The 941,625-nt window shown below is 40.2% G+C and overlaps 6 protein-coding genes and 1 non-coding gene across 8 annotated transcripts; 5 read left to right on the forward strand and 2 right to left on the reverse strand.

Annotated features, from left to right (window-relative positions):
* Positions 1-9,775: 9,775 nt before the first annotated feature.
* On the reverse strand, positions 9,776-9,879 carry LOC144458040 (U6 spliceosomal RNA). The gene has a single exon (XR_013487598.1). It is a non-coding gene; the product is annotated as a U6 spliceosomal RNA (small nuclear RNA).
* A 2,985-nt stretch (positions 9,880-12,864) lies between these two features.
* On the forward strand, positions 12,865-490,057 carry KIF6 (kinesin family member 6). 2 transcript variants are annotated; one of them, XM_020999471.2, is made up of 24 exons: positions 12,865-13,011; positions 22,136-22,245; positions 24,186-24,260; positions 107,346-107,493; positions 116,394-116,503; positions 140,619-140,748; positions 165,278-165,484; positions 173,219-173,362; positions 175,840-175,926; positions 178,003-178,106; positions 233,631-233,736; positions 234,390-234,528; positions 243,943-244,161; positions 360,369-360,477; positions 374,064-374,119; positions 403,595-403,645; positions 443,289-443,373; positions 444,789-444,924; positions 454,980-455,062; positions 462,762-462,863; positions 467,373-467,462; positions 468,805-468,894; positions 474,895-475,001; positions 487,714-490,057. In XM_020999471.2, the coding sequence occupies exons 1-24, from the start codon at positions 12,946-12,948 to the stop codon at positions 487,728-487,730; spliced, it is 2,571 nt and encodes an 856-aa protein (XP_020855130.1). In that variant the 5' UTR covers positions 12,865-12,945; the 3' UTR covers positions 487,731-490,057. The 2 variants fall into 2 exon arrangements, with proteins under 2 accessions (XP_020855130.1, XP_020855128.1); XM_020999469.2 differs by lacking the exon at positions 487,714-490,057 and adding an exon at positions 484,927-485,750.
* Positions 490,058-490,819: 762 nt separating this feature from the next.
* Positions 490,820-502,660, forward strand: KCNK16 (potassium two pore domain channel subfamily K member 16). Its single transcript, XM_020999475.2, has 6 exons — positions 490,820-490,917; positions 494,365-494,542; positions 499,506-499,620; positions 499,938-500,104; positions 500,663-500,828; positions 501,583-502,660. The coding sequence occupies exons 1-6, from the start codon at positions 490,820-490,822 to the stop codon at positions 501,804-501,806; spliced, it is 948 nt and encodes a 315-aa protein (XP_020855134.2). The 3' UTR covers positions 501,807-502,660.
* Positions 502,661-502,740: 80 nt separating this feature from the next.
* On the forward strand, positions 502,741-526,071 carry KCNK17 (potassium two pore domain channel subfamily K member 17). Its single transcript, XM_020999474.2, has 5 exons — positions 502,741-504,454; positions 507,504-507,618; positions 517,439-517,599; positions 518,143-518,317; positions 525,217-526,071. The coding sequence occupies exons 1-5, from the start codon at positions 504,170-504,172 to the stop codon at positions 525,459-525,461; spliced, it is 981 nt and encodes a 326-aa protein (XP_020855133.1). The 5' UTR covers positions 502,741-504,169; the 3' UTR covers positions 525,462-526,071.
* A 93,338-nt stretch (positions 526,072-619,409) lies between these two features.
* Positions 619,410-680,665, forward strand: KCNK5 (potassium two pore domain channel subfamily K member 5). The gene is made up of 5 exons (XM_020999494.2): positions 619,410-620,032; positions 671,319-671,430; positions 672,130-672,296; positions 672,984-673,152; positions 676,362-680,665. The coding sequence occupies exons 1-5, from the start codon at positions 619,847-619,849 to the stop codon at positions 677,234-677,236; spliced, it is 1,509 nt and encodes a 502-aa protein (XP_020855153.1). The 5' UTR covers positions 619,410-619,846; the 3' UTR covers positions 677,237-680,665.
* A 116,132-nt stretch (positions 680,666-796,797) lies between these two features.
* Positions 796,798-815,962, forward strand: SAYSD1 (SAYSVFN motif domain containing 1). The gene is made up of 2 exons (XM_020999495.2): positions 796,798-797,121; positions 813,130-815,962. Exons 1-2 carry the CDS (start codon positions 796,963-796,965, stop codon positions 813,463-813,465), a joined length of 495 nt encoding a protein of 164 aa, XP_020855154.1. The 5' UTR covers positions 796,798-796,962; the 3' UTR covers positions 813,466-815,962.
* A 21,147-nt stretch (positions 815,963-837,109) lies between these two features.
* On the reverse strand, positions 837,110-911,983 carry GLP1R (glucagon like peptide 1 receptor). Its single transcript, XM_020999358.2, has 13 exons — positions 911,845-911,983; positions 894,204-894,300; positions 892,468-892,578; positions 865,956-866,068; positions 865,327-865,433; positions 862,922-863,075; positions 860,018-860,177; positions 849,806-849,866; positions 849,313-849,382; positions 849,030-849,118; positions 848,150-848,288; positions 847,751-847,792; positions 837,110-838,368 (listed from the first exon to the last, which is right to left on the reverse strand). The coding sequence occupies exons 1-13, from the start codon at positions 911,944-911,946 to the stop codon at positions 838,201-838,203; spliced, it is 1,413 nt and encodes a 470-aa protein (XP_020855017.1). The 5' UTR covers positions 911,947-911,983; the 3' UTR covers positions 837,110-838,200.
* Between the last annotated feature and the right edge of the window lie 29,642 nt (positions 911,984-941,625).

Consider the following 941,625-nt stretch of genomic DNA (forward strand, 5'->3'; position numbering starts at 1 on the left):
ATTAAACTAGAAGGAGCACCAAATATGCTCTTTCTCCCTCATGGCCACTTCCAGACAATTCACCACCTTCTCATTCTTTCAGGTTCACTTCATTTCAATTCAGTACTTAACGATATGCAAGGCACTATTTCTGATAAAAAGATAAAAAATGAACAAGTTTCCTGCACTCAGGGGATATCCTACTGGGGGCTATAATCTACACACACACACACACACACACACACACACACACACACACACACACACACACACACACACAGGAAATATAAACCTTAGGAGTGTGAGGACACTGGCAACTCAAGGGATAAGGAAAAGTTGATGAGTTAAGTTTCTAAGAAAGTCGGGTGTGTTTGTGAAGAGTTCATTTTAGGCATGAAAAATAGTAAATGAAAAGACACCAATAGGATATGGTGTATCGAGTCCAAGGAGCAGTCATAGAAAGCCAGTAGGGTTGACACATAAAGTTAAGTAAAATGAAGTCAGTCTGGAAAGGTAGGTGGGAGTCAGATTGTGGAGGGCTTTAGTACGCAGGCAAAGGAGCTGATATTTTATCCTAGAGTCGACAATGTAGGAAATCCATCCTTTTGTCCAGATTTGTGATTTCATAGGTGTAGAAAGCATTGTATACCAATGCAGATAGACAACTGTTCTGAAATTCATAGTCTTTTATAGTTTCTTGAGCACTGAGACATTACATGAAGACAAGAATCGACCTTTTATCCTTTTTTATATTATGTTCTATTCAGTAAGTCATGCTGTTTGTTGCCAAAAAAAATATGTTGACCCAAAGAATATAAAGACTACTGAATTACATATGTCTACCTGCCCAACTCCATTTGGAAGTCCTTGTAAAGGTCTCTATGACTCCATGATCTCAAAGTTAATATATCCAAAACAAATAATTATCTTTCCCTACCCTCCCAATCTACTCATTTCCCAAACTTATATCTGTTGAGGGCATGGCCAGCCTTTTATGTACACAGGTTTAGACCTCAGAACTCTTGACTTTTCCCACTCCTTTACCTCCGATCCCTATATTCAATCAGCTGCCACATGTGGCCAATTCTATCTTGTATCTGTCTTCTCTCCACCTGCAGGGCACTGCTCTAGTTCATACCTTCAATCACCTTTAACTGGGATTATTGCAACAGCCAGCCTCCTTATTGGTCTTCCTGTTTCCACCCTTTCTTTTCCAATCTGTCCACCAACCAAATGCCTAATTTTTATGCCTAAGACACTCAAAAATCTTCAGTGGTTCCTTGTTGCCTCTTCTAGGATAAATTATCAGTTCCTCAGTCTAACATTTAAAGCCCTACCTAATCTAATTCCCACCTGCCTTGTTAGACATTTCATATAACAGCAATTTACACATTCTATGTTACTGTCAAGCTAGTCTACTAAGTGTTCCCTGAATTCAATATGCTAGGGTGCCTTTGCCATATCTGTAATGTGTTCCCTTTGCCTGTTAGAATCCCTATCGTCCTTAACAGCTCAGTTCAGGTGACAACTCCTCTTCAAAGTCTCTTTTGCTGTTCCTACTTATTAGTGACCTCTTTTGCCTGAAACCACATTGTATTGTATTTATATAGGTACATGACACACGGTTGCATTCCAGGAGAATATAAACTCCTTGAGATCAAGATTGTTTGTGTCATTGTAGTCTTGGTATTTAGCACAGTGCCTCACACTCCGTAATCATTTAACGTTTGTTGAATTGAATTGAATTTTGTTCAAGATCTTATCCCCTAGCTAAGAAAACTAAAACTCAGAGAGGTGGTAACTCCCACTCTTATCTTTGTGGTGTTCCATGATCATTATAAACACTGCAAAGTGAGACGATTAATACAAAATGTTTCTTGTTGCTTTAGACTATACAATAAGATAAATTCTTTATTTGCCTCTCCAAGCAGAGCTTGTGAGCCTTCCTTTTCTTTCTCTCAAACTTTTCACGTCTTCTAGTTTCTTTTCTAAGAAGGTCAAATGGGTGTGATTTGGTCCCTCCATTATTATAGCCACTCCAAGGGTATATCCTTTTGTTCAAAGACCACACATTTAGAAAACCAACAGTTCAATTAAAGTTTGCATATAGCCTATAAATTATATGGTTTTTAGTATCTTCTTCCCCTGTGACCACCCCCACCCCCAATCACTGTGAAAGTAAAAAAAAGGCTTCAGCAGACAAAGTGTGACTTAGATATTAGGGTTGCCTTGGTTAAAAAACTGATCACCTAGAAGATAATCTTCTCATCAAAAGCCTATTCCACTTACTTGTCCCTGAATTCAGTAAGTATCTATTAAGTACTTAGCATAAGCATGGCAAGAACTTTATTTTGCTTGTGTTTTTTACACTGGATCTACCTATCTCACACAGTCTGGAAGGAAAACGATTACTCATGGGCCCCATCCCACTACTGATTGGCATAGAACTTTTAATCTGCTCTATTTTTATAGTGTGGGCCACTTAGCTCTTCTGTAGGCAGCCTGGCAGCCATCTGCTTCAGGATACTTACCTTATTGATGCCCAACTTAGTAAAGACAGTTCATCAGCTTTAGCTCTAATGCCACTCAGAACTCCAGGCTCAAGTGATCCATCAGCCTGTCACCCCAGTAACAGAGAAAGAAGACTCGGCAGGTGCCAACCTCATATGACTTATTTTGAATCCTTACATGTGGAATTTCAGTTTTTATGAAAATACACAAGGAGAAAGTTTATTTGAAACTTTTGTTGTTACTGTCATTTGATAATGAGTAAACATGTTCTGGTTAATGGCTGTACTTTTAAAATAATCTCTCTACTAAGTCAGTGAGAACACATCTCCTTGATGGCATATGCTAATAATGGATAAGTGCAAGTGGTAAGAAGAGGTTTTTTTTTTAAATTTAAAAATTATATAAATTGGAGAAGAGAAAAAAGTTTGCTCAAGGAAGTCTACTTTATATGCATATTTTACAGTATTAAGTTTACCAGCCCACAAAATTTGTACTGGTCTCTCCCACAACTAGTGTCAGTCAAATGATACATTGTATAGTAGTTAGCATCAGTAGCTGGAACTGAAGAGCATATTTTCAATTTTTATACAAATTCTAATTTGCCTATAAGCATAATTTCTTTCAGGCCCAGCATAATTTCTTTCAGGCTCTCGGTCTATGGGTACTGACTAATTTGCCTAGCTCTACAAGTGTTACTATTATGTGATATTCTACCATTGAAGAGATCAAGAGTATTACTTCACACATTTACAAATCTTCTCACCTTCCACTTATCAGCAAAGTAAATAAGCCATAGTTGATACCATTGAATATAAAGCCTGCTGTAGGATAATGAACTTGATTTTGAGTGTTCTTTTTAAAAAATCTAATTAATCACAATCAGATTCATCTCTCTGAAATGATTTAGTAAGTAAAACTTGCCTGCAGGCCATGGGATAAATATTGACGCTGGCTGTGTAGATGAGATCTTTAACAAAGACATGCTTTCTAGATGTCTGTAATGAAACATATGAAGATCTCAGAGCGTGGAGCCCTTGACAACACTGAAACTAAAAATGTTGGGGGTAGGGGTTTGAAGGGGAGGAGGTCAGCACTTGCTCTTGATTTCTGGTGAGGGGTCCATGAATAGGGCATTTTAGCCAAAATTCCACCTTCCTTGTTTCCATGTGATTCTCCCTGCACTTCATGGCTCCTGAGCATGATACCCTGGAGACACCCATACCTGGCAAAGGTGAAACTTTCTCTCCACCACCACCCCCTTCTTCTTCATGTACAAAGAGAAGATTGTATCTCAAACTACTAACTTATTTAATGATTTCCTCAAAGCTATCTTATTTTTCAATATTCCCCTCTGAACCTGCTTTTGATCTCTTCTATTCATTTTCTTTCTTCCCCCCCCCCAAAAGGGGGGCATCATTATCACTATTCTTTCTTGCTCCATTTATTTAGGCTGCTCAAAACACTCCTCCCTTATAATAAATAAGTATGGTCAAGTAAAACAAATCCACACATTGTTCATATTTGAAAATGTTTCATTTTGTACTTTGAGTCTAGCAACTTTCCATGAAGACTGGGGAAGCACGCTTCATCTTTGTTCGCCTGGAGTTATGACTGGTCATTGCATTGGACAGGGTTCTTATGTCTTACAGAGTTGTTGTTTTTTTCTTTATAATGCTGTAGTAATTATATGAAATGTCTTCCTGGTTCTTCTCATTTCACTCAGTATTACTTCATACACCTCTTCCTAGGTTTCTATGAAACCATCTCTTTTATAATTTCTTATGATATAATATTTCATTATATTTCTATACCATAATTTGTTCAGTCATTTCTTAAACGATGGACATATTCCATAGTTTCAATTATTTGCTACAACTAAAAAGTTGCTATATTGTTATACTTACTAATAATTTCATTATACTGGCATGGCCCATTAAAGAGCAATCATTTTCTCTCCAATTTTTAGGACAGTCTTTATTTTTATAAAGAGAGTTTTATAGTTCTGTTAATATAGTTCCTATGTGTCTCTTAGTAGGGAGACTTACAAATATTTTATATTGTAGCATATATTCTGCAGTTATTTGAATGGAATTTCTTTATCTTGTCTTATTGTTTTGTTGGTAATGGATAGAAATATATGTGATTTATAAATTTCCCCCTACATACTGCATTGTTGGCATCCCACAGATTTTGGAATATTGTTTCATTGTTGCATTCTCTTTAATAAATGTATTGTTTCTATAATTTGTTCTTTGACTCTCATTCTTGAGGATTAGATTTTTTAGTTTCCATTTAACTTTTAATCTATTCTTCTACAACCCTCTATTGTGTAATTTTTATTGCATTATGATCTGAAAAGGGTGCATTTAACATTTCTGCTTTTCAACATTTGGTTGTGAGGTTTTTCTGTTGCAATATGTGGTCAATTTTAGTAAGGTGCCACATACAGCTGAAAAAAAAAGCTATACCTTTTTTCTGTTACCATTCAATTTTCTTCAGAGGTCCATCATTCTAAGATTCTGTTCATCTCCTTAACTTCTTTCTTATGGTTAGATTTCTCTAGCTGTGAAAAGGTAAAACTGAGGTCTGCCACTAGCATGGTTTTACTATCAACTTCCTCCTGTGATTCATTTAACTTTTTCTTTAAGAATTTGAATGCTATAATATTTGGTGCATAGATGTTTAGTATTGATGTTGCTTCATTGTTTATGGTGCCTTTTAACAAGATGTACTTTCCCTGCTTACCCCTTTTAATTAGGTCTATTTTTGCTTTTGCTTTGTCTGAGATCATGATTGTTATGCCTACCTTAAAAAAAACACACTTCACCTGAAGCATAATAAATTCTGCTCTAGCTCCTTCTTTTAATTCTCTATATGTCTCTGGTTCAAGCGTGTTTCTTATAAACAACATACTGTGGTTTCTAATCCGTTCTGCTATCCACTTCCATTTGATAGGTCAGTTCATCCCATTCACATTTACAGTTATGATTACTAACTGGTGCATTCCCCTCTATTCCTATTTTCTTCTATTTATCCTTCTCTCTCTTTTTAATCTTGTTCCTCCTCTAAAGTCTGTTTTGCTTCTGACCATTGCCTTCTTCTATCTACCCTTCCTTTTGTCACCCCCCTCCTTCTCTTATCCCCTTCCCCTCCTACTTCCTTGTTCAGTAAGATAGATTTCTATTACAATTGAAAATGTAGATATATTTTTCCCTCTTTGAACCAATTTAGATATGAGTGAGGTTCATGCATTGCTTGCCCCCCCATTTCCTCCTCCACTGTAAAAGCTCTTCCTAGAGATAATTTACGTAAGATGATTTCTCCCATTCTTCCTCTCCCTACCCCCTTCTCCCAAGACACTTCTCTTTCTCATGTATCCATTTTTTTACATCATCCCAACATAATTGACTCACTCCCACACCATTTTTCTATGTAGAAACCTTCTAACTGCCTTAATAATGATAAAATTCTTAGAACTGACAAGTATTATCTTCTCATCTAAAAAAGTAAATAGTTTAACCTTGTTGAGTCCCTTATGATTTCTCTTTCATATTTATCTTTTTATGCTTTTTTTTTGGATCTTGTATTTGAAAGTCAAATTTTCTCTTCAGCTCTGGTCTTTTCATCAGGAATGCTTGAAAGTCCTCTATTTCATTTAATATCCATTTTCCCCTTAAAGCTGTATACTCAGTTTTGATGGGTAGATTATTCTTGGTTGTAATCCCAGCTCTTTTGCCTTCCGAACTATCATATTCTAAGTCCTCCTGTTTAACATGGTAGCTGCTAAATCTTGCATGATTCTGATGGTGGCTCCATGATATTTGAATTATTTCTTTCTAACTGCTTGAAGTATTTTCTCTTTGACCTAGGAGCTCTGGAGTTTGGCTATACTATGCCTGGGAATTTTCATTTGGGGATCTCTTTCAGATGATGACAGGTGGGTTCTTTTGATTTCTATTTTACCCTCTGGTTCTAGGATATTGGGGCAGTTTTACTTAATAATCTCTTGAAATATGATGTCTAGGCTCTTTCTTTGATTGTAACTTTCAGGTCATTCAATAATTCTTGAATTATCTCTCCTCAATCTGTTTTCCAGGTCAGTTGCTTTTTCAATGAGACCTTTAATATTTTCTTCTATTTTTTCCTTTATTTTGACTTTGTTTCATTGTTTTTTGATGTCTCATGGAGTCATTAGATTCCACATTCTCAAGTCTAATTTTTAGAGAATGATTTTCTTCAGTGAGCTCTTGTACCTCCTTTCCTATTTGACCAATTCTGCTTTTTAAGGAGTTATTTTTCATCAGTGAATTTTTGTACTGCTTTTTCCATTTAGCCAATTCTGTCTTTTAAGGTCTTGTTTTCTTTAGTATTTTTGTGCCTTTTACTTTATTTGTTTGTTTGTTTATTTTGGACCAAACTGTTAATACTTCTCATGCAGCTCCCACCTGTGGCTTTAAGAAGCTGTACCATGTGTAGTGGCCACACCCTAGTAAACCATCTCAGCAGATAGTCCAAACCAGGCTGAGAACAATGTAGAGACCTTAAATCTGTCAGTGAGTTATAGGGGTATTTACCCCAAGCATATGCAGATTTCCCCCAGAGGAATGGGCAGATAGGAACAATTTGTTCCAAAGGACCTTGAAGGCAGCTGTGCTATGGAGCACTTAGACCTTGGTCAAGCATGAAGACCCCAAAGTCATCCACTCCTCCCTGGGCCATCACCAGTCACCTTGACTTTTGTCTTGCCATTGGACTTCAATGACTCTGGAAGAGAAGTGAGGTTGATGACTTTGTGTGACTCTGCCTCACTTAAATCTAATTCATTTGCAAGTTAAAACATTACCTTGAGATGATTGATCCTCTTTGGAAATGAAAGATAAACAACAACTATGTCTTTTCATAATTTTTCCCTTCCTTTCATTTCTTTACCTAATTTTTCCTCTATCACTCTTATTTGAGTTTAAAAAGCATTTTTAAAGCTTTTCAGGAATTCTTGTTGGCTTGTGCCCAATTTACATTTTTCTTTGAGGCTTTGCTTATAAATATTTGGACTTCATTGTTTTCTTCTGAGTTTGTGTCTTGATCTTCCCTATCCCCATAGTAGCTCTCCATGTTTGGGTTCTTTTTGTCGTCATTGTTGTTTGCTCAGTTTTTCATTGCATTTCTTGATTTTGAACTTTATGTTAAAATTGGGCACTTTTCCATGTGTGTATGCACATGTATGAGTGTGTTTATGTGTGTGTGGGGGTCTAAAGTTTCAGGCTTTTTTGCACTGCTGTTTTCAGAACTAATTCTGGGAGTTTTTGGTGCTTCCAAGGTGGTGTGATTTGGGGAGAGGTATGATCACTGCGCACTTGGTCTGCACTCTGGTCATTACTCAGGAAGGGCTCCTGATCTCTTGGGATTAAATCAATACTCCTTCTCAGAGAACTTGTTCCCATAAGACCAGAAATAATACTGGTCGTCAGGATCCCTGATTCTTTGGGTCCAGAAGCGATATTGTCCCTCAGGGCTTCTACTCCCTCTTAACTGAAAGTGTTCCTCTTTGCACTTAAACTATGACCCAGAAATGGGTGTAAGCAATGAAGTTGCCAAACAGTATCTGGTCCTGCAATCAGGACCATAATCTCTTTCTGACAAGTTGCCATGTCCCCTCACTGTCTCTGGCTTGAGAGCTTCTGAAGCTGAAGCTACTTTCATCTTTACCACCTCGACCTAGCACTAGTGTTTCTTTCACGTGAGCTTCAGGCCAGTCTTTTCCTGGTGTCAAAGATCTATCTTTATGATTTCCTAAGTTGTCTTGGGCTAGAAGAATGTTTTACTTTGACCTTTTGTTGACTTCTCCACTTGAGAATTTTATTTCAGGCATTATTTTAAAGTTGTTTGGAGGGAAATGTTGGAAGAGCTCAGCTGAGTGCTTTCTCTACTCTGACATATTGGCTCCACCCCCAGAAGCCTCTGTTTTCTCATTTTTGAAAACAGTTTTTACAATACTGGAATGGAATGTTTGGTATAATTCACTTGCAAATTCATTTGTTCCTGAGTTCTTAATGGGAAAAATTCAGTGATTGGATTATTAAAATTCTCTATTTCTTGTTCCATTAATCTGAATACTTCATATTTTTGTAAATACACAGCCATTTTATTTATTATCAATTTTATTAGCCTAGTTGGGCAAACTGACTTCTAATAATTTCCTTTTTTCATCTCCATTTCTTGTGAATTCCTCCTTTTCATTTTTAATACTGATAATAAGATTTTCTTTTTTTTAAAGTAAAATTAGGTAACAGTTAATCTATTTTATGAGCTTTTTTTCATAAAATATCTCTGTGTTTTACTTAGTTCAATGTGGGTTCTTTTTGGCTTTCCATTTTATTGCTCTCTTCTTTGATTTTTAAATATTTTTATATTGTGTTTAGTTGCTTTTTGTCTTTTTGCTTTCCTACTTTTTTTTATTGTTGTTGCATATCAAATTTATTGGCCTATTCTTTTTCTCTTTTGTTGATGAAAGTGTTTAAAAATATAAAATTTCCCCTAAGGACATTTTTTGGTTTCATTTTTGTTACTTTCTTTGATTAAATTATTCATTGTTTCTCTGGTATGTTCTTTGACTCACCAATTCTCTAAAGTTGTTATATGGTCTCCATTTAAGTTTGAATACTTTCTTCAAAGGACTTTTATAAATTTTAATTTTTATTGCATTGTGGTCATTAGAAAATGTGCCTTATGTTTTTATTCATTTGTGCTTATGAGGCTTTATTTTTGGTCATAGAACATGGATTAGGTTTTTTAAAGGGGCCATAGGTAGCAGAGATATATACATTCCTTTCTATTTCCATTTAGTATCTGCTAGACATTTATCATTTCTAATTTTTCCAAAGTTCTATTTAGGGCTTTAAGTTATTTCTCATTTTTATTTCTTTTTCTTTTTTTAATTTGTTACATTTCTTTAGGTCTGAAAGGGTCCCCCAACTATTATGGTTTTGCTGCCCACTTTAACCTGTAATTTTATTAACTTTTCATAAAGTGCTTAGATGTTATACAACTTATGCACATACACTATCAATATTATTTCATTGTCTATCATGTCTTAAGCATAATGTAGTTTTTGTTTATCTCTTTAATCATAACTATTTTTACTGTTGTCTTGTTTGAGATTATAATTGTTACTTCTGCTTATTTTTAGTTCATCTGAATCTTTACAAATTCTGCTCTAGGCCCTCATTTTTAACTCCATGTGGGTTTTTTTTTTGTTTCAACTCTTTTAAACAACATGTTTTGGGCTCAAAAATATGAACACTTTATGTATTTGCATGTCATAGCATAGAGGCCATGCTAATTTTTTCTGTATAATTCCAATTTTATAATATGTGCTGCCAAAGGAAGCACCTGTTTTCTTTTTCCTATATTCAGAACTCCATTAATTATCTGCCTCTAGCTCATACAGGTAGGAGCTAATCAACTATTGTAAGTATTCTTTCAATCAGTTCTTATCTCCTGTGGAGGCAGTGTTGAGTATGGCCAGCATGGGTCAAAGGCAATACGTGGCTTCTTCCTTCTTTTCTTCCTTCTGTGGTGTTTGTATTAGCATACTATAGGCAATTAGGTAGTGTAGTGAATAGCATCGGACCTGGATTCCAGAAGATCTGAGTTCAAATCTAGCGTCAGACACTTAACTAGATGTGGGACCTGGGCAAATAGCATATTTCACCACATAACCATCACAACCCGTTTTGTTTTGTTTTGTTTTTTGTTTTTTTCAGTCCAAAAATTGGTTTATAATCTTTCATTGCATGATCATTGCATGGTATAATTCTGTTCATCATGCTGCTTAAAAGGTAAAAAGAGCAGCAATATATCCATCAATGGCATATGGATATGTATTTTTCTCTCGAGCACTGTGAGCTGAGTCTAGAATTCTCAACACATGAGCATTGTCAATATATTTCCCAAAAGCCAACTTGCACTGTTGGTTTAGAGCTCTTCAGTACTCAGTATTGTCAGTTAACTCAATGAAAAGCCATAGGCACAAGGGGAGTGGCAGGCAGGTGAAGCTGCCTAGAGAAGCTGCCATGTGATATGGTAAGACTTACTATCTTCCTGTGCTAGCTAAACTGTATCATTCATCTGCCAGTGATATAGTTTAGTAATAAATGATTTTTAAGTAATACTGGCACAATTTTTAAAAAGCTTCACATAATGGTCATATCCTACTTTCTGCAAAAAAATTGGCATAAAATCTTTGACAATTATTCAGCGAAATATGGTAACAGCCTCTGCATACCACATTTTCAACTGTGAAGTGGGTTTAATAATATCACCTACCTCCAAGCTCTTCACACAAATCTGAAAGCACTATATAAATACTGTTATTATTATTATTATTATTATTATTATTATTATTGCTATTAATAGGTAGTAATAGTGGGGCCATTTGGGCATATAGCTTACTATACTCCCTATACAATACTGAACTATTTCTATACTCTAGCATGACTTTTTCACTAGTTCTAGGCTTTGGGCTTTGTCAGTTACATTTCATTTAGGATTTCCATTTTCATTCTTCATTGCATGGTTCTTTCCAGCTTCACTTATGGACTAGTTGATAAAGAGAAAGTTATCAACTTGATATTTATCCTTAGCCTTTTCCCTAAAGAGATAGGCAAATGATTTCTTTATGGTGAGGATCATGCAGGGGAGAAAAACTCTAAAGGGTCATACGGCCAGTGTCAGAGTTAGAAGAGACCTTAAAGATCATATAGATTAGGGGTTTGAAGCCACTTTTGCTTTCATGGACCCAAGTGGCATTCTGATAAAGCCTATGGACCCCTTCTCAGAAGAATGTTTTTAAATTAATAGAATAAAACATATAGGATTACAAGGAAAACTGATTTTATATTGAAATAAAATTCTCAAAATATTTTTAAAAATAAGATCATGGACCCTAGTTTAAGAGCTCCTGATTTAGTAGAACACCCTCACCTTACAATGGAGGAAATTGAGACCCCAAAATTAGATACAGTCTCTTCCAGTTCTAAATCGTATTCTACTATGGCTTGCCTAAGGTCATATGGCTATTAAAAAGCAGAGCTCAGATTCAAGCCTATCCTTTCTCTTCAAAGGTAACTTTCAGCCTAAAATAAATCTGCTCTCACCAGAATTCTCCTGGCAGTTGCTCAAACTCTATCGTTTCCATGCCATAGTTGAGCCTTCCTGGGATGGGTATCTTCCAGGATCCATAGAAGCAATGCCCTGGGCTAGGAGGTTGGAATCAAAGAATCGTACATTCCACTTGTATGTAAGACAGTCAACAAGAATTAATTAAGAGCTTTCTACTTCCAGGCACTGTACATAGTGCTTAGAGATACAAAGAAAAGCAAAAACTACCCCAACCTCAAGACAATATCCAATAATTATGTACAAACAGGATATATGCAGGATAAATTGTGGATAATCTTAGCATGGAAGGAGCTAGCTTTAAGGGGGATATGGAAAAGCTTTTTGCAAAAGATGGGATTTTAGCTGAGACTTGAAAGAAGACAGGAAAGCTAGGGAAGCCAGGAGACAGATGTGAGGAGCGGAGCACTCCACCCTGGGTAGGGAGAGGGGAGTGTATTGTGTCCTGCGGGGGGAATAGCAAGGAAGTCAGTATAGTTGAATTATGGAATACATGGAGAAGAGTAAAGTGCGAGAAGATTGGAAAGGTAGGAAGGGACCAGGTTGTCAGGGGCTTTTAAAATCAAATAAAGGATTTGTTATTTAATCGTGGAAGTAATAGGAAGCCGCTGGAGTTTATCGAGTCAACATGGTCAGATCTAAAGTGTGCTTTAGGAAGATCAATTTAACAGCTGAGTGGAGGGTGGATTGGAGTGGGGAGAGAAGAGCCAGAGAGATCAATCAGAAGGCTTTTGCAGTAGTCTGAGTGTGAGAAGTTGAGGGACTGGACCACTGTCAGAGGTGAGGCAGTGTCAGAGAAGAGAAGTGGAAGAGAGCTGTGAGACCACTTGTCCAATTCTCACGTTTTACCTCGGGGGAAACTTAAGTGACCTGCTGGATGTATGCCTTGAGATGAATAGTAGGGAGTCGGTACCCGCTGCTATGTGACCAGCAGCTGGATTTAGGAATCCCTGAGCAGGGGCGGAGGGACAAGCAGGTCTAGGTCTAAAGCCATGATTCGGGATCTTCAGAGCACATCAGCGCTCTGGTCTCCTAGCAACCACTGAGGCGCAAGACGCACTGAATCCTTCCCTTCCGCGCCTGCGCGCTGGCCGGAGCCCCAGAGTTCTCTCAGTCCTCGGTCCACCACATTCAGCCAATTAGGGGGAGAAGGCGGGGGTTGGCTGGCCGCCGCGGGGCATACTGGGTAGTGTCCATAGTTCCTGTTGCTAAGGCTGCCTGCGTGGGTGAAGAGGGAACGCGGATTTGGGAGTGTTGTACCGGGGCGCTGAGGGGAAGATGGTCAAACAAACGATCCAGATCTTCGCGAGGGTGAAGCCCACCAGCCGGAAACAACCTCAAGGGGTACGGGGCTGGGGAGAGGGTGAAGTGCCCCCAGACGTGCCAGCCTTCCTGGGGAGGGGGAGACCAGAGGACCAGGGCGGGTGTCGGGGTGTCAGGGAGCCCCGTGAGCCCCCTTCCAGTAATGCACCCCACAGACAGTCACACTTACAAGGCACGAGTCTCCTACATACACTGTACAGGCACAAAAGGATAATGTTAGGGCTGGAAGGGACTTTAGGGACAATGTAGTCTCTCCCTCTCCCCCCATTGTATTATGATGATGATGATGATGATAACAAAACAACAACAACAACAACAATAATAATAATAATAATAATAATAATGGTGCAGCGAAAAGAATGACTGATTTGGAATCAGAGAGCTTCCGTTTAAATGCTGTGTGACCTTCGGCAGGACAGTTAATTTCCCTGGTTTTCATTTTCTGTGAAATGTACTTGCTGCATGTGTTCCCTGAGCAGGTAAGTCACTTTGAGGTCTAAAAGGGTTGGGCTAGATGAATTCCAAATTCTCTTCCTGTTCTAACAAAGTTTATGATCCCTAAGACCTCAGGATTTTGCTCAGAGTGACCCTGGATAAGAACAAGACCCCAGACCTACTGGCTATCTACTAAGTCGTATCTTCGCTTGAGACACACAAAGACAAAAACCAGAGTGCGTGTAGGAGGGTGGGGGAAGTGTAGGAGTGTGAGCGTCAGGCAGAATTCAAACCCAGTTCTACCAGACACTTAACCCAGCAGTTTACCCCCTGTAGCCACACTGTCTCTATGTATATACATGGATATACAAATGCGTTTATGTATATAATTGCATTTCTTTAGTGCTTTAACGTTTGCAAAGTACTTTGCAAATATTTCATTCCACCTGCATTTTATAGATGAAGAAACTGAGGCAGAGGTTAAGTCGTTTGGTCTGGGTCACATAGAGAGTATCTGAGGCAATATTTAAGCTCAGGTCTTCCTAACTAGAAGTCTAGCACTTTATCCCCCGAACCATCTGGCTTCCTCTTTTGTGTCCATATCCAGCTACATTATGTACTTACTTGTTGCTATAAAGCTGACCTCTACTTGCATGGCACACGCACATTTTCACCCACTCAGGCAAAATAGCTATTTAAATACATGTATACAGATAAATATGCTTATAAGCAGTCATAAATATGTCATCACTCAATCTTTAAGCACATATTAAGTGCGTACTATGAGCTTGTGCTAGACATTAGGAATACAAATAGAAAAATGAAAGCGTCCCTGATGTAGAGGAGGTTGTATTATGTCTGGGGAGACATGAACTTATGTGAGTATGTGCAAAAGATATGTAAATTAGGTACAGAGTAGATGCATACACATACAAAGTGTTTTTCACATAGTGGGCACTCAACAAATACTGCTGACTGAATAGAGACAGTTGCCATATGTGTATATGTATCTATATGCATATGCCTTAAGTTAAAACAAATATAGAAAACATGATGTTTCTGCAAAGTAACTTTTATTTTATTTAGTACTCAACTTATGCACCACCTTCTATTGACGTCTCTTTCTTGATTCCCTCTATTACTAATGCCTTCCCTCCCTAAATTATGTTGAATCTATCTTGTATATACCTACATGTCTCCCCCAATAGAATTGAATGTGCTTGGGACTAGGAATTTTTCCATGTTTTCCAGTTGTTCCAATTACACAAATGGACAGAAACATTTACTCCGAATATAGAACCATTTTTTTTGTACTGAGATGAATAGGTGAATTCTAGAGTTATTATTCACTAATTTATCATTTTGTTGATAAGTCATATCAATAGCTTAGGCTCTGTTATGTTCAAATAAGACATAAAACTAGATCATTCCAGGAAAATTACAGGGTATATAGAATCTGGGGGTATCCACTCAGGTTTGAAGCTGTAAGAGATCTTAGAGGTCATCCAATCCAGCCCCTAAATTTTTAAAGAAACCAAAAAGTGAAGGGACTTGCTCCCCAGTCACACAGCAAATGAATACCTCAGTTAGGATTTGAACCCAGGCCCTCTGATTCCTGCTCCACTCTGTCTTGCTGCATTTTCCTTTCTCTCTCTCTCTCTCTCTCTCTCTCTCTCTCTCTCTCTCTCTCTCTCTCTCTCTCTCTCTCTCTCTCTCTCTCTTCTGTCTTGTCTCTCTCTCTTTTAACACATACTTCCAGGTGGTTAAAAAAATGAGCCAGGAGTGAAGCTAATTTGTTTCTTGAGCCAAAATACTACCATAAATTATACAGAGAAAATTATTTACTACTGGAGGGAAGAGTTAGGACCAGAAAAAGGAAATTTTAGTGGGAGGCACTATTTGTTGTGTTGGGTAAGATGATAAATAATGGCCATGGATTTAATATTGAACTCTGCCACATCTCAGTGCTTAATTTTTCCCTTTCTATAAAGTGATGCTGAGTCTCTTTACATACTTCATTACTTTGGTGAGAGTATTTGCACTATTCGTAAATGTTATTTTTAACTAGTTATTTCCAAAGTGAAGGAGAGGGAATAGATATTGAAATAATTTTAAAATCTTGTACTGAGCATTTAAAGTTTTCCTCTACAAAGTTATATTCTAATACTTTTCCCAAGGTGTGGAGGTGATCCTGGGGTTCATGAAAGCTATGCTAGTAGAGCTTAAGGTCTAAGTCAGAAAGTCTTTGAGTATAGTCTCAGAAACAGACCATCTGCTGTCTGTGAACCAACCTAGTTAAGTGCAGAGAAGCTCATCATTAATATTGTCTAGCCACATGGAGATGGATGCCATTTGATCATGGCAACCCATACCCTTTTCCCTAGGTATTTTATTAGCAAGCTCATATGTATTGAATATTAGCATTTCATATATTTCTTTAATTTATATGATTGGAAATTCCAGCATTTTTGTATACTTAGATACTGTGGGTAATAGGTTGGTTCCCCCTCAGAGATCCTATAATTTATGACTACATCCTTTTGCCAACAAAAGGGCAGCTCTTGTAGGAGAGTTTCAAGAGTAGGGATCAGTTTAGGCTGTGGCATCTTTCACTTTCCTGCCAGCTTTCTAATTCCATCAGACTTTACTGGTAATTTTTTTCATTACTTGTAAAAGAGTAACAAAGTTTAAAACCTTCTTTGCTTTTAGTTTAAAGAATTTAACACCTCATTGTTTCTGTTTCATTCCCCTTAACATTCTGTAATTTCAACTTCCTCCTACTCCCTACAACATTCTCACACTTGTCGGCCATCTGGTTGGGATTACTATATGTTCTTGTAGCTGTTGTTGGTATGTGTACCTACACACATATATATGTAATCTTTTACATGCACATATATGTATGCATACAAAATAAACGTACACATATATACAAATGTGTATTATGTGTTTACCTTTATGTAAGTTAAAATGCATACATATACACCCACATATCCTGGACTTGGGCTCAGGAAGAACTGAGTTCAAATCCAGCCTCAGACACTTATTAGCTGTTATCATTCTAGGCAAGTCACTAAACCTCTCTTAGTCTCAGTTTCCTCATTTGTAAAATGGGATAATAGCCCTTATCTCAAAGGATGGTTGTGAGTATCAAAAAGAGATAATGCACTTAGCAAATCACATGCATCTATATCATTGCAGATATATATACACACACACACACACACACACACACATATGCCCACATACACACATGTATATGCACATATATATGTATATCTCTATCAATATAGATATATCCGTACTTTGTTTTTGTAGAGATGTCGAACACTACCCACAACACTCCCAAGTGGGCTCGAACCAAATTAAAATGTGGTTCAGAAATATTTAACAAAATAAATAAAAATACAATTAAACAGAGATAATATTATATTCAAAACTAAGTCAGTATGAGGCCTGCAGGGATCCTTATGTGTGGATTAATGGTCCTCACTTCTATTTTGAGCTTGATACCACTGGTATAGTAGATTGAGCGCTGACATTGGAATGAGTGGGATCTGAGTTGGATTCCTTCATCTTCTACTCAGTAGAGGTGAGACTCCAGACAAGTCATTTTACCTCAATTAGCCTTAATTTTTTCATTATAAAATGGAAGTAATTATAGCACTGACCTCACAGTGTTGTAAGGATCAAAAGAAATGATATGGTGTTTTGCAAAGCACCAAATAAATGTGAGCTTTTATTATTATTAAAGCAAGAATGATTAAGTAAGGACTTCTCCTTTCTCCTACAACACCATCTCTCTTTTGTCTCAGATGCTGTAAAATTAGTAATACAAAAACAATCCAGTGATTCAATAAACATTTACTGTACTTAGTAAAGAAGGGTGAGGTGGGAGAGAACATTCAAATAAGACATGGTCTTTATCTTTATGGAACTTAGAGTCTGGTAGGAGAATAAGACTCACAGATGGCTATAATATACAATATTACATGATAATTGCATTCAAGAGAAGCAAAAGATGCATCATATGAGGTTTGAAAGGGAAGGTCATTACCAACCTAGGCATCAAGGAGTTGGGTAAGTTAGGTTTCAAAGGAAAATTAGGAATTTAGCAGACGGAGAATTGGAAGGAAGATATGGCAAACCTGGCAAACCAGAGAAACAATAAAGAGCAAGGTTTGATTCAGTTTAGAAATGGCTGAGTGCTCTTTGGCAAGTTAATAATGAGGTTACCATACATTTGTATGGTATTTTGTAAATTTCATATGTTTCACATCTATTATTTAATTTGATCTTTAGGTTAAAAGATAATTTTTTACTACTTTGAATATATTGAAGACATATATTATGAAGGAAAATTAACATGCTCAAAATGCTTGTTTATTTGTGATAGCCAAGGGTGAGGAATTTGACACTTAAAAATAACTCAAATTCATATAGTGCTTTGTAATTATACAGTGCTTCACAGAAGTTATTTCATTTGATCTTCACTATAGCCCTGTGAGGAAGGTGGTATTATCCTCTACTCTTTACTTTAGACCAGTTAAGTTTAAACAATTTTTTTCATTAAAGGATATTTATTTTTAAAAAGTTGTTCCAAAAATGGCTTGGTCAAAGTAGTTTAGAAGAATTAGAATTAGAATTGTGTCTTTCGATCATCTGGTGAATTATGGCTACTTTAAGACCTTAAGGCCTCTGTGCTATCCAGAATAGGTTCTTAATTAGGTACCAATTCTCAATCCAGTGTGTTTCGTGTCTCATGAATTTTTGACTTCTTTCATTCACCTGCCTTAGCCACTGTACATTTTACATGAAGTACCCTATTAATTTTTTTAAATGTCTCATGAGAAAACATGGCCAGACAGCTTTGAAACTTGTGCCAGTTCTTTCTGCAAAGAATTTTTATCTTACAGGGTAACTTTTCTCCATGAAAGCTAAACACTTTTAATGAGAAATTTCAATAAAAAAAAGCTTTGAAAAATCAGCTGGGCTACCTGAGGATTTATCTAGACTTTACTTATGCATACTCTAGATATGATATTCTTTGCCCTTAATACAGAATTCAAAATTTAAGTTACCAAAAGAAACTTAAGCCATTGCTTTTGGGAGATCTTACTTCTGACTTGAAGAAAGGGAGCTTTTGCTAGGTGGCTTCTGCTCTTGATTTCCTTGGCCAGTGGAGAGGAACATTGGAGTAAAGATTTAAAAATGCCAACCTAATATCTTAACATAGGGTATTGAGACTTGGAAGAGTCCTTAAAAATTATGTTGTCCAGCCCCTACATTTTTCTGAGAAATGATTTCACAAATAGCGTATTATTTGTGGTAGAATGGAAACAAGAACCTTAAAGATGATTTTGGAGACACAAATTAAACCTAACTTCAGTGACCATAATTTTTCTTAGGGAATACCTAAGGATGTGTCTTAGAAGCCATAGATTCTGTAAAAATACAACATGGAAACTATTTTGTCAGAACAAAGGATATTTTGAATTACTGACACAGAGTATTACCTAAGTGACATTTTAGCTACAGGATGGCATGAGTCTTCTGAAAAGAGAGATGTTCAGATTTGCACTTTGTATTGTCCTGTAGAGGTTTTGATAGATCCCTAATTCTGATTCTCTGATTTGGGAGTGAGTATTTGGGTAACTAATTTTTCAGTTTACCTGTAAAATGTGAAAAAATATTATCTTCTATGTATTTGAATTATTGTCAATAAATCCTTTTTGGCTCCCTTAGAAAAAATGTTTTATTGTATAGACTTTTTTTTCCACTTCACATCTATGAAGTAGAAACCACTATAGATACAAAGAAGGAAAAAACTTGCTGCCATCTTCTTTTTTCTACTTGTTAGCAAATCAGAATTTCTTCTGACTTGACCGTAGAATGTTTCGGAAATGATTTGGTTGTTTGGACTGCAACCAAGAGAAGGACTTAACTACCGGGAAATGCCTAAGATCTATTGAGAGCAGACTTAAATTATTTGTAGCTCTACTCTACTCGGGATTTAGTTGAAAGCAGCAAATCATGTTGCTTGTAGAGATGGCTTCTAGGCAAAATTGTGAAGTAGGAAGGATTTTACCTGGCATTTCCATGTTTCCTTTAGTGAGATAGGAGAAGTGCTGAGCCAACTGTTGTTTAAGGTATCCCTTTCTAGACTTCTGTACGTCCCTGCTAATTTTTGTTAGAACACTAAAACTGATGACTAGAGTGTTACCTGATAGAAGTCTATGACACCCATCCCCTGCCTATCCTCTGGGGGAAACTATATATATATATCTATATATATATAGATCTATATATATATATAGATATATATATATATAGATAGATAGATATATAGATATGTATATATATATCTATATATATATATCTATATATATATACACACACATATATAGATATATATGTATGTATACACATATATAGATATATATGTATATATATACACACACATTTTTCTTTAAGGCAATTGGGGTTAAGTGACTTGCCCAGGGTCACACAGCTGCTAAGTGTCAAGTGTTTGGTCTGAGGTCAGATTTGAACTTTTATCAGGTAACACTCTAGTCAGGTCCTCCTGACTTCAGGGCTGGTGCTCTATCCACTGCACCACCTAGCCGCCCCTATAGAGCACTAAGTGGGTTAAAAAAACGAATTTGTTTTTAGGTGACCAAAGTGCATGTGCTTGTGCGTGTGTGTGTGTGTGTGTGTGTGTATGTATCTTGTGTTTTTGGTTGGTAGAGAGGGCAGGGCTCACAATGTGAGTTACAGAATCACTAATTTAATGGTGGGGAAGACCTTAGAGCTAATATTGTTCTTTTTTTCTTTTTCTTTTTCTTTTTTTTTTGGAGAGATGAGGAAATTGAGGCTTAAAGAGGCTAAGTAACTTGCCCAAAGTCACAGAAGTTCTTGGGATCACAGTCTAGAGCTGGAAAAGATCTCAAAAGGCATCTGGTCCAATCCCCTCATTTTATAGATGAGAAGTTAAGTGACTTGCCCAAAATTACACATAGTGAATGCTCAGGGACTTGAATCCATGTCCTCTGGCTCTAGGTACATTGTTGTTGTTGTTGTTTTCCACTTAACTCAGAAAATAAATTCTTGAGGAAGTAAGGGGAGAATTGGTGATTACTCTTTAGAAGAGATGGGGTTATGACAAGGACACTGTTGATCACTCTCTTCTCCTGCATACTCCCTCTTCTTTGGATTTTCATAATACTGCTCTCTCCTTGTTTTCCTTCCTACCTCTTTGATCTCAGTCTCCTTTATTGGATCTTCACCTGTGTTATGCCCACTGACCGTAGGTATCCCCTAAGGGTTTGTTTTGGGTCCTTTTCTCTTCTGCAGGAGGCCTTTCCTGATCCTCTCTCCACCCTCGAGTGCTAGGGTCTTCCCTTTGAGGTTAACTGTATTACCCTCCACCTACTTTGTTTATATTGTAGGTACACAGTTGTTGGCATATTCTCTTCCCTAACAGAATGTGAACTTCCTGAGAGAAGAAACCATGTTTTTTACTTCTTTCCTATCCCCAATGCTTTGTACATAGTAAGCACTTAATAAATGTTTATTGACTTTGATTTAGTGAGTTTTTACTTAAGATATGACCCTTCCTGGATCATTTGCATTTTAATAGAGGATATTTTTAAAACTTTTCATTTTAATTTTTTAAAATTGAGGGGAATGCAATTATAATGATACATTTTGCAAGTATCAGTACTGATATTTTGGGGCATAGGGTCCAGTTATATTTCTTCTCAAATCTCTCACCTATTTTTTCTCAATTTCTCATCTATATTTCCTTCCCAGTCTCATCTCTGTCTTCTAAAGTCAGCTTCTCGGCTTACCCTGCCTGGGCTTTATATTGTTCAGGAATTATGCCTTCAGGACCCTGTGTGTTCACAGTAATCACATACAGAGTTGTACTGTAGGTAATAGATCAAGAAGACCGAGTTCAAATCCTGCCTCAGACACTTAGCTGTGTGATGTGGACAGGTTGTTTAACGTCTTTCAGCCTCAATTTCCTCAACTGTAAAATGGGAATAATAATCCCATTTCACTGGGTTATTGTAAGTATTGTCTAAAGCTATATTGACTCAATATCCCATTGTTCCCAGCCCTGCTTATCAGTCAGTGTTGAGTGAGGTTCTGGTGGGGAAGGAGACACCAAGTCTGCAGCCTTTTGTATCACCTGCTTTTTGTCACATACCCCTACCTTCAAATTGTCAAGTTCCTCTACCTTGGAGAGGTACTTTTGCTGAGGTGGAAGACCTGAATTGTCTTAAAGTTACCTATAAACACTGTGTACCTTGAAGCCATTGCTGGTCTTGAGTGATCAGCCCTGTTGACATACTTAGAATAAAATCCTTTTAATTCTCTTTGTCCTGAGTTTTGCCATTAATCAGGGTGAAAGCCCAAATGAAGAATTTTCCTTTCAACAGTATCAAGATATCATTGTTAGCATTTTATGAATCTTATAATACTATATAAATGTTGTTATAATCACTATCATTATTACTTGTTGGAGATTACAGAACACTTATTGGAGTCCACATATTTGTTGTGGGAAGGAGAATTGTACCAATTATACTTTTTTTTGGTTCTCATCTTTGAAAAAATTGATCCCAGTAAATGTGTGCCTTAATGCTGTGGTTATATACTGTAATTTCTTTGTTATGTTTTCTTAAAATTACATTCATGTTTGCAGATCTATTCTGTAGATGAAGATGAAAAATCAGTAGCTGCATTGGAAATTATCTTACCACGTGATTTAGCAGAAGGATTTGTGAATAATAAACGAGAAAGCTACAAATTTAAGTAGGTTCAAATTTTTCCTTTTCACACTTTCAAATTGTTTTCTTCTAGTCTATTATTTTTATCTTTTCTGTTCTATTCTGTGGTATGCTATGTTTCGAATTTTGGCTATTCACTGATTTTCTAAACACTATTGATCTCATAAAAATTATGATACCACATGTAAAATCGGCACCCAAACTTTATGCTTAGGATGCTGCTACTTACTACTTGTGAAATTACTTTAATTCTTAACTGGCAGCTGATTCTTTGAAAGTCATGGGATAAAGAATATATTCTCAGGTATATGAGAAAAAAAAGTAGACTGAGAGACTGGGATTACCTTTGAATTTTTTGATCCATACTGTTCCTGCTTGCTTCTCTCTGAATGAGTGGAGAGTTTCCTTTTCCTTCAGGAGTATATGAGCTACTTTATAGGTCTGTATGAGGAGGTGTGCTAGAGACATTGATTAGGTATTCATTGGCTAGGGGTTAGATTTTTCACCTGATTCAGTATGTAATATAAGGTCTTTGTAACTCATAAGTATCATTTCCAACATTCAATTCAGTAAATTTCTATTTGACAAGCATTTATTAAGTGCCTTCTCTGTGTTAGGCACTGAGGGTGATGTCAATTTAAAGGCAAAATAAGAGTTTATGACTTTAAGACATTTACTTTCTACTGGGGAAATATAGCCTTTAAACATATAATTAAAATATATCATAAATAAGTAATTTACAATCTTAAACTAAAATAGCCTCTTAAATGGCTTTGTGTAGGGTACAGCACACAATAAATGTCCAGTAACTGTTGCTGCCTTTAATTTAATCTTATGTCTTAATTCAAAGTAGTAGTTTGGGTACCTTGTGGCCTCTTTATTGATAACATTTTACGACATGTTCTTCTGGAATATGAGCTACTTATATTTTTGGAATTCTGCTATTACATATCATCTAACACATTTTATATAATCATCTCTGGATGATTAATTCATCCTCTTATCTTCCCTTTTTATTACTTAGGGCATAGCAAACCTCTAGAATGGCCATTGGGAGAAAACTCTCCTTCTGTATTCCTCTTAGATTTTCTGCTCTAAGTGGAATTGTGCCCAATTCAGACTAGGTGGTTGATACTGAAAAACCATGGAGACCCAATGTTCCTAAGCAGCCCTGAAAGCTGCTTGGGTAACTGTTATAGTGTTCTAGTAGGATCATGTTAGTAGAAGCTTTCTAGATATAAAAATCTGGTATTCCCAAATTTTCTCCCTCATCATGTCCCCACAGCAAAGACTTCTGTTCCTGGGCAAATGATTGGTAAAATGGAATTGCCCAATGAACTATTTTGCTGTACTTTCTCTTCCTGATAGAAACTTTCTAAGGATTTCCTTTTCTAGATTTGCATTAGCCTGCTCTGATTTGTGGATCAAGAATCAAGGTAATCTTCTTTAAAAGACTAGCTGCTAATTTAAAAAAAAAATTGCTGAAAAACTGATTAATGTTAGGATATGATAACTAATTGCTGAAAATGAGTTAAATTTATCATTTTAACCTAAATTTAATAACCACAAGTTTTATAATTGCTTTCTTACAAGTCAAAAATCTGGCATTCTGTTCTGTTTATATCTCGGTTTTAGATTTTTTTTTCTTGTATTATCTAGATTTGAATTTGATGTCATTGCAGACACTGTTTCTCTTGAGAGCAGACACACACAGAGTTTTTTTTTTTGCTACTACATTTGTTCAGAGGGATTTATTGTGCAAATCTTTTCAAAGCAATACTGTTAAGTGTTTGTATACAACGGCACAGTGTGGTTAAGACTACAGGGCCAACATTGTATTCTGTTAGGTAAGCTTGGAAGCTTGGTGATATAAATGTGAGGTAATTGCAAAAGAGAAAAACAAGATTTATCAATTAAACACTGTTCTAATGTCCTATTTCATCATTATTACTTTATAATTTGCAGATTTCAGAAGATTTTCGATCAGGAGTCAAAACAAGAGGCCATTTTTGACACAATTGCCAAACCTGTTGCTGAAAGGTAGGATTCCCAATAGTTGGGGCAGTGGGATATTTATATTTCCTCTTGTCTCTTTAATCCTCAGATAATTATGGAAATGTGTTGAGATACCTCAATTATATAAGCAAAAGAAATTATAAAATAAATATGAGGTGACCAAATAATGACCTTCAAATAGATGAAGTCTTGATATCTAGATCAGTAATTCTCATACTTTTTCATCTCAGGACCCCTTTTCACTCTTAAAAATTATTTAGGACTTCAAAGAGATTTTGATTTGGGGATTTTATGTATCTATATTTACCACATTGCAAGGTAATATATTTTAGTAGTATTCTGAAAATAACTTTGACCTTACAGATCCCCTGAAAGGTGCTGGGGGACTCCTATGGATCCCCATTTCATGCTTAGAGAATTACTTAACTAGAATATGATGACCAGCATGTTTTCTCCTTAATAAAGGAAATGACCATTTTCTCTAATCTTGCACAGTGCTTTGATTAGCATTTTTAATACTTGGTAAAACATCAGGTATAAATCCTGGACGAAACCCAAGATTCTTGACATCTTCCATGCCCTGTACCAGGTTGTACTGAGCTCCTTCAATGCCCTTGTTTCCTCTGACCCTCTAATCTCATGTTAAAAATTTTAAATTTAAAAAATACAAGTAATATTAAATATCACTATAATTAATCTGACTTGCTTGGCAGCTATTTACATTTAAATGAATTATTTTAAGAGCCCAAAATGTTGTAGCGTTTCTGTTCCTCATTCTGTCTCCATTGGTTTTCTTTGTTTACTCCCAGTTATTTTTCCTTTTATGTGGTCTCAGTTAGTCTGTAGTCTGTTCTAGTTCCTTTTGCTTTGCATTATTTCATAAACTTGATTCCAGATTTCTTTATGTGCCTCATACTTGTCCATCATAATTACATTATAATATTCCATTACATCAGTGTACCGCAATGTATTTAACCATTCCCCTATTGTTGGACATTTAGTTTGCCACCACTTTCCCAGATTTAAAACTTGCCCTATTCCAGCTGCAACTGGAACATGTTTTTTCCTTGCTTTTTCCCCCAGAGTCTTTTCAGATTTTCATCCCTAGTGGTATACATCCATGAAGTTTTACAATAGATCTTTAAAATTAATGAGGTTGCTTACTGGAAAGTAAAGTATGAACTAGATACATTTCTGAAGTTGAACCGTGACCTTAATATTGTCAGAAGAGTGAGGTATAAAACAGGGTGCAGCATTTCCTGGGGATTTTGGATAGCAAATGACCATACCTATAAATGTATATACCAGATTGTGGTCCTTGATGGAACTGTTTCAATTTGCAGTTGAGTGTGGCAAAAGCCACTATTCTCAAAATGGGTTTAAAATGTTTAGGTAAATACAGCAGGACGTTTTGTTTAATGAACAAGTAAATTATCACTAATGGATCTAACTTTCTACTTCATTTAAAAGTTCCGTTACTTGAAGCAAAATTCACATGACAGCCCTTTAATGGTTTTCAGCTGTGGTGCTTAGAGCATCTTTTCAGGTCAAGGAAAACTCATTGTGGTTATTTATGATGGAATATAGCCTGCCCTAATTCTCCTAACTAAAAGTAATCTTTCTTTCCTCCTATCTCTCAGAGAACTTTGCTTGTCCCTCTCCTATATGCTTATATTTAGTCTAATTCTGGGACTTGAGGAACAAAAACAGTTTCATACTTCATAAATATAACTCTTTTTACCCTCAAGAGCATTGCAGTCAACCTCTCAGTTATCCAGGTTTGCAACCTTCTCAACTCTTCCCTCTCTGACCACCCTCCTCCCTTCTCTCCCTGCTGTTGCCAAATCCTATGGAGTCTGACTTGATATGACTAAATAGTTTATTGATAATGTACAAACCATTGGTGGTACATGTATAAAAAGAAAGCAAGGATGTTTCACTGGCCACCAATTTATCAGCTATCCTGGTCTCTGAGGCAAAACAGCACAGGAGAGAGTTCTACAGAAAACAGCCCTGGCCCAGAACTTTGCAGGCTACATCTGGGTGGCAACAGGTATTGGGAACAGCAACACTGTCTTATACTCAGGAGGGCAAAGGGAGCCTAGAGTTATTTTCAAATGCACGACTCTAAGGTAAGTAGACCCCATGCCCTGATCTCTCTCTTCAGTCCTTGTTACCAGCTGTCTGCTGGACATAACCTAGACATCCTACAGAAATAGCATGCTCATTATGTTCAAAATGGAATTAATTGTATTTCCTTAAAAAAAATCCTTCTATAAACTTACCATTTCTGCTGAAATCCTTCCCAAGGTCTCAAGAATAGAGTTATTTTTACTCTTCTTTTTCCTTCAGTCCCCATATCCAAACAGTTGCCAAGTTTCATTGATCCATGCCCAGCTCTGTTTCATTAAGTCTTTCCTGATATTGTTCTTTCTCTGTCTCTCTCTATCTCTCTGTCTCTCTCTCTCTCTCCATTCCCTCCCCTTTTCCCCCCCTCCCTCCTTGTCTCTATCTCACTTTGAAATATCTTTATATTACTTTGCATGCACTTCAAATTCCCTTACTTCCTAATGGTATATCCCCCAGTAGAATGTAAGCTAATATTGGACAAGGATTACTTTGTTTTTGTTTTATATTTTGTACCCCTACCATCTAGTACATAATAGGAGCTTAATAAATGTTTCATAAATTGAGTTGAATATACCAAGCTTGAGTATACTTGTCAAGCATGCATGTGAGGATTGGTAGAATTCCTTTGGTTTTAGGGACAGTATTCATAGATTCATTAGTCATTTTCCCTGTTTTTTGTCTACCTGTCCTCTCTCTTTCCTTAAGTCAATTCATAGCCCCATCAGGATTTTTTCACCTTTTACCAGTTGTGCCAATCTGATGGGTGTGAGATGATAACTCAGTTGTTTTAGTTAGCATTTTCACCTTATTATCAATTTTGAGTACTTTTTGATATGGTTATGGCTCATTTCTGCTTCTTCTGTAAACTGTCCTTATGCTTTGACTAATTATCAGTTGTTTCATAAAAGAGATTTAGATGTTGTTTGTATTGTTGTTTTTGTTAGTAGTAGTAACAGCAATTATTATTATACCTGACCTTTATATACTTGAAACTGTGCTAAGCCCTGGGAATACAACTACAAGGAGAAAGAAAGACTGTCCCAGCCCTCCAGGGTTCCTGCCCCCTTACATTCTAATGGCGAAGACATCACATAAAAGAAAACTGAAAAGGATATGGGGATGGTTGGGATGGAGAGAAGGTAAGGCCGTGAATGGCACAACAGAGGAAATCCAGTCAGCAGAAAACATGGAGAGCAGTGAAGCTATGGCTGGCTCAGACCCTTTGGCTTATGTAGACATTCTGAGAGGAATCGACTAATCAGAGGAAGGGACCAGAGAGTGTTTTGTGCTTTCACTGTGAAAAGGCCAGGGGTGGAGTGAAATTCCATTCTGGGGATGCTACACGGGCAGGGTGAACTTCTAGAATAAGAAGGATGAAGGTGCAGATGAACTTCTACAAAGAAAAGTCTGCTTTGGTGTGGTGGAGAAAGTCCAAAGAGTCAGGAGTGTGGAGCCTAGAGATGAATGGTGTTCAGGGAAGGCTTCATGGAGGAAGTGACATTTGAGCTAGGCCTGATGAATGGAATAGGGAACAGCATAGTCTAATTTGGTTGTACCATAAGGAGTGAAAAAATAAGTTGTGTCAGATGAGACCATGTTGATAAAAGTACAAGCCAAATTGAAGAAATCTAAACACTAGGCTAAGATTTGGACTTTGGTTAGAAAATGTGATACCTTTGAATGCTTTTGAATAGAGTATTGGCATGATTAAACCTGCATTAGGAAGATTAATAAAGCAGTGGTGAATAGAATAGATTGGGATAGATTATAGAGAGAAGGAGATGGGTCAGAAAGCTAGTGCATGCGTTAGTATAGTCTAGAGGTAATGAGATCTGAAACAGGGTGGTGGCAGTGCAAATTCCTTTAAACCAAAATTAATCTCTAGTTGGTAGAATTTCAGGCAGTATGACAAATTGGAGAAATTCAAGTACTGTAGGGAGATATTTTGGTGTAGCAGCTTTCCTTTTCCCTATTAAATCACATTCCACTGATGGTTGATCATCTGCTCTGTGTAAAACTAAAAACAGTGCTTCTCTAAATGTAGGAAATAACAATTAGCAAAGTTATTCATTATTCTTGAGCTTACGCCAGGTTTGAAAATGGCAAATTTAAGTTGTTTAAATTGAATTTTATGGTTAAATCAGAGATATTGACTGAACTCTGTAGTTTACCCTGGTATGAAATGTGAAACCTGTAATATTGAAATATATTATGTAGCACAATTTCATCTGTATATGATCAGAAACTCGTAAGTTACAAAATTGACAGAATGTAGTAGACAGAATGTGTAGACAGAAAATAATTAGTGAATCGGCTAATAGATTTAACTTCTGTAAGTCAAGAAAGAAACTTAAAATGTAAAACCAATGTGTGGATAGAAAATTAATGAGTCTGATTTTTTTTACATGTTATATGTGTATTTCATTTTCTTGATTCATGAAATTATTATCTCTGATAATTTGATAACCCTATTACTCCTAACATAGATAAGGCAATAGAGCTAGTCTATCCACAGATGATTATGATTACGATGACAATTAGGCAGTAGAAGAAGCAGATGATGTTGAAAAAAAATGTGAATGCAGTTGACATAAAATCCCTACCACTGTGGTTATTTGTTAAGAAATTCTGAACAGATTTGTATAGCAGAGGCCCTATATTGCCTTAATCTAACTGGTAGTGGAACTAAGTATGTTTTTACTTAAGGGTATTTGTAACTTTCATTAAGATGTTGGTTGTTTAGCCAATTGTGTTGGGTACACATTCCCCATTCACAATTAAAATATTCTTTCTTACCCTTCATCTGTTGTTTTTCAAAGACTCACTTGTACAACTGTCGACTTGCTTCAAATAGAAAGGCAAATTTTTCCTGACAAAGTTTTGCTTCTCGCTACTTTAAAAATATGAACATACTTATTTTACCAGGATGAAAAGTAATCTATATGTTTCATATAGAGAAAGTGTTTTTTTACAGAACAAACTTTTTTTTTTGTTTTTCAAGGAAAATCACTAGAAAGCCCAAATTTGACTAACATTCTAAAGTGATTTTCTTAAAGTGAAATAACATGAAAACTTGATCAGTTCTTTTAGAAAAGTTATTTGGGGGGCAGCTAGGTGGTACAGTGGATAGAGCACCAGCCCTGGAGTCAGGAGTACCTGAGTTCAAATCCGGACTCAGACACTTGACACCAGCTGTATGACCCTAGGCAAGTCACTTAAGCCCAACTTCCTCACCAGAAAAAAAGAAAAAGAAAAACAAAAGAAGCCACTAAGAAAAAAAGTCATTTGGAGAATACAAATTTTAGAAACTGTCAAAATAAGATCCATAGAAGAAATTGTTTGAAAGATTTTTTTTGTGTCCATCTTGTATTGATAAAAACAAATGCAAAAAAAAAACACAAAAGTGAAAGAGATGTCTGTAGGTTGTTGGAAGGTTGGTCACTTAGCCTTGTATTTCACAACTTCTTGACTTTTTAGCATGCTGGTGTTCTTGTAGAGACATACTGTTGGGGTCCTTCCCACCTGATCACCCACCTAACCATTTATTTGTATTCTTTACCCATAACCACATGTTTCCCACACGCCAGTCATCCTTCCTCCTTTTTATTTCCTCCCCCCCATTAAGTGGGAAAAAAAATTTCACACTTAGAAAAAAGTAATGTAAAAGGAAGAGAATTAAGAGAAAAAGAAAATAGAAAAGGAAAAAATATGAGAAAAGAAAGGGGGTACACATACTTGGAACAGAATACCGCTGATAATTATCTCAGCAAATGTGCCACAGGTTGCCTGATTCTTTTAATAGAGTTATTAAAATAAAGTATCACCAACACAAGTTTAGAAAAACACCATTCTAATTAAGACAACAAGGAACAAGTAATCTGTAGCAATAAGGGAACACTTAAGATATTAATGACCAAAAGACCTCCAAAACTCTTGACTAGAAGAGCTGTGAGATATTATGCTATAATGCCAGAAAATGGATTCAATTGCTTTCCCCCAATCAGTCTATCTGGACAATGGCATGTCACAAAGAAATCTCACTGTAATCTGATATCCTGTTTTTTCCTTACTGGTCTTTGTCAGTTTTGACCTGGGGTTGGGGACAGACATAATAGTATTTTATTTTTTTCCAATTACACGTAAAGATAGTTTTCAACATTCACTTTTATAAGATTTTGAGTTCTGAATTTTTCTCCCTCCCTTCCTTTTCCCCTCCCCAAGACAGCAAGCAATTTGATATGTTATATATGTACAATCATATTAATCATATTTCCACATTAGTCATGTTGTGAAAGATGAATCAGAACAAAAGGGGAAAACCGCAAGAAAGTAAAAAAAAATCCATGGAAATAGTATGCTTTCATCAGCATTCAGACTCCATAGTTCTTTCTGTGGATGTGGATGGCATTTTCCACCATGAGTCTTTTGGAATTGTCTTGGCTCATTGCATTGCTGAGAAGAGCTGAGTTGAACAAAGTTGATCATTTTACATTGTTGCTGTACAATGTGTACAATGTTCTCTTGGTTCTGCTCACTTCATTTAGCTTCAGTTCATATAAGTCTCTATAGGTTTTTCTGAAATCTGCCTGCTCGTCATTTCTTACAGCACAACAGTATTCCATTACATTCACATGCTGCAACTTGTTCAGCCATTCCCCAATTGATGGACATCCCCTCAGTTTCCAATTCTTAGCCACCACAAAAAGAGCTTCTATAAATATTTTTGTACATGTAGGTCCTTTCCCCTTTTCTATGATCTCATGTAGACCTAGAAGTTGTATTGCTTCATCAAAGGGTATGTATAGTTTTATAGCCCTTTGAACATAGTTCCAAATTACTTTCCAGAATGGTTGGATGAGTTCACAACTCCACCAACAATGCATTAGTGTTCCAATCTTCCCACATCTTGTTTAACATTTATCATTTTCCTTTTCTGTCATACTAGCCAGTTTGATGGGAGTAAGGTAGTATCTCAGAGTTGTTTTAATTTGCATTTCTTTGATATTCTTTTTACATTGTTTAGCCCCACTGGTGCTCTCACTTTTAAAACACTTCATAGAATCCTAGGCTATTGCTGGAACTAAACTTGGAAGTCATCTAATTCAGTGCCTATACTTTATAGATGAAGAAATTATGGTCCTGGGACATTAAGTGTCTTGCCAGAGGTTACACAAATATTTGTTAACCTATGATCTGTGGTCCCATTTTGGAAACTTGCCCATTTGAAAATAGATGTACCTGCTTCTGATTGGTCAAAAACAACATGTTCAAATTTTTAAAAATATTCTACCTCACTTAAAACTAACATAGTTGGAAAAAGACTTGTAGTACAAATGACAGGTGAACTTTCACTTGACTTGGTAAGAATATGCAAAATATTAGAAAGTAGATCTTTAGGGTGACTATGAAATACAGAAAAACAAATTTAAGGACAAATTGTGCTCCCTGATCTAGTGCCTTCCCTCTGAGGTTATCTCTAATTTATCCTGTACATGTCCTTTGCTTGTTGTCTCCCCAATTAGATTTTGAGGTCCTTGAGAGCAGGGACTGTCTTTTGCCTTTCTTTGTATTCCTAGTGTTTAGCATAGTGCTTGGCACACAATAGGCACAAAATAAATGCTTCCTTACTTGATTTATTGACTGACTGATGAAGACAAGCTTTTAAACTCTGGTTGGGAGTCCCTTAGATCCCAGGGAATTTCCTGGTTTTATTTTTTCACAGATTGTTTTTATCCACTTTTACCACCTTGTGGACAGCTTTTATTGCCTTATGGACTGCTTTTACCTAAGAGTTACTGAATGCTTTTATTTTTTAGTTTTATTTTTTAAAAATTAATTTATTTTGATTTACTGAATACTTTTATTAAAGATATTAAAAATCTTAACCCCCAGGCTTTGTGTGGTCCATTGCAACACAGTTCAAAGCAAAAACATTTAGTGAAATGACATGGTAAGAAAAGTAGCAACACAATATTATCCCCATAAACCTGGGGCATACTCCTCAAGAATTACACGCAGAATCAGTAGGAAGAGTGAATACAATTGGAAAGGTGTGGAGGATACATGTGGCCATGGCACACATGTGGAGAGACAAATTTTTCCTTTTCTACAGAGATGCTTATGACTTCTAGTGACATTACATCATTCCCACTGGCAATGGTTCTTGGTGGATGGCCTCCTCCCTGTTGCAATACCAGATCTGGCTTCACTGGACACTGCTGAATGTTATTGCTTTTGTCTCCCTGGGATGCTGCTCCTGGAGATGTGGCCAGGTGCTTTTCATTGTGTCTCCTTTTCCGCTGGGTAGAAAGTACTGCCTGACTTATTTCTGTAAATGCTGACTGGCTGTAGACTCCTCTGTACCCAGCTTTAGGCTTAGTTGATATACTCATATAGGGTGTTGCTGAGCTTTCTAATAGCTTAAATCCTATAGGCTTTTTCTTCAGCTTTTTTAGAAATACCAGAAATCCTTGTTATAATATGAGCAGAAAAAAAAATCTCCTTTCTTTCCTACTCCTGAGACCCTTCATTGTTCTATCAGGTATTTTCAGTCTTTTCTTTGGATGACTGTTCCTAGTATGAGGTTTAGTCACATCAGAGACTGAGTGACTATCCATTATACTTCCCAAATTTTGTCTCTTAATGCTAGAGTATAAACCACCTAATATTTATTTGCCCAACAATTTCTAAACAGCTCTGAAGGTTTGGAGTTCCCCAGATTTTAAGACCATTAGATAAATGGTTCTTGAGACAAGTTGAGCAGAGAGGAAAGGTCAAATTCTTTGCTACATACACAATCTGTTCTTGGCCCCTTCCCATGCAGAGGTATCTCATCCAAATCTGAAAGGAATGTTGCCCCAAACCTTATATCCTTTAAAAAGTCATCTATACCCATTATCACTTGAAAATAAATATCCAGATGATTAAATAACAAGGGATGTTAACCTTCTTGAATCTTGCAAAATAAAACTCTCAAATAAAATCCTGATCTATTCATCCATTACATGTGCATGTGGGTCCTTAATGAATATTTTTGTGTAATACCTCCCCTCCAGTATTCCTCAATTTACACTTGTGCTCAGCATTTGTATTTCCTACAGGGTTGCTGCTGTGCTTGAGTTTTTAGGGGTACTTTATGGGTGGTTGCTCCTATTACCATGGTTCATTAGCCCCCTATTGATGTTCTTCCCATTAACAATCAGTGGGCAGACCTAATTAGCTTTTAGCAGAGACATCTGCCATGATGACATATTAATAACAGTAACTACAAAATAGTCAAAACATTTGCCTTGAAAGTCTGGGCTGCATTTTCCACAAATATGCACAGCATCCATGGGAAGAGTGAATGTAATGTTGTGAAGCATCCACATTGGAAACCCAATATGTCCTGCACTACTTAACTCCTCTGGTATTACCTGGCCTCAGAGTCCTTTCTTTCCTGTGGATCCTTGAAAAAAAATCTGGTTGAAGCCTCCTTCTTGGGCTGGCTACTCAGCTAGGCTCCCAACATTCACTCCTTTCTGCAGCTCCATTCTTGATTGCCAGGTCTGGCTTTCTTTTGAATCCATAGCCAGCCCTCTTCTCTGTTTCCAGAGGTCCTGCTCCTTGAAGCTGCTTCTGGCCTCTGTCCATCTGTTTGAAGTTTGAATCTCTGCTGTCTCCCTGTGACTTGAATACTTTCAGAAGACTAGATGTAGTGTTTCCCTATAGAAAATTAGCTCAGCTGTTTGATTCCTGGCCTTCTCCGGATATTTTTCTCTCATCTTGCCTGATTTTCTTCTATGACTGCTAGGTCTCTTCAGCTCACCTGAAATGATGAATACTAGAATCATCATGTCTTCTGAATGTCTCAAGAGGCATGGCAAATTCTAGGCTCAGTCAACTACATTATTCCTGACTCAATAAGAGAGAGCTGTTAATGCTTTGTAAAGTGATCATTGATTATTAATATCTTGTTACCACATCATCATCTGTGAGTAAATTCATGACTGCATCAACTGAGTTGGGGTGGTGGTGAAAATAAAATCCTTCCTCTTCTAGATTCAAATAATGATGGCTTATTTCTTAGATAAAGTCATAGCCTGGTGCTTCATCATGGTGTGGCGATGCCACAAAATGTAAGCTATGGATGGTTCTACAGAGCTAGAAAGATTTTGAGCATAGCTCTGGTAATGGACTGTATGTCTTTTATCCAAAGACCAGTCTTGCCTGATTCTCATCATTGCCTTCAGAGTGAACTTGTGAAATCTATGTTCTAAGAAGTCAAGGGAATAAGATACGCATCAGTGGAAGGAATATCCCTACTACAAAATCAGAAATCATTGAAGTAGTGAAATGGTGATAAATCACTTAGCCAATCTCCTCTAATTACAACAGTGAACAAAATTCCATAAATTAGTATTATCTTAGTAATTGTCTATTATGACCTTGGAGGGCATATGGAGTGATGGTAATAACCTGTCTTCTGTGCATGGATTACATAGGTGAAACTCCTTACTGGAATCTCTTACACAGATACATTCTTGGCCGTAAATCATAGGATCCTAGCTTTAGGCACCTTAGAGACAATGTATTCCAACTCTCTCATGGGTATTATTTTTAACTGTATCAAAAGACATAGTCTGTTTTCCATATGGTGTAATCCTGTAAGCTAAATAAAATTTTTTAGATTATAAATACAATGAGAAACACAGTGTAGTGGAAGGAGCATTGGACTTAGAATCAAAAGATAAGTGTTCAAGTCCTGGGCTGACACTCAGCTAACTATGTGACTGTGAACAAATCACTTAAGCTCTCTGAGCAATAGTTTCCTCACATCCTCAAATGAGGATAATAATACTTGTACTTCTCCATTGAATATTGTAAGCCCTATGCACTGTACTCAGGTGAACTGTTGTTTATTTTTTATTATAAAGTTAATCAAATCATCAAACAAAATAGGAAATGCAATTTTAATCCAAACCAGTGGCCGCTAGCAAGGCAGAATCAGATGAGTTAATACACAGCAAATAAGCAAAGAAAGATACTTTTATTTTGTATCCATCCAAGCTTGTCTGAAGGCCCATCCCTTTGACTCTGCCTACTTTCTTTTTATTTTATAAAAATAAATTTTTATTTTTACTTTCTGTTTTTACTTGAAGTATTTCAAAATATGTATTTTCTTCCTCCTCCCAGACTCCTCACCCTAATTTCCCAGAAGTCAAGGGAAAAAGTTCACCAAAATTAACTAGTATGTTGAAAAAGTCTGACATTATATAGTATTCTATATCCAAAGGCCTCCACCTCTGCTAAGAAGGAAAGTACGGGAGGTACCTTCTTATATTTATACTTTTTGGTCAAGCTTGGCCATCATAGCATTGTTTCTATGGTTTTGTTATTGTTCTTTCCATTTACATTGTCATAGTCATCATGGACTTTTCTTTTTAAATATACTTACTTGTATTAATGGTTTTCCTAATGTTGGACTATCTTTGTATCCTAGACATAAATCCAATTTAATCATAGTGATCTTTTGGGGGGATAAATTGCTTTAACTGTATTACCAGGCTTTTATGTAAACATTTTATATTGGGGCAGAGCTAAGATAGTGGAGTAGAGAAAGCTGAGCTCTCCCAACATTTCCCTTTAAAACAATTATAAAATAACACTGTAAATCAAATTCTGGAGTGGCAAAGCAACAAAAAGTCAGGGTTCGATATCTTTTAGCCCAATATGACTTAGGAACTCAGAAAGAGAAATCTGTGACACGAGGTGGAGGCTGGTCTGGAACCCATATAGATGCAACACCTATGGTGGGACTAGATGGTGGCAACAGAAGCAGCAGTAGCTTTGGGAGCTCTCAAGCCAGAGACAATAACGGGACCTGGCATCTGGTCAGAAAGTGATTGCGGGGAATACTTGTGCTAGCACTGGACAAGGGTCTAGACACTGTTTGGCAAATCCATTGGCCATAACCACTTCTAGGTCATAGTTCAAGGGCAGAAAGTAGCAATTTTGGTCATAAGGGATCAGAGACCCTGAGGAGCAGTATAGTTTCCAGTCCCAAGGGAACAGGTGCCATGAGAAGAAGTACTGATTGCAATCCCAAGAGATTAGGGGCCCTTCCTGGGTAAGGACCAGAGTGCAGACCAGAAGGGCAGTGACTATGTATCTCCCCATATTACATCATCTTGGAAGCACTGAAAACTTCCAAACCCCCAGAACTAGTGCTAAAAACAACAGTGTGAAAAAACCTGAAGCTTGAGACAGAGGCCTTCCTTATCCCTCCTCCACCCCAAACACCAACCCTAACCAGGAAAAGAGCCCAACTTTAATATAAAGCTTAAAATCAAGAAATAAGGTAGAAAATGAGCAAACAACAACAAAAAAGAACCTAACCATAAAAATCTAATATGGTGACAGGGGAGGTCAAGATACAAACTCAGAAGAAGACAAGGAAATCAAAAAGCTACAAGGAAAGCATCAAAGAAAAATGTGAATTGGACACAAGCCCAACAAGAATTACTTGAAGAACTCAAAAATAATGTTCAAAATCAAATAAGAGTCTTAGAGGAAAAAATACATAAAGAAATGAGAGCAAAGGAAGAAAATGACAAAAAGACCATTAACAGCTTGGTAAAAGAGGCACAAAACATACTGAAGAAAATAACACCTAAAAAATTGGCTAAATGGAAAAGAGGTACAAAAGCTCATTGAAGAAAATTGTTACTTAAAAATTAGAATTGTGCAAATGGAAGCTAATGACTCCATGAGACATCAAAAAACAATGGAAAAGTCAAAAGAATAAAAAATAGAAGAAAATGTGAAATATCTCATTAGAAAAACAATGGACCTGGAACATAGATCAAGGAGAAATAATTTAAGAATTATTAGATTACCTGAAAGTGATGATCAAAGAAAGAGCCTAACATCATATTTTAAGAACTTTTCAAGGAAAACTGCCCCAATATTCTAGAACCAGAGGGAAAATAAAATTGAAAAAAATCTACTGATCATCATCTGAAAGAGATCTAAAAATGAAAACTCCCAGGAATACTATAGTCAAATTCCAGAGCTCCCAAATTGAAGAGAAAATACTTCAAGCAGCCAGAAAAAAAAGACTTTAGATATCATGGAGCCATAATCAGGATTACACAAGATTTAATAGCTACCGTATTAAAGAAGAGGAAGGCTTGGAATATGATATTTCAGAAGGCAAAAGAGCTGGGATTACAACCAAGAAGAATCTACCTAGCAAAACTGAGCATAAAACTTTAAGGGGAAAAATGAATAATTAATGACATAGAAGATTTTCAGGCATTCCTAATGAAAAGACCCAGAGCTGAATAGAAAATTTGAATTTCAAATACAAGATCTAAAAAAGGCATAAAAAGGTAAACATGAAAGAGAAATCCTAAAGGACTCAATAAGGTAAAACTGTTTATGTTTCTAGATGAGAAGATGATACATGTTAGTTCTAAGAACTTATCATTATTAGGTCAGGCAAAAAGATTCTACATAGAAATAGGGTGTGGGAGTGAGTTGATTATGTTGATTTGATATTAAAAAAAAGGATAGGTGAGGAGAAAGATGCTCTGGGATAAAGGGGAAGTGAGAGGAATAATGAGGGAAATTATTTCACATAAAAGAGGCATAGGAGGAAGAGCATTTATAATGAAGGGGGAAATGGTGGGGATGAGGTGGGCAATACTTGAACCTTACATCTAAATTGATTCTAAGAGAAAAAATGTATCTACATACTCAATTGGTAATAGAAATCTATCATACCCAACAAGGAAGTAAGAGGGGAAAGGGATAAGAGAAAGAGGAAGTGATAAAGGGGAAGACACATAAAAGATGGCAGTGGTCAGAAGTAAGACAGACTTTAGAGGAGGGACAGGATAGAAGGAGAGAAGGATAAACAGAAGAAAATTGGATGGAGGGGAATGCACAGTTAGTGATCATAACTATGCATGTGAATGGGAATGATCTCACCCATCAAATGGAAGTGGGTAGCAGAATGGATTAGAAATCACAATTCAACAATATGTTGTTTACAAGAAACATACTTGCAACAGAGAGACACACATAGAGTGAAAATAAGGGACTGGAAAAGAGTCCTATTATGCCTCAACTGATGTAAAAAAGGCAGGGGTAGCAATCTTGATCTTAGACAAAACAAAGCAAAAATAGACCTAATTAAAAGGGATAAGCAGAGAAACTATGTCTTGCTAAAAGGCACCATAGACAATAAAGTAAAGTAATATCAATACATATATCTTTGCACCAAATAGCATAGCATCCAAATTCTTAAAGGAAGAGTTAAATGAATTACAGGAGGAAATTGATGGTAAAACTATACTAGTGGGAGATTTCAACTTTTCCTTTTCACATGTAGATAAATCTAACCATAAAATAAGTAAGAAAGAAGTTAAGGAGATGAATAGAATCTGAGAAAAGTTAGACATGGTAGACCTATGGAGAGAACTGAATGAGAATAGAAAGAAGTATACCTTTTTCTCATCTGTATATGATGCAAAAATTGACCATGTATTAATTAAAGCATAAAACCTCACAACCAAATGCAGAAAAGCTGAAATATTAAATGCATCCTCTTCAGACCATAACGCAACAAAAATTACATTTAATGAAGGGCTATACATGGAATATATCTGTCAGACTTATAGATAAGGAAAAATTTAGGACCAAAGAAGATATAGAGAACATTAAAAATGTAAAATAGATAATTTTGATCATATGAAATTTAGAAGTTTTGTACAAATAAAACTAATGCAACCACAATTATAAGGAAAGCAGAAAACTGGGGGGGGGGGGGGATTTGCAACAAATATCTTTGATAAAGGCCTCATTTCTCAAATGTATACAGAACTGAGTCAAATTTATAAAAATACAAGTCATTCCCCAATTGATAAATGGTCAAAGGATATGAACAGGCAGTTTTCAGACAAAGAAATCAAAACTATCTGTAGTCATATGAAAAAATGCTTTAAATAAGTATTGATTAGAGAATTACAAATTAAAACAACTCTGAGGTACTACTTCATACCTATCAGATTGACTAATATAGAGGTTCTCAGACTTATTTGGCCTACTGCTCCCTTTTAAAAAAAAATTACTCAGTGACCCCCCGAAATCTACTTTAATGCTGTGATGTTTTTTTTAATGTACATCATTTTAAAAATATAAAATATATTTTTTAAAAAATGACACATCTTAAATTTAATATTTTATTGTAAATTTGTGGGTGTTTTCCTGCATTGAAATTTTGATGATGCAATATTGTGTCATGTAACCATATAGTAGCATATTGTAAATAAGTCATTATACTTATGTATTCCTGCTGATACATGCTGGACTTCCTGACAATGCAGGATACTTGCCTGCCAACACTTGCTTATTAAGACCTGTTGGTAAACTTGATCACTAATCAGTTATAACTTGCAATTTGTGTGTTTATTTGGAAAATAATGTAATCACTACAACTTTAACTCTTTTACACAACAGATGAAACAGGTATGAGCAATTTTTCAAAATTTCCTTATCTTTTCCTCTTTCCTTATGCTCTCCCTGTCCCCTTATTTTTATTCAATGCCCCCTAGTTGCACCTGAGGCTACTACTGTTCCCCACCCCCATCCTTATCATTCCAGCATCCCCCAAGGGGTGGTATCGCTCACTTTGGGAACCTATAGGCTAATATGCCAAAAAAAAAATAACGTTGAATGTTAAAGGGGAGGTGGGAAAACCATTCTCCAGAGCCATTTGGAACTATGTGCAAAGGGCTATAAAATTGTGCATACCCTTTGGTCCAGCAGTAACACTACTAGGTCTATATCCCAAAGACATAAACAAAAAAAAGAGGGAAAAGGACTTATCTGTACAAAAATATTTATAGCAGCTCATTTAATGGTAGTTAAGAATTGGACATCAAAAAGATGCTTTTCAGTTGGGGAATGGCTTAAACAAGCTATGTATATGATTGTAATGGAATATTATTGTGCGATAAGGAATGATGAGTAGACAGATTTCAGAAAAACCTGGACATACGTAAACTGATGTGTAGTAAAGTGAACAGAACCAAGGGAACATCATACACAGTAATAGCAATATTGTTTGATAAAGAGCTGTGAATATCTTAGCTATTCTCTGCAATATGATGATCCAAGGCAATCCTAAAGGACTACTGATGAAGCAGCTTATCCACCTCCAGAGAAAGAAGTGATATTGTTTGAATGTAGACTGAAACATGCTATTTTTCACTCTTTAATTTTTTCTTTTATTCAAATCTTCTTGTACAAACTGACTAATATGAAAGTGCTATACATAATTGCACATATTTGATTGCTTACCATCTCAGGGAGGGAGGGAGGAAGGGAAAGAGTTTGGAACTCAAAACTTTAAAAAAGGTTTTTAAAAAATAAAGGGCTGTAGAAGCATATATTAAAAATTAATTGGAAATTAAATAATCTAATCCTAAGGAATGAGTGGACAAAAGAAGAAATTATAGAAACAATAATTTCATTAAAGAGAATGACAACAATGAGACAACATTCCAAAATTTGTGGGATACATCTATAGCAGTACACAGGGGGAAATTTATATCTCTAAGCATATACATCAATGAAAGAGAGAAAGAGCAGATCAATTAATTGCATATGAAGCTTAAAAAACCTAGGAAAAAAACAAATTAAAAATACCCAATTAAATACCAAAATGTAAATCCTGAAAATGAAAGGAGAGATTAATAAAATTGAAAGTGAAAAATTCATTGAACTAATAAATATAACTAGGAGCTGGTTTTATAGGAAAAAATGAAGCAAATAAATTCTTGGTTAATTTTATTTTAAAAGAAGAATTACCAGTATAAAAATGGAAGAGGAATGTATGCTCAATGAAGTTGAAATTAAAGCAGTTATTAGGAGTTATTTGGCTCAATTATATGCCAGCAAAATGGCAATTTAAGTAAAATGGATGCCTATTCACAAAAATATTAACTGCCCAGATTAACAGAAGAGGAAGTAGAATACTTAAATAACATTATCTTGGGAAAAAATGAAGAAGCCCTCAATGAGCTCCCTAAAAATAAAACCCGAGACTAGATTTTTACAAGTGAATTGCACCAAACAATTAAGGAGCAATTGATCCTAATACTATATAAATGTTTGAAAAATTAAAGAAAGAAGGATTCCTACCAAATACCTTTTATAAAACAAATATGCTATTGATCCCTAAAACAGGGAAAGCAAAACCAGAAAAAACTATAGACCATTTTCCTTAATGAATATTGATGTACAAATTTTAGATAAAATACTAGCAAGGAGATTACATCAATATATTGCTATGATCAGATGGGATTTATACCAGGAATGTAGGGCTGGTTCAGTAGTAGGAAAACTATCAGCATAATTGACCATATCAATAACAAAAACAATAAAAATCATGTGATTATTTCAGTAGATGCAGAAAGAGCCTTTGACAAAATATAACACCCATTTATATTTAAAAGATTTGAAAACATAGGACTAAATAGAGCCTTTTTTGTTGTTGTTAGGCAGTGGGGTTAAGTGACTTGCCCAGAGTCACGCAGCTAGTAAGTGTTATATGTCTGAGGCTGGATTTGCACTCAGGTCCTCCTGACTCCAGGGCCGGTGCTCTATCCACTGCGCCACCTAGCTGCCCCAAGGGCCTTTCTTGAAATGAAACTAGTATCTATCTAAAACCAAGAGCAAGCATTATCAGTAATGGAGATAAAAGAAGCCTTCCCTATAAAGTCAGGGTGAATCAGAGATGTCCATTATCACTATTATCATTCAATATTGTTCTAGAAATGGTAGCTATAGCATCAAGATAAGAAAAAGAAATTCAAGGAAAAAAATAGGCAATGAGGAAGCAAAAGTGTTATTCTTTGCATGTGATATGATGGTATGCTTAGAGAACCCTAGAGAATTAACTAAAAATAGTAGTTGAAACAATGAACAACTTTAGTGAAGTTGCAGGATATGGAATGTAACCACCTAAGTCAATCAGCATTTCTATATACTATCAAGAAGACCCAGCAGGAAGAGATAGAAAAAGAAATTCCATTTAAAATAAGTACAGACAATATAAAATGCTTGAGAGTCTACTTGCTAAGACAAACCCAGGGACTATATGAACACAATTATAAAACACTTTTCGCACAAATAAAGACAGCTTAACAAGTAGAGAAATATTTATTGCTCATGGGTGGGTAGGCCAATCCAATATAACAAAAAATGACAATTTTACCTAAGTTAATTTAGTTATTTAGTGCCATAGCAATCAAATAACCAAAGATTTATAGTACTAGAAAAATAATAGCAAAAAATTCAGGAATATCAAAAGAATCAATTAAAAAAATGTGAATGGAGATGATTTAGTAGTTTCAGGTTTCAAACTATATTACAAAGTAGTAATCGTCAAAACAATTTGGTACTGGCCAAGAATTTGAGTGGTAGATCAGTAGGATAGAATAGGTTATACAACAGCAAGTGAACCTAGTAATTTAGTGTTTGATAAACTCAAAAATCCAAGTTGTGGGAGTACAGACTCACCATTTGACAAAAATTTCTGGGGAGACTGGAAAGCAGTTTGGCAGAAACTAAGCACAGACCAATATCTCATACTGTACACAAAGATGAGGTGAAAATGGATAAATGATTTTGACATAAAGGTGATATCATAAGTAAATTAGGGGAACAATGAAAAATGTATTCATCAGACCTGTGGGTGAGGGAAAAGTTTTTGACCAAGGAAGATAGAGAGGATCACAGGAAATAAAATGGAAAATTTTGGCTATATGAAATTAAAAAAGCTTTTCACAAACAAAGCTAATGGAGCCAAAATTAGAAGGAAAATGGGAAAATGGGGAAAATTTTAAAGGATGTTTCTCTGATAAACACCTCATTTCTCAAATATTTAGAGAACTGAGCAAAATTTATAAAATATAAAATCCGTTGCCCAATTGATAATAGGTCCAAAGACACAAACAGTTTTCCATTCTCTCTCTCTTTTTTTTTGGCTAGGCAATGGTGTTAGATGACTTGCCCAGGGTCACACAGCTAGTAAGTGTTATATGTCTGAGGCTGGATTTGCACTCAGGTCCTCTCTGATTCCAGGGCTGGTGCTCTATCCACTGCCCCACCTAGCTGCCCCTAAACAAACAGTTTTCAGAAGAAGAAATCAAAACTATCAATAGTCACAAGAAAAAGTGCTCTAAATCACTACTGATTACAGAAATGCAAATCAAAATAACTCTGAGATACACACCTATCAGACTGTCTAACATAACAAAACAGGAAAATGAAAAATGTAGGAGAAGATGTGGGCTAATTGAAGCACTAATGCATTATTGGTGGAGTTATGAACTAGTCCGACTATTCTGGATAAGATTTGGAACTACACCCAAATGACTATAAAACTATGCATACCCTTTGACCCAGGAAAACGCTAGGTCTGTGTCCACAAGAGATCAAAGGAAAGGGAAAAAGACCTACTTGTACAAAGCTATTTATAGCATCACTCTTTTCAGATGATATGATGGCATACTTAGATAATCAACTAAAAAACTACTTGAAATAATTAACAACTTTTAGCAAAGTTGAAGGGTATAAAATAAAACCACAGAAATCATCGACATTTCTATATATTACTAACAAAGCCCAGTAGCAAGAGATAGAAAGAGAAATTATATTTAAAGTAATTGTAGACAATATAAAATATTTGGGAGTCTACTACCCAAGACAAACCCAGGAACTATGTGAACATAATTACAAAACACTTTTCGCAGAAATAAAGTCAGATCTAAATATTTGGGAAAATATCAGTTGCTCATGGGTAGGCCATGCTAATATACTAACAATGACAATTCTACCTAAATTAACTTACTTATTCAGTGCCATACCAATCAAACTACCAAAAAATTATTTTATAGGGCTAGAAAAAAGAATAACAAAATTCATCTGGAAGAACAAAAGGTCCAGAATATCAAGGGAATTAATGAAAAGAAATGCAAGGGAAGGGGGCCTAGTCTTATCAGATCTAAAACTGTATTGTAAAGCAGCAATCATCAAAACTACTTGGTACTGGCTGAGAAATAGAGTGGTGGATCAGTGGAATAGGTTAGGTACACAAGACACAGTAGTCAATGACCATAGTAATCTACTGTTTGATAAATCCAAAGACTTCAGCTTTTGGAATAAGAACTCATTATTTGACAAAAATTGCTGGGAAAACTGGAAAACAGTATAGCAGAAACTAGGCATAGACCAACATCTTACAGTGTGTACCAAGATAAGGTCAAATGGGTACACAATTTTGACATAAAGGGTAAAACTATAAATATATATACACACACATGTATGCACATATATAACTACTGATTAGATAAATGCAAATTAAAATAACTCTGAGGTATATACCTGTCAGACTGGCTAACATGAAGAAACAGGAAAATGAGAAATGTAGGAGAAGATGTGGGATAATTGAAGCACTAATGCATTGTTGGTGGAGTTTTGAACTGATTCAACTATTCTGGAGAACAATTTGGAACTGTGCCCAAAGGGCTATAAAACTGTTATTACTCTTTGATCCTTCAATAGTACTAGTAGGTACCCAAAGAGATCATAAAAAAGGGAAAGGGACCCACATGTACAAAAATATTTATAGCAGTTCTTTCTGTGGTAGCCAATAATTGGAGACTGATATCCATCCTTCAAACGGGGAATGGCTGAACAAGTTGTGGTATATGAATGTAATGGACTACTATTATGCTATAAGAAATGATGAGCAGGCAGATTTCAGAAAAACCTGAAAAGACTTCCATGAACTGATGCCGAGTGAAGTGAGCAGAACCAAGAGAATACTGTACACAGTTACAGCAACATTGTACCATGATCAACTTTAGCTCTTCTGAGCAATGCAGTGATCTAAGACAATTCCAAAAACTCATGATGCAAAGTGTTATCCACATGCAGAGAAAGAAATATGGAGACTGAATGCAGATCAAAGTATACTTTTTTCTCTTTCTGTTGTTGTTTTTTGTTTTTTTTTTCTCATGGTTTTCCCCTTTTGTTCAATTCTTATTTCACAACATGACTAATGTGGAAATGTGTTTAATATGAGTGTACATATACACTTTATATCAGATTGGATGCGCCGTGGAGGCGAGTATTTAGAACTCAAATTATAAGAGCAAATGTTGAAAACTAAAAATAAATTAATTAATAAAAATATTTATACTAAATCTTTTTGTCATTGCAAAGAATTGGAAATTGAGGAAATGCCTATCATTGAGGGAACGGCTGAACAAGTTGTGGTATATGATTGTGATAAAATATTATTGTATTGTAAAAAATGATGAGCAGGGTGGGTTCAGAGAACCCTTGGGAAGACTTATATGAACTGGTGCAAAGTAAAGTGAGCAGAACCAGGAGAACACGTACTCAGTAATAGCAATATTGTAATGATGATCAACTGTGAAAGACTTCGGTACTCTGATCAAAACAATAATCCAAGACAATTCCAAAGGACCCATGATGAAAAATGCTATCCACCTCTGGAGAGAAAACTGAAAAACTCTGAATGCAGATTGAAGCATCCTTTTTAAACTTTATTTTTCTTGGGTTTTTTGTTTTCTTTTGCACTTTGTTAATATGGAATTATGTTTTACATGACTTCACATCTAAAAGAGATATCAAATTGCACACCTTATCCAAGGGGGAGAGTCAGGAAAGAGGGGGAGAATTTGAAACTCAAAATTAAAAAAAATTAATGTTAAAATTTGTATAGGTAATTGGGAAGTAATTGATGGAATAAAATTTATTAAAAACAAACATTTTAAATTGATATTCACTAATGATATTGGTCTGTAGTTCTTTGCATTATTTTTCTGTGGTTTAGATGTTAGCATATTTGTCACATAAACGTGGTTTGGTGAGTTGTTTATTTTCCTCAATTTTTGAGATAACTTATGTAGTATAGATATTAATTATTTTTTTAAAAATTGAATTCTATAACTTTAGGGATTTTTTCATTTAGCATTTTTAATTCTTACTTTTTGTTTGGATTTCTTTTTTCTTTTTATTATATGTACTTTAATAACTTTTAAACACACTTCAATTTCTTTTTCTAAGAAAGGCTTAAGATTTTTATGTGGTCTTCTGTTAATTTGCATATTTCATATTAGTATAGATAATTCTCTATTTTAAATTCTCAGATTTGCTGGCTTATAAGTTTCATTATCTCATAATATAATTTCCCTGATTATTTCTTTTTATTTTAGCTTCGGGGATAAGAACTCACTATTTGACAAAAATTGCTGGGAAAACTGGAAAACAGTATGGCAGAAACTAGGTGTAGACCAACATCTTACAGTGTATACCAAGATAAGGTCAAATGGGTACACAATTTTGATAAAAAGGGTAAAACTATATACATATATACATATATATGTATGTATGTATGTATGTATGTGTGTGTGTACATATATATGTATATATGTAAGTATGTATGTGTGTGTGTATATATATATACACACACACATATGCATATATACAACTATTAGAGAAATGCAAATTAAAACAACTGTATCAGATTGGCTAACATGACAACACAAGAAAATGATAAATGTTGGAGAAGATGTGGGAGAATTGAAACACTAATGTGTTGTTGGTGGAATTGTGAACCGATCCAGCTATTCTGGAGAACAATTTGGATCTATGCCTAAAGGGCTATAAAACTGTGCGTACCATTTCACACAGCAATACCTCTTCTAGGTATATACCCCAAAGCGATCATAAAAAAGGGAAAAGGACCCACATGTACCAAAATATTTTTGTGGTGGCCAAGAATTGGAAACTGAAGGGATGTCCCTCAAACGGAGAATGGCTGAACAAGTTGTGGTGTATGAATGCAATGGAATACTGTTGTGCTATAAGAAGTGATGAGCAGGTGGACTTCAGAAAAACCTGGAAAGAAGTATATGAAGTGATGCAGAATGAAATGAGTAGAACCAGGAGAACATTGTACACAGTAACAGCCACTTTGTGTGATGACTGACTTTGATAGTCTTATCTCTTCTCAGCGATGAAAGAATCTAAGAGAACTCCAAAAAACTCGTGATGGAAAATGCTATCCACATCCAGAGAAAGAACTTAGGAGTCTAAATACAGATGGAAGCATATTGTTTGTTCTCCTTTTCTTTTGTTGTTTTGTTTTGTTTCTTCTTTCTTGTGGTTCCTCCCATTAGCTCTAATTCTTCTTTACATCATGACTAACGTGAAAATATGTTATATATACATATATATACACATATATATACATATACATATATACATATACATATATACATATATACACATATATACATGTACATATACATATATGTACATGTAGAGCCTATATCAGATTATATGCCATCTTGGGGAGGGGGAGGAGGAAGAGGGAGAGAAAATTTGAAACTCAAAATTTTATGAAGGTGAATGTTGAAAACTAAAAAATAGATAATTATATAAAAAGAAAAGATCAGTAAAAATGAAATCAAACTACTGATTAAGTGAAAAACCAGTGAAGGTCCTAGAGAATGAATAATGAAACATATTTCTTTTCACAGCAGATATGTAGGGACTACTATTGTATAACTCTTCAGATATGGATTGTACCAGATGTCTTTCTTTGTTTTTATCACAAAGAAGGATAAAGTTTTTTGAAGGGTTGAAATGACTGTTGTAAAGAGAAAAGGCATTAATGAAACTTTTTGTCTAAAGAAAAGCAGATCAATCACCAAACATTTATTAAGCACCTGCTACATTGTAGTCACTGTGCTTGACTCTAGGGATAGAGCTATTAAAAAAAAATGTAGCAATCCCTGTCCACATGAAACTTATAGAGTAAGAATAACATTTATTACATGCAACATTCTGTGCAAACTGTTACATTGAAGTTAAACTGAAGGAGTTCCTTTTAATTCTAATATTCTTTTTTCATAATATACATATATAGCATAATGATGTTAGATATAGTATATAGGCAACGTACAGACAGTGAAAGGGATAAGAGTTCTAGACTTTCAAACTGGAAGATCTGGGTTCTGTTCTCATGTCAACAATTTCTCAGCTTGTGTGCCTGTGTACAAATCTCTTCACCTCTCTGAGCCTCACTTTCCTAGTCTCTAAAATGAGGAAATTTGGCTTGATGACCTCTAAACTATGTTCCAGTCTAAATCTATGATCCCATACAAATATGAGTTATCAATAATAATCATAATAAATTGCATGAGATTATTTTTAAAAGTAGTAGACTAAAGCAAAACTATATGATCGAAAGTTCCTTATGGATAGGGACTCTGTGTTATTTATCTTTGCTCTTTCCCCCAGCACTTGATACAGTACATTTACATTATACACAACAACTGCTTAACTAATGTTTGTTATGTTGAATTGAACAAAACCTCTCTTCTGTAACCTTTTGAATATGAAAAGAAAAAGTAACAACACTTGCTGTACATTTTGAAGGAACGCTATTGCCAATATATAGAATAAAGCTCTTTTTATTTTCAATTTTAGTAGTTTCTTTTATTCAGATTAATAGGTAACATTTTATAGGTTCTGCTGAAAAGACAGAGGCAGAGGAGAGGGATATTTTTGAAAGGAAAAGCAGATCCATTCTTTTAAAACATTTTGGAGAACATGTTGAAGTATTCTGCAGGCAGGAAATTATGACTGTCTTCCACCAAACACTAAAAATTTTTAACCTTCAGATCCTTAGGAATCACTGCTTCTGTGTGGGAGAAACATCTTCCAAATGATAAATTTATCCTCATTTTTTGAAACAGACATCATCATGTATTGTTAATTAGTCCAGATCCTCCATAGGAATTTTGTTTTCTTTGGCTCTCAAAGTTCAATCTGGATTCTGCTAAATCAGCCAGTCTGTTTAAAAAAAAAATAACAAGAAAGAAGGGGTCATTTCTCATTTTCATCATAACCACATAGGAATTATCTTAGGAAGCACTGACTTCAAGACAAGAAGCTAGCTTGCAATGAACAATCTCCATATTTCCTTCTAGAAGAAGTGTGCAATAAAATGTGCCACAGTTTAAATATTTCCATTTGATGGCAGTCTTTCCTACAAATGGCAACCTTTCTTTTAATGATGCATTTTGCTCATGAAAACATGTTTTTTTCCTATAAGAACTAAAGCAGTCATTTTCTTTTTCATGAACAGAACTACATTTTTAGAAGTTTATCTGTTACTTGACTTTATTAAACAGTATAATTACATTGTCAGATGCAGAAATGCTAGAAATACACAAGGTAATAAAATATAAAGTACTTAGAAATCATAGACAGAAATGTTGGAATCATAGGAACCTAAAACAGAAAGTAACTTCAAGAGTTGCCCACTCTAGGTCTAAATATACCTAGTTGCTTCAACTAATCTCCATCCATACAGCATGAACTTCAGGCCCGTTACCATTCTGTTAGCCCTTCTCAGAATGCTTTCGAGGTTATTGATGCCAAAGTTTCTGGGCCCATTACTAAGCACAATATTCAGAATGCTCCAACTGTCATAGACTACAAAAAACTACCCTAGTCTTATACACTACTATACCTATCTTAATACCACAAAAATCAGCAACATTTTTTTTGTCGTATCACAGTATTAACTCATATTGAGCAATACCTCTCCCCAAGATCTTTTTTCAGAAAACCCTTTATCAACTAACAACTTTCCTATATTGCATTTGCCAAGCTGATTTTGTAAAGACTTTTGTTAAGACTTTATAGTTATTCCTTATTAAGGCCATCTCACTAGACTGATTCAAGCATGTTGGCTTTTCTTCCCACATCTGTCATATAAGGTATTGGTGATCTATCTCCTAGCTGTGTGCTAGCTGCAAATTTGTCAAGCACCATCAAAGCCAACAGCCAAAAAGTCAAGGATAAAAACTTGAGGCAGTCTTCTAACATTAAACCATTAATGAATTACTCTTTTATTCTGTCCATTCAACTGATTTCAAATTCACCCAACTATACTGATATCTAGTAGCTCATATTTCTCCATCTTTTTCACAAGAATAGTATGAATGATTTTGTCAAGTGTTTCACTAATTTATGTAATGGCTGTGCTCTGGTCTCACTTTTCCGTCTTGAGGTTGGCTACATCTCCCCCTCAGAGCTGTAAGGAAATGAACAGTCCAAGAAAACACATAATAGCCCTAACTATGTAGTTTTAAGTTACTTTCTTGCTCTGTAGGCTAAAAACCACTACTGTCAACTTAACACATAAAACTGTCTTCACTGCTTCATGTACTTAAGAGTAGTTGGATGTAAAAAATCAAATGAGACAATGGACATAAAAGTGTTTTGTAACTTTAAGGAACTGTATAAATGTGAGCTGTTATTATTCCAACAAATTCAACAAATCTTTATGAAATTCCTGCTGTATGTAAATTACTGTGGAGGATGCACATAGAGGTGCTTAATAAATTATAAGCTGCAATAAAAAGCAGTTTATGAAAAAAAATAGTGGCTAGTCATCAAAGAGGCACATATCGTCACAGCACACGAGTTCGTAGAGCTATGAGGAATTCCAAGAATGGTAAGAGGGGAGCTTTTGGAGTCACAAAGGGCAAAAACACTAAAATAAGCCCTCCAAAATATTGACCTCTGCTTCACCCCTCAGCTATACTCTCAATTGTAGCCTTCCGTTAAGCCCATTTTAGTGAGCTCAGAGATGAAGAGGGGAGATATACCAGTTAAATATGCAGGCCACTATCACTGAAACAGAATAGAGAGTAACTTCTTTTTGGGTGGGGGTTGGGGGAAGGAAAGACTACTCTCTGTTTTCAGTGTTGGCATCCAACAATGACTATGAAGATTTGATCATTCCACTTAGAAGTGATTTCTCCTTCCTTGAATTTCTTAGAATATTTTGTTTTGACTCCTCTCTTTGGACTTCTATTTGAATTTGATTTATTTTTTTAGGCAATTGGGGTTAAGTGACTTGCCCAGGGTCATACAGCTAGTCAGTGTCAAGTGTTTGGTCTGAGGCTGAATTTGAACTCAGGTCCTCCTGACTTCAGGCCCAGCACTCTATCCACTGAACCACCTAGCTGCCCAAGACAGTACAAGTACAAGACAGTACAATATATAAATAGTACAAGAGTTATTATCTGTATTTTACAGATGAAAAAAAATGATACGAAGAGAGGTTAGGCTACTTGTCCATAGTCATGTAACTAAAAGTACTTGAGCTTATGAATTCAAGTCATCAGACTCTGTCTAGTACTTCTCTCGCCCTCCTTCACACCATGTATTTCCCAAATTTAGCCTTTTTTATCTTCTGAAAATCTGTATTCTTTTTTTTTCCAACAATGACCTAGTTTTCACAAATTTTCAGTCCTTCCCCTATTTCTAGTTCTGATGTAATCATTTTGTTGTAAGTTTTTTGGGGGGAGGGGATGAGGGAAGGGAGAATGTATCTTCTTTCCACCCCTTCCTCGTGCATCATTCATTATTCTTTGTTCATTGTCCTTAGCACTCAGCTGTGGTGCTCTTGGTCACATTTTCTAGCTTGTCAGGCATATTTTGTGGTGCCACCATTGAGTACAGCTGCACTGTGTTGATACAACTTATTAATAAAATGTGCTGCTGGGTGATTTAATTGCTAATTTAAATTCTAACATGGCCATTGCCAAGCTTAATTGTTTAGATAACTAGTAAGATTCTACCTTCATGTTAGAATACCAAAAATAATAATAATTATTATTATTATTATACCATAACAACAACAATAATAGCTAACATTTATACAACGCTTTAAGATTTGCAAAGTGCTTTACAAATATAATATCATTTGATCTTTGAAACAACTGGGGGAGAGATGCTATTATTATCCTCACTTTTCAGATGAGGAAACAGAGGTAGGTAGAAGTCAAATGACTTGTCCAGAGTCACACAGATAGTAAATATTTAAGATTATTGAATATGAATTCAGTTCTTTATCCACTCTGTCACCTAGCTGCTTATGATAATTACTCTACATTTTCACCTTTACCTTTACTTCTGGTGCTATATAACATTAGAACTTCCTAGAGCTACAGAATGTGTAAATGTACTGGATTTAGGAGTTCACAATCTATGTTTACATAATGCATTTGTTTTTCTAGGAGTTCCAAAAAGGAAGGCATAATTTCAGGTTCAGGTGTTCTTAGTTGTTATAAATGGTACACTTGAGTGAATGACTTTTTATAGTTTTGGTTTTGTGCAGTTAGACAGTGGTGAAGCTTCATTCTTGAAAAATACATCATGGTGGTTTTTTTTTTTTAGTGAGTGGTTGGGACACAGAAGAATTTCAAGATCTATTTGCAGTACACTATTCTTTTAAGTGCTTAGAATCCAGTTTGATGCTGCTGCAGGTAAAAATCTGTGCTAAATTAAAGAACTAAGCTGAAATTATCGGTCTGAAATTTAAACTTGTGAGAAATATAAAGGATCACTTTCATTTCCTAAAAACATTCTTCTAGGCCTAGTGCATCAGATTTGTAAGATTTATTTTGACAGACATATTCTGTAGATTTTCAAACTATTTAAAAAGTGGGTTTGAGTTTTACCACTTGTTGGTAAAAAATAGTTCCTTTTCAATCAAATATTAACTCCCTGAGAATTACATATTTTGAGTACAGCATTTTGGAACATTTGTACACATAAAATGGAAACTTGTGTTTTGCGTATATTTCATAGGGCATCATTGTGGGAAAAATCATCTATGCAGTATCATCTTGCACTGAAAGTTCAATTCAATTCAAAAGACATGTATTAAGTTTCTCTTGTATATAAGGCACTCTTCTAGGTACTGAGATTTTAAATAGGAACTCATATTCTACTGGAATCTTTATTGTTCTCTATACATTGGAGATCTTGATGGATCTGTGAAGCTAAAACAAATTACAAAAATAGTTTCATGCCATAGCTCTGTCAAGGAGTTGAAAAGGCATCAGTTGAGTTTTCCTTAATTAAAAGCTTTTCCTTAATTAAAAAAAATCTTCTTTATCTGTTATCCATATTTGAGAGGAATTTTTAAGTACAGAGATGTTCTAAAGCCAAAACTCCTTACAAAAGGACAAGAATGAAAACACTGTTTATAGAAGAAAATAAAAGATTTTAAAAGAGGGTCTGAGCTTTGTATAAGTATAAACTTCAGTTCCTGGGAGTTGATTTCACTCTCTTATTGAATTTGTGGCTTATGTTTTCTTGCGAGGTACATATAGATCAATGACTTTCAACATAGGCAGAAAAAGCATTCAAACTCATGGGAAACAAGGGAAATAAAAATCAGGTTAGGCCAGGACAGACCATGACATATTCTTGGTTTCAGAGAACCCAACAACTATCACTACCATCAACATTTTTTTTAATCTTAGTCCTATACTCAATTAAATCTCACCACCTAGAAACTTTTTTTTAACTGGAAGAGAAATAATGAATATTTCCTGCCCTACCCTTTTAAAATAAGCAAAACTCCCTGTACTTATCATTCCACAACTTTTATCTATCTTTTTTTTGTATCTAATGTGAATATGGGTGAAATTTCAACATAAAGAATTCACAAGACTCATATAGAGTGTTGCAGTGGAATTTGTTATAGTGCTGGAAGTTTTTTATATTCCCAAGTTACAAGAATGGAAATGAAACACAGCTCACACAAGCCCAGCTAGGGAATTAGCAATTAGTCAATAAGCATTCATTTATTAAGTACTTATGCATAAGGTACTGTACAAGTCTTTACATTTATTATATGTATACTTATCATTGTACTTGTTATCTCTCCCAACAGAATGTAAGTTCTCCTCAAAGACCTATACTAAGGGATTGTTGTGTGAGTACAGAGAAGGGGTCATATATAAGGGATGTGGTGGAGGTAGGAAGGGCAAGGTCTGGCAACTGATTGAATAAATGGAGGAAAGGAAAGTGGAGAATTAAGGATAGTAATAAAGTTATAAAGCTGGGAAAGTAGAATGGAATAGAAACAAGGAAGTTTGGAAGAGGTATGAGTTTGGGGGTGGAAAGAATGACTTCTGTTTTGGACAAATGAAGTTTAAGATGTCTTTGAAAGATCCATATTGAAATGTCGAGCAAGGTAGTTGGTGATATGAGTTTAGATATGAAATTCAGAAGAGAGATTGGGTTGAATATATAAGTCTATGAGTCATTTGAATAGGGATGATGACTAAACCATGAGAACTGATGAGGTCACCAAGCGAGAGTATAGATCAGTATTTTTTTTTTATCTTTAACTGACCTTTCTATCTCACTAATACTGGAAGTATAGTAGTCACTTATGGGCCTGACTCCACTGCTCATCAGCACAAAAGCTTTGACCCACTACACTTCTGACTTAGGTCAGTTCACTCCTTAGACAGCCTGGTGGCTCTCTCTTGCTGGAGGGTTCCTATACTAGTACCGGACAGTGCAGATTGCGTTAGCCCTACTGCAACTCAAATTCTGTTTTGTCCCTCCCACTATCAAGTATAGCACAGTGCTCTTAGAAGGGGCTGGAATGTTATTTGGAGTGGATAGTTATTTAATTGGTGTTAAATTGGTCTCCCCCTAAGCTTTCCGAAGATAGATTTTCTACTCCACTACTTTTTTGCTTTTTCCTGAGACTGTACTAGTCATTGTCTTCTGTCATCTTCCTCTATAATATTTTGCAAATGAGCTTGTGATCTAAACTGGTGTTACCCTTACCATTTATAATTCATTGTGGAATATGATGTGAATGTGAGTTCAATCCTAATTTCTGCCAAACTGCTTTCCAGTTTTCCAAGTTATTTTGTAACTAGGGAATCTGTATACCAGTATCCAGTTCCTTTGTGTAAGCTGGTCTGACCAGTATAATTGTTTATAGCCCCAGTGCCCAGGATGCCTGTCTGCTAAGGCTCAGCTGACTTGAAGACTGGGCATTGTCACCTTCTCCAGCCACTTGTTTGTTGTGGTACCTCATTTCTCATTCCTTGTTAGGAAACATAGAAAATAACCTGGTATCAGTCATCTAGACTACTACCATTTCCTTGCCCCAAGGGTAGCAGAGCAGTTTCCTATTAGCACCGCATCAACTCTTTTTTCTAAAACTCCATATAAATTTGAGTCCTAAATGACTTTTGACTGGGTAATCATAATGTGTGATTTGTTCTATGGCTGAACCACTAGTCTGCCCATAGAGCTGAGGATACTGGTAAAGAGGGGAGGAAAGGGAGCATCCTTTATACTCTTCCCGATGACGTTTGTCCCTTTCCATGGCTACTATCCCTGTATGGCGGTATCACTCTTTGAGAACAGAACCTTCCCTTTTTGCCTTCAACTTGGGTCTATAGATCACTATGTTGTTCTATAAGATTGGTTCTAGGTCTTAAGTATCTAATCAGTTTAATTGATCAACCTTTGTATTTTTTAACTCACTCGTATAGAAGAACTTAGTTATTATTTTGTCTAGTTTTGTGAAGTTATCCTTGGTTGTTTCATTGGTATGGTACTAAAACTGTAAATTAATTAAGGTATTGCCATTTTTATTGTATTGTCATGGCCCAACCATGAGCAATCAATATCTGTCCAATAATTTAAGTCTTCCTTTATTTCTGTAAGGGGTGCTTTACAACTGTATTCATATAATTTCTATATGTGTCATAGTAAATGGGTTTTCCAGATATTTTATACATTTAGAGGTTGTTTTGAATGGAATTATTTTTCTATTTCTTCCTGATGAGTTTTATTAGTAATATGAGGAAAGTCTTTTGATTTTGTGAGCTTATTTTATATCCTGCTATTTTCCTGAAGTTATTATTTCAGTTAATTTTAGTTGAATTTTTAAGGTTCTTTAAATGAGCTATCATATCTTCTACAAACGTGAGCCTTTAGCTCTTTTCTGCTTATACTTATTCCATCAGTTTATTTTTCTTGTCTTGTTGTTACATTTAACATTTTTAGAAATACTTAAAATAGTAGTGCTGACAGTTGATATCCTTGCTTTTACCCCTGATCTTATCACAAAGGCCTCTAATGTTTTCCATTATAGATAATGAGAGCTCTTTATTTTAGAGAAGGTATTATATACCATATTAAAGAGCTATCCCTTTATTCCAATGCTTTTTAATATTTTTAAAATAAATGAGTTATATTTTATTAAAAAAAACTTGAAGTAACATGTTTCTACTGGTATCATGTGATTTTATTTTTATTATTAATATGGTATATTATGTTAATATACTTTCTAATATTGAACCAACCCTACATATCTGATATAAATCCAACCTTTTCATCAGGTTGTAATATTAACATCTTTTGGTAGCTTTTATGCTAATATTTTATTCAGTCTTCTGCACTGATATCTCATTCAAGAGAGTGGTCTATAGTTTTCTTTCTCTTCTTTATTACTCCCTGTCATATCAGGGCTATACTTGTCTCACAGAATGAATTTGGTTGACATGGTACTAAATCTATAAATTAATTAAAGTTTTAAAATTCATTCTTCATTTTCTACTTTTGCAAGAGATTTATGTTATATTAGAATTACTTTCTGACTAACAAAATTCACTTATAAATCCATTTGTGCCTGAATTTTTTGTCTTTTAGATTACTTATGATTTTATTTATTGTTTGTTAAATGTCATTTTCTGAGATTGGGTTTAAGTTCTTAATGTCATGTTTTATTAATCTAGGTAATATATGTGTGCATATGTGTGTACATACATATGCATATACATCATATATACTATTCATTCACTTAATTTAAATGATTAGTTTTCTTGACATAAAATTAGGCAAAGTATTTCTTTAAAATTCCTCTATTTCCTCTTCATCTATTGTGAATTATTGTTTTTCATTTTTGTGTATGGTACTTTAATTTTCTTCTCTTTTTTTGATCAAATTAGCAGTTATCTGTTTTTAAAAAGGTCCTACTTTTTTTTTGTTTTCCATGTTGCTTATACCTACTTTGATATTCAGAATTACATATTTGTATTTCAATTTTTAGTTTTTAGTTTTTTTAATTAGCATTCCTAATTCTTAGATATGCTCTTTTTTTGTTGGGAAAGTATTTAAAGATATAAATTTTCTTATATGCACTGTTTTGACCTTATCTGAAAAGTTTTGTTATGTTGTCTTATTGTCATTTTCTTTGATTAAATTATCTTTTGTTTCTATGATTTGATCTTTAACCTTCATGTTTCTTAAGATTATATCGTTTAGTCTCACAGCAAAAGCAGCACCTGTTTTATGTAGATTGAGTTAGTTTTCCTTTTAATCAGTGGTGGGGATGTTTGGGCATTACTGTTTGCTTGGCTTCTTTGCTTCTTGAGAAATAAAAGACGCAGCCTATAAAAAGTTGAGATTATAGGTTTAGTGAAATTTTCACTGTTCTCCTTTCTGATCTACCAAGACCATAGCTGTGATAGATGCAGAAGTTGGAAGTGGAAGAAAGTTATGCTTTAATTCAATTGAATATTTTTTTTATCTTAAGTAAAGTGGGTTTTATTGTATTTTTGTGGTCCATGAGTTTCTTATTACAGTCTAATCATAAGCCTGAATCACCGGACTAGTGTGACTTAGGCCTGGCCTAGCATATTTTGCATTAATTGAAGGGGTTGATTGCAGTGACTTCATGGTTAAATTCATTGTCGGAATGGTTGAAGTGTGGTGCAAAGGAAAGGGAAGCATGGTTGTATAACCGTACACAGAACTGTGGTATCGTGTAGTATAGTGTTTTTAGGTATGTATGAGGGACCCTCTCAAGGGGATGAGGAAAGCGCTCTCATTAATTAACCCTACGGGGTTATCCCAATGGAGGTTTAAGGAGTTTGACAGAGAGAATAGAAATGAAGCAAAATTAAGTATCCCTTTACTCTTATTAATAGCTTTAGAAACGCTAGAACACCAATGCAAGGAAAATGAAAATAAATTTTCTTTGTTTACTAAGCAGTTAGAGCTCAAAGTGAATGCACTTTTATTTTTTAAGTACTATATTTTGAAGGCAGTGGAGTTGGTTTATGTATTTAGTAATGGCACAGGTTGACAGAGGAATGCCATTGGAAGAAGAGATTAATAGGCTGCAGATAGAAAAGTTTTGCTGGATAATGTGTGAAATCCTGCTGAGATTAGGACATTAAGGGAAGCCAGGCACTCTACTAAGCTCTGATAATACAAAGGCAAAAACAGTCCCTGTTCTTAAGGAGCTCACAGTATAATGGGGGGAACAACATGCAAACAACTGCTTACAAATTATATACATACATGTATGTATATATTTGTGATAAATTGAAGGTAATCTCAGAGAGAGGGCACTATCATAAAGGGAACTGGAAATGGCTTCTTGTAGAAGATAGAATTTTAGCTAAGGTGTGACACAAGTCAGGGGATCCAGGAGATGGAGATGAAGAGGGAGAGAATTCTAGATGTGGGAGACAGCCAGTGAAAATGCACAAATGTGGGAGATAGAGTGTCTTTTGTGATGAATAGCAAGGAGTCCAGTGTTATAGGATCATGGAATACTTGAAGGAAGGAGTAAAGTATAAGGAGCATGGAAAAATATGAAGGAACCTGGTTATAAAGGGCTTTAAAAGACAAGATCCTGAAAGTAATAGCAAATATCTGGAGCTTATTGAGTAGAGAAGTGACATTGTCCAACTTGCACTTTAGGAAAATTAATCTGTTGGATGGAGGATGGACTGGAGTGAGAAGAGACTTGAGATAGGGAAACCAATCAGAAGGCTATTGTAGTAGTTCAGGTGTGTAGTGATGAGGGCCCACACCAGGGTAGTGACAGTGTCAGGGGAGAGGAAGGGACTATATGAGAGAAGTCAAGAAGGTATAATCGACAGGACATAGCATCAGATGGGATATGAGGAGGGTGCAGAGAGTAAGGAGTCAAGAAAAACAACTAGGTTGAGTGAGCGACAGGATGGTGAGACAATTGCTATGGTGCCCTTGACACAACAGGAAAGTCAGGAAGAGAGGAAGGCTTGGGGTAGAAGGGAAGATAATGAGTTCAGCCTTGAATATGTGGATTTCAAGATGTCATCTAGTTTGAAATGTCCAATAGGTAGTTGGGGATGTGAAACTGGAGATCAGCAGAGAGGTTATAACTAGATAAGTAGATCTGAGAATCATCAGCACAGAAATTATAATTAAATCCACCAGAATTGATAAGATCACCATCAGATCACTCCTATTTAATCAATAGGAGAAAGGATGAGAATTGGGAACCAGGATTGGTGTGAAGAGAGTTTCAAGTCTCTCCCCTGTGATACTACCTCTTAGAGAGGGATTTCTTCCACAGTGGAATCAAAGGATAGACTTTTAGTACCAAGGAGTTTGGGATATTGCAATAGAAGTTTGAACAGCAAGCTAACTAATCTTTAAAATAGCTAATGATGATGTGGTCTAATGGGCATAACTCAGAGGTTTTTGTCAAGTTGTGGAGTTTCATCAGCTTGGAGAGCTTACAGAGGATTTGCTTTTGCAAAGTTAGCTGAATCAATTAGAGGCCTCAGATGGAAACTACTCTTACCTCTTTTTAGGTAATTAAAACAGGGAATTTCTGCATATTTTGACTTACAAAGATACATTCCATCTGTATCTGGTTCTTCAATTGGTGACAGCAATGGAAGAGGTAGAAATAGATTGGATTTATACCACCTCCCTATGACCCCACACTCCTCACCCAGCCTGCTTTGGTGTAATTAGATCTAACAGTTTGGATGGACCTCCATCTGAATAGTGATTGGTTTTAGCTATAGGCCTTTCCTGCCAGACTAAGCCTGGACAGATGAATGGGTTATTTTTTTTTTAATTTTTGGAGATGAGGCCTCCCTATCTCATCCATGCTAGAACTACAGTAGCCACTCATAGCCACCTACTGCTTATTAGGACTGAAGCTTTGACCTGCCCTATTTTTGACTTGGGCCAATTTGTCCCTCCTTAGGCAGCTTGTGGCCCTCTGTTCCCAGCACCTCACCATATTGGAGTTGGTCTTAGTATAGATAGTCAGTTGTTTTTATCCTATCATAGCTATGAACTCTTGACCTTAGCCCCCCCAGCAGTAGATACTATAGACAAACGTTACTACACCAACTGGTCATCAGGGACCAACTCTAGTTGTCCTGATTTATGTTTTGCCACTGGACCTAGATGGCTCTGGAGGAAAAAAAAAATGAAGCTGGTGACTTTGCACAACCCTCCTCACTTAAATCCAATTTACTTTCAAGTCATGGTATCACCTTCCTGATGCCATGGTCCTCTTCGAAAATGAAGGATGGGGGCAGCTAGGTGGTGCAGTGGATATAGTACCAGCCCTGGAGTCAGGAGGACCTGAGTTCAAATCTGGCCTCAGACACTTGACACTTACTGTCCCAGCTGTTTGACTCTGGGCAAGTCACTTAACCCCATTGCCTAGCAAAACAAAACAAAACAAAAAAACAAAAAAAGAAAATGAAAGACAAACAACAGCAACTTGTAATGTTTGATCAGGAAATTAGGTAGGCCCCACAGCTGTCTACACAAATGGGAATTGTGGGAATGATAGGAGGAATTTCTGTGCGTGACTCATGTCAGGTGACCTGAGAGATGATACTTTTTCCCATAGGGAGGCACCTTAGACAACCCTATGAACCTCCTGGATGCTGCAGTTTTAGGCACTAATTTTCATAGTTAATTCCTTGTCCATGTCCCATTGAGGAGCAGGCCGCAAGGGCAGTTTAACATTTTGTCTACCAATGCTCCTATTCCTAAAAAAGAAAATAACAGAATTGTAATACAAAAAAAAAATGCAGAATTAGAAAAAATAATGACGCAAAAATTTTAAAAGTACACAATTCTACAAATGAGGATATAAAACTTGAAGGTAGGATGTTACAGTATTCTAAAGATTAATAGGTTTTCTGGAAAAGTATGAGAAAGAAAATCTGAACACTGTACTACAAGAAATCATAAAGAAAAATTACCTGAAAGTATTGGAAGCAGATGGCTGCATTCTTTAAACAAAGGCCAGGCAAATTGAAAAATTATATTGATAGTAGCAAAATAGCAGGAGACTTTATGTCTTGTCTTTCAGAGCTGAATAAATCCAACAAAAAGATAAACAAGAAGTAAAACAGAAATGAGCAAGTTATGGGATGATTGATAACTGACCTATGGTGACATCTGAAGGAACAAATTAAAGAATAAAAATATTGTTCAGTACCTGATGATACCTTTACAAATACTGATCCTAGGTCAGGACATAACGTAGTTTTAAACTAATGTAAAAAGGCACAAATAAACATCTTTAACAGACCACAATGCAATAGAAAGGGCAGTGATTAAAGGAAATATGAGAAAAAGATACAGACCAAAATGAAGAAAAGAACGAGCATTTATTAAGCACCTACTATGTGCCAGACACTGTGCTAAGTACTTTATAATTATTATCTCATTTGATCACCACAACTATCCTTTGAGCTATTATTATCCCCATTTTATAGTTGAGAGAGCTGAGGCAAACAGACATTAAGGAACTTGCCCAAGATCACATCGCTAACAGTGTTTAAGATAGGATTTGAACTTAGTTATTCCTTACTTCAGGCCTGGCACTCTTTCCACTGTGCCATCTTGCTGCCTCTAAGCAGACAGAGAATTTATTGAGTGCTTATTATATGCCAGCCATTGTGCTAAGTAGTAGCCAGCAAGCTAGTCTTTGCCATCAAGGAGCTTACGTTCTGTAAGGGTAAGATAATAAAGAAAAGGTTCAAAAAAGAGAGGGATCCTGGGGAATCTTGAGGGGATCCAGATAGGCCTATACTGAGGAAATGACTAGAAAATGGCTTGAAGGCTTGGGTTCTGATAACATAAGGCAAAAACTTACCTATTAGGGTCAGAGTATTTCGAGTTGAGACTAAGATTCCCGTGGGAAGGGAATGAAGTAATTATGAATAAACAAAAGAGTTAAAGATAATAAATATATTAAATAAAATGATATCATTGAGGCAATATACCAGTTTAATGTTATCTATTGATCTATGTTATACACACCACAGTTTACATAATGCAAATATAAGTCTTCAGAAGAAAACAAACAAAAATGATTCACTTTTTGCTAGAGTGCAGCTTCACAAGTCTGTGATTATTTGTTTCAATAAACTCCAGTAACTCCCTTATACTTCAAGGATCAAATAAAGCATCCTCTGTTTATCATTTAAAGCTCTTTATAACCTGGCCTCTTCCTATTTTTTTCAATCTTTTTGCACTTCACTCCATGCAGTCTGCAATCCAACCACACGGGCCTCTTTACTATTCCTTGCACATGATATTTCCTCTTTTATCTCTTTGCGTTACATTGGCCAACCTTTGTAGTGATGCTCTGCCCCTTGTACTAGAATTCTTTTCTCAGATACCATCTTTTGCAGAAGACTTTGAATTTAGTACAATGCCTGGCACATTGTAAATGCTAGCCCATTAGTAAATGCTCATTGACTGATTGGTTCAATAAGTTGATTATGTGTTTGTTTTATCTCGCTTAGATTATTAGACTGTGCACTCCTTGAAGACAGCTATTAAACATGCAACATACTTGAGCAGAGACTGCTTGACCAGAACTGTAATAAACCCTGTGAAGGATATAAAAGTGGCCTTAAGGAACTTTCTGTCTAATTGGAAAGACAAAATTAGCACATGTGAAATTAAAAGACATAGAGGATTTAAGTATAATTAAGAAAATTATACCATTAAGAGAACAGAATTAACATAGAGAACAATTAAGTACTAAACTGTGTAGAATTGGCCATAATTGCAATAGGAATTCAGGAAAGGAAAAATGAATGTGGACTAAAATGGAATAATCAGAGAAGGCTTCATAGAGGATGTATGGCTTAAACTCGGCCTATAAAAATGGATAGGATTTAGAAAGAGAGAAGAAGGCAAAGGGATATAATGTGGGAGGAATGACATGATAAAAAATATAAGTGGGCAGGAGAAAAGAATTGTGTACATTTGTTAAATATTCATCCCAGGTGCCTGAAATACAGCCAGGAATATTGTGGATCCTCAGTAAGTACTGATTTAAGTTAATTGTGTAACTACTCTGCAATAAGGGCTAAGCATTATTTAGTTAGGTATGTGAGGTTAGAGGAGTCATCTTAAACTCAACATGGTATCTCACATTCAGCATGTCCAAGACAGAGCTCATTATTTTTCCCTCAAAGCCCATCCCTCTCTCAAACTTTCCTGTTTCTGTCAAAGGTACCACCATCCTTCTAGTAGCCCAAGGTCAAAATCTTGGAGTCATTTCCAACTTTTCCCTCTTCCTATTCATTCACTTGCCAAGTCTTATCAGTTCCCCCCCTTCTCAAACATCTTTTAAATCCATCTCTTTTTCTCCATTCATGTCACAACCACCATATTCTAGGCAACTGTCACCTCTAACTTGACTGTTTCAAAAGTCTCCTAAATGGTCTCCCTGTATCCAGACTCTCTCCTTACAAATCTACTCTCCACACAGCTACCAAAGAGATATTAAAACACAGGTCTGACTAAGGCACTTCCTCCTCAAGTATCTTCAATGGCCCCCTGTTACCTGTAGGATAAATTAGAAACCTCTTTGTTCAATATTTAAAGCCTTTCACAATCTGATTTCAGCCTGTATTTCCAGGATTATACGATATTGTCTGGATTGACTCTACACTCCAGCCAAAATGGCTTACTTGTTCCCTCTGTATTACGTTCCATCTTTTGCCTTCATGTGTGTGAATAGCTTGTCCTCGCTTCCTGGAATGTCCCTCACTTCTGGCTCTTGGAACCCCCAAAAAGTCCAGTGTAACTGCCCTCAAGAGCCCTTTCTTGATTTCCCCAATTTTTAATGCCCTCTACAAGCACTTTTTACTTATTTTGCATATATCCTTTATTTACTTATCTGTGGACTTGTTATATCTACCCAGTAGAATATCTAAACTTTTTCAGAAAAGGGACTATCTCCCTTTTTTGCTTGTATTTGTGGTACTGAACACAACGCCTGAAACATACTAGGCTCTTGAGAAATGCTAGTTGATTAATCATTTGATCCTAATTCTGTCTTCTAGGGCCAAGCAAGCCTATTCTGTTTGATAGACCTTCAAACACTCAAAGTCATCCACTCTCTCCATATCCAATCTGATGCCAATTCCTGTTGATTCTACCTTCATAACATCTCTTATATAGTTTCCTTCTCTCCTTTGATAATATTACTGCTTTGATGCAGGCCCTCATCACCTCACACTTGAACTATTGCAAGACATTTTTGTTGTGTCTCCCTGCCTGAGGCACTTCCCTCTCCAGTCCATTTTCCACTCAACTATCAAATTAATCTTCCTAAAGTGCAGGTCTGACCATGTCACCATTTCATTAAGTAAACTCTGATGGCTCCCTTTCACCTCTAGGATCAAGTATGAAGTCCTCTGTTTGGCACTTCAAATCCTTTTATGAACTGACCCATTCCTACTTGTCTAGTCTTCTCATATCCTTACTTACCGCCACGTACTCTGCAACCCAATAGCACTGGCTTCCTTAATGTTCCTCACACAAAACACTCCATATTCTGACTTTGTGCATTTTCATTGGCTGTCCCCTAGACCTGGAGCTCTCTCCCTTCTCATCTCTGCCTCTTCATTTCCCCGGCTTCCTTCAAGTCCCAACTAAAATCCTACCTTCTACAAGAAGCCTTTTCTGATCACCTTTAACACTAGTGCTCTATTGATTATCTCCAATTTATCCTATATATATCTTGTTTATAAATAGTCATTCACATGTTTTCTCTCCCATTAGACTGTGAGTTACTTGAGAGCAGGGACTATTTTTTACTTTTACTTTTTCTCTTTCATATCCATAGGACTTTAGCATAGTGTCTGGAACATAGTAGGTATTTAATAAATGCTAATTGACTTCTAGAAGTTCTTGTTATAGAAATAAGACAAGAAAAATGTTGAAAGAATAAGTATTGGTAAAGAAGAAACAAAATGTCCACTTTTTGTAGATGATATGATGGTATTCTTAACCCTATTCTTAACCCTTAATCTTAATTGAAAGAATAACTTCAGGAAAGTTGCAGGAGATAAAATGAATTCATACAAATCATCAACATTTCTGAATAATACTAATAAAACCCAGAAAGAAGAGAAAGAAAGTACTTGGAAGTCAGCCTACCAAGATACAAACAAGAATTGTATAAATATAACCACAAACCACTGTTTATACACATAAATAACTAATTGGAGAAATATTAATTGCCCACATGTAGGACAAGTCAACATAATACAAATGACAAAACTACCTAAATTAATCTATTTAATGTGATAGCAAACTACTGAAGGATTACTTTATAGAACTAGAAGAAAGAATAACAAAATTCATATGGGAGCAAAAGGTCAAGAATCTCAAAGGAAATAATGCATATTGTCATATGCATGTTTGTCACAAGGATTTTGTTTTCCTTTTTTTTTGCCCCCACTGGGGTAGAGATAAGTTGATATCTGTTAATTAAAAATTAATTTAAAAATAAATGATTATGAAAAAACATAAAGACATCATAAAAACTGTAAAGAAAGAGGGAAGGACCAGGGTAGGCAATATGATATTTGTATTAATGTATTTTTCTTGTTCTGTGTTTCCTGAGAGGAAGTGGAGCAGGGAGTATGAAAAAATTTGTGTCTCTGGCCCTACATGGTCCAAGCATTATATTGGACTAGTGGGCAGTCAAGTCAAGTCAACAATCATTTATTAAGTGCATGCTTTGTACTAGGCACTGCTCTAAGCCCTGGAGGTACAAAGAAAGGTAAAAATGTACTTTCAATCTGCTCGCAGCCTAATGGAGAAGGCACCATACAAACAACTGTCTGTGTTCAAACAAGATATATGTGGGATAAGTTGAAGATAAACACAGAAGGAAGGCACCAGCATTAAAGGGGATAAGAAAAGCCTTCTTGTAGAAGATGGGATTTTCTCTGAGACTTAAAGGGAGCCAGGGAAGTGAGGAGGTGAAGATGAAAAGAGAGAATTCTGGGCGTGGGTTAAAATGCCTGGATGTGGGAGATGGAGTCTCTTGTGTGAGGTTCAGCCAGGAAGTCAGTCTTACTGAATTGAAGAGTATGTGAGAATGAGTAAGGTAGAAGAACCAGGAAAGAGTGGTGTCCTGAAAACCTAGAGAAAAGAGAGTATGGAGGAGGAGGTGATCAACAGTGTCAAAGGCTGCAGAGAGGTCAAGGAGAATGAGAATAGAAAAAAAGCCATTAGATTGGCAATTAAGAGATCTTGATTCTGCTGCTTGCTGCCTGTGTGGTCTTAGGCTTGGCATGCCACATTCCTGGGCCTTCGTTTCCTCATCTGTAAAATGAGGTTGTTAGGCTAAATAATTTCTAAGAAGACACCTTCCAACTCTAAGATCCAGTGCCTAAGGTTTATATTTTCTGAGATCACTTCCCCCCCTCTCCCACTGCTTAGAGCATGTTCCTGCAGTGACCCAGAAGCTTGACAGTTAGATGTTTAGGGGTTCAGGAGCTTGACAGTTTATTAGAATATGCCCAGAAAAGGGGTGTGACACTCTGATGATTGATGCTAAAGATGTACAAGGTAGCATTGCCATTGAGCTCATCTTGAATTTTCAAGCAAAAATAAACGCATCTGTATACGCACTGGTTTTTTCCACACAAACAGATGCTTCAATGAATCAAGTGCATGACTGGTCTCCTTTGTCTTTGCTTGTTTTGTTTTTATAGTAGTATCATAATGATTGTGTCTTTTAACTGGCGTTTGTGTCAGTTTTTTTTTTTTAACCCTCACATTGAAGCTTATGGTGAATATATCCCATTGTGTTATTTCAACATATGCACTCTACTGTTTTCCTTTCTAGGAGTTGCTGCTTTAAGGTTGTTGAACATTCGTATGCAAATGTTTATGGGGGGGGGGGGTGGCAGGGCTGAGGGCCTGGGAAATCATATTGCTGCATGACTCCACAGTATATAATGGAGTATATAACCTAGTCTGATTTTTGAGTCCTAATTTTTGTTTATTACAAAGACTCCAAAATGGAGTTGGAAGTTTGAGCTGCTTTAAGTTCATTTAATAAAAAAAAAGTCTAGTCCTTTGCTCATCATTCAAATTAAGCTGTACCCTGGCATGTTTGAGGTTTAGGAAAATTTGGCTCAAGTTGTTGAAGATCTTTGGTGTAGGCCCTTCAGAGTTGTGTGAACTTCAGTGGTTTTGGCTCATGGGAATTTGTGCAAACTTGTACGTCCCTTTGATTTTGTTCCCTTTGGAATTGCTTTGGGTTTGGTTTTAACTGTGGTGGAGGGTGGGGGTCACTAAATGAAACTCAGTGGCAACTCTGAGGTTTCTACCTCACAAACCATAACTCACCCCAGGACTCTGCCCAATTTTGACCAAACTCAGTCTAGTTTTTATATATTTAAAGGAAATATTCATTGAACTGGTCTAACATTTTTGGGCATAATGATACCAGGTGAGTTTGTCTAAGTTTCAGAGAACTCTGATTGTCCTTCCTCCAGACCTACCCCTATGTCTTTATTTTTTCAGAAATTTTCCTTATCTAGTGTCACCCTCTTTTTCTCAAAAGAACCAGGGGAACCTAAATGTCTGATATTGATTTGATCTCCAGTCTAGTATTTAACATTTCTCTTCCCATGCTTTTTGGATACCATTATTTATACTACTTCTCTCTTTCTTCAGTTCTCTCACTGTCTTGGCTCCCTCTTAGAGGTAAACCCAAAGAAAATAAAAAGTAAGAATTCAGAGAAAACAATTAACCTGCTTAAGAAATATCTTTCAAGTTCTCTAGCAACATTTCTGTGCTACAAGATTCTAGTTGTTAATCATAACTGAGTTATGTATGTATTTCAAACCAGGAAGAATAGGTATTTAGATGAATTTTTGCCTTTCTGCCTATCACGGGATAGACAGAAATATCACAAGGTTTTGACAGCAGAGTAAGATTATGCTGGCCTGTGAGATTTTTTTATTTTTAACTAGCTGGCCCTCAGTAATTAGAGGAGATGCATGAATGAGTAGATGGCAGAGATAAAGAAGAATAGTGTTGTGTGGGCTCCCTCACTGTGGTCAATATCTTTGGTTACCAGAGGCAGATAAGACATCAGTGACTAGAGTGGAAAGCAATACCAATCATTAATGAACTTACCCCTTGCATGAGAATCCAGGTGGCTGGTGGAATAAGTCATTCTTCCATTTTTTCTTCTCCCCTCTCTTTCCATCTGCAAGAATGAAAGTTTAAATTAAAAATTCCATGTTTTCTTTTAAATTGTTTCTTAGCATTTCACTAGTACTTTTAAGTCAAGTTTGTTCTAAATAAGACATGAGATCAGTCTTAATTGTTCTGCATGTGTATGATTGTATCCAGAGAGTGCAAACAGGGAGGCCTTTGGCTAATTGTTTTTCTGTATGGAATTTAACTGGACCTGAAGTTACTTCCCCATTTGGTGGTTAACTGTTACCTGGGGACAATTCAAGCTATTATTTTATTTTATTAACAATTCCATAACCTTCCATAGGTCAAACTTAAACTGATTCTGGAAGTCCTCAGATCAGAAGTTCCTCTAGACCTCTTAACCATTTTTTTTTTGTCTCTTGAACCCCTCTGGTATTCTGGTGAAGCCTATGGACCCATTCTCAGAATACTATTTTAAAATACATAAAATACATAATATTATAGTTATATTGAGATATATAGTTACCAAAATGCCAGGAAAAAAGTCCACAGCCCCTAGGTGTGGAATGCATGCTCTCTAGACCATTAAGCCCATTGTTGTACTACTGGTATGGCTACCTCAAGTCTTTAGCACTCTGAAATTTAGGCAAAGAGTCCCTTCCCCTTTACTGATGGGAGGGGAAGAGCTGATAGAAGAAGGGAAAGTCCTGCCTCCTGCTGGACCTATAGAAGGAAATAGTTTTAGTCTGGGAGGATTCCGTTCTGCCCCTTTCCCTTTCCCTTAAAGGAGCAGGGAAGTGAGGATTGAGTACCAGCCAGCCAACTTTGCTCTCTACAGTTACATCTGCAGGTCACATAAGTCTGGCTATTCTCCTTAACAATATTTTGTCAGCAGAGAGATTCATGATATATAATTAAACTTAATAAAACTACATTTATTTAAAAAATTAAATTAGGAAAAAAACATTAAGCACTATGTTCAGAACATTCTTCTAGTTGCTTGGGTAGATGAAAAGCTTAGATAAGACATGGCTTCTCTCCCTAATGGAGCTGATCACTTTAGTAGAACATTGCCCTCTAATACCTATCTAGCATGTAGTAGATGCTTAACAAATGCTTGTTGATTGATTGACTGATTGATTAATTAAATACTTTGATACTTAACTAGGTTTGTGATCCCCTTGATATTTGTACCCCTTCCACTGGTACACATTTAAATCTGTCCCTTCTGTCGTACCCCATGCTCTTTTGGTTCTTCTATAAATCCTCCATAGAGGAGCTACCCTATAAATTGTAAGCCTTCATCTCAAGGTCTTTTTAATATTTCCTAAATACCAGTACAATACTTGGGAGGTACAACTATTATCCTTCACTCTCGCTACATGACTAGATTTCCTATTTTTCCAACTGTATGTGTCCTTAGATTAATGTATTATGCACTCCTTTTTACAGACAAATCATTTTTGTTAATGTGTTTTTTGCTTACTTATACAACTACCATTTATGCCCTTTGAGTTCCCTGTAATTTTGATTCCTCTGAGACTGTGGTGTCCCATGACTCACAACCACATAGCATCACCAGAAGAATATTGGACACAAATAACTAAAAGACAGAATCATACATGATAGGGAAGTACAGATGGCTATGAGTTCCAAATGAGTTTGAAAGGTGTGCTGAATGCATGGTAGGCTTTAAAGAGGGGATAATGTTTGATTTTGAGTTTATAGTCTGGGTAGGCATTTAAAAGGTAAAGAGGGAGGAATAACATTTCAGGCATAAGAAGGAGCAAGGGGCATGTTCAGGGAATGGCAAGTAATCAAACTGGGCTAATGCAAGGATAATAATATGAGAACATTTGTATATTGGGGGTGCACTGATCATGGAGGTATTTGAATGCCAGGCAATGGAGTTAGAACTTTGTTCAGTTAGAGATAGAGATCCATGCAAGTGAAAGGATTGATGTGACCAGATGTGTGCATAAGCAAGATTAGTTTATCAATGATATGGAAGATGGAATGTAGTAGAAGGTTAGAAGAAGTTGGAGGGCAGCTAGGTGGTGCAGGGGGCAGCTAGGTGGCGCAGTGGATAGAGTACCAGCCCTGAAGTCAGGAGGACCTGAGTTCAAATCCGGCCTCAGACCAAACACTTGACATTTACTAGCTGTGTGACCCTGGGCCAATCACTTAACCCCAATTGCCTAAAAAGAAAAAAAAAGTTGGAAGACCAACGAAGAGGCCTGTAATGTGGTCCTGGCAGTGGGATTAGAGAGGAGGAAGAGACATATGTAGGATATTTTTGCAGGCATTAAAAAAATGAAATTAGTAACTGATTATATAGGAGGCACAGGATAAGGAAGAATCAAAGATAATTCCAAGGTTTCAAGCATGTAATATTAGTTGATTGGTGGTACCACTGACAATAACATTGAAGTTATAAGGAGGAGCAGGTTTGGGTAAATGTAATAAGTTCAATTTTAAACATATTAAATTTGAGGTAGCAAGTAGGGAGATTCTGTAAAGAATTAAAGATGTAGAGCTGTATCTCAAAAGAGCAATCAGAAATGAAGATGTAAATATGTGAGTCATTTGCCCATGGGTGATAGATGAAGTCCAGAAAGTGAATAAAGGGAGGAAGGAAATAAGTACTTATTAAGTATCTACTACATGCCAAGCCCCATGCTAAACATTTTACAAGCATTATCTCATTTAATCCTCAAAACAACTCTGAGAAACAGATGCTAGTATTATCCCTATTTACAGATGAAGAAACTGAGGTAGATAGAGGTTAAGTGAATGATTGCCAATTAATTAATAAGCATTAATTAAGTGCCTCTTTTGTGCCAGGCACTGTGCTAGGTTCTAAGTCAGGGGTGGGAACCTGCAGCCTCCAGGCCACATGTGGCCCTTTAGGTCCTCAAGTGTGGCCCTTTGACTGATTCTAAATTTTACAGAACAAATCCTTTTAGGTATACAAAAACGAAAAAGAAAATGATAACACTTACTCTTAAGAAACTTACATTCTATCAAGGGAGAAGATATGTGCATATGTTAAGTGTATAAGTAAGTACATGGTAGGTAAATTCAAATTAGAGCAAAGGGCGCTAACGCTTGGGAATATCAGAAGAGTTCTTCAGGAACCTTTTAAAATATTTTGATAACTATTTCGATATAATTTGTTTCCTTGTAATCCTATGTATTTTATTTTGTACACTTTAAAACTTTATTCAGAGTCCATAGGTTTTACCACACTACTACCAGGGGTTCATAACACAAAAAGGTTAAGAAGCCCTAGTGTAGAAGTTAGTACTTAACTAATGACATGAAGGTAAATTAAATATTCTGTGAGGCATAAGAGAGGAGGGAGTACATTGCAGGCATGGGGAAGATAGTGCAAAGATCTTTAGGCAAGAGATGTAGAGCCATGTTTGAGGAATGGATAGAAAGATCATTTGGCTGGATTGTACAGTGCAGGAAGTGTAGTAATGCATAAGGACACTAGAAAGGGCGAAGTGGTAGAGGGCTTTAAAAGCCTAAGAGAGGTTTTTGCATTTAATCCTAGAAGCAGTAGGGAGCCACTGGAATTTGAGAAGAGAGGTGACATGGTCAGATTGATGCTTAGGTTCAATTTGACAACTTTGTGAAGATCAAATTAGGGAAGGGAGATGTCCTTGAAGCATGAGGAACAAAAAGTCCAGGTTGAAAGATGGGGACAGAAATGTGTATTGAGATCTTACCAGTGGCACAATTTGGCAACAGATTAGATATATGAAGTGGAGAATAGTGATAAGTTGAGGATAATAGCAAGGTTATGAAGTTGGGAGACAAGATGTCTCTGGGACATATAGATCTGTGAGTTTTTGCAAAGACATTTGTGACTGAGGGGTGAGGAAGAGGGAGAGAGAGAGAGAGAGAGAGAGAGAGAGAGAGAGAGAGAGAGAGAGAGAGAGAGAGAGAGAGAGAGGAGAATGATTCTACGGAGTGCCTAGCAGAGTCTTGGCAGAGTTAGGAGGTGTGACATGTATGATGAAGAATTTTGATGAAGGAAGATTTTTTAAGGTGGTGTAGTGGAATGCTCTGAAAGTGGTGTTGGGATCAAGAGATATGCCAGTGAATATACCCTCCTTCTGGACCCATAAGGAGGATAGAGGCATGTTTGGAGTGAGGAATGAGGGGAATGGACTTCAGTTGAGAAGGTTGAAAGGAATATGGTGTCCTTAGGGTAAAATCGTGTTTCAGTTAAAGGAAGTATTTAGAAAAGGAGTAGTGGTGGAAAAGATTAAAGATTTTGACCTTTGCATTATCTGTTACATCTGTCCCTTCCTCCTCTCTATTCCACTGTAATACATTCCCTTTCCCTCCCCATTAAAATTTGTTGAGAATAGAGTTGGGATTCCAAAGTACTAGAAGGAAGGAAAACCAGGTTGGCATGAAAATGGGGGGTGATAGGACTGATCTGAACATAGCTGATGTTTTGAAAAGAGGTAGTAGTGGCATGAAGCCTACATCTGAAGCAGTGATGCTGAATGAACAAGATGAATAGTATAATGGGAATTAGATTGGAGTGGCATATCAGCGGTAGGGGACTGGGATTTCTCAGGCAGCAGACTTTAAACAGAAAAATCTGAAGACTTAATTAGCTCAGTCCAAAGTCTTTCGAGGATTGTGGAATGCTAATGTTTTGTAGTTTGGCTATTAAAAAATCCCACCCTCTCCCTTGATTCCTATTTTTGTAGTCGATGTTAATGGTGACCTGAGGCTTCTCCAATAGAAAGCTGAATGAAGGCTCACAGGAAATCGCAATCCTCCTTGATTCTTCTCCTATCAGCCTTTTTACTAATTCAGACTGACAGGAAAAAAAAATTGGCCTCTATAATTGGCCATTCTAGTTTTGCCTCATTTTGATCTAATTTTCTGAATATTAAGAATTTACCAATAATGCTGTTCAAAGTGTACTCCATGAATGTCTTGGAGACATTGATTCAGATTTATCTGTGATCTGTTAAGCAATTAAAAATGATGATGAATGAAAGGCCAAGTCCTCAAAAATGTCATGCTTGTGCAGGTTTGGGACCTAATGATCTTGAACTGGTGATTGGGCAGTGCAAAGGAAAATGAAGGAAGATTGGTTTTCATACTCCTGGTGGTGCTTTGGGTGATGCTTTTGGATACAGTGGTTGTTTATCATGAGGCAAAGTCTTCCACTCAAGCAAAAATAGCTATTGCTTGTACATGGCCAATGCAGCACATGAACTGGCCTACCTAGAGGGCCTCTGGCTTTTTTGTTGCTTTGTGTTTTTCTTTGTTTTCTTTGAGCCTAGAATCGAACTGAACAGATTTGTTCTGTGAAGTTTGGATTCAGTCAAAGGGCTGCACTTGAGGATCTAGAGGGCCACAGGTTCCCACCCCTGGCCTAGATCAATGCTGAGCCAAACTTTTATTCCTAGTCATGTTGACAGCCTTTTGAGTTCAAGGGGTCAGGAGCTCTTGGGTCCCTCATCGGGGGATTCACTAGCGCTAGGAAGAATTTCCTGCCATGGAGATAAAGATCCCTGGTATGACCTGGCAGAATCTCTTGGGGTTGCCTGAACCATCCTGTATTGCTCTGACATCATCAAAGTCCATGGATCAGTCCCGGGCAGTGACATTCGGGCTTGCAGTACCTGGCCCCAGCACAGCTGGGCAGAGTCAGCCCCAGCAGCAACATTCCCTGCAGTGTTCTTGCCAAGCACAGGAGGGCAGAGGCAATGCAGGCCTATAGCAAACATTTACGTCAGGAGGAAGAGCTAGGCCTGACATGAGGAGCAGTGGTAGTGGGGAGGAGAGGTAGAATCAAGCCCTCATAGCGGCATCCCTGTAGTACTCAGGCCTATGGCAACACTACCCTGTCCCTAAAAAAGAACATGAATTCAGGCCCTAGCAGTGACAGGGAGGGGACTTACTTTCTGTCAATAAGGGGGAGATGAAAGTGTTCTACCTAAGAAGGGGAGCTCCTTCAGAGGTCTTTTTTACCTTGAGAGACCTGTTGTAAATTACAAAGATTTTGTATCTCATTCAACTGGGACTTGATCATTTTAGACTTGGGACTTGTTCCATCCTAGGTCTTTCCCAGATTCAGTCACTCCTTCAGAGAGCTGTTACATTGTTAGTATCTGCCATGATTATGTTTTCAGGTGTTTCTTTTTCTTGCTCTGTTAGTGCTACTTGTATCAGGCTTTTTGAATACTGGAGGTTAGGGTAACAATAACATCAGCAACGCCAGTAACAGCCCTAAAGACACTTTAAGTGGTAGAAGACCCAGTAGTAGATCATGAGGACTTATTACCAAGGAGTAGACATCCTTCTGAAGGCTCTTTTTTTCCTTAAAAGGCTTTGAAACTCTCTCTTTGACTTTGTTTGCTTAGGAGATTAGAGACCCAGGCCTTTAGTGAATGCCTTCACTTCTTCATTGCCTAAATACGAATCAGCAGCAAGCAGCTCCTGGAGACTATGTAATGTTTGGGAGATTATAATGGGCAGTGCTTCGAAGGAGCTTTCCTCACATGAATCAGCTCCAGATGTCCTCAATGCCTATCACTTGTGAAATATCCTTCTGCTATGTGACTAAGCAAATCTCCTTTAGTCAGCTGTTGAATGACCTATGAAATTCTCCTTTTGTTTCAGTATCAAACCTGAATTAACAGGGGACTGTCTTGAAGCAGGCCCATCCCAGGGCAGTGGGTGGGCCAAATACTGCAGTGACTAAGCTATACTTTATGGTAATAAACTGCCCATCTATTTGCAATTGTGCAATTCTATGAAGTAGTTTTGCCAATAGAGTTATCTTAATGGTTGCATGGTTCTTAAAGCCTTTTCAGAAATAGAATGCTAGGCAGTTCTGGTAGTGTTATTTCTTCCAAAGTAGCTTTAAACAGCATCAAGGAACTGTTTTCACACAAACTAAGCCCCATTAGGAATTCCAGGTCTGTGGAACAGAGTAGGGATTTCCCATCCCATCTGAGATACTGTAGAATATGTGTACACTGGGAGTTTATGTGACTCTATGCTGTTGGATTCTTAAGTCCTCTAGAGAGAATATAAAGGGAATTAATTCCTCCCTGGGCAGCTAGGTGGCACAGTGAGTCAAGAAGACCTGAATTCAAATGTAGCCTTAGGTACTGGCTGTGTGACCCTGGGCAAGTCACTTAACCCTGTTTGCCTCAGTTTCCTCATCTGTAAAATGAGCTGGAGAAGGAAACGGCAAACCACTCTAGTATCTTTGCCAAGAAAACCTGTAATGGGGACACAAAGAGTCCGACATGACTAAAAAACTAACAAACAACATCAAAATGCCTCTTTAAATAGGGTTACTTTGACAGAAGATTCTGAAGCTGAGGTTGATGTGGTGTGCATTCCAATTATATGATGCAAAATTTCCAAAATAATAACTATGCATTCCAAGGCTGGAAGGAGATGGTTAATATACAGAGAAATCAACATTATGGCATTGTCCCTATTCACATTTTTTTCCCCTTGAATGTGTGCTTTGGCTCTAATTTTCAGTTGGAGTGAGGAATAGATATACCTCCCAGTCCCTGTGATGCCTTCATACCTAATCTCTGTCCTATTGCATCTCTGCACTCAAATACATTTGTTTTTATGAAATAGCTGTAAACAAGTAGAAGGGGCTGGAGTAAAAGAGCTCCAGATAGAGACTAAACATAGAATAGCCTTTATGTTATTATAATTAAAGTTTTGTAAGTAGCTGACCATAAATGAGTATGAATGATTTCAAAGGAAAATAAACTGAGAATGGACCTATGTGAGATGTGGAAAATATTTTGAAGGAAAGGAAATGATTCACCACCTCAAAGAAGTGGAATTTAGATGAATTATGCAGGTCAGTTTTTAATTTTAGTAGATACTTTCCATGTTGGACATATCCATGTGTTTTCTATGTATAGCACTCATTGAAAATTATTTAATATTAGTATTCAAAGATAAAGGAGAACTTTTTAATGATTTGCTAAGAATTAATTACAAGGGTATAACATGACTTATAGCATGTGACTTTGTTTACATAATGGCAACTTTGTATAGAAATTAAAAAGTGACTTTTAAAATATTAAAATTGGTTTGTTTTGACAGGTTTCCTTGTTACTTTTTTGTTATCCAAATATGTTTTTTTTTAACTTCTTATGAGACCTAAATGGGAGTTTGAAAATAACATAAATTTGTGTTTTATTTCACAAATCAAAGGTTATAACGGTTTTAAGCAAAAAATGTAAGCAAATTATGTAGGAAGAGACATGATACTCAAGTTACTTGCCAAAAGTTAGGTAAAATAAAGGCATAAGAATATTTTAAAATATGTAATCACTTATTCCAGAAGTGTCTTACTATATTTGTCAAATTTTTTTGATCATGGCTTTCAGATAGTCCAATAATTTTTAAATTATCTCTCCTGGACCTATTTTGCAGGTCTGTTGTTTTTCCAATGAGATATTTCACATTGTTTTCTAATTTTTCATTCTTTTGGATTTGTTTTACAGTGTCTTGATTTCTCATAAATTCACTGGCTTCCAGTTGCTCTATTCTAATTTTTAAGGAAGTATTTTTTTCAGTAAGCTTTTGGACTTCCTTTTCCATTTGGCCAATTTTGCTTTTTAGGGCATTCTTCTCCTCAGTGGCTTTTTGGACCTCTTTTGCCATTTGAGTTAGGCTATTTTTTAAGGTGTTATTTTCTTCAGTATTTTTTTGGGTCTCCTTTAGCAAGCTGTTGACTTGTTTTTCATGATTTTCTTGTATCACTGTCAGTTTTTCCTCTACTTCCCTTACTTGCTTCTCAAAATCCTTTTTGAGCTCTTCCAAGGTCTGGGACTGGAGGCTTTGGATGTAGGAGCTTTGACTTTGTTGTCTTCTTCTGGTTGTGTGTTTTGACCTTCTTTGTTACCAAAACAAGATTCTACGGTCTGACACTTCTTGCAAAGTTTGCTCATGATCCCAGCCAATTACTTGAGTTATAAACTCTTTGTTAAGGTAGAGGTCTGCTTCCAATGTGGAGAATGTACTGTCCCAAGCTTCAGGGGTTTGTACAGCTGTTTATAGAGATACTTGTAGGGACCTGTAAATTTTCAGTTCTTCCAAGGTGGTCTGATAAGGGGCGAGGTATTTACTCCTTTCCTGGCCTGTGCTCTGGTCGGTAAGTGACCACAAGCTCTCTTTTCTGTCTTGGAACTATGAGAAGGATTTCTCTCTGAAGCCACTACAAGCTCCACCACTCTAGTGCTCCTCCTGCAATCCCCCTCTGATCAGCCACTTGATTCCCCCTCCGTCTGTGGGCTGGAAGCTCAGGAGGCAGTTGCTGCCCTGGAGCCTCTTGAGAACTGTAGCTGAGACCCCTGCTCCTCTCTCACCACAGGAACAGACTTTTCCCACTGACCTTCTAAGTTGTCTTTGGCGTTTGTGGGTTGAGAAGTCTGGAAACCGCCACAACTGCCTGTGATTCAGTCCTCTGAGGCCTGCTCCAGGTTCACTGCGGCCTGTGCACCCATGCCAAACTGCACTCTTCTCCCCACGTGGCGCGATATGCCTTTCTGATCAACCATCTAGGCTGTCTTGGGCTGGAAATTTGTTTTACTCTGTCTTTTTGTGGATTCTGCTGCTTTAGGATTTGTTTAGAGCCACTTTTTATAGGTATTTGGAGGGGTTTGGGGGAGAGCTCAAGCAAGTCACTGCTTTCACTCTACCATCTTGGCTCCGCCCATCAGTTTTTAAAATATAAGTGTAAAATGAATGAAACTGTGGTAGCCACAGTTGGATGAACAACTTACAAAATTCACTATTCTTTGCAAATCTTGAATTCAAACTAGCACAGAAAAATAAACAGTTGTTAGATTTTTCTCTTCTCCAGATATTTTGTACTTAATTTTTTTATCTTTCTTTCAGCTCAGCTGTTTCCTGTTTACATATATAATTCAAATTACTACCAAGCATGTCTCTGATGTTTTCAAGTCATTAATTGTTATGACGTTTCAGGTCTCAGATTTGTTAATTTAGAGAAACGTAAGCTAACTCTTTGTTTCTGAGAATCAGGGATTGCCTCTTTACCTATTCAGAGTTCTGGCTCAACAGCCATTACAAAGTCCTTATGACTGACAGCAAGTAGTTGGAGAATATCTGTGCCTACTCCACAGTGGAGGTGGGGTGGGGCAGGGGAACAAAAGGCTGTGCCATCACACATCCACACTTACAGGCTGGCGATTCCACCACCACCCCCTCCACCACTACTTTTCCTTGGACCCAGTGGAGTAAGTCTGGGGCTCTGTTCCCCAAAGCCTTAGGAATAAGAGTACCTCCAAGCCACTGGCCCAGAACCTCCAGCCATTCTTCAGTGGATCAGACCCTTTAGAGACCTGACCAAGTTCCTGGAGGTGCTGCAATCTGGACCTTCCAAGCCACCATAGCGACCTATTTAACATATAGGAAAAGGAAAGTTCTTACTTCCCAAGTCTTTCTTACTATTAACTGTTTCAGCATCAGAAATAGATATGCTTTCAGCAATGGAAATGATGGTAAAGAATATACTTTATTATCTTCTCTTTTTATACATTCCAAGGACCCCTGAGCCTTTCTATCTGCTCTGTAGCTGAACCCTCTTCATATTAGAATGTGCGCTTCTAGAGAACAGGAACTATCTCAGTGTTTGGCACATAGGAAGTACTTAATAAATGCTTTCTTTCATTCATTCACTCCCTCATTCTTTAGTGTTCGACCTAGTCAATGTTAGGTTGTGGTGATGAGGGCTTAAATAGGATACTGTTTGCTGTCAGTCTTGGAATCAAGGCTATCAGGTATCAGTATCAAATGCCATCTCATGGGGAAGTGAATACTGACTGTCATGATACTTGCTTAAGGCTAATGAATTACTCCATAATTCAAGCATTATTAAGTACCTGCTATAATGATAATAACTATCATTTAGGTAGTGCTCACTATGTGCCAAGAACTGTGCTAAGTGCTTTATGATTGTTATCTCATTTGTTCCTCACAACAATCCAGGGAGGAAGGTACTATTTGTATCCCCATTTTACAGATGAAGAAACTGAGGCAAATAGTGGTTAAGTGACTTGCCCAGAGTCATACAGCTAGTAAGTATCTGAGGCAGCTAGGAGGCACAGTGGATAGAGTGCTGAACCTGGAGTTTAGAAGACTTGAGTTCAAATATGGCCTCAGATACTTACTGGCTATGTGACCCCCGGGCAAGTCACTTCACTCTGTTTGCCTCAGTTTCCTCTTCATCTGTAAAATAAACTGGAGAAGGAAATGGCAAACCACTCTAGCATCTTTACCGAGAAAACCCCAAGAGGGGTCACAAAGATTTGGGCATGACTGAAAATGACTAAACAGCAAAAGAAGTCTTATGTGGTTAGACCCTAGGGTGTGGAAAGGGGATCTAATGAAAGGCCAAGTTGTGAAGAGCTTTAAATGTTAAGCAGAGGACTTTTTATTTGTCCCCAGAGATAATACACAGTCACTAGAGTTTACTGAGTAGGTATGTGTGGTGACATGGTAGGACCAACACTTCAGAAAAATCACTTTGATGTAGGATGGCTTATAGTAGGGAGAAATTTAAGGCATATAGACCTATTAGGAGACTATTGCAGTGGTCTAAGTAAGAGATGAGGGGGGCCTGAATGGGGGTGGTGTCTGTGTGAGTAGAAAGAAAAGGATATACACACGCACATGTGTATATATATATATATATATATATGGCATATTTTGAAGATAGAAATGACAAGATTTCACGATTGATTGGAAAATGTTTTATAAGTAAGATTGAGAATTTGAGAATGTGTTTTTTCTAATCAGAGTTATCATACTATTAGAAAATTCCTCTACATATTGAGCTAAAATATGCCTTCCTATAACTCTTACCCATTGATTCCATCAGTTGGCAATTCAGATTGCACTCTGAAACAAAAAAAAAAATGATACCTTTAATTGCACAGGAGAAATAGAAATAATTCCACAGAGGTTGTTAATCTGGGTGACTTTTGATACCTTCCAAAGTAATGGAAAAATTTGAAAAATGGATGGGTTTTAGGGAAAGGATATTGAGTTCTGTTTTGGAGATTAAATGTTGAGATTAAAATGACTGTGGCACATTGAGTTAGAAATGTATAATAGGGATTGGTGATTTGGAATTGGAGCTCAGGATAGACGTTAGAGCTAGACTGTAGAGTGATCTACATAGAAATAATAATTGAACCCATGGGAGCTAATGAGATCACCAAGTGAGAGACCAAAGAGAAAAAAAAGAAAAGAAGGCCCAAGAACAAAACCTTGAGGTAAACTCAACAGTTATTGAGCATCACATGGATGAAAATCCAGTAAAGGAGACTGAGAAGGATCAGAGAGGTAGGAAGAGAACCAACAGAGAACAGTGTTATAAAAACCCAGGGAGAAACAAAGACTCAGAAGGAGGTGATGACCAGTGTTGAATGCTATCAAAAAAACAAAAAAGCCAACAAGGATAAGTGTGAAGAAATGTCCAGAGATCATTGGTAACTTTGGAAAAAGCTGTTTCGGTTGAATGATGAGGTCAGGTGTCATTTTTCAAAGTACTTAGAAGAGAGTGAGAGGAGATAATATGGGTGACTGGGTGCATATGGCCTTTTCAAAGAGTGTAGCTGAGAAAGCAAGTAGAGATTTAAGATGATCAGTACTCGTGTTGGTAGGTTTTAATGAGGTTTTTTTTTTAAATGGGAGAGACTTTCTTTTTGTAGACAGCAGAGAAGGAAACAGTAGACAGAGGTAGAAGATTAGAAAGAGAGTGATGATAGTGAGGTCAAGCTTCTGGAAGATTGGATAGGATAACAGGTATATGTAGAGGGCTTGACCCTGTCAAAAAGAAAAGCCACCTCTTCATCAGAGATTAGTGAGAAGGAGGAGATGCTAGGGGATGATGTCAGAGGGATGTGAGATAAGAAAGGGAGAAGAGGGAGCTTTCAATGACTGGCTTCAACTTTTTTGGTGAAGTATTAGGTAAAGACCTTAGCTGAGAGGGTGGTAGAGGGAGTGCTATGAGAAAGAAATCCTTCTTGACCTCTTTACAGCATTTGACATGGTTGATAACTTCTTCTGGCTCCTTTCTGAATTTTTATAACATTGTTCTCTACTGGGACAGCTAGATGGCACAGTGGATAGAGGACCGGCCCTGGATTCAGGACAACCTGTGTTCAAATCTGGCCTCAGACACATAACACTTACTAGCTGTGTGACCTTGGGCAAGTCACTTAACCCCATTGCCTAGCCAAAACAACAACAACAACAACAACAAAAGTTGTTCTCTACTAATTTTTTTTTTGGTGCATATCTGCTCCTTCTCAGTCTTTTTTTGTTGGAACTTCATCCAATAATTGTGAGTATACCCCAAGCTTGTGTTCTGGGCCTTCTCTCTCTCTCTCTCTCTCTCTCTCTCTCTCTCTCTCTCTCTCTCTCTCCCTCTCTCTCTCTCTCTCTCTCTCTCTCTCTCTCTCTCTCTCCCTCTCCCTCTCTTTCTCTCTCTCTCTCTCTCTCTCTCTCTCTCTCTCCCCCTCTCCCTCTCTTTCTCTCTCTCTCTCTCTCTCTCTCTCTCTCTCTCTCTCTCTCTCTCTCATTCTCTCTCTCTTTCTCTTTGCTCTTACTTGGTGATCTCATTAGCGCCCATGGGTTCAATTATCATTTCTTTGTAGATCACTATGTAATCTATTTAGGCGGGAGAGGAGAAGGTGTGAAACAGTTGCTAGGGTGAATGGATTGAAAATAAATTAGAGAGGATTTGAAAGATTTCCTTGCTGTAGTGAGATCCCAGTTGGAATTCGATAACACAAATTTGTAGTAGATCAGGTCAACTTGGTTTTGTGGAAGTAGATGGTAAGGAGTAATATAGGTTTAGTTTTGGCAAGGATGGTAAATGATAAAACAAGAGAAAAAATCTTCAGAATAGAAGACACTGTAGAGTTGATCTGGTTCACTAAAGGGTTGAGAAAAGAGGGGAGGAGAGTATAGCCAGAGCAAAGGTTATAGTCTCAAAAAGTATTGAGAGAGAGAATAACTGGAAGTCATGGTCATCATGAAGAATAGATTTGAGAATAGTAAGGGACAGGAGAGCTGAAATAATAAATGATTATGATCAGATAAAGACATTTCAGAGTTTTTGAACACAGAAGTAGAACCCTTGCAGGTGTTGGAAAGGTAACGGTATGACTGCCATTATGATTAGCTGAGGTAGAGAGGATGCATATGAGAATTGAGCACATTGGGGAAGTTGAAGTATCTGAGAAAATACTAATATGAATGTCAAAATGCTTTTGTTTGGTAGTAGGAATTGGTTTAGAGAGGGAGAATGAGAGCCTGGCACTGAACTCATTGAGAAAGGAAGGAGAATATCCCTGGGATTGACAGATAATGAACACTAGGATCTGGATTGGATGATAAATTTGGATACAGTGAACATCAAAGGCTGCTCAGTAATGACAGTAGAGGGAGAATATCATACTTTATTATTGTCTTTATTGCTGTCTATCTCACTAGCTTCTCTAGGCTCCAACCTTGAACTCTTCCATGTGCTTTTAAACTTTGACCCATCTGTTCTTAAGCTTATCACTCCTTTGACAAGATTCCCTGACTGTACCCTCATAATTTCCTTTGCTGTCATTGGTAATTTTTCTTTGATCTCCACCTTCAAGGATATCTAGATTTTCCATTTACCAAAAAGATGAGGCTGAGGTTTCAAACCTGGGTTACTAAGAGGATGATTGTGACTTCAAGAGTAATAGAGAAGTTTGAAAGAGGGGTGAGTTTTTGGGGAAAGGTAATGACTTCAGTTTGTTCACATTGAGTTTGAGAAACTTATAGGACATTGAGTTAGAAATATCCAATAGGCAATTGGTAATGTGGGATTGGTGCTTAGAAGAGAGACTAATGATAGTTACAAATATGGTGTTGAGAATTATTTGCATAGAGTTAGTAACTGAAGCCATGGGAGCTGATGAGATCACCAAGTGAAATAGCATAGAGGGAAAAGAAAATGAAGATAGAGATCCTATCTTAATAATCCTCTAGAACTTGGCATATAGTAAACATTTAATAAATACTCATTGAATGAATGCCAGTTAGGTGGCACTGTGTGATAAAGTTCTAGGCCTGGAGTCAGGAAGATCTGAGTTCAAATGTGATCTTAGACATTTACCAGCTGTGTGACCCTGGGCAAGTCACTTAAGACCTGTTTGCCTCAGTTTTCTCATCTGTAAAAGTGGGGATAATAGCAACGTCTACTTCCCAGGGTTGTTAAGATAAAATAATATTTTAAAAGTACTATACAACTGCTAGCTATTGTCAGTTGTGGACAGTGTTACCTTAAATATAGAGATTTCCTGACATTAAATACTAATACTGGGAGGAGTTATTGAAACCAATTGTTGAAATTCTTAGAGGTACTTAAACATAGCCTAGTTTCTCTTTTGTCCAGTCTGGTTTGTGTTGGCTTGCCTAAAGGAAGGAGGATAGATGGATCCTTTCAACCAAAAGCATATATTATTCAATATAACCTAAAAGAAAATTCTAGTGGCTCCGAGTCTCAGATGGCCTTCATCATACATCCAAGCAAAAGCCACACACAATATTGAATGTTCATGCAATAGCTTGGCTGCCTGCTCCTTGTGTGGTAACTTCCTTTATTGACTCCTGTTTTCATTCAGTCTGAAATTATTCTTTTGGGCTAAAGTATATGTGCTCAGCTCTAGCTCAAAGGAAAATTATTTAATTCAGAATATGTGTAGCCACTTTGGAGTTAAGTAATGGTGAGAAAGCAAGCCCATTTATGAATCATATTATGATTTTCAGAGAGAGTTTAAAGATGGGTGGATAATTCAGAACTTGCCTAATTAAAAAATTATGGATAGTTCACATTTGAGAAAATCTCCTGATTAAGGATTTAGGAAGGAAAAGCAAAAAAAATAAAAAATGTGTTATTATTGTTGTTTTTCAAAAGTGGGGTATGTATGCAACTATTTCTAATATTATAAAATATTATAATCATATAGTAAAAAGCTTTCATTTTCCTTTATCTGAAGTTGATACATGTCTTTCCATATGTAAATAAAAGTATATATAATTTTCCTAATTTTCTGATTTTGTATAAATAAAAAATTAATCTTATTAATGTCATATAAATGTTCAACTTCAAACAGACTGAAAAATTACATGTAATATGGTAAAGTCTTCCTTTTCTTTGGTGTGTCTCCATTGTCTCATACAAGGAAAATATAGATCTAATTATATCTGAGTTCTTTTGAGCAACATCAGAATTTGACCTGTTTATGTATATGGGCTCTTTCAGTTCTAGGAAAGCTGAACAGATCTAGTGTGTGCAAAGTGGGTGAGTTAATGTTGTTATGAGAACTATAACTTGCCTGTTTCCTATATGTTTAAATTTGAAACTTAATGTTGCTTTATTGGAATTTTTAAATTTTACATGTGTTTGTACAAGTTTATTAAGCAGATGTACTACTAAAATGGAACCAATCAGAAGACCAAAAAATGTACTGTAAATATGACTATAGTCCTAAGGTATTTTATCGAGCTCGTTTTTTAAAAATCTCGACAAAGTGGACAGTGTCTGATTGGTCTTTATTATGAGAAGAATGTTCTGATCTGCAAGTGAACATCCTTTAAGATAAATGTTTCTTACAGTATTATCTGAGTAAAGGATGACCTGCTTTTGTGACTTTTCCTGAAAAGTTTCGTGTAAAACAACTCTCTGTATACTAAATCACATTTTCTCTTTGCCTTCCATTGTACTTTTGGAGATATAATGCTACTGGACAATTTTGCCCTAACATGTAAAAAGAAATATAGACAGTGTTAGTTTTCACTTTGCCACTAGCTGCCCCTCATTTAATTCTTCCCTACGAACTTTTTAAGAACTTGGTCAAAGAAGTAGTCAATATATATAATCATGTCCATTCAAAACCAAACATTTTTTAGACTACAGGAAAAAGTTAATTACCATTTTATGGAAAACTATACTTGATTTTACGTATTTGAATGATTTGTGATTTTTCCACTTGCCTTTGACTTTGTAGTTCAGCCCTATGTAGTCATCTTCAAGTCATGGTTGCCAAGAGTTACTTAGCTGGAAAGTGTCAGAGTCAGGGTTTGAACCCAAGTCTTCTTGACTCTGAATTCATCAGTCTTCCCCTGAGTAGACTATGCTATCTTATTGCCCTCATGTAATTTTAATTATTTTAATTATTTAAACAACCATTCTGGCTTAGGTCATTCTCCAATTATTTAGCAGAATCCCAACTCTAAGTTCCCAAAGGCAAAGACCACATTTACTAACTTCTGAATTTTTGCTACTCTACCTAGTGTATGCATGTACATTAGTGGATACTCAAAAAATATTGACTGACCAGCTTCTTCATTATGCCTCAGGTATGATTAACATTAACATATGTGTTGTTGCTCCACACATCTTTTTCCATCCTTATAAAAATAGTGGCCTGGAACTCTAAAAGAAGAAAACTCTCAAGAAAGAAATTTCAAGAAGACATTCTGATAGTAAAATTAAAATGATCTCAACAAAGAACAAAAGGGGAGAGAAAAGTGTTTAAAGAGACCAATGAGAATTTCAAGGAGACTTTCTAATGAGCTCAGATTTGAACAGGACATGAGCAAAAGATTCCTCATTTGCAGTCTTTTTGCCTGCTAACACCCACCAGGCAAGCGCCTCTTAATCAAGCTTTTGGTGATCCTTACCTTCAGTTCTCTTAAGAATGTAGTATTCCCTATTGTACTATAAAAATGATGAGCAGGTAGATTTCAGAAAGACACACGAACTGATGTTGAGTGAAATGAACAGAACTAGTAGAACATTGTACATGATAACTGTAACCTTGTGCTATGATCAACTTTGATAGATTTAGCTCAGTGATTCAATGATCTAAGACAATTCCAAAAGAATCATGACAGAAAATTCTGTCCACATACAGAGAAAGAACTATGGAGTCTGAATGCAGATTGAGGCATACTGTTTTCTCTTTTTTTTTCCTTCTTATGGTTTTTCCCTTTTGTTCTGATTCTTCTTTCACAATATAACTAATGTGGAAATATATTTTTTAAATTTAATTTTTTTTTTTAGGCAATTGGGGTTACATAGCTAGTAAGTCTCAAGTGTTTGGTCTGAGGTCGGATTTGAACTCAGGGTTCCTGATTTCAGGGCCGGTGCTCTATCCACTGTGTCACTTAGCTGCCCCTTGGAAATATATTTAATATGATTGTACATGGATAGCCTATATCAGCTTACTTTCCATCTTGGGGGAGGGGGAAAGAAGGGAGGGAGAAAAAAAATTTCAAACTCAAAATCTTATAAAAGTGAATGTTGAAAACTATCTTTACAAGTAACTGAAAAAATAAAATATTATTAAGTGGGGGGGGGAGGACTGTAGTATTCCATGACTCTCAGTCATACAACATCTTCAGAAGTGTAGCAATGTTGAAGGCAATGAGCCTTTGTTTCAGAGAGAAGCTTAGGCTGTTTGACAGGACTATGAAATTTCAGAAATGAAATCTAACATTCTTTTGTTCTCCTGTTCAACTCTGGGCCCAGCCCATTATCCATGTGAATTGACAGTACCAGATAGATGGCACCTATAAATTGACTGTTCAATTGCATATTGTAATCCAGACAGTAAGCGTTCTTCAGACACTTTTTTTTTTCCTGTAGAGATTGTAAGGCCAAATTCTTTTGAATTATTTTTGGTCTCTTTTGGGAGACTCTAACTGTTCCAGGTACTTGGTGCAATCAATGCCATTTGTAATCAGGAGCATCTAGAGGAGCTTATAATTTATAAGGAATTGCTCTTCAACTTTGATTCTGTGTTGGATCTCCAGCATGACACTGGTGAACACTTTAAGGGAACATTCTCCCAGTATTTTGCCTTGCTTAGTATAAGATAGCCATCAAGGAGTTGTCTCTATGGCTACATGTCAATAATTTTGCTTTTTTTGGTTATTCTTAACAGATACATGCAGATATGAACCTTTCCATATACTAGAAAGAATAGAAAAAGAGCATTGTATATGAAACCCAGTATCTCTATTATATACATCTTTTTTTTAAAAAAAGTATAAAATAAATTCAACATGTTAATTGCAAAGCTCTCATTATCTACAGCTCCCTCTGAACTTCCTTTCCTTCTGCACATTTAAAAAATACTTCAGTAATTTATTCTCCCCCCAGCATTAGTATCACTAGCCTGCCTCTTCTCCCCTACATTTAAAAAGAAAAAAAGGAAAGAAAAAAGGAAGAAAACTTCCTATCATATAATCATACTCAGGCAAAACAAAGCCATACATTGGCCATATCCAAAATTGTATGCCTCATTCTGTATCTCTACATGAACACCTTTAGTTGATCAACTCTGTCAGGAGGTATGGATAGCGTGTTTCTTCATCAGACCTCTGGAGTCAGTTAGAGTTCTTAGGTCCTTCAAAGTTGTTTTCCTTTACAATGCTGAAGTAAATTTGTTAATGATTCTCCCCAATCTCTTCACTTACTTTCTAACATTTAATACAAGTTTTCCCAGGTTTCTCTGAATGTATCTCTTTGTCATTTCTTGTGGCATAATAATTCCATCAAAGTTACATGCATATATTATAATTTGTTTATTGACCAAATGATGGACACTTCTTTAGATATAAGTTTCTTGCTTCAACAGAAAGTGCTGATATAAATATTTTTGTACATATAGGTCCTTTTCCTATTTCTTTGGTCTCTTTAGGATATGGGCCTAGGAGGTTGTATTACTGGGTCGAAGGATATGCATAATTTAGTGATTTGGGGGATACAGTTCTAAATTGCTTTCCAAAGTCCCTAGACCAATTAAAAGATCCACCGATAATACGTTATATAACTGTCCTCTTACAGCTGTTCTAACAATTGTCATTTAATATTTTTGTTCATCTTTACCAATGTGATGTATATGAGATCAAACCTCACAATTGCCTTACATTTTTCTTATTAGTTTTTTGGAGCATTTTTATGATTGGATTTTATATGATTTGATATATTTGAGGGTTGCCTGTTTATATCTTTTGACCATTAATTTATTGGGGAATAGATTTTATTCTTATATATTTAAATTGGTTTTATTTTTTTTCTTTTGATGAGGTATATGTATGATTGATATGTATGTATCTAAATATCCATAATGCATATATGTGTATACATATACATATTGTATATGTACACACACACACACACACACACACACACACAGACACGTACACCAACAGACTGACTGTTGTTTCCTCAGCAATCTTTATCCTAATTGTTGAAGATTTTTGGTTTATTGAACTTGGTGCTACCAAGTTCATTTGCTTCTGTATGTTGTGTTTCACATCTTTTCCAGTGATCAACTTTTCAGTACTATGTAGATTTGATGATTACTGATTTTTATTTAAGATCTGATACTGCTAGGCTTCCTTTCTTCCTACCTTTTTTCCTTTAATATTTTTAAGTTTTTGTTCCTCCAGATGAATTGCATTATTTTGTCTAGTTCTATAAAGTGGCCTCTTTGTAGGTTTATTGGTACAGCACTGAACAAGTAAATTAATTTGGGTATTATTGTCATTTTTATTATATAGGCACAACCCACACACAGAAAATATCTTTCTATTTATTTAGATCTGTCATTATTTCTATAAGGAGAGTTTTGTAGTCATCTTCAGATAGTTCTAGTGTATGTCTTCATAGGCAGAGTCTTAAATAGTTTATACATTCTGTGGTTATTTTAAATGGAATTTCTTTTTCCATCTCTTTCTGTTGTAATTTAATTTTACAGTAATGTACATTCATTTTATAACCTGCTATTTTACTGAAATTATTGTTTCAAGGTGTTTTTTTTTTGTTTGTTTAATCTCTAAGGGTTCCAAAGTTGGCCATAATATCATTTGGAAAAAATATGTTTATTCTTTTAATTTTCTTTTATTGTCTCATTGTTATAACTAGCATTTCTAGTATTACATCAACAATAATGATGGTCATGGATATTCTTACTTTTCTTCTGATCTTATTGAAAAGGCCTCTAGTGTTTCTCCATTTTATTTAATGCTGATGCTAGGTTTTAGATAGACACTATATACAATATTAAGGAAAGAGCCATTTATTTCTTTTTAAAAACATTTTAAATATAGATCAGTGATGAATTTTATGAAAAGTTTTCCTGTATCTATTGACATTTTAATTTTTGTTATTAAAATAGGCTATTATGTTTATTGTTTTCCTTATATGGAACTAACCTCACATTTACCACTGGTCATAATATATAATCTGTTAGACGTACTGCTATAGACTCTTTGCAAATAGTCAATATTTTTGGTGAAGATTCATTAGGAATGGTGGTCTATAGCTTTATTTCTTTGCTTTGTCTCTTTCTGGTTTAGATATCAAGACCATATTTATGTCTTAAAAGGAATTTGGATAAAGTTTCTATATTTTCTTTTTCTGCATAATTTATGTAGTTTTGGCATTACATTTTTTGGCAGGGCAGCTAGGTGGCACAGTGGATAGGGCACTTAATTTGGAATCAGGAATACTAATTTTTCTGAGTTCAAATCCATCCACAGACACTTACTAGCTGTGTGAGCTTGGGCAAGTCATTTAACCCTATTTGTTTCATGAGCTGGAGAAGGAAATGGCAAACCATTCCAGAATCTTTGCCAAGAAAACCCAAATGGAGTCACAAAGAGTTGGACATGACTGAAAGTGACTTAACCACCACCACCATCACTGCCTTTACAACTTGTTTAATTTCTGTTGTGTGATATTGGGTTATTTACATTCTTTGTTTCTTGTTCTGTTAATCTGAGTATTTTTTGTAAATATTCTTCCATTTCATAACAATAGTTATGAAGTAACAGTTTTATCAGCACATAATTGAGTAATATAGTTTATAATGATTTTATTTCTTTCTCTTCTGTTATGAATTCTTTTTCATTTTTGGTACTTGCAGTTTGGTTTTCCTCTACCATTTAAAAAATCCGATTAGCTGATAGTTTTTTTTAAAATGTATTTTGTTATTTTTTTTCAGACAACTAAATCCTAGTTTTGTTTACAAATTCACTTTTATTTCTTTTCTTTTTTTTAATGTTTGATTTTTTTAATTTCTATTTTGGTGATTAGTTGGGCTTTTAAAGTTTTTTTTTTCTTCTTCTAGATTTTTTACTTGCATTCCTAATTCTTTCAGACTCTCTTGATGATGAAAGTATTTGGTCAACAAATCAATCAGAAAACATTTGTTAAATGCTTATTTTGTGCTACCCACTGTACTAAGCACTAGTAATACAAACATAACTTGGTTGGTTGTTGTCCTTTGTTCTCAAAAAGAGGACCAAAATTATATTGGGGTCAAGGTACAGTGTGTCCAATTAAGACCAACATAAGCTCAGAAGGCTCTACCAAAGGTTGGGCATGAATAGTCCAGATAAACATTTGGAGTGGAGATGTCTCTAAATTTGCACATTTCACATTTCCTTTGAGCTACTGCAATTCTGCTTTGCTCATGGAGCACAGCACCTTCTTTGATGCAAGCATGCCATGCTTGGTGGTCCTTTGTCAGTATCTCTCATGTCTCATAATCGATTCGAAAGTTCTTCAGAGAGACCTCGGGTATGTGCTTCTATCACTTCTTCTAAAGTCCATGTGAGCTCTTTCCTCGTGTGAGTTCTCTGTAGAATATTCTTTTAGGCAAATGTACATTTGGCATTCAAATAATGTGGCCAACCCCTCAGAGTTGCACCCTCTGCTATAGCGTTTGAATGCTTGAAAGTTCAGCTTAAGAAGGGACCTCAGTGTCTAGTGCATTATCTTGCCAGATGATCTTCAGAACCTTCTTCAGACAATTCAAATGGAAGTGATTCAGTTTTCTGGCATGGCCTTGGTATATTGTCACAGGCATACAATGAGGTCAGCATAATGGCTCTGTAGACCTTCATTTTGTTAGGCAGTCTAATACCTGTTCTCTCCCACATTTTCCTTTGGAGCCTTCCAGACACTGAGCTAGCTCTAGCAATGCAGGCATCAACCTCACAATCTACATGTACAAACCTGGAGAGTATACTGCCAAGGTAAGTGAACTTATCCACAGTAATAAAAATTTTTCCATTTGCTGTAATCAATGGCTCCACATATGGATGGTGTGGTGATGGCTGGTAGAATACCTACATTTTCATGGTGTTAACTGTCAGGCCAAAATTACCACAAGCAGCAGAGAATCAATCCATACTTAGTTGCATCTCAGCTTTAGAGGCTTCACTGAGTGCACGATCATCTGTGAATAAAAAAAAAATCACACCAATTCTCCCTTCATTTTAGTTTTGATTTGTAGTCTTTTCAAGTTAAATAATTTACCATCAGTACAGTAGCTGATCTTGATGCTGGTTTCAGGTTGATGTGGTTGAAGGTACTCAACAACATTGCTGAAAACATCCTGGTAAAAAGCATTAAAAAAACTATTTAAGTTTTACTGGTAAATTCTGCTGGCAATTTGACTAATTTTTCCTTTAATTAGATGCTGTGGCATTCAGTGCACTGTATGCTTCCCTATTGAGTTTAAGGGAGCAAGCGCATAGCCCTGCTTCACTCCATTGGTAACTGAGAAAGCAAAAGAGTATTGTTCATTATCCATAATCCATGCCAGCATGCTATTATGAAACTGGTGTACAATACTGATGAACTTCTCTGGGCAACCAAATTTTGCCATGATTTTTCACAAATATAAGTAGAAAGAAAGATACTCCCTGCCCTAAAGGATCTTACATTACAATAGGGGATGGCAACATAGAAAAAGAATCCAAAAAATGGGTAGAACATGATTGAGAAAGTCTGAAAGTCTGGAAAGACAGGAGTGTAGCCTGGAAGTTTGTACAGTCAGAAGTATAGCCTGGGCATCATTAAAATGGAGGTTCTGGAAAGAGCAAGCTAATCAGAAGGAGAGGCCTTAGTCAGGGTATGTAGGGTAGTTCCAATGTGTGAAATGTAGGGGTGGAGTGAGCTTCCACAGGGAGTCAGGATTGTAGCCTACAGAGGAATGAAGACATGAGTAGCCTTGGTGTCCTCCTTAAAATGGAGTAGGCAATAAGAAGGAGAAGCATCAGTGATAGCAGCTCCCCTCAAGGTGTAAAAGTCAAGGGGTGGAGTGAGCTTCCATACTGCAGAGGTTTCTATGGCAAAGTAGAGAAAGTCCAGGAAGTCAGAAATATAGCCCATAAAGGAATGAAGAATGTTTACAGATAATAAATTTTCTTCTATGGAATGCTTTGACTGGATTCTAGAAATTTTGATATGTTGTCTCATTATTGTCACTATCTTTTATTAAATTATCTATTTTCCTATTTTTTTTGACTAATTCTTTATTATTTTAATTATTTAGCCTCTAAGTTTAAATCCTTTCTTTAAAAGCCCTTTACTCATCATCATTATTATTACATTGTGGTGATCAGTAAAGGATTTGTTTAATATTTCTGCTTTTTCTTTTTTTTATGAACATTTCATGTTCTAGCACATGGTCAGTGTTTTTAAAGCTTTATATAGCTGAGGTTTATGTATACCCTTTCCTATTCCTATTTGATAATTAACAGAGAGCTATCATATGTAACTTTTCTAAATTTCCATTCAAGTCCTTAATTTATTTATTTTTTATCTTTTTGTTATGCTTGTCAAGGTCTAAAAGAGATACATTAAAGGGAGCAACTACTATGGTTTTGCTGGTGAATTCTATTGTAATTTGACTGATTTTTTTTCCCTGTAATTAGATGCTATGGCATTCAGTGCACTGAATGCTTCTTTATTGAGTTTAAGGTATTTCTATACCACAAAATTTGTTTGTGTTTATGTGTGTGTATGCACATGTGTGTGTATTCAATCTTCCTTTATTAATTTCAGATGACAGATTCATGTGATACCTGTTCCCTTTCCCTTTTTCCATGTTTATATACTCTTGCATCCCAATTATGAGAAATAGTAAGTTCTATCTTTCTTTATTCTTCTTTTCTTTCCCTTCCCCCCTCTCTTTTCTTTCCTATTTTAATATCATAAAAACAAACAAAACCACTCCCATGCTTTTTTGTCATATTTAATTATCTCTGTGACCCTTGAAGAGATTAGGGTCCTGAACAGATAATTGTTTCTTATTTCCTAGTGCAATGTAAGGACTTCATTATTATATAGCCCCTTCTAAATGCTGAAGTGTATTTATGTCTCTAGATTTCAATTGACTTAACTGTTTATATTTCAGAGTTTCTACTCAACTTTGGTCTATTCATCAGGAATGCTTGAAAGCCCTCTGTTCCTTTAAACATTCACTTTTTCCTCTGTAGGGGTATACTCAGTTTTTCAGGATGAGTTATTCTTTGTGGTAACCTTTGTATTTTGTCTTTTGGAATATCATATTTCAAGTGTTTTTTTTTCTCTTTTGTAGTAGTAGTGGTCAAGTCTTCTTGTGATCCTGATTGTGCTTTCTTGGTATATGAAGTCTTGCTTCCTGCCTGCTTACAGTAGTTTTTCTTTCTCCTGGAAGCTCTAGATTAAGCGTATGGCATTCCTTGAAATTTTAAATTTGGAGTGTTTTTCAAGGAGTAATGTGAATGTTTTCTGTTTTTACTTTGCCTTTTGGTTATAATAGATCTGGGTTGTTTTCGTTTATGTTTTTTTGAAGTTTACTATCCATATGTGTTGGAAGGAGACGTTGGTTTTTAGGAAGTCTGCTGATTTTTATATTGTCTCTTCTTGACCTTTTTTCTAGGCCAGTTGCTTTTGATAATAGATATCTTATATTTTTTCCTTCAGACTTTTGTTTTTGTTCTAATATTTCTTTTTTCATGGAATCACTGATTTCTATTTGACCTATTATAATTTTCAAGGAGTCTATTACTCAGATAAGGTTTTCTACCTTCTTTTCTAAAGTATTTCTTTTCCTTATAGTTTTATTTTTTTCCCTCCAGATATGTTATTTCAGTTAAATTTTACAATTTTACTTTTGTCTCTTGCTTAATTTCTTCCAGGTACTTTTATAGTCCTTGTGGCCCATATATATATATATCACATATATCTTTATATATGATATATTTATATATATATATATATATTTTTTCTCCTCTGAGGCTCTGCTTGTAGTTGTTGCAGAGTTATTAATTTCTTCTAGGTTTATCTCTTAGATGTCTTGGGATCTGTAATATTTCTTCATAATTTTTGGTGTCTTTTTCTATTTGCTCATTTATCCAGCCTCATTTCATGATTTGGGACTTTCTGAGATGGTCTGGCTTCTCCCTGTCCTGAACTCTCAGATGGAATGGGAAGGCCCTGTTTGGTCTTGACCCCAATTTCTTGGGTTCCTTCTGTTGTCTTCGCTTCCTCTGGCTTGGTATCTCTTAACTACTTTGCTAGAGTTGACCCTGACCTGTGATAGTGATCAACAACTGTATTAGAGGTGTCCTTATTAGTTCTCTAGCTATGATGTGCTAGGTGCTACTAATGTTGTCGTTGCTGATTGATGCAGGAGGACCCGTTCTGAATTGCTCCTCATCCCCCCACTTAATGGCCCATGTTTTAAACAATCTGATGTTCTTTTGTTGTATTTAGCTTATCTTTCCTCGTTGCCCATTGCTGTTATTGTTTGTTCCTCTTTCATTCTCGGAGAGGACCAATAACATCATGAGGGTGATGCCTTGACTTGCAAGTGAATTGGATTTAAGTGAGGTAGAGCTGTGCAGAGTCATCAGCCTCTCTCCTCTAGGGTCATCTGGGTCCAGTGGCAAGACTGATGGCCCCAGTGGCCCAGATGCAATGGTGGACTTGGCCTTTTTTAAAAAAAATAATTAATTTATTTTGATTTATCAGCAATCACTTCCATATGCTTTTGAGTTTAAAATTTTTCTCCCCCTTTCTCCCCACCACCGTCCCCAAGATGGTGCACAATCTGATATAGGCTTTACATTTACATTCCTATCAAACATTTTCACATTAGTGGTATTGTAAGTAAAAATTAAAACCAATAGGAGGAACCATCAGAAAGAGGAAACAAAACTCAACAGAAGAGAAAATAAAGATAGCAATTCAACTTCCATAGTTCTTTCTTTGGATGTGGACAGCATTTTCCATCACAAGGCCTCTGGAGATGTCTTAGATCCTTGTATTGCTGGGAAGGGTTAAGTTGATCAATATTAGTCATCGCACAATGTGGCTATTACTGTGTACAACGTTCTTCTGGTTCTGCTCACTTCGCTCAGCATCGGACCATAAAAGTCTTTCCAGGTTTTTGTGAAGTCAGCCTGTTCATCATTTCTTATAGCACAATAGTATTCCATTACATTCATATATCACAACTTGCTCAGCCATTCCCCAATGGATGGGCATCCTCTCAATTTCCAATTCTTTGCTACCACAAAAAGAGCTGCTATGAATATTTTTGTACATGTGGGTCTTTTTCTCATTTGTATGATCTCTTTGGGATATAGTCCTAGAAGTGCTATTGCTGGGTCAAAGGGTATGCACATTTTTATAGCCCTTTGGGCATAGTTCCAAATTGTTCTCCAAAATGGTTGGATCATTTCACAACTCTAATCACAATGCATTAGTGTTCCAGTTTTCCCACATCTTCTCCAACATTTATCATTTTCCTGTTTTGTAATGTTAGCCAATCTGATAGGTATGATGTGGTACCTCAGAGTTGTTTTGACTTGCATTTCTCTAATCAATAGTGATTTAGAACATTTTTTCATATGACTATAGATGGCTTTAATTTCTTCATCTGAGAACTGTGTGTTCATATCCTTTGATCATTTATCAGTTGGGGAGGGACTTGGCCTTTTAAGCTAAGGTCTTTCCCGGGTCTCAATTTGTCTGAGGCAACACCCATTCAGTGATTAAAGGTTAGGTAAGAAGTGAGGCAAAAGATGGTCTCATTTGCCCTCACAAAAGAGTTCAGTCTGGGAAGGGTAGACCTCAGGGTTTCTGCCCAGAACCTGTACAATTGCTATTTACACTCACTCTGAGCCATCAAAACCGAAACAATGAGCAATGAGGCTTGGGCTGGGACTTATTATTGACCAATCAGTGAGAGCCAGAATGATTTGGGTTTAAAGGCATAGTCAAGTAGCCCCATTTGAATCCTAATGAGCTTTGTCAAAGCCTGATTTTTCAGAGCTATATTTCCAGAAATCACAAATGAAAACTACATAAAACGAAAGATTAATTGTCCCAATTTTTCAGGAGAAAAAATGATAGTAGGGAAGTAATGAAAGTAGGGAAAATAAAAAAATGAAAGTAGGGAAGAAAAAAATCTCACCCCTAAACCCCAAGATATCTTGCAAAGTATAAGTGATCAAAATTTATATATATGCTATATGCTAGGCTTCTTCCAGAAGTCAGAGTATTTTAGTAGTTAGTAAGTATTTTTTAAGTGACTACTGTGTGCCAGGTACTGTGCTAAGTGCTGAGGATACAAGAGGAAAAAGATGATCCCTGCCCTCAAAGAGTTCACAATTGAATGAAGGAGACTCCAAGTTAACAAATATATACAAACAAGCTATATGCAGGATAAATAGGAAGTGATTTAACAGAGGGGAGGTACTAGAATTAAGACAGATTGGGTAAAGCTTCCTGTAGAAGGTGGTTTTTCAGTTGGTCGTTGAAGGAAGTAAGATAACACGGGGAAGCCAGTAATAGTTGATGAGGGAGAGCATTCTAGGGATAACCAGTAAAAATACTGAAAGCCAAGAGGTGGAGTGTCATGTTCATGGAACAGCAAAGAGGCCAGTGTCACTGGATTGAAGATTGGGGAGGGTGGAAGCAGGAAAGGCTAAGCTATGAAAAGCTTTAAATGCCAAAGTATTTTGTATTTGATCTTAGGGGTGATAGGGAGTCAGTGGGGTTTATTGACTAGGTGGAGAACAGAGGATATGACGCAATTGGACCTGAGATTTAGGAAAACTACTGTGGCAGCTAAATGAAGGATGAATTGGAGTGGAGTAAGACAAGGTAGGCAGACATAACTCAGGTGTGAGGTGTTGAGTGTCTGCCCCAGGGTAACTGGCAGTATCACAGGAGCGAAGGAGGCATATTTAAGAGATGATGCAGAGGTGAAATCAAAGGCCTGGGCAGCTAACTGGATATGGGGGAGGTAGGGTGAAAGACAGAGAGGAGTTGAGGATGACACCTAGGTTGTGAGTCTGGGAAATAGGGAGGATGGTGATATCTCAACAGTAATAGGAAAGTTTGGAGGAGGGAACTAGGGTGTTTTGTTTGTTTGTTATGTTTTGTCTTGTTTTGTTTTGTTTTTTAAGGGAGAAAGATGTTGGAAATAACCTCTGGTGCCCAAATAGACACAGTAAGTTAGACAGATTCAGGATGAGTGAAGCAGTTGAAACTTTTAATATGCTACCTGCAGGAAGTGGGTATGGAACTCGAGATGAGCACACACACACACACACACACACACACACACCAGAAGCAAGAACAATCCTTATATCTCTATTCCTGGACACAAGTCCCTCCTAGCTGACTTTCATTGGTAGAAGTCAGCACAGGTCACACAGACTTCCCAAAATGACCACCACGTGTTCCCCTTGGTATGTTCCCCACCCCCTTCTTCATACATTGTATGTTCAGAAAATGGCATCTTAACCCAGCTTGGAGGTGGAGAAGCTAGTATTCACAAGCCTATATTAAGCATGCACACTCTAAGTAAAGTTTAACCTTTGTCCTACTTTCAGCCTTTTTAATCATACCACCAGTTTCACCCGATTTTAGCTGGTTCTTGAAGCTCCTAACCCAGAACCACTTTCCTCTCAATTTCTTTATATGGAAATATAACCATTTCTTACTTCTCACAAAGATAATAAGTTCAGTTTTGGACATGTTGAGTTTAAGATGTCTACTGGACATCCATTTCAAGATATATCAGTAGCATGAGCCTCAAGGCAATTTAAGTGGTAGAAGGTTGCCTGGAAGATTTTTGGGAACTTTAAATCAAGGGGTAGGGTGTGGTTGGAGCAGCATCTGTTTTATATAGATTGAGTTTGTGTACCTTTAAAAGGGCAGCGAGGTGGTCCTTAGAATTTTGATGGCCTGGAAGAATAGATTTTGAAACTTTGTCATGGTTTCTTTGTCACTTGAGCATAAAGTACTTCCCTGATTTAGTGAAAAGAAGAGTCATATAATTATTAGAACATGAGACATGGAATCAGGAAGACCTCAAATATTTACTAGCTATGTAATCCTATGTAACTTCATTTAACCTCTATGTACTTCAAGATCTTTACCTGTAAAATGAGGATATTGGACTCAGTGATCTTCCAAGATTCCTTCCACTCCTGAATAGATAATCCTATAACATCACATTTTGAGGTTGTCGAATTCCAACTACACCATGGGAAGTCTTTTTGACCCAGTGTTGCTTTTATAAAGAATGCAGAAGTAGAGGAGAACAGGGTCTATTTTTAGTAAATTATATCCTTTTAATCTTATGACAAGTAAATATATTTTTATTGAATTTTATGGCCTCTAATCTTTTATTGCATTCCAATCCTGAGCCTAAATCATTGGATTGGCTTGAATTGTACCTGGCACAGAATAGTCTTTTAGGGCCATAGAGTAGTAGGTCACTAAGCATGGAAACAAGAATGGGCAGTGTGTGCATACCCAGGATCCTCCAGGAAACCTGAAACTAGTGTTTTTATCAGAGCCATAGTAGAGGATGGGGCCAGTAAAAAACACATCAGCCTGAACAGTAGAGAAGACCTCAAGGAGAACTGAGAGCCACCAAGATCTCTTATATTCTGAGATTTTTAGGGCTAAAGTAAGGAGACAGAGGCTACGTCTAGGTGGGCATTTCAGAAAGAGAAGACAGAAATAGGATTGAGGTGAGCACTCATATAGGGCCACCAGAAGATAGAGGGTTATCACTTGGCTTATGCCAAGCTTCGCCCCATCCACCTTCTCCAGAATGATAGTGGTTGTGGCAAGAACACAGAGGAGAGAGGACCAAACCGGGCCTACCTTTCTGCTCTGGCACAATGTCAATAAAGAAATACTATGGGTTAAAACCAAGAGGTAAACCCAGAGGAAATAGTAAATCTACAAGTACATATAGAAGAAAAAGAAAGAATAGCCACAAGGACTCCAAGAGGGATTGATAGAAATGAAATGAGTTAAAAAATACAATTAGAGCTCTTCAGAAAATTTGCAAGACAAATTAAGACCTTAGGAGATAGAAATATCACCTAAGTACCGAACTCTCTGAAAAATAAAATGGAATAAATAGAACTCAAAGATTAAATAAAACAAAAAGAAAAATTAGAACAAAATTAAAACACAAATTGGGGAGGGAAAGCATTTATTAAACACCTACTATGTGCTAAGCATTTTACAAATATCTCATTTAATCCTCATAACTACCTTGTGAGGTAGATGCTGTTATCCCTGTTATACAGTTGAGTAAACTGAAGCTAACAGAGGTTAAGTAATTTGCCCAATACTAAGTACCTATTATCAAAAGCAACTCACCTGGAAAATGGTATGCAGAGAGATAAATTAAGAATCAGACTTTCTGAAAATTGTAACCAACCAAAAAATCTGGATACCATATTTCAAGAGATTATAAAACTGCCTAGATATATTACAACCAGAAGACAAAGTAAAAATAGAGAGGATCCATTTCCTGAAAGAAATACTAAGTTGAAAACACTCAGAAATGTTTTAGCCCAAATTCAGGGCTTCCAGGTCAAAGAAAAAAATATTATAAGCAACTAGAAAGAATGATTTCAAATGCCAAGGAACCTCAGGATCACATGAGGTTATGTTGCAACTAACAAAAACTTTGGGAACACAATATTCCAAAAGAAAAAAGTTTACAACCAATAATAACTGAAAAAATATAATCTTTCAGGGGAAAAAAATGAACCTTGAATACAATTAGAATACTTTCAAGCATTGCTGATGAAAAGAACATAGCTGAATAGAATCTGTGAAACTCAAACACAGGAGACAAAAGTAACCTAGAAAGGTAAATACATTTGAACATTTGAAAGGCACTAAATCACGATCAAGTGTTTAAAAAGGAAAGAGACTAGTGACCCTTCAGAATCCCACTTTCTTCATGGGCTACAGAGGGAGAAGAGAAAGAAAAAAAATATGAAGCTTTGGAAGTGTCTTTGTGCTGTTTCGTTTTAAGAGAAGAGAGAAAAAAGAAGAGGGAAGGGAATATATTAGGGGGAAAATGGGAAGGAGGAGAGGAACTTACTATTTCTGATAATTGTGGTGTACCAGAAGAAGAGTATATAAAGATAGCAAAGGAGTGGGGGTGAGCTGGCATCTCATTGAACTGGACAAAGAAGAGTTTAACATACACATGCAAAAAAATTGATGTAGAAATACCTCAGTTCAACAGGGAAGCAGGCAAGAGAGGTGGGAAGGGAAAGGGGAGTTTAAGAGGGTGGCTAGAGAGGATTAATTACAAGCAAAACAAACTTCAATTTTCTAGGGTAAATTATAAAGTGAAATTTAAAAGGACAGAAAAAAGTTAGAATTGCTAATTGGGGTCTGGGCTGGGTGAAGAGAGGAGGAGCAGAGATCTCTCCCTCAGATCTTAATGGAGACAGCCTAGCTGTCATTTATCATAAGTCTCTTCCCACTCTGGTCAATCCTCCACTTAGCCATTGAGTGATCTTCCTAAAGCACAATCTGTAACTGAATCCAGACTTCACAGAATAAATCCCCTGTCAAATGGCCTCACTTGAAGACCTAGAGGGCCACATGTGGCCTTGAAGCCATAGGGTTTCCCATCCCTGGCCTAGAACATTAGACCTAAGAGCCTTGGGAATAACAGCACCTCCCAAAGCCACCAGACCTGCTTCCAGCTCAGCTATCACCACCATCATCCAGGGAAGCAATTGAAGAGAAAAAAGAGAGTCAGCTGGTCCCATCAAGGAGTGGGCAAGCCAGCCTGCCTGAAGTACCAAGGCACTCTGAGGGAGAGAGGAGGCAGGATATGCCAAGCAAGCCAAGCTACCACCACCATTGTGACTGCCATGTCCAATGGCAACAGCCCAGAAACCTGAACTCAAGAGACTTGGCGAATAGCAATGCTTTCAGCAATGTCCATAGCCACCATCCTAGGAAGCAACACTTGTGGATGTATAACCTGGTAATGGCTCCTGCAGGTGCTACAGCCACAGCTACCGTCATTCAATCAATAAACATTTCTTAAGTACTTAGTATGTGCAAGCAACTGTGCTAAGTGCTGGTGATACAAAGAAAGGTAAAAGTCCCTGCTCTTAAGGAGCTTAGTCGAATGGGAAAGACAGCATACAAACTGCTATGTGCAAATAACAGCTATATGTAGAATTATTTAGAAATAATCAGTAGAGAGAAGACACTAGAATTAATGGGGATCAGGAAAGGCTTTCTATGGAAGGTAGAATTTTAGCTGAAACTTGAAGAAAGCCGGGAGGTAGAGATTAGGAGAAAGAGTATTCTGGGCATGGGGGACAGCCACTGAAAATGCCTAGAAAAGTATCTTTTGTGATGAATAATAAGACCCGTGTTACTGGATCACAGAGTAAAGGCAAGATGGGGATATAAAGTTTAGGAACACTAGAAAGGCAGTAGAGAACCAGGTTGTGAAAGCCTTTGCATATCAAAGGATTTGATATTTGATATTGAAAGTGACAGGGAGCCACTGGAGTTTATGGATTTGGGAGAGTGACATGGTCAGATTGTGCTTTAGGAAGATCACTTTGACAGCTGAGTGGAGGATGGAGCAGAGTGAGAAGAGATTTATGATAAATGATAACAAAAAAGTTCAGAAAGAAATAAGCAGTATAGCTTTGAAAATAGCATGTCAAATTTATTATATGATAAAAAAAGGAAATTACATAATAGAGATTCATGGTTTCACATTCAATCCTCTCTTTAGTCCCACTTTATGAAAAAAAATTAGTGTTAAATTCAGAATAAAAAAGAAAATGGACCAATTGACTTCACAAGTATAAGGTGGAAGGGGTATGGTTAGAGAATAATCTGTGTGAAAAAGATGACTACGTTTTAGGGGATTGCAAGAGTCATGTAAATCAACACCACTAGACCAGCTGAAAAAAGCTAATGTGAGTTTGCACTGCATTCAGAGATGCATGCTCCAAGAATACACTGGGACTGCCACTTTAGCTCTACTCTAGTTAGACCACATGGAGAGTACAATGTGCACTGCTGGGCGTTGCAGCTTAAGAAGGACTCAGACAAGCCAGAGAGCCTTCAGAGAAAGGCAGCCAGGAAAGTGAAAGTCCTTGAGTCCATGACATATCAGAACTGGTTGAAGGAACTCTGAGTATGTTTAACCTGGAAAAGACTGTAGGAAGACATAATACTGGTCTTCAAGCATCAGAAAAGCTGTCACTTGGAAGAGGGATTACACATGTTTTGTTTGGCTTTAGTGTACAGAGTTGTCTCACTTTTGTATCCTCACTACCTAACACAGTGCCTAAAAAGGTTGTTGCTTAAGAAATGTTTGTTGATTGCTTTATTGAAATCCAAAACAATAGGCAAAAGTTGTGAATGATGTCAGAAAACAACAAATTTCTTAACAATTAGAGTTAGCCCAAAGTGGAATGAGCTGCATTGAGAGGTTGTGGTTCCCCCTCATTAAGGCTGTTAAGCAAGGGCTAGATAACCATTTCTCTCTTATTTTTAATAGAAAATTTCTTGGGGGCAGCTAGGTGGCGCAGTGGATAGAGCACCAGCCCTGAAGTCAGGAGGACCTGAGTTCAAATGTGGCCTCAGATCAAACACATGACACTTACTAGCTGTGTGACCCTGGGCAAGTCACTTAACCCCAACTGCCAAAAAAAAAAGAGAGAAAGAAAGAAAGAAAGAAAGAAAGAAAGAAAGAAAGAAAGAAACAAAGAAACAAAGAAAGAAAGAAAGAAAGAAACAAAGAAAGAAAGAAAGAAAGAAAATTTCTTTCAGATATGGGTGGAACTAGATATTGACTTAGGTCCCTTCCAACACTGAAATTCTATTTGTCTGTGACTTAGTATTTGAAGAGGGTGGCCAGGGATGCATGAGTGCCAGAAAATAGAGAGAATTTAACAGGAAAAAAATATAAAGAGTCAGCTGATGAAAGCTTTCTCTATATCCCTATAAATCAGAATGCTACCACATTTCTAATCCTGCCTGGTTAAATTACCCAAGATATGTATATCTCATAGGATAATGTAAAACTGTTTCCATGCTATTATTTTGTTTTTGTTTTTTGCATTTGATTGATGTTCATCTGGGAATAATTACATAGTTGATGAACTTAAATGTTACTCTCCAAGGCAGAAGAAGAAATGTCTGTCAAAAATACTATAAATATTTGCATATTATTTCATAAATAAATAATTTAACATTCACCTCTTAAATCTGGGTACTGAATGGAAACTCATTTTCATAAATGGTAGATGATCAGAAGACACCATCCTCTTCTACTGAAGGTTCATATATTTGCTGTATTCTTAAATTTAAATTGCTTATTCAGAGCATTAAGAAAGGAAAAATCCATCAGGAACTTGTAAAGTTCTAAACAATGATATTTAAGGACATCTTCTTGCATCAGTTAATTAGATCATGGTTCAGAGGCCCTGAAGTATGTGATAAGGCCACTAAGGATGTCTTAGAGATGCTGAATTAAATATTACCTTGATTTTTATGTCTCTTGAAATGGTCGGTTTGAAGTAATGAGACCAATTAGTGAACAGAACACTGAGAATTGTAGGGTTGGAAGGAATATCAAGAAGATCTGTATTAGATCCTTCTTTCTAAGTAGGCAAATTCTTAAATTGTTCAAGACAAGACAATTGCTGATTCTATTTTATGAAATACATAGGGATTGAGATTCCGTATTTTTTTTCTTAAAGGAAATTGTGAAATTCAACAGTGCTAAACTTAACTACCTTAGAGAATAGCATCCCAAACTAGTCTTCCTAGTCACACTTTAAGCTTAGAAATTATGTGAGAAGTCTTTGAAAACTATCAATTCCCTTCTTTCTGCTATTATTATTTCAAAGTTTGGAATAGTATAGAATCATAGATTGAGAGCCAAAAGGCCTCCTACAGGTCATGGAGTCCAATCTTCTCATTTTACAGGTGAGTAAATTAGTGCCCAGAGAGATGAAATAACTTGTCCAAGACATAGTAAATGTCAGAGCTGGGACTTGAACTTACGTCCTCTGCTTCCTGATCCAGCATTCTTCTCACTGAAACTGCATTCAGTGTCCCTGTCAACCTGTTTTCATTTAAGAATTTTTTAAAAAATCGTATCTCTGTGTCTGGAGCCACTCTCTTCAGCAGTCAACAGTGTACTGTGTGCCCAAAGTGCTTAATTAAGACTGTAATGATGATAAATATACAAATAATACTTTCATTTGTACATATTTTATTACCCTAAAATGCATTTTAGAGGTTTATGAAAACAGTGTATTCTCTGAATTTCTTTGGCATCCTATTTCAGAAAAGAGACATCAGTTTGGCCTGCATTGATTGTGGTTGGCCATATGCCTTACCCACATTTCCACAGCAGGATTTACAATTAGAATATACCACAACAGAATATGGAAACACGGAGCTGAACTGGACCTGAGATGATCTCGTCTAGCCCTCTGCCCTTAAGCACATCAATGTCTAAACCATTTGGAACAAATGTTTGTGAATTCTCATCTTAAATAGCTGTCGGCATAGAAACTATAGAATTAATGTCAAAATGCACCATTTATTAGTGAAAGCATCATCACTAATTTAATATGTGATTTAGGAGCCTAGTTCATATTTTCTTATTTTATAGCTTGGTTTTGGTCATAATGCCAATTCATTAAATTCTTTTGATCCTCTTTGGCCAATTTATCAGCAAGCCTTCTCCATCTTTTTTCAAAATGTCCGTGGGATTTTTCTGTTACTCTGTTTGTACTGCCACCACCCTTTCCCCCAAGTCTCTTCTCCTAATACAGAGCTTCACTACTTTATACATGGATTACGGCAGTAGCCCTCTTGCTTTCTTTTCCCTCTGATTCTAATTTTTCTTCCTTCTAATCTACTCTTTTTTTTTTTGCTTTTAGGCAATTGGAGTTAAGTGACTTGCCCAGGGTCACACAGCTAGTAAGTGTCAAGTGTTTGGTCTGAGGCTGGAATTGAACTCAGGTCCTCCTGACTTCAGGGCTGGTGCTCTATCCACTGCGCCACCTAGCTGCCCCTAATCTACTCTTAATATCACTTGTGCATTAGTCTTCCTAAAGCTATCAATTTAATTATGGCACACTCTTGGTTAAGAACTTTGACTATTATTTTTTTTTATTCTAAACTACACTACATAATGTTCAAGAACTTCATAATCTGCCCTTTACTATCCCTCTCACCTTATTTGCCATCATTCCCTCCATTGACCTTACTCTCTAGATGTTTTTCTCTACAGTGTTCTACTACTATTAGTATTACTCCTATTTCAAATGCTTTCCTTACAACAATCTTGTGAAGTGGGTAGTATAGCTATTATGTCCATTTTGTGAATGAGAAAACTGAGGTTCAGTCTCACACGTAGTAAAGCAGGATTTGAACTGATATCTCATTATTCCAAGTCAAACCTGCTTTATACAACATTATGCTACCTGTCAATAACCACCACCACCACCACAATGGAAAGCATTTAGATAGTACCTGCTATATGCCAGGCACTATGCTAAGTGCTTTACGAATATTATCTCATTTGATTCTGACAACAATCCTGAGGGGTAGTAATCATCCCACGTGCATGCCACTACTTATATTGTTCTCCTGGCCTATTGTTGTATAATTGTCTTTTAGTTTTATGTTTTCTTTTGCTTCTCCAATTGGATTGTAAGCCTCTTAAGTTTGTGGACAGTGTTCTCTAGGTCTTTTGTAATCCCTTCCTCCAGCCCCATCACATTTCATACTACCTACTGTCAAGTATAGTGTTGGACACATAATAGAACAAAATGAATGAATAAAGAGTAATTTTTTGTCTGTACTTGGGTCTTTGTCTCTACTACTTAGGATGAGGCAAACTTCCTATTTCCTCAACCCAGGATTCAAGCTTGCCAGAAGTTATATGGCATTTATAAATTTTTGGCTCTACTTGGATTTGTTTATTTTATGGACAAGCAAAGTACATCACTGGGACTTGATTCTGTTTGTCTGAATTTCTCTAAGTTGTTGGAGAGATTATAATTGGTCACTGAGCCGGGAGAGATGTGATGCTAGATAAGCACAAGAGAGTATGCTTAGTGTTTGGCTGGCCTCGTGGAAGGAATGTTGGTGCACTGGCAGTGGGTATGATTTGTGCCAGGTATCTGGATTGCCTGTGGTGTGCCAAATAAGAGAGATTAATGTTCATCCTATTTATGGCTTTTCCATTGATATTCTGTTTGGCTAAAAATGGCAAGAGATTCCCATGCAACTGGAAATCACTATACCTTTCCTTTAATTGCTGAACCTTCCCTTCTTTGAAGCTGACTGTAAATATTCTTGGGTTAGTCAAAGAGATTCCAGATACCTGAATACTTCGATATATATTGGATATATAGTTGAATTATATATTAATGCCTTAATAACATTTGATATTTGGATATGGAAGCTATGTTATTCATTATAATGTTATTCATTTCAGTGTTCTGGCTGGCTATAATGGCACCATCTTTGCATATGGGCAAACGGGCAGTGGCAAAACTTTCACTATTACTGGAGGAGCTGAGCGTTACAGTGACAGAGGCATCATTCCAAGGACCCTATCATACATTTTTGAGCAATTACAAAAGGTACAGAACTATTATATTCCACTTGAAAAAGGAAATATTTAGTGTGACTAAAATTTTATTCTGAATAACAAGCCTTATATTTAAGGGAGATTTTACAGGGCTTTTCCTCTGTTAATTATCTCCTATTTATACTGTACATAGCTTGTACTTTACATTTATATTATACATAGCTTGCTCTGTATATATTTGTTTGCATGATATCTCCTCCATTAGATTGTAAGCTCCTTGAGGGAAGAGGTTGTCTTTTGCCTCTTTTTTGTGTTCTCAGCACTCAGCAAAATGCCTACCACAAACATTTTTTATTGATTGATGCATTCATTTGTAATAGTCCTCTAGCAGAGGAATTCAGAACAAGAGCTATTCATTCAATGACTGCTCTTAGAATGAAGATTCAGGAGTAGCTCTTTCTTATAGGTTTAAAAAGTGCATCATATATTTATTTAAAAAAAAAAACTACAGACTACCTGATCATTGCTATCTTTGAGACATTGGGATATTTTCCTTTGCCATAATAAAGGCAGACAAATCAGAAACCTCTCTTTTAATTATTTAAAGCCTGCATAGGAAAGCTTAAGCTCATAGAATCATAGATTTAAAGCTAGAAGCATAATTCTTTTAATTCACAATTGATTAGAAGGCCAAAGAGTTATTCATAAATGCATATATATCTATAGATATAGATATAGATTATATATGTATATACACACACATATGCATATATACGTGTGTGTGTGTGCGTGTGCGCGCGTACAGATAGATAGAGCTACAGATCCAGCCCTACTCTCTATTCTGAGGTCCAGTTCCACTTTGCCACTGCTTATTAGACATTTCTACTTGGATTTCCTATAAGCTTGCCAGATGTAACATGTCTATAACAGAGCTATACTCTTCCTCCCAAATTCTCTCCTCTTTCTAACTTCTCTACTCTGTTGAATAGTTGTCTTTTCATTCATTAGATTCATAACTTCAGAGTAATTTCAACTCTACTTTCAACTCAACTCCCCACAAATGGCTGCCAGGTCTTGTTGAGCCTACCTTTCCCCCACCTTTTTTATACATTCCCTTTTCTCTACTTAAACAGCCATTGCTCTGATTCAAGCCCCCATGAGGCTATGTAGCAGTCTCTTAGCTGGCCTCCCCTTCAACCAGGCTCTCCCCTCTCCAATCTTCTTTTCACCTGTCTGACAAAAGGATCTTCCTAAAGAACAAGTCTCACCATGTCACTCCCCTGCTTAAAAAACATTAGTTAAGTTTCTTCTTAACTAACATTAATAAATACTGATTCCTTCAGTTGGCATCTACGCACTTCACAATCTGTCTCTCTGCTACCTTTCTGGGCTTTTTCAGCATTAGTCCTAACATTCTATGATTCCATCGACCTTACTTGCTGTTCCCAATACTTGGCATTCCATCTTTTGTCTTTGAGGCTTTGCACAGCTTAGCCCTCCTACTTGGAATGACTCACTCATGTTTTTTTCATCTCTTAGAATCCCTGTCTTACAAAGCTCAATTCAACTACCACCTCCTATAGGAGGCCCATCCTGATCCTACCCAGATGGTAATGCCTTTCCCTTCCAAGAAAAATTCTTTGAATTTATTTTGTATGCTTTTTTGTGTTTACTTTTCTGTGTATTTGTCACTCCTCCAATATACTATAAACTCTTTAAAGAGGTTTTTTCCTTTGTATTCCCACTGCTTAGCTTAGGGATTAGCACATAGTAGGCATTTTAAATGCTTTAAAAACATCACTTTTAAGAGGCATTTATTCATGCTTTTTTGATGAAAAAATAATAATAATATACCATTAAAAAGAAGGGTTCCATATAACAAAGTTGTTTGAATATCCCTCAATAACATTGTTCGGTTGATTTGTTTACAAAAATTTCTCTAAAATGAATATTCCAGTAAAAATGTTTTTGTTGATCCCAGCTCATATAATGGTTACTCTAAAATGTGTGCATTGTAATCTGGAGAAGGGGAGGGAAAAGTTATACTGGTATATTATATTGAAGATTTTCGCAACTCCATTTTCTGACATAATTTCATTTTAGATGAAATTACATGTCATATCATCTCATCCCTTCCCACTTCAACTATCCCAACCAACCACCCTTTCTGGAAGAATTCACTTTAACTAAAAAAAAAAACCAAAAAACAAAAAACACTTTCCAGAACAATAATATAAAAAGATTTGTGAATTTGGAGGGGGAAATGGAAATATCTCATGTATCATACTTTTTCCCTTTTACTATATTATATTCCAAATACTTTTTTTCTCATTCTCAAATTCACTTTAGAGCTTCTGGTCATCAGTTCTGTTTTATTTCCAGGTCCTGTACAATGGAAATGTAATTTCTAAAACTGGATTTGTTGTGGTCTATATGCAGAAGCTTGACCTTTGACCAGTGTGCTTGCCTATCCATAAATAGTTTGATAAACCCTACCCAAGGTCTGAGAAACATTTGGGACCCTTCAAAATCATTACAGCCATTAGCCTTGATTCACATAATTAAAATATCATAGAATGCCAAATAAGAAGAACTCTGGTAACACCACTCTCTCCCTTTTGTTCTGAACAGGGCAGAGTAAAGTAGTCCTGTATCTTAGCTATTCTGATTTTCTTAGTAAAGCCTAAAATAGTATTCACTTTTGAGGGGTTGGGGTGGAGGGGAGGGGGAGACTGCCATATGATAGTGTGAATTATATTGATGTAGAAGTTCACTCAAATACCACAGGTCTTTTTTTTTTTTCACAAATTGCTAACCAGACATGCCTCCCTATTCTGTACTTAGGGAACTGATGTTTAGACATAAGCATAGAACTTTACATTAACCCATTTTAATTTTCATTTTATTAGATTCATCCTCTCATTTTGGCTTATTAAATTTTTTTGAATCCTTCATAAATTTGGAATCAGCTGACCTCCCTTCATATCCCTACTCAAATACCTACTAGCTGTATGATTATAGTCAAATTACTTAACCTCTCAGAGTATGTTTGTTCATCTGTAAAACAGAGATAATACTTGCACTAGTAGAAGCAGCCTGGTGTAGTATTTAGGGTTCAATTTCCAATCCACACACTGGCTGTGTTACCTTGGGGAAGTCACTTAACATCTCAGTGTCACAGATTGGACTTAAGGCTATAAATTGTAGGGAAGTTTTTAGTCTCTATTTGCAATTGGAATTTTCTCAAGGAGAGTTCACCATACCAGTGAAATCACAGGTCTGGACCAAAAAAAATTGTACTGCCACAATGTTGTTGTGAGAAAAGGACTTTGCAAACTTTAAAGTACTTTATCATCATCATCAAAGTTATTATTCAAGTCAGGCAAATGACTAAAAGAGCACATATCCAACCTGAAATCCATCCCTATGAGTAAGTGGTAAACATTTTCAATGACTATGAAATAAAAAAATTGATTTAATTTGTTTTGGAAATTGTTGCTCATTATTTTGAGTATTCTGAAGTTCAATCTTATTTGGAAGAAAGAGAAAATTCAGTCTACAGGAAACATGTGGGTTATATTACAGTCTGGCAGTTCTGAATATTGAGAGAAAAGTAATAAGAAAAGGTAGCTCACCACATAGGAAATACTAATGTTTCTTCAATGTGCATTCCAGCAAAAATCCAGAAAATGAAAAAAGCTGGTGAAGCCATCATTTTCCTGAGACTTTACAGTTGTTCTTTTTAAAAATTTTTAGAGAAAAAAGAGAAGAGCTTTATTTGTTTACCTGAGACTAAAGTAATACTAGACTATTCTTTTTTTTTTAACTTTTCTTTCCTCTTTTTCCCTTTTCCTCTTTTAACATTGACCTATTAAATTCCTTATCATGACATGTAGGAAGAGGTCTCCTTGGGTTCTGTCCTTTGAACCCTTTAGGATAATATATGGTTGGGAGGAGAATTTTAAGAATTTTAATTGTAAGAGAGAGGAAGATATAGATATACATCAATATATAGATGCACATACATATATTATATCTTCTTCTCTTTTCCCCACTTTAGATAAGACTAAAACCTAAAGAGTCTTCTCAACTTTTGCAGTCTCTCACTATCTATTGTTCAGTCAAGCTGCGAACTTTTTCCTAGATAAAGCTGCACCTGGTACTGAGTTTAACAACTTATATGACCCAAAGAAAGCCATTTGACCTCTCTGGTTTTCATTTTCTTTATTTGTAAAATGAAGACAATAATATTTGTACTATTTACCTTGGGGTTGTTCAGAGGAAAATATTTGTAAACCTTAAAGGAAAGTATAAATTTGTATTATTATTATTATCATTGTCACATTATTTTTACTACTAAATTAAGTGTTGAAATGGGTCAAGCTGAAACTATTATTTTCACCAACTTAGAAGATCTTAAGGTCCTATCTGGTAGGTCAATAACCAGTATTTGGTCAGGGTTGAGCAGACACATTTACCAAGGACAGGAATCTCTTTTTTGAGAAAATTTTCTTGGTGGAGTTGTAGTCACTCATTTCTGGCTTATATTAAGTACCACTACACGAACACTTCCTTAAACAAAAGTTACCACTGGAGCCTCATTATTGTATAATAGAATCACAAAAACCTATAATTTCAGCGTGGTAAAGGAGCTCAGCAGCCACTAAGTCTAACTCATACCCCCAAAAGAATCTACTCTCCCATGTATCTGAGAATTGGGTACCCAGCCTCTTCCTGAAGATCTCAAATGAAAGGGAACCTGCTACATCCAAAGACAGACCATTCAGCTTTGGAATAGCTTTGCTGGTTATCAAGTTTTTCATGATAACAAGCTTAAATTTGCCTTCTTGTGATTTCCATCCATCAATCCTTATTCTGCCCTCTAGGACCCAGAAGAATGAGTAAGAACAAGTCAAACACTTCTTCAACAGCCCTTCACATACTTGAAGACAACTATCATATTTCCCTTGTGTTTTCTTTTTTCCAGGCTAATAATGCCTAGTTCTTTGATTTTTTCTTCTTTGGGCATAGACTTAAAGCTCTTTACCTTCTTGGCTGGCCTCTTGAAGACATTTTCCAAATTATGATGTCCTTCCTGAACTGCAGCACCCAGAACTGAATACCATAATCCAACTGTAGTCTGACCATGAAGACCTTTTTTTCATTCTTCCTAACTACTAGTGCCTCCCACTATTCCATCTTATTTTATTCATTTTACATACATTCATTTAGATATATGTTTTAGTAATAGATTAAAAGCTGCTTGAGAGCAGGGACCTATTTGTTAGTCTTTAAGCCTCAGTGCCTAATAGCGTGCACATAGCAGGCACTTGATAAGCACTTATTGGTTTTTGATTAACCAAGGCATCATAGAATGGTTATATCTTTTTGTTCCCCATGGCTTTAACTGTTTTAATGCAACTCAACATCAATATGTTTCTGACTTCTCAATCATACTATTGATTTCTATTGATCATTCAGTTCCCTAAATCCCCCAATTCTTTTTTGGACACACTTCTTTCTAAACACTCCCATCTTGTACTTGTGAAATCAATTTTTTTAACCCAGTGTAAGACTTTATATTTATACTCATTAAGTTTGACCTTACTAGATTCAGCCCAGTGTCCCAAAGCTGTAAAGGTACTTTTGTATCCTAAGTCTGCAAAAAGAGAGTTAACCATCATTCTCATCTTCACTGCATTCTTGTGTTTCTCTTGAAAGTTGTCCCAGTTGATCACTGACCATTTTGGTTTGATGAGTGATAGATTATCTAGGTAGTCCAATATTAGGCAGTATTTACAATCATGGAATTGTAAATGTGGATGGGACCTTGTAGATAATTCCAAGTTGTTATTTTTTCCTTGTCAAATTGTTGTATAGTTACTTAACTGCAGATGTGTTCTAATCTGATAGGCTTCAAGTTCCTTGGAAGCAGGGACTCTTTTTTTCTTTTTTTCTTCATGTCCCTAGGACCTAACATAGTCCTTTACATGTATCTATCACTCAATAAATGTTTGTTCAGTTAGATTAAATTTTCCTTTCCTTACTTCCTTTATTTAACAGTTGAGAAAACTCAAATTCAAATAGGTGAAGAATTTTAACCAAAGCCATTTTGTTAATGAAAATAAAACTTAAGGTCTCCTAATTCCCAGGCCATTATTCTCCGTATTCTGTACATTCTGTACCCTATACCCTCTCTAAGTCTTCTTTCTTCAAGTCTTGTGAATAGACTACCCAAGACCATGGGCCACAAAGTTTAATCTATTAATATTAGGGGGGAACTAGTCATAATATATTTCAAGAAGTTCATCTTTTAAAAAAACTTATTGATTTTTAGTTTTCAGCATTCAGTTCCATAAGATTTTGAATTTTAAATTTTCTCTCCTTCCCTCTTCTCTTCCCCACCCCCAGATGTCATACAATCTGATATAGGCTCTACTTATACATTAATATTAAGCATATTTTCCCACTAGTTATGATGTAAAGAACAATTAGAACTAATGGGAGGAACCACGACAATGAAGCAGTAAAACAAAACAACAAAAGAAAAGGAGAGCAAATAGCATGTTTCCATCTGCATTCAGACTCCAGTGTTCTTTCTCTGGATGTAGATAGCATTTTCCATCATGAGTCTTTTGGAGCTGTCATAGATCCTTGCATTTCTGAGAAGAGCTAGGTCTATCAAAGTTAATCGTTGAGCAATGTGGCTTTTACTGTGTACAATGTTCTCCTGGTTCTGCTCACTTCACTCAGCATCAGTTCTGGGTTTTTCTGAAGTCCACTGGCTAATTTTTTCTTATAGCACCATAGTATTCCATTATATTCATATACCACAACTTGTTCAGCCATTCCCCAATTGGTGGACATCACTTCAGTTTCCAGTTCTTGGCTACCACAAAGAGTTGCTACAAATATTTTTGTAGGTATGGGTCCTTCCTTTCCCGTTTTTATGATCTCTTTGGGGTATATATCTAGAAGAGGTATTGGTGAGTCAAAGAGTATGCAGAGTTTTATAGCCCTTTGGGCATAGTTCATCTTAGTTCAAGAAGTTCATCTTAAGCAAATTTACCAAGTTACTAGATATCTTCCGTACATGCCCACATGACACAGAAATATTCTGTCTTTATGAAGAACAAGAAAATGGCAAGGAGAAGAGGAGCAGACATGTTCAATAACTGAAATGAAAGTAAGTTACTCATTGAGGATCCTGCAGTGGTGGAAGTAAATAAAGTTTTTCATGTATCTGTCACAAATATAAATGGTTATTTCTATTTTCTGTAAGACCTGGCAATAGGACAAATCACACTGAGGTTGTTGTTGCATTAATGCCAGTGTTCTTAATTTTCATTTATCATTTACTTACATTTTATATATAATATTTTATCATATAAATAGTTTAAGTATTACTCATTATAAGTATTTATTTATTTATTCATCCTGTAATTTGTTTGTTTGTTTCTTACATTGTCCTATTGACCATGTCTTACAGAAAAGAAAAATAACCATTTACTTTTGTGACAGAGGCATGGAGAACTTTATTTACGTCCACCACTGCAGGATCTAAACTAGTAACTTACTTTTGATCACTTCTGCCTCTTAGTTTTTATTTTTTTAGTATCCATTTAAAAAAAATTTTGAGTTCCAAATTCTCTCCCTCCTTTCAATCCCTCCCACACCCATTGAAAAGGCAAACAATATGATATCCATTATACATATGAAGTCATGCAAAACATATTTCCATATTAACCATGTTGAAAAAAGGAAGAACAATAAAGTGAAAAAGAAGTAGCTTCAATCTGTATTTAGTTCATCAGTTCTCTAGCTGGAAATAGATAGCAAGTATCATCGTGCGTCTTTTGGAATTGTTGTGCATCATTGAATGATCAGAGTAGTCAAGTCCTTCACAGTTGATTATCATTACAGTGTTGTTGTTACTGTGTACAGTGTTGTTTTGGTTCTGCTCACTTTGCATAAGTTCATATAAGTCTTCCCAGTTTTTTCTGAAACCACCCCGTAAGCTTTCTTAGAGCACAGTAGTGTTCTGTCACAATTGTTCAGCCATTCCCCAATTGATGGACATCCCCTCAATTTCTAATTCTTTACCACTACAAAAAAGAGCTAATTCCAATATGTTGGCATCAGCATTAACCAAAGGTACTTTGTCAGTAACTAGAGGTCCTTGATTTGCTAAGCAAAATAGTCTAGTAGTTCTGATGAACTGAGTAGGCCATATTATGTTTGATCATACTATAAATTGAGTTAAGTGTTAAATCCTATGCCCTGAAGCATGCTTCTGTAATAAGCCATTGTAGGGCATCAGCGAATCCTAGATATCTGTAAATAAAGCATGCTTTTTAGAAAAGATGGAAGCCATTCTGCTACTAGAATTTTTGAATAAGAGTAATGATTTGTGTTTTTTTTAATCTTTCACAATGTATAAGTTTATTTCTTTATAGTAACTTTTTTAGTCTGGAAAGTGAAAAAATGGTGTATTATACAGTTCTGAAGTTCAACTAAATTGGCTGTTCCTAAGTGTATATTGACTTTTTATGTATATATGGAACCAATAAAGAATAGACTAAAGTTGCTTGTAATCATGGGTGTTGGCCATTAAAAAAATCTTTATACATATGGTAACTGGCAACTTGAAAGTGTCACGAATTTAAAATGTAAACCATGCTGAGAGAGAGAGAGAGAGAGAGAGAGAGAGAGAGAGAGAGAGAAAGAGAGAGAAGGGGAGAGAGAGAGAGAGAGAGAGAGAGAGAGAGAGAGAGAGAGAGAGAGAGAGAGAGAGAGAGAGAGAGAAGAGAGAGAGGGGGAGAGAGAGAGAGAGAGAGAGAGAGAGAGAAAGAACACAAGGCAGTGAGGAAGCTGCACTGATAAATTTGTCAATCTTCCTGAAAGTTGAATTGCTATTTATAGCCCTTTACATTTTTTTCCTTTTTCAATAAGGACAGCAGAAAAATGTACACAACCCACATTTCCTATTTGGAAATCTACAATGAATGTGGTTATGATCTGTTGGATCCAAGACATGAAGCCTCCAGTTTGGAAGATTTGCCGTGAGTAGCCAAACAACAAAGAGTCAGAAAAAAAAATTACTTTCAGATGTTCAGTTGTATGATTTTCTTTTAAACTTTATAAGTTTCTAGTTCCAAACTTAATTAACTAATACTAGTTAGCAGGGGTTTTCAGTAATGGTAAATGGACAGTAGTTGTAAGAGGCTGAAATACTCAAAACTGATTTCTTGGGAAAAGCTCTTCTGGATTCCATTCAAGAGAGAAGAGCAAGATATGTTTTCTGTTGAATGCTGACATGACAGTGTTTTTTTAAAGATGTTTCTGCAAGAAACTTCTTTCCTAATTTTGACCTTTTTCTCAATAAAGTATCCTGAGTAGGAAGCTATAAAAAATATGAAAGAAAAGAGCATTTGCCAAGTCTTTTCTAGAGTTGAAAATCAGGTGGTGGAATTTTCACTAATTATACAACTCTTATACACTGAAAGAGTAAATAAATGCATCAGATCTGCTTGAAGAATCTCAGTTTTGGAATAAATTTACACATACACATATACATATAGACATAGACCCTTCAGTAACCTGATGTAGCATACACATACTACTTATTTTAGTTTGTGCACAAACCAGTTATATGTTCATTGTTAACATTGTCAAATTATTTTAATGTAGTATTTTAATTTATCAAAAGTAGTCTAAAAGAATCTGATCTATTTTTGTAGTAGCCTTCCTTACTGAGTATTCCAAAGCAATCTAAAAATATACACATATACGTACATATATATATAGACATACAGTATATGTGTGTATATATGTTATATATGTATTTATATGTAGTAATCCTCTGTCAGTTACCACTTTCATTTTCTCATTCAGTGAGAAAGAAAGAAAACTATATCATTCACACCATCTTCGTAAATATTCTTTAAATAAGAAAAATAGTATGATATAGGTGAAAAAAGGATTGTATTTGGAGACAGAATATTCTATTTTATTCTTATTTCTACATGTACCACGTGACTCTGATACAGTTACTTACTTCTTTGAATCTCAAAGTATTCATCTATAAAAAAAAAATTGGTATAGTAACATTTGTACTACCTGTCTCCCAGTGCTGTTGTGAGGATCACATTTTTTTTTTGTAGCTATAAAGTGTTTATGTGTATATACACACATACATTTATATGTGTGTATGTGTGTGTGCATAATAGAATCTATCAAAATGATCATAAAAGGCAGAGGGTTTTTTTTGGGAGTAATGGGAAACAGTTTTGGCAAAGTCATCCCCTTTGATGGAAAGTAGTGAATGTCAGGCTGTGATGTTTGAACTTGATCCAGTATGACATAGGAAGTCATTGTAAGGCTTTTAAACAAAAGAGTGACATACTTGCAGTGATATTGAAAGAAATTTAAACTTTGTTTAAGATAGACTGTAGCAAAGAGGAACTGAAGTTCAGCAGGATGACTAGATATGCAGCTATTTCAATAATCCAAATACAGGCTGCTTGGTACTATCAGGTTGTCCTAATGGAAAAAAAAAGAGGGGGGGGATTCATCTAATAGATGCTACAGTGAAAAAATTCATAGGACTTGCTGGCTGTTTGGCTAATAAAAGAGAGAAGAGCCGAAGATGAGCCAAAGAGTAAAAAAAAACTCTTTGGTTTTGATCTTGGAGAACAGAGAGAATCATTGCATAATTGTTAGAAAAGAAGATATTTGCAAATTCATTGAGGGTGAGTAATTTGGTTTTAGATATGTTATCTTCAAAGTGATGTTGGCCCATAAATACCTGAAAGTGTGAGACTGAAGTTTGGATCTAGACTGGAATCAGTTAACAAACATTTATTAGATATACATTTGAGCATCATTAGCAAAGAAATGAGGAAACCATTAGAGTGGCTAAGTTTTTGAGTGTAGAAGAAGAGGAAAATATTTTTAAGAATTGTCTTGTAGTTGTCCATAATTAAAGAGTGGGATAAATGAGAGAAGTCAGCAACAGAGACAAAGATGGAAAAGTAGGAGAAAAACCAGGAGACTCCTTTGCCATAGAAATCAAAGGAGTCAAGGATTTCAAGAAAGAGCGTGCTAGGCATGCTTTTAGAACTGTGATTCTTCATCTTTGGTCCAGATTCATATGGTCTGTAATTTAAAAGGGGGAAAAATTCATCTTTATTTTCATTAACCTCTAAATGAAATTGAACATTTTACTTTGATTATTTAAAAACATAATTCTGAGAAGGGGTTCATAGGCTTCATCAGACTGCTAAAGCATCCCATGACATACACACCCCTAATGTAGAGGAAATTTAAGCTGAAGTACCCTTCAACTCAAATTCTATAATTCTGTGACTCTGCATAATTAATTTTTATCAAATATAGCTGTATCAAATACTATTTATTGAATAAGAATGAGAAACAATCACTGTCTTTTGCTACAAAGGACTATGGAGTATATTCATTCATTCAGCAATCATTTATTAGGCACCTGCTGTATTCTAGGCAGGTAGTGAGAAATAGTGGAATGACAACTGTTCTCAGCACCAGGAAAACCTGGGTTCAAGTCCATTCTCTGGCACATAACCTCTCAGTGCCCCTAGGTAATTCTCTAAGATTCTGAATTGCAGAAATGGTGTCAATTTGCATTGGTGGAGAGAATTTAACTCAGCTGGAATTCCCTATACTAATGAGATCACGTGTCTAGTCCAAGGGGAAAAATAAAAGCCAAATACTGTGCTATAGATATGAAGCCAAAAACTAATTAGTCCCTTCTTTCAAGGAATTTACATTCTTTGGGGGAATTGGGAGGAGGGAGAAATAGTATTAACATAGATAAATGAGTAGCGAGTATATGCAAAGTAATTTTTTTAAAAAAAGAAGAGTGGACTCTAATAGCTGGGAGGATGGGACAGGCCTTGAGAGAAGTTAGGGATTTTACAAAGTGCAGGTCGGGAACAGGGTAGGGGAAAGGAGTGGAAGAGAAAGGAGATCATTCTAGCCATGGAGGATAATATGTGAAAAGACTTCTTTGTACGCAAAAGATGGAAGGTTGTATGGAAAGATCAGAAAATAGAGAATGAGGAGTCCTGAGTTCCACATTTGGTTCTGCCGTTCACTGGCTATATGGCCTTGAGCAGGTCTCTTCAGTTCTCTTGGACCTGATCTCTTTTGGATCAGGTGATTCTTTAGGGACCTACAAGATCTCAAGTTGGTGGTTCTGTGATTAATGATTTTGAAGAGATTAGCTGTTACTTTGGACCTTGCCAATCTTCTACTTCAAGAAACTATATGAAAATGAGGGAGTTTGTTAGATACACTCTGGATGGATTTATGGTAATATTAGAAAGGGCACCAAATTGGGAGTCAAGTGACTGCATGACACTGACAACTCACTTCACTTCTTTGGCTCTCAGGTTTTTCATCTCTAAAATGAAAGAATTGGACTTGATAATTCCTAAGTTTTCTCATTACTCTAGCTATCATAGTCTATGGTTCAGTGTTTCTTTGATTCTAATGATAGTAGTAAATATCTGACTTTTTTAAAACTGATTTAAAAAATTTTTTTAGGTAAGGCAGCTAGATATCAGAGTGGATGGAATGCTGGAACTGGAGTCAGGAAGATCTAAGTACAAATCCTGACTCAGATACTTTCTAGCTGTGTGACCCTGGGCAAGTCACTTAGCTTTTGTTTGCCTTAGTTTTCTCATCTGTAAAATAGAGATAGTGCCTACCTCTCTGGGTTATTGTGAGGATAAAATAAGGTAGTATTTGTAAAGTGCTCTGCAGACCTTAAAAGCTCTATGTAAGTGCTAGTTATCGAGTAAAAATATTTTTAAAAAAATAATCTGTCCCTGCAATTTCCTGTTCTGCTGAGCAACAAGATAAAAACAAATCTCTAAATATATATTTACATAGTCAGCAAAGCAAATGACCACATTTGCCATTTCAAGAAGTATATGTGTCTTTTTACATTTTAATTTCATTGCCTCTGTCCAAAGGTGAGTGGTGTATTTCATCCTAATTGCTTTGGACTCATGGTTGAGCATTGTGTTGATTAGGGTTCTAAAGTCTTTCAAAAAGCCATTTTTCTCATAATGTCATCTTTATGTAAATCATTTTCCTAGTTTGTTCATTTTTCTCTGCATCAATTCATAAAAATCTTCTCATTTTCCTTTGAAATTGTCCATTTCATCATTACTTATGTCACAATAATATTCCATTATTCACTCACGACTCACTGTGTTGCTGAAAGAAGATGGAGAAAATCATGCAACTATTCTGATTGGATCCATTACAAATTTGTCACACAACCACAACTGGGCTCTCATTGCTGCTAGGCAATCATATTATACCTCCATCATCACCTCACTAGCCCACTCTCTACAATGACTCTTCCTAACTTTTTCATCCCTCCTCAAAGTTCCCATGGCTCCTTCTTCCCCACCTTCTCAGCTGAGAAACTTGACTCATATTACAGAACAAATTGAAACCATTCACCATTAACTCTCCCTTCTCCATTCTTTCTCATCTCCCAATCCCTCAGATGCCTTCTGCCACTATCTCTTCCTTCACTCCTGTCTTACATAATGAAGTGACCTTACTCCTTACCAGGGCTAAACCCTCTACATGTTCAAGTGATCCCATTCTATCCCATCTCCTCCAACAGACTACCTCCTTTGTCATTCCCACTCTATCAGTTATTTTCATTCTCTCACTGTCTACTGGTTCATTCCCTACTACCTGCAAGTGTGCCCATGACACCTCCCTCCAGAAAAAATCCTTCCTTGATCCTCCATCCCTTCTGTCATCTTATATCTCTTCTGCCCTTTGCAGCTAAACTCCTCAAAAAGACTGTCTACAATTAACAACCCACCAGTCCTTCTCAGTCTCCTTTGCTGGATCCTCCTCCAGATCATGCCCTCTAACTGTAGGTGTCCCTTGGGCTCTGTTGTGGGCTCTCTATTTGTCTATCCTTATGTTATTTCGCTTGGGGATTTCATTAGCTCCCATGGATTTAATTATCATCCTTATACTGATGCTATCAAATCTATCTTTCTGGCTCCAACTCTCTGCTGACCTCCAATCTCACATCTCCAACTGCCTTTCAGACATCTTAAACATCTCAAACTGGATGTCCAGTAGACATCTTAAACTCAATCCAAAATGGAACTTACTGTCTTTCCCCTAAACCTTACCCTACTCCCTCCTACTTTCCCTCTTACTGTAGGGGGCAACACCATCCTCCCCGTCCTTCCAGCTTGCAACCTAGGACTCATCTTGGACTTTTCACTATCTTTCAGCCCCCCTATCCAAGCTGTTTTCAAGGCTTATTGATTTCACCTTTGTAACATCTCTAAAATACAGTCCCTTTCCTAACACTGCCACTGCTCTGGTATAGGCTCTCAACACCTCATGCATGGACCACCGTGATAGCCTGCTGGTGCTTCTGCCTGCCTCAAGTCTCTATCCACTCCATTCCATCCTTTATCCAGCCACTACAGTGATTTTTCCTGAAGTGTAGGTCTCATTGTGTCATTCCCCTACCCAATAAATTCCATTGGCTCCCTATTGCCTCCAGGATCGAATACAAAATCCTAAATTCGAAATTCAAAGACTTTCATAGCCTAGGCCCCACTTGCTTTTCCGTTCTTCTTATACTTTATGACACTGGCCTCCTGGATGTTCCAGGAATAAGACATTCCACCTCTCAGCTCTATCTACTTTCTTGGCTGTCCACCATGCCTGGAATCTCTCCCTCCTCTGTTCCACTTGTCAACCTCCCTGGCTTCCTTTAAGTCCCAGCTGAAAACTCATCTTTTAATGGGAGTCTTCCCGAACCCAGCCTAATCGTAATTCCTCCCCTTTGTTATTTATTTCCTATTTATCCTATCCTGTCTTTACCTTTCTTTGTGTATAGATTTGTCTGTATGTTGTCTCCTCCATTAGACTGTAAGTTCCTTGAGGGCAGGGTCTATCTTTTGCTTTATCCCCAGCACTTAGTAAGGTGTCTGTCACATAGAAGGTGCTTAATAAATGTTTCATGATATTGATAATAACACTATATTCTTATGCCAAAATCTGTTTAACCATTTTTTGATAGGATAGCCCTTTAGTTACATGTTAGTGACTACAAGAATAGCTGCTATAAATATTTTTGCATATTTAGATCCTTTTCTTCTTTTATTTTTTTAGGGGAATAGACCATATAGTGATATGGGGAGGTTATAAAGGATATTCTTGGTTTGATAACTTTCTGGGCATAGTTACAAATTGCTTTCCATGGCTAGACCAGTTCATAGCTTCACCAATAGTGTACTAATCTGCCCTTTCCCCCACAGCCCATCTAACACATATAATTTTTCTCTTTTGTTATCCTTTAGGTGCCATATAAATGCTAGCTATTATTGTTGTTGTTGTCATTGTCGTTTTCATTGTTGTCATATTTATTAGTTTCTTGTGTATCTTGGATATGAGATCTTTATTAGAGAAACTCATTGCCAGTCTGATGGGTAAAATGTAAAACATCAAAGTTGCTTTAATTTGCATTTCTCTAATTATTAGTGATTTAGGACATTCTTTTATATGATTGTTGATAGCTTGGATTTATTCGTTTGCAAACTTCCTGTGTATATCCTTTGATATGGATATCTATTTGCCTATTTGGGGATAGCACTTAGTCTTAGAGATTTGAATCAGGTGGCACAGAAGATAGAGTACTGAACCTGAAATCAGGACAACCTGAGTCCAAATTCAGACTTAGACTTGTACTAGCTTTGTGACCTTGGGCAAGTCACCTAACCTCTGTTTGCCTCAGTTTACTCATCTCTAACATGGGGATGATAGTAGCACCTACCTCCCATGGTTGTGGTGAGGATCAAACAAGATAATATTTGTAAAGCTCTTAACATAGTAACTGACATATAATAAGCACTTTCTAAATACTGGCTATTATTATTGTTTTTATCACCATCATCATCCTCATTAATAGCTTCTTATGTATCTTGGATATGAGCTCTTTATCAGAAAAACTTGCTGAAAAGATTTTTTTTATTTCCCTACTTCCATTCTAATCTTTACATTGATTTTATTTGTGTAAAAACTTTTAAATTTTATGCAATCAAAATTGTCCGTCTTATTTTGTATGATCCTATTACTTGTTTCGTTAAGAGCTCTTCCCGTATTCATAAATCAGAAAGATAATTTCTTCCTTGCTCCTCTAATTTGCTTATGATGTAACTTAATATTTAGGTCACATATCTACTTAGAGCTTATCTTGGTATTTTATGTTGGACTAAATCTAACTTATGCCAGACAGCAATCCAATTTTTTCATTAATTTTCATCAAATAGTCCTTCGTTCAATTACTAGGAACTTTGGATTTATCAAACATCTTCCTACTACTCTATTTGTGTGCTTCTGTACGTTGGGTACCTAATCTGTTCCAGTGATCGACCTGTTTTTTTTTTAACTAGTACCAAATTGTTTTAATGATTACTGCTTTGTAGTAAAATTTGAGATCTGGTACTGATAGACCTTCTTTCCCATTTGTTTTTCATTATGAATTTCACTATTTTTTTCTAGCTCTATGAAGTATTCTTTTGGGAATTTGAATGGTATAGCACTCAACAAGTAAATTAATGTAGGCAGTGTTGTCATTTTTTTTTTAATACTGGCTTAATCTACCTATCAACAATTAATGTGCCTCCAATCATTTAGGATTTGTCTTTATTTCTTCAAAGAGTGTTTTGTGGTCAAATTTATATAGTCCCTGGGTGAATTTTGGAAGACATTCTCCCAAGTAGTTTATATCTTCAGTAGTTATTTTTAATGGAATTTCTCTTTATGGCTCTTTTTATTGGATTTTGTTGGTTCTGTTTAGGAATGTTGAATATTTGTGTGGATTTATCTTGTATCCTGCAACTTTGCTGAGGTTATTATTTCAAATAATGTTCAATGATTCTCTGGGTTTGTCTAAGTAGACCATTATATCATCTGCAAAAAAAAAAAAAAAGGTAATTTTTTTCTATGTTTATTTCTTCAGTTTCTTTTTCTTGTCTTATTGTTCTAGTTAATAGTTCTAGCACTATGTTAAATAATAGTGGTAATAAGAGGTATCCTGGCTTTATATTAGACCTTATTGGTAAGGCCTTTAACTTTTCTTTATTTCATATAATGTTTGACCTTGGAATTTACATAATTACTATTGACTGTATTAAGGAAATGTCCTTTTATTCTTATGATTTCTAGCGTTTCTAATAGAAATGAATGTTGGGTTTTGTTGAAAGCATTTTTATCATTTATTCATATAATCATAAGGTTTTCAATTATTTAGATTATTAATATGATATAGTCTTCCTTATTTTGAATCAATAATACATTCCTGGTATAAACCCAACTTCATTATAATGTATAGTGTGTAGTGTAATTGTAATGTATAGTATATAGTATAATAATATATAGTGTATAATCTTTCTAATATTTTGTTTTAGCCTACTTGCTAACATTTTATTTAAGTTTTGGATTTAATGTTCTTCTACAGATATTGGTCTATAGTTTTCTTTCTCTGCTTTGTCTCTCCCTGTTTTAGATATCAAGAACATATTTGTGTTGTAGAAAGACACTAAAAAGAAACATTTAAAGGATAATTAATTTAAATATTATATAAACTATTTTCAAAAATAAGTAAAGGCATCCTACCAAATTCCTTCTATGACACAAATGTGGTCTTTATATCTAAACCAGGGAAAGTTAAAACAGAAATAAAACTGTAGACCAACTACTCTAATGAATATTGATGCAAACATTTTATATAAAATATCAGCAAGGAGACTAAAAGGAAAGCCAAATCGAATAAAATGGGCAGAACCAAGAGATTTCATTGTAGAGAAATTTGTGCCTAATTGAAAGAGCTGAGAAGTAGTGACACCTATGAGGGTGAGTAAAAGGGAGTCACACTGCCCTGCTACATATAGATACACTGTACTGTAACTTTTAGTTAAATTTTGTCAACAAAAGCTAAAAACAATGTTATCCCTTCAACTAGTGAGTATTTAAACATGTCCATTTTTTATCTGGCCAAGAGTGAGCTAATGTTTTTCTTGTAGTGGTCTGGTATTATTTTGGACTTAAGTCTACTGGAGTTATATCTAATACTTTTGCTGCCACCATGTCTTCCCACTCCCAGGCAAATGACATGAGCTAAGAAATGCTAGATAATGAAACATCTAGAGCAGGGTGGGGAACCTATTTCTATGAAGCCACACATGGCTCTCTAAGTCCTTGGGTGTGGCTCTTTGACTGAATACAAACTTCACAGAACAAATCCCCTCAATAAAAGGATTTGTTCTGTAGAACAGTCAAAAGACCATACCCAAGGACCTAGAATGCCACAGGTGGCCTCGAGGCCACAGGTTCTCCACCGTTGATTGAGAGTATAAGTTCCTTCTCCCTTCCTCCCTTTTTCTCTTCCTTCCTTCCTTCTTTTCTTCCTTCTTTCCCCCTCTCTCTCTATATGGACACACACACAGATCTATAATGGCACACATTTGCAAACACATAGAATGTATTTTGCAAACTATATATATGTATGTATATATACACATTTATGTATATATACATATACCTTTGTCTAAGCTCTTTGTGAATATCTTAAAGCTCTATATAAATATTACCCCCTATATATGTATATAATACATACATATACATATAATGTTTACAATGAATCCGTTCTGTATTCAGCAATTTAAGTTGAAAATAGGATTTTATTTTTAACAGCTCTCCATGTCACATGCTATATAAAGAGGATGCAATTTGAATCTAAGTATGTGTCATGAGGTAATAAGAGTATAACTAATCTTGGTCCTGAAGAAAATAGTCACTTTATTATATCATATACTTAGTACATACTCTATTTTTAAGGCAGCATACAAACCTTTTCAGTTCCAAGGATCATCCTAACAGCATCCTTAGGGATGTGATTAAACTTTATATTGCTGCATAACTATTGATTTTTTTTTGTACTTTGCTTTTAACTGAAATGTGTTACCAAAAGTGAAAGTTACCTATTCCCTTGTTGAATGTCTAAATCCAGTTTTTGTGTTTCCATGTAAAAGCTAATGAACTCTTTGTAGCACCCCAAGAGATCTTGTATGACTTGGGTCCTGTTTCACTAGAACTCTAACTTCTGTGGTTACTACCATTACCCTTGACCCTACCAATGCCCTGTTATCCCTGACCAATTCTACAATGAAGGAAGGAAATTTGGGGCAGTATTACATTTCTCTGAAAATTAGAAATTTGGTGGAAATGTCATTCAGCTGTGTAGCCCCTGGGGTATTAACCCACATTAACATCTATTGTGCCATCTCCCTGCCTCTCTTAAGTGTATCTGGAGAAAGAAGGGAAGAAGCATCAACAGTGTTTTTAGTCGGCCATCCTCTACTTCTTTATTTGAAATCCAAGTGTTTCTGGGTCTTCAGACTTCTTGCTCACAGTGACATAAAAGTGACTCATGACATGTAAAATGCTGGACACTCCTGCCTGTTCATCCTTTCCTGATACTTTGTGTAAATCAAACACACAATTTTCTCATTCTGTCATTCAGTCATTGACAGCAAGGATCCTCTAAGTGCCTGCTATTTGCCAGGCACTGTGCAAAGCACAGGAGATACAAAGAAATGCAAAAAAAAAAACATTGTTCTTTTCCTCAAGGAGCTTGCATTTTAATGGGTGAGACAACATGCAAAAACTGTACATACAAGAGCTACGCAGTGCAAATGGAAGGTAATCTCAGAGGGAAGGCAATAGAATATATGTAGGGATTGAGGGGTGGAGAGAGTTCCTGAAGAAGGTGGTGTTTGATCTGATCTTGAAAGAATCCAGGGAAGCCAGGAGACAGAGGTGAAGAAAGAAAGCATGCCAGGCATGGAACAGGCAATGGGCAGGGTACAGGGTCAGGAGATGGCAAGTCCTGTAAAAGGAATGGCAAGGAGAGTGTCACTGGATCTTTGATACTGAACAATAAGTAAATTTTACCGAGTATATATTAGAATATATTTCTTTCATTAGCTTGTTAACTAGCTGGTGATAACAATTGTTAGATGCTTTTATGTATGTAGCCCGTGCGTGCTCTAAGAATCCTCATCCCAATTCCCATTCTCACAAGTGAGTTCCAGAGCTAGGCTGATTCCATCTCCCTCTTAGGGTTATAAGGGTACCCCTCAGGGGTGATCTCTAATGCCATAGACTTAAGCCTGTACTGGCATTCTTCCTTCCAGTGTTGCTGAGGATCAGTTTAGTCATCCAGCCTTAAGTAGCTTTTAGAAAAGGGCGTTTACTAAGGTGGTAGGTTAAGAAGAATTTGTACAAAATTTTCTCCCACAAACCTTGTGAAGCACACTGCCTCAAGTACATATAGATTCTAGGGGAAAGTGATCTCAAACTTTAAAGTGTGGTAAAGAGGTAACACAGATCTTGGTTGCCAGAATTACTTTTCTCCCATTCATGGAGTGCTCAAGAAGTTCCTCTTCGGAATGGCATAGTCCCTTTGCTGGACTCCTTGTAGAGTCATGATTCTAATCTCTTCTTGGCTGTAGGTGGTGCAGACACTGTCAGCAGCTGATCCAAGGACTCTTTTTAGGATGCTGATGGGAAGATGGAAAGTCCAACATTTTCTGCTCCTTTAAAAACTGGAAAGTTCTACACGAGTCAAAGGGAGAAAGGGGAAAGAAATTTGGTCAAGGATAGAGCAGAAGCTGAGGCCCCTTCTTCCATTCCAGGTGGTTCCTTCTCAGAAATGTGCTGGAAAGATGCATGTTCCAATTTCTGGAAAAGCCCTCCCATCTCAACTAGCTTGATAATTAATAGATGATTCCTGGAAGCATGACCAAGTTTACCAGCATATTGGAACAAAGTTTCTCTCTGTCATCATTTCACTTCTTCAGATGACTTTCAAAGACATTTTCACATTTAAAAGTTACTTTCTTGTAAAATAAGGTATTATTGATGACTTTGCTTTTCACATCATCATAGTTTCCTCAGTACCCTTCCATTTCTTTCCCCACAAAAAAGCAATCCCAGAGAATAAATAATATTTTTAAAGACATAAAAGGGGGAAATCAACATAACTGATTAATATATTGAAAACCCTGAAAATATGTGCAATATGCAATACTTCAAGGCCTCCCCCTCTGCAAAGGGGTGGAATGAGAGCGTCTTATCTTTTTTTTTTTGTGAGCCTTGCTTGTTCTTGATACTTTTGCAAAGTTCAATTTTGATTTGTGTGTGTGTTTCTTTCCATATACACTGTTGTAGTCATCATGTTCATTATTTTCTTGGCTCTGTTTACTTCACTCTATCACTTCATATCTTTTTAGTCTGATCATCAGTTCATAAATTTTAGTCTGATGTGGGGTTTCATATTACTTTGACACCACACAATCTTTGTTGCACAGAAAATGTGCTGAATTTCTCTATTTGATTTTCTTTTTACTTTTTCATATCAATGCATCTCTGTGTGGTATTTTTGCTAGTTCAACAGAAAATAATATAATCTTCCAACTCTATCTCCTGTGAAGGTCTTAAGCTATATATTATATCTTTCCATTCCTCTCTGTATTTATCACATTCATCATTCTTCACAGCATATTAATATTCCTTTGCATTCATGTATCACAGTTTGTTTAGCCGTTCCCAATCCATCGATGGGCTTCTACTTGTTTCCAATTCTTTTCTATGACAAGAATTGTTGCAATAAATATTTTAGTAGGGACTTTCTTCTTATCAATGGCCTCCTTGGCATATAAGCCCATTAATGGAACCTCTCTCTTAAGGCTCTAAGGTGATGAACTTTTGAGTCATTTTATTTGTATAATTCCAAATTCAAAGGTCTTTTGATTAAGATACATTTTTACCTAATGAACATATCTGAGGTAAAATGGAATAGAGTAGCTTCAACTCCATCTTTACATCTGTTCTTTTTGTATTTAAATGAGACATCTTTTGAAAACTGGCCGTTATTTAAACAACAACAACAACAAAAACAGGTAAATAAGCCTAAAGTATCAAGATATAGAGATTGCATGTTACTTATTAGTTAAAGTAAAATGGAATTAATGAGTGGTTCTAAAGTTATTTGATCATTTTATTCATGATCATGATACAAAGACTCTTAGAAATTCTCAGAAAAAAAATAAGTTTAAAAAGTCCATCAGAACTGTTTGACACAGTTATTAACATTTTTCACATACCTATTGTGTACAAGAGAAGCATGATGGTGTAGGGGAACCAAGGAGATTCTGATTCAAGTCCTGCCTCTGACACTTCCAGGCAACTCTTGAGGGCCACTAGTTGTAGTGAAGGTACTGATTGTCATTATGGGGAACAGCTTTATTATCTGAGAATTTTACACACCAATGAAATCATGGGTCCCCTGCCTATCCCCTATTCTACCATGTACAAAATCCTGAGTAGATTTTATGGAGTGACGTGAATACAACTATATTATAGAGATAAAACAACTGAAGAACATTTTTATAGAGCAGCACTTATGTTGATGTTTGCTTTGTAAATAGATATTCAAGAGAGCAAGCAATAGTCTAAGTAGCAACTCAGGGAGGAAATTTGGGTAAACCCAAGTTACCTCTTCTCCCTGTCCCCATTCTATCTGATTATCCTCACTGTCCAAGATATCGTCATTGAGTCAAAAAGCATTCATTAAGTGTTTTCTATGTATTAGGCACTGTGCTAAGTGCCAGAGATACAAAGAAAGAAAGAAAAAAATCCACCAAAACAGTCCCTGTTCCCAAGGACTTAATTCTCATTGTGAATGAGAATTACTTGTAAATAAGTGGTACGTACAAGATATATACAGAGTATAAGGCAGTCTGAAAGGGTGAAGCAAAGGCACAAAGATGGAAGGTAGAATATTGTCTTCAAATAATCCTGAGGCTACCTTAATAAGCCAGTGGGCAGTGCCTGGCATATGCCTGGACTTATACCCTGACTGAGCCAGGAGTCAGAAATACCACTAGAGCAAGAGAGCTATTGAGCCTGAAATACCTGAGAAGCAAGAACCTTGAGAAAACTGGTGGGAACACTTAGAAGGCAGTGAAAAGTTGGAGGAATTGTCTGGAAGCCAACTCATCAGAGGAAGAGGTATACAGAAAGCAAGAAAAGAAATCAGTGCCTGGGATCAATCACATGTAGTTATCATCACAATTCAATTATGCTATTATTTCATTGGCACATTTCCAAACTCTTCCATTTCCTTATATAACATGTTCATAGAATGTGTTTAGGGAGTTATTTTTATCCTCAAAAGTTTGTCATAAATGCTTACTTTTAATTGATATCTGAATTTTGACTGGGTCAAATTTAAGAGGCTCCTTTGCCTAAAGAGTAGAAGCTTTGCAATCTTCTTTTTTATTATCTTTATTATTATCTTGTTTATTATCTTTATTATCTGAGCACTTTATACACCAATGAAATCATGGATCCCATGTCTATCCCCTATTCTACCACGTACAAAGTCCTGAGTAGATTTTATGGAGTGATGTGAATACAACTATATCACAGAGATAGAGCAGCACTTATGTTGATGTATGCTTTGTAAATAAATGTTCAAGAGAGCAAGCAATAGTCTAAGTAGCAACTCAGGGAGGAAATTTGGGCGAACCCGAGTTACCTCCTCCCTCTGTCCCCATTGTCTAGTAGTGCAATGGAGCTGTATTGAAAGAAACATCCCTTCATTGCCGGAAAAAAAGGATGTATTCCAGCATCCCATTGTTGGTAATCTTTTAAGGATGGCTCAGGGGTGATATTGAAGAAGGCAGGTATGACATTTGAGGTGGTAGATAGTGCATATATATAAAATTCTTAGCTCCTTCCACATAGATTTTGTTATTATAATTGTTTGGCACATTTTTAGTCTGATGTATGATTTCATATTGCTTTTGACACTGTGCAATCTTTGTAGCCCAGGAAGCATGGTGAATTTCTCTTTTTGATTTTCTTTTCATTTTTTCATATTAGTGCATCTCTATGTAGGTGCTAGTTCAACAAAATGTAATATCTTCCAACTATGTCACCTATGAAGATCTTAACCTCTATGGCCCATTTTGAAACAGTACTTTGTTTTGAAGCTAACCAAGTTTATAGCATTTTGTTCCTTGTCAATAGAGGTCCACAACCAATTGACCAAGAAGTCAATTCATTAAGCATATATGGTGTGGTCTCTACTGAATTGTAAGTTCTTTGAAGATAGGAATCATGACATAAACATCATATCTGTCCCTTTAATAAAAGTTTTTTGTATTTCATTCTTAGGCACTGTGGAATACCTAGAAATAATATAGGTTATGCCTTCCAGTTATAGCTAAGGAGATAAGATTAATATAATGCAACTACAGTGAATAAAAAAGGAACTTGAATGACATGCTATATAATATGGTACACAATAGATTTTTTTGGGCAAAACTGGGGGTACTAGTACCATGGTGGTGTCATTTATTGTAATAGAAAAATTAAGAAAAAATAATTCAAGGAAAAAAAGGTGATAAAACTCAGTTATTCATGTTGAATTATAGGGGCTGGCAAGGCACAGATATAGAGATGTTATATAGACAAATGGAGAAAACATTACAGAATCACAGACTTTGACAGTTTGAAGGGACTTTAATGGCCATCTAGACCAGTCTATGTGATTTGATATGATGACTAATAGCATCTGTTTGAAAGTCATGTGCCTTTTCTGACAAAAGATTTCATGGGAAGAGAATGGGCTAGAGAGATTTGCTTGTACAATACAGGAAGTTGACCTCATTGAAATAATTGTGGTAACTTGAAAATGTATCTTAAGTATAGTTTTGAAAAAGAAAACTGACAAACAAGAAAGAGTGCTGGAGTTGAAGTCAAATGACCTCAATTAAGATCCTGGCCCAGCTACTTACTAACTGTTTGACTGTGGGGAAGTCACTGAAATTCTTTAGAGATCTCATTTTCTTCTTCTGTAAAATAAAGAGGTTGAGCAGATGATTTCTAAAGTTCCTTCCAGTTCTAAATTTCAATGATCCTACGTGAAGATAAATTTACACAGATGTGTGAATTCCCAAAGATATCACTAAGTGGTCATTATGAAAAATCAGTAAGAAAAGTATTTATCTGGTAGTTATGTATTGTTGGTCCACAGTGTGGTCCTGACTTTACAAATCCATCCAAAATCCTTGAGGATACATGTCTAGAGTGTATCCATAATTAGCATATAATGGCTCCCAGCTGTCCATTTTGAGGTTTTTTGATAGGTAATTTTTTTTTTTGTAGCCCATTAGATTGAAAGAGCTTCCTAAAGTCACGAAAGATTATTTGAACACCTTTCTTGGGTCTCTTCTTATGTCCTTGAGCATTGCTGCATAAATTAAGTTAAACAACTGAATTTATTAAATATCCCAATATCACTTTGTCTTTAGTCACTGATAGGCTGTGTAATGTATAATGCTATTAACTCTGAAATGATGGAGTAGCTTCCGGGTCTTACTAAGTTCTTTCTAATATCTGAACCCAGCAGAGCTAAGGTTACTGATACCTAATATAACAATAAAAAAGAATTATAGTAATAATTAGAAGATTTGGTTAAGAAATATTTAAAGATACAGCTACTTATCAATTCCAACATCAAGCCTTCATGAAACAGAATTTGAGAAACACTGGCCTAAACTGAGTGCTTTTTTATTTTATGTTTTGGTAACTTTTGTCTTTATTGAAAGTAAATAGTAAAAAAAACAAAACAAAAAAACAAAAAAAAACCTAGTTTTTACAATATTTAGCTTAGGAAGCTAGAAAAGAACAGCTCTCTACTTGGTTGTCTTCCTTCCTTCTGTTCTTATAGGAATTAACCACCATGACCCCATATCAAGCCAGCAAATAGTTGTGATCTGTAATGTGAACAGCAAGGGTAATATGAAGTACCATAGTCATTCCTCTGACCAGTGGCAAGTTTCCTCAAAGTAAGGATGATTCGGCTTCTAAGGGATTCTTCTATTGTTGATCTGCTTATACACAGAGGACCTTCATTTAACAGAGAGCAACTTGGCTGTTGCCCATTCATACATCTTCCAGTCAGTTAAAAAGGAGCCTACAAATTCCAACTACTTAGCCAAATGGAAAAAAGTCTCTGTTTACAGAGAAAACACAAAGCTCGCCTCTTCTCTGTCATTATGCCGACCAAGAATACTTAGCAGAACTTTTCCACTTGGGTATCCAAGTTAAGACTATCAGTGTCTCTGTCTCTTTACTTGAAATTTAAACATTTTAGAGACATTCTGTAGGGAAAGCTACTGCATGCCTTTTCGAAAAGGCCCAAATAAATAGTTTGGGGGGTTTCCATCTTGGGAATGAGATATTTGTTCAAGGAATTCTAATAAACGCCCTATTTAAGTGCACTGTTTCTTCCTTAGCAGGCAGAACATATGGAATGCTAAGGATACAGGAAATAGCTATTGATTGTGGGTTGGGGAAGGAGATTGTAACAGAGTGGACACCCTGATGTACAAACTTGGACTTATTTTCCTTATTTCCTTCAACTATGAAAAATAATTCTAACAGCAGTGTAGCTAAAGAACTCTACTACTGGTCACTTTATTCACTTCATATAATGGAAAAAAGCACTGGTTCTGGATTCGGGAGACCTGATTTGGGAATCCTGCTCTGCTGCTTCCTAGACAAAGTCATGTCACCTTGTGAGGCTCAGTTTTCTTAGGTATAAAATAAGAGTGTTAGATGAGATGATTTATAAGGTCCCCTTCATCACTTAGAGGCTATAAAAAGTCCATGGAGCAGAATAGTGCAAGAGAGGAAGGAAAGGTCAGAGAAATATAGGAAGAAACATGGAGGAATGAAGATGGACTAGATAGCAGACCCTTGTACCCCTAAGTGCCACGTATTGAAACATAACCAGATTCTGATTGAACTTGGCCTTTGGTCACTTGCTACCAATAAATTCAGTCTCTATTTTGTTGAAGTAGAAAAGCCAAGTGAAAGTGAATAGAATACAGATATATTGTCTTTAATTGTCTCCAAGAAAACATGATGCTAAGTGAGTTTGGTGACTCCTATAGGAATTATGATAAACAGGTAATAGCCTAATTGGATTATATAGCAAAGGATCCTTGATATTACAATAATGCTACTGCAAAATGAAATTATTAGAAATAATTTTACATGGGGCATGCCCGTACAATGCTAGTACGTAGTTGAAAAATAGTCACTCTGAAGAAAAATACTCGAACTGGAGGGGGACAAAATACTCTGTATGATTTAGAAGAATTTAGCAGCTTAGCTAGCCCTTCCCCTCATCTCACCACCTTCAACTAGATAACTTTTATTAAGCACTTTTCTCATAGCATAAGCTTCAGATGATTCTTGTAAATAAACTCCCAATCAGTGACCCATTTATAGCTATCTCAGAATAGGAGAATCACAGAATGACCAACCTGTTTCCCATCTTCTACATTCATTCTTACTCCATTTTGGGAGTGTTTCATTTGTTTTTTATCTTTGTATACCCAGTGCATGGCATGTGGTGAGGAGGTACTTACTAAATGCTTTTTGATTAGTTCATTAATTGATTAATGGATTGAATTTAAGGGAAGAAAGATGAGGGAGACATTTATTGTTATGTCACTGCCACCACTTTCGATTTCTTTAACATGTTAGTAATAAATACCTGAAAATTGTTTAGATTTACCTTTAATCTGAAATTGAACATTTATTACTGTGTTGAATTTTAAAAGACTAAGAAGTTGCTTTTCTCTTTCTTTCCTTTAAATGTACAACCTTGATTTTCTTTCCAAAATTACTTCACTTCTTTTACCTTAAGTCACTAACTTTTTCATCGTGTTGGGATTTAGAAAGAAGTCTAACCCCTGAGATTCCCAGGGGTCAGTAATAGAGCCAAACCTTTAACTGCCAATACTTCAAGAGAATGTGCCTCCTGCGAGGGTGGAGGGAGATCTTGAAGAAGGAAAAAAAAAGGTCCCTGTGACAATAAATTTTTCAACTACATCATCATTCAGAACACCATGATTTTGGGAACTTTTTCAGACTCAATTTTTAGTTATTCTAATTGGGAGCCTTATTGAAAATACATGAATAAATTCCAATTGCCTTTTATTTAGAGAAATCATTTTTCCATTTTAAATGGTATTGTTTGAAGAAGATGGAAAAAAGAAAAGAACTTGGCAAAGTACTGTATTATTAGTGACATATTGGCTACAGATGTGCTGGTTATATCTATGTTTTCTTATAGTGATTAATTTTGAAAACTGCCCACAAATTACACATGAAAATCCAGGTAACATTCTTTCCAAGAATATGGTTAAATTTTTTTGAAGTTATTACCAAATTCTATACTTTTCTCATAAGTAGATGATTGGCACATGCTAATTTGTCAATTGTGTTGTTTTAAAAGCAATGCCTGATAGTAGCCTTTCATTGATTCTGTATCATTCTAAGTGTTTTAAGCAGGTAGTCTTTGAAAGTACTAGTGAATTGTTAGAAAAGATTGCCTTTTCTAGATAATTCTTAAGAAAATCAAGCAGTTTTTATAGAGGGAGGTGAAAACTATTAGTGGTGCCTTCCTAACTTGGAACCTTTAAATATTTGAAGCAGAGAGTGAAGATCTTAGACACAATATGCAGGAAGTATCAAAAAAAAATTAGAAGAAAAGTGACACGAGGGTAAGTTTGAACTTTGGAAGCAGAATTAAGGATAAGGTAGAAGAGAGTCCCATGAAGAAATCTTAACTGAAGAGAAAGGAAGCCAGGCCCTAGACTAAGTCCATGACTACAGGGATAAAGACGGAAGGAACAGATTTAGGTGTCGTGAAGGAAAAGTACCGGCCTTTGGCTACATATTTGCTAGGTGGAACAACTACTGATAATACACACGTATATAATGTATATACATTATTTATAGCTATAGTATGTACATGCGTATAGAAATATAGATATCTAGTTACCTACTTATAGATACCTAGATATTTATAGCTAGATAGATATCTATAGCTAAATAGATATCTAGATCTATCTATCCATCCATGCATCTATCTATCTATCTTTCTATCTTCCTGTATATAATCTATCTAACTTGTCATTTGTTGTTCCACTTAGTAAATATGTTACCATATGTTGGTGCTTTTCCTTCATGACATCTAAATCTGCACCTTCCATCTTCATCCCTGTCGTCTCAGATCTAGTCTAGGGCCTGGCTATCTTTCTCTTCAGTTAAGATTTCCTCATCGATCTCTATGATTCCATGATTCCCACATGTCTCTCTTCTACTTTATCCTTGATTCTTCTTACAAAATTCAAACTTAACATTCATGTCACTTTTTTACCTGAAAGACCTTTTGCAACCTCCTGAATATTGTGCCGAAGATCACATGTGTATATATGTATAATATACATACATGTATATATATATATGTATGTATGTGTGTAGATAGATAGATAGATAGATAGATAGATAGATAGATAGATAGATAGATAGATAGATAGATAGATAGATAGATATTCTTACTTGAGAGTTTGGTAATATATAGGAATTGTTATTGTAGAGGAAATGAGACCTGGAGATGAAACTTACAACAAAGCTGAATATCTTCATCTTCATTCTTTTCAGTTGGTGTTAGGATTTATAATTTGAAATGTCTTATAGATGTAACGCTATATAGAACTGGACAAAGTATGAAAGATAAAAGAAAGGCAAGTAGGTACTAATATTATTTGTGAAAGATGGTTGGTATACAACACTCAACAATTATTTGCTAAGTGCATGTAGGTGTTACAGGACACCATACTAGGCAATGAGTTACAAGTATAAATAAGATAAAGTTCTTTCTCTCAAGTATCTAGCAATCTGGTATATGGGAAAATTTGTGTGGACAATTAACTATAATACCAAATAAATATTTTAAGGGTTTTTTCCAATGAAGAAGTTAGTAAATAAGCTTTCATTAAGCACTTACTATATGCCAGGCACTGTGCTAAGCACTGTGGATATAAAGGGGAAAAAAACCAAATAAACAACCAGTTCATTTTCCCAAGCAGCTCATAGTCTAATAGGGTAGACAACATGCAAACAATATGTACAATTAAGCTATCTACAGGCTAAATGGGAGATAATCAACAAGAGAGACAGTGTTGTCATTAAAGGGTATTAGAAAAGGCTTCTTGTAGAAGATAGAAATTTAGTTTGGATTTTAGGGAAGCCTGAAAGGGCAAGAGGCAGAGATGAAGAGGGAGAGAATTCCAGGCATAGGGACACCCAATGAAAACATGTAGATTTAGGAGATAGAATGTCTTGCATGAGGAATAGCAAGATTACCAGTGTTACTGGATCAAAGAGTATATAGGAGTTGGTAAGATATAAGAAGACTGGAAAGACAGGAGAGGACCAAGTTGTGAATGACTTCTAATGCCAAAGGATTTTGTATTTCATGTTGGAGGTGATAGGGAGTGACTGGAGTTTACTGAATTGGGATCAGAGGTGTGATGGTGAGATTAACATTTTAAGATCAGTTTGACAGCTAGGTGGAGGACTTGAGGCAGGGAGACCAACCAGAAGGTTATTGCAATAGGCCAAGTTTGCAGTGATGAAGGCCTGGAGCATATATGAGAGATATTATGAAAGTAGAATGAACAGGACTTGGCCAAATGTTGGACATGGAGGGGATGAGAGACTGAAGATCAAAGATGATACTTAGGTTGTAAACCTGGTGCCCTTGATAGTAAAAGGGAAGTTAGGAAGATGGGAGGATGGGAGAATTTGGGGGGAAAGATAATTTTTTTAATTTTCTTAATCCTTGTGATTCTTTTTTTTAAATTTTTTAAATTAATTTATTTTGAATAATCAATAATCACTTCCATATGCTTTTGAGTTTAAAATTTTCCTCCCTTTCCCTCCTCACCTCCTTCCCCAAGATGGCATGCAATCTGATATAGGCTGTATGTGTATATTCCTATTAAACATATTTTCACATTAGTGATGTTGTAGGTAAGAATTAGCACCAATAGGAAGAACTACCAGAAAGAGGAAACAAAACACAACAGAAGAAAAAAAAGAAGAGCATCCAAACTCCACAATTCTTTCTTCTTTGTGGATAGCATTTTCCATCACGAGGCCTTTGGGGATGTCTTGGATCCTTGTATTGCTGAGAAGGGTTAAGTCTATCAATATTAGTCATCACACAACATGGCTGTTACTGTGTACAACGTTCTCCTGGTTCTGCTCACTTCACTTAGCATCAGACCATACAAGTCTTTCCAGGTTTTTCTGAGTCATTTCTTATAGCACAATAGTATTCCGTTACATTCATATACCACAACTTGTTCAACCATTCCCCAGCTGATAGGCATACTCTCAATTTCCAATTCTTTGCCACCACAAAAAGAGCTGCTATAAATATTTTCATACATGTAGGTCCTTTTCCCATTTGTGTGATCTCTTTGGGATATAGCCCTAGAAGTGCTATTGCTGGTCAAAGGGTATATACATTTTTATAGCCCATTGGGCGTAGTTCCAAATTGTTCTCTAAAATGGTTGGATTGTTTTGCAACTCCACCAACAATGCATTAGTGTTCCAATTTTCCCACATCTTCTCCAACATTTATCATTTTCCTGTTTTGTCGTGTTGGCTCATCTGATAGGTGTGAGTGGTACCTCAGAGTTGTTTTGATTTGCATTTCTGTAATCAATAACGATTTAGAGCATTTTTTCATATGACTATAGATGGCTTTAATTTCTTCATCTGAGAACTGTCTGTTCATATCCTTTGACCATTTCTCAATTGGGGAATGACTTGTATTCTTATAAATTTGACCTAATTCTTTATATATTTTAGAAATGAGGCCCTTATCAGAGACACTGGTTGTAAAAATTCTTTCCCAGTTTTCTACCTTCCTTCTAATCTTAGTTGCATTGGCTTTGTTTGTACAAAAATTTTCAATTTAATATAATCAAAGTTATCCATTTTGCTTTTCATAATGTTCTCAAATCTCCTGTTTGGTCATGAATTCTTCTGTTCTCCATAGATCTGATAGGTAAACTATTCCTTGCTCTTCTAGTTTGCTTACAGTATCAGCCTTTATATCTAAATCATGAACCCATTTTGACTTTATTTTGGTATATGGTGTGAGATTTTGATCTATGCCTAGTTTCTGCCATACTCTTTTCCAGTTTTCCCAGCATTTTTTGTCAAAGAGTGAGTTCTTATCCCAGAAGCTGGTGTCTTTGGGTTTATCAAATAATAGATTACTGTAGTCACTGACTACTGTGTCTTGCATATTTAACCTATTCCACTGATCTACCACTCTATTTCTTAGCCAGTACCAAGCAGTTTTGATGATTACTGCTTTATAAAACAATTTAAGATCTGGAATTGCTAGGCCACCTTCCACTACATTTATTTTCATTAGTTCCCTTGATATTCTGGACTTTTTGTTATTCCAAATGAATCTTGTTATTATTTTTTCTAATTCTATAAAATAATTTTTGGTAGTTTGACATCTATAAGAAGAGAGAGCATTCAAGGCATGAGGGACAGTTGGTGCAAGGGTGCAGACATGGGAGGTGAAGTGTTGGTTTGGAAGAACAGTGAATGACTAGTGTAACTAGACTGTAGAGTGTGAGGAGGGGAATAAAGTGTAAGAAGATTGACAAATAGAGTTTTCAATGCCAGAGAAGACTTTATCTTTTGTCCTGGAGGTAATACCCTTGGAAGCTAGGAGCCTCTTCTTAAAAAAGCTATTAAAGTTTTGACTTGGAGCTCAAATTTTGATAATATTGCCCATTAGTAGTCTCTTAATTGTATAACTCTACCAATACATGCATTTTAAGGTAACTATGATATATACAATAAATTGTAAATGCAGGAGATCTTTTGCTTGGTAATAGATATTTTTTCATTCACAAATTTATTTGATTATGTAGCTAAGGGAAACCCTTAAGTATATGCAGTTTGGTAAAATCATCATCTTTTTATTGCTAAACCTTGATTGAGTATATACCACCTTAATGCTGCAGAATGTTTGATAGCTGCAGTTTGGCATCAGGTTTTTCTTTTAGTGAACTGCAGTTATATGTCTCACTGAGTCCTTATTTGTTCCTTAGGAAGGTGACAATATTGGAGGACCCTGATCAGAACATTCACCTGAAAAATCTATCTCTTCAGCAGGCAACCACTGAGGAAGAAGCTTTGAATCTGCTCTTCTTAGGAGATACCAACAGAATGATTGCAGAGGTAAGGATATTATTGTATTTTGAAGCAGTAGTGGGGCAGGGTAGAGTAGTTAGAAATAGCCTTGTTTAACATCCTCATTTTTCAAATGAGAATATTAAGGTCAGAGAAGTTATGCCTTTCCTAAGGTTTCTATCCACTAAATATCAAAGCCAAATTATGAATCTAAGAGCCTGGGCTTTGAGTGCTGTCCTCTTTCCACATGACCATATTGCTTCTGTATTGGTAGAACACTGAGAATTTATTTGCTCAAACACTATGTTAAAGTATCCCAGAATTTTACTTTGGAATCTGGTTCTGTAGAATGAGGAGAGGGTGAGGGTGGGGAAGGTTGTTTTCTGTGCTATCAAAGTCACCACCACTACCATCAAAGTTGAAAGTAGAATTTTATCAGCATCAATCCAAAAATCATATTGGGTAATATTTTACCAAAAGTTGGAAATTATTGTTATATTACTGTTCTAATTGACTCTCAACTCGAATTTTCGAAGAAGCATATTTATGTATTCTGAACTTGTTTATCTTATGTTACAAATGCTTAGGGAACCATGAGTTTATTTCTTAATTTTCATTGTAGGAAACTTTCATTTTTTTGATTTTCAAAATGTATGGGTCTTGTTTTTCCACTTGCCCATTCTTGCTGCTTTGTCTTACCAGTTTGATTGTCAGTGATGTTATTATTATCAGTTGAACCTAATCAAGACATTAATTAGAGCACATGGCTTAAAGGGGTTTCCTGCCATTTAAGTCTGGTCCTTCCCTATGTAGCTTAACAAGAAGCAGCTTGTGGGACACAGAATGCAGCTTTTATTAGAACTTAGAATATGGAACAGAAGAAGAGAGAAGTTCACAAATGCCCTGAAAAACCCAAAAGGGTGGTGCTGTCCCCATGTCACAGTCAATTCCCTTCATTCTCTTTCCACCTGTCACCATGTAGAGTGATGAAGTCAGAGTCATAAAACTTTAGAACTATAAAAGTGGTCCCTCCTCTTGCTTTAACTCCTACAAAAGACCCTGAGCCTATCCTCATCACAAACCATAAAACCTGCTAGTGATTATGTTAATGCACATGTCGACCATGGGGCTCTGCAGAAGGAACCTAATTTTAAAGAGGCAAAGGCAAGTCAAACTTGTTTTGAACTAATGATCAAAGCTCAGGATCTTAAGTAAGGCACACAAAACACACAACAAAGGAAAGAATTGTATGATTTCAAGGAGCAATGTACTTTAGGACTCATCATTTTGGCATGTAATTATACAGCCTAGACTCAGTGCCAGTATGGTAGATAACTTCAGGGAGCTGAAGTGACTGCATATTCACACTGGGAGTGGCCACACTCTACACCAGCCCTCACAACCGTCATCCAGGGAAGTAATTCCTGTAGAAAAGGGGCCAGGCATCCCCAACTGCCAACCAACTGCCATCCTAGGCAAGTTGCCATCCTAAGGCATGCCAGCCTTACTGAAGCAGCAGAGGACATTGAAAAAGAGACAAGAGGCAGCATGGGCCAGGCAAGTCATACCACTGCCGCCACCTTGGCCACCATCAGACCCTGATGCAGATAGCCCAGCACCCTGAACCTGAGTCTTGGGAATGGCAATTCTTCTGGCACAGTGCTCTCATCCATCATGCTGGGAACCCTGTGGAGATTCAGCCTGGCCACTGCTCCTACAGGTACTACAGCCACAGCTACCAAAGACCCAGGAAAGAAAGTCTTTATGACCAAAGTCCTTGGCACTGTCAAATGATTCTGTATTGTAAGCTGATAGGTTTGTATCAGTGGAAATGTCACTAAAGAAGAGGTATCACCATCTGCTTTGCAGCTGTAGCCAAATGATCATGGAACTCTTCCATCTGACTCACAGCTAAAACCTTCCGTATGTGTGGTTCTCATTAATGTCCTCATTAGAATGGAAGTTCCTTGAGAGCAGAAGCTATCTCTCTTTTCTAGTTGTATCCTCAGTATTTTGCACATAGGAAATGCTTATTAAATACTTTACTCATTCATTCATTCATTCATTCATATTCAGAAATATTTGGTGGCTCTTTTGGTAGCTTCTGTCTCATAAATGGTTAGGAAGCCCTCTGTTCTGATCTACTTAATAAGCAGGGTTTCAGCATTTTGATATAGCTTCATTTACATGAGTAATCAGTGGCTAGCACACTGGGCTTGGAGTCAGGAAGACCTGACTTCAGATCCTGCTTTGAGACACTTACTAGCTGCGTAAACTCAAAAAGTCACTTCTTTTTGTCTTGATTTCCTCATCTGTAAAATGGGGATAATAATAATACCTACCTCCTCAAGTTGTGTGGGTCAAATATTTGTAAAATGCTTAGCACAGTGCTTGGCACATTGTAAGTACATAATATATGCTTGTTGCCTCCCTACCTCCCTCCTTTAGTTTTCATCCTCCCTCCCTTTTCTTCTTCTCTTCTCCTTCTCTTCCTTCCTCTCTCCCTCCTTTCCTTCCTTCCTTCCTTCCTTCCTTCCTTCCTTCCTTCCTTCCTTCCTCCTTCCTTCTTTCCTTCCTTCCTTCCTTCCTTCCTTCCTTCCTTCCTTCCTTCCTTCCTTCCTTCCTTCCTTCCTTCCTTCCTTCCTTCCTTCCTTTCATTCCTTTCTTCCTTCTTCCCTGTCTTCCTCCCTGTTTTCCTTCCTTCCTTCTCCTGATGATTGGTAGCATGTAAGAAAAGCCCCAAACCAATGTCACTGGCACTCTACTTCTATGAAAGCAGATCTCTAGTCCCCAATTTCCTGTTCTAGAATGACATCCTAGCTCAGTCAGATTTGGAGAGACTTAGGCCACCTCCTCAAGGATTAAGTTTCTAAATCTTGAATTCTTTTTGAAGAGTTCCTCTATTTTATTATATAATCACATTTAGATGGATCTGGGATACATCTCATTGATGTGGGTATTTATTCCCTCTGCCAACAAGGTAGATCACGTCCCATCCATAATGTCCATAGTTCTTGTCTCTGACTGCTCATCAATTTGCCATACTCTGTTCTCATGATGTGCTGGGAACTTTCTTCACTTTTTGTTAATGCTGTGAGGATACCAGGGCAGCACATGACCTAAGCTGACCAGCAGTGATATCCTTGAACCCATCTTCATTTTCATTCACACATTTTGTAGACAACTTCTTTTGTTCCATTTCTTCTTCAGAAGTCCTCATTTGTAATGTGGTAGAACCAACTTATCCCCATCATGCAATTTTCCACTGTCCTCTAAATGATTCATATGTTTTATCTTTTGGAGATAAGAGTACCACGGCTTGAACACAGACCATAATAGTGGTAGAGTTTCAAATACTCTGATTGATAATGTCTGTTTTCTACTTGTAAGTTACTTGATTTCAGCTTTTTATGATATAAAGGGATGCAAGAACCCAAATTTACTTGGATGTACACATTTAGAAACGTAAGTACTGAAATTCAATCCTCACCCAAAATATCCAAAGACATTTTCCGTCAGTGACTAATATTTTTCTAGTGATGGTATAAAACTCAGGAGCCTGAAGACCAGTACCAAGGCGGTGGTTAATATATTCTAGTTTTTCTAATTGTTTTCTTACCATGGGACCTAATTTCTTCAATGCTGATCTAATATCCCTCAAGTCTTAGGCTTTGTAGCTTGCTATTTGTGTGAATATAATACTCAGAATTGATACTTCATGTTATATTTGTTAAGTGAGGTCAAGTTTCTGGATTCTTAAAAAGCTTACATATTGAGAACTGTAGTCATCTCTTCTGGATACTGTAAAAGATATTTTAAAACATAACTAAAAAGCAATTCTCATTCCTTTGGAATATTTTATCATTAAGATCCTTAGTAAGACAAAAAACTATGCTTTGGATGACAACCTAGTTGTCAAAATGCAATTTGTGTAACTGCAGAATGAGCTTACTGGGATAAAAAGAACATACTAATCAGTTTTTCAAACTAGGTTACCAACTTCCCATTTATACAGAGACAAATTCAGAAGCTGCTATGGTAACCAGAAAACATCTGCAAAACAAAGTCTGGATGCATAGTATACAAAGGGAAATTCTTTTTATTTTCATGTACTTTAGTCATTTTCAGGAAAAGTTATTAAGGGCAGATTTATCCTTTTTCTACTTAATTCAAAATTCTGAAATAATTTCTACAGTTCTATTTATATCTTGCATTAAACTTAATGCCTTCTTTCCATAAATGGTGTATAAAACCATCTGAATCCTCCCTGCTACTAGGCATTCCTTCTCCTCTGCTCTTAATAATTCCTCACAGTGGCTGTTTCAAATGTTTTCTTACTCTTCAAGGCACCATTTGTACCCCCTTACACTCAGTTGTAGCATTTGACCTAGTGTTCCATTTCACAGAGAGTGAAGCCATCTGAAGGGAGCTTTCTCGATTCTCATCCTCAGCTTTTAGGCATCATCACGCATTCTAGCCTTCTTTCCTCCTTTCTCAGAGGCATGAGTTTCTTTGCTCCTTACTAAGGGTGATTCTTCTCTTTCTGTGTCCTTATTCTTTTCTTCTCCTGCATCTAGGACTTCAATCCAGTCACCCAGAGCTAGAGGTGTCCTAGGAATCATCTATTCTAGTTTTCATTTTACAAGGAGGAAATAGAGGAAAGAAACTTAAAGACAAGAACTAAATGCTTCTATTTTCTCTACCAAGAAAAATAACCTTTGCATTGGAATGACAGAACAAAAATGACTAAGAGGGAATTTATGCCCCAAATAAATAATGCGACACCTAGGTGCCCTTGATAAATTCAAGGATCAGATGAATGATATCTTCAAGTACTGAAAGAACTGGCAGGTGTGATTACAGAGCCACTGTCAGTAATATTTAAAAGATCATGGAAAACAGGAAAGATAATGCAAGAACGGAGAAGGGCAAATGTTGACCCAATTTTTTTTTAAAAAGAAGGAAATGTAAGGCCTGTAAAACCCTTATTTAAGGCAATAAACTTGACTACAGTTCCTTGGAAAATTCTATGATAAGTCATTAAAAATTGTTGGCATTTGTTGGCAAACGTCTGGAAAGGGAAAAAGTATGATTACAAAGGACCAGTATGACTTCATAAAAAAAAATCATTCCAAATTAACCTCATTTCCATTTTAGATAGGATTACTAAAGTCATGTATGAATGATATATTGTGGATATATTTTACCTAGATTTTAGGAAAGCAACTGATATAGAATTTTATACATTTTGTGGAGAAAAATAGAGTGGTATTGACAACATGAGATTACAATTAAATAGATTCCAAACTGGCATGGTGGCTGAACTCCAAGAGTAGTTATTAATGGTTCTCTGGCAATGTGGCACAAGGTCTCCAGTGGATACTCCAGGCTTCTGTACTTGGCCCTATTTTAATATTTTGTCAATGACTTGGACAAAAGCACAGATGACATGCTCATCAAATGTGTAGATGATCAAAGTGGGGAGGGATAGCAAATACACTGAATGAGAGCAGGATCCCAGATGATCTTGACAGGCTAAAGCATTGGGATGAATCTAAGAAGATGAAATAAATTAGAGAGAACTGTAAGGGCATAAAGAAAGCCAGTTTCTCAAGTACAAGATCAGGGAGGCATGGTTGGATAATAATGGTTCTTTAAAAGATTTTGTATTTTAGCAAGATTAATATAAATCAAAGGTGTAGTTTGGCAGCCCAAAATGCTGATGCAGTCTGGGGCTTCATGGAGAGAGGCAGAGCTTCCAGAAATAGGGTGATATGGTCATATTGTATTTCTCCTTTGTCAAATCTTGTTCAGAATATTGTGTTCAATTCTGGGTGCCACATTCTAAGAAGGACATTGATAGACCAAAGAATATTCAGAGATAGGCAACTAAGATAGTGAAGGGCCTTGAGTCCAGGTTACATGAGGATCAATTGGAAGAACAGGGCATGAGGATGGGGCATAGAGCTAAATGACAGCTGTTTTCAAGTATTTGTTGTTTGTCCTTCATTCTCAAAGAGGACCATGATATCAAGGAGGTGATGTCATGACATGCAAGTGAATTGGATTTAAGTGAGGGAAGGCTGTGAAAAGTCACGATTCTCACTTTTTCCTCTGGAGTCTTCTGGGTCCAGTGGCAAGATGTAGATCAGGACAACTGGAGATGGCCCAGGATACAGTGGAAGACCTTGGTCTTTTTAAGGTAAAGTCTTTCCCAGGTCTCCGTTAGAGGTAATGCCCATTCAGTGATTAAGGCTAGGTAAGAAGTGAGGCAAAGAATGCCCTCTTTGACCTAGTTTTAAAAAAAATCGATCTGGGAGGGGAAGACCCTCAGAGTTTCTGGTCAAAACAGAAACAATTGCTATTTATGTTCACTCAGGCATCAGGGCCCAAACAGTGACCACTAAGTGGGCTTGGTCTGGGACCTATTATTAGCCAATCAATGAGAGCCAGAGTGAATTGGGTTTAAGGCATAGTCCTTAAGAAAGAAATCTAGGCAATAAACTCCAAAATATCTTTCCAGGTTTCAGTGATCAAAATTTGCATTCCTTAGGCAGAGCACCTTCAGGTAAGGGTATGATACCATATATGGACAGAGGGAGAGGAAAGAGGAAAAGAGGAGAGGAGAGGAGAGGAGGAAGAAGAAAGGAAGAAAGGAGCTGAGTTGTCCAGTTGGAACTGGCCAGTTGGGTCCCCAGTGGGGTGGCTCGTGCTACTCACAGTTGTTGTTTGTCCTTTATTCTCAGAGAGGGTCATGATATCAAGAAGTGGATGCCATGACTTGCAAGTGAATTGTATTTAAGTCAGGGGGGCTGTGCAAAGTCACCAATCTCACTTTCTCCTCTGGAGCCGTCTGGGTCCAGTGGCAAGATATAGATCAGGACTACTGGAGATGACCCCCTCAGGCATTTGAAGGTCTATATGGAGGAATTCACCTTGTTCTTCTTGGTTCCAATGGGCAGCAACAGCAGTAACAGTGGATGAAAGTTTCAAAGAGGGAAAATTAGGCTTGATATTAGGAGAAATTTCCTAACAATTAGAGTTGTCCAAAAATGCAGTGCCTTATGAGGTGGTAGTTCTCCCTCTCTGGAGGTCTTCAACAGAGGTTGGATGACCATTTGAGAGCTATGTTATCGTGAGAATTTCTTTTGTGTGTACATTGAACTAGATGGTTGTTGAGATCTCCTCCAACTCTCAAATTCTGATTGTGACTAAAAATACACAGAGAGGCAGTGTGATATGGTGGGGAAAGCTTTATGCTTGGAATCCAGAGAAATCTGTGTTGGAATCCCATTGCTGACACTTGCTAGCAAGTATGGTCATTGGCAGTTGACATCCTGTGAGTTTTCTCATCTATAAAATCAGGTTACTAACGCTTGTAGTATCTACCTCGTGAGGCTCTTGTGAGGCTCAAATGAGATGATATACCTAAAGCACTGTGCAAACATTTAAGCTTAAATATAGGTTATTATAATGTTCTAGAATTCCTGAAAGGGATTTCATCTATCCAACAGCTTTCATATGTTTTATAAATATTTTTATAAAAATTTTCATAGTATGCCGTCTGTCCTTTTGCTTTACCTTTAAATAAAAGTCTCATTGGTTTCAACTAAAGGACTCACTATGCACTACTTATTTTGATGGGCATAGAAACTGTACCTGTGATTTCAATGGTTTAAGGAACTTCTTGGTCAGGAAACTCTATCAGTGCAGATCAGCATGGTCTAGTCATAGAGAAATTAAGTCACTTGCCTACGGTCATACAGCCAGGGTGTGTTAAAAGCAGGACTTGAACCCAGGTTCTCCTGGCTTCAAGGCTGGCCTTTTATTCATTATTACACATTAGCTCTCTAAAGAATAAATAATTATTTATTCCTTCTGCAGGAAGGAATGTAATTTTGAATTTTCCCAAAATGCAATTTAGAAGCAAACCTGTTGAAACAAGGTATGTAACTCTTGTCAAAATGTGAGGGCCAGGGAGACCTGAGGATGATGGGCCGGGGAGAAGGGTATAAGAGGGAGTAGGGTGCAGTTCATGCTAGAATTAGCTAAACAGCTGTTCATTGGACATTCTGTACAATAACCTATAAAGTACAGAAAGGAAATAGTAGCCTTATTGTGTGGCTGTGTTTGTTGACAAGTACTCTTTCATTTCTAATGCTCGAAGACATAATCTCCTTGTGTGGTATGAGTAGGAAACAAGGAGATTATGGTTGTAATTAACGTTGAAAAATCATGTTCTACTTAACCATTTAAAGTCTCACTGGCTAACATAGCACCAAACTTCCTACTGGAATTTTGGATGGGAAACATACTAGTTATATTGACTTCATAAGGTCAAGTCTCCTTGAGGGTAGAGACTTCATCTTATCCAAAATTTCTGTCTGCCTCTGTGCCTACCACAGTGTGCTGTGCATGCGCAGCAAGAGTTTGACTTAATAAATGAAATCTAAAGAGTTCATTCTGAGGCTTCTGCATAAGGGGAGTACAAAATGTAAGTAAAAGTGCCAGTCTTGCATTGCTCCCATTATCATAAGAATGGTGGTTTCCTTTGCACTGGGTTCCACTTTATATGGTAGTGTGAGGCCAACATCCTTCTAGAAGATCTCAGCTTCTTTACATCACCTGCTTTGTGTAATCAACAGTAAGTCAACATAATGTATTTAGTTCTCTGGTGTAGGTAGGGTCTTCTTTTAGACTTAACAGGCGTTAAGAGATGATCAAGACATGGCCCTGCCCTTTCATTATTATAGTCACAAATACATGTAAATATTGAAGATAGGAACTGAGTGTGGCCTGAGGTGTTGTTCAAGTGGGCTCTTTTGATAGAGATCATCCAGTCCTGGAAACACTAAGTGACACTACGTGACACCCATAAGGTCGAAGACCAGAATTACATAGTGAGCAACTACCTTGCAGTGGTTTCTCTTGGTATGATATTCTTTTAATATCAGGCCTCCATTGGAGCACATTGTATTTTCACTCTTTTCTGCCCAAACCTAAGGCTAATAACTAAAAATCTGAAAATTACATGGCAATAAAGGTATACAAATATAGCCTTATTTATTGCTGTCAGTCATAGTATATGCTTTAACAACTGTAAACTAAACTAAAATTTTGAGCACCCTGTATATCTTCCTACCCTTTATGAACCCTCATACTTCTATCATTCTTACCATCATTTCTTTGTAGAATAAATGATGGTGAATCTCCCCCACATCATCCATGAGACATTTTTTGATCATTCATCTGTTTAGTACCTGTCCCTCCTGAATTTATTTTGTCTTACCTTGTATATATTTTGTATTTTTTATGTGTATATTGTTGGATCCCAATCTTGACCCTACCCAATAGAATTTAATAGCCTTGAGGGTAGGGCTTATTGTATTTTGTCTGTATCCATAGTGCCTGTAATAGTTCCTAGTAGGTGTTTAATAGCAATATTAACTGTCAGCATAAATAAAAAATCTACACTCTAAATCCCCAAAATTATTTTGACTCTTTTTTTTGGGGGGAGGGGTGAGATCAGTTTTTGATCTTTCACATCTGCTCTTTCAAATGGCAAATAGAGAGCTTGCCTCAGAGCCAGTCCCACTCTCACCCAGACTGCCTCAGTGACCATGGGAAAGTGCTTTGGGCCACTCTCTAAGACTCTAAGCTTCAGAGAAGGCATTGATTTTTATTGATAGGGGAAGTTTCCTCATACAGTGAAATTACAAGTCCACTCCCTATCCTTGTCAATCAAACTACCAAAAGGTTATCTTATAGAGCTTTTGTTGTTGTAAGTCGTTTTAGTCGTGTCTGACTTCATAACCCCATTAGGGTTTTCTTGGCAAAGACACTAGGGTGGTTTGTCATTTCCTTCTCCAGCTCATTTTACAGATGAGGAAACTGAGGCAAACAGGGTTAAGTGACTTGCCCAGGGTCACATAGCTAATAAGTGTCTGAGACTGAATTTGAACTCAGGTCTTCCTGATTCCAAGCCCAGCACTCTACCCAGTACTCCATCCACTACACTACCTAGCTGGTCTGTTTTATAGAGCTAGAAAAAAAATAATACAATTCATCTAGATAATCAAAAGTTAAAGAATCTCAAGGGGAATAATAAAGAAAATGGGAAGGAAAGGGACTTAGAAATATTGCATCTCAAACTATATACTACAAAGCTGTCATCATCAAAACAATTTGGTATGATTTAAAAATAGTCTGTGGAACAGATTAGGAATAAAGACCCAGAAGCAAATAAACATAGTAAGCTAGTATATTATAAACCCCAGCTACTGGGGTAAAAACTCATTATTTAACAAAAACTGCTGGGAAAACTGGAAAGCAATCTGGGAGAAATTAGGCTTAGACTAACATTTCCTACCATATGCCACAAAAAGAGCCAAGTGAATATAACATCTAGATATAGAAAGTCACAATATAAACTAATTAGAGGAACAAAGAAAGTGATACTTTTTACAAGTATACATAAGAGGAGAGTTCTTGACCAGACAAATCTAGTATCATAGAGATAAAATGGACAACTTTGATTATATAAATTTGAAAGATTTTTTTTTGCACAGTCAAAATCAATGCAGCTAAAATTAGAAGAGAAAAAATTAACTTGGAAAAAATCCTTGTGGCAAATTTCTCTTTAAAGGCTAGATCTCCAAGATGTATAGGAAACTAATTTAACTAAATAAGATCCATTCTCTGATAGATAGTCAAAAGATCTCAAGGGAAGAAATCCAAGCTATCAACAACCACATGGAAAGAATCTCTAAATCAGTAAAGACAAGAAAAATATCAATTAAGATGATTCTAAGGTTTATCCTCTTACCCATCAGATTGGCAAAGATAACAAAAATTTACTATTGGTAGATGTGTTAGGTGGTCAGACAGTTCTGGAAAACAATTTAGAACTATATCCCAAAAGTCATTAAAAGTTCATCTCTAACAACTAGTAGGCCTACATCCACCAAGAAATCAAGAAGAGGGAAATTAACAATATGTACAAAAATATTCATTTTGTTGTGGCAAAAAATTAAAAACTGAAATGATACCTCTCGAATAGGTAATTGCTAATTAATTTATAATAAATGAGCATAATGGAATATTATTATGCTATAAAAATTATGAAAGGGACAGATTTCAGAGAAACCTGAGAAGTCATATGAACCAATGCAGAGAACAATTTACACAGTGACTACAACATTATAAAGGAAAGTACTTTTAAAAGACTTAAGAACTCTGATCAGTTCAGTGACCAACCATAACTCCAGAGGCCCAATTATGAAGCATGCTTCCCACCTCTTGACAGAAAAGTGATGGACTAGAGTTGCAGAATGAGAAATACATTTTCGGACATGATCAATGCATAGATTTATTTTTCTTGACCATGCTAACTTGTTAAAAGGAATACTTCTTGGGCAGGGTTATTGGAGTTGGGAAGAAGAGGTGGTAGTAATAGTGAAATAGAAAAAAAAGAAAAAATTCATAAAGCATTCAAAGAAAATTCACAGAAGAGATTAGGAGGTGGTTTGGAGGGTAGAACAGAAAAAGAGAGCTGGCTATGGAACCAATGTGCCTGAGATTAAAAATAATAATAATAATAATAACAATTAGGTAATGAGTTTCACAGTTTTATTCAGTTTCAGCAGCTGGGTGGTATAGTGGATAGAACACTTAGACCTAGAGTAAGAAAGACCTGAGTTCAAATTGAGCCTAGACACTTGATAGCTCTGTGACCCTGGGCAAGCAAAAAACAAACAACTCTCTATTTTCTTCAGTTTCTTCATCTGTAAAATGGGGATTATAATAGCACCTACCTCCCACGGTTGTTTTGAGGATCAAATTAGATAATATTTGTAAAGTGCCTCGCAGACTTAAAGCCTTATATTAAGTGTTAGCTATTCTTATATATATTCCTCTTAATGTTTAGGGTCTGCAAAGTTGAGAATAACAACAAAAAAATTTGAATTAAGAAATTTAAATACAATTTAAATTTTTTCCCAGGAGGAAAAAATGGCATCCTCTTTTCTTTCAAATATCTTGAGAATTAATACTTCAATGTCTTCAAAGTTATGTCATGCCCAGTGCAGACCTCCTCAGCTAGGAAAGAAAGATATGAAAGACAATTATCAGCTTGGAAAAAGAGATACAAAACCTTACTAAACAAAATAACTACTTGAAAATTAGAATTAGCCAAATGGAAACTTATGACTCTCTAACACAATAAGAAATAATAAAATGAAGTAAAAAAACCTGAAAAAATAAAACAGAATATGAAATGTCTCATAGGAAAAACAACTGAGCTAGAAAATATATCAAAGAGCAATAATTTAAGCATAGTTATACTACTTTAAAGCCATGAGCAAAAGAGGGGGAAAAAAAGAGCACAGATATCATATTTCAAGAAAAAAACCTGTCCAGATATCTTAGAACTAGAGAGCAAGGTAGAAATGGAAAGAATTTGCCAGAAAGGATTCTGGGAGTAGGTCAGAAAATTCTAAGCTCTCCAGATTTCCTCCACAAACAAGACAAAATAACACCTCAGGGTCAACATAGAGTCGCAAAAATAAACAAGAGTTGGGGCAGAACAGCCATCCTCCTGAGACAACGAGACAACTGGAAAAGTTCCATAGAAAGATCCCAGGATGGAGATTCCACCCCAGTGAAATGTAGACACCTCCAGGCTAGCTCTGCTGAAACAAGAAGTAGAGATCCCTGGGGGAAGCTAGGTCAGGAGGCATCCTGGACTTCAGCCACAGGAATTTTCATCTCCTGGACAGTGTGGGGAGTCCAGCATCTGAGCAGAAGAAGATTGAGGGAACCTCTGCTGACAAGGGACCCAGTCCCAGCTGTGCTGCTGAGATATGCAGTCCTGGGCAAGAAGGAACTAGCACATGGCTGGTGAATGAAGGAGCAGTAGGGTGGGGACACTGCTGGCTGTGGGCACTTTCAGAAAAAGTGAGGTCTTGGTCTTGGTTCCAAGCCAGAGAGGAGAAGTGAAGGTCATAGCCACTGGAGGATTCTCAGGAGCAAGAGCATTTCTGGCCTAGTGTGCTGGGGGGCCCTAGCTGTGGCTTGCAGGGAAAAGAATGAAGAAGTTGGGCCTGGGACAAAGCTTAAAAAATAACAGTAAGAAGGACCTGAGGCCAGAGGTACCCCCACACCTCAAGATTAGAGGTGATTATAATAATAAGCTGCTAATTTTTTTTTAAATAAGCAGGCAAAAGAGAAAGAACCCAACCATAGACAGTTACTACAAGAATAGAGAAGACTGGGCTTCATCTTCAGAGGAGAATACTGAAGCAAAAAAACCCTCTCTTTACCCTAAAGAGTAACATCAAACTGCCACCTGCCAAAACAAAAATTAATTAAAAAAAACTCAAAAAAGACTTCAAAAATCAAATAAAAAAGATTGAAGAAAAAAATTTAAAGTAGGAACAATACAAGAAAAACAAAAAGATTATGAGAAAAAAGTCAATCAACTGGAAAAGGAGATCCAGAATCTTAAGGAAGAAAATGACTCCTTGAAAATTGTAATTGAACAAGGGGAAGCCAGTAAAGTTAAAAGAGACCAAGAAACAATAAAACAAAAGAATAAAAAAATAGAAGAGAATGTGAAACATCTTAAAAAAAAAACAACTTATCTGGAGAACAGATCAAGAAGAGAAAACATAAGAATAATTGGACTACCTGAAAGCTACAATCAAAAAAAAAAAGTCTCGATACAGTGATTTAAGAAATAATTTTTTAAAAAATTGTCCTGAAGTGCTAGAACATAAGGGGAAAGGAAAAAATAGAAAAAATCCATCAATCAACACCTGAAAGAGATCCTTGGAGGAAAACCTACAGGAATACTTTAGGAATATTCCAAAACCCCTAGGTTAAGGAGAAAATATTATGAGCAACAAGAAAAAAAAATTCAAAGAGGCAAAGCTACAATTAGAATTACACCAAAGCAGTGGCTACACTAAAAGATCACAGGTCTTGCAACACTATATATCAAAGAACAAGAGATCTGAGGTTATGGCCGAAAATATCATACCCAGCAAAGTTAAGTATAATCCTGAATGGGGGAAAAAATGGACATCCAACGAATTGACAGACCTTTGGGATTTTATTGCAAAAAGACCAGAACTAAATGGAAAATTTGACATATAAGATCCAAGAGAAATATACTGTAAACATCAAAGACTAATTACAAGGGACTCACTAAGAACAAATTGTTTACTTTTTACATGTGTAAAATTATATGTGTATTACATGTGTAAATATATATCTAAAATTGTCATTAGTAGTTGGGTAGTTTGAAAGAAGGTGCAGAGTAGAGCTGAATATGATGTGATTCTAAAAAGCAAAATGATGTAGGAAAAGGCAAAAAGAGTAATTATACAAATGAGGTGTGAGAGGAAGAACTGCCACAGAGAAATTAGCTGGGGGAGCTGGGTGGGTAGTTCTGGAACCCTGTCTTATCAGGAATGGCTTAAAAAAGGAACAATACATATGTATCTAGAAAGGTGTACAAGTCTAGATTCAGAAAGAAATAAAAGGGCAAAGGGATAGAGAGGGGGAAAAGGATAAGGGAGGAATAGGGAATAGAATAAGGAGGGGTATAGAATGCTGTGTAGATTAACGGGAATGGGATAAAGAGGGAACAACATAAACTTAGAAGGGTATAAAAATCTAAATTCAGAAAGAAATAAGGTAAAGGTATAGGGTGGAGGAGGAGGACAAGGGAGAGATTCTTGGGGGGTAGGTTAAAGAATAGAAGGACAAGATAGTGGGTAGAAGATAAGTAGAGGAGTGAGGAGGGATAGGAATAAGGTGAGAAGGATAGTGAGGAAAATAGGAAGTAGGAAAATATGCAAGTAATTATAATTTAGAATGTGAATGGGACAAGTTTACTCATAAAATGGAAACTGATAGCAGATTAAAATTTTGAATTCAATACGTTGCTCTTAGGAAATGCAATAAAAATGAAAAATACACACAAGCACAAAATAAAGGGCAAAAGGAGAATTTATTATGTAAAAAAACAGAGATAGTAATCATGATCTCAGGCAGTCAAAGCTAAAATTAGATTTAATCAAAAGAAAAATAGGGAAACTACACTGTGTCAGCCATATTAATCAATAGTTTTAGACTATATAAAATATCTAGATAGCATAAAAAATATGAGAGTATACCTGCCATAACAGACACAGAAGCTATATGAAGATAAACACAAGTCACCTTTTATATGAACAAAGTTAGATCTAAAAAATTGAAATAATATTTATTGTGCATGGGTAGGTAAAGCTAATATAATAAAAAATGACAATTTTACCTAACTAATCTATTTATGTAATACCATCCCAATTAAATTACTAAAAATTATCTTACAAAATCAGAAAAAATAATAAAGGGTTCATTTGGAAGTGCAGAGGGTCAGGAATTTCAAGGAAACCAGGGGGGAAAGATGTGAAGGAACTAGATTCAGTAGTATCAGACTGTAAACCATATTATAAGGTGAGAGCAGGGTACAGGTATAAAATCGGTAGTTTTGATTATTTTAAGTTAAAATTTTCCTGTATAAATAAAACCCATGGAGCAAAGAATAGAGGGAATGCAGAAAAATTGAGGGGAAAAACTCTCATAAACAATCTTCCAGATAGAATGTGATTGGGTTGGAATATTGTTGTGGTGTAGGAAATGATAAGCTGGTGGTGGATTTGGACTTATAAAGGAAGATGCTATCCACCTACAAAGAAACAGATCACAACTGGAAATAAGCATAATGCGGTCTTATGTATATGTGTTTGAGTGTATATGTGTATGTTTATGAATATCTATGTATATTTGTGTATACATATATGTCTATGTATATGTGAGTATGTTACATATATATATATATATGCATATGTATGTATATGCATATGTATGTATATGTATGCTTGTGTGTATCTCCATGCTTAATTGTAGCCTTCTTGTTGGGAGGGGAGGGAATAATGTAAAAATTGCGAGGTAGAGGAAAAAAGAAAACATACAAGGAAGCAAAGAAAATATGGACAGCTTTGAAAATAATGTGTAGTATTTATTATATAGATTTTCTTGAAATGGAAAATTTATTGTTTTATATTGAATCATCTTTTGTGTTCTGTTATGTACATGGCAATTTTTTTTTCTTATTTTGCACTGAAGTTTAAAATAAATTCAAATATAATGAAAGAAAAAAGATATGAATTGGCAAGAGAGAGAGAGAGAGAGAGAGAGAGAAGAAAGAAAGAATGAAAGTTAGAATTTGCCAGTCATCTCCTGAAAGAAAACTCAAAATAAAAACTTCCTAGAAACTCCTGAGTTCCCAGGTCAAGACGAAAATATGGCAAGCAGCCAAAAAGAAAGAATTCAATTACCATGGAACCATTTTGAAGATCACATGAGATTTAGCAACTACTACCATAATGGAGTGGAATGCAGGGCTTGGAATATGATATTCTGGAAGTCAAAAGAGCTAGAATTATAACCAAAAATAAACTACCCAGCAAAACTGGGTTTAATCCTTATAGAGAGAAAAAAATGGATCTTTAATGAAATAGAAGACTTTTAAATGTTTCTAATGAAAAGACCAGAGCTGAATAGAAAATCTGACATACAAACCCCCAAATTAAGAGAAGCATAAAATATTAAAGATGTATGAGAAATCATAAGGGATTAAACAGTGTCAAACTGCTTACATCCTTATATGGGGAATTATCTTCAACAAAGGTCAGAGGGAGTCTATTTAGAAATATGGCCTGCATATGATTCTGTTGTATTTGTATGAGCTCAAAAAGAAAAAAAAAAGGAGTGGGGAAGAGAGGGAGGGAAAGGAGAGTAAGAATGGGGGAGATTATCGCACATAAATAGGGTATACCAAAATGAATTTCTATAACAAGGAGGAAGCAGTGGGGTGGGAATGTGGGAAGAGGTGACCACATTTGAACCTCATTCTCATCTGAAATGGTTAAAGAAGAAAAGAATACACATGTATAAACAGATATAGTTGGTACAGAAATACATCATATTCGGACAGGTAAATAAGAGGGAGGAATTAGAAGACGGATAGATTAAAAGAGGTGTTCAGAAGTAAAATAATCCTGAAGACAGGATAGGGTAAAAGGAGGTTAAGTGTAAGAGAATATCATGGAGGGAAATACACAGTAATAATCATAACTACAAATGTGAATGGGGTAAACTCGTGTACAGAACAGAAGAGGATATCAGAATTGATTAGAGACCAGAGATCAACAATTTGTTGCTTATTAAGAAACACACTTGAAATGGAAAGAAACACATAGTGAAAATAAAAGACTTAAGCAGAATCTATTATGCTTCAGCTGACGTAAAAAAGGCAGCACCAGCAATCATGATTTCAGACAAGGCAAAAGCAAAAAATAGATTTCATTAAAAGAAATAAAGAGGGAAACTACATTTTGCTAAAAAGTACCATAGACATTAATATCAGTACTGAATATATATACACTTAAAGGAAAAGTTAAATGAATTATAGAAGAAATAAATAGTAAAATGATGTTAATGGGGATTTCAATTTACCCATCTCAGACCTAGATAAATTGAAGCATTAAAAAAACAAGAAAGAAATTAAAGAGATGAATAGAATTTTAGAAAAATTGGATATGATAGGCCTCTGGAAAATATTGAATGGGGATACAAAAGTGTATACTTATTTCTCAGCTGTGCAAATCACAAAAATTGACCATATAATAGGGGAAAAAACCCTCACAAGAAAAGCAGAAATATTAAATTCAAATTTCCTGCCATAATACAATATAAACAATATTCAATAAAGAGCCTTTGAAGCATAGGTTAAAAATTAGTTGGAAATGGAATAACTTAATCCTAAGGAATGGGATGATCAAAGAAAATAAGCAGTACTTAGAGGAACTTTTATATCTCTAAACTTAACAACAAAAGAGAGAAAGAACAGATCAACAAACTGGGTGTACAGCTTAAAAAAACTAGTATGCCAACCAGTTAAACCCCTCCCCACCATTAAACGTCATCATAAAAATCCTGAAAGTCAAAGAAAGGATTAACACAATTTAAAGTTAAAGAAAAACCATAGAATTAATAAATAAAAGTAGGAGCTGGGTTTAAAAAAAACAAAATAGATAAATTATTAGGTAATATGATTTTTTTTAAAAAGAAAGAAATTACCAGTGGAAAAATGAGAAAAGAGAATTAACAAGCAATGAAAAATGAAATAAAAGCAATTATTAAAAGCTAATTTACTCAACCATATGCTAATAAAATTGACATGAATGAAATGAATATTTACAAAAATATAAATTGCCCAAATTAACAGAAGAGGAAATAGAATACTTTAATAATCTGATCTTAGAAAAAGAAATTGAACAAGCCATAAATGAACTAAAGAAAAAAACCTAGGATCAGATGCATTTATACATGAATTCTAACTATCATTTTAAGAATAATTTCAATGCTATATAAACTGTTTGAAAAAATAAATAAAGATGGGATCCTACCAAAATCCTTCTATGATACAGTATGGTCTTGATACTTAGACCAGAGAATCAAAACAAAGAAACTATGGACCATTCATTAGACAAATGAATATTGAAGCAAAAATTTTAATAAAACATTAACAAAAAGTTTGCAGCAATACATCACAAAGATCATACCCTATGAGAAGGCAGAATTTATACCAGAAATGCAAGGTTTCAACATAAGGGAAACTACAAGCATAACTGACCATACCAATAACAAAACTAACACAAAGCATATAGTTTTTCAATAAATGAAGAAAAACCTTTTACAAAATGCACTGCCTATTAATATTTTTAAAAGCCCACTAGAAATAGGAATAAATAGAGCCTTCCTTAAAATGATAATTTAATTTCTCTTAGTCTTAGTTCCACATTTATACAGTAAGGAGTCTAAAAACTACGTGACCTTTATAGTTCCTTCCAACTTTAAATATATGATCGTATGTCCAAAACAGAACTCATTATCTTTACCCTAAACCCTACCTACTTCTCTGTTTCAGTTGAAGATACCTGCCATCAGCCGTCCAGTAACCCAGGTTCATAATCCTGAGTTATCTGCAACTCTCCACTCTCCTCGTATGTGGTCTAGCCAAGTCTTATCGACTCTACCTCCATCTCTCACATCTGTTCCCTTCATTTACATGGTCACCTAGTTAAGGTTCTTATCAGCTAATTTGGTTTCCCTGGCTCCAGTCTCTGTCCTTTCCAATTCATTCACTAAGCAACCAATGAAATGATATTTCTAAAGTTCTGACCAAGTTACTCTGCTGCTCAAGAAGTACAGAGGCATCCAGTTGGATTTACATGTGAGTTCTGTCAAACATTTAAAGAACAGTTTACTCCAATACCATATAGACTATTTGGGAAAATAGGTGAAGAAGGAGTCTTACCAAATTCTTTTTATGATACAAATATGGTGTTGATACCTAAACCAGGAAGAGTCAAAATAGAGAAAGAAAATTATAGACCAATTTCTCTAATGAATATAGATGCAAAAATTTTAAACAAAATACTAGCAAATAGATTGCAGCAACTTATCACAAGAATAATACACTATGACCAGGTAGGATTTATACCAGGAATGCAGGATTGGTTCAATATTAGGAAAACTATCAGCATCATTGAGCATATCAACAACAAAACCAACAGAAACCACATGATCATCTCAATAGATGCAGAAAAAGCTTTTGATAAAATACAACACCCATTCCTATTAAAAACACTAGAAAGCATAGGTATAAATGGAGTCTTCCTTAAAATAATAAATAGCATCTATCTAAAACCTTCAGCAAGCATTATATGTAATGGGGACAGGCTAGAAGCATTTCCAATAAGATCGGGGGTGAAACAAGGATGTCCATTATCACCACTGTTATTCAATATTGTACTGGAAACCTTAACTTTAGCAAAAAGAGAAGAAAAAGAAATTGAAGGCATTAGAATAGGCAAAGAAGAAACAAAGCTTTCACTCTTTGAAGATGACATGATGATACACTTAGAGAATCCTAGAGAATCAAGTAAAAAACTACTTGAAATAATAAACAACTTTAGCAAAGTTGCAGGCTATAAAATAAACCCACATAAATCATCAGCATTTCTATGTATTACCAACAAAGCCCAACAGCAAGAGATAGAAAGAGAAATCCCATTTAAACTTACTGTAGACATTATAAAATATTTAGGCATCTACCTCCTGAAACAAACCCAGGAACTCTATGAACACAATTACAAAACACTTTTCACACAAATAAAATCAGATCTAAATAATTGGAAAAACATAAGTTGCTCATGGGTAGGCTGAGCTAATATAATAAAAATGACAATCCTACCTAAGCTAATTTACTTATTCAGTGCCATACCAATCAAACTACCAATAAATTATTTTATAGAGTTAGAAAAAATAATACCAAGATTCATTTGGAAAAGCAAAAGGCCCAGAATATCAAAGGAACTAATGAAAAGAAATGCAGGGGAAGGTGGCCTAGCAATTCCAGATCTTAAATTGTATTATAAAGCAGCAATCATCAAAACTGCTTGGTACTGGCTAAGAAATAGGGAGGTGGATCAGTGGAATAGGTTAAATATGCAAGACACAGTAGTCAATGACTATAGTAATCTATTATTTGATAAACCCAAAGACCCCAGCTTCTGGGATAAGAACCTACTCTTTGAAAAAAACTGCTGGGAAAACTGGAAAAGAGTATGGCAGAAACTAGGCATAGACCCAAATCTCACACCATATACCAAAATAAAGTCAAAATGGGTTCATGACTTAGATATAAAGGCTGATACCATAAGTAAACTGGGAGAACAAGAATAGTTTACCTATCAGATCTATGGAGAACAGAAGAATTCATGACCAAACAGGAGATAGAGAACATTATGAAAAGCAAAATGGATAATTTTGATTACATTAAATTGAAAAGTTTTTGCACAAACAAAGCCAATGCAACTAAGATTAGAAGGAAGGTAGAAAATTGGGAAAGAATTTTTACAACCAGTCTCTCCGATAAAGGCCTCATTTCTAAAATATATAGAGAATTAAGACAAATTTATAAGAACACAAGCCATTCCCCAATTGATAAATGGTCGAAGGATATGAACAGACAGTTCTCAGGTGAAGAAATTAAAGCCATCTATAGTCATATGAAAAAATGCTCTAAATCATTATTGATTAGAGAAATGCAAATCAAAACAACTCTGAGGTACCACATCACACCTATCAGATTGGCCAACATGACAAAACAGGAAAATGATAAATGTTGGAGAAGATGTGGGAAAATTGGAACACTAATACATTGTTGGTGGAGTTGTGAAATGATCCAACCATTTTGGAGAACAATTTGGAACTATGCCCAAAGGGCTACAAAAATGTGCATACCCTTTGATCCAGCAATAGCACTTCCAGGGCTATATCCCAAAGAGATCAAACAAATGGGAAAAGGACCCACATGTACAAAAATATTCATTCATATCAGCTCTTTTTGTGGTGGCAAAGAATTGGAAAGTGAGAGGATGCCCATCCATTGGGGAATGGCTGAGCAAGTTGTGGTATATGAATGTAAAGGAATACTATTGTGCTATAAGAAATGATGAACAGGCTGACTTCAGAAAAACCTGGAAAGACTTATATGGTCTGATGCTGAGTGAAGTGAGCAGAACCAAGAGGACTTGTACACAATAACAGCCACATTATGCAATGACTAAGAATGTTAAACTGAACCCTTCTCAGCATTACAAGGATCTAAGACATCTCCAGAGGCCTTGGGATGGAAAATGCTATCCACATCCAAAGAAAGAACTATGGAAGTTGAATCGCTATTATTTTTACCTCCTGTTGAGTTTTGTTTCATCTTTCTGATGGTTCTTCCTATTGGTTTAAATTTTAATTTACAACTTCACTAATGTGAAAATATGTTTAATGGGTATGTAAATGTAAAGCCTATATCAGATTGTACACCGCCTTGGGGAGGGTGGTGGGGAGGAAGGGGGAGAAAAATTTTCAACTCAAAAGCATATGGAAGTGATTGTTGATAAATCAAAATAAATTAATAAAATTACAAAAAGAAAAAAAAGAAGTACAGACACCTCTGTTTGATATTTAGAACCCTTCACAGTCTGGCTTCAATCTACTTTTCCAAACTTAATACACATCTTCCCTTTTCATACACCACCTTGCAAGCAGACTGGCTTACTTGCTATTCATTATAAACATTATTCCATTTACCGTCTTTCTGACTTTGTCCAGACTCACACTGCCTGTAATGTATGACCTTGATCTCCACTTCTTAGAATTTTAGCTTCCTTCAAAACTCAATTCAAGTAATCTTGTCTATGTGAAGCCTTCACAGATGCCCCCAAACTGTTAGTATCCTCTAAATTACTTTGATTTATTTCAGTATTTAGTTATATGTGTATATGTTATTTACCCCAATAAAATGGAGCTCCTTGAGGGAAGGAACATTTTTTCTTTGTATATTCTCAGAACCCAACATATTGCTTGACACACAGGTCACCTTTAATATATGTTTTTTGACTGATTGTCTTTCCAACTCTATCATAAGTTCTTTGAGGGTATGGACTATGTTTCATATTTCTTTTGTGTCCCTAACACCTAGCAGTAGTGTTGATCACAAAGGAAGCACTCATTAAATGTCTAATATGAAATGACCAGAGATTTGACGTTACTTTGATTTTGCCAAAGGCCCCATTCAGTAGTTCTATGTGCACATTTGCATAACATGTGTGTTTAAATTCACATTAATCTACCTAAGTGATACCATATGTTCTCATGCATTTAAAAATATGTCTGTTACAATTCTGCCTTTAAAAAGACAATCAGGAGTGTGCACATAAGGAAAGAAGAATTATGTCCTACATATATATAGGGCAGACACACAGCACATCATCAGACTGAAATGCAAGTAGCTATCTATATACAAATGATATTTTCTGAAGCATCTAAAATGTTGTTTTTAAGAGAATAGCAACTTCCAGTCCATGCAGGAAATAGTTCTAAAAAGTCAGGAAACTGTGGACACAGACTTATAAAACATAATAGTCTAGTATTTTAATTGCAGACCTCAGTTAACCTTCACAAGAATTATAATTTAGTTTGATGTAAAAATCTGATGTTTGCATTCCAGTGAAATGAATACTCAATTCCAGTATTTGTTAAAGGTCCACATTCCAATATATCAGTCTAGAAGCTGAAGACAGCTGTTGGGTTTAGTTTTGACATTATTACATTTATATCAATTGTTGATTTGACTTTCATCATGGTACTGTAGGATTTATTGTAGTGGGAATATAACAGTGAGACAAACCCCATATTTAAGTTCTGCAAATAACTTAACAGTCACTTCCAAGGCACCTCAACTCAGGTTCTAAATTTGAACTTGTGGTTTTGCATGCACAGTTATTTGCCGGCCCACGTTTGCATGCAAAATCACATGCTGCCATGGTTTGAGTATTGTTTGTTGTGGCTACAAGTAATGGGACAATTTTTCAGCCTATTTAACTTCATGTTCTGTCTCTTTATCGCCAAAATTTTTCTAATCATCTGGTTTTGTCTATACTGTATGTCAATTATTTCCCTTTAAAGCATATGGAATTTGGGGCTGGAAAAATATCCTGAAGTTTCTGTTAGATTTAAATTCAGATTTATAAATGTCCACATTTCTTTGGCAAGGTATTGTCTTACAGATGTAGATCCAAATCTATTTTCCCATCTATACCACAAAATTCAGATGCATATTGTCCTACAGAAATAAAAGATTATGCTGCTTATCTATTATGAGTGCATTATGTACTTTGAGTTGTCTTCCTAGTAATGAAATGGGCTAGTGTTGCCTTGTCCCATTTTTGATCAACATCAGATATTATTGAAATTGTTGACCAGTAATAAGAATGATAATAATATCTAGCATTTATATAGTATCTATTATATACCAAATACTATGCTGAGCACTTTATAAATGTTACCTCTCTTGAGTATCAGGCATGTGCAGTCTGTGGCCAGGTAGAATGGTAGAACTGTTAGTAGCCAGAGCTCAAGATTTTGTCTTAAGACCCGGGTTCAAATTCCAGTTCAGACACTTAGTAGCTGTAGAACTCTGGTAAGTCACTTAAAGTCTCTGCACTGATTCTACCATCATCTGGTAAGTGGAGATAGTAATAGCACTTATCTCACAGGGTTGTTGTAAAGATGAAATGAAAAAGGCTGTAAAGTGCTTTGTAATCCTTAAAGTGTTATGTAGAGGGCAGGTATTATCATTATTATCATTATTGCTATTATTAATTCATATAAGCATCCAATCCATGACTGTGGACTCATTAGCATCCTTCTCCTACCATCTGATCTGACTTATCACATCTGATATTCCATTCAGCGTATCAAAGGTACTGGAGAAGACTTAAGCTTGAGGCTTTAAGGAAAAATTGTTTTTACCTTCTCAATTGCTTAAAAATGTTGTTTCTGTTGTTTAAAAAATATTTTTTCTTCTAATGGGCTTTTCTTTGGAACTCCCCTTTGATAGACTCCTATGAATCAGGCCTCCACGCGTTCCCACTGCATTTTCACAGTTCATATCTCAAGCAAGGAACCAGGCTCTGCAGTTGTGCGTCGTGCCAAACTCCATTTGGTTGACCTGGCTGGTTCAGAGAGAGTTGCAAAGACTGGAGTTGGAGGCCAGCTTCTGACAGAAGCCAAATATATCAACCTTTCCCTACACTACTTAGAACAGGTAAAACTGACAATGTGAGCACATAGTTCTTGCTTTAGCTTGAAATTGTTTGTTGAATGCAAATGTTGTTAATAAACTGTCACTCTTTTTTTTTTGAGAAAATGCACATAGTACTAATTCCTTTTACGTCAAATTTTATTAAAATATCTCTGGAATTATAAAACAGAACTAAGTGTTAGCTTTCTGAACTGCTGGTGGTTTCTTGGATTTGGAGTGGTTGGATACAGTTCCTTTCAGCATTCTTGCTCTTCTGTACTTCCCTGCAAACCATCTGCCACCCACCACATCCTCTTTACTTATTCATTCATCTAACACATGTCTATTTAGCGTTCACGTTGTTTGAGGGGCAGCACTAGGTGCTGTAACAAATTCAAAGGAGAATAAAACACAATCCTCACCCTAATAGAATGTGTAGGCTAGTAGGGGAGATAAGACATGTTTATAAATAACTATAATACAAGGCATAATGTGAAAGCATAATAAGAGAAATACAGGTGCTGTGGTATTTCAGAAATTACTTTTGCCTGGAGAGGTAATAATAATAGCTCATATTTTTATGATACTTTAGTAATAATAATAATAGCTAACATTTATCTAACCACATACTATGTGCTAACCGCTTTACAATTATTATTTCATTTGATCCTTACAGCAACCCTGGGAGGTAGGTGCTATTATTATCTCCATTTTACAGATAAGGAAACTGAGACAAACAGAAGTTAAGTGACTTACTCGGGATCATACAGCTAGTAAGTATCTGAGGCCAGTTTTAGACTTAGGCCCAGCAGTTCGATCCACTGTGCCACCTAGTTACCCTATATCTGCACTTTTCTCATAACACCCCTTTGAGACAGTCAATGTAAAGATTATTCCCTTAACTATTTTATAATTAAGAACAATGAAGCTCAGAGAGTAGAAACGATTTGCCCGTTTTTTGACCCTTAAGTCAGAAAATATTAACTGTCTTTTGCAATGGGCCTCAAAGGATGGATAGAATTAGATAGAGTGGAAGGGTTTTTCCAAGCATATCCTATGCATGTTCACAGTAGGGGAACTAATTGATAACCTAATGTGCTAGTCTGCCTGAGCCATTCAGACGAATATCAATTATAGGGAAGACAAACACACCTCAAGCCCTTTTGCAGTCAAGGTCATCCTCTCCCAGTGACCAGCTGCATTGTTGTGGCTCACCCGCAACTGTCATCAGTTCAAAGCTCACAATGACACGTCTGCCTCGTTGATAAAGCTTTTTTGTTGTCGTTGTGATACCATCAAAATTACTTATTTGGTAGAAAGTAAGGAGCTATTGATGGGTTCTGAGCAAATAAATAACGTGATACACTTCTGTCATAGGAACATCAATTTGACAGCACCATGTAGGACAAAGTGGAGTGATGTTAAATTTGAGGTAGTGGCATGGTTTCAAGGCAAAAATGTCCAGGTAGTAATTGGAATTGCTTTTTTGGATCTGAGAGTGATATGGAACTGTTGATAAAGATTTGGAATTCATCTGCATAGACATGATGATTGAAATCATGGGAATAGATGAAATTAATGTGACAAAATAGGGAAAAATCAAAACTGTAGGAAATGGCAGCATTGATGGGGTAGGAAGAAGAAAAATGAGTAGTAGAGAAGAAAAAAAAGAAAAAATTCCAGTGAATCAAGAAGGTCAGAGAACCAAGAAGAGCATAATGATAATGAAAATAATAATAACTAGCACTTATGTAGTTCTTTAAAGTTTGTAAAACACTTTACAAATAGTATCCCAGTTAGTTCTCACAACAAGGCTCAGAATTAAGCATTATTATTATTTCCCATTTTATAGATGAGTAAACTGACACAGAAGTTAAATGACTTGTCCAAAGCATCACAGATAATAAGTGTCTGAAACTGGATTTGAATTCAGGTCTTCTTGACTCCATATCTAGTGCCATACCCACTGCACCACCTAGCTGCCTTGTGCCAATTATGATACAGTAGCTGAGGGAGGAAAGAGTTTCAAGAAGAAGTGTTGGTCAGTAGTCTGAAATGCAGTAGAAAGGTCAAGCGGGGTGAGAACTGAGAAGAGGCCATTGGACTCAGAAATTAGGAGGTCATTTGTGCTGTTTGTGAAATACAGTTCCAGTGGAGTGGTTGAGGTGGGAACCAAATGGCAGGAAGTTGAAGAATGAATTAATGATGGAATTGAGACAGAGATCACACACAACTGTTTCAGAAAGTTTGGTGATAGAGAGTGGGCACAGAGGCCATTAGCTGGGGGGGAGGTGAGGGCAGCAAAATCAGGGCAAGAAGTTTCTGGGATAGAGAAGACATGAGTGTATTTGTGGGGAAAAGAGGAAGAAACTGAAGAGGCAGCAGAAGAGATGATTGATGGAGAAGACCTTTCTCTATCTAACCGAAGCATCATGCTACACTTTTATTTCTTAACTTGACTCACAAGAACAGAATGAACTCATCTCATTTCATTCAAGTTTTTGTTGTGCAGTCCTTTCAGTTGTGTCCCACTCTTCATGACCCCATTTGGGGCTTTCTTAGCAAAGACACTGAAGTGGCTTTCCATTTCCTTCTCCAGCTCATTTTACAGATTAGGAAACTGAAGCAAACAGGATGAAGTGACTTGCCTAGGGTCACACACTAGTAAGTGCCCAAGACCGGATTTGAACTCACTACTTCCTGACTCCAGGCCACAGTGCCACCTAGCTGCTCATCCAAGTAGATGTTCCTAAATAAGTTAAAAATTGATATTCAAAGAGCTTGATTACTTTCTCAGCCTGAAGGACTTGAAAAACATGAGGGAAGAATTGAAAGGGTAAGTACAGAGTCTGTTAGCAAAGTACAAGGGTTTAGATGTCATCAGGGTAAAGGATATAAGGAAACTAAACCTTTTCACTGCCTCATAAATCCTTTTGAGGTTAAAGTAATGAATGGGAGCTGTCCTGGTGCCAAACTTCTTGAAAAGGAGAGATGAACTGAGAAAGTAGAATGAGTGAACATCAGGAGGAAGCCTGATCCAAACATGAGCATACAGCTTAGTCCTAATGAAGTCCTGGAGTCAGATATCAGAAACAAAGTACCCAAGTGGTCCAGACTGTCACAGAACTAATAACAGTATAGAATTTTAGATGACATGTAGCATTCCTGAGCTACTCCTGGCTCAGCTTTGAGATCAAAACATTACAGTCTAGAGCTTCTTTGGAACATGTGTAAAGGATGGTGTGGTGGAAGGAGCCTTGGTATTAAGGAGAGAGATGGGGTTGAATTCTGCTTCTGGCACTTAACTAGTCGTGTGACCATAGAGAGTTCCCTTAACTTCTCTGGTCTGTAAAGTGAAGATCATAATGTACGGAGTACCTGATTTACAGAGTTGTTGTGAGAATCAAATGAGATAATATGTATAAAGCATTTTGCAAAACTTGAAATATTGCAGAAATGTCAATTATTATTATTACTAATTTCCAGTGGTGACTCTTGCCCTTATAATATGCCCGATAATCACTTGTTCATGCAAAATTATGGTTATTGGCTAAGAAAGACTCCTTGAGACAGACTTCTAACCAACCACAGTTGCCCAAAAGAAACTATTTCTTTTCCCAAGCGAAGGTCAAGGAAGCTTTTTTGTTCTTGGTTTACCATTTCTCTCCTTTTCAATGGGATGTTCACAACCTAACAGCAAACTTTCCCACTGCTCTTCCTATTCTCACCCCTCTCCATGTACACACATACACATACACATATACACACTCACACACATACCTCTTCATCCAAACATGCTAATGGCATTAGCTTCATGCAACACAGATCTCAGCTGTAGCATTTGCCAACTATCCCTAAAATCTTTTCCCAAGCTTTTGGGGTTCTATTTCTTTACCAGGTTTTTTTTAACCTGTTCCCATGTTTAGAGAAAACAGCCCCCCATCAACAAGATTTCTCAGCCTTTCCTATTGAACACGTAAGAAGGACATATGTTTACATAGCTATTCACACAGGCTGTCATATGTACTCAGGTGTAATTAACTCTCAATGATCTGCATGTAAGTTGTCCCTTTTCTAGAGTGCAGATAATCAGTTAATAAGCGTTTGGTATGCATTTACAATGTGCCAAACAGTATGCTAAGCTGGGGATACAATCGGAGTGACTAAGTTGTAAATAAAGCAGGGACTCTATTTTTTTATCTTTATATCTCCCTCCACACCCTAGCAAAATGCTGCATGCATTGTTGGTGCTTAAGGATTATTTGTCAAATTTTTCATTGCTGTTGATGATTGTAAATCATATGCAAATATATAAACACTAAAAAAGACTGTAAAAGTCAAGAAGTAATGTAAGAGGGTGAGAAAGATTCACAGTAAGAAAGATAAAAAAAGCTATGAAGAAAATAGCAGGTATGTAAAAGCTAATGGTTAGTTAGCTGTGGGGAAGTCTAGACATGGGTGCTAGATAGCAAATGTATAGAAGAGAAGATGAGGAATTGATGGGGCTGTGAAAGAGAGTTGATAAAAAAAAGAGAGTGAATAATTAATCATGGAATTCAATAAAGTAATCATGGACTACAAGGACTTTTATAATGGATGTTACTGCAGGTAATACCACATTTTGTGACTTTTAAATCAGGGAATTTCTTATAGTGTGCCATTGCAGGCCTCGCTAATCCTTAGTTTAGCTCTTTATTATTAGTTATGGCCTCAGTTTCCAGTTCATGTGAAATAGATGTAGTGGGAAATACACTGTTAAGGCATTTCTGTTGTTGTATTGGTTCTATACACAATTGTGATTGTCCTATCAGTTATGTGCATGAGACCTCACACCTGCTTAAAGGAGTATAGCCCTTTTGAGAGTTGAATGCACCCTATTGTGTTTGTAAGAAAATAGCATTCTGTTTGCCAGAATCTTGTTGGTTTTGGAGTTCTCCTTATATAAATGCATTGCTTTTTCCAAAAATTTCCTTAAAAACACTTTTAAGCCACAATAGCAGGGTATATTTTGGCCCCAGAAATTGAAAGTCAATGAGAGAAAAAGAAATGAAGAAATGCATACTTGTTCTAACTGTGAACCTCATAGAGTGCCCCTGGTGTGACCTGTGACTCTATCAGCACAAACATCAAGTGAGAAACCACTGCGAAAATGAAAGTTTTTGCTCCCTAGCTCTGTAGAAATCAGAAGCTACGGTAGATTTCAACCATCTCTTCCACATGTGGAACTTTTTTTTTTTAAGAGAGTGAGCATTTGTTTCTACTTGGCTTCCATTGGATGTATAATGTGTGGGAGAAAAATTAATGCTCTTAGTGCCAATTGTAACCACTCTTCATCTTCGTCCATTTTCAGAGGATAACTTTCCATACCCTTGTGAGCTTTTAAATTTGAAAATATCATTAAATAATAAAGTTATCAATTTCAAGCAGAGTTTTGAGAAATTTTAAGTATAGTATGAGGTTTCATTCAGTCTTGAGATGAAACTGAGTTCAATTAAATTCAGCAAACATTTATTAATTCCCTGCTGTGTACAGTGCGCTGGGCATAGAAAGAAGAATATAATATAACTGTTGTCCTCAAGTAGTTTAGAATTTAGTAAGTTGAGGGTGTTTTCTAAAACATTCAGCTTCATATTTATAAATGTAAGCACCAAACAGGGGTGAAATTTAGAAAGAATTCCTTGTTTACTATGGTTACCTCCCACCCATCCCTAAACCCCACCATCTAAAAAGGCAGTCTATTTTCTTTTCAATTTAGGAAGGCCTGCGTCTGCTAGAAATGAAACCAGCCCTCACTCCATCTATAAAGGGTATATTATTTTTGGACCACCCCAAAGATTTTAGTCTGCTCAGTGGGGAGTTGGGGGAAGGTTGTACAGTTTTGTGTAGTATCCTCCTGGACCATCTTTGATTTAACCTTAGAGTGACTTGATCTCTAAGGTCAGACCCAGAACTAACTATTTTGGGCAGAAGATTGCTTAGGACTGAACTCAATTTACAAACCCACACACCTGAGCTGAGTCTTGAACCAAACTAGTCTTTTGAGATGAGGGAAGGAAAATTCAAAAATCTGAGCTTTTGCTCTCCACATTTTTTCTTGATAAAAATCAGCTATTTATCTGCTAATCTGTAGGAATATGTTTCAAGTACAGGGGCACAAATATATACAGACTCGGCTGCTTATGGCTTATATGACATTAGGTAAGTCATTTAACCTCCTTATCTGTACAATGAGGGTTTTGAACTAAACGATTTCTAAGGTTCTTTCTAGCTTTAAATCTTATATTTCTAATAGGTCTTGTGCCAACTTTTACTGTCCTGTGAAATTATAACATGTTATTATTATATATTGCCTTATGTGAAGAAGAAATAATTGTCCAAATTTGAAGCCAATAAGTGTCAGTTTATCACAGCTGATTTTAACTAATTTTCTAGTTGAGACAAAAAAGACTGTATTACAATATTATCATGTATCCATGGGATTAAAAATGCCCTGTGGTACTCAAGTACTCAAAGAAACTAGTGTAATGCTTTATCTATAGGAGACATTCAGTGACTGTTTTTGAATGAATGAATGTTAAAGTTCACAGCTCCTGACTTCCCTAAGCCAGCCCTTTGCTTCATGCCCCCAGTATTCCCTCTACAACCCTTCCTCTTTAAGGGAGTTGAAATCAAATCAACATTAACATTGCTTCTGAAAAAGGTGTGTCTAATGAATGGTCTTATTGTTCGATTCACCAACCCTGTGATTTTCCGGGCTAAAACACTATACTAAAGCATTGAAGATAAAAGGAAGGCCAACATAGTCCATGCCCTCAGAGAAGTTATATTCTAATTGGATGGAATGGGATCCTTCTTTCACTACATATTTTAATTCCTGTGATGATAATAATGCATCTTATGTGCCCTTCAGAGGCAGTCAGGTGGCCCATTGGTGTTGAGTCTGGAGTCAGGAATACCTGCATTCAGATCCAGCCTTAGATACTCCTCAGCTGTGTAACTTTAGGCAAATAATTTAATCTCTGTTTGCCTCAGTTTTCTCAACTGCAAAATGGGGATAAAAATAGCACCTACCTCCTTGTTGTGATGATCAAATGAGATTATATCTGTAAAATGCTTAGCACATTGCCTGGCACATAGCAGGTACTATATAAATGCTGACTATTATTATTATTACAAAACAATACATGTACATGCATATATACTTTAACAGTCTGTGATTTCATCCTTACAAGTAGTCTTGTTACCAACACCAATTATAAGCCACAGCAGATTGTTTCATGTGTTGCTGTGGCAGCCAGCCCTCTGGTAATGAGCCTGCAGACTTGTCCTAGGACGATAGGCTTAAAATCCATCCCAGGCCTGTACTCCATGTTTTTCTAGTTTGGTTAGGCCTGATAGAGTTTGGGACTTACTGGCATAATCTTTAAGAACCCAGAGTCACAAGAAGCATCTGATTTGGGCTATAGGGGAGAATATACACATCTATACTTTCTTTTACCCAAATGATATGCTAGATTCTCAGTGCTACGTTTACATTGTTTCACAGAAGAAACTAATGCTTTATTTATGTATGTATATATATATTTATTGTTGTCTTAAAGAACAGTAGGTATAAGAAATGATCTTAAATGCTTGCTTTTGTTGCTACAGTGAATGTGTTAATTTTTTTGCATATTCTATGAGATTGCAGGTCAGTTTGTTTCAATAATTTGTTTACTATGGCTAATGTAATGCCAATGCTGTTATACTTCATCACAGGTTATAATTGCCCTTGCAGAGAAACATCGATCCCATATTCCCTATAGGAACTCCATGATGACCAATGTACTGAGGGACAGCTTGGGAGGAAACTGCATGACGACCATGATCGCTACGCTGTCATTAGAAAAAAGGAATATAGAAGTATGTGGCCTCTTGCTATCAGCGATCTCAGGCTTGGTTTACATTGTTAGCAGGTAGAGTGAGTTCAAGGAGTCATAGTTGGATTTCTGCCTTTTCTGTGGGGTTGGGACCTGCCCACTTGCTTTGTGTCCTGAGAAATCAGGCTCTCTTGATTATTTATATACATCCTAGTCACCCTACTAGAAAGTTATAATTATTTATTTTGTATTCATTTTGAGAAATATCCTTTTTACTCAGCTTCCTGGGTTTCTAGAAGATAGCTGCTGGATTAGTTCATACAGTCAGTGGACTGAGAGAGTTGCTGTCTTAGCAGGTCCTGTCTGCCTTCAGTCCTGATTACTGAGACTCTAGGTAGTTTAAAGCCACCACTACAGAGTGATCTGGCCCATGTAGATTGCCTCTCCACCTAGTATTTCCTGGTTTGGCCAGTAGCTTATTTACATGTCATGTGCCTCAAGCACTAGCCACTGCTCATTCTGGCCTGCATGAGGGGATGCATGCAATCTCTAGCACTTGGAAACATGCAAAACTAGGAAGCTTCTTAACAAGGGGAAGGCCTAGTAGAATGCATTCTGGTAATTCAAACTTGCATAGCACTTACTTGAAGGTTTACCTATCCTCGTAGAAATCCTGTGAGGTAGACAGTCTAAGTACTGCTAATCCTATTTTATGGCTCTTGCATTTCAGAGTCAGCACTTAACTTTCAACTCTCCTGACTCTCAGTTCTCAGGTTCAGTTTCTTCTGAATCCTGGTGCCATCTTGCTCATCTAATCTAAGATAAAGTAGAGAGACATGCTGCTTTTGCAATATTTTTCCCAATGCATTTGGAAATTTTGTTGACTATAATCAGTTGAATGATTATAATTTGTATGAAGGTGGTTGAAAAGATCAGTAGGAGGATAGTAGCTCTTCATTCACTTCTCTTAATGCAGCAGATCAGGAGGGATTCCAATTTTAGTAACCACTTAGAACAACAGAATCTCCTCCATTCAGTGTGCTATGATTATTCTATTAAACCAAAATAGAAATAGTTATCATGAGGGATAATCTAGAACAGTGGTCTCCATGGTGGGTGTAGGTGCATCCAGAGGGGCACGACATGACCCCAAAGGGGGTGTTACCAACCAATCCAAGGGTGGAAATTTAGGTGACAACCATGCTCAGCAATATAGCTAAGAATGGCAACTATCTCTAATACAATCATGCCCATCATTTTTATGCAAAAATGGAGGTCAGCAAATTACTTCCTTAGGGTGAAATCCTGCCCTCTGCCTATTTCTGTAGGGCCAGCCACCTAAGAATTTTTTTTTACATTGAAAAATACAATAAAACTTAGTTAAAATGTAAAAACTGTTGTTAGTTGGGGGCTATGCAAAAGCAGGCTAGCAAACTATATTTGAGCAGCAGGCTGGATTTATCCACATGTAGTATGCTGATCCCTGCTCTAAACTCTCTCTTCCCTCTCCCTTTTAGACAGTCTCCCAGTCTTCCCCTTTCTGAGCTGACATTGATTGATGTCACACAGTATGCACAAGGCATGGATGAATTGCAACAGATCACAGGCAATTATAATCTCTTTCCCCTTCCAAAAAACCCTTTTCCAAATTTCCCTGTGAAGGGACCACCATATTTCCAGTCACTTAATTTTTTCTTTTTTTTGGTGAGGCAATTGGGGTTAAGTGACTTGCTCAGGGTCACACAGCTAGTAAATGTTAAGTGTCTGAGGCCAGATTTGAACTCAGGTCCTCCTGACTTCAGGGCCAGTGCTCTATCCACTGCACCACCTAGCTGACCTTTTTTTTAAAAATTAATTTATTTTTAATTTTCAGCATTCACTTCCATAAGCTTTTGAGTTTTAAATTTTCTCCACTTCCCTCTCCAAGACAGCATGCAATCTGCTATAGGCTCTACATATACATTCCTATTAAACATATTCTTTTTAATTAATTATTTTTAGTTTTCAGCATTCACTTCCATAAGCTTTTGAGTTTTAAATTCTTCTCTCCAGTTTCACCTCCACATTACTAACAAATTGTTTTTTCTAGTGTTAGATCTGACTATGTCACTTCCTTACTCAGTAAACTCCAATGGTTCCCTGTGGATTTTAGGATAAAATATTTCTTTTTATCTCATCCTTTTTAGTTTTGTGTCAGTTTCATGGTATACATAATTTTAGACCAGAAGCCATGCATATAATTTATAAATGAATAAAAAAAAATTACATTTTGGTGGTTAGTGCCTCAAAGTTTTTGGTGTTTTGTTTTTATTCCTATTGGGCTAAGCGATCAAAAATATTTGGAGACTACTGCTCTAGATCAAGGACCTTGTGAAAATGAATATATTAGCTTTGTCTCCATGTGGTCCATTCAGTCACATTTTGGTTATGTGTTTTAAGCTATTTGCAAAAATAAAGTTTGAATAAAAGAGAAAATCCTTATCAATGATGACATTTTAAAGAGATATGTTATTTCCCTAGGAATCTATATCAACTTGCAGATTTGCCCAGAGAGTGGCCCTCATAAAGAATGAAGCTGTTCTCAATGAAGAAATTGATCCTAGACTGGTAAGAAGCTTTTAGTTGTCATTCTTCAGGGAAAAAGATAGAGCTGAACAGATTGCTGCTGCTTTTCACGATGAGTCATTCCTCTTTGCTATGTTTATATGCAGGTCTTAGTCTTTTTTAGAAGCGTCATCTACTTTAACCTTCTGGGGATAATTATAATTAACTTCCTATTATAAATGCTCATAAAGTCATGGGAAATCCTAATGGTCATTACTAAAGAGAACCATGCTTTACATAGCTCTTCTGTTATTTATCTTAGGAAATTTTTTAGGAATAGATTTTAGGAATTCGTGTTAAGTGTTAAGTGCCTGAGGCTGGATTTGAACTCAGGTCCTCCTGATTTCAGGGCCAGTTGGTGGCTTCTCATGATGTAATAACAGATCTTGAATTTTAAAAACCTTTTTCTTTAAGAAAAAAAAACGAAGTGCTTATGCTTATATGGAAGTTTATCCTCTGTCCTTGAAGGCGGTATGTTCTGGCTGGGCCTAGTGAAGCAACATGACCTGGCTACAAAACTCACCTAATTTTCTCTTTTATGCATTTGGAGTGTTCTACAAAACATCACTGAATGTCTAACATTTGTTATTCTATCAGAGATTGATGTTTTACTTGCACCAAATGAATAAACTTTAGATGGTAAATGATTTTCTTCTACAAGCTATCTTCTCCAGTATTACCTTGCTCTTTCATTTTCTTTTTGGAATAAGGTGGATCCTTAAATCATACATACACCACCAGCAGTGTGAGATCTCCCAAATCAGAATTTCTGTAGATTACATGCTAAAAATCCAAACTAAGCAAATCCAGTGATGAGTCTTTCCAGATTGAAGCTGGTTATCAGATGTCACACATGTAGTTTTTACTTGAAACCTTGACAACACTGCAGCATCTTCAAGAGATTGAAGGAGAGAGGACTTAAACCATTAAAGCTGTAAGATACTTTAGGTATTCAAGTATTCAAGTTTTATGGTAAAACAAATAAACAAGGATGAGTAAATATTATTAGTGTTATTATTAACACTAATGTTACTAGTATTTATAGCTGGTGTTTATTTAGTACTCGCTGAGTTATATGGGTTTTTAGCACTGTAAGTCTGTGAGACATATAGTACAAGTATTATCATCTCTTTGCAAGTGAAGAAAGGTTCAGAGTGGTTATTAAATTGATTATAATCTATCTATCTATCTATCTATCTATCTATCTATCTATCTATCTATTAAGTGACAGGCCAGGAACTGGAAATAAAATCTCTAATCACCCAAAGAGCCCTCAAATATTTATTTTATGTGCATGAGAGGATTATTATCTATTTTTTAAAAATATAGTAAAATGTATAGCCTATATTAGATTGCATGCCATCTTGGGTAGAGGGAAGAGGGAAAATTTAGAGCTCAAAATCTCATAAAAGTAAATGTTAAAAACTAAAAATAAATGAATTTTAAAAACAACATAGTAAAACCAACAGTAGGGTCAATCTTGTATTATATCTGAGATCACTGAGAACCTGCCTTCATTCGTCTCCCACCCTTGGGACCTAAGGAGATACTGGGTAATGAATGTATAGAGAGTAGGGCTGGAGTCAGGCACTAGTCACAGTAGGTTACATTTGCAGGAATGCATCATGACTACCCCAGGACCTAAATCAGGTGTAGCTACAGTGCCATACAGGAAAGGAGATCATTCACATCTCAACAATTATGAACATTTGGTTTTGATTTTTGTATTTTATTTTGCTGACAAATATTGTCAATAGGTTTGACTCCTCTTAATAAAGATTAAAACATACAATGTTAATGCAAATTTTGTAGAACAACAGATAGAATTAATGGGCCAAATAATTTCTTCTCTATCCACTTACTACCATTTTTCACTATTCATGTCTTCTTAGGCAGTGTATTTTTAAAGGGAACAAAAATTAAAAGCCCACTGCATTTTCAAAATCATTTTAGTTTTAGTATTGGGAAAATTTCAAGATAATCTTTACTTAAAGTAGTATCCTTTGTTACCAAGTTCAAAGCCTGAGACTCTGAGAAGGTTTGAATTTTTCACTCACTGTCTTGCTTTGCCATCTGTAGACTATTATACGTTTGAAAAAGGAAATCCAGGAATTGAAGGATGAACTGGCCATTGTCACTGGGGAGCAGAGAACAGAAGAGCTCACACAAGTAGAACTCGATAAGTAAGCTGTAGACTTCTTTCTTTCTGTTAAGTGAGAAAGTTAATGTTAACGTCTTTGTTGGCCTTAATATTATGAATTCACCTCAAAGCACTACTGTCTCTGGGGACAGTCTGAAAGTGCATTTAGGCGCCAGTTCAGAATGCCAGCTTTCCATGAAAAGCTGGATGAGGCTGGCAGTGTTTTTGCCTCCTCAGCTTTGAGGAAGTAAAGAACAGACGACCTAAAGGATGAGAATATCATTCTGATGCCAGCTGAAAGGGGATTGTATAATAGTCATGCCATTTAGAAATAGACACACCAAACTCTTCTAAGCTGTGGAACTGAGATCTGAAAGGAATTAGAGAAATGTCCTTTGTATTAAACAGCATCTTGCTGTAGCTGGAACACTAATTTATCCCATGCCAAACAAAGCTTTTCCTTTTAATAAATAGACCTACATGTTATAATTCAGATTCTTTAAAGCATAATGAAAGCATGTATTCAGGGCTTTGCACCAGGGCTCTGCCTTTCATATTCTTTGGACTTGTAGCCTTGCAGCAGATCAGTCACACCGGGGAGCTCTCTTGCTCTCACCAATCCCAAGCAACACTAGTAGGCATTCTTGTTATCGCTTTTGTTATAACTAAACATTTGTTGAGTGCCAATAATGTACTAATTGTGGATGGCAATGGAATTCTCAATTTCCCAGTAAGAGATAGAAATCTAATGACCCAAGATTTCTCAAAAAGACCAAGAAAAAAGTTCCTTCTTTTTTTTTTTAAATGATTACTTGAAAACCCCTGGAAATAACTAGAAAAGCCTCTGGCAGTCTCTAAGCAGAGCTTCCATCACTTTCAAAGCTCTAGGTCCCTTGGTGATTTCTAACTTTTTGGAGTTACAGCAAGCAATTGTTTCCTTTTTTTTTTTGTTATGGTTACATCACCCTCTTCACCTTCTCCCCCGACCCAAAGTAAAAGTTCTGAATGCCTTATATTTAATTAAAGTTGTTAACATTGCTGTATATCAATATGTGAATGAAGGTATCAAGAAACTAGAGATGAGAATCACCATCCTCTAAATCAGTCAGTCAGTCAGCATGCTGACTGCCTGTAATGCACTGTGCCAAGAACTGAGAATAGAAACTCCATGAAGGATAGGACTGAGTCTTATTTAAATTTTGTATCTCATCTAGTACCTAATAATGTGTTCTGCACACAAAATAGTCTCTTAGTATATATTTGCTGAACAAATGTTGAATGTTGCTAAATGAACTTATGACAGTGTGGAGCAGTGGGAGGAATGCTAGATGTAAAGCCAGAGGGTCTAGGCTTGAATCTTGAGCTGTCACTTATTACCTGTGTGACCCTGGACTGGTCACATGAGCTCTCTGGGTTTCAGTTTCCTCATCTGTAAAATGAGGGGGATTGGATTCAGTGATCTCTAAGGTTCCTTCTACTTCTGCATTTGTGATCCTATGAATACAGAAGTAATCTGTTTTTGTTAGATTTCTCTTCAGAGAGCTGTGGGTACAGATAAGTGACCCTTGTTGACTTATGGTAAAAGTGGTATTGCAAAATATGTATTTTTTAATGTATCTGCCTGCCTTTTACCTAAAAGCAGAGAACTCAGACAAGGCCTTGGAGATTTTTTGGCCAAAATCCAACCCTACATGGAGAGATCTCATCTAAGAGACCTCAATTTCTAAAACAGAAACATTATTCCTCACCTTGCGTTTTCTACTTTAGCTGCAAGAGACTTATAGCCAGTTGTATAATAGACACTCAACCGTTTAAACTTTTCTTCATCTACTTAAACTTTTTTATTGATATGTGCAAGGAACTATAACATTTGTTTAAAAAAATAGGTTGGCCATAAGAAATTTGTTTTTATCACAAAGTTAGGTTTCAGCCATTAATTCCATACATAGAACTTGGCTTAAGGGCAGGAGTGAGTACTCAGGACTAACTTGTTTTCCAGCCCTACTCAGTAAAGGTTTAGAGTATATGATGAATCCCATTCACATTCTGGGATTTCAAGGCTAATCTAAATTCTAAAAGTAAGCTTAGAGCTAAAGGTCTTGCCTTTGCAGCTTAGTTGGGGAAGTGTGTGCTGACAGGGACTCTCAGGAAATCTCGACAAGGCCAGAAGAGACCCAGACACTGGGATCACAGAAGACAGACAGGTCCCTCCAATCCTTGTGGAAATTAATAATACAAAACCCGTCTTCTACAAAACCTTGCATCAAAGCTACAAAGAAATAGAAACATAAGCTTTGCATTTTGTTTTGTTTTGTTTTTTCCTTTCTGCTGTACACACACCTTAGGAGAATTAATTGAGGAAATGCCCTCAGAAGTGACGACTGGCAAAAAAAAAATGCCCATTGTTATGGTGGTTGTTATTATTAGTAGTACTACTAACTGGTAGTCATCATTAAATAGTGCACTATGGGGGCATGAGGTATAAATAGGAGATGGTCATGGTGGTGAATAAGGTCTTCCAAGAAATTGGAAATGTTTTCATATTATTTATTAAATACACATTAATGATCAGGTTGCTTTGATGTTGAGCTAGACCATAAACACACAGATAAGGATAGGAGCATGAGTGGGAAGATGGATTTTTTTATAGATGACAGGATGAATTGAAGTTATTGCTTTTGTGGCACAGTAAAAACTATAAGAAATATTAATTAATATACTCTTATTTTTGTTCAGAAAGGCAAAATATAGTTAATGTAGCCACTTCATTAATATCCTGGGGTTTGGGGGTGGGGGGAGGGAAATTACAGGAACAAAGAAGTGCATTTAGTTGGATACTTTTGCTGAGTACCTAAGATTAGAAAATAATTTGTTAATGAGTGCAGTATGAAATATTTTAGGCCATACCCATACAGCCAAAGTAGTAATACTACCAATAATAATAATAACCACCACCATAATAATAGTAGTAGTAGTAGTAGTAGTAGTAGTAGTAGTAGTAGTAGTAGTAGTAGTAGTAGTAGTAATAGTAGTAGTAGTAGTATCGATTCTCTCTGAAGGAAGTTTGGGAAAACATGGATATTAAATGCGCAGGATGAGAAGATTGTGATCAGCAGTGATGAAAGGAATACTCATATTGATGATCTCACAAATCCAGTGAAATACTGATGTAATAGTAGCTCTCATTGATATTGGCCCTGAAGGTTTACAAAGCACTTTAAACATATTGTGATGTTTAACAAAAAAAAAAAGGAATTCCCAAAGATTGAATGAGTTGAGTAAGGCTATACAAAAGCCTAACAGGAGTTGTTTAGGAAGAGGGTCTTTCTGGCTCTAAACCAACTGGATTTGTTATTAGGAAAGCATCAAGTTAAACAGATGAGCCTGCACTGAAGTCATTGTTGTTATTACAATCTTAAAATGAAAGAAGAATCAGCAAAATAATTAATGGGGTTGGACAAAATGGTTCCGATCTAAACTTTTCAACATAATATTAATGACCCTCCTATCTGGCCCACTAAGTCCATCTAACTTTATCTGTTTCTTTTCAGTTGAAATCATCTGCTTCAGTTGGGCCAATTCCTGACTATTCCTTTTCCCACCACTTGGGTCTCCTTCTCACCTTCCTTGTCCCCCACCACATACACGCAGTCTAGCATAGTACCTTGCACCAAAGACAAGCTAGAAGGCCAACTGTTTCTTTTAAGATTTTGTTCAAGTGGAGGAAAGAAACTAAAAACAAATAACTGGATGCTGGTGTCTGAAATACTCCTCACTCAAAGCGTCTAGTTCATCTACATTTGGAACTACAACGTTGGGTGAAGAAAAGAATAGCCAAAATGACTTGTTCACACTCTAGAAGACTCTATTACCCATTACATGATAGCTCTCTAGTATTATCATCCTTTCAGGAGCATCTTCATAAAATATTTCTATGTAATGCCGTTAGTGTTCAGGAAATACCTTTGAGGAAGTCCACGGGAGTATGGAACTTCTGTCATTTAGTATGATCAAGGAAGGATGCTCTTGCTTCCTGCTTCAGGAAGCTTTGAGATCCTCTGGGCAGTTTTGAGGTGGAGGAGGCTGGACTCAGCTGATCAGGTATTAGTATGGCGGCCACTTTTGAGAACTGGCTTCAGACCAGGTTAAGAGAAAAAGATATCAGAGATGAGGCCAAGGCTTTTTGAGTCAACTAGGGCTAGAATAATGGTAGTTAGATGAACTCCTGTGGGATAGTTGAAAATGATATCTCTTTCAGACGAGAGTTTTGAACATGTGATATTAGTACAACCAAGTCAAAAAATTTTAGTTGTGTAACGAATGTGAAAATAGATTCAATGTGAATGTATATGTAGAGCCTACATCAAATTGCACACTGCCTTGGAAGGGGGAGGGGAGAGATGGGGAGACAATTTGGAGCTCAAAATCTTTTGGAAGCAAATGTTGAAAATTAAAAATAAATAAATTTTTAAAAAAGAATATTTGGTTATTGGAATAATGATATTGAAATATGGGTGAAGAGTGAGGTTCAGAGATACAATTCAAGGAGTCATTTCCTAGGGTGGTAACCACTTGAGAATGAGTTCTCCAAGAACCTCTAATAGTATTACAGGCCAGTGAAATCTCTGGCTTACTGGACAGTTAATTTCCTTTCCTACTGAACAGTTAATTCTGACTGAATCCTGAATCACTGCCACACATTATGCCCCTCCCCTCGTGCATCTATTTGCATACTTAAACAAAAACCTGTGAGTGGAGGGTTTTCCAGAGAATTTTTTTTCTTCTTGATCAAAATTTATAGTCATAGAATAAGCAGATTGAGCAGAAATCTGTATGAAGGTGAATTACACTTCTGTTGATTTTTCCCTTCTCTACTTACTCCACAAAATGTAGAGCTACCTAGACTTTACTTATAGGCTCATCAAGGACAAAATCCATGTTGCTCTGATACATCATTATAACTTTTTCTTATAGTTTCTGGCATTCTATGCAATGCATTCAGTGGGTACTGAATGAATAGTGATGTTTGACAGGGCTTGTACATTAAAATATATAAAAGTCACAGAAGGGGGTATATCTAGGAATAAAATTCTCTAAGTTTGTAAACACAGACTTGAAAATCTGATTTTCCTTATTTAAAGTACAGTTATTGAAGTCCATACCATGAGAGAGTTTGGAAGCATAGTTAATAAAGTTCTGAACTTAAAGTTAGGATGACTAAGTTCAAATTCTACCTCAGGAAATTAATTATTAACTATGTAATGCTGAGGCAAGTCACCTAATCTCTCTCAGTCTGTTTCTTTAGCTGTAAAATAGGGATAATACAATAGTGCCTACATCACAGGGTTAATGAGATAATATATATAAAGCACTTTTTAAACCTAAAAGCATTACAGAAATATTATTATTATTATTGTTGTTATTTTTTAAAAAATTTGGGGGGGGGCTAGGCAATGGGGTTAAGTGACTTGCCCAGGGTCACACAGCTAGTAAGTGTTATGTGTCTGAGGCCAGATTTGAACTCAGGTCCTTCTGAATCCAGGGCCAGTGCTCTATCCACTGTGCCACCTAGCTGCCCCTATTGTTATTATAATTAGCATACTTGAACTAGGATGCCTTCAAACTTGAATCTCCAGTCAAATGATGCTTTAACTTGGTTTTAGTTTGTTGCATAAGGGAAATTGGTAGCAGAACCTTGAGGAGGGACAGCTGGCCTTGAAGCTGGGAAGACCTGGATAGAGTTCTATCTCTGACACCTACTGGCCATGTGACCCTGGGCAAATCACTTAGCGTCTCGGTGTTCTAGGAAACTCTCTAAGACTAGAAGTTGTAGAGAAGGTGCTGACTTGCATTGGTAGAGGAGGTTTTCTCAATCAGAAGTTCGCTGTAGAAATGAAATCATAGATCTAGTCCCTATTCACCTGTGAGGGTAGTTATCACAGTCTCCATCCTAATTGTTTGAGACTTTATCATCACTGAAGCTGGTATTAGGGACTCCCCAGCAGGCTTAGCCCCTGAGTAAGATTAATCCTAGAGTATAAAACCAAAACTTTTTGGTGATACCATTCTATGTATTAGTTTATTCTTGGGTACTACATATGAATTCCATAGGCTTCAATTATGTGCTAGAAATTAAGGTTAGAGTTTAACCCGCATGCAGTGCTTTGTATAATACTTCTTTCAAGTGATAAGACACATTTGGTCCATTTGAATTTGCGGTTTTTTTTCCCTTTGTTATCATAAAATTCTATAAAGAGTTTTCATAATGCTAAATCAGCTAACATATATGTATTTTAAAATCAATAGCAATGCATAACATCAAACATATTTCAGGGATTCATTATTTCATTGCAACCCTTTACAACCTCTATCAGCACAGACCTGAAAATCTGATTTCCCTCATTCAAAGTACAGTTATTGAAACCCATGCCTTGTGAGAGGTGAGGAGGATAGTTGAAAGAGTTCAGGACTTAAAAGACAGGATGACCCAAGTTCTGAGTTTCTATGTGTCCTCCAGAATTCATCAGCCTATAGTAATTCTGGCGATGGCCTTCTCTGAAGGTGGCTAGGCTATTCATTGGATAGAAAACATACAGTTCACACTTAAAAACTGTTGCATTTTTTTTTTTTTGCATTTTCTCTGTTGGCAAGGCCTTCTAGAACCTAGGATCATTGCCACAACATGATGAGACATCAGGGTAGGCCATTTTTTTGTTGTTTTGATTTTTTTTTCAGATTCTAAGTAATTTTTTAAAAGCCTTATTAATGCCTTTTGTTTTTATGCATCTTTTCTCAAAGTACTACCCCATCCCTGAACCATCCTTCTAACAAAGAAAAAGAGCGAAGCAAAACCCAGCAACAGAACCACTGTATCTGACAGCTGATGCAATATTCTGTACTTGTTGTCCCCCACCTTCACTAAGAGGAAGAAAGTGTGTCTCATCATTTGTTCTCTAAGGCTAAGGTTGGTCATTACAATTAATTGGGGTTTGACCACTGCATAATGTTTGTTGTTTACAGCATTCTAGTCAGTGTCTATATTTTCTGCTTACTTCTGTATCAGTTCACACAAGTCTTCCCATGTTTATCTGAATTCTTCATATTTCTTCTTTCTTTATTTTTTTATAGTCACTGTCCCATGATTTTTTTTTCTTTTTTATAAGCATAGACTTTTAAATTTAATTTAATTTTTAAAATTAATTAATTTATTTATTTTTGGATTTTAATGTTCACTTCCACAAGATTTTGAGTTCTGAATTTTCTCCCCATCTCTCCCTTCCCTCCACCCCAAGACAGCATACATTCTGAATACTTTTTCCCTAATCTGCCCTCCCTTCTATCATCCCGCCCCCCTTCCCCCTTCCCTTTCTAGTTTCCTGTAGAGCTAAGCACAGACTTTTTAAAAATTGCTTTCCCCAATTAAATGTAAAGACATTTTTTTAATATTCATTTTTTAAAATGAGTTCCAAATTTTCTCCCTCCCTCCCTTTCCCCCTTCCTAAAATGTTAATCAATATGATATAGGTTATATATATGTGCAATCATATAAAACAATTTCCATATAAGTCATGTTGTGAAAGAAGAAACAGACCAAAAGAAAAAAATAACATGGAAAAAAATAAAGTGAAAATAGGATGCTTCAATCTCCATCAGTTCTTTCTCTGGATGTGGATAGCATTTTCCATAATGAGTCCCTTGGAATTATCTTGGATCACTGTATCGAAGCACAAACTTTTTAAAGTAATATTTTATTTTTTCCAATTACATGTAAAACAATTTTTAACATTCATTTTTCATAAAATTTTGAGTTACAAATTTTCTCTCTCCCTTCCTTCCCTTCCTCCCTCTCTAATGCAATAAGCAATTTGATATAAATTATGTATGTGCAATCATGTAAAACATATTTCCCTATTGCCCAGGTTGTGCAAGAAGAAACAATTATCAACATATATATACATATATATACACACATATATGTGTATATATTACAGTTTACAAAAGGAAAAAACATGAAAAAATAAAGTAAGTGAAAACAGTAAGCTTCAATCTGCATTCAGACTCGGTTAGTTCTTTCTCTGGCTGTGAATAACATATTCAATCCTGAGTCTTTTGGAATTGTCTTGGATTGTTGTATTGCTGTGAAGAGCTAGGTCAAGAATTGTTGATCATTGCACAGTGTTGCTGTTACTGTGTACAATGTTCATCTGGTTCTGCTCACTTCACTTTATATCAGTTCATGTACATCTTTACAGGTTTCTTTCTGAAATCTAAGCACAAACTTTAAAAAAAATTTTTTTAAATTATTTTGAGTTCCAAATTTTCTTTTTCCTTTCCACCCATCCCCCATCAAGTGAGAAAGCAAGCAGTGTGATATCAATTATACATGTGAAATCATGCAAAATATATTCCATATTAGCCATGTCACAAAAAGCAAGAAAAATAAAATGAGAGAATTATACTTCAATTTGTCTCAGAGTTCATCAGTTCTTTCTTTGGAGGTAGATAGCATTTTTTCATGGAGCCCTTTGGAACTGTCTTGGATCATTGTATTGATCCAAGTAGCTAAGTCTTTCACAGTTGATCATCATTATAACATTGTTGTTACTGTGTACGATGATCTCCCGATTCTGTTCACTTCACCTCCTAATACTTGCTTTTATTTCCTCTTCATTGGTTATGATAATTACTTTTTTATTTTTTAATACTGGTAATTTTGTTTCCTTTTTTCTTTTTTTAATCAAATTTTCTAATAGTTTATTTATTATTGTGTTTTTACCTCCCAAAAAAAACCATCTCCTAGTTTTATTTATTTGTTCAAAGAGCTCTTGACTTTCAGTTTATTAATCTTTCCATGGACTCTCAGGATTTATATTTTGATGTTTGATTGGTAGATCTTAATTTATCGTGTTTCTATTTTTTTAGTTGCGTTCACAATTCGCTGATCTTCTCTTTCTCTGTTTTGTTGATGAAAAAGTTTAGAGATATAAATTTCCTTTAAGCAGACTTTGGTTGCGTCCCACAAATTTTGGTATGCTGTTTCATTATTGTTATTATCTTTAATGAAATTATTGCTTATTTCTATGATTTGTCCTTTGATCCATCCATTCTTTAGAATTAAGTTATATAGGTTCCAACTAATTTTTAATCTATGCTTCAAAGGTTCTTTACTAAATATTATTTTTATTGCATTATGGTTAGAAAAAGATGCATTTAACATTTTGCTTTTCCACATTTGTTTATGAAGTTTTTAATGTCCTAATCATCCATTTTTGTGAATTGCAGAAATGAGAAACAGGTAAACTCCTTTCTATTCCCATACAATATTCTCTAAAGGTCTAGCATATCTAACTTTTCTAGAATTCTATTCATTTTCTTAACTTCTTTCTTATTTATTTTATGGTTCAATTTATCTATGTCTGAGAGAAATAAATTGAAGATCTCTCCCCATTAACATAGTTTTACTTTTTTATTTCTTTCTATAACTCATTTAACTTCTTTAAGAATTTGGTTGCTATGCCATTTGGTGCATATATGTTCAGTATTTATATGAATTCATTGTCTGTGGTACCTATTAGCAAAATATAGTTTCTCTGTTTATCTCTTTTAATTATGTCTGATTTTGCTTTTGCTTTGTCTGAGTTCAAGATTGCCACTGCTGCCTTTTTTACTTCAGCTTAAGCATAATAGATTCTGCTCAAATACTTTATGCTAACTCTATGTGTGTCTTTCTGTTTCAAGTGTTTCTCTTATAAACCCCACATTGTTGGATTCTTGTTTCTAATCCAGTCTGATCTCTTCCTCCATTTTTCAATGCTTTCCCATCTCCCTCAACCTCCTCTCCACTCTGACTGGAAGGCAGGAGGGCAGAGCACTAAACTTCTCCCCAAACTTCCCTTTACAGAGGACTTTCTAGCTTACCTCTCTACTTTCCATTTGCAGCTCTGTTTTGTTTGAATTCCATAGAACCTAATGCCCCTATGTCTGGTACCCGTTGTGCCTTCCCCTTTCCATCTTCCTTTTGTTCATTGTCTTTCCTTGTTAGATTGTAAGCTCCTTAAGGGCACAGATTTTCTTTTTCTTATTTTTATCCCCATCCCTAAGTACTGTGCCTGACACACAGTAAGCTCTTAGTATTTATTGAATTGAATTGTTGAATTTATGAGTGAGTTCATCTTATTCACATCCAAAATTATGATTGCTATTATATATTTCCCTCCATCCTATTCTCTTATACTTACCCTTCTCTTTTATTACCCTGTCCCCTCCTCAACAGTCTGCTTTGCTTCTGATTAGTCTTTGTTAATGTACCCTTCCTCTATCCTCTTCCCTATTTCTCTTAACATTTCTCCCTCCTACTTCACTGTTGGGTAAGATGAGTTCTATACCCAACTGTGTTTATGTATATTTTTTCCCATATATTTTTCCCTCCTTTAACCAGTTCATATGAGAGTGAGATTCAAGTATTGTCCACTCCCTCCCTCACTGCTCCCTCCATTGTATAAACTTTTTTTTTAACATGCCCCATTTATGTTCTTCATCTCTATTCCTAACCTATCTCAGTGCATTCCTTTTCCCCACCCTTCCATTCTTCTTTGGAGATCATCCCAAGATAATAGAATCATATCCAGACCTTCTGTGTAGATTCCTTCTAATACCTGGTAAATATAAAATTTTGAGGGGTCACATGTATCCTCTCCCCATATAAGAATATAAGCAATTTAACTTTTTTTAATACTTTATTTATTCCTCATGTTTACCTTTTTATGCTTCTTTTGAATCTAGTTTTTGAATGTCGCATTTTCTATTCAGCCATAGTTTGTTTTTTTAAACTCAGGAATGCTTGAAAGTTCATTAAAATTCATTAAATTTCCATTTCCCTCTATAGGGTTATATTAGTTTTGCTGGATAGGATATTCTTGTGTAATTCTGACTATGGTTCCTTGGTACTTGAATTCTTTCTTTATGTCCTCCTTGCAACTTTTTCCCTTGACTTGAGAGCTCTGGTTTTGGCCCTAATATTCTGTAGAGTTTTCATTTTCAGGGTTTTTTTTTCCCAAGAGATGACCAGTAGATTTATTCGATTTCTACCTTGCCTTCTTTTTCTAAGAGCTTTGGGCAGTTTTCCTTTATAAATTCTTGAAATATGAAGTATAGCATTTTATTTTATTTTTGTTGTTGTTCATGGCTTTCAGGTAGACCAATGATTCTTAAACTACCTTTCCTTGATCTATTTTCCAGGTCAGTTGTTTTTTCCTGACATATTTCACATTTTCTTCTATTTTTGTTGGTCTTTTCACGTTGTTTTATTATTTCTACATGTTTCATAGAGTCATTGGCTTCCATTGGGCCAATTCTAATTTTTGAGGAGTTGTTATATTCAGTGAGGTTTTGTACTACTTTTACCATTTAGCCAATTTTAATTTTTAAGGAGTTATTTTCTTTTTTTAAAATATAAATTTATTTATTTGTAGTTTTCAACATTCATTTCCACAAGTTTTTGAGTTCCAAATTTTCACCCCGTCTCACCCTCCCCACCCCAAGATGGCATGCATTCTGAATATCCCTTCCCCTAGTCTGTCCTCTTTTCTTTCTCTCCCCCCTTCTCTTATCCTCTTCCCCTTCTATTTTCCTGTAGAGCAGGATAGACTTCTGTACCCCATTTCCTGTATTTCTTATTTCCCGGTAGCATGTAAAAGCATTTTTTTAAACATATGTTTTTAAAACTTTAGGTTTCAAATTTTCTCTCTTCCTCCCTCCCCACCCACCCTCATTGAAAAGGCAAGCAACTCAATATAGGTTGTATATGTGCAGTTATGCAAAACACTTCCATAGTAGACATGTTGTGAAAAACTAACTCTATTTCCCTTAATCCTATTCTGCCCTCCCATTTATTCTATTCTTTCTTTTGACCCTGTTCCTCCTCAGAAGTATTTACTTCTGATTACACCCTTTTCCAATCTGCCCTCCTCTCTATCATCCCCTGCTCTCTTGTCCCTTCTCCCCCTATTTTCTTGTAGGGTAAGACAATTTCCATACCCAATTGAATGTGTATGTTATTCCCTCCTTAAGCCAAATCCTATGAGAATAAGATTCACTCATTCCCTCTCACCTTCCCCCATTTCCCCTCCACTGTAAGAGACTTTTCTTTTCTGTTTTTTTTGTGAGATAATTTACCCCATTCTACCTCTCCCTTTCTTCTTCTCTGAGTATAATCCTCCCTCATCCCTTAATTTTATTCTCCAGATATGACCCCTTAATCTTCAACTCACCCTGTGCCTTCTCTCTCTCTCTCTCTCTCTCTCTCTCTCTCTCTCTCTATCTCTCTCTCTCTCTATCTATCTCATATAATATATTAATTTTTTCCCTCCAACTACCCTAATACTGACAAAGGTCTCATGAGTTATAAATATCATCTTTCCATACAGGAATGTAAACAGTTCAATCTTAATAAGTCTCTTATGATTTCTCTTTCCTGTTTACCTTTTTCATGTTCCACTGAAGTCCTGTATTTGAAAGTCAAATTTTCTATTCAGCTCTGGTCTTTTCATCAAGAATGCTTGAAAGTCCTCTATTTCACTGAATGACCATTTTTTCCCCTGAAGGATTATACTCACTTTGGCTGGGTAGGTGATTCTTGGTTGTAATCCTATCTCCTTTACCCTCTGGAATATCATATTCCATGCCCTGCGGTCCTTTAATGTAGAAGCTGCTAAATCTTGTGTTATCCTGATTGTGTTTCCACAGTACTTGAATTGTTTCTTTTCTGGCAGCTTGTAATATTTTCTCCTTAACCTGGGAACTCTGGAATTTGACTATAATATTTCTAGGAGTTTTCCTTTGGGGATCTCTTTCAGGAGGAGATCTGTGGATTCTTTCAATTTCTATTTTGTCTTCTGCTTCTACTATAGCAGGGCAGTTTTCCTTGATAATGAGTGATTTTCTTCAGTCATGTTTTATACCAGTCTTACAATGCTGGTTATTTTCTTTTCATAACATTCTTGCAGGGTTCTAATTTCTTTTCCAGTTTTTTTTCCCTCTATTGCCCTATTTAGTTTTTAAAATCTTTTAATTTTCCTCTTTTTTATCCCTTTCTTGTAACTCTTCTAAGAATTCTGGTTGGGCTTCTGTACAACCTGAATTTTTCTTTGAGGCCTTCTTGTAGATGTTTTCAAACATTGTCTTCTATATCTATGTCTTGAGTTTCCCTGACCATTGTTTGGGTCTGTTAAATTGTGTGTGGTTAAGTTTCAATAAACTGCTGCTAGTTTCCTTCACTGTGAGTCCTCTGAGAAGTTCTGTAGGTTCTGAGCAATGGAACTACTACTCCTTTTTGGTCTTGGTCTCCTGCCTTGGTTATTTCTCCATACTCATGGTATTCTGCCCAAAGGATGGTAAATTTTGATGGCTGAAACCTACCTAGTTATCCTGGGGTTTACTGGCTAGATTTCTTTCTTAAAGACCATGCCTTAAACCCAATTCACTTTGTCTCTGGTAGGCCAAAAATAGGTCCCTCCCTGCCCAAGCACCACCTAATGGTCAATTTTTGGGCCCTGAGGGCTCATAGTGAATGCAAATAGTAATTGTTTTTCTTTTAGCCAGCAACCCTGAGGGTCTTCCCTTCCTAACTTGATTTTTTTTGTTGTTGTTTTTTGATTTTAAAGGGGCCATCCTGGTTAAGTGTTATGTGTCTGAGTCCAGATTTAAACTCAGGTCCTCTTGCCTCCAGGGCTGGTGCTCTGTCCTCTAAGCTACTTAGCTGTGCCATCTTGCCTCCCTTCTTAAACTGGCCTGATCACTGAATGGGTGTTGCCTCAGGCAAAGTGAGAATCTTAGCTTAAAAAGCCCAAGTTCTCCCATTGCTTCCAGGGCCATTTCCAGTTGCTCCAGTTGATCTATAGTGGGCCACTGGACCCAGCTGGCTCTGGAGGAGAAAATGAGGCTGGTGACTACACAGCTTTCCCTCACTCAAATCCAATTCAATTGCAAGTCATGGCATTATCTTCCTGATGTCATGGTTGTCTTCAAAAATGCAGGGCAAATCATATACAAGGTTATTCCATTGCAACACTGCAGGTTTCTGTGTGTGGCCAAAGGTTAGAAATGAGTTTCCCCTTTACTCTTGGGCTCAGAGCCACATGGGTAAGTTTTCAGAATCTGTTTCTTGCTCCAGGGTCTTTCTCTCTCACAGGGTAATAGGAGACAGAGCTACCATCTGACACTTGTTCTTTTTCCCAGTACTAGTTCAGGGCTCTCCTGGGATCTCTTTCTACCCTGTTTTTTCTGCCCTGGTCTCTTCAGTCTCAGCCCCACTATTATCCTTGGGAAGCTTGAATCCTCCCCACCACTGCCATTGTGCTGTGCTCCTGGCCAGCCCCTGTCCCATGATAATAGACTTTTCTATCTTCCCAAGCTGTTCTGGACTGGAAAAAATGCCTCACTGTGACTTTTTTGGTTGTCCCCATAAGAATTCAATCTGGCACATTTCCTAGGTTGTTGGGGAGGAGGTCTTTTTGGTAAGCTGGGCAAAATGCTAACTTTTACTCCACCATATTAACTCTGCCCTCATATTTGTTTGTTTTTATGCATAATAGCATTCCATTTATTATTCAGCAATTAAAACAATTGGTATCCCCTTTGTTTTTACTACAGAGTAAGACTTTAATGGAGAATAATATTGTTAAAACTAAGAAAAATATCACTTTTGACAAGCATATTTACTCTCATATCTAATATCCATCTGGTAATTCCAATGCAAATACATTGTTATTAGTGAAAACAAGTCTGAATTATGTTTCCTGATACCTGAATACAAATGTGCATGCTCTCTCTCTCTCTCTCTCTCTCTCTCTCTCTCTCTCTTTCTCATACCATCAGTTAGATGATAGCAGAAAAAAAACTGGAATTAGGGAGATGGACTAGATAACTTCTAAGATCTCTCCAAACTCTAGACCTCTGCTTCTATCCTTGCTCTTCAAAACCTGACAATTTGAATTATTCTTTTAAAGAACTAGAAAAGTTTTAAATTGCTAAGATTATAGTTATGAAAAGTGATGACAATAATCCTTTCCCCTATTCTAAGGCAACTAAAGGAATTTGTACTTGACCATCCTGAACAGGAAACAAAGGTATCCTGTTGAACATCATTAACAGTGACTTGAAGATGTGAATGAGTGCTGATCCAATTTGTGAATAGTATTAAACCTAAGGGGATAATCACATTGGATGACAGGATCAGGATCTGAAAAGATCTGGATGAACTGAAAAAATTAGCTACAAATAACAAGGTTAAATTCAACTTGGAAAAAATGTTGATGGCTACACTTAGTCAAAAAAAAATCCATTGCCCAACAAAAGAATGGGGGAGCCTTTTAAAATAGTGTTACTTATGAAAATAACATAATTTTTAGCTGAACATAAGTATTGTTGCTTCTAAAGCATATAAAAATGCAATCCTGTGTCTTCATCTTTTCCAGACTGAAAAAATATCATCTTTTAGTCTGTCCTCATATGGCAGTTACTTTTGCCTTCAATTTTCTATGTGTATGATCATTGTATTTGCCTCTTTCTTAACCCTCTGTAGCTTCATTGTTTTTCTTGGAGGTATTAAGTAGAACTGCACACAGTATTCCAAGTACTGGCAAACCATAATTTTGTACCTAGGCAGGCTGTTTTCTGTCTTGTTTCCAATATTCTTCTTATAATAGCCTAAATTTTTTGTTTTCTATTTTGGCTACAGAAATACATTGGACCAATGTCTTCCATAAAAATAGTATACGATGACTCCAACATCAGTTTCTTTCATCATAACTGCTCTTCATCTCTTAAGTATACTTTAGATTATTTCCCTCTAAAATAGATTTTGGTGTATTGCCTGCGCTTAAGTTCTTTTGCCGCTTTTATTCTTTAAGGTCTGTTTCCTTTTAAGAAGAATATACCCTTGTCTTGAGAACTTAACCACCTAGTCCTACTTGGAGATCATTATGTAATAAATTTTCCAGTTCACTTTGTTTTTTTTGTTCATATTCTGTGAATTGGTATTTTGACATGTGAGGTTACACATAATATTCCTTGTTATTTTTTCCAGAGAATTACTGATCACCTTTTCCACTATTCTTTTGTTTTCATAAGCTGTCTTTTATACTATGCAGTTTTATTTGGGTTTTTTCTCCCTTCACCTCAAATTTCAGTTTTAAGCTTTATATCTCTAATAATCATAAATTTCCTTTGTTTTATGGAATGTGGAGGACTATATCTTCTTGTGGCTTTAATGAATTTAAGGTTTGTTTGCTCAGTTATATTGTCGATGCAGATTTTTAGAGATCTACTGGCAGCTAGTGACAAACAATATGGTCCTGCCAGATTCTTTAACAAAATGCTATTCTTTCCTACCTCATACCCTTCTCTCCAACCCACTCCCCCCAAAAATGAAAGAAGTTTGGTGTCTCCAGCTTCAAATTTGAAATCGACACTGTACAAAGACTTTCCATAATTAGCATGGCACTGATTGATAGCTGATGAAATTGTAGGATCATAGATGTAAAGCTTGAAGGGACCTCAGAGACCACATAGTCCAATACCCTCATTGTAGAAATAAGGAAACTAAGACTCAGGAATGTTAAAGAACTTGCCCACCAGAGACAGGAATTGAACCCAGATCCTCTGATTCCATAATCAGTGTGCTTTTCACTATACTACACTACCTCAGTGTACTTCCTCTCAGAAATTTTAAGTATTAAAAGAAAATTTCAACTAGAACCTTCTAAAAGCAACTTTAGAAAAATTAGTGGGAAAAATCCCAATAGCATTTAACTTTTACAACCAAGAATCCTATATCAGTTGGGTTAACATTTTATACATCAATATCTCCTCAAACACCCTGGCTTTCCAATTTATCACCATTCATGTCCTATATCTTCATTGTCTCTCAGCCAGCCATTATGGATAATCATATCACAGAGTTCACCATCACCCCTAACACTGCTATTGCTATGGTAATGAACTCTGAGTTTCCTTTCTCTTACCTCCTGTCTTTCCATCTGTAGCATGTGACACTGCCCTCGCATGTCTAGGTCTAGAAAACTCTTCTATTTTTCAAATACTCTCTAGGTTAGCAGCCATTCCAACATCATTGGTTAATAGTCTCTACAAATGTGTTTCTTTTACTTAATCCACCAGGAAACTCATTTGTTTAAAACAAAAGACATCTAATCAAATACCATAGAAATAATAAGGCAGATTGTTCAATGCTATAGAAATAATAAGGCAAATTGTCCAACATAGGAGTACTTATTTTACTACCATTGGTGAAGTAGATATGTTCAGGAATACCGTAGGAGGGCACACATGTAGACCAGGGAATGTATAAAGGGACACACACATAGAGAACGTATGGTTCTGGGGCATACATGTGGCTATAGAAAATCATGCTACCAATGCTATAGAGTGGCCACTATCCTCCAGTAACATTATCATCACACTGCTTTATGCTAGGTATCCCTATTGCACTGCTCTGTGTTGGACACCTTGCCTTGATGTCTTTTATGATTTTAACCTTAGCAGGGCCTACCCAGCCAGATAGCTAGAGAAGCCACTAGACATTTTTCTATAACAGGGATTTGCTTTACACATGCCCCTATCATCTAACGTGAAACATAAGTATAGGAGACACCAGAGAGCTATTTCTGAGAGAAGACATTCTGTATTCCCCTACACGTGGCCAGGAACAACTTCTTTCCATTGGCTGCATAGCTGCATCTTTAAAACTACCAGTGTCTCTCTCAGTCTGTCTCTCAGTGTGTCTGTCTGTCTGTCTGTCTCTGTCCAAGAATTCATGCCTCCAAGGTTTTTGTGGCTCAAATCCAGGTCTGATGATTCCACCTCCTCTACCTAAGCAGACCAGACCAAAAAACTTCAAGTGTGTTTCTTGGGGCCACAGGGCCCAAGAGGATGGAATGGGAAATACTACCTTCTCCTCTCCCAGCTCAAGTCATGGTGCCTTATATTATAGGTGAACAGGACCTTTACCCTTTTGGATGACATCAAAAAGAGTGTCTCCATTCTGGTAATTTTATTTTTTTTTTAATTAATTAATTAATTTTTAGTTTTCAACAATCACTTCAATAAACTTTTGAGTTCAAAATTTTCTCCCTCTCCTTTTCTGCCTCCTTTCCCTAGATGTCATGCAATCTGATATAGGCTGTACATGTACATTCCTATTAAACATATTTGCACATTAGTCATGTTATAAAGAAGAATTAGAACCAATAGGAGGAACCACAAGAAAGAGGAAACAAAACAAAACAGAATGAAAAAAAAAAGAGCAAATAGTATTGCTTAAATCTACATTCAAACTCCATGGTTCTTTCTCTGGATGTGGATAGCATTTTCCATCATGAGGTTTTTGGAGATGTCTTAGATCCTTGCATTGCTGAGAAGGGCTAAATCTATCAAAGTTAGTCATCACACAATGTAACTGCTACTGTGTACAATGTTCTCCTGGTTCTGCTCACTTCCATTCTGATAATTTTAAATATGCATCCTGTTAAGCCGTGCAGCCAAAGAAGTTGTTCCTACCCACATGGCAAAGGAATCCAGATTGTCTTCTCCCAGAAGCAGATTTTTGGCACATCCAACATGGATGACTCCATGTTAGGGCATGTTCAAAGCAAAGCCCCATTGTATTTTTAAGAGATTTTTATTGTTGAGGTAGGGGGTTGGGTTTTCTTTTGTTTTTTTACAGTACCTATATTTCCCCCTGTATTCCTCCCCTTTTCCCTCCTAGAGAGACATTCCTTATAACAAAGAATAAAAGAGGAAGAAGAGAATAAATTCAGCAAAAGTTAAAAATAATCTGATGTTATATACAATGTTCCATGTCCATTAACCCCAAATTCTACAGAGGAACAAAATTGGAAGAAGGGGTTTTCTTTCCACATTTCTTCTAGTTTTTCTTGCCATTCTTGTTTCTTATAATTTCACAATATTATGGTAGTTGTGCTTTTCATTTATGTTGCCATAGTCATTATGAATATTATTTTCTTGGTTCTGTATACTTCACTCGGAATAAATTGATGTAAGTTTTTCTATGCTTCTCTGTATTCATCATGCTTATCATTTCTTATAGCACAATAATATTCCATTACATTTCTATACCACAGTTTGTTTATCCATTCTTCAATTGATGGGGACCTGTTTTAGCCATTATGGGTTTTAAAGTTTCTCTTTTAAGTTCCTTTCCCTCTGGTACCACATAGATCCCCTCAGTCTAAACTCTTCTCTGTGGTGTGTCCTGAAATTCTTTTTAATTCCTGTCCCTGGGTCACTAGCTTGGAACTCATTCAAATTGCAAAGTCTCAGAATAAAGCTATGATGAAGGGATTCCTTTAAACCTCCTAATACCCTGGGTTACCATGCATATCAACTCTGGAACAAGACACGAAAGAGCCAAGGGGGCTGGTGGAGCTGGCAACCTTTGTCTTCCTGCCAGAAACCAAAACTGTTATTTTTTACCCATCTCTCTTACCTCATTCTTCTTAAATGTATTTGAAGACCTCACTGAGAACTTCATATCCTCCACCCCTTACTGTTCTCCCAGTCCATCATCTCTTGTCTGAATTCATTTTTCATCCTTTATATTTTTTACCTTATAGTCAGCTAGTTCAATGATACACTGTTCTTGACCCCTTGTCCTACCCTAGGCTATCACTTCTATCTACCCTCTGCCTACTCCTACTCATGTGTTGCTGAACACCCTTAGATAGACATAAAATTGTGCTTATTACTACAAATTTATGTTATCTAATCTTCACTGAATTGTCACTCCCACATGACAGTCTTTTAAAAATTTTTCCCTGATTGAATCCCAATAGGATTATTCCAAACCTTTTCTTTTTTCTTCAAGCCCACTTAGACAATCATGGCCATCCATCAGGAGCTCCCTTTTCTCTCCTATTCCACACTTCAAAACCCCTAAATATTATTCCTTGTTCTCTTCTCCTTTGTTTCAGCCTCTGTAGAGAAGATGATTTTTCTTCTTGCCCAGCCTATTCTCTATACTTGTTTTCTTGCTCCCATCCTCTCCCATGGTTTTTGGGAGTGTTATCCTTCAATAAGTCCCTCGATGTTTCATCTAGTCTCCTTTTATCTAGTAGATTTGTCCCTGCTGCTTACAAACATGCTCAGGTCTCCCCCTCCTTTAAGAAACCTTTATTGTGTCCTACCATCCCCTCAAGCTATTGTCCTTTAAACCTCCCTTTTATAGCAAAACTGCTAGGGGGAAAGAAAGATCTATAGGTATGTGGCTGTGAAGCCATTTCCTTATTTCCGCTTCTCAACCCCATGCAGATTGGCTGTCATCCCAACAGTGGTTATCAATTATCAAAAACTTGCTAATTTTAATGGCCTTTTCTAATTCTTTAGCCTATTTAAATGCTCTGCTGCTTTTGACTCTGTCAATTACCCTCCACTCATACTCTCCTCTCCCAATTTCCGTTACATTGAGAGGTCCTGGCTCCTTTATCTTTACGACTACTCTTTCTTGGTTTCTTGGTTGGGTCACCATCCTTCTCCCACCCCTTAACTGTGCATGTCAGTTCCTTCCAGCTCCTCTTTTCAGTCTGTTCTTTCTATCTCGGTGATCCCATCAGCTCTCATAGGTACATATGTACCTATATAGATTCCAAAATCTACATATCTAGCCCTAATCTTTCATGAACTCCAGTCTCACTCTGCTCAGTTCCTGCTCTGTGTTTCTATCTGGATATAGCATTGACACCTCAAATTCAACAGGAGCTGAAACAAGATTAATTTTCTTCCTCCTAAAGAAAAGTACCCCCTTATGCAAACTTTCTTGTTTCTGTTGAGAGCACCAGCTGTCTTCCACTGTTCCAGATTCACAACCTTATAGTAATCCTTAACTCTTCCCTCTTGAGGATTCTTGGTGCTCAGTCACCAAGTCTTCTCAGCTGTACTTCTACAGTATCTCTTCAATCCATCTCCTTTCCACTCACATCATAATCACCCTAATTTATCACCTTCTTACCTAGACTATTGCAATAGCCTTCTCATTGGTCGCCCAGCTTCCATATGACTGCCACATTAATATTCTTCATAGGTTTGATCATGTCACTCACCCACTTAAAAATCTTTGTAGTTTCCTGTTGCTTCTAGGAGAATAAATATTTAAAAGTCTCCACAATATGGCTCCCTCCATATTGAGTTTTTTGACATGTTACTCTCCATATATTCTGTTTTCTAAACAAACTAGTTTGCTGAATATTCCCCAAACCTGACATTCCATTTTCCCAGGTCCATACCTTTGCACAGGCTGACCACATGTACCTAGAATGCAATATCTCCTCACCTTTACTTCTCACAGTCCCTTGCTTCCCCCTCAAGGTTCAGCTAGGTGCTACTTCTACGTGAATCCTGATTCCCCAGTTTTTAGTGCCCACTCTCTCCTTATAGTTCTTTGTATTTCTTTGTGTGTGTATGTCCTCCATGCAGAATGCAAGCTCCTTGAAGGGAGGGATTGTTTCCTTTTTGTGTTCATGTCCCTGGCCCCAGTGCTTGGCATGTAATATGTGTCTAGTCAGTGTTTGTTGGATTGGATTAGATGGGCTGGAATTGAGATTTAAAAGTAATTTTACAGGAGTAGTCTTGCCTTTACAAGTGATCAGTTTTATTTAAAGCAAGTAATGATTTATCTTGAGCAGAGTCAGTAATCTTAACTTTATTCACTTTGCTACAGAGACTGATCCAGCATGTTAAACTGTTAGTTTTTATTTGCAAGACTGTGAGCAGACATAAAAAATTCATTCCATTACCAAAAATGTTTCAAGATAAAGCATTACTTACTCTGGCAAATTCCTTGGCGTGTTGGCTGTTGTGAGGAAATTATTGCCATTTTTGCTGCCGCGTGGAATTGTCTTCTTTGCTGGGGGGCAGGAGGAACAGATGTCAGGGGGTTAATTAACCAAGAGATCATTGCCTCCAGAACAGAGAGAGCAATTTCCGGGAATTGAGAATATGGTTGGATATTACCCTTTACTAGAATGCTCAGCTACTGTATGAAAAATCTCTGGGTCTTTTGAGTATTTCTCTCTGTGGAGAGCCTCCAGTGGAATAAAACTGCCCCTGATGTGATTACCACTGGCACTAGGGAATCCACCTGCCTCCATATATATGTTCTATCAGGGATCTTCCACAAAGATCTAAGTTTTTTTCTTATAAGAGAAAAGTGACAGATGATATTTAAAATCCAACACTTTTACCCAGCAAAACTATCAGTTTTAGTAGTTAACATTGCTCAATAATTTTATACCTTTAGGGAAGAAAATTAAATGTTTTACTTCATGCAAGGCAGAAAAATATTCTATGTTAACTGTACTTTTACACTGAATTTCACAACTGAATTAAGAACAAATGTTCAGTCTCTCTTGGCACATAGGGAGTTATTGCACAACATGAATAGTTGGTCCTGAGATTTAAATTACATCTGCTGCTGGAATTTTAACTTGAAATTATTTTTGTATTGTTAGTATTTATATTTTCTCTATATTTAAGTTTATAATATTTTGTGCTATTGATCAACCATGTAAACATGCTTCTGTTTATTGTTTATATATAATTCCTAAATGAAATAAAGAAAAATTAATATATTCTAAGTGGTTCAGAATAGAGTTCATAAAATGATTTCAAATGGAAACTGCTTGTTTTGGATTACATTGTCTACTTTCTTAACTCCAATGAATCCCCAAATAATTTCTAAAGTCAGAAGAATTGCAGAAGGTCTTGTGCATACTTGGAAATGCAAAACTGAAAGAGCAACTTATTTTTATAAGTAGGGAATAAGACTGCAAGCTTCTGAGATTTTATTTTTAATCATTTTAAAACAGAATCCAAATATGTCTTTATAAAGAATATATATAATATGTACATATTCACAGATACCAATAGATTTGGCTTTTTAAGCATAACGACAGAAATAAAATAAGAAAGTTTTTTGTTTAAATGATGTTGCTTTAATTTTTTCTCCAAAAGAAAGATTTTACAATTGCCTTATAAATTTTATGCCCACAATCAAGGTTTCAAATCCAAATTCTAATTCCATAGTTTATATGCCTCCAGATTTCCTTCCAAATGAAATTCTCTGGATCTCTATAGAAGTACTGTCTTGAAGTATTCTTGAATTTGTATTAGTGACTTCATGCTTCTTTCAGGTACAGAGTTATTTTTATTTTGAACTTTATTCTTTCAAGTTCTGAGCATGCCATCAAAATGTTTTTTTTTTACTTTCTTAATTCATCATTTCAACATCTGTAGATTAAGAGTATTAAAAATAATCATACTACAAAAGTATAAATATTAGCTTGCTGATGCCCACCATCTGTGTGGAGATTTTGGTCAGCATTTTTATTTGCAAAATGAGTAAAATGAATGGAGTTCCCCCACTGGTCCCTGTTCTAAAGACACTTACAAATCTACTTGAAATATAAATGCAGCCTGTAACCCTGGGCTTATGTGGACTTGATCCAAAACCAGGAGTTTCCCCAAAAGTCTTCAACTCATTATGGCCCAACCCAGAGTTTGGTAAATCTGATTTTATGTAAACTTAAAAGTCAGAAAGTTTAAAAAAAGGCAAAGGTAGTTAGGAACTCTCTGAAACCTATCTCCTAGGACATGCCAAGACATATCTTCAAACCAACTATTGTAGGGCAATACTAGTCACTGAACCAATAATTGTCTTTAATCATCTTAACAAAGTGAATGGACCTCTACAGAACTTCTATAATGTTTTTAAAAATATCAAATCTTCACCACCCTATAAACACATCAGATGCCAGATAAAGGCTCATTGCTTTGAAAGCTCAAGTTGTTTGGGGAACTCCCTGATCAACCCATTGCCTAAAACACTTCTCTTTGTTCATGTAGTTCTTGCCATGTTTTTCTGAAACTACTCTCCTCATCATTTCCTATAGCACAGTAGTACTCCATCACACTCCTATTCCTCAACTTGTTTAGCCATTCTCCAATTGATGAGCATCCTCTTTTTTTTTTAAGCAATTGGGTTAAGTGACTTGCCCAGGGTCACACAGCTAGTAAGTGTCAAGTGTTGGGTCTGAGGCCGGATTTGAACTCAGGTTCTCTTGACTTCAAAGCCAGTGCTCTATCCACTGTGCTAACTAGCTGCCCCCAGTGATGAGCATCCTCTTGATTTCCAATTCTTTGCCACCACAAAAAGAGCTGCTATAAATATTTGTATACATATAGGTACTTTTCCTTCTTCTGTGATTTCTTTGGTATGTAGATCTAGTAGTGGTATTGCTGGATCAAAGGGTATGCACAATTTTATAGCTCTTTGTGCATAGTTCCATTTTTTTTTCCAGAATACTTAGACCAGTTTACTACTCCACCAGCAGTTCTTTAGTGTACTTATTTTCCCCTCATCCCCTCCAGTATTTGTCATTTCTGATAGCTGTGAAGTAGTACTTCAGAGTTGTTTTCATTTGCATTTCTCTAATCAATAGTGATTTAGAGCATTTTTTCATATGACTACAGAGAGCTTTGATTTCTTCTTCTTCTGAAAATTAACTGTTTATATCCATTGACTAGTTACCAATTAGGGAATGACTTTTATTTTTATAAATTTGACTTAGTTCTATATTCAGTATATATTTGAGAAATGAAGCTTTTATCAGAGAAACTTGCTACAAAAATTTTTTGTAATACTTCATTGTCCATGGTACCTTTTAGCATAATGTAGTTTCCCTGATTATCTCTTTTAATTAGGTCTGTTTTTGCTTTTGCTTTGTCTGAGTTCATGATTGCTACTCCTGCCCTTTTAGCTTCAGCTGAAGTATATTAGATTCTTCTCCAGTCTTTTATTTCTAAGTCTGTGTCTGTGTCTTTCTTTTTCAACTGTGTCTCTCATAAATACCATATTGTTGGATTCTGGTCTCTAAACCATTCTATTTGCTTCCATTTTATGGGTAAGCTCTTCCCATTCACATTCACAGTGTTGGCCCTACACCCACAAAAAAAAAAAAAGTTTGTTCTGAGAAAGAGAAAAAAAAAGAGGCCTAGCCTCTTTCTTTGATCATAGCTTTAGGTAGTGTAATAATTCTTAAATGATCTCCCTTTAATCTATTTTCTAGGTCACTTATTTTCCTGATGAGAAAGTTTGCATTGTCTTTTTTTGACTTTTTTTTTTGATGTCTCATTCTTTTGCCATTGTTTTATTGTTTCTTGATGCCTCATGGAATTTGCTTGCCTCAGCTTCCATTTGCTCAATTCTAATTTTTAAGGAATTATTTTCTTCAGTGAGCTTTTATACCTCTTTTTCCATTTGGCCAATCCTACTTTTTTTTTTAAATTTTAGATTCAAACATCAGAATTCAAATACAGAATAGAAAAAAAGAAAAAGAAACATCATAAATTTAAATATTGAAACTTAAATACAAAATAAGAAAAGAAAAAAAAAAGCATGTCATGTGCACAGCAGAACATAGAAGAGGATTCAAAACATAGAGTAAAAAATTTTCATTTCAAGAAGGCCTGTGTGATAAATACTACATTTGTGTTGAGAGTTGTCCATCTTTTCTGTGCATCCTTGTAAGTTTTCTTTTGTTCTCTGCTGTGCACTTTTTACTCTGTTCTTTCCACCTCCACCCACCCAGAAGGCTATTTATATATATAGACATATATAGATATATACATACATATATGCATACATACGTACACATGTACATATATAGATATATGCTTTCCATAACAAATTCTACACCTGATCTTTGTTTTTGTATTTGTGCATTTCTCTTATTTCCTATCCCTCCTGACTCCTCTAGTTTATTTCTACCCATTACTTTGCCCTCCTATTACTTGACCTCCCCCCACAGGGATCTCTCCCCTATCTTCCCATTCCCATAAATCTAAACACCCTTCTATACTCCTCTTTAACCTATTTCCTCACCTTTCCCTCTAGATACTCCTCCCCTATCTTCTCCCCTCTCCCTATCCCATTACTGTTTTACTTCTGTTTTACTTCTTCTGGATTTAGAAGACGTTTATATTCTTCTAGATATGTATGTATTGTTCCCCCTTTAACCCATTCCTGATGAAAGTAGGTTACCAGAACTACCAGCCCTCCTCCCCATCTAATTCCTCTGTGTTAGTTCTTCCTCTCCCACCTCATTTGTATGAGATAATTTCTCTTTTTTAACTGTTCCTAGATAGTTTTACTTTTTAGAGTCATTTCATACTCAGGTCTACCCCAATCTTTCTTATAAACTACCTGATCGTTAATGACAATCTTAAACATTCGCTTTACATTTTGCATACATAAAAAGTACATAATCTGTCTTTATTGAATCCCTTGTAATTAGTCTTTGGTATGTACCTTACATTTCTCTTGGCTCTTGTATGTCAAATCTGTTAAGTTCCATTTTTTGGTTTTTTGGGGGTTTTTTGTGTTTTTTTTTTAAACAAAGTCCTGGAAATCTGACAGTTGATCAAATGTCCATTTATTTTCATTCAGGATTATGCTTAACTTGTCTGGGTATGATATTTTCAGCCAGAACACCAGTTCTTTAGCTCTTTGATATATAGTGTTCCAAGACCTGCGGTCCTTTAGTGTCTCCACTGCTAGATCTTGTGTGATTCTAATTGTGGCACCATCATGTTTAACTTGTTTTTTTCTTGTTGCTCTTAATATTTTATCCTTGACCTGGTGGTTTCACAATTTGACTGTGACATTCCTATGAGTTTTCCTCATAGGTCTCTTTCAAGTGGTCATTGATAGATTTTTTTGTATTTCTACTTTCTCCCCCTTGTTCTAATGCTTCAGGACAATTTTTTAAAATTATTTCTTGTATTATTGTATCAAGAGTCTTTTTTTATCATAACTTTCAGATTATGTTCAGATTATTCTTATGTTTTCTCTTCTTAATCTATTCTTTCCTTTTCTACTTTTTAAGGAATTCTTCTCTTCAGTGAATTATTCAGCCTCTTTTACCATTACACCAATTCTGTTTTTTAAGGTGTTATTTTCTTCAGTATTTTTTCTCTTTCCATAATTTTCTTTCATCATTCTCATTTCTTTTCCTCTACCACTCTAATCTCTTTATTTAATCCTCCCAAGAATTCTTGTTGAGTTTGGATCCAGTTCACACTTTTCTTTGAGGCTCTTTAAAAAGCAGTTTTCACACATTGTCTTCTTCTGAATTGATGCCTTCATCTTCCCTACCACTGTGGTAGCTTTTTATGGTCAAATTATTTTTTGTTGTTTGCTCATTTTTCCAGCCTATTTGTGACTTTGAACTTTATGTTAAAGTTGGGTTCTGCTCACCTAGGGGTTGGGATCTACTGTCCCAAGCTTCAGGCTTTTCTGTGTGCGTGTGTGTGTGTGTGTGCGTGTGTGTGCGCGCACGTGTGTGTGTATGTGTGTGTGTGTGCGTGCACACACGCGCACACACATGCGCTACTGTTCTCTGAGCTAGTTCTGGGGGGTCTGCAAGTTGTTTTATTTTTTCAGCCAAAGACAAGGTTTGTCAGAACATCCGTCATAATGGGCAGACTCTTAAGGAGTCTGAACATTAGTGAGCTATTGGCTAGATTGGCTAGATTAGTGAGCCTGTGCCTAGATTGTAAGAATCTGAACAGTGGCTAGATTATAAGAATCCAAGCATCTTAATGGAGACAAGATGGATCTTATATACAGAAAGACTGTGAGAGGGACCTAGGAGTGGCCAAGTAGTCTGGGAGGGGGGGTAGCTGTGAGGCAATAGAAAGCCAGGGACCTGGACCAAGTGGCCAATGGAGAATGGAGCCTAGATAGAATTAAGGGTGGAAAGTGGCCATAGGGAGGTAAGACAATGGAGGACTAGGCTAGGTTAAGGGTAACAGAATTGGGAGATTGGATGTAGCCACAATGAAAGGCTAGTTGATGGATTGTAGCCTTAGGGGAAAGCCAGAAATTTGGCCATGTGGGAAAGCCCAGGGTTTTTCCTTTCTGTGGCACAGATCCCAACCCCATCATTCCCCCCTCAAACAAATAGGATCCAAATTCTTTTGGGTTAAGGGGCAAAGGTCTTGGCTTCTGAAACTGCTTCCTGCTGGCAAGGGGAGTAGAGCTGTCCCTGCCTTGAGAGGGTCCCCAAGAGGAGGTTGACTGGAACCAAGCACAGGCTGCATCCAGGAAACAATGGAGGGACATTGGCTGGTACCCGCTGTTTGCTACCAACTATAGGTGAATGGCCTGTAGTCTAGAAGACACAACTCTGACAGAAAAGACTGCAGGGCCCAGACATAAAGCAGAGAGTAGATTTAGGGCACAAATGAGATGGTAAAACATCCTTAGTTCTGTTTGGATTCAGATAATTCAGCTTTCTAATCATGCAGAATCAAATCCATCTCATAACCAGACTCAGAAATAGCCAGGTGGGTCACATTCCTTTTCAAAGGAACATAATGGGGAAACTGTGCCAGGAGGATCCCATCTTAGACTGAGGCTAAAATTGTCCTCTCAGCTTTTCCCAGTGCTGACTTCCCACCAGTCTCACATTCTCTCTGAGTAGCTTGTGGCATGCTTCAGATGGTGGATTATTGATTTAGGGATGAATTATTCTGACCCATTAGACAACTCGAAATAAAATCATGAGCTTTTTCTTTTTTTACCTCAAACAGCAAGTTTCACTAATCACAGTTTAAGAAAAACTTTTCCAGGATTTACATCTCAAATTTAAATTTGTCCTGGTGTTGTAAAAAGCCAATCATTAGAGTTTATTTCTATATACTTGCAAATTCTCAGCAAGACAAAGCCCAAACAAAATTTTTGGCAAGTTTACACATTAAAACAATAACTAACAATAGCCAAATTATTTTAGCAGTAACCAAATTATGAAAATTTGCTTGACATAACTGATACAAAAAGTTCACCAATTTGAAACTTGAAACAAAGCCATTACTAATCAGGTGACTTTAGTTTTGTTAAATGGATTTCCAAATTACTTTACACAGAGAATCAACATCTCATCATTAACAGTTAAAATTACAACTTTAAAAATAGCATGTTTACCCAACTTCAGAGGCTAGCTTCTTTACCTTGAGCAGGATGTGCTGAACCTGGGTGATGCTTCCAAGGCCATTGCTAGTGGGGCCCATGCTTCAGCTGCTACCCCTTCCCTCTCCTTCTTTTCCCCAGGTGGGGGAGGGCAAAATCAAAGGTGAAGGGGAAAGGGTGAAACTCTCTTCTCCTATGAAAGGGGTTAACATACCCTCCTGACTCAAGGGAAGGGAGTGACCGAGGTTGTAAGGAGTTGTTTCAAAACTCCTTAATGATCAATCACAAAACCTCCAGAATCTGCCAAGATATTTTTAGCTGTTCTAACTTCCATGTAACCTCCATGAAGGAGGATTCAGGGGTGTAGAGGGAAAGGAGTAAGTAAGCCTCAGGGAACCAAAAAGCAACTGGAGTTTTCCCCAATTCCCTAGCACCAACAGAATTGACGGAATTGGGCATACACTTCTGGATAGGGCATCTGTCCTTGTCCTCTATGCTGTAGAAGATGTACCCAGGTCCATGACTTCAAACCAACCAAGTGGACTGAAAGCCTGAGAGCATCAGGCCAAGTGCGAGATAGCCTCATAACTGTCTGCCCAAAAATCACCTCCGAGCCTTGGTGCTTGGAGAGCAACCCCAACTGCTGAGCCAGAAAGGAGGTGGTGGGGGGAGGCTTACGTACCTTCCAGTCTTGGCTGGAGAACTTGAGGTTAGGCAGTTTCCCGTATGGGCCACCAAAATGTTGAGGTTTAGAGGTTCAGGGATACTGAGACCCCAAAATCACAACACACAGATCCTGTCCAAAAGAATTTGACCCAAGCCTTCTCTCAGCCAAAGACAAGGTCTATTAGAACATCCGTCATATTGGGCAGACTCTTAAGAAGTCTAAAGCTCTAAAGGAGCTATTGGCTAGAGTTTAAGAATCTGAGCCAGGTCTGCACGTTTTTGTTGCTTCCAAAGTGGTGTGAACTGGGGAGACGTATGATCACTGCTCTCCTAGTCAGCACTGTTGTCTTTACCCTTTGTTCCCAGCAGCCACAAGTGCTAGCACTCCTTTTCATTTTGGAACCATGGTGAGGGCCTTGTTCCCTTGTGAACAACCCTCATCATTTCTCTCCACCCTGGAACTGTAACCCAGAATTGCATATATGCAATAGACTTGCCAATCAGCACCATCTATACCCAGTACCAGCAAAGGGTCTCTGTAATATCTTTCTGACCAGTTGCCTGACTCCCTTACTGTCTCTGGGCTGAGAGTTCCCAAACCTGCTGCTGCTGCGACCACCATTGCCACCAGAGCCACTATGGGCTCTGTATAGGCCTTCACCTGGGTATCAGAGATTTCTCCTGCCAACCACTTAATTTTTCTTAGGCTGGAAGAATGTCTCACCTTGGCCCTTTGTTAGCTCTGTTGCTCCAAAATATGATTTGAAACATCATTTTAAAGTTGTTTGGAGGGGAATGTTGGGAGAGTTCAGCTAGGTTTCTGCCCCTAATCTGCCATCTTGGTTCCACTAAACTCACTTTCTCCAACTTTGTGTGTGTGTGTGTATTATTTTTTTCTTTTTAAAATTAATTTATTTTGATTTATCAACAATCATTTCCATATGCTTTTGAGTTTTAAATTTTTCTCCCCCTTCCTCCTCACCACCCTCCCCAAGACATTGCACAATCTGATATAGGCTATATATATATATATATATATTATATATATATATATATATATATATATATATGTATATACACATTCTTATTAAACATATTTTCAGATTAGTGATGTTGTAAGTAAAAATTAGAACCAATAGGAGGAACCACCAGAAAGAGAAAACATACCTCAATAGAAGAGAAAAAAAAATAACAAATAGTATGCTTTGATCTGCATTCAAATTCCATAGTTCTTTCTTTGGATGTGGATAGCATCACAAGCCCTTTGGAGATGTCTTAGATCCTTGTATTGCTGGGAAGGGTTAAGTTTGTCAGTATTAGTCATCACACAACATGGCTGTTGTCCTGGTTCTGCTCACTTCACTCAGCATCAGACCATACAAGTCTTTCAAGGTTTTTCTGAAGTCATCCTGTTCATCATTTCTTATATCACAATAGTATTCCATTACATTCATATACCACAACTTGCTCAGCCATTCCCCAATTGATGGGCATCCTGTCGATTTCCAATTCTTTGCCACCACAAAAAGAGCTGCTATGAATATTTTTGTACATGTGGGTCCTTTTCCCATTTATATGATCTCTTTGGGATGTAGCCCTAGAAGTGCTATTGCTGGGTCAAAAGGGTGTGTGTGAATTATAAATGTAATTCACTTGAAGACCAGGTGGGACACAAAATGGCTTAATAAACCTAAAGACTGCAACTACTGCCTCCTTATGTGGCATTGAATCAGGCAATTAACCTCTCTTTAAGTGTCTGTTCTGTAAAAAGGAGGATCCATATTCTCCTGATAGGTTTTATGGTTATGGACTGCTGTGAGATCTTGACTTAAAGAGCTCATACGTGTATCATTATCCTTTTACTCTTCTCTAATTGACTTTGTTTTATATTCTGAACAGTGACTGAACCAAATCTTTTCTTCTTTTAAGTCTCCCATGCCATCCCTTTCTTCCAGACTTTAGAAAGCAGACACAGTCTGTTACGGATACATGTGTGTGCATATGATTGTGTAATACTTTAGGGTCTACAAAATCCTTTACAAATATTATTTCATTTTATCTTTATACCAACCCTGGGAGGTAAGTGCTATTATCCATATTGTACAGAAGAAGAAAATGAAGTAGACAGAGGTTAAATGAGTTAACTGAGAGTCACCAAGCTAGTAAATATCTGAGGCCAAATTTGAACTCAGATCTCCTTGACTCCAGGTTCAACTCTCTATCCACTGCACCAACTACCTATATCATTATATGTATCTCTAGTTAACTCCTAGCCTATGTTATTAAAGCAAAATCAATTTACTAGAAACATTTGGATAACAAAACAGCAGATTATATTATAGGTTCTGTGGATAGATAGTCATCATGAAGAAAGGTTGGGGAAAGAGCTGATCTATTTTTGATACTTTCCTCAATCTGGGTCCTTTGCTCCAAGATGCCTGTAGAGCCAATGACTCTACTTGACATCTGCCTTCTCTATTATAGTTCATTCCTTCCTTTGTTCCTCAGAGGTGTGCTGCAAATGTCATGCTTCTAACTCCTTAATCTAGAACTAAAAATGTCTTCTTCCTATTCTGAGATAGCTTCTTGATTTTATACAAATTACTTAAGGTGAGACCCAGTGTCTCACTCAGTGACTTTAATTGACTCAACAAGGTGTATAGGCCTGGCTTATACTCAATTTTGATTATTTGATTAAAAAAAAGTTCTTACCTAGTTAAGGCATCAGTGCCACAATATTGTGGTTTCATTTCCCACACTTATGTTTCTAAACTGTAGTCTACTAGTATTTTGATGCTCTTTGTCTTATTTTAACCCCAAATTTAGTTTCATTATATAATAAGGACACCCATTGGCTAGTACCCTTATCTACAGTTTACTAGGGAAAACAGGTTTATTCCCCCTTTTCAGAGACCACCTTCCTCATTTCTGTTTTTATTCTGCCTTTCTGATAAATGTGTTCTACACATTAAATCAGAATATACCTTGTAGGGTTCTTTACCATATGTTTTTATCTATAATCTTCATTTGATATTCTCAGTAGAATATAAGCTTTTGGAGGTTAGGATCTCTTTTTTTCTTATCTATATCCTTTGCTCAAATACATATATATACATACATACACACATACATATATATATGTATATATACATATATATATACATATATATGTATATATACATATATACACACACAAATATATATACATACATGTATATATACATACATATATGTGTATACATATATGTATATATACATACATATATGTGTATACATATATACATACATATATGTGTATACATATATGTATATATATACATACATATATGTATATACATATATATGTATACACACACACACGTACACACACACACACACACACACACACATATACACATATTTTCCAATACATCAGTGTCATGGTGATCTGACAGATGGGGCTATTCTCTCCAACAATACAGAATATAGCCCATCTATGCCTGCCCATCTCATCCGTAAATCTACCAAAGGGAGTGCACTCAACTTACTGAGGGCCTTCTTACCCCCTTGACATTTCATGGAGACCAGTGGAGCACATAGACTATCCATTGGTTTTCCCTTTCCCCACCCTCCACCCGAATTCTCTCTTTGTAACTAGTATTCTCTTTTTCCCCAAGCATATTTCTCTCTGATGTTAGCCTTTATATCACTGTGTGTCATTCCTCATTTGTACTGTGTTACAACCTGTTCACACTCATCATATGCTTCTCTGTTACCCTTTGGGCCATCTTCAACTTGAGTTCTTCAGAGACAATAATGTTTCATTACACATAGCCACATGATATCATATATCAATTTGATATCACAAAAGAATGATACTGTTTAAAAGATATATATGCCGTTGTTTCAGAGGAAAGCTTAAAATCATTCAGAGAATTGCGAATTTTCCCAAAGGCAATCCAGTCTGTTATCCTCATATAGTGTTCATTCATTCAATTGACTTGCTTCTATTAAGTACCTGTTATGTGCCAGGTACTATATCAAGCACTAGGGATGTGGAGACAGAAAGAATACCTCTGCTTCCAAGAATCTTACAGGAAATACACACACACACACACACACACACACACACACACACACACATACGTATGTATGTATGTATGTATACACATACACACACATATACATATACGTTTATGTGTGTATATTTACTGTATTACAACCTGTTCTGACCCACCATGTTCTTTTAGAATCAACAAAACATAAGCACTATGGGATCTTATGTTCTTTATGGATTATTCTTAGAAAAACTTTATAAAGACATATACATATATACATACTATATAAAGAATAATTTCAGTTAAGGAGATACTGATGACTGGGGAGATCAGGAAAAGCCTTATGTAGGAGGTAGCCCTTGAGCTAAATATTTAAAGAAGCTAGGGATTTTTTTTTAATCCATCAAGAACAGTGACACTGTCACATTTGGACTCTAACTTCATAGTTCTTGATATGCTTCATGAGGAAGTGGAAATGGTCCTGAATAAAGATGGGAAAAAATTGAACTATAATAAGTATACCCAGAGGAGATCTATGCTGAAAAGCAAAACAATTTTGCAGGTTAGGTTTTCAAAATATGAGAAAGACAAGATTTTACCAAAGATGTGGAAAATGCCTTCAATCTTATTGCTACACAAAAGATCCATATTCTTATTTTCCAATCTTTATAAAGTTTTTTCTAAGAATAATCTATCTATCTATCTATCTATCTATCTATCTATCTATCTATCTATCCATCCATCTATCTATATCTATCTATCTATCTATCTATATCTATATCTACATAGATATAGATAGATAGATAGATAGATATAGATAGATGGATGGATAGATAGATAGATAGATAGATAGATAGATAGATAGATAGATAGATAGATAGATAGATAGATACTTTGAGGGTATCCTTGCTGAAGGTTTAAGAAGGCTAGAATAGTGGGGGTGGGGGTGGCAGGGAGGTTCCAAATGATATTCCACAGATGGTTACATCTTTATAATCACTCAATTGTCTATAAGCTATAAAGAGCACAAGATCCTATACCGCCTATGTTTTGTTGATTTAAAAAAGTATTTGATTCTGTAAAGTAAAATTCTTCTTTAAAGTAAATTCTTCAACAAGATGTTTCCTATGCACATTTCAAAATCTTGCAAGATTGCTTGAGAGATATAATTTTTCAAAACAAAGTAACTTAATATCAAGCAAGTTGAATGTTTGCCAAAAATGTTTGCCACTGTCATGGAGAATGTCCAGCACAGAGTCCAGTTGGCAGACAGATTCCCTATAGATGGTGAGGTTCTCCAGATGCTCCTGTTTGTGTATGATCTTAGGCTGATTGCATCAGGCCCCAGAACATTGCTGACCCACCCAAATGAAATACATTATCACTCCAAAAAGTTTACCTTAGTTAGCCATGCTATAAAATCCAAATGGATAAAGGATACAAGTTGTCCTGATTATTCCCAATTTCATGTGTCGCCCCCTTTCATTCTATTCTAGGGAAGAAAATGGACCAGTGATAGCACTGAAAAAAAAAACAGTCCTGGAAATCAACAACTGTAGTTCAGTCCTAAACATTGTCTATGGGCTATTTAAAATGAAGGAATAAAAATGAGAGGAATTCATGTAATAAGAGAAATAGCCAGATGTTAGCAGTATCCTAGAGGTCTACATGTGTTGATTATAAGAATCTAAGGATTACATAGCTGTCTGGACTTATATTACAGCTGTTTGCCATATTACCATTATGGGATATAAATGGAACTCATGACATGAAGGCACTGAATAATGGACTTAGCTGAGACCTCTAATAAGAAAGAAGGAAAAGTTTGTTATGGTTCAGTAAGTGGTTTCCTTCATTGTATTTCCAGAGGTTGGCCTCTGAACTAAGACATAAGGATAGAGCCTTTAAGTGAATGTTTACCCATTGCCTTTGGCTGCTTTTTGGTATGTCACTAACCATTGCTTACTTTATTTGCAGACAGTTTGTGCTGAAAAACCACAGCTGATAAGCTTGAAAAATACATTTTAATAATTAAATTCCCTGGGGTTCAAGTTCCATGTAATTCTTGTAGTTGAAGTAATCGGTAGGCCACTATCCTATGAAACATACACTAAGAAGCATAGAAGCAGCTCCTAATTATTCATATTAGCCACTCCCTTGGGCCAAATGGGCAATTTTCCCAAAGCCCTTTCATTCTTCCTCATTATCAGCCAATGAGGAATGCAAAAATTGTTTGGGGCTGTTTTGCTCTAATATCACTTCACAGAAAAAAAAATATTTTCATTTGGGTTCAGTTGAATATGTCATACAGTTAGGAACTTGAGAGTTGGTAAAAACCTATCAGATCCACCAATGCCTAATTTTATAAACACAGGAAATAACTGTGTCCTATTGTGTTTTTCATTAGACCCTTGTTTGCCCTAGCTGTCTAGTCTATGGCTTCCCTAGGCCTCTTACGAATTGTCCAAGTCTTTTTTCTATTTCCAGGCAGGCACTTATTCTATGATAGGGCTGTCAACTAGTTATAGGATCATAGATAGAGAGTTGAAAAGGACCTGAGTAGTCAACTGGTCTACCCTGTTCATTTTACAAATGAGGAAGCTGAAGCAGAAAGACTTTAAGTGACTTGACTGAAATATTACAGGCAGTAAGCATCAGAGGTAGAACTGGAACCCAGGTTTTCTGACTCCAGAGCCAGAGCTCTTTCAATAGTACTTTGCATTGTTTAAAAAAAAAAATCACGTTCCCTCATAGTGTTAAGAAAGCAAAAGTTCTATTAAATTTCTTTTTAAAGAATTTGAGTTTAATACTTTTTTAAAAGAAATAATCTTTATGTACTGTTCTTTTTTTTTTAATGGTTACTTTTCCAAGAACAGTCAAGCCCCAAGCATGAATACTTAAAACTCAAAGACTTAGAATGCTAAAGCTCGAGGAAATCTTAGAGATCACTGGGCACAATTCTTTATTTAACAGATGAGGAAACATGAATCTATAAAGGGGAAGTGACTTGTAAAGCTAACTTTTTATTACAAACTATGTTTTTACATGGGGGAACTGAAATTCATAAATTCTAGGCTAAAAGTTTCTCCTTGCTGATTTCTCAGCAATTTTACCACTTAAAGAAGCAGTATGTCATAATGAACAGAGAATCAGCTTTGTTATCACAGAGACTTGGATTTAAGTTCTGATTCTAACACATCTCAGCAGTAGGATCCTGGACAAGTCACTTAACCTTTGAGTGCCCGAGGCATCTTCTCTTAAGACTAACCATTTTAGAGAAGGTACAATGAAGGTATCTACCTGCATTGGTACAGGGAATTTATCATACCAATGAAGTCACAGGTTCATTCTTCATTCATTGTATTCAACACTGTTAGCTTCAACATTAATAAATTGAACCTGTAGTATATTACTGGGACAATATTTGGATGCTGGGGATAATTTTTGCACCACTTTTTACCCTATCATTGAATATCCAGCCCAGCCTAACCTTCTTAGCAGGTATAAATATATACTACTTTGGCTGATCCTATAACTAAAATGACTGCAAGTTCTCATACATTCAGCTGCCTGAGTATCAGGGATTTTTACAAATTTTTATAATTTTCATCTATTTCTGCTTGTAAAAACAACAACAACAACAATGATGAAGGAGCCACATGTTGTTTTTTTCTTTAAAAGGAAAAATTTGGACATCATTTTCTAAAAGATTTCCTGAAAGAATGAAGTTAATTTGAATAATCTATTACATTCTTAATAATGTCTCCTTTTGTCCTCTTTAAATCTCTCTTACTGTAGGAAATAAGTTGAGCCAAAAAAATCCACTCTCTCTTTAAATACCTTAGTAGTAAATATTGAAAAAACCTTACATATGTAGCTAATATTTCTCAAAAGACAGATCCAAATAGCCATAAAAGCTGTTGGCACAATTAATTACTCATTCCACCCCCCCATAACTGATTTATTTCTTAAATGTTCTACATTGACTCTCTCTGTAGTCCTAAATTCCCATACTGTAATCACATTTGCCTGCCTGCCTCACTGTTACTAATGGCTGTCTTTATCATTGTAGGTTAAATATCCCAGAGATCATTAATAGTTAATGCTCCTCTCTCTCATTTTGCAAGAAATCAAATTTCTGAAGTCATTCATGAGACTTAATTCATGACAGATGAGTTTTTTCCACTCCAATACAAAGTGTTTTTTAGTCCAGATATTCATTTTGAAGATATTAAAACCAAAACTAAAAGCATAGTATGCAGCTTGTGTTAATTATCCCGGAGTATTTTATAGAAGCATTTGAGTTCTTAATATATAGTTATCTAAAGTAACTTAAAAGATCTGTCAAATTCAGAGCACTTCTTGTAATTGAATGATTATTTTTATTCTACTAGAGTTTGCATTCAGAGTCCTGATAGACAAAATGAATGATTATGTAAAGCAACCTAATGTGAAAAAGATGAAACCTAAGTGGGAATACCTCTTATTGGATTAGCAATTTAGCATCACGCATGAGAGTTTTGGCCTATGAAGATCTTTCATCACAAATTCAACCACTCAGTTCTACGTTAGAAAATCTGAGTGTAAAAGCACGAACATGCTGTTTCCTTCTCCTAGTTGCTTAATGTTTTCCCAATGTTTGTGGCCTCTGCCCTGTGGGATTTTGTAGGCTGCACGAAATTCTTCCCAAAGAAAGAATGATCTCTCTCATCGCTACTAGGAATGTTTCTCTCTTATTTTTCCCAATAACCTTTTCACTGAAAAACTTTATATGTGTACTGTATGTAACTCATGAAGATTTTTAAGGCGTCCGGAAGCAAATGTTTGTTCTAATTACAGTTTTATGTGACAGGTGAACTCATTTAGAGGAAATCCGGGGTGGAAAGATTTATACTTATAGAAGCAAAACATTATGGAACCAATAAGTTTAATAAGGCCCTGTCCCTGATAAACACTAAACCATTCTTCAGAGTAAAGAATTTATAAAGGATGATAAACAAATACATTACTAACCACTAGCAACTGTAATTAAGGCTGTCGAATTTAAATTAAAAAAAAACATTTGGGAGAGAGAACCAAATTAAACCTCCTTTAAAAGCAACAGCTAAATACTTGGGGTTTCAATTGGAGAAGTTGACTTTAGGATTAAACTACAGTACAGACTAAATGTAAATGACTGGACAACACATGTAGCATAGCTTCCTCTGAAATCTACTCTCAGTTTCAATTATGGCATTATTTTTGTCTGCAAAATGAAGAGTTTGCACTTAACCACCTAGAAGGTTACTTCCAGCTCTAAGAAGTGATGAATATATTATAATTTTTCATAATTATTAATGTATTATTTAATTTTTTCTTATAAATATTTGAGCATTTGAAAGGCTATCCTGTGGAAGAGGGATTCAACTAGTTCTGTTAGATCCAGGAAGGCAGAATTAGGAGTAAGGAATACAAGTTGCAAAGAAACAAATTTAGTTTTGATGCCAACAAAATCTTCCTAACAAGGAGAGCTGTCCAAAAGTAGAACCAGCTGCCTTGGGTGGTGTATAGGTTCCCTTTCCTTGAAGGTCTTCCAGTAAAAGCTGGATGACCACTTGTCAGGCATGTCAGATGTGGTCTGAGGTCTATCACTTCCTGGTGATCTCCAAGCCATATCCCTCCTTTCCTCCTTTAGTTCTATGAATAGGAATCAAATCAGTGGTACCATTCCTAAGAAGAACATACCTATCAACTGATAAATGACTCAGATTACTCTTAACTTTTCCATCAAAACTCTCCTCCCTGGACATTACTCCCCTGTATGAGTTATCTTCCACCATCGAATGTAAACTTCTTGAGAGCAGGGACTGTCTTGTTTCCCTGTATTTTCTATCTCTAGCACTTATCAGCATCTAACACATTGTAAGCTCTTAACAAATGATTTTTCAATCATTCACTTGTTGATGACTTGGTTTAGGGTTCTAAAGGCAGTGGGAACTTCTTGAGCAGAGGAATGGCATGATCGTTGATGTTCAAGTACACCTATCAATTTGGCAGCCATGTGGAACAGGGACTGCAAAAGGTAGAGGTGTGGTACAGAGAGACAAATTGGGAAACTCTTGCAATAGTCCAAATGAGTGGTGTTTGAAGGTCAGGGCCATGGTTGTCATGTTGTGAGCAGAGAGAAGGGGACAGCTGAGAGTGATGTTGAGGAGGTGGAATTGACAAGACTCTGAAACTGATTAGGTAAGAGGAGAGAAGGGGTAGAGGAAAGTGAAAAGTCAGAAACGTGCTTTGATGACAAGCTTGTGATCTCTTTCCCAAACTGCTCATCTTTTTTCCAGTTTCTGTCTAGATGGTCTCTAATGAATATGTCACTTTCATTTCTTTCTCTACTGATCTTCATCCAGATGTTCTGTACCTTACTTCTACTCCCTGATTCCTAGATTTTTTTCCTTATTATATCTTCTTAATACACAATATTACTCTCTCCTCTTTGCCTCATTTTCTCTTTTGACATTTTTAAACATATTCTGTGTCTTCTAAACTATCCTATACCTTTCAAGTTCATGAATTCCATCCCACTATGATATTTATGTCAAGTTTCTTTCTTGTAGTAAGATCTCAATTAACCCTGCTTGTTCCCCATAATTTGTATGTTTGTATATGGACATGGGAAGCCATTTGTTTTTACTATTAGTACCTTCCTTGGATTTTGTCTTCTATAAATTTTGGGGTACCTTTATAGCAGTTTTCATATTATAACTACCCTCTTTCAGAATACACATGGGTTGGCTTTCTTCTGCCTCTTTTCCCTTTTAAAGTCCTTTTGAGTAGATATACAAGATGTATAAGTCTCTAAACAAATGCTTTTTTACCTGGCCTTATTAGGTGTGCTCCTTCCTTATCCAGGGGCTAGAAATTCCTGTTCTTATGCTGTGGTCAAAATCTCATTCTGACACACAGTCTTCTTAACCAGCTGTTCACTTCCCAAATGGGCTTTCTCTTCTGAAACCCTTCTCTTCGATCTGAAGCAGTGATGAAAACATTCTGTCCTCTTAAGATCTCCAATTTCTTACCTCAGACCTCAGAGTCTTTAGCAATGAGGGCACAATAATATTGCAAAAGTAACAAGGGAAAAGTAGTAATCTCTCTTATCTTTCATACCTTCTTGTTTGTTTTCTGTTATCTTGAAAGCTATCCTATCCAGGCTGTGCCCCACTGTGGTCTGTTTCTAATAAATTATTTTCTCGTCATGAATTTACATTTGTGTAAGTTATCCACATTTACATAAAACATACATAATTTCTGTCTAAAACTAAAAAGCAGATCACAAAATATACATGTAATTAGGATTTATTCATCAAAATATATTGGATGATTTGATTTTTTAACCTCATTTTTATCAGTTAATTTTTTAAAATTGCATACGTGTTGATTAAAATTATTATTTCTGGGCCACTATATATTTATCAGTACTGAGATATGTCCTACGTACTCTAAGAAAACTAAAAAGATGAGGACCTAGATTTTTAAATTTCTCATTTGTCTTTTCATAATAGAGCTTCTTCATGGTGTAAAAGGCTCTACCATAAAATTATTTATCTATTTTTAATCTTATATATTCCATCAAATGTAATTTCTTTTTTAAAACATTGAAGAGACTATGCAGATTGTTAAAATGAGGGAAGATGAGCCTAACTACATTTTAAAAAAATGAGGCAGTTTTGCATAAGAAAGGTAGTCAATATGTACAATTAATCTAGATTTTTATATGAATTTTCAGATTATCTAGAAATCCCTAAATCATCAAGTGATTGCACATATCTATTATGAGCTCCTTGTGAGGCTATGCCTTCTTGGAAGTAAAGAAGATCTGCATAACTAAGATTTATATTTAAGGAATGTGCATGTGACTTTCTTCAGTGTCACTGAAAAGATAAACCTTGTAGTCTTTTTTGTTTTTAGGAGTTCATTCCAAGCAGAGTACTTGATAATTGAATTTTTCATTCCTTTTTGCATGAGGAACCACTAGTGCCTGTCACTTATTGCAGAAGCCAGAAAAGTAAGAGGGGGAGGAGTGTGCAGTATATATGATAGCAACAGACCAAGGAATTGTTGAAACCTTCTAAATAACCACTTTAAAGCAAAGTGAGAACAAAGTTTTCACCAAGACCTAAAAATAACAATGACAAAGCAAACAGGCAACTAGTCATCCTGAGAAATGTTTATATAGCTTCCTTGGGTCATACATGGCCTGAGTTGTTGCAGTCTTAGACTTCAATTTTTCCCATTATGGAGACTGTAGAGTATAGGAATAGGAATAGTGACTGGACCTTTGCTATCTTTTGTGTAGGGATCTCCAGATAGAAGAGGTTAAGTGATTTGTCCATGTCATGTAGTATGTCCTAGACAGGATCTGAGAATCTAGCTGGTCTTGGCTTCAAGGTTTAGCACTCTGTCCCCTGTGTATTATCCCAGTGATGTTTGTTTTAAAAAATTAACACACCATAAAATAAATCCAAATATGAGGAAGGGACAAAATGAAGACTGCTAGAACCCCTGACAGACTTTATTAGAAAACATAACTGATTTTATTATCTTGTTTAATTGTGTTGTTTATTGTACTTGAAAAGTCGGTCAAGGAAGAAAAAACCTGCCATGGAAACACCAAGTTTATTGACTAAATATCATGATAAATATATATTGATAATGTTATAAAAAGGAAGAACTTTACTTTTTTTGTCATGTACCAATAAGACAAGAAATAGAAATCAAAGAAATAAACATAAAGCAACAAAAATAAATAAAATTATCACTTTTTAGATTGGATGATGATTTACTTAGAAAACCCTAAAGATTCAACTAAAACAAATTGAAATAACAAACAAACTTAACAAAGTTGTAAGATACAAAATAAATCCCCACAAATCATCAGGATTCCTGCATGTTACCAACAAAACCCAATAGGAATATCTAGAAAGAGGTATTCCATTCAAAATAACTATAGAAAATATAAAATATTTTAGCATCTACCACAACCCACTCAAAAACCATATGAATCGAACTATAAAACACTCTTTGCAGGAATACAGTAATTGGAGAAATATTAATTGTTTATGGATAAGTTATGCCGATGTAGTAAAATGACACTTCAATTAATTTATTCAATGCTATACAGCCAAACTGCCAAAGAAATATTTTTATAGAGCTAGAAAAATACAAAAATGAAAGAAATATGGAGGAACAAAAGGTCAAAAATCTTAAGGGAGAAAAATGTGGCAAGGAAGGGTTTCTACCAATTCATACAAGATCTCAAAGCAATACTACAAAGTACTACAAAGCAATAATCATTCAAACAATTTGGCACTGGTTAAAAAAATAGGCTGATTGTTGTAACAAATTAGGCACAAAACCTGTAAAAGCCAACACTATAGCATAGTGCTCCATGAAGCAAAAGATTCCAGTTACATAAGTAAGGATTTGCTATCTGACAAACTCTTGGGAACACTGGGAACACTTGGGAAAAGCAATTTGGCAGAAATTAGATTTAGACCTACATTTCATATTAGGTCCCTATTATTTCCATTGTCCTACAACCAATTACCGTATTTTACATAATTATGCTTCAAATAGTGTAAATTTGAATATATGTGACCACATATGGGATTCATTATTGGCACATTGGTACCTAGCTATATATAGCCAGGTTGGTTGCTTGTTGTCCTTCATTCTTAAGAAGGACCAAAATGACATTATGTTGGAGTCAAGGTTCAAAAACCCTTGTGTCTGACTATGGTGGATCAGACCAATATAAGCTCTGAATGCTCTACTAAATTTGAGCACAAATAGTTCATATGAACATTGGGAATGGAGATGTCTCTAAATTTGTGCATCTTACATTTCTTTTGAGCTACTGCAATTCTGTTTTGCTTATGAAGTACAGTGCCTTCTTTGATGCAGGCACACATGCCGGGCGGTCCTGTGCCAGGGTCTCCCGGGTCTCACAATCGGTTCCAAAGTTCTTCAGAGAGACCTTGAGAGTGTCCTTGTATAGATTTTTCTGATCTACAGGCGAGCACTTGCCTTGTGTGAGTTCTCTGTAAAATAATCTTTTAGGCAAATGTACTTTTGGCATTCAAATAACATGGCCAGACCATTACAGTTGCACTCTCTTCAATAGAGTTTGACTGCTTGACAGTTCAGCTTGAGAAAGGACCTTAGTGTCCAGTACCTTATCTTGCCAAGTAATCTTCAGAATCTTCCTAAGACAATTCAGATAGCAGTGATTCAGTTTCTTGGCATGACACTGGTATACTGTCCAGGTTGCACAAGCATACGACAATGAAGTCAGCACAATGGATCGATAGACCTTCAGTTTGGTGGGCACTCTGATACCTCTTCTCTCACATACTTTACTTTGGAGCCTCCCAAACACTGAGCTAGCTCTGGCAAGTCATGAGTCAATGTTGTCATCACTGTGACCCTTGATAGAGCCAGGTAAGTGCCGCATGAATCCTTTACCTAGATAGAAAAATTCACATCAGAAACAAATTAGAGGATGAAGGGAGAAGTTGCCTTTAAGATCTGTGCAGAGGGGGAGAATTCATAACCAAACAAGAGATGGAAAGGTCCTGGGTAGCTAGGTGACAGTGGATAAAGTAATGGGGCTGGTGTGAGAAAGATCTGAGTTCAAATTCAGCTTCAGATACTTACTAATGGTGTGACCCTGGGCAAGTCACTTAACCGCTATCTTCCTCAGTCTCCTCATCTATAAAATGGAGATAATAATCACATTTACCTCTCAAGGCTGTTGTGAGAATTAAATGAGATGATAATTATGCAGTTACTATGTACCTGGTACAGAGTGCTATTTAAATATTAGCTATTAAAATTATTATCACAGAAAATAAAGTTGATAATTTTGTTTATATAAAGCTTTAGAGTTTCTGCATGAACTAATCTAATGCAGTTAAATTAGAAGGGAAATAGGTAAGCAGGGGAGAATATTTGCAGGAAATTTTTGTGACATATTGTGTATGGAGGGAGATGGGGAAAGAGAGAGAGAGAGAGAGAGAGAGAGAGAGAGAGAGAGAGAGAGAGAGAGAGAGAGAGAGAGAGAGAGAGAGAGAAACACCAACTGAAATTATATGACTAAGAGCCATTCCCCTGTACATAAATGGTCTAAGGATGTGACCAGGCAATTTTAAAAAGAAGAAATCCAAGATGTGAAAAAATTCTCCAAATCACTAGTAATCAGAGAAATGAAAATTTAAGTAACTCTGAGGCTGTACTTCATGTCCAGCAGATTGGCAGAGCTGAAAAAAGATGAAAATAACAAATATTAAAGGGGTTCCAGGAAAACAGGCACATTAATGCACTATTGGTAGGTCTGTGAATTGGTTTAGCCATTATGGAAAGTAGTTTGAAACGATGCATACTTTTTGACCAACCTATCTCACTATTGGCATATACCTAAAAGATATTTTTTTAAAGAGAGAAGGAAAGGGCATATATATCTGTATATCTATATATGTATATGTATACATACACACATCTACATATATATATATATATACATATATATATATATATGTATATACACACATACATAACACACAAACAAATGTTTTTAGTGGCTCTTCTCATAGTAGCTCTGAAGTGTGGAAACTAAGAGAGTGCTCACCTATGGGGAATGACTAAACAAATTATGGTATGTGAATGTAATGGAATATTTTTGTGTCAAAAGAAATAAAATGTACTGTTTTAGAGGAAACTGGAATGACCTTTATGAACTGATTTAATGTTAGAATTGAGCAGAAGAGAACAATTTATACAATAGCCACAAGAGTATAAAGACAACTTCTAAAGACTTTTTTGATCTTTTGAAAGACTCTTATCAATGGAATGATAAACCATGAGTACAAAGGACTGAAGAGGAAGCTCACCTCCTGCCAGAAATATGATAAACTTAATGTGGAATGAAGCATAAATTTTTAGACATCGCCATTGTGGGAATTTGTTTTGCTACACTATTCTCTTTGTTATGACTTTTTAAAAAATTGTTCAGTTCAGGGTGGAGCAATAAGAAGGAAAGATAATAAATGTTTTTTTAAAAATAAAATGAATCTTTAGAACAATCTTGCCCTTTGGTAAAAGGGATTATAAATTATAGAAGAACCATTTAACACCACTCCTTTTTTTTTCCAAGGAAGGGTGTTACATGTAGTTTTCACATTACTTAACTTGTCAGAATAACGATCATAACGGCAGCAGCTGCTATGACTCATATTTATGGTTCTTTAGGATGTATGTCTTTTCCTCACAGCAACCCTGTGAGGTAAGTATTACCATTCCCATTTTACAGATGAAGAAACTAAGGCTCAAAGGGATCAAGTGAATTGCCCAAAGTCACACATAAGAATAAACACCAACTTTTCTGACTACAAGTCTAATGCTTTTCCCTATACCATTAACTCAAAAAGTTAAATGTTCTGGCCAACAGTTGAACCTGAATCACTCACTCTGAAAATGAAAACATTACCAGTGGACCACTAAGTAATTTATGTGTATATAGTCTTCATATACAGGGAAACATGTTCCTTATCTCACTTCGAGACATTTTAGATTTAGAAGGAGCCTAAAAATGACCCAGTCTCCAACCTTCAAGTAAATAGTTATCCCTAATTTACAAAGTAGAAATTGAGACCCAGAGAAATCAATAACTTTTCCAAGAAGATCACCCAGCTAGTCCACAATTACTAGTATTTGGTGTTATCTAATTTTCTAATCACACCTGTTATAATATGATGGCCTTGTTGATATTATGACTATTATCCTTCATCCCTTAGTATTTAATTCTCATACGTTTTGAGTTTAATAGTCATAGATCTTCTTTGCCAGTTCTTTCCTTGTTCCCATTAAAGCATTATGGAATTCAGAGCCCTACCTGTATTACTGTACAGTGAGTATATTTAGCTCTGAAGTTTGTTCATCTATTCCCATTAAATACCTAGATTAACAGGATGTTGCTATAACATTTTGTCCTTTCTTTATCAAATGAGCTCCATTCCTTCTTAGAGTCCACACTGTGGTCAAGGAATTCAAAACATCTTCATCAACACTTTTTGAAGAGAGATGTTCATTTCAGGAATCAATTTAGGATCAGTCTGTTTCTTTAGCTTGTCAGGAGATGGGTTGACGATGTGAGAGCCTAGATTTCTAATCACTACTGGAAATTCCTTTTTATCTGCTCTGGAACACAACACTATCATTGGTATCCAGATGACCAAGAAGTAAGAAACACTGTGGTAGAATGGAAAGAGCACAAGACTTTTAGAACCCTTTAGAACCCTAACCTTTTAGAACCCCAGTTTTTCATCTGTAAGATCAAGAAAATATATGATTCCTAAGCTCCGTATAGCTCCATAAGTCTAATATTGGATTTCTGAGCCTATGAGGTCCCATTAAGCTATTTGTGACATTTACTTGGTGACACAGTGGATAGGTCATTGAACCTGGAGTCGTGAAGACCTAAGTTCAAATCTGAACTCAGATATATGCTAGCTAGATGACCCTAGACAGGTCATCTAACCTGTTTCCTTATCTATAAAATAGGATAATAACAGCACCTATTCACATGGTTGTTGTGAAAATCAAATGAAGTAATATTTCTAAAAAGCACTTATTATGTACCTAGCACATTAGTACTATATAAATGCTTCTTCCTTCCTTTCCTCTCTTCTTGAATAGCAATATCCCTAAAATGTGGTACCCAACTTGCAAACAGAAAGAAAAAGGAGAGAGCCTCTTACTTGCTAATCAGTTGCAAGAATTTTTTAAGAAAAAAAAAAGCTCTTCCTTAGAATGAGATCTTCCTCTTTTTGCCCTATACAATTTCAAGCACTCTTTTGCATCAAAGAAAGGTTCTTTCTCCCCATCTTCCAGAATACAACCTTTTCCTAACCTTTCAGCCCCACTGATGGACAATGACCTTGTTATCCTTTCAGGTGTCGCTGACCTTAAAGCCCCACTGATAGTCTTTCACCATTCTTCCCATTGATAGAGTGATCATACCTTCCTGTACTTCTTATTTCTAGGGTGGAATCATCAGCCAGCCTTTTTCTCCCCACTCCGATCACTGTTTTTCCTCTTCATTCTGTGAATACTACTTGTGCATCTTGCCAGTGAAGTTTCCAACCCCTCAAATAGGGCTGAGTGGTTTTCTGGGTCCCAGCCACCCATTTTCAGTGTACTTACTCTTCCCAGTTATTTGTGTATATAGCTAAGATGAAATCCAGCACCAGTTCTTTGAGGGATTCATTGTTTACACTTCATCTAAAGACATCTCTATTTATCTCTATGCTTTGTTTCCTATCAGAAACTCTAGCAACTCAGTTTTTTTTAAAATTTCAATAACCTTTGGTTTAGAACATTGTCAAAGGAGGTCTGAATAAATTATCATTTTCTTCCCTCCCTTTCTCCCCCTCTTCTGATTCTCCCTTTTCTGTTTATTTGCTTCTCAAAGAACAGAGGTTATAGAGGTATGATTTTCCTTTATAGAAACTATGTTGCCCAAACTCTTAAAAAAGTCTATGACTAATAAGGTTACTAAACAAATTTAGTAAGCTAGCTCTGCCCTTTCTACCTACTCTATTAGAGCTAAATTCCTATTGGCTAATACTAGAAGTGTAAACTATACACAGAGACTCATTTCTCTTTGCCTGGGGCTAAGTGAAGGAGGAAGTGATCTGGAAAGGGAGTACAGAGACATAAGGAAATATGAATAGGCCCAATACTGATATTATAACTAGACCTAAAATGTTGCAGTTCTGGAGAATTTTTAAACTTATCCATGATTTTGATACCAACAACTTTCAGTCTGAGGGAGATGGTACTGTGTCAAGTTCAGCAATACCACAGAAATTTCCCACCCATACCAAAAAGAATTGAATGATACATATCAATTGACGTTTTCCTCTACAATTTAAACGTAGTTCTTTTTGTCCCTTTTTTTCCCCCTCTTGGTCTTTAAAAAGCATAAACAGGCATGGTTTTTGTCCTCATTTGTCCTTTGAGGAATTATCTTGAATAAGCATTGTGTAGTATTTGAAGGGTTAGAAGGAGCTGAAAGGCTTCTAAGGAAGTGGTGTCTGTGATGAAGACCTGAACGCAGGAGCCTTGAAGGAAGAGGAATTTAGGGTCTACAGCTCATTCCAGCCGTTGGAATGCATTTAGTGCATTTAGTTTTTCAAACATTTTGATGATTAGACCAGCTTCTTATTTGATATAGAAAAACAAAATTCTAACGTAAGAAGGAAAAGATGTATTATCTGTGTGTCCAGTGAGGCTGTGGGTCTCACGAGCAGAGAAGAGAACCGGTAGCCAGGAGGACTTGTCTTTCCCATTTGGTCATTTAACAAGAAAACAAAACTCCAAGAAGAGACTAGCAACCCAGACCCATGCCTCTTTCTCCCAGAAATTGTCAAGCCCTTAAATTACATCTTCTTTATCCTTTTTGTTTTTGTTTTTGTTTTTATTCTCTGTTTTCACATGTTCTCTGAAGATTTTTGCTGTCACCAACAGTTTGCTACATTTTCAGATCTACCTGAGTCAATAATAATAGCCTTATTAAATATATTGAACCAATGATCATGTATGAAAATAGGAATGTCTACTCTCAGTATCCTTGATCCCTATCTTGGGCTGCCCTACTCCTCCTACTCAGTCTTGCAGCACATCAGTCACTTCCCTGCTTCCAAGTATCCATGTGCTTGGTTCCCTTTCACATACTCAATAATACAATCAAACAAGTCTTCTTACTATTTCTCATACATGACACCTCATCTTCCTTTTCCAGGCTTTCACTGGCTGTCTTCCACACCAAGAATATAGTTTCTCCTCTGTATTGAAGATCATTACTTTGGAATCATGACTTTCCTTCCAGACGAAGCTTTATATGATAAAGCTCTTAGTTTAGAGCTCCCAAGTAACATTCCCATCTAAAATGTTGTGTATTTATCTTGTCAGATGTACCAGGGACAACAAATAGTATGCAGTTTTATATGTGTATACACCTACATGTGCATATGCACACAAAACATATATACATAGTTGTATGTTGTGTGCTTATCTATGTATAAAATAATATAAGTTACATTTGTATTTGCGTGTATACATGTATATATGTATATGTATATGCATACACACATACATATTATTTGTTATTCCTGGTACACCTGAAATAACACAACACACCATATGCAACAACAGGAATAGGGGAAGACTCAGCTGACAGAATCAAATGTCTGAAGCTGAACTGAGTCTAAGAAATCCCCAAATGATAAGGTCCAATTCTAGACTTTGGGACATCACAGCCATCTCAGAGGTATGTAAACAAATTAGGTGATAATAGGATCCAAGTCTGAGTACTAGAGGGGAACTTTAAGTCATATAATCCAACCTTCCCATTTTATTCTTTTTTAATTTTTTTTCTTGTTTTTTTAATATAAATTTATTTATTTGTAGTTTTCAACATTCACTTCCACAAGTTTTTGAGTTCCAAATTTTCACCCCATCTCCCCCCCCCCCCACCCAAGATGGCATGCATTCTGAATATCCCTTCCCCTAGTCTGTCCTCTCTTCTATCTCTCCCCTCTTCTCTTATCCCCTTCCCCTTCTATTTTCCTGTAGGGCAGGATAGACTTCTGTACCCCATTTCCTGTATTTCTTATTTCCCAGTAGCATATGAAAACACTTTTTTTAAACATATGTTTTTAAAACTTTAGGTTTCAAATTTTCTCTCTTCCTCCTTCCCCACCCACCCTCATTGAAAAGGCAAGCAAATCAATACAGGTTGTACATGTGCAGTTATGCAAAACACATCCACAGTAGACATGTTGTGGAAAACTAACTCTATTTCCCTTAATCCTATTCTGCCCTCCCATTTATTCTATTCTTTCTTTTGACCCTGTTCCTCCTCAGAAGTATTTACTTCTGATTACCCCCTTTCCCAATCTGCCCTCCTCTCTATAATCCCCCTGTTCCCTTGTCCCCTTCTCCCTCTATTTTCCTGTAGGGTAAGACAGATTTCCATACCCAAATGAATGTGTATGTTACTCCCTCCATAAGCCAAATCCTATGAGAATGAGATTCACTCATTTCCTCACCTTCCCCCATTTCCCCTCCACTGTAAGAGACTTTTCTGTTTTTTTTTTTTTTGGTGAGATAATTTACCCCATTCTACCTCTCCCTTTCTCCTTCACCGAGTATCATCCTCTCTCATCCCTAATTTTATTCTCCAGATATGACCCCTTAATCAACTCACCCTGTGCCCTCTATCTATCAATCTACATATATATACATATAATTTTTTTCCTCCAACTACCCTAATACTAACAAAGGTCTTATGAGTTATAAATATCATCTTTCCATGCAGGAATGTAAACAGTTCAATCTTAATAAGTCTCTTATGATTTCTCTTCCCTGTTTTCCTCTTCATGTTCCACTGGAGTCTTGTATTTGAAAGTCAGCTCTGGTCTTTTCATCAAGAATGCTTGAAAGTCCTCTATTTCACTGAATAACCATTTTTTCCCCTGAAGGATTATACTCAGTTTTGCTGGGTAGGTGATTCTTGGTTGTAATCCTATCTCCTTTGCCCTCCGGAATATTATATTCCATGCCCTGCGTCCTTTAATGTAGAAGCTGCTAAATCTTGTGTTATCCTGATTGTGTTTCCACAGTACTTGAATTGTTTCCTTCTGGCAGCTTGTAATATTTTCTCCTTGACCTGGGAACTCTGGAATTTGGCCATAATATTCCTAGGAGTTTTCCTTTGGGGATCTCTTTCAGGAGGAGATCTGTGGATTCTTTCAATTTCTATTTTGCCCTCTGGTTCTACTATATCAGGGCAGTTTTCCTTGATAATTTCTTGAAAGATGATGTCTAGGCTCTTTTTTTGATCATGGCTTTCAGATAGTCCAATAATTTTTAAATTCTCTCTCCTGGATCTATTTTCCAGGTCAGTTGTTTTTCCAATGAGATATTTCACATTGTTTTCTAATTTTTCATTCTTTTGGATTTGTTTACATGTCTTGATTTCTCATAAAGTCACTATCTTCCAATTGCTCTATTCTAATTTTTAAGGAAGTATTTTCTTCAGTAACCTTTTGGACTTCCTCTTCCATTTGGCCAATTTTGCTTTTTAGGGCATTCTTCTCCTCATTGGCTTTTTGGACCTCCTTTGCCATTTGGGTTAGGATTGACTTGTTTTTCATGATTTTCTTACATCACTCTCAGTTTTTCCTCTACTTCCCTTACTTGCTTCTCAAGATCCCTTTTGAGCTCTTCCAGGCCTGGGACAATTCATATTTTTCTTGGAGGCTTTGGATGTAGGGGCTTTGACTTTGTTGTCTTCTTCTGGTTGTATATTTTGTCTTCTTTTCACCAAAGTAAGATAATATAGTCTGACTCTTTTTGCGCTGCTTGCTCGTGATCCTGGCCAATTACTTGAGTTTTAAACTCTTTGTTAAGGTACGAATCTGCTTCCAATGTAGAGAATGTACTGTCCCAAGCTTCGGGGGTTTGTATAGCTGTTCTCAGAGATACTTGTAGGGACCTGTAAATTTTCAGTTCTTCCAAGGTGGTATGATAAGGCGTGAGGTGTTTACTCCTTTCCTGATCTGTGACCACAAGTACTCCTTTCTGTCCTGTAACTGTGAGGAGGGATTCTCTCCACAGCCACTACAAGCTCCACCACGCCAGCACTCCTCCTCACCCCAGCACTGCTGCCCAGAACTGTGACCCAGATCCAAACACAGGCAAAGCAAGAGATTCCTGCCTCAGCACTGGCAAAGAGATCCCTGCAGTCCCTCTCTGATCAGCCACTGGATGCCCCCTCAGTCTGTGGGCCGGAAGCTTGTAAAGCAGCTCCACCCCCTCCTCCCCGGGCCATGCTCTTAGGGAATGGAGCTGAGACCCTGCCTTCCTTTCTCAGCACCGACAGAAACAGACTTTTCCCACTGGCCTTCTAAGTTGTCTTTGGCATTGATGGATTGAGGAGTCTGGAAACCTTCACAGCTGCCCGAGTTTCAGTCCTCTGAGGCCTGCTCCAGGTTTGCTGCGGCTTGCACACCCAAGCCACACTGCGCTTCCAGCCCGGCGCGACACACCTTTCTGATCCATCATCCAGGTTGTCTTGGGCTAGAAATTTGTTTCACCCTGTCTGTTTGTGGGTTCTGCTGCTTCAGAATTTGTTTAGAGCCATTTTTTATGAGTGTTTGGAGGGGTTTGGAGGAGAGCTTAAGCAAGTCACTGCTTTCACTCCACCATCTTGGCTCTGCTAGTTCTTTATCTGTTTTGTACCAGTTAGTAGGAAAAAAAGGAAAGGATTATGTGAAGAACTTCTGTTTTATCTGAGGTTGAACAATTTGTCCATAGTCACTTAGCTAATCAGCAGACTCATATCTTGCAATGTTTTCTTATGAAATGGGATTCTATTTCACTCTTCCTTCAGGAAATGCTTCCTTACATAAGCAGTGACTGTAACATGTAGGAAAGGTAACTGCCCTAAGAAGCAGCAAAAAGGATGAATTGGTTAATTGCTGCTTCCCACCTAATGTTAATTAATTGGTCAGAATTAACTCGGGATAGCTGGCCACAGAACCTACTTTCATTGTAGTGAGTGTGTGAACTTGAGAACTCCTGGTGAAGGGCTCAACCTAGATGATCTCCAAGGTCCTTTCCAACTCTACAGCATATGGCCTATTATCCCCAAAAAGCCACCTTCCTAGGTAGGCAATCGATTCCATTCCCAGAGTACCCAATACAGTACCATCCTTTTCAGCCCAAGAGGTGTACCACCTTCTAGCCTCCTGAATCCACACACAATACTCCACTACTCAGTAATTCAAAGGCTAGACAAGGCCTGAACATGAGCACAGCGTCTCCTATTCCCATGTCACCAAGCTGCATTAGCCTCAGAGATTGAACTCTCCCCTCAGGCTGTCCTTGAAAGATCTATGCTTGAGTCCCTTACTGAGGAGATCTAAACATCAAGTCCCCCAACCTGGATTCATGGATTGGACAACAATAGGTCCCTGCCCAAGCACCACTTTATGGTTATTTTGGGGGGCCTTCTAGCTCAGAGTGAATGTACATAGTAACTGTTTCTCTTTTGGCCAGCAATCCTGTGGGTCTTCCCCTCCCAGTTTGATTTTATTATTATTATTATTATTATTATTATTATTATTATTATTATTATTATTAAAAGGACCATCCTTTGACTCACTTCTTAAAGAGGCCAATTCACTGAATGGGCATTGCCTCACTCAAACTGAGAACTTGAAAAGACCTTAGCTTAAAAGGGCCAGGGACTCCCATTGCATCCTGGGCCATCTCCAGTCTTCCTGATGAATATCTGGCCCCTGGACCCAGATGGCTGTGGAAGAGAAAGTAAGGCTGGTGACTTAGCACAGCCCTCCCTCACTCAAATCAAAATCAGTTACAAGGCATGTCATCGTCTCCCTGATGTAATGGTCTTCTTCGAGAATGAAGGATAATTCACATCCACAACCCCAAACCTAAGAGTAGGACAACTTTGCTAGAAGGATTTGTTCTAGATCTTACAGTATAGGTATATGTACAGTATAGGTAGGGGAATTTGAAAGTCTCTTCCAAGAAGACTCCTAGAGGTCAGAGAGATGTCTTGTTAATTGGCACTTTCATCCCCCATTCTTAATAAACTGTGGCCAACAAATTTTGAACTTGCAAATTAAAAATTTAAAGGACTAATTTAGTTAATAGGGTCTGAAATTCTTAGCTTAAGGAGTATGTTACAAGAGCACAGATTTAGACCAGGATAATATCCTTGAAATCATCTAGTCCAACTCTCTTGTACTCTAAGGGATGAAATTGAGGCTCAGGAAGGCTGTGACTTGGTCAAGGTAGTGACAGAAAATAGATCGTAGAGCTGGATTTTAATGCAGGTCCTCTAAAGGCCCTTCAAGGTCAGCACTCTTTGCCTATCTCCTACTGTCTAAATGGTCACCCTTGAGGACCTAGGGGGCCACATGTGGCCTCCAGGCCACAGGTTCCCCACCTCTGATCTAGATCTTATTAGACCATACGTACAGAAGACAGAAGAAAGAATGGAATAGCTGAAGAGTATGTAAGGGTCAAGTCAGGGACCCCCACACAGGAGAAGTAAATATAGGAACTCACTGTGACCTAAGAATGGAGGCAAGACTCCTGAGTGAGAAAATATGGCAAAGAGCTACAAATGAAAAGCCAACTGTTAGACAGGCACAGCCCCTCAAAAGATCAGTGCTATTAGCTCCTTTAAAACTTAATATTGAACAGTCCTAGTTACCCTATTAGGGTCATAGATAATAATTTTAGAGCTGAGCATCTAAGCCCAACCCCTTCATTTTACAGGAAATATTTTAGAGAAAGGTCACCAGAAGTTTTGTCTAACCCCTGTGATGAATGCTTTTCATGGAATCCCATCTCTAATTTTATATCAGAAGTTGCATTACAGCAAAACTTGCTAGGAAATTTCCATTCAATAAAGCAAAACATACTGTGATGTTTGTGTGAATTAGAAATTAGAAGCCAATCTTTACATCATGATTGATAGATTTTATCTGTATTGGCAAATGCTTTCTCTAATTATCTATAAGCAAGGGCTGATTAACTATGTAGGCCTCAAGGATGGTGAAATTTCTTGTTTGTAATTTTTTAAAAAAATTTGATAAAGTATTATTTAGTTTTGCTATCAGAATTTCTAAAGTTCATGGTATATGAGTTTTACTCAGAAATTGTGTCTTTTCAGACTGGAAGAACACATTAGATCCTTTGTGGAAGATCAAGATCCAGAGAGTAGGCTAGAGGTGGGATCTGACATGCGTAAAATCCACCACTGCTTCTGTTATTTAAAGGTAAGTGTGAAAGGTGAATACTAGAAAACTCATTTTTGTCATATTCAAACTTCAGCGAGTCTGAGTTCTGCACAGTGAAACCACCTCTTACAGATGTACAGAGGAGGACTTCTTAAAATGCCTGAATTAGATTCAAAATGTTCAAAGTGAAATCAGCTAAGCCAGACTGTTCTCAAGAGCCTCTCAGGAGTTCCCTCAAGAGTTATGTCTTTTCATCTAAAAAATATCCCCAGGCATTTTTGGATATCATTCTCGTGCTGGACGTTCCCCTTTTCATAAAGTGTACTTCTTTGTGTCTTCCAGGCTGTATCAGAAGAGCTGGGTCCTACATTTCTCGTTGGTTTTGATCCTGTCACACCTGTAGCCCCCTGTTCTGGCTGGTTTTCCTTTATATAAGATATTATCCTTATGGGGAGGCAAACTATTTAGCCTGAAGTTCTGCCTTATCTGTATGTTTTATAAGCAAATAGAATACATAATCTCTGATCCAAATGTTTTATGCATAAAAGGCACTTCAGTCACATTTGTTCAGCTGACTTCATTGGTCCCCTCAAATCAATATGCTCTTCCTGTGAAGGAAGAAAATAACAGAGAAAGAAAGAAAAATGAGATAGAGAGAAGGCATGCTGAGTTTTTATTTTTTCATCTTACAGAAATTGTTGAATGAAAGAAAGATTCCTGAAAAAAGTGAATCCTCCCATGAAATCAAAGATCAAGATGGAGAAGTGCCATTAAAGGAGGAAGAATTTAAAAAACTGAGAGATCTCCTAAAGCAGCGAGACAACGAAATTAGTATCCTTTCTGAAATCCCAGGAAAGCCTCCCCTCCTTTGGAGGAGTAGGGAGTGGGAGAGTGTCTGGGTCTTCAAAGACTCTCTGCTCACGTGCTGCCCGTCCTTGGAAGTTGGCCCCTCCCTGCTTCTCTTTCATATTGCCTCCTTTAGTTTGTGGCTAAAAACATCCTTCTGGCAAACAAAATACGTGGAGAGTGGGAAAGTGTGATGCTATATAAGAAGAGTTTATTACCTTACAAAGAACAGAATTTCCTGGGACTGTTATTTTTAGTCTTTTGCAGTGCTCCTGTGGAGACTCCTGTATGGTCTTCCATTAGATGAACACAAACTTGGACTCTTTGCACCTCACTGTAATGTTTCAATGAAAGCTGACATTGGTATTTTTAGAGAAAATTCAACCACCCTGTTTCACTCTCTCTGTTTTAGTGCCGAGCTATAACAACCCACTGTAGGAAGGAAGGGCCGTTTTCTTTAGCTGGCTGACAGAATTACAGGCTGACCACAGTGTTACCATGGCCCTGAGTTTGTGGCTGGCGCGTGGGTGAAACTCAAAAGATGGCTGAAAAATGACCAATGGTATGTAGCTTAGGAGGAGCAGAGATTCATTCAGATGCAGATTTTATTTAAAAAACAGATGAACTGCTTTGGGTTCCAGTTACAAATACTGGCAAGTTGAGGAATTTGGAGTTAGTAAGTATGAATCTTCAAGACAGAAATCTCATTTTTTCTGGTGGCACTATGTGACCAGGGTGCTGGAAATGATAAGAAAGCCTCCGGACATTTATGCTCTAGGAAAAGTGGCTACTTTTAAAGGGGGCACTTTTGAGTTAATTGAACTATGGAACACCTCCAATGCCATTCCTTAATTTAGCTTTTATCCTTGTTATAACAGACACTTTGTTATCTTTATATTTATTAGATACAATTACCCGAAATCTTTATTATCTCTGTTAGTTCTACATAAACAAAATCATGACTCTCTTTTGCTCCATGACCTTATACTGTATTTATGTTGAGGATCACCCAAATATTTCTAATTTCAACTGTTTTGCAAATATATAAAAACAATCTATATAAAGAAATCCAAAGATTAAGAAGAGGTAAGGAACAAATCAAGTACAAGTAAAGCCTATTATCTAATTCCCTTTAGTTTCCATTTTAGACTGGTATGTATTTTAGCTGTTTTGGATTGCAAGGCCTGAGACAGCTGGTGCTTTTCTCCATTGATGATCACCACTATATCTCTTCTTGTCTCCAAGCACTGGTATCACTTCTTTGTCTCTCTCTTTATCTCTGTCTCTATCTCTCCCTCTTTCTCTCTGCCTCTGTCTGTCTCTCCTTTATTTCTCTTATTACATGAGACTACCCCAAGGATAGTTCTGTTATGGAACACATGGGGATTGGTACATAGTAGATGCTTACTAAATGTTTATTTAGTGCCTGACTGATCCCATTTCTGGCCCCAGTCTTAGCTCTGCTTCTTCTCCTAATATTTATGATCTTAGCCTGAGAGCTTCTCCAGTTTTTTAATTACCCATTTGTATTTTTACTATTATTATATGTCATAGGAGTGGGATAAGGCAGGACAAAGACAGGCCACTGCAAGCCTATGAAGAAGCCATGGAAGATTGTACTTTCTTATTTTAGACTTTCATTTACCAAGTGTCATTGTTCATAAAATTTCCTCAGAGCAAATGGCTCTGCCCAATGGAGTTCAAATTCTAAAACATAGTGATATACATGTAGAGAATAGCTAGTGAACAAGTAAAGATAATTTAAGTTTCAGATAATTAATTATTAAGGTTTATTTCAATTAAATTAAGAATTATTTCAATATTTATAATATGTATAGGTCATGTTAAATGTATTGAAAGCTAATGTGTCCTATAAGTTTCTTCACATTTAGGCAGAATGAGATTGGGGAAGATATTTCCAATTGATTAATCCGGGATGACTTCTCGGAGGAACTGCTTTAAGGTAAAGAGTTTGACTAGCTTTTAGGTTGGGGAGGACTAAAGGGGTATGGTAGCAGGTAGTATTCTGTGTATATAATGTTATTTTGGAAAAGCATTGGAGGCAGTAGTAAGATGAGCAAATTAAGGGGCCACTGAGCAGATTAGGAGGCAGTGTGATATAGTGGAAAGAGGACCTGGATTTTGTGCCTATTTGTTATCTTAGTGACATTAAGCAAGTTATTTAACCACTCTGGGTTTCAATTTCCTCAGCTGTAACAGGAGCATATGAGACTAAGTGACAATTCTGACTTCAAATCTCTGATCCTATGGAAGGATTCTGTTGGATCAGTTACTAAGTAGAAATCAAAGAAATGGGGATATTTGGGAGAGCACAGTAAAAGTCTCTGAAGCCAATGATAAGGACCTTGTACTTGAACTTTAGGGGAGACTGCAACTCTAAGTAATGATGTAGTTAGTGCATAGAGTAGTAAGAAAGTGAGGAAGAATATGGCTGGTGGTGGTGGTAAGAAGAGGCTCGAAAGAGATGATTCTAGGTACAGTGTGATCTTAGGAAGAGGTGAAAATGATTCAAGGGACAGATTGCTAGAGTCCAGAGTGAGTCTTTCACAGATAGCAGGGATGGAGAAGAAGGAGTGGGTTCCCAAGATGAGAAAAAAACGACAAGATTTGGTTACTGAAATGTGTTGAGCACAGAACAGTAATGTACCAAAGATGGCAATAAGCCTTTTTATGTGGGAAGTTGGTGATTTGGTGTCATTTTTACACTGAGATAAAAACCAAACAGGTCTCTCTTTTCTGGATTGGTTTATTTTTATTTATTTTTAATTTTTTGGCTAGAATTGATATTGAGACAACCAATTAAAAATGCCTTCTAAGTAGAATATTAGGCAGGACTAGATAATAAAACAAGCTAATGCTTATATAGCACTTTAAGGTTTGCAAGACACTTTATGTATGTCATCTAATTTGAACCTCACAACAACCTTGTGAAGTAGGTCCAATTATTATCACATAAGGAAAGTGAGGCAGATAGAGGTTAAATGCCTTGCCCGAGGTCACAGAGCTAGTAAGTGATTTGGTGAGATTTGAACTGAGGTCTTCCTGACTCTTAAGTTCAACATTCTATCAACTATATAACCAGATGTATACTTACAGATTTATATTGGCCTATGTATTTGGTAGGCACTTGCATCTGCAGAGCTACAACAGTTTATCAAGAATCTTGGTATATAAAAAGAAAAACAAGGAGTAAAGGACAGAGTCCTTGAATTTTCTGAAAACCAGTAGAAAATGAAACAAACATTTATTTTGTGCTAACAGTGGGCAAAGCATGGGGTAAAGCCCTAGGAAATACAAAGTCTAGTTAGGATACAATTCCTGCCTTCAAGGAGTTTCCATTCTAGTGGCAGGGGTAGCATAGAAGTGGGGATGGGGAGGGGAGGGCAGGAGGTCAGTAACACCAATATCTATAATATGTGTTCAGTGTGTGAGAGAGTTAAAATACAAAGTGCTATGTGAGATCTAAGGATAAAGGTAATAGCTTTTTAGTTGAGGTTCAAATTAGATGGCATATATAAAGTGGTTTGTAAACCCTAAAGCACTATATATATTTTCAAAGATAAGCAAGAATTTAGTAACAGAATAATTTGAACTTGGAGTAGCAACAAAATTCTTCAATCATGATCAGCTTTGGTGCCACACTGCCAGAGTCACACACACACATGCACACACACACACACACACACACACACACACACACACATGTATATGCACACACACGCACACAAACATATCTCTCCTTTCTGTTACAAATTCATAATCCCATTCCTTAGGGAATGTACTTAATAAATATTTGAGTATATATTAGGGAGTATTATGTGGAATCAAAATGTATTAATATAAATTTTAAAAAGAGCTGAATGTGGTATGAAGAATGGATTGAGGAAGGACAAGGAGGCAGAAAAAAAGACCTGTAAGAAGATGGTGGCAGTAGCTACCAAATTGGGTGATAATGAAGATGTAAATAAGGATAATGGCATTAGGGATAGAGAGTGGAGGAATGGATGTGAGATGTGCTGTGGAGGTGGAATTGATAAGACCAAGTAATGAAGAGAGGGAAGAGTCAAAGATGAACAAACAGATATGAATATGGGTGAATGGGTGAATGGTGATACCATGGACAGAAATAGTGAAGAGCACTGGATTAGCAGATTTAAAGGGAAAGGAACTGAACTTAATTTTGTTGAATTTGAGTCGCTGACAACTCAGTGTCTTGGTTGAGATGTCCTACAGGCAGCTGGAGAGGTGGGTTTGAGGCTCTGAAGAGAGGTTAGGACTAGAGTATAGATTTATGAGGCATTTCCATACCAATAGTAGTGGAAACCTGTAGTAACAAACAAGATTGCAAGAAAGAAAGTACAGAGGGAAAGAGAAAGGCCAAATACAGTCTCTTGGGAAATTCATACATTAAGTGGCCAGGGATAGGATGAGAAGCCAGTGTATAGTGAAAAGATTGTTAGACAAGTAGAAAAAGAACCAAGAATATGGTGTCTAAGAATCCAAATTATAAATGTGGAGTGAGGAAGTGAAGAAAACTTTAAAAAATGGAGGAAATACATGGAACAATAACTGGATGGGCTAGAAAAAGAGTGAAGAAAATGATTTTTTTTTCTAGGATTAGGGAAATCTGATCATATGTGGAGGCAAATAGAAAGGAACTCATGGCAATGGCAGTATTAAAGATGCATTAGAAAGAAAAGATGGAGCAATCACTTGGAGCTAGTGGGAATGAATTATTAAATCAAGAGTGCAGGCATTAATATCTCCTTTTTGGGGAATCTAGGAGGAAGAAGTACAGAAAAGTTGATGGTACTGGAATGCTTAAAGAATGGAGGTAGGGAGCAAAGGGAGTTCATTTCAGGTGATTGCAGTCTCAGTGAAAGTTGGGTCAATGACTCTAAGTGTAAGAGTGGAGTGTGGTGTGTGTCTGGTCGAGAGGAAAAGGTTTGGAATAGTTACTATGGTGAATGAAATAAGGAGTTGATAGGAGTAGAGTAAGACATGTCGATTGTATGGATTTTCTACCATAAATTTGTAGTGCCTGAAATGCACTCAGATTTGAGAATTTCCAAACAATGTAGTCTGGTAATTTATGGTCTTAAAACTATAATAACGTGTGTTCTTAGAGAATTGCTGTGATACTGAAAGCTTAAGTGACTTGCCCATAACTACATGGCCACTGTGTCTTAAAGACAGAACTTGAACTAAGGTCTTTCTAACTATTCCCACTATTTCATGCCATGTCTTAGGGCAGCAGTTAATGACACATTCATATGATGAACTCTGGGGTCAAAACTGAATATGAAGACTAGCAAAGCCAGAATAGAGCAGGTATGCCAAGAGGATAGAGATGGGGCAAGGGACTATGAAAAAGATGAATAAGTTTAGTGTCCATGAGAAAGTGGGGGAAGTAGGCTAAGAGTCTGTGGTCACAAAACAGAATGTCCTGATCTTTGAAACTGTGCCATTCCCAAAGGCGATGGAGTTCTAGGCATGACTGTGACATTTCTGCTTGAAGTGGAAATAAAGACAGTGATTTCTGGAGTGCAGGTTAAGGAATTTTTGTGTGCTTATCTTGTCAGTGTGAATATTGAAGTAAATGACAAGGGATGGGGTAAAGAGGAAGATTGTGCTCCAAATACTGAAGTCATGATATTAATTGGGAATATGACCTGGAAGTTAATAGACATGGGGAGAAGTTGGTACAAATACTGACTGCTTGGTCTTCAGCATGAGAAAGGTGCCTTAGGAATGGTAGTAATGAATAGTCTGGAAGCTGAAATAAAGAGCAAAAAAGAGTCAGGCCCTGATTGGCTCAGAGTGAACATAAATAGCAATTGTTTCTGTTTTGGACAGAAACTTTGAGGGTTTTCCCCTCCCAAATTATTTATTTGGCCTATTCATGGGTCACTCTCTGCCTCATTTCTTACCTAGACTTAATCACTGAATGGGCCTTGCTTCAATCAGACTGAGACCTGTTAAAGACCTTAGCTTAGAAAGGCCAAGGTCTCCCTACTGCATCCAGGGCCATCTCTAGTCATCCTGATCCATATCTGGCCACTAGACCCAGATGTCTCTGCAGGAGAGTGAGGCTGGTTACTTTGCACAGTCTTGCCTCACTTAAATCCAATTCACTTGCATGTCATGACATCACCTCCCTGATGTCATGGTCCTCTTCAAGAATAAAGGATAAACAACAACAACCCTGGGTGATGGAGCAAAAGATCAAATGGCTTACTGGTCATCTGGATTGCCAGCTGTATGGAGAGACCATAGGAAAGCCAGGTTTCTATTACAGTGAATAAGTAGAAGGAATGTTGTGTGAAAATGTTCAAGATGTAGTTTATTAACAACAGAATCAGCATTTCAAAGGACCCTATAAAATGTACTAAGTAACTGATGTATCACATCAGAGTAGGACCAAGGAAGAGGGATAAGTAGAATAGGGGTAAGGCTTCAGGAGAATGTTCCTCATGTTTAAGGTGGTCACCTGGTCAGAGCAGATGACTGGAAATGGGAATTCAGTACCACAAGCTTGTGACATGCACAATTAATGATCTTAAACAGCAGAGGATTTGCAGAGTTAATCTATCCCAGAGTCTAAGATAGATTTTGGAGTGCTACTATTTTGGTGTAGCTGCTTCTTGCGATTCAACAAACATTATTTTGATGAAATATCTTAGAATATACTTCAAGAAGTAGAAAGAGAAACAACAGGGAGACCACTGTGAGACTGTCTATCAGAAGGCCAGGGAATAAGATCATCAATTATTTCGAGGTACAGTTTCTGTGGTGGGGGTGGGGAGTACAGAAACCAGATTAGTGGGGCATAAGGAAGAATTGACTGTTAAAAATAACGTACACAGGCATATACAGAATGTTTCTAGAAGTTAGAGGAACATATGGGTCACTAGCTGAAGAGTGAAGCAGGTTTGTCATTGCTTGTCCCTAGAAATAGTGCGGTTAAGGAAGCTTAGAGAACTGGCAGATTTGATTGTGAAGACAGTGCCTGTGATCCCTGAAACGTCATGGATAATGAGAGCTGTAGGACAAGAAAAGGGCAAATAGCATGATTTTAAAAAAATAAAATAAAAGGAAGATAACAGAGCCTGCAAACTATAGACCAGCAAGCTTGACTTTGACTTGACAAAACTCTAGAAAGAAGGATGAACAATAACAACAATATATTATTAGAAGAATGAATTATGAAAGGAATGATTAATGTACCTCTAGAAAAGGAAGCTCTAATCACTGTGGATGAAATGGCCTCACTCAGAGCAGATTATGGTGGATGAACTTCATTTCCTTTTTTTTTTTTTAAACAAGGTTGTTCGTCTAGTACATTCAGGTAACTTCTTTATAGTTTACCTAGATTTTGGAAAGGCATTTGACAAAGGTGTGTTTTCTTATGGGCAAACTAGAGAGATAGACTCTAAGCCAGTAGTTCTTAAACATATTGGTCTTTACACTCTTAATAATTGTTGAGGATCCCAAAGAGTTTTTGCGTATGTAGGTTATATCAATATGTGCCATATTAGAAATGATAATTGATGTGTTTTAAATATTTATTAATTATTTTAAAATAATAAACATATTACATGTTAACACAAGTGACATTTTTACGAAAAATGTATTTTACAAAACAAAAAAATTTAGTGACAAGAGTAATATTCATTGTGTTATATATTTTTGCACAGCTCTTTCGTTTCTAGCTTATCAAAGAAAATTAGATCTTCATCTGCTTCTGCATTTAATATTTATAATGTGTTTACTTGAAATATATGAAAACTATCTAGCCTCGCATAGATGTGTAGGTGGAAAAGAGAGTATTTTAATGAGCAAATACATCTTAGTATTATTATGAAAATCATTTTGGCCCCACAGGACCCCCTGAAAGGGTCTGAGGCACCCCCAGGGTCCACAGACCCACACTTTGAGAACCCTTGCCCTAGAGAATAACACAGTTATGTTAGTGTTAACCCCAGAGGGTCTAAATTTGGATGTCGTGGTGCACACCATGGCAAGGATGATCATAGCGTAGAATTTTTTAAAACAATAGAAAAGATAAGGAGGTGAGTGGGAGATGGGTGATTCTGAACTGTAGAAAGAGCTCCTGTAACATCCTTGAGGAGCAAACTAGCTGTATAGACACTTACCAGCATTGTAGGTTTGATCTGGGCAGAAACCTCACTGAGCTAGGCCAGAGATGTCCTTTTTATATGAAATGGAGTTCTTTGAGAGCCAGCTCAGTACTTGGATCTTGTGCAATAGCTATCACCCAATGGTTTAGCTTTTGGCTGTCATACAACACATAAGGACAAATAAAGGAACTCCAAGCCACTGATTTTAGGCACAGTTGACTATCTGTATAGGGTCTGAAACCAAAAGAGACCTTTTATTTACTCTGTTTTTGTTACATTGGAATTCTCTGTGGGCTCCAGTTATCAAATTCTTTTGGAGTTCTGAGTCTTCATATACACATGTGTACCTGTATTATACATATATATGTATATATACACATATACATAAACATACATACACATATATACATATATCTACCCATATTAAATAACAATATAACATGATACAACATAATTTCTTCTTAAACATGTTCCTGCTGGGGCATCTAGGTGGCGCAGTGGATAGAGCACCGGCCCTGGAGTCAGGAGGACCTGAGTTCAAATCCAGCCTTGGACACATAATACTTACTAGCTGTGTGACTCTGGGCAAGTCACTTAACCCCAATTGCCTCATTAAAAAAAAATGTTCCTGCTACCACCAAGAGTGAGGAAAGAAGAGAATAAACTGAGTTTTCCATCACATGGTCCTTTTCCTATTTCCTAATCATTTTTTCTCCTCCACTGGCTCTTTACCCTCTTCCTGACCCTTCAATAGAGGCATATCCCAAGGAGCTGTATCAGCGTCTGGTGAAAATCCCTCCTTCGCAATGTGCATTTTAAAAATTATCTGTATTAACAAATCACATTCCTTTCATTTCTCTTTTGGAATCAAGAGGGTAGAGATTTTTTAAAACGTGTTTTTCAGCTATATTGACTGAATACTAAATGAATACATGTATATTTTATGTTTTTATAAAAACCCTTTTAATTGGAGCCATTAATATCCAGTCTTTAGAGTTTGTACAGTTTAAAGTCGACTATGACAATATGAAAAGCTTCAGTTGTGTTTACTGGTATTAGGGCACGCTAACACAAGGTGAATAGCTTCTTATGAATGTTCACAAGCCTTTCCACAATGTCAGTAATTTGCAGTTTCTCTCTAGTCACTTTACCAATGAAATAAATGGCAAATCCCAATAGATGGTGGCAGTGGAAACAGTCATAAATTGTAATACAAACTCCTTAAGTCAAGTTTCAGATATTCTGGTAAATATGCTTAAAAAGGAAAAGAAGAAAGTCCAAGATATGTTCAACCAGCAGAATACCAGCAGGGGAGGGACGAGGCAATCATTGAGCGCCTCCCCATTATATGTAGGCCTAGACGACTCTTCAAAGGCATCAATATCGAGTACCTCAAAACTGACCCAGGATGGCAACTCCCTGGACTATAGGTCTGCTTTTCAGCGCAGGAAAACAGGTCAGTTAAATGAGTTTCAGGTATTTCTAATGTAGATTATGAACTGCAAAATAGCTTTCTTCAGTTTGAAACATAGGAATGCATGCAATAGCAAGGTCTGTGTTGGTGTTCTTTTCTAATAACTCCCATGTCTTTTACATTCAGTTCCATTTGCCCAAGCTACAAATTGAACTGAGAAATCCAGTGAATTGGGTTTTTTGCTTTTTATACCACACTCCCTTCCCCTCCAAATGAGTAAAGCCTAAATTAGACTGGAATATAACAATGAGATCTAAAAAGATCACTTGCCAAAGCCCTGTTGTGTGGTACAGACAGAGGCTAAATGTAGCAGGCAATGAGAAATTAATGGCCTGATGCTGGAGTCCCCAGGAGATCCAGCGATGAAGGAAGTTTAAAGAATCCCTAATCCAGAGAAGCAGGCAAACAGTGAAAATAAACAGAAGCCCAGTTAAACAAGACTAAATGTCAAGGGAAATAGTTAAGACAAAAAAGGAAAAAGAAAAAAGAAAACAAGCACTGGAAGGTGAGAATGGAAGAGTCTTCTAAAACTGGCCTTTTCTCTTTACTTCATGACTCCTTGTCTAAGACTAACTTGCTCTCCAGTTCTGAACCAGTACTAGCACTTACATGCTTTGAATGTCTGAACCACTGGCTGATGTAAACTGACAAACAACACCTAGGAAAATGAAATGGTGGATACCTGAAGCAGCATGATGCCATGGAAAGACTGCTGAATTAGAACTCAGGGATCCTGGGTTTGAACACTGCTAGGCTATTATTATATCTGCCGATTTGGTCTTGGGCAAATCACTTAACCTCTCATCAGTAAAATTAGACAGTTGGACTGGATGACTTCTAAAGTTCCCTCCAGCTCTAAATCTGTGATCCTATGACACCTTTCCCAGGGGTGTGTCTTCTAAGCTGTTTAGTAATCCAGTCGCTTCCCTGCTTCCAGGTTATGAAGCACTGCCATGATTCCATCTCAGGTAGATATTGTAAGCCACATGGTTTATTTTGCTGTATTTGACATTTAAAGCCCTTCACAAGCTGGCTCCAGACTTAGTTCCTATTACTCCCCTTAACACATTCTGCTTTGCACACAAACTGGCCTACTTGCTGTTATTCTATCTCCTGCCTCTGTGGATAGGCCATCCCCCTGCCTGGAATGCCCTCTGGGCTAATTTCTTCCTCTTAGAATCTTTTGTTTCATTGAAGGCTTAACACATGTGCCATGTCCTTCTTGAAGTCTTTCTTAATTCCCCTAGTTGTGATAATCTTTCCATTCTCAAATTATCTTCTATTTACTTATATATTTATTTATATGTTATCTCTCTTCTTCCCTTTCCTTTTCCCTTCCCCTCCTCCTGTATAAGCTCCTTCTTGGCAGGAGCAGTTTTTTTATTTTAAATTTTTGTCTTTGTGTCCCCAGCCCCTAGTACAGTGCTTTGCACATAGTTGATGTTTAACAAATGTTTATCGTGTGATTGAATAAGAATCAATCGGCCTTTCCAATCAGCATATTGGATAAGACCAATTCATCACTGTTCTTTTTCCATTCATCTTACACCAAGAGAACTTAATAAATAGTGTACACAAAAGCCATTTTTTTCTTTCTTCTTATTTTATTTTTTCATTACAAATGTAAAAAAATGGTCTGTTTGGTAATTTAATTGCCAAATAACTCAAAAGTTTCTCATTTCTGATTACCCAGGTCATAAGGTATTTATCAAAGAGACAAAAATTGATAAAAACAGGAGCAATTTCCTTTTAAGTGGAATCCACAGAATATTATCTATCACACTTCATCATAATTCATATTGGCACAACGAAGGATGTTGGTGATGAAAGCCAAAAGCTACTGCTGCCATTTTGATTTTCTATACAGGAAGGAGAATTAGAGTAAACTGCTTCTTCAATCTACCTTTTCTAAGTTCTTTACCATCAAATCACATTACTGTAAATTGCTATCCTGGGTAATTAAAGTATTTTGGTTAATAGAAATTACTAATTTTCTAAGAACAAAAGAAAGTAAAATACACTTAAAACTAAAACTATACGGAGGATAATTGTCTTTTTTTTTTTTTGGTGATTCAGAAGGAATTTTAGGATTTTGTTTAGCAGTATCTCAAAATCATTATAAAGATGAGCTTTCATTGCCCTGGAGGTATACATATATGCTACTTGATCTGGAGAAGCTACTCTGAACAAAACAAGGAATAGGAGCATTTACAAAAGATAAATGTATAGCTTTGTTTATATGAAACTTAAAATCTTCTACACAAACAAAATTAATACACCTAGGACAAAAAAGAAAATGACTAAATGTATCAGATCTGATAAGGATTTGGTATCCAAGATATATAAACAACTTACAGACATATTTAAGCTCAAAAATAATTTGCCAATAGATAAATGGTCGAAGGATTGGGGGAGGGGAAGGACAGTTTTCAAAAGAAGAATTGAAGGCTATTAACAGCCCTCTGAAAAGATGCTCCAAATTACTATGAATAAGCCAAATGCAATTCAAAAACAGCCCTCAAATTTCACCTCACACCCTGAAAAACAGCAAAGTTGAGAAAATATAAGTAGTTAATTGTGGATGGTCAACGAAAGATAAGCACATTAGTATATTGTTGGTAAAGAAATTCTTTCAGTAGAACCACTTCAGAAGGCAATTTGGAATTATGCATAAAATGACTAAAATGTTACCTTTCAACCCAAAAATTATACTAGCCTTATAACTTAATACCCAAGGGGGTTATTGATTGGAACTAGAAAGCTCCCATCTAAATCAAAATATTTGTAGTGGTACGTTCTGTTATACCAAAGAACTGGGAACAAAGTTTGGGGAATGGTAAAACAAATTGTGGTACATGAATGTAATGGAATATTACTGTGCTGTAAAAAATGATGTACGTGATGAACATAAAGAAACATGGAAAGATTTATATGGACTGATACAGAATGAAGTAAGCAGAGCCAAGAAAACAACATATACCATGACTAAAACAAAAATGCTAATTACATTTACTTTTTAAAGTAGAAAGAAGCAATGTAGTATAGTATATAGAGCACTGGAGTTGGAATCAGGAAACCTGGATATAAATCATACTTTAGATACTTACTAGGTTCATGACCCTGGACTTAACTGTCTGTGCCTAATTTTTGTCATCTATAAAGTGATGATGATAATACTATCTTGAGTATTGCTGTGAGTATCAAATGAGATCATGTCTATAAAACATTTTACAAACCTTAAAGTACTAAAGAAGTGTTAGTTACTATTATTTGAGATCTCTAGTTAACAGAAGACTAAGTAACAGAGTTTTCACAGAATCAAAGAATCTCAGAGATGGGATTAACCTCAGATTAACACTTCTCTAACCAATAGCTGAACAGTAACTCACTCAATGATAACCTGACAAGGTCATCTGACCTATGTTTGAAAACTGCAATGGGAGGAGGACTCAGTACCTTATAACTTTAAGGCACTATATTACATGTTAACTATTATTGTTATTATTACCTCCATAGGTATCCTGTTTCTCTTTGGGGCAGCTCTAATATTGGAAAATTTTTTCCTTCTATTGAGCTGAAATCTGTCATTATGAAACTTCTTCCCATCATTCCTGCTTGTTCCTTCTGGGGAACAAGTAAATTAGACCTAATCCTATTTCAAATGCTGAAGACATTTGTCAGATCTTCTCTTCTCCATGCCAAATATCTCTAGTTCTTTTGACCTATCTTTGTCTGGCATGATTTCAAGCTTTCTTGTCATCCATTTTGCCCTGTTCTGCATGTGCTCCAGCTTGTAAATGTACCCCTGAAAATGTGGCATCTAGAAATGCACAATGTACTTCAGATGTGACCTAAACAGAGCAAAGTTCAACAGGACAACCATCTTTCTTATTCCAAACAACATGCTTCTATTAACATACACTAAAATCATATTAATTTTTGGCATCTGTTTCACACTGTTGACTCATACTGGTAGTTCTGGGGAAATATGACTCATGCTGAAGTTAGAGTCCACTGAAACTCCTCAGGTCTTTTGTCACATGAACTGTTTCTAGGAACGTCAAGTTGCATACACTGTCTTGATTTTTAGAATGGAACTGTAAGACTTTTTTGGAAACCTTATTTTGTCTGATGGACAGCCTAGTTGCTGTATTAATATTTATGCAATTTTAAAGACTATGGGAAAAACAGCGTGTTAGATAAATCCTGAGGAGGATTTATAGAAAGACATGGACAAGAATCACACTTGACGAAATGATGGAAGAGGTCCCCATACCAATGAGATCATGGATCCCTCCAAATATTGAAGCAGGACTTAATGCTTATCCCTAGTGAGTTTCATCCTAAGAAGCCCATGGGTCTAGCACCTAGCCACTAGGAACTTTTGTGGGTCCCAATTCTGTCTTCCAACTTGTCATCCCTCTCTAACTTGTGTCATCGGCAAACTTGATAATCCTATCATTTTATCCAAATCATTTATTTAAAATATTTGATAGAATACAGTTGAGGAAAGGTCCTTGGGTAGTTCACTAGTGACCATCTTCACAGTTGGTATTTATCCATTAATTATCACTCTTCGAATATAGTCCAAGAGTTCTTAGTCTGGTGCCTGTCAACTTTTTAAAAAATATATTTTGATAACTTTTGTTGTTGTTGCTACTGTTGTTTAGTCATTCCAGTTGCGTCCAACTCTTCATGACCACATTTGGAGTTTTCTTGGCAAGGATACTAGAATGATTTTGTACTCCCATGTCTTTCTCCAGTTCATTTTACAAATGATAAAACTGAAACAAACAGGGTGAGGTGACTTGTCCAGGATCACACAGCTAGTCTGTGTCTGAGGCTGGATTTGGACTCAGGAAGATGAGTCTTCCAGACCTAACACTCTATCCACTTTGCCACCTGGCTGCTCCATTTTGATAACTATGTTTCAGTATAATTGTAGTAAATATAATAAAAATAAAGTAAAAAATAAAATAGAATTAGTAATAAATATAATGTAATCCTAAAAACTTTATGCATTTAAATATGTTATTCTAAGAAGGGTAAAACATAGATTTCACTGCTCAAGGGCTCCTGGTCTAGATATTTAGTTATCTCCTTAACTACCTAGATGTACTAACATCTAGCCCAGCAGTTCTAAAACTTTTTGGTCTTAGGACCCCTTTATACTCTTAAAAATTATTGAGGGATCCCCAAAGGACTTTTTATGTGAGTTATATCCATCAATATCTACTATATTAAAAATTAAAACATGTCATTATTATAATGAAAGTAGTTTTGACCTCAAAGTTAAGAAACTTTCAAAAGTAGGTCACTAGCACACCCTATTTGAGAAAAACTGCTGGGAAAAGGAAAAATCAATCTGGCAGGAATTAAGTTTAAGCTAATATTTTGTACTATATTATCACAACAAGTTCAAAATGGATACATTATAAGGATATTAGAGGTCATACCATTAAAAAATTAGAGAAGAAGGAGATCAGATACCTTTCACAGATGGGACAACAGGGCTGGTTCTTACCCAAATAAAGGACAGAAACTATTGTAAACTGAAGTTAAATTAGGCTTAGCCAAACCACTTAGGTTTTAGGTTTTAAAATGCATTAGGGACCCTAATCATTAGGATTTAAAGGATCATACTTCAGAAGGATACACTTAAAAAGTAAAAAGAAAAAAAAAAGAACAAAAGTTATTCCTATCTATTTCCACAATCACCGGGTCAGGAGGGCACACTGAAGACATTAAAAGACCAGGGCAACCAACATGTTAAGCATTTAGCAAGCCATAAAAAGCTTAGTATTACTGCCACCGGTCAACCTCTGATGTTTCCCACAGGCAACGAAAGCTTAGTAGTGCTCTTCTGGCAGTCTTTTCTTCTCCAAGCCAAGCTGGAAAGAGAGACTTCAGCTGAGGACTGGTTAGATACAGGAATGTCCAGTGGTGCAAAAGGATGGCTGCCCTTCCTTGATGACTGCTAAGCTCCTAGAGTAGAGGCAATCACAAAATATAGACTAGATAATTTTGATTCTGTGAAATTGAAAAGCTGTTGCACAAACAAAATCACTACGAATAGAAAGGAAAGCTATCAATTAAGGGGGGAAATTCTTTGCATCAGCAATCTCTAATAACGATTTGCTATCCCAGATACATAAGGGAACTAACAATAATAAATTTATGAAGCATGGCTCCAAATCACTAATAATAAAAGACACAAATCAAAACAACTCTGAGGTTTCATCTCAGACCTAACAAATTGGCAAAAATGGCAAAAGATAGCAAGAGTCAGTGTTGAAAGGGCTATGAAAAGAAAGGGATAGTGATGCAGTCTTGGTAGAGCTGAGATTGGTTTAAACATTCTAGAAAACAATGTGAAATTATGCTAAAAACAAATGACTAAAATGCCTCTATCCTTTGATCTAGATATCCCAAAGCTAGGCATATATACCTACACAGAAAGACAGAATGTCCTATACACCAACATACTTTGAGAAAAACTTTTTGTAATACCAAAGAATTAGAAACAAAATATAGATTCCAACTGGGGAACAACTAACCCAAATGTGGTACATGAATGTAGTAGAGTAATACTGTACTATAAGAGGTAGTATAGAAAAGAGACATTCTGGATGAAGGTGATTTAAGAACCAGATATATCAACAAAAAGAAAAGAAAAAAAGAAATCAAAAGCCCAGGTTTTAAAAAAAAAATAATTCCAAAAGATTGATAGCTGAACGAAAAATTGTGGGTCATCTTTTCATAGGAAAATAGATTTGTAGTTGGAAAGGGCTTTAGAAGTTATCAAGGCAAACCCTTTATTTTACAAATGAGGAAATTAAAAGCCAGAGAACAGGTTAATTTCCCAAAGTTATTCATGTTTTTATCCAAGGTTATTCCATATCCAGTGTTGGCTTTCAGGGTGGGAGGGGAGTCAGGTGGAACAGATTTTATACAGAGGGATGAAGGATGGGGAAGAATTGAAGATGACTTCAGAAGCTCTCATCTGAAAGACTAGAATAATTGTGATAAAAATGAGTAGAAATGGGAGATTTCAAAATGAAATGATTTAGGAAGAAAGAGGGAGGCAGTGAAGTACCATAAAAAGATTTTTGTTGTTTTTCAGTCATGTCTGACTCTTCATGACCCTATTTGGGGTTTTCTTGGCAAGGATACTAGAATGGTTTTCCACTCCCTTTCCCTTTCAAGCTCATTTTACACATGACAAAACTGAGGCAAACAGGGTAAAGCTCAGAGTCACACAACTAGTCAGTGTCTTGAGGCCAGACTTGAACTCAGGAGATGAGTCTTCCAGACTTCAGGCCCAGCACTCTTTCCACAGTGCCACCTAGCTGTTCATAAAAAGAATACTGAGCCTGGAAGCATAGGATCTTGCTTCAAATTCTGCTTCTGCTGATTATTACTTCATTGTGCCTTTCAATAACTCATTGAGCCTCCCTGTGCCTCAATTTCATCATGTGTAAAATGAAGAGTTGGTCTGTAAGGCCTTTGAGATCCCTTCTCATTCTAGATTATGAGATCATTTTATAGATGAGGAACTGAAGCCCAAAGAAGTTCAGTGCCTTGCCTAAGATCACACAAGTATTCATTGAACAAGCCAGGATTCAACCAGAAATGTTATTTGAAAACTCATCCTCATGGGTGGTGATAGTGGAAGCTGTGAGAATCAATGGGTTAAGACTGGAAGTAAAGAGAGAAAATATAGGCCATTGAGGGCCACTCATATTAATAGGGGTAGAGAGGAAAGGGAGTCTCTGTAGAAAAAAAAATGTGCAGGTTCATAAGATTGCCTTTATTTAGGAAGATCAAGTTTGGGAATTATTTTGAGGTGATGCTTCTGGTATATATTATTTCTTACTTCCTGTGATCAATAAACATTTATTGAGCGGCTTCTCTGTATAGGATGCCATGCCAGGTGCTATAAATATAAAGAGTTATGAGACATATACCCTGCCTCAGAGGGACCTACATTATAATCAGGGTGACAGGACATATACAAGATAACAATACAAGGTAGGGTTACCTATGTCAATTAGACTCATAGCCCTTGACACTTAACAGATCGAGTGCACCTGGTGAAGTGGGGGGAAGAGCAACTTGTCTCAGTAATAATTTATATAGCTCGTTTTGTTACTTCCACATACAATTTTCCCTCTGGGAATGCCAGATTTTGGCTTATGTTTAAAGCCTTGTGGTTCACCTGCAAGCATTCAGGCTAAAAAGATACATAATATGGGGCAGAGTTTAATTAGCCTGTCCAAAACACACAGAATGGACTTTTAGCTGAACCTCTCGAAAGACAAGGAAGCTCTTTTGCCTTTTCCAGAAGACATTGAGAAAGCCAGTGCTCTAGGTACCAGAGTATATATGAAGAACCTTCAGGTTCTTTCTGAGTTCATATGCTCCACTTTCCATGTACCTTGGATCACCTCCCCTCCTGTCTTCCTTAGCAGATTGTCCCTCTCATCATCCCACCTCTCTAACCTTCAAACTCTCTTTACTGATTCTTTCCCTGATGCCTACAAACCTGCCCAATTCTCCCCCATTCTTAAAAAGTCTTCCCAAGACCCCTACATGCCCTTAAGCTGTTATCTTCTGTCTCTCCTCCTCGATGCTTTAATTCAGCCATCATCACCTCTCCCCTGGACTACTGCAACTGTTTACTAATTGGTCTCTGCCTCAAGTCTCCCCTCTCTCCAATCCATCCTCTGCACAGCTGCCAAAGTAATTTTCCTTAAACACAAATCTGACCGTGTCACTCCCCTCCCCTACTCAATAAACTCCAGTGGTTTCCCACTGCCTTTAGGATCAAATATTAACTCCCCTGTTTGGCTTTTAAAGCTTTCACAACCAGCCCCATCTTTCCAGCCTCATTATACATTTACTCAGCTTTATGATCCAGCCAAACTGGCTTTCATTCTGTTCCTCACACACTCCGTGCCTGTGTACTGGATGCCCCCCAAACCTGGAATGCATTCCCTCCTCATCTCCATCTCTCAGAATACCTCCCTTCCTTCAAGAGGTTGCTCTGACCCTCTGACTCCCAGTGCCTTCCCTTCGTGTCAACCTTGTATTTCACTTATATCTGCCGTACACACACACACACACACACACACTATATATTTATGTATGTGCATGTTTTATTCCCTGCTAGTATGTGAGCTAAGCATGATTTCAGGCACGATTTCATCTTTTGTCTCTGTATCCCCAGCATCAAAAGCAATGTCTGGGACAGTAGGCACTTAATAATTGCTTATTGATTGTTTGATTGGCTGCTCAACTAAATTTCTAGAAAAAGCTATCTACTTCTTTTACTTTCACTCACTTCTTATCCCTTTGCAGTCTGGCTTCCAGCCTTATCACTCAACTGAAACTGCTTTCTCCAAAGTTACCAGTGGTCTCCTTATTGCCAGATCTGATAATCTTGTCCAGCAGTGTAGTGGTAAATGTTTAACAACCAGCTCCCCATCAGGGAGGAGGGATATACGCGGGACACAATTTTGAGTTTAATCTCCCTTATTAATATTTTTATCTGTAACATTCTTAAGCGTAAATAATCAAGAAAATGATAAATTAAGCCTTAGTTTGTAGCATTTGCCAATCTCTGAGATGCAAGTGCTGACACTGAAAATTTAACAACTGGCTCTCGAGAGCCAGTTCAGTCTAGCTCTGACATACACCTGGCTCAGACCTCATCCTTTTTAACCTCTCTGAAGTATTTGATACTGTTAAACACCCTCTCCTTCTGCATAGTCTATTGTCTGGGTTTTCATGGCGTAGTTCTCCTTCGCCCTATGTGGCTTCTGCCTCTCAGTCTGCTCTGATGATTCACTGTGTCATGCTCACTAACTGCAGGTGTTCTCTGAGGCTCTGTCCTGAGGCCTGTTCTTTTCTGTATTTACACTCTCTCACTTGCTGTTATCACCAGCTTCTCACTCTCACTCACCCCGCAGAGCTCTTCAGTTGCCAAATCTTGTTCATTCTACTCCCAGCTTATCTTTCTTTGTTTTTCATTAAAATTCATATTTTTCAATTAACCAAAATCTGCTTTCTCTTCCTTCTTCCCTCCCCCTATACAAGTTGGGAGAGTACCAGGGGGTACTTGGCATGGAGGCATGAGGATGATATTGGAGGTTGAAACCAGGAAGAGCAGCTGATGGCAAAAGAAGAGGTAGCTGAGGGTTTGAACAAATGAGGGTGCTGATGTGGTGGGAGGACCAAAGCTGAAACAGTCTCCATGAGGTTGAGTTTCCTGGTGAAGAGCCTGTGGGGGTGAAGGGGAAGGGGCCATCACGACCATAATATTGGGGTCGAAATCAAGCAGAGCAGTTTGTGGCAAGTGAAGAGGTGTCTGGGATGGATCTAATCTACCTTTCATACATCTTTAAGATCTAATCATGTCACTCCCCTACTCAGTAAACTCCAGTGTCACACACTCCTCCCCACAACCTTCTCCGACCTCCAGGATCAAATATGAACTCCTCTGTTTGGCACTTAAAGTCCTTCACAACACGTGTGGCACAGTGGGTAGAGCACTAAACCTGGAATCAGCAAGATTTTAATTCCAATCTGGCCTCAGATACTAGGTAGCTATGTGACCTTGGGCAAGTAACTTAGCCTCTGTTTGCCTCACTTTTCTCAGCTGTAAAATGGGGATAATAATAGCAACTACTTTGAAGAGCTGTTGTGAGGGTCAAATGAGATGATAGTTGTAAAGAGCTTTGCAAACCCTAAAACGCTATGTAAATGCCAACTATCATTCCTTTGAGACTACAGGAAAGAGTAAGAGGTTAGACATAAGGGCAGGGATGCATTGATCCAGTATGTGTTTCTAAATCCAGCAGAGATATCTTTAAGCAAGATCTTACAAGGATGGTATCACATTCCTTACCTCGAAAGGAAAATAAATCTGCAAAGCTTTGGCAGATGGCCTTTAGCAAGGCCAAAATCTTCCTACTCCCGCCTACTGACAAGTAGGTCAGTATTGGTCTATATATGACCATTTGGGAGTCTCCTTCTGAAATTGTAAGTTCTAAAAGTCATGAACTGTGTTGGTGTGGTTCCCTTTGAATGGTGCCTCATCTGTGCTTTATGCAGTTAGGCATCTCATATGGACTTTATGATGACTTTGGTACTAAAGATATATATGGTCTCTGAAGTGTTGGCCCAGACTATCGCTTGTGTAATAAAAGTGGATTAGCTTGCTTCCTGCTTCTTGGCTCCATATTTCAAAGCTTATTACATAAATATAAGATATTTAGAAACTTGGGCCACCTGATTTTTCTAGCTTTCTAAAGAATTTGGCTTTTGAATAACTCAAATAGTATACTCATTGGGAGGAATTTTTTTCCTCCTTATTTGCTATAAGAGATAAAGATAGACAAATCGAGACATACACTCAGTTCTTTCATAAGCTACTTCTAAATCTCATCATTTTGAGTATTTCTATGCTGGCATGATGGAGCGTTTTCCAAATCCCAATGGACCAAAAATTCTATTTTCACTTTCTGCCTTGGCAGCATAAAACAGTGAATAGCAGTGATTTTCCCTCTTTCTGCATGGCTGCTTTCCAAAGCTGCTGAATGGTATTCTACCATTGAAACTGGTCTGGAAACAAGGGGACCCTGAGGTAATGAATCCCTTACCCAACATCCTTAGTGCATAACACTGTTTATAGATGGTGTTGGTGGTGATGAAGAAAGGCTACCCCATCTTCCTTGCCAGAATTAGCAATTGCTCATTTTTTATCATCAGTAATGGTATCAGTGACCTGCCATGGTCTTCAATGCCACAAACTAGTAACCCATTTTGGGACATTTCCCTGTGGCAAAATGGAAAGAATCCTGTTCACTATTTTTGAAGAGAATTTATGAGATCTATGCCAATGCAGAAATAGCCCCTGATGACTCTGCCCAGGCCTTTGCTTTTCAATTTTTCCTCTTCCTTCTATACTTCTTTCTCCTTTGCTTCCTCCACACAACCCACTCCATCCCTGCTTGACCCTCCTGCTTTCTGTCTCCTAGCCCACAGTGCTGGATAATTTCCCTCCATCTTGGATCAAACTGTTACTATCAAGACTTAGGCCACAGTTTTTGTTTGGAGAATGAATTAAGTTTATTTGAATAGAAAATCACTGGAAAAAAAAATAATGGAAACTATTTGTAAAGTCCAAGTACAAATGAGGTAAAGTTTTTTCAGAGAATAGTATCCTATTTGAAAAGGGGGACTGTGGGTATGTTTTCACTGTCACTAGATATTTCTCTAGCAACAATATTAAGCAACAGTAAATTCACATGTGGATTGATAATGATCTAGCTGTTATAATGCACTTATTTTTTTTTCTTAAACTGAGTTCTTATAAAACTGAAAATAGAGAGTGAAGTGGATCTCTTTGTAGAGAAAAATCAGCCCTGATGAAGAATTTGGGTATAATAGAGTAGATCTTCAATATTCTGTTAAGAAAGCACATGAATAATTTATATTAAGAAGCTGACCATAATATAATCAATCAATAAAGATTTATCAAATATCTACTATGTGCCAGGAACTATGCTAAACACCAGGGATGCAAAAAGAGGCAAAGGATAGTCCCTTGCCCACAAGGAGCTTACAATCTAAAGGGGAGTTAACATGCAAGTAAATATATACAAAGCAAGTTATATATAGGATAAATAGGAACTAATAAACAGAGGAAAAGCTCTAGATTGAAGAGGAATTGAGAAAGTCTTCCTGTAAAACATAGGATTTTAGTTGGAACTTGAAGGAAGGGAAGCCAGAGGCTGAAATGAAGAGGGAGAAGATTCCAGGCATGGGGGACAGCCAGAGGAAATGCCTGGAGCTGAGAGTGAAGATTCTGGAGAGTTCAACAAGGTACAGTGGAAAGAAAGCTGCACTTAAAGTTCAAGGACCCTGGTTCAAATAAAATTCTAAGAACAGCCAGGAGGCCAATGTCACCGGATCAAAGAGTACATGGTGGGGAGCATAGAGGAAAAGACTGGAGAGGGGAAATGGGGAGGCTAGACTATGAAGGACTTTCAATCCCAAACAGAGCATTTTGTATTTTATCCTAGCGGTCTACATGAATTTAATAAGCCCATTTTGGGAAGGGGGAGGAAAGATTTTTGTTGTCTTTTATGGGTTTTTTGTATTATTGTTATTGCATTATTATAATTGTATTATTATTGTTGTCTATTATTGTTTGTTATTATTGGTATGATCAGTTTCGGTTAATGATCTCTTAAGTTAAAATCACATATAGAAAGTCAATTTGCCCATCATTTACATTGAGACTGCCCACTGTATTTCCTAAGGTTATATAAAGAGCTTCTCTCCCTCTGCATGTACTCCCAACTTTTTGTTGAGTATGGCTTCTTTCAAATTTCTGGTGTTAAAAGAAAATGAAATGGTCCAAAAAATCCATGGTCCACCAGATAGCTTGTATTCTGTAGGACCTTTGTTAAGCATCCTGACAAGCCAGAAGAAGGGGCCTTTATTTTTGTTGTTATTGTTGTTCTTTAGGTTAAATGTCTGCTTTGGTTTTAGTGAAATAATAAGGCCTGTTCACCTCCACAGTTTGCAAAGAGTCATATTGTTCTTTTTAAAATAGCAACAGTGTTGAGTTGTTGGGTTTTGTTTTGTTTTGTTTTTTAATGTTCTCTGACTGCATGTTCCAAATAGTCACCTGGAACCAGTCAGTATTCAAAGAGTCCTTGGTGACTCATTGTGTCCTTTAACTGTTTCATCTGCTAACAGAACTGCTTCAGCCACTCTCCCAGGTGATATCATTGGAATTTTAAAAAGTGAATGGAGAATTCAAGCCTTTAGGTTTTTTTTGCCTAACAGGTATTTCACCTGTTTGTAACATAAATGTTACAGTGCCTTGAACCGGCAATTAGTAATTTTTTCTTAAATTAAATAAGTGATAATTACCATTGCTTATGATTTTTCTTGACTTCCCATGAGCCAATAAACACCATTGAAACAATTCCATGATCATCCATAGGAAGGAAGGAGCTGGTGCATCATTAATTGGGTTAATGTTTTTAATTTTTAACTTTCAAAATCTAGGATTTGAGGTCCATAGGCCGAACCCAAATTTTGAAAGGTTATGTTCCAAAAATGTATAAGTTGATTGATGGAAATTCAGAACACATTTTCCCTTAGAAACAATAGTATGATGAGCTTTGGTATCCCTAGACAAGCCTGCAAAAGTCTAATAGGGGTATTGAATGAATGAAAAAGCATTTATACAGTGCTTACTATGTTCCAGGAACTATGCTGAGCTCTGGGGATATTAGTACAAAAACAAAGACAGTCTGTGTTCTCAAAGAGATTACATTGTAAAGGGAGACACAACACACATAGGGGAGTAGTGGCAAAGAAGGGACACTTTCCCCCCATAATGATGAATGGGGTCATAGGAAGATCTGCTCCTGCAGCAGTGGATTGACACACCACTTCCAGAAACAGTGACAGAATAAATTTGGTCATGGTGGGTAGGGGGGCAGGAAGGGGAAAGTGCATTCTGCAGCAAGGTGGTTGAGAAGACTGTGGAGTAGGGAGTGAAGTAAAGCACATATCGGAGCTGCCTGAAATAGCAGGCCAAGGGAGTCACTCAGCAACACTTGGGGAGAGAGCTCAGGGACCCAGGATGGGAGCTCCAGAAATTAAACCTCTAGGGCCATTCTATGGCATTAATATCACTGTAGTATTATCCACCATTTATAATGTTGTTTCTATGGGAAAATGTATTCTGAATTCCAACTTGGGATATCAAAAATGCATCTCTTCCAACCCACACTCTGACATTGGCATGGAGACTCCCCAGCAAAAGCATCACCCTATCCAGGCAACAGGAATGAAGATTCATTCATTCAGCCTTTCAACAAATATATTGAGCATCTCTAATATATGTCATATAGCCTTTGTCTGCCTCAGTTTCCTCATCTGTAAAATGGGGATAATAATACCCCCAGGATCGCCATGAGGATCAAATGAGATAAAATTTATAAAGTGCTTTTACAAATCTTAGAGCACTATATGAATGCTTGGTTTTATTATTATTATTATTATTATTATTATTATTATTATTATTATTATTATTATTATTATTATTATTATTTACTCCACTAACCTAGTTGCTGTAGGACATAGTCAAAAGGAGGGGTGGGAAGCTATGGCTTTGAGGCCACATGTAGCCTTCTAGGTCTTTGGGTGCAGCCTTTTGACTGAGTCCAAGTTTTACAGAATAAAACCTTTTGTTAAGGGGAGTTTAGATTCAGTCAAAGGGCTGCACTTGAGGGCTGCACTTGAGGACCTAGAGGGCCACATGTGGCCTCGAGGCTGCAGGTTCCCCAGCCCTGGCCAAAAGCATAAGACCCTATCCTACGTTGGCTTTAGATATGGGAGAGCAGGTGAGGAGAATTAGGGGCAACGACTCCTTTAAGAGGCAGGGGTGAGTTTAGTGGCAGCAACTTTTGCAGCAATAGCATTTGTTGTTCTTGTATCTCTGTATAGGCCACCTGTGTAGCAACACCCTAAGTCCCAGGTATCAGGCCGGATTGTAGACAGACAGAACCTGCAGGTAACAGAGATACCTTCTGAAGCAGGGTAGGCAACTGAAGAAAAGTCCTAGCTATGAAGAGTAAAGCTAGGGTGAAGTCTGGGCAGCCAGCTGCTTGGGCTACCTGGGAAGAATGGGAAAGGAGATAAAGAAAGGGACAGAGGCAGCATCTGGGAAACCTGGTGATAGGCTGTGACGGGTAGGAGTTCCATCAGGTGAAAAATCAGTGGTAAGCCAGTTTTGCAGCAGATGATAGGCAGTTCTTCAAGCAGGCACGTGGCTGGTGTTGATGAGGTTGAAAATTTAGGTAGTGAGAACCAAACTCCAGTAGCTGAGGGGCAGGACAAGGCTCCATCATCTGAAGGAACGATACGAATATGGCAAGACCCTATGCCAGGGGAACTAAGATATTCTGTGGGATGTTGAGAGAGCGTTTAGGCAAGGCAGATTAAGACAAAGACCGGATCTTCTGGGGCTTGATCATGATGGGCAAGCCAGAAGCCTAATTCTTCAAAATGGGTTAAACAGACAGAACTTGTTTGATGCAGAGACTCTGGGACTATGCATCCTCATATCTTCTCTGAGAAGTTTCCTCTCTGATTGCTCCTCCTCTTGCCTTGAACTCAGGAAGATGAGTCTTCCTGGTTCCATGCCCAATACTCTATCCTGGGAAAGACCTTAGTTTAAAAAGACCAAAGTCTCCCACTGCATCCAGGGCCATTGCTCACTGGTGTCTGAATGACTCTGGAGGAGAGAGTGAGGCTGGTGACTTTGCACAGCACTTAAATCCAATTCACTTCCAAGTCAAGACATCACCCTGCTGAGGTCATTGGTCTTCTCTGAGAATGAAGGACAAACAACAGCAACTCTTTCCTAATTCTCTACCTTTTTAAAAAAAAACCTCTTTATTAAAAATTTTATGTTCATCTGTTTCTCCTTTTGATCTTCATTTCCCAATTTCTAATCTTTCAGAATCCACTGGCTTCTTCCCTGTTGACAACAATGTCCAGAATTCTGTCGTCGTTAAACAACCTTCACGTAATCCTATCATTGCTTCAAGCTATCGTTCTGTAGTTCTCTTGCCTTTCACAGCCAGACTCCTAGATAAAAACTGTCTTCAGCTGTTACCTCCACTTTCTCACCTCCCATTCATTTCTCAACCCCTTGTCACCAGCTTCCCTCCCCACCATTTATTAAGTGCTTGTTCTGTCCCTGATGCTGTGCTGAGAGTTGGTAATACAAAGAAAGGCAGAGAACAGGTCCCTGCCCACAAGACTCGTTCATCATGATGGGAGAGACAACATGTAAATAATGTATTTAAATATATTATTATAAATATAAATAAATACAAAATAAATGTAAATAATGAGCTATGTATGGGATGCCATTATAGCAGGGGAGGGCATTATCAGATAGAGGGGACCGAGGAAGGTCTCTTGCAGAAGATAAGATTTGAACTTGAAGGAAGGCAGGAAAACTAAAAGGCACAGGTGAAGGGATAGATTCTATCCCTTTTTCTCAATCTCTGTCTATCCAATAGAGCATTCTAGGTATTGGGGACAGCCAAAGAAAAGACATATAAATGACCTGGATATCTCTCTGGATTCAATAGAAAGTCTGTTTGGCTTGGTTTATGGGCCCATTGGTTATGAAGTGTTGTGTTTAAAGAACAGCAAGTAGATCAGTGTTGGTGGGTCACAGCATGCTGGAAAGGGAGTAAAGTATAAGAAGACTGGACAGACAGGCAGTGCCCAGATTATGAAGAGCTATCTATGTCAAACAGAAGTGTGTATTTGATCCTAGAGGTAATTGGCAGGTCTGATGAGCAGAGAGGTAACATGGGCAGACCTAAGCATCAGAAAAATCACTCATCTTTGAATGGAAGTGAAGGAGAGACTTGAAGCAGGGAGACCAGTTAGAAGGATATTGCAATAGTCCAGAACTTGAGCTGGGGTTGTGGCTGTGTGAGTGGAAAGAAGAAATATTGTGGTGGTAGATATGATCGGATTTGTTAATGAATTGGGTATGTGGCATGAGTAGAGAAGGAGTGGAGAATGACTCGGAGGCTGTGACGCCGAGTACTGAAAGAATGGTGGCAGTAATAAAGCTAGAAAGAGGGAGGGTTTGGGGTGGCAAGAAAATGAGTTCTATTTTGAATATATTGGATTTGAGATGCTTCTAGGATATCCAGTTAGAGATCCCCAAAAGGTAATTGGTGACGCATGACTGTAGCCCAGTAGAAAAGCTAGGGCTGGATCTGAATAGTTCTGGGGCTCATCTGGATAAAAGTGGTAATAGAAGCAGTGGGAGCTGATGAGATCACCAAGTAAGACAGCCTAGAGTGAAAAGAGAAGTCCAGGACAGATGCTTGAGGACACCCATTGTCAGGGGCCATAACATGGATGAAGAGCCAACCAAGAAGACTGAGAAGGACTAGTCAGAAAGAAGAACCAGAAAAGAGGCACAAAAACCTAGCAAAGATACAGAATCCAGGAGAAGGTATCAGGAGTGTCGAATGCTACAGAGAGGTAAAGAAGAAGGAAGACAGATTTTTTTTTTAAATTAGATTTCACAGCTAAGAGATAACATTGGCAATTAAGAAGTAACTTGGCAAAGGGCAGTGTAAGTTGAATGATGAAGCCTGAAGCTAGATTGTAGAGGATTTATAATTTATAATGAAAGGAGAGGAAGTGGAGGCATGAAGTATAGAGAGCTTTCTCAAGGAATTTAGCCACAAAAGGAAGAACTCTAAATAGCAAGGTTGGTTGCATCAAGTGAGGTTTTGTTAAGGATTGAGGAGGTTTGGGTATGTTTGTAGGCAATAGGGAAAGAGCTAGAAGATTGGGAAAGATTGAAAATAAGAGAAAGAGTAGAGATCATAGTGGGGCAACTACTTGAAAAGTCAGGACAAGATCATATCCAGGGTTCATGTAGAGGGATTGGCTTTATCAAGAAGGGCCAGCTTTTTGTCTGAGACCATAGTCATCTGAATAATGTGAGATGAGGAGAGGAGAAAGGGGAGCTTTCTTTGAATGGTCTTCAGTTGAGATGGGTAGGGAGGAGAACAGGTGCCATGAGAGGCTTTTCAACATGGTTTTATTAGGTTTCATTATTTCCTCCAACTCTGTTCAGCCACACAGCTCCGTTGTTCATTAGGTGGGAACATAGCCTAGACATCTCCCTAAATTTAACAGGAAATCTGTTTGGAATGGATTGTGGACTTGGTTATGTTCTCTGGGGCCTGTACAGAACCATCAGACTAAAAGACCCCAAGATTTGAGTGAGCCTTATGCCACCCCCTGAGAATGAATCACTGGGTGGGAGGAGAGCACCTTAGCCTCTGCCTACGTCTCTTACCACCCTCCCCTTTCCTGGGATGGAGGAGAATCTCATGAGCATTGGAAGGTCCAGAGGATTTCGAACTTCCCATCTTCTAATTGGCATCCTAGCATCTAGCCTCTGGAGGCTAGAACAGCCTGGATGAGATGAGGAGAGCAGAGTCAAGGCTCCACGAGGAGCAGCCCAGTAATGCCATATGTAAGGGTGCTCTCTTCAGGACTCCCAGCATTCAGGAGCAGCTAGCTACCCTTTGTCACATGTGTTCTAAGATTGCATTCAGTTCCCCCTGGCCTCTCTACGTATTTGTGGGGAGTGGAAAAACATTTATTAAGTGCTTACTATGCATAAAGCACTGAGCTAAATTCTGAAAACATAAATAGAAAAGTAAACAGCTCCTCTCATCAAGGAGTTCCCATTCCAATGGGGTAGACAATTCAAATGGAAGTTTTCAGTTTCAAATCAGACCAAAAGGTCCCACAATCCTTAGAGTGCAGCAGCAAAGCAGATGATAATGTCTCTTCTTTCATGTTTTTATCCCCTAATGAAACCATGTCAGTTTCTAGTGTTGAATCATCTGATAATGCCAAGGACTTTGGGGACAAGAATTTTCTTTTCTGAGTCTGCAACAGATATGTCTGTGGAACATCTGTTTTTCCTTTTTTTTTTTCTAATGCAGGGGAGTAGAGGAAGAATAAATAATGTTAATTGAAAAAATTAAATTGGGAGGGGGGAATGATTTAGAACTGGAGGGGACATTAGAAGTTACCTCTCATTCTACAAGTGAGGAAACACAGGGCCAGAAAGTTTAAGTGATTTGCCCAAGGTCATATAAGTAGTAGGTGTCAAAACTGAGACTTGAATTCGGCTCTTCTTACTCCCTATCACTCTGTCTTTCCAACGTATCATACTACCTTCATCCCATTCCTTTTACATGTGGAAAAACTAAGGCCCAGGGAGGGAAAGTGCTTTTCCAAGAGTCTCATAGATTTTAAATAGAATTAGTAGGATTTGAACCTGCATTCTCTGGGTATAACTCCAGGTTTCTTCCATTTATCCCAATGAAGAGGATCCCACCAAAGAGGATGAGAAACCAGCACGTTTGTTTTGATTCTGATCCAATGTTAGCAGTAGTTGTTCATCATTATCTTCTAGCTGCAGACGTTCATGCTCTTAAAATTATCTAATTCCCTTTTTTAAATCTTCAACTATAAAAATCTCCATTCTTGTTTCTAGACATTACAGGATTGATAAAGTTGGGAGAAAGCCTTTGTACCTGAGCAAATATTATGAAACTTACAAAGAGAGTTCTGAGTACAGTGTGAAATGCATTCCTCATAATTTAAATATTTTCCATAACTTTTCAATTTTGTATGTATTTAATGAATGTTATATATAGAAAGTTTTTCATATACTTTAACAACTTCATGATTTTCATAGCTTTCTCTTTCCAGTGGAGGTTTCAGAGCATCTATTACATCCATTATAACATAGCTCCTTTTCATCACAATTTAATATAAACACCACTGTTTAAGCTTTGCTATGGTTTATTCACTTTAATCATCAGTGAATACAATGTTAGTTTTCCATCATTAATCAAATTTTGATGTCCAAATTAATAATATGCTATTTTCCATTTGTCCATTTGTACATTTAACCATTCATTTAGTCTGAAAATGATTAGACCAAAGAATTGAGGAAATCATCTACGGAAAGAAAGTATTTCATTCGGATGAGTATTTTTGGAAAATTCACTTAAGTGGTTTCATAAGTGAGATCAACCAAATGGGTTTCATTAAAGTCTTTTTTTTTTTGCTGCACATATCACATGCAACTTTTTAATGTATTTATTTTCAAGGAAGCATTGGTACAGTGTTGTCGCAATTTTAATAATTTCATTTTCTTATGTCCTGTGGTTATTTTCTATGTTGTTGAGATTTCAGAGGGAAAAAAAGTTTTTAGTCTATAAATCTGATGGTATAAATAACTGACGTTTAAAGAAAGATGCACTGAAATTATTTTCCTATTCTGTTGTTTATCTGAAAAAAAGATCTTATGGCTTTTTGCTTCTGTCCATTAAAATCCATTACTCCTCATAACAGAGTTACTTGAATACATTAGTTTTGTTGATCAGTGCACAATAGTTCTGAGGCCACTGGGGTCATGGGTTTGACTTCCTTTTAGGTTATTCAGCTTCACATACAATGTGGCTGAAACCCCTGTATAGCCTGACTGCATTTCTTTCACATCAGCCATCTTGCTTACTGTTAATCACGGTATATATGGGTTCAATTCCATGTTGGAGATAGCTGTTGTTCAGTCGTTTCAGTCGTGTATGGTTTTACATGAGAGACCACTTGGGGTTTTCTTGGCAGAGATCCTGGAGGGGTTTGCCATTTCCTTCTCCAGCTCATTTTACAGATGAAGAAATTGAGGCAAACAGGGTTAAATGACTTGCCCAGGGTTACATAGGTAGTAAAAGTCTGAGGCCGGATTTAAACTCAGGAAGATGAGTGTTCCTGACTCCAGTCCCGGCATAGTACACTGTGCCACCTAATTGCCTCAGGTGTTAGAGAAACAGATACAAAAATGAGACACTCTCTGCCTTCAAGGATCTGATTTGTCATTCAAGAGCATATAGCCACAGTGTCAAATTTAAAAGAAATAGGTCTCTGCATCTTGACTTAGAAAATCACACTCTCACATCATCTATGTTTTATTGTATTTTTATTTATTTTGTTGAACATTCCCCATTGCATTCTAATCTGGTTTGGGCAGCAATGGAAGTGCAGTAGTCCTTTACATGACTATAAGTTTGATGTCTCGGTCACATGGCATGCTCACAGCTAAGTGAATACAGTAATAAGTAAAAAATATATATAGTAATGTTGGGAAAAGACTAACAAACAGCTAGGGGGATCCAGAAAGGTCTCTTTAAGAAAATGGCACTTGAAATAAGCCTTGAAGGAGCTAGGTGGGTCCAAAGGGGAGGACAATGAGATTAGCATTCCAGGCATGGGGACCAGTGGTACAAAGGCACTGAAACCTGTGATGGGATATCACGCGGGGAGAAAAGTGTACAGCCCATCTTGGCTAGGATATAGACAATATGAGTACAAATGTGTTATTAGCCTAGAAAATCATCTGGAGGGGCAGCTAGGTGGCCCAGTAGATAGAGCACCGGCCCTGAAGTCGGGAGGACCTGAGTTCAAATCCGGCCTCAGACCAAACACTTGACATTAGCTGTGTGACCCTGGGCAAGTCACTTAACCCCAATTGTCTGGGGGAAAAAAGGGAAAAAAAAAGAATCATCTGGAGCCAGACTATGAGTAGTCTTAAAATGCCCAATAGAGAAAGTTTGCATTTTAAACCAATTGTAAGAGAATTCTACTAAAGCTTCCTAAGCTGAACAGTGAAATGATCAAATTTGTGTTTTAGGAATGTTATTTTAGCAGTTACATAGAGGATAGATTGGAAAGGGGAAAGATGGGGAGATGAATTAGACTATTTTAGTAGTTCAGGTAAGAGAGGTGGCAAGGGCCCAAACTAGGGCAGTTTCAGTACGAATAGAAAAAAAGGGCAGATGGGAGAGATGTTGAGTATTTAATGACTGCTAGGTTGCAAACCTAAGTGACTAAAAGAGTAGTGGTGAAGGAAAGATAATGGGATTGAACAAACCCATACACACACACATACACACACACACGTACATACATATATACTATATATTTAAGTATGAATATATATAATATTTGAAAATTATATTTAACGGTCAAAGGGAAAAAGCAAACAATACAACAGGTTATAAAGCCTATATATTTGGACTTTGTTCCCTGCCACAGAAAATGCTTATGGGAAGACAGTGAAGCCTTCCCTTTGTCTCAGATTCCTTGTATTCTCTTTCACAGAACAGCTATGGAGTCTAGTTTCAATCAAACCAGTCTAGGTTGGAGCTCCACCTAGAATAATTCTCCTGTTCCTTCCAGGTTCATACTTCTGAACCTTTCTCCCAGTAAGGCAGCAAGATTCTGGAGAAGTAGACTGAGGTTGTATCTACATGGACCAGTGAATGAAATATTTTAGTCAAAAATATGCATTTTTTGGTATGTCTCAACAATAGTAAAGAAAAAAATTTTTTGGGGGTGGGGATTAATAGATTTTTAAGTAAACCTATGTCCTTGCTGGAAAAAATGTATAATATACTGATCTCTACATCTGACTATGATGTTAATATGGTGTAGAACAGGCCTGCACAACCTGTGGTATCCCAAAGGATTTTGGGTGGCCCACAAAAAATGTACAAAGAATGTAGGAATCCTCTACTTTTTTTGCTATAACTGGCCCGCGGGCTGTGGGTTGTGCAGACTTGATATACATCCTGGGGATTATGTTTCCAGCCACTCACAAGGAGTCTTCCTAAGTTGGTATAACCTGCCAGAGCTTATTATATTCCACTAGCATAGCCTTTAAAAATCTGAGGGCACAACAGTGTCATGCTTTCTAGCTCCCCTTTCTATGTTGCCTTTCCCTATTATAATTAAGGTCCTTGAGGGCAAGAACTAAATTGTTTGCTTATATTGGTATCACCAACAATTAGAACAATGCCTGGCACATAGTAAAGACTTAATAAATGTTTTATCTATCCATCCATCCATCCATTCATCCATCTCTATCTATCTCTATCTATCTTTCTGTCTATCTTTCTATCTATCTATTATCTCTGAGGCATGAGAACAGAACTTTCACGGAACAGGACAAAACGGGACCAAAAAAAAAAAGGAAGTGTTTTCTAGCTTAGTCTACCTGTGCAGATCATATTCTAAAGTGACACTACTTGATTGCACACTGTTTTCAGAGTTCTTCTCTCAGCTGTTTGCAAAGCACATTTATTTATTCAGAGATACTTAACGCAATCTTTTTTTTTTAAAGTACCCTCTTCTCCATAACAGTGTTAAAAAGAGTGCTGTCCAGGGCCAATTATGTAGTCGTTGAAGCTTATCTGTAGAGCCCTTACATTTTAAACATCCTCCTATAATCTCTTGGAGCCTTAACCCTACAGGTATACAGTGGCTGCATGGCCCTGGAGGTTGAGGACCACCCCCCCATACCATGATGTTTCCACTCAACTCTGTATTCCCAAGGCCATATTCCAGCTTTGGGCCCCCTTTTCTACTATCCTGCCATCAAAACTTGCATAGTTTATTTCTCATTCTGCATCTTCTCTTAGCTAGCTGTTACAATGAAAAAATAATGTTAATTAAAATAACATGTCATTTTAAATGCTTAAGGAGGCAGCATGCTGACAGGAAAGAACACTGGATGTGCAATCTGAGAGCCTTGGTTCAAATCACCCTTCTACTTGCTACCTTTTTAACTTTGGTCAGCTTCATTTTCCTCACATAGACAATTGAGAGTGTTGTATTAGATTATTTCTAAGGTCCTTTCCAACTCTAAATTTCTGATCTTGAGCATTACTCTAATTTAACGTGTCATATTTTTAAAGGGGAGAGTTCCTTAACTCAAACAATTGGTCGGGCGAAGGAGCAAATTTTGGGAAGCAAGGCCTCTCAGCGTTACTCATCAAGTGCCACATGGGTGTCTGTCCACCTATTCTTCCTACCTGTAAGGCCATCACTGCATCCTGGATTCCTAGCTCTTAACTAAGAGGGAGCCTGCTCTTTAGACTGTGATGTGCTCTAAAAATTAAAATACCTTAAGGGGTCTCTCTGGACCATTTTATTTAAATTGAAATTGTCTCTCTCCCCTAGCACCTAGTGCAGTGCTCTGTACACAGTACTAAATAAATGTTTGTTCTGTTACATTTGTTGTTGTAATCAGATCATTTGGGGTCTTTGGTAGCTAACAAATGGTTTTCACCACAAGGCAAACTTGGAGATGAGAGGTGCCAGGATCTAATGACATGTGCATTAGGCTAGGAGTCAGGATATCAGCCCTATAATGGGCACATTGTGCTTTGAGTGAATCAGTCAATTGCTTTGTATTGCAATGTCCTAATTAAATAATAACTTACTCTTTAGAAGCCTTTAATGTTTATAATAAGTTTTGCTCACAACAACTGTGGGATGTAGTTTGTGGTGGTGATTGTTGTCATTCAGTCGTTCAGTTGTACAGCACCCCAGGCCCTTCTATCCTCTTGCTATCTCCCAAAGTCTGTCCAAGATTTTTTTTGTTGCTTCCATGACACTCTCCATCTCATCCTCTGCTGTCCCTTTCTTTTTTTTGCCTTTAATCTTTCCCAACATCAGGGTCTTTTCCAGTGGGTCCTGTCTTTTCACTATGTGGCCAAAGTATTTAAGCTTTAGCTTCAGTTATTTGACCTTCCAGTGAATAGCCTGAATTAATTTCTTTAAGTATTGACTGACTTGACCTCTTTGCTGTCCAAGGGACTCTCAAAAGTCTCCTCCAGCACCACAATTCAAAGCATTAAGTCTGTGGCACTCAGCTTTCCTTATAGTCCATTTCTCATAGCCATACATTACTACTGGAAAAACCGTACTTTTGACTGTATGGACCTTTGTCAGGGAAGCACTATCTCTGCTTTTTAGTATGCTGTCTATATTTGCCATAGCCTTCCTTCCAAGGAACAAGTATCTTTTAATTTCATATCTTCAGTCACCATCTGCAGTGATCTTTAAACCCAAGAATATAAGATCTGACACTGTTTCCATTCCTTCTCCCTCTATTTGCCAGGAAATGATGGGATCATTTGCCATGATCTTAGTTGTTTGGTTTTTTTTTTAATGGTAAGCTTCAAGCCAACTTTTACACTCTCTTCTTTCACCCTCATCAAGAGGCTTAATTCTTCACTTTCTGCCATCACAGTGGTATCGTCTGCATATCTGAGATTTTTGATATTTCTCTTGACAACTTTTATGCCATCTTTTGATTCATCCAGTCTGCCATTTCACATGATGTATTCTACATATAAGTTGTGAGATAGGTTGTATAACTATTATTACCTTGAGATAATAGGACTTCAATGGAGCAGAACAATATAAGACCAAAAATAAAATGCTTTTCCTAGTCTAGTTTCGACCTGTGTAGATCACCTTCTATAATGACTTGATTTTACACTATTTCCAGAGCTCTTCTCTCAACTGTTTTCAGAGCACATTTATTGATTCAGGGGCATATGTACCCCTAAATTCATGCAATCATTTTTAAAGCCTCCCTTTCTCCATAACAGTGTTTTAAAAAGAGTGCCAGCCTTGGGACAAGTTATAAAGTCTTGGAAGTTTGTAGATAAGGAAACTGAGTCTTTGTGGGGGTGGTTTGCCCATGGTTTCATAGCCAGTAGGTACCATAAGTTTGGGTTTGCACCCAGGTCTCTGGACTCTAAGCCCGGTGCTTTATCCAATATACCACAAATGAGCCACTGAAAGGAAAATAGCAATCCCTCTCTCCTTCCACAACCCTTCTGATAAGGATGTAGTGAATCCAAATGAGATGCGTGGATGCCAAATAACTGGAATCCTTCTGACTAGTTGGAGGTAATGTCATTCCTGTTGTTTCCAACAAGCTCAAGCAAAGATTATAGCTAAGGCATGCATGTCTTTAAAGCCTCTGTAAGACACTGCTAATGGCAATAGATTTGAACTACACTGACTTCTATTTAACAAAAACACACATTTTCATGCTGACATAGCTGTTTTTCTTGGAGCTGGAAAGTCCTGTCTGAGTAGGAATGGTGGATAGCATTGTAATTCTAATTTGGTATGGCAGCAGTACAATGGAGGGTGTTTATATTGGATCAGGTCCTGCAGCTGACATTTTGGCATGCTAGCTCCTGTCACAGAGGCAGATTGCATAAGGAGGCCCATTTAGAGTGAATAGTTTCACATTTTTGGTTTAATATAACTTCTGCGCCACAAAGGAGTTCCACTCAGTTCTATAGTCTCTGAATTCGATCCTGCCTACGTGAATACTCAGGAAGATGAAAATGTAAACTTCTCCTTTACATTTTATTCCATGACTTGAATAATTATTTTAGTCTAATGACATTTATATTAAATATAGTATACAAGTTAGATTTTCAAAGTAATTTGTGATTTAACAGGGCAAACCAAAGCATAATTCATGAATTTACTAATTTACTGGGTGATCCAGAAAAATCTGAAGATGAGTTATTGTCTCATAAACTCCTGTTTATCCAGGCTATGACTCATTTTAAATTATTTATAATAAATTAGATAAATTGATACTCATTGCTATTGGTTTAATGTGAACACAGTCATAATTTGTTCTTATAGTGGCTTCTGTTGATTTTAAGCATAGAACATTTTAGGTTGTTTCTTCTTAAGCAGAGTACTATCACAAAAGTAAGACTATATAGTGGAAAGAGCACTTAACCTTAAATCCAAGAAGAGCTGAATTTGAGTTTTAAATAATATTTAATAGTAATGTGATTCTGGGCAAGTCATTTAACTCCACTCACCTTCAGTTTTTTCATTTATAAAATAAATGTGATAATGCATATCCACAGGACTGTTTTGAAGATAACATTTTATAAGCCTTAAATGTGAGTTATTATTATTGTTATTATTGTAAGCCTTCAACTTGCATATAGAGGCTTCCAATGGGCCATGGCAAATGTTTAGGGGGCACTTCTGTACAATCACTCTTGGAATACTTTTTTTCACTTAATCCTTTCATTTTTATGACCTGAAGTCTCAGCAACAGCAGTTCTCTAATGACTAGTGAGCATACTTGGCACTCTGTGTTAAGATTCTGTATCCACCTCTAACCAAAGGAAACACCCATAAACACCAGCACACCTCACAGTGAACAGTATTTGGGAGTCACTAAAATGCTGTGGACATGGCCTGAAGAATGGAGAAATATTCTTGATGGAGGATAAAACTCTGCAAACTGGCTCACTAGGATTTTTTTTGTTTTGATTTTTGAAAAATAAAGTATGATCCCCTATCCCCCATGTTGAATTTTCCCTTGTAACAAAGAAAAACTATTAAGCAAAAACACCTAATACAGTGGTCTCACTGACAATGCTGACCTAGCTGTATTCTGCCTGTTTGCCATGAAAGGAGAGGTATGTTTCATTATCTGTTCCCTAAGACTATCATAGGTTTTTCAGTTACCAAGAGTTTGGCTTCCTTTTTGTATCTTTTAATTTACATTGTTGTAGTTTCATGTTTATTGTTCTTTGGATTTTGCTTATTTTACTCAGCATCAGTTCATGTGAATATTCCCATTTTTCTCTGAATTTCTCATATCCATTTTTCATATATCATGTATGATAATATTTTATTTATATGATACAATCACATTTTTTTCAGTCATTCTCTGATCTGTGTGCACCCACTTTGTTTCTAGCACACCCATACACATGCGCGCACGCGCACACACACACACACACACACACACACACACACACACACACACACAAGCTGCTATGAATATCTTGGTATATATTAGACCTGTAGTGGGATCTCTGGGTCAAAGGACAAGTTAAGTCACTTTTTCTTCATCATTCCTAATTATTGTTCAGTCATGTCTGAGTCTCACCATTTGGAGTTTTCTTGGCAAAGATTTTGGAGCAGTTTGTCATTTCCTTTTCCAGCTCGTTTTACATATAGGGAAACTGAGACAAACAGGGTGAAGTGACTTGCCCAGGGTCACGCAGATAGTAAGTGTCTGAGGCCGGATTCGAACTCAGGAAGACAGGCTAAGCACTGTGCCCCCTGACTGCCCTCCAAATTGTTACAGGCATATTAACTGACTGCTGAATACAACTCCACCAGCACAGCATCAGTGTTCCTATATTCCCACAACCTAACATTAATTGTCGGTATCTTTCATTATCTTTACCAGTATGGTTGATATGAGGTAAAACTTCAGAATTGTTTTAACGTTGCATTTTTTTCAAATAGCAATTTATAACTTGAAATTCTTTTGAAAGCTGTTCATATCCTTTGACTACTCATCTATAATCTTGGGGTTACATATTGATAGAAATTCCCTATTGTCTTGCGTAGCCTGTAATAAGTGTTAATGATCATCATCCCCATCCCATTCTCACTGATGATTAGGGCCCCTCCCAGGGCAAAATAAACTACATCTCCCCACTGTGGACACCTTTCTAGAGGGGTGTAGCTAAGGGGCTGGGAGGGTGTCTTTCTCTGATATTACTTCAAACTCCCATTCTGTGTGTTCTCCCCTACTCATGTTAATGGCTTTTGGTTAGTGCCCCATTATCATGTAACCAATTAACATCAATTAACTTCTACAAAGAGAGATTTACTAAGAAGATATAGTAAGAACATAATTACAAACATTGCTCCTGCTCAACAGCTAAGGGCACAATCCTATACCACCTCACCCCTGGGCAGCATGGCCTCAGACTTAAAACAGTTTCCATACAGCTTTTGTCCCATCAAGTTCACTTCTGAATATGATGTAGACAGTGGGTCGGTCACTGTTGCTCCCTCTTATATTCAGGGTTAAGCGGGTCACCTCAGACTTCTTTCCTTATTGGGCTTGGCTCTCCATAGAATCCATCTTGGACTCCAGCTCCCGGACCTCTCATGTGGTCATAGTTTAGTCCAATACTCTTTCACCTAAGAACAAGAAAAAAACAAACAGAGAGGCAAAGAAGAGGGCTGTAATCATGGTTTCATGTGGGCCCATGTGGGGAGGTTAAAGCCCAAGGCCTCTGGGCCAACTCTGAGGCTTACAGCATGCCTTCCCTCAGCTGCAGCCAGGTAAGAAAAAAGGACAGATCTTCCAGCTTAGGCCTGTTGTAAGTATTCTTAGTTTTGCCTCAGTAATGAATAGAAAGGCTTCTGTTTCTTCATGTGGTAAGCAGAATGGATATAATAATACCTGCGTATGCTCTGACATCCATGTGGAGATTGCATCAGTAGAAGATGTTGTGGATTCTCATAAGGACTGGGCTCATTGGCCAAGGTACCCTATCCAGAATCCTCCCCATTATACTTATATATCAGACTTTTATTGATGATATTTGGTGCAAATAAATGTGTTCCCACCCTTCTCTTTATTTTATTGTATCTTCATTGATTTTATTCATGCAAAAGCTTTTAAATTACATATAGGGTTATTTATTTTATTTTTTTATTACTTCATCTCCTTGCTTGGTCGAGAATTCACGCCTCCTCTTACTCATCCCCTCTCCCCCATAGTTGGGAAAGGTGTCTCATCGTTCTCTTCTAATTTTTTGATTATGTATCCTTTTTATATTCAGGTCATATATGTATTTTGAGCCTTTTGTTGTGTATGGTATAAGATGTTGTCTAAACCTAATTTCTGTGAAGCTGCTTTTCAATTTTCTGAAAAGTCCTTCATTTACATTCAGAGTTTATTTAACATTGGGCTATTATCTCCAGTTGCTTTGTTTCTTACTTATCAGATGTGCCCTATTCCTCTAATTTTCTGTTTCTTAACCAATATTGAATTGTTTTGACTACTTCTATATAGTTTGGGGTCTGGTAATGCTATGCCCACTTCATTGATCCTTTTATTAATTTCCTTAAAGATTCTAGACTTTTGTCCCTCCAAATGAATTGTGTTATTACTTTATCAAGTTCTATAAAGTAGTCCTTTGGTAATTTCATTAGTATAGCATTAAATCTATAAATTAAGTAGTTATTATTTTCATTTATATTGCGTTGGCACAGTGTAACTATCAGCAGCAAATACTTCTCCACCTGTTTGTCTTCCTTTGATTCTATAAGGTTCACTCACTCCCCCATCTTCCCCTCCACTGTAAAAGCTTTTTCTTGCCTCTTTTATGTGAGATAATTTACCCCATTCTACCTCTCCCTTTCTTTTCTCCTAGCACATTCCCCTCTCACTCCTTAATTTTATTTTTTAAATATCATCCCTTAATATTCAACTCACACCTGTGCCTTCTGTCTATATATATATACTCCTTCTAACTACCCTAATAATAAGAAAGGTCCTATGAGTTACAAATATCATTTTCCCATGTAGGAATGTAAACAGTTTAAACTTATTAAGTCCCTTGTGATTTTCCTTTTCTGTTTACCTTTTTAAGTTTCTCTTGAGTCTTGTATTTGAAAGTCAGATTTTTCTCTTCAGCTTTGTTCTTTTCATCAAGAATGCTTGAAAGACCTCTATCTCATTGAATGTCTATTTTTTTCCCCTAAAGGATTATACTCAGTTTTGCTGGGTAGGTGATTCTTGGTTGTAATCCTAGCTCCTTTGCTCTCCAAAATATCGTATTCCAAGCCCTCTGATCCTTTAGTGTAAAAGCTGCTAAGTCTTGTGTTACCCTGACTGTGGCTCCAGGATACTTGAATTTTTTTCTTTCTGGCTGCTTGCATTTTCTCCTTGATCTGGGAACTCTGGAATTTGGCCATAATATTCCTAGCAGTTTTCATTTGGGGATCTCTTTCACCAGGTGATTGGTAGATTCTTTCAATTTCGATTTTATCCTCTGGTTCTAGAATATCAGGACAGTTTTCCTTGATAATTTCTTGAAAGATGACGTCTAGGTTCTATTTTTGATCACGGCTTTCAGGTAGTCTAATAATTTTTAAATTATCTCTCCTGGATCTATTTTCCAGGTCAGTTGTTTTTCCAGTGAGATATTTCACATTGTCTTCTCCTTTTCCATTCTTTTGGTTTTGTTTTATTCTCTTTTTTAAAATTTTTTATTTTTTATTGTTATTTCTTAATTTAATGTAATTGTTGCAGAGTTGAGTATTCTATGCTGGGTTTTAGATGTGATTAGTGTAACATGCCAAAGATGATAAAATGAATGATTTTTTTTTTTTGTAAAATGCATTCAGCTGAATTGATATTATCTGACTGGTAATAAGTTTTGTTTTATATTTTAAATACACGATATTGCATGTGTGACTATTGTGTTTCCAAATTTTTTCACATATTGCAAAATTTGAGAAACCATTGTCAGAAATGCTATTAGACAAATAACATTTCTTGTAATCTGGATGCTGTTAGATTTGAATTGAACAGTTCAAAAGTATGATAAAAATACGTATTTGAAAACTGTTCAATATTTGATGGACTATATTTTGTTTTAAGGCAGAATAACAAAGACAACAACAATAATTTACTGTATGGGGAAAAATTGTTGCGCAGATCTTTTTTTAATAGTTGATATAAATTTATTTATTTTCAGTTTTCAATATTTACTTCCACAAGATTTTGAGTTCCAAATTCTCACCCCATCTCACCCCTTCCCCCACCCCAAGATGGCATGCATTGTGAATGTCCCTTCCTCTAGTCTGTCCTCCCTTCTATCTCTTTCCCCCTTCTCTTATCCCCTTCCCCTTCAATTTTCCTGTAGGGCAAAACAGACTTCTGTACCCCATTTCCTGTATTTCTTATTTCCCAGTAGCATGTGAAAACATTTTTTTAAACATATGTTTTTAAAACTTTAGGTTTCAAATTTTCTCCCTTCCTCCCTCCCCACCCACCCTCATTGAAAAGGCAAGCAACTCAATATAGGTTATACATGTGCAGTTATGCAAAACACTTCCATAGTAGACATGTTGTGAAAAACTAACTCTATTTCCCTTAATCCTATCCTGCCCTCCCATTTATTCTATTCTTTCTTTTGACCCTGTCCCTCCTCAGAACTATTTGCTTCCAATTACCCCTTTCCCAATTCCCCTCTCTCATCATCCTGCTCTCTTGTCCCCTTTCTCCCCTATTTTCCTGTAGGGTAAGACAGATTTCCTTACCCAATTGAATGTGTATGTTATTCCCTCCTTAAGCCAAATCCTATGAGAATAAGATTCACTCATTCCCTCTCACCTTCCCCCATTTCCCCTCCACTGTAAGAGACTTTTCTTTTTTTTTTGTGAGATAATTTACCCCATTCTACCTCTCCCTTTCTTCTTCTCCAGTATAATCCTCTCTCATCCCTTAACTTTATTCTCCAGATATGACCCCTTAATCTTCAACTCACCTTGTACCCTCTATCTATCTATCTATCTATCTATCTATCTATCTATCTATCTATCTATCTATCTACCTATACATATATATATATATATAATTTGTTTCTTCCAGCTACCCTAATACTGACAAAGTTCTCATGAGTTATAAATATCATCTTTCCATGCAGGAATGTAAACAGTTCAACCTTAATAAGTCTCTTATGATTTCTTTTCCTGTTTACCTCTTCATGTTCCACTTGAGTCTTGTATTTGAAAGTCAAATTTTCTATTCAGCTCTGGTCTTTTCATCAAGAATGCTTGAAAGTCCTCTATTTCACTGAATGACCATTTTTTCCCCTGAAGGATTATACTCAGTTTTGCTGGGTAGGTGATTCTTGGTTGTAATCCTATCTCCTTTGCCCTCCAGAATATTATATTCCATGCCCTGTGGTCCTTTAATGTAGAAGCTGCTAAATCTTGTGTTATCCTGATTGTGTTTCCACAGTACTTGAATTGTTTCTTTCTGGCAGCTTGCAATATTTTCTCCTTGACCTGGGAACTCTGGAATTTGGCTACAATATTCCTAGGAGTTTTGCGGATTCTTTCAATTTCTATTTTGCCCTCTGGTTCTAATATATCAGTGCAGTTTTCCTTGATAATTTCTTGAAAGATGATGTCTAGGCTCTTTTTTTTATCATGGCTTTCAGATAGTCCAATAATTTTTAAATTCTCTCTCCTGGATCTATTTTCCAGGTCAGTTGTTTTTCCAATGAGATATTTCACATTGTCTTCTATTTTTTCATTCTTTTGGATTTGTTTTACAGTGTCTTGATTTCTCATAAAGTCACTAGCTCCAATTGCTCTATTCTAATTTTTAAGGAAGTATTTTCTTCAGTAATCTTTTGGACTTCCTTTTCCATTTGGCCAATTTTTCTTTTTAGGGCATTCTTCTCCTCATTGGCTTTTTGGACCTCTTTTGCCATTTGGGTTAGGCTATTTTTTAAGGTGTTATTTTCTTCAGTATTTTTTTGGGTCTCCTTTAGCAAGCTGTTGACTTGTTTTTCATGATTTTCTTGCATCACTCTCATTTCTCTTCCCAGTTTTTCCTCTACTTCTCTTACTTGCTTCTCAAAATCCCTTTTGAGCTCTTCCAAGGCCTGGGACTGATTCATATTTTTCTTGGAGGCTTTGGATGTAGGAGCTTGACTTTGTTGTCTTCTTCTGGTTGTATATTTATCTTCTTTTGTCACCAAAGTAAGATAATATAGTCTGACTCTTTTTGCGCTGCTTGCTCATGATCCCAGCCAATTACTTGAGTTTTAAACTCTTTGTTAAGGTAAGAGTCTGCTTCCAATGTGGAGAATGTACTGTTCTAAGCTTCGGGGGTTTATATAGCTGTTTTCAGAGATACTTGTAGGGACCTGCAAATTTTCAGTTCTTGCAAGGTGGTATGATAAGGGGCAAGGTGTGTACTCCTTTCCTGGCCTGTGCCGTGGTCTATTAGTGACCACAAGCACTCCTTTCTGCCCTGGAACTGTGAAGAAGGTTTCCTGTACACAGCCACTACAAGCTCCACCGTGCTAGCACTCCTCCTCACTCCAGCACCCCCATCTAGAACTGGGACCTAGATCCAAGCACAGGCAAAGCAAGAGATTCCTGCCTCAGCACCTGCAGAGAGATCCCTGCAATCCCCCTCTGATCAGCCACTCAATTCCCCCTCAGTCTATGGGCCATACGCTTGGGAAGCAGCTGCCCACCCCAGGGCTGCATTCTCAGGGAACTGGATCTGAGACCCCACCTTCCTCTTTCAGCACCACAGAAACAGACTTTTTCCTACCGATCTTCTAAGTTGTCATTGGCATTCCTGGATTGAGGAATCTGGAAACCGCCACAGCTGCCTGTGATTCAGTCCTCTGAGGCCTGCTCCAGGCTTGCTGAGGCCTGCGCTCCCAGCCCGGCACAATATACTTTTCTGATCAATCATCCAGGTTGTTTTGGGCTGGAAATTTGTTTCACTCTGTCTTTTTGTGGGTTCTGCTGCCTTAGAATTTGTTTAGAGCCATTTTTTATAGGTATTTGGAGGGGTTTGGGGGAGAGCTTAAGCAAGTTGCTGCTTTCACTCCCCCATCTTGGCTCCACCCCTATTTTATTGTTTCTTGATTTCTCATAAAGTCATTTGCTTCCATTTGCTCCATTCTAATTTTTAAGGAGTTATTTCCTTCAGTGAGCTTTTGGACCTCCTTTTCCATTTGGCAATTCTCCTTTTTGAGGCATTATTTTCCTCATTGGCTTTTTAGACCTCTTTTACCATTTGTGCTAGATTGTTAAGGTGTTATTTTCTTCAGTAGTTTTTTGTGTTTCCTTTACCAAACTGTTCACTCTTTTCTCATGATTTTTTTGTATCACTCTCATTTCTCTTCCTAGTTTTTCCCTCTACTTTTGTTACTTGATTTTCAAAATTCTTTTTGACTTCTTCCATGGCCCGAGACCAATTCATATGTTTCTTGTAGGCTTTTGATTTGGGAGCTTTGACTTTATTATATTCTTCTGGTTGTGTGTTTTATTCTTCCTTATCACCATAGTAACTTTCTGTAGTCAGAGTTTTGTTTTGTTTCTGTTGTTTGCTCATTTTCCCAGCCTATTAAATAATTTTTAAGTCTTTGTTAAAGTAGGGCTCTGCTTCCAGAGTGAGGGCACACTGTCCCAAGCTTCATGAGTTTTGTGCAGCTGTTTTCAGAGATACTTCTAGGGACCTGTAAGTTTTCAGTTCCTCCAAGGGGTAAGATCTAAGGAGAGGTGTTTACTACTCTCCTGGCCTGTGCTCTGATCTTTGAACAACCACAAGCACTCTTTTCCACCCTGGAATTATGATAAGGGTACCCCCTCCACTGTGGCTGCTCTGCTCTGCTAATGGTCCTTCTCACCCTGGGACTGCCACCCAGGACTATGACCTAGATCATAATATGGGTAAAGCAACAGAGTCCTGCCTCAAGTGCCAGCAAAAAGACCCCTGTAATCTTCTGAACAGTTGTTTGACCTCCTTACCATCTGTAGGCTGAGAGCTCTGGAAGCAGCCACTGCTGCTGCTAATTCAATTACTCTCAAGGCCTGCTCCTGGTTTGCTGGGGCTGGGCCTATACTGGCCTGGCCCGCCCTGGACTGCACTATTCTCTGACCCTGGTGCAACAGACCTTTCCTGCCAACCTTCCAAGTTGTCTTGGGCTAGAAATTTGTTTCACTATCTTTTCTGCTGCTCTAGAATTTGTTTAGATTCATTTTAAGGGTATTGGAGGGTTTGGGGGACAGCCCTAAATCCCTGCCTTTCATCTGCCATTTTGACTCTGCCTCTGCCCCTTTGTTTCTGTAAAGAGTGTTTTGTAGTTGCATTTATAAAAATCTTGTGTGTGTCTTGGCAAGTTAACTCCCAGGTACATTTTGCATTTTATAGTTATTTTGAATAGAATTTCTTACTGATTTTTGTTAATACTGCATAGAAATGCTGATGGGTTTTGTAGATTTATTTTGTATCCAGGTCCTTTTTCTAAGGCTACTAATTATCTCATTTAGTGTTTTCATTCATTCTCTGGGGTTTTCTAAGTACAGCATCATATCGTTTACAAATAGGCCTAATTTTGTCTCTTCTTTGATGATACCTTAAATTTTATTCTCTTGTCTTTCCTATTACTATGGATAACATTTCCAGACCAGTATCAGTAGTAAGAGTGAGAAGAAACATCCTTGCTTTACCTTTGTTTGTTTGTTGGAACACTGATGTTTGTCCATTGTAAATAGTGCTAGTTCTTGGTTTGAAATATATGCTTTGGATTGTGTTTTTAAATTACCTTTGCATGCCTTTTCTTTTTAGGTTTTTAACATGGATGAGTGCTATATTTTGTCAAAGGCTTTTTTTCTGAATCTATTGAAATAATAATGTTGGTTTTATTAATTTTGCTGTTTATATGATTAATTACATAAATTGCTTTCCTAATGTTAACCTATCCTTGAATCTCTGATATTAATCCAACGTGGCAACAGTGAATTATTTCCCTGAATATATTGCTGTAGTCTTATTGAGAAGATTTTATTGTAAAATTTTGCATCTATATTATTTAGTGAAATTCATTTATAATTCTCGTTCTCTGCTTTGTCTCTTCCTGATTCAGGCATCAGGACCATATTTGTTTAAAAAAAAAGAGTTTAGGGAGCACTTCTGTAACTATTTTTAGGTAGCAAGAAATGACATAGAATAATAGACAGAATTGGCTTCAGGAAAACCTAGATATGTGACTTACCTCTGAGACATGCATGTTTGACCATGGACAAGTCATTTAATTTAGTATCATAGATAAAGAGATGGAAGGGACTTTGTAGGGCATCTCTAATCCAAACTGTTCACTTTACAAAGATGAAAACTAAGTTCCAATGGTTAATTGACCTGCTTGATATGACAGAGGTAGCAAATGGAAGAGTCTAAATTTGAACACAGGTCCTTTGATGTTCAAAGCCAGTGCTCTCTCCACTGTAGCCTTTAGAGTCTTTTGGACTCTAAAGTATAGAGAAGGTGCCAGTATGCCTTGGGAAAAGGAGTTTCCTTACTGGGAGTTCCCTACAATAATGAAGTAATAAGTCCTCTAAATCCTTTTCCTGAAATCATCACCCCTTCCCCCCACCACACACACACACACACACACACACACACACACACTCTCTCTCTCTCTCTCTCTCTCTCTCTCTCTCTCTCAAAAATAAATGGTGGCATAGATGTTAAATGTGCATTAAATGTTTGATAAAATTTACTTGTAAATCTATACTCTCCTGGAACTCCTCTCCCTTACATACACATGTACATACTGTAAGTTTGTGTACAATTTGCTTTTTTTATGAAATTGGATTGTTTAAAATATTTGTTTCTTGTTTTGTTTGGGTTTTAAAATATTTTAATTGATTATCAACTACTTCCTTTGAATCCCTTGTTTTGTTGTCATATAATTTTCTGTAATAGTTTTTGATATTTTCTTTATTGCCCCTCTACTTATTATAAACTCATCTTGTTTCTTTTTTTAAAATTTCAACAAACTGGTTTTCCTCTCCTTGACTATTAGGTAATAGTTTATTGAATTTGTTATTTTTTAAAAGAATTCTTGGTTACCTAGTTCTATATTTTTTTTCTTCTATCCATTTCTCTTTTTTCCCTCTAATATTCAAGATTTTTTTTGGATGGAGTACTTCTTTTAGGATTGCTAGTTTGTTTATTTTCTAATCTTTTAGACTGAATTCTCAGTTCAATGATCCTCTTTTTCTATTTTGTTAATATAAACTTTCAGAAATATTTTTCCTTTGAGAATTGCTTTAACTATGTCAGTTAAGCAGAATAATGTTCTGTTCTTACTGTCCTACCACCCCAAAATCAAGGACAGAAACTGAATACTTCTAATCTGTGTGATCTCTCAAAACTTGACCAACTATTTTCTGGGCTCTTTGTCCCACTCTCTACGCTCTCCACCATAGAAGAGTGACTCTCTATTATCCTATCACCAATATCACTGATTTATTAATGGGGGAATGAGATTTTCCCCATCAAATATGAATTTGCTGTTTCTTTCTAGTCTCCTCATTCTTTCCTATTATGTGTATCTTTGTTCCTCAGATTCCTTATTCCATTAATGTTCTTGTCTTTCTCAAAGCTGTCATTTCAAGGGGGCTTAGAGAATTAGTTGTAATGTTTTTAACTTCCTTGGAGAATTTTTCATCATTTCCCTTATTGCAAAGCCCTTAATTGAGATGGCTTTTTTCCTTAAATTTTTATTAATTTCTCCTCTGAATTGAGCTTTTATCTCTCTTTATCAGTCACTCTGCTGATTTTTCTTATGGGGTCCTTGCTGTCCTTATAGGAACCTAGCAGGAGTTCCTGGCTAGCCCAGGGAGAATCTACCCAAGATTATGTCTGTAAGATTGGGGGGTTTGTGGGAAGGATAGGGTCTAAAAGTGAGTAGCCAGATAGAAAGGAAAAGAAATGATATTAGTGTCCTGAGGAAGACTGCTGGGGTTGTTTGCAGCTGCAGCTTCCTAGGGTATAGATTGAGGGTTTTGTTTTTTTTTTTATAGTTTTTAGGCTCTCAGAGAGTATGTAGCCAATCAGTGACATTCCACTGCTTTTCCAAATGGCGGAAGTTTGCAAGCTTTGTGGTCAGAGGAGGTGTTAAAGGTCAGGTTTGTTCCTGTGGGAAAATGCATTTCTTGGTTTTTAGTCTTATTAGAATATCTTATGCTGGCAGGAAATCTCTAAAATGGTGCAGAACTCTTCAGAATAGAATCAGGATCTCTGTTCACACAACCTGAAGGCTCTGTTCCCTTCATCTCACAGGTTACCTTTTCTAGGGAGCAGATATTTTCCCCAAACTCAGAGTGCTTAGGCTAATTCACCTCCTCCACATTATAAAAGTGCTTCTTACCATTAATCCGTTTACTTCTATAGTCACAACCCTGCTGTTTCCCCTCTCTACCCTTGTTGCCTGGTTTTTTGTTTTGTTTTGTTTTTTCTTTATTTCCTTATTGCACCAGGATCAGGATGAGGGCTGTAGCTCCCGATGGGTGAAGGTGACCAGTTAGGACACAATCACAGGAAAACAGCAAGAGACCATTATGATGTAAGCCTATTCTCCCACTTTCTCAGTCTAACTCTCCAAGGTCTACCTTCCTCTCTGAGATTGACTTTTTTTGATCCATAGGCTAGGAATGGGGGAACTGTCAAGAAGGAATTGGGGGAGGGTACCTTAGGACACTGTTAAGGGAAAAGCTCCTAAATAAACCCTTTTGCACTGAGTTCCTCCTCTACCTTCCTCTCACTTATTTTGCTAGCCACCTGTTTCTTCCTGTGAAGTATTAAATAATTGTAACTGGTGCCAAATTTCTGGTTCCCTCCCTCCTCCACAGTTTTGTTCTTCGCAGTCCTCTCCACTTCTGTTCCTTAGGAGCCTCAGGGTTGGTCTGATTTAGCATCCTCAACTTATCCTGAGAGTGAAATCATTCCACTCCTCACCTGCACCCACACACATACACACACACACTGCCAAAGTATTAACAACAAAAGACTGTACCCCAAGAGACACAAGACTGTCCTGAGTTATGGGCTTTAGAGTAGAGGGTGGGTAGTGGAATGAGAAACATCAGTGATAGCCCCAGTGGCAAGGGACTGGTGAGCTTCTCTTCATTTTTTTTTTAAATAAGAATTGCCTTGTGGTTAGGATCTTTAATTTTCCTCTTCTAGTTGCATTTGACCTATTGGAGACATTTTACTAATTTATTTGAAAAGGTGGAGGGAAAACTATGTCCCTGGGTTACTACTCATTCTGGTGTCTTCTTAGGATTCCTCCACTGACCAAACCTTTTGAACGTGACCAATAGCAAAATGTAAAATCCTGCAGTGCTGCAGTGAAACCTGTGATGCTGTGGACAGGAGTACTCCCTCCAGCGATGGAGATTGCTACCTATCCATGCATGACCAGCCTATGTATTTCTTGTTCACCTTTACCCATAAGTCCATCACAGGGGTTCCACTCAACATGTTATGGGCCTTTCTCTCATTCACTTGACATTGTATGGATAGGCATGGAGCATGTAAACTGTGCATCCATTGCCTTTACTTCTTTTTTCCTATTATAAGTTTCTCTGATGGCATTCTTTCTACCACTGCTTTACTTTGTTTTAATGTGCTGCAGCCTGCTCACATCCACCATTCACCTCTCCATTTTCCTTTAGATGACATTCAACTTCATTTCTTCAGTGACTGTAGTATCCTATCACTTGCAAGCATCATGCACAATACCACCAGAATAATATTGGTGTTGAAAAGATGGTCCCGTGTTTCATGGAGAATATTAGAGTCATTAAAAGGGTAGTGCTATTTTCCAAAGTCAGTACGGCGTACCTTCTTCCTCCTGTTCAATTCTGGGCCCAATTCAATGTCCATTCGCAATATCTGTCCAAGATACACGTCCTGATGGATGGATTCTAAGGGTCATCCATCTGTATACTGTAGTCTGCACGATAGATGTTCTTCATCTATTTAGGGTTGTTTTTTTTTCCTATGTGCCTAAGCCAATCTGGAATCTGTTGTCAGCACAACAACATCTGTAAACAGGAGGAACTAGGAGACATCTTGAGACATATTGGGAATCTGTCTTTGCTTTGGTTTTTGAGATGAGCATCTTCTATGGAAAAGGACTTTGGGGGACATACATCCAGTGGTGTGTTCATATTAGCTCAAAATAGCTGATTGATAAATTTTTAATGTGAGCTGTTAACATCTTACAAATCAGCAAATGCTATAAATCAAGGCTTTCAGAAAGTGGTCGGCACCACTCTCACTGACAGTGAAAAAGGTTTCTTGTGGGAAAAATATGTACAGATCTTTTCCATTTTTTCAGGTATTGGCTGTTCTCCTTTGAATTTTATCCTTAAATGCCCTGGGGGTGACTTTGAGTGGTAGGCTCTCTTGCCAAGCTTTCTTTAAATTTGTTTTTTTCCTCCACTGATCCTTGCTGTTTTATGAGGTGATGCTGCTTATGATCTTCCACCATCCTTCTTCCCTGTAAGATGTTACAAATTAGCTCATATTATAAACTGGTGTTGCCCTTGGCTCTCATATCTCCCCACTTGGCAGGACATCAAATGCTAGTTATCTGAGGCAGTTTTTAGGCTTCTTTGGGCCTTTTATTTTTTTAATTGATTTAGGTCATTTGAACTTCTTCAGGAAATGTTTATAATCTGTCTTTGATATCTACTCATCCATTTGCCATTTTTTTGGCTTCAATGGATTATTTAAATATGGCATGTTGGAGTTGTTTTAATTGCATGTCATATCATTTTAAAATTTTTACTTGAAAAATAAAATTTTTAATACTTATTGGAAAATCTTTTAATTAGAAACCAGATACCAATGACTAAATATTTCATAAGTTCCTTGGATTCTATCTTCTAATAATTTTATATCGTGCTACATATACAGCCGGAGTTCAATAAATATATAATGAAAGAATTTCAGAGCAGGACAATTTCTTGTTTGTATGAAGTGGTTTTCAAAATCCCTGTCTCCCCCACAAGAATAGAAGTATTATGTAATGAAAAGAAAATGTTACTAGTAAATCATAGACTGGGAGTTTCAGTTCCAGCTCTTTAATTGAGGTCCTAGTTACATGATAGTAGGTGAGTGGCTTTTCTCTTTTTTTGGTCACTTTTGGCTTTATTGATATGTTTTGGTTTTTACAGTACTTGCATTTACAGCTTACTTACTTACATTTGTGTGAGATCTCTGGTAACAAAGTAGATCAGTCAAGTAAAACCAATAATACAGTGAACTCCTATCAAAGTGCATGCAATATTTCACATTTGTAACACCCTCCTATACACGCCTCTACTTAAAAGAAAATTAACAGAAATCTATTATCTCTCCCTTCCACCTTTTCCTAACCCCATTGAAAATGAAAAGAAAGGAAAACAAATTTTCATGTAATATATGCATAGTCAAACAAGCAAATTGCCCCAAAGGCTATACACAAAAAATAGAGATGTCTGGTTCCACAGCCTCAATATATCACATCTCTATAACAGATAGCAGGATGTCATCATTGGTCTTCTGGAATCCCAAGTGATCCTAGTTCTTACAGTTTTCAAAGTGTTTTGTTTTTACATTATTATTGTCATAGTAGAAATTATTCTCATTTTTCTACTTGTTTTATTCACCAGTTGATAAAAGTCCTCACAACTGTTCATTTTTATAATACTGTTATATGGTATAAATTCTCCATTATGTTCTGTTCACTTAACTCTGCGTCACTTAAGTCTGTCTTTTTGAAACCATTTATCTTCTAATAATTTCTTACTGTGCAGTCATACTCTATCACATTCATGTACCACAGCCTATTTAGCCATCCCTCAATTAGTTTCCAGTTTTTTTGGCACCATTACAGGAGCAGCTGTAAATATTTTTGTACATAAAAGAGCTCTTGTTCTTTCTTTGATCTCTCTTCAGTATGGGCCTAGCAATAGTATAGCTAGGTCAGAGGTCATACACTGTTTAGTAAACTCTTCTTTATAATTCCAAATGTCTTTCCATGATGCTTATACCCATTCACAGATCCACCAACAGATCCATCAATATGCCTATTTTTCCATATCCTCTACAACATAATCATTTCCTTTTTTGTCATCTTTGCCATTCTGATGGGTATGAGGTAGAATCTCAGAATTGTTTTAATTTATATTTTGTCATTTACTTTTCACCACTCTACTCTCCTCATCTGTAAAATGGGAATAAGAATAACTTCTTTGTAAAGATCACAAAGCTGATGTGAGAATAAGATTAAGTAATAACTGCTCATTCACCTAAATTCATTACTGTTTTCACAAAAGCACATTATAAGAAAGGATATTAGAGGACATAGGTTTGTAAACTGAAATTGCTTTTTAAAAATATTTTTATAGCTCTATTTCAATATAATTGGTTTCCTTTGTAACTTTTATGTATTTCATTTTAAAAAACGTTCATTAAAAAAACATTAAAAAACATAGTTTATAGACATCACCAAACTGCCAAAGGGGTAGTCCATGATACAAAAGAGTTTAAGAACTCCTATCATAGGAAAAGTTGGGGAGGAAGGTGGGAATTAGTCCTATAGGGACAAAGATTAAATGGACCATCAGCTGAACAACACTGTGATGGAATTGTGCAACCACAAGGCAAGGTTGGGTTACATTATATTAACATTACTCAAAAGTAAAATTAGTCAGAGCATCATTCTGCATAGTAGACCTCTGCAAAAAAAAGATTTTGTAAACTATAAAGCACTACTTAACTGTATGATATTATTTCTACATAAAAATAAGGAGACAGACTAAATGACATTTCAAGGTTATACTCATTTTGTAAGAATATTAAGTATTTTAGTTTGTTTTTTTTTAATTTGGATCCTATTATTTTAATATTTAAATCCTTGAATAAACATTTCACTCTGTTGGTACAGACTCAATGGGTATATTGTCTATCTTTTTTTCCTTGTGATTCAAAGAAGAGATTTTTGGAGGGGAAAAAAAAAGATTTAATTTCTTGATAATCCTTTGAGAGGGAGGAATCAAGATGGAGAGCTAACAGGAAGCGGTATAGAAAGCTTCTCCCTCACTCCTATTTGAACTGGTCAAAAGAGGGAAGAATACACACCTATACACATACAGTTGGGTACAGAAATATATTTCACTCAACAGGGAAATGGGAGGCAAAGGGGAGAAGGGAGAAAGGGAAAATAGAGAGTAGGTGAATTTAGGGATGGATTATTCCTAAGCAAAACAAACTATAAGGATGTACAAAAATATTTATAGCTCTTTTTCAGTTGGCAAAGAATAGGAATCTGAGGGAGTACCCATCTATTGGGGAATGGCTAAATAAGTTATAGTGAGTAAATGTGTTAGAATAATATTGTTTTGTAAGAAATGATGGCAGGGACAGTTTCAGAGAAACCTGAGAAGATGTGTATAAACTAATATAAAGTGAACAATGACAGCAGTGTGGTAAAGATACACAACTTTGACAGAATTAGGGACTCTGATCCGCATAATGACCAAACCTGGTTCTAGAAGACTAATGATAAAACATGACATCCATCTCATGATAAAGAGCTAAGAAGTGCAGAATGAGATTTTACACACAAACACACATACATATATATATATATATATATATATATTCATTACTATATATATTATATATACACATATATATGTATTTATACATATTATTATATTATGTATATACATGCTGTGTGTATATATGCATGTGTATGTACATATATTGTATGTGTGTATATATGTGTATATGTACATATATGTGTGTGTATGAGACATGGATAATGAAGAAAATTTATTTTGCATGACTATACATATTTGTAGCAATTTTTAAAAAATTCTTTAGTTCTCTATTGGAGTGGAGGGAAGGAAAGAAGGCAGATAGATGTTCACTGAATGAAAAAAATATATAAATATGTAAATTTTTTTTTTGGTTGGGCAATGGGGGCTAAGTGACTTGCCCAGAGTCACACATCTAGTAAGTGTTATGTGTCTAAGGCTGGATTTGAACTCATGTCCTCTTGAATCCAGGGCCGGTGCTTTATCTCCTGCGCCACCTAGCTGCCCCCTGAATATATAATTTTTTAAAAATATTGAACTGAAAAATAGATCCTTTGTAGTTGTTCTCAAGTAAATTCACATGTTTGTGGGGTGGTTTTTTTTTTTTTGGTCCTCTAAGAAACTGTTATCTGGTTTAAGGACCCTGATTTCCTTTTCTTTGGTCTTCCCCTGTAGTGCCAGGTGTGGTGAGAACACTATTTAGTTCTCTTTTCAAACCGTTAAGTTTTGTGTTTAAATGTTCTTTTTAAATAGTTGGCTCTAGAGCAAATACATCACAGCCTATTGCAGGGTTGTACATGTAATAGGTACTCAGTAAAATTTGTTAATTAATTAGGCCTCCTCCTGCTCCCCTGTTCTAGCCGAGGTACCTTTCTTCTCATTCTCGATTCACTTGATGTTCTTCTTTCTCTCTTACATCCCCAACCCTTTTTCATGTGCCTGCCAGGACTCACCTCAGGCTGGCCGCAGTCCCAAATGTCTACATGATGCTGTCTGAAAGAGAAGAAACCCAGACTGAGCCCTTTTTAGTTAATCCTCCATTTGTAAAATCAATGACTGTTTTAAAGAACATTTGAAATGGTTTGTGCAAATAATGTTTTAATTACTGATGTAGTCCATTTATTTGTGTGGCTATACCGGAATGCAGTTATCTCATCTAACGAAAATGTTGTTGGTGACTAGTTGGTTCTTCATTGACCACCAACACGGGTTTGTTTCCATATTTATTTCCTTTCTTTAAATAGATTTGGCTATTGTGAGGGGTCCTTGATGTTCCCATCCCCACTTTTCTTGAGAAACTCTCTGATGGGAAACGTATGTTTGGAAGCATCTTAAAGATGTCCCTGGCAACTACCCGGGCCTTCCTCAAAAACTCCTGTGGCTTCATTGTCTGTGATGTACTGCTGTCTTGTCATATTGTTTTGCCCATCGTATCATAACCAAACATCTCCTGAAGATTTTTAACTTGTATTGCGCTGTTCTCGTTGTTCATGATTATTCTATACAAGGGCCAAGAAATGAGAAAGATGAGATTTTAAAAAGCATCTTCCTTCCCACACATGAAATCCTCTCTACTTTCATTGTCTAGAATAAGGTTTCTCAAGCTATTTGTGCCATGGACCACCTTGGAAGTCTGGTGAAGCCTATGGAACCCTTCTTAGAATAATGCTGTTTAAATGCATAAAATAAAACACAAAGGATTACAAAGGATAAATTATGTTAAAATGGAGATGTATTTTTCCTAAGATAATGTAGTGCCTGAAATCTATCCTCAGACACCAGATTTAGAACCCCTGGTTCCACCAATTGCGTTTGCTTCTTTTTTTTTGGGGGGGGGTGAGGCAAACAGGGTTAAGTGACTTACCCAAGGTCACACAGCTAGTTAGTGTCAAGTGTCTGAGGCCGGATTTGAACTCAGGCCCTCCAGACTCCAAGGCTGGGGCTTTATTTATCCACTGTGCCACCTAGCTGCCCCCCAATAAAAATCAATTGCATTTGCTTCTGACAGTCTGAATTACAGAGGCATTGCTTTGCCTTCAGTCAAATTTCACACACTCTCCCATGCATATGAGAGTTTTCTAAATTTATTTTGTAAAAGTATTATTCTAAATTTTCTTTGCCTTTCTTAGTGCCCCAAACTGCCTCTTCTTGACTTGACCAGAAGATAATCTTTAACATAAATTTGGGTAAATTGTAATGATTAATGATTTTATATCCTATCTCAATCAATCAACCAGTATTTATTCAAAGCCTTCTATGTTCCAGGCCTATGCTAAGTACTGGAAATATAAATACAAAGAATGAAACAATCCCTACTCTTACAGAGCTTGCATTCTAATAGAGGAGACAATAAGTATGTGTAGAAGTATATACAGACTAGATAAAAAAAGAACACAAAAACACAAATCAATCAAACACTAGAAATTGAGCAGACCTGGAAAAGCTTCATGTAGAAGATGGAGCTACATCTTGAAGGAAGACAAGGATTCTGCAAAATGGAGGTGAGAAAGGAGTACATTTCAGGCACGGGAAGTGGACAATGAAAAGAAGTGGTGATACAAGACAGAGGGCTGTATATGAGGAATAAAGAGAAGATAGGTTGCCCAAGTCAGAGAGTGTGGGAAAGAAAATAATGTTCAATGAGTCTAGAAAGATGGGTTGGGACCAAGTTGTTAAGGGCTTTAAAAACTAAATAGTAGTTTGTATTTCATCCTAGCAGAACTAGGGAGCCATGGGAGTTTACTAAGTAGAGGAGTGACGTGACATGACATGACATAATCAGGTCTGTGCTTAAAGAAAATCACTTTGGTGGCAATATGGAAGATGAAATAGACTGGGGAGAGACTTGAAGAAGGAAGACCAGTTAGGAAGTTATTGTTATAATCTAGGTAAGAGATGGCTCCGACCTGAACTAAGATGGTTGTTGTGTGAATATAGAGGAGTCAGGTTGTGGAGATGGAAACAGCAAGATCTGGCAACTGATTGGATATGTGGGATGGAAGGGTGAGGAGTCAAGAATAACACCAAGGTTATAAATCTGAGAAACTGGAAGAATGAGGGTGCTTTTGACAGAAATAGGGTTTGTTTGTTTGTTTGTTAAGAAAAAATGGGTTTTAAAGAAAAGATAATGATTTCAGTTTTAGATACCTTGAATATGAGACGCCCATGGAACATCCAATGTAATATATCTAATAAGCAATCGGTAATACACGATTGAAGCTCAGGAGAAAAACAGGATTGATATAGAGATATGGGAGTCACAAATGTAAAGAGTATTAAGCTCATAGGAGCGGATGAGGTCACCAAAAGAAGAGACTGTATGTATGAAGAGAGAAAAGAAGAGGGGGAATCTAGGTGGCACAGTGGATAGAGCACCGGCCCTAGATTCAGGAGGACCTGAGTTCAAATCCGGCCTCAGACACATAGCACTTACTAGCTGTGTGACCCTGAGCAAGTCACCTGACCCCATTGCCTACCCAAAAAAAAAAAAAGAAAAGAAAAGAAAAGAGGGCCCAGGACAAAGACTTAGGGAACAGCTAATGAATATTTCTTATTCCTTCCATTGCAGAATATTTTAATACATAATTAAATGTTGGAGAAAAAAAGAAGCATGCAATGGTGGTAGTTCCTTGGATAACTTTTTTAAGGACAATGAACAAATTTGAGAGGTCTAAGCTAAGGCGTAAAGCACACTGACAACTCTCTTGTTTATTATATTTTGCACCTGATTTTTCATCCTTCTATTCCTCGAGGTGAAGCACCATGTCTTAGTTGAATCTTTTTTCTCCTTAGTAACTGACACAGCTCCATGCCTACAGAAGGCACCTAATAAGTATTCATTGAAATGAAAATAGTCTCAAGATGTCTTCAAAGAGAAGATAGATTCCTGTCAAAGGATCTGAAGCAAGGAAGAATTGAATTTCTTGGAAAACTAAGAATTTGTACCAAAAAAGTCTAGAATGTGGAATAATCAGATAAAGGGCTCCAAGACCAGCCAAGCTGCTCAGAGAAAGGCCAAATTACAAGTCATGTCAATGAATGTTTATTAAGCACTTACTAAGCCAAGTGCTGGGAATACAAATGCAAGCGGAAACATAGTTCTTGTCCTTGAGGAGCTTATGTTGCAGTGGCAGTAGGTAGATAACATATAAATGGAAGCCTGAAAGCTGGGGGTTCAGCGAAAAGATATCTGCATGGTGGTCAGGATAAAGTCTAAGAGTCAGGAGTGGAGCCTTGAGAGGAACGAAGACAGGGCTGGCTTAGGTGTTTTCCTTAAGATGGAGGTTCTGGGAAAAACCAGCAAATCAGAAGAAGAGGCCTTAGGGGCTGAATGTACTTCCAGTGCAGTGAATTTCCAGGGTGAGGAGGCTTCTGTGGCATGGTGGAAAAAATCCTGGGAGTAGCAAGTAAGCTTAAGCAGCATCTCAGGGGAAAGGCCAAAGCATCAGGGAAGAAGGAATATGGCAAAGACTTGATTAAGATTAAGTGAGAAAGATACATCATGAAAATGTATAAGCTAACAAGTAGAGAAATATCTGAGTCATAACAAATAAAACCAGCTTTTTTCGTTATCTGGAGTGAAGGTACAGATAAGATAGAATTAGCAAGCCAAACCCACCAATAATGCCACCAAAGCAAATAGTTTTAATATCTTCCCCCATTATTATTTTGCAGAACTGCATACAAAGGACAGAGTGAATGTGTTTGGATTTTCCCCTCCTTTCCTTGCACTTTTGTGCATACTGAAGAATAGTACAACGGTACACAGAGGGAAAAGAAGGAGCTGGGAAGGACTTGTGTGATATGATTAACCTCTGAGTGATTGATATATCTTAATTGTATTGAGAGTTGATAGCTCAAGAACTAATAATTTAACTGATTCAAGACATGCCATAGAGCAAGAGAGGAAAGGATAATATTTACCAAAATTATCATCAATAAACTTTTATGTAGTACCTGGTTATATAGAGCATTATGCTAGACACAGTATACTGACCAAAAATCACATAAGAAATAAATGGACCCTGCTTTTAAGAAAGCTTAAAATCTAGTTGAGCAGAGAAGAGACATACATATAAGGACAAATCACAATGAATGCATAGGGCAAATATCCAGTGAGTAGTATAGAGAGGAAGTGCTGTAGGAGTACAGAGGAGGGAGTCACCACAACGGGAAACACAGCTAAGGAGGGAGGCTGGCTGGAGGTTAGAGTGATAGGATGCTTCCTCTCATTTGCAGACTTTCTTAGATGAAATAAGATCTCAGGAGGCCTCTACAGCATCATCCTCTATATGTCTATTGTATAATTAACTTATTTAGAAAAATAATACAAGCTAACTTTGTCCTTTGAGCACACACATGTAACTCAAAATTAAATCAACAGGAACCTCTTCAATACATCAAGAAGTAGAATCTGGCCTGAGGCTAAAAGGACTATAGAGAAGAGGACCATAAATATGACAATGTAGCCTAAGTCACTAGCATTTCATTTATAAATGCATTTCTAGGCCTGCACTATCTGGGTGTCTTTGTCTTACTTTGTACTGGGCTATGAAAAATTTAATCTTTCTGTTGGAAATTATTGCCTTTGAAAACTAGAAACTTAAAGGCTCAAGTGCCTCTAGCTTTGGCATTCGTAACTCTGCTAGCTTGATTTTGCTCATTTATAAGGAAGTTTTATTTTCCTTTCCCTAGGTCCTTCTCATATATAATTCTTCCCAGAAGTGATTTTCTTAATTTCTTTCAGCCATCTGGTAGAGGAAATACTCAGTCCTCACAACTTCAGGGCAATGAAGTATCACTGCTCTTGCCATAGCCTGTATTCCTCATGGTCCTTTATGTCACCTATCTTCCTGGCTATGGTCTTAGACTAGCTTTTTAGTGTACTTTGTTGTACGAAACGCCTCCACTTTCCCCCCAACTCCTGCTCTCCCATGGATCCTCATTTGAGATTACTTGTTAAAGTATTGGTTGTTATCCTAGGAATTCTCTCATATCTGGTTAGGTTTGGAATTTGAGCCCTGTGCCTTCAGCTCATTTCATTATATATGGGTTACTTACAGTGTTATTTTTTTAGTGACCCTCCAACCAAAGTCTTCCTCTGCTATGTGAGGAGCTTGCCCTGGGTTATTGTAGACTTTGCCAATGGGGTATAAGCTCTGACAAGTTCTACCAGGCCTGAAAGGCCATGGGTAGGACCCCAGTAATGGACTGTGGGTCTGTCATCTGAGAACTAGTCAAGTTTAGTTCAAAGACCCACATCACCAAAAAGTTGATGGATTTTTTTCACCCTCAGTGGTTCACAAAAACTGACTGCTAAGGCCAAAAAAAAAAAAAACCCAGATGTGGAAGATTGTAGTCCAGATTACTGGAGGGAATTTGGTTTAGTTTGGTTGTTATCCTTCATTCCTGAAAAGGACTAAAATGATGTCACTGTGTTAGAGTCAGGCTATGGTGCATCTGACTGTGGCTGATCAGACCAATACAAGCTCAGAAGGTTCTATCACAGGCAGGGAACAAATAGTGCACATGAATATTTTTTAAGGCCAATGAACAGATTTGAGAAGTCTAAACTGAGGAGTAAAAAGCATATTGACAATTCTCTTGTTTATTACATATCTGCTCCTGGTTTTTCAAATGTGTATTTATTCATAGACCCTTCATTTTATATGTTCTGAGAGGATACCATCTTGAGACAAAACTGTTTTGTTTCAACTGGGGAAAATATTTTCTTTGAACTATAATTCTAACAAATAATGTTGGTAAATGGTGAAAAAAATTTTAAAAAAAGATTTTATATAATAAGCTGAAAGGGTTGTGTCAAGGAATGACTCCAGAAAGCCTTTCTCAATGGTCTTTTTTATTCACAATGCAAATATAGATGAAGGAAGGCCTGGAAAGTAAAAAGAAACATCCATAGAGTCATATGGAGAGGAAAGAATAACTAAAAGATAGAGACTTATACTATTACTAATATTTCCACATTTCTACCAATACTCCTAACTTAAAGTGGCCCATAATCATGAAAAACGAGTTGTGTGTGTATGTTTGTCTAGATATGGCTAAAAATAATACAGTTATTAATGTCCAAGGAGAAACAAATGGCAAATCTGCAAATTATCCTTCTATTTACATTTCAGTTCCCCAAAGTATATTTTTTCAGCAATGTCTTGTGACTTGATGAAATGTTTCTATTTGCAAGGCTTTATAGAGTTTGGATTCAAAGTATGAAGTATGACTTTTGAAATTACAGAATGTAAGTGGTAGAAAGAACCTCAAAGTCTGTCTGATCTGACCTATCTCTGACCAAGAATCCCCTTTACAAGATCATTGGTAGGTGGTCATCCGGCTTCTACTTGGAGACCTCTAGTGAAGACAGCACCCACTACCTCTCAAGGCAGCCTGCTGCATTTGTGAACAGTCAGCCCATTGCATCTATCAAATTGCTAGAAAATTTGTAAAAGACAAAAATTGGTAGCCCTAATTGTTAAGACATACTAGAGACCTTCTCCATCTTAAATGATTGTTGCAATATTCTCAGACTATCTCTTATCTATTCATACTACATGACTGACTCATCTCCTCACATCTTCTAAACAATATTTTTTTTGCATGCACATCACTTCTGGTATCATGATGCAGCCTACTTACACAACCATAGACCAATGAAGTACCCTTCAGGTCACCCATAGTTTTGTTTCCCTGCAGAATGTATTGTTGGGTGACTTGCAGCAATATACTATCATTGGAAGAATCCTGGTGTTAAAAAGATGGGTTTTTCTTTCAGGGGGTGCCTTGGGGTCATTGAAACTCTCACACAGTTTCCCAAATGTAATCTAGCTCGTCTTTTTTCCTTCTTTTCAACTTGGTGCCTGGTTCATTGTTCATTTATAGTGTCTGTTTATCCTAGTCTTAACAGCATTTATGGGACATAAAGAAGGTCTTACAAATGCATCAGGCAGATCAGTAATGCATAAAACACCAGATTCTTATTACAGCCTCATAGGATGGGAGGCTCAAGACCTAAAATGAAACTCTCAGGAACAAAATGGAGAAAAAATGGAGAGAACAGAAGAAGGATGCCATGAGGTTGATTATGTTGAGTGGGTTAGTATTCAGACCGTGAAAGGAAGAGGAAGGCAGGGGAAGATCAGCAGGGGTCCTTCTGAAAGCCCACCCTCCAACTCAACATACTTAGTTCTCCATTAGTTCTCCTGGTTGATAAGTGGGAGGGTTTTGTTGCAATCACCTGCATGCTAAGGCAGTTCTCTGCCTTATTTAAAGGTTTTGCAGAGTTGGGGCAGGTTCTTATTCAAGTGCATTGGGTTAGTTTCCCACTCCGGATGTCACAGGCTACCTTTAGAGGCTTACTTGTATCAAATAGAGAATATAAACATGAGATACAGAAATTTTAAGAAAAGGCAAAGAAGGGTGGGCATATATACTATCTGGGCCTACCATAAGGGAGCCTTTTGAGTCTCATTCAGTTGACCAACAAACATTTATTACGCACCTATTATGTGCAAGATATTGTTTGAGGCACTGAGAATGCAAAGACAAAAATGCAATAGTCCTTACCCAAGGAATTTATATTCTATAAAAGGAGGTCCACAAAAATATGTACAAATTTTGTGTGTGTGTGTGTGTGTGTGTGTGTGTGTGTGTATGTGTGTGTGTGTATTCACAAATTAAATGCAAGGGAATTTGTGCTGGGAGAGAAGAGGCATTGGTAGCTGGAAGGATCAGGAAAAGCCTCACGTAAGAGGCAGTATTTGAGTTGAAGTTTGACAGAAGTTAGGGGTTCTGAGAAATAAAGGTGAGGGAGCAGGGCGTGGAGTACTTTCTAGGTGTGGGGTATCCTGTGCAAAAGGATGGAAAGAGGAGATCTTGAATGTAATAGAATGTTGCATGAATGTTAGGAATAGCATGTAGGGCAGTTTGGCTGGACTGCCGAGTATCTGAAAAGGCATTATGTTCAATAAGTCTGAAAAAATAAGCTGCAGCCAGATTGTGAAGAGCTTTAAATACCAAATAGAAAAGTTTATATTGCATATAGAGGCAATAGGGAGCCACTGAACCTTCTGGAGCAAGGAGCTGACAGGGAGACCTACACTTTAGGAATATTACTTTGATAGCTATGTGTATTAGATGAGATGGATTAGAGATGGGAGACTGGAGGCAGAGAGACCTATTTGGTTACTGAATGAATCAATTTTAAAAATTTGTATTAAGTGATCACTGTATGCAAAACACTGTGCCCAGTCTGGGGACTACAAATAGAAATGCAAGACAGCCCCTGCTCTTAAGGGGTTCACATTCTTTTTTTAAAAAATTTAATTAATTTATTTTGATTTATCAACAATCACTTCCATATGCTTTTGAGTTGAAAATTTTTCTCCCCCTTCCTCCCCCTCCCTCCCCAAGATGGTGCACAATCTGATATAGGTTTACATTTACATTCCTATTAAACATATTTTCACATTAGTGAAGTTATAAGTAAAAATTAAAACCAATAGGAGGAACCATCAGAAAGATGAAACAAAACTCAACAGAAGGTAAAAATAAGGGATAGCGATCTGACTTCCGTAGTTCTTTCTTTGGATGTGGACAGCATTTTCCATCTCGAGGCCTCTGGAGATGTCTTAGATCGTTGTAATGCTGAGAAGGATTCAGTTTAACAATATTAGTCATTGCATTATGTGGCTGTTATTGTGTACAAAGTCCTCTTGGTTCTGCTCACTTCACTCAGCATCAAACCATATAAGTCTTTCCAGGTTTTTCTGAAGTCCACCTGTTCATCATTTCTTATAGCACAATAGTATTCCGTTACATTCATATACCACAACTTGCTCAGCCATTCCCCAACTGATGGGCATCCTCTCAATCTCCAATTCTTTGGCACCACAAAAAGAGCTGCTATGAATATTTTTGTACACGTGGTTCCTTTTCCCATTTGTTTGATCTTTTGGGGATATAGCCCTAGAAGTGCTATTGTGGATCAAAGGGTATGTGCATTTTTGTAGCCCTTTGGGCATAGTTCCAAATTGTTCTCCAAAATGGTTGGATCATTTCACAACTCCACCAACAATGTATTAGTGTTCCAATTTTCCCATATCTTCTCCAACATTTATCATTTTCCTACTTTGTCATGTTGGCCAGGAGTTCACATTCTAATAGGGTGAGACAACATATACAGGAGCTTTCAGCTGCAAGTCAGATGGAAAGGCCCAGAATATCTTGGAGGACAGTAGCAAATTATGTAGTGGTGCATCAAAAATGTTCTGGTTAACATCTGGCTTTGGAGGGAGGGTAGGCAGACTATGCATGACACACTTTTAAGTTTAATTCATATTATTAACATTTCCTTCCTCACTTTCTTAAGTCTAACAATAAATGAGGCACTAATTTGTGATGTTTGCAATTTCCAAAGTGTGGGTGCTCACATAAAATTGGACAATCAGCTTTTGTAAGCGTGTAAGAGCTGGCTCTTGCACACCACTGTGTGTTCTTTTCTGTCATTGCAATTGATTTAACAATATCTATTTCTGATGTTGAACCATTTGACAGTGCCAAAGACTTTAGTGGTAAGAATTTTCTTTTCCAAACCTTCACTAACTGAAGAGGTTGGGGCTACAACATCTTCTGAGGTAGTTGCTAGGTTGCGTTTCCACAAGAGTTGCTCCTTCTGGATGATAGCTCCAGCAGGACTGGTGATCTAAGAGGTACTGCTTTTCCCAGGGCTTTGGAGCTTACTTGTCTGTTAGCAGTTTGGAGTTGGAGGCAGCAGGGAAGGCAGTACCCTCTCCACAAGAGTTGCTTTCCTCAATATTGTCTGTGAGGCATAGGCTACAAGTAAGATGGTTGATCTTGGGAGCATTGTAAATACCAGAGAACGTGAACTCTGAGTCCAGGACTCTCTCTACTAGCATCTGAGGAGTGACGATGGTTGAGGTGGTGACAGTGGTTGGGTTGACTTGCACACCTCTTTTTGCTTTCTGTTGCTGTATTCCAAGAGTGGATATGAACCCAAGGAGGGTGCTGGCCATATGAGTGAATAGGAGATGAATGTGAGAGAGGTGACAAAAATGGAATCAATAAGACTTGTCCACTAATTAGATGGAAAGAGTTAGGGAAAAGGAAGAATTGAGGATGACTGAGATTGTGAACTTGGCTGATGAGAAAGATGGTAATACCCTCAAAAGAAATAGGGAAATTAGGAAGAAGGGTAGTTTGAGGAGAGGGATGATGAGTTCTGTTTTGGATATGTTAAGTTTGGCTATTGAACATCCAATTAGAAATGTTTAATAGGCAATTGGTGATGAAGTGCCGGAGTTCAGTAGAGCAGAAAAAGGCTGGATGTGAGAATTGAACCCACAGCAGCTGATAAAATTAACAAGACGGTAGAGAAAAAGAAGAGAAGAGGGTACAGGATAGAAGTTTGGGAAACACTCACAGCTGATATAGGCTTGGATGATAGTTACAGAAAAGAAGCCTGAAAAGGAATGCTTAGACAGGTAAGATATTTTTTTCTCTCTCAGATATCTTAAAGATATATCCCTCAACATCCTAAAAATAATTGTCACCTCCAGCATCAATTCCTTCTGTGTATACTTAAGGTCTGTAGCTACAACAGCCTATACTTCCCATCTTCATCCTATTTAGAGCCATTTCTACTTTCTCATATAACATACTGGGACTTGAGAAATTAAAATTAAAATGTAGTAATACCTCTATCATTGATGTAGAGAATGGCTATTATAGAAATGCTGAAAGATCTGTTCCATTTTATATCTATTTGTCCAGTTTCATCTTTAAATATTTGTAGGCTGGCCTGGCTAAATTGAGCCTCTTGCTAAACTTTTTATAAATTTATTTTTCCTTTCAATACTTCTTCTGTTTGATGAAATGAGGCTACTTATAATCTTCCACCACATGCCTGCATAAGGTTTTGCAAATGAGTTTAAATTCTAATTTTGTATTACACTAACAACTATGTCTCCCATCTTGACAAGAAGATGGAGTGTTTTTTTTGGTCAAGATAATTTCTAGGCTCTTTTGGGTCTCCTTATTGTGGTAATTGATTTTTATTGGTTCTACTTCCACAGGAAATTATGGCAGTCTTTTCTTTAACCATTTTCCAATTTTTGGCCTCAATAACTTATAATTGATGACTTTGAGGCAGTTATAATTCTATGACATATATTCTTCTCTTTATCCTTTCTTCTAATAGTCTCTAATTTGATCATTGCTTTAACAAGTCCATGGTCTGGTTGTACACAGACAACAGATATAAAGCTGGAGATCCATTTGGATTCCTCAGAATTTTTTTTTTCTTCTGAGAATAAGAGGGAATATCACGTTAACCTTCATTCAGTCAGTCTTTCTGAGATTTCATGGGGATACTTCCTGTTCCCCTTTAAGAGACAAGTCAGTTGGAGACCAAGGAAAGCCTACCTTGTTCAACCAAAGAAAACTGCCTCAATTGTGATGTGACTTTTGGAACCCACTTTCCTAACTCGAAAGCAAGACTAACATTATAAAGAGACTTTTCTGACATTCTTCTGGAAAAAGTAGGTAAATGGCCTTTCTCTAGTTGAAGGCTCTCTGCTTATTAAGACTCTAAATATCAACACCATTCTGTTTATGACAATCCAAATTATGCATTAAACATGTGACTTGTAAATGCATTGGTATTTACTACAAGCTCATATTTATCCAGGCATACCTTTAAATTTTAATTAATTATAAACAAACAAACAAATTTAACTTAGGGAATAAAAGAGCTTCTCTAAGAATAATTATATATTTGCTAATTATTCTGTATTATTGAAGATATTATTAACCACGATAAATGTTACAACTAAGGACTAAAAAATAGTTAATATCTAAAGTAGGGGAAAAGAACTAACAAATTGATTTATTAGTATACTGTTACTTTGCCAATAAAAATCAACCGATAACCAGGCAATCAGGGAATATTTATGTCTTCAATATATCCATTATTTTTGGGGAGGTGCTGTGGAGGACTGAGAATAAATGTAAAAACCTGGTCTTTGTCCTCAATAGGTTTACAATCTAGTTTAGAAAACAAAATTAACACCCATGGAACAACAGTGAACAATACGAAATAGTACATAAGTAAATGATCAAATGTATAATATGGACTATGCATGTGCAGAGGAGAGGAAGGCCACTGAAAGTTGTAGTAATTAGGAAGATGTCACAAAAAAATTCGAAATTTGAACTGTGTCTTTCCGAAAGAATTGGCTAAATAGCCAAAGAGAACATGCAGACATGGAAACGAAATTATCCAAGACATGGGGTGGGGGTGAGAGGAATGAACATAATGTATTAATATATTGGGAAGTGACTCATCCAACTAGAGTAGAAGCCAAGTATAAGAGAGTAGTGAAATGTACGTTATATAATAATGGTTGACCCAGATTATAGAAGACCTTGAAATGGAGGCAGAGGAGTTTAGATATTTTATATTAATAAATGAAGAAAACTGAAGGTTTTAAAGTTAAAAAAATGGCATGATAAAACTCTTAAGGAAGATTAATCATAGGATCACAGTATTTTAAAGCTTGGAGGAACCACAGAGGTAATTTAGTTGGACCCTCTATTTTACAGATGAAAAAAGTAAGGCAGTAATAATCCAGGTGTAAGGTGATGCATGAGAGAGAGATAGAGAGAGAGAGACAGAGAAACAGAGAGAGAAAAAAAGAGAGCCAGAGACAGAGACACAGAGAGAGAACATTTATTAAGCACTTACTATTTATTAAGCACTGTGTTAAGTGCTGCAAATGCAAATACAGGGAAAAAAGATAGTCTCTACCCTTAAGAGTCTTATATTTTAATGGTGGGAGGGGGAAATACACAGAGGGGTCTGAAAATCAAGTTGAGGAGAGAAGGAACAGCATAAGGTACATATGGATGAAAAAGTCCAAAGTCAAGATTGGAAATGGGAGAAAAGTCAATCAATCAATTAACATTTATTAAATGCCTACAATGTGCCAGTAACTGTGCTAAGCCATCAACTTGATGAGGGTGAGGAGTAGGGTTAGTGTGAAAAAGAGTAGGAAATTTAGGAGAAGCAGAAGAATTAAAAGTTGTGGTCATGAACTGAATTTTACATGTTCTGGTTATTGGAGATGATGGTGTTCTAAGATATTGTGAAGCTTAAGGTGTGGCCATGTTAAGTTGCTGAAGTGAGATGGAAGAGGAGATCTTTGAAGTTGAAGAAGCTGAAGAATTAAGAATTCAGATTGCTGAAGGGTCCATCAACACAAATACTGAAGTCTCCAAGTATGATGGCAGGTGATAGGGTAGAGAGAAAGCTTGTGAACCAAATAACAAACTCATTGAAAAATTTGAAGTATAACCTAGAGTTTGATAGATGACTACAACAAGGATATAGAGAAGGTACTACAAACAGATTGAATGGATTTTGTGGGGGGAAAGTTCGTTGAGGGATGGTTGAGGAGGAAGAGTTTAGAAGTGGGGGAGGGGGGAAGGTTCATTTGGGAGGGACAGGAAAATGCCAGATGGCCCATTTAGACCTTTAGAGACATGCTTTGTGGAAGTCAGAACTAGTATCTCAGGGAACCCTGAGGCCAAAGGGAGAAAAGCACCAGCTGGAAGAATAGTGTAATCCCAGTATTTTCCATGTGAGAAGAGAAAAAAAGCTAGAAAGGCACCTGCATCTTATACTTCAATCAAGCAATTCCAATGGGAAACAGATCAAAAGTAGAAAACCTAGTATGCCTCAGAAATGTGGCACAGATAATAGATGAATTGAAAAGGATGATTTGTAATCAACTCTCTTTGAAGGGCTCAGAATTTCACCTCCTAATTTAGACCTTTCGGCTCTTAATGACAAACATACACCAGAAGAAGTACTCCACAATTATCCAATAAGGCTAAGACCCTGAAAACAGGCAAATTGCTATGTCCAAATCACACACGCGCGTGCACACACACACACACACACACACACACACACACACCCCATAAAACAAACAAAAGTCTCAGTAGAATGTAAGTCAGGGAAGGTGAAAAAACAACTTTCTATATTTAAAGGAAAGGCAGAACGAAATCTAATATTGTTATATGAAGAAGAAATACTACCTCCAAAAGCACACAAATTGAAGGGCACGCTTCCTGTTCATGACGAGGAACAGGAGATAATGGACGTTGGTGCTACTCAGAATGAACTGCTCATTCCCTTGTGGCAGTGACAGTGTTTTAGTAAGGAATATGAACTTTTGCAATTGCACACAAGCTGCCAATTCGATTCATGTGAACAGATATAGGAACAGGTGTTTAGATGATTTACAACACCAATTACGTGTCACACAAAGCTTGTTGGCAGAAGTTACAGCTGACCACTTAGGATAAAATGTTAACTGTAATGTATTGGTTGAACTCAAGGAAGCAGCCCAGGCAAAGAACTCAAAAGAAGCTTTGTCCATGGGCTTAACGTTTCTTCTGAAGTGAATAAAGAAGCTGCTTTAATTAACTCAGAAGTCTGGGAAGAGACTCAAGGCACAGAGACCGTAAGCCAATAATATTTTAATCAAGAATGTTCAGAGGATAGTACTAAAGGCCTAATAGGCACTTAGATGTTGAGATTTATCAAATCACTGTTACGTTGTCTTTGACACTTCTTTGCTGGTTTGGATTCTCTCTCATATATTTAAAAGTGCTAAATAGTATCAGTATTTCAATGAAGAATATGTTTTTGTCTTTTTATGATATTCTAAAAACTTAGAAGCAATTTGAATCAATATGTGTTAGATTTTTTATATTCTATTATATGGAAAGTCTGGAATATTTAAAAATAGAAGTTTCCTGATATTAAAAAAAAAAAGACGGGTGGAAGAAGTATGACGGCTCTTCAAACAGTATTTATTGAATGCCTTCTATGTGCCAGATGCTGGGAGGAAAGAATAGACACTGAAATACGTATACAGAAAATTATGATGTTATTCCTGCTCTAATAATAACTACAGTTTTCATTGAGGAGATTGGATATGTGGACATGAAAAGATTGATACTATGTGCAATGTGCTGAATGAGTGTTACCAGACAGTAAATGCTATAAGAATTCAGAGGGAGTGATCACGGCGGGCTTCCTCTTTAAAACACTAATCACCAAAAAATACCACTTTGGTGGGGGTGGGGGTGTGAGGAAAGGGGAACAGATCTCCTTGGTTTTCCTTTGGAGCACTGCCTCATTTCATTTATTGATTTCTGGATTATTGGCGGGCTTTTTTCTTTCCCTTTTTCTCCTTCTTAAAGCTAATATCCTAGATATTGCAATAACAGTCATTGCTTCTCTCCTTTGAGTACTGGATAGCTGCCTGGAACATCAGCAGAACATTTAAGTGCTTATGCCCTTAATTTTAGGGTCAAATCTTAGATCTCTTTCAGATGCTCAGAATGTACGAGTCTAAAACCTGTTTTATATCAGTTGATTTTAAACAGTCATTGTAAGTGAAAGGCTGCTTTTTCAAATGGTGGAAGAGAAAACTTGGTCTGTCAGCCAAAGACCAAGTGTGATGACTCACAATATGATGTGTCAGGTGGGAAATCTTGAAAAGGCACCATTTCCTTATAAACGCAGCTGTAGAAATCATGTGCAGCTGAGAGCTGAGATTGTTGGGGGTGGGGCATCGATGGACAGTCAAGGGGAACCGCAGGGCTTTCTGTATGGAAAAGACCTTGATACATCTGCAAGGGGGTAAAGAGTATTGTGAGTACAGTCAACTCAGTATCATTTAGAAGCTGACTACAAAGCATGTGCCTTATCCATACCTTCCCTGTTCTTTTTGCTAGCTACATGGTTATCTGGTTCCCTTTGAATTCTTCCCCTGTAAGTGTTCTTTCTACATATTATGTGCAGTTCTTGAAGAGTTCAGAATTAAGATTTAAACTACAGACTAAAATAAGGTTTAGGGATTATCTATTGATTTTGACTACATATCTATTTCTGAGGATAAAATGAAGAAAAAGTGTGCTGGAAGTGGAAAACATACTGAATTGGGAGTCAGATCATCCCTGCCACCAGCAAACTATGCAACTGGGAAAGTGACTTCATCTTTCTCAGCCTTGGTTTTCTTATTGGTTGAAATGAGAGGGAGAAGGTCCAGTGATGCTTTTGAGCTCTTTAATTCTGATTTGGCGTTAGCAATAAATGAGAACTGGCGTCTACGTGGCACAGTGGATAGATTGCTATGCCTGTGGTCAGGAGGACCAAAGTTCAAATCCAGCCTCAGACACTAGCTGTGTGACCCTGGGCAAGTCAGTTACCCTGTTTGCCTCAATTTCCTCATCCGTAAAATGAGCTGGAGAAAGAAATGGCAAACCACTCAAGTGTCTTTGCCAAGAAAACTCCAAAAGGGGTCACAAAGACTCAGACACCACTAAAAACAGCTAAATGACAATGAGAATATGGAGTCTAGCACTACAAAAACAAAACAAAACTTAACACTGTAGTTTTAAGGTTTTTCTCGGATATATAAATCCCAAAGGAATTGATGGGAGTAGGGAGATTAATTCAAGGAGATCTTAAGCAAATGGCAGTTGAGCAAAGATGTCAAGGGCTATTCCTCTTCTAGGGAGTCTTCCCCCAGTGCTTATTTAAATTATAAGATGGTTTGTGGGCAGGATCAGGGTGAGACCTACATAATCCACTTACTGCCACAGTATGTCTTCTGCCTGAGGAAACAAATACAACTCCTTTCTTTGTATGTGAGCAGACAGTTGACAAAACTTCTTGCATAGGATAGGAACAGAGAGCCCTAGACACCAGTACTAGCCCCTAATCTTCCTGGCTCCACCAATGCTCATCAGTATCCTTTCATTGTCAAACCTTTGTGCCATGAAGAGAGCTGTACCCCAGCTTTTCCCCATATACCAAGAGTGTGTAAGGGGACAATGCCACAGCTACCACCCCTTGTTTACATCCCTAGAGAAAACTATACTCGCCCTCCCCAAAATCATAACTGTATTAGGAGAGCAAAATGTCTAAAGCCAGTCCAGTTGATGTCCAAGAGTTTCTGCACAAGCACTACAAATTTATCATTTGCATATTTTAATTCAAGCATAACAAAATTGTATAGTCTGGTGCTTTTCGTTTCACCTTTGAGACATTCGCAATTTAGTTTGCTGTCAAGCTTATTGACCCTAAGTAACTAAACCTCTTGTTGCCTTCCTTGTGTTGCTGCTGCAAACACGAGCTGTCATCTCTTGATACCAACCAGTACCTTATCCAAAAAATGTATGAAAGCAACCAACAAGCATTTGTTGCGTCTCATGTTATTATTGTTGAGTCTTTTCAGTGGTGTCTCACACTTCATGATCCCGTTTGAGGTTTTCTTGGCAAAGCTACTAGAGTAGTTTGCCATTTGCTGCTCTAGTTCCTTTTATAGTTGAGAAAACTGTAATAGTAAATGTTTAATTAATATATAAATATAAATTTTTACTGGATTGAGTTGAAGCAAACTTACTGAACAGCACTAGGACTTCAGTAGGTACTATAGTGTATAACAACAAAAAAAAATGTGTAGAAAGTCCTTGAAGAGTTTATTATTATCCCTAGTGAGGCATGACTAACATATACAAAACAATAATTAAATGCTAAAAAGTCTGCTGTTGACAAGAAGTGCACTAAGAGTTCAGAGAAGTAGAGAGTAAGGTGGTAAGAGGTTTCTTGGAGAAGGAAGGACTTCATTTGAACTTGATAGGATTAGACTACATAGAAGGGAAGCAAGAAATAAGATGAATAGCATTAATGAAGAGAAGAAAATAACTCTGTGGGGGGGGAGAAAGAGAGAGAGAGAGAGAGAGAGGGAGAGAGAGAGAGAGAGAGGGAGAGAGAGAGAGGGAGAGGGAGAGAGAGAGAGGGAGAGAGAGAGAGAGAGAGGGGAGAGAGAGAGAGAGAGAAGAGAGAGAAGAGAGAGAGAGAGAGAGGAGAGAGAGAGGGAGAGGGGGAAAAGAGAGAGAGAGGGAGAGAGGGAGAGAGAGGGAGGGAGAGAGAGAGAGGGAGAGGGAGGGGGAGAGAGAGAGGGAGAGGAGAGAGAGAGAGAGAGAGGGGAGGGAGAGAGAGGGAGGGGGAGAGAGAGAGAGGGAGAGGGAGGGAGAGAGAGAGGGAGAGAGGCCTTCAAGAGATTAGCTTGCAAAGAATAGAAGGTACTTGTTGAAGAGGAGTGGGAAGTGAGTTTGAATGTGCAGAATAGATCTAGACTGAGAAGAGCCTTGTAAACTAAACAGAATAAACTGAATTTGATGCAGTAAGTACCAGGGAACTATTTTAAGTGATGTGATGAAATTTGTGTTTTGTTTTGTTTTGTTTTTTGATTAGCTTATACTGGTACACAAGATAGACTTGAAGAGGGAAGATTGAAGGCAAGGAGACTAGCTAGGACTTTGTTGTAATAATTCAGTCACAACACAAAACTAGGATGGGAATGCTAAGAATTATGAGGGCACAGTAACCTTGGGTGACATTTCAATGGGAGACTTGGCAAGGCTTGGTGACAAACTGGGTATCAGGAATGAAGCCTTAAATGTCTTGTTAGGAGACTAGTGACACTGTTGAAAGTGATATACTTGTAATAGGTACCTGGTTTGGAGGAACAATGATGAGTTTGGTGTAACAGTGAAATATTCAACTGAAGATGTCCTGGAGGAATTTGTATATGAAGGAGTGGAGCTAATATGGGATGTCATTACCAGAAATGCAAAGTTGGGAATCATTTACTTGGAAGTAATGGCACACACTGTTTCTATTTGAGTTACAGTTGGCTTACCTTTGCATTGCCTATTTTAATATGCATGTAAATTTGTATTTAATGCTGATTCAAATTTAACAAAGTGATACATCATTTTCTGATTTAATTCAACCCAAAACATATTAAGCCTTCACTAGGAGAGGCAGTGTGATATAACTAGAAAGAGAAGGAAATTTAGAGCCACTGGACTTGGGTTACTCCTTATTACCACTGTGACACTTATGTGTTCTGGGCTTTACTTTAATCAACTCTAATATGAGGGAGTATGACTAGGTAGGAAATCTCTTGCACATATAGCAATTATTCTAGATTCAGTCTCCTAAAGTAAAGCTAGTTATATCTTCCCCCTAGGAGTACCCTTGAGATATCAAGGGTAGCTTTCCTTAGTGCTATTAGCACAATCTCCCATTCCAGTGTGTTTCTCCTGTCAGCCACTAGTAATTTATACCCAAATAACATTGAACCAGTTAATACCCATTTACTTTTACAAAGGGATATTCATTTTGCAAATACAGCGAAAACAAAAGTACGAACATTTCCTCATAACCCATTCTCCTCTATTGCTACTTTGAGATTGAGCTCGCACTTAATGAACTTTCTACATAAGTTTTAATCCCACCATGTTCACCTCTGGATGTGGCATGCCTCCTGGATAAGTGATATCAAAGCTAAGTCTTGAAGGAGGACAAGATTCTGAAAGTCAGATATTATAAGGGAATATACATGAAAAGAAAAAATGTGAAGTAAGTCTAATGTGGTGTAGACTGGACCCATTTTATCAAAGGGCTGAAATCCAAGGCCAAGGAGTTTGTATTTTATCCTAAAAGTAATTAGAAGCCCTATAATTTTTTTTTGGTTAAAAAAATGTTATATACTCTGAGCTAAACCTTAAGAAAATTATTTTGATGACTTTGCAAGCCTAGATAAGAGAGATGAGAAATTAGAGGCAAATGAACCAGTTAGGAGGCTATTAAAATAGTCCGGAAGAATAGTGATGAAGCTCTGAATTAGAATGAAGACAGTATGATTGCAGAGATGAGGGCAGACGTGAGAGATATTGAAAAGGTATCATCTAGTAAGCCTTTGTCATCTTATTGACTGTGCTAGGATAAGAAAGAAAGAAAAATCAATGACAAAGATTTCAAGTCTAGTTTACAGGCAAGATGGCAGTGCCATCAATAATAACAACAAGAAATAGAAAAATTAGAAGGAAAGACAGATTTAAAGAAAAAAAATAATCAGGCATGCTAATTACTGGGGAGAGTAAGAAAGTCTTTTATTTGAGTTGAGCTTTTTGAAGGAAGTTAAGGATAAATTAGTTTATCAGCTCCCATTTCCCTAGAGACAAAGGAAAAGAAATGCTAAAAATTAAGAAAAATATCATAGACTTAAAATTAAAAGTGTCAGATTAGTGCAGAGGTATCAACACTCCTGAATGCAGTTGAACCAGATTAAAATGTAATTGATAAATCTTTAACAAAATAAACAAACATACAATAGATACAAGAGATAATATTAATATGTGTTTTTTCTAAGTCAGTTTGGAGTTTGCAGGGATCCTCATAAATGATTTAGTGGTTCCCTTTCTATTTGAGTTTGACACCATTGATCTAACACCTTTGATCATTCTACAGATGAGGTAAATTGAGACCAAAAACTGTTAAATGACTTGCCCAGGGTTGTAAAAGTAGCAAAGCCAAGATACTAACCCAATACGCGGTTGGCACCACTTTGTAAGATTTCACCACTGACTTATAGATGTTTACACTAAAGATCCAACACAGCATGGAGAAACAATGCGCAAATCAATCTCTCCAAAATACTTCTTGAAGCCGACTGTGTGTCTGCCACTTTTGCCAGACACTTGGTGAGGGCAGGAAAAAAAGAGGAAAAAAGGGAGAGAGGTAGAAAGCAAGTTTAAGACACAGTAACTGCATGACATTAGTTTATAATCTAGAGAATTCGTGATTTATGAATTCTGTTGTTTCTTCTCCTGAATAGTTCTGTCCTCCAGGACATTTTTTAGTTTGTTTAATTATGACTTCCATCCATCAGAGTCCAGGATTCCTAGTATGAAATATAAGACTTGGAAAATTCAAACAGTTTTCATTTATTAGAAGATCCTACTTAAGGCAAACCATTTAATTAAATAAAATGAATAATTAGCATTGGGAATACAGGTGTAAATAGAAAAACAATTAATGCCATTGCCACTTTATCTTTCTTGTGATGGACATTTGCCTGTCATGTAGTCTTTAATCATGGCTACTTAAGATTTGTAAATGTCTGAAGTTCTCTCTTTTAAGGGAGTATTCTCACACCTAAAAGAAGTGTCTATTTGTATCCCAGACTGTTCATATGTGTAGGATACTGACTGACTCCCCTAAATTAAAACAACAGAACTATTTCTGCCAAACTAATGTGTGTATTTCAAGGGACTCAACCTTCCCCAGAGTTTAGTAATAGAGTCCCTTTGTGGCAAATAAGGGGATTCATGTTCCTCCTAGATCTTTCTTTTCTAGTTAATTCCTAAGCATAGTGGGAACTACTTTTTTTTCTCTTGCCTGGATTATTTGCAGCATTGGAGCCCAGAGGAACTCAAATCTAGAGTGGAATAGTGGAGAGGCAATGTGTTATAGTAGAAAAAGAAAACTGGACTTGGAGTCAGAGAAAGTGTTTGAATATTGGCTCTGAAGCTTACTACCCATGTGACCTTGGACAAAGAAAAGATTGGACTATATGCCTTCTGAATTCCCTTCCAAATCCTAAATCTTATAATATGAAATCCATCACATGTGCCTGTTTGCAGGACACGTGTGATTTTGTGAATGAAAGACCAATAATGTAGCTGTGGATGAATAAAACCCCAGATACAGAGTTACTGACTCTGGGCACATTACCAGTGCGTATGCCAAAAAAAGAGTTTGACAGATGCGAGTGGGTAGCCGGCCTGGAATATTGGGAGAATTCAATCTCCGTGCCCAGACAGGAAGAAAGTGAGAGGGTTGGGTGTGGGCAGCCCAGGCATAATGGAAAGAAAGACTAGAAACACCAAACAGGAGGGAGCCAGACAGGAAAGCAGCAGCAGGCAGGAATTGAAGCATTAATCCTGGGCCTTCAGCAAAGCTTACAGCGTGGGAGAGACCAAGAAGGGCAGGCGGGCTCCTCTGCCTACCAAGAAATCATGGAGACTATCAGAGATATCAGGGGAAAAGAAGACTAAGAGAAAAGGAAATGAGAATAGAAGAGAAAAATTGTCACATTTCTTTTGACTTTTAAAACACTTCCAGATTATATCCTGAGACTGTTGGACTGAGGACAGCAACTTCTGGCCAATTCAAGGCCTTAGCTTTGGCATCGCTCTTCTTGTAACATCAGATCACAGGCCTACATTCAGTTTTGTCATTCAATATGAATGAAAAGGTCAGGGATAAAAAGAATTCTTTGGTGTTCCATTAAAGGGGAAAATCTCATCATCTTCAACCAAAATGTTCTTAATGGAGCTCATTTTTAAAAGTTCATCTGCCAGTAAAAGAAATGTTATGGTTTTATGTGAAAAGAAGCATAATAAGCCAGTGGCAAAGGCCATGAGCTCCTAAATTTGGTATGGCCTGAACATATTATCCTCCCCATTCTCTGGAAACCTAGAAAAGGAAAACATGTTCATATTCTTCATTAGAAGGGCCAATAATTTGTATTAAGACTAAATTAATGACTTCAGAATGGGAATCTGATTTTAGTATCCTTAGACACCAATTCGTTAGAATTTCCACTCTCTAAAAGAACGTTTTAGTTCTTTTTTTAAAAATTTTATCCATTTTGAACTTAAGTACAAGAAGACAAAAAAGAACACACTATAGTATGATTTCCAATTTGATGTTTAAATGTGGATTTTTAATTTTCTCTTTTTCTAGTTTGGTTTTTTTTTTGCATACCCAATTCATTGGTCTGCTCTTTATTTTATTGACATAAGCATTTAAAGATATAAATTTTCCTCTGATTATTGCTTTTGCTGGATCCAATAGATTTTGATCTGTTGTCTCATTATTATCATTCTCTTTAATGAAGTTGTTGATTATTTCTATGATTTGTTTTTTAACCCACTCAGTCTCCAATTAGTTTTTATTCTATGTTTTGATGGCCGCTTATCGAATATACTTTTTGTTACATTGTGATATGGAAAGGATGCATTTAATACTTCTGCTTTTCTGTACTTAGTTATAAAGTTGCTTTGGGTTTTTTTGCTTTTTTTTTTTTGGTGAGGCGATTGGGATTAAGTGACTTGCCCAGGGTCATACAACTAGTAAATGTTAAGTATCTGAGTCTGTATTTAAACTCAGGTCCTCCTGACTCCAAGGCCAGAGCTCTATTCTCTGTACCACCTAGCTGCCCCAGTATAAAGTTTGTTTTCTGGCCTCATACATGATCAGTAAATTTTAAAAGGTACCATGTACTACCAAGGCAAAAAAGATATATTCCTTGCTATTCTCATCCATTTCTCTCCAGATATCTATCATATCTAGCTTATCTAAGGTTCTTTTCACCTCCTTAACTTCTGTCTTATTTATTTTTTGGTTAGATTTATCTAATTCTGAGAGGGAAAGATTAAAGTCCCCCACTATTATAGTATTACTTTCTACCTGTAATTCATTTAGCTTTTCCTTTAAAAATGTAGATGCTATAACATTTGGTGCATATAGGTTTAGTATTGATGTTGCTTCATTTTCTGTGGCATCTTTTATCATATAGTTTCCCTATTTATATATTTAATTAAATCTATTTAACTTTAAATTTTGAGATTATGATTGCTATCCTTGCTTTTTTTTTTGCCTCAGCTGAAGCATAGTAAATTCTACTCGTCTTTTATTTTTAACTCTTGTTTATCTCTCATTTTAAACAACATATTGTCATATTCTGATTTTTAATCCATTTTGCTGTTTCCATTTTATGCATGAGTTCATCCAATTCACATTCAAAGTTATAATTTCTATTTGTGTAATTCTGTCCATCCTATTTTCCTTCTCTGTTATCCTTCTCACCTTCTTTTTACTCTACCCTTCCTCATACAGCTGATTTACTTCTAAACACTACATCCCTAATCTAGACCCTTTTAAAGAATCCCTCCCTTATCTACTCCCCTTGCCTTCCTATTCCTTAATCTACCCACCCCTCTAAGGATCCCTTCCTTCTCCTCTACCCTAACCATTCTTTATCTACACACCCTTCTAAAAGTCCTTTCCTTATCCTGTCTCCTTGCCCTCCTGCTTCTTTATAAATTTAGAAGACTTTTATACCCTTTTAGATGTATGTTATTCTCTCTTTAACCCAATTCCAATAAAAATAATGTTCTAGCACTTCCAGCCCTCCACCTGCTTCCACTATGACAGTTCTTCTATTCATACCTCATTTGTATAATTGTTCCATTTTACCTCTCCTTACTCAATTTTGTTTTTTAGAATCATCTCATCATATTCAACTTAACCCCAAGCCTTCTATCTATGTATATTCTTTCAAACTTTTCAAGTAGTGATAACATTCTCAAGAGTACAAAAAACATTTTCCCATGGAAGAAGTAAACCGTTTGATCTTACTGAGTCCCTTATAATTGTTCTTTAATGTTTACTTTATGTTTCTCCTATATCTTGTATGTAATTTTTTTCATTGAATTCTTGGGGGGGGGTTTTGTCACGAATACCTGAAAGTCTTTCAATTCATTAGATGTTTATTTTTTTTTTCATTCAGGATTATACTCAGCTTTGCTGGGTAAGTTATTCTTGGTTGCAAATCCAGCATCTTTGCTCTTTGAAATATATTGTCTCAAACCCTTCAGTCTTTTAATATAGAAGCTGCTAGATCTTGCATTATCCTGACTATAGATCCCAGAATATTTAAAATTTATTTTTCTTGTTGCTTGGAGTATTTTCTCCTTAACCTGGGAGCCTCAATACTTGGATATAATATCTGTGTGAGTTTTCATCTTGGGATCTCTTTCAGATGGTGGTCAGTGGATTTTTTCTATTTCTATTTTACCATCTTGTTCCAGAGCTTCAGGGCAATTTTTCTTAATGATTTCTTGTAATATCATATCTAGACTCTTTTTATCATAATTTTCAAGTCATCCAACAATTCTTATATTGTCTCTATTTGATCTGTTCTCTAGATCAGTTGTCTTCCTAGTGAGATGTTTCACATTACTTTCTATTTTTTCATCCTTTTGATTTAATTTTTTTTCTTGGTGTCTTACAACATAATTAACTTTCCCTTACCCAATTCTAGTTTTTAAGGAATTACTTTCTTCCTTAAGTTTTTGTATCTTCTTTCCTAATTAATAGACTTTCTTTTCATGATGGTCTTCATTTTCTTGGATTGCTTTTTCTCCCTAATTTTTCCTCAACCTTTCTTATTTGATTTCTAAAGTCCTTTTTAAGCTCTTCCAAGAACTTTTTTTGGGGCTTGTGACCATTTGACATTTTTCTTTGAAGTAAGAGGGGCTTTTTTAACTTCATTATCGTCTTATGATTATGAACCCAGATCTTCTCTATTCCCATAGTAGCTATCTATGGTCAGGTTCTTTCTCCTTTGCTTATTCATTATTATCATTTTTTAGCAGCTTATTATTATTATAGTCAAGTTCCTGAGGTATGGGGTATAATGCCCCAGGCTTCATGTTTTTCATACTGTTGTTTTCTAAGTACCTTCTAGGGGCTTATCCTGGGGCACTTCTTTCTGCCCTTGAGCCCTGTTTAGGGCCTTAAGCCATGCTGTCACCACAAATGCTCTTGCTCTCTGCTGTCCTTCCAGTGGATGCAAACTTCAGCTCATCCCTCTACTCTGAGCCAAAACAAGGAATTCTACTCTCCTGCAAGTGCCCACAGCCAACAGGGTCCCTGCCCCTCTGCTACCACACTCATTGGGCCCATGCTAACTCCTCCTCACCCACAGCCATAACCTGGGACTGCATCTGCTCAGCACTACTGGGCCTAGTGTACTACAACAGCAGAGGATCCTTCAATCTTCCCCTACACTGTCCATTAGGTGAAAGTTCCTGAAGCCAAAGCTACTGCCCCACCCAGTTTGTTCATTCAGCAGAATCTGGAGGTATTGTACTTGACTCAGGCAGAACCTCTGCCCTGGAGTTCAAGACTTTCTTGAGGTCCTCCCAAGTGTCCTCTTAGGAGGACAACTACTTCACTCCAAGTTTTAAGTATTTCTGCCATTCAAAGTTCACTTTGAGGTAATATTTTATCTTGTTTGTGGGAGAAATTTGGGGAGCCCAATATTTCCTGTCTTGTTCCTCCATCTTTCCAGAATCCTCCCAAGAACCTTTTCTAATTGGCTTTCTGGCTATATTTCGTTCTTCTAATCAAATAGGGACACCCCTCCCCAAGGAGGTCTGGAGTCAGCAGGCTATTGTTTCAGCCATTTTGGTTAAGGAATGTAATAGCAACATTTTACAATAAAGTAGGAAGATAGTGCTGAGATGTTATTTTCACAAGCCATTGCTGGTTACCTCGATGTTGCTTTCTTACAGAAAATTGTTCTTAAGTCTCAAAATACAGCTTTTGAATCTTCAACTCTGAACTTCCCTTTGGCTATAGTCTTCTTACCCTCTCCCACTTCTTCACTTCTCCTAAGCCTGTTCTTCATCATTATCTAGCCTTCCCAGATAACAATTTCTCTCTGGCTTCATGTGCCTTCCTATCCACTTTGCAATACTGGAAGTGTGTAATCAGAAGATTAAAAGGTATTGCATTTGAACATTAACACAGAGAGACAAAAAAAACCAGGAGAGTTGCTTATTGTTTGTCCTTCATTCTCGAAGAGGACCATGACATTGATGCCAGGACATGCAAGAGAATTGGATTTAAGTGAGGGAGGGCTGTATGAAGTCACCAGCCTCACTTTCTGGAGCCACATTGGTCTGGTGGCCAGATATAGATCAAGACAATTGGAAATGGTCCAGGATGAAGTGGGAATGTTGGCCTTTTCAAGTGAAGGTCTTTAACAGGTCTCAGTATGACTGAGGCTTTTTCAATTATTAAAATTTAGTAAGAAGTGAGGCAAAGAATGGCCTCTTAAAAAAATAGATCTGCGAGGAGAAAACCCTCAGGGTTTCTGGCCAAAATAGCAACAATTGGTATTTACACTTATTCTGAACCAATCAGACAATGACCAAGTAGAGCTTAGCTTGGGATCTATTATTGGCCAGTCATTGAGAGTCATAGTAATTTGGGATTAAGGCTGGACTTTTAAGAAAAAGAGTTTCAGAAATTAAAATTTACATTCCCTTTGGGCAGAGCATCTGCAGGTAAAGGTGTAATACCCTGTGTGGACAGAGGGAAGGAAGGAAGGAAGGAAGGAAGGAAGGAAGGAAGGAAGGAAGGAAGGAAGGAAGGAAGGGAGGAGGAGGGAGGAGGGAGGGAGGAAGGAAGGAAGGGAGGGAGCGAGGGAGGGAGGGAGGGAGGGAGGGAGGAAGGGAGGAAGGAAGGAGGAGGAAGGAGGGAAGGAAGGAAGGAAGGAAGGAAGGAAGGAAGGAAGGAAGGAAGGAAGGAAGGAAATGTTGCCCAACTCAAAGTAGCCGAAGGAGGACTGTCAGACTCACAAACATGGAGTCTCAGTGATTATCGGCTCATCAAACAACAATGGGATCTTTTTAGAGACTGCTGCTGTAACAGGTGATCCTGAAGAGTTAAGGGTAAAAGATAAAACCAAGCCAGAGTTTCTAACATGGGGGATCTAGGGAGCAAGAGCAAGAACCAGAGAAAAGGCATCAAAACATGGAAGAATCACTACAAAGGGAATCTAGGTGGCCCCTAGGTAGTGTGCTGGATTTGGAGTCAGGAACACTTGAGTTCAAATCCTCAGATATTTACTAGATGTGTGGCCCTGGGCAAATCACTTCACTCCTTTCAGGCTCAGTTTCCCTCTCTGTAAAATAGGGATAATAATAGCACCTACCTTATAAGATTATTTTGAGGATTAAATGAAGTAATATTTGTAAACCACTGTGCAAACCTTAAAGTGCTATATGAATTCCAGTTTAAAAAAAAAAAGAAAAACTATTGATATTGGCTTAATTTTCATGCCCTACATTTTGTGGTCTATTTCTTTTTTCAATTAATGAACATTTATTTTTTCTCTCTCTCTCTCCCTTCTCTCCTTCCCCCCAAAAAAAACTCAAAAAAAGAAGAAAAAGAAAATCCCTCAACAGGTTATTCTTATATACAAGCATTCTTGTTCTACTCTGTGCTGTCTTCTCTGCTGATTCTCTAAATCTGAACCATCCAGAAAAGCCTGGACCCCAAGCAACCCGGGGAGGCTCAGTATTGCACAGACAATAACCAGAAATGATGTTATTTTTGCTACTGAGCAAGTGGATGACTACTAGTTTTGATCAAGACAAAAATAGCCCTGGCAACATATAAACATGCCTACCAGTTGCCTTTCTTATAGCAGTCAGCACTTTAAATTTGAGAAAATTCAGTGAAATTTTGTTGGTCTCCAACCACTTCACAGTTGACAGCTCACAGACCATCCCTTGAAATTGTCTACTCTTTCAATTTCTATGATTCTACATTATCCTGGGTCTTCTACCATATAATTGTGGGCCTGTTTGTGCCTCAAGTACCTTAGCTGTAAAATGGGATTGGACTAAATCAGGGATGATGAACCTGTGGCCTCAAGGCCATGTGTGGCCCTCTAGATCCTCAAGTATGACCCTTTGACTGAATCAAAAATTCACAAAACAAATCCCATTAATAAAAGGATTTGCTCTATAAAACTTGGACTTGGTCAAAAGGCCACACCCAAGGACCTAGAAGGCCACAGGTGGCCTCTAGAGGAGGCCTCAGGTCCTCCACCCCAGTGATCTCAAAGGTCCCTTTCAATCTATTGTTCTTGTTAAAAGTTACACTCCCTAAATGGGTGGGTTCCTTAGGTAGTGTTGTCAAGTTTCTTCTTGAGTAATCTGATCTATTTCTACAACTCACCTGTCACTCGTATGTGGATAACTATATTTATATAATTTATATCTCTAGCACCAGAGTTTCATCTGTATTCCAGTACTGCATTCCAATTGATTCCTAGATATCTTCACATGGATGTCCAGCTGGCACTTCAAATTCAACATGTCTAAAACCAAACATCATCTTCTTCCTCTAAACCAACTCTTCTTCCTTAGCTTTTTCTTGTTAATGTCACTACCATTCTCCCAGTCTCCAAATCCTAGTCATATATAATTCTTTCCCCTATTCTATCCAATCAGGCATCAAGAACTATTGATTATTCCTTTGAGATTTTACTGCATCCTTCCCATTCCCATTATCCTGGTGTAGGCCCTCACCACCTCTTGCTCGAACATTAGCTTTCCAGTTGGCTTCTCTGCTTCCAGTTTTGCTAGCCCCCAAACCATCTTGGAAAATTAATCTTCATAAACCACCATGCTGATCACTTTACTCACTTCCTTGAAAGTCATCTTTTACCAAATGGCTTTACCACAAAGCTTACCAAATAAAATGCGCACTGGCATTCAAAGGCTTTTATGATTTGCTCCAAAACCTAATTCTTCAGTCATTTCCCCATCTAATCTTCAGTGTGTATACAGTGCTCCAGCCAAACTAGACTACTATTGGCCATTTCCCTTAACATTCCTTGTACTTTACCATCACCGTGATACTACCAGACTTGGAGTCAGAAGACTTGGTTCTGAGTACTAGCCCTGCCACTTTTAGTTCTGTGATATTGGGCAATTCATTTCTCCTCTATGGAATTTAGTTCCTCTATCCGTACAATAAAGGAATTTTACTAGATGGCCACTGACTTCTTCCAAGTCTCTTCCAAGTCTAACATTTTGTAATTCATTCGTTCTTTGTCACTAAAGTAGATGCTCCATATTCCGCATCTTTCTCCCCATCTATACCTGTCAAAATCCTGCCCATTACTAAAGGCCTAGGTTGGAGGTCATGGTTACCATAAGACATCCTTAGTTTATCTCAGCCAGAAGTAATTTCTAACTTCTTTAAGTCCTATAGCATGTTATGCTTCTTATAGAAATATATCCCATTTTTCTTTGTATCACAATTATTTGTGCACGTGTATTAGCTCTTCTATTACATTTTAAGCCCCTCAAGCACAAGAAGTATCTCTTGTACACTTTTGCCTCACCCTCAATACCTGGTGCAGTATAAGTAATCAATGAGTATTTGCTACTATCACATTTTCAAAGCAATCTCCTCTATCTCCTATGTCACAGAATCACAAGATTTAAGAAGTTTTAAGGAATCTCTATTTCAACCCATACCAAACAAAAATCCTCCCTACAATTTTACTAACTTCTCCAAGATCTCCATTGATGAGGTACCCATTGCCTCTTGAGGCAGCCCATTCCATTTTGACAACTCTTATTGTTGAAAAAAAAAAGTATTTCTCTTAAATCAAGACTCAGTTTGCCTTTCTACAAACTCGTTGTTCCTTATTCTGTCCTCTCAAACCAACCAGAACAAAACTAATCCTTCTATATGACAACCTTTCAAATGCTTGAAAACAGTTATTCTGTCCCCTCTAAACTGAAGTCTCTTCTCCATAGTAAATTGCCCGAATTCCTCCAATTGGTTCAAAATGCTCCTCAGTTATTTCACCATTGTGGTTATCCTCTTCTTGCTCCACTTTGATTGAATCCTTCCTAAAATGTGGCACCTAGGACTGAACACAATTCAGGTGTGTGATCGGACTGGAATATGAGCAGAACTATCACTTCCCTTATCTGAACACTATGTGTTTCTTAATGTTGCCTAAGAATAGAATTACCCACAACATATGACTGATTCATATTGTCCTGCAAATCCACCCAAACTTCAGATCTTTTATACAGATGCTACTGTCAAGTGATGCCTCCCCTACTTATGAAGTGTTTTCTTAATCCAAGTATAGTATTTTGCAACTACTGGATTATATCTTATTATATTTGACTCCTTGTCTTGCATTTTTGGATGCTGACTCAGTAATCCAACATGGTAGCTATCCTTTCCATCTATTCCTTTTATGTCATGTTCGACAGTCATTTCTTCTATAATATGTTTTCATCTAAGTCATTGCTAGAAGTGTCAAACAGCACATATCAGAGAACAGATCCCTGGAGCCAAAGACCTTCTTCCTTGTTTTGACATCAACCAATTAATGATACTTTTTGGGTCTAATCATTCAACCATTTCCACATCCACCTAGTTATTGTCATCTAGGCCATTTATATTTTGTCCACAATGATAACAGAAGACTTTGTCAAAGGCTTTGCTGAAATTTATAATAGATATACCATGTCTGTAGAATTCTTCTTATTTACCAGTCTAGATACCCTGTCAAAAATAAAAATAAGATCAGTCTATTATGATCTGCTCTAGCTAGAGCCATACTCATTTTTCGTGATCATTACCTGTCTTTCTAAGTGCTCACAAACCACCCCCTTTGTTAAGGTGTTCTAGATTTTTTTCAGGAATAGAAGCCAAGCTCACTGACCTTTATTTGGTAGACTAGCATTTTCTCTTTTTTGAAAATTGGGATGTTTGCCTTTGTGAAGTACTATAACATCTCTTTCATTCTCCAAGGTCTTTCAAAGATCACCACTCATGTCCCAGCAATCATCTCAGTGAGTTTTTCAATACTCTCAGCTTGTTAACTAGACTCATTAAAAACAAGCAGGTTCCCTCTTACTTTCTCCTACTTATCTTTAGTTTCAAATTCTGTTAATCATATTTGTGCTATCCTTCCCAATTCTGAGGCCATTGTCCTTGGGAGATAAAACATAAGTAAAAGCTTTCTCCTTGTCATACATTATCACCATCCTATCCACCCAAGTTGCAGTCCTAAATGCTTCTTGCCTCTAATTTATAGCTAACTGGGGCGGGGGTGGGGAGAGGAGGACTTCCTATTGTGACAGGCCCACAATTTCAAATTTTAATGGACCTTGGATGCCATCTAGTCCAACCGATGCCTACAAGATTATCCCCTCGGCAACACACCCAAGAACTTGATATGCATGTTTTCGTTGAAGGGCTTCAATGAGGTGAAACCCACTACCTCCCAAAACAGCCCAATGTACTTTTTAATAGCTCTAATTTATTAGGAAATTTTCCTTACATCAAGCCCAAATTTGCCCCTTCCCAACTAGCACCCATTTCTTCTGGTTCTGTCCTCCAGAGCCAATCAGAGCACATCTAATAATCCCTCCTCCACCCAATGGCTCTTTAAGTACTTGAAAACAGATATCATGTTCTTCTTAAGTCTTTGCTATTCTGGAATTAAACATCATCAGTGCCTTTAGCTGATCCTCATATGGTATTAACATGAAACACTTATCATCCTGGTTGCTCTCCCTGATGCCTGCCAGTTTATCAATGTCCTTCCTAAAGTGTGATAACCAGAACTGAATATAAGAAATACTCCAGATATTGTCTGATCAGGATGGAATGCCACAGAACTATCATCATTTCCTTTTTCCTGGGTATTATATTCCTCATAATACAGGCTAACATCACATTAACATTCTTAGCTATCATATTACACTTTGATTCATGGTAAGCCTGGAGCCCACTAAGAACCCCTGATTTTTGTCAAATTACTCTCCCACCATGTCTTTTCCATCATGAGTAGAGTTGACTTTTTTTTCTTTAAATCAAGTGCCTTTATTTCTGTTCAATTGCATCTGGTTCAATCTAACCCAGTGAGTGTTTCAACAGACCAAGATCTCTTTGAACCATTATTCTGTCACTCATTGCTAGCTTTCCTTCCTAGCTTGGTGTCATCTGAGAATTTGATAAGCATGCCATTATCCAAGTAATGTCTTTACTCAAGTAATTGATAAAAATGTTCAACAGAGTCCTTAGGGCATTCCATAGGAGATGTACTTCCAAGTTAACATTGAACCATTAATGATTACTTTTGAGATCTAATCACTAGACCCATTCCAAATCCAATTAATTAGCTATCATTTAGCCCAAACTCAAATAGAAATAGGATCTCTGAAGGCCACATATTGACTTAGAAAACAACAAATTAACATTATCTATGTTGTATTGTATTTCATTTATTTTGTTAAACATTTTTCAATCACATTTTAATCTGGTCGTTCTCCATAAGAGCATCTTTTGTATTTGCCCTCAGTTACCTGCCTTTGCTTACAGCTTCTGTGCTCTTTTTAGAATCTGACTTGGTTGATGAATCTCAATGCAACTGAATTAGTTTCTTTAGGCAGCTCTCCTTTTTCTTCCCTCTCAAAGTAATAATTCCTGGTCATGTCATCTGAAATGGTGTGACTTAATAGCACTTTTAGAAGAGCTAGGTACTCAATACTCAAGTACTCAGGGGTCTCTGTTCTTTGAGCATACCAGAAGGCAACTTCTGATCCCTTCCCCCTTTCTTGGTCCAAGATGACTCCTCTTTCTTGTTAACACTATACTCCACTACAATGAAAATTTGAGAAGAGAGCTCCAAGATATATCTGGGAGGGAGACATGGGGATAAAGGAAAGAGTCTTTCTAGCAAGGGTAATGACATCATCTCCTACTTAATGGAACTGAAGTGTTTTGATCATGGTCTGTATTGGAAAGAATACATGTGCTGGGGGCAGCTTGGTGGTGCATTGGTTACAGGACTGGCCCTTGAGTCAGGAGGACCTGATTTCAAATTCAGCCTCAGACCAGATATTTGACACTTACTAGCTGTGTGACCCTAGGTGAGTCATTTAACCCCAATTGCCTAAAACAAAAAAGTAATAATAAATATGCTGCTGCCATTGGGTGACAATAGATATATTTGAGAAGCAAGGCTACTGAGGAAAAGGCCCTGTGATTGAATTCCATACCTTTTGTGATAGTTTCAAGCTCCTCCCCTTCAAGCTTTTTAGTGACTTCTGTTGCCTCTAGGATAAAATATGAACTACTTAGCCTGGCATTTATGCCCTTTGCAGTATAACTCCAACCTACACTTCTAGCCTTCTTCTATGCTACTTCAACTACAGGCACACATATAGTTCATGTCCTGGCCAAACTAGATAACTAGATTAGGTTCTGCATGCTCCTCGTCTGTACATTCATGTAATCCATCTCTCTAGCACAGAATCACACAATTTCAGCAATGTATAGGACCTCAGCAACTATCTGGTAACCAATATATGCCTCCAAAAGAATCTCTTCTACAAAACAAGTGGTCATAGAGACTTTGTTTAAAGATTTCCAGTGAGGGGGAACCCATGACCTCCCAAGGTAGTCCATTCCACTTTGGGATAACTCTAATGGTTAAGAAATTTTCCTGACATCAAGCTGAAGCATACCTCCTTGCAGCTTTCACCCATTGCTCCTGGGGCCCCAACAGAGCAAATCTAATCCCTCTACCCTGTGACTGCCTTTCACGTGTTTGATGTCAGCTCCATCTCCCCCAGAAGCATTCTCTTGTCACTACTAAACCTCCCAGGTCCTTCTCATGATCCTCAAAACCCTTCACTGTTCTCATTGTCCTCCTCTAGACAGTTCTACAGTTTAATCATTAATCCTGAACTGTAGTATCCCAAACCAAACAGGATACTTGAGATGTGGTTTGACCAGGACAGAATACAGTAGGACTATTACCTCTCTCGGAAATTAGGCTACTCTTAATAGATCCCAAGATCATATTAGTGTTGGTATCTGCTTTATCACATTGTTGGCTTATATTGAATTACAGTGCACTAAACCCCCCCACCCAGAATTTTTTCAGACAAACTGCTGACTAACCATACTCCCGTCTTCCCCTAACTTGCATTTATTTGTGGACTAGATTTCTAGAACCAAATGTCATGTTTATCCCATTAAATTTGATTTCTTACATCCAACCCAACTTTCTAGCCTGTCAAGATCTTTTTGTGGAGCACACTCATTCTGTATCACCACCTGTTATCATCCTCTTCCTTTTAAGGCCTAGCTCAGAAACCACTTCCTCCCCCTCAAGGCACAGCTGGAGCTCCTCATGGTTTGGGGTTTTCTTTTTAACTCTTCTGCAACCAGGAAACTACTATGTCGATGGCAAAAGCTTCAGTTCCCTTAGCCAAGTAAGTCTCAAGTGCCTTTTAAGGAAAAGAACCAGCTCATGCCATACATCAGAAGACAGACAGATAGATAGATAGATAGATAGATAGATAGATAGATAGATAGATAGATAGATAGATAGATAGATAGATATTCCTACTACCACATAATACATTCTAGAATCTTGCCACGAATCAAAGTCCATCTCACTGGCCTACAGTTTTCAGACTCAATTTTCTTACCTCTGAAATCATGACATTTACCTTTTCCTAGTGCCTCTCCTTTTCTACACAATATCCTAAAAATCAATGATAATACTTCAGAAATCACATTCGCCAAAGCTTCCATACACTAGGATTTAGCTTATCTAGTCCAAGTGACTTGTCTCAGAGGAAACTAGGTAGTCTTTTATTAGCTCTACATTTGTTTTACATATTAACTCTCTATTCGCCATTGTTATTTTATCTTTTTCAGTTCTGAGATCATTCTCTTTTGTGTAAACAACAAAAACTAAATAATAATTAAGCATCTCGGGCTTTCTCTGTGTGTCACTTATCATGACTCCATCCTGTCTGAGAAATGGTCCTGTCCTTTCTTTGATCCTCTCTTTTTTTATGCTAGTCTTATACTATCCTACCATGCCTCAGAGGAAATAACTAGGAGCAAAGGTTAGAAGTTGAATAGGAACTAATTTAGGGTCCATGTAAGGAAAAATTTCTAATAATTAGAACTATCCAAAAGTGGAATATGCTGCTTTCAGAAGTATTAGATCCTCCCTCACTAAAGGTCTTCAAGAAAAAGCTGGAAGACCATTTGTTGGGAATATTATAGCAGGAATCCTTATTCGTTTTTTTTTTGTTGTACTAGATAACCTCTAAGGTTCTATCTAACTTTGTGTTTCTGTAGATATCTGTTCTTCTACTTGCTGCCATCTTCTACACATATCTTGTAAAAATCGAAGTTATTTGATAAGTTCTTTATGTATCTACATCAGTTTGTTCAGATAACTCCTCTTTGTTCCTTCTTCATCATAATTTTTTCATTGGTGTCTTAAGGATTTCATTCTTGAGACTTTCTATCTTTTCAGGACTGACATTCCCCGTAGAATTTTATTCCATTCCCCATAGAATTTTATTCCATTCCTCCTAACCTCCCCCAAACACTTTGAAATCTGTTTTCTCAAAGTCTAGCGTGCAAGTCATACGGTGCCTAGCTTTCTTTATGTGCTCTATGACAAATTCTAAGATGAAGTGGTAATTTAAGTTCCCATCATTTCTCCCAGAAACCAGTTCCTCACTGTCAGTAAGGATCAGATCCAGAAGAGAATTTCTCCAATGTTGGTTCTTCTATCTTTTGAAGCATGAAATTATCATTATGGAAAATAAGGAAGTTATTAGTTGCTCTGCTTTTGGCAGAGGAGTATTCTTGCAGATGCCTGGATAGTTAAAGTCTCTCATCATTACTATACCTTGTCTTTATTCCAGGCTTGTGATTTGCTTCCCAAATTCTTCATCTAGTTCCCTTTTTTGTCCAGGTGGTCTGTGGTTTGCTCAAATGAAAATGTCACTTATGTTTCTCCTATTCATCTTCACCCAAATCCTTTTCACCATGCTTTCCCTGAATTTCCTCAAAGCTCCTTAAGATGCAGTGATATGTTCCCCTATTTTGTCCTTATATTGGGGTCATATTCTGGTCAGGGGGCTCATCCCACCAAATATCAGAGCCAACTATAAGTTCAAATTTGCCTCCTTGCATTAAGATCTCTGGTTTGTCTTGTCACTGAAATTTTGTGCAACTGTAAGGTGAAACTGCCCAGACTAACTATAAGCCCCTTTCCAATGTCCCAGTCTAACTGCTCAGATCCCACTGGGTGCCCAAGGACAGGAAAGACTGACATTGCTCACTCCCTGCCCAGATCCCATCAAAATTTCCCCTTCCCAGTAGTAATAAGCCTGGGCCCCACTAGGCTGAGAACTGGAGCTCAGACTTGGCTGCTTGTACTACATCAATAAGCAGAGAGCCAACGATTACAGTCCTGGTAAGATGGAGTACCACCAGGGCTGACCCTGTCCTTAAGGACTGCTGGGCCTTACCATCCACCTTGCTATTGTACCCTCCATACCCACGAAGAATTGCTTTCTGCCCTGACTCTGTACTGTCACTAAACTCTAAGGACTACCAAGCCCATCTGTCCACATAAGCTGATTTCTAGAACAATGAATCCTAGAAATTTATAGAATTAATAGAATACAGGGAAAGCAAAGGATCACAGATGTAGAGCTAGAAGTGACCTCATGCTTAACAAAGTTGCATCTGGCCTGGCAGTCCTTATCCTGTTAATGCCTAGTTCTTTTAGTCTGGCAAAAGAAAAAGAGGACTTTGGCAACTTGGTTTCCTTTTCTTGATTTATCCTTCAACAGAGCGTCCATAATGTCCAGTCATAAAATAGACTAGCTGAATGTCATGGAAGGAAGTTAGACTCCAAAAGCATCTATGCTTTCTTGGGATTTTTAATGTATTGCATAGGTTTGGATGTGACACATTTCTTAGTTGAAAGCAAATATTAAATTTAATTTGGGATCTATGAGGTGGGTAGGAATTACATATGCACAGATATTCCTCATCTTCCAGATATGCAGCAGCCAAAGTAAATATGTTTTCATTTAGATGGTCTCCAAATGCTTGATAGTCTGTCCTGCTAAGCAAAACCAATCCAACACTAACCATACCCCGCTGCACTGCTCTGAACTGACAGCTCCCATATTTACTCTTCACTTCCAGACCTGGCCACCCATTAGAGTGGGATTGGGAACAGGGAAGGCTGAGATAATTACATTCTCCCCTCATATCCCTATGCTTCCTAATCTCTGCCCCACCCATGATTGGACTCTGCTACCTTATAAAGTCTTCACTTACAAAAGAAGTCATAAAAATATATTCATAGCTAAAGACAAATGTAATAGAAATATGAGGACTAAGTATAGTTATATAAAGTTATACACATACATGCAAAGCAATCAGAGAGATGTGAAGACTTAAGAATAGGGTAAGGGAGGACTTAATGGAGTGATATTTGTAGAAAGTTTCATGGAAGAATTAAATTGAACACAGTCTTAAAGAAATCATGTTTTGTCAGAGAAAGCACTGAGAGTTTATGTGTGTACATACAATGGTCTGATCAGTGGCTTAGAGGGCAGGGAGGCAAGTTGGGAATCATAATCAGATTTATTAACATAAAAGATGAAATACCAGCTGCAATGCAGAGAGAAGATGGGGTGTCATTATGTAATGGGGCAGCACTTAGCTGAGTCCAAGACAAGGAGTTTGATTTGATACAAAAGGAAGCCTTTTGGAACAAGAGTGAATGGATCCAATTTTCACTAAGAAAAGTGAAAAGCTAAAGGTATGGAGGATTACGGTATGGAGGCTAGTAGAAAGGTTCATGTAGGACTTGAAGTGTGATGAACTTTAAAAGGTCTGGGCTTTGACTTTGGGAGTGAGGAAGAGGTGGGTTTGGGGAATATTTGGAAAAATGGATAGGAATTGTATATAGACTAGGTCTTGTAAAATTTAAGCTCCCTGAGGGCAAAGGCTATTTTGTTTTGTGGCCTTGTATTCTAGCATGTTGTCATTTTTTTTTCTTGGACTTCTTATTTTATTGGCAAAAAATTCCAGGTAAGGAAATTCCTTCTATCAATATATATTAGAGGAGGAAGAGAAGGAAGAGGAGGAAAAGGAGAAGAAAGAGGAGGGGAGAAGGAAGAGGAGGAGGAAAAGAAAAATAGCAGCTAGTATTTATAGAGTGCTTTAAAGTTTGCAAAGTCTTTTACAAATATTTCATTTGGTCCTCACTACAACTCTGGGAGCTAGGTGCTGTTATTTTTATTTTACAGTTGAGTAAATTGAGGCAGACAGAGGTTTCCCAGGGTCTCACAGCCAGTATGTATCAGAGATAGGACTCAACTCAGAGCTTCTAGACTCAGAGGCCAGCTCTCTATCCATTATGCCACACTCTTTCCATTTGGTTTATTTTAAATGTGCTACACCAAATAAATATTTGTTGAATTGAATCTAGTAGAAAATTGTAAGTAATAAAAGAGTGAAAAATTATTCACATTCAAGCCTGGTGGATTATGAAAGTAAAGAGGGTTTGTGGAAAATGATAAGATATCTTTTAGAGACATCCTTTGTCTGAAATGTGTTGATTGGACATCTAAGTAAAGAGTGGGGCAGTTAGCAAATCTTGGGAAAGGAAACAGTGAAACTTCAGAACAGAGGATACAGAAGTAGGGAGTCATCTGCATATAGAGAATATTTGAAACCATGTGGATGAAGGAGCTACCCTAAGGAGCCAACATAGAACTACCACTCTGAGATGATGTGTTAACCACAATTAGAGTATTTAGCATAGAAGAGTGAGAATAGATCTATTTTTTAATTTTTTTTTTTGGTAAGGCAATTGGGGTTAAGTGACTTGCCCAGAGTCACACAGCTAGTGAGTGTTATGTGTCTGAGGCTGGATTTGAACTCAGGGCCTCCTCTATCCTCTATCCACTGTGCCACCTAGCTGCCCCTGAGAATAGATCTAGAAGGAAAAATTATAAACATGTGAAAATATAGAGACTGGTTTTGTATTTCTTATCATATATAAAAGCTAAATTCCTCTCCCTTGTTTTTAAAGGCCCTCCATAACCTAGCTTCATCCTACCCATTCTGCTCTCACCTGTGGCTCCAAGAAGGTATAGCATGCACAGTGGCCACACCCAGATTAAGAGTAACCAAGGTGTTTCAAACCCATCAATGAGTTGGAAGGGTGGTGCTGTGTCTACCCCAAGCATGTGAAGACTTCCTCTGGTGGAATAGCTGATGAGAACAGTGTGTTCCAAAGGCTATGAAGGCAGCCCAAGCAGGTGCCATGGCACTCTTAGAACTTGGTCGGATGACAAAGATGCTAAGGTCACCCATTGAATCCCATACCATTTTTTATTGTCCTGACTTGTGTCTTGCTATTCGACTTTGATGACTAGAAGAGAGAATGAGGCTGAGGACTTGGTGCAACTCTGTCTCACTTAGATCCAATCCACACACAAGTCATCACCTTTTCATGTCATTGGTCCTCTTCAAAAATGAAGGACAAAGGGGCAGCTAGATGGCGTAGTGGATAGAGCACCAGCTCTGAAATCAGGAGGACCTGAGTTCAGATCTGGCCTCCTACACATAATACTCACTAGCTGTGTGACTTTGGGCAAGTCACTTAACCCCAATTGCCTCACCAAAAAATAAATAAATAAATAAATAATTTCTTTTAAAAAATGAAGGACAAACAACAACACTTATCCTCATATATATGGATGCCCTCAGCTCATAGTCAAACTAGTTTCCTCACCATCCTTAGAACAGACAAGATTCATGTTGTTTATGTGACCTAGAATGCCCTGTCTCCTCTTGCAAGCTGTCCCTTTTCCATGACTGGAAAGCTATCATTGATTGCTCCCTTCTCTGAAATCCCATAGGATCTATTTTAATTGTTTTTACTCACTCTTGTTTTCTGTTTTGTTTCTCCTCTTAGATGATAAGTCTGTGGAAATCAGGAACCACATCTTAGATGAGTGTGTGTTTGTTGTTGTTGTTGTTGTTGTTTTTAACCCAAACTGTGATTTCATAGGTATAGGGAGCTCCTGGTGAGATACTTCCTCTACCAATGAGCTCGTGTTGTCTATAAGATACAGTCTTATAAGACTGAGTACTTAAGTGATTTGCCCAGGATCACCCAAGGGACTTGAATACAGGTGTTCCTGATTCTGAGGCCAGCTCCCTGCCTACTACCCTTCATTACTTCATTCTTCAATATATATCGTAATACTTACATATCCTTCCAAGTACCTGAAACCACATGAGGAACTAGTGGGAGTTTGTTGACTGATTTTAGGACCTTGAAAGACATGGGGAAATAGCTGCTTATTAAATATGGTTACTGTGGGAGGACAGAAAATCCAATCAAAAGGTTTCTAATTAAAATAAAAGGAACTTTAGTTAGAAGTGATTGGGAAAGAATTTGGACTATTCAGTCAACTTTAGGTTGTTATATATGGGATCTTCAGTGAAAGTTCAGAATGGGCAACTATTTAAAGGGAATGGATTAGGGGTTCAAATACTCCTTTCCTGGACCTGAATAATGTGGTCCTCCAGTCCCTTCCTAGACCATTTTTCTATTTTTTTGGTATTGTTTTTTGCCATGTTATGGTTGTTACTGGCATCTGTCTTTTCATATTTTCCTTTGTTTACTGACACTTTAAACTGATAAAGAGATGGTTGTGATTTTAAGCTTTTCCTTGAATATTATTAACTCTGTGCCCACCGGAGGGAGCCACTGAATAGGAGGATTAGGGACATTCCCTGAATATGAAAGGACCTCTGAAGCTTCACTTTCATGCCCTCTGTCTATCCTGGGGTCTAGATAAGTATCTCTGCATAGCTTGTAAGTATCTGTAATTAGAATACCTAGATTCATAAACAAAGATCTAGGTTCAATGGACAGACTGCTTTTTTTTTTCCTACCACCACCCCCATTCCACTTGATTCAAGTGAGAGAAGAAAAGGACTAGAAATTATAGCAGCATAGGATTCTTATGCTTTGGGCTGAAAAATACCCTTTTACATCTGCTTCTGAAATGAATCTTCCTGATCATTGGCCTTCCAGTGCCATTTCTCTACTTATTTATTTTATTTTTTACTTGGCTCTAATCAGGCTGGATTTGACTTTTGTCTGTGTGTCTAGAAATAATAGTGCATCGCAGGCTTCTTCCACACATCCTGCCCTTTTAGTAAAATTGTTCCTTTTTCTTTTTTTCTTTTTTCCTGATGGTCAATCACAGCTTTTAGTAACAGGGTGAAAACTGATAATTTGCTTTAAATGAATCAGTTTTCTGCCAAACTGTGAGCACCATGATCATCATAATTACAAATTCAAAGGCTTTTGGGAACAAGAGGAAGGCTGGCCAGAGAAGCCCTTAACTTGTGCACTCTCATATGTAGAGAACAAATTACCGCCCGAGGCAACTCATAGCTAATTAGTAAATCCAAAATAATAAATAGACAATTCCCAAACTGGTGGCAGAGAAAACTGCTTCTACTAAAGCGAGAAAGCATCTAATAGTTAACTAGGATTTGATAAATAAAAAATGAGAATTTAGGTTACCTGAGCCTCTAGACCAAGTCAAATATAGCTGGGAGGAATAGGGTCTCTTTCTGCTTAATTGTGCATATTTTTAAAAAAATTCTGTTAAAGAATGCATTGGCCAGATTTAAAGTTATTTCTCATAAATACCTATGGTTGACTCTGTTTTTATGTTGCCTGGTGTCCCTTTGTTTGCAGTATGAGGGCCCCGTGGGAGCCATGAAGAAAGGAGAATGATTCTTTCCTAGCACAGGACTGGGAGCTCAAACCCTAGCCTATTGTTAGTAAAGTTTGTTCTGTAACCCAAGAGTATAAGCAGCAGTCATTTTATAACTGCACTTCCAAGGGCAGAATTACTACAAATGAGCCCAAATTTTTCAAATCTGCCCCGTAGGCAAAAACTTAAGAGTAACCACGTGTTACAAGTAGATAAGAAGAGATAAGTATAACAGGATTTAGAGTTGGAAATAACCTAGAAGATAATCTAGCCCAGTCTCTTATTTTACAAATGAGAAAAATGAGGTGCAAAAAAAGATTAGATGATAAGTAGCAGAGTGGGATTTTGATACTGGGGCCTCTGACTCATAGTCAGGCATAGATCAAGGTCTAGGTGGGCAGACACACCCTGGGGAACATTCTTATAGGCCCTTCCCCTCTGCCTCAGGGAAAATTTCCTTCCAGAGGAGCAATGTTCCTCCTGGGTGTGTCAGCACACCTGCACACTCTACATGCCTCTGCTCTCATTTCAAATGCAGGTCAGTTACGCTACTATAATTTTATGGTGTGCTTCCACCAATGCATCAGTCTTCCATTAAAGGATCTCAGGGGCATTTTTAGGGTTTCTGTTGGGGAAAAAAAGTGGTCATAGTGAAAATGTTTAATCCATGTCTCTTCCATCTCCAACAGCTATATAAACATACACATAGAGTGAACTTATCAGACTTTACAAATGACACAAACATGAAAGGGATAGCTAAAACATTTCATGTCAGAATTCATAAAGATCATGAAAACCTGCAATACTGGGCCAAATTGAATAAGAAAACATTTAGCAAGGATAAACATAAAGGCTTACCTTTAGGTTTAAAAAAAAAGCAATTTCATATATACAACATGAGATTTGTGGTTAAGCAGCAGTTTGTCTGAAAACGATCTGGGGAGCTGAGTGGACTACAGGCTTAAAATAAGTCATTAGAGTCATATAGCAGTCAAAAAAGCACATGCAATTTTAGACTGAGTCAACAGAGGCATGCCATGCCAGACTAGCAAAGTGAAAGCTTTGCTATACATCCACATCTGGGATACTGTGCACAGTTCTGAGCACTGCATTTTAGGAAAAGCAAGAAGGCAGGCAGTATGGGGAGGGGCCTGGAGTCCATGTCATATAGACCTTGTAATATTTAAGTTAGTCTGGAAAATAGAAGATGGATACTGCTTTGGAGAGTTTGAAGGAACGTCACATGGAAGAAGGAAGAGACTTGTTATGCTTAGCTCAAGAGGACAAAACTATAAGCGATGGGTGGAAGTTGCCAAGAGGAAAATCTAGGCTTGATGAAAGGAAGAACTTGCTAACAATTAAAGCTGTCCAAAATTGGAACAGAAGGCCTCACTCAAAGTCTTCAACCAATGGGGATGTGGTAGAGGGGATTCTTGTTCTCCTAAAGATTGGAACAAGTGCCGTCTGAAATCCTTTCCAGCTCCAAGATACTGTAATTCAAAAGATTTGGAGATTTCAGGTCATGAAAACCTAAATGTATGAAAGGTTTATGAGAAATGAGAAGGAAAAATATGGTTTCTACTGAAAAATAACATTATTTGCTTTAAATTGGAAATTGTGTAAGGTAGATAATCTGATATAATTATGTGGATATAGTTGCTAATCCTCACTCCTGTAAACTAGGGGCCTTGATAATTTTGCTTTGTAGTTAGTTGATGACAGCAGCTCACTCTCAGGCCACTGAGGTCAATGCAAGTTATCTTCCTAATGATGTGAAGATTTTTTAAAGTACAACTACATTTAATTTAGCAATTATTGGACACAAAAACAGGATATAGAGTCCATTTTTGTCCGTTTTAGAAATCCCCTGTTTCCTCCCTGATTACCCAAGAAGTTTGTGCTCATTTTCTAACTTTACTAAGTCAAAGCCCACAGAATCATAAAATTTCAGAGTGAGAAGGGACCTCAATGGAAATCTGGCCCAATCCATTCCTGAAATATATCTATAATATACCCAACAAGCGGCCCTCTTGCCTTTGCTTGAAGACTCTGAATGAGGGGAAACCCGTTACTTCCTGAGGCAACTCATTCCACTTCTGGTTAGCTCTCATTGTTAGGAAGTTTCCCTTTATATCAAGCCTAAACTTTCCTCTCAACAACTTCTGCCCATTTCTTCTAATTTTGGCCTCTGCAGGTAAGCATAACAAGTCTATTCCTTTTTCCATGACATCCCTTCAAATACCTGAAGACCACTACTATATTACCACTAAGTCATGTCTTTTCCAGGCTAACCACACCCATTTCTTTCAGCCAATCCTCATGTGGCATGAACTTGATTGAGACCTTCCATTATCCCAGTTGCCCTCCCCTGGACAGCTTGCCTATTTATCAATGTTTTTATCCTAAAATGTAGTGCCCAGAATTGAGGAAGCACAGCACTATCGATGTAGTCTGACCAGGCCGGAGTATAGAAACTGTCCCATCTCTAGTCCTGTGTACCATGCTTCTGTTGATCAGTCTAAGATTGCATCAGCTTTCTCTGCCTCCGTCTCACATCGTTGACTCATATTGAGCTCGTAGTTCATAAAAACCCTTAAGTGTCAGGTAAAATATTGTCTAGCCATGCCTCTCCTATCTGTTTACTTGTAAGGTTGATATTTTTTAACCTAAATGAAAAACTTTGCATTTATTCCTATTTAATTTCATTTTTTATCAATTTGGTCCAATGTTCTAGACTTTTAAGGTCTTTTTGACTCCTATCATCTAATGGTTTAGCTTTCCCTCCCACCTTTGTTTCATCTGCAGATTTTAAGTTTGCCATCTATGCCTTTATCCACACAATTTATAAAAATTTTGTGCCACACCAAACAAAACTTAGATTTCTGGGAGCATCCCATTTTTCTAAGAGTACATCAAATTATTAATGGCAATACTTTGAGTTTGGTCTTTTCAAATGATTCTAAATCCACCCAACTGTTCCATCCTTTAGATTTCATGTTTTCATCTTTTCTACAAAATTCAAGCAACTTTCCTTTCCTGGGCCTACATGCCCAGTCCACATCATGATTCACAGTGCCAAGTAATGACAAAGTCTATGTCTATGTCACATTGCTCCTTGATTCTGGCTTCCATAAGTCCTGACTTGGCTCAGTTCGTTAGCTTGGCTAAGAAACAGCTCTGCATAGTCTAGGAATCCCTCCTTTATGTTGTCTCTCCATCTGGTGTCAGGTTTTTCTCTCTTTGGAGGTTACGTTGTTCTCAGTAGAACCTGATGGTTCCTGGGGGAGTTGCGGCAGCAGCAGATAGAATTTGTAGAACATATTTCCCTACAAGACTCTTTTAAATACCCAGGAAACCTGATACTTATCTCTATACACATAGACTACAAATTCAGTTTCTCTCATCTCTGAATTTACCTCAACTTTCCAATCTCAACTCAAAAGCCTATATCAATGACTTCATTACTATAGGCTGTCATTTTGTAGTGCATGTGGCCTTACCTCACCATTCAGAGACATGAGTGGAAAGTACTAGTATTTAGAAAGGGCAGTTGTTAACAACTTTAGTCTGCTTCCCTGGTGCTTTAGGAATGGCTTATCATTAAAGTTCTCTCACAAATTTTCCCATCCCCTGTAGAAAACTGAAAATGCCAAGGTGGTAAGACTTGTTGAAAACTTACCTGATTGGCTTTAGCTTCTCAATTTTCATGGGTCTACTATATATGTTGTTATTTTAGTTTAAAAGGGTTTCATTTTTATCTTCTTTGATCATTGACAAATATCTAGCTAAGATGTCAGCTTGTCTGATAGTACATGCTTCCTGAAGTTATGGTGCTCCTCACTAAAAACTCTCACACTCCTGTATAAGACATAACTTTATGGGCCTCAATATCCCAATTTTGAAAATGGGGAAATTGAACCAGAACATCCTGAAGGTCCCTTCTAGTTGTAAATTCTACTCCTATGATCTATATGAAGTTAACTTACCAGCAACTTGACTTTGTTCTTCAGTTCTCCCCCACCCCATCAGCTACTCCCCTTGGTTACCAAAGCCTACCTGGACTGGAGGCTTTATCTGCAATTTGCCTACCTGCATATAGTTTATACTAGTGATTAGCTTAATAAATGCTTGTTGACTGGTTGTACCTTGAGATTCTGAACATTGTAATAAAGCAGTTGCTATTCTCCCAATGTCTGGGTGAAAGTGGATGACTCGTTTATTGATTTAGATGACTTGTTAAGAGTTAGTAGGCAAAAATCACCGTGTAACAGGTCTCAGAAAGAGATGAAAAGCATGAACTGGAATAGAAAAACATGAACAGGACAGACAAAATTAGAATAGGTTCTAGGTCATCCAAAGGGTCCTAATAGATCCAGCTAGAACAGTCTCCTCAGGATCCTTTACTTACATCTTTGTCATTCCCACCTTCTTGTCTTTGCTTCAATTGTTCTAGCTAATGGATTGCTTCCTGACTCCTCCTTTTAAAAAAATAATCAATTAATTAATTAATTAATTAATTAAAGTTCCATTAACGGGTATTCATTTTCTTTTCTCCAATCTCTAATTCCTTTTGAAGAAAAAGAAAGAAAAACAAAACTCTCATAATAAATATATATAGTCAAGGAGAACCAATTCCCACATTGACCTTTTCCAAAAAATGCATGTCTTATTCTTCATATTGAATCCATCACTTCTCTGTCAGGAATGGGGAGCATCCTTCATCATGGGTCCTCTAGAATTATAGCTAATCAGAGTTTTTAAGTCTTTCAAAGTTACTTACTATTGTATAAATTGTTTTCCTGGTTCTGCTTATTTCATTGTTCATCTGTTTATACAAATATTCCCAGGTTTTTCTGAGATAATCCCTTTCTTACAGTACAATAGTATTACATAATTTATACAATTGATGTGTACTCCCCTACATTTCTAGTTCTTTGCCACCACAAAAAGAGTTGCTATAAATATGGGTCCTTTTCTTTTTTCTTTAATTTCTTCAGGGTATAATTATCCTAATGGTTTCTCTTGGTCAAGGGGTATCCACAGCTTAGGAATTTTGGGGGCATAGTTACAAATTGCTTTCCAAAATGACTAGACCAATTCACAGATCCACAAACAATGCATTAATGTACCCATTTTCCCATGACACCTCCAACATTTGTCATTGCCTTTTTTTGTCATAGTTGGCAACCTGATGGATGTGAGGTGGAACCTCAAAGTTGCTTTAATTTTTATCTCTCCAATTCTTAGTGATTTGAAGCATTTTTTTTCCATAAAGCTTGGGTTTCTTCCCTTGAGAAATCCCTATTCTTGCCTTTTGATCATTTATCAATTGGGGAATAGCTCTTCTTATAAATTTGAATCAGTTCCTTATATATCTTAGAAATGAGACCTTTACTCCCTGTAAAGACTTTACCCAGTTAACTGCTTCCCTTCCAATCTTATCTGCATTGGTCTTGCTTATGTAAAAACTTTTATTTATATATGTTCAACACTATATCTATAATATATATATATATATATATATAGTTTATATCTATTATCTATAGTCTATATCTATATCTATATATAGTCTATATCTATTACATCTTCTAAAACATGTCTCAAGACTTGTCTCTTCCAGGAAATTTTCCCTGAGAAATACTGATGAATTCTGATCACTAACCTTTTACTGTGTTAATATTTATGTAAATTTTTACTATGCTTCTATGTTCTTCCTTCTAACTTCTAATTTCTCTCTAGCTTTTTTTTTTACATTCAAGTCTTGTCATTCTGAAGCTTCTGAAAATCATAAATAATGGGATTCCCTTATTGTATCCTACAATAAGTCATAGTATAGTTTTGTACATTCAGTAGACATTTAGTAAATGCTTGTTGACAGACTGGCAATTGATAAGTACATAGAATAAATACAAAATGAGTTCTAGAGGAGAAGCTATTAGGTTCTACTAGGAGATATTAGATTAGATTATTCACTACTTCCATTACAGAAAGATATGTGGAAATTCCCAAGCTGCTTTCCCACCACCATCACCCAAAGAGCACACCTAAGAGCCTCAACACTCTTCTTGTCTCTTTGGTTCCTTTCACCATAAAGTCCTCTGAAGCATACCAGCAATTAATAGTTCAAATAGCAAAAATCACTTTACCATCAGGGATTGAAATCTCAGGATACAAACTGTACAGATTAGGTAAATTATACTCTTTCATTATTTAAGCTAAGGCATGTAATAGCTTTTACTCAATGGTTTACTCCCAAATTGGCTCATTCCTTTAATCCTCATGCTTGGACATTTCAGTCCTTCTTAGCTAGTTTCTTTCCTACTCATACCCTTATTTTAATCTCAACAGAAGCCAAAAGTCCACTCTCTGAACTTTACTCAATCCCTGAAGAAGTAAGGCCCTTTTATTTGGTTTTAGGTCCTACCCGAAGGTTCTAGTTTGCAACTATTTTCCTTGTAGCCATCTGGCATCTTAATCAGAAAATATTTTCCTGGCCACACACTCAAAGAAGGCTCCTTAAACTAGACTCTATCCTAGGCCTATACTTCACCTAATCAACTTTCCCTTTACTGTCCAGTGCTCTCAAACTTTCCATGGCCACTTCTGCTATTTTAAATCTCCCAGCCCTCTTGCAAAGCCCTTTCTCTGAACTTCCTCCTACCTCCTTCTTTCTCAAAAAAACATTCCTACATCCAAGCCTCCATTACTGTTTGTGTAATTATGCCCCTCTCTTAGACTACCTGGCAAACAGTTCTCACTATCTATCTATATAAATTATTATTTTAATAACCCAGTTTATATGATCAATACTCTTGTCCCGTCCAGATAGGGTTAAACTTAAATCCACATATGCTATATTGTACTATATGGGTCCAAAACATAGGTCACCTCTGAATATAAGACCACACTTTATAATAAAAATCTCTTTCAAAAGAAAGAAATTTATTAGATATATATATTAAAATAACACTAATTGTATGTTCCATCCAGGCTCTAAATGAACCACATTTAGAAAGAAAGTTTTTCTCCATAAAACCAGTTTTAATCTTAATTCTTAATTTCCTCAAAAGTATAACAAGTAAATTTGAGACTGAGTTTGAGCTTTGAAATTAGGCCAAAGGAGAAAAGTTGCTTAGCTTTTTAGAGAATTGTAGATTCTGCTGCCTGAGGCATGGAACAATATCAAGACTGGATTACTGGAGGGAATCCAGGTTAATAGCTGAAACTGTTAGCACCCAACCCAAGCCTGTTTGGGCTCCATTGGTTCAGAATGAGTGTAAATAGCAATTGTTTCTATTTTGGCCAGAAACTCTGAGGGTCTTCCCTTCCCAGATTGATTTTTTTTTTGATTAGATAAAAGAGGCCATTCTCTGCCTCATTTCTTACCTAGCCTTAATCACTGAATGGGTGTTGTTTCATACAAACAGAACTGGGAAAGACCTTACTTAAAAAGGCCGTGGTCTCCCACTGCATCCAGGACCATCTCCACTCATCCTGATCTGTATCTTGCCACTGGACCCAGATGGCTCAGGAGGAGAGAGTGAGATGGTGGCTTTTCACAGCTCTGCCTCTCTCAAATCCAATTCACATACGAGTTGTGACATCACCTTCCCAGTGTCATGGGAAGTTCATTTGAGAATGAAGGGCAAACAACAGCAAGCAACAACACAACCCTGGAAAGCAGATATCCTGGAAATATAGGATTCTTTATGTCTCCCTCTTCTGGGTTCCTTGGCAACTATTACTTCTTTAGTGTAGCTGGTTCTTCCACTCAGTATGCCCTTCCATTTAACCCTCAAACAAAGACCCACAGTACCAATTCCTTTGTTGTGCAATGTTCCATAAATTAGTGTGAAGACTGAAGATGACATTTGACTCCAAAGCTTGGTCAGTTTTGTCAGATTGGTGGAATGGAATCAGTGGGAAAGAATAAATCTTTCTGGTCTAATAAATCAATCTGGTCTAGTTTGGTAGCAAGATCCATTATTTCTTATTTCTTAGAAATGTTACTGAACCCCAGATCCCTGTATTAACTCCAAAGCAACAGAAGCACCCACGTGACCCAGACTATATCCCAAAGACTGCTGCCTGTGTTTGTTCATGAGTTTCTGAACAAGCATTTAGTACTAAATATGAGCAAACCCCATGTTAAAAACTCCAAAGGAAGTTGGACTGGGAAACTGTGGGTTTTCTGCAGATGATCTTCAGGGTTGTTTAAAAAGCATCTCATGTTGCTTCTGGAAATGGGAAAAACCACCCATAGCCAGCTCCCAAGAAGCCCAAGTCCTCCCACTTGATTGAGATATTTAGTCTTAAAACCTGTGTAAGCCAAAGATGAAGACTGAGGAGCAATAGAAGAGTGAATCAGATGCAGTTACTAGCAGAAATATTTTTTTTAAATGACCTGTATTTAATATTGTGTCCTTAATTCTAGTTCAGCTGCATGGCTTGTGCTCTGTGTACCATACATATTGGGAACTGGGTAGAATGCATGATTTCTGGCATTGGTAGGTAGGAGTGCATTTGACTTATTTAGATGTGGTGGCACCATTGGGTGGGTCTCCTAAAGTTTATGTGGTGTTTGACTTCAGATTTTCCCTTCCCTCCACTCCCTAGCATGCCTGCCAACCCTACTGTGCTGTAAGCCCAGCCCAATTCAATTCTAAGTAACCTATCAATTAAAGGCTGTCTTTTAACATGCTTTATGTGGCAACTTGGAAAATTCTAAGGCAGTTCTCTGAGAACTTCAGCCTAGGTAGTATCTGGAATTGAATATATCCTGTTAACTCTTGGACCCTTATGGCACAAGTGTATTCCAGTATTTCAGGAGACCAGAGACAGGAAGCATGTTTGGCAAGTATCCTGGTCACCCCCCAAAAATCTGTTCTTCATTCGTCACATCTGCAGTCACTTTGGCCGTGGCCAAGTGGGGTTTTTTTGCCCTTCTTCTCTGATCTTGCATCCTCATTTACCCATGCCATTTCTCCCTCAGATTGTTGTTAAGGGTCCTCGCTGAGCTTCTAGAGTAAACAAAGTTGTTGTAAATAGAATAGCTTTTTATGACTTGGTCTCACCATTCTGGAAAATAGTTTGCGGCTATACTAGAAAAGTAACTGAGCTGTTCATACCTTAAATGATACCACTGCTAGGCATTCACCCTGCAGAGGTCAAAGACAGAAGGAAAGGTCCTATATGTACCAAAACATTTGTAACATCATTTTCTGTGGTTGCAAGAAAATGAAAGCAAAATGGATATCTGTTGATTAGTAGAATGGTAAAAAAAAAAATTATAGTATATTAGTACAGCCGATTGTCTTTAAATCTTAAGATGAATATAAAGAACTCCCAGAAGATCATATGAAATGATAAAGTATAGTTGGATTCAATGGCTTCTAAGGTCTCCTTTAATTCCAAATCTAATGACTATAGTAATATTAAGGAAAGCATCACTAAAAGAACTTAAATCAATGTATTGTCCATCATTAATTTCATAGGCTCTACTCCACTGGGTAAAGGAATAGTTCTTAGAGGTGCAGAATAAAGGATACCTTATCAGAAATGATTAATATGTTAGTTTATTTTGCTTAACTATATTTCTTTGTCACAAAAGAAAGGGTTTTTTTACTGAAAAAAATGATAGTAATTTTAAAAATAAACTAATGAAACACTTTTTTTTAGGTAGTTGGGGTTAGTGACTTGCCCAGGGTCACACAGCTAGTAAGTGTCAAGTGTTTGGCTGAGGCCAGATTTGAACTCAGGTCCTTCTGACTTTAGGGCCAGTGCTCTATCCACTGTGCCACCTAGCTTCCCCTAATGAAACACTTTTAAAAAATAAATAGGATTGCTTCCCGTGATGCCTTTATCACTCTAAAGTCAAGTAGCTATAAACAGAGTGATTCCTTCACATCTACTGAGAGACTAAACCACCAGCCATCACCATTTCAGATTCAGTTACTACAGGGATTTGATCATTGTGGAAAATGCAAACTATACCTTCATCTACTCTGAGTCAGGAGGACGTTTTCCCCTGTTGCCACAGTATTAATAATGACAAGCAGCTACTATTGGACATCAATTGTTTGTTAACTGGTTGCCAACTTAGAACTGAACATAGTGAATATTAAGTTCTTAAGTTTCTGTCATAAAATCTTCTCCTACATAACCTCCCTATTTGCCATGAGGAATGATGCAAGTTTCTTACTTGTCCCTCAAGAAACAAATCCTAGAATAACATTATACTCCTTCCCATCCTTTGCCTGCTTCATCCATTAAAATCTGTTCATTCAGCCTTCATAATAAGGCCGTATTCCTGGCCATCCCTTTTTCCTAATACATTTAGGAAATCCTTAACCCAAGCCTCAGTTTTATCATTTTGGAACCTTTCCTCTTGGGCCCAATCTACTTTGGAAACATGGCATCCTAGACAGTCCTCTATATGCTTCCCTCAGATGGAAAAAAATATCCGCTGTTTGCAAACTGCTCCCTTAGAATTCTCAGAACCACTGGCCTTATTTTGGATGTCCCTGGCTGAATATCACTATCTTCAGTCCCCATTGAGTCTGGCTTTATACAGGCAGCCTTCATTTCTATAGGACTTTAACAGCTAGAAAGGGGCAGCCTCTAGATTCAGCTCTTCTTCCTGTCCAGGCAGAAGTATTCTCAGGTTGGCACATTCTCAGGGGATTTCTATGACATTCGAGATGGTATGCCAACATGTTTTTTCCTCTTATCTGAATCACAATCCTAATTTTCTCCTTATGAGCCATCTTCTGGCTCCATCAGCCTACCTTCAGCTACTGGTTGGCCCCTTCTTAGAGTTCTTCTGGCCAGCTCTCCCGCACTCCTAAACTCCCTGTTGCCTCCTTATGGAGGTTGACTACCTACCTACCTTACAGGCAACAAATGATATCTACATTTTCTCTTTGCAGAGAGTCGTATAACCCTATTCTCTAGGGCTATTGTGTAAACTGTCAGATTGTCCAGTTTTTTACCTCCTGAATGTGCCATGCCTCTCCATCTGTGCATTCTCTTGTGTTTTCCTTGAATAGCAAGATTTCTTAGGAGGACACCATCCCCTGGCTGGGGTTCCTGATAGCATGCTAGAGTATCACACCATCACTTATCCTTCTCTGAACTCTTCTGAGCTGAAGCCATAGCTAAGGGCCTTCAGTGGATAGATTTACTTATTATGAATATCCCATGTGTTCTCCATCTTCTGAGACTCCAAATAGAAATGAATAGGTAAATACAGAATATGCCCAAACTTTACCAAGTATAGAGTAAAACCTCTGGGGTCACTATATGCATACACTGGAAATGTCATGCGTTGAAACCATTGAACCTTCTGATTAGGACCCAAGATCCCAACCTGTTCAGTAGTAAGGGAATGTTCTAGCTGTGGGTCTCCTTATGGATAGTAGGGCATTTTTTTGAATACCAAATTCTCTCCCTCCCTCCTTCCCCTTTTCCCACCTTCAGAAGGCAACAATTTGATATAAGGATTATACATGTCTAGCCATACAAAACATATTTCCATATTAGCTATGTTGCAAAAGAAAACACAGACAAAAAATAAAGTTTTTAAAAAGTATGCTTCAATTTGGATTCTAACCCTATCAGTTCTTTCTCTAGAGGTGGATAGCATTTTTCATCATAAGCTCTTCAGAATTGTCTTGGATCATTGTATTGCTGAGAATAACTAAGTCATTCACTTGATCTTCATACAATAATGCTGTTACTGTGTACAATGTTCTCCTGATTCTGCTCATTTCACTTTGCCTTAGTTCATGTAAGTCTTTCCAGGTTTTTCTGAGAGCATCCTGCTCATCATTTCTTACAGCAGAATAGTATACCAACACAATCATATACCACAACTTGTTCAGCCATTCCCTAATTGATGGACATCCCCTCAATTTCCAATTCTTCACCACCACAAAAAGAGCTGCCATATTTTTATGCATAAAGGTCATTTTCCTTTTTCTTTGATCTCTTTGGGAGATAGAAGAACTATTTGGGCTATAACTAGGTCGAAAGGTATACATAGTTTAATAACCCTTTAGGCATAGTTCCAAATTACTCTCCAGAATGATTGGATTAATTTGCAACTCTATCAATAGTGCATTAGTGTGCCAGTTTTCCCATATCCCCTTCAACATTCATCATTTTGCTTTTCTTTCATATTAGCTAGTCTGATAGATGTGAGATGGTACCTCAGCATTGTTTTAATTTGCATTTCTCTAATCAATAATACTTTAGAATATTTTTTCATATAACTATAGATAGCTTTGATTTCTTCTTCAGAAAACTGCTTTTTCATATCTTTTGATCATTTATCAATTGGAGAATGACTTGAAAATGTAGTTTAAAGGCTCTTGGCCCCAAAGCAATTTGAAAACATGATGTCCTGGACAGGTTTCCTATGTAAGATAAAACTTCCTAATAATTAGAGATATGCAAAAGTGAATGGGAAGCTTTAGCAGTTAGTGGGTAGACTCCTCTTCCATGTAGGTCTTCAAGCAAAAGCTAGGTTACCATTTGTCAGGTACAGGTAAGAGGGAATTGTTGTCCAGGTGTAGGTTAGGCTAGGTGGCCTAGGAGGTCCTTGACAACTCTGAGATTCTATGATTCTTAAAGTCAACTTTAAAATCAGTCAGAAAAATACATGTTGTCCATATACCCCAGGTGAAAAAAAGTCAGAGAGCAGGTCTGTAAGAAATATATGAACACTCCATTTTTTTTTTTTGCATTCAGCACAGTGCCTGGCAAAAAAGGGTTGTTGGTTAACCAATTATTCTCTTTGGGTCTAATTTCCATAGGATCTTCTGTTTAAGGGGGTTACCTAAAGTTAAGGATTTGTATTCTTTAGTGCAGTAATGTCAAACTCAAATAGAAAAGGGAACATTGAACCATGCATAAGGATTCCTGCAGATGAATATTGATTTAGAAAACTACATAATAAAATTGTTTTATTGTATTTTTTATTTATTTTATTAATATTTCCCAATTCCATTTTCATCTGATCTCACTGTACTCAGAAGTGTTGTGGGAGTACTTCCAGTGGTATGCTGTTCCTGGGCTGCATGTTTGACACCCCTGGCTTAAAGCATAGATTGTTAATGTGGAGTTCATGGATATACTCAAAAACAATGAACTTGGATGGGGAAAAATAGTTCTTTATTTCAGTTTAATCAGTTTTCCTTGGTAACCCTATATACACACACAGATACAGGTATATAATTTTATGCATTTACAAAAATTTTTCTGAGAAGGAATTGATGGGCTTCACCAGACTGCCAAAGGGGGTCTATGTTGTCACATACACACACACACACACACACACACACACACACACACACACACACACACAGAGTTAAGAATCCTTGGTCTAGGAGGGTAGAAAACTGAAGGTAAGAATGACTAAGGCTAAGGGGATCCCATCACTAGGAAATGAACAAGGAGCTGCTTTGAGCTGACAACTTCAGAAACTTAACTACAAGGCTGCTTTAAGAGCAGCCTTGTTGACTACATTTTTACCACAAAGCTGTCTAAGGCTGGAAGGAGTCATTATGTCTATAGGACTTGTAAATATTTTCCACCCAACTCACAAACTGGAATTGTGAAGTTCTTGTTTTCATGACAGACTGAGAAGCTCCTATCCTTCAGTTTTTAAAAGGTACAAGCCTACAAGCTTCTTTGCATCAATCCTGCTTTCTGTGTATTCAATCTTGATATATCAAGTTGGGAATTACCTAAAGGAAGTGACCAAAAGCAGGAAATGTGCCCAGGACTCCCTGGGACCCCTGAATCTGATAGTTAAGGCTAGCAGCTAGTCTCTTCCCCTCACGTGTCAATTGATTTCTGTGTGAATGAAAAACCTTTAAGACCTAACTAAATGTGTAACTAATGAAAGAATTTTAAGCACTATAACGTGAGGAGGGCATTATTTGACATTAGGGAGATACTTCTCAAATCACACCATGTAGACAGTTACCCCTTTTCTGCTTTATGTAAAACTGCTTCTGCTGAGAGATGTTAGGTGAGGTGAGCATTTGAGGGCAGAATTAAATGAAGAATAGAATTGTTATTTCCTTGCTATAACACTGGTTTATTTTCTCCCCTTTTATAAGTATCTCTACATCTACACTATAGATTCATTTTAACTTCATCACACAACCTGAGTATTATCATTATTGACTATCAGTTAGCATTTCAATAAGACATTCTCCTTTGATAAATGAAAATACTGAAGTTCAGTCATTTGCCCCAGGTTGCATAGCTAGTCAACGTACAAAACCTGGATGGATACCCAGGCTTCCTGACTTACCAAGTACACATGTGGAATTAACAAAGGTTGACCTCTTAGGTAGTTGATTAAGCAAGCAAGATTCAAATCATCTTTTAAAAATCTTGTCATGCCTGTTCTGGCATTTTGTGTAACCAACTATGTATATTTACTGTCAACAGTTCATCATTTATGAGGTACATCCTATTTTTAAGCCATCAGAAGGGAAAAGAAATGGAGAGATTAAATTGGAAGTCTTCTCATTAAGTTTCCTAATGACCCCAAATTGAACAATTAGGCTGGTATAAGAGTAGAATCCAAAAGGTCCCTGTTGTTGTTGTTGTTGTTCTTGTTGAGTCATTCAGTCATGTTCAACTCTTCTTGACCCCATGGGTGACAGCATGCCAGGATCTATCCTCCACTATCTCTTGAAGTCTGCCCAACTTGATGTTCATTGTTTCCATGACACCATCTATTCATTTCATCCTCTGCTGTCTGCCTTCAATTTTTCCCAACATCAGGGTCCTATTCCATGAGTTCCACCTTCTCATTATATGTCCAAAGTATTTAAGCTTCAGCTTCAGTATTTAACTTTCCAGTGAGAAACCTAAATTAATTTCTTTAAATATTGACCGATTTGATCTCCCTGCTGTCCAAGGGACTCTCAAAAGTCTTCTCCAGTACCACAATTCAAAAGCGTTGATTTTGCAATGCTCAGCTTTCCTTACAGTCCAGCTCTCACAACTATACATTGCTACAGGAAAAACCATAGCTTTGACTATACAGAACTTTCTTGGCAAGGTGATGTCTGTGCTTTTTACTAGGGTGTCCAGATTTTCCTTAACTTTCTTTCCAAGGAACAAGTGTCTTTTGATTTCATAGATGCAGTCACCATCTGCAGAGATCTTTGAGCCCAAGAATCTAAAATCTGATGCTGCTTCCATTTCTTCTTCCTCTGTTTTCCAGGAAGTGATGAGACCAGTTGCCAAGAACTTAATTATCTTTTTTTTTTTATGTTAGGCTTCAGACCAACTTTTACATCTCCTCTTTCACCCTCATCAAGAGGCTTCTCAGTTCACTTAATGGATACATGAAAGTGCTATCACCTGCATACCTGAGATTGTTATTTCTCCTGGCAACCTTAATTTGGGCTTTTGATTCATCCAGTCCCTACTGAGTTAGAAATGAGTTCCAAATAGAATGAAATTGAATGGAAGAAAAACAAAGCAGTGTAGTTAAGGAGCTAACCAAGAATGAGATGGAAAATGGAGGGTATACACCAGAACTGTATGAAAGGAGCTGTCCCTCTTCTGCCCATCTACCTACAACTTCACCAAGCAGAAAGGGGGTGGCGAGAGAGCTCTCGCAAATTACATATTCCTTGTTCTTCTCCACCACCCCCATATTATACCTAATTGTGAGTAACATGAGCCACTTATACTTAACCTCTAGGCTTATAGTTAGGAAGCCAGCCAGAGAGATTCTGAACATAAAATAAACTCCTATTTTTTCTAGAATCCAATAGCCAGAGAATTCAAACAATCAGAATGCTTTATTTATAATAATGATGACCAGGAGGCACTCCAAGATCTGAAAATCCTTTTTAATTCTTAAATTCTTTCAGTATAGTTTTCATGCTACATTTTAATTCATAGACTATTGGCAATTAATGTATAGAACCTATGGTATTATTTGAGCAGAATGTTCATTTAATGCCATTCTATACCATTCTGAATACATGAAAATTTACTTTATCAAATTGAATTTGATCCCATCTTTCCTGATAATTATCCTGAAAAGCCAATGGGAACTGGGTCTGGATTTTTCATAACCAAGAGTTACTAATCAAATATTAGTGAAACTTCCAGTGAAACCCTTTCTCCTAACCACCACTACTACCACCTGGGGTGGGGGTGGAGGGGGAAAGTTTCATTTCTGTTTCTGTTTCTTCAGGTTTGGCTTCTTTGATTTTCCTAGATCTATACCACTTCCCACACTCATTCCTGGAAATACTTAAGGAATATTATTTGAGGTGAAACTACATCTAAACATTTATTTCTCATTCTTTGAAGTCCTATTATCTGCATGCAACTCCCCATACTCAACTTTTGGAATAACCTCACTTATCAGAAAAAAATTCATATTCATTAGACACATATTTACTGAGCATGAACTAGGCACAAAGAATATTGATAGAGATTATGGGAAGTACAATGATTGATTGTGGGAAGTACAATGATTGATAAAGACATGCTGTCTTCCAGGACTTTTGCAGGCTCTTCAAGAGCAGGCTTCATGCATTTATACATCCTTTCTAGTGGCTGCAGTGGTGTGCCCCAGTGGGTGTCTAAGTTTGGCATTTGATTAGGATGGAACCCACAAAATAAAAATTCTTTTGTCATGGTCTGTGTAATACTTTCCTAGTTTGTTTAAGGCAGCAGTAGGCATGGCTCTTCCTTCACTTCATATTTTCAAATGATTTAGACTAGGTACACTAACATTTGCCTCAAAATGGTTTACAGCTCTACAGCTCTAGAGCTCTCCTGAGCTACTGTAATCCCTCATCACGAGCTGCCTATTGAACTGGATATCCAACTGGCATCTCAGACTCAATATATCCAGAATGGAACTCATTATCTTTCCCCTGAAACCATCCTGACTTTCCTCATTCCATCAACAGCACAATCATCCTTTCAGTCTCTTAGATTCACAACCTTGGATTCATTTCCCACTCCTTTGCCCTCCTCACACCATGTGTTCATTCAGTTGCCAAATCTTGTCAAATCTACCAACACATTTCTTGTATCCATCCCATTCTCTCTGCTCACATGGACATCACCCTCATTCAGACCCTTATCACCTCTCCTCTGAGGTAACATAGTACTCTCTGAATGGGTTTCCTCACCCCAGGTTTCTCCCCTCTCCATTCTGTCCTCCGCAGAGTTGCCATGCTATTCCTAAAGCACAGGTTTGACCATTTTCTTTTCCTGATCAAGAAGCTTCCACGTCTCCTTTTTTACCTCTAGAGTACAATACAAACTCTTCTGTTTGGCCTTTAAAACCCTTTTGTAGCCCTTCACACTCTGGCTTCAGCTGACTTTCCCATCCTCGTTATACATTACTCTCTGTCATGTACTCTTTGGTCCAACCAAACTGCCCTTCTTGTCCTTCCTCACACATGACACTCCCCTGCTGTCTCCATGCCCTTCTACAGAATGCCATCCACAACTGGAATGTCTTTCCTCTCCACCGGTGCCTCTTATAAGGCTTTGCTTTCTTCAAAGCTCAGGTCAAACACCATTTTGTTCACAAGGCCTTTTCTCTTCACAAGGCCCAGTCATTACTGCCACCTCAAAACAAATTAACTTGAGTGTATTTTTAAGTGTTTTGAATATATTCATATGTGTGTATATATTGAATATATTATCTCTGCATATAGGACATAATGAGGGCAAAGACTTTTTTTTGTGTGTGAATGTATGTGTGAATAAAATGAATGTTTATCACACAATGTACTAAGCACTGGGGATACAAAAACAAAAGAGAAACAGTCCTTGCTCTCAAGGACCTTATATTCTCACAGGAGACCTCTGGGTAGAGAAGGGTATTTTGGGTTAGGAAGTCACAGGGATGGTAAGTGGAATGATAGGGTAGTTAATTGATATGGTCTTTCCATAAGCAATGGTAGTATTGTTAGAATTATTGTTACCAAAGCAAGAGGTGGAAAGCAGGGGTTGGGGTGGTAAATGTGGACTCAGAAGGATCCATGACAGGAAGATAGCCTGGACTGTAGCATTCTTCTGATCTCATCTAATAACCGTGATCATCTTTGACCTCATTCTGTTATGTATGCTGACTTGTCCTGTCAATAGTGCTTAGAAAGTTCTTACCTGATGTGCACTGGCTGATGCCCTGGACAGTGTCGTGGTATCTGCACTATCTTGGCCAAAAAGAAAAAAAGTAGATCTGACATGGTAAGGTCAGCAAGCACCTCCTACAAGGATAGTCATTCTCAACCTCTAGCTCATCCTCTGGCCCCTCCACCCCTTTCCAGGCTAGCACCTCCTCTCAACCTATAAGAAACATGTGAGCATGTGCACATATTCACATACACATGCACACACACACGCATACACAAATATGCATGCATGCACATACACATATAAAATCAGTTAGACTCTGAAAGAGAGGAGAAAACAGCATCATAGTAGATACTAAGACTCAGTGGTGGGGAACCTAGGGTCTCAAGGCCACATATGGCCCTCTAGGTCCTCAAGTTCAGCACTTTGACTGAAACCAAACTTTTGTTCTGTGAAGTTTGGATTCAGTGAAAAGTGTAGATGTAATCTGACTGGAGCCAAGTATAGTGGAACATAGTGCTTTGTGATGTCTGAGAAGTGAAAGTTCATTTCTAACTTGGGGGATCAAGTTTTGTTGGTGAGATGGGACATTTGAATTTGGTCTTGAAAGACTGACAGAAATTCAACAGACAGAGATAGGGGCTAAAGGGGATGTTAGGGCATTCCAGGCACAGAGAATGAGAATGTAGCAAAAGTATGAAGGCAGGATTGCAGAGGACATATTAGGGGTTGGGGGAAGGAAAGAAATAGTGAGTAGTTATTTTTTAAAAGTTATTTAAATTTTTCCCAATTACATTAAAAACAATCTTAATATTCATTTTTAAAAATTTTGAGTTTCAAATTATCTCCCTCCCCTTTCCCCCTCCTTCAAAAGGCAAACAATTTGATATAGGTTATACATGTGCAGTCATGCAAAACATATTTCCATATTAGCCATGTTGCAGAAGAAAACAAAGAAAAAGAAATTTTAAAAATATGCTTCTATCTGCATTCAGACTCTATCAGTTCTTTCTCTGGAGGTGGATAGCATTTTTCATCATAAGTCCTTTGGAATTGCCTTAGATCATTGTATTGCTGAGAATAGCTAAGTCATTCACAGTTAATCCACATACAGTATTGCTGTTACTGTAAACAATGTTCTCCTGATTCTGCTCACTTCACTTTGCATCAGTTCATGTAAGTCTTTCCATGTTTTTCTGAGAGCATCCTGCTTGTCATTTCTTATAAAACAATAGTATACCATCACAATTGTATATCACAGTTGTTCAGCCATTCTGCAATTGATGGGCAATTCCAGTTCTTTGCCACCACAAAAAAAGCAGCTTCAAATATTTTTGTGCATATAGGTCCTTTCCCCACCCCACCCCTTTTTTATCTCTTTAGGATACAGACCTAGTAGTGGTACTGCTGGGTCAAAGGGTATGCACGATTTTAGTGCCCTTTGGGCATAGATCCAAATTGCTCTTCAGAATGGTTGAATCAGTTCACAACTCTGCCAGCAATGCATTAGTGTACCAATTTTTCCACATCCACTCCAACATTTGTCATTTCCTTTTCAGTCATATTAGCCAATCTGATAGGCATGAGGAGGTACCTCAGATTTGTTTTTATTTGCATTTCTCTAATCAATAGTGATTTAGAGCCTTGTTTCATATGACTATAGGTAGCTTTGATTATTTCATATGAAAACTGCTTATACATATGCTTTGACCATTTATCAATTGGGGAATAACTTATATTTTTTATCAATTTGTTTCAGTTCTCCATATATTTGAGAAATGAGGCCTTATCAGAGGAACTTGCCATAAAATTTTTTCACAGTTATGATTGCTATGTATTTCCCTCCATCCTATTTTCCCCTTCTAACTGCCCTGGTAATAAAAAAAAAAAAAGTTCTTAGGAATTACAAGTATCATCTTCCATGTCGGAATGTAGACAGCTTAGCCTTATTGAATCCCTTATAATTTCTCTTTCTGTTTACTTCTCTTGAGTCATATTTGAAAGTCAGATTTTCTATTCAGCTCTGGTCTTTTCATCAGGAATACTTTAAAGTCTTCTATTTCATTGAATATCCAATTTTTCCCTTGAAGGATTATACTCAGTTTTGCTGGGTTGGTGATTCTTGGTTGTAATCCTAGCTCCTTTGCCCTCCAAAATATTATATTCTAAGGCCTGTGATCCTCTAAGGTAGAAGCTGCTAAATCTTGTGTTATCCTATGGTTCTATGGTATTTGAATTGTTTCTTTTTGTCTCCCTGCAATATTTTCTTCTTGATCTGGGAGCTCTGGAATTTAGCTATACTATTCCTGAGAATTTTCATTTTGAGACCTCTTTCAAGAGGTGGTCAGTAGATTCTTTCAATTTCTATTTTACCCTCTGATTCTTAAATATTGGGACAGTTTTCCTTGATAGTTTCTTGTGTGTGTGTGTGTGTGTGTGTGTGTGTGTTTTACTTTTAGGTAATTGGGGTTAAGTGACTTGCCTAGGGTCACACAGCTAGTGTCAAGTGTTTGGTCTGAGGCCGGATTTGAACTCAGGTCCCCCTGACTTCAGGGCCGGTGCTCTATCCACTGCGCCACCTAGCTGCCCCTCCTTGATAGTTTCTTGAAAGATGATATCTAGACTCCTTTTTTTTTTTTTATCATGGCTTTCAGGTAGCCTAGTAATTTTTAAATTATCTTTCCTTCATCTATTTTCCAGGTCAGTTGTTTTTCCAATGAGATATTTCCCATTTCCTTCTATTTTTTCATCATTTTCATTTTGTTTTATTGTTTCTTTATGTCTCATGGAGTCATTAACTTTGCTTGACCAGTTCTGATTTTTAAGGAATCATTTTCTTCTGAGAGATTTTGTACCTACTTTTCCATTTGACCAATTCTACTTTTTAAGGAATCCTTCTCTTCAGTGGATTTTTGCACAATTTTTTTTAACCATTTGGCCTATTCTGGTTTTTAAGGTGTTATTTTCTGTAATTTTTTTGGTGCCTCCTTTACCAAGCTGTTGACTTTTTTTTTACTGATTTTCTTACATCACTCTCATTTCTTTTCTCAGTTGTTCCTCCACATCTCTTATTTGATTTTTTAAAATCCTTTTTGCTCTCTTCCAGGAATTCTTTTTGAGCCTGAGGCCAGTTTACATTTTTCCTTGAGGCTTTGGATATAGCAGTTTTGACTTTGTTGTCTTCTCCTGAGTTTGTGTTTTGATCTTCCCTGTCATCACAGTAGTTTTTTATGGTCAAGGTTTTTGTTGTTGTTGTTTGCTCATTTTTCCAGCCCATGTCTTGACTTTTTAACTTTATGTTAAAATTGGGTTCAGCTTCTGGAGTGGAGAGGGCACTGTCCCAAGCTTCAGGGTTTTATGCAGCTGTTTTCAGAGAGAGTTCCAGGGATCTGTCAGTTTTCAGTTCTTTCAAAGTGGCATGATCTAAGGAGAGGTGTGTTTGCTAGACTCCTGGCCTGTGCTCTGGTCTGTGAGCAACCACAAGCACTCTTTTCTAACCTGGAACTCTGACAAGGGTCCCTTGTTCCCCTAAAGCTGCATGTTCTGGTGTGTTTGTGCTCCTCCTCATGCTGAGACTGTGACCCAGGACTGCCCCCTAGATCTGCATATGGGCAATGCAACAGAGTCCTGCACCTAGTGTCAGCAAAGGGACCCCTGTTATCACCTTCTAACCAGTTATCTGACCCCCTTTCCATCTGTGAGCTGAGAGTTCTAGAAGCCATTGCTGCCAATTCAGTTGCTCCCAGGGCCTGCTGCTCTCTTGCCTGGGTGTAGCCTGCTCTGAACTGTGCTCTACTCTCACCAAAATACAGCACACTTTTCCTGCCAAACTTTTAGGTTGTGTTGTACTAGAAAATTGCTTCACCCATCCTTTTGTGGGTTCTGCTGCTCCAGAATTCATTTTGAGGTGCTCTTTAAAGTTTTTTGGAAAAGAATATGCGAGAGTTCTGGTGAGTTCCTTCTTTTTCTCCACCATCTTGGCTCTGCCTGAATCGTTAAATTTAACTAGAACATAGAGTCCTCACCTGGACCAATACACTCCATACCGTACCTCTAGTATCTATGCCTCAAGTCCCTGAGGAAATTAATCTGTTCAACCTTGCAACCCTCACCCTGTAGCTGAGCAATATTGACTGTGATGAAATCAGTGCAAACCTACTTCTCCCATCATATCTAGCTGGCCCCAAACCACTATTCCATGTTTCACATCTTATCTAGCCATCCTTACCATCAGGCTATTTCCATTAGTGGAAATAGTTCAGGACCTTATACCCAAGAGCCCCCAGGAATAGCTGCTTCATCCAGACCAATAGCCCTGCTTCTAGGCTGCCATCTTAGCCATTATTCATGGAACCAACCCTTATGGAGAAGGTATCCTATCTCCCGCTACCAACCTCCTGCCTCTAACCACCAGCCAACTGCCAACAACAGGAAGGTAAACCCAAGGTCCCTGGGAATATCAATGCTGCCCTCAGAACCATCAGGTCTACTTCCATCCTAGCCCCCCAACAGTTGTCATCCAGGGAAGGAACTCCTATGGAGAAGAGGCCTGCCGTCCTAGCCACCAGCATCCCCAAATACTAAACAACTGCTACTGATAAGAAGGTAAGGCCAAGAGCCCTAGGAGTAGGAGCACTCCCTAGGCCATGGGCCCTACTACCATTATAGTCCCCAACACCTATCCACCATTGGACCTGTCACACCAACACCAACTGCCACCCCGGAGCAGGCAGCTTAGCCTAGCAAAAGCACTAAGCACCCTGAGAAAAGGAGGCATCATGGGTGGGGCAGTCAAATTACTACCACCACCTTGACCAATACCTTCCCTCTGACCCTGGTGGAGACAACCTAAAATCCTGTGCCCAGAAATCTCACTCACACCACATACCCTACACCCACATTCATCATCCAGAGCATAGACCCCTGTGAAGGATGGTTCACTGTCCTTGCCACCACCACCAACAGTTGACCAACTGCCACCAATAGGCAGGTAAGCGCAGGAGCCCCAGGAACAGTCAGACCCCTCCTCCCAGCTCACTGGTTGTTTTTCCAGCTGATCCCAGCAGCCATGGTCCATGGAAGCAGTCTTTGTGGGAGGGTCACTGCCTCTGACCTCCTAGGCAGCCTCACCTACTGAAGACCCAGAAAAGAATGTTCTTACTCCCAAAGTCCTTGATGCCATCAAATAGTTCCACACCAAAAATAGGATATCATTTAATTAATGGAAATGATGCTGAAGAGAATACATTACCATCTGCTTTGCTACTGCATCCTAGGACCACTGGGCCATAACCATCTGACATGCAGTTGAAATCCGCAGTGTGTGTTGTCTCCCCCATTAGAATGTGAACTCCTTAAAAACAGGGACCCTTACTGTTGTTACCTAGCATTTTGCATAGTGTTTTGCCATCTAATAGGCATCTTGCAAATGCTTTTTCATTCATTCTTGCCATTTGCCATCATCCATGGCTCTTCCACTTTTGCTGTCCACCCAGTAGTTAAATTCATGGGGTTATTGTTCATGTTCATTGATTGTCCTATGGATCTACTCACCCCTTCCTGTGACTCCTCAGGTCAAAATGTCCTTCCCTGACATCCACTCCCCTGTATGTACTGTCTTGCCCCACGGAAATGTAAGCTCTTTGAGAGCAGGGATTGTCACCCTTTTTATATTTTTAGCCCAGTGCACAGTACATTGCCTGGTATATAATAAGCTCTTAACATAGTAGAGTTTTTTTTTTCATTCCAGATAAAGTTGGAAAATTGGGGGTAATCCCAGTTGGTGCTGGGCTTTGCATTCTCATAGTTTGCAGCTAAAGAGTTTTGCCTTTATCTGTGATCTATAAGCAGTCATTTGAGGGCTCTGAATAAAGGATGCATCATGATTAGATACAAAGATAGATTAGATAATCATGTGTACAATGAGTTGGAGGGGGTTGAGAGGTGAGGAAATTAGTTAGAAGCCGGTCCAGACAGGAGGTGATGAGGGTCTCAGTAGAGGTCATGGCAATAAGGATAAAAAAAGAAGGGACATATGTGAAAGATATGGTGAAGCTCACAGGACCTGACAATTGATTGGATGTAGAAGGTAAGGTAGAAGGAGGGATCAAAATGATATCAACCCTTTGATCATAGGTGTTGCTGGTGGTTCCATTCACAGAACACAAATCAGGAAGAGGAGCAAGTTTGGAGAGGAAAAATAACTTCAGTTTAGAACCTAATGAGTTTTAGATTGACAGTACATCCAGGGAGAGGTTTCCCATGTATGGCTGTGAGAGTTGAAGCTCTAAATATAAATGTAATTTCCAAGGAAGAGACTGTGGGAGCAGAAGAGAAGAGGACTAAAGACAAAACCAGTTTCTTTCCCCAACCTTCCCCTACTCAACTAACTTAAGGACCATTGAGCTAGTGCTAGTCATAGTTGACAAAACACAAGCTAGTAATATGTGAGAGAATGTTGCCACATTCAGACTCTAAACTCACAGTTCCCATTGTGTTACATGAAGCAGTGGAAATAACACTAAGCAAAGAAAGAGCAGTTGGACTAGATCAATACACAGAGGATTGATTTTCATGCCATCTGAAAAAGGCAAAATACCAAAACAACTGGGAAAAAATCCTGCTTGTTAAATATTTCCAAAATGGAGGATCAAGATGGTTTTAATAACCATTGACCCATATGCCTACACTCCCATTTCTACGTAGTTTTTGTGTAACCTCCACACATATTGAGGACCTATTTTATGAAGGTAGAAAGAAGGAAATAAACAGACTTTTGCAATGATACTCTACAACAGACCACTTCCTTAGAGTCACAGAATTGACTGAAAGATACAGAGAATACCTGATCATATTGTGCTTATAATTTGTTGACTATTTTTTTAATTGATTCAGTAGCATATGGATTGAGGAGTCTTACAAATACCCTTCCAAAGCCAGGTGCCCACATCAGACGCACACCTAAGTTCAACTAATTAATAAAGGACACCAATCCCAAAGTGCAGGAGGACTCTGGGAACAAAACATATGACCAGTCTTCTCCACAATGTCATCTCCTCTGTGACTGTGGAAAGCGATTTGGTGGTCCCTTACCCAGTTTCCAACCTGATTTTATAGGACCTCTTTTCTTTCCCAAGGCCCTCCCAGAGTTAGCTTTTCCTTCCACCTCCTATTGTGGAGGGATCTATTCCTTCCATCTACTATTTTAAGCAATAAATTGTACATCGTTTGGGTAGGCTAGATACACACTGGAAAAAGAAATTAGTCTCTTAACTCTTGGGAAAGGGAATGTTGATGGGTAGTAGAGTCAATTTGATGAGATATGTAGAGTCAGGTCTCAAGTGGTCAGTGTATTAAGTACCCCTAAAACACCAGCTATGCAGTGTTTTTCTTCTGTGGTCTATTCTTCCAATTCTTACAAAAACCCTTCCTCATGTTCACCCCCTTCTTAAGTATATGGTGCAGATGTGAAGACTATACTAATCACTGTCTGTTTGCTTCTCATTGAAAGAGGGTGGAGTGTCTGTGTTTCACCATTCAGACATTCTTCATGGTGCTATTTTTATCAATGATAATCATTAAGTTGTTGTCAGCTGGGCACATTCAGCTGTCTTACCCGGAGGCAGACATGATGTGAGGGAATGTCTTTTTTTTTTCCCAGGGAGGGGTAAAATAATTTTTGTTCTGTTTGAAAGCTGCTTGCTGGAGTCCCAGAGTGTCACCAATTAGAGTTGGCCCTTGAATCCCTCCCCCACAGGTAGTCAGGACAAGATCTACTCATGAATACAACTCTAGCCACAGCCTTTAACCTGTTACACACTAGGGCTGGCTTTCTCCATGGGACAGGACATAGATATTGCTAGAGAAGATAATGCTACAGGAATGTCCTCAAGGATTTAGTCAGCCAATAAACATTTATTAAGTGCCTGCTATTTGCCAGGCACTGTACTGAATGCTGAGGATTCAAGGAAAGGCAAAAGACAATCCCCCTCTCAAAGAGCTCATAGTCTAATAGAGGAGGGAGCATGTGAACAACTTTGTACAAATAAGTTCTATATAGGATAAATTGGAGATAATCAACAGAGAGAAGGCCTCAGCATAAGGGAGATTAGAAAGATTTCTTATAGAATGTGGAATGATAGCCTGTACTTGAAGGGAGCCAGGGAGTTGAGGAGAGAGAATTCCAGATGTTGGAGACAGCTGGTGAAAATGCCCAGAGATGGAGTGTTTTCCATGAAGAACAGCAAGGAGGCTTGTGTTCCTGAATCACAAGACTGGAAAAGGGGAGGGCAGTGTGGTTATGAAGGGCAGTGAATACCAAACTTTATGTTTGATCTTGGACGTGATAACCACTGGAATCTATTGAACAGAGGGATGACTTGGTCAGAGCTGGGCTTTGGGAAGGTCCCTTTGGCAGCTGACTAAAGGGTGGACTGGAGTGAGTAGAGACTTGTGGCATAAAGACCAACCAGCAGGCTATTTTAATAGTCCAAGTATAAATTGATGAGGATTGATGAGTATAGGTAAATTTTTAACATTTCACACAATTGTCAGAATTCCCTTAACTCTATATTGGCTGGAAGCTCTTCCTTCTAAATACTACACTTAAAGACCTGGGGCTCTTATATGCCTTTCCTTCAAGAAAGGGCTAAACTCAATCTCATTTGCACAGTGACATTTAAAAAGTTTGAGAGACACTATTTCTGAGTAATTAATCATTTTATTAATAATGCTAGCATTTTATGAATAAAAGGAATGATCATTTGGCCATCTCACTTTGATCAAAGATTACTCATGTCAGTAGGCTCACAGTTTATATACCGTGGAAGAGTAGGTGTTCCTGAAGGTGGCAATCAACTCTGATTGGTTAACAATTAATGAGAGAATTAATATGAAAATGACAGTTGGGTTTACTCCAAGGAGAGTCTTGGAGTAACTGATACTGAGCACCCAAATCTTGGTCAAAGAGGTTTATCAATTTCCATATCACCCGTCTGACAAAAAGTAGAATCTACATTTTCCCAGACCTCTCTGAGTAAATACAATGAGTAGGAATCCACCCCATTCACTTAAACTTAGAATTTCTTTACTATCATTGATGAGATCTTAGCCTGGGTAAGTCTTTGCCCAAGCTTTCCAACACTGGTTGATTTCTGGATGAGTAAGTAGAAAAGGGAAAAAACCTTGGTCTTAATGCAATAACTAGTTATTACATACAAGAGAGAAATAATATTTCTGTCATCACCCAGCTCCATTCCTGTGAACTGGACTTTACCATGCCCAGAGAAGTCTCATCATTAGGAAACTCATCATCCTGCAAAATTGCATTGACGTTGCTACTCAACAACTCATCAATTCCCTCTATATCTTCAGTTCCCCTCTGACTGGAGGACTAAAGGATGGAACAGAGAATTCCTCTCAAAGTCTGTTCCCAGGCCAACTATCTCTTCATTCCCCATCCAGCTGTACTCCTTTGGACCAGATCCCATCATGCATCTGCACAGGATGCCTTCTCTTTCCCTCTCAATCCCCTTCTTCAGCTTCTTTTTATGTATTGTCTTCCCCCATCATATTGTGAACTCAAGGGCAGGGACTGGTTTTCTTTTCCTTTTTTTTTTTTTTCGATATTTGTATCCCAAGCACTTAGCACAGTGCCTAGCACATAATAGGTGTTTAAGAAATGTTATAGTATAGTCTCCCACTCAAATTTCCATTTTAATGATCATTTATTTCCCTACCATTTACCTGGAAATGTATAGGGAAAGTAATAGGAAATCAGGATTGGGTCATGAAAGGAAAATGAGGGGGAGGGATGAAGCATCTAAGATGTGGCACTAAATTGAAATGAAAACATATATTTTAGATATTTCCTGCTATCTAATGTTTAAAATTTTCATTTTTGTTATGGTCATATTGCTTCCTCTAACCAGATGTTCCCCCCCCAAACCTGGCAAACTCAAGAACAAATAAAAATCTAGCAAGCATAAAAGATGAATCAAGAGGCTTTTATAGTGCCAGGCACTAGACTAAATGCTTGGGGATACAACAACAAAAACTGAACAGCTCTTATCGAAGCCATACTAGCTATATATTCTATGCTTGTGAAAGCAGCTTCTTCACACAGGCCTGTGGTTGGCTAGAAGGTCCAAGAACCCCAGATTTGGTGTGGAGCCTTATGACTGCAGGTGTCTCAGAACCACTGGCTGCTTCAGAGTTTTTTCCTGAATTGCCAGTAGGATATCATCCTCTTCCTGGGGCTAAAGAGATCTTAACATGTCCCCAAACAGGAAAGAAAGAAGAGATGTCACTGGGACGGCAGGAGGCTTTTGAAATCTTCAAGCAGGATCATGCTGATAGTATTACGATTGAAGACAACAAACAGATTTTAAGACAGAGGTAAGACTGTCTCTGCAAATCATTTCTCCTTTTGGGCCTGGACATTCCTGGTAGAAGGAAACATGCGATTGTGTTTTGCCTGGTCTGCACAGCCCAACTAGGAGAAGGAATAATGTGCTGTTTCAAGTTAACATAATTTAATATTATCTTAAACTGTTCTGTAGTAATTTCATATGTCGAGTCTTTATCTCCCTCAATAAAATTATAAGATAATTGAGGTCAGGGGTCATGTTAACAGGCAATTCTGCTTTTGTAATTGCTTACCACATAGTAGATAGCATTCCCAGTTCCCTCTACCTATCCTCAAGGGCACACACTCCTGCTTGTCGACTGTCCATCCTAAGATGTGGTAACTTCACTTAAAAGAATCCTTCTGATGTGGTTTAACACAGGCAGAGTACAATGGAACCATCACTTCCTTAATTTTGGCCAGTATATAATGAGACAGCCTAAGATCACATTCAGTTTGGGGGCTTCCCTATCACATTTGTGGGCTCTCGTGAGTTTGCTGTCCATGAAAACTCTCGTATTCTGGAAACTGTGAAGCTAGTATGATAGCACACTGTGTCTGTTTCTTCATGGGAGTAGAGTTCCCTTTTATTTACGTTACTGTGAATTATTCAGTTATTAAGTATTACATAGTTATAAATACTTAAGCCAGGGGAGTCAGAGGAAATTCTTTCATTTCTAAATAAATATCCGTGCACACCAGAGAGAAATTTATATATGTGAAATGCAATAGGTATGTATGTAAATATGATTTCTAACCACCATCATCATGAATGGTAAATGAACTTTTAGTTGTTTCTGTAGTGGTGAGAATAGACTACTTATATCTGTATTTTCTCATCCATTCTCTCTAACAGGAGTATAGGCTGAAATCAGGAAATAGGATTTTTGTGTAGCATTAAAAAAAGTTTCCTAGCTATTTTTGTTGTCATTCAGTCATTCTGATCATGGCTGACTCTTTGTTGACTGACCTTCACTCCAGGGTACTACTTACATTGTCCTCTACCATTACAGTACTACCCTCAAGGTTTGAACTCCCCTTCAAAGGAAAATGAACTTGGGGTTGCTAGAGAGGCAACCTCATTTCCCAAGAGACCTGTATGATCTAAATAATTCATGGTAGTAACAGTAAGCAACATCCAGATTTTATCATCATGTCATGGCCTTATCCCTTGGTTCTCCTCCAGTTCTGAAGCCACATGCTCAAATCCTTTAAGAGGATGGTGCTATCCCGAGATTCCTCCTTTTCTTTCCAGAAATCTAAGTCCCAAGATCTTCCTTCCAAGAGGATAGTGATTTTAAGGCACATCTATCCCTTCCCCACTTATCTTTCTAGAAAACTGAGATTTAGGAGCTCCCTTCTATATCCAAGAGACTAGGTCATGTGGCTCCATGTTCTCCTGGAGTTGAGTGGGCCTCCCCCAGCCTCTTTTAGCCACCTCTCAGGGCATACAGACAAGAACAAATGCAACTGCAACACATCTCTGTCTCAGATCTTGCCTCCCTATGGCTATCATTAATGGCTCTCCTAGGAAGGTCATGAAGATTTACACCCCAGGTTTCGGTTCTACTCTTAACTTTTGCATAGTTCTCTCTCTTTGCCTTCTTTTTCCAAATCTCCTTTCTAACTATTCTTTCTCCCTAAATCTCTTCAGTAAAAAGGCATGACTGTGGTCCACAATAAGAGGCAATCATTCATCCTCAATGAGATGAGAGTAGGTTGGCAAGCACCTAGGCACAGATGTCCTCAATCCTTTTAATGAAGATTTTAACTGGCATATCCATAGCCTCCACAGGAAGATGCCTTCCCTATAAAGCCTTCGTCAAGTTAATCATATTCTTCTGATCAACCCTCTACCACTCAACCCTTTCTTAGGGTTCATCTACATTTTCATTTTGTTCTCTCTAATCAGGAGCATTCTATAGTGACTATAGAAAACTAAAAGTTTAAACATGATGACTATAGAGGTGTTTAATATAGCTGTTTAAATTTTCTTATGCTGATTTACCATGATAGGTACTAAGCTATATAAGCTTTGATCAATCAGTAAGAAAGTCAAAGAGAATTTGAATAAAGGCTATCTCTCCTTTTTTAGACTTTATGCCATTAAATCTGACTTGAGAAGTTTAAATACAAGTACAATACAGAATCAGGACACAAAGTAGGTTATACAGTCAGGACATAAAGTAGGTTTGATTTAGAAAACATTGTAGTGGCAGGTTGCAGAAAGTGATCTAGAAAGCAGCACAAGGTTAGAGCAGAGGTTAGGAAGTGTGGTTTTGATAAGCGAGGTGAAGCCTGGTCAATTGCTTCTGTCATTCTTGCCAAAAGATTATCATGAAGACTCTGATATCATGTATCTCATTTGTTGTCATCAGTCTATAGCTATATTATTAGCTATAAGCTAATATTGCATAGAGAGTGTAGGTGGGGAATGGAAAGCATTGACTGACTCTCTAGATTGCTGACAAAGAGATATCTAAGAGATCATAAACAGAATAATTGTTGTTCATCTTTCATTTTGAAGAGGATCAATGACATCACAATATGATGGGTGATGTCTTGACTTGTTCATGAATTGGATTTAAATGAGGCAGAGTTGCACAAAGCTATCACACTTACTCTCTCTTCCAGAGTCATTGAAGTCCAATGTTAGGACAAAAGTCAAGATGATTGGTGATGGCCCAGGATGCAGTGGATGACCTTGGTGTCTTTGATATCCAACAAAGTTCTAAGTGCCCCCATAGTGCCGCCTTCATGTCATTGAAACAAATTGTTCTCATCTACCCATTCTGCTGGGAAAAGTCTCCAGAATAATTATAACATTAGTGGGAGATTTATGGACCTGTAATTTCATTATTGTGAGCAAGATGGGAACTTCTTCCACTCTATACAGATCAGAAATATCTCAGTAAGCTATAGTTTTAGAGAGCTGTCTGTACTACTGAAAGATTAAGTGGCTTGTCCATGGTCACACAGCAAATCTGTAGCAGTAGTAGGTCTTAAACTCAATCTTCCTGAACAAGGCAACCCATCTAATCATTGACCAACAATGTCTCTTTGTAACAATAATAGTAAAAATGTACTCTTCTATCTAGTGACACCCTCCTAGCTGTTCTACAAATAAGACATTCTATCTTGAAACTCTGGACATTCTCTCTGGCTGTTCCCCATGCCTGGAATGCTCTCCCTCCTCCACTCTGACTGCTGACTTCCCTGGCTTCTTTCAAGTCCCAACTAAAACCCTATTTTCTACAGGAAGGCTTCTCAACCCCTCTTAATTCCAGTGCATTCTCTCTGTTATTTCCTATTTATCCTGTACATAACTTGCTTTTGGGGAAAAGCGTCCCCCACCCCATTAGATTTTAGGCTCTTGGAGGTCAATGACTATCTCCTGCCCCTTTTTGCATCCCTAGTGCTTAGCACAGTACCTGGTACATAGTAGGGGCTTAATAAATGTTTAATGAATTAATGGCTAACATTTTTGAGTACGTTAAGGCTTACAACTTCCAGTTAAGTAAGATAGCAGCAAATATCTGAAAGAGACCCCAGATGGAGAAGGGATAAGGAAAACCACAGAAAAACACAAGAAAACTCCTCCAGTCCAGAAACACAAAAAAGAACGCAAGAAGTACAGAGTCTGGAAGTCAGCTAAAGTCTTAGTAAACAGGTCTGAAGTTTGTGAGCGGTGGAAGAAATAAATGATCCTAGCCCTGGCCTGTCAGAAAAACAGCAAGGGACAGATCCTGTGCAAAGAGTCAGGACCCACATGAGAACTCCTCGGAGAACTAGGAGCCACAGCAGGAGACAAGGTCAGCTTAGTGCCTGAGTACCCACACTAGTGAGCTTTGCAAAAGGCCTGAATCCAGGGTGATTACAAGCATCTAATTGGGTCTCATCAAGACTATAGCAGGAGATAGAGATAACTCCTGATTAGGGAGTTTGCAAGGAGAAAAAGGAAGAGATGGATTAAGGCCACTGTCTGCAGAGGATCACTGGAATACTGAGTCATAAAATAGGACTGAAGAAGAGAATGAGGCTTAGTCTTAGCCATCCCAACCATAATGACAGTAGAAGTAGCAGCCAGACTATAGCGGGGACAGGACCAAATAGATATTGCTCAAACCATCCAAGAGTTCTAGAGGGAGTGGAACCTGGCCCTACAAAAAGTCCCAGTCTAAGAATTCAAGAGCAGGAAAAAAAAGAGTAAATAGAAGAGGGAAAAAGAACATAATAAAAAGATACTATAGGTTAAGAGAAACCTTAGGCAAGCCCAGAAGAAGTGAATAACTTCACAGCAAGTAGGGAGAGATGCTCACAGGAGAAAAAAATGGCCACAACAATAATTGGAAGAAATGAAATAAGAAATAAAGAGTAAAATTGAAAGTGAAATTAGAGCTCATAAGGGGAAAAACTGGAAAGGGAATAAATAGCTTAGGACAGAAGATTTGAAACCTTACCCAAGTAGTAGACACCATGAAGATATAAAAGGAAACAATCAGAATTCAGTGACTACATGAAAAAACAAGAAATATTGGAACAAAGTTAAAAGATTTAAAAAGTAGAAGAAAATATAAGCTGTCTTCTATCAAAAACAGCCAATCTAGAAAACAGTTTGAGGAGACATAATTTAATAATCATCGAGCTCCCTGAAATGTATGACCAAATAAAACTGGATATCTTATGTCAAGAAACCAAAGGAAAATTTCCCAAATCTTTTAGAACAAGAGGGACAAGTAAATATAGAGACTGTATTAGTAATCCCAAGATAGTAACCCCAAACTGAAAGAAAACATCCAGGAATGTCATAGCTAAAATCCAGAGCTTCCAAGTCAAAGAAAAAATATTTCAAGCAGCCAGAAAGAGTTCAGGTACCAGGGAAGCACAGAGAGGATCACAAAAGACTATGCTGCAACTACAACAAAGGAGAGATAATTTGGGAATGTGACATTCCAAAAGACTAAAAGATAGAGGCTTGCAATAAAGAATTTGACCTGAAAACTGAATATAATTCTATAGACAGAAAATAAACTTAACATAATAGAGGACTTTCTAGCCTTCATAATGAAAAGACCAGAGTTGAGTGGAAATCTTGACATGTTAACACAAAACTCAAAGGAAACTTATGAAAAAAGAACATTTGGGAAATTTCAAGGGCCTAAATGATGATATGGTGCTTATGTTTTAATAGGTGGAGAAGTAACAAATATTTTTTCAGAATCATACTGTTCTCAAGAGTCATAGAAGGAGCTGAGTAAGACAAACCTAGAGATTGAGTGTGGTTTTATTCTATTTTATTGGTTTTTAAGAGGTGAAAGAAACGAGGGGGGGGAAATAAATACTCTAAGGAAGAAATGAAGAGAAAGGGGGAGGCACTCACAATTTTGTGTAATTGGTATGCACTAGAATATTGTACAAAAATGGAGAAAGATGTGCAAGGAGCAGGAATCTTATGAAATGCATTTTTATCTAGCCACACACAATTTTTTTCTTGTGTAGAAATGCATGAAACACAACAAATGAGCAGGACTGATGAAGGGGAGAATGTCCAAGTCAGAGAGAGAATAGTCACAAGCAAAACAAACTTTAGCTTCAGAAGGTGAATCATAAAGCAGAGATTAAAAAGTACGAAAATGTAAAAACTAGGGGCAGCTGGCACAAGGGAAAGAGCACTGGCTCTGAAGTCAGGAGGACCTGAGTTCAAATCTGGCCTCAGACCAAACACTTGACACTTAATAGCTGTGTGACCCTGGGTAAGTCACTTAACCCCTTGCCAAGAAAAGGAAAGAAAAGGGAAGGGAAGGGAAGGGAAGGGAAGGGAAGGGAAGGGAAGGGAAGGGAAGGGAGGAAGAGGGAGGGAGAAAGAGAGAGAGAGAGAAGGAAGGAAGGAAGGAAGGAAGGAAGGAAGGAAGGAAGGAAGGAAGGAAGGAAGGAAGGAAGAAGAAAGAAAGAAAGAAAGAAAGAAAGAAAGAAAGAAAGAAAGAAAGAAAGAAAGAAAGAAAGAAAGAAAGAAAGAAAGAAAGAAAGAAAGAAAGAAAGAAAGAAAGAAAGAAAGAAAGAAAGAAAGAAAATACAAAAACTAGAAATTGCCATCTGGAATCAGTGAGGGGAAGAGGAAGAATAGGAATTAACCAATCATAGACTGCTAGTGTTGATCAGATTCCTTCTCTTTCTCCACTCCCTTCTAATTTTCTTTTTTTTTTGGGGGGGGTTTAGGCAGTGGGGGTTAAGTGACTTGCCCAGGGTCACACAGCTAGTACGTGTCAAGTGTTTGGTCTGAGGCCAGATTTGAACTCAGGTCCTCCTGACTTCAGGGCTGGCACTCTATCCACTGCGCCACCTAGCTGCCCCCTCCCTTCTAATTTTCAAAGAGGAGGACAGGGGGAAAAAAAGGAAAAATATATGATGTTATGGAAGGAAATTCTCAATTAGCAATCATAACCATGAGAGTGAATAGGATGAACTCACTCATAAAACAAAAGAGACTAGCAGGATAGATTAGAAAGCAAAATCCAACAATATAATGTTTATAGGAAAAACACTTGAAGCATATATATTCATGCATAGTTCAAATGAGTAGCTAGAACAGAATTTATTTTGCCTCAAGTGAATAAAAAAGGGCAGCAGTCATGATCTCAAATAAGGCTATAGTAAAAACAGGGTTAAAAGTGTTAAGCTGAGAAACTACATTATGTTCATCAATGTATCATAAATAATGAAATAATATCAGTATTTAATATAAGTATGCACTGAATGTCATAGTATGCAAATACTTAAAGGAATATTCAATAAATTATGGAGAAAATAGAAAGCAAAATCATAATAGTTGCAAACTGATATGTGCCCCATTCAGATCTAAGCAAATTTAATGAAAAGATAAATAAGAAATTAAGCACCTGGGTAGAATCTTAGAAAAAGTAGATAGGATAGTTCTCTGGAGATTACTGAAAAAGCAGTGGCTTTGTGTTTAGATAACCTCGGTTTAAATCCCACCTCTGATTTGTACTATCTCTGTGACACTGGGCAAATTGCTTAACCTCCCTGGGTCTATTTTCTGACTTGTAAAATGAAGGGATTGTATTAGCTAGCTTTCAAGGTCCCTTTCAGTTCTAGATCTGTAATCCTATGAATGGAAATAGAAAAAAATATACATATTTCCAAGTGAAGTGTGGAACTTTTACAGAATTGTCCATGTGCTAGGGCACAAAATCAAACAGATGCAGGAATATTAAACATTTCCTCTACTGACCACAATGAAACCAAAAACTATAATCAATAAGGATTATTTGAAAGAAGGATTCAAACTTAAATGGAGACTAATTTAACCCTAAAAAAAAATGTGGATCAAAGAACAACTCATAGGAAAAAATAGACAATTTAGCCCAAAAAAATGACACTAATGAGAAAATATACCAGAACTTTTGGAATAAAGCTGAAGTAGTCCTTAGAGGAAAAATTATACCTCCAAACACTTTTATCAGCAAAGGAGGGAAAGAACAGATCAGTGAATTGGGCATATGACTTAAAAAAAAAAACTAGAAAAGCAAGAAATCAAAAAACTCAAATTAAACTCAAAAATACTGAAAACCAAAAAAGAAATTAACTAAATTGAATTAAAAAAAGAATTCATAAAACTAAGGGCTGATTGAAAAAAAACTAGTAAAGTAGAATCTGATTTCTTTAAAAAGGAGGAAAACTAATCTGCCAATATATGAAATTAAATATAGAATTCACAACATATGGAGAGAAAATAAAAGAAATCCTTAAAAATTATTTTAATCCAATTCTACAACAACAAAACTGATAATTTGAATGAAATGGATGAATGCTTTAAAAATTTGAAATACTCAGATTAAGAAAACAAGAGATAATTAAATAACATACTCTCAGGAAAAAAAAAAAAACAATTGAACAAGCCATAAAGGAACCCCCAAAGAAAGAACCCTGGACCAGATGGGTTTCTAAGTGACTTCTATCAAACATATAAAGAACAACCAATTCCAATTTTATAAAAATTATGTGGAAAAATCAGAAAAGAAGGAATGTAAAATCGTTCTATGAGATAAGTGTGGTTCCAGTACTTAAACTAGGAAGAGATAAAGCAGAGAAAGAAAACTACACACCAAACTCTCCTAATGACTATTGATGGAAAAATATTAAAATACAGCAAGTTGTTTTTAAATGTGACATGATCTGATTATATTTATTATAGGAATGACTGTGGGGGCAGAGAGAGGGTTAATTAATAACAGGAAAACCATAAAAATAATATGCTATATTAATAACAAAAACATTAAAAATCATGATTCTGTCAGTAGATGTAGAAAAAAGCTTTTGATATCCTTTTTTGTCAAAAGCATAAAAACAAACAGACTGTTCTTCAGCATTGTGAATAGCAGATATGTATAAGGACTGGACCTTTAAACTCACTGCTATTGTAATCTCCCAGGTGAGAAAATTTCCTCTACCAATTCAAGTTGACACCTTCTCTGCAATTTATAGTCTTAAAGAGTTGCCTAGGACATTGAGAAATTAAGTGACTTGCCTATAATTACAGATCCAGTATGTGGTAGAGTCAGTACTAAAATCATACCTGTAAGGCAGCTTTCTATGCCACTATGCTATGCTATGCTACCTATGTGATAAATATTATCTATTAAAAACCAATAGCTAGCATTATCTGTAATGGAGAGACATTATGGGCCTTTCTAATAAAATCAAATATATTGTTTGGTATAGTTCTGGAAGTGCTACCTATATAAAAATAAGACAAGAAAATAAATTAATGAAATAAACATAAGCAAAAAAGGAAACACAATAGTTACATTTTACAGATGATATGATAGTTTACTTAGAGAACCCTAATGATTCAACTAAAAATTAATACAATAATTAATAAGTTCAGTAAAGTATTAAAATCTAAAGTAACCCTCCCCAGAAAAGCATTGGTCTTTCTGTATATTATCAACAAATCCCAATAAGAACAGATAGAAAAAAGAAATTCCTTTCAAAATAACTACAGAATATGTAAAATTATCTTTGACTCCACTTACCAACACATACACACAGGAATAATGTGAGTGGAACTACAGAACATTATATAAATACTGGTAAATAATTAAAGAATTATAGTTGAATTGAAGAGTTCATAGTTGAACCCTGCTAATGTAATGAAAATTATAATATCACCTAAAGTAATTGACAGCTTTAGTACCATACCAATCATACTAATAAAAAGTTACTTTGTAAAACTAGAAAAAATAATAAAATTTGTCTGGAAGAACAAAAGGTCAAGAATCACAAGGAAAATACTTTTTTAAAAGTAGGAAAGCAGAGGAACTACTAGTATAAGATCTAAAACCATACTAAAAATAATAAGCATCAAAACTATTTGGTACTGGTTAAGAAAACAGAAAAGTTGATCATGGAACAAGCAATTAAGAACAGAAGCAATTGAACATTGGCATAGGGTTTAATAAACCAAAAGACTTTACTGGGTTAAGGATTCACTATTTGACAAAAACTGCTGGGAAAGCTGGGAAAAAATCTGGGAGAAATTAGATTGAAACCAATATTGCCCATCATATAACACAATGAGATCCAAATTGATACCTAAATATAAAAGATTATATCATAAACAAATTGGAGGATAAAGGAAGAATATACTTTTCGTAACAATAGATGTGTTCTTGACCAAACAAGGAAAAAAGGACCACAGAAGATAAAATGGACGATTTGATTCCATAAAATTGAAGTGTTTTTACTCATACAAATACAATGAAATTATAATTAGAAAGGAAAAAATGAACTGGATGAAAACATCCATTTCAGAAAATTTCTCTGATAAAGGACTAATTGCCAAGCTATCTAAGGAACTGATACAAATATGAAAATAAAAGCCATTACCAAATAAGTAAATGGCCAAAGAATATGAACAGGCAGTTCTCAAAAGAAGAAAAGTAAGCTATCAACAGCATATGCATTATTATACAACAGCCACAAGCATTATTATAAATAATAATAAGAGAAAACTGTCAAAGATGATGGAAAAAGAAAATGACAACTGTTGGAGAGGACCTCTGGGAGACAAGCACAATTGGCTGAACTATGAATTGATCCAGTCTTTCTGAGAAACAATTTGGAACTATGCCCATAGAGTACCTAAACTATATGTACTTTTTGATTTAGTGATACAACCATTGCGGGGGAAGGACCCACATGTACAAAATATTTATAGCAGTACTTTTTGTTACTGAAAAGAACTGGAAACTTAGGAGGCATCCATCAATTGGGGAATAGCTGAACAAATTATGGCATATGTACTGGATACTGTTGTGTTGTAAGAAATGCTGAATAATATGGTTTCAGAGAAATGTGGGAAAACCTGTATGAACTGATTCAAAGTGAAGTGGGCAATAACAGAACAATTTATTTGATGAGTATAATGATGTAAAGGAAAACAAGTGAGAAAGACTATGATTAATTCAGTAACCAGTCAAATACCAAAGACTGATGAAGAATCATGCTTCGCAGCTCTTTGCAGTGAGGTAGCAGACCAGAGAGATTGTAGAATGAGATCTGCATTCTCAGAGGTGACCAATATATAGATTAATTTGGTTTAACTTTATTGTTGCAAGTGAAATCTTTTATTTTAGAGTGTGGGGGAAATAGTGATCAGTGATAGTGATACCAAAACAACAAAAATTTTAAAAAGTAAACAATGAAACGTTTTAAAAATACACAGAAGAGAGCAGAAAGAAGTTCAGAAGGGCACATAGACAAGTAAGAAAATGTTGGACTACTCTTTTAAATCTAATATATATTTTAAAGAAAAGCTATAGATAATAGAGATTGATAGACAATCTCCCACAGGAGATAGGAAAACACAGCTCTACCTAACTAATAGAGTAGCTAGATAGGACAGTTGATAGAGCACCAGGTTTGGAATCGAGAAGATTCATCTTCATGAGTTCAAATCGACCTCAGACACTTACTAGCTGTGTGACCATGGGCAAGTCACTTACCCCTATTTGCCCCAATTTCCTCATCTATAAAATGAACTGGAGAAGGAAATGGCAAACCATTTCAATGGGGTCACAAAGAGTCAGACATGACTGAAAAATAACTGAACAACAGCTTGGCTGCCTTGAAGAATATCAGGAGTCATGTTACTTGGGTGTTTTACCTTCTGCCACAGAGAATGCCCTTTAATGTTGGCTGAGAACCACAGAACCTTAGTTCATTTAGCCGACACATCTTATTTTATAAGAAAAGAAACTGAGGGTAGAGAAGGGAAGGGCATTTAGTAAGTAAATAACAGAATTGGATCTGCAACCAGAAGATTCTGACCGGTCACCTAAGACATGTTTGGTTCTCTTGGCCTTTCTTCTTCTTTGAAAATTTCTTTCCTGAGAGCCAAAAGTAAAAGGGGGAGGGAAAGAAGGCAGTGAGGCAATCAGGGGAGGACTTCCATTCACATTTTCACTCTTCTCCCTCTTCCTCATCATTATGTCCTTTTCTCTCCTTCCCCTTCTCTCACACCCTTGGGAGAAAGGAGACCTTTCTTGTTCTGGGCTTCTCTTTGCCCTAGATTCTGCTCTGGCCACCAGGATTCAGAAGTATGTGGGTGGAGTGGTCTGGAGAGACAACAGCCTCCAAGAACAAGGGAAAATGGTCTCAGACCACACCTCTCCAGTGGGCACGCTCTTTTTTAGCTTTGTGCTAGCACTGCAGAATAGAGCCCAAAATAGACTTTGTGGCTTCCTCTAGCAACCTCCACCAGACCTGGCACTAGAGAACCCTTTGAAGTGAGTTAACTACTAAGCATATTCCTCTCATGCCCTGTTGGGCACACTCCACACTCAGGAGCCATGAAGCTCCCATCCTGGCCACTACCACAATGTCAGAATGAGAGTTGAGATAAAGATCTCCCCTGAGCAGTATCGTGGTAGACGTTGCCTTGTCTGTCTCCAGGCTTGCTGTAATACCTCAGAGCTTCTCCAATGTGATGGCCAGAGAGGTTGCTCAACTATTACTGTAGAACCAGTAGCTGCTCACCTTTTGTGCTTCTCTCTTCCCAGAGAGCATCAAGTCCATTGCCATTACTGGTTTCATTATTGGAGCAACATATTAAAGATGGTACGGGCCTTGCAGATGACATGCTCCAAGCTTCAGCAAAAGTGTCTGTTCCTCAAGAAAAGACCTAGTTGGACTCAGCTTGACACACAAGCACAATATGTTTCCCATAGTATTTCTCTCATTGCAGAGTACAGTCTCCAGGACTTACATGCATGTTGTGTTTTTTCATTCACGGTCCTCTTTTTCTGGAATGTTCTCCACCATCCTCTCTTCTATCCATCTTTCACTGCTCAAATCAAGTCCCACCTCCCCCATGAAGACTTCCTTAATTTTTCTTACCCTATCAGAACTCCCATAGCATTTAAAGTCTATGCCACATATTTATTTACTCTCTTGGGGTTCATGCTTATAAGTCTTCCCATATATATGGGAATGTATATGAAGGAGCCACCATAGCTTAATGCCCAGGACCTAGTCTAACAAAAGTTCAGCTTGCCTTTCCTTAATATCCATCCCACACACCCACACACTTACACCCCTACAATAGCTTTTCCTGGTCTGGATCTCTCCTAGGTTCTCAGGAATGCAAAGCTTTTTCACATAGCATTTGTCTGACTACCTTGGGACCTAGAGACTGTTGAGTGGAATGTCAGGCCTGAAGGAGTTTATATGTATATAAGTCTTCCCAACTTGAAGATAAGGAAGGATGTCATGCTATTTTTCTGAATACATCATAGTATCTAACATGTGTCTGGGCACATGGCCCATTAGAATGTAAGATTCTGGAGAACAGGAAAGGTTTCATTTTTATGATTGTATCCCCAGAGCCTAGAACACTGACTGGCACATTATAGCTATTTGCTGATTGATTGATTATCCTTTTGGATTGATTGATTGATTGGGACAAGATGCCCCATGAATATTTATTGTCCCTAGCCATAAGAGATATAATCTTGTGATCATATGATTGACTGATAATATCCCAGGGACTTTACACTCATGCCGTATGTAGCCCAAGAAATTTACAAAATGACACAATAAAAAACACCAAGTGTTTATTTTGGAAGACTGAGCTGAATACCACATGCTAAATGTGTTTAGTCACTTAGTCACAAAAATTAAAGAAAACCAAATATTAGGCATTGCAGATTGGAGTTCCACTAAGAGTCTACCAGACTAAAAAGGCTCACCTAGAAAAGATTTGTTTTTACACAAGTTCTTGAAAATGGATTCTTCAAGCCTAAATCCACTAAAAATCCTATAGAGGAAACCGTATTTACTAACACTGGCCTAGGATCCCCTTCTAAGTGTACTCATATCACAAGGTTATAGTATTTTAGGATCACAAAATATACTTGTTACATTGTAGAGTTATATAGAAGAGTAAAAATGCGTATTGTTCAATGCATTTAATTAATACAAATTATGTGTGTTGTTTCAAACCTCTTAACTAAGAATAACCAAAATATAATAAAATATTTACTTCATTTTTTTCTAGATTTTCTGAAGCAAAGGCCTTAGGAGAAAGTATAAATGAAGTAAGAAGTAAAATTGGTAAGAAGGTTCTTATGTTCTATTAAACTATTTTTAATAGACCTTTTTCAGGTGAAAATCAAGCCATAATACACCCCAAAATGAACATGGCCTTAGTTTTTTGAATGCTCTTACTGAGGTAGGGAGCTTTGCAAAGACTTTTCCAGCACCATGAATATTACATACTCCTCTCAGCAACCATCAGTTTTCAGATAACAGATGCTTCAGTAATCTTATTTCCTATGCCACATTACTCTCACTCTACATAAGTTGTATATGGTAAAAAGCTGATTTTTAAATTGTCTGCATTATAGCATTTGCATGAGATGGGTTTTCTTGTTTTTCTAGTATTTTCCAACAGGAGCTTCATTGCTCATAATTTTAACCTTACAATCCAAAAATTGTTTTTATTAAATATTTTCAAGTGCTTTGCAAGTATTTTTACAGTGTCCCAGAACTGATCCATCCTGCTGCCCATGGCAGGTTTTCAGGAGCTTTGGCACATAAAGGTGGGCATTGCTCTGGGGTAGAACCAGACCCAGAAGAAAACATTCCTAACTGGCTGGTAACACAAATTGCTGACTCAGAACTCTTCATCCTTGGGCTAAATGTCATTAGAAAACTATGAAAAGAGTGAGTCTAAAAGCAATCCTAATAAAAATATGCCCTCATATCTTTTTTTTTCAAAAAAGAAAATTCTATCTTTCATACGGAGTGAACGAATACAACAGGGACACATTCATGGACAGGCTTGCAAAAAGAAAACCTTTCTCCCCATCACCTACTATCCATGTTATCCTTATGCTCTGGACTGGTGTTAGTAGTACACCATGGATTTAATAGTTTTTTACTCCCTACATTCTGCTATCCCACAAGGAAAAGGAGAACTAGACATGATCGAGGTGATTCTATCCTTTAGATTCTCCAGGGGAACAAAAGCCCTACAACGCAATACGGTTGTCTTGCTCTAACATTGCTAGGAAACCCCAAGAACACATTGAATTAATTTTTTTCTGGGAAGCATGAAATCCACATTCTTATTCCTGACTCTCAGGCATCAAAGCCCCTAGATATGAATGAGCCACATGATGGCAACTAAACTCCTTCAAGTCTGACATCCCACTCAACAGTCTCCAGGCCCCAAGGTAGTCAGACAAATGCTATGTGAAAAAGCATTGCATTCCTGAGAACCTAGGAGAGATCCAGACCAGCAAAAGCTATTTAGGGGTGCAAGTGTGTGGGTGTATGGGATGGATGTCAAGTAGAGGCAAGCTGAACTTTTGTTGGACCAGGTTCTGGGCATTAAGCTATGGTGGCTCCTTCAGGAGGAAAGGAGTCCTTTAAAGGACTGGTTTGGTGCAGCAGCTTGGCACTGGTGTAGTGCAAAACTAAGCCTCGTAACCACTCTGAGCCTTATGTGGGTATAGAGGGATTTCATGCGTGCCAGGAACTTCTATGATGGCTCTAACTGGTCCAGAACTATCCTAGCTTAGAGGAGAGGAAATGGCCTCCATCAAGGCAATAACAAAGAGATGGGAATAATATCCGGTCACCCTACCCCACAGAGTTGTTAGGGATAAAACTAAGATGATGTGTGTGGAATTGCAAAGTATAATACCCAATACCAAGATGAGGTGTCATTAATAAAATAAATCAAGATTTGGTTCTTTGAGGAGTAATGATGATGCTAATATACACCTCCAGAGATGATATTCTTTGAATACAGACTGAAGCATGCAATTTCTTCACTTTCTTGCTTTCATTCTTTTTCTTTTATTCGAGTCTTCTTGGACAAAATGACTAGTATGGAAGTGTTTTACATGATTGCACATGTATAACCTGTATCTGACTGCTTACCATCTCAGAGAGGAAGGAGGGAAGGGAAGAATGGAGAGATAGAATTTGAAACTCAAAACTTTTAAACAAATGTTAAAAAGTTGTTTTAAAATGTAATGGGGGGATATATTAAAATAAAAAAAAGAAAGAAAACATATTTGGTTCTTTGAGAAGCCCAGTAATCTGTAAACCAGAAAAAGCTGCTTCCAATTTGCGAATTAAGTGTATTATTTAATGAAATGTATTATTATATAAGGCTACTTAAGTTGGGGGGGAGGGAGTTCTGAGTACAGTGGCTTAATGACACATTCTCCAGAATTCAGGATTATGCTCTACTTTGCTAGGACACAAAAGGGCAGATTCTCCAGAATGTAGACCAATGATGCAATTAGTTTTGCTAATGGGATAACTTAAGAGTTATTTAATGTTGGGTTTAATGGTATGCTACACAAGCAGAGAGTAACCAGTGATTTCAGTTGATAGAGTGATGTGCTAATGAAGCTGAGACCATGATGTGTTTCATTCTGTTCCCAGTCAGTCATTCCAGTGTTGACCAACCACGTGATAGACTTGTGCTGTTAGTCACAAAAGGGTCCAGGCAAACCAATGTAGGTGAATTAGTGTCATCTTATCTCACTTCTGGGGGAAAAAAGTAAAACTGTTTAACCTATAGTCTATCTCTGTAAGATGCCTTGTGTCTTAAGATAATATATTTATGATTAAGTGTATATAAAAGGGGATATATGTATGCAGAATTCCAGGGAATCACTTAAAAAGTTTGGTTTCCAAAGGTATTTATACCATTTCTGGGTATATTTTTCCTAAGGAAAAATGAAGTCAAGTGGTGTTTGCTGTCCCAAAAAAGTCATCTTTTCCTTTTAGTAGATCCAGAATCATTTAATCCTCTAAGGAACCTAGAAGGAAGGGCTCTATAACCATATGGGAGGAGGTACTGACCCATTGGCAGAATTGCTCTAATGTGTGTCTTTATTCATGGAGACAGTTTTAGGGAGGTAAGATTGCTGTGCGTGGGATGGTGACTCAGCTCCGGTCTGGGATGGCGACACATCCTGTCTCTAAGTCCTGCAGAGAGCAGGAAGAATGCCAAGGAGTTTACAGTGGGAGCAGGCCTGTGGAGGTTTCCAGTGTTAGTGAGACTGGCATTGTCAAAGGAAATTAAATTTACTTTTCTCAACCATGTCGAGATTATACCAAATCAACCAAACATATTTAGGATTCAAATTGCTAACACCATTTTAGCTCAGTTGATTTTTTTCCCTTGAAATTACTATCTAGATTTGTTGCCTTTTTAGATTCATTCTCAGGCTCCATGAGGGATATTGTTTGAGTTATGAATAAAACTGGTCTGTGTGGCCATAGAAAGCAGTCACACAGATAAGTCTGCCTTATATGATATAAACTATGTTGTGTGCATGTTCATACACATGCCTTCTAGTAATCATCTAAGTTAAGAGTGCCAGAGAAGCCAGTACGGCAAGGGAAAGGGAGAGAACAGGCTTCATGAATAGTGGTTTGGGGTATTGGTGTAGAACAAGCTACCCCAATACATGTTCTAGCATCAGTGTTTCTACTAGTGGCAGTAAAGCTCTCCTGTGGGCTGTCACTCACTTCCTGTCAATGTAGTCCATTCTTTGGGATAGGTCATCATTAAGAAGCTTTTCTTTACATTATGCCTAAGTTTGCCTCTTTGCAGCTTTGAGTCATTGCTCCTACTTCTGTCCTTTGGGGACAAATATCAAAATAAGTCTAATCCCCCTTTCACATGACAGTCCTGCCAATATTTAAAGGTTGTTATCATAGCCCTGTTCCTGAGCATTCTGTTCACAAATCTAAACATCCCTAGTTCCTTTGATCAACACTCATCTGGTATGGTCACTAATCTGGTATGATCTCAAGGCCTTGCACCATCCTGGTGGCCCTCTTTTGGGTGAGTGAGAGCAGCTAGTAATTAAGAGAAAAGTTACAAAACCAAGCAAGACTTCCTAAGGGGCAAGTTGTCTCTGACTTTGATTCTAAATTCCAAAAGGGAAAAAAAATCCAACCCAAAACATTAAAAGAAACAATTTTTTTTAAATTTTTCTCTGGAACATTGAGATTTGGAAAAATACCTTCCCAGGACTGGGCCTTCATCAGTAAGGTTTAATGATGTGTCAAATGGACACCTTTGTGTATTTTTCCTTAGTTAGCTTGAACCTCCTTTAAAATTAACTTTCCTTCATATCCTTTCTAAGTTTGCTCTTGTTCGATATCCTGTCATCGTGATGATGACCAGAAGCCATCTGAATACTTTTGGCAAGGCATACAAACCCAGATACAAACCCATATTCATCTCTCCACTTAAAAAAGAATATAGGAGAGGATTCTGGGAAGATGGCAGAGTAGGTCAGAAAATTCCAAGCTCTCCAGATCTCCCCCACAAACAAGACAAAGTAGTGCCTCAGGGCAAACATAGAGTGGTAAAAATAAACAAGAGTTGGGGCAGAACAGTGGTCCTCCTGAGACAACCAGAGAAGATCCAAAGAGAAGTCCCAGGACCAAGGTTTGGTGCCTGTGAAGTATAAACACCTCCAGGCTAGTTCTGCTGAAATACTAAGTGTCAAGCCCTGGGGCTAGCTGAGCTGGGAGGTAGCCTCTGCCCCAGCCAAAGGAATTTTCACCTCTTGGACAGTGTGGGGAATCCAGAGTCTGAGCCAGGAAAGATTGAGGGAACTTCTGCTGAAAAGGGTCACCAGGCCCAACTGTGCTGCCGAGATGCAGCCTTGGGTGAGAAGGACCATCGCTCATCCAGTGATGCAGAAGCAGTGGGGAGGGGAAGCAGTTGGCTATACGTACTTACTAGAGAGTGGAGTTCTTGGTTTCAGTTCCAGGCCAGAGGGGAGAACTGAAGAGGAACCTGAGGCCAGAAACACCATCCTCCATACCCTAGGGCTAGAGGTGATTGTAATAATAAGCTGCTACAAATGAAAAAAAAAATGAGTAGGCAGAGGAGAAGGAACCCAATTACAGAAATGGGAATGGAGAAGACTGGGGTTCATCTTCAGAGGAGGATCCTGATGCAAAAAAAGCCTGTCCTACCCCAAAGAGAAACATCAAATGGCCATCTGCACAAGAAGAATTCATAGAAGAATTTAAAAAGACTTTAAAAAACAAATGAGAGAAATAGAGGACATTTTTTTAAAAAAAATAAGAATGATCTAAGAAAAACAAGAAGATTATGAAAAGAAAGTCAACTAACTAGAAAAGGAAATCCAGAATCTTAAGGAAGAAAATGACTCCTTAAAAATTAGAATTGGTCTTGATAGACTTGGCTCTTCTCAGCAATACAAGGATCTAAGACAACTCCAAAAGACTCCCAATGATTGATTAGAGAAATGCAAATCAAAACATCACACCTACCAGATTGGCCAACATGACAAAACAGGAAGATGATAAATGTTGGAGAAGATGTGGGAAAATTGGAACACTAATGCATTGTTGGTGGAGTTGCAAAACAATCCAACCATTTTAGAGAACGATTTGAAACTATACTCAAAGGGCTGTAAAAATGTTCATACTCTTTGACCCAGCAATACTTCTAGGGCTATATCCCAGAGAGCTCATATAAATGGGAAAAGGACCCACATGTACAAAATATTTATAGCAGCTCTTTTTGTGGTAGGCAAAGAATTGGAAATTGAGAAGAAGGCTATCAATTGGGGAATGGCTGAACAAGTTGTGGTATATGAATGTAATGGAATAGTATTGTGCTATAAGAAATGATGAAAAGGCTGACTTCAGAAAAACCTGGAAAAACTTGTATGGTCTGATGCTGAGTGAAGTGAGCAGAACCAGGAGAACATTGTACCCAATAACAGCCACGTTGTGTGATGACTAATATTGATAAACTTAGCAATACAAGGATCTAAGAGATCTCCAAAGGCCTCATGATGGAAAATGCTATCCACAAAGAAGAAAGAACTATGGAGTTTGGATGCAAATCAAAGCATACTATTTGCTAGTTTTTTCTTCTGTTGTGTTTTGTTTCCTCTTTTTGGTGGTTCCTCCTATTGGTTCTAATTCTTACTTACAACATCACTAATATGAAAATATGTTTAATAGGAACATATATGTGTAGCCTATATCAGATTGTGTGCTGTCTTTGGGAGGGAGGTGGAGGGAGGTGAGGAGGGAGGAGAAAAAGTTAAAACTCAAAAGCTTATGGAAGTGATTGTTGATAATTCAAAATAAATTTTTAAAAAAGTTTTTAAAAAAAGAACAGCTTTTATTTAAAAAAAAAAAAGGCTCACAGTGGAAGATGTTATCCACATCCAGAGAAAGAACTATGGAGTCTGAATGCAGATAGAAGCATACTATTTGCTCTCCTTTTCCTTTGTTGTTTTGTTTTATTGCTTCATTCTTGTAGTTCCTCCCATTAGTTCTAATTGTTCTTTATGTCATGACAATAGGAAAATATGCTTAATATGAATGTATAAGTAGAGCCTATGTTAGATTGCATGATGTCTTGGGGGAGAGGAGAGGGAGGAGGAGAAAATTTAAAACTCAAAATCTTATGGAAGTGAATGTTGAAAATTAAAAATAAACTAATTAATTATATATAAAAAAAGAAAATTAGAAGTGGTCAAGGGGAAGCCAGTGAGGTTATGAGTCCAAGAAATAATAAAACAAGATAGAGAGAATGAAAAAATAGAAGAGAATGTGAAATATCTCATAAGAAAAACAATTGATCTGGTGAACAGATTAAGAAGAGAAAACATAAGAATGAGTGGATTACCTGAAAGCTATGATCAAAAAAAGAATCTTGATATAATGATACAAGAAATATTTGAAAAAAAAATTGTTCTGAAGTGTTAGAACAAGAGTGGGAAGTAGAAATAGAAAAAAATCCACCAATCACTACCTGAAAGAGATCCTATGAAGAAAACCTACAGGAATATCATAACCAAATCCCAAAACTCCCAGTTCAAGGAGAAAACATTATGAGCAACAAGTAAAATAGAACGTAAAGAGAAAGGGAGGTACAGGTGACTGACTTTCAGGCATGGTGTCATGAGATATCTATGCTTTGGTGGGGTCAGCATGTGTCAAGGATCTTGGATTAAAAAATAACTTTGTCAGTTCACCTTAGATGAATTCCTACCTCCTATTCTTCTAACTCCTATGATTTCAAACCACCAGCTACCCAAGGGAAAATCCTTTTCCCCTCTAACTAAAAGCTCACTGCCATTTGGCTCAGTCATATCTCTCTAGGGCTCCTTTTCCCTACCTTCTATCATTCCCTCTAGAACTTGCACTGTGTGGTTAACAAACTCCCCACAATCCTTAATCATTTCTTTTCATGCTCCTTCATATTCTGGTAATAAGTGAAGGTTGACTTTTCCCTGAAGGCATCATATTTGTTGTCACTTCTTGCTGTAATGGCCACTTCTTGCTTCATATACCCCATCACACAGGGCTAGCCAAAAAAAGTCAATGTATTTCCTTGCTCAATGCTGCCATTTTTAGAACCTCTTTTCAACATTGTGCTGCTTATCATTTTCTTCTTCTTTGGAGTTCATCCCATCTGATCATTGACTTTATAACTGTTTTCAATTATATAAAATGGTATTACATACAGAAAGCACAAAACAATTGCTTTTCATCTTTACACAGAAGCAAAAATTAGGAAATTAGTTTAAACTATGTTAGGAAATTGTTGATCAAAATAAAGGAGTCTTTACAAAATGCGATTAACCACTGACACTAGCTACCAAGAGACAATTTAGAGACTACATCTCTGGGAAGCTACCATTTATCTGGGTATTGATCTTGAAGTAAAAGAGGGAACAGCTGACATGCTAAGATACCTTTGGTTTCTTTTCTTGCACTACATTTGTTTAGGTTGTGATTTGCTTTACAGAAAGCTGGGTGTCACTGACACTGTAGGACTTTCACCAAGATATATATTGCTGTCACTGTGTGGAGATCAGATAAAACCATGGTCAGATGCAAGTTAGAGGGTAGTCTAAAAAAACCTTGAAACCAGGAGTAGCTACTCAAGGGAAATATGTCAAAGCAGACCTGGGGAATCATAGATTGTTAGACCTATAAGAAACTTTAGAGAATATCTAGTCCAACAACCTGATGAGGTTGACTTTGTTCAATATCCCACAGCTAGTATTCAGATCTGCTGACTTGAAGATCCTTATTCATTCCAGTATACCCCACTTAAGGTCCACTTGGTGCCAGGCAGAATTCAGGTAAAGACAGAAGCCCTAAGTGAAGACGCAGGTGACTGTGGAGGGACGATGATGAGGAACTGTACAGTGGTCCCAAAGACTGTCAGTCAATAAAAAGAAGAGCAACAACCTAGACCAGTGCCAAAAGAAAGTAGAGACAGAGCTGGGCATTTCCCGAATCAGAACTGTTAAAAATCATGCTGCAGCAAACTAATTTTAACTCATGACATCTTATGCTTTTAACTCATTAACATGTGTTGGTTTGTCCCACCACCAAAAAAAAGAAAAATACTTGTAAGTAAAATGCAAGGAAATCATCTGTTTGAGAATTGCCCTGGGTCTAGTTGGCCACTTTGGGTGGTATTTTAACTTTCCAGCAGATAATTCAGAGCCCCCAGGATATATATATATATATATTTTTAGTAAAGACAAGCTTATGGTGGATTGGGGCATTCAATTTTTCCCAACTTTCTGTGCTTGATATTGTAGATAAGGCCACAGAAAGCAGCCTTCTCTTTTGTCCAGGTTGTTCTCACATAAAGCTGAGCCTTAGGTACCTATATACCATGGCAAACATGATGACATCTATCAGACACAAGAGATCAATTCAGTGAAACTAATTCATCAAATCACCCATTGCAGTTGCCTTAAGAAACTTGGCTTCTTATTGTGGCAAATTGTATTAAAACAGAATGCACAAAGAGTGAATTGTTATGAAGTAAAAGGAAATAGAGATTTTCCTGATTGGTGTGCAGTGAGTGTAGGGACCCACAGAGGGATAGCACTATAATTATTTTTTATAAAATGCTTTAAAATCAAATTCTTCCACCATATCATAGAGCCAAATTTAGGCCTGTAGGTGAGTATTTATTCCAAGCACATTCTAAGGGAAATGTACAAAGGAGGAAAAAGGAAACAAAATTTCTTCCCTTGACGTGCTGCTTTTCATCCAAGGATTTCAAAGCACTTTGCCAATGTATGCCGTCATCTAGAGAACAGAATAACCCTGCAGAAAAGCGTCAATTTCTATATAATACATGAATCCCCTGGATAAGGTAAAGAGGGGACAGATGGAAGTATATTTTAATGTAATCCATCAATGCCAAAGGCCATCTATGCACTATTGTAGAAAGTTAAGTTATCTTTAACACCAGTGGCAAAGAGCTGTGGTTTTTTTAACCTTCCTAAATTGCCTAGGGTGGGGAAGGGGGTAAGAGAATTTAGCTATAGTTTCCTCCCAATTCTTGGCTGCAGCTCTAAACAACAAATGCGTTTCATTGTTTTCACCCTGATTATGAGGGAGAATAATCGTGGTGTTCTTTGTGCCACTGGGGGACAGATCTTGTCAATGGTGGGAAGAATGTTGGGTGACTAGGATTAGCGATTATTTTGTTGTTCCAATTGTCCGTTTTCTTTAAACATCAAATGGGCCCGGCTACTGTAAACCACAGCTAGACCCAAGGAGTGTATAACTACTCCTACTCAGCAGGATACACTGCCCTAGGGTGGGGACAGCCTCAGTTTATTGCTGGTGTCACACAGTAAGTAACATGACCCTGGCTCAAAACTTGCTCTCTAATACACAGTCTATACCACAGCCTGTGTAAGCTTGTCTAAAAATACACTTCTGCAGGCACAGCGGCACAATTTCCAAGCAGGGCTGGGTTGGGTGAAACTTGAGAGTGAGATTAGAACCCTATGCTAAGGCTTTTGTGGTCCCCTTCAGGTGTGTGTAGGCCTGCTTTATGGGATTATGGGATTCAAGAGGAACAGGAATTGATAAGCATGGACAGTCCCCATCATAGTATGCATGTTATGAGCAAGGACCATGTACATGCAGCACCAGGGAGACAGGCAGTTTGGGTGGCAATAGACTCTTGGGCAACAACCATGGAGCAGGCTCAAATGGGATAACTGTGGGAAGAGGAATTTTTACGTAGCATCATTAACATGAAAGCTGGTTAACAAGCAGTAAGCTAGAGCTGGGGGACGGCAGGGAACACGCAGAGGTAGCAGAGTAACTCAGGGACCAGCTGGCTGGAATGGAAACCCTCTGTGGATCTGAGCATAGGCTTACAGTCAGCCTGGGAGCCAGAGTCACCATGAGCATCAGGTTTGACAAACCAACCTATTGTTTGGTTCCTAAATATTTACCAAGTACTTCTTTGTGTTTATAGCTATACCAGGAAAGGGAAAGGAAAGAAGCATTTATATAGTGCCTGCTATGTGCCAGGCACTGTGCTAAGTGCTTTTACAAATATCTCATTTGAGCCTCACAACAACCCTGAGAAATAGGTGGTGTTATTATCTATGGGGTATTATGAGGGATAAAGCTACTATGCCTAATATATCTCGTCCTCTGTATATAACACTTATCTTGGGGCATGTAGGTGGTGTAGTGGATAGAGCACCAGCCCTGGAGTCAGGAGGATCTGAGTTCAAATCCAACATCAGACACTAGCTGTGTGACCCTGAGCAAGTCACTTAACACTGATTGCCTACACACACACACACACACACACACACACACACACACACACAAAAACCCCATAACATAATACTTATCTCAAGTTAGGGTAGTGACTAGAGGAGCAAGTGAGGGAAGACAAATTGAATCCAATTAGAATTAGGCTATAAACTCCTTGAAGGCAGGGCGTGTCTTTCTTTTTTGTATTGTTATCCCCCCAGGCTTAGCATAGTGCCTGATGCATAGTAGGTGCTTAATAAATGTTATTGACTTAATGATAGAATAACCAATGTAGTGCAGTGTAGTGGAAGTCAAAGGAAGAAACAGTTTCAGAAAGGATAGAAATAGTCATTGGTGTCAAAAGCAACTGAGCAGTAAAGGAGAAGGATGGAGAAAAGGCCAGTGAATTTGGCAACAGCGTTCAGCATAGCATGTCATAATCTGGGCAACATGCATTTTTTTGTTCGCTTGGTTTTTCTTATGTGGAAATAAACTGCACTGTGTGGTGACATGTCAAGAAGTGGCAAGAAGGACATCAAGGACGTGTATGACCAGAAAAGGAGGCAGGCTCAGCATGTAGCAAGAGTGAAGGATAACTGATGGACAGGCCTCTTTGCTGCCCTGGTATCCACAAAAATGTTGAAAGAACCAGATGCCTTAAAAGCTTTCCCCTGTGAAGTATTTATGGGAAAACATGGACAAGAACTGCACATGATGAGAAAGCATAGATGGGCTTCAGTCTACACTGGCAGAGAGAAATGATTAATTAATTAAATTAATTAAATTAATTAAATACCGAAGTATCACTTATATTCCCTGAATATTCTACCATAGGTGGTGATGAAAAAATAGTCTGAGATTAATACTATTCATTGGATAAACCACATTTTAAGTGAGAATTAATTATATACATTTTTTTTTAACTAGAAGGAAGACTAGCTGGCTTCTGAGAATAGTACTTTCAAAGCATCTCTTACATCTTTGCCTTCTCTCTCTACTCACATAGCTATTACCTTAGTTCAGGTCCTCATCACCTCTTTTTGAAATATTTCCCTGTTCCAGTTTCTACAATCCATCTTCCATATAGCTATCAAAATAATGTTACTCCACCCGCTCAAGAACCTTCAGTGGCTCCCTATTGCCTCTGATATAAAATACAGACTCCTTAATTTGGTGTTTTAAGCCTTTCACAATCTGACTCCAGCCTACTTTTTCAAACTGATTTCACATTACTCCCTACATTTCAATTAAACTGTCCTACTCTCTCTTCCCTAAACATGCCATTCCACCCTCCACCTCCATACTTTGGCACAGGCTGCACTGCTATCTTCACTACCACCACCATCCCGCCAGGCCTGTGGTTCACTCCTGCCCCATTCTGGTTCTTGGAATCCTTAGCTTCCTTCAAGACTCAGCTCAGATGAAAAGCTTCACGAAGCCTTTCCAGACACCCCCCCCCCAGCTTCCATTGCTCTCTTCCTTCTCAAACTATTGTGCATTTATATATTTTCGTGTTATCTTTCCTCATTTAGAATGTAAGCTTTTTAAGAACAGGGATTGTTTTTCAAGCTTATCTTTGTATCCCCATCACCTAGCACAGTGCCTTTCACATTGTAGGCATTTAAGAAAAGCTTGTTGTTGTTAAATAAAAATGTCATCAGTCATCTGAGAGAGAGTATTTCATTACCCTAGTGGGGATAGAAGCCAGATTGCAAGTTGGTGAACAAGGGGAGTGAGGCAAGAGGAAATGGAGGCAGTAGGTACCAAATACTCACTGAAAAGGTTAGCAGTGAATGTCAAGAGGGAAATAGGATTGTAGCTCAAGACAGCAACAAGCTCTTGCAAAATATTTTGGAGATCAGTACCTTTTTGAAGGCAGAAGGGAAGGAGCCAGGGAAGAGTGGGAAAGATGCTGCAAGTGCCAGGAATAAGTGATGAGGTCCCAGCCTCCGCCATGGATATATCCTCAAGGGAAAGGGAAAGTCTTTGTTGGCTCAGACATGTGACAGAATTGAATCTAGGGCAGCCAGCTCTCCGTTGGTGTTCTAGGAGTGAGGACCTGCCCACGTGGACACATTTGTGGGTTATCTTCCTCGGACTTGCTGCTTACAAGCAGAAGGCAAAAACATACTTGAAGGAAAGGTGTCTCTGGACTAAGAACCATTAACTAGTCAACATTTATTGAGCACCTACTGTGTGCCAGGTACTATGCTAAGCTCTAGGGGTACCAAAAGAAGCAAAAAAAAAAAAAACAGTTCCTGCCTTCAAGGAACTCACAGCAAGTTTGCATGGCTTGCCCAGAGTCGCATAGCTAGTATGTGCCAAAGGCAGGATTTAAAACCTAGCCAAAAAGACATTTACTACCTATGTGACCTTGGGTAAAAATTTAACCTTTCTAAGCCTCAGTTTCCTTATCTGTAAAATGAGTGGGTTGACTGGATAGCTTCTGAGGAAGATTTCTGATCTTAAGTCACAGGATAGGGGACAACTAGCATAGTGAAGGCATTGGAAAATCAATGAATAATAAGAGAACATTTAGCAAGTTGTCTGGAAGGCCCAGAACACAGAAGAGGAATAAGTTGATGGTGGTAGTGATGATCATGATGATGCATGAAAGTATTGCCAGGCAGCAGCATCAAGGTCCTGGATGAGGACAGCTAACTCGAATTTTTAGCAGCTCAGGATGGCACAAAAGAGGCTTCTGAGCAGGAGCAACGAAAGCAATGATAGGACTGAGTGATCCAAGATTGGGAACTGACACAGCAGAGGACACAGGAGTCTAAGGTGGGGATAAGTACAACATCTCACTAGCCAATAATGGAGTTCAAGCTTGTACGGGAAGTCAAGTGTTGCCAAGATTGGCACATGGTCTGGGTGAAATGAGAAGATAAAGCACAGTTAATCCATATGACAGAGAGAGAACAAACAGGGGTTATGGGTCAATCATTTGAGTTCTGACTGCGCACCCTAAGAGGGATCACTGTCAGTGATATCATCTCCAAATATGTCGGACAGTGAACTAATCATAGACTTCTAATAACAATCAGTGTGGTTCTAGCAAGTAAAGAAGATGGACAATGCTGAGATGCCAGAACTGGTCTTTCTGAAATAAGACTTTGGTAAAGGAAAGAATTTTCCCCTCAAACCATAATCTGATGCACACTTGGTGAAAGCAGTCAAGCAGTAATGAATTATTTTGGACAGGTTCCGGAGTCTGAACCATGTGGCTTCTCCCAAACTCAGCATGGCCAATGAGGGAAAGAGAGTAGGGGGTGGGAAAATGCTATTGTTCAAAGTATTGGAGAAAGAACTGCAGCGTGGGTCCGCTAGTTTACTCTCACTTCCATTTGACCAGTATTTACCGAATGACACTGTAGTAGGTACCGTGGGGCATACAAATATGAACAAAGCATTCTCTGTCCTTGCCTTCAGTTTGTCTCATAGAAAAGAAAAGATAAATACCCAAATAATTAGAATAGAAGGCAAAATGTGGCTTCTTTGGGTTACATCTGTGAATCCATAGTCCTCCATTCAGATTAAAAAAAAAGTGTAGACTACCTAGTGAGGGCCTCTTCAGTGAATTTATACAATGTTGAAAACGATTCTTTATTTCTTAGAATTCCTTTTTGGGGATTTTATCACAATAAACATATCTGTCACTTCTCTGGTCAAACCAACAAAATCTGTTGCAGCTGGTCAGCTGAAAAAAAAAACCCTCAGGAAATTTGCAGAAAATGGATAGCAGAAATTATAGTTTATCTCTATTCAGCTAAAGGATAGTTTGTTTATCCATCAGTCTTTCTCAATATAGCAGCTTTCCAGCAAGATTGCCTTGCCCCTGCCAGCACTCTCCTGCTTCCTGAAATGGCAGCCTTTTATTGAAACTTTACTTTTTTGCGAAGTCCCACATACTAGGTACACTGCAGAGTGATTGAAACAGACCTCAAACCCTGCCCTCAGGGGACTCCTAATACACACTTGAAACCAACAGAAGTGTTTCCCCCCTCAAATGAGACTAGTATGCCAACCCTAAAGCTGTTATACTGGGGGAGGAAGAAAGGGTGGCAGGATCACCTATCCTGACCTTTGACACTGTACCAAATGAAAATTGGTGATTAACTTGTGATCATGGTAACAGTGACCAAATACATAGTACTGGATGACCCAGAAGACACAAGCAGCAGTAAATGGTTATTCTTAATTTCTGGAGAAACTGAAGCAGTAAGAAACCATACCCCCATTACACAGAACCTGGTCACAGAATCACAAAATTTGAGAATTGGAAGGGACCTCAGTAACCATCTAATTCAAGTCATGACCAAAATATAATCCTACCCACATATAATCCTGGATCCAGACAGCCCTATTCTCAATCTGATGATGTCTGTTCATAGAAAAGTTGAGGTGGGGAGGGATGAGGAGGGAGGCTCCTACCTTACGTGGATGATAGACCAGGAAAACTAGCCCTGATCTGCATGCTCAGAGCCATAAGAATTCAGCAAGCATTTATTAGGCATCAAGCTTTTAAAGAATCAGGCACAGAGTCTGATAAAAATTAGGCAGTGAGCCCAAAAGAAACTTAATGTTCTCTGTATCTTCTTTCCTCTTTTATTTAGTTTTCAGGGGATAAGCTAACTGAGGGAAACCTTAAGTGTATCAAATGCTGCAAGCTGAAAAAGCTGCTTTTCTATAAGCAAAAATAATGAAGCTAGTGCTGAGTTTGCCATTCTAAAGAGAAGCTGCTTTTCTCATCTACATGAAAGTGTCTAAATAGTGCTGCCAGGTTGGGGGCAGTGTCCTTGGTTTGCTCTTTCTAGTTCATGGTCTGAAGGGAACAAACAATTTCCTAAGGCCCAAGTTAAAGCTGATCAGTTTCTCCTAAAGAGCCCTTACCTAATTCTCGATTTCAGTCTGGAAATGGGGTTGACACTAAGGTGCCAACCCAAGACCAGTGAAGAGCAAGTTTCTGAGGTTTCTTGGTATAGGAAGTCCCTTTTGCAGAGGGTCTGTCTCCTCTTCACCCAGATCCCCAGTGAAATCTGTGGCAAAATTCCAATGGTGATCTAACATCGTAGGTATTTCTTCTTCACTTATACCCATTACTTTAAGGAAAGCAGGCTGTTGTTGGGGAAATTTATACCTATTACTTTAAGAGGAAAGGCAGTGAATGAACGGCCAAATCTGCTTCAATCCCAGACGAATTTCAAATCCACCCAAAATAATCCTGGTGCACTAGATAGAGGGCCTACCTGGAAGTAAAAAAAAAGGCATACTATTTTGTGGCATTGGGGAAGTCAAGCACGTCAATGTCTCTGGGCAACCCAAAGATTAAAAGTCAGAAATGAGTTGTAGATCTGCCTTAGTAAAAGGAATTTCCATAGCAGGAGTGCCTTACATTAACGAAATTACAGGATGGGCCCCAAAATAAATTAATTAATCAATAAATAAAGCCTGGTGGTTTGTCAGGTCCTACCCCACAATCACGACCTGTTTTCCACCCTGCCCTCACCCCTCCATACTCACACAAATTCCCAAAAGCAGAAGCCGTTTCAGGTTGAAGCTGGTGAAGAGCAATCTTTAAATTCCTCCATTAATTCTCTGGCCACTTGTTTGGTCTTGTGACTCTGACCAAATCCAGATCAGGTGTGTTTACTTTGGACAACACAGTGCCCAGTTCTGCTGTCCAAGCATGGCCCTCTGAGGTCCGTCTGCAAAATATTAGCTTTTGATATTTTTAAGGAAAGAACAATTTTCACCAGATTTCATGTCTTCGGCAGTTCGGTTGGAAATATAATCATGCAATTTGTGTTCGAAAGGATGGCCACTTTTCCATTTGCTTGCCTTTTCTCCTTCCAACTTTGAGCCTCCTTTCTGTTGTTCCTTGAGAGGCAATCACATTAGAGAAATGCCCTCCCAAACCCCACTTCAGGTGCTGAGGCCAGTGTTCACTCAGCCAAAAGAAAAGGCCTACTCCTAAGCTCCAGTCGGGACAGTAGGAAGGCATGTCCCACTCCAAGAATATATATGTTGCTTGTCTTCTAGGCCACTTCCCAAATGGTTATTCCCTGAAGTTTCCATTCTGGTGTAATCCCATATAGTCAGCTGGGGCTGCTTAGGAAGAACACTTTTTCTAGCTGGAAGAAAAATCTGGACTTCTAGGTGGACTGTGGAAACACCAGATGTGGCAGCTAAGTGGGACGGGGAAGTCTGGGAACATTGGAGTTCCTCAGAGAGGTTCCTAGGGCTACCGACTCTCACCAGCAGTGGGAGTCAGTTGTAAGTGAAGGGCACCACTACAGAGGATTGGCTATAATGGGGAGCAGTTGGAGCCTTGTCTGCCTCGCTGATAGGCTTAAGGAGTGATCTGCTTGGACAGAACTTGCTGCTTTCCCATGCCCTGCCTTGCCCTGGGACCTGGTGAATTTATACATTCTCTACTTCCTCCTTCCCATTTCACACTCCTCCCCCCACCCCAAAGTTATTGCCTGGCAGACTGGCATAGTCTACTTTTTGGGAGTTTCTTGCTCTTTTAAAACTTTGGCCATTTGTATTTTTGTAGTAGGTTTTGTCTACAAATAAAGATAAGCTGGTATATTGAATTCTGAGAGTGTGCTTTAAAAGACTAGGTAAGAAGAGGAAATGCAGTTACTAGCAAATATAGTATGCCATAGGGCAGAGAGGCCTGTGTCTGCTCAGTGACTAGGGAAGGTAAAAGATTTCTTCCCTAGACTGGAGGCTCCAAGCTTGCTAAATTCTATGGTATGACTAGATCCCTAAAATACAGGGAGAAAGTGAACTGATGAGACCAATCACCATGGGCTTTAAAAATAGAAACTCCTATCCTTCAGTTGGTGTGAGCTCTAAGACTCCGCCTTTTCTTCACCCTGTTCCTTCTCCTTCCTTTCAATATTTTGGTCATAAGAGGGGACAACCTTAAAAAGAGATGTGGTATTACCTTCTAATTAGGAGGGTGATGGTGGGCATTACCACAGGTACTGAAAACATGAACTGTATCCCCAAAAATGTCAAGTGAGGTTGTGAAACAGTCTGTTAAAATGTTTTCTTTTACTGAAGCAAGAAGGTCTTTTGGTGATCTCTAAATACAAAGAACCAGCAGAGACTAATCAGCCTCTAAAGACTGGTTGATAAGGTTAACCCCCCAATCAGAGAGATGGAAATATTAAAATATAAATGGAGGTCTTAAGTATTTAAAAAGTTGTAGCAGAAGGTATTTGGAATTAGCTTCAAAATACATTTGTATTATGAAGACCTAAATGGAGATGTGAGAGGTTCCAAGGAGTGATGATGACTTGGGAACAGCAAATAGAATGGAGGCAAGGAACCAGAGCCTAGAGAGAAGGTAGCAGGAACAAGTTCATTCAATTCAAGAAACATTTACTGAACATCTACTTTATGGGAAGCTCTATTGTAGGGGGTAGGGTAGATAGATAGGAACAGAGTAAGTTTTTTTCCCAAGAGTTTACAATCTAATTGTAGGGGAGTGGGAGTGGGACAGTACATACGCAAGTCACCGGCATGCAATGGAGAAGTGTGAATACGAAGGAAAAGGTACAAAGTACTCTGAGAAATTTGAAAAGGGATAGATCATTTTCAGGTGAGTGGATCAGAGTTTTCTTGGAGAAGGTGGCACCTGGTATGGCCCCTGAAGGAAGAGGAGGATTTCATGGGGGAGGAGTCAAGAGGGGCAAGAAGAAGATCACCATAATAATAGTTCACGTTTGTACATCATCTCAAGGTCTACAAAGCACTCCCCAGCAGTAATCCCAGGGTGCAAATATGTGGTAGCCTACGGGTAGAAACAAGGCAAAAAGAAAAGACTATCATGATTTTAATTCAGTCAGAAAAAGGAAGACCCCTTAGAAGTATTTTTGAGACAACTCGCCTGTACATAGTTGGCATCGCCAATTTCCTTTACCCTATAGCAAACTTTGTGGATGTGAAATGTCTCTGTGTGGCCCGCAGTGGATGCAATAGGATAAAATGATAACCTCCAGAGAGAAGTAAAAAGCCAGAAGCCCCAGGAACCGTCTTTGGTGGGAGAAATTATCTCTCCCTTTCACCTTGGGCAGTGTCAGAAAAGAGGAAACTTAAGAACTACCAGGAATGACGCAAGATCGTGTGCCCTGTGCAGAGTACAGGCAGCATGTGAACATCACGGATGGTTTTTTTTTTCCTCCTGTGTTTGGGAAGATGCATAGTGCAACATAACCATTTAAGACTTTAGGAGAATCAAATTACTTACATCATTAAAAAATCCAAACAAGAGGCATTCCATGGGCTCATATTTATGAACACGAGACTCAGACCTCCATATACATAATGGTCATCATCTCCTTGGCCAGATCTTCCTGTCTTTTGGTTACTGTATAAACCATAAATAGTAATTCTTCTGACCTATTTTCCTGTGAGTGGCATACATAGTAATGAATGAAAATGAAAAGGATAGCAGTTGGCATACATATGTTACTACATGGCATGGTGTTGGACCACAGCCTGGGTAATATATACGCCAGAGGACACAAAAAATGTTAGAGGCAAAGCAAGGACATGGTCTTGTTCATAAGCCAGTAATTCAAAGTCTAGCATCTAATTTTTAAAGTCTTAAATCTCAAAGTTGGAAGAGACCTAAGAGGTCATCTAGTCCGACCTCTTCCTGAAAAAGAATTCCCTCTACAACTTTCATGTTTCATGAAAAGGTCTTTAGTCACCTCTTGAAGATCTCCATGAATAGGGAGCCTGGGGGCAGCTAAGTAACCCAATGGATAGAGCCCTGGCAGTGGAGTCAGGAGGACCCGAGTTTGAATCCAGGCTCACACACTTAGTAGCTGACCCTGGGCAAGTCACTTAACCCCAACTGAGTACAAAAAAACAACAACAACAACAACAACAACAAAACTGAACTAGGAATAAGGAGCCACTACACCCTTGAAAGGTGTCCATTCCACCTTTAAATACCTTTAACTGTTAGTAATTCCTTCCTTACCAGGAGCCAGAATCTGCAGCAATTTTTACCCATTGTTCCTATTTTCTGCCCTTTGAAAATGAACAGAACAAGTCCAAGCCCTCTTCCAAATGTTATTTTTCAGTCATGTCTGACTCTTCATGACCCCATTTGGGGTTTTCTTGGCAAAGATACTGGAGTGGTTTGCCATTTCCTTCTATACCTCATTTTACAGATGAGTAAACAGGGACAAACAGGGTTAAGTGACTTGCCCAGGGTCACACAGCTAGTAAGTGTCTGAGACTAGATTTGAACTCATGAAGATGAGTCTTCCTGACTCTAGGGCTGGCATTCTATCCACTGAGCCATCAACCTTTCAATTACTGCTACCATGTACTCTTTGCTCATGCACTGTGCTGTGGTGTCTACTGCCTTTACCATTCTGGTCACTGCCTCCACCACCAGCACTGATTATTTCTTCTCAGTGCCCGTTAGTCATAGCTTGCATAATAAAGTACCCCTACTCTCCATATATCACTTGGTGAAGGCATATATGATAGTCTTCCAATGTTTACAGCATAGTAAGCAATTTTTTAAAAATGCCTGTTCCCCCAATCCCATTCCAGGATCGGAGAAGCATATAATGCCTCGAAGTCTTCTCCAGGGATGTCTCTTTGCATCCCCTATGACAACTCCTGAGAGCAGCAGGGGAATGTCAGAGTGTAGACTCACCCTGCCTCTGTAGATACTGATCACTGGCAGCAGCTGCAACAACAGCATCTTCAGACATAAAGAAGAATGATGGTCTGCAAGAGTTCACATCAAGGCTGGCTTTAGAAGTTGATTATACTCCTCCTGGTTTGAGATCAGGACCTTCAGATTTTCAAAATTAACATCTCCAGAATGGATGCCAACCTAATCAGAATCTCCAGATCCTTAAAACCATTTAGTATAAGGGCAACCACTCATGGTTCTCAAAGGACGTTTATTTTTACACTGGTACACCTCCATCGAAATGCTTGCCTCAGCACTTTTGACAAATCCACAAATTTACTTAAGTTCTATAAATGTTTGTAGACTATTTCTGTATAGTGTAATAATAGTAACTACCTCCATTGTCTTAAGTTTATGCAGTGGGAGAGCTGGTCTGATGCCCAGAATTTGCCAATTTTTTTTTCCTATTGTTTATTATTATTTTCATTACTTTAGTAGCTGGAATGAAAATCCCAAAGAGGGAAAAATTAGTTTCATTCATTCAACAGCCATTAGTTAAGCGTTTACTATGTGTTGAGCCCTGTGCTAGGCACTGAGGTTATAAAAATGAAGAGAGGACAAACCCTAATCTCAGTCTTTCATTCTACAGGAAAGAAATAACATGTTTGTAGATAATTAAACACAAGCTACAGACATAGGGATTTCCAGAGGTTCCTGAAGGAGGTATCACTTGAACTGAGCTTCAAGGGAAGCAGGAATTCTAGCACAGTTCAGGAAGAAGAGTATATTAAGTATGGGGTGAATCAGCTTGTGAAAGGGCATAGGCTGAAGAGATAGAATACTGGCTAGAAGAGAGAGAGAGACACTGTGTGTGTGTGTGTGTGTGTGTGTGTGTGTGTGTGTGTGTGTGTGTGTGTGTGTGTGTGTGTGTGTGTGTGAGAGAGAGAGAGAGAGAGAGAGAGAGAGAGATTGAGAATGAGAGTTAGGATAGGAATTAAGGACTGAGACTGTGGTTTCACTGGTACAATTGAACTCCTGGATGAAGAAATGCCCTTAAGCAGTGCAGGTTAGTACCTTTTCTGCAACTTAGTCTTAGAATGTGGCTTACAGCCTTGCCCAGGGTCGCATAACCAGTGTGTATCAGAAACAGAATTGTAACCAGAGTCTTCCTGGCTATGAGGTCAGCTCTTTGGATTGAGCGTATTATCTCCCCATGGTTAGAGGCTGAGGGTGTTCTGGAGGCAGCGTCTCTGGTCTTAGATAGATGACTGGTGTGGAGGCGAATGGGTGCTAGGGTATATGTCCTGTCTTTGGTACTTCCTGATGTCAAGGCAAGGGTTGTTTAGGTCCTGAGACCTGAACTTGTTAAAGATCATTTAGATGTTGGTACAATGTAGTTATCCTTACAAATAAGGGTGTTCCCACTAGCAAAGTTAGAGGATTAATGGTAAGAGAGGTTCTGTGAGAGGAGAGGGATTCTCATGTTAGAAGGAAAAACTGCCTTAAAAACCCAGTCTATAAACTAGTCCTCTTATCCTAAAAGAAGGTATTCATCAGTAGAGTTTCTTATTCTAACCCAGGAGATGAAACCAAGCTTAGCTAGGAGATTTAGTAACAGTCCCAGTGTGAGCAGAATTTCTGCCCTATAACAAATCACAGTAATTTGACATACAATTTCATTTTTCACTATGTAGTTTCATTGAAATGGTTGGATTTCAGAAGAAAATGGAAGCTGATTTTTGCTTAGCAGTGGTACAGTGACTTAAAAGACTAAAATGATTTATGGTACACCACATGGAAGTAGGAAAATCCTAAAATAAAGAGAAAGATTCTTCATGTGTCATATCCAGTTGGGTAGTTTTAAGAGTATTCACCCAGCAAGGGGTTGTATACCACCCTGGCCACCTCATAGGACTGTGCTTCTAAGGCTTTCACCAGTAGGGAACTCAGGAAAGTATTTGTGCCTCCCTGAAGCCAAGAGCTATCCATACCTTCAGAGAGGCCTCATCCATTTGCCACTGAGGAGTGCCTATGGTTGGCTGGTATTTGACGTAAGACCCAAAAACCCTAGCAACAACAGACTTCAGACTACATTACAAAGCAGGTATCAGCAAAACTATTTGGTACTAGTTAAAAATAGAAAAGTCAGTCATTGGTACAGATAAGGTATACAACATACAAAAGCAAATAAACATAGTGCCATAGTTTTAGATAAACCCAAGGACCCCATCTACTGGGTTAAGGACTTAATAGTCAACAAAATCTTTTGGGAAAACTATAAAGCAACCTGGCAGAAATTAGGTTTAGGCCAGCATCTCATACAACACACCAAGATTAGCTCCAAATCAATATATAGCTTAGATGTAGAAGGTCACATCATAAAACAGATTAGAGGAGCAAGGAAGGAAGTACTTTTGCCCAATATAGATATGGAAAGAGTTTGTGAGTAAACATAGAGAGGATCACTCAAGATAAAATGGCAGTTTTGATTACATAAATTTCAAAATTTGGGGCATAAAAACTCTAACACAGTTAAAATTAGAAGAAAAGCATTTAAGGGAGGGGGAGACCATTGCACAAAGTTTCTCTAATAAAGTCTGATATCCCAATTATATAAAGAGTAGCTGGTCATGTATTTCTAACTTTGAATTATCCTTTCACTTCCATTAATTTTGTCATTTCAAATATAGGTCTTTTTCAGCTATTTTTCAGCAATTACCCGACTGGTATTGGTGTTAAAAGACCTGAATTTAAGTCTTAATTCTGACATGTACTGCCAATGTAACCCATGCCATTGAGACACTTCCGTTCTCTGAGCCTCAGAGACTTTTATAAAATAGGGCTAGAGTGTTGAGGAGTGTGCTTTACAAACCTTAGAGTGCCATGTCAATGTGAGTTGTCATCTTCCTAATAACACAAACCATGAATTCAAGCAGGTTCGCTCAGACACCAGCATGGACTCGATCTCTTCTCTCTCTCTTCTTGCCCACAGCTTCTCCTGTGTCTTTCTTAGCCAAGCTAAGAGATGGCTGATCTGGCTCCCACTTAGACTTCTCATTCTCATCTCTCTTTGGGTCTTTTACCCTCCATAGGAAATAGAAACAAACACCATGAGGGTTGGGTTTCCATTGGCATTGCTCTAACCTAGCCCCTTACCACCTTAATCTGGCTCATGATAGTCTCCTGACTAATTGGTCTTCTTAACATCAGCATTTTTCTTCATTTCTCTGCCCTGCTCTGAAACCTTGGATGGCTCCAGTAACCCTGCCCCATAGCCTCCTAGTGACAGCCCTATCTGGTTACAACCTTGATTTCTTACCTACCAGGAGCAGCTGGTGGCAAATGGATAGAACACTGGTGCAAGAATCAGGAAGACCTGAGTTCAAGTCCAGCCTCAGGAATTTGTGTGACCCTGAGCAAGTCACTTTAACCTCTATTTGCCTCAGTTTCCTCAACTGTCAAATGGGGGTAATAATAGCATCTACCTCCCAGGGTTGTTGTGAGGATCAAATGAGATAATATTTGTAAAGTGCTTAGCACAGTATCTGGCACATGGCAGGAGCTATATAAGTACTCATTCCTTTCCCTACCTGAACCTTCCTCTCCTGCCACAAACCAGTATCTTCAAGCACACTTTATGCATTCTCAACCTCTTAGTGTTGCTCATGTAGTTCTCCTTATCTGGAATGCTCTCCTCCCCTCCCCTTCCTTTATTCATAAAATCATAAATTTACAGCTAGAAGATATCTCTGGGGTCATCTAATCCAAGCCCTCATTTTACAGTTGAAACTGAGGCAAAGAGAGGTTAAGTGACTTGTCTGAGGGCACACAGTTAAGTAGCAGAACTGGGTCTTCTGACTCCACCTTTTATATGAGGTCTCTTCTTTATAGGTATAGTAAAAGAAAAAAATAGCTGTAATCTCCAGTAATTTTCAGCTGCCCTTCAAGCTGCTGCTGTTTTTCTTTTCTCTTCTGCTATCCACTTTCAAAAGTTCTCATCCTACCTATCTCTCACACCCCACTATGCCCATGATCTTCCCTGACTCCTCCAGCCCTCATTGATCTATCCTCCTTCTAAACTCCTATAGTATTTACTGCCTTCAGTACTTTGCACTGTTCCTTACCTCTTCATTTTTATCTATCTTTTCCCCCAACTAGATTATCAGCTACTTGGGGCTGGGACCAAGACACATTTGGAAAATAATCTTCCTATCTCCCACAGCACCATGCACACATTAGATGCCAAATAAACATTGATTGGTTGGTAGTGCTATAAAATCTGAGAGTTGGGCAGAATTTGACATAATCAGCATGCAGATTTCCCACCCTCTGCCCCAGGAAAGGATCCAAGTGGACAAGTCTACCTCATGAGAGCTGGCTTCAGCATTGTTCACCATTAAAAAAAATAGTATTGATGAAAAATGAATTTAAAGGAAAGCCATAGTATCCAAAATGCTATATATAAAAACATGGCATGCCTGATTTCATTCCATAGTAATAGTGCCTGAGATGTAACCTGCTCTGTAACAGGGCACACTACATTTTATATCTTTGCAGTATATTGCTTCTTTCATATTCCCTCTCTACACAAAAGCACCCTCCCCTCAACTCTTCCTGTTCCCCACTCCTCCACCACACCCAGGGGTTCTTCAGAGAGAGATATTTTCTTTCTAAATTTTCATGTAGCATCAGCCCATTCCCTTCTTCCTTCAACATCAGCTAATTAATGATCAGGAAGCAGGAAAAGGAGATTTCTCCCATGTGCTGTTATAAGGACTAATTAGCAACATTCTCCCATAAGAGCCACTCCGGCCTTTCTCCCTCTCCTTCATCCTCTTCCTTTTCATCCTTGATTTGTTCTGCTTCTCTCCCAGACAGCTACTTGCCTCAGGCTGGGAGTTCTCTATTACTGTTTCATCTCTTTTCCATACCTCTGGATGTGACTGTAGCCAGAAACTCCAGCCAAAACCAGCAAATTTATCACCAGGATAATGACAGCAAGCTGCATGCTGAGTGAATTCTGAAATCCCCCTCAACTCCTTTTTTTGCCAAAACCTGTAGAGTTGCAGGATCCAACATATTATTGAAACTGTTATCTGCACATGAAGAATGACTCCACTGGAAAAAAAACAATTTGGTACCAGCCGTGAAGCTATTTTTAGACACTTGTTTGGTAAGATTTCAGAAAGGAGAATTAGCCATGTGGCGGGACAGGCTAGCCAAGTCTCAAAATCCTGCTTTGCTTAACTGCATTCTAAAACTATCTTGTCCACATGTCATATTACAAAAACCCAGCTTTTTCAAGGAATGCCTCATTGTTCTGAGAGTAAACATTTATGTTTGTGGAGTTTATAGAACTGGCTTTCCCAGTGGCTAAATTCTCCTATTTATTTACATGACTGGTTCTTTACTGGCCTACGGCTGTAAAATTCCCTTAATCCTGCCCCAGACTTCGTTGGCCATTGGCCTTGTGGGAACCCTGTTCAAGGAAATCTCCAGGGACTCTAGGAGGAAGGAGACTTGGGAGTTCTCAGTGGGAACTGAAGAAGTTTGTGGCCCAGTAAATGCACCTGCTATGTGCAAGGGACTGTGTGCTGAGGACTGTGTGAAAAAAAAAATTGAACATATTTTCAGAGAACTTTGCAGCTATTTGGTGGGATAAAACATTGATACATGAAGAGATAATTAACCATTAAAAGTCAGTTCATGCTAATGACTATTACCAAATGAGAAGGAAACAAAATCAATTTTGACTGGGCTAGCTCAGGTTTCGAGTTTGCCTTCTTCCTGGTTGGCAAACTTGGACCCACTCATCCTTGGCCCTATTCTATATTGAGCTATAGAGAACACTGTCAGAGGGGTGAGAGTCTGTGTTTCTGAGAGCCTAGGATGCTCTCTTCTATTCACCCTCTCTCCTCCCCCCCCAACTCCTCCCCATTCCAGCACGTCAATAAATTATCTCCTATTATTTGGAATCAGTTTCCATACCCAAGAAATGCGTCTTACACACTCTTTTTTTATTTAAAAAAAAAACTTTAAAATTTTTTTCCTAATTACACATAAAGATAAATTTTAACATTCATTTTTTAAAGTTTTGAGTTCCAAATTCTCTTTCTCTCTCCTTTTTTATTCTTTTCCCTGAGATGGTGAGCAATTTGATATAAGTTGTACATGAGCAAACATGCAAAACATACTTCTGTATTAGTCGTGTTATAAAAGAAGACACAGACCAAAAAAGAAAAAAAAAGTGAAAAATAGTATGCTTTGGTCTGCATTCAGACTCCATCATTTCTTTCTTCAGAGGTAGATAGCATTTCTCATCATGAATCCTTTCAGATTGTATTGGATCATTGCATTCCTGAGAATAGCTAAGTCATTCATGGTTGATCATTGTATAATATTGCTTACTGTTACACAGCCTTTTCTCATTACTTGCCATAGATCCTAAATAATGGATAATGAATCTATTTTGTAAGACACCCATAAGAACCTCTAGCGTAGATGCAGACAAAAGCAGCCAGGATGATGCTAAGAATAATGGAAGGAATGAGGAAGGAGACAGAAGATTTTGTTGGGGGCAAGGAATGTGGAAGTGATAAATGTCTTGAAATAGTTGAAAGACTGACATACGAAAGAGAGGTAAGAGTTATCTTAGTTGGCTCCAGAGAATAGAATGAGGAACAGTAGGAGAAAAATTACAGGAAGCCAGAATTTGGCTCAATATTAGGAAGAACTTTCTAACAAAGCTGTTCTATAATAAAATGGCCCTTTTTATAATATAATAAACATCTGTCACTAAATGGTTTCAAGCAGCAACTGAATTCTATCAGGGATGCTATAGGCTGGGTTCTTAAATTGGAGAGGTTGAACTAAAAACACCTTGTGTGTGTGTATATGTGTGTGTGTGTGTGTGTGTGTGTAGCTATATATATATATAAATGCATACACGTGTATTATACACACATTTTATATATATACATATATAAAATACTTATATATGTACCCCTTCAGACTCAAACTCAAATGATTCTGAGTGTTGCAAAATGTTCTGTATCATCTCCCATGGTTATTCCATATCCTGGTGGTGTGTTATATTGTTCAGCTATAGATCTTTTCTGAATGTATAAAGTGTTAGGAGAGATTTATGCTAGCCTAAGGAGCAGTAAATGTACCATCATTTCCTGGAACGCTACCCTGGTCACTTCCTGCAAGTAGAATATCAGAGGCAATTGCATTGACATTTTAACAACTAGTATATTTGCTAAATCAATCTCTTAGACATAAAGAAACCCTCAATCTTACTGATTTACCTCATTTCCAAGCACACAATCATGGAATTTTAGTGTGGAAAGGGACCATAGAGGTCATCTAGTCCAACCTCCCACCTAATGCAAAAATTCCTTCTATAACCTCTCTGACTTGTTTAAGATTTCTTGGAAGATGTAACAGAAGAAATAATCCTATTCAACAACTCCTTGATGCTAAACATCCGGTGAAGCATAAAACGGGGAGATGTGTGCTCGCCAAAGGTGTTTGTCATACTGTTGAAGGAGATCCAGTGCAGAATCCATATTGTGGAGAAATTCCCTACAGATGGTGAGGTCTTCTAGATGCCTCCTCCTTGTGGATGACACTGAGCTGACAACATCAAGCCCCCAAATATTGTTAAGCCTATAGGAAACACTAAGTAGATGAAGACTATCATCTAGATTTCAACATGCATTTGGATAGACACCATTTGGAACTTGTCCAATAGGATGTATATCTGGGATAAACAATGCAAATGGACAATGAGTGGAGCAAGAGGGAAGGGGCCTAGATCACCTTCAAAAAAGTACATTTCTATATGTACTTCAGACTTCCCATGAAAGCAAAGGCCCGTCTTCTACTACTAACATTCTACTGATGGTGCTATGTCACAGTGAAACGTAGAATTCTGTGGTTCCTAAGAATTAAACATGAGTATGATACAGAGGGCAATGGAGACACATGTGATGGGTGTGAAAAACTCTGAAGAGCAAGAGTAAGAGAAACCATCATGGAATTGTATAACAAATAGATGGGCTGGCCATGTGGCAAGAATGAGGAATGACCGACTCAAAGCCTAGGTGCTTCACCGGTGACTTTACAATGTCTGGAGAAATCTTGGGTCTGTATTGTGTTGGGTGGGCCCCTGTGATGAACTTATTGAAGGACAGGGACAAGAATCAGAGAGTATGGCAGTCATGCACCACAGAAGGGAACTCCTGAATCAGTGAGCTGACAGATCCATTTGAGTAGCATCCCTCATAGAAGGTCATACTGCCTCTGCTTGCACATTTGCAGTGACAAAGAACTCATTACTTTTAAAGTAATCCACAAAGTTAGACAGTTTTAATTGTTAGCAAGCTCTTTCACATAGTGACCCAAACTCTGCCTCTATGCATCTCCCAAACAATATTTCTGGTCCTACTTTCCATAGCAACACAGAAAATCTAATCTCTTTCCCACATAAAAACCCTTCAGATATTTTAGGAGAGATAGTGTGTCCTCCTTAAGTCTTCTCTGGGCTCAATCTCCCCAGTTCCTTGTTGTTCCACATATAACTTTGTATTTCATTCCCTTACTGTCCTGGTGGCCTTTCCATGGAAGCATTCTAGTTTGCCGATCTTTCTCTTGGGAGGGAGATCCAACCTAGATTTGGACATAGTGCCCCAGATATGTTCTGAATACTTCAGAGTATGGTAGGCCTATAACCTCCCTTGATCCCTCCAAACACCATTCTTCTATTAATGTAGTCTACAATTATGTCATGGCTTTTGTAACAGCTTCTGTGGGCTCACACTGAGTTTGTGGACAACTCAAGCCCCCAGGTCTTTTTTACCTTGACAGCAATTCAAGCAGTTTCATGGAGAAGGTGGAATTTGATCTAGGTCTCAGTTCTCTCACCCCAAGGATGAACAAAAGACCACATCCTATTCCTCCCTTAATAATAACACACAGCAATGACATCTTGGAAGTACATCACTAATACAGACACAGGCTCCAGCTGAGGCATTTGTAAAGGGCTGACTGATGCGATTGAATCCAATGAACTTAAAATGTATTTGTAGTGACCCTCTGGCTTTGTTGTCACTTCCACGGCCAGTTTTGTAAGCTCCCCCTTGGACTGAGAAGCATAACTCTTCCCTTTTTCTCCACCTAACATCTTGTTTTTGGAAGGTCAGAGGCTTCTCAGCCTGATGCATCTTTCCAGAACTTAGGTTATGCACTAATAGCTTTGCCACTTGTTTCTTTGACAGGCCATCTAAAAGAAGAAATAAATCAACGGCAGATGCAGCGAGTTGCTTTAAGTGAGTACAAGTATGTGTCTGTTGTGTGGGAGGCTTGGGGAGGGGGGAGGTGGAGGGTTAATACAGAATGATATCACCTTGCCTGATTCCAGGGTCATATGTTTAAAAGAAATTCCATAAAATAAAAAATAAATAGATAAAGTCCCTTTTACTTGGTTACTGGCAGAGCCAGGTGTAGGCAAAATTGTGAAAGAGGCAAGGTCTGTTTTCTGTGCCATACCCCTTTTACAGGTACCAACTCTCACCAGGTAGCCAATGTCCCTCGGCTACTCAGGTGCCTCCGGTACAGTATGACCCACCCTGATTGACCCCTTCTTAAGCAGCATCATTTCACGTTACAGATATTTTTACCCATCATGGATTTAAAAACGCATGCGCACACGCGCGCGCACACACACACACACACACACATTGTTTTCTGCAGTACTTTGTACTCTGTTCTCTGATTTCCAAAATTACAGATAGCTAGTTGATAACTACTCTACTTTTGATGCATGCAATGTGTAAATGAGGAAAAGAAAACTTTTGCCACCCCATGTACATTTTGGCAATGGCCTTCTGAAAATAATATATTCATATTTTTTGTTTGTTTGACCAAAGTCACAGAGGAGGGATGAGAAGTATCTTGGTAAACTGGTGGGAAAGATATTTGGGGACAGATAATGAGGTCCCTCAAATCACACCCCCTGCTCCTCTTCTTGACTGAGCCATAGCACCAAATGGTAAACCATTGGAAGAGTTACAATCAAGAGTTACAATGTCTCCTAGTTAAAGGATCCTATTTTACATTTCTCTTCCCAGGACTACTTCTTGTAACTGCAGAACATTGAAGGACTCCATGCCAAAAGGGTAGAAGGGCCCAAACTGTACTGGGAATGATTTCCTTGAAACTAGCAACTAGTAGCACTGTTAGGAGCTTCTTTTATTTTCTTTTATTAAAACCTACACTAATACTCAGTAATTATCAGTAAGATAGTAACAGCTAGAACACAATGTGAGCCACCAAAAGCCTAATACATTCTGGCCAGAGCTCTTGGGATCACACTGTTAGTTCTGATATGCTTTAGAAAGAAATGGGGTGTCAGCCTCTTGACCATCTCCTGAGAGGGAGCTGCTGTCCTAGACTTGTAATTGTAATACAGACCAATGAGTGTCTTAGTTCTGAACATAGATTCAGCTGATTGCTTTCCCAGCAAAAAGTGAGTTCTTCAATAGAGGTAAACTGATCTCTAAATGTTGGCTTAGGAATGGTTCAAAGCAGGCTAAGGTGAACGTAATTCTGTAATGAGCTCTCTTCCTGTCCCCGAGCTCTAAGTGCTGGGCATCAGATATGCAGGAATTCCCTGAAATCAGCTACAACAGCTCCATTATGACAGTTCCAAGGGCAAGGTCCATCTTCATGTGACATCTGCCCTTCTCTCACAGGCATTTAATGAGCCCTTGTTGTAGAGAAACAATGACGTGGAAAATACTATTTGAAATAACTGTATAAGTGGTATGCATTTAAGACAAGGTAAGCCTTTTCCGTGGGTTCCAGGGGAGTAAGGAGCTCCATCCTTCCTTCCTTTCCAACTGCCCATCCCCCTGGGAGGCCAGGCCAATCCAGCAGAGGGACTGGAACTGCTCAGGCAGTTTTCTCCCCTGCCTGGAGCAGACCTGGGCCTTTGGAAAATTGCTGCATGTTTCCAATCACAGGCTCCAGGCCACACAAATATTTTCCAGACTCCCATTGCTTCATTAATGTACCATTCTGAAGTAGGTCCATATTGCCTCCTATCCTTTGCATGGTAAACTGGGGCTCCTTATTTGTCTATTTATCATGCTTCGAGCTTCCTCCTTCTAAATTGCAGCAGGTGTCAAGTTCAGGAAGGCCCAGATTTGCCTGAAGTAATCAGGAAACTTCAAACAGAAAGCACTTTGGTTGGAAGTCTAATTAAGAGTATGTTGAAATACCTATTTATTTTTAAAACCGTGCTATCCCAATTAGAAAAGAAGTGTTAACATCTCCCAGCTGCCATTTTGAGATTAAATGCCTTGTTCTAGTCCAAACACTTTAGGAGGTTATTTGATTGAGATTTAAAAACACCAAGGCTCAGGTTTCCCAGGTGAGCATGTTTCAGAAGTGAATTTTGCTTATTGAAGAGAACCTCTCAACTCAGCACACTGTTTATATAGCCATTTCCTGTTTTAACCCTCACCTTTCCAGCTACCATTTGGGCAGAGGGCTGGGGACAGAGGACTTCTTCCAAACACTAGCAGCAAATGGATTTGGGACCTGGGATACTCCTCAAGGGCCAAGTTGGCTTCAGGCATAGGAAATGAATCAGTGACTAAATACAGTATTTAGTCCTTTTCTATTTCCTTGCCTTTCTGCTCATTTTTCATTCCTATCCCAATTTTTCTTTTTATGTTTATTTTGCTGACTTTTTCTCCTTTTTATTTTTCCTAACCCTCCATCTTCAATTTTGCCCTTTTCACTTTATCATCTGTCTTGATCCTTCCATCGCCTTACTCTTAATAGTTTACTGAAGGTTTTTTTTTCTGTCTATATATACAAACCAATGCGTTTGTACATGCTGTACATGTGTATTGGCATCTCCCCAATAACACTGCCCTAAACAATGTTATTTCCCAGTAACATCATTGACACATTGTAATCAAACCCTACTAGAGTGTAACAGACCCCTCTGGTAACCATCTTAGCCAGCTGGCCAAGAAGCACATCAGATGTTGAGCAAGGAACCTAATGCTGCTTCAGATGTTGTGGTTTTGATATTTATGGTTCTATATACCTGCAACTACTATATGAGTGTGACCACTAGCACCTGAACACTTGCTTGTGCATGTATGCATGTGTGCGTGTGCATGCATGCACACACACACACACACACACACACATTTTTTAAATTTTAGTAGGAGACAATCTCCAAGGGAATAAAGCTTGAATGTGACAGCTTAGACATCATTGACAGACCAAATGTGATGGGGAATCTTCTCATCCTTTAAGCAGCCCCCATCTGACCTTTGTCTAAGGCCAGCCACATGCATGAATATGTGTGTGTGTGCATGTAAGAACCCCTTCCTTTTTTAATGATCAAGTCTAAATTAGAATGTACTTTGTTTAGGACCCCACCCAGGAAATCTCTCAGAAAATATAAACTTTACATCCTACACGAATTTCTTTGAAAGGCATAGAGGCACGACATCTGTAGTAAACTACTGTAGAGTACATTTAAAATCAAATGAGAATTTATAGTAATTTGCAACAGTAGTGGCAGTGACCATATTTGATGTGCTGGTTGAACCTATGGAAAAATATGTGACCATTATCACTTCTTTCTAAGGGAATGGTTTAAGACCAATTCCAAAAAGCATAGTAAAAAGATATAGATATAGATACATATGATATATGTATATGTATACATATACACACACACAGATATATATACAGATATACATATATACGTATACTATATATATATACACACACACACACACACACACACACACACACACACACACACACACAACACACATATATATATATATATATATATATATATATATATATATATATATATATATATAAAATGACTAAAATTGGTTACTAAGCCACAGGCTGGTAGGTGACAAGTTAATGAAACAGCCCAAAACAACTGGATATTAATTTAGATGTTTTGGCTGAACATCACTGGTCACTTCAAGATAAATCTGATCAAATTTAGTGGTATTTGTTTATATTTCCTCATACTGCTTTGTTTGTGCAATATTAGAATACCTGAAAATAGCTGTCCTGGATAGAGTAGAATGTAATAATGTTTAGTGAGAGAGTAGTCAACCATAAGTACTTATTGAGTGCATCTACAATATGCAATATACTATGCTAGGAGTTGTGAGAAAATCAGATAAAAACTATTAAAAGCTTAATGTGTGACCAGCACTGTGCTAAGTGCTGGCTACATAATTACAAAGAAGGAAATTATCCCTACTCACAATGATCTGAGCTTTCATTTTAATGAATGAGACAAGTATATATAAAAATATATGCAGCCTAAATATAAAGCTAACAAATAGAGACAGAGAGAGGAGGAAGAAGAAGAGGAGGAGTCTTCATGAAATAAAATACAATGTACTTTGGGAAGGAGGGTGCCAGCAGTTTGGGGGGATGTGGGAGCCAGGAAAAGCATCGTTCAAAAGAAGGTGCCTGAAATGCATCTTAAAGGAAGAAAGGGACTGTATGAGGAAGAAGAAAGGAAAGACTGTATTACAAATATGGGACAGCCAATCCAAAAGCATAGTGAAGGGAAGTGAAGTGTCACATGTGACGGGCAGAGTCCCATTTTGTCTGGGGTTGCAGAGTCCAGAGGGACAGTAATGTCCAACAAAGCTAGAAAAGTAGATCAGGGCCAGGTTATGTAAGGCTTTAAAAGCTAAACAGAGGATGTTTTATTTTATCCTGGAGGCAGTAGGATATCACCGGAATTGCTTGTGTAAGGGAGTCACATGGTCACATCTCTACTTGAGGAGAATTACCTTGGCATATACTGGAGGAGGGAGAGATATGAGTCAGGGAGACCAAATGGGAAAGAACCGTTACAATAATCTAGGCAAAAAGTAATGAAGGCCTAACCAAAGGTATAGTAGTATATGTGGAGAAAAGGGGTCGGATGTGAGAGACGTTGTGAAGGCAAAAACATTGAGATCTGGCAGCTGCATATGTGGGATGAGGGAGAAAAAGGAGTCAAGGTTAATGCTGACATTGTGAATCTTGAGACATTGGTAGGATGGCGGCTACCTTTGGTAGAAATAGGGAAGTTTGGAAGAGGAGAGGGCTCAGGGAAAAAATAACAAGTTCACTTTTAGACTTGTTGAATTTAAGATGTATCTGTAACATCAATTTTGAAATGTTCAATAGGCAAATAATGATACTAAGACACAAATGAGATATTGGGGCCGGATATGTAGATCTGGGAATTGTTTGCTTAGAAGTGATAATTAAACCCATGAGAGTTGATGAAGAAATATAGACAGAGAAGAGAAGTGGACCTAGGACAGAACCTTGGGGAACACCCACAGGCATGATGTGGACGATGATCCAGGAAGGAAGACCGAGAAGGAACAATCAGGTATGGGGCAAACTAGCAGAATGTAGTGTCACAAAAACAGAGAGGAAAGAGTATCCAGGAAGAGGGATTGGTCAGTATGTCAAATGCAGCAGATAGGTTGAAGAGGATTAGGGGAGCCAAAATGTCTGAACGATTAGGGACAGTGTGGTGGGGTCCCCTCCACAAGCTCCTCCAAACAGAGCTAGAAAATATACTAGTAGACTAAATCCTAATGAGGAAATCCAGAAAAAGTCCCAGTGAGTCATGTGTCCCGCCCAGCCCAGGGAGATAGGGAAGTCTGCAGACACTGGGGGATGGGTCAGGCCGAGAACACACTGCGTTGAGCACTCCAGTGCCCAGGGAGAGGCTGTGCATGAGGGCAAGAATGGTCCCAGGCCATACAAGGATTCTATCAGACACACACCAGGACACTAAGATAAGGATACGTGCCAAATGGAAGCTTTGTCACCTACGGCCCAGTTCTGGGTCATAGATCCAGGGCAGAGTGAGAAGGGGACCTGTATAGGGGAATAGTGTTTCCAGGTAGGGAGATCCTGGGTGGTGTATTGAAAAAGGAGAAAGTATAAAAATCAGCCCTAGCAGCAGCAGCAGCAGCATGGCTCAGAATAGGGTCTCACTTCTAGCATCTACCCTATCCTACCCTCTCTGTTTTTGTGACACTACTCTCTCCTAGTTTGCCCCATACCTGATTGTTCCTTCTCAGTCTTCCTTCCTGGATCATCGTCCACATCATGCCTGCGGGTGTTCCCCAAGGTTCTGTCCTAGATCCACTTCTCTTCTCTGTCTACCAAGGTAGGAATCCAATACCAAAGGGAGCCTACAATTCTGCCCTAAAATCAAGTCTGAACTTGTGAAGCCTCCTGGGAGAATGGGTGAACAAAAAAGAACCCTACCATAATGAGCTGTTTTGGTGGCAGGAATATTCAAGACCTAAACACAGAAGGGAGACTGACTCCAAAATATCTACAGGCAAAGCCTCAGAGTAAAACATAACTCGGCCATAAACTCAAGTAGAATTCCTGGAAGAGATGAAGCAAGAGTTTTAAAAAAACTTAGAAAAATGTTTTTTATAAATGGAACAAAAAACGTGAGGGAAAAAATTAGGGAGGGAACGAGAATCATGGAAGAAAGAGTTGGAAAGGAAATGAACAGCTTGGCACAAGTGGTACAAGACCTTGCCTGAACAAGAATCTCCCTGAAGATTAGAAAGACCAAATAGAAGTTAATGATGTCATTAGGCAACAAGAAATAAAGTCATAAGGCTGAAAAAATAGAAGAAAAGTAGCATAGCAAAAACAATTGACCTTGAAAACAAACCGAGGAGAAAAAAATTAAGAATCATTAGACTATTTAAACAATATGATGAGAGAGAGAGAGAGAGAGAGAGAGAGAGAGAGAGAGAGAGAGAGAGAATCCTTACATTTCAAGAAATCTTAAGACAATTACTCAGATTTCTTAGAACTAGAGGGCAAAGTAGAAATAGAAAGGCTCTACCAGTCATAACTCCTGAAAGAAACCTCAAAATGAAAACTCTTGAGAACATTATAAGCAAAATCCAGAGCTCCCACATCAAGTATGTATGTATGTATGTGTGTGTATATATATATAAACATGCATATGTATACAAGTATATACTGTAAGCAGGCAGAAAGAAAGAATTCAAGTACTGAGGAGCCACAGTCAGGCTCACACACGATTTAGCAGCCACCACTATAAAAGAGTAGAGAACTTGGAATGTGATATTCCAGAAGGCAAAGGATATAGGCTTATGAACAAGAATAACTTACCCAGCAAAACTGAGTGTGATGCTGTAGGGGGGAAATGGACTTTTAATGAGCTAGAGGACTTCCAAATATTTCTAATGAAAAGTCCAGAGCTATGCAGAAACATTGGTGTTCAAACACAAGAGTGAAGAGAAACATAAAAAGGCAAATATGAATAAACAATGTTAAAAGTCCAAAGAAGAATAAATGGCTTACATTCAAATATGGGGAGATGATACATGTGTCATTCACAGTTCATAGGAAGAGTCCAGTTAAACAAGGCCTAAGGGTGATTCTGTTGTGTCTTGATGTTGTTAAGAAAAGAATGGGGAGTGGAAGAGGAATACATCAGAAAGAGGGGGTAAGGGAAAGGAAGGTTAGGGAAAATTAGCTCATGTAATTGGGGGGTACGTTAGATCTCTATACAAACAAGGATGAAGTGGGAATTCACTTAGAATGACCTCAAGTTTTTTCAATAAAGAGGCAAGAACTTGGGCTTGAGCGCTTGAGGAAGGCAGAGAAGAAAAAGCAAAAAGGCCTTGCCTTTGAGGCTCTTCCAGTCTAGTTAAGGAGACATAAATAGAATAAAAGTAACCACTTTGTTTATTTAGACTTTATAGCACTTGATAAGAAGCCTCAGGGCTTCTCCACTGAAATACCTTGATGCATGGAGGTGACCCTGGGTTCTTGAAGGCTGTGACAGTGGGGACATAAAGTCTAGTACCAACAGGAGTGTGCTGGGAAATATTTAACAGTGATTTCTCCAGAAAAAAAATGTAACCAGGATATATGCTCCATTTTAATCTATATTATTAACACTTTCTTAAGCCTTGATAATCAACAAAATAATCAATCCAGCCCTGATTTGTAGGGTTTACCAACTTGTGAGAGGTGGAAATGCTCACATTGAACATTTAACAATTGGCTCTCCAGCTATTTTCAGCTAGCTTCAGCACTCTTAAGGATAGAGGTTCCTAGCCTGGGGTATGTGGAGCTTCCGGGGGAGCTTGCTAAGGGGCTGTGGGGAATATCTCTCAAACAACTATACTATTCTACTGAAAATAATTAATCTTTTATTTTAATTATGTGCATATGCTTGGGAAACTCACGGATTTATTTCCTTTCATATTGACATATTCTTACATGTATATCCTATTATATTATAGAGTTTATTTCCTTTCATATTGAATAGAGTGTATGGGAAGATTTACTGTAAGAAAAGCGGTATTGGGACTGAAAAGGGTTGGGAAACCTTGCCCTAATAGATCCCATCCACCAAGCAGGCACTGGCCCCAGGATACACCAAGTCTTTGTTTAAAGCTCATCGTCAGAGAGGTTCATCACTATTCCTTTTCTATATACAGTCTTGATGAGCTTCAAGGGATGAAGTCTTTAGTGTAGCAATTCGCAACGACTAGACATAGAGGAGTATTAGTCTTTGTTGGAAGAACCCCTTCATGGATCATTGAAGTACTGAAATATTGAGGGTTTATACCCTACCTGCTTCCAAAATAAAGTCTGTAAACTGACCCACAGTTCAAGTTTAAAAATTCAACAAATGTTTATTAAGTGCTTAGTACTTACAAAGGTCTCTGTGACATGTAAACATGAAACAGATTACAGTTGAAATCAGAAAGAAAGAATGCTTTCAGACTCCAAAGCTAAGCAGATTACTACCACATTTGAACAATAAATTTCACTCCATTTTCTAGCTACTAAGGTAGAAAGAAGAATTACACATTTTCATTTTCTGACAAGCAGCAGCACACAGTTCATCTGCAGAAGCAAATGTTGCCTGGAACTAAACCCACACCGTAGTTTATTGCAGGGATCCTTGTGTGAAGGACGTTGGTGACGCAGTGAACAATATCTTCAACCACAATATTACAAAAGACACACAAATGCTATTCAAGCAGAGGATCCTCTTATCGGTCCTCTATAAAAGCAGAAGGCATGACATTAAAACATAACTCCATAAAGCATTTCTGTGACAGGGTGAGACAATATGGCCTGTGTACTCTGCTTTCTGAAGGTGTAGGTTATATTCCAACTCAGTGCCACATAGAGGCCAGCAACCTGTCCATCACCAACACTGTGCCCCACAGTGAAAGTCATCCTTCAGAGAGAGATGAAGGCCCTGGGGGGCCAGATTTGTGATTTGTCTTGGCCACATGTACCTCCCTTACTAAAAAAAAGAGATGAGTATCCTAGCTGTTGTTTGTCCTTTGTTTTCAAAGAGGACCAATGATATCATGGGGGTGATATCTTGACTCATGTGTGAATCAGATTTAAACGAGGCAGAGTTGCAGAGCTGTCAGCCTCACTTTCTCTTGTAGAGTCATCAAAGTCCAGTGGTAGCACAAAAGTCAAGATGACTGGTGATAGCCTGAGATGCAGTGGATAACACTGGAATCTTCAATGTCTGACCAAGCTCTAAGTGCTCCCCAGCACCTGCTTCAGCTGCCTTTATGGCCATTGGAACCAACTGTTCTCATCTGCTCGTTCTTCAGAAGTCTTCACGTGTTTGGAGTAGATGTCCCCCTAATTTACCAGCATGTTTGAGGACTGTCAGTTATGCTTAACCTGGTTTAGCTCATCTGCTGAGACAGTTTTACTGGGATGTAGCTGCTGCACATGCTACAGCTCCTTGGAGCCACAGGTGACAATTGGGTGCCAGGTGGACACCAAATGTGGATGAGCAGCCCTGAAAAGGGCTCAGCAGGCCCTCACACTGGAGGTGCTAGTTGTCCCTGACCACCCCGTATACCCCCTGGCTAGCTGTTAAGGGAAAGCCCAACAGTAAGGGCTCATGAGTTAGTGTTTAGGATGACAGCCACCCATAGGATTGCCCCTATGAACTCCGAAAGTAGTAACAACTACCCTTCTGGGGACCCACACTTTCAGTGCCAGCATGGATTGGACAAGTCAGCCCCAAGGGGGCATTATGTGTGTACTTCATTCTTCTTACTTGTGTGTGTGTGCATGTGTTGTGTCTTTTACTATCAGCATATCTTAAAAAGAAGAAACCCACCACTCTGGGCCAGTAGTATCAAGGGATAATACATTTCCTCAGCCTCTATTGCTTCTGCTTCAACTCTTGCTTGAGCTCCACTCCCTCCTCATGTACCTTACAGGAAAGGAAAGAAGGAAGATGGGAATAAATGATATGGAAAACAAAGTTTGTGCTCCCTAGATTGTCCAGGAAATACCTTGCCAGATGTCTGTAATTCCTTCTTTGAGCCTTTGCAGGGGCCCCTCTCTCTTTGTAGGGATCCTCTCTCTTTGTGGGGATCTTCTCTCTTTTGGGGTTCCTCTCTCTTCATGGGGATCTTCTATCTTCAGTGATCCACTCTCTTTGTGGGGATCCTCTCTCCACAGGGATCCATTCTCTTCACAGGATCCTCTCTCTTCATGGAGATCTCTCAAATGACCCTGCTTTGGATTTTGACCAGAATTTGATAGACCTAAAGCACAGGTCTGACAACTTTACTCCTGAGCTTGAGAAGCTCCAGTTCCCCTCTTTTGCATCTGTGATAAAATATTAACTGCTCTGTTTGACTTTTAAAACTCTTCATAATCTGGCTTCACCCTGTTGTGCAGGCTTAGTACTCTTCTTTACAAACTCTACATTCCATCCTAACTAGGCCACCCCTCATCCACAACATCCTATCTATCTCTCATCTCTTTTTGCCTTTGCATAGGACATCCCCTATACAGTCCTTCATCCCCTCGGCTTCGTGGATTACCAAATTTCCTTCAAGGCTCACCTCAGAGCTACTTCCTGCAGGAAACCTGTCCTGATCCAAATGTTTCTATCACTCTGCAGAAATTCTTTTGTCTCCACTTTGTATACATTTTATATTTAATTATTTTATGTATGTGTGGTTTTCGTCAGAAGAGCAAAGCTCCTTGAGTCAGGGACCATTTCATTTTCTGTTTTGTAAAAAATGCTTATTGAATGAATGAAAGAATGAATGAGCCAAAGAACATCTTGGAACAACATACTGCCTCCATTTTTTTTTAAAGCAGAAAATTCTGTTTAGCTTCTCAATTAAGGGACAAGCATCTAGATCTAAAGCAAATTTGTTGCGTTCTAGTTCCAATAAGTGCATTGGGACAGATGTAAAAGTAACGAACTAGGCAATACGTAAGTGGTACAGACCATAAGTACCACAAGAGCCCTGTGAGCTATGGTGCTTTTTCAGGGAAGGTGGAAATTAATTCACTGCCCTACAGAATGAAGAGGACAAAGGAGTCTGGGGTCAGGGAAACAGACTTTCAAAATTGCCTGGGTTTAAGTGTTAAGGGCCAGAATAGCCATACTGGAGAATGTAATGGGGTAGAGAAATGTAAAAGAAGAGATAAGAAGCACAGAAATTTTAACTGCTTCTTAGTGTTGTAGAGGAAGTAAGATCTTTTCTTTTTCTATGGTATTTTCACCCTTATGAATAAGGATTAAAAAGGATTAAGAAATTATGTATCTTATATCATCCATGTCATACATTGGTAAAACCCTCCTTACATGCTAAAAGAGAAATCCTGTAATCTTTCTGCATGTATGGATACAGAGGTATCGATAAATGTATGTATATAGATGTATGTATATATAAATAAATACACACATATATATATAAATATATGTGTGCATAGGTGTATATGCATATGTGTATACACATATGCATACATGCATACACATACATACATACATACATACATACATACATAAATACATACATACATACAGACATAAATACATACATACATACATACATACTCTAGTCAGATTCATCTACTAAGCATCCCTAATTTCTTTGGCATGTTTACTTCTCTCCATGCAGAATAGTTTTCCTCTACATCTTAGTAAATGTTATTCAGGAATTACTGTAGCTAAAAAATATTAATCATCTGGTGCCTAGCCTCTCTGAATGTAGCTAGACTGGTCATTGAAAACAAATGTCCTCAAGGGTCATCAGGTCCAGACCTGCTGCCTTTCCAGTTTGGTAGAACTTGTCTAAGCATGGACTGTTCTGGTGCAGCCTTCTTTTATCCATGTCCAGACCACCAAAAAATGAAATGTAGAGGATAGTGGGCCACAGGTACCTCCATCATTACCATTGTACTTTACATCTGTGCCCATTCTTCCTACCTCCTGTAGTCTGTATTTGTGGAAAAGTATGTCCCTAATGTTGGGGGAATGGCTTTGTTTATTTATTTATTTATCTATTTATTTATTTACTTATTTGGTTTGTTTGTTTGTTTGGGTATTTATATTTTTTGGTTAATGATGTGATTTAAGAGGTGTCATCATTTCTTGAGATTCTATTGCTAAACTGAAGTATGTGATCAATTAACAATATCCCAAGCCTTGATAATTGCACATGGCAAAGAGTTTTGAATTTGAAGTAGGAGATCCTGGGCAAATCTCAGCATTCTTACTTACATACATGAGTGATCTTGGGCAAATTACTCATCTCTTGGGATTAAGGATCTTTGAACAGCTGTAAAAGGAGGGAATTGGACATGATTGCCTCAAAGATCCTTTCCACCTCTAAATCTAGCATCCAATGACTCATTTTCTCCCCTTGTTTACAATCACAATTTTCTTTTTTTCCCCATGTCTTTTGTTTTTCGCAAAAGAGTCTATGTTTTCTTTTTTTAATACTATTTTATTTATTTTGAGTTTTCAGTATTTACTTCCACAAGATTTTGAGTTCCAAATTTTCGACCCTTCTTACCCCTCCTCCACCCCAAGATGGCATGCATTCTGAATATCCCTTCCCCTAGTCTCCTCTCTTCTATCTCTCCCCCTCTCTTATCCCTTCCCCTTCTATTTTCCTGTAGGCAGGATAGACTTCTGTACCCCATTTCCTGTATTTCTTATTTCCCAGTTGCATGTGAAAACATTTTTTTAAACATGTTTTTAAAACTTTGGGTTCCAAATTTTCTCCCTTCCTCCTCCCCACCCACCTTCATCGAAAAGGCAAGCAACTCAATATAGGTTTTACATGTGCAGTTATGCACAACACTTCCATAGTAGACATGTTGTGAAAAACTAACTCTATTTCCCTTAATCCTATCCTGCCCTCCCATTTATTCTATTCTTTCTTTTGACCCTGTCCCTCCTCAGAAGTATTTCCTTCTGATTACCCCCTTTCCCAATCTGCCCTCCTCTCTATCATCCCCCTGCTCTCTTGTCCCCTTCTCCCCTATTTTCCTGTAGGGTAAGACAGATTTCCATACCCAATTGAATGTGTATGTTATTCCCTCCTTAAGCCAAATCCTATGAGAATAAGATTCACTCATTCCCTCTCACCTTCCCCTGTTTCCCCTCCACTGTAAGAGACTTTTCTTTCTGTTTTTTTTGTGAGATAATTTACCCCATTCTACCTCTCCCTTCTCTTCTCCTAGTATAATCCTCTCTCATCCCTTAATTTTATTCTCCAGATATGACCCCTTAATCTTCAACTCACCCTGTCCCTCTATCTATATCTATCTATACATATACATACATATAATTTTTTTCCCAACTACCCTAATACTGACAAAGGTCTCATGAGTTATAAATATCATCTTTCCATGCAGGAATGTAAACAGTTCAATCTTAATAAGTCTCTTATGATTTCTCTTTCCTGTTTACCTCTTCATGTTCCACTTGAGTCCTGTATTTGAAAGTCAAATTTTCTATTCAGCTCTGGTCTTTTCATCAGAATGCTTGAAAGTCCTCTATTTCACTGAATGACCATTTTTTCCCCTGAAGGATTATACTCAGTTTTGCTGGGTAGGTGATTCTTGGTTGTAATCCTATCTCCTTTGCCCTCCGGAATATTATATTCCATGCCCTGCGGTCCTTTAATGTAGAAGCTGCTAAATCTTGTGTTATCCTGATTGTGTTTCCACAGTACTTGAATTGCTTCTCTCTGACAGCTTGTAATATTTTCTCCTTGACTTGGGAACTCTGGAATTTGGCTACAATATTCCTAGGAGTTTTCCTTTGGGGATCTCTTTCAGGAGGAGATCTGTGGATTCTTTCAATTTCTATTTTGCCCTCTGGTTCTATATATCAGGGCAGTTTTCCTTGATAATTTCTTGAAAGATGATGTCTAGGCTCTTTTTTGATCATGGCTTTCAGATAGTCCAATAATTTTTAAATTCTCTCTCCTGGATCTATTTTCCAGGTCAGTTGTTTTTCCAATGAGATATTTCACATTTTTTTATTTTTTCATTCTTTTGGATTTGTTTTACAGTGTCTTGATTTCTCATAAAGTCACTATCTTCCAATTGCTCTATTCTAATTTTTAAGGAAGTATTTTCTTCAGTAATCTTTTGGACTTCCTTTTCCATTTGGCCAATTTTCTTTTTAGGGCATTTTCTCCTCATTGGCTTTTTGGACCTCTTTTGCCATTTGGGTTAGGCTTTTTTTAAGGTGTTATTTTCTTCAGTATTTTTTTGGGTCTCCTTTAGCAAGCTGTTGACTTGTTTTTCATGATTTTCTTGCATCACTCTCATTTCTCTTCCCAGTTTTTCCTCTACTTCCCTTACTTGCTTCTCAAAATCCCTTTTGAGCTCTTCCAAGGCCTGGGACTGATTCATATTTTTCTTGGAGGCTTTGGATGTAGGAGCTTTGACTTTGTTGTCTTCTGGTTGTATATTTTGATCTTCTTTTCACCAAAGTAAGATAATATAGTCTGACTCTTTTTGCTGCTTGCTCATGATCCCAGCCAATTACTTGAGTTTTAAACTCTTTGTTAAGGTAAGAGTCTGCTTCCAATGTGGAGATGTACTGTCCCAAGCTTGGGGTTTGTATAGCTGTTTTCAGAGATACTTGTAGGGACCTGTAAATTTTCAGTTCTTCCAAGGTGGTATGATAAGGGGCAGGTGTTTACTCCTTTCCTGGCCTGTGACCACAAGTATTCCTTTCTGCCAACTGTGAGGAGGGTTCTCTCCACAGCCACTACAAGCTCCACCAGCCAGCGCTCCTCCTCACCCCAGCACCACTGCCAAGAACTGTGACCCAGATCCAAGCATGGGCAAAGCAAGAGATTCCTGCCTCAGCACTGGCAAAGAGATCCCTGTAATCCCTCTCTGACCAGCCACTGGATTCCAACCTCAGTCTGTCCGGCGCCCGTGCTCTGCACTTTGCGCTCTGGATCTGGCTCTGAGACCTAGCTCCTCTCTCAGAACCGCAGAAACAGACTTTTCCCACTGATCTTCTAAGTTGTCTTTGGCTTTCCTGTGTTGAGAAGTCTGGAAGCCGCCACAGCTGCCCACGATTCAGTCCTCTGAGGCCTGTTGCAGGTTTGCTGCCTGTGTGCCCATGCCGCACTGTGCTCCACTCCCAGCCTAGTGCTTTCAGATCAACCATCCAGGTTGTTTTGTGCTGGAAATTTGTTTCACTCTGTCTTTTTGTGGGTTCTGCTGCTTTAGAATTTGTTTAGAGCCATTTTTTATAGGTATTTGGAGGGGTTTGGAGGACAGCTCATGCAAGTCACTGCTTTCACTCCACCATCTTGTGGGAATTTCTTTGTAACTACTGTTTTTGCTATGTCTCTTAAGAAAAAAAGAGTCTCCTGGATGATCATTAAGAGGAAGTCTAACAGTAGGGGCTCATGAGATAATGTTTAGGAGGATAGCCACCCACAGGACTACCCCTAAAACCCTGAAAGTAGTTAACAGCTAAACCTCTGGAGACCCAAACTGCTAATTCTGGTATGAGTTCAAAAAGTCAGCCCCAAGAGGGTGTTACATGTGTACTTCATTCTGAGTTCAGCTTTGGTCCATTGCTAGCTTTGCCATTTAATACCTGCTGGATTTTGGTCAAATCCTTTCTCCTACCTGGGCCTCAGTTCCCTCATCTCTAAATGAAGAGGTGAGACTAGGTTGGCTTGTGAGGTGCCTTCCTATACTGTGTCTGTGATCCTGTGGTTTGTGCAGGCTCTTAAAGAATAGGTAGGATTCAAATGAGTGAGAAGAATGAAAATGTGCATTTCAAGTGGAAGAGAAGTATTAATAAAGGCCCCAGTCACAGGGACTATTGTGGGCCCCACAGCCAGGTATGTTACATTTTGCCCCCCTCCCCAAGGTTCTCCAGTGCCTTAAGGTGGTTAGAGAGTGTCTTGTCTCTACCAGTGGCTGAAGACCCTCACCACTTATGTTCTCCCAGTTTTAGGAATCCCCAGAATTCCAGTTTCATTTAACTACTTAACAATAAGATTAGCTTTTAAAAAAAGGAATATTTACTTCAAAGGTATAGCAAGAACAAACATAAAAGTACTCCACCCCCACCCCACCCCCCCGCCCAACACCTGGGGAGAGACATAATTTCCCCTACACTTTCTTCAGTATCTGGAAGAGAGAGAGGCATTAGGTTTACAGCTTCACTCAGTTATTATGTATCACAGTTCCCCTGAGTTCCAAGTTCCAAGTTCCCCTGGACTTACATTCCAGCACCCCAGCTTCTCTTGGCTTTCTTGTTGGGCTAAGCAGCAACATCTTGCCTGGAACCCTGGCTTCAAAGTCACCACAGCCTGAGCTTCTGGCTCCAGGGACCCCAATGATTACAATTAGAACTGAAAAGAACAAATGAAATAGGGCAAAAACCCAAGCCTGATTCTCAGGGCCACAGAACCAAAAGGGGAAGGGAGGAAGTGGACCTTCCTCCCACACCCAGCTTAGTGCACAGGACCAATACTATAAGTGAGCAAGACGCTCACTTCTGGACACAGATGGAAAGACAGACAGACAAGCTGATGGTTCCAGTCTGGTAGTTTTAAAGATTCAGCCAGTTCCACCTATGTAGCCAATGGAAAGAGGTTGCATACACCTACACGGTAGGGAAATGCGTGATGTCTTCTCCTGGCAGCTCCCACATGGATACCTCCATCTTAGGTGACCTAGGCATGCACAAAGTCCTGTTGCATATCAAAGAGGTAGGAATACATAACGAATGTTCTAGAAATCCTTAGTAGACAAATCTGACTGGAATAGAATATAGGGAATAGTAAGAGGTAATGCTAGAAAGCAGATTGGGGCTAACTTGTAGAAGGCCTTTAAAGCCAAGCTAAGGATTTAGGACTCTAGCCTATGGATTGTGGAATTACCAGAATTAAAACTAGAAAAAAGTCCATAACATGATCACAGCCCCTGCTTAATCACTAACACATTGCCCCCACTACCAATCCCTGTCCACCTTGGCACATTATTTAGATGATGGATAAACTCAATTCCTTAAAGTACCAGCTAAACATAGATCAATAATATTTAGCAACTAGCCCTCCATAAAATCACAACCAAACTGGTCAGTCACTGGCTAGTTGGTCATCCAAGTAGGCCAGGAATTGCACTAAAGGTTTTTTTTAAAACATTTGAATAACATAATGAAAGCATCTGAGTATAAATGACTACCTTCTCACCCATGCCCCACCCTCCGCCCCCCAGCATCTACAAATCCCCTAAGTAATAGTCACTTGCTTCCGCCTCCACCCCATGAGTTCTCCAGAGCAACGTCTTTTGGGAGAGAGAAAAATTCTGTTTTCACCTAACTCAAACTCATGTACTTAAAAAGATGCTGAGGCTTTCTTTTCTCACCAGCAAACAGAAAATAAGGTAACTCCAGGTAATGCAATTATATTCATCTAAAATGCTTAGCCATGCATGCTAACAATAATAATAGCATTAATATACTACCTTCTGTGTGTTAGGCACTGTGTTTTACGAATGTTATTTCATTTGAGCTTTAAAACAACTCTGGAAGGTAGGCACTATTATTATCTCAGTTTTATAGTTGAGGAAACTTAACAGGCAGACAGAGGTTGAGTGACTTGCCCAAGGTCATACATCTAGTATCTGAGGCAGGATTTGAACTCAGTCTTCCCACTTCTAGGCCTAGTGTTCTATCCACTGTGCCAGGCACCTATAATCAGAAGTTAAACTGCAATGATACTGTGACCTATTACTATTCACTTTAACTAACAAATTGTTTATTGAGTTCCAGGTGGGGAAAACAACAACAGCAAAAAAAAAAATGGAGGATTCATTTGTAAACCCAAAGAATCTATAAAATGCAGGGGGGTTAAGGCGGGAAAGACTTCAGACCAGTGAAAGATGGCTAATAGTGATAAGAGCCATATGGCCAAAGAAGGGCTTTTGCAAGAGCTGACGTGCTTAAAGGCCAGAGTCCTGAGAGAACTGAGAGTTTAGTGTTCCTGCGGTTATCAGTCTGACTTAATATTCCCCTCCAGGAGAGAGTTCTGCTTAGACAGTAGCTGCTTACCAGAAGCTGTTTCAGTGTGATCCATCCCAAATGTAGCCCCTCAAATGGTGTGTACTAAATTAACCCATGAGTCAACAAACAGGTTTGGGAATAGTCCTTTGTTCATAGTGTTGTGAATTGCCTTGTAATCCTGGAGGGACATCAACCGTCAGCGCTGAAAATGATCTCTTCTGATATTTTGCTTTCTTCAGGGTCAGAGTGAATTGCTTTTCACAATTTATGTTAAGTGGGCCGATGGAACGCCTACAGTGACCCCTTGTGGCATATATGCACCATATTCCTTGAGACAGAGCAGCTCTAATGATTTCATCTACTGATTCAATGGGTAATTCTTCCTGGCCTTCTTTAAGTGCGCTCCATAGGGTATAAAAGACAAGGATATCCATTAGTACTAGGATTTAATGCAAACTTTAGAAAAATAGAACTGAAAGGGGTCTACAGGCAGCTAGTCTGGTCTCTACTAGGACTATTCCCAGCAGTCTGCCCTAGCCCTAAAGATACTAATAGCTCACCTTTTTATAGTACTTTAAGGTATATAGAGTGCTTTCCTTAAAAACAAAACAAAACAAAAAAACATGAGGTCATTCTTGCAAGTATTATTATTCCCAATTTTATAGATTAAAAAGACTGATGTGTAGAGAGATTAAATAAATCATCCACAGTGACAAACTGAGGAATGTTGGAACTGGGACCCAAACCCAAATAAATCTTCCAGCATTTGATACAAAATCCCTTTCTCTACTATACTATGCCACTTACTCCCTCTATGAAGCAAGGAAATCAGTGAGATGTCGGAACCTTGGGAATCAGAACCTTGCCTCTACAAATGTGTCATCTGGGGCCAATCACCTTCCCCTCTTTGGGTGTCTGCACCTAAATGTATCAAATGAAGGGTCTTGGACAAATTGTTAAGTGCCCAAATTCTTTCAGTTCTAAATTCTCTTCTAACTCTAACTAACATTCTATGTCCTTTAAAAATAAAATAATGAAGGGTCATGTAAGGACTGGGCAAGATTAAGGATATTTTTCTATTCAAATAACTAACTAGTTATCTTGGCAACTAGTTACATTTTTTTCTCTTTGCTGAACAATATATCAGAGTAATTTGCAGGTATTTTTGGCTACAGAGAGCACTAGATATTTCAAATGGATTTGCAATGCAGCTAGAACAAACTACTTCCTTTTGGCAGAATGCTTCCTTGGTCCCTCTTCTTGTCCCAAAGGGGTCCACATTTTTATAAATGGTTCTGAAGGGCCATTGCTACTGAAATGGAGCCCCACCACCCACATGCATATTAACCTGCTGTTATGACTTGTCTCACCTGCCAACATAATACAGTCAGTTCAAAAATCATTCATTGAGGACTCACTGTATCCTACACACATGATGGGTTTTTGAGAAACAGACAAAAATGGAATAGTCCCTGTCCTCAAAGAAATTACACTCTACTGTGAGGAAAGCACATGAACAATATAGACCCATCAGTTCTTGATCACTGTCTCCAAAGCCAAACTGCCAGGTTTAGATGCCAAAGCTGGGAGGCAAAAGTCCTCACTACATTTCTCCTTCTCATTTGTGGTAGATTATGGCTTTTCTTCCTTCCTTCCTTTCCTTTTTTTCTGTCTTCCTTCCCTATTTCCTTTCTTCTTCCTTCCTTCTTTCTTTTTTTCTTCATTCTTTCCTTTTTCTTGCTTTCTTCCTTTTTCTTGCTTTCTGCCCTTGTTTTTCTTTCTTTCTTAATTTATTTATTGTCTCATTCTGATAATCAATCCCCAACAATCTGAGCCACCTAAGAGTGGCTGTGTGCTGTCAGCTTGTGTTTTGGTGTTGTTAGTAGCCTTCAAACACTGAGAACAAGATTCGCACTCCCTTAGCAAAGCCTCCTGTCTGTGTTTCCATGGCTTCAGGACCCCCTGGCATCCCTGAAGAAGGTCACTTTGTCTCCACTGCCATTGTTAACTATATCCTTCTCTAAAACACAGTCAGACTTCCAGACTGGTGCTTTTGTCATACTTTAGCCAGTAACTTTCAGTTGCCCGAGATCCTATTCCCAGTTACTCACAATTAGCTCCTGATTATGCATGAGTTTGGAAAGCATTCAGGCTACACTGATTAAAATGAGAGTTTTATGCCAAGTGTAAAATGCCAAAGTATAAAATCATATATTATGAAAACATCTACTGCACAACATATGCCATAGTAAAAGTGTATACTTAGGATGGTACAAAACCAAATTCTAGGCTCTTACCATCAGCTACTAGATAAGGCTCTTATATCTACTATCTTTCCCTTAAAATCAATACATGCCATCCCCCACAAGCAATTCCTTCTCAGGATGGTGTTTGGAGCCTTCCATCACTAAGCAGCTAGACATTCAAATCTCTGGTTTCTGAACTGATCTACTGTTTTACAGATAAACCACAGGGAATGAACAAGATTCCTCAACCCACCTGAACACACTTCAGTACACACTCCAGTTTAGCCAGTGGCTTTCAAGGACTCCTAAAGTGATCAGGGACTTTTTATACACTTATGCTGAAGCCCATGAGTGATATAATGAAGAAGTGTATCTTTCAGGCATCATAATTTAAGTGGAAGGGGGTGGTCATTTGATTGACTAGCTCGGACCTCCCACCACTAGAGGTAGTACATAAGCTTGGACTTCTTTTCCATCGGTAGAAATAAGCTCCAGCAATCCATGCTGCATTCATTTAGTTTTCTTCCAACCAAGGATGTACCATGCAATAGAAATGTTGTTTGCAGGTCAATATATTTCTGTGGCTCTGTGATCTCATCAATGTGAGTACCCTGTCAACTATGCAAATCACAACACATTCATTCTTTTAATCCTGAGTAACTCTTGTTCCTGTTCTCCACAAGGGTTTTGCTCAACATGCTAAGGGGCTTTTTCATGTCTAGGATGTCAGTCCAATGGATGAGCTGGCCATCTGTTATCCCTTTTTCTTGCAATGTAACCAATCTACATTATTTTCCAGTTTTATATCACTTTGATATTGGATTTTATGCTGGATTTTTGTTGTTATTTCATTGTGTGGTTTGTCCTCAGTCATTTAATGTGCTACCTTATTCATGCTCACCATGGGTCTCTCCACTGTCATTTGGTTTGACTCACAATTTTGATTCTTCAGAGATTATAGAATTCCATGATTCACAGTCACATTGTATCACCAAGTCCAGTTAACAAGTGTTTATCAAGCACTTACAATGCATCCCATACTTTGCTAAGTACTGAGAACATAAATACAAGCAAAAGAAAGACAATCCTTGCCCCCCAAGGAGCTTACATTCTAATAGGAGAAGGCAAAACATAAAAGGAATCTGAAAAGGGAAGGAAAAGGTACTCATGGTGGGGGTGGGGATGGAGGTGGAGGGGACCGTAGATAAAGTCCTGACAGCCTAGAGTGGAGCCCAGAGAGGAATAAATTTCACTGGTCTAGGTACTTTCCTTAAAATGAAGGTTCTGAGAAGAAACATCCAGTCAGAGGAAGAAGCTTCAGGGACAAAGTGTGCTTCCAGTGTGAGAAGTCTAGGAGTCGAGTAAATGTCCAGATTGAAGATGCAAATGTGGTATGGTAGAAAAGATTCAGATAGTCAGGGTAGAGCCCAGAGAGAAATGAAGACATGGCAGGCCTGGGCACTGTCCTTAAAATGAAAATTAATATAAAAGAATAGCAGTGTTAAAAATTGGTTTTTGATTCAGGAAGAAGCCTGGGGTCATTTCAAGTCCTGCCCAATTTCAGAAAGCAGCAAAGTCTCTTCTATTCAATTTCTAGTCAAATTTTAAAAATAGAATAATATCTCAAATTGACTTATTACAAAAGCTTTGTATGTTGAAATCATCCCATGGTATTCTTGAGAAGTTAAGTGAAATTGAGGAAGTTCCCCTTCCTGACAATGTGTAAACCCCTGGGTCAAACTTTTAAAAAGACATAAGCCCTCTGAATGGGCACATGTAGATGGGTTGCCACCTGCATCAATGGAGGGAAAATATATATCAATGAGGTAATCAATGATCCATTTGCATATTTAAGTAATGAATTATATAATGAATTCTTTTGTAAAGCAAAAACTGTTTTCCTAAAGCAAATGAATACTCTCAATCTATCTTGAGTGTAAATCTGAATTTTCATATGTTATGTTTGTTTACAGCAAGATACTTTGTATATGGATTATGTCCTAAGGTATCACAGATCAAACAAAAGTGATTATGTTTCATGGGAACTACATTAGTAGTAGTACTCATATTCAGTTTAGTTAAGTATATTATTAAAAAATAAATATTAATAATTCTTTATTACCCTGTCTCTCCCAGAGGCCATTTTATTGGCCCAGCTACTTCAAAAGTGAGCCTCTTTTATTGAAAATCACTTTGTAATCCCATTTTCCCACCCTTTCCCCCATGACATCCTCCTTGGACTCCTGGCTTCCTGTCCTCTTTACTCCATCCTCCACACAGCTGCCAAAATAATTTTCCTAAAGCGAAAGTCCAACCGCGGTACACCTCTGTTTAAGAAACTTCAGCAACTCCATGTTGCTTCTAGGACAGAACACAGACTCCTTTAAGTAAGAGAATAATTAGAGCCCTTCAGGGTGTCACTCCACCTTGCCGTTCCAGATTTATCAGTATTACTCCCCTTGGCTCCCTTTGCTACTTGTTGTTCCATAAACTTAGTATTCCATCTCCTGCTTCTCTCCTTTGCCTTAGTACAGGCTCTTTGCCATGCCTGGAATGGGCTTCTTTCTTGCCTTTGCCCCTTAAAATCCTGAGTTCTCTTGGATGCTCAGTTAGGTGCCATCCCCTTCAGGAAGGTCTTCCCTGAAGCCATTAGTGCTCTCTTCCTTGTCCTCACTTTATCATGTATTTATCATGTATCATGACTTACCTATTCACATGAGCTAGCCTCCCTGTAGAAGGTAAGCTGCCCTCCAGGCTAGAACAATTTTCCCTTCTGTATCTGTGTCCACAGCATGTAGCAGGTGTTTAAATGCTTGCTGGATTGCTTTGGATTGAATGGGATCCTTTATTCCATGCACATGTTCTTCTAACAATGCAAATGATGGCTCCTCTGTATTCTTTGCTACTACTCTTGCCTATATCTTCCTAGAAATCCTCCATAGATAACATACCCAGTGTACTGGAAGCTTTGTTCTTTTACTGTGCTGAACAATGTACTATTCAGACTGTCAATTGCTGTCCTTCATTCTCAATAAATAACAGGTAACCTTTTCCCTCATACATCGGCTCCACGATGTCTTTTTGTGCCTTCTAATTGGTCTCCTTACCACATCTATCCTTTCTCCACTCTATCCTAAACATAGCTGCCAAAGTGATTTTCCTAAATTGCAAGTCTAACCATGTCATTCCCCTACTCAGTAAATTGCAGGAATTCCTTATTGTCTCTAGGACCAAATAAAAGCCCTTCACAACCTGGCCTCCACTTCTTTTTTCAATATATTACTCTGTCCTCCACAGTAGAGCCAGACTGGCCTTCTTACTGTTCTTCCCATCTCTGTGTCTTTGTGCTGGCTATACCTTTGCCTGGAATGCTCTTCTTCCTCACATCCACCTTTGAGAATCCCTTGTTTCCTTCAAAACTCTACTCAAGTGCCACTCTTTATATGAAGACTTTCCTGAACCTCCTCTCTCCCCCACAAAAAAAAATTACCTTATTTATTTCGTATATATCTGTGCATATTTATGTAGATGTTGTCTCCCCAGATAGAATGTAAACTCCTCAAGGGCAAGGACTCTTATCTTTGTATCCCTAGCACTTAGCTCTGTGCCTGCCATACAGCAAGTGCATAATGAATATTTGCTGATTAATATTGATTAATGCTGAGTCTTAAGCATGTCATTATTAGTGATATACTGTAACCTATTTATACCTCCCATATGTCTTTCCATTTTTTTTTAGGTTGCAATTTATCTTCTTCGAAGGTCATGGTACCCCCTATAACATGGTATGACACACAACATCACAGAGAGAATATTAGGCTCATTGAAAACATTCTGCAGTTTCCCAAATTCATTACAGTTCTGTCTCTTCATCCTACTCAGTTCCAGGCCCAACCCACTATCCATTTGCTGTTGTTGTAGTAGGATCTTGGATCATAGATATAGAGGAATTAATTAATTGTTATTTATTAAGTGCTTACTACGTGCAAAATCCTGAGCTAAACTTGGAGATAGAAACAGAAAAGTGGAAGCTGCCTGTCTTCAGGGTGCTCACCTGCCAATGGGGCAGATAATACACACAGGAGGTTTCAGCAGCAAGTCAGATGGAAAGTTCTCATGGATTTTAGGGTGCAGTGGCAAAGCAAGTGGTAGGCATCTTCTTTAATGCAGTTTCCACTGATAAAAGCATATCTGTTCCAATGTCAAACTATTTGACTAGTGCTGAGAACTTTGTCGTCAAAGATTCGTTTCTGGATCATCAGTGGCTGTGATTGCCAAGGAGGCAGGGTCTCCAAGACTTCAGCAGAAGCAGTTGCCAGGCTCATCTCCATGATGTTTGAGGGGAGGATACAAAGTGTGGTCTGGAAGCAGGACCATAGTGAGGGTGGGGCAGGAATTACCTTTCCCAATACTCTCAAGTTTAGGGTTCTGGGCTGTCTTCATGAGGGTCTGAGGCGAGGTCTGATACTTTGACTCATTTGGAATATGCCTTCTGGTCTCTCAGGGTGCCTCAGGACTGGCTTGCTTACCCTATCAGGAACAGGAACTTCAAGAGTCATCTAATCCAACCCCTCATATTATAGGAAGTGGAGTCACAGATTTAGAGAGGAAGGGGCCAGTGTTCTACTCAACCCCCTCATTTTACCAGTGAAGAAATATGGGCCCAAATCTGTCAAGTGACTTGCCTTAGGTTGCACAGATAATGAGTAGCAAAGCTGAGATTTGAGCCCAAATGTAGCACTTTATCCAATATACCACAATGCATCTCAAAAAAAACAAAACAGTTATTCCTTCCACATCTTGGGCGGTTAGGGATGTGGCACCCCCACGATCTGGAAAATCCACATAAAAATCTTTGGCCCTCCCTTCATACCAGAGAAGTCTAATTTTTTTTTCTTTTTCTTTTGTAGGGTATTTATATGGAAAGTAGTACCTAACTGTAAAATTTGGGTTAAGTATTTAATCATAGGCTTTATGTAAATCAGTGTTAAGTAAAAATACTTTTTCTGTATTGTCTGCTGGCCTTTGCATGTGATCTGCAGCTTCCGCAAAACTCCCAAAAAATTTCCATTTAATTTCTTAAACCTAATATAATATCAAAATCATGATGAGGAAAATTTCGATGTGGAAGTGATAACTGTATATTTACACACATATTTTTATTTTATATTTATGCGTGTGTTTGTGTGTGTGTATATGTGTGTATGTGTATAAAACATACTTTTGTAAGTCTCTATATAAACTAATTTGATAAACTGCCCTTCTGAACACACAACTGATGAAACAAGCATTTATTAAGAACCTAGTATATGTAACAGGCTCTGTGCTGGGATTAAAAAAATAATCTCTGCCCTAGAGATAGCTTGCCTATTATCAAACTGGTAGAGACAATATCTCCTTATATAAGTAGATGAAAAACAGATATAAGATAATTGGAACGGAGACAGGGGGAGGAGGAGAGCACTAACAGCTGAGAGAATTAAAAAAAAGGCTTTCAACTGAATGCTTTCATCTAGGCCAAGGGAACTTAACATGGGGTCTGTAAACTTTTAAAAAATTATTATTTTGATAACTGTATTTCATTATAATTGGTTTCCTTCATAATTCTATGTATTTTATTTTATGCATTTAAAAACATTATTCTGGGAAGGAGTTCATAGAACTCATCAGACTGCCAAAGGACACTAGGCACCATGAATTTTTCATCCACTTTGTTTTTCTCATGTTGCGTTTTAAATGTGGATGGTTAGCTCAATCTCTTTTATATTACAATGGACTTTTTCTGAAAGGGTTTTGTAATGTTCCATGGCTCAATACAGTTTTTACAATCCCATCTGCTAATCTGAAGACCCTTGGCATCAAGAGAAAGCCTTTTGTTTGAATCTTTTATGCTGTCCTTTTCTGTGACACTGGCAAATACCTTTGGTGAATATATATGTGTGTATATATATACATATATTATATATATATATATATATATACATATATATATATATATGTGTGTGTGTGCATATGTGTGTGTGTTTGTGTGTGTGTGTATATATATGTGTATATATATGTGTGTGTATGTATATATGTGTACATATATGTATATATATGTATATATATGTATATATGTATATATACATATATATGTATATATATACATATATATGTATATATACATATATATGTATATATATATATATATATATATATATGTATATATATCCCTCTTTGATGGCTCAATTAGTGCAGCAGATCATCGTACAAAGTTCTGTTTCTGCATCAGTCATGGAATCTCCAATGGTTCTGTGGTAGGCAAAAGAGATACCTTGCCTGAAGGGAGCCTTCAAGGTTGAGTTTGATGTACTGAGTTAAATGTGTTCTTGAAATCAGTACATGAACATAGTAACACCTAATAATCTTTTCAGTCATTTGTATGACTATAAAGATCTGTGCCACTATAAAAAATCACCAGTAAAAGCCTTTTCATGTTTTTGTCTAGGATGTCTTTGATGTATTCACAGACCAGGCGTACAGAGCTTTTATAGGGATGAAAGAGCTTGTAACTGTGTCCATAGTTGCTAATGTTTTAATGGTCATCTTTTTAGGATAAATGCCTCTTTGCCATTCTTTGGATTCTTTCCCTCTTTCAGATATATTGAGAATAAGTAAATACCTAGGTGCTTTTATCATTGGTAATAGTAATATTATGTTTTTGTTATAATGCTATGTGAAATGTAATCCCAGTTCTATCCCTAACTCATCTTAATTCTCCTCACTAGCTTAGCTTCTATCCAGGATCGTTTTGCTTACATGTGTAAATAGAAAATTGACCAAAGTATGATTCTCTCCTCCAGATGTACCATACAATAGTAACTTCTTTTGCATCACCATTCACTTGCAAATGGAAAATAATCATTCATAATGGAGCACATGTACTTGCATTGTATTTTGTGGTATATGTGAATAGCAGGCAGACTTTTCCAAAAAGACTAAAAAGAAAAAACACAGCATCCTTAAGGAATCTTAGTCTATTTCTTAAAAATCCTCCAAAAAATTCACTTTTAAACTAACCAAAGAGCATCAGCTAAGCTCCATTAACCAACGTTAAATTGGAGCAAGGCATTGTCATAAGAGTAGCGCTCTCTAAAATTCATTATGAGAACAACCCATCTGGCTCACACAGCATAATCAAAATGTAATAAGAGTTTTAGAGGCATACAAGTATAGCAATATAAACTCTGAACTTAGTCTCCTGTCTTACACATGCACAACTCTGATTCATCAGAGCTCAGCTTGGCCATGTCCCCCACCTCAGGGTTCTAGGAATATTGTCAAGGGGCTGAGGTGTTACTTCTAACTCTGTCAACTCAAGCACCCAATATATGGTGTTCTCCCCAATATCATTCATCATTTACAGTTAGTATTTCCCCTCCATCATTGATTAGAGTCCCAATATAATCTAAACCAGTTAATATTAATTGGCTTTTACCAGGGGATTTTTACTGAAAAGATATTGAACAAACAGTACAGTTTTCATCTAAACCAGTTAGTGTTAGTTGACTTTTACAAGGGAGAGTTTCCTGAAAAGATATCAAAAGGCCAAAAGTACAGCATCTCTACCCTACCACCAAACCAGGACACATTCTCCCCTCTACCACCTGGGTCTCAAACTTATATGTGGTTGCTACAAAGCAATCTCCCACAAAGTTCCCATCCAAATGCAGCATGGCTGGTGTAGTATGAAGAGAGGAAAGGGTCATGCTTCCTTGCAGGACCTGTTGGGTTAGATTCGTTGCTGGGCTTGACCAAGCAGGTTGCTCCTCAGGGATGGCTCCATCCCAGGCTTGGCCACTGATAGCTTCTCCACACATCTAATATCTCACAAGGTCCTGTAACAAAAGCAAAGAATATACAAGCAGGAAGTAGCCCCACACCAGACAAAGACTTGCCTAGGAGGCCATGCATCATGGTAGGGAAAGACCAGTGCCTTCCTCCCTTCCAAACCGGTTCTCTAGCCTCATAGAGTTATCTTCATACCTCAGGGTCAGCAGGAGGGGAAGAGAACACATTTCTCTATTGGGCCATTTCTTATACATTTTCAGTTCCAACTTAGTAACCAACCCAAAGCCCTATTTTTCACCACACAGTGAGCGGACCAGACACAGCTACATGCTCTGAAATAGAGAGCCAAGGCCGTCCACTGGACTTCAGTATGGATTTCCGGAAGCAAGTTCTCCAAGGCGCCACATGGGTCTCCACTTGCTCCCAGGACTGAGCCCTCCTTGGCCAATCCCTCTGTTACGTATTTATGCCAATGTTTATCTAAGTAGTCTATGAAACTTGTACAAAAGAATCATCTTTTATCTGTAAAAGACTAAAAGAGACTTAGTTACTCAGTGTACTTAAATGCATGACCCCTCGAGTTGGACCCTTGATGCTCCATTTGAGGTAGAGGGAGTTGTCCATGGTTACACACAGAGAGCTGGGACTGGAACCCAAGATGTCCATCTAGTTTCTAGATCAGCACTCTTTCCCCTACAGCACATTGACCTAGAAATATAGATGGGAGTGCTGTGGCACCTAAATGTGATTAAATAAAGGGCAGAGCTATGAATACATTTGAGGCTTTCAGGAAAACCGTGGCTTTCGAAAGAGGACAGATTTAAAGCCAAAGAAGAAAAGAGAGGCTGGGAGTATGGAAAAGCTGGAAGACAGGCACATGGACCCTACAGCTGTGAGCCCAGGAAAGAAGGCACCAAGTTCATGGAGATTCTAGGGGCAAAATCCAGGCCAGCTACTATGCCAGGATTGGGGTGACTGTAAAGCATGCATCTATATGAAGCTAATGTGAGCAATGAGTTTATCCCTCCACTAAAAGTCATCCACTCATAATCTCATTGAGCCAGGCATAGAGTGACCTTGGGTTCTCAAAGGCCATGTCAGCAGCCTAGCCACTCCTGTTGGGCCTAATAAGATAAAAAGGCTTTCATTGCAAGCTAGGAATATACCATGTGCCTGCCACCATCCGAGATCAGGCTAGCTGAGTGCAATGAGGCTCATCACCACAAGTTTGGCTTCTGGATGATGAAATTTTGGCCACAACTCATGGGACCATCTCCTCAGGCATAAAGTGAACTGGGATATGTCATGGGGTACTCACAGATGAAATCTTGGGTCCCTGAAATATTGAAACACATGGTCTATTCCTTCTTCACCTCTCCCCAGCTCGCCACTTACTGTAGTAAAGTTATTTTGGTCCTCTAATCCCCTGACCATATGTGGGCTCCCTTGTAAAGAATATAGAGGGAAAGACAAATGTGCCAGAGAATGTCTGTGATGTTCAGGGCCAAGATCTTTGGGGGAGAAATAATGGAGGAAAAGGTGTCTCAGCTCTACCACTTCCTAGCAATTTAACCTCAGGTAAGTAGCTTCCTTTCTCTGGCCTCAGTTTCCTCATCTGTAAAATGAGGGGGATAACCTTGATATGGGGCTCTTAGTCTGGGATCTGTGAGCTTGTGGTTTTTTTTTAATATTTCAATAATTATATTTCTATATAATAGTCTTCCTTTGTAATTTTGTATGTTTTATTTTATGCATTTAAGAACATTATTCTAAAGAGGCATCTCTAGGCTTCACTAAACTTCCAAGGGGGTCCACAACACAAAAACCATTAGGAACTCCTTGGCCTGGATGCTCTCCAAGGTCTTTTTCTCGGCTCTAGCATTCTGTGTTTCTGGTTTCTTTTCTGGTGACAACAGAAAGAGTAAGGAGCCTTCTGTTTGGGGACTGCCCAGGGTTATGCTTAGTCACAGTGTGTATCTGGATCTTGTGTGTGTTTTGCAAGGCTGATACAAATAAATCCCTTTTGCAAAATTCACCTCTTCTCCTGGAAAGAACATTCAGGTTTTGTGTACAGTTATGGACGTGAGGGAGCCTGGAGTAATTATCAGTCACAAGCATGTGTTGGAGTGGCCATCCGCCACATCCCTAGGTCTGAGCATGCCACGGGCAGCAAAGGTGTAACACAAAATCCACACCGAGATGAATGGGGGCTCAGAGCACCAGTCAGAGTGCGATTACTAGAGCTGACAATAAATTTCAGCCATTAAGCAGGAAATGGTCTGACTGGGAAGCCAAAATCTTTGCCTCCAAGCTGCTGACCGTTGTGGTAATTGAGCTACTGGCATCATAAATCTTCTCAAGAAGAGATACTAGGACTCCTCAAACAAGGTAAGGTTGAGTGATGGATAGTTCTAGGAGACAGTTTAGCCCTAAGGAAGTCCAGAGTGGGTGTTTAGCGAATGAATCATTAGTTGGGTAGCCAAGGAGACCAAACGGAATGCCTCACTGCTCATGATGCACTGTCTGCAGTGTCAGAACAGTGTAACTCATTGCCCCTCTCCCTCATTCCTGATAATAGTTCTCAGGGCTTGTGGGGTTACATAGCCCTTATTCTGGGGGACACAGAGCCCCCATTTGGCTTCTGTACATCATTTAGAGTCTAAATGTGCATTTCCTCAACTCCTAGAGCACTGACAGGCGAGGAGAAGCTAACCCTTTCTTAAGTGTGTGCTGGCTGGACCCAGTTCAGGGAATGGACGGCAGCCAAATCTCTAAGCAGCTGCAGTACGGTGAGCTGGGCTACAAAAGTCATCGTCCAAGAGGGGAAGAACATAAATAGAAGCCCCCTGAAATTTGGTGGAGCTGAGCCAGAATCATCTGAGGAGACCCAGGGCAAACAAGGCAGGTGTGGGCAAGGAGTCGTCGGTGCACTAACAGTGAATGAAAAGGCAATGAGTGTGTATGAAGAGAAGCTCTGGGGCCGAACCTAAAGTCTGAGATACAAACAGCACTGAAGAGCTCTGCTGATGGGGATTGCAGCAACTAACTAACCCAGCCCATCAACCAAAATGTTCCTCATGTTCCAGCGCTGGAGAAAGAAACCTTTCATGCATTTGTTTTAGCCTCAGCCATCTATCACTGGAGGAGTTATCAGCTACCGGTACAAGGGCAATCCAGCAGCATCCCACATCATATCATAGGCACCACAGACACTACCACCCCCTTCACTACAGGGGAGCCACATGAGTGAGACTTGCGCTGAGCAGATTTATGAAGTAGATGAAGTGTATCTTTGGTGCCTCCTCCTCCAGCCCCTTTCCGTCATGAGGATGCTCCCTCTCTTTCTAGGGGTCCATGGTTTCTCCCCTTCTCCCTATCACAACCTTTAGCTACCTGTAAAGAGCTAAACATGTTACCTCTCCCCAGAAGTATTTGTACTTAACAGGAATTAAAACTTTAAGACAGAAAGATTACACTCTAACCATATTTCAGGGCTCAGCAGGCTATGGGGAAAGGATTTGGGGGCATCGAGTCCTTCACCTTGAAAGCAGACCCTAAAAGGATACAAGTTTATCTACCTTGGTGTCCAGCACCTGAGTGCCTGCAGCTGGCCTCTGGGGTGAGAAGCTGTCACCTCTTGTCTAACAAGATGCTCTGTTACTAAAGCATAAGGCGAAATCTGCAGGGTCAGGCTGGGCTTGTACTTCTCCTGGACTTACAGTTTCTGTTAGTATTTTCAGTACTCCCTCCGTGTGACCTTCAGAAACACTGCAGAAATGAAATACTTTTTTCCTTCTTGATTTTGATTAAACTGGTGCCTGCTACCCCCGCAGATTAACAGTGAGAACTGACAAGCCAGGCAGGGTCATCACTACCCCTGCTCTTCCGGCCAAAATCCCATCGTGGAATAGAGGGCTCCCTCCCTTCACCTCTTGACAGGGTGACGCAGAGTTTGTGTTCTTGGCTGAAGTCCTGGTAATGAGAGAACCTGCATGTTGCAAATGCCCTTTGGTTCTGTTCTCTCTTTTGTGCTTCCTCTCTGTTTTCCTCTATTCCATTTGCCTCTCTAGTTCTTACTTCCATTCAAAGGAGGCTGCCAACTACGACATTATCAGAATTAGAAATAGGCTGCCTTCCCAACAGATGTGTAATGCATTTAACAAGGACAGACAAACATTTGCTTTAGTTACCAAAGTGAGCTATATTTTAGGGACGAACATCAGACTTTCACTCCTGATAACCAAGACTTCCAATGTGTGTGTGTGTGTGTGTGTGTGTGTGTGTGTGTGTGTGTGTGTGTGTGTGTTTAAAACCAGTAAGTTTTTAATTTTTTTCCCTTTATTTTTCCCATACTTCTAGCCTTGAAATCTTTATTAGGTTAGAATGGCTCTTTGATTGAGTTATAGAACCAATCAATCAATCAGAGGTACAAATGAGATATGAATAAATTTTAGGCATCTCTATTGAATCAATTAATCAAAGGCATAAACTAGGTGTGAACAACCTAGTTAATCATTTTGGAAGGAGTGAAGTGCTTCCAGACACTGAATGATAGGATGAAATGTATTGAGATGGGGTGAAAAAATTAGGCATACCTTTCTGCTTGTGTTTATCAGAGGAGATTCCATCAGAAGCTTTCCAGCAAATGCATTTGGAGTCAAGTTTCCAGAATGCTTTCTGATGGCAGGAAGGGGAGAAGGTTGCAGTGAGCCGAGAGGAAGTGTCACACTCCCCCTCTTCTTCCTCCGCTGACCATGTGCAGAGACTGAATCAGTAATATACAATGAATTTGAGCAGGAGCTGAATGAGAACAAACTAGACATGTAGAAAGAAGTGCAGCTTCAGGATTATATGAAAGCCATAACCCTCAGAGACCCACAGGGAGCAGCATATGCCTCAGGGGGATGAGGTATGCACAAAGGAAGAAAAAGACTTCCATCCAGTCACGAGTTGAGTTATTCTTTTGCTACATGTGCTTTTTTTTTTTTTAGTTTAAGAATGTGTCTCAGACTTTTGGGGGGAATGTTTTTATTAGCTTTACAACCTCAATAAAATTTGTTTTTAGAAGCTAATTCACTCTGGCTGGCTAGTTGATAACTGATAATCAATGAAGAACACAACGATAGGGGCTCGTGAGAGATGATACTAGAAGTCACAAATCTTCAGGATTACCCTTAGAACCTAAAACTGGGAAGTGGTCAGCTGCCCTTTGGAAACCCAACCTTCCAGTGTGAGTAGGGGCTGGGAGAATGAGGCAGGAGGGAAGGCTATATGTTATTATGAATTTGGTAAACATGAACAAGCATGAACATTTCCATATTTGAAGAGCAGACAAAAAGGACTATATACATGAAATCATGAATCTCTACTACATATAGCTTGGATTTTTTCTAAATCTTGATTTGTTTCAAGTTTAACATCATAGTTCCAATATTAGCCTGCTTGTCCTTGTCCCCTGATAAAGTTTATCCCCTGCCCAATCAAAAACCTCACCCTTGTAACAACTATAATAAAATAAAATAAAGCTATATACTGGCACTGTCTGAAAATGGATGTCTCATTCTGCTTCTCTATTCCATCAACTCTCTATCAAAATATGGGTTGTAGACTTCATCATCAATCTTTTGGAGTCTTAAAGTCTTTCATGGTTGACATAGTCATTGTAGAAATGTTTACCTGGTTTTGCTCACTTCACTCTCCATCAGTTCATACAAATTTTCCTAGATTTCTCTGAAACTGCCCATCTTATCATTTTTATGGCACAATAATATTCTGTTGCATTTATATATCATAATTCGTACAGCCATTCCTCAGTTGATGAGCATATAATCTATTTCCAATTTTTTTTGCTACAACAAAAAGATCTGACTTAAAATTTTTTGTAAATAAAGTGCCTTTTTTGACCTCTGTGAGGAATATGCCTAGGAGTGGTATCATTGTATCAAGGGTATGCACAATGTAATGACTGTAGTCACTATATATATAGTTCCAAATTGAGAAGTTCCAAATTACTTTCCACATTAGATCAATTCATAGCTTCATCAATCATACATTAGTGTGCCTGCACTCCCACAGTACCTAACTCAGCTCTACAGGATTTCAGGGTGTTTTAACAATATTCTGCCCCTCTCTGACTGTGGCCCCTTCACCTCAGCTTTTCACATGGCAGCCACTTAGGCATGTGGATACTCACCTGGGCCTCCACAACATGTCTCTTTCAAAAACCTAAGCAATTTCTCCTGTGTCTAGCTCCAGCTGTTTCTGTTACAGTGAAGGCTTCTGGAAAGAAGCTGAGCCTGTGACTAACCAGAGATATCCCACTGACTCTTTCTGAGACTATGGGTCTCAATATAGTTTCCTGCTATTTTTTTTTTTTTACAAAAGACGTGTTAAAGGGAAGAGAAAGTGAAGAAAGTGGGGTTAGAGCTTCTCACTTTTATTTGGAGGATTTTATTCTGTAAGCTGGTTTCTAGTCCCAGCCTTGCAACTTTCTAGCTGTCTGACTTTAGGCAATTCACTAAGTATCTCTGAATCTCCTTTCTTCTTCTGTAAAATAACTAAAGCCTTCCCTGCCTACTGATTAGAGTTGTTAGGAGGACCAAGTGCTCAACCCCTATCTCCTCCATTAAGACTTCTCAGGAGTCATCTCTTTCTTCTATGAACTACCATTGTGTTTTGTTTCTTTCTTTTTGTACATTTTCACCTTAGACCATATTGTTATTTATGTATGCACATACATACTGAACTGTAAGCCCCATGAGGGCAGCAACCAGCTCATATTCTTCTTTGAGGCTTCGTCAACACCCAGCCTTGAACAAAGTAGACACTAAACCAGTATCTGTCAACTACTTGCATGAATGGATTTTTAAAATGGCACCACATTATACAAATATGGGACATCATTATTAGTCATTTTTGAAGTGCTGTGAGCTCTTTGGCGGGAAAGAATTCTATGCATGAAAACCCTGTCGTTATCAGTATGATGTTAGGAAGTTTCCTTCAGCCTATTATATACATACTCTCATGTGCACCTATTTATTTCAATGCATCTGTGATCTCACTGACATGGGAACTTCCTCCAATGTTACAGACTCACTACGATCTCCTTTTCCATTATCTTTGACTGCTTTGTCATTATTAGGATGCTGCAAGGCTTCTTATGTCCACTGGGAAGCAGCTGAGGTACAGTAGAAAGAGCACTCACTTTGTATTCCAAGGACTTTGGGTTCAAATCCTGTCTCTGAAGCTGTCTTGGACAAGTCACAGCCTCCTTAGACCTCTGTGTTGGATAAAAGGGTTGGACTTGATAGTTTCTGAGGTCCCTCCAGCTTTACATCTAGAATCTCTTATGATCCTATGGGTCCGTCTTGTTGCCCTTTAGGTGACTTGCAAATTTGACTCCTCAGAGATTGTGATTTATAGCCCATAATCATCATGAGAACAACTTTCAATGTGGATGTTGCCTCTAAAGTGTACAGATTGCAGTCCATCCATATTTTTTTATCTTGTGTGATCCTGGTCTATGTCCTCCCATAATTTACTGTTAGGAGTCTCCCTCTACTATTATTGACATTGTGTAGATAGATACCAATGAAGCAAATAGGATGTTCATCTTTTTATTATTCTCTCTCTCTCTCTCTCTCTCTCTCTCTCTCTCTCTCTCTCTCTCTCTCTCTCTCTCTGTCTCTCTCTCAACCTCTTCTATAACTCTGCAACACTTTATTGGTAATGTGTTACATAACCTATTCACACCCACTATGCGCCTCTCTATTACTCTTTGGTTGACCAACAACTTTAATTCTTTAGAGACTAGTATTTTGTGACCTAAGCATCATTGGAAGAAAATTGGTGTCAAAAGAATTGGCCTTTGTTTTTAAGGAGCTTGGAGTTATTAAGTGTACTATGAAATTTCCCAAAGGCAGTCCAGTCCACCAGCCTTTCCTGTGTATGTATTGTCTTAAAAAGGTTTGTAGCGAGAACCAGGCATATGCATCAGTAATAATTAGCGTTCTCTTGGTTGCCTTTCTTTTTTGCAAAATAATAGGGTCCAAGATTTTTCCCAAGCATTTTGTATTCTCCCCCATTTCAGATACTTTGACAATTAAGAATCTTTGATACCCTCAAAGTTGTCACATCTGTTTATACTTGGTCTAGTCCAAGTTATTTCAAGTTTAATATCATAGTTCCAATATTAGCCAGGCATTTTTTTTTGGTTTTCTTTTGTGGAATTTCTACTTCTTCATGCAGTACTTTAGAGACTGTAAGGTTATGTGGTAGCTTTACTGTTATTAAAGGAGAAAAGAATTTATTAGATAATGAAACATCCTCATTGAAATATATTAGGTGCAAAAAAAAAAGTACAGACAAATGTAAACAAACTTTGAAGCCTAGTGTTTAATGAACCCCAAAAGCCCAAATAATGGGGTAAGAACTCACACTATTTAACAAAACTGCTGGCAGAAATTAGATTTAGACCATCAGTTCACACCATATGCCAAGATAAATTTAATGACTTACACATAAAAGGTCACATCAAAAACAAATGAGAGAAGCAGGGAAGAAATTACCTTTCACAGCTATGGATAGAAGGAAAATTCAGGAACAAATGAAGGCTAGAGAAGATTACAGAAGATAAAATGGACAATTTTGATTATGTAAAATTGAAAAAATTTTGCACAAACAAAACTAATGCAGTTAAAATTAAAAAGAAAAGTATTAGCTGGTGGGGAGAAGAAATCTTTGCATGAAGCTTCTCTGAAAAAGTCTTATTTTTGAGATATATAGTAAATTGATTTAAATTTATAAGAATAAGAACTATTCCCCAATTGATACATGATCAAAGGATATAAATCTAATAGAGTAGTATTGTACCATAAAAATGATAAAAAAAAAAAGAATAGTTTCAAAGAAACCTGGGGAGAATTATAAGAGCTTACATAGAGTGAAGTAAGCAGAATCAGGAAAATAATTTATACAACAACAAGTATTGTAAAGATGAACAGTTTTGAAAGACTTAAGAATGCTGATCAACTCAGTGACCAACCACAATTACAGAGAACCAATGATGAAGCATGCTGCCTGCCTCCTGATAGAGAGGTGATGTACTCAAGATATAGAATGAGACATAATTTTTTTAGACATGGTCATTGAGGGAATTTGTTGTGGTTGACTGGGCATATTTGTTATGTGGTTTTATTTTTTTCTTTTTCAATGTGGTAAAGATAAGAGAGGGAGAAAATTAGGCCTTGTTAATTAAAAAGAGAAATGTTCAAAAGTAAGCATAGTGGGACCTTGTATTCCCTACGTCTTTGTTAATTGTTTTGGATGTGCTTTGCTGTGTAATTTTTTTAGTGGAAAATTAAATAATCTCTAAGAAAGTCAAGAAAACTGCTCTACTTTTGGCAGAGGGAAATCTCAGCAGATGTCCAGATGATGGAAGTCTCCATCACCACTATAGCATATCTCCATACTATGCTTATGATCTATTTCCCAAATTCTTTACTATTTCCTCTTTCTATTTAGGTGGCGTATAATATACTTCTTTGATAATACCGCACTGGTATTATCCTGCTACTGGGGGAGGCTGAGACCAATGGTTTGCTTGAGTTTAGGAGTCCCGAGCTACACTACAGCTAAAGTCAATTCAGCGTCCACACTAAGTCCAGCACAAATATGGTGAGCCTCCAGTAGCAGAGGGCCACCCAGGATGCCTAATGAGGAGAAAGCTGGCCTAGATCAGAAAAACCAAACTGGCTAAAGTCTCTGTACCAATCAGAATTAGGATCAGGTTTTGAGTAGCCACTGTACTTCCGACCTGGGTGAGTGAAGGAGACCGAGTCTCAACAACAATAACAAGATATCATTTTTGTTTCTTTACCCAAATGATATCCACCATATTTTTTCCCTCTAGTTCCTGTACTTCCTTCCATGAGTATCTTTTTAAAATACACAATGCTACTCTGTCCTCTCTGTAAACTTTCTTTTTCCAAAGCCATATTCCAAGTATAAGTCCCATCCTACCAAGTTGCAGTGACACCTATAATGTCAAATTTTCCTCCTTATATGATGAGCTCTAGCTTCCTAGAGGAAGCTATTCTGTGTATTGTATACAGACATCTGAAATCATAGGTTTTATTACTGATTCCCTTTTTAGATCCTTTCTCTTGTGAGTTTCTAGGAATTTCTACTCCTATTCTTCTTACATGGTAGTTACTCCCTATGGTATTAAGCTTGGTGAATATATGTAGGCAGTTTCTTCTCTTCCTCTTTCCATTATAAAGAAACTTGATTTGATTTGCAGTTTGCAAAAAAAAACTCTTAAGAAATTTTTTTACCAGTTCTTGTGAAATGTACTCTATTCCTGGCCCAGAGCCTGTCATTACAATATTGTAAACTGTGGTCCAGAAATCAAGTTCTGATCTAAAAATGAGCACCCTGACCACAATCCCATGGAGACTTCTTTAGCCTATGTGCGGTATTGAAGAAAAGTAGAGGATAACAAGTATGATTCTTGGGCTAGAAAATGAAACTTTTGAGGAAAACATAAGGGAACAGGGTTATTTTGCAAAAAGATAAGGAATAATTTAATACTGAGCCATAACTACTAAATAAGGTAATTGTTATGAGGCTCAGTTGCCTAACTGCCATCTCATCCATGAATGTTTATTTCTCTGATCCTCCTACTCAGAAGCAATCCTTTTCTCTCCTGACCTACTATAGTATTCCTAACTTGTTCCAACAACAACAACAGTAATAATCACTGGCATCTATGTGTTTGCAAAGCACTTACCCTACATTCTCATCTGGTCCTCAAAACAGTTCTTTTAAATAGGTGCTATTCCTCCATTTTATAGATGAGAAAATTGAGGCTTAGATTTAAGTGGCTTGCCTAGGGTCATACACTATTAAGTGTTTGGGACAGGCTTTAAACACAAGTCTTCATGATTCCAAGTTCAACACTCCATTATGCCATGGTATATTTATGGTTTTTGCAAAAAAAAATTAATAAAGCATTTATTAGATGCTTACTACATGCAAAGCATGGTGGTGATCAACATGGTAGTGATAGTAGTTCAACTTGCCTGGCACATGCTGCCTCCTTTCCTTCCTTCAGGATGCCTTGCTGCTTCTGCTAGGCTGGCTTGCCTGTCCTCTGAGAGGCAGTCAGTTGACAATCGGTGGTGATGGGGTAGCCAATTCTCCACAAGGGTGGCTTTTCCTAGATGAGGGCATTGACAACTGGGTGAGAAGCAGGACCCGTATTGTGGGAGGTGCTACCTGTCCCATGGCTCCTGTGCTTATCTATTCATTGGTAAATAAGCCAAATCATCCTCTAAGGTGTTTTCCTGCCCTGAGATTCTTTGATTCACTTTGGTTACATAGAATTAACCTAAATGCTAGATATTTCCTTTTTTCTTTCTTCCTTTTTTGACCTTGGTTAATATGTTGCTATGACAGGCATTACGGATAATGCAGTAGGGGACCAGGAATTAGACCCAGTGGAAGAGAAGTTGCGCTCAAAAATGGAGGAAGAAAAAAAAAGGTACCACTTAATTCCTACTGATCATTGCGCAAATTGACAATAAACCTTATCAAAATGGTCCATAGCACATATATTAAAAAGCATGCGTGCTCGGTGATGAAACTACCAGGGATGCTCTCAAAAGGTTCCTATGTCTGTCACTGGTCTAGATAAGTGACCCCTGGCATCAAAAGATTGACGATGGCCTCATGACCCCACCTTTTTTATTTGTATTCTCTAGTGCCTCTCTGTAGTACTGAATCATAAGAACACACTTAAGTCAGCTGTTTAGGACAGAGATGTTATATTATTAGGGAGTAAGAAATCTCAGGGTGCAAACCTGTATAGTTAATTACAGGTATATGGCATATTCATTGAAGCCAGACTTCTGTATTAAACTGCAGGCAGTTTAATTACTCAAGTCTGGCTTCTTGGTTCCAATCTGTTTCATACTCACAAACTGATTAGGCAACGACCCTTAGCCTCCTTGTCCTAGGAGAAGACAGAGTCCTTTATGGCTGTGTTCCAGGTATAATCCCCAGATTCAGAATGTAGTTGTATTCCCTAACAGTCCCTAATAACTACAGAATACCTGCTTTCCTCCTTGGACTGTACTCCTAGAACTTCCAGAATCCCATCTGTCTGCTCTCCTGGGGCATTTAGCCCAGCTCACTGTGCAGAAGCTACGTAGTTCCCTTTAGCTCTTGAGTCAATCTTTTTTATCCATCTCCCTCATCATTTCTTTTTCTTACCTTTTTTTCCAGTCTATTCTTCTCATCTCCTCAATCTCTTCTCCCTCAGTTATAGCTTTCCCTTGGTCATACTCCCTGCCTCCAAGCCATTTTGACTGACAACGTATACAACCCAGGACTATCCTGTCTTTTGTTAGAAAGCTTCTGATTTATTTTTATATAATATCAGTACCCCTAAAGCCCACATTTGCCTTAACATAGATAACTTCTGTCCTAGAACAAAAAAAGAAAGTGGAGCAGAGGAACAATTACAATATATATGTAATTAGGGAGGAAATTATTCATCACACACATGCATATACAGACACACATACACACACACACACACACACACACACACACACACACACACTTCCCCATAGAACCTTTTATGGTACTAAAATATCTCACCTGGATTCTCTATCATGTTTTCAACCAACTGCCTCTGATGTCTATATTTGTTCCATCATAATCTGGCCTTAATGGCTCAGAATTTTTTTGTGAATTCCCAGACCATCAGACATCAGAGAAAAAACTTAGACTCCACAGAAGCTCTTGTGTGAGGAGCACCTCTGCTTTTGAAGCACCAAGCTGTACTGGCAGCTGCCCCTGGGATCTGACAAGTAGAATGAACATTGACCTAGGTCCCTTAGGTGGTGACTTTTGATGCAGCCAACGTAATGATTCCTCTTCATTTCACCGTAGCTACAAAAAGATGTTTACTCACCTGAAGGGCCTAAAGGTGGAAATCGAGCACCTGCAGCTACTAATGGAGAAAGCCAAGGTGAAACTGAAAAAAGAGTTTGAAGTTTGGTGGATAGAAGAGGCAATAAATCTGCAGGTACCTTGTGGTCACCTCCCTGTGCCCCTGAGCCACTTGTCAGAAAAATGTCAGGGCAGTGCTGGGAGGAGAAGCTGGCAACAGCAGTGGCTTTCAGCTTCCCTTCAAGGGGTGTCGGCATTGAAACTGACCCTCCCTGGGAAAAGAATAAACTTCTAGGGGTCTTCTGCCCCCTGGTAACCCCTAGTTCTCATAGCCTGGTGAAAGGCTATGTTAGAGGGTGTGGTCTTTTTCTCCTAAGCTGATGATGAATGCAGAAAGTTAACACCTAATAATTTGACTGCTTCAGTGGCTAATAAGCAATTTATACACAGAAAGTCAAAAGTGTGAAAATGGAAGATCACCAGGGCTGCTGTTACTTCTTATATGTGATTCTTGCTAGGACTGTCATAAATGCCAAATTAAACACTCAAATTAGTATTAGCATTAAATTATACCACTGAAATGGTGAGAATGTGGGCATGCATTTGCATAAGTATATATGTGTGAATATATGCATATATACACATATATTATGTGTCTATACATACATACACACGTGACCTATGAGTTTCTTTATATCTTATGTATTTGTTTTTCTGGATATGTCACCATGCAATCAGTACATTTTATAGAAGCAAAGAATCTTGTAGCTAGAGAATACCTATATCATCCAACCTTTTCATTTTACAAAACAGCAAAATGACCTAGGGAGATGAGGTGATTTGTCCAAAGACATAGTCCCTGATAGAACCCCTACCTCATGTCAGACCAAGGCAGCTGGTGCACCAAACACCAGGCATACTAACTTACTACCAGAGATTTGCCTGAGTCACTGAAAGGTTAGTATGTGTCAGGCTTGAATTCAAGCCTTCCCAACTCCAGGTAACCAGGCCCTGGAACAAGTCACCCTAGGGGATTGTGCACTACCATTTATCGGAGTCCAGATAAAGCCCAACTGATACAAGTTCTCCTAGGTCATCTCTCAGCTTCCTTACAGCAGGGAGGTAAACTAGTTAGTATGTAGGGTTCTGATTTCAGTGCTCAGCCTTGACTTATGGTCTGAAACTCTAAAGTTAAAAGGCAACTCTAGACAGCCCTAACCGCTGATAGATTTTGGCTTCCTAAAACTAGAATAAAGCTCTAAAAATGTCTGTACCCGAAATAAAAGACTCTGTGTGGAGAGCTATGGCAGTGCCCCAGAGGATATACATCTTTGTTATGTTGGTATTTGAAGGGAAGAGGGAAGGAGAGATGAGGAAGACTGGCCATCTGTAGAGTCCTATTTTTTTCACATTTTTCACATGTTTTCATATTTGATCCTCACAACTATCCTGTGAAATAGGTAGGATATATTAGTCCTATTTGATACTGAAGGGGATTAAGGACCAGAGAGGTTAAGTAACTGCCCAAATATACAAACTGAATCAGTTCTGAAGCTAGGACTGGAATCTTCATTAATAAGAACTGACATTTATATAGTGTTTTAAAGTTGTTGAACCATTTTATTTACATTATTATATTTGAGCCTCATGACAACCCAGTGAGTTTTACAGATGAGGAGGGTGAGGTTCAGAGAGGTTAAGTAATTGTCCACTGTCACACAGCTAACTGTCAGAAGGAAGATTCAAAAAGGGGTATTTCACTGCCAGTTCAGTGCTCTATCCTCTATGCCACCCTGCCCAATGGTTTCCAACACATGCTTATTCAACTAGAACAGAAAACACAATCACTTCCTCCCTCACGTGCCAGCTGGATTTTGTCCCAGATCCACCCTCAACATAACGTTTTATTTGAATTGCCTTTAATGTGAATTTCTAGCACCAAATCTTAAAAAAGTTCTACATTCAAATTGCAACAAATATCAGGACATGATGGAGGAGCAGGGCTAAACACAAGGAATGCTTGGGAAGTCCAGAGATTGAAGAGTACTACAAGAAAACTGTCTAAAAAGTAGCAAATTCCCCGGAGAATTTCCACCATGACAGAGAATACCACCATTCTGCTAAGTGATAATTCTCCATCTGGACATTCAGGGCCAAAAAGAATTCTCAAGAAACCATAAACACCGTCCAACAAAGACATGCCCTTTGTACGTAGCGTTTGGATTTCTTCTAATTATGGCGCAGTCTGAGCAGAAGGAGGAAAAAAAGAGATGGGATGAGCTTTCTGGGGGGATTTGTTGTTGAATTAGGCCTTCAGATGCTGCAGAGCAGCTGCTGTAGAGGAGGGTGAGGCTTTAGGCAGCACCGCTGTGCTATCATGGAAAGTGAATGGATTCTGGCATCCAAAGACTCCATTTGTAATTGGCTTCTTACTAACTGGGTGACCTTGATCAAACCTTTAACCTCTTTCAGCCTCAATTTCCTCATCTATAAAATGGGCATAATAATAAGCTAAGAGGTTAGTGAGAAAAGGGAAAGAAAGTTGGATGTGGTCGTCAAGGTGTAAAAAAGGCACCAAAGAGGTGTCAAGGTCAACCAGAGACTGAGGATGTCACTTTCAGCAAGCATAGATGGAAAAGGAGAGAATGGATTACAAATCAAAATCCAATGCTATGGTGTTTACAGGAAGCATACTCGAAGCAGAAAGATGCACAGAGTTAAATTTAGGGAGTGGAACAGAATCTACTATGCTTCAGCTGAAGTTTTTTTTAAAAAAGGAAGGGGTAGAAATCACGATCTCAGACAAACCAACAGCCCTAATTTAAAGAGATAATCAGGGAAGGGCAGCCAGGTAGTGTAGTGGTAGAGTGCTTAGCCGTGGAGTCAGGGAGACCTGAGTTCAAATCTAGCTTCAGATACTTACTAGTTGTGTGACCTTGGGCAAGTCATATAACCCTGTTTGCCTAAGTTTTCTCATCTGTAAAATGAGCCAGAGAAGGAAATGGAAAATCATTCCAGTATCATTGCCAAGAAATCCCAAAAAGGACACAACTGAAAATGATTCAGTAACAACAAATAGGGAAACTCTATTTTACTGAAAGATAACATACAGACAACAAATTAGTATCAAGACTAAACATACATGCCAAATGGCATGTCACCTAAATTTTTAATGGGAAAGTTAAATGAGTTACAGGGAGAAATAGACATTAGAACTATAGTTGTTGTAGCAGCAGCAGCAGCAGCAGCAGCAGCAGTAGTAGTAGTAGTAGTAGTAGTAGTAGTAGTAGTAGTAGTAGTAAGTAGTAATAGGTGGCACTAATATGGTTCCTTTTATATGCCAGGCACTGTGCTAAGCACTTTACAAATATTATCTGATTTGATCCTCACAAAAACCTTGGGAGGTTGGTGCTATTAATAGTGAGGATTCTCAATTTATCCTCTCTCAGACCTAGGTGAATTGAATCAACAAGAAAACAAAAAAATAAATGAAGGATCTGAATATAATTTATAATAGCCCTTTAGAGAATATTAAATGAGAACAGAAAGTTATATACCTATTCTTAGCTATGCATGGCATCCTCACAAAAATTTACCATTTATTAGGGCACAAAACCTACAAAAATCCATAAAAACAGAAATATTAAAAGCATCTTTTAACAATCATGAAGCAAGCATGGATGGAGAATAGGGCCGATATTGCAGGGTCTTGCAATAAACATACAATGTTCATATTTCCATCGTGACCAAGTGACTGATATCTATGTTTGAAGTGTGGGCTAGCCTCCCTCCTAGAAGAGAAGGTGAAAGAGGTCTAGGATTACTTCTGCATGCTCGAGGATATCAAAGATGTGAGCGATACAGTGGGGGGGAGCACTGGCTCTATAGTAGGAAGGCCTGGGTTCAAGTCCTACCATTGACATTTACTACCTGTGTGACTTTGGATAAATCAAAACCTACCTTGGCCTCAGTTTTCTCAGTTAACTCCAGAAACCAAGTTAACTCAGAAAGTTGACTCAGAAACCAAGATAGTGGAACAGGAGAAAGAAGTCAAGCCAAGCTCTGTCCCATAACCCTTTCCCCAAAAGCTAGAAAAAGGACCATCTCGACTATGAAATTCAGGGAAAAGCCACAGTGAATTATTTTTCTACACGAGGCTGGCATAAGGACATAGACAGAGAGGTCTACTCGGGGGATACTCAGGGATAAACCATGGAACATTAGGAACTAGGAACAGCCATGTAGAACATTTTAGCGTAGGTACTAAAAGAGGATTGATGCTGTCTATTAGGGCAAGAAGAGGTCCCAAAACCACACAGAGGGTCTTAACTTTGTATAGGATACAACAACAGATGCCAAATGGCAGCTCTGGGGTCATAGATTTGGGGTAAATTGAGGAGGGGACCAGGTCCTAGGCTATGTACTGAGAAAAGAGCAAGTTCAGAAGGAAATGGCAGTTGCATGACTCTGACTCCAGGAGCTGAGGAGGGATCTCAGTTCCAGTCTCCAGCCCAGTCTGAAGCCTGCAGCAAAATAACCAGGGTAGAAAACTCAGACAAAGGAGGAACCTACAGTTCTTTCACTCTGAAAAGCAAAGCTTTTTAGCTTTCTTATAGTGGCCGAATTCAGAAGCAGTCTACTCAACCTTCAACCAACCAGAGGCAAGCCCACAGATGTGCTGCTTAGACCAAACTCATGTCAAGAACTTAGAGACCTTAGAGCAGGTTGGCAGCAACCAGACTTTTCCCTGGATCAAATCAATTTGAAAGGACTGGAAGTTGTGAAGTCCACAGCCCTAGCTGTTCCTGAAATTATGGAATAACAACACTTAATACCCTCAAGAAAGCAGCAGCGCAAGAACCACAAGAACACAAGTTCAACCCAGATAATGCCTCCAGAAGTGCATAGAACCCAGCCCTAACATAAATTCTGAAGTCAGAAAGTATGTTGGGAAAATGAGAAAACAAAACAACAACAACAAAAACAACAAAAAAGAGTCCCACCAAGAAGAGTTATTTTGTTGAGAGATAAACTAAAGATACAAAGCTAGAAGAAGAGAATGACTGCAAAAATAAAACCTCAAAGCTAGGGCACATGGTTAACTAGAATTCATAGAAGACATGTCATAAGAGATTTTAAAGAGTTAAAAATGATTTTCTAATTGAAAGCATTAGAGGTAAAAATGGAAAAGAAAGGAGAACTATGGAAAAAAATTGAAAATAGAATTTAACAACTTGGGAAAAGAGGTACAAAACTTTGCTCAAACAATAAAATCCCTGAAAATTAGAATGGATCAAATGAGAAGATTATGACATCATGAGACAACAAGAAATATTTTAAAAAGTCAAAAAGATGAAAAAATAGAAGAAAATGTAAGGTATCTCACAGGAAAAACAACTAACTGAAAAACAGATTGAGGTGAGATAACTTAATTAGTGATTTACTACCTGAAAGCTATGACCAAAAAGAGAGCCCAGATATATATTTCAAGAAATCATAAAGCAGCCTACATCTCTTAGAAACAAAGAACAAAGAGGAAATAGAAAAAATACACCAATCACCTTCTAGAAGAAATCCTGAAAGGAAAACTTCCCAAGGACATTATAGCAAAAATCCAGAGCTCCCAGGTCAAAGAAACAAAAATACTCCAAGCAGCCAGAACACAAGAATTCAGGTACCAAAGAGCTATGGTCAGTATCACACAAGATTTATAAGCCACTACATTAAAGGAGAGGAGAACTTAGAATACCATGTTCTAGAAACCAAAAGATATAGGTTTACTACAGGGGGGGAAATGATCTTTAATGAAATGGAGGCATTCCTAATCTAAAGACCAGATGCATAGAAATTTTTAAATATAAACACAGGAGTCAAGAGAAACATTAAAAAGGATAAACATGAACAGTCAATCATAAGGGACTAAATAAGAAAAAATCATATTCTAATGTAGGGAGATAATATATGCATCCCCCTGAGAACTCTATCTTCATAAGTGGTCATAGAGAGAGTTTAATTAGACAGAGGGCTTGTTCTGTTTTGTTTGAAGATCTTAAAAGAAAAATGGAAAGGGAGGGGAAGAAGAATAAATGGGAGGAGGCATAAGGAGAGGAAAGATGGAGAAAATTATCTCACATAATTGGCAAGCACAAGTAGAAATTTTTACAAAGGAGGAGAAAGGAGTAAGGGAAGGATGCAAGTGATACTTGAACTAGAACTTATCTGAACTTGTCAAAGGAAGGAAGAATACACACACACTGTATACACTGTTGGGTATGGAAATACATGCCACTTAATAGGGAAGCAAGTGGGAAAGAATAGAAGGAAAGGGAAAAATAAGAGGGATGGTAGATTAGGGAAAATGTTAGTCTTGAGCAAAATTAATTAATTAGTAAAGGTGGATTTCAAAGAGGGGTTTGAAAGAAAAGATAAGAAGCTACAATGGGAGAGGGAAAGAGAAGAAGATCAGGGAACAGAAGCAGATTACACCAGCCCTAGAATACTGGTGCTAGAATGAGTGAGCTCACTCATTCTCTGTCACCATCCTCTTCTTCATAAACAAGGAGTAGGAAACAAAAAGAAAACGTAAAAGGGAACAGGATGGAGGTAAATATACAATTAACGATCATAACTGTAAATGGAATGAACTTACCCACGAAATATAATTTAGCAGAATGGATTAGAAATCAGGATCCAAAAATATGTTGTTCACAAGAAACAGACTAGAAATAAAGATTTACACGGAGTTAAAATAAGACCCAGAAGCAAATTTTATTATACCTCAGCTTAAATAAAGACTTAAGAAATTTGATCAATCCAGTGTCCAACCATGATTCTAGGAGTCTAATAATGAAGTATGCTACCCACCTCCAGACAAACAGGTGATCGATTTCAGGTACAGAATGAGGTAACATTTTTGGACATGGCCAATGTAAGAATTTGTTTTGTTTTATTATGTATATGTTACAAGAGCTTTTTTTTTAAAGGGTAGAGATGAAAGGAAAAGTAATGCTTGTTAATTGACAAAAAAGTAAAATAAAAGTTACATTAAAAACAAGATTGAATTATAGAGCCCCTGAGGTTCCTTCTATTTCTACAATTATGGTTATTTAAAAATAAGGAGACAAGTTTCAATGTGAAAATATAACAAGAAAAAAGATCTGAAGAGGAAGAGGTGAATCCTAATCAATATTAGAAAGTTGAAGGGTGGAATAATATTAACTAGGCAGATGGGCTAAGCCAGATTGAGGATAACCAACAGGCCTCAAACCCATTAGTGAGTTAAAAGGGTGTCTACCCCAAGCCTATTAAGATTTCCCTCAGTAGAATGGGAGGATGAGAACAATTTGATCCAACAGCCATGAGGGCAGCTGAAGCAGACACTGTGAAGTGTAGCTTGGTTGGACATTGAAGACTCCAAGGTCATCCACTGCCCTCCAGGCTTTTACCAGTTGTCCTGATTCTTGTCTTGCCATTGGACTTTGATGACTCTGGAAGAGAGAGTAAGGCTGACAACTTTGTACAACTCTGCCTCACTTAAATCCAATTCACTCACAAATCATTATCTATCATCCACTATTTACCCCCAACATCATGATGTCACTGGTTCTCTTTGAAAACAAAGTACAAACAACAATATGACACAAAAGAAGAAAAGAAGAAGGGCCTTTAAACAATTGAAGCCAAAGGGGGGAAAATGAGGTAGCTGGATACCCTGAGAAGGAACCAGATGTTTGTACTTCAAGGACTGATAAAGTAGATCCACAAGTCTTAAGGGGTGAGAGTTCATCCAGGAAAGGTTAGAGGAAGAAGAGAAGAATGGTGGTTAATGACTTTCTATTGAAGTCTACCAAGTTATTTATTGAACTGATAGCAACAATAGAGAGGTCACATGTCTTCCCAATACAAGACTAAAACTCATTTCTGATGACTCTTGTGGACACAAATAGATGGAAGGAACCCAGAAAACAGTGCCAAAAATTAGGAAGGCTACAGTAAAAAAATTCTAAACATTTGAGTTCTAGGTGGTGCGTCCATGCTGACTAGCAAAGGTAAAAGATTCAGAATAGAAAAAACACAAATTGGGAAGTTGAACAGCTGGCTAAAAACGATTGAAAATGGAATTTGGAATTTTAAACCCTGGCTTAAAATATAGGAATGACAGGAACCTGGCCAGGGAAAGAATGCACATTACAAAGGCTAGTAAGAATTTATTTACCTGGAGTCTTACAAATCTAATCAAAAAAGAACTTGAAAAAAGGGAAGAGGAGAAAACTGTCCACATACACCCACCATCCTAGATAACATGTAGAGTAGCTGCAATGTAAAAAGAATTATCATTGTGATTCAACTTGATAAACATTACCTACTCTGTGCCTCGAATTATGCTAAGTGCTGTGATGCCAATGCAAAAATGAATATAGCCCTTGCCCTCAATTATATTGGGATTCCCCAAAATAGAATTCCCATTCTACTGAGATGCCCAAAAGTCCAGAGGCAACAAAACCCAAGAAGGAAGCCATTAATAAAACCCTTGTCCTCAGATGTCTATACAAAAATGCACAAAATGAGGGTAACAAGAAAGATAAACTAGCTACCTTAATACAAGTCAAATTTGATCTTATAGGACAAGTCAGTCAACATTTATTTGGTGCCTACTATGTGCCAGGCAAATTCTAAGCACTAGGGCTACAAAGAAAGGTGAAAAATAGTCTCTGCTCTTAAGGAGCTCATAATCTATTGGGGGAGACAACATATAAGCAACTAATTACAAACAAGCTTTATGCAGGCTAAGCAGGAATTAATCAACAGAAAGAAGGTACTGGAAGTAGGGGAAATGGGGAAAGGCTTCCCTAAGAAAGTGAGATTTTAACTGAAACTTGAAGGAAACCAGGGAAGCCAGTAGATAGAGATGAGGAGGGAAAACAATTCTAGGTTTGGGGGACAGCCAGTGAAAATGCCCATAATCCCAGGGCAGACTACCTTGTTTGAGGAATAGTGAGGAGGCTAGTGTCACTGGGTTACAGAGTACAGAGTGGGAGGGCGTAAGGCATAAGAAGAAGAATGAGGATGGAGCTAGTTTGTGGAGGACTTTGAATGCCAAACAGAAGATTTTATATTTGATCCTGGAGATGACAGAGAGACCCTGGAGTTTAGTGAGTGGGGTGGGGAGAAGGGATGACATAGTTAGACATATTCCTTAGGAAGATCACTTTGACAGAGAGTGGAGGATGGTCTAGGGTGGGGAGAGACTTGTGGCAGGCAAACCAACCAGCAGTCTATTGTAATAGTACAGGCATGAGGGGATGAGGGCCTGTAACAGGATGATAGTTGTGTCAGAAGAAGCAAGATGTGTTATAAAGATAGAATTGACAGCTCTTAGAAACAAGTTGGATTTGGGAAGATGAAAGGGAGAGAAGAGTCAACAACAGTTATCCTGAAAAGACTGGGGATTTTAGTGGACTGCAAACTTAATATTAGTCAGTACTATATAATCTGGAAGTCAAAAAAGCTAGGGATATGTTACCCTATATTGAGTAGTTATCCTCTAAGAAATGGTACAGAATCCAGGACTAAGGAGATGGCAGCCCTGCTATACTCTGCCCTGGTCATATTATATCTGGAGTATTGTGTTCAGATCAGTGCACGACATTTTAGGAAGAATACCGAGAAGCTGGAGGGTGACCAGGACAGGGGAAGAGAAGGAGAGTAGGAGAAAGAAGAACGGGAGGACAGCATTCAAGCATTTGTAAAGAATCGGTCCCAGAAGCAGAACTAGGGTTGTTGGAAAAACTTCCTAACCTTTATTAGCTATCCAAAAGCAAACTGAGCTTCCAAAGGAGGCAAAGGTCTTCATCAGAGGTCTTTAAGCAAAGGCTGGACAGATATGTGACAGAGGGGCTTCTTTATCAGCAGTGGGTTGGGCTAGATGACCACCTTGGTCTCTTAAAGCCTTAAAATGCTGTGATTCCATAATGCCTGCCTTTCCAGCCCCTATGGGTGTTGAGGGCCAGATGATATAAATGCATATAGGACATGTCATAAACCCTTAAGGGTTTATAGCACTTAAGTGCTATAAAGTTGAGGAGCAGTAGTAGTCATCAGAGTAGGGGTCATTGTTCATTTCTTCTAGAAGATCCCCTCCCCACTTTACATGTTCCTGGGATTCTATAAAAATTCTTCTTGGGCCAACAGAAAAAATCCTTGCCAGAAAATTCTCCCCGGACTCCAGAATCCTGGCATCAACAGCAATCGCAGTCACATGTCACCAATGAAAGGTAAGGGGACGGTCTCCCAAGGGTGTCAGAATATCCAGCAAAGGTATTTGGCTTCTCTCATTTACTTCAGTTTTGCTTCACTTAAGGGTCTCCTTAGAGATTGCACTGTGCCGTGGGGATCTGAGGGAACAAATTGCTTTTTACTTTTAATTAAGAGTAGAAAATCTAGACCAAGGGTTCTTAAGCTTGTTTGTGTCCTGGACCCCTTTGGCAGTCTAGTGAAGCCTGTGGGCCCCTTCCCAGAATAATGTTTTTAAGCACATAAAACAAAGTACATAGGGTTACAAAGGAAACCAATTATACTGAAATATATATATATATATATATATATATATATATATATATATATATATATATATATATATATATATATATATATACATATAATATATATATATATATATATATATATATATATATCTCAACTTGGTGTCCCCAAGTCAAGAAGCCCTGCTCTAGACTTAGACTCTGGATATTTCCCTTTAAATTGAGGCATCAGTACCATGGGACAGATCTTAGATGAAATCTGAGGAAGTTATTGAGCCCTGAGCTGCAGAGCTTCAAACAGCTGTTGGGTGGTGGCAGAGTAGTACTCTAACTCCTATCCTGGCAAATGTGTGTTGCTGTGTCAAAAATGGATGAAAGAGGTGTAGCACTTCTTGTATAAGCTACACCCATGCCAAAAAAAAAACCCAGGAAGGCGTGGCTTGGGGTTAGGTGGCCAACAAGTGGTTGGCATGCAGCCTGGACAGGTACGTTAACGGGCAGCTAAAATGCACTCCTTGTCCTTAGCAAGGCTTTCATTAAAACTTTGGCAGGTTCCCATAGTATCAGAATAGAAGAGATACATCTTCTTTTCCCAAGGATCCAGAAGGGCTTCAGAATATAAGCAGAGCTTTCTTTCCCTGTAGCCCGTATTCTATAAGCTAGGTCTAGAGAGTGACCATTTCCTTTCTTTGCTCTAGTCATGCTGTCAGTGACACAATAGTCCTTGACTCTCAGACCCACCCAAGCATTGGCTTGGTGTCTTATAACTAACCCACAGCTGTCGCCATCTTCTTAACCATCATATTTGTATAGCCAGAGCTGTCCTGAGGGAGATTCCATATGGTTTGGCCTAAGGCCTCAAATGTCAAGAGCTATATTTTGGAAGTATGTGGGACAGAATAGGCCTGAGATTTCTCATTGAAAATGTGAAATACAGATTGCAAATACTAATAAGCATTGAGCTTGCCCAGTTAGCCATTCCCCTAGACCTTTCAAATAAAGGAGGCAGCTGTGCAGCAGATGGTGCACTGGACCTGGAGTTAGGAAGACCTGATCTCTAATCCAGTCTCACACATTTACTAGCTATGTGACTCTGGGCAAGTCACTTAACCTCTGGCTGCCTCAATATCCTCCAGTATGAAATGGGGATAATAATAGCACCTGCCTCCCAGACTAGTTGTGAGGATGCAAAGAGAAAATATTTATAAAGTGCTTTGCACACTTTAAAGCACTAGATGAATGCTAGCTATTATTATTGAGAAACGCAAAGGCCTTTCAAATTCTTCCTACTCCATTGGCACCAAGTGCCTATTGCCATTCTGGCTGATACTTTAGCCTGAGCTCCTCATGGTCCTCCCCTCCATCTCAATGTCTTCAGGATAATCTAACCCAGCTAGGAAGATAGAATTTTCCCCAGTCATCATTCTAAGTTCCATTCTTAGCTCCAGCATGTCCCTCCACTTTAGATAATATGGCCCAGCTACTAGGAAGCCCATCAGTCACAGATGGGTATACTCTTTGCTTCTTCATCCTGTAGTACTAAGTAGGACTTTCCATTTCCCAAACAGTGATGAAAAAGATTTGGAGGGAGAGACAGAGACAGAGACAGAGAGAGAAATGGATGGATAGATGGTCTGCCCCATCCAAAACATGATTCAAAATTTAGGGATGACAAATGTGAATGTTGGGTCTTAAGTAATTTTAAAGTTGAATTAGAAGTTGTTTAACTAGCATAATGTAAGCTCTTCACTCACATAATACACCCCCTCACTGGGACAGACCTAGAGGATTCCATAGGTCCCAAACAAGGCTGCCTTTCATGCCAGCTTTACTTTACAACTACTGATTACATACATGAAGTCTGGCAACTTTGAGAAAAATGCAAAGAATTTTAAGTCTTTGCAGTCTGTGCATTTATAAAGTATGAAACAGCATTCAACTTGGTCAAAATATCAATATTGCATTGTGTAACAGAAGAATAAATCCAGGGTATGTCAACATCCTTGAGTGGAGAAGCTCTGAGTATAAAACTGAAATCAAACTGTTCTTAGACTTGCCAGAGGAGTATCCCCAAAAGAGTTTCACAAAAAGATACACTCTCCCCAAAAACTATCTGGACAGTGGCAATCTGAGACCTGGATTACAAAAGCAAATCAAGGTTGATAATGAATACATCACTGATTTGTGTCTTGTCGATGACTGTTTGATTGTTTTGTTTCCAAACATCCTCCCAGGGCTCCAAGAAAAACTATAGCAGCTGCAGGGGGTTATCCAGGCTGGTCGACCTAGAAATGAAACTTTTTGAAACCAGATGGATTTTCAATGACCACAAAGCATGGGTCAGGTAGAAGGCTGAAATAATTCATAGGTCCATAAGATTCAGAGCTAGAAGGAACCTTAAAGACCATAATGTCAGCTTCCTCATAGGAGGAACCGAGGCTGAGAGGTGGAGTGATTTTCCCCAAAGACATACAGGTGGTAAGTAGAAATGCCAAGGTTCCTTGGATTGCCAAACCCAAACTGCATAGATATTAAATATAACTACCTCAGTCATCAATGTTGTGAAAAGAAAATGGGTCAGAAATTGCAAAGCCACATCAGCATAACAGTGGATAAAGTTCCCAATGAAGATCAGGGCAGAAATGTTCAATGTTATATTGAATTGAACTCCATAAACTGCAATTTATCCTATGAAGGGATGTTCTCTGGGTCATAGAGTAAGGATGGAGGACAATAAGTGATTCAGTTTGCAGACTGGAACCTAAAGAACCACAAATGGTTGACCAGGAGACCAAAAATTTGGTGGGATGAGTCAGTAGTGTGGCTGTTTGGGCAGAGATTTAAATGGTAGCGACTATGAAGATGTGAGATCATTCATTCTAGTGTTGAGTTTATGTTTCATGGCAGTGGGGGTTAAGTGGTGGTGCTTAGCAACTGAGCAATTCTGGGATTTTGCATACCCCTCGTTGCCTATAGCAAGTTTTCATGTGGCTAGAATATGATTATATGGTCTGTGAAGCTCATAGGCTCATACATTTAGACTTTAGAGGTCATCCAGTCCAACTTTCTCATTTTACATTTAAGGAACCGAGGCCCAGAGATGTTAAATGGCTTGTCCGGGGTCACAGAGCTAGAGGCAGATATGTTTTCCCGCTTTACTATACAGCCTCCCTTCCATCTGTAGAGGTCTTGCTCTCCGCCAAAGAATCCTTCCTTTCGTCTTATTCCTCCGCAAGGTATTCTACTGGGCCTTGCACTACCATTGACCTTGAATTTTGGATAGGCAATCTTGAAGCTTCTCTGCCTTTCTTTCCTTCCCCCTTCTTCCAGCAGTCATTGCAATGAGAGTACATGTACATTGAATAAGAGAATGAATGATCTCACACCCTCATACTCACTACCATTTAAATTTCTGCCCAAACAGCCACATTACTGACTCATCCCACCAACTTTTTAGCCTCCTGGCCAGCCATTTGTGGTTCTTTGTGTCATAGTCTGTAAATTGAATCTCTTGCTATTCACCATCTTCCTCCATGACCCACTCGGCATCTCTTGATAGGATAAACCACCCCTATCAGATATCTACCACCCCTTCTTTGGAATTTTTAATTTGTCATGTGACTACCAGGGTGTATTCTACACAGGTTTCTTTCCACCGGGTGCCATGAGCTTTTGTTCTTTCCTCCTTATTTTGGACCAGCATTCTGATGTGTTGAGCCTTATGGAGTTTGGAATTTGTTTCTGTTCAGTTCAATGATATTCAATTCAATTCAACATCACATTAAATATTTCTGCCCTGGTCTTCATTGGGTATGTTATCCACTGCTGTGCTAATGTAACAGAAACTTCATGTTTTCTTATATAAAATATGTATAAATATATCAATATATCTTTATTACATATAAACTATGTAATTTATATATTTCTAATATATTATATAATATATAAATGTACATATGTATAAATATAAAGCTATATGTCTAAATATAAATATATATATGTATAAATATATGTATACCCAAACATTACAAATGTGTGTAAAAACACACAGAGGGAGCAGGTAAAGGATTTGTTCCTCTGAATTCTTCAAAGAATGAATAAGGGTCTTAGAAGTAAACCCACCATAGCTAATTCATCAGAGGCAACTTTTTGGCCTTAATAAGCCAGCTTGTTCTTGCTTCCAAACAGACCCTGACCCGGCGTAAAGGACTCAGTTCAGCAAGGCTAAGAGGCCACGCTGATTCTCACGTTCTCTGCCAGAAATCTTTCTATAAAAAGGCACCCCAGAGGATAAAGTGTTCTTAGTAGAAAACTTTGTACATGCTGCCACCTAGTGGTTACATCCCGCTCTTGCACATTAGCCAGAGAACCACAAAGCCATAGAGCCGCAAGCAATTTTACAATACAGTCACAGAGCTTAGCCATCAGAGTAAGCAGGACCCTTTAGAAATCAGGCAACAAATTGTTTTTTTGCTTTTAAGGGAATGAAACTATTTTGATATTGATTAAAAAAGAAAAGTAAATCAACAGAATAGACTACCTAAGGAAGAATCAGAAACACTATAAACAATAACTGCATTTGATAAATACTAAAACATAAATTACTTGAGAAATAACTCCCTATTTAACAAGAACTACTAGAAAGAAGTTCAGCAGAAATAAAGTTGAGACCAACATCCTTTACCACTTGTCACAATAAGTTCCTGATGGTTACATGAACATAAAAGGTCACATGATTACAAAAAGATATGATCGGGTGAGTACCTTTCACAGATTGGGGGAGAGTTCTTAACCAAAAAAGCGACAGAGGTGATTTCCTCCTCCTTGCACAGAAAAAAGGATGATTTTTACATGAAACTGGAGTTTGTTTGTTTTTTTTCTCCATGAAAAAAATCCGTGAAGCTTGGATAAGAAAGAAAAGTGTCAACTGGGGAAAATCTTTGCATCAGTTATCTCTGATACAGTACTGATGTCTCAGATATACAAGTAACTAATACAAATATTTGAGACTAAGATCCATCCCCTAGTGTTCAAAGACTATGAACAGTCCTCAAAAGAATTTTGAACTATTAACAACAATGTGAATATCTGTTCTAAGTGACTAATAATGAGAGAAATGCCAGCCAATATGTTTCTGAGGTTTCACCTCACACCCAACAAGTTGGCAAAGGCTACAAAAGATTAAAATAGTCGGTGCTGGAGGGGCTGCAGGAAGACAATCACACTGATATACTGTTGGTAGAGTTATGAATTGGTCTAACCATTCTGGAAAAGAATTCAGAATTATGCTTTGAAGGGACTAGGCTAGATACATACCCTAAAGAGGTCAAAGATAGAATGATCCCGAAATACTCATAGCAGTGATGTTTGCAGTAGCAAAGAACCGAAGTCAAAAGGGATTCTCCCTGCTATTCTCTGGGAGAGATAGAGCCAGAAGGTCAGAAAGAAGACACAAGTCCCAGGCTGAGGAATGAGCTCTAAGCACCTCTTTGTCCAGGGGCAGGAAGCAGACTGGGGAGGGGGGGAGTCACTGGAGCTCTGTGAGCATCCTAGGCAAGGTGCCCTGAAGGAGCAGAAGGAGGCACTGAGGAAGATCATCACAACTCTTCCAATTAAAAATGAAAACAGAACTTCATCTATGCCTTGAAATAGGTGTTCCTGAAGAGAGAGGCCAACTCCACCACAGTACAGGAGGACCTGGAAGCATATCTCCAGGGACTGTTCTTAAAGCTGGATGAGCTAAAAGGAGGGCATGCTCATGATGATCAAACAGCTAACCATGTCTGTGAGCTCCAGAACCAGCTAGTGGCCTGCCCCAAGGTTTTTGAAAGTTCAGAGTTGCTTCTGGAAATAGCTACCAGGACATGTTGCAAGAAGAAGACAACTGGGATTTCCTCCAGGCTGCCAAACATATCAAAAACAATGTGACAATGGCCTCATCATTCCACTGGAAGCTTGCCCACCCTGGAATATTGGCAAACCAACTTTGAAAGGCCATTCTGGCTCATGGAAGAATAGCCTTCGATGGTGACTTGAGGGCACTGGGCAGACTGAGTATACTTCATCCACATTCATGTTCAGATTTTGTGTCACCACATGGCCACCAGAACTTCTATAAGTAAAGGAATTATTGATTTAGGGGGGAGACCATGCAGAGGGTGGGGGAAGGGAGGAGGTTTGAGACATCAAGATTCAAGAGAAAGATAACAAAGTTCAAACAGCCTCTCCCATCAGTTCCCCAACTAGATGTGCCCAGTCTTCCAAAAGCATGCCCATGGGGAGGGGTCAGGGTAGCTCTAGCAGCCCCCCTCCCTTCCTTATAGAAAACGCTGCTTTGCTTTAAGTACCAGATCAGGTGCCATGAACCAAGGAAAGGGAGAATGGGCTAGACCTGGGTTCAATCTACTTATCTATGCCTCCCCCCAAAAAAAATCAAAATGAGACACACCTGAAAAAAATTACAGTATGTGAGTATAATGGAATATTATTACTAAACTGCAACAAACAATAAAAATGAAGAATTCAGAGATGCATGGGAAGACATGGGCTGATACAAAATGAAGCAGTGAAACCAGAAAAATAATATACCCGATAACTACCTCAGTTATGAATGGAAAGACCAAAAACTAAAACTAATTACTGCGTAATGACAATGACCAAGCTTAGCCCAGAAAAGATTTGAAAAATGTGCTTCCCCCCTCTCTTTGCAGAGGTGGGAGACTATGGGTGTAGAATACAGTGTATACTATCAGACACAATTTGCTGAAATTGCTTTTTTTTTCTTTCTGTTTCTATAGAGAGGGGTAGACATTCAGAAATGAATGTGACATAAAACCAAAATATATAAGAAAAAATAAGATTTCCAAAAGGGAAAAAATATAATGGGCCCATAATTTCTTTTGTCTGACTGCCACAAGACCCCCTGGGTTTATTAAAGCCATAGTGTGGGGGATGGTTGATTCTGGTTGGCATAAAGGCAGGAGAGATAAGGAAAGAGGAGAAAATGAGTACTTTGTGTGCCATCTAGTTCCAGTATTTATAAGTCTTTTGGAAATTTTTTAAGATGAGGCAGGCTTTTTGGAGGTTTATTTAAATTGCTAGATTTTATTAAGTTACTATTTGAATTGTTAGAGTTGATAGTCCTCAAAGTGGACAGAGCAGGTAATTATGTCATCCCACAGTAATTAATATTGTCAGCATGTTGCTTCAGTATGGAATTCCTCCAACATTTTTCTCAGTGACTACAGGTTCCAGATAACCAAATCTCTGCAGAACTAGGAATGAGTTATGCTGGCTGCAGATGTAATTTTCCAAAGACTAAATGAATTTATAAATCATCTAAGAAATACATTTCTCTTAGCTCATAGGGACAAATCTTGAATTTATTCATTGGTAAACTTCTGCTTTTTGTTTTGTTTTGTTTTGTTTCCAGTGAACTGATTTCCAGAAAAATTATGCCTTCCCCTCCCCTTCCTGCTCCCCCTCCATCAAGAAACCAAAGGACCAGGTTTAGCAACTCCAGTGTGGAAGAGAGGTTAGTAGTTCTTCCTTCTCCTCTGACTGTGGGTATTGATGTGACGCATTGGATCTGATCAACTGGTTCTCTCTGACTTTGGGATTTTTGCTTCCCCCTGGTTTTCTGGATTCATAGAAAGCTGAATACTAGTAATCCTCCTATCTTCAACACGCCTCCCAACACATCACCTAAGCACTAAATGCAGGGCAATAAGCTTATTATTTTTGGACTAGCCCATACCTAACCTTCTAGCTCATCTGCTAAGTGACATTGATTAGGGCTTGGGCACCATACTGCCCCCTTGAGGGCCTCTCCTGGTCTTATTAAGTACCAGGAGTCCAGGATCTACCAAAAACTACACAGCCTTCTTTGCTCTCCATGGTTAGTGCTTGGGCATGGGGGTAGGGGTGAGCATTCACTGAGTGTAAGTGCAACTTGGGAAGGATTGCTGGTACTTGGCTTTCCATGATTCCAGAAAACTATGAGGGGAGCCCACCAAACAAAGGGATAGATTCAGAGCAAAGTTGGTTAATCCTAGGGTTGTCCTATTACAGAAATCACTAACTACATGACTGAGAAGGGACCCACTTCTCAAAGGACCTATCTACGTGCAGGTTTGGTTTGGTTCGGTTTGGTTTTTAAAGAAGTAATGGGGTTAATTCAAGGACTTGTGGTTACAGTTACATAGGTAGTAAGTATCTAAGGCAGAATTTCAACTCAGGTCCTCCTGACTCAGGGGCCCTGACTCAGTGCTCTATCCACTGTACCACCTAGCTGCCCCAGCCCTCAACGCTTAAAAATCAGTCATCAACAATTAGAATTACATTACATGGTGTGAGTGTGGGAATGAACCAAGAGTTGAACCGAACCCAAAGTTTTCACAGAAGGACAAGTTTTAGGTAAACAAGTAAATTGTTACAATAATAAAATTTAACTGTGGAGAGTAAGGTGAGCTGCACATGTGTAAAGTGCTTTGCAAACCCTGAAGAGCTCCCTAAATGCTAATTAGTACTGTTATTATTATTATGCAACATAGCGCCTCACCTGAAATACCATTCTAGTGTCCCATTAGTATGCTCTAATTGGGGACGAATATGCTTTTGAAAAGTGAACCTTTACATATAAAATGGTAAATAAATACAGTTGAAGAGTGTGAAATAAACAGGGCCCCAACTGAAGGGGAGGTAAGACAAGAGATGGTTGAGTTAAAAAGCATACTTGAGTAATAATTAAGGGAAAAAAAGAATGAGAACAGCATGAATTTTATGACTGTTAAAAAAAATATACAAAATCTCAGGCTAAAAATGGATACAAAAGCAACAAAGACTTTTTGTTTTACTTAGTTTATTAAAATTAACACACAGAATTTTAAACAAGTTGTAAATTTAATTTGTCAAGCTCAGTCAATTTTTATTATTTATTATTAATTAATTTATTAATTATTAAGCACCTATCAAGTGCTGTGCTAAGCCCTTGAGGTACAAAGGAAGACAAAAACAGTCCCTGTTCTCAAACAGCTTCCTTTTTAACAGGAGAGACAATATGCAAACAGCTATTACCAGTAAGGTATATGTAAGATAAATTGGAGAAAATCTCAGGGGAAGGCCGTAGCATTAAGGGGAATTGGGAAAGGCTTCCTGAAGAAGATGGAATTTTAATTTATTTAAGTTAACATACAGAATTTTGAACAAGTTGTAAATTACTTAGAATTTGTGTACAATCTCATTTTTATCCTCCGCTTCAATTTGGTTATTTGTTTTTGTTGGTGATTACAAAGAGGTTTAGAATTTAAAAGTTAGAAAATATTTTATTAAAAAAAAGTTACAAATGAACAAATTTGACAGCAGTAGAAGGGTCCTATGTAGGGTAGAAAACTAGCCACTCTGGTCAAAGTGTCCCCAGCACCTCATGGGGTAGAGTGGAGTGGGACAAGAATAAAGACCAGGCTTCTCCATTTTGCATAGGTTCTTTAGAGTAAGGATGCACCTCACACAACTGGACGTAACAAGAGATAGAATATTCTACACATGGCCACCAAAACACCAAAAGTCATAGACAGTTTTTAAAAGCCTACATGTTTAACTGCAAAGCTGTCAGAGCAGATATGGAACACTGCCCACCAGGTCTCTTTCTGAGGTTGGTATAAAGATAAGGGTGAAGAGGAACAACCTTGTTGGAGTCCAGTTGTCTTTCAAAGGCAAGAGTCATTCTGGCTTGAAGCCCAGACAGACATGCCTGAATGGAGTCACTCTCTGCCTTGCACAGAGAGGTCCGACAGATCCAGTCAAGACTGAGTAGCTGTGCAGCATCCATTCTTTTGGCACATCGTTAGCCAAATTCTGGTTTCCACAGCAGCAAATCTGTGTATTGGTGTACTGGTTCTAGTGACCCCAAGATGTAACAGATGGTGGAATTAAATCTCCTATATTAAAAAACAAAAAAACAGCATCCAGAGGACCTGAGATTGGTTGAGTTTCTGAAGAGCCTCAAAGTCCTCTAAATTTTTAAGGTTCACATGGATCACAGTGATCTCCCTCAAGATGACATTCTCAAATGGGTTCCTACCCAAGGTCAACTTGCAGGAGAAATATATTTAAGGTGGGTTAGAGGGTGGGAGTGCCATGGCTTTGTGGGTAGGAACAGGCCCCTGGGTCCAGGAAGGCCTGGTTCAAGTTCCATCTCTGACATATACTGGCCCTGTGACCCTGTGAAAGTTTTTTTTTTAATACCTCAGTACTTGAAGAAAAGGTACCAACCTGCACTGATAAAGGGAGTTTTCTCATCTTGGATTTCCCTGTCTCCATGAAATCACCAGTCCATTATTCCATATCCTTACTATGTGCCAGGCATCAGGGATATATAAAAAGACAAGAATGATGCATTCCCTGCTTACAGGGACCTTACAAGCAGCTTACATTCTATCAATGTAATAAATGAACACATCAACTAATTCAGTCTGCTAAGCAGAGCCCCAGGATGATAATAACATTTAAAAAGACTGGGAGGTCATAAAATGCTGGAAAATTACAGGGGCACTGTCAATCGGTAAATGAGTATTTATTAAATGCTTACTATGTGTCAGACACTGTGCTAAGCACAAGGGGTACAAAGAAAGGCAAAAACACTGTCCCTACCCTCAAGGAGCTCACCTTCTAATGGGGAAGACAGCTGGTAATTAACTAGGTACCTATAAGATACATACAAAACAGATGAAAGGTAACCTTGGTGGGAAGGTTGAACTGAATCAGTATTACCCAGAGTTCAAATATGCCACACTTAATCCAGAATACCATTTCTAATTTACCAGCCTCCCAGATTAAGAACAGATTGTTTGCCTCACCACTTAGGTCCAATTTTGTGAATATTAGCATCATGGGCATCTGACCCAGTAGTTCTAATTTGGGGCAGCGGTACTGGGTCCTGGATGCCTAGGAAGAAAGAAGAGTCAAGCCACTGTGACAGAGCTATAACTCTCCTCCCTTCCTAACTAGTCCCAGAGCCCTGGAGGAGAGATGGAGAACCAAATAAACCACTTTTGTCAAGCCCTAGTCAATAGATATATCTGGCCAGTCAAAAATGGCACAGGCGAGCATACAAGACAACTGTAAGAGATTTTTTATTTAATGTAACAATTCACTTGCCTAGTATCCTCCCTGGCATATCGCTTTAACAAGCTCATGCCAGTCTAGAGAGATCAGCAAGCAGTTAGCAGATCCACTCTCAGCCAGGACTTAATCCAACACATTGGAAAGTTAACCAACCCAGGGGATGGAGAAATCTCACAAGAAAGCCAGGGCCGGGGATAGATAGACAGCCCAAAGTGGGGAGTACAGCTTTCAAAGTCAAAACTGAGGAGCAACTCAATGGGCTGAGAAATGCCAGATCCAGGGGCCAGCGCAGTTTACAGCCGGCAAATTATGAGCCAAGGGAAGGTTCACATGGAGCAGGTGTCAAAAAACAACGTGGAAACATCAGAAGAGCGGAGGCACACTACAGGCCCGAAATGGAGGATACCCTGTCAGACATGGCAAAGCATCCTTTGGTTCTCGCTTAATGGTACTCGTATGTTACAAGAGAAGGCCTGGGGTGAGGGCAGGGGAGGGAAGGTGAAAAGGAATCAGTTTACTGGGGAATAACATCAATTTTATTTTTAAAAACCTCAATAAAACTTTTTTAAAGAGAAACTTCCCCTCCCCCACCCATCCAGGATATGATATTTCTATAACGATGATATAATTCCTTACAAAATATCTATTCAAGGGTGATGCTAAAGTGCCCAGTACACAAGTATTATATATAAATGTTGGCTATTATTGTTACTATTATTATTATTATTATTATTAATAAATGCTTGTTAATCAATTGGTACTGAAGAGAATATTGTTATAGTCATCAAAAGAGAACTGCATAATCATGACAAAATATTCCCACCCCCTCCCACCACCACATAATCAGGCAGGATTTCTAGATTTCTTCCCCAGAAAACTCCTCTCATATCCTTTTGTGTCTTTTTTTTTCCATTTGCAGTGACCTGATTTCCAAGAAAAGTCCACCTCCCTCTCCTCTTCCATCAAGAAATTCTGAGAATAAGTTCAACAACCCTAACATGGAAGAAAGGTTGGTAGCTTTTCCCTTCACCCAGGCCCAGAAGACAGATGTGGTACCATATGTCTTGGGAATGGTGGAATCCTTATTCCTGCCTCTACCTTCCCCTGAACCTGTTTATCTTATCAAACTCCTCTTTTGCATCAGCCAGCCTGGGTTGGACAGATAGGTTCTGCTTCCACTTCTTTTCTGGTATTTCCCTCTTGCTAGGACCCTTCCCTGGGCCCTGATAACAGCACACCAATATAAATGGGGGGTTTACTCTACAACATTACAAGAGAACATAAGGGGAAGAGTTCTAATTTATAGATGAAAAGAGTAACAGGTTTACATGTTGTAATAATTCTTATGCTTTAATTCTAGTCCTTAATACCAACTGTAAGCCTCTAAGCCTGTTCTTGGCTGTATACCTTCAACCTTTAATAACCTCGGTCTACCTTCATATAAATTCAGTTTTATTTTGCTGTGGATTTGGATGGCCTGGTAGCTATTTCAGCCTTCCAGAATTTGCTTCTTTAGCCCTCAATTTTTTATGAGTCTAGAATATCAGCAGGTAAGCAGGGTACTTTCTTCCTAATTCTTTCCCCCTCCCCTGTGATTCTTAGGATACCTTATCCTAACCCAGGAATCATAACTTTGGAAAATTCCTCATGCTCCATCCCTCCCCATCCCACTGTGAAAGACTTCCCCATCTAGGCATCAAAGCTATCTGACTCAACTCCCAGGATTTAGGCCTTCACTCTCCTTTCCCCTGATCTGGAGATTTTCATGCTCTGCTCCCCTGGAAACTATTTTCTATCTCTCTCTTGCCTTGCCCCATCCATTCATCATCCGTTGGTTCTGGCTAATCCACCCAAAGCAAATTCTACTATCCAAATCTTTCCTAACTAGTTCAGCCTTGGATGATAGAGGAACCTCTTTCACCTACATCTACATAAGCTACCACATTTCTCTCCATCCCCATTCTGATCATTACATGGCTTCTCTTCCCAATATTCCTAAAGATGCTGTTTAGGTGTGAGCCTGAGAGCTATTTGTAGACCCACCCCAACTCTCCACCCACTGGTAGAGATGGGATGATGAATAGACTCCACTCGACCAATGGACACTGGACACTTTTCCTCATTCCTAGCTACTGCCCCCAACCATGTCCCTAACTCTGACTGCCTTGGCTCTATTTGGGGTTTAGGGAGTGGGATGGAGCCTAAAAATTAATAACACATAGCAATATAGTGTGATAATACATCAATGTCAATACACATACACACACACACACACCCCAACAATAACCATCAAGGTCTGAATTTCCTCCCTGGCAACCCTTTCCATGCCCTTTGTTTTATGTCATTGGCAGTGACCTGACTCCCAGGAATAAAGTGCCTTCTCCTCCCCCTCCATCAAGAAACCAGAAGAACCCGCCGGACAGGCTCTATCTGGAAGAGAGGTTTGTATCCTTGTCCAAAGGATGGAAATATAAAAATAGAGCTGAGAGTTGGTAGATTGTCAGTCTGTCTCCTCCACAGCCAGAAGTGGTGGCCCCTTCCCAGGCTGATTGTGGGCAGAAAGACAGTTCCACAGCCTTCTTGTCCAGGTAGGCTTGACAACTCCCAAGAAGAACCAGGAACCTCCTGCAATCACCAACAGACCCTCAGCTCCCCAGTAAAATCATTCTTCTTCAAGGCATGGTCCGGTGGCCTAGATAGAGTCACTGCACCACCCCGTGGTAATTCCAGGGAACTACACCACTGGACATATAATAATCATTTATTAAGTTGCCTACTGTATGCTAGGCACTGTGCTAAGCACTAGGGATATAAAGAAAGGCAAAAGACAGCCTTGCTCTGAAAGATCTCACAGTCTAATGGAAGCAACATGAAAATAATGATATACAAACAAGACATATACAGGATAAATTGGAGATAATCAGCAAACAGCAGGTACTGCTAGCATTAAAGGAGATGAGGAAAGACTTCTCATAGATGATGGGGTTTTATTTGGGACTCAAAGGAAGCTAGAGAAGCCAGGAAATAGTGATAAGGAGGGAGCATATTCCAGGCATGAGAGACAACCAGTGAAAATGCCCAGAGCAGGGAGATGTTATGTCTCGTAGGAAGAAGAGCAACGTGGAAGCCAGTGTCACTAGACCGATGATAAAGTATGTGGCAGAGAGTAAGGTGGAAGAAGGCCGGGGCGGGGGCAGGTTGTGACCAAACAGGATTTTTTTTTTCTGCTTGATACTGGAGTCAATAAGTAGCCATTGGAGTTTAAGACTAATCTGATGGTTGGATGGAAGATGGACGGGAATAGGCCCAGAGCCCAATGACCAGGCTATTGCAATAGGCCATGAGTCAGGTGATGAGAACCTGCACGGGCATGGTAGCAGAGTGAGTCAGAGGACAGGGGAACATATTTGAGAGATGTTTTGAAGATAAAATCTACAGGATCTGGCAATCTGTTGGGTGTGGGGGTGAGAGAAAGGAGGCAAGGATGACACCTAGGTTGCAAGCCTGAGTGACTGGGTAGTTGGTGGTACCCTCAACAATAATAGGGAAGTTTGGAAGAAGGGGAAAGCTAGGGGGTGTAATAAATTCAGTTATGGTCATGTTGAGTGGAAGATGTCTATGGGACATCGTCTTTGAAATGTCCAAGATTCAGCTGAAGATGCATACCTAGAGGTTAAGAGAGAGGTTAGAACTGACTGAGAAGCGTCACCACAGAAATGATCATTGAAACCATAGGGGCATCCTAAGAATGAATGCAGCCACCTGAAGAGCACCAACTCCATCCCCTTCTGGCACAGAGGCTGTAGGAAGCTGAAGTGCCCTTAGTTGACCACCCAGTGGTCTTCCTAGTGCCTAGGAGCTATAGACAGATATTTACTGGGTGTCTTCTAAGTGTATGGCACTGTGGGCTTGGGAAGGACATACAGAGGTTAGCTTTAAAAATAATATGTGACACAAGACAGACATACTTTGAAGGAAAGGGTCAAATGCTGACCAACACTGACTCAAAAACTTAGCATCCTCAAGTCTGGCTGGGTTCCCTCATTTCTCACTCCTAAAATTCCTCCAGTCTCATCCCAGAATAATCAAAGGACAGAGAAGAGGAGTTTCTCAAATCACTTCTAAAATTTTCTCTGCATTTGCATTTTACTGACAAACTGACTTTATTTTCAAGTGAATCCTGGGGCCCATTTTATTTTTAAGTGAGGCCAGAAGCTGAAGGCAGCTCAGAAACTGTAAAAAGGGAGAAGGCCTTCAGTCCCTAGAACCCAAGGGGTTCAGAGGGCTACTCACTGGCTGAATTCAGTATGCCAGTATTTTCTGCAAAACAGATAATAAGCATTTTATTCCTACTCACATCTGCCGTCTGGGCCAAATAGTGATTCCAATCAGCCAACCAACAGAGGACACAAAAGGCCCTGTATGATAATGACTGGTGTGGCAGGGACTCTGCAGGAAAGGGAAAGAACCAAGCCCATGATTTCATTTGTGGTAAGGAATTTCCAGTGTGGACGTTCCCTCCACTGCTGTAGTATTAGAGAACTGTCTAGGAGACTGAGAAGTTAAGAGGATTGCTGCTGTGGCTGCTGCTGCTGTTCAGTCATTTCAGTCATGTCCAGCTCTTTATGACCCTATTTGGTGTTTTCTTGGCAAAGATATTGGAGTGGTTTGCCATTTCCTTCTCCAGCTCATTTTACAGATGAGGAGACTGAGACAAACAAGGTGAGGTGACTTGCCCAGGGTCACATAGCTAGTAAGCGTCTGAGGCCAGACTTGAACTCATATAAGCAGGACCTGAATTCAAGTCTTTCTGATTCATCTCTGACATTTATACAGTACTTTATAAAGTTCACAAAATACTTTATATACATTATCTCATTTGATCCTCCCAAACAACCTTATGTTGTTACCCCCATTTTACAGATGGGGAAACTGAGGGTCAAAGAGGTAAACTTGTCCCTCTTTACAGAGCTAGTATCACAGGCTGAATTCAAACCCCAGTCCAGTATTCTTTAGATTTGGTAACACCTAAGGGTGTTTCCAGTATGCCACACTACCTCCTCAAGGACTGTGGGGCATACAGAGAAGCCTGAGACAGATAGCCCCTACTCTCAGGAAGTTTACAGCCTAGATAGAGAAATGAGGAATACACAAATGAAGAAATAACACTACCAGAAAGTATGTGTTAAGTACTCACGGAGCATAATGGATAGAGTCGGCCATGAAGTCAGGAAGAGCTGGGTTCCATGCGACCCTATGTAAGTCACTTAACCTCTATGGCCCAGGTAATTCTCTGAGACAATAAATTATAGAGTTAGTGCCAATATGCATCACTATGGAAAGTTCTCTATATCAATTAAATCAAAGGTACAGTCCAAAATAATATGCTAAGTATCCTGTGTTTGGCATGGTAAATGCTATAGTTCAGAAGAGAGATCATTGCAAGCTGAAATGCTCAGAGACTCCAAGTATAGGGGAAGATCCAACCTTGATCTCTCTCTCTCTCTCTCTCTCTCTCTCTCTCTCTCTCTCTCTCTCTCTCTCTCTCTCTCTCTCTCTCTCTCCCTCCCTCTCTCTCTCCCTCTCTCTTTCTCTCTCTCTCTCCCTCTCCTTGCAGCCAGGATAATCTGCATGAGTTAGCAGTAGAACAGGTCAGAAGCCTTTTAAAATCCAAACATTAGAGAGAGAATGGACAGTTTCTGGGCACAGCAGTTGTACCGAGAGCTTCCCTTTCCAAACATCAGCTGATCTTGCTTCCTCCATTTTCACAATGTCTCTGAGCCTCAGGAGGCCCTCTCTGGGCATGCAAGCATCTAGGGAACATGGAAAGGGAAGCTGGTTTGAGAGGAGGAGAAGAGTCACCCAGAGCAGAGCCAGTTCTAAGGATTGTCAGTGAAGCATCCCTCCAGCTTCTCAGCAGAGAGGTGTGTAGTGAGGCATGCGTGGTCCCATATGGCCATGTGTCGATTTGTTTTACTTAAGGGGAGGGTGGCATTGGATAGGGGTGCACGACTCATTAGGCCCAAGGGTTCTTTACCTTTTCTATGTCATGGACTTGTTTGTCAGTCTATTGAAGCCAACAGACCTCCTCCTCAGAAAAATGTTGGTTGCCTACTTTCATTAAGAAAGAAATACTAAAATTCAGTTACAAGTTAGTGAAGATAAAAATGTAATTTTTTCCCTATCCAAGTTCACAAACCCCTTGAAATATTATCCACAGACTCCCAGATTAAGAAGCTCACACATTATGCAATGACGCTATGTTTTTAAAAAGTGAGAGCATGAATAAAACATTTATGTCGATAGATATGTGTATATGTATGTACACGCACACATATATATGTATATGTATACATATATATGAACACATGCACACTCACACTCGCACAGAGATATATATTGAAGGAGTTTAGTCCACAATGGAACTCTGGCTACCAAGGAATTCCTGATGACTATTGACTGATATAATGGCAGGAAATAACCTAAAAATGTTTGTTGAATTGGACTGGATTCAATTTCAATTAATCTTGCCAGAGGGAGGGAACCAGGCAAGTAGGAAGTCTCTCAAACCCAGCCTTTTTGATGCTCAGCTCCCAAGCCTCAGGACACAGAACTAATGCTTCCCTCTACCCAGCATAGGACAACTCCTGGGCCCCTGCCCAGGGAAAATGGGCTTTCAGAGCAGGGTCACTGACAGGCAACAAGCCACCACTGAGCCCTCCACAAATGCCAAGGACTCTTCCTTGTAGGTCGCTAGGACTAAGTGAAGCCGGCTGGTGTAGAACTAGGTCTGTTTTTGAAGTCCAGTGACTGTAAATTGGAAACACATTTGTTTAAAAGTCCTGAGACAGCAGAGAAAGCCATTAGCCCAGCAATCCCTTGGCCTGTTTGTCTAATCTGTTTGTACAGAGAGCAGTCATAGAGGAGGAAGGCAAAATAAATACCCCCGAGGACAGGGCTTCCTGACTTGGTTTTGGAACATCCCAGGGTGTCTCTATTTACACTGAGGGTGTCATTCAGTCCTCTGAGAAATGAATTCATTTCCTTTCAATTTTAAAGTTAGACATCCATTATGTAGAAGGCACAGATAAGAGCACTGAGGCTTAGAGTCAGGAAGACCTGAGTTCAAATCTGGCCTCAGACACTAACTAGCTGTGTGACCCTGGGCAAATTACTTCACCGCTCTTGGCTTCAATGTCCTCATCTGTAAAATGGGGACCAGAAATGGCAATATCTATCTCCCAGGGTGGTTGTGAGGATCAAACATAAACATAAAGATAACATAAAGTATTCTGCAAGCCTTAAAGTGCTATGTAAATGCTCGCTATTATTACTGTTACTTATAAGTGGAGAACATCATCAGGTGTTACAAAAATCAAATGAAAAAGCGTCACAACTTTAAAAGGCTGGGTATGACTTCTCAAAGAACCAGCCACTCCTGCCACACTTATGTGCTAAGCATCCCTCCTCTGTCTCAGGACCACTGCTTACTCGCCTGAGCCTTCGACCTGTAATCTCCACTGGTTTAAGAGACCAAGGTTGAAAAATACTGCCAGAGGGATGAGAAAGAAAATATAAACTCTGACCAATCACTTAATTTAGAATCATTGTACTTATGATACAATAAATATTTATTAAATACCTGCTATGTGCCTGGAACTGCTTGAAGTGCTGGGTGTATAACTAGGAAAAAGAAAGATAGTCCTTGCCCTCAAGGAGCTTACAGTCTAATGGTGGAAGACAACACTCAAAAGGAAACTGAAAAGGAGATGGAGGTGGGAGATGATGGGGAGGGGAGGTACCCAGCTGGGGCAGAGGGGGTATGATGATGGTGGAGTTACATCCAAGCAGTATAGTATATAGGGCTGGGTGTGAAATGAGGAGTACGTTGGCTGGGCTTCTGAGCCCTCTTACAATGGAGACTTTGGGAGGAGCAGTTTTTGCTCCAGCCTCCAACCCTCCAATTGGGGGGGCAGAGATGAATACAGAGTGAGTACCATAACTGATACTATCTCCCTGATGGTGAGGTTCCTGCTGATGAACTTGGAGGGGGAAGGTTTAGGGAGAAGGAAGGAGAATGATGATGGTAGAGTCCAACATGAACAGTGCTGCTGTTGGAAAATGAAATATTTCAATGAAGCATTTAAAGCTTAAAAGGACCTCAGAGATAATTTGGTCTATGTCCTTCTCTTTACAAACGAGGCAACTGAAGCTGAGAAAGGTTGAAGTGACTCACTGAAAGTCACACAGGGAGTACGCAGCGGAGCTGGGAGGATTGGAGCCGAGGTCCTCTGATTGCAAATTCAGCAAGTGTTCTTTGCACAACCCAGCTCCACCACTGATCAGATGAGATGACAGATGTAAAAGCATTTTAAAAGTTGAAAGCATTATACAAATGTCAGATGTTGCCTTATGTAATATGTGAAATACAATTATTTCAGGGTCCTAGGAAGCCCTTCTTCATCCATTCCTTTCACTGGAGACAGTCAGACAGACAATGATATCCTGGCATTCCTCAAGGCCAGGCAAAACTTACTGCAGAAAAAAGGTAAGTCTCCTCCAAGAGGTAAGAGTGTCTTTACTAGGAAGAAGAGTTGAAAATGAGCCCAGGACAGCCTGGGCTGTTCTGCTGATGCAAATACCACTGAATAAGGAAAAGGGATTATGGAGGGGGGAGGTCTGTGTGTATAGGTGTGTATGTGTGTAGGGAGGTCTGTATGTGGGTGTGTGTAGGTATATGGGTGTGCATTCACGTGTGTAAGTGTGCATTCATCTACGTGGGTGTGCACATGCATGTACACTGGCACATCCATTTGGTGAGTTCCTAGGCCCTTCCTTCCCCATTCTCAGCCCTTCAGGGCAGGCAACATTCAGACATGATGTGGCATGTGACTTTGCACTCCCTCCTTAAGTGATCCACTTCTGTTGTTCTCCACCAACAAGAAGGAAATTCTCTTCCTTCCCTAACCTTCTCAAAACCCGCAGGAACTGGGTCATGGTTTGAAAACTTGTTTAGATTCCATGTGATGACCTAAGCTTTCCATATTAGTGTGTCCTGTGTCACTGGTTTGACCACTAGGGATCAACAACATATAAATACTTAAACAACATATAAACACTTTAGGATTAAAGATATTACAAACAATCACAGAGTAAACACATTTTAGTGTGTCCTATATTTGGGAAGTTGATTCCATTTGTCTCAATTTTCATCTTTTGGGACTTGACCTAAAGTTCTGGCCCATCGGGATATTTATTTTATCCAGATTTCACTATCCAATGTGTTAGTTTGGCTTCCCTGCCCTGAGGTCACCTACACATTTGACAAGCATGTCATCTATGGCTTCATCTAAGTCATTGGTGAAAATATTGCATTCCACAGGGCCTAGCATAGATCCTAGGGACATTCCACCAGAGACCTCTCTCCAAAATAGCATTAGCCTGGTAAAGATGCTTCTATGGATCTGGACATTCAGCCAGTTCCAAATTTGCCTGTCCTGTCACCTAGCAGTTAGCCCATACTGTCCCATCTTGTCAACAAACATAATAATGGTAGCATGACATATCGGGAAGAGCCTGAATTTAGAGTTATAAGAACAAAGTTCAAATTTCAACTCTGTGACTGTGGCACCTTGGGCAAGTCACTTAACTTCTATGGGCCTCAGTTTTCTCATCTATAAAATGAGGAAATTGGACCAGATGACCTCCTAATGTCCCTTCTAGTTCCAAATCTGTGATTCTGTGATCCTAATTGCTTGGCTAAAATCTAAAGATAGCATATAATACTATGTATGCTGTGTCTACCAGTCTAGTAAACTAGTCAAAAATGAAAATTACTTTAGTCTGGCATGACTAGAAACAGTACAAGGATATAATGATCATTGCTTCCCCTTTGTAAGTACTCAGAAGCCAACACCTTAATAATGTTCTATAGGATTCTGCCTGCGATAAAAGTCTGGGTCAAAAGTCAGCATGGTCTAGTGGATAAACTTAGGAGTCATGGAGTTGTGGTTGTTGTGTTGTTCAGTTGTTTTTGTAGTCATGTTCAACTCTTTGTGACCCATTTGGGGTTTTCTTGGCAGAGTAACTGGAGGGGTTTGCCATTTCCTTCTCCAGCTCATTTTACAGATGAGGAAACTGAGGCATACAGGGTTAAGTGGCTTGCCCAAGGTCATACAGCTAGTGTCTGAGGCTAAATTTAAATTCAGGAGGATGAGTCTTCTTGACTCCACACCCTGCTCTATCAACTATGCCACCTAGAAGCCCTGAAAAAAATCCTCCAAGTCACTACCAATTTTGTTGTAGTTCAGTCATTTCAGTTGTGTCCAACTATTAGTCATCTTGTTTTGGAATTTTCTTGGCAAAGATCCTGGAGTAGTTTGCCATTTCCTTCTCCAATTCATTTTACAGATGAGGAAACTGAGGTAAAATAGGGTTAAGTGATTTGTCCAGGGTTGGATTTTAAAGGCTTCCTGATTCCAAGCCTAGTGCTCTATCTACTGCACTACCTAGCTGCCCTCGAAATACTCAAGTTGTGTGACTCCAGGCAAGTCACTTGACTTCTCATAACTCCTTAAGGATATTAAGTTACAAATGAATTGTCCATCTGCATCAATAGAAGAAGTTTTTCAACTGGGAGTTCTCTGCACCTAAAAATTGAATAGTCTATCATTTGCAGACTTTATCTATTTCCTTTTTTAAAAAGTGACATTTAACCTTCACAGTATTTTAGCCATTTTCGTATACTCTAACCTCCTCCTGAGAGGCAGCCTAGTAAATATAGTGGAAAAGACCACTGGATTTGGAATCGGAAGATATAGATTCAAATCTGACTTGAGATATTTACTAGTTATGTGATCTTGGGAGAGCCTCTCTAGGCCTCAGTTTCCTCATCCGTAAAAAAGAAGGGGTTGGACTTAATTACTTCCAAGCGCACTTCCAGTTCTAAATCTGTAACCCTATGAAATATGCTGACATTGGCTCAGCAAACATCTCCGCTCACTCTTTCTTTACTCCAGAATGTGTGCTTAATCTGGGCACAGTGATCTGAATTTGTGGAAGGCAGCTAAATGCTGGCCAACCATCTCTTCATTCATCTTGGCTCTTCATACTTGTCTTAGTCTGTCATTCCCATTCTCCTCGGCAGAGAAAATAGAAGTGAGATAAAGATTGTGTAGTTCATCCTTCTTGCCATATTGACCATTTTTGTCATCCTGTCCACCTTAAGCTTATCCTTTTTTTCCTAATATTTCTCTTCCCCTAAACAAATAAAAACCCTGTTTGTCGACCTAAGTGTTCATCACCAGCCTCAGCTCATTCTGGGTTTTAACAATCTTAACACAATTTTAACAGGACCATGCTACTCTTTTGTATTCATCCTCAATTATTTCCCCTTTCTTCTGTCTTGAGTAAATGTGTGTTTTGGTTTTGGTTTTTGGTTTTTTATTGGTGAGGCAATTGGGGTTGGTGACTTGCCCAGAGTCACACAGCTAATGAGTTTATGTGTCTAGCTCTGGATTTAAACTCAAGTCCTCCTGACTGCAGGGCCAGTACTCTATCCACTGTGCCACCTAGCTGCCCCTTAGTAAATGTGTTTTAGAAATTTGAGTTTGTCAATGTGTTCCCTGCGTGTCCACATCACTCTCTGTAGGCAGCTTCCCCCTACCCTGCTTACTGGAATCACCTGTGCTTGTGTCTTCAGAATTTCATTCATGAGAGCTACCTATTCTTCTGTGGTCAATTTCCCCTGAAAAATATTACTCCACTGGCTTCTACCTTTCCTAAATCTGAAGCCTTTGAAATCTGCTCTCTCCAAACCTGGGGTACATGTTGGTCTATGCCCAGCTTCCTTTCTTCTCTCACTTTATGATGGAGTAGTCACCTGACCCCCAAAGTTCCTATGGTCAGTGGCCAGGTCCTCCTTGTTGATGAGAATATCATGTCCCTTTGTTATTTGTTCTACCTGGTGAAGCAGGAGATCGCCAGATAGCTGTAGTCCCCCATCTTGCCTTAAGCAGGACAGCTTGGAAATTGAAAAAGAGAAAAGAGGGAAGAGGAGAAAATTGCCACTATATATCTGCCAAGCTAGATATCATAAAGAGTAGCTATAATGTAACAAAAAGGACCTGTCTGACATATACTTTTCATTATATATTCTTTTTAAAAAGCGATAAATAATATATATATTTGCAGTTTCATATACAGTCTTCTTTTTTGATTTTCCTTTGTATATGGATTTGCTGGTGTCTGTCAAGTCTAGAATAATAAAACATTCAACTTATTTAAAAAACCAATGAACCTGTGTTCCCAGGGGCTTTTCATCTTTTGCCCAAGCTTCACCCTCACTAGCAGTGCTTTCTGGGTTTCTTCTGTTGATAATATTTTCACGGAACCACATAACATCCCAGTTAGATGGGAATAAGGAGAACCTCTAGTCTTGGCTGTGCCTAACCAATCCCCTTACATACATCTTGATCTTTCTTTGCTTGAATCCCTCTAGGAAGAGAGTGCCCACTACCTCCCATTCCACTTTTTTTTTTTAGGCAATTGGGGTTAAGTGACTTGCCCAGGGTCACACAGTTAATACGTGTCAAGTGTTTGGTGTGAGGCCAGACCATTCCACTTTTTGGATAGCCACAATTGTTTTGAAATTAATTTTTATGTAAATCTGTCTCTTTGGTAACTGGCTACCCACTGTAGCCAGTTCTGCTTTCAGGGAACAAGGACAATAAATTTAATCCTTTTACCACATATTCTCAGATATTTGAACAGAACTATGAAGTCCATCCTAAGTCTTCTCTTCTCTAGGCTAAACACCCCCAGTTCACTTAATCATCTTGTGGTGTCAGTCACCACATGATCAGTCCCCTCACCATCTTCATAATGTCATTCACAAAAAATGTAGTGCCCAGAATTGAACATATTACCTCAGATGAGGGATTAACAGGGCAAAATACCATACTCTCCCGGTCCTGCTGCCCCCAGTCTTCTGCCTTTGGCAGGGAATGCTCCATCAGGCGTCCTGATTATGCTTCTGTGCCAGGCTTATGATCTGTTTTCTAAGTGTGTTCTCTATTTCCTCTTTCTGTCTAGCTAGTCTAAAATATAATCCAATCACAGTCTCATTAATCTTCCTGCCACCACTGCTCTTTCCCCAAATGATCTCCACTGGGCTTATAGAAGCCTATCTTATAACTATGAAATGCTCAACTACCCATACCCAACCTTTCCCCATCCTCATCATTCTGAATCAGGAATACCCTCCCAGAACCATCGTTTCACCGAAGGTCTTTCTTGCTATACGGAAGCTACTCTCTATGGTATGTAGCTTGGTTGGATATACGCTGGCAGTTTTCTCCTTCCCTGTTCCTTTTCAGTTCAGAACTTTAAATTTGTAAGGTTCTGGGCAGATTCATCATTATCCTTATTTTTCTATCCATCTCTGGCCAAGAGCCCATCATTCCTATATATCAAGCTGTGGTCCAGATATCCAAATTCTGCCCCCATGCACCATCTTCTTATTGTAAACCAGCTCCGCAATGCATTACCTTCCAGCCCAACTAAACTACTTACTGTTCCCTGCACATGGCATGCCATCTCCTGCCTCTATTCATCTCTGTCTCTTGGAATTCCTAACTCCATTAGAAGCTCGTCTCAAGTGCTACTTTGCCACTTGTGCAGACTTTTCCTGATGCCTCCAATTGCTAGTGCTTCCCAAACCTGTACCTCCTCCCAAATCGCTTTGTATTTATTTTGTGTAAATTGTATATTTACTTATCTCTGCACATGTGGTTTCCCTCGGTACAATATAAGCCTCTTGGGAACAGAGACTGTTTTTGTTATTGGTTTGGGGTCCCTATTTGAGAGCCTGGCACAAAGCAGATTAATAAATACTTGCTGAATTCAATGTTAGGCAACTTCTGACTTCCCAATCTTCTTTTTTCTTCTGAAGCCTTTGCCCTTGGCTGACACCACCCATATTCCTAAAATCTTAAGCTTTTTACCTAAAATTTCATATTCCTTAGCAAGGTTTCCTAAATTCCTTCTGGCATTTTTACTTGTGCCCACATGAATCAGGTTATTGTAATCAGGCATGACAAATGTGGGAGGTTTTCTGGCATGCTGTAGTCAGGGGTGGGGAGCCTGGGACCTCGAGGCCACATGTGGCCCTCTAGGTCCTCAAGTGCAGCCTTTTGACTGAATCTTGCAGTTTGGATTCAGTCAAAGGGCCAGAAAGGGCATATGTGAATGCAAAACCAAGCAGGAAGAAGTACAGCAAGCTCTCCCTTCCCTACCCCCCCCACATACAACTCCTCCAAAGAGATCCAACAGAGGGGCCTGAACACAGACAAGGTACAGGAACAGGTGCAAACAGGAGGTTCTGTGGCTTACTACCCCAGTCTGGGTCACAGATCCAGGGCTAACTGAGGAGGGGACCTAAGCCTCACGGGGATATCCCAGGGTCACAGGATACTTACAGGCCCCAGGCTGTGCACTGGGCAAGGAGCAATATTGGAAGCAAGCAGCTACTATGGAACTCATTCCCTAGGTGGAGAGTTAAATCCTCAGTTCCAACTTCTAGCCCAGTCTGAAGCCTGTAATGAAATAACCAAAGGAGAGCCTACTGTTCTGTCCATCTGGCTGATAGTGGTTTAGCCCAACATAACTCTAAAAGGAGTAAGCCCTTAGGCATGTTGCTCAGGTCAGGAACATTAAGAGCTCAGACCAAAGTGGCAGTGAACAGACTTTCCCTGGGATCTGGACACTCTGGGAGCACTGATGGCTTACAGGTCTCCCAGCCTGAGCTGTCCCTAAGATCCTGGAATAGCACAACAGACTCAAAACTCCCAAGGAAATGATAGCAGGGGCATCCCAGACATTCCCTCCAAAGGGGCCTGGCCTTAATAAAAGCATTAAGAAAGCCTGAGCCTGACAAAAAATCCAAAGTCAAAAAGCATTCTGAAAGAATGAGCAAACAAAAAAGAAGCTCAACATAAAAAATTATCATATTAACGGGAATGAATGCTCAAGATACAAACCCAGAAGAAGATAATGATTCCAATACACCTTAAAGCAAAGCCTGAAGTTCACCTAAAATTCTTAGGCAAAATGAAGCAGGAGTTTAAAAATGTTTTCAGAAATGAAATAAGAGAACACAAGAGGAAAACTGTAAAAGAAATGAGAGCTATGGAAGAAAGAAAATAGAATTAATAGCTTGATACAGGAGTACAAAATCTTGCCCAAAGCAACAAACTCCTTGAAAATTAGAATGGACCAAATAGTTGATTCAATAAGAAATAGTGAAAAACAAAGTAAAAAAAAAACTGGAGAAAATAGAAGAAATGTAAGATATCTCATAACAAAAAGCAACTGGCCTGGAAAAGAGATCAATGGAGAGAGAATTTAAGAATCATTGGATTACCTGAAGGTCATGACTAAAAAAACCTAATTTAGACTTCATATTTTAAGAAATTATAACATAAAAGTGGCCAGATCTCTTAGAACCAGAAGGCAAAGTAGAAATAGACTCCACCTGGAAGAAACCCCAAAATTAAAACTTCCAGGAACATCATAGCCAAAATCTAGAGTTTCCAGGTCAAAGAAAAAATGTTGCAAGCAGCCAGGGGGGAAAAAAAATTCAGGTGTGAACGAGCCACAGTCAGGATCACACAAGATTTGGCAGCCACCACCATAAAGAAGGGGGGGTGGGGTGGAATACAATAGTGTAGAAGGCAAAGGATATAAGCTTACAGCTAAGAATAACTTACCCAACAAAACTGAATCCTACAGCAGAAAAATATAGACCTCTAATTGAATAGAATCAAAGCGTTTCTGATGAAAAGACCAGAGCTATATAGAAACTTTGAAGTGCAAATGCAGTGGTTAATTAAAACATAAAAAGGTAAGCATGAATAAGCAATTTCAAGAGACTAAGCATGAATGAACTGTTTACATTTTAATAGGGGAAGATGACACATGTGTGCCCTAAGGAAAAAAGGTTGGAGACGATTCTGTTATATCTTGATGATCTTAAAAGAATAGAATTAGAGGGAAAGAAGAATTCCCTAAAGGGCAAGAGGGAGAATAAAGTTTGGGGAAATTATCTCACATGTTGTCAAGTAGAAGTCTAAAACAAGAAGGAAGGGGTAAGGGGAACTGCTGAAGCTGAAACCTCACTCTCATCTGCATTGGTCAAAAGAGGAAAGAATACATATATATATACACAATATTGGGTACAGTAATACATCTCACAAAACAGAGGAACACAAGGGAAAAGGAGTAAGCAGGCAGGTAGATTAAGGGATGAATTAATCCTGAGTAAAAAATATTTATCACAGCTCTTTTTGTGGTGGCAAAGAATTGGAAACTGAGGAGGTGCCCATTAACTAGGAAATAGCTTAACAAGTTACAGTATATAAATAGAATGGAATGCTATTGTGCTGTAAGAAATGAAGTGAATGGTTTCAAAGAAAACCAGGACGACTTGTATGAATTGATAGAGTGAAGTAAGCAAAATAAGGAGAACAATGACAATATTGTAACGGAAAGACAAACAACTTCGAAAGGCTTAGGAACTCTGATCTGCATAACAACCAGTCATGATTCCGGAAGACTCGAGATAAAAAAATGCTACCCACTTCCTGATAGAGAAGTGAAGGATTCAAAGTGAAGAATGAGATTTTTTTTAACATGGCCAGTGCAGGAATTTGTTTTGCTTGACTACATATGTTTGTAATAGAGGTTGTGTTCTTTCTTTCTCAAAAGGGAGAAGAGGAAGATAAGATATGTACTGGTTGAAAGATGAAATGATTGAGGAAACAATGGTTTGAGATTCCAAGCATTTCGATTTATTGAGCAATGTAGGCCAATTGCTCGACCTCCTAAGCTTAGATCTGGACCCCACATACCTGGGAGATAGACTTTTGTACATCAAAAACAATTAATCAAGTAAGGCCAATTAATTAAAAGGAAACAATACAACATTAAGTATCTGATTTCTAATTGGAGGAAAGATTAAAGACTTTCTGAGTTGGAAGGGAGGAGCAAACAGGTGCAAAGAGAAGGCATATGTTTGCTGATTTAAAAAAAGTTTTAAATTTCCTTTTTAAAAGAATTTTTTTAAAAATAGAAAGAAATAACACATACAGGAATTCCCCTTAGACAGGAAAAATCCTGTGTCTGTTACTTAGATCTAAGTGTTCAGTGATCATTCTTCTTTCTTTCCTCCACTATGTCACATTCTTCTACTCTCCAGCCTTCTAATACAGATAAAATTTTCCTGTTGTCTCTCTATTCCCTTTTTCTTCATTTCCTCCTTGAAGCATTTCTTCCATTGAACCAGGATTCATTGCAACCACTGTTCCTGCCCTCAAGGAACCTACGAAAATAAGTGGCAATCAGAGCCAGAAACTCCCAGGATGTTTCCCATTAAAACTCAACAACAGCCATGGTGTGTGTAATCTGCAATGTCTGCAATGAAATGTATTTGACCTTCTGGCCCAAGGAGATAAGGGCAACAGCATAATGAGGGAAGATGCACAGGCCTTAAACAGTGTAGGGGCAGCTGAAGCAGCCTTTTTCCTGAATACAAACTGTATCCTTTTAAGGATAATTCATCTCAACAAACAAAGCAAAACTTCAAGGATTTTGTTTTTAAAAACCACCATGAAAAAAAAAAAGCACGAGGTTACTTAGTTGATGGTAGGGGATGGCAAAGGAAGCCAAAAGCACTTGTGATTAGTGAAGTCTTTGCTTCTGTCAGGCAGGCATGCCTGAGGGGACAGCAGTCATGGGCCTCTATCAGCACAAGGCAGATGGTACGAGGGCCATCACCAAGCAGTGCTTTATTAGCAGCCTACTTATCAAGCCAACCTGTCAGGCAAACACCCAGGCTGGAGTCCCAGCCACCTTCCCCTAGCCAAAGCAAACAATCCCTACACTCCTGCTTGGGGCTCCCTTTGCTCGTAATTCAGCAAAGCTGTCATAGGCTTCTTTGGGAGCTCCCATTAAGTTGAATTTGTGGCTATTAGCCTGAGAACCAAAGCCTAGAGAACAGCTGATTTAACACGAGTCTCCTCAGCTCTTAGACCTCACCACAGCCCAAGGTGAATTCACTTGATTTAGTATTCACAAGCAAACCTCAGAAAGTTTAAATCCAGCCAAGGGGATGTATAGATGGGTATATAAGCCTCTCTAGGGGGTGTTAGTCATTAACAGTGTCAGATTTGTGGTTTCAGACTGCCAAGGACATTTATTTTACCTGGAAAAAAAATGAGGTTAACCTTCTTGCTTGTAGTTTAAATAACAAAATTCCTTGTTCCCTCTTTCCTTAAATTTGGAGCTTGCCCTGTTTAGAGCAGTAGATATTCAAAAGGGATAGGACCATCTTATTTTTTTGACATTACAAAGCTTTCTACATTTAAGGTTTCTTTTCCATTATTAGAAACAACTTAACCTCTCTTCTTGTTCTATAGGACACCTCAGCAGAGAGCAGTCAGAAGTGAATGAGTTGTTACACAGGCGATTTATCAGGGGCAGGATATTACTGACTCGCCATTTTAAGAATTCACTATGATCACAACCTCAATATGGTCAGCCAGCTTCTGTCTGCTGATCAGCAAGAAAACAGTGAACGTGAAATTTTTTTTTTCCTTTTTCGTATCAGAAATCTGTATGTGAGAATGTGTATCTTGGAATCCTTTCTGCTCTGGGGTTTTCATTTTGTGTTTCTTTAACCAATGTCTGATGCCCCCAGTGTTCACTTTGTGTGAAGGTTTCATGAAGGGGATGTGGAGTCTGGGGGCGGAGGGAGTCCCACTGTACTTTCCTTGATTATTGTCAGTGACATCATTTCCTAATCCTGTCCTGGGCTGCTCTATCAAAGGGCAAGTGCCAGCATTTAATCTATGGTCCAAGACCTGTCCCAATAATCTCCTCACAGGAGGGGAAAATAATGTTTATAGACTGGGTCTAAAAAAGAATGGAGCTCAATGGACAGAAATGAAAGCAGTCTGGCAGTGTGATATAAGAATCAGCAAAGGGTAGAGAGGTAGGAGAAGGCAGGGTAAGAATGGGAATGGTAGACATTTCAGTTTGGCTGGACCACAGAGCTCTCCATTTTTTTGTGACTCATAACCGTTACCAGCCTCCTAAAATACACCTCAGTCCATACATGGATTTCTCTGATAGCCTATAACAATCAGCTATCCAGTTTCTAAGATTCCAAATGGATAGAGTAAATAAAGAAAATGAAATGAACTCTCCCACAGAATAAGCAAAACAGAACTCCTCTTTATTGATTGGTCACAAAAGAGCACAGGTGTTTTATCTACACAAACAAATGAACAGGATGGGGCACAGGAGCACCGCAAACCATGGATTCAATTATTCAGACATCCAGAGAGATGAGCACTAAAGAATATCAGATGTGTTACAATAAAAACCATCAGGAGTAAGCCTGGGACTTTGCAACAGTGTTATCTCAGTTAAACCAGATCATACGGCTTTGAGGTTTGGGTTCCCCAGGTTGATTAGGGAGGAGAGAGAGCTGGCTCCATGAGATCTTAAAAGAGTGTGAATAAAAAGCACCTGCCAGCCATGACTGGCAAGAGGGGAGAGAGACATAGTGGAGAGGGAGAGACGGCACACAAAGGAGAAGCAGATGGGTCAACTGTATTGTCTGTGCGTTGTGTAGTTCAGGGTGAGCTATATCCCTGCTTATGGAGCCATGGAGACCAGAAGACAGTAGGATAAGGTGAGAGAGCTTTCCTTTTTACCCATCTGAGGTCATCCATGCATAGATTCCTTGTCTTTAGGCCACTGAGACCAATATTGGATGGCATCAAGCCACACTCCAGGGACACTTTCAGGGACCAAATGGTTAGTAACCGTCAGCATCCCTAGATCCAGAATGAAGAGGACGAGTGAGTCCCTGCTCCACAGTCATCATAGGTGACACGCACTTAATGAAGAGCCCTCCTGACAATGAGGAAGGCTGAAAATGACTGCTTGACCATTTTATATTCTTGGTAAGATGTGCCTTGAAAGGGCAGAGTCTGTTGTTCTTGTTGTTGTTTTCCTGGATGAACCTCTTCATGGATGCATGAATTAACCATAAGTCATAGAGATGATAAAGCCAACCATGAAACTCCTTCTAGTGAAGGAACCATGAGATTTCCTCTAATTACGCTGACTCTGATAGTTCTCTTTGCCAAAGAGAACAGAATTGCTTGGGGATAAGTCTCTGCCCTCTTTTGCACGTTTTGGGGATCTGCAACATTCCATCCCACTCACTTTCTTCTAGTCCGGCTCCATTTGGCCGCCCTCTCCCTCACTCTTTAGTGGACAGGCACGTGCTGCTCTCTTTTTGTCCAAATTCCCTTTCTGCTTTTCCTGTCTTCAATGCAGAACTCTCTCTGTATTTGCAAATGTGTTATCATGTATTCTGGGCAGTTGGGTGACACAGCAGATAGAATGCCAGGCCTGGAGTCAGGAAGATTCATCTTCCTGAATTCAAATCTGGCCTCTAAAGACACTTAGTGTGACCCTGGGCAAGTCACTTTACCCTGTCTGCCTCAGTTCCTCATCTATAAAATGAGCTGGAGAAGGAAATGACAAACCACTCCAGTATCTTTGCCAAGAAATCCCCAAATGGGGTCACAAAGAATCAGATAGGACTGAAACTAACTGGACAAATCACATATTCTTCTTGTGACTTTTAGGCAGCTAACTTAAATCCCTTCAAGGGTGAGACATGTTGTTGTTGTTGTTTTTCTTTCCCCAAGTTCTACATTGGCTTTCCATACAATAAAGGTTGGGTGAAAAAATTAATGCTTGTCCCTAGAAATTAGAATTAGGGTCCTTGAGAGCACTGAGACTCTGAGGAGGAGAGGGGATCAAGCTGCTTCCTACCATCTCCTCTCACCCTTTGATTCATGTGCCATTGATGGCAGTGAGAGTAACACAGTAGATGGAATATTGGACTGGAGAGTAAAAAAGTTCTTAGTTAAAAATCCTACCTCAACCACTTAGCAGCTGTGTGACCCTGGGCAAGTCACTTAACCTCTCTCAGCCTTGGTTTCCTCTCCTGTAAAATGGAAATAATAATAGTACCAACCTCACAGCGTTGTTATAAGCATCAGAAAAGACAATATATGTAAAGCCTTGCAAACTGTAAATGTAAGATAAATGTTAGCTATTATCTTCATCATTGTGGTTATTATTACCAGTGAACAACCTAACAGAATGCTGTCTCCTTCCAGGTTTGGCAAACAGTTAAATTTACCATGGCAGCTCAGCAGCCCAGCCGAAAAGCAAGGACAGAGTACAGATAAAGCTCCTTTCTTCTCTCATCCTCTCTTTGGATGTCCGGCCTACATGGCTGGAACAACACGTGATCTGAGCACTAATGGAAAGCCTTGTGTTTCTGTAAGGATGGTGAGCCAGTGGCACTCATGAATGGTGGGACACACTGAGGTGGGGGGCAGGAAGTAGAGAGATGGATCCACATAGGTCAAATCTTTGCACTGTACGCTAGGGCCGTTGGCTATGGCACCAGCAAGGTGGTTGAGTTTTGGAGTGTTTTGTGTTGGTTTTGTATTTTTAAAATAATTTCCCTTCTTTAAAAAAAAATAATGTGGGTCACATGGCGATCTTGCCTTTTGGATAACATGGATACCTTGAGATTATGAAATGGCAATTTTGCAAGATGAAAACAGGAGGTTTGTGTTTTGCTCCCTTCTTCCTCCTACCCCATTCCCACTAAGCCTAGGCCTATCAAATAATAAAGAGACCTAAAAAGCTCATATCCAGGAATGAAAAGGCAGTATCTTAGGCCAGGACTAGAGAGCTGGATCCAAGTAGAGGACAGCCAAATTGTCTCCTGAATTGGGGACATCTTGATGGTCGATCCTGATAAACCCAGGCCAAATTGTCTGCTATTACCTTTAAACTGTGCCCAGTTTAAATTGGGCACAAAGCCAGAGAGGCCACCGCTCAGCTGGAACACAGACGTTTTGGAGCAGATCAAAAGGACCTGACCTTGTCTCTCCAAAAGCCGTGGTAGAGAGGCGTGGTTAGGTAGTGCAGACTTCAGGGGACCTTGACGTGGATGTCTGTGATTCTCTGGGATTTTGGCTACCGTTTCCTTGTGACCAGGGAGGAACTGTTGCCTCTTCCAGAATTTTTACAAATACCATGCCTCATTAGCCATAGTAGAGGCAACCTAAGAATCCAGAATGTTTTAGTTTTCCAGCATATATGGTGGGGAAATAGTAGTACAAGGCCAATGATTAGATGATCTGTCTAGGTCTTAGCCTGGTGGGGGCCCTTTGAGAACTGAAAATAGGGAGCCTTGGGAAATGGAAACAACCTAGGAGCACCGAATGATGCCACAAATTGAATAAAAGAATTTGCCCACTGTCTCTGTAGTCTCTGTCTAGTAAGGATAAAGATTGAAAGCCTTGGAAGGAGAATGTAAAATGGGCTCCTTCTCCCTCCAGGCCCAGGGTAAATGAGTTGTGCTTATGAAAATATAATTTTAAATCTGAGAAGGCCCTAAGAGATCACCTAATACAACTCCCTCCATTTAAAGAAAAGGAAACCAAGGCCCAGCAAGGAGGAAGGACTGGCCTGTGGTCAGCCACCCACAGAGTGACTGAGCCAAGAGGAGAGCCTTTGTCTCCCTCGTTCTGGACCAATGTTCTCCCCACCACATCACATTGATTCAGCCCTTAAACCCAACTGGTCTGAGAAGACCTGGACGGGTTAGGACCCACACATATGTACATGGATACATGCACCTCACATAAGTAAGACCTGAAAGGGTGTCACTATCATGAAATTAACAGCTGTCCCAGGGAAAGGGCTGGGCGCTCCCAGTCTGTTCTCCGGACAACAGAGGGCTGTGTACACTGGAGCTAGTTAGATACTATTGATTCCAAGTCTCCAGCTGGAGTCAGTTATGATCTGGATCCAAAGGCCTTGTTTGCAGGGAAGCATGGGGCAGCCCCCATGCAGCCAGCCAGGCTGGGGCAAAGCCAGGAGGGGAAATGAGGAAAGGAAGACAAATTGGGAGAGTTCCTCTCCCACAGGCGCCCATGCAGCAACCAAATGGTTGTCATGTGATGGTTCTTGAACAAAGTACCGCCTTCAAACCATGCCCTCCTGCCTGACACAGGGCCTTTGACAAAGCATCATGCTTAGACTATTTGCCTGGGAATTCCAAAGTAACAGAAGCAATGCTTTGAAAAGATGTCCTCAGATTTTTTTTAAAGGCCAATTTCTAGCAAAGTTTTGGTTTGGGTTTGTTTGGTTTTTATGTGTAAGAAAGTCTTTTCAAAGCTTCTATGTCTTCCAGATTTAGAGGCAAGCTAGGTTTCAGTTGAAAATGTTCTATTCACCCATACCAAATTGTCCTCTTGAGGCCAAAGAAAGCCAGAAGTGAGCTCTTCTGTGCTGCTGAAGGTGAAAACATAGCTTTAAGAGAGGCAATTTCTATGGAAGCCATGTCAGTGAATCCCAAAATGCACCATTCCCAAAATGCCCACTAATGGAAATCAAGCCTTCTCTCTTTTTTCAGAAAGAATAAAAGAATGCTAAAACTGAGATGCCGTCTCAACAGCCTCCTCATTGGACAAAAGAGAAAACCGAGGCTCAAAAAAGGACATGCTTTGCACTTAGTGGTCACTTAATAAATACCCAGCTAATATTACATAGTCCATGGCAAGGTTGGGACTAGATTTTAAAGCTGCAGCTGAGCCTTCATCTAATGTTCTTTGCAGTACACCACACTGCCCATTTAGATGTGATAAGGAACATAAAATGTGTGGGGGTTTATTAATGTAAACATAAATATTTTTAAAATTTAGGCATAGGAATGGCTGTTGAAATTTCTGAAGCATAGATAGACCTTGTAACCTGATGTGGGACAGGAGAGAAAGAATGGGGAAAATTAGAGTGGGTATAATGTACTGGATGAGGAGATGTAGAAGCTGTGTGGAGTATGTGTAAGGAAATGTATGGGGAATGTGGAAGCAGTGATGTGTGTGTATAGGTGGATTGGCTATGTGGGAATTTATTGAGGAGAGTGTTTGGGAATACTTTGTGAGTAGGTACATGGGCTTGGGGCAGGGACAATTGTTTGGGAATAGTTTGTAGGTAGGTACCTAGGTCTGGGCCAGGTGATGGGGGGCATGGAGGGTGTCAGTTGAGGATGTAGGAAGTGGCAGTATGGGGTCTACGGGAATGTGTATATAGGAAGGGAAAATAATAGATCACTCATAGTGACTATCCTACTGTGAAAGGCTGAGGTCTGTATTTGGCCCTGGGTGCTTTAGAAGCCAGGAACTTGAAGCCAAGGGAATGATAATGCCAGGTAGCCAGGAAGAAAACAGTGTGGAAATTGTTGAAAATGACCAGGAAGTCCTTGATGACCCAATCAGAGACTGTGTTAGTGACAGCAGGAGGTGGGAGGGGACATAGCAGAGATTGTAGAGAGCCACTGAGTATCACTGGGAAAGAAATGAGACAGAACAGTGCTGTTCTTCCTAGAAACTTAAATGATAAAGGGGGGGAGGGGAATCTTCGCTTTAAATCACCATTCAGAACTTTCCCCCATCCCCTTCTGCTGAACACAGCATAAGTCCTCCAAGTTCATGAAGAATCTAGCTCCTTAGGTTGGTAGGGACCTGGAGACATTATTCCATTTTCCATCTGTAGAAAAGCATGAAGGCCCCTCTTCATTTTAGAAGACCTTCAGAACCTATAAGAAACCACCTTCCAACATCTTTTATCAAACTCTTTTGGGAGTCATCTTTAATCTCTGCCCCCTCTGAGTTTATGGGGCCCAGCAGCATGGCATAGTGGATCAGGCACTAGACTTAAGAGAAGAAGATCTGAGTTCAAATCCTACCTCAAATGCTTACTAGCTATTAACTTAGGGAACTCATTTAACTCCATGCCTCACTTTCCTCATCTGTAATATTAATAGTAATAGCTAGCATTTAAGTAGTGTTTAAGATTTGCAAAATACTTTCCATGTGTTATCTCATTTGAGGGTGGTGGGCTCAGTGACCTCTAAGGTCCCTTCCAACCCTAAATCTATGCTCCTATGACCCTGTTCCTCCCCTGGTTTGTCCTCTCCCCAGAAGTAGACGGCAATAAAGAGCATTGTAGAGAAGTAGTACCTATCCTGACTCATTGGTTACAGTTTAAGAAAATGTGCTTCCCCCACCATATATGTGGATCTATATTTATTTGGATCAATCCATGGGAGAATACCAATGTCAGATAGGTGAGTAAGCGATTTGTCCTTTTCCTTATCTCAGGAGTTATTCAGATGGAAAGAGCCTCCTCCATGCTGTGTTTACTCAGTATTCTCTCTCTACATGGTACACCCAATCGATTTGGGAGGTTGTTTTTCCCTCTTTTCCTCCAACTTCCTAATTAGTTCAGCCTCAAAAAATCCTTTATCATCTCCAGATGTCAGATCAAGCTCCACCAATAGGATCAGCCATGTTAAACTTTCCATTAATTGATTTTGGCCCCCACCCTTGGGAAGCACAGGTTAGCTCTTCTCGTTAAGGGCAATAACTACCCATTCAGGAGATAGTAAATCATGCATTCTGTCTGTCCATCTTAGCCGTGGCGGTCACCTTCTTGAAATGAATGGCTAGTGAGAGAGGAATAATGTAGGGAAGAATGATGAACTCTTAACCAAACTTTACCAAGTCTATAGAGGATTTTTGCTGACATGGCCAAAAAAAAAAAAAAAAGGCCAAATTTATACATAGATGGATTACGTGGTTGACTAAATGATGTAATCCAAGGGGACCCTAAGCAGCCCTCCACTGGCCTAAAACATGAACCTTCCTAACATTATTCCTTACACTTTGGGGAGATTTTAGTCTTCAACTGCCTCTCTTAAATGTGCATTCATTCAAGCATCTAAGTGAGCATTTCTTCAGGTGGGTGTCTCTCACCATTCTGTCACCAGTCAAGTAAAAAAGCCAAACCAAAAATCAGTCTTTCCATTCTTAGTTTCTAGTGCCTGGCCTCTCCAGCGCCAAACATGGGTATACCAGGGGGTTCGTATGGAGTGTGGCTATAGGGCAATGGGTATGGGGTTGTATGGGCATGTGTGAATGCAGTGGGGGAGGGGGAAAGAGCAGAAGTTGTATGTAAGGAAATAGATCATCTACCCCTAAGAGGGATAAAGCTTAAGCCCATGGCGCACAGCTTAGATGGCAGTTAACAATTTTGTCTTGATAGCTGTCTGAGGACAGGACCCTGTAAGACTTGGAACGTGGAATAGGAAAAGGCTGGAGGGGAAATGAGGAAATAGTACCAGGCTACTAATAGGAGAGGTGAGAGACTAAAGACATAGTTTCCTGACGAGTTTTACTTCTTTGCCCAAATGCAGCACTGTGGCAACCTAGGATGATACATAACGGTGGCATTCTCTCTACCACACCCCAAGATGGCCTCTCTATCATTGTGACCTGAGGCTTAAATGTACCTCTTTACAACTCCACTGACTGCTCCATGTTCTTCTCTCTGGAGCCAAACAGAAAAAGTTTATCCCTTTTCACATGACAGCCCTGCAAATATCTGAAGACAGCTAGCTATCCGTGTCTCCCTTGAATCTTATGTTCTCTATTTTAAACATTCCTGCAACAGAGAGGATTCACCGGGTGGAACCCCACCTAAAACACACCAGCAGGTGATATTTTCCTCTTGTGTTGTCTCTGGTGGAGACAGACAACCAATGGTCATCATCCTGTCATGTTCTGCTTGGAGACCGAGGGATGGACAGGATGACCCCCAGAAAACAGGGCTTCCCTCCCCACTTCCCAGGGAAAAACATTAAAAGTGGCAGAGGAATGGGGGCAAAACGGATTTGGCATTTTTGACATTTCACCTAGCAAAGCTGGGCCTCATTATCTAATTCTCCCCCTCACCTTCAAAGTAGGTGGTTTGCATATAATGTCCAACTTGGTTAATGTATTGTTTAGTTTGGGGAAACTGGGTTTTCTTCCATCTTTTTAGTTCTTTTCTTTAAGGGGCAGCTCTCTGGGAGGAGCCAGGGAAGGAATTTATTGAGCAATGTGGCAGATGTAAAAACAAAAGATATCAATGAAGGGTCACAGGAGAGAGAGCTATGAAAAGTGAAAACTTCTATCAAACTGGTCAGATGTCCTAGATGTTCGTATCATCACTATCCCTGTATACTACAGTCGGCTTTATGCTTGCTTTGCTCTGATTTGTCACTCAGATTAATCAAATCATCCTTAATTTCCCTCTACCTATATAGTCTTTTCACCTGTCCCCTACATCTGTGTGTTGCCCCTGGCAGATGGGTCTGTTCTTTTCACCCCATTTCACAGTGAGGGGAACTGAGTATGGTGAAAGTCCATACCAGTTCTGATTTCCCCCAAATTCCTATGGCTTGGGGCTCAAAGGACCCATGTTTTTAGTGTCTGAAGGATGAAGAAAAGCCATGGAGCTGATGCAGGAACCTAAGGCTAAACCTGCCTTTGGTGGAAGAAGTAATGAGACCACTCTCATTCTACTCTGTGGGAGAGGAAAGGGCAGAATGACTTCAGTGGAGCACAGTCTCTCGTCCTGTTCCTCATGGAAGGCCATCCAGATCAGGGCACGTCAGACCTGTTTGCATTCATGGCACTTTGAGCAGCAGGGCTGAACTGTACTGCACTGTTCAAACAGACTCCCCAGCCCAGCCAGCTGTGGTGGGGAAGCACCAGTGCTTGAGGGGCGCCCTGCCCAGTAGGGCCAGGAAAAAGGTAAGTGCTCAGCAGAGAGAGTGCCTTCTCCTCCAGTGCGCTGTAGCCCCCACCCCAACTCCATGGCCAGAGACATGGCTGGCTCAGGGCTCTTTGACTGGCGGTGTGCAGCTGGACTTTGTCATTGCTGCTGGCCTATCTCTGCTACCTGCTGCTGGGTGCTGCCATCTTCCAGCTGCTAGAAAAGCAAGCAGAAGCTCAGTCTCGAAACCAATTCCAGATGGAGAAGCTACGCTTTCTAGAAAACTACACCTGCCTGGACCAGTATGCCCTGGAACGTTTTGTGCAGGTGATATAGGGAGGTGGGGCTGGGCTGGGAAGGAAGGAGATGGGAGAGGTGGAATGACAGGACTTGGATTGGGACGGGGGAGGTCAGAAGTGGAGGCTGGAGAAGGAGAGGCTGGACTTGGATGACTTTGGGGAAGTCTGAGAGTCAGGGACAGAGAAACAGAAGTGGGGGAAAGCATTAAGCGTAACCCTGCCCAATTCTTCTGGCCCACTGGTCCCTGAAGCCTCTGCTCCTTGATCTTCCTCCAGCTGAGTTATAATGCCAGGGGCTGGACAACAGTTGTGCCACACAATTAAATGTCCATAACAGCTATCATCAGATCCTCCTCCAATGGGAAGGGCCTGAAGTTTCAAGTTCAGGAACATCAGATGGCAGTGGTTGTCCAAACCCCTGCAGTGACTAAACCCAAGCAAGGAAGCTGTTTTGATGAGTGAGCTCCTCTATTCAATCCCACCCCCACCCCAACGCCCCTCCCCTACAATACACCTCTTTGGTTACTCTGCATAGATTCTGAGCATCCCTGGTCCAAACAATACATAGTCTCATGGGGATGGGTCAGGTGGTAAGGAAAGGATTTGATATATAGAGACCTGTCGTGGCTTCTGTGGCAGGAGGATATGGTCTCTGCCCTTGAGTTGGGGAGGACAGATCATATTCAAATGATCTGAAATGATCAAAGGATGAAATGACTTAAGAATGATTAGAAAGCAGGGTTAACAATTGTAAAATTGTAGCCACTTGTATTTAGAGCTGGAAGGGTCCTGGGAGATTATCTGATCCCTTAGTTATCATTTTAGTTTGATGGGGGTGGGGAGAGGGAGAGGGCAACTGAGACCCACAGAGGGGAAGTTATTTGTCCAAGGTCACACAGAAGAGTGCAAATAAGAGGGGATTTAAAATAAGACTGGCCCATGTGTTCCTTGAGGAGAGCTTGCTAAAGAGTCTGAGAGCCAAGCCTAGGTCCCTTTCCTCCAGGGAATAGCTGTTTCTAGAGCCTCCTGCCTCAGAATCTAGCCGTGTTTCCTCCCCGCCTCCAGACTCTGCCAGTCAAAAATTGGGATCACTAACTCCCAGTCTTTGTAAGACTAAGATACAAAGGATCTAAACAAAGGAAAGGGCATGGAGACTTAGAAGGTGTCCTCCCCAGAACAGAAGGTGAAATAGAGAAGCCAGAGGATATGGAAAGCATTTCGAAGTGGAGACATACTAGTCCTTCTGAACAGGAGCAGAACTAGTCTGCAGCAGGAAGGCTCTGGTTAGATTACAGGCATTCAAGCCTTTTCATTTATTGGACAGCATGAGCAGAACTCTGTATGAGTTTGTGGGCTATGTGATACATATACACATTTTTATATATACATATGTATACACACACACACACACACACACACACACACATATATACATACATATATATTTATACATACATATATACACATTTACCATTCCAGTTATTCATTGACCCAAGCCTGTTATCATGACACCCGGTGGTACACACACAACAGTAGCAGCTGGCAGATGGTTAGGTCCCTCTGGATTACCAGTTTATATGTGCTAACCAGAGTCATAGATATACTAGCTGCTGTAACCCTGGATAAGTCACAATTTCTATCTGCCTCAATTTCCTCAACTACAAAATGGGGATAATATCATCTACCTCTCAAAGTTGTGAAGATTAAATAAGATATTTATTGAGCACTTAACACAGTGCCTGGTGCTTAATAAATGCTTATTTCCTTCCTACTACGATGCCTTTTCCACCGAATTAGAGTTTTCCCCCTTCTAAAAACCCACAAGGTGCATATTAGACACCTAGACATAAAACCTTCTGATCACAGGGAGTGGGTAGAGGAATAGCCTAGGATTTCTTTGGTTTATGGAATGAATGCCTGCCTAAGAAAACGTCCTCAGGACATTGAGGGATGGAGGAGGGGAGTTACTTTTTCCACCTCAGGAGTCTTAGAGAGTTGCCTAGAACACTGAGAGGCTAAATGCCTTGCCCAGGGTCACTCAGTTACCACGTGTCAAAGTTGGGATTTGAACCAAGATCTTCCTGGCTCTTTATCCAGTTTGCCACACTGTGTCTCACTAATCACTAGAATGATCTAAGAGAAGCTGTGAAATCACCAGTTAGAAATAGTTTGGCCTGGAGGCAAGGGAATGTTCCCAGGATCCTTAGAAGACCCTGTGCTCCTAGGAGCAAACACACACACACACACACACACACATATACACCACCACCACCACCACCACCACCACCAGCATCTCTTGTCCTCCTATGCCAGCAGGGAACTTATAAATTAATAATAATACACCATTAAGATTTCCATATATTGTCTCCTTTGAACCTCCCAATTTCTCCAGTGGTCAGCTATAGGAATTACCTTAATTTTAAACACTATAGAAACGGAGGCACAAGGAGATGTAGTCCTTGCCCTTGGATACATAGCTAGTAATTCCCGGAGGCAGGGTTTGAATATTACACTGCCTCTCAGCTGTGACGATAATTTTTTTGGTGTGTCCCATGGAAGTTTATCTTACTATAAAGTAAGATGAACAGCGAATCCATTTGAGACTAAATTCCCAGAGGGAGTGTTAGAGGTAGTCTGATTAGGACTGGGAGCAATTCTTTCTTGTGGTCTATCACTCATGCTCCTGAGGGTTTGAACCACAGTGAGGTCCTAATGGTTAAAGTCCTATTATGAGTGGGAAGCACAAAGCAGCTTCCATGATACCAGGAGAGTGTTGATCACCATCATTAGGAAGCTTTTCTGATAGAGCACCAAGACCAGGAATCCATGATCACCTGAAAGCTGCTACCTACCCCCTCTATCACTGACTCCCTGGGACAGGTCCTCAACTAAGTGACTTATGAATGAATCCATCCCATTTCCCCACCTGTACAAAAGCCCCCCAAAATGCCAGTCCCTTGTTCCTCTGGACCAGCTCTCGTGAGAATGAGATTTTTTTTTACACACCCAATTCTTATTTCTTTTGCTGCTACATGACCTTCATTTCCAGATACATCCCTCCTCCTCCCTTGCCCAGTCAGACATCCCTTATAATAAAGAATAAAAAGGAAAGGGGGGAAAAAAGCATTTTGGAAAAATGAATCAATACACAGGCTGAGTCTGACTCCACAGTCTTCAAAGAAGGGAAGAAGGTGCATTTTTCTGCTGTTCTTTAGGACCAACCTTGATCATTGCAATTACAAAGCGTTATTTTGTTATTACTGTTTTTGTCTTTTCCATTTACCTCACCATAAGGAAGAGTGTATAGTGTTTTCTTGCTTCCACTTACATCATCTTTATAAAAGTCTTCCAGAGAGTTAATATTTAAGGGACAAAGGCAGTGTTTCTCATCCTTCCCCCATTGCCTCTAAGCTGGTCTGCAGCTATCCCAAACATAGGCACCTGAGCAGAGGGATGGGCACCTCCTGGTCTTAGAGACCTCTTGAAAAGAAAATGCCCCTTCCTCTTTGAGGCACTCATTCTCTCATTCAATGCCCCTCACCGAGAGTGAAATGATCTTATTCCTTGCTGATCCAAGTGAAGTCTATACCCTCCCCATCACCACCACCCCTGTGCACCCATTAGGGATAAAGGTCCTGGTCCCAAGTTGCAAGGACCCTTTAGAGGTATTAAATACCTTCTTCCCCCCAGCCTTTTCTTCTCCAGTCTAATAAATCCCAGCTTTTAAAATGACTGTTTCTTAATTTAAAAGAATAATGATTAAAAAAAAACACCGAAGATGACCAAAGACTGCCACCTCTATCTGCCAGCAGGGTGTTGACTGTTTTGATCTAAAGGGTTAAGGTCCTTTGCCATGAGGTTTATGGGAAAGGGAGTAAGGACAAAGTTTGGGTCTTTTCAGGGACTCTAGCCTGTCAGACTGAGGAAAAGCAGATGGTGTCTTATGACAAAGTCCCTCTGGCCAGGCCACCGCTCTACCCCCACTAGGCTTGAACTCACAGAGTCAGCCTGCTGGGGAACATTTCTCATGGGAAGCTAAGTCTAGGGAAAGCTGTAACTATTCCCACTACACACACACACACACACACACACACACACACAGAGGCTAAGAAAGCCTAGCACGCTGCAGTAATCTCTGCCTAAGGAGCTCCAAATCACCATTAAGGCAAGAGGGGACAAGGAGTGGAACCCATCTGCCAGCCCTCAGCAGAGAAGGCCATGCATGTGCACCCTCTGCTGGCTTAGAATCTGGTCTGCTAGAAGACCCTAGAGAATAGAACTATCAGGTCACACAGAAACACGAGGGATGCCCCGGGCTATATTGTCCACCCCCTTGCCTCACCACCTCCAGAAAACCAACCAGAAGGAGGCCTTTCTTATTTTTTGACACCCCATGTGTGTAAGACCATAGCCTTCCTTTGAATGTTCCCATGTCTCCAAGGACAAAGGAACACTGTCCTTGGAGGACCTGGGTTTAAGAGGTACCTTATTGTATGCGTGAAGTTGGCCACATCATTTTGTCTCTTTGGGTCTCAATTTCCTCCTCTGTATAATGGAGGGGGTAGGACTAAATGTCCTCTAAGGTCCCTTCTAGCTCTAACGTTCCATGATTCCTGGAGTGACAGTTTGCCATTTCCTTCTCCAGCTCATTTTACAGATGAGGAAACTGAGGCAAACAGGATTAAGTGACTTGCCCAGGGTCACATAGCTAGTAAGTGTCCGAGGATGGATTTGAACTCAGGTCCTCCTGACTCTAGGACTGATGCTCTATCCACTGTACCACCTAGCTGCTCCCTGTGATTCCATTTTAATGGAAACCCTTCCTACCACTCTGACAACTCCATGATGCCTTACCTTCCCAGACTTTGTATCCCTTCCTTCCCAGATCATTTTGTAATATAAACACCCTCCACCTAACCCTGTCTCTCCTTCTTCTTGACTACCCAATGTCTCCATGCTCCGCATACCCCAATACTTCATTCTTGGCATAGGTCATTATGGAAGCCTGGGAGAAAGGTGTGAACCCAGCTGGCAACTCCACCAACCCTAGCAACTGGGACTTCAGCAACAGCTTTTTCTTTGCAGGGACGGTTGTCACCACCATAGGTAATGGGGAGTTGGGGGGAGGGGGGAAGGGAAGAAGGCTAGACTCCCCTATTCTGGCCTTCTCCATTCTGAAAACCCCTAGGTCTCCTCTGTACAGGCTTTCAACACTAGTCATTCCTCCTACCTCCATCCCCCCACCTACCCACTGTCTTCAAATCAGTCACTACTCAACAAGGGAACTCCTGATTTCTATTTTGCCAATAGGTTGTTGGGTGTTGAGGGGAAGGTTGTAAGGCATAGACATACACATTCTGAAATCTGCACTTGATATAAGCCTCACCACTTATCCGACTTCCCAATCCTCTCCCCCTCTCCAGGCTATGGAAACCTGTCCCCCAGCACAGAAGCAGGTCAGATTTTCTGCATCTTTTATGCCCTGTTTGGGATCCCACTCAATGTGGTGTTTCTCAATCATCTGGGTACGGGACTAAGGTCTCACCTAGCCACAATGGACACTTGGGGGCATCAACCAAGACACTATCAGGTACCACCTCTCCTCATCCTATGACTCCTTCTCCACTCCTCACTGTAGTCCTAGCACAGCAAAAGCTTCTCTTCAACCCCTACATCTCCTGGCTCTCAATCACGCCCTTCCTCCTTATGATCCCTGCCCTATTCCCAAAATACAACCACATTCCCATTACAACTTGGCCCCAGTCCTTCCATCATCCCTCAGTGAAGCCAATGTCCTTCCCTTGGATTGACCTCACATGCTCTCCCAGGAATGAGGAGGGAGGGACAAGTATTGTCTGTAGGTGATCCCCTTCCTCAAACCCAACTTAGTTTGAGTTGTTTCTTCATGTAAAAGATCAGAATACTTGTTGGAGCATTATCCCCAAATCCCAAGAGTTCTCCAAAATCTGCAATTGGCATGGGATAGCATGGGATTTGGCAAATGCATGCCAAATATCCCCAGAGAAGCTGCTGGGCAGAGGAGGCCCAGCCTCCTCTTGTTTTCCTTGATGGAGGAAGTGGCCCCAGGACTCCCTGAAGTCATCCTGGAGCCATGGGAGCTACTCCATCAGTTTTCTGTCTCTTTTAGGTGGTACAGACCCTGGGCCTTGCTCTGTTCCTGACTGTGGGAACCTTTCTCCTCCTCATCCTTCCCCCCATGGTCTTCAGCCACGTGGAGGGCTGGAGCTATGGTGAGGGCTTCTATTTTGCCTTCATCACCCTCAGCACTATTGGCTTTGGGGACTATGTTGTAGGTAAGGGAGATGTATGGGAATGGGGCATAAGGAAGAGGGGCACTTTAAGGGCCAGGGCATCAGGAGCTAGAGGACCTGGGGGTTGAGGGGAGGGGGATAATGGAGCTAGAAGGCTGGGAACAAGGGATTCAGCCCCATCAAGACTTTTTGAGGGAGAGGGGTACATGACTTGTGAGGCACCTATAAATTCTTAGTAATGTGGAAGAAGCTAGGTGGCACAGTGGATAGAGCACTAGACTCCAGGTCAGGTTGACCTGGATTCAAATCTAGCCTCAACCATTTAAAAGCTGTGTGACCATGGGCAAGTGACTTCATTGTTTCCATTTCCTTAAAACTCTTCCTGAGGTTTAAAGGGGGAAAAAAAAAAACCTTACACTACCTACCTCACAGGGTAGTTCTGAGGAAACCCCTTAAGGCACTATCTAAATGTGAGTTATTATTATTGTTAATATCAAGAAGTCTCTAGTCCTTGTCCATCCCTACTCTTCCCTCCACCCCTAGCTAATCTCCAAGGCCTTTCCTGTAAAACTGAGAGCCGGATCTGGCCTGAGTTAATGGGGTTCTCAGTGGCTCTGGGAGAAAGAAAAGATTCTCCCCACACAGCCTCAGAAGCTAGGGTCCTCTAGGTGTTGTATATCATGAAGCCATGGTAGAACATCTGGGAAGATCATTGTAAGCCAGATGTGTATGACTGTGGAGACCAGGACCTATAGAGTGACCGTAACACAGGATCCCCTCTGTTCTTTTCTCCCAGGCACAGACCCTGACAAGCACTACATCTCTGTGTACAGGAGTCTAGCTGCCGTCTGGATCATCCTGGGCCTGGCCTGGCTAGCTCTCATGCTACCTCTGGGCCCCATGGTCCTGCACCAATTCATGCACCTCTGGCCACTGAACAAGGATCCAAGTTCTAAGAAGGGAATAACTCCTGAGGCAGATGGGCTTTCTCACACCACCAAGCTCCCTATAGCCATATGAGTTCATGGAGCAGTCCTAACCTACATACCAGCCTGTTTCTCTTGCCTTTCAGCCCCCACATAGATTACCTGTAGTAAACACAATCCCTTTACGTTATCCTAGTTTTTCTTCTCCCTGACCTGGTCACCCTCTCCGTATCCTTCTCTTCTGGGTCATTCCCCCAGGGCTCTCCAAAAAAGAGGAAAGAAGTCTAAAACATTCAGGTAAATGAATAATGGAGACCAAAGGAAAAAAAGACAAACAGAAAGGCACAGAATAAGAGACACACGCTTACTCCAGATTCACTTGTCCCTCTCTTTATTCCCTCTAGGTTCATGTCTAGAATTCAGCCTCCCATTTTAATGACCCTCACCCCAAGCCTCTAGGAAACTGATTGACTCACAGAAGAGACCACAGACCTTCTCACCGTAGCGCACCAACAAAATCCACAATAGTGACCTTACCACCAGACAAACCTGAAATTCAGGTGCTCTGCTCCTTCCTAATGCCCATCATTTAGGCTTTCATGATTCAGGAGGGCTGTCCAAAGAGATAACACCCTCTGCCATGTTTCCCCATTCTTGGGGGAAATGTACAATGTAGAAATGGTAGAAGTGTGTGTGTGCACAAGACAATAGTTACCTAGATGCTATTGCCTGCCCCTCCCAACGGACTGGGGCTAGAGAAGTCATGCCCTGAAGAATGGAGTACCGTTCACAAATACAGCTTCTGAGTCCTAGACACTACAGCTAGGCTTCTTCCAGGGACCAGTCACCCTTCTGGATATGTTTCCATTTTTCCCATGCCCTATACCTGCATCTGTGTTCTTTCCTTTCCGTGCCTTGTTTAAATACATGCTCTCACAGATCATGACATGATAAGACTCTTTCTAAATAATGCTCTTCTATAAGCAGGCAATCCACATGACCGCAGGAAACAATTCAGACGAGTTCTGGGGAACCTCTAAAGTTTGCCTTCCCATGGAACAGGATGGGAAGATGTTCTAAGGATGGTCTTAAGCCTGGGATAGGAGTCAGTTAGTCTGAAGGGTAGAGGGATGGACAAGACCAGGGGTCCCCAAATATTGCTGTGCTCTCCCCCAAAGGCCTGCTGGTAAACAGAGAACAGTAAACAGAGAGGGGCAGCATGTGGGTGCCCCTTATCTTGCCATTTTTAATGCCTTAGGCAGATGAGACATACTGCCTACACCTCTATCCCTTTTAACAGTGTGTCTTCAGGAGGGCAGTGTCTCCCCAGCAACTGTCTCCCCAACCTCCCATCAGTCAGCAAATGTCCAACTAATCTCACAGCTATTAGCATAAAAGAGGTGAGGGGGAGGGCTGGAACAAGAACATAATCACATCTTTACCGATTAAAGAAGAGGAAGTAATCTGGTACATAAGAGGTGACAAATTGACATAAAGAACTTTCAGAAGATGAAGGGTAAGTGATCCCAGAATGGGAGAGGGAGGTATCAGACTGGAAAAATAAAGGATGGGCTTCCCCCAATCCACACAGCCTCAATGGCTGGTAGAAAACTAGGTGCAACATTTGGAAGCAGAGGGTAGGCTGAAATGACCTACAGTGGTCCCTTATTGACTGAAAAGTCTCAGTCTGGGCAATTTCCTCAATTTCTCTCGGGTTCTAACAATGATCCTCACCCCGTGCCTAATACTCTGGGAGTGGAGATGGAGGCCCCGGAAAATGGGTTGGTAGGATCCAAAAAGGCCAGTTAGACAGCAGTCATGGGCCTAGGTGAATAAACTAGGCCTCTTTTTCTTCCTGTGTGAAGTTTCTGTGGGCTTTGACTGCATTTTGTTGCTCGAGATAATAGGGGCTCTGAGTCCTTCTCCCACTAGTCTCTCCCCAGCTCTGCCCCACCCCTTCCTCTACCCCTCTGGTCCTCTTACTCTGACCTTTTTAATCCTTGCCCTTCTCCCTCCCTCTTCCTGTGTTCCCTTCTTCTTCTTCCAGCTTTTTCCCAGTCTCTGGGGACTTCAATCTGATCACACAGGCTGCTTATTCTGCACTGGGACTGAGGGTAGGGGGGAGGCGGTAAATAGCGGAGAGGAGGGCCATAAGCCCTAGATACCAGGGGCTCCGTATTCTCTTGGGGGCTGGGGATTGGATCCTTGTTCGGGGTGGGGCGCTGGAGCCGGCTCATATTCCCCTAGGGAGCCCAGGACCCGACAGAACAAAACTGCAGGCACTTTCTAGGCAGGGAACTAGCTGGTCTACCCGGAGCCCCTTCCCTTCCCTGCTCCGGCTCCTGACCGCTCCTAGAATTGAGTCCATCCCTCTCCCCCGGCCTTCTAGGATCAAGACGACCCCAGACCCTTCCCTCCCTTTTCCCCGGCCTAAGCCCCGGAGGACTCTGCCCAAGCATGTTAGGACAGCGAGACCAGGCTGTCCCCGAGTCCGTGAAGAAGGTTATGCAAAAGCCGAGGGTCAGGGAGCGTGCGCCGGACTGGGGGCGACGCCGCGTGATGCCAGGGACGCCACTGCTCCTATGCTGCTACCTGGCTTACCTGGCGTTGGGCACGAGCGTGTTCCAGGCACTGGAGAGCAGCGCCGCACCGGACTACGAGGAGGCGTCCCTGCAAGCAAAGTGGGCGCTCATTCACAACTACACGTGTCTGGACAGAGCGGCGCTGGAAGCGCTAATCCGGGTCAGGCTGGGCTATTTCTCTGGGTTACCGGGGCGAGGGGCGGGAATGGAGGAAGGGCTAGGGGCTGGGGACTTGAGGAGGGAAGGGTCCTGGGTGAGTAGGGATGCTAGGGCTCCTCCTCAGAGGGGCCGACAGGAGGTAGACTAGGGCAGACAGGGCTGGGAATGTTTCCGTTGAAGCGTAAATCTCTATTAGGGGTGGGTTACCAGTAGGCTGTGGAGTGTAAAATAGGAGGGAGTGTCTTGGCTGTGAGAAAAAGTGGGACCAGTTCATCTGCGGTGGGCAGGTGTTGGGGCACACTACACCACACCCCCAGCTCCTCCCCTTTCCGCCCACTCTGTGTTCCTGCCGCAGATGGCAGCATTTTGTTCAGACCCCACCAACATCCCCTGGGTCCACTTGGTGTTAATCCCCTAGTTCGGTTCCATGGTGTCACTAATATGTGAATAAATGGAGGAGAGTGGGTCCGGGAGAGTGGCCTGGGTATCATGGGCTCCGAGTCCTCAGGACCCCAATTCCCAGCTTTCTATTGCTAACTTACCTTGGAACTTTGCGTAAGTCTGAGTCTCAGTTTCCTCATTTATAAAGTGAAGGTTTTGGACCAGATGGCTTCTAAAGTTCTTCCAACATTAGTCTGAGATGGTATGAAGTGAATCGGGAAGTGCAAGGCCTCGGAGGAGAGGGAAAGGACTCCACCCTTTTTGAGTTGATAGGGACAATTCTACAAGATACTAAATTTGGGAGAACTCTACCAGCTGGGAATTCACCACCACCATTGCCATCCCCAAGCATCAAAGACCCCACCTTTATTGGCAACTAATCCTTCCCCTGTCTGTCCTTCCCCTAGCAAAGGTCAGGAGATTAGAAATTTGAATGAAACAACCTCCCAAATATTGGATTTCAAAAAATCCAGCACTTGTCCTGACAAGCGTGTAGATCCACCTCTTTTCTCCATCTCATCCCACCTCATCCCATCCCATCCCATCCCATCCCATCCCATCCCATCCCATCCCATCCCATCCCATCCCATCCCATCCCATCCCATCCCATCCCAGGAAGTTGAACACAACTCCAAGAAACCAGGTGGAGCCAAGAGTCCATGGGCTCAGCAAAGGGCTGATTTTTCTCCCAACAAAGGCAAAACTGAGAAGATCCTCTTGCCTCTCTGTTGATCTTAAAAGTTCAGGGAAAGTGCGCAGTCCCTCTCTCTCCTCCACTGCCAGCCTGTCTCCTCCTCCCCTCCCCTCCAAGTCCTAGAACTATTCTCTGGGCTGTCACTTTGGAAGTTCCCCACTGCCTCACTCTACAGAGGGAGGAAGGGCTCCATGTTACTCTTGACTGGAAGAACTACATTAAAAACATGTCCTTTCAGTAAGAGAAACACCATTGTTCCAATGGGTTGTAAGGGGAAAAAGAAAAATGAGGAAGAGATTCTGCAGTAAGGGAACCTTCGCTCTAATGGGGGAAATATAGTACCTGAATGAATGAATAGCACTTATTAAGGACTATGTGCTGGGGAATACAAATAGAAATTTGAGACAGTTCCTGCCTTAAAGGAGTTTATATTCTAATAGGGAAGTCAACACATAAGAAAGCGGGCAGGAAAGCGTATTTTCATCTAGTAAGTCATAAGGCTGGTGAGTGTAGCTGTGTGTATCAATTGACAGGAGATGTCCAGAAGTGAGTCAGCAGGCATTTATTAAGCACTTTTTTATGTGCCTAGCACTGTGCTAAGTGCTGGGGGGACAAAGAGAGGCAAAAACAGTCCCTGCCCTCAAGGAGCTCACACTCTAATAGAGAAGGCAACACAAGACATACACAGATAGAGGGGACGTCATTTCAGAGGGGGAAGCACTGGGAACTGTTGGCGGAGAGGGGAGGGAGCAGTCAGGAAAAGTCTCCAGCAGAACGTGGGTTTGAATCTTGAAGGAAACCAGGGAAACTCAGAATTGGATATGAAAGGGCAAAGCATTGTAGGCTTGTGTGCCAGCCAAGAACGCACTGTAGCCAGCTTCTACCACTCAATCATCAAATTTTTAATGTGACCATTTACACCTTGGAAATGGGCAGACATTACAATTCTGAGTTTGATTTATAATTTTGTTGATTGCCTAGACTTGGAAAGTGATGGAGAAAATGTTAGCAATGCAGATTAAACTTAAAAGTGTATTATGCTTTTCTGAAAGCCACTGCAAAGCCATGGAGATGGGTGGGTGTTCTAGAACTGTGAGTAAAACTGTGTAGCTGGATCAGAGAGAATGGAGACTGGATCTTAGCAAGGACCCAGGCTTGGAAAGCCAAATACAGCATTTTATATTCTGAGGGCATTAGGAACTGGTAGAGTTCATGGGGGGCAGGGATGACCACAAAGGAGGGTAGCATGGCCAGATCTGCATTTTAGAAAGAAAAAAAGCAGTTGGATAGCTGAGTGGAGAGAAGCAAGACAGGGAGATGAGTTAAAAGGCTATTACAATGGTTCAGGCAAGAGGCAATGAGAGACATGACTAGCACTGGGGTTGTGTGAGTGAAGAGAAAAGTGGGTATTTAGTAGAGATGTTGTGAAGGTAAATGGGGAAGTTCAGAAGAGAGGGGAGTTTGGGAAGGGAAGATAATGAATTAACAAGTTCTGTTTTTAACATAATGGTTTTAAGACGCTACATACCGAGTTGCAGACATACTGAGTTTTGAGATCCAGTTACAATATAATAGTATTGATTCGATTACAGCTCCCAGAACAAGGAGAGAGGGGAAGGGAAGGCAGAGAAGAGGAGGAGGAGAGAGACAGAGACAGGCAGAGACAGACAGAGAATAGCATAGAAGAGGGTGCCCCCATAGACAGGCAGGACAGATGGCAAGAAGATGGCCAGTGTGGGTTGCTGGGTAGAATTGTCCAGAGGATAGTTGGAGATAGTGGGCCATGCGGGTTAGTATGTGTACTCGCCCAGCCATCTAGAGTAGGAGTTCCAAAACTGCATGCCCTAGAGTATGGTTTCAAAGAAGGTCCACCATGAATAAGTCCCTGAGATCGCTGTGGCTGCTGTCCCTACAGGAGATCATCCGGGAACACAAGCTCGGAATCATCTTCCCCAGCAACACTACCAGCATGGGCCGATGGGAACTAGCAGGCTCCTTCTTCTTCTCTGTTTCTACCATCACAACCATTGGTAGGGACCTGGGGCCTGGGGCCTGGGACACGGGGCAGAAGGGAGGAGATTTCTTCTTAGAGGCCGCTAGATGTCGCACTGCTTGGAACTCAAATCTTGCCTCATGTACTAGCTATATGACCCTGGACAAATCACTTAATTGCTGCCTGTCTCCAGTTTCCTCAACTGTAATATGTGGATAAGAATAAAATCTAAATCACAGGGTTGTTGTGAGGATCAAATAAGATCATGTTTGTAAAGTGCTTTATGAGCTATATAATTCTGAAATCCTTTAAGCTATATAAATGATAGCCATTATTATTTCCCCAGATGGTCGGGAAGAGGGTCTCTAATGCTAGCCAATCATTTAGGCTTTCTAAGGCATTTCAGGGATGGGGTTGTGAGATATAATTCCCCCCAAAGGGCCTCTACATTGGGGAAAATGCCTTCCTCTCTCTAGCATATTTGGAAATGCAATACACAATCAGGGTTTCATTTCAAGGACTGGCTGGCTAGGAGCTTGGGGAAAGTTGTAGAGCTGTGTGTTAGGATGTACTGAATCTCTCCTTAAAATCTTCTAATATGGCAAAGAACTTTAGAAGTCACCTCCACCCCTCAGTTTACAGAGGAGAAAAGCTGATGCCCAAAGAGGGAAGAAGACTTGCCCAGGATCACATAGGTAGACTTGGCTGACAGATTCCAGCCCAGGTCACCCACCATCCCTAACCGTAGGGGCAGGTATCATCATTCTACCTGTTGTGTAATTCAAAAGCACCACCTTTCACTTTAGCCCTGTCCTTGGTGGAGAGCTAAGGAGGAACTTCTCTGTAGATGTGAAACTGGGGAAGGTTGGGAGAGCCAGTCATTTGACTCAGTACCCTCTCCTACACCTGTATGGGACAGACATCTCATGGTGTCTGACGGCCCCTTCTTTCAGCTTTGTACCATATTGGCCACCAGGTGGCAGTGTAAAGCCATCAGTCAGCTTTCTGCCTAGAAGTCGTTTTTGTGTGGGATAGTGTCTAGTTTCCAGTTTGCGGGAGCAGAGCTGAGAGAGGGAGGTTTGCAGTTATGTGGAAGGGCAGAGAGCGCAGTGTTAGTGTCCAGCCTTACCTCTTCTCTCTTTTCTGGTTTCTGAGGTCTGGCTAAATTTGATCTCACCCCTTACCCCCAGCCCTCAACAAGTTTCTCTGACTGTCTCTCTTCCCAGAGGGTAGGATTTTGCTTTTCTTGGTATCCCCAGAACCTAGCCCATAGTAAACACTTAATAATTTCTTTTTACTGACTCCTTGGAATTAAGGAGGGATAGCCTCATAGAATGGGCTGTCTATTTAATTTGGAACTAAAATCATTAATTCTTAGAATCATAAATCTAAGTATTCGAAGATTAAATCAAGAAATCATCATCATCTTAAGAACCCTCCCTCTGGGCAAATATGCTTAAAATATAGACAGCAAGGAAGGGAAGAGAGGAAGGTCTAGTGTAATAAGACAGCCAACAAGCATTTATTAAGCACTGAGTATGTGCCAAGCACTGCGCTAAGCAGTGATGTTTCTGGTCAAAGCCCCTTAGAGGTATCATAGAATCTCAGACTTGGAAGGAACCCCAGAAACCAGCTAGTCTAACCAACACCAGGACAGAGTTATCTTCTATAACATACCTAACAGATGGCCACCCAGCCTCTGCTCAAATGCATCCAGTGTTGGGGAACTCACCACTTCATAAAGCCATCTATTCTGTTTAGAGTCAATTCTAATTGTTAGGCAGTTCTTCCTTACACTGAGCCAAAATTTGCCTCCCTATGGTTTCCGTGGTCTTTTCCTAGTCATGTCCTCTGTGGCCAAGCAGGACAAGACTAATCCTTCTTCTAAACAACAGCCTTTCAAATATTTGAAGACAGCTGTTATCCCCACCTCACCTCCACTCCCAGTTTTCTTTTCTCCAACTCATACATCCTCAGTTTCTTTAAACTTATCAAATGGCATGGCCATCAAGTCAACTCTATCCTGGTGGCCCTCTTCTGGACAGATTCCACCTTGTCAATACCCCTTCTAAAAAACGGCATCCAGAATTGAACACAATACTCCAGGTCAGAGGGCAGCAGGATAGCTTACTCACTCATTTCAGATGCTATGCTTCCATTAATGATACCTAAGATCAAATTAGTAGTTTTTGGCTACCACATTTTGAACCTGCAATTCATTAAAATACCTAGATCTTTTTCGCATGAATGGATTTCAAGCCAGAAAGGCAACCAAAGGCTTGGTTTCCTGGCTGACTTGAGAACCCAGGTCAGCCAACAAGCATTGCTTTACTGTGTAGAAAGAATACAGTGCTTACTTAGAGTGTGCCAAGCACTGTGCTGAGGGGAGAGAGTATAAAAGAAAGTCAAGAAGTTCACATTGTAATTCCCAGATAAACACCTACAAGCACACAGAATTTATACAATGTAAATAGGTGGTAATGGAGGATGAGGGACTGGGAAAGGTCTCTTGTAAAAGGTGAGATTTGAGCTGAGACTTGAAAGCAGCCAGGAAGAGCAGGTGAGAAGGGAGGGCAAAGCTTCTCTTGAATATCTCTGCCTTCCCTGGGACATAGCTCCTAGGTCCTGCCACTGTGGTGCCCCCAAAGGGCTCCCCCTTTTCTCTCTGTCCTTCCTCCCCAAATCTCCTGTGCTTGAGATCAAACTGTCCTCTATGTCACTGCTCTTTACCGCACAAATGACTTTGCCCCTAGCATAAGATTTCCTAATGGCTACTCAATTTCTAACTACATCTCCTGCATCCTTTAGTTGTAGATTTGATTATTTGAATTGAGTGCAATACTTTACATTATTCCTATTAAATTTCATCATCCACTTTTAGCCTCTTTTCATCCTGTTGAAATCTTTTTGTATCCTAATTCCATCATCAATGTATCATCTATCCCTATTAGTCATCCACAGATTTAATAAGCCAGACATCTATGTCTTTAGTCAGTCTCATTGATAAGAGAATACAGACAGCTGTGTGTTATTCCTCCAGAGACCTCCCTCCAAGGGATGTGGTCCACTCATCAGCACTCAACTCATTGGGTTGGGTCAGTCAAGAGTTCGAAACCCACATAACTGTTCTTGTTCTGTCATTCAATCTCTTTCTTTCCTTCATGTCCACAAAGATATTTCAAGTCCAATGCTTTGCAGAAATCCTCATATATACACATTGTTGGCATCCCCACCCCAATCTCTGCCAAGAAATCCCCTGTAATGTAATCATCCTAGCTCATGGTCCTGCCCATGAAGTCACAGAAGATCATATGAGTTAGTTGAGTAGCTCAAGGCAAGAGGTAGCTGATTTGCTAGGTCTAGCTGCACCAAACGCCCATTGCTGGCCAACAGGCCAGGAATGGACAGCCCGTAGCAGTGAGAAAGGGGAGATAAATGGTTGGAGAGGCTGATGACACAGTAGGAGTCAGTATCATTACCATCACAAAATCACAGGATCATAGATTTAGAACTGGAAAGTTGGGTCTAAATGATAACCTCTGAGGTCATTCCAGTTCAGCTGCTTAATTTTACCGAAGGGTGGAACTAAGGCCAAGAGGTCAAGTGAATTACTCAGTCATACAGATAGTAAATGGCAGAGTCTGAATTCAATCTCAGGTCTTCTGACACTTTCCCCAGCACCAAAAAGAGGCCCTAACAGATCATGTGCAGCCATCCTCCTTATTCAGGCCCAGGCCAACAGACCTTAAATTTTGTGTTTTGTTAAGAAGCCATGTTTGTGACCAAGGCACAAAGGAAAGGAGCTGGATAGTTAAGAAGGGGCTCAAAAACACCCAAGATGTGGGTGGGTTTTTATCTTCTCAAATTGAGACCACCCCCAGAATCAAGTGTGGTTTTCTAAAATTCAGAATAGTATGGTCCTGGCCATCCTTCTGAACTATTGGTCCCATCTTGGAACCCTCAGCACTACCCCCTCAACCACCCAAGGAAGCTGGTTCTCAGAATATCTGAGTTTAGCTTGAAGGATGAGAAGCACCGAGAGAACAAGGAGGTGAGATAATACAATGCAATGCAACATAACACAGCACAATACAATATAATCGGTACAGCATTTCATTCTTAGCCCCCTGAATTTACACAGAGTGATGCACAGAACAGTAAAATGTAATCACCTCCCTTAGAGGATTATCATTTAAATGGGGAAAATTGACATATACGGATTAACTCCAGAGCATTTTTAAGGCAATACTTCATAAAATGTTTAACCATGATGCAAACTGTATATATAAGAGCTGAGGAGACAGCAATGGAGGTTTAGTCAAGGAAGGCTTCTTAGAGGAAGTGAGATGAATATATAAAGGATGGTAGGCTGGCAAGCAGCATGAGCCATGGTGTGATACAATACACCCTGTGAAGGGAAACCAGGCTGAATGGGGTGGGGGGAAGTGAATAAACCCAGGTACCAAAAGACAGCCAGATGTGACCCACCTGACCCCTGGGCATGGACCCACAGATTTTTATTCCCTACCTCCTTTCATTTACATAATCAGCCAGCCTACATGAACTAGTAAGGAAGGACTTTAGCACCCTGCCCCCCAATACTCACTATCGAGTTGCAAAATTGCAAAACAAAACACAAAGAGACAAAGAAGGTCTCTTGTGGAGTGCCCAGTGAGATGTCCTTGGCTCTTTGCTACTAAACATTAGAAAAAGGCACCGATGATATGCTTACCAAATGTGTGGAAGCTTCAAAGCTAGGATGGTTAGCTAACAGGTTGTATGACCCAGCCAAGGATTCAAAAAAAAAAATCTAGACAATCCGGAACGTTGAAACAAACCTAACAAGATGGGTGCAAACAGAGATCAATGTAAAGGCTTAGATCATTGCTCACAAAAAAATAATTTTTCTCAAGATAAGGAATGCTAAATCTAAGTTAGAAGTTAAATTTTAAAAATTTAAATTTAAAAATTAGAAAAGTTTAAGAAAAATTCCCTATTCAAGTTCTCAGATCTCCTGAGAGGTCTATCCAAAGACCTCAAGATAAGAGTGCCTGTGATAATGGGAAATAAAGTTGGAGAGGTAGAGTGGGACCAGGTCATTTAGGGACTTTAATCCCAGACTAAGGCATTTAGACTAATTCAGTCACGAATCACTGGAGTCTATTGAGCAAGGAAGTGACTGGATCAGAGTGGTACCCTAGGGAGGGTAGCCTGACAACAGTGTGCAGAATGAGTTAGAGACTGAGAAATTGTTAGAAAGTTAGGTCAGGAAGATCTTGAGGCTACTGTGATACAAGGGAGAGGGAATTTAGCATTTAGAATTAAAAGAGCTAGATGTGAATCCAGATTCTACCAGGCCTTGAATTCTCTGAACCCCAATTTAGTCATCATGAAAGGCAGCATGGAGCCAAGATCTGGGCTGGAATGTCCCCAGAGAAACTCACTACCTGTAGGACCCTAGGCATGTCACTAAACATCCTTTGATCTATAAAATGAGGATAATAATGGCATCTGCCTCATAGGGTTCTTGTGAGGATCAAATGAGAAAATGTATGTAAAGCATTTTACAGACGTAAACAGCTGACAACTGAAATATCAGCCGCTGTTATTGCATATAAAAGGAAAACAATACTAACGCTGCCTACTTCATGGAGTGGTTGTGAGGCTCAAAGCAGATAATGTCTATAAAATTGCTTTGAGAGTATAAAGTACTATTATTTTTCTTCCGTTAAAGTCACCGTTTCTTACTTCTTGGGTGACTTTGGGCAAATCACTTCACATTTTTGAGCCTCAGTTTCCTTGTGTGTAAAGTGAAAGGGTCCAACTGGATGACCATTAAAGGCCCTTTCATCTCTAAATCAGTGATCCCAAGTCTTCCTATGATACTACATCATGGCTTGAAGTAGACACCAGGACTCTCAAAGGCTCTGTTTGGGGAGGTACCAGGGTGCCATACAAAGAGAACAAGTTTGAAACTCTCAACTCTGCTACTTAACTCACTCTGTGACTATGGGCAAATCATTTGATCTCTCTGGCTTTTAGTTTCCTTCCACACAATTCCTTCCAGTTCCACATCCCTAATCCTATGACCACTAGAGGGCAAGCCTTGGCAGGTCCTAGGAAAACTAGAAAGGGATGCTGCCCTGCTGACAGCCTGCTGCTGTACAAGTTAGCTAAGGGCAAGTATGCTGAAGAGACCCCACAATGGGAATTTTTTTGACCCCAACTAGTCCTAAAGACATATCTGCAAAATGGAGAAAGGATTGGGCTCTGCATTGGTGCACTGAACACTCACATAAATGAAACAAGAGATATTCTGAAGTATTGACTCAAGCCCTTCCAATGTCTCCTCACTGGGGAGATGGGTGACTCAAGTGGATAGAGGGCCAGACCTAGAGTCAAGAAGACCTAAGTTCAAATTTGGCCTCAAGACAATTACTAGGTGTATGACTCTGGGCAAGTCACTTAATCTCACTTTCCTCAACTGTAAATCAGAGCTAATAATAGCACCTAACTTACAGCGCAGTTGTGAGATAGAGATAATATTTGAAAATGAGATAATATTTGTACAGATCTTAGTACCATGCCTGGCACATAGTAGGTGCTTAATAAATGCTTATTCTCTTCCTTCTTCCTAATGGCATGAAGGTGACCAGAGTTTCTCACAGGCTATACCAGAGGAACACAACCACTGGCAGGTTCTACTGTACCAAGCTGAAAAGTTTACAGATACAGTGCTATCAAAGTGACCATATTTCCTCTCCAAGGATCAGACCAGCTATTTTAAAACAGAGGCTCTGATTCAAGTCAAACTCAACAATATTTATCAGGCACTTAATATGTAGCCTAGCCCAGTGGCTACAGAGCTAGGCTTGGAGTTGGGAAGGCCTCAATTTAAGTCCCTCCCCCTCTCCTGACTTTGTTATCCAAGGTAAGTCCTAACCTCAATGCCCTGGAAACTATGACTAAAGTTTCACAACAGTTGAAGATCTGTTTTCATTGGTGGAGGGAGTTTATTCATCTGGAGTTCCCTTTACACACATCTAAACTATGTCAGCCAGTCAATGAGCATTTATCAAGTGCCTACTATGTGCCGGGCACTGTGCTAAAAGCCAGGGATACAAAGAAAGGCAAAAAACAGTCCCTGTTTTTAAGGACATCACAGACTGTAGAAGCCATATTTGTAACTGAGGAATCAAAGGTAGAGAATAGTTGGGAAGGAAAAGGAAGGAAAAATGTGTTGCTGTTTTTCTTTTTTTTTTAATTAAATTCATTTTTTTAATCAATGGAAATCAAATTTCTTTCAACCTCCACCCCTCCCCTCACCACAACTGGGGGGAGAAAAAGAAAGAAAAACAAAACAAACCCTTGTAAAAAAAATTGTGTGACTATGTGTATATATGTGTGTATGCATATATATTTATGACTATATGAATATATATGTATATGTATATACGTACAAGTCAAGCAAAACCAATTCCCCAATTGGCTGTGTCCAGGAAATGTATGTCTAATTTTTCACCGAAGTCCATCTCCTCTCTGTCAGGAGATAGGTTGTTGCTATTTTTATTATCATCCTGTTCTACCATTTCTGAGGAGCTTCAGAGAAAAATACTCTTAGGACAAGTTGCTATACTGCTATTCTTTTTTAATATTTAAAGTTCTATGGACAGGTAGATAAAAGTAACAGCTTTTTGTAATTGACTAAAAAGTGTTGGGATGTAAACTCTTCCTCTTTGGGATCAATGAAAGCATCTTCAGGACACCTCCAGTGGCAGACAGGGCAAAGGGGGTGATAGATACCTCTCCCTGTTACCACATGTTTTTTATCTCCTCTGCTTGGTCTCTGTGTTTTGAAAGCTTTCCATTCCATACAGCTTGGGCATTATGAGTGTTTGGTATGACAACAACTATTTTAGAAGTTGCTTTTCATTTTTTATGGATCCATGTGATATCCAGGCAATTGTGGGCAAATAGTTCTGTCTGTAATAATGGTCCAGTTCAAGTGCATTTTATTGGCTGAGTCCTCCAGGATATTGTGAAGTCTATATTTGTAGTATGGGGACTTGTCATATGTGAGTCCATAAAAGACAGCAAGGTTCTGACATATACATAATTCTAGTGAATGAGGCATGTTTTGTATTTAGTATTTAGTAGGTGGTAAATTTTTATAGCCTAAAGTAATGTGTTGCACAATTTTTTAATCATTTCCTTTGTATAATCTACATTGATCATTAAGTCCCTTAAGATCCTCTAGTTTCTGGTGGCAGTAACCTGGTCTGTAATTGCCATCATAAAGCTCCTCAATTTCCATCAACAAGTTCACATGACTCAGCCATGTATCATTATTATTATTAAAATTACATTAGTTCATGTGTGAGGGAATGGCAGCCTGGACTAGGGTAGTGATGATTAGAATAATGAGGAATCAATAGATATGAGAAACCTCTTGGAGATAATAGAATAAATTGATTTTAGCTGGGTGACTAGTAGAATTGACAGAGATAGGGAGCTTGTTTGATTTTAGATTTAGCCTTCTTTAGTAGGTGGGTGGATAGATGGATGGGTGGATGGATGGGTGGGTGGGTGGATGGATGGAGAGCCTGAAGTGCTAATAGAACTCCTACGTGGAAATAACATATTAATAGTTGAAAATAAAGAACTGAAGGTACACATGTGGGCATCAAACTAGACTTGATGATGGTTGAATGAAGAGAATGTAAAGAGAGAAAAGAGATGGCTCCCAGATGAGAATAGTTAGAGTAATAGGGGATAAAAGAAGAAACAGAGAAGGTTAGAGAAGCAGAAAGGGAATCAAAGCAATATAACAAGATGGGTGGAATAAGGAATAAGCAGGAAAGGGGAGAAGATAGGGTAATAGGCATAGGGTAGAAGGACAATAGTGAATAAAAATAAGATGGAGGGAAATTCACAAATAGTAATTATAACTTTGATGTGTAGAATGATTTTACACACACACACACATACATGTACACATATGTGTGTATATATGTATATATGTTTATATACACACACACATATTTGTGTCTCATGGTAGCCATGTCTAAGGTGGAGTGGGGAGGAGGAACAAAAAGAAATTTACATGATAACTTTATTATATATTTCAAAAGAATAGCAAGCTGTACATAATAGATTTGTGTTTCACGTGCAATCATCTTTTTTTATTATACTATGTTATAGAATTGCTTATTTTATCCCATAAATTAAAAATTAAACAAATTAAACATTTTAAAAATAATACCGTGTTCTAAAAGCCAAGGGGAGGAGAGTATGCTGGAGTGGTCAACAGGATTGGATGCTACAGAGAGGTCAAGAAAGATGAGGCGTAAGAAAAGGAAGTCACCACTGATCTTAGACTGGAAAACAATTGCAATGAAATGGTGGGAGTAGATATCCAGCTGCTGTAGGGTTAAGGGGCAGAGAGGGAGAAGGGGGACAGGAAAGGGAAGAGAGAGGAATGAAGGAATAAAAAGGAAGCTGAAACTCTTTAGATGGATGAGACCTTCCTAAGGTCATGGGGTTCATTTAGAATTGCTCTCCCCTGTCTCTTTCTGCATGGCCAAGGAGGAATTGGGCAGGGCCCTCAGCTAGCGGCTGTCCTATACCCTTCCATCTTCACCATCTCCAATGGAAAAGTGGTGAAGGAAGGAGGAAGAAAATACTATCCCATCTTTTCCCCCGTTTTCTTTGATCCATTCCTTTCTCCACCCTTCCTGGACCTGGAAACTCTGAGAACAGAGAGGCAGAAGGGTCTAATAAGGTATGGTCAAGGGGGTAGTTTTGGGATTATCTCCTGTAGCTATCCCCTGTAATACCCACCTTCTGTTGTACCCCAGGCTATGGGAACCTGAGCCCCCAAACAATGGGGGCCCGCCTCTTCTGCATCTTGTTCGCCTTCCTGGGAATCCCTCTCAATCTTGTGCTGCTCAACAGGCTGGGATGCCTCATGCTCTCCTGGGTTCAACATTGGGCCCACTGGCTGGGTGGGACCCAGAAGGTAAGAGACATTGAAAGGGGAAGAGAGGATTTGGAGGCATTGGCTACAAGTCTGGGAGAAATGGAGCCAGATTCCCCACAGGGAACATGGGGGTCATTTCTGAGGATGGAGAATCCCTTGGGAGGCAGGGGATCTGGGGGGAACATCACTAAAGACAGGAGTCACTCTTAAGGATCAGCGATAGGAATTAGGGACGGGAAAGGAAAGGTCGCTGCTTAAAATGGGGGGGGTCACTGATTGGTTGGGAGGTCCTGCTGAGTTGAGGGATCACTTATGGGGATGGGAAAGGGCCTTTCTTGGCTGTGTCATGGGGAGCCAAGAGAAATGCTAGCTAGCTTATTGGAGGCCCAAGGGATAAGGGTATATAGGTGATAGAGGACAGAATGGGCTACTTCGGTCCCAAGTCACTGCTTCATGCCTCCAAGCTCATCCTGCCTCTACCTGGGGACTTCCTGATCCATGTGATCCATCCCTTGCCCTGTTAGATCCACGCCCTCTCTCTCCAGACATGGCCCATGGTTTCTTCTCTGTATTCTCTTACAGGACCAGACCAGAGCCCGGTGGTTTGTTGGTTCGTGCGCTTTCTTCTCCGGCCTCCTCCTCTTTTTCCTGTTGCCTCCACTTCTGTTCACCCACATGGAAGGCTGGAGCTATGAGGAGGGATTCTACTATTCCTTCATCACCCTCAGCACTGTGGGCTTTGGTGACTATGTGATAGGTGAGAAGCTGGGAGGGAGGGGCAAGAAGACTTCCAAGGGTCATCACAGCCATTCCCGGCCTTTGGGCTAGACTGTCTCTCTATCCTCCCTTTCCTAGTGATCCCAAGGGTAGATGATACCTTATCTCTGATGGTCCTTACCTGAGACTCTCACACCACAGTTAGCCACTCTGCTTCCTAGCTATGGCTTTGAGAGCCTTCCTTTCCTCCTCTATAAAATCAGGGAGGACCTCTATGGTCCTTTCTAGTTCCAAATCCTGTCATCTATGATCCTAAAGCGCTTAGCGCAGTGCCTGAAACATGGTAGGTGCTTTATAAATGCTTATCCCCCTCTTGTTCCTTGCTACGGACCTAAATTCAGCCCTAGAATTAGAGATGCTCAAGCTAGGCAGCTACCTACCACTCAGCCGACAATGACGCACCAAGGACACTTTTTAGCCCTGCTATGTATTGATATTTTTAAAGAGATTCCAAATTCCACTCTAATTTTTTTTGTTGTTGTTGTTTTGTTTTGTTTTGTTTTAGGCAATTGGGGTTAAGTGACTTGCTCAGGGTCACACAACTAGTAAGTGTCAAGTGTTTTGGTCTGAGGCCACATTTGAACTCAGGTCCTCCTAACTTCAGGGCTGGTGCTCTATCCACTGCACCACCTAGCTGCTCCCCTGATCAAATTCTACTCTTCGTGGCACATTTTTTAGGGAAGCCTCAAAACCTCCCAGCTGCTCAGCCACACACATTTTCAAGCACAAGAGGGCTCCATCTTCCAACCTTGCCCAAGAGTACACAAAAGGCCGGTCTGAATTTTTCCTAAATCCTTCCCATTATAGGTTTAACCCTTTTTTCCTTTGGTCCTCAGAGGAAAATGAGGATACTTTGGTCCACGTTCTCCAGCTCTTTGGCCAAAGGCACTAGAGACTGTGAGAGATTCAGTGAAGCTCTATCTTTCCTGCTGGAGAAACAGCTTAAAGTAAATGTCTGAGTGGTGGGGTAATAATATTCTCATCAAAGAAAGTTGAAGGCTCAGGTTAGTGTTTCCTGGGTCACCCAAGAGGAAGAAGTCTCCAGGGAAGTCTAGACCTCCTCCTCCAGGCCCGCCCCACCCCCACACCCCATATTGGAATGCCCAGTCCTAGGAAGGTGGGGCAGGGGAGCCTAGTTGACCACACATCTGTCATTCCAGTCATACCTGAGCTTGTAAGAAGAGCTATGGTCCATGTAAAGTAAAATACATAGCTCTTTGAGGACAAAACAAGAGACTGGGTTCAAGTTTGACCCCTGACACTGACCAGCAAACACATAATTCCACTTCCTGTGGGCTCATTTTTTTCATCTATTAAGTCAGAGAGGTAGACCAGCATTTTCCAAAATGGGTCCCACAGAACCATGTTGTCCAACTTCCTGAGTGGGGGGTGGGGGTCTGTGAAAACCTATTACTAGTCTTTTCTCTCTAAAATTTTAAGTGCACTTTACAAAAGATATATTATGGCAATTTTACAGTAGGAAAATTGACATGTTGCTAGTCTTTTCCTCCTAAAATTTTAAGTATGTATTTTAAAAATATTGTGGCAATTTTTCCAGTAGGAAAATTGACATATTAATCCTTTCCTCTAATATTTCAAGTCTCTGTTAAAAGAATATTGTGGCAATTTTCCAGTAGGAAAACTGACATATTGCTAGCCTTTTCCCTCTAAAATTTTAAGTATATATTTAAAAATATTGTGGCAATTTTCCAGCAGGAAAACTGACATGTTGCTAGCCTTTTCCCTCTAAAATTTTAAGTGTATGTTTAAAAAATATTGTGGCAATTTTCTAGCAGGAAAATTAGCTTATTCTCCTGTATTTTGCTACAAAATTCCCCCAGCCCTACCATCTCAGTGATGAACTATGTCCTCAGGCTTCTCACACAACCAACAGTATCTATCAGTTATGTCAATACAGCTGAAACTCTGAAGTGTCCCCTGGTCAAATCAAATTATCTCTAAGGGCCCTTCTAGTTCTAAAAAAAAATTATCTGATTCTATAATATATATATGCAGTTAGGCAGGCAACAAGTATTTATTAAGTACTTAATATATGCCTAACCATGTGCAGCTGGGTGGCACAGCGGATAAAGCTTTGGGTCTGAAGTCAGGAAGACTCATCTTCCTGAGTTCAAACCTGGCTTCAGATGCTTATTAGCTATGTGATCCTGGGCAAGTCACTTCACCCTGTTTGCCTCAGTTTCCTGATCTGTAAAATGAGCTGGAGAAGGAAATTGCAAACCACTCTGGTATCTTGGCAAAAAAAAAAAAAAAAAAAACCAAAAATTCTAATGAGGTCGTGAAGAGTCAGAAATAGTCTCAATAATGACAATAACAATAACAACAACCCTGCGTTATGAGGAAGAGACTCAAGGAAAGGCAAAAGACAGCCCTAGCTCTTAAGGAGATCACAGTGTAATACTGGAGATAACACATAGATAAACCAGTCACATACAAGATATGGGCAGAGTCTATCAGGGCTCTGGCTTGCCACCCACATTTAATTCTCAGTGTAAGCATTCATACCTCAGAAATTAGCAATGACTACAGATCAAGACCTGGTTTATTATTTTGTTGATTGCCTATGCTTAATGCTAAGAATGCAAGTTAAATTTAAAAGTGTGGGGCATACTTTTTTTTTCTGGAAAGCATGGTTTTTAAACATTTACCAGCGCACCCTTGTTTTGCTCTATGTAAATATTACTTGAGCTCAGCAGTTTAATAGAAGACTTAGGAAATCAAGTCATTATCAGACTGGAAGCCTAGTGACTGGAGAATGATGATGATGATAACGATGATAATGATGATGATGATGGTGTTGATGGGCATTTATGTAGCCCTTTGAGGTTTGCAAAGTGCTTTAGATCCATTGGCTCATTTGAGCCTTGCAGCATCCCTGGAGTAGCTCAGATAGACAGACAATACCACTCTGATGGCAGAAAGTGAAGAGGAATTCAGAAGCCTCTTGATGAGGGTGAAAGAGGAGAGTGTAAAAGCTGGCTTGAAGCTTAACATTGAACAGCTAAGATCTTGGCAACTGGCCCCATCATTTCTTGGCAAATCAAAGGAGAAGAAATGGAAGCAGTGTCAAATTTTATATTCTTGGGCTCAAAGATCACTGCAGATGGATACTGAAGACATGAAATTAAATGATGCTTGCTCCTTGGAAGGAAAGTCATGGCAAATCTGGACAGCATACTACAAAGCAGAGATATCACCTTGCCATCAAAGGCCCATATAACCAAAGCTATGGTTTTTCCAGTAGCAATGTATGGCTGGGAGAGCCAGATTGTAAGGAAAGCTCAGCACCGCAGAATCAACACTTCAGACTGTGATGCTAGAGAAGACTTTTAAGAGTCCATAAGACAGCAAGGAGATCAAATCAGTAAATTCTTAAATTAATTCAGTCTATTCTTTGGAAGGTCAAATACCGAAGCTGGAGCTTAAATGTTTTGGCCACATAATGAGAACACTGGGACTCATTGGAAAAGACTCCGATGTTGCAAACTACTCTAGTATCTTTGGGAAAAAGAGTTTGCAAAAAAAATGTTGGGAAAGATTGAAGGCAAAAGGAAAAAGGGGATGGCAGAGGATGAGATGGATGGATAGTGTCATGGAAAGAATGAGCATGAACTTGGAAAGACTTCAAGAGAAGATGATAGAGGATAGAAGGGCCTAGCGTGCTGTGGTCTATGGGGTCCCAAAGAGTCAGAAACAACTGAACAATAACACTCAGAAGGAAAGCACTGGGGGAAGGAAGGGAGGGGAGTAGAAAGGCCTCCTACAGAATCTAAGTTTTGAGTTGAGTCTTGAAGGAAGATAGGGAAACTAATACCAGCTTTTGCTTTTGCTGTTGCTATTGTTCAGTCATGTCTGACTCTTCGTGAGTTTTCTTGGGTTTTCTTGGCAAAGATGCTGAAGTGGTTTGCCATTTCCTTCTCCAGTTCATTTTACAGAAGGAGAAATTGAGGCAAACAGGGTGAAGTGACTTGCCCAGGGTCACACAGCTAGTAGGTGTCTGAGGCCAGACTTGAACTCAAGAAGGTGAGTCTCCCTGACTCCAAGCCCAACACTCTTCCACTGTGCCACCTAGCTGCCCACTTTATGTGCTTTACATAAATATAAAAGCATCCTGTTAAGGAATATTAGAAGGAGCAAATTAGATAATTCTCCATGGTTCCTCACACCAGCCCTGTAAGGTAGGTGCTGTTATTATCCCTATTTTGCAGAAGAGAAACCTGAGGCTGAATGAGTTGCCCAGAGCCCCACAGTGCCTTTAGACACTTATTAAGTGTCTAAAGCAGAATTCAAACTCATGTCTTCCTGACTCCAGTCAGAGGACTCTACTCCCCTTAACTGTGCCAGTTAAGAGGCAGAGGTGAGAAGGGAGAGTGTTCCAGACCTGGGGGATAGCCCAGCCCATAAGCATGGAGTGATGCCTTAGGGTATTGGGCTCGAGAAACAAGTAGGCTGGTGAATCTGGTTTGAGGAGGAGAGAGATGGGAAGGGCCCAGCTTATGAAGGCCCTTGATTGCCAAACACAGGAATTTTCTATTTGATTCTGGAAGCTACTAGAGTTCACTAAGCAGGGTGGGGTGACATGGTCACATCTGTGTTTTAGGAAAATCATTTTAGTGGTGGATGGATTGGAGTTGGGGCAAAAACAGGGCTTTAATTCTTCCTTGTTTTGATTTGGTGATCCTGCAGGGAGCAGGATTTCAATTCAATTCAATAAACATTTATTAAATGCCTACTGTGTACTAGACTCTGCAAAGCACAGGGGTACAAATAAGAAAATAAAAAAGACAGTCCCTGCCCTCAAGGAGCTTACAATCTAATGGGGAAGAAGATACAGAAAGGAAGCGAAAAGGTGGGGGGGGGGCGGTGCAGGGTGGTCTACCAGAGTGTACTAGCATTCAGGTTACAATGGGGGGTGAAGGGTGGGAGGAGGCAATTGAAACCAAGCTGAGCTGCTGATAGAAAACGCAGTTACCTGGAAAGTTCAGAAAGTCCTGAGCCCTCTGTAAAGGAAGGCTTTGGAAGGAGTTTATTGTTGTGCCCTCCAGCCGTTCAGCAGCTAGGTGGCACAGGACTAGCAGAAAAGACTCATCTTCCTGAGTTCAAATCTGACCTCAGACACCAGCTGTGTGACCCTGGGCAAGTCACTTCACCCTGTTTGCCTCAGTTCCTCATCTGTAAAATGATCCGGAGAAGCAAACAGCAAACCACTCTGGTATCTCTGCCAAGAAGACCCTACCTTTGGTCAAGGAGAGTCAGACGGGACTGGAAAACTAACTTAAAACCAGCACTTCATAGCCGAGAGGAAGCTGTGAAGGTGTTGAGTCTCAAAAACTGAGTCAATCTTTGAGGTGATAAGATAAGCTGAGGGTCAGCTTATCCCATGGAGTCATAATGTTCTGTGGAGTCTAAACCAATCTGAGCTGCTGATGGAAAATAGTTACCTGGGGCTGTAACCCTTTTCCCCAAATGGAGAAACTGAGGTCCATCTGCCAGAGATGATGACCCTCAGACCACAGCAGCAGCAGGGTCATGGATGGAAGCCATCCTCACCCTGGCTTTCAGAGCCTCTTTATCCCACAAACTGTGGTGGGGGTCAGTCCCCCTTGCCAGCCATCAGCTCCCCTCCAGCCCTGCCTCTCTTCCTCCAATTACATTTTCTATCCACTTAAGCCCTTTGCCAGCTGCCTGGTCCCCTGACATTTACGTTTGTGGCAGAAAAATGAAATAAGAGGACAGAAAAATACCTCCTTCCCCCCAGCTCCCCCCTTGCCTGCTGCTAGCTACAGAGAAATCTTGCTCACCACTGATCTCATTTTGGCTCCCAACTAAATCATGGCTCTGAGCTTCGGTAATGTAATCAGCCCTAATCCAATCCCCGCCACTGAGGCAGCAGGGCTACACCAGGAGCGGTACCAAGGCCAGGGAGAGGAAGAGAAGGTGGGAGACAGGAGGTGGGTTTCTTCCCATTTGCTTCCTTCAGTCAGGTATTTCCAGGTGCCTGAAATTAGTTGGAGGGATCACAGTCTTCCGATAAGGCAGGAGAAGGGAGGAGTAGCCCCAGACTCAAAATATCTCTGCCTCTCTCAGGGAAATTGGGGGAGGGGAAAACCCAAAAGAGAGGAAGAAAAGCATTAGAAAGGAAGGCTGAGGAAGAGGATTAGGGCTAGTTAGCTTTGGAAAGGGAAAGGAACCTGGCTTGTCTTTTTTTTTTATATACCTGCTTAGTACACTGCATGCACATAGTAGGTGCTTAAGGAATATTTATTGTATTGTGTTATAATACAGAAAGGTCTTTACCTTCCAGAAGCTCCCAGGCTGAATCTAACAAAGCAACCAACACGTGTAAGGGAATCTATTGAACACACGCCATAAAATATGTTTTGCATGACTTCGTACATATGATCAATATCATATTGCTAGCAGTCTCAAGGGCTAAGGAAGGGGCAAGAGGGAGAGAACTTAAAACTCAAATTTTTTTTAAATGAATGATAAAAAAAAATTTACATGTAATTGGGAAATATTAATGAAAAAAATAAAAATAGATTTTAAAAAAACACACCATAAGCAGATCACCTCAAAAAACAGGGATCCAAGGGGGAGAGGAGGCTGGGGGGTGGGGGGGAGATAATAACAACCATTATTTATATTGCATTTTAAGGTTCTCAAACCACTTTGCATTTGTTATGTCATTCGATTCTCAGAACAATACTAGAAGGTGGGCACTTTTATTATTCCCATTTTGTAGATGGGGAAACTGAGGCGGAGAAAGGTTATGTGACTGGCCCCAGGATCACATAGCTAGTAAGTTCCCAAGGCTGAGACAATCTCTTGAGCTCCTTCTTTTTTTTTTTTCCCCAGGTATGAATCCAGATCGGAGGTACCCAGTGTGGTACAAGAATGTCGTGTCCATGTGGATCCTCTTCGGAATGGCTTGGCTAGCCCTAATCATCAATTTGGTCATCTCTCTGATGGAGAGTTCGACAGTCCTGTGCCCATGCAGCCAAAGAAACCCATGCAGGACGTGGAGATCCACTGGAGACATCAAGCCCCCCACACCCAAATCAACACCTGGGAACAGTGGTGGAAAGCCCACCCGTAGTTGATAATGGATGGAGCAAGACTCCTAGGATTTAGATCGGGAAGGAACTCTAGAGATCGTCTGATCCCTCATTTTACATAGGGGGAAACTGAGGCCCACAGAGGGGGACTGGCTTGCCCTAGGTCTCACACGAGTAGTAAGAAGCAAAGCCAGAATTGGAATTAGGACCCGGGTCTTCTGACTCTCCCCCCCCCTTCCCCCCCAATAACAACTCCCTCACCATCACCACCTACCTACAAGATGACTCGTCGAAGAGATCCTCAATGAACTGTGACCTGTGACCTCTTCCCCTTCCTCCCTGGCTTCCTGCCAGCCCAGTCTCTCATGTTGGCCGCTCCAGAAAAACATCCTTTCCATCACACACCACCCCCACCCCCACCACTTGCATCATAGCTCCATGTAACTCACACCCCAGAGAGTAAAAATCAGAGGCAGAAATGGAGGGTCAGAAAGAAAAGCCCCACTATGTGGAATTTACCCACGAAGAAATAAATGTGTTTGTGTAAGAGAGACGTCAACTCCTCCAGGGCAGGGAGTCTAACTTGTGTCTTTGAATCCCCCGTGCCTATGAGAATGCCTTAAGATGTGCTTAATAAATCTTAAATTGAATTGAATACAGAGGGAGTGGTGTTTGCTGCCCAAGACTTTAGAGGGCTTTGAGCCTGAGACCAAGTACAATAAAAATGGATTCGTGTTGTGTTGATGCTGCTGCTGCCAAAGGCAGCTTATCCTAGTGGAGCTGCCCTCAGAGCCAGGAAGACCTGGGTTCAGGTCTTTCCTGTGTTACACACACTGGCTATGTGATGCCAGACTGATTGCTTGACTTCTCCATGCTCTAGACTTGGGGTGGAGAACCTGCAACCTCGAGGCCACACGTGGCCTTCTAGGTTCTTGGGTGTGACCTTTTGACTGAGTCCAAGTTTTACCCAACAACTCTTTTTATTAAGGGGACTCATTATGTGAGTTTGGACTTTGTCAAATGGCCCGAACCCGAGGACCTAGAGGGCCACATATGGCTTTGAGGCCACTGGTTCCCCACCCCTGCTCTAGATCAAGCCAGAGGTGTCAAACATGAAGCCCAGGAGGTGCTTTGCAGAAACAGCACTCCAGAGAGTACAGCCAGAACCAGATTAAAATGTAAATGGGAAATAGTTAACAAAATAAAGAGGAACATAAAAGAACATACGTAAGGTTCATATGTGGTTCTTTTAAGCTAATGTCCTGGGGCAGTTAGGGGGGCACAGTGGATGAAGTGCCGGGCCTAGAGTCAGGAAGATTGATCTTCCTGAGTTCAAATCTGGTCTCAGACACTTCCTAGCTGCGTGACCCTGAGCAAGTCACTTCACCCTGTTGGCTTCACTTTCCTCATCTGTAAAACGAGCTGGAGAAGGAAATGGCAAACCACTCCAGTATCTTTGCTAAGAAAACCATGTATGGGATCATGAAGAGTTTGACACACATGAACAACAGCAATAACGAAAAATTAGTATGCTGCCTGCAGGGATCTTTATGTGTAGTTTAGTGGTCCCTTTTCTATTTGAGTTTGCCACTACCATACTAGACAACAATCTAAAACAGGGGTTCCCAACCTTATTTGTTTCATTAGACCTTGTTGGAAGTCTGGTGAAGCCTATAGACCCCTTTTCATAATAGTGTTTTTAAATGCATAAAATGAAATACATGGCCTTATAAAGGGAGCCAATTGTATTGCAAAATAGTTGTGAAAATATTTTAACAATAAGTCCATGAACCCTAGGTTGAAACCCCTGTCTGAGACTATAAACTGAAGAATTTCCTCATCCAAGCAGTTGCTTATGCTAGTAGAAGCACAAGAACATTCCCTATTTCTATCATCATTATTATTAAATGAGAGAAAGGGGAGAAAATGTCAGGGAATGTGGATCATATCCTATATGCTTACTAAGGGACCAAAAATCATTTCCCTGGCTGAATGCTTTTTGACAACTCTAGGTAAGGCTGATGCATCTGCCGGGTACATGCCTTCATCACTAGACCCTCATTTTCTCCGCCTGTCCACAGAGAGATCAGAAGAACTACAGAGCACAGCTGTAACTAGGAATTTTTTTTCATTTTTCAAATGATGGGAGTGAGGAGGAAGGAGGAATAGGGCCATAAAGGACAGTCCAAATCATGCAGTCATGGGTGCAGTCAAGCCAGGAGAAGAGACATCCTATCTCCTAGAACATCCAGCCTGAGCCCCGACTGGTATAGAGGGGATGGAGAGCCCAGATGGAAGAGTAACAGTGAACTTGGGAATGGAGATATGAAGGATGGAGAGAAGCTGGGATGGTGATTGCCATTGGAAAGGAAGCACAATCTTTGCCTGCAAAGACCTTCTACCCTTAGTTAGTTAGGGTTGTGCTAAAGAGCCACCTTCCCTTCTCTGGGCCTCAGTTTCCTTATGTGTACAAAGCTCTAAAAGCCTATGATTCCTCCTATCACCATGAAAGCCTCACCATGAGCAAATCCATCCTTCTTTCCCCTGGGATTAGTTGTGGATATGGCCATTGCTAGCAGATCCTTCTGGTTGGCACCTCTGCCTGTCAAAATTAACAGTCTAAAATCTTTACTCAGCTGGGCTTTGATGAGAACACGGGAGGAAGTTTGCACAGTTTGGGGACTACAGGGTATTCAGGAGAGGGGAGTGTGGCTGCCCCAGTGTAAACTCTACTCACTATTGGAAAAACAGTTCAGTGCCTATCCTCCTGGCAATAAGGTCAAGGGCATCATCTCCATGGAAAAAGGACAGGGTACAGTTACGCCATCCAGACCTACGCAGACATTGGCCTTGGAGCTCCGGGTATGCCCGGGGAAGCAGAAAGTCAGAACTAAAGGACAACCAAAGTTGGTACTCTGTTGGTAAACAACAGAGAATGTCCATTCTCCTTCCCTCCAGCTGGCTTGGGGGTGTCTATGCCGACAGGAAATTGAGTTCTTTGAGGAGACTTAAACCTAGATTTCACACCCACCCATGGAATTTTGAAACTTCAAACCTGAGCAAAAAAAGAGCTCCATCTCTAGAGAGAGATTAGAGTGGAGACAGACAGACAGACAGAGGCAGGATTGTAGAGCGAAGAGATTGAATCACTCTTGACCGTGGTCCCTCATTATCCCTGAGGACCCTGAACCAGGGTCCTCCGTCCCTCTTCCATGTCCCCAAAAGATAGTTTGCTCTCAAAAGTTTGCTACAGGAGGTCAACACAAAGAGGCAGAAACAAAGACTGGAGCAGTTTAGCTGTTTGCTCAAGATCACAGAGATCACAAAGAATGACGTCAGGATTCCAGCCAAGGTCCTCTGCTTCCAAAGCTCATAGTCTTTCCATTCTTCCTACAATTAGCCTGCCCTGAACCAGTAACAGACACCAGTAGAATAATGTACAATGTTCGTTTTCAACCTTAACTTTTTTTCCCACAAATACAATGTTGAGCGCGCGCGTGCGCGCACACACACACACACACACACACACACACACACACACACACACAATTTCCTCCCCCACCCGCAGACATACAATACTGAGGAGCTGGCTAAGAAGGGACTTGTGGGACGATGTAGGGAGTGTAACACAGGGAATAGCTCCTGATAGACCAGAATTGTTACAAGTTGAGGCCAGAAACCAATAAAAAGAACTGTGGAGTCATAGTACAGGCAAACTCCCTAAAAGCTGGCAAGACAGTGAGGAAGGAGGAGAAGAATGTGGATGAGAGAAGGAAGAAGAGAAAGGGAAGGAGGATCTGCTTGACTTTGCCCTGCCCTAGGGATCTCTTGGTCTGAGATAGACATCTGAGTATATACACAGGGCAGAATTATTACAGAAAGACAAGGCATGCCAGTTGATGCAAGATTTAAAAAAAATAATTTACTGTAATTTCTCCAATCTGTACAAATGTACTTTAAATACAAATAATTATAAGCAGATATTATATCTTACTTTGAAATGAACATTTCCATCCTATCTCTATTTTCTTTGCCTTATGGATTAAAAAAAATCACTCTGTCAATTAATGTAGCTTGGTCCTTTGAGGTCTTCTTAAAATCTGGTTTTTCTAATGTAAGTGGGCTCCATCATGAACAGATCAAAAGGACGGGCCCCTGAGGGGAAGATTAGGGGGAGAAACCAATGCCAATTCAGTTGACTGCCTCTGCTCAATTCAGGGGTGCTTTAGAAGCTGACTGAGGGAGAAATATGACTTTGTGGCAGAAAACCTTTCTGGACCTTTTTAAGCTGACCTAAGTGTAAGTGAGCCACACTTGAACTCTGGCCATAGTGGGAGTCATAGCCTGAGAACATTCTATGATGAAACTCTAGATAGTCCTTGGTTAGCCATAGCACACATAGACACGTAGATATGACACAGCTGTCTTTTACCTGTAACACACAAATAAGTCAAATGAATATTTCCTAGCTATTGTTATCTCTTCTACACAGAGAGAAAGAGTAAGGAGAAGTTCACCAGGAACATATTTTAAGTGAACTAGGAAAATATATGTAATGGGTTCAAGCACTGGGGTCAGGGAATTTTTCCAGGAGCTGCTGATAAGCAGGCAAGCTCTCAACATCAGCTGCTGCCATGAGCTGTCCATCAGGTCCTGACTTCTGTCTGATTTCCTTCCCTTCTCCTCTTCTCTTTTCTTCCTTTCCCTTCCTTTCTCTTATTTTCCTTCCCTTCCCTTCCCTTTCCATCTTTTCCTTTCCTTCCTTCCTCTTCTTAATTTCCCTCTACTTAACTGATTCCCAGCCCCTCTAAGATGTAGATAATAATCGTTAAAACTTATACAGCATCTAGGCAGCATTTAGATGGTAGATTTGGACACAGTACTCAACCTGGGGCCAGGAAGACCTGAATTCACATACTCCCCCATATGCTTACCAGCTGTGTGACCCTAAGTAAGTCACTTAACATCTGTCTGCTTCAGTTCCTCATCTATAAAATGAAGATAATAAGTAACAGCACCTCCCTCCCAAGGTTGTTGTGAGGATAAAATGAGATCATGTCTGTAAAGTGCTTTGCAAACATACAGTGCATTATTATTATTAATGATGTTCAAAAATTTCATCATCCTGCAATCAGCCTGGTAATGAACCTCCATGAACTTAGCTAGATCCTTCCTTGGATGACAGATATCTGCCAGGCCTGCACTCAAAGCCTTTCTAGCTTGGATGGACCTTGGTCGGTTCATGAACTCAGCCAGCATAGTCTTTGAGAACCTAGAATAAGTGTGTGGGGTGAGTTCCACCTCAGGAGCTTACTTGAGGTGTGACTCCCAGGCCAGTCAATCTCCTTGGACCTCATTTTATTCACTCGAAAATTAGGGAGTTGGATTCAATGGCCTTTAAGGATCCTTCCAGCTCTAAATGTATAATCTTGTGACTATTTATGAATCACCCCCTCAACAAAATGAAGTGTTAATATAGTTACTTATATGGTGAATCTGTGATTACCAACACTGTGGCCATTCCTTCCATCACTGAACATAACAATCCATCTATACCTCAACCCACAGGTTGTCTATGATATCTGATAGTTCCTGGAGTTCTCTTGGGTCTTTTTGCATGTTGTGACTATTAGCACATTGTGTGATCTATCCATATGTTATCGCCCAATCACATTACATAACCAGCCTGATTCTTTCTTCAATAAGAATAAGAATAATAGGTAGCACTTATATAGTACCTACTACATACCAAGTCCTTTACAACTATTATTTTATTTGATCCTCACAACAACCCTGGAAGGTAGGTGTTGTTGTTATCCCCATTTTACAGATGAGAAAACTGAGGCAAACAGCAGTTAAGTTATTTGCCCAAGGTCACGTAGTTAGCTAGTGTCTAAGGCCAGATTGGAATTCACATGCTGCTGACTCCATGTCTAATGATCTACCCACTGTGCCACTAGCTTCATGTTTCCTCAAGAATACCCCTTATTCCATTTCTTGTGTGGAGGTCTTGCTCCCATTGTTTGCCCTTTGGTTCAGCCAAACATTGATTTTTCATAATAGGAGAATGGCAATATTCACAGCCACATAGCGTCAACTCTCAGAGAGAAGTGATTTTTTCAAAAGGAAACCCAAGGGCAGCTGGGTGACACAGTGGACAGAGCACCAGCCCTGGAGCCGGGAGGACCTGAGTTCAAATCTGACCTCAGACAATTACTATCTGCATGACCCTGGGCAAGTCACTTAACCCCAATAGCCTCCAAGAAAAGAAAAAGAAAATCAAATAGATTGATCATCTCATTGGTTCACAACCCATCCATACATTCTATGTGAACTCTTGTCCATTTTCTCCCAAAAGTTTGCTACACGATTTCCACACAAAGTGGCAGAAACTAAGGCTTGGAAGGGTTTAGTTATTTACTCAAGATCACACAGATTACAAAGAACAGAGTCAGGATTCCAGTCCAGGAATCCTCCAAAGCTGATATTCTTTCCACTCTACCTACATTTAGCCTGCCCTGAACTCTCCAGGGACAATTCATGTCCTGCTGCAATGCATCAATCTTCCACCCATCTCCTTCCTGGAGAGGTAGTGTCCAATTGCTCCATGACTCCATTCACAATCCCTGTGGAGTTCTCAGACCAAACAAAATATTCCTCCCCAGCTACCATGCCTCCATTTGTATTGTCATCCATATTAGAATATAAGCTCTTTAAAAGCAAGGACAATCTTGTCTTTTGAATGTTATCTCCAGTGCCTGGCATAGAGTAAGTACTTAATAGTTGTGTTTACATTCATTCATTCATTTGTTTATATGCCACCTGGAAGCTTCTGATTAAGAACACACATGTTTAAGACCTTTTTCTCTGCCACTCCGTGGACCAGGGATTCTCAGCCCATCCTCCTTTAGTGGTCTTTGAAAAAGGGAAGTCATGGGGCGGAGCCAAGATGGCGGAGTAAAAGCAGTGACTTCCTTGAGCTCTCCCCCAAACCCCTCCAAATACCTATAAAAAATGGCTCTAAACAAATTCTAAAGCAGCAAGAACCCACAAAAAGACAGAGTGAAACAAATTTCCAGCCCAAGATAACCAGGATGGTTGATCAGAAGGGTATATCATGCTGGGTGGGGAGAAGAACGCAGCTTGGCATGGTGGCACAGGCAAGGCAAGCCTCCGTGAACCTGGAGCAGGCCTCAGAGGACTGAATCATGGGCAGTTGTGGTGGTTTCCAGACTTCTCAACCCACAAACGCCAAAGACAACTTAGAAGGTCAGTGGAAAAAGTCTGTGATCGCGGTGAGAAAGAAAAGTGTGGTCCCAGCCCCCAGTCCCCGAGCTTGGCCCCCGGTGGTGGCTACTTCTGGAGCTTCCGGCCCACAGACTGAGGGGGAAATCGAGTGGCTGATCAGAGGGGGATTGCAGGGATCTCTCTGCTGGTGCAGGATTCTCTTACTTTGCCCATGCTTGGATCTGGGTTACAATTCTGGGTGGCGATCCTGGGGCAAAAGAGGACTGCTGGCCTGGCAGAACTTGTAGTGGTGGTAGTAAACAGGAAATCCTCCTCACAGTTCCAAGGCAGAAAAGAGTGCTTGTGGTCACTCATAGACTAGAGCACAGGCCAGGAAAGGAGTAAACACCTCGCCCTTGATCACACTCCCTTGGAAGAACTGAAAATTTACAGGTCCTTAGAAGTATCTCTGAAAACAGCTACACAAAACCCCTGAAGCTTGAGACAGTACATTCTCCATAGCGGAAGCAGACCCCTACCTTCACAAAGAGTTTAAAACTCAAGTAATTGGCTGGGATCATGAATAAACAAAGGTCCAAAAAAAAGTCAGACCATAGAATCTTTCTTTGGTAACAAAGAAGATCAAAACATACAACCAGAAGAAGACAACAAAGTCAAAGCTCCTACATCCAAAGCCTCCAAGAAAAATATGAATCAGTCCCAGGCCATGGAAGAACTCAAAAAGGAGTTTGAGAAACAAGTAAGAGAAGTAGAGGAAAAACTGGGAAGAGAAATGAGACTGATGCAAGAAAATCATGAAAAATGTGAGTCAACAGCTTGCTAAAGGAGACCCAAAAAAATACTGAAGAAAATAACACCTTAAAAATAGCCTAACCCAAATGGGAAAAGAGGTCCAAAAAGCCAATGAGGAGAAGAATGCCCTAAAAAGCAAAATTGGCCAAAGGGAAAAGGAAGTCCAAAAGCTTACTGAAGAAAATACTTCCTTAAAAATTAGAATAGAGCAATTGGAAGCGAGTGACTTTATGAGAAATCAAGACACTGTAAAACAAATCCAAATGAATGAAAAATTAGAAAATAATGTGAAATATCTCACTGGAAAAATAACTGACCTGGAAAATAGATCCAGGAAAGAGAATTTAAAAATTATTGGACATCTGAAAGCCATGATCAAAAAAAGAGCCTAGACATCATCTTTCAAGAAATTATCAAGGAAAACTACCCTGATACATTAGAACCAGAGGGCAAAATAGAAATTGAAAGAATCCACCCATCATCTCCTGAAAGAGATTCCCAAAGGAAAACTCCTAGGAATATTGTAGCCAAATTCCAGGGTTCCCAGGTCCAAGGAGGAAATATTGCAAGCAGCCAGAAAGAAACCATTCAAGTATTGTGGAAACACAATCAGGATAACACAAGATTTAGCAGCTTCTACATTAAGGGACCAGAAGGCATGGAATATAATATTCCAGAGGGCAAAGGAGATAGGATTACAACCAAGAATCACCTACCCAGCAAAACTGAGTATAATCCTTCAGGGGAAAAAAAAATGGTCATTCAGTGAAATAGGGTACTTTCAAGCATTCTTGATGAAAAAGGGAAGTCATCACTTACTAGCTGTGTGACCCTGGGCAAGTCACTTAACCTCAACTACATTAAAAAAAGGGAAGTCACCCCTAGTCAAGGGTCTTAAAACAATCACACACACACACACACACACACACACACACACACACACAAGTGTGAGCACACAATTGCTATATGAACCTGAGCTGCCTACCAGCCCATCTAAGGAAAGCAGCAGGGAGGAATGGAATACTCTCCTGAACTCCTCTCTTCTGCCTCTAGCTATCTCCTTATCCTCAAGGTTGCTAGAGGGACTCATTTCTGGCCCCAAGGATGGAATAGATTGAGAGCAACATGGAGACCACTTCCTTTGAGGTTTGGAGTTGAGGCAGCTAGGTAATGTAGTAGATGGAGTGTTGGACAAGAAGACAAGTTCAGATTCTTCCTTAGATACTTACTAGTTGTGTGCCTCTGGGCTAGTCACCTCCTCAGAGCCTCTGTTTTCTATCTATAAAATGGAGGGTTGGACTCAGTGGCCTCCAAGTTTCCTTCCAGCTCTAGACCTGTGATGATATGAAGGTGCCATACTTCCATAGGTGTGTGTCTTCATTATATAGATCACAGCCTAATCAGACCTTTTTAAAAATTACTTTTTTGGGGCAGCTAGGTGGAGTAGTAGATAGAGCTCCAGCCCTGGAGTCAGGAGGACCTGAGTTCAAATCCGGCCTCAGACCAAACACTTGACACTTACTAGCTGTGTGACTCTGGGCAAGTCACTTAACCCCAATTGCCTCACAAAAAAAAAGAAAGTAAGTAAATAAATAAATTAATTTAGTTTAAATTACTTTTTTTCAACTAACAAGCATTTGTTTTCTTCCCCCTCACCTTTCCCTTCTGTTGAGAAAGAAAAAGAAAACCTTCGTATCAAATAGCATAATCAAGCCAAACAAATTCCCACATTGGCCATGACTAAAAATGAAGGTCTCATTCTGCCAACTGAGTCCCTTGCTTCTCTGACAGGTGGTAGGTAGCATTCTTTATCATCAATCAAACCTCCCTCCAGGCCTTCTTATTCATGCTTTCCCATCCATCTTCCGTAAATGATAAATCAAACTGCCTAGAAACATTGTTCTTGTTCTTTTAGTATATCGTAAGTTACCATTGAACTACCTGGACTGTCCATCACGTCTCTTTTTCATAGTTCCCTTTCGGTCATATCTGCCAACAACTTCGTATGCCACTTCACTTGCTGGAGCTTTAATCAGTAATGTACTTCAGCCTGCTAATACCCACCATGAACCTTTTCCATTGCCATAAGCCAATATGGTTTAGCTGTCACTCTAGTTCTCCTGAGATGCTCCATAGTCATCATCAGGAGATTGATTGGAAAAAAAAAAAAGTGGGTTTTTGAAGTATGGAAATTGATTCAGAGTTCCCCTGACCTGATACAGTCTGCTCTCCTCTTATCCAAATCTGGGTTTGTTGTCCATATGCTACACTTATCAAATACATAAATATTGATAGGCTTGCTTGATGGTCTCCATGCGATAATCTGGAAAATATGCATTTTTCATCAACTGTTTTTTGCAGCACAGAAGCTTGGCTATCTCTCTGGGTGGACTGATGGATTTTACTTAAAGGAGACTGTAGTTTTCCAAGACTTGATGCAATTAGCACAGTGACATCTGGGAGTAAGAGCATTTGGAGATTCTCGCTACCAACAGGAATCCTTCGTTTGTTTGGATTTGGTACAGGACATTTTCCATGACGCTGGCACAATAGGCCAGGAAATACTGGCTGTAAGCCATGGGAAACAGTGTGTCTCTGCATATATACAGGGTTTTCCAAAAGTCTTGGTGAAGAGTAAGCTTTAAAATCTTAAAACTGCACTAAGACTTTTGAAAAATCCTATACATTACAAAATCATGATAGCTGTGAAGTATGTGTGTATGCATATGTGTATTACAAGTAAAAATATCAATGTGTATACATGTTCATGTGTGTGGTACAGTTAAAGACAGCCCATGGCAATATGAATCTGACCCATTGGGATGTACCTACTCCCCTCCTGTCGTGGACACCATCCAGATGAGATGGCTGCTTGGATGCAGGAAATGTGAGTTCTAGTCCTACTTCGGCCATTAATTCACTCTACGCCCATGGACAAGTCACTTTCCTTTTTGAGCCTCAGTTTCCCCAATTGTAAAATGAAAAGATTTGGACTGGATCCTCTCTAAGGAAAGGGGCCCCTTATAGTTCGAATGTTATAATCTCTAACTGTTCTTGCTACCACTCCCTCAGCCCTTGTCTCTTGTTCTAATTAAACAAACTTCTCTAGGAGAGGACAGCAGATCAGCTCCCTGACCCAAGCATCACAGGCCTGACTTTGGAATTTGGATCCAAAGAGGCTGGGATATCGAACATCAGCACACACCCATCCAGGGGCCCTGGGGACAGAAGGGAAATTGGCACCAAACTAACTTGCATCTCACTGTTGCTTTTCCCTCCCAAAGTCTGTCCCACTTCTGAAGGGCTACACTGGGGGAGGGGGAGGGGAATGTGATGGAGGGGGGTTATTCAGCTCAGGGTGGGTTGTTCTGGGAATCAAGAACAGAGAAGTGATTTCAGCAGAAGCCAGAAGCGGGGTCAAAGGTTGCAAGTGATCTGGCAGTTCCTTTGAGGTTTTTCTTCCCCTCAACAACCCCCCCCCCACTTGGCCCCCTTACTTAATCCATTGGCTGTAACCCTCTTCCTGGCCTGGAGAATACAAACTCAGCAGACAGGGCCACAGCGCCATGGCTGAGTACACAGCCCAGCCCAGCCTAGGCCAGTTCCAACCTCTCTCTTCCCCGGCTCCTCTGAACAACAGACCCTAGACACTCCATAGACCTCCCCTCCAATCCCACTGCTATGTTAGGGGACAGGGGATGAAGAATAAGATTCTTGCAATCGACAGTTTCCTAGGTATGTCCCCAGGAGTAATGAAACACCCACAAGCACCCAATTCCCTTACAATAGTGTCTCTTTCTCTCTCTCTCTTCCCCTCCCAAAGATATGTATTCTCCCCCAAACTTCCCCTAAATGTCTCTCAGAATCCTATAGCATCCACTGAGCCATGAGAGGAAACAGCTTGAAGAACTCAGTAGAGTTGGGAAGAATCCCACACCTTAATCCTCCCTACCATGGCCCTGTTCTCTCAGCAAATCTTTCTTTGCTTTAAGCAGGTATTCCTTTCCCAATTCTGGGGAAACACCCTCTCTCTGCCCCTACTTCCAATTAATCTTGATGTGTTCTTTCTCTTTTTCTAGCCCCTGATGACCCCTATAATCTATCAAACATTTATTAAGGATCTAAAATGTTCTAGGCACTATGCCAGGTGCTGGGGAGCGAAGGAAGGAAGGAAGGGAGAGAAAAAAAGAAATAAAGAAAGAAGGAAGGGGGGCAGCTAGCTGGCGCAGTGGATAGAGCACCGGCCCTGGATTCAGGAGGACCTGAGTTCAAATCCAGCCTCAGACACACAACACTTGCTAGCTGTGTGACCCTGGGCAAGTCACTTAACTCCATTGCCTGGCAAAAATTACAAAAAAAAAAGGAAGGAAGAAAAGGAAGGAAAGAAGGAACAAAGGAAGGAATGAAAGAAAGGAGAGGAAAAAAGGAAATAAGGAAAAAAGGGAGAGAAGGAAAGAGGGAGGGAGGAAGGGAGGAGCATTTACTTGCTACTATATGCCAAGCACTGTGCTAAGTGCTAGGGATATAAATATAAAAAGCAATGACAAAGCAAAAAATGGTCATTGACTTTACAAACTTACATTCTACTAGGGACGTGCAAACGAGGATATGTAATTTAAAGAGGTGATACCTGAGCAAAGACTTAAAGGAAGAGAATGTTTCTAAGAGACACAGATGAGGAAAGAGCACATTCCAGGCATGGGTGATCACTTGTACCGCAGTACTGGAACTGAAGATGGAATGCAGAGTTTGGGGAATGGCAGGCAAGCCAGTCTGGCTGGAATGTAGAATGCCTAAAGGGGAGAATGACCCAAAAAAAAGTTTAGAAAAGGTAAGCTGGAGCCTGATAGTGAAGGGCTTTGAATGCCAAAAAGAGGCATTGATATTTTTTATCTGAGAGGTCAGAGGGAGCCACTGAAGTGTTGAGGGCAGGAGATTTACTTGTACTTTAATAATAAGTAAATACTTGTACTTTGAGGTTGTTTTTTACAGCTCTATGAAGGGTAGATTGAAGAGTAGACAGATCAGAAGCAGTATTTTCAGTTAGTCGGTCAATACACATTTATTAAGCACCTACTATGAGCCAGGCACTGCACAAAGCACTCAAGATACAAAGAAAAGCAAAAACAAAAAGATCCCTGCTCTCGAGGTGGTTTTATACATATATATAAAATGGGGGAGACACATGCAAACAACTATATACAAACAAGATATAGACAGGATAGACCAGAGATCATCTCAGAGGAAAGGCACGAGCTTTAAGGGGGCCTGGAAAACACTCGTTGCAGAGAAGTGGCACTTTAGTTGAGACTTGAAGGAAGCCAAGAGAAGGAGGTGAGGAAAGAGTTCCATGCATGGGACGAGGCGGGCGGGGGGGGGGGGGGGGCAGCAATCAAAATACATAGAGTTGGGAGATGAAGGATCTTGTTCAAGGAACAAGCAAGGAGGCCAGTGCCTCTGGATAGTATACTACTCGGAGATGAGTAAGGTGTAAGAATACTAGAAAGGTAGAAAAAAGCAAAGTTATGAAGGGTTTTAAAAGCCAAACAGAAAATTTCATATTTGATCCTGTTGGTAATAGGGAGCCACTGAAGTTTATTGAGGAGGAGGTGACATGATCAAACATTTGTCAATTTGACAGCTAAGTGGAGGATAGACTGGCATGGGGAGGCACAGGAAGACCAGCCAAAAGAACTGCTCTAATAGTCTAGTCCTCAGGTCATGAGGCCCCATAGCAGTTTGATAGCAATGTCAGAGGAGAGAAGAGTTATGTTACAAGACAGAATCACAAGACGGCAACTGCTTAGATGTGGGAAGGGGGAGGGGTAAGAAGGAGTGAGGAGTCAAGGCTCACATGTAGATGGCAAGCCTGGGTAACTGGTAGGATGATAGTATCCTCAATAGCAATAGGACATTTAGAAAGATGGGAGAGTTGAGGGGAAAAGATAATGAGTTCAGTTCTGGATGTGTTTATTTTAAGGTGCCAATAGACATCTAGTTCAAGATGTCTAATAGGCACCTGGTCATGTGAGTCTGGAAGTCAGCAGAGATTAGGACCAGGAAAGTAGATCTGAAAATCATCAGCATAGAGATAATAATCGAATCCATGAAATCTGATGAGATTATGGCAAAATAGTATAGAGGGGAAAGAGAAGAGGATCCAGGAAAGAGCCTTGGGGGATGCTCATGCTTAGTGGGCACAACCTAGATGGATGCCAAACAAAAGAGTCTGAATAGGATTGCTCGGGCAGGTGGGAGAACTAAGAGAGAACAATGTCAGTGTCATGAAAACCCAGGGAGAAAAATGTACAAAGGAGAAGAGCGTGATCAGCAGTGTCAAAGGCTACAGGGAGGTCAAGAAGGATACGGATTGAGAAAAGGCCATTAGATTTGGTAATAGAGATCACTGGCAACATTGGAGAGAGCTGGTTCAATTGAATAATTAGGACAGAAGTCAGATTACAGAAGGATAAGAAGAAAATAGGACAATGTGATGGAGTGCTATAAAGAGTATTGGCCTTGGAACCAAGAAGACTCATCTTCATGAGTTCAAAAACAATCTCAGACACTTACTAGTTGTGTGACCCTGGGCAAGTCACTTAACCTTGTTTGCCTTGGTTCCTAATCTGTAAAATGAGTTGGAGAAGAAAATGGCAAAGCACTTCAGTAACTTCAAGAAAACTGCAAAATAGGGTCAAAGAGAGTCAGACGTGACTGAAATGAAGGAGAAGAAGAAGGAGAAGAAGGAGGAGAAGAAGAAGAAAGAAGAAGAAGAAGAAGAAGAAGAAGAAGAAGAAGAAGAAGAAGAAGAAGGAGGAGGAGAAGAAGAAGAAGAAGAAGAAGGAGAAGAAGAAGAAGAAGAAGAAGAAGAAGAAGAAGAAGAAGAAGAAGAAGAAGAAGAAGAAGAAGACAGGAGGAGGAGAAGAAAAGAATAAGAGCAAAGGAAGTGGAGGCACTGATTATAGACAGCCTTCTTGAAGAGTTTAACCATGAAAAGTCTTGTATCAGGACAACAGTTAGCAAGGATGGCCAGATCAAGTGAGGATTATTTTGAGGATGAGGGAGAGGGGTGTGTCTGTCGGCAGCAGGGAAGCAGCTGGTAGACAGGGAGAGATTGAAGATATGTGAGAGAGTGGAGATGATAGAAGGAACAATCTGCTGAAGAAGATTGGATGGAATGGAAGACTGCTAAGGTGAGAGGTGATGGGAACCTGAATGAGGGCGATGGCCAGATAAGGAGAGGGAAGGGGACTGATGTGAGAATATGATTTAGAGGTAGAATTAACAAGAGTGTTTTTTATTCCTTTCAATAACATCCTCAGGGTACAACTCTGGTAGTGGGGATCAATGGGTGGAAAATAGTATGAATAAGCTTCTGGTTCTTGCTATGAATAAATACCATGTTACTTTCAACAAAGATGGCACCCATTCATAGCAGCATAATAACTCTCAATAGAACAGTAGCTTGCCTGTTTCTCCATTGCTGCCAACATTTAATTTGATCTTTTTTTTAGTATATTTGCCGATTTAATGGATGTAAGGTGGTGTCAGTCAGTTAATAAGCATTTATTAAGCACTCACTATATGCTAGGCACTGTGATAAGCACTGGGGACATAAAGAATGCTCCCATGGAACTCATATTCTGCTTGGGGAAAGGGAAACAACAGGCAAAAAATGTATATACAAGACATAAACAGAGTAAATGGAAGGTAATCTCAATGGGAAAGTAGTGGGAGGGAGGGACAAAGGACCTCCTGAAGAAGGTGAGATTTGAACTGAGTCCTGAAGGAAGTCAGGAAGCAAAGGGAAAGAGGGAGAGCATTTGTAGGCATGGGGGACAGGCAATGCAAAGGCACTGAGCATTTGGAAGGAAGCATGAAGAAGAAAGGAAGGAAGGGAAGGAAGGAAGGAAAAAAGAAAAGAAGGGAAAGAAGGAAAACAGGAAGGAAGGAAGGAAGGAAGGAAAGGAGTGAAAAAAGAAAACAAGGAAAAAAGGGAGGGAAGGAAGGGAGAGATGGAAGAAAGGAAAGAAGGGAGGGAGGGAAGAAAAAGGAAGGAAGGAAGGAGGGAGGAAAGGAAAGAAGGAAGAAAAGAAAGGAGGAAGGGAGGGAGGAAGGAAAGGAAGAGCTCAGCGATTTATTAGACACGGGAGCTGAGTCAAGTTAAGATGTCAGGTTAATGCCCTTATAGAAATAGCGGAGAGTTTGGAGGGAATACACTGAGTTCCATTTTGGATGTGTTGAGCTTGAGATGCCTGTGGAACATCCAGATAGAGACATCCGAAATATAGTTGGTGATAGGAATCTAGAGTTCTACGGGCAGATAGATAAAGATGGGAGTCCTCTGTGTGAAGAAGATAGTTAAACCAGTGTCAGAAAGAGAGAAAAGAGGGCCCGGTATAGAGCCTTTGAGGAACACAGAGACATGGCTTTTGAGCAAATACGACGAGTAGTGGTCAGACAGATAGGAAGAGAATCAGAAGAGAGTGGAGAATAGGGTGGGCTTCTCCCAGGAAGGAGAGAAAGGGGATCAGTAGTAGTCAATGCTGTAGAGAGAGGTTAAACAGGATGAAGACTCAGAAAAGGCTCCCAGATATGACTATAAAAAACCCATTTGCAAATATACCTAAGAGAGCAGAAGGAAGGTGGATAGGAAGCAGACAAAGTTGGGCAACATGAAAACAGCATGTAGAGTTTTCTGTATATTTAGAGGGAGACCTGTCGAAGGCAAAGATTTGCCAAGGTATTTGTATTTGTATACAAGGTGTTTGAATGCAAGCCTCTTTTTCTGTTCTTTATATATTTAAACAATCAAATTGTATATTGTGAAATACTTGGTGGTTGTTAAATTCAAAATAAAATTAAATTCAAAATAAAAAAAAATAATAAAATGAAGATTAATGGTAACCTTGGAGCAGCAGTTCTCAAAGTATTGACTCATGAGGATCCCTGAGGGGTCTGCAAAGTCAAAACTATTTTCATAACAATATTAATTTGTTATTCACCTATTAAAATTCTCCTCCTTTTTTCAATTACACATCTGTGTGAGGCTGGATTTTCTTCAAGCAAAACAGCATATCCTAACAGAATGAATGCAGAAGGAGATAGAAGAATCCAGCTGTCTTCTAGGAAGCCAGATATTAAAGAGCTTTGCAAAAATATGTAAACCAATGCCACTCTTTTTACAACTTTTTTTGTTTTGGAAAATATAGTTAATTTTAATAAAAATGTTATTTGTGATAAAGCATCAGGCCTACAGTCAGGAAAAAACCTGAGTTTAAATCTGGTCTCAGATACTTATTAGCAAGTCATTTAACCTCTATGTGCCTGTTTCCTTATCTGTAAAATGAGGGTAATAACAGCACCTACCTACCAGAGTTGTTGTGAAGATCAAATGAGAAAATTATTATAAAGTGCTTAACACAGTGCCTAGCGTATAATACGCACTATAAAAATAAAATGTCATTTGTGTTAATATGTAATTGTTTTATGACTGGTATTTTAAATAAACATTTTAAAATTCTATCAGGTTTAATTATTAATATAGTAAATATTACTAATATAGTAAATATAAATACTATATAGTAAATAATATGGTATCTGAACAACAGATACTAATAAAGTAAATATTGGTAGATATAACCCACATAAACAAAAGTTCTTTGGGGTTCTCAATAATTTTAAGAGCATAAAAGGGTCCTGAGGCCAAAAGAATTGAGAACTACTTCCTTGGAAAGAGCAGTTTTAGTCAAACAATGAAGTTGGAAGTCTGATTGCAAGGGACTGATGTCATCGTTGTCATTGTTTGTCCTTCACTCTGAAAGAGGACCATAACAGCAGGAAGGTGATGCCATGACTTGCAAGTGAATTGGATTTAAGTGAGGGAGGGCTGTACAAAGTCACCAGCCTCACTTTCTCCTTCAGAGCCATCTGGGTCCAGTGGCCAGATATCAATCAGGACCACTGGAGATGGCCCCCCAAGGGACTGAAAAGTGAATTAAAGGGGAAGAAGTAGAGAGATAAGGATAGACAAGTCTTTTCTGGCTTGATTGCCTACTTAAAAGGAAGAGTGGTACAGCTTGAGGGTATGGTTGGGCCAAGTGATTTTTTTTTTAATGGAATCCTGTTGACTTGAGAAAGTGTATATGCAATAGGGAAGTAGCCTTTAGATAAGAGAGATTGAGAGGATGATTCAAAGGGTCAAACTCCAAGATGGGATGGGAGGGAAAGGGATTGAGGGAATAAATAAAGGGGTTGCCTGGGCAAGGAGGAATATTGTTGAGGAATACTGAAGCACAAAGCAGGGGAGAAGAGAAAGTTTGTGGTGCTAAAAGAGGAGATGAAGTCTTCCACTGAGAGGAGAGGAAGGTGGTGTAGGAAGCTTGACAAGAAAAAAGAAAATTTGAATCAGCTGCCTTCAATTAGGAAGGAAGAGATGTGCCACTTACTGTGCTGGGTCCTTTACAAATATGACGTCACTTGATCCTCGCAACCATTTTGATCCCATTTTACAGCTGAGGAAAATGGCAAACCACTCCAGCATATTTGCCAAAAAAAAACCCCAAAAAACAAAAAACCAAACAGGGAGAGGTAGACAGGACTGAAATAAGTCAACAACAAAACAGGTTGAGGAAATTGAGGTAAAATGATTTATTTGCCCAGGGTCACACAGCTATTAAGTGTCTCAAGCCAGATTTGGACTCAGATTTTCTTGGAGTCACCAGGCCTGGGGCTCCATCCACTGAACCACTGAGCTGCTGTGTAGTTGAGATTAGAAACATAAATTTGTAGCAAGTCAAGTCAAAAAGTTGGTGTGACTTTTTCCAGTGTGTTCGGTAGCACTGGAATAGGAACAGAAAAAATAAATTGGAGGGGGTAGCCTAGGGTTGGGATTTGACAAGGTCTAAATCGGGACAGCTAAATGGTGTAGTCGGAGGGTGGGGAACCTGCATCTCTAGGCCACAGGTGGCACTCTAGGTCCTCAAGTGCGGCCTGTTGACTGAATCTGAACTTCACAGAACAAATCCCCTTAATAAGGGGACTTGAGGACCCCCGCATAGAGTGTTGGGCCTGGAGTCAGGAAGACCTGAGTTCAGCTCTGACTTCAGACACTTACTAGCTGTGTGAGCCTGGGCAAGTCACTTCACCCTGTTTGCCTCAGTTTCCTCATCTGCAAAATGAGCTGGAGAAGGAAATGGCAAACCACTCCAGTATCATTGCCAAGAAAACTCCAAACGAGGTCACTAAGAGTCAGACACAACTGAACAACATGCTAAGTCAAGGGGACAAGGGACTTGAGAGTAGAGGACAACATACAGTACAACTGAACTGGCTAAGCCCAAAGTTAGTTTTGAAGAGAGGAGAGTCAGGGAATGGTAAAATAACTAGAGGTTGTGGTGACAAGGGTTATGTTTAGGAGGAACAAGGCAGGGGCAAAGAAGGAAAGAGAGGAGGTTGTCATAGGGGAGAAGAATTTCAGAATTCTCAATCATGGAGGTCAAACAGTTACAGGTAAGAGAGAGATCCAGGTGAGAGCCCAGTGTAACCTAGCTTCAACGATGTGTTCTGCCCCCTCCTCCAGGAAGCCTCCCTTGACTGAAGGCTGTTGGATCCTAGGTATACAGTAGTTTTAAAACAGGAAGGAAATAAAAGAAAATGAGGACCAAGATAAGGGATTGAACCCAGAGAACTGGTTCAGTGAGCTCAAGGTCATTAGCACCAAAGTCCGGGCAGGAAGCCAAAAAAGTTGCGAAACCAGAGATTTGGCAGGGGAAAAGCAAATGATGTGGAGCTATGTTAAGAGATAAATGGGAGATAAGAGAAGCACCTGCCTTATCAGCAGTTCCCTCTGAGACTATCTGTCCAGGATCACCAATGTCAGGTATTCTCCCTGGCAAAGAGGGAAGCCATCAGCTCCAAGCATTGTCCATCGCCAGGCTGCTGCCCATCCGCAACCCAACTCAGAGTCAATCTTAAGCAGCCAGACCTAGACCAGATGGAAATCAATTCATCAACTTGCATTTAATAAGTGCCCACTGTGTGCAGGCAAATAAATGTGTTTTTTAAAGTGCCCACTGTGTGCTGGACCCTATGCTACACATGAGGGAGACAGAGACAAAATCAAAACCTTCCCTGACCTCAAGGAGCTTCCATTCTAACAGGGTTCTATCTCGTTCAATTGTGATGTGGACAAGCTACAAGAATGGGAATCAGGAGACTGAGGACCTCATTGGGCATCTGTCTCCTACTGATTGTATGAACTTGGGAAGTCATTCTCTCTGGAACTCAGAGAGAATGAAATGATTATACTGTACTCTGCAGCCTCTACGAAGAACCTCGCTGTTCTATCGTCCTGTGATCTATGACTTTCAAAATCCCCATTTTGTCTCCACTTGTCTCTGAGGCCCTGCTTCACACTTCTCACTATGTCATGTGGGTTGAACTCTAAGTCCAGGGAAGCCAGAGACTCTAGAGGCTGGTACAGGAGTGGGATGAAGCTGATGCCAGTCCAGGCTGTGGCTTTAACAATTAACTTCACCTTGATTTTGGTAATAGGAAAATACCAAATAATTGAAACTACTGAGGCCCCTCCAAGCCATGCCAGTACTTTCTAAACACTGTTAAGGGGTACTGGCTATACATACACCCTACATATACACATACACATACACACACATACACATTTCAGTTGTTCAGTTATATTTCAGTCATGTCCAACTCTTCATGACCCCATTTGGGGTTTTCTTGGCAAAGATACTAGAGTCGTTTGCCATCTTCTTCTCCAGTTCATTTTACAGATGAGGAAACTGAGGCAAACAGAATTAAGTAACTTGCCCAGGGTCACACAGCCAAGAAGTGTCTGAGGCCAGATTTCACTCAGCTCTTCCTGACTCCAGGCCCAGCTATCTATCCACTGTGCCACCTAGCTGCTCTTAATATAATACATTGGGCCATCCCCAGTGCTGCTACTAATTCCTTATGGTCAGAACCCTCTACTGGATTATGGTTGAAGGAACACAAAGGAAGAAAAAAATATCCTCTTCCTCTACCCTCCTCTTTCAGACCAGAAGCTCTTCATGTTTCCACATCAGACTGGGAGCTCCCTGAGGGCAGGGACTGTGTCTCCATCATCAAACTGGGAGCTCTTTAAGTGCAATAACTACATCAGTCTGTGAGTTCCCTAAAGGCTGGGCATGGGCCTCCTCTATCAGTCTTAAAGTTCTTGGAGGGCAGGGTCTGCCTCTTAGGAGTAGGGGCTTTGTTTATGTACTCAAGAGCAGGTAGGTGGCTCAGTAGATAGACCGCTGGGCCTAGAGTCAGGAAGATCTGAGTTAAACTCTGGCCTCAGACACTAAGTAGTTGTGTGACTCTGGGCAAGTCACTTAACTCTTCCTCAGTTTCTTCATCTGTAAAATGAGCTAGAGAAGGAAATGGCAAACTGCTGCAGTATCTTTGCCAAGAAAACCCCAAACTGGGTCATGAAGTCAGACATGACTGAAAACTGACCAAACCACATACATTAACTACTCGAGAAGGCGTCAGGTATTTACTGAGGCTTGTTTTCTGCTCAGCCTTGTACTAGGAAGGCCCTGTGGAGGTTATAAGGGAACGATGACACATGGTCCCTGACCTCTTGGAGCTGGCAACCTGGATGAGGACACAGGATGTGAATCGATGCAACAACTAGGCAATGATTCACAGGTTAATAGAGAAGGGAAGGGTCAGTGTGAGTTGTACTAGACAGGGAAAGTTTCCACTGTCCAATCCAAACAGCATTTGTTAAAGGCCTACTACGTGCAAGGCACTATTCTAGGAACTGAGAATACTCCCAAAAAGCTTACATTCTGCTAAGGGAAAGCAACCTGACAACAGATCAATAAAGACAAAGTAACTTCCTTTTATGTTTAAAAAATTTTTTAATAAATTGTATTGCTATCTTTTGTATTGACATTACCTACATTTTGCAATGCTTACCTCCCTCGGCCTCCCAGAGAGCCGTCCCTTATGACTAAGAGTGAAAGAAGAGGGAGGAAAACAGCTTAACAAAGTCTGACATTATCTGCATCATTCCATTCCCACAGTTCCACAGCTCTGCATAGAAAGAGGAGGCTATACATTTTCGAAATTCTTCTCCAAGGTCAAGGTTGTTCATCACAATTTCGCATATTTTGATTTCGACTTTGCTCTATATGAGTTGGTACAAGTTTTCCCATGTTTTTCTATATTCATCAGATTTACTGTTTCACAGCTAAATAGTGTCAATGGGGAGACATCATTCATAACTCTGAGAGAGGATTAGTAAAGTTCTCCTGTGGGAGGTGGAAGGAAGCTAGAGAAATACAGGACAATTCCTAGATGAAATAGCCCTTGAGATGGCCCTTTAAAGGCTAGGAGGCTTGGTGTGAGTGGATCATAGCTCTGGGGCTGGAAGGGACCTCCGCATTGCCAAAAGGAGGAGAGAGTAATAAGGGAAGAACCAGGTGATGGACAGGTGGCACCAGTAGGAGCAGACAGATTCTAGAATCTGCAAGGATTTATACACTAAAGGTGGAGAATGGGATCCATCCCCTCTCTTAAAGGACAGGAGAATTGAGCTCAAACCTCTAGCCATGCAGACACATAGCTACATGTATTCCCCCCCACCCCACCCCCACACAGATTCATATACATACCCAGGCTTGTGTTCTGCTTACATATAAACAGAAAACAACACAAACTCATAGCATCTAGTGCTGTCGGGGAATTTAAAGATTATATAATCACAGGTTCACCGATTGAAAGCTGGAAGGGAGCTTAGAGACCATTGAGTACATTCCTCTCATTACATAGATGAGGAAACTGAGACACAGAGAGATTTGTGGGTTGCCCAAAATCACTTAACTTTTAAGTATCATAGGGAAGAATTTGAACCCAGGTCTTCCTGAATCCAAATCCAGTGCCCTGTCCACCATGCCACATTGTCTCTACTTGTAATAGCACCATAAATTTAGAACTGGAAGGAGTATTTTTGTTGTTCAATTATTTTTTCAGTTGTGTGTGACTCTTCATGACCCCATTTGATGTCTTCTTGGTAAAGACACTGGAGTGATTTGCCATTTTCTTCCCTAGCTTGTTGTACAGATGAGGAAACTGAGGCAAGCAGGGTGAAGTGACTTGCCCAGGATCACACAGCTAGGAAGTGCTTGAGGCCAGATTTGAACTCAGGAAGATGAGTCTTCCTGACTCCAGGCCCAGCACTCTATCCACTTAGACATGTAGCTGGCCCAGTTCCAATTAGAGGCAACTTATCTCCAGATTGAACTTGGAGTCAATCGATCAATAAACATTTATTAAGTGCTTACTATATGCCAGGCACTGTGCTAAGTGCTGGAAGTCAAGAAGACCTGAGTTTCTATCTGACCTTAGACACTTCTATCTGTGTAACCCTAGGCAGATCATTTAATTATTTTTCTCAGCCTCAGTTTCTTCAGTATGCCTCAGAGGATAGTCCCTAGCTATCCCTGCTTCCCAGGGCTGTTGTGAGTGTCAAATGATAGAACATGTAAAGCATTTTGCAAACCTGAAAGCACTACACAAATATTAGCCACTTTGATTATTTTTACTGTTCACAAACACATCCACCTGTTCCCAGACTCACCTAGCTCTCACCAGCTCTGCCCCACTGTTAAACACCAGGTTTCAGAGCTACCTGCCAGCAGTCCACCTTCTCTTTCTGAAGGACTGAGGCTGGAAAAGCAAGACTACCCTCTCCAAGTTTTCAATGAACAGCCACTGGTGGAAGGTCCATTGCTCAGAGGGTTGTCTTTGTAATGGGGACTTGGTTCACGCCTAGAATGCCTCAGATATTGTCTTTCTATATGGAGGACAGTAGAGAGTTCACTTCCAGGAGATGCAAATGGTAAGCAAGAGAAAAATTCCTTAGGGAGACTATTTGGATAGAGCATGTATAGACATTCTACAATGGTTCCAATTGGCTAACCATGAAATGAAGGGAAGACTGCTTGGCTGGCTTCAGAGACATTCAAAAAGGCCTGCCAGCATCAACCACCTCCTATTCTTCCTCAATCACTCTTTTCTTAAGCTTGAGGTAGACATCCCCCAACTCACTGACAGGTTTAAGGCTTGTCAGTTAGCCTCAACCTGGTTTAGCTCATCTGCCAAAATGGTTTTATTGAGGTGTGGTGGCTTCGCTTGCTACAGATTCTTGGAGAGGCAGATGAGAGAAATAGACACCAAAGGTGGATGAGCAGCTCTGAAAAAGGCTCATCAAGCTTCATACCAGAGGTACTAGTCTTCCCTGAACATTCTGTACTTCCACCTCAGAATGGGTGGATAAGAACAATTTGTTCCAATGGCCATGAAAGTGGCTAAAGCAAGTGCTGTGGAATGCTTAGAGCTTGGTCAGACACCAAGGTCACCTACTGCATCCCAGGCCATTGACGGTCACTTTTGTCCCGCCACTGGTCTTCAATGACTCTGGAAGAGAGTATAAGGTTGACGACTTTGCCCAACTCTGCCTCACTTAAGTCCAATTCACGAGTGAGTCAAGATATCACCCTGTGATGTCCTTGGTCCTCTTTGAAGACAAACAACACTCCTAGGGACAGGAAGAAGTAACTTAAAGGTAGGAACATGAGCATTTAAGTATTGGGAGATTGATGGGGCTAAGAACATTCAATATTTGCAAGGGTCATAGCTAAAATGGACCTTAGAAATCATTTTGGGCTCAGATTCTTAAAATCTAGCCACTGCTCAAATTCCTTAGGAGTCTGGCCAATATGGCGGATGTTTTAATAAACCTTGTCTTTGGCTGAAAGAAGGCTTGGGCCGAATTCATTCAGGCAGGACCCGTATTGTTGTGATTATGGGGTCCCAGCATCCCAGCACCCCTAAACCTCAACATTTTGGTGGCCCAAACGGGGAAAGCTGCCTAACCTCAAGTTCTTCTCCAACCAAGACTGGAAGCCTCCTCCCCACTTCTTTCTTGTCCTGCAGTTGGGGACGCTCTCCAAGCTTGGAGGTGTTTTTTGGGCAGACAGTTACAAGGGTGTCTCACACTCGGCCTGATGCTCTCAGGCTCTCGGTCCACTGGGTTAGTCCCAGGCCATGGACCTGGGTACACCTTCTGCAACATAGAGGACAAGGATGAACACCCTATCCAGAAGCGTATGCCCAATTTTGTCAATTCTTTCAATGCTCAGGAATTTGGAAAACTTCAGGTGCTTTTTGCTTCCCTGAGGCTTACTTACTCCCTTCCCTCTACCTCCCTGAATCGTCCTTCATGGAGGCTACAGGGGAAAGTTAGAATAGATAAAACTATCTTGGCAGATTCTGAAAGTTTTGTGATCTAACATTAAGGAGTTTTGAAACACCTCCTTATAACCCTGGTCACTCCCTTCTCCCACTCCCTTCCCTTGAGTCCAGAGAGGGTATTTGTTAATCTCTCTTATAGGAGAAGAGAGTTTCACTTCCCCCCACATCTCTGAATTTGCCTTCTACAGCATGGGCCCCCCTGGCAGTGCTTTGGGCCCTGGGGCAACCTTTGCTTGGAAGTATCACTGAGGTTCAGCATATCCTGCTCAAGGTAAAGAAGCTAGCCTCCAAACTTGGGTAAGCATGCTCTTTTAAAGTTGTAGTTTTACCTGTTAATGATGAGATGTTAATTCTCTGTGTAAAGTAATTCGGAAATGCATGTAACGAAACTGAAGTCACCTGATTGGTAATGGATTTGTTTCAATTTCAAATTGGTAAACTTTCTGTATCAGTTATGTCTAGCAATTTTTCATAATTTGGTTACTGTTGAAATAATTTGGCTATTGTCAGTTATTGTTTTAATGTGTAAACTTGTCAGAAAGCTTGTTTGGGTTTTGTCTTGCTGAGAATTTGCAAGTATATACAAATAATCTCCAATGATTGGCTTTTTATACCAAGACAAATTTAAGTTTGAGATGTAAATCCTGGAAAAGCTTTCCCTAAGCTGTGATTAGTGAAACTTGCTGTTTGAGGTAAAAGCTCATAGGATTTTATTTTGAGTTGGCTGATGTATCATAATAATCCATCGATAATCAACAATTTACCATCTGAGAGAAATGCCACAAGCTACCCAGAAAGAATGTGATACTGGTGAGAAGTCAGCATTGGGAAAAGCTGAGAGGACAATTTTAGCCTCAGTCTAAGATGGGATCCTCTTAGCTCTGTTTCCCCATTATGTTCCTTTGAAAAGGAATGTTACCCACCTGGTTATTCCTGAGTTTGGCTATGAGGTGGATTTGATACTGCACGGTTGGAAAACTGAATTATCTGAATCCAAATAGAGCTAAGGATATTTTATCCTGTCATATCTGGGCCCTGCAGTCTTTTCTGCCACATTTGTGTCTTCCAGACTACAAGCCATTCACCTACAGTTGGAAGCAAACAGCGGGTACCAGCCAATATTCCCCGCATCATTTCCTGGATGCAGCCTGTGTTCAGTTCCGGTCAACCTCCTCTTTGGGATCCCCCTCGAGGCAGAGACAGCTCTACACCCCTTGCCAGCAGGAAGCAGTTTCAGAAGCCAAGACCTTTGCCCCTTACCCCAAAAGAATTTGCGTCCCATTTGTTTGAGGAGGAATGACGAGGATGGGATCTGGACCCCCAAAAGGAAAAACCTTGGATTTTCCCAAATGGCCAAATCTCTCGTGTTAGCCTGAGGCTATATAACCCTATCAAATGGCCTTTCATTATTGCCTTTGCCCAATCTACCTCCAGATGGACCCTTAATCCTATCTAGACTCCATTCTCCCTTGGCCACATGGTCCCAGCTTACTGGCCATTCCCATCCAGATATTCCTTAGACCCCTCCTCCAGTCACCCCAAACTACTTGGCCACTCCTAGATCCCTCCCACAGTCTTTCTATATATAAGGTCCATCTTGTCTCCATTAAGGTGCTCAGATTCTTACAATCTAGCCACTGCTCAGATTCCTTAAGAGTTTGGATGTTCTAATAAACCTTGTCTTTGGCTGGGAAAAAAAAAGAAATCTTGTTGTCCAATCTCCTTATTTAACAGATAAATACCATATGGGGAAGAGATGTGGTCCAAGGTCACCCAAGAAATAAATAGGAGGTTTGGGCTTTGTTCCCAGGTGGTACAGTGGAAAGATGCTTTATTTAGAGTCAGAAAATCTGGATTTGAATCCCGGCTCTTTTCCTAATTAACTTATACCATTTAACTTATGTGAGCCTCAGTATTTTGATCTGTAAAATGAAAGAGTAAGAGGATCTAGCCTCTAAGAGTCCTTCCAATTCAAAATCTGTTCTCCTGTGCCTTGGAATCCATTGCTTTCTCTTCTTGAGAATAGGGTTTGTAGGATGCCAAAGTGTGAAAGTGTGCTAACATAATGCCCACCAGAGAGTAAGAAGGGACTCATAGTTATAGTAAGTTGCATATGTCTTGTTTGGTCTGGTGGCTATGGAAGACCTCCACATGTGATGTAAATGATGCACAGATATAATTTGCAGGCTGAATCAACAATGAGAAACCATGGTTAGGGAGAAATGCTAGTGTCCTCCAGGGCTCTATCCCCCTGTCCCTCTTCTCTTCCTCCTCTATACCATTTCATTTGGTGTTCTCATCTGCTTTCATTCCATTTCTATTCTGATGATTCTCAAATTTACTTAGCCAGACTAACCTTTCTCTAGACCTCAGTCTTTCATCTCCAACTTCCTATTGGACACCTTGAACCTGATGTCTCTTAGACATCTTTTTAAAAAATTATTTGTTTAATTATTAATTTGTGGAACAAAACAAGCACTTCCATAACATAGTACTATTAAAAGGTGATTGCATATGAAACAGCAAATCTATTATGTACAAGTTGCTATTCCTTATAATAAAGTTATCGTGTAAATTTCTTTTTTCCTCCTTTTTTTCTTCCCTCTCCTGCCCCCAACATGCCCAAAACTGAACTCATCTTTTGCCTTCCATACCCTTTCCCCTTCCAAACTTCCCTGTTACCTGTCATCCAGCCTTGCAACCTAGGTATGATCCTCAATTCTTCACTATCTCTCACTGTTCCCCCACCCCATCCAATCTATTGTTCCCAAGTCCTGCCGATTTCATCTATAAAACATCTCTCCAATATGCCCCCATCTCTCCTCTGACACTGCCACCACCCTGGTCCAGGCCCTCATCACTTTATACTTGGACTGTTGAAATAGCCTGCTGGCTGGCCTCCCTGCCCCAAATCCCTCTCCACTACAGTTCATCTTCCACTCAGCTGTCAAAGTGATTTTCCTATAGCTCAGGTTGGGACATATCACCCTCCTACTCAGTAAATTCCAGTGGCTCCCTGTCGCCTCCAGAATAAGTAGAAAAATCCTCTGTTAGGGGTTCAAAACCCTTCATAATCTTCTCCCTCTACCTTTCCAGTCTTCTCACACTTGACTCACTCCTATGTACTCTACAGTCTTGCAACACTGGCCTCCTTGATGCTCCTCACACAAAATTATCCATCTCCTGTCTTGGTCTCATCATTGGCTATCCTGGAATGCTCTCCTTTCTTATCTTGGTCTCTTGGCTTCCCTGGCCTCTTTCAAGTCCTAGCTAAAATCCTACCTTCTACAGAAAGCCTTTTTAATTCTAGGCTTTCCCTCTGTTGATTAGTTTCAATTTATCCCACATAGAGCAGATTTGTGCATAGATGCTTTAATTTTGTCTCTGCCATTAGACTGTGAGCTTATCGAGAACAAGGACTCTGTTTTGGGTTTTGTGTGTGTGTGTGTGTATCCCCAGTTCTTAGCACTGTGCCTGGCTGTTGTTGCTTCTCTTTCATTTTCAAAGAGAAACAAGAATATCATAGGGTGACTTCTTGACTCATTCATGAATTGGATTTAAGTGAAGCAGAGTCACCTTGCTCTCTCTTCCAGAGTCATTGAAGTCCAGTGGCAAGACAGAGGTCAAGACTGGATGACATTAGTGTCTTTGATGTCTGACCATGCTCTAAGTGCTCCACAGCACCAGATTCAGCCACCTTCATGCTGTTGGAACAAAGTGTTCTCAGCCACCCATTCTGCCATGGGAATTCTTCACATGCTTGAGTTAGACCTCACTCTAGCTCACTTATGGGTTTGAGACCTGTTGTTATTCTCAACTTGGTTTAACCCATTTGCCAAGAATGTGGTTGTGGCCACTGAGCATGTTACAGCTTCTTGGAACCACAGGTGAGGATTGGGCGGCAGGTGGACCCCAAAGGCGGATAAGCAGCCCTGAGAAGGGCTTGGCAGGCCTTCACACTGGAGGTGCTAGCCCTCCTTGAACATCCCATCTACTTAGCACCATGCCTGACACATAATAGGCACTTAATAAATGTTTATCGACTGGAATCCACTTGCCAAGCCCCACCTCCTTGTAAGCTTTCCCTCAGGACCCCAGGGGGCCCAAAGTGGCTGATTCCTCCCTCCCCTGAGCCACAATAGCCCTTGCTCCCACTGGGCCCAGAACTCATAGAGTCTAGTGTGGTTATTTCATGATTCATGTGTTTATGTCTTTTTTTCCCTCGCTAGACTTGTCAGCTCCTGGAGAACAGGAATTGAGGCAGTGACAAAAGCCAGCCCTAGAGGCAAGAAATAGAATCCAGACTTAATCACTTACTAGCAAATTATTGCCTTTCTCTGGGATTTGGATCACTCATCTGTAAAATAGGGTTCATAACATTTATACTACCTTTCTTACTTGATGTATGGAGCTGGGCCTAGTACATCTTCATGTCTATGCAAATGGGAGCCATTGTTACCATCTCAGAATCTCTCACTGACTAGCACAGTAAAGAAATGTTTATTGAGTAACTGATTATTGATTGATGACCAGGATAGGGATGAGATGAGGCCAGACAGGTGCCGGGAAGGGAAGAGTTCTTGAGTTGGAGTAATGAAGAGAGAGCAAACTGAGCTTCACCACCAACCCCATTGAGTTGGGTATATAATAACTTCAACTCAGAGCAAAACCCAAAATCTGATGTGTCTTTTTATTAAGAAGACGTGGGTTCAAATCTTGCCTTGAACGTTTACTAGCTGTGCATCCATGGGCAAGTCCCTTAACTTTTCTGAACCTCAATTTCTTCATCTGTAAAATGAAAATACCTAATAGCACTTACCTCATAAGGTTACGACCATCAAAGAGATAGTATCTAAAAAGCCCTTTATAAACCATAAATCATATTACTACTATTCCTATCCCAACACTAGACTTAGTCTAATGGGTACCCATGAATAAAATAAAGTCTGAGCACTTAAACCAACCCACTTCCTACCCCTCTCCTAGTTCCACCTCTAACTTTTCAGTAGAGTTATAACTAAGGTCTTTGTACATGGAACAAATAGCAGGAAAATCCCCTCAATTGTGGGAGTGGATAAAGATAGAGACCCTGGGACACTGGCAAGATGGGAGGGAGAGGATCTTACCCTTACAGATGATCATCTAGTTGCTTCTAATCCAATTCAACAAGAATTAACTAGGGAAGGGAATAAGTATCTATTAAGCACCTACTATGTGCCAGGCACTGTGCTAAGTGCTTTTTCATAAACATCTCATTTGATCCTCGTAACAACTCTTAGAGGTAGTGCTATTATTATCCCCATTTAACAGTTGAGGAAACTAAAGCAAACAGAGGTTAAGTGACTTATCAAGAGTCACACAGTTGGAAAGTGTCTGAGCTCAAATTTGAACTCAGGACTTTCTGACTACAAATCCAGTGTTCTATCCATTTTGCCATCAGCTGCCTCATGATACAATACTGGTTTCCTACTATACATAAGGAGCAATGCCGACTGGGGACACAAAGACAAAATAAAAAATAGTTAAGAAGTTTACATTTAAACTGGTAGTAAATAACATGTAAGCAGGTAAGTTGAGACATAATAATTTGAGTAGGAAGAGAACACTAACATTTTTGGAAAGGTTTCCTGTGGCTAGCCACTAGCAAAACAAATCCTGATTGGGGGGTTGGGGTAGGGGGGAGAGGGAGGAATGAATGAAGCAGCTGCTGATCAATTGGGGAATGGTTGAACAAATTGTGGTTTGTAAACCTAATGGAATATTGTTGTAATGTAAGAAATGACGAAAGAAATGATTGCAGAGAATCATGAGTCATATGAACTGATGCAGAATTTCATTCAACCATTTTTCAGTTGTGCCTAATTCTTTATGACCCCATTTGAAGTGGTTTGCCATTTCCTTCTCCAGCTCATTTTACAGGAGGAAACTGAGGCAAACAGTATTAAGTGATTTGTGCAGGGTCACACAACCAGTAAGAGTCTGAGGCCAGATCTGAATTTAGGAAGATGAGTTTTCCTGACTCCAGGACCAGTGCTCTATCCACGGCACCATCCGGCTACTCCCTCTGTCCCCCCCAGTAAAAGAGCAGAGCTAGACAACAATTTATACAAGGACAACACGGTGAATTTGAAAGACTGAAGTTCTCCAAGTAAAGCAATAGCCAAGCATGCCTCCAGACCACCAATGATGAATGCTACCCACCTTCTGACAGAAAGGAGATGGACTCAAAATGCAGAATTGTACGTTTCTGGAAATAGCCACTGTATAGATTTGTTTAGCTTGACTCTGCATGTTTGTTACAATCTAATTTTATTTTCAAATATCTAATAGTAGATTGTCACAGCGGGGTTCCCAACCAGATAACATCCCTGATTGCTAACTTACATAATTCATAGTAGGAGCAATCAGTTTGTCAGTTTTTAAACGGGGTGGAAGGAAGAAGGTACTTAGCAATAGTGATACTCACCCTACCCTCATTCCCAAAAAAGGGCCATTTAAATATTTCTTAAAACTCACAGCAAGAAATATAGAAGGAAGCATGGACAAGCAGTTTAGTTTTGAAGATAAAGTGTATAACATGCATAACATATGCTTTTTAAAAAGCAAGCAGTATGAAATGAAGATTCATAGTTTCATACAGAATCTTCTTTTTTGGATTCTATGTACAGTATATGGAAATATTCTTTGTTTTTGGTGTTTATGTTAAATTTTCTTGAAGAAAGATTTCCTGGAGGAGATAATATATGAGCCAAACTTTGAATGAAGAAAGATTTGTTTGTTGCTTATAAGCATCATAGGTGATGTCTTGACTTGCTCATGAATTGGATTTCAGTGAGGCAGAGCTGCACAAAATCATCAGCCTCTCTCTATCAGAATCACAGGAGTCCAGTGGCAAGACATAGGTCAGGACAGCTGGGGATGGCCCCCAGTGCAGTGGAAGGCAGGTATTATGGAAGGCAAAGGCAAGGGGAGAGTGCATTACCAAGGATAAGAGAGACAACCTGCACAAAGGAACAAAGTTAGGAGATGGGATGTTGAGCTCAGGAAACAAGAAAGAAGGCCAATTTAACTGGAATGTAGAGTAGGGAAAGAATCCTCTTTCAACCTCTCCTTCCCACTCCCATCCCATTTAGAAACTGAGAGGAAACTGATTTTTCAGTTTTCAGAAGGGAAGTAATAGGAAATAAACCTGTATAACTAGGTGGCACAGTGGATAGAGTGCTGGGCCTGGAGTCTGGAAGGCTCATCTTTCTGAGTTCAAATCTGGCCTCAGACACATACTAGCTGTGTGACCCTGAACATATCACTTAACCCCGTCTGCCTCAGTTTTCTCATCTGTGAAGTGAACTAGAGAAGGAAACGGCAAATCACTCCAGTATCTTTGCCAAGAAAATCCCAAATGGGGTCACAAAGAATCAGACATGACTAAACAACAGGTAGATTGTAGATAGATTCAGAAGGGCTTTAAATACTGAACAGAAGAGGTTGTCCTTTATTCTAGAAGCCACTTGAGCAGTGGAGTGACAGTGTCAGACTTGTGCTTGGAGAGAAAAGTATATTGGCAGCTTCAGAGAGGATGGATTAAAGAGGCGAGGCACTGGAAGATAGGAGCCTTGGAAGCTATTGCAATGGTCTTGAAGGATGAGAAAAGATGGTGGCCTGAACCAGTGTGAGTAGAAGGGGACCAACGTGAAAGATGTTCTGCAAGTAGAAACAAGACTTGAATTGATTAATCCACAAACACTTATTAGACACCTACTAATGTGCCAGGCATTATGCTATGTCCTAGTGATACAAATAGATATAAAACAGCCTCTGATTTTAAGAATCTTATATTCTACTGGGGCAAGAGCAGGAATATAAAATGTTCACAGAGAAGTACATATAACATATGCAAAATAAATATAAAAGAATTTCAAGGGTTCACTAACAGCTTGTGGGCTGAGAAAAAGAATCTTGAAGGAATCCTGCATGAACCGTGTCTTGAAAGGAGTTGGAGGCATTAAGGGGTAGAGGTGGGGAGGGAGATGGAACGTAGGGTCCAGAGAGCTAATCACTTCTGATTCTGTTCACTATATGCATCGGTTCACACAGATCTTCAGGTTCCCCAGAAACTGTCCATTTCATCATCATCTTATGGTACAATAGTATTGCCTTACATTTATATGCCATAAATTGTTTAGACATTTCCCAATAGGTGGACACTCCAGGTTTTTTTGCTACTATGAAAAGAGCTGCTTTTAAGTATTTTTGTACCTAGAGATCCTTTTTTCTCTTTCTTTGAATTCTTTAGGGGCATATGCAGGATGTGCTGGTAAGCATTTAACAATCATCTCTCTGGGAAAAAATGTGCACATGACATACTTTTTTTTTTGAGGCAATTGGGGTTAAGTGACTTGCCCAGGGTCTCGTAGCTGGTGAGTGACTTGACATACATTTTAAGTTTAATCTGCATCATTAATACTTTCTCCATCATTTATTTAAGACTAAATGATCAGCATAACAATGAATCCACCCCTGAATTGTAGCCCTTGCCAAGATGCAAGGTATAAATACACCTAACAATCAATTATTGGTTTTCCACAAGCCAGTATATGAGCTGGCTCCAGCACATTGCTGGGTATATCAACCAATTTATTGAGCACCTACTATGTGCTAGGCACTATGCCAAGTGCTAGGGATACAAAAAGAGGCAAAAGAGTTCCTGCCCTCAAAATCTCCCATGTTACAATCTAACATGTTACAACAAAGAAACAAATGTATACAAACAAGCTATATACAGGATACATAGGAAATAATTAACGGAAGGAAGGCACTAGAATTAAGAATTGGGAAAGGTTTCCTGTAGAAGATGGGGTTTTAGCTAAGACTTAGATGAAGCCAGTTTGGGGATGAGGTGATGAAGGTCTGCATTGGAGTGGTGGTAGTATCAGAGGAGAGAAGGGGCACGCTGCAAAAGTTAAATCAATAGTGCTTGTAACAGATTAGATATGGTGGGTGAGAGATAATGAGGAATCCAGAACGACTCCCAGTCTTGAGCCTGAGAGACTGGGAGGATAGTGCAGCTTTCTACAGTAATAGGGAAGGTGGGAAGGTGGAGGGAGAAATTAAGAAGAAAGATAATGAGTTCTGATTCAGACATTTTTAGTTTTAGATGTCTACTGGACATCCAGTGCAATAAGTCTGAAAAACAGTAGGTGGTGTGAGATTTGAAGTCAGCAGAGAAGTTGGGGCAGGATAGAAGAGAGAGTGATCAACAGTGTCAAAGGCTGCTGAGAGGTTGATGAGAACGAAAATGGAGAAAAAACAAGAGATCACTGGTAACTTTGGAGAGGGCAGTTTCAGTGGAAGAATAAGTTTGGAAGTCAGATTGAAAGGAGTTAAGAAGAGAGTGAGAAGAAAGAAAAGTAGAAGCACCAATCGTAGATGCCATTTTTAGCCACAAAGGCCAGAAAAGGTATAAGATAGCAGTTATAGGGGATGGAAGAGGATTTTTTTGGGTGTTTTTGAAGGGGGTTGAGGGTTTTTTGAGAATGGGAGAGACATGGATGTGTTTTAGGCAGTAGGAAATGAGCTAGTAGACAGAAAGAGATTGAAAATAAGTGCAAGAGTGGGGATGATAGAGGGGGAAATCTATTGGAGGATATTGGATGGAATGGGATCACTTGAGCAGGTAGAGGGGTTAGCCTTGGAAAGAAGTAAGACTACCTCATCATGTGAGACAAAGGAGAAGAAGAGATAGCAACAGAAGTCATGTAAGTGAGATGAGATGAGATGAGATGAGATGAGATGAGATGAGATGAGATGAGATGAGATGAGATGAGATGAGACGAGATGAGGAAGGGGGAAGAAGAGGGATCTGAGTGTAAATGGCCCTGATGTTCTTCTGTAAAATATAAGGCAAGGTTTTCAGCTGAAGGAGTGAGGGTTGGGAAAGCCATGGAAGGTTTGAGGAAGAATGAAAGGAGAACCACTATGGAGATTGAGGTAGTAAGTTGATAAGGAAGGTATAAAAGGATTGCCTAGAAGCAATGAGCGCCCAGTTAAGGCTATGTAACATAAATTTGTAGTAGACCCAATCAGAGCAGTTGCATGATTTCCTCCACCTTCATTCAGTAAACATGTGTAGGAGCAAAGGTGGCAGGTGGTGAAAGTGATTCCAAGAATGAAGGTTGGCAGGGCACAATGGGAAAAAATAGTAAAGGGGCTAAGGATTCAAAAGAGGATGATAGTGTTGAGTTGAATTGGTTCACCAAGAGGTAAGATGGGAAGAAAAGAACAGAGTAGCTAGTGCAAGGGAGATGACCTAGGAGAGAACTGAGGGGTCAAGGCAGACCCTGTCAATTCAATTCAATTCAATTCAGCAGGTGAACATTTAGTGTCTCCTTTGTGCCCACACTGTACTAGGCATTGTGAGGGATATGAGAGCAATCCTTGCCTTCAAGGAGCTTAGAGTCTAGCTGAAGAGGGAGGAAGATTTCAGCTCAATTTACACAAGAACTTCTTAACAATTTCAACTGTCCCAGAGTGAAATAGACTGCTTTGTGAAATAGTAAGTTCCCCATTACTGTAAATATTCAATTTAACAAACATTTATTAATTTCCCACTGTGTATTGGGTGCTAGGGAATACACAAAGTTTAAATAAAAGGCAGTCCCTACCCTCATGAAGCTTACTGTCTACTAGATGGATAGGATACTTACATAGATAAGTAAAATACAAAATAATACATGGTGAGTACATAAGAGAGGTGGCAAAGTGCTATGGGAGAACAACACTCTTTTGTGACAACAGAGTTGGAAACAAATTTTTTGATTGGGGAATTACTAAACAAATTGTAGTACATGAATGTAATGGAATATTCCTGTGTGGTTAAAAAAAAAACATAGGTAGCTAGGTGGCACAATGGATAGAGCGCCAGCCTTAAAGGCAAGGAAGACTTATCTTCCCAAGTTCAAATGTGACTTCAGAAACTTACTAGCTGTGTGACACTGGGAAAGTCACTTAACTCTGTTTGCCTTAGTTTTCTCATCAGAAAAATGAGCTGGAGAAGGAAATGGCAAACCACTCCAGTATCTTTGCCAAGAAAACCCCAAAAAGGAGTCACAAAGAATTGGACACAACTGAAATGACACACACCAAAACAAAACAAAACAAAACAAACAAAAAAAACCTATGATGAATACCAAGAAACATGGGAAGATTTACACTAACTGATGGAATAAAGATAAGTGGAACCAAGAAAACAATATACATAATGACTACAATGATACAAATGGAAAGAAAAACCACAAAACAGTCAAAGATGAATTTTGCAAAATTATGGGGAATAAGCACAGCTCCAAAGAAAAGATATCAGAAGACTCCAACCCATTCTTTTGCCGAGGTCCATGAGTATGGTACATTGCATATATTTTCAGACAGGCTTTTTAAAGGTATTGATCAGTTTTGCTAATTCTTTTTTTTCTTTAAAATATTATTTATGGGAACAGCTAGGTAGCACAGTGGATAAAGCTCTGTCCCTAGAGTTAGGAGGACCTGAATTCAAATGTGGCCTCGGACAGTTACTAACTGTGTGACCCTGGGCAAGTTACTTAACCCCAATTGCCTCTACCCAAAAAAATTATTTGTTATATCAGATGGTCCTCTAGGAGGTCCAAGGGAGAAATACTGGGGGAAATCTTGATGATGTAAAACAAATCAATAAATAAAAGAATTTAAGTGGCATGTGAGGTCTGTGCAGAGAAAAGTATTACCAGCATGAGGATAGTGGGGAAGACTTCCCAGTAAAATATAAACTCCTTGAAGATAGGGATTATGTCTCCTTGTCTCTAGTTTTTCCTTATCTAGTCCAGTTTCATATATCAATATGCTCAGAAACTTGAACTACTATTTCCTCAGGCTTTTCATCTTTTACCAACCATAATATACAATAAACATAAAGAGAATAAATTAAAATAAATGACATTCAAACAGAGGCAGTTAAATACCATCATTAGTACCAAATAACAGCACGTTGTAGGTTTTAAAACACTATAGAGAATACATGGAAATGTTATTTTTTCTGTGATTATTCAACAAGCACACTGTAGTACAACTAGAGGATTGGGGGAGATACAAAAGTAATACCAGAATATTTTTCTAGCTGACCTGAAACCAGCCAACCCTGACTGGCACACCCATCCCTCCCTATGCCTACCTGCCATAATCCCTATTCAGATATGTCAGACGTCCAGTTAAAATGGAAAGAACATCATAATGAAGCCAACAAAACTCCTCCAAACAGATCTAGAAAATGCCTCAGACTAAATCCTGTTGGGGAAATCCAAGTAAAAGGTCACAGTGAGTCATTTTTCTAGCCTGGTTGGCGCAGGGAGACAGAGAGAAAGAGAGGTCTGTGGTCTATTGGTCAGGCCAGTAGTGGGCTACTGCATTCTAACACCAAGGAATTTAAAGGAGACTAAAGCTGTGTACCAGGGCACTACCTCACTACTCAGTTTCAGGTCACAGATCCAGGGTGGCTGGAGGAGGGGACCTGTACCCAGGGGTAGCACCCTGGGGTAAGAAATGATTGAAAGTCCTAGACTGGGTACTAAGTTGGGAAAAAATTTGGAAGCAAACAGCAACTGTGTGGCTCAGACCCCTGAGAGTAGAGCGGAGAGAAGTCTCAGTTCCAACTTGTACCCCAGTCTGCAACCTGTAGAGGGTAACCAGGGCCAGAATCCTAAACCAAAGGGAAGCCTAGAATTCTGACATTATGAACCAACAGAGTAGCTAGTAGTGACTGAGTCAAGCAGTGGTCTGCTGAAACTCCAAAGGAGGTGAGCCAGTTGCTTAGACCCCAGACCCAAGTCAGGAATATACAGAGCTCAGGCCAGAGGGACAGATTTTGTCTTGAATCAAACCACTTTGGGAACACTGACAACTTAAAGGTCCTGGGCCCAAGATCCTGGAACAATACAACATTCAGTACCTCACGAAAGCAGCAATAGGACCAGAAGTGCACAGAGCCTGGCCCTAATATCAGTTCTGAAGTTAGTAAATAGGCTAGAGGAATGAGCAAACAAGAAAAATTCACTATAAAAAAGTGATTATGGAATGCTCAAGACATAAAACCAGAAGAAGAAAATGACTTCAAAATATCCACAAGTAAAGACTCAAAGGAAAACACAGCTTGGGCAAAAATTCAACTACAATTTCTGGGAGAGATGAAGCAAGAGTTTTTAAAAGAGTTTTGGTTTTATAAATGAAATGAGAATTCTAGAGGGAAAATACTGAAGAGAAATTAGAGCCATAGAAGACAGAATTGGAAAGGGAATTTAAAGCTTGGCAGAAGATGTACAAAACCTTACTCAAGCAGCAAACTCCCTGAAAATTAAAATGGGCCAAATAGAAGATAACAACTTCATGAGATGAGAAATATTAAAACAAATGTAAACTAAAAAAAAATAGAAGAAAAATTTTAAAGTTTCATAGCAAAAGCAACTAATTTGGAAAAGAGATTGAGGAGAAAAAAAATTAAGAATCCTTGTATTACCTGAACATCATGAACAGAAAAAAAGCCTAGACATCATATTTCAATAAATCATAAAAGAAATTTGCCCAGATCTTTTAAAATCAGAGGGTAAAGTATAAATAGAAATAATCCACCAATTATCACCTGGAAGAAACCAGAAAATGAAAACTCCCAAGAATATCATAGCTAATATGCAGAGTTTACAATTCAAAAAAACATACATATACATATACATATATATGTATGTATGTGTGTTTATATATGTATATGTATATGTGTGTAATATATATGTGTGTGTGTATGTGTGTGTATTGCAAGCAGCTAAAAGAAAGAATTGAAGTATTGAAGAGCCACAGTCAGGATCACACACAATCTAGCAGCCACCAACCACAGAAAAAGAGTGGAGAGCTTGGAATACAATGTTTCAAGAGGCAAAGGATTTAGGCTTAAAGCTAAGAATAACACCCAGTAAAACTGATTATAATGCTATAGAGAGGAAATGGAATCGTAATGAAATAGAGATATTCTGAGCATTCCTGATGAAGTGACCAGAGCTGAGTAGAAGCTTTGAAGTATAAATACAGGAGTTAAGAAAAACATGAAAAGGTAAACATAAATGAACACTCATAAGGGGCTAACAAGGATGCACTACTTACATTCTACTATGAAAAGATGATCCATGTGTACCTTACAAATTATCATTAGGGATCATAAAAGGAGCCTATTTAGACAGAACACCAGACAGTGGCTTTGTTATGTCCTGATGATCTTTAAAATAGAATGGAAAGGAAGGAAAGAGACAAACAGTGGAGGGAAGAGGAGAGAAAGGATGGGGAAAATTATCTCACATAATTTGGATGGGCAACTAGAAGTCTATTCAAACAAGGAGGAAGGGAGGAGTACCTCACACTTGAACCTCATTTTCATCTGAAGTGATCAAAGGTGGGAAGAACACGCACAGAGTTGGGCATAAAAGTATATTTTACTCAAAGGGAAATAGGGGCGGAAAGAGGAAGGAATTAGAGGGTAATAATAATAATTAACATTTCTGCAGCACCTAATATATGCCAGGTACTGTGCCAAACACTTTGCAAATATTATCTCATTTGATCCTCACAACCCTGCAAGTTAGGTGTTCTTCATCTCCATTTTACAGTTAAGGAAACTGAGGCAATCAGGGTTAAGAGGAGAGTGTTAGAATTGAATATAGTCAGTGGATGGGGCTATAAGAGTTTGAAGTTAGGGGTTGGCAAGACCAGAACGCCTGTGTCCAGGAGTCAGACTGCCGAGTTCAAAGGCAAAAGAATGGGAAGAATGGGACTAGAAGGTAAAGAACAATAATTAAAGGCTTAATGTCCAGGGGACTATTAGGGAAGAGTTCAAGGTACTGAAACTCATTCACCTGGAGAAGAGGAGGTTAAGAGAGTCGTAGATGCGTGCATGCACTCATATGTTTCTGTCTATTTCATCTCCCCTCCTAGAGATCAGTGACCAAATATCCACCATTGTACCTGGCGCAGGTCTCTGGACAAAGTAAGCATTCATTCCATCAAGAAACATTGGTTGAGCAGTTTAACATTAATTAAACGTTTGTGTATAGAGGCCTCTGATAGGCAATTGTGTTCTTCAGTTAGGTCCAACTTTTCATGATTCCATTTGGGGTTTTCTTGGCAAAGATATTGGAATGGTTTGCCATTTCCTTCTCCAGCTCATTTTACAGAGGAGGAAACTGAGGCAAACAGGGTTAATGACTTGCCCGGGATCACATAGCTAGTAAGTGTCTGAGGCTAGATTTGAACTCAGGAAGATGAGTCTTCCTGCCTCCAGGCTGGTCACCCTATCCACTGCACCAACTAGCTGCCCTAGGCAATTGTGGAGATGCCAAATTTAGATTAGGCAGAGGCCACTATCCTTATGGAGCTTTTTGAGATGGCAAAGAATTTGAAACAGAAGAGCTGCCTTTCAATTAGGAAATGACTAAACAAGTTATGGTATAGAAATGGAATGGAATGGGGCAGCTAGGTGGCACAGTAGATAAAGCACCAGCCCTGGGGTCAGAAGAGTTCAAATCTGGCTTACTGACTGTGTGATCCCTGGGCAGGTCACTTAAGCCTGACTGAAAAAGAAAGAAAGAGAGAAAGAAAGAAAGAAAGAGAGAAAGGAAGAAAGAGAGAAAGAAGAGAAAGAAAGAAAGAAAGAAAGAAAGAAAGAAAGAAAGAAAGAAGAAAGAAAGAAGAAAGAAAGAAAGAAAGAAGGAAGGAAGGAAGGAAGGAAGGAAGGAAGGAAGGAAGGAAGGAAGGAAGGAAGGAAGGAAGGAAGAAAGGAAGAAAGGAAGAAATGGGATAGAATACTGAATTATGCTGTAAGAAATGATGAGAGGCACTTAGTAGGGAGAAAAGGTATAGTGGAAAGAATATTTAACTTGGAGTCAGGAATCCTGAGTTCAGATCCTCACCTAGCTGTATGATCATAGGCAAATCAAATCTCTCTGAGTCTATTCTCATAACTATGAAATAGGGATAGTGCTTTATGCTACCCAACTCACAGGATTATTGTAAATACACAAACATACACACATACAGAAACCATTTTGAAAAGTAAAAAAAAAAGAATGCATATATACAGACGCATATGCACGTACTAGTGTTTCCCAATTCCATTATTTTGTATTCATTTTCACATATCTTATATTAATTGTGTATGCACATGTGGTTCCCTCCTCCCTGCTCCCAATGGCTGTAAGTTGCTTGAGCACTAAGATTGTTTTTGTCTTTTTATCTCAAGAGCCCAGCCCAATACCTAGCATATTTCATTTGTTTTTCAGTCACGTCCGACAACTCTTCATGACCCCATACGTGGTTTTTGTGGCAAAGATACTAGAGTGGTTTGCCATTTCCTTCTCCAGCTCATTTTATAAATGAGGAAACTGAGGCAAACAGGATTAAGTGACTTGCCCAGGGTCACACAGATGGTAAATGTCTGAGACCAGATCTGAACTCAGGAAAATGAGTCTTCCTGACTCCAGGCCTGGTACTCTATCCACTGAGCCATCTAGCTGCCCTGCCTAGCACATAGTAAGCACTAAACAAATATTTGTTGAATAATATAATCATGAACTACTGCTATGATTATTTGAAATAGACAGGAAAACCAAACACGATTTTGAGGTAGAAAGGGAAAAAGCAGAGGGAGTCTCCTCCAGAAAGTCTTAAGTTTCTCTGTTCAGTAGGAGGCAAATCATCTGCTGAAGGAGGGTGAGATGAAACTGGGGCTTAGTCTGTAGAAAAGAATGAAACAGGTGCCACAGATTATTTAAGTGAGAGAGAGAGTTGGGGGCAACTAGGTGGTGCAGTGGATAGAGCACCGGCCCTAGAGTCAGGAGGACCTGAGTTCAGATCCGGCCTCAGACACGTAACACTAGCTGTGTGACCCTGGGCAAGTCACTTAACCCCATTGCCTAGCAAAAACAAAAACAAAAACAAAGGGAGAGAGAGTTAGCAGAAGAAGGGCCAAGAGATTGGAAATTGCTGAGATAAGATTAGACTTTGGGCAACAAGCATTTACTAAGTGTTTACAATGTACCCGGTTCTGCTCTAAGGTCTAAGGATATAAATAGAAGTAAAAAAGCAAGACATGTCCTGCCCTCAAGGAGCTTACCCTCTAATCGGGGAAGATTCTTCAGCACATAAAAAAGTTGAAAAGAGGTAACTACACTGGGGCCTGGTGGTAAAGTCTGGACAGTCAAAAGCACAGCCAGGAGGGAAACATCAGATGACCAATCTGAGCCTTCTCCCAAAACTGAGGCCCTGGAAGAAACTCATTGATGGGAGCAGGAGGCTCAAGGGTATTCCAGGATGAGAAGGCCCCAGGCACTGATGGAAGCTCTAGAGTAAGAAGGCAATTGAGGCATAGTGGGAAGTCTAGAGACTCAGAAATACAGCTGGGATGGGAATGAAGAATTGGCTGGCTTGAGCCCCCTCCCCCAAATGAAGGTCTTGGGAAATGTCTGTAGTCACTCAGGACAATTGAGAAATTTGTTTTTCCCAATAATATTCTGTTTTCTGAGAGAAGAAAGTAAAAGTAGCCCCAAGACATGACATGACAAGCACAGGGAGGATCCTGGTCAGGGGACAAATGTCATCAAAATGGCAAACCAAGGGCCTGGGACTGGGTGAAGAAGCAAATAAAGTTAAGAGGGAATAAATATGGAGTGGTCAAGGGATCAGATCCATGATAAGGATGAAGATCAAGCTCATTAAGTGTGAGGGGGACAAGATGACTCATGAAGTGTTATTTTCTCTTAAGATTCATGAAGATAAGGGCAGCTAGGTGGCACAGTGGATAGAACACTGGCCCTGGATTCAAGAGGACCCGAGTTCAAATCCAGCCTCAGACATATAACACTTACTAGCTGTGTGATCCTAGGCAAGTCACTTAACTCCATTGCCTAACTGAAAAAAAAAATCAAGAATATGAATTGATTATTCTGTCCTAGTTTCTAGTTTTATTGATGGTTTGTATTTTTTCAATTTATGGAACAAAACAAGCATTTCCATAAGATAGTACAGCAAAAAAGATGATCGCACATGAAACTGCAAGTCAGTTATATACAATTGCTATTCTTTTTAAATACACAATAAAATGGCCATGTAAATTTCCCTCCTTTCCCCCCTTTCCATCCCCTACCCCAGAGATGGCTACTATTAGACACAAATAGATATATACACATAAAACTATTCTATACATGCTTCTATTTATCAGTTCTTTCTCTGGATGCAGAGAACATCTTTCTTCATATATCCTTTATAGTTAATTTGGATATTTACAATAATCAAAATGACTTATTTGCTCAAAGTCATTCTTAAAACAATATTGCTGCCACTGTATACAATGTTCTATTGGTTCTGCTCATTTCACTCTTCATTATTTCATGCAAGTATTTCCATGTTTTTCTAAGATCTAAGCTTTGACTACATTGAGCTCATCATTTCTTGTAGTACAGTAATACTCCATCCTGATTATATACTGCAGTTTGTTCAACCATTCCCCAATTGATGGACATCCCTGTAATTTCCAGTTCTTTGCCACCACAAATATTTTAGAACATAGAGATTCTTTTCCTTTTCTGCTAATTATCTTTGGAAATAGACTCAGTAGCTGTACTGCTGGGTCAAAGGGTATAGGCAGTTTAATAACTCTTTGGACATAATTTCAGACTGCTCTCCAAAATGGTTGGATTAGTTCCTAATGCCACAAACAATTAATTCGTGTCCCTATTTTCCACATCCCATCCAGCGTTGGTCACTTTTCCTTTCAATCATTTTAGCCAATTTGATAGATGTAAAATGAAACCTCAAGGTTGTTTTAATTTGTATTTCCGGAATCAATAATGATTTAGAGTGTTTTTTCGTATAACTATAAATTGTTTTGATTTCTTCATTGGAAAACTGCCTGTACATATCCTTTGACCATTTATCAACTGGGGAATAAGTTATAGTATCATAAATTTGACAAAATTCTTTACATATTTGAGATATGAGACCTTTATCTGAGAAACTATAAAAATACCCCCCAATTTTCTGTTTTCTTTCTCATCTTGACCAAATTTGTTTTATTTATTTTATTTTTAACTTAATAAAATCAAAATTATCCATTTTACACCTTTGTTCTCTTTTGTTTATTCCTAAATTGTTCACCTATCCATTAGTCTGATAAGTAGTATGTTCCATGTTCTTCAAATTTTCTTATAATATCTCTCTTTGTGTCTAAGTCATATATCCATTTTGACCTTCTCTTGGTGAATGGAATAAGATATTAGTCTATGGCCAGTTTCTGTCATGCTGCTTTCTAGTTTTCCCAATAATTTTTACCAAATAATGGATTTTTATTTCAAAATCTTGTCTTTACACTTGTCAAAGTGTATGACATTTATATGCTGCTGTAAATCGTATGTCTATTCTGTTCCATTGATCTACCTTTCTGTTTCTTAGCCAATACCAGGTATTTTTGATCATTACTCTCTTATAATATAGTTTAAGATCTGGTATTGCTAAACCTCTTTACCTTACATTTTTTCATTAGTTCCTTTGATATTCTTGACTTTTTGTTCTTCCGAATGAATTTTTATTATTTTCCTAATTCAATAAATTAGGGTTTTTTTTGTAATTTAATTAGGATGGCATTGAATATATAAATTAGTGTAGGTAAAATTGTCATTTTATCATATTGGCCCTGCCTACCCATGAACAATTAATATTTCTCCAACTATTTAAATCTGATTTTATTTGTATAAAAAGTTTTTTATAATTTTGTTTATACAGTTCCTGGGTTTGTTTTGGCAGGTATACTCCCAGGTATTTTATACTGTCTAGAGTTATTTTAAATAGGGAATCTTTTACTATCTCTTCTTGTAGGGTTTTGTTTGTGATATATAGGAATGCTGATAATTTATGTGGATTTACTTTATATCCTGCTACTTTGCTAAAATAGTCATTGTTTTAACTAACTTTTTAGTTGAGTCTCTGGTTTGTATTTCTTAAACTTCATTATACTTGAGCATCAGCTTGTTGATACCTCAGGCTTCTGGAAATTTGTTGTAAAACTCCATGTTGGGTATAGAGATGCTTGACTATGGAAACAAAAAAACCTACCTGATGTCAATAATAATGACAATAATAATAATAATAATAATAATCTAACATTTGAAATAAGATGAGTTAAATCCAACTTGTCCTTCTTTCCAATTTTTCTTCATCTTCTGTTGGGTCTTAAAGGTGCACAGGTAGATGTATGTTTTAGTGAGGAGTAGGGTAGGGGATGGGAGGTGGGAAGAAATATGTTTGGGGGTAGAGGACAGGGAGATAATGCAAGAACCCTTCTTTTTCAGATTCTCTCCAGAGAACATCTTATTTACCAGACTCATCTCAAGCATAAATCCCTAGAGACCATTAAATCTCTACCCTCACCATAGAGAGATTAGGATGATCCAAGTTAACCGGGGCTACATAATCCTGAGGGGAATCAAAAAGGAAAAGAGGGAGGAGAAAGAGAGAGGGAATTGGAGGGGGACCAGCTAGGTGGTGCAGTGGACAGTGAGCCAGGAATCAGGAAGATTCATCTTCCTAAGTTCAAATCTGGTCTCAAACACTGAATAGCTATGTGATTCTGGGCAAGTCACTTAATCTCTGTTTGCCTTAAGCCACTAGAGAAGGAAATGACAAACCCCTCCAATATCTTTGCCAAGAAAACCCCATGGATGGTATTGGCATGCTATGGTCCACAGAGTCACAAAGAGTCAGATGTGACTAAACTATATAGTACTTTTAGATTTACAAAGAATTGTACATGTGTTAACTCATTTGATCTTCCTGAAAACCCTATGAAGTATGTATTATTATCCCCATTTTATTATTATCTATTATTGCCCTCATTTTACAGATGAGGCAACTGAGTATCAGAGAGGTAAAATGATTTGTGCCGAAGGTCATACAGCTAGTGTCTGAGATAGGATCTGAACACTGGACTTCCTGACTTCAAGTCCTATACTCTATTATGTTTTCTAATTCATAAACAAAATTATTTTTTAATTTTATTGAGAGAAGATGGAGGAGGATGAAAGGAAAGATAGAAGAGCAAGGATGGGCCCCTGTCCTCTTCATGGGTCCCCTCCCCAGTCCAGCTATTTTCTCCAGTAATACAAATAGGAAACTCCACCTGCCCTGGGAATGTTGGACTGTCCCCATAAAGATCACCCCACCTCTGTCCTTCTCTTCCAGGTTCCATGTAAGAGTGACAAGCATGAAGTCCCTGAAAGAAAGCATCTTTGACATTTATAAGGCTGAGAGGAGACAGACAACTGAAGAGTAGAGGTGGGAGGTGAACAGGATGAAAAAGAAAATAGAGAGGACTCCTCATGGGGCCCTAAATTTGGGGGAGGGAGCAAGTTTTGGGGTTCATTTTCTTCCTGACTCCTGGAAGGATAGAGCCCTGTCCCTTCCTCCCCTCTTCAATCCATCCCTAGAACATCAGGTATTAGAAATAACATGGACCCAGGGAGTCAGTCCAGATTAAACAAATGTTTATGAAGTAGCTTCTGTATGGAAAGCTCTGTACTAGACCTTGGGAATGAGCAACCAAGTATTTGTTTAGCCTCATCAGAGCTGCCCTAAACTGTACTTCCAGACTCTCTTGATGGTCTAAAACAGAGCCTATACACAGTATTCCCACAGCAGACACACCCTGGCTCTTGGAGGATGGAATTCTCTGGTTTGTTTCCAAACCCCTTCCCAATGGCTCCCAGTACCTGGTGGTAGCATTGCAGCAGCCCACTTGGAGCCACAGTGACTCCCAGGTCCTTTCCCTGAGACCATAATTCTGTGATATGTATTATTTTTCCTTAGAGCTGAAAAAAAAAGAGCCCTTCCTAGATGTTTTCAGGTTTTCAATGATTAATTCAATCTCTTCTATCTTTCTGACTCTTTGAATCTCTCTTCTCCTTTCTTCTCTTTTCTACACACACACACTTACAAATATATACACATACATATACACATATATATGCATATACATGCCTTTAGTCTCTGAATAGCACTAACTGATCTGTAAGGGGTAAAGGACCTTAGAGATCAGTTAGCCCCAAACAGCTTCCCCTCCCTCCTCATTTTATTTATTTATTTATGTTTTAATGTTTTAATTATGATTTCTGTTTTTACATCATTCCTGGAAATACTTCTCACTCTCTGAATGACCTTCAAGTTGAACATTTTTTTCCCCTGGTGCCATGGAAGATTACAGGTGCCAACCCTCAGTGAGTTTATAACAGTCTTAACCTCAGGTAATTGGACCAAAGAGGTACTGTATAGGGAAATAAATGACTTATGACATTGCCTGTTCACTTATCTGTATATTATGTATGACAAATCCACTCACACTTGTTCATACAGCTTTAAAATATCTTTTAGCCCTCAGCATGTGTATTTGTCTTGTCTTATGTTTTGCATTGTAAATTCCTTGAGGGCAGGAACTGTCCTTTCTCTGTTCTTTGTATCCTTTGCCCCAGTGTGCTCTTCCCTCCCCCACTTCTCTCTGTCTGTATCTTTCCATCTGTCTCCCTCTCAGCCTCTCTGTTTCCCTCTATGTCTGTGTGTGTCTCTGTCTGTTTGTCTGTCTGTCTGTCTCACACACACACACACACACACACACACACACACACACACACCACACACACATCCATCAGGATCTGAGAGGATTCCTCCAGGTCCCACTAGCACAGGGGCCACAAGAGGCAACGTGGACTGATGGGACCTGGACACCTCCTTGGCTGTAGCTTCCCAGAGTTCTGCCTTACCAATCTACTGCCAATTAACTAATTAATTAGCCTTAATTTAATAGCTAGATTCCTGTCATGCCTCAATCATCTAGAGAGCTCCCAAGAAAATTTGAAGACAAAATTTGAGCCTTCTCAGAGCATAAGCCCAGCCCAGGGAAGGGAACAGGGGAGGAAAATCCCATCATTGGCCAGGTCACCAGGCCAGAAACAATCTTCATATTCCCAAATCACTTTCCCTTCACCATAAGCTCTCCCAGGACCTCCACCCATTCACACACTCATCACCCTAAGTATGACTCAGTGAAAAGGACAATGAAGGCTGAATGTGAATCAGAAGACACAGAACCATGGCATCTGAGTTTTACTGGAAGTTCATCTTTGCAATCCTTACATGAAGCATAAATTCATTCTTCAACATCAATAACCTATTCTATAATTCTAATTTTGAATCTGCTCCATAACCCTAAAACTACTCTATAACATAAGCCATCATTCCCCCTAACCTTAACAACAACATTAAACATTACCCTGACTCCAACAATAATTCTAAGTGTAATTGCCCTGTCTTTAATCCCCAGTTCTAACCTTCTAACCCTCTGGGTTACAAGTGGCTGCCCAGACTTTGCTTAAAGACCTCTAGGTTTATGATCTTGGACAATTCTCTTCAAGGTCTCAGTTTCTTTATCTATAAAATGGGAATAACTATACTTGTACTATACTACCTACTAAGAATATTTAGAAAACATTAGAGCAGGAAGGTACCTACCTTAAAGATCATCTATCCAACCACCTCATTTTACAGATGAGGAAGGTGAGGACAAGATGATATAACCACTTCAGGGCTGAGCTAAGACTGAAACCCCCATCTTGTTCCCCTTATTTCACAAGGTCTTTGTGAGGCAGGTGCCTTGTAAACCACAAAGGTGAGATGCCATGTTATATAGTGGTGAGTGTGTCAGATGTGGAGGCAGGTGACACAGAGTTTAAATCCATTTCTGACTAACCATGTGACCCTGGGCAAGTCATTAAACTTCTTGAGCCTCAGTTTCCTTGTTTGTAAAATGAAAGAACTTCAAGGGTTGTAATGAGGATAAAATAAGATCTTGTATATCAAAAGCTTTGTAAATGATCATATAAATGTGATACATGACTACCATCAGTATCTTGGGGCTAACCTGGGAATGGAGATTCTGTTCCTCTTTTTTAAAGAAGGCATATGAAATCAGAGTTGGGATTAAGATAGAAAGAGATGGAGAGAGAAGAAGAAGAAGAAGAAGAAGAAGAAGAAGAAGAAGAAGAAGAAGAAGAAGAAGAAGAAGAAGAAGAAGAAGAAGAAGAAGGAGAAGGAGAAGGAGAAGGAGAAGGAGAAGGAGAAGGAGAAGGAGAAGGAGAAGGAGAAGGAGAAGGAGAAGAAGGAGAAGGAGAAGAAGGAGAAGGAGAAGGAGAAGAAGGAGAAGAAGGAGAGAAGAAGAAGAAGAAGAAGAAGAAGAAGAAGAAGAAGAAGAAGAAGAAGAAGAAGAAGAAGAAGAAGAAGAAGAAGAAATTAAAAAATAATACTCCGGTTCTGAGTTCCCATAAAGAAGAAAAGCATTAACCATAGGTTTAACTTTTTGATCCTGTTTGCATCAAGGACTAGAGGAGAAAGGTTACCATCCTCTAGGTCTGCTTAATCTCAGAGACCTGTCTGACCCTGTTTGATCCTCCCATTCCTGGCCTTTGCCCCCTGTCAATAAATGACTTGGAGGAATGCTGAACTGGGAACAGAGAAGCTTCTTGGAGTTGGGAGGGGGGCAGGAATGAGGAGAGGGCAAATAAATCATTATAGGAGTCAGTATGAATAACAGAAAGGGAAAGGTTTGGAAAGGGAGGGAGGGAAGGGAGGAATTGAGGGATTAAAAATTTAGGTACAGGGGGTAAATAAGAGTTTAAAGATATATTCATAAACCTAAGATAGAAAAAGAAACCATATGAAGGGAAACTGGGAGAAGCCTGGACATACCATCCAAGTCATAGGCCCATGGACCTAGAGCTAGAGGGTTGTTTGGACATCACCTAGGCCAACTCTCCCATTTTGTGTTCAGCAAGCTAAAGTGACTTGCCTGAAGTCCCACAGAGTAGTAACGGGAATCAAAAAGCCTGGTAGGACCATTTTTTTAATCCTTAGTTGTATATACAAGCCTATCTGTCCCTCTGGTGGGAACTATGTCCAGTGGAAGGGGAGGACAGAGTCCCTGTTGTCAAGAACTTGTAGTCTTATGGGACTGACAGGCCCTGTTCTCAGGCAGTCCCTAATCTGATGCTGCCTACCTTCAGGCAACTCCCAGTCCATTGTGACACACTATGCTTGTCCAAAAGAGCTCTCAGTCTGAGGAAGGAGACCCAGTCCCTGCCCTGGGAAGCCCTAGTCAGAGCATGGAGCCACAGCTCTGTGTCTGCTGATTCCTTTGCCCTTTTTACAGCTGAAGCAAACCGTGGCTATTCACTGTGGGCATTTGCTCTGGAATTCTTGTAAACAGCAGGGGGAATCCCCATGAATTGAGCCTTACCTACTCTTATCATCCTTCTCAATTAGCCTTCCCCTGCATGACTCATAGTCATATATATATAGACTCATAGAGAAAATCCACAGCAGTCAGAGAGAGAAATGGAAACCAAACGTGGACAGTAGAGTTTCCTTCCCAGTGGACCACCTTCAATGGCTGTCCTATGGCATCTGTCCTACAGACATCGGTGATGAAGTATACACTCAAAACAACATCCTCACCTTCTCACCAGGAAGCTGGCCCCAAAACAGGGCCAAGTATCCACAAGACTTGGGCAAGGAAATAAGATCTAAGCTGGGGGTGAGCCAATAACCGGGGAAGCCAGTGTCCGGGATTGGGTTAAGGGTGTCTGGCAGAGGTACTGCCCCATCCCTGCCAGGGACAGGGAGACATGATGTTCTCTCCCTAGCCTCCTGCCCCAGGATAGCTGGAATATCATCTGATCTGACCTGTCTAAATGCAGTTCATCGGTAAGAGAGAACAAGATTTCAGCATGTTGGCAGGGAGGTGAGGTGGGGGTGGGGACCTGAGAAGTGGTGAGCCCTGTACAAATACCAAGAAACTTGGAACTTCTCTCTTACCTCACCACTGGAACATTCCAGCCGTGGCCACGGGGGTAGGGCCTCAAGAGGAACCAGTGGAATCCAAGCCCTTCTCAGCAGCCTCCTGCCCTAGGTTTCCTCTTCTTGCCTCCAGACCTCAAAAGGCATCTGTCCTCCCTGGACTGATCAGCTCCAGACCACCTTCCCTACATGTCTATCGAAGAAGCCCCACCTATATACCTTTACCCCTACTTCAGACTTCCCAAGAAGGAAAATCAACTCCCTGAGCTGCCCTGATTGGGGCCACAGCTTTGAGAAAAATGGTGGCTTTGTGGAAAGAGCCCTAGATCTGGAAAGATGGCTACTCATTTTCTGTTACTTACTTCCCTGTGTGACCTTGAGGGCATCACTTCTCCTCTCTGGGTCTTGGTTTACTCCTTTGTAAATTGAAGAGGTCAAAATAGATGATCTGTAAATTCCTTATTAGTTTTCAGTCCTAAGATCCTAAAGCCTGCTTCTTAATCTTGATAAAAGAAAGTTGGGGTGGGAAGGGGGATGGCATGGAAAGCAACTGGGTCAGTTTTAGTGAAAAAGCTAGCCAGTGGTGGGGAGCCTGTGGTCTCGAGGACACATGTGGCTCTCCAGGTCCTCAAGTGCAGCCTGGAGGGCCACGTGTGTCCTCGAGACTCCTCACCCCTGGCTGGGCTTTCTGCTACTCATGTTCATTAGCACAGGGAACTTCCAGTGAGCAAATTTCCTCTACCGGTGCAGATCAGCACCTGTTTTGCATCTCCTAGTCTTAGAAAAATAGATGGCACCCTGAGAAGTTGTGATTTGCTCAGCAGTCACATGGGCAATCTGTGTCAGAGGGATTTGAATCCAGGTCTTCCTAAGTCCTGAGGCAGAAGCTAACCCACCATGCCAAGGTTGCCTCACCTCCAGGTTTATGGCATATAAAACCATTGACCTCCAATTCAAAAGACCTGGGCTCTAGTCACATTGACCTTAGTGCCAGAAGATGTAAGTTTGAGTTTTCCCTCCAAGAGCCAGAGCTTACTGATTTTAGGCAAACCTTCCTGAGCCTTAGTTCCTTATCTGTAAAATGGGAATGATGATACATTATCTACCTACCTTTTCTTTTAGAAAGAACTTTTTTGTGTCATCCTAGACTTGACTAATATGAGCACTTCCATATACAGAGAACAGAAAAAAGAGTATTGCTTTGCATATGAAATCACAGGTCTCTTTTAAGGAATAGCTTGCATTTAAAAAAAAAAAGCTAAAAATAATTCAATGCCTTATCATTTATACAATTTTAAACATACTATAATGACCTTTTTTTTGTATCTTCTTTTTTTTTGGAGGGCATCACTCCATACTCTTCCTCTCCAACCCAAACACTTGCTCCTCAATCAAAAAACAAACCCAAAACTTGCAACAAATAAGCATAATCAAGAAAAACAAATGCACAATCTTCAAAAAAAATGTATGTCTTCATCTCCACCTGGGATCCCCCAACTCTCTGTCAGTCTGTGGAGGTAGTACATTTCACCATCAGTCCATTGTAGTAATGGTTGGTCATTGAATTGATCAGAGTTCTTAAGTCTTTCGAAGTTATTTTCCTTTACAATGTTGTAGTTAGATATAAATTGTTATCTTGGTTCTGGCCACTAGACCACCCATTGTCTCTTAATCCTTCCCTTTTATTATTTCTTCATCTGTATAGCCATTTCTGAATTGATGAATTAGCCTCTTAGTTTCTAATTCTCTGATACAACAAAAAGTGCTACTATAACTATTTTTTTGTGTATTTGGGTTCTTTTCTTCTCTTTGATCTCTTTGGAGATATATGGCTGATGGCCATATCCTTGGGTCAAAGAGGATGTATGTTCAGTTTTAGTGATGTTGGGGGTACAGTTTCAAATTGCTTTCTAGGATGTCTGGATCAGTTCACAACTCCACCAACTAGTGTACCAGTTTTCTTACTTCTCCAACACTTGCCATTTTCCTTTTTTGTTATCTTTGCAAATCTGATACTACAAGATAGGACCTCAGAATTGTTTAAATTTGCATTTTTTTTACCATTAATGACTTGGAACTTTTTTGTTTTTATTGTTGATGATTGTATTATTTCTTTTAAAAACTACCTCTCAGCATTATTGGTGGAACTGGGAAGCAGTACAGCCATTTTGGAAAGCAATCTGGAATTATGCAAATAAAATAATTAAAATGTCCATACCCTTTAACCCAGAGATTCCATTACTAGGTTTATGACCAAGAGGCCATTATAAAATATGGAAATATTTATAGCAGCATGTTTTGAGATGTCATGGAAATGGAAACAAAGTAGATGTCCATCAGCTGGGGAATGGAAATTATGATGCATGAAGTAAAGGAATATTATTGTGCTATAAGAAAAAAATGAATATCATGATTACAGAGAAAGATCTATATGAACTGATGCACAGTGAAGTAGGCAGTGCTGAGAAAACAACATACACAATGACTGAAAGCATGTAAATGGAAAGAACAATCACAAAAGAATCAAAAGTAGGTTTTTTAAAATGAAGAAGAGCAAGTGTGGCTCCAAAGAAAAGATATGGGAAGACACCCCATCTCTTTGCAAAGGTGGGAGGTCCATAACTATGGCATATTTGCATACATGTTCCAGCAGTTTTTCAACATATTGATCAGTTTGCTGTTTGTTTTTTCTCTTGCTCCTTTTTCTCTCTTTACGAATATTATTTCTTGTATGAAATGGCTTTCTGGGAGAAGGGGAGGATGGGACACTTGGGGAAAATTTTGGTGACATGAAAACAAAAACATCAAACAAAAGACTTTTTTTTTAATTGCCCATTTGTGACTTTGGACCATTTCTCTATTGGGAATGACTATATGTTGTTACATATTTAAATTAGCTCCTCGATCTCTTGGGTATGAGACATTTATCATAAGAAACAGGCTGCAAAGGGGTTTTTTTGAGCTGCATTGATTTTGTTTGTGCAGAAACCTTTTCTTTATGTAGTCAAAACTGCTATTTTATCTTTTATGATCCTCTCTATCTCTGTATAGTCATGACCTCTTCTCTTGTCCATAGTTGTGAAAGGTATCTCCTTCTTTGCTCCCCAAATGTGTTTGTGATGTGACTTTTTATATCTAGGTCATGTATACGTTTGCAATTTGTTATTGTTGCTGTTCATCCTTTGTTTTCCAAGAGGACCAACATCACAATGTTGGGGTATGGTGTATGTTGTAAGATGTTGGTCCAAGCCTGATTTCTGCCAGTCTGTTTTCCAGTTTTCCCAGCATTTTTTTGGTGAATAGTGTGATCCCCAACCTCAGTAACAGGGAATCTTTGGGATTATTGAACACTATGCTACTTCTTCTTTGCTTCTCCATTGACCAATTTTTCTATTTTTTTACTGATTATGACATAGTTTTGAGGATTATTGCTTTATAGTATATTTTGACATGGATTACTTCTTGTGAGAAAAGCACCTGAGACTAAATGTGAGTTATTTTTGCTTTCTTCTTCCTGGAACAGGACCCACCTATCTACTTGACACGAGGACTGGCAGTTCTCTCCCCATATCCAGGATTGGCCTTGTCTGGAGATGCTTTCTGCCCATGTGATCTGAAGGGCACGTAGACAGTCTCCCTTACCTTCAAATATTCACCGTTAGAAAGGCATAGACTCAGAGAATGTTAAATTTGGAAGGGATACTAGAAATAAGGATAATAGATTTAAAAGAAGAGATCTTTGAAGTCAACTAGTACAATTAATTTTTGAGACGATGAAATTGAGGCCCATAAAGGTCAAGTAATTTACTGACTGTCAAATAGGTAGGAAGAGGCAGAATCAGGATTCAAATACAGGTCTTCTGACTTCAAATCAAGCTCTCTGTCTACCATATCACATTGGTCATCTAGACTAGCTCCAGCATAATGTAGTGTTGCTATTCCCAACCTTTCTGAATAAAAAGGATCTCTTTTCAATATATAAAAAATATCAAGTCCTTGGAATACTACTGTGCTATAAGAAATGATGAGCAGATTGGTTTTAGAAAAACATGTTAAGACTTGCATGAAAAAAATGCAGAGCGAAGCGGAACCAAGAGAATGTCGTATACAGTAACAGCAGTATTATTTGAAGAGTAATTGAATAACTAAGCTATTTTGAGTAATATGATCATTCAAATCAACTACAAAGGACTTATGAAGGAAAATGTTATCTACCTCTAGAGAAAGAACTGATATATGGAAGTGTGTATGGTATGGTTCCATACACACATACACACACACACACACACACACACACACACATATATATTAAATGTTGTCTTCTAATGTGGGGTTGGGAGGGAAGGAAGGAGGAAGAAAACTCCGAACTCAAAATGTAACCAAAAAATATATAAATATATACACATATACATATGTATATAGGGGCGTGTGTGTGTGTGTGTCCACACACACACACATACATACACATACTCACACACACACATACCTCAAGCCTTTCTCCCCCACCCCTCCCTGATAGTACTTGCACTCTTAGCATTGGCTGAGATGGTGACTGGAAACTGAATGCTACAAAGGCATAATGACCAAACCCAGGCCCAGAAGAGAGATATGAAAAGGCACACACACACACACACACACACACACACACACACACACACACACCCCACCACCACCACCACCATATTTGCAGATGTAGGATACTATGTAACACTACACGTAATGCCAAACTTCTCACTATGCCAGTTAATTTTGTTAAATTTTTCCCACTCTTTTCTAATTCTTTATTCTATTTTTTTCTGGGAGGGAAAGGAAGAATACATTGAGAAATGTAGATGATGTAAAGACAAAAGATATCAATAAACATTTAGGATGACAAAAGCTATTATGAATTCAGTAACACTTTTTAATAAATTTATATATCACTCCTCACAATAGCATCTACATCCATTTGAAAAGTCACACTATACTTATGCAGGTATCACATTATTCAGTCTACAAAGGGTATGTTTGTTTATCTATGGATTCTAATGTGGATTCAGGGACTTCTTGCCACCTGTGACCCATGGGTTGGGAACCACTGGTATAATGGAAAAAAAGAAATATTATACTGGGCTTCACACCTGGGCTCTAGTCCCACCTGGGCTCTAGTCCTTGCTGTCCCTCTAATTCACTGTGTGACCTCAGGCAAATTACTGAACACCGCTAAGACAATTTTTTGTTACTAAAAAAAAGATTTTGTTATGAATATTCTGGTGCATATATACATGCATATATATATATATATATATATACATATTGTGAATATTTTGGTGTGTGTATATATATAAATGAATATATACATGTACATGCATCCAAATGCTAGGCATAAATGCATGTTTACGTGTGGGTGTGTTTGTGTGTGTATGTAGTTAGATAGATAGATAGATAGATAGATAGATAGATAGATAGATAGATAGATAGGTAGATAGGTAGATAGATAGATAGATGTGTGTCTAGCACATCTACCTCTGGGTCAAAGGGTATAGACATATTAGTCACTTTCTTAGCCTAATTCCAAAGTGATTTCTAGAATGTTTGGACCAATTCACAGCTCCACCAATGATGTATTAGCATATCTATATTTCTACAAGCCCTAATAGTCCTAGATTTTCACCAGGTTTTTCATCTCTCCAAGTCCAGAGTTCTTTGATACTATACTTAGGAAGCTCAGGAATTCCTCAAAGGATAAGAATAGCTCAGAATAAAATTTTAGATGCTGCTAACCTACCCTTCAAATTTTTTTCCCCTCTCTCAACCCTGTGGTGGTCTTGTTTGAGTGTGAAAATGTCGTGGTCGGCAGGGGAGGCAACGGGGAGAGAGGAAGCCTGCACTATGTGCACAGCAGAGCAAAGTGAAAAGAGCACACTAGGTTTGGAGTCAAAGGACCTGGATTCAAATCCTGTCTCTGACACTTTCTACCTGTGTGCTCAGGCAAGGCAGTTTTACCTCCTAGGCCTCAATTTCTTCATCTGTAAAATGAGGGAGTTGTACTATATATGACCTCTATAACCTCTTCCAGCTCTAAATCTATGTTCATGGGATCATTTCTGGGGACTTGACCCTGTCTAGTAGTCTGGGAGTAATCTCAAAAGAAGAACAAGAGGGAAGTAGGGGGTTGGGCAGTATCCAGTTACCTCCTTCTGGTTAAAACTGAAATGGGAAACTGAGACAAGGACTGGGAGTTTTCTGTGGATTTCATCCACCTAGATTGTCCTTGCCTTCTTCCACCACCACCAAAATAAAAAAGAGTTTGGCGGTAATTCATTCACTTCTTTCTTTGATGTAATAAACTTAGTGTTAACTCAATGCTGGTGTATAAATTCTGACCTGAGAATCCTGGCCCTCATATTAACAGATCCTGAGAATAGGGCAGAGGTTTTCTAAGATTATCCAGCCTCTAGTCTTTAGAGTGAGGCTTTCCTTTTTTTTTAAAAAAAAAAAAGGCCAGAACATTTGTGGGAAGGTAAAGTTGACAGCTGAACACAGCTTGATATCCTAGTTTGCTTAAATTGGCATTCCTGTGTACAAAAGTATACAAATGGCATCTCAGCAGAAATTGGCCTGGAGTGTAAAATTAAGTAAACCAAACCCTTGGACTGTGAATTCATTCAGAGCAGCCCCAAACAAAATAAAGGGCCCTGGGATATCCAAAAGTACATTAAAGGGACCTGGGTATAAATCCTGACCCCGTCCACTTACCAGGTCCGTGACCCCAGACAAATCACTTAATATTTCTCTGTCTCAGTTTCTTCATCTATGAAATGAGGATATTTCCCTCACCAAGGCCTTGTGAGAAAAGTCCTTAGTTGTCTTAAATCCTACAGAAATTAGTTCTTATTGCTATTATTACTGACCTCCTAAGGACAGGCCAAAAATGTTCAGGCTACTGCTTGTTCCTGGCAAGAGAAGACACATGAGGCTCCCCTCTAGGTAAGTATACTATCATGCACAGGACAACAGAAATGATAGAGCGGGTGATAATGAGCTAGGTAGCAAATGGGTGAGTCAAGGGATTCAGAGAGCTAAGCTTGGTATAATTCTACTGGACTGAACAGAGCATTGTTTCTATGATCAAGCAAGCAATTATTCATTCAACAGGCATATGTCAAATTATTGCTATAAGCCAAGTATTGGATTAGACACTTGGGGATAAAAAGACAAAAATGAAACAGTTCTTACCTTCAGTGAGTTAACAGTCTATCTAGGGAAGCAATGTATGCATAAAAAAAGTAAATATAAACTATTAAAAAATGCAAAGTAATTGGGCAATAACTCCTAGAGGTAGGGGTTGGGGAGTGAGGGTTCAGGAAAGGTCTCATGTAAGGGGTGATACTTGAGCTGAGCTTTGAAGGAAGCTAGTGATCGTTAAGAGATGGCGGTGAGGAGGGAGTGCACTCCAGGCATGGGGCACTCCAGCCTATGCAAAAGCAGGAGATGATGTAAGAAGGACTGCCCCAAATATTGATTCAATTGAAATTATTCAAACTGAATTTGTCTGAAATGAGTAGGTTGGGTTAATACTCTGGAGGGCTGAGCAGCAAACTCCTCACCAAGCAGTCCTTTATTGAGGGCTCAGAACTCAAGCTCTTTATTCCAAGTAGCTCTTTATTTTTCCTCAGCACTCTGCTTGGTTTCTACTCCATGGACCATCATGACTCCTGGTGGTCTCCTCTTGTCCCCTTTTCAAGCTTCCTTTTGTATGTTATCTTTCCCAATTAGATTGTGAGCTCCTTGAGGGTGGAGATGATCTTTCTTTCTCTTATTTGTATCTCTGGTGCTTAGCACAGTGCCTGGCACACAGTAGGTGCCTTAATAACGATTATTGAATTGAATTGAAGAGCGCATTGCATTTGGAGTCAGGATATCCATCTGGATTCAGATACCAATTCTGCTCCACAATGAGTATGACCCCTGGGTCTTCCCATACCTGGGTCTCAGTTTCCTTATCTTGTAAAACAAAGGTTTTGGACTAAATGATTTTCAAGAATCCATCCAGGCATTAAGGAGCCTAGTATCTGTGTATATGCACAAAGGCCTGAGGCAGTGAATACAAAGCCATCTATTTTCCCAGTCCAGGAGACCCTTTATTTACACACCCAGACCAGAGTTCCTCCCTCTCCTCCATGGGATTGTCTCCTTCTCTCCCAGGAAATGTCCTCCGGGATCTGTAAACATTCATTCATTTATTCAACAAACATTTAACAAATAGCTTCTACGTGCAGGGCCTGTGGCAGGTGCTCAAAGGAAAACAAAGCTGAATTAGGCCTTGATCCCTGCCTGCAAAATGTAGCAGAAGAGGTAACCCCCTACACACATCGCCCCTGTTTGTCTCAGGTAAATGTTTCCATATCTGTGTTCACCACCTATGTATGTCACTGGACAAACCACAAGTCTCCCAACTTTCCAACCCCATTTACCCCCTAGGCTTTCCAGCAAACACATAGTGCCGCTGGCCTCTAAGATTAAGAACTATTTCTCCTCCTTTTACATCAAACAATAAACATAGAACTCTAGTTAGTGAGTGAGTAAACAGCTCCGCAAATGTTTGCTTCTCTCTGGAATATCCTCCTCTGATCAATGTACCCCATTTGATAAAGCACCCTTGTCCGAGCAGGCTTCCTCAAAACCTGGCTAGGACTCCCCACACTCCTTCTGGATGTTACTTCTAGTACCCTCCCCCACCACTTTCAGCTCTCTTTTATGTTTTATCATGTAAGCTCCTTGAGGGCAGGGATTGTCTTGCTTTTTTTGCTTATATTTATATTCCCAGTGCTAAGCACAGTGCCAAGACATAATAAGGGCTTAATAAATTCTCTCTGTCTCTGTCTCTGTCTCTCTCTTTTTGTCTGTCTAGGAAGCTAACTCTTTATCCCTTTGTCAATCTCCCTATCTATTTATCTATGCACCTACCTACCTCTTTGTCAGTCTATCTGTCTGTCTGTCTATTTGTCCAGCTATCTATTTGTCTGTCTACCTACCTACCTATATCTTTATCTACTTACCTACATACCTATCTCTTTATCTGCCTACCTAACTACCTCTTTGTCTACCTCTTTATATACCTTTTTGACTGTCTGTCTATCTACTTATCACTTTGTCTACTCATCTCTTTGTCTATTTCTTTGTCTATCTCTTTGTCTGTCTATCATTTTGTCTATCTCTTTGTCTATCAGACTACCTGTCTCTTTGTCTGTCTTTCTACCTATCTGTCTATCTTTGTCAGTCTATCTACATATCTGTCTAGCTCTTTGTCTGTCTGTCTATCTCTCTTTATCTGTCTGTGGGTTGTTTCATAAGCTTATAGATTTAGAGCAGTAAGAGATCTTAGAAGCCATCCAATCCAAACTCTTCAGGAGAAAACAACCCCAAAGAGGATGACTTACTCAAAATCACAGATTTTGTCATTAGCAGGGTGAGAATTTGAACTCAGGTCCTCTCTGAACTGCTTTTCTGTTTCAGTGCCTTTTCCACTTCAATGTGTATCTCCTCTAATGTATAGGAGTGGCATAGTGAATATAGAGCTGAAGTTGGAATAAAAAATGTAAATGTGATTCTTCCTTCTGATAGCTGTGTGACCATGGACAGGTCCCTTACTTTCTTTGACCCTTGGTTTCCTCATCAAAAGGAGATGACAATAGTACCTTCCTCCCAGGATTGTTGAAATAATATTTGTAAAGTGCCTGAATCTCTATGTGGGGCCAAGAAAAAGTAGAAACTGAGAAGAGGAATCCTTACCCACCTATGAGATGGGGTTGGCTCCTGTGAAACCCTGTGCAAATTCCTGGGAATCAGTTTCCTTATCTATAAAATTAAGGATTTGGACTAGATGACCTTTGTGTTTCCTTCTAGACTCTCAGGTCCTTTCCATAAGATATTATGCTCTTATGATTATGTAAGTATAGAGAACTCCCCATATGGAAGCTCCTTCCTCTGATACAGATCAGCAACTTGTCCGAGGACTGAGAGGTTAAGGGACTAGCCCAGGGTCACATAGCTAATGTGTTCCAGAGACAAGATTTGAACCCAGGTCTTCCCTATGTCAAGGCTGGAGGTCTTTTCACTACGCTCTGTTCCCTCTCACATTGATATAGTGTTTTACATTTAAGAAAAGAGTTTTCCTGCAGCACTAAACTTTATCCTTCTCACAATCAAGGATTGGGCAGATCCAGGGCAAGATAATGAGTAGGAGCTCATGACCTGAGGGCAGACCACAGAGTTAGGGAGGCCATACATTCTGAGAGGACAGAGACCCCAAAGGTGTGATCAGAGTACACAGAAGGTGGAGATGTTAAGAGAGATGTCCTACAAGAGGTGAGTGTGAAGTCAGATTAGGAAGGGCAGAAGGGACAGAAAAGATTAGTTCCTGTTGTTTAGTCATTCAGTCACATCCGACTCTCCATGACCCCGTAGACCATAGCATGCCTTTCTATCCTCCACTATCTCTCTCTGTCCGAGTTCATGTTCATTGTTTCCATGACATTATCTATCCATCCCATCCTCTGCCGTCTCCTTTTTCTTTTGCCTTCAATCTTTCCCAACATCAGGGTCTTTTCCAATGAATCCCATCTTCTTCTTATGTAGCCAAAGTATTTAAGCTTCAGCTTTAGTATGTGACCTTCCAATGAATAGCCTGAATTAATTTCTTCATGTACTAGCTAATTTGATCTCCTTTCTGTCTAATGGATTCTCAAAAGTCTTCTCCAGTAACACAATTAGAAGTGTTGATTCTGTGGTGCTCAGCTTTCCTAATAGTCCAATTCTTACAGCAATACGTTGCTCCTGGAAATACCATAGCTTTGACTACAAGAACCTTTGTTGGCAAGGTAATACTTCTGCTTTTTATTTAGTATGCTGTCTAGATTGGCCAGAGTTTTCCTTCCAAGGACAAGTGTCTTTTAATTTTATATCTTCAGTCACCGTCTGCAATGATCTTTGAGCACAAGAATAGAAAATCTGTCACTGCTTCCGCTTCTTCTCCCTTAAACTTGCCACGAAGTGACGGGACCAGCCGCAAAGACCTTAGTGGGGTTTTTTTTTTTTGATGTTAAGCTTCAAGCCAGCTTTTACACTCTTCTTTCACCCTCATCAAGAGGCTTCTTAATTCCTCTTCACTTTCTGCCAGCAGAGAGGTGCCATCTGCATATCTGAGATTGTTGATATTTCTCCTAGCAACCTTAATTCTGGCTTTTGCTTCATCTAGCCTGCCATTTTGCGTGATATACTCTGCATATAAGTTAAATAAATAAGTTGACAACATACAGCCTTGTCATACTCCTTGTCCACCCTTAAACCAATCATTGTTCCATGTTCAGTTCTAAATGTTGTTTCTTGGTTCCTTAGGAGACAAGTAAGATGATCTGGTACTCCCATCTCTTTGAGGACTTACCACATTTTGTTGTGAGCCAAACAGTCAGAGGCATTAGTGTAGTCAATGAAGCTATAGCAAATAAATCAGAAATGTGGGAGTGCACTATCCTCACCTTGGGCCCTGTTAAGATGGATGAATCCAGAGGACTACACCCCATGGTGTGGGGTGGACTGAGGTAGGGTATTGGTATGCCACTTAAGGGTGGCTAAAAGAGACAATTTTCTCCACTCTCTTCTTCTCAGACACTTTTGGTCTTTGCCCTTTAAATTTAGAGTGTTCTTTAGACATGGATCAATGACTACTCATTTATGGTGAACCCCATGCACCTTTTATTTCAATAAGCATTTATTAAACACCTACTATTTGTCAGGTACTGTGCTAATTTATAAAAATTATCTCATTTTATTTTCACAGCAATCCTGAGAGGTAGGCATTGTTATTATCCTCATTTTATAGATGAGGAAATTGAGGTAGACAGAGGTTAAATGACTTGCCCACGGTCACAGGCCTAGTAAATGTATGAGGCCAGATTGGAACTCAGGTCTTTCCGACTCCATGTCCAGGGTTCTCTTCACTGTGTCACCTGGTTGCCTGGGCTGGGAGACTGATACTCCCTCCCCAGACAGTGAAAGCAGGGTGCTACTACCTCAGGCTCTTCCTACTCTCCAGATGGATACTTCAGTATCCCTGATCTATTTTCTATTTCCAGTATGGTGGGAGCACAAAGAAAACCCCCATCATCATCATCATCATCATAGTTCCCTTCACTACCCCCCATTCTCCAACTCTGTTGCACCTGTCTCAGCCAGCAGGGACCAAGGGAAAGGAGCAGCTGAGAGGAGGAATCTTCACCTGCTTGAAGGGAGGGAGGAGTGGGTGGCAGGTGGTTTCTGTGAGAACTGGGCTGAGAGGTGGGAACCAGTCCTATCTGGTTGGGCCTGGTTCCCTCTGACTCTCCAAAGAAGAGGAAGGCCAAGCAGGAGCATAGACACCTTCAAGTTGGAAGGGGCCTCCAAGTCATCTGGTCCAACCTGCTACCTGCTACAAGAATCCTCTCTCCAACATCCCTGACAAGTGGTCATCCGACCCCTTCTTGAAGACTTCCAACGACAGGAAGTTCACAACCTGATGAGGCAGTTCCATTTTTTAGAGAGTTCTAACTGCTATAAAACACTTCCTTGTATTGGGTCAAAGTATTGTCTCCTTGCAACTTTTATCCACTGTCCCTACTTCTGCTCTTGTTGTCAAAAAGAAAACATTTAATTCATCTTCCTCCTGACAATCCTTCAGACACTTTCAGATAGCTAGCATGTTTCCCCGAGTCTTCTCTTCTCCAAGGTAAACATCTCCAGCTCGTTAGGATCCATCAAATCCTGATGTGACTTGTTCTCAATGACCAGTGAAACAGGAAGACTCTGTCTCCAAGGACACTATGGAAGCAGAAAGATACTGTCTCCAAGGTCACCAGCGAAGTAGGAATGCTCTGTCTCCAAGGACACCATTGCATTTAGACAAAGTAGGTGATCACCAGGACTTCACTTGCCAGCAGATATCCTTCCTGTGGAAGAAACAGCATTCCTGCCATGTAGGTTAAGCTGGTATTTTCCCTTAAAAAAGGCAATGAAATGGTCCCCAAGACTTAACTGGCAGAGGAAATTGAGGTTTGAATCATTGACAGCTTCCAGGTCTCCTGAAGCATTAAGAAAAACCAACCCACAAGGAGCCAGGGTTTTAGTATTTGAAAGACTCTCTTTTACTGTGTGAAAGCAAGGGGTGCCCTTAAGTCCATCTGAACCATATTCTTGTTGAATATCCTTTGTAGGCTACTACTCTGTGTTTTTTTTTTTAATGGGGGCAGGATGATCTAAGAATGTTTCATTTCATTGTAATCCCAAGTCTAATCCACAGGACCAGCCTAAGTTAGGCCTCCTGGCTCACAGCATCCCCACCCCCCTACCCTAACACACAAGCTTCAATGCATCTTTTTCATTACAAATGTTACTGGTGGTAGTGATAGGGACATAAAAGTAGTAGTGGTCCTGACTACTTCACTTTTCATCAATCCATATAAGTTTTCTCAGGGGTAGTTAGGTGGCGCACTGGATAGAGCACTGGCCCTGAAGTCAGGAGGACTTGATTTCAAATCCAGCCTCAGACCAAACACTTAACACTTACTAGCTGTGGGACCCTGGGCAAGTCACTTAACCCCAATTGCCTAAAAGCAAAAAAAAAAAAAAACCCATAAAAGTTTTCTCATGATTTTCTATTCATACCTTCTGTATAGAAATGATCTATAACAGTCATGTACCACATATGTACCACAATTTCTTTAGCCATTCCCCAATCCATTGGCATCTACCTTGTTTCCAGTTTGCTTCTACACAAAGTATTAGTATAAATATTTTGTTAGGGTTTTTTTTGATAGTTGACCTCTTTTTATTTATTTATTTATTTTTTTGATTTATTTTTTTAATATAAATTTATTTATTTTTAGCTTTCAACATTCACTCCCACAAGTTTTTGAATTCCAAATTTATACCCCATCTCCCCTCCTACCACCCCAGGATGGCATGCATTCTGAATATCCCTTCTCCTAGTCTGTCCTTTCTTCTACCTCTCTCCCCTTCTTTTATCCCCTTCCCCTTCTATTTTCCTGTAGGGCAGTATAGACTTCTGTACCCCATTTCCTGTATTTCTTATTTCCCAGTAGCATGTGAAAACATTTTTTTAAACATATGTTTTTAAAACTTTAGGTTTCAAATTTTCTCTCTTCCTCCCTCCCCACCCACCCTCATTGAAAAGGCAAGCAACTCAATATAGGTTGTATATGTGCAGTTATGCAAAACACATCCATAGTAGACATGTTGTGAAAAACTAACTCTATTTCCCTTAATCCTATCCTGCCCTCCCATTTATTCTATTCTTTCTTTTGACCCTGTCCCTCCTCAGAAGTATTTACTTCTGATTACTCCCTTTCCCAATCTGCCCTCCTCTCTATCATCCCCCTGCTCTCTTGTCCCCTTCTCCCCTATTTTCCTGTAGGGTAAGACAGATTTCCATACCCAATTGAATGTGTTTGTTATTCCCTCCTTAAGCCAAATCCTATGAGAATAAGATTCACTCATTCCTCTCACCTTCCCCGTTTCCCCTCCACTGTAAGAGACTTTTCTGTTTTTTTTTTGTGAGATAGTTTACCCCATTCTACCTCTCCCTTTCTTCTTCTCTGAGTATAATCCTCTCTCATCCCTTAATTTTATTCTCCAGATATGACCCCTTAATCTTCAACTCACCCTGTGCCCTCTATCTATCTATCTACATATACACATACATATAATTTTTTTCCTCCAACTACCCTAATACTGACAAAGGTCTCATGAGTTATAAATATCATCTTTCCATGCAGGAATGTAAACAGTTCAATCTTAATAAGTCTCTTATGATTTCTCTTTCCTGTTTACCTCTTCATGTTCCACTTGAGTCCTGTATTTGAAAGTCAAATTTTCTATTCAGCTCTGGTCTTTTCATCAAGAATGCTTGAAAGTCCTCTATTTCACTGAATGACCATTTTTTCCCCTGAAGGATTATACTCAGTTTTGCTGGTAGGTGATTCTTGGTTGTAATCCTATCTCCTTTGCCCTCAGAATATTATATTCCATGCCCTGTGGTCCTTTAATGTAGAAGCTGCTAAATCTTGTGTTATCCTGATTGTGTTTCCACAGTACTTGAACTGTTTCCTTCTGGCAGCTTGTAATATTTTCTCCTTGACCTGGGAACTCTGGAATTTGGCTACAATATTCCTAGGAGTTTTCCTTTGGGGATCTCTTTCAGGAGGAGATCTGTGGATTCTTTCAATTTCTATTTTGCCCTCTGGTTCTATATATCAGGGCAGTTTTCCTTGATAATTTCTTGAAAGATGATGTCTAGGCTTTTTTTTGATCATGGCTTTCAGATAGTCCAATAATTTTTAAATTCTCTCTCCTGGATCTATTTTCCAGGTCAGTTGTTTTTCCAATGAGATATTTCACATTGTTTTCTAATTTTTCATTCTTTTGGATTTGTTTACTGTGTTGATTTCTCATAAAGTCACTATCTTCCAATTGCTCTATTCTAATTTTTAAGGAAGTTTTCTTCAGTAAGCTTTTGGACTTCCTTTTCCATTTGGCCAATTTTTCTTTTTAGGGCATTTTTCTCCTCATTGGCTTTTTGGACCTCTTTTGCCATTTGGGTTAGGCTTTTTTAAGGTGTTATTTTCTTCAGTATTTTTTTGGGTCTCCTTTAGCAAGCTGTTGACTTGTTTTTCATGATTTTCTTGCATCACTCTCAGTTTTTCCTCTACTTCCCTTACTTGCTTCTCAAAATCCCTTTTGAGCTCTTCCAAGGCCTGGGACTGATTCATATTTTTCTTGGAGGCTTTGGATGTAGGAGCTTTGACTTTGTTGTCTTCTTCTGGTTGTATATTTTGATCTTCTTTTTCACCAAAGTAAGATTCTATGGTCTGACTCTTTTTGTGCTGCTTGCTCATGATCCCGGCCAATTACTTGAGTTTTAAACTCTTTGTTAAGGTAAGAGTCTGCTTCCAATGTGGAGAATGTATTGTCCCAAGCTTCAGGGGTTTGTATAGCTGTTTTCAGAGATACTTGTAGGGACCTGTAAATTTTCAGTTCTTCCAAGGTGGTATGATAAGGGGCGGTGTTTACTCCTTTCCTGGCCTGACACAAGTATTCCTTTCTGTCCTGTAACTGTGAGGAAGGGTTCCTCTCCACAGCCACTACAAGCTCCATCAAGCCAGAGATCCTCCTCACCCCAGCACCGCTGCCTAGAACTGTGACCCAGATCCAACCACGGGCAAAGCAAGAGATTCCTGCCTCAGCACTGGCAAAGAGATCCCTGCAGTCCCTCTCTGATCAGCCACTGGATGCCCCCTCAGTCTGTGGGCCGGAAGCTGAAGCAGCTCCCCCCCCCCAGGGCCATGCTCTTGGGGAATGGAGCTGACCCGCCTTCCTTTCTCAGCACCGACAGAAACAGACTTTTCCCACTGGCCTTCTAAGTTGTCTTTGGCATTGATGGATTGAGGAGTCTGGAAACCACCACAGCTGCCCGAGATTCAGTCCTCTGAGGCCTGCTCCAGGTTTGCTGCGGCCTGCGCGCCCACGCCACGCTGCGCTGCGCTCCCAGCCTGGCATGATACACCTTTCTGATCAATCATCCAGGTTGTCTTGGGCTGGAAATTTGTTTCATTCAGTCTTTTTGTGGGTTCTGCTGCTTCAGAATTTGTTTAGAGCCATTTTTATGAGTATTTGGAGGGGTTTGGGGGAGAGGTCAAGCAAGTCACTACTTTCACTCAGCCATCTTGGCTCCACCCCCTAGTATAAATATTTTGGCTTAAATGGAACCTTTCTATATCTTTGACTCTCTTGAAACTCAAACTATTATTGATCATTAATACCTGAGTATGAATTATTTTTCTTTCAGATTCATTTCCTCAGTGACTGCTGGCTGGGGGAAAGAGGTATGAAATTCTGGTAATTTTATTGGGGGAAGAAGGGAGGAACAATTTTGGAGCCCAAAGCATTCAGTGCCTTTAATGATGACGGGGGGGGGGGGGAATCTGAGCAGCCTGGAGACTTTTATGAGAGTACTGGGCACCTGAGTGTGTAAGAAGAGGTCACCTTGAAGAAAGAGGGGGGCCACAGAAAGAGAACTTGAAAATCCTGAAAACTAACTTTGCTCCTTCACAGCTTGGCCAGATAACGGACCTGTCAGTCTCCTTCACAGGTGTAGGGTCTAAAAAATATAATCTATAGGTAGCTATCACTTTCATAGGGCTTTAAGGTTTATAAAGCATTTCACATACATCATCTCACTTGATTCTCTCAGCAGCTCTATGACGAAGGCAATTATAGGAATCATTATTTTCATTTTACAGATGAAGAAACAATTTCATAGACTCGTCATTATAGCTGGAAAAGGCCTTAGAGGCCATCAGGGATGGAAGGAACATTAGAGGCCATCCAGGGCAATCTGCTCTTTTAAAGATGAGGAAACTGAGGCACAGAGAGATTAAAAGATTTGCACAGGATCATACAAGCTAGTAAATTTCAGAAGTGGGTTTTGATCCCAGGTCTTCCTGACTCCAAGTTCAGGATGCCTGATCCCTTACTTTCAGGGGAAGGGAAGAAATGCCACTGCATTGTACCAGGTTTCCTGCCTTCTGGTCAACTACCGCCACAGGTTTATTGCCTGAACTGCCTAATAGCCCTGAGAGGACTCTACCCTGATGCAAAAATCTTGGGATGTTGATAAATTACATGAACTCATTCCTCAATGATAAATTCTCACCTGGTCATATTCTTCCCTATCCTAGTGATTCCAAACCCTTAGTCGTCATCATTCAAACTCTGTTCTCCATCCCCTCTGCCAGCAACTTTGCTCCCATTCCCCTTGATCTAACCCTTCACCATGTTCCATCTGCAGCTATCCACCCCTTCCACTGTGTTCTTCAAGATGCTTGCTTCGTAAGTAGCAAACTTGCTTTCATCTTAAGCTTTTCCTTTCCCACTGCTTCCATCTTCTGGCTCTCACTGAGACCTTCCCTCCTGATGACACGGGCTACCTGTCCACCCTTTTCCAGCACTGGATATCCTTCCACTCATAGTTGAGGCGGCGGGGGAATTGGAAGACTCCCTGCTCCCTCCTAATCACCACTGCCAGACTCTCCCTCTACCACCAGTATTCAGTAATCTCTCCTTCAACCCATATCTACCACTCCATCAAAAGTCCTGTAGCTATTGTTTACCAATAGGACACTCCCCTCCTTTCCTCAAAGAGCTCTGTAGCTGCCTCAGAGTCTTTTTCACCTTCCCAGCTACTGCCTTCATAATAAGACACTTAAACATAGCTATTGTTACTTACTGAAACACTCTAACCTCCCAGAACCTCAGCTTACGCATTTCACATGACCTACTCCCTTACCCAACCTTAGCCACACAAAGATGGTCATATCCTTGATCTTGCCACTACCCACAAATGAAACGCTTCTACATTCATGAACTCTGAAATTCCCTTATCTGGCCACAATCTGCAATAATTCTGCCTTTCCCTCTGCCTTGTTACACCCTGTTCTTTATCCACACCTTGACCTTCAATCCATCAAACCCTCAGTTATTTCCTAGGCCAACACCCTACCTACACTGGCTAGACTCTCCTCCCTTCCTCGTCTTGACTCCTTGGTGAACCAGTTCAACTCTACACTGTCCTCTTCTCTTGAGTCTCCTGCCCCCTTAATCTATGAAAGATCTTTCCCTGTCAAGCCTCAGCCTTGAATATTACAACCATCCACTGCTTTTGTCTTTAATCATGTGCTTCTGAATAAAAGTAGAGAAAATCATTAAACTATGCTGATTGGATCCACTACAAATTTATGGTACATAATTTCAACTGGGCCCTCACTGCTGTCTGTCCCTAATTAACTCACTATCTCATGTACCACAGCAGCTTTTCCAAACCTTTTCATCCTTCCTCAAACCTCTCATGACTCCTCTTCCCCCTCCTCTTTCAGCAGAGGACTTGGCCCTAAATTTTGATTTAAAATTGAGGCCTTTAAATGAAAGATTCCCTTCTTCCATCCTCATCTCACTCACCTCAATGTCTTTTGCCACTTTGTGGCCATTTAAGCTTTCTCATATGAAGTTTTCTTGTCTTGCCAAGGCAAACCCCTCCACCTAAAAAAGTGATCCCACTCCATCCTATCTTCTCCAGCAGAATGCCTCTTCTGTCATCCCCACTCACTTATCTTCAGTCTCTCCCTTTCTACTGGCTGTTTCCCTATTGTTTACAACAAGCCCATGTGTCTTCCACCTTCAAGAAACCCTCATCTGATCCATCTATCCCCAAATAGCTATTGTTGTGACTAAACTCTGTGAGAAGACTATCTATGAGAGAAGCCTTCTTCAATTTCTAGTCTGGCTTCCAGCCTCATCATTCAACTGAAACTGCTCTCTCCAAAGTAACCAATGATCTCTTAATTGCCAAGTCAGAGAGCTGTTTTCTACATTCTTGACCTTCTTGATCTCTCTATAGCCATTGACACTGTTGAGCACTCTTTTACTTGATAATCTCTGGTTTTTTATTCTTTTTTTTCTTTAGAGGCAATGAGGGTTAAGTGACCTGCCCAGGATCACATAGCTATCAAGTGTCTGCGGCTGGATTTGAATTCAGGTCCTCTTGACTTCAGGGCTAGTGCTCTATCCACTGTGCCACCTAGCCATCCCCAACTTGATACTCTCTTTAGATTTCCATGACACAACTTTCTCCTGCTTCTCTCCCTACCTATCTGCCCACTCCTCGATTTTCTTTGTTAGATTTTTAATTGGGTTATTCCCATGAACTGTGGGTGTTCCCCAGGCTCTCTTTTGGGCCATCTTCTCTTCATCTTCTATGTTATTTAACTTGGTCATCTCATCAGCTGCAGTGATTCAATTACCCTCTCTATGCTGATGATGAGGGCAGCTAGGTAGTACAGTGGATGGAATGTGGGACCTGGAGTCAGGAAGACTCTTCCTGAATTCAAAGCTGGCCTCAGTCACTTCCTAGCTGTGTGACCCTGGGCAAGTCACTTAACCCAGTTTGACTCAGTTCCTCATCTGTAAAATGAGCTGGAGAAGGAAATGGCAAACCACTCTACTATCTTTGCTAAGAAAACCCCAAATGGGGTCATGAAGAGTCAGGCATGACTGAAAGGACTCAATAACAACACTGATGATTCTCAGATTTACTTATCCATCCCTAACCTCCAGACTCCCATCTCTAGCTGCCTTTTGGATATCTTAAACTGGATGACACTTTAAACCCAACCTATCCAAAATGAACTCATAATTTCCCCCCAAAACCCTCCCTCTTTCTGATCTTTTCTATTACTATTGAGGGCACCATCATCCTCCCAAACACCTAGATTCACAATCTAGATGTCATCCTCAACTCCTCACTCTCTCTCGCCCTCCATAGCCAATACATAAATTTTACCTGCATAACATCTCTTGAATTTGCCCCCTTTTCTCCTCTGACACTACCACTACCCTGAAGCCCACATAAATCTCAAGCCTGGGTTATTTTAGTAGCCTGCTGTTTGGTCTTCCTGACTCAAGTCTCTCCCCACTCCAGTCCATCCTCCACTCAACTTCAAATTAATCTTCCTAAAGCACAGGTCCAATCAGGTTACTGCCCCTTTATCTCCATTCCCTAAACTCCAGTGGCTCCTTATCACCTCCAGATCCAAGTATAAAATCCTCTGCTTGGCATTCAAAGCCCTTCATAACTTTCTCCCCACTTCCAACCCATTTCCAGTCTTCTTATATCTTCTTACACTTTATTTGCCTCAACATACTCTGTCATCTAAAGGTACCAGCCTCCTTGCCACTCCTTGAACAAGACATTCCATCTCTGGATTCCATGCATTTTCATTGGCCGTCTCCCTAATCCAATCTCCTGGCTTCCCTGGCTTCCCTGGCTTCCTTTAAGTCCCAGATAAAATTTCACCTTCCACAGCAAACCTTTCCAGATTGCCTTTATAGCACCTTCCCTTAGTTGATTATCTCCAATTTATCCTGAATGCATCTTGCTTGTACTTAATTATTTGTATGTTTTTTTTTCTCTCCCTTTCCTTCTGCCTTTCCCACCTAATTAGACTGTGATCTGCTCGGAAGCAAGGATTTTTTTTACTTTCTTTGTATCCCTGGAATTTATCACAGTGCTCAGAACATAGTAGGCATTTTTTGGGGGAGGTCAAGGCAATTGGGGTTAAGTGATTTGCCCAGAGTCACACTGCTAGTAAGAGTTACATGTCTGCCACCTAGCTGTCCCTATAGTAGGCATTTAATAAATGTTTGTTGCTTGACTGACTGTTGACACTGGTAGCTACTACTCTCTTTTTCTGGATACCCTCTGAGTTTTTCTGACACTGCTCTTCCCTCGTTCTCCTCCTACCCATCAAGCCGCTCTTCCTCAGTCCCCTTTTCTGGTTCATCATCTATGCCACACCTACTAACTGTGGGTATTTCTCCCAAGGCTCTGTCCTGGGCCCTCTTCTCTTCCTTCTCCACATTTTCTTACTTGACCTCATCAAATCCCTTGAGTCCAATGATCGTATTTATGGAGTTTCTTCCCAGATTTATAATCCAGCCGTGGTATCTTCTCTCCTTATTATCAATTACCAATCGCTAACTATGTATTAGATTTTTTTTTTGCACTAGATGCTCCATAGACATCTCAAAGTGATCGTCCAAATCAAGATTCATTATCTTTCCCTGAAAACCCACCCCTCTTCTGAACTTCCCTATTTCTATTGAAGGTGCCACTATCTTTCCAGTCACCATCCTTCCATGTCCAAAACCTGCTGATCCTCCAATTCTCATTCTCCCTCACCTCACATAGTCAATCAATTGACAAGTCTTGTAGATTCTATCTTCACAACATTTCTCATACCCATGTCCTTCTCTTTGCTCATATAGTCACCACCTAAGTTCAGTACCTCATCACCTGGACTATTGCAGTAGCCTCCCAATTGGACTCCTCACCTCACAAAAGTTCCCAAACTTATTTGGCCTACTACCCCCTACCACTTTGGGAACCTATGTCACCTCAGATCTCTCTCCTCTCCCAACCAGGGATCTATACAGTTGCCAAAGTGGTATTCCTAAAGCAAAATTCTCCTGACTCCAAACATCACTCTCCTGACTCCAAAAGCTGGCTAATCATTCCCATCAACATACTCTGTGATCTAATTACACTGGCTTCCTTGCCGTTCCTTGAACAAAACACTATCTCCAGATTCCATGCATTTTCACTGGCTGTCTCTCTCATCCAATCTCCCGGCTTCTTGGTGGCTATCTATTACCTCTAGGATAAAAAACACAAACTCCTCTGTTTAATATTTAAAGGCTTTGACAATCTGGCTCCAGCAAGTTTAGCCAAACTTTCCTACCAATTGTTCTCCACATGATTACCTGTTTTGTTACCTTTGCATAGGATATCCCTAATGCCAGAAGTGCAACCTCTCTTCACGTCTGCTTCTTAAAATCTCTAATTTCCTTCAAAGTTTATCCCTGCTGCTGTGCCCCACCCTCACTGCATTATGATTTTTTTATACCTACATAGATATGCATATATATAATGTTTCATTTGTATGTAAACATGATATTTTCTTGCTAGAATGTAAGCTCCTTGAGGGCAGCATGTATTTTTTTAATTTGTATTTCCAGAGTCTAGCCTATTCCTTGGCACACAGTAGCCATTAATAGATTGCTTCTTCTTCTCTTTGGCCCTTTTGACCACTAGAGGATCCCTGTACCCCAAATTTGGGGAGGTCAGACAGTAACTGGAGGAGGAGTAAAGGAAAGGAAGAGAGGCATCATAAGATCAGGTAATCATAGATTTAGAGCTAGAAAGGTCCTTAGAGGTCATACAGGCCTTAGCTTAAAAAGGCCAAGGTCTCCCACTGCATCCTGGGCCACCTCCAGTCATCCTGATACATATCTTGCCACTGGACCCAGAAGACTCCTGAGTAGAAAGTGAGGCTGGTGACTTTGTACAGCCCTCCCTCACTTAAATCCAATTCACCTGCATGTCACAACATCTTCCTAACGTCATCTTCAAGAAGGAAGGACAAACAACAAGAAGTTAATTTTACAGGTGAGCTAACTACAGTTAAGAGAAGTTCACGTGACTTGCCCGATTAACTGGGCAAGTTATTCATTTTGGATTTTAAAAGAACTTTCCTCACAATAGTTCTGTGAGTTAGATAGTACCAATGTTATTTTTCCCATTTTACAGATTAACTGGAACACAAAGAATTTAAGTGACTTACTCAGTGCCAGCTGCTGTCATCTTAGTCTGACTTTGAACAAAGTATAGGCTTTCTCATTCTCATCCCTCTCTGCTCTCCCCCTCCCCTAAATGAATCAAGTCCAAGTCAGAGGATTATAGGGACAAAGCTCTGGAGCTGGGAGGAAATTCAAAACCTATATGGTCTAACCCTCCCATTTTACAGATGAGGAAAGTGAGACCCCGAGATGTGAAAGAGCTAAGTCACACAAGTAGGGTCACACTTGAACCCAGGTCCAGAACTAATACTTTTTTCCATGCCTTTGGGTATAACCCCCATCTCCTATCTTCATCTTTCAATGATAGATTTTTTTCCATCTGTCTGGCTCCTCTTTTAAAAGATACATAACTCAGATACTCTGAAACTGGTCATGAATCAATTAGTCATTTTAATGTGGTGTCAGTGAATCCAGAGTCAGATCAAGTAAGGGAATGACTTTTCCTCAGTGGAAGGGACATTCTTCTTGCTTTTGTAAATCAGCCTCTCTAGTTCTCTTACCTCACTTCAAAGACTCTATAGGTATGAAGGATTCTAGGGAACAAGCTACCTACTTCCAGCCTCTTGTCTATACAAACCCAACCCCCACATCCCCTTTTAGATTTGGATTTGTCCTCTAAGTCACCTCTGTTCTGCTTCTTCAAGTAAATTTGCCCCAGGACAGTTTCAGCTCTGAGTGAATCAGCCATCCTTAATGAAGTGCCAATGGGTCAAGTAGTATTCTGGGCCAGGAGAGCTCCCAGTCTTTCAGCCTAAAGAGTCAATTCCATAAATCAGACTCAAAAATGGCCCCACTGGAGGTGTTGACACTTTTCTAGGGAGACCATTTCAATGCCAGAACAAAACCTTCCTCCTATAACCATGTCAACCTTGACCAGGTTCTTCCTGGGTGGGTCCTCTACATTTATAGTGTTTGTTGTAATGGTTCTTTCTCCTTTTTATGCATCAGTTTCCTACAATTCTTCCCATATTGCTTTGTAGTTTTCACACCTGTCACTTCTTATGGTGCAATAACTTTCCATTGCATTCATAATCCACAACTCTTTTTTTCATCCATTCCCCAATGAATAGACACATGACTTATTTCATGTTTTGTTTTTTGGTTGTTGTTGGGGGTTTTTGGTGGGGGGGTTGACTGTGATCAATCAGATAATTGGATTCATGTTGCTCCTATGAATAATCCACGAGACAGATAATGGAGAGTTAATTAAAACAATAAACCAAACTTGTTTTTCTGGTCACCAACTCATTTACCCAGATATTGCATTGGACACCTTTTGGTAAACATACAAGTGGAGCCATAGAGAGGGCCTAGGGTCTCAGTAGAGTGGGATGGGATTAGAGATGGGGGCCAGATATAAGACAATCTTGTTGTGAAAGATTTAAGGGTCTACAGGATAGGACTGGATTGGGGCCAGAGTCCCTGAAGGTGAAGAAAATCATTCTTGCCCCATAAGTCACTAAGTGGTACTCAGTGTCCGTCATGGCCACAGACACTGAGAGGAAGAGAACATTGCTCAGAGACCGTGAAGCAAAGCTGGGGGTAAATGTTTAAGCTCCTTGAGACAGGGATGAATGGACAGGAAGAACATACCTGGAGGATGGTGTCACAGAGTCCATCTTCAGAGTGAGACTTTAACCCCAGCAGAGAGGTCTGGTAATTCCCTCCTCCACCTCCTCCCCGGGACCACAACAAAGCAATATTATCACTGCCAAATGTCTGCAGGTTATTCAGAGAAAATCCTAGAGTACAGGAAGAGGCCTTTAGCTGGAACAAGATTTTTCTAAGCCATCATTCAGGACAAAGAAGCCCTGCTACTCTCCTGGGGATGGAGGGGCTTAATTGATGACATTTTAATTCGACCTCACTGTCACAAAATAATTTATTTTTCTGCCAAAGGGGAATTTTCTCTCTCTCCAGGCAGCCTCCCTGTTGAGGGCCAGAAGATCCCCAATGCTCTTCCTGACTCTGAAGGAGGATAAACTCCAATAACTACTCTTTCTGCTTTCTTCCCAAAGCAAAATCCCACCCTTTCCATTCCCAAACACTCCCTTGTCATTCATATTTCAGGCCAATAGTTTGATCCTTTACTCTATGAGCTCTGTCCCACCTCACATCATGCATGCCTGACAAGCATTACAGGGGAAGTGTTAAGACTTGGAATAAGGAAGGCCTGGGTTCAAATCTCCACTGAGATTTGTGTGAAAATGCTCAATGTACTTAATTCCTCTTGGCCTCAGTTTTTTCATCTGTAAAAGGGCGATAATTTCATCTACCTCGTTTCTGTGTGATGCAATTATGGTTAAGTGACTTGCCCAGAGTCACATAGCTAGTGAGTGTTATGTCTCTGAGACTGGATTTGAACTTAGGTCCTCCTGACTCCAGGGCCAGTGCTCTATCCACTGCACCCCCTAGCTACCCCAATTTTATCTACCTCACAGAGTAGAATCAAATCAATAAAGAGCTTTGCAAAACTTAAAGAATTATGCAAATGTCAGCCAATATCATATCACCATTTTACAGATGAGGAAACTGAGGGCCATAAAAGTTTGATTATTTGCTGGCAGTTATAGCTAATAAGTATCAGATGCAAGACTGAAAGTAACTGTAAGACTCTTCCCACTGCTCTCAGAAGACAGAGAGAGAGCTAATGCAACAGTGTTTAGCAGTGTTAACCATAGGTAGGAAGTTAGGAAAATACTTGCTGATGGGTAGAAATGATAATAATCACTTACAGTGATAGCTGATGGGCTTGGGCTCCAGGAGGCCTGCTACATCTGCTCCTCAGGGTCCTAGGGGTACACTGAGAGATTTGGGGTATCCTTTGTAATGCTATCTGTTTGAGCCCTAGTTATCTCTGTCCTCACCCTCACTTTTCAATGCCAGTACCTTGCACTCTAATTCCATTTAACATAAATTAGCTTTTGCGATGGGATATTTAGTTTGGATATAGAGCAATAACAAAAGTACAAACATTCCCCACCAAAACCTTGGAGGAACACTCTCCACTCTCCTATCTCCAAATCTGGGAAGAGTGGGCTCAGACTTTGTTCTCTTCCCACATAGCACTAGTTTCACTAAGTTTTGCATCAAAATGCTGAATCTCTGCCAGATGAATCCTTTTTCTCATCTGGGTCCCAAAGATCACTCCTTGTTCCTTGGTGCATTGATGCTGAGTTGACTGTAAAACCTGCACACCAGAACACCGGGACTTGGGAAGATGCTCTTCTTTCCCCTGAGATGAAACTTGAAGTAAGCAAAGAATGGGGGCTTCTATCCAACAGGGCCATGTGGCCTTGAAGTGGAGAAGACCCAAATCCTCTCCCATATCACACCGGCCCTCACCCGGATGCTGTGACTGAAAGAAACAGAGGGCTGGATGACGCAGTGGATAGAGCACCAGCCCTGCAGTCAGAAGACTTGAGTTCAAATCTGGCCTCACACACTGATTAGCTGTATGACTTATCTAGAGAAGTCACTTAACCCTGTTTGCCTCAGTTTCCTTGTCTGTAAAATGTACTAGAGGAGGAAATGGCAAACTATTACTCCAGTATCGTTACCAAGAAAATCCCAAATGGGGTCACAAAGAGTTGGACATGAGTGAACAACAACAAAAGTTATTGTATACTGTTTCCCTCCTTCACTGTTCTAGTTCTAGTTCATACTAGTCACCCCATGTTTCTCTAAATCCTTCATATTATTGTTCCTTCATATTATGGCTCAATAATTCTCCATTACATTCGTATATCACTATTTGTTCAGCCACTTCCAAAACAATAGATACCCACTTTATTTCTAGTTGTTTTTGCTATCACAAAAAGTACTTTCCTGAGTATTTTGATTCATATGGAACCTTTCTTTCTATCTTTGACCTCTACGGGCTTGTTCAGTGGTTGGATTATTGATGTGCATGAATTTTTTAAAAATCAGTATTTTATTTTTTCCCAATTACATGTAGAATCAGTTTCTAGCCCTCATTTTAAAAAAATTGTGCCTGAACTTTTAAAGTAACTTCCCTCAATTCATTCCAAATTGTTTTCCAGAATGAGTCCAGATGTAGGGAACCTGTGGCTTTAAGGTCATATGTGGCCCTCTAGGTCCTCAAGTGCAGCCCTTTGACTGAATCTAAAGTTTGGATTCATTCCATTCATTCATTTTGGATTCCATTCAAAGTTCATGAGTATGTCTGCCTTCCCATTACTCCTCTAACACTGGCTATTTCTTTTACCATCTTTGTTAATGTGATGGGTATAAGGTGAGACTTCTGGATTATTTCGATTTAAAACATTATTTCATATAGTTTTTTTGATAGTTTGCATTTCTTTCGTTTGAAAATTGTTTATATCCTTTGACCACTTATCTACTGGGAATTTCTTACATATTCATTCTCTACTAGTTCATGCCCATCTGTTTACAAAGTTGGTATAGTGGGAAAGCAACCTAGTTGTGAATGAACTTAGAGAACCTGGGTTCAAATTTCAGCTTTGTCACCTACTATGTGACTTTGAGCAATTCTCTTCCCCTCTCTGGCCTCAATTTCCTCATCTGTAAAATGACAGTTTTGAGGGAGATGGCCTGAAAGGTCCCTTCTAGCTCAAAATCTATAATTATATGGTCATGTCAAGGAGAGCTAAATGGTACAATGGATAGAGTCCTGGACTCAGAATCTTCCTGAGTTTAAATCCAGCCTCACACACTTAGCTTGTGTGACCCTGGGCAAGTCACTTAACTCTGTTTGCCTCAGTTTCTTCATCTGTAAAATGAGCTGGAGAAGGAAATGGCAAATTATTCCAGTATCTTCGCCAAAGAAACCCCAAATAGGGTCAGTCAGACACTACTGAAATGACTAAACAAATCAGGTTGCAAGTTTAACTTCTTGTCTACATTCGGGCCAAACTGGACCAATAACCATTCACTACACCTAGGCTTTCCTAAGGACTCAGGGACTATACAGATTGAGTTTGAAGTTAGGGGCTTAACCCTAAAGATCAATTTTCCTCTTTAGCTCTATCCCTACCCTGTGTAAAACTCCAAGGGAATCTCTAAAACTAAGCTTAGCCATGGCTCCTCAAATGTGGGTAACAGAGATAATCAACATAGTATAAGGGTATTAGGTTCAGGACAGTGCTTTTATTTCGTCTACCACAGAAAATGTAAAAGCCGCAAAGGACTCACAGGTGCACTCATGCAAATAGGAAATATAAAACATCCAAATGATCCATTAGACTCCCTGGAAAGCAAAGATCCTTTGTGAGAATACTGAAAAAATATTTCCCCTTCACCTCCCCCCTGCACCATCTGAGCGGCCATAGCAGTATCATGGAGGCTTGGGTAGGTCCAGGTCTCCTATGATGGGGCTTAAGCACTCCAGTTGCAGGATGTGTTATCAGAGGTTCTCTTCTTCTCTAAGAATCATGCTGTTCGGAAAAAACTTCTCACTCTTGAAAGTCAGTGCCATCTCTGAAACTCAGGAACCCTAGGATCTCTTGAAAACACATGAACCACCTAAAAGGAGGGCTGAGTTAGAGCTCTCCTAGAGACTTCTCTCATTAAATTTTCAGTGGAACCTTTTACACTTCAGAAATTGGGTCTGCAAATCTGGTCCTGATTTATTGTTTCATCAGTTTGATTTTGGCTGGAAGGAAAAGCTCAATTTGGGGAGCAAGGTAGCACGGTGGATAGAGTACCAAGTCTGGAGTCAGGCAGACCCATCTTCCTGAGTTCAAATCTGGCCTCAGACACTTACTAGCTATGTGGCCATGGGCAAGTCACTTAACCCTATTTGCCTCAGTTCCTTATCTGTAAAATGAACTAGAGAAAGAAATGGCAAATCACTACAGTATCTCTTCCAAGAAAACCCCAAATGAGGTCACGAAGAATAGGATGTAAGTGAAACGACTGAACAATAAGCTAGAGTTAATAAAGTGATAGAAAAAAATATTAATAATTTAAACAGTATGCCTTGTGTACATTTTTTTCCCCTTACCAGCACATCACTGTCCTTCTTCCCCAACTTCCACAAAAGGCTATGCATGCAGATAATCTCATCATGGTGATTAGGGCAGAATCCAAAAACTGATCAGAAGATCCCCCGATTAAACCCCATTACATCTGGAGTCTACTCTCTCCTTACATCTGCCAGATGAAATCCTTCTTTTCATAGCTCAGCTCAGATATTACCTCTTTTTAAAAATTTATTTATTTTATTTTTAATTTATGGAATAAAAAAAGCATTTCCATAATATACTATAATTTTTTTTAAAAAGATTGCACACGAAACTGTAAGTTTATTTTGTATAACTTGCTATTCGTTTTAAATATAAAATAAAGTTATGTAAATTTCTTTTTTTCTTTTTTCCCCTCTTTTCCCTTCCCTTCCCACGCCCTGCCCTAGAGGTAGCTACAATTAGACACAAATATATATGTATACATATACACACATACATATATACATACATACTTACATATAATCATTCTATACATACTTCTATTTACCAATTCTTTCTTACATGAAAATATCCCAGGTTCCCCCAGCTGAAAATGCTTGCTCTTTGTCTCTCTCTGTCTTTCCCTTTGTCTTGTCTCCTTATCTGTAAAATGAGGAAGTTGAATTAGGTGGATTTGAATAATTCTTTCCAGTCCTAAATTCACAATTCTCATCTTTGAGGAGCACCCGTATAAAATGGTCAGGAATAGAATGACGAGGCAAGAAAGGAGACTGACAAGGAACTGATAGAAATATGAGAGGATGAGGGGAACCAGGAGAGTGTGGTATCTCTAAGGCTAAGGGAAGAGGACAAGTGTTTAGTAGAAGAAAGTATCTACTGGCTGATTGCTAATGGGAAACACACTGGCAGGGAGGGGTTCATTGACTACCATATTGCAAGTACAGCCCCACATGGTTACCTCCTTGTGAGGTAGTAGTAACTCCACCCTTTGACCCAGCAACCACTATTAGGTCTGTTTCCCAAGGTGTTCAGAGAAAAAGGAAAATAACCCCTATGTTCTGAAATATTTATATCAACTCTCTTTGTGATGGCAAAGAACTGGAAATTGAAGGGATTCCCAACAGTAGGGGAATGGCCTGAACACGTTGTGGTATATGATTATGATACAGTACTACTGTGCTGTAAGAAATGATGAGCAGGTTGATTTTAAAAAAACATGGAAAGACTTGCATGAAATAATGCAGAGTGAAATGAGCAGAACCAAGAGAACATTGTTTAAAGAGTAACTGTGAATAACTAAGCTATTCTGAGTATTATAAACATTCAAACCAACTACAAAGGACTTATGAAGGAAGGTGTTATCTACTTCCAGAGAAAGAATTGCTGAATAGAACCAAGCAAAGTATGGTTTTAAACACACACACGCGCGCACACACACACACACACACATACACATATACACACATACATTCTCTCTATGGAATATACTATATAGAATATACTATATATTCATGTATATATATATATATATATATACTATAAATGCAGATACATATACACAGATATACATATATATGTACATGTGTATGTCTAATGGTGACCTTCTCTAGTGCTGGGTGGGGACGGAGGGAAGGAGACAGTTTGGAATTTTAAAATGTAACAAAAAAATTAAAATTAAATTTTAAAAAATCCAATCTACGAGTGCAAATTTGGGAGGATAGAGTAGAGAGTATGCTATTAAAAAAAATTATAAGATATCCCAAGATGTATAGGTATAGCATGTTTCTAATGATGTCCTATATTCAAGAAGTTTCATAAAGGATATCAGTAAAGAAACACATAATTGAGGAAAGATATTTTATGAGTGAGGGAAACTTTCGTTGCAGAATACTGCCTCCACAGATACAGACTGGCAACTCATCTGTTCATCTGTAACTTACAGTCTTAGAGGGAAGAGATACTCAAAGGTTATATGTCTTGCTTCTTGGGGTGTTCAAAGAGGATTTAAACTTCTGGTGTGAGGTCCTGCTGAGACCTTTTCAGGGCTGCTCATTTATTTTTGGTGTCCATGTGGTACTCAATTCTCACCTGTGACTCCAAGAAGCTATAGCATGTGCAGCGGCCATACCCCAGCAAACTAAGTATGGGCTAAACCAGGTGGAAGGTAAATGATGGGCCTCAAAACCATTGGTGAGTTGGGGGGGAGGCATTGTCTACCCCAAGCATGTGAAGTCTTCCCCTGGTAGGATGAGCAGATGAGAACAATTTGTTTCAACGGCCATGAGGGCTGATAAAGCAGGTGCTGTGGAACACTTAGAGCTTGGTCAGAGGGAAGACTCCAAGGCCATTCACCGCATCCTGGGCCATCACTGGTTGTCTTGACTTTTGTCTTACCACTGGATCTTGATAACTCTGGAAGAATGAAGTCGTGACTTTGTGCAACTCTGCCTCACTTAAATCCAATTCACCAGTGAGTGGAGACATCACCCTGTGATCACAAGGACAAACAACAATATATGTCTTACTTCATAGTACAAGGATTATTATCCCTATTTTGTGATGTACCCATGGTCATACAACTGGTAGATAGCAGGGGCTAAGATTCAAACTCAACTCTCTCTTGACTTCAAAACCAGCAATCATTTCACTACTTTATACTGCTTGCATCACAGGCCTGATGAAGGCTGTGGTTATCTGAGGATAAACCTTGAGAAATGCAAAGAGGAACATGACCAGGTCTTTGGTGACTAAGGGATGCCTTTTTTTTTTTTTAGCAACTGCTGCTGCTTAAATCATCTGCTTAGGTATGGAGGGATTGTAATCTCCACACATAGAAGGGCTACACACACAAGAGAAGTTATAGATTCTTAAAGTTTTCAAGCATAATTTTATATAATAACTTTTCAGTATATTCCTATTTTTAAAAATTAATTTTCATTAATGTCCTTCATTTTAACATCACCTAATTTTCCCACTCTTTCCCTTCCACTGCCCTCTCTCAGAGAGCCACCCTATATAATAAATAATTTTTCGAAAAGGTAAAAAGGAAGAGGAAAAAAAAAAAGCAAAGCTAATCAATACATAGGGGAAAAAATCTAACAATATATGCAATGTTCCACACTTATGACCACTCTTATGCCAACACCAGCAAACACGCTTCTGCAAAGGAGTGAGAGGAGATGCCTTCCCATGTCTTTTTCTTTTTTTTTTTAAGGTGATTTTCTTTAATTCCCCAAATGATAGTGAACTTGGAAATGCCAGATTACAGGCCTTGCCACTTCCTTTCAAAATCTGACACATTTCAGGTTGATTGACAGCATCTTTGATGGTTCAGTGGAGAAAAAAAAATATGTTTTCCATGTCTTCTTTGGGGTCAAGGTCATAATTTGGCAACAGCACTTTTCCAGTGTGTGTGTGTGTGTGTGTGTGTGTGTGTGTGTGTGTGTGTGTGTGTGTGGTTGATCTCTGAATTCACACTGAGGTCATCATGATGTGTACTGTTTTCTTGGCCCAGGTTCGTTTCCTTTGCATCAGTTCATGGAGATCTTTTCATACTTCCCTGCATTCTTCAAATTTGTCACAATCTGCTCACCTTATGACACATGAGGCTTTATTAGACCTGGCCCTGTGAGCTTCCTTGCCATCTGTTTATAGAGAGAGGTAAGGACTAAAGCTGTGAAAACACGAATTCAGTGAAATAGGGAAATCTCTTAAGGCAGCTAGATGGAGCAGTGGACAGAGTGTCAGGCCTGGAGTCAAGGAGACTCATCTTTCTGAGTTTAAATCCAGCCTCAGAACCCTTGAGGGTATGGTAGAGAAGTCAGAGCACTTCCAAAGTAGTGAAGTCAGGTGAGAAATGAATACAAATCTTTCCTTAGACACTAACTGGCTGTGAGCCACTAGACCTTTTTTGCCTCAGTTTCCCAGAAACAGCATGGGATAGAGCATATTGCAGGAGATAGTTGTCTTTGAAGCCAAGAAGTCCTGGGTTCAAGTCTTGTTTCTGACACCTCCTGACTGTGTGACCCTGGGTCTCAGCCTCCCAGTGCTCTGAGCAACTTTCTCTAAGACTATAAGTTGCAGAGAATGATGCTCAAATGCATTGGTAGTGAGAGTTTCCTCTCTCACCTGGACTTTCCCTTTGTTGTTTTTCAATCATGTCCAACTCTTCTGACCCCATCTGGGATTTTCTTAGCAAAGACACTGGAGTGGTTTGCTATTTCCTTCTCTAGTTCATTTTACACATGAGGAAACTGAGGCAAACAGGGTTAAATGACTTGCCCAGGGTCACAGTGTCTGAGGCCAGATTTGAACTCAGGAAGATGAGTTTTCCTGACTTCAGACCTGGCACTCTATCTACTATACCACCTAGCTGTCCCCAACAACCCTGTGAGGGAGGTGTTTATTTTTACTCAGGAAACTGAGTCTGAGATAGGTTGACTTGCCTCGAGTTACACACTAGTAAATATCTAAGTCAGGATTTGAACTCAGGTCTTATTGACCTCTAATCCAGCCCTCTTGCCCACTGTGATAGGTAGCTGCCTAAAACAATAAACTGGATATGGTGACTATACAAGAGGGGTATAAAATGCTATGAAATCAGATGAAGGAGAGACCACTGTATGCTAGGGGCATCAGGCAAGACTTTGTGAAGGAGACAGTATTTGAGCTGGACCTTAAAGAATAGGAAGGGTGTAGAAAGGGCAGCTAGGTTGCTCAGTGGATAGAGCAGTAGACTTGGAATCAGGAAGACATCTTCATGAGTTCAAATCCAACCTCAGACAGTGGGTTATGTGACCCTGGGCAAGTCACTTAACTTTGTTTGCCTCAGTTTCCTCATCCATAAAATGAGCTGGAGAAGGAAATGGCAAACTACTCCAGCATCTTTGCCAAAAAAGTCCCAAATGAGGTCATGAAGTGTTGGATATGATTGAAACGATAGAACAACAGTGGGTGGAGATAGGGAATAGAAAGGGGGCATTCCTGAAACTGGGAATTGTGTGAGTGAAGGCAAAGTGGTAGAAGAGCTTGTTACATGTCTGGGTGATGAACTGTAGTCTGGTTTTGCTAGACTATAGAGTACCTCAAGGAGAGCAGTGGCAGATAAAGATCATGCAGGAAGTAACCTCAGAGGTTACCCCATCCAACCCCTCCATTTTATTGATAGGGAACAGAGCCTTAGAAAGGTCAAGTGATTTGCTGGGGTCACACAGCAGTGTCTGAGATAGGACTTGGACTCAAGTCTTCCTGTCTCCCCCTCCAGGGTTCTTTCTACTACCTCTGGAAAGGTATGCAGGAGCTGCATTATGGAGGGATGTCCTTGAAAGCCAAGATTAGGAGTTTTGACTTAATTCAATAGGCAATGGGGAACTACTGAAGAATTTCAATCAATGAGGGATTTTTTAAAATATTTGTGCACCAGGGAAACCAAATCTGAAGCAAGGTACAGAGTGAATAAGAGGAAGAAGAGATTGCAGGAAGAGAAACGGTTTAGGAGGTTTTTGCAACTGTCCAGACTCTAAGGGGTGGTAGCAATGGGAAAAAATATCCCGTTTCTTCAGATCTTCATCCCCAGTTAGTTGTCAGGAAAGCAAGAGATAAGACTTAAGACTTAAGGATAAGTATGCTGAATAGCTTCCTAGACTAAAATATTTGGAAGGAAAGGCATTTTTTTTTCCTTTTCATAAACGCACATTTTTTTTGTCCAGAAAATTCTGTTCACTGTCGTCCACTGACATTAATTTTGTGATAAATCATATTTTTGTTGTTGAGTCCTTTCAGTTATGTCTGACTCTTCATGACCCTATTTTGGGGTTTCCTTGGCAAAGACACTTGGCAAAGACACTTGTCATTTCCTTTTCCAGCTCATTTTACATATGAGGAACTGAGGCAAACAAGGGTAAGTGATTTGCCTAAGGTCACATAGCTACTAAATGTTTGAGGCTGCATTTGAACTCAGGTCTTCTTGACTCCAGGGCAGGGGGTCTATATCCACTGTAAATGCTTCCAACCTGCCCTTACTTTGCAATCATTTAAGAAGTGCCCACTCTATCTCTCTATTTCTTTTTATATCTATTATCTCATTCAATCTTCACATTTGCTATATAGACAGTTGTTAAGATTAGTACCTCTTGGCTAAGAACTAGAAATAGAGGGGATGCCCATCCACTGGGGAATAGATGAACAAATTGTATAGGATTGTGATGAAATATTATTGTGCTATAAAAAATGACAAGCAGGGTGATTTCAGAAAAACCTAGAAAGACTTACATGAACTAATGCTAAGTGAAATGAGAAGAACCAGGAGAATGTTTTACATGGTAACATGTAAATATTATATGATGAAGAACTGTGAATAACTTAGCTATTCTCAGCAACACAATGATCCAAGATAACCCGGGAAGGACTCATGATGAAACATGCTATCTGCCTCCAGAGAAGGAACTGACATTGTCTGAATACAGCCTGAAGCATACTATTTTTCCCTTCCTTCCTTCCTTCCTTCCTTCCTTCCTTCCTTCCTTCCTTCCTTCCTTCCTTCCTTCCTTCCTTCCTTTTTCCCTCTTTTTCTTTCTTTCCTTTTCCCTTTTGCTTTCTTTTGTTGTTTGAAGCTTCATGTACAAAATGACTAATATGGAAATGCTTTACATGATTGCACATGTATAACCTGTATCAGATTGCTTGCCATCTCAGGGAGTGGGGAGGAGAGAAAAGGAGGGAGGGATAGAATTTGAAACTCAAAACTTTTTAAAAATGTTAAGAATTGTTTTAACATGTGATTAGAGGAAAAATAAAGTGTTATTTTTAAAAAGTAGCAAACCAATTTAAAAGAAAAGAATAGTACCTCTACAGTAAGGGCAGATGAGCCCATCCACCTTTGGTGTCCACTTGCTACCCAATTCTCACCCATGGTTCCAAGAAGCTGTCGCATATACAGTGGCTGCACTCCAGTGGATGGGCTAAACTAGGTTAAGGTAATCAACAAGCTTCGAAGTCATCTGTGGGATAGAGGGTTTTCCACCCCAAGCACGTTAAGACTTCTCTAGCAGAACGACCAGATGAGAATATTTTGTTCCAACGGCCATGAAAGTGGATGCCAGGGTCATCTACATCATCCCAGGCCATCAGCAGTCACCTTGACTTTTGTCTTACCACTGGACTTTGATGACTATGGAAGAGAGAATGAGCATCTCTTCCTCACTGAAATCCAGTTTATGTGCAAGTCAAAAGATATCACCCATACCATTTTACCATCTATCATCTATCTCTACTTAACTCAAATTTATCTTGCACTTGTAGTTCTGCGAATCACTTTACATGGATTACCCCATTTAATCCTTCAAAATAAATGCTATTATTATCCCCATTTTGCAGATGAGGAAACTGAGGCTCAGAGAGATCAACTGACTTGCCCATAGCCACACAGTAAATGTATGAGGCAAGATTCAAACCCAAGTCTTCCTGACTTCAAGACCAGCACTTTCTCCACTACTTCTCAATGAACCTTTGGCTAGTGAACATTGGACTGAGGTCCAGGATGATTTTAGCATAGTCTGACATTAAAGGAATTGGAAGAAAAGTGAACCACTGGGTTAAATGGATGCTCTTTGAATCCCTAACCATGATAGTGGGAAGCACATTCAATTTGGAATTTTGTTGTTGTTGTCCAGTTGTGTCCAACTCTCTATGACACTATTTGGGGATTTTCTTGGCAAAGATAATGGAATGATTTGCCATTTCCTTCCCCAGCTCATTTTACAGATGAAGAACTAAGGTAAACTGGGCTAAGTGACTTGCCCAGGGTCACAAAGCTAGTAAGTGTCTGAAGCTGGATTTGAACTCTCAAAGCTGAGTCTTCCTGATTCTAATCCCAGTGCTCTATCTACTAAACTACCTCAAATTTGGAATTAGAGATACTGAATTCCAATCATTGTTCTGCTACTTAGTACCTGTCCCTTCTCTGGGCCTCAGCTTCATCACTTATAAAATGAGAAAACTGGGCTGAATGATCTCCAAGCTTCTTCCAACTCTAGGTCCCTCTGTCCTGGGGAGTCTACAGGACTGATACATACTCTCTGCCCCAGGCCTGTCTCTGAGTCATCTATTTTCCTGCCAAGTCCCTTCGCCTCATGGTATATGCCCAACCATTCATCCTGTAAGTAACATCCTGCTTGGGAATCCAAGGCCCAAGTCCTCCTTGTGACAAAGTTCTGTTTATTGCCCAGCTTGGACTTAGACCTTTGCCCCTTAGGCAGAAATCTGTCTTCACCCCAGCTGTCCTCCTCCTCCTCCAATCAATCAGTGAATTCCCTCCTTCCCCTCCTTCTTCTGAGTGGACAAGTAACCCATTGTCTTAGATTCCCTTAGATTCTCTCTGGCCCCCAGGATCTACACTGTGTAGGGGGGGCCCCTCAAGGAGGTGGGCGGGCACAGGCAGCTGGGTCTAGAAAAATGCCTTCAGAGGGTCCTGAAGTTCAGGAGAAACAATGGAGAATCACAGAATATCAGAACTGGGAGGGCCCTCAAAATATAAAATGTGAGAACACAGAACATAGAATGTCAGAGCTGAGAAGGTCGTTACAACCTAAGTTAGGATGCAGTCAGAGTTGGGAGGAAACTTAGAAATCATTTGGTTTAACACTTATTCTCTAGTTGAGCCTTTTTGAGTGAGAGCAAAAGTTTCTGGCCCATTGGGCAATTTGAGAGTCAGAATTTTAACAGTTCTCTAGACAGTGGCTAGAGAGTATCAGTGTAGGTGTAGGGAAGATGAACTGTGGGTCACATAAGGACAACAGCCAGGGGAAGCAGTGTTATCTCTTTACACAAAGGACAATTGTACTCGTGGACCAACTGCTTCTTTCACAGCCAGAACCTGGTTAACATTAAAGATCCCCAAGGCAGGGAGAAAGCTACATCTGAAAACCTGGCTGCAGAGACCTGTAGGGATGGTGTATGAGAAAAGGCAGGTATGCTCGAGGCCTGGCTACCCTAGTTCTCTATGAATTTAATGTAAGAGCCTTAGGGACAATAATAAGAAACTAACTACCTCACGAAAACAGAAGAGGATCCCCCCAAGAATGGGTTCTGGGTTGATGGGTAGATGCTGTAACTTTTTGAAGCCCAACAAGGGGACAATTTCTTGCTAATGATCCTTGGAGTGGAATGGGGAAAAGAGTTCAGGTTAGGAGCAAAAGAACTCTAGGAAAATTTGAAGAGAGAAAACAAAAACTTTGTGCTAGTGAGGATTAGTATCTCATTTGATCCTTATAACAATTCTATGAGACAAGTAAGGAGATGTTTTCATTTTGCCGATGAGGTAATTGAGGTTCATAGACTTAAGATTATTGTTCTTGTAGTTCAGTCCTTTCCAACTCTTTGTGACCCCATTTGGGGTTTTCTTGGCAAAGGCATTACAGTGGTTTGCCATTTCCTTCTCCAGCTCATTTTACAAATGAGGAAACTGAGGCAAACAGGGTTAAGTGACTTGTCCAGGGTCACACAGCTAGGAAGTGTTTGAAGCCATATTTGAACTCAGGAAGATGAGTCTTCCTGACTCTATGCCCAGTGCTCTAACCACTGTACCACCTGGCTGCCCCATGAAACAGGTAAAGAGATATTATCTTCATTTTGCAGATGAGGACACTGAGATTTATGGAGTTAAGATCACAGAGCTACTAAGGGATAGTCAGAACTTGAACCTAGGTCTTTTCCTTAAATGCAAGGAATGTCTTATCTCCTCCAGTGTAGACACTATACATATCAGGTTATTGTTGAATTCTTATCCCAGATTCAGGGTTTTCCCCACTATCAGTGTCTCACATCATACAGACATACCTGGCTACTCTGCCTACCCTCCCTGTGAGGCCCTTTATGGGCCTAAACCCAATTTTGTTCAGATCTGGTCAAGTAGGCTAAATTTAAAAATCTCTAACTACAACATATGAGGAGGTAGTTCTGTTGCTCTGCCCACCTCAACCATCTACCCCCTCTCAAGGCAAAAGGAGTAAGGAAGTCACTTTGACCTTCTCCTCTTCTCAGTAAAGGGGTATTCAAAAGGAGCTACTTGACTATGCCTTTAAACCCAAATCACTCTGGCTGTCACTGATTGGCCAATAATAGGTCCCAGCCCAAACCTCACTTGCTAATTATTTGGCTCAGAGTGAGTATGAATCTCAATTGCTTCTGTTCTGGCCAGAAACTCTGAGGGTCTTCCCTTTCCAAATCGATTCTTTTATGAAGGCAAATTAGGACATCTTTTGCCTCGATTCATACCTAGCCTTCAACTATTGAATGGGTGTTGCCTCAGACAAACTGGGACCCAGGAAAGACCTTAGCTTAAAAAGGCCAAGGTCTCCCCCTGCTTCTGGGGCCATCCCCAGTCATCCTGCTACTGGACTCCCACGACTCTGGAGAAAGAGTGACACTGATGACTTTGCACAGCCATGCCTCATTTAAATCCAATTCACTTGCAAGTCAAGACATCACCCTCCCAATAGCACTGGTCCTCTTCAAGAATGAAGGACCAACAACAATCTCAGTAAAGTTAACTGTGATAGTTCCGGGAAAAGTGTGCAGGTGGAGTTAAGGTGGTAGAACATAGTAACTGAACAGAAGGGACTGGTCAGGAAACTGCTTTAACAAAGGGAGGCCAAGGCTGAAAGGGCAAGTAGGAAAATATGCTAAAGGCAGAAAGAGGTGGGAGGGGACTAAAGCTGGGAGAGATAAGGAATAGAATCCTAGAGGAGTATGAATCTTGCCTTGGGATACTTACTGTGTGACCTTGGGCAAGTAACTTAATCTTCCCCCAGCCTTGGTTTCCTCATCTGTAAAATGAGGATAATAACAGTGTCCCTCTTACAGGGTTGTTGTGAGGATCAAATGAGCTAATGTTTGTAAGATGCTTTGTGAACCTTAAAACTACATATAAATTAAGTGATAGCCATTAGATATGGAGAATAAGAAGGCACAGGCAGCTAGGCAGTTCAGGGGCAGAGCACCAGGCCCAGAGTCAGGAAGACTTGAGTTCAAATCTAGCCTCTGCCACTTACTAGTTGTGTGACCCTGGACAAGTCACATAACCCTATTTGCCTCAGTTTCCTCATCTGTCAAATGAGCTGGAGAAGGAAATGGCAAACCATTCCAGTACCTTTGCCAAGAAAATCTTAAATGGGATCACGAAGAGTTGGATATGACTAAAATGACTGAACAACAATAAAATCAGGAGACACAGAGATAGCAGTCATCAGAGCCACAAAAATGTCAAGTAAAAAGCTGGCCAAACTTTCAAACAATGCCTGGCATATAGTGAGACTTAATGAATGCTAGTTGTTAAAAAAAAAACCACTCTTTCCACCTTCGGTCTCATTACAACAACAAAAAAACCATAATGAAGAATTTCTTTTCCCTCTCTACCTCAACTGAGACAGGAGCTGGACCAGGCACCGAAGAGGCATTCCCCAGTAAAAAGGAAAATTGTTCCATCCCTACATTCCCTCCCACTCCTGCTGGGCTGAACTGTTCACACCAGCTTCAGTTCTCACAAGCATGTATCTGAGCCCTATCCTCCCAGAAAGGGGAAGAAGCTTAGAGGGAATGGGAAATGTCTCTTTTAGATGACAGAGGACAGGATAAAAGGCGATAATGAAGACCTTGGTCTGTGGTGTAGTTAAGGCATTAGGAAGGAGGGGGAAGGTATGCAGGGGCCAGCCCCCTAATGTCAGCTTTGTGCTAGGAGGAAAGACAGAGAGAAGTGTACTGGGGACCCAAACCTTCCTTTTGCAGCAAAAGGCAGAGGCACTTACACACATAAATGCATAGGCACATAATAGAGACACCAGCATTTCCACCCTAGACATTAGAGCTCTTCACTGCCACCCCCTCCCACCTGTACACACTACCCCCCATCATATTTAGCTGACAGATCTCTCCCAGAGAGTAGAGCCTTAGATTACTGCTGCTCCATCCTTACTCAGTTTGCCCCAGTTTCCTCATCTGCAAAATGAGCTGGAAAAGGAAATGGCAAACCACTCCAGTACCTTGGCCAAGCAAATCCCGAATGGGATCAGGAAAAGTTGAACATGACTGAAACAACTGAACAATAACAAAGTCAGGAGACAGAAGAATTTTTTGGACCAAAAAAAGGTGTATTCATGCAAAGGAAAGTGTCCAGTCCTCCCAATGTTATGTTTTGAGAAGCTACACTTGTTACCCTTAATTTTAGCTGTCAAACTTGCTTTCCTGGCAGCTAGCTGGGAATGGGATCTGAAGAAGTGGGATGTTTTTCCCATTGGTGCCACCCCTTAGTTCATGTCTTTCTCCCTGCCCCCCTTCTTTCTCCTCCCCAAACAAATGCAGTTCCTGGTCAAGATGATCATAGAATTTAGAACAGATAGGGACTTTGGAGGCCATATACTCTACCGTTGTAAAAGAGATGGATAACACTGTTATTCAGTTCTGCCGGACTCTCTGTGACCCCATTTTGGGTTTTCTTACCAAAGATACTGGAGTGGTTTGCCATTTCCGTCTCCAGCTCATTTGACAGATGAGGAAACTGAGGCAAACAAGGTGAAGTGACTTGCCCAGGGTCACAGAGCTAATAAGTGTCTGAGGTAGGATTTGAACTCAGGTCCAATTTGATTCTAGGCCCAGCACTCTATCCACTTTGCCACCTAGCTTCCCCGGACAACACTGACCTCGCCTTACTTTACAGATGAAGAACTTGAGGCCCAGAGAGATTAATCGACTTGTCTTGGTCACACAGGAAGTTGTTAAGCACAAAGGGCAGGCTACACCTTCGGCGGAGAGCTGTGTCTCCCAAAGGCTGCAATTAAAAGGTGAGGTTCCAGCTAACTGGGACTGAAGCTGTAAGTCAAACAGAATTCCCCAACTGTTCCCAAGGGACTGTTTATTGTTTTTAAGGTTATTGGAAGCTACCTACTTCTACTGGGTTCTCCAGCCTTGCAACCCTTTTCTCTGGCCCACTCCCCTTTCTCCCCATCAGTTCCGTCCTTCCCCTCTTCTGCCCCCGCCCCTAGCTTTCCTCCCGGAGGTCTCTAGCACCCTTGGGGGAGAAGCGAAATAATGACAGTTACAAGCACCTACACTAATACAAAAATAATAATAGGGATGCCACTGAGCTCAGGTTCCTCCAGCCCAACTTCCAATACTCTCCCGGGACTGGGTGCAGGGTCGAGGTATTGCACCTGGGGGATAGGTGCTCCCAAGCTTCTTCCTCAGGAGCCGAGGAAGAGATGGCTAAGGTTCCTTCCGAGTCCAAAATTGTAAGCGCTGAACTCTAAATTCCACCTTCCCTCCTTCCCCGCCCCCCTTCCCCGCCGCCAGCGGACTGGCCCATCAGGGCGGGGCGGGACCGGTCTCGCTCCCTCCCCTCTGTCCAGGGCTGGGGAAGGCGGGGGAGCCGGCTGGCCCCTCCCCGGGCTCGGAGGAGTGCGCTTGGGGCCGATGGTTAAAGAGGCGCAGGCGGACGAGGCTGGCGCAGTGTAAGGCAATAGCCGGGTGGCGGGCAGAGAGGAAGCCCACGTGTCTCCCCCAGAGTGGGACCTGGAGCGCCCACTTCTTTATCCCAACGCAGAACCGTCCCTCCCCAAAGCCCCCTTCTGTTCCCAACCCACAGGGTTGTGTAAATCGAGGGTCCTTCTCCCCCACTGATCACTAACCCCCAGCGGGCCAACTTGGCGGAGAAACTTTGCCCTGGGAGAGGCGCTCGGTGAGGAAAAAGGGGGCACTGCGCATGCGGAGCTCCAAATTCAAACAGCTGTTTCCAGAGGCTGCGAGGGAGGGCGGTGGGGAGCTCTGGGGCTTGGGGGGCCTCTTGCCTCCGGCACCATCCGCCCCTAGCCTGGCGCAGGCCGGGAGTGGCCGGCCCCCTCCGGAGCCATGGTGGACCGGGGACCTCTGCTGACATCGGCCATCATCTTCTACCTGTCCATCGGGGCGGCAATCTTCGAGGTGCTGGAGGAGCCGCACTGGAAGACCGCCAAGGATAACTACAACAGGGAGAAGAGCAAGCTTCTTAAAGACTTCCCGTCCCTGGGGCAGGAGGGCCTGGACAAGATCCTACAGGTAAGCCTGGGCAGCCAACCGGCCTTGGGGTCCTGGCTAAGCTCGGGGGCTTGCTCTTGCTTTTTTGGGAAGGTGACTCGGTCTCTCCCTTGTCCCGCCCTAGTGGCTCTCCCCATCCTCTAGGAGTGTCTGTTCTAGGACTTGGAACATCTAGGGATGGTGGGGTGCTGACACTTCGAAGCTTTTGAGGGGGTTGCTGAGAGGAACCTCTCTCCCTGACCCTCCTCCAGTAATATCCTTCTCCTGGATTCAAGCTGTCTCCTTTCCTCTGGGATTATCATTCCTCCTCTTGTCTGAGCTGAAAGCCTGGAAAACCTCCTGGGGAGGTGGGGAGGAAGGATGAACCTTCCCTGGGACGATGTAACTTTGGGGGCAGAAAGGAGTAGAGCCTGTCAGGAGATCAATTTAGCACACTTTTCAAGCGCCTGCAACGTACTGGTTACTGTTAAGAAGCTGGAAGGAATGCAAAGATGGGCAAAAAACGAGGGAGCCCCTGCTTTCTGGAAGCTTTCTATTTACTAGAATACCGGGAAGGGTTCGGAGCCCTTCGCGTCCAGGGACATTGGGAGGTCCGCTTTGGCTAGTCCTGAGGAGTGACCCTTCCTTGACCCTGGAATTGGCCCTCTCTGAGCTAGTGTGTGCCGCCAGTCCATCCCTCCCAGAGGAAGGGCTGGAAGGGAGGACAAAAGCTTCTGATCGTGCCTTGGAGCCTCTCTGCCAGCCCTGGGGAGATCTTAAATGCCCTCCCCACTTCACTCCAGTGCTGTGAATCGTGCGCGGTCTTTCCTCAGTTGCCACACAGTGAGGCTGAATTTGGGGGTAGGGGTGCGAGGTGCGGTGCAGCTCCGGGGCTCTGGCTCCCCGATCCTGCCCCCACGTGCTAGCTGGTCGAAAGCCTCCACTCCCCCAGCGGGGCCTCAGGGAGAGGGAGATGGGGAACAGGTAGATGTTGTGACCTGTTAACTCTGGAGCAACTTGGAGCGGGTAGGGGGAAGGAGGACACTCTCTGGCACATGGGGTCTGTGGGGAGCGGTGGGGGGCTGGCAGGCTACTCACTTCCCGAGGTGCCTTATCTCCCCTCGACACTGGGGCTTAAAAATATTACTGTTGGAAAGGAGGTTAAAATGCAACCCTCCAAAAAAGCCAAAACAACAAAAAGAAAACCACCTAAAACAGATTCCCTTGGATGGCCAAGTTTTGCTCCAGGCATAGCGCCCCCCCCCCGCCCCGTCCTTTCTTGAGGGAGGCCATGGGGACTGAGGATGGTTTGCACTAGATGAAGGCGGGAATGGGAGGTGGAGGGGGCCTCTAATCTTTGGTCGGTACACACCCCGTCGATCCAGCTGACCTCACGGTTCGAGCTGCCAGCCGCCCATTCTGGGTGGTGCTGATCTTTCGGGGTGAGAGCAAACACTGTGCTAGCATTGGGTGCAAGGAGAGACCACTAGCAGTCTGTCTGCACTGGGATCATCCGACGATTTATGCCTGCTGGTCTGCTCCCCTCTCCCTTTCTCCCCCTCCCATCCCCCTCTCCTTGTGCCTGCGGACAATGGGGGGAAGAAGCTAAGGGGGCCTGAATAATCCTTTGGCTATGCAAAGTAGAGAGTGGCGGCTATTTGTGTAAGATTAGGGTCTGGGTTGAATGGAAGACTTGTTTTCCCCTAGTATCTCCTCTATGTTATCTTGGACAAATGGCACACGGAGCTTCAAGTTCCCCATCTGTAAAATAGGGAAGGGATAGAGAGAATAAACTCAACTGCACTCTGAGATTCTTGAAGCTACAAAAGCAGAAATGATTGTGAAAGCAGTGTACTTGGTTGGGGAAGCCCCCCAAACATTTCTTCCAATCTTTAGGAATCCAGGTTTCTAGTTTCTTAAAATGTCATAGTGACCGAGGAGGATCATGTGGGTGAGTAGAGGCACTAGCAGAATTGGCTTGTGTAGACATGCCTTCTCAAGACAAGGAGCCAGAGAGGACTTTCTGCCTTTTCTCTGGGTCTGTTGGGGTGAGGGTGACCTACCAATGGGGCTCCACACCCTTCTCATGTGCCAAGTCCTAGAGAAGTCAGAGATGGAAGATTGAGGAGTTCAAAGTAGGGTCAGGGGAATCAGGATCCTTGGGATAGTTCATGGGGGAAGAGAGTTTTGGGGAACCAGTGGTTGGTAGTAGAAAACCCTTACCAGTTTCACTTACTGGAGAGTTCCTAAGAGTGATTCTGTTACTCTCAAGTACATTACTAGTCTCAGCTGACTTGGGGGTGGGGGAGGAGAGTATACTGGATGATTTCCCTTGAGGAAACAATTTCCCTGGAAAACAAGGTTTTCGTGTAGTTTTCTTTACCTCTTTGTTTTGGTGGTGGTTGGAGGGGGGGGTGCACACCAGGAAGAATTATAAAGCCTTGTTCTCTCCTCTAAACGTTTCCCTTTTAGCTGCTACGGGACTGTGATAGGGGAAGGAAGGAAAAAATCCTAGGCTGAATGTGGGAAAATAAATTTCAAAACATGAAGGGAAAGGGGGGTGGGGGGGAAAGGAGGCAGCTGAGTACAGCTGCTGGTGGTACTGCAGCCGGCTGGCTTCCTTAAGGTGTTTGAACAAATAAAATGCCTCTTAATTCCGAGATCCTGCTAAGACTGTAAACAGAGCTCCGGCCCTCACTATAAAATGGGCAGGTAACTTGCAAAAAGAATTTGGGCATCAGCCCAGGGCTTTGAACAGTGTGATTGAAGAACATCATGGACACGTCCACACATGCACTGTTTCTCTTCCCCTTCCCACTCAAGTTCTGACCCCCTCCTTTATCATCCCCCCCTCCCATCATAAATGACCCAAGTGAAGCATTTTACCAATTTCAATTTCCCCTGTGCTAACCTGCTTCTCTCCCCTTTATGATCTGTGCTTTGGGCACAGCCTTTGAGCTAAGGAAATAGTTTAGAAAGAGAATGAAAGAACTCTTCTTCTTTGGGTGGTAACTAGGTATTGTTACCCATCTGGCCCCTTAGCCATTTCTGAATACAAGAACACTGAAGAATCAAGTTTTCCTGTTAAATCTCAGTAGGATGGAAATTCCTTGAAGGTAGGAACTGGATTTTGGATTTGTTTTATTTTTTATGTCTTTATATCCCCAGGGCCTCAAACATAAGCAACAACAATAATAATAATAAGTATCATTTTATCTAGAATATTATCAGCTTTATCTAGAATATTATCAGGCAGAGTAGATAGAGTAGCAGCACATAGAGTCAGGAAGACTCCTCTTCCTGAGTTCGAATCTGGCCTCAGACATTTACTAGCTCTGTGACCCAGGCAAGTCACTTAACACTGTCTGCCTCAGTTTCCCCATCTATAAAATTGAGCTGGAGAAGGAAATGGCAAACCACTCCATTTTCTTTGCCAAGAAAACCCCAAAATGGGGTCAGGAAGAGTTGGACACAACTGAAATGATAAACAACTTCCTGACTTAAAACACTATCCATTGTACCACCTAGCTGCTTTGGGCTGTGTAATTCAATTTAAGAAATATTTATTAAGTGCCTATAATATGCAAAGTATTATACAAAGTTCTCAACCTCCTCAACAGAACCTAAAAACACAGGAAAGGAGGAGACTGAGAAATGCAAGGGGGAGGGATATCAGTGTGGGTGGGGTTAGAGAGCAGGGGGAATAGGGTGTTTTGACCTTAGTCACATAAAGCATCTCATTTTATAGATTTGCAAACAATTTTCCAAATCGCTATTTGGAGTTTGATACACCCTCACCTACAAAAACTTTCCTGTCTTCTTGGTGCTATGATTTGACTATGCTGTGGAATGCTAGATTCAGACCCAAGGTTTGAATACTTATTACCTCCATGACCTCTGCTGATAATTTTAAAATCTGCTTATCTAACCCGAACCTCTCTGCTAGCCTTCAGTCTTGCATCTTAGACTACCTAGTGAACATCTCATAGTGGATGTCCTGTGGACAGACATCTCAACACAGCCCAAACTGGACTTATCATCTTTCCCCACAAGCCCTCCCCCTCCTTATTACTGTCCTGATACCTATCTTCCTAGTCACCCAGGCCTGAAACCTAGATATTGTCCTCATTACCTTCTCTCTTCTCTTCTGACACTGCCACCAACCTGTTGCATGCCCTCATTCCTGACCTCACACCTGAACTATTGAAACAGTCTGCTAGTTTTGGTATTCTTGCTGCAAGTCTCTTCCCTAGTTCATCCTAACTGCAGGGTTGACCACCTCACTTCCCTAGTCAGACTCCTTATCACCTCCAGGATCAAATATCAAATCCTTTGGCATTCAAAGGTCTTCATAATCTGCTTACCTCAATAGCTTTTCCAGTCTTAATCTTACTTAGTTTCCACCTTATTGTTGTTTCCTTCTCCAGCTCATTTTTACAGATGAGGATCTGAGGCAAACAGGGTTAAGTGACTTGTCCAGGGTCACACAGCTAGTAAGTTACGAGGCCATATTTGAACTGGGGGAGAGGTCTTCCTGACAACATTATCCACTGCCTCACCTAGCTGTAGCTACACCCCTCTACAGACTCAGTGATCCAGTGGCCAGATCCTCCTTACTGTTCTCATGAGACAATTCACTTCCTGGCTCCGGGCATCTAAACTGGGTTCCCCTTGCCTGAATTTCCCTTCCTCCTCATCTCCTACTCCTGGCTTCCTTCAAGTCCCAGCTAAAATCTCATCTCCTACAAGAAGCCTTTCCCAATCCTGCTTAATTCTAGTGCCTTCTCTCTATTGATTACCTCTGATTTATCCTGTGTAGATCTTGTTTGTATGTAGTTGTATGCATCTTGTCTCCCCCGTTACACTGTGAGTTCCTTCAGGGATTCTTTTTTGCCCTTTTTTGTATGCTCATCCATTAGCACAGGGCCTGGCACATAGTAGGTGCTTAAGAAATATTGACTGACCTTGGCCAAGTTACTTCTGCGCAAGTGTTCTCATCTGTAAAATGAGGGGCTTAGGCTAGCTTGCATTTAAGGTGCATTCCATCTAAATTCTGGATTCTAAGCACTTATTTTATTTATATCAAGAAGTCCTAATTTCCTTGGTCTTTAGAATGTCCTCAGTTTTCTTGCTCTTAAAAAGAGCTACTTCTCCCAGTTTTAAGTATTCTGCCTTTCTCCCCTCCTCGACTCTTTCTTAATTACCAAATTGGAAAAGGCAACAGGGTCATTGGTGGGGGGGGAGGAAGCACATTCTGGTTTCTAGACTTGGCTCTGCTTTTCTATACCTCAATTTCATAATCTGAAAAATGGGTATCACAGTAGCATTAACCCTCTTCTGTCCCTAGGTCCTTATGAAATTACCCAGAGGTAGGAGCCAGAAAGGGGTTTGCCCCAGTATATCAGTAAGTCAGCCTTCCCCGATTAAGCTGATTAACTTGCTTTCCAAGTCACTGAGGTACTTGGTTGCTTTTACTGTGTCTAGTAAATTGAGGAACTGGATAGTTTGCAAACTCCCCAGAGGCAGAGACTCATTCTTTGTAGGGATGCCCCTTTTATTTTATCAAGTCTAGATGAAACTACCCAAACATCCCTCTAGTAACCACAGTCATCTCTCTTTTTGACCTGGCACTTACTGTCCATACCATGGTTTAGACTTAATTGCACATCTGTCTTAATGTTTGCATATGTGAATCTTGTTTCCCCAGCTAGATTTTATAAGCTCCTTGAGGGCAAGCCAGCCTCTCATTGGGTTCATAGATTAACTTGGAAGACATGTTAATAATCTTTCAGTCCTATCATTTCCACCCCCTAAAGAAAAACCCAACCCATATGTGGGAAGCATCTATGCCAATCTGTAAGCATTGTTAAGGGGGAAGGCATTTATAAAGCACCTCTTATGTGCCAGACACTTTGCTAAGGTCATTTTATAAATATTACCTCATTTGATCCCTGCAACAACCACAGGTGATAGATGCTATTATTATCTCCATTTTATAGTTGAGGAAACTGAGGCAGAGGTTAAGAGACTTGCCTAGGGTCACAACTAAGTATGTGAGGCAGGATTGGAACTTAGTCTTCGAGGACCAGCACTCTAGCCACATCACCACCAGCACCTCCTCTGTCAGGCACAGTGCTAAGACATAGTCATACAAAACAAAAGTGAAACAGCCCCTGCCCTCAAAGAGCTTATAGTTCTATCCCAGGCCTGTCCAACAAAAGGCCCTCAGCCACCCCCCAAAGGATTTTGGTGTCCTTTCTCTCCCTCCCCGCCCCCCAAAAATGTAGAGGATGTAAAACAGACCTGCCACAACACAGGGCCCACCAAAGGGTCTATCCCTTTCAGGTAAATAAAGGACCATCCTTGATCTAGGGTAATCTAGGTTTACCCTCTTATGCTTATTGGGAGACTTTAGACTGGCTACTTAGTCATGGTGCTTCCTGATGCTTAAACTACAGATGCGTTAGAAGGCGTTTATACGGTAATCTCTACGTAGAAGGAATTGCAGGCATCTCCAGAGGGTATACTCCCATCAAAGTCATGGACTGCTCAGGGAAATGAGGTCCTCTGGTGAATTAGGTAACTGATGGTCATTTCAACATTATTGAAATCTGTGATGCACCGGGCCATTTCCCAGTGTTTACATTGCATGAGAATGACCAGGACTTATTTTTTTAAACTGGGGGACACTGGAAGTTCTTTATCCTGAATTGGAATTCTCATTTTGGGGGTGATCAAAGTATGGTAATGAGAGGAGAAGTTACTGTTTAGAAAACAAGACATACCACTAGTTTTCTCTCATAGCTAAGGTAAGCAAAGAGTAAATCTAATCTAGTTAAATGAATGCTTTTTTCATTAACTGAGATTTTACTATGTTAAAAAAAAAAACCATGGATTTTTAAATTTTTGAGGATTGCAAATATTATCTCACTGCCCAGTGTGCACCATAATCAAGTCCAGGTAAGTAATTGCTGAAGAGAGAGGAGTTAGCTATATTTGGACTGAGTAGTCCATCCATAGGTTTAGAGCCAGGAATATCTCTTCCGCTCCTCCACCCCATTTTGTAAATGAGGAAACTGGGGCCTAGAGAAGTGATTTTCCCAAGATCCAGACTACTGACTCCAAAACTAGTCTTCCCTCCACTGCCATGTGATGTCTTGGGTTGGGGGAGGCCGAGGATTCCTATGTTCCTTGAAGATAGGTGGAATGGGGAAGATGGTGCCTATTGCCCCTGAGAAAGGGGGAGAGGGTCATGGTTTGTTTATGGTCTGGCACTTAAAAGAAACAAAATCTCTTGGTTTGGGTGCTTTGCTTCAGTGGCCCTGACCTTAAGCCAAGAGCTTTCATCTTTGAGCTTGGCTGGGTTGCTATCTGATCTGGCTAGGCCTCTGAGCTCTCTGCCTTTTTTTCCTTTTGGTGGTGGAGGTGATGGAGTGGGGGGTGGAGGGAAATTAGAGATTGCCAACAAAGATTTGTGCCACAGGCACCTATGGTGCCAAGATCAGCCCACCAGAAACCCTCTTTTCAGACTGAGACTTTGTGTCTGAGTCAAGGAAGGACTCTTAGAGGAGGTGGAATGGTGGATTAAGATGGGGGCAGGCATGAAGTATGGCGAGAGGAACACAGGAAGTGAGGTACCCAAATGCATCTCTTTACTTCTTTCCTTGGCGTTGCTTTGGCTGAACACTGGAGGATTTCACTGAGGGTCAAAGGTGTTTCGAGAGTTTCCCCAGGCAGGGCTAGAGATGTCCCTCCCAGAGGGCCAGATCTTTGGGGTCTGGGAGTGGGGAGGATGGAAGAAGTGTTCAGCCTGTTCTCCTGGGAAGAGAGTGTCTGGTGGACCCTGGGGAAGGGAGGGGAGGGACAGGAATGAAAAAGGCCATGAATGGCTCTGCATTCACTTCCCTCCCTCCCTCTCCATTAGCTTACAGCTGCTCTGGAAGCTACATTGCTGTCCCTCCTCTGAACTCTGGCTGGTTTTGTCCCCTCAAAAAAACATCCTTCTGTGGGAGTCGTCTCCCCCCACCCAGAAGTGTCACTGTGAGAACACAAGGTAGTTTCCCACCCTTACTGCCACTGGCAGCTGGCTTGCTTTCTTCTCTTTTTTCAAATATAACTAGCTGCTAAACCAGCAGCATCTCTCTGCAAGGCTGAGGCTGCAAGTGGGGACGCCTCCTCCTTCCTTCCCCTATACCGCCCCCCCAACAGATCACTGAGCAATTTGTTTCTAACGGAAACTTTTTTTTTTCCTCTTTCCCTTTGAGTATTGACTGTATGCCCAGAGCCACCCAAAGGAGCTCCTGTAGAGCAGGGTGTGGAGGACCGTGTGTGTGTGTGTGGAAAGTCGGTTTAGGAGCTTGGAGACCTGCTTACCTGGCTGATCACTCCCCTGACCTCTGCCTCAGTGACTCACATTCTCCAGAATGCTTTGTCTGGCTCCCCTTTGCCCCTGTCTCATTCCGACTTATGTCATTTATCTGTGTACAGGTTGCATCTTCCCTTTAGATTGTGAACTCCCGAAGGGCAGAGACTGTATTGATTTTCATCTTCAATCCCCAGCATGTTTTATTTTTTGTTAACCAGACCTGTGATTTCCTTAGTACTGGGAGCTCCCAGACAGAAAACTCCTTCTGTTAAGGTAAACCCGAAATTGCTCTGTTACTTAAAATCTTGGAGAGTTGTCTAGGGCACTGAGAGGTTACATAATGTGCCCAAGGTTGGTCACAACCCATTTATCAGGCGTCAGAGTCGGAGGTGAGACCCAGGCCTTCCCGAATGAGCCTGGCTGTAGACACTCCAATGATACCCAGCTTAATACATTTATTCAGTTGTTTCAGTCGTGTCCGACTCTCCATGGCCCCATTTGGGGTTTTCTTTGTGAAGATAATGGAGTGGTTTGCCATTTTCTTCTCCAGCTCATTGTACAGATAAGGAAACTGAGGCAAACAAGGTTAAGTGACTTGCCCAGGGTCACATAAGCTACTAAGTGTCTGAGGTCAGATTTGAACTCAGGAAGATGAGTCTTCCTGACTCCAGGCTCAGCACTCTATTTAGTACATCACCTAGCTGTCCAACTTATATACAGGCTCATTGATTTAGGGCTGGACAAACTTTAGAGGTCATCTAGTACAACCCCTTCATTTTACAGTTGAGAAAACTGAGGTCCAGAGAGAGAAAATGACTTGTCTAGGATCATACAGCTAGTTTAATTGTTTTTTTGGTGAGATTCCAAGTTTGGTGTTTCTGGGTCAAGTACACCATCACATCTTTTATGTAGGTACATTAAAGCTGTTTTTCTTTTTTTAATTAAATCTTTCCTTTTCATAAAAAAACAAGTATTTTTCTTTTCTTGCTCCCTTCCTTTGCCCTTGTGAAGACTGTATGATGATTGAAACTTCTCCCTGTGAAATAATTTCTAAATAAGGCTAACTCTTAGGAGAGGGAGGAGAGGAGGGATGTCTCTGTCTTGGAGAAACTCTCTGACCCCAAGCTTCCCATTCTGCAAAATGGGGATAATAATAATTACAGTATCTGTTTTGGGAGGCAGTGTGTTAGGGTCAGAAAAGAGAGTTGGATTTGGATTGAGTCGGGGGACCTATGTTCAAATTCTGGCCAAGTCACTTAACCTTCTCTGTCTCTGTAGATAGAAGGCTATTCTAAAACCACTGAGTTATAGAGTGCTTCAGAGTGGGCATAGAGCTTTGCCAACTTTCTCACTTGAATCAGTTCTGTACAGGAGTTTGGGTTTTTATTGCTTGAGGATTGATTGGGTACCCCCCACCAATTGTGGTATTTGATACCTCTGAAACTTTACCTGGGGACAGAGAGGTTGAGTGATTTCCCCAGACTCAACAGAGCCAGTGGGGCAGTTCGGTGGTATAGTGGATAGAGTGAAAGGCCTGGAGTCAGGAAGACTGTCATCAGCTACTGATTAGCTGTGTGACCCTGGGCAAGTCACTGAAACCCGTTTGCCTCGGTTTCCTCACCTATAAAATGAGTTGGAAATGGAAATGACAAACCACTCCAGTATCTTTGCCAAGAAAACCCCAAATGGGGTCAAGAAGGGTTGGACACAATTGAAATGACTGAACGTAGCCAATACTGTCAGAGGCAGGAGGTCAGCTTTTTATTCATGACCCCACAATGTCTTTCATACAGTAGTTATTATACAGGTGCTATCATTCTTATTGTAGACCAATGAAGGTAACAGAGATTAAACTCATGGCAGAGGCAGATTTTGAACTGGGTCTTACTGAGAATGGGGCTATAGCGTGCCTTGCTGCCTTTGCAATAGGGAAGGGTGAGCCTCAGGGAGTGGGGCATCAGCAGGGGAACAGGGGGAACAGGATTTGTGAAAAGAGGTAGAACAAAGTAGTCAGGGTCTCTTATCTTATGACTGGAAGATGCATGCCCTCCCTACAGTCCCCACTGAGGCCCAGCTCCACCCCATCAGCTGTTCGCTGGGCCCCAAGTTCCCTGTCAAATCACTAGGGTGAGGGAGACTGCCTTCAGAGCCTTTTTAAATCAACAATAAAACCCTCTCTGTCCTGGCTGTAAAGATTCCACCACCACCACCCCTCTTCCCCGGGCTGCCCTCATTTTCAGGTCTAGATGAACCACCTACAGTTTTCCCCTTCCCTCCTAAGAAACTTCTCTCCTCTTCTTTCAAAGAAGGTTTGAAAAACCTTGGAAAATTCTCCAATTTTTTGCATCTCTCTGCCCTCCTTCCAGCTGGACCTCCTCCTCACTGGCTGAGTGACCTGGGAGAAGCCAATGAAAGGTTTTCTCTGTTCCAGGCCTGGCCTGCTTCAGTCTTGGATTAACCCTTCTGCTCCTGGGGGAATCCTCAGCCCCTGTGACCTGACAACTGGTCTTTCTAGTACATGGTCAGAGTGCTGGGTCTGATAAGGGGCCAGGAAGTGGAAGAAGAAGCCAACGAACCACTTCTCCTCTAATATACCTTGGAGCCTGTTGGAATCATCAGTCTTTATTCAGGCTTGGTTTTGAAGCTTGTATCCCTTTTAAAAATCTTTTTCTAAACATTTAGGTTTTCTTTAGTGATGTTTAGCTAGGACTGTGTAAATTCTGTTAACCCTTAGTAAGCACCTTTCCTCTCCCCATCCAGCCCTGACATGCCTAATAAATGGCATGTTCTGGGCAACAAGTCTGGCTTTTTGGGGAGAGTTAAGATATCCTTCCTCTGGATCTGGGAAGTCATGATCAGGGATGGTCACAGATCTATCCTCCCCATTGACTCTTGGCCTCGCGGTGTTAACTAACCCTGAGAATTACATTCAAAGGGGAAAAAAAATAAAAGAATTATTTATTTAAATGTTTTATTTCTGTCCTTAAAAAACCCAAACCCTTCATTTCCTAATGAATGACTGTTGACATCTGTAGTTTGAGCCCCCTCTTGTGAGGGGTGGCAAGAATGCCTCAACCTTCTCCATCAGGCCCCAGAATTGATGACTGCATTAATTACTCAGTTCTCTCATTCACACCACTGTAAGTTGTTTCTCTTGCTTCATACATTTATCTTTCAGGTTCTATTTATTTCATTCTGCATCAGTTCATTAAACCCTTCCTAAGTTTCCTTGATCTAAGAGATCGTTACAGCCATGGGGTTAATGGTTTAGGCAGGGGTTGGGAACCTGTGGTGTCGAGGCCACATGTGGCCCTTTGACTGAATCTAAACTTCACAGAACAAATCCTTTTATTAATTTGTTAAAAATCCTTTCATTAAAGTTTAGAGGCACAGGGAGAAAGAAGGCTGCGATTTTTCCTACCTCACCTGGATGTTGACTTTCGCTTCATATTTGGTACAGTTGTGAGGGGTAATTGGAGTCAGCCTCTGCTAATGTATCCTGTCTCCAAACGACCTTGTAGTCATTCTGTACATACTCCTTGCATGTACATCAATGAATGACAGAAGCTTTTAGGGGCAGCTAGATGGTGTAATGGATACAGCTCCAGGAAGTAGATAGAGCTTCCTGGAGTCAGGAAGACCTGAGTTCAAATCCAGCCTCAGAAACTTACTAGTGATGTCACTCTAAGCAAGTCACTTAACCTCTGTCTGCCCCAGGTTCATTATCTGTAAAATAGAGATAATAATAGCCTATACCTCCTGGGGTTGTTGTGAGGATCAAATGAGATAATAATTCTAAAGTGCTTAGAACAGTGCTTGGCACCTAGTAAATACTATATAAATGTTAGCAGCTACTACTACCACCAGCACCACTACTACTTTCACTACCACTACTACTATCACTGCCACTACCACCACTACTACTATCACTACCACTACTACTACTACTACTACTACTACTACTACTACTACTACTACTACTACTACTACTACTATTACTACTACTATCCTTAAGCCAAAACTGTGTGCCAGTATGAACTGGTGATGTTGTTTGGTCCTTCAGTTGTTTATTCCTGTCTGACTCTTCCTGCCCCCACGGACCATAGCATTCGAGACCTTTTTATCCTCTACTATCTCTCAAAGTCCAACCAAGTTCTTGCTCCTATTCATTGTTTCCATGATACAAGCTGTCCATCTGACGCTTTTCGGTCTCTTTTTCTTTTGCCTTCAATTTTTCTCAGTATCAGGGTCTTTTCCAATGAGAACAGTCTTCTCATTATGTGGCCAAAGTATTTAAGCTTCAGCTGCAGTCCTGGTGATAAGAATGGAAAAATTGAGACACAGTCCCAGCTCATAAGGAGCTCACATTCTGATTGAGGAAGACAGCATATAAAATAAAATCCAAATGCAGGGCAGATGGAAAGACCCAAGTTTTGGAGTTATTTATTTAATATATTGAAATATATATATACATATATTTAATAATATATTTAAATATATATTATACATTTTAAGGACTAAAGGAGGAGAAAAGGACTTGGAGGAAGATGGTAATTCTTAGAGAGGATAATGGAGTCAGGGGCAGGGCTGATGGTAAGGCCTGGCACCTCTTCATTTCATCAGAAGGAAAGGAATTATTGACTTTCATCTCTGCTAAGACCTGGCAGCCTTCTAGCAGCCCTGGGATAAAGGGGAAGGGTTGTCTTCCCCTCCTTGGAACATAAGCTTCATGAAAGATTTTTCCCTTTGTATCCTCAGTGCTTAACTCAGTGCCTCACACGCAGAATAGGCACTTAATAAAATGCTTCTTGACTGATTTCTGCACAGCCCTGCCTTCAGGGAAGTTCACACGCAGAACTGCCAAAAAAAAAAAAATCACTGATTTCTTCCGTGTCATTAAGAACACAGATCTAGAGCTAGAAGAGACCTTAGAAATGCATCAAGCACCACCTCCTCATTTCTTAGAAGAGTTTTGGGGTTGGATTTAGGAAAATAATGTGCCTGAGGTCACATGGTACCAAGGAGCCCAGCAGGATTTGAGCCACATCCTCCTGGCTTCAAACAAAGATTTCCTTCCAATATGCCATGCTTGCAGGTGAGAGCTATTGGAGCTTGCAGCTTGGTGACAAGAACTTAGGGTCACCTTGCCCCAGGGTGAGGCATCAAGGTAGGGCTTTATTGCATGAGCAATCTCTATCTATGACTTACACACTATATATACATATATATATATATATATATATATATATATATATATATATATAGTCAGATCTCTCATACAATATATGATTGTAGCATATATACATAATATGTATACATATATACAATATGAACAATCTAAGACAAAACCTAGCCAGATGTTCAAGTATAGCATGAGCGAAATGACCACACCAAAAGAAAATGGGTGGGAATAAGGAGATAGCAAACAGTCACTTTCAATCAATGGATATATACCCGAAACTCCAGTAGCAACTATGAGGAATACAGAAATATAAAATATGTTCTTTGCCTTCTACTAGCTGGAGTATATCCTATCAAAAAGTGGTGATGTTGGTGGCATATGAAGCTGTGCAGCATTGCTAAGAGAGAAATATGGACTCTGACACCAAAGGGCAGCTTGGGATTGTGGAAGATGTGGTGATTTATCCCCATGAAGGAATGTGTTGAAACGATGCAGTTAGGTCTGTCTCTCTGTGGATGGAGCTCTGGACTTGAAGTCAAGGAGACCTGATTTAGAATCCTACCAGAGACCTGTGCCAGTGTTGTGGCCCTGAACAAGTCACTGAACACCTCCAAACTTCTGTTTCCTCATTTGTAAAATGGGGGGTGATCACTGGGTTATGAGGCTCAGATGAGAAAATAGACGTAAGGTACTTTGCAAAACTTAGATGTATACATCTTAGCTACTGATATTATCATGATAAAACACAGAATAGACTAAGTGTTAATGACTATTTCCCAGTGCTGTGGGGTGGTCATGAAGAGGCCAAGGGTATTATGGTTGCCAGAAGGCACAATGGCTGTTCCCCTTGAGACAAGGGGAGTATAATCTAAAGGGGATTGGCTTTGAAGTCTGGAGACCTCAGTTCAGATTCTGGGCCCGGCACTTAACTAGTTTGGGTACAATAGAAAGAGCATTCACTGGCTATGAAGTCAGAAGACCTGGGTCCAAATACTGCCTTTGTATGACCTTGGGGCAAGTCACCCTAGAAAGTGTGTGTGTGTGTGTGTGTGTGTGTGTGTGTGTGTGTGTGTGTGTGTGTGTGTGTGTGTTTGTCATTTGTGAAGTAAAGGGGCTGGCCCAGATGGCTGCTGAAATCCCTTCCCCCCTTTTAAAGCACTTCCTAAGGAGCAGCGGATAGAGCACTGACCCTGAAGTCCGGAGGCCCTGAGTTCAAATCCGGCCTCAGACCAAACACTTGACACTTAGTAGCTGTGTGACCCTGGGCAAGTCACTTAACCACAATTGCCTTTAAAAGTAAGTAAGTAAGTAAATAGAGAGCTTCCTAACTTCCTACTTTTCCAATCTTCTACCTTCCTCCACGACTCATTGACCTCACAAGGTGGTTCCACACGCTCTCTCCTGACTTAGCGTTTTCCCTGGAACTTTCTCTCTGAAACTCCACTTCCTGCCTTCCCTGGCTTCTTTCAAATCTTAGCTAAAGACCTTCCTTTATAAGAAGCCCTTGTTCACCCTCCTCAATCCTACTTCTTTCTTTTTGAGATTGCTCTCAATTTATCTTGTATATAGCCTGTTTGCACTGAACTGTTTGCTAATGTCTCCCCCCATTAGACTGTGCTGTCTTTTGCCTTTTTTTTTGGATCCTCAGCTCTTAGCATAGTGCCAGGCACATAGTAGGCCTTAACAAATGCTTATTGGCCAACTTAATGCTAGAGCTACAATCCAAGACAAGTCATTTAATCTTTGACTTGAATTTCCCCATTTATAAGATGGGAAAATGGTACCTGGCCCATCTCTTCGTTGTGAGAAAAGTACTTTGTAAGCCTCCAGTGATTACTAGGCTACTTTTGGAGGGAGTACTTGGGTAGATGAGAGGGAAGATCCATAAAAGTAAGATTATTATTATTATTGTTACAGACCCAGTTGACTCCTAGGTTCACAGACAAACAGGCGAACCGTAGAGCCTGGAGCCTGGAGCCTGCCTAAGCCTGGGATAAGGAGGGAAGGGATCACTGGGAAGGGAGACCTAGAGTCCCTTGTGATGGATAGGAATGCTTGGAGGCCACTGACCTGCTCCCCTGACCCATGGCAGACCCTAGGGAGCTGCCCCTGAGACTGGAGTTGGAGGAGGGAGCCACCTCAGCATAGAGGGGAAGTGGAGCTGAGTGATGCCTTCCCTTTCCTGTGAGAGAAGGAGGGGGAGAGCTGAGATAGAGGGGGCCAGCAGCACTATCTGATTGTAGGATTTAGCTCTGGAAGGAGCCTTAGAGATCATCTAGTTCAGCCCCCTACTCATTTTACAAACGAGGCTACTGGAAGGCCCTAAGAGTTGGTGACTTGTCCAAGGTCACATGAGTTCTAAGTACCAGAACCCCAGGATTCAAGGGATAGAGATAAGGGTGTGTGTGGAGGGGGTGAAGATTAAAGGTTGAAAAGGCTGGTGCTCTGAGTGGAGAAAGAGCATGGAATGGAAATGGGAGACAAGAGCATCTACCACCCAACCCAGCAGCAAGTTAGGTCCCTATTCAACGCCTCTCTGTCCCTTACCAAAGGGCAGGAAGCTAGCCTTCTACTGTAAGTACTGACTGAGTTTCTCCATTATTATTATTATTATTATTCTCTCTTATTATAATTATGAATTTAAAAAAAAAAAGAACGAGCATCGTATAGTGGAAAGAGCACCAGTTTTGGAAGACCTGGGTTCGAATACCAACTTTGCTGCTTACCTTGCATATGACTTTGCGTAATTACTTAACCTTCCAAGGCCCAATTTTCACCTCTATTAAATGAGAATATTGGATAAGGCGACGTGAGGTCCCTTCCAGCTCTAGATAGAGTTACTGGATGTAGTTATGAGGTAGGCAATTATAAAAGGATATCTATCCATATGAAAGTTTCTCCCTGTCTTCTTTCTCTCCCTTAGCCCCACCAGAATACTAGGCAGAAGGATGCTGGAGTATTGGTTTATCTCCATCTCCTTTGACTTCTCTCCCTCTCTAGGCTCAGATGTGGTGGAATTCACCCTTTGTCATTGTCCAAGATTAGCCCTGGGGCGAAGAGGTTGAGTTGGAGAATGGAGGTTGTCTGGCTGGAGTTGGAAGAAGCATTAGAGAGCCTGACTGGAAATCCCACTCCTGTCATTCTTAACTGATAAGGAAGTCAGTAAAAGGAATTTTATCCACGTTACCATAGGAGGTCAGTGTTAGTGGCAGACCCCAGATTGGAACACTGGGCCCCTAAACTATCAGGCCCAAGTTTTTTCTACCACCCTGTACTGTGGCCTCAGTAGATCTGTAGTAAATACGTATTGGTTGATTAGGTTAGGAAAGTAGGGAGGGGAGAGTAATGGGGGAGAATACTTTGTGCTGAGGGGGAAAATCCCTCCAAAGAGTGACTTAAGATAGATGTTCAGAAAAAACGTGTGGGCCAGTACGAGTGGGCACCATGTAAAATCAGGCTGGAGGTTGGGGTACTTGAGGGCAGGTCAGAGCCACATCCTCCTTCCTTGGGAAATAGCCGCTTAATCTCCAGAATCTTCTGAGGAGGAAGAGGTTGGGGGCATTTCTAGGTAAACAGGGCACGTCCTCTGTTGTTGTTACTGCTGCCTCCCGTGCTCAGCAGGTGTTTCCCCTGGCCAGGGACCCTGTTTTGGCAGATTCCATCCCCTCTCCCCCACCACAATCAAAAAAGGGCACCTGCTGCTGACTAAGGGTGTTGGCCACAAAGGCAGAAAGAGTGTTTTCAGGGTGTTGCTTATTATGTGAAGAGGTCCCTTGGGTCACATCTACCCCACCAATTACCTTAGTCACCTAAATAAGGAGTTTGCAAACACTAGGGGGTGTGTCGCTGCTCTTTAACTCTTCCCCAAATAACCAACTTTATTTAAGTTTATTTTTATCTTATTTCTGTTGATACAGCATGATCTTTATATCACATTCATGTCTGAATATGTCCCTCCTCTGTTCCCTACCTATTAAACCATCCTTTATAACAAAGAACTAACCAGCCATCACTGGTGTTGGACAGTATAAGCAGTATTCCATCCACAGTCCCCTAGTCAGTAAACATTTATGAAGCACCTACCGTGTGCCAGGCACTGTGCTAAGCAAATCGCTAAGAAGAGACGAGCATTTTCTCAACCGTTCTCTGATTCAGTGAGCTTAGTGTTCGACCTTCATGAGGTAGATGGAACAGGCATGACTGTTCCCATTTTATGACTGTTCAGAGGAGTGTGAAGTCAGAATCCAAACCAGTACCCAGGACTCTCGATTTCCAAGTTCAGAACTATCTTTTCAAAACCAGTGCTCTAGGGGCAGCTAAATGGAGCACCAGCCCTGGAGTCAGGAGGACCTGAGTTCAAATCCAGCCTCAGATACATAACACTCACTAGCTGTATGACTCTGGGAAAGTCACTTAAGCCCAATTGTCTCAAAAAAAAAAACCCAAAAAACAACTTAGTGCTCTAGAGTGGCTTTTGACTACAATAAGCCTGTGGATGGGGCAGCTAGGTAACATAGTGGATAGTGCTGGGCCTAGAGTCAGGAAGACTTATCTTCCTTTATTCAGATCGGACCTCAGAGAGTTACTAGCCATGTGACCTTGGGCAAGTCACTTAACAGTGTTTGTCTTAGCTCCTCATCTGTAAAATGAGCTGGAGAAGGAAATGGCAAACCATTCCAGGATCTTTGCCAGGAGAACCTGAAATGAGGTCACAAAGAGTTAGACATGACTGAAAAATTACTGAATAACAACAACAAAGCCTGTGGATGTCTGCACTGCCCAGTTCTAATCCTGTGTCCTTCCTTTGGTATTTTGGATGGAAGGTAGTTTGTTTACAAGAAGTTGATGACGTAAAAAGGGTTGAGCTTCACCACTCGAAGGATGAATAGCTATGTGACCTTGGGCAAAATCATTTCCCATTGCGGGGGGGGGGGTCGTCTCAGTTTCCTCATCTGTGATGGAGTAGAGGGGAGGCAGTGGGTCTGTTTGTGTGTCTCTATATCTCCTCTTCCAGCTATTAAGTCCCATTGCTATTAACCACACATCCTCCATCCTGAACGAATACTTGAGGAAAAGGAACTGTCAGAGAGTCTCATTCAAGTAAGGCTTCCTGGAGGTGGCAGCTAGGGGTGGAGAGGGCTGGGTTGGTAAATGACCCCTTGGAGGGGAGCATGGTGGTACCATGGAAAGAGCACTGCCTTAGGAGGCGGTGGACCTGTTTTCAAATCTTGCCTCTGATATGTATGTAACCTTGGACAGCTCACCTGCGCTGGGTTTCAATTTTCTCATCTGTAGAACAAGGAGGGGAGTGGGGAGAGGTATCATTAGATGGACTCTGAGATCCCTTCCTATATCTGATTTGTGATGCCTGTGTTGAAATAATAGCTGATCTCCTCATGCCCCAGCCGTGATCAGTGGGCAGTACCCAGACCTAATCCACTATATGTAGCTGCTTTTCCAGCCTAGTGGATACTGTGGCCTCAAGGTTATGGGCTGTTTATTAATTACTCACTTAGAGTTACAAATAACCTCCCTGGTTAAGGCTAGCTGGCCCCACCCTGTCCCCAAGAGACTTTCAAACAAGCCAGATGAAATCAAATGCCTCCAAGTGCCACGTTTGGAAGTTTTGTCCCAACCTTCTCCTAGGTAGCAGAGGGTCTTCATTCATTCATTCATTCATTCATTCATTCATTCAACGTGCATTAATTAAATGCCTACTATGCCAGGAGCCAGAACAAAGGCTGAAAACAAAACAAAAAAACCTTTGACAGTCCTTGCCCTGGAGGCACTAAGTGTTTATTGAGGGACATCACTGGGACCAGATATTGGGCCAGGGGTGAGGGAGAGGATGAAACTGGGCAGGAGTAGAAGAAGTCATCTGGGGGAGAGGAAAGATTTTAAAGCCCAATAAGTAGTAATTATCTGACATTACAATGAGAGTCATCTAGCAATGTTGGAACATAAGGTTAAAGATTTAGACCTGGAAAGAACCTTAGAAGTCATCTAGTACAATCTTCTTATTTTACGGTTGAGGAAACTGAGACCCAGAGAGGTTAAGTGATTTGCTTAAGGTCACAGCTTAGAAATGACCTAGCTGGGATTTGATACCAGGTCTTCGGACCCATGCCTCGCCTGTGTTCTTTCTACTGTGTCTCATCTGCCTCTCCAAGTCACAGGATCTGAAAATGTCAAGACTAGAAAAACCCTTAAATGTGTCTAGTTAAGCTCTACCACCACCCCTTTTATAGAGAAGCAAGCAAGCCTCAGAGAGGGGAAGTAACTTTTTTGAGGCCACATAGGGCCAGCGGTACAGCCTGTTTTGGTCCTGCTCTACTTTCTCTACACCAGATAAAACCTTAGCCACCCCACCAATTAAGAGTTTTGTGGGTTTGGTTTTGTTTTATTGAAAAATAAAATAGGGGGTAAGCTAGGTGGCATAGTGGGTAGAGCACTGGCCTTGGAGTCAGGAGGACCTGAGCTCAAATTCGGCTTCAGACACATAACACTCACTAGCTGCATGACTCTGGGCAGGTCACTTAACCCCAATTGCCTCACCCAAAAAATAAAATAAAATAAAATAAAATACTGGTTGGGCAGTAGGACAGTGCCTTGGGTATATGTCCAAACAAAATGATACTCCCAGGATTTTCCTCTGAAATAATTTTATCTCACTACAAAGTATTGTCCTGCTGTTTGAGTGATGATTTCTGGGGTTCTAGAAAGGAGCCTCCAGATTTATATATCTCATTGCAGGCCTGGTTTTCCTTACTGCCTGGATTGCTACCTCCAACAACAAAATCCTTCTCTCTGCGATAGCGACTTAATTCTTCCTTCCACCAGAAAGCTTCCTGTGACAGCTCTCCTCCTTAGCTAAATTCCTATTCTACTGGGAGCAGCTCTTGCTACTTAACTGCTGTCACTCTCCTTGGCTAGACTTTAAGTTCCCTGAGGGCAAGGACAGCCCATCAGACTTCTCTGTACCCATCCACAGTGTCAAGCCCTGGATGGGAGCTCGCTAAGCACTCAACACCCATTTTGTTAGTTGAGCCTCCTTTGCTGATGGGTGTTATGGTCCGTGCTGTTGGGGCACAGAAAGACACGTGGGGGCCTTTCTATATTACCACCTTAAATATGTCCATAATAAACAAGAAGCTCAGCTCTGAGGCTGTGTTATACAAGAGGATGTTATGGGAGGAAGGCTACCTATCCTGTCCAAGTCCTTCTCGTAGTACTTAACTAGCAACTCCAGTTCATATTCCCTAAAGGTTTACAAAGTGGTTTTCTCATAACGACCCAGAAGTAAGATCATAGGTTTAGAGCTAAAAGGGACCTTAATGATCATCTAAATCAACCCCGTTATTTTACAGATGAGGAAATTGAGACCCATAGAGGTGAATTGAGTTGTTCAAAGTAACACAGGTGGTTAAGTGGCAGAGTCAGGATTTGAACCCAGGTCTTCTGATTTCAAATCCAGCAATCTTTTCCACAGTGGTACTACACTGCCACCAATTTGGGATGAAGAGCAGGGCTTAGGGAAGAATATTTTACATACTCATTCAAAGTTCCAGTGATTCTATTAAGGACCTTTAGGGAGCGTTTCTCTGAGACCTTAGACTTCATCACTTACTGTTGCTTCAATTGAATCCTCTAAATTTAAAGTGAAACCCATTTGCTATGTCAATTCCTGGGTTTGCCATGAGGGTTAAATATTAATGGGACCAGTGTGCCTTGGGAGGTTGTGCAAACTCTCCCCCACAGAAGTATTAAATACCTCAGAGTCCCCGAGGAGCCCTGTGTCAAGGGACAGGAAATCTACTTGCTTTGCAGTTACCAAGGAATAAAGGAGCCCTGAGATTTTTTTTCTGGCCCTGGGGGCCCCCTCAGATTTCCTCCTGTCACTGGGAACAGGTACCTGCCCACCCCCACCCCACCCCCCAGGATCACTATCATCTGTCCCATCCCTTTATGCTACTCCTGTTTAAATAAAACACCTCACCTCCCCGGCCATGGAATTCCTCCTCACCATGTTGATTTTGGAAATCTGCCCTTTTCTTCTTTGGGATTCCCACCCCTTTTTCAGAGTGTCCAGACAGAAGAGTAGGCACTGTGTTCTTACCCTGCGAATCTGGTACCAGCGCCAGAGTGGTAAGGGAAAGGAGGTGTCATGTTTCACTGGCCTTCAAGGCCTTGTGCCTGTTGTTCTTTTGATACCCTCTTCTCTGATTTAGCCAAACTAATTCAGTTAACAATTCAATAAGCATTTATTTTAAAAAAATATTTATTTATCTTTTGTTTTGACAGCACCATTGCCAAATCTCCCTCCTCAGCATTGTAACAAAGCATAAAATTGGGGGTAGGGGCATAGATAATTGGTGATAAGGAATGGTTCCTAAGGGCCAGGTCACTCAAAGAAGGTCATCTGCTTTTCATCTCTCCACCATGATTATTTCTTACCTTAAACCTGGGAAATTCCTCACAGTCCTACTTTGAGGCATTTCTCTCTTTCAAAAACCCACCTCTGGGAAGCCTTTTTCTTGAATGACTCTGCCGACTTCTGTTCCCTCTCAGCTGTCTGGCATGAAGTTCCCCTCCCAGTGTCTGGACAGGTTGCAAGTTTGCTTTGGAATGGCTCACTTCAACAATTTTGTGTCTGTTGAAGGGGGTGTGAATGGGGAAGGTTGTTTAGTAAACCTGGTCTAAGTGGGAAAATGAGCCTTAGGAAATTGGCTTTGAATGACATCTGCCACTTAGCAGAAGCTCCTTCTCAAATTTCAGCCCCCTCACCTTTGGGAAGAAGCCTGAATTTGTTAGGAATATTAGACTTGGAATTTTCCTAGAGGCAGGAAGGACACTGGGATCTTGGGGGGCAAGGACAACATTGGGTCCTCATGGAGGGAGGGGGATTCATTTCATTGTTTCAGACAAGTTACCTTGTTCTCCCTACCAAATTTGGATTGCATTTCCATTTTATCCCTTTCTTCCAACCACAAATGTAAACTCATATGTGCTCTGGGCACAGGGAAGGAACCCTTGAAGTTGAGATGGTTATTTACTGGGCAACTGAGGCACATTCAGTCTGGGGAATACTTTCTTTGACTGGACTAGAGCTCCTGGCACCTCTAAGTGAAGGATCTTCAGTGGCCCAAAATGCAAGTCACCAAACTGTTAAGAAAAATAATAGATAATGGTATTTCGAGGTTTATAGAGTGCTATACAACTGTTTGCTAAAATTATTTTCCTCACAACCACCAGGAAAAGAGGTGCTATTATCCCCTTTTTACAGATGAGAAAACTAAGGCAGACAGCAGTTAAAGTGACTAGCCCAGTGACGTAGGTAATGAGTGACAGATTTTGAACTTCGGAATTTGAACCTGGGCTAGTAAGTGTCAGAGTTCTGATTTGAACTCAGATCTTCCTGGCTCCAGGTCAAATCCTCTATCTACCTAGCTAGAAGGAAGGGGCGGGGGGGGGGGGAAGCTTCAGACCTATACTTTATATTTGATTTATTGTATCACTCTGAGGGTTATTTCCTTTTGGCATTTTCGAGTCCTAGAGGGAGGAGAACCAGGGTGTGATGATGAAGCATTAGGCTGTGGAGTTTGAGTTGGTGATCTGGGCACCAAAAGGCCTGAGGTAAGAAAGGGAAGGCAGCCCTCTGTCCCTATGAGGCTTGAGCCAAGTTACCAGAGGCAGCCTGGGCCTAGGGGAGTGACAGAAGCCACTGGCTCAGGAAACTGGAGACCTCCATCTTAATCAGGGCCGCGCTGCTGGGTGGCTGTGTGATATTACTTGGGCAAATCGTTTTCTCTCTGGACCCCCACTTTACTTTTTGTCTCTCAGTCTGGTCAGAGGAGGAAGGGAGTGGGTGCTGAATATGTGAGTACTTCTCAGCTACAAAACATCAAAGGAACATGTGGGCATCCTTATCTATCCTGCTTCTGATTGGTGTATTCAGAAGGCCTGGGGTCCCCTTGCTGTAGATTGGTAAATTTGTAAAGGGTTCCTTCTGGCTCCCTTTGCTTCCTTGATTATAGAACAGTGTGCCCACCAGTGTTCGTGACCATTAGGGCTAACCTTGTGTGTGCTGTGGCATGTCTCATATCTGTACCAGAAGGCCCCAGGAAATCACACTGACACGTGTCCTTGCTGTATCATTTGTTTTCTGACAAATCATAGCTAAGTATTTTCTTTCTGAGTATGACCCAATTCTCTTCCTTAGTGCACACTTGTAAAATGAGGGTCGGACTAGGTCTTCTGGGAGACAGCGTGTTGTCATGGATCAGAAGCCATTGAGTCTAGCACTCTCATTTACAGGTGAGACCGAGGGAAGTTGCCTGACTTGCCCATAGTCCTAAAAGGTAGTGAGTGATGGGTAGAATTTGAACCCAGATCCTCCAACTCCAAAGCCGGTGCTCTTTCCAAGGTTGTTTTCAATCAACAAAAATCTGTCTTCTCCTTCTCTCCTGTTTGAAAAGCAAGCAAAATTGCTGCATGGACTATATCTAAAAAGTAAATGACTAAACCTGCACCCTGATTCATTGCTTCGATCAAAGTTCTTCAGGGGTGGGGAACCTTCGGTCTCAAGGCTACACGTGGCCCTCTAGGTCCTCAAGTACAGCTCTCTGACTGAATCAGGGCCATCCTTGAGGACCTAGAGGCCAAAGGTTCCCCACCCCTGTTTTCAGTCTTTCAAAGTTGTTTGTCTTTATAATGGTTGTCACTCAGTTGTGTGAAAACCTCTTTGAGGTTTTCTTGGCAGAGATACTGGAATAGTTTGTAATTTCCTTCTCCAGCTCATTTTACAGATGAGGAAACTAAGGCAAACAGGGTTAAATGACTTGCCCCCCAAAAAAATTTTAAACCGCAAGTTAAGAACTCCTGGGTTGGAAATAAGGCAGAACCAGGGGGGATGGACCTTTGTACTGTTTAGATGTTTCATTCAGTCATCCATACCCACCACATGGCTGCTTTTCTCCTGAAGTCTTAGTTTAAGTTCTTGCTGAATCATTTTAGCCCAGTTAGGCGGGAAGAAGAAGTTAAGAGTGGGTAAGATTGTAAGACTGGGGCTCAGGCAGTTGAGGGTGGTGTGGTTTTTCAGAGAAGTTAGAGAGAAGGGGAGTAATTCTCATAAACAACTGTCGTTTCTCCTTACAGCAAAATAAGATTTGGGGGCTTTGGGGACTGAGAGAAGGGGGTTGGGCAGGTTACTCTGTTTAGTACATGTGTGAGTGTGGGAGAGTAATTTCTAGAAGTACTGAAGAAAATTCAGGCCCCAAGGAAGAGCAGCACAAGGCAAGCTCTTAATAAATGTTTGTTGTTGAATGTTTATTAAAGGAAGAGAGGTCAAAAGGGGCCAAGGCCTCCCAGCCCATTGATATAATCTGCAGATTCTTGTTAGGTGAGAAGTTGAGGCAATATAGTACTTCATAGTGATGCGACTCTTAGGAGGAAGAATGGATTTTTTTTAAATTTCCCCATTAAAATCTGTCTTCTCTTGCTATCCCTAATTTCCTAATGACCTCAGACCCCAGATTGCTTCATCTGCCCCTATATTTGCTCCCCTGCTTTGAAAAGTTTTACAGGATTTGAAAATAGCCAATTTCTCCTGGGGCTGTTTAGAGCAGGTGTTCCTAACCCAGGGTCCATGAACTTGGTTTTTCATTCTGGTTTTGTTTGTTTATTTTTACTGTTTTGATAACTATTTCAGTATATTTGGTTTCCTTTGTAATCTTATATATTTTATTATATGCATTTAAAAAACATTCAGAGAAGGAATCCGTGACCCAAAAAAGGTCAAGAGCCCCTGCTTTAGTCTCTTCTTTGTGAGTCTGAATGGAAAGTTTAAGAAATCTTTCATTTCTTTCCCCTGGCCATGAATTGTGAATTCTTCAATTCCACTCTTCTTCCCCACGTGTAGGAGAAATTAGGGAGTGACTGAAAAGAAGGAAATTCTGCAGGGGGCTGCCCAAGGCAGAACCCTAAGGACAAATTGAACAAGGAGGAAAAAAGGGTTGAGAATTAAGGATGAAGAGGAGGCCTTGTTTGGGGTTTGGAGAAGTTGGAGGTGCCATCATTGGAAAGTAGATCTTTCTGTATCACATAAAACTTTTCAAAACATAAGGGCAAACTCAGGGTCAAATAAAGCAGTCTAGGGCCTGAGGTCATTAAGAATTTAAAGATAACAAGAGAAGCCAGATCTTAAAATCCATCAACCCTCATCAGTCATATCACCTTGAAGAACAACATTCCCCCTCTCACCTAACAACAATAATAGCTAGCATTTTTATAGCACCTTATGGTTTGCAAAATGCTTCACAAATAGTATCTCATTTTATCTTCACAACAACACTAGGAGGTAGATGCTATGTTATCCTCATTTTACAGGTAAGGAAACTGAGGCTGGTTAAGTGACTTGTCCAGTGACTTGTCCAGGGTCACAGAATGAGTAAGTGTCTGAAGCCATATTTGAACTTGGGTCTTCCTGACTCCAGGCCAAGTAGTTTATTCTCTGTATTCTCTGTGACACCTAGCTCCCTTACGCATTTGCTAGTTACATCAATGGTCTGGGAGGCCAATGGATCCCCCCTTCTCTCAATGAACATTCAGCAACAAGCATTTATTAAATACCTATGATGCACTGTGATTTCTTGGGGCCTGAATTCAGTTTTGCTTCCAACCTCACTAATTTGTGCCTCAGTATACTCATCTATACACTGGAGACATCTATACATAGACACTCCCCGTTCTACTCTTTGGTTGAGGGTATGAGGCTGGAGAACCTTAGCTAATTTGTACTCCAGATACACTTTCTATTATACTACTACAGGCCTACTGTTTATATAATTGTATATTTAAAAAGAACTTTATATCTATTATCTCATGAAAGAGATTAGACATTCTGGGAAAATCAACAGTGGCTCCTGACTGTGTATGACTATGAACAAAATCACAAGATCTTTCTCTTAGCCTATTTCTTTGTCTGTGAAATGGGGGAAATAATACTCGCATTGAATATTTTGTAAATTTCAAAATGTTGTAGAATTGGGGAAGGCACTGTTATTACTTGGAACTTAAAATTCTTGCCAAAAATGGTATCAGTTCTGTGATAATCAGTAAACATGTGAAATTTGCACTGTCCTAGGCACTGGGGATACAAAAAAAGGCAAAGAATGGCACCCATTCTCAAGGATCCCATAGTCTAATGAGGGAGACAGCATACAAACAGGGGCAGCTACGTGGCTAGAATGCCAGGCCTGGAATCAGCAAGACCTGAGTTCAAATCCAGCCATAGATACATATGTGTTACCCTGGGCAAGTCACTTAACCCTCTTTGCCTCAGTTTCTTCATCTGTAAAATGAGCTAGAGAAGGAAATGCCAAACCACTTCAGTATCTTCATCAAGAAAACCCCAGATGGGGTCACAAAGAGTTGGACACAACTGAAAAATGACTAAACAACAAAAATATGCGAATAACTGTGTATGAACAAGCTATGTTACAGGATAAATTAGAGGTAAGCAGTTGAGGGAAGGCACTAGAATTAAGAAGAATCTGGAAAGGCTTCCTGTAGAAGGGCTCAGACTTGGAGGAAGCCAGAAGAAATATGAGGAAGTAGAGATAGCCTGTGAAGGCCTGTAGCTGCCCAAAGTCAGTGTCAGAGTCAGGATTTGAACTCAGATTCCCTAACTGCCAATCCTGAGCTCTTCCCACTATACCACTCTTAACATCAGCCCTCACTGCTGTACCGTGGTGCTGCATTTGCTAGCAAACTTGGGAAGAAATTATTTGTAGACCTGGGTTAGATGGCAAAGGGTTAATAAACACAAAATTGGAAACTGCTCCTGGTTGCAATCTCTTCCCCTGGCCTGGTAAATTTCCCAGTGGGATTCCATGGAAGGAGAAATGTCTTTCATTTCCTGTTGCCAGCTAGTCCCCAGTCGCAGGGCCTGGCAGAGGGAGGGAGGAAAAGTTAGGTAGGAGAGCTGGACCAGGTTTCCATCTCTCTCCTTTTACCCCCACACCACAGTCAGCTTTGACCAGGGCTCAGCTGTACTTTTCCACACGATGAACACAGAATAACTTGATAGTTACTAACCCTGGTCACGTCCCACTCCTGAGACAGGCAGTGTGGGGGACCAGACTGGGTAGAACGGCTGTGGTGATTTTGACTTGAAATTCCTAGGGAGAATAGAGATGGTTGTATTTAGTTTGCCTGCTGCCATCCTTCTCTAAACCCCAAGTATCTAGCTATCTGGCCCTGGTATAGGTGTTACATCTACAGGTGTTAAGGAATGGTAAACCATCAGGGAAGACTTTCTGCCCCCTAACTCCTCCCTGTGCTGTCTCCCCTACCCCCCAGTCAACCCCTCAATATATGGGGTTGTTCAGTTGTGACCCCATTTGGGGTTTTCTTGGCAAAGATACTGGAGTGGTTTGCCATTTCCTTCTCAAGCCCTGAGGCAAACAAGGTTAAGTGACTTGCCCAGGGTCATACAGCTAGTAAGTGTCTGAGACCAGTTTTGAGCGGGGAAGATGAGTCTTCCAGGCCTGGCTGGAGCTCTATCCATTTTGACACCTAGCTGCCCTCCTACTCCCATAAAGGGAGTTAATTCCTACTCCCTTCTTCCCACCAGAAAGCCAGAATATTGCTATTCCTTTCCACTCTTGGGAAAAAAACCAAAAAACACACCAAAAAAACCCAGGCCCAGCACTCCATTCACTGCCCCACCTAGCTGCCTTCCAATATATGAGGATTCCATTACAAATTGTGGTCCTGACTTCCCCCTTAACCCTCAGGGCCTGTCTACAAAAGCTTGGTTTGGAATTTTTGAAGTTTAAGTTCATGGCAGGTGGGCTGAAACTGGGTAGCTCTGATAACTTAGTACAGAGGTTTCAAACAGTCAGCCAGAAACACTCCCCAGTTCAGTCCCAACTAGAGCTAAACTTAATTGGGAAATATTTAACAAAATAAATAAAAATATAACAGAACAGAGATAAGGGTAGTATGTGGTTTTCTATGTCAATATGCAGCCTGCAGTAATCCTTATTTATAGTTCAGTGTCCCACCCTCCCTCTCCTTTTCTATTTGAGGTTGACATTCCTGAACTAGAAGTGAAAGAAGAGCAACCATAAAGAACCAGGATGTTGATTATGATTCCTGACTTGTAACTGTGATTTGGAGACGATGATGGATAACCACTACTCCCACCCCCAATTAAAAAAAAAAATAGCTCGCCTTTCCCTGGGCCCTCCTGGAAGATCTGATAGATTCGTGTACAATTTATTCTGACCTCGATGGAGAACAGCTGCTGTCCTTCTCTGCCCAAAGACGGAACCAGAGGAAATGGGTCTGCATTGCAGCCTGAGGGACTTGGGTTAGACAATAAGGAAGAATTTCCTGACAGGTGGTGGTTAGCCCTTAGGGGGAGGGTCTTGGGGAGTGGGGGGAGGGAGGCAGGCAGGCAGCCTGTGGAATCTCCCTGCCAGGGGTGGTGTTAGGGTGAGGGTCTTTGTGGAGGCAGGGGGATGACTGAGGTGACCTCTGGCTGCCCCTTTCAACCCCTCCAGAAGCTGTTTTATAAACAGGAGTGGATGTTTTCATTTCCCAGTCAGGAGTGTGTAGAAAAGCCATCATTCCACCAAGACTTTCTGTGTGTGTGTGTGTGTGTGTGTGTGTGTGTGTGTGTGTGTGTGTGTGTGTTTTGTTTTGTGTTGTTTTGTTTTTAGTGGAGAGGCTTAAAGTTGAACCACTAGAGTGATCTTAAAAGAAAATAATAAATGGGTTGGGCTAATAAATCTCTTATCGCATAGGTCCTAGCCTTCAAGGTTGATCAGTTACTTATTACTCAGAACCACCACCACTGCCCCTCCCCTTCAAAGCCCATTCCTTTAGCCCTTGATTTGGGAGGAGTCTTCACAGAGCAAACTTCTTTCTTCAAGTGCCCTGGAAAGGGGTGAGGGGGAAAGAGTTATTTCGATCAGCCTCAGGCATTAAAAACAAAAAAAAACAACAACCCACACAGCCCTAGTGGCTGTTGGGTGTCCAGGTTTGGTGGCTTCAGGAGGGGTGGGGGAACCCCAGAATTTTAACCTGGAAATACCCCGCCCCCACTTTCCCTATATGAGGGATGTATAAGCACCATCACAGGTGGAAGGGGCATGACAGGGCTTCTGGCAGAAGAGTGTGGGCAGGCTTTGTCAGGAAGGGATGGAGCCAGAACTTTGGATTTGGAGCGCTGATGTTCATATTTCCGGTGTGGATTTGGGGCTAGAGACAGCATTTGGAAGAGCCCCATTTGTCAATCCTGAGCTCTTTCCTCCTTCCCCATTCTCCTCACTCACTTTGTTTGGAGTTCATATGGTTCCAAACTCTAGCCAAGAAGCTGAGTCAATAGGGAGAGGACCTTTGGGGGTTTTGACTTTGGAGGTGGGTCACAGGTGATAGAGGAAAGAACAGGAAGTATCAGGCATGACACTGGCTGCCTTCTTCACACTCAGCCCCACTCCTTGAGGCATCTCATACCCCCTATCCTCCATCCCACACTGGGCACCTAGTGAAACTATTAAAAACCATTGGATAAGGGCTAACAGCTGTGGCCCTCTGGTGACTGTTGGCTTTTCCCTTGATTTAAAGGCATCTCTCTCAGGGACTCAAACTGGCCATTTACCTCCCCAGAATATGGGGGATTCAACAGTGAAAACTGAAATGAGCTACATGGGCCCAAGAGTAATTGGATTTGGAACTGTGATGAGCCAGTTGTCAGACAGAATTTCAGTAAAGCTATATAGGGGCCCTGTCCTCATGAAGCTTATAGTCTTATAATGTCCAAGTCACTCTCTTGAACTTTTCAATCTTGTAAGCCCTGAGCACTCTAAAATTCTTTCTTATTGAAGTAGCCCTGTGTGGAGCTTATGGAAACTGCCTTTTTACATTCCTATGCCCATGGCTGCATCCTGGTCTTAGTTTATTCCTAGCATGACCTCACCCAGACGGATCTCAAAAAAAGGTCTCTTCCCCTTGGAGGGCCCCAGCCCTCCTCAAAACTCTGGCCCCTAAGGCACTAGAGCCAGAAAAATAATATTTAAAAAATAGAAGCCCAAACCATAATAAAATGTAATTGAGAAATGTTGAACAAAATAAATAAAAATACCAGACAACATGGATAATGGTGATTTGTGGTTTTCTAGGGCAATATGCCCCCCAGCACATATCCATTTCTGCTTGACCTCACTGCTGTATACTATGACAGGCAGCCTCTCCTATCTGCACCTCTGAGTAATTTTCTAAGACGATAAATTGCAGAGACGATGCTGACCTCCATGACAGGTCCAATGACAGGTCTGGTCTCTATACCATTCCTCATATATGTGACATATGATTTCTACCTTGCCTCCAAAATGAATTGGAAGTCATTTACGTAGGCATTTTTGGCAGAGTGGACTCTATTTCTCCTTCCTTCTCACCTTCCTCCCCAGTGTTTCTGATACTTCTTTCCTAGCCACATCTTCCTAAGGAGCCACTCAGTAGAAAAGGAGACAGGATAAAGGATGAACTGAGTCGCTGCCCTCAGGGATCTCCCAATCTGATGGAGGTTCAGTGGATGAGAAGCCATAGCACATAGATGAACCCAAACTGCAGATAATTCTGACAGTGTTCGTTTGCCTTTGCTAAGGCCTCTCTTTAGTAGATTGTCCTTCCTAAGTCATGTTATATTGGGTGGTTTTTGGTTTGTTGAACTGCACAGTTGAGGGGAGGATGAGGGGAACCGGCAAAAGACAAAAAGGTCATCTGTAGATAACTCTCTCCCATCACTCCCCCCCCCACCTTGCCAAAAGAATAATGGACTAGAGGACTGTATATTTCATTATTGACTTAAGCCCTTATGAGGGGAGAGGGACGGGTGAGAAGTTTCTATGATGTGGTGTCCCTATTCCTGTATTCTGCATCTTCAAATGACCATTTCCTATCATCCTTCCCATCTCCCCTCTAAAAAGTAGCACCATTACTCTGAGAGACATGGGACCATAAGATTAGAGCTGTAGGGCAGGAGGTGACCTTAGAGGTCATCTAGTCCAGCTTCCTCACATTACAGATGGGGAAGTTGAGACCCAGAGGACTGAAGTAACTTGTCTAAGGCTTTATACAGGGGGTAAGAGGAAAGAGTCAAAATGTGAATTCAAGTCCTTTGACTCCAAATTCAGCACCCTTTCCATAGCAATATAAAAGAAGTATTTCCCTAAAAGTTGGCTTCTTAAAAGATTGGGGAAGGGGCAGACCCCTGAATGCATGCTAAACCTCTATCTCCAAAAGCAGTGACATTAATGCAACCTCTTTATAGCTTCTGTTCCTTTTGCCCTGAAAGACAAATTGAAACTGCAATCTCCCCACATCAGGGAGGGATTAAAAACATAAGGGGAGGTGAGGTTGATGTAGTCCAATGAAATAACTTCCCCCCACCCCTATTTGGGGTGGAAACTTGAATTCTGATCTTGGTTCTGCCACTAACTGAATCTATGACCTTGGGTAAGTCACCCTCTGTGGAACTCTTTCCAAATTTGTATATTGAGAGACTTGGACAGTGCCCTTTAAAGTTACTAGATTGATAACATATGGCTCCTTATCTAGGGATCAAGGTGGAGAGACTCTTTTTGCCTAGGCCGTGGTGGGACACTATCCAGCTTTCACTCACATTACTTTATTTATTTAGGGGGTGAGAGACGTCAATAAGGGTTAAGTGACTTGCCCAGGGTCACACAGCTAGTAAGTGTCTGGGGCCAAATTTGAACTCAGGTCCTCCTGACTCCGGTACTGGTACTCTATCCACTTCACCACCTACCTGCCACTCCCAAATAACTTTAACACCCTTGTCTGGGAGGGACAACAGGGATCTCTAGAGTACCCACTTTGCAGACCATTTAGTTTTTTCTCTTTGCTGTCCCCAAGACCGAGCCTTTGTGTTTTCTGATTCCCTCACTGGTACCTAGCCTTCCTTCTCCAGCTAAGTTCTTGAAGATCAGACACCATGTCTCCTACCTCTCCAGAATCTGTGATAGCAACATCTAACCATGAGTCAGAGCATGGGGCCAAAAAGACAGTGGTTGATTCAGGAAAGGGAGAATTGACTACTCAAAAACTGACCTTAGCCTCCAGGAAGAAGCGAAGTTAATAAAACTCTTCAATCCTCTGATATCAGCTGAGATCTAGAAGCACATTTCCTCATTCTTCATTCAGTGTGAGGAAGGCAGGGGCTGGAGAACTATGGACAGAGCAATTCAAGGGGTTTATACAGCCTCCACCCAGGCTCGGGCCCTCGTCAGCCTCTTACCAAACATTTCAACATGAAAAGGACCAGGCACACCAATTAATGCAAAAAAAATATTTTTGCTTTGAAATAAAATTTTTTATCCTCTGTCTTCTATCTAATGGATAAAAGATGTTATTACATCTATTGACACAGCTTGGTCCTTTAATATATGCTTGAATTCTATTCCTCCTAGTGTATAAAAAAGTATTATTGATTTGTTGGTTTTATATTAGTTATTTTCAAGTATGAGACATGTAGGTGGCGCAATGGATAGTGAGCTGGGCCTGGAGTGAGGAAGACCTGAGTTCAAATCTGGCCTCACATACTTACTAGCTATGTGATCCTAGGCAAGTAACTTACCCCCATTTACCTCAATGTTCTCATCTGTAAAATGAGCTGGAAAAGGAAATGGCAAACGACTCCAGTGTCTTTGCCAAGAAAATCCCAAATTGGGTCACAAAGAGTCAGAAGTGACTGAAAATGACTGAATAAATGTAGAAGTTAGTTGTCTAGTAGAGAGCCAGGCTCACAACTGAAAAATGACTGAATGACACATTTTCAAATATACCTCCTTTCTTCCCTCTCCTTTGCCAAGGAGACTTGTAACAAAAAAAAATCTTTTAAAAAAGTTAAGCAAAAGTCACCAACCTTATACAGCTGATCACAATTATCTGGCTGCTTATACAGTAGTATTCCATACCTCCAGTCCCCTCTCCAAGGAAAGGAGGGAAGATTCTGTCTTATAACAGTCTCCTAACTGGTCTCCTGTCTCCTGTCTCCTTCCTTTCTAAGGCATAAATTACATTATTTCTGCTCAAAAACTTTTAATCATGCCTTGCTGCCTCTAGGATAAAATGCAGAGTCTTCAGCCTGAGATTTAAAGCCTACTACAATCTGACACTCTCCTCCCCCACCTAACTTTTAAGTCTTACTTCTTATTACTTCCCTTCACACCATTCCATTCAGATTGACCTGATAGTTATTTCCTTTCCAAGAGATGGCACTCCATCTCTGGCTTCTATGGTTTAGAGGTCTCCCTTATCAGGAATCCATTTCTTTCCCACTTCCAGTTGATAGATTCACTAGCTTCCTTCACAACACAATTCAAGTGCCACCTCCAAAGGCCTTTCCTGAGTCCCCCTTCTCACCAAGCACGATCTTACTCTACTGGCTGTGTTTGCTTGTGTAAATAATAGATTGACAATAGATAACAGATTGACAAGAAAATTGATTAAGCACTTTCTATGTGTTAGGCTCTAAACTAACCACACAGGGAGCACAATAAAAACAGACAAGGACAGCCTGTGTCCTCAAAGAGCTTATGTTCTCTATCTTTTTTTTTTGGTTAGGCAATGGGGTTAAGTGACTTGCCCAGGGTCATACAGCTAGTAAGTGTTATGTGTCTGAGGTTGGATTTGAACTCAGATCTTCCTGAACCCAGGGCCGTTGCTCTATCCACTGTGCCACCTAGCTGCCCCAAGAGCTTTTGCTCTCAATGGAGGACCAACATCTAAGGGGAATCAGGAAGGGGAAGAGGTCTGGAAGTACATTCTGGGTAAAATAAGATTAAAGCTGATGTATCAGAGCCCAAGACGGTTCCACAGTCCAAGGTCCTGGTGAGGAAGGGGTAGAATTGATGAAGACAGCATGGCTTGAAATTGGCTGGCAGTATTAAGTCCTCCCCTGTCCTCCCATTCCCCCTTATGCCTGCTCCTCAACTCTATGGGTTTTGCTCTCGTGCTCCCATCACCTAGCACAGTGCCTTGCCTACAAAGTTGTTAAATTGATTGGTGGAAGCCATGAAGAAAGAGGTTGGTGTCATGTATCAAAGATCATTGAAGATTTTTCTTGAAGTCTGTTACTGTGTTATTGTTTGTCCTTCATTCTCAGAGAGCACCATGACATCAGGGAGGTGATGCCATGACTTTCAAGTGAATTGGAAGGCTGTGTGCAAAGTCACCAGCCTCACTTTCTCCTCTGGAGCCATCTGGGTCCAGTGGCAAGATATGGATCAGGACCATTGGAGATGACCCCCTTGAGGTCTCTTAGAGGTGATAAGGAGAAATGCTGCTTTTGAGGCAGTCAGAGGGCCTGGGCTTCCAGCCTAGAGGTGGAAAAGAAATAGATTCCAGATAAGGGAGACCTCTTAAACACAGACACCTGGGCCTGGGCTCTGCTATTTACCTGTATGACCTTAATCTTGCTATTTTACCTATGTGTCTCCCCCTAGCTGAGCCTCACAGTCCTGTAGAATGAATTGTTGTTCATTTATTTCAGTCGTGTCCAACTCTTCCTGACTCTGTATGGGGTTTTCTTGGCAAAGATAGTGGAGTGGTTTGCCATTTCCTTCTTCAGTGGCTTAAGGCAAACAGAGGTAGAGATTAAATGACTTGCCCAGCTTCTAAGTAACTTTCTGAAGCCAGATTTGAACTCAGGTCTTCCAGACTCCAGACCCAGTGTTCTGTCCACTGAGCCACCTAGCTACCTTCATAGAATAAATGGGTTAGAGCAAATAAACTTTACACACCTTCCAAGCTCAGACTCTTAGAAACTCAATTAAGGAGGAGTATCTAGAGTTGTACGTTCCAGCCCCCAACCATCACCCCCCCCCTTCTCAGCATGTAGTCTGCCAAGGTAGTTTTCTCTTCTCCATCATCCCAGCATCTGTAGAAAAATCTAATTCCTGGGGAGCCTTCATAGACAAATCAGAAATGAGGGGGTGGGGGTGATTATGACAAGGTCTTCTGAGGGAAAATGGGTTGGGGGTGGGTGAGAATTACTGCCATCCATTGTATGGAGCTCATATTTTCCTAGACCTTTTATAAAGGCTTTCCTCCCAATAATCTGGTGACTCTTATTGTGATCCCCATTTTATAGATGGTAAAATGGAGGCTTAGAGAGGCAAAAGTGTCTTACCCTCAGCTTGAGCAGCCAGCAAGAGTCAGAGCCAGATTTGAAACTAGATCTCTGGACTCCTGAGTTCAGCGCTCTTTCCACTAGACCTAGATAGTGTGCCAAGGGACTGGGAAAAGGAGATGGTGATGAAGGATCCAGGGTCCAAAATGACAATCACCTGTGTTAACATGCATGGGGATTTCCAGTTTGTGCTGCTTCTCCTGTCCCCCTCCCCCCTCCAGGGGCCTGGGAACTCCTGCTGACTTCCCATTCCGAGCCCAAAACAACGACAACTGGTTTTGTTTGCCTTAACCCAAACCTGTATCCCACCCAGGTCAACCCCTGACGGGTAAAGATTTCCATTTAGTGCTCTCACAGGCAGTGAGATATTGGAAAGGGGTGGAAGGGGCCAAGGGGTTGCTGTGCAAGCCTGGGAACAATGGCTGATGAGGGAGTCACCCCACCTTTTTTGTCCCCCCTTTGTTCCACCAGAAGTTGGACAGTGACTCCCAGGCATGTGAAATTCGGAAATCCAGAGGTTTTTGCTGAAAAAGTTTTCACATCTGGCATGGTACTCCTTCCCTAGGATTGTAACCCCACAGCCTCCCTCTGGGCTCCTATAATGTTGCTGAGAGATGAGGACCCAGGACTGGATGGAATGGGTCAGGATGGGTTAGATCTGACAGAGCAGAAAAGAAAAAGGGAAAGGTGGCATTGCATTTGTGGGGAGGAGGAGAGAGAGGGGAGGAGGCTGCATTCATTTAGAGGGAGTGTTTTTGTTTGTTTGTTTGTTTGGCAGCCTTGTCTCAGAGATGATTTCAAGGCTGGCTAGAGTCCCTAACACACATGACAGCCCAGTTTGACCCTAGCCCCCCATATCAACCTCCTAAAGAGGTGTACAAAAGGGAGAGTGGGGAAGGAAGGGAAGAAGAATTGAATGAGGAAGAAAGAACAGAACAAGCGGCTGAGGCCAAGGATAAAACTCTAGTGGGAGGAGGAGGCAGCATCTATTCTGGGAATTTGGTTGTAACCTTCCTTGTACCCTCCCCACCCTAGTGCCTGGGATTGGGAGAGAGGCCAATGTTGGGCGTGGGGAGGAGGTGAGTGCATGGAGCAGGGAGGGTAGCAAGGGGGACATGGGGTGTGTATTTCCTCCCTATGCTGGTTGTGGTCGACATAGTTCCTGTGGTTTTCATTTTAGATTGAGAGATTCATAAGAGGGAATTGAAATCTTAAAGGCTGTCCAGGAAAGTGGAAAGGAATCCTGGCCTGCCCTCCAATGAGGACAAGGATCCAGTGGGCTTTTTCCTTTCTGGCCAGTGCCAGGCTTCCCCCTGGATGAGCAGGGCAGAGCAGAGAGGTGAGAAAACTGAGCATTATTTTAAGGACTCAGGAACAAGATAAATAGATTTGAGGCAACTCACACATGAGAATAAAACCTGTCTAGATTTAAATACTGGCGCACTGCCTTGCGGCTACCTGGGGGTCAGGCTGAATGGGCCTCTAAGGTACTTTCCAGCTCTGAACCTCTGATCCCGTGAAATGATTTCCCTTCTCTGGCCCTTGGTTCCCTGGTCTGTAAGACTGGATAATCTCTAAGATTCCAGTTCTGAAATCCTAGGAAGGAAGAGGGAACGGGGAGCTCAGGTATATGAAGGGGAAGAGGAGAATGATTTCAGAACAGTCCTTTGAGCAGGAAGAGTTGGTAGGGATTAGGGGGGGTGTCTTCTCAACCTGGACTGTCAGTCTGTAAAGCTTGCCCCCTTCTCCCACTGGTGAGTTCCTTCTGGAACCTGGCATTTTGTGGAAGAACTCAGGCTGTCCCCATCCTGTCCTAACTTCAGAGCTTTAAACTGTGGCTGGACCATCTTTCTTTCCTCCCTCTCCCTACTCCTGCTTTTCAGCAGCACGCTTTTGTTAGAACAGTTCCTGGCACATAGTAAACACTTAATAAATTGCTTGTTTCCTTCCTCGCTTCCTTTTGGGGTTGTCAGATCATTAAATCAATGTTTAAGTGAGGTGGAAGCCCCAACAATTTTGATTGAAAAATTAGTTGTCACTTAAAAAACACAGGAACTACCTAGTGCCAGGCTTCTTGCCAAGGGTACAAATAAAGGTAAAAATATTCTCTCTGCACACCTGGAGCTCACCTTCTAGGGATAGTTGGGGGACTACCTATATATACAAAATAGAAGTCTTTTATATGCTAATAGCTTGTAAGGTTATAAGCCTTAAGTGTCAAAATTAAAATCATTATTGGAGGGCTAGAGCACATCCATTCATTTTATGTGGTTGTCTGGGGCTCTCTATTGTGTTCCTTCCCCCAGTCACCTTCACCTTAATCCTCCCCTTTAGACTATTTTGTTATTCTCCTCTATGCCAGTAAAGCAAGTGAGCCACTCTGCCCTCAGGGAGTTCACCATCCGTGGGGTTTTAAAAGCAAAAAGCACCTAGAAGATAAAAGAAATGCAGAGAGCCTTAGAGGAAAGCCTTTACTTTCATAAGCTTATGTGTGAGTTGGTGTGAGACGCAGTTGAGGTGGGGACTGTGCCCCAAACACTAAGCATGTTAGCTAATCATGCATGTGTCTAGAATTAGGCTTCTCAGTTCCAGTCTTCAGCTAGTGACCTGCAGTCACTGCACTTGAACCTGGCTGAAGAGGCGGGCTGTGTGGCATTTCCTGGATGCTTCGGCCTGTTCCGACTTGCTTGGATGCTTCGGCCTGTTCTAACTTGCTTGGCTGGATGGGGAACTGGTCAGGGTTGCCCTTTGGCTCCAGATGGATCAGAAGCCTGGGGAGCTGGCTCCGATTGCCTTCTTTGAAGGCAGAGAGCATGTGTGCCCATCTCTGTTCGTCAGAATCCTGCTGTCTCTCTTCTCCCTCTGCTTCCTCCAGCCTCGTGCTGGCATACCACCTTCCCTTCCTCCTGCAGGGAGAGGTTACTTGGCTCCCTTTCTGCTGGTGGCCTGTCACCCAAGTGGCAGCTGGAAAATTCCCCTGTGCCCTGCCCACGCCCTGCAGGTTCTCGTGGTCTGCTGCTGCCTTCTGGTCCCCATTGCCTCCAGGAGCAAATTTTTTAAAAAATGCTCTGATTGGCATTAAGAGACCTTCATAACCTAGCTGCTTCCTACCTTTCCAGTCTTCTTACACTTTATTCCTATACCACATGTACTTTTCGATCTAGTGACACTGCCTCCTGGCTGTTCCACAAACAGCATACTCCATTTGTCGACTCTGGGCATTTTCTCTGATTGTCCGCCATGCCTGGAATGCTCTACCTCCTCTTCACCAATTAAGTCCCAGTGGAAAATCCCTTCTTTTACTGGAAGCCTGCCCTCTGTTAATTACTTCCTATTTATCCTGTCTGTAGTTGCTTTGTATTTATTCTGGGGCAGGTAAGTTTGCATGTTGTCCCCCTCCACCATTAGATTGTAAGCTCCATGAAGGCAGGGGCAGTTTTTCTGCCTCTTTCTGTGTCCCCAGCATTTAGCACAGTACCTGGCACAAGGGAGATCACTTTTCTTCAAGATGATTAGCGGAGTTTAAATTTCAAAGCTTTTATTTTAAAGGGGAAGGGGAGGGCAATGAGCATTTTTTTTAAATTTTATTCTCAGTTCACAGACAAAGCAAGAATTTATCAAGTTCCTGCAATGCCAGGTACTGTGCTGAGCACTTTACAGATATCTCATTTGATCCTCATAAACACCCTATGAGGTAGGTGCTATTATTTTACAACTGAGGAAAATAGAGGCAGAGAGAAGTTAAGTGACTTACCACGGTCATAGTATCCTTCCCCTGTGTTCTTGTACAACTCCCCCCCATCCCCTACAGCCTTTCTACTCCAGCTCCCTTGAGTCTTTCTCTTCTTTTTGGTCCCTTTTCCTCTACACCTTGCTCCATCTCTTCTCAGTCTTCTCCTTGTGACCCTGCCTGGCTCCACTTTTCCTTCCAGGACTCCAGTGGGACCAACTCTCCACAGGGAGAAACTTGATGGTATTGGTTTTGGCAGCTCACACATCCCCTAGCCTGGCCAACACCATTGTGGGATCTTTGCTGATTAGATTTCCCTCTTCCCTCCCTTCCTCTCCTGCTGGATTGAGCAGCTCAGGGTCCTGGTATAAATTGGAGCCTACTGCTGGGTCTTGCTGGCCACCCCAGGACAACATTGCTGTTAGAGCTGCTGCTGCAGGATCCGGCTGAAACAAAACTGCAAAAAAAAATGTTGGGATGAACAGAGGGAGCACTGGCCTGCATCCTTCTGTACACCCCACCCCAAGAGCCATCTGGGGTTGGAGAACCTGTGAATTGCTGCTGGGGCAAATAGAAGGGACAGATTTTAAATGCCTTGCCTGCCTTCTCTAAGGTCACACAAACCAAGTTATAGGCCTTGGTTTTTCCTGGCATCTGTTTCTGGGGAGCTGCAGGGAGATCACGCCAAAAATTGGTGTCACTGGTCTTGGGTGTCTCATGCATGTAGGGGGCTAAGACTGTATAAAGAGAGCCAAGTATGTTAAACCCAAGACATCTAGAGCTAGGTTTCTCAGTCAGATCCGGACTTCTCAGTAGAAGGAACTAATCCCATGGTTCTAAGCACTGTGTCAAAACCCTCAACTAGAGGAAGGTTGAGCCAATCATTATCCGTTATCGTAGTTAAAATTTTACTTTTAACTAAACCTTAATGTCTTTATCTAGAATCTACTTTGCAAACTTGTGTTAGGGACTCTTCCCCAAGGAGGGGCGCCATGGTGGCCCTGCCCACCTCTGTTGGCATTGGAAGGAATCATGTGCCTCACACTGTCCGTGTCTCCATGGGAAAATGAAGTGTGTTGTGGGGCAAGAGCATTGTTTGTCCTCTGGGTTCTAATGCCATTTTTGTCACTGTCTAGCCATGGGAGTTTGTCAGCCACTCTAAAAAGGATGGGAATGACACAATCTTAGATTTAGGGCTGGAAGGAACTTTGGAGTTCCTTGAGTCGAGCCCCCTAATTTTACGGACGAAGAAACTAAGGCCAATGGAGATGAAATCATTTGACCAAGTCTTTCAGGTTTGCAGAGAATTTCCTCCCATCAGCCTTGTGAGGTAAATAGTTGATATATTACACTCTGCTTTACAAATGAGAGCTTGGATGTTACCTTGGGTCTAGTATATCCACAGGTGTTATTAGGGCCAAGATTGGGAGCTCCAGTCTCCAGACTTGAGCCAATTCTGCTACTTAGACCACAGTGCCTCCCAGAATGTATGGGATAGGTAAAGTCCCTAAGGTCCCTTCAAGCTCTGGTGCTCCCAGAGTCAATTAAGGGTACTGGGGTTTCCCTCTCAGGAAATACTGATGGGTTTCTTAGGGAGGGTAACTATAAGACAGCAGGGGGGCAGCTGGGTGTCGAGGTGGACAGAGCATCAACCCTGGAGTCAGGAGGACCTGAGTTCAAATTTGGCATCAGACACTTACTGGCTGGGTGACGTTGGACAAGTCATTTAACCTGATTGTGCCTCCATCCCCACCCCCACCCACAAAAAAACATAGCATGTTATAGGTAGGTGGTAGAGCACTGGAAGTAAAGTCAAGTCAGGAAGACCTGGATTTGAATTGTGCCCCAGACCTTTATTAGCTGTGTGATCTTGGGTAAATTACTTAACATCTCCCAGCCTCAGTTTCCTCATCTGTAAATTGAGGAGGTTATAGTGACCTCTAGGTTCATTCTGTTAGAATGTGAGTTCTTTGACAGTGGGGATTGTATCATTCTTTGTCATTATATTCCAGGGCCTAGAAGATACCTGGCACACAGTAGGTGCTTAATAAATGCTTGTTGATTGATTCCTACTCTAAATCTCTGACCCTATGAAGTCGAAGGGCCTGTAGGAAATGATTTTTTCCAAGTGGGTTTAGAAATAGGAAGACCTGAGTTCAAATCCTGCCTCAGTACACTTGCCATGTGACTTGGGACAAGTTAATTAGTTCTTGTGACTCAGTAAAATGAGGACTCCATGACATGTCTAATGTTCTTTCTTTCTAATATCTTGTGATCTGATGGGATAGAACAAGAAAATAATTTGCTACTAGCAGATACACCCCAGGGATCCCTGAGAAGCCTGGTATTAATGAGTTTGTAAGTGCTGGGGAATTGGAGGGAAGGGCTAGCTCTGGGGTACTGTGGCAGTGGGACAAATCCTGCCTCTCCAAGAGGTTGACTGGAGTCCAGCTAAGATTTTTCAGCAAATCTGACCGCTTTAGGAACCCTTTTAACCCATGTGGCAGGGGCTGGAGAAGAGTGTACCCTTTGTCTTTTGGACCCCAGGATCAAACTTGGGCCCTGCCACTTGAAGGAAAATGGGAAAAACAAAGGAATAAGGCTGAGTTCTTTCCAGAAATGAAAGCTAAGCCTGGCCTGTCTCGAGGTCCCCCCTCTTTGGCCCTTTCCCATCCCTGGTCCAATCTCCAGGCTTGTGCAGAAAATGAAAATATTGGTCTGTGTAATTTTGAGAGCCAAGTTAAAGAATGCTTCGCGTGAATGAGATCGGCTGGGTCCTTTCCTGGGGAGGGCTGCTTCTCCGATCCCAAGGCCTGGGCTGGAGTGAGGACAAACTGTCTACAGGGTGTTTGCCTGTCTGTGGCTTGTCTCTTCCACCCCCCGATTCTACCCTCCACCCTGTCCGTTTAACCTCACAGAGGCCTCTGCTACTCTGTAGGTTGGTTACCTCTTTCATTCCAAGACGGAGTGTGGCGCCAATGAAGCACTGAGCTAGAGGCTAGTCTGAAGGCCTGTGCAGCAGGGGTCTAGCTTCCCCCACAGTTAGCAAAACCAGGATCTGCCCTATATATTCCATGTGGCTTCTAAAAGCGCCTCTCAGCCTTCCTTAACCTACACTGAGATCACTAGCTCTCTGGCTAAATTCCCCATGACTGAGGCAACAATGAGGCCAGTCTAGCTCTGGATGGATGGATGGATGGATGGATGGATGGATGGATGGATGGATTCATTCATTCATTCATTCAGCAAACTTTTATTAAGCACCTACTGTATGCCAGGCCTTCTGCTAAAGGGGAAAAACGAGGGGCAAAAGACAGTCCCTGCCCTCAAGGAGTTTGCAATCTAATGGATGGAATAGATGAATGAAAAAGCATTCATTAAATGTTTACTGTGTACACAGGCAATGCGGCATAAGAATGCTATCTACATACACATATGTATATATGCATGTGCACTTCACATATATACATATATGTATGTACACATATACATATATGCATATGTGTATACACATACATATATGTATATACATATATACACGTGTGTGTATGTGTGTGTATGTATATATATTTATATATATATATATTTTGTACATATATATATATACATATATATTATATATGCTTTTTTTAAAGAACACTATATTTAGGGCCAGAAATTAGGTTTTAGTCCTGGTCTTGCTATTTTCTTCCTGTTTGACTTTTTGACAAGTCAATACCCCTTTCTGGGCTTCAATTTCCTTCTGCCTGCAAAATGGTTGGACTAGATAAGTTCTTTTGAGCTCTAAATCCTATGTTGTAAGCAGAGAATGAATGATAAACAGGTTCCCTTGGCAACTGAGAGAAAAAAAAAACTTGTAATAGGTCATATTTATGTGGTGCTTTAAGGTTTACAAAGGCAAGTGTAGTAGTATGAGTTAGCACTCTACTTTTACAGATGAGGAAATTGAAGCTTGACTCTCTAAGGACACACGCCCTTCCCCTTGCCCCCCAGTTGGAGTCTTGAGTTTGAAACCATGTTTCCAAATTCCAAGGGCATCATTATGACAGATACCCTGACAGTGCTGGGGAGCCCAATAGTACCCTGGTTGGATTCTGGGAGACATTCCAGCAGCACCAGGATCTCCCAACAGGGAGCCAAGGGCTAAGAGTTGAATATTGCATCTGGCCTAGAGTGCTAGACTTGCACCCAGGAAGGACCCGAGTCCTCAGCCCTTTTCTCTGATACCTTCCTTTGTGACTATGAGCAAGTCATTTGAATTCCCCCCCGCCTCAGTTTACCAGCCTGAAAAATGGGGATAGTAATAACTAGGTCATGGCAAGGCTAAGTAGTGTCTCTAAAGCATTTAGCAAGACTTAAATTGGTGTATGTGTCAGTTCTTAGGATTTCTGACTATTGATCAAGGGTACCTGCTATGTGACTGTCTGCTACCATATGTCCAGTCATTGAGCATACCACTGTCCAGTGATGTCAGCTGCTGGAAATTCATAAGCTGAAGATACAGTCCTTGTCCTCAAGGAGTATAATCCAATTGGGATAATAAGATGGACACACCTGGAATAATTATCAAGTCGAGGAATTGAGGGGAAAAAATTCTGCAGGCTTTGCCACAGTTGAAAATTTAGGGATACAGAAAACTTCCTTGAAGGAATCAGGAGAGAGGATAATGATGTGGGGAACCGAAGAATCGATGACCTCCATTCCCTGGATTGCAAATAGGCGGCACTGTGGACAGAGTGCTGGATGGACGTAGCATCAGAAAGGCATGAATTCATATCCTGCCTTGGAATATTACTGTGTGACCATGGGAAAATTACTTATTTTTTTGTGAGTCTCAGTTTCCTCATCTATAAAATAGGAATAATAGCTACTTCACGGAGTTGTTGTATCAGAGTACCTTCTATCGTCTACCTTGTAGATTTGTGAATAAATTGCTTCTTAAACCCCAAAGTGTCAGCTCCATTTGAGTTACTATTATTTCCTTCTTGAGGGCTTCTCAGATATATTTGTTAGTGCCTGCGTGGTCTTTGGTAAATCAGTTAACCTTCCTGGGCCTTGGTTTCCCCGTGTGCAAAATAAAGGTATTGGACCCGGTGGCCTCTGAGGCATTGTCCAGCTCTGGATCTGTGGTCTTTACTCTCCTGCTAGATGGTGCCATGGAATAAGTCCTTACTTTCTCTCTAGGCCTCAGTTTCTTTATAAGGGATTTAAACGAGATCTCCAGCTTTCAATCTTGTGAGCTCCCTGAGAGAGGTACTGTTGTTGTTGTTATTTGTGTCTGACTCTCCGTGACCCCATTTGAGGTTTCCTTGGCAAAAACACTGGAGTGGTTTGCGATTTTCTTCTCCAGCTCATTTTACAGATGAGGAAACTGAGGTAAACCTGTATGCCAAGGGTCACACAGCTAGACAGTATCTGAGGCCACATTTGAAGTCAGGAAGATGAGTCTTCATGACTCCGGGCTGGGAACTCTATCCACTGTACCACACAGCTGTCTCCAAGGAGGTATCTCTGTTCTCATCTTTCTGTCTTCCATGCCTAGTACAGTGCTTGTCATATAGAAGATACTTAATAAAAATGCATGTTGAATTGAATTCCCTCAAGCCCTGCTGAAGGGCTTTTCTTTGTTCCTACTTCCTGTAGAGCTCCCTTCACCCCTGGGTCACAGGATTGACCATAACCTGGTTGGGGAAGCCCCTTTACCCCAGCCTGGGGCCCCCGAGAGAAGTGACAGCTTTGTGGAGCTAAAGGCTTCCAGGGACTCTCCCATCCCTGGCCCCTCCCCAAGCTCTGAGGCCTGTCAGAACCATTGTGATAAAAATGGGAATGGGGGAGCAAGTGGGTCTGAGGCAGGCTGATAAGAAAAGGGCCTGAAAGGTTATAACACAAAAGTATGCTCTGTGTGGAGAGGAGCTGGCCCCCTTACTGGGACCTGGCTCAGATGAGCAGCCATGTCTCCAAGGACAAGGGCGCCCACCAGCTTTCTCAGTCCTTCAATACTTAGCTTGAAATAGTCAAAGAATCATAAATCTGGTCATAGAAGAAATATCAGAAGTCATCCAATCCAGCCTCTTCTTTATGTAGACGAAGAAACCAATGCCAGAGAATTTATGACTTAACATGGTGAGCTTCTGATCCAAAACTTGAACTCACATCCTCTGGCTCTAAGCTAGTGCTATTCCGTATTTCTACTGTACGATATCACTTAAGTGTCTTTGGTCTCCCCCAATTTCTTTTATTCCTTCCCTTTAGTGGCACTAATTGCCCATTTCACTCACTCAATATCTCTGTACTCTCTCTCATCACCCTGCCTCCAGTCCAAATAGACTAGGAGGAAATGATCTGAAATTCATTTATATTAACATGTAGGTGACTTGCTAAAAGCTTGAAGCATTATTCCTCCTAGGTGAGATGTACATTTAAACTGAAGACAGTGCCAAAACCCAAAGGACTAGCTAAAGTTTAGATACCAGGCACTGGTCCTTTGGAGGGGTGGGCAGGAAGCCAATGGTACACAGTCCTATCAACCACATGAACAACCACCTATCAGTAAAATGAGGATGATGGAGAAACACCGTGGTTTGATAGTAAGGGTGCCAAATTTGGAAAGATCCAGCTCCAAAAGAAGGGACCCCAGTGACTTGCCCAAGGTCACACAAGTCTAAAATCCACGTTTTCTGACCATCCAATGCTCATTCCAATACATCATGGTTCTTTTTGTTTGGCATGACTTATAGACCTAGCTCTGGCACCTCATCGTAGTCCTGGATCCTCAGGAGCCATGCCAGTGAAGGCTACCAACAGGTCCTAGCAAGCTGGAAATGCAGGCCTGGCAGTGGAATGTGGGTGTGTTTCTCATCCAAGTACCAGCCTCACTCATAACCGGGAGCTTGGCCACCTGGTGATAGATGAAGCATTTATTCAATGCATACTGTGTTCTAGTTACTGTGCTAAGTGCTAGGGGTACAAATACAAGCAAAAAAAAAAGACAGGTTCTGCTTTCAGAATTTACATTTTAGTGAGGAAAGACAACATATAAAGGAGAACTAGAGAGTAGGGGAATAAGGGGGATGGGGGTAAGGATGCCCACTTGGGGATATGACTGGATATCCAGATAAGGAGGTGAAGTCTCAAGAGTTAGGAGCGGAGCTGGCAGTGAAAGCCTAGTCCAGGCAGATCAGTGACAGATCAGTCAGAAGAGAAGGCTGAAGAGCAGGGTGAGAAGGCTGCTGGTAGAAAAGTAGAGAATGTGAAAGGTGAAGCCAGAAGTGATCAGTCTCTGAAACTAGCTTGAAGACTGTCTACTAAAATATGCAAAGGTTTCAGTCTTTCTCAGTAGATCGAGTGCCCACCCATGTCAATGAAATCCTATCAAGTACTGAAGAAATCCTCAGTGAACCCACGTTGGCTCCTAGTGATCAACACTTTCCTATCAAAACATCATTTGTTTAATCAGCTCTTTTATAATTTTGCCTAGGACTTAAACTCAGTAGTATGTAGTAATTTGGGGAATGGGTAGAGGAGAGAAAGAGAGAAGAGAGTGAAAGAAAGAATGAGAATTGAAGCTTTGACCATCTCTGACTTTCTGGCCCTTCTCTAGTTTTCTATGTTTCCTTAAAGGCCACTGAAAGTGATGGTTCTCTGGTCCCTTGAATCCCCTCGGATGGAAGTCATCTGCCCTAGAGACTTCAATTAAGACTGTCTCCTTACCTACCTTGGGCTTCAGTTTCCTCTTGGAACACATTTGTCCTACACCTTCCAATCTGAAGAGCCTTGTGCTTTATAAAGAAGTGGGAACTTCAGAGTTGAGCAGCTCTGCTCTCTCCCTCTTACGCCATCTGCCCCAAGCATTGGGCCCATCCCTCCCTCCCTCTTCCATCCTATAAAAGCCCAGTTTATTGTACTTAGCATTTCCTGCCAGCCCCAAAGCAGGCCTTCAAATATCCTTCCCTTTTCATCTATTTATATTTTCTCCACTTGTTTGACATTTCTTGTCCTGTCTCTAGCTGGATTGTGAACTCCTGAAGACAGGGAACATTTTATTTGTGTGTGTATGTATGTATATGCCTTTAAACATATGTTTACATTATATATTAAATCATATTTATATTTATATCATAAATAAATATATATTCTAATGTATTTACCTTAATTTATAATCAGCATATTTCATATGTTATATAATAATGTCGTAAAAGGCAGGTAGGGGACTCGGTGGATAGAACACCAGTCCTAGAGTCAGGAAAACCTGAGTTCAATTCAGGCCTCAGACGCTTACTAGCTGTGTGATCCTGAACAAGTTACTAAATCCTGTTTGCCTCAGTTTCCTCATCTATAAAATAAGCTGAAGAAGGAAATTGCAAACCACTCCAGTTTTGCCAAGAAAGCCCCAACTGAGGTCATGAAGGGTCAAACACAACAGAAATGACTGAACAACCGTTCAGTGAATAAAATATGTTTAATATATTGTTATATCATATAATATATTAGTTAATATATAGTAAATTATGATTTAACAAATTCAATTATTGAATATATTTTGTATATTTAAATTATCTTCTTCCTTCTTCCCACCCCCCGCTTTCTACTCCCTACACCCACTCTCCATGCTCCTATCTTCCTAACCGTTGGAAGCACTTAGAAACTGAGCAATTGAGTCTCTGTGGAGGGATGGATGATAAACAGTGTTGATAGCCTGTTGGACCAACACATCGAATTGGAAAATTCCTTAAAGAACATACTGTATCCATTTACACGGATTCCCTCACCGTATCTGTAAACTTCACATTCCTGTCCAGCAAATCCACCCTTCTGCTTTTTTCCCCAGCACACGTCAGTGGAGCTGGAGCTGACACAAGCTTGGGGTGTGGTGGTGGGAGAAGGATGATGAAGTTCTGTGCGACCTCATCCTGGACCCTGAATTTTACTCCCCTCCCTCCTCCTCCTCCTCCCCTCCTCCCCTCCAACCTTGCCCTTTCCTTCGTTAAATGTCCTGATGGATGTTTCAGCCAGTCTCTTCTAGGCTGGAGACTTTCCCTGGGCCATTTTATTTGGGAATGGCATAAAGAGAGAGAAGGGACTTATATCTTGGGCCCCTGGCTTTGGAGTCAAGAGTAGACCTTGGTTGATGGCTTCCCATTTGGGGCTCATCCTGCTAAGTCCTCACTCAGCATTCCATTACTAGAGGCAACCAGTTGGTGCAGTGAATAGAGAGCACTGTGCCTAGAGTCAGGATTTTCAAATACGACCTCTTGTTCAGTTGCTTTTTGTTTTTTTTTCCAGGCATGTCCTACTCTCTGTAACCCCATTTGGGGTTTTGTTGGCAAAGATACTGGAGTGGTTTGCCGTTTCCTTCTCCAGCTCGTTTTACAGATGAAAAAACTGAGGCAAACAGGGTTAAGTGACTTGCCCAGGGTCACATAGCTAGTAAGTCTCTGAGGCCAGATTTGAAGTCAGGAAGACTCATCTTCCTGACTTCAGGCTCAGCATTCTATCCACTGTGCCACCTAGCTGCTGCCCCCCAAAATAGCCTCAGAGAGGTACTAACTGTGTGATCTTGGATAAGTCACTTAACCTGTCTACCTCAATTTCCCCATCTGTAAAATGGAGTTAATAATAGCAACTACCTCCCAGGGTTGCTATGAGGATCAAATGAGATAATAATTGTAAGCCATTTAGCATGGCGTCCAGCACATAACAAGCGCTAGGTAAATGTGAGTTATTGTTATCAAAGAAAAATGAGTTGAACTAGATAATCTCTAAGGTACTTTCAAACTCTAAATCCCATGATCCTCCTAAGCCTTTCTTTCCTCCTGACCCAGAAGTAAGGATCTCCTAAGCAGCCTCTCCCCTACATCCCCCTGATCTTATCTATACCTACTTCTGAACCTCCTTGAAAGGCAAATAGCACGTTCTCCCTCCCAGACCCTTGCCCCAGTGGTTAATGGTGGGACAGCACACCATAGTAGAGTGCCTTCAAGTTTACAAAGGGCTCTTCACATGATTTTGTGAGGTAATTGGTACAAAGACCAAGATCACCCCATTTTATAGATAAGGAAACAAGCCTAGGAATGTTAACTAGTCTGTCCACAGTTATTGTAAGTGTCAGAGTTAGGCTCTGATCTTGGATCTAGAACAGGAAGGGGGAGGGACCTTAGAGGCTGTCAATCCCAGTCCCCTTATTTTTCAGATGAGGAAACTGAGGCATAGGAAGTTCAGATGATTTGTCCAAGGTCACCCAGGTAGTAAACTTCAAAGATGGGATTTATCAGGCCTTTATCGCCTGACACCTGGGCCTGCTGGTTAGTCTGCCTACCATAGATCTCTCCCCAATCCAGTCCTTACTCCACCCAGCTACTAAAGCAATCTTCCCAAGGTGCAGGTCTGACCAGTTATTTCTCTACTCAGTAGTAAACTCCACTGGTCCCATATCCCCTCCAGGATCAAATATAAAATCGGCTTTGGCATTCAAATCTCTTTATAACCTGAGCCCTTCTTCCTTTTTCTAGTCTTCTTAAACTGTACTTCCCGATCCCCAACAATACCTTGTGATCCAGTGATTCTGGTCTCCTTACAGTTCCTCCGGGTATTTTCACTGGCTGTGCCCTGTGTGTGCCTGGAATTCTCTCCTTCCTTTTCATCCTCACCTTATGGCTTCCCTGCTAAATCCAGCTAAAATCCCACCTCCTACAGGAAACTTTCCTTCTCCCTCTTAATTCCAGTGCCTTCTTTCTATTGGTTATCCCCAATTTATCCTGCCTATATCTTTTTTCTTTTCATATGTCATCCTTTTTAATTGTACTGTTATGGAAATGCTTGTTTTATTCCATAGATTAAAAAAAAACAAACAAACCATGGAATCAAGGCCTTTCACCATATATGTTGCCCCTCTTTGGATACTCTCTAGTTTACCCATGCCCGTTTCATACTTTAGACTATGAGCTACTTGAGAGTGGCAACTGGCTTTTGCCTCCTTTTGTATTTCCAGAGCTTAGCACAGTGACTGGTACATAGCAGGCATCTTTAAAATGTTGATGTTTATTCATTTCTATTGGATCTAGTTCTTCTATAACCCCATTTGGGGTTTCCTTGGCAAAGATATTGGAGTGGTTTGCCATTTCCTTCTCCAGCTCATTTTACAGATGCAGAAACTGAAGCAAACAGGGTTAAGTGACTCCTCACACAGCTAGGAAGTGCCTGAGGCCACATTTGAACTCAGGTCTTCCTGACTCTAGGCCCGGGGCTCTATTCACTTTGCCACCTGGCTACCCACACTTAATAAATAGCACTTTATAAATGCTTGGCTTTTCTGTACATCATAGTTTGCAGTTTGTTTCCCCCCATTACCCTATGAGCTCTATGAGAATAGGGATTGTCTTTTGCCTTTCTCTGACACATAGTAGGTACTTGACTGACTGAAGCCAGAACCTGGTTCCATAGCCAGTATTTTGCCCTCTGAATCATGCCGCCTCTTGACTTGGCATATACTCTTTCTACCATGTGTGAAATCCCTCTTGTGTTGCGGAAATCTCATTGGCTTAGCACCCAGAAGTAAGTAGGAGTGGAGATGACCCCTGGTTGTTGGGTGATGATAGTAATCATAATAGTAAATAATAACACCACCTGGCTAGGTAATTCCCAGCCATGAATAAAGCCTGCTGGCCTTAGAGGGAAATGATGAGGCTCTTTAGCAAAAAGAATGCTTCTGGGTATCAAGATCAAAAGTCTTGCGTCCTGTAAGGCTCCTGATCTGAGCCCGATCCCCCCTCATGTCCTTCTCCTTTCTTGTCTGAATTCTCACCATCTGTTCCCTTCTGTCACTTCTCCCCCCAGGTAGTATCTGAGGCTGCTGGGCAGGGCGTGGCTATCACGGGGAATCAAACCTTCAATAACTGGAATTGGCCAAATGCTGTCATCTTTGCCGCCACAGTCATCACCACCATTGGTATGTCATTCTGTATGTCTGTGCTGACGTGGGCTTCCCTTGCCTTCCATGTCCTTCTGTTCATTGGGGGTTCTCTAGACATAGCCATTCCTCTTGATCCTGTCCCCCAAGCTCAGTCCTTAGCATTCAGGGAGGACTAGGCAAGGTCTGGCAGCTCTTAACCACCAGACGAAAAGGTAAGTCACAGTTTGTCCTTTTGATGCCCTCCTGTGGACTTTAAGAAAAGAACTTTTCCCAGAGCATCTGACACGATTCACGAGGAATTACCAAGCCTCGGACTGGATGCTTATTTGGGAGGCAGAGCCAAGTATACTGTCCCCACCCTCCAAAAGCTACTCTGCCGCCTATAACTCCCCCCAATAAATCAGATATCGGTAATTAAGCAAAATAAATAATTAGCCGCAGGTGTTGAGTTTAAATCTTAGCCAGAAGTTCTGATTGACAGAGGTGGACATGAGCTGTGTAAATCCAGAAAGGCTTGGGTGTGCCTGAAGTTATTGGGGAGGGAGGGAGGGGGAAGGGGAGGGAGAGGGCACATGTGCCACTCACCTCGTGGCTGGAACTGATCAGGTCAAATTAGTTCATCTGTTCCTATCACATCCCCATTCCTCTCAACCTTTCTCTCACCTTCCCCCACTGAATTCTTTTATAGAAAGGAATTTCCTTTCTGTCTGACCCCTCTTGTTTCTCCTTCCAAAGGTTATGGAAATGTGACCCCCAAAACTCCTGCGGGGCGCCTCTTCTGCATTTTCTATGGCCTCTTTGGGGTTCCCCTCTGCTTGACCTGGATCAATGCCTTGGGGAAGTTCTTCGGGGGACGTGCTAAGAGATTGGGGCAGTTCCTCACCAAGAGGGGCGTGAGCCTGGTATGTATGCTTCTGTGGGACTGTCCCTGCAGGTCTGATGAGCCTGGTCTCTCTGCCGGGGCATGATTAGGGGCCTGGGCAGGGAGGCACCCCCTTTGCCATTTCCTGTTTGGGCTAGAGGGAGCAGGCCACACCCACCTCTCCCCATTTTTAGAACAGTGGGAAGAGACGGATGGTTATAGAATCTTAGGAGGTTAGAGCTTTGAAGGTTCTTAAAGATAGTCTAGTGAAATCCCTTCATTTAACAAAGGAGAGAACTGAGACCCAAGGTGATGAAATTCCTTTCCCTGGGAGACCTGGGATTTGAACCCAGGTCTTCTCACTCTAGAGTTAGAACTCTACAATCCATGTTGTGAATAGTTGTTGTAAAGGGGTAGGAAGGATCCAGAGATCTATTCTGGAGGAAAGGATGGTAAAGAAGAAGGCCACATTATGTATCAAGCCTGAGAACAGAAATACAGCCTAAGACTGAATGTCCAGAGAAATAGAGATTCTCCTTCCCCCACTCGCCTTCACTCCCTTGGGCTTCCCCAGCTAAGATTTAATTCCTTATCAGTGACCCTCTCAGGACCTCATAGACCAGGCTGGAGAGGGCCCTTCCTTCAGAGCGTCCTAGAATCTGTCTCTCTGACTCTCTGGGTCTCGAATAGACTAGCTTCCTCATTCTCTTTCCCTACCCCTAAACAGAGGAAGGCTCAGATAACGTGCACAGCCATCTTCATCATTTGGGGGGTGCTGGTGCACCTGGTGATCCCACCCTTTGTCTTTATGGTGACTGAGGACTGGAACTACATTGAAGGCCTCTACTATTCTTTCATTACCATCTCCACCATCGGCTTTGGAGACTATGTGGCTGGTGAGTAGACCCTCTCTTCCTTCTTCTCTCCTCCTCTTTCCTTTCCTACAATTCTTCCTTTGACCTCTTCTCTTTTTTGCTTCCTTCCTTTCACCCTTTCACCTTCCCCCATTTCCCTACTCAAACTTTCTTTTATCTTCCTGTATTTTTCCTCATCCTCTGCCTCCTCTCTCTCCTTTCTCTCACCCTCCTCTTCCTGTGACACCTCTCTTTCTACCTCATTTCTCTCTTCCTTCCCTCTCCTGATGTCTGGTTGGATAGATTCCCCACACCCTTCTTCTCCCTCTTCCTTTGACACCCTCTTCTTCTGCTTTCCTCCTTTTCCCTCCCCTTATCTCAAGCAGCAGAATTCCAGGCCTGGCACACTGTGCCATCTAGTCGCCCATAAATTAAGGGTACCAGGGCCCTTTCTAAAGGGTGAACACTTAGTATTGTATACTTATGCTGCAAAAAGGAAGCTCGGGTGAATGTCCTGGTGTATACCTCCTTCTCTTCCTAGACGAATCCAGACAGGTGATAAGGCTCCAGGCCATTTGTCTCAACAGGAAATCTCTGCAGTTCCTGCCACCCCCGTGATGTACTTGACCCTTGTCCTGTACAAGATGTGTTTTTAATCTTATCTGTTTATTGCTTGTTTTTCTGAATTGAATCTCCATTTGTTGCTTATGTCTTTTTTTGTGAGTGGGTAGACCTCTGAGCTTCTTCCAATGTGGGTACCTTTCCACAGGGCCATTATGTAGAACGCTGAGGAGGAAGACAAAGACAGGAGGAATGGGGAAAAGAAAAAGGGAATATTCCACTAATCTTCCTTGTAAAAGGGTAGTTTTAGGTGTCTAGGGTGACATAAATAGGCTAGCTGAGTCACAGCTTCTACAGAAATTCAAAGCTATCTGAGAAGGCAATTAGCCCATTCTATACCCAAATAGGAATTCCCCTCTGTAGTGTCCTAAACAATGCTTAATATCATCCAGGCCCAGAGATCAGGGATGAGTTCTAAGAAGGAATGGAAAAAGTTTCACTGTTAGAATGGACCTCAGATTTTAAGTTTGCACCAACTTGGATTTACTTCTCTTGACTATGTATGTTTGGGTCGCCAGAATTTAGCAAAGTGCCTGGCATGTAGTAAGTACTTAAATGCTTGTTGACTGATTGTCACAGGCATTTCATTTTTGTTTTTTGAGGGAGGGAAAGAATAAATACTTGGAAAAAAAATTTTAATTACAAAAAAGTTTGCCCCATTCTCATCTCCAGGTAGCTTCATCCCTTTGATGGAAAACCATATTTTCTACATAGGGAGATGCTTGGAAAGGACCCAATCCCAGCCTATGTGTGATGGGCACTCACTGGAGACAGTCTAATGGGGAAATAGGAAGCTTACACATTAAACAGCAAAGGTTTAGGATGAGAAAATCATATAAATCAAAGGTGGAAAAAGAATACAGGGAACTTTTGCTTAATCAGCCTTATACTTATTTCATGTCACCGTAGCAAGTTCAGATAACACCTAGGAGGATACTAAAGCAGTGAGAACTGGGGGCAGAGGGTCACCAAAGTCAGGTAGAGCTGATTAGGAGAGGATTTGTTTTTGGAGTCGCCAGCAGTCGTATCTTGAAGGAGGTGAGGAACTTACAGAAGCGGGAAGCAGAAGGGGAAAAGAAAAGCAAGAACCTGAGAAAGTTCTGGCAGGAGAAGGTTGAAAATGTTTGTGGATGCATGTGGATGTGATAAGCTGGAAAGCCTGCAGAGGAGGGTGGCCAGTATGGCTTCTGCCATGTTAAGAATTGATTGAAGGAACTGAACAGGGTTAGCCTGGAGAAGAGGAGACTGAAGGAAGAATGCTTGAAGGCCTACTCTGTAGTGGAGGGGATTCCATTTATTCTGTTTGGCCCCATAAAGCAGACTTATGCTTGGTGTCAGGGAAAACTTCCTAACGATTAAGTTCTATATCAAAGTGAAATGTGCTGCCATGAGAGGTGGCAGGTCAGGAGCTCCACTTGTGGGTTGCATTAGAGAGGAGATTCTTGTTAAGGTATGGGTTGAACTAGATATATAGTTCTCAAATTTTTTTAGTCTCCAGACCCCTTTATATGCCTTTAAAAAAATTACTGAGGATCCCAAAGAGCTTTTCTTTACGTCCGTTGTATCTATCAATATTTACCAGAAATGAAAATTGATCAATTTTTAAAAATATATATTGATTAATTTTAAAATTACAATAATAAGCCCATTAATATTAACATAAATAATTTTAAACAAAAAATAACTTATCTTCCAAAACAAATATAGCAAGAAGGTGGCATTTTTTTACATATTTGTTCAAATATCTCCCATATCTGACTTTGCAGCAGATGATTGGATTCTCCTATCTCCTTCCGCATTCAATCTTTTGGGAGGTTGTTTTGGTTGAAATTTTTGAAGAAAATCCAGATTTCCACACATAGGTAGTTGCAAAAGGGAGGAATATTTTAATAGGTAAAAAATGTCTAATGATTCTGACTTCATGGGTCTTCTGAAAATGTTTTGGAGACCACCAACTAGTGCACTGGACAGTCACTGGTGATCTTTCCAATCCCAAGATCTGTGAATATACAAGACCTTTGCTTAGGTGCTCAGAACAGAGAACTTATCAAAAGAAGTTTTCACATTCTTGGCTTGGGTTGAGTGGAGGACAAAGGCAAGTTGTCATGGGGGTTTGGGATTATCCATAAATTTTTGCAATACATTTTGGATTCATCCATAGAAAAATCATATAAATCAAAGGTGGAATGAACACAGGGAACCTTTGCTTAATCAGCCTTGTGCTTCTCTCTTGACAACTGAGACCCAGAGTGCAATGACTTGCTCAAGGTCAAACAGTGTCATGTCCTCTCCACTTTATTACCCTCCCCTTAAGTATGTAAATTTCTTTCCTTCTCCCTTATGGATGAAAAGTGGAGGTTTGGTCTTTGGACCTAAAGGTAGCCAGATGGTACAAAGAATGGAGCACTAAACTTGGTATCAAGAAGACCTGAGTTCATATCCTGCCTTAGACCTCTACTAGCTTTGTCACCCTAGGCAAGTCACTTAAACTCTGCTTCGGTTTCCTCATCTGTAAAAGGGAGGAGGTTGGGCTTACTGGTCTCCAAGGGCCCTTCCAGCACTAAGTTATAATGCAGTGATAAGGCTGATTTTTTTCTCTGACCTTTGTTTCTCTCTGTCTCTTCTCCCAGGAGTCAATCCTGATGCCAACTACCATCCCCTCTACCGATACTTTGTAGAGCTATGGATCTACCTAGGGCTAGCCTGGCTGTCCCTGTTTGTGAATTGGAAGGTGAGCATGTTTGTAGAAGTCCACAAAGCCATCAAGAAACGTCGGCGGAGGAGGAAGGAATCCTTTGAAAGCTCCCCCCACTCCAAGAAAGGCCTGCAGATGGCATCCAGTGGAGGCGTCAAGGATGTCAATATTTTTAGCTTCTTGTCCAAGAAGGAGGAGACCTACAATGACCTCATCAAACAGATTGGGAAGAAGGGTCTGAAGACAAGTGGGGGAGGTGGAGAGAGAGCCGTGGGAGCTGAGAGCAGAAGGCCTGCCCTCCCGGCTGCTCCTGTGGCTCCAACGGCAATCTATACCAAAACCCGTGTGCCCAGCTACGAGGAGGTATCCCAGACGCTGAGGCTGAAAAGCCATATGTCGAGGTCTCAGGGTGGGGAGGCTGGGGAAGGACCCCCCAGTGACAACACCAACACCACCTCGACGGTGTTTGTCAACCAGCTGGACCGGATCAGTGAGGAGGAGGGCGAAGCCTGGGATGCCCGGGACTGCCGTCCGCTGATCTTTGAGAATGCCAACATCACCTTTGTGAATGAGGAAGGAGGCCTCTCAGATGAGGACACTTCTAAATCCTCTCTGGATGACAACTTAGCTGGGGAGGAAGAGGAGGAACAGGGAGAGGTGGAGGAGGCTGAGGCAGAGATGCCACTGAACCTGGGGGAGTTCCCATCCTCCGATGACTCCACTTTTACCAGCACAGAATCTGAACTGTCTGTGCCTTATGAACAGTTGATGAACGAATATAATAAAGTCAACAGTCCCAGAGGCACGTGAGGCCCCCCTCTCTGCCCCTTGCCCTATCCCACAAATCCTGCGGCCTCTTCCTTCCCCTCACCTCCCCTTCAGGGGTAATCTGTGATGGCTGAGATTACTGGACCCTTGAACTGGGAAAGAAAAGGGGGACCCTTTGACCTCCCATCCCCTCTGGCCATATGCCACTAAGCACGCGTACTGCCCTCACTGCCTGCCCACTTCAGGACTGACTGTTTCCACATGCTTCCTTGGTGACATGGCTGAACAGATGTGATCCTGAGGTTGGGAGAGATTCGGTTCCTGAAAGATGGTTTTGGTTTTTGTTTTGTTTTTTACTACATTTGTAATTTTGATGGAGTATAGACGATGCTGGGGCCAGACAAGGTCTATGAATGGTCAGACCTATAAAAAAGCATAAAGTTTTGAGGTGTTGACAGGCTGTGTGTCCTGGGAGGATCCACGCAGAGAAGGCTCGATTCAGCAGGTATTGACTGAAATTTTAATATGTTGCCCAGCAACAGGACCCAAGTCTAAAAGGCAGTGCACTGGAGACAGTCTGTCCTTGTCCTCAAGATGACTTAAGGTCAATTTGGGGATTCCAAATGAACACAGATGAGACAATTAATGGGACAAGGTAATGTGTAAGTAAGTGTGGGGGTGAGGTATACAAGGATGCTAGGGAAACAGACCCTATATTTGTTCCAAGCTGCTTCTTCCCAAGCCCCTCTTCACCACCCCCACCCCAATACACTAATGCAGGGGTTCTTAACTTTTTTTGTGCATCATGGATCCCTTGGGCAGTCTGGTGAAACTTACAGACCCCTTCTCAAAATAATCTTTTTAAATGCATAAAATAAAATATGTAGGATTACCATGGAAGCCAATTATAATATTGAAATAGAAATCAAATATGTATATTTTTTAAAAGTTCATGGACCCCAGGTTAAAAAGCCCCTATTCTAAGAAATAGAATAGAAAAGGGCTGTTAGGGGTTTGGAGAAGATGAAGGCCAACTGTCTAATACGGAACCCAAACTGAAACACTCCCAGTGGTAACCAGATCTATCCCATGGGCCCCACAACCCCTGTTGCCCATATTTAATGAAGACAGGCCAAACCAAGCCTTCCCCAGAGTGACCCTTTGTGAATTTACTGACAGTGGGAGTGGGCTAATTAGATCTAGGGTCACCACTGTTTGTCGTGTTCTGGAGAATGAGGTAAAGCAAGATAAAGGGCAGTGTGGAGTAGTGGGATGTAGGCTGAATCTGAAGCCACCTTTTGCCATTGAGGTACCTAGGTGACACTGGGCAAATCATGTCCCTTCCAGCCTCATTTTTATCACCTGTATAAGAGCATTAAGTTTGGCCCTTCGAGGCCCATGATCCCAAGTATTTTCCTTATGTCTTTGCCTTTGTCCAGTTATCTTAGCTCCCTTTCCCTGTCCTCTTCTCTACCACCACCACCACCATACCCCTCCCCCAATTCCAGGAAGCAGTGATCAGGAGAGACACAGGTATGCATCTTGCCCCCTCCATCTCTGGCACTCAGGCCCTCCTCATGGGCTGAGTAGCAAAGGGGGGATTATGTCCCACCCCCAAGGACTTGAGCGTGTGCTTCAGTGGGTGGGGGGACTGAGACCTGTTTCCAGTAGCACTTCCAACTGGGGAGATCTGCTGCAGTCTAGCTTGAGGTTTCTGATGGAGGAGGAGAACCTTGGGTCATATCTTTAGCTCTGTGTACCCCCATGTCCTTCCCCTCCCTCCCCTCTGCTACCCCAGGGAAATAAGCTAGTGAATATTTAGTTGTGGGGCCAGGAGCCAGATGGGCTAGACAGGCCAAATCTCTTGGGGTTGGGGGCATGGAGATTCCACCTCACCTATTTCCTTGGCTTAATATAAAGTCTCTAGATGACAACATACACTCCATGTCCCCCCTGGAACTTAACTGCCCTCAACAGAATGTTATCACACATTTTCCCATCTTCTCCCTAATAGTGGGTCCCTGAAGTCTCTAACTTATTGAGTGTGGCTTCCTTCAGGCATTTCCCTAAAGAAAAGACTTTGATGACCCACCCGTCCCCCTTACATGCCTTACCTGCATTTGATGGAGAAACGGGTTGATTAAAGAGAAGGGAGTGTTGCTCAGGCCTCGTGGCCTCCCTTCTGCCTCCCACATCTCCCAATCAACAGTTGACCTTGATCTTGGCTCCAATTTGGGAAGCAGTGAAGTATATATTAATAGGCCTGGGACCGGTGTGCCTCCTACAACTTACCTCTGGAATCCCCAGCTGCTGTTTTTAATTGTTTTTGTTTTGTTTTGTTTTGTTTTGTTTTTTAAGGAGAATGGGGAAACCTGTTGAGAACATAAAATTTGTAAAGGAAACTGTTCCCCCTTTTGTTTTGGGATTAGAGGGGGCGGGGAGAACAGGGCTGGACACTATCTGTGCAATGTCTCCCTGGGGCAGACCTGTTCTGCTCTCTGTGGATAGTTTTTATTTTTTATTATTTTTCAAAGAAATTTTTTGTAGATTTTAAAATTTATATATATCTGGAATTTGTGTTTGGCTACTGATGGCATCTTAAATCCAAATCCAGAAGTTAAGGGGAAGGTTCTGGTTGCCCTGAGAACCCATCTGACAAATCAATGAGTCAAGCTACCTTGGATGGAAAGCAGTGAGGGACCTCTCCCGAATCCCTCCTTTTCCCATGGCTCAGGGCCTCAGCCAGTATCCCATATTAGGAGATCGAGTGGTATTTTATAGAGCCATCTTGGCCACCTTGATTTTATCTTCCTCCTCCTGGTTATCTTCCAGGGCTAACTTTTAGTTAACTCAATTTGAAACTGTGGTCGATCCATTTTCCCACAGGTCACCAACAGATGCTAAGACCCAGAGGGACTTTGATTGAATACTCTGAGAGTGTTCCCCCAGGGTCCATCTGTGGTGGGAGGCAGTGCCTTGTAGTGGAAAAGTGGACTTGAGAATCTAAAGACTTGGGTTCAAATCCCTGCCCTCAATAATTAACTCCTCTGTGTGATCCTGGGCAAGTCTCTTGGACTCGGCAGCTCAAACTGATCTGTAAAAGGGGGTTACTAATAGTAGCACTGCCTATCTCACAGGGTTGTTGTGAGGAATGTGATTTTTGTAAGCCTGAAAGCACCATAGAAATGTGAACCATCATGGGGGTTGAATGAACCAGAAGCTCCCTGTGGAGCCTCAAATGCCACCCCCACACCCACCCTCATCTCCAAGTGTTTGAGGGGGATGGGAAGGAGTGTCCTCATCTTTTCATATGATTGATATTCATGACATTTTCTTCATTCTATGATCCCACCTTGCCTATCACTGACTGTCCTGGAATCGTACACACTGTATGTAAATATTGGCAGAGTCAACGTCAAGTGTAATTTATTTTAACATTTTTTGCAATAAAAGAATGAGGTGGACAGTTAAGCCTGGTGTTTGCCAAATAGGGGGTCGGGTGGGAAGATTTGGAGATGAAGGAATGTGAACCTGTAGCCAGGGATGAGGTGATCTTTGGAGGGAGCTGAGAATTCTAGAAAACTGGGAGACCTCTTCAGAGCACCAAGAGTAGACAAAGTGAGGGTATGGAATATGGGGGTGTTGAAGAATGGAAAGGTGTGGCATGACAAAATGTAACAAAATTGTGCCCCTCACAAGGGCACTGTGTACCCTTCACAAGACCTGGGTTTAAGCAGGAGGGGCACACATGCATGAGTTACATGAGGAGGTACAAAATCACTTTTGGGTTGGGGAAACCAGGGAAGGCTACTTGCTTGAGCTGGGTAAAAAATAAATAAATAACCTGTACAATAGGAATAGGATAGGATTGATCTGTCAACAACCATTTAATGAGTACCTACTATGTGTGAGGTGCTTGGGATGCCAAAAAACAACAACAATGAAAAGTCCTTGCCTTCAAGGGGCTTTCCATCAGCATCAGTATCTGGAGAATCCAGGAAGAAGGCTTCCAGCTTTCTGGAAGAGATAAGCTAAGTTGAAAAACATGTTCAGAGGAAAATGGGATTGGGCAGAGTGAAGGTCAGAGAACTAGTGGAGGATAAAGTTGGATAGGAAGGTGGAACCAGATAATGAAGCATCTTGGAATCCCAAATAGGGGAATTGGGAATCGATCCCATTGGCCAAGGGAGCCCTTATTAGTTCTTCAGCAAGACAGCAAAGATCAAAGTGGTGTTTTGGCAAGATTCACGGGGTAACACACAAGATGGATTAGAGGAAGAAGCGGCTAGATACCCAGGGACCAGCTAGGATTATATAGCATTAATTCAGGGGTGAGTCACCCCTATATTGCAGATGAGGAAACTAAAGCGTGGGAAGTTATGACCTGCCCATGATCGCCCATGATCTCTGGGCAGAGATGGGAACAGAACAAGGACTCTCTGCCTCCACTGGGATTAAATTCAGTGACACATATAGGAAAAGTTTCTACTGTGTGCCAGAGACTATACTAGGCAGAAGACAAGAAAACAAGCTCTGCCCCCAAAGAGCTAAAGAATGACGCCCACTCGTTTTTGTTCCAGTTTAAATGGAGGACACTTACTGCTGCCTGGGTGGTGCTGAGTTCTTGAGTAAGAGTGGGAACAGGTTGTGGTCCTTGCCTCAAGAGACAGAAGAGCACACCTGGGTTCTCTCCACCTCTCTTCATCCTGACAGCAATTACTTCTCACCCACACTCCTCCCTCTCTCTCTCTCTCTCTCTCTCTCCCTTTCTCCCTTCTCTCCTGCTGTCCCTTTCTGCTCTCTTTCCTTTCTCTCTTCTCTTTTCTCCTCTCTCTCTCTCTTCCTTTCTCCTTTCTCTCCTGCTCTCTCTTTCTCTCTGCTCTATTTCCTTTCTCTCTTCTCTTTTCTCCTCTCTCTTCCTTTCTAGTTTCTCTCTTGCTCTCTCTTTCCTTTCTTCTCTCTTCCTTTCTCCCTTCTCTCTTGCTCTCTCTCTACTCTTTTTCCTTTCTTGCTTCTTCTCTTCTCTTTTCTCTCTCTGTCTCTGTCACTCTCTCTTCTTTTTTCTCCCTAACAATAAATTTTGTTAATGCAATTTGTTTTACATCAAAGTCATTTCTAGATATTAACCCTCCCCTCTCCCTGCCCAGTGGCAGCAATGGATAGAGCGCTGGGCCAGGAGTCGGGAAGACTCATCTTCCCGAGTTCAAATCTGGCCTCAGACACTTAGTAGCTATGTGACCCTGGCCAAGTCACTTTACCCTGTTTGCCTCAGTTTCCTATTCAGCTGGAGAAGGAAATGGCAAACCACTCTAGTGTCTTCGCCAAGAAAACCCAAATGTGGTCATGAGTTTGGACATGAATGAAAAATGACTCAACAACAATTCCCCACCCAGTGAATTCATACTCTTTGAACCCATGGTCTCTCTGCTTGGCATATACCCCAAGGAGATCAAACATGGAAAAGCTCCATATAAACCAAAATGTTTCTACCAACACTCAGAGCAAAGAACCAGACACTGAGAACTATGGCCCAACATAGGAGTTTGGGAATGTAATAAAAGTCTGTCACCTTGAGAAATTATGAACATGAGAATTCAGAGAAACAAAGGAAGATTTGGATGACTTGAAGGAGAACCAAGTAGGCAGCTAGGTGGTACAATGGATGGAGCACCAGGCTTAGAGTCAGGAAGACTCATCTTCATGAGTTCAAATATGGCCTCAGACATGTACTAGCTGTATGACCCTGGGCAAGTCACTTAACCCTGTCTGCCTCAGTTTCCTCATCTGTAAAATGAACTGGAGAAGGAAATGGCAAACCACTCCAGGATCTTTGCCAAGAAAACCCCAAATGGGGTCATGAAGGGTTGGACGTGATTTAACAGCAATGACAAAAAGAAGTTATCTAGTCCAGCTTTCTCAACAATCAATACCATAATATAAATGGAAAGAATTTTAAAAGGAAAGCAAACAGGCAGTTTCTTTCCCTTTCCCACAAAATAAGGTTGGCTAGTCAGGCCATTCATACACTGTCCTGGACACCGGCTATCTGCAGAGCAGAGGAAGGAAAAGGCACAGCTCTCACGCTTGGGGAGCTCACCATCTGCTTAACGGGTTTGGTTTCTACCCTCAAGGAACTTCTGTGGAAGTGCACAGGGACTGGGGGAAAATGGAGGAACCGGAGAAAGTCAGAGAGACAGAGACAGTCAGAGAGATAATAGAGCTAGAGGGAGGCAGGGAGAGACGGGAAAGGGAAGGGAAGGAAGAAGGAATGAAGGTAGTAGAAGGAGCTCAAAAAGTGTGAAGTGATGAATATGTCAAATGAAGAAAAAGAGTTGGGGTGCTAATTAGGGAAAGCTTTTTGGAAGACTGGGAAAGACTGATTCAAGTTGGTTCTAATTATACATTTAAACCTGTCTAGTAGGCTCAAGCTGCTGACTCCACTGAGCTGGTCACAAATCAGGTGAGTCATTTGCTATGCCCCACCCCCTCACCTTCTCCCAGGGGTGTCCATCCAAAGCCCAGCTTGGGAGTCCTATGTTATGTGTGGGTGTGTGGGTGTAGCAAACTCACAAAAGAAGCAATCACATATTAATATCCATGTCCGATTTGCTCTGCCAGCCATTTCGTTACAAGGACTTTGGATGGGGAAGAGGGATTGGCGGGGGCAGGGAGTTCTGGTAGGCCTCCAGACCAGGTGAGGGAGGTAGCTACGGTGCGCCTGTAGAATGTAATCTATAGGCAGAGCCTTTGGAGTCTAAACAGGGTTCCCACTCAAGGAACTAAGAAAAGAGTAGGATTATAAAGGAAAGATTCCAGGGAGGAAGGGGCCCAGCTGTTCCCCAGACTTACTTCTGCCTAAAATTTTCATTGTGCTTCTAATGAATCTCAGAACTGTTGGAGTAAGAGTCTTTCCCTTTTGCTATCCCTATCACTAATCCCTGCCTGGCCTCCAGGGTTCATCAAAACTTAGATTCAAAGATAGAAAGGACCTCTGAGGTCATCCAATCAAACCCTCTCATTTTACAGAGGAGGAAACTAAGGCAGAGTTACTAGTTGAAGGTTACGCAACTAATAAGTGTCTGAGATGTTATTCAAACTCAGGTCTTCCTAATTCCATCTGGGTCTAATATTCTCTCCATCACAGTAGATGTTGGGTCAGATAAGAATTAATCAATTAGCAGTCTTTCATTTAGTACCTATTATGTGTCAAGGATAGAAATGCAAAGGAAAAAACATTCCCTACTCTCAGAGAGATTACATTTTAACAGGAGAAACAAGTACATAAGTATATACAATGTGTGTATGTATATGTGTGTATACGCACATATTTGTGTATGCACATATGCACATATAAATGTATATATACATTTCTGTGTTATATATAATACATATATGTGTATACCCACATACACAAAGTAGTTTAGGAAAGAGGGAAGTATAAGTTGGGAGGCATAAGGGAAAGGCTTCACAGAGAAAGAGGTAGATTTCTGTGTTCAAAAGAAAGAAGACCTTTTCCAAGCCAGGGGAGCAAACACCCAGAGCTGGGATTGGGAAACAGATTCTAAAGCATCCAAACAGCCTCGATAAGCCCAATCTATTGGACCAAAGGGTCTCTGAGGTCTCAGCTTTTGCTATATGACCCCATGAGCTTTTGATCTTGGCTAGAAAACCCACATGGGGCAGCTAGGTGGTACAGTGGATAGAGTGCCAGACCTAGAGTCAGGAAAACTCTTCTTCCTGAATTCAAATCTGGCCTCAGACACTTACTAGCTGTGTGACCCTGGGCAAGTCACTTTACCCTGTTTGCCTCAGTATCCTCATCTGTAAAATGAGCTGGAGAAGGAATGGCAAACCACTCCAATATCTTTGCCAAGAAAACTCCAAATAGGGTCATGAAGAGTGAGTCACAACTGAAGCGACCGAACAACAAAAGAAAAACCACAGCAGGATCAGCATCCATGGAAGACAAAGATTGGGCTGACTAACTCCTGGGGACAAGATCTGGAGCTAGAGGATCAGTATCAATAGGGGGAACTAAACAAAGTGAAGGCTCAGTTCTCTTTACATCTGCTTGGAAGATGAGGAGTAGTTAAATTTTAAGGCTTCTGTAACTTTTCCTTTTGCCATTTTAACACTATGTACGTTTCCACATAATGATCTGTAGTTTGAAAAAGAAATTCAAAACTATTAAGTAGCCAAAAAAAGAGCGGTTTGCTGATTGTCTTAGGGGTTATTGAGTATTCCCTCGAACAGCAGAGCCACTTTTCGGGGAAATCTAGGTCTGGAAGAGAGGTAGCGACACTGAAAAACCCGTGAGAGGAAACCAAAAGACTGGCTAGTCAGTCAGTTAACTAGCATTTATTAAGATCTTACTATATGCCATATAGCATTAAAAGCTGGGGATATAAAGAAAGGTGAAATACAATCTCTGTTCTCAAGGGGTCCCTGGTCTAATGGGGGAAACAACATTAAAAAAAAACATGCACAAATAAGATATAGACAGGATAAATAGGAGATGATCAGCAGAGGGAAGGGACTACAATTAAGGGGGACTGAAAAAGGACAAATAGTGAAGATGAAGCTTAAATACGTTAGCTACATAATGAGAAGACAGGACTTGTTGGAAAAGAGCCTGATACTGGGAAAGATTGAAAACAAAAGGAGAAGGAGAAGGCAGAGGATGAAACGGATAGGGTCATGGAGACAATGAACGTGAACAAACTTTGGGAAATGGTGGAGGATAGAAGGTCCTGGAGTGCTATGAGATCAAGAAGAGTCGTACACAACTGACCAACTGAAGGACAATGATGAGGCAAGCTGAGAGGGTGGGAAGTTTAAGAAAGGATGAAACCACCTGTGTATTGAGTGGGCTAGTGAGTCAATCAGGGAGGTATAAAAGAATTGTTTTGCTGAAGTGAGGGCACAGTGGAGATTCTGTAAATAAATTTGTAACGGACCTAGACAGCATAGTTGCCTGATTTTGTCCATCTTTGTTCAGCATCATGTGAGTAGGAGCAAAGGCAGTGGATAGTGGGAACAACCCAGGATGGAAGCTTGGCAGGGCAAGATCTTCCTTGGCATAAGGGGGCAAAGAACTTTGAAAGAAGATGACAGGGTACAATCGTATTGGTTTACCGAGAGTCAAGATGGGGAAGAGAGGAGTGTAGCCAATGTGGGGGTGTTGACTAGGAGATCACAGTGAGGACAAAGCACAAGGTTTGGGGTTGCAAGGCAAAGGACAAGTGGAATGACAATAAACTGCAATCAGATCAAAAAATTTTGGAGTTCATGGAAGTGGAAGTGGTGCATTTGTGGGAAATGGCAAGAGTAAGGGTATAACTCTCTCTGTAGCTAAAGTGGAGTGAAGAAATAGGTCGTGGGAAATAAACAAATTGAGAAACTGTCAGCTTAGGGTGTTTGAGGGAGTGTCAGTATGTATGTTGAAGTCCCTTAGTATTGGAGGAGGAGAGAAAGATTGTGAGCCAAGCACTGAACTTATTGAGGAAAGAAGGGGAAAGTGCCCTGGAAGTTGTTAGCCAAAAGCCAGCAGGATCTTGATTGAGTGGCAGGTGAAAATTGAGTGAACCTCAAAGTAAAAGGATTGCTGAGGGACGGTGGTAGAGGGATGGCTTGGAAGTGAACCAGGCGGCCATGACTCCCCAAAGACCATTGTCTTTCTGCTTGCTGCCATCAGTATACCATCCCCCTTTCTCATTTCAACATACCTCACTTTCATAACCTGTTATTCCTCCTAAGGTTACAGCTTACTTTCCATTGACCATATTTCAAATCAGCTGCTTCCTGGTGACATCAAGGGAAGCCTCTTAATCTCATCAGTAACCTGATGCCAAATCCCATTCCAAAGTGGATTGCTGCTGATCCGGGTAGGCCAATAATCTACCAGACTGTGGAGACATTTTATTGCATTAATCACAGGGGTTGGCTCTTCAGATTTTTTTTTAAAGGATTTTATTCTTTATCTCCTGATTACATTCTGGAAATCAAGAGACTTGGGTTCCAGCCCTTTAACTTCCTGTGTGACATAGGGCAAATCACTTTCTATCTCCTGGTCTCAGTTTTCCCATCAATCAAAAAGCATTATTAAGCACCTACTACATACCAGGCATTGGCTACATACTAGAGATAGAAAAATAAAAATTAAACAGTCCCAGCCCTCATGGTGCTTACATCCTAGCCCAGAAACAGCATGTACACATAGAGTTGAATGCAAAATAAATACCAAGTACAAGAGAAGTAATTTCAGAGATCGGGAAAGGCCCTGCATTGGGAGGGAAGGGGAATAAGGAAAGACCTAATGTAAGAGGTGTAGCTTAAGCTGAGCTTTGAAGGAAGCTATAGATTCTAAGAAACAAAGTTGTAAAATAAGGTTATCTTTAAGTAGTCCTTTTTCTTTTTTCAGGCAATCAGAATTAAGTGATTTGCCCAGGGTCACGCAGCTAGTATCTGAGGCTGGACTTGAATTCTGGTCCTCCTGACTCCAAGGCTGGTGCGCTATCCACTGTACCACCTAGCTGCCCTTCTAAGTCGTCCTTAAAGACCATTCCTGCTCTTTATGTTGCATTCTATATTCTAACACCCCCTCCAGCTCTGATACTCAATGCTTTGTTTGAACAGTATGTTCTAAGGTCCCTCCTAGCTCTGAAGTTCTGTGATTCTATCCCCTGTTTATTTTCATTCTACACAACCTTTGGAGGTGTAGTGGGTTCTATATCTTCCCAGCTGTGTCAATAGGACTTCCTTCCATTTGTCCTAAATTCCCCCCACCTCCTCTTCCCAGTTGTCTGTTGTCAAGAAATGTAATTCCATGCAATTCAAGTTTTTGTTGAGTATTATTTGTTGGTTCAGTTGTGTGCAACTCCTTATGAACCTATTTGGGGTTATCTTAGCAAAGATATTGGAATGGCTTGCCATTTCCTTCTCCAGCTCATTTTACAGATGAGGAAACTGAGATAAACAACTTTAAGCAACTTATGGTCACACAGCTAGTAAGTGTCTGAAGCCGGGTTTGCACTTAGGAGAATGAGTCTTCCTGACCCCAAGCCCTCTATTCACTTCTCCACCTAGCTGTTGAGTGCTTAGGACATTTGTCCACCGGCCTTGGATTCCTTATGTTGGCAATCATTGAAGCAGGCTGAGGAACAGGCATTAAAAACACACCTGCTTCTCTTTTCAACCCTTTGATCCACTCCCCCATTCCTTTAACCCTCAAAGCCAAAGACATGAACCTGAAGCTCATCTCAAGAAGAGAAATACCATGATTATAAGGAAGTTCCATCAGGTCTCTCTTTTATCTATAAAAGGAGGGAGTGACCCGAGATCAGCTTTTCATTTCCCTTCCAATTCTAAGTCCTATGATCTGTCTTCTTCAAGATTTAGCTCAAAGTTCACTTCAGCAGTTCACAGTTCCACATCATCATCGACTCTCAGTATTAAATAGGACCTTAGAGGTCACGTAGCCCATATCCTTTCTCCAAGAAGGAATCCCTTCAACCAGATCCCCTTTCCTACAGGGCATGTGTGGGGGACAGAGAGTGGTTCAGTTTGGTGGGAGTGTGGAGGGCAGGGTGGGCTGGGGTGTATAAAGATAGTTAGGGATAGTGTGGTGGAGGAATGGACAGATTGACAGACCTAGAGTCAGAAAGACCTGAATTTAAATCCAGCCTCTAACACTCATTAGCTATGTGACCTTGGGTAAGTCATTTAACCTCTGCCTCTATTTCCTCATCTATGATATCAGATAAAAATGGCACCCAGGGTTGTTGTGAAGATCAAAAGTGCCTTGTAAATCTTAAAGTGATATATTAATGCTAGCTAATATTATTAATGTGGGATAAAGCTGGAAAGGGAGAGTGGCGCCTACTTACAGAGAACCTTGAATGCCAGGTAAAGGAATCGGAACTTTACTTGGTTGACAATGGGGAGCTACTAAAGGTTTTTGAAGAGAATGACATGGACATGATCCTAAGGAATCTGATTCTTGTGCTATTGGTAAGAAGGATAGATTAGAAGGGAGAGAGGAGATTAGAAAACTGGTCAGACACTCCTGCAGCACTCGAGGTGTGGTAATGAAAACCTATATAGGATGAAACTAAGCCCCCTCCCACCCCACTCACTGTCTGCACCTTCATTCACATCACTCCCTCCAGCTCCTGGGGATCTGAGAGTACCGCAATCCAGATTCTCATAAGGGAGCCCCATTAGCAGGAACAGATCATTACTCAGTATTCCCCTACCCACAACCACTGGTTTTGTTTTAAGATAGGGAGAGAAGAGAGCAGGGCTATTCTGAGACTGGTTTTCCGGCCACATCTACCCCCCCTCCCCAACACACACACGCACTCACCCCCACTCCAGTCCTTGGCAAGGAAGTCTACAGCCCCTGGGATTGATGGAACTGGTTTGGGGGGGCAGGTCAGGGAAGGACATTGTCCCCCCCAACAGAGTAAACAAAAGAACAGATGAAAGTTGTCTCCTGGGGGAAGGGGTCTTGTGAGATGTAAAAACAATGAGAATCTATGAGTCATGGGGTGGGGGGAGGTGGGCGGGAATATTTCCCATCACAAGCTCCTATTCCCATCCCCCATCCCCACCCCACTGTGTCTGAAGTGGGCAGGAAACAAAGGTACCAACTGACAGGCAGCCTTGATGATGCTGGTAGGTTACCTGAAATAACCATCACCTCACCCCATCCCTGGATCTTGGGCAGAAGATGGCCATGGCACCAAAGGACCTAGTGACATATGGGGGTAGAAATGGATACTGCTCTCTCTTCTCCCCATCCTCCTCATCTATACAATCATTTCCTAGCTAAACTTCCTAGCAATTGCAGGAGCAGCTCTCTTTCCAGAGAGGGAAACTGAGACCTAAAGTAGAAACTGAGAGCTTCTTCCCAAATTTCCCAAATAGATGAGTGCAGAGCTGGGATTCCAATCCCAGGGTCTTTCCCAACCACCTCAGAAAGGCACAATGGAACCTAAGTATGGTTTCCAAATGGGGTGGTACCTCCAAGAATCCCAGGATGATCAAGGAACCCCTCAGAATAGGCATATCAGAAGAAACCTAGCGATTGGGAGAAATTATCCTGTCCCGGGGTGAGAGGAAGCCGTGTTAAGATATTCCATTCTGTATTCTGATTTCCTGGGAGTGTTGTCTAACCAAATCAAGGGCAGGGGAGAACATCCTATTCTGATCCTATCCATGTATTATCCTAACCTACCTACTAATTCATAATACCTCACCTGCTAATCTCCCAGTAGAGACAGGCTGGGAAAGTCCAATGAAATCCAAGAACCTTGAGATTAGAAACTGTTTTACTTGAGGCTTTCTATGTTCAGGTGCTAGCACACAGTGCCTAGCTCACTGTGAGAGGTACTCAGTAAATGTTTGTTGAATTTAATTGACTTAATAGCTTGTCTATTTGTTTGTCTCTCTGTCTGCCCCTCTGATTTTCTTTTCTCTTCTCCTGTTATTCCTCTTTTTGCTTTTCTCTTTGTGTCTCTCTGCCAATGTTCCTAGGTCTGACTCTGTGATGTGTGACCTTAGGGAAGCTATTAGTCCTCTCCGCATCAAATGCTTATAAAATGGAAAGTTATTCTATCTCACCCACCCTACTTCTTTCCTACTTTTCGTTCTCAAGGATGTTGGGAGGGCATATGAAGTCAGAGTTAGGATTCAGATACAAAGAGTTGGGAGAAAGAGAGAGAGACACAGAGAGAGAGAGACAGAGAGATAAAGAGACAGAAAGAGACAGAGACAGAGAGAGACAGAAAGAGACAGAGAGAGACAGAGAGAGACAGACAGACAGACAGACAGACAGAGAGAACAACAAGGAAGAGAAAGAAGAGGAGGAGGAATAGAAGGAGAAGGAGGAGGAGGAGAGGAGGAGGAGGAGAGGAGGAGGAGGAAGAGAAGAGGAGAAGAAGGAAGAGAGAGGAAGGAGGAAAGAAAGAAAGAGAAGAAGATAGACATAAAGAGAAGTGAGAATAAGAAAAGAAAGACTGAAGAGGAGGGGGGAAAGAGTGAGAAAAGGCTAAGAGCCAACCAGCCAGTCCAAGATGAGCAACCCAGACAGTGGGCAGTACTCATGCCTCCGGAATCTACTTGGTGTTGGTTTTGGCCTTGAAAGGGTCAGACAATCCAGTGAGAAAGAAAACTCCTGCCAGTGGCTGCTGTTTACCTGACTGGGCTGTAAGGAGCCTCCCCCAGTCCAGAAGCAGGTAAAGAAAACACAGCCCGTCTGTACCAGGTTTCCTATCCTCATCTTGACCTTCCCAGCTTGGGCTGGCCCTTCACACAGGCAGGAAGGGGTGATGTGGTGGGGAGAAACTCCTCCCCGGTACAGCAACCTCGAAAGGCCCTTCCTGAGCCCAACTTGTCTCTCCCACTCAACTGCCTGAAATTCCTTCCATTAGAGAAAACTATGTATTAAGGTGTTGTATCTCACACATATTACTTGGAAGAGAGACCCATTGGGAGAGAGAAGCTACTAAAGCATCGGCATGAATTAATTTATAAGGATTACCCTACAGAGCTGGAACATAGTATACATAAATTTTGACTGGAAGGAGGGAAGGAAGCAGGTCAGTCAATAAACCCTTATTGAGTACCTACTGTATGCCAGGCACTGTGCTAAACTCTGGGGATACAAAAAAAGGCAAAAGATGGTCTCAGCCCTCAAAGAGCTCACAATTTAATGCGGAATACAACTGGCACAAACAAGCTATATAGAGGACAAACAGGAAATAAATAAAAGAGGGGGAGCACTAGAATTAAGAGGGGTTAGAAAAGGCTTCCCGAACAAGATGAGAAGAAGGGAATTCTAGAGCCTAGATCTGAGTGAGGTGCCATCGCTTAGGTGGAATTACTGGGAGAAGCTTTGGGAAGCCGTGGGGACATTAGAGGCCTGAGTAGGTAGAGATGGGAAGGTACAAACATACACATATACATGTGTAGGCACAAATGCATACATGTACACTCACATGTACATTTACACATGTGTACCAATGCATGCATGCTCACAATACACACATTCATCAATATAAATAATACATAAACAAATGTACACATAAACCTATACAAACCTAAATATATGTGTGTGTATATATATATATATATATATTTTAATTTATGCTTTCATAGGTACAGAGAACTCTACTCCCTCTACTAATATAACTATTATGCAATTTGTGATCTTATTAATAATAATAACAATAATAATATCTAGCATTTACATAGCACTTTAAGGTTTTGCAAAGTGCATTACAAATATTATCTTATTTTATATTGGCAAGTTGTTTGTAGAACTGAAGGCAAATGATTGCCCAGGGTCACACAGCTAGACTGTATTAGCAGCGAGGCTTAAACTCAGGTCTTCCAGTCTCAGAAGCCAGCTCTGTTTACCATATCAGACTGGCTTTCATCCAAATACACACACACACACACACACACACACACACACACACACATACACATACATGTATCATGTGTACACATTCATATATACTACATATGCTCATGCATGTGTTTATATATGTGTACATTTGCATATACTTAAACAATGAGCATTTATTAAGTACCTGCTATGTGCCAGATTATGCTAGGCATTGGGGATACAAGGACAAAAGTGAAAATAGTCCTTCTTCTCAAGGAGTTTACAAATCTAGCCAGGGAATATATATTTTTGATACATATGTGTATATATATATATCTATATCTATATCTATATCTATATCTATATATATCTATATATGTATAGATATATATAGATATAGATATCTATATAGATATAGATATATATATATATATATATATATAGAGAGAGAGAGAGAGAGAGAGAGAGTATATATATTTAATAAATCCTCCTTGAGAAGAAGGACTATTTTCACTTTTGTCTTTGTATTCCCAGCTACTCTTCATGATTCCCTGGGCAATATCACACCAATACTGTCCATGGGGTTTTCTTGGAAAATATACTGAAATGATTTGCTATTTCCTTCTCTAATAGATTAAAGCAAACAGAGATTAAATGATTTGCCTAGGATCACACAGCTAGTAAGTGTCTGAGGTCAGATTTGAACTCAGATCTTCCTGATTCCAGGTCCAGCTATTTCAGTTACACTATAAAAATTGAGATAAATAATACAAATCATTGTCTTTGTATTTCAACCTTTATCTAACAACCTTTATCTAATTTCAGCAGAGACCAGGATAAGATTTTATAGGAAAATTGCATTAATTTACAAATAAAATTTAAAATAAATTACATATTGACACTGAGCCACATAGCTGCTTCAAGTGATAAGTATATGCATCCACGTATGTCTCATGTAGAAGGTGGAGTTTAGAAAGAGACTTGAAGGAAGCCAGGGATACCAAGGCAGCATGGTATAGTAGTTAGAGAGCTGGCCTGGAAGATTACAAAGACCTGGGATGAAGTCCTGCCTCTGATACATACTAATTATGTGACCCTAGGCAAGTCAGTCAATTAATAAACATATATTCAGACCCTACTGAGTGCCTGGCACTCTGCTAAACCTTGAAGATTAAAATCAGAAAAGAAATTGTCCCTGTATGTATGTATGTATGTATATGTACTGTATGCCAGGCACTGTGCCAAGCTCTGAGGATACAAAAAAAAAGGCAAAAAAATGGTCTCAGCCCTCAAGAAGCTTTCAATCTACTGGGGCAAGGAAGCTAAAAAGGTTGGGATGGGGAAGGAACCTGGGGATATGATGGAAAAGACAGAGGAACCCCAAGGTAGTGAAGCCAGTGAGAAGAAATGAGATGTTCTGAGCCAAGCTCCCACCTTCAATGGAGGTTTTGGCATTCATGTCTCCACCCTCCAATCTGAGGGATAAAGGGTGGTGAAGTGGAGTACCAGGGCTGATGGGATCTTACAGAAAGAGGAGGCTTTCCCAAAAATGAAATTCCTGGGACATGGTAGAAAAGTCCCAAAGTAGTGCAGCCAAGTGAGAAATGAGGGGACATCCCCATAACTTCTCAAGTGTCTCACAATTCTTTTCAGACTAGAGAGTGCCGATCTGCATTAGTGAAGGAAATTGCTTACCGGAAGTTCTTTACATTGATGAAATCACAGGTCCAGTCAAAGAAATAAAACCAATAAAGAAATAAAAACATATACAGGCATATATATGATTTAGGACACCCATAAATAAATAATCATGCGCACTTGCTCACTCAAACACATGTTCTTATATGTCTTGGTAAATGGGGTTTATTAACTGCTGTGACCACCCCCCCAAAAAATGATTTGGTGACCTACCTTCTCCGTTGGTCCTTGGAGAACAGATACACAAACTGTCCGCTCAGCCATGGATGGACACAGATATCTAGCCTTTCTGGTTAGAAGCAGCCAGAGCCTGCTCTCAGCCAAGAACAGCTTTCACCATTCTGGAGTCACCTCCACAACAGCAGAAACATCAGAGTACGGCTGTGTCCACAAGCACTCCTCTCTCTCCAGCTCCCTGGCTCTGTGGCTTATTTTCTCCACTATGCCCCACAGAATAAAAGAAATACCACAGAGTAGTAAGAGATTTGGGATCTCACCTCCAATCCCCTGCTTGCCCTCCACCATGATCAGGGAAGGTTGAGATAGAGTCAGGAGACCCCCCTTGACACAGACCACACCAGTATTGCCTGTAAGGTTTCCATTGACAGGGCATTTAGGAAGAAGGTAGAAGAAAGAGTCAGACAACACCAGGCTCTGGTGGGCTTTTTGGACCTGAAGCTGTTAGACTCGGTTCAACTCAGCTCAAACCCAGGAGAGAAGGGCTATAAAGGCTGATAAGACCACTTCCTGCCCAGCTTGCTTTCCTCTGGGGTAAAGTCTGAGGAGAAACTAAGACATGGTCTCTCCAACTTTTTGGAGATAATGAGGAATCCTCTACTTCATCCCTCCAACAGGGAGGACTTTCCAGGCTGGACGTGAGGTGAGGTGAGGTGTTATTTAGAGCTGGTCATTTAACCTCTCTGAACCTCAATTTCCTCATCCGTTAGATGGGAGAGATTGACCAGATGACCTTTAACGTCTCTAAGTATTGTTTCATTCTGGGGTCATAGCCTGGAAAGATGCTCCACCTCTCATCCCACCTCACCTTACTGAAGGCATATAAGTCTATGACTAGAGCTATAGAGAGAGGGAGAGAGCCTGGAAAATGGAGTCATTTGGGTTCCAGACTCTCAGCTGCTTTCTTTGGGAAGGTGGTGAGTAAAGAGGGCTGGATGCCTGACTGTCTCTGTGGTTTGTGTAAGGGGTGTTATGTTCTATTTTGAAAGTGAGAGGAGCCCAGTCTTTACTGGTTTTGTCCTTCCTTGTTTTTCGGCTGTTTGCACTTTTTGCTTGGGGGATAGAGGGGGAAGAGGAAATGAGGATAAATTAGTCAGTGATGATGCAGGAATGTGGATGGAACACGTACAGTCTGGCCATGTAATCAGAAGACTTCCTGATTAGCTGAGATTGCGTAATGGATCAATGAGTTCATATTGAGTACTCAAACAGACCAATCTCAAATGAGTGGAGGTCTTCTGGAGCTCAAGAGCCATTCTTGTTGAGGGTTACTAGGAGTGGGACAATGATGGGGTGATCAAATGGAGATCTTGGGCTAAAGAGAGCCACCAGCCAAGCTAGGCCTGGAAAACTAGCTGGGTCAAAAATAACTTTGAAAGTTTGAGAGTTCACTTGTTCTGGATTTGCTGAAACTTCTAATTACCTTATCCTGGTGCATTATTTCTGAATTTGTATATGGTCTTTTCCCTTGTAAATCTAACCTTCACCAACCACTGCTGGGTCTAGAGGAGACAGAGTGCTGCATCTCTCTGGGTTCTGTATCAGATATGTGGTTTGGACCAAGTTTATTCCTGGGGATCCTTTCATTTAATGAAAGGGGTCAGACTCCCTTTTCTCATATACTTTTGCTCATTAAACCCCAACTCTAGTACACCAGGGCATATTTTACTCCTTGCTTAGGTCATGCCACACATCTAAGGTTTCTTCAGAATGGGGAAAGTAAAATAGGTATTCAATATATGATATAGATCAGGTACGTGGCAGGCAATTTATTCCTCCACACAGTAAGCATTCAACATAAAAGATTCACAAGTGCATATTAATAAAACAGTATTTAGTAATTTATAACTATGATTACAATCTGCTAGAGGTTGATATTTAAACTTTATCAGAACATTAAGCAGTTTTCAGGGCTGCTAACCAGACTGTTTTTTGCGTTTCATCTTGGTTCTACACTGATTAAACAACTCTCAGCACAAGCCTGCCGGTGAAATGGCCTGGCTTGGGCCAATCATCTTAACAGTGGTTGACCTCTCTTACACAAAAGCTTCCCTTGCTGCCATCCAGCTCCACCCCTGATATTCAATCACCCACCTAGGAAAGGGAACACAAAACAAAGACCAAGAGGAGCCTAGCTGTGTTTGCTTAGTTAAGCGCAGAGATTCAGGGGGCGCAGTAGTGGGGGAAAGAGTAACTTTTCTCCCCATCCCTTCAGAGAGACAGAGTGAATCTAGAGACAGAGTATACCATTGGCCGCACATGGGCAACAGAGGGAACAAGATGCTGGCTCTTCTTTTTAGCTGATTCAGCACCCTGCCCCAGTGCCTCTGTCAAAGGGTAGGGGCATAGTTAAGGAACCCACTTGCAATTGACTAGGTTATACTAAAATTTGAAGCCTTTTCAACAGTGGGTCACCATGTGGCTGGAAGCAGGCCCCAAAGTTCTTACATGGTTGATCAGAACCAGAAGGGCAATTCTGAGCTTGGTCCATGGGATGTATACTGGTGGTGCCAAATTCAAATAGAAAGAGATGCAAGTTGCTCATTGACTTAGAAAACTACAAATTAATATTGTCTATTGTATTTTTATTTTGTTAAACATTTCCTAATTACATTTTTAGTGATTTTAAAAATTAATTTATTTTGATTCCATAAGCTTTTGAGTTTTTAATTTTTCTCCCCTTCCTTCCCTCCCTCCCTCCCCAAGATGTCACTCAATCTGATATAAGCTATACATATACATTCCAATTAAACATATTTTCACTTTAGTGATACTGTAAGTAAGAATTAGAACCAATAGGAGGAACCACCAGAAAGAGGAAACAAAACACAACAGAAGCAAAAAAATAGCAAATAGTATGCTTTGATCTGCATTCAAACTCCATAGTTCTTTCTTTGGATGTGGATAGCATTTTCCATCATGAGGCCTTTGGAGATGTCTTAGATCCTTGCATTGCTGAGAAGGGTTAAGTCTATCAATATCCTAATTACATTTTAATCCAGTTCCTGTGGCACTCTGTCATTTGCATGGTAAGTTTGACATCTACACTATAGGCTAATTCAGCTCCTCTACATCAATAAACACTGAAGCATGCATTTTTATGGTATAGAATGAATGGACAGAAATCAAAGAGTAAGCAGGAAGTAAATGCTGGATCTGAGTATCCTGTAATGGTGGCAGCAGCAGAACTAGGGATAAATGTAATTGATGTTCCAGTGTAGGGAGGTCTCTGAACTCAGGAAGCCAAGCTTGCTCAGCACCAAGAAAAGCCATGAAACTTGACATCTTGGGTCAGGGTCCCCAAGAGCAGGAAAAGCAATGGAGGAGAAATCTCTAAGGCCAAACCACTCCTAGAAGAAGAGGGAATCCCCAGCAAGACGACTGGGATCAGCAAGACCTAAGGCTTAGAGCTTGGTCCTTCACTGTGTAGCACATCTCTCATCGGTAGTGACCACAGGGACACACCAGAGTCCAGGTTGAAGAGTGGTTAGTTATGGGGACAGTGGGAAGGGTCAAAAGCAGGATAGGAGGATCAACAGAGATCTGCTGAGGGGGAGAGCCAGAGAGTTAGTTCCCCTCTCTTCAGAGGAAAGCTAACCACCTAGGTGGTGAGGAAGACAATGTTAGGCCTCTCTGCTACATGTAGTGAAAGGAGCACTGGCCTAGGTTTGAATCCTGGTTCTGCTCCTTATTTCTTGTATGACCTTGAGCAAGAAGTGGTCTGGCATAGTGGATAGACAGCTGGTCAGAGAAGACCTTGGTTCCAGATCTGCCTCTGGCAAAGTGACACTTATTAAGCTCCCAAACAGCCACCCAAACCTATAAATTGCAGAGAAGGGACCTATCTGCTTTGTAGAGGGAATTTCCTTATTGGAAATTCCCTACAGCATTAAAATCACAGGTCCTGTAAAAAAAATAGATAAATAAATTGTGCATGGAAATGAGCTAATCAGGGGGAATATAAAGACAAAACAATAAGTAGCCCCTGCCCTCAAGGAGCCTACCTTCTACTGGGAGGATTCAAAGTCTCAACTTGGAAGTCAAACCAGGAGAGTTTTGTTTGGCCACAAGGGCTTTTTTCTCAAATTATTTTAAAAATATTTTGTTTTATTTAATTTCTAGCCTTTATTTTTATAACAATTTGGGCATATATCCTTCCTTCCCAACCCCATCAAGACAAGGGGGGAAAAAAGCACAATTCAATAAAACTAACCAACTTCCTGTGTTTGACAGTATATGTAATATTCTACACCCATAATCCTCCACCTCTGCAATGACTCTACTAAAAATACTTTCTAAACTTTTCCTGATTTCCAAACCCACAGTTTGAGGCACCAAGTCTCCAGAACCTTTTGGGGGCCTGAAGCAACTTGGCTTTCTCAGGTCAGAGATCTACCATACTGGAACTCCTATTATCTTTCTTCTTTCTACTGTGGCCATCATAATTGGGCCCCCTAGTCTGGCATTCATTCGATGATGGCTTTTGCTTTTGGGAGCAAAGTAAGGCTGAAGCAAGATCTAGTTTCAAGTTGAGAAATCCATAAATCCTCCAAAACTGGTTGGACACCTCCCTCCCCAGGCTTATCTTTGGGGATAGAATATCCAAGGGTTCAGGCTATTGTAACCCTGGGAAAGGGCCTATAGGGCAGGGTCAATTGCTTAATATGTTCTTTGAGTTTAAAGCAGAGTATGTGTCTTATTGTTCTCAGACTTTATCCTGCTTCTCCTGGGGGGAGAGAAAGAAAAGGTCATTCAACACAAGGCCACTTCTGGACTTTCCAAGATGGAGCTCAGAAATGTCTCTTATCCGATCCCTTTCTCTCTAAGCTTCAGTTTCTTCATTCACAAGATGAGGATAATATACTGTAAGGCTTGTTGGGAGGCTCAAAACAGATCATGTATTTAAAATGCTTTGCAAACCTTCAAGCTTCCTAAAAAATGTCAATGATGATGATGTTGTCCAGACAGACTTGTGATTTGATAGGTTTATGGAACACCTTATAAAGAGGTCCTCCCTACCAGTATAGAGAGGAAATTATTCTGTAACTAACAGTCCTAGATCACTGCCTCAAACACTGAAAAGTGAGAGATTTGGCCAGAGTCATGAAACCAGTAGATAGAAGAGGCAGGGCTTGAACCCAAGTCAGCATTCTTCAGAGAAATCTGTTCTCTATACATTATACCAGTTCCTTAATAATAATAAAAAATTATTGTTATTACTAATTATTATGAAAGGCAGTATGGAATAGTGGCTAGAAAGCTGGCCTCAGGGCCAAGAATTCAAGTGCTGTCTCTGACACATACTAGCTGTGTGATCCTGGGCATTTTGCTTAACCTCTCAGTGCCCTAGAGAACACTCAAGAGTATAAGTTTGCAGAGAAAGTGCTGCCCCTCCATCGATCAGTTTTCTCATCTGGAAGTTCCCTATATGACAGTCTCTATCTGCTGTCCATATCCTTGCTGCTACTGCTATGAACTGTCTGACTCCCAGATTTCTCTTCCTTCTGCAAATAGCAAATGACAAAGTGCACTCAGATAGGGACCCCCTCTCTGTGGCCAGACCACTGCTAGCCCAAATGACAAATAGCAAATAACTTGACAATTCAACTCTGTAAGTCTTTGTTTTTAGGGCAACAACACTCAGAGCTGGGCTCATTTGGCCCAGAGAGAAGAGAAGGCTGAGGATGGGTGGTCCTGAGTAATATTCTCCATACTCAGTGGTCTATGGAGATGACTCTCAAATCTATATACCTAGGCCCAATCTCTCCATGGAACTCTAGTCCTGCATTTCCATATCACTTGTTGGACCTTCAATTGTCACTTAAAACTCAATGAGTCCCCTATCTTACCCCTCAAACCTGTCACTCTTCCCAACTTCCCTCCTCCTGTTGTTCAGCACCACTAACAGATCAGATCCTCCCACTCATCCAGGACTGAAATCTCATCTTCTTCTTCCCTCTCATTGCCTCCCCCACATACCAAGTCCTGGCTATTCTACCTCCACAGTGTTTATCTCCTCTCCACTCACTGCTACCACTCTACTTCAGATCCTCATTACTTTCTGTCTGGACTACTATAATGGCCTCCTCAATGGTCCCCTCACCTCTACTCTCCCCTACTTTGGGTGTAGTGAAAAGAGTGCTGGGTTTGGAATCAGATTACCTGCAGCTCTATCACTTCCTGCCTGTATGACCGTGGGAAAATCACTTAAGTTCTCTGTCTTGAGTTTCGATCTCTCTAAAATCAGGACATTGGATTAGATAACCTCTAAAATCCCTTAGTTTTCTATAATCTATGACCTTCTCCAATCCACATAAACTGCCAAAATTACCTTCCTAAAGCACAGGTAGGAAGGTGTCATTCACTTTGCTCTATAGCCATCCTTGGCTCCCTGCTACCTAAAGGATACAATTCAAGCTCATTACCTTGAATCTTTCTTGCCTCGAGGAATTTGTGCAAACTGCCACCCTCCCCCTCCCCCACCCCCACACCACATCTCTTCCTTAGCATCTGTTTCTTTCTTTGAAGCCCAGTACTACCTCCTCTCTGAAACCTGACCCCCTTCCTCAATGAGTGATCTTTTCCTCCCCATGTTTCTAATAAAACTTTTTCTACACCTCTCCTTTTCCTGTATCACATTCTAACTTGTACCAGACTTATTTTGATAAATGTTTTGTCTTCCTCTCCACCCCATTTGATAGTAAGCTCTCCAGGGTGGCTGCCATGTTGCTTTTCACCTTTGTATTCCCAGTCTTCAAAAGCAAATGACTTGTTCATGGGAGGCACTTAATGAGAAGGGAACCTGTATTTATTAATCGACTGCTCTATAGGGCACTGTGCTGAGGGCTTCACAAATATATCTCATTTGCTAATGTTCTTTGAATCAAATTGCACTCATTGACCAATCTCAGTCCCAAAGAACCCATGAGGTGCAGAATGCTGTATATGCCCTCAGATGGTATTGCTGCATTGATTGCCTTTGATTAACCATTTTTCTCTGTTCCAAGGGAGGGTTCCATGGAGTGAATCAGGAAATGACTGCAAAAACAAAAGATATCAATAAAACTTTAAAAGCTGTTTTTATTTGAACTCACTGCTCTAAAGGGTGATGGAATAATTATTAAATATCTTCTATGTCCCAGGCACTGTGAATATAGAGAGAAAATTAACACAGAAAGCTTTCTGTCTCTGTTTTTATCTCTGTTCTGTCTGTCTCTCTGTCTCTCTCCACCCCAATCTTATCCCCCACCCAGTCTTTCTCTCTTTCTCTCTCACTCCTTTCCTCTCCTTCTCCCCCCTCTCCCTGTCTCTCTTTCTTTCTTTTTTCTCTCCTCTCTCTCTCCCCCTCCCTCTCCTTTTCTCTCCCTCTCCTTTTCCTTTTCTCTCTCTTCTTTCTCCTTCTCCTCCTCTCCCCCTCTACTTCTGTCTCTCTCCCACTCTCTCTTTTTCTCTCCTCTCCCTTTCTCTCTCCCTCTCTTTCTTTGTTTCTCCTCCTACCGCCCCCCCCTTCTCCTTTCTCTCTCTCTCTCTCTCTGCCTTTTTTTGTATCCCTAGCACTTAGCATAGTGCCTGGCACAGCCTGGTCCTGGAATAAATGCTACTTGACTGACTGGAGCCCTGCACTTGGAATCAGAAGGCCTACATTCTAGTCCTGGTTCTGCCACATCCCAGGTGTTTGAACTTGGGCAATTCATTTGGACCTCCTGGCATCTTGGTTTATTCATCTGTGATACTAGGCTAATAATACCTTCACTACCTCACATAGTTGTTGTGGGAACCAAATTAAATAATACGTACATGCAAAACACTTTGTTACCATAAAACATTATATCAATATTATTATTATTGTTGTACCTATCCACCTGGGAGGCAGAGGCAATGGCTGGGGTGACATAGAAAGAACCTTGGGGCTTCCAGTGCAATAAAGCCTTCTCCCTCTTTGGGACCCAGCTGGTCTCAGGAACTTCAGACTCTGTCTTCTTAGCACCTAATCCCTGATCCCTAGGGGCAGCTGCTTCCCAGGAGTCTAGGGACCACAGGTCTTTGGAACCTCCTTCTTGTTTTCCTTCTGCATTTGCTCCACCTTCAGCCAGTGGCCCTCAGGATCCCTGGGTTCTGATTCGGAGAAGCATAGCCCTTTGTTTCTTCCCCCAGGGACCCAGTCGTGCTGCCTCCTAGCACAATGCCCAGGATTATCACCTAAACCACTGGTCCTGGCTTGACTCCACCAGGCTGGCACGGCCTCCCAAGTCATGCCTCCCTTCTCCCCACCCCTCCCACCCCTCCCTCCCAAGGCAGTTTCTCTACTCTGCCGCTGGTAGCAGCTGTGACAACCTTGGACATAAGCCATCTCTCTGCACATGTGTTCAAATAGGGTTATTTTTCCCTTCAAGCTCCTAACTTGTTAGCTGAGAGGGAGGGAGGTTACATCAGAAAAGTCACAGAAATCATAGATGTAGCACTGGAAGGGTCATCATAAGCCATCTAGACTAACCCCCTTCTTTTATAGATGAGGAAACTGAGACCCAGAGGAGTTAAGTGACTTGTCCAAAGGTAGAAAGAGGCAATGCCAGGATTTGAACCAAGGTCCTCTGACCACAAGGCACTCCCAACCCAATTCACAGGTGTCAGAGGGTATGTGTGTATAGATGTTTGTGTCTCTGTGTATAGATGATCCTTTATGAATGTGTCTATGTTCATCTCTGTTTTTACATTTCCGGAGGGAGTTGTGGTATAGTAAATAAAGTCAGAGGACCTGGGTTCTTATTTCCTGTGCCACCTTGACCAAAATAATTAACTTCTCTGTGCTTCATGTTCCCCAGCTGTTAAATGAGGGGGTTGGATAAGTGGCCTCTAAGGTCCCTTTTAATTCTAGAGCTAAAAGCAGAAGACGAAAGTCCACAAGTTTGGCAGACTCTATTAGCTCTTTCTGCAAGTCCTGGTGGGTATATGTCTGCACGTACCAGCATGTTTATATAGGACTGTATGTGACTTTTTGGAGGGCAGGTCATTTCATTACCCAGCCCGCTAGTCCATTCACTTGGAACAGTGCTTTTATTCTCCATTTGGGTGCTGGTGGTGATGGGGAAGATGCCTTGGAAGCCAAGACCTCCTAACTCCTGTCTGCCTCTTACCTCCAGCTGAACAAATGCCCTGTTTGTCCACGGGGCTAGTGAGGGGCCACCCCTCACCAACCCTCCACTTTCCACCCAGGGGCTCAGGAATAACTGGGCCCTGCCGCAGGAATTCTGACCAATTCATAATCCTGGGGCATGGGAAATGCCAAGGCCCATCGGCAGGGTGCCAGGCCCTGGGTGCCAGCCCACCAGCCCCTGTTGATCTAACAAGGCAGCTCTGAGCTGGTACACACCTATTTACACCCTGGGCCTATACGGGGCTTTCCTCTCTCCCGCCTCCCCTTCCCCCTTTCCCTGCCCAATCCTCTTCCCACCCCCTCCTCCCCACCTCCCTGGCGCCACCTAGGAGTACAATGGGGCTATTTTAGAGCAAAATCTCCTTTAAGAAGGAAGAATTCCCGGATCCCATCAGGAAGGCTCTGAGGCTTCTTATGTAAGCCTCACCTGGTCCCCCTCCTTCCCCCCACCTCCCCTCACCAGAGCAGCTTCAGGCTGAAGGAAAGGGAATCCTCTACTCTCATAGACAAATACGTAGGGAAACCAGAAAACTGTTTGGGGCCCAATAGTAGCTCCACATGGATTGGCTCGTGTTGATAAGTGGTGAGTTCCCTGTCACTGGTAGTGTTCAAGGAAAGGCTAGCTACATTTCAAGAATGCTGTAGAGAGGGCTCTTCTATCACATGGGAGGCTGGACTAGAATCACCAGTTCTCATAGTTCAGGGTCCCTGAAACCCTTTCAAGGGATCCACGAGGTCAAACTACGTATTTTCATAATAATACTAAGATGGTTTAATTTTGAATGGGATAAATATTGATACATATAACTATATAACTCATAAACAGAAGATCTTTGGGGGAGGAGAGGAGAGAGAGAGAGGAAGAAGAAAAAGGAGAAGAAGAAGAAGAAGAAGAAGAAGAAGAAGAAGAAGAAGAAGAAGAAGAAGAAGAAGAGGAGGAGGAGGAGGAGGAGGAGGAGGAGGAGGAGGAAGAGGAAGAAGAAGAAAGAAGAAGAAAAGAGAGAAACAGAGATAGAAAGAAAGGAGAGAGATAAAGACAGAGCTTTAACCTCTGGATGGTGCAGTGGATAGAGCCCTAGACCGGAGTCAGGAGGACCTTTGTTCAAATTCACCCTCAGACACTAGCTGTGTGACCCTGAGCAAGTCACTTTTCCCTGTTTGCTTCAATTTCTTCAAAATTGAGCTGGAGAAGGAAATGGAAAACTACTCTAGTATCTTTGCCAAGAAAACCCCAAAAGGAGTCATGAAGAGTCAGACACAACTGAACCAGCCACATAATTCTGTCTCTACAGTTCTCATGAGGAGATTGGACTAGATGACCGCTAAGGTCCTTTCTAGCTCTAGGTCTCCCATCCTTTGATGAGGGAACATAGCCTCAGAGGATGCAGATAAATCCAGCTGGCCTTGATTTACTTGAATCCAGAGATCTTTATAACTTAGAAACTCAACCTGAAATTAAGAGTCTGCCTTGGCTAACTACCCTAACTCTGATCGTGCTTCCCCTCTGGCTTCCTGTAGCCTATATGGATGCAGTGTTTGTTTTATTCACATGCATTTGTGGGCGTGTTGCTTGTTTTACATTAATTCTCTGCTAATTGGCATGTATGTGGATGTAGGTCCTTTTACCCATCAGACTGGAAGCTTCCAGAGGTTCCAATTGTCTGTCTCCTCAGATTGAGAGATCCCTCTTCAGACTGTAAGCTCCAGGAAGGCAGGGATTGTATCTAACCATTAGAGTATGGTTTTTCAAGGCTATGGTTGAGTCTTTTAGGGACTTGTTCTGTGTGTCTGTGTGTATGTGTATATACCCTCGGGCACCCTCCCCAGCCAAATTCTGTACTTAAAACTATTCCTGTAAGTGCTCAGGTGACACAGGCTGACAGGATTAAATAGGTTTCTGGAAGCCCTTCAGAAGAGACAATTGATTCTCCAAATGTTAAATGAACGGGGAATCTAGGCTACCAACAATCATATGAAAAAAAAAATCTCCAAATCGCTAATAGAGAAATCCAAATTAAAGAGACCCTGAGGTTCACACCCATCGGCTTGGCAAAAATTACCAAAAAGGAAAATGACAAACGTTGGCGGGGCTGCAGGAAAACAGGCATGTTAATGTACTGCTGGTGAATTGGTCCAGCCATTCTGGACAGGAATTTGGAACCATGCCCAAAAAGTTACTAAACTGTGCATACTCTTTGACTCAAAGATACCACTGCTAGGCCTATGTCCCAAAAAGATCAAAGAAAGAGGAAAAGGACTTATAAACTACAAAAATATTTATAGCAGTTCTTTTTGTGGTGACGAAGGACTGGAAATTGAGAGGATGATCATCAGTTGGGAAGCAGCTGAACAAATTAGCAGCTAGGTGGTAAAGTGGATAGAGCATCTGAGCTTGGAGTCAGGAACATGACTCTTCCTAAGTTCAAATACGGCCTCAGACTCTTACTAGTTGTGTGACCATGGGCAAGTCACTTAACCTTGTTTGCTTCAGTTTCCTTCTCTGTAAAATGAGCTGGATAAGGAAATGGCAAACCACTCCAGTATGTTGGCCAAGAAAGCCCCAAAAGGGGGTCACAAAGAGTCAGATACTACTGAAAGGACTCAACAACATGAATGCATTGGAACACTTATTATGTCATAAGAAAAGAGATGAGTTCAGAGAAACCTGGGAGGGTTCGTATGAACTTATGCAGAGTGAAGGGAATAGAGCCAAGAGAATGATTTATATGATAACAACATTGTAAACACATAAAACTTAGGAACTCTGATTAATGAAATGATCAACCATGATTCAAAGGACAGATTATAAAGCATGATTCTCTCTCTCTCTCTCTCTCTCTCTCTCTCTCTCTCTCTCTCTCTCTCTCTCTCTCTCTCTCTCTCTCTCTCTCTTCTCCTTTTCTCTCCTCTCCTTTTCTTTCTCTTCTCTCTCTCTTCTCCTGACAAAGAAGTGATGGAGTCAAGATACAGAATGAAATATACATTTTCAGATGTGGACAATGTGATAATTTGTCTTCCTTGATTATCTATTTGTTACAGGGTGGTTTGGTTTTTTTTTTTCCTTGTAAATGAGGTTGGGGGCAGCTAGATGGCGCAGTGGATAGAGCTCTGGCCTTGGAGTCAGGAGGACCTGAGTTCAAATGTGGCCTCCTAACTTCACACTTACTAGCTGTATGATCCTGGGCAAGTCACTTAACCCCATTGCCTAGCAAAAAATCAAAACCGAAACAATAAATGAGGTTGGGGAATGGGAGAGAAAGTAAATGCTTATAAATTGAAAAGTAAAATGGACAAAAAAAGAGATAATTGAGGCTGCCTTCAGAAGCCGCTGCCCAAACCCCAAGGAATGTGAGCCCAGCTCTGGGCTATCAGGTTTAAGCCTGAAGAAAGGCCTGGAGTTACTCATTAACAGGACAGTGACCCTGGGTGTAATCTGGACTGACCTTTGTGCCCCTAAGGGCCCAGGCTATACAATTCTTATCCACTCTTCCTCCCTGTAAAGGGAGTAGATTGGAAATATCATCTCAGTGGCAAGGGCCCTGAAGTCTGTCACCACTCAACCGACCCCTCTTTGACCTGTGGGGTCAGGGTAGTTCCACTTAGTGCTTGATGCTCCAGTTCATTGCACTTTCCCCTGTGCTTCACCCTCCCCGAATACACACTTGCTGATATCACAGACCCTTGGAAGAGACAGTCAAGTTTTGTCACCAGCCAGTGTGGTTGGGACACCGTGAGCAAACCCAGTGCTTGAGAGGACACCATCCCTGCTAACTGGTAGTGCATCTCTGTGACCCAAGGCCAAGCATGTGCCTGAAGGCCATCCTGTCCTGAGGAATCCCTGACATTAAGCCGTGGACAAACCTGCTCTGTCGTTTCCCCAAGGCCAAGCATGTGCCTGAAGGCCATCCTGTCCTGAGGAATCCCTGACATTAAGCCGTGGACAAACCTGCTCTGTCATTTCCCTGTTAGCAATCTGCACAGCCTCGCTTATGACTTCTAATCAGTGGATTTTGCAGGGATCTTATAACCTTTTAGGCATATCTTTTTAGTCCTCCTCCTTAGACTTTTATGCTCAAGAAAGAAGGAGAATAGGCAGAGGATTCTAGGTGGCACAGTGGATAGAGGGCCGGGCATGGAGTCATCTTCCTGAGTTCAAATCCAACCTCAGACACTTCTTAGCTGTGTGACCCTGGGCAAGTCACTTCAACCTGCTTTCCTCTGTTTCCTCATCTGTAAAATAAGCTGGAGAAGGAAATGGCAAACCACTACAGTATCTTTGCCAAGTAATTTCCAAATGAAGCCACAAAGAATCGGAAACGACTGAAAACTCAACAACAGACAAGTAAGGCTTTTATCCCCTTCTTAGGAGCTTTGTGTATGAGAGTTTTATTTCCCTTCCTCCTGTGGAGCATGAGTTAGCATTTCACCTGTTGAACTGAAGAGGGGGGAAAAAACCATAAGCACTTTTTTTATAAGGCCTTTGATCTCTTGCTTGCGTCCAAGGCCTTTCTTCTGGCACTTGCCAAATAATTGGCATTAATCCCATGAGTGTAAACTAACCTTTGCATTTTGGCTTTTACCCCTAAAACCAGGCTGAGATCCCTTGTCTTTGCCCAATCATTACTTCATAGATAATGCACATCTGGGCCTAGATTGCCCTTCTTGCATCTGGCATCATATTTTAAAAAATCTTCCACTTTCCCCTTGCTGAGTAAACTTAGGTAAATCAGGGAACAGTCAACCTGCACACACTTATCCCTCTTCAGCCATTTGTTGCACTCAAAAATCCCAAAGTTTAGAGATGGAAGAGGAAGTGGTAAATGATGATGATAGGATTTGTACAGTACTTTAAGGTTTGCAAAAAACACTTTACAAATATTTTATCCTCATAACAACCCTTGGAGATAGGTGCCATTTCACAGATGAGGAAACTGAGGTAGGCAGAGAGAGGTTAAGTGACTAGTGCCCCATCAACCACCATCCCAGAAATCCTGAAAAAGAGGGAATATCTCTTCATACATGTCAGAAACCAGACTTTTCTTTTATAAAAAGGGAATGCTGGGAAGCCATCTTGGGAGCTGGGGCAGCATCAACTCCAATCCTGATATTGATTTGGAAGCCCGCAGCATTCCATCCCTGTGTCCAGCCAGCTGTAAAGAATGATCTTTAGTTAGTCTCCTTTGGACATGTAGGTTTTGTGTGTGTAAGTTTCCTTTTCCCCTTCCTAGTGCCAAGGCAGGGTTGCCACATAATCACTCATTTGTGGAGACATTTGACACCCAAAGCAAGAATGGAAATAGACAGTAGAAACTATCCATTCTCCTCTTCCTTTCCAAATTCCTTGAACGCAGAGAGTCCTGGTTCCATCTGCTAAGCTCCTTTAAGCTCCATAAGCTCCCTTACTTAGGAGGAAAAGAGTTAGAATACCAGGAGCCTCTTAAGTGTGTGGTGGTGGTGGTGATGGTGGTAGTGGTGAGGATGATTAGGAAGGAGTCCACTGCTACCTCAATTTGTATAATCATTGAAGGTCCAGACAACTGGATTCAATTAATCAAAAGTGAAAAAATAGGTGTGGAACAAGTCTTAGGTCAATTTGAGAGGAATAAAATGTTTTGATCATTGGATAAAGACAGGTGAAGTCATACAGGAAATATCTTGAGATTGGCTGGAAGAATCAGACACACATCTGGGCTGTGTAATCAAGCAAGCCGGCACAAAATCATAAGCTCCAAAAACAGGCCAGTCTAGTGGTGGACATCCTGCAGTCAAATCCGTGAGAGAGAATTTCTAGGAGGGAGGAGAGAGTGAATTTCTCTCCTTTCCTTTTCTCTCCCTACCTCTCCCTTCAGGAAGTGGTATGCTGGTAAATGTTTAACAACCGGCTCTTTGGAACCCTTTCCTAAGTCTAGACAATCCACAGAACAGTCAATCAAGCCCTGATTATGTAGCCTTTGCCCAATTTCTGAAATGCTTGCACGGAAAATTTAACAATTGGTTCTCCCTAGTAGGTTCGAGCTGGCCCCAGCACACCCCTGTTTCCAGGTGACTATGTGAGTTCCAGAGATCCATTAGAAGTCACACCAGTGAGCAGAAGCTGGAGCAATGATGGCTAGATCAAAATGACCCAGGAACAGAAGGAGAACCTGCAGACAGGTGGGGAAAGGGGCTTACTGAAGTGTATCATTGACTTCTGGGCGTGAGAACCCTTGTGTCAGAAAAAAAGTTATTGTTGAATCCTTTCAGTAGTGTCTGACTCTTTGTGATCCCCTTTTGGGGTTTTCTTGGCAAAGATCCTGGAGCGGTTTGCCATTTCCTTTTCCAGCTCATTTTACAGATGAGGCAGCTGAGGCAAACAGGGTGAAGTGACTTGCCCAGGGTCACACAGCTAGTAAGTCTCTGAGATCACATTTGAATTCAGGTCTGCCCTTTATTCTATATACTGACCCACCTAGCTGTCCATCAGAAAAGTATAGGCTGTGAACTCCAGAAAGGCATGAACTCAACAGAACTATACCTGAGAGTTTCATGAAGACTCTGTAAAAGTCGAAAAGAATTTCCATTAACAGCTGGGTGTTCCCCACTTTGACACACAAATTCTTAGTGTGTTATGTCTGACTCCCATTTTATTACCAGGTTGAGCCCCAAGGATCTAATGTATGCTAAGGGGGTGGGTATCCCTGATTTGAAGGGTTTATTTCTGTAACAACTGTCTTTACTAAACCCACTTAGTAAATATCCTTTTAAAACTCTAGTTAAATTTAGTCAATGATCAGTGAGAATTGTCCTAGTACTCTGATAGGAGTACCAGTCATCTCCTTCTGGGGATTCTAAGCAGTCAACTGGAGTGGGAGTTGGAGGAAGTGACTATGGGGTGGGGGCTACCTAGAGTCATTGTGGGGTAGTGATAAGCATACTGGATTTGGAATCAAAAGTACTTAGGTTTCAATTCCACCTCTGTTTCCTACCACCTGTGTGACACTGGGCAAGGTCTTTCCCCTCTGTGGGTCTCAGTTTCCTCATCTGTAAAATGAGAAGATTGGACAAGATGATCTCTAAGGTCCCTTCCAACTGTAAGGGCAGCTAGGTGGCAGCAGACAGGGTGCCGGGACTGGAGTCAGGAAGACTCACCTTATTAAATTCAAATCTGGTCTCAGACACCTGGGCAAATCACCTCACCCTGTTTGCCTCAGTTTCCTCCTCTGTAAAATGAGCTAGAGAAGGGAATGACAAACCATTACAGTATCTCTGCCGAGGAAACCCCAAATGGGGCCATGAAGAGTCGGACAATTACAACCAATTGCAAACCCTCGCCTATAACTGTATAGTTAAGCCCACCCGCCAGCTCTGTTCAGAAGGAGCCCAAAATCTTGTTTGCAGCTGTTTACCTTTTATACAAGTCATTGCTGCCCTCGTGTGGTTAGACATTATAAAAATAAAGTCTAATTTCCTTGGTTAAAATTTGGCAAAGTATTATCCCAATAGGGGATGGAAGTTTCCTTCTAATTACATACCCTCATCCACTGGAATGTGCTAAGATGGAGGAGAAAAATCAGGGTTTCCTTGCAACAGGCTATTACTCACAGAGAGTCAAATCTGCAGCAACCTCTCTGGTGTGCCCGGCTCATGAGAACAAAAAATATCAGCATTAGTCCTATCGACTCCTACAGTATAGGATGTCGGAGCTGGAAGGGACCTTAGTGACTTTCTGATTCTCATTTTACAGCTGAAGAAACTGAGTCCATAAAGAAAACATTCAATTCCTCTACCTAGATTGAAAGAACAAATGCTGAATCTACCATCTATCAGGTAGATCTATCAGGGATGGGGAACCCGCAGCCTCGAGGCCACATGTGGCCCTCTAGGTCCTCAAGTGAAGCCTTTTGACTGAATCCAAACCTCACAGAACAAATCCCCTTAATAAAAGGACTTGTTCTGTAAAACTTGGACTTAGTCAAAAGGCCAAACCCAAGGACCTAGAAGGCCACATGTGGCTTGGAGGCCAAAGGTTCCCCACTCCAAAGGTATTTGCATAGGGCCATGTTGGAGGAGAGAAGTCAGTAAGGAAACATTTATTAAGTGCCTACCTTATGCCAAGCACTGTGCTAATCACTGGGGACACAAAGAAAGGCAAAACATATTGCCAGCCCTCAGGGAGCTCACAATCTAAGGGAAAGCCCAAGGTGCCTTCCCTTATAGCATTGTGTCCACCCAGACTCCTTCAATGGAATCAAAGACAAGAATTTTAAAAAAGACAACAGATATAAGAATAAATCTCCGATCATGAAATTTTTAAAAAGTACCACCAGCTCTAGCTGCACAAACAATTCAAAGGCCTCCAGCCACGGAATTAGCAGACTAGAGCTAGCGACAAATTGTCTGCATTCCCCAGCATCAGAAGCAGGTTCCTGAGTTTCTTCCACATGGAGAATAGCATCAGATGTCCTCTGTCCATATGCCAGCCCCTTGTGACAAAGGAGAAGTGATTTGCCTAATGTCTCACTTGCAGGTCAGAAGAAGAAAGAGAGGAGGAAAGGAAAAAATGACCATGGGATCACAGATTTAGAGCTGGAAAGGACCTTAGAAGTCAGTGAGTTTTTACAGATGAGGAAACTGAGGCCCAAAGGGAGGGGAAGCAATTTATCCAAGGTCACAAGGAATGATGAGGCAAGATTCAGACCCAGGTCTGTTGACCCTCAAACTAGTTGAGTTCTCTCTCCATCAGGAGAAACCTGATTGGGGATGAGGGCAGTGAGAAAGACTTTCCTGCTAAGACATCTCTATCAATGGCAGGGCTTTTTTTCTCTTTTCTCCCACCCCTGGCCAAGATAGAGACATTTTTGGCAAGCCTGACTCACCCTCCGCAGCCCTGAAAATTCTCTCACCTGGACTATGGCTCCTGCTCCTAACACACCTTCCCACTCCCATCTCCCTGAAATACTTCCCTTGTCCTAGGATATAATTAGTAGCAATAATACTTTCTATTTGTACAGTTGTATAGGAGGTCAAATTGTCCTCTGTATTAAAAAGCAATGCACTTTATTCAAACTGCTTAAAGCATATGCCCAGAGCTCCCCTGGAAACTTCTGGGGACTCTAGAGGTATGGTGACTTAGCTCTTGGGCCTTTGGGGGAATGATAGCTACCTGACTACTTCCAGTCATGTCATAGCCCAGTGATGAAAGGACTTGTCTATTTTGGTATGCCTCAGAAAACCCTGAGAGGTCCCTTGGTCTCCCTCGGTCCTGTGACAGCAAGGAAGCGAACTGGAAGGGTGAGATGCTGTGTCAGTTAAAAGGAAAGACAGCTTTTGACTGATTCTTTCTTCCTTTGACTCTCTAGCTGGCATTCAATGAGACTTCCAGTGAAGGGTATTACCACTCTCACACAGCAGCTGGAGAATGAGGATTACACTAGGCCTGGGCCCCTGGCTACCTTTTCCATTTTGTGTTTCCTTTCCTTAGCAGGTAACCAGTCATCAGCCTTGAGATGGTTCAGACTTATACAGCTGACCTTGTAGGTTCAAGAGGTCCAAAGATCCATCGGGCCCAGTTGCTTGGCAGCAAGAGCAGTTTTTTCACTGGAGATGACTACCAACCAGGAGTTGTTTGGATATAGTACAGAGCTGAGGTTAATTGTGACCATTTCAATTTGGTGATCCCATAAATTGCTTTATGGTATGATGAGGGTTAATTGTCAGCTTCCCAGGAGAGATTATTATAGTACTTATAAAGTTACTGAATCACATTTTAAGTTCTTTGTGCCATTTCAAACTTGTGAAGGTCTTTTGTGTTTTAGCATTTCTTATAGTAATAATAATAGCTGGCATTTATATAGTATCTACTTTGTTCTAGGCACTATGCTGAGTACTTAACAAATATTAACTCTTTTGATTTTCACCAACAACCCTGGGAGGCAGGTACTATTATTATCCCCATTCTATGGGGATAAACTGAGAAATAGAAGTTAAGAGACCTTCCCAGGTCACAGTTAGAGGCTAGATTTGAACTTGGGTTCAAATTTGAAATTTGGGCCAGACTCCTGGTCCAGAGCTCTATCTGCTGTGCCACTTACATGCCTTCCTTTGTATGCAGGAAATAAATAGCAGTTCTCTACTTGACTCATACTGTTTCTGTAAGTGTCTTTTTTTCTTCTTTGTTTTAGGGAGACAGACATGAGCTTCAAACTTAAGTTTTAAATTATTTGTCACAATAAATAAATAAATAATTTGTCCTTGAACTCTAGATAGAGTTTTAACAACCAAAGAATGTGGAAAAAAAGGGAGCTTAGCCCCTCTCTAATTCGAGGCCATGTTCCCAAGTACTGAACCCAGTCTGCCTGAGTGCTTGAGTCCAGAACAGAGAGGGATCCCTTACGGAAAGGGAATTGGAGAAATGTCACAGCCCTTTGGGCTCAGCAGTCGTTCCTTAATACTAGACTGTACTTTTAATTTGTCCAGGTAACTCCCTCTCTACACTCTGTTCTCTTCTCCAATCCATCCTTAGCTCAGATGTCGAGGATTGTCAAGCACAAAAACAATCATGCCTTTGCTCAAGAAACTTCAGTGGCTCCCTATTTCCCCTAGGATCAAATACATTTATAGATTGTTACAATGTCTCTGGGCTACATTTTCAGAATTAGTTAATTTTATTGCCTTACCTCCTTTTCCTAAGGCCAAACTGGTCTAATTGCTGTTTCCCACACATGACATTCCACCTCCTATCTACATCCATCAAATCGGTCAACCAGTATTAATCAACAAATATTAATTAAGAGCCTACTGTGTGCCAGGCACCATGCTGGATGCTGGGAATACAAAGACAAAAAAGACACAATCCTAGCCCTTAAGGAGCTTCGATTAGATCCAAAGGGACAGTTCCTTTTTACAAGTTTGGAATGTACTGTCTGCCTTCAAAACTTTGTCCAGTGATCACTTCCACACCAGTCCTATTGATACTCCCAGGTTTACTCCCTGTGCCAGAAATTACTATTATTTATTTGTGATTTTCCTTACCACTGCGCATAGCTTCCCCCAATAGAATGAAAACTCAAGATCAGGGATTGATTTGATTTGGTCTTTTTATCTCTAGCACCAATCATGCCTGACACGTCATAGGTGCTTAATAAAATGCGTACTGAATGAATGAATGAGATTCCATCTACTCACAAAGCTTTGATGATTATCTGAAATCAGATAGTTCCAAATCGATGTTTCTGGCTTCACATCTCTCTCCTGAGCTCTAGTTGGGATGGAGCTCTGGACCTGAGGTTAGGAAAGATTTGAGTTCAAACCAAGCCTCGGATACTTACTAGCTCTGTGACCCTGGGCAAGGCACTTAATCTCTGTCTGCCTCAGTTTCCTCAACTGTAAAATGGGCATAATAATAGCACCTAACTCCTAAGGTTGTTGTATCTAAAAAATGATGTTTACAAAGTGCCTAGAACATAGTTGGTGCTTAATAAATGCTTGTTTCCTTCCAACTGCCTGCTGGACATCTTCATACCAACACCTCAAAATTCACATGTCAAAATGAGTTCACTATCAGTTTCCCCCAGCTAGCTCCTTTTCCTGGCCTTTTTCTGTTAATGGTATGATTTGATCAAGTAATTTAAAGCTAGAAAGAATCATTGAGTTCATCTAATCCAGCTTCTTCATCTTCCATTTGAGGAGACTAAAGCTTCTTTAAATAAAGTCCAGAGACTTTAAATAAGCCTCCAGACTTGCCCAAGATCACATAGGAAATAAGTAGCAGAGCCAAGATTCAGACTTAGGTCCTCTGATTCCAAACTCAATACTCTTGCCACTGTATGAAATTATTGTCTCCATTTTACAGATACAGAAACCGGCTCTGAGGTGAGGTGACCTGCCCAAGGTCACACAGTTAGCAGCTGGCAGAGCAGGGATTGGGGCTCAAGTCCTGACTCTAAATTCAGTAATTTTTCTTTTTAATATAAACTGTATTGACATAATTTGTTTTTATATCACTTAAATTTTCTCTTTCCTTCTTCTCTCCCAGAGAGCTATCCCATGTAGCAACGAATTTTTTTAAGACAGAGAATTAGACAGAGGCAGAGAGAGACAGAGAGAGAAATCAATAAAAATCAATCAATGCAGTGGGGAAAAATCCTAAAAATATAAATATATATTTATAAATATATGTTTATATATTTATATATTACATATAAATGTGTATTTATATGTAATATATAAAACCTTCCCTGTCAACCCCTCCCCTACACACACACACACAAAGGAGTGGGAGGAAGTATTTCTCCTATCTCTTCTCTGCAGCCAAGCTTGATCTTTGTAATTTTGCAACATTCACTGTTGATTGCTTTGTGATCATTGTTCTTTCCATTTACGTTATTGTAGTCCTAGAGGTTTTTTTTCTTTTCCCCCCACATATATTGTCTTTGGCTCTGCTTACTTTACTTTTCATCAATTCATATGTCTTTCCATGCTTCTCAGTATTCATCGTGTCTTAACAATGAGTGAAATGTTTCATGACATTCATTGTTAAGCACAGCATAATGATTCACCCTAGAACTTTCTTTCAGCACAAACACACGTGGTACATTCACGTACCACAATTTGTTTAGACATTTCCCAATCCATGATCATCTGGTTTATTTCTGGCTCTTTTGCTTCTACAAAAAGTACTTCTTTAAATGTTTTGGCATCTATGGGTACTTTCTTTTTATCAATGACCTCCTTGGAGTGTATTCCTAGTAGTGGAATCTCTGGTTCAAAGATTGTTGACATTTTAGTAATTTAATTTGCATAAACAAACATTGATTGTACTAACTCAAAGTACTAAATCACGACAATGCATGAGTGTAATCTAATGGTTTTCCAACTAACTCAAACTGCCAACCACTTAGACACAAAATTACAGTCATCCTTTCACAATTAGTCATTAAGTTTTGTCCATTCTTTCTTTCTTCATATATTTCATATCATCCTTTCCTTTAAAAAAACAGTTTTATTGATGCTCTTTTTGACATCTGTCTCTACCCAAGGTCTCTTCCTTACTCCCCCTCCCAAACCATCCCAAACCCACCCCAATCCCCAAAGAAATTGTAACAAAAAAAGTAGCAAAGTAGTAAACATTGGCCATGTCTGATAACGTACTCCTCATTCAACACCTATGTTCTACCACTTCAATGTTGAAAGGCAGAATCATTAATCTTCTGAAAACATGATTACTGCATTGGTCTTTCAGCGTGGTTTACCTTTACAGTATTGTGGTCACTGGGTAAATTATTCTCTTAGTTCTGTTTCCTTCACTTTACACCGGTTTATATGTCTTCCTTTCTCTGAATTCCTCATAGTCGTCATATCCATAACAATAAAATTCTTTCATGAAGTTATTGTTGTTCACTCATATCTGACTCTTTGTGACCCCATTTGGGGTTTTCTTGGTAAAGATATTGGAGTGGTTTACTGTTTCCTTCTCCAGCTCATTTGACAGTTGAGGAAACTGAGACAAGCAAGTTTAAGCAACTTATGGTCCCAAACTAGTAAGTGTCTGAAGCCGGGATTGACCTCAGCAAGAGGAGTCTTCCTGACTCCAGGCCTAGGCTCTATCTACTTTGCCACCTAGCTGCCCCAATTTTTCTTTGTACCACAATTTATTCATCTCTTTTTCAATTGATAAACATTCACTTTCTTTTTAGTTCTTTACAAATGATACAAAAAGTATTGTTATAAATATTATTATATTTTTGAGACCTTGTCCTCTGTTTTTTATTTTCTTAGGGATATATACCTGGTAACACTAATAATGCGAAAAACAATAGGTCACATTTGTATCATGCTTTAAGGTTTTTAAAAGATTATATATTATCTTATTTGATCAAAAGATATACATTTTAGAGTTTTTCTAGTATAATCTCAAATTATTTTCCAGAATATTGAGATAAAATCACAACTTTACCAATAATGTATTAATGTGCTTGTCTTCTCTTAGTCCCACCAACATTTAACATTCTTATCATTTCTCATCTTTGCCAATTTGATGAATACAAATTGAAGCCTCAGACTTGTTTTAAATTTATATTTTTCTTGTTTTTAGTTAATTGCAACTTTCTTTAACATGGTTACTGACAGCTTACATGTTCATATATTTTCATTATCTATTAGAAAATGTTCTTGTTATATACCTTGGATATCATATCTTTATCAGAAATATTCATTTTGGATTTTTTCTCACTTATTAATTTCTCTTCTTATTCTAGCAGCATTGATTTTATTCATGGAAAAACTAATGTGCAACTGAAAAGATCTCTTTTGCATTTTATGATTACTTCTGTCCTTTGTTTGGTTAAGAATTCTGTCTCTAGCCATAGTTTTATAATGTACTTCTTTCTATTCTTGTCTAATTTTTAATGATGTAAATTTTCTTATTTTTAAAACTTAATTTAATTTTTCGATAAATAAAAATCTTTCTGTTGCTCTCATCTCCCCATACCATTGAAAAAAGAAAAGAAAAACAAAATCCTTGTAACAAATAAACAGAATCAAGTAAAACAGAAAAAGACAGTGAGGTGTGGCACAGTAGAGAGAATGTTGCCTCAGACACTGATTGTGAAACCTTGGCCAAGTAAATCACTTAACCTCTATTGCCTCAGTCTCCTCATATGTAAAATGGGAATAACAATAACATCTACCTCTCAAGGTTGTTGTGAGAATAAAATAATATTTTAAAAGTACTTTGCAAACACTATGTCAGTGTTCCTTTATTATTACTCACTACATATTTAGGCAGAGAATCCACTTCAAGTATACTGTAGCACTTTGTGGCATTCTTACAACTGCCACCTGCATTCAGATTTTCACCACCAATTATCTAGATCAGGGGTGAGGAATCTAAACTTCACAGAACAAACCCCCTTAATAAAAGGATTTGTTCAGTAAAACTTGGACTCAGTCAAAAGGCCACACCCAAGGACCTAGAGGGCCACATTTGGCCTCGAGGTGCAGGTTCCCTACCCCTGAATTCTAGACCATTGCTAGAGCCACCTGACTGATCTTCCCACATACAATCTTTCTATTCCAGGCCATCCAAAGCTATTTATGGCATTTTTTTTTTTGCAGTAGCAAACACTGTTTTTCAATCATGTCAGTTTCCTGCTCAGAAACCTGTGGTAGCTTTCCTTGCCACCTAGTAAAACCTACAACATTTAGTATGGCATTCAAGGCCTTCCAAAGTCTGGTCTCACTTTTTTCAGCCTCATCTCCTGCTGCTCCCGTACACAAATGGTACATTTCAATGAAAAGCTGAATTCCTTATGCATTTATATTTATACTTCTCTGGTCATACCAAACCCTTGTCTAGAATTGTTTCCCTACACCTATTCAAATGCTATTCATTCATTCATTCATTCATTCATTCATTTTAAAACACATGGGAGGACTTTCTATCTGCCAGATGCTAGAGAAGATTCAAAGATAAAGAAGAGACAATTATAATCTGTGATATAAACAAGGCATCATATCTCTCTGGCAGAGTTTGGTAGGTAGGGACAGGGAATTAAATCAAACAAAAAAACACCTTTTCTAAACACCGTACACAGTATCAGCTGCATTGCGTGATGACCAACTGTGAATGACTCAACTCTTCTCAACAACATGATGATCTTAGACTAATACAGAGGACTCCCAAAGGAAAATGCATCCACATCCAGATAAAGAATTGATGGGCTCTGAATGCAGATGGAAGCATACTTTTTCACTTACTTTATTCTTTTTAGCGTTTTGCCCCTTTTGATATGTTTCTTCTTTCACAACTGTGACTAATATAGAAATATGTTTTACATGATAGTACATGTATAACCTATATCAAATTGCCTACCATTTTTGGAAGAGGGGTGAGGAGGGAGGGAGGGAGAAAAATTTGGAATTCAAAATCTTGTAAAAATGAATGCTAAAAATTGTCTTGACATGTAATTGGGAAAAAGTACTATTCAAAAAAATTTAAACACCTTTTCTGTACTACAGTGATTTGTGATTTCATTGGAATGGGTGGCCTTATCCTTAATGGTCTTCCTGAGTTCCTGTGACCAAAAACCACTATAGAAGAGGGCTTAATGCTAGTTAAATTTATGATGCAAAGTTGTTTTAATAAGGAATTCTAAGGTTTTTTAAAAAGATATTTGAATAAAGTATTTTATTTTTTAATACCCACAGTGATACTGGAGACAGCTAGGTGGTACAGTGGATAGAGTGCTAGGCCTGGAGTCAGGAAGACTCATCTGTGAGAGTTCAAATCCAGCCTCGAACACTTATTAGTTGTGTGACCCTTGGTAGTTCATTTAACCCTGTTTGCCTCAGTTTCCTCATCTGTAAAATGAGCTGGAGGATATGGCAAACCACTCCAATATCTTTGCCAAGAAAACCCCAAATGGGATCATGAAGTCAGACACAACTGAAACAATAGATCCCCTTCTTCCCTCCATTCTTCATCACTAGGTGGTGAAGTGGATAGAGCACTGGGCTGGGAACCAGGAAGACTCATCTTCATGAGTTCAAATCCAGCATCAGACACACTAGCTGTATGACAAGTCACTTAACTCTGTTTGCCTTAGTTTCTCATCTATAAAATGAGAAGGAAGTGGCAAACCATTCAGTGTCTTTGCTAAGACATGACTGAAACGACTCAATGACAACAACAGTGATATTGGGTTCTCTAATCCTCTTTGCCTCTTGTGTATTTGGGGACACTTTGTGGGTTCCTCCCATGGGATTTGAACCATAGAGAGTTAGTTTTGTCTTAATATATTCTGGTGATAGGATCTCCAAGATTTTATCTGTCTGTGGGCTAAGAGAGCAAATTGGGAATGTGATTTGCATCAGAAAGGATTACCTTCAGTTGCTTATGATGATATCTAACCTCATATCCACTGACTGAAACACAACCCCTTTCACATCTGGAGCACAATAGCAGGGAGAGGAAGAAATCTAAAGGTAGAGAAAATGCAAGAAAGAATCTTGTTTTCTGGAGCAACAAAATAGATAGGCTGAAGGGCTCTCAAGGTGACTTCAAAATGAAAATTAATACCACCCTCTCTTTGCTTTGCTCTCCCTAACGCCCCGTCCTCTTCTCCACATCTCCCAAGACAGAAAGTAATGACATATTTCAAATCCTTTATGTAGACGAGTGACTGTCTGTGATAAAGACTTAGGGGAAAAGGAAGAACTTTATACACTTAGAAAGTGTTCTCAAGGAGATAGATCACTCCAAATTAGCTATTGGGCAAATGAACCAGCTCCTGGAAGATAACACCATTATAAAAAATCACCCCTTTATTTGTCTTCAGATCAGGTAGGGGTACATTTCAAGGAGATTTGATAAACGATTTGGTTATATCTTCTGTTTGGGGAAACACTTCCCTTTTATCTCTGTGATTGCTGCTTTATTTGGCAGCCCCGCAAGCTTATCTATTTCCCCTTAATATAATTGCCTGGCCCCTCTCCGACACAGCAATAATGTCAGCAGGGCCAACGCTGTGTTTTCCTCTTGTGTTTAATATATTTTTTTAAAGCAAGCTAATTGGACTTTATTTCATTTTGTTTTATTCTCCTGACTCAGGCTGAACATTTGGCTGCTTGCTGTCTGCTTTACTTTTTGCTCTATCTTTTTTAGGACCTGGAAAAGTTTCACTTCTGAGGCTGCCAAGGCAATGGGGCAGCCTCCCGAAATGGTGCCTGTTTCTCAGTTAATTCACTTAGCAAGTGTTTATGGAGGTCTAGTAAGAGGTAGGAGCTATAGATGGCTCAGAAGAATAAGGCACAGTCTTTGCCCCCAAGGAGTTTATAGCTTAGTTTGGTCAGGGGTATATAGGATAAAGTCAAAGATGATTAGCATAACATACACAAATAAAATGAGTGTCATGGAAAAGGTACAAGTAAGGTGTTCTAAGAATCCACAGAAGTGGGAGGTTATTTTGGACTGGGAGTTGGTGGTGGACATCAGGGAAAGGCTTCATGGAGGTAGGAAAACATTTAAACTGGGTCTTGGAGGATGGGTAGGACTGGGACTTTTAGAAACATCAAGGGAGGTATTCCAGCCAAGGGGAAATGCATGAGCAAAGTCACAGAGGAGGGAAAGTACAATACATACTCAGTGAGGATTCCAGTTTGGCTGAAGCATAGGGAACATGCAAAGTAACAGTAGGAGATTGAGTTGGAAGGGACAGCTAGGTACAGTGGATAGAGCTCCAGCCTTGGAGTCAGGAGGATCTGAGTTCAAATCCAGCCTCAGACACTTGACACTTAACTAGCTGTGTGACTCTGAGCAAGTCACTTAACCCCGATTGCCTCACCAAAAAGAAAGAAAGAAAGAAAGAAAGAAAGAAAGAAAGAAAGAAAGAAGAAAGAAAGAAAGAAAGAAGAAGGAAGGAGGAAGGAAGGAAGGAAGGAAGGAAGAAGAAGAAGGAAGGAAGGAAAAAAGAAAGGAAAGAAGAAAGAAAGAAAGAAAGAAAGAAAGAAAGAAAGAAAGAAAGAAAGAAAGAAAGAAAGAAAGAAAGAAAGAAAGAGGGAAAGAAAGAAAGAGGGAAAGAAAGAAAGAGGGAAAGAAAGAAAGAGGGAAAGAAAGAGGGAAAGAAAGAAAGAAAGAAGAAAGAGAAAGAAGAAAGAAAGAAAAGAAAGAAAGAAAGAAAGAAAGAAAAAGAAAGAAAGAAAGAAAGAAAGAAAAAGAAAGAAAGAAAGAAGAGATAGGATTGGAGAAGTCGGTTGGGACCGATTATAGGTGACCTTAAATGCCAGGCTGAGAAGTGGGCTTTATTTGGTGGGCAAGGGAGAGCTGTTGAAAGGGAGTGACATGATTATAACTCTACAGCAGGAAGAACAATTGGATAAATAGTAAGAACAATAATAATAACTAATATATATAGATTTAAAGTTTATAAAGTTCATTAAGTAATGTTCATAGAGACATGTAGGAAGGTGAGGCAAAATAGTAGCTGAGGTAAAAGGTAAAGAGGGTCTGAAGGTGAGAGCAGTGAGAATAAAAAGGGAAAGATGAATGTGGGAGAACTGTGGCCTGGCTAAAATGGCCTGTTCCACGATTCTTGTCCCTATTCCCCACCCCACTTCAATCCCCACCAATCTCTTCATGCACTCTACGTTCTAGGACAAACCAGATTGCACCCAATCTTGAAAAGCTCCTTTCTCATCAGTAGCTTAAATCCTTCTCTTCCTCTAATATCCAACTCAGGAGCCTGTCTTTACCATGGAACCTTCCTTCCTTGATCCTTACCCTACCTCCCTGGCCCCTGAAAGTGATATCTCTTTCCTCCAATTTTCCTGGAAAACTGTGCCTGGATCTCTCATTTGCTCCTATCATATTCTACTTTGTATTATAGTTATTTGTGTTTCTGTGTCAATTGTAAGCTTCCTGAGGGCAAGGACTGTGTTGTTTTCCATCTTTGCAGCACTAACACCTAGAATAATACCTTGCCTATAACTTTGTTGATTGGACTGAAGTTGCAAATGAAGAATCAAATTCAATTTGACAAATGAGCATTTATTTAGGCTTACTATATTATCACAGGATGATAGCTCTAGAGCTGGAAGGAACCTCAGAAACCATCTAATTCAGCACACTCATTTTCAGATGAGGAAATTGAAGCCCAAGGAGATTAAGTGATTTGTCCAAGATAAAATAGATAGTACACTGTGCTAAAGTGCTAAGGATACAAAGAAAAAAAGGTCAAATAATTCCTACCCTCAAGGAGATTACATTTGGGACAGAGGAGGGGGCACCATATATACAGATAATTGCATAATGGAGAGTAGATGAGGGTGAGACTATATTGTATTTCCCTGTGTGTGGTCCCTAAGCGATATCTGTCCAGGTAGAAAATGCATTTTCCATGCAGATCCAGGCACTAAGAGTTGGACTTCAAACTTTGAATTCCTCCTGTGGTAAGGGATGCTGTCCCAGCAAAGAGGTGAGTAGGAAGAAGAAATAGAAATTGAGGCAGTTCAGCATGCCTAGCTAAAGAAACTGCCAAGATCTTCTAGTATTTTGTAAAGAACTAGAGAGAAAGCTGCCTAGAGCCACAGCTGGGGGTGGAATGATGGTTGATGGCTATATGATGGATATCCAAGGTTGCCAAGAACCCACTCCCCCCACCCCCCAAACACACGCATACACACTCACACACTGCATGTAGGAACCTGGGGTTAGGACAGTGTTGGGGCAAGAAGGCCATGCAAACTCACTCTTTTAAGATAATGATTCCTGAGGTTTCTAATTTTTTTTTCATTTCCTTTCCATTCCAATTAAATGCTTATTGCCAATTCTATGTCATTGGTTGCCTAGGTTTCTGTTAGCATTCAGACCTGAGTTTACTTTAGAAGGCCCCATTTTATAGTGGGGTGGGGCTTGAGCTATATGGAGCAAACCTACTAGAAAATAAATATGCCACCTTCCATGAATTTAAGTCTGTAAGGGGCTATGGACCCATAAATTGGAGGGTAGAGAGAGCATTAATAATTGGAGCCTAGGAAAACATTCCTATAGGTGGCCCAGGAACTAAGAATTAGAGGAAGCTAGGGAATCTGAAAGGCAGAGGTAAGAAGGGTTCTAGGCATGGGGACAGCCAATGCAAAGGCACCTTGGTGGAAGATGGATTGTTGTATATACTGAACAACTAGCTAGTAGGTGGGTTGGCTAGAACATGAAAAGCATGATGGGATTCAGTGTGAAATGTCTTGGAAAGATTGGTTGAAGCTAAATTATGGAAAGCCTCAAATGCCAAGCTGAGGGGTTTGTTTGTTTTTTAATCCTAGAGATAACAGGAGCCCAATGCAGATTTTTTAACAGGAGAGTTTCAGGATGAGACCTGTTCCTTAGCAAGATTATTTTGGCGGCTTTGTTTGTGGAGGATGGATTGGAAAAGGGAGAAACTAGGGGGGTCGACTGGGAGGCTATTACCATAGTACAGTTAAGAGGCCTTGAGCTGGGGTGGTTGTCATGTGAGTGGAGAGAATGTGGGTGTGGAATTGACAAGAATAGGCAGGGACATGCAGATTCCAGGGAGATGGAATACCTATCGCCTTACTAACCAAACACATTGGCTCAAAACCGAGATCTGGATAACCTCTAGAAGGGTTGGCTCTGAGAGTGAGACACATAAAAAAGTAAGAGTTCAGCCAGAGAGTCTGGGGCAAGGCCTAAGAAGAGTTTGTTGTAGCTTCCTGTAGCATCTGCACAAGACAAGAATTGAATGTAAATGTGAACATGACTGCAACATGCATAGAGTTATTGTACATACATCAGAGTTGGCAAGGAATTTAGAGAGCAAGAATGGTAGATAGGGCGTTAGAATCAGAAAGACCTGGGTTCAAATCCCAAATTAGACCCTTATTTTGTGACCCTGACCAAGTAACTTAACCTTTCTGTGCCTCAGTTTTCTCATCTATAAAAGAAAGGGGTTGATCATGATGCCTTCTGAGCTCTAGATATATGATCTAATCCTAAAAAAGGGGAAAAGAGGGGCAGGGTATTAAGGGCTCTTAACAAAAGGTATAAGGAAAGACTTCATTCAGAAGGCAGCATCTGAGCTATACTTGGATGAAACCTCAGGATTTGAGGAGGTAGAGGAGAGGAGGAAGTGCATTCCAGGCATAGAGGAGCACTTCATCCATTCCTTTCTTCTGTGACTCCCCATCTCATCATTTTTAAAGAAATAAGTAATATAATTGCCTTTAAAAAAAAAAGGTCCAGAATTCTCCAAGCTGACACTTGTATATGCTCACAAAATGGGACTACAAATCTAAGATCAGGAAAGGTCTTCACAGGCAAGTTAGTCCAAATCTCATTTTAGAGATGGGGAAACTGAAGCCCAAGAAGAATAAATGATTTGCCTAAGATCGCATAGGTAGTAACACCAAAGGCAGGATATGAGCTCTGGTTCTGTCTCCAGAGACAATCTTTTTACACCATACCACACTGTCCATCACTCTTGTGTAACAGAAGTAAGACTTATTTAAGTCAGTTACTGTAAGCTCCCACCATATTATTGTGGTTTGTTTTTTTTTTTAACTAGACTGGAGATTTCATCTATGTTGGGAACATCCAGTGAGGAAACTCCCTCTGTTAAGTGCATGTTAACACCTGCTTTGTAACATATGTAGTCTTAGAGAGTTGCCACTCAAGTTTATAGAATAATGAAATTCTAAATTTAGAGCTGGAAGTATCTTAGACATCATCTGGTCCAATCTTTTTCATCCTATTTATTTAAAAAAATTCCAATTAATAAGCATCTATTTTCTTTTTATCCCACCTCCTCCTACCATTGAGAAAGAAAGAGATATCCTTTGTAACACACATGCAGAATCAAGAAAACAAATGACCAGACTGATCATGTCCAAAAATGCCTGCCTCATTCTGCATATTAAGTCCAAAACTTTTTGTCAGGTAGCCCTTATGGTTTTATACAGTACTTGTTTTAAGAATCTATGATTTTATCAGTGGGTGCCTCATTTATCCATGTAAATTAAGATCCATTCACTACATGCCTTAGAATATGTTTTTTCCTGAGTTGCTATGACTGGGGGTGGGGGGTGGGGGTGGAGAGGAGATTATCTGTTGGCTAAATTAATTTTGCAGCTCTTTAGAATGTCTGCTTTGGGCCTATTTATGAAGGCTTTTCAGCTTAGTAGGACCTAGATAAGCAAGTGCTCCACTAATAAAGCTTTGGGAGAATCAAGGCTCACCTCCCCAGTGTAGACATTGCCCTGGATCAGGCCCTCATCAACATTTCACATGTACTGTTGACACTGCCTCCTAATTCTTTTCCCCATTTCAAGCCTCTCTCTTTCCCAATTCATCAATCAATCAATAAGCATTTATTAAGCACCTACTATATTCCAGGCACACACATCCTTCACGCAGCTGCCAAAGTGATATTCCTAAAGTCCCTATGATTCCTATTTAATAACCTCCTATAGTAGAGGCCTCTCACCTATAGAGATTTACACTAATGTGTCCCAGAAAACTAGCAAAACCAGCTGATGGCTATGCCCTCAGGTAGTTTGTAGCCTTCTAAAAACTTTCATACTAAGCTCTTGGAACAATGAGGAAAGCAATGTTTCACTCTGATGCATGGGAGATATTGATAACTCAAGCTTTGTTGGAGGGTTCAAAAGGGACCATCAGTTACTATGTGACATTGGAGACCCTGGTCATGTAATGGACTTGTGTTTTTTTGGATCAGGAAAGAATTATAGCTGCTTCATCAACAGAAAGTGTAGTAATTTTTCTTTTCCATCAAATCAATAAGGTTTAGTCAAGCAGAAATGTCATCATTTTGGTGAAAAGGGAAGAATTACAGAAAATCAAAGCCCACCAACATATTGGTCCAGGCAGTCTTTCCAATAGCGTAGACCATATTATATGAGTACTACAGGCAGATGTCCAGAAATTGTCTTCTGAAAAGATGGGAGAAATTTATCCTCCACAGTGATGATAGAGAATATAAACCACAGTACACTTCATGTAGTGGTCTTCCTTCCAGTTGCTGAGATTTTTCACTGTATTTAATTGGACAGTTAAAAAATATGGGATGTCTGACAACATGGAAATGAATCCTCTCAGATACTGTCATCGACTGGTGATGCTGTGTTGATAGACATCCCAACTAGCAACCTTGTAGCTCCATTCAGGATGGAATGTTGACTATTTGAGATGTCACAGACAAGGAAACGTGCCAAAATCTCTACTTCAGGCTCGTAAAATAAGCTGTGGGAAATTTACTTGCACCCTCCAACCCAGATCCTCTGTTTACTTGTTCTGATGATGGATCCCTTGGGCAGTGGGGTGCCTCCACACACCTTCCTGAAAAATCATCACTTTTTCACCAAAGCAGAAATAGTAGCATATTATTAGCTCATCTTGCAAGTAACTTATTTAACATCAACCAATCCTTTATCTTATAAGTTCCTGGCTCAGCACTGAGCTTATAAATGACTTCATTCTTCCAGATAGGACTGTGCATATGACAGGCTTGTCCATTTTAGGGTCGTCTTTTTTTTTTTTTTAGTGGAACTGGTGCAGAAGAAATTTATGGCACTTTTAGACAACTCTTTTTTTTTAAAGATAACTTTCTCATGAAAATATAATCAATGTCAAGTTTGATTTGCCTCTGTTCTTAACAGCATTGACCTTTTGAATCAAATTGACTTGTGAGCAAACTTCTTGTTGAGAACTTTCATTTTCACTATGGAACCTTCAGAAAATAAATGAACACATCTTTCTTATTAATGTATCATTAATGATTCTGATGCATGGCTCTAAAAAAATACTGCCCAGTTTTAGTTTTGACAGTTTCATGTACTTATTACTTAGTTATAACATTTGATGTCTGACTTGAACCTTCTAAAGAATATCAAAGACAACCTTGGGCTATTATTTTGTGCTTTTAATTTTTTTTATTATTTTTTCCTCTACTCATTAAATCTAAATTTTATTTTTTATCTGAACTTAATGAAGACCAAATATAATTATCATTTCCTTATGCAAACAGAACAGAAAAGGAGAATTGTGCGCAACACAAAATCTCTAATATATATATATATATATATATAAAATCTTGCTTTTCCTTTTAAGTATTATTATGTGCTTTTTCAAATTTAAACTTCTAATATTTAGCTGGAATAATTTAAACTCCATTACATTTTGCTAATGCTTAAGAAGCCGTTATGAAAATGGATAAGTTAGCTGATTCCCTAAGAATTGGAATGTGAAGGTTTTTCAGCATTAAAAAAGTAATGATGATATTAACAGAGGGTAAGAAAGATTACTCCACCTCCAGTAGTATTGTCTTTTACCTTATGGACTCAAAGAACCTCCTTGCCCCCTCTCCCCATTGTGAGTTTGAAATGAATGTTCAACACAAATTTGCTAAAAGCTTACTAAAGGAAAGGCTAGGTCCTGGAACTAAGAAAATGCCACCAGTAATAGAGGGATACTTCTCTATAATATTGGGGCATGGCTTGTCAGTTTCTAGTTCCTTTAGAAGCCACTAGCCAATGGATATCTCGATTTCTTTTCATCTTTAATTACTTATTTCCATCTATCCAAATTCTCTTCTCCCATATTTAATGTGTATGTTTGCTTTCTGGTTAAAAGAGTATGTTAAATGGAGCAAAAGGGAGGAGGAGGAGGGGAGGAAGGGAGAGAAGAAAAATTTATCAAGCGCCTGCTACAGTGCTAGGCACTGTACGGAATGCTTTACAAATATTATCTTCAGAGTTTTAGGACATGAAATGGCAACACTTAGAAAGGTGAGAAAAATGTTCTAGTTCCTTTAATGATTCTTTTGAACTGAACTTACCAATCACCAACAGATATTAAGGGCCTATTAGGTGCCAGAACCTACTGTGCTGGGCATTGGTGATAAAAATACAAAAATGACAAAAATCCCTGCTCCCAAGAAATTAACATTCTAACAGGAAAGGCAATGTTTATCATGGACCAAAATTTCTTTTGGGTTGAAAATTTAAAATTTTCTGTATTATAAAAATGTTTTAAAAATACAACCCTTCAAAATTTGATTGTGAAAGCCTTGAAATGACTTTGTGCCAGTACATAAAAATCATTTAAGACATTGGTAATCTAAATGATTCTACAACTGAGTAACTAATATATATGAAAGTAATTTGGTAGGGGGATGATCACAATTGTATTGTCTCTACCATCAGAATGTTAATGATGACTTAATATGCAGCATTATAGGACTTGTTTGTGATATTCCTATCAAATTTATTAGGTCAAAACAGAAATCTCATTAAACTAATGAAATTTAAGTGATATCAATGTTGACATAACAGAATTTTGTATTTATTTACCTTGCAATTTTACGAAAAGAAACATTTTGATTTTGGCTTTCCTAGTCAAATAAATAGTCCTAGTTTTGTGTTTTATATATATAAAATACATATGTATGTATGTATATGTATATATCTTGTGTGTGTGTGATGCTTAGCACAATGCCTGGCACATAATAAGCTCTATATAAATATGAGCACTCTCTCTCGAGCTCTCTCTTTCATCTCTCTCTCCCTCCCCCCACTCTCTCTCTCCCTCTCTCTTTCTCTCTCCACACACATACACACATATATGCATACATACACAACACATATATACACATATCTTTCTCCTGATAGAATTCAAGTCCCTTGACAGCAGGGGCTGTTTTTTTTTTAGCTTTATATCCTCAGTGCCTAACACAGAGTAGGTACTTTATAAATGGTTGTTGATTGATGAGGCGTAAGAGGACTTCAGTAGAGAAATGCTTTGCAACAAATCTGGTCCAAAACACCTAGGAAGGTGAATGATGTTTTCAAGAGAAGGAGAAAAGCAAAAGGCTACATCTTCCCCCGGGGCCTAAACTGGATGGTGGGGAACTGAGTTCCAAAAGGAAACCCTGGTGGCAGTGAGATACTAATTGGAGATAGAAAGAGAACAAATCCTGAGCCACCTACTGGCACAAAAGATAAGTGCTATTCACATCCAGCAGGAGCTGGGGGGATGGGGTTGGAGTGGGGAGCTATGTAGGAGGTGATGCTTGTGGTGACTCCCTTCTCCAAAGGCTCTAGTGCTGTCTAAAATCCCAGGTGGTTTCTGCTTCTTAACAGAAATCTTCCCCCTTTATTGTCAGTAGCCAAGGTATTTACAACAGCCACTCCGAAGAGCATATCATCTCATTACAGATGCAATCAATACAGTCAAGCTCAGCAGTCAGCCGTGCAGCCCCAAGAAGCGTTGGCGTCCAAGGGCCAGATCCACACGTCAGGCAATGAAATATCACCAGGGCCATAAAGACTAATGAACTTCTCCCATTCAGCCCTTGACCCTGGGAGGGGGTGGCGGTGCTTTGGTTGGGTTTTTTTTTTGTTTTGTTTTTTTTAATAGAAATGACAACAGGTCTAAATGAGAGTCGGCTGACAATTACGGAGAATGGATTAAATTAGCCTGGCGAGCTCTGGGAGGCCAGAAAGGCAAGGAAATGCATTTAAAATCGAGATGGAGAAAGAAACCAACCAAAACAAGAACAAACAAGCTGGGAATGAGCAGACTTATTGGCATAGGCTGGGAATTCCTTTAGCTGCTCAGACCCAGGGTCATAACTAAGCAGGTTGGGTGGGGGTAGGGGGAAGAGGAGCAAAAGAGGCTAGAAAGGGTATAGAGTCATCTCTGGCTCAGCTTAATACCCTCACCCCATAGCAGCATATGTTTAAAGCTAGAGAACGAAGGGATTTCAGCAGCCATTTAGACCATGCCCTTATTTCACAGTTGAGGAAACTGAGGCTCAGGGAGATTATGTGACTTGACCAAGGTCACACAGTTGGTCACTGGCAGAGCGAGGTTTGAACCCATATCCCCTGACTCCAAATTAAACACTTATCCCTCTGCACCAAGCTGCAAAAGAGGAATCCAGAGAAAGGAGTGGGGTCACTGCAGGCTGATCGCCAGGAAGAATGTTGAGGTTCATGGAGCAATGAGACTTGAGTTGGGCCGTGAAACATGGGTCCAGTTTGGGGAGGTAATATGTCACTGCATTCAGACGCTCTCTGGTGTTCCCTCAGAACCAAAGCATTGTGTTTTCCTTTTCTTTTTATATTTCGTTATATGTAGTAGGGCAGCCAGGTGGCACAGTGCATGAGTGTTGGGCCTGGAGTCAGGAAGATTCATCTTCCTGAGTTCAAATCTGGCCTCAGACACTTGCTAGCTGTGTGACCTTGGGCGAGTCACTTAATCCTGTTTGCCTCAGTTTTCTTATGCTAGATGCGCTGAAGAAGGAAATGGCAGACCACTTCAGTACCTTTGCCAAGAAAACCCTAAATGGGGTCACAAAGAGTTGGACATGCCTGAAACAACTCAGTGACAGCAGGAGCAAGTAGGGCTACAACAAGGTAGCTAGCTGACTAGGTCTGTTCATTGTTATTTTTTGAATAAGAGTCATTTGATCTTAGCTTACTTCTGCAAAACACTCACACACACACACACACACACACACACACACACACACACACACACACACACACACACGGAGCTGGGACAGGGCAGGGGCTCTCTCAGAATTAGCACTGATTCCTCTCCATCAGCCTGGAAGGAAGATAGAGCTTCTGCCCTTCAAAAAAGACCAGATTCTTTGCCCACCTTTCCAGCCTCCCCTCACGTGGCAGTTGCTAATATAGAGAGCTGTTTCCTCTTTGTGTAACCTAGGCTGGTAAGCTCAGGGGAAGGCTGGGAGTTTTTCTAGCAGCTGTAGAAGCTGAGTTTCCTCCGATGCACTCTTAGGTCCCCCCTCAGCAGCATCTGCCCCGTCTGAGACAGGCCTCTGCTCTTAGAACTGTCTAGATGATGTACAGAACAGAGAAGCTTCATCTAAAGCCAACAGCACACAGGAAGTTTTATTAACTGCACCAGCCGTGCCTGCTTTTGATTAAAATTTCAGCCTAAAACAGACAGTTCCTCTAACTGGAGATTTTCATTAAAATGATGTACTGTATCTGGACGCTGCTGAGCCCAAGGTCGGCTGTCTCTCTCGTAGTTTTTATTACATTGTAACATGCTTGATCATAATATTTGGGTCTACTTAAAGTCATAGTTACTTTAAGATGCTACATGTTATACAACAGGAAACAATTCATCCAACAAGTTTATTGGGTGTCTAATGTGTGCAGAGCACAGTGCTAGCTGGTGGGAAAGACACAATGTTTAAATAAGGCAATGTTCCTGCTCTCAGGGAATTCGTATTTGTGAGGTGGAGGGAAAATAGATCTGGGGATTAATTGGTACCAGGAATTCCTGGAGAGGAAACTCAACACCTAGACAGATCAGAACCTATCTTGTTACTTGTAGTGCTAGAGAGTTGCCTGGGACATGGATTAGTTAAGTAACTTGCCTAGGGTCTCAAGCTGACATGAGTCAGGGAGAATACTTGACCCTGAAGGCTCTTCCTGACTCTAAGGCCAGCTTTCTAGCCACTACTTCATGCTGGCTCTTAAAATAATTTATATAATATATTATATAATTTGATATATATATATATATAATATATGTATATGTATATATATGAGTAAATATATATATATATTATTTGAATAACTCAAATATACATTTGAGAGATACAAAATTAAGTGCTATGTGAGGCCTGAGACAAGCCCTTACTGCTGAGGAGGAAATCAAAGAAGCTTCCTTGACAAAATAGCTTTTGAATTTAGCTCTGAAACCTGGGTAGATGATGTCAGAGAACTGATAATGTAGCTCATTGTATCTCCAGCCAGAGAGGTGATTGATTTAAGGTACAGAATGAGATTTCTATTTCTGGACATGGCCAATGTAGGGATTTGTTTTTGTTAGACTATGCATATTTATTTGAAGAGCTTTGTTTTTTAATGGTTCACTGGGGAGTGGAGGGAAAAGGAAGTGATAGATAATAATTTAATGTAAAAATAAATGATTTAAATGCACAAATTTTCAAAAATCACAAGTAGGAACAAAACTGATGGAGAGAGGGTAAAGATGCCATTCTAAACATGCAGAGCAGAATCAACAAAGGTACAGAGCTGGGAGAGCATGAGGGAATAATAGGGAACAAAAACCGTTCATTTTGTCTGCAGTGGGGAATGTCTGGGGAGAGAATTTGAGATAAGCCTAGAAAGATAGATATCTTAGAGTCCGAATGTAGAGGACCTTAAATGCCTTACAAAGGAGTCTGTATATGACTAAAGATGTTTCACTTCTACACAACAAGAGAAAGTATTTGGCCCTGTTGCTGGAGCTAATTTGGACACATTACTGGCCTGACAGTCAGGAAAACCGGGATCTGACTCAGACACTGTCACAGACTCCCTGTGTGACCTTCTGTAAGTCATTTAATTTCTTCCTCTATGAATGAAAGGGTGGGACTAGATCACCGGTTCTCAAACTTTTTGGTCATAGGACCCTTTTTCACTCCCCCCCAAAGAATTTGTGTTTATGTGGTTATATCTATTAATATTTACTGTATTCGAAATTAAAACATCATGGTGTTATTATGAAAATAATTATGATCTTACAACCCCCCTGAAAGGGTCTTGGGGCTCCCTGAGGAGTCCTTGGACCACACTTTGTGACTGCTGGCCTAAATGATCTAGTACTGATGTGAGGGAGTCTAGGCATAGTTTGTGACTGACTGTATGATAAATAGCCCTCCTTCCCAAATGTGTGTGAATTATATTCCTACTTCTATCTTCTCTGGACACAAGACATCTAAAGGAGTTATTTATAAATGTAGAACATTTTATTATGAAGTTGACTATGTATGGTCTGTTCTGGATCTAAATCCTGTCATTGAATAAACAGAGCAACAGCTTTCTCAGTGCCAGAAGTGGCTGGAGTTCAGGGAATATGAAGTTGTTCCCAGTGGGGAGAGGTATGACAGAGAAAAGAACTTGCTTACAAAAGAGGTCAAAGCAACCTTGGCTCAGACAGCTAGATGGGGCAGCAGCTAGCATGCCGGCCCTCATCTTCCTGAGTTCAAATCTGGCCTCAGACATTTACCGGCTATGTGACCCTGTTTGCTTCAGTTTCCTCATCTGTAAAATGAGCTAGAGAAGGAAATGGCGAATACTCCAGTATCTTTGTCAAGAAAACCCCAAATGACATCACAAAGAGTCAGTCATGACTGAACAACAAAAACTTGACCCCAAAGAAGAGAGGAGGTGGGAGACCAGAGGTGTGCAACATTGCATATACCCTTGGTGGATGTGTGGGTTAGTTGAACTGCATTTTTTCCTCTTTTTTTATTCTTTGTCATAAAAAATGACTCTTTGGGTTGGGCAGAGGAGAGGAATATTTTCAAAGTAATGGTGACCTAAAAACAAAATATATCAATACTTTTTTTAAGGATTAAGAACCATTGAGTTTCAGAGGCAGTAGACCTAAGAGATCATTTATTAAAAAATATAACTCCCTTAAGCCCAGAATGCCTAATGTGTGGTCATCCTATCTCTTATTGAAGAGCTTCTTCAATAGATGAATAGATGCTACCTATTCCCTCTGGGATGGTGCTATTCGTTATGGAGGCTTTTCCTTATCTTAAGGTGAAATGTCCCCTTATAACTTCTGCAGATTGCTCCTAGCTCTACCCCTTGGATTCAATTACAATAAATCTGCTCCCTTCTCCTAATGGCCCTTCAAATATTTGAAAACAGCTTTCATGTTTCCCTCCATCTTTACTTTTTCAAATTGAGTAGCCTTAATTACTTCAATTAATTCTCAGATGGCATGGCCTCTGACCTGTTATTTACTTTCCTCTTTGACCTTGGGAAAGTCACTTAATCATCTGAACCTCAGTCTCCCCATTTTTCAAAATGAGGGGTTTTGATAAGATCTCTAAGGTCCCTTTCCATTCTAAATCTATGATTGTACAATCCTTAAATCTGTCACTGTTCGTGTACCTTCCTGGTGTAGCCTAACTTGTCTTCCTCTCCTCCTTCCTCCAAATACCATGTCCAGAACTGAACAAAAGTTCCAAGATTTAGAGCAGGAAAGAAGTTTATCTGTCATCTAGTCCTTCATTGTGCAGGAAAAAAAAATCAGAATCCAAAGAGATATGAAATTACTTGTTCAGAGTTCCACATCCAGTAAGAATATGAAGTGACGCTTGAACATACTTGAACCCAGGGCTCCCCGAGTTCAGGTTCAATACTCTATCCATTGCAACACAGTTTCTGGGATTCTATTTGACCTGCATTGACTGATGACCTCCTCTATTCTGCACACTTCTCTTCTATCAATAAAACCTAAGAGTTCAACTGCTTTGGAGGTGGGGGGAGTGTCAGATTGCTCTGTCATTTAAGGAGACTTTTCAGAGTGAGGCAGCTTACAGAAATTGACTTAGGTAGAGAAGGCCTGAGGAATAAAATTCATTCAAGGATTTTGGGGTATGGAATCCAGAACAGTGAGTGCAGTCTGACAGACACATCAGATGGTAATAGAGAAGCCTTTCAATCTGGACCTTGTTGTTATACCTGAAACCCAGCCAATCAGAACCTGCCTCCCACCTGTCTGGGTCTAGAAGACATTGCCACCTGTCCTGGGCAGTGGTAAGCAGTGCCCACTAGGACTCTATAATCAAGTTGTATACCTTTAATTTGACCTTCTATATACAGTTTGTGCCTGGAATTTTGTTTTCTTTCTTGCATTATTCTTACATATAGACCAGAAGAGGTTCAGTCCTGGATGTAGAGCCTCAAGGGTCTGCCTCTTTCATTGTATTGTCTGGCTTTTTAGGTCCCTACCATAGAAACCATAAGAAATCACTTGAGGCTCAGGCTTGGTTCCTGTCTAAGGTCTTCCCAAAAGGGCTTTGAGAGACACTCAGTGAACACAGTAAAACAAATATGGGACAGCTATTAATTGTCTCCACAAAAAAAAAATGCTTAAAATACAAAAGACTCATTATATGCGTGTAATAAGAAAGATTTTAAACATGAAGGGTAATCCATAACTACTTTTACACTCTCCCTGGAGATTTAGACTTAAAACATTAAAACATGGAACCCTTACAGACTGTTAAATAGGCATTCCATCTTCACTTTGGCTCTGCAGTGTCTGAACAACTCCCATAAGATCTATGTCTTCTGGCAAGCTAGGCAGAGGGTTGGGCTCCTGTCGTTAGACATCTCCTCCTAGAAATATTATGGAATCTAAGGGGAGAACCTTCCACAGTACATCCAGTGCAACTGAGGAATTCAGGGGCTCTTGACTTCTTGAACTCTTGAGGTTGCTTCCAAGGCTAGAATAGTCCCCTCAGGATCACTGGTCAATCACCTGTGCTCAGGAGAAGAAATATCAACAGATGAGGCAGCCAGGGCATGAGGCCCAGGCTTAGGCTCATCTAGGCAACACATGTGTGAACAGCTGCCAGGGCTGCTAGAGGAGAAAGAGAATAGCCTGTCTCCCAAACATGATGTCAGCGAAAGAGGGAAGAGAGAAATATGTGTGTGTGTGTGGGAGAGAGAGAGAGAGAGAGAGAGAGAGAGAGAGAGAGAGAGAGAGAGAGAGAGAGAGAGAGAGAGAGAGAGAGATCCATACCCCACATTCCAGAGAGGAAGAGCAAAATTATCTTTCCTTTGCCTACCTTAGGGACAGCTCCTTATGGCCAAAATGGCCAGTCCTCTTTTGAGGTGTCTCCCTGTCTTCTTGTGGTTACAGGGACCAAGGTATGGCTATAACATCCCAAAGCATCAGAGCCTTCAGGTCTGAATGCATACTTGTCTCCAGAAGGGACCAGGGGTCTCAGCACATGCTCCATGGCATGGGCCCCCTAGGTCTATCCCCATACATGCTGCATAGAGTATACTCTAATCCAACTTCCACTACACTTATATTTTAAATGTCCAGCCAAGACAGTTATGACTTGGATGATTTATTATGGAAAAAGAGAAGGGATCAGAAGTGTGAGCCAGAGCTATAACTCCAAAGAAAAGTCTTCCTAGAATAGTGACAGCATTACATTGTGGATGGAGTACTGGCCTTGGCGTCAGGGAGACCTAGGTTCAAGTGTGACTGCAGATGAATTCTACCTCTGTGACCTTGCACACATTGCCCCAGGCAAATCTCTGAGACTGTAAATTGCAGAGCAGGTGTTTATCTCCGTTGGTAGATGAAGTTTTTCACTGGGCATTCCCTATAAAAATGAAGTCATAGAAAGAAAATAAAAAGTAGAGGCAGAGATGATAAGGTGCAAACGTGGAGAGCCTTCTATTTGGGGGTTCCCTGGGCAATTTCATTACAAGGCTATGAAAAATTTCCTAACAGAGAAACTTCCAAGGGAGATTGGGAACTTTTGCATCAAGAAATTGAATTGGAATTGAGTTGGAGATTTACTCATTGGTCTCCAGGGATCCTAGGAATCATCAAGTCTAAAAAAAAAAACAAATGAGAAAACTGAGGGCCAGGGAAATTCAGTGATTTGCTCATGACCATACCAAGCACCACTAGGAGTTGAACCCAGACCCTCTGACTCCTCCTCTGTTGCTTTTTTTCTGATATATAGTTACCTCCTCACTACCCCCCCCACTTCCATCTCCACACCTCTGCCAGTTCCTATGCTATCAGGGAAACAGAGGAACAAGAGGAGCCCAGTGCTTAGAGGTTTCTCTTCCTTACCCATTCCTTCTCAGTGTCCCAAACAGCCTCTTCCCTAGCCACATGGTACCTGAATTCTACTTCTTGATGCTAATTTAAAAAAAAAAAAGGAGAGCAAGCTGAGGGCATGGAGAGAGGCCAGGTGGTAGATGTAAAGGAGGGATTTTTAATGAACTACAAGTTGACTGTGAGTCAGTAGTGGGATGTGGTAGCCAAAAAAAAAAGATAACGAGGTTTGGGGCTGCATTAAGAGATGCACAGATAGCTTCCAGAAATAGGAAGGTTATGGTCTCCCTGCTGATCAGACCACACCTGGAGTATTGTATTCTGTTCTGGGGACCACTGTTTAAGAACATTGATAATGTGGAGCTCATCCAGAGTGGGGCAACCAGGATGGTAAGAGCCCTTGAGTCCATGACACATGCACATCAGTTGAAGGAAATGGAAATGTTTAGCTTGGAGAAGATCCAGCAGGGGTCATGGTTATTCTCTTCAGGTATTTAAAAAGTGGACATGTGGAAGAAGGATTCAATTGACTTGTTCCATTTGGCCTCAGGGAGCAAAAGCAGAAACAATGGGGGGAAATTGTGAGGTGGCCAATTTAGGATTGATATTAGGAAAAAACTTCCTAACAGTCAGAGTTATCCAAAAGTACAGTTTGTTAGGAAGTGCTGGTTTCCCTCTCCTGGTAGGTCTTCATGAAAGACTGAAATGGCCAGTTATCAGGTGTGTAGCAGAGGGTAGTTCTTTCACATACAAGCCACACTAGGTGGGTGCTACAAGGTCCCTTCAAACTTTCAAATGCCATGATTCTGTAAAGATTGAAGGACCAAGGAGTTGGGAGCAATCAACGCTCTGACTTCTGGCTGACACCGTAAGGAAAAGGGAGGCCAAAGCCAGTGAACGAAAGTGGGAGGTTGGTGAGGAGATTTGGGGCGATTAGCCAGGTAAATTGTTGGAAGGAAAGGTAAAATTTGTCTTCTGCTTTCTATCCTTACCTCTACTGCTCCTACACCTATACCAGGGACGTCCTCATTCAGGACCTACCTTCCCCAACTCAATTCCTTTACTTTGACCTGCCCAGGACCATCCACTTCACACACCCTCCCTCCCCTTCTCACACAGAGTCAGGGCAGAGTCAGGGCTTATGCAGCATTAGTGAGTGGCTGTCGAACACTGAAGAGGAATGAATCAGGGGTGGAACCTGCCTTTCACCACACTTCATTTGTCCCTAGCCCACCGAAACTCACCTCTCCCTCGTGTTCCATTCCCTTAGGTCCTGGCTCTTGGTGCCCACCAAAGTAACAAAGAGCTAGTCTGAAAAATTAACCAATGCTCACGGGCTGAAGGGGTGAATCATTAGCTAACAGAGAATTCTCACCCCAACAGTGTTCTCTTGGGTTTGTTTGTTTGTTGCTTTTTTTTGGTGAGGCAATCAGGGTTAAGTGACTTGCCCAGGGTCACACAGCTAGTTGCATCAAGTGTCTGAAGTCAGATTTGAACTCAGGTCCTCCTGACTCCAAGGCTGGAGCTCTTTGCACTGTGCCACCTAGCTGCCCCCAAGTTTTTTGGTTTTTGGTTTTTTGGGTTTTTGTGAGGCAATTGGGATTAAGCGACTTGCCTAGGGTTACATAGCTAGTGAGTGTTATGTGTATGAGGCCAGATTTGAACTCAGGTCCTCCTTACTCCAGGGCTGGTGCTCTATCCACTGCACCACCTAGCTGCTCCCCCCACAATAGTGTTCTCTTATCCTTCTCAGGTAACAAGGGTGTTTTCCCAAGAAGGCTTCAGGAAACAGTATAGCAATCACTGTAAACTTTTTATTGACTGTTGTTGAGGATTCATGCTTTTTGGCAAGGTGTGGATTAGATGACCTCTAGAGATGAGAAGACCCACTTGGGGGACATTATATCTTCAGGCAGTGAAGGTCTCTTCAAACTCTTGTATTCTGACTCTCAGGGCTGGCCCTGATGGTGGATATTTCAGGTCTGGTAGAAGGGGTAGGCAAGGAAAGATATTGAGATAAGTGGGGCCCTCCACTATCAATAAAATCACAGTCTAAGTTGGGTTTCCCAGCTTCTCTGTGCTTAGGTAATCATTCACCTGAAGTCTTGAGGTTAGGGGGCTGGAGGACAATGCTAGGAAAATGTGTGACATGGGGGCTGAGAACTTTCTTAGGATGAAAGCAAGTTAGCAGCCCTGCTCCCTCCTCCAGCCTATGAATTATTATTATTATTTTTTTTTTTGCTTTTAGGCAGTTGGGGTTAAGAGACTTGCCCAGGGTCACACAGCTAGTAAGTGTCAAGTGTTTGGTCTGAGGCCGAATTTGAACTCAGGTCCTCCTGACTTCAGGGCCGGTGCTCTATCCACTGTACCACCTAGCTGCCCCCAGCCTATGAATTATTGAAATGTCAGTTTTGTCTTTCCCAATTCCCTGTGGCCCACTGTATTTTAGAAGCCCAGGAGCTAGAGACAAGAGGTCATAGTGGGAACCTTCAGCCCCATGATCCTCCATATCAGGGTCTATGATTGACTGGTCATTCATTCATTTAGTCAACAACCATTAACTAAGCTCTTACTATATACAAGGAACCATACTGGGCCCCGAGGATATAAAGATGAGAACAACATTATTTCTACCCTTGAGGTACCCTTGCAACCTAGCAGGAGAAATACAATACATACAGAAATGTTCAGGAAGTATCTAATAGATATGTAAGGATTATAATATAATATATATAATATAATTATAATAAAACATAACATGGTCAAATCATAAGTAAAATACTACAGGAGGATCCTAGGAGGTCTCAGGAAGGAAAGTCCATTCAGCTCGACATACCTTCATTGAATCCCTGCTTTGGACAAGGTGCTGAACTGTGTTCTACAGATCTAAAGACAAAAATGAAGAGCTGCTGCCCTCAAGGGACTTACATTTTCCAGCTGGGACTTTATGGAAGTGGCATTTGAGTTGGAGCTTGAAGAAAGGATAGGTTTTCAATGGGTAGAGATGGGGAATTGAATGCCAAGAGGGCATTTGAGGACTCAGCAGAGTACGTGGCATAGCAGTAGAAGGGAAATAAAAGAGCCTGAGAGGAGTCCAGTCTGGTGGAAGAGAGTCCACAAAAGAGAACAATGAGAGCTAAGGCTGGACATGGAGAGGCCATAGATTGTGGAAGGCCTTCGATCTTGGGCTAAGGAGTTTGGATTTTATTCATTGGAGAGTTGTTGAATTTTGTTTGTTTTGGTTTGGTTTTGTTTTTTAAATAGTGGAAGGGCTGGAGACTGATCTATTGGGACTCCTGATCTGGGAAGCTACCTGGTCCTTATTGCTATAAGACTGGTTCTGCTGATGGGCTCCTACCTTGGCTGGGTAGGACTGTGGGGCCATAAAGCACTAGACATGGAATCAAGAGGGCCTGGGTTCAAATCCTACCTTAAATAAGACCTTGAGCAAGGGATTTAATCTCCCTGGGTCTCAGTTTCCTCATCTATAAAATAAAGGGGTTGACCTCATTGGCCTCTAAGATAACTTCCAGCTCTAAATCTGTGATCCTATAAATAGAATGAGTGAAGTTACTTTCTACTTAGTCACTGATGCATAGAGAGGAGAATCTTGGGCTATAGGTTTTAAATTGTGAGATAAAAGAATGAATCAGTTATTCCAAAATGGTCCATCCCAGAAAGTCTAAAAGCAGCTCTGGGAGAGAAAAAAAGGAATGAGAAGGGGAAAGAGGGAAGGAGGGGAGAGGGGAGTGGGTAAAAGAGAAAAAGAAAGGGAGAGAGGTGAAAGGAAGAGAGGCAGAGAGATGGGAGAGGGTGAAAGAGGAAGCAAGGGTGAGAGAGAGAGAAAGAAAGAGGGAGGAAGAGAAAGAATAAGAAAGGGAAATGATAGGAGAGGGAGGGAGAGAAAGGGAAGGAAAGAGAAGAAAGAGGAAAAAAAGAGAGATAGAGAAGAGGGAGGGAGAAAGAGAGGCACCATAGCCTGAAGGGAGCTGGCAAGAAATATGTTTCCCCAGCACTTTTCAGAGCCGTAAATGTCATCGCTCATTGTAGGGAAATTGCTCTCAGGGGAAATACTGATGAACAAATCTACTCTCTTCAGGTGATGACATTTGATAAACACATTGGACACTTCTTTCTCAGTTCCTCATCTGGATGGCTGAATAGACTGTGCAAGGCGAGATGCAGTGTGGTACTCACAGAAAGAGCATTGAACTAGAGCTCATAAGACTTAATTATCTTTGTGACCTTGTGCACAGCTCTCCCAGTCTCTATTTCCTCATCAGACAAATGGGAATAATAACACATGCTCTTCCAAAGACTATGCAGGCCTCCTGACTCACTGTGCTGACCCTGTAGATGTGTCTGTGTGTATGGGTGTTTGGGGGTGGGGTAGGAATGTGCTGGAGCCAGCTTGAACTGGTTCCTGAAATCAGGTTGTTAAATTTTCAGTGTGAGCATTTACATCTCAGAAATCAGCAAAAGCTACAAATCTGGGCTTGATTTGTTGTTTTATTGATTTCTAGACTTAAGAAAGTGATAGAGAAAGTGTTAATAATGTGGATTCAACTGGAAAGTTATAGTGGAAACTTTTTTTTTTGAGAGAGAGACAGTTGGAGATCTAGATGTTAAAGTGGATAGAGCTCTGGGCCTGGAGTCAGGAAGATCTGAGTTCAAATCCAATCTCAGACACTTACTAGCAAGTCACTTAACCTTTGTTTGCCTTAATGTACCAGAGAAGGAAATGGCAAACAACTTTACCTCAGTTTTCTCAACTGTAAATTGAGTATAACAGTAGTACCTACCTCCTACAGTTATTGTAAGGATCAAATGATGTAATAATTGTAAAGTGCTTAGCTCAGTGCCTGGCACTGGAGAGGCTATGTGAATAGATAACATTTGTATAGCACTTCCTATGTGCCAGGCACTGTGCTAAGTATTTTACAATTATTTTCTCATTTGATCCTTCCCTGCTTCCACAGTCCTGCCATCCCTATACCTGTATCCACTCGACCTTCCCTGTGGGCTCAGTCCAGGCTTGGCCTCAGGGACTTGACTTTGGTGAACTCAGTTTCCCTGCTTGTACAATGGGGACAATAATACCTTCCCTGCTTCCCCATTTTATAGATGAGGAAACTGAAGCAAATAGCAACTTATGCACAGTTACACAGCAAGTAAATGCCTTAAGACCAGAACTACTTACTTCTAAATATAAATGCTAGTTATTATCACTATTATTTACCAGGACACCTCTGAAGTGGAAGGTGTTTAAAGCATTGCTAGGTTGGCAGAACCTTAAGTAATCCATGCCTGTCATGGTCATTTGAGCTCTTCTTAAACTTTCCTTAGGTTTCCTCCTTCTAGAGCTAGAAGAGAGACCTTAGAGATTTAGTCCCCTCTCTTAATTTTACACAAGAGGAAATTAAGGCCCAGAGAGATTGTTTCTATATGGAATCCTTGGTCTAGAGCTAGGAGGAACCTCAAATCTAGCCTTCATTCTACAGATGAGGAAACTGAGGCCCAAGGTCACCTACCCAGTATGTGTCAGAGAACAATCTGCTGCCTCCTTATTCCTTGTCTGTTTCCAGCTTGGCTCCCAAGCTGAGTGCTGGTTTTAGATTTCCTGACATTGGATCACCCTTGACTAGCCAGTTAGGATTGATTTTCTGATTATACACTCTTGCTACCTGGATGCTAAAGCCTCAGACTGTGACTGATTTACACCTGGAGAACTGTGGCTGCTGCCCACGTTAGTGTCAATGTCTGACTCATTCCATACCACAGATAATCTTCCAGTGAAGGCTCCCTGGGGAAGGTGCTAATGACTGGACATGACCTCTTATGTCTCCCTGTACCTGGGTTGTTGGTGTGTTTTATTCTTGAAGTGCAAAAGAGTTCAAAGGGAAAACAGAAATCCATCAGCCTAGAGGAAGGAGAAAGAAAGAAGGAAAGAAAGAAAGAAGGAAGGAAGGAAGGAAGGAAGGAAGGAAGGAAGGAAGGAAGGAAGGAAGGAAGGAAGGAAGGAAGGAAGGAAGGAAGGAAGGAAGGAAAGAAGGAAGGAAGGAAGAAGAGGAGAGAAGGAGAGAAGGAAGGAAGGAAAGGAGGGAAGGAAGGGAGAAAAAGAAAGAAAGCAAGCAAGAAAGAAAAGAAAACCCATCCTTTTCCATACTGGGATCTAATTGCATCTAATGGCAGCCCATGTGTTAGAAGGTCTTAGTATATTTGGGGGAATTTTTTTTGCTTCTTTTTTATTCATAGCCCCTACCCCGAAAAGCCTAGGGAAATCACTTTCTGCCTGTATACTACCAACAACTTCGCCCATAAGCATTGTACTTTACTATCTGTTCTTGTTTCAGATGTGTCCAAGCATTCATGGGTTTTCTTGGTAAAGACCCTGGAGTGGTTTGCCATTATCTTTTCCACTCATTTTGCAGATGAGGAAACTGAGGCAGACAGGGTTAAGTGACTTGCTCAGGGTCATACCGCTAGTGTCTGAGGTCAGATTTGAACTCATGAAGATGTCTTCCTGCTTCTAAGCCCAGCGCTCTACCCGCTGTGCCACCTAGCTGCCTGTGTACCTCACTATACGTACAGAGAATAGCTCCCTGTGTGTTTTTGTAAAAGTATGATAGAAGCTTAAAGACAAATGAGTCTATACGTGCATCTCTATTACATGCAGACACATTTATTTATTTAAATATTTGATTAGTTATTTGATTGTTTATTAATTTATTTGTTTATTTATGTGTTTATTTCTTTGTTTGGTCAATAATCTATTTATTAGGTAGCTAGGTGACTCGGTGGTTACAGCATTGGATTTTGAGTCAGGAAGACCTGAGTTCAAACCCCGACTTAGACACATACTAACTGTGTGATCCTGAGTAAGTCACTTAACTTTTCAGCCTTGGGTTTCCTCATCTATAAAATGGGGATAATAATAATAATACCTCACTCACAGGATTGTTGTGAGGTTCCAATGAGACAGTGTGTGTTCTTTGTAAATCTTACAGAGCTGTATAAATATGAGCTACGATTGTAATTACCTGGTAAGGATCTACCAATGCAGATGTGCATTGCTTTGCAATGTATATTCTTCGAGTGTTTCATGGAGCAGTGAGAGGTTAAGCAACTTACTTAGAGTCCCACAGTCAGTGCGGAACAGAGGAGAATCTTAAACCCTGGTCTTCCTGACTCTGAGGGTAGTTCTCTAACCATTACATTATGCTGTTTCTTGGGCAGCTAGGTGTTGCAGTGGAAAAGGGTGCTGGCCCTGGAGTCAGGAGGACCTGAGTTCAAATCCAGCCTCAGACACTTACTGGCTGTGTGGCCCTGGGCAAGTCACTTAACCCTGTTTACTTCAGTTTCTTCATCTATAAAATGAGCTGGAGAAGGAAATGGCAAACCACTCCAGTGTCTTTGCCAAGAAAACCACAAATGGGGTCATGAAGAGTCTGACATGACTGAACAATAACAACTTTTATTGAAAGAACAAGGAAAGCAAATAGAGAATTCTTGAGCAAATGAGCAGTGCCTCCAATGAGTAGCCCTCTGCCAAAGGGGTTATACAAGCCCCAGCCCCTTGTAGTAGGAATAATGAGTAAATGAAGGAATGAATGAAAAATACATTTATTAAATATTTCCCTTCTGCAAAGCACAGTGTTAAGAGCTGAGGATACAAATAAAAAGACAAGACAGCTCCTGCTCTTGAAGATGACATATATGGGCACAATTAATACTTATTGACTGATTTAATATGCAAAGCAACTTCCTATAGCTCCGAGCAGATGGTTTTTGGCTGTTTGCCTTCTGCCCTGTGATGGCTGAGTGACTTCAGTAGTACAGGATGTTCCAAAAGACCTACTGCAGTTTTGCTCAAAACTGCTCTAAGTCTTTTGGGACACCCTGTAACGTTTTTCTATTACTCCTACAAGTTCCATTGCCAGTAAGTCCCCCTATGGAGTGGCTCATGCTCCCAGCTGCCTTGAGTATCTCTCTTATAGGATCACAGATCTAGTGGTGGAAGGGACTCCCCTCTTTTTAAGAACAAGAAACTAAACCCTGGAAGAGGAAAATGGCTGAGTATGATTACACAAGTAGTTCATAGCTGAGCCAGGATTTGAACTCAAGCCCTCTGATTTGCAATCCACCACTCTTTATAGTACCATGCTTCTACAACCTGGGCAGATCCTAGGGGCTTCCAGCATGGGGCTCCAAATAGATCTTTCCCACCCTCGGATGAAAGGTTGGGTTTTGACCTGAAAGTTTTCAGTCTCCCAGAGGAAAAGTCTTAAGGATTCCCCTTGTCCAACAGGACAGACAGATCTCCTTGAAATGAGTGTACCCTGCTCTTTGTACTACCAGCCTGGAAGTGCCCTCCTGATGAGGTTATTCCCTTTGAAATAGCCTGTCATCCTCTGGCCACACAGCAACTTGTCTAGCTATACTCAAGCTGCAGGAAAGTTTCCATCACACATTCCCAGTACATATAAGGTGATCACAAATCTTTTTTTTTAAATTTAGTGTTTTATTTTCCCCAATTACATGTTAAAAACAATTTTCAACATCAGTTTTTAAAATTGAGTTCCAAATTCTCTCCCTCCCTCCCTACCTCCCTCATTGAGAAGGCAAGCAATTTGGTATAGGTTATACATGTGTAGTCATGCAAAACACCTTTCCATATTAGTCAAGTTGCAAAAGAAAACATAGACCAAAATAAAAACTCAAGAAAAATAAATAAAGTAAAAAAGGTATGCTTCGATTTGTATTCAGACTCCATCAGTTCTTTTTCTGGGGATGGATAGCGTTTTTTCATCATAAGTTCTTCAGAATTGTCTTAGATCATTATATTGCTTAGAAGAGCTAAGTCATTCACAGTTGATCATCTTATAATATTGTTTTTACTATGTACAATGTTCTTCTGGTTCTACTCATTTCTCTTTGCAACAGTTCATGTAAATCTTTCCAGGTTTTTCTGAAATCTGCCTGCTCATCATTTCTTATAGCACAATAGTACTCCATCACAATCATACACCACAAATTGTTTAGCCTTTCCCCAACTGATGGACATTCCCTCAATTTTCAATTCCTTGCCGCCAGAAAAAAGATACTGTAAATATTTGAATATAGTTCCAAATTACCCCACATAAGGGTTGAATCAGTTCACAACTCCACCAACAATGCATTAATTTTTGTTTTGTTTTTTTAGGCAATGGGGTTAAGTGACTTGCCCAGGGTCACACAGGTGGTAAGTGCCAAGTGTGGGAGGCTGGATTTGAACTCAGGTCCCCCTGACTCCAGGGCCAGTGCTCTATCCACTGTACCACGTAGGTGCCCCTCAACAGTGCATTAGTGTCTCAATTTTCCCACATCCCCTCCAACATTTGTCACCTTCCATTTCTGCCCTATTAGCCAATCTAATAGGTATAAAATAGTAACTCAGAATGGTTTTAATTTGCATCTCTCTAATCAATAGTGATTTAGAGCACCTTTTCATATGGCTATAGATATCTTTGGTTACTTCATCTAAAAATTGTTCATTTTTTTTTATCATTTGTCAATTGGGGAATGGCTCTTAGTTTTATAAATCTGACTAATTTCTCTATATATTTAAGAGATGAAGCTTTTATCAGAGAAAGTTGCTTCAAATTTTTTTGTTACGATTGCTAACCGTATTTCCCTCCATCCTATTTTCCCCATTTATTCTATTCTCCCTCTTCTTTCACCCTGTCTATCCTCAAAAATGTTTTGCTTCTGACTGCTGCCTCCTCCAATTCACCCTGCCTTCTATGAACACCTACTCTTCTTTTATCCCCCTCCCCTCCTGCTTTCCTGTAGGGTAAGATAGAGCGTATGTTATTCCCTCTTTGAGCCAATTCCAGTGAGAGTAAGGTTTAAGCATTGCCCGCTGTCTTCTTCATCTTCCCCTCCACTGTTAACAACTCTTTCTTGCCTCTTTTATGTGAGATCATTTGCCTCATTCTACCTCTCCCTTTCCCTTTTTCCCAATTCATTCTCCTTTTTCACCCCTTAATTTTGTCTTTTAAGATATCATCCCATCATATTCAACTCACACTTGTGCCTTCTGTCTATGGACACTCTTTCTAACTGCCCTAATAATGAGAAAGTTCTCATGTGTTACAAATATCATCTTCCCATGTAGGAATGTAAACAGCTTGACCTTAGTAAGTCTCTCATGATTTCCCATTTCTGTTTACCTTTCTATGCTTCTCTTGAGCCTTGTGTTTGGAGGTCAAATTTTCTATTCAGCTCTGGTCTTTTCATCAGGAATACGTGAAAATCCTTTTTTTTCCCCACTGAATGGTTATACTCAGTTTTGCTGGATAGATGATTCTTGGTTGTAATCCTAGCGCCTTTGTCCCCTGGAATTATCATATTCTAAACCCTCCAATCAAGGGGTCAAGCTGCTAAATCTTCTGTTGTCCTGACTGTGGCTACATGATACTTGAATTATTTCTTTTTGGCTTCTTGCAATATTCTCTCCTTGATTTGGGAGCTCTGGAATTTGGCTCTAATAATCCTGGGAGTTTTCATTTTGGGATCTCTTTCAGGACATGATCAGTGGATTCTTTCTATTTCTATTTTAACCCTCTGCTTCTAGAATATCAGGGCAGTTTTCCTTGATTATTTTTTTGGCCAGGCAATTGGGGTTAAGTGACTTGCTCAGGGTCACACAGCTAGTAAGTGTCAAGTATCTGGGCTAGATTTGAATTCAGATCCTCCTGACTCCAGAGCCAGTGCTCTATCTACTGTGCCACCTAGTTTTTCCTCATAATTTCTTGAAAGATGATGTCTAGACTCTTTTTTATCATGGCTTTTAGGAAGTCCAATAATTTTTAAATTATCTCTCCCAGATCTATTGGCCAGGTCAGTTGTTTTTTCTAATGAGAAATTTCACGTTGTCTTCTATTTTTTTCATTCTTTTGCTCATTGTGGAACTGGCATTAGGTGGGAAAGGGGTCAAGTCTTAGCTATAGAGCTTGGAGTCCTCCCTTCTTCCCAAAATAACAAAGCAATTAAAGTTAGTTCAAACCCCATTATATCCCCTAGATTAATAATATTGAATGGGGCAGAGAGATATACTTCTAGTCCTCTTTCTTGGAAGAGCAGAGGAGTGAGCTCTACACCCGACCTCTTGCTTCCCCTTTTAGCAGGAATGAAGGTCTCCCTTGGAGAAAAGCAGGGGTGAGAGAAGAGGCTATAAATCTCCATTCTCCTTTCTATATAACAGAAATAGGGAAGGTTTGGAAGAAGGGGAGGTTTAGGGGGAAATATAACAATGTGTTTTGGATGCATCGAGTTTGAAGTGTCTCTAAGACATCAAAGAGAAATTGAGATACCAAGAAAAAAAGTCACAATTGATCAAGGGCTGCCTGAACAGAGTGCAGCAGCTTGCGCCACTGAAGCAATTTTCCCCATGTGGAGAGGTTGAGGAGCCTGTTCCAGGAGATCTGTGATAACTGGGATGATACCTTGGAGCATGGTTAGACATTCTGTAACTGGTTCCAGACTGCTCATCCCACAAGTATTATGCTCTCTGGCTCACTTTCTCAAAGCCACGCTGCTATATTTGCTCTCTCAGGGTTCTGGGGCAGCCAAGCGCTTTGAGAATGTCTCTTCTCACATCTCCAAAGGCCTTGTGATGGAAAATGCTATCCATAAAGAAGAAAGAACTATGGAGTTTGAATGCAGATCAAAGGATAGTATTTGCTATTTTTTTTTTCTTCTGTTGTATTTTGTTTCCTCTTTCTGGTGGTTCCTCCTATTGGTTCTAATTCTCACTCATGTGAAAATATGTTTAATAGGAATGTATACATATAGCTTATATCAGGTTGTATGCTATCTTGGGGAGGGTGGTGAGGAGGGAGGAGGAGAAAAAGTTGAAACTCAAAAGCATGTGGAAGTGATTGTTGATAAATCAAAATAAATTAATTTTAAAAAATTTAAAATAAAGAGAATGTCTCTTCTCTCCTGTCATCAGCCCAAGCCTCCACCAGCCATATTTCCTCCATTGTTAGGCACCAATGACTAGCTGTCCTAATTCCATTTAACCCTTTAATATCAATTAGCTTTCACAGAGGGGTATTTACTTCAAAGATATACTTCCCTCAATACCTCAGCCCACTCTCCCCTTCACACTTCAATCTCTAATTAGAGTAGGCTCACTCTTATAACAATTTCTACATAACATTGCTCTCATCAAGTTCAGTCAGTCCAGTCAAACATTTATTAAATATCTACTACGTGCCAGACACTGTAGGAATTGCTGGGACACAAAGAGAATCAAAAGACAGGAACTCATAATTTAATGGGGGAGAAAACATGCAAATAGTTATGTGGAGATGAGGGACACAGGATAAATAGAACATCATAAACAGAGAGAAGGCACTAGAATTGTCCAAATGGAAAAAGAGGCACAAAAATTCAATGAAGAAAATATTCCTTAAAAATGAGAATTGAGCAAGTGGAAGCTAATGCCTCTATGAGACATCAAGAAACAGTTGTCATATCTTTCTCTTTTTCCCTTAGCCGTATTTCTCACATATGACCTCTTCTCTACTCACCCAGCCACTCATTTAGTTCAAGCCCTTATCAGCTCTAACCTAGATTATTGCATCAGCCTCCTAATTGGGCTCCCTGCCTCATCTCTCCCCACTCCCGTCTGTTCTTCACGTTGTTGCCAGAGTGATTTTCCTTAAGCGCAGATCTGAACTTGTCACTCCCTTGCTCGGCAAACTCTACTAGCTTCCTATTACCTCCAGAATCAAATATAAACTCCTTTGTTTGGTGTTTTAAAGCCTTTTACAACCTGGCCCTAATTTATCTTTCCAGTCACATAGGACACAAGTCTGCTTCCTTAAACACAACACTCCATCTCTGCCTCTTTGCCCTTCTATGGCTTTCACCACATCTGGACTTCATTCCCTCCTTACCTCCACCTTGAAGAATCCCTTCTTCCTTCAACATCAGCTTCTACACAAAGCCTTTCTTAATCTTTCCAACTTTGAGTATCTTCCCTCCTAAGCTAACTTATATTTAACCACTTTGTATTTATTTGTATTTTGGTGTTGCTATTCAGTTGCTTTTCGGTCATGTCTGACTCTTCCTGACCCCATTTTGGGTTTCCTTGGCGGAGATCCTGGAATGGTTTGCCATTTCCTTCTCCAGTTCATTCTACAGATAAGGAACTAAGCAAACAGGGTTAAGTGACTTGTCCAGGGTCACAGAGCTAGTAAGTGCCTGAAGCCAGATTTGAACTCAGGTCTTCCTGACTCTAGACTGGGCACTCTACCCACTGAACAGCCTGGCCACCTTATTTTTATTTATTCTCTTTCAATTTATTCTGTATTTATTTGTGTTGTTTGTCCCTCATTTTCAAAGACCAATGACATCATGAGGTGATGTCTTCACTTGCACTTAATTGAGATTTAAGTCAGGCAGAGTAGCACAGAGTTGTCAGCCTCGTTCTCTCTTCCTGAGTCGTCAAAGTCCCGGCGTAAGGACAAAAGTTAAGATGACTGACTGGTGATGGCCCAGGATGCCGTGGATGACCATAGGGTCTTTGATGTCTGACCAAGCTCTGAGTACTCCACGGTGCCTGCTTCAGCAGCCTTTATGGTGGGTGCAAAAGATTGTTCTCATCCACGGATTCCACTGCTTGGGGCAGACAAACCCCTAAGTCATCCATGGGTTTGAAGCCTATTGGTTACTCTCACCCTGGTTTAGCACATCTGCCTAGATGGCTTACTGGGGTGTGTCCACTGCCCACTCTATAGCCTCTTGGAGCCACAGGTGAGAGTGAATTGCCAGGTGGACACCAAAGGTGGATGAGCAGCCCTGAAAAGAGGTCAGCAAGCCCTCGCTCCAGAGGTGCGAGTCCTCCCCAAACACTCCATTACTTATACTTGCCCTCATTTCTTCTGTTAGAATGGAAGCTCCTTGTGGGTAGGGATCATTTTTTGGTTGTCTTTTTTTTTTGGTGTTGTTATTGCATTTGTATCTCCAGCCTCTAGCACACTGGTTAACACATAGTAGGTAGTTAGTTAATACTTAGTTCAGTGATTGGTTGATTGATTGACCTTACAGGATGGAGCTAAGACTAAGTCCCCATCTCTCTACTCACACAGTCATCACTCTAGTTCAAGCCCTTATCACCCTTTACTTAAACCAGCCTCTTAATTGGTCTCCTTGCCTTGAATCTCTCCCCACTCCACTCTTTCCATTCAGCTGGCAAAATTATTTCCCTAAAGCAGAAGTCTGACCACATCACTCCTTCACCCAATAAGCTCTAGTGGCTTTTCATTACTTCTAGAATCAAATATAGTCTCCTCTGTCTGACATTTAAAGCCCTACACAATTCAGCCCCATTCTACGTGTCCAGTCTTATGACACATAACTTCCCTTCATATACTACAGGGTCCAGCCACACTGACCTTATTGCTCTTTCTCCAACATGATAGCCCCCTGTCTCCACTCCCCTCTCATAACTGCCTCTTAGAATCCCTTGTTATTGTTGTGTCTGACTCTCTATGACTTCATTTGAGGTTTTCTTGGCAAAGATACTGGAGTGGTTTACCATTTCCTTCTCCAACTCATTTTATAGATGAGGAAACTGAGGCAAACAGGGTGAAGTGACTTGCCCAGGGTCACACAGCCAGATTTGAACTTAGGAAGATGAGTCTTTCTGACTCTAGGCCTGACACTCTATCCATTGTGGTACCTAGCTGCCCCAGTAACTTCTTAGAATTCGCCATGCAGAAGCTAGATGGCTACTCGTCATCAATATTGTGGAGGGAATTATTGTTCAAGTAGGGATTGGGTTAGGTAACATTTGAAGTGCCCTCCAACTCTGAAATTCTATGTCTCGACCCATTTGAGGGCATAGCCGGGGTCTCCAATGTACTGGCGAAACCAGAGCAGGCTGTAGTCTTGGAATAGAAAGTTGGTTGAGGCCAGTCTGGGCAGTGGGCAGGCCAGACAACAGGCACTGGTGGTTCTTAACATCAGGCTAGTTAAGAGGCCTGGTATGGGTGGGCATCCATGGAAAGAGACACAAAGTTCAAAGCAGTCCATAAGTCAGGCATATAAGTGGAGGGTTCTGGGTTCCTGGGCCAGAGAGGGCTCAAAATGAAAGCAGAGATCTGACTCAGTCGACACTGCCCTCAGGAGGCAACTCTTTGGTGCTTAAGAAGAGGCCACGCCTGATAATGAGTGACTGGACTTAGTCCTTTTTGGGCTGGGGAATCAGTCAAGTCCTGAGCAAAACTGTTTAGTATTTGTGTTGGATGGAAAGGCCTGACCCGGAACACTCTGTGGGCTGATTGGGCCTGACCTCACCTTTACTGGATTGTCCAAATACAAACACCATTCATGAGATCATAGTTTCGGGTCATGGCCCCAGACACTCCGAACTTCCCTCATATCATTCATGAATTTCAGTGGGCCATAGGGACTGGATGCCTGATTTCTCTGGAATAGGGAACTCCTAAGTGAGGAAACTCTCTCTACTGTTATAGGTTAGCAGCTTCTTTGCCTTTTGTAGTCTTAGAGAGTTTGCTTCTAAGACTGGCTGAAAAACTTAAGTCTTTCTAAAACTTATTTTTATCTTTGGCCCATAACATACAGTCTCCCTCTGGGTAATAAGCTTTGCTGTGCCAAGTGAATGTTCCTTTTATTTGTCCTAAAACTACTCCTCTCAAAATTTAAACGCTTTCCAGGATCTAGTGAACAAGACCATCCATATCCCTCTGTGTATCTTCTTTATACCTTTTATCTTGTCTCAGTATTCATATTTCTAGGCTGAAAAGGTTCATCTGTTCCACGTGTCCTCACGTGGCAGCAAAAAAACACAAGAATGACTAACAAAATAGTTGTCCTTCAGCTGTGTACAGCTGCAGGGAAGGAGAGTGAGTCAGTGGAACAGCAGCAGTAAACTTCTGACCACAGCTTAGCATGGGACTCGGTTTCTGCTTTCGTAAAATGAGAAGTTGCTATGGAAACCAAAGACGGATACAAAAGTCCCATGTATACCAAAACACTTAAAGTAGCACTCTTTGTGAAAGCAAAGAACTGGAAATAAAAAGTAGGTGCCAATTATTTGGGGAATGGTTAAAAAATTGTATATGATTTTATTTTTTAAAATTTTTATTTATTTGTTTTTAGTTTTCAACATTCACTTCTATAAGATTTTGAGTTCTAAATTTTTCTCCCCCTCCCCCATCCCTCAGATGGTGTGCAATCTGATATAGGCTGTACATGTACAATCACATTAAACATATTTTCACATAGTCATGTTGTAAAGAAAAGTTAGAACCAAAGGGAAAAACCACGAGAAAGAAGAAACAAAAGAGAGAGAGAGAAAATAGTATGCTTTGATCTGCATTCAGACTCCATAGTTCTTTCTCTGGATGTGGATAGATTTTTCCATAATGAGTCTTTTGGAATTGTCTTAGATCCTTGTATCGCTGAGAAGAGTTAAAGTCTATCAAAGCTGGTCATTGCACAATGTTGCTGTTACTGTGTACAATGTTCTCCTGGTTTTGCTTACTTCACTCAGCATCAGTTCGTGTAAGTCCAGGTTTTTCTGAAGTCTACCTGCTCATCATTTCTTATGGAACAATAGCATTCCATCACATTCATATACCACAACTTGTTCAGCCATTCTCCAATTGATGGGCATCCCCTCAGTTTCTACTTCTTGGCCACCACAAAAGAGCTGCTATAAATATTTTTGTACATGTGGGTCCTTTTCCCAATTTTATGATCTGTTTGGGTATATATGACTTTAGAGAGGCAATATGGCACAGCATAGAGAAATACAGTCTTGGAGTCAGGAAGGCTTGGGTTCAAGTCCGTTCTCTGACCCATACTGACTGACCCTGAGCTAGGTGCTTAACTTCTCTATACCTCAGACAACTCTATGAGACTAAATTGTAGAATAATAAAGAAATAATAAATATAATAGATTTATAATGATACATTTAATAATATATAATAGAATAATATAAAAATCATAAATATAAATAGTGAATAAAATTTAAAAATTATAAAAATAAGTTGCAGAATAGAATAAATTGGGAGAGGTAGTTTCTTTCCCTGAGAATTTTCTAAACCTATGAAATCACAGGTCTGGAACCATATATATATACATACATACACACACACATACACATACATACACACTCACACACACATATATACACACACACATATATAATTGTGTATTTAAGTGATGACAAGTATGAAGAATTCAGAAAAGCATGTGAAGATTTACATGACTTGACACACATTAAAATAAGCAGAAACAAGAGAACCATATATATAACACTTAATGAAAAGGTCATTAAAAGGGAGTTGAACTCTGAGTAAAATAGAAAAACAAACGAAGTTCTTGGGGAGCAGATAATGAAACATAATTCTTCCTTCATGATGTATGAATATATTCACTCTCTTTGTTAGACTATAAGCTTCTTCAGGGCAGGGACTGTCTATTTTTGCATCACTAGTGCCTAGCAGAGTGCCTGGCAATATTAGGACTGAATGACTTCAAATCCAGTCTTAGACACTTAGTAGCTGTCTAACCCTATGTAGGTAGGTGGTGCAATGGATAGTATGCTGGACCTGCAGTCAGGAAGACCTAAGCTCAAATTCAACCTCAGACACTTTCTAGCTGCGTGATCCTAGGCAAGTCGCATACCCTGTTTGCCTCAGCTTCCTCATATGTAAAAAGAGCTGGAGAAGGCAATGGCAAACTCTAGTATTTTTGCCAAGAAAACCTTGAATGGGGTCACAATTGAAAGGACTGAATAACAACAGCACCAACAAACCCTTGACAAGTCACTTAACCTATTCACCTCATTTTCCTCAATTGTAAAATAGAAATAATAGCACCTACTTTGCAGGGTTATTGTAAGGATTAAATGTGTTGATATGTGTAAAAACAAAACAAGACAAAACAAAAAACACTTATGCATAGTGCCTGGCACTATGTAGGTGGTATCTAAATGCTTCTTCCTTCCCTTCCTTCCATCTTACATACACGTACACTGCCAGATGTAGTCCCTATGTTGGTTGCTTTTGCTTATTTTTCTTTGTTAAATAAGAGGGTTCAGGATGGAGAAAGCACTGAAATGATCGATATAAAGGCAAAAGGCATCAATAAAATGATTTTTTTAAATGTTGAACTAAATGGTCTCTAAGGTCCCCAGTAACCTTATGATTTTATGACTCTCTGGCTACCTCCTCTGTTCCTTGACTTTTTTGGCTTGCCTTCCCTGTACCTTTTTCAGCCTGGAAAAGGTTGTCCTGAATACCACAGGAGTAAAATGCTGTTGTGGATACAAATCACCATCACTTTTTACCTAGATTATTACAAGAGCCTCCCAACTGGTCTCTCAAGTCTCTCAGTACTCCAGTTCATCCTATGCACTGTAGCCAAAGTAATTTCTATTTGTATCTGTAAGCACGGATCTAACCATGTGATTTCCCTATTCAGTCAACTTCAGTAGCTTCCTGTTGCCTCTAGGATAACATATAAACTCCTCTGCTTAGTGTCTAAAGCCCTACACCACTTGGACCCAGCCCATCTTCTCCAGCCTCACTGGACATTACTCCCTTTCCTGTCCTCTGCAATCCTGACAGATTAGCCTTTGCCCTCCTTCTCCTGTCTCCTGTCTCCTTTTGCACAGTATGTCCCTCCTGCCTGGAATATACTCCTTCCTTACCTCTTGCCTTCCTTATTAGCAGAGGACTAGCACCTCAGATGTGAGGGCTTGCCTAATGATTTTCAGGGCTGCTTATCCATCTTTGGTGTCCACCTGCCACCCAACTGTCACCTATGGCTCCAAGAAGCTGTGGCATGTGCAGCAGCCACACCCTGGTAAAACTGTCTCAGCAGGCAGGCTGAACCAGGTTAAGAATGACTGACAGTTAGGGGGTGTCCACCCCAAGCATATGAAGACTTACCCTGGCAGAATGGGCAGATGAGAACAATTTGTTCCAATGGCCATGAAGGCAACTGAAGCAAGTCCTGTGGAGCACTTAGAGCTTGGTCAGACATCAAAGACCCTAAAGTCATCCACTGCATCCTCATCCATCACCTGTTGTCTTGACTTTTATGACTTTTGTCCTGCCACTAGATTTCCATGACTCTGGAAGAGGTTGTTTGTCCTTCATTCTTGAAGAGGGCCATGACATCAGGGAGATGATGCCATGACTTGCAAGAGAATTGGATTTAAGTGAGGGAGGGCTGTGCAAGTTCACCAGCCTCACCTTCCCCTCTAAAGCCATCTGGGTCCAGTGGCGAGATATAGATCAAGATGACTAGAGATGGCCTCCACTCTGGAGGAGAGAGTGAGGCTGATGACTTTGTGCAACTCTACCTTGCAGAAATCCAATTTATGCACAAGTCAAGACATCACCCTGTGATGTCATTGGTCCTCTTCAAAAATGAAGGATGAACAATAACAACATAATAGGATCTCTTTCTTTAAGGTTTAGCTCAGCCTAAACAAATTACTGTATATGAATGTAATATGACAGAGGGTGTTCCAAAATTCTTTGTCCAGTTTTAAGCTTTAATAGCTTAAAGACTTAGCTTAAAATTATAAAATTTTAATCGATTCAAATTGCACAAAGACTTTTGAGGTACCTTCTATTATTGTGCTATAAAAAATGATGAAATGAGCAGTCTCAGAGAAAAGTGGGAAGATCTCTATGAAATGATGCAGAGGGAAGTGAGCAGGAATAGGAAGGCAATTTACATAATGACAACAATGATAAAGAGAAAAACAACATTGAGAGACTTTATTTTTTTTTTAATTTTTAGCTTTTAGGCAATTGGGGTTAAGTGACTTGCCCAGGGTCACACAGCTAGCAAGTGTCAAGTGTTTGGTCTGAGGTCGGATTTGAACTCAGGTCCTCCTGACTTTAGGGCCGGTGCTCTATCCACTGTGCCACCTAGCTGCCCCTATTAAGAGACTTTAGAACTTGAATGAATGCAATGAGAAACCACAAGTCCACCCACTTCCTGTTAAGAGAGGTGGTGGTCTTAAAATTCAAAATGAGATGCTTTTTTTAAAAATTTTATTTGCCTTGCTTGACTGCCTGTCTGTTGTGAGCAATTTGTTTTGTTTTGTTCTGTTTTGTTTTGTTTTGTTTTGTTTTGTTTTGTTTTGTTTTGTTTTGTTTTGAACTGTTCAGTGTGGGGAGGGGAGAGAGTGAGAAAGAGAGATGATTAAAAAAAAGTTGTAGCTCAGGCCCCATCTTCTGCATGAAGCCTTTCCTGATCCCTTCCAAACCACTTTGTACTTAACTCCTTTTTATATATAAATTTTGTGCAGTTTATGCAGGATGTCGCAGAAGTCTTCATGCAGATCTAAGCCTAATAAGAAGTTTAAACCTGCACAAAGGCTTTTGGGACACCCTGCATTTATGCTGAATATTTTTTTAAAATATATTCTTATCTTTCCTATTAAAATACAAGCTTCTTTGCAAGTAGGGACTGTTTCATTCTTTCTACTTATGTCCTCAGCTCTTAGAACACAGTAGCTGCTTAATCAATGATTGATTGGTTGATTAACCAGCCTCTTGAATTTAGGGATTGGAGGGGAGAAATGGCCAAAGGCAAAACCCAGCAACAATCATATTGAGAGAAGTATATATAGCATCTCTGCAAGCTGGTCAACTGGACTTTTGCATAAGCTTGGCCGATTAGGAAGAGGAAAAGAGTTCTCTCCACTGACTCATCTCAGAACAATTCAATCTGCTTCGGGAAATGAGAAATCTGCCTGTGGAAGACAGAATTATTTTAAGCAACTCACCATTAGAATAAATGAAATCCCTCCGGCCTGCAGCCAGCTACTGGGGCATTAGCTCTCTAATTGATCCAAAGCTGAGGGGACTCAGTGAAATTCTATTTACACTCTCACCAAATAGCAGCATTTGAGGAAATGAAATTAACCCACAAGGGCAGCTTTTAAAGGGACATGGTGCTTATCTCCAATTGCACAAAGATTTATACTGAACAACCTGAACCCTGAAAGGTGACTATTCTTCTCAGTGGTCTGGCTTCCCATCAGTAATGGCACATGGAGACAGCCCCATTCAGTCCCTTAGAGATAGCTTTAACAATATTGGATGAGTCAGCACCAAGGGGTGGATATGTTGAGAAAGGGAATCATTGAGTCATCTGAAAAAAAAATACTTTGCAATAAATTGGGGGGAGGGAAAAGGAGGAAGCAAATTACCTCCAGGGAATCAGTAGAATGTGTTAATCACTTCATGTAGATCATAACTGTCTGGAACATGTGTGACTAGCTGGAAATGGTATTTGTGGCTCCTTGGAGACCCTGCAATGATGCAGAGGAAAAGTTGGCTTCTGCTACAGAGACCCAGACTCTGTCACAACCCAGGAAGCCAGCAGGGAGTGCATGAAATTAGAGCCTGTGCTGGGAGGCCAAAGGAAATCAGTCAGCAGGGCCCAATAATTACCAGGTGGTAGGACCCAAAGGAGGTAATGTTCTTTCTGTTCCTCCATCACCTTGTATGTAGCACAGTAGAAAGAGGGACTGTTTCTCAGGGCAAAGGAGCTGAAATAAACCCTTGCCTCTGACATTTGCTGCCTGGGTGACCTTGGGCAAATCACTTCCATTCACTGGGCCTTGGTTTCCTCAGAGGACCTGAGTTAAAATCCTGCCTCTGATGTTACTACCTGTGTGATCTTGGACAAGTACATTATCCTTTTGGGCCTCAATTTCCTCATTTGTAAAATGAGAGATTGGGACTATCTGACCTGTGAGGTTTCTTCTCACTCTATGAGCACCTGCTTGGAGTATTCTGCATTTTTCTAAAGGTAGCTACTTGTTTTCTCTGAGACTGGTGAGATGTGAAGTCCCAGGACAAGGGAGAGGAGGAAATGCTTCTCTATGAAATGGGCTTCCTCCTTTCCTTTACCTCCTAGAATCCTGAGCTTCCATCATAGTATGCCTCTGCTTTTGCTTGAGGTCTTTCCTGATCCCCTCATTTAATAGCTCTTGTTCCATTTTCCTTTTTCTTCCGTCTCTTTTTAGAATTATAGAATCCTATAATTAGTAATTAGAGCTCAGAGATCCAACCTCCTCACTTTTTTGGATGAGGAAAATAAGGCCAAAAAAAGTTCAGTAGCATGCCTGAGGTAATACAAATAATAATAAACAGAGACAGGATTTGAACCCAGGTCTTCTAACTCAAGAATAAATGTTCTTTCCATTGTACTGTACTGCCCATACATTATTGATGCTCTTTTCTTTGTTTAAAAAAATCGCTATCACTTCCCAATGACTTCCCAAACACTCAGTAGGATTCTCCCTTATAACAAATAAGTATTTTGTTGTTCAGTCATTTTTCAGCCGTGTCTGACTCTTTGTGACCCCATTTGTGGTTATCTTGGCCATTTTCTTCTCCAGCTCATTTTACAGATGAGGAAACTGAGGTAAACAGGGTTAAGTGACTTCCTCAGGGTTACACAGCTCTTAATTGTCTGAGGCTGGATTTGAGCTCAGGAAGATGAGTCTTCCTGACTCCAGGCCCAAAGCTCTGTTCACTGCGTCACCTGGTTGCCCTAAGTAAGTATATTTAAATACTTAAATAAGCATAATTAGATAAAAACAAATTGACACATTGTCCGTGTCTGAAAATATTTGCCTCAATCTGTACCTGCTTCACCATCAGCCCTTTGAAGTCATGCTTGAATATCTCATTGACCAAAGTCCTAAAGTCTTCCTGCGTTGTTTTCCTTTACATTATTGTGGTCATTGTGTAAATTGTTCTGGTTCTCTATCAATTCACGTAAGACTTCCTAAATTTTTCTGAATTCTTAATTTTTTAACTGATCGCTCTTGAAATCACTAGCAAGTAATATACTTTGTACATCTGGGGGCACCCCCAACTCACAGAGTACCTCCCCCAGAGGAGGTCATATCGAGTTCAAATATTCTGTGGGTCTGTATCTCAAAACCATAGTTAAAGAGCCCCTATCAATGTGTTTACTTTATCAAACATCTAGGGGACACAATTAGTTTAAATGAATGAGAAAGCACTTCTTAAGTATTTACTATGTGCCCAACACTTGGGATACAAATAGAAAAACTGACCAGGTCCAGGGGAGAAAATGAAGGGAAGGCATCAGGGAAAGGGTGTCTATAGCGCAGTAGTGGTTCTCCCTGTTGCCAGGCCATACTAACCTGAATGGCACTATGCAAAATAGCATGAAAGTTAGAAAAGTAGCAAGAAGACACTTTCCCTTTAAACTTCTAGCAAAAATGCACAGTCAATAGAAAGAGTGGATAGACATGAGGAACCTATATGGAGAACACACATATAGGTAACATGGGACAGGGCATATTTATGTAGAGTTAAATCAATCCTCTAATAATACAGAGATGTCAGTATTGTCTGTCGACACCATTGCCCTGTTTTACTCACTGGTCTGCCAAGCACAACTTCCCTGGGGATATGATTATGCAGTTTCTCTTTGTTTAGGACTTCAGTTGGTATGTGTGTGGCTAGGCTTCCCCTTGAGAAGAGGGGGCTAGGCCATGCTCTTTTACAGTACAAAGCTTTCTATAGCTCTTTCAAAAAAAAACAACAGCTCCTAATTCATTCATAGGACAAACAAGAGTCCTTTCTAAGAGGAAAAAAATCTACCTGGCTATTTCATCAAAGCAGGAACCTAACTATTTCAGAGTCTTGTCCAGAACAGACTTTTCATCTGCAGAAGATTTTTTTTTGCTCCAGTTACCAAGCAATTTATAATGCAGCATAGTAACATTTCCACGTAGCAAATGCCCACTAACTTAATCCGTTTTTTTAAATTGTACTTCCCAGTAGGGAGAATTTGGGGTTCTCCTTTGAATAAGGGGAGCAAGCGTTTCATGCCATATCTTGGATTTGAGGTCTTTGGTTTATGCAGTGGAGTCAGAAAGAATTAGGTCACAGTTTCTAGTGGTGGTTAGGGATAGTTACCACAAAAGCAAACTCAAAATGGTCCCTACATAGACTCAAAGAACTTTCATTCCATTAAACGGGACAACACATGTATATTTGACTATATACAGAAGATATGCAAGATTATGTCAATATGGATGTAGTTTAGTTCCCCTGGTCTTCTTGGTTGCTGAGCAAAGATTTCACTTTTAGAGTACTAACAATTAAATTAATTAAAAACTGCATAATTCTTGGCAACCTCTGCTTCCTCTTCTACCTAAGAGGCTGACAAGGTCCACACAGGATTGAGGCCCTTCTGCATTTTTGTCTGTTTCATGTCAAATCAAATCAAATCAACCAACATTTATTAAACCTTTACTATGTTCCAGGGACTGTGTTAAGTATTAAGAATACAAATACAAACAAAAGGACCTTGCTCTCAAGAAGCTTACATTCTAATGAGGAAAGACAATATATAAGCTTTCCCCAGCTCATGTTAAGCTTGAGAAACCTGAGGCAAACAAGGTTAAGTGACTTGGCCAGCCTCACATAACTAACAAGTTTCTGAGGCCATATTTGAAACTCAGTTCTTCCTGACTCCAGGCCCAATGCTCTATCCACTGCACCATCTGGCTACTCTGGTCCCAGGGGTGGAGATGAAGACTATTACAGAAATGAGCAGGACTACAACCAGCAAAAGATGGAGGACAGCATGAGCGAGGAGAAAAACAACAGGGAACCCTGGACAAAAGTAGTAGAGAACTGAACACCAAAATGGAGGAGTAAACGCTTCTTGTTACCTCACACAGAGTAATATTACAAGACACAAGGCCACATGTGGCACTCTAGGTCCTTGGGTGTAGCCTTTTGACTCAGTCTAAGTTTTATAGGACAAATCCTTTATTAAGGGGGTTTGTCCTGTGAAGTTTGGATTCATTCTATGGGCTCAAATGTGAATCTTATTTGTGCTTTGAAGCCTTGTGAAACTGAGTGATTATAAGGAGAAATATCAGCTACAGAGGTTCCCAGATCCTGCCTGGGTGGAAGCAATGGCTGGGAGCAGTTAAATGCAAAAAAGCCCTTTGTGTTTGTGGAAGAACACTCTGAAATAAGGGTTACAGAAGTTAATGCTTTTGATAATACATAATTTTGTATTCCAGCGCTCTGCCTATATGATCTCTCCTCTGACTCAATAGTAAGTTCCATGAGGGTAGGGACTTATCTGACCTTTCCATAGTGCTTTGAATATAAAAGATGCAATAAACATTTGTTGAATTGAATCATCATCAAAAGTGTTTATGGCATTCAAGACCCTTTACATGTTTACAGCATCTTAAAGTTCACAGAGCACTTTGCCTACAATAATCTTATGAGCTAGGTAATAGCACAATTGTATTTATTTACATTTTAGATATCCCTAACTGGTGATGCTTTCTTTAGTGATGTCAACCTATTAAACAAAGGAAAATAAAAAATGGTTCACAATCCTTTTCAGCCCCTTTCCTCCTAGATTGTTGATAAACAACACAAAGCTGTTAGGGCAGCTACTTGGCACAAAGTGCTGGACCTGGAGTCAGGAAGACCTGAGTTCAAGTCCAGCGTCAGACACTTACTAGCTGTGTGCCCTGGACAAGTCACTAAACTCTGTTTCTCTCAGTTTCCTCTTCTGTAAAACGAGCTGGAGAAGGAAATGGCGAACCACTCCAATACCTCTGCCAAGAAAACACCAACTGGGATCACAAAGAATTGGACATAATTGAAAAATGACCGACAACAATGGTAATATTCTCTAAATGTGAGATTTTTGTATGGGCAATGAGTAGACATACTACCAGGAAAACTGAATCATATTCATATCCATCTGGATCACATCTCTCTTGGCATTCTCACTATAAATTAAACCTGAAGACAAAAGGGAGAAGCAGGTAAGGATGGCTCACTGTTCTGGAAAGCAAGTATTTGGAGCTGACAGATTACAGCCTAAATGAGCGACTGTTAAGGTCCTGTCAGTTCTGCTCATATTTATGTAATGTAATAGTGAGAGCATACGCCTGTTCCAGAGATTTCAAATCAAGGATGACATGCTTGTATCAGATATCACATCTATATATATGGATATATAATGATACTTTTGTTAAATGTTTAATAGCAGACATACATATACACAAACCTACATACATAGATACATATACATCTGCATATATACATACACACATACACATGTACACACATACATATATAACACATACATATACCTGTAGACATGTACACGTGCATCTACACGTTCACATACATGCATATATACCTATAGATATGTATACATACATCTGCACATTAACATATATACACAATATACATTCAGATACATATACACATACCTATACATCTACATGGGCAGCCAGGTGGCACAGTGAATAGACCACCAGGAGTCAGGAAGGTCTGAATTCAAATGTGACCTCAGACACTAGCTGTGTGACCCTGAGCAAATCACTTAACTCTGTTCTCCTCAGTTTCCTCACTTGTGAAATGAGCTGGAGAAGGAAATGGCAAACCACTCCAGGATCTTTGCCAAGAAAACCCCAAATGGGGTCACAGAGAGTCAGACGTGGTTGATACAACTCAATAATAACAATAATACACATTCATACACACAAATATATATATTCTCAGATATTGAAGTGGATCTGTGATCCATTTATTTAATTAATTTATTGCTGTACGATGGTGTTGCTTTGAATTAACACTAAGATACTGAGTGATATTGCCATGATCCTGCTACTAAAAAAAAAAAAAGATATTTCAATGCATTGCCTTGATTGGGTAGGACTACTCTTGATGTTACTGCTTTTGGCATGGATTTAGGAATTCCCTGAAATGATGTAGAGGCCCATCCACTCTTGTCCATCCTATGGGACTCTTTATCATGTCTCCCAAAAGTTTACCATGGGATTCCACTTAAAGTACTAGAGGCCTTTCTTACTTTCTTCTAACATTGCAAGCTCACTAGTGGAGCACTCCCAGATGTCTACCAATCATTTCTTGCTCTTGCTACTTGACCAGACCATATTCTCTTCCTATCATAAAATTCCCTGATGACATCCTTTATCCCTGTACTTCTTTTAAGTTCCTTGTTCGTAATATGTTTCAACCTGTTCATGTCTTTCATGTGGCTCTCCATTCCCTCCTTTTTTTGGGGAGACCATATATTTGCTTATTTATATGGATCTAGGCACTTTACTGCTTATATTCCTAAAGGGATCTCACTGTACCCAGCCTCCTGATTGTCCTAGGCTAGGCCTGACACATACTGATATATATATATGTACTAGTTTAGGTATGAAAGTGGAACAAAATGAATCATTTGTAATGCAACTAACAGGTAACGAAAGAAAGTTTACTCAGCTATAGCAGGGGAGAGACATTCAGAGCAGGAGGGGATATTTATCCAGGATAAAGCATTGATTCAACTGAGCAGAGGTTTTTTTTTTTGTATGTTTCATGCTTGCTGGTCTGTGTCATAAACTAGAGGGAGAAGTTCTTGCACCCAGAATCCTTGGTACCTAGGCAACCAGAAAGCTATGTTAATGCTCTGAGCCTTACACCCGTGGTCCAACTAAATCTTGAGGACAGTTTCAAACCCATTAAAGGAAAAACTATCCTAACTTGCAGATGGGAAGCAGAACTTAAGATACTTCTCCCACCACACCACTCCTTAGATTTTCATTTGTACAGAGACAATGACTACCGCAGATCATGTAGTCAGGGATCCTCCATGTATCTTGTGTATGATAAGCTTACAAGGCCAGTCACAGGTTGGGCCAGGCCCTCCTTGACCCTCTTAAATAAATGAAGTTCCCCAAAGTTCCAAAATATAATTCTTTTTTTTTTTTTGGCTAGGCAATGGGGTTAAGTGACTTGCCCAGGGTCACGTAGCTAGTAAGTGTCAAGTGTCTGAGGCCGGATTTGAACTCAGGTCCTCCTGATTCCAGGGCCAGTGCTCTATCCACATGGTATAATTCTTGAAGAGATGGATAAAACACACACACACAGCATCTCAACAGCAGGGTCCCTAAAAGGCATAAGGACTGGGGCATCATGCAGATGATTCTGCCTACAAAGGCTTTTCATTGGTATGGATAACATGGGCCAAGGTGGTTCTGCAAGGAAACTAGAGATAAGCCCACAAATCAGAGGTAGAAGCAGCCATGTTTCATTCTGTAGCCACTGTGGGCATGTATTCTTGTTATATTACTGAATAAAAGTAGAGCCAAGGACAAGTAAGTGTGCACATAGTTTTATCACCATGTTAAAAGGAGCACAACATTTTTTTATTGCATACAAATTCCAGAGAGAGGAGGGACTGATCATCCCAAACTCCTTAGAGAAAAATGAGAATGGCGCCTGCTCCCTCCCATCTGGTGTAATAAGTCCTTGCCAACCCAATACAGAGGCAAATAAAGCAGTTGGCAGGGCAGTTTTATTGTGCATCTAAAGGCAACAAGAAACACAATTTCATGAGACACTTAGTCATCTCTTATTGCAGGGCTTATGATAATCATTTGCAAAAAAAAAAAAAGACCCCCATAAAGATGATTACAGCTAATGTGCCAACATCTGTTGCTGAGGATGAGGAAGTAAAGAAATCCTTGGAGCAACTCAATGAGGGGATTAAATCAGGGATAACAAATTAATTTTAACACTTGCTGACTTTATTGCAAAGGTGGGCATGAAAAAGGATGGTGAAAAATATTTTGAAAACTTGGTTCAAGAATGAAAAATAAGAGAGGCCAGAGGTTCAGTTACTATACAGAAGTTTTATGTCTATGTTGTATATATAGCTCTCTGGGATCACTCTCCCAACCTGCACTCTAACAGATTAGGTCCCTAGAGTAAGGCTACTCCACGGTGATGGAGAAGTATTCCTGAAGGATAGCGGTGTCTGCTCCAGCTTTCCTACTGCTCATAAGCTCCCATGTGGTTTATTTCTTCCCAATATCACTTTCTTGATACCATCTCCTCAATATAAATTTTACTAATTGTCTCGTCAATATTTTTGATAACCAGTTAATGTTAATCAGCTTTTACAGAGAGATATTTCTGAGAAGATACAGCAAGAAACAAAATCACGAAAATCTGTGAAGACAAATTCCTGCTCTCATTTACCACCTCAGTCCCTGGAGAAAGTAGACTGAAACTCAAAGGGGGTGCTAAAAACATTCTTCCCACCAAGTTCACTTCTGGGTGTGACACAGCCAATAGATGAGTAGCTCTCTGCTATGAAGGCTATGGTGTTTCAGCAGCAGAGTCAATTTACTGCCTGGCTGGATCACACAGTTCCCCCCACCCTACCCGAGGACTGACTCATCTATGAGAAGACTCTGCCAGGGACTCTAGTTGCTTGACCTTTAGTGGCTCTTCTGACCTTTCAAAGCTCACAAGACTATACCCAGGTCTGTAGTCTGCTATATTCATTCACCTAAGCTCAGGAAAGAATACACCCAACCAGAGAAGAAAGAAACATGAGTGCCATATATTCATGGCTACATGGTGGTCTGGGTAGAGTGACAAGACAGCTCCATTCCTCTCTCTCCATTGGCAGATCTATAGTAGGCTTTCTTTCTCCTCACTTGAAAGACTCTAGGGGAGAGAGAGAGAGATTTCATCTGTTTCTGCCTTTTGTATGCATACTCAATTCCAGGTCAGTGGCCAGTTAAGTCTTTTTCATCACCATGAAATAAGCCAATAGGAAATAGGATACCTGTACATTCTCTGAATTGCGGAAAAGTTCCTCCATTACACATGTCTGGAAAGAGACTTCCCAAGGTTCCATGTGAGCTGATACCAGGCAGAGCATATACCACATGCTCTAAAGACTCATTCTCATTGGCCAGCCCCCAATACATGCATATATACATATATACACATATACACACACATATATATATACATATGTATGTATATGTAGGTGTGTGTGTATACACACACACACACACACACACACACACACACACACACACACATACTTTAAGAAGAGATTGGGAGGCCCTGAACATGGTGGAAGTCCATAACATCATGACTATAATTGACTATGTTTTAACAAACAAGAAATGACTGATTGGAGAAGTAGTCACAGTTGGGGGAGCCATTTCTAAATCACCTGTCTGTGTATAGAAGACCAATGATTTGTTAGATCAAAGATTAAAATCAAGACCAAATCAGAAGAATAAAAATTAGAAGCCCATGGCACACAATGAAGCAACTCCAATATGACATAAAAAAACTGATGTTATAAAGTGGGAAATGGATAAAAGAACAGACTTCACCATAGGCTATCACATTTCCTAAGGAAGCTTAACCAAAACAAGTTAATCATGACAATCAGGAGACTATGAAAGCCAAGAAACCACTCCAACCACCACTTGGTTTATCTCTTTGTCAAGATGAGAGATGGGGCAGTCTTCTCTTAAATGCAATTTAAAAATATACACTCATTTGTAAAGTCTAACGGAAGAGTGTAATGGAGTATTGCCACTTAAAATAGTAAGGAGTAGAAGGAAAAACAAGCTTACACGAAACTTGGCAAAATGCCCAGCTAAGCCAGGTCATCCTTAGGGAATTTGAAAAAGACACTAGAAGTACAACAAATAGATGGAAAATAGAAAAAAATCTGAAAATATTATTTCTCTATCAGTGACAGTGGAGCCATCTCATTGGGTTCCAATATCATGGAGCCTGCCTATTGTCCTATATAAGGAAGTAAAGCCTGCTTTAAAGAAAATAAAGATGAGAAAAGCAGCAGGTCTAGCTGTATCAATTCTTAAGCTATATGAAAGAGAGAAGGACGTTAAAAGTTTGGGAAAACTCTTAGACTTCATTATTACCAAAATGAGAGCAATTTATTAAATATTATTGACTATTGACCCACATGCCTATACACCTTTCCCATTTCTGTAAACTACACATGAATTGAGGGAATTCTTGGACTTTCACAAAAATGATACTTTACAATTGGAAGATCACATATTTACAGTTACACAGTTGATTGGAAGGTATAGAAAATGCAAGACATTATAGTGTTTATTGTTTAACTAAAAGCAAAACATGAAACATTTGATTCTGAAGAGCCAAATGCCACTTTAAAGGCTCCTCTCCATCCAAGTATCTTCTATGCACATCCAAATAATGCAGAATTCCTTGAGAGAATGAGATATAACTTTGTTTGACTACCTGCTGGTTATCAATATAAACTGAGGCATAAAAAAGACACGCTCACTAAAGGAGTTTGCTATTGTTTGCTATTGGGGAATTTCAGAGACAGAGTCCAAACTGAGGATTCCTTAGAAATTCCATATAGATAGTCAGTGACGTCTTCTGGTTGTTTTTATTTGTAGATAACACTATGCTTATTGCATAATACAATGTCTCCAAAATGAGATCCACAATTGTGGTATATCCATCTATACAGGGAAAAAAAACTGATTGGAGAAAGAATAGCTATTGTCTAGACTATAATAGAATACAGCCTTGTATTCTATTAAGTGAAGAACCCATAGAGCTGGCTCATCTATACAGGTCTTTTGAAAAGACTCTGAAGATGGACAGTGAATCAGGCACAAAAATCAAACACAAGGAGACTGGGCTATATGGCTTTTGGGAAATTACTCAGGGCTATCACAAAAAAAGAAGGATTAGACTTGTTTTGTTTGATCATAGAAAAAGAACTAGGCTCAATGAGTGAAAGTTGCAAAGAGGAAAATTTAGACTTGATGTTAGAAGAAACTTCTTTTAAATTTTTAAAATTAAATTAAATGTTTAAAAATTATGAAGCATTTCCCCCTCTATTCTACCTCCCTTCTCTCCCAAAAAGAAAGAAAACAAATGCCTCATATCAAATATGCATGTTTAATGAAAACAAATTACTGTATTAGCTATGTCCAAAAACATGGGTCTCATTCTGCATGTCCATCACCTCTCTATCAGAAAACGGGAAATATTCTTCGTTACTGACGCACTGGAAGCCTGATCGCTCGTCACGTTAATCAGAGTGTTTAAAAAGTCCTTCAAAGTTGTTCATTTTTACAATGTTGTTATAGTGTGAGTTTGTTTTCCTGCTCTTGCTCACCACTTTGTATCAGTTCAGGAGAAACTTCTGAACCATTATAGTTAACCAAAAGAGGAATGGACTGCCTTGAGAGATGGTGAGTGATCCCTTACTGGAGGTCACCAAAAAGAAGCCTGATGATCTCTTTTGTGGACCAGCACTGACTTAGTGAGTCTAGTGATTCCAGTATAGGAGTAGGATGAGATTGGACATTTTAGACTATCAGTTAATTAAAAGAAATGTTATGCTGAGTCATAACATGGAAAAGATATTCAAGGATAAAGTATTGATTTCATTGGGTACAGTTTCCTTGCGTGTGGTGGCAGTGCTGGTGACACAAGAACGTCAAGCCTAAGAAGGGCTGCTGACGTCTCCCGTGCTAGATTTTCTGCTGTTGAAGCTACACTTGGAAACTACAGCAATGGCCTAGTCCTTGGGCCAATTAAATCTCTCTTTTAAAAAATAAACTATTTCTATTTTGATTTCCAAATTCTCTCCCTTCTTCCACCTTTCCTCTACCCATTGAGAAGGCAAGGAATATCATACTCATGATACATATAAAGTTATGCAAAATGCAATTCTGAGTTAACCATTTTCTGAAAAAAGGAAGAAAAATAAAGAAAAAATATGATTCAATCTGTATTCTAAGTCCATCAGTTCTCTATCTGGAGGTGTATAGCATTTTACATCATGAATCCTTTGGAGTTGTGCTGGATCATTGTGTTGACCAGAATTACTAAATCTTCCATAGCTGATTCCAATTAAGTCTCAAGGAGAGTTTCACTACCTTTTTAGGGAAAAACTAACTTCACCTACATGGCAGGGACCTTAGTAGAGGGTATTTCTACTATAACCCATTGTCAAGTATATTATGGAGATAAAGTTCCTTCTAAGTCTAAATTCTGTGATTCTACGACCCCTCCCAACTTCTCCCTGAAATAGATGCTTGTCTTTTTATGCATGAATGAATATAACTGCAAAGGAGAATCATTGTAAAGGAAATCATAAACATATGTGAGTGGAAAAGGAGGCCAGCTGGGCATGTGATGAGGGCAAGAAAAAAAACCAACAGAGAGCTTAGATGTTCTGCTGGTGTTGGTGCAATGTTAAGAGCTCAAGAGCAAAGCTGCAAGCACATTGAGTGGACTTGCTTATGGTGGACTATGTGGACAAGTGTCACACAGCGTGAGAAGGCATGGATAACTTTCAGTGTGTGTCAGTGAAGGAAATAATCATGGTTTAGAGATCAAAGATCCACTGACTTAGTGATGTAACCACACTATAACTCAGATGCACTGTAACTCGACTCTAACACAGTGATGTCATTTTGGTCCTGTTTGAGAACAAAGGCAATGACCAACCAATGTCACTACAAATGAGGAAACTGAAGTTCAATGAGATTGAAAGAGTGCTGAAAACAATTTGATCTTGACCTGCCAACTCCAAATTCAGTGGTATTTCAATTACATCATGCTTTTTGCTGTTAAAATACTTGTTGAACTACTGAATAACTGAATGCATAAATATGGCTCTGTTGTAGGTACTTTACCAAGGGAGCTAAATATTTATGGTCCTCTTCCTTCAAGGAGTTAACAGTCTGAAATAAGAAATAATAACTCAAGCAGAGATATGTTCATGTGCTAAATGGTGACAGGGACACACATGTGATTTCATGGATGTTGGGAACTCCCAGAGGAGAAAACTCCTTCTACTCATACAGTTCAGTACCTTCTCCGAAATTTATAGTTTTCGTGAGTTGCCTAAAACACTGAGATCAAGTGATCTGCCCAGTTTATGTCAGAGTCAGACCTTGAACCCAAGTCTTACTGGCTTCAAGGCCAAATCTCTGTTCATTATGCTACATTTGCCTCTCTTTATGCAAAACACATCAATTAAAACATACATTCAAATTGGTTGGTGTGTCTTCTGCTAATTGTAGAAAGGAATTGAACTTCAGGAATACTTGCCCACTACAACCACAGCCATTTCAAACTTTATTTTTCTGGGCTCTAGACAGTTACTTGGTCTTTCTCTCATGGCCATCCGATGATCCTAATCAATTAATAAACAAATAACGTTAACGTGTATTATATTCCAAACACTATGGTAGGTATTAGTGGTGAAAGAGGTGGGTAGAGGGAGCAAATACATGGATATAGTCCTTGACCTCCATGATTTAACACTTTTAGTTGAGAAGATAACACACAGAGAGATTAGCCAGAAGTCTCTTATTTCATTCTAATGGAATCTTTGCTAATCACTCTTTTTTCTGTGGACTCTGCCCACAGAAATTCTCTAATTCTTTGTTCCTAGTATTCTAACCTTCCAGTACCAAAGGGTCAATCTCAATCAACTGCTTCCCAGTTTTTTATGAGTTTTCAAGTAGACTAACTTTCCCAGCTTCTTAAATCTCTATCAGAGGATTCCTGGTCTCTCCTTTCTTTCCAAATCGTAAGATCATAGAATCATAGACTTAGAGCTGAAATGGAACTTAGAGGCTATTGAGCCCAACTCCCTCATGTTATGGATGAGGAAACTGTGGCATAAAATGGTTAAGTGCCTTGCCCAGGATCACAAAACTGGAATTCTCTGGATTTTGCCACTATGCCTCAGCTGCCTTCTTTCTCCACCCCTGGAATTCTCATCTCCCATTAGTGAGTTTTTCCCAGAACCTCCATATTGAGAAAGGGCCCTAATCAGCCATCATTCCTCCTCTGGACTTTGCCATCATGCCCCTACGTGGGTACTTCCCCAGTCTGCTTTTCAGTCCTCTTTTATATGTTGTCTTCCCCAATTAGAATTCAAGCTCCTTGAGACTTATGACAATTTGTTCTATCTCACTGGAAATATGCAAAGCCTATCTTTCATTTTGCTTATATTTGCATCCTCAGTGCTTAGCCTAGTCCCCGGCATACTTTAAGCACTTAATAAATTCTAGTTAACTTGATTAGTCAACAAGTTAGTAAGTGTCTGAGGTGGGGTTTTGAACTCAGGCCTTTCCTGACTCCAAGTCCAATAATTTTTCCACTATTCCATACTGTTCCCAGAGTGTCTTAAAAAGTCCCAGCTTTCCTTATAATTTCATTGATAGTGATAAGGACTTTCTATAAGAAAGTTTAGCAGGTGCTGTCCAAATTCTGAAAATTCCAAAAGTACTAAATGGTAGGAAGGCAAAATTTAAGTTATATTTACAATATATTAATGGAGCCCCACCTCACACAGACCAATAGTGCTAGAGCTAGAAGGGACCCCAGAGGCTATCTAATCCAACCTTCCCTTTTTATATGAGGAAATTGAGGCCCAGGTATGTTGAGTCCAAGGTCACCCAGGTAATAATAGCAGAGGTAAGATTTTAACCCAGGATTTTACTCCACAGTCTGTTCCTTTAGAAATTGTACTCCACTTGCCTCCACCTCTCCAGCCCCTGTGCAAACCAATACATACAACACAACCATAAAGGGTAGGGGGAAGCAGGGAACTTTGTTGTTTTGACAAGAAGTCCTCTTTTAGAATAACTGGGGTGGTGGAGCCAAGATGGTGGAGCAAAAGCAGTGACTTGCTTGAGCTCTCCCCCAAACCCATCCAAATACCTATAAAAAATAGCTCTAAATGAATTCTAAAACAGCAGAACTCAGAAAAAGACAGAATGAAACAAATTTACAGCCCAAGACAATGCGGATGGTTGATCTAAAAGTTATATTGTGCCAGGCAGGGAGAGAAGTGCAGTTTGGCATGGGTGCTCAGGCAAGGCAGGCCTCAGCAAACATGGAGCAGGCCTCAGAGGACTTAATGTTGGGCAGCTGTGGTGGTTTCCAGACTTCTCAACCCACGAACGAATGCCAAAGACAACTTAGAAAGTCAGTGGGAAAAGTCTGTTTCTGAGGTGAGAGAGAGAAGAGAGCAGTCCCAGCCTCGTCCCTGAGCATGGCCCTCGGGGAGGTGGCTGCTTCCAGAGCTTCCAGCCCACAGACCAGTACCCCCCACCCCACAGAGGGGGAATGAGTGGCTGATTAGAGGGAGATTGTAGGGATCTCTTTGCTGGTGCAGGATTCTTTTGCTTTGCCCATGCTTTGATCTGGGTCACAGTTCTAGGTAGCAGTCCTGGGGCAAGGAAGAGCGCTGGTGTGGTGGAGCTTGTAGTGGTGGTAGAGAGAAAATCCTCCTCCCAGTTTGAAGACAGAAAAGAGTGCTTGTGGTCACTCAAAGACCAGAGTACAGGCCAGGAAAGGAGTAAACACCTCACCCTTGATCATACCACCTTAGAAGAACTGAAAATTTACAGGTCCCTAGAAGTATCTCTGAAAACAGCTGCACAAAACTCTCAAAGCTTGGGATAGTACATTCTCCACATTGGAAGCAGACTCTTACCTTGACAAAGAGTTTATGACTCAAGTAATTGGCTGAGATCATGAGCAAGCAGTGCAAAAAGAGTCAGACCACAGAAATTTACTCTGGTGAAGAAAAGATCAAAACATACAATCAGAAGAAGAAAACAAAGTCAAAGTAACTACATTCAAAGCCTCCAAGAAAAAAATACGAATTGGTCCCAGGCCATGGAAGAGCTCAAAAAGGATTTTGAAATGCAAGTAAGAGAAGTAGAGGAAGAACTGAGAGTGGTGCAAGAAAATCATGAAAAACAAGTCAACAACTTGCTAAAGGAGACCCCAAAAAAATACTGAAGGAAATAACACCTTAAAAAATAGCCCAACTCAAATGGTGAAAGAGGTCCAAAAAGCCAAAGAAGAGAACAATGCTCTAAAAAGTAAAGTTGGCCAAATGGAAAAGGAAGTCCAAAAGCTTACTGAAGAAAATACTTCCTTAAAAATTAGAATGGAGCAATTGGAAGCTAGTGACTTTATGAGAAATCAAAACACTGTAAAACAAATCCAAAAGAATGAAAAAATAGAAAACAATGTGAAATATCTCATTGGAAAAACAATTGACCTAGAAAATAGATCCAGGAGAGAGAATTTTAAAATTATTGAACTATTTGAAAGCAACAATCAAAAAAAAAGAGCCTAGGTATCATCTTTCAAGAAATTATCAAAGAAAACTGCCCTGATGTTTTAGAACCAGAAGGCAAAATAGAAATTGAAAGAATCCACCAATCACCTCCTGAAAGAGATTCCCAAAGGAAAACTCTTAGGAATATTGTAGCCAAATTCCAGGGTTCCCAGGTCAAGGAGAAAATATTGCAAGCAGCCAGAAAGAAACCATTCAAGTATTGTGGAAACACAATCAGGATAACACAAGATTTAGCAGCTTCTACTTTAAGGGACCAGAAGGCATGGAATATAATATTCCGGAGGGCAAAGGAGATAGGATTACAACCAAGAATCACCTACCCAGCAAAACTGAGTATAATTCTTCAGGGGGAAAAGTGGTCTGTCATTCAGTGAAATAGGGGACTTTCAAGCATTCTTGATGAAAAGACCAGAGCTGAATAGAAAATTTGGCTTTCAAATACAAGACTCAAGTGAAACTTGAAGAGGTAAACAGGAAAGAGAAATCATAAGAGACTGATTAAGGTTGAACTGTTTACATTCCTGCATGGAAAGATGATATTTGTAACTCATGAGACCTTTGTCAGTGCTAAGGTAGTTGGAGGGAAAAAAATTATATGTGTATAGATATAGATAGATAGATACATAGATACATAGATAGAGGGCACAGGGTGAGTTGAAGATGAAGAGGACATATCTGGAGAATAAAATTAAGGGGTGAGAGAGGATTATACTGGGAGAAGGAGAAAGGAAGAGGTAGAATGGAGTAAATTATCTCATATAAAACAGACAAGAAAAGGCTTTTACAATGGAAGGAAAGTGCGGAAAGGTGAGGGGGAATGAGTGAATCTTATTCTCATCAGATTTGGCTTAAGGAGGGAATAACATACACACTCAATTGGGTATGGAAATCTATCTTAACCTACAGGAAAATAAGGGGGAAAGGGGACAAGAGAGCAAAGGGATGATAGAGGGGAGGGCAGATTGGGGGAGGGGGTGATCAGAAGCAAACACTTCTGAGAAGGACAGGGTCAAAAGAAAGAATAGAATAAATGGGGAGTGGGATAAGATGAAGGGAAATATAGTTAGTTTTTCACAACATGACTACCATGGAAGTGTTTTGCATGACTACACATGTATAACCTGTATCAAGTTGCTTGCCTTTTCAATGAGGGTGGGTGAGGAGGGAGGAAGGGAGAAAATTTGGAACCCAAAATTTTAAAACACATGTTAAAAAAAATTGTTTTCACATGCAACTGGGAAATAAGAAATACAGGAAATAGGGTATAGAAATCTATCCTGTCCTATAGGAAAATAGAAGGGGAAAGGGATAAGAGAAGGGGGGGTGAGATAGAAGGGAGGCAGTTTAGGGGAAGGGGTATATAGAATACATGCCATCTTGGGGTGGGTGGAGGGATGAGATGGGGAGAAAATTTGTAACTCAAAATCTTGTGGAAGTGAATATTGAAAACTAAAACTACAAATAAATGTTTAACATAAAATAAATAAAATAAAAATAGAATAACTGGGAAATTTTTTAAAGAATAACTGGAAGATTCTAAGTGAGTACATTACAAGCAAAATTGTTGGAGACAGGGCATCCTAGGGCTCCTCATCTACCTTGATTGGCAGGTGCTCACTACATGTGTGTGTTCTGCAAATTGTGAAGGTTTGCATCTTATCTGCACTACAGAGAATGAGTTTTCCTCATGAAACTCATTTGCCTTGTCTTTTGTAGTACTGGGGAGGGTGGAGGGCTACCATGGAATCAGTCAGGATCTAAAAGGTAAGGGCCTAGGAAAATAAAGACCTCATTGCCCCTAGACAAATTTTAAGGCTATAAATTATAGATAACTTGCTGACCCACATCAGCGGGGAAAAGTGTTTACACTGGGAGTTTCCACACTGAAGAAATTATAGAGCCGGACAGTCCTTCCCCTCACCTTCCCCCCACCAAGAAAAGTAACACATCTCTATCCTATCACATCAATCCTCCACTAAGGTCTTACTTAAAGGCTTAATTGTGACATAGAGAAAACCTTAGATTTTGAAAGGCTATGCCAAGAGAGTTCAAATTCTTGTAGGTAGTTCCTACTAAGTCGGAATGACTTTGCATATGGGCCAAGAATTGTTATTGTTCAGTTGTGTTCTATTCTTTGTGACCCAGAGGACCATAGCATGCCAATACTGTCCATGGATTTTCTTGGCAAAGATACTGGAGTGGTTTGCCATTTCCTTCTTCAGGGTCAAGAATACAGATTGTGTTTCTGTCCTTTGAGAACCAGCCTGGTTAAATACAGCAAGTCTTAATTACTGTAAATAATGAATCTCCCTGAAGTGGTCACATGTATTCAAACTGACACTATTCAGTTATAATTCTGTAAAATATGGTAATTGGTTCTAGCTCAATGAAAATGTGCAGTACAAATTCAAATGTTGCAAACCACTCCAAGGGACTCACTATTTACACTCATTGAGATATACACACACAAAGAGGGTCATTACCAGAAACCAGGCAACCACCTATTTTGGCCACAGAAACTCATGAAGACCCCAGGTGGTACAGTGATAGAGTGCTGAGCTGGGAGTCGGGAAAGAAGACCTGAGTTCAAATCTGCCTTCAGATATTACTAGCTGCATGACCCTGAAGCAAGTCATTTAAGCTCTGGTTGCCCTGTTTCCTCTTCTTTAAGATGGGAATAACAATAGCACCTTCCTCCCGGTGAGGTGAGGATGAAATGAAATAATTGTAAAGTGCTTAGCACATTGCCTGGAACATAGTAAGCACTATATAAATATTAGCTAACATTATTGTTATAGTGTGGAGTGGCTCTGGGTCAGCCAGAGGAAGGAGTGAAATCTCAGATCTGAAGCAATGAAGTATTCTATTAACAGGAGGTTCACTGTCCATCCAGTCACTCTGGGGAAGGAAATTTTGACTACAAGGACTAGTTGAAGAGATAAGATTAACCCATATGAAACATTTAGCCCAAAGCAAAGCAAGATATAATTAAGTGTTGGATATCATGTAGACTATGGGTGCTATAGGTGCTCAAGGAAGGGAGAGATGGACTATAACCAAAGTGTGAACATTTTAAAAAGCATTTATTAAGCACTTCTTTCATGCCAGGTTCTATGCTAAGCACTGAGGATACAAGAACAAAAGTGAGATAACCCTTGCCCTCTAGAAGCTTACATTCTAGTAGAATACATATAGGAATGGTGACCAATGAAAGGAGCATATAGGAAGTCAGAACATGTGAGCTGATTGTATTATCATATATCCATAGTCAGTTGACATACTCTTTCCAAGAACAATGATAATGTGGAAGGAATCCCAGAGGAAGAGGTGGGGAATATAAGAATTTGACAAGATTGGAGGTGGACAGATGAGATGGATAGCTAGATGGGATCTAAAGCATGGGTGGTCTGGTGGTTTGGGACTGGTTGATATAGTGGCCTAATTGAGTTTGGGCTAATTTGCCCACCAATCAAAACAACTCAGCCCAGAGCAGGAGTTCCAAGTAGATTACCTGAGGTGTGTGGGGGGTGGGGAGGGGAGTATAATTTTTCTGGAGGTATGGTCCAGTAGTCCTATTTCAGATAAGGAGAAGCAGGACAGTGGCAGAGAAGTTGGCAAGATAGCTAAGGCAGATAGCTGGATGAGATGATGCAGCGAGATGGTACTGGACCAGGAGTCAGGAAGATGGGAGCTCAAATCCAACCTCAAACACTTACTAGCTATGTGACCCTGGACAAGTCATGTAACCTCTCTTAGCTTCCTCATCTGTAGAAATGGAGATAGTGATAGCAACTTCATCAGAGAGTTGTTGTAAGGATCACGCGAAATAATAAATGCACAGTGTTTTGTAAGCCTTAAAGTGCCGCATGAATATCATCATCATCATCACCATCTCAAGAGACATGGAGAAGGTGGACTTGACCTGGATCTGAATGAGAGGAGGACAGTCATCAAATCATGGGATTTTATACTGAAGAGACCTTAGAGATCATAGGATTTATAGCAGGAAAGATCTTAGAGATCATTTAGTCCAGCCTCTGCATTTTCACAGAGAAGATGGACACCTAGAGAGGTATCAAATAGTAGAGCTAGTCATTTAATTCCATTTCTAGTGGTCTTTCCATAATAAGTGGGAATGACATAAGCAGGAATGAAGGTAGTTATATGTATGTTTTGGGGCTAGTGAGGAAGACAACCTGACAGAAGAGCATGTGTGCCAGAGAAGCATAGGAAACAAGACTGGATAGGGAAGTTGGGACCAGATGGTGGAGGGTTATAAGAACTTGGCAGAGAATTTGATGCAGCATGCAATAGGGAGCCCCACCCCCACCCCCATGGGTCTCATATTAGAGATCAACATGATAAAAGCTCCCAACAGGAGAAGTTTTCATTAGGCAATTCCACTGCTCATTAGCAGCTCCTGATGGGAGAGGAGGATGAAACCTTAAGGTAAGTACTGTTTGTTTTCCACTTGTCTGTGCTGTGCCCTTTCCCCATTAGTTCCCTAATGGAGAAGTCTTATCATTAGCTGGGTTCTATTCACTTGTCCCTGCTGGCTGGCTGACTTGTTAATTGAAGCAGGCAAAGATTTGATTTGGAAACCAGACTCCTACCAACGGCTGTGAGTGGTTGATTATGCTGGTGTTATCACTACTGTGGTGACAGGCCAGCCGGGGCTCTTTCTTCAGCAGCACCAACCTCTGATAGGTCAAATCTGTGGTAAATTTAACCCAATCTTATTAAGTAAATGGAGATGATTTTTAAAGGTACGAAAGGGGGATAGAGGATCACTGCATCATTGGGCAACAGGTGGTAGAGGGTGAAGGCAGCCAGAGATCATTTAATCTATTCACCAGTTTGGGATAAGGATTTCACCTGAAACATCAATCAATTAATTAACAAGGATTTATTAATTAGGAAGGAGGAACACTTCTATGTGCCAGGCATTGTGCTATTTACTGGGGATATGGAGACAACAATGAAACAGTACCTTCCCTCAAAGAGCCTATAACATATCCCAGAATAATAAAATTGTCCCTTTTCTTAAAAATCTCCCAAGATTGAGACTTTCCTCAGCAATCCAGTTTCTCAAAATTCTTAGAGTGAGAGAGATCTTTTGGTCTATCCCGAGTCTCCTTTCTGGCTTCCCATGCCAATTTTTATACATTGAGCTTGGATCTTACTAGCTTCCCATTCCCTGCTTCCAGCTCCCCAACATTATTCCCTGCTACTATCCGATATACAACCCTCTCTGTTGTAGCCAGGATGGTCTCCTCATTGAGGACACCATGCCCACTTTCATCTCTGGTGTTCATCATCTTCATAATCGAGTCCCACATACCCACTTTTCCCAGACTTTTTACATAATACCCATCCACTCCTACCCCCATGAAATCTTTGATCCAGAGATACTGGCTTCCTCATTCCTCTAACAAGATCTAGGCTCCCAGCATTTTCACTATCTAACCCCCATATCTGGAATGCTCTCCTTCCTCATCTCTCCTGGATTTCTTCAAGTCCCAACTAAAATCTCACCTTCTACAGGAAACCTTTCCCAATCCTTCTTAATTCTAGTGCCTTCCCTCTATTAATTATTTCCTATTTAGTCTATGTTCTTATTTGTTTGCATGTTATCTTCCCCATTAGATTGTAAGCTCCTTTAGGGCAGGGACTATCTTTTGCCATTCTTTGTATCCCCAGTAATTAGCACACCACTTACACATATTTGGTGCCTAATAAATGCTTATTGACTGACTATCTCTATGCTCAATTGATTGTTGTCCAGTCTTGTCACCTTTCTGAGCCTCAATTTCCTCTACAAAATGGGAGTAATAGGAGAGAATGACAATTTTTACAGCACCTACCTTACAGCATTGCTATGAGGTACATACTTAATAAATGTTTATTAAATTGAATTGAACTGAAAGAAATTTGGCAACAATTTTCTATTGGTACAACTCTTCTCCAGGGTTATAATCCCAGTGGTTGTGTCTGACTTCAGCCTAGCTATTTCTTCATCTATGATCTAGATTCTCAAGTCCTGACCATAGCCTAGTGATCATGAGCCTGCTCCACCATCTTGCCTATATTAGTTCCATGTCTGTGGCAAGAAAATGTATGCAAAGCACTTTGTGAACTTCAAAGAGCTTTGAAAATGTCAGTTTTTATTACTCAAGTGGCTCTATGATCTCACTGATTCTGGAGTTCCTCCCACTAATGCAGATTGGAATGTCTCCCCATCCTGTGCAACTCTTTTCCATGAACTCCCATAAACTTGCCACCTGTAGTCCACCCAAAGTTCTGGAGGACTTCCTTGCTTCCTCCTCACACTTTGAAAGTATCGGTGGAGTAGTAGCCTGCCCACTTGTTTTCTTTTGCTCTTGCCATATGACCAGCCTATCTTCTCAGAGGTGACTAGGTGGCACAAATGGATAGAGCATTGGGCTTGGAGTCAAGAAAACCTGGGCTCAAATCTAGCCTCAGAAATTTACTATCTGTGTGACCCTTTCAGTTTCCTCAATTGTAAAATAGAGACAATAATATAACCTATCTCATAGGGATGCTATGAGGATAAAATGAGATAATATTTGTAAAGTGCTTAGCACAGGGCCTAATACATAGTAAGTATTGATAAATGCATAGTTCCTTTCTCTGCCTGTCATACATTTCCTTGATGCCTTTTACTTTCATTTTTCAGAGCTGCTTTTAGTGGTTTTTTATTTTATTCTGTTCACACCCACCATACACGTCTCCATTGCCTCCTGTATTTTCAATTTAATTCAATTCAATTCAATAAATATTTAAGTGCTCACTACGTACCTGGCATTGTGCTAAGGATACAAATAATAAAAATAAAGACAGTCCCTGTCTTCAAGGAGCTTACAATTTAATGGAGAAAGACAACCCACGAAAGGAAGCTGAAAAGGGCAGGTGAATGGGGACGGGGTACCTGGGATGAGGATATATTGGAGTGGCAACCAAGGAGAAGAGTTGATGGAAAATAGAGTTATCTGGAAAATTCAGATCTGAGCCCTCTATAAAAGAAGGCTCTGGGTGGAATTTATTGATCCACCCTCCAGCCCTCTAATCAGAGAAGAGAGAAAACTGAGGAAGTTGAAAAGATGTTGAGTATCAAAAAATTGAGTCAATTTGCATGGTGATGAGATTTCAGAGGATCAGCTTATCTTGGGTGAGACATGATGTTCTGTAGTAATGGAAAATGGAGAATTACCTGTATGATACTCATCTTTAATTTAGTGGGGTAGTTGTATTTCCAAGTCTCAGTCTCATATTAGCAACACTAGTAGAATGCTAATATTGAAAAGAGGGCCCTTTGCTTTCTTGGGAAGCTTGAGGTCAGTAAGAGGGCTTTGCAATTTCCCCAAAGCAATCTATCTTACTTTCCTTGTCCTGTATTGCCTATCCCAAATATACATACTGATGGATAAGTTTTATACAGTGTCCCTCCAAATATTCATGTTGAAATGTGAGCAATAGACATTCTTTAAAAACTAGGGTTTTTCCTGTGCAGATGGATAGACTAAACTCCTTTGAGTGATTACAGCTCATTTCTAGGAGGTTCTACAATTTTCTGGGGCTTGATACAATCCATACAGTGTCATATAGAAACAAGAGAATCTGGAGGACTTTGCCATCCACAGGAAATCCCTTTCTGATATGTACTTTGTGCTAGATTTCCTCCATCAAGTGGTGAATACATTGTCATCATCATCATCATCATGATCAAGAGCTGGCGTTAGAGTAGGAAGATCTTTGTCCAAGTCCTGCCTTTGATATGTGCTGGCTATGTGACCCTGGGCAAGTCACCTAACTTCTCATTATTCTAGGCTAGGCTCTAAGACTACAAGCTTCAGAGAAGGTTCCAATCTGTATCAGTAGTCAGAGTTTTATTCATCTGAAAGTTTCCCATACTAGTGATATACAGATCCAGTCTCTATCCCATCACAATCATTCTTATTACAGTCCCTCAAAGTTAGACTAACTGCTCCAGTGAAGCCTATTCCAATGGTCTTAAACTTGGCCATGAAGCTAACCCCTAGTCTTTTCCTGTGTTCAGATTTTTCATTCTTGATCCATGTACCTGACCAAGCCTTAGCCCAAGTAGTGGGTTTAGTAGGCCTCAAGATGTGCTCACTTGACCAGTTCTCTGCCCTACATTCCTCAGTTTTTTCAAAGAGATAACATACCCAACCTCATCCCCCTTTGGGGTGATGTTTCTGTACTAACTTTCTTTGTCTCCTCCTGGCTCTGTACCTGACTTTATGGACTTTCAAAACCATGTTTCAGCAGCTATCTCAACCTGGAACTTCCTTCAAAGCCTAGGGCCTCTTCACTCTGGAACTTCTAACCATCTTTGCAGCCTCTCACCCTGAAATTTCCTTGCCAAGCTAGCTATTTTCTCACTTTGGTGTGTTCCTCCAGGGCCTCCATTTTGTGACACAGCAAAGGCCAAACAAGCGTTATTATCCTTCCCAACTCTAGATTTCAAAACCAATCTCCTGCCTGGTTATTTTCACCCCCCATCCTTTCTCTTCTGTGTATTGTCTTCCCCTATCAGAATATAAGCTCCTGAAAGGCAAGGACTGTCTTTCTTTTTGCTTATGTTTGTATCCCCAAAGCTTAGCACAGTGCCCAGCACATAGACTGAATAAAGTATTATTGCCTGTCTGTCTATCACCTGCCATGTCTCCTCAGTAAATGACAGGCTAATCAATAATGGGTAGAACGCACTGGATTGGGGCCCATAAGAACTAGAAATGGTTCTCTGGGGACCCAATCTTCTACTGTGAGTGGGAGTTGGGGAAGTGAGCCCACAAGAAGGTGCCACACTTTCTGCTTATCTAACTCCTAATTTTTCTTTAAGGCCCAGGCCACTACTATCTCTACCAATCATTTGGCACTTAGCTTATATTACCCACTTTTCGTATACCTTTTGATGGACACTGTCTTATCTTCTCTTTAGTTTCTTGGTCCTTTCAGGTCAAGGATGGTATGTTCTATCTCTTTGGGCTCTGATGCTTAACACAAATAAGGCTTTTTTCATAAGATCATGAGCTGGAAGAGACCTTAAGAGAATGTCTTCTTCAACTCCCTCATTTTACAAAGGAGGAAACTGAGGCTTAGAGGAAGTAACACCTGATGTTACACAGGTAGTAAATAGGATTCAAATCCAGGTCCTCTGATTCCAAATCTAGTACTCTTTAAAAAAATAAAAATTAAAAGAAAACCTAATTGCCTCTTCTTTATTCTCCTCCTTCATGTCTTCCTTCTCTGCAAGAATAATTGGAAAGGCTAAAAAGTAGAGCCAAAAAGTCATTCTTGAACATCCAGGTTTTCTTTTTTCTTTTCTTTTTTGGGTGAGGGCAATTGGGGTTAAGTGACTTGCCCAGGGTCACACAGCTAGTGAGTGTTATGTGACTCAGGCCAGATTTGAACCCCAGGTCCTCCCAACTCCAGGGCCGGTGCTCTATCTACTGCACCACCTAGCTGACCCTACACCCAGGTTTTCCTACTCTAATCCAGTATTGTTTCCATCACACCTCACTGTGTCTTTATACATCGTATTTCAATAAATGTTTATTGCTTGCTTCTGCTGATTGAATGATTAAAAACTGACCATGAGATCCAAAAGTATTTTTAAAATGTTTATTTTCATTGATGTCTTTTGTATTTGCAATAAAATAATTTCTAAAAATGTCTCTCCCCTCCTCATCTAACAAGCCATCTTTTGTTTAAAAGAAATTTTAAAAAGAGAAAAATAACAGTTCAACAAAACCAAGAACACTTCAACCAAGTCTGACAGTATATACAATATTCTATACCTATAGTGCCCCACCTCTGCGATGAAGAGAAAGCCAAATGCTCTTTTAAAGGGAAGGCTCAGAGATAGGGCTGAGACACAGAGAGTTGTTCTTTTCACAGGAAAGTAGTTTTGAAAAGTGACTCTAAGGCTGGGACTCCAGCTTGGAGGAGGTTGAATTGGTCAGTCAGGCTGATGGAAGATTAGCAAGGCGTGGGATAGGGGAGGGAATAAAAGCTCCTCTCTGGTGTCACAAAGGCCTTGCTGCTGACAGCGTAATAGCTCCCTGGCTGTCCTGGGCATTTAAATGACTAACAGCAAGAGAATGGCAGGGCATAAGCAGTAGCCAAGTCCTCTGGACAGGATCCTGCTGTGAAGTCACAGAGAGAGAGGCAGAGTCTTATTCCCCACCAGAGTGGAGGCTGAAGCCATTAGGATGAAGGATGGACCTATACCAGCCCTGAGATCCCAACGTGTTGGCAAGCCTCAGGGAAGTAGATCGTGGCAGCAATGAAAGTGTGAAAGCTAGTGAGGGTAGCACTACAAGCAGATTAGGACACTAAACCAGAAATATATTGTATTCTGTGCGGGTCTATATATTTGTAGCTGAATAGCCCTTTTCCCAAGGACATCCAAGGGTAGGCATCCTCTCTCTCCCTCTCTCCCCACCCCCCCAGCCTCCCTCCCTTTATCCTTATATACAACACTGCATCTCCTGGATGGATTGAAATCATATAATTCATATTAGTTTCTAAACTTTCATAAAATCTCCCCTATGAAGACCCTTTTATGGAAAATTTTGGGTTTACAATCTGTCCTCTGGGCTTTGTTTCTGAACACTTGCAAAGTCACAGGGAGAAATTTTCTCTGAATGATCAAAGGTACTGTTCTTGTGTAGGGGAGGAGGGGTCTAGATGTGAGACATGAGTGGGAATGGATAGTCACAGACTGAGTGGCTAAGTAGCAGAAGTGGGACAACTTGGAAGAGAAAGTTGAAGAACAATCACTAAGGATACCCTGTTGTGAACAGGGCTTCAGACAATACGCCTGGCCCAGAGATAGCTGGAGGAAACCCAACACAGACAGAGTAAATACATACCAAAGTGGGGGACTAGCGAGGCTGTAGGGGAACAATGGAGTTTTAAGATAAGCAAAAAGACAGCATTAAAGAATCAGGGCCTCGGTTTTTCTATCTGTAAAATGAAGGTGATGAATTAGATGACTTCTAAGGTCAGTTCCAGTTCTAAATGTATTTATTATTCTATTCTGAGTCAAGTTCAGATTCTGACTCTGCAACTTACTATGGGTGTAACCTTGGAAAAAAATCACTTCCCCTCTGTGGATGTCAGGTTTCTGCAGGTATAAAGTAACAGGGTTGGACTGTGTGATCTCTGAGGTATCTCCTAGCTCTGAATCGGAGGCTCTTTAGTATAATGGTTGACATCATGGGTATGTGAACATAGGGAAGGTCATGGAATAAAGGAGGGGGCCCCTGGTGAAGGAGTTCCAAATTCTCCAGTGTCACATCATCCCATATGAGCCGGTCAAGGAGGGCTGGCCAAGGAGGCTCCTCTCATGAAGGTTAGACTGCCTGGGCTCTTGTTTGTCTTATTCACTTAACTGATTTTTAGATCTAGGGGTATATAATTTATGGTATTCATTTAACATGTTATGGGGAACTCTGGTTTCTCTAGCTCAAGGATTCTTAACCTTCCTTGTGTCATGGACCCTTCTGGCAGCTGGGTGAAGTATAGACATTCTTTCTCAGAATTATGTTTTTAACTTTCATTTCATTTTTAACATTCATTTTAAAAAGTTTTGAGTTCCAAATTCTCTCCCTCCCACCCCTTCCCCACCCATTTTTTTCAAATTCAAGAACCCCTGGTCTAGAGGATACAATTTTAGTACGTGATAGTAATAACTAGCCTTTATATAGCCCTCACCATGTTCCAAGCACTGTTCTAAGTGTTTTAACAATTATCTCATTTGATCCTCACAACTACAGTTAAGGTAGGTGCTATTATTATCCCCATTTTACAGATAAGGAGACTGGGGCAAACAGAAGTTAAATGACTGGCCCAAGATGCCACCTAGTATTTGAGGTCACATTTGAATTCAGGTCTTCCTGACACTAGGCACAGAGCTCTATATACTGCATTACCTAGTTCTTGCTTGTGGGAAATCCAAATGGGATGTGTCCTACTATTTCCCTGCTTCTCAGGTCATACTGAAAGAAGGGTAGTATCTCCTCTTTTTTTTGTTTGTTTTGTTTGTTTTTTTATTTCATTTTATTTTTTTGCTAGGCAATGGGGTTAAGTGATTTGCCTCCTATCTCTTTAAAGGGCTCAAAATCTCTTCCTAAATCTCTATCCATGTGAAAGAAATGATTATTTCTCTCTTGTTATTAATAACTAATTATTGAATCAGAACTAAGGGTTTCCCCCTTTTCTATCCAGAAATTGACCAGTACAGGGAATCTTTCTCAAAGATTTACACAGGCCAAGATCTAATAAGACGTAAAAGAAATTCTAAATTTGGGCTAATGAGTGGATTCCTGCTCATTGTTTACTCAGACAAGGTCTGGGAAAAATGTGGGTTCTCCCTTTTGTCAGACAGGTGATATGGAAATTGATGAGTCTCTTTGACCAAGACTTGCGTGTTCCAAGTCTGGTACCCACAAGACCTTCATTGGAATATAGCCAGCCTCTCATTGGAATATTCTTTCTCTAATTAATTGTTAACCAATCAGGGTTGATTGCCATCCTCAGGAATATCTAGTCTTCCAAGAGTATATAAACTGTGAGCCCAAGACTATGAAGAATCTTTGATCTAAGAGAGATGGCTAAATGATTATCCTTTTATTAATAAACATGCTGGTCTTCTTAATAAAATGATTAAATTACCCAGAAATTATGTCTGTTGAACTTTTAAAAATTCACACATGCCAGAATTGAGCCACCAGGGATTCCATTTAAGTTCAGACACATGGATATATAGGATAATGCCCATTTGAGAAATAAACAATATAAATAAATAAGCAATGGCTACTCTTGCCTAGCAGCTGAGATAGCGGAAACCCCTCTGTTTCTTTTTCCATACATGATCAAGGAAACCGGGTGAAGGCAGTCGCTTACTGATCCACACTTAAAGTGCCACTGTTTTTTAGTTGTATCCTGATAGAAACCTGGAGGAAGGGGAGGTGGGGAACTGGAATCCGAAATTGGATGACACATCACTGCCTCCCTTCTTCCTTCTCGTGTGGGACACAAGTAAGATGAAAGATCTGGCTTCTCTTTCCCATACATCCCAAGGCTAAGTTCAAAATGATGCTGCCAAACTTGTGACGAGAGAGAGAGAGAGAGAGAGAGAGAGAGAGAGAGAGAGAGAGAGAGAGAGAGAGAGAGTCTATTTGGCTATTTCCAGAGACTAATATCTTTATGGCAATGCTCTCTAGGCAGCAGCCTGGGAGGCAAGGAGTTACATAAGAAAGGTACAGACACTGCAGATAATGACTGTTGGGACTTTTTAGCCTTACCTGTGCTTGGCATCATTAGCAACAACAAAAGACAGCCAGAGAAAGAAATGTATCCTATTACACTCATGGAATATATTATCTAGAAAAATGTCTTGGAATGATAATATCTTAAGTAACTTCTCTTTCCCTTCAGTTTCCTTTGCTGTAAATTAAAGAAGTATATTAAATAGGCTTCTAGTTTTATGATTATTTAAAGTATAAGGCAGGAGGAGGGGAAAACAACTGAGGTATTTGTTCATCAACCCCGAATCCTCTCTGGCTGGGGCACTTCCCATATAGAGCTAAGCATGTATATTGGCCCCTCTGAAGGTCCTTTGCACCATTTCCAATGACACACATGCTGGTCATTTATTGAAAGGCATGAGCAACCAGAGGCTCTTGGTTAATCCTTTGATCCCTTTGATGGTGGTGGTGATGGGCAAAGGGAGGGAGGGTGTCAGAGAGAATTGGCCACTGAGAAGTAAGAGCTGCCAACTTAAAAGAAAGAACTTCTGCTCCCTCCTTACCTACCTTTCTGTCTCTGTCTCCCTGTCTCTGTCTCTCTCTGCCCCTTTCCCTCTGTGTGTGTGTCTCTCTGTCTCTCTGTCTCCTTCTGTTTTCTTTTGAGTTCAATAGATCTCTTTGAGTCTTGAGAGAAGATGGCAAGAAGTTTCTCTCCCCACTTTAGTTCCCTCTAGCCCCTATAGCAGCAGCTGCTGATATATAGCAACTAGAACATGTGTTTGTCTAAATGGGTCAAAGAATGGGTTCCTTGGGTTCTTCGATGACTTCTACTTTCTGTTTCTTTTCCTGAGTATAGGTGACCAAAAAAGTACCCCTGAGATGGATATTTCCAGCCTTGGTGGCTACCTGCTGAGCTCAAAAAGGCCAGAGACATTGAGAGGTCTGGGTACTGGCCACAATGCCTTTGTGCTTCTGTACCTCTTTTCAGAGGAGAATGAATTCTGGATTTCCGGAAGTTATAGGCCTTGAGTCAGTTGCTCAAGTACTATAGAAGAACCAAGGTGAAGATAAAATTCCTGTTCAGTTAATCCTACAGAGTATTTCTTATTTAATTATCGATTTTTTTGTCTGTTTCAGGACCCCTTTATACTCTTAAAATTTATTGAAGATGCTCTCCCTCCTACCCCCAATAAAGAGGTTTTGTTTATGTGAGTTTTAGCCAAGGGTGTGTTGGAGGCACTTTCTACTACTGGCTTATGAGAACCAGTGGGGTAGAGAGGACTGCGGTCAACTTTATTTAGGTGTGCATTTTAGCTCTCAAACATTTCATCTAGCCTATAAAGTGTGTGTATACATACACATACATATACACACACACATACATATATATATACATACATGTATACACATATATACATGTGTACATGTATACATGTATACACATATGTATACATGTATACATGTATACACATATAAATACACATATATATGTATATGTATAAACCAGGATGGATGGATAATGAATTGCACTTGGGGATGACTAGATGAGGGGGTTCTGTGAGTTTTTAGCCACATCAGTGAGGGAAGTTCAACCCCAAGGAAGAATTCCAGAGTTAAGTGGATCACCTACACCATGCCTGCCACCCTAACTTCCCACCCTACTGGGAGAAGGACATGATCTCCAGTAGTCTTGTGTCCAGGGTGTTGTTTCAGTTGAGGAAAGGACATAATATCAGGGCAGATGTGAAGGCATTCCAAGTAGATGAATGTAGCAGCTGCTGCCTGATGGGTCCTTTCAGATCCACCTAGGTGGATTGCTCAGTAAGGCAAGAAAAAAATATAGATCATAAGATGTGATGAATGTACCCCCAGACAAGGGCTTTATTCCAACAGGGTGATAACATTTACCTCAGGCCCAGATTAAATGAATCTAAAAGGACACTAGAAATAAGTGTCCCCATATACAGTTTAGTCTAAAGCTAAAAGAGCTCTTTACCAGGAGGAACTGAAAAATCTTTGATTGGGGGGGCTTTTGCACCTCAGGTCAGTATTTGAGGTGCTGTGGAGTACAAGGTAAAGAGCTACCTGTGGTTGTGTTACAACGGAATGTGGGGATCTGTTTCCCTTTCCTCATTGGCACAGGAGTCACTTGGGGGAATTGTTTGACTTTAAAACCCTTGGATGATGAGATGAATTAACAACGATTTGTAAGTGCATAGGTTTCCCTACTAGTCATGTTTTGTTGGTAGCATTGAAATAATTTTTTTTTAAGTTTTGATTTCTGTGGGTCGCCTGGCAGTAGTGTACAACTGGATGGGGGCTTGGACCCAAGTGTAGCATGGGGCGCCCCAAGAATGGGGTGGATAAGAGATTACTATCTACCTCCCAGGGTTGTTCTAAGTATCAAATGGTATAATATTTGTAATGTGCCTAGCAAACAAATATATATTTAGTTAATGAAAGCATATTTCCTTCAACATCAGCAAATACCATCTTGGTATCTTCTATGTCATTCCTTTCTCAGACCCAATGCCAATGTTCTTCTAAAGTCCCATATCCCAAGCAGCTCAAAATTCCCTATGAAGGTATTGCCAAAAATCTCTCATAAAGGTATCTCCATGGAAATCATCTTTTTTTGGGGGTGGGGGGTGAGGCAATCGGAGTTAAGTGACTTGCCCAGAGTCACACAGCTAGTAAGTTTCAAGTGTCTGAGGCAAAATTTGAACTCAGGTCCTCCTGACTCTAAGGCCAGAGCTTTATCTAGTGTGACACACAGCTGCCCCACCTTGGAAATCATCTTAAGGGACAAGTCTGACCATGTCTCTCCCCTGCTCAAAAAACTTTGCCTAGGATAAAATGCAAACTCCTCAGCATGAATTTTAAGGCCCTTCATTCACAATCTGGCTGTAATTTATCTTTGGAGCTTTATTTCATACTATTTTCTTTTTCGTACTCTATATTTCCATCCAAACTGGATTCTTACCTGCTCCCCAAACAACATCCCCCTTCCCACCTCAGTGGGAAATACCTTTCTGTGTATTTGCATAAATTCTGCTCCATGCCTGCCATGGACTTCTTTCTTCTTCATGGCTGTGGTGCTTTCTTGGCAGGCTGCGGTGAGACTAAATTAAGGAGATAATGCATAAAGGTGCTTTGCAAACTTTAGAGCCAAATTGGTAAATGCTCTGAGACTTTTGGGACATCATATATCTGTGCATATATATTTTAAACAAAGGAAAGGAGAATATACACATTTAGAAATAAAATAACAGGGTAAAGTAATTAAGTCTAAATAAAGGAAGTCTGCCTAGTTCTAGATCGAGTGACACTGCAGCTTACATCAGTTATTACTGATCATAACCTCTCAGAAACCCTATCATCATTCTTTAAGTCTCTCAGTGTAGGTACCTGACATGGTAGGCTCTTGTCCAGTTCCTTGAATTGAACTGAATCCAGTCTAACCTCCTACTGACTGCAGAAATCTCCATTGTTGATAGGATGGGAGGAAGAAAATATCCTTGAAGGAAGAAAACAAACATCAAGTATTTACTACATGTGCCAGGCATTATGCTAAGTGCTTTGTATACAAAGACAAGCAAAAAAGATTGACAAGTCCCTGCTCTCAAAGACTTACATTCTAATGGGGCAAGAAAAGACACAAAAGAGAGCTAAAAAGTACGGGTAAAGGAGAGAGAGAAGGGAGTAGGAAGTGAAGATATCCAGGGCAGGGGTATGCTTTTGAAGTCCAAAAGCCAGGATCAGGACCTGGAAGGGAAAGAAGGCCAGCCTGGGCCCCTCTCACAAAATGGAGGCTCCAAGAAGGAACTCACCAGTGAGAGAAGGGAGCAGTTCTTAACAGAGGGATGTTCATTCCAAGTTGAGAAGACTTCAGGGATAGTTGGATGTTCCAGGGCAAGGAGACTCTGAGGCATTGAGGGTAGTTCCAGGGTAAGGTAGGGACATGATTTTGAATTCCAGAAGCCAGGAATAGGGGCCAGGAGGAGAAATGGTTGGTTATCCACTCTACTTAAATACTTCCAAAAACATGGACTGCAATTTTTATTAAGGTGGCTCATTTTGATGGATCTCTCAGTTAAGAAGTTTTTCCTTTTATTAAGCTGAAATCTGCCTGAATGAAATGCCCTAGTCCTGCCCTCAGAGGTAGAACACAGATTAAGACTACGTTCTCCTCTTCGATGCTACATCATATGCGCTTGATTTCCACCTTGCCCCTTCTCCCCTCCAAGGGGATAGGATGTTAGTACTTTGTTAGGATAGGATCTTAGTACTTTGAAGGGTGTTGTTTGTCCTTCGTTTTCTAAGAAGAGCATTGACATCAAGGGTGATCTCTTGACTTGCAAGTGCCTTGGACTGAAGTGAGGCAGAGCTGTACAACCTCACTCTTTCTTCCTGAGTCCAGTGTCAAGCCAAAAGTCAGGACAACTGTGGATGGCCCAAGATGCAGTAGATGACTTTGGCATCAAATGTTAACTAATCAAACTCCCCAATTTTTTTTTTTACAGGTGAGAATACGCAGCTCATAATTTATATTTATAATATAAATTAGCAAAATTGGTTCTTTATTTAGTATAGAAGAAAGAAGCAACTACTGCTGGGATTCAAAGGGGCTTGGGATACCTTGCTCTATACCCAGCCACGTGATTTGTATGCGAGGTTCATAGCTTTCAGATTTCCTGAAACAGAGGAATTAGCTTATCAAGGACTTTACCTACCTCCCCACAGTTCACCCCTTGCTTCAGATTCTGGAGAAAACTTGTTACTTATAGAGCTGATAATTACAGAAAAAATGGTTATGGGCTAATAATCTAGGTTTTCCCCAGCAAGAAGAAAAAGTAAAAAAAGGTACACAATGCATGAACATGAATCATATACAGAACAGGTCGTTTATTCCTACTTAGAAACAGGAATAAGCATAAAAGAATCATAGACTGATTAGAATAGAATCCAGTAAATTATCATTACTTGTATAGTCACTTGGAAGGCTAATACTTAAGCCTACTGTTTGCTAGTGAATGTTTATCAACCAGCTCTCAGAAGAAACACTATGCGTAGCACTTTTAAATTCGAGCTGCATTATTATTTTCTGCATCACTTTCTAAAGTCTGGACAATCATGAGAATAATAAATCAAGTTTTGATTTATAGCATTTGCCCATTCCTGAAGTGCAAATACTCGCTGAAAACTTAACAAATTAAAACTGAACAATTAACATCTCAGGATGCAGTTCGAACTGGCTTCAGCACACCCTTGCTCCCCTTTGCAGAGGTACTGTGATGCTTCCTTCCCATCAGGGCCTCCTCAGAGCCACCTGAATCCTGAGTCTCAATGATCTGGTCTATGTGGGCGGTAAGCAATGTACAATCTTTTTGGTTTGCAGTGGGCCTCTTGATATGAGATCAGCTACAGCACCAGGGACAAAGCCACAGCATGGATAATGACATTTCTAGCACACTCAATTCTTCATCATCCATCAGGGTCATCTGTAGTAAAGTGCCTACGAGATCATAAGCCTCCTGTATGCAACGTGGACACGCGCATGGATATATGCAACATGTCCCATGATTTTAAGCTAATTCTGAGGCATTGCTATTTGCTTAGTCTCCTCTGCCTCACTCTTCAAAATCTTTCACTTTCTGGGAACCACATTTCAGGGATGATACCAAATATTTGTTTCCTAGAGGCCTATGAGGAGGAGCTATACCCCAGCCTCCACCATGTCTAAACTAGGATTCTCCCTCCCTCCCCTTGACTCAGAATTACTGCCAAGTCAATCTAGGAGATCAACTTTTTTTTCCAAGTAAATACACATTTAACACAGTTATATAATGATAGTTTTACTTCTTCCATGTTGTTATAACAGAAAAGAAGTCACCTACTAATAGTACCATTCTTTGGTCTCCCAAGCCTTCTCTGGGAAAGAATTGCTTAAATCTTCACAGAGAAAAGGAAGCCTGGAAATTGAGGGGGACCTGACCTACTTCTTCAGAGCATATAGAGCTCATTATTAATAGGGCAAAGACCTTGAGGTCCAGGCAACTCTGCTGGGAAGGAACAATGAAAGGCAGAACTATGTCCAAAAACAGGCCATTCTCATCAGGTAAATCTTCCTGGAGATTGGATTCAAGAGATAGCACTAGACCAGAGAGCCCTTCTCCTTCCTGCGGTGGCACTGGTTCATCACAGACGTGGCTGTTGGGAGGTTGTACCTCTGATTTGGGCAGACTGGTTGATGACAGCTGCTGACTAGCAAGGATAAAACCTCTTGCTCTGAGATAGAGTCAGTGGGCATTTTGCCAGCTGGTGACAGATTGAGGGTCATTTTGGTTATATGGGTACTCTAACTGGAACAATCTACTTCAGCCTTTGTTAGGGGAAACATACATAGTCCTGCACCCAGCCCAACATGACATCACCATCCCAATGTCCAAATTGGCAACAGTCCCACTTCCCAACCTCTGCTGTTCTTGTAACAGCTCCGACCTGGTAGTTTGATTCATCAGCAAGCATTTCACAACTTTGGTAGGTGCCACAAACAACCATATGTAGTAGATGGCACTGACAAAATTCCTCCACTGGTTCTGACCCCAAAGGTGAGTGTGCCTTTGACTGTTCAGTCCTGTTCTTTCTAAGCCCTAAAGCACTTGGTCGGTGCAGGAATTAGTAAAGATGAAGACCTTTTCTTCCTCATCCCTTCAAGGCTTTTTCAAATCCAGCCTCCAATGGGAGGTGTTTCTAAGAACAGGTGATCCCTGTTACCAGGTTAGTGGCTACTGAAATCCAGTTACTTGTGCCTCATAAAGGTTGGAAATCATTGGTAAACCAAGCAAAATGGCATTTCTCAGGATGTCATGTCACCTTATGGTAGTTTTTTTTTTGGGGGGGGGCATGTTACATATTGGGCTAGCAGAGGAAAGAGGATTTCCAAGGCCTGAAGTGGAGGCTTCAGTCTTTGGCATAATTGCAACATGTTTTCGGAGCATACTACTAAGACAGAAGCAATTGGGGCAAGCACAATTTTGAATGCACCACTTCCAATTAACAGTAGAAGTTTCTTGTGCCTAACTCATATCCACTGCACCACCTAGCTTCCCTTTAATTCTTATTAATAAGTCAACCACAGGGGTAGAGAAAAAATCATTGGTTGGGTAATGTTACCCATTACCACTCATCCTGGGCCTGGGCTACCTGGTCTACAACATTGATGAGGTCAGAAACAGCTATAGTGATGGGAATGATGACTTTGTTTATCTTCCTGTAATTTACTACAAGCAAACGCCAAACAACAGACATCTGCCTTCCTCCCAAGGCCACACAGGAAGCTGCATCAGGGCAGGTGCCTTAGCCCCCTGACCCAACCAGGTTTCAGGAACAGTTTTTTTACCTTTGGGGGGAAAACTAGCCTAACTCACATCATGGAGAGAGAAGACAACCTTAGTAGATAGTGATCCTATTACACCATCTGTTCTAGATTTTTCCCAGTTCCATAAATCAAAGTCCTGCTCCTCTGCTACATAAAATGTTGATAATCCTTTTTATGGAAGAGATTGGAGTTAGTGCAGACTTGGGTGTGTGCTTTAACTCCATTAGGTCAAATGCTAAGAGCAGAAGCTACATATATCTCCTTTCTGCAAAGAAAGAGGCTGTCTTTTGTGGTTTCAGATGAAGACTTGTGGGCCAAGCCAAATGTGTATTTTTGAGTTCAGTCAACAAGTATTTATTAAGCATTTACTATGTATCCGGCATTAAATTAAATGGTGGGGATACAATTAAAAATAAAAAATAGTCCCTGCCCTCAAGGAGCTTAAATTTAAATGGGAGATTGGGGGGGTGTACTTTTACTTTTTTATTTCCTATTATTTTTGGTGAGGGTGGGAAAGTAGAAGTTAGTTAACATATGCATGGAATATCACAGTCTTGACATGCTATCATTAGGTTTCCTGACTGGCTGAGTGAATCCAGGAAATTGACTATATTTAGTAGCACAGGCAGCTACAATCCACAATCAGCTCTGATGGAAAGACATCATTCTTATCAAGGTCCAGAATGGGGGCAGGGCATGAAATCCCTAGTCTGTATTTAATCCAACAAATTCATTATTAGTCATGTGACTGTAGGTAAATTAACTTTTCTCTCTTGGCCTCCATTTTCTTAAGATGTACAATGCAGAGTTTAGCTAAAATGATCCCTGGGGTCCCTTCCAATTCTAACACCTACATTCTGTGAATTCAACAAAGATTTATTTTAAGCTCTACTGTATCTCAGGAGAGAGAAACCTGTCTTCTTGAAGCTTAGGGTCTAAAACACAAATATGTCATATAGCATAGTGAGTTGCATATGAAGTCTGAGGGTAATATTTGATTTTGGGATTATAGCTCTGGATCCTTGAGGAAACTAAGGCTGGTGAGCTTAAGTTTGCCAAGAACACTGGAAGGACTGGGTTTCGAACTAAGGTCCTTTGGCTAGACTGGCAGTGCACGCCTCATGGTACCACGTGACCTTGAAAAGCCTGGCTCAGCCTTCTAGCCTCAGCCATCCAAGTCCTCCCCTTCTGCGCATGCGCTCGACTGCCTACGCTCCTGAAAGTTGTCAGTGCGTCGGCGCGGAAGTTGGAAAAGGGGGTCTAGAGTAGCCGGCGCGCGCTCACAAGGTCCAAACGAGGTCAAGAGGTCACGAGGAAGACGCTCGCGCTGGCCTCCCGAGGGGTTTGTTCCATGGAGCAACGATTAGCGGCGTTCCGGGCCTCTCGGAAGCGAGCCGAGCTAGAGGGAGGGCCCAACAGCTCAGGGAGGAGCGGAAAAACACCGGGGGACGACGTGGCAGCGCCCCCAATGCCATCCCAGGAGCAGGGGGGTCCAGGCAGTAGAATTAAGGTGAGATGGGGACACTACTGAGGGAAGCCCCGCCCTCCTCCCAATTACGCCAGCATAAGCTCCGCCCTCTTTGGGGAGGATGACTCCGCCCCTGCCTCGTGATTGGTTTAGACGTCCCCGCCCCTGTCTAGATGACGCTGTCACGTTGTCTTGGAAGGAAGGAACAGTTCTGCCCTGCTGCGGCTGGGGGCTGTGAGAAGGCAAGATCTAGATCTTCCCCTTCCATGAGGATGCACTTGATGCTGGGCATTGCCCCCATCAGCCCCTGGTGGTGCATCCAGCATTGAAAAGTGAAGTCACTCCCCTTTTCCAGTTCTTTGTAGGGAGGGCTTCTATCTCAATGCTAAAGAATAGAGAGGGAAATGGGACTTGTGGAGAAAGCATCATTGGAGTTTTTTCCTCTTCCGGGCAAGTTGTCATGTTTAAGATTCGTTTAGTGGCATTCTGGCCATTTTTAGGGTGCTTGGCTTAAAAATGTGTGAGCTGCAAACTCAGTCAATGGAAGATGATAAAATAGTGTCAAAGTAACTAATGGGGCAGCCAGGTGGTGCAGTGGAGAGAGCAGGGGGCCTGGAGTCAGGAAAACCTGAGTTCGAATTTGACATTAGACCCTTCCCAGCAGTGTGACCCTGGGCAAATCACTTAACCTTCTGTGTGCCACAGTTTCCTCATCCATCCTCAGTGGGGATAGTAGTAGCACCTGCTTCCCTGGACTAAAGTGAGGATCAAATGATAATAATTGTAAAGCAATTAGCACAGTGCCCAACGCATAATAAGCACTATATAAATGTTAGCTGTTATTATTAGACTTAATTTGATCCCTGTTTGAGACAAATCCATTTCAGAATGCCCAGAGTTAGGAAGGACCTTGAACACTCTTATCCAATCTCCTCATTTTGCAGAAAACTGAATCTCCAAGAGATTAAGTGATTTGCCTTTAGTCATACAACTAATAAGTAAGTGGCAGAGCCAGGAGTCTAACAAAGGTCTGCTGATATCAAGGCTACTGCTTCTTCCAAAATAATCTGCTTTAGAGACAGGATTTAGATATTCCAAAACACTTCAGTGGCAAGGAGTAGCTAGTGAATGCTGTGTGCTTCCATGACTTTTAAGCCAGAATTACAGTGTTCATGGGGGGGGGGGGACACCCAGTGTTTTTAATTAATATGTCAGCATTTTAAATAATAATGTATTTTACATAGCACTCCAAACTTGACAAAGCAGTTTTCTTCACAACCACCCTATTATAGGTAGTGTAAGTAAGGATAACTGTCCCCCCACACACACACCCAGCCACACACACACACACACACACACACCCTCCCCTCCAATCTCCAAAGATAAAGTCTCCTTGGTGAAAGTAAATTAAATAATACCACCAGTGTTGTGGATGGACTTTGAGTCAAACCATTCCATTTATGTTCTTTATTAGTCAGTAAACATTTATTAGGCACCTACTGTGTGCTGGGCACTGTGCTAAATGCTGGGGTTACAAAAAGAGGCAAAACACAGTCCCTGCCTTTCAAGGACCTTACAATTTAATGGGTGAGACAGCATGCAAATATGTACAAAGTAAGTTGTATACAGTATAAATAGGAGATAATTAACAGAGGGAATAACATAAATGATAGAGGTACTAGAATTAATAGGGTTTGGGGAAATCTTCCTATAGAAGGTGTGATTTTAGTTGGGACTTAAAGGAAACCAAGAGAGTGTTCCAAGCATGGGGGGCAGCCAGAGAAAATGCCTAGAGATGAGAGATGTGTGGGATAGCTTGTTCATGGAACAGCCAGAAGGCCATTGTCATTGGATCGAAGAGTTATGTGTTGTGGAGTAAGGTGTAAGAAGACAGAAAGGATGGAGGTGATTAGGTTACGAAAGGATTTGAATGCCAAGCAGAGGATTTTTTATTTGATCCGGGAGGTGAAAAGAAGTTTATTTAAGGGGTTGAGGGTAACATGGTCAGACCTGCCTTTTAGGAAAATCATTTTAGTGGCTGAATGGAGGATGGATTGGAGTGAGGAAAGACTTGAGGCAGGTAGACCCTCCAGCAGGCTATTGCAATAGTCCAGGCATGAGATGATGAGGGCCTGCACTAGAGTGGTGGTAGTGTCGGAGGAGAGGTGAAATTGACAGGTCTTCTTAACAGATTGGATATGAAGTAAGGGAGCAGGATGAGAAATAGTGAGGAGTGGAAGGATGACACCTATGTTATGAGCTGGAGAGACTGGGAGGATGGTGTTACCCTCTATGATAATAGAGAAGGTAGGAGGGTTTGGGAAAAAGATCATGAGTTCAGTTTTGGACATGTTGAGTTTAAAATGTCTGTTGGACCTCCAGTTGGAGATGTCTGAAAGGCAATTATGGGCAAGCTAGGTGTTGAAGTGGATAGAGTGCTGGGCCAGGAATCAGGAAGACTCATCTTCATCAGTTCAAATCTGGCCTCAAATACTTACTAGCTGTGTGACTCTAGGCAGGTCACTTAACCCTGTTTGCCTCAGTTTCCTCATCTGTGAAATGAGCTGGAAAAGGAAATGGCAAACCACTCCAGTATCTTTGCCAAGAAAACCCCAAATAGGGTTACAAAGAGTTAGACATGACTGAAAATTCTGAAACAACAGTGAAAGACAATTGGAGAGGTAAGATTGGAGGTCAGCAGGAAAGGTAGATTTGAGAATCATCAGCATAGAGATGATAATTAAATCCTTGGGAACTGATGAGATTACCAAGTAAAGTATTATTGAGGGAGAAGAGAAGAAAAGAGAAAGGGGGCTCAGGACAGGGACTCCTGTGGTTAGAGGACATGATCTGGATGAGGATCCAGCAAAGGAGGCTGAGGAGGAGCGATAATCAATAGCAAGCATTATTGCTGAAAAACATGAAAGTATAATATTTTATATTCAGTAGAACTTAAGATTTGAAAGGTAGCTGCTTCTCCCCCTCCCATTTTAGTAAGACCTAAAAATTTGCTTTTTTAAAAGCATCAAAGAACAAATGTGCATTTTCCCTTTGTCTTTTAACAATGTTTCCCATAGCATTAGACACACAGTATTGTAAAAATCTGATTTTAGGGAAATATATATATATATATATATATATTTTTTTTTTGTCAGGGAGAACTTGAGGGAGCATTATTCAGTTTTTGATTGAGTGTGACATTTCAGGGTACTGCTTGTTCTGTGTGCAATCCAGAAAGTAGCAAAAAAGGTTCAGCAGGGAACGGTCAAAACAATCTATTTTCCTCTTATGTATTTTTTTTTCTAATTTTCTTTTGTGAGGTTTATTGTCGATTAGAGCTCTTTTTAGCAAACAATTGCTTACAATTTCCTGAGTAATTTTGTTCTTGATCCTGCATAGTTGAAAACCAAACTTTTAATAGCACAGTCAGTTCCTTGGGTGTTTGTCTTGTGGCCAAAGGATTATGAGATCATTGAGTCAGACAGATATAGAGACCCAACTCTGAAAAAGCCTCCATTATTAAAAACCCAGATACTGATAGTGTGACACAAGAGGTAGTGGAAAATGCTGGCTATCAGGTTGGTCATTATTAGTGCTGCATTTTCATAAGGGAATCTGTTCCCAGTTCCTTTTCAGTGACTTATCATTTGCTCTGGTGTGAAAATTCTCATTTAAATCCTTTTCTTTCCCTTCTAATTTGCAATCCATCTCTATTTTGCAGTTTCCATAGAACACCGTAGCTTGTCATAGATTTCCTGAGCCTTCCTTTTGTAATGACTTCTTTTCAGTTAGTTATTGATATGAAGCGTTCTCCATTACTTTTTTTTAGTGCGTCCTAGATTATGTGAAGCAAAATTAGACTTAACAAAAGTAAAGCATTATTTCTCTCAATGACAAGGCTAGTGGTGTAGGTGAAAAAAACATGCAGTTTTATTCTTTGTACCTTCAGAAAGCAGAGAATGTAGAACTATCTTGAAAAACCTTGGGGTAGGAAAGTTATTAAATGTTGCAAGGAGATTGAGCATCATCTGTCTTTAAAATTGCATAAAAGGTGATTTGAGGGTTTTTTTTTTCCTAATTTTCTTCTTCCTCTACCTGGAATTATCTTAAACTTATGGATCATCAATATTATTAATTTATTTATTATTATAATTTATTACCTACCTTTTTTTTTAACAATAAAAGGGTAATTTTTATTATGTTTCCTTTTGGCTTATGATAGGGATGTATTTGATCACACCTGCTATGTATTAGGGATTATACTAGGTATTAACATGCTCCCTACCTTTGAGAGAGTTATAATCTACTTGTGGTAACAAGAAGCATAAAAAAGGTAAATAATACTACAAAGTAGCAAATAAATAACAGAACAAGACCTTCATTAACATGTACAGGAATTCCCTCAGCTTCCCTTCTCTCCTGGGGACTAAATGACTCCTTAAGGTCCTCACCCCCAACTTCCTGTTTTTGCCTTTATTGTGTTCTTTTTTCCATAGTCTACCATCACTGGACACAGGACAAGGAAGGCATTGATACATTGACTGCTACCTCCCTTGAGGCTGGCAAACCCTCAACCCCTGCTTCTTTAATCCCCTTGATTCAATTCCCCCCTACTGAGGCCAAACCCCATTTCTCCTATTTCCATTCCGCATATTCTAATACCTCTCCAGTTCGGTCCTTTCCCTTTTCCAGTCTTTTTTCTCCTCTTCCTCCTCATTTCACTGTGCTCTTTGGACCACTGCTTCCCTCTCCCATCTCACCATTCCCCTCCCTCATCTTTAGATATCTTCATTATATCTTTCCATCGTCTTGAACTTAATAGAAACTCGTCCATCTCTGGAATATACTTCATGCCTGGCTGTGAGGTGAGATAAAACACCTTATCATCAGTGTTACACCTTCTCTCAGAACCCTTACAGATTGGTCCAAGAGAAAGATTCCCCATGGCCACTTCCAGGATTTTTGCCTGCTGCCATGATTCTTCAGTCCCTCTTACTCCATTCGTTCCATCCATCCGTATCACTTGATCCAAATATTTGTTGTGATAATCTGTTAACCACCAGGCCATACTCTTTCCTTTCTCGAGAAAGTCTGTACTTGCATCACATCTTCCCTTTCTACCTTAACCCCACCTGTCATACCTAGTAACTTCATCGTACACTTTAATGATGCATTAAACACCCTGACCTCCTACTTCATTAACTTTCTCAGCTACTATAACCTGCATTTTAACCTCAACTAACCCACTGGAGTGGTCATTGTTACCCTCAAACTGTGCCACCTCCAGTATCTTGAACTCTTCTGTTCCCCTCTCTGATCATAATTTTCTGTTCATTCATTTCTCCCTAAACCTCATTCCAAACCTGTTCTTCATTCTTATTGTGACTTCTGCAGACCTCCCTGGTCTCCCTGCTCATCATCCCTCTGGCCTCATTTTCTACCCTTCACAGTCTTGACTCTGATTAACCATTTCAGCCATTCATTTTTCTCCACACCTGAATCTTTTGCCCCCTTCCATTGTTCATAGTCTCCTAATCCTTAACTCTGAATCACCTCCACCTTTTCCCACATTACTGAATACCAGTAGAAATCACACAGTTATGCTGATTAGGTCTACTACAAACTCATGGTATCTAATTTCAGCCGGAGTCTAACTGGTGCAAAGCATTCCCTTTATTCTTCCCTAATTGACTTTCTTTTTTTTCAAGATTTTGTTGTTATCTTTTTGGGTTTTTTACACCACAGGTATTTCCTGGAAAAACCCTCTCACCTTTCTTCTCTCCCCCCCCCCCAGCCAAGAGCATTCCATTATGATGAAGAAAGATTGACATGGTAATCACACTTGACAATGTATGTAGCATTCTGTACCCATAATCCATCCCTCCTCTACTGAGTGTTCTTCATCTTCCATCCTTTGAAATGGCTGGTTATTGCATTTAATATGACTTCTTATGTCTTTTTGTACTTTTGGTTTATATTACTGTAGCCATTGTGTATGTTATGCTGGCTCTGCTTTCTCTCAGCATCAGTTCATGTAAGTCTGGTTTCTTTGTTGCTTCTCTTTGTTTCTCCAAATTCATCACCTTGTCATTTCTTATGGTACAATACATCATGGTGCATGAAGTTTACCACAATTTGGTCACCTGTTTCCCAGCTTTTGCCAGCATTTTGCTGCTACAAAAGTTCTTCTATGAATGGAGGCTTTCTTTCAGTCTTTTACCTCCTCTGGCTTTATTACCTAGTAAATAGGATCACTGGGTTAAAAGATATGAACAGTTTAGTGACCTCCTAAATTGTCTTAGGCTGGATAAATGCCTTCCTCTGACCTTTTATTGGCTCTGCTGCTCCAAAATTTGATTTGAGGCATTATTTTAAAGTTGTTGGGAGGGGAGTGTTAGGAGAGTTCTGTTGGGTCCTGGCTTGTAATCTACCATCTTGTGGTCACCAGTGATCTGTTCATTGCCAAATCTGGTGGTCTGTTCTCACTCTTCTTCCTTCTTGGTCTGTCTACTTCATTTGACACCACTGATCACTCTCTCCTCCTAGATCCTTTCTCCTCTGTAGGTACTTTCATGACATCATCTCTTAGTTTTCCTCCTGTCTGCCTGACTTTGTTCTTCTGTTCTTTTTCTGATTCGTTGTCATTATCACACCCCCTGACTATAGTTGTACCCCAAGTCTCTGTCCTAGAGTCCCTTCTCTCTCCATACTCTCTCTGTATGTGACTTCCTTAGCTCTTATGGGTTTAATTATCATCTCTACACAGTTGGTTCTTAGATCTGTGTTTCCATCTGGGCTGGTTTATTTGTCCAGCTCTGTGACCTATATATCCTGAGGCCACTGTGGAGACAGAGCTTGCTTGATGGGCCTTTCCTTGGGTTCAGGGCCTACCTGCTCCTAGAGGAAAGGGACAAGAGCTGAGGTCTGCCTTGGTTTGGGGTATCTTCCTAGCTCTGGCCTTCAGGCTGCTGAACAAGGCGAAGTCTGGCACCTGGGCTCCTTCTGATTTCTTCTACCTACTCAGGCCTGTCTTTCCCCTGAGCTTAATTAAGTCCTGCAGCATCAGTTACCTATTGGACATTTCAAACTGAATATCGCAAATATATTTCAAACTCGACTTGTCTAAAACATAACTCATTTATCTTTCCCCTAAAGTTCTGGACGTCTGTTGAAAACTCTACCATCCTTCCAGTCTCTGAGGTTTGTAACCTCATCATTATCCTTGATTCCCCAGTCTCTCTCACCTCACATGTCTAGTCAATTGTATCTACTCCTTCTCTCTACTCACTTAGCTATCATCCTAGTTCAGGCCCTTATCACCTCCTAACTAGATTATTACAATAGCCTCTTAATTGATCTTCCTACCACAAGACTCATCTCATTCCAGTCCGTCTTCCATACAGCTGCCAAAATGATTTTCCTTAAGTGCAGATCCCACTGTTTCACTCTTTCATTCAGTCGACTTCAGTATCTTGCTAGCCTTATTATATGTTACTCTCCTCCACCCACCACTCTGCATTTCAGCCAAACTGGCCTTTTCTTTGCTCATCACAACTGGTACACCGTCTCTTGTCTCTGTGCCTTTGCATCATCTTCCATCCGTGGAGTGCATGCCCTTCTGAGCTCTTCCTCATAGAACCCTATTTTTTTCTTCCAGATACAACTCAGATACCATATCCTGAATGTAAGCTTTCCTCATCCACTCAACTGCTTGCATCTTTCCTAACTACCTTGTAATTAACTGCTTTGTATTGGTTTGCATTTATTCTCTTTATAAATTTATTCTGTATATAATTACCTATGTACTTCTCTCTCCCATTAGAATGTAAACTCCTTAAAAGTAGGGACTGCTTCATTTATGTTTGTATTTTCATCACCTAGTACAGTACCTGGCACATAGTAGGTGCTTATTAATAAATGCTTGTCAATTAATTTTGTTTCCTAAAAAGTTTTTGCTCACTTCTAAAGAAAAATGAATACCATGTAGTTTGTTCAGTTTCAAGTATTCTCTCCTTTAAAAATGTATTTTTTATTACTTCATTGGAAAACCCACAAAGTTCTCCTCTTTGATTTTCATCTTGCTGATTCTTAGAAATTTATTTTTTAGATCAAGACCTACTTCATTTCAGTCTTTCACCTTGACAAAATTTTTCATTAAATCAAGTGTGATGTACAGGATTATCAAGAAATTTTTTAGACATTAACAACTGGTTGGCTTTTTCTTTCCTGGAATAAGTTCTTTGAGGCCAGTATTTTGAAATGTAAATTTTTTTTCTGTCTCCTGTCTCATTCACAAGTAAAGCAACAGTATAGCTTTAATCATAGTAAAAGAGCAGTCACTTTCAGATTCCCCACAGATATTTTAAGGATACTTTTCATACTTAATGCTTCTGTAGGGAAGTTTCACATTTTGAACATATTTTAGTATCACAGATTTAGAGCCAGGAAGGACATTAGAGGACTGTGGCAACCTTTTGGTGTCCTCTAACAGAAGGCTCTGTCCTTTTAGTCTGGAAGCTAAAACTGCATCTTGATTTTGGGATGATAATGATGGTCATTTTAGATATTGTGCAGTATGTTTAGGCTTAAAGGTTTGATAAGTAAAAATATCTGCTGACCTGTCATTTTGTTCTTTCCCTATTGTTGGAAATGCCAATGGCATGTGACAAGACCTTTGAATCAGTCTAGGTAGTAGTGTACATCCAGAGGTGATGTAGTACAAGTCAGGGATCTAGGCCTTATCATGATTGCTCACTTCACAACCAAATTGGAGGTTATATGTTTACTTATGTCCTGTCTCTTAACTTTTATATTTAGCTCACCACATACCTGTCAAAAACTGTTTGGGCAATTGGTATACAAGACATATTGAGAATTTATGTAATGGGTTCTACCATTTACAGAGTGCAAAACATTTCGAAAAACAGGCTTAGGAACAATGATGACGTTTACTGAAGAGCACCTGCCACAGGTGCAGAACAGTCTGCTACATATTGAGGGTTTGACTGCGTGAATGAACACATGTGACCATATCCAGCCTGCCCTGCCACCCAGCACATTAACTAAGGCTTGAAGCAGTATACGAGAGCAAGCCAACCAAGGACTTCTCACTATCCCCCCCCCCCAATTCCACTTCAACTAAACCACACTTAACTGCTTCCTAATGCTGCACAATTTATAGCAAAATCAGCATCTCTCAATAACAGTAGGTGGTAGAGAATTTCTATTTCCATTTTGAATTTAGCAGAAAAATTGCAAAAAAAGGAAATTTCCATTTGACAAAACATGAGTTGTGTTGTTGTGTTTACCTCTGTGTGGACATGTATTTTCCTAATAGAATGTAAGCTCCTCGAGGGCAAGAACTGTCCTATTTTGTGTTTGACTTGGGATTTGCAACATCTGTCACATGTGCTTAAATGGATCTGTAATGATCTCATTGATGTGGATATTTGCTCCAGTGAAGCAGGCTGCAACCTTCCTTGGCTGCCCATTCTATTCTTGTCTTTATCCTGGAAAAAATTTGCCCCAATGTGTTGGGCTCCTTCCTGCTTCCTCATAACATCATCAGGATGTCACTGGAACATACAGACTTTCTATTGATTATCCTTCGTTCCTGCCACATGACTTGATGATCACCTTTAAAGGTGACCTGTACAAAGTGGAGTTTCAGGAAGGAAAATCTGACTGCAGTCAAAGACTGAAAACAGAGAGACCAGTCCTTGAAAAAGGTAATGAGGACCTTGTGGTAGTAATAGGAAATGGAACTGGACCCATGGGAGAGCTGTTATGAAGAAAGAATCACCAGGACTTGATGACTGGTTAAATGTGTGAGAAAAGAGACAGGCTGCTGCCAAGGCTTTAAGTGTGGATGACTGGAAAAATATCGACAGAAATGGGTGCATTTAGAGGAAGAGAACTGGTTTTAGGGAAAGGATATTATGTTTGGTTGTGGATGTTTGTTTGAGATGAGGGCAAGCCATCCAGGTAGGTGTTATTAGACTATGCATTTCAATATAGCTAAACAACTCACCTTTATATAGTGCCTTAAAGTGTAACGCTCCCTCACACTCTGGGAAGTAGGTCATGCAAGTATTATTGCCATTTTATAGATACAGAAACTGAAGGTCAGAGAGAACTTGTCCAGGGAGGACAACTAGTAATTGTCAGAGCTAGGATTTGAACCCAGGTCCTTCTGACCTCAAGGCAAGAGTTATTTTCACTACACCAAGTAGTTGGTATAGTGGTTGGAAATGTGGATTTGGAGTCAAGAAGAGCTGGTGGTTATCCATCATCTTTGGTGGATACAGCTCTGTTGCGCTGGGTCAGTTACATAACCTTCCATTCCACGGGCAGCTTTTTAAGACTTAAGCTACAGGACAGTTACTGATCTGTTATTGATAAGAGGGAGTTTTCTTACAAGGAGAAAATAGCTAATCTAATTAATACTATTACTAATTACATCCCAGATCCACAGCCCCTCCTTTCCCCTTCCCCCAACAAAACAAAACTGTTTCAACTATCTTTTCAAACTTGCCAATTTCTGTTCAAGACAGTTCATTTGACTAGGTTTATAACCTCAGAGTGATTTTGACTTCCATTCACTACCAGATTCTTAGGAAAAAATCACCTATACTCCTTTTATTTTTTTAGCATCTACTTATTTCTCCGTCCCTTGTAGTGTGACTTCTAAACCCTACCACTTAAGTGAAACTTTTCTCACCTAGGTTACTATTTTTCTCTTAACTGCTAGATCTAATGGCCTTATTCTCAGTCATCTTCCTTGACCTCTCTGCAGCCTTGGATGCGGTTGACCACCCCTTTCTCTTGAATACTCTCTCCTTCTCTTCCTTCCATGACACTGCTCTCTTCTGGTTTTCTTCCTTGTTAGTGGTCCTCAGTCCATGTTAGTGGATCATTGTCCTTCTCTTCCCCACCACCTTAGGGTGGGTATCCTCCAGGCCTCAGTCTTGGGCCCTCCTCTTTAAACTGTCTGTTGGTGATCTCATTTGCTGCCAGAAGTTCAAGTATCATTTATATGAAGATGAATATCAAATCTGTGTTCCCAGTCCTACATCATAAGCTACCAGGTAGATATCTATTAGCTAGACATGTCATCCTGGATGTCTCACATCCACCTCAAGCTAGACATTTCCAAAATAGACTTCATTATCTTCCCAGTCCAAACCTGTTTGTTCTCTAAACTCAATACAGTTTCCACTGAAGGCACAATCATCCTCTCCAGAAACTAGGTTCAAAAATCTTGGGGTTATAAGCTTAGACTCTACTCTTTCTGATACATCCCTACCCCCCATGTCCAATTAGTTGCCACATCTTGTCTTTACTACATACACATCCCCTTGACCGTCTGGAATTTTCTCTCCATTTATGTTCAGTTCCTCATCATCTCTCTCAGACTACTATAATAGCCTTTGAATATTTCTCCTTTCTTCTAATCTCTTACCTCTCCAATCCATCCCAGCCACCAAAATAAATATTCCTCAATCACAGGTCTGATCATGATGCTTTCATTCATTGACTTTCACCGGCTCCTTCCTACATCCTGTGGGATAAAATACAAACTCCTCAGCTTGACTTTTAAAACCTGGCATACTCTGACTACAACTTAACCTTTTCTGACATATGTCATGTAACGTGAGTTTTTAGAACTCTACATTCTGGCCAGCCTATGTCAAATTTCCCAAATTCGTCACACCGTCTTCCTTTGATGTGCACTCAAAGAAGCCAGTCCTTCTCACCTCAACCTCCCCAAATCCCTGTCTCCTTCCAGGGAGCAATGTGAGTTACTTCCCTTGTTCCCTTCCCTACCCCAGCCTGCCCCCTCCCCTTTGTTAGAGTTCTTTCTTCTCCTCTTCACTTCACCTTGTAAATCCTTATTTGGGTTTAACATTTGTGTGAGAGATAACATGGCCTAGTCCTAAAGAGCTAACCTTGGAATTAGGAAGATCTGGCTTCACATTGTTCCTCTGACACATTAACTTATTAATGTGAACAGAGGCAAATCACTTAACCTCTCAGTATCTCCGGCACCTCTCTAAGACTGGAAGTGATCCACAAGTTGCTTGTCTGCATCAGTGAGTTCTTTGTACTCTGAACTCACAGGAATGGACCAAACAGTATGCCAGACCCCTTTTTGTGTAAACCCTCCAGGAGCATGTAAAGGGTCCTTGGAAACAAGGGCTATTTACTTTTTGTCTTTAAATTCCCAATGCCCAGCTCAGCACTTGATGTTTTTGTTTTATTAAATTCAAGAGTGAAGTTTTGGGGGAGAAATTGAGGCTGGCTAAGCTCTGAGAATGGTTGAGTTCTTAGAAGGAAAAAATGTGGGGGAAAATAACAGCTCTTTGCCACTACAAAGAGTAGTTATAAATTTGGGGTCTGTGTGGGATCATGTGAAAGGAAGGTATAGGCTTCTTTTTGTGTTCCTCTTATGGTTCACATCTTAAAGCTTGCTCTTTACAGTGCTTTGGGAAAGTTAATCAAATCAACAAACACTTATTTAACCTGTCACAATAGTAATGTTCTTAGAAAAGTGTTTGCCGTTGATAAATTGCTTTAACATGCCGTATAGGCCTCAGAGTGAGTTTATGAGGTTGGTATGCACATCTTGATAGTAATGAATTATCCATCATTAAAGATTTTATGTGTCAGACATAAATGTATCCCTTAACTGGTTGTCTGTCTGTGCTCAAAGGCAGCTAGGTGATGCAGTGGCTAATCTGGCTTCAGGCCAACTGTGTGACCTTGGGCAAGTCACTTAATGGCTGTTTCCCATCTGTAAAATGGGAGTAATAGTAGCACCTCTTTCCCAGGGTTGTTGTGAAGGTCAAATGAGATAATTTTTGAAAAGGGTGCAGCACAATGTCTGGCACATAGTATCAATCAATCAATATTTATTAAGCACCTATAGTATGCCAGGCACTGTGCTAAGACCTGGGAATAGAAACAAAGGCAAAAGACAGTTCCTACCCTGAAGGAGCTTATACTCTAACGGGGGAGACAGCATGTAAATAACATATACAGATAATATATACAAAAGTGCATGCAAAGTAAGCTATATGCAGAATACAGAACAAGTCGGAGATGATTAACAGAGGATAGGTATTAGAATTAAGAGGAGTTGGGAAACGTTCCCTGTAGAAAGCGGGATTTTAGTTGAGATATAAAGGAAGCCAGGGAGGTGTCAATAGTCAGAGTGGAGGAGAGAGAGGGTTCCAGGAATGGGGGCAGCCAGAGAAAATGCCCAGAGACAAGAGAATGGGCTTCTTGTTTGTGGAATAACCAGGAAGCCAGTGTAACTGGATCAGAGCGGATGTCCAGGAATGAGGTGTAAGAAAACTGGAAAGGCAGGAGGGGCCTGGGTTATGGGGGGCTTTGAATGCTAAATGGTGTTTTTGTTTGTTTGTTTGTTTGTTTAAATATCCTAAAGGCAATAAGAAGCCACTGGTTTATTGATCAGACCTGCACTTTAGGAAAATTACTCTAGTGGCTGAATGGAAGAGTGATTGATTGGAGTGGAGAGAGACCTGAGGCGGACAGACCCACCAGTAATCCATTGTAATAATACAGTTAGGTGGTGATGAGGGCCTGTACCAGAATGGTGGCAGTGTCAGAGGAGAGAAGGGGACATATTAGAGCTGGCCTTAGCAACAGCTTGGATAAGGGGGTGGGGTGGGGGATGGGAATGAGTGAGGAATCCAGGGTGACTTCTTGGTTTCAAGCCTGAGGAACTGAGATGATGTTGCCCTCTAGAGTATTAGGAAAGGAGCAGGGGGTAGGGGTGGGGTATCGGGGGTAAGCTTATGAATTCTGTTTTGGACACATTGAGTTTAAGATGTCTACTGAACATTTAGTATGAGATGTCTGAAAGGCAGTTGGAGATGTGAGATCTGAGGTCAGCAGAGAGTCTGGGGCAAGAACGGTAGATTTGAGATTCATCAGCATAGAAATGGTAATTAAATCTCAATGAGATCACCAAGAGGGAGAAGAGAAAAGGGCCCAGGACAAAACCCTGCAGGACACCTGTGTTTGAAGGGTATGATCTAGAGCAGGATCCAGCGAAGGAGACAGAGAACAACCGGGAGAAAATGGGGTTCTGAAAACCCTAGGAGAAGAGGATATCGATGAGAGGCCAAGGAGAATGAGGATTGAGAAATGGCCATTGATTTAGCAGCTAAGAAATCATTGGTGACTTTGGAGAGAACAGTTTTTGTGGACTGACAGGGTCAGAAGCCAGGGTTAAGAAGTGAGTAGTGAGAGGAGGGGAAGTGCAGGCACCTGTTTTAAATGGTCTTTTTGAGGAGTTTAGCTACAAAGGCCGGAAGAGATGTAGGAAGATAATTAGCAGGGATGGAAGGATCAAGTGAAGGTTTTTTCAGGATGGAGAAGACATGGTCATGTTTGTGTGGTGTTGTTCAATCGTATCTGACTCTTTATTTCCCTGTGGATCATACTGTCCATAATGTTTTCTTGGCAAAGATACTAGAATGGTTTGCCATTTCCTTCTCCAGTGGATTAAGGCAAACAGAGGTTAAGTGATTTGCTCAGGGTCACACACAGCTAGTACGCGTCCTAGGCTGGATTTGAACTAGGGTCTCCCTGACTGCAGGCCCAGTGCTCTTTCAACTAAGACATGTAGGGTCTAGCTGGTCATGTTTGTAGGCAGTAAGAAATGATCCAGTAGACAGGGAGAAATTGAAAATCAATGAAAGAGTGGGGATGAAAAAGGGGGCAGTCTGTTGGAGGAGATGGGAGGGAATGGTATCACTTGAACAAGTAGAGGGGTTAGCCATCATATGGGATGGGGTAAAAGAAGAAATAATGGCAGAAGGCATCTGAGTGATAAGAGAAAAGGAAGAGGGGATAAGAGGGAGGTCACAGTGAATGGCTTCATTTTTTTTCTGTAAAATATAAGACAAGGTTCTTTGCTGAGAGAGTGGGGGAGGAGGAGCCATGGGACGTTTGAGGAGGATTGAAAAGGTTTGGAAGAGCCACTGTGGAGAGTGGGATAGTGAGTTGATAAGGGAGGTATAGTAGGATTGCCTAGCAGCAGTGAGGGCCCAGTTGAGGTTGTATAACGTAGATTTGTAGTGGACCCGGTCAGAACATTTTTCTCTGCCATCTTTCAGCACATGTGTAGGAGCAAAGGAGATGAATGGTGGGAGTGATCTAAGGCTGAGGGTTGGTTGGGCATAATCAACAATATGATAGGGGGCTTAGGGATTCAAGAAAGGGCAGGGTAGAATTGAATTGGTTCACTAAGGGATCAAGATAGGGAGAAGAAGAGAAAGTGGCTAGTGCTGGGGAGATGACCTGGTAGAGAATTGAGGGGCAAAGGAATTGGAGGTGAGGGTGCAGAAGACAAGCAAAGTATGGTTTGGTAAGGGAAGGCAGAGGGAGAGGTGAAAAGCCAATAGATTATGATCAGATAAGGGAATTTCAGAATTCTTGAACATAGAGATAGTACATTTGTGAGTCACGGCAAGATCAAGGATATGACGGTCTTTCTGTGTGGTGAAAATGGTGTGGAAGAGTAATTCATGGGCGGTGAATAGGTTGAGGGACTGAGTGGTTAAGGTATTTGAGGGAGAATCACTACGTATGTTGAAGCCCCCTAGTAGGAGGGTAGGTGTTGGAGAGGAGAGGAAAATTTTGAGCCAGGTATCAAATTTATTGAGGAAGGAAGGGGAGTGATCTGGGGTTCTGTAGATAATAGCTACCAGAATTTTGATTGGGTGGTAGATAATGAATGGTAGTCACTATATAACTACTAGTTATTTTGATGATAATGATAACATAAGGTTTTTACTGGGTCCCATCCCACTAAATGTTAATCAGTTTTGATTCAATTAAAAAGAAGAACTCGTGAGTAGCAGACCTGAGCTCTTTGAGGTTGATTATTTTAGAGGCTAGGATGAGGAAATAGAAACTGATGAGCCAGCACCCTTTGGAAAGAAATGATAACTGCCATTTTGGTTTCTGTTTGTCAGCTCCATTACCTTTGATTCTTGTTTCTGTTTGATTATTTCCTAGGAAACATTTCAGACTCAAGGAAATCCTTTACAGAATCCAACAGCTATTTCTCCATCACGATGGGACCAGTCCTTCCTCACAAATGTTACATTCTTGAAGGTGGCTCTCTGGTTGGTCTTACTGGGACTGTTTGTAGAACTAGAGTTTGGCCTGGTTTATTTTGTTCTGTCCTTGTTTTATTGGATGTATGTCGGCACCCGTAGCCCTGGAGAAAAGAAGAAAGGAGAAAAGAGTGCTTATTCTGTGTTCAACCGTGGCTGTGAACCCATCCAGGGAACCCTGACTGCAGAACAGTTTGAGCGAGAATTACAGTTTCGCCCCCTGGCTGTGGGGTAGTCCTTGTTCTCCTGAGTTTTCTGCCACCTCAGTGTTCTTGGACTACTTAGCCCCACTCCCCGGGGCTGGGCTGGACTAAAATCAATATGTAGGTACACTGGGGGGGCAGTCCTGTGTCCATGAGTGTCAACTTTTTGTTCTCTGAACTCTGTTCTCTTATCCATCCTTCCCCTTCTCCTTTCCCATGTCTCCTGTTGTCGTACCAGTGTCTTTGTTTGCATTTCCTTCTTTAATATTTTTTTTCTGAGAGTCACTAAAATCCAGTATTGCAATTGATCTGGTGTCTTTTCCAAAAATTACATCTTCAACAAAGACTTATTCTAATATTTACACAGACCAATTTTAGAGGGACAGGGTGGGAGTTGCATTGTAAAGTATTTAACTAATTTGAAATAATGATTCATTCCTTCACATGAAGTGCTTCCTATTAAAAAATCTTATCAGTCTGACAATAAATTCACATTTTCAGCACTGTGAGAATCATAGGCTTCTTTTAAATATTTCATCCTCAAAGACAAGGTGAAAATTGTATTTTGCTTTTCTATTACTAATGGTATTGAATATCGCAGAATGTTCTAGATTGGTGGGACCTAAGGAATTGTGTAGAGACCAGTGGTTCTCAAACTTTTTGGCCTTTGGACCCCTTTTACTGTCCTAAAATGATTGGGGACCTTCCAAAGAACTTTTATTTATGTGGATTATACCTATCAATATTTACTGTGTTAGAAATTAAAATGTCTTAGTATTATCCTGAAAATAGTTTTGATCCTGTGGGCCCCCTGAAAGATTCTCATGTCACACTTTGAGAACCTCTGGTCTAGTTAACCCTTTATTTTGTAAATAGGGAAACTAAGGCCCAGAGAGGGAAAGTGATTTCTTCAGGGTCATAAAAAGAGGCCTTAACTAGATCTTCTGATTTTAAGGCCATTGTGCTTTCTGCCATGGCATACTCTATTAAATCATGGCCAAGTCACTTCCCCATCTGTGCATCAATTTTGGCACATTGTAAAAAGAAGGGAATAGTGGTCTTTTTAGTAATTACCCACCATCCCAGGTACAAGCATCCTTCACCTGTAACTATCTTTCCTCTTTCCTTCTGTTCTTCATTTGTCACTTGGGGAAAGGAGAAGAGAAGAGAGAAAAGTGCTGGTGGCATGTGGTGGGGAGGAATGGAAGCGTGTCAATATTGGTAATTTTTTATAAAGGGTTATTAAAGTGTAGCATGTATGCAGAGGGTAGCCCTGGTAGCAGCATTCCAGACTCACTGGACATATGGGCTAAGGGACTGTGATGCGGGCTTCCTGGGGTAGCCCTGGTTTACTGTAATCTTTGGAATAAACAGTCTCTTCAGCTCTTTGCCTTCATCATACCAGTAATATTTTCTTTCATGATGGAGATAGCAATATCTTCTTTCATAATGATTCCTTTTTTGCAATATTAGTTTAAATCCTGTGACAATCCAGTCTCGGTATATGGGATTCCTGCTAAGTAAAAAATTTAAAATAATTGCTTTCTCTGGGTCATATTTATAAGTAAGTGGAATCTGCCTATTTATCAGTTGTCTCTCTTTCAAATAAGGGTATTGGATTATATGGCTTTCAAATATAAGTCCTATGGCCTTAGTACAAAGTTAGAAATTTTTTCAAGTCAGGGACTCAAGAAATTAAAGATGCCTTCAATTTCTAGGTCCAGTAATTAGCTTATAATTTAATACTTTAAGGAAGCCTGATTTTAGTCATGTGGGTATTCCCACTGCAATGCAAATCGCAACTTTTTCTGTGCCCTATTACTTAATTTGAGAAGTTATGGACAAAAAAAAAAGTCATCTAGGGACCAACTCTAAATTGATAGGCCTCTTCAGACTTAGGTGGTCCTCACGCGAGACATATTCAGTTCATCATTTGGGCCTTACACATGAAACCCTTAGAGCACAGTAAGATCTGCTGTACCTTGTCTTCAGCTGGCGCAGTCTTTAAGGACCAATGGTCATTCTCATGGCACGATGAGCTATTGGAATAGGACTTCAGTAGAGGCCATTGATTCATACAGAATCTAAAAGGATTTTTATTTGAAGTGTTATTATGTAACATAGGCCAGTTGTAAATTTTTATTTTTTCATTATTATTGCTTTTTATTTACTGCAATGAAGTCTCAGCCAACTTGCTTATTAAGAAGAGCCTATTTTTCTGGTTGACTGCATTTTCTGGAGAATAACTTAACATCCCTCTTCATTGCAAACCTTGTTGAAAATTATTTGTAAGATGAATTAGACCTTTTTTTGCCTCAAAGTAGAGAATGGTGAACACAATTGAATCTCAGGTCTTAGTTTCCTCTGTTCAAATGGGGGGGTAGTCCTAGGTGTCTAAGATGTCCCTTCTAGCTTAACCTTGTGATCTTCCAAGATACCTTCTAACTAAAATAAAAGTGTCTGGTTAAGGAATAGTGCTGTAAACTAGAGATGTAAAAGATGTTTGAAATAAAGACGAATATGAACTAATTCTAGAAGTTTTATTTGTTAAAAAATATTCCTCTGTGTGTGTGTGTTTTGCCATTTTCTCTTAAAATCAGTGCAGGGAGTGGAGGCTCATATGCTGGTTGGTGATGTATTATTATACTTGAAAATAATTTTACTTGCATTTTTAAAAACACATAGGATCGTAGATAGTTACTGTCTCATCATTTTACAGATGCAGAAACTGTGGTCCAGGGAGGTCGTAACTGAAAATTACGCAGCTAGAGTCAGAGATAGGACGTGAGCCGGATCCTCTGACATCACAGCTAGGGCTTATTTCACTAGGATGTTCTGTCTCTGAAATTATTGAATTCAGATTTTTCTCTAAATCCTATTTAGTCTGGGTGAGTTTTGACTGTATTTTAATAGCTCCAATAATCCTTCTAAAAAGTGTAGCGTGTAGTATCTTGCAGATTGTGCCACAGTAGTGTTTCCTCCACCTCCCCACCACCCCCCCCCCAGCCAAATGAGGCCATTCTTAACTGGGTAGATTCTAGCCTAACTTTCTGAGATTTTGTGAAAATGACTCCTTGCTTGTCCCTGCTCACCTCTTCCCAGAGGTTGTATTTGTGATGATGCTATTAACTGCCAGGGAAGTTTAGGCGTGAACAAACTAAATGCCTGGCAGCGGGGAATGAAAAGGACAGTACGTATTTTCTTTTCTTACCAGACCATTAAACTTTAGTGAAGTCTTGATTACTTGAATTTGCAAGGACCTACTGGATCCCAGGAATTTCCACTTAAGGCTTGATCATTAGGACAATGAGTCTGGAAAGCAGCTTCCATTAATGTCCTTTATCTGCTGTCTTCAGGGAAAGCTTAAAGATTCCCACTCTTGCTCAGCTTCAGGGAGCTTGACACTTTTCACATTAAAGCATGGAGGCAGGAGCTAAAAAAAAAAAACACAAAACAAAACACCCTCCTAACAGTTCTCCTATGACATTCCTTCCTTTTCTTCTGCACAGTTCATGACCACCATCTCTCCTACTTACAATGCCCCTCCTTAGGCTTCCCTAATTGAGTTTCAACATTTTAGTTTCTAGGTTCTACAGGCATTGGTCTCCATTCAGACGTGACACTGCCTAGTGTGATAGATGTGGTCAATTTGGCAGGTGTATGTATGAGTAAGGAAACATCTGCCTGAGCCTTCCAAGTACTAACCTACTTTTCTCCATGTTGTTACATGTTGCCTGTTAAGCCCCTCCTTAGAACGGGAGTGCATAGGCTGGAAGCTCCTCCTGGAGGCGGCCTCCTGACTCATTCCCCCCTCCTGCTATGTGACAGGACCAAATTTAAGCTCCCCTAGATTACAGACAAATCATCTGATTTTTAGTGATCTCTAGAGAAGATTTCCATGTCTTCCCTCAGTTGTCAGGTACAGGTTTTAGTGACAACCTTCACACAAGCTCTTCATGTCTAACTCAACCCCCCCTAACTCAAACAAGCATCAGCTTGTTTCCTCTAGTTCCAATCACAGTGGAGAATGGCCATTGTACTCTATGAGAGTCCTTCATAACTGGAAATCATTATTAACCACCCCCACCTGAGCCCTTATTTTTCAGGCTTAATGATCCTGATTCCATTAACCTTCCCTTGTAGGTTTGGGTTTACAGATTAGATCAGAGAACAGTGATTGACTTTTGGGGTTTCCTTCCCCAGCTGTACCTGCTTCCTAGGAACCGCTGCCAGAGGTGAGGGGATTTGGGATCTGGCTTGGGTTGGTTATGAGGATGGATGAGGAAGGCCCCCATCAGTGGCAATCAATACAAATAATTCCTCTTCTGTTTTTGGTACCCCCAGCTCTAAGAGGGTTTACGCTTATAATACAGATAGAATAAAGCAAATACTTGCTAAAGTAATCATTGTATACAGAGCACACTGAACTTTGGTTTGTATGTTGAGATATTGCACACAGGAAGTGTTCAATAAATGCCTATTGATTGATCATTTTGTTGAAAGAGTATTCTCTTAGCTATAGGAAAATGTCTAATTGGCAAACTACAAGAAATGGCTCAGGTGGCAGGGGTGTAGGATACAATTATGTGTGCCTTTCCACTCCTGAAGGCCTAGCCGTCCCTGGAGAAGCAGCAAGAAAAAGGCAGTGTATCACAACTTCTTCCCAATAGAACACAAGGACACACACATACTGGGGGGAGGGTGGCAAAAGAAACATAAGGCACAGTGCCTGCTTTTAGCAAGCTCAAATCTATCAGAGGATAGAAGACCCAGACAGTACACTCCATTCTCCAACTATGGAGTAAGCCTGCTATCATGGAAAGAATGCTAAATGTGGAGTCTGAGGACCTGGTCCTGCTACCTACTATTTTCTACTTGTTTAACCTTGGATATATCATTTTGCTTTTGTGGGCTTCAGTTTCCCCATTTATAAAATGAAGGAGTTGGATTAAATGATCTACAAGGTCCTTTCCATCTCTTAACATTGTAGGAGTCTGAGTGTAGGTCCGTGAAATCAAAAGGGTGGACACGTTCAAGGGAGGGTGCTATGGAGCAGAATGCCACCAGGGGGCAGCACGGAATACTTGAGTTTCCCCATAGAATACTGCTTTCAGCTCCACAGATCTTTGTTTAAATATCATAATACAGATCACTTATATCCAAATTAATTAATTTGAAACCCATTGAGTCTTTGGCTGAGCCAACTGACGCTTGAAGGCTTTCGTTCTTTCCAAGGGTCTCAAAGAAAAAGCATAGGATTGGTTTCTGGTAAAATTTAACTCAAACGTTTATGAAGAGTTTACTATGTGGCATTGCCTATGATGGGGTTTCAAAGGTAAAGTAAAATACAATCCCCAATGAGTTTACAATACATAGCAGGGAATTAAAACATGTATACAAATGACTGTAACACATCAATAAATATTTGTTGAATTGAATGGACACATCTCTTTGCCAGACCTTCTTTGGTCCTGGTTCCAACCTCTGTTGCTGCTTATCTCTCCAACCTTGTTCCCTTAGCCTGAGTTCCCTGCACAGGTGTTCCCCGTAATGCCTGATCAAGCTGTGAGTCAGAACAGGTCCCCATGTATTGCACAGAATTCTGACATGATTCTTCTAAGTTGATGTGTTCTTTAGGGAAGCAAGGTTTTAGATAGATGTTGGAATGGTCTGGTGAGATCAGGGAGAGATGAGTGAGGTGGTAGCATAATGGATTAAAACATAGGAGGCAGGGAGAAAAAAACAATGGCAAATAAAGATCGCAATGACCCTGGCTTTAATCATTGAAAATAGTATTGTTTTTCATAAAGTTTTAGCTGGAATGGACCTTAGAGATTAGTCTAGTCCTTTCATATTATAGATGGGGAAGGAATGTGACTTCTTGACCAAACCTGGCAGTGTCACATCTGAATGGAGCCCAATACCTGTAGAATGTAGGAACTAAAATGTTGAAACTCAATTAGAGAAGCCTAAGGAGGGACATTGTAAGTAGGAATGATGGTGGTCATGAACTGTGCAGAAGAAAAGGAAGGAATGTCCATAGGAGAACTGTTAGGAGGGTGTTTTATTTTTTGTCTTTTTTTTTTAGCTCCTGCCTCCATGCTTTAATGTGAAAAGTGTCAAGCTCCCTGAAGCTGACGAAGAGTGGGAAGCATGTGCATGAGAAAAGTGAGCAGCTGGGTTTGTCACTGACAGATCCGTTTACTGCAAATACAGAAGAAAAAAAAAGAAACATTGAAAGCTTTAGAGCAAGCAGAAATTGGCTTTGAAGATCACACAGTTTCCAGGGAGGTAAGAACTAAAGCTGATTTGAGTTGAGAAAGCCCACACCGCATTGTAGTGGAAAGAGTCCTAGAACTGAGTCAGAGCAACCGAGTTTGAATGCTGACCCTGCTTATTACCAACTGTGTTACTTGGCTTCTGTTTCTTCCTTTGTAAAATTTGGGAGTTGGAGTAAATGATTCCCTTATGGTTCTACATCCTGTGATCTACCTCCAGCTCTTAGAGGAAAGCAGTTTTCAACCTGGATTCTACTGGGGACAGCCAAATGGTTTGGTGGTTAGAGAGTTTTCTTTTAATGATTATTATAAAGAATATTCCTAAGGCCATCGGCACTAGAGGTAAAACAGAGAGAGAAGGACCCAGCCTCTCTATAGTGAGTTATTAGCCAGTCAAAAGAAACATCGCAAGACCCCTGAGATTGTGCATGCAAAAAAACTTATGTTTGCGAAGCTTTTGATAGATACTGAATCACTCATTCATTCAGCAAGCACTTAGTAACTACCTACTGTGTACAAGACACTGTCCTAGGCCCAAAGATAAGAATGAAACATCCCTTTAAGAAGATTACATTCTACTGGGAGAAACATGTATACAAAGAAGTCAATCCAAAGTAAATATGAAGTCCTTTCAGTGGCAGGGATGGGGAAAAGGAATTAGTAAAGACCTCATGTCAGAGCTCGTATTAAAACTCAGTCTTGAGAAGATCCAGGGATTCTGGGAGATGGAGATGAGGATGGAGTATGTTCCAGTCATCCAGGATAACCTGGACAGAGGCAGAGATGGAGGAGATGAAAGGCATGTTAGTCCTGTTTGGTTGGAAGGTAAAGTTTATGAAGGGGGAAGTAATATGCAATTAGATTAAAAAGATAAATTAGGGCTAGACTGTAAAGAGCTTTCTACGCCATACAGGCCAGTTTATAGTTTATTCTCAAGGTAATAGGGAGTCACTGAACATTCTTGCTCAGGATTGACAGGGTCAGATCTGTGGTTAGGAATGTCAGTTTGGAAGCTAGCCATATGGCAGATGGATTGAAGAAGAGAGCGATTGGAGGCAGGGAGACCAGATGAGAGGTAATGAGGCCTGAATTTGAGTTGTGGCCATTTGAGTGTGTAAAGAAGAGGATAAATATGAGACACTGGGAATGGGGGAGGGAGGGAGAGAATGAACATGTTTATGGCACCTACTCTGCACCAGGCGCTGGGCCAAGTATTTTATAAATATTATCTCATTTGATCCTCACAACCACCCTATGAGGTAGGAGCTGTTACTGTTCTCATTTTGCAGTTGAAGAAATGGAGGCCAGCAGACATTAAGTGGCTTGCTTGTTCAGGGTTACACAGCTAATCAGTGTCTGAGGCCTGGTTTGTGCTCAGGTCTTCCTGACTCCAGGTCCAGAGCTCTACCTGTTGTCCTACTAAGCTGCCTCTAGCTGCCATTGGGGAGGTAGAACTGATAAAACCTGATAGCTGACTACACGTGGAGGTTGAAGGAGAAATGCGGCATTGAGCATGACTCTCAGATTTTAAACTTGGGTGACTGGAAGGATGGAGGGACCCTCAGCAGAAATGGGAATTTAGGGAGAAGGATGAGTTTAAAGTGGTGCAACGTAAAGACGCTGGCCCTGTGGTCAGAATTTCTGGGTTCAGGTACCTACCACCTGCTGTGTTTCATATCCCCGTATTCTTAGGCTTGTTACTTAGTCTTCCTGGGCCTCAGTTTCTGAGGGTGTTTGGCGAGATGGCCCCTGGGGTCCCTTCCAGATCTGAGTTCCATTTTGGACATGTGGAATTTTAGATGCTTATGTGACATCCAGTTTTGAGGTGTCCATTAGTCATTTGGACTAGAGCTCAGGAGAGAGACTAAGGGTGAATATGTCAGTGATGATGGTAGTGGGGGGTGGTGAGAGTGATGATAGCTACTAGTTGTATACCACTGTTAGGTCTATATCCCAAAGACATCCAAAAGAGGGGGGGGGACCTATTTGTACAAAAATATTTAGAGTAGCTCTTTTTGTGGTGGCTAAGAATTAGAAATTGAGGACATGCCCATCAATTGGGGAATGGCTAAACAAGCTATGGTATATGAGTGCAGTGGAATATGATTGTGCTGTAAGAGACGAAAAGCACGATGATTTCAGAAAAACCTGGTAAGACTTACATGAACTGATGCAAAGTGAAGTGAGCAGACCCAGGAGAACATTGTACACAGTAACAGCAACACTGTGCCATGAAGAACTGTGAATGACTTGGCAATTCTCAGCTATACAATAATCCACGACAACCCCAGAGGACTGAATGGATGAAGGATGAAGCGTGCTATCTACCTCCAGAGAAAGAACTGATATTGTATGCATACAGACGGAAGCATGTTATTTTTCGCTTTCTTTCTTTCATTCTTTTTCTCTTATTTGAGTCTTCTTGTATAAAATTACTGATATGGAAATGTTTTACATGACTGCACATGTATAACCTATATCTGATTGCTTACCATCTCAGGGAGCAGGGAGGGAAAGAAGGAAGGGAGGGATAGAATTTGGAACTCAAAACTTTTAAAAAATGTTAAAAATTGTTTTAACATGTAATTGGGGTGGGGGGAAATTACATATATAGATAGATAGATAGATATAGATATACGCACACACACACACACACACACACACACACACACACACACACATATGTATGTACTTAAAAGATTTACAAAGTCATTTATATATAGGAGATGTACCAAAAGTCTTAGTGCAGGTTTAAGCTTTACTATCATAAAAAGCTAACAACTTTAATCTATTAAAGCTTAAAACTTCACTAAGACTTTTGGGGCAAACCTTTATTATCTCATTTGGTCCTTACAATAGCACTGTAAGGTAAGTTCAATTATGATCCCCACTTTATAACTGAGGAAATTGAGGTTTTAAGCGATTAAGTGACTTGCCTAGGGTCACACAGCTAGTAAATGTCTGAGACAGGATTTCAATCCAAGTCTTCTTGACTCCAAATCCAATGATTTCTCCGCTGTGCTGCCTTGCTGCGTAAACTTAGGGGTTATCTACATATAGATGGTAATTGAGCCTATGGAAGCTGATGGGATTATGAAGAGAAAGAGTATAGGGAAAAACCAAGAGGCCCAAGACAGATTCTTAGGGACATCCATGGTTAGGAACTGGGGTATGGATTGATGATCCAGTAAAAGAGGCTAATAAAAAAAGATTGGCCAGACGGGTAGGAGGAGGACCAGAAGGGAGTAGTATAATGAAAATCCAGGGTGGAGAGAGTCTCTAAGAGGAGAAGGAGTTCAACAGCATCAAACACTACAGAGAAGTAAAAAAAGGATGAGGAACGAGAAGAGGCCAGTGACTGTAGTGTTAATTGTCCCACTTGGTCCTCAGAACAGTAGTGGGGAGAAATATATAGCTAGCATTTATGTAGAGCTTTAAGGTTTGCAAAGTGCTTTACAAATATCATCTCACTTAATCCTCACAGTAGTCCTGGAGGGAGGGGATAGATGCTATTATTCCCATTTTATAGATGAGGAAACTGAGGAAGACAGGGTCACATAGTAAGTGTCAGAGACTGAATTTAAACTCAGGCCCTCCTGACTTCTAGTGCTCCTTCTACCATCCACCTGGCTACCTCAGTAGTAAAGTTGTCATCATGCCCTTTTTATACAGTGGAAACTGAAGTTCACAGAGATTGGCATCAGCTAATCTGTTCCGTGTGATGCATGGAAATTCAGTTCAACAAATATTTTTAGGCATCTACTGTCTGCAAGGTATTGTGTTTTATGGGCATCCATTTAGTGAACAATTTCCTAAGCTTATTACATAACATTTATATTAAGGAATGCACTGTAGTAGATCTTATCTTTGTAATTGAAACGGATGTCTTCAGTTCTCTGGGGTGCTCACATCTCCATGCTATGGGAGGAGCTGGAGGGGAAACAGAAACGGACCTAGTTTCTCTGAAGTGATTTTAACCAGTGCTATGATCGATGTTCAGGAACACACAAATAATTCTATTATACAGAATATATATTTGAACAATATTTTGTCTATGGTATTTTACCTGTGTAATGGGGGATAATTGGGGAACCCCACCCCTATTTGCTAGACTGGAGTACTTATCATGAAGCTGAGCCTGTGCAATGTTTGGGCCACTTCTGGTAATATATGCACCCTGTCCCTTGGCTAAATAAAAGGAATGTGCAACCAGAGGCTCCTGGTTGGTTCCTGTGACAGGATGAGTTAGAGAGCTACGTTGGAAAGAATGAGTAACTGAATCAGGAAGAGCCACTCACTAAGGCCCGAGTCACTGTCCTCTCCTCTTCCCTTCTTGAGACTCTCTTGGACTTCTAATGAGGGATAGGGGAAGGGATGTCCTTTCCCATAAGAGGCCCTGGAAAACTGGGTTCAGTCCTGGGGAGAGCCTAATTCCAAAGAAAGGATCAAGCTTTTTCTGAGATGTATAGCTGTATATAAAGATTTACGAAGTCTTTCATATATAGATGTCCTAAAAGTCTTGGCGCAGTTTTAAGCTTTAGTATCATAGAGATATTAGCTAACAGCTTTAATCTTTTAACAGATTAATAGCTCTATATTTTCTTGCACTGTGGCTCCTCCCCACCCCTATCCCTACCCCCAAATACACACTTTAAATTATTGTAGGAAAACCTCTCTAAACAAAGGTTAGTTTGGCTTATGTCTACACAGTCTCTTTAAGAGTATTTGACAAGGGGCAGCTAGGTGTCACAGTGGATAAAGCTGTGGCCTTGGAGTCAGGAGCACTTGCGTTCAAATCTGGTCTTAGACACTTGATACCTACTAGCTGTGTGACCTTGGGCAAGTCACTTAAACCTGATTGTCTCACCTCAAAAAAAAAAAGTATTTACAGAGTTCATACCAGAAAGTTAGTGTACAAAATGGTAATAATAATAACTATCATTTATATAGTACTTTAAGGTTCATAAAGGATTTGACAGATACCTCATTTTATCATCACAATAATCTCCGAAGGTAGGTGTTATTATTATCCCCATTTTACAGCTGAGGAAACTGAGGTAGACAGAAGTTAAGGCCCACACCACTAGTAAGTATGTGAAATTGGATTTGAACTCAGATCTTTCTGAGTTCTAGGCCTAGTGCTCTGTTCTCTGCACCACCTAGCCAGATATCAGGTATAGACCAGTTCATTATTTACTCCACAAATCTAAGGCTCATAAACACACATTGACACATATTTAAAACATAAAACTAACTCGTAACAAAGACCCACAGTAGCTCATAAGCAGATAATCGAAACTATATGAGACACTCAAAAGGATTCAGAAAAGCTCTCCATCTCTGTTATGCTCTCCCAGGAAGTAAAGACAAAGATTCCTAGACTTCTTAGGGAACTGCTGAACAGATTTCACTCCCCAGCCTTCACTGCCTGAATAGTAACTCACTGGAGATCCATGTCTTCTGGTCAGCTAGGTATGCATGGCTTATCCTTCTGGTGATGGTCATCTTCTTTAGAAAGGGCTTATCTTTAGGAAGTCTGCCTCCCTCTCCTTAACTCTAAACTGGAGATAATAATAGCACCTGCCTCCCAGGGGTGTTCTGAGGATCAAAGGACATATTCATAAAGGCTTTGGAGCGGTGTCTGGCACAGAGGAGGCACTTAATATGATGCATGTCCCCTTCTGCTACTCTCTACTCTGCCGTGGTCAACAAGCACCTGGACCATTGAGAACAGACTTTTGAAATTCACAAGGTGTTGGAACACTAATGCATTGTTGGTGGAGTTGTGAAATGATCCAGCCATTTTGGAGAACAATTTGGAACTATGCCCAAAGGGCTATCAAAATGTGCATACCCTTTGACCCAGCAATAGCACTTCTAGGGCTGTATCCCAAAGAGATCATACAAATGGGAAAAGGACCCACGTGTACAAAAATATTCATAGCAGCTCTTTTTGTGGTGGCAAAGAATTGGAAATTGAGAGGATGCCCATCAATTAGGAAATGGCTGAGCAAGTTGTGGTATATGAATGTAATGGAATATTGTTGTGCTATAAGAAATGATGAACAGGCCAACTTCAGAAAAACCTGGAAAGACTCATATGGTCTGATGCTGAGTGAAGTGAGCAGAACCAAGAGAACGTTGTACACAATAATAGCCACATAAAAAGTGAAGGGCCTGGCCGGAGAAAAGGCGGAGAAATCATCCCACAGTCAGGACACCAAGGTCTTTGGGAAGCCAGGCAGCCTCCTTATGAGAGGTCTCTGAATCGTATTCCGTGGCACAAAACTATGGAGAGGTAAGATAAAGTTTTATCATGAGGCAAAATCTAGGTGAACTCTCAGATAAGGAACAGAATGTTAGAGTAATATATAAAGTGATTGAGGAACAGGGGTGCTCGGTAACTCCTAAGAAAAGAAGAGAGTCTCTAATATGATTGATATAAAATCTCCATGGCACCCCAGAGAAGGGAACTTAAATTTAGAACAATGGAAAATAGTGGGAGAACAATTGACAGAATTTTATAACACCAAAGGCCCAAAATCAGTTCCTCTGGGTACTTTCACTATCTATAATCTTATAAAAATGGGCTTGTAGGAGCTGTGAGAACAAAGGAAGCTCCCGCCATGTGCCATGAGGAATTTCAAAAATCCCCAAGGGGAAGTAGAAAAGAAACGTGTAGTCACAGCACTATATTGTGGACATTGTGGAGCATTACAAAGTGAAAAGGTTTCCTTTTATAAAAACCAAAACCTTAAGAAAGATTTTGCCTGGTTTTAGAATACCATGGAAAGAAAAGATTAAAAAAATATATATAAAAATAGTATTATTTCGTTTGTGTAGGAATTTCTGACAAGTTTCTCGCTTTTGGATTCTCCCTGTCATTTTGTTCTATGTTTGTCTGTGTCTGTGTGAATGATGGTCTGTGATTAATGTCTGTGATTTGTTTAGTCTTTTACTGCCAGGCAGCCAAGTGGTGGTGGTCTTTTTTCTTTTGTTTTAACCCAGTCACCATAAGACTGGGGAGTGAATTATTTTTGTTGATAACGGGCAGGTAGCAAAGTGTTTATTGCAGTAAGGAGAGAGAAAAGGATGTTACTTAGGACTGTTAGATTATCTAAATTCAGATTGTGTTATTGTAAGTCAATTAAATGCATAGACTCAAAAAAAACCCCCAATAATAGCCACATTGTACAATGACTAATATTGATCAACTTAACCCTTCTCAGCAATGCAAGGATCTAAGACATCTCCAGAGGCCTCATGATGGAAAATGCTTGTCCACATCCAAAGAAAGAACTCTGGAAGTTGAATTGCTATCTTTATTTTCTCTTCTGTTGACTTTTGTTTCCTCTTTCTGATGGTTCCTCCTATTGGTTTTAATTTTTACTTACAACATCACTAATGTGAAAATATGTTTAATAGGAATGTATATGTATAGCCTATATCAGATTGTGCACCATCTTGGGAAGGGTGGTGGGGAAGAAGTGGGAGAAAAATTTTAAACTCAAAAGCATATGGAAGTGATTGTTGATAAATCAAAATAATAAAATTTAAAAAAAAAAGAAATTCACAAGGTAGCTGTCAAGGCTGGAAGCATTTATCTTAGGATTACCACTGAGTCAACTGCACTCAAAGGAGGAAACTTGAAACAGAAAAGGCAGCCAGGGGCTTAAACACCAATCTGAGGGTCATTTAGACAAGCACATGCACTTGCCATAGCTGCTTCTAGAAAAGAGAAGAAGAGAGAGATTCCCCCTCTCTAACCCTCCCCTCCTCCAAACCCAAAGGAGAAAGACAGAACTGACATGGGCTATGTCCTACAAAGTACCTTGACTTGGCTTGGTCACTAATCCTCTTAGGCACAGTATTTACTCCATAACACTCCCCCCCCCTCAATTTTTAAACACTAACATTGAAAACATTAAGGAAAAAAACAAATATGCAACCATTGTTACCAAAATCCACCTCCATTTGTTATGTTCAAAAAAATCCCTCCCAAAAGAGAAATTTCTGCCAAGAATTATGTTCATTCCCCAGAAGCAGAGTGAATGATCAGTGACTTAGTGAAAATCTGATTCCACCCTGAGGTGGTAGGTAGGGCTAGGGGTAAGGAAGGAAAGCCCATTCATTTGTCCATATCAGCCCCAGTCAGCCTGAGAATGAGTTCCAGTACCCAACATGAAACAAAAGTTAGATTTTAGAAGTATCTCATACTCAGTGGGGTATAGCTTCACTTCAGGAGTCCAAGGAAATGTGCATAAATAAACCATTGGTAATTCATCTGAACAAATCACTGGGCACATAGAATTCTGATGTACAATCTAAGTGTTCTCCATCTAACATTATGAAGAAGCTTTCACCATCCATCCTATGGACTAGGCTGTAGTCACCTGGTAGGTGTCTCCTAACCACGGTCTTGGAAGATTGAAGAGATTTTGCTTTTCTCCAATGGTGAACTGGCACAGAGTACGTGCAAATGAGCAGGAGAGCTCAGGTAGACCTGTGCTGCCAGAATGATTGAAAAAGGGACACCACTTTAAAAGCAAACAGATCGGGAAGGGGTTGGGAACAATTGCCTGAGTGCCATTTGTTAGATCTTGTGCAGTTAGAGGTTACGATTGGTGCACCTTTCACGTGTCAGCTTATTCGGGACTTGGGGGTTCTTCTCTGTCATTTCTTTGGAAGATTTTATACCTTTTGCCAATCAATTTCTGGAATGGAGTCTTTTTGTAAATGTCTTAGTTGTTTGACCCTGAAAGCATTTGTTTTGATTGGAAAAAACTAGATTTACTATGATACATTTCTTAAAATAAATTTCATGTCATAATCTAGGTAAGGATAGTGGACCTTTAATAAATGTTTGTTGAAGTTGGATCAAATCTGTTTCTGTCCTTTTGTCTTTTAATCTACATGGCACCTCCTGAGTGATTGTTATTTTTTATTTTCCAGACCCTCAAGTTGGTCTCTTTTGACATCTTTTGCCATGGTATGCAATGCCCCTTAAATGTTCTTTTTTCACCCTCTCAACCCACTTTTAAAAATTAAAAAAAAAATGAGAGGAAAATTTCATTGTATCATGGTGTTTGATTTGTACGTTTCATTAAAATGTGAAATTTATTGTCCTAAGAATTCTGAAAATGTAGAGGCTTTCTGAGGAGTAAAATAGATATACGTTAAAATTGCCAATCTCTTGATGCAGAAATTTTGTATAGAAAACTACAAATTGTTGAGAATCAGCATAACATAAAAAGAGAAAAATAATAAAACATAAATCAGCATAAAATGCTCTCTCTCTCTCTCTCTCTCTCTCTCTCTCTCTCTCTCTCTCTCTCTCTCTCTCTCTCTCTCTCTCTCTCTCTCTCTCTCTCTCTCTCTCTCCCTCTCCCTCTCCCTCTCCCTCTGTTTATAAGCCTCAGTTGTTATATCTACTCCCACTAGTGATCTTTACACTAGAAATACTCCTAACCCTTTTACCCTTTTATTTGCTATTTCAGGTTCCTGCCCTGTGAGACCTAGAAAGCCGATGAGTTTTTCCTGACCACTGCCCTCTGTGGGCCTTGTCAGCTTGTACCAATCCCTGAGGCACTTACTCAGCCTTTTGGCACAAGTCAGAACTACATTTGTAATTGCCTATTGATTTTATTCTTGGAGTTTGTAACAGAAGAATCGGAGTGTATCCAAAGCAGCACCAGGTGGGGCAGAGGACGTTGGCTCCCACACTTGCGGACACGCCATTTCAAAAGGGCAGGCGGTTGATGATCTCTTGGCTGCTTCAGAGGTTGTCCTTTTTTCTTTCTGAAGTCACTGGGCTAGCCTCCAAACCAAAGGTGGCCTGTAGTAGTTTGGGATTCAATAATTTCACCAGGATAGAGTGTTATATGTGCTGGGTGGTGTTAGCAGCGTTTAAAGACCTATGTTTGAAATCTGGCATCTTTATTATTCTTGGTAGCATACTACATGTATGTTCCATTTCTTCTCCCTCTGTTCTTTTATTTTCTTTCTCCCTTTTTTCCATATCTATGTCTTTGTCCCCTCCTCCCCCCACCCCCCAGTCTCCTTTCTTGCTGTCTTCTGGACTCTTCCTTGTTTTTCTCTACTTCTCCCTTCCTTTCTACCTACCTACTGCCTTTCTGGGTTACCCACTTTTCTTCTTACTCCTTTCTCCTCTGCCATTCTCTTTCTCATGTTTCTCCTACCCCCTTTCCTCCCCCTAACCATTGGGCCATATTCAACCTTACCTACTAACTCTAGCTTGCTCTGGAGTTCTATTTTCCCCTCACTACAGCTTCCCATGGTTATATCCTATCTCCCCACTCCTATCCTCAAGTTTATTCTTGCTTCTTTTTACATTGTGTGTGCTTTCTGTTCTGATGGTATTGGCTTACAAAGGTGAGAAAATATGAGTTTGTTTCATAATCTACCCAATGCCAAACTGGTTGGTGATCACCTTAGTAAAAGTTGTCTTGATTATCTCTTTCTTTGGTTGGGGATAGAGCTGCCAAACATCCTGGTGTCACTTACAATTGCCTTTGGAACGTGTTTTTATACTTGGGATAAAAACATGAAGATGACTTTTGAGGCCTCTTACAGCTCTAGATGAATATGATTTATCTAGCTGGAAGCAAGCCTCGTTACCAATTATAGAACAGGTTTACAGCTAGAAGGGGCCTGAGAAGGCCAAGTTGAATCTTCCATTTTACAGATGGGGAAATCAAGGCATAAAGAGAGATGCCATTACTTGCCCACATTAACTTACCTAAGATATTTACAAAAAGACTCCATTTCAGAAATTGATTGGCAAAAGGAATATCTTCCAAAGAGACAACAGAGAGGAGCCAGCAAGTCCCAAACAAGGAGATGCATAGAAGGTGCACCATCATAAGCTCTAGGTGCCCCAAATCTAACAAATGATAGTGACAGATTAAAAATGTGAACCCAGGTCCTCTGACTCCCAATCCCATTACTTTGTGGATACCCCCACTTATGTCCATCTAGGCTCAGGTTGCTAGCTTTGTCCACTTCCCCTATGTTCTCTTTGATGTCTTGTTTCTCAGATGCTACTGTGCCATCTAGTCTAATCTCATTCTCCAGAGGAAGAAACTGAGATCCAGAGAGTTGTGCAGGGGCATACAGGTAGAAAGTGACAGAGGCAGAATTTGACCTCAGGATCTTTGGCTCTTAAGTTCAGTGTGTCTTCTGTTATACCATATTGCCTCTAATACAGGGTGTCCCAAAAGTCTTAGTGCGGTTTTAAGCTTTAATATCACAGCTTGTCTGAATTAGATATGTTTAAGGGGCTCTTCTTGGAGAAGGAAATGACAAACCACTAGTATCTTTGCTCAAAAAACCCCCATGGACAATATGGTCCACGAGGTCACAAAGAGTTAGACATAACTGAACAACAACAAAGGGGCTCTTTATTCTGCTAACTAAGTTGACCTTCAGAAGAGCCAAGGATAACAGTAAGTTGGTAGTGAAATGAGTGGTTTACCATAAATTCTACTTCTATAAGAAAATGTGAGCAAGTCACAAATTCCAAGAGTGGGTGATTATTTAAATCGAAAAAAAAAAGTTCATCTTTCAGAAGATGGATTTCAAAACATGAACTCAATTCAAATACTATGACTAATTTACAAACAAGTCTTTTGCTTTTATGTCATTTTTTAAAAAGCCAAATTTAATGGACTGAGTTCATTTGGACAGAAGAAAATCAAATGCATCAGTGGAATTAGAATACACGTCCATTTGGCTGTCAGTCATTGTTTAAACCACTCGACCACCCAACATCTCTAATTAAATGACATTACAGTCACTGTATAAAGGCCCAGCAGTGGATAAATTAGTACTTGTTAAGTGCTCTGAAGATGAAAAGCATTATATGAGTAATGAGCAGGGTTTTTTTTTTCTTTCTTGGGATGAAAACCACATCTTTTGTATTTTCTCACTGTACCATGAGTCACCTAAGTTGACATCACAGAAAAACTCCTCTCATAGAGAAAAAAAAATTAGTCACGTTAATGACAGGCTTTTATTTGTCTTGCCAGGTCAAATAAGAATAGGTACACATCCATTAATATATGTACAAGAAATTCATACACTATATACAAATGCAGTCTAGAGATGCTGGTCTTATTTGGATATGGCATTACACATCAAGTCACACAAAAACTACACTGTTTAAGCATTCATGAAGAATAATTATCCCCCATAGCAGCAATGATATAAACAGATTAGTCTCCTGTACACCTAGTCTTCTGTTCCATTTAAAGACTAGCACCTGATCCTCTGGAAACCCACCGGAACCCCCTTGAGTGCTCAAGCTAGTGAGGTGCAAGAACCACATATGTGTAAACTTCATTGTGGTTTGCCCTTCGGGGATGTGATTCAAGGTGGGGAGGTGCTGGGAACTGGGAAAAACTGCAGGTTGGCAAGGAAAACATCAGCCAAATGAAGAAATCAATACAAGGGGAGAGTAAAAATGAAAACGAAGGCAGATGTCTAGGCTTGCCTCATTGTCTTTACAAGTTGCCCATTTGGCAAAATTATACACTAGCTTTGAGACATTGCTCTAGATTTCCTGTGTGACTCCTTCCCTTGTACCTTCTTGACTCCCCACCCCCAAAACTCCTTGGCCACCCAAGAGCAAAGACTTCATATGTGAAGGAAAGCAGTGGCTTGTCTTTGGTTTCCAACATGAATGGTCAAGTTCTCTGCTCACTGCATGCAAACATTCTTCCTCATTTTTTTGCTTTCCTTGGATTGCTTTGCTACAATGATAATTAGTCATGCTAGATTGTACAATTTTACTAATTATAGATATTCTGACAAGCTTAACTGAAAAGGTTGAGTAACCTCCATGTAAGCTTAGGATATAACAGTTGCCTCAGATGTCCTTTGTGGCATCATGGCTTTTCATGCGTATCACCAGTTTCAACCCTAGCATTTGCTCATTCTCAGCTCTCCCCTACCCCCTTCATTAGGTCCCAGTTGGAGATATGTCTTACAGAAGTGGTGCCAAACTCAAATAGAAACTGGGCCACTCAACTGTAATAAGGATCCCTGAAGGCTGTATGTTGACTTAGAAAGCCACCTATTAATATTATCTATATTCTATTTTCTTTTTCTTTATTTTGCAATGCTTCCCAATTACATTTTACTTTGGTTCAGGGCTGCACTGTGGAGTATTACAGGTTGCATGCTGCCAGCAGGCTGCATGTTTGACACCTGTCTCCCAGCAAATATAGCAAGATCACCTTTCAGAGGAGACAGCTCATGCAATAGCATTGAGGGGACATTAGAGAAACCAGTTATCTTTAAGTTCTAGAAATAAAAACACACTATTTGGTGAATGAGACCCAACTAAATAATAAGTGAATTGGACAGAAGTAAGTATAGGGGCAGCTAGGTGGCAGAGTGGAGAGAGTACTGGGCCTGGAGTCAGGAAGATCAGATCCTTACTAGCTGTGTGACCCTGGGCAAGTCACTTCACCCTGTTTGCCTCAGTTTCCTCATCCGTAAAATGAACTAGAGAAGAGAATGGCAAACCCCTCCAGGATCTTTGTCAAGAAGACCCCAAATGGGACAACAAAGACTCAGACACAACTGAGAACGACTGAAGAACAAAGCCAACAAGTATCAGGCCAGCCCCACACAGACAAGTGCAAACAAACAACAGAACACATTACTAGGATCAGCTGAGATCTAGGGAAAGTCCAGCAGACCTTTTGTATCATTCAGCTTGGCTATGTCCTGCCCATCTGGACTCATTGGCAGGACAGAAATAATTACAGATACAGTAGAATCACCCTGATTGCCAAAGCTTCCCCACTGCTCCCATCCACCAAAGAGAAAGTTGGTCTATCTGGAATTAAAGGAAGTTGTCATAATAGAATGAGCGGGAACATTTTATTTGAGGATTTTTATAGTTTGCTTCATAAGAGCCAAAAGCAGGGGCAGTGTTGTAGATTAGAATCAATTTAGAGAAGGAAAAACAAGCCCTTGAAATATATTTTCCCTTCCCTGGGCACGTAGCAGGCATTAGTGGTAATGGGAGTCCTGTCTGTGCATGGAGAGGACCCATATAATGTTCAGGTTCTGAAACAACTCTTTGCCCTCAGTTATACAGTCTCATGACCTTCGCAGTAGGTGAGGTGGCTCTGGATTCATCTTTCAGAATGCTGATCTGACTCTCTGAGTCCATGAAATGAAGCTTTTGGACACTGAGGAAAGAAGCTTAGGGAAGGGGATGAGACCTCTCATCTCTGTAAGTTGCTATCCTAGGAACTCAGAATGCTAGATCTTGAAGGAACTCTAAGGTTCCAACCTTGACTAACTGATCTAATTACACTTTAATAGATGGGGAAATTGAGGCTCAGGGTCATATAGCTAGTACATGGTAGCATTAGAAATAGAACCTAAATCTTCTTATTCTCAGTCAAAGGCTCTCTTTACTCTACCACACTGCTACTAATATTTATAAGGGTCTTGAAGGGCCAGATGGGGACTGATTTCTTCCTCCTTGCTCTTTCCATGTTTGTCTCCAGCTCTCAGGCTTGTTGGCTTCACTTCAACTCCAGGGAGGACCAGAGAGGCAAATAATAAAGGCAACAAGGACATGGGACACAAAGAAGTTTCTTTTATGTATATTTTCCATATGGATAGCAATGTTTCCCTAGAGTAGCCCAGACACATCAGAAAAATAAAAAGTCAGTCCAATGAGAAAGCACTGAATTTGCCATCCCAAATGCACTTATTATGTGTCTGTACACGCGTGTGTGTTGATGCATTTCATTTCTTCACAATAAGCCCAAGATGAATGAGGTACTCCGGTAGGAGCAGTAAAGTCCCCACGTCCTCCCTCTCGCATAAATTATAGAATTTGGTCAGGCAAGATTAGACCTCCACCATTTGATGTCTCTGCCTTTGTTGCCATCTGTTTGTTCATTCAGTAGACTGCCTGATGCCAAATATCACTGAAAACTTTCCCTCTAAATAGCCTGATTATTATTTACATTATTTATATTTCCTTCCTCATAGAGGCAGGCTGGGAATCAGTAAGAGGACTGCAGTTTTAGTCTTGGCTTTTTCACTGACTAGCTTTGTGACCTTGGAAATACCACTTTATTTGCCTGTTAAATGAACAGTTGGGTTGGGTTTCCTCATCTGCAAAATGAGTGGGTTAGTCTGGGTGGTATTTTTATTCCTGGTTCCAAATCTGTGACTCCATAACCCTAGGCATGTCAGATCTCTGTGACCTTCATTTTCTTATCTATAAAATGATGGGGCTTAGACTAGATATCTAAACTCACTCACAGCTCTTAGTCCTCCAATTTACCTTGTATGTAGCTTATTTATATGTAGCTGTTTTCATGTTGCCTTCCCCACTAGACTGTAAGTTTCTTGAAAGCAGGGACTATCTTTTGCTTTTCTTTGTTTCCAGAGTGCTTAGCATAGTGGATAGATACTAATAAATACTGAGTAACTTCTCAAACTCTACAATTGTAGGATTCTAATACTGAATTGGTATGATTTTTAATGTGAAGTGCATTGGAAATAATCTTTCAGACCACACTTGTGGCTCGGGAAGGAGAATGGAATCATTTTAAGGGGGAAAGGAACTCAGGATTCATGTGCATTTTATGTCCATCTTGACTTTTGCCTTTTTTGAGGACGCACTGAACGAGGCTCACTGCCACTATTTACAATACACTTAGTTAACTAGTTCTAGGTAGCTGGCCAGAGTGCTGAAATCAGCGACAGCCAGCTATCAGATCCACGTAGAGGAACACAGGGAAGAGACCTTGATAGTCAGCAGTATGGATGCAGAGGACAGAGGCGGACAGAACATTTCTCAGCAAGCTCCAAGCTTGTGGCATTAGGTATATAAACAGGATCAGACATGTGCCAGAGGAATTTCAGAGTGCCTTGAATCCGATAGTTGCCAGACCTGGTAAAGTTATACTTAGCTTAGGATAGTTTGGGAATAGCTTCAAGTAGGGGCAGTTCTCTGACTAGTACACTGTCATTCCGAGAAGTATTAATAGTCATAGGGTCTGAGGGTAGAGAAAACATTTCATCAGATAAGTATCTGACTGTAAAGTGGTAAAACACTGCAGAGCCAAAAGGAGGGGCTTATGTCAAGTTTTCTGAAATCCCTAGATATAACAAAGATCCAAGGGGACCCACAGAACATCTGCCAGGGGAGAGACCTCTGTCCACTGCACACACTGAAACCAGCTGAAATTATACAGATGTCTAAGTAAGCACTTTCCCTTGGCAATTCCCTCCTTCTCCTCCCCCTCTCCCTGCCCTGGGTTAATTTGTCAGGCTCATATGTATCAATATATCTTCCTGCCATTACCAGTGCATGTTAATAATTCTCAAAATGCTGTTGTTTGTTTCAAACTGAAGTGCATGCTGTCACCCCCACATCTGTCACTGCCAGACCTCAGAACTTGTCCCTTCTTCTCCCTGCCCCAGCTCACAAATACAGTAAGCAAGAATGGCAAGCTGTAACATTTGTCCTTGTTTGGGGGGAGTCATGCATTCCCTGTGGCCCCCACCCTGGCCTCAACCAGCTGCCCTAAGTTAGTGATACAGTTTGCATTATCTCTTCTTTTAGCATGCAGTTCAGCTTCCCTATTAATGCAGACAGAACACTCCAGTGAAGCTCAGATCTGAGAAATTTTCTGCTTGGTGTGGTTTTAATGCCTCATTATTATTTTCCCTAGACATTGCCTACCTCTCAGAGGGGGCATTGGGGCCCTTGTCTGCTACAGTGCCACAGGGAGGATCTTCAGACCCATCAAATGGAGAGGGAGGTGGAGGAGGCTGAGTCATAAAGTAATTGGTCCAGAACTCTAACTCTTCCCTCCCTCTTCCCCTGCCCACCTTCCCACCCCCACCCCCATCCTTGGCTACTCTGTGCTTCTTAAAGTTTGCTGATGCTTGGAAACTTCTTTCCTGCTCCTTGAAATCAATCTTTGGATGGTCAGGATGTTTGTTTTCTTCTCCTTGAGAGTCTCTGCAGTGTTGGTATGTGTCTAGTTTCTCTTCATGGCTGGGGGGAAGGATTGATGGGTTTTCCCTATTATTATCATTATTAGTATTATTATTATTTACAAGACTGCAGCTGGTGACAGGGCAAAAGCTAATTAGCACAAAGTATGAATGAGTTCAATAACTGATTGTCCTCCCTCTCCCCTTCCCACATGACTCAGTAACCTGTTATATTTACTTTAGTTCTTCATCTCTTTAGATGAGAGAAGTAAGAATTGTACATTCATATTTGACAAATATTCATGGCAAGAAAGAATAATAACCAGGAGGCTTGAAATGTCCCCCAAATGATTAGTTTTCAAAAGAGGAAAACTGCGAGCAATTGGGTATTGCCTCCTTAGCGATTGCTGGGCATTGCAATCTACCCTTGACAAAGAGCATCCTCTCTAGTAGCTACATAACTTTGCTGGTGAGACCCTGGTGTTGGATGGGTGATTGACAGTGACCCATTTACTGCAGTGGGGTTCCACTCCTCTGCCTCCAGCCCAATGCTTATGCTTCTAAAGCTTTCCTAGATGAATGTTAGAGATATCTAAGCGATTCTGGGAACAGAATTAGGAATTCTGACCTCAGGAAGGGATCCAGGGTATGACAACTTCCTCCCAAATGCCTGGGTCTCCCCGCTGAAGGTCTACCATAGCTCTTCAGGAGGAGAAAAATAGGGTCCAAAGGAGGAAAATCCTCATGGAGAGGGTCAGATGATATTCCTTCAGTCCCTTACATAATTGAGGGTTCCTGTGCTCAGAGACCTGCTCAACAGTGGGGCCAGTTGTGGTCAAAGCAAACAACCTAAGGCAAGTCAAGTTATGAGTTGAAGGGGTAGGGGCTACACAAACAACATCCCCCTCCCTATACAGACTTTTAATTAAGCAAAATATTTGGGCAGCTTGACTCCAGCAGGAGCCAAGTGACATCTCTATTCAAAACTGGCCCTGTGTTTTGTTTGTAATTTCATCAGCCACTCTCTGTGCTGCTCTCCACCTCCCACTTCCCAGCTCCAGCCCCACTAATTGGCTATTGACCTTGAATTTAGGATTGGGGTTGATTTGCTGCTCTGTCTGGGGAACCCCAGGGGCCTTGTGCCTTAATGGGAAGAAATCCTCATTTTAGCTACAATCATTTTTCCTCTTCTTCTGACACAGTTATCGAATTAGCAGGCTGCCTTTCCTTGGAGAAAATGTGTATGTCCATGAGTCCCAGGAGGCATCATCCATTTGCCTGTTTGATAGGTTGGGGGAGAGGAGATAAAGCAAAAGACTCCTGTGTGTGTGACGGTGTATGTGTATGTTCATGCATGTTTGCCCAAGTACCCAGGAAGATACCTCCCACCTCTGAGTGTCTCCCAGCTAGGCTTTCTGGGGAGGGGGAGAGAGAGAGAGAGAGAGAGAGAGAGAGAGAGAGAGAGAGAGAGAGAGAGAGATGGGCATCTTAGCTGCAGGTGGCCTGACTGGTGGCTGCATATAGACTGCTCCCCACTGTGCCACCACTGCTCAGGCTACTGGCTGGACACTTGAGGGGCTTCATGCTGCAATCTCTCTGGGTGTACAAGTGCTCCAGTCGCCAGCGCTCCCAAGTCTTCTGAAACTCCAAGTGGACCTTTCATGGGAGAAGGAGAGAAAGTGAAAACAAGTACATAAACCAATCACCCACAAATTGCAAAAGCTTCTCTTTATTGCATTACAGGGGAAGGAGAAAAAAAATCTACTGTCTTATATTAAGAGACACAAGTCAGGGCCTTCAGGCACCTAAATTACTATCCCAATAAAATTGTTTAATGTTATCTCCCATTTTCCTCTTCTCAGGAGAGAGGGATGGCTTCAATCACCTAATTGGACTCTTCCATCTCTAAACTCTGTGATTCAGCTAAGTACATTTCGCAATCCATCACAATATCATTTAACAAGAGAGGATGAGTGGGAATGAGAGTGAGAGAGAAGAAAAGAGGAGGAGAAGAGAAGAGGGAGAAAGAGAGAGAAGAGAGAAAGGAGAGAGAGGAGAGGAGAGAGAAAGGAGAGAGAGGAGAGGAGAGAGAAAAGGAAGAGAAGAGAGGAGAGGAGAGGAGAGGAGAGGAGAGGAGAGGAGAGGAGAGGAGAGGGAGAGGAGAGGAGAGAGGAGAGGAGAGGAGAGGAGAGGAGAGGAGAGGAGAAGAGAGGAGAGGAGAGGAGAGGAGAGGAGAGGAGAGAAAGAGAGAGAGAAAGGAGAGGGAGAGAACAGAAAGAGAGGAGAGAAAAAGGAGAGAGAGAAAGGAGAAAGAGAAGAGAGAGAGAGAGAGAGAGAGAGAGAGAGAGAGAGAGAGAGAGAGAGAGAGAGAGAGAGAGAGAGAGATCACATATCCCCAATGTTAGTCTCATAGCCTATAGTGAGGCTGGACCCTTTCAGAGAAGACCAAATAATACCCTCTTTCCCTCTACTGGAGTGCCACTAAACCCATATTTCTAACCAATAGGTAAAAATGAATAGATGAAAGGAAAGAAACAAGGAGCCTAGTACAGAGATAAGAGTTCTGAGCCAGTGCTCAGGAGGAGCTAGGTTCCAGTTCTGGTATTTTGACCTTGGAAGTCAGAAGACTGGGGTTTGAATCCTAGCTTTTCCATCTAATAGCCTGGCCTCACTTTTCATATCTATAAAATAAGGATGTTAGTATTTCATTTCTCTCAGTGCTCCAAATCTGGGAACCTGTTTTCCCATGAACTGGTCCCTTCCAAACATGTGTATGCCTGAAAAGAGCAGCAGAGATGAGGAGGTTATTTGGAGCAAAAGAGTTGAAGTGAATTGATAAAACCAAGATTAGTTCTGAACATCTGGAAGTGGCTTTGAAATGATCAGCCTCCATGATACAGAGAACAGCATACCAAGAATACTGTATGCATACACACACCAGAACACCATGTGTGTGTGTGTGTGTGTGTATGTATGTGTACACACACACACACACACACACACACACACACACACACACACACACACACACACCCTTTCTATAAAGGTACAAATGACCATAGAGGGAGATGCAGTGGGCATTAGAATTACTGGATATAATCCAGGACACCACCTTCACTCCATCAAGCAGAAGTCAAAACAGCAGCCAAAGAGAACAAGGCACGTACCCAGGAAACAGACCGTATTGACAGCAAAATATAAGGCAATATCATCCTTCCTCTAGAGCCAAAAAGATACAAACAGCTTTGGTGACCTCTGCCTCAGCTCCCCTCATGCCTATGGAAAGTAGATGGTCCCAGAGTATCGTCAAGAACTCTGGCACCAATAATGTATCCCCAAAGACTGGCTCCTTGACCTCAGAGAAATGTTATACTACATGTTGGAGCTCCACAGCCAGTCCCTGGGCTCCAGAGAATGGAAACCGCTTCTTAATTTCAAGGTAAATGTTGCTTGCTTTAGCAGGCAAGAAGCTACATGTAATTTTTTTTAACTACATGTAATTTCCCAGGAGCGGAAGGACGGATCTTCTCTGGGCACATACTTGCACTCAGGGCCACTCTTTCAGCCATATTTGAGGTGTAGGTTCCCCCTCTAGTAGGGGCTGCCTGCCATGCCAGATGTGCAGCTGTTGTTGGCAAGGCAAGCCAGCTGTAGGCTCCCCTGCCAAACCTCTGTGGCAAACACTCCACTGTCTGCCTCCCTCATCTCTTTTCTCCTCCTCCTCCTCCTCCTCCCAACAGCTCCCATCGATCTAACCTAGCACAGTGAGATGTCTGAGCCACCCTGCATGCCATCCCTTAAAAGAACTTTTCTGTTCAAAGCTGATAATGTCCAGAGAAGTCCTCCATGTGCACACAAGTTGCTGCAGCCTCACACACGAGACCTGGTAGATTATAGGGCTTGCCTGATGGGGTGCCCAAAGCGCACTATTGCTGCCTTCAGAGCTGAAGTCACAGAAACAAGACCAGTGCAGAGGGGGAAAAGCGAACAAAGAAATCCCATTCCTGTCTCTCTGACCATGCTAATCACCTCCTGATCCTCCATTGCCCCTGTTACTAATGGCGACCTATGCCAACCAGAACTGACCTCAGCTGTTCACACCTGAGCAGTGGGTGAAATGGGTCTCTGCCTAGAACAGGAGATAATAGGAGCCTCTGATAAGGAGCCAAAGGAAATGAGAGAAACCAGGGTTATCTGTGGAAAACTCCCTCACCTATAAGGAGATTTCCTAGAGAGGAAGATGACACAAAAACAGGAGATCTGCCATGAAGACAGGACTTTTAAACACTTTACAGTGTTCCAATCAGAGTACTGAAAAGCATCTAAGCACTTGAGCCCCTACGCATATATAGGCATTGATACTAGATTCATCAAAGTTATAAAAATGAATAAACCATTAGACCACAGATCAATTCCCTTACTTTCCACAGTTTCTTCTGAGAGGGTTGGATTAAATGGATTCTGAGCTACTTAAATTCTGGATATCATCATTGTTATTATTAATAACATTTTTTATTATTATTATTATTATTATTATTATTATTATTATTATTTTCTGAAAACATTTACTAGAGGCATCTAGGTCCTGGAGTCAGGAAGACCTGAGTTCTGGCCTCATACACTAATTAGGTATGTGATGTTTGGCGAATTACTTAACTACTCTGTGCCTCAGTTTCTCAATTATAAAATCAGGATAATTATAGCACCTACCTCCCAGGGTTATTTCAAGGATAAAATGAGATAAAGTGTTCAGTCAAGTGCCTGCCACAGGGCAAGTCCTTAATAGTAAATTTTTGGGGCAGCTAGTTGGCACAGTGGATAGAATACCAGCCTTAGAGTCAAGAGGACCTGAATTCAAATCTGGCCTCAGACGCATGATACTCACTAGTTGTGTGACCCTGGGCAAGTCATTTCACCTCAATTGCCTTGCCGGAAAAAAATAGTAAATGTGTGTTTCCTTCCTTCTAAGCGATGGCAAGAGGAAACCAACTTTGTCAAAAAAAATCAACACTGCCTTCCACATCCCTTCCTTCCTCTCTCCCCCCTCCATTTCCTCAGTTCTCCTGTCTGCAGTAGCCAGAATAGATGTGCCAGCTTCAAGAGTCAGCCTTCTGGCCATCTTTCCCATAGGCCTGAAGCATTGCCATAGCAACCCTGGGCGTAGAGAGACACTCTCACTATCTGTGGCACTGGCCCAAAGGAAAAGGTTTGTGTCCTTCTGTGGACTCCTGGGAGATGGCAACACATGTCACTTCTCTCTCAGAGGCAGCTGAGAGGAGGCCAGAACCCAAAAGGAATCAGGATGCACCTAAAGGAAATCAGGCAGCTAGCCTAATGAAGATCTGGTGATGACATGAAATGACAGAGGAACCTCACATCAGGACGGTGCTTTACAGTTTAAAAAGCACTTTTGTGGACATGACCTCATGTAGTCCTCACAACAACCTTATGAGGCAGGGAGAAGTATTATCATCTCCATTTTACAGATGAGGAAACTGGGGCTTAGAGGGATAAAGTGATTTGCCAAAGGTCATGCAGGTAACAAGTAACAGAGCCTGGACTACAATCCAAATCTTCTGACTCCTAGTCCTTTCCTCCTTCCATTACATCCAACTGACTCCTCTGACTCCTATGCGCTAAACATTCATGGGACTAGATGTTCATGGGGGGGGGAGGGGGAGGAAGCTGCATATGTTTGTTATCATTGATGATGGTTGGATAAAGAGGGAAGGAGAAAGCAGTGACCTTAACACTGGAAGAAGCTGATGGGAAAGGGGATACGTGATCAAGGCTAATGCATTATTATTTGTGGGCAAAAGAAAATGTTGATGGTCTAATGGCTTTGGGGAAATTTGGCCACAGAGACATATCTGAGGCTGGAGCCCACTAAAGAGCACCCCATTCTTTCCCTGTCAGTGTTACCCAATCAGTGTCACTAGCAAAGAGGTGCTAAAGGTGGTGATTATGGGTGATGGGATATTCTGTTCCAACACAAATCCAAGGAGGTCCCCAGTCAGGAATCTAGGCTGATGTGTAGTTTTTGTTTGGGCTTTTTTTTTAATGGGAGAGAAGTCGAGTGTGTGTATGGGGTGTGTATATATATTGTGGAGTTGAGTGCAGGTAGGCAGCACCTACAAAGGGAGAAGGTAGAAAAGAGAGGAGAGTAGGTAGAAAAGAGAGGAGAGTAGGTTGGGAAAATGATGTGGTTGTAGGAGATAGAAGGCACCTGTTTCACCCTCCCCACCCAAATTCTGCCCATAGAATCTTGTTCTCCCCTGACTCCTTGGTGAGGAGGCAGCTAGCTGGCACAGTGGATAGAACACTGGGCCTGGAGTCAGGAAGACCTGAGCTCAAATCTGGCCTCAGATACTTACTAGCTATGTTACCCTGGGCAAGACACTTAACCTCTGCCTCAGTTTCCTCAGCTGTAAAATTGGGATCATAATAGTATCTACCTCCCAAGGCTGTAGTGAGGATCAAATGAGATAATATTTGTAAATTGCCAGGCATACAGTAGGCACTTAATAAATGCTTATTTGGGGGTGTTTTTTTTTTTCAGTTATGCTCTATGTTTCAGTGTTATTGCTCTAAGCCTCAGGAATGGTTTGTGCCCTGGAGGTTAGGGGAAATGTGCCTATCCTCCATCCTGAGAACCATAAAATGAAGGCCCCAGATCTAGGTCCAGGGCAGCAAATCACCACTAAGGCAGAGAGGGGGGGTGAAGATGAGATGTTTGGCCATAAGACCCGTGAATAATTCCTGAAGGGAGCACAAGGCCAAGCATTTCTATTTTCACATAGTTCAACATTTTGTTCATTTTTTTTAAAGCCCTTCCAAAGGGCCCACTGGGGAAAACTGAAGGCAGGACAGCCTGGACTGCCCCCCATTCATCACAAACCATTTGTGGCAGTCCATTGACTTTGCTGAGCCATCTCCAGAATATGGAAGGAGCCTCGGTACCTGAGAAGGAGGAGCAGGAAGAAGGGAATAGGCAGGATCTCTGGGCTAGCCTCCTTTTCTCTTCTCCTACAGGACTTGGACCTTTAAGCTGCACTAGATGGGTTTGCACTATCTCCTCATTCCTAGGTGGTTTGGGGGATAGAGGGCTGGGCTAGGACCCAGGAAGGCCTGAGTTTAAATCTTGCCCTTGATAGACCCTTACCCTAGCTATGCCTTGGTTTCCTCATTTGTAAATTGAGAGGTTAGCCAACACTCACTGGACTCTAAGGTCCCTTCCAGCTTTAAATATGTTTTTATGATCCAGTCACTGTGAAGGGAATAAAAGCTTCTGCGCCCCCACACATCTTATTGAGAATGAGGTCAGTGTGAGCTGAGAGTCACAGGACTGGCACAAGTCACAAGAACAGGTCTCTAGTCTGAACTCTGACCCTGGGCATGGGTCTCTCTCTGTCTCACTTTCTTCCCTTCTACAACAAGGAGGCTGGATTAAATGATCTCTAAGGACCTCCCCAGGTCTCACATTCTATGATACTGTGAACATCCTTTTATTGACATCCTCTAAAAGAAAGAGTTAGGGATCCCTCTCATCCCTAGGCTCTGTGATGTAGGGACTGCTGGGGCAAGACTCAAAGCTCATGAGAAGCCCCCAAGGCTGGAACAATTTGGAGGCAGGAAGGGTCTGGGAAAAGAGGGCAGTTTGAGGCACAGCCTAAGAAACTGGCTTGTGCCTTCCCAGTTTTGTCTCAAAATCTTAAATGAGATTCACATGGGCTGGGGGGTGAAAAAGAAGCATTGGGTGCTGGGAGAAAATCCCTTACAAAGGAAGAGGAGTCCCAGGTACTCTGGAGCAGCCTTATCTCTGCCCTCACCTGTGGGTTTTGGGACAGTTGACTCGGAGGTCACCTAGGAGGGGAGCCTGACTTAGCCCTTTGTCACCGAGTGGTAGGCAAGCATGAGGTGAGGGGATGGACTGAAAACAGTTCATGGCCTGGCCTCCTGCTAGCCCCGGCCGGGTTGGTCCTGGGAAAGTCACACTTCCTCCCCTCCTCCACCCCTGGGCTTTTCTGATGTGTCTGACATGGTGGAGGTCTTTTCCTATTCCTTTCTTCTCTCTCACCAGCACCTTATTTTTTCTAGTTAGGCAGTTTTCCCCAAAGTAGAAAAAGAGTGAACGAAGGCATTTTCTACACTAAACACCCTCCTGCCCTCCCCACCCCAGTACTTGGGATTAAGTGGTCAGAGACCCCATCTCTTCAAGGCCAAACTGAATGAATCACCATAGTCTGTATCCCTCCTTGTTTTGCCTCTTCAAAGCCTGGGAGAAAACAATCCTTGAATTGCCTTTCATTGTCCTTGTTAACAGCCTGGCTCTGGCGGCACTCTCTCAGGTGATGACTCAGATGTACAAGGTCACTAGTTAGTCTCTAGAGGGGAGGGGGCTTGAACATCATCAGTCCCTCCCCCCCCCCACTGATACACACCTCCACCCTAAGGACTATCAGCAAATGAAGAAGCTGCATTTTCCTCCCTTGTAAGGGGGGCCAGATCTTACACATAACATTTTGTATGGTGACCCTTGGGGCAGCTAAGTGGTGCAGTGGATAAGAGCTCTGGACCTGGAATCAGAAACATAGAGTTCACATCTGTTCTTAGACACTTACTAGCTGTGTAACCCTGGGCAAGTCACCTAAGACCCTGCCTGCATAAAACTGAAGAAGGAAATGGCAAACCACTCGAGTGTCTTCATCAGGAAAACTCTCCAGACAGACTCCACAGACAGTTGTCCCATGGGGTTGTGAAGAGTTGGACACAACTGAACAACAAAAATAGCAAACTTCAGGGCATGAGCCCTTGCTGCCACCTGGCAACATTTTCATTCGCCTCTTATTGACTTCCCATCACATTCCCCTCAGCAAACCTACCAAACCTCTCTTCCTGAGTTCCCAACCTTGCTCAAAATCTTCAAAAACAGATGGCACTCAAAGCAGACAACTTTGATTTCTGTTTTTCAGAGGTCCCTCTGACATGAGCTACCTCAACAGCTCCCTCAGCTTATCAGCCCCTTCTCTAGTGCTGCAGTCCCCTCCTCCTCCTCCCCTCCAATCTTTGTTTTGTCTTTTTTTTCTTTTTTGGGCAATTGGGGTTAAGTGACTTGCCCAGGGTCACACAGCTAGTAAATGTCGAGTGTTTGGTCTGAGGCCGGATTTGAACTCAGGTCCTCCTGACTTCAGGGCTGGTGCTCTATTCACCGTGCCACCTAGCTGCCCCCCCTCCAATCTTTAGAGGAAAAAGTGGTCATCCTCCTTGTCAAGATTAACCCTTCCACCTGTGGCCTTGAGCCCATCTCCTGCTTCCTCCATGAATTCATGAATTCAGCCAACATTTATGGAGTCTTGCACTGTGCAGAGGGAGATGCAAAGACAAAGTTCAGGCATGCTGTCTCATAGATTTTCAGCTGTTCCCTCTTTCCTGGTTCCTTTCCATCTGCCTACAAACATACTCAAGTCTCTCTTATCTTGAAAAATAAATAGAAACCTCTTCACTCCATTACCCCATTCAAGCTATTGCCCCCATCTCTTGACTTTTTTTAATTAGCAAAATTCTTTAAAGACTATAATCTCTTCTCTCACTACTCAGTCACTCCTCAGCACTTTTAATTTGGCCTTCATTCCCCATGCTTTAGGGCAGCTAGGTGGTGCAGTGGATAGAGTGCTGAGCTTGGAGTCAGGAAGATCTGAGTTTAAATCTGACCTCAGATACTTCCTAGCTGTGTTACCCTGGGCAAGTCACTTAACCCCAATTGCCTCAGTTTCCCCATATGTCAAATGAGCTGGAGGAGAAAATGGCAAACCACTCCAGCATCTTTGTCAAGAAAACCCCAAATGGGATCACGGATATTTGGACATGACTGAAAATGACTAAACAACACCAAGGCCCTGCTTTACTGAGTCTGCTCTTTTCAAGGTCATGAAGGCTAATTGCTTGATTCAATGGCCTTTCTCAGTCTTTATTTCCCATAATACTCTTTGAAGCATCAGACACTGCTGATAACCCTGCCCTCCTTGAGATTCTCTCTTGTCTCTTGGCATCTGCACTGCTGTCCATTCCCGGCTGTCCTTTTATTCCTTTGACCACTGGTTCTGTGTATCCTTTGCTGGCTCTGCTCCCTTTTTCTACCCTCTAAATTTAGGCTGTCCTATTCCTGGTCTTCTCTCTGAGCTCTCTTAGATTCTATCCACTCACATAGCTTCCATCATCCCCTCGACACTTGTGACTCCCAAACCTATAACTCCATCCGTGACCTCCAGACCTATTTTTTCCAACTACCTAGAGATTGAACCCTTTGGAATGCCCTGTACTTTCTCATTATGTGCTCAAGCCCTTCCTTATGCTGGCACTGTCTTCACTACTTGCTGAACTTCTATTCAGTATTTAAGATTCAATTGCAATGCCACCTTCTCGAAGCAGCCTTCTCTGCTGCCCTGGCTAGGAGTGATCTTTTTCTTCTATGTGCTCTCATAGCACTTTTTAGCTCTCTCATGTACTCTTTGTAGTACACGAATCTTCCTCATTACACTGGTTGGTCTTTGAGGGTGGGAACTTTGTATTTTCCTCTACACAGTGCATGGCTCCATAAATGTTGACTAAATTCACTAATTGGTTAATTAATCAATTAATTTCTCTGTGGCTTTGACATTCATTTTATGATCTCTTAGTAACAGGCAGACTTCTCTAATTATGCTTAGGTTAAAATTGCCTTTCAAGTGAGGTTATCTTCCTAAAGTTACACTGGACAAGTACAAAATGTAGGTAAGTGGTAAAGGGCATAGGTGGCACAGGACAGGGGGAATATATCACTAGAATGAAAAACATTCAGATTCCTTACAAAGTAGGTACTCTGTGGGAAGAAGCAGGAGAGTTGGATTATGAATGGGGTACATAGCTAGATTGGAAAATCTAGCCACTCTCCTATTCTCTGTCCAGTGCCCCCAAAGGACCAGTCAAGGCAACAGCCTCTCCCAGCCCTTTTAACTTCCCCCTTCCCTCACCTCCCCCATTGAGATTCCCCACTCCTTACCTCATTGTTAACAAAGCAGTACAAGATGGCCACCATCAGCCCCTGAAACCAAATATTGTTGTCAGGAAGCTAAGGCTCCATAGATCAAGTCTGGGGAGTCCTCAGCACCCCTGCTGTCTCAAATACTCTGCTTCTCTCCCAACCCTGGAACATCACAACCCCACACCCTGTCTTAGAAACAGAGATCTTTAGAACTCAGTTTCCTCAGCTATACTGTGGGGATAATAAGAATACTTGCCTTGCCTTTGATTCCCAGGGTAGATGTGAGGGCCAAATGATGTATCAGATAGGAGAGGCTTCTGATGGGTATAAGAAGTTAAATGTGGATGTTTCTAGCTCCTTTGCCAATCCCTGTTGCTATCTGATGTTACCTGGAAGGTAACCAGTTCTTGATGTTACCTGGAAGGATGCGAAGGAGATTTCACAGAAGAGTTTGATGTAACGCAGGGTGCCTCGGGCGTGCTCATCAATCACAAAGGCAAAGATAATCTCTTGGGTCCCCAGCAGGGGAATGAGGGTCAGGGTTGATTTGGCCAGCCTGGGGATCAGAAAGAGGCATCTATGAGCTGCTGGGGAACTTGGCTGGGGAGCCAGAAAAGGGGAAAGCAGACTCTGCTACCTACTACCTGTGTGACTTTGGGCCACTCACTTTCTCACTCTGGTCCTCAAGTTTCCTCACCTATGAAATAAAGGAATTGAACCAGAGACGATTTCTAAGGTCCCTTTCATGTCTGACATTCTGTGATACAGTAGCTATGGAGAAGGGACCTTGGGTTCCATTTTTGACTCTGTTACTGGTTCTGGGTTCACCCAACTCAAAATCCCTTCTCTTCCCTGATTCACTAGCACCTAATGATAATTCCTGCTCTTCCCACCCCACAGCTCTGAGGTCATCACCCTGCACTGCACTCTTTCACCTCAACTTGTTTGCTGCTTTGGGTCATGTGTGTGTACCTGAGTTCTCCAGCTCAGCATCATAGATGCCAGAAGGGAAGTCCATGCTCCCAAATCACCCTGTAAGAGCTGGTAGAGATATTGAAGCTTGTCTAAAAATTTGATGTGCTGGAGAGTATCCATGAATCTCAGTTATCCAGTTGCTCACTGATCTTATGGCCATGGATAACTGGGAATCAACGGTCATTTTCTCTTCCAGTTCTATGACCTTAATTGGGGGGAAACAGGTACATATAAAGCTGACCCCCACTAAGCAGCAAACACATAAAGATTACAGAATACAGAATAGAATGAGGATCTGGCCTTTGAGTAATTTGTCCATTACCTGCACTTGGTGTCCGTCTTGCACATCAAATTGGCCTTTAGTTTGGAGATGATGATACAGATAACTCTGATAAAGATGAGGAAATTCAGCTGTGGAATAGAGAGGGGAGGATGTGCAATAGCATCACCCTTATAGCAAGGTACTTTTTCTTTCCCCTTTCCCCTCCTCTTTCTCTATTCATAACAACCCCCTGGCTCTCCCCTCAGCCCCCACCCTGTCTCCCACTAGAGCCTTTCATAAATTCCCTCCCTCCACTTGGGTTCACCTCCCCAAGGTCACTCACTCCTATGGCCGTGATAATAGGCAGCCGGATAATCAGCCAATAGTTCATGTTAGCATTTCTGTTCCAGCATCTGGGGAGAGGAGGGATTCATACATGCACATACATATGTATGATACACACAGCAGCCCACTGACAAAGATCACAGCCACGTACAAATAAGGAGAGACAGGCATACCCACACAGCACATACAAAGCACGGCCAGGTAGGCATCAACAGGGATGCTGATTCTCTGAACAAACACCTTTATGGAGTCCCAGTCCCTAGGACCTATAAAAGTGTTCTACAGTAACAAGAACTGGGGAATGGGTTCCCCTGGATTGCGGTCATAGTATACACTTCTGGCTCCTCCCTACCTCCCCACAAATAGGAGTCACACAGCCAGACCTAAGACCCCTTGGGACTGGGTCTCCCAACCCTAAGCCCAGCTCTCCTCACCAGCCCCCAGAACCCCTCAAGGAAACCCAACTACCAGTGTCTTAGCAAGGCACCCACCCCTCATCCTCGTACAGGTACTTCACGATGCCCCAGGGAATGACAAACAGCAGGGGAACACCTGGGGGAAAAGACAGAGAGAAAGAGAGAGAGGCTGGCTGTGGAGACATCCAGCCTGGCGGTATCTGGCAGGCAAGAGGGCACAGACTGATTACTAAGAGGGAATTCTGACCACCCTTCAGGTCATGTTATCACTGAGTGAAAATGGGGGGCAGAGGAGGAGACTGGCAAGGAAGTGAGCCCCTACATTAGCTCTCCCCACCCTGGGGTTGTTAGCCTGGGGCCCATGAACTTGGTTTGTATATAATATATATAATATATAAACATGCATATGCATATATAAAATTTATATATATGTACATAGGCATATATATATACACACATAGAAATATAACTATATTTCAATATAATTGGCTTTCTTTATAATCCTATGTATCTTTATGCATTTAAAAATAAGATTCTGGCTCCACCATACTGCCAAAGGACACCATGACAAAAAAGGTTAAGAATCTGTCTCATGTGGACCTCCCACTCAATGGCCTTCAGCAATGTATCCACATTCCCATTATTGTCAGGAAGTTGGGGCTTAGGCTCCGAGGAGACTTCAGTCCTGTTGATCTCACCACAGGATCGTCCTCATCCTGGTCATCGCCATCATCATTCTCATTAACCTGGGAGGACCTCCATCAAATGACACCGAAACAGGTCTGGCTCTCATGTATTCAGTATAGACCAACAGTAGACAGAGACATGAAACAGAAATATACATGGACAAGGTGGGGGCAGGGGGAGTAGAGGGCAGGGAGAAGGTCCTAATGAGCTCACCTCCTGACATCCTTTGGATTCCATCCAATCAAACAACCATTATACTGTAAGTTCCTTGAGGACAGGGACAGTCTTTTGCCTTTTTTATTTTTTTTTTTGTATCCCCGGCACTTAGTACAGATCCTGGCACATAGTAGGTGCTTTATAAATAGAATTTTTTTTTTAAAAAAAAAATTTACTAAATACCTACTATGTACAGTACACTGTGCAAGGTGCTAAAGATAGAAAGGAAAAAGGAAAAGGTCTCTGCCCTCAAGAAGCTTGTATTCAAGGATGGCAGGGAGAAATAAAATGCATAAAACTGATGAGTTAAACATAGGTCCGTACAGCACATTTTCATCAGAGTGTACAGCCAGAGAATTTCATTTTATGGTGTTTTTTTTTTTGATATGAGGAAATTGGGGTTAAGTGACTTGCCCAGAGTCACACAGCTAGTGAGTGCTATGTGTCTGAGGCTGGAATTGAACTCAGGTCCTCCTGACTCCAGGGCCGATACTCTATCCACTGCCCCACCTAGCTTCCCCTTATGTTTTGTTTTCTAAGGCAAACATTTATTGAATATTCAATCATAAAGGACATTTTTTATTCATTAAACAAGTTAAACTTAATTTGAAACAATTAATTAAACTTTAAAAATGAGATGCAATATAAACCAATTCTGGAGACATTAGGGTGTGCCTAGGTGCCCTTGGCACACCCTATATGCATACCTATGAACATAAATAAAAGATAAGTTGAGGAAGCAGATATGATTAAGGGGTTTTATGTAGGAGAAGGCACTTGAACTGAGTCTTGGAGGAAGATAAGGATTCTGAAGTAGAGGTGAGGTAGGCAGGGGAGGACAGCCTATGCAAAGGAACAGAAGTAGAGTGGTGGAATGAAGAGTTCCAGGAACCACAGGTAGGTTTGTCTGGAGTGAGATGAAATACAACTATAAAGGTAGTTGGGGCTTCAGTGGGAGACACTAAAGATTCTTGAGCAAAGGCAGTGACATTATCAGACTGCTTTAGGATAGTGATTTTGGCAGCTGTGTGGAAAATGGATTGGAGAGGAGAGAGATGGGAAGCAGGAAGACCAGTGAGGAGGTTACTACATTAGCCTAGGTGAGAGATACTAAGGGCCTGAGAAATAGGGAGGTGGTCCTTTGAGTAGAAAGAAGGGGATGCAATGTAAGAGAGATGGGAGAATTGAAATGATGTAGCAATTGATTGGATATGAGTTTATGGCAGCTAGGTGGTATACTGGCTAGAGTGCCAGGCCTGGAATCAGGAAGATCCAAGTTCAAATTCAGCCTCAGACACATACTAGCTATGTGACCCTGAGCAAGTCACTTAACCCTGTTTGCTTCAGTTTCCTCATTTGTCAAATGAACTGGAGAAGGAAATAGCAGAACCCCTCCAGTATCTTTTCCAAGAAAACCCCAAATGGGGTCATAAAGAGTTGGACATAACTAAACAACAACAACAAAGCAATTGATTGGGTATGGGGCTTAGGGGAGAATGAAAAGCAGAGGACCCCAAATTGTGAAACTGCTTGACTGAGAATAGTGATGCTGTCAACAGGAAAAGAGGATTTTAGAGGAGAGGAAGGTTTGGGTTGGAAGATAATGAGTCCTGTTTCGGACACGTTGAGATAGTTAAGGAATATCCAGATGGAAATGTCCAACAGGCAGCTGGTGATCAAGAATTGGAGCTCGGAAGATCCTAAGTCTTGCCCCCTCACTCCTCACTCCCCACACATCACACATCATCCACTGTGCTAGGGAGAAGGATGGTCAGAGACTCACTAAATCTCAGGGGCCAGCTAAAGCTAATCTATACCAAATGAACACTCTCTCTCTCTCTCTCTCCCTCTCTCTCTCTCCCTCTCTCTCTCTCTCTTCTCCTCTCTCTCTCTCTCTCTCTCTCTCTCTCTCTCTCTCTCTCTCTCTCTCTCTCCTCCTCTCTCTCTCTCTCTCTCTCTCTCTCTCTCTCTGTCTCTCTCTCTCTTCCCTCTCTCTCTCTCTCCTCCCTCCTCTCTCTCTCTCTCTCTCTCTCTCTCTCTCTCTCTCTCTCTCTCTCTCTCTCTCTCCTCTCTCTCTCTCTCTCCCTCTCTTGTTACAAAGGATTGCTTACTGATAAGAAGAGAAAGGGGAGGAAAGGATAGATTTGGACATGAAGGTGAGATTAAAAACAAAAGATATCAATGATTTTTTTTAATCCTTAACTTTAGCAGCAGCCTATAGTTTCTCAAACTGCCCTGACTTTGCAAGGTTGACTGCCCATTGGGCTCTATCTCTTGAATGTCTTCTCTTTTGAAGTGAAAAAGAGAAGAAACCTGAGAGATAAAGGGAGAAAGAGCTGTTATTTGGACAGGTGAGGGGTAGATTGTGTGGGAGAGAAGAGAGCCTATTCCCAGCTTGCTGTCTCTCCTCCAGTTGAACAGCCACTTTCTCCTTCAAAGGTGATAGATCAGGAGACTTTGCTTTGTTTCCCAACCAGTCTTCCTACCCATCAAGCCCCTTTGACACTTGGTCTCTGTCTTCACCTGGTCCCTCTCCACTGCCTTTGTCTGCCTTCTGGTCTCCATGGTGATAGGGCACGGATAATGATGATGGTATTTCTCAGAAGGGACAGATATCCTGTGGTTTGTCTCATTCACTTTGCCTTGGCCATAAGCCAGGTAGGGATTGGTTAGCTTATCTTAACTGAGTCCCAAAGGTTCACTCTCCTGTCCACTACTCGGTACTCCTAGCAGATCAGCTGCAGGGATCATAGGATCAAAGATTAGCGGCTGGGAGGAACTTTGGAATTCATCTAATCCAACCCCCTCATTTAAAGATGAGGAAACTGAGGCCTGGAAAGATTAACTAACTTTCCTAAGGTTATACAGACAATCAGGATTTGAACTGACTCCTTCCATTATGCCTTGATGACTTTCTTGGAATCCAGGTCTAAGAGATCTGTAGACTTGAAGCAGAAAAGGGGAAAGGAAAAAATGGGGAGGGAAGTATTAGGGAGACATTTAGAGAGGTCCCAGCTTTCTCCCTCAATGGGTCCTGAGCCCTGAGGAGACATGGCCTAGGACTTGGAGAACTCTCAGGCTGAGGGGCAGGATGATTGAGTAGAAAGACCACTAAACTGAGATAATAGGGTGATGGATGCCCTAACTCTGTCACTAAATCATTAGCTATGTGACTCTGGGCAAAGTCGCTTGAACATTCTAGGCCTGAGTTTCCTTATGTGTGACATGAGGGGCTGGAAAAGAACTCATAGGTCATTTTGGCCAACCCTCTCATGTTCATGGATATAAAATTCAAGGCCCAGAGAAGTTAAGGGATTTGCCTGAGATCTCACAGCTAGTATAACAGAAGAGTCAAGATTCAAACCCATCTCATCTGACTCCAAATACTGTCTTCCTTTCAACCTCCTGCACATTTATACCAGATCACAGATTCAAATCTACATACACAGACACGCACACAGACACACACACACACGCATGCACTCACACTCACACACCTAGCCCCCTTTTTTTCCAGGCTGTTTAAAGATCCATAGTTGATATTATGTTTTGCTCTATTTTGTTCAGGCAAATAGCGAATCTGATGTACCAGTCCTAGGTAATAGTGTCAACAGAAAAGTTGAAAATAAACCTGAAATGTTGAACTTGTGACCCTGGGCTAAGTGGCTCTCTTGGGTTCCTTCCATTTCCATAATTCTGTGATGGGGTGGATGGTCACTTCCCTCCTCTGTGACAGTTCCCAGGCTGATGAGCTTTCCTGTCCTCCCTCCTACTTCTCAGCCCTTGCATATAGCTTCTGACCTCCACTCAATTGAAGCTGTCCTCTCTGAGGTCACCAGTGGTCTCTTAATTGCTAATTCTGAAGATCTCTTCACAGTCATACATCCTTCTTGACCCCTTGGCTACATTCGACACTGTGACTTCCCCTTTTTCTGGGGATATTTTGCCATCTCTAGTTTTCCATGGCATTACTCTGTCCTGGTTCTCTTCCTATCTGGCAGCTCCTTGTCAGTTCTCTGGATCTTCATCCATGTCCCAACCCCTTTACTCCTCACAAAGGCTCTGCCTAGAGGCCGCCTCTGTTTTCTTTAGACTCTCTTTCTTGATGATTTTTTTCAATTTCTTGGGTTCAGTTACCATCTCTATGCAGATGTCACCCCTATATCCATGCCCCATCTCTCTCTTGAGCTCCATTCTCATACCATCTGCCGGGCATCTCCAATTGTTGCCCTATGGGTGTCTGAAACTCAGCATGCCCCAAGAGGAATTCATTATCTTCCCTTCCTCCAACCCACCCCCAACACCTTCCCATTTGCTCCTCTTTCCAACTTCCCTGTTGCTATTGAGGGCCCCTTCATCCTTCCAGGCACCTAGGTTTGCAAGCTCAGAGTCATTTCCTGACTCTTCCCTCTTCCTGTGCCCCACATTCAATCAGTTGCCAAGTATTCTTGAATTGATCTATGAAACATCTCTTGCATCTGTCCTCTAGGTTCTACTCATATAGCAACCTTTTTATTTCAAGCCCTGGATAATCTCTTAACAGGACACCCAGCTTTCAGTCTTTTTCCTTGCCAATCTATCCTCCACAGAGCTGCTAAAACAATCTTCCTACAGCACAAATCTGAACATGTCACTCCCCTCCTCAAGAACCTTCCATGCCTCCCTCCTACTGCCTTCAAAACAGGAATTCTTTTTTTTTTTTGTGAGGCAATTGGGGTTAAGTGACTTGCCCTGAGTCACATAGCTAATGAATGTTGTGTCTGAGGCTGGATTTGAACTCAGGTCCTCCTGACTCCAGGACTGCTACTCTATCCACTGTGCCACCTAGCTGCTCCCAAAACAGGAATTCTTAACCTGGGGTCCATGAACTTAAAAAAGCATTTCAATATACTTGGTTTCCTTTGTAATCCTATGTATTTTATGCATTTAAAAGCATGATTCTGAGGAGTCCATAGGCTTCTCCAGATTTCCAAAGGGATCTATGACATAAAAAAGTTTAAAAATCCCTGGACTAGAATAAAATAAAAATCCCCCAGTTTGGCATTTAAATTCTTTCACAACTTGTTTTGATTGCCTATACTTATTTGTTACAAAGGAGGACTTTCAGTTTTTAGGGGTGAGGGAAAAGATGTGGAGGGAAGGAGGAGGGATAATGATGGAAGGAAGGCAGGAAAGAAAGGAAGGAAGAAAAAGGAAGGAAGGAAGAAAAAGGAAGGAAGGAAGGAAGGAAGGAAGGAAGGAAGGAAGGAAGGAAGGAAGGAAGGAAGGAAGGAAGGAAGGAAGGAAGGAAGGAAGGAAGGAAGGAAGGAAGGAAGGAAGAGAGAAAGAAAGAAAAGGAAGGAAAAGAATGAAAGGAGGGAGAGAGGGAGGGAAGGAAGGAATGAAAAAGGAAGGACTGGTGAAATACTTAAAAATACACAGAATGGGATTCAAAAAAGCAGAGTAGTGTGGGCACTACAGTGTTAAATTTAATATGTACTTAAAACAAGCTGTATGTAATATATTCATGGTCTCGTAAATAATCTTTTTATTATATTTGTTGATGTTTTCTAGTTCATTTAAAAAAAATAGACAAAAAGTTCTTTCCAATCTGGCTCCAGCTTGCCTTTCCAAGCTTACAGTCCATTACTTCTCTTCATGAACACTATGTTCCAGTCAAATTGGCCTGCTTATGTCTTGTACACACCATCTTCCACCTTGGTTCCTTTGTATTGGCTGAGCCCCCTGCCTAGAATGCACTCTCTTTTTCACCTCTGCCTTTCAGAACTCCTAGCTTACTTTAAGCCTCAGTTCATGGGCCACCTCAATAGGAAACCTTTCCTGAGCCTCTTAGTTTTTGTATTTCCTCCCTCTTCTTGAAACGATCACATATAGACTTATCTGTTCACAGGCTATAATCCCAGCCCTTCCTTCACCCCTTAGAATGTAAACTCCCTGAAGGCAGGGACTTAAAAAATGTTTTTGTCGTTTTTGTTTTTGTCTTTGTATTCTGTACTGGCTTGCACACAGTAGAGATTAACGAATGCTTGATAGATGGGGTTCACACTCTTGGGCAGTTCTAGATGAAGTCAAGGAGGTCCAGTCAATACACAGGACACATATAAGAACTTACAAAGGAACATGTTGAGGATCTAATGAACTGCCAAGGAGGCTAGATAATACTGAGTAATACTAAGATCTGAGCTGGGTAGGGTCAATCTAAGATGTTTTCCTGGGGCAGAAGAGTCCCCTGCCAGGACAAAGAGGCGGGCATGAACAAATCACTAGAGCAGAATCCAGACAATGACAACAAATGAGCCTTGAGCAGGCCTTGAATGGCAAGTGGACAGGGGGCCTTGTCCCTTGGACAAGGGAATGACATGTGGAAACAATGTTTGTGGAAGATTAATCTGTCCATTTTGTGTAGAGAGGATTGGAATGAAGAGAGCCTGGAAGCTGGGGAGCCAGTTAGGAGACTGTTAACAACAATCCAAGGCAGAGATAAAGAAGTTGGAGGAGTCCTTAGATATTATCTAGTCCAGGGGGTTTTAACTTGGATTCTGTAAACTTTTTTCTTAATGGTTGATAGCTATGTTTCAATAGAATTGTTCTCCTTTGTAATCCTATGGATTTAGTTTTATGAATTTAAGAACATTCATCTGGAGAAAGGGTACATAGCCTTCATCAGATTGCCAAAGAGGCATAGGACCAAGGGTGTGCTGGAGCCATCTCCAACCAGCCCTTGAAGAAAGCAACTGTTACAATTTCAGTGTGAGCATTTACACCTCTGAAAACAGCAAATGCTGCAAATCAGGCCTTGATTTTATTGTTTTGTTAATTAGCTAGACTTAAGGAAGTGATGGAGAAAATGTCAGTAATGCAGATCAAACTTAAAAGTATGTCCTGTGTGCTACTTTCCCCTCTCCCTCAGAGAGCTAGATGTTAAACTTTACCTGCATACCCTAGCCTAGGACAGAAACAAGTTAAGTCTGTTGATAATCCATTCCTCTGTTTTGTTTTGTTTTGTTTTGTTTTGGGGGGGGGTTGGGGGTGAGAAGACAGACACCCAGAGAGGGGAAATGGTTGGCTCACGATCACTCAAGTCAGGTCATCATGTCAAGACAAGAAGCATTTATTACGTATCTACTGTATGCCAGGCATTAAGCTAAGCACTCAGGCAGAGTAAGTAGCAGAAGCAATCCTAAAACCCGGTTCTTCTGACTGAAAATCATCCAGTATTCTTTCCAGGGGGCTGTTATTCTTTTGAAGGAAGGGTGAGGAGTTGATGGATGGGTGGTGGGAGTGCAAGGGAGAGAGTCTGACGTCACTCTGAGGCTGGAGCACAGGGAAACTGAACCTGCAGACAGTAATGGAGAAGATAGCAAGAGGGGACAGATTGGGGGAGGACGAGCTGGGATTACATACAAGACAATAGGGAGGTGGATTAGAAGGGGACAGGATAGTTTTTTCCCAAGTGTTGTCACCACCAAAATTTTCTCAGTTAAAGGAAGGAAAGGAATAAGCATTTATTAAGCACCTACTATATGCCAGGTAGGCTGCTAAGCACTTTTACAAATATTATCTCCTTTGATCCTCACAACAACCCTGTGAGGTAGGTACTACTATCATTAACCCCATTTTACATTTGAGGAAACTGAGGCAATCAGCATTGAAGTGACTTGCCCAGGGCCGCACAGCTAGTAAGTATTTGATTTTAATTCAGGTCTTCCTGACTCCAGACCCAGAACTCAAGTTAGCTTTAGGAGGCTTTCAAGCCCTATCTCCCTTCCCTGCCCACTCCCCATAATCCCCCAACATGACCCATCCCCCCCACTCCCCTCAGGTGAGTCTTTGCATGGTGAAAGTCAGAAACACAACCAGAAATGTTCCAGCAAAAAAAAGGGCACAATAATGATCAGCAAACTTTTTTGGCTAAAACATTTCCAGCTGGGCTCCATTCATACTCATTGCTCCTTTCCAGCCACCCCACCTCATCCCCCAGTCTCCTGCTTCAGGCCTCCTGTCACATCAGCTTCCTCGGCCCTTTTAATTTCCCCAGACCTCCCTTCCCATCCACCAGAAACCAAGAAAACCCATCTCTGCACAGTCCGATTCTCAGAAAGACCCATCTTCTCTTCCCTTCCATTCTAAGCCCCAGCAGGGATAGCAGATTTGGTTGGCTGATGGGGGGAGTTAAGTCAGTCTTCCCACTCTTCTCAGTTGAGACAAAGCACAGATAAACGCACCTGTGGCCTCAGACTCTCTCAGGAGATCCCCTCCCCCAAAACATACACACTGGCACATTCCAAGGTCCCACAGTGTCTTATCCTAGACAGAAACTTCCTCTTCTTGTTCCCAGCTCCCAGTATTGGCCATTCCTTTAACCCAATTGGATGCTAAGAGAAGGATCTGGAGAGGTGATGGCCCCTCCCTGTGGGGTGAAGGGATTCTTGGATGAGGATTATGATCTTGAGTGGGGGGCGGGGTAGAGGAAGTCAGCCAGATGAAGGTAGGAGGCTCTTCTTCCAAGAAGACTTAGTGAAGTAGGGAAGTGGAGATTGGATGTGACTGTGGGGGGTGGGGATAGCAGGCATGAGCTGGCATGAAGGAACTTAAGAGTCAGGAGAGGTGAGTACAAGTCCTAGCTCCCACACATATGACTGCGGGTGAGACACTTTACATTTCTAGGCTTCAATCTCTTCAGCCATACAACGGTGATAATAATTACAATGGAGAGGCAATGTGTCATAGTGGATAGAGAGCTGGCCTCAGGGTCAGAAAGACCTGGGTTCAAGTCCTGCACTTAACATGTACAAGTCACTTAAACATTCTGTGCCCCAGGCAACTCTCTTACCTATAAATTGCAGAGCACATACAGATCTCAGTTGGTGAAGGGAAGTTTCACACTGGGAGATCCTCCCATTGTAATCATGGGTTTGGTTCTCTGTTCTCCCTCTACCCCATTCAGCCTCCTCAAATAACTATGCTACCTACCTCACTGGTTTGTTGTAAGGAGTGGCTTCTGTAAAACTTAAAACACAGCAGAAATACCAGTTGTTAAATACTCAGCCTAGTGACCACGTCCCCAAAGGGATGTGCCTACACATCTGTCATCCTATTCCTAACTGTAAGCTTACTCAGGACGAGGACTATTTCATTTATCTTTGTAGCTTCATCCCAACTCTTGGCATGAAGGTCTGTTGGATAGCGATGGGGGTAGAGGTGGTGGATGAAGCCCTAAAGACCCATGATCCAGTTGTGTGGGAAGAGGCAGGTGGTGTATGACTGTCTTCATATGGCTCCTGCCTCATACCTCCTGGTCCCCACAGGGAGGACCTGCAGTTTGCTATGGGATAACCCTGAGCGACCTAGGCACCAGCCTCCTTCCCCCACGCACCCCCTTACCCCAGCCAATGAATATGTAGAGTCTGAAGACCCTCTGTTCAGAGAAGACAGACAGCACAAGCAGGGTGTACAGGTAGATGCCCTCCACCAGAAGCCAGTAGTAGTTGGCGGCCACACAGTACTGCATCATGATAAACACCAGGCGGCAGCTCAGGGACTCCTGTGGAGGGGCAAGACTCACATCAGTGCTCATGGCTGAATAAGTCTTTGCTGCAGTAAACCTGGAGCTCCCCTAGGCCAGGATCTGTGTCTTTCCCATCACACCAGGAGCTTCTGCAAGGCAAGAGCTACATCTTCCTTCCCCCACCTCTTCCACCAAGTCTGAAGGTTTCCTAGGGAAACCATAGGGACTATGTATAACCCATAAGACTGGAAGTTCCCTGAAGGCAGACACTGAGTCTACCCTGCAAGACTGGAAGCTCCCTGAGAGCAGAGAAAGCCATTCCCATAAGATTGGAAGTTGTCTGAAGGCAGGGACAAAATCTCCCCCATCCTGACATTGGAGGCTTGCTAAGGGCAAAGACTATTTCCCCCCATGATCTTAGAGGCCCCCTGACCCAGGAACTCATCAGACTAGAAACTCCCTGAAGGTGAAGACTTTATTTCTTCCTTTCCCCATATCTTCTTAGACTCGGTTTATGGAACTCGCTTTCATTATTAGGCAGTGTAGTGTAGTGCAATGGTTTCTCAAGATGTGGTCTGGGGACTCAGAAGATCAAAACTATCGTTATAATAATACTAAGATTTCTCATTTTTAATAATTCAGTATCAATAGAGATAACCAGGAGTGTGCTAATAAATATGTAACCACTGGCTTGCATGAGGGGGGAGTACCCACTACACATTTTTAAATTTAATATTCATAATTAACATTTTCTCCATCACTTTCTTAAGTCTAGATCCCCAACAACTAAAATACATAAATAAAGCCATGGGTTTTTTTTGTTGTTGTTGTACAGTCATTTCAATTACAACTGACTCTTCTTGACCCCATTTGGGGTTTTCTTGGCAAAGGCGCTATAGTGATTTGCCATTTCCTTCTCCAGCTCATTTTACAGATGAGGAAACTGAGGCAAACAGGGTGAAGTGACTTGCCCAAGGTAACACAGCTAATAAGTGTCTGAGACCAGATTTGAACTCAGGAAGGGAAATTTTTCCTGACTCAGAACTGGCGCTCTATCTACTGCACCACCAAGCTGCTCGGATTTGCAGTATACACCTATTTCTGAGGTATAAATGCTCACACTGAAAGTTTCATAATTGGTTCAAGTGGAGCGTGGCTTCAGCACACCCCTACATCATAAACAAAAGCCCTTTATGGGGTCCTTTGTAATTTTTAAATTAGTAAAAAGGTCCTGAAACCAAAAAATTTAAGAACTAGTGGAATAGTGGATGGAACGCTAGACTCTATCTAGACTACTAATTAGGAAGACTTGGATTTAAATCTTGCCTCAGACACTACCTATATGACGCTGGATGAGTCATGTGCTTCTGTGATCCTCAGTTTTCTTACCTGTAAAATGGGGATAATAATGGCATCTACCTTACAGGAGAGCAGTGAGGATCAAATGAAATGACTTTTTTAAAAACTCAGCTCACAGTAGCAGCCCACAACCATCAGATCTTTTCTGATCACCCCTCCCCTCAGCTAGTCATCTCCCTGCCTAAACTTTGATCTCATTAGCAAATGATTATCAAATATTATCAATTATCAAATTGTTTATTATCAAGTAATTATTTTGATCAAATTATTAGCATTATCAAATAATTAGCACAGTGCCTGACGCATTGTAGGTTCTTAGTAAATTACTGTTCCCTTCTCCCCATCAAAATGACTTTGTAATTATCTTGTATACTCTTTATATATATTCATATGTGCACATATTGTTTTCCCCCAATAGAATGGGAGCTTCTTGAGGCAGGCACTGTTTCATATGATAAAAGACTTAGGAAGGGACCTAAGAAGCCACTGACTGAGTCCAAGTCCTTAATTTTATTGATGAGGAAACTGAGGCAGAGAGAGAGGAAGTGACCTTGGGTTACAAAGCTGGTAAATTGCATTTTTATCTTTGTATTCCTAGTGCCCAACACAGAGCCTGGCACAGCAAGTGTTGATGGCATAGAAAGTATTTTGTAAACCTTCAAGTGCTATCTGAACGTGGCCTGTCATCATCATCATCTTTATCACTACTACCACTAGCACTAGTAGTTCTACCACTAGCACAAGTAATTCTAGTACACCACTAGCCCTAGTAGTTCTAGTACTACCACTAGTACTAGTAGTTCTGGTACTGCTACTACTAGGATTAGGGGAGCTGGGTGGCAAAGGCATTAGGCCTAGAGGCAGGAGGACCTGAGTTCAAATCTGGCTTCAGATACTATGACCCTGGACAAGTCATTTAACCCTCTTTTGTTAACCTTAATTTTGTCATCCATAAAATGAGCTGGAAAAGGAAATGGCAAACCACTTTGGTATCTTTGCTAAGAAAACACCAAGTGGGGTCACAGAGTTGGACACAACTAACTGACAAAACCACATCTACTACTAATACTTACTTGTCTGTCTGTCTTTGGGCCTGGAGTCAGGAAGACCGGAATTCAAATCCAGCCTCAGATACTTCCTAGCCAAGTGACCCTGGGCAAGTCACTTAACCTCGGTAAAATGGGGGCCATAATAGTACCTACATCCCAGGTTGGCATGAGGATTATATAAGATGATATTTATAAAGCACAGTGCCTGGCACGTAGTAGGTGCTTAATAGATGTTTATTCCCTTCCTAACCTTCGTCCCCCAGCTCTCTCCTCCTCTCCCTATCTTCCTCTCCCACTTCAGAACTCCCAGTACCTCTAAACCCCACACCCACATATACATCCACATGCCCCTACCCACCCCCGCCCGCAGACCTGGTAGGAGAGGAGGCCATCCCACTGGTGGTGTCGGGTAGCTGTACCGTACATCCACTTCAGCACAGCATCCCTGACGAACACGGACAAAGCTCGGAGGATGAAGGACATGAACAGATTCAAGTGGATGTAGTTCCGAGTACAGTGCAGATGTCTGTGGGGAGAGCACAGCCCCCAGCCCCACTGCTGTCCAGCACCAGCCTCCGTGTGCTGGTCTTACCCTCACCCACCCCTCCTACCATTTCTATGCCAAGGCAGGTCAACACCATCAGTCAGAGCTCCCCAGTAGAGTCACATGCCCAAGTGTGCACATGCATGCAAACACACACACACACACACACACACACACACACACACACACAGTCGTACAACTACAACAGCAGCTAACATCTATCTATCTATCTATATCAGCTACTACATGTCAGGCACTGTGGTAAGTACTTTACAAATATCTCATTTGATCCCCACAACAACCTTGCAGGGGAGGAGGTGATATTATTATCCCCATTTTACAGAGGGGGAAACTGAGGCAGAGGATGGTTAAGTGACTTACCTAGGGTCACCCAGTAAGTCATTGTCTATGGTTGGATTTGAACTCAGGTCTTCCTGACTCTAGGTCCAACATTCTATCCTTTCCACCACACACACACACATAGTCGTACAACTACAACAGCAGCTAACATCTATCTATCTATCTATCTATATCAGCTACTACATGTCAGGCACTGTGGTAAGTACTTTACAAATATCTCATTTGATCCCCACAACAACTTTTGGGGGGGGGAAGGTGATATTATTATCCCCATTTTACAGAGGGGGAAACTGAGGCAGAAAATGGTTGAGTGACTTACCTAGGGTCACCCAGCAAGTCATTGTCTATGGTTGGATTTGAACTCAGGTCTTCCTGACCCTAGGTCCTTTCCACCACACACATACACACACACACACACACACACACACACACACACACACAAAACCCTCTTTCTATGTGGAGTTGAGCCAGTGAATACAAAGCAGCTCCCCTTTGACCACCATTGGGACTCTTCCCCTCCCCCCAGTGGAGCAAAAGGAACAGAACATCTGAACTGGTAACGGGTTAGGTCTAGGCTGCCACCTACTACTAGTCACCTAGCTCATATGAAGCACCTACTGTATGCCAGTCACTGGGCTAAGTGCTAGAGATACAAAGAAAAGCAAGACAATCCTTTATCTCTCAGGCCAAGCCCTCATCGCCTTAAAACCTCCCATTGCTCTCCACCATTCCACCTGGCATTCAAAGCCTTTAAAAAATATTTGAAGACCAACATGAATAAAGTCTCCTAATTCTCCCTTCCCTTGCCACCCTCTCACATCCAAGTCATGCACATTCTTGACTACATTGCCTGGCTCATGCTACTCCACCCACCTAGAGAGATTTTCTCTCTTTCTACCTACTTAAACAGATCCTAGCTCCAGCTTTCAAAGACTAGTTTATATTCACAGGCAACAGATTAGAATGGTAGCTGGAAGGACTGAGGCTTGACCCTGGGGAAGGACTTTCTTGTGGGAGCTGATAAACACCAGGAAGGTCATCTCAGTGAATCATCAAACATGGACTGTTGAAACTAGAAAGATCAGCTATTCCAACCCCTCCATTTTACAAATGAGGCCCAAACAAAGGCTTGCCTAGGATTACATAGCTAATTGGTGGTAAAGCCAAAATGAAAATTTAGGCTTCTTAAATCTGGACTTAATTCTAGTGACCTTTCTACTATTTGTTATTTTTAAGAGATTATGGAAATCTCAAAAAAAAACAGGAATGGGAGAGTTAGAATGAGTCTACTTATTTGAAGCCTAACATGAGACTCTTAGCATAATGTTTTTGTGGTTCAGTTGTTTTCAGTCATATCCTACTCTTCATGACCCCATTTGGGGTTTTCTTTGCCACTTATTTCTCCACTGGATTAAGGCAAATAGAGGTTAAGTGACTTGCCCAGGGTCAGCCAGCTAGTAAGTGTCTGAGTCTAGATTTGAACTCAGGTCTTCCTGACCCTGGGTTGAGCACTTTATCCACTTAACCACCTAGCTGCCTCCTTTCTAGCATAATAGACACTCCATAAATGCTCACTGATTTTATTTTAAGTCCAGTGAAGAGAAGATGGACCTTCCCAGAAGCATTCCTTAGGATTGGAGAATTAGAACTAGAAGGATCCTCAGACACCCCCCCACACCAAGATCACAGACGATGAACTAAAGCCCAGAAGGGGGATTCAAACCCAGGTCTTCTAACTCAAAACCCATCATGCTTCTTACTATAACACTCCCTTGCAAAGTTAGGGGCAGGCTGCTGCTGTAGAGAAGATCCCATTCCCACTCTCTCCCTCCTGATTCTCAAACACTTCTCCTGCCCAGTTCCCATTAGTTACCTGAATCGAAGGAGGATGGCCGTGGCGATGACCAGGGCTGAGAAGGAGAGTGCATAGCCCACAGTGTAGATGACGGTGAAAGACAGAAGCTGCTCCTCAGGGTGGCTCTGTGTGGGTGTGGGTTTGGGGAGGGGCAGGGACAAGGCTATTACTTCCAATCCCGTCCTCCTCCCCACTCAGACCAGCATGACAGTGCTCTTCCCTAGCTGTGGCACATCTGATCCATAGAGTCTACCTGGGACTGGAAATCATCCTCAACCTTGGCCCCATTCCTTGGCCACTCCCTTGGGTCACAGGAGTGAGCTTCTGGTTTAAGGGATGAGAGAGACAGAGGAAGACAGTTGTCTGCATGCTCCAGAGACACTACAAGTGGTCTCTGAGTAGGGGGAAGAGTACCTGCTAGAGCAGGACAGGTCACCCCAGTGACCCAGAATGCATTCTATGCACAGAACCTGGAAGTAGGGGATGGATGATGATCCAGGTGAGCTTATGTCTTCCCAGAGCCTTCCATCCCGGGCTGATGTCTTGTCCCGCTTCCTTCTCACGTATAAGTGGATCACTCCGCTCCCCTCTCCTATTATCATCCACTTGTCCTTCCCTTCCCCCAGTCTGTTCACAGCCCAGCTTACCTCTTCTGACTTGTTCTCACACTCTGACAGATCCCTCCAGGGCATGCTGGAGTTTTTGTCCTGTAGCCAAATGCCCTCACTGGTGCAGAATCGATACACGTGTCCCTGAGACACTGAGAGGGGAGGGGAGACCCAGGGAGATGGACGAGATGGAAATATGAGGAGAGATGAGGCAGGATGAGAGGAGAAGGAAGACCCAGGGAGATGGACAAGATAGAAATAGGGGGAGAGAAGGAGATATGGGGATGAGAGGAGATAAGAGATAGGGAGGGATAGTGATATGAGAGAGAGGGACACATGGGGAGGAGGAATGGCACGGGGAGATGGGTAGAGAGAAAGATATAAGGAGAAGAAGCACAAGGAAGTGGGGAGAGGAGATATGAGAAGAAGGAGAGACAGAGATTGGGAGAGATGGAAATATGGGAGAGAGGAAGATATAAGGAGGAATAGAGACAAGGAGGGATGGAGATATTGGGAGACAGGAAGTTGGGGAGATAGGAAATATGGGGAGATGGATAGGAGATATGGAGATTGGAGGTGAGGAAAATGGGAGATGAAGATATGGGAAGAAATGGAAATTTGGGGATACAGGAGAAGATAATGAAAGAGAGGATGATTGACAGAGCATGGAGAAATAGGCAGAGATGGAGATATGGGAAAATAGGGACAGAAAGATGTTGTTAGCTACCAGAAAGAACACAAATCCTAGCTTGTCTCTCCTCTCCACATGCCAGGATAAGTAATTAGGTAATTAGGTGCCTCATATACTCCCTGCCTCCAATCTCCAACTCAAAGGACAGTGCATTCCTCTCTCCCCCTTTCCCTTCTTCAGTTCCCTAGTCAGATTCCCATAGATAGGATCAAAAGTGTCAAATCATTAATGAAAAATCTTCCCACTCCCATCTCAGTCCTCCCAATCAGATCTTCCTCTGCCCTGAGTGGAAAGTGAGCCTTCTTCCTCTGACAAATACTCCCACAGTAGCCTCAGACCTTCTCTGACCCCTTTCCCAACAGAGATGCCCTCGACTCTGGTCTTCTTCAAAAACACCCCAACCACGTCAAGGGTAGGAACAGCTCTGTGAATGCTGTCCATGGCTGGAGGAGGGATGGGGAGGGGACAATGGCAGGAATGGTGAAGTGTGTGTGGGCAAGATGATGGAGGAATAAGGTGGAGGAAGAAAAGGCCAAGGCATCTCAAGGAAGTAGGAAGGACAAATAATCCTTGAGATAGAAAGACCTGGAGATGAGGGAAATAGAATGGAAGTTCAGAGGAGCAAGCCAGCTGGGTTTGTCTAAGGTGGAGGACCCCTAGGGGGAAGATTTTTAGACTCTGTCTCTCTTTCTTTTGCTCCTAACCATCACAATTGGCATTTGTCAAGAGATGGTTTGGAGCCAACAGGTCTTTTAATGAGACAAGCCTTTTCCACATCCCTGCTTACGGCTTCTTAATCACACCCACTAACGACTTAATCACTGCTCTGAGGGGAACGAGCTGGCCAGCCCCCATTACTGCCTGTCATGCTTCCTCTGAGACACATTAGGTCAGTGTCTACCTCCTGCTCTTCTCCACAAAGTGTCCTGAGTAATTGCTGTAGGCAAAGCTTTGTGCTGGGGTCTGTGGGAGATAGAGTGGAAAAGGAACAGTTCTTATGTCTCCCATTCTGATGATGGAGACTCAGCCCCTGCCCTCAGGAAGCCTGTGTGTGTGTGTGTGTGTGTGTGTGTGATATACAGATGTACACAGCAACATGATAAACAAAAAAGCATCATATAAATCAAAGGAAAGGGCACATTGTTCATCTCTTAGCCTAGAATATACTCCATACTAGCCCTCCCCACCGCCCACCGCCCATGCCATGGTTGAAGGTTCCCCTCTTCCCTGCAAGGCCATCTATACATGGATGCTTTCTCCAAGGTAACTAGCTATTTCAATTGGTAGATCAGATGGCATTTTCTCAGTCCTTACATTCTCCTGGAGAATACAGATGTTAAGTGAATAAAGATAATTGAGGATAGAGAGAATGCTAAGAAATGGGGGGATCAAAAGAGTAGGAGGTGACACCTGAACTGAGCCCATGAGGAAGCTAGGGATTCTTCGAGGCAGAGGTAAAAAGGGAGAGGATGCCAGGTATGGGGAAAGGGCAGAACGTTTGTTCGTTCAAAGAACAAGTGGTCTGGAATGTAAAGTTCATAAAGAGCAGTAATATAAGAGAAGTCTAGAAATATAGGAGGGAGTCAGACTGTAGAGAGCTTTATGTGCCAGACCGAGGAATCTATATTTTATCAGGCAACTAGATGGCACAGTAGACAAAGAGTTGGACCCAGAGTCAGGAAGACCTGAGATCAAATCCAGCTGAAAACACTAACTAGCTGTGTGACCCTGGGTGAGTCAATTAATTTCAGTTTCCTCATCTGTAAAATAGGTGATGTAGTTGGACTTGTGTCTTAGGGATATTATTTTGGCAGTTCTATGGTGGGCAGATTGGAAGAGGGAAAAAGTGGAAGTGTACTGAAAGATTAATTAATTAATTAACTAAGAGGTTAATACAGTAAGTACTCCAGATGAGAGGAGATGAAAGACTCTGAGTGGAGAGAAAGGAACAAGTTTAGGAGACAGAGTCAACAAGATTTGGCAACTGATAGGATGAGGGTGGGGGGCAGAGAAGGGAGTGGTAACAGTCAAAAATGATTTGAAGGTTGTAAACCTGGTGATTAAAAGGATAGTAGCACCCTCCACAGAAATAGAGGAGTCTGGATCGGGGGCAGGTTTAGGGGAAAAGATAATGAGCTCCACTGAGTTAAAGTGGCCAATGGGACATCCAGATGGAACCGTCCTATAGGTAGTTGGTCATTTGAGACTAAAGCTCAGGAGAGAGATTGGGACTAGATATATAGATTTGAGAGTCATCTGCTGAGAGATAAAAATTGAGCCCATGGGAGCAGATCCCTAAGAAGGTAGGGATAGGAGGACCAGGATGGAGCCTTGGGGTCCCCCATGTTTAGTAGGTACAAGATGGCTGATGATCCTGCAAAAGAGACTGAGAAAGAGTGCTCTGGCCAAGATGAGGACCAGTGGAAAGCAGTGTCATGGAAGCCAAAGGAGGAAGAAGTATGTAAGAGGAGTGGGTTGTCAAAATGCAGACTGGCTAGGCCAATACGGACACATATATCCCTTAGAAAAACAATAGGTATGATGTGATGTAGAGTGAAGTAAACAGAACTGGGAGAACAATTTCTGCAATGACATTATAGAGAAAAACAATTTTGAAAGTCTTTAGAATTCTGATCAATGCAACAAGAAAGATGAAAGATGAAACATGACACTCACGTGGCAGAGAGCTGATAGACTTAAATTGAAGAAAGACTTACATACATTTTTGGGCGTGGCCAACATGGGACTAAAATCTTTTTTATGAGCATTTTGTTCCATTGTAATTGTTCATGGTGGAGGGGCAGTGAAGACAGATAATAAATGCTTGTGAAAATAAATTAATTAATTTAAAAGAATAACATTAGAGACTAGCTCTGTGCTTTCATTGATAGAGGGAACTCCTAGAGGAGGAAAGTCCTTTACAGAGTCAGGTCACCTTCCAGTCTTAGAGTCGCCTACTAAAGCAACTGAGAGGTTTTTTTGGGTTTTGTGTCATTTCAGTCATGTCTGACTCTTCATGACCCCATTTGGAGTTTTCTTGGCAGAGATACTGGAGTGTTGCCATTTCCTTCTCCAGCTCATTTGACAGATGAGGAAACTGAAGTAAACAGGGTTGAGTGACTTGCCCAGGGTCACACAGCTAGTGAGTGTCTGAGGCAGCATTTGAACTCAGGAAGTTGTCCTGACTTCAGGCCTGGCTCTCTGTCTACTGCACAACCTCACTGCCAACAGAGAAGTTAAGGTTAGTATTCTCGCTGTTGCTCAGAGTCTCACTCCCACTATGTGTCAAAAGGCACACTTGAACATAGGTCATCCTGGTTCCAGGAGGAAACCTCAGTGGGTAGAGTACTGGGCCTGGAGTCAGGAAGACCTGAGTTCACATCCAGCCTCAGACACTTACTAGCTGTGTGACCCTGGGCAAGTCACTTAACCTCTGCTTGCCTTACTCCACTGGAGAAGGAAATGGCAAACTCGGAGACAGAAATAGCAAACTACTCTATTATCTTTGTCAAGAAGAACCCACAGACAGTCCACGGAGTCTGACTCATGAAGAGTCAGACATGACTTAACAACAATATCCTGGTTTCCAGGCCAGCTGTATCCACTATACAGATGCTGCCTCTAAATTGCTTCTTCTGGGGAGCTGCCTTCACTGCTGTCTGGGACTTAGGACCTCATCTCTCCTCATCCTCTACAAGGAAGGAGAACAAAGTAAAATATTAATAGTGTAAAGCTCAGCTATCACCCTCCTCCTGATTTTTATATAGAAGCCCCAAGGCAACATGCAGTAAAACTTCATTCATTTTGATTTCACTAGCTCAGAGTTTGCATTAACTTTGGGCAAGGCTGGTGCTGAAGTTAGCCATGACATTCTCCCCGAGGAAAGATTTCCTGAGCAAACTAAATGTGTGGCTGAGAATTTAGGGGTGAATCATTTCCTCCATTAAAGTCTTCCTCCCATGGCTACTGTGCTGTGGAGGTGACTCCTCTAAGGCTATCGGAGTCCATGCTCTGGCAGGGGCTGCCAAGCTGCAAAGGCTTTGAGTTGCTACAGTGGTCTAGATGAGAGAGGGGATCTGTCATGGCGGCATCCGTCTAGAACTGGAGGGGACTTCTGGGTCTGCTATCTAATCCAAAAGACTAATTTTTAAAGAGAGGGAAACTGAGGCCCATTAAGTTATTTAGGATTATAGCCTAATGAGTCTAAAGCTGGAGGGGACTTTGGAGATCCTGAGGCAGCCAAGAAGGGCACTAGGAAGTCAGGAAGATCTGAGTTCAAATTTAACCTCAGATACTTACTATCTGTGTGACCCTTGGCAAGCCTCTTAACCTCTTTTTGCCTCAGTTTCCTCCACTATAAAATATAATAATGGGCATCTAGGGGGTGCAGTAGATAGAGCACTGGGCTTGGAATCAGAAAGGCTTCTGTTCAAATCTGGCCTCAGACACACTTCCTAGCTGTGTGAATCTGAGCAAGTTGCTTAACCCTGTTTGCCTCAGTTTCCTCATCTGTAAAATGAGCTGGAGAAGGAAATGACAAACCTCTCTAGTATCTGTGCCAAGAAAACTCCAAATGGAGTCACAGAGAATTGGACACAACTGAAATAACTGAACAACAAAATGTAATGATAGCACCTGCCACCGACGGTGGTTGTGGGGATCGGCTGAAATAATATTTGTAAAGTGTCTAGCACATAGGAGGTGCTATATAAATGCTAGCTATTATTATAATCATCTAGTCCCATCCCTTCATTTTACACTTAGACCCTAGTAGGTAACCATCTATGCAGAGTCCCTTTGGCCCCCTCCCCAGTCTAATTAATTTTCCATTCCCCTTGTCAAAGTGAACTTCCTAAAGTGCATGTCTGGCCATGTCACTGCTCCTCCCTCCCCCTTCATCAACTCCCTCTTCCCTCTAAGATCAAATAAAAAAATGTTCTGCTTAGTATTTAAAGCCTCTTTCTACCTTTCCAATGTTTTTTGCATTTTATTCCCCTCCAAGTATGGTCTATGATGCAGCTACATTAACCTTCCTGACCTTCCCTGCCTTCTCACTCTGTCCCTTTTGCCTGGAATTCTCTCCTTGTTCACATCTTCCTCTTAACTTTCCTGGATGCCTTCATGTCTCACCTGAAAATCTTACCTTCTGCAGAGTCTCTCTCCCCTCCATTTCTACCTCCTGCCAGCACCTTCCTTCTGAGATTACTTTCTATCTATTCTATTCATATGTATATATGTGCATATACACATATATACATATGTGTATAATATATACACATGCATGTGTGCACACATCCAGATATATACATACACACTGTTTATGTATATACACATATGTACGTACATATATCTATGATGAAGAATAGACTGGTCTCAGTGTCCTGAAAGAATTCACTTGGACAGTCTCCAAGTTAAAGAAAGGCATTTACTGGGGGTAATGCACCCAGAGGGAGGCAGAGCTATTAGCCAGGTTAGGTGTCTGGTCTATAAATAGTTTGATGGGATGGGCGGAGGGGAGCAGGAGAAGGGAGGAGGGGTAAGCACTGCTCTGAAATACCTGGGATATCAGGTAGTCAGGAAGTATCTTTGTCATACAGATAAGCAAAGAGAACAGGAAAGGGGGAGGGACTGCTCTGGGATGTCTGGTAATTCGGGATGCTTTGTGAAAGCACACAGAGAAGTCTATGGTGGGAGCACCAATGCAGTCTTCTCTGATCGCTTTTCTGACTGGTCCCATCTTGCATCTTATGTCATATCTCACTTCCTGCATCCTGCTCGCCTTTTTACCTCATGTATATACACACACACATACACATATATGTGTATATATGTATGTATATATATGAATATAATCTTGCACATATCTAGTTCTTTACATGATGTCTCTCTCAGCTAGAGTGCTCAGCTATTCTCACACATGGGGCAGTGCCCCTGTGTTCAATCATTCAACATTCATTGTGTTAAGCAATGGATACATAAATAAAGGCAAAAACATCATCCCTCCGCCCTCTTCAGAATGTGAGCTCCTTGAGGGTAAGGACAACATCTGTGTCTTTATTTGGATCTCCAGGGCTTAACATCTGACGAATGTTTGTTGAATGACTGACAGATTTGATCAGATGGGCCCTGTCTCATGTGAGATTACCTGGGCTCCTGCTGAAAATCTCTCTTCTCCCTACCCACAGTTACTAGGTGATTAAAGAATGCAAAGCAGCAATCTGAGATTTACCTTTACTCAGGTAATAGGAAGAATAATAGATCATGGGAACATAGCTCTAGAACTGGAAGGGACCTCACAGGCCATATAGTCTAACTCCCTCCTTTTACAGATGAGGAAACTGAGGCCCAGTGAGGTTAAATGACTTGCCTAGGGTTACGTGGGTAGTGACCCGAGAGGACTAGCCCAGCAGTGAGGTTACCAGAGCTGCAGGATTTGCCCGGGTGGATGAAATCAAAAGGGGGCAGCTAGGTGGCGCCATAGTGCATAGGAAGACTCATCTTCCCTTAGTTTAAATCCGGCCTCAGACATTTACTGGCTGTGTGACCCTGGGCAAGTCACTTAACCCTACTTGCCTCAGTTTTCCCATCTGTAAAATGAGCTGGAGAAGGAAATGGCAAACCAGTCCACTAGAAAACACCAAATGGAGTCAGGAAGAGTCACAGAACACTATCTCAAAAGATCAAAACTACTGAGGAGAAACAACTGTAGTGAAACCCGAAGTTCTTTGGAAGTGGGCATTAATTTACCATTGATATGCTAATTACAGACTATTCTTTTCCTTTCATTAAAGTAGGTCCCCTCAGGGTATTTTTGTTATCTTAACTCTAATTACTTAAAGTCATAAAGCTTCACTTTTAAAGAACCCTGTAATTTGTAATTCGGATTCTGTTCTCCTTTTCCAATTTAGACTGGAATTTTCTCCCCATTTAATCTGGAAAGTAATGAGGTGCAAATTTGGAGAGTCTGGAGGGCAAACTGAGGAAAGAACTGTGAAGTTCAGTGGGATGGGCTGGGAGTCAGGAAAACAGCTGTTGTGAGGATCAAATAAGATAATAATCGTAAAGCATTTGCATACTGCCTGACACGTAGTAGGTGGTATATGTTAGCTATTATTATTAATCTTATCCGTTTGGAAGACAGCGAAGGAGAGGGCCAGGGTATTATTAATTTCAGCAGCTGGACAATGCAGTCATAGAATGTGGGAACAGTAGTCAGGAAGGCCTGAGTTCAAATGTGACCTCAGACATTAACTAGCTGTGTGACCCTTGGGCAAATCATTTAACCTCTGTCTGCCTCAGTGTCTTCAGCAGGAAGATGAAGATGATAATAGCACCTACCTCCCAGGATCAAATGAGATAATATTTGTAAAGTGTTTTACAAACCTTCAAGTGCTATGTAAATGCTAGTTATTATTGTCTAGACATATTGCCGCAGGGAGATCTCAGGGTTTAGACCTGGGGGGGACCTTGGTGCCCATGAAGCTGAACCCTAGGTACTCCCTCAATAGGAGGCAGAGGGACAATGGCTGGAATAAATTCATCCTGACAGACGTGGGGATGGCTAATGGACCGTCTTGGCTCAGCTGCACTCGGAGCAGCCATTGCTTATCAGAACACGTATTTAATTGGGGCATTGCTTCCAGAGGGGAGCCTCCTTGACATGCACTGGGGCCCACTGCCTGGCCTTGACAAGACATACCAGACTCAGAAGGGTCTGGACTTGGAAGCCAATCTTGGACAAGCTGCAGGAGGGAAAATGAGGCTTCCCCAGCCAGGATCAGTGCCTGAGGACCCCTGGGATGGCCAGGAACTTATCTGGACGTTTTAATACTTAATGCTAATGAAGGATAATTGACAGAGAGCTTACACATGCAGGCCTTGTTAAGTGAGCTGATGAGGACAGGCTGATCATTCTTGTCCTGAGCGCCTGACACACAAGCAAGTCAAAAACATTAGAAGAACTTAGGCCTGGGAGTGGGGCAACCTGGGTTCTAGTCCTCACAAGCTATAGCTCTGTGTGTGGTGTGTGTGTGTGTGTGTGTGTGTGTGTGTGTGTGTGCGTGTGCGTGTGTGACCTTTTTTAAGCCATTTCCCATCTTTAGGCCTAAGATGCCGCATCTGTAAAATGAGAGCTCTAAAAGATCTTGGAATTTGTCCTATTCCTAACTGGAAATTGTGTCTTTAGTATGACACCAATCGTCAGCACTGATATTAGTGATTTCATATTGTTTCCTACACCAGATTTCAGATTTAGATAGTATTTAAGTTTGTAAAAGTTGTGGGGTTTTTTGTTTTTGCTTTCCTTTTTTTTTTCCGTAAAAGAACTTGATTTCTTGCTAGTGACGTATGTAAGACTCAAGGCATGTGACCCTGAGGGAATCAGGGCTACTGCTGTCATTGTCGGGAATCCTAAATATATCAAACTTATTTTTACAAAGGTATATATACATTCCTTTATTTATTAAATGATCACCAGATTGATGTTAATGTAGTGAAATATTTGTAGGCTTGATTTCAGAACTGAAATAAGATATTGTGAAAATTAAAGCTTAATAAATGTTTACCGTAAAAAAAAAGATCCTGGATTTAAAGCAAGGAGGGACCTTAGAGTTCTTCTAAGGGGGGAAGGGAAAGGGGAAAGCATGTATTTAATGCCTGTTATGAGCCTGGTACTGTGCTTAAGCACTTACAAATATAATCTCACTTGATCCTTACAACAACAAGGTAGGTGCTATTATTATCCCCATTTTACAGATGAGGAAACTGATAAACAGAGAGATTTGCCCAGGGTCACATACCTAGTAAATGTCTGAGGTTATATTTGAACTTACTCCAGCATTCTAACCAATGGGACCACTTTGCTGCACCAACCAATGAAGTCAACTCTGAGACTCAGGTAATGACTTGCCCAAGGCCACAGGTAGTTAGGAAATCAAACTAGATAGATAGCTTCTAAGACCCCTTCCCACTCTCTGACAGGGAACGTCAGTCCCGGTTGTGATATCCCACCCCCTCCAATTACCATTTAAGCCTGAAGGAATGCCTGATAGGCTATGGTGCTTTAGAATCCCACCAACCAACCTGTCCATCCCAATACTCACTATCAGGGTTAACTCAGCTCTGCCCTGGAAGGGTCAGCTACAGGAAAGGGAAGCTGAGGAATCTAGCTCAGTTCCCCCTCACCTTCCACCACCCAGCAGCGAGCATATAGCATATTGGGTTTAAGTGCTTTACATCTGTTCTCTCCTTTCATCCCGTAATCCTCATTTTACAGATCAGGGAACTGAAGTCAAGGGAGATTAAGCAGCTTGCCCAGGGAACACATAGCTAGTCATTATCTGAGGTGGGATTCGAATTCATACCTTCCTGACTCCAAGTCGCTTCAGAAGCCACTGAGCTGCCCCTTGTGAATGACCCACCTTTCCCTGAAAGGGGTAGTGGGGAGGGGTCTGGATAGCCTAATTTGTGAGGGAAGGAAAGTGGAAAGGAAGAGAAACAGTCCAAGAAGTCAGCACAGTATACACTCAATACACATACAACACAATACACATATATACACATAACACAATATACACATACATATACACACATAATACATACATATACACATTTACATATACATACACAATACAAATACATAACACATATACTCCCATACCTACACACATATGCAATCACACCTATACACACAATAAACATACATGTGTGCACTCCTATATACATAATCACACATGTATACTCACATACACATATCACATACATATAGATACACATATACAACACATACATAATATAATACACTCACACATCTACACAATACAATACACACAATACAATACACTCACATACACACAGTACAATATACCTATCCTACAATACACACATATGCACAATACAGTACTACATATACACTCATATACACATGTATACACAATGTAAATCACAATACACACATATACTCACAAACATACACATACACACAATGACACACATATACACATACACACAGTAAACATATACATATGCACTCCTATACACATACATATACACGCTCACATACACATACCTGCATATGTGTGTGTGTATATATGTGTATATATACACACGTACATACACAACAAAATACATACAATACTCATACACATACACACAATACACTCACATATACACAGCACATTACACATATACAACAATACATATAATACAATACACACATAAATATTCATACATCCACACATGCATACACAACACAAATACATAATACACATATGTACGTAAACTCACATACACCTATATATACAATCACACACATATATACATACACACAATAAACATACACATGTAGTCCTATACACTTATACAGATACACATGCATGTACATATGCACACACATGCATATGCAACACAATACATACACATAAACAATATAACATACAATATACTCACATACATACACCACAATACACATACAATACACACTTTTATACATAATACACATACATGGACACAATATAAACATACACTCTCAGGTGCATACATGCATGCGCATGCACACACACACACACACACACACACACACACATACTGCCATTGCTACAAGAGTTTGAGCAGGTGAAGGTAAGATTCCCATAGGCCCAGCTGAGAACAGGGTCAGACTTCAGCTGACCACCTCTGAGTAGATGGGAAGGCTGTGAGCCTTCCTAGCCTTCGTTTGGGCTGTGGCTTACTAGCTAGGCCCAGTCACCTCAGGTGCGTCACTTCCTACATGTTGTTATTTTCTTACATATCTCTCTAGATTGTAAGTTTCCTAAGAGCAGGGACTTGCTTCATTTTATCTTTGTCTTCTCCCCACCCCCCACTGAAGCCCATGGTGATGCTAGGATTTAAAGCAGAAAGAGAGCTTAGAGCGTATGAAATTCAATCTTGTTCTCATGCCTTGCACACAGTAGGCATTTCAAGTTTGTTGAATGGAGTGGAAAAGCTCAGTCAAGGTAAATGCCAGCTTCTCTGTGGCCTCCTTAGGGACGTTTGCAACCTGACCTCTTATTGGGGAATGGAAGGGTCGATGTTCTCCCCCCCCCCCACCGCCCCCATTAAGGGAATTTCAGGTGCTGGCTTGCAGGAGGGAGCTTTCCCTGGGCTACTGCCTTCTTCCATCCCACTTACACAATGCAGCATGTCCACAGGATTGATACTTAGAGTAAGGGATATCAGAGGCCACCTGGTCCAATCCCCCACTTTTACAGTTGAGGAAACCGAGGCTAGGAGAGGATACCTGACTTGCCCAAGGTCATATAGGTAAATTACCATTAGATTTGAATCCAAGTCCTCTGGCTCTTTCCACTTGCACTAAATGGCCAGAAAGCTCACTCTCCCCCTTCCCCACCTCAAATTCCACTATTAGAGATTCATTCTTTGGGCTGCTCTCCTCAAAAGGTCCCTATGGATTTTTTTTAAGGACTTGCTCCCAAGAATCACATGTAAAACTTAAATTCAGATCACTCGCTCCATTGACTGTCACTTTTCTTGGGAGTGGGGTTGGAGTAACATCAATTGAGATTAATTAAGAGAAATAAGTAAAAATGGGCAGAAAGAAAAATCTGAATTATAGAGGCCTTCAAATGAGAGTGGTTTTACAGCTTTCAGGTAATTAGAGCAAGGCTAACAAAACCTCCTTAAGATCAGGAGGGAGCCACCTTTTTTTTAATGAAGAAAAAAGACTGATTTCTAATTAGCATACAAGCTGCTGGTTTGTGACTGAGAGCTCCTTTTTTGGTATTTGAGGACTTTTCCAGTTTCTTCTTCTTACGTAGTTTAAAAGCTCTCTCTGCATCTCATAGTTGGTTTTGCAGACCTTTGCTGAGAGCTTGCCTGCCTGACCTCTCTGAGAGCCCAGAAGACTAGCTCCTTTTAGCAGCTGGCTGTGGAAGCCTAGGCAGCTGCAGCACATCTGGAAAGGAATCTTTACAGAAGCAGGCTCTCAAACAGCAATGGAAACAAATTCCACGTTGAAGCAGCTCAGCAATTTCTCTACTGCCGATGTAACTCAAAAGCACCATTTTGCCTGTTTTGTATTGGCTCCCCAGCCCTGGTCTTCCAGCACCTAGCTCTACCTTAGATACAAGAGGCACGTCCATTACTTCTAACTCCATTACTACCTTCTTCCTGGGCTCCTTCCTGTCCGCTCCTCCCATGGTCTAGTAGTCTATTACATTGCTGTGCATATTTGTCCTTAGTTCTCAAAGAGGACCGATGACATCAGAAGGGTGATGTCTTGACCTGCAAATGAATTGGATTGAAGTGAGGCAGGGCGAAGTCACCTGCCTCACTTCAGCCTATTTTATGGCTCTGTCTGGAATGCCCGTTCCGCTCTCAGCAAACTCATTCTGTACCATGGGTTCTTAACCATTTCTGGGTCGTGGACCCCTTTGGCAGATTAGTGAAACCTAATGGGCCCCTTCTAAGAATAATGTTTTTAAAAGCAAAAACAAAATTTGTTAGGATTAAAAAGGAATAATTAGGATTAAAAATTAGGATTACAAAGGAAACCAATTATGTTGAAATATAGTTATCAGAAATTTTTTTTAAGTTCATAAGAACCCTAGGTTAAGAACCCTTACCCTATATCTTTGAACTTCTCAACTAATTATCCCTTTTACCTTCTGGCTCTAACCCAAACCTGGTTTATCTCTGAGCTGTTCTCCAAGCCTGGGATTCTCTCCTTTTTCATTTCCATCTCTTATGCTCAATTCCTGACTTTCTTCAAAGGCCATTTCTTGGCAGGAATTTTTTCCCAGTCTCCCTTCTCCATTAAGTTTACCTTGGGTCTACTAGGTAGAATAGTGGATAGAGCACTAGACCTATAATTAGGAAGGCCCGAGTTCAAATGTAGCCTCAGGTACTCATTTACACTTACATACCTGGATAAGAGAGCAGACTTGGAGCACAAAGTCTCAATCTGGGCTATGAATACCTTCAGGGGGCATAAGAAATTGAGGTGGGGAGGGATACAAGGAATATTTGGCAAATAACTATATTATCCTATGGAAGTATACTAATTATAGTAGTGTTAGTGAAAAATTCTGGGACTAGGAAAAAAAAGGATGAGCAGGTGGGGATGGAGTAGGAAAAGGAGGGAGCATTTATAGTACATCTGAAAATTTTGAGAGAGCTGAAGGGAATAATTCACAGGATCATGTGATCACAGACTTAGGACTTGGAAAGGACCTTAGAGGCCATAGGGTGCAATTCCCTTATTTTTATAGATAGGGAAGTTGAGACACAGAGCAGTAGGGTCATATATTGGGAGCTGAACTCAGGTCTTCCAGACTCCCAAGTCCAGCACTCTCACTATTCTACCTACAAATGAATGAATTTGGCTACGAAATCTTTTTTTAAATGAAGCTAGAAAAAAAAAATCAGCAATAACAATACAGTGAAAGACAAACTAATTGATCTCTACAATAACCAGAAACTCTGCATTGATTTCCCAGCAATGAAATTAAATTTTTTTGGTGCTCGTAAAAGCATTGTAAAATGCTTGAAGAAACCTAGCCTGTTCTTACTAAACTGGCTTACAAAGCTCTTATTCCATTTATAACAATTTAGCTCAGTGATTCAAGATTCTCAGTGCTGTTCTCAATCAAATCCAAAGCAAGAAAAAAACTGAACTGAATGTGATATGGGAGTAATATCTTTCAAAAAATAAAACTGTTGGAGGCTGACAGGAAACAGAATCAAGGATCTCACTAACTTATTGACTTTGTTCTGATAAACATTTAAAACTTTATGATGCTAAAAAAGTGTTATATACCAAATAAAGTTTTATAATTTCTTGTGTGCATGTACATGGTAAACTACAGAATTTCTCTCCTTTTACGTAGAGAGGAAGCATAGGAAGATTTATTGAAAAGTAAGGGGTTCAGGATGAAAACAGTTGGAACTTTGGGGAGAGTTGGTGTGTGAGTCTCACTTTTGTCATATACTAGTTAAGGTGCATAGAGTGGCCAGGCCTGGAGTCAAGATCTGAGTTCAAATCTGGCCTCAGACAGTTACTAGCTGGTCGACCCTGGGCAAGTCACTTAACCCTGTTTGCCTCAGTTTCCTCTTCTGTAAAATAAGCTGGAGAAGGAAATGGCAAACCGCTTTAGTATCTTTGCCACAAAAACTCCAAATAGGGTCATGAAGAGTAGGACATGGCTGAAAAAAGGACTGAACAACAACGAAAGCTTTGTGGCCCTGTGCAAATCACATAACCTCTCTGCTTCTGGTAGTTGTTTAAGGACTTTTTACAGAGCAGTTATCAATCTTCTTGAGTAGAAGGAAGTCCCACAACAGGAATTCCCACCACCAATGAAACTACAGGTCTAGCATCTTTCCCCCTTCCTTCTTTTTTCCCCCGTTCTTCACATCTTTACAAACACCAGCCACATCCCAGACCTCCTCACCATCTCTTGGAACTGCACCCCCTCCAAAATTCTTATCATTTCCCCTCTAACCATACCCTCCTTTCTACTTTTTATAGGATTGTAGGATTACAATTCATAGGATTGTAGATTTAGAACTGGAAGGGACCTTAGAGCTTACCTTATCCAACCCCTTTATTTTATAGGTAATGTAATTGAGATTAAGAGATTAAACGATTTGCTTGGGCCACAAATCAATCAATTAATCTAGCAAGCAAGCATTAATTAAGTTCCCACAACTGCCAGGCACTGTGCTAGGCCCTATGGATACAAAGACAAGTGGTACCTACAGGATTTGAATCCAGGTCCTCTGACTCCAAGGAGGCAGGTAGGTGGCTTAGTGGATAGAACACTCGAGTCAGAAGATTTGAGTTTAAATGAGGACTCAGACACTGAGCTGTCTCACCCTGGGTAAGTCACTTAAACTCTACTTGCCTTAATTTACTAGAAAAGGAAATGGCAAACCACTCCAGTACCTTTGCCAAAAAAAGCCTATGGACAGTACAATCCATGGAGTCACCAAGAGTTGGATGCAACTGAACAACAATCTTTGATTCTAAAGCTTTCCTACTCTCAAACACTTAATTTATCTTTTCCCCTGATGATGACCTCTGGTCTTATAATTCATCCTTATTCATTCCTATTCTTCTAGATCAAGGGGTTCTTAACCTTTTTTGTTTCACAGACCCCTTTAGCATGCTGATGAAACTTACGGATACCTCCTCAGAACAGAGTTGGGGCTACGCTGCTAGAATAATATTTTTAAATGCATAAAATAAAATAAAGAGGATTACAAAGGAAACAAATTATACTAAAATGCAATCGTTAAAAATGTATATTTTTTAAAATTTTACAGAGCCCAGGTTAAAGACCTCCCCTATTCTAGACAATTTTGTGGATTCTGATTTCATAAGCCTTCATATCTAGCTTCGGCTCATCGCCCACTCCTATAATGCTTCATTAGTTACTGGTGTTGACACCCTTCTCTAGATCCTTTCCCCTCCACCCCATTTTCTGCTGTTCTTTGTCTGCAAAACCCCCAACCCTAGGGCTCCAGTCATCTGATTTCTCTCTTCCTAATCCAGCATTGCTGGGCAGAAAATCAGGACATCAAGCTCACTTCAGCCACTACAAATTTACATTATGGAACGTCAATTGCCACTCAGTTAAGTCCTTCTCTACCTTTACTGATTCTTGGTCTCTATAATATTTTTTTCAAGCCTTTTCTTTTCTTCTTTCAACCTCACCTCCACACTTTTTAGCACCAAAGATTTAGAGCTGCGGAGGACCGAAGTCCAACCTTTTCCTTCTAGAAATGAGGAAACTGAGGCAGACAAAGGTAAAGTGCTTTGCACACAGCTAACCATACAATTACATATAACAAGTAGATACTAGTCATACAACTAGCATGTGCAGGACACTGCTGTTTCTGAATTGTTTCTCACCTCCCTGGGCTTCAGAGATGCCACAATTTCCTGGCTCTGTTCCTACTTCATTAACTCCTCCCCTGATTCTTCCCCTGGCTCCTTACCCTCTTTCTCACTGTTCAATGTCATTGTTCCTTAATGGCCTTCTCTCAACGAAGTCCCCTTCTCTTTGCTTTCTGTCCCATGACAATTGTCCACTACCATTTCTATAAAGAAGAATCCAGGTGGCACAGTAGAGGCACATTGGGCTTGAAGTCAGGAAAACCTGAGTCCAAATCTAGCCCCAGACACTTACTAGCTGTGTGATCCTGAGGAAATTACTTAACCTCCATTTGCCTCATTTTCCTTATCTGTAAAATGAGGCTAATAATAGCACCTATTTTCCAGGGCTGTTGTGAGTCTCAAATGAGATAATATTTGTAAATTATTCTCAGCACAGTTCCTGGCACATAGTAGGGGCTATATAAATGTTAGCTATCACTACTATTACTATTGTTATTGTTAAAGAAGAGTCCCAAATCTACACACAGAGTTCTGACATCTCTTATGAGGGCTAGACCCACATCTCCAGTGATCTAAATGGCCTCTCCACTTGAATGTCAATCAATCAACAAACATTTATTAGGCACCTTCTATATGTCAAGCACTGTGCTAGGCACTGAGATATATAATGACCAAAATGAAATAGTCCTTGCCTTCAGGAAGCTTACATCAATCAACTATCCAGCAAAAATGTTTTAAATATCTCTCTGTGCCATATACTGTGCAAGGTGAAAGGGACAAGAAAACAGAAATCAAACAGTGCCTGCCTTCAAGGAGCTGACTCGTCCCAAGAGCATCTCAATTTCAGCATTTCCTTAAACTTATTTTCTCCCCATAACTTGCTTCACTATTTTTTTTTGCTCGTGATAGCACCATTTTTCCACATCTTTTTTCCAAAGAAAATATTAGGGTTTTTTTTTATGCTTCTACAACAAACCAACAAGTCATATGAGATCATAAGATACAAATATTAAACACATAGTAGGTGCTTAATAAATGTTTCTTTCCTTCCTTTTGTTTTTCCTTCCTTCCTTCTTCCCTCCCTCCCTTTCCTTCTTCTTTCCTTCCTCCTTCCCTCCCTTTCTAATAGTTCTTGACAAGCTAGAAGAATCAACCCAGTCCAATAAGATGAAATTGAACAGAGATAAAAGTAAAGTCCTACACACCTATGTTCAAGAAATTAATTTCACAAACATAAAATGATGTGGTGGGAGGTTAGACAGTGGATCCTATCAAAAAGTTCTGGGGATTCTGAAGGACTACAAGCTTAATAGACGTCATGTGCCAGTCAGAAAAGCTAATTCAAAAAACAGAAAAACCAAAATCTTAGACTGTGTTAAGAGAGGCATAGTGTGTATTACAATGGGTGTGATAACCTCCCTGAATTCTACCCCGCTCAGATCACATCTGGTTGGCGCTACATTTTAGGAAGGTTGTAGAAAGTCTGAAGGAGTGCTCCTGTATAGGGCAAAGAGAATGGTGAGGGGCCCCAGTACTACTCCATACAAGGATTGGTTGAAGGAACTGGTGGAGTTTGGCCTAGAATATAGAGACTTAAAAGGGACGTGATGGATGAGTTCAAATATTTGAAAGAGTGTCCCATGGAAGAGGGATTAGATTCTGCTTAGCCTCAGAGGGCAGAATGAGGAGCAATGAATGTGTAGGAGTTGCAGAAAGGCCCAATGTAAACAAAAAAAAACCTCCTAACTATTAGAGCTGTTCAGAAATGGAATGGGGAGCCTTGGGATGTAGAGATCTCCCCCTCGATTAGCTTCTTCAAGCCAAGACTGGCGACCACTTTATTCGTCATGTCATAGGAAGGTTCCTCCATAGGTACATGTGGACAAGGTGACTTCTGACTCTAATCCCATGGGCATCAATGTGTCAAGGGCTCACTGGGGCCCACCTTAGAGATGAAGCAGGACTCTTTAAACCAAATTCTTCAGGCAACAGGATTCTGAATGCCTTAACTTGGGGAGACTCAGTCTACAGTTTCCCTGGGAAGCTCTCTTTTAGAAGGAAAAAACAGGAACACACCGCCAAGGAAGAGGTTTATAGGGCAATGCACAAATACAAATAAACACAAAGTCGTTCATTCTGGTTACAACAATTCTAAATTCAGAATTACTCTGGATGGGACAAAAAATTATCCTTTTACTTTATTTTTTAAAAAAATTATTCATTCATTCCACAAACCTAAATATTGTGTTAGAGGCTGGGGAAGATGCAAATTATAGATAAGGGTCTGTCTTCAGTCTAGCAGGGCAATATGACACAAACACTAATAACTATTATCAGTACATGATATTACAGGGAATCAGATGCAGAGGGAATATAGTATTGTGGGATACCTGGGATCAGTTCTGTCTCTGACACATACTGATTATTTGACCGGGTTACATCATCAAAACTTCAGAGCCCCAGGTAAGTTTCAAAGTCTAGGATTACCAGTGCTGGTAACAATCTGTATTGGTAGACAGAGTTTCCTTACTGAGAGTTCCTTAGTTCAATGAAATTTGGCTCCTCTGTCTCTACTACCCCCAGCAATGAATTGAATGAATGAATTAATTAATTAATTAATTAATTAACTAGTTAAAATCACTCTGTGAGGTCCAAGAAGGAAGGTGGCTACTAACTAGAGGAACGGGAAAAGCATTTGAACTGGTCTTTAAAGGATGCATAGAAATTCAGCAGGCTGGGGGCAGCTAGGTGGTGTAGTGGATAGAGCACACTGGCCCTGAAGTCAGGAGGACCTGAGTTCAAATCCAGCCTTAGACCAAACACTTGACACTTACTAGCTGTGTGACCTTGGGCAAGTCACTTAACCCCAACTGCCTAAAAAAATATATTAAAAAATTTAAAAATAAGAAATTCAGCAGGCCAAGAAGAGGAAGATGTTCCAGTCATTGAAAACTCTGAACAAAAATCACAACAAGAAAGTATGTGTTGCAGGAATGAGGTCAGAGAGTAGTCCCATTTGGCTAGATCATAGAGTTTATGGAGTAGAGTAATATGATATGAGGCTAGGCAGGTAGGACCACAAATTATGGAGGGTCTTGAATGCCAGGCAAAGGAGTAAATGATAAGGAGGCAGTGAAGGTCTTTGAGCAGTAGAGTGGCGTACCCACGTTACTACTTAAGAAAAATCATTCTAGCCACGTGTGAAGAAGAGATTGGAAGCAGGAAGACTCACCAAGGGGAAGAGTATAAGCATTTATATAGCACCTACTATGGCCAGACTTTGTGCTAAGCACTTTACAAATATGACCTCCATTGATCATCACAACAACCCTGGGAGGTAAATGCTATTATTATCTCCATTTTACAGTGGAGAAAATTGAGGCGAACAGAGGTCAGGTGACTTGCCCAAAGTCACACAGCTATTTAAGTCTGAGGCCAGATTTAAACTCAAGTCTTCCTGACTCCAGGCATAGCGTTCTGTCCACTACTCCACCAGCTGCCTCACATAGTTGACAAGTGGCTAAGCCAGATTTCAATTCTAACCCCACATTCATTGCTCTCTCTATTATACCATAATGCAATGAAGCAAGAGAATAAGGGACAGAGTCAAAAGATGTTGCAGGAACGAAACTGTTAGAATTAGTGATTGATTGGGTATGAGAGGCAACGTGATAGAGTGGAGCCACTGGACTTGAGTTGGAATCCTGGCTTTGTCTCCTCTTAAATGCATGACCTTGAGCAAGTCACTTAATCTCTTTGGGCCTCAGTTTCTTCATCTGTAGAATGGGCAGCTAGGTGGCACAGTAGATAGATTGCTGGGTCTGGAGGCAGGAAGACTCATCTTCCCGAGTTCAAATCCTGCCTCCGACACTTACTATCTGTGTGACCCTGGGCAAGTCACTTAATCCTGTTGGCTTCAGTTTCTTCCATCTGTAAAATGAGCTGGAGAAGGAAATGGCAAGGTTGGAAGAGTCTGACATAACTGACAATGACTGAACACTCAATATTCTGCATGATGGCTATCCCTCCCAGCCTTCAATCATCTGCAAAGTTGTCATCATCCAAGTCATTGATGAAAAGGTTGACAGACAGCCCAGGGCCAAAGACATATCTAACACAAGGAAGCAAATTCAACGTCATATAGGTATTGTTGAGTCTTAATGGGATGATTCTGGATAGGTTTGCCTTAATCAAAGGACTGAGGTAGCTAGGGTGGCACATTGGATAGAGTGAAGGCCTTAGGATCAAGAGAGACCTGAGTTCAAATCTAGCTTCAGACCCTTACAGCTATATGACCCTGGGGAAAACACTGAATCTCTGTCTGTGTCAGTTTCTTCAATTGTAAAATGGGGATAATAATAGCACCTAATATTATCTGAGATACATGAGATAATATTTTTAAATTATTTAAACTTAATTTATAATTTAAAATATCTATAAAATAAATATTTAAATAAAATATAGTTCAAATCCAGCTTCAGACACTTAACACTTACTAGCTATGTGACCCTGGGCAAGTCACTTAACCCCGATTGCCTCACCAAAAAGAAAAAAATAAATAAAATATAAATAAATAATCAATTATTTTTAAAGCAGTTAGCACATAGTAGGTACTATATAAATGCTAGCGGTTATTATTATTAAACTCTGCACTGTGTCCTCCATGACAATGGCAAAATGCCTTTGGCAACCATAAGGCTTCCTGTTTTGTACCTCGCTGGAATTAAAGTCAGGCATCATCCAAAAGGCAATGGAATGAAGCATTGTAAGCATGTGTAGACTGTAACATATCACCACTGGTGAAGAATTGGATAGGAGAAAGGATGCCTGGGCTGTCACTAGAGAGATATATCACCAGAGAAGAAGGTGAGCTAGTCATGTACCAGGTACAAGGCATGACCAATAGACAGCCTACTTGTACCACTGGTGTCCACCATTGTCAAGAGACCTGGAAGAAGGCCTGCATCGAGTTGACTGGAACATTTAGGGGAGCATATGAACAACCGTCACATAGACTGAGAAGACAGAGATGGCATCTCTCCATACCATTAGAGGTTTCATTGATGTGTTATTATCCATATGTCTGACTGTGACTTTATAAAAACTAAGAGGATCCATCAGCTCTGGATTCATGGGTCAGGGTCAAGGATCAAGACCCTACTAGAGTCCTCCTGTCTCCTCCTAATCTCCCAAGTTTACTGTGCAGGATTTCCTCACTACAGGTTAATTCCTCCTGCTTCATTAGCTCCTGGGACAGGGAGCAGTCTGGGTGGTAAAAGCAATTATGCTGATGGAGCACTTTGCTTCTATGGGTCCCTAACTCAGAAGGGGAAGAGGGGGGCCAGGCAGTAGCCATGGGTGATTCTGAGTGTCAGAAAGCAGAGTAAATTAGTCCTTCGAACCAGGTGGCGGCTGGCAGGGGGCCGGGATGACTGTCATTAGCTTCATGGAGAAAGCAATAAAACTCCGTTCGTTCATAAACGGGCCACTGTGAGGGCCTATTTCCTGCTCAAATAAAATTAAAGGTGATGGATGGAGCCTGGGAGAGGGAGGCAGAGTTGGGAGTGGATTAGAGGCTGAGTGATGATAGGTCGCTCCTGGTTGGGCTTCCTGTAGCTGGAGAGGTGAGGACCAACCTGAAGTTCTCACCCTAAACCTCTGGGCAGTTGGCAGCAGAGGGGAAAGAAAGGCCAGTGGGGTTAGGGGAGGCAGGCACAGGGAAGAAAAGAGGGCTCTGAGTTCATAGAAAGGGGGCATTTTTAGTATCCGTTTTCAGCATCATGTTTCCACGTGGCCTGAGGCAATAATGAGAAGGAAAAAAAAGGCTGGGAGGCTCCCCAGGCCCCCCCACCCCAAAACAATCACAGGTGTTTAAGACACTGTCTTCACACTAGCCCTGGTACAATAGGTGGCAGAGTGGATAGAGTACAAGGCCTGGAGTCATGAAGGCTCATCTTTGTGAGTTCAAATCCTGCCTCAGACACTCAACCAGCTGTGGGACCCTGGCCAAGTCACTTTACCCTGTTTGCCTCAGTTTCCTCATCTGTTAAATGAGCTGGAGAAGGAATGACAAACCACTCGAGTATCTCTGCCAAGAAAACCCCAAATGGGGTCACGAAGAGTCAGAGACAATGGAGACAACTGAACAACAACTTTACACTAGCCCCAGGAGGTAGTCAGAGCAAGTATTATTCATGCCCATTTTATAGATGAGGAACCTGAGGCTCAGAGAGGGAACTAGGTTGGGATTTGACCCCGAGTCTTAGGACTACCATCATTATCCTTGTCAAAATAGCTAGCATTTATATAGCTCTTTAATGTGTGCCAAGAACCTTATATGTGTTGTTTTCATTTACATGAATTAAATCATAGGCAGAATAGTTCTGTGCGGCCTTCTAGGTCCTTGGGTGTGGCCTTTTGACTGAGTCCAAGTTTTACAGAACACATCTTTTTATCGAGGGGATTTGTTCTGTGAAGTTTGGATTCAGTCAAAGAGCCACACTTGAGGACCAAGAGGGCCACATGTGGCCTCAAAGCCACAGGTTCCCTACCCCTGATCTGTCCAATCCCCTTTTTTAATAGATGTGAAGGTGTTCACCTCAGGGCCCTTAAGCTTTAGGTAGCAGGACACACATTTGAACCCAGAACTTGAGACTCCAAATTCAGTTCTCTTTCTAACGTGCCATACACCAATGCTATGGATAGCCTAGGTGTGGCTAAATCTTACCCAGGTGCTGCTAGTGTAGATGGAGCTCTGCCGTTCTTCCCAACATCACCACTCCCCTTTTTGCTGTTGGTCAGTCATTTTTCAGTTGTTATCCAACTCTTCGTGACTCCATTTGGATTTTCTTGGCAAAGATACTGGTATGAATAACTTGCCATTTCCTTTTCTAACTCATTTTACAGATGAGGAAACTGAGGCAAACAGGTGTAAGTGATTTGTCCAGGGTCACACAGCGATTAAGTGTCTGTGGCCAGATTTGAACTCATGAAGATAAATCTTCCAAGCCTGGCACTCTATCCACTTCAGTACCTAAATGCCCTCTTACTCCCACCCAGGGAGTTAATTCTTACTCCTTCTTCCACCAGAAAGCCAGGGGTATTGCTATTCCTTTCCAACTCTTGGGGGGACAAAAAGCTCGATGGGGCAGGGTGCCCATCCTCTAGGCCATCCCTGCGCACAGAACCCACCACACATGGAAGAAGGCTGTCATACTCTGCTCTCTGCCACCAAGCTGTGCAGTGGAAATTCTGATTGTAATTAGGTTTAACCCAAGTGTTTCTTGCTGCTACTGCTGAAGGTCTTTTCAGTCACCCACCAGCGGGGAAAGATGAGCAAGCCAGATGAGAACTAGTATCTTGAGGTGCCCTGAGTACTTTCAAGAAGCTTTCCCAGACTAGGAACTTACCTCCTTCATGTTCTCTTAGCTGTACTATGTTACAGGGTCACATGGGTTACAAACCCTTGAATATGAAGGAAGCAATTCTACAGAATCAGTGTTGGAGGGGAAAGTCCTCCAGGGTGGGACCCAGCCTTATTAACCCTGTATCTTTCTCAATACTTTTCCTAACTTTGCTTGTACATTCTGTGTCCTTAAGGGATGTTTCTTTAAATGACAACATTTCAAGTAAATGGATTTTATCTCCTTAATGAAAATTGAAACTCAAGGACCAGGGTCATAGGTGCCTCTTCCTTACCCAAACTCCTCAGTGGCTGCATGGATTTGGACAGCCTAGAAGATTCAATACTGAATAAGTTAATAAATTAATGAATAATAAATGCATTTTAACCTTTATGACTAGCAGACTGTTTCGTTTAAAATATGACCTCACTCAGTGCAGCCTGCACGCTATTATATGGGACAAAATAGAATCCATTTCAGTTCACCATTGGAAGCTAGGTCCAGGGCAGTGACTTCCACCTGAGGGGACCTTGTAGCTAGCTGAAGAGCTTGCTCTGGGGGCAGGGTCTTGTTCTTTCCCCAGAGGGAGTAGAATTGCAGAGGTCTGAGTCCCCAGGTACTCTGCCCCATAGCCTGGCCAGTTCTGGAGCAAGCCTCCTTGCCAAAGAGTAACCTTCCCTGGCCCTGAATAGATCCTGTCTCCTTCCCAGAAACTCAGGACTTTGTTTGCAAAAATGCAGTGCTCTTGGCAAGCCTGATCCTCCCCCCAGGTTTCACCACTGGGAAGGCTTTGGAGGCTGCAGGAGCACATCTCTCTAGGCATCTTCTCTGTCTCTGGGAGCCTATGGTACCATTTTCTTAGGAAATGCCAGGCCCCAGAGGAGGCATGATAGGTAATGAATTATACCAGTGACAACCACCGACCAGCCCTCCGCTCCTGAGCCATCAGCTCTAAATCAAGCTAGACCAGAAAAGGTGGGTGTTGAGTACAAAGAGGCAGGCGTGGGTGGCCACTTACCACCAGTGTCCCTGTCTGCCCTCCCTAGACCACCCCAACACCCAGTTTACTCTCGGGGAGCTAATCTCCATTCTTCCTGCCGGGAAGCCTGGTCCATCACTCTGAGAAAAGACAGACCCAGGGCAAGGTACTCCTTCTTTTCCCAGGACATGGTAATTCCTGGCCCAGCACTTCACCCTCTTCCTCAGTGCTACTGGTACGAGAGGTTACCACAGAAGGTTGGAGGGGGGGCTTTGAAACAAACTTTCCTTATTCATCATAAGATCATAGATTTAAAATTGGAAGGGACCTCAGAGCCAGCTGGTCCAATAGCCCCACACTCCCATTTTACAGATGAGGAAACTGAGACCCAGAGAGGTTAAATGATTAGCGCAGGGTCACTCAGCTAGAAAGTGGCAGATATGAGATCCTTTGACCCCCAAATGCATTACACGGCAACCAGAATGTGTCTTCAAGTCCTTGTCTTCTCCCACCAAAGCTTGGGGGATTTCTGCTCTGGCACTTGCTACATACTGGGATGGCCAATCTCAGGCATCCAAGGTCCCCTTCAACCTATCTTGACTGAATCCTGGTTAATCACCAGATAAATCACTTGACAATTGCATATTAAAAACAGAACTTCAGTGACCTGGTGTCTCTAACGTGTTTGTGTGTGTTTCGGGGGGGAGGTGTATGTGCGTGTGGGTATATTTGGGTATGGGTGTAAGAGAGAAGAAAAGAATAGAAAGAAGTCAGTGTAGATAGGAACTAAGGAAGGAACAGATGGGGAATCAGTTAGAGCAAGTGGGGGACCACAAAAAAAGAGCAGGAAATCATCACCATGAGGCCTGACCCCTTCCTATCCCCACCCCAAATTAGGGTGTAAAGATAATCAACTCATCTATCCAGGTTAGCCTTGCCTTCCAAGGCTTGTTGATGATGCAAGCTCTTAGGGGTGGGGGAGAAAAGAGGGGACAACAAACAAGTCACCCTATGCTGAATATTTTCACGGAAGGATGGGAAATAGGGAGAAAAGGGGAATGGATGATACACAGCCAGGAAGAAGGCTATAGGAGAATATGGGAGGGACTGGGGAGGAATGGAAAAGACAGAGAAGGAAGAAGAGAAGGGGGAAGAAAGGGAAAAAAGAGAAGGACAAGAATAAGACAGAGAAAAGAAGAGTAGAAGGGGAGAAGAGAGAGGGAAAGGGAAAGATGAGAGAGGAAAGGAAAATGCATCCCTCCATTTTTCTGGTTGTTTTGCTAGGTGATTGGCTCAGAGGATTGAGGGATAGAGGAATGGAAATTAGTGAATGATGAGAAGCTGCACAAGTTGTACCAGTTCCAGGCACACAGACCCAGAAGGGTAGGGGTAGGATGATCGCAGTATTCAGGGATAGGGTGTAGGGACTGCAGGAGTATAGTCAAACTACCCAGCTCAAGATAAGGGTGGAGAGCCTCTGGGCTCTGTTTACATCGGCACATTGAGTTCCCATCCACACTACCTGAACCCCACATCCAGGGACCCATCCACAGCAGGAGGTGATGAGGCAGGAATGTTCTTACCACTGCTGGCCCAGGGAAGGTACCAGGGGCAGCTGACATTGACATAGGTCCCAGGAAGTCCATCTGGCCAACAAGTATAGTTATCAAAGGTCCGGTTGCAAAATATATCTCCTGAGTAGAGAGAATGGGGAAGACAGTTGGTCAGGTGAAGATGGGAGTAAGGAAGGTCCCTTTCAAAGGTTCAGTGTTCTCTTCACACCCACCATCCCCCAACTCTTTGCACAGATCAGAGCAATCTGGCAGACCCAATGGAGAAGAGCTCTGAGTTTTAACTCTAGTTCCTAGCTTCTCTGTGACTGTAAGGCCCTACTTTATGTCCTTCTCTTGTTCTCTGAAGGAGAAAGAAATGGAAAGCCCCCCCCCTTCCTTTTCCAGGGTCCTTGGCTATGTGCCTCTTCTTCCCTACTTCTTCCATGTTCACCCCCTTCCCTGGACTTCCAAGCTGGGATTTCCCTGAGCTCTACAGAGTTCAAGAACAGACATCTCTGACATTAACACATCCATAGTCAGAAATAGCTCATGCCCAGCCACTGCTTCCTCTCTGCTCCCCACTTCAGCACCCACTCATCCCAATCTGTGCCCTCTTCCCAACCTGGAGGGATTCCCATTCAGGTGGGATGACATGACATCTGAGATCTCTTCCAAATCTATGATTCCCAGTAAAAATAATATCAACCCAAGTTCCAGGTTTTCATTTTCTCATGCCTGAAGTTTACGAACAGCCTCTTATTAGGATTCCCTTTCTGTTCCTATTAAGTCTGAATGTCTCTGTCAGAGTAATCTTCCTAGAATACTGCTGACATCATTCCATTCCTCTGATTCAGGACTCCCTACTGCATTTTTAAATTCAGATCTGGAAGGGGTCTTGGTGGTCATCTTGTTCAACCCTATCATTATACAGATGGGGAAACTGAGGTCCAACTGCAGTCAGAAAAGTTATATAGAGCAGAGTCAAGATTTAAACCCAGGTCCCCATTCTTTCCACTCCACTCCACTGCCTTTCCTCTCATTCATTCTTCTATCCACCTATCCAATATTTGCTGAGTCCCTACTATGTGCAAATGCCTATACTAAGTGGTAAGGAGGATCCCCAAGGAGAATAAGACATATTCCTTGCTCCAAAAGAGGTTCCAGTCTGGTAGGGAGGATAAAATATGAACCTAAATAACTATAATACAAGTCAGACAGTGATAAGCACATAGAAGAGGTACAAACAAAGTGTTTAGACAGGTTGATAGTTTCAAGAAGGGATTGGTCAGTTATGGGTTGGGTTGGGGACTGGGAAGAATGCTGATCTGGGGAGGAGGCATTTGAGCTGCATGGTGGGGAGGATTTTGAGACACACCATAATGCATTAGAAAGAGCACTAAATTTGGAATCAGAAAACCTAGTTTCAAGCCTGAGTATTCTACTTACTATTTTTGTGACCTTGGGTAAATCACTTCATCTCTCCAAGTCTCCATTGGCTCACCTCTATAATGAAGCCATTGGACTAGATGATCTCCAAGGTTTCTTCTTGCTCTAGATACTATGATTCTATTTCTCTGTAACTCTCAGAAATCAGCTCAAGGCTTTCCTTACCAGAACACTCAAGACAGGTCGTTGTTTGGTAGAGTAGTATCAGGAAAAGGGGAGAGTCTGCTTGGGGCAGCAGTGGGGCAGAGTGTGGGAGGAAGGCCAAATCAATGTGCATCTCCTCAAAGATAGAGACTAGATAAAACATAGTGAGTGCTCACCTGTGGCTGGGAGAGGTGTCTCTTGTATGAACTGCTCACACTTCAGACGATATTCCCTCCACTTGTACACTGTCTCTGACAAGGATCCGGTCGCACCCTATAGGAAGATAACAGCAACAACAATAATAACAAATGGTAGTAGTAATGAGAGGCAGCTTGGCATGACAGATAGAGTCAGCCTTAAAGTCAAGAAGAGTAGGGTTCAAGTTTGGCTTCTGATTCACACTGGATATAGGACCTTGGAAAGTCTTACCTTAAACTCTCGATGTTCTGTAAGACTATGAAGTATAGAGAAGGTGCTGATTCATACTATGAGGTCGGTATTATCCCCATTTTGACAGATGAGAAAATTGAGACTCACAGTCACACAGCCAGTAAGTGGCTAAAGTGGGACTTAAAACCATGTCTACTGACTCTTAAGTCCAGCATCCTTTCAGAGAGGGACAAGTCCATGGGTTGTCCCACGCAATAGAGACACCTTTCCTGGATCTGCAGTTTCCTCTCACCCTCAACTCTTTGCCTCACCAATGATGTTTTCTTCCTGCCCAAGCCAGATAATCCCCAGGAATATAGCATTATTCTCAGGGGGGAGAGGGAAGGAAAGGTGGGCAAAGTCCCAGGACCTCTTCTGTGGGGTTATGAGATCCATCCTGATCTAACTTGCAGGCTTGGGGTAACCTAGCTGGCTGCCCTAACTCTTCACTCTCCTTCAACCACCCGCCCCTCATGATCTAATAAGTTGCCAAATCTTATTGAATCTAGACACATATTTCTTACACCCATCTTCTTCTCTACACTCACATAAACACCATCCTGGTTCAGATCCTTATTACCTATTACCTGGACAACTCCAACAGTCTGATAATTGGACTCCCAGCTCCAGTCCTTCCCTTCTCCAGTTCCACTTGCCAAACTGATATTCTGAAAGTATAACTCTGACCATATTACTACCCTGCTCAAGAAACTTTAGTAGCTCCCTATTCTCTATTAAGGGTGAAATACAAACTCCTCTTTATAATTAAAATTTTAACTCTTCCTAGTCTGGCTCCACATCTATCTTTTCAGATTGGTTTACAATACTCCTCCCCCACCCCTATACACTCTCTGCTCTAACCAAACTGGCCAGTTTGCTTCTCCCTACATACTGTGTTATACATCTCTCCTTTGTGCCTCTGTACAGGCTATCTCTCATGCCTGTTAGGCCATCCCTCCTCACTTCTGTCACTTGGAATCCCTAGCTCCCTTCAAAACTTCATATTGGTGACACCTCCTCTCCCAGGCTTTTCTGTTGCTCTTGAAAATCATTCGCATTTTCTTATCAGCATTCAAGCTGTTGCCCTCACCCCCAGTAGAATGTCATCTTCTTGAGGACAAAGACTGTTTCATTTTCTGTACAGTGGCCTGGCACATAACAGATGCTTAATAAATGCTTGGCAAATTGAATCAGCCTCTGGACTATCTTTAGAGCTTTCTAGAGGATGGGATCCAAGGAAATGGGCTGAAACCACAATAGGAAGAAAGACATTAGATACTTGACTATTGGGGGGATGGTGAGCTGGGGAGTATCTTGGGTAGACTCTGGGAGGCTCCTTTCCTGGAGAAGCCGTAAGCTACGCTAACCATCTCTGATGAGGGCAGTGTAAGGGAAATTCCTCTAGAACACAGAGAGATGGAGAAATATCTAAAACAAGACTGGGAAGAGAGATGGGAGTCAGATGGTTTCAAATATGAGGATGAGACCTTTGTGTTTTATGCTAGAAGCAATAGGGAGCTTTTGAAGGTTTTCGGATAGAGGAGTGATATGGTCTTTCTCATTCCAGGAGAAAAGGTACAAGATGACTCATGTCCTTTCAGACAGAGGACTGGATTAATCACACAGAGCTGCCCCCTCATACTTGCATTTACATGGTTCCATATTAATTAATTTTCCTGGTTGCTTTTTTATTTTTCATTATCACAGAGATCCCAAGAAAGCAGGGAACACTTTCTCTATTCTCTATCAAGAAAACCAAGGCCTAAGGTGAAGAAAGGTTACTAGAGATGAAAAGAACGAATCCAAGGTGATGAGACAAATGAGGAAGCAGAACCCAGGGAAGCCCATTTTATTGCCTTGCCAAGACCCCAAAAGCCAGGGAGTCTGTACAGGATGGGTCTTGGACTCTCTGCAGAGTGGTGGGATTTAAGAGGGTCCATGTGATATGGTTGAGGGTGAGGGGAGGTACAGTTGAAAGTCCCCAACAGACCAAAAATAGGATCCATTGTAACTGAGAGTCTGGGGACTTAGGCTCTAGCCCTAAATGGGCATGACACCACTGTGTGATCTCCAGCTCTTAGCTTCTCTGGGCCTCTGTTTCCCTATCTGTACATTCAGTATAAGACTACCTATCATGGATTCTTTCCCAGATTGTTGTGATAACTGACTCTAGAGTTTAAGTGGGCTGCATTAAGTGGGGGAACCTAACTTCCAGGAACAGGACGGTGATACTCTCATTGTCCAGCACCCTCATCAGACCTCATCTGGACAATGGGGCTCAGTTCTGGGCAACACACTTTAACAAGGACATTAACAAGCTGGAGAGTGTCCACCAGCATGGTGGAGGGCCTTCAGTTCATGTCACAGGACTGGTTCGTCCTTGGAGTCACTGGACATGTTTGGTATGGAGAAGACTCAGGTGGGACATAATAGCTGCCTTCCAAGTATTGGAAAGACTACCATGAGGGCTTCAATTTATTGTTTTTTGGCTTCACAGGGTAGAACAAGGGGCACAGAGTGGAACCGAAAGAGAAACAAATTTAGAGTTGGCGTCAGGAGAAGCTTTCTACCAATTACAACTGTCCCCAATAGAAACGGGCTGCCTACAGAGGCTCTCCCTCCTTGGAGGTCTGCAAGCAGAGGCTGGCCTTGCCATCCTTGTTCTAGTGGGGATTCCGCTGGTGTATGGGTTGGACTAGATGGCCAAACTCTCAAATTCTGTGACTCTGGGTCACATCCCAGAATCTGACACTAACTATTTCAGTAGCCCTCATCTTCCTCACTTGTAAATGAGGAACTGGACAATATAATCTCTAAGGTCTCTATGTAGATCACCATGATATATTGGGAAGAGCCCTGCCACGGAGGCAGGAGATCTGGGGTTGAATTCCAACTCTGTTACTTAACTGTGACCTTGGGCAAGTCCATTTTCCTGCTGGACAGCTAGGTGGAGCAGTGGATAGAGTGCTGGGCTTGGAGTTAGGAAGACCTGAGTTCAAATCCAATCTAAGACACTTACTTACTAGCTGTGTGACCCTGGGCAAGTTATTTAAACTTCTGTTTACCTCAATTTCATCATCTATAAAATCGGGATAATAATAGCACCAGAGTTATGAGGATCAAAATGGAATACTATTTGTAAAGTGCTTGGCACAAGGCCTGGTACATAGTAGGCACTTAATAAATGCTTATTTCCTTCCTTTAGATTTTTTATATGTAAAACGAAAGGGTTCAACTAGATAATGTCTAACGTCCTTTCCGGTTTTTAATCCTATAATCCTAAGTCACTAAATTTCTTTGGGCCTCAGTTTCCTCATCTGGAAAATATCCATCATAGGATCCAGAGTTGGAAGGCACTTTAAAAGTTAATTTAGTCCATTTTTATAGATGAGAAAATTGAGACCTCCAGATACTATGTAATTTCCCAAGTCAGTGTAAGTAGTAAGACCTACCCTGACATCTTTAATAAAAGGCTAGGTCACTCGTAAGGGACGTTGTAGAGAAGGCTCTTGTTCAGATATGGATTGGCCACCAAGGTCTCTTCCAGCTCTGAAATTTGCATGAAATTACCAGGATTTGAATCCAGGTCCTTTGATTCTAAAGCTAGAGTGTTTTCTACTTCAAGGTTGCTCACTATCTTACAGATGAATATGAGGCTGTTACTATTATAGCCAGTCAACAACCATTCGTTGAGTGCTTGCCATGTTCCACTGTGCTAAAGCACTGGGGACACAAAGAAAGGCATAAGCCAATCCAAATTCGAATGAGTGAGACAACATGCAGATAAACTACGTATGTACAAAGAATATATGGGGTCATTGGATGTAGTCTCAAAGAGAAGGCGCTAGTATTAAAGCAGACCCTAAAAGTTGAGCAAAGTCTATAGAAATGTGAAATAGAATCAACCCATACCACTGTGCCTCCATGCCTACAATTCCCATTCTTCTTTAAGGTAAGACATTCTGTATGGAAGGTGCCTATTAAAAGGCAGTTTGCTGCCTGAGAGGTGACACGTTCACTCCTCATCTTCCCGTGGGCATCAGAATAAATTAGCATATCGGGAGAGAACAGGAGCATAAGGTCCTGTCACAGGGGGCAAACTGGTGAAAACATAATGGCCAGGTGAGAGCCTAAAGTGAGAGAGGGCAGGCATCGGGGGTCTGGGTGGGCATTTGTGGGCAACAGAGCTGTGAAGATGAATCTCCTCCATGAGGTGTGGTTATACTGCTTTGAAAACAAACAGACCAGCAAGGACAAATCCAGATGAATACTGTCACCTCCCAAATACAGTCACAGATTTAGAGCTAGGAGGGACATTAGAAGTCAATCAGTCCAATCCCCTCATTTTACAGATGAGGAAACTGAGGCAAGCAAAGGGTCAGTGACTTGTCTAAGGTCACAGAACTAGTAAGTGTCTGAGATGGTTTTCAAACCCAAGTCTTCCCTGTTCCAAGCCCAGCCCCCATCCATTACGCCCACTGCCTCTTGGTAGACTAATACTCCTCCCTCTCCCCCAGGCTAACTACATATTTGATTGTCCCCATCTTTCTAGATCTCCTCAGCTGGACATTCTTTGTGAGCCTTGCCGGTAATAGGCAAATTATTGTTCTTTGAATATAAAACTGCCCAGTGTGACTTGGAGTCAACATCTGACTGAATTGGGGAATACAGCAGCCTACGGGCAAAACTGAGGGGGCTAGAAAGCAACAAGACTGATGTCTTATTACTAAACTGTGATTTCTAAAAGGGCATATACGCTAACTGATCTCAACCCTTTACCTGTTTCAACACTTAGCACCAATCTCCGCACTTAGGGAGTATTTAGTAAATGTTTGCAGAATTTGTAGTAACAGTAGCTGTAGCGATAGTAGCTACTGCAGCAGCAGCAGTAGTAACATTGATGCGGAGTTTTAAGGTTTGAGAAGCACTTTACCCATTAATTTATTGTAGTACTCCACATCCCTCCCATCTGTCCCCTTCTCTCCATTTACACAACACCCACCCTTGTTATTTCAGGCTCCTCATTGGTCTGTAGGCTTTCCCCTTTCCCATCCATCTTCCCCATAGTGGCCAAATTGATATTCCTAAAACACAGATCAGACTGTCACTCCACTACTCAAAAACCTTCCCTGGCTCCCTATTGATAAAACACAAAAGCCTCAGCCTGATAATAAAAACTCTCCACCATCTGCAGTCTTATTTTATGTTCCTCCTCTTTGGGTATTCTCTACCATAGTCCAATTTGTCAGCCAGATGTTTCTCAGAAATGTAGCAGGCATGAAATAATGCAGAAGTGAAAGGAAAAGATGAATGCAAAGTGTTTTGAAAACTCTGAAATCTCATCATTATTGTTATCTAGTTATCTTTATGTCTGTTATTGTTATCTAGAGAGGTATATGATGAAACAGAAGAATCTTGGGTCTAGAATCAGAAAGACTTGGATTCCTATCTTGCCTCTGACACTTATTAGCTTTATGATCACAGGGAAGTCATCTACCCTCTCTAAGCCTCAGTCTTCTTATCTGTGAAATAGGGATAATACTACCGACCTCAGGAGTGTCGTTGTGAGGCTCAAATAAGACAATGGCCTCAAGACCAAGTGCCTTGCAAACCTTAAAGTGCTATAAACATCAGTTATCATTAGCATTAGAAATCTAATAAATGTTCATTGAATTTGAATACAGAATAAATGAGTGTTCCCAAGAGGGAAATTTGAAGGACATGAATGTATAAATGCCTGGCAAGTCTTGTTATCCAAGAAAAAACACATTTTATTTACTTTATAGCTATTCCTTCTGCTTAAGATTATAGATTCAGAACTAAAAGGGAACTTAAAGGTCATCTACTCCAATTACTTCATTTAGCAGATGAGGAAACTGAGTCCCAGAGAATTATGTGATAGGTCACACAAGTGGTAAGTAACAAAAGGAAGATTTGAACCCAGGTCCTCTGATTCCAAATCCAACATGCCTTTCCCTGTACCATGCTGCCATTTTTCTTAGGGCCAGATAGCTCTCATGTCCTCAGAATGCCAGAACTGCCATCTTCCTCCTCCTCCTCCATCCCAGCCTAGCCTGTCTGAGTAAACATCTCCCCTTCCTCACCCCACTACTTCCCTCTACTTCCTCTGATCAGAAAGGACAAGGCTCCCTGTAGCTGACAGTCCCAGAGTGATCCCTTTACATCCTGACCCCATCAACCCCTACCAAAATAATAGTCTTCAGGTAGCACTCTTGATCCATGTTAGTTAATTGAGGTCACTTAAGGGAACCCAATAGAGGTCAGTTCTGAAACCTGTGGTGGCAGAAGAGGAAACAAACTTAGGGCACTCTTGGGCATGGTTAGGATGGTCCTCACATCCACCCAAACAAGCCCCAGCCAGGCCTTTCCTTGGGCTGTTTGAGGCAAATTTGTTTGTAGCCTTTGGCATCCCCCAGGGCACAGAGGCACTGTCTTCTCCTTTCTTCCTCCCCTAGTGCCTAGCCTAGAGCTGTGTGCACAGAATGAGAAGGACCGATGGCCCGCTGCCTCCACTGCTGCCTCTCCAGGACAGGTGACCTGGAGGCTAAAAGGTTTTATCAGCCTCCTCCAGCGACAGGCAGCTGGCTAGTCCTCCAGAGTGGAGGGCTCTTCAGAACAGATTAACTTCCCAGGCTTCAATGTCCCCTCACCCAACCCCATTACTGGCAGACCTCCCAGATTTGCCTCTTCTCCCCCTCCCCCTTCCCCACATCATTGCCATGTTCACCTAAGTAAGACCTTAATATGTCTGTCTGAGCTGCCTGTCTTGTCAAAGGCTGAGGGAATGCAAGGGGAAGGGCACAAGTTCTGCCTTCGTGGAGTCCCTTCAACATGCCATCTCCCTTTATTCCATACCTTTTCTTGGGAATACCCAGAATCCTCTCCCTCTCCTACTCTGACTTGAAGAATCCCCATGTTCCTTTAAGGCTCAGCTCAGGTGCCTTTTACCCCCAGGACATCTTCCTGATTCTACCACTCCTGTTCAATTGCTAGTGTTCTTTGCCAGCCTCCTATTGCCTTGTATTTTTCTTATCTATATATTTGAGGTATTATTTGTAAAGCACTTTGAACAGGCCTGACGCATAGTAGGCTCTTAATAGCTTGTTCTCTTCCCCCATGTCATATCACCCCACCCAAGTAGAATTTAAATACCAGTGCTTTATAAACTAGTAGGGGCTTAATAAATAAATGGCAATTAAACTGAAAGTTCTACAACTTGCTGTCTGTGTGACCTTGAGAAAGTCACTTTAACCTCTCAGGGCTTCAGTTTCTCATCTACAAAATTAGGGAGTTGGATCAGCCAGCCTCTAATCTACGATTAGGCTTCTAATTTGATGGGAGAGACATAATCCCAGCTCTCAGAGGGTTCCCATTCTAGTGTTGGTAGGGAAGACTTTGTCATATTGAGCTCTCTCCACTGGACATCTGGGGAGCTAGCCAGGTCCTATCTGTTCCTCCCCCCTGGGATATCTGGCTTCTCAACCACACAACGATTGCTATTTATGTAGCACCATGAGGTTTACAAAGGCATTTTATATGGATCATCTCTTGTTAGGGACCCAGGAGAGCAGGTTTTTAAGACTGGTCCTATATAGGGGTATAAAAGATCAGATGAGCCAATGGGGCTTTGCAATAATAAAGCATTGTAAAATACATCATTAATTCAATAATAAGGTTAGAAACGTAAGCTGTACCCAGATTACAGAGGGCCTGCTTAGTCCATGGGCATTGGGGCCTTAGAGTAGGTTTCTAAGCTGGGGAATGGCATGGTTAAAGTGTTATTTTAGGAAGCTCTCTACCTGAATGTTTATTGAAATATTAAACACAACACATCCAAAAGAGAACTCATTAGTATGGCCCTAAACCTGTCCCTCCTCCAAATTTCTCTGTTTCTTTTTTTTTAAATTAATTTATTTCAAACTTAAATACACAATAAGAAAAAAAAGCACTGTCATGTGCACAGCAGAACATGAGAGGATTTAAAATATACAGCAATGAATTTCCATTTCAATAAAGACTATATAATAAATACTATGTATTATGTTCAGAACTGTCCATCTTTTTTTGCTTCCTTGTAAGTTTTCTTTTGTTCTCTGCTGTTCACTTTTTACTTTGTTCTTTTTTTTTGCCCCCTTCCTCCCCCCACCCTAAGAAGGTGACAAGTATAGAGATACACACACACACACACACACACGTATACTACACAGACATACACATAAACACACAAACATACATATGAATACATACACTTACATATACACATATATGTTTAGATATCTATTATCATACTCATATATAAACATGTATATTCATGTGCATTTATGTAAGACTGTACTACACTTGTCTCTCCTGTTTCTCTGAGAGTAGATAACATCTTCCTTCATAAGTCCAAGTCTTTCCAATTTTTCCAAGTCTACCAACTCATCATTTCCTACCTCACAGCAATATTCTAACCTTATGCTGTCTAGTTTTTTATAATAGTCTTAATACAATATTGTTTAATACGGCCGACATATAGTATAGTTTCTCTATTTTTCTCTTTTGATTAAATCTATTTGAGCTTTAACTTTGTCTGAGACCCTGATTACTACCCCTGCCTTTTTTCCTAATAAGTTCTACTCCTGATCTTTATTTTATATTTGTGTGTCTTTTATCTCCTATCCCTCCTGACTCCTCTACTTTACTTTTACTGGCTACCCTGTCCTCCTATTACTTAACCTACTCCCGCCCCCCCCCCATCCCTCCCTATTTTTCTATTACTGTGGAGGGAAATGCAATTGTCTCAATTGCTAAGTTCTTTACCTGAAATTCATCCATGAATCCTCCCTCACTTCATACTCCCTTGTCCAATCAGTTGCCAAGTCTACCCATGTAGAAATTGCTAAGAAAATGCTAAGAGGAACTAAGATATTTTTCAGGTGATAGGACCAATATTTTTGGCATACATACTCATTTCATAATACCCTTCTGTAGCAAACTTCCCCTAATTAGAGAGATAGCCCAAGAAGAAAACATATCCATATTGCCTTGATTTCATTTGCTGTATCTGCCCTTGCTATGGGGTATACCTCAGCATCTCAGCTTAGAGTTAACGAGGATCAGAAGAGAGTCTTCTTTCGATGAATCTTTTTAATACCTTTATCCAACCATCAGGGAGAGTTTACTTGGAAGGCAGCCTGTGTTCACTTCACCCTGCAGCCAAGGTTGCTGGCCTGAGCTCCTGAGAGGTGAGAGAATTCAGCTTGTCTCTTGGGTTGCCCCAAGCAGTTGGAGGCGAGGGGCTGGGGGACCTGAAGAGCCAGAGTACAGTACTTGTCTTCCCAAGAAGACCCTAGCCAAGTTCTATTTACAACTATATCTGGTAAATATCCAAGCAGTAGATACTCAGATATCCTGACACCCAGTGGTAGCTCTGTTTCCCCAACATTGAGACTACTCATGGTGGGTCAAGAGGGTATGAAGAGGAGGGAGAAAGGAAGTGTACTTTAGACTTATGCCATGAGGAATAGGGAGGGTAAGTGAGGGGATGATAAAAAAGGAGACCAAGAAAGGAATGTTTGTGTGTGGGGATGAGGGGTGTCTAGTCCCCTCTTTTCAGAAAGCTGACCTGGGTTCAAATCCTACCTCTAACCTTCACTCTCAGTGCATCTTTTGTCAAGTCACTTAAACTCTGGACCTCAGTTTCCTTTTTTGTAAAATGAGAAGTTTAGACCTGTATGGTTCCTTCTAATTCTAAATCCTTTGATTTATAGGGACAGCAGGAATTTGTCCAGATTGTAAGATTTCAGAAACACAAGGGAGACCCTTAACTCTGGAAAAAAAAAAAACAACACATCCACCTCTCCTGATGGCTAAAATTTTTCTATCAGAAATCCTTTGATTTAATGCTCATATCTGTTCATTAAAAAAAAAATACAAATAATCCTGGGAAGGGTAACAAAGTCAGGCTCACCACATCAGAATTATATTACTTAGAAGGGATCTGAGAAATCTAGTCCTATTTCCTTATTTCACAAATGAAAAAACAGGCCTAAGGGTGGGGGGTGATTGACTTGTCCAAGGTCATACAGATACACAGTTAGGATTAGAACCTAGGTCTCCTGAATCAGAATGCAGCCCTCTTTCTGCAGTACCCACCCTCATCTTTGGAGTCCAGGCTCGGCTACCCCTAATCCACTCTCAGCCAGCAGAGGCAGCTCCCTCATCCGAGAGCTGACATTTTCCTCAGGGCACAGAGCCAGGGAACAGAAAGCTGTTTTAGCTCCAGTCCTGGAGTCAGGGGAGCCCCAGCTCACACAAAGGCAACTGCATTAACACAGGTTCATACAGCACGGTCTTAAGCAGACTTCCTGGGATGGGGGTGGAGGGAAGTATGTCCTCGGATTTCCAGACAGCAAAGACCTGGCCCAAGTGACCTCTTTCAGGAAGTCTCCCTTTATTGATAGGAGGAAGGAGAGAACAATTCCCTGCCCAAGGGAGATAAAGCAGGTATTTGTGTCAGGTGCCTTCCAGTAAAGTATCTATATATCCCTGAGCCCAGGGACTCCTTTGTTTTCTCTGGGTGGTTCTTCAAGTGAGTTTCCTTGCACTGAATCCTCCCCCTTCCTCACCTCTAGTCTGGGGCCAATGCCACATTAATCATAGGGATTTTACACTCTGATGTCCCAGAGCCATAACTAGGATAAACAACTATGAGTTTCTTTTTCTCCCTGGGGTGGAGGGCAAATTTAGAAGATACAGACAGCATACTGCCCTTCAGGGTACTTGAATAAGCTCTTCCCCAGTTCCCCCTGCTCTACCCCACCCTACCTCTACCCCCAGCAGCTTCCTGGACAGTGGACACCCACTAGAATCCCAGGGTATCCCACTGGGTGGTTCCCTGTTTGATGGCTCCCCTCCCCAAACCCTCCACCAAACTGAGTGTGCCTCTCATGCTGCTTGCACCAGCCACAGTTTATGGTCTTTACCCCAGGCACAGAAACTCCCTAGTAGAGCTTCTACTTTTTCTATCCCAATAAGTCAGCTTAGCTGCAGCAGGGGTCCCGGGGATGATGTTAAGTGAACAGAAGAATAGGTATTTAGAAATCCAGAAGGATCACTGGTGTGATAAGCTCCGACTCCTCAAAAAGGCCTTCTTGACATCAACTAGACCAGGTACCCTTCCGCCTGACAGAGAAGACTGCTCTCACTACAAAAGTTTTTAAGTTAATTGCAGGTGCAAGAAATGATGACTATTTAGAACTCAGAGAAACAAGGGAAGATTTGTATGAATTAGTAGAGAGTGAAATAAGCTGACCCAGGGAAACAATATAAAAGAGGAATACAAGGTAAAGAGAAAGGACAAAAATCCTAAAACTTGAAACTGTTTAATTATAATGACCAAGCTGGGTTCCCTAAAATAATGACTTAATGTACTCCCTCCTTCTGTTTTTGCTGAGGTGGCGGACCGTAGATGTGGAATGTTGAATATACCTTCAGATTTGGCTAGCATTTTGGTCACCAGTCTACCTTAATCTTAGCTCCTTCCTTCAGAGACTAGCCTCCATTTATCCTGCATACATCTTGTCTGGGCATATACATTGTTTTCATGTTATCTCCCCCATCAGTCTGTAAAGTCCTAGAAAGCAGGCACTGTTTTTTGCTTCTTTCTTTGTTCCTTTTTGTTTTGTTTTTTACCTTCCTTTGCATCCCCAGCACTTAGCACAGTGCCTGACACTTAGCAGGTGCTTAATAAATGCTAATTGACTGATTGCAGGGCTGCTTTTGCTGAAGTGCTTTTTTTCCCCCTCTCTGTTTTTTAATATTTGTTATGAGAACTGGCTTGCATAGAGGAGGGAGGAGGAATCTCTTTGGATATGAAGGTGAAATAAAAACAAAAGATATCAAAAACAAGATTAAAAAAATCAGAGAGGAAAAAAATACCTTGCTAGGACTTAAGAGATCTAGTTTCTAGCCTCTACTCACACTACCTCCCAACTCTGCTTCCAACTTATGTGACCTTGGAAAAGTTACTGTCTTCTGGACCTCAGTTTTCCCATCTGAAATTCAAAATGAAAAGGCCACATGTGCTAGCTAACACTTCACAGAATACGGACCCCACCATTCTTCCATAAACATCCGACAGTATTTTGATTACCTCTGTGCCTTTTCCTATGTTTTCTCTGCCCAGAATCCTCACGACCTTTTATCTCCACCTTTTAAAGATCCTACCTATCTTTTAAGGCCCAACTCAAATGCACTATGCAGCCTTCCCTTCTCCTCAGTCTATAACCCACCTCAAACCTAGAACAGCATTTGGATTAAGTATCCCTTAGCACTTAACCAAGATAGAGATGGGAAAATGGTACCTGTTCTTATATACCCTTCTAGACCAAGAGCTGCATAAGAACAGGGACCATTTCTTACTTAATCTCTGCATCTCTGTTAGCTTCTAGCTCTCAGTAGGTGCCTAATATACAGTTATCCCTTCCACATCATGGGGTTAGGGGCATAGTGCCCCCTTGATCTGGAAAATTCACATAAAAATTTTTGGCCCTCCCTTCATACCAGAGAAGAAGTCTGAATTATTATGATATTAAAAGACAAAATATGTTGATGTTTTACGATACTATACATATATTTTATGCATTTCTGAGTTTCTAAACTTTTTCTCTCTGGTCTGCTGGCCTTTGTATGTTGTGTACGGCTTCCACAAACCTCCTCAAAATTTCCATTTAATTTCTTATGCTAAACCACAATATATCGAAACCCTTTGACAGGGAAAGTCAAGATGTGGAAGGAATAACTGTATGCATGCTGACACCAGCAACTCACTGAAGCATTGTAGAAGACACAAAAGTGAATGAAGCCCCAAACTTAGCTACCAGAGTGGTCACACTGTAAACTTCAACATCCTTCAAGACTGTCTCCCAAGATACCGGCCCCTCAAATTCCCCTCTCTGACCAAAATCTCCTGTCCTTCCACCTCTCCAATTCCCTTTTTCTTTTATATATTTTCTTACATATTCCCCCTGACTCCTCTAGTATCTGTTTTTTGTCCTCATCATGACCTTTCATCCTTAAATGCCACTTATCCTCCAAGGCTATTCAGCTTGCTTTGGTGTTACTTTCCAGCCTCCCAGATATTTCAGTAACACTTTCTCTTCCACAGTAGAATTCTTTACCTTTGCATTTTCCCCCACCTTGCCAGCTAGTACACAGTCCAGGGTAACTCCTATTACCTTTCTTTTCCAATCCTACCCCCCCAGCAGTAGAACAAATCCTAAAACTGTTCTGACTGGGTCAGTTACAGGTCTGTGTTTTCTAATCTCAACTGGGTTTTCACCACTTCACAGTAATTCTTTTACTCACTCTTATTGGCTAGAATATTCCCTGAAGCAAATTCCAGATGTTGAATCTCCTTAGAACTTGAACTCTATCTCCTTTCTCCTCATTTGAAACGACAAATGACTACTTCCTATTTTATCCAGAAGATTGAGGCCAACTGATATGAATATGGGAAGCTAGCTAGTGTAGTGGGCAGTGAGCTGGGTATGGAGGCAGGAAGCCCTGAATTCAAATCTGGCCTCAGATATTTACTAGCTGTGTGACCCTGAGCAAGTCACTTCACCCTGTTTGCCTCAGTTTCCTCATCTGTAAAATGAGCTGGAGAAGGAAATGGCAAACCACTCCAGTATTTTTGCCAAGAAAACCCCAAATGGGGTCACAAAGGGTCTGAAATGACTAAACAACAATATGAATTCACTCAGTTCTCCTCTTTCCCTCCTCACTCATCCTCTACTACTGAGATTAATAAGTAGTTCTCCTTCTTCCCTAGGATAACCCTATGTTTTTGATTCCTAAACCTCTAGCATGACTTGGCTATATTAGATATTTCCTCTCTTGTGAATCCTCAATTTCCCTCCCTCTCCCTTTCCTTCTTCCACAGACTTTCCTCTTCCTCTCCCTTGGTCTCCCTTGCTCTACTCCCTCTCTTCCTTCTCTTTCCTCGTCCCCCTCTCCTCCTTCCCTCTTACACTTCCTTCTCCTTCTCCCTCTTCTGCTTCCCATTTTCTTCTCCCCTTCCTTCTCTTTCTCTCCCTCTTGCCCCATTCCTCTTTCCCATTTCTTCCTCTACCTTTCTCCTACCTCCCTCTTCTCTTTCTCTCACAGTTCTTTTCCCTTGGTTTACAAAAATGTTTAGGTCTCCTCTACCTTATTTTCACCTCACTCTCCCCTGAAACTATTGTCCCTCCTCTCTCCTTCCTTTTCCTGGCCCTACTCCTGCCTTCACTGCCTCACCACCCAATAGTACCTTAACTACTATAATATGGTTTCCAGTTCCACCACTGTACTGAAAGAACTCTCTCCAGGGTCATAAACCACCTCTTTAACACTAACTCCACTAATGTCTTTTTTCTCTCCTCATATTGACTTCTCTTCAACACTGACAGTATTGATCATTTCCTCTTTCTTGATAGTCAACTCCTGTGACAAAGCATCTGACCATTCCTCTTTCTCCTCTGCTGGAAAATGATTTCCTTCTGTCCTTAGATGGAGTTGTCCCTACAATGCTCTCGCCATTGCCTTTGATTCTCTCTACGTTGTTTCCCCTTTTGATCTAATCCATTTCCATGGCTTGGATAATCACCTCTATGCCAATGGCTCCCAAGACTATATCTCTGCCCCTAATCTCTCTTCAAGAGTGCTTGCTAGTCCTAAATTCCTAACTGTCCACTGGCTATCTCCACCTTGACCACCCCTTAGCATCTGTAATTCAACATCTCCAAAAACAAATTTGCAGGATCATAATACCACAAATTTTAAGCTAGAAAGAACCTCAGAGATCACCTAGATCAAACCCCTCAATTAAAAATGAGGTCCAGAAAGGTTGTGACTTATTCAGGGGAATGCCAGAGGCAGAACTTCCAACAAAGAACAGATTGAATAAATTAGGTCTAAGACAACCTGGAAAGCCTTTGCACCTTACTGGCAAACATGCCATTCATGCCCAGGAAACGTAAAGAGTCCACCTGGCTTGCTCCCTGCCCCTGAAAACACTGGCCAAGGGGAGAAGGAACTGAATGGCTGACTGGTCAGGTGTGGGGAAGGGCAGCTCTGATTGTGGGGAGGCTGGGAAAGAGAATCTTAGCCCTGAAGTGTCCAGAGGCAGAAATCACATTGACGGGAAGGAAGGGGACAAGGAAGAAAGGGGAATCTCTAACAGGAAGTTCATAGAAAGAACAGGAAAATTTATTCATTTTCTCGGCTATGAAGCACATCTGGTTTACCACATCTGGCAGGCACCTTCTGGCTTCTCAACCCAGGCCTGAACTTTCCCATCTCCTAGTCTGAAGACAGAGCCATATGGGCCCTCAAGGCTGTTATGGGAAGGTTAAGATTCTCCCATTCCCACTCCAAATATTAGAATACTCCAAGGTTGTGGTGAAGGAAAGGACAAGTCTATGGCACCAAAACAAGGGTGATCAAAACCAGCACCTGTCTCCCAAGAAAGCATCTGGTAAACATTTCATCTCTTTCCCCAAATTCCCCAGCAACTACCCTGGGGAGGAAAGGACAGGAGAAGGAGGCAGACAGGGAGATAAGCAAGAATGAAGTGTTGAGGCCCTTGGAGTGGATGGGAGATGGGAAGCCCCTTTGACCAGCCAGGTTATGAACAGAGAGATTGGAGACCAGGAGAAGGAGACAGACACAAACAGAGAAAGAGACAGAGATACACACACACAGAGAGAAACGGAGATAGAGACAGACAGACAGACAGAGACAGAGATAGAGACAGACAGACAAAGAGACAGAGACAGAGACAGAGACAGACAGACAGATGGGGGAGAGACAGAGACAGAGAAGATCCCTGAAGAAGGGAGAAAGGAATCAAGTGAATTCTGTGTGATGGGAGAACGTGGATAGGAAGGGATACTGAGACCTCTCTGCATGATTTGCTGCAGAGGCTCTGATTCCCAAAAATTAGGCTGGGAGGTGGAGCAGGAAAAGAGGTACTGAGGTGAAGCCAAAGAGCCCTGGAGGTTCAGGAGTGGGAGAGACAAGGTGACAGAGGACAGAGACAAGATAAGTGGGAGAAGCAGCAAGAACGTCCATCACCTTAGGAAAGAGGGCTATTAGCTCTAAGGTTGTGTCCTCTGAGTCAAAGTCTGAGAGATGAAGGGCAGGCCTGAGAGGGGAAACAGAGAAAGGGTTCTGAAGGTGCCCCTAAACAGAGTCTCCCCCACCTCCTTTCCGACCAGCTTTTCTTGAACTCCAAAACTAGAGCTTTGGAGACCTTACTAGAAAAACGGAGATGAAAACGGAAATCAGGAGAGGGAAAGCGGAGGAGAAAATGGAAACTGGGAGAGGAAAGAGAAAAGAGCAGAAAGGGAGTAATGTCAGAGAATGGGAGAAAAGAGAGGGGACTTGGAAATCGACAGGTCTTCTCTAACTCCTGCAGTTAAAGCCTAGGAAAGGGAGAGACAGCAGGTTTGGGAGATGGACGTCCGGGTAAGAGAGTGTTGGTGGGCTGAGGGTAGGTTTGGAGAGAGGCAGTGCAGGATAAGGGGGAAGGGGGAATGAAGTGTGGTGGGGGGAGAAGGGGAGGGGAGAGAGAATGCTAGTGTATGGAGAGAGGGAGAGAGAAAGGGGGAGAGAGAGAGAGAGAGAGAGAGAGAGAGAGAGAGAGAGAGAGGGAGGGAGGGAGGGAGGGAGGGAGGGAGAGGGAGGAGGGAGGGGGAGAGAGAGAGAGTGAGGCTGGTAGCCTGGGGGCCTAGCAGAGGTGCGTGTGCTTGGGGCTCAGTCTAACTCGCCGGATGTCTAGGGGAGGAGGGAAGGCCAGTGAACTAGGGAAGAAAGCCCGAAAGAGTGGGGAAACGACAGGGGGTTGAGTTCCATGATAGGGCAGGTAGCGAGAGTGTCCTGCTGGACTGGGGGTGCAAATGAGCTTGAGGCAGGGGTAAGGAGTTACTGCAAGGGTGTTGGGGAGCAGGAACCTCCAACTCCAAGTACCGCCCTCCCCTCGGGTCCCAGCTCCTGGATTCAAGACACCCGTCATTACCGAAGTAGCCAAAGGGCTCAGCTGACCCCCAACCCTTTTCCCCGTTTTGCGTCCCTACCCCATTCCCTAAGGTCTGACGGTCTGTCCTGGCTCCAGAGTTTGCCCCGTGCGCCCCTCTTCATTACCACCACCACCCCCCGAGATGCCTGAGGACACAGAGATCAGTGTCCGCGGCTCCCCTGGGATGGGGAGAAGGGGAAGGAAGCTTGGGGAGAGGATTCGGGACTGCGGTGGGACAGGGGCTGGGGGGAGCTAGCCCAGAGCGTAGGGGTGGTTTCCAGGGCTTGGCCTCCCTCCCGCCCCTCCTGCCTCCTAGGGGGTCGTACCTGAGGGCGGGGTCCGGCCCTGCCCACCGTGCCCAGTAGAAGAAGGGTGAGGCGGAGCGGGGCTGGAGGGCTGGCCATGGCGGGCGGGTCAGACCGAAGCATGTCCGCCACCTGCGGCACAGCTGCACTGAGAAAGGAGCCGAACGGAGCCGGCCGGGGGGGTGGGAGGGGGGAGGAGCCCGGCTGGAGCCACCCCCCCACCCCCTCCCTCCAGGGAGGAGCTGGGGGCGGGTCAGCCCGGGGTGGGGCTCCCCCCGGTGGAGGGGGCCCGGCGCGCAGAGGCAGGGGCGCAGCGGGGACCCTCCACCTCCGACCTGGCTCTGGCTGGGTGCAGCTGGAAAACGGGGAGCAGGAGTGCGAGCCGCGGAGTCTCTGCGCCCTCTCCACAAGCGCCCTCCGCCGGGACGCTACTCCAAAGCTAGGGGATGGGGGCGCAAGTATGAATGGATCTGCGTGCTTAAAGTAAGCAGAGTTGACAGAAACCCAGCTCACCCTCCTCCCCTCTCCCCATCTTGTGCCTCCAGCCAAGCCTTTATAATAACTGCATATTTAAAATCCGAATGCCCTCTATCCCGTTATTCCCTTGTCTCCCCCCAATAAATCAAATCAAATCATATTTTTAAAATCCGTACTTCTCTACTGAACATTGAAAACAAAAATCTCCAAACTACTTAACTTGGCATTCAAGGCTTTAAGCTTTAATAGCTTAAAACTATACCAAGACTTTTGCTACACCGTGTGTGTGTGTGTGTGTGTGTATGAGAGAGAGACAGACAGACAGAGACAGAGACCGAGACAGAAAGAGACAGAAACAGAGACAGAGAGAGTCTGGTAGATATTTAGGGTAATGTTTGGCTTGGAGACTGGTAGGGAAGGGTTGCAGACACGATAACTGTCTTCAGATATCTGAAGAGAAGTCATGCAGAAAAATTATTAGACTCATTCTATAGACTAAGGACTGGGCCTATGATTTTACTGGCATAAGGAACTCCCAGATGTAGAAAATACCTTTACCATTGCAAATCAGCACCATCTCTGCTAATTATAGGTTTAAACAGTTGCCTAGAATAGGGAGGTGTTAAGTGACTTTGGCCAGAGTAATGTTAAAATAGTATCAGGAGTGGGACTTGAGCCCTGGCTTTGAGATAGGCTCTCTATCCCCTCCACAGCTTCCTCTCATTTCTGATGAATATCTATATATCTTTCTGGCTGTCATCTTCATAGAATAGAACTCATGGAATAATTGAACCCTCTTCACTATGTCATTCATTGTCGATCATTGGAAATTTTACCCATCCTTGAATGTTTAACTCAAATTCCATCTCCCTATGTCCTCTTTTCAATCTGGCTCGCTTCTCCTACACATGTATGTACATCTCATACGCATCATATTCCAACATGCATTGTAGTCTGTGTATATGTCTTATTCTTCCCTGCCAAGTTTTAAGCTCCACAAGGAGAGGTTTATCTCTACAGTATTTATCTGGCTGGTATTCAGGACTATATTTTACTCAGAGGAGACACTTTATAACTGCTTATCAAATGAATAATTTCTTCTGGTATCCTACATGTTCATCAGAAATGCTAAGGACAAGTGATAAACACAGATTTAAGTTTGTGCTCCTGTCTCTTCCCCTACCAACCCTTTATTCAAAAGGAAGAGGGCAGGAAAAACCAAGGGGCTGAGGTGATATTTGCATTGTCTTGTGCCCTGGTCAATTCTGGGCACTACAATTTAGGAAAGACATTGGCAAGTAGGAGGCACACAGAGGAGGATAAAAAAAGGTCTAATTCAAATATCTGAGGACAGCTATAATGACTGCCACCCCTTCCCAGGAGTCTCTTCTCCAAGCTTAAACATCTCCCATTCCTTGATCCTGCTGTGGAATGAATCCTAGTATCTCCGACACTGTCCACTCCCACCGTTACCACCTTAGTTCAGCCAGGTCCTCATCACCTCTCAGCAGGATTATTTTAAAAGCCTCTTTGTCTCTAGTCCCATCCCCTAGACCCCCTCAATCCACCCTCTCTACAGATCTCCGGAGCCAAGATAATCTTCCTAAAGCATAGTCTTGACCACATCACTCCCCTGTCCAACCCCCTTAAGTGATTTTTGTTTATCTAGAAGATAAAATACAAAATCCTCTTCATGGTATTTGAGCCCCCCTCCAAGTCAACAAGCATTTATTAAGTACCGCTATGTGCAGACGTTGTGCTGAACTCTAGAAATACAAAGGAGGCCAAAATAGGCCCTGTCCTCAAGAAGCTCATAGTCAGATAGAGAGGTGGGAATGGGGGGGAAGAGAGAAGTCCACAATCTTCCTTTCCATATTTTGACCAAACTATAGGGCACCAAAGTCTTAGTGCAGTTTAAAATTTTAATAGCCCTTCCCTGATCTCATATCTACTAATTTCATGTTACTGCCCATTGAAATCTTTCCCTTCCTCCAAAGCCCAGCTCAGATGCTATCTTCTTTATCCCCAGCCTACCCCTTTAGAAAACATATAGCCAATCTCTTTCATTCCCTTTTGCCTCCTGCTATACGTTCATTGCATTCTAATCTGTATTAATGTTATTAGTGTCAAAGTGTTATTTCCATTTCAGACTGTAGGCTTCTGATCTGGGATTTTGGCATTTTCATCTTTGTATACTTAGAAAGTAGGATAGGGACTGTGGTGTTTAAAAAGTTTGAGAGACATAATTTCTGGGTAATTTAATCATTTTGTTAATAATGCCTGCATGGTTATTAATAAAAGGAGGTCAATGGCTCTGTCCAATACCAAAGACCCTCACAGTGGTGGGCTCACTGTTTACATACCCTTGAGAAGAGTGGGTGTTCCTGAGGGTGGCAATCAACTCTGATTGGTTAACAATTAATAAGAGAAGGAATGTTATAATGAGATGTGGGTTCATTCTAATGAGGGTCTTGAGGTACATGACCTGGATCACCCAAATCTTAGTCAGAGGGACTTATCTATTTCCATATCACATGCCTGACAAAAGAGAGAAACCACATTTTCCCAGACCTATCCAGTAAACACAATGAGCAGGAATCCTCCCATTAGCCCGAACTTAGAATTTCTTTCACTATCTGATTAGATCTTAGCCTGGTTAAGTCTTTGAGCAAGATTTTCCCACACTGGTTGATTTCTGGATGAGAAAATAGAAAAGGGGAAAAAACCTTGGTTCTAGTTATAATACAAGAAAGAAATAATAATTTCTCACATAGGATAAGGACATTTCTTCTACCAACGTGGGTTTTCACTTTCTCTGCAGTCTATCATCTTAAAGAATTGCCTAGAGCACTGAGAAGTCAAGTAACTTGCCCAGGGTCACACAGCCAGTATGTCAGAGGCAAGTTTTGAACTTGTTTTTCTTGGCTGTAAGGCCAGCTTTCAAACCACAACCCCACATGCTTTTCTGGCATATCAAAGGTGTGGGGGAAATGTTTGTTGACTTGAATGGCATTGAATCCTTGGACTTTGCCCCTTGGAATGGCCAATTTCAGAGGGGCAATTATCCTCTCATCTGTGAGTAGAGCTTATTCTCCTCAGGAGGAGAGACTCCAAATGTACCTGTGCTGTTAGAAAGGAAAAAAGACAGTGCACTTCCGGGGAAAAGAATAATAATTTACTGGAGACCAAAGCAGGGATTTATTTCACCTAAAACTCAGCCTGAGTCTGCGTAAAGGATGTCCAATGTAATTTCTCTCACTCGAGATCTGTCAGGGATCCTGCTGTTGGGTGGGGGAAGGGATGGGAAGCAGAAAAAGAGAGGGTGGGGGAAGGAAGAGGTCAAGAGGAGGAAGCTGAAGAAGGGACTTTGGAGACAGACAGGGTTAGGGGGTAGAGATGAGCCTCTGTCAATGAATATATCAAGCATGAGTCAGACTCCTCAAACAAGTTGGGCACATCGTCGTCATACAATCAACAACACACACCACCTAATATGAAGATGAATGTGTTTTGTTCTTATAGGTAGCCTCTCATAGTGGAAATAATGCTGCATGGACTGGATTCAGAGCCAGAGGACTTGGGTTCAAGTCTCAGCTCAAATACTTCCTATCTTGGTGACTGAATCATTTTCCTTCTTTTTAACCTCAATTTCCTCATCTATGAAATGGGAATAATTATACTCCTACCCATCTCAAGAGATTATTGTAAGAAAAGCCTGGTGTAAACCTTAACCCTTTAGAAATGTGAGAGGCTATTAAAATTTTCCAGGGATGGAAATTACGTAGACTTTCTTATTTCTATAGGCAACTTCAGCTGTTTTTCCAGGTAAGGAAGTTCTTATTTATGTTTAACTTGAATTTTTCCCCTGAGTTTCAAACCCATCCTCTTTGGTATTATCCTCGTTATTTTATATTGATGTCCTTTATGTAAGCTATCCCATAACTACAGAGTCAACTGCTCACTGGTGCCTAAAAGTCTCCAAAAAAGACTAAATGGTTTTGAGGTTAGAAAACAATACAATCAACGATTATCTTAGTGGAGTCAGAAAGGCAGTTAGAGAAAAAGGCTTGGTCTCAAAAGACTGCATCTAAGAAAATTGACTTCTTAGGTGGCCAAGACACTAGGAAGAAGTGATGTAGACTTTGGCAAGAAAAGACTTTTCTGAGTTGTTGTTCAATCGTGTCTGACCCTTCATGACCCCATCTTGGCAAAGACACTAGAGTGGTTTGCCATTTCCTTCTCCAGTTCATTTTACAGATGAGGAAACTGAGGCAGAGTTAAGTGACTTGCCCAGGGTCACATAGCTGGTAAGTGTCGGCAGCTGGATTTGACTCCAAAGAAGGACACTTTATCCACTGCACTACCTAGCTACCCGAGTTAGCATGTTACAATATAAAAAGGCTTGAACTTGGACTCAAAAGCCCTGGGTTCCTCACTCAAACCTGGGCAAGCTGGAGAAAGGAAGGAGTTTTTATCTCATTTCAATAAATATTGGTCAAGCAAAGCACTATGCTAGGTACTCGGTATACAAAGAAAGTTAAGACACAACCCCTTCTCTCAAGAAGTTTGAGTTCTAATTAGCTCCCTAAGAGATCCCCACTTACAAAACCATCACTCCATATACTCCCAGTCCCCTTCCAACAAGGGTCCTTTTGAGGAGAAAAAGAAGGCACATCTTTCTTCCTCCTTATTGTCATTGGACCCATCATTAGGCAGCTAAGTGGTGTAGCAGATAGAATTGTTAGAAATAGACTTGACACCAAAAATTTAGTATCAGGAAAATTTATTATAAAGAAAGTCCAGAGGATTTAGACGTTTCTGGCCAGAAGTGGGCTCCACCCCTCTTCAGGAGGGGTGGGCCCTGAGTGTAAGGGAAAGTGTGCTTTTATGCAGTTGAATTCAGCGCGAAACCTCCCAGTCCAGGATTGGTCCATCCCTTCCCAGGCCACACCCCTCCTAACATGTTTCCCCTTGACATGCTCAAGTATGTTCCCCCTCCCCTGGTCATACATCCCATGACTCGTTAATGAGGCTTCAATTTTATGTGGGGTGTGTCAGATAATAGTAATGAAGCTCATTAAGCAGGCGCACTAGCACTTTTCAGGTGTCCTCAGGTTGACCCCAACTGGTCTGAGCTGGCTTAACCCTTATCTTGATTTTGGGGTCTTCTTGGAACAATCCACTTACTTCCTATTGGTCAAGCCCAGCCCACCTACAGTGTACCACTTCCTGGACCTTTGTTCTTTAAATCTCTGCATTATTCTGTTTCTCTGTGGAAATTTAACCTTTACCTGACTCTCACAGAATATTGCACTTGGAATTGAGGACCTGTTTCAAATCTTGCCTCAAACGCTAGCTATGGTCACAGCCTTTTTGAGCCTCAGGTTTCTTATCAGCAAAATGGGGATAATAATAGCATGTACTTCACAGGGTCATTGTGAGGATCAAATAAGATAACATACATACGTGACACGCTTTGTCAACCTTAAAGTATTATATAAAATGCTAACTATTAGTATTGTTATCATCAAGACAAGAAATTTAGCTTCTTTTATCCTAGAGTGACCACAAGGACCAATATCATTTCTATCCTGGATTTGGCAACTGCAGCTAGGTCTCATGGGTCTGGAAGCCAAAAAGTTGGAGAAGGGTGTGTGTGAGTGTGTGTGTGTGTGTTTCTTCTTAGACCAATTGCTACTGCTTCTCCAGTGAGAAAACACTAATGATGGCTCTTAATCACCCACCCAACCTCTACTGATCAGCCACTGGGGCCCAAGCCAACTCCCCCGCAGTCAGATGGAAATAATTTACAACCTTGAGCCACAGTTATTATTCCTCTCTTGGGTTAATGCAGCACATAGTGTTTTTAAAGTGTCATAGAATCATTTTCATTACCAACTTTCCCGGACAGCCTGAGGAGTAAGTAATCTCCCCATTTCACAGATGGGGAGGAGAGTCAGTTGACTTGCCCAAGTTCCTTTTGGGAAGGGTGGAGGGAAACGATCCTCTCCTTCCATGACCTTCCCCCAACTGCTGGGATGGCCCCCACATCCTTTGGACTAATGTCCAGAGTGGAGAGAAAAAACTGGAAAAAGAAAGTTGCTTTGAAGCAAGGGTTAGGAAGAGCCAAAAGAATGAATATTAAGTGAGGATGGCGAATATGGCTTGGGGAATATCTGTTCTCCCTCTGCTAATCACAGGTCCTTTCACTCACAGGTAGGGCAGGATATGCCTGTCAGGTTTCCTATATAAAAGTTATGCTAAAGGAAAGGATTCTGTTGAGTTCGGAGATGCCTATGGCAAATGCAGTCCCTTGAGCTGGCACATCAGGATCTTGTACCCACCATGAAGTCTTCTGGGACAGACGCAGCAAATATTTGGACACATAGAATGAAAGTGCTCTTTTTTAATATAACTTTTATTGTATTTTACTTTTTTCAGTTAACAAATATTAATTTTCTCTCCCTCCCACATCTCTACCCACCCCCACTGGAAGAAAAAAACCCTTGCTACCAATATGCATAGTCAATATTCAGTTCCTGCATGGGTTATGTCCAAAAACATATGTCTCATTCAGCACTCTGAGTCCATCACTTTTATGTTAAGAGGTAGGTAGCTTCATCATTGGTCTTCTGAAATTAGAATTCTTAAGGCTTTCAAAGCTGTCTTTACAATGTTCTTTCTTATTGTATTAACTCTTTTGGTTCTACTCACCACACTCTGCAGCAGTCCATGTAAGTCTTCCCTGGTTTCTCTGAAACCATTCCTTTCATATTTTATTACAATACAATAGTGTTCCATTACATTCATAAACCATAATTTGCTCAGCTATTCCCGAATTAATAGATACCCTCTTAGTTTCAGTTCTTTGTCACTGCAAAAACAGTATGGTACCTGTTTCTTCTTTTGTTGATCTCTTTGAGACATAGGCCTAGTAACAGTATCATTTGGTCCAAGAGTATACACAGTGTAGTGATTTATGAGGCTTAGTTCTACAAAGGTTGGATACAGCCATTATGGGCACAGTTCCACCAACAGTGCATTGCTGTGCCTGTTTTCTCTCAATCCCTCCAACTTCTGTCATTTCCCTTTTTCGTCATCTTTACCAGTCTGGTAGATGTGAAATAGAACCTCAGAGTTACTTTAATGTACAGTTCATTTTTTTTTTTTTGCATTTTTCACATGGCTATTGATGATTTAGATTTCATCCTCTGAAAACTACTTGTTCATATCCTTTTTTTTTTTTTGGAAGTAATCAGGGTTAAGTGACTTGCCCAGGGTCACACAGCTAGTAAGTGTCTGAAGTCACATTTGAACTCAGGTCCTCCTGACTTCAGGGCCAGTGCTCTGCCCACTGTACCACCTAGCTGCCCCCTGTTCATATCCAAGCACAGATCTGTTATTCCTCTACTCACTAAACTTTAGTGACTTTCTATCACTTTAAAATAAAAAATGAAGTCCTGTTTATCATTTTAAGCTCTTTACATTCTGGTACCGTGTTACCTTTTTAGCCTCTGGGTACTCTATGGTCCAGCCAATTTTCTCTCTCTCTCTTCCTTTGCACCAGCTGTCCACCGTGCCTAGAATGTACCCCCCCCCTTCACATCTATGTCTTAGAATTCCACATTTCCCCTCAGGACTCACACATACAATGTATCTTTTTTAACACCAGTGCTTTTCAGGTGATGCTAAATGGCTTCACGTTATAAAATCCCTGAAGAATCAAAGCTGAGGGCGATACAAAGGACGACAGGGACATGGAAACGTGCATGGTGAACGTAAGTAGGTTGCAGCATCATGTTGCCAGTGATGACTTGTGAGCAAGAAGTGGAATAAAAGAAGTCATGTAGGAAATGTGTGACCAGAAAAGGAGATGGGCTTGACATGGAGAGTTATAAATAAAAATGGTAGACAGGCCAAGTGCTGAATCAGTGCTTCTGGAATATGAAAAGACCTGAAGGGATCTTAGAATTGGAGAGTTGGAAGGGACTATGGTGGACATTTAGTCCAACCTATACATGAAAGAAATCCTCACTTGTAACATATACTTGAAAAGTCGTCATATTGACTCTTCTTGAAGATGTTCATTGAAGGAAAGCTATCATTATTATCCAATTATCATCCAATTAAACTTTTTTTTCTTTTATATGAGTCCTATGTTTGTCTCATTGAAACATCTGACCTCTGCTCCTGTTCTGACCTCTGCTGCCAAAGAAATCAAGTTTTTTTTTTAATTTTAAAATTTTATTTTGTTAAATATTTCCCAACTACATGTAAAAAAATTTTTAACATTCATTTTACAAAATTTTTTGAGTTAGGGTAAAGGACCTACTTGTACAAAAATATTTATAGTAGCTCTTTTTGTAGTGGCTAAAAATCAGAAATTGAAGAGATGCCCATCAATTGGGGAATGGCTGAATGAGTTGTGGTATATGATTGTGATGGAATGTTATTGTGCTATAAGGAATGACAAGTAGGATGGTTTCAGAAAAGCCTGTAAAGACTTACATGAACTGATGCAAAGTAAAGTGAGCAGAACCAGGAAAACATTATATACAGTAACAGCAATATTGTATGATGAAGAACTGTGAATGACTTATCTCTTTTTATTTATTTATTTATTTATTTATTTATTGCTTTTTGGTGAGGCAATCAGGGTTAAGTGACTTGCCCAGGGTCACACAGCTAGTAAGAGTCAAGTGTCTGAGGCCAGGTTTGAATTCAGGTCTTCCTGGCTGCAGAGCCAGTGCTCTATCTACTGCACCACCTAGCTGCCCCCATGACTTAGCTGTTTCTCAGAAATACAGTGATCCAAGATGATCCCAAAGAACTCATGATGAAACATGCTATTGGCCTCTGGGGAAAGAACTGACATTACCTTAATACAGACTAAAGCATATTATTTTTCACTTTCGTTCTTCCTTCCTTCGTTCCTTCCTTCCTTCCTTCCTTCCTTCCTTCCTTCCTTCCTTCCTTCCTTCTTTCTTTCTTTCTTTCTTTCTTTCTTTCTTTCTTCCTCCCTTCCTTTCTTTCTTTCTTTTCTTTCTTTCTTTTCTTTCTTCTTTCTTTCTTTCTTTCTTTCTTTTTTTCTTTCTTGTCTTTTCTTCCTCCCTTCCTTTCTTTCTTTCTTTCTTTCTTTCTTTCTTTCTTTCTTTCTTTCTTTCTTCCTCCCTTCCTTTCTTTCCTTCTTTCTTTCTTTCCTTCTTTCCTTCTTTCCTTCTTTCCTTTTTTCTTTCTTTCTTTCTTCCTCCCTTCCTTTCTTTCTTTCTTTCTTTCTTTCTTTCTTTCTTTCTTTCTTTCTTTCTTTCTTTCTTTCTTTCTTTCTTTCTTTCTTTCTTTCTTTCTCCTCTTCTACAAAGTAACTAATGGAAATGTTTTACATGATTGAACATGTATAATCTATATCAGATTGCTTACTGTCTCAGTAAGGGGAGAGGGGAGAGACAGAGGGATAGAATTTGGAACTCAAAACTTAAAAAAACCCAAATGTTAAAAATTGGTTTAACACATAATTGGAGAAAAAATATTATTAAAATTTTTTTGAGTTCCAAATTCTCTCCCTATCTCCTGCCCCTTCCCCTCCTTGAGAAGGCAAGCAATTTGACATTGATTTTATGTATGAAATCATGCAAAACATTTCCGTATTAGTCATGTTGCAAAAGAAAACAGAGAAAAAACCCCCCAAGAAAAATAAAGTTTTAAAAAAAATTTTATTAATTTATTTTGATTTATCAACAATCACTTCCATATGCTTTTGAGTTGAAAATTTTTCTCCCCCTTCCTCCACCCCCATCCTCCCCAAGACTGCGCACAATCTGATAGAGGCTTTATATTTACATACCCATTAAACATATTTTCACATTAGTGAAGTTGTAAGTAAAAATTAAAACCAATAGGAGGAACCATCAGAAAGATGTAACAAAACTTAACAGAAGGTAAAAATAAGTGATAGCGATTCGACTTCCATAGTTCTTTCTTTGGATATGGACAGCATTTTCCATCCCGAGGCCTCTGGAGATGTCTTAAATCCTTGTAATGCTGAGAAGGGTTCAGTTTAACAATATTAGTCATTGCATAACATGGCTGTTATTGTGTACAAAGTCCTCTTGGTTCTGCTCACTTCACTCAGCATCAGACCATATAAGTCTTTCCAGGTTTTTCTGAAGTTGGCCTGTTCATCATTTCTTATAGCACAATAGTATTCCATTACATTCATATGCCACAACTTGCTCAGCCATTCCCCAATGGATGGGCATCCTCTCAATTTCCAATTCTTTGCCACCACAAAAAGAGCTGTTATGAATATTTTTGTACATGTGGGTCCTTTTTCCTCTTGTTTCATCTCTTTGGGATACAGCCCTAGAAGTGCTATTGCTGGGTCAAAGGGTATGCACATTTTGATAGCCCTTTGGGCATAGTTCTAAATTGTTCTCCAAAATGGTTGGATCATTTCACAACTTCACCAACAATGTATTAGTGTTCCAATTTTCCCACATCTTCTTCAACATTTATCAGAAAAATAAATAAAGTTAAAAAAAGAATGCTTCAATCTGCATTCAGAGTTCATCAGTTCTCTCTCTGGAAATGAATAGTGTTTTTCATTGTGGGTCCTTTAGAACTGTCTTGGGTCATTGTCTTGATCAGAAGAGCCAAGCTTTTCATAGTTGTTCACCCTAAGAGATGGCTAAATCTCTCCTCCATATATCATAGCTCTTCGAATATTTGAACATAGCTGTCACTGTCCTCCCCAGTCTTCTCTTCTCCAGGCTAAATATTCCCAGTTCCTTTAACTGCTCCTCCTATATCATGGGCTAAAGGCCCTTCACCATCCTCTCTCCAGTTCATCAATGTTTTTTTAAAACTGTGATGCCCAAAAAGGAACACAGTATTCCAGATGAAGTTTAACAAAGACACTATATAAAGGGACTATTACCTCCCTATTCTGGGAAGGTGTGTCTATCTTAATGCAGGCCAAGACATCATTAGCTTCTTTGGCTATTATCCACTCATGTAAGTGTGTGGTCCACTTCACACTTTTTTTCAGAATAACTGCTATCTAACCATAGCTTAAGGGGCAGCTAGGTAGCACAGTGGATAGAGCATCGGGTTAGAATCAGGAAGACTCATCTTCATGAGTTCAAATCTAGCCTCAGACACTTATTAACCCTGTTCAACTGTTTGCCTCAGCTCCTCAAATGTAAAATGAGCTGGAGAAGGAAATGGCAAACTATTCCAGTATCTTTGCCAAGAAAATTCCAAATGGGGTCATGAAGAATTGGACATGACTGAACCACAAAACTATTCCTTTCCCATAATCTAGATAATTGAGTAGATCCTTTATGGAGGATTTATGAAAGTACATGGACAAGAATTACTTGGAATAGGAAGGCATTTACAGGGAAGGAATAAGTATGTATACAGTGCTTACTATGTGCCAGCAGCTTTGCTAAGAGCTTTACAAATATTATTTCAATTGATTCTCACTACAAACCTGCAAGATAAGTGCTATAATTATTCCCATTTTACAGTTTAAGAAACTGAGGCAAATAAAGGTTAAATGACTTGCCCAGGGTCACACAGCTAATAAGCCTCTTAGATCTGAACTCAGGTCTTCCTGACTCCAGGCTCAGCTGACTTAGGGTTAGTAAGTGGTGCAGTTAACATCTGGAGTCAAGAAGACCTGAGTTCAAATCCAACCTCAGACACTTACTATCTCTGTGACCCTGGGCAATTCACTTAACCTCTACTTGCCTCAGTTTCCTCAGCTGTAGAATGGGGATAACAATAACACCTATCTCCCAGGGTTTTTGTGAGGATCAAATGAGTTAATATTTGTAAACTGCTTAGCTCAGTATCTGGCATATAGCAGAAGCTCTATGAATTCTAGTTATTATTGTTATTAATTATTATATAAAGGCCTTAAGAAGAAGCTTTCCAGGGGCTGGATGAGCCTTGATTCTTCAGCAGCCTGGAACTGGAACTAATGACCGTTATATAGGGGCAGCTAGGTGGTGCAGTGGATAGAGCACTGGCCCTGAAGCCAGGAGGACCTGAGTTCAAATCCGGCCTCAGACCAAACACTTGACACTTACTAGCTGTGTGACCCTGGGCAAGTCACTTAATCCCAATTGCCTAAAAATAAAACAAAAACAAAATGACTCTTATATCTCTGACTCACATCTGTAGCTTCTAGAGACAGGTTGTGTCTGCACTGTCTTTACTTTTGTTTTTGTTTCCCTGACTCTCAGCACAATGCTTGGAACTTACTAAGTGCTTAACAAATGCTACTTCACCAATGAATTAATTAACTCATGAACCAGAGCTACTTGGTTCTGCTTCCTACTTCCCCCTCTCCTGAATCTTATCCTTATAGCACTGCCTTTGTGTTACCAAGGGACTTGGGCCATTGGAACTAAATATGTTTGTCTTGGGCAGAAATCACCCTGGCATTCCAGTTCCTGATGGAGGAAGTACCCACATCAGTAAGATCATAAATCCGTTGAACTATTGAAGTAGGGACTGCTCTGCTTTAGCAAGAGGGGTGTTCCTTGGCCATCTTTTCAACCGCTGTCTTGCCATGGCAAGGACCAGAGTACATGACCTGGAGGTAGTAACCATTTTAGGCTTGGAACACCCCCTCATTTTTTATTTATTATTTTTCCTAATTACATGTAAAAACAATCTTAACATTCTTTCTTTCAAATCGAGTTCCAAATTCTCTCCCTCTCTCCTTTGCTCCCCCTCACTGAGAAGGCAAGCAATTTGACTAATTTGGTTATAAGTGTAGTCATGCAAAACACATTTTCATGTAAGTCATGCTGTGAAAGAAAACACAGACCAAAAACCCCAAGAAAGTAAAAAAAAAAAAGTGTCTTCAATCTTCATTCAGACTCCACCAGCTCTCTCTCTCTCTCTGGAGATGGACAGCACCTTTCATTATAAGTTCTTCACAATTGTCTTGGATCATTGTATTGCTGTGAATAGCTGACTCATTCATAGTTCTTCATCTCATAATGTTGCTATTACTGTGTACAATGTTCTTCTGGTTCTCCTCATTTCACTATTTCACTTTGCATTAGTTCGTGTAACTCTTTCCAGGTTTTTCTGAGAGCATCTTGCTTGCCATTTCTTAGAGCACAATACTATTCCATTACAATCATATACAGCAACTTGTTTAGCCATTCCCCAATTGATGGGCATCTTCTCAATTTCCAATTCTTTGCCACCACAAAAAGAGCTGCTATAAATATTTTTGTATATAAAGATCCTTTTCCTTTTTGTTTTTTTATCTCTTTAGGATACAGACCTTGTAGTGGTATTCTTGGTCAAAGGCTGTGTGTGCATGGTTATATAGCCCTTTGGGCATTGGAACTCCCACTCATTGTGATTAATAAATCCCTCTCCTGGCCCCCAATTTCAGGTGGACCCTAACCATGCTACATTCTGCCACAGGCTCCCTCCCTCCCATTTTTCCACCCTCATTCCTGGAACCATAATCAAATTAATACCACCAAAGCTATTAAGAAGAGTCTGTCAGTCTGTTTCCATATATCCCTACTTCCCATCATTTCCATTTTCTAAACCAAAATTCCCCTCTTGGGCCACCATTTCCCTGTATGTGTTGCTCCCTCTATTGGAATATAAGCTTCTTGAGTGCTGTGACTGTCTTTGCTTTTTTATTTGTATCCTCAGCCCTTATCCAAGTGCTTGGCACTTACTAATTGCTTGATAAATGCTATTTTATCAATTAATTAATTAACTCATAAGCCAGAGCTACATGGATCTGCTTCTTATTTCCCCCTCTCCTGAGTCTTCTTTCTATAGCACTGCCTTTGTGTCACTAAGGGACACAGGCCACTGGAGCTAAATACTGTTTGTCTTGGACAGAAATCATCCTGGCATTCCAGTCCCTGATCCCCTGGAGAATTTGCCTTGAACCAGTGATGAATAGGGGCAAATTTTGACAGACAAATGAATCCCACCCATTCCAAAGGATTTGGGGAAAGGAAAGCAGAGTATGTCGCTGGGAGGTGAGGGCAACACATGGAGCTGGAAAAGAATAAGATGCTGTGGAAGGCAGTAGTGCCATGAGATCCCTAGTGCCAGACTTTAGGACTGTGTGTGTGTGTGTGTGTGTGTGTGTGTGTGTGTGTGTGTGACTGATCATGCATGAGGCATGGCTAGACATATACTGTGTTTCTAAAACTCCTCCATACTTCAGACCCCCAGCAGGTGATCCTTTCCATTCAGATCCTTTTATTTCCCCTTTGGAGAGGGCTGTAGCCAATGACTTTTCACTTGAATATGGGGAAAATCTGTTTGTTCTAAGTTTTTCTTTTTTTCTTCCAGTTTATTTTATCTCTTTAAGCCAGCAGTTATGATAAACATGGCTAACCATCATGTTGCTAATCTGTGTGTCATTGCTCAAATGCAGGAGATGGGGAAAATTGGAGAGTGCTCATAATACAGCTAAATTTCAAATTCTGTTTTGTCAGTGATCCTCCAAGTGGGGGCTGAGAGAGAGAAAGAGAGAAAGAGAGAGAGAGAGAGAGAGAGAGAGAGAGAGAGAGAGAGAGAGAGAGAGAGAGAGAGAGAGTTATTGATTCATTTTTACAATTTCTCCATGTAAAGAGAAAAAACTTATACCTGGGTCTCTCTAGGCAACAGGTTCTTTTTTCCCCACTTCTTTTTATTGTTTTGTTCTAGTTTTTTGTAGTCTCCCTCCCTCCTTTCCAATTCCACATTGGAGAAGTCCAACATTTGATATAGATATATATGTGGAACCATATATACTTCCACATAGCAGTTCTTTCTCTGGAAGTGGATAGCATCTTCCTTCATAGGCTCTTTGTGGTTGGTTTGAATGATCATATTACTCAAAAATAGCTTAGTTATTTACAATTACTGTAATATCAAGCATCGAGGCCATCCCCAATCATCCTGATCTATATCTTGCCCCTGCACCCAGATGGCTCCAGAGGAGAAAGTGAGGCTGGTAACCTTGCACAGCCCTCCCTCACTTAAATCCAATTCATGTGCAAGTCATGGCATCACCTTCCCGACACCATGGTCCTCTTTGAGAAGGAAGGACAAACAACAACGTCAAACAATATTGTAGTTACTGTATGCAACATTTTCTTGGTTGTGCTCATTCTACAAGTCCTACTATGTTTTTTTCTAAAACCAACCTGCTCATCATTTTTTATAACACATTCCATCACAGTCATATACCATAACTTATGTAGTCATTCCCCAACTAATGGGCATCCCCTCACTTTCCAGTTCTTTGCCACCCAAAAGAGAGCTTCTATAAACATTTTCAAACATATAAGTTCTTTTCCTTTATCCCTGATCACCTTGGGAAACAGACCTAATGGTGGTGTTGCTAGATCAAAGGGTATACACAGTTTTATAACTCTTTGGGCATAATTCTAGATTGTTCTCCAAAATGGTTGTATTAGTTTACAACTCTACCAACAGTGTATTAGTCTCCCAATTTTTCCACATCCCCTCCAACATTTGTTATTTTCCCTTTCTATCATTTTGGCCATTCTGATAGGTACCTCACAGTAGTTTTCATATGCATTTCTCTAAGCAATGATGATTTAGACCATTTTTTTCCCATATGACTACATATAGCTTTGATTTCTTCTTCCAAAAATTGCCTGTTCATATCCTTTGATCATTTATCAACTGAGGAATGACTCATATTCTTATAAATTTGACTCAGTTCTCTATGTGTTTGAGAAATGAGGTCTTTATCAGAGAAACTGGCCATAAATATTTCCCTCAGTTTTCTGCTCTCCATCTAAATTGGCTATATAGTTTTATTTGTACAAAAACTTTTAAATCTAATATAATTAAAATTATCTATTTTATATCCCATGATATTCTCTATTTCTTGCTTATCCATAAATTCTTCTCATCTGTAAATTGGTAATATGTTCCATGCTCCTCTATTTAACTTAGGATAATTCCCTTTGTGTCTAGATCATGTACCCATTTTGACCTTCTCTTGGTAAGATAATGGTCTATACCTAGTTTCTACCAGACTGCTTTCCAGTTTTCCCAGCAATTTTTACCAAATAGTGAATTCTCATCCCAAAAGCTTAGATCTTTGTGTTTATAAAACAAGAGGTTACTATAGTCATTTACTATTGTATACTGTATACCTATGCTATTCCACTGATCCACTATTCCATTTCTTAGCTAGTACCAGATAGTTTTCATAATCACCATCTTATAATACAGTTTAAAATCTGGTGCTGCTAGATCTCCTTCCTTTGTGTTTTTTTCATTAATTTCTTTTATATTCTTGAGTTTTTGTTCTTCCACATTAATTTTGTTATTATTTTTCTAGCTCAATAAAGTGATTTTTGGTAGTTTATTTGGGATGGCATTGAATAAGTTGATTAGTTTAGGTAGAATTGTCATTTTTATTACATGTCTTGGCTCACCTATGAACAATTAATATTTCTCCAATTATTTAAATCTGACTTATTTGTATAAAAAGTATTTTATAATTATGTTCATATAGTTCCTGAGTTTGTCTTGGTAGGCATACTCCCATGTATTTTACATTATCTATGGCTATTTTAGATGCAATATCTCCTACTATCTTTTTTTGCAGGGCTTTGTTGGTGGTATATAGAAATGCTAATGATTTGTGTTGGTTTATTTTATATCCTGCTACTTTGTTAAAATTATTAATTATTTCATGTAATTTTTAATTGTATCTGTAGGACTTTCCAAGCATACCATCATATCATCTGCAAAAAGAGTTTTATTTCCTCATTGCCCATTCTGATTCCTTCAATTTTTTCCCCTTCTTTTATTGCTATTGCTGGCATTTCTACCACAATATTGAATAATATTAGTGATAATGGACATCCTTGTTTCACCCTTGATCTTATTGGAAAGGCTTCTAGTTTATCCCTATTACAGATAATGCTTGTTCATGGTTTTAGGTAGATGCTTCTTATCATTTTAAGGAAAAATCCATTTGTACCTATGCTTTCAAATCTTTTTGGTAGGAACAAGTGTTGTATTTTGCCAAAAAGCTTTTTCTACATCTATTGATATAATCATACAATTAGGGCAGAGGTTCTTAACCTTTTTTGGTCATAGATCCATGTAACAGTCTGGTGAAACCTATGGACCCCTTCTCAGAATAATGCTTTTAAATGTATAAAATACATATGATTACAGAAGGAACTAGCTATATAGTTTTTAAAAGTTACTAATTTTTTGTGCATTTTTATTCATTTTAAACAAATACAAAACCAGAAAAGAAAAAAAAACATTACCATGTACACAGCAGAATATACTGATTAAAAAAAAAAACAATAAATACACAGACCTTAGTTAAGAATGTCTACTCTAGGTAATGAGTCAGCAGTGCCTAGGTGTGTATTGGAGTGAAGTGACTAGGTGGGCTGGTATTTTAGGTGGGCTCATCATCATTTTCTTTGTCTTTCCCCCACCTTGTTTTGGAGGGAAAACCCTTCCCACAGGGAGGTATGTGAGGGAATGGCTGGAGAGATAGTCACACCCAATGGGGGAGGAGACCTACCTACAGAAGAGTGAAAGATGATGACAAACCCGTTGACCCATGTAGCATTAGACCACTTCACATTTTGAGCCCTCCGTTCTCTGCAAAATGGGTGCAAGAAAACTTGTAATGTTTATCTCAAAGGGTTTATTGTTGTTTAGCTGTTTCAGTCTTGTCCAACTCTCCATGACCCCATTTGGGGTTTTCTTGACAAAGGTACTGGAGTGGTTTGTCCTTTCCTTCTCCAGCTCATTTTACAGATGAGGAAACTGAGGCAAACAGGGTGAAATGACTTGCCCAGGGTCTTGCCAAGTGTCTGAGGCTGGATTGGAAGTCAGGTCTTCCTGACTTCAGGACCAGCACTCTATCCACCGCATCATCTAATTGCCCTTTGTAAAATGCTTTGTAAACCTTAATGTTTCCTCTCGTTCATGTTTTTGTCATTACAGGAGTAAGGATAAACTTGTTGGTTAGCAGGCTTTGATTGGGCTCTTCCACAGGGCCATCTCCAGCACCAGAACCCTCCAGACTCAAGCCTCTTTCACCTCCTGTTCCCCAGGGCCTTCTTCATTATGAGCAAGGCACCATTGTCTCCTGACTAAACCCCTATATTTTTCCCTGCTCCTGCTTGCTGTGAAGTGGGCCTCCAGGGGCCTCTCACAACTACCTGTCAGGAGGTTGGATCTCAAAGAAGAGCCTCAAACAGTCTAATCATATTTGTGACTCCCTCAATGGACATTTCTGTAACCGCTGATATACTTCCTAGACTCATTCCTCTTTAGTTATTCCTATTTCCTTATACTCACCCCATCACCATGATTCTGACCCCCCCTACTGATTATGTACAAACCCCATTCCCCATTCCAGCTGGTTTTTCCCTTACTCCTGTCCACCTCAACCCTCCTCTACAATGTCCCCCACCAGATCTGACCACATCTTTCACACTGCCTGGACAAGGACCTGGGGAGGGGGAGGGGGTAGCAATCTGGAGCTGGAGTGGGTACGGTTGCTTTGTGAGACGTCAGCTAACAAAGGACAGTGATGTGGTATAATGCTATATGGGTAAGAAGAAGAGAAGAAGAAGTTATGTTCCCCAGTGCTAGTATATTGATACAAAGCCCTAAATACCTGTTTTGTGCTAATCACTAGGCTAAGCACGTCACCAATATTTTATCATTTGATCCACCCAACAGCCCTAGGAGGTAGGTGCTATTATTAATCATTTTTCGGATGAGGAAACAGAGGCATAGAGGGGTTCAATGACTTGCCCAGGGTCACATAGCTAAGAAGTGTTATCAAAATACTGTTAGGAGACACCCTATTTTCTAGAGCTAGGGCACAAGCAAGCTGTGCCCTGAGCTTGGCATAACAACACTTCTTTGCGCTCACCCTCTGGATGATCTCAGCCGCAGCAAAATCGCAGAATTTTTTCATGCCAGCAGCAGGTGTTCCCTGACCTTGGACAAGCACCTGCAGGACTCATGTTCTGGTCATGAAGCCCCGCTATGAATCAAATTCATCTCATTGTTACTTTTACTCCTCCTTGTCAGGACTACAGCTCACTGCGTAGCCATTGGTATGAGTATTAAGATTTGCCCACACTGCAGCGGGTCCCCCACTCTGGGGTCAGGGGCCTGGCACGTGTGTCTAGTTTCTCTCCTTACTGGCAAGCCATTTCCCTCACTATAGAAAATAAATTTTTGCCTTAGTCTCTGCAGTGGTTCTTGTCTGCTCTGTCTGTTTGGCTCCAGCCTCTGTGGGCCAAGAGGTTCAGTCCAGTTGACAGTGTCTGAGATCAGATTTGAACTCAAGTCTTTCTGACTCCAAGGCCAGCATTCTATCTACTGTGCCACTTTAGCTTCCGGGGAAAGATGGATAAAGAGATACATTAAGAAACTCCATAGCTAAGAGACTGAAGCTAGGTGGTGAAGTCAGTGTATAGTGTGCTGGGTCTGAAGTCAGAAGGACTCATCTCCCTGAGTTCAAATGTAGCCTCAGACACTTACTAGCTGTGTGACCCTGGGCAAGTCACTTCATCCTGTTTACCTCAGTTTCCTCATCTGTCAGATGAGCTAGAGGAGGATATGGCAAACCACTCCAGTATTTTTGACAAGAAAACCCAAATGGGGTCATGAAGAGTCAGATACGACTGAAGCAACTGGACAACAAAGGAGACTGAAAGGATGACTGAGGAAGGAAGAGTTAAAGCTGGAAAATACCTTAAAGTTTATCCATTCAACTCTGACCATTTTACAGATGAAGAAACTGAGGCCAAGAGAGGAGAAGGACTTGCCCAGAGTCACACAGGCAGTAAGCTGTAGAGTTGGAGTTTAAGCCTGGGGCTTTGGACTACAAAACCAGTGCTCTTTCCACGATGAATGGAGTTGCCTTCCTAGACAAACACTCGGGGAAGATGATAGAGGACAAACACATCTGTTTCACAGCGGAAGGAGAACCAATCAGTCCAGAGACTTGGAGAGATACCAACCCAAGGTTTAATCTTGACGTTTCTGTTTACTAGCTGTGTGACTTTGGGGTTAATTGCTTCATCTCTCATCGTCTCTCTGTGATCCTCGGTTTCCTCATCTGCAAAATGAGGATTGTAAGGCTTGCACTATTTATCTCCCCAGGTTGTCATGAAGGAAAGGAAGGAAAGGGAACACACATGTATTAAATATTTAAATTAAATTAAATTATCTCATTTGATGCTCACCACAGAGTAACTCTGGGAGGTAGGTGCTATTATCACCCCCATTTTCCAGTTGAGGACACTGAGGCCAACAGAGATTAAGTGACTTGCTCAGGGTCACACAGCTTAGAAGTGTCTGAGGCTGGCTTTGAGCTTCACATGAGACAAAATAAAGAGTATATTGAAGACCCTACCATATTATTCTGAAACAGTCATCGCCATCTTGATTTTTTTTTCTTCATCTCACCATACTGGAACCCTTCTGGAGCTGTGAGAGGGACTTCAAGTGACTGTGGCTCCTCTCAGAAGACCGTTCAATCTTGCCAGATCTCTACTAAGTTCCTTTGTCTTGTTAGACGTCTACCTGGAGAGGAGGGGGTTAAAGAGGCATGGGCCAATGAGCACACATTGTCCCCCACACCCACCCAAAGCTCTTTACAGAGAGAAGGAAGCGTTCTAAATTTCACATGTCTGGAAAACAAATGGAAAAGAAGCCTCCAGCACCTGGGGATTTGCCCAATGAGTCATTTCAGCACCTCAGTTGACAACTAGAAACCCACTGTGACCAAAATGAGAAATGTAACTTATATTAACAGGGATTCTAAAATAAAAAGTTTTCTCAGGCCAACTAAACCCTATTTGGGAGGTTGTGGGGGTTTTGTTGTGTTTCTGTTGTTGTTGTTTTTGTTTGTTTGTTTGTTAAACTCAAAATTGTTTTATTCGGTATTATCCTGAGATGTCCCTTTCTTCTCTGGTCCACTCAAACTGTTCTGATGGGCTCCTCAGTAACTGTCTCAGGGTAATAAGTTCCATTGTAGAAATTCTCCTTCTCAGGGAGATGCCCTTAAAGAATGACCATGTCTGGCATGGCCCCTGATATCAGGGGGTAATAATAGTTAAAATATATAGTGCTTTAAGAGTCACAAGACATTTTACATATGTGATCTCGTTTTATCCTCATGACAATCCTACATGGTAAATGCTATTATTATCTACGTTTTACAGATGAAGAAACTGAGGCTGAAGGAAATTGAATGACTTGCCTAGAGTCACACGGTCGCAGGCAGGATTGGCACTCAGATCTTCAGATTAATATAGATGAAGGTTTCATAAACCTTATAAGATAGATGAAGGTTTTATAAACCTAAAAGCCACCTAAATGTTGTTGGCTTTTGTTATTACCTCAAAAGGTAATAGTGAAGGAAGTGCTATGTGATTCTTAAAGGTCTGTAGAAGTGTGTTTTCATCATTTGAGGATGTGGAGATGGGGTATTCTGGGGGAGGGTACAGAAGTTCTCGGGAAGATACCTGCAGAGAATGTCCACATCTGGCATAGCCCCTGATGCCAGGGGGTAAGAAATTTGGCTCCGGTATCAAACATCAGAGAATCTGAAACTCTGCAGACACCAAAGGACCCTCAAAGGCCACTTAGTCATTGCCATCCTTCTGGGCAGCACTGAAGTAAACATTTTTTTTTCTTTAGAAATTAAATACAGAACCTAAGAGCATTTTTTTTTGCCTCCCCTTTGCTTATTCTTGAAATACCAGACCTTAAAGCCAGGAGACTCAGGGTGGGTGTTTGAGAAGGGAAGTGAGGGATGCAGAAAGCATCAGTACCGGGTGTCTGGAGTTAGAGAAGGAACAGCTAGGCTTCAGCGGTTAAGTCCATAAACATCCTTTGACAGAACAGCTTGACTTCAGATTCTAGCAATTTTCAATTATATTTGCATTTGTTGCTTTTAAAGTAGTAAAACTTTAGATTTATTTCTTCATGAACAGATGCAGAAGGGGAAAAATCAATTCCTTGTAGGCTCCGAGTTGTATGAGTTGGCTTATTTGACATGGCTTTCCTTCTTTCTTTTTTTTAAATCACAATGCTAAATATTCTCCATGAAATGATAAATTAATATATAAATTGACTTAGAGGCAGATAAGTCAGTCTCATCCTGGGTAATTGGAAAAAGGCAGTGCCCGTGGTCTTTGTACCTAGATGTGGCAGATGCGTGCTCGTTTGTATGTAAATCGATTTGTGGTTGCCCAGAAGGATGCTGGGAGGTGGAAACAATCGAGACCAGGTGCTAAAAGAGCTCCGATTCTACTTCTGGGAAAGAATACAGAGAGGATGGAAGTGAGAAGTCCTGGTAGGAATCAAAAAGTATTTTGGTTTCTTCATTTAACTTTAGTAACTCCAGAGCTGTGGAAGGGACCACCATATAAAAGGCTCTGAAGGTATCCCTGTACCCATATGTACAAAACTATTTATAGCAACTCTTTTTGTAATAAGCAAGGAACTGGAAACTAAAGGATGTCCATCAATTATGGAATGGCTGAACAAATTATGACTTATGAATGTAGTGTAATACTATATAAGAATATATAATGATATGATATAATATATAATGAGATACAAGAATACATCATGATATAAGAAATCATGAAAGGAATAGATTCAGAGAAACTTGGGAAAGCTTGTATGAACTGGCGCAGAGTGAAGTGAGCAGAACCAGGAGAACAATTTATACAATAACAACATTGTAAAGACAAACACCTTTGAAAGGTTTAAGAATTCTGATCAATGCAATGACCAGTCATGATTCCAGAAACTTGATGATGCATGTTACCTTCCTTTTGACAAAAGAGATGACGGGCCTGAGGTGGAAATTGAGACATATTTCTGGACATGGCCAATGAAGGAATTTGTCTTGTTTGATGGCGCATGTTTGTTACAAAAGCATTTCTTTTCTTCTTGTCCTCCCCTACCCCATGGAAGGTAAGGAGGTGGGATATAGAAAATACATTTTTGTTAATTAACAAAAATTCATTTAAAAAGACAATATTCCAGATATTACTCCCTATTTCTTCTCTTCTCTCCCTCCAGAGCTCGGCAGCTTTTCTTTCCTCCATGAACTTGGGCCTCTGGAATAATATGCAAACATTCCAGATAAACCTTGGGAGTGTTTGGGGTTGGTGTGTGCCCCAGAGAGCAACCCTGAGTGACCACCTGTTCTCATTTGGCATGGCTCCCAGAGTGAGCAACATGGGAGCAAATGTACCATCACAGTAGCCTCTTCTCTGGGAGAATGAGGCCATGTTCTCAGAAGATGAAGGGTCCTCAGGAGGCCAGGATCTGGGAAAGAAGAATAAGCAGGTTGGGTATAGGAGGCAAGAGAAGGCTCAGAAAACATACTGGGCCTCTTTGATTCCTTAGACCCATCTTCCTAAGCTCTATTATATATAAGCTCTTTCCTATGGTATTAGGAACATTGATTTAGACCTGGAAAGGGGAGAAGGGGATAAACATTTATTAAGCATCTAATATGTGCCAGACACTGTACTAAGCACTTTATAACCTTATCTCATTTGATCCTCCCAACAACCTTGGGAATATTAGCACCTACTAGTATTAATGATTATTACTATTACTATTACTATTACTATTACTATTACTATTATTATTATTATATTATTAATACTATTAGTACTCCCATTTTATAGTGGAGGAAACTGAGACAGAGATTAAGTAACTTGCCCAGGGTCACACAGCTAGTAAGTGTCTGAGGTCAGATTTGAATTCAGATCTTTCTGACACCAGGCCCTGTGCTCTGTCTACTGTGTCACCTCTAGGTCCCTGGTAGAAACCTTAAAGATCATTTAATCCATCCCCCTCATTGTACAGATCATAGCATTATAAGATTATAGAGCTAGAAGGGACCTCAAAAGCCATATAGTCCAACCCCATCATTTTACAGATGAAGAGACTGAGCCCCAAGGAGGTTGAGTGGTCAAACCAGGTTTTGAGCCTTATGTTACCTACAAGAGAGATCCAACATTCTTTTTAAATTTTTATTTACTTTAAACAATTTTTCTCCCCCTCCCTCCATGTTCTTTCAACAAGATGAGGAGAAGGAACTGAGGGGGACACCCTTGGCAGTTTCAAAGACTTGGGAAAGCCAAGGGCATGCATGACTGAAACACTTCATGGCTTTGGCTTCTTTTGTGTCAAACATGTGAAAGACTACAGAGGGTAAGCAAGCTTACCCTGTAACAGATGGAGAGCAAATCAGTTAAGGAATGATTTGTGATTAAGATATTCCATAAACACCAAGAAATCTTCTTTTAAAAAACAAATCTCAACTTTCTCCGGGAGAGAGAATGATACATAGCAGGCAAAACCTCTGATGTGCACTGTCTAAATAGCCAAACTAGTTCTTAAGTTTGGAAAGAATAAAAGAGAAGACAGAAATGGCAATGCATTTTCTATTATTTGCCAACTTCTTTGGGATTCTTATCATGATGGTATCCAGGTGTCCTTTAGAATGGGGACAATGTGAGAGGAACAGTGGAAGGCAGACAGAGTATTTTTGCTACAAGAACTGAACAAATGAAAAATCACTGAAGACAGATGAGGGGCCCTCAAATCTTTGGTCACATGGTAAAATCTCCTCTTATATATTTGAGAAGAACTGTGGAATCCATGGGTAAGAAGGTCTGTGCACTTGTTGGCTGGAGGCAAATTCCAAAGAGACCCAAAGTTCACAGATGTAATCTGTAAGAAACTTAGAAGGTGGCAGGAAATGAGAGTTCTGACCTTCTAATCTTTATCCCAGGGCAAGTTAGATATTTTTTTTTATTGGAAATGGAAAGGGACTATTATAAGCAAACATACCCTAGATAAGCTAGAGGAGGATAGAGTTTCTGGAGGGCAAATCAGGGGACACATCAGCTGACAAAGAGGAATTTCTACATTTCCCCTAGGACACCTGTTCAGTGAAAATTGTTTTTAGAACCAACGGATGCACTGTTAAACTCTCACATCCCATATTCTCATAGGAAGCCAGTAACACAGGCCCCAGAGGCACCAGAGCAATTATAATCTACTCTCTTGCCCACTTCTTGGGAAGAATGGAATAGGCTCAGATAATGCTTCTGCAACTGATAGCTTCTGCAAGGAATCTCTGTTGAGTCAGGTGTGCACTGAAAACATTTTCATTTCTCCAGTATTACTCAGATATGTTTATATTTGCATCAGAAGGCTGCATGTAAATGAAGAATTGAGTGTTCAAGAATACAGCTTTTCACAAAGCCAGATGCCAAGATGCATGGCTTCTTTCCATGTGTTCAAAGTACAGATGTCTCTGCTCTAAGGCAACATTGCAAAATCTTGAAAATGTTTTCAGAGAACCCGTGACTCAGAGACCAGCTTTTATGTTGAATGTCTTTGTGTTTCTGTTATATGTATGTTGGGGGGGTGGGGGATGGGGGGGTGGTCTGACTTGTCTTTCCATCTTTGGACTGGGAGCTCTCCAAGGTCAGAATCTAGGTTTCCCAGGATCTCCTGAACTGGAGGGATGATGCATTCTCCTTTTCTATTCTCCACTTTGGCCTGATGGAGAGAATGCTGAGTTTGGACTCAGGAAGACCTAGGTTCAAATATGTCCTGGACACTCGATAACTGCTCATAACTTAACCTCTGGTGCCTCAAGGAACCCTAGGACTTATCTCCTACCTCACTTACTGGCTATGAAATTGGTTAGAGGAGAGAGTTCCCCTCTTTGGGTATTCATTATTCTCTGATCATCTCTCACCCTCCACCTCAAAGTATACGGAGGCCATGATGCTGACTAGTGGGGAAAAAAAGAGACTTTTTAATCTATGACCAAGTCAGAAATGATGTCACTGAACTCAGGTAAGGAGAAGGAAGGGATCATTTCAATTTTCTAGATGCTAAGATGGTACAGTAATTATAAAGAGGAATCATATGAATTTTTTAAAGTTTTTTTTTTTTATTGGAGTAAGGCAGGGAGATGGAAAAGTAAGGAGAGAGGGAAAAAGAACTGAGGGAGGAAGAAAAAGGAAAGAGGGAAGAAAGGAAGGAAAAAGAGATGGAAGTAAATATTTAATTCTTAATTCTGAAGTGTATTAGAATGGAAAACTAAAATTAAAAAACAAATGGGAAATATAAGCAATGGTGTAGCCCCATATAGTTCTGGGCTATCCCTGATGGATTCATTATTTCTCCGAGGAAATAAGGCCCTCTTCTTAGTCTTCAGTACTTTTCTGTTTGTTCAGACTTGTTTGTGAAAATAAGTGTGGAAGGGCTAAGATATCATTGGGATCTTCCTGCAGACCTTCAGTGGTTTATCTGGTTGAGCTATAGTTGAAGATTTAGGTACAAATACACCTTTCTTTTTCCTTTTTTTATATTTTCTTTTTTTAAATATAAATTTAATTTATTTTTAGTTTTCAACATTCACTTCCACAATTTTTGAGTTCCAAATTTTCACCCCATCTCACCCCTCCCCCACCCCAAGATGGCATGCATTCTGAATATCCCTTCCCCTAGACTGTCCTCTCTTCTATCTCTCCCCCCTTCTCTTATCCCCTTCCCCTTCTATTTTCCTGTAGGGCAGGATAGACTTCTGTACCCCATTTCCTGACAAATACACCTTTTGAAACAATCTGCATTAAAGATAAATGAGAACGAGACGGTAGCTGGTGTTTGCCAGGTTTCTTCACAACTTTCTGTCATCCATCCATCCATCTATCACCAAGACTAACTTTCACATTTCTTACACTGAAGATAACTGCCTCATTTCCTGATCCTCTGTGGCCTCTCAGTTCTCTCCAGATTGACAGAGTCTATGACTTCCAACACTCTTCTGCTCATAACTCTCTTCTTCACGAACCTCCTGGATTTTTCTGGATACATAAAGAAGCCTAAAAGGTAGCTGTTATCCTCAACCTGTAGGTTTCCTCTAAAAACAAGCTTGTGTGGTCCATTATTGGATTATTTTCAGGGGAATTAGATGAACTAGTCAATGTTGAAAGAAATATTAAACATGTCATTTTACTTGATGTGTTTTGAAGAAGGCCTTGTGGCTCTTCTGGAGATACTCTAGGGCCAGGAGCATGGAGAGAGCATTGGGGTCGCCAAGGGAAGGATACATGAACTATTGTATACCAAATAAAATTGATACAGAATGTGCAGAAAGGGACAAAACTCAACATTATATTCAAAGACAAATTCTAATGATTTTCTGTCAGAAAAAATCCCAACAAACTCTTTATTTTCAAGAATTACATTGCTTTCCAAACCATCATGCCTACTTGTATTTGATAGTAGTACACCTTTTGTGCATTTCCCCCTGAAAATAAAACCACCCAATTAGTGAATGAAAAGGGTCATAGAAATGTTTGTTACTAAGCACAAATATGAATTTCGAAGCTTATAATTGTGGAATTGTTCTCTTTTAACAAAGTATGCCATCTCTATATTGTAGGAAAAACATCTTTTAAAAAGATCATGGACATCACACAATGATGAGCCTGCTGACAACTGGAATTCTTTCCAGAGATTTAGATAGCATTTAAAAATCTCTTAGACATAGAAACAGCAATTCCAACCTTTGTCTAAAAGAGAATTACTAAAATATATCCATTCAAGGCCATCTCTGAGCAAAATTATGAAGTGGATTAGCTGTTGAAGATTTAAACCACTATAAAAGCTTCACAACTCAGATCTAGGCATGGTGATTCTCAAATCTGTATCTACAGTTCTGCTCTTTCTCCATATTGCCATTCTACATTCCTACTGTCTGTTGGCCATCTTCATTTGGATATCCTTTTAGCACCTAAAGGCAACATGTCTAAAACCCACAGCATTATCTTCCCCGGCAGACCAGACTGAGAAAGTCTCCTATTTCAGTGGATGGTACAGTCTATTCTCTTGGCCACCCAAGCTCAAAATCTCATTCATTTGTGGAGGAAATGTCACAGGTTGGGAGGGGAGAGTCAAATGCTGGCTCTGCTATTTACTGCCCGTGACATGGGGCAAACAAGTCACTTAGTCTCTTTGCCTCAATTTCCTCATCTACAAAAGAGAATGGATTGGATTAAATGATCTCTAGCTACTACTAACCTACTAACCATTTCCTCAACATTTCTGTACTATGCGTTCCCATATCTATGTCTTTGCTTATGCCCGTCTCTCCATCTCATTCTGTCAATCTATAAACATTAAGGGCCTACTATATCCTAAGCACAGGAGACATAAAAAGAGGCAAAAGTCCCTGCCCTCAAGGAGCTTGTAATCTAATTAGAAAGACCACAAGCAAACAAGTATGTACAAACAAGCTATACACACAGGATAAATAGGAGAGGGAAGGCATTAGAATTAAGAGGGATTGGGAAAATTTTCCTGTAGCAGATGAAATGCCCTCTCTGCTAAATTCACCTCTTGAAAGCTTACCATTCCTTCAACATAAATTGCCTCACTCCTCTGGGAAGGCTTTCCTAATTTCCCCACTAGGAAGTGACCTTCCCCTATCTCTGAATTCCTATGTCTTTTTGTCTGGCACTTTTCACATATTGCCTTTTATTATAATAAGCTCAGGTTTGCATTAGCACAGAAAGGTTTACAAAGTGCTTTCCTTTCAGAAAAATCCTATGAAGCTGGCAGTATAATTATTTCTATTTCTTGTGTGTGGAAACTGAGGCTTACCTAAGTGAAATCCATTTTCTCAAGGATACTTAACTGGGATTAGAGCTAGGATTCTAGCCTAGATCCCGATTCCCAATGCAGGATTTTTCATATACAACACACTTGTTTTCATATGTGTCTTATCTTATCCTTATTAGGTTATGAGTTCAGTGAAGGCCATGAATCCTATGTATTTATCAGATTTGTCTTAGAATTTTGCCTGAAACTTTCCTTGCATTAACTTCACTTTTATTCATATTGTTTGTGTAATTATTGGGCAGAGAAATTTTGGATACCCAGAATCTAGCATAACACTTTAAACATAAATAAATGCTTCTTTAATTAGGACACAGTGTGGTATAGGGGGAGGAACATTGACTCTGACATCAAAGGATCTGACTTCAAGTCCTGCCTCTGTGATTTTGAGGCAATTCACGTAAATTTATGGGGTCTTAGTTTCCTTATCTGCAAAACGAGGTGGTTGAATTACATGGCCACTGTGGTCCTTGCCAGCTCTAGATCTATGAGCCTGTGATTTCCTTCAGTGTTTTACACATTATATATTTGTTGAGTGAATAAATAATTTAAAGAATTCCAATTTAAAAT

Source organism: Phascolarctos cinereus, unplaced genomic scaffold (genome assembly GCF_003287225.1).
Source record: "Phascolarctos cinereus isolate Bilbo 61053 unplaced genomic scaffold, phaCin_HiC Scaffold_5;HRSCAF=322, whole genome shotgun sequence".
Taxonomy (NCBI): Eukaryota; Metazoa; Chordata; class Mammalia; order Diprotodontia; family Phascolarctidae; genus Phascolarctos; species Phascolarctos cinereus.

Bases quoted from the DNA above. Each gene is read 5' to 3' on its own strand.
- SAYSD1 (XM_020999495.2), top strand. From the start codon at position 796,963: ATGGAGCAACGATTAGCGGCGTTCCGGGCCTCTCGGAAGCGAGCCGAG. The intron at 797,122-813,129 runs GTGAGATGGGGA...ATTATTTCCTAG, and splicing joins GTCCAGGCAGTAGAATTAAG to GAAACATTTCAGACTCAAGG.
- KCNK17 (XM_020999474.2), top strand. From the start codon at position 504,170: ATGTTAGGACAGCGAGACCAGGCTGTCCCCGAGTCCGTGAAGAAGGTT. The intron at 504,455-507,503 runs GTCAGGCTGGGC...CTGTCCCTACAG, and splicing joins CGCTGGAAGCGCTAATCCGG to GAGATCATCCGGGAACACAA. The intron at 518,318-525,216 runs GTGAGAAGCTGG...TTTTTTCCCCAG, and splicing joins CTTTGGTGACTATGTGATAG to GTATGAATCCAGATCGGAGG.
- KIF6 (XM_020999469.2), top strand. From the start codon at position 12,946: ATGGTCAAACAAACGATCCAGATCTTCGCGAGGGTGAAGCCCACCAGC. The intron at 13,012-22,135 runs GTACGGGGCTGG...TCATGTTTGCAG, and splicing joins GCCGGAAACAACCTCAAGGG to ATCTATTCTGTAGATGAAGA. The intron at 116,504-140,618 runs GTGAGTAGCCAA...TTTGTTCCTTAG, and splicing joins TCCAGTTTGGAAGATTTGCC to GAAGGTGACAATATTGGAGG.
- KCNK5 (XM_020999494.2), top strand. From the start codon at position 619,847: ATGGTGGACCGGGGACCTCTGCTGACATCGGCCATCATCTTCTACCTG. The intron at 672,297-672,983 runs GTATGTATGCTT...ACCCCTAAACAG, and splicing joins CCAAGAGGGGCGTGAGCCTG to AGGAAGGCTCAGATAACGTG. The intron at 673,153-676,361 runs GTGAGTAGACCC...CTCTTCTCCCAG, and splicing joins CTTTGGAGACTATGTGGCTG to GAGTCAATCCTGATGCCAAC.
- KCNK16 (XM_020999475.2), top strand. From the start codon at position 490,820: ATGCCAGGTAGCCAGGAAGAAAACAGTGTGGAAATTGTTGAAAATGAC. The intron at 494,543-499,505 runs GTGATATAGGGA...TTCTTGGCATAG, and splicing joins CCCTGGAACGTTTTGTGCAG to GTCATTATGGAAGCCTGGGA. The intron at 500,105-500,662 runs GTACCACCTCTC...TGTCTCTTTTAG, and splicing joins ATCAACCAAGACACTATCAG to GTGGTACAGACCCTGGGCCT.
- GLP1R (XM_020999358.2), bottom strand. From the start codon at position 911,946: ATGCTTCGGTCTGACCCGCCCGCCATGGCCAGCCCTCCAGCCCCGCTC. The intron at 860,178-862,921 runs GTCTGCGGGCGG...GCCCCTCCACAG, and splicing joins ATGGCCTCCTCTCCTACCAG to GAGTCCCTGAGCTGCCGCCT. The intron at 847,793-848,149 runs GTAACATCAAGA...ATTTGGTTTCAG, and splicing joins TCTCCTTCGCATCCTTCCAG to GGGCTGATGGTGGCCATCTT.